Source organism: Lepidochelys kempii, chromosome 7 (assembly GCF_965140285.1).
Source record: "Lepidochelys kempii isolate rLepKem1 chromosome 7, rLepKem1.hap1, whole genome shotgun sequence".
NCBI lineage: Eukaryota > Metazoa > Chordata > Testudines > Cheloniidae > Lepidochelys > Lepidochelys kempii.
In genome coordinates, this window is record NC_136386.1 from 15,116,112 (window position 1) to 16,269,544 (window position 1,153,433).

The window sequence follows — 1,153,433 nt, forward strand, 5'->3', positions numbered from 1 at the left end:
CCAAGGAAACAGGACAGGTATAAAGTGAAAAAGGACCTGTGGTTGCAATACACAGGTTTAATGCAGTTTTCAGTACTTTCTTTATTGTTAGTTCTCCGCTTCTGAGATCGCACACCTTGGCTCAGATCAGAAACTGCTACTGCACAAATAGCTAGACATATTATCCAGGTTTTTCTCCATCTTCAGAAATATCAAGTATTGGCCACTGCTGGAGGCAGGGCATCAGGCTTGAGATACTAATGGTCTGATCCTATAAAATAAATCTTAATTTATAGAAAAAAATTGAACATGGGATTATTAAGATACATTTATCTGACTCTAGTTTTCCTTAGGGTTGTACAAAACTTGGATGCATAAATGAGAGCTTTCTCCTTGAGCAGGGACATAGGAGTAGATAGAATGAAATTCCTTATTAAACAGAAGCTTTATTTTGTAAATGTGATCCTGGATTTACTTAATCACACTACAACAAAATTCACAAAAAGAGCAGGCAAATTTTCTATGAGTCATGCTTTACAATAAAAAACTGTTCAATGTTATTCCCAATAAATACTACCTCAATATGTCAGGCAGAGTGTCTGGTAAATACTATGTATAGCTTACTAGCTTCTTAAGTGAACAGCATCAATATATATCCTACAGTAAAGCCATGTAAAGATTTCTGAGGTTGTACATCCCCTTGCAAATTTGCAATCATCCTCTTTACATTAAAAAATAATGAGCCTATCTCATTTGCAGGTTCTTAAGAGCTCAGAATCCCATGGTCACTCAATAATATGAATGCGCATCTCATAAATAGTAAATGAAAATGGAGCTCTCTCACCTTCACAGAAGCAGGACTGAAAGCTGTCTGGTCCCTCAGGGAAGCATATTTCTTTCAGAAAGCATTCATTTCAGGAGTTCTGAAAATCCTACCAGTCTAAAGACATTTGAGGGAGAAGGGAGGGTTGATATGGACACTTACACTGTTTGTTTCATTTCTCCCTTCTCGATACATCTATTGCACTGAAGCTATAATTGTTTTCACAATGGAAAAGTACCAGTGTTCCTGGTAAGACCAAAGATCAGTCATTTTTATGGGTAAGCAGCACAAACGGTCTATTTCACCACAGAGTAACTTTGGGAAGCGATTGCAGTTAAGCATAATATAGCACTTACCGAGATGTGTGCCTAAAGGCATCCATGATTATAGGAATGAGAATTAGAGTTCATAGCTTTGTCAAAAATGTGGACTTCCATATTTTCCCCATTCTTAATATCCTTGTTCATTTTTCTTTCATAATAAAAACACCATAGTGCACACAGACCCTCATTATGGATGGGTGTGTTCTGCCAGTTTTAATCCTAGTATGAGGTTAGTGTGATAATGTGCACAAGACATCAAGATCAGATCTATTTGATTAAATACATTTAAAAAAACATTAAGTGAAAGTTCTTTAGAATACAATAGGTACTAAACCAATTAAAGTACATAGAAATGTAGGTCCTATAAAAGTTATTCATAAAAGCATCTTATGATTCCCTAGGAGAGAGATAATTTTCTGTTAAATCGCAAAAAAACCTCTACTATAGAAAAGTGGTTTTTTTGGCTTTTTTTTTTTATGGCTGATTTAGAACAACGCTTCCTCAACTCTCGTCCCCTGACGCCCCTACTCTACTTGTGCTATATTGATGACATCTTCATCATCTGGACCCATGGAAAAGAAGCCCTTGAGGAATTCCACCATGATTTCAACAATTTCCATCCCACCATCAACCTCAGCCTGGTCCAGTCCACACAAGAGATCCACTTCCTGGAACTACAGTGCTAATAAACAATGGTCACATAAAAACCACCCTATACCGGAAACCTACCGACCGCTATTCCTACCTACATGCCTCCAGCTTTCACCCTGACCACACCACACGATCCATCGTCTACAGCCAAGCTCTGCGATACAACCGCATTTGCTCCAACCCCTCAGACAGAGACAAACACCTACAAGATCTCTATCAAGCATTCTTACAACTACAATACCCACCTGCGGAAGTGAAGAAACAGATTGATAGAGCCAGAAGAGTTCCCAGAAGTCACCTACTACAGGACAGGCCTAACAAAGAAAATAACAGAACGCCACTAGCCGTCACCTTCAGCCCCCAACTAAAACCCCTCCAACGCATTATTAAGGATCTACAACCTATCCTGAAGGATGACCCAACACTCTCACAAATCTTGGGAGACAGGCCAGTCCTTGCCTACAGACAGCCCCCCAACCTGAAGCAAATACTCACCAACAACCACATACCACACAACAGAACCACTAACCCAGGAACCTATCCTTGCAACAAAGCCCGTTGCCAACTGTGCCCACATATCTATTCAGGGGACACCATCACAGGGCCTAATAACATCAGCCACACTATCAGAGGCTCGTTCACCTGCACATCCACCAATGTGATATATGCCATCATGTGCCAGCAATGCCCCTCTGCCATGTACATTGGTCAAACTGGACAGTCTCTACGTAAAAGAATAAATGGACACAAATCAGATGTCAAGAATTATAACATTCATAAACCAGTCGGAGAACACTTCAATCTCTCTGGTCACGCAATCACAGACATGAAGGTCGCTATCTTAAAACAAAAAAACTTCAAATCCAGACTCCAGCGAGAAACTGCTGAATTGGAATTCATTTGCAAATTGGATACTATTAATTTAGGCTTAAATAGAGACTGGGAGTGGCTAAGTCATTATGCAAGGTAGCCTATTTCCCCTTGTTTTTTCCTACCCCCCCTCCCCCCCAGACGTTCTGGTTAAACTTGGATTTGTGCTGGAAATGGCCCACCTTGATTATCATGCACATTGTAGGGAGAGTGGTCACTTTGGATAAGCTATTGCCAGCAGGGGAGTGAGTTTGTGTGTGTGTGTTTTGGGGGGTGTGTGAGAAAACCTGGATTTGCGCTGTAAATGGCCAACCTTGATTTTCATACACATTGTAAGGAGAGTGGTCACTTTGGATAAGCTATTACCAGCAGGAGAGTGAGTTTGTGTGTGTGGTTTTTTGAAAGGGGGGGGGTGAGAAAACCTGGATTTGTGCTGGAAATGGCCCACCTTGATTATCATACACATTGTAAAGAGAGTGGTCACTTTGGATGGGCTATTACCAGCAGGAGAGTGAGTTTGTGGGGTGGGGGGGAGCGGAGGGTGAGAAAACCTGGATTTGTGCTGGAAATGGCCCAACTTGATTATCATACACATTGTAAGGAGAGTGATCACTTTGGATAAGCTATTACCAGCAGGAGAGTGGGGTGGGAGGAGGTATTGTTTCATGGTCTCTGTGAATATAATGTCTTCTGCAGTTTCCACAGTATGCATCCAATGAAGTGAGCTGTAGCTCACGAAAGCTTATGCTCAAATAAATTGGTTAGTCTCTAAGGTGCCACAAGTACTCCTTTTCTTTTTGCGAATACAGACTAACACGGCTGTTACTCTGAAACCTATAGAAAAGTTAACATTTTTGCTCATTCTATAGGACTTTGTTATGACTCATACATGGGTTTTGGATATGGTTACACAGATTCCAGTGAAGCCAATGGATCCCCCTGCATGCATTTTCAAAGCAATAATATGGCCTTATAATTGTGACTCAGCAATTGACTAGTTTTCTGACAAATTAAACTGATGGAATACCATCAATTTAACCACACGCATGCACACACAGTTGTAGTTCTGGATGAATAACAGATTTCTCCGTTTGCTGACAATTCCAAAAAATTGAAAAAATATTGGTTTCCAGTCGAACCAAAAAATGACATTTGTTAAAAATTTTGACAATGTGAAAGGTGAAAAAAATCATTTGGGGTTGAATGAAATGTTGGAATTTTTTGTAAAAAAATCTAAGTGTTTCATTTTGATTTTGACTATTTTAAAACCTTTTTTGAATGTTTAAATAAAATTAAAGGACATTTCAAACAAAAATTCATCTAGAACAAAAACATAAAACATTTCATTTTCAAAAAAGACAAAACAAAATGTTTCTATTTGGGAGGAAGTTTTTAAAGATTTTTCCTCTCCCACCCTCACCCCCACCCCCAAACAAGTCAGTGAATTTGTCATGAATTAGTTAAACAGTTCAATCATAGAAGATTAGGGTTGGAAGAGACCTCAGGAGGTCATCTAGTCCAGCTCCCTGCTCAAAGCAGGACCCACACCAACTAAATCATCCCTGCCAGGGCTTTGTCAAGCCAGGCCTTAAAAACCTCTAAGGATGGAGATTCCACCACCTCCCTAGGTAACCCATTCCCGTGCTTCACCACCCTCCTAGTGAAATAGTTTTTCCTAATATGCAACGTAGACCTCCCCCACTGCAACTTGAGACCATGGCTCCTTGTTCTGTCATCTGCTACCACTGAGAACAGCCTAACTCCATCCTCTTTGGAACCCCCCTTCAGGTAGTTGAAGGCCACTATCAAATCCCCCTCACTCTTCTCTTCTGCAGACTAAGGGTATGTCCTCGGCAGCGCTTTAATGTGGCTGTGTAGTCGCGGCACCAGTGCTGGAAGAGAGCTCTCCCAGCGCTATAAAACCATCACCCCCACGAGGGGAGCAGCTACCAGTGCTGGTGCACTGTCGACACTGCCCACTTTACAGCACTGAAACTTGCAGCACTCGGGGGGGGGGGGTCTTTTCACACCCCTGAGCGAGAAAGTTGCAGCGCTGTAAAGTGGCAGTGTCGACAAGGTCTAAACAAGCCCAGTTCCCTCAGCCTCTCCTCATAAGTCATGTGCCCCAGCCCCCTAACCGTTTTCGTTGCCCTCCGCTGGACTCTCTCCAGTTTGTCCATGTCCTTTCTGTAGTGGGGGGTCCAAAACTGGATGCAATCCTCCAGATGTGACCTCACCTGTGCCGAATAGAGGGGAATAATCACTTCCCTCAATCTGCTGGCAATGCTCCTACTAATGCAGCCCAATATGCCTTTAACATTCTTGGCAACAAGGGCACACTGCTGACTCATATCCACCTTCTCATCCCCTGTAATCCCCAGGTCCTTCTCTGCAAAACTGCCGCTTAGCCAGTTGGTCCCCAGTCTGTAGCGGTGCATGGGATTCTTCAGTCCTAAGTGCAGGACTCTGCACTTGTCCTTGTTGAACCTCATCAGATTTCTTTTGGCCCAATCCTCCAATTTGTCTAGGTCACTCTGGATCCTATCCCTACCCTCCAGCATATCTACCTCTCCCTCCAGCTTAGTGTCATCTGTGAACTTGCTGAGGGTGCAATCCATCCCATCAGCCAGATCATTAATGAACAAAATTGGCCCTGGGACCAACTCATGGGGCACTCCACTTGATACCAGCTGCCAACTAGACACTGAGCCGTTGATCACTACCCGTTGAGCCTGACAATCTAGCCTGCTTTCTATCCACCTTATAGTCGATTCATCCAATCCATATTTCTTCAGCTTGCTGGCAAGAATACTGTGGGAGACAGTTTTTCACTGTTTTTCTGTAGTCAGCCAGGCCCCTGTTGGAGTACACATGGGCACATGATCCGCTTAGGCAAACAATCAGGGCTTTGGCCAGCCAGTTTTCCCTTCTCTTTGGGTGATTCTTTCACACAGAAGCAAGGGGAAATTACATTTTAGATATAAGAAATTATGATTTTGTGAAGCCACAAAAATTAGCAGGGTGTCTCCAGAGTAGATGTAGTACCTGAAATGACTTCTTAACTTATTTTGATATGGATGCTGAACTGTGGTCTTGTAGATAATGCTACTAAATCAGGGCTTTGGGAGGACTGGGTTCAATTTTCAGCTCTTCCATAGACTTCTGTGTGACCTTGGGCAAGTCATTTCATTTGCCTCCATTTTCCATCTATAAAATGGGGATAATAAATCTTCCTTCATCTCTTCTTCTGTGTATGTAAAGATCAATGGGGACCTGATCTTGATTTGGGCCTCCTGGTCCTACCATAATACAAACAACAACAAATTATGAAGTATCCCTTTAAGACTTTAACACTTTGCTCCCTAGAAGGAGAGCATTTATTTCTACACTATTTACCAAAAATGTATCACATTTTGTTTGACTGATGTGAACCTTAGGTAAACATTTTTTAAAGAATAGCAGCTTTTTACAGAATACTTCTATTTAGTAAGATAATGAGAAAAAACCTCAGAGGTTAGACAAAAAGTCATTTCCTGAGGCAGATGTTTCTGAAGTCGGATGAGAACAGCTTGAGACCCTGTCACTCTCATGAAATTTATATTGAATGTACAGTCAAGAGGAGAAGAAAAATGAACCATTGTTTAAAATTATTATGGCTGAAGGAACACGTATTTTTGTTGTCAGATTCTTCAACTGATACTGCTTTGATGCTCTATATTTCTTTCAGCCCTAGCTTAAAAGACCACACATCCTCTGTTTTTATTTACCTGGGTTTATATCCCTTTAGCAGGTATTCTGGAGCCATTGTGCTATTCTGTCCACCAGAAGGTTCCACCAGACTTAAGCGAATGGATTTACTAAGCATCTAGTTCATTGTTCCCATGCTCTGTTATGAACCATACGGCAAGGCTGAACTTGTAAACCTCATTCTGACATAATGCCCATGGAAATCAGTGTGAGTTTACCATTTCTGGTAAGGTATGCAGAACTGGGCCCAGTAGTGGTGGGTAATACACTCACTCTAACTGAAAGTTGCATTGGGCCAATGTATAGGGCCCTAGGGTTCTATTCCTGCTTCTGCCATTTGGGCTGCTGGGCGACCACAGGTAAGTTGTTTCAAGTGGGATTTTCAAAAGCGCTGAACACTGGCCTAGTTTTGCTGCTGGTGAAGTGAATGATAAAACTCCGACGCATTTCATTAGAATCTGGATTACTCTCAATGCTTCTGAAAATCCCATCCTTCAATTTTCAGTGCTTTGGTTTCCCCAGATGTAAAATGGAGATAGTGATATTTACCTCCTTTGCAAAGCATTTTGCGATCTGTGGCTGAAAAATGATATAAAAGAGCTAAACTTTTTGGTTTTAAATTTTAATTTATTATGTAAACCATTTTCATATGTTTTATACAAATTATAGGCGGCAAAATTAAGATTGGGTGGGTAGCTGGAGTCCGAGTGAGTAACATTCAATGACAAAGGATTCATAGAAGGTTAGGGTTGGAAGGGACCTCAGGAGGTCATCTAGTCCAACCCCCTGCTTGAAGCAGGACCAATCCCCAATTTTTGCTCCAGATCCCTAAACGGCCTCCTCAAGGATTGAACTCACAACCCTGGGTTTAGCAGGCCAATGCTCAAACCACTGAGCTATCCCTCCCCCCAAATCATTCATATGACAGTGGATCCAGCCCATTAAAGGATCCAGTCCATTCTTTAACTATTCATATCTAGATGTTTTAACATTTGTGGTTTTTTGGAGGGCAGGGTTTTGCTTTTTTTTTTTTCTTAACAAAGTTGTAGAATTTTTGCAAAGAAAGGGTAAAAATATTGGGGGGTTAGCTGGACTCCATTGAAACACAAGCTTTCAACCTTAACATATTAAATCTAGTTTTCTATTTAGGAATAAATGTTAGTATTCTGAAAATTAACTATTTCATTTAATTCCTGAGTCTTGAAATCAATACAATTTATTTAATGGTAGGTGACAAATCTTGCAGTCCTTACTCAGTCAAATCTCCCATTGAAGTCAATATAAATTCATAACTTCACTTCAAAGTATTCCCATTAAAGAAGTACATGATGTAAACATTTATAGCGCATTTAAAATAATTCCTGTAAATCATCCCCCCTCCTAATATCTTATGCTCATTAAAATATTTGCCTTTTATTACAGCTACTGTATAGTATTCAAGTCTTACTTCTGTACTTTAAGTAAATCAATTCTCACCCTTGTAGTACAAACTAGTCTCCCATAATGTGATGATTAGTCAACTTCCAGGACTCATGGAGTCTTTAGTAGTAAGAGGATGTAGTTTAGCTGATTAAATTTGTACTACAGTCAGGAGGAATACTTTAATGTGAAGATCAAGGATGCAATCATGCACCTGAAAATTTCTGGATGCCTGATAGGCACTCTGGTACAAGTCTATAGTCTAAGCCAGTTCTCTCTGTTTATGCAGGGAGAAAACTAATACACAAACTAAAATGAAGGGCTTGAGATTAGGTCCTGTAGAACACATAATGCACATCTCATTGTTATGCCTAAACATCTCTCTGTGGTACCTGTTTTCATAAACCATTTCAGTGCATTAGCATCCTGGCTAACCTATATTTGATTAGAAGTAAGATTAGCCCTAGATAGCAAATCAGCACGTATAAAAGAGGTTAGCATAAATATATGTAATTCTCTGTTGAGTATTTATAAGTTATTTTTATTTATGTAGGACAGACAAAGCTAACACTGGCATATAAAGTGTATTTTGAGTATCATACAAACAGAAGGATTTTTGCCTACTTAGCATTACACATTATGCATCTGTCCTACACGATGCCAGCTTTTCCTGCCACTGGATTTTCACAGCAGTAGGAAAATAGCAGGGATAAAGGGATTAAAAAGCAATGATTTTCTGTAAAGCTTTATGGGACACATCTGCTATGATCTCAGCTTACTTGCCTCATCTACACAAGTAAAACACTAGCACAGACAGACTGAAGGATTAAATGCTGACAAGTGTGTAAAATAAGCAATTTTGCTTATTTTACTCTCTGTACCCTTTGGAAGGAGGCTTCAGAAGCTGTTATAATCATAGAAAATCTTTCAGTGTGGTGATTTTTAGTTCATCATTTAAAAACCAAGAGACCTACTCAGTGCAATTCAAAGATCATGCTCAAAGTATAATGCTCAGGAATTGCAAACACTAGTGTCCAGGCTTCAAATAGGCAATAACTTGTAAACAATATCACTGAGGGCTGAATTTGACTCAGTTGCCAAGACAAGGCACATTAATTATAGTTAATTGAATTATTATTTGCATTCAGTCCCTGCCCCGAAGAGATTAGAGTCTAAACAGACAAGTTGGGGGGAGAAAGGAAGCATTATCCCCATTTTACAGATGGGGAACTGAGGAACAGACAGCTTAAGTGACATACCCAAGGTCACATAGGAAGTCTGTGGCAAAACTGGACTTGAATCCCAGTCTCCTGAATCACAGTTCTATGCCTTAACCACAAGATCAACTTTCTTATTCAATGGATGTATACATACATCTGTAATTGCCAACAGTTACCAGACAGTGAGATCTGAGAAGCCAGTTATTGATAGTCTATGTACAAAGGTTCCGCTGTGTGGTACCTCAGAAAGTGCCCACCGCTGCATTTGGACAATCACAAGAAACTGTTCCAGTTCATCTTTGCAAGTGAAAAATTCTCTCCACTAGAGGCAGAAGCAGCACAACGTCAGCCGATCTCTTCAGGGTAGAACTGTTACATAGATCCTTTATCAAGTTCTGTCATTAGCTTTTCATAGAAGTGTATTGGCTAATCTATATTAAGGTGCTGTTTGTAAATCATATTTCTCCCAAATGTGGCCAACACTTGACCACTGAACTTGTAGCTCTCTGTTATTTGTAAGGCTCCTGATTCTATGGTATCTAAACTGAAAGAATGAGGAACCCCAGACAGCATCCCTGGAGGATGCCTTAGCCTAATTGTTAGAAATATTATCATAATCTTTCTCAAATTATTGGAATATTTAGATTTTAGCAACCCAAATGTTTTGTTTGCTTGCTTTTGAAACTATTGCTTTCTTTTTAAGAACCAAGACGCAACTTCCTCCAGGGACACTGCATGGGTTTTACCTTGCACCTTGAGGGCAAGAATGTCCCAGGAGTATGCTTTGTTTATCATATATCTCAGTAGACTCACTGATCACAAAGCTTTTCCATTGTCACAGATCAGCTTACTAACTAGGGACCCAACCACTCCTTTCTGGAGTAAACTTCACAAGAGCGAGCTATGGAGGAGTCAAAAACTGCATGGATCCCTTCATGGAGTTTCTTCCCAGTGACTGTACTGGAAGATTGGAGTTGCCCACTACCTGACACATGTGATCCCAGGGTATCAATGAGAGACCAAAGCCATTTCTGTAGAGAACGTGTGCATCCACACTGGCTGTATGCCTTCTCCATGTTACCAGGGTCTTCTAGTTACATCTATCCCAGCCCTCCCCTTAAAGAGACATTTTGCAGAATAAATCAGACAGCCCAGGCGATATTACCTTACTCAGGTAAGCACAACACGGCCAGAAATAGCTGACCCTCCTTCCCTTTTGTCTGCAAAGGTTGAAACTTGAATGCATAGATCTTGGAGGCACAAACTGGCCCTGTGATTGGTATTGCAGCATGAAACTCCAGCATTTAGATGGCTTAGGCAACATCTGCGTAGCAAGGAAATACATTATGTTTGTCCCTATTTCTCTTTATCATCTTCTTTGCTATTAATTTCAGAGAACACACAGAACCCAATAATATCATATAGAAGCATTTGCTGTTCTCTCATGTACTCTCACCCATAGTTTTCCACATGAAGAATATTTTAACATAAACTGACAAGATATGTGATATTTAGATTTATAATTAAATTAAGATAATTCATATTAAAAATAAAATACTATTACTCCACCTGTCACACATGGAAAGGGCTATAGAGAATGAGAGAAAGAGTATATCAGTGTAATCCATGTATTAGTTTATGGGTCCAAAATCCTCCAGGGAACATATCAGATGTCCACGAGTACTTCATTTTACTTTTAGATCACCAACACATTGAGAAAAATGTACATTCTCATCTACAGTAGCTTCATATTGCCCACTCATCAAAGGAGGGTAAAGTGACCTGATTTATGTTTCCCTTTAAAAGTACATTAAGTGGTTTAACTTCAAAAAAAAAAGATGCCAGATTGTCACGTTCTCATCACTGAAGGGGTAGCACAGAGGCAGCACCAATGCAATCTTCCCCACACAGCCTGCCCGGTGTGACTCATCCTCTTTGACCAGGGGTCGTCTGTTTGATTAAGTGAGTAGCTGGTTCTCCATTTCTATTCAATCCACAGTCTCTCTCCTGAGACTACTAACTAAAACTAATTGCAATCCTGTTTTTTTGGGGGGGTTGGGGAGGTTGTTTTGTTTTGTTTTTTGATTATATGGACACCTGTCTACCTGGAACTGAATGGAAACCACTAATGCTTTTCATATTTGCCACTGAACAGTCAACAGGGAATAAAGACTTTCTGTCATGACCAACTCGGAAAGACATAAAGGTCTTCATATACAGTTACAAAACTCCCAAGCTTTGCAGTCCTTCGAAGTATGTTATTTATTCCACAAGGAATCTGGAATAAGTTATGTTTAATTAAATAACTTCTAAGATACCTTATTCAGATATTAGCATAAGAAACATTGCACAAAATCCTCATAGTTTTGGCCAGAACATGATCCTTTTGGGACCACAAACACAGAAGTCATATGGATCTACAGAGGCCAGTTCAACAGCTTAGCACGGAAACATTCCTGAGTTTCCAGGTTACTTTTATACCAAGATGATTTTTCAAACAAATGTAGAAAAATATATTTAAAAGTGAAAGACCAGGTCATCTGAGCTGGGCAAGATAAGCCCAGTGCAAGGCTGGGTGGCCAAGGGAAGGACGAGAAAGAAAGTGGTTTGAAGTCAGGTATGCTTCAAATAGATATAGAGCGGAGGATCTTTACTGACCTACCAAACTGTGTCATTCTATATCTTAAGCAGTTCTGAATCCAAATTAAAAGTTAGTGTTATTATTTGTATCATATCAGTGTCTACAGTTTCGGCTGACATTGGGTCTCTGTGCTTGGTGCAATACAGACACATCATGAGAGCCCTGCCCTGAACTGCTTACAATCTAAATATACTAGACAGACAAAAGCATGGGAGAAATTATTATTATCCTTATTTGACAGATGGGGATGGAGGTATAGAGAGACTGAACGATTTGCCCAAGGTTAAACAGGAAGCTTGTAGGAAAGCTAGGGATTGAACCCAGCTTTCCAGGTCACACCTTTCCCACAAGACCATGATTCTTCCCCTATCAAATCAATGGCAAAGCTGCTGGTTTTAATGGCAGTAAGATTGGACCCTGAAGCTCTAAGCTTGATCTCTCACTCGTGTAAGTCAGAAGTGACCCACACTCAATGGATTGCATTGTTGTTATAGATAAAACTGGCATAAATGAGGCTGGAATTGGACCATGGATGCTTTTATGATATAAATTGTCTGATGAGTTACTAAATATTAGGGCTGTCAATTAATCACAGTTAACACCTGCAATTAACTGAAAACAAAATTAACATGTTCCATAGAATCTCTATGGATAGTAATTCCATACTCTAATAAGAATATAACAGTAGGGATCTATTATCAACCACCTGACCAGGACAGTGATGTGATGATGAAATGCTAAGGGAGATTAGAGAGGCTCTCAAAATAAAGAACTCAATAATAGTGGGGGATTTCAATTATCCCCATATTGACTGGGTACATGTCACCTCAGAACGAAATGCAGAGACAAAATTTCTCAATACTTTGAATGACTGCTTCTTGGAGCAGCTGGTACAGGAACCCACAAGGGGAGAGGCAACTCTCGATCTCGTCCTGAGTGGAGCGCAGGATCTGGTCCAAGAGGTAACTATAACAGGACCGCTTGGAAATAGTGACCATAATATAATAATATTTAACATTCCTGTGGTGGGAAGAACACCTCAACAGCCCAACACTGTGGCATTTAATTTCAGAAAGGGGAACTATGCAAAAATGAGGAGGTTAGTTAAACAGAAATTAAAAGGTACAGTGACTAGAGTGAAATCCCTGCAAGCTGCATGGACACTTCTCAAAGACACCATAATAGAGGCTCAACTTAAATGTATACCCCAAATTAAAAAACACAGTAAAAGAACTAAAAAAGAGCCACCGTGGCTTAACAACCATGTAAAAGAAGCAGTGAGAGATAAAAAGGCATCTTTTAAAAAGTGGAAGTCAAATCCTAGTGAGGTAAATAGAAAGGAGCATAAACACTGCCAAATTAAATGTAAAAATGTGAAAAGAAAAGCAAAAAAGGAGTTTGAAGAACAGCTAGCCAAAAACTCAAAAGGTAATAACAAAATGTTTTTAAGTACATCAGAAGCAGGAAGCCTGCTAAACAACCACTGGGACCCCTGGACGATCAAGATACAAAAGGAGCATTTAAAGATGATAAAGTCATAGCAGAGAAACTAAATAAATTCTTCACTTCAGTCTTCACAGCTGAGGACATTAGGGAGATTCCCAAACCTGAGCCATCTTTTGTAGGTGACAAATCTGAGGAATTGTCACAGATTGAAGTGACACTAGAGGAGGTTTTGGAATTAATTGAGAAACTTAACAGTAACAAGTCACCGGGACCAGATGGCATTCACCCAAGAGTTCTAAAAGAACCCAAATGTGAAATTACAGAACTATTAACTATGGTTTGTAAACTGTCCTTTAAATCAGCTTCTGTACCCAGTGCCTGGAAGATAGCTAATGTAACACCAATATTTAAAAAGGGCTCTAGAGGTGATCCTGGCAATGACGGATGGGTAAGTCTACCGTCAGTACCAGGCAAATTAGTTGAAACAATAGTAAAGAATAAAATTGTCAGACATATAGAAGAACATAAATTGTTGCGCAAAAGTCAATATGGTTTCTGTAAAGGGGAATCATGTCTTACTAATCTATTAGAGTTCTTTGAAGGGATCAACAAACACATGGACAAGAGGGATCCAGTGGACACAGTGTACTTAGATTTCCAGAAAACCTTTGACAAGGTCCCTCACTAAAGGCTCTTATGTAAATTAAGTTGTCATGCGATAAGAGGGATGATCCTTTCATGGATTGAGAACTGGTTAAAAGACAGGGAACAAAAGGTAGGAATAAATGGTAAATTTTCAGAGGGGTAACTAGTGGTGTTCCCCAAGGGTCAGTCCTAGGACCAATCCTATTCAACTTTTTCATAAATGATCTGGAGAAAGCGGTAAACAGTGAGGTGGCAAAGTTTGCAGATGATACTAAACTGCTCAAGATAGTTAAGACCAAAGCAGACTGTGAAGAACTTCAAAAAGATCTCATAAAACTAAGTAATTCGGCAACAAAATGGCAAATGAAATTTAATATGGATAAATGTAAAGAAATGCACATTAGAAAAAATAACCCCAACTATACATACAATATGATGGGAGCTAATTTAGCTATAACTAATCAGGAGAAAGATCTTGGAGTCATCATGGATAGTTCTCTGAAGACATCCACGGAGTGTGCAGCGGCAGTCAAACAAGCAAACGGGATGTTAGGAATCATTAAAAAAGGGACAGAGAATAAGACCAAGAATATCTTATTGCCCTTATATAAATCCATGGTACGCTCACATCTTGAATACTGCGTACAGATGTGGTCCCCTCATCTCAGAAAAGATATGCTGGCATTAGACAAGGTTCAGAAAAGGGCAACTAAAATGATTAGGGGTTTGGAACGGGTCCCATATGAGGAGAGATGAAAGAGGCTAGGACTTTTCAGCTTGGAAAAGAGGAGACTAAGGGGGGATATGATAGAGGTATATAAAATCATAAGTGGTGTGGAGAAAGTGAATAAGGAAAAGTTATTTACTTGTTCCCATAATCTAAGAACTAAAGGCCACCAAATGAAATTAATGGGCAGCAGCTTTAAAACAAATAAAAGGAAGTTCTTCTTCACTCAGCGCACAGTCAACTTGTGGAACTCCTTGCCTGAGGAGGTTGTGAAGGCTAGGACTTTAACAGAGTTTAAAAGAGAACTGGATAAATTCATGGAAGTTAAGTCCATTAATGGGTAAGGAATGGTGTCCCTAGCCTCTGTTTGTCAGAGAGTGGAGATGGATGGCAGGAGAGAGATCACTAGATCATTACCTGTTAGGTTCACTCCCTCTGGGGCACCTGGTATTGGCCACTGTTGGTAGACAGGATACTGGGCTGAATGGACCTTTGGTCTGACCCAGTATGGCCATTCTTACGCTCTTATGTGTTAATTTTTTTAATTAATCGCGTACGTCTGGGTGGGGAGGGAGTCAGCAGCTACAGAGAGATCTGACAGTGTTTCCGGTCAGGTCCTGTAACTCAAGCTGCCACCAGAGGATGGGAATAAAAGAGAAAAGAGGAAGTGGATCCCTTCCCAGCTCCAGCAGAGAGGTAGGGAACCTGACCCCACCATGCCCCATTGCCCCCTCTCTCTGGGGACCAACCATCCCTGCTCCCCCCTGCATCATGCCCCATTGCCCTGGCCAGCCCCTCACTCTGGGGACCACTCCCCCTACCCACCCACACCATGTCCCAATGCCCCTGGCCAGCCCTTTGCTCCGGGGGGTATCCCATAGAGAACAAGGGCCTGGTGAGCTCAGGCTCCCTGCACCAGCCTCTCCTCTCCTGCCGCATGCAGAGTCCCTAAGGTAAAATCCACCCTGCCTTGCAAACAAGGGCTAGCTCAGCTGAAGGGAGCCCACCTAGCACAGTAAAAGGAGTTTAACAGGAGTTTAATTGCTCTAACAGTGAGATTAAAACTGTGATTAATTGCAATACATTTTTTCATTGCTTGACAGCCCTACTAAACATATTACCGCATCCTACTGGATGCAGACCTGGCCACAGAGATCCGAGCTTGTCACACATTCTGAAAAACCTCCCATAGGCAATAGCCTGTCTTCTTAGCAACACAGGTCAGCACAAGCACATCAGCCTGGTACTCAACTCTCCATATTGAATAGGGTCCAGTGTAAGATCTCTGATCTCATATTCATAATCCTTTGTAGATTGGCCCCAGCTACCGGAGAGATTATTACTTCTTCTGACCCTTCCGTGATTGCTACATTCCCCTGGAAGACTGGAACCATAGACCAGAAAGGGAGAAGCTAGAGAATCAGGAGCCAGAATTTTTGAATGACATGGCTCTGTAGGCAAATTGCAGGACTCACTCCCATAAGAGAGAGAAATAATTTCCAATCTCATCCCTTTCACAGCTAAATGCAAATCTCATCTATTTGATTTAGCTTCCCTTGAATATGTTCTTCACACATATACACATGTTGCACACACACAAACCTATAAACTAATCAAGGTATTCATCCTACAGGCTGTTAAGGAAAAGAGAGAGACTATTCCTGTAATTTCCAGTTTTTATTACCTGGGAGCCATTCAGCTACAACTCAAATAAGGGCCATATAATGACTTAAGTAGACAGACACACACATAATTTACCTCAGTCTGCAGTGCAGAAGACTTTGTGTGGCCTGCCCCTCTAGGAAATGCAAAAAAATAAATCTCTGAGCCTTATATATTCCAGCCCTGCAATACCATGAAATTTGAGAAGTGGACTTTTATTGTCAATGAAAAGTAATGATTCACCTCTTGTACCAGATATTGCAAAAATGCTCTCATGCATGTTCTGCACACAATGGAAATCTGGTGAACCAGCTTTCATGCTTTATTTGTCATGACTTCTGTTCTTAGGGTAGATGACAATGATAGGATTGCAATTAAACTTAATTTTCTTCAAGGCAAACGAGGATTTCTGAGAAGCTTATGAGGTTTTATCATAAAATGATGAAATAAGATTAGCACTCTTCAGTCATGAAACATTCAAAGCATAAATCGTTTGGGGAAGGATGCATCAACCAAAAAGAAAAGCTACAAAATTAATAATACATAAGAGATGTGGTATGGGATACTTGTCTGAAATGAATGACCCACTTTAAAAAACACCTCTCAATATTGTTTAAGGTCCTGGTTCTAGAACTCCCTACAGCAGGAGATCAAGATGTATTCATGTCTTGACTCCTTTAAAGAACAGATATGGCAACTCTTTACAGCAGCCTTTCCTCAATAGAGGCTGCAACATTTTGGCCAGCCAGTCCTCTTCTTCACAAAGGGAGCTCTTGCAGAAATAATACAACCTCACTGAGCAGACAAAATGGTCCTTCCAGGTCAAAACTGAGACTTTAATTCTTGCATTTGGAACCTAAGCACCCTGGTGACTGGTGCACTCAATATATATATACTCAAAAACGATTTTGGAAACTCTATACACATGACAAGAGGTGCAAAATTCTGTGTATAACTGCATATGTAATTTATGCATGCAATTATTATATCTACATGTATACTGGGGTAAACTGTATGCTAATGACCAGTTATACATGTATAATTGGTCATTGGCTTTCAGTTACTTACAGATAATTTTAATAGGCTGTCATAGTAACTGCATGCACAAATCAGGCAATTTTGAACATAAATACATGCTAACAGTTTAGGAAATTGGGTCAAAAGGAAACCTAGTAGTGTTTCATCTCACTAATATAAAGTGTCATCCAAGCTAAGGAACACATAAGCACAAAATGCAAATTTCAATACTTATTTCTCTACTTAACTTGCAAATCAGGCTTCAGTAACATTCATATTTATCTTGCAAAAATCCCAACAAACCACTGGGCATTTTTAGAGACTTATTTCTTTTCACACCAGTTCATAGCAAATACTGTTGTGACATACAGCTCCAGGACCCTGCAATGAGAATCTGTGTGAAATATGCTGCCCTCCTTTCTTGTATGGAATTCCCATTGAGAACACTAGGGGCTCTCCTTGTGGAAACAGACAACAGAGAGTCACAACATAGTTCAGAGATGAGAATTATGTAGAGACTCAGAAAGTTAAGCAGCTTAGTGGTATGGTATCTTTTCAGAGAAAAATTTCAGTGGCATGCATGTTGGAAAGTCAGTGAGGGGGCTGCATAGAGCATTGTATTATTAGTCTGAAAATAAATCCTTTGCTGTGCCATTAGACATTGCCTAGGGCATGAACAAGGTCCCAGCAACAATGACTGTCAATGTCTACCATACAAATGTATTTATTTACAGTTTACAGTCTGAAAGGCTTTGTTTGTTGTTGTTTTTATATAAATCAGCAGCTATTCACAAAAGCAGTGTGGACCACCCTGATTTTGAAATCGTGAGTCAGGCCCAAAATCATGAGATTGGCTTGGCTTTAAAATTGTAAGATTTTAATAAATAATACATTTTAGGTTCTTCAATTTGCTTTGTGGGTTTTGAGCCTTTAGGGTTCATGGTTTCAAATGTTCCTGTGCGACCCTGAGGGCTAGGAGCTCTCTCTGTTTGTAATGAAAGCTGAGATTCTCACATAAGAGCCTGACTGCAGAACCTAGAACTTTAAGAAAAACACTGACTATCACGAGGCTTGTGATCAAATCATAAGAACTGGCGACATGGCCAAAATCCTCGCTCCAAAAGCTGAGCGAAGGGCATGTGAGTAATTCTTTGTCAACACATAGCTGCTATATAGCCCGTCATCCAAAATCTTGTTTTGCAGCAGTGTGAATGGAACCTCCGTGAACTGAGGTCTGTGGCAAGTAGTGAGTACATGACCTCTATAAATTCTACCTTCCCACCACCTGTAAGGTACGGCTGCACCTCTGGCACGGCAAGATGACCCTGTGATGTCTTGGAAGAAGGAGGTAGGATTGACCTGCTAATGAGATACACGAGTGAGTAGACAAGCTTCATAGGCCCTATTGTGTACCTGTATGAGCTATGGACTGGCTACAGAGCTTGCTTCTGAGTGAGATACACACCAGATGCGTTCATCATAAGAGCCTGTAATGCACGGGCAAGCATGGCCGAGGTTAGCTTATATAAGGTTTTTACAGACAGTGCCACCTAGTGGCTAAATGGTATAATACAGTTTAGCATTCCATTACATCTCCCCCTTTAAACTCTACATTCGTACCATTCACTATATTTATACTATCAGGCAATCTTTGAAGTTCCATAGGTATCAGTCTGTTAAGTATCTCTGAATCGTACTGATTTTCTAAGTACATGACCCAAACACGTAACAACTCAGTATTCTGGCTATCCATTACTTGTAACGACTGGCTGTGGTCGGTCTTAAGAGTCCTTGAGTCTTCTCCTCCCTTTGTCATCTATAGAGTTTGTTCTGTTGACTGTTCTTCCTGAGGAATAAACTGTAGATCTTGATGGTTTCTGTTGAACTCTCCTCTGTTGGTGTTGATTGCATATAATCTGGGTGCTGAATTCTTTTTCTTTATGACAGCTGGAGTTGTCCACCTTTTTTCTCCATCCAATTTGACACAAACACAAGCACCAGGTTCTAGACCGGGCAAGTCTCTGAGTGACATCTGTTGTAAAAGTGTTCTTGCAGTCTTTTAGTTTTTTTATCTGATTTGGCTACTCTATTCATGTCTGGCCACTCTGGAGATTGTTCCAATTTTGGAAAAGAAACTATAGTGCTGAGCTGTCTTCCCATCAGAAGTTGTACTGGACTATATCCAGTAACCGCTATTTGGTGTTGATCTGTAACTCAGAAGAGCAAGGAATGGATCCTCCAGTTGTAGGCTTTTCTTGTCTGTCTGTACAGTTCTCTCAGCGTCTCCATTCGCTAGTGAGTAATGTGGGCTGCTAGCGATATGATCACAGTCATATTTTGCTTGGAATGACAAATTTTGCTGCAGTGAGTTGTGGTCTGTTGTCCATCACTAATTGTCTGAAATACCAAAATGAGCAAATGTGCACTTCAGATTCTCACTACTGCTGCAACATATTACGTCTTTCAAGTACATTGGGAAAGGAGTTCACAGGAACAAGGCAATGATGTCCTCTGAATTCACATAAATCTGCAGCCAGTTTTTTCCAAGATCTCCCTGGTAGGGATATTTGTACACTGTATGGTTCAGCATTCTCTTAAGTTGATTTATACTTGATCTCCTTTCAAAAGTCCAATAACAAATCCTCCATCAATTTCTTCCACCTTTCTCAGCAGGCCCATCATGGCTGCCATATGGCAGCTGAGATGCTTGCTGGTCTTTGATCACATACACTCTGAAAGCAAAGCTTTTGTCTTTATAAATTGTTTCTGTGGTGAACTGACCCATGCAGTTCAGAATACCTCCAGAGCTAATCAGGGCTGTGTCAGCTGACTTCAGCTTTGTCAGGGGTTGAAGCTGATTGTAAGTTCCTTCTGAGATGATTGCGACATCAAGTCCAATTTTAAAGCCAATAGCCTTTCCATGAACATTCAATTTCACGCTCCAGGCAGGCTCTGTGTCATCACAAGTGAATGACCCCTCCCCAAAATGGCTTTTGATTGTCTGTAATATGAATCAACTCTCTGACTGCTTTGGTGTATCAAACAACTACAAAACATCCATATTTTGTGCATTTATTACACCACATACCTTTGGTTGGACATGCATCAGCTCTTCGGATATTACTTTTTCCGCATCCTCATGCATCTAGGCTGAAATTTGTCCTTCTTAGCCTGGGAGTTCTCTTTCCTTGTCTTAGGGGTTTTATGATAGTGACTTTTAACACTCAAACGTTTGTTTATAGCTTCTAGCCTAGTCTCATTTTTTTAAGCTGATCCTGCCTTTTGTTCTGTTGTTTGACTAGTTCAGACTGCTTTGCTATCTGTATAACTGTGGCTATGGTTAAATCTGTCTTCAGTGATAGCTGCCATGAAAGATTTTTATCTGTTAACCCAATACCAGCCTGTCTCTGAAATTTGTGTGTTTTGCATTCCCAAAAGCACAGTTTTTAGACAATGTATGCAGAACACTTATTAAACATTCAATGCGTTCCTTGGTTCTTGAATTCTCTGGTGAAAATATGCTCTTTCATAGATCACATTTTTCTATCCATCAAACATAATCAGAATCTTTTTACAGTCATATTTTTGACTGTCCTCAGTAAAGTCAAAGGATTTAAAGATGCACTTCCTGCTTCCACATAACATAAATTAAAGGAGATACCTGTATATCTCCAGTTTCTTTGTGGAGCTTGTTTGCAATGTGAAATCTTGCAAAATACTGCTTCCAGTCTGTCCACTGTGAAGGTTTGTGAAAGCTGAAGTTCTCTGTAGCATTGATGAGTGACATGTTGATGAGATCCTGCAACCTTTGTTGCTTTGTTCCTTCTGTTTCTGTTCTTACTTTACTTCTGACACCATGTCATGTTCCTATACCAGAAATGAACTGGCTACAGAGCTTGATTCTGAATGAGATATGCACCAGATGCGTCCATCATAAGATGCTTTAATGCACTGCAAGGAATGGCTGAGGTTAGCTTACATCGGGTATTTTACAGACAGTGCCACATAGTGGCAGAACAGTATAGTACAGATGAGGTTTCTTTTACAGGCCCCCGCATCATCGGACATGCCAAACCCACAAAAAAAAAAAAAAAAAAAATGCAGAAATTGGGCTTGTTTTTGGCTTAATTTGCTTGTTGGCTAGTTTTTGGCTTGTAGCTTCTTTTTTTTTTGGTCGGCTCCCAGTAAGCAGGGGCAATGGGAGGCAAGCAGGGGGACAGTCAGGTGTGCACAGCGGGCCCACCACAGTCCCAGATTGCACATCAGGGGGATCTAGTCACACAGAGTTTTGGGGTTCTTAGGGATTGGCTTGTTTTGGCATTGTTTTGAAATGGGATTAGCTTGATTTTTGGCTTATTCTGAAAGTCAGGGTGCTTATTTACCACATGAAAGTTGGCAACTGTGCATATCATTTGCTAGGTTTAGCACATGGCCTGTATGGAAGTGTACTTACTGTCTCTTACAATCCTAGTTTAGGGTGCTTTTTCAAACTGAAGCATTTTACTGATTTTTTTTGCTGGAATCAACACACAGTTTACACAAGCCCCACTGATGGAAATGTTTTTCAGGTCCACCACACTTTGGTGCAAGCAACCACACCTTGCTTTCCATAACTGTGCCCTCCTAACTTCTTTAGCAAAGCTCCAACCTTTAAAGTGACAGACTGATGGAAACTAAAGCCCTGGTTTTCCACCCAGTTCTGTGTAAAACAGACACTTCACACCAAAGAAAACAGGTTACGTTTACACTAGCGTACACATGATTACTTTTAGCAGTTCGTGCTCATTAGCAGCTGTGTAATTTAGCTCACAGAGAAATACGCCCTAAGTCTTAAATGATAAATAAGCACAAGTTTTACATTTGTACTAGCTGTACAAATAAAACGTATCAATGCATGTGACCATCTAGGAGGATCCATACTGAACATAAACACACTGCAATCATCCTCATTCGCTTTATAACCAGACATTGAAAACCCTGGTTTAGAAGCTGACTTTTGAACACTTCACATGTCGTGCATCTAATTTAGAATAATGAAAGACTTCAACTGATGCATACTGTCACGTGGATGCGTAGATGAGTACTTTGTTGCTCAGGAAAATCAAATATGGACAACCTTTTTCCCGTATAGCAAGATTCCTAGCATACCCACAGCTGTTTTCTACCTCTGTACATACACAGGGTTCTACTAAGTAAAATACAGAAAAACCTTTGAGCAAAAGGCATTGTTAGCTTGAGTGTGAAAATAAAATCTAAAATATTCCCCCAAAACAGGTAATGCATGCAATAAGCCTGCAAGGAATACCTCTTTCTTTCTGTTGGATCTGCCTATTTTTGCTTTATATAGTTAGAAAAAAGTCATTTTTGTGTAAATGGGGTATAATAATTGTATACACCTAACAATTGGAGAAATACAGGCTAAAGTTATTCCATTTCAAAAGAGATAATAAATCCCCCCAAAAGAGCCAAGAACAGAAGCTGTTCACAATATACAGGATTCTGCAAGGAAGTTTCAACTATTATATCATTTACATACCAATAACGTGATGGATGGTGGATTTGTACCATGTAGAGAGGTGAGAGTTCAGAATGCTGTGGAAAGGAAAGAAACATTTGGAGACCATTTATGGGATTCTTCTGAAAATTCAATTTCTTTGCATATGAAAAACTTGACTGTTCTTTTAATGTGATCTGAATGACCTTTTTGGATTTTGAGGAAGTATTCATTGCCTCAATGGGAGAGCTGAGGCCTTTAGCGTAATTAACCAAAGGCCATATTGGCTATGTATTTAACTTATCTTCATCTCATTTAAAAAGAGAGCTTTCCTTGTTGTTAAAATCAGTTCCTGAGAAAGGTTTCAGAGTAACAACCGTGTTAGTCTGTATCCGCAAAAAGAAAAGGAGTACTTGTGGCACCTTAGAGACTAACCAATTTATTTGAGCATAAGCTTTCGTGAGCTACAGCTCACTTCATCGGATGCATAATGTCTTCTGCAGTTTCCACAGTATGCATCCGATGAAGTGAGCTGTAGCTCACGAAAGCTTATGCTCAAATAAATTGGTTAGTCTCTAAGGTGCCACAAGTACTCCTTTTCTTTTTCCTGAGAAAGTGCCATATTAATATTTCCATTATTTCCCTAGGCAAAAGCAACAAAGTTACCTCATTTTACATGTCCGGACACTTTATCTTGCCTTTATTAAACATACTGGGACAAATTCTACCTTTAGGTAGACCCATGCAAGTCCATGTATTTAAATGGGGTTGCTCAAGTGGAACCCAGGGTAGAACATACCTAATTATTTGCATGGTATAATAAAAGGATTCGGGTAGTCAGACTACACGAGTAAAAGTCATACAGTATTAAAAGTTGGTTGGGTTCATTTTAATGGATGGTATGCAAAATGGGGGAACAAAGCAATGTAGCACTCTTCAGGCATCCGTTTTCATTTAAGCCAGAGTGATACATGACCATCAAAAGTTTTGGAGAAGGGCTAATTCACACTATGCTGCCAAACTTGCAATTGATCTTAAGGGCCCAGGCCCACCAGGGAAATGCTAATGTGACGCTGACGACTCAAGCTCTAGTGCTGCATGGCATGGAGCAGAATGCTTTGTGCTGCATGCAAGCTCTCTGGAGAGAACACCTTGAACCTCTTCTTTTGGACCTCCTTATCTTTAGGGACATTCCAGCCTGTGTCTGGATCTATCTGCCTGGTGTGTTCAAATCTCACACACTTTGAGTCACGCCTGGGCCAGAGGTGCCTCTGAAGCACTGTCTTGGAGATTTTTGAACACAGCATTTCGCCCAGGCCCTAACCAAGTATCATTCACCTGCTGCCATTCTGCTAGGGAAATCACAGCCAGCTTGCATGAAGAAATCTGTTAGCAGTTCAGAGGATAAAGACAGGGGTCAGTGGCAGAAAAGGAAAAATAAGGAACAATATAAGTCAATGAGTCCAGACTGAAAGAATCAGACAAGAGGAGAGAGAGAAAACAGGGAATAAATGGGAAGCTGATGATGCTGACGTACATATTTAAACCAGGCCCTGCTCAGATTCAATTTGCTTGTAGGGCTGAAGTTTGAGCCAGCTTCTTTTTAAATCCTAGCTAATTCACCAAGCTCCTTTTTAAGCAGTCATTAACGATACATGGACATAACATCAGTGAGTGATGTTGTCTCACTTTCCTGTAAGAGAACTTCCCTAACCTGTAAATGTTCTTTGTGCCTCAATTAGGAATGCCCTCCATTTATGGCTTCAACATACAATGAGTTTTTGCAGTACAACAGTTGCTACTTAAAAAGCAGCATGTTGGCCAACAGTTACTGTACAGTGGTGTCTTGAGTCATATAAGCATTTGCCCCTATACTTAGAATGGGAAATAAATATAGTTCTGATTGGCAAAGATTGAATTTTTCAGTGGCCACCATTGTACTTGAGAACACATCACATCTCAGCATTAGCATTACTCTCCTCCATATATTGTTTATTGTATAAATCGTTTTGTATTCAATCTAGATGAAAGGCAAGAGACAAATGGTGCTAGGTCATGGGTGCCCTGTGAGCTAGTTCCTCTGGTAGATGTAGCTTGTGCTTTAGAATCTAGGCTCTCATTTTTAAAGAATTAGGAAGTCTCTAGACCTTAGCACTGCAAAGACAGCCTTCAGCATGTGAACCAATTCTGTGATCTCTGGCAGAGAGACAAACTCCCAACCGCTTGAAGAGAGATTTGAATTGGCTCAATGAATGCCCAGGGATGTTAGCACCAAAGCCTAATGACAATTTAAATATCAGCACTGGTAGCTATTTGACTGATCCAAACAAGAAAGCAGAGGCATCCCATATTATGAAAACTGCTCACTCTAAACTGCTCCTGTATCTTTTACTTCATACATCTGATGAAGTGGGTTCTAGCCCACGAAAGCTTATGCCCAAATAAATTTGTAAGTCTCTAAGGTGACACAAGGACTCCTTGTTTGTTTGTTTTTTTGCTGATACAGACTAACAGGGCTGCTACTCTGAAACCTGTAAACTAGGAGTGGCATCTGACTTTTAACTTCATGCATAGGCAGCACTTGGGTGGTGGGAAGAACTTGGTACTTATGTTTTCCCAATCTGATCCCTGGTACAAGGGTGCTACACAGACCCAACATCATTAACAAACCCAGGGAGAGACAAACACTCGCCTTCTTTGTCTGAAACTTGACTGGCCCCGCCTTTGCATCTCCCCCCTTATCCTGGCCAAACCCCACCGCTCAGCAAAGCGCTCAGGGCTTTCATGGGACAAAGAGGAGAGAGCTTGAGGAGGCTCGGAGGTACAGAAACGTTCCCAAGAGCAAGAGCCAAAGCCACCCCTAGGGACCAAGAGAGACAGGGGCCCGCTCCTGGCCTGAGTGTGACCGTGGGGGAGAGGGGGACAAACACAGCCCTCTTCAGACACCAAAGCGTTGGGGAGCCCTGAATCCTGGGGCCTTTGCCCAGATGCCAGCTCAGCAGCAGCAGCCCGCCTCCTTAGGGAGATGACTCTGCTTTGCAGCCATGCCCTGGGCCGCCCGCGACAACACCCAATGCCCCGCACCCCGAGCTCCCCACAGGATTTCTCCTTTGCAAAAATGTGACCCCCCCCCCCCTCCCCGCTAAGCGTAGCGCTGCGCAGCGCCAGCCCTGGCCCCTCTGTGCTGCCCATGCACCGGCTCGCATTGTCCTCCTGCACCACAGAGCAGCAGCGCCCCAACGACAACACAAGCCGGGGGGGGGCAGGGCGGAGAGGCTGCCACCCCCCTGGTTCCCACAGCAGCAGCGGGGAGCGCCCTGCCTGGCGGGCCCCACGGCCCAGCCGCGCACGCTCCCCGCCTTTGTTCCCAGCCCCTGCAGATGGTGCCCGGCTTGGGGCTCCGAGGGAGGGGTGGGGGGGGTGGAAAGGGGGGGCAGCCAATCAGGAGCCGGCCCATCAGCTGACCTGCTTTGCTTACACCAGGTGCACGCTGGCTGCAGGCAGCACAAAGCCCAGCGGAGGAGGGAAGGCGGCAGCGGAGAAGAGGAGGAGGAGGAGGAAGACGACGACGACGACGACCGAGGGACTGGCTGGCTGGCTGAGCAGCGGGGTGTGGAGCGGACACCGCAGCCAGCAGCGCTTAGGGCTTGGCCGAGACTTTGAGTTTTTTTCTTCTACAAATTGTATCGCGCTTTTCCCCACCCCCCGGTGGGGGGGGAGGGGGCTGGACCCTGACCCAAAAACAATCCCAGCCACGTCCCCCCGTCCCCTTTCCGTGAACGGGGGCATCTTCTGCCCAGGGGCAGCAGCTGGTGGATGGGCAGCCAGCCTGCTCCCGTCCTTCCGCGTCCCAGCGTGCGGCCAGGGGCAGGAGTCGGGGCTTAGCATCCGCCGCCTCGCACCCGCTGGGTAAGTGTTTCCTCCTTGGCTGGGGAGGGCAGACGCACTTGGAGCTGCAGGGGGGGAGGGAGGGAAGGAGGGGAGGGCAGGCATCCAGCAGTGGGGGCTGCCAGTGCTGAACTGCGGGGGTTAAGGGGCCACCCCGGGGACAATCGCAGGACCCGCCTTTGTCTCTTAAAGGTCGAGCAAAATCGCCCTGAAAACCTTGAGGCTACTTTAAAGCAGCCTCCCGGCGGAGGGGAGCCTCAGCCCAGGCTGACGCAGCCGGCTAAGGGTTAAGATTCATAATGGGACTATAATAAACGTCCCCTCCCCCATCAGCCCCCCCCCCCCGCCCTTACACACACACACACAGGTTATGATCTCCACACGTGCTAATAGGTGTGGTGGTTCCAAGCGATCTCCACTTCGCTCCATCCTGCTAGGGGACCAGCAGGGAGTTCCTGCTGCTACCAACTCTGTGCCAGGCAGACAAAGTGAGGAAAGTTTGCCAGGCAGTGTCCTTTGTGTTGGGAGGGATGTGGGGTAGGGGGCGAGGGAGGATGGTGACAGCAGGAGCAAGGGGTTCCCTGTCCTCCAAGGAAATTCCAGTCAGCCGGCTTTTCTAGTCAGGGATTCAGCCTCGAGGTTCCTGTCCTTTATAGAAGCTAGAGCCCTCCAGTGAAAAGCTGGCTGCTGCCAAGTCTGCCCTGTACATGGCCAAGGTATAGTTTCTCACCACCAAGAAAGTTATAAAGGGTAGTAAGATTACTGCATGAATAGTGATTTCATAGAGCATTAGGATAATCCAGGGTTGTGGGGGGTCTGTTTGTAAATTTCAAACCCACAAGGGTAAACAAGAAAATGGATAAGATGGTTTTTAAGGAATGTTGCCTGCCATTCAGATAGGCTTTTGGTGTCCCCCCAAATCATTTTTAAGGCACTTTGCTTTCCTCTAGGCTACTTCAGTTTTGCTTTTGTTTTATTTAATCACTTTTCCTAGTTTCCTCCTCCTATGTCATGTACTTGTCTAGTGCATTTATCTCACTGGTAAACTACTGAAATAAAACTGACAGCAAGTCATGTATGGAAAAAGTAGAGGAATGAAGTTTGATCACTTTATGTATAGAGTGAAACTGGTGCTGATTGTCTAGCAGGGGCATGTGTGTGTGTCTCCAAATCTCTGATTTGCATGCAAATGTGAGTGTATCCTGGCAGATGTCTTGCCTCTTCCATTCACATGAAGGAATTTGAAAAGACAAGGAGTCTTCAGTTTAACAATAGACCTTCAGAAAATGGAATAAAGGCTCAGTGTAAGTTTTTCTGTTTGGGAATTGTATGAATGGCTGTCACTTTTATCTGAAAGCCAAATTCTTTGATTGTTGTTTGCAATGAAATATTGTAGTCATGACTGCTCCATACCTGTATTCACTTGTTTTGGTAATATTTAAAAGTGTGTGTGGATGAGATGGATGGTAGAGGTAGGGAGGAGAGTATGATTTGCAATTTCAGCAGTAGCTGTTTACTCCTACATATAGATTTTTTTTCTGTACCATTATATTTTAAAAAATGCTTCAAGTGACACAATTTTGCCCATTGTACAACTTTCTAATATTACACATCACAAACTCAGCAGAAGAAAATGCACTAAATCTCACTGGGCTCAAATAATTTAGGGCCAGATCCTGAACTGGTGTAAATTGAATCCAATGGTGTATGCAGATTTGCACCAGCTGAGAATCTGCCCTAATTTTTTTTTTATATGCAAGCCTAAGATTTAAAATATAAAAGTATCACAATCATTCCCATTCCACATCATTGTGGCTTAATGTAACAATTCAGGATGCTGAAAATCAATAACCTGATTCAAATGGCCACAACCAAGGACTTGTCTTCTCCAGTATTAGCTTGATAGACAGCACCCTGTGCACTGTTCACCTCCCAACATCGTGAAGCCCAGTAGGACAAAGGGCTTGCAGCATGAGCTGCACGTGAGTCTGGGTGAATATACCTACTAACATGCCAAGAACCAGTTGCCTCTCCTTTTGTTGGAGTCTCAGGCTGCTCTCAAGAGTAAAAGGGCCCATTCACTGAAAGGGGTTAACCCCTGCCTTCTAAAACCTCATGGAAGGAGGCATCTAGCGAGAGAGAGAGAGAGAGAGAGAGAGAGAGAGAGAGCGCGCGCCATGCATTGTATTAGAGTGTTGGATGTTATGAGGAGGAATACAACACATGTTAGTCTGCTATTTTAGATGTTTCCTTAAGTTATTTAGTGCTGGTTCAATGCATTTTTTCCCACTAGGCAATAGGGAAAAATGTAAAATCAAACTTAAATAAAAAAATGTTATAGTTGAAAGACGATAGACAGATCACCCAACCAAGCAGTTATCATTTTCGCCTTAAAGCTGCACAGTATTTGCCAAGTCACAAATCCTAGTATTAAAGCTCTTCTGTGAATGTTTGTCCTTTTTCCTTATGAACATTTCTAAATGAGACTATAAACCTTTTATTGTAAAGTAAGTAATTTAGGTGCACATGAAATAATCCTGGAGACATTTAAAATGACCAAAGCCTTACATCAGATGAGATCTCATTGTTATCTTAAGTGTTTTATTTAAATAAAATATTTTTCTTCAAGTCCTATAAATTGGAATTAAAAAAATTTAAGAAAGATAAATTTGGACAGAGAAAAACAAATGAATTCATGGGGGGGGGGGGGGGAAGCATTCCAGATAATGAAATAGGATTTGTTATATCTGATGAGACTATTGGCCTATGTAATATGGTATATTGCTTTTGGTAGTGGTAAATATCTGATGCTCCAGAAGAAGTTGACGCCCCCTTCCTTCCATAATGCTGCATGCATATATAGTACCATACCCTGAAAGGAAGAGATTCCTTCCTCATCCCCTACTGTGGGTGTTCAGTTTACATTCTGAAGCTTGAGATTTTTTTTCCAAGAGCTGAAAACATCATGGAATTGCCATTTAACAAAAGTATTTGCTTTCACAATTCAAAATTTATCTGAATAGACCTTTATACCATCCTTATAAAATGTACATATCCTCATAACTTTATTGAACTTCAAAAGGATAAGTTACAGTGATGAAACTAAAAGACTGCTTGTACCAATCACTGAGATTATATTGTTTAGAAAGGGAAATAGCTATGTTGCACATTCCATGGCATATACAGTGATCTACTTTAATCAATCTAAAAAATTAGGAAACATGAATTGTGGAAGACTTTTCTGCAATAAGGTAGCAAGTTCACATGGAAAGCAGACAGATTTCTGGTTTTTTTTGTTTGTTTGTTTTTTAATTCAGATGATTGCTTTTGAGATATTTAGCAAGATCTTTGGTAGCAAGATCTGTTTTTAAAAAAAGTGTTTAGTCTGTGCATCTTATTCCAGCTCATGGATACAGTACAAGCATTTAACTCAAGAACAGAGCTTTGATTAATATTTAATTATCAGAGGTTATACATGCAAGCAATTGCTAGCAGAATTCTTTCAAGGGCACATGTTCTGTTTTCCTACACTCAAAGCAGCATTCACTAAAGTAATGGACTAACCTCGTTGTTTTCATTTGATGCAATATCAGGGCACTTTGGAGACCAAGGAAAACTTCTCCTTAATTATATTTCTTGTGTTATGCTTTCTCAGTACATCATTATAGCAGCATACTGCACCTGTCAATGAAGGCAACATTTGGAAGCGCTTGACTTTTAGGGGAAACTAGTAAAACACCTTGCATGAATCATAACTCAGGTACAACATTTAAAACTACAGCTTGCATAATTTATTAAAATATTTTTATTGCTATGACTTTGCTGTTAATTTTTGTGACTATCAAGGATGATGCCACCTCCAAACTTATTTAAACAGATTTTAATTCTATTTTAAAATGCCCACTGTTGCACATGGCGACCTTTGTAACAAAGGTCATGGTAAGATTGTTTCTGATGTACCAAAGGTTACTTCTGGGCCTCTAGTTTATTTGCATGATATTAACAAGTAAAACAAGCTCCGCCCCCCCCAAGATTTTATTCATCAATATCATTACAGATGTCAACCACAATATTTCAGCATTCCATGGGGTACTTACTCAGGCAAAACTCGCCGTTATGGACCTAATACAAAGCTCATTAAAGTCAATGAAAAAATACTTCCTTTGACCTCAGTGGGATTTGGATTGGGTGCCAACTAGGTAAGGACTACAGGATTGGACTAGGGCATCAGGAAGAGATTAAACCAAAGGGGGGCAGGGTTGAAATCAAGTGATATTTACAAGAAAACATTGCATTTTACAGCATTATTCAAACAAATACAGTATCAAGCAAATTGCAAAAAAATTGGAAATATTTACTGAACAATCATCCTTCAAGAATTAAAAACTATTCTTACTCTGACTTTTATTATGATGTGTATATTATAACTAAAGAGCTGTCTGTTCTTTGAAGCCCTGATTAATATAAGTGAGTTATAATTTTCTGACCCAAGCTATCCCAGTTCACATATATTATTCTATTGGCAGACATGTGGTCTCCACAGCTGTCCCCTCATTTGTGTATGAAATAGAAACACTGGTGGCACTTGTAGGTTACCATAGTTACATGAACAATACATGTGTGATACTTCATTCTTCCAAGCTAAAGGTTGGCTTTTTTGTTTTGTTTTCTGGCAGACATTTTGTAGGCATAGGACTGAAGAAAATCTATGTAAAGTTTCTGGAAGCATGTAATTCATTTCCCCTTTTTATCTGTTTCCGTAATATTAATTCACAGCAGTCTTGTATTTCAAATGCTAATCGTGCATCTTCACCTAATTAAAAGCCTCATTCTGCAAGGTGCTGAGTGAGTGTCACAAAGAAGGTGCCAAGCAATTAGCAGAATGAGGCCATTAAATACCATGGCATCTGTAAAGAATATTGAGCTTGTTTCTATACCATAATATATCTTGCAGACCTTGTCTGTCACACTTTGGGTTTTTAATGTTTTGTTCATATTTCTCTGCATAGATGTACACTCTGTGTTAACAAAATATTAGTGTTTGCTTTGATTTATAAAGAAAAGAGGCAGAAAAACACTTATTGAAGGAAATTCCACCATTAGATCTTTTGTACTTGACACAGAATAAATCTCCTAAATAAATATGCCTTTAGGAAAAAGTAAACACAGGAGTTGTAGCTAAGAAAAGTGTTCCTACAAGTGGCTTAGGCTGGCCTACACTAAAAAGTTAGGGTGACCTAGTTACATTGCTTAAGGCTGTGAAAAATCCACACCTATGAATGAAATAGTTAAGCTGACTTCCGTATAGACAGTGCGAGGTCAACAGAAGTTGCATCAAACAAGCTACTGCCTCTCATAGAAGTGGATTGCCTGTGCCAAGGGGAGAACCTGCTATAGCATTTCAAATGTAAACAAGCCTATAGTCTCAACACCTAGAAAATTACAACAAAATAGGGGGGAATGCATGGCAGTAAAAAAACAAAACCCCTAATCTACATTAAACCAATATTGTCATATCACAATACTAATAAGTGTTGTGCTTCCCAAAAGATTGGTCTCCTATTCTGAAAAGCTAATAAGAGAATTAAGAGACTAATTTTTAATGCAAAATAGACCAATGAACATCTGATTTTGAAAGACACTAACTTTGTCTTGTATTCTTTGTGGTTATAACTGACTGAGCTGTTATCTTTTAATATATTGAAAGCAGGCAGTCAATAATGGAGCATACCTTTTCTTAAGCTATACCTAAACAAAAAAAATTAAACTACATTTTCTTATTAATTGCTTTTTAAAAACAATCACTTTACTACAAATATGTTTACATTGGCCTTTTGTGAAGTTCGATGGCTTCTCTCAATACACTGGGTGAGATTTTCAGAACCGGTCACTGTTGACCTAGCTTTGCTCCGATTGGAGTCAATAGGCGTTCATTGACGTTAGTAGGAGCAGAGCTATGCCAAATGCTCTTGAAAATCCTACTATAAAATGCTCAATATACCTTGGGAAACTTTAACTTGTAATTTGCAAGTTCTCAGTGGAAAATTTCATTTGTCCAAATTCGGTGGTGCGGTTTTCTTTTGATGATGCACACCAGACCTTTGGTCTAGATCTTGCTATTGACTTAAGTGGCAAGAGAACAGAGACCAAACTTTATTTAGAGCACACAGTTTTAAGATAGGCAAAATATACTTGATCTAGAAGGTAGATATAAAGTTTAAAATTACTTTGCCTTTCCTTTAAATACTGGTCTTAAATGTTTAGCAGGACATTGTTTTGAGATGTAATGGCTTCAAACTGTATAGGAGTTATGAAAGTGCCATAGAGATATTCTTGCCTTTATTTTGTACAATAACCTTGATACATAACTCACTTTTCTAAAATGCCAGCCATCATTCTTTTTATGATAGCATAGTTTGATACTTTCTCTGCTGCCTCACAAAGTTTAATACCAAAGGGAAAAAAGACTCACGGGTTTTATTTAGGAATTGTTAGCATCTCATTTCCAGATATTTAATTTAATAAACTCCTGTGAATACATCAATTTATATGGCTGTCACCTTTGATTAGAGACCTGGAGAGAAATTGCTGTTTCTACAGGGAAGCAGGAGATCCCAAGTCAGTTGCTGTACTGGAACTGAAAGTGCATGAAAGTGACAAAATAGGGGCTTTTCTAAGCATAATTTTTTGATTATATGTAAAAAAAAAAATCAGAATAACCTAAAACTTTCACTTCCAAAAGTGCTGGTCCAAATTGTGTTCGTTACATGGCTGCAACTTCCAAAAGGCTTCAACTGGAAGTTGTGCTTGTGTAGTTTAACAGAATAGGGTTCCTTGTGATTAGTAATCTCTTCCACATTACTTGTTTCGTGGATTGTTACATGACTGCTTAAGAAGTGCCATAAGCTAATATTTATCTGTGTATTATAGCAGGAAGTTTAGAACTAAGTATATAATTTTCAGAGATCGAAATATGACTGACTCCAAAGCTGGACTCTCCCTACCTTTATGCTGCATATTCAAGAATATGAGCTAAGTCGGCCAAATTCATCCCTGAGGAAGCTCTATTCAATTCAAAGAATGAAGATGCTGGAGTTTCACCAGGGCTGAATTTGGCTCAAGTGACTTTTTAAATAGCTGTGTCTCATGCATATTTCCACATGTCTGGTTCTCTTGATGTTCAGTATTTCCATGGTATTTTATAGGGTTAACCAAGAGTTTTTGTTGTAGCGGTTGGACATCTTGATAGACCAATGCAGAGCAGTTTTATGCACGTATCACCAATTCTGTCCCAGATACACAGTTTCTGGGTTTCCTAGAAACTGTGTATGTTCCCTTTCCCCACACTGCTCATGTTCATGGGTTTTTGCTATGACAAATGCAAAGCACAGATGCCAACTTTCATGTGGTAAATAAGCACCCCGACTTTCACTGTAAACCAGCTAATTCCATTTCAAGCCAATCCCTAAGAACCCCAGCACTCTGACTAGGTCCCTGCCACAGTGTGCAGTCTGGGACTGTGATGGGCCTGCTGTGCACCCCTGACTCTCTCCGCTCCCCCTTGCCCCTGCTTTCCAGGAGCCAATCAAAAAAAAGAAGCTGCTACTAGCCAACAAGCAACTCTCAAGCCAATTAAGCCAAAAACAAGCCCAATTTCTGCCTTTTTTTTTTTCCTGTGGGTTTGGCATGTCTGATGCAAAGTTGACGCAGATACATCTGGTCCCTGCAAGAGTCTGATGGTGAAAGAGCTTCCCCCCACCCATCCCCCTAATAATCAAATTGGGAAACTGCTCACACCGCCACCATAGGCACTCTAAGATATGGCCTATGTTATCCCACCAGAAGATGTCGATGTTAGCTTGGATCTCCATCTGTATAACAGATCTGTTCCTCTGACTGCAATACTTCAAATGGGGCCACTAATCCCACTTTGTGAGATAAATTTTAAAACAATTAATGGGGGAAAATGGTCTTGCTTAATCTAAATAAAATGTTTACATGGTTTCTCCACCATACTGGAGATCTGCTCAGCTTATGTTCCTTGCATTCAAGCAATGGTCTTACAGTCAGCTGAACTTCAAAATCATTAAGCAAGTTCCGATGCAATCTTTGCAGTTTGGTTTGCTTTCATGAAAAGTTGACATGAGGTGCAATTCGCCAATGACTTTCCCTTCAAGAAACCCCCCTGAGGTCAGTGGAGTTTCATAGGGTATTCGGCAAAGCAGAATTTGCCCTATAAAGTCTTCCTACTCATAAGCTTAAGGTCCTAATCCAGCACCCAGGGAAGACCGTGAAAAGACTCCCATTGATTTCAGAGGGAACTGGATTGGATCCCAAAGCTCTGATTCAGTTTAACTCCTGCACTAGGTTTCCAAGAAAGTTCACAGATTCACTTGTCAGCAACACACTGCAGGATCAGGGCCTAAGAAATTAAACTAGCATAAAAGCACTTTGTTAAACAGGAAGCAGAACGCTTATAAATCAGTATTTTTTGTAACTTTTGTTTTGTATTTGCAGATAGAATAGTTGTGGTTGTCCAGAATGCAGGATTTTAGATTTTTTTATTATAGAAAGTATACATCAAAGCTGTCAAATGTCGTTGACAATACGTGTAGTCTATCACAGATACAATAATTCCTATATTTTCTGTGAGTTTTTTTATGGATCACTTTATTAAGCAACACCAAAAATACCTAGTAAATGCACACCTTGCTAATGCACATATTAGTATGAAGATCATTTATTCTGATAGGTGCTTCATCAAATTTAAATTATAGATGATCACTAATTAGAAACTGATTAAGTATTGACATTTAAAAAACCGGCCATCCTTCTAATCCTAGATATTGCTATGAATTGCAGAAGGTAGTTGTAGATCCTGATTTCCCCTGTGGGTAAACAAAGCTGCTAAGTGAACTGTTTTCAAGAACCAAAAAAAAAAGTTTGCCAAGAAATGATGACGTAACGTCTTAAAACAACTTCATTACAGTACAAGATACCTTGTGCACTCAGACAAACGGTCTTTATAAATTAGTGGACAAATACATTTATATACAAAACATTTCAATGTCTGGATAAATCGTATCAATTAGGTGAAGTCTTTACATTCTGAGTTTAATTTAAAAAAAGCATCAACAGTTTAAAATCTTTACTGCAAAGTATAAATTGCTATTTCTGTCAATTCTAACAGTTATTGCTCATCCTATATATTTCTCAGAATTTTAAATAAGCAATTATATTTATGGGAAACTTGCTGACTTGAAAATGACAAACCTGAGGAGCAACATTTGGGAATAGTTTCTATGTCCTTTTTAAGTGCATGTATGTAATATGATATACAAATTCCCCTACTCTCTGTAGGTCTGTCTTAAGATTATGAACTGCTCAGAACAAGGATCATGCTTTCTTTTCGGTATGGAAAACACATTGCTTTGCAAATTTTGGGTGCTACTAGAGATGCAGTATGATAAATATTTGCTTGATGTTTTCTCAGTTTTCAGTTGAGATGGACTTTAATCTTTTAGATGACAACTGTATGTTACCAGCCATTCCCCCCGCCGCCCCCCCCCCCACGATACTAGTTAAATTATTGATGGAATTAAATAGTGATGGGAAATCTCAAAAAAAAACCAAAAAAACCTAACCACCACTCTTTTTAAGTAAGGTACTGTGTTTAGTTTAAAGTGTTATATTACCAACAGTGAAAGAAGAACCAGGAGGTTCTCCGGGGAAAAAAAGCTTATGCAGAAAACTACATGTAGAAAACTATTCAGAAGAGAAGTGTCCTAAGACACTAGTAAAATAGGAAGTGAAACTATGGTACCCATTAACTTGATGAGAAGTTATTTTCACTAATATCAAGTAAACTTTAATTCAGTCTAGCAACAAAAACAAATCAGGCTGCTTAATGGAATTGCTTCTATGCTACCTTGACTTGGTTAGGTTCCAAATCCTGTGGCTTGGTGTTAACAGCCTATATATTGGATCTTTAAGCACCTACCATGATTCATCTATTTATTTTCTTTTGGGTGTGTTCACACTATTGAATGACAGGTTTCAGAGTAACAGCCGTGTTAGTCTGTATTCGCAAAAAGAAAAGGAGTACTTGTGGCACCTTAGAGACTAATATAAAGTCTGCAGCAGTTTCCACGATATGCATCTGATGAAGTGAGCTGTAGCTCACGAAAGCTTATGCTCTAATAAATTGGTTAGTCTCTAAGGTGCCACAAGTACTCCTTTTCTTTTTACTATTGAATGAGCCATCAAAAGCCTCCATACCAGCCAATTCAATACACTGTTTTATTAACCTACATCTATAACAAAACACTATGTAATATGGGACCTGATCCTGTATTCCTTGCATTCACACAATTGCCAGTGAAGTCAGTACGAATGCAGGATGAACCCCCTGCAATATGTTAATACATAAGTTGCACAGAAAGAGATACTGTAAAAGTAAAGCTTTTGACTTTATTTAATGTTTAATCTCTGTGGTAATTAAAGTAATTATTTTAGTACAGCCCTATAAAGAAAAATAAATAAAATTACCAAAAAGTGCAATACAACAACAACAAGGCTCTGTCCCTCCTTTTTTACTTGTTTGTTGGTACAGAATCTAGGCTATAAAAGTAAATGAACTGTTTGCTTGTTATTATCGCAAAGCTTATGTGCTTCCTATAGCCATTGCCATTATGATGTCAATCTTATAAATTCACACTTAGAAACTGGCTCATTGATTTTTATTTTTTTGGCAACTTTTTCTAGCAAAGATTTCCTGGATACCACTCAGTGTGGTACTAACCACCTGCAGACTGGGTCTGCCCAAGCAGATGGGGAACCCAGATAAGTCACAAAATGAAGCCTCCGCTAGAGCTGTGTTGGAAGCAAAATAATCACACTGGCAGGGAACCAGAGGGGGAAAGAGAGGGAAAAGCTCTTGTCTCTGGCTTAATGAAATGTATGTGCAGTTCAGGCACACACATTTTTCTGTTGTTGAAGGCATTTCTCACATATACCATATTTTTATTACTATTTCTACCTGTAAAATTATCACTCATCAGATAAACTAGGCAAGGTCATGACATTCTTTTCCAGCACTCCTTCCCAGCTCCCTAGTTCTCCTTTTTTTTTTTTTTTTGGGGGGAGGCCACTGATCCTCTTTGTGCATCCTTTCAGGTAATGAGCTGTCTAGGCTACCATTCAAAACCCAGTAATCTTACATTCAAATCTCCATGACCAGCCTTGCATGAAATAGATAAACACATAGAGGCATAATGGACCCTAAAGTCATTTTGGGATATTCTGTTTGGTAGAAGACAGTGCCTAGCTGCTTTCTCTGCTGGGACTGTTGAGAATAACTTGTCACAAAAGTCCAAATTTAGGTGACTTTCTGCAAAATGTGGGCTTTGTTTTCTTCTCTCCAGTGAAAATAAGTCAAGCAGTTTCACCCATCTCCTGCCTGGGTAGACTGTGAGGAGGGATGGATGAGAGCAAGTCAAACTCAGTGACTTTAGGAAGTCTCTTCTTCCCTTCCCCTGGTATGTCCCCCCAACCCCCTATCATTGCTGCCCTCCAGCAGGGGCCAGCGGTTGGGGAGTTTGCAGCACCACCAGCCCCTGCTGGCTCAGGGAACAGGAGTCACAGTTAAACTACTGACTATGGTTCTTATCCTTGTCATCCTCTCCACTAGGATCTATTCATCATCACGTTTTTAAGGTGGCAACCACTATAATATAATTATATTTTTCTAACAGTAGTACCTTGAAACCACAACTGAAATTAGGCCGCACTATGCTAGGAACTGTACAGACTCCTTAAGAGGCAGACCTTGCCTCTCTGAGATAAGTGTGTAAGCCTCTAATCTTTAGAGCCCTGCGCAGATATGTGATGTGCAATATGCAAACATAATCCGTGAATATCTGCAGATTTGGCTTAACTGATCTTCCACTGAACAACATGTAAGCAGAGCGCTGCACCCACCCAAAGCCTCGTTGACTTGACAGGGACCTCTGCACATAGCCACTTACAGGAAAGAATACACAAAAATAACAGATGAGGCAATATTATATCCACATTTTATGGATGGAAAACTGAGGCTTGGAAAAATGAAGTGATTTGCACACCCCATGGGAAGTCTGTGGAAAAGTTGGAACTTGAACTCCACTGTTCAGAGTCCCAATTCAGCACCTTGACCATCTTTCTTTTCAATCTTCAATGAATCTTATCAACAAAGAAAATGGAAAACCTGGAGTGAGGAAAAAAATTCAATTCGGAAGCCAGGTGGATGCAATCAGACAGTTTATCACCCAGAAGAGTTTTGCTGGTTAGGACTTTGCAGATGCTAGTGCAGCGTAAAAGAAATCTCATCCTCCGTTGTAACTACAGCATAGCGGGGACACAAGACCTCAGCTGTGCAGTCAATAAGACTCAGAGCAGTAGCTCTCTGCAAACAGTGCTCCTGCCTCCTTTTTTACTCAACAAGCAAAGCAAGTGTTATTGAGTAAAGGGAACAAGTCTAGTGTTAATGGTTCCACCTTGCACATGATATATGAATACACAAAGCAGAAGGGGGAGGATTACATTGTTCAGGGTATTTCAACCATGCAGAAGAGTCTGAATGAATAGAAAGTATACCAAGTCCACAAACTGAATCACTTCCATCCTTCTGCAGCATGTTGCTCTGCATCATCAGCTGCAGCAACTTTGGGCTATATTCCTTAGTGCAGATCTGCAGGTGTAGTAATGGCTAGAGAAAGGGGCAAGACCTGTTTAAACCTAGATACCAGCATTGTCTTGACATGAGCACACAGGACCATTTCTTAATGAGCAAAGTGTAGGTTCCAACATGTCAGATTTGGAGAAATTTACTCCCTAGAAGAGGGACTGTGCCCTAAATAAGGGGTAATGAAATTGTAAAATACAAGCAAGATGACTGGGTTACTGGCTTAGTGGATCTGGGGGAAGCAGTAGATATAATATCTTGATTTTAGTAAGGCTTTTCACACAATCCCACATAACATTCTCATAAGCGAGCTAGGGAATTGTGGCCTAGATGAAATTAATATAAAGTGGGTAAAAGACTGTACTCAGAGTAGTTATCAATCGTTTGATGTCAAACTGGGAGGGCATATCTAGTGGCATCCCTCAGGGATCAGTCCTGGGTCGGGTACTAGTCAATATTTTCATTAATGACTTGCATAATGGAGTACACAGTATGTTTATAAAACTTGCAGTTGACACCCAGCTGGGAAGGGTTGCAAGCAGTTTGGAGGGCAGGATTAGAATTCAAAATGACCTTGACAAATTGATCTGAATTCAACAAGATGAAATACAGTAAAGATAAATGCTAAATACTTCACTTAGGAAGGAAAAATCAAATGCACAACTACAAAATGGGGAATAACTGGCTAGGTGGTACTACTGCTGAAAAGGACCTGAGGGTTATAGTGGATCACAAAATTACTGAAAATCAAGAATGTGATGTAGTTGCAAAAAAGGCTATCGTCATTCTGGGGCACATTAACAGTAGGGTTGTATGTAAGACATGGGAGGTAATTATCCTGCTCTACTCAGCACTGGTGAGGCTGCAGCTAGAGTACTGTGTACAATTCTGGAAGCCACACTTTAAGAGGGAAGAGGACAAATTGGAAAGAGTTCAGAGGAGAACAACAAAAATGATGAACACCTGACCTATAAGGAAAGGTTTAAAAAACTGGACATGTTTAGTCTTGAGAAAACAAGACTGCGGGGGACCTGATAGCCCCTAACATATTTGAAGACTATTATAAAAAGGACAGGGATCAGTTGTTCTGCAGATCCTCTGAAGCTGTAGGACAAGAAGTAATGGGCTTTATCTGCAGCAAGCAAGATTTAGGTTGGATATTAGGAAAAACTTCCTAAATATAAAGGTAGTTAAACTCTGGAATAAGGTTCCAAGGGAGGTTTTTAATCCACATTACTGGAAGTTTTTAAAAACCGGTTGGACAAACATCGGTCAGGGATGGTCTAAGTTTGCTTGGTCCTGCCACAGCACAGGGGGCTGGATTTGTTGACTTCTCAAACTCCCTTCCAGTCCTACATTCCTTTGATTTTTATACTCACAGCTACAGCTCCCATGGGAATGTCTGCCCTCGGATTCTTACTATCCAGACCTCAAGACAACAGCCTCACCTGCTCATCCCAAGAGCTGTACACTACAGCCTCCTCTGTTCCCAGCAGACACTTGAATTGAGAGGAAAAGGGTGGGTTTTGAAGTTAGATCCAGACTGAGTGGTGAGTGGCAGGGCCTGAGGCACAGTACTCAGTAAGTTAGGGAGCGAAGCAGTAGCCAGGCAGGTGGGGCTCCACCCCTTTGTCTTGCACAGTGTAACAGCAATACTCGATTCCTGGCAGTAAATGGTCGTTACTTTCCATATTAAAGAACTGTCTCCAGTCTGGTATTGGGGCTTCAGAGGGCCAAATCAGAAGCTGTGCTGTGGAGCTGCACCATGAGAGTTTGAGGTGCTCATCACCTCTCTCAATTTGGACTAGAGTGGTCCAAATGCAGAAAAAATTATCTTCCTCCCCGTTCAGGTGGAGTGTTGCAGCCCATTGGGCTCTGACATTTGCATCCCTCCTCCTCAGAGGAGAATTCACCCTTCATGTCTCCAAAGAGTTCTCAAGAGATTGTGAACAAAATAACCAGAACTATTTTATTGGCTCTTTGAAAACCTCATTTATGCAGAGAATTTTCCAAGAGATTTTAGTCCATTCATCTTCTAATCACCTGGAATAAGGGTATTAACCTTAGCTTTGATCCTTTGCCAGTGAGTTCAGCGGGAGGATTGATTTCAGTGAGAACAGGATCAGGCTCCCATAAGCAGAACACTAATAGGACTGTGGGCAACAAAAGCACAATGCACATTTTCCCAGTGCTTATCCTTTTCCTTTACCATCGATCAAAATGAATGTAACCGGTGCATAGCCACTCAGGACATTGGGCTTCAAACTTAGGAATATCACTACTATACAAATGTATTTTGCCTTGCAGGTTTACATGGCTTTGGAGTATTTGAGGGGGGGTTTTCTTTCCTTTTTTGAAAAAAACAAACAGACTACTAGTGCATATAATTTGACAACCCACTGTTTGAAAGCACTTATTATTCTTGATGATTCTAATATGACTTGTTAATGCTAATTTGCCAGATATTTTCAAATGGAAGACGACAGAGAGGCACTGTTGCAATTCCATGCTTGAGTTGGTGGCCCATCAATATACAGTAGCTAAATTCTGCACAGCACCTACCACTATGCTTCTACTGAGCGTATGAATGAGAAGAATCTGTCTCCTGTGAATGTACTTCAAGATTTTAATGAAAAGTACTGTATCTGATGTGAAGGCTAAAAACCAGCCACAATAAAAAATACTCAAAAGTGGTGTTGGATTTAATATTAATATGCATATTAGGAACAGGGCAATCTTTGCATTTCTTCTGCTGAGATAAAGAATCTAGTATTTTTGGAATAACAGATGTAATTTGCTAAAGGTGTTTTTTTACAGCAAATCAGCTTCTTTAGAGTATGAAAAGTATGAACACTTAAGCTTTTCCTGCAAACATACAAAAATGAAACATTAATTTTATTCATATGGGCTGTGTCTGAAAAAACAATAAAATGCGGTAATTTAAAAAGCAGGCATTATTTGGAAAGAGGTGTTTTTATACCTTAAACATCTTTTGGGATTAAGCTTCCTACAGTTTTCATCCTATTAATTCATGCTTTTTACACTCTTGTTTATTCCTTTGCTTTTATTAGCAAGCTCACATTCAGATTTAAGAGCTACAGTATGCTCTTAACAAATTCTGACTGTTGCTTCCCTTATTTTAAGCTTGACATTTTCTTAAACTTATACATATAAATCTTATGAACAGTTCTTTTCCCCAGTCCTGTTTGAAATATTTAATAATCCTTTTTATATTAAGCTTTTTAAAAACAAGAATACTTTTGTGGCATTTTTGGACAATCTTTTGAGTAGTCAGGACTCCATTTTAACATGATACTTAGAAAATGTGCCCTTTTAATAAACTAGCCATAAACATCCTGGTTGCTTATATAGTTTAAGACTTTGATCCAATTGTTGCCTATTCAGAGTCCCTTCGACTTTTGTGAGATGTAAAGGTCATACTTTTGGAAATCCCTTCCAGATTGGAGCCTAATTATGGCAGTATAAAATTTAGGCTCAGATTTTTTTTAAACTGTGCACCCAAGTCCTGTGATTATGCATCTACCATTGGTAACTACACAAACAAGTCACTGCTTGGATGTCTATGCAGACTTTGCATAATCAAAACAAGGTTGTCTTAATTAGCAACATGTCATTATCTTTTCTCCAAAAATGGCAACAGTTGTTTAAAAAGACAAGGATTGATTCCAGTCTCACTCCAATGGAAATCAAAAAAGTCAGCTGAACCCAATGGAGTTAAACTATTGAAAAGTAACGAATAGAGAATCAGGCCTACAATTTGCAGATAAGGTCACTTAAAAGATACATGGCAACAATCTTGCAATATTTCTAGGGAATGACCACTTAGCACCTATTCACAATGTGTCATGGTGCTGCGATCCCTCCTCCCAACCAAAAAACACCTTGTGAATTCCAAAAGTTTTTACTCCTGGGGAAATTCTGCACCACTGCGCAATGAAGAATTTTGCAGAAATTAACATTGTGCATGCAGAATTTCTTTTCCCCCACAGAAATGGGCTGCAGTGCTGCTAGTCACCACTAGGGGCTACTGGACCCCCCCCCCAGAGCCCAGCTCACACGGAGAAGGCACTGCTGGGGATGGAGAGGGAGCTAGAGGGTTCCTGACAGCTGCAGTTCCCAGCATGCCCTGAGGGAAGGAGAAGGCTGTGGCCAGGAAACTCTGTGCAAGCCTGGGACAGAGCATCAGGTTGTTTCTCCCTCTGGCTCCCTCAGCTCTGGGGGAGAAAGGGAGTGGATGTCTGGGCTGGGCTGTGTTCAGGGTGTGTGGGTGTGTGTGTGAAGGGGGAAGAGAAATAGGAAGTGGGTTGTCATAGGGGTTTCTTGATCACTCTACTCATGGGGGAATTTTTATCTGTGTTTGTATTGTTACAGACATACCTGTTGATAGGTATTTTGAAATAAATTACCAAAATAATTGAAACTAGTGTGACTATGTAGTGTTATTTTGACCGATAAAATTTGCAGAATTTTAAAATATTGTGCACAGAATTTTTAATTTTTTAGTGCAGAATGTCTACTCCTGGGAAGCAGTCTTGTATATTTAAAGTGGAAGCAGACAAAGATGATGCTGCCAGAGTTGCTAAACTTTCTTGATTGCAATTTCAAATTAGTCAGATTCAGTTTGCCTTAGCCCATATGGCAGCTGGGTCCTTTGCTTTTGTATCAGAGCCTTAAAGATACCCAATCTTTTCCTTGTTACACACCCCACTTTTGATCCCCCAGCGTTACCCGCCATCTCAGTGCCACTGCATAGTGGCCATGACTAGTTGCTGTTGAATAATACAAAACCTATCTAGGTTTAGCAAGCTGGTTCTGCAAAATTCCTTGCCATGCTAACGTGCATCTCCCAGATTCCAGTGTACAATTGAGTAATTCAGTTATTTCACACCTAGTAAATTGATGTTTAAAGTCACTGGTCACATGTGGCAGTGTCATGTAACATAGCTCAGTGGTTTGAGCATTGGCCTGCTAAACCCAGGGTTGTGAGTTCAATCCTTGAGGGGGTCATTTATGGATCTGGGGCAAAAACTGGGGATTGGTTTTGAGCAGGGGGTTGGACTAGATGATCTCCTGAGGTCCCTTCCAACCCTGATATGATTCTATGATTCTATAAATGAACTTAATTAATGTAGTACTCGTCAGTCCAGGACAAGTTTTCTAGCACTGATTGCTATACTGAGAATGTACCAGACAAAAGGAAAGATAAATCACTTACCACAATTCATTAATGCAGCATTTAGACAATTTTCTGAAAGACTGACTGCATGAGTTAGACTAACCCCCAGGCAAGTTTAATTTATGCAGCTGCTAACACAATCATACACTGACTTAGCTGCAATACAGAGAGACTTTTTGTAAGGACAAACTATTGTTGCAGAAATTCTTCAAGCTCTTAGCAATAATAGTCTACCCTTTAACAGCAAACACTCAAACCTATTAGTGCCAGGTGACTTTTTCTGTGTGAAGGTGCTTTGGTTTTTACCTTTCAATTTATATTTGCTGGGACAAATGAAAGATAAACGGCACCCTTCATTAAAAGGCTTCTTTTTTCTCTTAGGAGGGAAATTTTTAATACCTGTGGCTTGGTAGCTGGCAATAGCAGTTAATATTTTTTTAATTCTTTGTCATTATACCAACCTATTCGTACACATTTTGTATATACTGCTCTTTTGTTGACTTAAATGCACACACACACAACATCACTTGCACAGCTAAATAGTTTCCAAGGCCAGTCAGTTACTGTGTGTGCTATCACCTCAGACATCTTTGCAGCCGGTAGCAGAACTAAATTTCAGGATCTTTTGCTCCTCCCACAAAATAACCAACACCTACATAGGCCCTACCATTGCAATCTCTGTTCCCTTATTAATATTAGGGCTTTTATACTCTGCAGGACACTACTATAGGGCAATATATTCACTATCTGAGCAGTTTCCACATTCCATCCTGACTGGGCAATAAATAACACACACACACACACACACACACAAACTAGTACATTGAACCCAAATTAAGTCTCTCCAAGGTACCTTATATAGTCCAATGTAATAATGGGAATGCTTCCCCTGCACTACAGTTTGCTAGCCCTGCTCAGAGGCCAGTTTTGGAATTGCTTATTGATACACAAACATGAGCTTTTAGGCACCTGGGTACTGATGCTTCCATGCAGAGCAGCTCTGCTTCCCATAAGAAAATCATTCCTACCTAAACCTATCATGCAGCAGATCAGTTCCCCCCCCCTCTTCCCTTGCAAACCCTGCAAAGTGCCCTTTGTGATTATGGAGTGGCAGGAGCATTGGACAGCTGAATGGTTTTATTTATTTATTAAAAACATTGAGAGGGGAAGGTGGAAGTATGGTGAAAGAGACTGAAAACTATTCGACTATCCACAAGGCCTACTCCTATTTTTGTGTTTTCCCTTCCCTGGGACCACCAGTTGTATAATAAATACTGCAGGGCTTTCAAAATTAAAACATTTTAGACAAATCTGATAGCTGGGGAACTACTGTATACAGCATGCAGCTACTGAGAAAAATCCTAGGTGTGGGGTTGTTTTTATTTTTTTTTTTTAAAGTCACACAATATTGACCTAACCTGGCAAAATGCTTAGCCCATCCTAGTTACCACTGACAACCAGTGGTTAGGATAGGGGGTAGTACAGAAGAGCTCAGCTCCGCTTTCTGACAGCTGTCAGGAATGGCTCCCCATCCACTTTCCATCTATTTTAACAATTGCCCTCTGCCTAATGAAGTTCAGTTGAGGATGCTCTCCACCTGCAAAAAGACACTCTCACTGTGTTTCATATTCAGCCCTAACTGAAGACAGTTCTTGGCCTCACTTATGTTGAACAGAATATTTCAAGTGGTGTCTTCACTATTATTGTTTTCCTAACTTGGTTTCTCTTCCAGCATATCCATTTTCAAATGAGAGTTCTCTAGGTATGTTGTCTCCATGTTTTCATGGGGGAGACTTAAGTGATGAATCTGCCAGTTCCTTCCAAGTTTGACAATGCACTTTTGAAAATCAAGAGAGGACTAACATTAAGCAGGCTTTGCCTTCAGCTGAATACTTTTTGTTCTGATTTCTTAGGACTGTGCACATAATAGATTATTTTCTTATGAGAAATTTAAATGTAATATTACTGAAAATCACCCCCTGGAATCTCTCCTTCCATTTGGCCATTTATAACAAACTTCCTTCTTGCAGCTTTTGAGTGCCTTGCAGAATTATGCTACTTCCAACAGGTAGTCTAAAATTGGCATTAGTTGCCTTCATCACTTGCACTAGAGAAGGAATCTCTTGTTTCATTTTATTTTCTTCGTTTTTTTCCAAACTTATTTTTTTCTATTATGGTTGGAAACACCATAGCTAGCAAAAAATAAAAAGGGGAAGGGGATGGGGATGGGTTTACACCTTATTCTGAAGGGAGGGAATTCACCTCCAAGGTGACTCCAGCTCCTGCTCCCACTCAGAGTGAGATGAGTGGGAGCAGGATTTTCAAAAGCACCTAATTAACATGCACAAGTCCCACTGAAAATCAGTCACATACGTACATAATTCTGTAGCGTATAGCACCATAGAGTCCCATCACAATGAACAGCAAACACATAAGTTACTGGCCAGCAATCTTCCTCCATGTTTTGTGGTCTTCACATAGCCTTGAAGCATGCCACACTGCATTCCCATCCAGTCAGCTACACCTGAACCACACTCACCACTGCCTCTGCCCCTGGCACCAATCCTTGCAAAACTTGCTTCAGCAATCTTCCTCTCAACCCACATGTCCCACAAAATCAAGTTTTCTTTCTCTCATCTTGATGTCTGGTATCACTCCAGTTAGACTGTAAGTTCAAGCAATTACCTCTGCGTTAGTCGTGTGCAACATATAACTAACACTCAGCAATTGCATTTCAGTTCAAGGCTCTTAATGTCTTCTTTCTTTAGTGTTCATGTCTCGCGTGCATATAGCAAGACACTGAAGACAAGAGACTGCAGCAATTTAATTTTATACTTCATGGCAACACCTTTTGCTTCACCAAATATGTCACTAGAGTAGCAGGCACAAGTCCAATTCTATGTCAGATCTTTAAGTGATGTTTAGCATCCCTTGTAGTTATACAACCCAGGTATTTGAAGTGCTCAATGCCTTCTGAGATTTAGGTAGAAATATCTTTGCCTTTTTGTCAGCCTGAGATGTCACCATTGTCTTTAAAAAGACAAGGTGGATGAGATCTTTTATTGGATCAACTTCTGCTGGTGAAAGACAAGCTTTTGAGCTCCACAGAGCACTTCAGGTCAGGTCAGGTCAGAGCATCACACTTAAATACAAGGTGGAACAGATTGTTTACCATAAATAGTTAACTCATGCCCTACAGGATCATTCAAGGTTATCTACTTATGCTAAACAATCTGCATAGTTTAAAATCTTGTTTTTCACCAACAGAAGTCGGTCCAATAAAAGATAAAACCTCACCCACCTTCTCTCTCATATGCTGGGACCAGCATGGCTAAAACAACACTGTCTTTTTGTGGGATAGCCTTAGACCAAAAGTCTCTGCATCTACCACTAATTTTTCAAACTATTTTTGCACTTTTTTTTTCTTGCCACAATCCAGTCAGATCAATATCATCAGAGAAGCCCTGATGACTAATTTTTCCTCCACTAAGGATACACCCTCCTTTAGGTTTCCATCCGTGACTTTTTAAAGATTTCTTCAACATCAGTTGAAGAGGGTTAATAATAGCATGCAGCCCTGCCTGACACCTATCCTTAAGTCAAATCCTAGAATATCAGGGTTGGAAGGGATCTCAGGAGGTCATCTAGTCAACTACTTTGCTCATGCCCCATAAAAACCAAAGCAGTTCTGCTTCCTCGGAGATTTTGTATCAACCTTATTATATTTTCACCAACTCCAGCCAACCACAGGATTGCTCAAAGGTTTATGTCATATGCTGTCAAAACGCCTTAGCAGAAGTCACAAAGCCATGGACCATTTTCTCATCATTCCCCAGTGCTTTCTCACACAGCAAATACAGACTGAATATTTGCTCTATACCTTTTGGCAGGGTCTAAATCCAGCTTGTTTTTGCACTTAGGCACAATTCTCTTCCGAGTGATGCGCGGCAGTATTTTGCTAGGGTGTGTCAATAGGATTGTATGGTAATTTCCTTTTTATGAATAGGAACCATCAGGGACTATATCCAAGTCTTGGGCCATCTTACAGACTCCCTAATCACATTAAAAATGTTATGATATGCCAGGATGAGTGTGTCTCCATCACTTTTAATTAGTGCTGCTTATGTATTATCCACTCCAGGGGCTTTATTGCTTTTCAGTGTCTGTACAGCTTCCTCAATGTCTTCAATCATAGCGGGAGCTTCTCATATATCTCTCTTCTGCCATGTTCACGTCCAATGTAGAGTTAATTTTGCTCATATTATATAGTTATCAGCAATATTTACCCCAAGAGTTTGGTGAAACAGTATTTTTCCTACAAGGAAAACTTTTGAAAAGAGTCTTGATGGTTTGATAGGTCTTCTTTGCAACAAATGCTACTAGGGAGTTCTGTGTATCAGTGCACGGTTATTCAAACCAGTCTTTTTTTGCCACTTTAATGAGTCCCTCTCTTTCTCATGTCATACAGGAATATTGCTTTTTGCAGATTCATCTCTCTTCCTTTTTGCTCTTAACTGCCTTTGTTGATCAAACAGCTCTATAATCTTCTCTGTGATCCAAGACTGGCAATGGGAAATGGATTGTAGGAGTTCATCCACAGTTGCTATAATGCTGCAAAGGATAGAGCACAATATCTGATCTATGTTACCTGTGCAGAGGTCAGCAGCTTTTAGCCTTTGTTCAATCATCTTCTTAAATTCCACTTGTTTGTTGCTGGTCCCAATATAGGCACCTGATGGGATTTTCAAAATGACTAAATTTTACCCTAATTCTGCTCCCGCATTGAACTACCTTTTGAAAATCCCTTCCAAAGCTTCTAGCTTCCTTATCTATATTTTCACCAACTATTTGTTTCATGGAGTTGACAACAAGAATAGGTACACAAACATTTGACAAACAAGGATTTATGTGAATACAGAGCCACTCTAAAATCCATTGTGAGGCACATAAGAGCCCAATCTTGCTGAGTAACTGCAGCTTCCATTGTAGTCACTGGGAGCTGAAAGCTAGCACATCATGGGATTGAACCTATTTTGAAAAGATCAGTAAAGAGGTTTGTTTGCCTAGAGCAGTTTTTAAAAACAACCCCTATGATAGTTTCCCTGTATTAGGCGGGGGAAGTCATGCAGAAATGCCATGCTGGTGTGTGACAGAGTTCTTCTCTGCAGTCCCTCTCCATGGGCAGTACAGTTAGGGGACATGGAATCAAGCTGCAGGAGTGAACAGTACATCTGCCATTCTGTAGCTCAAGAAACTTAAAACACTCTCTGCAGAGTCACCATAAGGACCCCAACTGCAAACAATAATTATCAAAAAGAAAAGGAGTACTTGTGGCACCTTAGAGACTAACCAATTTATTTGAGCATGAGCTTTCGTGAGCTACAGCTCACTTCACTCTGAAACCAATAATTATCAAGCAGATGCAAAGCCATGCTATGCCAAGCCTACAGGTAGCACCCATCATATGGTATCTAGGCATGATTGGTTGTGTGAAACACTAAGGGAAATCATACATGGATATAAAGCAGTAGAATAAAAGCAGAGTTTCCATTCATATTTATCTGTATTCCAGATGCTTTGCTTTTTCCGTAATTACTGGCTCCTTGTTAAGCTCATCAAAGTGGCAGCTTTGGTTTTAGTTTTCAAACTCCTATGATTTGCTGTCTTTCCCCCCTCTGCTGATTTACACACTGTCATTCGCACAAGCATTAAAATGGGCTAGGGCATCTGAAGCCAATCAGAATTTGCTTTTTGATTACATTGGATTTTCATTTATAGCTTCATCCACGCTGCCCTAGGGCTGGATGAGATTGGAGCCAATAATGTGCAAGTCATTTATAAAGAACAGTTTTCAGTGGGAAGAAAAGAAAATTAAATCTATCTGCAGTAGAAAATAACTTACATAGAGAAGAGAAAAAGTGTCACAGTTAACTTCTAAGGCCATATATCCACAATGTTTAGAAACCAACACTAAAGTAAACTCAGTAAAATCAGAAATGTACCCTTGCACAATATGGGCTATAAATGTAATGTACAAATGATGGGATATAAGCATTAAACGAACAAAAGGATTACCGGTAGATTTGCAGTTTATTCAAAATTCCGGTGTACTTAACACTTTATCAAAAGCTAATGACGTCTTTATAGGTAAAATTTTAGATCTATATGATACATGTAGCCAAAGTGGGGGTAAACCAATCATTTGGCATGAATAATTGTTATGCTCTTTTTCTGCTTGTGGATATTCCATGAGAAGATTTAAATTTCCTTAAATAAATTTAAATAATCAACAAATATCCTTGGATTGGGTTTGTTTGTTTGTTTTACTCTTTGAATCAGACATGTATATTTGAGCTGTACTGCTTACTTGTGATTAGTAATGCTCTTGTTTCCTGACTGGACAAGCAAGCTAGTAGTATTGGTTCAAATATTGATGCCTGTGACCTTGACATTCACTTTTTCTGAGCATTTTTGCTTGTAAGTACCTTTGCTTGAATGTTCACAGGAAATCCCACAGAAGTGATGCAAGAACATGGCAGAAACAAATTCATTTAAACATTCAAATTAATATTAGTAACTATTTTTGGTATTTAAATTGTAATTTAAGCCATTAATTCAATTGTTTCAGATAGCAAATAGATTAATTTTACACTGAAATAATATGAGTGCTGTTCTGACAGACTTTCCCTCAATATGTCAGAGTTCATTTCTGAAAGACTGAGAAAACAGTCCTTTAAGTTAGAATTCTGGAGCTCTCCCATACCTTCTGCAAATAGGCTGTCACTGCCTGCCAGAATCTGATCACCAACATCCCCCTTCCCTAAAAGAGTGTAAAGCAAAAACTGGTACATCTCAAGCACTACTGTTTTAAGTTAGAGTATTCACTTTGGAGTCATTCTATCAAGAGTTAAATAAAAACATTTGAAGCTTATCTGAATCATGAACTTGATACCATTCACCACAGAAATATTCTACTTCTAGATGACTTTTTGACCTTTATTTCCCCATCCAACAGCTATCTTCCTAATAAACGGATACAGGTTGGAGCTTCCCCTTCATTCCCTCCTCCTATGATTAAAAAGTAATCTCTCTCCTTGGGTTGGAAACTCAAGCTTTGTAACCCATTGTTTGCCTCTCACTTCAATTGTATAGTATATGCTATAGAAGGGACTCCACAGGAGGGAACACTTGGAACAGAATTACCTCGTCTGGGGATCTGGTTTGGCGCACACTGCCAACTGCAGTTCTTTCTAAAATCCACCCACGCTTGGCCTATAGCATACCAATGCTGCGGAGTTAGAGTGGACAGGTTTCTGTGTAGTCAAAAGTGGGTGCTTAATCTCAAATTACTGCTTTCCGTATCAATACCCTTTCTCTGCATCCACATAAACTGTTACTGGATGAGAATACTGGGCTCCCAGGAAAGCTTTGAATCTTAATTACATTACTGAATCCTCATTTTAGTGGAATATGCGGCAAAAAAATATTAAAAACTGAAAATGGGGAATTAAGTGAATCATCTATGGAGGCAACAGTCAGGGACATCAGTTGCCCCCCAACTTCCATTGGGTATTATTGGAACACTCAACTTTTATCAGAGAAGCTACCATTAGAGCCTGGAATGACCTCAGTTTATGTTAAATCCTACATCAGCGTCTGATAAGGGAACCTCCTAGTCTATTAACCCCTGGAAAATCTCACCTACTTCTGGACTACAAAAAGAGAGAGCGTCAGCTCTATAGGATCTTGTTAATATAGGCCACAAAATAAAAAATTAAAAGAGCCACTAATAAATCCCAAGAGTGGAAATAACATCCTCAGGTGTTCATCCCTAGCCAAGATCCAGCTCCTTTGTGTATACTATTCCTAGTATAAGACCATCCTTTGAAAAGAAATTATTAAATATAATTGTGCCGTTATTTAAAAAGGAAACTGAGTGGTAAGAGGGGACAAGTTAGGATCTTTCCCTGGATTGTTGAAGAGCAATATATGGTTCCTTTAAAGCAACAGTTAAAATTCATTGAAACAAGGGGGAGCTCATACCATACCAACCAGAAACTGGAAGAGTTCTTTCTGTGCTATTAGTAGCATTAACCAAAAAAGGCGTGGGGGGGAGGGGCGGGGGAGAGTTCTTTCTCTGACCTTAGCAAGGAAGGAGCTGTGCTCCCCTTTTTACTTTAATACCTGCCTTAATGTTTCAGATTGTTCCCTTTACTCAAATACTGTGCCCAATTTTGGTCACCAATGAGTAGAAAGGATGTAGAGAAACTGGAAAGGATCCAGAGGCAAGCAACACAGATGATCAGAGCGATGGAATACAAGTCCCATGAGCAAAGGCTGAAGGAACTGGGTATATTTAGTTTGGAAAAGAGAAGATTAAGGAGGGATATGAGAGCAGTCTTCAGATAGCTGAAAGGCTGCCACAAAAAAAATGGAGAAAAGTTCTTTTTTGCCACAGAGAGCAGGACAAGAGGCAGTGGATTCAAACTACAGTTTAGCAGATTTAGATTAAATCTCAGGAGAAGCTTCCTAACTGTAAGAACAGTAGGAAAATGGAACAGACTGCCTCAGGAAGTTGTGGAAGCTTCTTCACTGAAGGTTTTCAAAAGGAGGCTGTATAGTCATCTGCCTTGAATGGGTTAGACACAACAAATCCTGCATTTTGGCAGGGGGTTAGAATAGATGACCCTTGCGGTGCCTTCTAACACTATGATTCTATAATGTGAAAGTATTTAGGTAGCACAGCCATAAGGACTCCATTTGTTCTAAGACTTGTTACCAACAAGTGATCCAATAGCCTTCTTTAGTACTTGATCTGCAACGGGGATGTGCTTCTCCTCCACCTGGTGTGTGGTAATTTTGCCCTGAAAGTTCGATCCTGGTTGAATTCCAGAAAAGGGATATTTGTCATGTAATAGAATAATACTTAGAACATTCTTCCCTGCTTTTGGATAAAGGTGGAAGTGGTGGGGTGGTGGAAGAAGGATGTAGAATAGAAGGGATTTTGAGAGGGAGTTTTGCGAGGGAGTTGACAGGAGCAGTGTCTGTGTGGGGGGCTTAACATTCCGTAAACTTCTTTAAGCTTAAAGCCAAAAATACCCCCCGATTAAAAGAAAACAACAAAGGAACAAGCTTCATGAGTAAAAAGAGAATGCAGGCAGAAGTCCAGCAACAAAATGGGGGTAGGCAGGTGGTATATGTGTGCATTTGGTGCAAGGAGCTCCTGGTCCTGAGAGACCGTGTATGGACTTTGGAGAGCCAGGGTGGCTGAGCTGGAGGAGCTAAGGGAGACAGAGAGGTACATAGATAAGACTTGTCAGGACACAGTAGAACTGTCCCACCCCCGGTCTGACAGCTTCTGTGCTGTTGAGGAGGATGAAAGCCTCAGGAAAGGAGAACATCCAACTGGAGCAGAGGGAAATGATCCCATAGTTGTTCCAGATGATGTTGTGGTATCCTCTCGCATCCTTGCAGGGAGGGAACTCCAGTTATTAGGAAGAGACAGGTATTAGTAATGGGCAATTCGATCATTAGAAACATAGATAGCTGGGTTTGCGATAACCGGGAGAACCGCATGGTGACTTGCCTGCCTGCTGCGAAGGTTGCAGATCTCTTGAGACATCTAGATAGGCTCATGTGTAATGCTGGGGAGGAGCCAGTGGTCGTGGTACATGTAGGTACCAGTGACATAGGGAAGGATAGGAGAGGGGTCCTGGAGGTCAAATTTAGGCTGCTAGGTAAGAGATTGAAGTCCAGGACCTCCATGGTAGCATTCTCTGAAATGCTTCCAGTTTCACACACAGTTAGACAAGCAGAACTGCAGGGTCTCAATGCGTGGATGAGACGATGGTGTAGGGAGGAGGGGTTTAGATTTATTAGGAACTGGGGAAACTTTTGGGAAAGAGGGAGCCTATACAGGAAGGAAGGGCTCCACCTAAACCAAAATGGAACCAGATTGCTGGCACTTAGTTTAAAAACTGCTCTACGTCATTTTTAATTTTAATGGCTGGGGAAAGCTGACAGATGCGGAGGAGCACGTGGTTCGGACCGTGCTTAGGGAAGGCTCGATAAATGGAGATTCCCTATGTCCTAATAAGGAGGAGAGGATGGAAGATGATAAAGTACAGGAAGGATGTGATGAGAAACAGTCGAAAGAAAAAAAGTCCCATTCAATTAAACATGTAATAGCAGACATCTAAAAAGTGACAAGTTTTTAAAGTGCTTATATACCAACACTAGAAGTCTAAATAGTAAGATGGGCTAACTAGAGTGCCTCATATTAAATGAGGATATTGATATAATAGGCATCACAGAAACTTCGTGGAATGAGGATAATCAATGGGACACAGTAATACCAGGGTACAAAATATATTGGAAGACAGAACAGGTTGTGCTGGTGGGGGAGTGGCATTATGTGGGAAAAAAGCGTAGAATCAAATGAAGTAAAAATCTTAAATGAACCAAACTCTACCATAAAATCTCTATGGATAGTAATTCCAGGCTTAAGTAATAACAATATAGCAGTAGGAATATATTACAGACCACCTGACCAGGATGATGATATTGACTGTGAAATGCACAGGGAGATTAGAAAGGCTATTAAAATAAAAAAACTCAATAATAATGGGGGATTTGAATTATCCCCATATTGACTGGAAGGGATGCAGAGAGAAAGTTTCTTGACACCTTAAATGAAATGCTTCTCGGAGCAGCTAGTTCTGGAACCCACAAGAGGAAAGGTAATTCTTGATTTGGTCTTAAGTGGAGCACAGGATCAGGTCCAAGAGGTGACTATAGCTGGACCGCTTGGTAATAGTGACAATAATATAATTAAATTTAACATCCCTGTGGCGGGGAAAACAACACAATGGCCCAACACTGTAGCATTTAATTTCAGAAAAGGGAACCACACAAAAATGAGGAGGTTAGTTAAACAAAAATTAAAAGGTACAGCACCAAAAGCAAAATCCCTGCAAGCTGCATGGAAACTTTTTAAAGACACCATAATAGAGGCTCAACTTAAAATGTATCCCCCAAATTAAAAAAAAAATCATAAGAGAAACAAAAAAGAGCCACTATGGCTAAACAACAAAGTAAAAGAAGCAGTGAGAGGCAAAAAGGTATCCTTTTAAAAAGTGGAAATTAAATCCTAATAAGAAAAATAGAAAGAGCATAAACTCTGGCAAATGAAGTGTAAACATATAATTGGAAGGCCAAAAAAGAATTTGAAGAACAGCTAGCCAAAGACTCAAAAAGTAAGAGCAAATTTTTTTTAAAGTACATCAGAAACAGGAAGCCTGCGAAACTGGGGCCACTGGATGATTGAGGTGCTAAAAAGAGCACTCAAGGACAATAAGGCCATTGCAGAGAAACCAAATGAATTCTTTGCATCAGTCTTCACAGCTGAGGTTGTGAGGAAGATTCCCAAACCTTAGCCATTCTTTTTAGGTGACAAATCCGAGGAACTGTCCCAGATTGAGGTGTCAGAGGAATGTTTTGGAACAAACAGATAAACTAAACAGTAATAAGCCACCAGGATTGTATTCACCCAAGAGTTCTGAAGGAACTCAAATGTGAAACTGCAGGACTACTAACTGTTATCTGTAACCTATCATTTAAATCAGCTTCTGTACCAAATGACTGGAGGATAGCTAATGTGACACCAATTTTTTAAAAGGGCTCCAGAGATGACCTCAGCAATTACAGGTCGGTAAGCCTGACTTCAGTAGCGGTTGAAACTATAGTAAAGAACAAAATTGTCAGACACATAGATTAACATAATTTGTTGGGGAAGAGTCAACATGGTTTTTGTAAAGAGAAATCATGCCTCACCAATCTACTAGAATTCTTTGAGGGGGTCAGGTCAACAGGCATGTGGACCAAGGGGGATCCAATGGATATAGTGTATTTAAGATTTTCAGAAAGCCTTTGACAAGGTTCCTCACCAAAGGCTCTTAAGCAAAGTAAGCAGTCATGGGATAAGAGGGAAGGTTCTCTCATGGATCGGTAACTGATTAAAGGATAGGACACAAAGGGTAGGAATAAATGGTCAGTTTTCAGAATGGAGAGGTAAATAGTGGTGTCCGCCAGCCGTCTGTACTGGGCCCAGTCCTATTCAGCAGATTCATAAATGATCTGGAAAAAGGGGTAAAAAGTGAGGTGGCAAAAATTGCAGATGATACAAAACTATTCAAAATAGTTAAGTCCCAGACAGACTGCGAAGAGCTACAAAAAAGGATCTCTCAAAACTGGGTGACTGGGCAACAAAATGGCAGATGAAATTCAATGTTGATAAATGCCAAGTAATACACATTGGAAAACATAATCCCAATTACATATATAAAATGATGGGGTCTAAATTAGCTGTTACCACTCAAGAAAGAAATCTTGGAGTCATTGTGGATAGTTCTCTGAAAACATCGACTCAGTGTGCAGTGGCAGTCAAAAAAGTGAACAGAATGCTGGGAATCATTAAGAAAGGGATAGATAATAACACAGAAAATATCATATTGTCTCTATATAAATCATTGGTATGCCCACATCTTGAATACTGCATGCAGATGTGGTCACCCCATCTCAAAAAGGATACATTAGAATTGGAAGAGGTTCAGAAAAGGGCAACAAAAATTATTAGGAGTATGGAACAGCTACTGTATGAGCAGAGATTAATAAGACTGGGACTTTAGCTTGGAAAAGAGATGACTAAGGCGGGATATGAGAGAGGTCTATAAGATCATGACTAGTGTGGAGAAAGTAAATAAGGAAGTGTTATTTACTCCTTCTCATAACACAAGAACTAGGGGCCACCAAATGAAATTAATAGGCAGCAGCTTTAAAAGAAACAAAAGGAAGTATTCACAAAAAGCACAGTCAACCTGTGGAACTCTTTGAAGATGTTGTGAAGGCCAAGACAATAACAGGGTTCAAAAAATAACTAGATAAGTTCATGGAGGATAGGTCCCTCAATGGCTATTAGCCATGATGGACAGGGATGATGTCCCTAGCCCTGTTTGCCAGAAGCTGGGAATGTGCGACAGGGGATGGCTCACTTGATGATTACCTGTTTTGTTCATTCCCTCTGGGGCACCTGGCATTAGCCACTGTCAAAAGACTGGATACGGGGCTAGATGGACCTTTAGTCTGACCCAGTGTGGCCACTGTTATGTTCTAATGGATATTTCTGAAAACCATTATCTGGTTTGTTTATATTGTGGCAGATTCTAGGGGCCTTTACTAGGTTGAGGCCCCATTGTAATGTGCAGAGCACAAACACAGAAAATGGCATTCCTTGACCCAAAGAGCTTACAGTCTAAGAAATCTTACTAAAGATTACAATCTAACAGTTTTACTAAAGAATGGCATACTATTTCTCCATTTCCATTTGCCCTTTATTTCAGATATAGTAGGGTCTATACCTGCTTTCTAAGTAAAGGTAATTAAGATAAGTACATTTAATTGGGAGTTCTCCCATCCACAAGTGCCCTGGAGTATGATTTCCCCAAGCATCCTTGGTTCAGGTGAACATTGTCATAATCCTTATAGCATGAGCCTGACCATCTCCTAGTAAATGCCAAGAGGACGAATCTTGATGCCCTGACTCAGTTTTGCCCCATTCCTTACTCAGGTCTCATTGATTTCAATAACTATAACTAACTTACGTGGTAGACAGTGTCAATACCTTTCAATGTGTTTAAGAAACTTGATCTGACAATAGCAGCATGCTCAAAATGCCAATGAGTAGCGAGCCTAGGTGTATCTGAAATTCCCACCTTAAACACCACGAGAGAAAAGGAGTCTATGTGATAGCATCATTGCCACTGTAACACTATCGGTCTCTGAAGAGCTGAAAATAAACTGTACTCTGAAACTTTACTAAGGAACCTCAAGACATTGGCATGGTTTGGTGCTACCGTAGAATCTAACAGTAAAAGTCTCCCTCCTACCACCAAGATTGGGGTTATATAGTGTTGTACGTAATACTAAACTTTGATTGCACACACACTCAAAACTACATTCACAATATACAGAGGAAATTATCTATCACTAAGTTTGCATATACAAAACATTCCATTATAGTGTTTTGGTTTGGGTTTTTTTAGAAAACAAACATCAAGAAAAAAGAAAAGGAGGACTTGTGGCACCTTAGAGACTAACCAATTTATTTGAGCATGAGCTTTCGTGAGCTACAGCTCACTTCATCGGATGCATACCGTAGAAACTGCAGAAGACGACATATACACACAGAGACCATGAAACAATACCCCCTCCCACCCACTGTCCTGCTGGTAATAGCTTATCTAAAGTGATCATCAAGTTGGGCCACTTCCAGCACAAATCCAGGTTTTCTCACCCTCCGCCCCCCCCACACAAACTCACTCATCCTGCCCATCCAAAGGTCACTTACAGTTGGCAAGCTTTGCATAGTAATTAGAAAATGCTGTGAATACTGTACCCACATACGTGCAATGCAATGCAAACAGCTACATTTAGGAGATTGCTTATCAAATACCGGGATCAGACAAAGCCCTCACAGAAGTTGAGTGGGAATGGTTTCTGGGTAATGACTGCAATATTAGGTTCCACAGTTTATAGGCAGTAGCGATGAAGACAATCTGGAGTGGAGATTGCTTCCAGCAAGAGGGAGAAACCTCTCTCAATAAGAGAATGAAGATATCAAGCAGGAGGTCTTTTGTAAAGATCTATATGTAAGATACTGACAAAGTATCTTGTCATTGGATACCGACATTGGATTCATACCTGAATTCATTCGAGTACAACTGCCTACTTCTGCTACTAGCTAACGGAATTCCTTCTTTAGCTCATGTGATCTGCAATGGGATGCTACAGTTTCTGGATTCAAATTCTGAAAGTCCATCGGGGAGGGTGTTCCATATATATTTAAATGAGCCTTTTCATTAACAGAAACACATGTTCATAATCCATTCATTGTTTAAATATCATACTGGAAATTTGTATATTAAACTTATTTTCCAGCCTAACTTGTCGTTTATCAGTTTTGTTTAACCTCCTTTTTGTACACCAAATCTATTTGTATTTCTTATGCAAATTTGGAGTTTCTGATATACAAGGGTCTGACCTGCAAAATTTTCATTTGAATTTGACTCCCTAGATAAAATCCAATCACTATTGTTTTGAGTATAGTTATATCCTAAACCAGTAGACCCCATTCTCTGGAACTGGTGAGATCAACCCAGGATGATGGAAGTCTTGGAAGATTTTTCCAATGATCAGTTGAAATTTGAAGAGAACATCTTGCTAGATTTCAGTGCCATTGAACCTGAAATATTACATTGGGTTGGCCTTGAGCCCAAAAGTGAACACTAGCCTTAAATCTAATCGATAGCAAGTTCAGAACACTGATTTCCCTGGCCTACCACCAGTTGGAAACACATTTTAGTGGGTTTCAATATCTTTAGTGTTTTGCAAGAAAAACAAGACAACATGCTTCAACAACATTACATTTTCAGTTAGTCTTTTTGTGATGTATTTGTAAATTAAATGTTTTGTTTTCTAGTGGTTACATATGTGTTAATGTTCAGACAGCTAGAAATATCAGAAATAGTTCTAATTTGAATCAACTGTAGAAAAGAGCTTCTACCGTACGTAAGTGGAATTTTCATTTAAGGAATTTGGAAATTAAAAGGGTTCTTATTTTAAATAACTTTATCTAGAGAAGGAAGAAATGAAAGGAATGTACAAAAATGTATATGGAATGAACATAACATCTGTCCTAATCTGCTTTTCAGGAACCTCTCCAGACACTGATTTCGGTTAACCAACTCACGCAGCAGAGCTTTGTACAAGCACTCGGAACAAAGGAGAAAAGTGAAGAGATTCTGAAAAGCATCTTCCATATTCTGAATGTCCAAAAGTTTCAACCTAAACTTTAAATTTTTACTTTTTTTTTTTCTTGATACTGATTTATATATTCAATCTTTTGCTATTTTAAGGGGTTAGGCAGTTGAACTTACTAGCAAACCAACATGGCTAGGATTAGATTGGTTTTAATAGCTTGCCTGTTGGTGCTAGAATTGCTAATGAATTCAGTAACTGAGCCTTCCATACAGAATAATGAATGCCCACAGCTTTGTGTATGTGAAATCAGGCCATGGTTTACACCACAGTCGACCTACAGAGAAGCTACAACAGTTGATTGCAATGACCTTCGTTTAACAAAAATCCCCAGCAATCTTTCCAGTGACACTCAAGTTCTTCTCTTACAAAGCAACAACATTGCAAAGACCACAGCTGAACTCCAACAGCTTTTCAATTTAACAGAGTTAGATTTTTCACAGAATAATTTTACTAGTATCAAAGATGTGGGGCTCTCAAATCTGACTCAGCTTACTACTTTACATCTGGAGGAAAACCAGATAACAGAGATGACTGACTACTGCTTGCAGGATCTTTGCAATCTTCAGGAACTATATATAAACCATAACCAGATTCGTAGCATCTCTGCAAATGCATTCTCTGGCCTGAGGAACCTTTTAAGACTTCATCTTAACTCTAACAAATTAAAGGTTATTGACAGTCGTTGGTTTGATTCTACTCCTAACTTGGAGATCCTTATGATTGGGGAAAATCCAGTGATTGGAATACTAGATATGAACTTCAAGCCACTCTCAAATTTAAGAAGTCTGGTTTTGGCAGGTATGTACCTCACTGATATTCCTGGAAATGCATTAGTAGGCTTGGATAGTCTTGAAAGTCTTTCCTTTTATGATAACAAATTGGTCAAGGTTCCTCAGCTTGCTCTTGAGAAAGTTCCAAATTTAAAATTCCTTGACCTCAACAAAAACCCAATTCACAAAATCCAAGAAGGTGACTTTAAAAATATGCTGCGGTTGAAAGAACTTGGAATCAATAATATGGGAGAACTAGTTTCTGTTGATAGGTATGCACTAGACAACCTACCTGAACTGACAAAGCTTGAAGCTACCAACAATCCAAAGTTGTCTTATATACATCGTTTAGCATTTCGTAATGTTCCTGCTCTCGAAAGCCTGATGCTGAACAACAATGCTTTGAATGCAGTCTACCAAAAGACAGTGGAATCCCTTCCAAATCTGCGTGAGATCAGTATTCACAGTAATCCACTCAGATGTGACTGTGTCATTCACTGGATCAACTCAAACAAAACCAATATCCGTTTTATGGAGCCTCTATCAATGTTTTGTGCTATGCCACCAGAATACAGAGGACAACAGGTGAAAGAAGTGTTAATACAGGATTCAAGTGAACAATGTCTTCCAATGATTTCCCATGACACTTTTCCAAATCATTTGAATTTGGACATTGGCATGACAGTGTTTCTAGATTGTCGAGCCATGGCAGAACCCGAACCAGAAATTTATTGGGTAACTCCACTTGGAAATAAAATAACAGTTGAAAGTCTCTCAGACAAGTACAAGCTGAGTAGTGAAGGTACCCTGGAAATCTCGAATATTCAGATTGAAGACTCTGGAAGATATACATGTGTTGCTCAGAATATAGAAGGGGCTGACACAAGAGTAGCTACTATAAGAGTGAATGGAACTCTTTTGGATGGTACACAAGTGCTGAAAATATATGTCAAGCAAGCTGAATCTCACTCTATATTAGTTTCTTGGAAGGTTAATTCCAATGTCATGACCTCCAATTTAAAATGGTCATCAGCCACTATGAAGATTGATAACCCTCACATTACATACACTGCGAGGGTCCCAGTTGATGTACATGAATATAACCTCACTCATTTGCAGCCATCCACAGATTACGAGGTCTGTCTAACTGTATCAAATATCCATCAGCAAACTCAAAAGTCTTGTGTTAACGTTACAACAAAAAATGCAGCTTTTGCCCTTGACATTTCCGACCAAGAAACCAGTACCGCCCTTGCAGCTGTAATGGGTTCAATGTTTGCTGTGATCAGCCTTGCCTCCATCTCTGTTTATATTGCTAAAAGGTTTAAGAGAAAAAACTACCACCATTCGTTGAAAAAGTATATGCAAAAGACCTCTTCAATCCCACTGAATGAGCTCTATCCGCCACTTATTAATCTCTGGGAAGGTGACAGTGAAAAAGACAAAGATGGTTCTGCAGAGACCAAGCCAACCCAAGTCGACACATCCAGAAGCTATTACATGTGGTAACTCAGAGGATATTCTGCTTCTGGTAGTAAGGAGCACAAAGGCTTTTTTGCTTTATTCTGCAAAAATGAAAAGTTGAAGACATTTGTATTTTTTTGACTTTGCTAGTTTGTGGCAGAGTGGTGAGGACAGGTGGATATTTCAGAATTTTTTAGTATAGCGTATCGCAATTGTTTGACACAAATGGCAGCTTCACCTAGCTTCCAATTTCTTTTTTTTAGTTGTGCTAAACTTAATGCTGTTCTAACTACAGTACTGAATAAAATTAATGACAGGCTGGGGTTACCTTGTGATTCACAACTAGCAAAGCCCCTTTCTTCTGAGGCCATCAGTAGAGAGTACAGTATCCTGCAACAGCTAACATACAGTTTTGAAATGGCATTGAACCAGTTTTGTAACACTCTGGTCTGAAGACTCAAACTGAGAAAAGAAGACTAGATCTTCAGTGATGTTAGTTGACTGTACTGTAATGTTGTATCAACTGATTTGAATGTTTTTGACTTTAAACAATGACTTTTTTCTTTTTTGTAATAGTTGAAAAGGCTTAGGTAAACCTAACAGGCAATAGAAATATGTACATCTGATTTTTTTTCAAATGTAACAAACTAAATGTTAATTATCTTATTCTTTTTATTATATTTAGTAGACACTTTTAAAGAATACTAGCCTTTTGTTGTGCTTAATCCACCAACACATGGTGTATAATGAAGGCAAAACTATAATAAATTACAGTTTTGTTCCGATTTTTTTTAAAACAGTCACAATAATGTATTGTTTTTAGTTGTCACTAGTTTGACAGGTGATCATGTTTGGATATAAAATATATCCAAATTATTATGTAAAATTGTGGGGGTGTTAAAGTCAGATTTCAACAGATTTTCAGTTTTTGCTCTAAAGAAGAAATATCTATTTTAACTGGGATTTTTTTCTGCACTGTTTTTCAATATTAAAAACAAAGTACTGCAGAGTACCTAATCAGAAAGATATCAAGCAGAATAAGGGCTGTAACTGTATCACATGGAAAATCAGAACTGCCTCAATGCAAGGGACTAGACTAGAGGATCTCTCGTGGTCTCTTCCAGCCTATATTTCTATACAACTTAGGTACACATCAAGAAAATACATTGAACTTGGCCCATTTTCCTTTCTATACACATTTTTGTTTATATTATAAGCTAAGTCATACATGAAGCAAGTGTTTGGCTGTCACTGACAATTAAAGAAGAAAGGCAACTCAACATCACTAAATCAATTATAATAGTATAATTATAATAGTCCACAAATGTTTACCTGTAAAAAAAAAATCCATGTTATTTGGATTAGTGTATTTTAAAGTATCAATTAAGGTATTTACAACTCTGATACAATATCTTATGTGGGATGGGGGATTAACAGCCAATATCTATTTTATAGACTTTCATATCTGTAGTTCAAAATATTTTACTAAATTACAGAATAGTTTAAGATGGTACAAAATTACAGACAACAGTGGTGTGAATATATGAATAATTTAGGGCTGGATTTTCAAAAGCACTCAACCTTGGCCTTTCTACTCTCACTAAAATCCTTGACAGGGACTGTTCATTGTGAGGTCACAAAGGGGACAGGGTTGCTAATGAAGCATCTTTTGTAGTCATGCCAGATGCCAAGTGAGAAGCAGAAAATTTTGTGTAGTATATTAATTTTCTACTACCCCTCTTCTCCTTACCCAAAAGGTGGCTAAGTGCTGACTCTGCAATGATCATTAACTATGTGCAACGGGATGTTTTTGCATACCGATGAGCTATTTTTGAGTTAATGATGAGCACAAATAAATTGTCTGAATGCTGAAAATGTAGTTTTATTTTAAAAAAAAATTCTTCAGTAATTCAAAAATGACATTTCCCTAAAACTTTCTGGTATGAAACTATCCACCCTTGTCTCAAGCTCAAAGGATTTTTCTTCAGACAGTTATGTCTGAATGAGAGAAATAAAGTCTCAACATCAACCTAAGCAGTGGAATAAATTGCCTAAGGAGGCTGTGAAATCTCCATCATTGTCTAACCTGCTCTTAAAAATCTCCAAACACCTGTCAGGGATGGTCTACTTTAGTCCTGCCTCGAGTGCAGGGAACTGAACTAGATGACCTCTTGAGGTCCCTTCCAGGCCTACAATTCTATGATAATCTTTCATATAAGTTTCACTGCTGCATAAGCTTCAATATAATAATTTTATATAGGTAATGTATAGCTTCCTAAATCTCATATTTTAATTAAAGAGTTTGGTAAAACTATTGGTTTTCATGTCAAAAATCCTGAACTTATATAAAATTCTTTATATGGTTATGAAATCTCAAATCTTTACCTACATGCCTCCTGTATATGGGTTTTTTAAGTGTTTCCTGTATTTTGTGGAGAGGAAATGAGGTAGGGAACTCTACTATGTCTACTTCTTAATGTCAATTTCTGCCTCTTTCTGATGTGCAGCTTTAGAGCAATAATTACCACCTTGTATACATGTAGTTATAAACTAGAGTTGCCATTGCTCTGATAGCAGACTTGATTAAAATTGGGATCTGCTCTGCAGTGGAGATGCACTCTTGGATTCTTCAATGTAAAGGACACAGTAAGGACAAGGTTGACAGAAAATTATGGCTTCCCACTTGCGTGGCCTCATCAAATAGTCTTTACAAAATAATTCACTGAGTGTTAGATGCTGCAGCATAGGCCTCCTCACCATCTCTTCAGCAGCACTGCATAGCTGTAGAATGATACTCAAAGTATAAGATGACCACAAAGACAATGCTATTGTACCTGAACCTCCTATCTCAACTAGTGCAGGAACAGGCTAATTTGTGTCTACAGCTTTTGCAGTGTAATGGGCTATGAAATAATGTTCACTGTGTTTTCTGTTGAGAAATCATGGGCCAGTGGTAGCACACAAATACCTCATCCTGGATGGTATTTGTTACCTTCCTAAGAAGCCATGACATCAAGGAAGAAAGGGCAGGAGACAAGTCATGCAGTAATTTTGTCATGTAGCTTCTTCAACGTATTTCAATTTGTAATTTTTTCCAGGTTGTCCATGCTAATGGGCACAAGTCTCTGGGTGAAAGATCTGGGTTACTACACAGATGAATTGAAAAGTGGGAGGCACCAAGTGTGTGGTCTATATTATCCACAAATAGCCACTGCCTATATGTACTTCAGTCTAGTAACTCAGACTGAGAAGTTAGGATATATCTACACTGCAATGTAAGCCTCTGCTTGAGCCCTGACTCCAGGCTAATCTCCCTTGCACCTACATTGCAATTACACTAACCCAGGACTCAGACCCTGGGTCTCAAGCCCCTGCAGGGCTGGAGGGTCCAAGCTCAAGTCAAGCTGGGACCCAGGGTCTGAGACCTATTATTCTGCAGTGTAGCCACAGTCCTGCTTGCCTCAGGCCCTGGGTGTCATCCAGAAGTAGCCCACAATTCCATGAGAAGACTTTCTCAGACTTCTCTAGCCCAAGGATCTGCAGTCCACTCTATTGAAAATGGACGCCCCTGCCCCCCACCTCCTTGGCAAATGGTAGCAGGTCAAGTTAGTATTAACCCATTCTGTCCTCATCACTGATCTGCAGGCATGACATTATAGAGCTTCCTAGGTTTGCAATGGAGAGTGAACTCGTCAAGCCTTCTGCAAAGCGACATGCAGGGTGAACAGTAAAGTTTTCCCACAGTGCACTATATTCCTAGGGCTACAGCAGCCACATTTTGGGATGGGGTGGCACTAGGGATTCTGAGATATGGTTACTTTGACTCAGATCTGTGCACTGTAGTGTGGACACCAAAGCCCTAAATTCAAGCAAGGGTCAGAAAATTCTTAACGTAGGTTTAAAATACAATGTAGATGTTCAAGGCCAGGGTTCAGAAAACATGGGTCAGCTGACTCTAGCCCCACTAACCCTGGGCCTAAATTGCAGTGTAGACATACCCTTAGTCACTACTACTTGGAGAACTGTATATAGTTCTGTGGAGAATTAGGTTCTGCCTATAACAGAATTCACTAATTAGAGATTAGTCAGACATGTTGCACCTGATTTTAATAAATGACCTTCAACTTTGCATGCACAATTTTGGGTTCACAATTTACTGTGGGCATAAATACAAGTATCTGTGTTTACCTGACTGCATTCAAAATGCATTTGAGTCAGTCGTTCATTGTAGACCCAACATTCCCCTCCTCACAACTGGAGGCTGAGTTAAGGTACTTTAAAAATGTAACTAATAATATGTTTTCCCCAACATTGTTAGCTTTCATTTAGCTAATGATTTATAAAATGTCTGTGGGCCAACGATGAATATTTCACACACAACTGTAATCTTTTGCTAGTAGACTGTGCTATAATTAAAGTAGTTCTGTTCTTAAGAGTAACTAGCTCCTACAACTTGTGTTCCTAGGTATGTTAGCAAAAATGCATTTTTAATATTACCTAAATCATAATCCTGCTAGAATCAGAGGGCATTTTTGCCTGTGGACCAAAAAATAACACATGCAAATAGACTGATAGGTACATAGTATCACACATGATTGCATGAAGACTTCAGGTCTCCTGGTTTCAAAATCTGTCCTGAAATGAGGTTTGGTTAATACACATTCATTTAGTTATTAAAAACCTCAGTTTATGGGAAAGAATGACCAGGTTGCAACTGGATGGTCACCAGTGTGGACAGTTTGGGCACTTAGTATGTAGATTTGAATGATCTTAGCTGTAGTTGATGCTTTTTAAGGTTCGATACATTTTGATTGACTAGAGATTTATAAGTGAACTGTTCAACAAAGTAGAGATGGGCGTATATCTCATGTCATGACTAGCCAGGTTTCTCATCAGGGTTGGTAAGTGATAAAAGGAGTTTCCCCATTGTAGGGGATGGTACAAACACTTCCAAGATGGACAGGCTTTTATGCAGACCTCTTGTTAAAAGAGCCGGCCACTGAGTCCTACAAAGGAGAACTCAACTTTTTTAAATCTCTAGCCCTACAACCCAGTGCAATTTGAGTGCCAAGAATAAGTGGAATGTGCAGCTAGGCACCACTCCTGCAGCAGCAGGTGGGCTTAAAGCACATCCCTCTGTGCACAGAGAACTGATCATGCTGGACAGAAAGTGTTGGGGGAGGAATGAATTCAGTAAAAACTGTTTCCCAACCTGCTCAAAAACATTAAGAGGGGATCCGCTTTTTAAAATCGCAAACTGTCCCTGAATTCACCCAGTACTGATGTCACCACACAGCTGCTGCAATGGGAACTACCATCTGCATTCCCCAGCACTGCATTTACATACATATAGGGAATGCACCAGGCAAAGTAGGTAACCACCCATTGGCCGCTCAGCTACCAAGAAATGTGGGAGTGGGAAGAGCATACAACTGGTGGGGGCTTTTTGTTTTTGAGGAGCAAAGAGTATTTTACCTGGGAATGTCATATGTTTTTGAGCGTGGGGCCTTGTTAAAAACGTTGACAGCACATCCATGTAAAGGGGGGGGGGGGAAGCTGCAGCTGCCAAAAACTGCCCTGATTAGCCCTCATACTATTACACAAAAGACGCTGACATTTTGTCTCTCCCGTTTTTTTCTCCACTTTTAATCCATTCTTCCTTTCCTGTTTCACCCACTCATGTCATTTTTCACACTTGAAAGTCACTGTGCGCCCTCCCTGTAATCCTTCACGTTTCTTCCATTGTCTCCCCTTTCCCAGTCCCAGCATCCCCACACACACACACACTGAAGGAACAACACTTTCCCCCTACCCATGAAACCCTTTTTATCTGTAGCAATGAGATGTAACAAGATTACAGTTAAGGACTGCTTGTTTATATTGTGCTTTGGACTTGTTTTCACCCCTTCTGATCCTTGTGCCACTTTCTTCCTCTTTCCAAGGTCTCCCCTTTGGAGACCATGATTGCTGTTGATTATGTCAGTAAGAATCAGATCAAGAGCAAGCCAGTCAGCATGAAGAATTTTAATTTTAACCTTCAGCTTCCCCCCCGCATCGTAATCCATAAAACTTTCACTTCCACTTAGCAAAAAAAGCAGTTCTTTCCCTCCTCCTCCCTGCGCCAGCTTTTCCATCCGGAAAATATTTGAACAAGATGAGACACTAGGTAATTTTCCCCCTTTATTGTGAAGACAATGGAAAGGCTGATTTTTCTTTCTAGTAAGGTAGAGGAGAATTTCCACAAAGTCTTAATTTTGAGTTTCCATACTGAAATGCCAAGCACACACAGCGGACACCCATGTTATAACAATACAGCTGCAACAGTGGTGTTTGAAATACTAGAGCACACACATTGGCAAAAGCCGCTAGACACATCAGTTACTCCAGGTAAAATTTTCAAAAGCATTCAAATGATTTAGGCACTGAAGTCCCATTGACTTTATTCAGGCTGCAAAATACGTTATAAAGACAAGGTGGGTGAGGTAATATCTTTCGTTGGACCAGCTTCTGTTGGTGAGAGAGACAAGCTTTCAAGCAACACAGAGCTCTTCTTCAGGTCCATGTAAGCTCAAAAGCTTGTCTGTCTCATCAACAGCAGCGGGTGCAATAAAATATTACCTCACCCCGCTTGTCTCTCTAATATCCTGGGATTGACATGGCGACAACACTGCAAATACACTAGAAGGTCGTTTTTAGGATTTTGCATCTGTGCTTTTGAAAGTGTTACTTTTTGTAAAATAATGTTTGAACATTTCTGTGCTACTCTATATTATTCCATATTCAAAGCCACTGAGGACCTGATCTTAATCTCAGCTACGTGGGGGGGAAATACAAAATTCCTTTTCAGACACTGGAGTTACACCTGATTTTCACTTGCCTAGGTGAGATCTACATCTGGCTCTGAAAACTTCAGCTGCAGATTTCTGCTGCCCACAAGCATAACACTGGAATAAAAGTTCTTGTCGATTTTCATGATAAATGTGTTTCTACAAAGGCCTTTTCCATTGGCTTAGAGCCTGAGTGTGGTTTATTCTAAGAAAAGATGGTTGGGGTCAACACCGAAAATTGAAGTTCTTTTTAATATATGGTATGGCTGAGCATCATTATTTTCAGTTTTGGGCAAGCATCTTAAATGTGCGTTTATATGAAGACCTAAATGGACAGTAATCAAAGTGTGCAATATATTTTAAGGTTAAATGGCATCCAACATTTGCAATCCTGGCATTTCAAATAGCCAGAGTAAGACCATGTCCCCATGAAGACTTAGTGCACAGCAAACTGAGATGTAAATCTGGAGTGCATGTTTCCCTGCCATGCAGTCGGTGTGGACTCTGCTGCCACAAACTGAAAGTACTGTAGTGTGCTTTAAGCTATGCTGTTTCAAGCAGCAATAGGTCAAAGTGCACTACAGAACTGGAAGTGTATGACTGGCTACAGTGCTGTACATTCACACCCTGACTTCCTGTGCATTAAATCTCAGTGTGGACAATCCCTAAGTATGCAGATTTAATACTTCCTTTGTTTTCAGGCACAAGTCTATCATTTTACATCTTATTTCTAATTTTAAGAAGTGCATTCCCCAATACACAGACAAAATCTGTACTACATACTTTATTCAGTAGCTTTTATTGCTTTCACTGCAATTTAAGGCACTCCCAGTGGAAAACAACAGGTTTACAGAAAAGAACTACTGCCTTCTATGAAAGTTTCCATTAAAACTAGGGAAAGAAAGCCAACCCCATCAATTTGAGTTGGAGTTTAAATAGTTCTTACATGATTAAATGTGTAGGGTGATGTGCTCCTGCACACCAAGAGTCAAACTATGTAAAATGTGGCAATGAGCAATAGTAACACAGGTACCATGCACATTCTCCTTTTTGCTTAAAACCATGTTATTAGCTGTAGGCTTTCAGCCATTTCTAGCAGCTGTGCTTTTGGTTTGATGGTGAAGGGATATCTGTGCCATTTAACAAGGCTGGGATTATTAGTTATGCCTACCAACTGAACATTATGGTTTGTACAGGGGTAGATCATATGAAGTAGTATCATTAGTCACATTAAGTGGTATCTTGCTCTTTGAGTACTCCCATAGGAATATATGATAGTACTTAACATGGGTAAGGGGACTGCAATCTGGACCAGAGAGAGCAAGGGCTAGATCTTCAGCTGGTGTCAAATGGCGTAGCATCATTGAAGTCAATGGAACTATGCCAGGGTGCATCAATTGTGGATCTGTGTCCAAATGTCTATCAGAACGTGTCAATATTACACACAAAACATTACATTAAAAAGAACATTAAAGTTGAAAAGCCAAGCACCTAAAAGTTAAGAAATGCCTGAATTAAGGTAGCTTGTGCTAATTTAATTTGGGCACCTTATGTGTGTACATTTTGAGTCAGTCTTTATGATCACATACTGTTTTTTCCACAGGCCTCATTCAGTGTGTGAAATGCAGTGTTCTCTTAATGACCAGCCGTTCAGTATCCTGGTTTCTCCTCACTGTCTGGTGTGTGGCCCCATGCTCTGTTTACTGCACACTATTCAAACCCTGCTCCGAAGGCAGAATTATTAATTTCCTCATGAGCTTTTCTCTGGGGCTCATCACTGTAGTATCTGAATGCTTCACAAAATATAAATGAATGTACTTTCATAATACCCCTGTGAAAGGAGGGGTTATCAACCCAGCTTTACAGATGGGGAGCTAAGGCACAGAAAAAGAGAGGTCAAAACTATCCACTACTTTTGGGTGCCCAGTTTGAGGTCTGATTTTTTCAGAGTAGTATCAGATTGCACTTAACATTCTAAGCACAGCTCCTACTGACTTCAGTTGCACTTGAGGGCTCAGCACTTCTATAAATCAGATCTCAGGGTCTCAAATCAGGCCCCAAGAAAATGAGGAAAGCCCAACTAGTGACCACTTTGAAAAGGCTGGATTAAGTGTCTCTAATGGCATCACACAGGAACTCTCTGGCAGAAGCAGGGATTGAATCTGGTTCTCCAGGGAGGCATTCAACTGCCTTAACTAGCGCATCTTCCCTTCTCTTTCTGTAATCTCCTACCTCATTCACTACACACCTTTCAGCTTTAGCAACAAATGAAGCAGGGATCCTAGACACAACAGCCTTCTTCACTATACAATCCTGCTTCATCCCCAGAGTAGGTCTATTCTGTGCATTGAATGCGGCAGGAGTTGTGTGGAAAAAATATGTGATCCTGTAATTAAAGGTGGTCTCATAGTGCATATACACAGGGGGCTGAATTAATTTGCACAGGCAATCTTTTGGCATTTCTTAACTTTTGAATGCGTGAATTGCAACCATAAAAATGTTATTTTAATGTTTTTTGTGGATAACTTCCTAAGGGTTTTAAAAAACAAGCTGAGAAAACAAATTCCATCATACTTACACCCACATGGGTCATCAGCAGGGTTAACCTGGAACCTTTAGATCCACCACACAGACCCCTACCACTTAAGCTAATGAACAGCACTAACTGATCAAAACAGTAGTGTGTCTTCCTATTTTAATCAGGACTAGAGGGGAATGACACACACACACTTTGCAAGACTGTCTCACAGATATTTGCTCTCTCCCCGCACCACCCCCCCAGCCTCCATATGCCTCCCACTCCTATGGCTTCCAGCCTCCATTGCCTTCCCTAGTCTCCTTCTCCAAGCTCCTTGTTCCAAACTTTTTGCCCCATCAATCCCAGTTCTCTCCCCACACCCCAACTCCTAATCCAATCTGTCTTTGGTCTTCCTCATTTCTTTTCCCTGCTGACTGGGTTCTCATTCCCTGTCTCCTACCCAGCCAGTCACTATCTCCCACCACCCCAACTCCCTGTCCTAGTCACCCCACAGGCTTCTTGTCCCAGTCTATTTGCCCTAATGCCCCCCATAGGTCTGGCTCTTCTCCCCTCTGCCTCAGAATCAGGCAGCCTCCTCCAAACTGGTGGTTAGTGAAAGCAAAGGAATGAGAGATTCCCTGCTCTTAGTTCAGGTGCCTGGACCCAGCACAGCCCAGAGTTGCAACTGTAGGGAAAGGCCTGGTCAGCCCTAGGGTGGAACTTGCCCAGCACAGATAGGATATGTTCAGGGCAGTTAGCTTCTAAAATCCCAGAAGCCTCTACTGAGCACATGCAAATTATAGTTTTTCAAAGGATTATAACTTGGCCAAATGTAGGCAGATTTGTACAGGGACAGTATAAGGAACATCCTGGCTACCCCTCCTGCCAAAGTTCAAGTCCCTTTCCAAAGCATGGAGGTGCTATAGTTATTCAAAGAAAAGTTCAGAATTTGTAACCGGGGTATGATTAGGTGCATTTTCACAGCCTCATTCTCTGGCATGGAAAATTTCAATCCAAATGGTTACAGTTTGGTTAAGTTATAAGCAACTGAAAATTGGGTTTTATAGTGGGAAGTGAAGGGCAAATTTAACAACAGCCTTGCTACCAGCCCCAGCTATAATACTACCAATAGCTTAAAAACATGCTTCCCTGCTACCTTCCCATTTAAGGGCCTAATTCTGCTCCAACACTGAAATGAATGAGGAATAATTCCATGGCAATCAATGGTGTTTTCTATATTAGTGTAAAATCAGTGCAAGAACAGAATCAGGCCTAATGATTATCCATAACATGGCCTAAGAATCAGAAGTGAAATATATTAGGATATATACTACAGTCATCTCTATAAAACATGCTACTAATTTTATATGCAACCCCCCCAATGAAATACACTTAAAGAAGCATGAATCAGTGACCATCATTTCATGAATTTAATTTCTGAAATCAATGCAGTAAACCTCAGGTAACCATTGATGCTTGGATGGGTAGGTTAGATGAAATGTCCTGCCCTGCACTGCTTTGAGTGACTCAATCAGTTCCCTCTTATATTCCAGTTCTCCAAGAAAGCACTGTGAATGTGTTAGAGACAGTAGTGGCTGTTCCTGAGAGGCAGAGGCTCAGATTCTCCAAATTGGCCAAGATGTGTTGGGCACAGGTCAATGGAAGAAGAGCAAAGGTAGCATTAAACCAACTGTGCAGGTCTTTGATCTTGGGAAGTTCCTCCTCCACTTCTGGGAAAATATATAGAGCAGCCCTGAGGCTGCTCTACCTTATGCTTAGCTACCAACAGCCTCAAGGAGTTGTTCCTCCAGTCAAATATCAGCTGAGCACAGAGGCAACCTTTTTTCTGGCCATGTCCCCTTCTGCTAGGGACCAAAGGGAGAAGATGTGGGAGCCACTATTCCTTCCCTACACCACTCATGGATTTCCTTATGGGGGAACATCCCCATATGGCTCTCTGGCTGCTTTGCACTGCTAAAACAATACAAAGAAGCCTTAGCTAGTTTGAAGATTTGAGCAAATGCTTTCCATTCCTGAATAACAGTTATTCCTCCTGATAAAGGAACTGCACTCAGTCCTAATTAGGACTCCTTTCACTGCAATGATGTTGCCATGAGCTGTGCTTCAACACTGGGACAAAAATGAGAGCATGATCTACACTGGATTTGTAACTAGGCAAAGTGATTGATTGTTGCTGTTTTTTTCAACCGTGTTACCTTGTGCTCCAGAATCAAACCCACCATTTAAAAAAGAAATCTTGAACCCTTATAGTTCCAGAGATAGTTCACATATTGAAAACTGAGTGTCAACCAATGCAATATTTGCCCGAGTCTGCTACCAGCCTCAAACAATGGCCCAGAGCACAGTAAACCGATTCCTTTAATCTTAATGAAGTGTCAATGCTAAACTCTCATTATGATTTAATTCTAGCATTCCTAACTATTAGATTGCTCATCAAAGCACACAAAAAAGAAGAGGGAGGATCACATTAATAAGAACTGATGGAGTGGCATCTCTTTTTATTGGGCAACTCTTGGTTTGTAGGTGGAGCTTGGAAGACTACCACTACTATGACTCCCCCCTCCCCAATTTCTGTCACTAAGTGAGACCGGTGCGAGGGGAAGATGTATAGCAACTTTTCAAGACTGACCTAGCCAGAGCTCGGTGAGTGATTGAGCTGCCTAAACCGAGGTGCCAATGTTTAAGTGAGTAGCTGAACAGCATTTATAATGAGTGTCTTAAACGGTAAGAACTATTTGGGGCCATTTTGAAGACTCTAAATAGCATGTTAAAATTGTTTCTGTGGAAAATGATGTAATTAGTGGCTATTACATTGCTCCCTATCTTCTGGCCTTGTAAAATGCTGCTGTCTCTTATGTGGGGATAATGTTACAGAAATAGCCCCAATACCTTCCACTATTGTCTAGTGTCTGGATTTGATGACAAAAAAATCTGCAGTTGGAATTTTACAACTAAAATACTCCTGAGTTTTTTGGGGGGGAGTTTTGAGTTAAAGGGCATTCTCCCTTTAACCACATCCAAATATAGGCTGTTTTATTTTATTGTTGTTTTTAAGGAGCTATAATGTATAAACTCATGCAAACTTTAATATCTTAAATCCAAAACGATTTTATGTAAACTAAAAAACACATCAATTTTAATCACAAAAATGAGCCTTCACTCAGACGGACACATTACAGACAGTATCTCACTTTACTGAAATCTATGTTAGCAATTAGCAACTAACATCCTTTGGAGACAAATGATCAATAAACCCCCCCATCAGAAGGGAGTCAAAGTTTCATTGTGCCACTACGACATTTAACCACATAATAAATTCAGAACATTTTCATCTACCATAGTGGTATGTTTCCTACAATAATTAGAGATAGTCAAAAACGGAGGTACAGTACATCACAATGGGCGCCATTATCAGAAAAAACTACCTATTCAAAGGGACTACAAGAATTACATAATTCTGAAGAAAAAGCAAAAAAAAAAGTCTTGATCCTCGGAAATATAAATTGTGAGAGTACTTGACACACTTGTCATGTAAAAATCAGACATATGCAAACATATTACAAAGGTATTTTGATCACTAATGGACGCAAGAGAATTTTTAAAAATGATCCAGGGATTCTGTTTTTCATGTATTGGGCATCAACTGGTGAATTTCATACACTTATAAAACCAAGAGACTAGCTCTGGTGATAGCCAGATATAAGCATGATGGAGCCCAACCTATTTTGTAGACTTTAGGCCAGGGGTGGGCAAACTTTTTGACCTGAGGGCTACATCGGGGTTCCTAAACTGTACCGAGGGCTGGGTACCGAGGGCCAGGTAGGGAAGGCTGTGCCTCCCCAAACAGCTTGTCCACCCCCTCCCACTTCCTGCCCCCTGACTCCCCCCCTCAGAACCCTCTGATCCATCCAACCCCGCCTGCTCCTTGTCTCCTAACCACCCCCCAGGACTGCAGCCCCTATCCAACCCCCCCTGCTCCCTGTCCCCTGACTCCTATCCCCATGACAGGCCCCCCAGGACCCCACCCCCTATCCAACCGCCCCTTGCTCCCTGTCCTGACTGCCTCCAGGGACCCCCTTTCCCCTTATCCAACCCCCCCCCCCACCCACTCCCTGCCCCCTTACCATGACACTCAGAGCACCAGGACTGGCAGCCGCGCCGCCCAGCCGGAGCCAGCCATCTAGAGAACCGGGGCAGGCCGGCAGCTCTTGCAGCCGCGCTGCCTGGCAGGAGCTCACAGCCCCACTGCCCATAGCACTGGTGGCACAGCAAGCTGAGGCTGCGGGGGAGGGGGCTAGCCTCCCCGGCCAGGAGCTCAAGGGCTGAGCAGGACAGTCCCGTGGGCCGGATGTGGCCCGGGGGCTGTAGTTTGCCCACCTCTGCTTTAGGCTAGACCATAAAATAGATGTTTAAATAAATTGTTTGTTTATTTATTATTATTCTTCAAGTGCATGTGATGTTATGTTAAGGCTCTTGAACCTTGACCTGCAAAATGCTATTTCGAGATCCTACACCAGGCAGAGATCACAAATTTTGGCAAACAACGCCATTTCTGCTATATGGAGAAATATTCTCACAGGTTCATGTGGAGGCCAGAAAACTTGCTTAATTTGTGGACTAATCACAGGCCTCCAGACCTAAGAACCACAGGCCTGGAACCACAGGCCTCCAGACATAAGAAAGTAGTGCTTTCAACAACTGTTCCAGCATACTGTCATTGTCCATGGCCATGAAGTATAGGCATAAACTGTCATGTGTAAAACGACATTATACAGAACACTGGCACATTTGAAAATCTTGACAAGATTTAGGCCATTATCTGTGTCTGTCACCCCTCCCAAATGTTCCAAAAATTGATACACAAGCTCTTTTAGAATGCTCTTTCCCGCCTTATTTTTCAGGTCATCTTTCTCCAAGTTCTCCTGCAAAAGTTGATTACCTTCTAAAAGATGATTGATGGCTTCATTCTGTGGGCACAGATTCACAGACTTGTGTTGCAGGAATTTGCCAATTCTGGAAAAGGGAAAAAAGAGAAGCAAAGGAGGAACTTGTGCGGAGAAATATCAAGCAAATTTCTGCAAATTGAACAGATCCAGGCTCACTCAGGTCTCTGATGTACTACAGTATATCTTCATTCCAAACAAGGCTGTGGTAGACAGCTAGAACAGTGATGAAATTTCTCATCTTGAAAACCCAGGAAAGTTATAAACTGCCAAATAATTACTAATAATAAAGGTAGGTGGCCCCTGTACAGTTAATTACACTGACAAATGGCTCCTTTATTCCATTTCCCTCAGCAGCATCCTCATCTCCCTGTTTGCAATTTTTTCATTTTTTTAAATTATAGAAGAGTCATCAGACTAGAATTTTTTTAATTTGGTTATGGAAATAATTGAATTATAATTATTTACTGCATGGTTGATAATAACTACCAATTTAATAATTTGCACTGAAGGGGAGGAGAGGCATTCTTGAGGAGCTCTAAGATCAATACTTATTCCTAAAACCAAGAAGCGGTAAGATGGAGTGAGCCCAAATAGAGATTTTCACATTTCACCAGCTAAATCACTCAGACAGGGAGTAATTGCCCTTGAACTTTGGACAAGAGCCATCAGACTCTGGTACCTAGCCCATGATGAAAGCAATTCCCTGAGCCCCAGAGAATGGATGGGTATGTTCCGAGTTCTTCATAGCAACTGGTTTGCAAAGGCAACTCATTCTGGCTGCTGTACTGGAGACTAGAGAGACAAAGTGGGTGAGATAATATCTTTTATTGGACCAACTTCTGTTGATGAGAGAGACAAGCTTTTGAGCCACCCAGAAGCTCTTCCTCAGGTCTGGGAAAACAACCTCACGCACCTTGTCTCACTAATATCCTGGGACTGACATGGCTACAACTACACTGCATACAGTATACATGAGTATACATGCATACAGTATACATGAGGTCAAGTACTTTAATGCAACTGTACCATGTACACAGTAGGGAGTGGAAGCGGGACTGAATGTAGAGGTACAATGTGTTGGTTCAGCCATTTAAGCTGCGGCTGGGTTTTTATTACAATCCTGTTGCATAATGGAATACACCACAATCAGGAGGCAGGCAGCTTTCAGAGACAGCAGTTGGTGCTCCTGCAAATTATAGATTCACCCTTGATGTAAAAGGAAGAGGAGGAAATACGGTGTAGGTAAAATGCATATCCCCATTCAGAACATTCATGATCCCCAGGACTGGGACCTTGGAGAATGAGTTGGACTGTTAACAATATGAAATAAGTTACAGCACATAGATAACTGGCTTACACTGAAGTCTCTGCCAAAACTCCTATTGACTTAAATGTGAGTAACATAGGGGCCAACAAGGGGGACAATAACTACTTTTGGATAATACTGCTCTGTGGTTCTCCCTCATTTTCCCCTTCTTCACTTCCAGATTGGAACATCAAGACCCTTCCCCAAATTAACATTTATTTAATACAATTCTGTAGTGCCAATAAATCCAATTGTCTCCATCATTCCCTGCAATGGGCATTCTCAGTGGAAAATTATTTACCTGGCAGTCATAGGAAATATCCCCTTAGTACGATATTCTTCTTGAAAGGTGCAAATTGGATAGTAAGCTAGTATTTTTTTTTTAAATGGGAAAAGGTTTAGGTGCTTCGTATGCTTCCTCACAAAACTGTAGCCAGGCCTCTCAATCTTGATCTGCACCACTCCTAGCCTTTGTGCTTCCTTAATGAAAGCTGCCAGCTCTACTGTACCATTTATTGGCTTCAGAACGAACAGAGACCACAAAGCCTCCCCCAAACTCACGCTCCATTGCAAAAACACAAGATGAAAAATCTGGCGTCCATTGGTGAAAGGCTAATAAAATAATTCAATGCACCCCCTCATCTTCCAAAATTCTAAACAGGTGAGGAAGCCAATATCATGGTCACACTGAGCAACCTATTCAGCAAACAACCCATAAATAGGGAGAGAGGGGGTTGGCAGTAACCACTAATAAAACTGATTAGCATGGATTGTAAATTTAACTTCTAACTGTACAGTTATTGGATGCCTTATGTACTGTCTTGCAATGTGTAAAGCTTGTTTTGCATTTAATGGGGACTGAATGTTTGATAAGGTAAGAAAAATAGCACAAAATATTGTATTTTAGGAAAAAGAGAATAGTGCACACAATGAGCTGCCTCTCTGTTTGGAGCCCACTATTTTGAACCTTGTGTGAATGTAACAAACATGGAAGCTCCTGATATTGCAACACTTTGTACAAATAGCAGTGTATATTTCAGTTCTTGACCGTATGCAAGATGGTCCCTCCACGACATGGCACAGAGCAGAGCAAAGGAATGGAAAACAGAGAGAATGGAGAAAGGAGGCTTCAATACGTGTTCCCTCTTCCCTGTGGAAGCCCTCTGATTTCTGGGTTGGATCAAAGCAGAAACCAACAAAACTCCTCCAGCTGCCTCCTTTTACCTTCCCAAGTACTTTTCTATGGGAAGGGAGGATTTATACCCATGTACCATAATTTGTAATAGCCAAATTTCCACACAAATATTTGTTTGCCACAAGTGTTTGTGTGATATCTGCCAGCTTGGCCAGCAATTGGGAGCTGGACCAGACACCTCCAGAGCTAAAAGCACAAGCTGCTTCAGTTTGAGCTGAAGAACCATGACTGTAACAATTCATATCCCCTTCAGATCAGGCATAGGGGGGATCCGTAACACACACACCAGTGGGTTCCACTTGCACACTCACTCTGTCAGGGAATAGAAATGATATCATGTGGTTTAGCTGATCAATTACTACTAAGCAACACAGCTCAAATTCCAGACAATCCAGAGCCAAATAATTTTAAAAGATTTTCATTGAATAAAATCCAGTAATGGATGAATTCGAAGAGCTCATGCTTTGTTCATGTGGATATTTTGCAAACAGAAAGAGAAGCCAAGTCACGAAATAAAGTAGTTGCAATTTTTTGTTCAGCTCTGTCCTCTACTCTACACACCTTACAAGTGTCCATAATGTGCTCAGCAAGGGCTAAAAACAGGGATTACAGTAATAAGCTGTAAAACTATAAGCATTAGATGAGTAACTAAGGAGCCATTATGACTTTGACCTATTCAGCATTTCTGAGCCCAAGGCACATTCTTCCGTCCCGTGTGTCAATAAAGTCCAAAAACTTATTCTAAACATTTTTATACATGGAGGGTTGGGATTCCTAGTTGTATTCACATATTTGTGCAAGTTAAACCTAGTGCATATACTGACTGACTCTCTTTTGAGAGATTCCCCCCCCCCCCCCACAGGATGAAAAAAGACTGACAAAATTGTATATTGCAAAGAGAAATATTTTTTACCAGTTAATTGGCATCTTAATCTAAATGCAAAACCATGCATTTGTAACATTTTAACAACAGAGAACACTTGAAATGGCAGAAAATGTCACCAGTAAAATAGGGTTTTGCTGCATTTCAAGTGTAGAAGCAGTTTCGCCATTGGCAGTGTCATTTATCATCATGCACATAGTAACAGAAAGTCAGGCAGCTACAAAAGAGCTGAGCACAGTACATTTAAACCCACAACAGCAGCGTCCGATGATATATCACCTGATGCTCCACTTATACTTGCTTCCCATAAAACAACGGGTCAGATTCAAGGTTTTGGTGTTAAGCTTCAAGGTCCCCCCCCGAAATTAACCCGAGATACTTCAGACAGACCAATCTTCTGTCACAACTAGATTTGGGCAAAAAAATTTGGACAATGCTTTTTTCCATATTCAGGTCGACCATAATAAAAATAAAATCATTTTGGCTGAAAAAAGGAAAAGAAAAAACAGATATTTCTGAAAAAGTTGACATTTTTAAACAAAATGTTTGAATTGGTCAATCTGAAATTACTTTTCATTTAGAATGCTACTTCCATTTTATTTTTAAAAGGGTAAAAAAAAAAATCTCAAACAAAACAATGTTTAATTTTCAGTCAAACAAAACATTTCATTTTACCTGAAACAAAAGGGTTTCGATTTGTATTTTGCCACTAAATTTGAAAAATTTTCATTTCTGGTCAACCTACAATTAACTTCCGCCCCATCCTTTTTTTAATAGCAATTTTTCAGTTCAGTCACCAAACCAAATTATTTGTACAGGTCTAGTCATAATGCACCCCTTCATCAAAGACTAGGTTACTCACAGACTATGCAACTGTGAACCTCAAGGTTGGAGCCTCATGAGAACGAGAAAATGGGCTGTTTTGGCACCAGGGCCTAGGCTCAATAACTCATCTCAAGAGGGTATCAGAATGACCACAAATCTTCCAGCTTTCAGAATGAAGTGTTACATTCATTTCTTTGTCTTTCTTTCCCCAAGCTGCAATTAAAAATAGCAGAGAAAGAGGAAAGAAGAAGGCAACAAGGGAGAGAGAAGAAGCACTTTGGAGGACAGGATGAGCATTCAGAATGATCTTGACAAGCTGGAGAATTGGTCTGTATTCAACAAGACAAGTGCAAAGTCCTTCACTTAGGAAAGAAAAATCAAATGCGCAACTACAAAATGGGGAATAACTTGCTCGGCCGTAGTATTGCTGAAAAGGACCTGGGGGTTAGAATTGGCCACAAATTGAATTTGAATCAATAATGTGATGAAGTTGAGAAAAAGGTGAATATCATTCTGGATATATTAACAGGAGTGTCCTTTGTAAGACACGGGCGGTAACTGTCCCTCTCTACTAGGCACAGGCGAGGCCACAGCTGGCGTGCTGTGTCCAATTCTGGGTGCCCCATTATAAGAAAGATGTGAACAAATTGGAGAGATTCCACAGGAAAACAACAAAAACAATAAAAGGTTTAGAAAACCTGACCTATAAGGAAAGGTAAAAAAAGAATGAGCCTGTTTAGTCCTGAGAAAACAAAACTGGCAACACTCTTCAAATACGTTAAAGGCAGTATAAAGAGGACAGTGATCAATTATCCTCCAGGTCCACTGAAGGTAGGATAAGTAATGGGCTTAATCTGCAGGAAGGAAGATTTAAGTTAGACATTGGGAAACAAGGTTTCTAACTGAAGGATAGTTAAGCTCCTGAATAGACTTCCAGGGAAGGTTGTGGAATCCTTATCACTGGAGGATTTTAAGAACAGGTGAGACAAACACCTGTCAGGGATGGTCTAGCTATACACGGCCTTGCCACAGAACAGGAGACTGGATGACCCATCAAGTTCCCCTCCAGCCCAACATTTCTATTATTCTAAGGGTATGTCTACTCTACAAAATTACGTCGAATTTATAGAAGTCGATTTTTTAGAACGATTTTACACAGTAGATTGTGTGTATCCCCACTAAGCATATTAGTCGGTGGGGTGCATCCACAGTACCAAGGCTAGCATTGACTTTCGGAGCATTGCACTGTGGGTAGCTATCCCACTGTTCCCACAGTCTCCGCCGCCCATTAGGTATTCTGGGTTAAGCTCCCAATGCCTGATGGGGCAAAAACATTGTCGCGGGTGGTTTTGGGTATGTGTCATCAGTTGCCCCTCCCTCCGTGAAAGCAATGGCAGACAATCGTTTTGCGCCTTTTTTCCGTGCGGGCACCATACTGCTTTCAGCAGACGGTGCAATAGGTCTGCAAACCGTCATCATCAAACAACCACTTCTGCTGCCACTCTGCTCTCCTGATGCTATGAATCCACCTCACAGGTCCTCTATATGACCGTCATCATCCACCGTTTCCACTGCCACTCTGCTCTCCAGCTGGTTTCGCAGGGCCGCTTCCACTGCAACTCTGCTCAGCTGCTCTTGTCTCGCCATACCACGGCAAGCATGCAGCCCACTCAGCTGTTGTGTCCTGGCAGCAGACGGTGCAGTAGGTCTGCAAAACTAGTCATCCAACCACCACTTCCCCTGCAACTCTGCTCTCCTGCAGACACCATACCACAGCAAGCTTGGAGACCGCTCAGATCACCGTGGCAGTTTTGAGCATTGTAAACACCTCGCACATCATCATGCAGGATATGCAGAACTAGAACCTGCAAAAGCAGGAGATGAGGTGATGGCAGCACGGTGACAAAGAGTGACGAGGACATGGACACAGACTTCTCTCAAACCATGGGCCCCGGCAATTTGGCCACCCTGGTGGCAATGGGGCAGATTCATGCCATGGAATGCTGATTCTGGGCCCAGGAAACAAGCACAGACTGGTGGGACCGCATAGTGTTGCGGGTCTGGAATGATTCCCAGTGGCTGCGAAACTTTTGCATGTGTAAGGGCACTTTCATGGAACTTTGTGATTTGCTTTCCCCTTCCCTGAAGCGCAAGAATACCAGGATGAGAGCAGCCCTCACAGTTCACAAGCGAGTGGCGATAGCCCTCTGGAAGCTTGCAATGCCAGACACCTACTGGTCAGTCGGGAATCAATTTGGAGTGGGCAAATCGACTGTGAAGGCTGCTGTGATCCAAGTAGCTAATGCAATCACTGAGCTGCTGCTATCAAGGATAGTGACTCTGGGAAATGTGCAGGTCATAGTGGATGGCTCTGCTGCAATGGGATTCCCCAATTGTGGTGGGGTGATAGATGGAACACATATCCCTATCTTGGGACCGGATCACCAAAGCAGCCAGTACGTAAACCGCAAGGGGTACTTTTCAATGGTGCTGCAAGCACTTGTGGATCACAAGGGACGTTTCACCAACATCAACATGGGATGGCTGAGAAAGGTACATGACGCTTGCATCTTCAGGAACTCTGGTCTGTGTGAACAGTTGCAGCAAGGGACTTACTTTCCAGATCAGAAAATAACTGTTGGGGATGTTGAAATGCCAATAGTTATCCTTGGGGACCCAGCCTACCCCTTAATGCCATGGCTCATGAAGCTATACACAGGCACCCTGGACAGTAGTCAGGAGCTGTTCAACTATAGGCTGAGCAAGTGCAGAATGGTGGTAGAGTGTGCATTTGGACGTTTAAAAGCATGCTGGCGCAGTTTACTGACTTGGTTAGGCCTCAGTGAAACCAATATTAATAGCTCACGTTAAGTGATCACTCTTGTTACAGTGCGTATGGTAACACCCATTGTTTCATGTTCTCTATGTATATAAATCTCCCCACTGTATTTTCCACTGAATGCATCCAATGAAGTGAGCTGTAGCTCACGAAAGTTTATGCTCAAATAACTTTGTTAGTCTAAGGTGCCACAAGTACTCCTTTTCTTTTTGTGAATACAGACTAACATGGCTGCTAATCTGAAACATATTATTATTACTGTTTGCTGTGTGCTCCACAATATCTGTGAGTGTAAGAGGGAGACATTTATGGTGGGGTGGGAAGTTGAGGCAAATCGCCTGGCTGCTGATTACATGCAGCCAGACACCAGGGCGGTGAGAAGAGCACAGCAGGGCACGCTGCGCATCAGAGAGGCTTTGAAAACCAGTTTCACGACTGACCAGGCTATAGTGTGACAGTTCTGTTTTTCTCTCCTTGATGTAAACCCGCCCCCTTGATTCATTCTACTTCCCTGTAAGCCAACCGCCCTCCCCTCCCTACTTCAATCACCACTTGCAGAGGCAATAAAGTCACTGTTGTTTCAAATTCATGCATTCTTTATTAATTTGTCACACAAATAGAGGGATAACTGCCACGGTAGCCCAGGAGGTGTGGAGGAGGAGGGAATCACTGGGTGGGGTGGAGGAGGATGGGAGGACAAGGCCACACTGCTCTTCAAAACTTATTGAATGCCAGCCTTCTGTTGCTTGGGCAGTCCTCTGGGGTGGAGTGGTTGGGAGCCTGGAGGGCCCCCACCCCCCCGTGTTCTTGGGCATCTGGGTGAGGAGGCTATGGAACTTGGGGAGGACGACGGTTGGTTACACAGGGGCTTCGGTGGTGGTCTGTGCCTTTCCTGCACCTCAACCATATGCTGGAGCATATCAATTTGATCCTCCAGTAGCCGCAGCATTGCATCCTGCCTCCTCTCATCACGCTGCCACCACCTCTCCTGTTGCTGCCGCCACCTCTCCTCTCATACGTCCCTCCTGTCCTCGCGTTCATTTTGTGCTTTCCTGGACTCTGCCATTGTCTGCCTCCCTGCATTCTGCTGGGCTCTTTCAGTTTGTGTGGAATGCATGAGCTCAGAGAACATTTCATTGTGAGTGTGTTTTTTTCACCTTCTTATCTGTGCTAGCCTCTGGGATGGAGATGCTAGTCACCGCATTGAAACATTTGCAGCTGTGGGAGGAAAAAAAGGGAGATTAAAATTGAAAAAGACACATTGGCCATTTAAAAGGAGGGGCTAATGTTTTTGGGTTAACATGCAGCACAAACCCAAATAACCCCCCCACACACACCCAATTCTCTGGGGCGATCGCCCCGTGTGGCTAATAGCGGGGATGATTTCTTATCAGCCACATGCAAACAGCCCAGCAGGAATGGCCACCTCTGAATGTCCCCTTAATAAAATTCCCCTATTTCAACCAGGTGACCATGAATGATATCACTCTCCTGAGGATAACAGAGAGATAAAGAACGGATGTTGCTTGAATGCCAGCAAACACAGTGACACACACTGCCATGCTTTCTTATGCAATGATTCCAGACTATGTGCTGCTGGCCTGGCGTGGTAAAGTGTCCTACCATGGAAGATGCAATAAGGCTGCTCTCCCCAGAAACCTATTGCAAAGGCTTTGCGAGTCCCTCCAGGACAGCTTCATTGAGATGTCTACGGAGGATTTCCGCTCCATCCCCAGACATGTTAACAGACTTTTCAGTAGCTGTACTGGCCGCGAATGCATTCCAAGTCTTCAGGGCAGATTAATCATTAAACACGCTTGCTTTTAAACCGTGTATTATATTTACAAAGGTACATTTGTTAGCATATAGATATTCAGGCCTGTCTGTAAAGGCTTATACTCTAAGAATTTAGATGTATTCTTATCACTTAGCTAGTTATAAAAGGTATAAAAAAGAATCAAAATCACTGTCTGCTGGTGTAAGGGCCTTCTCTTACTGTGACAGTCTGAGGCCCTGTTCTTAGGCTAAGATCTTTGGCTAAGCAGCAGAGGCAGCCATAAGCTGGGAAGCAACCGGTCACATCCTCACATTCCAAACTAGTCACATTGAAAGAAGGTGCTATTGGGCTGTTAGGAATACACTCCTGTCCTGATCATGCCTATCACCTCCAGAGAAAGGGAAGTGCCTAGAAAATGTAAAAGGAAACTTAGTTTGATAGCATTCTGTCTGGCAAAACCTCACTTATCAATAACTGGGATGTGAAATCCTCATTTCTGTGTTGTTCTATCATTGTAGTCCCCATTTCCCTATTGTTTGTCTGTATAATCTCTGTCTGGTTCTGTGATTGTTCCTGTCTGCTGTATAATTAATTTTGCTGGGTGTAAACTAATTAAGGTGGTAGGATATAATTGGTTAAATAATCATGTTACAATATGTTAGGATTGGTTAGTTAAATTTCAGTAAAACCATTGGTTAAGGTATAGCTAAGCGGAACTCAAGTTTTACGATATAGTCTGCAGTCAATCGGGGGAGGGGGGGTAGGAATGGGAACAGGGAATGGGGGTGGGGAAATTGGAATCATGTTTTGCTAAGGGGGGGGGAATGGGAACAGGGACACAGGTAAGGCTGTGTGCTGTCAGAGCCAGGAAGGGGGGCACTAAGGAAGGAAACTGGAATCATGCTTGCTGGAAGTTCACCCCAGTAAACATCAAATTGTTTGCACCTTTGGACTTTGGGTATTTTTGCTCTCTGCTCATGCGAGAAGGACCAGGGAAATAAGTGGGTGAAGGAATAAGCCCCTAACAACACTCACCAGAGGTGCCTTCTCCGCCTTCAAGGTCCGGGAGCCCAGGTTGGGAGGGTACTGTCTCCAGGGTGATAAATAGTTCCTGGCTGTCAGGGAGAACGGTTTCTCCACTTGCCTGGTATGCGCTACTTCCTCGTCCCCAAAATCCTCATCCGTGTTGCGTGAGACTCTCTTGCAGGAGTCCACGTACAGGTGTGGGGTAGTTGTAGGGGCACCCCCTAAAATTGCATGCAGCTCATCATAGAGGCTGCATGTCTAGGGCTCTAACCCTGAGCGGGCATTTGCCTCTTGGGTTTTTTGGTAGGCTTGCCTGAGCGCCTTAAGTTTCACACAGCACTGCTGCAGGTCCCTGTTATAGCCTCTGTCCTTCATGCCCTTGGAGATTTTTTCAAATATTTTGGCATTTCGTCTTTTGGAACAGAGTTCTGATAGCACAGATTTGTCTCCCCATACAGCGACCAGATCCAATACCTCGCGTTCGGTCCATGCTGGAGCTCTTTTGCAATTCTGGGACTCCATGGTCACCTCTGCTGATGAGATCTGCATGGTCACCTGTGCTGATCAGCTTGCCATGCTGGCCAAACAGGAAATGAAATTCAAAAGTTCACGGGGCTTTTCCTGTCTACCTGGCCAGCGCATCTGAGTTGAGAGTGCTGTCCAGAGCAGTCACAATGGAGCACTGTGGGATAGCTCCCGGAGGCCAATACCATTGAATTGTGTCCATAGAATCATAGAATATCAGGGTTGGAAGGGACCTCAGGAGGTCATCAAGTCCAACCCCCTGCTCAAAGCAGGACCGATCCCCAATTAAATCATCCCAGCCAGGGCTTTGTCAAGCCTGACCTTAAAAACCTCTAAGGAAGGCGATTCCACCACCTCTGTAGGTAACACAGTCCAGTGCTTCACCACCCTCCTAGTGAAAAAGTTTTTCCTAGCATCCAACCTAAACCTCCCTCACTGCAACTTGAGACCGTTACTCCTTGTTCTGTCATCTGCTACCACTGAGAACAGTCTAGATCCATCCTCTTTGGAACCCCCTTTCAGGTAGTTGAAAGCAGCTATCAAATCCCCTCTCATTCTTCTCTTCCACAGACTGAACAATCCCAGTTGCCTCAGCCTTTTCTCATAAGTCATGTGTTCCAGTCCCCTAATCATTTTTGTTGCCCTCCGCTGGACGTTTTCCAATTTTTCCACATCCTTCTTGTACTGTGGGGCCCAAAACTGGACACGGTAACTCTAGATGAGGCCTCACCAATGTCGAATGGACCCAATGTCGAATTAACCCAAATTTGACCAGGCGATGTTGATTTCAGCACTAATCCCCCCATCGGGGAGGAGTACAGAAATCGATTTTAAGAGCCCATTAAGTCGACAAAAATGGCTTCATTGTGTGGACGAGTTCAGGGTTAAATCGATCTAACGCTGCTAAATTCGACTTAAATTCATAGTATAGACCAGGGCTAAGAGCAGTAGGAGAGGAGGGAGGAGAGAGACAAAGAAAATATAATTAAAAGCCATTTAGACCCACTGCCTCCAGAGAAGTAGGGAAGACTTGACAGACCACAGTCTAGTCTGGTCTAGTCTTGTTACTATTATGGTAGCACCTAAGGGCATATTGACACTGCAGCTAAACCTCCCAGCACAGGTAGACAGACTTGTGGTAGCATGCTAAAAAAAGCAGTGTAGACATGTCTTGGAAGCATCCTTTTTCAATGTAATGTGGGGGGAGAGGTATTTTATTCTTGTCTTGTGAGTAATACAGAATTATCTCCCTTTTTTGTTTCCTGTTTACGGCTGAAGTGTTGTTTGAATAACGGTGGTAATAAATCATGGACAAACTTAACTACAACTGAGATATTTCCATCATTTCACCTCGTCCTTCTCTTTTGAGAAGCTTCAGGCTTATCCTGCATATTATTTATTAGATGACAGAATGAGATTTATTTCTGTATAATGCTAATTTCTTAATTCGGTGAGACCACAACCTAAAGAAAGAAATGGGCCAACCCTAAGAGAAATGCATAGGGCCCAGTTTTTCTCTAAGACTCAGAAAATCAAGTCAATTTATGCCAGCATAAAACCAGACACATGAGAAAAATCAAGCCTTTTGTATTGAAAGGGCAGAGGAACTCACAAATCCTAAAAATTATATATCATTTCTAGAAAGGAAGGAATCCTCAAGGACTATAAGAAGAACCAGGACCAAACCTAAGACCAGGAGTCAAATATAATCCACTGTACCCAAGCCCCATGGGACATTTCAAAACTGGACAACCTTACACCACTAGGGTTGCCAACTTTGGTTGGATGAATTCCTGGTGATTTCCTCACACGATACAATCTTTCATTAAAGATTAATCTTTAATTCCTTGAGTCTCCAGGACAATCCTGGAGGGTTGGCAACCCTATGTCACCCCCTGAACCACAAGGATGTTTGGCAGAAATGGGTTCCAATCCAACAGAATTTTAATGCCTCAAATCAAAATGCAGAGGAGATCCTGCAATTACTTGATGCTCTGTGCTTCAACTTTTCTTTGTATTACAATACAAAGTGCAAGTATAATCATGAGACCATGATGAGCTTCCATCTGGCAGGCCAAAAACCCTGCCCTAATCTATCACCATGATGAAGTGAAGAAAAGTAAAGTAAAGTCACACTGAAAATGGCACAAGACCAGGTGACCCTTAATTTAATTGCTACCAAAACTAGAACCCCTGCAGCTTACATTTTTCAGCCCTTTCAGGGTGTTCCACACTATCAAGGAGACATTTCAGGACAAAACTTAAGGGGCCAAGATGAATGGTGTGTATGTTTGTTAAGGACCCTTCTTCAATATACTGTCAGCCCCTAAGCACACTCATGCACTCAGATCACTGAGCTCCCTCTCAGGAATAACTTGCATAGGGGAATCCAAAATGAGCACAAATCAACACAGATGTTCTGCCTATTAGAAGGGGAAGGGAGAATTGGAATGGAAACATCCAGGAGAGCCTAAAACTTCATTTACACATTTTTAAGAAATGGTCTACCCACACATTTATCAAAAGTTTAAGATGCTGACATTTAAACCCAAGTCCAGGCATCAAGTATAATTATTATGTATAGCTCCACAATGGTGTCAGGTTTCTGTAAGGTTTAACATCCAAATTGGCAATACACACTGACAGCAACATTCATCAGCTCTATTCACCCAATCAAACTGGGAGATCATATTTCTTGCAAGCCTATGGAATACATATTTTGCCCAGAAAAATATACTGAATTACATTTTGTTTTGAATAATTAGTTTATTGACATACTTGTACTAAAGAAAAACAGCATTACTAATTTATAGAAAATTATATGTGAAATATAGTCATGGTGGTTCAGGAAAGCACAACAGGAAACAAATTAAGCATAGAAAAATCATTAGAAGGTGCCTAATGACATCCTCAAGAATTATCATTCGGATAGGCTGAAAGGGAAACCTGCCAAAGCCAGGCCGCCTTTATCTCAAATGGTCAATACTGCAGCACTGTATTAGATTAATGCTTTGGATTTTGGAGAGCTGCCAGAAAGTCTGCCTAAATTGCTGTTTGTTAAAGAGAGTCTGATGGAATCCTGAATAAGAAGGAAAAATCAAATTCCACTCGTCCAGTAGGAAGAGAGTGCTTCTAATTTAATTTTCCAAACAGCATCCTCAAGTTCTCACCTGGAGCTCTCCATCAACATCCATAGAGCCATCTCATTGTCCCTCTTTAAATCCATCTTTAGATTTATCTTCTGTGGTTTTGCCCACAAGAAAACTCGCAATGCTTAGGAAGCTGGTGTGCGGTGACCTCTGCTTATTATGCTCACCACTGTTGTTTCCTTGTGTTCCCCCTGCCTATTTGTTATATCCACCTGTGTTTACAGTCTTACACTTCAGTTTTATCTACACGGGAGCTACAGGTGTCAATTCCATCTCAGATAGACATACTCTCACTTGCTTCAATTGATCTAGCAATAATGTTTTTAAAGTTTCTATTATTTATATCTCTGTCAGAGGTTGGGGAGGAAAGGATTAGCAACCACACAAGAAGAGAATTCGAAGTTGGAAGCTTTATAATTGGCTCTAAGGTTGTGGTTCAGATATTAGATAATAATTGTGTTTCAGTAGTAGGATATTTAACTAGCTCTAAGTTATAGCCTCGATTGACACTGGTAGAAGTCTTCAGTGGGTGTTTATAACCACACAGACAGCCACCTTCTCTGAATCTTCTGAAGAGTTTATAAAGATTGATTATTTAAAATATTTAATTATTTAGTTCATTTAATGGTTTATTCTAATCCAACAACTAACAGGTTGATGTGACCTTGGTTCAATATTGATTTGATCATTATACCTCTTTATTCTTATTTTCATTTAATATTAGTAACAGTGGCTTAGCTTTGGGGATAGATTTGACTTTATTTTTGCTTAAGCGTTTTAATAAAGCTTATAAAAAGATAATGAGTTACATTTCTTTCAGTAGGCAACATGAATCTAGAACAATGGTGGGCAACCTGCGGCCCGCGGGCTGCATGTAGCCCATCAGGGTAATCCGCTGGCAGGCCGCGAGACAGTTTATTTACATTGACCGTCCACAGGCATGGCCGCCCACAGCTCCCAGTGGCCACGGTTCACCGTTCCCAGCCAATCAGAGCTGCAGAAAGCGGTGTAATGAGGCAATGAGGCTCCATGCACCCTCCCTCACTTTGACACCTCTGGAGCGAGAGAGGCCACAATCTCTCCCTCAAGTTGTCCTTCCCACTGAATGCCACCCAAGCACCACTCTGCACACAAAAATATCTATGTGGGAGGAATAGCCATACTTATGTAGTGCAAAATTCCACCTAGAGTAAGGGCCCCCAAACAACAGAACGGTCATCTAGCAATGCCTGACTCATAGACAGAGTCATTTCGCAGCAACACTAGGGACATGCCTATAGACCATAGGCATCTGTGGCTTAATAGTAGGAGTTTTTCTGAGAACAGGAGCTGACTTACTGAGCAACTACCACCTCTTGCCCATCTGGGCAAGTTGCCAAGCTTACTGATGCCTATTTCCCTTCCCTGCTGCCAGGTTTGCTTCCTCATGCGCACACACTTCTCTCTCTGCAACCCATTTGTCTCTATTCCCCCCCCCCCCCATTCACTGCAGGCCTCAAGCTCCTGAAGGTCTCAGTTTCTTTTCGATTTACTTTCAATCTCATTTCCCAGCATGCACGTACAGTCAGCATCATTTGAACTTTCCGATTTCTATCCAAAGCAGTTTGAAATTATCTCCCCTTCACAATAGAGTGGGTTAGCTGAAGCAGCCTGATAAGAGAGAGAGAGGCCTTGACCTGAATTCAATTATTGACACAGATAGAGAAGCAATCATCATCTTATTTTAGCAAGACCCTTTATTATGCTTTAGACTAGCTTGCTTATTTTTTTAACTGATCAATAAAGCGACAGGTATTTGGAACAACTATTGCTGTATTTTTCCTGCCAAAGGTCTCTTAGTCATTAACAAAAGTGGTTGATGGGGGAAAGACTCTAAATTTGGTGCTCTGGATAGGTGCCCAGCTGTCAACAAAACCTTGCATGTGTTCCTGAATTCCATAACCTCTCTCTTTTGCTCTGTGTGCTATTGACCACTGTCTTCAATATACTCAAGCAGTGCACAGCTCAGAAGGGAGTGAAAGAAAAGACTTAAAAAAACTACTCATATGCACTTGAATGCACACAACAATGCAGAAAGTCATTAAAAGAAATTGAAAGAAAAATTGCAACAAGGAGGATGGCTAAGTGAAAGTTTCTGTAGCAAAAGCCCATCTTCCAATTACGAGCTTTACTTGGCTATTACCTGCAATATCCAATCAAAATATCTGACTCTGCACAGAAAAAATGTACAAAGTGCCACATGGTCCATGCCAGATAAAACTCACATGGAACAAAAATATATATGTAATTGTGAAGGCTACATGGATAGCATATGCTTTACATATGAGGCATGAGTATATACGGTGACTCTCACATTCACTGTATGAAAGTGGCCCTCCCTTTCACATATTACTGCTCATGAACATATAAACGATGGAGCATTCCATCTACATATATTAAACACATCCTCTCAAAATGTAACTTTGTTTTTGTTTAAAGAATCACTTGTATGAACCACCTCAGTATGTGTGTGTACAACACGAATCCAGAAAGATGGCACCTCTGTCTGCCGGGTCATAAACAATCTATGGCATGCATACACACAGACACTGTGGTGCACATATAAAGCCCAGGCTCTGTAATGCCAAAAATCAAAGAGTTTGATCATTCAAGCTAAAAGAAAAATCACCATTTGTACAGTACAATAGTAACAGGGCTTACATCCTTTGATGATCAGCTACTAATGAATCAGACTCAAAGTCCATTGTCAAAGACTCCCACTGGCCTGCGATCACAAACACTTGACTAACGGTGGCATTCCAGAGAGCAGTGATACACACGTACATTGTGTGCTACATTAATGCCGAGCCATCATTAACAACATAACCACTCCATCTCCAGTGAGCACCCCAACAGTAGGCCAGTAAATTACAGATCTGGCTGTTCTCACTTACACCTGGGGGCAGGGTGGGGGGGTGGTGTTTGTTTTAATAGTTTTGAATTTTATTGAGTTTCACACATAAATTTTGCCAGCTCTCACTGTTTTAAGATGAGTCTTGGCAACATGTGCTTAAAGCTTTAGCTCCTGGAGTCATACCAATATGTAAAAATCTCTGATTTCCTTTAAAAAATAAAAGTAAGTTTTTAGCCTTCAAAGTGGTGGAGAAAAGCTTGGACATGTGACCCTAAGTACTCAAGGCTCAAAAAACAGAAGGCAAAACAGCCCCAAATGTATTATGGCTTAAAAATCATGAGGTTTTTTTTTTTGTTTTGCTTTGTTTTTTTAATCTCATGACTTGGGGGTGGGGAAGTAGGAGGGCTCAATTTATTATTCGTAATGGGTTGGAAATACTGAATCTCCATTACTAACTGCCTGCCTAAGCTTTTCAACATGTGTACAAGCAGAATGAAGAAGAAACAATCCCCTCTGTGATGAAAGTAAGCAGCAGGAAACCCAACCCTCTGATCTGAGGCTTGCCCATTGATCAATCTTGATCATATGGGATTAAATTTTGTCCTCATGTATGCACAGACCTCACACCAACTGTGAGGGGACATCTGAGTGCATATGAAGGAGCAGAAAAGGGTTTTTTTATTTTATTTTTTAAGACAAATATTATAATATCTTTAATGCATTTTTACAAGTATTCTGGCTTTGGTTAGAAGTAGACACAAGAACATCCATTTTAATAATATAACGTATTAATAATTATAAATGACCGTTTAAACCCATAAATGAGGAAAAGTTATTGAAATGAAATAGGAACCTCTTAAATGCATATTAACTTTAAAAATATATATTTATATGAGGCAAACTTGCAATAAAACGTTAACATACTACATTGTACATCACTTATTCAGGATCAGGATAAAATTCAAAGATTCTGGCTAGCTGACTGCGGAGCCCTTTTCCTCTGAGTGCACGAGAAAGGGTGACCAAATTGCTGAATGCCTATTCTCTTTTTGGCGCTTCTCTTATGTCTATATGTGGTGTGAAACCTTTTCCACTACAAGAACAGACCATATTTTACAATAACAGTTCCACAGGAGTCACATTTTTCCCAAAAATGTGCAATATAGAGTCTAGCTGCTAACAATAAAAAATAAATTTGTCATTCTGTTTAAAGTGTGGATCCTTTAATAGAGCATTTAGTAAGCTGGTCTGGGGATCTCTCAGAAACAGGCATTTTGTCATAAGAGGAACCTCTTTAATAATTTCCTCCCAAAACGGTCTAATTCCCAGACACATCACATGTGCAAATATGTTCCCTTTCCCATCCAACAGATGGCTTCCCTAGGAGCAAAAGATCCATCATATTTAACTGAAGTCATATTCTACCTATACAGTAATTTATATTAAAAATATATGAGCAATATAAATTGAAAATGTATATCATCTTTCCCATATAGAGGCCCACTCATCTAGACTAATTTATTCTTCCAAATCCCTCTCCCATCTTTTCATCTGAGTTGTTTTCTTATCAAGATAGTTTTCAACCAAAATTATATAAATCTTAGAAGTTAAACCTCGTTCCAGCTTGCTCCTGGGTCAACTCCTCAAGTGTGGTTAAAGGTCTAAATAAAGCCAGGTCATATCTACATTTCACAATAAAATGTTTGACTTGTAAATATGAAAGTGTGGGATTTTTATATTGTTTATATTATTACATATCTCTGTAATGATTTCAAATCAGGGCTAGGAACAGCAGTTTGAACTGAGTAATCTCAGCTTTTACCACAACAAATAAACACTTTGATATTTCCTAAGGATACATTCATGCTTATTAATGAAAGTGGCTAAGGCAGAGGGCCGCAGAGATAGGAATTTAGAAAATTTGGCCAAAGAGCTTAAGATGATCTGGCTGAATGGGTGACAATTTTTAGTGACCTAAATTTCTTTGTAACCCAAGAATTACTATAAATAATGTGTTCTACTCTTGTTCAAGTTTTACCTAGAGTTTGTTTGTTTGTTTATTGTTAACCCAGTTGATCACATCTTTTAATTGAGATACATAATAATAAACCAAATTAGGTAAAGCTAGTCCACTCCACTTTGCTGGCTTATACAGAACTTTAGAACTAACCCTTAGTCTGTCATGTGTCCACATGAATTTTAACAGTGCACCCTGCCATGGAAATTGGCAAATTGGCATTATTTCTGCGTCACTATCACATTTTCACTCAGACCAGCACATCCAATTTATCTGCTGATATGTCTACATGCAAGTTTTCCTGTTGTCTTTCAAATCAAGCACACTACACACTTCTCTCGTAAAAGATCTACAGGAAAAGGGAAAAAAGCATTGAGAGGCTCACGTCAATGTTTGTTTAATGTGGGTGAGTTGGGTTTGGCATATCACTACGACAGACTCTCAGATCACGTTTTAATTAAAGGGACACACACACCCCTTTAGGCCTCATTCTTTTACACCTTCAAAGTAATAAAATCTGATAGGTAAAGGCATGCAGATTTCATTACTGAAGTGATTTTATAATTCTGCTGCTGCTCTATTTCAAAGGAAAGCTGTCAAGCCCATAGGCCTGGGGTTTTTTTAAACCTCAAAACTACTGTAATTAGAGGGACACTGTTATCCCTGGGTGACTTTTTAAAAAAAAAAAAAAAACTTTGCTTACAACAAATTAAATCTGATAGGAAAAGGCATGCCTATTTCACTCAGACAGGGAATTTTTTCCCCCATAATTCTGCTACTCTTACATGGAAAATCAATCTTAAAATTTCTTTGACCTTCATATTTCTGCAGTCATACCAAACTAGAGCTTCTGTTTATTGAGCAGAGCTTATCCTTACTGCCACATTTCACACACTGCTGAATGTGCACTGGTGCTCAGGATTCTTTTCACCTAGGCCAAAAAGCACTTAAATCAGCCTTATCCCCTTCCCTACATTACGTTCCTCCAACATTGTTCGCAATCAGCTGTCACTGTTGTCCTGTTTCCTCTCCCTGTCACTCAAGTGTCTACGTGGGCAGAGTTGGACAGGTTCTCTCAGGGACCCCTTGTTTGGAATTTATGCTCTAAACCCTGGTCTACACTAGGACTTTAGGTCGAATTTAGCAGCGTTAAATCGATGTAAACCTGCACCCGTCCACACGAAGCCCTTTTTTTCGACTTAAAGGGCTCTTAAAATCGATTTCCTTACTTCACCCCTGACAAGTGGATTAGCGCTTAAATCGGCCTTGCCGGGTCAAATTTGGGGTACTGTGGACACAATTCTACGGTATTGGCCTCCGGAAGCTATCCCAGAGTGCTCCATTGTGACCGCTCTGGACAGCACTCTCAACTCAGATGCACTGGCCAGGTAGACAGGAAAAGAACAGCGAACTTTTGAATCTCATTTCCTGTTTGGCCAGCGTGGCAAGCTGCAGGTGACCATGCAGAGCTCATCAGCAGAGGTGACCATGATGGAGTCCCAGAATCGCAAAAGAGCTCCAGCATGGACTGAACGGGAAGTACGGGATCTGATCGCTATATAGGGAGAGGAATCTGTGCTATCAGAACTCCGCTCCAGTTTTCAAAATGCCAAAACCTTTGTCAAAATCTCCCAGGGCATAAAGGACAGAGGCCATAACAGGGACCCGAAGCAGTGCCGCGTGAAACTGAAGGAGCTGAGGCAAGCCTACCAGAAAGGTGAACGGCCGCTCCGGGTCAGAGCCCCAAACATGCTGCTTCTATGATGAGCTGCATGCCATTTTAGGGGTTCACTCACCACTGTTAGCCACGCGGTGGGGGGAGGCAAAATGCAACCTTGTAACAAAAGCACATGTGCTATGTGTGTAATGTTAACAGCAAGGATTACCCTGAAAGAGTGTAGCCACTGTTTTATAAAATGTGTCTTTTTTAAATACCGCTGTCCCTTTTTTTTCCTCCACCAGCTGCATGTGTTTCAATGATCACAGGATCTTCTCCTTCCCAGAGGCTAGTGAAGATTAGAAAGAAAAAAAAAACAAACACTCGTGATGAAATGTTCTCTGAGCTCATACTGTCCTCCCACACTCAGAGCACAGACGAATGCATGGAGGCAAATAATGTCAGAGTGCAGGAAAGTACAAAATGACTGGGAGGAGAGGTGGCAGGCTGAAGATAGGGCTGAAGCTCAAATGTGGTGGCAGCGTGATGAGACGAGGCAGGATTCAATGCTGAGGCTGCTGGAGGATCAAACCAATATGCTCCAGTGTATGGTTGAGCTGCAGCAAAGGCAGCTGGAGCACAGACTGCCGCTAAAGCCCCTGTGTAACCAGTCACCCTCCTCCCCAAGTTCCATAGACTCCTCACCCGGACGCCCAAGAACGCGGTGGGGGGGCCTCTGGCCAACCAGCCACTCCACCACAGAGGATTGCCCAAAAACCAGAAGGCTGGCATTCAATAAATTTTAAAGTTGTAAACTTTTAAAGTGCTGTGCTTAAAGTGCTGTGTGGCATTTTCCTTCCCTCCTCCACCACCCCTCCTGGGCTACCCTAGTATTTATCCCCCTATTTGTGTGATGAATGAATAAAGAATGCAACAATGACTTTATTGCCTCTGCAAGCAGTGATCAAAGGGAGGAGGGGAGGGTGGTTAGCTTACAGGGAAGTAGAGTGAACCAAGGGGCGAGGGGTTTCATCAAGGAGAAACAAACAGAACTTTCACACCATAGCCTGGCCAGTCATGAAACTAGTTTTCAAAGCTTCTCTGATGCGTACCGCGCCCTCTTGTGCTCTTCTAACCGCCATGGTGTCTGGCTGCACGTAACCAGCAGCCAGGTGATTTGCCTCAACCTCCCACCCCACCATAAACGTCTCCCCCTTACTCTCACAAATATTGTGGAGCGCACAGCAAGCAGTAATAACAGAGGGGATATTGGTTTCGCTGAGGTCTAAGCGAGTCAGTAAACTGCACCAGCGCGCCTTTAAACGTCCAAATGCACATTCTACCACCATTCTGCACTTGCTCAGCCTGTAGTTGAACAGCTCCTGACTACTGTCCAGGCTGCCTGTGTACGGCTTCATGAGCCATGGCATTAAGGGGTAGGCTGGGTCCCCAAGGATAACTATAGACAGTTCAACATCCCCAACAGTTATTTTCTGGTCTGGGAATAAAGTCCCTTCCTGCAGCTTTTGAAACAGAGCAGAGTTCCTGAAGATGCGAGCGTCATGAACCTTTCCCGGCCATCCCATGTTGATGTTGGTGAAACGTCCCTCGTGATCCACCAGAGCTTGCAGCACTATTGAAAAGTACCCCTTGCGGTTTATGTACTCGCTGGCTTGGTGCTCCAGTGCCAAGATAGGGATATGGGTTCCATCTATGGCCCCACCACAGTTAGGGAATCCCATTGCAGCAAAGCCATCCACTATGACCTGCACATTTCCCAGGGTCACTATCCTTGACATCAGCAGATCTTTGATTGCATGGGCTACAAAGGGGGTGGCTTTACATCAAGGAGTATTTCAGGCAGAACTTCACGGAGGGTTCCAATAAGAAATGGTGCACCTAAATTATTGTTCTTATTGGAACAAGGAGATTAGTCTGGCCTCTGATTGATACATGGCTAGATTTACCTCGCTGCACCTTCTCTGTGAGTGACTGCAGTGTGACCTAGAGGAATGAGTCCCCTAGACGGGGGGTGGGGGGAGAAAATGAGTACAAAACAAATCTGGTCTATTTCTTGTTTTGATCCACTCCATCTATCTTTTACATCTTTGGCTGGCAGCAGACTGTGCAGAAGGACTGCAAGCCATCCGCATCTCATGGCTGCTTGCCAGAAGGTGGTACAATAGGACTGCTAGCAATCCATATCGCCTGCCTGCTCACCATAAGATGGTTCAATAGGACTGACTGCAGGACTAAAGAGAATGACCTGGTCAAGTCACTTCTAATCTAGTCCCTGAACCCACGTGTGGCCAGGAGCACCTCGGACATGACGATGACGGCTACGAGTCCTATTGTACCGTCTGCTGCCACAAGGCAAGGAGTTGCTGCTGCTGTGTAGCAATGCAGTACCACGTCTGCCAGCACCCAGGAGACATACAGTGACGGTTACCTGAGTGGGCTCCATGCTTGCCGTGGTATGGCGTCTGCACAGGTAACTCAAGAAAAAAGGCGCAAAACAATTGTCTGCTGCTGCTTTCACGGAGGGAGGGAACTGGGGCCTGATGATATGTACCCAGAACCACCCGCAACAATGTTTTAGCCCCATCAGGCATTGGGATCTCAACCCAGAATTCCAATGGGCAGCGGAGACTGAGGGAACTGTGGGATAGCTACCCACAGTGCAACACTCCGGAAGTCGATGCTTGCCTCGGTACTGTGGAAACACTCCGCCGAGTTAATGCACTTAGAGCATTTTCTGTGGGGACACACACACTCGAATATATAAAAACAATTTCTAAAAAACTGACTTCTATAAATTCGACCTAATTTCATAGTGTAGACATACCCTAAGTATGTCCACCAGAACTCAGTCAGATTCTATTCCCTCTTCTGCCTCAGACCTTGATCTTGTCTGTAATCTTCCCAAGTTCTGTGGGTGGGTGGAAGCAGTTAAAGTGAACACCCACAGTCTTGGTAAGAGTTGGGTACTGACAAGCAACAGGTCTGGTAGATTCTGCAGTGGGAGACTCATTGGTTAGGAGAGGCAGGGAGAAGCCCTACTGGATGATGCCAGAGGATGGGGAGGAATTGAAGCTAACATGTATTCACAGGGAAGGGAAAATCTGTCCAGTGGCTAAAGCGCCTCTTGAGATTCAGGGAATGTTTCGGTGGAAGCGGGTTGGTGTGGTCAGGATGTTGCCCCATCCTGTGGTTATTGCAACAGATTGGAGCTCTTTTCCTTTGGTGAAGGGGATAAACGCCTGGAGAACCAAAAGGCCAGAGAGGGAAGGACTGGAGTAGGTTAGGCAACAAGAAAGAAGTCAGGAAGTCAAAGGGGGGGGGGCGGCTAGAAAAGGAACAAATAGAATGGATTAGAGGAGAGACCTGGGTGGTATGGTAGATGTGGAACTTAAAATGCGGGGGGAGTAGTCTGATGCTGCAAAAGGTTGGCCATGGTGTGAAGACACTGACATGTGGGGGTTACCCATAAAAGGTACATTCTGATGGAGGGGGCAGAAAGAGAAGACTCCAACAGAGATTTTAGAGAGCTCATTTAAAGAAACTTTGCTTGTGGGAGGGCATATCAGCCCGCAGAGAAGAGATCATTGATTAAGACTGGGGAGGAGCAGTAAAACTCTATTTTAAGCAAAGGTTAATTTTCCAGTAATATTTGAGATTGAACAGCAGACTGGCGTCTTCATCCCCAAGTGCTTGTTGCAGCGTACTGGCTGGCATTTCATGTTCTCAAAAATGGTAGGCATGGAAAACATTGCAGTATTTAGATTATTATTATTTCAGACCTTTTCACTCATTCTGTAACACGCTAATACTTAGGCTATGTCTACAGGGCATATGTATGTCAGCAGCATGTAGGGTATGTGTAGCTACATACTGCAATGAAGAGCAGGCTGCATCCACACTGCAGCGTCTAGTTGCACCTGTCAATGAAAGGCTCTGGCAAGGTGGAGGCAGGGGGAAAAGGCTCCAGTAGTTCTCCCTTGATGGAGCCTTTCCCCACTGCCTCCCCCTTGACAGAGCCTTTTGCTGCTGCTGCTGCTAGGTAAAGGCACTGCTGGGGCATGTAGACATCCATGTAGGGTATATACCTGGATACATACCCACAGGTTTCATGAGTCTTTACTCTACTCACCAAAGCAGTGCCTCACCACCTACACTGATATTCATACCCGTGCTACTGGGGCTAGCCACGTACGTACTCTGCGTGCTGCCCTAAGCAGCATGCAGTGTAGATATACCTTTAGGATCACATTCTGTCCTTGAGCCACAGCAGGACAGACTCCCACAGATTTCAAATGAGACTTGTATATGGCCCTTAGTAATTATTGATAGCAAGGGCCTAAATGAGAAAAAAGTACTGCACTGGGTTTGCCACCGGCTTTCACTCTATTCTGACTCTGGATTGTGAAATTTAGTAAGAACCCAGTAAAAAGAATGAGAGTATTCACGCAGCCTCCTAAAAACGTAGCAGCAAGCGTTTATTTTCCATTGTGTCTGCAGTTTACACAAACGGTAAGTTTGAAAAGGATCATATTGAGACTCCCCAGAGGGAATTTTGTATTTTGAAGTCTGAACTGCTGTAATAAATAATTCAATGTAATTGACAGGAATCACATAAAAATCAGTGAAGTCATCTTAAGTTGTTAGTTTTGTATTGGAAGGAAAAATTCCTCTCAATTTGACACAATCAATGCAAAAGTCACCATGAGTCTAAAACAAAGAAAAAGTCAGATGAATATGAGCAGCCGATTGCCTGGGATCAGTGAACTATGAAACTAAGCATTTAAATGCTTACAACTATCATGGGTTTTGATTTTAACTCATTTGCATTGTCTACGGTATGCTAAAAGTTGACTAGAGTTACTCTGTAAAAATGAGGAACCAAGAAGCTTGAATACCAGTTACAAAAACTAGATTAAAAAAAAGTATCTAGTGATTATAGACTTTCATGTACATAAAAGGTTGTTACAAGGAGGAGGAAGAAAAACTGTTCTCGTTAACCTCTGAGACTGGGACAAAAAGCAATGTGCTTAAATTGCAGCAAGAGAAGTTAACACAATTGCTGTGGTCAGGAGTTCGAACTCCGCTACCCTGCACCCAGGTATTCCCTCCCCCTTTAAAAGGACGAGGAATTTTTGAAATTCCACTTCCTGTTTGATCCGCATGAACTGCTCACATTGCATCTTTCCAGCTGACCATGGTGGCTCCAGGCACTAAATGCTCTCCTGCTTGGAGCACACCGTAGTTGTATCTGCTGGCTCTGTGGGGAGAGAAGGCTGTGCAGTCTCAGCTCCACTCCAGTCATAGGAACGTTGATATGTACTGAAAGATTTCTCATGGTATGTTGGATAAGGGCTATGAACAAGACATGCAGCAGTGCCATGAGAGGATCAAGGAGCTGAGGCAGGCACACCAGAAGGCAAGGGAATCAAACTCGCTGCGCCAAAGACCTGCCGCTTCTATAAGGAGATGGACACCATCCTCAGTGGTGACCCCACCTCCACTGCCAAGAGCCCCGTGGATGCTTTGGGGGGATTGGGGGGAGGCTGGAGACAGCGGTCAGAGGATTCAACCCCAAGAACGAAGTGATGGACAAAGAAATGGAATTGGAGGATGAGATGGGGCAGGCAACAGGGTCATCCAGTACTGTGTGAGTCAGGACCTCTTCTCGATCTTGGAGGGTTCAAGCCAGGCCCAGCACTCCAGCTCTGGCGCACATGGTGCGGGAGAGAGGGGAGCTCTGGTAAATGCTCATTTTGAATTGATACTGCTTGGTGACATGAGGTAAAGCTGTCTTTGCTTTTTTATATACTAGAAGTGGATTAAGGGATAGAAATGTGCAAGACTAGCTGTGTTTGTGTCTGCTTCACATTCCCCTGTGTAGCTAAGCAATGTGGAGGAACAACAGTGTGTTAACGCACACCAAGATTTCACAGTAATCCTCCAGAGAGATTTCAAGGAACCTTTCTTGGAGGTACTCGCCAATCCTCTGCCAAAGATTCCGTGGCATAGCTACTTTGTTCCTTCCCCCGCTGTAGGAAACTTTCCCACACCAATCAGCAATCATTTGTGCAGGGACCAAAATGGCACACAGGTGAGCAGCATAGAGACCCAGTCTGAAGCCACATGCATGCAGGAGATGCACCCTTGCATCCTTGCTTACCCTCAGGCATGAAATACTGGCTTCAGTGACACCCGCCTGTGGAAAACGGTGAAGGAATTTACAATATTGTCCCTTGTTGCTTACACTGATCTCCTTAAAAAAACCACCTAGACCCTTTGCCCCATCTTGAACATCCCCCCACAGGCCGATCTCAGCATGTTTAGGGTATTCGCCAAGCTGTGTGCTTGCCAAGGGACAGTGAGAAAAAGGTGTATTTCACGATTATGATTCAATGCTGTGAGTGCACTAACAGTCGTGCCTCTGTTTATTGTTTAGTGTGCTTCTGCAGATGTGCCTTTGAGGGGAACCCCAACACACCAACAGAGCACCTTCTCCAGATAAAAAGAAAAGGAGTACTAGTGGCACCTTAGAGACGAACCAATTTATTTGAGCATAAGCTTTTGTGAGCTACAGCTCACTTCATCGGATGCATTCAGTGGAAAAGACAGTGAGGAGGTTTATATACACACAGAACATGAAAAATGGGCGTTATCATACACACAGTAAGGAGAGTGATCACTTAAGATGAGCTATTACCAGCTGGAGACCGGGGGTGGGGGGGGAGGAAGAAAACCTTTTGTAGTGATAATCAAGGTGGGCCATTTCCAGCAGTTAACAGGAACCTCTGAGGAACAGTAGGGGGTGGGGAAAATAAACATGGGGAAATAGTTTTACTTTGTGTAATGACACATCCATTCCCAGTCTCTATTCAAGCCTAAGTTAATTGTATCCAGTTTGCAAATTAATTCCAATTCAGCAGTCTCTCCTTGGAGTCTGTTATCCTCCAGATAAGGAAGCAACCCAGGAGGAGCAAGGAGGCTGTGTTTCGGAGGTGCGCCAATCCTCTGATGCCACAGAGCAAGAACACAGGGTGCGGAGAGAGACAATTAATGAAAAATTAAAAGCTAGGTGTTTTGATTATTATCTACCCACAGTAGCATATCAGCTGCAAACCCAAGTGAGAGCTACAACCGTGTAAATGACCACTACCTCCTACAACAAATTTGTTGTTTTTAAAGACGGAAACACACAATAAACCTTCATTAACTCAGAGTTAAAGTCGCCTGGTGATAGCTCCTACCCCTCCAGAACAAGTTCAGCCAAAACTCAAAATTCTGAAAACCAAGAAAGATAGAGTTAAGACCAATGTCCACGCAACCTTAGCACCCCACCCCTCCCGAGCTGGCAATAGCCACTGGGAATTAGCTGCATGTACACTAGGGGCATTCACTGTGTTAGGTAGAGCTGTATTGAATGATGAAGAAATAAACTGGAGCAGCTTGGAAGTCTGCTGGGATTTTTTTTTTTGCTATTTATATGTAAGGAGTTTGGGATTCACAGAAACAGTTTGCCACATTAGCAGCATTTGGACCTCATTATAACAGTAGACTAGGAGATGGAGTGCAGGCCCATGTGCAAATTTCACTGACGACACTCCAGGTCTGTACTTGCACCAGTTTGCACTTATTTGACTTCATCTGATCCTATTTGCAATATTTTTCAACTTGAAAAAATTGGATAATCTAACCCAGGAACATAAACATCCTTTTATCTCCAGCATCCCCAGAGATCACAGGCAGTTCGATGTCCTTGGGGAAATATCAGTACTTAATGATTCACCATTCCTAGGGCACGAAGCTGCTTAATTAACAAAAGGCAATGCTTTACTGAAGCTTTTCTTCTTTCAAGTTAATGGCGCACAATATTACATAGAGTGTTTTGCATTCTGGAGCTGCAGCCCAAGTGTGCACTGTACATTATGAATCGCTTGCAATCTACATAAAGAAAGCCATTCAGCTGATAAGAACGCACTCATTCCATCCTTTACAGTTTGTTGCTATTGTAAGCTCGCTTATTCTCACACTAAACATTCACCCATTTACCATGCTTCTGCTGTTTTGAATAGCTGCATTTCCTTCTTTTAGTAGTGTTAATGGCCTTGAGTTAAAAAAATATGTGCATAATAAACACATCTAGCACAGTGCATATCTTGTCCCACAGCTTAGGTCCTAGACTGGATAGTCTAATTGGTTGGTAGTGCAGAAACACACACTCAGTAGTACCACCTTTCTGCTTCTGAAACAAATAAAATACTGGAACACATGAAGCATTTTAAAGGAAGCATTTAACAGAATTAAGTTAACTGAAGGTCACAAGCTTTTTTTAATTATTATTATTATTTTTAAGAATTTCCCATGTCTATTATCATAGGGGAAGATACGATCACTTTGTTAGAGCTTCTGGAATAAGCATAGACTAGGCAAAGGTTGGAAGGTCAAAATGGAGATCTGAGGCTTATAGTTCTCATATTCATAGAAGAAGTGCATACAAAGAATATTTAAGAAAGCAGTGGCCAAAAGGAATTTTTGCATCAGACGCATGACTGGAAATTAATACAGATCTGAAAAGAAAAATTAGAAGGTTTTCAGTTGATGTTGACTGGTCAGAGATCAGATTGTTAGTGGTAAGGCAACTGAGATAAATAGAACTGATTGTCCTATAAGAACAAAGCTGAACTGTCCAAGTATATGAGCAGGAGTGAAGTGAGAGGGTGGAGGGTACTATAGTTTCTTAAAGGGCTTCATTCTCTTAAAACTATGTCCTGGCTTCTACACCAGAGAAGAGACCACAACAAAGCTAGGAAGTCACAGAAAATTGCTTTTCCAAGGCTTGGACAGCATACAACAGTTTCCACCCTGTAAAATCCCAGGCCTATACTTTGAGAAGCATTCTAATCAAAGTGGGGATTAAACTGGATTCATTATACCGAGAACATTAAGTAATGTATCATAATGTGGATACAAAAAGGCTCTCTCAAGTAGTTACCAAGGCTGCAAAGAGATCATCTATTCCCATGAGGGCTGAGTGACCTTGAGTCATAGCTTACAGATAGGAGGCCCTACCTAGAGGTCTTGGATGTTTAAGAAAACATGGCTGTACTGGTTGTTCAGAAGAGGGGCCTTTAAGGAACCAGAGCATTGGGGCACAGGTGCTTTTTATTGTCAGAAAGTTGCAGATACTACTGTCCCACAACAATGTCATTAGGCGCTCCAATGTTGACACGGGTTGCTGTGGTAGTTTTTAAGCGATGGAGTTTACTATTGTGAGACCTACCTCATGTAGGCTGATGTTTTGATCTGCTTTGTAGCCTGACCAATAGACAGTGTATTCTTTTTCTCTAAGCACTCCACTGTCCCGTAGTCCAGTCTTGAATAAGGCAGTAATATCTATTTGATACCTGAATAGCTCTTTTGCTACCAACCCAGTTCTTCTGCGGGCTCAATTTTCCTTCAATTCAAGTAGCGTGCAAACGTTCCAACGTCTGATTGTCAGTTTCTGTCCATTTTTGTGATTGTTTCTCCCACTTAAAATGGAGATCCCGCTGATCATGGGAAACCAGCCAGGAGTCAGTGAGAGGTAAGCCTTTTTTACCCCAATTTTAATAGGGCCTCTGCAGATTGAGGCAGGCGGGGCCTCCCTGAATAGGGCCATCTGGTCACCTAAGTAGTACCTCATGTTCCTGTTGCTGAGCGAGAGTCACGCAACCATCACATCTAGGCTGCTCATGTGATCATTGGCTACCGACTTCCAGCTTCTCAGGCCTATTGGCACTACTTAGGAAGCTCACATCATGAGTCTTTTGGTAAGGGTCTGGTGAACGATGCTGGTGAGGTACTGAAAGGGTAGAAACTGCAGGTACCAGTAAATTGTCCACGCAGAATTGTTTAACATGCAACCTGTGGTGCGAAGTAGCAGGATGCACACTTTGGGGGTGCCATAACTTTTACCCAGCAGAGAGCCAAGGCTTGATGGCTGGAGGGTGCTGTGTCTGCCCTGCAGTGCCTGCAAATTCAGCTATGGTGAATCTAGGTGTACACCTTTTGTCAGAAGCAGGGATGAGATGATCTAAGTGATGGTTAATTGGATATACAACAGATTTGAACAGCTATGTCATTGTTTCACATGTGACTCAGGCAAGTAGCTACGGAAAATTGTAGCCATGTGTTCCTTGTCCTCTGTGAAATGAGTTGGTGGACTCAGTCCATTTCCTAGCTGTCTACACCACAAAACCATCACCACCAGTTGGCACTAATTAACACTCTAGCTATCGTCTCGGTGTCTCAGCAGAAGCATTAAATAGTGAGTGAGCAGAGAGATTAATCTATGCTTACACTAGTAAAGGTAGTTCCCTGCAGGATACAATTAAGGGCATTGATGGGACAAGCTTGCTTCTCCTTTGCCTTGATATATTTGTTCTATAAATACACAGAGACCTTAAATCTTCAAGGTTGGCTGTCTGGTATCTTTCACCAGCACTATAATTCACTCAGCATTCACAAAAACCCAGCATATCAATAATATCTCCATCCTTAATATTTCATGAAAATCCAAAGCATTTTTGCCAAAAGAATTTATATTGTAATTATTACATGTTAAAGTGCCATTTAAGGAGGTAATAGTGTTTTTAATTTACAGTTGTATTAAAAAAAGAAACACCTATTTTAATAAACACGTATCTTTTAGTTTGTCTCAAATTATGAGCGCAGTGAGTCAGAAATCTGTGGCTGGAGTCCAAGGTACAACACTTCTCTCACACAAATCAATATACAATTTACTACATTTTTAGTACCTTTTTGCTTTAGTTCAGGGTGACAAGGTCATTCAAGACCTTGAAAAACATCCCATTTATCCTCTTCCAATGTAGTTTATCATATTCATTAAATATGCATTTGTTTTTAAATCTTGAACTTCCAGGCTTCGCCTTCTTCCAGTTGGAAGTTGGCAGTAACAAGGGCCGGGTTCAATATCTAGAGGTTCCTTCTCAAGAAGGCAACACAAAACTGGCTCGAGTCCCCACTCAGTAACCTGGGACACAACACCCTTTGGGAGCCTCGAGAGGCAATACTTCCCCTCTTGCAAGCACAGAGTCTCAGCGTAGAAAAGAAACATCTAATAAAAGGGGGAAAGTAACCCAGCATTAACTTGTGAAAATGCCACAAGCAGGACTCATAAGCATAAAACCATGAGCAAAACACCCACTCCAGAATACGTTGGGGAGTGTCTGTTTGCCTCATTTTCTTAAGTCCAGCAACCAAAAGTTCCTTTAACATGCTCCTCCCTTCACCACACCCCACTCACAGTTGTTGTCCTTGGTCAGCGAAAACCCAGAGGTCAGAGGTGCACCTACAGAGTTCACTGCCCACCCTGGCAGGGGAGGCACCTTTCTTGCTCCGCAGTCTGGGTGCTCGCTCTGGTGTCACCTCTCCGTTCAGCCCCCTCTGAGATGTCCTGAGGTCCCACCACTTAATGCAGCTCTCAATGATTTCAGCTGTTAGCGGGGGAGCCTCATTGCTAGTGCAGACTGGGCAGTCTCTTGCATCAGAGACACTGTCCCAAGGTAGGTCTAATGCTTAGACCTGGTTTTCAGTGATTTCAGCTCTGTAACAAGACTCTCATTTGAGTCTTAATCAGCTCTGTTATTACACAGTGGAGAGAATAAGGGTCAAATGGTGTCCGGGCAGGGCACACACCATCAGGTCTCCACTCTCTCCTCCATTCCATTGGGCTTTGGTACCCATGTCCCCTGCCCAGGGAGTGGAATTTACTTGAGGGTGAGTCCCTCAATCAGGGTATGCCAAGCACAGTTCTGCTGCCCTTGATTCACACAACAAGAACAACCACCCCATTATTATCCCTGCCCCAATAACAAAGTGACTTGTGATCCAACACTAGCCAAAAGTGATCATTTGGGCAAAGCAGCCCCATCATGCTGAGTACCTAGGCAGGGTGTGCAAACAAGGTCAGTTCCTGAAGTCCTCTTCCCCAGCTCATCACTAGATGTTAGGGGAGAGCAAATTCAGACCCTGCTTACACAGGTAAACAGGCAGCTCCTGGCAGCGATTGTGCAAAAAGAGTAGCCTATTTATGCTCATTTTGGACTGCATTTTGCTACAACATTTTTCCTCTAAGAGCTACTTCAATACAAGCCAGGAAAATTATGATTTAAAAAGCAGGGCTAAAATGCTTATTATAAAAGAGTACTGTGCTTTCAAGGTTGCTCTGGTAACTTCTCTTATAAGAACATACTACAGCAGTCTAAGAAAATGGCCAAAAACACAAATAGTGCTATAATAATAGTATTGTAAGCTGCAGGGTTTTGGGTCATTAGTGTAAGCTCCTGTACTATGTTTAGTTAGCTAGAAAAAGTAGGGACCTTTTATCAATATCAAACTGTTCATGATTTTTTTTAAAAATACATATTTAAGATTGGCCCGATACCCTAGAACTTCCCTTTTTGCACCTTTGGGATCTACCAGTTGTTTCATTGACAGATGGATAAATAGATTGATGTCCATGGACCTACATTTCTTTGCAGCAGTACTGACTGACATGAGTACATGCTACATACACTAATTGCAAAGGGTAAACTTTCATTGAATTGTGCTGGGCTTCTTTTGATCCTCTCTAGGTTGTGTGTAATGGTGGGAAAGTTTCTAAGAATTCTAAGCACAGACAAGGTCTTAGAAACTGAACATAGATCTACATCTATCTAATCTCCTTCTCATCCTCTACCACCTATTCCCAAGTATTCTGCACCCTCAGCAGTTGGTACTGATGGCTCTGTCTTGGCTTGGAGTCTGACTAATGCCTGTGATCCAATTAAAGCCAATAAGAATTTGGAAAGTAGAAGTTTACATGATGTTTGAAAATGAACTCCAAGGATTCCTTTCTTCATGGACAGCTTAGGAAACATTCACTACTTAAAGCATTTATTTGAAGTTGAAAAGAAGAACTGCAATGGGTTTCATCTACCTGTAGGTTTGGAGTCCTGAGGTCTCTTCCATCCCTAATCTTCTATGAGTCATGTGGTTATCAACACTTTTGAGTTGAAGGAGGTAGTGAAAACTAGTACCCTTTTAACATTCAGATACACAAGTGGAAAGATTTTAGAAACTGAAGGAGGATACAAAGGTTTGCATGGCATGAGAAAGTCTCTCATGGCTGGGTTTTTTTATGTTGTTTTAATGAATGGGGATGGCAAATTGCACAGTGACATCAGCTTTCCCATGAGCAATTATTATTTCTCAGCAAACAGCTTTGCTGGAAGCAAAATTCAAGCTTTTTGCAAACAGCCAGAGGATTTATTTAGTCAGATGAAGGAGGGAGGTGGGCAGAGAGACAGCTAAATGTGCCTTAGTTCCAATTTGATGAGAGTCCTAATTCAAATTTCTCAGCAGCATGGCATATTTCATTTGCACAGACAGATTAGGCCTCATGAAGGAAGACTCTTAAATCCTGGAAAAAGCCACCTTGTTGCCTGTATCTGGACTATCCATCCACTTGGTACAAAATTGCCATTTGCACTCTTCTTGTTTAATGCATAAAGGAATTTTCATTCTCCTTACTTGCAGCAGCATTATAATATTGTCATACATCGCAGTTAATATACCACACCGAGGAAGGCACTACTTAAAGATCCACTAAAAGCATGGAAATTGGACATTTCACCGAACCAACATTGCAGAGCAATGAGCCATCTAGGAAGAGGCAGATATTTGACTGGAGACATTCCAAACTCAGAAGCTTGTACTTCTTGGCAGAAGGAAATGAAATCCAACAGCTTCAAGAACTGCTGTCATGTAAATCACCTGACAGGGAAAGATGGGAGGATAGCAAGCAGTAGGAGACACTGATTAAGAGGGAATGAAGCTCAGTGGGTTATTGTGATGTACATAAGGAGGAAATGTCTGATATTATCTCATTTAGATCAAGAACTTCTCTTGCTTTAACTTTCCTTCTTGATTTCCATGTATTTGGATAGAACTGGACCACATCTCGGATATTAAAGAAGTATCAGGATTATAAATGTAAATGTATTATTGTTACCTATTTCTATTTCAGTAGCACCTGGAAATCCCAGTCACAGACCAGGACCCCCTTATGCTAGGTGCCGTACAAACAGAACAAAAAGACTGTCCTTCCCCCAAAGAACTTATAATCTAAGCAGTTTTAAGTTAATACCAATTATAGTCTAACAAGCCTTGTCCTTCCTCTCCTTGTCTGATTGTAAGCTCCACAGTGCAGACGCTGCCTTCAGTTGGGTCTTCCACAACATTGAACATGTTGTTGGTACTTAAATTATAAATAAACAGCCATAGCTGAAAGATCATAACATAGGGATGGGCTTGAGCAAGACACCTAGAGTGAAACACCCCCAATGTTTCCAAAAGCACTGGAAATTTAAAAGGAACCAAAGTTTGCAAATTATCATTCTCTCTCAGACTCAGACATTTAGGTCAGAAAGGACCATTATGATCATCTAGTCTGACCTCTTGCACAATGCACGCCACAGAATCTCACCCACCCACTCTTGCAATAAACCTCTCACCTATGTCTGAGCTATTGAAGTCTTCAAATCATGGTTTAAAGACTTCAAGATGCAGAGAATCCTCCAGCAAGTGACCCGTGCCCCCTGCTGCAGAGGAAGGTGAAACTCCCCCAGGGCCTCTTCCAATCTGCCCTGGAGGAAAATTCCTTCCCAATCCCAAATATAGCGATCAGCTGAACCCTGAGCATGTGGGCAAGACTCACCAGCACGATACCCAGGAAAGAATTCTCTGTGGTAATTCAGATCCCACCCCATCTAACATCCCATCACAGGCCATTGAGCCTATTTACCGTGAATACTTAAAGACCAATTAATTGCCAAAATCATGTTATTCCATCATACCATCTCCTCCATAAACTTATCGAGCTCAATCTTGAAGCCAGATAGGTCTTTAATGGGCCAAATTAAATCTGCAGATCCAGACATCCACTGACTTTGAAAGAAGCTAGATCTGGAATTGAAATGTACAGCTTCCTCCATAGTATTTCTTTTCTATAAGAAAATCCCCTTTCACATTACATTCTGACAATTAACTATTGCTCAGATAAATAACATTTTAAGCAGGAAGAACATGTAGTACTTGGGGAAAAATACTGTCTTTAGTGACTGTGTGTTGATAACACCTGTTTTACCTTTAGATTGCCATGTACCTATGTATTTAAATGAAGCCCTTGTCTACACTACCGAGGTAAGTTATGCTACTCCAGCTACATGAATAACATAGTTTAGGCTGACTTACTGCGATATCTACACCACGCTGCATCGATGGGAGATGCTTTCCCATTGATTTTCTTTAATATTCTCATTCTAGTGATGTACCTGAGTCGACCAGAGAGCGCTTTGCAGTTGATTCATTAGGTCTTCACTAGACCCACTAAATTGACCCCCGCTACATCGATCGCAACAGCTTCGATCCCAGGTTAAGTGTAGACATGGCTGCAGAGTATTACATAGGTCTGCACAGAAGAGGGAGTATTCAGAGGGGGTCAGTATGCCTCTTCCTATATGCAGGCCATACAAGGATTTGTCATCCACGTACTAGGGAGAAGGCAGTGACTGCTCCCTTGGGTTTTTACAAGGTGTCCATGGCTCTCCAAAAGTGCAAGGAGACAACTAGGTCTTGGTCCTGTCCTCCTAGCCGTTACACTGGCCCAGAGATGCCAGCTGCAGTGGAGGGGCAGGGTGGGGAGTGAGACCGACTCCGTCCTACAGAATGTGTACAAGGCTGCTCAGGGGGGGGACTGTTGTCCCCCTGAGGCACAATCCCACTGTGAGTTCTCCCAAGCAGCTCTGCGCATCACTCTCTTACTCAACCTACTAACTGCCATGACGTGGCTTCCTACACAGCACACCCTGATGTATTTCCTACATAGGATAAAATGCCTTGTAGCTAAGAAATGTCAGATTATTATTGACACTCTCTGAGGTATGAGGAACCAAGAAAAGATCCTACAGACAGTACAAGAAATAGACACAAACATAAGTTGTCAGGGAAAGCTAAAGTGTGACAGATGTACACAGTGTTCTCTAACCATTCATCATGGGTGCATCATCATATAGCTCATTTTTTGTAGAGCTGCTGAGATGGATAAAAACTACAGCAGCAAGAAAGCAAAATGTGCCAGCAGAAGCACATGACTGGAGCAACCAAGGAAGCCCATAAGTAGTGCTTACTGGTACTAAGAGGTGATCTTTTGTTCCTTATTGTCTTAATTGCTGCATCATGACATTACTCAGGGTGCATTTTGTGTTATTGTTTTATGTATAAAATATTTGGCCACCACCACAATGTCTAAACTCATAAAATGGACATGGTCTAGTACAGGGGTGGCCATCCTGAGCCTGAGAAGGAGCCAGAATTTACCAATGTACATTGCCGAAGAGCCACAGTAATACATCAGCAGCCCACATCAGCTCCCCCACCTCCAGCCCCCAGCGCCTCCCCCTCCCCACCATGCCTCCCACCTGCTGTGATCAGCTGTTTTGCATACACCGGAGGCTCTGGGGGGTAGGGAGGAGGAGGGAGGGCCCAGCACATTCGGGGAAGGGGCAGAGGCCTGGGGCAGAGCCAGAGGTTGTGCAGAGAGCACTCCCTGGCACATTAGAAAGTTGGTGTCTGTAGCTCCAGCCCCAGAGTCAGCACCTATACAAGGAGCTGCATATTAACCTCTGAAGAGCCTCATGTGACTCTGGAGCCACAGGATGGCCACCCTTGGTCTAGCAGGTTAGTCATACATTTTGACCCACCATAATTTTTTCCCCTAATATGGTGAACAATTTCCTTCAGATATTTATGAGCACAATGGACCAGTTCTACTTCCAGTAACACCACTGCAAAACTAGAGAGATACCATAGAAAGTTACTCTATTCACACCAATGTAGCAAATCAGAATTTTGCCCAGTATCTATTTTTCTGACATTAATTCACAAAAGAATTAGAACACAAATCACTAGCATTAATGCATGATTCTGTAGTAGTCTATAATATTTTCCCACTGCTGCTTTTGCAGATCCAAGCAGAAGGAGAAACATGTACCATTGTTATGGTACTCATCACTATAGTATTTGAGATCACAGATATCACCACCAATGGTTCTGATGCTAAACCAGGCAATTCTGTGGTGACTAGCGCTCCATAACACAAAAAATCAATGTTTGTCAGATTGTTAAAAAGGACAGGAGTAGAAAGGAGACTAAAGTGACTGCTGCTAAGAGGACACGATCAATAAAGGAAACTGAATACCACAAATTACAAGACGTATTTGAGTTGTGTTTCTCAAAGCAATATTCTGCACTTTTGACTTTTATGTGCATTACTATTGAGCAGCGTATTCAGTGTTTCTGTCTGAATACAGGAGTCATATTAGAATAATCTGACTAAGACAAACTTAGGGGAGTTATAGCATTGGAAAAGAAGCTCAGTCTTGTGGTTAAAACACTGGCAGGACTGGGAGTCGACAAACCGGAGTTCTGTTCCTGGCTTTTCTGGGTGACCCTAAGCAAGCCACTTACCGTTCTGTGCTTCAGTTTCCTCATGCATACAATGGAGGAAACTCCAGGGGTCTTATGAGGCTAAATTTGTAAATTTGAGATGCTTGGATGAAAGGTGCTGAGTACAAAATAGTAAGAATTAAAATTACTATAGTTTGCACCTTAAAGGAATAATCCTTTCACTCCAGTTTTTCAGCTGGCACCGAGCAGATGGTATGATCAGTATCATACAAACCTTGGATACCACATCACACAGACCTGAGTGGTCAGTTGCTTTATAGACAGTAAAAGGGAAAAAAAATCTTGCATTTGGGACTACATCTCTCTCTGGATACTGATTCCTCCCACTGTGATGGTTACAGCCCATAAGAGATTTGCAATATGTAAGAAAGTATTACCTCAGCAGATAGTATCTTGTGTGTTGCCAGGAGATTTATCCTAGAGATCACTGGTTGCTCCTAAATTGCTCCCAAAGAGATTACATTCTATAAAATAGCCCAGCGCAATTAACTGAAAGCAAATTCCTCAACATACAGGGAAGCAAAATGCTTCCATGTTAGTACAGCCAAAATTTAATTTTGCCAGCACAGCATTTTGAATCATTGCAGTCTCATTTGTTATGAGATATCCATAATGGCCAAGCTTTGGGATGGGTAGAGATCCATAAATAAGCCTATTATTTGCTTTCTTGCACACACTGCTTTTATCACTGGCAGGACAAGCTGTTCAAACTAGTTTCTAAACTGGATACCTACAAACAATCTGACGGCCTATGTTCTGCCTAGAATGTTACCAATTTACACCAGTCTTCATTTAAAAAAAAAAAGAAGAAGCAGCAGCAAGGCTCAAAGGCCTGACTTGCTCAGCTGATTGCTAGTGGGCTATGAAGCCTTTCATCTCAAGGTCACCTGTTTACTTCCAGCCCAGGTCAGAAATTACTGAAAGTTATTATCTCTGGGATATTCAGTCTGAGATCACCAGTTCATTTATATGGGTGCCACTGAGTTCCTGGGGTGCACATCAAAAAGCTACCACCACCACAATTCCAGCCCTGGTTGTTAGGCGGTGAACATATACAACAACTTTGCACCTTGAAATTGTATTGTTTCCCACAGCCCTTACAGAGGGCTGGTCTACACTACTATGGTATATCAATCTAGCTTATGCAACTTCAGTTGTGTGAATAACGTCACTGAAGTCAACATAGTTAGAGCCACTTACCGCGGTGGCTACACTGCACTGTGTTGACGGGAGAGCTTTTCCTGTCAACTTCCCGTACGCTTCTTGGGGAGGCAAAGTACATAAATCGATGGGAGAGTGCTCTCCCATCGATTTAGCGTGTCTTCACCAGACCCGCTAAATCAATACTCTGCATTGATTGCAGCAGTGCTGATTTGCCGTTAAGGTTAGACATGCCCAGAGACAGTGTCAGAGACCTAACAACCCCCTTTCCAACTGGGGTTGCACATATACTCATATGCTGTAATGACTGATTGGTTTGTGGTAATGACTATAGTGAATGGTGAGAGGTGGCAAAAAAGGACTAGAGACCAGTAAAAGCAATAAACACACTTGAGAGAGGCACATAATAGAATAATTCTATCCTAGACACAGCAATAACCACCACTCCATATCTCACCAGTGTATACGGGCAGTGTGTAGGGTTACCAACCTTCTAATCGCACAAAACAGAACACCCTAGCCCCTTCCCTGAGGCCATGCCTCCTTCCCCGCCCCCTCCCCAAGGCCCTGCTCCCCACTCACTACATTCCCCCTCCCTTGGTGGCTCACTCTCCCCCACCCTCACTCACTTTGACTGGGTTAGGGCACGGGGTTGGGGTGCAGGAGGGGGTGAGGGCTCTAACTGAGGGTGCAGGCTCCAGGGTGGGGCCAGAAATGAGGGGTTCAGGGTGCAGGAGGAGACTCTGGGCTGGGGCAGGGGTGCGGGAGGGGGTGAGGGCACCAGCTGGGGGTAAGGGCTCTGGGGTGGAGCCAGGGATGAGGGGTTTGAGGTGCAGGAGGGAGGTCCAGGCGGGTTCAGGATGTGGGAGGGCACCCTGGGCTGGGGCAAAGGCTTCAGGTGTGTGGGGGAGTGAGGGCTCCATCTGGGGGTGCAGGCTCTGGGGTGGGCCAGGGATGAGGGGTTTGGGATGCAGGAGGGGCCTCCAGGTTGGAGGGGGAGGCTGAGGGCTGGGGCAGGGGGCTGGGGCTAGAGCACGGGCTTACCTCTGGCAACTCCCAGTCAGTGGTGCAGTGGGAGGGGCTAAGGCAGGCTTCCTGCCTGTCCTGATTCCTCACTGTGCCCCAGAAGCAGCCAGCAGATTAGCTCCTAGGCAGAGGTGTGGCAGATGGTGTGGCCATGCTGCTCTCACCCACAGGCACCACCCCTGCAGCTCCCATTGGCTGGGAACTGTGGCCAATGGGAGGGCAGAGCCAGTGCTTGGGACGGAGGCAGTGTGTGGAGCCCTGTGGCCGCCAGTCCTAGGAGCCGGACCTGCTGGCTGCTTCCCAGGGCGCAGCACGGAGCCAGGACTGGTTGGGAGTAGTCTGCCTTAGCTTCTCAGCATCGCCGACTGGACTTTTAACAGCCCAGTCGGTGGTGCTGACTGGAGCCATTAGTGTCCCTTTTCGACCAGGTGTTCTGGTAAAAAAAAAAATGGACACCTGGTCACCCTAGCAGTGTTTCCAAAGTACCAGGCCTCTAACCTGGGCTTAACACAGTTAAACAGGGCAGACAAGGTTCTAGAAGCAGCTCTCAAAGCATGGGCCCATACCTTCAAACAAATAACATGCTTAGACAGCACGGGTCTGTAACACCAAATGTCCATGGCCACATTATACGGCTTTATTCCAGGCAGCTGAAAGCGCCACTGATTTGGATACCCCCAAAAGGTACATGCAATTACTATGTGATGAAAGAGCTTTGATTTTATACGTGGACACAGCCCATAATATTAAGATAGACCAATTTTTCTAACAATTTACCCTTGACACCATCAAGGCCTGATAAATAACCTAAAAATTCTCTAATCCTGTCTGCTCAGCTGCTACTAACTTCACAAACTGCTTGGGAACCCAAAGGCCCCAAGACTTGATCACAACCTTCACCTGCTTATTACAGTTACATGCATCTGAACAAGCAACAGAAACAATCGCATGTGACTAAGGCAAGCTATCAACCAGTGGTAACAGCAAATAATGAATCACAAGCAATGCATGAACAACCTACAGGCAGAAATACGTTTTCATGAAGAGTTCAATGAATAATTACAAAAAAAATTAACAAAAAGCAAAGTTTATTTGGGAGCAGTTATTGAATGGAAGAAAAAACAATGGAACAAAATATTCTCCATAGATAGTTTGGCTCCGTTCTATATTTAGTGCAATGAAACAAGTCTGCTTACAAATAGATGGTTTGGTAAATTCAAAAGTAATACTAATAATTATAGGAAGTATTTTTCAGTACACTTTGGTATCATTGTAGACCCTCAGACGGGCCTCAATAGAGCACTGACTTCAAAAGGTCTACTCACCCACTTGAAATTAAGCACATGCGTACGTGCTTTGCTGAAAGGAGACTAAACACAATGATGTTCAAAGACGACCTATGATTTTGAGTGTCCAACTTGAGACACCTTAAAAAGGCCTGATTTTCAGAAGGTTGGCGATCAGCATTGGTAAAAATCAGACCCCTTTTAAGGCACATCGGTTGAGCAAATTGAGTGAAATCTGAGGCACCCAAAAATCACTCGTAAAGACAGTTGATTTCTTTTTCAATTGTTTTTGCAAGAATTTTCACAATTTTTTCCTCATTTTTCCAATCAGCTCAGTTATGAAGTCATTGTTTTTAAATCATGACCACTACTTCTACCTAGCTTATATAGACTCAAGTGTCAATACTTTAAAAAAAAAATTAAATGGAGATAGATACTAGCTGGTTCACCCTGGTAAAGATTTTTCCTTACATTGCTGAGGCAGTGCTTTGTTTAATTATGCATGTTATTTTGATTCTGCTTTGTAATTGAAAAAAAAAAAGGAAGGTAGGAGATAGATTTTGCACCACAAGCTTTCAGGGCCGACTCTGAATCCATAATGTATTAATTTCAACTTATGCTGCAATTGTAAATCTGTCATGCAGGTATAAACCTTTTTTAAATATTGAGTTCCAGACATCGTGAAACTACTATACAACTCTTCCAGCCCCCACTACTTCACTCATACAACCTAGAACTATTTCAGGGTTGCTCTTAACTGACATCTACAACATTTTAATAGCTATTTACTGAATCTTGAGCTTCTGCTACAACCTGTTACCGTGTTAATCTCACCACATAATTAGCTCCTCAGGGAAAATTTGTACTGTTCATAGGATCCAGTTGAAACAAAAATAGCCTTCATAGTTATGAAACTCACCCCTTTACCTTCTTTCCCGAAAAGGAAAGTGAGGTACATTCCTTGCTCTGCTGTACATAATATTTAACAATCTTGCTCTGTATGTCACAAAAAGCGCAGCATCGAAAGATGAACAAAAATACTACTGCCCAAAAGTGAAAGCCACTCATTTACACGGTGATATACAGTGGAAGTAGCATAAAACCTTTTATTTTAAGTTTATCACTGAGTTATAAGAGGTTGCAAGAGACTGTACAGTATTTATAATGGTAGATAATATAGATGAATTCATAAATTCCTTGTACATAATTTATAGTGTATTTACAGAGTAAAACAGTCATCACAGAGCAACCACTGCAAATGCACTCACTTAAGTTTAAGGGCACTTGTAGAGATTGTTTTTATCAGTTTTAATTTCTTAACTATCAGCGAATGACATGCTGACAAAAAGCAATAGGCCTAAAATAAAGGTGAGAGGTGACTGATGTGTAGTAAAATGTTTATGTATTATAAATACTTTAGCTTACTTCAAGTATGTATACCTTATCACGTTCATTAGTCCAGTTCAGACAATTAGTCTTAAACAGACTTATGGAAGCTCACTGTTTGTTTTTAAATTTTATTTTCAATAAAAATAAATTTGGACTTTTAATATGCATTGAATATTTTATTCTCCCTCTTTTTCTGCTCAAAAATCAACAGGACACTTTTCTCATTCATTAATTTGAAGACTGTTATCCAATAGTTTTTTGCCACTAGCTCTTCATCTGCAGCTCATTGCAAGTATATGAAATTCAAAATTTGAGCTGATTTGATTCGATACACAGAACCTGAACTAAAACTAAAGGGTCCCATCCAACAACATTAATGTTAAGGCCCCAAAACAAGTAAAGCATTTAAGCATGTGCTCAAGTCTACCTCTATTTAGCAAAGCACCTAAGAGCATACTTTGCAAGACAAGAGCTCAAAAGCACAGGTCTCCACCCCTTGCAATGAAGGTGCAATTCATTATACACCTCTACCCTGATATAATGTGACCCAATATAACACGAATTCAGATATAACGTGGTAAAGCAGCACTCCGAAGGTGGGAGGGCTGTGGGGGGAGGAGCAGAACGCTCCAGTGACTCAAAGCAAGTTCGATAGAACGCGGTTTCACCTATAATGCGGTAAGATTTTGTGGCTCCCGAGGACAGCGTTATATCAGGGTAGAGGTGTATTTGATACAGGAAAGCTGCTGGCTATAATAGTTACTGTAGATTGCCACCAGAGGCAGACTTAAGGAATTAGCTAAAACAATCTTGGAACTATTAGCAATTGTCTTTGAGAACTCACAGAGGACAGCTGAGGTCTTAGGGGACTGAAGAAAGGCAAACATAACACCTATCTTTAAAAGGGGGAACAGAGAAGACATGCGGAACTATAAACCAGTCCACCTAACTAGGATACCTGGAAAGATAGTGGAACAAATTATTAAACAATCAATTTGTAAACACCTAGAGGAGAATAGGGTAATAAGTAATAGCCAACATGGATTTGTTGAGAACCTAATTTCCTTCTTTGGCAGGATTACTTAGTGGATAGGGAGGAAGTAGGGAGGATAGTAGACGAGACATATCTTGATTTTCTGTAAGGCTTTTGACATAGTGCCACATGATATTCTGATAAGCAAACTAGAGAGATGTGGTCTAGATGAAGTTGCTATAAGCTGGATGCACAACTCATTGAAAGAGCATAGTCAAAATATAGCTATGAATGGTTCACTGTCAAAGTGGGAGGGCATATGTAGTGGGGTCCTGCAGAGGTCAATCCTGGGTCAATACTTTTGTTAAGGACTTGGATAATAGAGTGGGCAATATGCTTTAAAAAAATGGCAGGGGACAAGCTGGGAGGGGGTTGGCAAACACCTTGGAGGATAGGATTAGAATTCAAAATGACCTTGACAAATAAGAGAATTGCTCGGAGATCAACAAGATGTCTTTATTGAATTTCAAGTGCAAAGTATTTCACTTAGGAAGAAAAAAAAATCAAATGCACAGCTACAAAATGATAAATAACTGGCTAGGTGGCGGTACTGCTGACAAGAATCTGGGGATCATAGTGGATCACAAATTGAACATGAGGCAATGTGAGAAACAAGGTGGGTGAGGTACTATCTTTTGTTGGACCAATTTCTGTCGGTGAAAGAGAAAAGATTTTGAGCTTAGACAGAGCTCTTCTTCAGGTCTGGAAAAGTGTTACAGATAAATAAAAGGTGGAAGAGATTGTTTATAATAAGTAGATAATATGTATTGTAAGAGACAATTCAAAGTGAAGTGGGCTGTTGACACCTCTACAGTCATAGGATAAAAGAAAGGTTACAGATTATTATAATAAGCCATAAATCCAGTGTCTTTATTAAGATCATGATTTTTAGCATCTAGCAAAGTTATGAATTTAAGCTCCCAGGGTTGTCTGTTGAAGGTGTTGTGCAGGTTTCTTTTGAGGACTAAGACTGAGAGGTCAGATATGAAGTGATCGTTTTATGAAAAGTGTTCGCCTCCAGGTGATGGAGTTTTGTCTTTTATCATTCTTCTGTGCGAGTTCATTTGAGAGCATAGTGATTGTCTGGTTTCACCCACATTGTTATTGGGACACTTAATGCCCTGGATGAGGTACACCACATGTTGTGATAAGCATGTATAGGACCCATGGATTTTGAAAGATCTGTTTGCTTCAGGAAAAAAAATTGACTGTGAAATCCTTAATCATCACATCCACCACAATCTCTCCACTGCTGAGAGGGCAGCTATCCAGTCCCTGAAATCCAGCCATCAGATAGGATCAAACCAGCAGACAAATGGGATGCCATCAAAACTTGCAACTGTGATGACTATGTTAACGAGGCCAACAGACAGCTCTCTGACACCTCTTACTATAAAAAACTCAAATAAGACCTTATACCACAATTCACCCAGAAATGTAAGGATCAAAACCAATCCTTTCTCAAACAACTCCAAAGGAAACTCTACAACTTCATCGCACATGAACCCATGCCAGGAATGTGCCATATGCTTCCCAAGATACACAGACAAGAAAATACAGGCAGACACTCCACCACAAACACATCAAACTCATTCATTTCATTCTTACCCATAACTTTACATTCAATAACACTTTGTCCAAACCATGGGAATAGTCATGGTATTAGGAGGACTCCCCAACATGTTAACCTCTTCATGGGCCACCTTGAGCAAGAGTTTCTGGACAAACATACCTTGATATCAATGATATTTTCATCTTCTGGACAAATGACAAACTCCCTCAGATTTCCAACACTCATCCATCAAATTCTTTCTAGAACACTCCCACACCAGCATCAACGTACTGGACACCACAATCAGCTTCAACAATGGAAGGCTACAGACAACTATATACAAAAAAAAACACCACACTTATCTTCCATAGATCCAGAAATGCATTATCAACAGCCAGGCCTTCCAGTACCACAGAATATGCTACGAGGAGAAAGTCCAGGATATTGACCTTAACACACTCAAAACTGCCTTCACTAAACAAGGACACTCCACCTGAGAAGTAAAACGCATCATGGAATGGGCTCCCCAAATACCCTGAGAGAACTCTGTTTCAATACAGAAATAAAACCACATACCCTGGTTGTCACCTTGCCAGAACAACAGATGCAAACCTGCAGACATATCTCCACTGATACAATGATCTAAACCCCCCACAGCACACCTTTTAAAAGGTCCATAGATCCTACACATGCCTATCAAAACACGTGGTGTGCCTCATCCAGTGTACAAAATGTTCCAACCACTATGTGGGTGAAATCAGACAATCACTATGCTCTTGAATGAACTCACACAGAAAAATGATAAAAGACAAAAACACCATATCACCTGTAGATGAACACTTTTCAAAAAATGATCACTCTATTTCTGACCTATCAGTCCTCATCCTCAAAGGAACCTGCACAACACTTTCAAAAGATGAGCCTGCGAGCTTAAATTCATAACTTTGCTGGATGCTAAAAACCATGGTCTTTATTAAGGCACTGGATTTATGGCTTATTGCAACAATCTGTACCCTGCTAAGCTCACTTCTTTGTCCTATGACTATAGGGGTTTTAATGGGCCACTTCACCTTGAATGGTCCCTTAGAATATGTGCTAAATACTTATGCTAAACTATCTGTTCAACCTTGTATTTAGCTGTGACTAAATACAAATTATTTGTACAAATTAGTACAAAGGTTGAACTAAATACAACTAATTACCAAGTTCTTTTCCTGTCTTTACTTTACTTTGTTTCCAGTACTCTTATTATAACTTATGTCTCATCTTAATAAACTTTTTCTTATCTTTACTGCAAATGTATTTAACAGTTGTGTGTCCAGAAGAGCTGTGTTCTGAGCTATAACTAATACGCTGTGATGTACTGTTCCTCAGAGAGCAACAGGCCTCATAATTCTGTGCGTGTTCAGCGGATTAGGGCCTGGACAGGGAATGCTTGGAGGATGTGAGGTTGGTGTGTGCCATTTCGCTAACAATACAGAGAGTGCAAGGCCTGCAGAAGAGTGCTTCTGTTGCCAAAGGCTAGAGTAGTCAGGGAGCTGACAGACAGCAGGAGTAAACAAGACATCCTCATAATCAGGACAGGTGATCCCAGCATATAACGTGCTTTGGTAAGCATCACAATATTCTCTCATGGTCCCTTCCAACACTACATTTTTAGGATTCTATGATCTCCTACACACTAAGGTCTTAGTGCCACAAGATAATCCATGCCACTGGACCCTTCTGCTCCCATGGAGCTCCATTGATGCCCCTGTGGATCAGATAACCAAATCAGAGCCTAACCCAATGTTTTACAAGTATAATATATAATGGTTAATGTAAGCATGGTATGGTAATTTTTTTTAAAAAGAGTGAACATGCTTTGTTTTGGCAATGGAAGCTGGTTGAAACAACAACAACACAACCTTATGAAAACTGTTTTTAACGAACAAAATATGGTTTTCATCAAAAAGAATATTTTAAACACAGTAAAGATACCCAAGGCCATGGGCAGGGAAGATACACAACTAATTATTGGGGGGGTCTGGATGAGTTACTGTAGTATGCAGTGCTGTGTGTCTTGGAACAGAGCCAATATGTTTTATTACTTAGCTAAACAAGCTTGTTGGTACATAGTACAGCTATCTTCCTTTTGATCATGTTTTTTGCTCTTTAAATAGCTTTATGATGTTCCTCTGCACACAGGCACAGATTTTAAAATTGCTATTAAATATTAATGTGGTTTTCAGCAACAGAGAACAAGGATTTAAAATGTAAAAAGTGTCTAAATCAATTTCAAAGTTACAGAAACAAACAATAAGTATTAGATACAGATATAGGAGCTACTAAAGACTGTGAAGTAGTCATGGGATAGACGCCCCAAAGCATGGCATATTTTGACTATGCCACATGGCATATTGTGGGTTGCCCAAAAATCTGTTATGATTTACCCAAAAAGCTGATCCCACAAAAAAGGATCACAATTAACTGGCTGTATTCCTGGCTTTACCATTGACTTAATGTGCAAACTTGGCTATGTTGTTTAGCTTTTCTATACCCACATTTACACATCTGTACAAGAGGTATGACTAATTAGTAACCTAATGCTTACCTAACTCAGAGAGAGATACTTCTGGTATGTCTGATGCTGAACCAGTTCCTCATTACGTAACATAACTAAACAACAAATCTGATCTTGACTTGGATATTTTCTTTTTTTCCTACTGATGTTTGAATTGACTTCAAGTGTGTAAATGTATTTTAAATATGACCCTTTACATGTTTCAGCCACTTATGCTGAGCGGGCCTAAAATTTAAGCAAAAAAGACTAATATATCAAATGGGCGCCTATGGAATCAGCAGTTACGAGTCCTCTGCATTATTCCTTCAAAGAAGCAGAACAAGTGTATTAGAGGAATATCCTACCAACACTAGTCAAAGGGGCTTATGCCAATTAAGATTCTTCCTATCAGTATACCTCAGAGAAACCTCCTTTTATTCAAATCACTTTGGAAGGCAACATACAAAGTTGCTGGAACGTTTCAGTATTAATTCATTCAGAGAAATGTAACTTAATTTCCTAGTGAAGGACAGTAAACTTTTTAAAGTAAATTCAACAAAAATATCTACCCAATTAAAAATCTTCCATTGTTGTTCTCTGTGTTATTGTAGCCCTGTTGGTCCCAGAACGCAAGACGGGTGAGGAAATATCTTTTTTGAAACTTCTTATGCTAAACAATTTGTTCCACCTTGTATTTAGTTGCAACACTCTGCGTATTTTCCCCGGCCTGAAGAAGAGTTCAGTGTTACTCAAGAGCTTGTCTCTTTCACCAGCAAAAGTTGTTTCTATAAAAAGATATTACCTCACCCACCTTATTTCTCTATTAAATTCAATGCAACTTCAAAATGCAAGCGTCAAAGCTACTGAATAGCAGCAGCAAAAAAATGGTCATTTTCCCTTATTCTTCCAAAATGTTGCCAAGATAAAGCTATTACACTGACAGGTTTCAGAGTAGCAGCATTGTTAGTCTGTATCCGCAAAAAGAGGAGGACTTGTGCCATCTTAGAGACTAACAAATTTGTTTGAGCATAAGCTTGCGTGAGTTACAGCTCACTTAAGCGGACGCAACCGAAAGCTTATGCTCAAACAAATTTGTTAGTCTCTAAGGTGCTCCTTTTCTTTTTGCTATTATATTGAATGTTTGATATATGCAAAAGGTTGAACTATTGTGAGCTAAACCCCACTCACTTCTTGCACTGTTACTGGTAACAAACAAAGGTCACTGATTATTAGAGGCAGATGTTGTGCTATTTTCTTTGAAGAGACAGGACAATGGCATGTGCAAATACCACTCCAAGCCATATTCTTAATACAGTATGAAGATCTTCAGGAGCAGTGTTCCATCAGTCACAAACCAGGTCATGAGGCAAAAGGAGAATAGGCATCCTTAAAACCACCTCATCATCATTATTTCAATAGGCTACCTTATTTAAAAAAAAAAAATCTGTTTGATCTCTTGTTTTCCGACTCACTGCTAGTGACTATAGAGAACAAAAATTCCTCCCCACTTTCGCAGACCCTTTGCTTTGCCCCTAGATATTACCAGATTTAATGCTGATCGACAAAATGTGTGTTACAAGAAATATCTGTGTCATCTGATAATGTGCTGTGTCTTGATGCATTACAGGTTCAAAAGGTGGACTAACTGCACTGTGTTGCAGCTCATTTGTATTGCTCTGTCAGCAAACCAACTGTACCCAAAAGCAAGAGTAACATAGGTTCATCAAGATTTATCTGCCAAAAGCCCTGCTCTAAGACTCTTTTTCAAAGGAGGGCGCAAATGACAAACTCCACAAATAACATTTGCATGTATGAAAAGTGCATGTGTGTGCATAAGTGTCTATGCAATTTACACATTTGCATGTGTGAGAGGGGTATTTTGGGTGACACAGTGGATACAGGTGCACTTTTGCACATCGTACTTTCCTTTCAAAATCTGGCCATAAAGGTCAAACTGTCATATTAAGCATCCTGCACATCTCTCATGTTGTAGATTATTTGTATAATAGCGGAAACTACTGAGAAATGTGAATCCTTATAAAAATCACGAATAAAATGCAAGCATATTTAATTGGCAAGTCGCTAAGTGGAAAATGTTAATTGCCAGCTATAATATACTGAATAAATTAGCACAGGTAGCTAGTCAAAGGTGACATGTATTATCATGTATATCATTGCGACTTTAAATTATTCATCCAGACGAACTACATTGTCTTCAAGCTTGCCTTTTCTTTGGATTTATGTTGCCCATTGTGACTTTTAAATATGTTAAATATTTGTCTCATTAACTACATGGTTCCCTGTCTAGCAAACATTGCCAACAGCTAATTCTCAATTCTTGCATGTAGCTATATGGGAGCAGAATATGTTGTCTCACCTAGCTGAATTCTCACGCTTTCACATTTCAGGCATAAATGCATGTTAACCATTCACCCAACAATACACTGTCCAATGATCCAGATTATTTTAGATATACAACTATATCATTGTTTCCACATGAGAGCAGACAAACGATAACCTGTGCCTGTGGTTGTAAACAAATTGCAAAAACTCAGTAAAAAGCAGGCAGTTCGGACGGACACATTGCCAATTTCTTTAGCACTCTTAAAGGTACTGAAATAGATAAGCCACAGCACATATATGAAAATGGGAAGCAGAATTGCAGGGCACCCTGGAAGGCTCCTGGATAGACATCCTCCAAAACATAATGCTATCACCTGTTCATCATCATGCAGAGATTTCCAGTAGGAAATAAGTAGTGTGTGGTTTCTGTCCCACTTGTAATTACCAAAATGATCTTAAGCAGTATGGCCTAATGGATAGAGCACTGGACTGATGATACTAAACTGGGAGGAGTGGTAGATACGCTGGAGGGTAGGGATAGGATACAGAAGGAACTAGACAAATTGGAGGATTGGGCCAAAAGAAATCTGATGAGGTTCAATAAGGATAAGTGCAGGGTCCTGCACTTAGGATGGAAGAATCCAATGCACCGCTACAGACTAGGGACCGAATGGCTAGGCAGCAGTTCTGCGGAAAAGGACCTAGGGGTGACAGTGGACGAAAAGCTGGATATGAGTCAGCAGTGTGCCCTTGTTGCCAAGAAGGCCAATGGCATTTTGGGATGTATAAGTAGGGGCATAGCGAGCAGATCGAGGGACGTGATCGTTCCCCTCTATTCAACATTGGTGAGGCCTCATCTGGAGTACTGTGTCCAGTTTTGGGCCCCACACTTCAAGAAGGATGTGGATAAATTGGAGAGAGTCCAGCAAAGGGCAACAAAAATGATTAGGGGTCTGGAACACATGACTTATGAGGAGAGGCTGAGGGAGCTGGGATTGTTTAGCCTGCAGAAGAGAAGAACGAGGGGGGATTTGATAGCTGCTTTCAACTACCTGAAAGGGGGTTCCAAAGAGGATGGCTCTAGACTGTTCTCAATGGTAGCAATGACAGAACGAGGAGTCTCAAGTTGCAGTGGGGGAGGTTTAGATTGGATATTAGGAAAAACTTTTTCACTAAGAGGGTGGTGAAACACTGGAATGCGTTACCTAGGGAGGTGGTAGAATCTCCTTCCTTAGAGGTTTTTAAGGTCAGGCTTGACAAAGCCCTGGCTGGGATGATTTAACTGGGAATTGGTCCTGCTTCGAGCAGGGGGTTGGACTAGATGACCTTCAGGGGTCCCTTCCAACCCTCATATTCTATGATTCTATGAGACTCAAGAAACGTAGATTCTATTCCCAGCTCTGCCACTGGTCTGCTAGGTGACCCAGCGCAAAATCACTTCACCTCTGTGCCTCAGTTTCACCCTCTGTATAACGGGGATAATTCTATGACCTTTGCTAAATTATTTGAAATCTATTGATGAACAGCACTATATAAAATCTAGGTATTAGTATCATTATAAATTAATTCTTATTTATTAATTGTTTATTAATTATTTTTATAAGCAACTACAAACTCTGCTGGAGAGCGTATGGACACATAGATATGAGATTGTCCAGTGTGATCTGTAATCTGTTTCAGACTGGATAGGCATGTTATCTAATATGGAGACTATTGGGGTTCTAGTCAGTGAAGTACTTCACAAAGAAGAAACAAAAGATAAGTAATGCCCATGAGTGCACTATATTAGATCCAGAAAGAGGACAATCTCTTTTTTTATGGACTGCACAAGTTACACCCTAGTTACAACAATTCTACACCAGGTACTTATGTAGTAACTTATATGTGGACTTCTGGGTGCGTAACCATGCCACACTAAACAGCTAAACACACACTTTGTGCGTGTGTGTGTGCGCGTGTGTGTGTAACCATGCTTCCACCTCCCAATGCTTCTCCCCGATTCCTCTGGAGTTACAAATTAAACCATGTGGGTTACACTTACAGGGTAACAACAGTAGTGCTGACCTAGCTTCCCCAAGGGCATAAGGAAAATAAGAGCAAGGGGATAGATAGCACTCTGCCCTCCTGCTATTACACCTATCCACTGACCTGAGCTGGTGTGGATGAAGGTTGAAAGTTTCTAAACGATGTGTTCTCACGCATGATCTTCCTGCAGCATAGAGCCAGAGCCAGGAGGAACAAGGAGAGTGGGTGCCCCTAACTAGGGAGGTGTGGTTCTGCAGCTGTGCAGCCAAAATCTAGCCAACAGCATTAGCAGCAATCAGGTAGGATGATCAAATCAAGCTAAAAACTACATTGCCACAAAGCAGAAGGATGGGAGCAGATGTCTTCAGCAGCCTCTCCCAGCCGTAGTTTCTATATGTTAGCTTGTGTTTCCCAAATTGTATTTTCCCCTCTCCTTCTCTGGTATTACACAATTGCAAGAGGGAGGAACCCTGTTTAAGAAAAAGTTAAAGTTTGGGGTAAAGTTTGTCAGCTGCAGGCAGTGTCCTGTTTGCAGGCATATTACCTTTGGCTAGCTTTGATTGAGGCCCCTCCAGTCTGTTCTGATAATTCCCAGCCCAAAGAGTCTTTTGAACAGCTGTTCCCCTAGGAAAAAATCCCAATCAAGGAAAAGATATTAGTGCTGGTTCCAACCCGCCAACCCCCATTCCCTGCAAGGAAATAAAGAAAAATACCACAAAACCCTCAGGGGTTGTTTTCTTTTAAATTAACAGTGCATCAATGTCAGCTCCATACTCCAGGTTGAGACTTGCCCTTTGCCCCATAAACAAGACAAAACCAGACAGGTAAGAGTCTGGCTCTGGCCAGAGAGACCTCTTCTTGCCAGAAAAAGGAAAAGTAGAAGAGAGAAAAAAGAAAGTTGAAGAGCTGCAAAAAGAGGATGACTGATTCACTCAGAACAAGGACCATGTCCCACACTATAACCAAACCCCTCAGTTTCCAGATAAGCATAGGTACTCCAGCTATTCTGGTTTCCATGTATGTCAGGGATACCCACTACAGACTGCCTGTACCCTTTCCATAATTGGTGAAAGAAAGGAGAAGTTCCTACCTTTTCATAACAGCTCCATTTTTCAAGATCCTTTTCCAGAACCAGAAGGGCAGCAGAGCCCCAACTGTGCTCACTCCTGAGACTATCTCCTCCCTGGTTATAGAAACCGGTCTCTCTCTTCCCTTGATTGTCTCTGGATACTAAGGCCTTGTCTACACACAAAATTGGAGCTGCTTAACTATAATTGGTTTTTTAAAAAAACAATTTAGTTAAACACATGCATCCCTCTTGGGTGGACACCGAAATTGATTGAAACCTGACCTGCATCAATTTAGCTTCAGTCAATTCCTTGCCCAAGCAAGCAAAATGGACATAAGCTAGGATTAAAATCAATGTAAGTGGCCACACTGGGGGTCATACCAGTTTAACTAAATTGATTTAATAAATCATTTTCAGTTAAATGGTACTACTTTGAGTGGATAGAAGGCCAAACGCTGCAAGTGGCTTTCTTTCTGGGGTTGATGGGGCAGTTAACTCTCTCAAACTGTTCCCTGCCCTATAATCCACAGCATTACACATCTGCCTCTAGTTTTTTCTTTCTGTCCCATTCATAAAAAATGAAGCATATTTCTAGCTGCAGCAAATGTTGGATTATGAGTAAAATTAAAAACACAATTAACATTAAAAGAAATAATGAGTTGTTTAATTAGCCTTGAAACTAGGCTGTGAAGATTTGATAAACTTTCAAGTGCTTCCATCACCAGTGATGTTAACAATCATAAGGAATGTAAAAATGTTTTCACTACCCATGTATGTGATGCATATCGTCTAGCAGAGAAGCCACTAGACAGGGAGTCTCAGTTTCAGTGCTGATTCCGCCACCAAGCTGCCAAGTCCTTGGACAAATCACTTTACCATCTGAATGGATAAAGGGCAGGAGGGGAAATGAGCAAAGAGAGGTAATTTCTTTGGAGCAGGGACTGTTTCTTTCTGGTGTACAGTGCTGAGCATAATAATAGAGGTTTCTGTTGGAACCTCTATGTGCTACCATAATACAAATTAACCATAAGGGGTAAGCCAAACTGGCAAATTACCCAAGGTTATCTGTGGAAGCAACTGTGTTGTTACTTAGGAAAGCATAACCCAATGTTTTACAGACATTAACAGCCTTTAAAGATGGGGAAATATGATGTCTATTTTGCAGACTGGGAAACTGAAGCCCAGAGAGACATGATTTGCTACAGGCCATGTAGGAGGTTTGTGGCAAAACCAAGAAGTGAAACAGTTTTCCTGACTTCTCATCTTCAATCACAAGATCATCCTTGGATCCTTTTGATCCCACCTAGTGACCTTTGCACTCCTTTGGAAAAAAGGAAATATCCCCTCTCTGCAAAAAAAAAAAAAAAAAAAAAACCTTCAAAATATTCAGTTTGAGTTTAGAGTGAAGTATAATTTAACTCTTCCCACACACACCTCCATGTTTCATTGCTATTTGACTCTGTTTCCAAGAAGGCTGTTCTCATGGCACCTCCAGCCCAACTGGAAGCAAGAAGTGTTGAAAATGTCATGGCTGAGCCTGTCCTCCATGTCAATTCTGCATCTTCACAGATAGGATGAACTTCAGATACACAGCAGAAAATTTCTGGATTTATCCAAACTGAACCTAAAATATTTTGAGGTTCCCCCTTCATTCTGAAGGTGACTTTGTATGTAGCTCTGTACTCAGCCATACCAGCAGAACCCAACTCTCACCCCATGCTCACAAGCAGAATTCTAAACCACAGTGCAAGCCTACAAATCCAAGTGATACTGGCAGGGGAAATGATTTGGGTGTTAAAATACTTTGAGTGAATAGCGCTAATCTTAATAGATGCCAAGACCTTCATATTAGACAGTGCAGGTCCTTAAAATCCCAGGGACTGGGAAGTATCACTCTATTCAGAGATATTTTAAATTAAAGTGCATAAGTGGAAAAGAAGCCGTTTGAGCAGGGACAGAAATGTAAATTGTACTCAGAAATAACATCTTTTAAAGAAGATGAAGCACATGTCTGACCCAGAGAGATGACTTTTTGAAATAAAGAAGAGTTATAAAATACACATTCTTTTACAGGACTGGAAAGTGATTTAATGCTCTTCTACGCCTAGCTGCCCCTTTCTAACTCGCCTCCTCCTGTGTGTATACACGTAGTCACACACACACACTGAGCACACCATGCCCCCCTCATCTCAGTTCTTTTCTACACATTCCCAAAAGCAACCACCTGTTCATGAAGCTACGTTCTTTGTCCACAGAGAGGCATGCCTTGCCCTGAGTCAGGCACAGAGGACTGTGATGGAACAATCAGGTTTCTCTTCTTGCTTCTTCCCTTCTCTCTGTGCCCTGCACCAAACCCTTTCTGCTGCTTTGAACACCACTCTGACTTCTGTCTTCTTTCCCTCCATGTTGCTGGCATGTATCATCCATCCACCTTTCTCTGCAATTTGGTTCTCCTTCTCCCCTCTGATAGGCAATCAATGTCTGGATAGAATCCAGGCCCTCAATCTTAACCCCAGGGAAGTCGCTGAGGAGTCATTCCATTGACTTGAGTGCCGTTTGGCTAACACCTTGAACATTTAGAGAGCACACAACCCCGGCTGCATGAGATGAAAGAAAAAAGTTTTCAGATCAAAGTATCTTATTTAAAGAAAGAAAAATTCTAAAATATACCAGGTTGGGAACTGACTAGAGGGTGTGAGGTGGGGAAAAGGATTAAGGCTTAGAAATTCTAATAGCACTGAGTGTAATTCATTTCCTATATTCAATTTCTTTACTCACATGCTATAACACACACAAAAGAAAAGTGAAGTGCCCCTTTTGCAAGATTTTAAAGTGCAACAAGGTTCATGTGCACCAAAAACCTATATAGAACTCAAAAAAAGAGAGGATAAAATGACATTATTTGACTTTAAAGAACAGCAAGCAGATTTATTACAAAGATTGGTAATTCATAGCAAGATGCTACTTTCACGACTTTCACAGTTCACCGACATGTTGATCAACACCTGTAAGTCATACTACTAGAAATATTGGTGGTAATGTTGTAACTTAGGATAATGTCCCAGAAACCCCTCTCATATAAACTTTATAAAGATACATGGCTACCCCACTAGGTAACTGCATTACCACCACTACTTTCATACACAGCCCGTCGCAAAGTACTTCATCAATTACTGCTCTGATCTTACACAAAACTTTCCAGATATATCTCTGCACCCACGCACAGGAATGGGGCCTGACTTAGGTCTCACAAAACCTTTGAGTTTTAAATAGGAGGGAAATCAAAAAAGTTAAGACTCTTCTTGGCCAACGTCAACTGTGAATTGGAGGCAGTGCTGGGAATGGAACTGAAGAATCTCGACTCCATCTTCTAACTTTAATATAAAATTAAACTAAACAAATTAATACAGCTGTATACATTTTGAAGCATTCAAAGCAACAGGTAAGGTTGACTCACACTTTAGTACTTTGTGTGTGTCTCTCTCTCTAACACACACACAAGGAGCAAGGAGGAGAAGAAAGATTGAGCTAGGTAGATTTTAAAATGCATAGCTTTGTATCCTTCAAATATTAAGACCACTTTCATTAAGACTAGGTTTAGTATTGGGGTAACACCCACAAGCCTCAACTGGGATCTGGACTCCATTGTGCTAGGCAATGTATAAACACACAGGAAGGCAATGTCCTAGTCTGAAGAGGTTGCAATTTTTTTCCAGATAGTGGGTCGGGTAAAAGGGGTACAACAAATCTACACTGTGAGTGGAGGAGGGTAATTCCCAGCTTGAGGAGACATACACCCTAGCTCCGAGTAAACTAGCATGCTAAAAATAGAGAGTAGCTGCCGCAGTCCAAGCCACAGGAGTCGCTAGCTGCCCTGAGCATGTACCCATCTAAGATACGAGGCAATTACTTGAGGCAACTAGCTCCTCCCACGGTGCATGTGTAAGGGGACTGTTGCCCCCTTACTAACATTCAGTGGGGGTGTTTTAGTTGCTAGCTCCCAGTACTAAAAAGGAGGAAGGGTCAATGGGGAATCAGGACCCTGAGACTGACAGCCCCCAGGAACAATGGGGAGAGGCCAATGCTCTAGGTCAGCCTGAATGACAAGGCGGTCAGGCTAATCAGGGAGTCAGGAGGCCAGGGAGGTCCCATCCTCCGTGTGAGCTGGATTTGCCTGGGTCAGACAGAGTGGGGCCGAGCTAAGGAGAAAGCAGGGGCCCAAGCTAAGCTGGGGAGCAGAGCTGTGCCAGATCCAGAGAGAGCAGACCCTGTCCTGGGAGCAGAGCTGCAGCCCCAAAGCCAGAGGCACAGCCCAGAGAGAGCAGACTTGCCCTGGGAGCAGAGCTGCAGCAACCAGAGGCAGAGGGGCCAAAGAAGCAGCCCAGGGAGCTGGAGGCAGAGCAGCAGCAGTGCAGAGACAGAGTGGTGGAGCTGGGGCTGGAGCAGTCTGGAGCTGGGTGCGGTGAGCAGCTGGAGAGAGTGCGGTGAGCAGCAGGCCCAGCACAGGGAGACACCTCAGCCACTTTCTTTGCTGTGTCCCAGCTTTGAGCTAGCATGGGTTTGTGTCCCGGGAATCCAACACCCAGCTTGAACTGTCGACACAGGCATCAAAACAAAGTGTGACAAAGCTCTGTCCTTGTCTCCGTGGGTCCTGCGTTTCCTGGCAGACTTTGCTAACCTCAGAGGCTCACCATGACCCTCCACATAACCCTTCTCTCTCTCTAGAGAGAAGGGTCGCAGTCTACTGAGCCATTTTCATCATGAGCCAGCGAGGGAGGTGAGGAGAAGCTATCCTCCCTTGCACAGTCTCTGTTGTCTCCCAGTCTCAGTGATTAATCAGGAGGGGGAGAAAGGGGGGAGTCCAGGCCCGCCCTCTACTCCGGGCTGTAGCCCAGGGACCCTAATAGTATCAGCTATGGTAGCTGACCTTTTAGAAACATGACGCATACAATTCCCTGGGCTACTTCCCCACAGCAGCCCTCACTTCCGCAAGCTCCACTTCACCCTTACTTCACTACTTCACCCTTTACTTACTTTTTTGGTCACTACCAGCCTGGGCCTCCTTCCTTGTGCCTGATACGGTGCATACTGCTCAGTCTCTCCAACAACACAACTTCCTCCCACAGCTCCTGACATCTGCCCCCACCTGACTAACTGGGAGGCTTTTAACTAGTTTCAGCCAGTCCCTGATTGGCTTCAGGTGTCCCAATCAACCTAGCATTCTCCATGCCTTCTGGAAAGTTCTTAATTGGCCCCAGGTGTCTTAATTGACCTGGAGCAGCTGCCATTTCACTTAACCTGGTACCAGGGATTTGTTTAGCCTGGAGCTAATATATCTATCTCCCACTACTTTTCTATAGCCATCTGGCCTTGCCCCATCACAAAAGTGATCAGAGTGCTGGTGTTCCCAAAGCTTGTTCATTTCATTCCCGTCTCTCTCTCTCTCTCTCTCTCTCTCTCTATCCATTTATTTTTAAGGGGCCAAAGTGCTGAAACAGAGACTAGCAGGAGGAGGGGTTAGCAAGACCAAAGTAGTGGGGGAAAGAGACCGGGGTGGAGGGAGAAAAGGGCTGATGGAGAAAGTAGGATTAAGCATAGTGTGAAAGGGTGAAGCTGGCAGAGGTTAGGACAAGAAACCAATCAGCAGATAGAAGATAATGCCCAGGATACAAATTATAAAAACCAATCTGCTGCAGTCACTGGCATCTGGGGCAGTGAAGGTCCAGAAGGAAAGGGGCAAAGCTGGGCCTCTCTCCATGCCTGGATGCTGCTGCTAGGGTCAATCTAGTAACTCCAAGGGCTGTCTCTAGCCTCAGAAGATCCAGATCTGCTCCCTCCAGCCATATGGGCTGGGGAAGAGCCAGTGGGTCCTGGCAGCCCCCAGATGGGCACCTAACATTGCCCACGGGCTATCAGAGGGACATAGCTTAAAGCCCTGCTCCTGCATATGCTAATGCATGGGCATAACTTTAAGTACATGAATTGTCCAATAGGATGATTCACATGCTTAAAGGTAATCTTGTATTTGCAGGACTGAGCATTAATACAATAGACCTCAAATCTGTTGGAATTGCTCTCAGTTGCTTCAGATATAGCTGAATCTTCTAGCTGTATTCTTCAGAGCCCTTTTCACTTGAGCAGCCAGCCATATTATTAATATTGCCTGAATGTTGTGCTGCTTAAAGCATGGAACTGACTGTCCTGGAGAGAGAAGCTCTCCTCTATGTTTTTCTACTCAGGAGATTTAGCGTTACCACTGTTCCTCTCTGCAGCTGAGAAGTGGCTCATCTCACTGCATATTCACTTCTTGGCTTGTCTCACTACAAGTGAGTACGAGGGCCCATTGTGGTGATGTGTCTTATGATATAAACACATGCTCCTTGAAGAAACTTATTTTCTATAAGGCCACAAAGCAGCTAAAAGATACTAACGTTTTTGGTCACTACCAGCCTGGGCCGCATTTCAAATGAGAGATCTGAGCTAAGATGTTCTGTATCTGATTACCAGTCCCCTACCAACCAGTCTGCCCTTATTACTAAAAAAAGGGCTAAAGGACAAAATGTAGCATGGAGTTGCCTATCAGATGTTAACAGAGTGATTTTTTCCATGTAAATTTAGATTTTTAGTTATTTTAGATTACTAAATTTAGAGTACATTTAGACTAGCCCTATTATAATAAACCTGCTAACAGGCCCTTGACAATAGTGGTGAGAATGGCACAGCTATAATTGCTTTTCATCTTTGTTAAGATGATCTGCCTGCAATTCTGAAGCCTCTAAGGCAAACTAAAAAGGAGAACCTTATGCAATGCTTAATTATAGCAGAGCCTCGCATCTCCTGTCATTTCACAGGGACTGATAGTTTCTTCGTTTTATTATTTATATTCTGGTAGTACCAAGAGGCTCCCATCTGAGAGCAGGGCCCCATTGTGGTGGGCATCATGCAAACATATAGTAAGAGAAATGATCTGATAATTTTACAGTGATGACAGACTAAGGATGGGAGGAAAGGAATTCTCATTCCCGTTTCACAGATGGGGAACTGAGGCACAGAGAGATCATGCGACTTGCTGAAGTCACACACAGGAAGTCTGTACCACGGCTGGGAACTGAACACAGATCTCCTGAGTTTTAGGCCGATACCCTAACCACTAAGCCAACCTTCCTTTATTTTGTAACAAGACATTTTAAAAAATAATTTGTAAACATGCAACAGTTAAACTTGACTTTCCCACCTTAATGATTAGTCCCAGTCTGACTTACGTAACCTGGAGAGGGTCTATATTCCTATTGCAGAAGTTCAACTAGAGAGAGTTGCTTACGCAGAGAGAGAGAGCGCGCTATTAATGTATATTTTAAGAATGCTGACAACACAGCTCCAGGTTTTTTGCCAAGTGTTTCATAATAACTTTGCCTCAGCGTGGAAAAGGGAAACATTAATTGCTATATGCAACTATAAAGCAAATTCACAGCTAACACTCAATTTAACTCCCACTGAATACAAATGTCTTTGTGCTTAGGGATGTTTTAAAACTGTTCAGCTATTTATCATTTTAAAAATTTACCTTCTGGACATTTACCCAGACCTTGCTACTATTCAGCTAGAGATATAAAACTATCAAAGGGGGAGAAATTCTCCTTTTCCTGGGAGAGTCTCCCCTCTCCATTTTAAAAAAGTGGGCCCTGGAACATTTTCTATGCGTCTTTGTTACTGTACCCAGCAACCTACCATCTTTATTTTTGCTCAAGAAAAGTATAGCACTGCACTGTAACAGGATTAAATGCCCTTTGAGCTGTTTTCCTATATTTCAAACATTACAGCAGTCCGATAAACCCTCAAATTCAAAATATAGTCGAATGGTCATTTTATTGTACCTACATCTTATTATATTTCCTGGTTGAGAAAAACCGCTTTAAACTGGTGTTCAGAACATTATCTATATTTTGGAAATGTTATAGTTTTATGCCAAAACTCATGCACATCCCCAAAGTACAAAATGGCACCTAGTTACTAAGAGGGTTCTTCCGTGAATGCTCTAGGTTGTGGGTGGTAACTGACCAAACCGCTTCTGATGCTGGAGACATTTAATATTAATAGTTAGGACTTGTTAAAGCACGACTAGTTTATTAATTGAAAACTTATTTAGTTTAGGGCCTGAGCTTGCTCCCTAGCTCCCATTAATTTCAATGAGGCCAAGATCAGAGTCTAATTTATTGCTGCTATGTTATGATTGAATTGGAGGTTTTCTGGACATCTTTTAAAATTTCCACCCATTTTGGATGAATTGAGAAAATTATGGACAAAAATCTAATGGATTATAAAACTACATAGGAAATGTATTATGGGATGAGACCAGCAGTTCATCTAGCCTACTGCATCTCATTTTTCAGGCTGCTGACCCCATATGTCCAAGTCAAACATTTCACTCTTTTACTCTTGCTTTCATAGTAAATATATCAATACTGTTGTGTGTCTGAGTTAATGACTCAAGGTTGTCAAAACAACAGGCTCAATTGGAATTATTTAATCTAAGATTATCAAGAAAAGATTAGTACAGCACTATAGAGAATACTGAAAGTAAGAGATACATTACCACCCTTTATTGTCAGACTAAGCACTGGATATGTGTTTCTCTGGCATCTGGAAAGGACACAGTTTTCATTCCCTCAACTAAGTTCCCATATCAGAATCATTACATAGGGTTTCAGACAAAGGAAACCTCGCTGCCAAGAATATTCTCCCAGGAACATATGTTGTGATGTCATTTCTATACATTCTCAGTTTACTTGATTTATGTGTGACAGTATGATTATTTACACCTGAGGGGTGTAAATTCTTCAAGATAATCTCTCTCAGCAGGTCCTTCTTAGCCCACCATCATTCTTCCCTGTTGATTCCCCTATAGGAAAGATCTACTGTAACAACCATCCTTTATTAGTGTCCCAAGTGTATATATGTGTGCGAGAGAGAGAGATGGTTTCCAAGAATATCTGGAGTTGTATAGACATGAAGATGCCTCAGGATGTTAAAATACAGCAGAATAGATAAATTCCTGAATAGGTTTACTTACTGGTCAAGGACCAATGTTCTGGGTCTTAGGATTCAGACATGCTCTTTGTTGGAGATAAAGATTCTAAAGAATAGTTACTATAGTTACAGAAAGAAAGAACTAGAAGTATTAATATTTACTAACAGGTACTAACAATACCAACAATGATAAGCCTACATAATTTGAGAGTGCTTTGAGAGCTTGACAGGGAATACTTAACCTTGAAAGGTACAGGTGAGGGGAAAGTGAGGGAGTAAGATTTTCTTTGTTTTAGATTGTACTAAAGTTTTCAATGCCTTGTGGCCCCCCCTCTCACTAATTATTTTTCATTATTCCCCTTGGCGGGGGCGGTCACTACCAACTTGTTGTGAAACACTGATCTAGCCAATTTGCTAGTCTCTGACAACGGCCGGTAGCAGATGCTTCAGAGCAATGAGTAATAAAGCCCATCAGAGACAGACAATTACAGAATGTCCTGCTTCTAGGGGCAGTTTCTTTCTAACCTCCAACAAGTTGTGGCTAATCATGAAGATGATTGATTCCTTAGAAAGAAATTATCCTAGTTTAAATTGTGTGATCTGTAACAAAAAAATTCATTTTAGCATTTTTTAAAATATGTTACCTTTCAATATCACTTGTGACTTCTCAAATATTTTTGTTTATTATTTAGATATAGTGTATGTTAATTACAACATAGTCATTTTAACTAGATGTTGATTAAGTGGACACTGCAGTGAACACAAGAAGCTGTTGTAAAATTAATATGAAATAAAATATTGTTCTAAATAAACATTAGGAAAAAGTTCATTTGGGGGGTTGGTGATTTCCTGGTTAATTCTTTCCCTTTTTAAATCTGTCAAATTCCATATTTTAAAACTGTAGCCAAAAATATTACCTGCATATAACAGCTAGGTGAAACCCACTTAACCTCATGATAGCATCTGAAATCTCCCCCTTAAAAGGTCTAATCCTGCTTCTATTGAAGTTATAATTGACCTTAATCTGAGGAGGATCATACTCTAAGTGGAATTTTTGCTAATATTGTTCTGAATAAATGGCAGTTGTTATCATTCAACTAATTCAGTTGCCTGAGAGTCGTCCAAGTTAAATGCCTGCCAATTAAGAAGAGTATAATGTGTTCTCTTACTTAATACCTTTTAGGTCTAAACAGGAGTATTTCAGTTCCCCTGAATTTAAACGAATTTGGCAAAGGTAAAAAGTGCCAGAGGACCATACACTTGTTACTCTCTTTCTTTCTTTGCAGTACATCACTGAAATGTCCATAGTGAAGCAAAAGGGTAGCCACAGATGCCAAACTGATGGACCTGAAATAGATATGTTATGGATAGCTAAGGCTAAAACACCTTGAGTTTTGATTTTTTTTAATCTAACAAGCTAAGCACAGACAAGTTCTCTCAACACTTAGTTGGAATACTTCCAAGCAAAGGTGAAGTGTCATAGCAAGTGGCACTGTTATCTCAGTAGCTAGTCCTCTTCCCTCCGAGTCTTCATTGGGTCACTAGTGATGAAACTGCTATGTTGAAGGTAGACAGCTTGTGGTCATTGAAGATTACAACTGCACTTCTCTTAGAAGGGGGAGTATTAGCCTTGGTGTCCTGGCCCAATTCCTAAAACATGGAATTAGCTTCTCCCCAATTAAATTTTGCCCCCAAAAAAGCAGAAAATACAAAATCAAGCCTGGGAGTTGTAGTGTCAACTCCAAACTCTATTTCTGAGCTATTTTGATGTTTCCAAAGAGTGCATACAACAAATGGTTTATGCTGCAGTAACCAGAATAATATTTCTGGCTGACAAATAGAGTTTCAGGCAACACAGCCATCTGGCTACATAGAAAAATCACATGCAAAATATAAAATGTCCAGGTTAGTCAGCTAATGATGGTCCTTTAAAGTTTTGAACCATTGTTATAACTTACACTTAAGGCACTATTTATGTTCACCAAAAGCAATTTCCTTTATTAGAAACTGCAATATTAACAAACTGTTATAGTATTTTAGCCAGTATCTATGCTGCCTGGCTCATTCTTGTCATAGGTGCATTATTGGTTCCAACATACATTTGAAAGAAAAAAGTTTTCTATTAATCATGCATTTGCCTAATCTAGTGTGTTGACGAATGTTGTTGAATTTTTTTATTCATTATACATTAAATTATACAGATCAACACATTATAATAGAGAATTAATACTTGGCACTTTAGCATTAAGATCAGTGTATACAATCTATATTAGCTACGTATTTAATCTTGTCCAGCAGTGATGGATTTCTCTGTTGTTCCGGGCCACAAAAACTGTTGTACCCACCTCACCTATAGGCAGGAGAAAAAAAAAAAACAAAACAAAAAACAGCCCTTCCCTCTGTAAGAATGTTCTCGACATGGGGAAATTCTGCTCTCATTGAACTCAGTGGATTGTTTGCCATTGACTTCAATGGGACCAGGATTTTCTCCAATTGATTTTAGTTCTGAAAACAGATGAAGGTGCAGGGAAGTTAGTAGACTTCTTATGTTATCCTAGCATGTTTGTCCATCCCTAAACTAAATATTGTGAATCAGATTCTGCTCTCAATCACACTGATGAAGATCCCAAGTAACACCAATAAACTTCAGGGAAGTTATTCTGAATGTATATCTGTGTAACCTGACTGCAGGTTTTTGCTCCCTGACCCTTCACTGAGAGTACTTTCTGAATGCTAAGGACACAGAACTGTTTCTCTTACTGCTGATCTTTCTAGGGTTACTTTGTAAAAACATGGCATTGCCTAGTGCAGATTTATTCCCCATGCTCACATACTGATTTCCCAGGTAGGGGGTGCTGTTTATATGACTATCACTTCTCTTTGGGCAAAATCACCCTCAGAAATTTTCTATTGATTTGCATCTTGCTGCATAAAAAGTGAGCTCTTAAAATTATGAGCACAGGCTAAATAAATGATTCATGTAGGCTGGTTTTGTCTGAATAAATTATTTGTTTTCTTCTCTCATCCGGGCTAGGAAAGAATATAAAATTAATGCTATTCTATACAAATAGAAACTCTTCTAAAATTCTGACCTAATCATTGGTGTTTGCTAAGCAAAATACATATGGAATTTCTTCAGGGTTTGCGGGGTTTTTTAGTATAATATTAACACTGTGGAAGGAAAAATCAAACAATAAGATATCCCATTTATGGACATCAATTATAGAGGAGTACAAATGTTATTAATATTGCTGTTTCTTAAGTAGCCTTTTTTCCCCTGTGGAGATACAGCCTGATGGACACCCGGAACACTTTATTCTCTGTGGTAAAATTTTAAGGCAACCATTTGCTTAAATAAAATCATCTGCAAAATTCAGACCCTGAGAGATCTTTATTTTCAGTAAAATAGCTGGAGTTTACACTGACTGGCACTTCAGGAAACAGGGGAGCACATGACAAATGTTATGCACTCAGCTTTTATTTTAAGTGATGGTAAAGGCAGCAGACCCAGAAAGTGTGATCCAGTTCCCCGAATAGGAGATGTACCAATTTGTGATGGGCGAGATGTACCAATCTGTACTTGAGATGTACCAATTTGTACTTGGCACTTTGAGGCCCCCTGCTGGAGGTCCCAGCACACCACACCCCAGGAAAGGAACAGTGAAGGTGGGCCCTCCAAGCCTGCCTAGACAGGTTGCCCAGAAGTAGTCAATTAGAGGCCAGCAGGCTCAGATAAAAGGAGCTGCAGGGCCTGAGTGGGGCCAGAGGGGTTAGGAAGGGTGCTCTACTCTGGCCAAAGGGTGCTCGATGGGCTGCATTAGCTAAGCCTGGGAGGGAGAAGACCTCTGGGCTCTAGCCTTAAGGTAACGGACAGAGGTCAAGAGGCCAGGTGGGAAGAGGCCCACCCAGAAGTGGGCAAGCCCAGGTTCCCCCCACCAGCCAGTGCTGGAGTGGCCTAAGCCCCAGCAAGGGGACACATCTAGTTTAAAAGACCAAGAAAAGGGGCTAAATTTAAAGGGCCTAAAGACAAGCCTGAAGGCAGACCAACAGTTCCAGTTGGACTTTTTACAAAAAACAAAGAAAACCCAAACAAGCAAGAAAGGGGTTAGATGCAAAGGGCCCAAAGAGAGGGCTGAAAACACTGATAAGGACAGACAGCCCTTGCTGGACCTTTGATACCCCCAGAAGGGATTAATTAAATTTTGATTGTGTGACTTGGACAGAGGGCTGAGCCACTGAACACATACCAGTTAGGTCGACAATCTACAGGCAGTGCCAGGAGCAGGAAAAAAGATTTCAGCTCCACACTCAGCTGACAGGAGGCACACATGGGAGCTGAGTGTCCCCCATCGCACAACTGATTCTGAAAAACGTCAAGCTTTCACACCTGATGGTGCCTACTGACCTAAGGGAGTTTTTAATAATACTAACTGCTCATAACAAAAACCTTTTTGTTAGTGTGGAAAAAACTCAGACTGAAAAGCTAGCTACCAAGTAATAAATAAAGGGGCAACCATCCATGTTTGGAGCCATCTTTTGTAGAACAGAGGAGGAAAGCACAGGTCTTTTTTTTTAAAAAAAGTTTGTGAATTCAGGGCTCATGAAAGGTTAACAAATGTGGAGGTTGAAGTCCACAATCCACAGAACACAGAATACAATCCACAAGCCTCCAGGTTCATTTTGTCCTCAGGCTTTCTGCTGAGTTACCCAAAAGTGGTGAGTAGCACCAGCTGTAGCATAGTTGGGGTAAGAGGGACAGTTGTCCATGCAAAATTTGAGAGAGATCAAGCTCATTTCATATAGCCATAGGCCAACAAACAGTCAGGGGATGGTAACAACAATGGGGCACTGCAAGAAAGGGCTGGGATTATTGAGCTGGTTCCCTAGAGCTATGTCCTATTGCCAAGTTCTTTGAGGAAAGCCTGACATCGAAAACACAAGCCTTTTCTAAACCAGAAAGAAGGAGAAATCTACCTACATCAAAAGAAGTGACCCTAATGGGAGTCTCCTCTCCTAGAAACCCTTCACCAGAGATAAGGAAAGTCAAAAGGAGCCAGAAGTCTGTTTGCAAAATAGAAGGGGACTGCAGACTAGGAAGAAAGCAAGGTAACTTTCATAACATTTCTCTCCATACATAGAAACATAACTTACCAATATCTGGGCTTAGCCCCATATCAATACATAGCTCCCATAGGAGTTACATGAGATGCATCACCCTAACATCTGAATTGAACTCTATAGGTTTGCTTCATTGCTTGTACAATGTCTGTTCCTAGCAAATTATTTGAATACTTGTGGCCAGATTCCAATCTCATACCAGTTTTGCACTGATGTAATTCCATTGACTTCACCGGAACCCCTCCTGATTTACACTGGCGTAAATAAGAGCATAGTTTTAATTTAGTTTGGCTTTTATAGCATTCCACCCATCTAACGGCTAGTTTCTGACAAATTCATTTAGTGAATAACAGTCTCAAAAACTATACTTTGTATTTCTCAAGGATTTAGACATTAGCAAACAGAAGTTATCGAGCTGGAAATTATCCGTCTGTATATGTGAAGATACAAAATGTACCAGTCTAAAAATTATTTTCTTCCAAGTGCTGAATAAAAGTAACAGAAAATGTTACTGCAAACACAGAGGTGTCAAGAAGATGGAATAGGATCCACTATAATACGGGAAAATGTCTGCTTGTGTATTTTGTCATCAAATTGGAACATTTTCTACACAGGTGATATGGCAATATGATTTGAAAATGTTATAGCTACAGTAATTTTCATAGTATTACAAAGGTGTTTTGCTGATGTATTTAGCCTTTCATATATGGATTTGTTTATAGTTATGATTATTCAAAACCAGTTAAATAGACATTTCCTGCTTGATCACTACCATATATTCCAGCAAATTCACCCAGGTAGGTGTGGGGATGTGACAGTCCCAACAGCTGGGAGTAGAACAGGATGGGAGTCAGAAAGTTCATTTGCAGGAATTTTCCCGCCACAGCTTTCTGTTGAACTCTAATGATCAGAAAAGCGAGGGCAATCAGGGTATGTCCACACAGCAAAGAAAAGCCTGTGGCTGGCCTGTGCCAGCCAACTCAGGTTTGCGGGGCTCAGGCTATGGGGCTGTTTCATTGCTGCGTAGACTTCCAGGCTTGGAATGGAGCCTGGGACCCTGCAAGGTGGGAGGGCCCCAGAGCCTGAGTTCCTTCCAGAGCCCGGAAGTCTATACAGCAATGAAACAGCCCAGCAGTCAAAACCTTGCAAGCCCAAGTCGGCTGGCATGGGCCAGCCATGGGTTTTTCTTTGCTTTGTAGACATACCCTCAGACTCAGAGCTTATACATGTGTTCTAAATTTTTTCAGAAGCTCCTAGGTGGCCAGGTAAAAGCAGTAGCTTATCTGTACCTGGCAAAAAATGAGTTCTCTTTGGGACATGAGTGCACCACCTCAAACCCGTTCATTTTGCTTCAGTGCACTAGCACGTCGACTACATGATATGGAGGATAAACTAAAATGGCAAGAGGCTCCCTACAACATCAATCCGCAGACAGAAGATCATTCCAGCCACCTTTGCGCTGCAGCACAAGGGATGATCCCAAGTCCTACAAAACAATGTGACACAAGTTTAGAACAGGAAACAAAGAATAATACTATATTCATTTGTTAAAACAGGAGAAATTTGGAGTGAGTTGGGATTTGGCCAGGAACACTCAAAGGCCTCGAGTCCACATAGTTGGCAAGACATCAATTTAAAAAGATGGGATGGCTTTCTTTTTTCCTTTCCTTTACTCATGTTAATCCCATACTAAGGGAAGCTCAAAAGCAGCTAACGATGACTCTTAATAAATCAGTTGGACTTCAAAGAACATTTCTTCTTTGGGTGCAGTATGGTTTGCCACAAAGGAAAAGGATATCTCGTTTCCTTTAAAATAAATGGAAGGATAATATAGCCACACTATAAATAAGTGTAAATAGTCATTTCTTAGTGCCAGATTAGCTTGGAACAAAAAGTGTCTGCCTCTTCTGATCCTCCTCCTTCACTTGGACATTTTTGTTAAAGAAGTTGTTTTTAAGGTCAGGCTTGACAAAGCCCTGGCTGGGATGATTTTGTGGGGGATTGGTCCTGCTTTGAGCAGGGGGTTGGACTAGATGACCTCTTGAGGTCCCTTTCAATCTTGATATTCTAGGATTCTATGAAGTTTGCCACCAAATTTTTTTTGATGTTCTTTTGTTTGATGTAGATGACTTGCAACAGTCGGACTAGTTTGAGAGACAGACACTTATGCCAGACTTTTCCTAAACTGATTATGCCCAGAAGGGAGGAAATTAGATCAGGAGTGTTGGAGAAAGGGAAGGATATGAACAGAAGGAAAAGGAAGAAGACTTCTAGAGTTTTCGCTAAGCAACCATAATGGGAGAGGGGGGTATTGTCAAAAAGGGACTTCTCCATTTTGTGTTGCTCAATCTCAGAAGAAAGTCCTGATTTAGGGTACCCAATACTAATGGCCCAATCGTTGGGTCCTAGTGCCACACAGGAGTCCGGGGGGAGGGAGTGATACAAAGGTAGCCTTAAACCACTGTAAGGTCCACCTAATCCTGGCAGGGGACCTGTTCAGAAATACAACTTGGGGAAGCCTGGAAGAGGGGTACTTTGAGCATGCTTCCTTTTCCCTGAGCCTGCCCAGTACACCAGGAGCCAATACACTTGCTGTATACCAGAAAGGGATTCCCCATCGCTGGGGAATCCTCAGGCAGCTAGACATTCTGCTTTTAGTGTCACTTTGCACAAGTGGAACAGTTCAAAGCATAGATTCAGAAATTTTAAGGCCAGAGGGAATGTTAGCTCATCTAGTCTGACCTCCTATATAAAACACAGGCCATTGAATTTCACCCAGTTACCCTGTATTAAGCCCAGTAACTTGTGTTTGACTAACAAAATATCTTCCAGTCTTGATTTGGAGATCAAGAGATGGAGAATCCACCGCTTCCCTAGGCAGTTTCAATTATTAATCACCCTCACCATTAAAAAAAATGTGCATTATTTCTAATTTAAAATTTGTCTGGCTTCAATTTCCAGACACTGCTGCTTTTTATGCCTTTGCAATTAGATTGAACAGCCCTTAAGTATCCAGTAATTTCTCCCCATTAAGGTACTTATACACTGTAAATCAAATTACCTCTCACTCTTTTTGATAAACTAAAGGGATGAAGCTCCTTCAGCCTCTCACTGTAGACATTTTCTTCAGCTCTCAAATCATTTTTCTGGATCTTTTCTGGACACTCTCCAATTGTTCAATATCTTTTTAAAATAGGGACATCAGAACTGGACATTTTATTCCGGTATTGATTTCACAAATGCCACAATGGGAGGAGGTATTTTTTCATATTCTCTGTGTATATATAAAGTCTGCTACAGTTTCCACGGCATGCATCCGATGAAGTGAGCTGTAGCTCACGAAAGCTCATGCTCAAATAAATTGGTTAGTCTCTAAGGTGCCACAAGTACTCCTTTTCTTTTTGCGAATACAGACTAACACGGCTGTTACTCTGAAACATACAAAGAAATAAACCCATCTCATTATTCCCTTGTTTCTACATCCCAGAGTCAAGTTAGCCCTTTTTACCATGGCATTGCACTGGAAGCTCATTTTGTCCAACATGACCCCTAAATCCTTTTCAGAGTCACCGCTTTCTGGGATACAGTTCCCTATTTTGTAAGTAAGGCCTATGTTCTTTTTCCTAGAAGTATGACTCTGCATTTGGCTGTATTAAAATACATTTTGTCTGAATGGGCCCAGTTTACCAAGAGATCCACCTCACTCTACATGACTGCCCTGTCCTCATCATTTACCACTCTGCCAAACTTTGCGTCATCCACACATTTTTATATTTACTTCCAGATCACTGATAAAAATATTGAATAGCACTGAGCCTAGACGTGATCCCTGTACAACCCCGTGATGTTGCACTCCATATGCTTTAAAAAAATATGTTTATAAGTGTGAATACGATGTAACTGGAATATGCTTTATGCAAAAGGTCTCTTGTAAGGTATCATTGCAAAGCTTATGTTCTACTGAGTGTGTTCATCCTATTTGTTGTATGTATCATTCTGGTATCTAAAACAAGAAATATGAAGTATAACGCTGAAGTCCTATTGTAATTATGCAAAGTGTGGGCCATTAATGGTGGCTTGGACTCTTGATGGCTCCCATTAACTGGGACAATTGGTTGTGAATAGCTCTGTTTACTTGCAAAACTTCCTGTGTACCTGCCGAGCCTTGGAAGAATGGAGACTCGGGGTCTCAAAGGACATGTAACCATGTCACATGATACTGGAATCCATTTTAAACCTGGTGCTTTTCCATTTAGAAGGAGGGGTTGGAACCCACAGAGAGAGACAAAGGATTCCCGCCTTGCGCCAAAGCTATAAAAAAGGGGGGGGACAGAACAAAGGGGTCCCAGTCATGTGGAATCCCCTGCTTTTCACCTAAGATGTCTGCTGGAACTAACAAGGACTGTACCAGGGGAAAAGGTTGGGCCCAGACTAGGAAGGAGTCTAGTCTGTGAAAGGTTTCAGAGTAGCAGCCGTGTTAGTCTGTATCCGCAAAAAGAACAGGAGTACTTGCGGCACCGTAGAGACCAACAAATTTATTAGAGAGTAAGCTTTCATGGGCTACAGCCCACTTCATTGGATGGAGAGAGAGAGAGAGAGAGAGAGCGCGAGCGCGCTATTATCAGCAGAAGAAAAAATGTTTGTAGTGATAATCAAGATGGCTCATTTAGGCAGTTGACAAGGTGGTGTGAGGATACTTAACATGGGGAAATAGATTCAATATGTGTAATGACCCAGCCATTCAAACCCAAGTTAATGGTATCTAGTTTGCATATTAATTCAAGCTCAGCAGTTTCTCGTTGGAGTCTGTTTTTGAAGTTTTTCTGTTGCAAAATTGCCACCCTTAAGTCTTTTACTGAGTGGCCAGGGAGGTTGAAGTGTTCTCCTACCGGTTTTTGAATGTTATGATTCTTGATGTCAGATTTGTGTCCATTTATTCTTTTGCATAGAGACTGTCCGGTTTGGCCAATGTACATGGCAGAGGGGCATTGCTGGCACGTAATGGCATATATCACATTGGTAGATGTGCAGGTGAACGAGCCCCTGATGGCTAATGTGATTTAGGTCCTATGATGGCGTCACTTGAATAAATATGTGGACAAAGTTGGCATCAGGTTTTGTTGCAAAGCTGTGAAAGAAGCTTACTGGAACATCTCTGAGGGTGAGATATACTTGTACTCCGTTTCTTAATATATTAGGCTTAGACTTATGTGTTTTGTTTTATTTTGCTTGGTAAAATAAAACCAAATGATTTTATTTTGCTTTGTTCTGTCTATTATTACTTGAAACCACTTAAATCCTACTTTTTATACTTAATAAAATCACTTTTGTTTATTAATAAACCCAGAGTAAGTGCTTAATACCTGGGGGAGCAAACAGCTGTGCATATCTCTCTATCAGTGTTATAGAGGGTGGACAATTTATACAGACTAAACTCATAAGTTTTATACAGAGTAAAACAGATTTATTCGGGGTTTGGATCCCATTGAGAGCTGGGTGTCTGGGTGGTGGAAACAGGGGCACTTGCTAAGCTGTTTTCAGATAAGTCTGCAGCTTTGGGGGGCATGGTTCAGACCCTGGGTCTGTGTTGCATCAGGCTTCCGTGTCTGGCTCAACAAGACAGGGTTCTGGAAGTCCCAAGCTGGCAAAGAAAGCAGGCTCAGAGGTAGTCTCAGCACATCAGGTGACAGTCCAAAGGGGGTCTCTGACCAAATCCATCACACACACACCCAAAAAAACAGCCTTATTTGATGATGATTCCTCACTGACAATTACTTTTTGAGATCTGCAGTACAGGCCATTTGCTGACCTTAAATTTGTGTGACATTTAGTTAGCTTCAATTTATTAAAGTGGATCGATGATTTGAAAGTTCTCTTCACAAAACAACAGACAGCCTCTCTCATTGATAGAGCCCTGTGATGATACACATTTATATCCACGGATGTGGATATCCGCGGATATAAATCAGTATCTGCAGAACCGCAGGGCTCTCCTGGGAACTGCAGCAGCGAAAAGAGCAGAACGTGGGGCTGCCGCTCCCAGGAGCCAGCACCCCGTGCCAGCAGTTCCTCTGGTGCAGCTGTACTGCCCGCAGCCTCGCCCCCAGCCCTGTCCCAGACTCTTCCACAGAGCTGTCTGTGCCTCTTGTGTGGGGGCGTGCGCATCACTTGAACACAAGAGAGTGACCAGGGACAGCTGCCAGTGAGCCTGGTGCCCGCCTCAGTGAGTGGGGCTGGGGGTGGTACAGCCACGCAGGAGGAACTGCCAGCGTGGAGCACTGGCTCCTCAGAGCGACAGCCAACAGTCTGTTTCTTTCACGGCTGCAGTTCCTGGGAGAGCCTTGTGGTTCCGCGGATACTGCTTTACATCCACACAGATATCCGCATCTGCGGATCCAGATTTGTATCTGCTCAAGGCTCAACTCGTTGATTTTTCTGGGTGATGTTCAGATCCTATGATCCACCGTATAATTCATAACAATGTGGTGTAGTAGGTAGAAGCCAGGATCATCCCATAACTGGCCATAAAATGCATGCCAGCAATTTCATCTCCCACAAACAAGCGATTAAGCCAAAACTGACTTGTGGCAATGTATGAACCAGGCAGTTTTCACAACTAATTTGGGCAATTAGTTAAGAAAGTAAACCATCACAATAGACTCCAACTTCACTTCTAGCCTGAATGCCCTAGATAGAAATGAGTAAGGTATCTGCTCCAGAATATTTGTTTTTTTAACACAATATGGCTGTTAAAATTCAAAAGTTAATTTGGTGGGTGGGTTGGTAATTAAATTATTGTGGGTCATATCTAATTAAAAACAGATTTCAAAGCACATTTCAAGCTGTGGGGCTGGATGCCAGCTTTAGGGATAGCAGAGCTTTGCATACAATCAAATTGAGGGGGTAGGAAATAAAAGCAGCCAACAGTAAGAAAAAAAGTCAAAAGATAAAAAGTATTTTTAAAATTGGGAGGAATTTATCTTACAGTTTGATCCCTACATTTTATTATTGGCCATTCCACGTCACACATTTCTGAAAAATAGCCCAGAGACTAAAAGAAGAAATCTGAAATTGGAAACAATTAACCTCTATGATTTTAAAGATCATAGTTGCATCTAGGTTCTGTATACATTTTTATTCCAATGTATTTGAACAAAACAAACAGACTATCTACAGATGTAGGACTGACAGGCATTGGAAAAATGTCTTGTTAGCATAGGGTACACAGACCATTAACTTGCAATAATAAAAAGTATCAGAATTTAATTTAGCATTTAGCCTTGTTTTGCTGGGGTATAGTGTAGACACATAAGCATATCACAAACTCCACTTCTGCTGTCCTGACAGCTACCACCTCAACATCCTTTGCTGTCAATGCCACTGCTCACTCACAATAATAAACTAAGGGACACACACAGGGTCTTCATGCGTCAAGATGAGGTAAATCAATTTCAATTCTTACCATTGTGGAAGGTCACTGAACATCGCTAGTTGTTCTGTGGCACTGGTGTTTCGAAGTATAGTTCTAAAGGGAGGAGAAGAGAAACATGTTTGGGAAAAAGATACTGCACTCTGACAATATTTTATATTATCCCAAACAGAGATGCTCCTGTATAAATGGGGAGTAGTATGCTCCTTACCCAGCCACAAAAGATACACACAGCATATTCAACAAAATTCATCAGAAAAAAAGAATACATAAGCCCCATGCTGAAGGACATTCTGTTTCTGCTAAGTGCCTTGGAGAAATATTTAAGAATAGTTTGCCCTTATTAATGCCTTATTACAAATCTAGATCAGGCCCTGTGGAACCTAAGGTCATTGAAAGATCACCAAAACAAAGGAAGCTGAAACCGTTTAGACTCATCTCCGTTCTCTCCTTAAGTGTATTGCAGTGGTTCTCAAACTGTGAGTTGGGACTAAAATGGGGTCATGACCCACATTGGAATGGGCTGTTCAAGGCCAGCGTGAGACTTGCTGGGCCTAAGGTGAAGCCCAGGGCCCCTCCTGACTCTGCCTGGGCTCACATAGTACTTTTTTGTTGTCAGAAGGGTGCAATGAGGTTTGAGAACCGCTGGTGCATCCTGTTGATGAATTTTGATGTTACGTAGGTATTAGCCTCCAAACAACTTCAAAAAATGCAAGGGTAAATCATGTACAACCCCTTCATTAATACAGCCCCCCAATGAACATGTATGGCCAATAATATGGCACATTAACAGCAATTGTAAAATCAGTCATAGCGGTGAATATATTGCTATGCTATTATTCAGACTGCTGCATCCTCTCTCCTATGCAGTTCGTCACAGCATATTTTATCTAGAAGATCCAACAGCCATGCAGAATTCCTTTCTAAAACTGTTTATTATGAGTACATGGAAGGATAAAGACAATGCCATCGGCAGATGACAGGATTTTGGTCACTTGAGAGTTAATGTTTAATCCTGAGTTCTTTTACTGTCAATTTAAAAACAGCCATCCCACCAAAAAACAATCTTATATTCTAAACCTCATTCAGCAAGTTGCTTAAGCATGTGTTCTAAGCTTAAACTGGTGTCTAAGCATAAGCTTGCAATGATGAAGAGGACAATTTTCAAAGGGCAAGTAGCCTCCTAACTCCCATTGAGCACACATGTAACAAGTTGTGAAAAAAAAAAAAAGTGAAACTTCTCAAACAGAGACCAGCTCTCTTGCTTAAACATTTTATCATCTTTAACAGGCAATAGGATATTGTCAGTATAAAATATACTTTAACCTACTGTAGGCAAATAGATAAAAACACTAGTACAGAGTGCCATAACTCAACATTTGGGGTATCCCCCCCCCCCCACACACACACACCCACCACAAAAGTATCTATTTCCATTGCTGCTTTTGACATCAGTAAAAATGTTATACATTGCCTCTGGATATGACAGAACTTTCAGCTAGCCATACACAAGCTATTATTAGAAAGTATAGATCTTTCCACTTGATGTTCTTCTCCCTGATTGCAGAAACAATGACACTATATAAATTAATTGAAGCAAAGAAAATATCTTCTGCCTTCTAAGGCTTTAAAGTATCCACTAATGAAAGTTCTCTTTTGGTTTTCCTGACATCCTAATTTCATTTTCTATGTGAAATTGTAAAACTGGCCAAGGCAACACTATAATCTTAAGTAGAACAGCTTCTCTTGTTTTGTAATATTGCACTTGGAGAGCTTGAAGAAAGCAGAGAAGGTTTGCAGCTCACACAGTGCATAAAGAGTTCTGCAATTATAGTAGGGGTGATGGTTCAAAAACGTTGCCATTTTTAATTCATATTGGTATAACCCAATGGTGAACGCATGTTTCACAGGCCCCTCTGCCATTCTTCAGAGGATATGTGGTGTTACAACCCAAAGCGTGGAAGCTTGCCTCTTTAGTTCAAACTGTAGCAGCTCATGCTTTCAAATGTGGAAGTCCTCAGTACAATCCTTAGGATGTTAGCCAAGATAGCAGCCGTCATACTGACACAATGTGTTTGCACAGATGAAAGTGGATATTACTGTTTTGCCTTTTTAGTGGTCCCTGCATGTTTATTTTATACTCAAAAATTTTAATGAAGTGTAACTGGGGGAAAAATAGCCCTGTTCATCCAGGAATTAGATAGCTGTATGCTAAGATTGTTTTAAAGTTTTATTAATATATAATGCCTTCACAAACTTAAGAGCACAGAGACACCTCATATTACCTTTTGCTCAGGGACCAAAATGAGAGTGACTAAAATCTTAAATGGGGAAAGGAGGTGGGTAGGCCTATATTATTGACAAACTGACTGTAAAACACGAAACAACTGAAGGGAGAAACTCCTCAAAAGGTTTTATTAGAATTTCCAATGAGAAAAAGTGCCTACATCATCCAAACTTTAAGAAGGATACAAGGTGGTGGTTAAAACTCACATTTGTTTTTACTCATGAAATGCACTGTGGTATCTTAAAAGATTCGTTTTGACAAATTTGTATTCTCATTGAAGTTAACAGCAACAGAATTTACCAATAAGCTCCTGAATGAAGGCAGTAAGATTTCAGCACAGTTAAAGAATTAAAGAGAAGTTGACTGTTGACATTTCTGCAAGTTCTTTCTAGCAGCTCAGAAACAAACTTGAATGGAGATGGGAGGTCAAGTTAACGTGCAGCAGGCACATCTTGGGCAGCCATCAGTGAAAGCTTCCCTGAACCTCCTTGACAATGTGTCACAGTGCTGTTCTGGCTGAACTCTGTCTAGTGGTAAGAGCATAGTTCTAGTTCCAAGATGATTCTGTAGCCTCTAAAGACTAGATAATCAGAGTGCCAATTCTGATTGTGGTATTGTGATACTACCTACATCTAAAAAGGAACCTGACCCCTGGAAAAGGACTAAGGCCTTTCTAACAGACCACTGAATGGCCATACTTCAGTAAACCTATAAGGCTCGGTTACCCAATCTGAGACATCTGATCCTCCTCCACAAGCTATTTCAAGTACTTACAGTGTGCATTAATGTACCCCAGCACACACAGTACCCTTTCCTTCAGCAGGGTGAATGAGAGCCTCCTATATAATTCTAAGGCACCATATTTTCTGTTTTGTGACTACTACACAAGATTAAATACGAACTTGCTTTTCCCCTAGGAAAATAAACTAAATTTTAATAGTGTGATATTAAACTGTTTATTGCATACAAGTCAATTAGTCACCATGCACAATACACTAAAAGACTGATTTTCATTTGGGCTTCAACGGGCCCTTTAATTTTGTACCTGCAAGTAATTACATATGCAATTGTGTGCCCAAAGAACTTTTATGGGTCCAAACTTAGCCATTTAACTGTCTGATCTTCAGGATCTAACATAAGCGGATATCTAAGTGATACCAGCTGAGTTCAAATATTTACAAGCATACAGATCTAGGCAAATTTATTAATGCAAAAACTGCATTAAAAATTTGAGAATATCACTTCAGGTCAGTGCCTTATAGGTACAATTGTTGCCATAAACCACTTTTAAGAGACTTTGACTAGAATTAATGAGACACTGTGGAAAGTAAATTATATTCTATATCAAAAAATAAAGTTTATAAAAGTAAATGGAAAAATTTAAAGAAATAACTGATAACATATGAAACAAATTTCCTTTCTAGATTGGCATTTAAAGACTTAAATGTTTATTTCAGATTCTACTGCCTTTACTCACATTGAGTACTACTTATATCCTCAGTAATCCCATTGATTATAAGAAATAAAGCACTATTCAAATTGAGTAATGGTGGTATGACAGGGTGGACTAGGCCCAGAGACCCCCTAGTGGAGCCTCAGGGTCCTCCCACCCCCATTCCAGGAGAAGAGCAGTGGAGTTAAGTCCTCCAAGCAGCCTACAGAGACTGCACAGGAAGCAGCCAATCAGAGGATTGCAGGCTAGTATAAAAGGAGCTGCAGTGCAGACCAGAGTCAATTCTTTGCTAGAGGCAAAGGATTACAGATAGTGCTCCTGGCTGCCTAAAGAGAACTGCAGCTCCATGAACAGCTCAGTGCTGGCAGGGACTGGGGGAGCAAGGAAATGCTCCTGAATGGCTGCTGGGCCTGAACACAAAAGAGCCCTGAGGTAAGGGTGAAGCTTTGGTGAAGGATGGAGCTTTGGAGAAGTGTCCCAGGAAACTGAAAGAAGCTTCACTGAAGGGTCACAGTGGGACCTGGCTGTTATTAGGGTCCCTGGGTTGCGACCTGGAGTAGTGGGTGTTCCTGGGTCCCCCCAATAGGTCACTGGGGAAGTGGCCTACAATTGGACAGCAAAAAACATCTTGAAGGAGATCTGAACTATTCAGTGGCCCAGCTGAAGAGCTAGGGTCAGAGGGGCCCAGGGAGGGTAAAACCATTGCCTCTAGAGAGAAAGCCCTGGGGGTAGGGCTGGACCTGTTTAAAGACTCCAGGCTCACCTGACCAGAAGGGGTGCTCATGAGAGGTGGGTGCCCTGCACTTACAGGTGGAAGAATCTGGACCTAAATAATTCAACAATGAATTACAATTTTTTTTATAGTCATCTCAAACCAACCTAGAGAATTCTCTTGTAATGAATTCTATTCAATAGGTTTTTAAAGTAATTTCCATAGAACCTTATTTGGTTTCATCTCATTAAGTTCTGTAAGCTGCTTCTATAGGAGAGGTCATTTAAAAACAGATCTCATCCAGGCTGATGTATGGTCACTGTGCCACCAGAGATCCACAATCAAAAAGTGGTTTTGCTGCCTTTTGTCCTTCATCCCTGTTGAACTTAAGCATGGCACAGGTACTTTGGGGGAGAAAAGTTGATGCAGCTTTATGCACCAGCATCTCCTTACACCCAACCAAATTAACACGACTGGCATCAAGCTCAAAAGGAGATTGCCCTGAACACTTGCATTCATGGCTTTAAAGAAGAGTATGGGGTTCAAAAAGAAAAGTGCTGGTGATCCAGAACAAAAACTTGGCCATTATTTAATACGCCATAGCCAGTGGCCTACAGACAGGTCCAGCCAGGGGAACTTGGACAATCCACATTGCATATCTACAAGGGAATTATCACATTGAAAGTGCCCTACTGTAATAGACTCTGGCAGTATTTAGCATAGAATAATCTTGCTCCATCACACTGCCACTATCTTACCCAGAGACTCCTTTAAGAACAGTGCAGAATAGAAAGATATATAAAAAGCTAGATTAGACACTGAAATCCATTTACAATTAATTAGTGAGTAATGAACTTGACAAAGTCTATGATCCTCATATGAATGGTAATACAAAAAGCACAAAGTCAACAATAAATATGCAATAAGGAGACTGTCCCTCTGAAGAAAAACTTTGTTTTCCCTTGGCCTGGAGACAAAGGCAGCATTAGACAATTTCAAAAGTGACAAGAGCACTTTCTCTTGAATGGTTCTAAAACATTAAATTAAGTAACAGCTTTGCTCTTCGAGTAACGTTTGGTTACTGGGTAACTGTTCTGAGAAGGAAATATTTGTGATGCTTTTCTGCTTGAGCGCCACACACATCATAATATGTATTGAAATGTCTGAGCAGTAATGGGAATATCTTTCAGAGGAAAGTGTGTTTGGTTATTTACAAACAAAGACTATATTTAAATTAACATTAGAGAAGCAGCACAAGCCATGGGAAAGCAAAGAAGTTCAATGGAAGTTTTCTGTGCTGTCCTTTATGCACCCTGATGTACCTACCTTATGGCCCTGACTGCAAAGTTCGGATCCAGAACTAGGGCTTTGATTCAGTATAGATGTCAGGGTCCAACTGTAAGTTCAGAGCCAGATATTTACAGTAAACTCCTGATTGTCCCAAAAGCATGAGGGACATGGATTTTATTCGGACAATCAAAAGAGCTGGAGTTGTTCAGTCACTCAGCAAGGGGGTGGCCTCCCCTGCAGCCAGGGGCTTGTCCTCCTCCTCCTCAGTTCTGTCTGGGGGTTTCTGCTCTGCCCTGCACACTCACTCCCATGACAGCAGGGCTGCAGAGGGCTCCCTGTGCTACCTCAGGCCAATCACACAATCCCTGCAGGCACAAGGAAAGCAGTGGTATCTGCAGAGCAGAGTTGTGGTGGGCAGGGAATGGAGTGTCACAGGCCCTGCGGCAGTGCAGGGAATTCCCCGCTGCCACCAAAGCGTTCAGCAGCCTGGTGGCCTCCCTCACGGCCAGGGCAGCTCCCAGACTAGTCCTCTGCTCTATTATCCAAATCGCTTCCATGTCCCCCAACATGAGATACATGCCATCTGCAGCATGTATCTCATGCTGGGGGACACTGAAGGGATTCAGATAACATGGAGGTTCAGCCAAACAGGAGTATATGATACTTCCCCCAAATGTTGTGAAATTCAGATGGGTGTGGGGGCATTCATTTAGACCACATGGAATGTAAAACATTCAACTTCCTGGATAAATCATTAACCAGTGGAATACTTAGGTATAATACGATGGTTTTAAAACACTGGCCTATATCCTAAGCTGACGTAAGTTGCTGTAGCTCTTGATTTCAATGGAGCAGTGCTGATTTACACCAGTTGGGATCTTCCCACTGTATCAGCCTTACCATCACATTTCTTTACTGTGTTAATTGGGGCAGGTGGGGCGGGGGGATTTTCCAAGGCAAACAGGTGTCCTCAATGGAAGTTTAGCACCAATCTTCTATGGATCTCTTAGAAATTCTTCCTCCATGTTTCATTCTCCAAACATTAAACAGAGGAGCTCAGATACTACAGTAATGGAGGCCATATAACACTTAAGGGCCAAATATGCTCCATTTAGTATTTCTTCTATTATGTTCTTTGAAAAAGTTAAACTTACCAGCTGGCAACTGCCAGTTTCCTTTCTTCCTTTTGCTTTTTCCTAATCTTCCAACATCCCCCTCCCACAATTTGTGACTTGTCTAAATAAGTAACTGTCAGTAGCTCAGCAAAGTCAGCCCCTTAAGATCATTTCTACAGCTGATTGGTAGGGGAATATCTTGACATACAGCACAACAATCTTCCAGTCTTAGCTTTGAACTGGCTGGGGGACAAATTCTTTTCTTTCGCACCCATTGGGGTTTTGCTCCTGTCTCCATGACAGCACAATACAGATGCTAGGAGGAATGGCCTGAACAGGAACAGAGAAATTCAGGGTGTTTAGTAGAGGGATGCATCAATGGCAGCAGAGGAGAATCAGAATCTGTTGGGGGGACAAGATGCCTCAGTGGGCATGGGAAGAATACGTTTTGGGATTTGCACGTCACCACTGCGAAGCAGCGTATCATACCAGAACAAATGTAGCTTGTTTGGGACGTGACAGCAGCACGTCACCATGAGGCCATACCCTGTTCCTCCATATTTTCCATCTTTTTAAAGGAATCCCAGGATGTCTTTTGTATGAGACTGACATTTTAACAGGCCTTTCCTTGGTGGTTTCATTTCAGACTATCCTTCATTGAATGCCTCTTCACATCACAGCCACCTTCCCAGCAACCTCCTTGCAGACAGGATACAAGCCTGCTGCTCAGTATTGTTTTTCACAAATATCATTTCTCAGCATAAACTCATCTTCAGTGCATAATATAGATCATCCTGTTTACTGGATAGCCTTTCTGCAGAACTAGAGCTTGCCAATAAGAGCTGATTGCTTTTGATCCATTTTATTAACTGGAACAGAGTTACATGTAAATATATCCCATCTGTAGCTCTCAGATGCATCCCTTGTTAGCAATCAAAGAGCATCATGAAAGATAAGTCAGGGTACAGAACACATACAAAAATATGACCTCACAAGAAGTGAGAATCTTACCAGGCTGCTGAGCTGTAGCAGAATATTTGCTGCAATTTTATTTACCTTCAAACTATCATCAACTTTTTGCCAACTTTTAAGGGCAAAAAGTACAGTAATTTCTAAAGGACAGTCACTGGATTTTCCCTCTAATAGGCCCCAGTTCTAACCCATTGTTATAACAGATGCCTTAGGCTATTCTGTTGGAACTCTTTGAAATCAAGTAAAACATCAAGAAGAACAGAGTCACATTTGAATCAGGGCAGCTTAGAGGAACAGAGAGGAAATATGCTAGACAAGTAATACAATTCTAGTAGTTGTGTATGCTGTGATTCTTCAGCATGCTTACTTATAATGAAGGGGGAGACTTAGTGGGGAACTGTCTGTGCATCTTTAATACAGAGGAAATATAAACTGAATATATAACAATAGGTAACAGTGTCCGTGGTACAATTTTACAACGGAAAATGACCATTTTTTTCTGGAAATGTGTGGCATCTTTGGAAAGTATTTTAATCATGTTTCTATCAGCAAAGTCACAACAACTTCTGATGCTCCAGTTGCAAGAATTCAAGACAGAAAATTCTTACCCTATTAGCCAGTTTTCAATAGCAGTTCCCCATGCTGTACAACTAGTAGAGTTGGCTGAAACATTTTCATAAAATTCAGAAAATTTCAGAAAATTTCAGTTGAAACTAAAATATTTTGCAGAAGTGTTCTGTTGAGACAGTATTTTCATCAAGCAAGTTTCTCGGGGGCAGGAGAGCATTTTAGCACTGTGGGATTTGCCTGATTCAGAGTAATCTAGGATGAAAATCTGTGCTCTGAATCAGGCAGAACATGGATTTGAACCTATGGGTCCTACATCCCAAGCCACTAGCCAGACTAAACTACAGAGTTACTGCCTCACTACTTATGGGTACACCTACATTGCAGAATAGCACCGTGTCTCAGCTCAGGTCAGCTGACTCAGGCTAAGGGTCTAAAAATAGCCCTGTAGACTTTCCCACAAGGGTGGGAGCCAAGGCTCTAAGACTCATCCTCCCCGGCCAGGTTTCAGAGCCCTGGCTCCAGCCCAACTGGGAATGTCACCACTACTATTTTTGGCCTTGTAGCCCAAATCCAAGTCAGTTGACCTGGGTTTTGAGACTCACTGCTGCAGGGTTATTTTTCTATTGTTTGTGAACAGGGTGGACATACATTCTCTCTCTTCTGCACCTCTTTCCACCTCCCTCTGCTGCTTTAAAATTTTCAAAAGATTTCGTTTTTGTTCCATATTGGAATGAAACGACGTTGAAACCTCAAAGCATTTAATGAAATGGAATTGTTGTTTCCTGGCCATCCCTAACCACTAGCTCTATTCTCATTAGCTAACTTCCCAGCTTTACAATGCTATTACTCTATTTTTCATCATGTAGAGATGCAACTTTTGAACACAGTGCCAGGTCATCAGCACAGCTGCTGTTAGCTTCCTAAAACCCCTAAAAAATACTGAACACGAGAGATAAAAGCATAATAGAGTCCTTGGAAGGCTGAATTTTACTGTAGTTATGTTGGCTCATGACATAGTGACTGTAACCATATCATCCTTATTACCATCTTGCTTTTCCCTTCCCCTTCTCCCCCCATTCACACAGACTTCATTTTTGATCTGGTTTTAGTAATTGTCATTTCCAAAACTCTTTCTACATCAGGACTTGGAATACATTCCAATGGTCCAGGAGCGACAAAGTTTCTTCTTCTTTGGAAGAGTCTACTGCTTCGAGATAGGCCCTATATTTAAAATGGGGAATGCTGCCAGAATTGCAAAATAAAAGGGAGTTTTTAAAAGTATGATCCATTTATACAACAATTATCTCTAACTCTAGCAACCTGTGCAGATATTGGCTGCTAAAGCCATGCTGAAATTTATGACAGGTTTCAGAGTAACAGCCGTGTTAGTCTGTATTCGCAAAAAGAAAAGGAGTACTTGTGGCACCTTAGAGACTAACCAATTTATTCGAGCATAAGCTTTCGTGAGCTGCTGTAGCTCACGAAAGCTTATGCTCGAATAAATTGGTTAGTCTCTAAGGTGCCACAAGTACTCCTTTTCTTTTTGCTGAAATTTATGTTGGGGATGGGGAAAACTGGAGAAGAAAGCACCAAGTTGATAATAAGAATGACTTCAGATGCCATATTTCAGAGCAACAGCCGTGTTAGTCTGTATTCGCAAAAAGAAAAGGAGTACTTGTGGCACCTTAGAGACTAACCAATTTATTTGAGCATGAGCTTTCGTGAGCTACAGCTCACTTCATCAGATGTTTACCGTGGAAACTGCAGCAGACTTTATATACACACAGAAATCATGAAACAATACCTCCTCCCACCCCACTGTCCTGCTGGTAATAGCTTATCTAAAGTGATCAACAGGTGGGCCATTTCCAGCACAAATCCAGGTTTTCTCACCCTCCACCCCCCCACACAAATTCACTCTCCTGCTGGTGCTAGCCCATCCAAAGTGACAACTCTTTACATAATCAAGTCGGGCTATTTCCTGCATAGATCAAGGTTTTCTCACATCCCCCCCACCCCCATACACACACAAACTCACTCTCCTGCTGGTAATAGCTCATCTAAACTGACCATTCTCCAGGTTTAAATCCAAGTTAAACCAGAACATCTGGGGGGGGGGGGGTAGGAAAAAACAAGAGGAAACAGGCTACCTTGCATAATGACTTAGCCACTCCCAGTCTCTATTTAAGCCTAAATTAATAGTATCCAATTTGCAAATGAATTCCAATTCAGCAGTTTCTCGCTGGAGTCTGGATTTGAAGTTTTTTTGTTTTAAGATAGCGACCTTCATGTCTGTGATTGCGTGACCAGAGAGATTGAAGTGTTCTCCGACTGGTTTATGAATGTTATAATTCTTGACATCTGATTTGTGTCCATTTATTCTTTTACGTAGAGACTGTCCAGTTTGACCAATGTACATGGCAGAGGGGCATTGCTGGCACATGATGGCATAGATCACATTGGTGGATGTGCAGGTGAACGAGCCTCTGATAGTGTGGCTGATGTTATTAGGCCCTGTGATGGTGTCCCCTGAATAGATATGTGGGCACAATTGGCAACGGGCTTTGTTGCAAGGATAAGTTCCTGGGTTAGTGGTTCTGTTGTGTGGTATGTGGTTGTTGGTGAGTATTTGCTTCAGGTTGCGGGGCTGTCTGTAGGCAAGGACTGGCCTGTCTCCCAAGACTTGTGAGAGTGTTGGGTCATCCTTTAGGATAGGTTGTAGATCCTTAATAATGCGTTGGAGGGGTTTTAGTTGGGGGCTGAAGGTGACGGCTAGTGGCGTTCTGTTATTTTCTTTGTTAGGCCTGTCCTGTAGTAGGTAACTTCTGGGAACTCTTCTGGCTCTATCAATCTGTTTCTTTACTTCTGCAGGTGGGTATTGTAGTTGTAAGAAAGCTTGACAGAGATCTTGTAGGTGTTTGTCTCTGTCTGAGGGGTTGGAGCAAATGCGGTTGTATCGCAGAGCTTGGCTGTAGACGATGGATCGTGTGGTGTGGTCAGGGTGAAAGCTGGAGGCATGCAGGTAGGAATAGCGGTCAGTAGGTTTACGGTATAGGGTGGTGTTTATGTGGCCATTGTTTATTAGCACTGTAGTGTCCAGGAAGTGGATCTCTTGTGTGGACTGGACCAGGCTGAGGTTGGTGGTGGGATGGAAATTGTTGAAATCATGGTGGAATTCCTCAAGGGCTTCTTTTCCATGGGTCCAGATGATGAAGATGTCATCAATATAGCGCAAGTAGAGTAGGGGCTTTAGGGGACGAGAGCTGAGGAAGCGTTGTTCTAAATCAGCCATAAAAATGTTGGCATACTGTGGGGCCATGCGGGTACCCATAGCAGTGCCGCTGATCTGCCATACATGCTTTAAAAATCAATTCACTGGGGTTCAACCTGGCAGACCCTACCCTGAATGAGGGATCATGACTACCCTCCCTTATATTCCATCTGGCTGTATCTAAAGGAAGGTTTAGATCAGTTATTCTCATTCATTATTTTTACCAGTTGTTACGATATGCAGGGGGTGGTACCATGGAGCAAATAATGGATGGAGGAAATAGGTAATGAAGTCTGATGTTGAGCTGATTGGTGGTCGTTTTCCTGCACTGGGGGCAACAAGGAGGAGGGCGGTTGGTTGAAGGAGTGATCCAAGGAAGACAACGTTGCAGTCTGAGCATGCAGCACAGCATTCTAACCTGTGCTCTGCCAACATCACAGAACGCCACTTAACCCAATTACTCCCCGTGTCAACATCATGGGTTCACAAGTTTCACCCTATAATTTCCATGCTTCTGGCTGCTACTTGTACTGCATCTGAATGGCTGATTGAGAAACATAAGGTAACAATCACATAGCTTTTCCTCACTCTTCCTCTCACTGAGCCAAGCTTCAAGGGCTTAAAGATTGAACATCCAAAAGGGTTAGATTCCACTTAAGAATCTTGAATTGATAGGAGTCAGGGGATTTAAAGATTCCACTAAATACCGCTAGCATTAACAAACAAAAATAAATTCTCTTTTACCTGTCCTTTCTGAAAGCCACTGTACTAGGTCTGTGGCCATTAGAGCATCCTGGTTGTTGCCCTGCTGCATGCCAGGGCCCCTCTGAATTTCAACGCAGATTCTGCTGCCCCAAGCTGCCTTTTGCATCAAAGGAGAATCTCCATGAGCACTAACAGTACAAGGCCTGTAGCATAGAGTTCATCATCATGTTCCTATTAGGTCTCTGGCGTTTAGGGCAGTGACGAAGCTCCTCCATGCCTGCCCGTTTCTGGCACAGAGTTAAGCATATTCATTCCATTCAATGTAAAGCAATGGGGCACAAGCACACTAGCCTGCTCATTCCACTCCAGCAGAGGCAAAGGTTTTATTGAAATCACTGACAAAGTTTGAAATAAGTCACCTTATCACTAACAGATTCAAATCATGAAAAATCAGAATAGGGGAAACCTACAGCCTCCTTGAGCCCTATCGTGGGGTTTATAGGTGTCCACCCCCACACTGTGTATGGGCCTATGTGACTACAGAACTTCCCTTCTTCCACAAGCTACTGAGAAACAGGACGCCCATGAGAAGCCCAGTATTCACACATAAATGCCTAAATAGGATACCCACATCCCACATTTGGATGCTCAAATCAGCACTTAGATGCATAAAACAGGTATTTGATGCAACTAAGTACCAGTCTGAGTGTCCAAATCCCTCATTTGTCAATCCAGTTAATTGGCTGTGTTCGAACACAGAGCCTCAGTGTGCCTATAGCCTGCCATCCAGAAAAATGAAGCAACGTATTCATCTCATATGACCAAGCTTTCCTAACCATGAATAAAATGATCGTGATGAGAGTGTGTGTGTTTGTTTTAGAGATGATGAACAGAGTGCTCAGACAGGATTCCCAGATTCTCTAGTAGCCAATTTCAGCTCCGGTGATGCAGATGGATATAAATGGTTTGGTAAATGGTCACACTGTTTACAGAGACACTTTCCAGCCATTGAAACAGTAAAAGCTGCTGGGTGGATGAACAATGACTGTGTGAAAGTGCATCAGTTCAAGAAAAATATGAGAGTAAGTCCCATGTAATTTTATTAGAATCTTCAAAAGTTAAGTAATCCCAAATGGTTGGAGTATTTATGAGCAGAACACAAGTACGATCAGGCAAAACAGTCCCTAGTGGGTAAAAAAAATTTACAAAGCATGCCGTATACTATCCAAGAGTGCAATAAAGCAGTTCCTCAAGTGTAAATATTTACAGGCAGAACCAAGCTCTTTCAGATTTTTGAGTGATTGCCTGGTTGTGACTATGGTTTCAGAGAGCATTTCCCTTATTAGCTGTTCAGCACTACCCAGCGAAAAGCAGCAGCAACAGCCCTTCAATGATTGACTTCGTTCCTACTGGAAAGGCAGTCAAAGAGGAAGAAACTAGTTTTAAAATTGAGATCACGTGGCATGCATTCCCTGTCAGGTTTTAAAATGCACACAAGCACAGAGAGAGAATGAATGAGCCTGGTCATTTATTTGCACAAGCACATTTATCATCATCATGTATGACAAAGGAAGATGAAAATGACAAGCTCAGCCAAACTGGAAGCGCCAATAAATGTAGTTTACAGTTGTTGTTGTAGCCATGTTGGTCCCACTATATTAGTGGGACAAGGTAGGTGAGATAATATCTTCTGTTGGATCAATTTCTGCTGGTGAAGCGGACAACCTTTTAAGTTTATACAGAGCTCTTGTTCAGGCTTGAAGGCACATTCTCCCCTCAGATCAAGTGAGGCCTCATTCCCAATACAGCCTCAGAAGCCAATTACAGAAATGTACAACCACATCTTGGAACTACACCTTGTATTCTAATACTTCTCAGGGGTCAATTTTAGAATCCCAAGACACTGATGAATATGCTAACCTCCCTATCCGGATACATCAAGATACTAAACACTAGAGTTCAGTAAATTCTTGGGTTGTCAGTTCATAAATTTGTAGTTTTTTCCTTGATCAAAATGAAAACTCCCAAAATTTTCATTTCTGGGTTAATGAAATATTTTGTTCAACAGTAAATGATTTTCTTTTGCTTTGTTGTTTTAATTTAGTTTCTTTTGAGGGGCTGGTGGTGGGGGTTTTTTTGTCTTTGTTTTTTACAAAATTTGACCTGAATTTGCATATAGTTTTGGTTGACCCAAATCTTCATTTTTGGCAATAAACTATTCACCCAAAAAATGTCTCCCACCTCTACTAAACACAGAAGGCCTCATCAGCTTCCTATAAGAGTGCTTTGAGCTCTCAGAATGGTGGGAAGGGACCTTAAAGGTGCCATAAAGGGGCAGCTGAAGAGTGCCTTAGTGGGAAAATTCTTTTGAGGACATCAGTTGCTTTCCACCCCCCATTTCCCTCCTTTTGGGGTCCAGGACATGCTGGGGCTGCCTGGGGACTGGGAAGAGTCATGACAGAGATTGAATATAAATAAACATAATGCACTCCAGCATGTGGAATGGTTCCTAAGGAACTGTTTAACTGGCATAAGTCAGAGTAGTCCTAGGGCTGACTCTGACTTACAGTAGAGGCCAAAAAAACAGGAGTACTTGTGGGTTGGTCCAGGAATGGAGAAGATGGCAAAAGTAGCTGTGAGATATCTTTGCCTTCCCCTCATTCACCTGCACCAAGCATGAACTCAGTGAAACTGGGGAATGGGGATGGAGCCCAAATATGGGCAGAAATCAAAGAAGTTAAAAATTGGGAATATTGAGCATCTCATTAACCCTGGTCCAAACCAAGTTTATCAGGTCATCAACACTCCTTTCACTTAACAATACCTTGAGCAGAATGATTGTAGCCAATCCACAATAGCCCTGCATGGGCAAAATATAATTGCAACCAAACAACATTTTAAAAAAATCCCATTGTTTAGCATTGCCATCAGCAGAAGATTGGCACTACGATTTGCCATTTCTCAGAGCTCCTCTTTGCCTGCTGTGAAAAAATAATGATCTGTTGATCTCAGATTGTCACTCACACTGTGTTCCCACTAAGCCAGCATCTGTCTCCTTCTTGGATGTCTTTTTGTAATATTTACTCGCTGGCAGGGGAAAAAAAAGAATTTTCTCTTTCTAAATGGCATTCGTGAAGAAGTACTGACAATAATAATGATCAAATTTCAACAGACTTGCCCATAACTGTCATAATGATGTTCCTGCCTGACTACAAAAAAGACAAATATTTGTACTGCGGTTCAAGTGTCAGCACCTTTTGCAAGTATTTTATGACATTTCATCTACCATAATAAGTACAAATTATCCATGCTCAATTATTAAATACAGAGCAAAGTTCAGCCATGTATAATTACACTAGAAGTGCGTTTAACTTCCAGAATAAATATACATTTTAAATCAGTGTTGTGGATTTTTGAATGACAAGGTAAAGCATTACAAATAAAGTCCCCATATTTTGGAGCATGTATTTCACCTTCATTATAAGCTCTCCCATAAACACACACACACCCCTAATATAGGTCAGTCCGGAATGTCTGTTAATGTTGCTGAGGTTGTCATTAAGGTATTGTATTATTCTGGGAGGGAGATTAATATGTTGTGCGAAGTGTGTTTTACCATCAGTTTGAGGCTGACTGAAGTTGCTTGTCATGATGTCAAGTCTGTCGCCATCTCTGGAAAATGTGCTCTGTGAGCATTAGGGCATGATTAAGAAGTGTCCCATAACCTGAAACTTCCTTGGTTTTTAGGGTTGTGTTAAGGACAAAGTAAGAGGGAACATCACACTTCATGAACTTTAATCCCTTTTGAAACCAAGTTTGATTGTTGAATGTGCAATCAACCCACCAAACTTGCTGGTACCTGTATAATGCATGTGTTTAGCTGAAGTGCAAAACTACAGTCCTAGCCAATTGTGATCATTTAGTGAGAGCAAAAAGGCTAGTTTCCAGGTGGCTGTCTGGCCTGGATTTAACAAAAACACACACACACACACACACTACAGAGTCTTGCAATAAGGCTGAGATCAGTCCATAGCCACCAAGATACAGACACCTGCCCAGATCTCCTGCCTCTGTATGTTCTGACAGAGATAGATTCCCCATGTTAGCAATGACCATATTTCCACTGGCCAGATCACTGGCAGCAGTAGCACCAACTTCCTGGTTAAACCCCAGCATAACTCATTGTTTTCAAGCCCATTCAGTCCTTTGCCACACTGATAGATTGGTCAGTCTGAATGACAAGTCCAGGCGTTGTTTTTGATCTGTTGTCACTGAAAATTGGATGGAGTTCACAGAGAGTTCCAGGCCAGACCCAAACCTGGAAATAGGTCTGATTTTCCAAAAGGCTCAAAAGCAGCTGTCCTCAGGAAATAGTTACCAAACTAGCAGAAATGTCATGAGTTCAGTTCATCTTGTGAGATCTCCACCTTTTGGGACCAAAAAAATCTCAAATGCAATTCATGACAATATTTTGGTTCCATCCACTGTGAATCCTACCCTTTATTTGATCTTGAACTGAAGTCAAAATTTTATTTTAATCCTGATCTAGATTCACACCCTCACGTCCTCGTCTTATATGTAGGTACTGACAACCTGGATTGAAACATCCTCTTTATTTGGCTTACACTAATTGTATTTGTAGCTGAAGAGTTATATTCATGAAAATAAATATTCTCACTGAAATGTATTCTGGTGTGTGGTGAAAGAAGTTTAGCTTTTGCAAGATTTTACAGGAGTCAAACACAAAGAAGAGGCTGGCTGTTCTTTAGGACAATGCCCTCGTCTCCAATACAGGGAAAGCACAATGTCTCTAATAAAAATGAGATTCTTGTCTCACATTGTTTTATCACTTGAATCTTTTGGGCTCTCCTCATTTCATGACACTCCATACACACTGTTTCCTTGGCATTTGTGTCATACTGATCCTATGGGACCAAGTGGGCATTTCCACCTCCCCAACCAGTGCACTCAGATTCCAAGGGTTCACCCCTGACATAAGCTCCTGTAACTTCACTAACATAAACGGGAGCTGCAGATGCTGAGAACCTCTTGGGGGAAGGAGGAGGGGAAAATCAGGTCATTTATTTAGGAGTCTAAATTTGGATTTCAATCTTCAACTATAGGCACCAGGTTTGTAAGTTACAGCTTCAGTGCTTTTGCATGCAATGCATACAAAGTAACCAAGAGCTACAGTTAGTAAGTGACAAGTGAAAGAGGAAATATTGCACATTAGTAGCAGCGCAACGTGCTGTCCTGTTCCATGCTAGGAGTGACTATTTCCATGATGGGTAACACAACAAACACTTACCTATCTTTCGTGATAAGAGGCTCTATAGAAGTAGACCATAAGCTTCTTTTAGTTATAACCCAAACAGCAGTATATTTGGCAGATCACCTCTGGGCCTGTTTCAAGTATTAGCCATGTCACCACAAGGAGAAAGGGAGCAATCATTTCAGTGTGAACAGGAAAGACAACAACGAGACTTTGCACTTTTTCGTGTCGCTTTATGGCATGCAGCAGTGTGAAGATTACAGAGCACTTGACAAATATTAATAACTGTCTCATGGGAGGTAAGTATCCCCTTTCTTATCCTTATTTTACACATGGGGAAAAATGAGACAGAAAAAAAGTTAGGGCTACATTTTTAAATGCCAATGCATACACCTAGGCACCTAAAACCATATTTAGATACCCAAATAACTGACCAGATTTCAGAGGAGAGGCCAATGCATTGCTCCTATTGATTTCCGTGGGAGTTCAGAGGTGCTCACCACCTTTGAAAAACAGTCTATGCAGGTACTTAAATATGGAATCGCATTTCTAACTAGGCAGTTTCCACGATATGCATCTGAGGAAGTGAGCTGTAGCTCACGAAAGCTTATGCTCTAATAAATTGGTTAGTCTCTAAGGTGCCACAAGTCCTCCTTTTCTTTTTGCGAATACAGACTAACACGGCTGTTACTCTGAAACATTTCTAACTTTAGCAAACAAATTCTGGCCTCAGTAACTGACTCATGGTTGCACAGCCAGCCAGGGTCAAAGCCGAAACCAGAACTTTGATCTCCCGGTTTCCAATCCTGTGCTTTAGCCGCACTTACTCGTGACCACCTAAGCAAACCACAGATTATAACCACCACCACAAATCCCTACAAGAAAGCCATTAGACACGGCAAGGGTTATAGTTATTGATTGTTTATGCTGCTCATCGGCCAGGAACAGACTGAGCAACAAGATGGCGGAAGGGTCTGAAGTGAAGTGTGGATAGGGGTCTGTATACATGTGAGCAAGAACTGAGAGCTGTGTTTGTTCTTCATGGATAATAACATCAAAATGTCACAAAGAGCTCCTCAATTAGTTTAGTGCCAGACTGTATCACAGCACTATGACTGCTAGCCCTGCTGCTAGTAGCAGCTGCTCCTGGCTGTGCTTTGTAGCTGGATTGACTAAAGGTTACTGCTGTATCTGGCAGTCCTCACTCACTTGTTTGCAGGACAGGGAGAATCAGATGTGACGTGAAGCTGGGATCAAGACCACCTGGGGTAGTTAAAGATTCCATAGAACTTACTGCCAGGGCAAGACTGTTAATGCCAAGTGTCCAAACCAAATCCCATCCTGGGTAACTGACTCTCCCCCAATAACACTGCCCTGCAATTTCAATTGAATACTTCTTGCATGATGTTACTTAGCCCTGTTAATAAGTTGCCATGTTCCAAGTCTGAGATATTCACACTTCAGTGGTGGGTGCAATACCACCTGTGCTGAGCACTTAGCTCCCACTGAAACTCGACAAAAGAAAGGGAGAAAGGTGTTCTCTGGACTTGCTAGTAGGAGAGATACCTCTGAGGCACAGGCCTGCAGTTCATAGGTCACTAAGGAGGATGGCACAACTACTGTGCTAGTTTGGGACTTGGGAGACCTAAATTAAGACAGACAATCTGTAACCTTGAAAGAAAAGGAGGACTTGTGGCACCTTAGAGACTAACCAATTTATTTGAGCATAAGCTTTCGTGAGCTACAGCTCACTTCATCGGATGCGTGAGCTGTAGCTCACGAAAGCTTATGCTCAAATAAATTGGTTAGTCTCTAAGGTGCCACAAGTCCTCCTTTTCTTTTTGCGAATACAGACTAACACGGCTGCTACTCTGAAACCTGTGTAACCTTGGTGTCACTGAGGTGACACTGGCCTTTTAAGCAGGAAAAAACCAGGGCACCTGTGACTCATCAGCTGACCCCAACTGGGCTTAAAAGAGGGCACTTGTGGCCCAGAAGGAAAAAGACACCTGGTGATCAAAGATGCCTGAGGTAGTCTGGAAACTGGCAGTGAGAGCTGTTAGAGATAAGAAGACAGTGGGACATCTCTGGGGAAAGCTGCAGACAACAGAAGGCTCTCTGCAGGCCCTCCTCAGAAAGAAGGAGGAATGGTCAGGAAGTCAGAGGACAGGCTAGCCTGCTGAACTTTCTGAAACTAGATGGCCAAAGAGGGCTGAAGATGGGGACAAAGGAGTGGTGAGAGATGCCAGAGCATGGTTAGAGATGCTGGGGCTGTATTTGGTGTGTTGCAGGTACTGCTTGGACTATGCTGGGGAATGCTGGATTATGGTTGTGGGACTTTGATTATAAGCCCACAAGGGCTATGGCTATTTGGATAGCCTTTAAGGACTATTCCTGGGGACTCTGAAAGGGAAACTGAGGCCACTGCACCAGTCATATACCCCAGGCAGGGTCACCTTATCACACTTGGTTAAGTAACAATCTTTGTATCCTAGTTCCCTGCTTGTGAAATGGGGTAATAGCACTCCCTTTCCTCACAGGGGTATCGTGAGGACAAATACTTTAGATTGTGAGGAGCTCAGATACTTCATCACTGTGGAGCTATACAATTACCTTAAACAGTGAGAAAGCCAAAGAAGTGGACAAAAGTTTGCATCAGCAAAATTTGCTAGTACTTGTCATGATCCCAGAACACCAGTGTGCAAAGGAATCTTTGCTTTTCCAGCCCATTTCAGTTTCTAATCCTACTATTTGACTCCACCCTCTGACTGATTAATTATATTTTTCCTTCAAACTTTTACACACAGTGCTATGACATTCAAGGTGCAGACACCCCAAGGGGAGAACAAGAGGGTCTGACTGCCCCCCCCCCCAAAAACAAACAATTGAATCAACTGGTTGTAGACAATGTTTCTGTGTATAAAAATGTCAAGTACGGTCTTTTATGAAAGCTTGTAATATCCTGAACTTGATGGTCATTAGGAGATATATATATACTGGTTATGATTATGAATTCATGAATGTACATATATGTAGAAAAATTGTAATTGTAACTAGGCTGCAAGAAGAAGAAGAAGAAGAGGGGAGAAACCAACTGCAAACCATGTTAAAAGGGAAGGGATTTGAAGTGAAGGCTATCCAGAATCTGAGGGACAGCATTGGTTATCCATGAAGCACGGGATCTTCTATAGGACAGAGGGCACAGTGTGCAGCAATAGGGAACTTGTATTAGAAAAGAAAATTTAGCTAATATGCATGGGTCCTGCGATTGTCTCATATCTATTTTCTGTGTAAATTCTAGGTGTTTGCTTTTCCTTACTATTTCATCTTCAAATCTAGGATTTTTCTATTAAATAAACCTTTGGTTTATTTTTTACCTCAAGCAGGTCTGTTGTGCCAACTGTGTGGAGTGCGTGGGCCAAAGTGAACTTATAACTGGGGGAGACAAACCAGAGGGGAAAACTTGGCCTGTCAGGTGGTTAAGAACTCTGGGAGATGGATTTGAGGGGACTCGAGACCAGAAAGGATTGTTGAGATCACCCTGCAAGTAGCAACTCAGCTGGTGGAAGCCAGGATGTGACGTTATACTGGTGTCAGTGCTGAACCATAGCAGCATAACATTAAGATATCCACAGTTACAAGACAGGCACTGAGAGAACCCCTTATTGGTCTGAGCAATCCCCAAAACATTACAGCCACTTCTATTGCTGGCTGCCAGACACCCAGCACTTCTCTAAAGTGTTGCTCCCACAGTTTTTCCCCCCTTAGGCAGAAAAAACAAAGGCATTCAAAAATAACCTTCATATTATAAATCCCTTGCAAGTGAATCCACCATTCTCTTGCTGTTAGTTCTCATTTGAATTTCGTGCCAGTGAAAGGTGTTGTATTGGGAGTTTGGAAGGATAAAATCCACCATCCACATAAGTACAGAAAATCAGACCAAATGGGCAACCAATGGGAACAAGCCACAATTATTACTGACTTCGGCTAGATTTGAACCAGCCATCTAGAGATGAAAAATCCATCTCCCATTGTCATTTTCCCTAGTCCTCTTGCTCCATGTTTTCAGCACAGAAGAGGAAGGAAAAAGGGAAAAAAAGGGAGAGAAACCTCTCCCTTCAAAGTTACAGGAAACCAAAAAAGCAAGAAAGAAAAGGCCTTTAGCACTGAGCGTCAAAGCAGCTATTCATTCAGCCAATGAAAGAACAAAGAGGCTGAAGCTCCAGCCTCCAGAACATACTAGGTCCTCTCTGGATGGAGAGAGGAGGTATTACAGGTTGTCGCAGACCCCGTTTAATGGACTTCATACAGACTGCGCTCCTCTAAGGATGCTGCCATTAGAGGAAACAACAGCTCTTAGTCATCTCCATGCCCTGGAAAGAGGGAGAACTCGTTAACCTCACAGTGAGCAGGACATGGACCAGATGTTAGTAGTGGTGTGGCTTGTTGGACATGTAAAGAGATTTACCAAATCCTTCTTGACTCAAGATCTAGGCTCAGTTCAGCAGGGAATGAACATAAGTATGGGCTTATTATTTAGCTGAGCCAGTTTTGTGCGCCACAGTGGATAGGGTGGGGGAATGGTCTCTTTGTTTTGCACTTTGGCCAGTCATTTTCCACTCTCTCACATCACTCAATAATTTGTTACAATTGAATCCACATTAACAGGCTGATTATGATGCAACGTATGTCTTTGGTATTGCCACATGAGTCAGAGTCCACAAAATCATCAGATTGGCTTAAATTATGAGATTTTTAAAATAAATTCAGGGTACTTATTGCTTGCATTCTGGGTCGTCCCCCCCCAGTCATGAGGGCCAATTTTTTTTTTTAAAATAAAAGCTGAAATTTCCATATCACCACACAAATCTGGTGGGACAGACTATACCTGTGGCCTACTGAAATAATCTTCGTACAAGGTATGCCTTGCAAGGTATCATTTTAAAACTGATCATTTGCTGATTATTGTCCTGGTAAAATGTATGTGCCAACATTGTACATGAAGCTATAAACTGTCACTGCATGGTTTAGTTAACACATGTTCCAAACCACAGCCCTGCCAACAGAAGTTGGCAACCAGGTTTGTCCTAAACAAAAGAATGTGTGTTTTGCTTAATTTGCATGTAAGCAGTGAACAGAGTCATCACACCAGTTCCCCAGAGACAAAGTGTAAGCTGACACCTCAGCGAGGTGCAAACAAGCCATTACTTGCTAAGTGGCCATTCTTTGGCAGGAAAATGGGCAAGGGCAAAAAAAAAAAAAAAAAAATCAAATCTACATCTTAGCAAAGAAAGAAAATGGAATTCCCGTTCATGCAGACTGTCACCTTTGCTCCCAGCTAGAAATGATTCTCAAAGACAGGACAGGACTATACAGGGAGTCCTGGGTATACGTCTCCCTCTTATCCATTGTTTTGCATATCAGTCGCTTATCAATAGGGGAACATGTTCCGATTCACGTCGGTCTCGACCCACATATCGGTCGTTTGCAGTACTGTACTGCAAGTTGAAAACAGATGTGCAGACCAACGTGAATTGAAGCACGTTCCCCTATTGATGAGCGATGGATATGTGACAGGTATGGGTAACCACAGGTGGGCTGTGGCCTACCCACTTAACATCCAGGCCCACCCCCAACTCTCTCCCACCCCAGCGCTTGCCCCACACTGCCCACCCAGTACTCCAGCTGGGGAATAGGGTTGAGGCGTGGGGAGCTTGCCCAACTCCAGCACTCCAGCCGTGGAGCAGGGTTAGGGGCTTCCAAGACCCCAACCCCGCTCCCCGGCTGTGGTGCTGGGCAAGCCTCAGCACCCCAATCCCGAACCCATGCTGGACGAAGCAGGACAAGGCCCTGTGCCCTGATCCCGTGCCCCAGCAGGAGCCCCAGGCAGAGCAGGGCCAGCCCCAAGTGCTGGGCGGGGGGCAAGAGTGGGGGGTGCACATTTTTCCAGGGCCCCCCCATTTTTCTGGGAGACCCTAGCCAGACTGTCTATCCCCCCTGTCTGCACAAGACTTGCAAGAGGCGGGGAGAGGCCACCAGATTGCTCCTACCCCTCACCCCCCTCCCCGATCACTGCCAACCATCAATTCACTGCACGAGAAGGGACAAAGGAAGCAGACATTAAACAGAAGGAGTCCTGACTTAAGAAGTTTGACCAGTAAAGACTGTTGAGAGCATGTGGTGGCAAACTTTGCTTTGAATTTAAACATAGTTTAAGTTCGGCATTTATCTTTATTTTTCTCCTAACCACTTGACTTTTATTCACCTAAACTCTTTTTGTAGTTGATAGATATGTTTGATATAATCCAGTATGTTTAAATTGAAGTGTTTGGAAAACTCCATTTGGGGTAATAAAATCTGTGCCTATTGTTTCCATTGATGAAATAACAGACCTATACACATTTGTATTGTCTAGGAGAGGGCCGGGCAGCACAGGACATACATTTCTGGGACTGGGAGTGTGTTGGGGTCTCCCTGAGGTGTAATTCAAGCTGGTAAGAGCTTAGGTATTGCTAGCTGCCTGCAGAGCACACACACACACACACACACACCTGGGAGTGACTTGCATCCTAGAGATAGTTTGTGAGCAATCCAGGCTGGAAGCTACAAGAGTAAAGCATTCTAAAGCACACCCCAAGTTGGAGGGCAGGGGTGACAGTTACTTATTAGTCTGGATTATACCCTGGGTATGTCACATCTGGGAACTGGGATGTTAAAAAAAACATACCAAATACCACGTAAGTTGTAACAGCCATGAATGGGCAAGACTGCATCTGTTTTAGACCCTTACGTTAAAAATTAATGGAATCCAAATCAGTTTAGTAGGAAAAGTTGCAGGACCAATCACACAAATATCTTCAGAATGAGGATTTAGCTAAACACTAAAAATGCTAAAAAATATCCATGAAGCAAATACAACGTTTCAATGAAGAATGATCTCTGATAGCAGAGATAGAAGAATGGTCTCTACCACAGAAAAGGCAGTGATTGGGAAAGAAGGCTGATCACCTGAATAACACTTTGTTTTTCCCCTCCAGCTTATCCCCCTTTGCTTATTGGATGCAGCCGATTAGGTACTCACTGTTTAGTGACTGTTGCTATTAATTAGTCGGTACGAATGATCTCTCCAAGGAGATATTTAAATTTAGCACTCAACTCACTTGTCTTTACTAACTACTTTTTGAAACTTGAAGTCATATGTGAAGGGTTTCCAACTGGCTGCCAGAATATTAGAGCCTCTCTTTGTGCCAACATTGTGTAGCTGTCAGACATGGCAAAAAGAAAATAAAATGCTTTTGAAAAGACATTTTATGTTACAATGGTCATGTAGGCAAGAGCTGGGAACACAGGGAGAGTCATGGGATTGCAACAAGAGGAAGTGTAATTAGTAATAACGCAACAAAAAGCCAACAGGTGTAGAAAGACCTGAAGTTCAGTGTATTTGTTCTGTTATCAGTTGGGTTAAAGACCCTTAAACTGATGATTTAGCAGCCATCCTCCATTCAGGTTAAATACAGGAACCAATAGTGGTCTCAAAGACTGGGCAGCACACCTAAGGCCACCCAGGAATTTGTAGTTGGAAAGCTCTTCTGGATCTGAGTTGGATAAGGAGGTGTGTGCATGCACCAGAAAGTGAAGCATTAAAAAAGCCAAACAGAGGCACGAGTTCGCTGAAAGTTTGGTGCTGTGAGCAGAGAAGCCATCTGCTGGGGCTCCTCAACTTTTGGATGCACAATTTGATACACTTTGTGCCCAATCTTTTCGAGTGGTGTTAAGGACATTTAGCTTCTACTGGACTTCTGAGCTCCCTTTGATTCAACAGGAGCTGTGGGTCCTCTGCACCTCTAAACAAATCAGGCACAAGGCATCAAACTGGACACATGAGCTGCGAGACACATTAAGGTTATGGAATCTTTTGGGCTTAACATGTCTAATTCTCCCCAGGAAGCAGAAATTTGAAACTATTAGAATGAGGGGCGGAGGGGGAAGATATTAATCCCTTTTATTTCAAAAATCAGCAAACTTCATTTCCACTCCATCAGCTATAACACACCTCTGTTTGAATGGTTTCAGAGTAACAGCCGTGTTAGTCTGTATTCGCAAAAAGAAAAGGAGTACTTGTGGCACCTTAGAGACTAACCAATTTATTTGAGCATGAGCTTTCATGAGCTACAGCTCACTTCATCGGATGCATGCCGTGGAAACTGTAGCAGACTTTATTTATAGACAGAGAATATGAAAAAATACCTCCTCCCACCCCACTGTCCTGCTGGTAATAGCTTATCTAAAGTGATAACCTGGATTTGTGCTGGAAATGGCCCACCTGATGATCACTTTAGATAAGCTATTACCAGCAGGACAGTGGGGTGGGAGGAGGTATTTTCTCATATTCTCTGTGTCTAAATAAAAAGTCTGCTGCAGTTTCCACGGCATGCATCCGATGAAGTGAGCTGTAGCTCACTAAAGGAGGATCCTGGGAACTACAGGCCAGTCAGCCTCACTTCAGTCCCTGGAAAAATCATGGAGCAGGTCCTCAAAGAATCAATCCTGAAGCACTTGCATGAGAGGAAAGTGAGCAGGAACAGCCAGCATGGATTCACCAAGGGAAGGTCATGCCTGACTAATCTAATCGCCTTTTATGATGAGATTACTGGTTCTGTGGATGAAGGGAAAGCAGTGGATGTATTGTTTCTTGACTTTAGCAAAGCTTTTGACACGGTCTCCCACAGTATTCTTGTCAGCAAGTTAAGGAAGTGTGGGCTGGATGAATGCACTACAAGGTGGGTAGAAAGCTGGCTAGATTGTCGGGCTCAACGGGTAGTGATCAATGGCTCCATATCTAGTTGGCAGCCGGTATCAAGTGGAGTACCCCAAGGGTCGGTCCTGGGGCCGGTTTTGTTCAATATCTTCATAAATGATCTGGAGGATGGTGTGGATTGCACTCTCAGCAAATTTGCGGATGATACTAAACTGGGAGGAGTGGTAGATACGCTGGAGGGGAGGGATAGGATACAGAAAGACCTAGACAAATTGGAGGATTGGGCCAAAAGAAATCTGATGAGGTTCAATAAGGATAAGTGCAGGGTCCTGCACTTAGGACGGAAGAACCCAATGCACAGCTAAAGACTAGGGACCGAATGGCTAGGCAGCAGTTCTGCGGAAAAGGACCTAGGGGTGACAGTGGACGAGAAGCTGGATATGAGTCAGCAGTGTGCCCTTGTTGCCAAGAAGGCCAATGGCATTTTGGGATGTATAAGTAGGGGCATAGCGAGCAGATCGAGGGACGTGATCGTTCCCCTCTATTCGACATTGGTGAGGCCTCATCTGGAGTACTGTGTCCAGTTTTGGGCCCCACACTTCAAGAAGGATGTGGATAAATTGGAGAGAGTCCAGCGAAGGGCAACAAACATGATTAGGGGACTGGAACACATGACTTATGAGGAGAGGCTGAGGGAGCTGGGATTGTTTAGCCTGCAGAAGAGAAGAATGAGGGGGGATTTGATAGCTGCTTTCAACTACCTGAAAGGGGGTTCCAAAGAGGATGGCTCTAGGCTGTTCTCAATGGTAGCAGATGACAGAACGAGGAGTAATGGTCTCAAGTTGCAGTGGGGGAGGTTTAGATTGAATATTCGGAAAAACTTTTTCACTAAGAGGGTGGTGAAACACTGGAATGCGTTACCTAGGGAGGTGGTAGAATCTCCTTCCTTAGAGGTTTTTAAGGTCAGGCTTGACAAAGCCCTGGCTGGGATGATTTAACTGGGAATTGGTCCTGCTTTGAGCAGGGGGTTGGACTAGATGACCTTCTGGGGTCCCTTCCAACCCTGATATTCTATGATTCTATGAAAGCTCATGCTCAAATAAATTGGTTAGTCTCTAAGGTGCCACAAGTACTCCTTTTCTCTGTTTGAATGACTTTCCTCCATCATAACTGCAATCTCCATCACTGAGTAACATTACCAAATGACCAAAAAAAACCCACAAGTCAGCTAGAGAACCAGCTGCATTGCAAGATTCCAGCATAAGATTAATGCAAAGCTTTCAGCGCTGCTCTCAGAAGACCCCCCCAAAGAGTGTTTCCTCAGATGAGTTTTCCCAGTAGTGTTCTTACATTTCTGAGTCCTAGGTCAACTGAAAATAAAAAAACGTAACATCGCCATTTCAATTACTCTCTTGTGTCTGAGCAGCAGAATGTTCAGGCAGTTGGATTTGGTGGAACTCTGGAGCCTCATGGAAGCCTACTGACTTCAAAAAGGCTCCTCATGGGCATAGGGTCAAACTGCTCAGAGCTCACTGTAGATTGGGAGCCTAGGATACTTTTGTTTGATATAGGGTTACCATATGTCCAGGTTTTCCCACACAAACCTCTTTTTTGATCCACCGCCCTCTGTATGAGGGAATGTCTGGGATTTTTGTGGAGAAGACGTTGCAGGTCAAAAAGAGTTGTCTCTGTGCCATGATTGGTCACTCCCTTGCTGCCACCCACCCACCCAGGATCTGGCTCTCTGATCTGGGAAGGGGGAGGGGCCTGCAAGGAGGTGCTGACTGTGGGGCTAGCAATGCATCCTGGGCCTGTACTAGTCACCCTCCCACCATGACACTGCCCCCCACCTCGAGTGTGAGGCTGCAGGTACCCCCTCCAGTACCCCCCCAGTATACACACCTCTCCAGCATCCCCCAAATAACCCTTCCAGCACCCACCCTCCAGCTCTTCCCCCTTCCGGCAGTGTTCTCTTTTGGGGAATCTGAAATATGGTAACTCTAGTTTGGCACGCATCCTCACCAAGGAATTAACAATAATAATGGTAAGTCTTTTCTTTTCCTGTTGTGTTACGATATTTGTATATGAAAAATAGCTTGAATCCTCTCATATGTTTGGCTCCTTGCCACTACCTGTCTCATATGGAATCTCAAAATTCTTCCACATTCACACTAGAACCTGGATGCACTACCCTGGACATAACTACCCCCGATCACGCTGCAGGTCCAGCTGGGTTGCAGGCACCTGCTTGACGCTCCCTTTAGCAACTAGTGATCAATGATATTGACCAACATCCTTTTTAAAACAAAAGTTTTTATTTAGCATTTGGAACAGAGCATTGGAAAAAAAGGGATTTTAAAACAAACAGCCTATATTCACCTTTAGTCTCACCTAATGTTATGCTTCTAAAGCTAAATTAGATGTGATTTAAAAAGGAAAGCTGAGGAACAGAACTGAACCAACTTGCATTATTCCAGTGAGCCCAGATCCATCTGAAGTGTCTGTGTGACTATCTTGGTCTTGCAGCCTGACCCCCCCCTGCTCTAACTGTTTTCTGTGCTCCCCCAGAAGACCAGACTAGAGCCAGTAAGGCTGCTTGCTCTGGTATTGTCTCTTCAAGAGCCTGTAGGCTGTTAAGTGGCTATTAGAAGGCGTCTCCTAAAGGTGGGTGAGGGTGTTGAAGATGGATGGGACGGGACATCTAGACAGCCAAAAAACCTCCACAGCAGCAAGTTGGGGTTGGTCTGAGCAGGGGATTGGACTAGATTACCTCCTGAGGTCTCTTCCAACCCTGATATTCTGTGATTCCATGATTCTAAGTCTCAGAGCCTGGATCAGCTGACTTGGGCTCATGCTACATGGCTAAAAATAGCTGGAGACTGGGCTCTGAAATCCAGTGAAAGGTAGAGTATGAGAGCTGGACTCCAGCCCAAGCAGGAAGGTCTACACTGCTATTGTTAGGCCCGTAACATGAGTCCCATGAGGCCGAGTCGGTTGACCCAGGCTCAGACGTGCTGCTTCAGGGTTGTTTGTTTTGCACTGTGTAGACACACCCTCTGAAGTCCAGCACATTTTGGGACACACAGACAGAAATATGCAATTCATAGATATCTGTGATCACATTACGTCATAGATACCCTCTATTAATTTGACTTGAAGATGAGTTACTTGCCATTGAGAAGAATCCAAGGGAACAGAACAGAACAGCCAAGAGCATCCACTTGAAGATAGTTCAAAGGTTGCTCCTACTTGAGCGCCTGACTCATCTCTGCCCCAGCTTAATTTCTATTCACTAGGGATGTACCCTGAAATAAATGCGCATTATAAGAACCTAACATTTGAATACCATGGTACCTAATGGCTAGAGCCATTATTGTGCACACAATATATCTATCAATTGCTGTGACTGCATAAGCAAATCAGGTAATTGTGACCACCTGTTCATACAATCAGCCATATGTAGCATTGGAAAGATTAGATTTATCATCAGTAAGTGTCAATTGCACTGTACACACAATTTCCATCAATAATCTAAATTTACAATTAGGCAAAGAAAGAAAGGAGCTGCTGGAGAACTTAGAGTCTCATTCAAAGTTTTAGCCTTAATATATAGGATACTGATTATTGATGTTTTAACAGACAAAGCTTTAACTTTTTGAATCTCAACATTCACTGTCATTACATAATTGTCTGACTCCCCCATGGTCTTATCTCCCCCCATTATTTCCTGCAACTGTGAATATTTAAAATCCATAAAAATAGGAAAAATCCATTAAAAACAAACATTGATGTCTGTCAAAATTATAACAAAATAAATATTGAATTCTATCAAGCCTAGCCATATGTATGTAATCACCCAACTTGTGTACACAATTATAATAATTACACACACATTAGGTGAATAACTGCTTGCATACCTGGTGAGCGCAAGCATGTATACAATCTCAAGTCAGAATTCACTGGGCTCAGATACATAACCAGACAGCACTGAAGGGACTGTTGCAAAGGCAATGTGTTTATTAATATTACACATTCAGTAGCACACAGTGACCCTAATCAGGAACAGGACCTCTTGGACCCAGGCTAACACATGCAATGAAAAATGGTCCTGTAGCAGAGTGCAGTAGTGCCCCCTTGGCTCCTGCATCTGCTAAGTCCACAGAGTCACTCTGAAACCCTGTGGTTAGTATCCACTGGTGCAGTTTATTCACAGATTTGTTCCCACCAGTCTTTCACCAGGAACAGTTGGCCCTTCACCATCTACAGGCAGGAGTGAGGGAAGAGCTACCTTCCTGCTTCCACTCGCTGCCTTTCCCCTTTCCCTCCCCCTGAGGCTTTAATACAGCTCCAGACGGCTAATTAGGCAGCAGCTGTGTTTGCATTCCCAATTAGGGCCAGGTTATCTATCCCCCTAAATGGGAGCTGGCATGACAGAGGACTGAATCAGCAACCCTTTGCCCAGCACCCTGTCATAGGTCCCCACACCAACGAGCTAGCCATCTAAAGCCCTGTCACTGCAAAGACTCATGCCTAAGTTTATGCAGAGGCTACCATCTCACAGTGCATAAAGTTAAGCACACGTTTATATCTTTGCAGGATCTGGGCCTAAGTATGTGATGACAAGAAAATAAACTGCTGGAAAGAGTAAAAAGCAACAGTGAGAAAGAGAGCCACCCCTACAACAAACATATTATCCTGGAAATAGAACAAGCCAGAGAATCTAAATAAAAATGTAGTGATTTCACATATTTACCACTTTATGAGCAAAGATTTTATTTTGAATATTTCTCTTGGGATGTTTATGACTGCTCCTCTGGGCTGTCCCATTAATGACCAAGCGTCACCTATTGATCAAGGGATCAACGTATTCCAGCAAGTCAAATTTACTATCAGACTGACAGCTCCATAAGATTCTCTTACACAAATGCAAAAACAAAACAAAAAAACCCACAGGTTTTTGCTTGGCAGGAGGAGGAGAGGTGATGATAAAGAACACATGTGCTAGGGAAAGAGATCTTCAGGTTTGGGGGGGACAGGTGGTGGAGAAGATGCGAAAAGCAATGAAAAGGCCCAAGAAACTATTTAAGTGTAGCTCTTTTTCCTACATCTGTACTGTGTGGATAAAAGATCTATATTAGAGCCACAGTATATGCTCTACTCTGTGCAGCTGGAGAGTGGGACAACTCAAAGTCATTCCTGTACCGTCTCACAGAAAATACTCTGTCCTCTTCCCATATTTGGCATCAGGGTCTTTAACAAAGCATAGCAGTTGCTGGCGCTCCTATGAATCAGCCTTCTGTGTACAGCTGTCTCTCTGAGCTTCGTGATGTTGGGCTCCAACACATTCAGATATTCACTGAATTTTCAACTACTCCACAACATCAAGTGAAAAATTAAAAAAAAAAAAAAAAGTCAAGCCAGGGTTTATGCTATTTCCGGTTCAGCCGACATCCGGAGCGGGACAGGCAGCACTCCTGGTCCCAGTTCAGCTTCTGTATACAGGGGAAAGATGAATAGTTCAGGAAGCATTTCCACAGCATAGCACTGCAAATTGTGAATTATGCCAGCATCATTATTAGCAACATTTCATCTTAAAATATCCTAGCTTCATGCATAAAGCCTACATACTGGAGATCCTGGTTAGACATGTGGTATCCTTCTATCTATTCTGGAGTCACAGATCATTTATTTTGTATAAATTTTAGATTACTGTGGGAACTGAAATTATTCTGTTTATGAATAGATCTGTCTTCCTCTTGCTAGTGATCGTGATTATCTTTGGAGCCTTACTTAAAATCTCTCCCTCATCAAATCCATACAATTCTGCACCAGAGAGATAACAGGATTCAAAGAAAGTGCCTATTGATTGAAAAGACGTTTAGAATTGTTAATGAGATTCAGATGCCAGTGCAGTACATGTGATGCTCTAGAGCTCTCTCCATGGAGAGCTGAAAGGAAAATGGTCCTTAAATGTATAAAGTTGTCCACCATGCCTATAATTTGGATCACTGGAGACATTTCCATATTAGACAAGAGAGTTTAAGTGATGAAGGTGAAGGCCGCAGAAAGACATGTATTAAGCAGCAGAAAAGGAAGGAGATAGAGGTTTTCTAGTACCAGGATATTTTTCCATTATAACTTTTTCAAGATAACAAATAAGATTTTGTTAGATGGAAACAGCATTTGTAAAGCTCCTTTCATTTTGGCTGATCTTGAGGAAATATCCAGGCTGGCCACATTTTTAAGAACCTGACTGTCTAAAAGTAGACACCTAAATCCACATTTAGATACCAATCCAGCAATCAAATCAGCGCAGGCAGAGTTTCTTGCACTCATGCAGAGCCTCAATGATTTCAGTGGGACTCCATATAGCTATAAGGGTATTCCCACATTCATTTGATTGCAGGATCACAACTTTAACAGTCAGCATCTCTGGCAGAGCTATACAAGTTTTTTTTTTTTTTAAGCAAGTAGTAAGTTTGCCAAAAAGTGCATTTTGGGGGGCACCAAAAACTATTTGCAAATTCAGGTCAAATTCAGCAAATAGTTTTGGCTGAACAAAATGAAGAGTTTCGGAAATGTCAAAAAAGGTTTCATTTGGATGTTTCATTTCAAACTGAAATTCTCTGTTAAGGAAACAAAAAAGGACACTTTAGTTGCCTAATTATGGATTTAAGGGCCCAGATGCACACACCCTGTCAAAGGGCGACAGGTTGCTTGAAAAGAGAATAGGGTCCAGTGAACCTGTGACTGATCATCTGCTGACCAATTGGATTTAAGGGAAGGCACCTGGGACTTACAAAGGAAGAGAGGAAAATTGCTTCTGAAAAGGCTCAGGAAAGAAGCTGCTGGAGGAGCAGGCTATGAGTGCAGAAAACACAGCCCCAAGAAGTGAGCCTGTGCAATCCTCTGATCTTAAGGGGAGAGATAAGTCAGCGGAGCCTGGGATAACTGTGCTTAACAAAGAGGCTTAGAACCAGACAGGGAGGGGGAGGCCTCAGGGAAGAAGGACTGTGCTCAGTGAGAGATGGAGGAAGTGGGGCAGGTACCCACAGGGTGACTGGGGCAGAAGAGAGTTTACTTTGGTTTATTAACATAAAATAAACCCAAAGTAAAATCAACCCAATCACCAAGAAGTGGGGTTATTATTGGACATAAGCATCTGTGGATTATTCCTAGGAATCGAGGCAGGATGCCACAGAGCTGCACCTAGCCAGCAGGGGGCTCTACAAGGAAGGCATGCCTTTGACATACCCACATTTGAATATCTTGGCCAGTATATATACACACTGTATGTATAGGGATCTCTCACTCAGCCAAAATATAGACATTTCTTGGGTTATGTGCAACCTGCTTCAGGTGGCATATGACCAGGATTCATCACTGAATTGGATCATTAGCTGATTGGATCATTAGCTTCCCCGGCTCAGGCCGGGTACTGATGGGGAGTGTGATGTGAACACTGATCTATCAGTTGTCCTGTCTCATCAACACTACACACATTTTTCAAAGAGAAGAATTAAAGAAACTTCTCCAATTAAAACTGGGGGAGGTGGGGAAGGACAGCTAATGTAGTAGTCAGAATGTAATTACTCCAAGGTTAACATCCATACTTATGCAAAAAAGTTCCATGGGATCTTGATGACTAAGTAGCCATGGGCTTCAGATATGCTCCATTAGAAAAATAACCTTAAACAAAACAGTATCTCTAAACATCAGTCTGGAACACTGGACTAAGTGAAGAGAGTCCTATACATTGAATCTCCAGTAGCACCTCCTGAAGCATCCTGGGGTTTTTTTCCCATACTCAAACTCTGCCACACAAGGAGGTCGAACCAAGCCCAAGCTTGGTTATCTCAGGAACTCTAACAAAATTACTTTTTAGCTTTTACAACAGCAGGCATAACTATTAAACATCCCTTAAAGCCAATGGAAGGACAAGGAAGGGAATGAAAAAGAATGGTCTTGAAACTGTCTCTTTTTAAGGAACCTTTGTTTAGAGTGTGAGAAATGGAACAAGTATGCATGAATCCTAATATGATGGTGCAGCTGAAGAAAATGTCTTCTGATGCCATTAAAATACCAACCTGCAGAACAAGTAGCTCAGTTCACTATAATTTTCATGCCTACCAAAAGGACTTGTAGAGTTGCCAATACAGTGATTGCTAGCAATATGGTTTAGATTAACACCAGTCTTAAATAGATTAGGTGATTATGTATTTGATCCCCAAAATCATTTTTAGCATGTTGCTTCCCCATGACTCATGCAAGAAAAAAAAAATACTGTTCACTGCATTTCAGGCACTCTTTCTCAGCATCCCTTCTCCTGCCTTCTGGATCCTATACCTCTAAAATTCATCTGTAATGCCCGGAGAGTGGAAGTAATAGGAGAAGCACCTCCTTCCCACTCTTCTGCGATACTAACCACTTTTTGGAGGCTAAGCAGCCGAAAATGGAAAGGAAAGTAGGAGGGACAGAGGCTGAATTTATGCTGGATACTAAGGATTAGTCAATTGGAGGCTTATCTTCCCACTCTTCAAGTGTTCTTGGCAGATCTCCCCTCACCTCAACTATATTTTGGTACCCATATTTGAATCCACTGAAACAAGAGGGAGGAGATAGTTTAGACTTGAAGAGGGAAAGATAAAAGCTTCCATTTCCTCTTTTATTTAGTATTTTCTTTGTATTTTTTCCTAACTTTATTGGCAATATTTTAAAAAAATTCTTTACATAAAAGGATGTGAATTTTTATACTGGGTCAGATTAATATCCCTTCTATTGTCTCTATCTTTTTTCATTATCAGAAACAAGATAATTCTTCAGTTGAAAGTTTAAACATACCTCTATAGCCTACAATATCTGTGTAATTCTCTGGCATGTAGATTTCTTCCTGACTTAGTTTTCCTCATCATGAACAAGACCAGTTGACTTAAACCCCACATTTGGAAATGTATGGCCAAAACCTCAAGAACAACCACATGATTTTGGGTGCCCAACTAAGCACCCACTAAAAGGGATTTTCAGAAGGTTGTAGCGTAACACTTTCTGAAAGTCAAGGCCTGTTTAATGCAGCTCAAGTTGTGGACCCCCCCCAAAAAAATCACTAATCGCTCTGGAGAATCTTGGCCTACAGTTGTGTACTTCAACTACTGGCCAATCAGGAGGATAATAGATGTGGGATGAAAGAGCTGCACATATGTAAACAAAAACAAAAAAAAAATCACAATAGAAACCTCTCCCCCCCCCAAAAGAGAAGTGTTCAGTCTCTTTACACACTAATTGTAATATCAAACAAACAGTAACCTTGTCCTGACAACTGCTAACCACCTGAAATCCCCAGTGAAGTCAGCAGCAGTTGTGGGTGTTCAGAAGCCCTCATGATCAACCCCTGCAGTGAGCTGAAGTGCTCTGAACTCTGAGATCATCAAAAACTAACTTGAAAGATGAGCAGGAAAAATCAGAAGAAATCTAGATTAACTGGCGGGGGAGTGGAAATGAAACCAAGCTGGTGGCTTTACCACAATGTTTACAAAACCACACTCCAAGACAAAATTTAAAAAGAGCCCCATCTTACCGTTTTCCAAATGTTTTCCAGTCATTGATCCTGACTTAGCACTCAACACCCTGAATTCTCACTCCCTGATCCCACTCAAGTCAGTGGCCAAGCTCCCACTTGGTTCACGGGGAGTTGAAGGTTGTGAGTACAACAGTGTAAAAATGAAAAGGCCAAGAGCCTGATTCTCTTCTCACATACACTCATTTTATACTGGAATAATCTCATTGACTTGCTTTGGGGGAGAGGGAATTAGACCCTGAATATTGGGGAACATAGAGTTATAAATTGCCTTGATGCAATGCTTCTAACAGAAAAAAATATATATTGTTGACTTAACAGAATAGACACAAAAAACACCGAGATCAAAGGTGTCCAAATACCCAGAAGTCTTTTCCAACTGACGCTATAGGTTGGGTAACCAATGTAATGCAGGCCATGGAGAATATAGTGCACTTTGCACTGTTTCACTTGTGTAGTACAGCAGTGATATCTCATAATATCTTCATCACAAGAAGTTTACAGCATAGGCAATCACTTCCCTTGTATGGTAACATTGTTTTGGAAATTGATCTAGCAGAGACTAATTTTGTGGAGAAAAGCAGTCAATAGCAATAAAAATCAAAGGATTAAAAAACAAGAAGACTGATTGTACCAATCACAGCAGCAACAAAGCATTACCTTGAAAGGTGATAGGATTTATTAAACGGACAATATGTAAGGTATGTAACTTAACCAAATAGTATAGATTTATAAAGATAAAGACAGGATATGAACTTCATATGAACTTAAATGTCCTGAGTAAATCTCTAAGCAATTTTTGTGTTGTTTATAGCCATGCACGCAGAGGAATACAGCTTCAATTTTGAATAACTAACAAGATTGATAAAAGCTCCCAGAATGTCAACAAAATTGTCCCCAAATCACTGAAAGATACATAAGGATCACTTCTTTATACATTTGCTTTGAGTAGAACAGTACAGTGCAAATCATCCTAGAAAGACAAATCAACTTCCTGTTGTTTTCTGAAAGCACTTTCCCATATCAATGTTTCATTTGCAGTTATTGCAAAGGCAGAAGCACATGCTTCATTTTACACCATGGGCCGTCCCACTGAGGAAAGTGAAACTACTCACAGTGCATAATATTAACATATGTGTGTAAACCTTTGCAGGGCTGGAGATGCAGAGAACTAAGCACTCTCTGAAATCAAGAGGAACTATGGGGTCTCTGCCTCTCTCATTTGGAGCTCAGCATCACTCAATCATGCAAATAAAATATTGGGTCACAGGCTCAGATGGTGGAAATTGATGTAAAATGTAAATACTTCTATCAAAGTAAACAGTGCTACAGTAATTTACACCAGCAGTGGATCTAGCCAATAATACAGTAATTTGTCAGTCTTCAGAGCGTGTCTACAATTCCTTATTCCAATGTCAGGTGAGTCTACTTGACATCTCTCAGCCATGCTTCTTATGCCACGACTAGTGCTACTGCAGCTTGCTATTTATACGCAATAAAAGCTAACACAAGGAGGAGAATCACAATGTAACTCTTGTATCCCTTCAGTGCCAAATTATATTGTTATATTTTACTGACATTGTTCTATTAAACTAACAATGGGCTCTAAAATGCCTAGTAGATTTTTTTCCCCTTAAACAAAATATCCCAAACAGATCTTGGATGTCATTTCAAAAACAGTCATTTGCCCACTGTTGTAATTTAAAGATTTTGTAATGAGAATGTGACACCCACAGCTGTGCTGGTAAAAGTTATTTCCAGGCTCTAGGGACACAAGGGAATCACTGGCAATGTATGTGACTGGTACCGCTGTGCCCCCTTAACTCTCTCCAGCCTGAGCTGTCTCTCACAATGCCTTGCTAGTGACCAGCAGAAAACCCCTCCAGGCACTGTGATCACTCAGCACAACCGCATTTGGAGCCCCACACCCAGCTAGATTGCATGAAAGCTTCCAGAGCCACTCATGAATCAGACAGAGAAAGGCACCAGAGCCAAATCCCCCCAGCTCCTAGCACTGTACCTCAGGAATATACCATCTTGCGCTGCTCAAGAGGACCAGTGCAAATGTATTAATTGGTTCACCACTTCATCAATGGAAAGTGGACATACACCAGCCTTTGCAAAACCTAAGCAATTTTGCCACACACTTCATACAAACTCACTGGTAAAGGTAAACAGTAAAATAAGTGTATTGACTACAAAAGATAGATTTTAAGTAATATTAAGTAACAGGCAAAAAGTCAGAGTTAGTTACCAAAAATAAAATAAACCACACGGTCTAAACTCTCAACACTATTAGACTGGGCAACATCTAGATTAAGCAGTTGTTCTCACTCCATGCAATAATGCAGTCCATAGTATACAGATTTCAGCCTTGAAATCTGGGCCAGTCCCCACAGTTGGAGTGTTCAGGGTGTCCTTGTTGCTTGCAGTGTAGGTGGGTGAAGGAGAAAGTGCCCAGAATGTGGCTACTGTGTCTGTTTTATACCCTCAGTCCTATGTGCTTGGAAAACAAGTCCAGGCATGTCTGGGTGGGCATTGCTGAGTGTCCAGGCATAGTTGAGCAATTCCCCTGGTGTGGCCTGTGGCAAATTGCCAGCACTACTATGATGGGTCTCACACTTTCTCTTCTTGGGTGGGGGTTCAGGGCACCATTTCTTGCCCCTGATCTGGGGTATTAACTGTCCCACTAGTGTCCTAGAGGAAGGGAGTGGAGAGGGAGGGACCCAGGCCCACCCTCTACTCCGGGTCCCAGCCCAGGGGCCCTAGGGATAGGGGTAAACACTAGAACTAGCAGTTCCTTCCCTTGGGCTACTTCCCTCTCCTGCCCTTCAGCTTGTGAGGCTTCCTGCCCTCCCTCTGCACAAACCACATGTCCCTTTACCTAGGGTCTTGCTCTTCTTAGCCCACCGCAGCACTTCTTTAAATTCTCCTCTGCTTCCCTCCAAACTGCTCTCTGCTCCAACATGAATCCACTCTGCTTCAACTCCTCCAAACTGCTCTCTGCTCTAACACCAATCCACTCTGCTTTAACTCCTCTAAACTGCTCTCTGCTCCAACACCAATCCTCTCTGCTTCAACAACTCCTCCTCTTGTCTGATTGAAGCAGGGGGGTTTTATCATGTGATTGGCTTCAGGTGCTTTAATTGGCTTCAGGTGCTTTAATTAATTTATAACAAACTTTCTTCCCTCTACAGGGAATAAGGCTCCCTTCTCACACTCTCCTGCTACCCTCTGGCTATGTTGTATCACAGGTTTCATGCAGGTGAGTCATTGAATTGTAGCTCCCTTGCTGGACAATGACTGTTGATGGGCTGTTTCACACCCCGCCCAGGTGTTGGTTATTTTCCTTGTGGTTTCCTCTGGGGAGCTAATAGCTGGCTGAATCCCCAACTTAGAATATGTTTTAGTGACAACCATACACCACAATTCTCATAACTTCATATGCCTTAATGATACACATATATGGATAAAGAAACACTTTCAGCAGATCATAACCTTTCCCCTGATACCTTATAAGGCATGCTTTATATGCAAGATCACAATCATATATAAATGAGGAATATGGCAGTTACAGGAGGCTTCCCCAAGGTACAGAATGTCACAATGTACACAAGTGTTCATTCCAGTAATTATTTTTAAATGATAATAAGACTATAATGCATGGAGGAAGATGATGCACAACATAATAACAGCTCATGATTCCATCTGTCACTATTATTCATTAACTTTTACGTTTCTAAGGGTATGTCTACACAGCAATTAGATACCCACAGTTGGCCCGTGCAGCTGACTCAGGCTTAAGGGGTTCAGACTGCAGGGCTGTTTAACTTCAGTGCAGACTTCCAGGTTTGGGCTTAAGCATGGGCTCTAGAACCCTGTGAAGTGGAAGGGTCCCAGAGCTTGGAAGTCTTCACTGCAATTAAATAGCCCTGCAGTCCAAGCCTGAGTCAGCTAGCACGGGCCAACTGTGGGTGTCTAATTGCAGTGTAGACATACCCTAAGAGCCCTCCATGTTTCTGGTGGTCACAGTCTACAGCTAACATAACAGGATTTTTCTTTGGCGACTACTGTGAGCATTTATGCTTTGGGGAATCAGTTTTCATTTTCCTTGGCTGTTACTGATGGCAATCAATAGTACAAGGATGAGTACGTGATCACCTAGAGTATATTCATGGATGGGAGTGCAATAGTAAATGCATCATTCCTGAAGGATTTGAGGCCTTATTCTGAACAGAGGAATTATTTTTCCATCACTGAAATATTCATAAGACAGTTATAACCATTTAAAGCATCCTTCCATTATTTCTGCATGCCCCATTTCCTTTAAGCAAGGAAAATACACATGCTGATCACCTGTTCACGACAGCCAAAGAAAAAAACATTACAGTATCGTCATACATTCTGGCCACATTCTATAATCTCAGTGACAAGAACATTTAAGCAACTCAGTCTGCTCTGAGATGGGAAACTAGGTTTAGCATGTTCCACCCTTAGCCTGTATGAGTTACAAAAGGGGTGTCCAAAATAATCTTCTCTCTTCAACAGGTTTGCGTGACATAACATTAAAATGTATTCCATTGTAGTAGAGTGTTTTTAAATGACCATTTAAAAGGTTGGAGGCATAAATTCACAAAGATGCTAACTTACTGCATTTTTAGATTAGCTCCAACCGTTGTGATAAGACATATGAGTATGGCTATATCCAAGGAGAACTGGTTGTGATGTTACACCCCATATTCTTCATAGAAATATTGTTGTGATATGAATATGGCATAACTAAAATAGGTTTTATGTAAGATGGGTCATGTGAAGTATCACTGAAAAGATTATGACCAACTAAATATGTTTATCCAATTTGTATACATGTATTATTTCTGTATCTGAAGTTAGGAATATTGACTATGTAACAATTACAACTGTGTGTGTACTTGGGGGAATGCCCACCAGACAGTAGGCAATCAGCCTGAACGAGCCATTTAAGAAGGACAATTGAACTTTGAAGATACTAATCTCCCACTGTCCTGAGGAGCTTCCTGGGATGTTGCTTTGACACTGATGATGTCACCTGGTACGGAGTACCACCTTGGACACTGCTGATATTTTTCTATTGAAAACAAAGGGTTCCCACCTTATGCAAATTCTATTTAATGTTTGGGAGTAAATCAATCAGCACTCATCTCTATTGCATCCTTGTCCAAGAAAGAAGATTACTAAAAACACCTGAAGGGAAAGGCAGGGGCTTAGTCCAGCCTGAAACAGGGGTCCAGTCTGTAAAGAGAAATAACTAGAACTCTAAGCTACAGAAGCTAAGCTACAGAAACTCTGCAACCTGCCTAAAACAACATGTAGGGTGATAAATTACATTTTGTAACCTGTTTCTTGAGTGTATTAAGCTTAATTTGCGTGTTTTGTTTTATTTGCTCAGTAATCTGCTTTGTTCGGTTTGCTATCTTTTATAATCACTTAAAATGTACCTTTTGTAGTTAATAAACTTATTTTTTCTTTATTTCAGAACCCAGTTTGTGCCATTCATGGGGCGGGGGGGGGAGGGAAGCTGTGCATATCTCTCTTCACATTGAGGGAGAGGGTGAATTTTTATGAGCTTGCCCTGTGCAGATCTTTCTGTACAGCTCAAGACAATATTATTTTGGGTTTATACCCCAAAGGAGGTATGCATGTGAGTGCTGGGCAATCCCCGAGCTGATTCCTCCCACACAGAGCTGATCTCAGTGTATCTGTGTCCATTTGCAGTTGGGTGTGTCCCTACCTGTGTGTGTGTGTGTGCTGGAGAAGGCTTGAGGGCCTGGTACAGCTAGGAGAGGGTGAGGAAACCTAGGCTGGCAGAACAGGCAGAACCAGTGGGACCCCAGCACATCAGGTGGCATCCCAGATTGGGGGTTCAACCCATCACACCGGTTTAGCAGCCTCAGCCATAAAGGACCTGCGTAGGGCCTGGAGCCAAAAAGAAGGTGAAATTATATGCAGCAGTACAGATTTATCAGACCTGCAGACTTCTGATCCTCTTAGATGGATCTCGAATGTGGACATTGCTTAAACAAGACATCAGGAAGCTGGAGGCATTCCATTTGTGTTGCCAGCAGTGACTACTGGGTATAAGATTGTTTAATTTTATCACTAATAGGGATGTATCATTGAGAGTTGGCCTCAAGGGGACTGAAAGCATCATTGGCCAACACCCACTGGGCCTTTTTTGGTCATGCTGCCCGTATCACTGTACATCCCTGTACATTAAGCTCTGAAGATCAAACTTCCAGTCACAAGGGCACACTGCCTGGTCAGAGACTGATGGCAGTCACCCATGATTAACCTGGCTGCGTTAGATCAGTAATAACCCTATGGAGCTCTTCGGCTTTTGTTCCAAGCGTCTTACAGTGTGGTCATTGGCGTCCCATGCTATGGACCTTGTTTTGTTGTTATAACAACAAAACTTTTCAGTTAGTTGCAAAAATAACTCACATGGTGAAGTAAGAACATTTTCAAGCCATGTATTTGTGATGGGTTGCCCCCTCTTAAGATGCCACCTGATTTGCTGAGAATACTCAAGGAGCTGACAGAGGAGATATCTGAGCCATTAGCAACTATCTTTGAAAAGTCATGGAAGATGGGAGACATTCCAGAAGACTGGAAAAGGACAAATATTGTGCCCATCTATAAAAAGGGAAATAAGGACAACCTGGGGAATTACAGACCAGTCAGCTTAACTTCTGTACCCAGAAAGAAAATGGACCAATCAATTTGCAAACACCTAGAAGATAAAAAGGTGATAAATAATAGTCTGTATGGATTTGTCAAGAACAAATCATGTCAAACCAACCTGATAGCTTTCTTTGAGAGGGTAACAAGCTTTGTAGATGGGGAGGGGGAGTGGTAGATGTGGTATATCTTGACTTTAGTAAGGCTTTTGATACTGTCTCGCATGACCTTCTAATAAACAAAATAGGGAAATACAACCTAGATGGAGCTACTATAAGGGTATTATAAGGGTCACTAAAGAAACAGGTTACAAAATGTAATTTCTCACCCTAAATGTTGAATTAGGCAGGATGCAAAATTTCTGTAGGTCAGAGTTCTAGTTAGTTCTTCTTACAGACTGGACCCCTGTCTCAGTGTGGACTCACCCCTGCCTTTCCCTTCAGGTTAGTCTCTTTTATCCCTTCAGGTTCTTTCAGCAGTCCTTCTTGGGTAGGCCAGGGAGGAGAGTCCTGTTTGCTCTCCTCCCTACCCTTAAATAAGATTTACATAAGGCAGGAAGCCTTTTGTTTCCCAAACTTGATCTCTCCCTCTTGTGAGTGGAAAATTACTAGAAGTCCAAGATAGTGTTTAGTACCAGATGGCAAGACAACCTGACCTACTAGTGTCAGAGCTAGTCCCAGGACGACTCTCAGGAAGGAGAGAGATTAGTATCTTCACAGTCTTGTCATTTCTTCCTCCTGGGCCATCAGCTCTGTCTGACTTTTCCATTGTTATACCTAAATGACTAGTTGTGGGTGACACCAAAAGTAGCACATTTGAAACACAGATACAGGGTCAATATTCCTAACTTCAGATATGATACAGGCAATGATACAGTGATACAAATTGGATAATTACATTCAATGCATCATAACCTTTCCAATGATATCTTTCATGCACCATCTTGCATAAAGTATATCCGACTTATATCATATCCATATCATAAGCATATTTTCATAAAGAATATGGAGTGTAATGGCACAGTATTTACCTTCAATGTGTGACAGGCTTTAGGTTCACCTACAAGAACCAGTGGGATTACCCACTTAGAATTAGGCACATGTTTAAATACCTTGACGTATCACACCTTTTATTTCCTTGTTGTATAAATCACACACTGCAAAGGCCACTGATGAAAAAGAAAGTCCGTGAAGACTACGCTTTTGTAAATGCCTTAAGCAAGGGAATCATTTACTATATTACACATCCACTTAACGCATTTATTGTGATCAGGCACAAAGAGAATAGCAAGCAGAAAAAATACTAAGCAAATTATTTGCATATCTTATAGTGTAGCTATAATTACTGAAACCAGCAGGTAAATAAAACCTATTTCTCAGTTACAGGAAACTATTCTTTTATGGAAAAGGTCTATAGAACACAATAGAAAGTGTTAGCTTTTCTATAGTATATTTTAAAAGCATACTATAGACCTTAATACAAAATTGTACACTTGCTAAAGAATTAGGTTAGACAACCCTATAGATGGTATCATTTTTGAGTAACATTCGGCAGGTTTTTAATTATTTTCTATAGAAAAGTTTTCATTCCAATTAAATTCTACAGGATTTCCCCCACAGGGTTATTCAGAAAATGGCAGGCTTCACATGGGTAAACACAGAGACCCAAAACCCACCAGATTGCCTATAATCACACCAATCAGCTCAAATGTGTTTTTTATTATCATCATGCATAGCACCAAGTAACAGCAGCTGACAGCATCAGCAGGCAGCCAGACCATGTAACTGTGAAAGATTCATTGATATTGGGAATGCAGCTGAGAATCCTGGGAGAGATAAACCATAACCAGAGGTAAATCTGACGGGATGAGGAAAAAAGAACACTCGCCTGCCTCAGAAGTGAGCATTACACCACTTATACAATGTCTATTAGTGCTGTAAGCGAGGTTTCAATTCCCATGCATGCCTGACAGCCATGGAATGGTGTTTTCATTAATGCAGAGTATAATTACCCTGATCTGAACACTCCTCCTGAAGCACCTGGTGTCAGCCACTGTTGGAGACAGGATACTAGGCTAGAAAGACAATTGGTGTGACCTACTATGACAGTTCTTATGTCCTTAAGCAGCACCACATCACAAGACAGAAGTCCCTTACACCCACATGCATTATCAACTTCTTTCTTCATCCTAATCAAAAGTGAGTCATACACTCTACCTGTCATTAGCCCAACCTACATAATCTGTAAGGTGAAACACCACCATTCAACCCTAGATCCAATATTTGCCGCACTCCCATTTGTGGAATTAAATCTCTCTCTAGTTGACAGGATGCTTTTACCACCAAATAACTGAATCAAAAGAAAAGATATGTAGCGAGTGACAAGCAAAAATAAATTTAAAAAATGGGACCCAAATGAAAGCAGTAAAAGAAGTAAGAAAGAGCTGAATAAGCCCTGATACATATTAGTCTGATTTTTAGACAGCACTTTTTGTTTTCACAGAAGGTAGGAATACAGGCAGCTAAATAATTCTAACCATTAATCTAATGCCTCCATATAAGGCAGTCAAGTTTTGTTAATAGCTTTTATACTACACTTAACTTTCAATTTGTTGAAATGTCAATCTGGGAGGATTTGTTGGAAGCCAAGGAGGTGAAATGACTCCAGCAATTACCAGCAATAATGGATTACTGCATTTGACAAACCTGTAAACTAAAAATGCTTTTCTTTTCATTAGGGGAATGAGCATTAGAGAAAACAATGCCCCAGTGACTAAATATCGGAGAAGCAAGTCATTCCTAATACGTATGGAAAATTTACACAGCAGTCTTTCTGAAAGCCTGTGAAATAATCCCCCAACGTGCCTTGGTTAAAACAACTGGTCCACACAACTCCTTTATAAAAAAGATTTCATTCTTTGCCCATGGAATTGTCTTTACGTACAGCTGGGTAAACAATTCACAAAGAATAAACCCGATTCATTTTACCTCTTCCTGTTCATGAATTGTCTATGAGTAGACAAGCTTCTGGAAGGTTTTCATTAGCTGATATCATTGTGTGAATAAGCTTGAATTAGCTCTTTTCTGAGCAGCTGGCTGGAAGGATTCAATATTTGAGATTATGCAGCCTGAGCAAAAACTGTTACAATCAGTTTTTGGTGTGATTATTATTTATTTGCATTACAATAGTGCCTAGAAGCCTCTGCCAAGCTGAGGCCTAATCATGCTAGATAGATGCTTTACAGCTATATAGTGACAGTCCCCCCCACCCCACCCCAAAAACAGTACAAATTCAGAATTTGTTTTCTGAAAATATTCTACAATATTCCCTTAAAATGTTGATCACGGGGCAGCATTCCTATCAATAAGCTCATTTGCTAGATTTGAGTCACAGAAAGTTAACACAAGAGAGTGGCGCAAAAACAGTCCAAGCAAATTTGTTTAAAAATGTAAACAGATACATACAGAAGTGGAGTGTGGGGCGGGGTTGTTTGCCTTGTTGGTTTATTCTCACTCTCATCTGTATTTGCCATCACTGAGCTCCAGTCTTTAATAGCCTCACTAGCCTTGCTTAAAACTAATAGGATTCAGTGCTGAGACTGCTGGATATCAAGATATACCAAAAAGCTTTACTTATTTCTAAATCACAAATTGATAGACATGCTTGGTTACAGATATGGTAATTTCCTGGACAAACCTTACTGAATAAAGTTAAACCTTACTGATATTAAGTTTAAGTATCTTAGGAGTTCATTGTATTAAAAATGCAAATATTTATGTATGATTGTGGGATTCTTTGCACTGCTTCATTTGTGCTAGGGCTTACTGGGGCTGACCCCAGCAACTCTAGGTTTGGCAGTTCATAGCCCTGGCACTTCTGGGCTCCCAAAAAGAGCCAGCAGCAGAGCAGCCTTCAAAGCTGGGTACCCACCCAGAAACCACTACTCTCCAGCTGCTTTGCCAGGGCGTAATTTGTGCCAGGGCTTAGCCCCAGCGCCTCTTTCATTACAGATTAAGCACTGATCATATGTAACATCTCTAGAGGGGAGACCTGACTAATGTAAACCCTGGGAAGTGTTATGAGCTTCAAAGGACTATTCGAAACAATGTGGATTTTTAAAGTGAAGGGGGGTTCCCAGGAAATCTCGAGGGGAAAGTGTATGCAAACACAACTCCTTCAGTTATGCAAAAGCCAAGCCTTTGGATGCGATGCCCAGAGGAGAAACCCATTGTCTGTGAATTATCTATTCCCAGATCAAAGACTCAGGCTGTATAAAGGAGGAACTAAACTTTTCATGAATGTTCTTGTTCTGATCTAACAGCTGCCATAACTTTGTAACCATAGAAAAACCCATGTGGGGTTTGTTCACCAGCCAGAGCCTTTGCTGGAGTTAGGGTGATCTCTGGTAAGCCTACTAACATGCATGTAGGTTATTTTATTGTTTTTAATATGTTTTTACCTTAGGAATAAATGTGCTTGCTTAGAAAGAGTGGTGTAGTAGCTTAACTGTGAGCAGTTATACTGTTTATAGTCTCTGAGGAAGGCAGGCAAAGCGGGCCTGCTGATGCAGTCTGACTTGCTGTTGAATTCACAGTGTAGGCAGGGAACTGTGCAGCCTGGAAATACCCCAATCAGGGGTAGGGAGAGACGTGACTACACCCAAAAGAAGTGACTGCTGGGGCTCCAGAAGACTAAGAGTGGGTGGCCTTGGTGGCCCACAGAGGGGGAATACAGCTGCAGTTGCCCTGAACTATGACAATATTTTGTAATAAGAGAAGTGGTAAAAGGTGAAAACATATAGTATTGCTGTACTACACCAGAACAGACATCCACCTAGTCCCATATCCTTTGCCTGCCATGGTCAGCACCAGATGCTTCAGAAGAGCGTGTAAAAAATCCCGTAGCAGGTAATGACAAAATAACCTGCGTTTAACTCACATCAGCAAATGGTTATCTTATGTCCTGATGCATAAGGATTTGTGGACTTGACGCTACAAGGTGATGAGTTCTCAGGCCCTGATCCAGCAAAGCACTCCAGCACATGCTTAACTTCAACCCATTGACCACATTAACAACATATGCCAGTACGGTATCCTGACTCACCTCCTTCTTAACCAAAAAAGAAATCATCTGCTCCTGGAATCCATGTCCTTCTGGACTACTGGAATGCAGGACACTGAAGTTTGGGGTTATCCTAGCGCATTAGGGATCTCAAGTCCTATTGTGCACTCATAGAATCTGGTTAGGCATTGCTACAGCTAGTCTCTAAATAATATGCAAGTCTAACTTTTTATGTTATGAGGCAAGAACAGGGTCTGTATGTGTTATTTCTTTAAGAGCAAAAAGGCTGTGCACTGAGGTACCCTTAGGATGACCCTATAAATCCTTCAAAGCCACTCTGTGGCAGTTGCAGAATCCCCACTGCTTCTGCACCCTTGCTATGCAGAGAATGGCAAATGGCTATGCACACCCCTGGAGATCCATTGCTCCTGTCCCATTCCCAGACACTCCTTTGGATCCACATGGCTCACAGGGGTGTGCACTGCTGCATGGCACCGGCCTTCCACCAGAGGCGTCCTGTTCGACTGCTGTTGAGGACTTGGGAAGTCGGGGTGGGAGGCAGGATTTCCCCATTTTTATTTGCTTTCAAAGTGACCAAACCTGTTTTTTCCAAACAGCAAGTTTTAGCCTGCAGAAAGTCCAATAAAGGAGTGTATTCGATCACCAGTGGCCGCGTTTCATTAAAGTCAGTGGAGTTAAACAAGAAAGAAGGGACTTTAATGGTCACTTGTCACATTTAAAATGGAAAAATGATGGTGCTTCCATAAGCTTCCCTAATTTTTTTTATTTATAGTCTATCAACCAACTGCAGCATAGCAAAAAAAAAAAAAAAAATCTAGTATTCAGTGTAACCAGCTACCGTTGCACCTTCATTTCCATGTGCTAATAGACAACATTTGGAAGTCTAACTTATTCTGAAAAAGTTAGTTTTTAAAAAGATTTGCTTTTTACCTTTTGTTCTAATAAAACAGCCCTACAACTTCTCCCCTGTCCTGTGCTCCAACATCACTTCTTCCTCTATACAGAAATATGGGGAATGCAATCATAACCATTGACATTTATTTTAAAGATTTAAACAAAACAGAAGCACAGACGCAAACAACTGCACTGGGAAAATGTATCATGTCAGAAGACTGGTTAGTATCCAGCATAACCAGGGACATCATGTTTGAAAACATGTTAGCTTGTCACAGGCAACCCCAGTTAACATGTTATTAAAACGTGATGGGCCTTGCTCTAATGCCAAAACCGTGTTGAACGTTATCTTAAGAAACATGTTAACTAACAGGATGTGTTATTTCAGGACACAAGGCCACTGAGATATCTGACTTCCGAATGAGCGACTTGTTTTTATGCAGTGGTATTGTAGCCCTACTGGTCCCAGGATATTCTAGAGACAAGGTGGATGAGGTAATATCTTTTATTGGACCAATTTCTGTTGGTGAAAGAGACAAGCTCTCAGGCTTATACAGAGAGAATTTACAGCTCTCTTTACAGCCCAGGCTCCAGCCCAAGTGTCTACACCGCAATTTTACAGTCCAAGCCCAAGTCAGCTGACAGGTTTAACTGCAGTGTAGACATACCCAAAGTCTCACTCCTTCCTGGGGTTTGGCTTTATTAACAAAAAGAAACTAACTTCACAACAAAGTTCAGCTCAAGACTTTTCCCCAGGCTTTCTCCCTCAGGACTGCTCAGTACACACCCCTAGATCTAGTCACTATTTCTGAAATCACTCCCACCTCCCTTATATCTAGGTGGGGTAACAGGCCACTTGGTTCAGTGAGTCAACATAATCCATTTAACCTTTTGCCAGTAGGATCACCGCCTAATCACAGGGGTGCAATATTTTCAGGTAAACAACTGCCAGTCAGTTACGGACACCTGCTCAGTAATTGCTAAACTTCAATTATGTTTTATAAAACAGAAAATTACAATCCTCTGCCTTTGTTCTTAGAAGCAAAGTTTTTCTAATCAATCCCACAGCTGGGCACAAAGCAGCCTACATGATTATTTCTCTGCATGCCCCAGAGAACCACTGGGTTCTAATCTATAAACATCAGTTCAACTACTAGAAGTTGCATTTGTGCTCTTTATAGGGCCAACAGTTAAGATTACAGGGTTTCCTTACTCATTACTTTTCTTTTTACTCCTCTCGCAAAACTAAGATATACAAGGCATTTGATTTTTTTATTTTAAGCTATCTTTGCACTCAAGTTCAACATGTTCAAGTTGTGTGAACAGCTTCCTAGGTCAAATAGGGGAATAAGGTCAAACTTTCAAAAGTGGCCTCTCAGTGTCTTACCCAAAGTCACAATGAACAATGGCAGAGGATAGAACAGATTTTCTGATTTCCAGCAGGCTCGGAGGTGCCAACCTTGAATGAGAAAGCCTTTAGTTCCACTTGTAAAATTGGTCAAAAATACCTGTGTCCAAAAGTGTTGAGATTTTTCAGTCAGCTGGAAAACTGGCTGTGGTGGTGCTGGGTTGTTTGCTAGTCTTTTGAAGTTTATACCAACATTTGAGTGCAAAGTTCTATTCGTTATATCGTGTGTATTAGCCGGTCAGTACCCAAAACAGCTTCACAATAGTTTAAGGAGACTGACAGAGAGGGAGCGAGAGAGAGAGTCACACAAATACACCCCCACACATACCCAGATCTGAGATCTAACAGTTGGTAAATGTATTTAAATAGCTTGAATAGTATTTCTACGATTTTATAGCCTGATGATTACTGTCTGCAAAAATTCTTTTTTCAGCCAGTTTTTAAAGGTACTGACCTAAAGTAATCCAGTATATGTCATTAAAGATTAGCTGTACAAACTCCCTCTTTTTCCATAATAAAAAATATAATGACCAGCAGTGTTTTTTGCATGAGTACCTATAGCACCACTGCTCCTATGTTTATTTCCTGCCTTTATTTTTCTGTATGTGTCATTAATCTGGTGATTCTAAATGGAAATAATCCAGCCAGCAAACTCTAAAATCCATATCAGCATGTTGTTCTATATAAGCACTTAATCTAGGACATTTTAATATGCACTATAAACCTTTAAAAACAAGTTACCAAAAAAGTGGAGCTCTCAGATAGGTGGAAAGATATAGAGGACAGGTGAAGGACATTATTAGGTAAAGAACAAAAAAAAAATACTGAATATAACTGGCAGGGAGACCCCACTGGAAAAAAATCTTTTTTTTTTTTTAACTTTTAAATATTTTTATTTTATGTAAAATCCACTTCCATCTTAGGTCCCAAACCCCTTGTGAATTGAATAACCCCACTGACTCCATTTTCATTTCACACCAATTTTATTCTGGCCTAACTACTCCTGCTTTACCACTTTTGCATGTGCACTCAGAATCTGACCCGCTGAGTTTATTGTGACTGCTTCTGTAAGCAAGAATTGCTTACAGGATAATACCAAAGTCTCTAAATGTAGTGCTCAGACAAAGGACTGTGATTCACTCCCTCAGATGGAGATGACTGAGGAGTTCAGTTATTACTTCAAAAATAGTTACTTTTAACTTGCTTTGGCTAATAAAAGATGGGAACATTAAAGAAAGTCTGTATACCCTTTAGAGATGGCATTTGAGCTAATGCCTTGTCCTTTCGTTAAGGCACGTATTACTAAAAATCATTGGCATCTGAAGGCTTCCAGAAGTTCAACAATCCAACACACACACAAAAATCTCGATTGTCACAGCTCAGCTCCAAGTGTGAAATGTCCTATTTAAGGTTTATCAGGATGCATTAGCAGAGCAGTGGGAAACCTGCAGTGCTGCAGTTTGCTTCATATCATGTGAATGTTAAAAACTGGCATGGGACTAAAACACAGAAAAATCTATATCTCCTCATTTCTTGCACTGTCATCTCTGATCTTTTGCCATAAACACTATTCGATTTATACCCTTTTTCCTTTGAACACAGTTCTAACAAAAGAAAAATAAATAAAGGCTTGAGGAAAAAGTGTTGATCTTTTAGTGCCCAATCCTGCATGATGCCAAGTTGTTCCTGGTTGGTGCCCTCATCAGCCATTTAACTAAATTCAACTCAGCCCCTTGGGAGCTCTCCTTACCTTGCAAGGATCTAGAGACAATTCCCAGAAAAGGAACCACACAAAGTGTCACTCATTGTTAGAACCAAATTTGAGGCACACCTTAAAGGTGCTGGAATGTTCAGATGTTTATTTTCTCCCATATCAAATTTCTGGCCCCATATTATACAGATGTTTGGGGCTTCATCAGAGAATCTTTTACAACAGGGTTCTATCCCAATATTTCAGATTAAAAGAGGCGTGGACAATCAGCATAAAAACATGCAAACTGAACCAGAACCTCAACTCTGAACCTTTCAAACAAAGGCCCCAATGCAGCAGTGCGCTCCACGTGAGGGGGAAACTGTCCCCCTCACACAGCTCCATTGACTACATTGCGGTTTGACATGGGCATAAGGTTCTGCCACACGGAATTCATTTCAGGATCAGGGCCTGAATGTGGTAACTACATACACAAACCATGCATGTAAATACCCACCCACTCGTCGTCTAGCCACACAGACCTGCCTATGAGGACAGTTTAACTATGAAAATAACAGAGCCAATGGTGTAGAAAACTAATGGCGCAAGATTTAGAAAACAGAAACAAAAGGAAACTATCTATGGTGATCAAAACTGAACTGGAAATCCAACACTCTAATACCTGTGTACTCTTTTTGAAAAGTTGCCAGCAAGTAGGTATAAAGGGTTGGGGAGAATTCTAAGCAAAGGAAAGAAGCTTTAGGAATAAAGAGTTTTACTTATTTTATTACAGCTTTTTTAACCAATAAAAGGAAACAACTCTCTGTCCTTCAGCTGTTTCCAACCCCAGTTCAACTGCTGTATGATCCTAGCAAGGGTAGTCACACAACAGCCTTAGTGAAAATCACGGGCACCGACTCCGTGGGTGCTCTGGGGCTGGAGCACCCCCAGGGAAAAAATGGTGGGTGCTAAACACCCACCAGCAGCCCCCCTATAAGCTCCCCCTAGCTCCCCCAGCGCCTTCCGCCCCCATGGATCAGCACCTTCTCTTCCCTCCCCGTGCCTCCCGCCCACCACAATCAGCTATTTCACAGCGTGCAGGAGGGGGGTGGAAAATGGGAGGAGCGCTTCAGGGAGGGGGTGGAACTGGGCAAGAAGAGGCGGGGGGACTTTGGGGGAAGGGGTGGAGTGGGGGCAGGGCCTGGGGCAGAGCCGGAGGTCAAGCACCCCCTGGCACTTTGGAAAGTCGGTGCCTGTGGGGAAAACAGATTCCTCTGTAGAAAAGAATCCTAATATCTACCAAAAGTAGAGTTGGCTGGAAAATAGAAATCCCTTCCCACAGAAAATTTTATTTCTGGGAAAAAAAATTGTCCAGAATCAAGACAGTCAAAACTCCCAAAAAATTTCACAGGAAGGGACTGTTTTGGGAGTCATGGAAGGCTTTTGTTAATATTACTTTCTGCCTTCAGGCAGGCAGGCAGCTGACATCTTGATTTACCTAACAGAAAATCCAGGTTTGGGCAAAACTCATATTTTCCACAGGCAAATTTCCATTTGGTGAAAAGGGCATTTTCCATCAGAAATTCATTCCACTGAAAATTGTCCTATGCAGGAGTTGACACCTTTGGGATTTGATATTCTGAATGCATCAGATGGACAAAACTCTCCTCTAATCCAGAAGATGACCAGATCTAGATAAGTGGTGAAACCAGTGACTTGTCTGGTCATTTGTTATTGCAATTTTGATTATCATCTTTTGCTGTCAAATAATTCTTGTCATCCTCCAGCCCAGACCTCTCCACATGCATCCTGCTGAAGTCCTCATACTCCCAGATGCTCTGCAGACAGGCCACTTCCTCCTGCAGCTCTCTTACCTACTTGTATGTAGCATTAGGAACATAGGTAGTTTTAAGAATAACGCTGTTTTCCTTTATCTAATTAAGTTCCTTGTTCAGTGTTCGAACAAAGCAACACTTTTTTCAGAGATTCTAAACCCCAAGGGGAGCATTGTGATCATCTAGTCTGACCTTCTGTATAACTAAGGCCACAGGACTTCCCTGAATTCATTCCTGTTTGAACTGGAGCTGATCTTTTAGAACAATATCCAGTCTCCATTTAATGTGTATGGAGAAATGTGGGGGGAGGGAGTGGATGGAGAATCACCAACAACCTCTGGTAAATTGTTCCAGTGGTTAATAACTTTCGCTGGTATATACGTGCACCTTATTACCAAGTCTGAGTTGTCTAACTTTAACTTCTAGCTATTAGACCTTGTTATACCTTTGTCTGCTAGAAGAGCCCTCTATTTCTATCGCTTTCTGTGATTCTTTACCACTGCCATATAAGAACACAAGTCAGGATAGTAAAGAGTTTGCTATGAGGGGCCTTACCTCTTTGACGAGCGAGCTAACTGTATTCATTTAATCATTTCTAGGGGATAATTAGCCAGACATCCTAATATATGGGATGTCTCAGCAAGAATATTGGAAAATGAAATTGCCCTGGAAGAACTTCAGAGAATCATTAAATGCCTCAAAGCAAATAAAACCCTAACCCTGATGGTTTCTCTCTATTAATTTTTATTGATGTGTTTCTTAAAGAGCAGCTGCAATGTTAAGGAATATATTCAGTGAGATGGCCACACAGCCAAACCATACATCAGCCTCTATCACCTGCAAAAGGCCAAAAAGTGATATAGCTAAACATCCAGCATCTAGAGAGCAGTCTAACACTCATGCAGTCTCACCCTGGTAAGTCTAGAGAACCTATCTAGTTAGACATACTTATTATGTTTATTGGGTTAGTGCCTTGTGACCGATGGAGAATGAAGCCTCATTGTTCTAGGCATTGTACAGACAGAGTAGTAGACTGTCCATGGCCTGCAGAATTTATAATCTGGACAGAACAGACACAGGGGAAGAGAAAGAGATGGAACACAAGCAAAGTGAACAACGCAAGGGCAGCATATGGCATATCAGTGCCACTTTTTAAAGAAAATCTTTGGGTGGAGCTTTGTTAAGAAGGAATTCACTAGAATGGAGTGAGTAAGGGGGCAGAGCAGGGGAGAAGAGGAGCAAGGGTGAGGTGAAGTGACTCTGAAGAAGAGAGCGGGATGGGGCTGAAGCAAACATCTCACCAGCACAGAAAAGAAAAAGTCCACTCAAAACAAGAGCAGTCTCATGACATTAGCATCCACCGATTCCTATTGCAGAATTTGCTGAGGCTATTTAGGGGTCTGCTTTTGCTGGCTTTGGTTTCTATGGCCCCTGGGACTGGCTTCTCCCTGGAATATGTCTTCACAAAACTCACATGGCTCAGGAGGTGGACTTGGCACTGAATAGGTCTTAAAACCTCTAAAGAGAAGGGTGGGGTTGCCCTCCCCTGTGCTGACTCACAGTAAAAGGCTAAGGGTCTAACATGCCTGGCATAATTACAGTTGCACCATTCTAGTGCCATCAAGAAGCCAGAGGACAGATAAGAATGACCTCAACCATCCCACTCAGAAGCCACTGCTGAACACAGCCACCTTCCATCACAGCAGATAGAAGGGGAGAAACAACTTTAGCACCATGCAGGATAAGTAGCATATACAGAAAAGGGGCACAAGGGGTGCAGCAAAGTAAAGTTTTCTTATTCTTGAAGACAGGTTAGGGTGTGTTAAGTTGAAAGGGATTTCCACAATAGCAGAGAGAGGTTGGTTGAAGAAACTACAGAAAAGACTCAGCTCACAAAGAGCGAGAAGCTCAGGCTTCTGGAATCATCTCTTTCGCATTAGAAATGCTCCCAGACATTTCCACTGTCACTCCAATGGTAGCACTACAGGATCACTACCCCTTGCAGAAAAAAGGTCTAGTAAGGACTTGGGGAGGTTCTTTAGCAAGCAATCTAATGTAGAAAGGGAGGTCTCAGCGCACCAGGGTGAGCTGACTCTGAGAATATGGTAGGGTAAAGAATGATGGCAAATGACTGGGGCATAGAAGGGGAGCCTTGATTTAGAGAGGGATGGGGCAATGAGGAGATCTTGTGGAATGTGACGTAAAAGAAAGCTTGAGAGATTGTTAGAGAGGGCTGAAAGAAGGCATGAAAGATCAGTTTTGTTCTGCTGGAGTAAGGAATTGTCTGCTTTAGGAGAGCAAATGTAAGGGGGCAGGGCAAAATGGGACATTTTGGTCTGGTATGAAATAGTCATACATGTTTTTTCCAGTACTGAGCTTCAGAGTGTTTTATTTGTATCTGGTCAGTTTGAGATGGGAAAATTGCAACTTTTTTTTATTTGACCTCCACTTAATTCATCTCAGGAAACAGGTGATGATAAACCCAAAAGGACAAAAATGAAACCCATACAGAAGATTAGCACAAATTTAACATTTATCCAATAAACACCTCACATTTCTAAATTAGAAGGTCAAAATCTTTAGTGGAAGAAATGAAACAATCATAATGAGCAGCCAAATTGCATTTTATACTCCAGTGATAATTCCCAGACAAGTCAGCCATTACTAGCAATTACTGATCATTTATTTTTGTTAACAGACTGGGGAAAAAGAAAAATTGCAAATTGAGAGCCTGATTTATATTTAAAAAAAAAAAGCCACACCACATTTATGTGGTGATAAAAAAAGTTTTCCAACAGATCTTTATAAGCAGAAGAAAGTCTGCATTTGACACCTAACTTGAAAGAAAAACGAGGACACTTCACAGGTGCCAGTACTGCACATAAGCAAAGTATCACATAAGATATCCCAAGGCTCTCTGTTTCTGATTAAACTGCAATTATATAGAATATGCACATGCAGCATATATTCTCCCACATCCCCACAGAGCAATACTGTATCTAGCCAGGTGCTTTTATAGTCCTCATCACCACAGCACTCGAGTACTTACAAGAAGTTAAAAATTGAACAATGCACTGACAATACCACCAAGAGGCAGGCTGAGAGGTTTTGGTGGTATTGGGGTTTCTGTGTTTCTTAATGAACATGTGAGAGAGGAGTACCCACTGCAGAAAAACACTTGGGCTAAGAGGACAGTTTTGGCTTTAGCTGAATGCAGTGATGCTATGTCAGGGCTGGAATGTAGGTGGCCAGATCTAATGGTCAGAGCTGGAGCTGAGAGTCTGGCCAAGCATCAGAGCTGGATTCAGAGGCCGGGGCAAGAATCAGGAACAAGAGAGGGAAATATTGCTCTGTGGATGAGGGGAAAGCGGTGGACATGTTGTTCCTTGACTTTAGCAAAGCTTTTGACATGGTCTCCCACGGTATTCTTGCCAGCACGTTAAAGAAGTATGGGCTGGATGAATGGACTATAAGGTGGATGGAAAGTTGGCTAGATTGTCGAGCTCAATGGGTAGCAATCAATGGCTCAATGTCTAGTTGGCAGCCAGTATCAAGTGGAGAGCCCCAAGGGTTGGTCCTTGGGCCGGTTATGTTCAATATCTTCATAAATGATCTGGAGGATGGTGTGGATTGCACCCTCAGCAAGTTTGCAGATGACTCTAAACTGGGAGGAGAGGTACATACGCTGAAGGGTAGGGATAGGATACAAAGGGCCCTAGACAAATTAGAGGATTGGGCCAAAAGAAATCTGATGAGGTTCAACAAGGACAAGTGCAGAGTCCTGCACTTAGGACGGAAAAATCCCATGCACCGCTACAGACTAGGGACTGAATGGCTCGGCAGCAGTTCTGCAGAAAAGGACCTAGGGGTTACAGTGGACGAGAAGCTGGATAGGAGTCAACAGTGTGCCCTTGTTGCCAAGAAGGCCAATGGCATTTTGGGATGTATATGAAGGGACATTGCCAGCAGATCGAGGGACGTGATCGTTCCCCTCTATTCGACATTGGTGAGGCCTCATCTGGAGTACTGTGTCCAGTTTTGGGCCCCACACTACAAGAAGGATGTGGAAAAATTGGAAAGAGTCCAGCGGAGGGTAACAAAAATGATTAGGGGACTGGAACACATGACTTATGAGGAGAGACTGAGAGAACTGGGGATGTTTATTCTTCAGAAGAGAAGAATGAGGAGGGATTTGATCGCTGCTTTCAACTACCTGAAAGGGGGTTCCAAAGAGTAATGGTCTCAAGTTGCAGTGTGGGAGGTTTAGGTTGGATATTAGGAAAAACTTTTTCACTAGGAGGGTGGTGAAACACTGGAATGCGTTACCTAGGGAGGTGGTGGAATCTCCTTCCTTAGATATTTTTAAGGTCAGGCTTGACAAAGCCCCGGATGGGATGATTTAGTTGGGGATTGGTCCTACTTTGAGCAGGGGGTTGGACTAGATGTCCTCCTGAGGTCTCTTCCAACCCTGATATTCTATGATTCTATGAAATTAGGAGTCAGATAAGAAGACAGGTTCTAATGTATCAGCCTGGCAAAGCTCAACTGTGTGGACAAATTCCTCTCTTTGCGTTTAAATAGGAAGCCCTGACCAATCAGAATTCACAGTGTTCCTCTAATTCAGGCCTAGAGAAGACCTCCCTTATTTAATTTTGAGTTTCATGGTCTCTCCTGCCTGGTTGGTTAGCAGCAAGCCACTGGGAGGCAACTAGGAACCGTGTAGAGGTTCAACACCCTCAGGGTCATGGCAGGCTGGTGGTTACTCATTTCCTTCTGACAGAAAGTTCCTTATTCTTAGTCCCTCTCTTTATTCCCTTCAACAGTTTTTGTGTTTGCAAGAGATACAGATGGCATGCATGTGTGCACCGCATGCCTGACACTAGATGATAAGATGATTCTTTGTTCTTGAATGCTTAGGCAACAGACATAGTACAATCCAATGTAATTTGATGGGACATAAAGTAAAGCTGTAGTGCTGGACACCTTTGCTATTGTGTAGGAAGGCTTTGTAGAAGGGCTGTATTTTGAAGCAATACATTGTTTTCAATAAGAACAGGAGTACTTGTGGCACCTTAGAGACTAACAAATTTATTAGAGCATAAGCTTTCGTGGGCTACAGCTCACTTCATCGGATGCATAGAATGGAACATATAGTAAGAAGATATATATATACACATACAGAGAACGTGAAAAGGTAGAGTAAGAGGCTAATTAATTAAGATGAGCTATTATCAGAAGGAGAAAAAAAACTTTTGTAGTGATACTCAAGATGGCTCATTTAGACAGTTGACAAGAAGGTGTGAGGATACTTAACATGGGGAAATAGATTCAATATGTGTAATGACCTAGCCACTCCCAGTCTCTATTCAAACCCAAGTTAATGGTATCTAGTTTGCATATTAATTCAAGCGCGGCAGTTTCTCGTTGGAGTCTGTTTTTGAAGCTTTTCTGTTGCAAAATTGCTACCTTTAAGTCTTTTACTGAGTGTCCAATGTACAGTCTCTATGCAAAAGAATAAATGGACACAAATCTGACATCAGGAATCATAACATTCAAAAACCCATAGGAGAACACTTCAACCTCTCTGGCCACTCAGTAAAAGACTTAAGGGTGGCAATCTTCTTATTATATGTTCCATTCTATGCATCCGATGACATGGGCTGTAGCCCACGAAAGCTTCTGCTCTAATAAATTTGTTAGTCTCTAAGGTGCCACGAGTACTCCTGTTCTTTTTGCGGATACAGACTAACACGGCTGCTACCCTGAAACCCATTGTTTTTAATGAGGCCCATCCACTGATTTTGAAGTCGGAAGATCTCCCCTTTTTTCCAAACTGGACAAAAAAAAGAGATAAATTTAATTTTTCACAGTAATGAGTGACCTATTGCTGTCTGACAGTGATCCAGTACACCAGGAATTTAGTAGTCGTAGAAAAAAAGTATTTGTAATAAAAGGATGGATCTGTAATAAAGGAATGAGCTTCAGGGAAATCTCTGTATTACACACTAGAGGCAACCAGATAGTGAGGGAAGATATGATTGATTTGCTTGTGCTGTTTAATTGTTTCATGACTTCTAAATGGCATCATTGCATCCTATCTGCATTATTTTGCACACTACAATATTACCTAAGTTCAAATACAATTGCAGATGGAGGGGAATATAGCAGAAAATATTTGCTATCCAATTTAATCTGGGTCAACTGAGGAAGGGGAGGGGAAGTGAAAATCCTTCTATCTGCGTTTTGCTTGGTTAGGCTCTGGTAAATAGTAAAATACTTCTAGGGCAGTAAGAAGAAAAGGAGGACTTGTCGCACCTGAGAGACTAACAAATTTATTTGAGCATAAGCTTTCGTGAGCTACAGCTCACTTGTCATTATTCTAGGGCAGTGGTTCCCAAACTTGTTCCACCACTTCTGCAGGGAAAGCCCATGGTAGGCTGGGCCGATTTGTTGACCTGCCGCATCCGCAGGTTCGGGCGATCCCAGCTCCCGCTGGCCGCAGTTCACCGTTCCAGGCCAATGTGGGCTGTGGGAAGTGGGCCATGGGACGTGCTGGCCGCTGCTTCCCACAGCCCCCATTGTCCTGGAATGGTGAACCACGGCCAGTGGGAGCTGTGATCGGCCAAACCTTCAGATGCTGAAGGTAAACAAACCGTCCCGGCGCGCCGGCGGATTTCCCTGGTGGGCCGCATGCCAAATGTTGCCAGTCCCTGCTCTAGACAGATGTATGCCTGGATGGACAAACTAGCAAGGTTTGAAAGGCATCCAGAATGTGACAGATGCTGGACCACATGTACCAGGTGACTCTTCAGTGGTATTTGTTTTTCAGCCGTCATGATGAAATACGTCTACCAGCTGAAGTTCCCAGGACTTTAAATATGATCTTGCCGTAGTATAACAGGACATTTCCCTAACATCATAATAATGAGGATTGTAGGAGTATATATCCCTGAAAGAACTCATGCATCAATAGTCTGAAGATCAGATATAGGAAGGGAAGTGTTTTAATCTGGGATTTATATCTCAGGTTATTAGGGAGCTTCTCAAATCAAGACACTGAGGCATAAAATAGTTAGGTACATAAAATAGGAGCTTTACTGAGCATGTCTGTACTGCATGACTATTCTCAGAGCACAGATTAAGATCCCCATGTCTCATGGGCTCATTTTAAATCCTGGGCTGAATTTTTAGGGGGCAGTCTTCTTCCAGTCTGTACTTTATTGCAAAGTCCTGATGAGGAACTTGGAAAGAAAAAACCCAGGACATGAAGATAGATGTTCAACATGTTTCACATGAATATAAGAATTGAGATATGGAAAGGTTTATTGCCCGTATTGAGAAACTGCAGTAATTGAAGAAAGTTAGATGAACCAAGAAAAGTTACTGATCACCTTTGTAACTGCATATACACTAACTGTGCTAAAAACTGCATTGCACTAACTCAATTTTATTCTTGTATGCCCAGCACACTTTCTTTTCAGCTCACATGTAAGAAAGTAATTCGCACGGTCAATCATTCTAATATTACTAGCTAAAAATGATTTTGTTATTAAAAACAATCTCCCTTCCGACAAAGTTTTGCAGAAATCTTATGCTTAAAGTCCCCTGCAATCATTTTGAAATAAAATATACTCTTTTTGCAATAGCTTAATATTGGCAAGATTCTTTGTGGGAGGGGACAAGTAGGGGTAAAATAGGCATCAAGAACTCTTCCTAATCTGGTGTTGAGTAAATAGGGTAATAGCAAGTCTAAAGGTCACATAAGAATTGCCATATTTATAGTTCCTCCTCTGGAATCCCTCCAATAGCTACAAGGTAAAAGGAATTGTCTCTTTTCTTCTTTCTTTTCTTTTTTTTTTTTTGGTGAGTGGGAGTAAATTGCTTATTTATGTCAGGAATAACTCTGTCAGTAATTCTGCACTTGATCTGTAATATCACCATGTGCACAAGGGGAATTAATGTACAATAGAAGCTCATACAGCACAGTAGCAAAGGATGATTTAGTGAAATCATAAGCGGAATGGATGTATTTAAGGGCCTGCTGTACCTCCCTCTTCCCCTGCTCGCTTTCTGTAAAGTCTTTCAAATACTAGCATAAACTGGCGTGTTGTGAATCTGGACACAAACTGAAAATCCTAGGTAGTTTATCTTCAAATTCAATCAGATTCTGCAAACTCAAAGTAAGCAAACAGACACAGAGGCAAGCATAGTTTCTGTTCTATTATAATTTCCTGGAATTACTGATTTATGATACAAATGTTTGCCCACAAGTGTAAGAAACAGCAGTCTTCCCCATGCTGCAAGTGCTTGTGACTAATGAAGACCTGCCATTGGAATCGACAGCGTGGAGTGAAAATGACTATTACTCAGCTATGTTTCCATTTTTCTGTAATAACACTACATAAAAACAACATTTTTTAGCTGCTAGAACAGGTGGCATAAGAAGAAAACAAATTTAAGATCTTATTCATATGAATATTTGTAGTCCCTTTCTGCAATGATCTTCATTTGATATTAATGGAATGGATAATAAGTTGTGCTGTTTTCTATCCAAGTCCCCTGTTGTGTCCCCGAGGCACTCATACAGAGGGATAGGTATTCCTCACTCATTCTGACATTCAAAGCACCAGGGGTGACTATCAGGTAAGTTCCTTGACCACTGGGTTCCTCAAAAAGCAAGGGACTTGGATTTGGTCTCTGAAGATGCCTTTCAGCAGTGAATTTATGGCATGTATTTCAAGCTCCAAATGGATCTTCACAAACCTGTAGATAGTTCCCTTCTCAGGTTTGGATTAGGAGTACTGCAGTGAGAATAGGTGCCCTGGGAATATGAATGGCAATTAAATAAAAACAAAAATCCATACAAAACAGTGCCACTTAAACCAGACTGAACTGACCTGGAAACCGGATTGAATCGTGTTTGCTTTAGCGGCCACATATGATGGGGGAAAGTTAAAAATATATCCTTGGATCTTACCCATTGCTGGCAGATAGCCTGACATTTGGCCAGAGAAGACAGCAGTCCTCCTAGCAGCCACTCCCCTCCTCTGAAGTCAATGTATTGCATGGACTGCACAGCTGGGATGAATTTTGCCTGCTGAGTCCCATGGAAAGGTTAGGCAAACCTCTCACGTTTTCTTACAAGACCAATCAGCAGGAGTCACCCCAAAAGGCTTTCCACAATTATCTTCATTTCTCATTGCACAAGAAGGAAACATTAATTCTTTCCAAGGCCAACTCTGATCTGTGTACATCCTGTCAGATGGGGTTACCCTTCAGTGGAGGAAGGAACACATTCAAAATTATGCTTTCAATAAGTATGTCTACATTTTTAATTACAAAAGAAAAATGACCCTACAGTCTTAGAAGATATAGAAATATAAGCATTCCATCATCGGAACTTAATTTTCACTTGTGTTGAAGCTATCCAAAGGCAAAATAACTAAATTTTGTATATGTTGCATCTTTTGCTTTTTACCTAACAATATAATATCTAGAAACCACATGGGGGCTCCAAATAATCAGGTTTACTTAATGTACACAAGCATGGAAGGCTTAACTCTATATACAAATTAGTCTGACTTATTTCTAAAACAGAACCCAGTGAGCACCACTAGAGGACTTGCAACTTTTCCAAGGAATACTACACAGTTTCTATACACTATAGTAAGCACCAGTTTAAACATTTGGATCCTGATTCTCCATTCTGATACTGCGCCTTGGTGCCAGTCTCTCAGTGGAAAGTGTCAGAGTTTAAGGCCAGAAGAGACCGCCCAATCATCTAGTCTGACCTCCTGTGATTGGAAACCCAATAGAACTGGCCAACTAGGAATGTTTCCTAGTGCAGGAAGAATTCCCAGGTGGCCTAGAGCTACTGTGCCCCACCCCACCTGTAACTTTTGGAATAGGGAGTAATGCGAATAGAATGGGTATGGCTGTAATGTCTACACGGTCTATTCCTGGCTGCTGGAACAGCTGCTGGGGACCTGGGGCACCTGGCTATAACAAAAGCCCCAGGCTGCTCTAACTTATACTAGGGGTTGAACCTACCTCCAACAAACTCAGAAGGCGAGAGCTACAAAAGATAGCATAAAGCCAGATGAACCCACTTCTCTCCCTATCCCCCAACTTCAGATTCTTCTCTGAGCACAACTGGGCCAGACCGAAGGATCGAGCCCTCCCCCCCCTTTTTTTTCTTTTTAAATAAACACTAAAAACTAAACGTTACATGCAAAATTACGTTTATAACCCATAGTTTTTGTCCCAAGGGCATGAATCACAAAGCCAAGTTCATTCTTCATTCAATACTCTGCATATGCCAGAAAAGAGTTTACCCTTCTCAAACCCAGTTTCCTAGTCTGACCAAAATACTATATGTAATAGAAGATGACAAAAAGCCTTTGAGTGTAACCTTGAGAAGTTCTCTGACAAAAGGACTAAATGTGGGAATTTGTTGTTGAAGAAGACAGAAGTGTCTCTCTCTCACACACACACACACACACACACCAGTAAAGATCCCAACATTGCAGTTTCACTTCTCTTATGGACCATTACCATAGAACACTTCATGGTACACTTTTAAAAGGGAATTCAGGCATTTACCAGTTTATCACTCCTAACTAAACTGGATGCTTTTTCCATGTTTCTTTACTGTGGCTTTTATTAGCAAAAGTAAAGAAATTACCCCACTGACTTCAGGTGGCTACTTTTCTGTCTATGGGTGGGAGATCAGATCTACACATTTGTAATAACGGGAGTATGGCTAAATGGGAAGAGGGTTTTTGAAGAGGGAACAAAACACTGAAAACACTAACTTGTTGAAAATGGAAAATGGAAAACATAGCATGAGAAGCAGATACAGAGCACTACAAAATATACATTTCAAGAAAAGTGGTTTGGTCAAACACCTGTCAAAAAGGTTTTGATACAGAGAACCAAACTGCATCAAAAACAGCCATTTGGCCAGTCCAGAAAGTGTTTAAATTATGCACTGATGCATGCAACATGGGTCTCGGAGCTGTGGTTAGATTGAGATTTTCAACTCCAGCCTCCAAATCTGTATGCCAAATTTTACACATTCAACTAGTTGTGCCTGCAACTGCACAATCGTTCTGCATATGCACTCAGCAAGTTGCCATCCTGACTACTTCATGAGCAAGGAATGCACGTGGACAGACAGATAGTTTGCACCACTTTTCACTTCCTGTTGGTGACTACTGCTGACCAGTTGACATTTGTTGTATCAAGACAAACATAGTGAAAAGGTGCTGTGTACTGTCTGGCCATCATTGTAGCACTGAACAGGTAAGTATTTGAGCACTGAACATGTAAATTAGATCTGCCGTAGGTGGTTATACAAAGAATTATAGAATACTTATTTTTGCAGTATTGAAGCTTTTGATGTCAAGTGAGAGGACTCTCAGAGTAAGAGGCATATTTCAAACTGTTTTTTGGGGTGGCTACATGCTACCAAAGCTGTAGTGTACTTCAGCAATCAAATCCAGATGAGACATGCAATTAACTTCACCAAGAAGAAAACCAAATTTCACAAAACTGCAATCCCTGCTCACACTGTTCCAGGGGCGGCAGGTTTGTATAATTTTTGGTGGTGCCCAGAATGGGTCCAAGTCCCGCCTCCCTTCCCCCGCCCCACACCTGCCTAAGGCTCTGGGAGGGAGTTTGGGTGTGAGAGGGGTGCGGGCTCTGAGAGACAGATTGGGTGCTGGGTGCGGACTCTGGTCTGGGACAGGGGGTTGGGATGCGGGAGGGGTGCAGCATTTACTTCTGGCGGCTCTCAAAAGTGACCCGCACACCCCTCTGGCAGCGGCTCCTAGGTGGGGGGGCTGGAGGTCTCCGCGTGCCACTGCTCACAGGCACCACCCCCACAGCTCCCATTGGCCACAGTTCCAATGGCAGAGTCAGCGCTCAGGGTGGGGGTAGCGTGCAGAGACACACCCCCAAGGGCCGCAGGGATGTGCCAGCTGCTTCTGGGAGTGGCACGCTGTGCAGAGCGAGGGTGGGCAGGAAGCCACTTTAGCCTCGTTGCACTGCCGATGGTGCAGTGCGGGGGGCCCCGGGCCCTTTTAAATTGCCCGGGGGCTGCAGGTGGGGCTGGGAGATGCTCTGGGGGAGGTGCACGGGGGCAGCAGGTGGGGCCGGTGGAGAGACCCAGCCTCAAACATTGATGGAGCTGGGCCCCCCTTGCTCTGAATATTCCTGGAGCAAGGGCCCCATGGGCCCATACAACTCGCCACCCCTGCACTGTTCTAGTCACTTGTGATCTCTCCTACAGCAAATTTGAATAAAATTACATTCTCATTTATATAAGTAGCTTGCACTGAATTTTACTTAATTACTTTTAGTTAATCATCAATATTACTCTGTTACAAATGAAGGGACTACAAGGATAAGCACATTCTGTTCATCATTTTCTATCTTCCTGAGAACACATGTTGTATTATGTTCATGACTGCAGGATGTTGCAACTAGATATTCAAGTCAGCTGTACATACAAAGTTACCAAAAAAGCAGAAAGCCCCCTAAACAGTGCTGTAATGAGTGTGTAATTAGGCACAACAAGTCTGTGCATCCACATCCAAGCTGCATATGAATTCAAGAACATAAAATTCCACCTTGAAGTTCTGAGGACATGAACAAAATCACCCATTGTAACAACTGTTTACCACTATTTTGTCCAGTTTGTAGTTAATGGAGTCCACTATTCCTTGTTATTAACTGCAACATCAGAGAATAAAAATAGTTACACTATCTACAGAATTATTTTCAATCTCTTTAGAAATGGTCTTTTGTCCCCCTGGTATGTTAATACCATAATTTATGGTCTTGGTGCAGAAACAGTGATTGTAACTTTCACTGCGTGAAATTCTTTGTGCAGGAGGTCAGACTAAAGTGATCATAATGGTCCCTTCCAGACTTGAAAAACCATCTATTACTGTTTACATTAAATAAAAACAAAGCATGTTGAATCTGGCAGACACAATAACCATCTTCAATACAAAGAGTAGAATAGCTGAAAAATAGTGAATAGTTTTCACAAAAGATTATCAACATTTTGACTAACCTCAAGCAACTCTTGTCGGTATGTTATGATTAGGACAGTTTCAACTTTTCATATCAGCCAATAAGAACACAATAAAAGGTAACAAATGATCTTAAAGGAAAGCAGGGAAAATTTAGATTAAGCATTGGGAAAGATAATATGGGAACAGTTGGGCAAAGGGACAAGAAGCCAAGGAGAGTTGAATCATCATCACCATCACAAAGCCAGACTAAGCAAATGTCTATGAGGACCGTTGAGGTAAATGAATCCTGTACGGTGACCCAGTAGCAATCCCTTCCAACACTGTTAAGAATCAAATGTACGTGGCAATAATAAAGCTCAGTACATTTCACGAAAGTATTTTGCAAACATTAACTAATTAGTGCTACCATCATCACCCCTTCTTCTGTATATATTCTCTACAAGACAGACCAACTAGAATTTGGATACCTCTGAGACAACCCATTTATATTTCTAATTATGAGGGAAGCAGCTTCAGTGAAGACTATGTAATATATTATGATGTTTGGTTGCAGCATAAAGAAATCTTTCAGTCTAGGGGTTTTTTTTTGTTTTTTTTTGGGGGGGGGTTAGAATTTATTTTATCTGTGTGAATGTAAATGCCATCAAATGCCAGAAACCTTCATGTTGTTATAGATAATTTACAATCTAGTGACTTTAAAATGATCCTTAAGTTCCCTTTTTGTGAACTACACCACAAATGATGAAAGCATTAAGGCAGAAACCATCAAAAGCCTTGTTCAGAACCATTCAAGGGGAAACATTTATGTGTTTTCACCACTGAAGGGAAGCACTGGTTTTATAAAGCTAAAATGAGATCAGGCTAGCAGCTAACACTAAATGTTGGTGTTTTACCAACTGCCAGGAGTAGATCAATATTAAACTGATCACCTTAAATCTTAAATTAAAGCAAAAGAGCCTCAAAAGTGATTGCCAGTAACCTGAAGTACGGCAGCAGGATATAAGAGTGAAACATTGTTCAAATACCAGGAGTATAAAGTAGCCAGGGTGCCCTCCAAATGTAGAACATCACAGAACATATTTTGTTTTTAAATCCAGCATGTTGTATTTTCATTTGGGTACCAGTGGAAAATAGCCAGGCCTTAGGGCTCTAGACTAGGAGTTGGGAGACCTGGTGTCTATCTACTCGTGACCCTGCATGTGGCAAGTCTTTTCACCTCTCTATACTTCATTTCCTTTCCAATCAGTGAAACAGAGACAAGGACACTCACATCCTCTGTAAAGCTCTTCACAATCTATGGATGAAAAGTGCAATATAAGAGCTAGCTATTATTAATACACTAAAGCAATGTCAGAATCGTATTCCCTGCATGCTCGACAAAGAAAGAGGAGATCTGATTAAAGTGCTGTATTATACTTTATAAAATTAACACACATATTAGAAATCGATGCAGTCATCAGTGTTTGCTAACAGACATTTGGTTTTTTAAAGAATTGATTTACTATTTGCAATTGTATGAACCCTTTTTTTAAAGCAAATTTCAGCTGATGGTCTGCTGGTACCTCATAGGCTGTGAGAGTCTTGTTACAGATATTCATTTGGTATCATATCGTATTCAGTGGCAGAGTACTGCACACCAGTTTAGAGTTGATCGTCACACACCGAACTGGTGGATACGTAGTTGCATGCCGCCATGCGTATCATCTCCAGCACCCTGCATCCGACTCCACTCCCATGGCTTCCCATTCTGAGCAATATCGCTCCTCCTCATATCAGATGAGAAGTTGCCACTGGCAAGTTACTGGAGAAAGTATGCGCCAGCTCAAGCCTGCTGCTGCACAATGACCTTTTAAAACCACCAGCTGCATGTCAGCCATCACATCGCCCATTATGGTCTCATCCGCCATGCCAGGATGTGACGGCAGAAACACTCTGGCAAGAGGAATGGATATCTGTTATAAACCCCAACCAGTCCCTCGTCGCCAACCCCACAATTTGCCCACCTGGTTTTGACCTGCCCCATCACCAATGGTCCCTGTTGAACAGGTTCTGGACTGGGCAAGGTCTCTGTGCAGCCAACCAGTATCGCTGAGGCCTTTGTGACAGCCCTTTGTGCAGCTGCGGCATGACACAGACGATGATGCACACTGTTGATGAATGCCTGCTGACTAGGTTCAGCGGTGGCCTAGAAGAAGTGCATCACGGCACTGAAGATGCAGTCACTTGGCTAGACAACTATGCACGTACTAAATAAATAAATAAATTTGGTATCAACTTGTACTTGATCCGAGCTGTGCGACTGGTCACAGAAGTCACCTGGTATTTCTTCTGCTTCCTTTTGGATGATGGTAAGTTTTATAACTCCTGAATTCAGAATCAAACAGGTAATTAATTACATGAGCAGAGCTTTCCCCAAATGTTAATGTGAACAAACCTGTGACTACCCATATGTCTCCAAGCATGCGGAGTCATGAATACCATTGTGTCAAATTTACTTGTGTTATTCACACAAACGTTTGCAGATATTTTTTTACAGTATTCACTCAGCTCTGCCACCACCTGTGTTAACAGTCTGGCAAGCAATATCAACAGAGTTAAAGGATTTCCAAGGGGGGTAGTTTTATGCTGTCTCAACTGGTTATCAAAATTGACTTTGAGTTAGATTCTTTGCTGTACGTACTATTTTGTTATAGCAACACCTGTCCCTTATTGTATGTTGCTGATTATTTCCTGAGGTCACCTACCTTTACACACAAATCACATTAGCACTACCTAGCCTGCCGCCTATGAATATTTATAGCAAAATGCCCAAGACCTAGTTGAAGGCACTGTAGCATTCTTGACATGCTCTTGGCACAAAAATTACTGAGTTAGACTGAAATGGTAGAGTTAGTTACTTTAATAAATATGGCTGACTTCTGTTTAAATCACTGTACCATGCGGACTTTTTAGCTAGTTATGATTATTTTGCCCTGAGGTTCATGCAGCAAGCAGAACAAAGAGAGGTTTGCTATTTGTGCTGATCTCATCAGTTTATCCACATGTTGATGTATATTCCCTCACCAATATTTTCCAGCTGGATACACTTCCCGGGCATTAGTTTCACTGATGCTTGTGCAAATTACAGTAAAAGCAGCTAGGCTGCGCAAGATAAGAGTTAGCGCAAGCAGGTCTATGCAAACTGGGAAATCACACAACTAGCTCCAAGCGTACACATAACCTTACAGAACTCTACCTTCAGGGAGTGCTTGCACAAGTGAAAATACACAGTGAATAGACATTGGTGTAGCATCTATACAGTCTATTCTAATAGAGTCAGCCTTAAACCATGCAGAAAACCAGCAGCAGCATCTCATGCTTAAAAGCCCAGAAGTTATTCAGGAGAAAAACACCAGTGCAAGAACATAGAATCATAGAATATCAGGGTTGGAAGGGACCTCAGGAGGTCATCTAGTCCAACCCCCTGCTCAAAGCAGGACCAATCCCCAACTAAATCATCCCAGCCAGGGCTTTGTCAAGCCTGACCTTAAAAATACCTAAAGAAGGAGATTCCACCACCTCCCTAGGTAATGCATTCCAGTGTTTCACCACACTATCAAATCTATGAAATCCCCCCTCATTCTTCTCTTCCGCAGACTACACAATTCCAGTTCCCTCAGCCTCTCCTCATAAGTCATGTGTTCCAGTCCCCTAATCATTTTTATTACCCTCCGCTGGGCTCTTTCCAATTTTTCCACATCCTTCTTGTAGTGTGGGGCCCAAAACTGGACACGGTACTCCAGATGAGGCCTCACCAATGTCGAATAGAGGGGAACGATCACGACCCTCCATCTGCTGGCAATGCCCCTACTTATACATCCCAAAATGCCATTGGCTTCTTGGCAACAAGGGCACACTGTTGACTCCTATCCAGCTTCTTGTCCACTGTAACCCCTAGGTCCTTTTCTGCAGAACTGCTGCCGAGCCATTCGGTCCCTAGTCTGTGGCAGTGCATGGATTCTTCCATCCTAAGTGCAGGACTCTGCACTTGTCCTTGTTGAACCTCATCAGATTTCTTTTGGCCCAATCCTCTAATTTGTCTAGGGCCCTCTGTATCCTATCCCTACCCTCCAGCGTATGTACCTCTCCTCCCAGTTTAGTGTCATCTGCAAACTTGCTGAGGGTGCAATCCACACCATCCTCCAGATCATTTATGAAGATATTGAACACAACCGGCCCGAGGACCGACCCTTGGGGCACTCCACTTGATACCGGCTGCCAACTAGACATGGAGCCATTGATCGCTACCCGTTGAGCCCGACAACCTAGTCAACTTTCTATCCACCTTATAGTCCATTCATTCAACCCATACTTCTTTAACTCGCTGGCAAGAATACTGTGGGAGACCGTGTCAAAAGCTTTGCTAAAGTCAAAGAATAACACGTCCACTGCTTTCCCCTCATCCACAGAGCCAGTTATCTCATCATAGAAGGCAATTAGATTAGTCAGGCATGGCTTGCCCTTGGTGAATCCATGCTGACTGTTCCTGATCACTTTCCTCTCCTTTAAGTGCTTCAGAATTGATTCCTTGAGGACCTGCTCCACAATTTTTCCAGGAACTGAGGTGAGGCTGACTGGCCTGTAGTTCCCAGGATCCTCCTTCTTCCCTTTTTTAAAGATGGGCACTACATTAGCCTTTTTCCAGTCATCTGGGACTTCCCCCCAATCGCCATGAGTTTTCAAAGATAATGGACAATGGCTCTGCAATCACATCCGCCAACTCCTTTAGCACTCTCAGCTGCAGCGCATCCGGCGCCATGGACTTGTGCTTGTCCAGCTTTTCTAAATAGTCCCGAACCACTTCTTTCTCCACAGAGGGCTGGTCACCTCCTCCCCATGCTGTGCTGCCCAGTGCAGTAGTCTGGGAGCTGACCTTGTTCATGAAGACAGAGGCAAAAAAAAGCGTTGAGTACATTAGCTTTTTCCACATCCTCTGTCACTAGGTTGCCTCCCTTATTCAGTAAGGGGCCCACACTTTCCTTCACTTTCTTCTTGTTGCTAACATACCTGAAGAAACCCTTCTTGTTACTCTTAACATCTCTTGCTAGCTGCAACTCCAGGTGTGATTTGGCCTTCCTCATTTCACTCCTGCATGCCCAAGCAATATTTTTATACTCTTCTCTGGTCATTTGTCCAATCTTCCACTTCTTGTAAGCTTCTTTTTTCTGTTTAAGATCAACAAGGATTTCACTGTGAAGCCAAGCTGGTTGCCTGCCATATTTACTATTCTTTCTACACATTGGGATGGTTTGCCCCTGTAACCTCAATAAGGATTCTTTAAAATACAGCCAGCTCTCCTGGACTCCTTTTCCCCTCATGTTATTCTCCCAGGGGATCCTGCCCATCAGTTCCCTGAGGGAGTCAAAGTCTGCTTTTCTGAAGTCCAGGATCCATATTCTGCTGCTCTCCTTTCTTCCCTGTGTCAGGATCCTGAACTCGACCATCTCATGGTCACTGCCACCCAAGTTCCCATCCACTTTTGCTTCCCCTACTAATTCTTCTCAGTTTGTGAGCAGCAGGTCAAGAAGAGCTCTGCCCCTAGTTGGTTCCTCCAGCACTTGCACCAGGAAATTGTCCCCTACACTTTCCAAAAACTTCCTGGATTGTCTGTGCACCGCTGTATTGCTCTCCCAGCAGATATCAGGGTGATTGAAGTCTCCCATGAGAACCAGGGCCTGCGATCTAGTAACTTCTTTGAGTTGCTGGAAGGAAGCCTCATCCACCCCATCCCCCTGGTCCGGTGGTCTATAGCAGACTCCCACCACGACATCACCCTTGTTGCTCACACTTCTAAACTTAATCCAGAGACTCTCAGGTTTTTCTGCAGTTTCATACTTGAGCTCTGAGCAGTCATACTGCTCCCTTATGTACAATGCAACTCCCCCACCTTTTCTGCCCTGCCTGTCCTTCCTGAACAGCTTATACCCATCCATGACAGTACTCCAGCCATGTGAGTTATCCCACCAAGTCTCTGTTATTCCAATCACATCATAATTCCTTGACTGTGCCAGGACTTCCCGTTCTCCCTGCTTGTTTCCCAGGCTTCTTGCATTTGTGTATAGGCACTTGAGATAACTCGCTGATCATCCCTCTTTCTCAGTATGAGGCAGGAGCCCTGCCCTCTCATGTGCTCCTGCTCGTGCTTCCTCCCGGTATCCCACTTCCCTACTTACCTCAGGGCTTTGGTCTCCTTCCCCCCGTGAACCTAGTTTAAAGCCCTCCTCAATAGGTTAGCCAGCCTGCTTGCGAAGATGCTCTTCCCTCTCTTCGTTAGGTGGAGCCCATCTCTGCCTAGCACTCCTCCTTCTTGGAACACCATCCCATGGTCAAAGAATCCAAAGCCTTCTCTCTGACATCACCTGCATAGCCATTTATTGACTTCCACGATTCAACGGCTTCTACCCAGGCCTTTTCCTTCCACGGGGAGGATGAGCGAGAAGACCACGTGCACCTCAAACTCCTTTATCCTTCTTCCCAGAGCCACGTAGTCTGCAGTGGTCCACTCAAGGTCATTCTTGTAATCATTGGTGCCCACGTAGAGAAGCAGGAAGGGGTAGCGATCCGAGGGCTTGATGAGTCTCGGCAGTCTCTCCATCACATCGTGAATCCTAGCTCCTGGCAAGCAGCAGGCTTCTCGGTTTTCCCGGTTAGGGCAGCAAATAGATGACTCAGTCCCCCTGAGGAGAGAGTCCCCGACCACCACCACCCACCTCCTTCTCTTGGGAGCAGTGGTCGTGGAACCCCCAACCCTAGGACAGTGCATCTCATGCCTTCCAATCTGCAGTCTCCTTCTGTTCCCTTCCCTCAGATGTATCATCTAGTCCACTCTCTGCATTAGTACCTGTGGAGAGAACATGAAAATGGTTACTTACCTGTATCTGCGTTGCTGGTACATGGACGCTACCCTTTCTTCTTCTGGAGGTCACATACTGCCAAATTTCTTCACCGTCCTCCTGTCCTTGCAGTGCAGCCTGCTCTGAATCTTCAGAACGTTGTGTCTGGAGAAGCATATCCTGACGTCTGTCCAGGAAATCTTCAGTTTCTCTTATGCAACGCAGGGTCGATACCTGTTGCTCCAGACCTTGAACCTTCTCTTCCAATATGGAGACCAGCTTGCACTTTGTACAGACAAAGTCACTTCTGTCCTATGGAAGAAAGACAAACATGGCACATCCAGTGCAGGTCACAACAGCTGAACACTCCCCATCCATATTACCTTCCTTCTACGAGCTTCCTCAGGAGTTGTAGTAACTATTCAGAGAAGCCGGCAAGATGTAAGCCTCAGTGGGCTCTCCCCAGGCAAACTCCCAGGCAAACTCCCTCTGTTAGCCTCTCTGCTGTTAGCTGCTCAGCTGGTTCGCAGCTGACTGGCTTTTTATAACAGTCAGGCCTACTCAAGACTCACCTGGAACAAAGCACTCCCAATTCACACTTTTCAAACCACCAATCAAGCACATGGTCAAACCGTCAAACCGTCCCCACAACAGACACTCAGATACTCACCAACACAGCCTCCTTAATGCAGCCCTTAGCATACCTCCTCTCAGGCAGTTCCCAAGCAAACTCCCTCTGTTACCCTCTCTGCTGTTCGCATGACACAGAGGAGGGCAAATGAGGAGAGACACTTCCTGTAGATCTGATGCAAGGCAGCAATTGTTAGCCATTGACTATCTGCAAGCCACTTCCCTAACATCATTCAGATCAGCAGTTCTCAACCCGCTTGCGGCCCAATCAGCACACAGCTGCAGCCCGTGTGACATCCTCAGGGCCATACAGGTTGTGTGTGTGTGTACAGCCCACATTACACACAGCTGCATATGCAGCTCACAATGGTAAATATTTTGAGAACCTCTGATTCAGATCCTTCCTTAAGGTTCATTTTTTCCTAAATGCCTACAAGAGACTTTAAAGACCATTTTTAAGAAGTGGTCATTGGACCACTAGACGTGTCTATAATTGCTAACAGCCATAAGACTGTACTACTGTAGCCATCAGTCTTCCTCACCTCTTCCTATTGCCACTTGTCATTTTGTATTAACAATGAAACTGAAGCCTTGTCAAGGAAAAGACAGGCTCTTTATCTGTTTTGTAAAGCACCTGGCACACAACAGTGCGCTCCAGTATAACAAACACACACAATTATTATATTTTTGATGCATCTCCACTACAGTGCTTGTAGGTGCTGTGCAACAGGACAGAAAAAGGCTGTCTAAATCAATATATAGAGGGGTTCACACTAAGAGAAGAGGAAGGTAGAAAGGTAATAAAGAGCCCACATGGTCGCATGGACCATACCTTTGCAGGAGAGAAGAGTTTTAATAGGTCGGGAGGAGTTGAACATGGATGACAGGAGGGTAGGGACAGAAGGGGTGGTAAATTCCACATCAAGGGGCCTACCACTGTCAAAGGGCCATTGCCCGAAAAATTAAGGTGACCAGTAGGATTCCTAGCAGGTGGGTGCTGTCTGAATACACCAAAAGAGGCTTTCGGAGGAATGTCACCAGGGGTAAATTGCAAAGGGTTTTTCAAAGCAGTCACATAGAATTGGCTCTGTGTTCTCATTTGATGACAAAACTTTTTTTTAAAAAAAAAAACAGGAGGCTAACAGCAAATAAACAGCCAGGCCTGAACATCTGGTACAGATTTTGGCTGAACCATCAATCATGCTAAAAACCACAAGACATCTGGAATTTGCAATCATTTTCACAAATAAACCAGCTGTCGTCCAAATACTCACGAATGATAAATTATATCACTTTCCACGAATAACTCTCCATACTCATTTGCAAAGTCACTGCCAAATCACCTTTTGTACTAGCTCTAAAGACTAGTGCATAATTCTGAATAATTGTAGTGGATTTTTTGCGTTTGAGAGCCTGTGCAAAAATGCATCCAAAATGAAAACATAGCTTCATAGATTTGCTTAATATTTTTGTTTATATTGTTTCAATTGACTGGATAATGGATTTATTTGTCCCATTGTTCATTTTATTTCTCTTTCCAAATTAATAAAGAGCTTTAGGATGCAAAGCATGTAAGGCCAAATAGATAAGCTATTTATGATGTTGTACAACAATGGTTGTGGCTCTCTCTTTAGTACACACCATTGCACATTTCACCTTACATAGTGAGCTGTTCTCATGAGTCTATTTAAATAGAGAATTCATTCATCCATGGATTATCTAAAAAGCAGGACTGGGTAAAGCTCTTTTAGAGAGACAAGATAGGTGAGGGCATATATTGTATTGGACCACCTTCTGTTGGTGAGAGAGACAAGCTTTCGAGCTTATACAGAGCTCTTCTTCAGGTCTATCCAATGGAAGTTGGTCCAATAAAAGATATTCTCTCACCCCCCGTGTCTCTCTAAAAGAGCTTTACACAGTCCTACTTTTCAGATAACCCATGGATTACACGGCTACAACTCCACTGCATAAAGCTCCCTTTGTCATTAGATCAATGATCCCAAGAAAGAATAGGATAGAAAGGAGTTGGGGGAACTCAGTATGAAGGTGCTCCTACTCCTCCTCTAAAATTTACTTTCAGTTCCTGCAAATTTAGAAGACATCTCTCAAAAAGTGTCACCTTTCTCTATCACTAGCTGTTCTTGCATCTAAATCTCTAGCACTGGCTATCCATCTGATTGAGAGCATCCATCAGGCAGTGACTGGAGTGGCATAAGAGAAAAACCTGCATCTAAGCAATTCCAGTGCTCACACAAAATGCTAAAAGTGAACCATATGCAAGAGCAACAGTGATCCACACCAATCAGAGGGGTGTTTTGGATATCTTGTTACTGGATTATTCTTCTTTAGCCATGCTAGTGATTCAGTCACTAGTGTGAATGTAGTCTTATAGAGATGACAACTCCTAACTCCTCCGTCTTCTCTTATAGCCCTCTTCCACAAGGTTCCAGACAGTCTAACTCTATTAATCTCTGCCCTATTTAAAAACTCTGGTGCTTCGGCTAACAAGAAGGCGCAGCAACAGGCATGTCTCTTCATAGTCCCCAGGACTCTCTGTTCAGTGGTATCAAGCAAAACAGTAGTTTTGAGCCCAAAGAGGTAACATACAATCAGAAAAGCCCAGCGCATCCCAATTCTAAGGCAGTGATCCTAGAATGGTGAATGCAAGCTTCCCTCAGCAAGCAGGGACTTCCATCTCAGCAGAAAGCGAGTTACAGGATCATGAGAACGTTTACCCACACAACCACTCTGCAAATGCCATATGCCTTCATTACATTTTTCCCCTTCAAAGTCTGATGTTCAAGAGCTCAGCTTTGCACTCACAATTCATCCCAACTCCACAAGAAAGCAGGAGAGGGAGGGAGGTGGAATTCCAAGTGTTATGACGAGATAACTGGCTCTGTGGATGAGGGGAAAGTGGTGGAAATGTTCTTCCTTGACTTTAGCAAAGCTTTTGACACGGTCTCCCACAGTATTCTTGCCAGCAAGTTAAAGAAGTATGGGTTGAATGAATGGACTATAAGGTGGATAGAAAGTTGGCTAGATTGTCAGGCTCAACGGGTAGCGATCAATGGCTCCATGTCTAGTTGGCAGCCTGTATCAAGGGGAGTGCCCCAAGGGTTGGTCCTGGGGCCGGTTTTGTTCAGTATCTTCATAAATGATCTGGTGGATGGTGTGGATTGCACCCTCAGCAAGTTTGCAGATGACACTAAACTGGGAGGAGAGGTACATACGCAGAAGGGTAGGGATAGAATACAGAGGGCCCTAGACAAATTAGAGGATTGGGCCAAAAGAAATCTGATGAGGTTCAACAAGGACAAGTGCAGAGTCCTGCACTTAGGATGGAAGAATCCAATGCACCGCTACAGACTAGGGACCGAATGGCTCGGCAGCAGTTCTGCAGAAAAGGACCTAGGGGTTACAGTGGACGAGAAGCTGGATAGGAGTCAACAGTGTGCCCTTGTTGCCAAGAAGGCCAATGGCATTTTGGGATGTATAAGTAGGGGCATTGCCAGCAGATGGAGGGACGTGATCATTCCCCTCTATTCGACATTGGTGAGGCCTCATCTGGAGTACTGTGTCCAGTTTTGGGCCCCACACTACAAGAAGGATGTGGAAAAATTGGAAAGAGCCCAGCGGAGGGTAATAAAAATGATTAGGGGACTGGAACACATGACTTACAAGGAGAGGCTGAGGGAACTGGGATTGTTTAGTCTGCGGAAGAGAAGAATGAGGGGGGATTTGATAGCTGCTTTCAACTACCTGAAAGGGGGTTCCAAAGAGGATGGATCTAGACTGTTCTCAGTGATAGCAGATGACAGAACAAGGAGTAATGGTCTCAAGTTGCAGTGGGGGTGGTTTAGGTTGGATATTAGGAAAAACATTTTCACTAGGAGGGTGGTGAAACATTGGAATGCATTACCTAGGGAGGTGGTGGAATCTCCTTCCTAGACCAAATGGAACTTTTGCTTGCTCTATCATTTTTTAAATAAGTTGTCCTTCATTGAACAGTTCTTTCTGTTATTGCCAAAAATATCTGTTCTACAATTAACCCCAAGGTTATACTTCAATAAACCAGAAGGAAAAGTAAGTGGCTTAATTCCCAAACATTACACCAGATCCTAATGCCTAGATCATAAAGAACAGAGCTAAGACACCAAGTAAAAGAAATGCATCTCCCAGCCTAAGACAGCTATAGAACAAATGCTAGTGCTGGACAAAGGATGTTTTCTAAAAGATAAAGATTATTGCTGCACTACTCAGGCAAAAACTGCCCTCGTCCATTTTATTGACAATGTTTTGTGATTTTCCAGGTTATTTTGTATTCTGATTCCCCTTTAACTACTTTTTTGTCAACTGTTTGGTTCAATAATTCAATGAAAGACAACAAAAAATTAGGCAGTAATGATACAGTACAGCCTGTAAAGATAAATAACTATGCACTGCTCTGCGGAAATTGTTCGAGTCGCCCTCTGTTAAACCAAGGCTCTACTCCAAACACATTGTTCTTTTTGCATGAAGTATCCTCAGTTACTCAAAACAAGGTCTGAGTAATTCCCAACAACTCATATACAAGGAAAACTAGACTATTAGTATGGTCCATTTGAATAATGAAAGATCCAACAAAGCTTATCTAGGTAAAGAGCAACCTATATGACTTTTCCCAAGAGTGTTTTCAGAAATACCATTTGCATTAGCTCTGCAAAAATTAGGTAATGTACCCTTAACATAAGAACGGCTATATTGGGTCAGACCAATGGGCCATCTATCCCAGCATCCTGTCTTCCAACAGTGGCCAGGTGCTTCAGAGGGAATGAACAGAATAGGGCAATTTATTGAGTGATCATATCATCTAATCCCAGCTTCTGGCAGTCAGAGGTTACAGCAAGGAGTTGTGTCCCTGACTATCTTGGAAGATAGGTCCATCGATGGCTATTAACCATGAATTTAACCAATTCTTTTTTTAACCCAGTTATAGTTTTGGCCTTCACAACATCCACTGGCAAGGAGTTCCACAGGTTGTCTGCGCATTGTGTGAAGAAGTACTTCCTTATGTTTCTTTTAAGCTGCTCCTATTTTCAGAGTCTTGGGCTGAGAAATCTAATACAATATTAGCTATAAATAAATCAATAGCAGCAGCACACGTATACACTTTTCATCTATAGATTTCAAGACACATGACCAAGGAGGGTATCATCTCCATTTTTTTTAGATGGGGAAACAGAGTCAAAGAAAGGCAGCAAATTGGCCAAGGTCTCACAGTGAGTCAGTGGCAGAGTCAGGAATAGAACTTAGATCTCCGGATTCCACAGGACTGAGCCCATTGCTATAACACAGATATATATATATATATGTGTGTGCACGCGCATGCTTGAAACTGAACAAGAAGTAGTTTTAGGTAAAAGCACTCTGGTTTATATCAATCATATATCAGACGAAAAAGCTGTGTCCCCATTAATTTATTCCTGATAAAGCCTTAAAAAAAAAAAAGTTACGATACAACTGCTTTGGGTTCTAACTGCTTTGGGTAACAGCAGCTCAGCTTTATAACAACTCTGTGAAGTACGTAAATATTATTACACCATTTACATGAGGAGACACAAAGTTAAATGACTTGCCCAAGGTCACCCACTTGTTGTCAGAGCTAGAACTCCCAATCCTTACATCCAGATCAGTGTTCAAACCACTAGACCACACTCTACCTCTAATTTACGGCTCCATAAGTAAGGACTGTGCCTCTTGTAGCCCACAAAATATACAGTTGACTGAAACAGGAAATGTTCTAAACACATTTGAGACCTACAAAACATTTAAGTCTCAATCTATGCTGCACTGGTTAATATTCAGACTGAAAATCAGAAGTGCTTGTGGGTGGGAGGAAGGCCATTTGGCCCAGCATGGAACAATTTTTTTTTTTAACCATTACATACTCCCCACAATGCCATCCAATTAGTTTTTTTGTCACAACAATCCTAACTACTGAGCTATTCCAGGCATTTTAATTGTCTGGGACAAAAAAAGGATACCTTGAAATACACAGTGGAAACAGAAAAATTATGTTGGATACAATATTTGTATCATGAGGTTTTAGGGATGAACAGTTCAGGGGGAAAAAAAAAGAGTAAGCATATTTAATGAGAAGCACGGTTATTTAAATGGAAAAGGATGCAAGTGGATAGATTTCCAAGGAAGGATCTGAATGAAGGAGTGAAAGGAAGAGAGAACACAAGGTTAGGTGAAAACAGTGGTAGGCAGAACAGGGAAAAGAGGATCAAAGTAATATCTGTACAACAGGGACGTAGCATTGTTATTGACACTTAGGGCATGTCTACACTACAGCTGGCAGCATGCATCCCAGCCCAGGTAGCCAAACATGCACTAAATCAGCTCAAACTAGCATGCTAAAGATAGCACTGTCGACATTGCACCATGGGTTGTGGAACAGGCTAGCCAGCAGAGTACAAGCCTGCTCAACTACCTAGGTCCATACTTAGGGGTGTGTCTAAGGCCATGTCTACCCTACGAAAGTACTCCGATTTTACAGAAGGCGATTTTGGGGAATAGATTGTATAAAGTCGAGTGCATGCGTCCATGCTAAGCACATTAATTCGGCGGTGTGCATCCACAGTACTGTGGCAAGCGTCGACATTCCGAGTGGTGCACTGTGGGTAGGTATCCCACAGTTCTGGCAGTCCCCGCTGCCCATTGGAATTCTGGGCTGAGCTGCCAATGCCTGATGGGGCCAAAAATTTGTCGTGGGTGGTTATGGGTAAATGTCATCAGTCAACCCTCCCTCCCTCCGTGAAAGCAACAGCAGACAATCATTTCGCACCCTTTTCCTTCGATTGCCTGAGCAGACGCCATAGCATGGCAAGCATGGAGTCTGTTCAGCTCACCGCAGCAGTTATGACCATTGTAAACATCTCGCGCATTATCGTGCAATTTATGCAGAACCAGCACCTGAAAAACCAGGGGAGGAGGCGATGGCAGCACGGTGATGAGGACGTGAACACAGATTTCTCTAAAACCGCAGTCCCCAGCAATTTGGAGATCATGGTGTTACTGGGGCAGGCTCATGCTGTGGAATGCCGATTCTGGGCCTGGGAAACAAGCACAGAGTGGTGGGACAGCATAGTGTTGCAGGTCTGGGAGGATTCCCCGTGGCTGCGAAACTTTCGCACGTGTAAGGGCACTTTCATGGAACTTTGACTTGCTTTCCCCTGCCCTGAAGCACAAGAATACCAAAATGAGAGGAGCCCTCACAGTTCACAAGCGAGTGGCAATAGCCCTGTGGAAGCTTGCAATGCCAGAAAGCTACCGATCAGTCGGTTATCAATTTGGAGTGGGCAAATCTACTGTGGGGGTTGCTGTGATGCAAGTAGCCAATGCAATCATTGAGCTGCTGCTATCAAAGGTAGTGACTCTGGGAAATGTGCAGGTCATAGTGGATGGCTTTGCTGTAATGGGATTCCCTATCTGTGGTGGGGCTATAGATGGAACCCATATCCCTATCTTGGGACCAGACCACCAGGGCAGCCAGCACATAAACCGTAAGGGGTACTTTTCAGTGGTGCTGCAAGCACTGGTGGATCACAAGGGCCGTTTCACCAACATCAACGTGGGTTAGCCGGGAAAGGTTCATGACGCTTGAGTCTTCAAGAACTCTGATCTGTTTAAACAGCTGCAGGAAGGGATTTACTTCCCAGACCAGAAAATAACTGTTGGGGATGTTGAAATGCCTATAGTTATCCTTGGGGACCCAGCCTACCCCTTAATGCCCTGGCTCATGAAGCCGTACACAGGCACCCTGGACAGTAGTCATGAGCTGTTCAACTATAGGCTAAGCAAGTGCAGAATGGTGGTAGAGTGTTCATTTGGACATTTAAAGGGTCGCTGGCGCAGTTTACTGACTTGCTCAGACCTCAGCAAAACCAGTATTCCCATTGTTATTGCTGCTTGCTGTGTGCTCCACAATCTCTGTGAGAGTAAGGGGGAGATGTTTATGGCAGGGTGGAAGGTTGAGGCAAATCACCTGGCCACTGAATACGTACAGCCAGACACCAGGGTGATTAGAAGAGCACAGCAGGAAGTGCTGCGCATCAGAGAAGCTTTGAAAACCAGTTTCATGACTGGCCAGGGTACTGTGTGACACTTCTGTTTGTTTCTCCTTGATGAAAACCTGCCCCCTTGCTTGACTCTAAATTCCCCGTAAGCCACCCGCCCTCTTCCCTTCGATCATAGCTTGCTTGCAAAGGAAATAAAGTCACTATTGTTTAAAAAACATGTATTCTTTATTAATTGATTATAAAAATAGGGAGATAACTCACAAGGTAGCCCAGGTGGGGTGTGTGAGGAGGATAGGAGGGAAGGAAAAGGCCACTTCAAAACTTGTTGAATGACAGCCTTCTGTTGCTTGGGCTGTCCACTGGGGCGGAGTGGCTGGGTGCCCGGAGCCTCCCCCACCGCGTTCTTGGGCATCTGGGTGAAGAGGCGATGGAACTTGAGGAGCAGGTAGGGCAGTTAAACAGTCTGTGATCCTGCTGCTGTTCATGAACCTCCACCAGACTCCGGAGCATGTACGTTTGATCCCGCAGTAGCCTCAGCGTTGCTTCATGCCTCCTCTGATCTTCGTGCCGCCACCTCTCCTCACGTTCATCGGCCACTTTCCTGTACTCTGCTATTGTGTCCCTCCACACATTCTACTGAGCTCTGTCAGTGCCGGACGACTGCATGAGCTCAGAGAACATTTAATCGCGTGTGTGTTTTTTTCACCGCCTTATCTGAGATAGCCTTTGTTCTGTAAAATGTATCTTCACTCCCTTTTTTTCCTCCAGTAGGGGGGCTTGAAACATTTGCAGCTACTGGAGGAAAAAAAGGGAGTGAAGATACATTTTACAGAACAATGGCTATACTCTTTCACGGTGAACAACACTATTCACGTTACATAGCACATGTGATTTTGGTACAAGGTCGCATTTTGCATCTTATATTGAGTGCCTGCGGCTTTGGTGTGAGAGATCACACACGCAGTGCCGGGTAACAGAATTTGGCTTGCAGGCAGCCATGGTAAGCCATAGTCTTTCGGCTTCTGCAACCTTCATAACAGCAGCGCCCTCCTCTCCCATACCAAGCAAAGCACGTTGAGTTTGCCATTTAGTGCTGAGGTTTTCCTGTTAACGTGATGCAGTAGAAACAAAACTAACCCCACCCCGCATCCAATTCTCTGGGATGATCACTTTACCCCTCACCCCACTGCAAGGCTGGTATCAGGGAAGATCCCTGCTAGCCAAACACGAACAGCTCAGCGACAATGCCCCCTCCCCCCACTCTAACTGCAGGGAAGATTTCTTTTCAGCCCCAGGCAAACAGCCCAGTAGGAACGGCCACCTCTGAATGTTCCCTTAATTAAATTCCCCTATTTCAACCAGGTTATCATGAACAATATCACTCTCCTGAGGATAACACAGAGAGATAAAGAACGGATGTTGCTTGAATGCCAGCAAACACCGGGACCATACGCTGCCAGGCTTTGTCATGCAATGATACCAGATTATTTGCTACTAGCATGGCATGGTTAAGTGTCCTACCATGGAGGACGGAATAAGGCTGCTCTCCCCAGAAACCTTCTGCAAAGGCTTTTAGAGTACCTCCAGGAGAGCTTCATGGAGATGTCCCTGGAGGATTTCCGCTCCATCCCCAGACATGTTAACAGACTTTTCCAGTAGCTGTATTGGCCATGAATGCATCCCAAGTCCTCAGGGCTACTTAATCATTAAAAAATGCTTGCTTTTATAACATGTATTATATTTAAAAAGGTACACTCACCAGAGGTCCTTTCTCCGGCTTCGTTGGGTTGGGAGGGTATTTCAGTCAGGGTGAGAAAAAGATCCTAGCTGCCAGGGAGAACGGTGTGCTGTGTGCTCTCCTCAAGCTCATCCTCCTCGTCCTCCTCATCTTCCCCATCCACAAAATCCTCAGGCATGGCAGACAGTACCCCATCATCGGAGACCACAGACAGGGGTGGGGTAGTGGTGGCGGCCCCCCCAGAATTGCATGCAGCTCAGCGTAGAAGTGGCATGTCTGGGGCTCTGTCCCAGAGCGTCCGTTTGATTCTTTGGTTTTCTGGTACGCTTGCCTGAGCTCCTTAAGTTTCACGCGGCACTGTGTTGCATCCCTGCTGTAGCCTCTGTCCCTCATGGCCTTGGAGATTTTTTGAAATGTTTTGGCATTTCATCTTTTGGAACGTAGTTCTGATAGCACGGATTCCTCTCCCCATACAGCGATCAGATCCAGTACCTCCCGTTCAGTCCATGCTGGAGCTCTTTTTCGATGGGACTGTGCTGATAAGCTCGCCTGGCCAAACAGGAAGTGAGATTCAAAAGTTGCCGGGGCTTTTCCTGTACACCTTGCCAGTGCATCCGAGTTCAGAGTGCTGTCCAGAGCGGTCACAATGGTGCACTGTGGGATAGCTCCCGGAGGCCAATACCGTCAAATTGCATCCACACTAACCCTAATTTAAACAGCGATGTCGATTTCAGTGCTAATCCCCTCATTGGGGAGGAGTACAGAAATCGGTTTTAAGAGCCCTTTATTTAGAAAAAAATGGCTTCATTGTGTGGATGGATGCAGGGTTAAGTTGATTTAATGCTGCTAAATCCGACATAAACTCATAGTGTAGAACAGGCCTAAATTGTAACACTGGTGGCAACAGGGGTCAGCCACCTAAATTCTATCCACACCATAACTATCACTGAGTTCCTCAGCTGTCACATCACACTAGCTTGAGTGTTGAAGATACCTAATATTTCCTCTCTAAACATAAATTTACCAATCCCCAGTTTTCAGGCAACAGCAAGTTGAGCTAATTTACAGTTAGTCCATGAGTTTGGATCATTTCTAATAGATGAGAAAAACAAATACTGACCCTTTCCTTTGATAAGTACTCACTTTCATCTATATATTTATCATTTTTGTCCATTGCCATAGTCCATTTATTTTAGCAGGTTTAATAGGATTTCCTGGTGAATTCTGTTATTAATGCAACAACAGAGACAGTAACTCATATTTCCCTTGGACAGGTGTCCAGTTTTCACAAGCTAGCATTCAGCTACTTCCATTTGTCTTTGTTCCAGGGTACGGGAATTCCTGAAGATAATGACTGAAAGTGTGTATATTCTTATTGATCTTATTCTGTTATCCTGACAGACAAACTGAAGAGGATCAGGCTGTAATGAAACTAAGTACAGCAGCCAACAGACACAATTACTAGATAAATCACACAAACACGAGGAGCTGGGACTAGAACTCTAGTCCATTAGCTTCCAAAACACAGGCCTTCCAGCCACATTAAGTAACAATGTGTAATTATATATAATAGCACAGTCCCAAACGCTTCTGGCCACAAGAGACCCCACCATACTTCACATAAGAAGTGCTAACCCTCAGCCTGGCCAAATTTCAGCTCCAGTAATTATAGGGGCACAGACTGCAAAGGAAGCTACTGTATGTCTACAGTGATCAGAAAAAAAAACCTTAAGAACTTGACTTTTTAGTGGTACAGTAGGTGGTTAATGCACTAGCCTTCCATTCCTGAAGATCTGCCTTTAAATCCTGTTTAACCTAACAAGTAACTAGGGTTATCATCATTTTAGCCTAGTCCCTAGTGAACATCTGTCTGCATCTCTGTGCTACTGCATACTGTAACACAATAGGTAATCGATCAGCAAGAGCCTTAGTCCTGTTCTAGGTCTCTGTGTCTACATTACTGGCACAGCGATTCCACCAGAACGAACGCAGCAGGGGGATTTGTTCTGCCCCCTGTAAGAACACCACCTCACCGAACGGCATTAGCTATACCAACAGCAGCGCTCTTCTGTCTCCATGGCTGCACTATGGGGGGGCTTTTGTCAGCATCGTTAGGTCAGTAGGGGCCGACCAGAGGCTGCTCAAGACAATCTGCTGCTGCAGGCAAAACTTCAGTGGGCTGCCCCCAGTCTGTATTGTGGGGCGGAGGGGGTAGCCAGAGGATCCCCTTCTCCTGGGACCTGCGGGGGGCGTGCAGAGGAAGAGGAGGAGACTGCCACAGGGCGGGGCTCCTGTCCCGTTGTGGCTTAGGTTGCTCTCGGGCTTCAGTGGGAGGGGGAGCTTCCCTGAGCTCCAGAGACTGTGAAAGGTGAGGGGGACCGTAACAGCAGAGCCGAACCGCTCCTTCCCCCCCACCCCCAGGAGTGGGACTAACCCAGTCAGCTAGACCAGTAACACTGGGGAGAGTGAAGGCGGGGAGTTGGGGGGTGTCTGGGAGATGTGGGATGGCCTCTAGATGCCTGAGGGAGGCCAAGTGGGATGTGCACAGATGGGCGCTCGGTGCCTGCATGGAGGTTCACTCTCACCCCCTCCCATGAACGTGTCTGTCAAGAGCAGGTACCAGGTGCCCAGATGTCCCTGCCTCTTACCAGTGAGATAGGAAACTCCACCCTGCTGCTGCTTCTCTCCATCAAACGGGCATCTCTACAATGCTCATCCGCAGGGGCCTCTCCAAGCAAGGCTGCCCTGCAGCCAGCCTGACCTGGACCTAGCACACCAACAGAGCACACTAGCAGGGTTTACACAGAGCTGTTAGAGCACTACATGTTAAAGCATTCTGCAAATCACATCCCCATTAACCAAGTCTGCAGCACTGTGTACAGTTGCTTCTCCCAGAAATCTGCCATGGTAGGCAGCTGCCTAGTTTGCCTATAGCTAGAGTGGCCTCTGCCCCTGACAGACATAAAACATGTAGCAGCATAGCTGAGTGTGAGGGGCCAAGCCAGGCCAAGAGAAGGGTGTTAGCATAACTATGTGGAAGATGTTTGCAAAGCACATACACTACAGTATTTCTGGCTCTAGATAGTGTTTTTGCTCCAGATTTCATGAGCACCAAATTCATGCTAATGTATCTGTCTAAATTTAAACTGGAATGGTGCATTTCTAAATTTATATACATGTATCTGCCATATTAAAATTAGTCCTTTAGTGACTAACATCTTAATTAACAGGTTTCAGAGTAACAGCCGTGTTAGTCTGTATTTGCAAAAAGAAAAGGAGGACTTGTGGCACCTTAGAGACTAACCAATTTATTTGAGCATAAGCTTTCGTGAGCTACAGCTCACTTCATTGGATGCATCTTATTTAACATCTTATCTTGGTAAAACCAAATGTGCAAAGTTAAATCTAGAGGGTGTATACTCTTGCTTCATTGAAATGAACGTGAGTTGGGCCATTTATTTCTTCAAGAGCAGGATCACACTTTCATTGGTAAATGAGTACATTTTCTCCCCCATTATAAGTTAGCAAGAAACTCCGTACAGTACCTGAATGCATCAATGCATTTTTTTATTGCCACAGGAAATAATAATTGGGGTAACCAGAAGCAAGAATGATTCATTTATCATGCTCACTGATATTTTCTTTACAAAACTTTGGTTTATGCTGCAGGGTTCCCCTCTCCCCATACGCACGCACGCACACACACACACAAACACACCCTTAAAAATGGTAGTTAGGTTAAAATATTTTTACTGTTTATTCCTCATTTTAAAATAGTATCTTAAAATTTACATTTTAATGGTGCTTTTACTACAGTCTGAGTGCTAATTCCCCATTTTTATTACTGATTACTGATTTTTAGTGATGGTCTCACAAAAACTTTTCTGGCTAAGAAATGCATAGTAAATGATGCAATGTGCATGTTAAAGTTACAGAAAAACAAGCCAATCCTTTAGTTGATGAAGAAGAATATATTTATTCTACATTATGATCACTTTATTTATTAAATTCTTATTAATGTGCTAGGCCTTTAAGTCCTGAGCAAGAGTATTTTTAATACAAGATGGCATAAATGCATTTTCCATCTAAACAGAACGTGGTAAATCAGTATAAAACTGCACTTGAGGCATTTCTAACGGCATCTCATAGAATCATAGAATCATAGAATATCAGGGTTGGAAGGGACCCCAGAAGGTCATCTAGTCCAACCCCCTGCTCAAAGCAGGACCAATTCCCAGTTAAATCATCCCAGCCAGGGCTTTGTCAAGCCTGACCTTAAAAACCTCTAAGGAAGGAGATTCTACCACCTCCCTAGGTAACACATTCCAGTGTTTCACCACCCTCTTAGTGAAAAAGTTTTTCCTAATATCCAATCTAAACCTCCCCCACTGCAACTTGAGACCATTACTCCTCATTCTGTCATCTGCTACCATTGAGAACAGTCTAGAGCCATCCTCTTTGGAACCCCCTTTCAGGTAGTTGAAAGCAGCTATCAAATCCCCCCTCATTCTTCTCTTCTGCAGGCTAAACAATCCCAGCTCCCTCAGCCTCTCCTCATAACTCATGTGTTCCAGTCCCCTAATCATTTTTGTTGCCCTTCGCTGGACTCTCTCCAATTTATCCACATCCTTCTTGAAGTGTGGGGCCCAAAACTGGACACAGTACTCCAGATGAGGCCTCACCAATGTCGAATAGAGGGGAACGATCACGTCCCTCGATCTGCTCGCTATGCCCCTACTTATACATCCCAAAATGCCATTGGCCTTCTTGGCAACAAGGGCACACTGCTGACTCATATCCAGCTTCTCGTCCACTGTCACCCCTAGGTCCTTTTCTGCAGAACTGCTGCCTAGCCATTCGGTCCCTAGTCTGTAGCTGTGCATTGGGTTCTTCCGTCCTAAGTGCAGGACCCTGCACTTATCCTTATTGAACCTCATCAGATTCCTTTTGGCCCAATCTTCCAATTGGTCTAGGTCCTTCTGTATCCTATCCCTCCCCTCCAGCGTATCTACCACTCCTCCCAGTTTAGTATCATCCGCAAATTTGCTGAGAGTGCAATCCACACCATCCTCCAGATCATTTATGAAGATATTGAATAAAACCGGCCCCAGGACCGACCCTTGGGGCACTCCACTTGATACCGGCTGCCAACTAGACATGGAGCCATTGATCACTACCCGTTGAGCCCGACAATTTAGCCAGCTTTCTACCCACCTTATAGTGCATTCATCCAGCCCATACTTCCTTAACTTGCTGACAAGAATACTATGGGAGACCGTGTCAAAAGCTTTGCTAAAGTCAAGAAACAATACATCCACTGCTTTCCCTTCATCCACAGAACCAGTAATCTCATCATAAAAGGCGATTAGATTAGTCAGGCATGACCTTCCCTTGGTGAATCCATGCTGGCTGTTCCTGATCACTTTCCTCTCATGCAAGTGCTTCAGGATTGATTCTTTGAGGACCTGCTCCATGATCTGACTTAATGTATCATTTTAACATGTGCCATACCCAACAGTGCCCCTTATGCCTCAGTATCATGGCAGTGACAAAGATCCGATTAAAGTGCAGAGGGTCAGATTTAGTGTTGTGGGTCAGGTAATGATTCTAAGGGGGTTTCCAACAGTTGCCTGCAGGAGACAAGATGACAAAATTTGTTCCCATTTTCTTTATAGTAATCTTTATAGTAATCTCAAGGAGATGTTTTTTCAGTCATGTTCTACTCACGCACGAAAAGCAGTTCCTATTCTACTAAGTCGATACCTGCAGCAGCTTGTTTAAAACACCGTAAAACCTGGCACTGCCTTTGAATGGCATTGAAGGCAAAGAATTTGGGAGCATAAGCAGCTATGTGTAGAATTTTGGTATGAGCAAAAGTTGAGAACCCTCAATACTAGAGATAAACTAATTTATATTAACGTAACGATCCAGCCATATACAACTCTGTGATCAGTAGCCTTAACTCCATGGATTTAACTGTCATCTACACAGATTGAAATCAGGACCTTTGACTCCTGAAGCACAAGTCCCTGCTGCTTGAGCTAATGGAGAATCTCTTTTCATTGTAATAGTATACAGTGTGGTGGCTTTCATCCACTGAATGCTGTGCTCATTACTCAGACACATTATGGAATCCTCTATTCAAGCACATTTGACTTTTTTACCCGGCAGGGGCAGTGGTGACACACTCTAATAAATTCCCAATGTCTCATCTTGTGACATTTTCTAAGCAGTTTCCATGCTCCACAATAAGACATATCTCGGAAATTTGCTCTGAAGGATGCAACATTTGCAGAGAAAGCCAACAAGATTATTAGTGACCTGTAAAAAGATTCGGACAAGCCAAGTATTTCAGTTGCAAATCAAAGATCTCAAACTTCACAACTTCGTCACCACACTTTTACTTCCTAAGGGAGAGAAGTTCCTGTTAAATATACTCCCGTGTTGGGTCGCCCTCAAAAGTTATATAAGTATGATAGATTTATAATTATGTAGTAGTAGAAATAAAGATAGACAAAAGAGTATATAGGTATTGTAAAAAGGTATGAACATCAGTTCCATGCTGTTGAATTTCACTCTGTAACAAATGTAAGGCCAAAGTGCTAATTATTTCAGGCCGGTATAGGACAAAGAGTCTGTGCTGGAAAGTGATAAGAACTTTGAGGAAACAATGCTGTTCTTTAAAACAACACGCTGATGCTCTTCCCCCATGGGGACACCTTGTCATGCCTAGGTAAATCTTGGTATCCAAAGAGGGAAAAAATAGATAGTGGGATAAAACTTGTTAAATGAATCAAAAGTCATAGATTTTGTTGTTAAGTAAAAGAATGAATGATGAGTGCATGGAATTGAGAGCCTGAAGCAGGGAAATAATTGGTTAGTAAATGGTGCCAGCCTAATCCTAAGAATTTCAACCTTGATATCGATGGGGCGAAGAATATGCAAAGTGGAGATAATCGGATGACCCCCGGAGGGCGAACCGGAATCCACCCAAAACGCATCAAGGAAGAACAAGAAGATAACACCTAGCCATCATGGAGCCATCATGGATGTACCACCTGCTGATTGAGCTGATTGATGGTCATCTCAATTGTAACTTCAGCATGATGAAGCAACTCCCACAGACTTGTATTGAACCAGAGACCTATAAAAATTGGGTCCAGGGACTGTGTTCTTTGAGTCTGGTTCTACGACCACCCTCCAGGAGCATCGGATGCGCATCTGACAACGACTCGGCTCCACTCTCGTGTCCAGGCCACCTGGCCAGTGACTTGGCACGAGCAACATCTAGGCTGATAACTATAACAACCTTCATGTAGAACCTGTGTGGGAATGTCTGTGTGTGTGAATGGATCTATATAGAAATTGCATATAGGAATATTTTGTTGTATTTACAATAAACGTGGCGATTTTCCTTGTCCCTCTTACAAGATACTGTTGGTATCATTTGTATTAGTGTAACAGCTGCTTCTCTTTTCTGTTTCATTGTTGTGTATGGCATGAGAGGTGCCTAACGAGCTTTGTTTTATGTCCTCTATTATAAGACTAGGCCAAGGTAGTCACAAGGATATTTTCATTTGGCGTTATTTTATATTTCCTGTCACAACCTTTGCAGCATGAGTGCAGGAGAATATCACATTGCAATGCATGATGCCTCTCATGAGACACTCCAGTGGAGTGCTACTGATATGACCTTTTCAATCCTTTCATTTTTTTTAATGGGCTGTATCATTCTCTCCCTTTCTGCAGAACAAAGGTTAGTTAGGATGTGACCAAAGGCTCATCAGGGTGGGTAGAATATGTGAAATGTCAAAAATTCAGACTTTCCTTTTCAGAGAGGCCAAAACAACACGGAAAGCCAAGCTCCTCCCCACTCCTGTCTTCACAGGGTCCTCTGAGACAAGAAGAACAATGAAGAGTTTGAAGCTTGTAGGGTAAACTCCATTGAACAGCACTACGTTCCTGATAAACAAAAATCTCCTTTTTCGTATTATGATTTTTTTAGGGCTCCAAGACCATACCAGCATGACTTTTGTGTATCCTTCACATAGTTATTCATTCATACTGCTTTTTGTGCTGGGCAGATATAGGATACATTTGTCAGCCTAGTCACACACTGTGTGCAAATTACTCCTTAAGAATAGTCTCAAAAGTCCCAACAAAACATTGATATTTATACAGCCAGAAATTCACGAAAACAGAAAATACCCATTAAGTGTAGTGGCGTGATGGGTGTTTGTCTCACCAGATAACAGTGTAGTTTAATGTGGTTACTGTAAAGCATCACTTTAAAGTGTTCACACTGTCTTTTACCCCCCTCTGTACTTGGAAACTGTTCTGGGAAACTTCAGCTGTTCTACATCTCCAAGAAGGGATGACTAGGCTGACTTAACCACAGGGCAAGAGAGAGAGAGAGAGAGAAAGATTCCATAATGTTCCTGTTGTACAACTTTTCTGTCTGTTTTCAGGATTCACTTATTCCAGCAGACAGGTGTGACACATCTCAGAGCCCTTTGAATACTTTGCATTCTGTAATCCTCAGCCGAAAACTGCCAACACACATATTTCACCTGAGGACATTCAACTGCTGCAAGGAACTGAAAACAGCCAGAAAGCTTTGCAAGAATTGTAAGCAAAGCCAAGACTTTACTTTCTATTCCTGCTACACACACTGTGCATTTAAATAAGTGTAACCAAGAGTGGCACCAAGCAGATAAGATAGCCTGTAGTCAGAGTGCATCTCATTTATCTCCAGGATACTGAGAGAGATAATTGGCTGGGGTTTTTTTAAATGTTTTTTCTATGAATTCATGAAACATAGAACCAGTTTTGATCTTTAAGGTTTCAACAAAAGGCTCAACTTCCAGCTCTATGTTTTTGTTTTTTATTCATCTCCCTTAGCATCTCAAAAAACAAGCTCATAATGATCTCATCTAACAAATCCCAGTATCTGAGAAGAACACAGTTGGATAACAAGCAATAATTTCCCCCTTCCTCATGCTCAACTTCAGTAGCTTACCATTAGGTCCACTGAATATAACAGATAAACAGGAGAGATGCCTAATAACATTCTTTCACCTTGAAATAAAGCAGTTCCACACTATGTTAGGAAATATCACTCAGCTTTGTGCAAAGAAACTAAAGTCAGTTAAAATATAAGCCTCTTGCAGCACATTAAAAATCAAGAATATTTTAACTAAATTTAATTGTACAGTTGGATATTCTTTTTTAGCATGTAGCCTCAGCCCCCAGCTCCTCTTCTGAGCCTATCTTTATATAAAAAGAAAGAGAGGGAGAGATTTAATCTGAAATATGTTAACAGGAAGTAGTAATATTAAAATTTAGCATTAGATAAGCAAATAGGCTGCTTTTGAGAAGGGACTCAAGTACAACACATGTTAGGTTGTTTTGGGATTTTAGTTTTGTTTTTTAATGTTATAATTATATACAGTACCCCTCTCAAACTTCATTGCATCACGACTCCCTTCCGACAACAAACTTGCTACACGACCCCAGGATGGAGGGACTAAAGCCTGAGTCCGCCCAAGCCCTGCCACCATGGTGGGGGGGGTCAAAGCCAAAGTCCCACTGCCCCCCGGGGGGAGGGAGGAGCTGAAGATCAAGGGCTTCAGCCCCAGGCAGGGGGCCTGTAATCTGAGCCCCACTGCTAAGGCTGAAGCCCTCAGGCTTCGGCCCCAAACACTGGGGCTCGGGCTTTGGCTTAGGCCCCTGGCCCCAGCAAATCTAAGTCAGCTCTGGTAACCTCATTAAAACAGGGTTGCAACCCACTTTGGGGTCCCAACCCACAGTTTGAGAACCACTGATATACAGCATTTCTCACTGAGGAGAATGCCCAATTTGCTTTTTAAAAGTGTTTAAGTTACTTTCATTTGAAGCACCATTTGCTCATTGCCAAGCTTAACAAGAAGTGCGTACACACTACATCACTTCAGAACAGATGTCTATTAACCAAACATTATTGCATAATTAACTACTTCTGGGGTAATGGTTTGTTTATTTATTTTTGTTACTAGCACAAAAACTAGAAGTGATTCTGGGGGACTTGAAAACTCCATCACTCATTCTTTTTGGTCCATCATTTAAGGCTGTCAGAGTGTTGAAGTATAGGGTTAATTTAAGAGCTGTGTTTAATGTGCACCATACTGCCACCAGTTTTCCATTTTCATAAAGTAGAGACCAAATATTACAGATTATTACTCAGGCTGTCTGTGTAAGAGACACAACCAAGATAAAAGCTGACAGAGTATTTTGGCAGGAGAATACACAGAAGTTCACCTTATGCCTTCTTGCTTCATGGAAAAATCCTGCAGTCTTCAACAGATGTAATAGGGTTCTATAAAATTTAAAAGAAGCACTCTTTTCAACCATTGAATTCTACTGGGCTTTCAATAAGGTTGATATACATACACCAGGAAAAATAAGTCTCTTGCATTTCCAAAATCTTTTCAAGGTAAATTGTAATCAAAACTAAATGAAGTGGAAACAAATAAATAAGATTGTATCAAAGGCCAAGTATTGTTCTCCTCTGCACTTTTGGAACTCCAGTGACTATAACAGGATTGCATTTTAAGAGACTTTAACCTCAAATGTATTCACCAAACATCCAATGGTTCAAATCCTCCCTTCAGACACACAATTAACTCCAATCAAAATCAAACTCAATGAATGCTGCCCTCAAATAAGCAAGTGTGCAAGTTGGCTTGAGTAACTAAAAACTAAGCTGTTTAAAAACAAAGAATAAAACCCAAAAGCATACAGAAAATAAGGTCTAAATTCCAGCCTTCTGATTTCAGTGGAAGCCACGCACTTCCAAGAGCAGATTTTGGCTGCACGGTACTAGTTTTTAACCTGCTGAGCTGGTCTGTGAGAACAACCTTTGCCATCAAATCTTGACCCTGAAAGTCTGTTCTCCCTACGTTTATAGAATGCCCACTGATGTCAGAGTTTTGCCCTAAACTTGACTTATTATAAGTTATTATATCTAATGACTCTCAGTGATTCCATCAGAGTATTGTGAAGATGGGAAGCACTGATACATTCAGTGCTACTCATATTGCACTTGGTTTAACAATCAAATTTTCCCAATAAGCCAGCCATCAGCACACCCCAACCACCAGCTACTACCTCCCATCTCCCGCAGTGTCCAACTCTACAATGGTCAGACATGAGACATCTATAAAGGAAGCAAAGAAAGGGCTATAGGAGAGCTGGTTTCCTGAAATCTTGCCTCCCAATATCCCACTGTGGCCAGGAGGAGAAGCTGCAGCTTCTGCCTTCAGCATGGGACACACGAGGTGAGATGTAAGCAGGTGTAACACAGCTGCCAAATGTGCACAGGTATCATCCAAGCTGCATGGAAGCGGGCAACCATGCACTCCCCTAAATGTACCAGGGATCCTTCTCTTTTGCACTCCAAGGTGCATTGTAGCGGGGTGGTCACTCTGCTCCGGCCCTGAAGGGGTTAAAACAGCCGGGGGAGAGGGCTGCCCTCGGGAGCCAATAGTAATATCTACCCTGGAGAGGGCTGCAGCTGGGGGAAGCTGAGTGAGTCGCTGACCACAGCTGTGGCCAGCTCAGTCAGGGCCCAGCTGGCCCTTATAAGAGGGCTGTGGGCCAGAAGCTGGAGAAGTTTTACTGTAGCCGTGGAGTGGGAAGGGCTGAGAGCGAGATACCTTAAGCGGAGCAGTGCTGGGGAAGGGCAAAGGGAGCTGGGGAGCTCCAGCCTGGTAAAGGCCAGGAAAGGTACTGGGGCTGTAAAGGGGCAGCCTGAGGATAAGCAAAGGCAGCTGGCCCTACCCCTTGCCAGTGATAAGTGGCCACTGCAGTCTGCCCGACATGAGCGGGGGCTAGATGATGACTGGCCGTGGCCACTGAGGCAAGGTGGGTTTAGAGGGTTGGGGGTTCCCCTGGGAGGGGAGTCCCAGAGTGAGGGGGTACTGCTGGGGCAGAACCCTGAGGTAAAGGGCACCAGGGTCCAGGAAGAACATGGGACCAGTGGCAGGCAAGACACCGGCATGCAGAGGGCGCTCCAAAGGCTGGAAAGAGCTAATTCCCAAGATGACCAGCAGGAGGTGCTGCACCTGTGAGTTGTCACGTCACTACATGCATATATTGACCCTTAACAATTTCAATATTTGCATCTACTACCATTTGACAAAAGAAGACTGATTATATAAGAAGCCAAACGGTTCAAACAATTTTAATTCAAGTAAATTAACTAAACAAAATTTACTTGTGAGATAAGTAATCACTCAAATCTTGACAGACAGCCTTCAGAATTGCTAGCTATGGACCAAGTTTACAGCCAGACTTAGACACTCAGTTCTTGGGATTTCTGGGTGTCCCTGCATAAAAGAAGAACATATTTGCACAGATTGCTAATAACAAATGCACGTCAGGTAATTGCACATGCTACTGATAATCTGCACAAACAGATCAGCATTTCTATCTGCAGTTGCCTGATCTGCAAATGCCTATTTTAGCATAGAAATAGGCATATAAAGTCAAATGTCTAAAACTAGCAAATTTAATTAAACTTTCTTAGGGCTCAATTGACATTAATGGAGTTGGCATTGGTTATATGCCAATTGATTTATTTTATAATTGTATGGGGAAAATGAGAAAGTCAGCGATTTTTCAGTAATAGTGTGCTGTGACACCTTTGTATTTTTATGTCTGATTTTGTAAGCAAGCAGTTTAAGTGAGGTTTAACTTGGAGGTGTGCAAAACAAATCACACTCCTGAAAAGTGTATAGTTGTCTGGAAAGGTTGAGAGCCACTGCTGTACAATATCCTCTGACAGATCAAAATGCATTTGATTATCCGAAGTATCAGAAATGCTTTAGCCCACACAACCATTCAGGAAATATCAGCAGAAGTTTGTTCTCAATGTGTTACACTTCCATTATATTAGTTCATTTTGATGGAATTCATGTCTCTCTTCCCCCCCAGCCCGTGGAGGGAATTAACCTCAGACTTTTTCAGCTTATGTATTTGGTTCAGGTCTAGTCTCATGAATAGGAAAAAATTTGGATGGCTTCTTGTTTGAAGCTTAGCCCTTTCACCAGTCCCTGATTACTGATCATTGTTCACCTCCTCCTCTGTCTTAATATTTAATTATCATAAGAATGGATTAACATTTGGAAGGCTGCAAGCAGAAAACATGTTAGCACCAACGCTACTTGACACTTAGGTGATAACCACGAGCTTGTGCAGTCAGACAGGCTCATGCATAGGGTTATCATTCAAAAAAGAGGACACTCCACGGGTGGGAGATTTCCTTGAGCCCCCCGTCCCGGCACTGCCCCAACTCTACCCCTTCCCCTCCCCTTCCCTAAAGTCTCTGCCCCTTCCCCAAATCCCTGGTTCCGCCTTCTCCCCTGAGCGTACCGCGTCCCCCCTCCCTCCCAGCTGCGCAAAACAGCTGTTTCATGGCACAAGTGCTGGGAGCTAGGGGGAAAAAGCGGGCACTCTCTCGAATGATCAACATTCACTCCCTTTCCTGAATGATCAACTCTTCTTTGGGGAAAAATAATAATGGCAAAATCCTGGACGTTCTTAGATATTTAAAAATTCCTCCTGGACGGTGATTTAAGAACAAAAAGCTGGACATGTCCGGGAAAATACAGACGTATGGTAACCCTACTCATGCAGTTGATTTGAAATTAAAGCACATTGGCCTGAAAACATTTCCTTCTGTATCCAAATGTGTCTCTCCTCTCAGACTTGTTTTAATTTTTTAAAATATACAAGGATAACCCTTAGACACGTTTCATTAGTTACCCAAGAATTGTCTGCAGCACTTTTTAGTGCTTTTTTTAACCCCCAAAGTACACTTTAGCCTGCCAGCTACAAAATGAGTCAATAATTATATCCCTCTCAGGTACACAGCGCACATCAGTGACACTACTTAATTGCTTTGTGTGGAATCTTGTAATGAGAATAAATCATGCCAGCATAATTGGTTGCTTAGCAGCACAACGGTCTCTCAACCAGTATCTTGCACCACCTGCCTTTTCTCTCTTCTGAACATGCTATTCATCATTTTGTGCTGACACACCACACTATGATGGGAATGAAATGAGGCCTTGGGGCTCCTTAGAGTTTCCAGGTATGGAGTCCCTTTCTCTACCGATGATACAAGATTTATACTAGGAGAAAAAAAGACTTTGTTTTTTCCACATAATTAATCCATTAACATGCTGAACAATATTGTGAAGCAGTGTTACTATGAGTGCCCTGGGCAAGGGATCACCCCCCTTCTTGAATGTCTAAGAAGCATCTCGTATGCTGTGGACACTTCCACAAATAGATAGATTGGGCAAGATTTCAGAAACATCTATGTGTATCAATTCCATACAGTAGAGGAGAAGTTCCTTTTCTCTTGAAAAACGTATCAACCATTCTCACCATTTTAACCACACTTGTCCATAAAGCTATCAATGACCTAAAGATCTTCCTACACTATTATTTGTCCTCTAAAATATCACTGAAGATTTATATTGGCCCATATAAACAGCAGAGTGGATTAAATTCCTCTCTCTCAGGAGCCTTTGTGTAAAAGGTGCCTCTAACCAAATTCCCAATAGTCCAGAGACAGGGCTGGCTAAATCTATTAGAAATTAGCATCACTATGCTAATAGAAGTGGTGTTCTGACAACTCCTGTGCTGTCCACTATTAATATATTCGAATGATCTAGAAAATATTTAACGCATTAGATTAAAACTAGATTGTGTGCTAACTGATGAACTAAACAATGCATCCTGTATGTATTCCTATTCCTGAAGCCAAGAGATTATAGGAGAGTAACAGGGCATTAACCTTTGCAAAATCAGCTGATAGTAATGCAATATGCAGTGACAATCTAATGGACTGTATTAAGTGTTTCACCATAGTTCCACACACTGTTTTTTGTATTTCATACCATACCTCTACCACACTCATATGTTAGAAATACTGTACACTGCCTAATAAAATTAAAAAGGAAGAAAACCCTGGGTTGCATCAGAGAAAATGAAGACTTTCTGGACAGAAGTCAGTGTTTGGTACTGTAGGCACAGCATGCTGAGGAATCAAAGAGGGCACTGCAGAACAGGGAAGAAAACTGGCAGCATGTGATACCCACCCCCCCCCCGGTACCCCCAATGCAGACAGAGGTAAGAAACCATTTTCAGGCTCTTTGCACAGGTACTACAGTGGAGAATGGTTTGGAAGAGTCATCTGAGGGAAGGGATCCGAAGGAGACCCCATTGACTGGAAGGCATGGGATGCACTGTCCTAGGGATGGGGTTCCACGACCACCACTCCCAAGAGGAAGAGATGGGTGGTGGTGGTAGGGGACTCCTTCCTAAGGGAGAAGGAGTCATCCATCTGCCTTCCAGACCAGGAAACTCAAAGTGTGCTGCTTGCCTGGAGCTAGAATTCAAAATGTGACGGAGTGTCTGCCAAGATTGATCAAGCCCTCTGACTGCTACCCCTTCCTACTTCTCCACGTGGGCACCAATGATACTGCCAAGAATGACCTTAAGCAGGTCACTGCAGACTGTGTCTCTGGGAAGAAGGATAAAGGAGTTTGAGGTGCAAGTCGTGTTCTCGTCCATCCTCCCTGTTGAAGGTAAAGGCCCAGGTCGGGACCATCAAATTGTGAGGGTGAATGTGTGGTTGTGCAGGTGGTGGCGGGGAGAGGGCTTTGGATTCTTTGACCATGGGATGTTCCTCCAGGAAGAAGGAGTGCTAGGAAGAGATGGGATCCACCTAACGAAGAGAGGGAAGAGCATCTTCGCAGGCAGGCTTGCTAACCTCGTGAGGAGGGCTTTAAACTAGGTTCTCTGCGGGATGGTGACCTAAGCTCTGAGGTAAGTGGGATACTGGGAGGAAACACAAGGAGGAGGGTGCAACAGGGGAGGCCTCCTGATTCATACTGAGAAAGAAAGGCAATCGGTTAGTTATCTGAGTTACCTGTACACACAGCCTGGAAAACAAGCAGAAGAATTGGAAGTCCTGGCACAGTCAAGGAACTATGATGTGATTGGAATAACTGAGACTTGATCAGGTAACTCACATGACTGGAGCATTGTCATGGATGGGTATAAACCATTCAGGAAGGACTGGCGAGGGAGAAAAGGTGGAGGAGTTGCACTGTATGTAAGACCAGTATGATTGCTCAGAGCTCCAGTGTGAAACTAGGGAGAACCTGTTTCAGAGTAGCAGCCGTGTTAGTCTGTATTCACAAAAAGAAAAGGAGTACTTGTGGCACCTTAGAGACTAACCAATTTATTTGAGCATAAGCTCAGGAGAGAACCTGTTGAGAGTCTTTGGGTTAAGTTTAGAGGTGAGAGCAACAAGGGTGATGTCGTGGTGGGCGTCTGCTATAGACCACCAGACCAGGAGGATGAGGTAGACGAGGCTTTCTTCAGACAACTAACAGGTTTCCAGATCACAGGCCCTGGTTCTCATAGGGGACTTCAATCACCCTGATATTTGCTGGGAGAGCAATAAAGCAGTGCAAAGACAATCCAGGAAGTTTTTGGAGAGTGTTTGGGGCAACTTCCTGGTGCAAGTGCTGGAGGAACCAAGTAGGGGCCATGCTCCTCTTGACCTGCTGCTCTCAAACAAGGAAGAATTGGTAGGGGAAGTGGGTAGCAACCTGGGCAGCAGTGACCATGAGATGATACAGTTCAGGATCCTGACAAAAGGAAGAAAGGAGAGCAGCAGAATACGGACCCTGGACTTCAGAAAAGCAGCTTTTGACTCCCTCAGGGAACTGATGGGCAGGATCCCCTGAGACGCTAATATGAGGGGGAAAGGAGTCCAGGAGAGCTGGCTGTATTTTAAAGAAACCTTATTGAGGGCGCAGGAGCAAACCATCCCAATGTGCAGAAAGACTAGCAGGCAACCAGCTTGGCTTAATGGAGAAATCTTCTGTGAGCTTAAACACAAAAAGGAAGCTTACAAGAAGTGGAAACTTGGACAAATGACTAGGGAGGAGTATAAAAATGTTGCTTGATCATGCAGGGGTGTAATCAGGAAGGCCAAATCAAAATTGGAGTTGCAGCTAACAAGGATGTGAAGGGTAACAAGAAGGGTTTCTACAGGTATGTTATCAATAAGAAGAAGGTCAGGGAAAGTGTGGGACCCTTACTGAATGGGGGAGGCAACCTAGTGACAGATGTGGGAAAAGCTGAACTACTCAATGCTGTTTTTGCCTCAGTCTTCACAGACAAGGTCCGCTCAAAGACTGCTGCCCTGGGCAGCACAGTATGGGGAGGAGATGAGTAGCCCTCAGTAGTGAAAAAACAGGCTAAGGACTATTTTGAAAAGCTGGACATGCACATGTCCATGTGGCCGGATGCAATGAATCCAAGGGTGCAGAGGGAGTTGGCTGATGTGATTGCAGAGCCATTGGCCATTATCTTTGAAAGCTCGTGGCGATCAGGGGAGGTCCCGGACAATTGGAAAAAGGCAAATGTAGTGCCCATCTTTAAAAAGGGGAAGAAGGAGAATCTAGGGAACTACAGACCAGTCAGCCTCACCTCAGTCCCTGGACAAATCATGGAGTGGGTTCTCAAGGAATCCATTTTGAAGCACTTGGAGGAGAGGAAGGTGATCAGGAACAGTCAACATGGGTTCACCAAGGGCAAGTCATGCCTGACCAACCTGATTACCTTCTCTGAGATAACTGGCTCTGTGGATATGGGGAAAGCAGTGGATATGATATACCTTGACTTCAGCAAAGCTTTTGACACGGTCTCCCACAGTATTCTTGCCAGCAAGTTAAAAAGGTATGGATTGGATGAATGGACTATAAGGTGGATAGAAAGCTGCCTAGATTGTCAAGCTTAACGGGTAGTGATCAATAGCTCGATGGCTAGTTGGCAGCTGGTATCAAGCAGAGTGCACCAGAGGTTGATCCTGGGGATGATTTTGTTCAACATCTTCATTAATGATGTGGATGATGGGATGGATTGCACCCTCAGCAAGTCCACGGATGAAACTAAGCTGGGGGAAGAGGTAGATATGCTGGAGGATAGGGATAGGGTCCAGAGTGACCTAGACAAATTGGAGAATTGGGCCAAAAGAAATCTGATGGGTTTCAACAGGGACAAGTGCAGAATCCTGCACTTAGGATGGAAGGATCCCATGCACTGCTACATGCTGGGGACCAACTGGCTAAGCAGCAGTTCTGCAGAAAAGGTCCTGGGAATAACAGTAGACGAGAAGCTGGATACGAGTCAACAGTGTGGCCTTCTTGCCAAGAAGGCTAATGGCATATTGGGCTGCATTAGTAGGAGCATTGCCAGCAGATCAATGGAAGTGATTATTCCCCTCTATTCGGAACTGGTGTGGCCAGATCTGGAGTATTGCACCCAGTTTTGGACCCCCCATGACAGAAAGCATGTGGACAAATTGGAGAAAGTCCAGCAGAGGGCAACAAAAATTATTAGGGGGTTGGGGCACATGACTTGAGGCAAGGCTGAGAGAACTGGGCTTATTTAGTCTGCAGAAGAAAAGAGTGAGGGGGGATTTGATAGCAGCCTTCAACTACCCAAAGGAGAGTTCCAAAGAGGATGGAGTTAGGTTGTACTCAGTGGTGGCAAATGACAGAACAAAGAGTAATGGTCTCAAGTTGCAGTGGGGGAGGTCTAGGTTGGATATTAGGAAAAACTATTTCACTAGGAGGGTGGGGAAGCACTGCCATGGATTACCTGGAGAGGTGGTGGAATCTCCATCCTTAGAGGTTTTTAAGGCCCAGCTTGACATAGCCATGGCTGGGATGATTTTGTTGGGGTTGGTCCTGCTTTGAGCAGGGGGTTGGACTAGATGTCCTCCTGAGGTCTCTTCCAACCCTAATCTTCAATGATACTGTGAAAAATTGCATCTCTCAAGGCAAGCTTGCTGTAAGAACAAAACAAACAAAAAAAAACAAAACCGCTTACTGGCCAGGTCTCTCAGTTGTAATCATCTTGCATCTATTTTACACACACTGTTGATGGCAATAAATATATACCATGTCATCTTTAAGAGATCAATGTTGTGTATTTGTTCATGTGGTGCTAATTCATCCTGCATGCAGTTTGAAAAGAAGTCATTAAACACTGTCAGGATCACAAGATACTTGATAGCTTCAAGTCTGGCATTGAGTTGGATATTGAGCCCTTTGCACAAAGCCTAGCATGTATCATGTCAAAGTGAAGGAGAAAGCAATAATGAACAGTGAGAAACTGCCACAAAAGCTTTGCAAATTCAAAGCATGCAAGAATCTTGCTGCAGTAAAACAAGTTATTTTGCGGTTTCTCTCACAGAAATTAAAATCATTCGAGCACTCTGGCTGCTGAAGTTACCTGATTTACAAATAAGAAAGCCTTGCCAGGTCAGCTTTCATGAACAAATGAGCACTGTATGAAGCGGTGGCAGTTTCTGCCTATAGCACAAACAACAAATACAATGATGGATGAAAATGGAACACAAGAATTCACAAAAAAAAAGAATCCCTCTCTGAAAACTCAATATAGCAGTTTTCTTTCCTTATTGTCATAAAAATATGCACATTGCCTTACAGGACATGTAAGAATGTAAGATGCTTTCCCTGGAGAGGTAACTCAGATATGATGCGTGTCACGGGTGTGATTCTCGTGAATCAGTTCTTGGCACTATGTGACTGAACATTTTTCTTAATGATCTGGAAAAAACATAAATCACTCAAAGTATGCAGATGACACAAATTGTGGGAGTGGTAAATAATGAAGATAGGTCACTGAAACAGAGCAATCTAGATCACTTGATAAACTGGGAGCAAGAAAACAATGTATGTTTTAATACAGCTAAACATAAAAAGTACACTCCAAGGAACAAAGAATGTAGGGCATGCTTACCTGAAGAGAAGCAGTTACTCTGACAAAGATTTGGGGATTGTGGATAATCAGATGAATATGAACTCCAAGTGTGACATTGTGGCCAAAAGGGCTAATGCAATCCTGGGATGCATACACAGAGGACAAGTAGGAGTAGAGGTTATTTTACCTCTGTATTTGGCACTAATGTGGCTGCTGCAATACAGTATCCAATTCTGGTGCACACAATTCAAGAAGGATGTTGATAAATTGGAGAGGGCTTAGAAGAGCCATGAAAATTATTAAATGATTAAAAAACATGCCTTACAGTGATTTAGCTCTATCTATGCAGCTTAAAGTTAAGGGGATGACTTGATTGCAGTCTAAGTACCTACATGGAGAACAAATATTCGATAATGGGCTCTACTGTCTAGCCGACGAAGGTGTGACACAATCCAATAGCTGAAGCTAGATAAATTCAGACCGAAAATAAGGTGTATATTTTTAACAGTGAAAGTAATGTACAATTGTGACAATTTACCAGGGCCATGGCGGATTCTCCATCACTGACTATTTCTAAATCAAGATTAGATTTTTTTTTCCTCTAAAAGATATGATCTAGGAATTATTTTGGGGAAATTCTATGGCCTATGTTATGCAGGAGGTCAGATTAGATTATCACAATGGTCCCTTCTGGCCTTGGAATCTATGAATTTCAAGCCTGAAAATCTGTGGTGAGATAATCAAGTGATGAGATCAGTGAAGGTAGTCTTAGAAAAGGATTTTAGTCCATTTAGGTACTTATACTGAGCCAATCACTGCAGTAGCAGAGGTGGGAAGGGCAAAAATGTTTGTATGAAGCTTCTCCCCCATTCCCTTTTGCAAAAATGCAAATTCAGCAACACCAAAACATTTCATGACTTTGTATTTGGTTTTGCTGAATAGTTTTGGTTGAAAAGAAGAAAAAATCTCCCCCCCCTTCCCCCAATTAAAATGTTTTGGTTTGACATTGATTTTTCCAGTTCAGAACAACTGATTCAAAATTTCCTTTAACTTTAACGTAATAAAAAAAATTAAAAATGTTTGAAATCAAAAAGCTGAATTTTTTTTGCCTTTCATAGTTGTAGGCAAATAAAAAAAAGTTTTGGTTCAACCCAAATGCCCCCCCAGTTTTTCAGAATTGCCAATACACTGAAAAAAATCACCCTGTACCCAACTGCCTATATTTGAAGCAATATGAGGAAATGTTTTGGTGCTTGTTGAGAAGAGAAAGGGAAACTATTCCAACTTTCATGGTAGTATTAAAGAGTGTGAAGCCAAGAGTGGAAGGAGGGGACACAGGAAGCTGTTGTGAGAAAATGCAGAGGAACAAGAGTTGGGGGGAATAGGCTGCTCAGCCGCCAGTGCATAAGAGTTTACGTGGACTATCCCATGGGCTCAAGAAAGAGGCAGAGAAAATGGAGATGCAAAGGGCTGCTTAGGAGAGGGCAATGACTTTGCTTGAGTTTCATCCAGTTTCAATAAGGATACTTTTTAGGCCAGTAGGAAAGATCTGTCGGCCACCTGGGATGTATCCATGCCACTCGTGGTCTGAAGGACCAAAGCCCATTATTGCGACAACTGTTGCAGGGTAACCAACTATCCTCAAACATGTTATGGCATCATTCTTGCTTGAGAAGCCATTGTCTAACAATCTGAAATAAGCAGGGGTTGTGTGTGTCAGAGGATAGTGAGCAAGAACATTTACACACACTATCTGGCCTCTTGATAGGACCTTAAGTATCAGTATGGGATGAGCAAGGCTCCCAAGTGTTGTGTAGGCTGCCTTTATACAAAGCCAAATCAATCCAGAAGATGGTCAGCCTGTGAATGGAGGATGAGGAGTAAGGTAATCTGTACCTGCTCCCCAATCAGATGTGAGTTCCTGAGGGGTGGGAAAGTCATGTCAATGAGCTATTCCACATCGTTGCATGCAGCTTGACCTCTTTCACCCGGAAATGACCAGATGGGATGTTAGGGCAAAGAGAAAGACATCACAAAGGAGCAGCTGCAGCCGTGCCATGTGTCTTTTATTGTAGTGTCGATGTACCCTAAATGTTCTCTCCCTTTTACCCTCTCAACACACGTGCATGCACCGTTACCTGTCCGGAAGCTTCTCAGTTAGATAATCCACAACTACCATTTCAACCCTCAGCAGCTACCAGTGCTACCAACTAGTTCAATATACTTTCTTTAATCACCAGCATTTTGACACTTATGTTACCTTTTTATGGATTGCGGTACTATCCTGGAGAATCACCAGATAACAAAGACTCTGCATAATAACCCACTACCGTCCAAGAAATCAGGGACTTACCAAAACAGGAAGGCCTTTCTCTCCCTCCACCATCCAAAGAACTTATTTAAAATTCCTTTTAGTCTTAGTCCCCTGAGACCCAGGAGAAAGTAGGAAGAAGTTCAGGGTACTGTCAGAGTCAAAGAACCCTAATCCTATTTATCTAGCTTGAGGTCTCTGAGCTGGAACCCCATGGAGTGGGTGTGCCTGGGTTCCCCTACCAAGCCCCTGATAGACTTGACAGTGAGAAAAGGATTTTCAGACTCCTGGGCACAAGGAATAGACTGACAGCCCCACTAGTTTATGTGAGACCAAGTGCTGCACCACACTTGGCCAAACGGGGCACCATCACACTACACTGATGCCTCACAGGCTTACACAACTATTATGGGGAATTAGCCAGCCTTTCACTTGATCGGCTGGTGTCTACCACCCCGGGCCCTCAAAGGTTCTGGAGCCTACCTTGCTTACAGACAGAAATGATCAGTACACAAATCAATTTTTCTTCACAAAGTGTTCCTGTTTGGGCAGTTCTATGGACCACCACTAGGTGAGTCACAAAGATACCTCTTAAATTTATCCTGGGGAATCATCAGGTTCAGAAGCCTGAAGAAACACCTGAAATCCACAAGGTTAAAATTTTAACCTAAATAAAGCATAAAACAAACTAATTTAGGATAAATTGATTTTATATTAGGCCAATCTAATTATCACCTCAAATAAAGAAACGCTTCCTTAAACTCCATGTACTGTAATAATTGGGGAAGATCACCAATCCCAGGAGGAGTGTCTCTCACTGTCCTGAATTGGAAAGCTACATCTGACTGTCATTGGTCTTAAAAGGCCAAGATGTTTTGATGTTAATTAACTGGCTGGCTGGAAGTTATTTGATTGTAGATGTAAAATATCACTTTCTCCTAAAGTCAAATATTTGGGGTTCAATTCTGATATGCAGGCCCATCTGCCTCAAACAGTAATATCTGTGGGTACTACACAAACACCAGGTACTGTAGGTGTCCAATAATTTGGGGGCCTGTAGCATTTTTAGTATAAGCATTTTTACATCTTTCTACTCTTGCTCTTTTCTGAGGCCTGTGCTTCCTAATATCAACAGACTAGAGACTATTAATAAATATTTTGGTCTATTTAGGAGGCTGCCTACATCTAATATTTGCTGTATTAGCATAGCTTCAAACTATTTCTTATGACAAATGAAGTCTTTCCTAGGAGGCACGTCTACAGATGGAGCTTTCCTATAGAACTTTAACTGTGATTGTTGGCCTTGGTTGCCTGGGCAAGGGAACGCATCCTACAAAATGACTGTTCAGAAGTAGGTCATTCTAAATCCTAACGCTTTATGGTTTCAAGATCAAAAAAATCTACTTGAGTCGGTTGGTTGGGTGCTTATTAGCGAAGGATGGATGGCTGAAAGAAGAGGCAGAGGAGCCTTCAAAGATAACGTTCTGTTACCCAATCAAACTTTTTTTTTTTGGTTGCAAAAGGGAACCCAAACTCTCATGAAGCATTTAGATAGGAATATATCACAAGGTTTCTGGTATTAGATGCCCCCCTTCACTCCTATCTCCTTAGAATTAGCGACACTGGTGAGGTATTTTAAAACATAGTGGCACCATTCTCTTACTCTACAGGAGCTACTTGGTTTAGCCTTCCCTCACCCCAGTCTTTGGAGGAGTTTGCATTTTAGGCTTGGCCTTCACTGCGCACCCAAAAGAAAAAAAAAGTTTAGTTCCCTTCTGAGGTACCCAGAGTCCAAAAATACCACCACCTTCAACAACAGTCCCACATTAACATGTACAAAAGGTCTCTTGCCCCTCCTGGGATTGTCTTTACTTCCCTTTTCCTCTTGTGGGACACCACCCCAGGACTAACAAGGAGTCTGGTGGGACCTTAAAGACTAATAGAATTATTTGGGCATCAGCTTTCGTGGGTAAAAAAACCCACTTCTCGAGATGCAAGGAGTGAAAATTACAGAAGCAGGCATTATTATACTGTCACATGAAGAGAAGGGAGTTACCTCACAAGTGGAGAACCAGTGTTGACAGGGCCAATTCAATCAGGGTGGATGTGGTCCACTACCAATAATTGATGAGGAGGTGTCAATTCCAGCAGAGGCAAAGCTGCTTTTGTAATGAGCCAGCCACTCCCATCCCTATTCCAGGCCAAATTAATAGTGTTAAATTTGCAAATGAATTTTAGTTCTGCAGTTTCTCTTTGGGGTCTGTTTCTGAAGTTTTTTGGTTCAAGTATGACTACTTTTAAATCTGTTACAGAATGTGTAGCCATACTTGAAAAAATAAAAGAACTTCAGAAACAGACTGATTGAATTGGCCCTGTCAACACTGGTTCTCCACTTGTGAGGTAACTCCCTTCTCTTCGTGTGACAGTATAATAATGCCTGAATCTGTAATTTTCACTCCATGCATCTCGAGAAGTGGGTTTTTTCACCCACGAAAGCTTATGCCCAAATAAACCTATTAGTCTTTAAGGCGCCACTGGACTGTATCCTTGTGGATGCAGACTAACATGGCTACCCCCAATACTTTCCCCAACACTGCTTCCCCTAAGCGTGGGTAACACAGGCAGCTTTTACCTCCCTACTTAAGGCAGAAGCCCCAACTGTACTCCTGGAACTGGGTGTACTTCAGCCAGCTTCTCCCTCAGCTGGCCCCTTCTTCCATTCTCTTTGCTGCCACCCCCTCCCCCATTATCCTCTGGAAGACTTCTCTTGCTGATGTCTGCCCTAATATCAGGGAATAGGCACCTTATATGCTAGTCCTCCTCTCCCAGCTCATTCCCTACTAGTCGGATGAGAGAGGAGCCCTCTGTAAGGCTTCCTTCCATATGCTACTTATTCCTGGGACTCCTTTCCTCTCTCCCATATCATCTCAGCCCTTGAATACCAGACCACCCCATATTCTTAAAGGGACCATGCCGCATGATAAGGATGAGCTGACTACTGGACACCATTACCCTTAAAGGAGCAGGTCACTCTGTCACAACTTCTATTACTTCAAGACAGGTTTGACCTCCATTTGCAATATTAAGTGTTAAAAACTACCTGAATCTGGTCTCCCCTAGGATTTCACATTGAGGTAGTTATCCCGATATTAAAAAACAAACAAAAAAAGAATTAAGTTGGGTAAAAAAAATGAAGGAGTTTGACTCACCTTCTGGCATAGTAATTCTCAAAACTAAGTGTACCAAATTTCACTAGTTAAGCTGCTTGGTTATGCGCTCATCTAAAGTTAGACTGGATTGGAACTCCACTATCTTACTTCAGAAAACAGTTATGCTAGTCTGGATGTGGTTAGCTTTCACAGAGCTGAGGTTTTTTTTCTTATCACAAATTCTCAAGAGGTCTGAAAGACTATAAAAACTTGGTTGCATCTGTGCTCTCTTTAGTAAATATCAGCCCCTTGGTAGCTTTGGTGTGATACATTGCTACTAGCAGTGCATCCTTCTTATTTCCCCTTGTGCTTTCCTACTGCTTTCATTAGCTGTGTAATGTAGCTTTCTTCAGCTAGCTGATTAGTGTCTAACTTTCAGTGTTAATACTTTAATTCAGTTCATTTAAAAAAATCCAGTAAGGAATCATCTTTCATTTTTTTGAAATTGCACAGTCTTCAGAGTCTGTGTGTTAATAGCAGACTTAATAATACTGTGTAGTAGGAGGAATTCTTGAAAAACAAAAGAGTCTTTAAAAATATTTGCCCACCATATATGCCAAAGTGAAATGGCAACATAGTTCCATGTTGTTCAAGACCATGGGCATCTGCTCAAACTGTAGAAATTGCTTTTTAAAATGGAGGGCGAAGGAAGTTTCTTTGTAGTTGCCTTTTTATAAATCAATCGTATACTGTTACCCAAAATGGTTCTCCATTCATAGCTGTGATCTCAGCTAAGTTAGAGGCCTAGGACATGCTGGGGAAACTGGAAGTCTTTTAGATGGCACCAGCAATCAAAAGATGAGGCCAGGAGTTTGGAGGAGAATTACAGGTACAGCTGTGTTTAAAAAAACAAAAACCAACACTCCACACAACACATACCTGTATTATGGAAGAACTGGTGGAGAAAAATGGCTTTTCCAGCTCTTGAAGCCTTTGCCTCTTCTGGTGAAGACCTGTGCGAGTCTCCAGCATATCAGTCAGTTCATCCCGTCCTGGGCTGTCCTCTCTGGACAGCTCCTTAGTAGCTTGCTGTCAGGAACTCTTTTCTCCAGGCTGCTCACCCCTCTGGTAGCTACCCCACTCATCTGCTTCCCAGCCCTTTTATACACCCAGTCTGTATTAATCCTTCGGGCGCTGGGCCAGCATGGGGTACATACAACCCACGACAATGCCTCATGACTGCATCTAATGTTTCAAAGAGATGCACCAAAATGAGGCACATAAGAGACTGAGGTAGAGGAAGTGCTATTTTTGTATCCTATACTGTCCCTCACCCCACCCCCAGGAACACGGTGGATACCCAGTGTGCATTTTCTTCTCAACGTTAAATATTCCTATGACAACAACTTTATCCCAATCTTATAGAATTAGAACACGGAAAACTGTTGCATTTGCAGTTTAAAAATACCCCAACGAGGGAAGCTCCTGATAAAAATCTAGACCTGGAGTTGTCATAGTCAGATTTGGAGACTTTGAAGGTTGTCCCATTTTCATGTAATGATTCATGAGCTACTTAATGTACGTAGTGCACTTTGGCCAAGATTTTTTTTTTAAAATAAGTGTCTATATTTAGTCTCCAAAAATTGTGTCATGAAGGTTTCTTGGGCTGGGGATCGGAAGAGCTCCACCCCAAAATAGTCAATAGCCCAGGGATTAGGAAATTTAGCTGGGTTGTGGAAGATTCAAGTCCAAGTCCCTGTTTTCCTTGATATTGGGGGTGGGCGCATGGCAGATGGATGAGGGCTCAGTTTGGAATGTATGTGACTAGCCATATCGATGTATACTATAAGCCAACATTTCAAATATTCAGATGATAGTGCCTTTAGAAAAAGGATCACAACCTCCCAGTGACAAATCCCTAGAATCTCCAAAATCAAGACAGTAATAATCCTCAGAAAGGATTGTAGAAAGCTTGTAGAGCAGACAAGACTGCCATTAGTCTAAATTATTTGTATGAAAACTTGGAAGATTATAGTTACTAGTTCCTTTCGTTAGCCCCCATTAAAACCAAGCTCAGAGTCCTTTTCCTCTGTCCTTTATTAACTTCTAATTATTGCTTAAGTGTCCATTTTGGTGGTGGTTGCACCAGAAGTGGTTAAAGTTAAGCCTCAAACAGGATAGTTTCCAGAATTTACAAATTTTGGCCCATTCCACAGAAAGTTACAGCCGTATCAAACCAAAATAAGTGAAAATTGATTAAGCTTTAAGAACCTTCCCTTATAGCCTGGGTTTTGTTTTGATCATTTTTCCTCTTTACTGGCAACATGAACAGCCTGTAAATGTACAAAAATGAACAGCTATGTTGAGAGGTTGCTATTAAGAATTACGTTTTTCAATTCTGTTAACTATACGAGCATGATTAAAAAAAACCAAGTTGCAAAAACCACAACTGCATAATAGCTAGGATCCTGACAACCAGCTAACAAAAAGGACATATTTTTAATAAATATACCACCCTCCTGGCTCTGCCTTTCTTCTTGTATGCTCAGCTGTAGCAATTAGACTAATCTATAGGAAGCCTATCCCCAAAAGCCTCTCTCAGCTTTCTCCAGCTGTTTCCTCTTTTTTCATTGCCAGCAATCTCAACCTCTGAAGACATGGTTCGCCTCTGTAGGATTCCAAACTACTTCTGCTCTGGGGCCATAATCCCTGCTAGGTATTGGGAAATGGTCTTTATTTTAAATAAATTAAAAATGGAGGCACTAGGCTAAGCAAGCCTAGACTTTGCAGAAGCCACATAATATGGGTCTGTTTTTTTAGTGACATATCTAGACCTTGCTGATATTTTCCATTCAAAAATTTCATCCTCCGTCCTTAATCACCACTAATATTGCTTTACAGTTGCATAGTCCTTTTCAAATCAAGCATCTCACTGCACTTTATAAAGGCAGGTAAGCCTCCCCATCATTTTGGAAGTGAAGAAACTGAGGCAGTGTATGATCTGGCCAGAGTCACAAAGAATAACTGACTAAACTGGCATTAGTACCCAGATATGCTGACTTCCAAGCCACAAGATGAATTTGCTCCACAAGGAAGAAGTTACACTGTGCAATGCTGGAGGGAAAAAGTAGGTTTGTGGCTGTGGATTCTGAGCTCTTTTTTCTTCCATGGGAGGAAGTGCTCTCCAGCAATTAGAGGACGGGAGCGAAAGGTAGGGCTCAAGTTCTATTCCTGGATATGTCAGTGAGTCTGCCTCAGTTTGCCCTGATGTAAAATGGGGCCAACACCACCTCACGGGGATGCCGTGAGGTTTAATAAAGGGACAAATCATGACTCCCCTGCTTTGTTCGCAACTGGTAGGGTTCTGATGTATGGGAGAGAGCTAATCTCCACAGGATCTTCAAATCCTTCGGGGGGGGGCGGGGGTCGTGGAACTGTGGAGGGGAGCGGAAAGTGTTGGAGACAGGACCAGGGTTCACAGTTTATACAGCTCTACTATCCATGTGTCTCTGCATAACATGTGAGAGGGATGCTATTCCATGGAGGAGCGAGGGGGAATAGCTAATGTCCACTTGGGGAAAACCCAGATAACTTGATTGCTGCAAAATCCACAGGGGAGAGGTTCTGCAGAAGTGAAAAGTTATTATTCTCCGAAAAAGGAGCTTGCTGCCATACCTGTCAACCTGCCCAAATGCAGGAGGCTGCATAGAACAGAGTCCCATACTTACAACCATGCAACAGCTTTACATTGATCTGGAATTGATTTGCTCAGCATAACGTTTGTCTACAGTCTCAGTTTCATGAGTCGGCTTTTGAGAGTTAAACAGCACGTTTTTGTAAACTAGGAAGGGGTTGGCCGAAGGAATGGCCAGCTCCACAGTTACTGCTACCTCTTCCAGCCATAAGGAGCAATAGCCTAAGAACTGCAGAAAATATTGAGGAGTGCTTTTCTTGGTTTTCTGGACCAGGGCAGCAAGCCACAGGCTTCTGTTCTCAGAGAAATAATAGTATTTCAAATATTAACATGGGACACTTAATGAGCAAACAGGGGCAGGGTTCTGGGAAGCTCAGTCTGACAATTGCATGAGCACCGAAATCCCATTTGGAATGGAGCCTCAACATTTGTCATGTTCATAAATAAAAGCAACAGAAGAGTACTTGAAAACACTTGTCCATTCTTGTGACAAAGATTTCTTCAGTAGGAGAGCATGAGTTTGGAAATCAGTCTATTTTCATTGCATTTCCAATTGCTTACTAAACCAGAAAAGGGCCCCATGAAAGTACTCTGGTTTGAGAAACAAAGCCACACAAAGGCATCATGACTAGCCCGGATATCAGGAGAAAATGCAGAGCAAACAGGGCATCCATCAGGAAGAGGCCGTAGTCAAGGCTGCTGTTTTGACTGTCAGTAATTTTCCTCAATATTAGGGCTGCATTTCATGCCTGTCAGAACCACAATCCAGTTTTTGCGCAGTTGCAGTTGTGCAGACTGACCGAAGATCAGCAACATTAAAACAGCAAAAGGAGCTCACATGCAAATGTAACCCACACATGTTCTGGCTGTGGTGTTCTCTCCCACCTAGTAGCACCGAGACCACTTAAAGAGAGAGATAAAATGATTCTGCTCTACAGCCTTAGGCCACAGCCAGTTGGCTTTTAGCTCATGCAGTAGAGGCTCATGCACTAAGCTCCAGAGGTCCCAAATTTGATCCCGCCCACCAACAACCGGGGTGTGTTGGTGTTACACCAACACAAAGGAAACTTCTTGTATAAAAAAAACAATCCCTTCACACATTGAGGCACACAAATAATCTTAACATAAAGGAGACACGGGATAAGCCATACAAGAACACACCAGATTCATTGACTCTTCTGAAGCAACTGCTTTTAACTAAAGCAAAAACATATTTTACACTCAACTGTTAGTTTCCCTTATAGGCCTTTTGTATATTTATCACCTCCGATTACAAAACAAAGCCCATACACACAGAGAATGTATGTTATGATGCAGGAGATGCCCTACATCACATTAAGTATTTCACCACACAATGGAGCGCCAGGCTAAAAAAAATTCCTTTGGGTGATCTAAAAATGTTTGTTTCACAGGTACAGAGTGCTTCTCTCTGCTCCTACGGTCTCCTGCTACCGTACTGATGTCAATGTAAATTCTTGCTGCTTTCTCACTGTCACTCTGCCAGTGCCTGTAATAACTTCAGTTGCCTCATCTTGTTGAGATAACCAATCTTGTCACCACTCTGTAAGCATCAGTGGTAAAACAGAGTGGAGCTCCAACGTGCAAATTCTCAGATTAGCAGCAGCTTGCAGCATATTAATATCACGTGGAGCAGGAGAGGGGAGGGAGGAGAGAGAGAGCGTTAGATTTGTTCAATTCCTCACATAGCTGTGGTCCATACAACAGGGCATGACTTAGGGCTGCTGTTACCTATGTGTAATTCTGCCCAGACAGTAAGTCTTTATTACAAAAGATTACTTCACATTTTCTATAGAGGAAAAACGTCATGCCTATGCTTGTTCTGTATTTGCACAGCACCTCACGTAACAGAGTCCTGCTCCATGACTGGGCCTACTGCAAGATAAATACTAACATACTCCATTACTTTTAGACCTTCTGTCCTGAATCTGCAGTTCATAACAAGAATCAACAAAGGCAAACAAGTAATGTTTTCAACAGTGTCTGAGTGAGTGGGGAGCCTGAGGCCTATTGATTTTCAACAGAATTTAGGCACTTTTGAAAAATTACCGAAACGTTGGGGAACAGCCAAAACACCTAGGCCCTAACTGACAGGACCTCAAAATGGGAAAAGCAAGATTGCTGACAAGACCTTTTTCAAGGTAACTGAAAAATGATTTGGTAATATAATTGCTAAACTTCAAATAAAAGTCCCCTGAAAACCCATGTTTGGAAAATATAAGAATATACTGATGATAGAGCAGGGGGTTCTCCATAACTTTCCTACTCAAATAAGAAATAAAGATTAATGAATAATTTAGTATGACACACATGTAATTAACTATGGTACTAAAAGATGGAAAATTGCTAAATGGTAAAAATAAAGGCCGTGTTTTGCTAAGTTAATGTTAGTGGTTTGTGGCAATGTATGTTGAATGGTGAAAGGATAATTGAGTTATGTTGATGCAATACTACTGATTTAACACAACACAAAATGGAGAATGAAAAACAAAATTCTGAAAGTTGGGGTAAATGTATAACTGGGTATGTGACATGACTGATGACACAGAAGTACAAATTCATGTATAAAAATCAAGTGACCACAGGCCCAAGTTGGAGAACTCCGGTTCAGAGACTGAGATGACCCTCATGAAGTGAGGAGCCTCTTGGTACCCCAAAACTCAGTTACTTGGTCCCCTACCTGTTCTATCATCTTGTCTATCATACGTACATAATCAGAAACTATACGTGGCAATAACTGTCTGAAAATTTATAAAGTTGAGAAGTTGATTACATTTAAATTGTGTAGATTCATGCCTCAATGTCCTTACAGCATTAAATCACAGTAGAGGAGATGATGAGGTCCCATGGGGTCATCAATAAGAACAAGAGAAATACCCTCAGTTCCACTGAGGACAGCCCCTTGCAGGAAATGCTCAGGTGCCTCACAGTAATGTGCCAACCATTTTTAAATGAACTTTTATAGAATAATACACATTAGAGATGGAAGCTACTAAGTCATCTTGTCCCTATTTCTGACCCTATTTCTTCTACAGGCTGGGAAGGAAAAGAGACAGATTGGTATTGATATTTATACTTTAAGTACTTGGGAGGTGTCATCTGCAGCATATTAGTATTCTTGCTAAGGCAAGTTTTTTGATTGACTAGCAGTGAAGTTTCTATTACTTCTCTTACTTAAATCTTTCAGAAGGAGAACAGGGATTTGCATAATGGGAATTACTAGCAATAACAAGACCATGAAGTCAAGGTCACTGAGAAATCTATGTTGAACTTCCAGCTCCCACGTTTTCCCAAGGCTTTGGAATCCTGGTGTGTATATTACCACAAAATATGACCCAAATCACTGGATTCATAGTTCATGCCTATATTCCACAAGGCAGGTTTGCATACAGCACCTATGCCTTCAGGAGAGAGGGTCTGATCACCTAGCTATAAACTGAATATTTAAAATGGCCACTCACTCCATTAATCACTGTGCTTCAAGAGGGGCCAAAACATTGTATAAAACCAGGACTGTATCCATTCTGGGACTTGGCTGGATTTGGTCAAAGCATTTACAAAACACAGGCATCATCCTGTTTATCACTGGAGATCATGAATGAAGTCTTTTGAGATACTATATATATATATAGATATAGATATAGTTATGGGTTGGACATAGGGTTGCCAACTGTCTAATCGCACAAATGCAGACACCCTTGACCCACCCCTTGGCCTGCCCCTTCCCCAAGGCCCCACCCTGGCCCTGCCTCTTTTCCAAGGCTTCGCTCCTTCTCACTCCAGACCCCCTCCCTCTGTCGCTCACTCTTCCCCACCCTCACTCACTTCCACCAGGCTCGGGCAGGGATGCGGAACAGGGTTCAGGCTCTGGATTGGGGGATGGGGCCAAGGGGTTTGGAGTGTCGAGGGCCCTGGGCTGCCCCTGGGGTAGGGTTGGGGTGTGGGAGGGAGTTCGGTATGTGGGCTCTGGGAGGGAGTTTGGATGCAGGAGGGGTTCTGACCTCGGGCGGGGGTTTGGGGCACTGTTCCTATAAGCTGTGCGCGTGCACAGAGATCCTAAACTCCGTGCACATGGCGAAACACCGCGCACACAAAAATTTGTACAGAAGTAATTTTTTGCACACACGGCCTGTGAAAAATTAGACGGAACATTGGTTCGGGGTGCAGGCTCTGGGAGGAAGTCTGGGTGCAGGACAAGGCTGGGGTAGGGATTGGCATGCAGGAGGGGGTTCAGGGTGCAGGCTCCAGCTAGGTGGTGCTTACCTCAGGTGGCTCCCGGAAGCGGCAGCATGTCCTGCAGCAGCTCCTAGGCTCACAGGCAGCCAGGTGGCTCTGTGTGCTGCCCCTGCCTGCAATCACCACCACTGCAGCTCCTATTTCCCACGGTTCCCCTTTTCTGGGCAATGGGAGCTGCGGAGTTGGTGCTTGGGATGGGGGCAGCATGCAGAGATCCCTGGCCACACCTCCTCCTAGGAGCTGCTGCTGGACTACTTCTGGGAGCGGCATGGGAGCCAGGGCAGGCAGGGAGCCTGCCTTAGCCCTGCCAGACTTTTAGCAGCCTAAAATTTCCCAGATTGGCTTCAGTAGCCTCTGGGATACCAAGCCCAATTCCGAGAGACTCCCAGCCAAACCGGGACGGTTGGCAACCCTAGCTGGGCATAACCAATACCCTTCATTTCAGATAGTTGTAAGAAACAGTTAAGCTCCTTTATAAACCATTTGGCTGAAACAATAGCAGTCTCCATCCCTACCAAAGGATGGTCCCTACCGATGTCACCACCCAAAACAAAAAGCACATATGGGCAGATAGCCAATGAAACCTATTGTTTTGGGAAGGTTTGTGTATCAGACAGAGAGAGATGAAAGCAGCAAGAACAGAAAAGCCAAGGACACAGCCTGAATAAATAGTGGAAGCGTGGCCCTGAGAAAAGTCCCTAGAGAGAAGTTTAGGGCTGAGTGTGGCTTGGAGCTGCAAACAAATTGTCTCCTGGTCTTTGATTCCTGGTGCATTCAGTGAAATGGGACTTTGTACATTCTTTATAAATAAACAGGAGTGCATCAAAGAAACATCTCATCCCATTATCAATTTCTCCTCCTAATGGAAAAAACCCACAAGACCCTAAATGTGGCTAACTGCTTAGGTCAAATAAAAGAGTCACAATATTTTAGCCTTTGAAACTCACACCTTTTACCTCAAAATGTGGCCTCCTTTAGCTGTCTGGAAGGGATGGAATAGGGCTGTCAAGATCATGCCCAGGCTCTGTCTCCCACCGAAGAGTATATTGCAATGAATCCGCTGGCTCATTACCAAGTACAGTGCTAACCTGCCCTGTGCAATGTCCAGCCCGCAGAGAGCTCCATAATCCCTCCAGCACCTCTTATTTGGGGTGAGCAAGTGCATGGGAACACATCGAGGGCTGCAGGTCAAAGAGCCTAGTGCTTGGAACTCCTCTACAGTGCTTGCCTCTGAGAGTACTACATCCAGGATGCTACCAGACGCCTAGGGACCGGGGGAGCACAACATGCACAGCACCAATCTGCAGTGGGATCAGTTACAATGTTCTCGGACAATTCCAAATTGGTCCCTCGGGGCCAGGAATACCCTGTCCACCATTGTGCCAGTTACCCATCATTTTAAATAGATGCTCCAACCTTCAATTTTTAAAAAGCATACTTTAAAAACATATCCATCAGCTTCTGATTGGCCACCTATGAATATTTCCTAAGCCTAAAAACGCACACATGCTTTTCTGCTCCCCTGTTGATCATTTAAAGGGTGTTTCCAGCAAGGGAGAAGCTGGCTAAGACACTGATCCTGCAAGTAACTCCATCCAGGCAGTCTCCTGAGTCCAGGCATAGCTGCATTGAAGTCAGTGGGTATCTACCAATCCAGATCAGTTTGTGGCATTAGGACACAACTAGCTGTAAAGATACAGTAAAACTGACAATGGACAGAGTAAGCAAACTGAAAACTAGAGAAAAATATTCTCTTTTCATTAACTTCAGTTAGCATAGACATTACCTGTAATGATAGCAGGAACAAAATTTCCAGGCAATTTTGATGTTCTAGTTGATGGTATCCCTTTAAATGACTCTATATTAGCTTTTAATTCTCCTTATCTCACCAATCACTAAAATGTGAACCTATGTTTTGTGAATGTACTCATTCAATACCATAATATCCTCATTTTCCAGTCTGTGTTGAATATTACAGTTCATACAAGGAAGTTTAATTAGTCTCCTGTGACTAAGACTCACTTCCTCTGGCAAATTCATTTAGATCAAACAGAGGGAAGAGAGGCTGTTTTATTGATGGCAAAAACATTTCAAATTCATTTCTTAACAGTCATTGTCTCTCTCAGCTGTATTGCATACAGTTTCATTTCAGGGGAAGCATTTTTTGTTTAAAAAAGCTCTTTATTTTCCTCTTTTCATATGTCTTGATATTATTTTTAATTGTGCCATAATAAACCTATATCTAGAATCCCGAAGTCCAAGCTACAAGCTAGTTCATTTGAGCTTAATACAACTGAAGACTTTTTAAAATGAATGTCTATAAACATTTGCATTTTAGTGAAGTGTTTAAATGAGTACTCAGTTATGTTCCATGAGATACCCAGTATAAGACAAATACAGACAGGTAGCTGGTTTGCAAATTAGCCATCTATTAGGTTCCTTACACACAGTTTACTCGTAGTCTCGATTATCTCATTCAAGCCATCAGCAAGGGTTGAACTAGAACCTATACTGCTAAAATATGAGCCTCTCCTACTTGAGCTAGAGGACTAAGTCCCCAACCTGGCCTCTGTAGCAGACTCCTTTATCTCTTAAGTGCAGCAGCCACTAAAGTCAAATCCACACAAAGACACTGTGGGTATCTCTCACACACACAGGTAACCAGGAATCAAAACATTCTTATGGGGCTTTTGTCCCTCATCGAGCCTCCAGGCTCAGGCAGGGCTCAGCCTTCATATAAGCTCTCAGAAAAATCTGCTCAGTCTGATAGCCAGTTCCAACACTCCCTTGTCGCTCTGTTTTCTGCTTCATCCATACACTGGACAGAGCTACGGAACAATCATTGTGTTTGCTCTTAAAGAAGCATTATCCCGCAATTACGAAATGTTGCAAGTGCTTCGGCGCTGACATGTAACTTGGTTCCATTTCACTGCAGCTGAAGGTGGAACACTAATGAAACATCGAACCTTCTACCTCAGTTACCAAACCACCCCAACCTGGAAGCAGCTACACAAGCCATTTGCTGACTGAGGATGGGCAGCAATTTACCTCACTAGTGGTTCTACCTAAGGCAATGGCAGCGTATTGGTGCAGTGGGTGCCTCCTGTCACTGCACGTCTCCATCCTGGATGGCAAGAGCCTTGTCTCAGATTTCACCATTGGGCAATTTTTTTCCATATGAAGACAAACAGAATCCAAATACCAACCTGTAAAATCCTTATCTTTGCTGCTCAGAGCGACAGTTAAGACACATGGAAGAGAGAGAAAAGGGCTAAAGAAAGCTGATTACTACAGAATATAAATTATTACCCAAAAGACGCTTAGGTCATCTCTGCTGTGCTGTGAAACATGCATGCTCTTAGTGTGATGCTTATTAAAATACAAGGTACCTGACAGAAGAGGCTTATTTTTATCTATGCCGAATGCTAGCCACTTTTCTGAAGCAGTTAAATCAAATTAATAATGCACATTAGGAAGGCGCTTACACCAAACAGAAACCACCTCAGTGACAGCACCCTCAGCTCTGCCCTAAATAAGTGATATCACCACTACTACTGTCCTACACACAGGAATGGGGGGGAGAGAGTGGCCAAGTGCCCCTTGGACATGCCTACCATCTTGGATGGGTGTGTACTCAGGTGGCTAGCCCCTCCCACAGCTATACTCTATTTTAGTGCGCTTGTTCTGATTGAGCTAACTCAGGTCTGGCTCCTTGCGCTAGGAATTACACCTTCCAGCTTGAAGTGTAGACATGCCCCAAACACAATCATACTTCACTCAGGAGTGTTAGCTTTTTACTTCATGGCAGCTCATGTGCCTCTCTTACTTCTAGGCATGCTATTTTTAATGGCGTTGTTGAATAGCTGGTAATTAACTTTTAACCTGTCTTGGTTACGGACCCTTTCCCAGGGTAAATTATATAGACAAATGGTTTTACCCATGACACTATTTAGCCATGGTACCTAGTAGCAAAAAAGAATCTTTTTACTCTCCTGGGAGAATGATGTTCCTGAGGACATTCAAAATAAAAAAAACACTGCCTGTAGGTAAATGTGTGACTCCAGATTGTAACTGTTTGCACAGAAAACTCTCTCCTGAGATTTCTTTAAATGAATGTCTTTTACAAATTGCTAATTACTTGAGAAAAATCTCACAGCACATGCCCACACTGGTAGGCAAGTTTGATTTTTGTCTAAACTTAAATACTATTTGTGTTTCTTTCTTGTTTCAAAAACCAAACAAACTACATATTTTAAAATCTCAGTTTAATATATTATAATTAATAGACTCAGGTCTACATGGTATTTTCCGGTAATCTTTCACAAATAATTTGTTTATTTTTTAAATAAGCACTATTCTGTAGGACCTATAAGTCAGTTACTACTAGCTCTATGAAAGCATTTAACATTATTGGTTATAAATACTGAACACAACTATGCACATTCCTGCTGACATCTTCAGTAATATGGAGGTTCCATTGTAGCAACAAGTTAACAGACAAAGTAAAGCCACTGGTTTTCAGTGAAAGGTCATAGTGTTTCTGTAGCATCTCCCTCCTCCTTACTCCCACAGGAGTCGTAATAGCTTTTGGCTTCCCCTCTGCTCTTAGGGACACAGGAGAGGAAAATTAACTATCACAAAGAGATTTGGAGATACTGTACATACACTGGAAATATAGTAGATGTGGAGTTAATTTCCTTTCAGAAAGAGAAAGGAAGATAGACTAATCTATCATAAAACATCAGGCCTAACATTGCTCCAGCTGAAGTCATTGTCTGAGCTCCCAATTCAATAGAGTGGGAGGCTTATTTCAGTATCTTTGAAGCAATGGCACAAACCGTTCAAAAGTCGATCAATTATCACTCACTCCCATAATATCCAGTCAGTACTATAAAAGTGCTAATTCCATTTTGATTAGTTAATCACAGAAGGGGATAAAGGAAACCCCAGGATCATCTCTAGGTATTTTTGAAACATTCCCATGCCCCATTGCAACTCCAGTTTGCGAAAGCATCCAAAAGGTATTTTCAAGGTCACAGGCTTCAACAGTCTATTAAAAGCCACAGATGTTATCCTATTTAAACCAGATGTCAACAGGTTTTTCAATGTCTTTGTTTATGAAATCTGTCTCTTTCTCTTGCAGAACACAAGCTTAATAGAAGCTGCACAGGACTGAAAAAAAAAATCACATGAGCTAAAATATCTAGTACCATTAGATATTTGGATCATGGAGAAGTGAAGCTATATAATACTAAGAAAGGGCAGAGATATTTGAAAGTTCATTTTCAATAACACATGGAATATAAATTCAGTAGTTATGTTAATGGTGCTTAAGGTACCTACATATCCCATCTAGTGATCATTGTCACAATAGTTAATGGCTCTGTATAATAGAGGAATCCTTATTCTGAGCATCAGTGAAACAATAAACCATAACAGCTCCTTTAGAGCAGTGGCAATATTTACTCGAGGAGTTTCAATCTGCAGATTATGTCATGGGAGATGCCATTATGTTCTATCATGTCAATAAGAGTTGGCATATTTCAAAAATAATATGCTTAGAATCATCTTACTCTACTTAATATGCAGAGTAAGCATGAATACTAAATGTTTTAAATTGAAGAGTAGTTACCACACCTGCACAGTCACACTGAGCTTTAAAAAAAGCAGCATCAGCATTTCAATTTCTTCTTGGTTTAAATATTCAACAGTACTTATTCACATTACAGTACGGAGTAGCAGCCTCAAAATTACCTCTTTTAAATGAGTCATTTGGTGACTACATGAACTTACTTGGGGTGGGAGAGAGGGGTGAACATCCAAATAAAATCCTGTTTTAAATTAATATTCATAGATTCTAAGGCCAGAAGGGACCATTTGTCAGATCTCCAGCATAATACAGACCATAGAACTTCCCCAAAATAATTCCTAGAGCATACCTGCATTTAGAAATGGTCGGTGGAGAATCCACCACCCTTGGTAAATTTTTCCAGTGATTAATTACTCTCAGCATTAAGAATTTACACTTATTTCCAGTCTGAATTGGTCTAGCTTCAGCCATACCTTTCGACACTAGACTTAGCAGCTCATTATTAAATACCCCTCTACCATGTATATACTTATAGACTAATCAAGTCACCCCTTAACCATCTCTTTGGTAAGCAAAATAGATTGAGCTCCTGGAATCTAGCACTAAAAAGCATGTTTTCTAATCCTTTAATCATTCTCATGGCTCTTCTCAGAACCCTCTCCAATTTATCAATATCCTTCTTGAACTGTAGGCACCAGAACTGGACGCAGAATTCCAGCAGCAGTCTCACAAGTGCCAAACACAGACGTAAATATAGTCTTCCATTAACACTCAAGATTTCTCTGCGTATGCATCCCAGAATCTCATTAGCTCTTTTGGCCAGGGCATCATACTGGAAGCTCATGTTTAGCTGATTATCCACCATGACGCCAAATCTTTTTGAGAGTCACTGCTTCCCAGACAGAGTCCCTCATCCTGAAAATATTGCCTTACGTTTAGCCATATTAAAATGAATATTTGCTTGCATTAAGTTTACCAAGAGATCCAGATAGCTCTGAATCAGTGAACTGTCCTCTTTGTTATTTACCACTTCACCAAAGTTTGTGTCATCTGCAAACTTTATCAGTGATGATTTTATATTTTCTACCAGCCCTGGCTGTGCCATTGTATCGCTGGACATATTACCTTTATGATGTTAAATTACAGGAGGAACCATACATCCTCAAAATGATAGATTACTGTAGACTCTAGTACAGTATGTTTAAACAATTACTGTTTGAAAATTGCTCAGAGATGTAAAGTGCTTTTTAAATGTTGCAAGCTTTCCCATCCTCCCCCATAAGTGTTGGTTACAGAACTATTTGTTATGAATTGAGAGGTTTTTATTAGAAATCGAATCAAACCTGATTTTCTGTGAATGAATCCTTCAGTCACAAACACTAGCTAAAGAGTTTAGATAAATAATCTTGCCTATGGTGGGCCACAAACTGTTTGCTTCAAGTATTTGTGGGGTGTGGTTGGTCATTTAAGTCACATGGTCTTTTTTCTACTTCTAACTAGAATAAAAAAAAACTTTTACAAAAGAATAAGGACAACACTCGAAAGTTTTGGATAATCATTCATTCCAAAGCTTGTTAAAATTTGGGGATTTACAGTTATTTTCCACAGATATTCAGCAGTTGTCAAATATACTCAAATAACGAATAATACAATGCTGCTAGGTCACAGTAAAGCAGAGTTGGAGGCCGATTTTCACCTAATGTAAATACTCATAGCTCCACTGACTTAATGGAGCTGTGATAGTTAACACCAGTGAGGATCTGCTCCTTGGTGCTTTTAGTCAGGAAAATAGTCACAAATGAATTTACTAGTCCACCAGCTCTATTTGAAAATGTTGTAATACTTTGGCCTCATTTTAAGTGTTGGGTTAGTGTGCAGGTGCTAGGTAGTGTTGGCCTGAGATATACAGGGGGTAGATATATACATAAATCTAGGACTGTGAAATTTCAAGAGACCCCCCCCAAAAAAAGGGGGGGGAATATCTATACATTTTACAAAATATTAAATGAAGTACTTATGGATCCGCATTTTCGGACCTGACTAGTGATTTTAGGTGCCTACCTTAAAGTAGCCCAGAAAGTACTGAGCACCCACCATCTGAAAAATTAGTCCCCTTTGAGAAGTCACAAGTTGCACACCCAGAAACTCATGCACTCAAAATCTCTAGTCATTTTTTAAACAATGTAGCCTATGGTACATTACATTCATAAATTTATTCATAGAGTTTAAGACAGAAGACACCATTCAATGGATCATCTCATCTGACCTCCTGTCTATCATAGGTCATTTCACCCAATTACCCCTCTTTTGAGTCCAATAACTTGCATTTCACTAAAGCAGATCTTCCTGAAAGAAATCCAGTCTTGATTGAAAGACTTCAAGGAGATTAAGAATTCACCACGGCTCTTGACAGCATGTCCCAATGGTTAACCACCCTCCCTATTAAAAATGTGTACCTTAGTTCTCATTTGAATTTGTCTAGCTTTAACTTCCACCATAGAAGAGTTCTTTAGTACTCAGTATTTTCTCCCCTTAAAGGTACTTATACACTGTAATCAAGTCACCTCTGAGTCTGTTCCCAAAAGGCATTTTCTCCCACCTTTGAATCATTTTTGTGGTTCTTTTCTACACCCTCTCCCATTTTTCAACCTCCTTTTTCAAATATGAACACCAGAACTGGACACAGTATTCCAATATCTGTCTCACCAACACCATATAGAAAAGTACAATCACCTCCTTACTTCTACTCACTGCTCTCATGTTTAGATCCTAAAAGGTTCGCATTAGCTCTTTTTGCCACAGCCTTTCACTGGGAACTCATATTGAGTTATTTGTCCACTATGACCCTTAGATCTTTTTCACAGCCACTGCTTTCCAGGCTACAGTGCTCCATTCTGTAGGTCTGGCCTGCGTTCCTTGGTGCTAGATGTTGTACTCTGCATTTGGCTGTATTAAAATGCATTTTGTTGAATGGGCCCTGTCAAGGTTCCTCCCCGACTCTGAACGCTAGGGTACAGATGTGGGGACCTGCATGAAAACCTCCTAAGCTTATCTTTACCAGCTTAGGTCAAAACTTCCCCAAGATACAAAATATTCCACCCTTTGTCCTTGGATTGGCCGCTACCACCACCAAACTAATACTGGTTACTGTGGAAGAGCTGTTTGGAAACATCTTTCCCCCCAAATACTTCCCAAAACCTTGCACCCCACTTCCTGGACAAGGTTTGGTAAAAAGCCTCACCAATTTGCATAGGTGACCACAGACCCAGACCCTTGGATCTTAAGAACAATGAACAATCCTCCCAACACTTGCACCCCCCCTTTCCTGGGAAATGTTGGATAAAAAGCCTCACCAATTTGCATAGGTGACCACAGACCCAAACCCTTGGATCTGAGAACAATGAAAAAGCATTCAGTTTTCTTACAAGAAGACTTTTAATAGAAATAGGAGTAAATAGAAGTAAAGAAATCCCCTCTGTAAAATCAGGATGGTAGATACCTTACAGGGTAATTAGATTCAAAACAGAGAATCCCTCTAGGCAAAACCTTAAGTTACAAAAAAGATAGACAGAAATAGTTATTCTATTCAGCACAGTTCTTTTCTCAGCCATTTAAAGAAATCATAATCTAACACATACCTAGCTAGATTACTTATTAAAAGTTCTAAAACTCCATTCCTGGTCTATCCCCGACAAAAGCAGCATATAGACAGACACAGACCCTTTGTTTCTCTCCCTCCTCCCAGCTTTTGAAAGTATCTTGTCTCCTCATTGGTCATTTTGGTCAGGTGCCAGTGAGGTTACCTTTAGCTTCTTAACCCTTTACAGGTGAGAGGAGTTTTCCTCTGGCCAGGAGAGATTTTAAAGGGGTTTACCCTTCCCTTTATATTTATGACAGGCCCAGTTTACCAAGCAATCCAGATTGCTCTGGATGACAGCCCTGTCCTCATCATAATTAACCCCTCTGCCAACCTTTGTGTCATCCCTAAAATGTATCAGCAGTGAATTTGTATTTCCTTCTGGGTCATTGATGAAAGATATTAAAAAGCATTGGGTCTAGTACCAATCTCTACAGAACCCAACTAGAAACACTCCAATTTAATGATGATTCTCCAGGGACGTATACTTTTTGAGATCTGGCAGTTAGCCAGTCCTTAATCCATTTAGTGTGTACTTTATCAGTATTGCATTTTGCCAATTTTAAAAATCAAGTTGAGCAACAACAACGTGTTAGATGACTTTGTTCTTTATTTTAAGGGTCCTTCTTACTATATTGTACACAATATCACCTTTTGTACATGGTAACACTTACCTCTGCATCAAGATGTTGGCTTCCATAAGAATATTAGAAAAAAAAAAAAGTATTTCCCCCCACATCAACCCAGAATTGCTTATGGTATAAAAGGTTCTTTGCTACCCTAATCAATACACACAAAGAGGAAGAAAGAGTTGTCTGTTCTTTCTATTGTCATTTGTTCTAAACACCGAGTCTTAGTCATCACTTAATTATTTCTGTGGTCTGGAAAGATAAGTGGTAACTGTGTTTGTTTGTTTGTTTTTTTAAATAAAAAATTTTCAGAAGGCAATTAGTACTGGGTCTGGTTAGGTAATACATCTGAAAACATACTTATAAGGATGAGCAGGGAGAAATAGAGCAACAGGTTTCCATGATGGAAAATAAATGCAATAGTAGCATAGAACAAAAAATAAAAGGGTAGTTAAGGGCATTTTGACTGCCAGGAGTGGAACAGTAGCTATGCTGAATGCTCCTTCGAGCCAGCAGAAGCTCTTGAGTAACCACCATGCTTTTGGGATTCTGCCACAAGTCATAAGCATGTGCAGAAAGCGAGGAGAGGAGTCCAGGAGATAGCAGCTCTTCGTGGTATGGTCTCCTCTGAAGATAGCGAACCTTATAATACAGTACAGATAATTACTGCAGTCCCTAGTTGCTTTAACAAATAATGGAGGGAACCTGGCAGGATGTTGGCCAGAGCCAGCATAATAAGGCTAATAACTATGCTCCTTTTGCTGCAGGCAGCCTGGAGCATAGTGTAGATGGACCAAGTTCCACAAAAACTGGTCCAGTTCCAGTCCCTGCCTTCCTCCCACCACAGTGGTGACCCTGCCTCCAGCTTTTGCACTCTGCTTTCTAGTGAGGGACCATGGGGTAGAGTGAAAGAGCCCAGGAACCACAGATCTGTTCCAGCTTTCTCATGTACACAGGATGGGGCTCCCCAACCCCTCACATCTGGGACCAATGACACTGATAATAAAACCAGAATTTAAAATTCAGTTGGCTTGTCACCATTTGTGGTGTCTGAAAAGCAAAAAAAAAGTTAAAACCAGACCAGTCATTTTTTCTTTTGGGCTCTAACCAGTTTTGCTATCTGATTCTCAAAAACTAGCACATGCATTAACACTGGCTGTCTTGTTCAGGCATTCAGATATTACAGTGATAAGCATGTATAAGAACCTACATGGAAAAGAATTGTTTGGGTTTCCAAAGCAGCAAGGGAAGGGCCGAGGGGGGGAAAAGCCCACCCTTTTCCTTCTCCCTCTTTCCTCCCATGAGCACATCTCCCTTCATATTAGATTTTACAAACTATTTCCACCTCTCCCCTTCCCCCCCAAAAAGACACCCACTATATTTTGGGTCTGAATTACTTGACATTCTTCCTTTAACGCTGTCTATGCAGTTCAGGCAACCAGACTTAAAATTCTGGCCATAGGCACAAGTTCAAATGTGTTTCATAATCACTGTCTTGTCTGTATTTCTTCACATCACAAAGCCACCATAACATATGGCCTGATTTGGGACTCCCTTGAGGAGATACAGCAACTGGAATACCCAGGACTTTTACTTGGAGGCCAGGACTAAAATGTCTTGGCAAAACTGCAAGGGATGGTTGGAGAGCATCTGTCCACATAGCGCCTGGCTCTAGTCAACACTATCAATCCTTCACTCTCATGAATGGGTAAATTCATTTCACAAATCTTAAAAATATAGAACCAGATTCTCAGTGAAATTTAGATTACAAACTCTGGATTTTCCTCAGTGTAAAGCAGTTCAGTTACTCTACATTGACCCTAGTGTAAGGGTCAGATGAGATTCTGGCCTATAATGAGGAGGAGAAGAAGAACATAGGAAGGAGAGTTTAAAATATGTAGCTGAAAGACATAGTCTTCAGTAGGGTAGTACAGTAAAAAAATGAAGCCAAGACATTCAAACTATATCAAAAACAAAAACCCCATAAAAGAATACAATGTAAGACAAAATGAAGCAGCGTGGGGGGCTTGACCTCACATAATACAGATTGAATGGGAGCAATGTCACAAAATTCAGATAGAGAGAGCCATGATGATGAGTAACTTCCACTCAAGAGAACGGACACATATTTGATGAAGAAATATTTTCCATGCAAATCTTGTCACCGTCTTTCCACGAAAAGACTTTTGACAAGAAAGCAAGAAAGGTTGGTTAGTTAGTTATCCACGTCTCAGGAACCAAAGCAGATGTCTATAGCAAAAATAACGTCAGCAGCACAGCTGGTCCCCACACAGTCTGGCAGACTATAAAACGTACCAGTAAGCTACCAGCTCTCCAAGCAGACCTCGGTGAAAGACAATGGAAGTACTACAGATGAGGTGAACATATGGAAGGATAAAGCCAATCAGGGATCAAAATATGTACCTCCAGCAAAGAGAATCTTAGCCAGAGTGGACTTGGCTGGTTTCTTTTTCTGTAATTAGGTGAAATGAGCATTTAACCCTTTGCACTCAGTCGTCGTCCTTTTCACTTAAGGCCCCCTTACTGATCATGATAAATCTTGTCTGCGTGGAAAATTATTTCAGAAAGAGAGATGGACAGAAGTCAACAACGTTCTGTAAGAGACCTGTAAATGAGGCAGTCTAGCGGATATACAAAGGTAGCTCCACCCAGTGTACAAAAGAAGTGCCACAATTGGTGGCAGAGAATTTAACTGAGTTGCAAATAGAACCAATCTATCCCTCTGTCAGAGGCTGGGACACGGACGGTTGTGTCTAGTGGTCAGAGCATGAGTCAGTGGCACGAGAACACTTCGAATAGTGGGGGTGCTGAAAGCCAGCCCCTTCACCCCTGTCCGCCCGACCCCCTGGAGCCAGCAGCTGGGATGCAAGGGGCCACCAGTGGAACCCTGGCTAAAACCTGGGGGTGCTGCAGCACCCCCTGCACCCTAGTTCCCACACCTATGTTAGTAATCAGAGCCCAAGGTCAGAGCCAGAGGCCAGACGTCAGGAATTGGAGCCAAGAGCCAGGACCAGTTGCCCTGAGTGAGGCAAGGCTGGATCCGAGGCAGGAGCAGGAGCTGTTGCAGCCATGGAGGAATGCTTTGAGCCGCTAGAATGCTGCTGCTGCTGGACTTAAAAGCCAGTCTGCTGACTCTTCTAACTCTCAGACAGCCTACTACAGGTCAGCTGCATTCATGAGGTAGCCTGGAGACTGGTTCTGCTTCAGGCCCTGATTCCTGACACTCTCCAGAAATGAATAGAGTCATTGTTTATTGGATACCAGTAAGCATCTCGCAAGGAGAGTCACATATAGGAACTAAAGAAGCTTTATGAAGAGATACAGCCTCTGTTTGGTGCACTTCATACAGAATAGTCACACTGAACTTTGGGATGATCCTTGGTGATTTCACCCTCAGTGCTGATGAGTGCTGTAGACCCCATGGCCTTTTAGGGTAAGTCCAGGGTTAATAGAACTCATGTTACCAGGCCCATGGTTTGTTAAGCTAGGGCTTGAGCATTTACACCTTTGTAGCCCAAGGATAGGGATTGCTGAACCCTGACTCCCAATCTGAACTCTAGGGGTATGTCTACACTGTGATTAGACACCCACATCTGGCCTGTGCAAGCAGACTTGAGCTTATGGGTCTCAGGCTGCAGGACTGTTTAACTGCAGTGTAGATTTCTAGGCTCGGGCTGCAGCCCACTCTCTGGGACCCTCCCACCTCAAAACCCTGGGTTAGTGCTATTTGTGTGTAGACAGAAGGGAGGTTAGTCTTGACCCAGAGTTTGAACTCTGGGCTTACACTGCAGTGTAGACATACCCTTACTTCCTATCAGAGTAACATGCTTCTTTAACTTGATTTTGTGGATCAAATTCCCCCCATTCACCATCAGTGCTTCCATTAAATCTGTGACAAAACAACTCCCTATACTGGAAGCAGAATCAAGCCCATGAATTAATCCCTACCATATGCTTTGCAAGGTAGCTACATGTTCCCCTCCCCACTCCATTTCACAGTAAGGGAATCTGAGGAACAGCAAGATTAAGAGACTATTCAAGGTCACAGAGCAAGTCAACCCCAGAACTGAGAACAGAACCAAGAACTCCGAGGCCCAGATCTGTGCTCTAACCTAGATAACACTATTAATGCTGACATTTGAAGTACTATTGCTAATAAATATCAGGAACATAGTCACTGTGTTTTTTAAATCGCACTAAATGTTTTGTGGTAATTAAAGCAACAAGTGGTTGCTTCATGAGTATTTGCGCACTCAAAAGAGCATCTTCACGTGTGATCCAAAAGGCTGGAAAATTGATGTCTATATATGGTTATGTTAATATGATGCAAAGGACTCTCTATATAAAGGTTTCTGAATTCCTTCTAGAAGACTACTGGTTTTTCAGTACCCTGGAAGTCACATAGAACTTTGCAACCAAAGTTAATTTGTGATCACAGTAATAATCAGTTTACTTTGTCAGTACCACATGCTGAAAGAACTCTGGGGATTTAACAACAAATCTATTCAACACTATTCAAATAAGACTGGAGGCCCTAATAAATGACTAGAACAGGGCACAAACACACCCCCTAAACTGCCACACTGTTCATAACCAAGGGATCCCAGACAGCACCAGTGAGGGGCCTCCATTTCTCTGTGTTCCCCCAATACATCTAGAGTACTAGAATGTTGTAATATTTTCAGCTGGGGAGGCAAACCTGATGACATTTCACCCTAGCACCTCCAGGATGGAGGTATCACAGCCCAGTGATGATTCTGGATAAGCAATAGTTTCTTCTGTATTTACACCTAAACACAGGTGGGCCATTTTAATGCAAGTTTCTACATGACAGGGCAATGCACAAAGACCTGTACCAGCTTTCTGGCAAAGAGAGACTCACTGCAGAACTGCATCTCAATCACTTCCAAGAAGTGAGAGGAAGAATTAGGCTAATATTTGATTAAAAGCATTTCTATGATGCTTATCACTGTAGAGTAAGTTTCCCCAAATACAGGGCCTGATCTAAAGTCCATTTGAGTCAATGGAAAGGTTCTCATTCACTTCAGAGGTTTTTGGATCAGACCCAGAGGAGACAACCTCATATTCACACATAACATGGCAATTTTAAAGCACAAATATAAGGTAAACCATGTCAGTAGACAGGCCTCCTTTCTCTAGGTGAGGTAAACTGGACTATATCTCAGACCTGGGTTCTACTCCTAGCTCTCGCTGGCCCACTGAATGACTTTGGCAAGTTACTTGCCTCTCTGTGTCTTAGTTTTCATTATACAAGGAAGATAATGATACTATCTGTTTTGTAAAGCCCTTTGAGATCCATCGATGAAGTAGCCTTGATGTTCTGCATTTGCAAAAACTGAATGGGTTTTGGCATAGGGTATGGTGCCAGTTTCCTCTGGAGTTTGTTGAGAGCCTGTTTCTCAGTTGCATATCCTGTTGATCAAGCACATTGTCTTTTGGCCTAGGTGTCAACCATCTGTATTGTAACTGGAACTGGGACACAGACCCACTGAGATGATGATTACAATCACAGCTGTATAGCTGTCGTAGTGCCAAGGTCAACACCATGAAGGACAGCTCAGTTCTGGTCAGTCTATAAAGTTATTTTTTAAACTACTTTCAAACTATTGTTCACCCTTTCCAAGATTACTTGTTTTTTATTTCCTTCAAGGGGAAAAAAAGATACATGTCCTTGTCTGACACAGCGCTTTCACTGTTTCAGATTTGTTTCAGATGAAATGCAAAATGTCTACATATGTATAGAACCTATTAAAGGTAACAGATATTCATTCAGGATAAACCCTATATGTACTGAAAGGTACAAATTACAGAAGCTGTGAAATTGGAAGAAGAATATAAAATATTGAGTATAGTAATAGGGGACATTAGCTAGGAGTAATGGATTGTATTAAGAAAGGGAAAATTTAAGCTGAATATCAGGAAATTGTCCTGACAGAAAGATCTACTAGTCTGAGGAATATCATCTCAAGTGAAATGGAGGGAGCCCTATCACTTGGCACAGTTACAATTATTTTGGAGTGAACAAAAAGACTAGTAAGTGTACACTAGGGTAAGGAAAAAATCTCACACTGCAAGGGAGATTGAGTAGAGCCTAACAGAGGGAAGTCTTTTCCATCTATAGAGTACTACACAGTCAATATTGCCAAGTGTTCAAAAATCATAAGGCAGGGCCTAAGAAACCATGATGACATTTGCTTTAAAATCATGAGGTTTAAAAACAAACAAAAAAACCTACACACATCACCACATCACTTTTCATTTACCCTCTATTTTATGACCCTTTAAAAGTACACTTGAATCATGTGTTTAAGCTTTTCTGTATAACCATAAGGGCTTAAAAATTGATTTATTTTAAGTAAAAGGTGAGATTCTCCAATGACTCCAGGAGCTGGGGCTTTAAGAAAAAACATCAAATATCATGAGCCTCATGATAAAGTCACAAAATGTGGCAACACTGGGACTAGTCTCTGAAGTCCAAGAAGAGGACAACGCATTACAAACCACTGGCACAATGGGACAGAGTTGGGTCCAAGCTCTGACCCACAGGGGCTATCATGAGTCCAGCTGTACAGGCCACTGCAAAAGAGAGAAATATAACTATTAAGTTTTGTTATAACTAACTTCTAGCCCACAGCACTGTAACAGTGGCTTTCAGATTACTTACGTGGAACAGGCAGGGAAAGATTATTTCCTGAGAGAGGTTTTCTTGTGTGGGATCCAGCTACAATTTTGGATTGTGAAGATGCACCTGTTCCTACCCCAATGTAACTTACAGCAGCCCCTAAACAGTTCTTACACCAGCTGTATATGGGCCCTAAGCAACTGTAGGTTAGCTGAGAACAGAGTGGAGCTGTGCTTCACCCCACACCTTACTGCCCTCTCCCTCCTCATGTCTCCTATGTCTAGGTGGGAGCTGAAGTGCAAGGACCAGCTCTGCCAGCTGAAACCTCTCCTGGCTGGACAATTCTCCTCTGGCCAGTTACAGCCAGATTCTGACTCCTTTGCTGAGCTACTCAGGTAGAACAAAGGGGCTGGATCACAGGAAGAATCTGCTGCACAGTGTTTTGAGGGGGATTTCTTTTTGCTCTTGAGCTCCCTCTGTTGGCTCAGTCTGGAGCACAAATAAGAGACTAAAAAACACCCTAGTGCTGCTGCTCCACTAACTAAGAGAAGAGGCTCTGCACCAGTTTGTAGCCAGCCTATGAACAAGGAGCTTTCCCAACACTTTTGCTCCCCTACCCCATGCAGGCCCAGCCACCAGTGCAAGCCATTGCACTCCTCCCACAAGGTCTGCTACAGGCTACTAGCCTAACCAAACCGGCAGAAGAGAGAGGGCCTGGCCCTACACTGGCTGTCTGCACAGGGGAGTCATCAGCCCTCTGTCCTCCTCAGGAGTGATGCAGCCAACGTGGTTTCCCAGGAGGCATCATGGCTCTGATGAGCTCTCCTTGCCACAGGGTGGTGAGACTCTGTGCCACCCCATGTTCAGGGCAGTGTCTTAAAGGTACAGCCTGGTCTGCGGGGTGTGCCAACTGGAGAGGGAGTACAAGCACGCAAGAAACATTTTAAGAGAGCATCATGCCCTTTAACACATAGATAAGCTAAAAGACAGCACTGCTTGCTTAAAATGTTTGTTATTATTATTACTACCATATTTTCCTCAGATACCCACATCCCAGAGCACATTTTTACAGGGACAGAGGAAACATAGTTCCAGGGTAATGGTTAATTCATGGTCTTGCAGAGGTCACCACAAAAGTGAATTTCATTGAAGTAATCTCAGATTTTCAGCAATAAACCATTTGGGGAGCTCTTTACGGAGATTTGTTTTAAAGGGGCACTGTCAAGAAATGACCTCTTTTGGTTTGAAGCCTTTCCCCTGGAAGCAAATGCAGCAAGATTGTTCTGGTACAGAAAAGCCAAGTAATAACATGGGGAGCCTAATTTTATTATCTGAATGCAGTGAAATGCATAAAATAAACAGTTAAAGAATTTTAAGTCTGCATTCAGATGCCATGGTGAGGAACGCAGAGAGGTCAGAATAGATAGGATCACTGTGTTTATTACGATAGAACTAACACCAAGCGCTCACCCACTCCCCTGGGTTCTTAACTCCTATATTGCAACTCCCAGTGTCAACATACAAAAATCAAAAGACTGCACCGAACTAACATTACCACCTTTATTGGCATGATAAACTATACAAAGGATGCCAAGGTGTAAGAAAGACATACCCTCAGGTATCTGTCAGAGACTGACAAGACCCACCCAGAACAGAGTTACACACTATTTGGGGTACTAACTTCCGGGTCCATTTGTCATACTTGATAATCATTACATTTTCTTGTTAGCCCTAGATCCTTCATCCCACCTTTTGTGACAAATGCCTAGTAAGGAAGGAGAGAGAGACGGTGGGCTTTGCAGCATTAACAGGTGTGAGTTCTGGTGGACCAAGAATAATTTAATATATTACTGGTTACTGAAGTCTGAGTTGTTTTTTAAAAAACATGTAGCCATGAAACACGGATTTCCACCATCTGAGTGTTGCACAATTAAAGTCAATGGACTGCCATGAGATGAAGATCTGCATGATGGTTTGTTTTTTACCTTAACAACATTTCTTTCATGTTTTTCTTCATTCACAAAATAAAAAGTGAGAATGAATGAAGCAGGAAACAAATTCACCTGGTATACAAAGTAGCTTTCTAGTGTAAGTTATTAATGGTGGCCTAACATTAATATATGAATAAAGAGTGTTACAGAACAGGCATCATCTGAATTGTCTTGTTTTAATTTCTGCATCATTTCTTGACCTGCAGCATATAGGAAGAAGATTCCTAAACAGCCCAGCCTGCCCTAGGAACCGTCTCCAAGCAGCATTCAAGGAAAGTGGTTACAGGATTGTCATAGCAATCAGATTTTTCTTCCTAGAACCAGCATCTAGTGCATTGAACAGCATTACACTGCCATCTCTTGGCAGATGTTCAAATAACACTTCAGCTCATTACAGGGTTAAGAATGTGTCAGTACCAAAAGTCTTTCTTTGAAGAAAATTACATTTTTTGGTTTTCTTGCTAGACAAATGGAAATATATAAATTAAAGATGAGTCTAAATTTAGTCTGAATCCAAGCTTCCCTGAAGGGGATTTGGCCTGAAGTTCCAAGGGATTCAGATTGGATGGCATGGATCAGACCCACATCTAGTATAAATCGTTTGAATAATTTATAAAAACATTTTAGACATCTATTAAATGTCAGACCCTAAACATTTCTCATCTAGTATTACTTCTTTCTCTTATTCGTATTGCAGTAACACCTAGAGCTCCCCATCAGGGAATCACATCCCCGGTATGCTAGGCTTCAACTGCTGTTCAAGACTGAACTGGGCATTGTGCAAAAATTTTAGCCTCCTTTGTGGCCAACGATAGAGAAACAACAATAGAATATGGATGAAGAGGCAAAAATTGGGCTTAACAAGAGCCTTGACTTATGCTGTGGTGGAAACAGCCCCAGGGAGAGTAAAAATAAAGTATTAAACTAATATGCTATGTAGCGTCTATAGCTGCCATGTTACATCTCTTGAGGCCAAAGACATTCTGACATTTTGATGCTACAATGTGGTAAAATATATGAGGAGAAAGGACAGATAGCAAAACACTTTTGCTCAGTTTTATCATTCTCTGTGCATGATTTTTTTCAGACTTCTGCCCATGCAATTGTCTAAATATTAGTTTAATAATTTATTTTTACTCTCCCTGGGGACTGTTTCCACCAGGGCATAATTTAGACAATAGCATGGGCAGAAGTCTGAAAAAAATTGTCCTCAGAGAATGATAAAACTGAGCAAGAGTTACTTTAAATGTGTCAGCATTTCTTGACATTTTTTTCCCCAAGTTTCTGATCATGAACTGAACTTACACAAGTTGCCATCCTCCACCTAGGATAAGTTCAGCTATGAATTTAATTGCACTCGCTTACGTTAGATCTGAGTTTGGTCCAATTTCTCACATTTTATTAGCATTGATCATTCACACTGAAGTTAGAATAATATGAGAGAGTGATCTTTTGGCTCCCTTCTCCAGGTGCAAAAGTGTTTTGCTATCGGTCCTTTCTACTCATAAATTTTACTACATCATAGCATCAAAAAGTCAGAGGGTCTTTGGCCTCAAGAGATGCAAAATGACAGCTATATAAGCTACATAGCAAAGCTAGGAGCATGGCATAGTGCCATCTTGTGGACACTACATATATCTATCACAGCGGTTCTCAAATTGTGGTCACAATCCCGTTTTAATGGGGTCGCCAGGGCTGGCATTAGACTTGTTGGGGCCCAGGGCCAAAGCCCAAGTCCCATCCCCATTCCTGGGGCCAAAGCCCTGGATGGCGGGGCTCAGGTTACAGGCCCCCTGCTTGGGGATGAAGCTCTTGGGCTTTGGCTTTGGCACCCCCACCCAGAGCGGTGGGGCTCGGGCTTTAGCTTTGGTCCCTCCCCCTTAGGGCAGCGGGGTTCAGATGGGCTCAGGCTTCGGTCCCTCCACCTGGGGTAATGTAGTAATTTTCAATGTCAGAAGGGGGTTGCGGTGCAATGAAGTTTGAAAACCCCATGTCTATTAGGAAGTACAGAGGCAGAAAGAAGTAGGCTAGATAAAGACTTAAACTCTATGACTTCAGGAATTCACTGAGTAATAAGACACTGAATCCAATTTCATTCACTATGTTACTGATGTCATGGTTAAGCTAAAAGCAGTTCACTGAAACCTGAGACTCCCTGCTTCCTTGAAAACGCAACAAGGAGCTACCCCTTTGCACCGTCACACAGAGACAACAGTCTCTTCGTCCTTATATTCTTGGCCAAGGTACCAAGAGCAATGATTAGGGACCTACCAAATTCACAGCTCTGAAAAACACGTCACGGACTGTGAAATCTGGTCTCCCCCTGTGAAATCTGGTCTTTTGTGTGCTTTTACCCTGTACCATACAGATTTCACAGGGGAGACCAATGTTTCTCAAATTGGGGGTCCTGACCCATAAGGGAGTTGCAGGGAGGTTGCAAGGTTATTTTAGGAGGGTCGCAGTATTGCCACCCTTTCTTCTGCCCAGCCTTCAGAGCTGGGTGGCTGGAGAGCGGCGGCTGTTGGCCGGGCGCCCAGCTCTGAAGGTGGCGCCCTGCCAACAGCAGTGCGGAAGGAAGGGTGGCAAAACCTTACCATGCCACTCTTACTTCTGCGCTGCTGCCTTCAGAGCTGGGTGGCCAGAGCGTGGTGGCTGCTGACTAAGGGCCCAGCCAGCAGCAGCGCAGAAGTAAAGGTAGCAATGCCATACCAGGCCATCCTTACTTCTGAGCTGCTGCTGGCGACGGCTCTGCCTTCAGAGCTGGGCTCCCGACCAGCAGCTGCCGCTCTCCAGCCGCCCAGATCTGAAGGCAGCGCCAGCAGCAGTGCAGAAGTAAGGGTAGCAGTACCGCAATCCCCACCCCACCCTACAATAACCTCGCCACAACTCCTTTTTGGGTCAGCTCCCCTACAATTACAACACCATGGAATTTCAGAGTTAAATAGCTGAAATCATTGGGGGGAGGGATAGCTCAGTGGTTTGAGCATTGGCCTGCTAAACCCAGGGTTGTGAGTTCAATCCTTGAGGGGGCCATTTGGGATCAGGGCAAAGATTGGGGATTGGTCCTGCTTTGAGCAGGAGGTTGGACTAGATGACCTCCTGAGGTCCCTTCCAACCCTGGTATTCTATGATTCATGAAATTTACCATTTTAAAAATCATATGACCATGAAATTGACCAAAATGGACCCTGAGTTTGGTAGGACCCTAGCAATGATATAGGCTCCACATGGGGGTGAGGAAGGGTTGATAGGGGTTGCGCTGGGCAGTTTGCATGGGAGGGAAGTGGAAGAAGCATACACATTGCCTCTTGCAAGGATGTAGCAGATGCTGCAACTGGGCAGGCTCTTCTCAACAGCTTTGGACCAAATTCAAGAGGGATATAAATATCAGCACACCTTATTTGTCAGGGAGTACAGGAGTGTATGAGTGCATGCAAGCGTAACTCCCAGTCAGTGGGTGTTACAGGTGCCCTTCTCCACCACAGCAAGGACTGCTGTTCTGGGGGAGAGCCTGGACCTAGAACTGCACAGGAGAGACTACCAACCTCAACTCTAGAGGTAGTAGGACCCAGGTGGTGTCTCCCCCACCAATGAGATCTTGAAGGAAAACGGCAGAGAGGAGCCTGCCAAGACACCAACTGCAGAAGCAGCCAAAGCAGGGACCCTTCTCTCTATAGTTTTGACTGGACTTTCTCTGCTGTTGGCTGTTTGCTCCAGCCTTCCCCTTCCTGAGCTTCTTCACTTCAGCTGAGGCACGAGTAACATTTTCAAGAGTGCCCACGTGACTGCAAACCTAAGTCACAATGAAAGCCAGCTGAATTTAGGTACATTTGAAAATTTTACCTGCTGGTATCTGGGATCTGTCACCAGGGTGCTGCCCCAGTACAACAGTCAATGATTTAAAGTGACACTATAGCCCTCATTTAAACAGAATCTAACAGTAAAACAAAAGGCATTGGCAGGTTCTCCAGCCATTATTCCCAAAGATCAAGAAATGAAGACAGCTCCTTCCTTCAACTCTGCATACAGAGCCAGTTCCTCCACTGGCACATTTGTCATCATCCTATTGAAGTGAAAGGAGCTATGCCTTTCTACACTAACTGAGAAGCTGGCCCCTAACTGTTAAAAGATTCCAAAGCTTGATTTCAAGAAAGATTTTTTTAAATAAAAGAATTCTGAAGTATACAATATTAAGTTAAACAAGGACATTTGTCTTGGTGCTTATGTCACAGTCATTACAAACTTGACTATTTTTATAATAAATAGCAAATTTCAGCAAAAACAACCTTTCAGATGTAATGATACGGTGGGAAAGAGGTACCCCTCAATACTTTTCTATTACGAGAATCCTATGTCACAAGTTACAGATCATCAAACAGTCCTTTGAAAATGGGATTGCTTTTCATTTATTTTTCCACATTTCATACATGTTATTCATGGGTGATCTCTCCAAAAGGTGATATACCACACAGCTGACTTGCCACGTAAAAACTGTGCATCAGTCAGGTCCCCCTCTTCAAGAAGAAGTTTTATTAGGCCCCATTGTGCTAGGTGCTGTACAGACAGCTTACAATCTGAGCTGAGACAAAATGGAACTTGTGAATAAAAAACCAAGAGACAGAAGGGAAGACACAGTTCCATAGAGAGGAGTCTTCAAATTGTGCAATAGCTAAGGGCTCCAAGTGAAGGGTTTTTTTTCCCTTCATTTGTTTAATTTAGACCTGCATAAAACATAGACACATTGCCTCCTATACAGCACTTTTTCATGAGCCACCTTTTCCCTCATAATAAATATAACAGCTACTGGCCAACGCAACACATCAAATGAGACCATGTTCCAAAATCCATACGTGGCTATGGGATTTAGTAAATACTTCCTTCTTGATCATATTTATGTTACACATGAAGCTTTTGAAGTTGTCTCATTTATCAGAGCAGAAGCCAACTTTTAATTTTTCTAAAGGAAGCTCCCCAACTGTTCCTAGTTACTACTCACTATTTCTATAAGGCCCAATCCTACATCTCTTGCTCAGGCAATCTCCCATAGCTACAAACAAATATCCAGCTACTCTCCATCCCACCAAAGGACAAAAAAACCAAAACATTTAGAATATCACTTCCCACCACTCACAGCAGTGCTGCTTGCAGAAGTGCCCGTTAAGCATGGCAGAGCAGCACCAGCAATAAAAAATAAAGTACTGAAAAATCTATGGGGTTGATTGACACTAGCGTCAATGAGGAATAAGTTCAGTGAACACAACACAGGTATAAAACCTGGTAAGCCATCAGACAGTCCCCACCATCCCACATCTTATGTAGCTATTTACACCAGTGCAAAATGAGTGTATAATGCTACCAAATTACATTGAGGGCATCTTACACCAGTGCAAAACGAGTGTGAGTGAAAATCAGGCTCTGTGCAGCAAGAGTTCCTTCTACATTTGCCAGCTCAGAGTCAAGCATATAATTCTTCCTGATATATTCAGTTCAAGGTAAAAAAACAGGAACAATACAATACCCAGTCCACAAACAAAACTGTAACAACCACATTCTCTTTAGCAACAAGGTCCTTCTCAAAGCAGAACAATGCCACACAGAGGGAAACAGCATTCAAAGACAGTCATCCAGTCTCTTTACTATTCCCTTAATAGCCTTTAACCCCAAGTTTCTCACTTTTTGTATGATCATCTGAGCACTATATGAATCAACTCTATGGTCTCATCTACTATACATAGTCATACTGAAACCCCTTGTTACATAACAGTAATATAAAATATTCTTTATATAAATTCTGTAGTAAATATGTCATTATTAGGCAGTACTTCAAGCTAGGAATTGGAAGAAGCGATAGAACATACTGATCCTTAACAGGGTTTCAGTGTATGTGGGGAGGAACAGCAAAATAGGGAATGAAACACTTTCAATAAAGGCCTGTAATTCCTTCACTCTTACCTGTAGAAAGTTTCCAACTAAGAAAAGAATTCAGTCCCTTATTGAAAATAAGCTGTAAAAACTCTTAATTGCTACAGTACAGCTAGGCTGATGAGTTCCTTAAATAACAGCAATGTTGTCCCCACTTACTTTTTACTGGGCTTGATAAGCTAATTAGTGGGAAGGCTCCTCCTGTGTTCCCCCAGAAGCCGACCTCTGAGAGAGTTAAGGGTATAAAAGGGACATTAGTAGTCTGGGGGTGAAGAGGCAAATGTATATTGGTTCTGTAGGAACAGAAAGATGTCAGCTTTGCTTACTTCAAAGAAAACATTATATAAATTGGCCTAAATTTTTATAATTCCTGCACGTTTGTGTATTTTCACTAATAACCCATTTTTCACCTAATGTGTCTGATGTACATATATGTTTGTAGAAGATTATAATTTAGAGATGTTCCCTCATAAGGGACAGTATTATGAACATAGGAACTTGGAGATGTGCCCTAAAGGCGGGGGTTGGGAACACTGCACTGTATGCAACAGTTCAGAGATCCTCTGCAGTTTGTTTTATTAAAGTTTTATTCCTTTCTCATTCACTGGTTTGCTCCACAGGTGACCCCAGCAATTACAGGCCTGTAAACCTGATTTCAGTACCAGGCAAACTGGCTGAAACTATAGTTAAGAACAAAATTGTCAGACACATAGATGAACATAATTTGTTGGGGAAGAGTCAGCATGGTTTTTGTAAAGGGAAATCATGCCTCACCAATCTACTAGAATTCTTTGAGAGGGTTAACAAGCATGTGGACAAGGGGGATCCAGTGTATATAGTGTATTTAGATTTTCAGAAAGCCTTTGACAAGTTCCCTCACCAAAGGCTCTTAAGCAAAGTAAGCTGTCATGGGATAAGAGGAAAGGTCCTCTCATGGATTGGTTAAAAGATAACTGGTTAAAAGATAGAAAACAAAAGGTAGAAATAAATGGTCAGTTTTCAGAATGGAGAGAGATAAATAGTGGTGTACCCCAGGGGTCTGTACTGGGCCCAGTCCTATTCAACATATCCATAAATGATCTGGAAAAAGGGGTAAACAGTGAGGTAGCAAAAGTTGCAGATGATACATAACTTCTCAAGATAGTTAAGTCCCAGGCAGACTGTGAAGAGCTACAAAAGGATCTCTCAAAACTGGGTTACTAGGTAACAAAACGGCAGATGAAATTCAATGTTGATAAATGCAAAGTAATGCACATTGGAAAACATAATCCCAATTATCAGGGGGGGTTTTACCCATGAAAGCTTATGCCCAAATAAATCTGTTAGTCTTTAAGGTGCCACCGGACTCCTTGTTATAATCCCAGTTATACATATACAATGATGGGGTCTAAATTAGCTGTTACCACTCAAGAAAGAGATCTTGGAGTCAGTGTGGATAGTTCTCTGAAAACATCCATTCAATGTGCAGCAGCAGTCAAAAAAGCCAAAAGAATGTTGGGAATCGTTAAGAAAGGGATAGATATTTTCTGTTTTACTATCATATTGCCTCTATATAAATCCATGATATGCCCACATCTTGAATACTGCATACAGATGTGGTCGACCCATCTCAAAAAAGATATATTGGAATTGGAAAAGGTTCAGAAAAGGACAACAAAAATGATTAGGGGTATGGAATGGCTGCCATATGAGGAGAGATTAATAAGACTGGGATTTTTCAGCTTGGAAAAAAGATGACTAAGGGGGAGATCTGATTAAGGTCTATAAAATCATGACTGGTGTGGAGAAAGTAAATAAGAAAGTGTTATTTACTCCTTCTCATAACACAAGAACTAGGGGTCACCAAATGAAATTAATAGGCAGCAGGTTTAAAACAAACAAAAGGAAGTATTTCTTCACACAACGCACAGTCAAACTGTGGAACTCCTTGCCAGATGATGTTGTGAAGACCAAGACTATAAAAGGCTTCAAAAAAGAACTAGATAAATTAACGGAGGATAGGTCCATCAATGTCTATTAGCCAGGATGGGCAGGAATGGAGTCCCTAGCCTCTGCTTGTCAAAAGCTGGGAATGGGCGACAAGGAATGGATCACTTGATGATTACCTGTTCTGTTCATTCCCTCTGGAGCATCTGGCATTGGCCACTGTTGGAAGACAGGATACTGGGCTAGATGGACCTTTGGTCTGACCCTGTATGGCTGTTCTTATGTTCTTATTTAATGAACCCCAAGATCGTTACCTCTGACAACCTGAATCTTTCCAGCCAGGACTGTTACCATAGTTACAACAAAACTCCAAATGTGGAAAATGTTGCTTTTGGGTTATATTATAAAAGTTCAGTATAGTTCCAGGATTGAGGAAAGATGAAGGTATTATTAAAATTCATTGATCTAATAATGTGGCCCCTGGTGGGGGACAGGTGTCTCTGCCTGTTGCCCATGCCCCGAGCGCCGACTCTGCAGCTCCCATTGGCTGGGAACTGCAGCCAATGGGAGCTGTGGGGGCAGTGCCAGCAGGCAGGGGCAGCGCTTGGAGCCTCCTGCCCCTCCCAGGGGCCACAGGGACGTACTGGCTGCTTCCTGGAGCAGGGTAGGGCCAGGGCAGGCAGGGAGCCTGCCTTAGCTCCACTGCACCACCAACTGGGAGTTGCCTGAGGTAAGTGCCACCTGGCTGGAGCCCGCACCCCTCACCCCCGCCCACACCCCAACCCTCTGCCCCAGCCCTGAGCCCCCCACCCACACTCCCTCCCAGAGCCTTCACCCCTTCCTGCACCTCAACCCCGTGCCCCAGCCCGGTGAAAGTGAGTGAGGGTGGGAGAGAGCGAGCGACAGAGGGAGGGGGGATGGAGTGAGCGGGTCGGGGCCTCTGAGAAGGGGTGGGGCAAGGGTGTTTGGGGTTTGTGTGATTAGACACAAGACCCTAGTCTTGACACTGGTCTCTACTATTTCTTTGATAATAATGTTTATTGAGAGTTCCTCTAAAACTAGACTGCCATTGGCTTCTGCCTTCTTGCCATGGGTACTGTGGAAAGAGACCAGTTGACAGTGATTCAGAGAACTCAAAAATATTCAGGGTGAAATCCTGCCCCATTGAAATCAATGGGAGACATGCCATTTACTTCAGTGGGACCAGGATTATACACTAACAGTTTCCATTTTAAGGTCCATGATGTTGGTGCAAGTCATTTTGGATCCTGCAAACTCCGCATGTTAAGGTCAAACACAGAGTCACAGCAGCATATGTTAGCTCCTATTCTAGGCTGCTTTTATATGTTTCTGTGATGGCTAGGCTTGGATTTTCACAGGAGCCTAAGGAAACTCAAGACTAAGTTCTCTGGGGAAGAGATCATCCTTTGTTCTGTGGTTGAACTGTGCATTGAACAGTGGGGTCCTGGTCTATGACTGAGGCTTCTGGGCAGTGCTGCAATACAAAGAAATAATAATAAGCCAACTCTCATTGCATTTCAATAGGATTTGAGGTCCAAACTCCTTTAGGCTTCTTAGAAAATCCGAAGTATAGAGGATTAATTTTGTAATGGTGAGGAGGCACAGGCTAACAAGTTGAGGTGCATTTGTTGTGCCTACAAAACTGATATTTATCCCTGTAAGAACAGGCAGTCACACATGCAAATAGATCCTTATACAAGCAATTACCTATTTTTCACAAAGAAAGCTACATTTGGACAATTGTCAGCAAGAACAAGGGGGGCATACACACACTTCTCCAGTGCTTCCTTCTTTGAAAGTCTTGCTCAGAAAGAACTCTTAATAGCTGAACTCAGTAGAACTCAAGCTGAATAGCTACTGAAATATCTGGTTTGCCAGACTGCCTACAGATCCTGCACCACTTGAAAGCCAATTTATCTCTGAATGCATCAGGAGTCAGGAGAGCACCAGAGTTTTATGTGCTTCCCAGGAGAACTTCTGCCAGGGATATTGCAGCCACATCAATACACGACTGCTTGGTATCACTGAGATGCCTCACAACCTAGTGCTGTCAGAAGGCAGCACTCCTGGGAATGCCATCTGTTTTGGAGGTTAAATCAAGAGAAAGCTGACTTCACTGGGTTGCACAGGCATAACTGGGAGCGCAGGGTTTGACCCATTGCTCCATCTGCTTCCAGAGGCTATGTAATATAAATCACATTGCTTTGTTTTCTCAGTGACACTGCAAGGTGTTGCATCATGGTGAAGTAAGATTTACCTTTCACCTCAGTACCTGAAATCCAAGTCAGGAGCATCTGGCTAATCTTTAGGCCACAACATGGGCAAGGTTGTCTACTTCACCTGAAGCAACATAACCAGGAAGAAAAATCAGAACTGTTGATTCTATCTTGTGAATTTCAAATACTGGAACAAAGAGGAAAATATCCCTGAATTTAAAAGATAGAAGAGGGCCTATAAAATGTTTGAAGAACTTCCCCTACTTTTCCCTCCATAGTGCACTCCCCAGGCATCTGATCAAGCCTGCCCTACTTCAGCTCAGCCTGGGTGTATGATAGGGAGAAGAGCTTTCACTTCATAGAATCATAGATTAGGGTTGGAAGAGACCTCAGGAGGTCATCTAGTCCAACCCCCTGCTCAAAGCAGGACCAACCCCAACTAAATCATCCCAGCCAGGGCTTTGTCAAGCCTGGCCTTAAAAACCTTTAAGGAAGGAGATTCCACCACTTCCCTAGGTAACCCATTCCAGTGCTTCACCACCCTCCTAGTGAAATAGTATTTTCCTAATATCCAACCTAAACCTCCCCCACTGCAACTTCAGACCATTGCTCCCTGTTCTTCATCTGCCACCACTGAGACCAGCCTTGCTCCATTCTCTTTGGAACCCCGCTTCAGGTAGTTGAAGGCTGCTATCAAATCCCCCACTCACTCTTCTGTGCTGCAGACTAAGAAGCCCAGTTACCTCAGCCTTCCCATGCAGGACCTTCATTTTAAAAGTAAGGCTGACATGGCACAGCATTGAAGAATAGTTTTGTCTTAAATATGCAGAGAGGGCTGTTGTAAAGGCTAAGGTCAATGTTAATAGTTAAGACCTGGTCTAAGGCTAGCATTGGGATTAGGTCTACCAATAGTGTTACAGCTAGGCCTGCTGTTAGGGTTACAGATGTAGTTACAGTTATTGCTAGACCTACCAACAGCGCCAGAGTTAAAGCTATAGTTAATGATGTTGGTAGGATCGCAGTTAGTGGTTGGGTCATAGTTACAATTAGGTTGGGTTTATATTGTCATTTTCACCCTTAATTAAATCTGGATGAAACATTTGGTATATTTCATGCAAAAGAAAATCAAGGCAGATGACCTAAGCTGCTTGCCAACAAGCTGCCACTGTGGAATATGCTGGCATTTTCAAAAAAATGGAGAGCAGCCTGGTAATCCATTAAAAAGCAGACGAGGGTGGATGGCCCATACCTTGGATCCAGGGTTCCTTGCATATATTTTCTAATGTGTGTCTGATATATTTTGAACTATACAGAATGTAAACATTGTCAGCCTGAGGAAAACTGGGCTACAATAGGCTCATTTATATGTACAGCAAATGGGGTCCATTTGCAAAATGGGCAGAACACAAGTGTGCCACTAAGAACTTGTCACCATTTCAAGCTCACAACACAGACAGTGCCACCCTCTACCTCCCTCTGGCATCTTGAGTCACAGATTTGTTTCTCCTTAACTGGGTAATCTCATTATAGTGATAATTACAACAGACTTACGGTACTGCCCTTCAGAGTGTGTTGCCTTTGTTGTAACCACCAACCCAAAAACTGTTTTTGTCTCTTTATGACACCGCATAGAAAGAGTCTCTTACTGAATTAGTTCCAAGGCAATTCTGTTTGCTCAATAACCTTACTAATGTACATTCCTAACTTCTTTCTTGCACTGGAGGAATTGCATGCCATCAGCCGTTCTGTAACGTGACCTCCTTAGCTCGTCTTTTTATGTACTGGTTGTTGGTGTAACATGTGAGCTGCTGCTCTCCCATGAATGTGTACTGTTATTTCTATTACCTGAACAACTGAATCTCATCTATCAACTACACTTTTTGGAACAAAAGTTCGTGAGTTCTGTTCTTGCCCCTTGTATGCAGGTTTCATTGACAACTGTGTGGCTTGCTTGTGTGCAGCCCCTGCTCATACAATACAATACATATTGTAGTTTACAATACATACTGTCTCCTTTAGATGATCATTTCAGAGCTATCAAAATGTCACAACAAACAAAATAGCAGTCTAAAGATGGCTTTTTAGAGGCGTGTTCATAAAATGTCCATTTCACATAGTGCTGCAGGTGGCCGAGTCTGTTACCTTCAGTGCTGACTTTATCAACTTATTCCAATTCTTCTTCTCTCACATGGATAGCTGTTGTTTCTTCTTACCACAAGTATGAAAAAGTAAGAAGCATGCCACGGAGCAGAAGAGAGGCCCTGCTTGGTAATTATGTTTGAAGATTCATTGGTACCATAGTGATTTCAATCCTCCTTCTCAGGGGAATACCCAACCGTTTAGTCTTATATTCCCCAAAGCACCTCCTATAAAGAAGAACACTGTTGTTTCCCTAACAGCTGCCTGTCTGCTCATAAATTAACTCTGAATCCTGTCTTCATCTAGTCTCTCAGTTAGTCTGTAAGGGCTAAGGAAAGGAGGAGAAATTTTATTGTTATTGTTTTGATTCTGTTCCTTATTTATACTGTCATTTGCTTGCCATACAACAGCACAACTCATGTAAGAGGTGAACAATACTGGGGCTTTAGTGATGAAGAGGGAAAAGTGCTCCAAACATTAATTTTTTGTTTCTCCTTTGAACACCGTATAAATAAGGAAGCTTACTAACTCAAGTGTAATTTGGTCCCAACCCTGAATATTTTTATTTATTATGTGTATTATATTAGCCCCAGGAGGCCCCAGCTGAATCACGACCCCATGGTATAGGCAGACAGCACTGACCCTGGAGAGCTTACAACCTAGCCAGAACAGACAGTGTGTGGAAGGGGAAAATGGTGGCATAGTGAGGGGAAGTAGCTCACCCACTCACACAGCTGTCCAGGGGCTGAGCTGGGAACAGAACCTGTATTTGCTGACTCCCAGTCGAGCCAGCATGCCTCTGCATGGAGTTTGTGTACATAAAACTTCCACTGACTTTGACAGGAGTATGCAAGGAATGCAGAATTGGACCACTTGTCAATAACAACATCAGGCTCAGTCCTCAGCCCCATCTTCCTCCCAATCTTAAAATGGGGCCCCATCAACAGTGACTCTTACTGCAAGAGCACCAGACATTGCTGCACCTGGACTCCATTAGAGAGGGCTGTGCAGAGCTGTTCAAATCCATGGAACGAGAGAGAGTGACTGAGGGTAGAACACGAGGGCCCTGGAAAAGGAGAGGAACTGCACTGTTCCGTATCAGCAACACCAGCCCCCAATTCCTGTTCCCTTTCTCAAAGACTTGGGGTAAGGGGTCATAGCAGCCTTACAGGGGACACTATAAGCAGATGGATCAGTCTCTCAACATGTAATACCTCTGCCCTTTTATTGAAGAGTCCAGTCCAGGAGCTGCAAAATGCAACGCTCCGTGAGACAACAATTAGTCCAAAATCTGTTCACTCCCCCAAAGGCTGGGATGACTCTATAGGGAATGCCACAAAGGTCACTCACATATATCCCAACTTAGACCCAGCCCTATCCCAAAACACAGCAGCTGTTCATCCTGTGTGATCTGGTACAAATTAGCCAATCACACGTTCTCTCAGTATTTACAGGTACACCCATTTAGTCATGGAACACCACATGGTACATGTGACATCACAAATCAAAAGTTAAAGTGGCAAAATGACATTTTTGGAGAAATGTTGAAACAATGGAAATTTGAACAAAAAAGAAACATTGCACCAACAATTTTTAAAATTGAAGTTTCTCATCTCTTGAAAAATTCTAAGAAACTTTCTCTGAAACATTTTTTGGATTAAATTTTTCCTTTGGAAAAATGTTGACCCATTCAAGAAAGAAGATTTAGAAAACCCTAAACATTATGTGTTAAAGGAAAATTGGCTTTGAAGGTCATGATGCAAAACAGGCATCTCACAGCTATATGAGATGTGAGAAATTTTGATGTGAGAAATTAATTTCCTACCAATGACATTAAATAAATACATAAATTCTTGGCTTTATACTGCTCCATCCCTTTTCAAAGTGTTTCCAGTTTGATTGCATGCTATATGCAATCAAATTTAGAGATTTGATCATCAATTTTAGAGATTTATTTTAATGTCACAGGATGTACAGTAACAATATTCTGATTATAATTTCACCTTTGTTTTCTGTTGTCATACCGACAAGGGAAAATTATGGTTTAATTAAACTACAATTCAGTGATATAGGAGCAAGACAAGATGAGAGACTTTTTTATTCTTGCTCAAGACACATTTCTTGATAGTTTAAATGAAAAATTGTGATATATGATCCTTTTGAAAGCATACATAGCACAGAATTATAATTTTCAAAGACATGTAAACGATCAAGAAAGAGTTGCTTGAATCAGTGACCCCATTTTTCTTACTGCAAAATGATTTGACTGCCATACAGTACATGATGTAGACCAAGGAGCTATGGGCTTCAAGAACTGGAAGGAAACGTAGCTCATTCACTTTTTTATCATGCATTTTGGGTGTGATCCAACACCCAGGAAGAAATCCAGGAAGGCTAAAGGGATCTTTCCACTGGACCATGTAATTGTAGCTGCAAAAACAATACACAGCGAAGATTTGTTTGGCTAAACAACAGCAAATTCACATGAATGTTATTCACATCCTCTTTCATTTGCTTTCTGTGAACATTCATAAGAGCAATTTTTAGATGGAACTAGGCCCAGATCCTCAAAGGTATTTACACATGTAATGCCCATTGCAATCAATGGTGCTATATGTGTAAATACCTTTGAGGATCTGGGCCTGATTTATTGCAATCAATGAGAGTTAGGCACCTAAATACCTTTGTGGATATGGGCCTTAGTCCTTTAGCTGAAACTGTAGGGGCATTTGCTATCAGTTATGAAAGTTTCAAGATTCAAACACCAAGATAGCTATATTCTTGCATTAATTTTGGATAACAAATACCACGGCAAATGTCAAAATCTGTTCCTGGATTGTTCACCAAATAGGGGTTAAGTTAATCAAATAAATTATTCACTGCAAATATTTTGCTTCATTGCGGTATAAGAGTGGTAAACGTCATTCAAAATGATTAGTTACTGGATACTGAATCTCCCCATTAAATTTATATAAAAGTGTGGCGTGTGAGAGCACCCTGCACTACTTACTCAAACACATCTCATCCTTAAGCCAAAACAATCACACTTTAGGCCAGAATTTTGGTCGCCATATGAAGGCTTTTGACTCAAATATTCTGCTTTTCCTATATGCACTGAACACCTTTTAATGTCAGTTGGGATGATGTGCTGTGCACTAATGAGTTGATCTAACATGCTGCACTAAAGATTTGATTGGGCCAAATCTTGTTCTTACTCAGGCAATGCTCTCATTGAAGTCAAGAACTGAGTAAATGCTTTTAACTTTATTTACTTGACCTGTGGAAGACAAACTATAGGTCGCTGATATCAAATGAAGTTTTCATATGCAGGGGGAATGCAGAATTTAGAGTAGAGCATTGATATGCACATCTAAGGGAAGAATTTTCTCCAGACTGAACAGTTCTATGTCTTGTTTAGTAATGACTTTCTTTAGAAGAAATATTGCTACACTGGAATCTATTTAACTGGAATGCTGATAAATACCACGCTCAATTAACAGGAATGTGGTGATATACCAGAGAACAGATTCATTGTATCACATTATAACAACTCCACACAATGGATAAATGACCTATCAAAGGCCTATCAGTGGCGCAGCTGGTGTTGCCAGTCCACAGGAGTTTCTAGGTGTGAATTTATTCCTCTGACTTGCATCCTTAGAAAAGATTTCATCAAAATGAATTGCAAGATGTAATTTATGTGTGATCCGAATGGTTGACAATCCTCGAAACCACAGTATTATTTGCTTCTGAGGAGACAAATGATTACTTTAAAAAAAGTCATATGATTTAGTAAATTTCTAAGTCACAATTTTCTTCTTGGACAGACAGACTTACTGCACATAACCCTCAGGATGATGGTCCATAGAACAGGACATGGTGACAGATGCAATGGAAAGCTCTATGATAGGAAGCCTGGGCTCTCTTCCTGGCCTCTGCCACTGATATTGAGGATGTCATTTTACCTCTTTCTACCTCAGTTTCCCCATTTGTAAAATGAGGGACACAAGATTTATCTATCTTTGTAAAGCACTTTGAGAACTCCACCTTAAATGTGCTACATAAATGCAAAGTATTTTTCAAGGTTAATCACTGCTCCACAGCTAAGGTGAACTTAAGTAAACTGATCTTCAATTTCTCCCTCTTTGACAGGATTTATAAATGGGATTACTATGTCTTTAGTTCCAGCATTCATTTATTTATGGCATCTTTGGCCAGCTCATTAGCACACAGCAAGATGTTGTTCACCATCCAAGATCCATGCGCTGAGAAATGACCTCAGAATTCCTGCTTCTGAAGGCAGCGAAGGCCAGGTGTGACATAGACATAATGAGTTTGGCCTTGCAGAAAGAGGGTCAGAGTGCCAACGTGACTGCTCTGTGGAATTTCACAGCACTGTCATGGCAGGCAAGTCTGTAAAGCACTCTCTCATTATTTCAAACTCTCACTCCATAAAGTACTTTCAGATTCTTTGCAAGCTGTACAAAATAAATAAGACACGCTGAAGAACCGACTGGAACACGCTTCCTGGCTGAGCAATTCATGAGCAACATTAATGCATTTTTAGAACAAGACAGAGTGTTCTCCCTTGCTGTTCTGAGGGGGGTCACAATAGAGTCAGAGAGAAGATTGGGGCAACTACCGTACAAGGGTACAAGTAACAGACCTCAGAATAACAGTGCTCTTTCGCCACACACAGAGGCTCAAATGGAGTATCCAGCAGACAAATATGGTTTTGACATCCCAGCTCAGAATTGAGGCAGCATTGTCCAGAGGCAAAGGAGAAGGAGCTTGGGAACAGGTTCAGACTCTGCTCTCCAGAGAGTTGGGGGTCTGCTTTCTTGCTGATGAGGATGTCAGTAACCAGGCAGGTGGGGAATGGACTGGGATGAGGAACCTCCAGAGGCAGCCATTGGATTCAGGTTGAAAGAGAGGCAGAATATCTGATCTTCAAGTTGCTGACTTTTGAGACCAACTGACTCTGGGATGATAATGTAGTCCCAGTGTTGATGAGTCAGTGGGCAGAGTGCAGTGAGGCAGACAAAGGTGCATGGCAAATGCACATGTTGCACACATGTGGTACATATTCTATACTGATAAAGTCTGTAATTCACAATCTAGTGTTTCTGCATCTCCCTACAAGCATTTAATAGCAGACACTGTAATAAGATATCAGATCACTAAGATTTCATTCTGGTTACTAAACACACTATAGTACAATTACAATTATACTATGGAGTACTATCATAGATAATTGTTAGGGAGCTTATTTCTTTACCCACTTACTTCCCTGGTCCTTGTCGCATGAACAGAGAGCAACAATACCCGAAGTCCAAAGGTGCAAACAATCTGATGTTTATTGGGGTGAACTTTTCAAACTGTCAGAATAAAAAAAGGCCCTTACACCAGCAAACAGTAATTTTAATTCTTTCTTTTATACCTCTATAACTGGCTAAGTAATAAAAATACACCTAAATTCTTAAAGTATAGGCCTTTAAAAACAGGCCTAAATATCTATATCCTAACAATAATCAACACTAAACTACAGTTGACAGGAGTAAATCAAAGTACAGTTTGTGTTACTGCTGCTTTTTTAGATTCAGTCATTCAAAAGGAGTCGTCCAATCACAAATACAAATAAATTAGGTCCTAATCTGTATGTGTGTATTTTTATCTCTCATCTATCTATGTAGCATAGTCTGTATGGAAAAAAATTACATCTTTAGTTTCTGGACACTAACCCTGTGAATTTGACTTGCCTTGAAAACACTGCTGTCACTAAACTTTTTTTAAATGGGATATTGATTTTTTTCTACTTCACTCTCTAGCGATCAATATTCTAAATAGATGCACAATAGACTGGCAGAGGCACAGAGAGTACCTGCACACTAACCCAATGGACATGATGATCCAGCAATCAAGGTCAAATCACAAAGCAAGATTAAAAGCTGGACTGAGAGGAACGGCAGAGCAGAGCAAGGAGAAGAGAGAACTGTAAGCAAGGCAGTAAAAAAAAAAAAAAAAAAATCAACAACGACAAACTGGAGGAAAAAGAGGAAAACACAATCCTGCAGAAATTGTGTTTTAAAGGGGCCACAGGCTGTAATGGGTTGCAAGCATAAATTCCAGTGCACCTAAGCTGCAGTACCTTGTTACAGTGTAAAATATTAGACAATGGAAATTCAGTGATGTAGTGAGAGAAAGACAGTTCGAAGCTGAACTCTATTCCAAACGCATTTAACCTCCTCATACCTCATTACCAGAAGGATATTAAATTGCAGAGAGTGCACAGAACAGCCACAAAAATTATTAATGAGCTGGATGTGATTATTTGTAAGGAAAAAATTAAAAAGCTATGTATGTACATATAAAAGAAAAACAAAATATAGATCTATCCAGTAGCCCATATATGCACACTTGCTTCCATTTTAGAAACATGGTGTCTTGTTGATAAAATAATTCTGTAACTGCACCAGGAGCCTTGGCTCATGAGTGCATAGTTGAGACTCAGTTCTCCACTTCAACTCCATTCTGTGCTTTCTTTCAACAACTGTTTTACACCAGTTAAAATGCGCTTCTGTCAGCCTCTCACCCACTCTGGACAACTTAAGTCTTCAACCCAGGGTATGGGACGGCATAACATGAGCATGTGGGGGAAGGAGGAGAAAGAGAGAACAGAGGGTTTTCCATGCTCCTGTGCTAATTTTTAACACCCTCTCCCCCATAACTACAAGCAAATCTGTTTCTTGCGCAAAAGAATAATGACTCACCACTTTTGTTATTTAAACAAATGGAAAAAACTCCATCTGGTGCTGGGTGTTAGGAGCCAAACTGTATTTGTCTTAACCCAAAGGTCCATTTGTTAATAATAAAAGTCCTTGAGCTACAAAAAGGAAGTGGAGTCAATATCAGTGATCACTCTACAACCAAACTTCCAGCTCGGGAATCTGATTCACCCCTCCACTATGGCAGGTGTGGAAAAGGTGGATAAATCAATCCAAAAAAGGAGAGAGTTGGCAACATTCTGAAGAGAGAGAAGCTGGAGCTGAAAAGCATCTTAAAAGGGACCTGCTGCAAGTACTTAAAACTGTTGCCATTATCATCTCTTCAAAATATGGAGGTATGGTAGTACAGATTTATTCCCTGCTCCTGCCCCTGCCCCTCCAGGCAACTGGGCTCCAGCTTCTTTTTATGTAAGAGGCCACTGGCAATGGGAAATCTTAGGAGGCATGCAATGCACGGTTAATGAAGGCAAGAGAGATTTGGAGAGGGAACAAAGGAAGGCAAGAAAAATGGAGTGGAAGAGAGGCAGAGTGACAGAAGGCTTAGGGGAGGTAGACTAAAAGGTTAGAGAAACATCTTTTGAGTCACAACCCGAGAGGATGTTACAGAATGGTAAAATTCATGCATCCACCACCCCCTTCCTATTCATTTCTCAGCAAGATCCCATGCAAACCCTCTCTCTCTCTCTATGGTAGCTGTGATTCTGTCCTTGCAAAGCCATACACATCCTCCCCTTTCACTCTCCATCAGGTATAAATCATATGTGTATACTGGTCCCAGAAGGTGTAATTTCCAACTTGAGGAGACATATCCACATTAGCTCTTATCGAGCTAGTGAACTAAAAATGGAAGTGTAGCCAGCTCTAGTGTAGCTATATCCTTAGTGTTAGAGCACCGGTATCATTTCAGCACCTTTCCTGCAAGATGTAATGACTTGTTTGCTTATTCTCCATCTCCGCTTCATACCCAAACACATGTAAGAAGCTTTGTCAGTTAAACCAATCCAATTCAAGGAGCTTATGAAGCTCCATAAAACAAGCACTCTACATCTAATTTCCTTATAGCAGTATTTCACATATTTTCTAAAACAGAAACAAAGGAAATTCCCAGATTAACCCCTCTCCCCACAAGGAACCATAGCTGAAATAACACTGTGGTCACAGAGACGCCTCAATGAACTGAAAACAAAATTATAATTGTGTAATGGAATTAGTTGGATTTTTTAAAGGGCAAAAATTTTTGAAAGCAAAACATTTGCAAATTAAGTTTCTGCACATTAACTGTAATATTGTACTAATGCCCATTTTCTTCCTATTACTTACTACCTAGAGCAGCCCCTTCATTTCCAACTACCAGACATTATATAAGTTTCCAGTATTAAAAGGCAACTCTTTCTTCTTTTACTATATAAATAACCTTAAGAACCGCTTTCTACCCATCTCAGGCCAACCACCACACCTATCCCATTTGTCCCAAATACGTGTGTATGTATAGAACAGAAAAAAACACCTTCTCCTAACCGTCTCATAGACTTATAGACTTTAAGACCAGAATGGACCATCATGATCATCTACTCTGACCTGCACATTGCAGGCCACTGAACATCACCCACCCACTCCTGTAATAGACAAATATGCCTCTGCAGAGCAAAAACCAAAATGTACTGCCTCCACAGTGAGAAACTGCCAACTCCTCAATAATAATAAAAAAGAAAACACAAGAGGAGTTAGTACTTACCAATGAGAAGAAAAGAAGATACAAGTGCCAGAAGTAGTTGCAAAGTAGGCACATATAAGACAAACCAAATATTCTCTGCTAAATGTAACAGGCCAGCCCCTTCAAAAGGTATGCTAAGAGGAAATATCTTATTAGAGGGGCAAGCCTCACAGACAAGCTAGGAAGTTAACATGAAAGGTACCCTTGAAGGACAGGCTGTTCCAGCATATTACAAGCAACTACTATATCACAACACACTGTATGTATCTTTCTAATTTGCAAGATCTCCATAAACAGGCCTCAGATGCATTCTTGCCCAATCTGCTCTACAAAAATTGGATGCAGATGCTGAAATGGGCTAAGATAATTCTTGTAGAACATAATATGATGATGTGAAAAGCTTCTAAAGTTGTTGCAATACTTATACCACACAAGTATTCTGACTAGAACTATTACCACTCTAATTGAGACCAGTAGGATCAGTACTGGAATCATTATTCATGTTATTTATCCTAATGCTATAGAATTAAAATTCTAATTTTCCTAGCTTTCAAATATATAGGTCACTGGGTAGCAGCCCCACTGAGGAGTTCAGGCCTGGCTAGGAAATTTAGAATTTTAATTCTATAGCACTAGAATAAATATCTATCACAGGCTCAGCTAATGAGAATGAGCCAACGCAGATCCACCCAAGGGACCATTACAGTTTCTAGGAATCACCAGAACACTGAGAAGTTGAGTCAGTGTTCTCTTTTCTTAGCCTTGTTGCATATGCTTGCCACAGAAGAAGGGTGGTGCAGGACCAGCCTTCAATGTTCTGTTCCACTGGATGATCTTGCCACATGGGTAATCCTCCTGTAGTTGGCTAAGCCAGTTTCAGGGCAGCTTTGCACTGGCAGAATCGTGTCAAGCTTCCCAAACAAGGAGAGACCTTGGTTCTACGTCCTGTTCATATATTCCTTCACATAGAAACCTTACTTTGGTAAGTCAAGGGAGAAGAATTGGGCCCTTACTTTGTACTCTTGAATTTAATTTTTTAAAATATGCTAGTTTCTTCTCTAAATGTTGTCAAGAGTTATCACATTATGACAACTACAGTTTCCAGTTTACATGCATTTGATCTCATATCTCTCATGTAAAACCACAGAGAGCAAAGAACATCCAACCACAGAAGTGATATTTTTAAAACATATATTAGCTCAGTTCAAATACAGAAGTAAGAAAAGTTAATTTAAAATGCTTGCATGGGGGGACAAGAACACTAACTAAACCTCCAGAACTCAATCACAAACTTGTATCTTCAAAATAAGCAAGAGAGATTTCATTTCATAGTGAAAGCTTTAAAGTATTCAGCACTTCCAAATGACATTTCACTAAGAAAGTTTAAAAAGATTCTGTAGTAAAAGATTTTGTTGAATGTCAGGTAAATGTGATTGAATTAAAAATAGCCAATGGTGGTACCTTATGTGGAGAAAATAACCCAGCCAAATGTGATGTATGTTTAAAAAAAGAGTAAAGGAGGACTTGTGGCATCTTAGAGACTAACCAATTTATTTGAGCATAAGCTTTCGTGAGCTACAGCCCACTTCATTGGATGCATGCAGTGGAAAATACAATGGGGAGATTTATATACACAGAGAACATGAAACAATGGGTGTTACCATACCTGATCACTCTCCTTACAGTGTGTATGGTAACACCCATTGTTTCATGTTCTCTGTGTATATAAATCTCCCCATTGTATTTTCCACTGCATGCATCCAATGAAGTGAGCTATAGCTCACGAAAGCTCATGCTCAAATAAATTGGTTAGTCTCTAAGGTGCCACAAGTCCTCCTTTTCTTTTTACAAACACCGTCATTTCACAAAGCCTCACAGGGCCTAGGAGAGGGAGGGGGCATAACAAAAATAATATACTAAGTCAGGGTGCAACAGCACCCTGTCAGATTGTGTTGGGGCAATACAAACAATGTCATCGCCTGTATGTGAAAGTCTGTCTGTCTGACACGCACAATGTCATTGTGTGAGAGAGTGTGTCTGGCTGACACACACAATGTCGTTGTGTTTGTGCGAGTCTGTGTCTGTCTGATGTGCACGTCGCTGTGTGTGTGTCTCTGTCACACACTCAGTGTCTGAGAGAATGTCTGTGTCTCACACACAATGCCATCAGATGAGTGGAGGTGTCCGTGTCTCACACACGCACACAACGATCTCTTCCTGTGTGTGTCAGAAAGAAAGACCCTCTTCCACGGTCGGCCTCCCCACCTGTGGTCCCTTTAAGAGAACACACGCTTCCGGGTCTCCGCCTGTGAAGTCCTTCATCTCGGCCAATCACACAAGGACATGTCGCTTGGGAGCCAATCCGAGGGGAGGACAGTGGGGTTTGTTGCCATGGCGACAGCAGCCAGGCCTAGGCCCCGGCTGGCCGCGGGAAGCATGGAGGCGATTCCCCAGGAACAGGACCTGAGCCGGGGGCTGGAGAGCCTACCCGTGTCGCTGTGGCCGCCGTCCGAGGAACCCCCGCCCTTCCAGGTAGGCGGCGGCGGCGGCTCCGGCCCCGGCCCCGGCCCATCACGCAGCGGCAGCTGGCCGCGCCAGAGAGAGACAGAGGAGCGTCGGCCCAGGCCGCAGCAACCCCCGCCCCCCCCCCCGGGGAGCCGAGCGCGCCTCCAGCGCCTCCAGCGCCGCTGCCGATTCAGAGGCCGCCCGGGCTGCTGGCGCCTGTGGCCGAGCCCACGAGCCCCGCCCGCCGGGTGCAGGGCTCGGATCCGTGGCTGGGGTGAGCAGGGCCCTGCTGGTCCGGGCACGCGCTGTCCGGTCTGAATTCGCAGAAACGAGCTCGGGGCTCGGCGAGCCTTGCCCGAATGTTACACTCGAGTGGGCGGTCCCCCTTGGGCCGTGCGGTTTGCAGTCTATGCTGTAGTGCAATCGAGGGCTCTGTGGCCTTAGCCAAGAGCCCTCTTCCTTGCGGGAAAAGTTCGGCTGGTGCTGAAAACGAATCAGCACACGCCCTCAAACGGTATCAAATTAAATGTATGCGTTCCCCGGCTGGGGAGAGGGAAATACACGTGTCACGTTGAAAGCCGTACATAACATGGGGCTTCTGCAAACAGGTACCATTTCCGTGTGCCATAAATCTTTAATAGGTGCAAAGGAAGTTCTGATTGCTGGCCCCAAGCCTGAAACTGCACCCCCAGATTGCCGTTTCAGAGTAGCAGCCTGTGTTAGTCTGTAGCCGCAAAAAGAACAGGAGGACTTGTGGCACCTTAGAGACTAACACATTTATTAGAGCATAAGCTTTCGTGGGCTACTGCCCACTTCATCGGCTGCACAGAATGGAACATATAGTAAGAAGATACACACAGAGATAAGTTGGAAGTTATGCAAACTGTGTGCATGTTATTGTAGGATAGGGGCCCGAAACTGGTAAAGGTTCTAAAGTGCCCCTTCTGAAACAAATCTGGGCTTAGAAAATCCTCACTGCTGTCTAGAGATACAGGATGGGTGAGATGATCTCTTTTAGTGGACAACTTCAAGAAGCTTGAGTTCAAGAAGTTGTCCAATAAAAGATATTACCCCACCCACCTGGTGTTTGTAATATTCTGGGGCCAGGCTCCAACATTTTAGATCTAGGAATAAAATGGTTTAATTTCCCGTAACTTGCAAAAATAAAACCCCACCAACATGGTTGGCTCTTCCACTTCTGTTCAAGAAAGATTTTTATAAAATATTTTTAAATAGGTAGAATATAGCTGAGTACATGTATTTTAAAATATCCTCTATTTGGATGCCCTGCTGATGTGTTTTTACTTACTTACATTCTTTTGCTTTCCAGCAGCCACTTGGCCATTTAAAAAAGATAAAGCCCAAGAAAGCATGATTTACAGCTTGTACCTGCAAGACTCAGTAAATAAGCAAATAGTTGAAACAAACATTACTTTTTAAAAAGTAACGTTAGTACATCTTTTTGCTGCTATCTCTTTATAGATTAATGGGGAATCAAAGCACCAATTTTAGCTGGTCTCAGGTTAAAAATTATATTTTGCACTTTTTTTTTTTAAAGGAAGCATCCTAGATCTTAATGGAAAAGCTCTTCTCTCTAAAACATTTTCAGTTGTACTACCTCCTTTTTCCTTGCTGACAGTTTTTACAGATTTTAATTTTAAAGCCATATCTCACCTGCTGGTCTCCAGAAATAATATATTGCCATAAGTTAATTTATAGCCCAACCATTAAAACAAGTGCATTGCTAGTAGGGATTATAGTTATTTCTTCAGTAAAACGGAATCAAAGAATGAACTTGACAGGCACTTTAGAGTGCCACACTGTGTGAGGTGGTTAACACAATAAATTATGTGAAAGTTTTGAAACGTTAACAGTCACTTCTCATTCTAACTAAGTCCTGATCCAACTCCTAATGTATCCAATCTCTTTTCTAAACTATTTATAGAGAGTTACAAACAAATTCCCCAGAGGTGTATGGCTAGTTAGATTTTGATTAAGTGGTGGATTCATAGGAAAACAGAATTTAAGAACCTGAATTCCCATAATGAAAATGGAGCCACATCTTGGACTAAACATTACATTCATTTTAAATGATGTGGGCTTGTGAAATTTTAGGAAAATAGGAAACTCTCGTCAGTGTATAAGGGAGTATCAAAGATAAGTGAATGTTAGAAAGATTCAGAACTTGCTCTGATTTAAACACAAGTGGCTGAGCAAGCTCCTACTTGAGGGGAAAATAAACCTCTGAATGAACTGTTATGTTCCTGAGCATCCAGAATTTAACATAACAGGCCACTGTAACATTTTAATCACAGTATGTACTTTAGGTTTCTGTATAATATGCTGCCTTCCTTCAAACGGAACATTATAAAGAAAACAAGCATGACTCTGGAGTATCTTGTTATAAATACCTATATTTTGACTCCAAAATTTAGCGAAGTTTCAATCACCGTCCTTCATCATACGAATATTCACTCTAATGTGAATCTGGGCCTGCCAGGGGCATTTGTGTAATTTTGAAAGCATGAATTCCAGCTTTGTGTTGTCTGAACTAAACCAAATCCCTTCCTTAAGTGGTAACCAGGTTGAAATGCAATCACCAACTCATTTTTGTCCTCTGCAGATGCATCGATATACAGTTCTGAACACTTAGATACCTGCCTCTGCAACAGACTTTCCTCTTGTGACAATAAAATCACTAGTACTGGGTCTGAATGTGACAAGATATCTACCATCTCAAAATGTAAAGCTTTTTGGATTATATTAAAAATAAAAATGATGGCTAGAAATTATTTTCAAAGTCAAACACTGTTCTCATAGAGCTTTTAAATTGGCCTAAGAGGTGTGTGTTTGATAAAACAGTAATACTCTGTTTAAATAATTTACTCAATCTCACAGTGATTTATATATGTAGATTAACTAGGAAATTAACATCACCATCTGCTTGTCTTTCTGTCTATTATGTAAATAAATAGAAGCATAGTGTATGCCTTTTCTATTTTAAGGGATTCTTTTGTGCTCAGAATAATTAACTCATGTCTGGGCACTCTAGATAAAATTAGATGCATTAGTTTTGTGGTGGGGGGGTGAGAATTTATCTCTGGTTTATCCAATGGGCTGGTTTTAGGAATTAAATCATTAATGTAGCACTCTGCATATTCACCTTAAATCCACATGGACTAGGATTTGCATTTTAAAAACTGGTCTCAAAAGAGTTCATCTACATAATTAGCAAATAGGAATTAGAATAGAAAAAATATAAAGCTGTTTTTAATTGCCCACCCCTGCCTCTCCTAGCTAATTCACCTAGACACCCATCTTCACTTTTTAAAAAAAAATTGTTTGTTTCCAGATTTTGGCATATATCCAGGAAGAGATTTTTCTGGATCCATTTAGAAGTCTACATCACAATTGCCTCCCTGTGGACAGTCTTATCTGATAGGTAGGGCCCCACCAAATTCCGGGCCATGAAAAATGCGTCATGGACTGTGAAATCTGGTCTGTAGTGTGCTTTTACCCTATTCTATACAGATTTCACAGGGGAGACTAGTGTTTCTCAAATTGGGGATCCTGACCCAAAAGGAAATTGCAGGGGGGGTCACAAGTTTATTGGGGGGCGGGGTCACAGTACTACTACCCTTACTTCTGAGCTGCCTTCAGAGATGGGTGGCTGGAGAGTGGCAGCTGCTGACTGAGGGCCCAGTTCTGCAGGCAGCAGTGCAGAAGTAAGGGTGGCAGTACCATACCATGCCATCCTTACTTCTGTGCTGCTGCTGGCAGTGGCTTTGCCTTCAGAACTGGACTCCGGGCCAGCAGCCGCCACTTTCCAATTGCTCTGAAGGCAGAGTGGCCGCCTGCAGCAGTGCAGAAATAAGGGTAGCAGTACCGCAACCCCGCTCTACAACTCCTTTATGGGTCAGGTCCAGTAAAATTACACCACCATGAAATATCAGATTTAAATTGCTGAAATCATGAAATTTACAATTTTAAAAATCCTATGACTGTGAAATTGACAACTATAGACTGTGAATTTGGTAGGGCCCTACTGATAGGCCAAGAAATGAAAGATGATGGAGACTGAACTGCCTTCTTATTCTGAGAGGACTGGGTTCTCTTGGGTCGGGTTGAGATACAGTGGTGGAGCAGTGTATTCACTGGATCTGATCCATGATCAAGGACTTAAGAGTTCAAGCACTGTTAATTACTTCTTTCATGTCATGTTCGCTTTTTTAAAAAGACATAAAAATACAGTAACTGGTAATGCTATTGTTAGGAACTACACAGTTGCAGCTGAGTACTGAAACTAAAGGAAAACACATTTCTGCTTTCACAACAGACCCATCATCACAATCAGTATAGATAAAGAGAGCTTTTGGTTTATAACTTTAAATTGGCAAAACTTTGAAACAGTTCCCCTCTGTAAATATGAAATATCGAAAGATTCTAGGAGTTACTAATTTACATACCAGATGCTTGAAGAACAGTGGTCATTTGAAAGGCAGTTATCACTATTAGGCACCTGGGAGATGTTAAATTGTAATGCACCTTATTTTTTTGTTTTTTCCTGTCTTTACAGGACACAGATCTCAAGAATGTTATATTGTAGTGAGCTGATTAGTATATGCTTTTTGGGGGGGCCAGGTTTTCAAAAGTGCCCACTATCCATTATTCTCCTGGGGAATACTGGAAGCTCCTGGGGGTCAAGGTCTTTTGAAAATCTGGCCCCTTTATTTTCATGAGAAATGTTGTGTTTGTCTCTGTGAAGGGGAGTATAGTTATCAAAATGATTTTAATTTGTTATCTCTGCAGTACAGCCCAGAGCACGTGGCGGGAGCAGGAGAAGGCACTGACCCTTCTGAAATCACTTTTCCAGGATGTAATTGTCTTACTGCTTCCTGCGTGGCCAACACTTGTTCGTGTCTTCGCCATGGTGAAAACTATAACAGTTTATGCATCAAATACATAGGAGGTGAAATGGACTATGCTAGACCTATTTTTGAATGCAATGCTATGTGCCATTGTGGTGAGTTCTGTCAAAACAGGGTTATTCAGAGGGGTTTACAATTCAGACTTGAGGTGTTCAAGACTGTTAAGAAGGGTTGGGGTCTCCGCACACTGGAGTTCATACCAAAAGGAAGATTTGTGTGTGAATATGCTGGTGAAGTTCTATGCTTCCGTGAGGCATGTAGAAGAATACAGGCACAGACACCAGAGGATTCAAACTATATTATAGCTGTGAGGGAACACTTGTATGATGGACAGATAATAGAGACATTTGTTGATCCTGTAAATACAGGAAATGTTGGCAGGTTCCTGAACCATTCTTGTGAGCCAAATTTATTTATGGTTCCTGTCCGAATTGACTCACTGGTGCCCAAACTGGCACTTTTCGCTGCTGCTGCTATCTCTGCTGGAGAAGAACTTTCATATGATTATTCTGGAAGATTTCTTAATGTACCGTTAATCAAAAGAGAGCAGGAAATGTTGGAGGAAGATGATGTAATGAAAAAACCCTGTTACTGTGGTGCTAAATCATGTGTTGGTTTTTTACCATATGATAGCTCTCTGTGCTATACACCAGGCAAACAAACTTTTGGCAAAGTTTCTCAAGGAAACAGCTGTGCATAGGGATTAAAAAAGATTGATATAGGTGAATATAGCATCTATTGTCAGATGTGCCTAAACAAAAATGGAATGAGATTCCTTTGTGCTGCCACCCAAAAAAATGACCATAGGTTCCCCTCCCCCCACACACACACACAGCTACAGCAAGGGTAGAAGTATAATGGCAAGATGTGGGAGGGGGAAATAGGAAATGCCACTCCACCTAGCTTCAAGTGAAAGGTTAAGTGACTCATTAGGACTATAGGCAAAGTGTAGGAAGTAATTGTTACGTACACTATAATCTTACACAGTTAGAGGCATAGGCTCAGGACACAGTGACCCCATAACTTTACATCTCAGTAAGGGTTAATACTTCACACATAGGTGAAGGAGGAATCAGCAGAGGCACTGCTGGTGCAGAATAAACAGAAGCTCAGGCAGGGGTAAAGTGCTGCGGGTGACTATGTTAGACAGTATGTGCAAAAGGGAAAAATGGTGTTTTCAGGAGAGGCGACTGCAATCTGCTTTACCGCTCTGACTGTTAGAGCTGGCCTTGGACAAAAGCCAAGACAGAGTTCCTGACAACTTGCTGAACAATCTCCTGTACTCTCAACTTGATTCCAGGTGGATGATGCAAGAGAGAGCTAAATGGGTGACATGTTGCCACAGCTAACCTTTTTCTGTTAAAACAAGAAAGCTTAGGATAACTTGCCACAGCTCAAAGGGAAGTTGAAGGTTTTGATATAAGGCCTGTTTCAGTGGACAGCGAGGTATATAGAAACAGATTGAATTAGAATGGTAGGTGCAGAAAAGAGGGAATTTGGGGAGATGAGTTAGATAAGGGAAAAAAATCACTTAAGAATTAAAGGTTTCGGAGTAGCAACCGTGTTAGTCTGTATTCACAAAAAGAAAAGGAGGACTTGTGACAGCTCACTTCATCGGATGCAGCTCACAAAAGCTTATGCTCAAATAAATTTGTTAGTCTCTAAGGTGCCACAAGTACTCCTTTTCTTTTTAAGAATTAAATCTAGGGGAAAAAATCAAGGTGACAAGTGCAAATTAACAGTGGCATTTACAAAGGTGGCACCCGTTTTTGTTTTTTTTTAAACTGTGTGCCATTAATAGTTCCTGCAAACTAAAACTATTTAAAACATGAATTGCCTTTCCTGTTCTGGAGCCTGTTTGAAAATTAGGAGTCACTTTCTTTTATCCAACGCTGTAGCTGAGCCCCTCCTATTTCATGACCAGCTTTTACAGAATATTAAGTGAAATGTATTCCCGCCTCCCCATCTTTTGCCCGCTCTTCCTGCTCACCCCTCTTGACTGTAACTGGCTAGGGAGCTAATTCTGTTCCATGAACACTTGACTTTCCATTTTCTCCTCTGTTCCCTGAAATTGACTCTGTACCCCAGGCCTCCTCTGTGATCATTCTAACTTTTTCTGAACTCGCTCCATCTCAAGGCATAGGCTCTGTTAGCCACAAGAGGGCACCAATGTAGATGTATAGTCATCCCTTCGAAATAGCATGCATCACCTCAGTGATGCTTCCAGCTGATGTTGGCAAAACAACTGAGGGAGTGTGCAGAAAATCCAAACTCCACTTTGTGGAGTAGTACAATACACGACCTGTGTGTCTGGCAAAACAGACTGAAGTGGTAGATGCTAATATACAACACCTTTGCGAACAAGCATCTGTTTCTGCATTGTTCAACAGATGGCACAGAGAAGAGGAGGTTTTTGTTTTATTTTATATTAGTCCTTTCAAGCATTTTTTTATGCAGTCAAATGTTTTGTTAGCCTGTTTTTTCTCTCAAACCAAATTGTTTTTCTGTCTTGGGTTATAAGGAACAGGGAAGCAGAGTTTTGTCATTGCAGATAGGAGGGATAGTGGTGTTTCAAAGATACATAAAGTAATGGCTACACTTTACAACTAAAAAATACAAAATGTTTAGCAGTATGAGTTAAATTGCTAGTTTTAGGCCAGTTGTTGTGGACCAGTGAGTGTCCCAAAACTATCCACTAGCACTGTTACTGATTGTCATCAGTCCATAACCATCTGATGGCGTCAGAGTACCTCCTCTTTCTCCCTTAGAAATGATTGCTTCTGCTAGTTGTGTATGGTGGAGGTGCACGTAAGAGAAACTTCCTATTGGTTGGTGTCTTGAGTAAGTAAAGTGCGGCAAGGGTGGCAACCAACTCACCTATCCTCAAGAGATGAAATGCACAATCACTTAGCACTTAATTTTTCTTTGGGGGCAGAAGGAATCTTATTGTAAGTAAGCAGGATATTTTCGATTCAATTTCCATCTTATATCTATTTCTTTAATTTTGAGATTAACATTTTTATGCATGAGGCATCTGCACAAAAGAACCACTCTTGCCCCTACCTAAAACTGATCTTGACTGAACATTCTAGATGGAAGGGTTGAAAATGTAGAACATGAAAGATGTTTCAGAGCCCAAGGAAAGACCATACTTTGTTCCTTCACGGCAGGTAGGCCCCAATCAGGGCAGAGCTACTCTCAGATCCTAGTTTAGAAAAGGAAAAGGGTCTCTCACGCCTTTCCTGTAATTCCATACCGTCTTTCTTTGTAGCATGCTTTAAGTCCAGTCTGTTTCAGTTGGGCTAGTTTAAAGATTTAGTGCTCCCCTACACTACCTTTTGCCCCCAGTTTCCAGTGTCCCATCCCCCACCCTTCCCCCAAAATCATACTACTGGGAAACCGACACTACCTTTGTGGTAAAATTTGAAGGGCAAGTAGATTCATCGATGCACTGCTTAGTTTTGGCTGCTGGACTAGCTTATTTGTAATGTTTTGTCTTGTGCTGTTGGGTGGTGAGGTGGTACAACATATATTAAAGTCAGTTTTTAAGAACAGGATAGATGAGTCAATTGCCAGTAGATCAGATTAAATTATAATTTTTTAAAAAAAACCTAAACCTGCATTTTACAACACAGAAAAATCCATTCAGTCTATTAAAAACTATTTCAATGTATGCTTTCTGTAATACAAGATGTACTCTAAGTGGCTCACTTACTGAGTAGCTCATGTTATCTTAATTCACTGTACCTTGGGTCTATTAAATATCACACAGTGTTCAAACATACATGTCTGTCCAATAAATTTGTAAACAAATCTGCTTTATTTGGGTACTTAGGAGTAATTGCAGGTAAAGTACTGCAATGGTGGAGAACCTTCAGCAAGGTGACTGCTGTTTACTACAGTGCCTCAGAAGCAATATTGCACCTTTGCATTTTGATTTTCAGCAGTAAGGGGATGGCCTGAATGGTTCCACGCCATACAAACATTTCACAGTAGGATAAGGAATACAATTCTATGAAACTAGTTCCAGTTCCACATGCTGCTGCTTTTCTAACTGGAAAAGATGGTCAGTGGCAACGCCCTTCACAATCTGTTTCTGTAAGTCCTGGACATTTGCGAAACAGGCAGTGAGGGGGCCACTTCTGCCAAACACTTAAGGAAAGAACACTAAGGGTGGATGTTGTTAAAAGATAGTTCTGTGTCTGCTTCATTATTTGTTTTTATGTCCCATTCTGCTGAGTGAGACACTATTGTACTTTTAAGTTTGTAAGTAGTATGTATTTCCAATCATACTATTTGTCCTGTTGGAGCAGTCAGCACCTAAACAGTTACTTTAAATACACATTCTAATTTGCAAAAAGAAAAGGAGGACTTGTGGCACCTTAGAGACTAACCAATTTATTTGAGCATAAGCTTTCGTGAGCTACAGCTCACTTTACCCTCGTTTTTCTGAAGGATGTTGGCCAGATAGCACCTCCAGTGATAATACACCTTCACTGTTTTCCAGGTGTTAATTTGCAAAAGGAGTATCTCATCCACCCATCTTGGAAAGGGAAGAGCTTTGGTTTTGCTTGCTGTAACTGAGGTGCTAGTCTTTCCTTAGTTTCCCATTTTGACAACCCACACACTCCCTAAAGCCCATCTACACTTTCACTTCTGTCAAAGAAAGAATTAGATCTTATGCTAGGATTAAATTTTTATGCAAATTTTGGAGTAATGCACAGAAGCCATCCAAGACAAGGTAGGATTCAAAAAATCAAATGCCTAAGAACAAAAGATCCTATTAGTATTACATTGTTTCAACTTTTAAACAATGTTAAAAATAAAGTCCCCAAATCTTAAGTTTTAGCAGTACAGCTGTAAGTGACATGAATGTAGCTTCTATCCTCAACTAGGAGTTGAGTAAACGTATTTTTGCATTTCTAAAGTGCCTTTCAGCCAAGGATCTGCAAACATAAGGCTTCAAGTGTTGCCAAAGAGCACACTATTGCCATAAGTCAGAAGTCAGGCCCCAAACAGAAGAAACACTGCAAAAATGGGGAAAAAAGTGATAATTTTTCTCATTTGGTAGCCACTACCAGCTCTGTGGCTGTCTCAGTGGTTCTCAACTCTGGTCCACTGCTTGTTCAGGGAAAGCCCCCGCCGCGGCGTCCGCAAGTTCCGCCAATAGCGGCTCCCACTGGCTGTGGTTCGCCACTCCAGGCCAATGGGGACTGCAGAAAGTTGGAGCCGCTATTGGCCAAACTTGTGGATGCTGCGGCCTGCCAGGGGCTTTCCCTGAACAAGTGGTGGACCAGAGTTGAGAACCACTGTGCTAGCTGCATACAAGACAATGAAACAAAACGTACAAGGGTGTTGCCATAGTTCCCAGACAGTGGGCATGTGTTTATTGTGTGTGGCAGGGGGTGTTTTGTTTTTGAACACTGCTGTCTTACTAGGCAGGACAAGTTTGGGAAAATCATGTGCCACAATGGAAAGACTAAGGAGCTGCCTAATCTTATCATAACAGTGCAACCACTGCCTGTTTCATAGCACTAGTTTAGTAAATGTGATATAGCAGACAGAGGAAGTGTCCTTTCATTTTTTGTTACATGTCTCCATTGTTTTTCCTTATCAGCATTAGATCCCATTACTTTAGTTAATAATCCTTTTTTGGGAGGGGACCACTTCCCAATTTAAAAAAAAAAAAAGCCTTTATAAGCATAGTAGAGCTTTTTTGTTTTGTGGGGAACTGTGTGTACACAGTCAGCCAACAGTCGAGTAATAACTAATCAAGGATTGATGTATAAAGCTGCAGTTATAGAAAATATGTAGATAGACAACATTATAGAATGCTCTCCTTGATCAGATTGGCTATCAGCTATATTAATTCCTAAACAAGATTAAATTAACGGGGACATGGATGTTTAAAACAGAAGGCATTTGGTTTTGAGTTTTCCCTTCCTTCAAGTAGAAAGGTGTAGATTTGGCTTTGATATAATTCATTAACACATTAAGCAGTAAACTAAATGCTCTGGGCACGCTCAACTAGCCCTTGCTGTGTTTCTTCTCCATGATTTGACAGCCTATATTCATAACATTTGTGCATACAGCATGTACTACAAGCTACCTATCTGATGACAGATACATTAACTTCCATAAACCAACAGTGATGCTTTATTTTTCTTCTGATGAGGACTCCATTTTGGAACTGAATCATTACTTGACGCTGATGAAGGGCCAAGGGAATTTGATTGCTCTTTGCTGGACTGTCTTCACATACACTTTACTGCTGGATTTTCACCTTAGTCTCACCCTATTCTATAAGTATGTCTCCCAACTGTGGTTGTGGAGAATGACTTAAGTGGGTTTTATGTGTGATTAGAGTTACAGCAGAAGGTAGAGATAGATTGAAGATCATATCTAATGATTCACTTTTGTCATTTCTATAGATAAGTTAATCCTAAAAGCACCATACTTAGATTTTGAGTTTATGGTTTTGCTCATGACTGGCACTCTCTGAACAGTGATTAATACCTTAAACTATTAGTTGAATAAGGTTTGGATTTCTCTTAGGAGAAATCTACATCTCAAGAGAAGTTCCACAGATTCTGTATCCTCATCTGTAATAGGGTTTCATCTAAATATTAAAAGAACACAGCACTTGATAAGACTTCAAGCTCTACTTTTTGGTGCAGAGAAGTCTTTTTCTCCCAAAACAGAATCATGCCTATCACTTTTTAGCTGGGATATTTGGATATCTAAATTAAAAGAAGGTCCAATCTACCTCCTATTCCTCACTGTAAACAACTTCTGTAATATTCCCATAGCACTGTATTTTTCCATCCCCTAAGATTAGATGGGCTTTTAAGATCAATTGAACTGCTTCCAATTATTCTCTTGTTGTGAATATATTTGGCAAGGCTCCAACTACTTGGAAAAGTGTAAATTCAAAATGCATTACAGCCATATCAAATCTGCATTATTGGCACTGAACCAGAGGACATGGGTGAGTCTTGTATCTGCATGTAATGTATTTCTTTTCTTTTAGTCCTGGCCAGTTGATCTTTGTTTCTGGTGAGAGTGACCCAGACACTCAAGATATCTGTACTTTCAAAACTAAAGAATTTGCTAGAACACTATCAAAGTAATACGTTGTCATTTGGTCCTAATCACTTTCATGGCAAGTAAGTGTTAAGTGACAAAAACACAGATCTTTGCTGTACTGCAGCTGCCTTCCTTGATTGAATAAAGGCTACCAGAATGCTACCTCTCTCTAGAAGACGACTGAAAAAAGATTGAAGTGCATTCTCCGTCAGCTGCATCTCTACTACCAACTGCTACAGAGTTTTCAGACTTGTCCTATGAATTGCACGTAAGGTCTTCAAATAGTAAATATCCAATAAGTAAGATTTCTTTAGACTTTGTGTTATAAATTGTATCAATCTGTCCAAATAGCCTGTTCCTCCAAGGATTAGGCCCACCACAAAATCTGATCTGCCAATTCACTGTTCCATGTTCACTTTAATAATGGATCAAATCCAAACAACTCAAAAGGCCAAGAGTTTGGATTCCAACCCTGAGTGCAGTACTGTTCATCTTTCAACTGCCTGTATGTGTTGCAATGTGAGAAATTCAGTTACAACAGATTAATTTAAAAGTTGTTTTCCCCCCTCCATTTATTTTTAAATCTTAAGGATGTGAATACTAGCGCATCACCACTGGAAAACAGCAAGCTATCGTTCACCAGACTTTTCCTTAAAAGTCACCTGTAAACAGGATAGAAGGGGCTAGAGAGATCTGAAAAAATAATAATAAATACCTTTAGAGGATGCTACCCATTTTCTTATTTTTTTATTAGTTTTAAATTAGAGGCCTTAATATTGTACTTTTAACTTTTCTCAACTATTATTTGTGTCAAGGTAGTTGTTTAATCCAAGAAAGTTTTCCCACTTTCCATCTTCCAGCATAAAAAAGTTTTAAATATGGCATTGTTCTCTTTTGGTAAATAAAGGGGAAGGAAGTTTACCTTGTTTCTCTGACCACTGGTAGAGGAATATCTAATTTGCCCAGTGACAAACCACATGCTTCGCAGATGGCTGAAGAGTGAAGTGAGACGAATAGTAACACAAAAACCTCAGTTGTTTACAGAATGTTCAGTTTAATCATTTTATCAAAGTTCTGATCGATTGTTGTAAAAATGTAAAAAAAAAAAAGGTGGAACTAGTTCAAGCTAATGCTGTACATATGAAACAAACAAGTTAAACCATCAGAATGAAAGACCAGCAGAAGGAAGTTCACACCTATGTCACTCAGGGGACAGTAAATCTTGACAGACATGCCCCACTTCTAAACAAGCATTCTGAAGCTGCCATTTAGAGACAAAAATTCCTATGATTTTTCAAAGCTTCAGAACCAGACACTTTTTTAATATTATATATAAATAAGCAGTGTTCAACAATGACAATAACTCAAAGAATTTTCATGAAAGCATACTCCCTTCCACAAAGGCAGACATGTCCCTATGATGGCAAAGGAAGTTTAAACTAAGATGGACAGCATTTCTCTCCATTTGTTTCAGTGGATGCACTATTTTGAGCACTGTGTTTAGTATATACAACTGGTCGGCCTTTCCCAACAGTTCCCGAACAGTGGCTTGAGATACCACAGCTTTTTCCTATGATTATGTGATATGTTTTAACACTTGGCATTGGCAAATGTTTATACTTTAATGGCTTACACGACAGACTAAAATTCAGTGTAAGTGTAACTTTAGTTCCTATGCCAATGGGGTCTGGGGTGGGTGAACTGCACGGTCACTCCCCTAGGAATAAACCTCTCTAGTGGCTTTCCATTCGGCGGGAAACTCACTATCCCAGGGCAGAAGTTAGCAACTAAACCTACCTATCAAAGTTATAGGCAAGAAGTGCTGGAAACAAGCGAATAATATGAATACAAAATATTGCTATTACAAACTCACTTACCCCATTGTATTCATAGATCTCAAAGCACTTTAAAATGGGAATCACTCTTATGCACCTTTGTATAGATGGGGAGACCGAGACACAGGACTTGTCCTAGATCACTGTGGAACAGCTGGGAATAGAACCCATGCCTAAGGGATTGGCACATTCAGGTTAGGAGCTTCTTAATATTTAGCAAACAGAAAATTTCTTGATTAGATTAAAGTTAGAATAAAGAGTAAGTGGTTGACGTGGAAACTTTTTCATCTGCCCCTAAGACTGGGCCCCAGAGTCAGCAGCACTCTGCTGGTAAGAGTGAAGCACATTAGAGAAGAAAGATTCAAGTGTATTTTAACATGAAAAGCCCAAGATGATTGAGTTAATTTACCAGCCACAACTACATTTAGCTATCACTGAGCTTTTCAATACATTTTGAAACTTATCTAAGGACAACCTCAAGGTTTTCCCAATGAAGCCTATGAGAAACTTTCCATTCAGTTCAAATTTCCTGTCTTTTCATGCAAGCTTTCATACAAGAAGAGCCATTCACTAGCAAAGAAAATTTTGAAACCACTAGTTTGAATAAATAACTTAAAACCCCCAAAATAAATCTACACAATGTTAGATAGACGTTAAAGGAAATCTCCGGTGTGTTTCTATTGCTACAAGTTTCCAGCGTAAGGGAAATAATGCTCATTCCTTTGTGGGACTATCATCCCTATTCTCATAAAAGCTGCCACTTTTTAGAAAGGGAGAAAATTACTGCTCACCTGGGCAAGGGTCCTTTCTGAACACAATGTTCACGTGTGACAGCAACAAGAGCTACACTAAGTTTTTACAAATGTAGGCTACCTACACATTTGTAGGTAGCCTAAATCTACAAAAGCATAGCCAATTGCTAATATAGGGTAATAGTTAATGTGGAATTTTTTCTTCCATCCGTGACCCTCAGTTATACTTGACAATATGTTTCCTATATTACTCAGGATGTAACAAGTAAATACCATGCTACAAAAGCTCAGATTTTCCTTTAACTCCTCCCAAAGTATGTAAAGCCTACTTGAGGGTTTTGGATCACGTAGGTAAATCTATCATAAAATACTTACTCAGTACTGAAGAGCATCTTCTCTAAAGGAGAGAAAAATAGTATCGGAAGCAAAATATCCTTTTCAAAATGCAGTCAGGAAAGTTCTGGTTCGTTTTATGCTGGTGTAAATCTGGAATATTTCTAATTAAATTAATAGCATTAACTCCATGTTTTCACCTGCACAGTTGAGATGGGAATTCAACCCAAAGATTAGTTATAGAACTAAATGTCTCTGATTAGCATTGACTTATTTTGGAAGGTGATTTTCTCCAACGCGGTCTTTTTTAATTAGCTGGATATCTTGTTTTGTCTCACTAGAGACTGGTAACTGCAGAACATCTCAGCAGGCTGGAGCTCCACAAAACTCCTCGTCCTGGAGTGAAATTTTTAGTTCCCTGTGGCTTCAGAGCACCAACAAGTTCTGTCACTGTAAAGCTGGCAGAGTGTCTGCCGCACAACGGAATCCCAGGTTTGAAGCAGAACTATCAGGAGTGTTTTGACTGCGGGCTGCACAGCGATACCTGTAGCAATAGGACTAGACGATGAGAAGAAAAAAGAAGTCACTTAAGTGCATATTACAGCTTGTCTCTATGTCTACATAAGTAAGGGCTGGTTAGACTAATATCCCAGAGCATTTCAATTGCTGATGATGTTTGCTACTGACTGACAAAGATCACAGTCAAGCACCAGGCTGATGGGGAAAGGTTGGAAAAGCCTATTGGATGGAAGAGATGAAACTCAAGGAGAAATTCTGACAGTTATTTGCAAAAAACCAGGAGTACTTGTGGCACCTTAGAGACTAACACATTTATTAGAGCGTAAGCTTTCATGGGCTACAGCCCACTTCATCGGATGCATTGAATGGAACATATAGTAAGAAGATATATATATACATACAGAGAAGGTGGAATTTGCCATACAAACTGTAAGAGGCTAATTAATTAAGATGAGCTATTATCAGCAGGAGAAAAAACACTTTTGTAGTGATAATCAAGATGGCCCATTTAGACAGTTGACAAGAAGGTGTGAGGATACTTAACTGAAGGAAATAGATTCAGTATGTGTAATACACAAAAACAGACTCCAAGGAGAAACTGCTGATCTTGAATTAATATGCAAACTGGACACTATTAACTTGGGTTTGAATGGAGATTGGGAGTGGCTGGGTCATTACACATATTGAATCTATTTCCACATGTTAAGTATCCTCCCACCTTCTTGTCAACTGTCTAAGTGGGCCATCTTGATTATCAATACAAAAGATTTTTTCTCCTGCTGATAATAGCACATCTTAATGAATTAGCCTCTTACAGTCTGTAAGAGGCTAATTAAGATAGATAGATAGATATAATCTTCTTACTATACGTTCCATTCAATGCATCCGATGAAGTGAGCTGTAGCCCACGAAAGCTTATGCTCAAATAAATTTGTTAGTCTCTAAGGTGCCACAAGTACTCCTTTGCTTTTTGCGGATACAGAATAACATGGCTGCTACGCTGAAACCTCTAATAAATTTGTTATTCTCTAAGGTGCCACAAGTACTCCTGGTTTTTTTTGTTTTTTTGTTTTTTTTACAGATACAGACTAACACGGCTGCTACTCTGAAACCTGACAGTTATTTGAACACTTGGTTACCCTTAATCCCACTCCACCTCCCGCCCCCATCTTTGTATATTTTGTTGAAGTTCTTCAGGACAGGGAACTAATAAATTGACTCTGTTACAAATGCAGCAAGAGGTACACCGGGAATAATTACCTACCTCAGATGTACTGAAAATGAAGGACAGTTTGTAAACTACTCTGAAGATTAAAAGCACTGTTATTTATGCAGTGCCACAGGAGGCTATGATGCTTTAGTCAGCAATACAGTGCTTACAGATACAAGCTTAATGGGGTTCTTGCAACAAATTTTTGGTGGCCTCAGAGTACAGCCACCAAACTCTTGCTGGTGATCACTCTGACAATTTTTCCTAAAATACTTAATTAACCTTAGGAAAAAAATAATAAATATGCACATATACACGTCCAAATCATTGTAATTTATTTATACAGGGTTTTTTTTGCAGACTCAATAATAAAAACAATGTACAGTTGTCTCTGTTCTTTACAGGACCTAAACAGAATAGAAACACAAATAAGGTGCTTTTCACAGTCTTGTCTTTTTTTCTGGTTGTTTGTTTCTTTTGCTTTTTTTGATTGCCCCCCTCCCTTTTTTTAAGACTTGCTAGCTACTAAGTCTGTTATGAAAAGTGATATTAACAAACATACAAATGTCACTTTTCACAGCAGACTTACCCAGTCCCAGCAAGTCTGGGCACAAATTAAGTCCTGGATGGGGAGGTGGGTACGGAAGCAGAAGGGGCTGGGGCGATGGGGCACTGGGGGAGGCAGCAGTGGTCGAAAACCGGATGCCTGGCAACCCTAATTAATATTAACTTACTGAGAACTGTAATACATTTACTTTAGATGAAATACCATAAACAGTAGTTGCACAAGCTTAAAGTATATATACATCAATATATTTAATGCAAGTCCATTTCAGAATGCAGTTCAGTGTATATTCCAATATACTTTTTCTTGCACTTTTCAGTTGTTTCCAGTATAGATGGCGTTTACGCTATTCTGCAGATTTTTAGTCAAAAAATGAAAATCTGAAAAGATTAGTAACTAATAGATCTCTCCCTCTATTCCCCTTTTAAAAAAATCTGTATTCCATGCATTTGAAGAATTGAAAATTCTGATCATGTGTGAAGAACTTTATAGGTCAAATTTAGAATTGCATCCTGCCTCTCTCCCGTGCTGCCCCCCCCCCTAATTTCCAACATAAGACTGAAACATACTTAATAAGGCACAGATTAGATTCTAGTGTAGCACTTCATGGTTTGGACAATGAAACAGCGATAAGATCAGACAAATATTTCTCAGTTTAACCCAATCAATGTAGCTGTACAACATAATATTTGACAGTAAGAGTGCAAACTAGCCTTTTCTCATTGCACAAGATTTGTCGTCAAGGCATTCTATTATTCTACTTTTTCTCTTTGTATCGAATAAAACTGATTTAATGGGGCAAAGGGTCTTGATACATAAGGAGGATCTGGAAGTGAAAGGTACTGACATCTGTCTAAAAAAATCCTATTGACCATGACTGAATGACATCCTGAGGAAAAAAAGCAACTGGACTGAAGACCATCTTATGTTCTGGTATTCCTGTTGGTAGTCTTTTTAGGGATACCTATACTCTGATATAATCTATATTGCATCTTATATTGCTGTCACAAACATTTTCATTTAAAACAAAACCACTGGGATAGATGGTTCAGCTGCCTCTCAGAAGTTCTTGGGAAGCAATGATTTTGCGCTGACTGTTTCCTCTCTTGCTGGCCTGATTTCAGAATAGGCTGCAATTATGTGGAAGTTCCCCTTTAGGAAAGTAAGAGGAGGAACTGTTATTTCAAATCTTTCTGATATGAGGGAGGCAGCACAGGATTATCCAGCGTGACCTACCCTCTCAGACTCTCTTTAATGTGGCCCCTCTGCTGGGACTGAAGCACATTGGTAAGGAACTGTCAAAAGCTTGCACTGCTAATTCTGTACCTGTTCTGTGCATAACAGGTTTGAATCTTCAGTGGTGGCAGTCAGGAATGGTTCACAAGCACTAAACAGTCAATGGAGACGATGCAAGGATTGACACACATACACACAGTCCCAAGTCAGTGGTTTCCAGTGTAGATAACTTTTGTGTTATACTGCAGATTTTTTAGTCCAAAAATGAAAATCTGAAAAGATTAGTAATTTATATATCTGTTTTGTGTGAGCACTGTCTCAACAACATACGCAGGCTTACCACACTTACAGTCCAACAAAAGGGATCAAATTCATCCCAGGTGTAATTCGCTCCACTAGCATCAAGGATAAATTTGGCCTAGAGTTTTTAATGGAAGGGCCACCAGAAATTATTCAGAAAGGATTAAATGAACTTCATTACGGTTAAACTTTAGTCCCTCACCTTGGACTACCGATTTAAAAAGATAAACTTCCACTCCAGTTCGTATTTTCAGTTAGCAGAGAGTAAGAAACTTGCAGCAATTAGCATAACACAAATTTGAATAAGTTGGAGAGATTTCATTTCAGCACCTTTCAGATTTCCAGCACGCAGTATTAAATAATATGAAGTATGTTTTACTTCAGTTTAACAAACTGTAGGTACTGAAAATTTTTTAGCTTTCCCTCTTCCACTACACCATTTATTGGACTTTGCATTTTGCTCCCTTTTGGAGAATAAATTCACTGAAAGCATGATTAAAGCTGCAAAACTATGATGTTAACTTGGGACAGGCAAAAGGAGTTATTTGTAAAAACGTAGGTCAACACAAAAACTAGGGGTCTTTATCTACCTCTTCCTATCAAGTAGAACACTCCTCACTTTTTGGAAACATTAACTCTCAAGTGACAAATATTCTAGAAGCATCTGCAGAAAGCAGAGGTAACTGGTTGTGTTTATATACAGACACTTTAACAATGGAATAGGATCTCTCCACCTCTCTCCTTATAATGTTCAAATAGTGAGAGCATTTCAAACATTAATGAAGTGTGCCTTAATATTGAAAACTGAGAAGTCCACATTCATGAATTGCAATATGCTTAGAACAGTTAATATTTTGCATTTACCTTTGGAGATGCTAATGATTTTCCTACATACACTAATTAAAAATGTGATTAAACTGGCAGGTGTTTAAAAATGACATTATGGGATTCCTTTGTTCATCATCTTCCTTCCAGATCAAATGTGCTTGTTTATGACATTTATAAGAGTTGCCCCTTTTTGATCCAAGTGGCTAGTCAAATTTTGGGGCCCTGGGGACATTTCAGTTAGGAGGAGAAATTGGCAATACTCATATTTCTTTGATGCAATCTTGTTTATTTACAAGGAATGTCTGAAGTCCTAGTCTCTGAACACAGAAGGAATCAAATAGCAGGAAATTTCTTCTTTTGCTCACAGAGCCAACAACAGCCTTTTCAGCTTGCACCCTCTCCCCAGGTGTCTTCCAGGTCATACACAGTCCTTCCAGCTGCTCCTTTGAGCTGTCTGTATCCCTCTGGTCCTCTGTGTTCTGTCTTCCCTCCTCTCCCTCTGTCCCTCCCACACACCCACTCCCCACTCCTCTTTGCCTAAAACAATATTCAACAAAACTTCTCGGGCAGGTTCAGATACTCCTTGTGTCCTAGGTGGGGGCTTATCCTAACAGTTATTTCAACTGCAAGGTGCATTCATGCCTATCAATCTCAATGATGTTTTAAACTCAGCCTGTAAAAAAGATTTCACCCAGCTCACAACAAAGATGTATTTTCCCCCCTGCACTGCCAGCCCTGCAAACGCAAACTGTTTTTTATTTCAGGCTCAACACCCCTTCCAGGAATGTAGGTTCCACAACTGGCATTTAGTTTGATCTAATGCGTGAGCCAAAAATAGAACCCAGTTCACACCACCATATAGCCTTGCAGTAAAAAGAATGAGAGTACTAAAAATATATCCAAGAAGTTTCATTTTCCCCCAAGAGACATGCCTACGATGAGAATCCTTTGATTCCCTGCAAAATGTCATGCAGAACAAGTTCTGTTGTACCTAGCAGCATGAGCTGTAGCTCATGAAAGCTTATGCTCAAATTAATTTCTTAGTCTCTAAGGTGCCACAAGTACTCCTTTTCTTTTTGTGAATACAGACTAACACGGCTGCTACTGTGAAACCATGCAGTAACTTGTGAGTTAGAGGGAAAGATTTTCATTGGTACAACCAGCAAGCCATCTAAAGGCTGCATAGCACTGTAGGACCCTGTATTGATGTACATAGCTCATGGAAGTACACACAGAGTCATTCATTTACACTCTCACAATTTCACAGGTGCAAATGGATTTTGCATGACTGACTTCTGAGTAGCTGGCTTATAAAGCTCATGATGTTAGAAAAAGAATCAGAATTGGAAGGGACCTTGAGAGGTCATCTAATCCAGTCCACTCCACTCAAGGCAGGACTAAGTATTATCTAGACTCAGAGCATCCCTGACAGGTGTTTGTCCAACCTGCTCTTAAAAATCCCCAATGATGGAGACTTCACAACCTCCCTAGGCAATTTATTCCAGTGCTTAGGAAGTTTTTCCTAATGTCCAACCTAAACCTCCCTTGCTGCAACTTAAGCCCATTGCTTCTTGTCCTATCCTCAGAGGTTAAGGAGAACAATTCTTCTCTCTTCCTCCTTGTAACAAGCTTTTATTTACTTGAAAACTGTTATCACGTCCCCTCTCAGTCTTCTCCAGATTAAGCAAACCCAGTTTTTTCAATCTTCCTTCATAGGTCATGTTTTCTAGACCTTTAATCATTTTTGTTCCTCTTCTCTAGACTTTCTCCAATTTGTCCACATCTTTCCTGAAATGTGGCATCTACAACTGGACACAATACTCCAGTTGAGGCCTAATCAGCGCGGAGTAGAGCAGAAGAATTACTTCTCGTGTCTTGCTTACAATACTCCTGCTAATACATACCAGAATGATGTTCGCTTTTTTTGCAACAGAGTTACACTGTTGACTCATATTTAGCTTGTGATCCACTATAACCCCCAGATCCCTTTCCGCAGTACTCCTTTTCCTAGGCACTCATTTCCCACTTTGTATGTGTGCAATTGATTGTTCCTTCCTAACTGGAGTACTTTGCATTGGTCCTTACTGAATTTCATCCTATTTACTTCAGACCATTGCTCCACTTTGTCCAGATCATTTTGAATTTTAATCCTATCCTCCAAAGCACTTGCAACCCCTCCCAGCTTGGTATCATCCGCAAACTTTATAAGTGTACTCTCTATGCCATTATCTAAACCACTGATGAAGATATTGAACAGAACTGGACCCAGAACCGATCCCTTCAGGACCCCTCTTGTTATGTCCTTCCAGCATGACTGTGAACCTCTGATAACTACTCTGAGAACGATTTTCCAACCAGTTTTTTCCAATCAGATAATTTATCAGATCGCTCCATTTTTCTGTGAATGTTACATTTTGACAAAGTGAATTTGTACAGAGAGATTTTGCTATGTCAGACAAGTTTTAGCACTTCCCAGAGGAACCACTGCACAATCATTCATCTGCAAATAGCCATTCTGAGGATAAAACCATCCCTACAGATTCCAGGCCACTTTTTTTTTTTTTTTTGGTAAGATGTTTACTGTCATGTTAGTTTACCAACATTTCCCCACTCTTCTGCTGCTGTGCTGTAGGCTGTGTACCACTTACTACTCTTACACCTCAGAGGTGGCTGCAGTCCCTTGGTACTGTATACAAGTCATTCAGGATCCTTTAGGATGAAGGATAAATTTACTTGCCTATGAAGTCTGTAGAGGAGTTGTCATTCTGATAAGAATTTCTCATCAGAAAAACTCTCTCCCCTCTCCCCCGAAAGCAGATCTGGGTCAACCAAAACATTTAGCTAATTTACATCAAATTTGCTGAATTTTTAATAAAAAAAAGACTCAAAAAATCTGAAAAAAACCAAACCATTTGAGTTTTTGATTTGAAATGTCAGTTTTGAAATTTACTTACATTTTATTAAAATTAAAATACCCTAAAAATATATCAAACAAAACATTCTGATATTTCAGAACAGCCAGAGAACTGGAAAAGAAGTCAGTTATTCACACAGCTCTAATTCTGATATACTTGCAAAACAATCTCTGCTATACAAAATAATTTGTGGTGTTCTATCATCTAAGGAAAGTAAGTAATTTAAGCCTCCAACTTCCATTTTAATTTCTTTGGGACTTGGGCACCTAACTGCCTTGTAGTATATTGAAAACTGTATTAAAATTATAAACCATCACTTTAAATTCTCAGAGTCTTTCCTGGTCCTTCTTTCAGGCCAGGTGCTCAGTGAGAAAACATGTGATCTGGATTTTCAGTCAGTCAGTCAGCAGAGCCAGTCTAGAATAAGGTGGGGGTGAGTTATGCTTCTCTACTGTATGGAGCAGCCTGTTTTCCCTCTGTGTTTTGGTTTGTGTGTGTTAAAGTTCTGGGGTTTAAGAAATAAGTAGTGTCCTGCTACATACTGAAGTGTCCATGTAGACCCTGCAGCCACATGCTAGAAGTTCTGTAGTGCATTTTGATCGACCCCACTCTGAAATGGGAGTAGATCAAAGCATAGCAAAAAACTTTTACTGTGTGGCTATGCCTAAACTTGCAGAGTTTTTGCGCTGTCAGTTTCAACGGTGATAGTGAACCGGTGAAAGAAAAGCGCTGGTTTGTGTACTCACTTACTTCCACAGGCATCAGAGTGTGTTTACATTTGCAGCACTTCCATCACCGATGAGAGCAGCGCACTGAGGGCAGCTATTCCACAGTGCAGCTCTCCATTTTGACGACAGGTCTTGTGGGAAGGGGCGGAGTGATCACGGGACATCCTGGGTCCCTGCACAGCCTCCTCTCCCCAAACACTAATCAGCTCCAGTAGCTCAGCATTGCTCCAAGCAGGGGATTATTTTCTCCATGGAGCAGGCATTGTCACCTGACCAGATCACAGAATCATAGAATATCAGGGTTGGAAGGGACCTCAGGAGGTCATCTAGTCCAACCCCCTGCTCAAAGCAGGACCGATCCCCAATTAAATCATTCCAGCCAGGGTTTTGTCAAGCCTGACCTTAAAAACTTCTAAGGAAGGAGATTCCACCACCTCCCTAGGTAACGCATTCCAGCGTTTCACCACCCTCCTAGTGAAAAGGTTTTTCCTAATATCCAACCTAAATCTCCCCCACTGCAACTTGAGACCATTACTCCTTGTCCTGTCATCTGCTACCACTGAGAACAGTCTAGATCCATCCTCTTTGGAACCCCCTTTCAGGTAGTTGAAAGCATCTATCAAATCCCCCCTCATTCTTCTCTTCTGTAGACTAAACAATCCCAGTTCCCTCAGCCTCTCCTCATAAGTCATGTGTTCCAGTCCCCTAATCATTTTTGTTGCCCTCCGCTGGACTGTCCAATTTTTCCACATCCTTCTTGTAGTGTGGGGCCCAAAACTGGACACAGTACTCCAGATGAGGCCTCACCAATGTTGAAAAGAGGGGAACGATCACGTCCCTCGATCTGTTGGCAATGCCCCTACTTATACATCCCAAAATGCCATTGGCCTTTTTGGCAACAAGGGCACACTGTTGACTCCTATCCAGCTTCTCGTCCACTGTAACCCCTAGGTCCTTTTCTGCAGAACTGCTGCCTAGCTATTCGGTCCCTAGTCTGTAGCGGTGCATTGGATTCTTCCGTCCTAAGTGCAGGACTCTGCATTTGTCCTTGTTGAACCTCATCAGATTTCTTTTGGCCCAATCCTCCAATTTGTCCAGGCCCCTCTGTGTCCTATCCCTACCCTCCAGCATATCTACCACTCCTCCCAGTTTAGTGTCGTCTGCAAACTTGCTGAGGGTGCAATCCACACCATCCTCCAGATCATTTATGAAGATATTGAACACAACCGGCCCCAGGACCGACCCTTGGGGCACTCCGCTTGATACTGGCTGCCAACTAGACATGGAGCCATTAATCACTACCCATTGAGCCCAACAATCTAGCCAACTTTCTACCCACCTTATAGTGCATTCATCCAGCCCATACTTCTTTAACTTGCTGGCAAGAATACTGTGGGAGACAGTGTCAAAAACTTTGCTAAAGTCAAGGAACAACACGTCCACTGCTTTCCCTTCATCCACAGAACCAGTTATCTCGTCATAGAAGGCAATTAGATTAGTCAGGCATGACTTGCCCCTTGGTGAATCCATGCTGACTGTTCCTTCACTTTCCTCTCCTCTAAGTGCTTCAGAATTGATTCCTTGAGGACCTGCTCCATAATTTTTCCGGGGACTGAGGTGAGGCTGACTGGCTTGTAGTTCCCTGGATCCTCCTCCTTCCGTTTTTTAAAGATGGGCACTACATTAGCCTTTTTCCAGTCGTCCGGGACTTTCCTGGATGATAAGTGAGCACTTGCCAAGAAAACAGGAAGGGGAATTTCAAAGTTCCTGGGGCTTTGCAGGAAGGAGGGGTGGATGTCTATTTAGGTGACCGCTCTGCCCGCAACTCCGCTGTAGACACTGTGGGATATCCTGTGGAGGCTAAAAGCTGTGTAAACAGGAAGAACGTGTCTTCACTTGCTCATCACCACAAAAGCATTACCAGTAAGAGCTGTACACCTCTCGTGGAGGTGGTTTTCTTTGTGCGGTGAGACTTCTGAGTTTCACTGCAAAAAGTCATTGGCAAGTGTAGACGCTCCCATGGTTTCTGCACAAAAAAGGGAAACTCCTTGGGAAATTCCAGCCTAAAGGGGTTTGTCTGTGCCATTCACAACATTATGGGCCCATCAGTTATCTGACATTACGAACACCTTCTTCAGATGTTGCATTGCCGTAAAACAATCACTAGTTCTGAATTGAAATTTGATGTCTCTCTGCCTATGAAGGAAAGTCACAAGAACAAGGAATGGGGACAGGCTGCTTTCTAGATGGGTAAATATATTTTACTACTTTGTAGTGGCTTATATTCCAGGATAATAGGCCAAGTAGTGGATTCCTTTGTATAACCAAATTCAGTGCAGTCAAGTTTTGCCCATTCAGTGTGGAGACACTTCACTGGTGTTTACCTCCATTAACTGTTAAGTGCCTCCACCTAAGGAAAAATTCAAGCTATAGTTCTTGATATAGGTACAAACAATGAACCCAGAGAACGGTTTTTGCCCTGAGCAAAAATACTGTGTACGGTAACTGCCACCATGCTGCAGAGGGCTCTGTGCAACTCATGATATTACAAGAAGCAGCATCCTACTACATTTTACAAGACTATCTGCTTTGAAAATAAAGTGGTTAGCAAGGTTCTCGCTCGCTCTCACACACACACACACACACACACACTCCCCCATCCCCGCCCACACCCTTTGCCAACTCTAAAGGGAGCAGAGGAATCAATTTAAATGGTTTTTAAAAGGCATCTAATAAAGAATTCTTTGTACTATACGATTTTTTGGTCTTAATACACAGCCTACTTTTAACACCTAAAAAAAGACTTGAATCTTTAAAAGCCTTTAAAATGGGTCACATTATTCATCAGTAAAGAAGATTCTATTCCAGTGTTAATTTAATCAAAGCTGCTAATTAACGTGTGACATTGATTTCACCCAAGAAGGAAATCAGTGCAGAAAATGTGACCTTACATTCTCACAGGAAATTTAATCTAATTATGAGGATGATTTACCAGCTGCAGGCTTTGAGAAGGAAAGGAATGGAATGGGTTTGTTTTTAATCTGAATACACAAAGAGGGACATGTTTTTAGTGTAATGTGAACAGAGTTTGGGCCACAGCTGTGGTTCATGCCAGAAGCTGGGAGTTAAATCAATAAGACTTGAAGGGCTATTGTAAGATGGTAGTAATCAAACTCTTCAGAAATAATTTCAAGTCTCTCACTGCTATCCAAGCTGAAAGCTCCATCTCTTACCAGTTTCTCTTCAACAAGCCATCACCCAACACATTCCTGTTGGGTAAAAGCTCTTTCTCAAACTGAAAGTCACACTTGTCACGGATGGTGTACCGTGTATTCTTACAAGTAACAATGAAGATTACTAAAAATGAAAGTAGCAGAGGATGTATTTACACATCAGTTTTACTCTCTGCAGTTGGTAGCAGGTGGGGTGCAGTCAGTTTCACTATTTCCCTCTCTAGTCAGTTAACAAGAGAGAAAATGACTAATTGAAAAGACTCTTAGCAAGAAAGTCTTTTCTGCTGTTTAAGAAAAAAAGAAAGAAAGAAATCCCTAAAGTTTCAGGACATGCTGCTAAAAGGAGGGCTCTATCAGAAAGTGATTTTTTTCATTAGTCTATTTTAAAATATTCAGTTTGATGGCTCCCCTTTCACTCAGATAAGCCCTGGCATTACACCTTGTGGCTATTTATGAAGGGAGCAACATAAATATAATGGTGTTATACAGGGTTGCAACTAGATTTCCGTATGTTTGACATCTTAGTCCTACACTTTGATATACCCTTTTTTCCATATAAGTTTCCTCGCAGGCTGAATAATTTTTCCTGGAAGTATGAAGCAGGTTGGTCAAGCAGTAACTGAGTTATAGGTGATGAAAGTGTAATATGCAAGATACTTCTTACAGTGCACACTTTGGAGAAAGACTAAAAAGTGGTTTGGCTTTAGAAGTTTGAACTCTTAGGCTCAATCCTTCACAACTAGCAGTGTATGGAGTAGCAACACTGGTCTAAGATGGACACAGTGAAAATATTAATAAAACAGCTGGAAATCAATCTATTTTATAGATTAAGAAAATATTTACAAGAAGGTTCAATAAATGCAGCTGCAGAATTCCAGAATAGGGTTAATCCAGTTTCAAAACTCCATAAAACCTTATAAAAAGAAAAGGAGGACTTGTGGCACCTTAGAGACTAACCAATTTATTTGAGCATGAGCTTTCGTGAGCTACAGCTCACTTCAGCGGATGCAAACCTTATATTTGACATAGAGAGAGAAAGAGACTAGTTATTGCCTCTTGTTAAATTCTCTCTGCAAAGAGATGCAACATCACTGGACTGAATGTTTACATGAGATTGAGTAACATTTCAAAAAGGCTTTCACGTGGAATCCATTAATCCCTCACCACAGCATTAGTGAAATGTTAGTCTTTGGGAGGAAAGAACAAACAATGAGTCCCATCATCTCAGACTAACAGCCCTCCCAAACTCTCTGAAGCTCTCTGTTTCTCCATTTGTCATATTCTTGCTTCCAATCCGCTCAAAGCTTTTCTAGTTTTACTATTAGTAAGAAAATTAACACTTTATTAGCCTAAGCCCCTATTGGGACCATCTGCTTCCTCCCCTGTTCCTCTGAGGCTTGTCCACTAAAGCGCTTCCCCTTTTCTTCCGTGTGTGGGGAGCCTATGTAACACAAGGAAAGTTTTTTTGCACCCATTCATCTCAGCAAGCACTGAGTCATTTCAGGATACTGACGTAAGCATAAGCTCTACCAGCATTCTTGCAGCTAACATGGTTTACTGGTGAGGCAGTGTGGTAGGACTGCAGGTGTACACACTTGCAAAAAGGAGTTATGTTCCAGCTTCCCTCACATTGGCCTGGCTCAGCTGGCACCACTCTTACCTCTGAACTTGGTGAGTTCAGCTTCTAAACTAGGATTTAGACTTGAACAAGTGGAAAGCTAGTACAGCCCTAGGGAAAGGGCTTGTGGGGAGGGAAGATGGAGGTGCTACACTGCCATAAGGATGTCATCCTGACTAACTCCGGTCTCTGACAACTGTCCAGAAGCAATCTGAAGACTATATTGCAATTTACAAAATGAGTGAAGGATAATCCTATTTGATGGTTCCAATATTTCCTCTCTCTAATCTTGCATTCTAATCCACAACACTGTGTGCAAGCTACTGAAGAGTCTCCGTAGCAGTCACTTTCACAAACTCAGTAGTACCTGACATTTTTATATTTACCTACACAGTTCCTGCATCACCAGGATCTAACTAACAACTGTGCCTTGAGATGATTGACACATGAAAGGTGCAGTACAAAGCTATTCCTACCCCTTATTTTGCTGAATTTGGGCATAACTTCCCCATCAACACAGAGGCAGAAGGATGTTTAAAAACCAGGGATAATTTAGTTCTTGACTGTGAAATATGCCTATTCACTGTATAGCAGTATAGCTATAACATAGCAAGGCACAGTTGTGTGTGTTCCTTTCTTACACTAATTCCGATTTAAAACGCAGTTTAAGTAATACTATCCTGAACCAATTTAATCTGGAATTGTGGAGCACATGTTTTCAGATTAGGTAGTGTTTTGGTTTTTTTTAATTTTCCTATTTCACCAGTATTTAGTTGATTTAATGCTTACAGCTCCCAAAATGCAAGAAAAATACATGGTAGAGAACTACATGCAAGAAAATTACAGAAGGAACATGAGCATTGGCTACATTCTGCAATTCTGGAAACATGATTATTAAAAAGAAAGGAACATCAGTTCTCTTCTCCAATACTGAATTTTTTACCTTACAGCAAAAAAGGCAACACACTGAATTCTGGAGAATGTTATTTTGCATATTTCCATGACTACTTGCTAATTTTAGCAATGACTAGAGTAATTCTGTGATCAAATGTCATCAGATATTGCTTAAATTACCGTGCTTTATAAAATAAATGGTTTTAACATAGGCACATTTACCTTTTTATAAAATGGAAATTCCAAAAAGTCCATGTTCTCTCAAAAGTCTTAAGAAATAAGATGTGCATTGTCAAAAGCCTTTGCACTTATAAGTACATCTGCTTAACTTGTAGAAGGTTCCTAAACATTAAACATCTCCTAAACATTAGAAAAGAACAGAGAACAACTCCAATAATCCTCTTCTAATTGACTCCTGGGCACAAAAAGGTTTTATTTTAAGATCTGTTCTAAAAAGGAAGGTTTTGGTCAGAAAAAAAAATTATGGAAGCCCCCAAGATCTCTAGTAATATTTGCTATAATAAAAAGATAATCAACCCCCTCTCCCCCGTGCATACAAACCCCTCAAAAAAACACTGAATGCTATGTGTTGACTTCAAGAGTGCATACTGAAAATGGTTGCGAACTGCGAGGAAAACTCTACATACAAAAATGCAAGAACCATAAATGACACCATCCTCTGGAAGAGAAGATAGGTTTCGGTTCCTCCAGTGATAACAATCATTAAGGTCTGGAATGGAATGGTACAGGACATAGTACAATGGGGTCTCCAGAGTACTCAGGAGAGCACACATGATATGTGGGAAGTACCGGCAGTTGAGGACTTTACCAAATACTGTCCTGTAAATGATGGAACAGTGAAGTAACCTTTACGGACTCACACTGCAATAACTTTGCAAGCCTGGATCTGACAATGTTTGCAAAAAGTAAATTCTCTTTTTGCAAGCTCTCATGCCAAGCCAGAGTAAAATGGTACCATACAATATTGGTTTGGTTAACTTTGTAAGAGGCTGTTTGTTGTACTGAATAATGTGGAGCGTCTACAACCAAGTTCGCATCACGTCAAACCTAGACATTCCTAGAAGTGGCATCAACTAGACCAGTAGGTGGAGATCAAGGACAAAATTGGCTACTGTCTCCTATGGAGATGGGACAGCTAAATTCTGAGATCATGTCTCTAGATGTGGAAAACTGGTACTTTATCACCTCTGGTAATATGGGAACCTGACTTTGCTTCATTGAGATATTTACATATCCTTTCAAGGGTACTACCATGATAATTATCTGAGCAATTAAAAAATGTAACCATATAATGTTTATGCAGTATTTTTGAACTATTCCTGTGTACCAAGTATCAGGTTCCTATTATATATTAATAGCCTAATATATTTATTTCAGCTTAGTCTCATTAGATAATCACAAATAAATGTAGACAAAAATAGAAAGCAGTAATTACTAACAACAACCTGATAGCTAAACCAGTGAAGTTTGCTGTGGGTCTTTTAGCTTTACCTTATGGCACATATAGGATCCACCTTTCTTCACTCTGTCAGTCCCTGATGAGGGCCCTTTCTGTGGATGGAAGGACACCAGTTACTTTTCTTCTGAAAAAGAGCAACAGCCAATTACAGGGTAAAGGTACAAAGTGGTAAGAGCAGGAAAATGGAAGAGGAATGACCACCAGCATTCAAAACAAACAAACTGCAGCTGTTTCTGAAACCAGAGAAGCTTGAAATAATTGCATTGCAGGAGACTGGAAGCCAGGACAGAGTAATTGTTCTGATTTCACCACTGTAATAAGTACTTAAAATTCTAATCATTGTTCTACCTGTCAAGAGGGCAGTGTGCTATCTTGTTTCTTTAAAGAAGCTCATAATATACTGTAACAAGCAGAATGACAAGTGTGAAGAGTAATGATGTTGAAGAAAGATATGAAAAAAGCTCCGCTGTTGCAGAATTCCCATAGGAGACAAGATCATAATCTTCACCTGTCATTTACACTGTACTGCCTCTCTCCCCATCCACATGTCGCATGGAAGCAGCTGAAGAGTTCAGTGCTTTCTGTGAGGCCCAGTGTGGCCCTTGTGTAACTGTATGGGCCTGCAATTAAAGGCATGTTTTGTGTGCACACATTTTAGGAAGGGCAGGCCCACAATGTCTTCTCATGCAGACTTTAATTTCACAATCCCTTATGAATTCCACCCCCACAAGTAAGAAGGGTTGCCCAGCCATTAGAACAGGGGGCTGAAAGTCAGGAAACCAGAGTTCTACTAATGGCTTGACTACATTCTCAATATGGGAATCTGGGCACATCTGTGCTTGTCTCCCTTAGCTGTGAAATGGTTACCATACTGCTCGCCTGCTTTTGTAAGTATTAACTAGCTAGTGCATGGGAAGCACTTTGAAAACCTGGAAGAAAGGCATTACAAGATACAAGCTACTGCTGCGTTTTATATTTGTCTACACCACTAATTTATACACAGGCTACTTCCAAAGGGAAAATTTCCCAGAAGAGTCCAAGTAAAAGTTGCTCTCTCTCCTTCACATGAAACTCCACCTCTAGGCAGGAAGAGCTTTACTATCTCAAACTGGCAAGATATGCAAGAGAATATGTCTTGCTTACAAAAGCTATAAATATTATCTTAAATAATATGTTATGGATTGTTTTGCTGGCATACTGAGCCTAAAATCAGTATCAAAATGAAAAACTTTTACTTGGCCAGGGTAAATGCACTGACATAGACAGGTATTCAGATTCCTGTACCTACTGAACAATCATATATTCTGCAAATTACTTGAAATAGTTCAGTCAAGTGTCTCAGTGCAAGTCTCACAGATAACTCCAAGTAAATGAGGAATTCCTTATGCGGCAGCAAAGAATTTTAAAGTTGGCATGATGTATAAAACAAGGTTCTGTATTTCTAAAGAGAAAAAAAAACAGCGATATACTTAAAAAATGATATTTGTAAAATATCAGGTTTCAGAGTAACAGCCGTGTTAGTCTGTATTCGCAAAAAGAAAAGGAGGACTTGTGGCACCTTAGAGACTAACCAATTTATTTGAGCATGAGCTTTCGTGAGCTACAGCTCACTTCATCGGATGCATGCCGTGGAAACTGCAGCAGACTTTATATACACAGAGAATATGAAAAAATACCTCCTCCCACCCCACTGTCCTGCTGGTAATAGCTTATCTAAAGTGATCATCAGGTGGGCCATTTCCAGCACAAATCCAGGTTTTCTCACCCTCCACCCCCCCACACAAATTCACTCTCCTGCTGGTGATAGCCCATCCAAAGTGACAACTCTTTACACAATGTGCATGATAATAAAGTTGGGCCATTTCCTGCACAAATCCAGGTTCTCTCACCCCCTCACCCCCCTCCCAAAAACCACACACACAAACTCACTCTCCTGCTGGTAATAGCTCATCCAAAGTGACCATTCTCCCTACAATGTGCATAATTAAGGTGGGCCATTTCCAGCACAAATCCAGGTTTTCTCACATCCCCCCCACCCCCATACACACACAAACTCACTCTCCTGCTGGTAATAGCTCATCCAAACTGACCACTCTCCAAGTTTAAATCCAAGTTAAACCAGAACATCGGGGGGGAGGGGTAGGAAAAAACAAGAGGAAATAGGCTACCTTGCATAATGACTTCGCCACTCCCAGTCTCTATTTAAGCCTAAATTAATAGTATCCAATTTGCAAATGAATTCCAATTCAGCAGTTTCTCGCTGGAGTCTGGATTTGAAGTTTTTTTGTTTTAAGATAGCGACCTTCATGTCTGTGATTGCGTGACCAGAGAGATTGAAGTGTTCTCCGACTGGTTTATGAACGTTACAATTCTTGACATCTGATTTGTGTCCATTTATTCTTTTACGTAGAGACTGTCCAGTTTGACCAATGTACATGGCAGAGTCGCCTGTTTTTTTAATCTATGCCGCCTGGTTTTTAAATGGGGAGAAGGGGGACAAAGACCATACAGTAAATTCACCGTAATTCAGTTACTCATTTTTATCCTTACAACTACAGAGGTGGGGTGGGGATTACTGCAGGTTTTTTTTCACTCTAGTAACTAAAGAGGTGATATATAAGCATCTTTCCAAATCTCTTTCCAAACTATTCTACAAGCAATGCCACAGTATAAAATCCAAATTCATCTGTTTCCTGGATTTGGCTTTATTACCAAATAAGCTACAACAATCAGCTCAAACCTTCTCCCCAGACTTGGCTGCTCTTAGGGTTGCTCTGTCAGGACTCCTCCGCACACACCCTAGCTTTTCCCTTACCTGTGAGCCATTCCCACCTCCCTTATAACCACCCACCTGCCTCAATCCATCAGTAGCACTCAACCTTTCTGTGCAGGAACACCACCTGCCAATAAGATGGGGAGTTTAAGGAAAAGACTTCCAGCTTTCTCCACAGCAATTACAGAAATGATTCCCCTCTCTAGTACGGATACAAGAAGTGTAGAGAGCCATATTAGTCTTCATAACACACTTGAAAGGAGGCCCACATACCCTGTGTCTTCAGGAGTTTACACTTTCCTGCAGCTTTTAAACAGTCTGCATCTTGTGCAAAATGCTCACCCCAGGAAATCAGTCCTCAGAACTATAGAACAGGTGTAAGAAGGATAACTCAGTCTCTGGCCTATTGAGTCCTAGACATCTCTGTTGAGGTGGTCAACAAGGACATCATTTTGTTTGAAGTGAGAAGCGGACATCCCTTCCCCATGGACTGTGCCTTGACAATTCAAGTAGATACCTAGAAGAGAGAGGATTGTGCAAAGTGGCCAAACCTCAGGAAAGCTACTTCACTGAAGAATTTGTTCTCTTCAAAAATCCATTGCCAAAATGATGTGGCCTGTGTGACATAATGAAACCACCTCAAGGAGCGGCAGTAGCTATGCCGTGAGAGAAGCTATGCACATTACCATTTACACCAGTGAAACTTATGTCACTCAGAGGTGTGTTGTTTTCATACCCCTGAGTGACATAAGTTTTGCTGACGTAAGTGATAGTGTAGACATGGCCTTAAAGTATCAGCACTTAACCATTTCAGTGCTGATCACTGTAGAAGAACCATCCAGCTGGTGTGCATATCTCACAATTCCAGCTTATTTCCAGGAGTCACCACCATCCCCTACCTAGCTGCCAAAACTCCCAGCTTCTCCACCACTCCTCAAGAGACTTAGGAAGCATAAACATCTCCATGGCATGTTGAAAAGAAAGAGTGGAAATACCCTAAAATAAATTTAATATAATAAGTATACACTACTGAAACTACTGTGCTGAAAGTTTTATTTTTATCACTGTTTAATAATCTCCATTTTAGAAGTTTACCTGAAGTTGCCACAGTTTCCAAACTACTTGATTAGGGCACAATTTAACCACGGGTAAAGGAGATTACAAGGCATCAGATGTAGCTATGGATCCAATGAGTCAAAACAGACCACAGTGGTGTCCATTACTTAATAAATGGGTGAGGTGGATCCCACTGACAAAAAGGGAACACAGTTGTGCTTCCTCCACTCTTCCCCCACTACAGTTCTTGGAAAGGTCTTTCTTTGAGGGAGAAAGAATACAATCTAGGAGATTACTTGGTACCACAGGTACTCTTACAGCATTACAGTACAACACTTAATTGCGCTCCAAAACAGGCAAATATGTACTGCAGGTGAAAAATTATTAGTTCATCCTCTGTATATACTGCATGATTTGTGCTCGTCTTGAAAATTACTTAATTCTCCATTTCCAAGGTCTGGGGAAATGTACTCCGTGACAGACAGACAATGTCCTGTAATATACGGAACAAACCTCATGGAATTCAGCTAAACTTTACTGAGTTAACCCTAATTCAATAATATTTAAGTTAACACCTTTGGGGTACATTGTATTAAAAATGCAACTGTGTATGTATTATTGGGGAACTGCATGTACCTTCTCTACTAGAGAGGGGGATGCTAATGAACTTCTTCAGTTATCAGCCTTTGAGCCCCCACCCTCCCCAGGAAATATGCATATACTAGTTCAAACTGGATTCTCCAGAGATCCACAGACAGGAGGAAAGACTTTTGGATAAAAAACCTAAATTTAGGCTGACTCAGGGCCTTCCTTCTTCCTGATCCAGAAAACAGACAGAACTCCTGGTCAACAGGGGACCCCAATTCTTAGGGAAGGACTGGAAGGACTTAGTCCACTGAGGCCTCATAAGACTGGGTGCTTTTTCTGAGCTGAAGCTCTGGTGAACTTGTAACCACAAAGAAATACCTAGGGTGGGGTGTTGAAAGACCACTCTTGCCAGAACCTATGAAGAGTTGGGATGGACTCTGGTAAGCTTATTAACGTGTGTAGGTTCTTTCATTGTTTTTAATAGGTTTTCTCTGCAGTGTTTGTACCTTAAAAATAAAGTAGACTTGCATAGGAAACTGTGTGGTAACGTATCTGTAGTGATCATTCTGTTATCAATCTCAGAGGAGAAAGCAATCAGGTCTGTTTAGGCAGACTGTCTTCTGGGAAATATATAGTGAAGGCAGGGAGCTGTATAGCCCAGAAACACCCAGGTCAGATGGAGAGAGATGCAGGTCTCCAGTCCACCCAGAAGAGGCAACAGTTGGGGAACTGAAAACCTGAGAGTGGGTACCCTTGCTGAACAACTGGGGGAAATATAGGTGCAGTTGCTCTGAACCATGACAGACCCCATAAAATCTTTGACGCAAATATGTTGCGTGTCTCACTGTAAAGATAAGCCATCAAAAGCACAAATGATGCGTAAACAGAAAATTCATCTCATTTCAGGAGAAGCCAGCATGGAGCACAAACAGAAAGCGGAACATTTGCCTATAAAAACAAGATCTGTGTGAAAACAAAAAACAGAAACCCATAGCAGGATTCCCCACTCAAAGCAATAAGAAGTGAGCACAGAGTTCAGAGCAGCAGCCCTCCTGCTACCAGCTCAGAAGGAATCCAGTTAAAAACAGAAAGAGCATGCTAATCTGGGATTAAAAGAAGTGTTTGTCCATCTACGTGATTGTTGTATGCCTCAGTAATTACAGTAACTCCTGTTACTGATATGCAAATACAATTACCATTTTCTTTGGTTTAAGTCAGTCTATTACAAAATTCCAGTGCCAGACAAAACTAAACCTTAGAGGGCTATTTGTTACAAAGCATGAATTATACTGAAAATCCCAGCCTCTGAAATAGTATTAGAACATAGAAATGCTTTATCGGACCACTTGAGCTGTAACAATGCCTCCCAACGTGATTCTCTCTTTAGAGATCTATCACATTACAGAACATCATCCTCTTAATGTATCCTTTCAAATCACTGAAGATAAAGTTATTTTATAACAACTGAGAGAGCTCTCTGGGACACAGAAAATGAGAGAAACGAGCTGGAGTTACACCCACAGTTTATTGGGCAATTATACTTGTTTTAACTTTGCTTCTCTTCCTCAACGTTTGTTGCTGATATTTCCCTCGTATCTTGCATTGCAGCTCAGTGCATCAATAAGAGCACCACGCAGAAATGAAAGGGAGACCTTAGGAATTTCAGTCAGCCACATCCAAATGCACATGCAAAAATAACCGTGCATGCAAGTGGCCAACTACAAGTCTGATGGGCCCCATTGTTAGCTTTGAGTGCGGTCACTGTAAGCTGTACAAATGCACACTTTACCCATGCCTGCATCTGAGTTCTGTTTTTTAAACAGCACTCAGATCTCCTGAACTAAGTGAAGTGGGTGCAGGATGCTCTGAAAGAGATACTAGATGAACAGAAAAATGACACTCTTATTCCAGAATAAGAATGTCCCCACATGACATAACTATACTAGTATAATTCTGCCATGAAGTAAATATCTCCATGAAGACCACCTGTTTTCATTCAGACACTAATACTCTGGGTTGGAAATGAACCCTTGCAGAAGTTTGATGCAAAGTTGTGTGGCAGACTAAGCCTTGAGCTGGAAGCCAAGAACCAAGAGACCTGATCCCCCAGCTCTCCCACTTATGTAATCTATGGCCTTAGCAAGTCACTTCATCTCTCTATACCTCAGATTCACCATGTGTAAGACACTACAGCTCTTGTCACAAGGCTTTAGGAAGGCTTATTGTTTGTATGGCACTGAAGTGTCATGCATACATAGGCTACAGTAACTATGACAACCTGCATTCAGAGGACAGAAACAAGTTCACAGATCTCAGCACACGGATTCAATCCCACTCAATGTCATTTAATCTACCCTGCACCATCTCTCCTACCCAGCAGCACCTACTACATATCCCCCACCCCCAATTTTCAAGCCTTCATCCCACAATTTGTACTAAGAAAACGCTGTAAAACTGCTTGAAAGAATCCAAAATCCTAATTCTCACAGACGCTTTTCTAGAATATGAACTCCTATCATAGATATCCATTTCATGAGCATATCCCATGTGAAAGGCTAAGGCATAAGTTTATTAGACTACCAAGCCTCTGTGTTGGAGACACGGATGGATATTTTTCTCTCTCAAACACACCACAATATCTGCCCTAAGGCAGCCTGAAATCAGAGGCATTTTCTTTTTCTTTTGCAGGTTGCACTTGACTTTGACTTTGCAGTCAAGTATTTCATAAAGCTTCCTGATGCAACGTGTGGTTAAAGAACTTGGACAGGATCTCTTGTAAAATGCAGTATAATAAGGGAAACCTTTCTGCAACAAGTTAGATTTAAAAATTTTATTAAAGCTGAATTTTAAAAAAGTATATAATACATAGGTTGGGAAAAGAGGGTTTGTACATCTGGGTATAGTGCTTAGGTTATCCACAAATAAAAAGTTAGCTCTTAAAAGTCATATGATACATAGAATACATAATCAGCAATAACCCAAATTTAGGTAAATAGATTTAACAATACAGTTTAGATATTAGAATCCGAATACTCAGGTACATCACTCATGAAAAGTTGTTCGGAGATTTGATTGTGGAAAGCAAAATATATCAGTGAGTGGAGATTCTCAATTACTGAAGGACAATTAGGTAGGTTGTCCATTTAGAAAATACAATCCATAGTTACACCTAAAAGGGATGGATCTTGTTTGTAAAATAAAACCTTAGTGTATTACACAAATTATGCCCTGGAAACTATTAACACCAGAAGACAAACAAGAAGGTTGTCAAGTACCAAGGCTCACATTTAACAGCATAAACGATGGTGCTTAGTACAGAAGTTCCCTTAATTGGTTTATCAAGAGTGTAGAATAGCACCTTTCAAAAGTCAGTTTCATTTCTTATCATGAATTAATACAAAGCTCACTCATGACAAGTATCATCATTGGCTACTGCATACATCAGTTCTATTCACAATCTCTCTGGCAGGAACCCTTTAAACTGTCGAGTCACGTCCTCCTTCTGTGGTCACCCTTTTTCATTAATCCTCTTCCTTGTTTTGCAGACAGTTGCAGCAGAGAGGGAAATGTCACTGCTACAGAGTTAGCTGCACCTCTGTCCCCTGTGTACACCCCCTTAGGTCTGATGTCTTGTGCCTTTATCTATCCCTGGGTATAATTTCGCAATTTTCCCACTCTTAAACCGGGCCCTCGGCTACAGTACCCTGTGTATCAATTGTTCCTATCTTGCAATTCCAAATGAGTTCTGGCACCTGTGGGTCTTCCCTTTGGGAGGTTGACCAGTGGTCTATAGTAATCAAACTACCTTCTTAAAACAAAAGTAATTATTTTATCAGTAGAAACAAAGCTTTTAAAGAGTTTTTAATAGTCCACATCCATGTCTCTTACCTGATGGTAACCTAGCCAGGCCTAACTTCTTCAGACATCCTCAGCAGGTCCATGTTTCAGTCTAGTTCCCCTGTACTACGACTGCTTGAGAGAGAGAGAGAGAGAGAGCGAGACTGACCCTTTTAAGTCCCACTATAGATCTTTTGTTCTTCTGTGTTCCCACACTTCAACACTTGTGGTCCAAATTAATTCTGTAGCCTCAACTGGAGATCAAGACAGAGTCCTGGAGCCAACTATTCTGGGATTGTCCCTTAGCAATTCTCAAGTGCTTGTTGAGAGGTGGCTTATCTTCATTCTTTTCCTTCCTGCCTGTTTTTCCAGACAGGCTCCTATCAAACTAAATCAATACAGTCACACAGAAAACATCCCAATAACCAGGCAACATACAGTACTAATAAATTACTGAGCCACCACGCCATCTTTGTCTAAGCATTGGCTGACTGGGGCATATTAACACAACTTTGATTACTCTGCAGAACTCTAACACAGTCCCACAGTAAAGTGCAACCTCTAAGTGTCTAAAAGTCATCCAGGAAGCCAAGCCTCAAACATCAAATGCTTCACCAGGATGGTGCATACACCTAAGAGTGTTGTTATATAGTAAAGCAAGGCTATTACTTTGGCTAGAAGGCTCCACCTAATTTCAGATAACTTGTATTAAAAAGTGTAAGAGCACAAAAAGCCAATATTTTCTCATGCTTTTATTCTCCTTAATAGATGGAGAAAACCAGCTTGTTATGGGTTTTCTCTCACCCATAACAACAGCCTGGAGCTGATCAGCTGTGCCCTCACCCTGTAGTTAGAGAGAACCGTGACTGCAGGTCACATCTGATTCATGTGGGCACCTCTATATCCTATTCCTTTCATTCCACTATCAGGCATTAGATATTGCACAATTATCCCAGGAGCAGCAGCAGCAACCACTGAGTGGAGCATGTGGTCTAAAAACAACTTATCAAAAGGGCAAGTCCAAGCCACATCCATAAACTAAAGAGCGATGGTTGTCAAGACTTTCATCCAAGATTCAACCTAGAGATGATTAAACTATCATAACCACACTTTACTCAGATTGGGTATTTTGTTTTAATACACAACTTGCAGAAAGCATATTAAGGGCTGGTTTCAGATCACAAACTGCTCATTTGTACAGTTTATGTGACGAATTAAAAAAGAGACTCGAGATAACACAGCCCTCATTACAGGAATATTAAAACAGTTCTATCAGTAATTCAGAGGCAAACAAACCGAACTGTTCTCAAACCTTGAATGTAACCTTCCACACAGCACTAGTCATCCACACCGCCACTCCATGCTGTGCTAAATTACGTCTTTAATACAGAATTGTAGGTCATCCAGTAACTATGCATTGTATACATGAGACAAATTGCTACAATTAAATCAGTCTCCATGAAGGAATTGTAGTTTATTGATCAAACATATGCTCTGCTGCCCTTTGCAAGCTGATCATTTACACTTCACAAAATAAGTTTGACATTGCTTGGTCCTGCATTCACACGCACTAGCAATGACTGCAAGCTGTGTTGGAGCAAAGACCAACCTTCTTGTGAATTTAGTTTGCCTTGCACTACTTTCTCACCCATGATCTTGACACTCTGTAGCTATTAGGAAACACAGGACAGTAAAGCAAGCAGTTAAAATCCCTTTTCAAAATTAAGGGACTAGTTTCCTCTGGCATTGCTGCTGCTGCTCCCTTCTCCCCCCTCCACCCCACCCCCACAAAAAAAAGCATGCTGCCAAAGCTGCAGTTAGGAGTAGGAAGTCAAAGTCCAGTTTTATAGTCTCTTCTCAATTAGATGGTATCTGCACTTCCCTCAGCACAGTTTCACCATAGAAACAAATATCACTTGCAGTTGTATGAATGGATTATTTTCCCTGCCTATCTTTAAAGAGGACCTGAAACTCAAGCCAAATAATTTCAAAACAGAACATCTAGTTAACCACTTGATATCCCAAAACCAGCTCCACCAGACAGATCTCTTATGCAAAAGAGCTCCCAGAATGCATTGTTACATACCTTAGGTCAAGTTCTATAGTCAAAAGGGTGGCACAATGCCAGGCAGAATTTGGCCCATTAAGTCTAAGTGCACTATCTGAATTTCTGTCTGCCTAAAACGTGTTTTTAAGGGATATTAAAAAATGACAGGTTTGCAGTAAGAGTCAAACTATAAATGAAGGTGGGAGCCGGAAGAAAAGCAGTAGCATCACAATGGATAATTGAGAGTCTGCAATACTATGCAAGACACAATATGCCACTTGAAGTATATCCAATACAGATATATGAAAGCTTGACAATGGTTTATTTTTCCTCTCAATTCATTGCTGATAAAGCTACATAATGCATCAAAAGAAGATCTCTTAAATCAGCTATTTCAAGTTGTCCTGCTCTTATTCCTGCCTGTTTTGGATCCCTCATGTACATATGAAAGTTTCACTGTGCTGGGCTGTTGCAATAGAAGGGAGGCTATTGCCTTGAACACTTGCTATTTGGACTGATAATCAAAAAGAAACGCTCTTTATCTCAAGTGAATTGAAAGCTCTGGTCCGAGTTCCGTTCAGTTTGTTCTAGACAAAGAGTCACATTTATAAACCATTTCATCTTCTTACTTATAATTACTGAATTTGTAACCTAAAACTGAGTTACAAGATTAATTTACCTGTTGCTTTCACACAGCTACCAAAGCTTTTCAAAGTATCACTCTCTCTACTGATGGCTGTATGCTGTGAAGTGGAGGGTTAAATTCACCGCTTCCTTTTATTTGTTCAAGCCAAAATAAAAAGGGACATTTACAGTACATCATACCAGAAATCTGCTAGGAACTGAAGTTCAAAATAAAAGCTGCTCATACATAAGAAACAGAAAATCAGCAGAAAATCAGAGGTGATCATGGCTTCCTTACAAGAACAGCTTACTCGTATTAGCTTTGGATGTTTAATGGCCATATACACAAATGTGAGTAAGAGTCCAAATCCTTAATTCTTCTAGTTAGTGCAATGCTGAACTGCTTTGAAAATCACAGCCCCAATATATGAAGTATAAAATTGTTCAAACTGGTCAAATGATATTAGAATGATCATCCAAATTAAACTTCATATTGTTCATCACATTCATTAATGAAGGGATTTTATATTGTATAGACTTTTGGTCTTGGGGATAGTATTAATCCTAATCTTCTGTAATGTTACAGTACTGTGTAACACACACACACACACACACCCTCCCAGTTTAGACTTTCCCATCTTCCCAAGTGCTACTTTTTGAGACCTGCACAGCAGACTTTCATTGAAAAATATTTGACAAAGATGAGACATTTTGTGAAAGTAAGATTGTAATGACTATTGTTGACCAAGCTCTACTCTTTTCTCTTTCTTGCAATTCCCTGATATTGCTCTCAGACGTTGATTGAATTTGTCTCCTGAAATCATTATTTTATAATGAGTGTCGAGGGTGAGGAACAATTTGTTTAGAGAACTTTTTAGTAACAGCAGCTATTTAAATTGAACTAAATTAAAAACCCCTACAAAAGCTTTAGGTGCCCTAATTAAGACTTGCATCTACAAACGATGGATGGATACTACCCAGTAGCAAAGAAATAATCTCACACACAGTGAATTAACTCATCCAGCCAATTAATTAAAACAGCCATTTTAGCTCTTCCAGAAGGATCTTTCTCTGAGGACTGCACCTTGCTGTCATGTGAATGCTTGTGTGTTCCAATGACTATGTAAGCTATCCTGGCAAGCACTTTAGTTCCAAGTAGGGCCATTTAAGCTAGACAAGTCAAAAGTAGAGAGCAGACAGAAAGTAGTTCATTTGTCCTCCAGGATGTGGGTTCAAGCCAACACCCTATCCTTGTAAAACCAAACAAACCCAACTCAACATACAAATGGCAAGTTACAGAAAAACTAGGTAACCATTCTATCAAACAACATGCTAGGGTAGAGCCTTGTTTGTGCCCTAAACGATGTCTGACAGCATGGGAAGTATTCACACTTAGAAACATACACCAACCTTCCCTCAGAACCTTGTCAGATAAATGGCTTTGAAAACTACAGCAGCTGAACTAGTCTTCACCCCTCTGTATGTTCATCCCCATACTGTGATCCTCTCCCTCCCGCTAAAAACCCTCATGCCTCAGACACTCTTAACCAGGGGTGCGCAAACTACAGCCAGCGGAACCGTCCTGCCCGGTCCCTGAGCTCCCAGCCGGGGAGGCTCGCCCCTGGCCCCTCGCCCGCAGCAACGCCACCACACAGGCAGTGCGGCTTGCGCCCGCCCACCTCCCAGGCTTTCAAAAAAGCCTGTCCTGCCGCTCCGAGCAGCAGGGTCATGGTAAGGGTAACGGTAAGGGTAAGGGGGGGTGGGTTGGATGAGGGGCAGGATGCCCTGCGGGGGCAGTCAGGGGACAGGGTGCGGTTGGATGGGGTGGAGGTTCGTGGGGGAGGGGGTGGTCAGGAGACAGGGAGTAGGGAGGGTTGGATAGGGGGTGGGATCCTGGGGGGCAGTTAGGGACGGGGGTCTGGGAGGTCAGTCAGGGGACAGGGAGCAGGGGGGGGTTGGATAGGGGGTAGAGTCCCAGAGGGGTGGTTTGGGGTGGAGGGTCCCGGGAGGGGGCGGTCAGGGGAAAAGGAGCAGGGGGGGTTGGATGGGTCGGGGGTTCTGAGGAAGGCAGCCAGGGGGTGGGAAGTGGGAGGGGGTGGAGGACAGGCTGTTTGGGGAGGCACAGCCTTCCCTACCCAGCCCTCCATACCATTTTGCAACCCCGATGTGGCCCTCGGGCCAAAAAGTTTGCCCACTCCTGCTCTTGACTGCTAGCAGCTTCAGAGATTTATTTGAGTGCTTCAACAATGGCATCCAATGATTGACTGGTTAAGTTTACCCCAGGTTTGTGCTACTTGATACTGGAATCTGTAGTTATGAAATACCACTGGGAAAAAGGAAAGTAAGGGCCCATTTCCCTATCATTTTTAATGAGTGCCTAACTACCCTAAGGGCCTCTGAAAATCTCCCCACAATTGTCTACAACTAATCAGGTTGACAATAAGCCAGAGTGACAAGACAATTTTTGAGAGCTACCTGAGAGTCATGGTGTTTTAACGTGCATCTTCAAGACTGATAGGTGTACAGCATGCCTTATGAGCCCTTGTTTAACTGCAGTTTTCAGTGAGCATCTCAAAATGACCTTGCAAACTTTTTCTTAAGCACCTGGATTCCAAAGTAAGAACCTTGTGGGATGATTTCAAGAGGCAACAGACTGGCTTCTTAGTTTACGGAAAACAACTAAATAGAAGAGACAGCCTTTGGGAATAACCGTGTCATTGTTAGGACCTCCTTGAATTGTACAGAGATATTTTCTCCATTCATTTGCCACCATTGTAAGCAGCTTCCTTCATTTTTACTAACCAACTTTACACCATCCCAGATAGACCTTTACTGTAAACTACTTACACCACAAAAGTTCAGTCATGAAGCTGAGATTATTAGAAATGTTTTGGCATAAAATACATCTTGCATTGGTTGAAAAACTTCTGCTGTTACTTGACTTTCAAGTTGACTGTGTCCAACCTTTGGCTTTGACTAGCATATTGATCTTCTCTTCCTTTTTCCTTCTCCACCAGCAATGTTTTGTCTGCAACCAAAACAATACTGATTTCTTCCAATGTAGTCACCAAAGTCACATAGGTAACTACAGCTATCAGACAGCTTTTCAAGGGCCATAGGCTTAAGACATTGTATCTGACTAGTTCTTGTAGAGCTGATGGTAACAATACAAGAACCTAGGAAAAATAGAACAGTTGCTGGAAAGGATGTGGCATCTTCAGACTCTGTCCACTGCACCTTATATTGTGTGGCAGAACACAACCAGTCATAGTGCAGGCTTCTTGCATGTTTTGTGGGTATCTAAATAGCCTTGCAATGGGATAGAGGAGCCCTAATGCTATCTGATAAACTGGGGGTTAAGCTCCTGCCAACAATCTTTTCCCTCCTTCCCCCAATATTCTCCAAAACAGAAGGGTTTCTCCTTTTATCAAGCTGAATTGGTCTGACTCCTGGTTCTCTCCCTCCTCTTCCTGTAGGTGGGTTGAGGATGTATCTCAACTAGCACTGAGAAAATGACAGAGAACTCTTGGATACCACATTGGTGGTCTCTTTAAAAACACAGTATTGGGAAAGCACACTACTTTACCCCAATTTGTTGCAGTGTTTTAATCTGAAGCTTGACAAAGCTCAAACCTGGACTGTGTTCTCTTGGCACTGTTGGAAGCAGTCTTTTCCTTGGATGTACGGCTGTACTTTCAGTATGGACACAGAATAAGCCATGTCATCTCTGCACCTTATTCAACGGTTTTTCAGATTTCAGTCACATTGACCATTGTAGGCTCTTTCAGGAAATTCTTTTCATTTCTCACCTTTAAGCAGACAGATGAATTCCTGCATAGCATAAGTCCACGGCTCAGAAAATGGAGAGGCTTTAAAAAAATATATAGCAGCATATCTGCCAGATTCCAAGTCATTTTTAATATCCTGGAAGTTGCTGCAGCCGAGCTATCTTGGAATAGGGTGGGGTTCTTTTCTTCCTTATTATGGGATTCAATTGTGTATCCGCTGACTCAGAAAGCACTGTCAGAACTCACATTACAAACGCTCCTTCTTTAGAACTCAACACCATTACCTTTCAAGATCTGTCTCTGAAGCAGTAAAATCTAAATTTAAAAGTAATAAAAATTTTCAAGTAAAATAGCTCATTTTGCTAAAACTTTATTTTCAGCATGTAAGGGGAAAACGTTTGGACTGAACTCAGAAGCTAAGTTAAAGCAGTTATTAGTTTGCTTAGAAATCATACACGACCCTTGTGTCTCAAGACCCTCTTAATTCAGTGCTGAAGCACTGCTGCATAGATGTTGCAAATACAGCTGTGCAAATACAATAGCATTTCTTCAAAGAAATACTTCTAATGAGGGTGCACTTCTCTTGAGCATCTCAAATCCTTTCAATCGCTCAGATATCAGTTAGGAAACAGGCTCTTATCCCTAAAATCCAGACACAATGAGATGAGAAAAGGTTTAGGGTTGGAATCTGGGATCTATTGTAGTGAGTCCACTCCACCGCTATATCCCCTCTCATCTGATTAGCAATCAGCACTATAATCTTAGAAAAGGTTCACCTGAAAGTAATAAGGGTGGTATCTGCACAAGTGACATGAGAGAGCACAAAATGAAGCATTTCATATGCATTGAATTGAAATATTTAGCACCAGAACTCTACTCTAGTGAAGGTGGAATTTCACAGAGAAACCTGCCAGTCTCTTAAAACTCTTTATTGTGAAGTGGATTGAGCACTCTGATATGACACTGTGATTTAAAAGTTTGGTATCCAATTTCTTTTGGCCTGACCACCTTATCCATTCAGTCATTTAGAAATAAAGGTGCTAATAAATTTACAAATACTGAACAGGGAAAGGAAAACCCCAAACTCAACATTTTACCATGTGCTTTTTTAGTATCCCTAACAAAAATGAAAACAAAAAACAAACCAAAAAACCCCACGCAGCACCTTGTGCTAGAGGTTTTTTAGGTTTTTCACCTGAATGTATGCATTGATGTAGCGTGAGAGTATATGAGTGACAGAGAGAGAGAGAGAAGGTAGGGGAACGGCAATAAAGGAAATACCTAAAGATTTAAAAGGAAGATGGCTTGGAAGAGGAATGGAGTCATTCATTTCAAGATCTCTGGTTGAAACCTTGCCTGCATTTGTCACTCAATGACTGCTCACTGGCCTCTCTGATACAAGTGGGTAACTTAGACAAATTACAAAGCTGCCACCACCACAGATACTAGTTCACCTCTTTGGCAGAGACAAGCAATGAATATAAACTGATTTCATTGCTCAACCCTACTGCGAGCCCTGTGGCTCCAGGCTGAGGCATGCTGATAGGACAGCGTGGGATATGGTTACAGGACTGCTAGATATACCCAGGCTGACTGACACCTTCCCCTCAGGAGAAAAATGGCTTAAAAAGACAAAAAGTAGAACATGTTCATCCAAAGTGGCCAGTGAATCTTTTAAAGGAAAGGGAACTTAAATAGCGATGCTTGATGGTGTCTGTTTCTGGCTTTTTGTCTCAGATTTGTGAGGCCATGCCTTATATCTAGCTGGGCTGTATTGTGCACACCTGGGTTGACACTTAGGCATCTAGAAATGAGTTTTGCCCTCTATTTTTGATGCTTGGAAAGTATGGTTACAGTTATTTCACATTTTACTACTAAAAATATATTAGACCCCTGAGCCTTTTGTGGCTCTGGATATTGCTTTTCATGTTCTCCCAGGAGAAGTTTTACCAAGGACTTCAGATGGGAACAGAGTAAGAATTAGGCCAATGCTGGGCACTCCTGAAACAAAAAAAATTGCACCATATGCAAATACAAACACTATATACAGATACAGACACCAGAAGATGTCAGAATTTGCATGTCTGTTCAACACTTTTTATTGTCTTCTAGAAATTCTCACACAAGCTTCTATATAATTAAGTTTAACTGCACTGACAGTTTTGAAAAGAGCTACAATTTGAACAAGTTTTCTAGCACCTTTGCTACCGAAAGTTGACCGGGTTTCATATGTAGTCCTCTAGATATTTGTTAGAGTAACCTGAATATATATTTATAGTATCAACTCAATAATTCAGTCTTATGTTCAAAGCAGACCATTCTAGGGCAATGGCATAAGTAATAAGTACTTAAAAACTCCCTAAATATAGAGTTGCAACATTGAGTTAACAATTTGCATTTTGGGATAATTTTTAAGAAAGGCTTCTGAAAGTGTGTTGCAAAGTCTGTATAACCCTGTAGGTAGCTTTTTCTGTACACATTTATGGGCAATTGCATGCAATAATTAATTGGCTGATTTACATGGGGGCAACTGTGATGGGGTTTTTTAAGTATGTGAGGAACTCTCAAATTCTGAGGTTGCATTTGCTTTTTGAAAACATGGCCCAATTTTGTTTTGATTAATGGCATATGGAAGAAAGCAGCAGAGGAAAAAGTGACTCAAGCTGTTCCATCAGTCACATATTGGAGAGATGGCTGCAGTGCTATCACCACATGTTCTGGCTGAAGACGAGACTCCTACATACAGGAGCAGTACTATGAAGTGGTGGGTATGCCCAAAAGTCAAGCTATTGCTGGGCCCACAAGTAATGGAACAGCAAGGCACAGCAGACATGGAAAGGGCCTTGTATTTGTTTTTTTAATTCTGTTTTTTTTAAATAAAAACAGAAAACAATTTTAAAAATATACAGTGTGCAGCTAACTAGTGCCAAAGGCAGTATATGTGGTCTAGCAGTAAGATGTAGACTGGCAGTCAAGACTTCTGGGATTTATTCCCAGTACTACTACAGTGACCTTGTGTGTCATTAACCACTCTGGGCCTCAGTTTACTCATCTAAAAATTAGGCTTAATGACATTGATATAATGGGGGTAAGTGCTTTAGAAAAGCATGCAATATGTTTAAAGAAAAGGAGTAAAGAAGTGCAAAGTATTACTGCTCTTCCCTTATCTACAGAAAAACTGACAGGGTACCACACAGAAATCATACAACTCTCCTATAGATCCCATACATAGTGCTTTTATTTTGCAGAAGGGAAAGAGGTGGCCTGGTTGATCCAAGTGCCACTTTTAACTTCCTTGGTGATCAGTAATAGCAAGGAAGAAATGTCCTCAATAACTGGTATTTTCTTGTTATGAGATATCACTGTCCACTAAGCAAGTTGAGCCTACCAATTCCTTGATAACCTAAATTCTTGCAAATACATTATTTCATCCACAATGGAAAGGAATATAAACAGGGCTTTGGAGTAGAGCCTGCGGAGCAGCTCTGGAGCAGTGGAGCTGCAGGTTTTTGCCTGGAGCTGGAGCACAGCTCCAAAGCCCTGAATACAAATGGCTAAAAATCAAAGTCACCACTCAATTAAACAGATGAACAAGGATGGGAAGAGTCACATTATGCCACAAACTGCTAGTCCTGTGTTCATTCCCATCTCTTTCCAAACACACAGATGTTGTTTGTCTCTCAAAGTGAGAGAAAAAAAATCCTTACTCTCCCTTGAGAATAGAATTCACAGATCTGCTTGCTCGGAGTCCATGCACTGTTCTCGGCCACTGAACGCAGTTCACGGTGCGGATACAGACGTTGGAAAGCTGTGCGTGGCCTTCAGTTGTTCCCCTTCCAACTGACAGGAATTACTAGTCAGTCCATGCTTCATCCACCCATTCCCATCAAGATTTCTAATATTTCAGGAGAATTTTTTTTTTAGTCTTAACTTTCTTCATCTGAAATTCCTCAAGTTCATCCTCTGCATGTCACCCCAAAGCCTTCTTTTTATAAACGGAGACAAACCTGGATTTAAAGCTAGCACTTCTAATACACTGTCAAAGGACTGGACCTTAATTGTTATGAGACAAGAAGTGAGACGGAAGGGAATCAAACATTGAAAGTGACAAGGGGAGAAGGGAAGATACCCTGCAATTCTACATAGGGGAAAAAAAGGGAAAGAAGAATACTTCATTTTATTGCCAAGAAATATTAAAATGAATACACACAACATTTGACTGTATATGCAACCATGAGTCAGAATTAAAAATGCACTTGCAACTCCTTCCGGCAGATCCAAGGTTCATGCAGCACCACACACAGACTCTGTATGGTTGATCTGTTGAAGAACTGTCCTCTGAAGTCTCTAGTTACTAAGAAGTAACCTAGTTCTCATTTATACTCTAAGCATAGAATCATAGAATATCAGGGTTGGAAGGGACCTCAGGAGGTCATCTAGTCCAACCCCCTGCTCAAAGCAGGACCGATCCCCAATTAAATCATCCCAGCCAGGGTTTTGTCAAGCCTGACCTTAAAAACTTTTAAGGAAGGAGATTCCACCACCTCCCTAGGTAACGCATTCCAGTGTTTCACCACCCTCCTAGTGAAAACGTTTTTTCCTAATATCAACCTAAATCTCCCCCACTGCAACTTGAGACCATTACTCCTTGTTCTGTCATCTGCTACCACTGAAAACAGTCTAGAGCCATCCTCTTTGGCACCACCTTTCAGGTAGTTGAAAGTAGCTATCAAATCCCCCCTCATTCTTCTCTTCCGTAGACTAAACATCCCCAGTTCCCTCAGCCTCTCCTCATAAGTCATGTGTTCCAGTCCCCTAATCATTTTTGTTGCCCTCTGCTGGACTCTTTCCACTTTTTCCACATCCTTCTTGTAGTGTGGGGCCCAAAACTGGACACAGTACTCCAGATGAGGCCTCACCAATGTCGAATATAGGGGAACGATCACGTCCCTCCATCTGCTGGCAATGTCCCTACTCATACATCCCAAAATGCCATTGGCCTTCTCGGCAACAAGGGCACACCGTTGACTCATATCCAGCTTCTCGTCCACTGTAATTCCTAGGTCCTTTTCTGCAGAACTTTTCTGCCGAGCCATGCACTAGTTCAGTGTGCTGAAATTGTAGAGGTCTCTGTGAGGACAAACAGCAGGAATGTGAAGGGAAGAGAAAGGTCTTGGGCCAGCACCAGCCCAGTGACAGCAATACCAGAATAGTTTAAGAGTACTCAAATTAATATCAAGCAAGAAAAACTGAAGGTTTAAAAATGCCTCAGTAAAAGTTTAACATGCATAACACAAGGAAGAAGATTAGGCCACCTTCTGTCTTTTATCCAATGACAAACAACCTGTATTGAATAGCATGATTGTTATTTGTTAGGGGGGTTTGGCATATGCAACCAAAAAAGCTGCCTCCTGGATACTATGGAAGGCAACAGTGAGCCCTATACTCTGGAATGAGTCTGACTTCTCTTGGCTGGCAACATTCTTTTCTTGAAAACGGCAGGACACAAGGATCTGTACAATCTACTGAGAAGCAGAAATTATGACTTGCTCATGCTGCCAGCAGTTACTGTGCTATGAGAAAGGGCTGTGACTATGTCAAGCGGCAACTAAGGGAGATCATAATAATTACCATATATTGCAGTTTTGAACGTTTGTCAGGAGGAGAGTACTGCAGTTCACTTCCTAGGTTTAGCTCCCCTTGATCAGAGGAGAAATCAAGGTATAATGTTGGAACTTGAGTCTGCTGAGAGAGACTGGAAGAGGAATCCACAGCACAAAAGCAGTCAGACAGAGAGGCCCCCACAGAAAGGTGGCAAAGCTAATTCTTATAAAAGACTACCAAAGAAAAGGAATAACTCATCCATTCCAAATTAGTATCCTGACTATGTGGAAGCTATTTCTCCTTCCAAAACTACATTTTATATTTGACTCAACCGGTACATCCAGGACTCAATACATCTTAAACCATGAAATGAGACAGTGTTTTAATATATCAATCTACAAACATAAGTTGTAAACTATGATTTGCAACCACCAGCGCAATGAGTTGTGCCATTTTCTTGGAACACACATTTTTCTATGCAGTTCTGTTACATCTTACACCCTCTTGGGGTAACCAGGCAGTCATTGTTTTTAGTAATTCTGCAGCACTAGTAAGTCTTAGTGCTTATAAGACTGATGCTAGGGTAAAATGATTCAATTCCCAGACCTCGGATGGATCTGTAGAATTGACGTCGTCGTCACACAGATTAGAAAATGCTACAATGTCACTGTAGAAAGTAACAACATGCAGAGGCAATATAGCCTGACTCACCAGAACCTGGCCAATCCCATGCATAGCATGGTGTGGGGAGCTAGGGGCTTTGATTGGAGATAAAGCAGAGTAGCAAAAAGGCATGTCACAGCACATCTGATATTAAAAAATACTCACTGGGTTGTGAGTTTCACCTTCAGAATGATGAACAGCCCACCAGTCAGATGTCCACTCCCAGGCATTTCCCACTATGTTGTATAAGCCATAGCCATTTGGAGGAAATGCTGTAACCTGGATTGCAGATAATGTTGAAAGATCATTTTATTACAGTCTTCTGGCATGAAATAGCATTTAACTCCTGATGACCAAAAGGTAAAAAATCCACTGACTAGATGTTCCTGCTCTTAGATCTTTGAATCGGAAACTAGGGAGTTATATGCAGAAATACAGAGGCTCAGGAACAAGAAAGCTCTTTTAATCAGGATTTATACTCAGAGACAAGGGTTCAGTATTGTAACTACAAAAGGGCCGAACTCTGAAAACCTTTGTTTTCTTTTTAAACAACAATACAAATCATCATTTTTGTGGACAATGACAACATATTCTCAAGGTTTCCTCCCCCAACACTTACAGGTACTACTGTTAAACCATAAATTATCTTCTTGCTGACCCTGCTATTGCTAGAGGCAGTGATTTAATTACAAGACAATAAATTCCAACTAGCAGCTCTGAGCAGATGCTGGGATATTTTCTAATCAACATACAAACACATAACTGCACTTTGCATTAATGGGAATTAGATTCCAGTGGATCATTGTAAGACTAGTTTACATCCCCATTTGTGAATGCCAGATTTCCCACCAAGAGAATGGAGAAGGTCTCTCAACTTCTGCTTGTGCTGACTTCCCTTCTAGTTACCACTTCTCTTAAATAAACTAGCATTCACAGAAGTCTACATATTTAAAAAGACTACAGCATGCATTTCCCTTGTAAGCATTAAAAACTTGATGGCTTTCTTGCGGTGAGATACTCCTAACCTTTATAAATGGAAGTTCACATCTTTCCCAATAAACTGAAAAAACAGGATTCTAGAGGTCATGAAACTGAGTATTTACTCAAAATGCTCATCAAAGACCCCACTATGTCAAAAACCATTTTGTTTATACAGGGCAAGCTATGCCAAACTCATCATCCTGAAAGCATTAAAGCAGAAACATAGCAAACTTTAGTGAATCTAAAAAGTTAAATGAAAGTTATTTTTAGCCTCCATTTCACACTTTGTAGAAATAAATATATAGTGCCTTTCTCCATTTTAAGATTGGTGAGAACTCTGCAAGATGGCAACCTTAAAAAGAGCCTTTTCCCCTGTAACACCCATGGCTGGAATTAAACATCTTGTAGCTTGAAAAGCTGAAGCTGCGAGAAGTGTCCTTCCAGTGGCCGACACCTATTGAAAAACCCTATTACCCATCACACTGGGCGTACCCCTCAATTCGAAGAGGGTTAGTTTAGCTGAATGTACTCTGACACACTTACTGGCGCAGTGCCTTTGTATCCATCCTCTCCAGTATTGTTTATGGGGAACTCTCCCTGCCAGGTATTGGCATAGTGCTGACCTTTTGGCTGAAGCTTATTGCCCCACGGGAAAAGTCTGTTGGAAGAAACACAAGACACAAGCTATCAGAAATATGGCTAACCTTTAGAGTTAGAGGCAACAGGAGGGAAAAAGTGGAAGGGAGAGGACTGCTACCAGTCTCAAAGAGCTATTTTGAATAGATTCATCAATAAAAAACTGCCGATCTAGTTCATGTCGGGTACACAAAAATACTCTGAGGAATGCAAGTGCTTGGTCAATGTTTTGGACTTATATGGTCATCTGACTAGGTAGCACTACTGCTATAAAAAAAGTTAAACTATTTTAAGTAGAGTTGATCCTAGAAAATTAAACCCAACTCCCATCTTTGTCAGTTGTATTTTTTAATTGGAGATACAATAAGAAAAATTACCAAGTAAATATTCTTTACATAGTTTACATCTGAGAAGCCGGACATATAGAATATATACAATCCGTGTTCCAACTCCATCTGTATAAACCCACAATGTTTAATAAGCCTTAAAAGGGATGATGGTTCTCATATTGCAACTGAAGCTCCGCAGCACGATCTGCTGTTCTATGAGATAATGTGTTAGGTTTAGGATATACAAAATGACTGACATATGAACCCAGTAGTGTCTGTGCAATGAAAGGAATTATGACTACTTGAGCTCTCATTTTCTCTACTCCCCAGCCCAGTCCTTTTATTCATCTCAAACTGGCTTTCTCTGACTCTTTGACCAATTTTGGGAGGGGCAGCAAGAGCCTTCTACACCACACCTCCCGTCACCTACAACAGCATTCCTACATCTCAATCTCAGTCTTGTTGCACTTTGTCTCTTAGTTATTATTTAATTCCAACCTTATATGGATGACTGAAGCATTTTCTGGGATACACTTTACACAAAGGATGCTGTACAAAATAAAGTAGTGTTACATTTACTGCAAATGCATGTACCTGTGCAAGAAAAATGTTAAGGAAAATAAACAGTGCTTTTCTCTGCATGGTGAGATATCAGAATCTTATACATTCACAAGGGAAGAATCTTGACAGGTAAGTACCTATTCTCGAGGCCTCCTCGACAGCTGTACTCCCATTCAGCTTCTGTGGGTAATCGTTTTCCCGCCCACGTGCAATACGCTACAGCATCATTCCAGGAGACATGAAGAACTGGGTGATCCATTCTGATAAGCAACAAAAGACACAGAATGAGGACATCAGCATGGTCAACCAGCCTCAAGAGTGCAAGCACCTTATGAAACCCCCCTCAGACCAGGTGGTCATGATTTAAGACTGTACATGGAATGTTTCTATCCTTCATGCAAGACTTCAGTTATGTCTGAACTGGGTGCAGAGGTTAGTTTTACAGCAAAGAAATTACTGAAGTAAATACCAGAGCAAGGCATTAATCAAGAGCAGCAAGAGTCAGAATAAGGAACTGGGGGAAGGAGAAGGAATTTGTACATAACAACATGATGCATCACAGCTATGCACTCTACCCACAGATCCAGTTCACTCTTGCATTTCCTCTGTCATATCCATTTGTGTCCTCACCCAGACTCAATTTAGAGTGGGGTCTGTAGAACTAGTAGCTACTAACTACCCCCACCGGCTTCAGTGAGAACATAGCTTATCAGCACCTCACAGGATCAGGCCAAAAGCCCTTTGAGGCGGCAGCGTTAGGCCACATTTCCACAATAGTTTTAAGGGTATGCTGTAACTCATTAGAAGACAGAGTCAGAGGAAGAGCAGCCTCTGGATGGGGCACAGTTTAGGTTTGTAGAGTTAGGTTATTTTTATATCAGTTTTGCTATTAATTTTAATTCTCTATTTTCTTTCCCTCCCCTCCTCAAATCTGTTAAAGAAATTTACTTTTGGGGGGGGGGCGGGGGGGGAGTAATGGCAGGAGGGAATACTGGCCAACACCTCACTTAGCCTCATTTTGGAGCTGCAGTAATCTGGGAACGGAAGCAGGATTTTTTACTGCAAACTTTTACAAATGACTTCCATGTTTTCCCTGTTTTAATCCCCATACCCTCTTGCTCACACATTCCCAGCCCCTCCTACCCAAAAGGGACTGTTTCAGCCCTCTGAGACGGAAGGTCTCATTTATCCTGGCCACAATACCCCTGCCCCCCCCTCCCCACCCCCCTCTTCCGCCAAAACACTCTAGCAGAGTGAGCTACCACCCTGCTAGTAGGGGCTTCTGGTACAAGAGTTGAATGCTCAAGGCTTCCGACTCACTGTATTAGCTATTGGTCTTTCACTTTTCCCACTTTCACTAGTTCACGTCTCCCAGTCTCCCACTAATCTTCATTCTTTGTTTCTTTCTCTACCTTTTAGACTATTTCTGTGTGATGGGAAGTTTGAAGAAAGGGTTAGATAAAGAACATTATACTAGGCCAGGCTCACAACCAACTCATACAAAATGTAAGGCATAGAGAGCACATTTCCAAAGCTGTTAACTGCTATGACCTAAATCTCTCTTCATTATTTTTTTGTTGTCTCTTGATACCACTGCCTCTATTTTTGCTTCAGATAATTTCTCTTTATTCTCCCTTCGAGAGCAGATGATGTGCACCAGCCATCAACTGATGTTAAAGATATGTGGCCCCATCCTTAAGGGATTCAATACATCAGCTTCTACCAGACAGACTAAAAAAAAAAAATCTGCTTTTTTTTTTTTAAATAACCCTAAATACATCAGTGAGAGACTGAAACTTAACATGCTCTTAATATGAAGTTATTGATTATCATCATCTGTTTCATCATCATTTCTTTAACAATACATAAGGACACCAAACATAAGCTCCTTAACAACAAGATTTACAACTACATAAGTGTATCACTCTGCAGCATTACACAAAAATCATCACTGAAGAATGTGCCCTCATTTCCCTCACTGCAACAAACCCATGGATAAAACATATAGAAGGGCCTACCCTCCTAAGTCATTTAAGTCCCATTGACTTTCAGTGAGAATTAGGGTCCTAAATTGCTTAGGCAGTTTTGAAAATTGTATTCCTCCCCCACCCCCAACATCCTGAGCCATTCTCTATAAGACAGATGGCCTCTGAATTTCTGAACCATGGAGCACACTCAGGGGATACCTTACATGCAACTCTTTTATAATGAAAGGGGTGCAGCAGGGTTGGGAAGACATAAATTAATCCAGAGCATCCTCTGCTGATCTCAGCCACAGTGCTCTCTCAGGTTGGCAGGTCCCAGACCATCAAAAGTGAACAGGACACCTAAAGTCCAATCAAGCTTCAAATCAATACAACATGCCCAGCTAGTGTATTTTATCTAACCGTGACAGAGGTTATTAGTTCTTTCAAGTGCTAATGCTTTAACTAGAGCAAATGCTCAAGCAGTCCCAATTACAATATTATATGCAACAGGAAAAAAATACTGTCTATACACTGAGAAGCAATAGAAAGAGCACAGCAAGAAGCCCGTCTCAAACCATGCCTCCCACCATCCGCGTTGAATTTGTACAGACACAAAGTAAATACCACAGTTAAAACTGAAAGGTCATGTCTGGCTCACCTCTTTGAGATATTAGAATCTGGTCCCTCAGGTTGCCTCCAATTAGCTCCTTTAACAGGCATCCACCAGGGAGCAGCTGCAACCTGAAAACAGGCCAAGTAGAATCAAGAAGAATGTTGTAGGTCTTCTAAATTCCCAGTCACAGGCTATTCTGGGAAACATCCAAGTGACAACAGTGAAGAAGTGACTACACCTAATTTTTAAGCTCACAGCTCAGAAACCTGTCTACTGCCTCCAAACCCACTGTGTGGAAGATCATCTCTAACCAACTGAGAGCCATATGTTTAGTCTACAGCGTTAATGACCAAACAAAAGCCAGTGCAAGTATGGAATAATAAACTATGGAGAATAGCAGAGGGGAAATGAAGTGACTGAATCTGCAAAGTTCTTTTAATGACTGCTTTTCACTAATATTGACCTGCTTCAGATTTTGAAGGGATTGAGAGAAGCCCAATGTTTTCCCAAGTCTCTGATGTTATGAACTATAGCTCACTTCCTGAAAATACAACCTTGAGCAGGCTATTCATGTCTGACAGCTCTGTCTTCTCACCAATTTCCAGCTGTATTTTTTGCATCCTGAAACTATTTGTGAAGCTTACCCAGGTTGTCTTATAGACTATTTTAGACTTTTTTGAGCACATCATGCTGGTAAATCAGATTTCAACTAAGCATCACAGCAATCTCTTTGCAGTGCTGTGCAATGTTATATCCTGTCCCTGCTATGGCTAAAGAGTTTATTTTTAACTTGTTCACCAGTTTAGTCTGGCAGCTTCTAACTCTAGAATCAGTATTTTTGGGACTATTAAACAACACCCTGAGGACTTCCGCCAATTAAGGTCAAGACTTCCATTTAGCACACTTGTCATTTTCTTTCCAGTTAATTAAACTCACTAGTCTGGATCTGCAGTATTTGCTATCAACTTCCAGTAGATGGAGACAGACGAACCACAAAAATAATCTCAATTTTAATATCTTGGAACTGTTTTTAAGATTGGCATTACTTTGCCAAATACAAACACTTCATGACTGCATTAGTGTGCAATGTTTCTCTAAACAGAATGGTAAGTTGTTTCTGTAGTTGTTATAGTATAAGGATCATAACATTGTTCTTACTTCAAAAACAGCTATGAACAATACATACAGAAGAGTTGTATTACAGTTTACATATAAACTATTGCTGCCTACTTCAATGAAAGCACCTTGTGGCAAGTTGAGGAAAAAGGTAATGTCTGTTTAGGTCACAGGAAGTACAAGTGGAAGAGCTAAGTGAAATAACCCAGACCTGCCCCAAAATGGGTTGGCATAGTAGGCTTTCAGAGAAAGATTACATATGCATATGAACAAGAACATCCACAGTTATATTAACTAGGATAAGGAAAATCATGATGTAAAACTCTCAGTGCTTTAGTATGTAAGCAACCACCAACTGCCTAGGTTAAACGAAGGCAGTACAGCCAGTGGATAGAGCATAGGACTGGGGCTCAGGAAACAGGTTCTATTCTGCCACTGGCCTTTTGGATGACCTTCATCAAGTCACTTCACCTTTGTTCCTTAAAAAAAAAAAAAAAAAGAACAAGGAGTACTTGTGGCACCTTAGAGACTAACAAATTTATCTGGGCATAAGCTTTCATGGGCTAAAGTCCACTTCATCAGATACTTGCAGTGGAAAATACAGAAGATAGATATACACACACCCATACACAGAACATGAAAAAATGGGTGTTGCCATACCAACTCTAATGAGACCAATCAATCAATTAAGGTGGGCTATTATCAGCAAGAGAAAAAAAACTTTTGTAATGACAATCAAGATGGCCCATTTCAAACAGTTGACAAGAAGATGTGAGTAACAGTAGGGGGAAAATTAGCATGGGGAAATATGCAATAACCCATCCACTCCCAGTCTTTATTCAAGCCTAATTTAATGGTGTCCAGTTTGCAAATTAATTCCAGTTCTGCAATTTCTCATTGGAGTCTGTTTTTGAAGTTTTTTTGTTGAAGAATTGCCACTTTTAGGTCTGTGACTGAGTGACCAGGGAGGTTAAAGTGTTCTCCAACTGATTTTTGAATGTTATAATTCTTGATGTCTGATTTGTGTCCATTTTTTTTTTGCGTATAGACAGTCCAGTTTGGCCAATGTACATGGCAGAGGGGCATTGCTGGCACATATCACATTGGTAGATGTGCAGGTTTACAAGCCTCTGACGGTGTGGCTGATGTGATTCAGTCCTATGATGGTGTCCCTTGAATAGATATGTGGACAGAGTTGGCAATAGTCTTTGTTGCAAGGATAGGTTCCTGGGTTAGTGTTTTTGTTGTGTGGTTGCTGGTGAGTATTTGCTTCAGGCTGGGGGGCTGTCTGTAATCAAGGACTGGCCTGTCTCCCAAGATCTGTGAGAGTGAAGGATCGTCCTTCAGGATAGATTGTAGATCCTTGATGATGCGCTGGAGAGGTTTTAGTTGGGGGCTGAAGGTGACTGCTATTGGTGTTCAGAAGTCCTCCCCTTCTATCTTTCCACTGCATGCATCTGATGTAGTGGGCTTTAGCCCACGAAACTTATGTCCAAATAAATTTGTTAGTCTCCAAGGTGCCACAAGTACTTCTCGTTCTTTTTGCTGACACAGACTAACACGGCTACTACTCTGAAACTTTGTTCCTTAGTTTCAGATAATGATACTGATCTTTGTGAAGCTCTCTTAGATCTACTAATGAAAAGCGCTATATAAGGCCTAGGTAGTAATAATGAGAAACTTCCCTTATGAACAGGTTATTCTAGAATTGCCCATCTTGGGGTTACTTCCTGCGAAGGATGTGCTACTGCCCCCACTCAGAGACAAGGTACTGGACTAGGTGGATGAGCAGCCTGAACCAGTACAATCTGAAAGCTAGCAGCAGCTTCCCTGGAGAAGCATGATGCCATTTATGCTACTTGCACCCATAGGGATTAGCAGTGAGGAGGGAAAGGTATTTGAAAATGTTAAATGTTTCAACCATATGTGCTCTATGGTTCTGACCCTTCCTCAGCATTGCTTAAATGGAAATTTCAGAAGAGGGAATAAACGGCAGTGTGACAAAAGGAAGTGGTTAATACATTGCAAAAGTACACCAGAAAAATGAATCCTCACAAAAACTTGCAACATCGTTTTCCCCAGCTAAAAGTGGGGTTTGAGCCCAAGGTTCATGGCTAAAGATCTTGCCCTAAACCATATAATGAGTCAGTGGCAGAACTGGGATTTGCTGACTTCCAGCCCTGAGATCAACCCACCACACGACAGAACCTCTCCAGTGAGGAACCTTGGAATATTCTTGAGTTGTGCATAAGAGCACTTGAACCCCTAGAACAGATGTTCTCAAACTTGGGGATAGGCCCCCCCCGGGGGAGGCATGGAATGTATTCTGGGGGGCATGAGAAGCTTTGGGGGAGGACTTACTGTGCACATTTTACCCACAGCAATGAATAACTAGCAAAGCTCTTTTGTCCAGACATATCAAGTCCTCAGATGCTGCTGTGCATTGTGATGAATTTGTTAAACTTGCACTGTACGTTAATCCCTTTGTTACAACAGGGATTTAGTTGTAAGCATTGACCACAATTGCCATTTTGCTTTTGCTCTTATTACAACAGACTGTTGGCTCTGTTTGGATCAGTGCCTTCCTGTTTTTAATATTTAATGAGAGTTGCATGTTGATTTTTTTTTTTATCATTATATGTACTTGTGTGGCAGGAGGATGGGGGGTGTAAACTACTACACGATCAAAATAAATTTGAGAATCACTGCCTCAGAAGCATGGTCGAATTCCAGGCAGAGAGAGAAGCCTAGAACTCTCTGTGGACAGGAAGTGGTCACACACAGGTGCCTGAAACACTTTCCTTCAAAATGCTGGAATAGAAGATGTCTGCATTAAGTGCAGGAGACCAGGATGGTTCTCAGCAGCCTGGAGACCAAAGCTTTCTATCTCACAGAGTGGGGTTCCATTTAAATTTGGCCTGTTATGCATACCCCAGAAGGCAATCACAACTCTCAAAGAGCTTGTGCTCGTCTCCCAGTCTGACAACTACAAAAAGGAAGCAGACACGCTAGTGCAGCTCAGGCATGCTAGTGCTGTTCTCAGTCAGAGGCCTGCCCTTTCTGAGAAGTGTAATAGCACACTCAGCCTCTCACTAAACTTCTTGACTCCCTTATGGAGGATTCCAATGATCCCAATTGGAGGAAAACCCTCCACTTTAGACCGCCAGCTCACTTTCCCCAGCACAGACTGGCTGTAGTTTCATTTACTAGTATCAGATGAGTGAATTCCAAAACTGACACTATAGACCAGGGGTTCTCAAACTGGGGGTTGGGACCCCTCAGGGTGTCATGAGGTTATTACATGGGGGGGGGGATCACGAGATGTCATCCTCCACCCCAAACCCCGCTTTGCCTCCAGCATTTATAGGGTGTTAAATACATTTTAAAAAGTGTTTTTAATTTATAAGGGGGGGAGGGTCACACTCAGAGGCTTGCTGTGTGAAAGGGGTCACCAGTACCAGAGTCTGAGAACCCATGCTACAGACTACATTTAAGCTAAAAGACTGATTGTATGCAACTTTCTTGCATTTTCTCCTTGTCTCCTAAATTTGGGATCTTTGACGCATAGTATAGAAGATTGAAGCCCAACTATCTCCATTTGAGAGCTGGTGGTTACTGAAAGTTAAAGGGACATTCACGTGCCAAGAGAACTTGACAGAACCTTACTTAGATCTCTTCCGTAGTTTCACAGGAACTGAAAAGCGCATACTGTGACTTTTTTTTTAAGAAACTGCTAGATTTAAAAAGATGAAGTCTGTAGTGGACTGTTGTATCCTTATCCAAAAGGAAAACTTGCAAGTGACTAAGAAGCATTTCTTTGTGCACAAATAGCGAACACATGCTTTCAATCTGAATGGTGTATGGCAACAGAGAAAGAAGAAAAAGTCTCTCCACACGAAAGCACTGCACGTCTCTCTTCTGTTTCTGGTTGTGCTGAACTGAACACCAAAGGTCAGCCAGTTTTTACAAACAATCAGATTTTCAGAAGATACACAGATGAAGTATTCAAACAGGGTAACAGTTATAGACTAGGTATACCACAACCTCCAGATTAGTTTCCAAATGACAATTAAGTCAATCATTTATTGACATTCTCAACTAATATGCATTGCACTTCTCTTTCCAAAAAGAAAAAAGTTACATGCATTTCAAACTTCTCAGAATGCTTTAAACTGCTCTAACTCTAATCAGCACAAAGGCTAATTTGATAAGAGAACAGACAAAAATTGTGTTAAAGCTAATGTTTAAAATCAAATGTACACAAGTTAAGGAGGAAGGTATTGTACATCTGGGGTCAGGCTTGAGTTACGAGAGATTACAAGTTTCGGTTATAAGGTTCACAAGATGCATACATAGTACATAACCAGCATAGACCAAGATTGGGGTGTGGGAGCTTTTTAAAGAGTCAGTGAATAAGTGATCTCGGATATGCCACCCATATAATGTATTTAGAGCCCAAGCCAGTGTTGGTGTAGCGAATAGGTACATGGGTGGGGTGTGTCCCTTGGTTCGTCAGGGAAGAGAGGAAGTGGGTTATTTCCCTGACCAGCGGTTTTGTTTACTTGTCCTAGTATTGATGGTCTCCCATGATGTGCTCCATGCAAATGTCTCTGAACCACCTGATGATGTCGGACACCATGAGCCATCTCATGAGCCGGTCGTAGTGCCGACCGACTCCGCATGCTCTCGGCACCGGCTCATTGTGGGGGTCCCACACGCCCAAGGCTCCCACGAGTAGGGTGCGGATCTGGACCTCATAGCCCTGGGCTCTTAGCATGTGAGCCAGCAGGGTGTATTTCAACACCTTACGAGCTTGGGCCTTGTGGAACACCGGGGACCTGTTTTCAAATGACACCATGATGTCCACCATGAGGATCTACAATCCCCATCATTTAATACTGCAAACCTTCTCATACCACTAAGGAGCTTAATTGCTTTCATAATGCCTGACATTCTCATGCTTCAGATCTAGACATGTTCCATAGACTGGGTGACAGATTCAGTCTGCAAAAACAGAACATATGCTTCTGAACAGTAGGTCCAGAAGGGATAATTAAATAAGATATCAACCATTTCACTTTGATACACTCTTTAATCTGCAATATAGACCACAGGTTCTCTATTAGCAAAATTATTCTTTCTTCAAAAAATAAAATAAAGTCTAAGAAAAGTCACTTTTATTGAAATGTTTGTTCAAGCAGTTTAAGTGGATAACAGCTCTGAAAACAGGACAACTATTTTTATAACTATAAGGATGTTGTTTTAGAAAGGCTCAACAGTAGAATACTTTATATGGTTAGTTCAATCACCTGAATATTTACATTCCCCATAGTCTCTGCTGTAGAACTAAAATCTCTAAGAAACCACAGTGAGGGCTACAGTACACTCCTCTCATGAAATTGTGCAGACAGGAGGACACAATTTAATCATACTGCAAGGAGAATCATTAAAAACAAACTCACTCCTACAAGTTCTCCCACATCCATGAAGCAATTTGCGGAACTGAGGCGTAGTCAGCTACTGCCACCTTCAATTAAAAATGAAATTTCTCAGAGTCCTACTTACTTTTCCAGAACAGTCTGTGAGTCCCTTATTCCACCAATAGCCTCACTGACTTCCGTGGGACAAGTCAGCAAAAGCCAGCAGATTATTCTGGCCTTTGCCGAAAATATTGTCTAGTGATCCATTCTGCTTAGACAGGTTAGGGATTAGAAGAAGTGCTGTACTGCCAGGGCTGGAAACATTGCAGGGGAAAGGTCTGTTTGAAAAACAAACATTTCCCTTGGGTTTCTTTAAATGATCATGAAAACATTTTTATTTGTCTTGGGTTTGTAACAGTTTTAGAAAACTCATTTGCCCCAAATTTTGGCTGATAGCATCCCTTCAAATAAAATCTGGCAAATTGCTTTATGGATAGTAACACGTAACTGAGTAACCAAGGTTTGGCTTCTGAAATCTCATTTCTCAGGACTTGGTTCTTGAATGTGTTCTGTAGATCAGTTTGCAAGTGAGGCTGAATTTTTCATTTCACCCCAAATTCTAGTTCAGGGATGGTTAAACTTACTGACCCTCCAAGTCGCATATAACAATCTTCAGAAGTTCAAGACCTAGAGCAGGCCTGCCAGGACTTGCAGCTTCAGCCCTGCTCCTGCTGAAGCCCAAAGACCTCCCTCCCCGCTGGGCAGTAGCCAAAGGCGATGTGTGGGATTTTTGCCAAGATTTGCAGGCCCTGCTCAGTCGCCTGGTACTGCTGGGCCCCCTCCCTGCACAGCAGCTGCTGGAGCCTGCAAGCTGGGAGCTGCGGCTGTGAGGAGAGGCAGTGAAAAAGCCTGGGAGCTGCAGGGATGGACCTCTGGGTTAGAGGCTGGACATACCTGGGGGGACATGACTCAAGCTGCTGAGGGGCAGTGGAGGGGGGGCTGAACCTTTAAAATTGTGCCCCCCCCACCCCAGCAGGCACCAGTCTCCAGCAGAAACCTCTAACCCTGCCACAGGGTGCGAGGCCAAGTCTCCTTCCCCGGCTCACGCCAGTCTGCTAGGTGGAGAATGGGGGAGCGGGGAAGGGGCCACTCCGCGAGCCGCAGTTTTACTGTGAAGAGCCACATGCAGCTCAGCCATCCCTGCTCTAGCTGAATTCATCTTCCACAAACCATCCCATGAGGCTACATGGAGTTCATGGTTCAATCTCATTTGGATGCCAGCGTCTAAGCTCCTTTTTTTGAATTGGAAAGTATTTAAATCATTGTGCTAAAACCTGAGACACACACTTTGGGTTGGATTCACAAAGCAGCTTAGCTGTGGTGATGCTGAGCATTGCCATGCTTAACTATTAGGCACCTAGAAAATCACTGGGATTCCTGAAGCCTGACTGAGGTGCCTTGGCTCCCTATACAACGAATGGGGAGAGAGAAGCACCTCAGAATAGAATTCACAAAAGTCAACATGCTAGGAAATGGCCCACCTAAGTTAGACCAGGGATCGGCAACTCTCGGCACACGGCCCAGCAGGGTCAGCCCCCTGGCAGGCCAAGCCAGTTTGTTTACCTGCCGCGTCCGCAGGTTCAGCCGATTGCAGCTCCCACTGGCTGCGGTTCATTGCTCCAGGCTAACGGGGGCTGCAGGAAGTGGTGTGGGCCAAGGAATGTGCTGGCCGCCACTTCCCACAGCCCCCATTGGCCAGTGGGAGCCACGATCAGCCGAACCTGCGGACGTGGCAGGTAAACAAACCACACTTGCCTGCCAGGGAGCTTACCCTGGCGGGTCCCAGGCCAAAGGTTGCCAATCCCTAAGCTAAACAATAGGAGACAGATGTGTCCCAAGCTCCATCTCCACCCCACTCAGAGTTGGGATTCTCTGCTTGGGATTCTCAGCTGCAAACCTCTCTTGCCATTAGGCTCCTGCACTGTTTTTGCATGGGGGGCGGCACAAGAGGTGGCCTTGGAAAAAATGCAGTCCCATGCCAGGCATCTGGCTCCCTCAGCCCCAGAGCTATGCATCAACTGCAGGAAAGATAGGTGCTTCTTTAAGTCACCTGCCGACCCAGCAAGCATGTTCAGAGCTTGCCTACCAGATCAGGCCCCTATACATGAGCATAGGGGGAAGAGGAGACGGGCAGAATCTCTCTTTGCCCCAGTGGTTAGGGTACTCACCTGAGATGTGGGGCAGCCCTAGTTCAAGTCCCTCCTCCACCTGAGGGGTAGAAGGAATTTGAACAGGGATCTGCCACCTCACAGATACATGCCTAACCACTGGGCTATGAGATATTCAGGCCATTCTGCACAAACGTGGAAGGTTCATCTCTCATAGGCATCAGTAATTGTAGCAGCCACTGTGCGCTCAATTTCACTCGCACAGTCCAGGCTGCTAGAATCAATGTTTATTAAGACTGCACTGTGGCTACCATATGTAGGTCAATTTGAATGGTTACTATTAGCTCCCAACAAGGTCCTGCCCCAGGTCAGAGTCTCAAATAGATTAATGTAGTGCAGTGACAAGGCTTGCTGTCTCCGACTTGAGTCGTCTTTTCAGATGGAGAGATTAAGGATACACAGCCCTGGAATATTATTATTTCACCTGTTCTGCAAGAGATTTCCTTACCTAAAGGGTGTATTCCATTGAGCATAAAGATCCTGTCCTGTCTCTCTGACACATACATATGCACCCCTCCTTTCCTGTAGGACTTGGGGAATTTTTAACAGGCTACAGTTGTACATGTGGTCCCTATATTTAAAACAAGCCCCCACCCAAATCAAACAAAGGTCTTCAGATAAATGCACCTTCTCCCTTCACTTGAGCCAGACCTCTCCCCAGCTAGCCCTTTCTTTTCTATAAATACACTGAAAATGGCACCGATATGACCTATTTCTATTCAACACACCATCTCCATAGCAACAATCATATGTTAAATTGAAACAGATGTAACTGACTGCAGAGAGACACATTACAATGTAAATAGTGTGAAACTAAATATTGCATCAAGGCTCAAGACAAAGAAGAGACCTTTTCTAGTCACCCTTCTGACAGATACCAAGGTTGTCATAGTAGCGGCCTGAAAGAGTCAATCTACGGATGTGATTGTTATTCTTGCGTTGTTGCGGAATATTTTGCAAACACAAAGAGCTGGAAACAAACACTCTATAATTACACAAATAAATTATATTTCATTCTCATTCTTAAAACTAACTCCACCAAATCTGAAATTAAATACATTCATATTAGTGAATTAGAAAGGTAAAGTCACTAACTTTTTTCTTCCACCGGATCGCTCTCTTACGGCGTTGCTGGCTCTTGCAATTCTATCATAACTCACAATATTGATTGTTTTTCTCAAAGCCCCAGCACCTGAAGTCCTCTGACTGCATGAGAAGCTCAGCTTTCACTTACAAGTAAATAAGTAAGTTTCCAGCCTTTAACACTGGAGTAAAGCTTAGAAAAGGGCCCTTTTACAGGCCCCAAAACAGACTGCAAATGAAAATCATGAGACTTCAAAACTAATAGAATTTAAGAAAAATCTCTTGAAGTAAAACCAAAATTTTACTTTGACGTAGGGACCTTTTCCTTCACAGAAGCATAAACTGTGCTGTATTATTCATATACAGAGCAGGTGTGCAGCTCCGAGAAAAGCAGACAAAGTTCACACTGCAATGAACCAATCAAGTTCTGGTGGTCAGGAAGTTTTTTGGGTTAACTTTGCAACCAACAAAAGGCTTCTCTTTCAGCAACAGCAGCAGGAGCACTGGCAAGACTACTACATTTTTGCTCTGCAATTTGCCCCTGAGCTTGCTGGATGCATTTGAAGCGTGCTGCTCTTTGCTTGCTCTTTGGCAACATATACGGAACTCCAGAAAGACCTATGGGTTTCTATTTTTCCAGTGGTTCAGCAATCCCTGGTCATCCACAATCCCATGCAGTACAGATGTACACTGTGTGCTGCTGACTGTGACTGAAGTAGTCAGAGTCATCCTGCAACCGATTAACATCATAATCCTACCATTTCTATAGAAAAAAGAATCAGTGGTATTGTCATCTTGTACCAGTAGACAGCTCTAAATGTTTCAATATTCTGCAACTATTAGACTACTAATTCCAAAAGTATCCCAGAAGCGTAAATGCAACAGAGAATGTCCTATAGGACACAACATTTAAGTAACCCATGGTTTAGTGACCTCATCTAGAAAGTATGATATCTGCCAAACACAGAAAAAACAACAAAACAAAAAAATCCCCAACCCTGCAAAGGCACTAAACTGTCCTCCTTAAAACTCATCTTTGACCCTCCTCTCTCTGGTACCTCCGAGCACGTCACCTTAGGTGACAGGCCTCTTGCCTCCCTCTGGGACAGAATCCAGCAATTTCCCCTCTTAGGCTACAGCCTCCTGAAACCAACTGTGACTGCTCAGCAGGCCTGACTAGATTCAGCTCCCCTGCAAGACTCCCCTTATCCCAGAACCATCTTTTCAAAGCAAAGTATTGTTTAATCTCGACAGTAGGAACACAGCCTACCAAGAGAAAAGGGTTTAACACAATCAACAGTCTGTATATACCTAAAACTCAGGCAGGCCTGCTCAGCTGCCTTCCCCCTCCACCCCGCTTCTGGGTCTGGAATTCAGTCTGATTCTCCACAGACCCCATCTCTCCCCCTGCACATCACAGACCCTCAATTTATCACACCCAAACAAACTTCTTTGTTCACAGTTTCCAGCCTCTTTTTTTCCATATCCTGAGGTTATGAGTAGGGATTCAGCATGGTGGAGCTAAAACTTCAAAGAGATTGACACCCGCATTATCTTTAAAGCATCCCTTGTAACCATATAGCAAACACAAACAAACATATAAATAATAATAAAATACAGGCAGCTTCCACAATGAGCCCGATCGCAACACCCAAGAATGCTTCAATGTAAGGACTGCTGCTTATTATACAAACAATTGTTCAATTATTACCTTGTCCTCCCCATTAGTCTCATCCTAAATTTAGATTCTAATTCTTCAGGGAAGAGAATACGGAGTTTTGTTATGTTCACACAGTGTCTAGCACAATAGGGCCTTGATCCACAAGAGGCACTTCTAAGATTAGAACTATCTTAACTTATAATAATATTGAACAGGTTTGTATACCAAGGGGAGGTGGGGGGGGGGCGGGAAATAGAGTTTGATGGTCTAAAACCTGATTCACAGAGGGCAACATTCACAATAAAAATCCACCTGGATATTATTTTTTACTCCTAGTGACAAGATAATCCCAGTTTGCAGTTATCAGTCCACGGACATTTCCAGACCGAACATTAAATGCCTCCTAGAAGAAATGGAAAGCATACAAATCCATACATTTAACATTGTATAGCTCCCTTGTTCTGAAACTGAGTCACAAGTTTTCTTCTGACCCAAAAGCAAAAAAATAAAAAAAAAAATAAAAAAATCAAGATGTCAGAGTTTATCTTCCCCAGACCTGGAATGACAAGCTCCCACTTCTTTCCAGTGAATACATTTAGGAACCCTTTGATTTACATTGTATTGAGAGGGGAATACAAGGTGTCATCCTTGTTACTTTCTTCACGGCAGCTGCACAAAGAGCTGAAAGCTTGTGCATTTTTCTCTTAACAGCTTGCCAAGCTCTTTACTGTCAAGTATACCTTAGTATCTTTCCACTGAGCAGAGACAATCCTTGAGCTTACTTGTTCTAATGTACATTTGTTAAAAACGATCCAGGAGTGGAGTAATAGCACCATGCAAACATCCCCCCATGCTGCTCTGCCAAGAGACCTCTATCCCGAACAACCACCCCAACTACTGTAGTACTAAGCTCTCATACTCCGCCACTGTATCTCAGTTATGAGTTACAACACCTCCCGTCATTCAAGACCCCAATTAACCATAACAAACCACCTAAATTATGACCTACAACACTTCTATTTTGGATCTGCTCCTTTATTATGTAAAGGAGTTATGCGAAAACCACTTAGAGGACTCAAGTCAGGGTTTGACCCTTGATCTCCAGGAAATCCAAACCCAATGTTTTGACTGCTAAGTTATCCCATCTTCTGAGCTGGTTCGCTAGCTTGTGCCAAGTCATCTTAGCCATATCTGATCTACATGCACTTTTCCAGAGCTGCCTTTTTAAAATATGAGCTATCCTTTAGCACATGGCCACCTGCTCCATATTATGAGGATTGCCTGCCTGCTTCCAGAGTCCTTTTCTTTTGGATTCTCTGATCACTGAGCTAGGCAAATAACCTCTCCTTGTCAGACAGTCAAACACCATTGGGTTTGACATCTATCTTTGGTCTCATTTAGGTGTTTTATGCCATATCAATGCTGCCACAAGAACATAACTCCCTGAAGAATTTTCTCACTACATTCACACCTTACTTTTATTGCCTGAGGACTTGCCACACCAAAAAAAGCCAAACTCTCAGAAACAAAAAACTGACACTTTTCTCTAGTGGATCAGGCCAGGGTCCCTTAGGTCTGGTATTGTGCTCTATGTTCACTCCAGCTTCCCCTTCAGTTTGGTGGCAAGGGGTTCCCTCTAGCATATCCGCCTTCAGGATGCATTATACGCTGTGTGATTTACAGGGATGTTAGCAGCATCCACAGGAGATACTTGTGGCTCCAAAGCTCATGTACTGTACTACACATGCTGAACACATCAGCTGACCCACTTCTGCAAAGACATGAAACAAGCCTTTTTAACTCTGTCATCTTCCTGATTATTGATTGTGGTGACCCATGAACTCATGCCACTTAGAAGTCCTTTCTGTGCTTTATTTAGAAGCTTACCTTATTTCTGAATAGATTGCTGTTTAGCTGCTTGTTTTTATGTATGTTTAAGTTTTATTCGAGTGAAATTATAAGATCACACCCCTTAACTGCATCTTTTATTTTACGCCCCTCCAGCCCCAAGAACCCTGCAGTTCTTTCCAGCCACACTCAGAAACCTGGGCTTTCAGGTGCTGTTATTTTTACTCAGGTGCTGTCACAACTACATCAATTGTGAAGACATGATGGACTCTAGACACAAACTCATTTCACTATGGTGTGCAAGCAATGGGATTACATTTGGTAAGGACAGTGCACCTGTAGGTGCAGACATTTTCTAGCCCAGCACACTGCGTGGATGCCAATTGCATGGGCAGCCCATGATAATTCCCTCCATTCTCTGCAGGGAAGGATCCAACGCCTATCGTGCTCTGCCAACTGATGGGTCCTTTGGAGGGACCAGTACTGATTTCAGAAAAATCTACACTACATGGAAATCCAGCATCTAAGGTAACCAGCAAGACCACCAAGGGGTCGATATCCCATTTGAATAGAGGGCCAGCAACTCCAGCACAATCAAATCAGTCACTTCTGCTGCAAGAAATAGAGCTACTTCACCACAACAAGACCACAGTATACATTTCCTTGCCACCTCTATTAGCTTCCCCACTCCTCAGTGACTTAAACCAGACTCAAAGCTTATTGGGGGTGACTGGGAACCTCTGAATTATTCACTGTCAATCTCTGTCTCACTTGGATATCGAACAAAACAAAACCACTCCAAACTGAACACTACAGACCTAGTGATACAGTAAAACAATTTTCTTATAAGCTACTTCTATAGGCTCAATGCCAATGAAGTACTAAAAGACATGCCCATCCCTTCTGAGTGAATCACCCATTTAGGATATTCTCCAGGCAGGCTAATTCTCTGTCTACACCAATGTAACTCTTTTCTAGCTGCATACATGCAAGTCATAGGTGCTGGAACTAGGTGTGATGGGAGTGCTGCTGCCCCCCCAGCTTGAAGTGGTTTCCATTATATACAGGGTTTACAGTTTGGTTCAATGACTGTTGCACCCCCACTATACAAATCATTCCAGCACTCCTGTTGCAAGTCTTTGTTTAGGCAAATGTAAGAAGATGCTCCTCCTCCTCCCAACCCACATACAGTGCTTGTTCAAAACTACAGACATTTTCTTTACTTTCTTGCAGCAACACAACCAAGGCGTCACAGGAAATATCCTACTCTAAACCAAAAGTCCACAATTTCAAGCATGGTCCAATGGATAGAGAGTTGGACTGGAACTTGAGACCTGGGTTCTATTCCCGACTCTGCCACTCACCCACTGTATAACCCACAAGTCATCTGTCTGTGACTGTTCCCTCTCTCACTTTTGCTCCTGGAGCAGGGACAGTCTCTCACCTGTATTGGAGCAGAATCTAGCACAATGGGGCCTTGATCTTGGAAGGGTGTCACTGTCATACTAATAATAAGTCGCTATCACTGCTACTATAGTCTCCTGTATGGAAATCGATAAATCCTGATCACACAAATGAAAATCACCTGTTTAAAGCTGGATTCCCTACTATGCAGCTGATTTGAAGGTTGTGGGGGAAGAGAAGATCAAAAGTTGCTTTTCCACTTTTTATTTTCTAGACCCCACACATTTTAGGGTATACTTTTGTCTAAACTATTAACAGCGGCTTAAAAAATGCCAAACCACAAGGAAGGCCAGTCACTGCTCCCCTGGGCAGCCTGCCAGTGTAATCAGCACAATATCTTTTTCCATGCCTAACCCGAGGATGTTCTGCATGCCAGTGACTTAGAAGACATCCTAATAATAAATACTGAAAAACAAAAGGACAGTCCTCTAAAAGTTACTCTAACCAAATACGGAAAATCCATGTGGGGAAGCAGCAGAGAGGACCAGTTTGGGCTCCATGCCAGTTCTTCAGCACAACTCTGCTTCTATTAGCATTGTGGCCAATACTCGACAGTTTGGATACAACATCAAGGCAAGCAGCTCCCAGATACACAGTATTTGTTTATACGAAAGACTAAGGCTAGGCTACAAAAGCACTCACTTTAAAATACTATAGAATGAGGTTGGTTTGCTTAACCACAACCTGCTTTGTAGATTTCTGCAGCACAGCACCAGAAGGCCAGTGTGGATTGCACACAACTCTGGAACATTCCCTGCCAGATTTTACATTCCCAGGCATACAAGCGATCCTAAATGGGATCCAGTGACTGTATTTCTTCCACCTTCAGCATTTGCACACATCAGTACTGGAAGCTTTAGGTGTTTTGGGTTTTTTTAAACTTTATTAAAATTCAATATGGTCTAATACCCCACAATTCCCAAGCTCTGGCACTGCATTACAAGACACCTAACAGCCCTACTCCGATCATATTTCTTTCCTTGTTTTAGTTAACAACAAAAAGCATAGGATATCCTTCAGTTTCAAGAATGATGGAACAAACTGCTATTATGCCATTTGCAACCCATCAGATTCACATCTGCTATGAGATGGGGTTTTCAAACTGTAGCTGAAAAGCCTCATAAGCTCTCCTTTTCATTTATAGGTTTTGGTTCTTCATATGGCAAGTAAAAGCGTGCAGTGTTTAATTTTACCTAGTGTTAGCATTTCTGTAGTGCTCTGTACAAGGTCCTTGCTCCTGGGCATAGCATTTTCCCCTAAAAGCACACTATGCACTTTGTAAGATGAATCACTTTTGTGAAGGTTAAGTGTTAAAATACCAAATCATGTGTCTTCAACAGTCTGCCAAAATAAAGATCTAAAACCCGCTCACGTGGTACCCTATGCAGATGTTTAAGGGAAATTTAATACTCTGCTGCTCCTCTTAGTGCTATGCTGCTAAGGGGGGAAACTGCTCCACCTTAAGCAGAGAGGAAAGGTTGCAATCATCTATGCAGCACCAGAACACTGCAGTAATATGCCTCTCTTTTGGGGGTGCGGGGGAGGAGGGGTAGCAAGCCACTTGTAGAAGGGTTTTGTTTCTGCAGAGAAAGTCCACTTTGCTAAGTTCTATATTGCTCATTTTTAGGGCGTCCTTGATTTTATTTTATTTTTTTAAAAGGTGCTAGTTATTTAAAATCACTGACCACCACTTGATCTTCTCCAGAGGATTGCCGCACACTTTTTAGACATGAGGTAACCCTTACAACACCTTATGGTAGGTATTATCCTTTTTACAGGTGGGCAAACTGAGGCCCAAAAAGGTGAACTGATTTATTCACAGCAGATCTAGGAACAAAACATAAGAATTCCCATTGTCTGTCCCACTGACTAGCACATATTCCTCTATGACCTAAAATCTAGAGAAAGGCCCTTTGTCACAGGAAGGCCTATTTTAAGTATGTGGATTAATTTTTAACCATTCCCTTCAATCAGTAACTTTAGGCTTCTCTCCAATCCACTTTATTTCTGATAAATGGGGCTTGAGCCAGGAAAGCATGGGCAGGTACTGTAATATATTAGACTACAAGCACTTTAGGCAGGGACCACCTTTCTGTTCTTTGTAAAATGTCTTGCACATGGGGTCCTACTCCACGACTGGGCTCCTAGGCACAGCCTCAATACAACTAATAATCTTGTCAAGTCACCATTTAGTCCACTCTTATGCCGATACTGATCAGAGCACTGGGGGCAGTTGGAACTGGAGACCAAGCCACATGCATTTTTAAGGAATCACTTATTCCCAATTTGAAGCTCAGGTCACTGGAGGTGACAGAGTAGCACACTACTTACCCTCCGTACTACCTAACCCTCAAAGCCTATTATTCTCCTCTTTGTCTTACTTAAATCCAAATCCTCATGGCAGATCCCAATATTCTTGTAAATGGATTAGGGTACACAGCACAATACTATTATTAATACTATTGCCTCAAGTCTTAAAGCATCCTTCTTTGTGGTCACTAGTCAGGCTCTCTACCAGTTGTAAACCACATTACTCACTGCTTGCTGGATTTCAGTCTTCACTTGTTCGCTCAACATACCCTCAAATACAAAGGAGTCTCCAAATTTCTCCGCCTAAAAGGAAAAAAATATATATACCGAATTCAAGCAGATCGTAGGAGTCCACTGGAAGTGTTTTACCCCTAAAATGCCAGCATAAGAAAGCATCAAGTGGGACCATTAAGGAGATAATAGACTTAATTTAATTCTTTCTAATAGGAATTTGGAGTTTGCTTTAAAGCAAACAATATACTGAGCAGAAGAACAGTGGATGAAAGGCCAAATTACCCAGGGATATAATTGTTCTTTAACAGTCACTGATCTAAAGTGCAGACTGACTGAATTAGTGGAACAGATGACAGCTCTAAGAAGTCCTGCAACCATTTCTACATCTATTAATTGGAAAGCTTTTTAATTGTCCTGATTTGCTTTTAAAAAGCAATACTGGAATGTACATAATATTAATAGTAAGGAATCTATTCCATTAACCTTCCTTTCCTTTGGAAGTCATACGAAAATAATTAAGTGGCATGGTTTACTCCTTTTCAATGCTCACTGACTCCACATACTTAGGTGTGGGCACAAAACCCATAGAAGACTATTAAATTTAACCCATTTATCTTAACATTCTATAAAGCCATCTCATTTTCAGAAGGAAAAACAACAGTGATTAGCCATTTCGCTAACTCACAATACATGAGGTCCACCAGCACAGCAAAAAGTATTTTAATACCTGGTTTGGTTTATGAGGAGAGCCAAAACAGGTTATTGGTAGCCAACAACTGTCTTTCTACTTCATTGCTTGAGTTTATCAAAACAGGCCACCCAGCTATGCCCACTGTAGTCAAGGTTGCAAACCATTGTAACCTTGTTTCCACATTCTAATAACTTTCTGAAAGACTCAATTTTGGGACTGAAGATTCCTGTACGTTCACCACTCAAAATCCAGATTGTGCAGAGTTTGGACAAAATCCCTTCAGCCATTTGATTTAGCAACAAGGAAGAAAAAAAAAATCTCTTTTCCTCCATCCCTTTCGCATCTGAAGAATTTCCAGCTGCTTTTTCCAGGGACAGGGCTCAAACTAGAGTGCCTGAAGTTTGATCTTGACAGAGGTCTTCACTGAGGACTAATTCCTTAGCTTGTTGAAAAAAAGTTAGTTTTGATTTAACAGGATTTATGAGCATCTGAAGATGGCTACCTGTGCATAAACAGAAAGCTACAGAAAATAATCACTACTGGCTATACTGGAGACCAAGTTAGCCTTTTGCTCAAGAAGATAAACTCATTAAGCTAGTATTATGTTTACCCGAGATAAATCAGTTATGCAGACAAATGTTTTTATAGACAACAGCTCAGCTGCTTCTCAAGAGCTTGTAGATTCAGTGCTGTTTACTCTAGCTCTGAATATATTTTTCCAAATCCCATGTACAAAGTGGCCTTGTGCCAGGGTGTTGAGTGGAACATCTAACCATTCCATTTGAAATCATCAAGTAGAGCCAGAAATAGATTTCATCCCACAAGATAATAATACAATGGGCATTGGAGTGTAAGGCACATTCCAGAAGCTGTTTGCAATGAAGAGCCTGTGTTCAAACTTAAATGGATTAAGTGACTTTACCTCAATTACTGAGCCAACAGCTGGTGAGTACAAATTGGTTACACTGATACAAGAACAGTCCTCTGCCTGAACTTTACGCAAGAAGGGTGAAGGATTCTCATCATCCAAACCAGTTTATCAATAAGATTCTGCTTCCAAGAGTGGGCCTCCTCTCAAGCCTGAATAGTTACTGATAACTTGATTTTGGCTAGATGGCTTACACGTATTACAGAAAGCACATCAGGCATGTCATCACAGCTTCTAAACTAACAGAAAAGATCTGGGCCTCCAGAGTGGGTTACTGTTTCTCAGAAGAGGAATGGATACCTTGTATTGCCCAGATTGCTAGAAAGCAGCCCTGTTTGGCCAGCCTGCAGTTTCTCCAGCTGTCTCACTGTCTGGAGTACTGTGTCAAACTCCTCCCTAGACACATTAAGGTGGTTTGTTAAAAGCATGCATTTAGCAATCTCAATCAGGGCCTGTCTATACCAAGGATACCTACTGGCATAGTTGCACTGGTCCTAACCCGTGCTGATGAGCAGCACCAGTAAAAGCAGGGTTTGTAGTGGCATGCCTTGCTAGGGTAACCCACACCAGCACAGGACATATACACTGGGGGGTTGCCTTGCTACATCAGCCTAACTACACCAAGACACATCATTATAACCAGGTGTCTATCACCCACACTCAGTCTACACTGCTTTGCCTAAAGAAAGCCTGCCTGAATTCTAATACCTAGAGCCCTGCTGGAAATACAACACACCATATTCATAACTGGTTTAATGCCACTGAAAGCACATCAGGCACGAGTCTGGGCCAAGGTCTTCATCATGTGCTGTCTGTGGTCTATTCAGTTTAAGATAATTTTCTCAATTAAACCAACTGAATACTGTGTAAGAAGCATTTGCAGGGGGCCAACAGCCCCTTTTGTGGGACCCCTTCCCATCTAGAAGAGGTTAAAAGCAAAAAATGTTTAAACTTGCCACCAATTTGGATAGAATATATTTGTTTCTAGGGCCTGTTTGTTTCTAGGGCCTTACAAGCAAAATGTATAATGTGGCCTCCTTTGGGAAAAGAGTTGAGCCTGAATTTCCCAGGGTACTCTGACAGCTAATCCCAGAGTAGCTTTCCTCTTACCTCTGTAACATAGTCAGTGGCATTCACAAATTTCTCAAACTCTGCATTGCTGACCTCATACCGATCCATATAGAACTGGCTAACATGGACTCTTCTAGCAGGCCATTCCCCATCTTGCTGTATTTCAGGTTCATCAGTACCCATTGTGAACATTCCTGTTGGAATAAGGGCCATCTGCAATGGAAACAGATAGGACTGAAAATAACTGCAGTCATTTTTAAGTTAAACAGAGTTTGCCATTGTTTTTGCATCATAGTCTGGGAAATGAGGGTCAACACCGCCTTGAACAACATTTCTTCATGACTAGAATATAGTTCAGTAATTAACGATTATAAAATCTGGAAGGTTCTAGGTTTAAAAGTAAAGTAAATTGAGATGGTCTCCAAGATGAAAAGCGCAGTTCTCAATCTACCCCACTCCCACGGAGCTCCCAGGGATTTCAGACCACTGCTTAGATCCAGACCTATCTCCAGATGGGAGAGAAGGATGCCACTGTCACTGTGCCTTCTTTTTGCATGTGAAGTATTAAGAAGCAATCAGTGAAAATTGCATCTTGCTCACTGCAAAAGGAAGAAGCTTGATTTTCCAATCTGGTGCAGAGAGAAAACTTGACATGTAGATGGACATTATGGAGATTATGAAGCTGCAAAGTGTTCTTTTGAGGACAAAGCACAGCCTACCTGTTCGCATACTAAGTGTCTATGGGATTTTATTTATGAACGGATAAGTACAGCATTCCATCACTGACTAAGGTAGAGACAGCACCTGCATCTCAAAATTGCATCAAAAGGTATAGGGTAAACTTACAATGAATTAATATTCCACACTGTGCAAGGCTGGTCTGGAGCTGTAGCATCAGGCTCAGGAAGTAAAAGACACAATGCCATGAGGGAATGCCACAACTCTATCTCAAGTTATAATGTCTCTTTATGGCTTCAGCCTGCTTTTAGGGAAGACACACCCAGACTTCCCCCAGATGTGTATCACTGCAAAGAGTCCACTGCTAAACCCCCAGCAGGCTTCAGTCAGTCTCTAGCAACAAACTGACAAGAGATCAGATAGTCTCACCCAAGAGACCCCTTCAAGCAGCATGCAGTCCTCAGCAAATGAAAAGCAGGCTGCTCCCACAGTTCTTCCACCAGCACCCCGCCACCTGACTCTGGCAGGCTCTTGGCTCCGTTCCCCATGGGGATGAAACAAGAAAGAGGGAAGAAAAAAGGACTCTAAAAGCCACCAAACCCTTCCTTTTCCTGTTTAAATACCTGCGCCTTGTTGAGTTCTGGGCGGGGGCTCTTTTGCTTCAGCTGGCCAGCGACATGGGTTGCCAGGGTGGTAAGACCCCCTGAAGTGAGGTAACCCCCTGATTTGCTCTAGTGTGGGATCCATGCACCTTATCATACAAACCCTAGTTGCATCCAAGACATTGTTAAGTGATGGGACTGGAGAACACGGTGAATTGATTTAAATCACTGACTGTAATCACGATTTCAATCAACACAAAGGAACCTTGATTTAAAATCAGATTTTAATCTTATTTTGTATTTGTACTTTTGAAGTTATTTTCCTAAAGAAAGATTTTCTTAGTGACTGTAATAACTAAATATGAACTTTACACTAAATGTACTTTTTGCTAACCAGCAGAATAAACTTATCTATACACATTTATAGATGCAGTTATGTAGCTCAACATACGTTTATTCAGATTCTTAATTTTTTACTTTATTGCATTAGAAAATGGTGAATGATGCATTTATTTAGTCTGCTAGGCGACCATTTTTACTCATGATTTGTGTCAAGCTGCATTTGGATAGAAACTGAAATTATATTACAAATGCACAAAACCAGCATTTTTAATTAGTTTTTTTTATTAATTCAATAAAAAAACTTAAATATGCTGGATATAGAGGGGGGGAAATTATCAAAACATATTTTGATTTAAAACTCATGTATTATAACCAAAGACAGTATTAATGGTCGTTAGTGTATTGATGGATTGTTTCTGGTCACCATGGACCAGACTGTCCAAGATATTTAGACTCCTAAAAGATGCAGATAGGTACTCAGTGGAATTTTCAAGAGTGCGTAGGTCAGTTAGGTGCCTAACTCCCACTGATGTCAACTCCCATTCACCTTTCAAAATCTGGCCCCATGTTCAAGTTTTTAGCATTGGTAGATCCCATCTTCTCCCCTTGGTTTATATTCACAGACTGGACAAGGAAAACAAGCTTTCCTGCTTTTTCAAGGTTCGCCTGTCAACTAGTCCACATGAAGAAAATATTCTCTCTGCACCTGCTAGGTTAAACTGAAACAGTAAAAGTTTTCTGCATAACAGAAACTGAAAGTACTGATATTTGGAATAACGTAAATACCAGCATTCACTGGAAATAATCATAGAAACGTAGGGCTGGCTCGAGGTGAAATTCAGCCACCTGCACTGAGGCAGGACCAAGAAAACCTAGACCATCCCTGACAGATATTGGTCCAACCTGTTCCTAAAATCTCCAGTGATGGGGATTTTATTGCAGATACTCAATGCAGTACAGGAATTGTGACATAGTTATAAAACTTAAATTGCCTCAAGAGTTAAAGATGTTTTTCCAAAATCCTGTGTGTACATTAAAAAGCATCCTTTAACTCATTAACATTTTAGCAGCTTTCTTTATTTTAATGATTAATAGATTACAGTAACACATCTTATCATAATGTCACATTTTAAACAGCTTATTTTTAAAAAGAAAAATGTATTTAATTTAAATTTAAGAAGTCCTCTTTAAGGTTGGTTTGTTTGTTTTTTTTACTAAATTTTGATCCACCCTGTTGGAGAAGGAGTGGATTCAAGCAGTAGCCAGTTAGATCTGGAGAGGCAGGTTTAAATCTGAAGGTGCCACTGGATGTTTTTCAATACACAACAGTGGTGGTGATGCCTCAGTAAGAAATCTGGGCTGGAATAGGGAGTTGCAGCTCAGATTTATAACCCAATGGCAAAACTAACTAGGACAGTTGGCATCAGCTGTTGATAACACGTCACTAAACAAAAAAAGTTACCTTACTTGTCAGCCTGTATGCAGGGTCTGGGGGAAGAAGATTGCCTCCTTCCTCCCCCAATGATGTTCCTAAGCACATCAAGAGACGCTCCCTTTGCTCCCTCACTGCTTCTAAGCACCATTCCCCTCTACAATTAACTCCCATGACACAAGTAGATGAGTGGATTTGCTGAGGGCTGACTTGCACAATACTCACCCTCCCACCCAGTCCCAACTACAAGCCTTGTTTTCATTACATCTGAAAGTGATCAAGAAAGACATGGGCCCCATCCTGTGACCACTCATGCGGAACTCACATTCGACTTAACAGGAGTTCAATGGGAAAAGCAACTGCAGAACTGGATCCAAAAAATATAAACTAGCAGAGCCAACACAACAGAATCTAGCAGGGGATGTATCTTCTTGAAACAAGCAGACAGCAGTTTTGATTCCCTCATGATTGATAACTCTTTGAAGTCTAGGAGGGCAAGGGATATAGATGCCCTTTCTCAGAGATAGTTCCTGAGATCTGTATACATAAGCCACACTTCTTGAGTAGCTGAGTTAGAACTACAGTAAAATGGAGAAAAGTCCATTGGATTTTAAATATGGGGAGTTATACAGTTAAGATACAAAGAACCTTTCTCCACAGTACCCATCAATATAAATTAGGCCCAATATGGACTTAAAATACTTAACTTTCTGTTTCACATTTTAAACTGTTCTTATTATTTACGAAAATGAATAGACTGACTGTAGTGAGGCCATTACCCCACTCCAGCTCAGAAGTGGTTAAAAGCCAGCCCTTGGAGAGGGTTGGAGCTGAGAGAAAAGGCTAGGCTGATTTGCGGAAGCAGCCACATCTGGGGTCATGCCCCAACCAGGCCACAGATGGCCCTATAAAAGGGTTGTGAGCCAGGAGCTCAGGCAGTCTCTCTCTAGCTCTTGAGAGAGAAGGACCTGGCTGCCTGGGAGAAGGGTACTTGGGACAGAGAAGTGCTGGGGAAAGGGAGGAGAAGCTGGGGAGCTCCAACCTGGCAAATCCCCAGGCTGCGGGCCTCGTCAAAGGCCAAAACAGGTACTGGGGTTGCAAAGGGGCAGCCCGGGGTTAGGCAAAGGCAGCAGGTCCAAACCCCCCTCACCAATGATGAGTGGCCATGACAGACTGCAGTCTGCCCCAGTGAGTGGGGCCTAGAGGATAACTGGCAGTTGCCACTGAGGCAAGGTGGGGATAGAGGGTTTGGGGTTCCCTTGGGAGGGGAGACCCAGAGTGTGGGGGCACTGTCAGGGGGCAGGACCGCAAGGTAAAGGGGAACTGGGGTCCAGAAGGGACACGGGGGCCAGCAGCAGGTGAGACACCGGCCTGCAGAGGGTGCTCTGGGCTGGAAAGAGCTAATTCCCAAGATGACCAGCAGCAGGCTGTGCACCGGTGAGTTATCGCTTCGCTCCACTGACACTTCACTGCAGAATAAATACCCAACAGCAGCTGTGGCCTTTGTTAGGATATCCATCCTGCAGTATGACCTACATTACAAGGGTAATTGTTATTGTAAAACAAACACATAAAGGAAGCCATCAAGTTGGCTTTCACCTGTAATGTCCATGGATACCCTTCTCAGACAGAAGCTTACCTGGACTCCCACGTTGATGCACCATGAAGCTGAGAACGTTGAGAATCGGTAGTCTTCCATTTCTGCAGAGTTCTAGTCTTGTACTGTTATCTCACAATGATGCTACCAGGTATAACCATTTGGATAAATTAAGTGGGCAATGGAGGAGTTTATGTTCCCTGTCCAATTCTTATTTCTTGATTTTTATTTTTTATTTTAGGTTTACTTTGTTCATTTAACAGCACTGTGTCCAACCAGCTTCACTGTTTCCCTTCTCTACAGTAGATTTCCACTTTTGTTTGGGTTCCTTCACAGCAACATTTACCATCTTTTACAAGACAGCCAGAAGTGGTTGTGAAACCACACAATAGGCAAGGGAACTCAAGGCCGACAGAGCACCTGAAATTACTTTTCAGCCAGCTATTATATTTTTTAAATTGACTAAATTTGAAGTTGATCTTACAGAAAGGAGTCTAAATGCTTATGAATCATCTTCAGCTCAACAGCAGTCTGGGTTTTTATGCTTGTCTCACTGCAAGTGGGTTTCCTGATAAGAAGTTACTCCTAAGTTTCCTGGGGACTTTTAAAGAATGCATCAACGAACACGATCAGAGCTATATAACTGCCTACCTTCTAATCTCTTGCTGACTCACTGAAGCTAAAATAAGTGCTCTGAGAAGGCTTGGGAGTCACAGATTTTTGAGCTTGCTAGTCAGTTATCAGTACACAAAAAAACTTTCCAGCTCAATGATCACGTCATCCCACAATCTAAAGAATTCTGATAGATGCCCTGTTATCAATGTGGCCTTTAAAAACCTTCCTTTTGAACCCAACATTCGCATATCATGCAGGCACTCACCCATCTATGCACCACAGGCTTCTACCATGACATCCAAGTCCAGGGCCCAACATAGGACTTTTGGAGTATACATTCTAATTACGACACCACCACCACCCATTTTATGGCTCAAGCAAGCTGCTGTTTTGGAATACAATCATCTTTTGATTGCAGGTGATAGTGTCAAAGTGACAAATGGCCTCTTTGCACCCATTTGAACCAAGAAGCACTTACTGACAGTGAGTGTGGAGGTGTTCAGCACTGAAGGGAAACAAGTTCCTAAAATTAGTTAATGGATTCAAGAACACTGTTCATCCAACAACAAATGAAAATCTTAGCTTCTAACTTAAAAATGAAGATTGAACTTAGTTTCACCAAGGTGAGGAAATGCCCAAGTTTAACTACGGAGGCAGAAGTCCAGCAGCAGATCAATCAGGGAGAGGAGTGTCTAGTTGACTGCACTGAGTACAGCATGTACCAATACTGGTCTTCTGGCCAAGTGACCTATGCACATAAAGGGTGCACACAGCTGCTTGTCCTCAAGAACCAATCAGAGCATCTTGAGATCAAATCTGCTGAAGTGATGTCTTTTTTGTAGTTATATTTATAGGGTGGACATACGAGAATATCTGTCAGACACCAGGCCCACCTCCAAACTAGCTGCCCCAATCTTACAATGGAGATGATCCTTTCCCATCACACATGTGGCTAAAATGGAACAGAGGGACAAACCCCCTTAGAAGGTACCACCTGCTGACAGAGATGGAGAAGGCCAACTATTCCTCAGGCATCAAGAATGTCCCCCTCCAGAAAAATACTGAGTTTCAAAGCGCACCATAGTTTGTCTGTGAATAAGAGATCTGATCTTTGGAAACATCTGCAGCTGCCTGCTGGGGCTGCCAACTGCCCCACCTCAGATACCAACGTCAAAGAGTCATAATCCCTCCCCCTGCTCTTTGGGATCCCACTTTTAAATTTCTTACATTTTGATAAGAGCTCCTAACTGAGTTTTTATGAGCCTTATAACAGGGCTTTGTGCTTTATCCTTTAACTATCCTGTGAATTATTTAAGTGGTGACAATCCACTTTGTTTTGTGTATTTAAGTATTCCTAGATTGTTTCTTGTGCTGTGCAAGAGAACATCCTATTTCCAACCCCACACTCTTCTCTTTAGTTTTTAGCTCAATGCTTCCGAGGAACATCTAAGAAAAGGTTCACCTACAGAAAAATTTGTAGTCCGACTTTACAGTAAGTAGAAATGATGGAGAAGCGAACCTTTTATCATCAGCTGCATATTAGATTTAGACATTGATTTAGATGCTGTCCATGTTGACAATAAGTTTTGCTTTTCCCCCTCATCTCCTGATCTATAACTCAATACAGTTTTGTCTTGCTCAAGTGTTGCCATCACATTTCGATCAAGTCAACTAGGTTAATATCAGTGGTTTATAAAACTACCTTGTCAGAAAAGAACATTAAACACATGGGAAAACAAAATAAAGGAACTACAAACTAAGTGAACTACAGCATTAAGACCCTTGTAGGTGTTTTGATTAAGGATAGTGCAATTCTCACAGACTTCAGGTTACTGAAGATAATATCAACTCATCTAACGTTTAGGTATTGAGTCTTTTTGACCATTTTGATGACCCAGATCTCAGTTATAAACTTCCTTTTATTGTTTGAAACAATTTTAGGATGAAATCTGAGCCATCTTTGAAGATCATTAAAGCATTTTGTACTCCATTTACATTGTGTCTGCTGGCTTCTGCGTTTTTGTCCCAAACATTAGTTACTTTGAGGTCATTAACTGACATAAATAAGATCCTAAAGTATGTAGAAATAAAGGAAATGTCATTTAAATTTACATTTTTTGTTCCATAGCGAGAGCTATAGAGATGAACAGAAAGAAGTAGATACCAATTGATTAAAAACCTCAAGTTTAGGCATAACTGCCACAGTTCTTTCTAACAAAGCTTAGAATGACAGCAGATAAGAAGCAGCTAGCAGTTTATTTTGATGAAGCTAAAGCTTTTAAATTGCAATGAACAATGATGAAGGGAAGAGTAATGCAGGACTAAAATGGATAAGTCTTAAGGTAGAGAGTCCTTTCCAAATTCATTAAAACCACTGTATGTTAATATAACTGCATCTTTTAGTCTCCCTTTACTGTAACAGGCTTTCCAACAGTTGTAGGAATATCAGGTAGCCGTCTTTTTTTCTAATATAGAAAATCATGTTTTCCCAACAGGATTTGAGAATCTCTACCTGGCAAATGATTATTCTTTTGGCATTACCGTTTCCTGTTTTACTTAGCCTTTATTATGGATAACTAATCAGTGAAATTATAACTGAGAAGAGTAAATAAAAAGAGTCAGATAACAAATAGTACTGTGTCCCCTCATGAGGAATAATGTGTTCAGTTCTATGCCCCATCTCTCAATAAGAATATAACAAAATAGAAAGGACTTGGGAACAAAATTAAAAGTTTAGCGGCATGATGAGACTGAAGGGATTGCGTACATACAAACAGGGCCTAGTTCTCAGCTCCAGTACACCAGTTACACAGTGATGTAACTCCACTGATGTTACATTATTATCCTGGTCCATGCCTGAGCGTAGAAGCAGGGCTACACTCGTACTGAGAACATGACAATCCTTCAGAAGCATAACTACAGCCTTACACAAGGGAATCATCAACTTCAATAGCAGAAACCAACCTATTGGTATTTACACAAACTGATCCAATTCCATTCCACATAAGTCACTGGCAAGCACATTCCCAGTCCCATTCAAGGGAAGGCTTGGGAATGTGCCTGCCAAAGACAAAGCATTACATATCAGTTGGCACATCCCAGTGTTCCATAGGAAGGTCTTGCCAGAACAGGTGCATGTTTGAGCAGCAGAGCAGAACACACAATTATATAAAATGTAGCGCTTTGTTGAGAGCTGAACAACAACGGAAAAAGAAGACTAATTTAGGTTCATATTTTCAAGTAAGGCCTTGACTACACTACGAAATTACTCCAATTTTACAGAAGTCAATTTTTGGGAACAGATTGTGAAGTCGAGTGCATACGTCCACACTAAGCACATTAATTCGGTGGTGTGCGTCCACAGTACCATGGCAAGCGTAGACATTCCGAGCGGTGCACTGTGGGTAGCTATCTCACAGTTCCCGCTGCCCATTGGAATTCTGGGCTAAGCTCCCAATGCTTGATGGGGCCAAAAATTTGTCAAGGGTGCTTATGGGTAAATATCAGTCAACCCTCCCTCCATGAAAACAATGGGAGACAATCATTTTGTGCCCTTTATTCTGGATTGCCTGAGCAGATGCCATAGCACAGCTAGCATGGAGCCCATTCAGCTCACTGCAGCAGTTATGACCTTTGTAAATACCTCACGCATTATCATGCAGTTTATGCAGAACCAGAACCTGAAAAACTAGGCGAGGAGGCAACAGCAGCGCGGTGACATGGACAGAGATTTCTCTAAAACTGTGGTCCCTGGCAATTTGGAGATCATGGTGTTAATGGGGCAGGGTCATGCCATGGTACGCCAATTCTGGGCCTGGGAAACAAGCACAAACTGGTGGGACTGCATAGTGTTGCAGGTTTAGATGGCTCCAAAACTTTCTCATGCATAAGGGCACTTTCATGGAACTTTGTGACTTGCTTTCCCCTGCTCTGAAGAGCAAGAATACCAAAATGAGAGCAGCCCTCACAGTTCACAAGCGAGTGACACTAGCTCTGTAGAAGCTTGCAATGCAAGACAGCTACCGGTCAGTCGGGAATCAATTTGGAGTGGGCAAATCTACTGTGGGGGTTGCTGTGATGCAAGTAGCCAACGCAATCATTGAGCTGATGCTATCAAATGTAGTGACTCTGGGAAATGTGCAGGTCATAGTGGATGGCTTTGCTGCAATGGGATTCCCTAACTGTGGTGGGGCTATAGATGGAATGCATATCCCTATCTTGGGACTGGATCACCAAAGCAGCCAGTACACAAAGCAGCCGGTACTTTTCAATGGTGCTGCAAGCACTGGTGGATCACAAGGGACATTTCACCAACATCAACATGGGATGGCTGGGAAAGGTTCATGACGCTCACGTCTTCAGGAACTCAAGTCTGTTTAAATGGCTGCAGGAAGGGATTTATTTCCCAGACCAGAAAATAACTGTTGGGGATGTTGAAATGCCTATAGTTATCCTTGGGGACCCAGCCTACCCCTTAATGCCCTGGCTCATGAAGCCGTACACAGGCACCCTGGACAGTAGTCAGGAGCTTTTATTGTTTGAATGGCTGAGCAAGTGCAGAATGGTGGTAGTGTGTGCATTTGGATGTTAAAAGGGTCGCTGGCGCAATTTACTGATTCACTCAGACCTCAGCGAAACCAATATTCCCATTGTTATTGCTGCTTGCTGTGTGCTCCACAATCTCTGTGAGAGTAAGGAGGAGGTGTTTATGGTGGGATGGGAGGTTGATGCAAATAGCCTGGCCGCTGGATACGCACAGCCAGACACCAGGGTGATTAGAAGAGCATAGCAGGAAGCGCTGCACATCAGAGAAGCTTTGAAAACCAGTTTCATGACTGGCCAGGGTACCGTGTGACACTTCTGTTTGTTTCTCCTTGATGAAAACCCGCCCCCTTGCTTGACTCTAAATTCCCCGTAAGCCACCAGCCCTCCTCCCTTCGATCACAGCTTGCTTGCAAAGGAAATAAAGTCACTATCATTTAAAAAACATGTATTCTTTATTAATTGATTATAAAAATAGGGAGATAACTCACAAGGTAGCCCGGGTGGGGTGTGGGAGGAGGATAGGAGGGAAGGAAAAGGCCACTTCAAAACTTGTTGAATGACAGCCTTCTGTTGCTTGGGCTGTCCACTGGGGTGGAGTGGTTGGGTGCCCGGAGCCTCCCCCCCCGCGTCCTTGGTCATCTGGGTGAGGAGGCGATGGAACGTGGGGAGGAGGGAGGGCGGTTAAACAGGGCTGCAGTGGCAGTCTGTGATCCTGCTGCCATTCCTGAACCTCCACCAGATGCTGGAGCATGTCCGTTTGATCCCACAGTAGCCCCAGCATTGCATCCTGCCTCCTCTGATCTTCCTGCCGCCACCTCTCATCTCGATCGTCCCTCCTGTCTTCACCTTCATTGGCCGCTTTCCTGTACTGTGTCCCTCCACACATTCTGCTGAGCTCTGTCAGTGCCAGACGACTGCATGAGCTCAGAGAACATTTCATCGCGCGTGCGTTTTTTTTGCCAACTTATCTGAGATAGCCTTTGGGACAGGGAAGGGAGACTTGAAACATTTGCAGCTGCGGGAAGAATAAAAGGGAGTGAAATGTTTTAAAAGATACATTTTACAGAACAATGGCTATACTCTTTCACAGTGAACAACACTATTCACATTACATAGCACATGTGATTTTGGTACAAGATCGCATTTTGCATCTTATATTGAGTGCCTCGGCTTTGGTGTGAGAGATCACACACGCAGTGCCGGGCAACAGAATTCAGCTTGCAGGAGGCCATGGTAAGCCATAGTCTTTCGGCTTCTGCAACCTTCATAACAGCAGTGCCCTCCTTTCCCATACCAAGTTAAGCCCGTTGAGTTGGCCATTTAGTCGCTGCGTTTTAGTGTTAACGTGCAGCAGCATAAACCAAACTAACCCCCCCCCCCAATCCAATTCTCTGGGATGATCACTTTACCCCTCACCCCACTGCAAGGCTAGTATCAGGGAAGATCCCTGCTAGCCAAACACAAACAGCTCAGTGACAATGGCCCCCCCACTCTAACTGCAGGGAAGATTTCTTTTCAGCCCCAGGCAAACAGCCCAGGTAGGAATGACCACCTCTGAATGTCCCCTTAATTAAATTCCCTTATTTCAACCAGGTTATCATGAACAATATCACTCTCCTGAGGATAACACAGAGAGATAAAGAATACATGTTGCTTGAATGCCAGCGAACACCGGGACCATACGCTGCCAGGCTTTGTCATGCAGTGATACCAGATTACTTGCTACTAGCATGGCATGGTTAAGTGTCCTACCATGGAGGACGGAATAAGGCTGCTCTCCCCAGAAACCTTTTGCAAAGGCTTTTAGAGTACCTCCAAGAGAGCTTCATGGAGATGTCCCTGGAGTATTTCTGCTCCATCCCCAGACACATTAACAGACTTTTCCAGTAGCTGTACTGGCCACGAATGCATCCCAAAGTCCTCAGGGCAAATTAACAATTAAAAAAGCTTGCTTTTAAAATATGTATTATATTTTAGAAGGTACACTCACCAGAGGTCCCTTCTCCAGCTTCATTGGGTTGGGAGGGTATTTCAATCAGGGTGAGAAAAAGATCCTAGCTGTCAGGGAGAACAGTGTGCTGTGTGCTCTCCTCAAGCTCGTCCTCCTCCTCATCTTCCCCATCTGCAAAATCCTCAGGCATGGCGGAGAGTACCTCATCATCGGAGTCCACGGACGGGGTGGGGTAGTGGTGGCAGCCCCCCCCCTAGAATTGCATGCAGCTCAGCGTAGAAGCAGCATGTCTGTCCCAGAGTGTCCCTTTGATTCTTTGGTTTTCTGGTACACTTGTCTGAGCTCCTTAAGTTTCACGCGGCACTCTGTTGCGTCCCTGCTGTAGCCTCTGTCCCTCATGGCCTTGGAGATGTTTTGAAATGTTTTGGCATTTCGTCTTTTGGAACGTAGTTCTGATAGCATGGCTTCATCTCCCCATACAGCGATCTGGTCCATGCTGGAGCTCTTTTTCAATTCTGGGACTGCATGGTTACCTGTGCTGATGACCTCGCCTGGCCAAACAGGAAATGAGATTCAAAAGTTCCTGGGGCTTTTCCTTTACACCTGGCCAGTGCATCCAAGTTCAGAGTGCTGTCCAGAGCAGTCATAATGGTACACTGTGGGATAGCTCCCGGAGGCCAATACGTCGAATTGCATCCACACTAACCCTAATTCGAAACGGCGATGTCTATTTCAGCGCTAATCCCCTCGTTGGGGAGGAATAAGAAATCGGTTTTAAGAGCCCTTTATGTCGACAAAAATGGCTTCGTTGTGTGGACAGGTGCAAGGTTAATTAGATTTAATGCTGCTAAATTCGACAAACTTGTAGTGTAGACCAGGCCTAAATGTTCTCAGTAATGAAGTTCAAAAAATACAAAAACCATCTCACAATTAAAGTTTCTAAATGGATTTTTTTCTTCAAATTTTATGGAAGAAAGTAAGTCCGCAAGACAGAACTCTCCAGTCACTCCTGCTAAACCTGTCCCAGTTCTTCCTCAAAGCTGTTAGTTGATCTAGGTGCTGATTCTTCAACTACATCTCATGGGGTGACCTCTCTCTGCTTAGAGCTCTGTTGGCTTCACTAGGACCCCCATCAGGCACAAATGCAGTTGCAAGATGGGCTGTAATAATGGACACAAATGCACTCATGTATCAGGCTTCAGAGACTCTGAAACACTGCTGTTAGGCACTTGGTCAGTTGTGCAGTACTGCTATGTAACTGCGAGGGAGGGACTGATCAACCCCTGCTGATCAGTTTATAACCTGGTCTATGAGGTTACATATACCTAAGTCTAAAAAACTAAGATGGTGACCCTGAGTGCTGGGTGTTAAACAAGATTGATATAATAGGTATAACAGAAACTTGGTGGAACGATAATAATCAAATCAATGGGACATGGTAATACCAGGATACACAACATATAAGAATGACAGTAGATCGTGCTGATGTGGGAGTGGCACTACATTGAAAGAAATATAAAGATAATAAAAATCTAAATGAATCACACTATACCATACAATCTCCATGGATAGAAATTCCATGCTTGACTAGAACGAGTATAGCTGTAGGAATATACTACCGACCACCCTGACCAGGATAGTGACTGTGATTGCGAAATGCTCAGGGAGGTGAGAAAGGCTACAAAAACAGAAAAAAAAGGCAATTATAATGGGAATTTTCAACTATCCCCATATCGGCTTGGTAGATATAACCTCAGAACAGGATGCAGAGAAAATTTCGAGACACCATGAACGTTTTTTGGAGCAGCTAGTCCTGGAACCCACAAGAGGAGACGCAATTCTTGGTTCAGTCCTAAGTGAAGCACACGATCTGATCCAAGAGGTGAATACAGGTGAACCTCTCAGTAATAGCAACCGAAGAACCTTACTGTAGTAGCATTTAACTTCAAATGGGGGAACAAAAATTAGGAAGCTAGTTAAACAGACATTAAAAGGAACAGTCACAAGAATGAAATGCCTTCAAGTTGCATGGAAGCTTTTAAAAAGACTGTAATAGAGGCTCAAACTAAACGTATTTCCCCCCCCCCCCCCCCCACACACACACAAAAACATGGGAACCAAAAAAAAAAAAAAGCCACCGTGGCTAAACAAGAACATAAAGTAGGTGGTTAGAGGCAAAAAGTCAGCCTTTAAAAATTGGAAGTTAAATCCTGCTAAGGAAAATAGAAAGGCACAAACTCTGTCAAGTCAAGTGTAAAAATATAACTAGGCAGGCCAAAAAAAATAATCTGAAGAGCAACTACCAAAAAACAAAACTAAACTGCAAAAAAATCATTTTTAAGTATATCACACTCAGGAAGCCTGCAAAACAATCAGCGTGGACACAGAAGGTTAAGGTGCTTAAAGAGCACTCCAGGAAGACAAGGTTGTTGCAGAGAAACTAAATGAATTCTTTGCATCAGTCTTCACTGCAAAGGATGTGAAGGAGATTTCCACATCTGGGCCATTCTTTTTAGGTGACAAATCTGTCCCAGACTAAGATGTCAACAGAGGAGGTTTGGGAACAAATTGATAAACTAAACAGTACTAAGTCACCAGATAATATTCACCCAAGAGTTCTGAAGAAACTCAAATATGAAATTGCACAATTAACTGTAGCATGTAACCTTTCACTTAAATCAGCCTCTGTAACAGACGACTGGAGGACAGCTAATGTAACAGATTTTTAAAAGAGGCTCCAGAGGGGATCCTGGCAATTACAGGCCAGTAAGCCTAATTTCAGCATCAGGTAAATTGGTTTAAACTGTAGTAGAAATGATCACACACACAGATGAACACAATTTGTTGAAAGGAACATGGCTTTTGTAAAGGGAAATCATGCTTCACCAATCTATTAGAATTCTTGAGCAGCAGTGGGGGCATTAACAAACATGTGGACAAGGGTGATCTAGTCGACTTCCAGAAAGCCTTTCACAAGGTCCCACACCAAAGGCTCTTCAGCAAAGAAAGCAGTCATAGGATAAGAGGGAAAGTCCTCTCATGGATCAGAAACTGGATCAGTTAAAAGATAGGACACAAAGGGTAGGAATATATGGTCAATTTTCACACTGCAAAGAGAGAAAAAGCAGGGACCCCCAAGAATCTGTACTGGGGCCAGTGCTGTTCAACATTTTCATAAGTGACTTGGAAAAGGGGGTAAACAGTGAGGTGGCAAAAAAGTCTGCAGATGATACAAAACTACTCAAGATAGTTAAGTCCAAAGCTGACTGTGAAGAGTTACAAAGGGATCTTACAAAACTGGGTGACAGGGCAAGAAAATGGCAGATGAAATTCAGTGTTGATAAATGCAAAGTAATGTACATTGGAAAACAATCCCAAATATAGATACAAAATGATGGGGGTCTAAATTAGCCGTTACCACTCAAGAAAGAGATCTTGGAGTCATTGTGAATAGTTCTCTGAAAACATCTGCTCAATGTGCAGCAGCAGGTCAGAAAAGCTAACAGAATGTTAAGAACCACTAAGAAAGGATAAGACGACAGAAAATATCATAATGCCACTATATAAATCCATAGTAGGCCTGACCTTCAGTACTACTTACAGTTCTGGTCATCCCATCTCAGAAAAAATATTGGAAAAGGTACAGAGAAGGGCAACAAAAATAATTAGGGATAGGGAACAACTTTCATAGGAGGAGAGATTAAAAAACTGGGACTGTTTAGCTTAGAAGACAGACGACTAAGGGAAAGGTCTATAAAATCATGAATGGGATGGAGAAAGTGAATAAGGAAGTGTTATTTATCCCTTCGCATAACACGAGAACCAGGTGTCACGCAATTAAATTAATACGCAGCAGGTTTAACACAAACATAAGGAAATACTTTCTCCACACAACACAGTCAACTGTGGAACTCACTGCCAGAGAATGTTGTGAAGGCCAAAAATATACCTAGGTTCAAAAAAGGTAAGTTAACGGAGGATAGGCTAATAACCAAGATGGTCAGGAACACAACCCCATGCTTTGGGTGTCCCTAAACGTCTGACTGCCAGAAACCGGGACTGGACGACAGGGGATGGATCACTCGAATAACGGCCCTATTCTGATCATTCCCATTCAAGCATCTGGCACTGGCCACTGTCAGAAGACAGGATACTTGGCTAGATAGGCCATTGGTCTGACCCAGTATGGCCATTCTTATGACAGATACTTGACCTTTTTGACCTAGCTAACATAAATGTTAACAATCAGATCCTCAGCTAGCATAAATCAGCATAGTACTTCTAAAATCAACAGAGTTATGCTAGTTTCCAGCAACTGAGGATCTGGCTCTAAATGTTCATATGAACACAGTATATTTCCGAATTTTGCAAAGCTACCTCACAATTATTCCTAACAGGAAGTTCCGCAACTTGATTATAACCTACAAAGGAGTTTTCTTTCATATTTTTAGAATGTATTGCTTCTCTCCAGACTAAATAACTTGTTTAATAACTTCCTTCTTACATTGCTAGCTTCCAATACTAGTCAGCTTTCATTGCATTTTTCTGGAACAACTAGGTAGCATTTAGAACAAAGCAACTACAGCTGAGTCAAAAGCACGTAGTATACATACCGCCATTAACTTTTCTGTTCTCTTTTCTAAGATCTCAGCACAGAACAACATTCTAATCTAAATGCTTTCTAGACTGCTGCTACTCCCCGATATACATTTCCATTAAGCTAGTCACATTACCCAGACTGTTTACACTAAACTTCCCAGCTAAGTCAAAATCAATACTGCCTCAATCCATACATAAGCTCTTGTCATCATGCCACTTGATATCAATCAAGTGAAGAACATAGGGTGCTACATGGCTCTGGTGTTGGTGATGGTGACACCGTTTACAAACTGCAGAAGAACTTTCTATGCATATAAAATCTTCCCACTATATTTTCCACTGTATGCACCTGATGAAGTGAGCTGTCACTCAAAAAAGCTTATGCTCTAATAAATTTGTTAGTCGCTAAGGTGCCACAAGTCCTCCTGTTCTTTTTACGGATACAGACTAACATGGCTGCTTACTCTGAAACCTCTCATTATGCAAGTCTGGTTACCCATTCCCCAACGTTATTGATGGCCCATATTCTCGTCTAGGCTGTAAGGTTTGGACAGCCTCTCATGTATTTTGGTCTACCGTGCCATCTATTTTACATGCTGAAGGAGCACTCACATCTAAAAACTGCTGTTCTTGAGAAGTCAAATAAACTAATAATGGAAATTGCTTTGAGCACCCAGCCATTTACAAGGCACCCGCCATCCCAAACCACAATCCTGGGAGCCCAGGCCCCCCGCCACGGGCAGCTGTAGGCCTCGCCCACCTGACTGTGCGCAGCGGGCCCCTTGCGGGTGCCCGGCCCCACGGCCGGACTCGGGGCATTGGCCTCCGGGGAATACCTCCAGGCCGCCGCCGCGGCCGCCTCCCCGCCGCTCCCCCGGCCCGCGCTACAGCCACACGTCCCCTTGGAGGCCGCCGCCGCGCTGGAAGAGGAGGAGCTCGCAGCCGCCCCGGGCCCCGAGCACAGCGCCAAGCCCAGCACCAGAGCCCAGCTCGGCGCAGCCCGCCCTGCCCTGGGCGCAGCCATGTTGGCTTGGGGCACCGCGTGACGTGCGCAGTCAGGTGACCTGCCCTGGCGTTAAAGAGACAGCGCTCGCTTCCGAGCGGGCTGTCTGGGGCTGTGCCCCGCTGGGGGCAGCGCTGCAGCTTCCAGCGTCGGCTACTTGCCCTGCGGCAATCAGGCCTCCGGGGTTCTAGTCCTCCCTCTGCCACCGCCTTGTCTTATGGTCTGAGGCGCCCCACCACGCCTAAGAGCCTCAACTTCCCCGTCTGTAAAATGGGACGAATGCTACCTCTCTGCCTCAGAGACGTGTCAAAGCTACATCAGCTGGTGCCTGCAAAGTGTTGTAAGACCCTCCAGCCAACGTGCTATAATATATTATTCAATGTCCTGAGCCTTGGTTGTATACTGAATTCACCCAGATTGATGATGATGATGATAATAATAATGAATAATGAAAGTCTAGACCCAGATGATAACCCCAATGAAATCAACAGCAAAACTCCCATGGACCGTGGTGGAACTAGGAATTGGTGTATGGTGGAAGAGAGGTAAGCTCTTCAACATGGCTGTCTTCACTTAGAATCACAGAATAGAATATCAGGGTTGGAAGGGACCTCAGGAGGTCATCTAGACCAACCTCCTGCTCAAAGCAGGACCAATCCCCAACTAAATCATCCCAGCCAGAGCTTTGTCAAGCCTGACCTTAAAAACCTCGAAGGAAGGCAATTCCACCACCTCCGTAGGTAACACAGTCCAGTGCTTCACCACCCTCCTAGTGAAAAAGTTTTTCCTAATATCCCACCTAAACCTCCCCCACTGCAACTTGAGACTATTACTCCTCATTCTGTCATCTGCTACCACTGAGAACAGTCTAGATCCATGCTCTTTGGAACCTCCTTTAAGATAGTTGAAAGCAGCTATCAAATCCCCCCTCAATCTTCTCTTCTGCAGACTAAACAATCCCAGTTCCCTCAGCCTTTCCTCATAAGTCATGTGTTCCAGTCCCCTAATCTTTTTATTGTCCTCTGCTGGATTCTTTCCAATTTTTCCACATCCTTCTTGTAGTGTGGGGCCCAAAACTGGACGCAATACTCCAGATGAGGCCTCACCAATGTCGAACAGAGAGGAATGATCACGTCCTTCGATCTGCTGGCAATGCCCCTACTTATACAGCCCAAAATGTCGTTAGCTTTCTTGGCAACAAGGGCACAGTGTTGACTCATATCCAGCTTCTTGTCCACTGTAACCCCTAGGTCCGTTTCTGCGGAACTACTGCCGAGCCATTCGGTCCCTAGTCTGTAGCGGTGCATGGGATTCTTCCGTCCTAAGTGCAGGACTCTGAACTTGTCCTTGTTGAACCTCATCAGATTTCTTTTGGCCCAATCCTCTAATTTGTCGAGGTCCCTCTGTATCCTATCCCTACCCTCCAGCGTATCTACCACTCCTCCCTGTTTAGTGTCATCTGCAAACTTGCTGAGGGTGCAGTCCACGCCATCCTCCAGATCATTAATGACCTGCATTTTTGACAGGCACATGGCATTTTTTGGAAGGAAGCAGAGGGAACATCAGTCACTAGAGAATGTGAACATACATAGCTATCATGAGCATCCTCACTGAGGGGCATTGCTACCTTGGAGCCTCTCTGGAGATAGCTTCTTACTAGAGTTTCTGCAGTGTGAAGCTTTCTATTTTCTTAAAATAGCTTTTAATGCTGAAATAAACAAGACCAAAATAAAGCAATTTGGCCTGCATTTAAGCAGAGATCATATTTGAGTATCTTTATACCAAATGGGGGGGTCCAAATTGTTCTGATGCTGGAATAATCATGCTGAAGAAGTGAGGATTCAGGATCGTCATGAGATTTGGCCCATTTGTCAACTCTTTTAAAACAGTTACTAGTAAGTGGTATCAAAACATATGACAGGATATCTCCCCAGAGAAGTCAGATCGCCTCTCAGTGTCTCCATTTCTCATTGGTAAAGATAATGCTACTTCTCCTTTGTAAAGTCCTTTCAAACTGATGGATAAAAAGCACTATAGAAGTGCTAAGTACTATCATTATATGTCTTACATTGAGGAATTGCATTCTCTGCCAATGTGAATGTTCTGGGCATGCATCTGGGGCCAGGCATATCAATTACATTCACTTTCTTTTCTTTTCTTTTCTTTTTCTTAACAAGTCACCTGTAAGAAATCACAGGCATAAGGATGTGTCTACCACGATATTATTATCTGTGACTCATCCAAGATGCAGATAAAATTCCACATGCAAGAGGTATGGTCTGATCCTCCTCCTACCCAAAATTAATGGCAAAACTCACATTGATTTCAATGGGAGAAAGTAGGGCCACTCTGACCAGAAAAAGAACAGCATTTTTAACCACAGCATCATTTTTAACAAGTACTGTTCAACACAGTGGGCTGACCTGTAGCTTTATCACAAGCCCTGTGTATGGGGAAACGTGTTAATGTGTCATCTCAGGAGCAGTACAGGGATAGAATCATGTATCTGAGAGGCAGTTTCCTCTCTCATCACTCTGGGTAGAGGAGGTAATTTGTTGCTTCTATAAAAATGCAAATTACTACCCCTGTGCTGGCTGGTGCTTTGAGATCAGACCCAAGGCTCAACCCACTCTCTGCCCTCCTGTGAGGGAGCGGCAGGTGCACAGTGCCTGCTTACTCCTGTGTACAGGAACCCACAGTCCTGTTACACACAGGGGCAAAAGAGGTGGGTTCTGACCATTCCTTATACCCATATATGGGCAAGTCAGACTCTAACCCAGTAAAACAATAATCAGCTGTCCCAGTGCATCCAGTACTTCTATTGACACCAATGAGGGGTGTTTGGGGGTCTATTAGGAATGCAGGATCATGTCCTAATAATAAAAGAAATCTTTACTAATTCAGTGAGCTACAGTTACAAATATTTAATGTCATCTTGATCTGTACAGATTAGTTTTGTGAAACAGCAAGAAGCAGCCCCCTGAAGTCAAGGAGAAGGAATTTTTTGCTGTCTTTAGAACTTGGATAGGAACACTACTAGATGTCATTCCTTAGCCTGAAAGTGTCCTCTGTGTTAAAATGACAGTGCTGGGAGTTTTCATAAACATTGTTTCCATTTATCGGTCATTTGTCTCTTTTGTCCTGTGACATACTCAGAAAAGCTACAGAGTGAAGGAAAAACAAATAAACATGAATTTAATTATAAAACCAAATTGCTTTTGGGGTCAGAAAACATAAATGTTCCTTTTATTTTTGAGTAATTATCTTTGCCCCATGCAATAATGATTCCCTATTTAAAATACAAAGGAATTACCAGCAACTTGCTTTCTTCCTCCCTTTATCCAGTGCAGTGGTAACTGTAGGACAATAGCTCATTTTCAAAGTCAGACACTTATAGAAATCAAAACAATCTGTGGAGCAATTCTCCTGTATTAAAACTGTGTGCTTTAAAATGTATCATTGGGGAGTTCAAAAAAACCATCTCTCAGCCAATGAACATTGTGCTTCTCTGGTGTATCCTGCTTGTTTGGTCTTATTGCTTCTTTTCCTGAGTTCTTTGGTGCAGTATTTCTATACTTTCATCAAATAAATTTGGGTTCTAATTCCCCCCTCCTTGACGGCAGGACTCAACAACAACATAATGCAATTAGCTTATGAGCAAACTCCGCTTTTGGTTCACGTTCTGATGCTGTTTGAGTGCTTGTATTAGTTTATTTATTAGTAATGAATCTGCTGCTAAGTCAGCTGTAAATTCAGACAGCTCATTTTTTTCCACTTAAGGCCTAATTGTGCAGCCTCTTTACTCATGGTGAGTAATACCTTACTCCAGGAATAGTCCCACTGACTTCACTGAGTAGTACCAGTAAGGTACTACTCAGCATGAGTAAGTAGGTCAGAATCAGGCTTTTGGTGAAGTGTATGGGGTAGAGGTAACTGGGAAGGGGAAATTGGTAAATGTCTGTTTTATGATGTACAAAGCAAGACCCAAAAGGCTTTGTTTTGTTTTTTTATTTCAGAAATACCAAGCATGTCAAGTCTTGTTTTCCCTAATTTGCTGGAAGTCTCCCATGGAAGACCTAGAGAAGTGGATTAGGAGCTTTCTCTGGCCTTAAATGTAGAAGCTGAGATATTGTCTCTTTTTTGCCTAGAATTTCTCACCATTGCTATGATTGCTTCACCTCCCCGTTGGTAGTAGCGATGGGAGTGCTGGCATGGAGAAGGCCTTGATAGCTAGGGGTATTTTGATTGACACTCCAACCTGCTTTGACTAAGATTAGACAGCCCTGTTCTTAAATCACTGGCAACCTCTTGGTGCTGTGCCTACACTCTCACTTCTTCCGTTGCTGCGACTGGTGCAGCTGAACTAATGGTAGCAAAGGTGAGAAATTACAGACAAAAGTCCTAGTTCAAACCCAACCATAGAGATTCAAATCCTCCAGACTGTTTGAGATGGTCCTTTGGCATCAGAGTTAAGGGAGTAACGGAGAGGCGGCATGGAAATGGTTCTGTTGTTCTATGGCAAACAGAAGACTTAAACCTTCTGCTTAAGCAATCGAGCATCTTTTGCATCTGATGAATTCACGTATTTGCTTTAAATAACAAGACACTTAAGGCCCAGAATAATGCCCCCAAAGGATACAAAACAGTAGAGTGGTTCAACAGCAAAAGAAAAGCCTCACATCAAGTGTTTGCACCATGCCTTTTATTTGTAGTCTTAAAATACACACGTTATTGGGTTAATAACTGGTTGTACCACAGTTCCCCTCTGAAAAGACTGAAGTGGTATTTCCTCTATCGTAATTTTTACAATGTGTCATCTGCGACTTCCTGAGCAGTTCTTCTTTGTCACTCCGTTCTGCACACCTGTGTCTGAGCTAACCTGGGAATTAACCCCTTGCTTGCTGGTGATTAGAAATAGAACTCTGAACCCTATCTCGGACACTGACCCTGAATGTACATTATTGCAGATGACAGGGCAGTTGCAATAGAGTCAGTTTATCATGATTCTGAATGTGAGCTTTCCTACATTGTTTTTAGGAAGCAACAAATTAGAAGTGAAATTCAGTCGTTAAAGGCAGGACATGTTAGTTATGCCCAGGAGTCTGGAGGGCTGCCAATTTGAATAGATTCCATTGCCAGATATGAAAGTGCATTTATGGTCATTTATAGCAACATCATGCTCACTTGATCTACTGTATTTAGTCATGTCTACTGCCTTTACTGACCCGAATGCGGTTTTACTGCATCACAGAGCTAACTCAGCTGTTGGGGAGCAAGTGACATTCTATTCTGGTGTGCACTAACAGAAAATTGTTAACTAAATTTCAGTTCCAGGTCTATATTGCACCCACCTACGCAATCACATGGATGAGTTACATAGGTGCCACTGAGGGTAAAATTTGGCCTGCAGAATCTTTATTTACTGATGAGGCTATACAAACCAGAAAGAACAGAGCTTACTTTTCAGATCCTAGGGTAAGTTTGTAGGGCTCTTAGTTAGGGAAAAATCCATCTTTATAGCTGTGCAAAGTTAATAAGGTTTGATGAAGAAAAATAAACAAGAAACTCATATTATTTTTTTTTAGAGCAGTGCTCCTCATTAAGCACTCATACATTTTTGGTTTGAGTGGATGAGAATTCAAGAGGAGAATGCATAGACATCCTTCTGATATTGGGTAATGAGTTCTACCTTTACAAAAAAAAAAAAACACCAAAATTCAGGGACCCTTTATCTATGTCTTGACTTGTGCGTAAGCGTCAGAGCTCTGTACCTTGACTTCTAGATGTTCAGCTCAGTAGCAATAATGATGACTGGTACAGACTTGTTTTTTTATGAAGAATCCATATGCTGATAAAATAGCAAACACTGGATTTGTCATATTGTCGTAATCAGACCACTGGCTCATCAACATTGGTGTCCTTTCTCCAGTAGTGGGCAAATACTGGATGCTTTAGAGGAAGGTGAAAACAAACAACAAGCAAATAGGCAACAGCTATAAAATGGTCCTTGCCTTTTGTCTAATGCTGTACTTGGGGTGGAGAGACAAAGAAGGGGAAATGCTTTCTTGAGTTTAATGCCAGTGAAAGTGTTGCAGCCAACACACTGTGTAATATAACTTTGAGATGCCCCTGTCACTAACAGTTAAGCATAGCAGTTTAAGCACAGCCTGTTAACTCCTTTACTCTTTCCAGGATCTGTTAAATCCTTGCATTTGTTTCATATTTATTTTTCTCACATCTGATTTTCTTGTGGTTTATTTGGCTGATCTAACATTATTAGACTATCAGTGTTTTTCTGCCATCATTCCATTCTTTGGAACAGTTATTACATACTTTCCCCCTGTGAACCTCTAGCTAAAGCTCTGCAGAGCCTTGGACTTAACTATATTTTTTGTGCCTTAATCCTTTTCCCCACAACAGTGCATTTTTATGTCACAGATTTTTGAAATTCTTGGCTATCGTGATGGGAGTTCAAATGGGATGTGACAGCCAATAGAAACCCCCATGCTAGAAAGCCCCGAACCAAGTTCTAGTAGAAGCATCCCTCTGAAACAAGGGTCCGGAACATGTATTTTCAGGGTGAATTGCCTAAATTGGATTCCTTATTTTCTTTCCTTGGCAGGGAGAGTCTTTGGACCACACGCTGGAGGGGGGCAGCTGAACCAATGGCAGCTCAGGAAAGCGCTCTTGACTCCACCATGCATTTACAAGAGATTCCTTTGATCTGACACAGAGTAACGTTTTCCCCTTGCAAAGTCTCCGGGAGCCGCGCGGCGTGGGCGCATGCTGGGAGTTGTAGTGCGGCTTTTCCGCCTCTGTCCCCGGCGCTGGGTGGCGTCCTGAGCCCGCCGGGGACTACATTACCCAGGTCGCCGCTCGGGCGTATTTAAGCAGCTACGGAGCGACTCTAAAGTGCAGTAACCATGTGGATGTGCTGCTGAGCTAGCTGTGGGCTGAGATTAACCCTCGTCAGCCTCCATCCCTAACGGGACGCAGCGGGGCTGCCTCGGGAACATGGGATTACAAAGCGGCTGCTAACCCTCTCCTTGCTGCAGCGTCCAGGCAGGCGGAGCCCCTTGTGCAACCAGGTAAACCAGGGGCAGGCTGCAGGGGAGTGACCTAGACCGGGGGCAGCTGAACTTTCTCGTGGGAGACCCAGGGCTGCAGCTTTGTAATGTCCTCCCCCCCCGGCTCACTTTCATGGCAGGCTTCAGTCCTGCGCTGTGTTACATGTCCTCTGATCAGCCTGGGGGCTGGGATGGAAGTAATGACCGATCAGATAGCAACCCCTGCCCCTCCCTCGCCAAGTTTGGGACCGTGCAGCAGCAGGAAATAGTTTTGGGGGTGGGGAAAGCAATCAATCAGTCTGCCTTGGAGACGATCGGTTTAAATGAACAAGAGGCCAACTTCGCGTCTTCTGATGCATGTAAAGTGGCGGGGATGGGGGGGAAGACTGTGTGTGTATGTATGTATATATATATATATATATATATATATATGAAAGAGATACATGGAGAGCTAGCATTAAAAGGGAGCTTTAGAAAAGTGGAGGAAAGAGGGGTGGCAATGGGAGTAGCAATAAAGAAGAAGTAATGGGAAATAGGTGTAAACCAGTGTAGTCAGGTGTCTGAACTATAGAGTGGCGTATTGCAAACGGCTGCTTAATGGAATAGCTAGTAGATCGGAATACCTTCAGATTACATTTTTCTGGTGGCTACAGGTCCTTACGCAAGGTGGCATTGGATAGCAAACTTCTTAACTAATCTTGTGGAAAATATGTGTTTAAGAGGTTAAGTGATTAGTCTAATTGCTTTTGGTATTTTGAAAATCAGATGGAGCAGCTGCAGGCTGAAAATTGCCTTCTGTTCATGTGTAGCAACATAAGGAAATGTGTTTTATCTTCCTGAAACTAATGTCTTTAATTTTTAGCAAGTTAACCCATCTGTCACAGAGGTTAAGAGTTCTGGTCATGATATCTGTTCTTTGCTTCCCACCTTCGGAGTGCTGCAGGGCCGATCATTCAACCTGACCTGACAGGTGGGCAAGGGCACTTGGCAACATGGTCCCAAAAAGTTCACACAATCCCATCACCGAAGAGAAGGGAGTGCATTGCTCCCAAGAGGTAACGTTTTCCCTTGGTTTAGAGCTTGGAGTAGCACATATGGACAATAGAGACTTGCTGTGTCCAGTCCTTTTAGGCTGGAGAAAAGATTGCAGCAGTTGAGGGCCAGGGTGCCTGAGAATCTTAGAGCATCACCCCATAAAAACCAAACCAAAATAAAATACTTAAATACATGCTTTATAATAGCAACTTATCTGGAATGCTTTACAGCTGGCATAATGCAATAGCTTGTGGTTTAACAGGAGGAGGAAGTAAGGGGCCTTTCCTATAAAATATTATGCTGCTATATTGAATGTAGTGTTGAAAGGAAGCATCTGTTGTTTACTATTTACCATTTATATAAAACACACTGATTTACCTCTCAGATGTGTTGTATTATTTACTAGCTGCATTTCATAAATGCTGAAACTGAGGCACAGAAGTGAAGTGACTTGCACAGGGCTGAAGAGGGAGTCAGTGGCAGAGACAGGCTTGGAACTTCAGAGTTCCTGCTTCCCAGCCTCCTGATTAGCCCATAAAATTGCAGTGTCTGAATACTGGAAAACCATTTTATGTGATTGAACAATTGCTACTTTCAAGTTGTATTTAAATATTTGTTCTGAATAACAGAGTTTAGTTTAAAATGTGCAAGCTACATCTGATTGTTGGGGGATTTTTCCTTCAAAAACCAACCTGAGAAATCTGGAAGTTATTAGACAGCATTAAATTGTTCTGTAAGTCACTCAAATATGAGGGACACTTGGGCCTCTACAATGATGGTTTAAGGAGTGGGTGTGTGTCAGTTAAACTTTTCTTAGCCATTTTTTAAAAAATACTTGAGACGTAATTACAGGGATGTTTGTATTATGTAAATACATGTGAATGCTGTTGCAGACTTGGCTATAGATCTTATTCTTAAATGGTCAAAATCTGGGCAATTGTGGGTGGATATTTCTGAGGGTTTGGTAACTAGTCTAGCAGTCTAAATATTTAGCTGTTTCCTGGACTACAATAACTGGACTATATTTAAAAAAAAAAAAGTTAAATGCTTCACAGCTCTGTGCTATTTGCATCCTGTTGATAAAAGCCTAATTATTGCTAGTTGCAGTGTACATTTTTGAATATGGTTGCTTGTTGTTTTTTAAGTCTGTCTTATAGTTCATTCATTTGAATGTGTAAATATGTTACAGCTGGCATAATGCAATAGCTTGTGGTTTAACAGGAGGAGGAAGTAAGGGGCCTTTCCTATAAAATATAATGTATGTAACAGTCATCTTAGTGCAGCAATTGTGGTTCAGCTGGCAGGCTCTTCCCTCTGGTACATGCGCAAACCTATATGTGCACTTATTGATCTTTGTGGGATTTGTCTTTATATATTTGGGGATAGAATCTGGCTCTATGTGGGAATAATGTTGAAAACAAAACTGTTCCAGTTGTTGCATCTAACGTATCTTTTGTCACACAGTCCAACAGCCTGGATTTGTGCAGTCAATTTAGAGTGGAATGTACCACAATATGTGTAGTAACAAATCCGAAAAGGAGGAACTTCTAATACAAGCCCAACCACAACAAAGCTGCTGCTCCCTAAATTCAGGCATTGCTCAGCTTCAGTAGTTTGGCACAGCGAGCGTATTTGTTTAAATATTGGTATTCCATCATGATCTCTTAGACCTCTGCTCAGAACATACTGAACAAACTTCTATTCCTCCCCCCTGGATTGTTTTTGCTTAGACAGCTGAATGAATGTGTACTCCACAGACAAGTAAATGGCATAACTCCTGCCCCAAAGAGCCTACAGTCTAAATGCCCAATCTTGCATATTTGTGTGAATAAAGGTTACAAGATTGGGCTCTTAAGGTTTAACCTCTTAGAACTATGGTTATGGGTCTCTTGGATACGTTGAAGAGGGCTTGTCCATTGGTTAAGGCCCCACTGTGCTCTAAACTAATTTCAAGACACAGAACATCTTCCAGGTTCTATATAAATTGTCTAAAATGACACCATTATTACTCGTATAAATTCTTTGCTTCTGTTAATGTGACAGATAATGTGTTTGGCTGTTGTGCTCATAGTGAAGAGCTGGTGACCTAACACTAGCCTGACTGCTACTGACAATTGGTGCTCCCATTGAAAGATTTGGCGTGACAAGGCATTCTGTAAATTGCACTTGTTGTCCAAGAAAATATCAACATTAAAGAAGTTCAGCTCAATGAAAAACTGGGCTTGGAAGGGGGTTTGTGTATGTGGAAATCCATGCATGTGAAATTGAAAACGGGGGGAAGATTATGATTGAGAAAAAACTACTCAAATGCTGTTCAGAACAAGATATTAAAGGATGACTATCAAGTTGGTTACATTCAAAATCTGACATATTTCTAATAGGTTCTCTCTTGGGTGAATAATCCAGTTTGAAAAATAACATTGTTTTTCTGTTAAATCCACCCTTCTTTCATTGAGATTAAAAATTGTTTGTTTTTTGCTGGCTGTGCAACAGGAGTCAATAACTATTGAAACACGGAGCTGTCTTGACCCCTTTGCTGATGAAGTAAATAGTAAGGTTGGCTTGTGTTTGCCTTGGAAACAGGAGAGGAGACAAAGTGTGGGAAATGGCATCTTTTTAAAAATACCAGCAATGGAGGGCGAAAGAGAGCTCTAAAGTAATGAACCCCTTGTCAGTGGGTGTCCTGCTTCTGGTTGGCAAGGTCATGCTGTCCTTGGGCAAACTCAATTCAATGGCAAGGGTGCGTTGAGACTAGTAAGTAGAGAGTTGTGATTTGCAATTATGGCCTGTGGGCATAAACATGGAGGAATCTGCCAGTCTTATAATAGCACTTGGGTTCAAGATCCTTTCAGATCCCATGAGCAAAGTAGGGTATTGCAAAGAATCTATAGAGTCAAAAAGAGCATAGGAGGTGATGTTGGCAGTGAATTCATCACTTCACTTTGTGACTCCTCAGAAATACCATAGTATTCTAGGGCAGTGGTTCTCAACCAGGGCTCCAGGGTTCCCTGAGGGGCTGTGAGCAGGCTTTAGCAGGGTCCGCCAAGCAGGGCCAACATTAAACTCACTGGGGTCCAGAGCAGAAAGCTGAAGCCCAGAGCCCCGTCATCTGGGATTGAAGTCGAAGCCTGAGCAACGTAGCTTCATGTGAGCCCCAGGCAATTGCCCTGTTTGCTACCCCTAACGCTGGCCCTGGCTGTTATATGCAGGAAAAAACAGTTGTGGCACATGTGGGCCATGGAGTTTTTATAGCATGTTGAGAGGGGCCTCAGAAAGAAAAAAGTTGAGAACCTATGTTCTAGGGTGATCACCCCAGACACTGAAGTCGCTCTGTTGTGTGATAGGATGTTTAACATTGTAGGGTGGGGTTTTTGTTTTTTGTTTTTAAAAATAAGGGTGGTCCTGAACCATCTCACAGAATGGGAATGTGGGAGGAATAGCTATGGAAGTGCCTTTTTTCAGATAAAATGGAAAACCAAGGTTCCAGTCACGTATGGTCACTTCTTGTAAGCGGAGGGGTGCTAGCCCAATTCCAACTTGGGTGATCTACCTGCTGCTTATTAGTTATTTATTTATTTATTTTTATTTTATTTATTATTTGTTTGTATACAATTGTCACTTAGTTTGCAGTCTCAGCACAGAGTATGAGGATTGACTGGGCATAAAGACAGAACTCCTTTCTCAACTTTATGGGTGGCTGCCTCTCTTTCAGGGTTGAGGCATCTTGTCAGGGCATCATGGGGAGGTGTGCTGCACCTGTTCTGTAGCTTCATCCTCCTTGGCTGCCAAGCTAGTGTCTTTCAAGAGACAAATTCATATGGGAAAAATGAAGCTAATACAAGCAAATAGAATCTAGAGGCCCCAACTGAGATTTGGGCACAGTTTTTCTAGGCACCATACATATGAAACAATTCCTATCTTGAAGAGCTGACAAACCAGAGTGGGAAGGGAAATGGAGGCACGGATAAGTAAAGTGACGTGCCAGATGTCATAAAATCCAAGAATCAGGGAATTCGACTGGGATTCAATCTGCTAGATCATGTTGCTTGTCATATATCTAAAGTGTCTCCCACAGCAGCTTCAGTTGGATGCAATATTCTTCCTTTCCTGCCTAAAATTAGCATCCAGTGTTGTATGCTGGCTTCAGTCTCACCCCAGAGGAGGCTGCACCTCAGAGTGACATGAGCTTCGTAGGTGTAATTGATGTACTGATTTGCAAAGCACCCTGGGATTTTGTGGGATGAAAGGTGTCCTATCAATGTAAATCTTGCTTGGGCTACATTTGAAGGGCAGGGGGTATCTTGAGACCCCATAGGAAATAGCGCAATGCTAGTACTTGTACTGTGTCAGCTACTCCAGCTGCTGTTTGTTTGTTTCTAAAGGCTGTGTGGGAGAGAGAGGGAGGAAAGGCCGTTTCACCAGATGAGCTTATGGAAAGCAGAGGGGCCTACAGCTACGTAACATGCCAACGGCACCATCATTTTCTAAAGTTCAACATTCCCATCGTTTTTATGGACACAATGTTAATGCTCAACACTTTAATCTGGTTTCATGAGATCTTCCTTGCAAGAGTCCCTATTGTACATGGGGTATTAAAGACCATTCTTTAGAGAAGGTTGGCTGGCTTTTGTTGCTGCTGAAATGAGCTGTCAAACTCATTAGCTTTGATTATTCTTTTGGACTGAAGCTTTTTCTGTACTCTTGTGTTGGGTCACTTATAATGCGTGGCTGAGGAGATGGAGGCTGAGTCCATGACCAATGCCTAGAGCTGTCTTAGATGGTAGCGTACAGTGTAGTATATGCTAGCTGCATACTAACTGAATTGGGACTTGGTAGATGGAGGATTGGGAAGATCAGTGGACCTTACCTCTAGGTGGCTAGGTCAAATCCTGTCTAGGAAAGCAGTAACCCACAGTGGATATTTAGTGACATTAGTCTAGTTCCCAGTGGACAGGTGGGGACGCTACAAACCACCAGTACAATTGTCACTTAGTTTGCAGTCTCAGCACAGAGTATGAGGATTGACTGGGCATAGAGACAGAACTCCTTTCTCAACTTTATGGGTGGCTGCCTCTCTTTCAGGTTTGAGGCATCTTGTCAGGGCATCATGGGGAGGTGTGCTGCACCTGTTCTGTAGCTTCATCCTCTTTGGCTGCCAAGCTAGTGTCTTTCAAGAGACAAATTCATATGGGAAAAATGAAGCTAATACAAGCAAATACAGGAGCTGCAATTAAAGCTGGGATGAAGCTGCAAAATTCATCTCTGGATTCTGAACACTTCAGTATTTCAGAATTTTCAGATCTGTGGTTTTGGTTTGAGCCCATCAAAAGTTACAATCAAACTAATTTATCTTCAATGAACAAATGCTTTGCAAATAAGATGTCACTGCAGGTCTAGGCAATGTTTCTCTTGTGCGAGATGCAAATGCATTAGAAACTGTGCTTTGAAAGAATGTTGTTCTAGTTATCTTGTTTACAGCTCACATTAGTTGTGGTTATAGACCAGGATGCAGCTACATTAGTATGTAGAATGTTGCAGAAAATGAAATGCTTATACCTCATGGACCATCTTATGGAACAGAACATCAAAGAATAGTAAACTGCTCTGAGAAGAGAAAGAGGGCCAAAATGAAGACACTGCCTGAATTAAGGAATTGGTTTATTTCAAAAGCAGGAGAATCATGTAAGTACTAGAGTGAGAACTTAAACAATTCCTTTTCTCTTCTTCATCCAGCCTTGTGCAAGATGTCTGGAGCCAGAACAAAGTAACTTTTGTGTGCGAGCATCTAGAGGAATACAGATGACTACAGCATACCAAGAAATAGCCGCTGCCTTTTTTTTGTGTGTGTGTGTGTGTCTGGGATTTCTTTTACTGCAGTTTAATAGAAGTACGAGTAAAATGCTGTTGCTGTAGATTTTTGATCCTGCACCATTGCGTCTACAACTTGATAAAACTCTGAATTTCAGCAGAGATGCGATGACTAAAGCACTGAACCTGCCATTGGGTTTGTATAAGCATGTCCTTCACAGTTCTGTTGAAGTCCAAGGTGCATAGCTCTGGTTGCAGGCGTGGGGCTAGTGATAGGCTAGTGATTCTTGGCGTAAAGAGATGCCTGAACTTATTTTATTTAAATAACTTGACAGCGCTTGGTCACTATTCAGACGGCAAAGGTTAAGCAGATTCTGCTGCTAATGCTCTTTACGAGCTAAGTTGGTGCAATATCTGGAAGAACCTTTGCTTAGAAGAAGAACTCGGACTTGCATTCTGTAAAACAACAACTTGGAGTACAGTGGGAATCCAGCATGTACGAGTCAGACCAGGGACCGGAGCCTTCCTCTGTAAATGAGTCCAACTGGTATTGCTATTTTTATATCAGCAATTCTTTAAGTAGGTTCAGTGGCTACCAGTGGTGCTCTGCAGAGCATGTGGTAGTCACATGGTGCTAGCGGCTCCTCCTCTACAGGCTTTCTAACAGGTATTGAGGCTCTTCACTGCAGAACCTGGATGCTTGCAGAAGCATCTATAAAAGAGCAGCAGTAAATTTCACCACCTCCTAGTGGCTGCTGCAGCTAGAGAAGACCGAGAAGACTACAAAACCTTCAGCAGGAAGAGAGCTGCTAGTGGAAGGAAAGAGTCAAGTGCATTGCCAGTGGGGACCCAAAGCTGCAAGGAGCTGTCCAGCTGGACCAGATCCCAGAACTAGACCCAAGAGCAGCCAGAAGGACCGGAGCTTTCACAATGAGGTGCATTTGAAGGGAAAGGAGGCAGTGGGGAGCAGGGCAGGGAGGAGTAGGAGCTGAGAATGATGGAAGTTTTGGGAAGTAGGGTGAGATGAATTGAAGCGGGGGGATAAGGGATTGTGGGATTTGTTATGGGAAAAGGAAAATGTTCTAGATGTTAGAGGTTGTGTAAATTCAGGAGGTATCATATTTGCCACAGAACTTAGATCATGTGAGGTAGCAAATGAGCTCAGGATTTTGGGGATGTGGGAGAGTCAAGAGGAAAGACTCCTGGTGAAGGTTTAGCTGTGTAGAGAAGGTGAGATCAGAAACTACTTTTTGCTCCCTGGCCAGCTTTCTTCTTTGGCCAAGCTCCAATAGACAATATACAGCGGGTTTGCTGTCACCTGCCACAGTGGCTGCCTCTGGGTCCCTTGGCATAGTCCAACTCTCTCCTTTTACTATATTAAAATACTCTGGATAACACTGTGTGCTTTGAGGCATCTAAGCTGCTTTCTCCCTTCTGTATTAGAGCCAGCAGGTATTGACTTTACTAAGCACTTCTTACTCTTAATAGAATTAAAGAGACACTGTCACACTTTGGTCTGAAACCTTTAAAAATTATTTTTAGCCTGATAGGTGTCCCTCTAATGGGGATTCTTTTCTTTGAGTTTTCCACAGACGTCTGTCAATAAAATCTGCTAGTTGCATTTCTTACAGTAGCCATCCAAATTGATATTCAAACTAACCTATCAAAGCATAACTTCTACTTAGCACATCATTACCATGGATTGACTTTCAGCCTTATTTTTCTGCAAGAGGAACAGATAATCCACATTGCTATTTGACATGTTGTACATCCCTTCTGACTAGGCTGGGCTTGGCAAACCAGGAAAGGGGTGCAGATAAAGAAAAGGAAAGGGTGTAGCAGAGGTTTTCTTGTCCGTGTTAATGACTTGTTTGGGTTTACGTCAGTAAGATGATTAAATGTCTTATCTCTTTTTATAAAGCGCTTGAGCATCTGTATGATACCATCAGTAAAGTATAATAGTTGATTATATTTTAACTGACAAACTACATGAATTCAGCATACTGGAACTTCCTCGCTTTTGTGCATGAAAAATACCTGCCAATGCCATATCCCCATATCTACTTAGATTCTTGCTTTTAATTTCTTTGCTTCAAGAAAAGGGTGAGACAGAGCTGCTGACTGACAGGTTCCAGTCTGAGGGTATGTCTACACTGCGAAGTTGTCGACAAAACATTTTTCTTTCATGGGTACTTAAAAACGCCAGCCCCGGAAAAGACAAAAGTTTTGCTGACGCAAGTGGCCGTGTGAATGTGGCTAGGTTGGCAGGAGCGTTCTCCTGCCGACAAAGCTAACGCTGTTTGCGGGGCTAGAAGTATTTTGTCGGCAAAAGTGTTGACAAAGTACCAATACAGCATTCGCACACGCTGACTTTTAGCAACAAGGCTGTCTCGACACAGCCTTGTTGCTAAAAGCTGCATGGCGTAGACAAGCCCTCAAGGACGCTGTCTTTTATCTTAATGAAAAACGTCAAGGCAGTGTGATCTAGAGCTCAGGGCACTGGGCTGGGAGTCAGGAGACCTGGGTTTTTAATCCTGGCTCTGACACTGACCTGCTGTGTCACCTTGAGCAAGTCATATCCCTTCTCTGTGCCTTTGTTTCCCTTCACATCCTCTGTCTTGTTGGGTTAGATTGCGAGGTTTTTCAGGACAGTCCCCTACTTCAGTGCAAATAATAAGGAAAAAAAGTAATTCTTGAAGGTGCACTGTATTGTCTCTTTCTCACAATCTGCCTTGCCAAATGGCAATTGTTCTGCAGTCAGCAGACTCCTGGACAGAGATGACTGAGGAGTAGGAGGAAGATGAAATCCTACACTAGATAGTTAGTTATCCGGTGTTGATACCCTTTAATGTGTAATCACTCAAATATCTGTCTGATTCTGCAGTACCAAAGCTTTATCAGAAAAGCTGACAGTACCCCTTAGCCCCTTCTAATGCCCTTTGAAAGTGTGTAGTAGACAGTGGCAGGACCTAACCCTGCAGGAATGTTGTATCCTTATGCTGCCAGCTCTGCATATATTACCAAGAGAGCTTGTATTTGAGCTGGTGCAAACATTGACTCTAATGTGGACTTTGAGTACGATTCAAGTCAAGGGTCTATGGATGGCTGCTCAGTGCATGGAAATGATTTTGACAGTCAAGAGGTATCAGCTTATACTGTGTTACCGTGAGCTCTGCACATTTAGTCTTTCCATGTAGAACGCATGTGTTTGTGAAGCATCTTTGAACTTTAAGAACAAAATGTTTTCATATGTGCCAAACCTTTTTGTTTATAAATAAAACAATTTTTGAGTTCTGCCACCCCCCAAAAGAGTAGTTAATTTAAATTAAAAAAAAAACAACCCTGGTAAATAAGCACTTCCTCCTCTTCCTCACCCCTCCTTTCCTTAGCTGTTTTCAATGCAGAATGGAATTCTTACTAATCTCTTTCTCACAGCCCCTGGCCGGAGAGGGAGCGAAGGAACCAACTCTTTCAGAACAAATATGAGAAATGTCAGCTCTCCGTGTCCATTTCAGAAAAGCTAGATGTGCCATAGGGACTGATTCAGAATGTTGGGTACTCATCCAAAGATGATATCACAGAGATCTATAAACTACTTTTGACTTTGGCCTTTGAATCAGGCCCTGGGTGCTTCTTTGGTCAGAGTTACAGCCTCATCATTGCCAAGTTATAGGATTCTGGGCACAGACAATGATCCGTCCTTTAGATGTTGCGTGATTTTAATGCTATAGCTATTTTTCACTTTGCCTTTCTTTTTCCCAAATGGAAATTCAAACTTTCTTCCATCAGAAACAAAGGTAAAACATGAACTTCCACTCCAGATTACTTGGCCTGTCTAATGGAATAAAGTCTCAGCAGTTAAGTATAGTTTAGGACTCTAATCTTATCTAGTTAAACTATGTAAGTAGTGAAGAAGACAGCAAAAACGCTCCGTGAAGTGCTTCCCCTATTTCAGCAATGATGCAACGAAAATTGCCAATTTCTAGTTACTTTCGATGTGCTCTATTGCTCAATTATCATAATAGCGAAATGAAAGGATCACTGGCATGCAAGGCACAGCAAGTAGCTTTTTAGCTCAAAACAAACATTGCTGGAACTGTCTCTTTCAAAGATTAAGGCTCCTGTGTTTTTTCTCCCCCCTGCCCCCCCCCCCCATCCAGCCCAATTGCTGGAAATAAAACTGCCACCAAAGAGGCTTTATTTATTTTATGAAGAGGATTTTTTGATGTAGGTTCAAGTATTTAAAATACCATGCAAGGTAAACATGAGAGATCAGGCATCTGTCAAATACTGTGAAAAGCCCTTTGGTGTTAAATTGTTAGAGGAGGAGGATGGCAAACCACCAGCAATGTGGGGCTTTGGAGCAGCCCAGACTCCTCCTCCTCCTCTTCAAGCAAATTTTCACCACTAGTTTGATGGCTCCATCGCTTTTACAACGGAGTCTTCTAAACAGGAGTGAAAATCAGAATAAGTAAATGGTACAAATGCTTCTCCTTTTCTTAATTTTTTTTTTTTTTTTAAAGCAGACATCTTGTTAAGGTAGCAGATACTTGTCACTTGGGCCCCACACACTGCATTGTTTGTTCTGGTTCAATTGTTGTTAGGAATTGCACTTGCATAGGAAGATGGGTGAAAGCCTCTTAACATGCAGAGCTTCAATTACAAAGTATCAGATTTATACTCCATTTCCTACAGTCTTTTGAGGTCAAGGGGCTATGACCTGCTTTGAATCTTATGTTTAGGTCCAGTCCTCCTTCATATGAGACATCTCATTGAAGCCAGTGGGATCGTGGGAGAGCTTCATCGTTTAGTTGCACAAGGTTATAGGGGTGATATTGGCAATGCAAGAGTTAAATGTTTAACCCTGTTTGCTGAACCTTGTGTTCAGGGATGATCATTCCTGCATATGAATTTTACAGTTCTTCTAAGCTTTGTATAGAAAGGCCAGGCTATAGTGACAATATGCACAAAGTAATAAGTAACATTTGCATAAGCAGTTGAAAGTGCTCCATGTCTCTCTTTAATGGTGAAAGTTTGGACAAATAATGGCAAGGAAGTTTTCCACCACTATTAAGAGGCTGTTTTTTGACAAACGAAGGGTCAGTCCCATAACTATCCCACTACTCAGTAAGAATGTAGCACACTCTGCTCCGCTCTCCTGCACCTTGCATTACAGCAGCGGTTCTAAAACTGGGGGTCGGGACCCCTCAGGGGGTCACGAGGTTATTACATGGGGCCGGTCGCAAGCTGTCAGCCTCCACCGCAAAGCCCACTTTGCCTCCCACATTTATAATGGTGTTAAATATATAAAAAAGAGGTTGGTGGTTTTTTTTTTTAAATAATTTTGTAAGGTGGGGGGGTCACACTCAGAGGCTTGCTGCGTGAAAGGGGTCACCAGTACAAAAGTTTGAGAACCAGTGCATTACAGGCTGGTGTTCAGATATGTGCCCTATAGGGGACAGGTAGAAGGGCAAGTACTGAAACTTCCAGGAGAACATAGAGTTCCTGTACAGATTAATTCACTGTCTGGATTCAGCTAAATCCATTACCTTAGAACAATAATGCTATAGAACTGCAAAATGACCTGCAAACCAGTGCTTTGGAATTCTCACGAGGCTGAAACAGGTTTCTGCATTTAATTATTTCAAGGCAACTTCTCAAAGAGAGTGAAATTAATTCTTGCCTAATGAACAATACACATTTCAAATAAAACCTATTTAAAGAGACATGTAAAGCTTTTAGGTCCAAAACTTTTAATTGAATTGATAACTTTAATAATATTTAAGGTCATGACTACACTTATGGGTTTACAGCAGCACAGCTGTACCGATACAGCTATGCCACCATAAACACAGCTACGGGAATGCTCTATGCTGACGGGAGAGAGCTCTCCTGTCAACATAATAAAAACAGCTCACTGAGCGACTGTAGCTAGGTTGGCCAGAGGGTGGTTTTTTGTTTGTTTGTTTGTTGTTTTTCCCCTCCCACACACTCCTGAGTGACAAAAGTTTTGCAGACATAAGTTCTAGTGTAGACATGGCCTAAGTGAAATGTTGCTAAGGAATTTTTTTTGAATAAAAGGTTAAACAAACTTTTTATATTTTTGTGGATGTGGGTGTTGAAAAAAATATTCTGCCTAACAGTCCATGTCCATGTTTCATGCCTAACTTTTAAAAACTAGAAAGTTCAGCTTTAAAACTTCCTTTCTCCCAGCCCAAATATAATATTTATCTCTAAATTAGATGCTTACAATTAGGAGGAAAATAACATCTTTATCTTTTAAGTTCCAGATTGATGCTGCGGTTGTTGCTTCTATCTTGAGTTAGGCCTGTCAATGCAGGTTCAGAGGAAATGGGATTTTTGTTTGTTTGTACCTTACTATCATGTTTGCTCCTTCGTGGCCTTTGATGCTTTCAACATGGCTCAGGGCTCTGAAAGTTATAACTGCCAAACTGCTGGTATCTCCTTATGATTGGGTTTCATTACTGAAATCTAGTAGCTGTTCTCAGAAAGAATCTTTATTTTAATCTTCCATTTAAACACTGAGAGGAATACATTGTTTCATGACCTGGCACCTGCCATTTTCTTTTTCTGATATCTGAAGTCTTTCAGGTAACTTTTTTTTTTTTCCTCTTATCCAGAATTTTGTGGTGTGATGATGGTGTGGGGGGGATCACTGTTAAAAGACTCTGATTCCACTTGTTCTCAGGAGAAGTTTGTTTTTGTTTTACTCGTTTTTGTGTACAGCATCAGTTGACTACTCGGTTTAAGTTGGCACTTGCATATCTAAAATAAACAAATTGCCTAGCAATTGTTCTGTTTACAGTAGCCTAATTGCTTTTTGAGTTGAAAAGCATGTATACTTTTAACCATAAAAACTAGTTACTGTTCATGTTTGTAGGAGTTCTCCCGTCCTCCCCCGCCCCGTCCCCCTTATAGAACTGTAGAAACATCGTATTTTATGATGTCTAGTATTCATCTTGAATTATTCCATTTATATGTGATGAGGAAGGGGTTTCTTGTGGACCTGGACACAGGACACCTGAGACATTGGACATGTTGGCCACAAGAGGGAAACCTTCCTGTTAGTCAGTGTAGCCTAAGTGTGATCTGAATCTGTGCCAAGACTTTCAAAAGCAATTATTGATTAAGTGCCACAACTTCTGGGTGGCTGATTTGAGACAGTTTTTAGAGGCCTTACTCTGAGGGTGAGTGTTCATCACTTTCTGAAAATCAAGGCCACTTTAAGATGTCTCAAGTTGGTCACCCAAAGTTCCTGTCCGGGCTTTGGAAATCTTGGCTTTACGTTTTGACCCCAAATACCCCAACATAAGTAAAATACAACTGAATACCAAAGATATGATTCAAAGCAACAGACCAAGAGCTTCAGGTTTTTTTTTTAATTGACAACCCCTGTGTCCTGTGAATCCAAATATAAGTGTGCCTCTTGATGCAAGGGGGTGGGGGAGCTCATTTCCTGGTAGCTAAACATTTTCAGCTTTGTTGAAACACAAATGCCTAATCAGTCAGGAGATGCTTTTTTTTGTAGGTGTTTATAAGCCTGTGTCAGATCGGGAAACTAACTAACTAGCTGGAAGCAAGCTAAACTCACTCACTAATTTTTTCTCATTGCCTGTAAATCTTAGATATGGGAAGGTCTGTTGGATAATTTGGTCTGTCATTCTACCTGCCAGTTCAGCATCTTCCCAAGTACTGTCCAATCTAATAAATTCTGAGCACATGTTTAAGTTCAGTGTCATACACGTTGTTTGGTAGTCCTTAGGTATACAAGAGTGTAATATAGGTAGACAGTGCTCAATTACATCAGCTTCTACCTTCTCCCCCTTACTGATAGGGAGGCTCTGATCCTGCACTGTTAAATTTCGGCTGTTGTGAAGACCTTATTATTTATTGTGCAAAGTTCATGAAAGTTTCAATGAAGGGACAGATGATAAAGTTCTGTTCGTAATAGAGACTCGTTGAATCCTCTCCAGGGTTACTTTTCCTAATTTGTCAAGGGTAAATCTGGTTAAATTTGAGTTTCCTTAAACATGTAAACTGTCTTTGATATAGAAGACTGAATAATCGCAGAGGCATGTTTGAAAGTTACTGTCCTGTCCTTAAGCCTGGCTTTGGACAGAGTGTCTGGGATTTCAATTTTTCATATTCTGGATGTCCGAGAAAGACATTCTTGTCGTCTCTGTTGGAAGTCAGTAGTTTTGACCTCTACATTTTCCAGCGTACAGCTGTGGTGAACATCGATGCCTTTTCTAAAGTTAAATGATCTTAAAGGCCTCTTCCCTAGGGACATAACTGGTGCACTGCTGTGGGAAGAGTAGTTCGCATCCTGTGTTACCAAGTTCCTGCTACCCAAGTCCTTCCTCTTCTCTGGACATTGTGTTTTTTTTATAACTGAAAATTTTAGTGTGTGTGGATACTCAAAAACTACAAGACAGTAAGGCTGTGTCTTTTCAACCCTGACTACATGAAGTCAGGCTAATAAATCCATATTTAAGGACTGAAATATGTGGCCGTTTTCCCCCCACACACCCCGGTAGTGCTGAGTATCTGCAGCTCCCGCTGACTTCAGTGTTTTGCTCGGTAAATTTAAAGTGATCCTCATTGAACATGCATGAGCATATGTGTGTATGCCCACATAGGGACTGGGGAGCCTGACTTCAGAAACCCAGATCTGGAAATCTTGTCATAATGCTGAAGTGTGCAGTTGAAATCCAACTGAGGAAAAGGGAAAGATAATATTTCTCCTGAGGCTAATTCAATCACTCTGCATATCATGTATGTTTTCGGGCATCTATTTTAAAACATCATAGTATTAAGCTCCTCATCTACTAAGAGAAACAAGCATCATGTATACACTGTGGCTGTATGAATTAGTGCTGTTGAAGGAGCCTTAAGCCAGCACACTGCTGCCATAAGCAGGCATAGCTTTATTGACTTCCGAGGAGTTGAACAATTTACATCGGTTATGAACTTGGCCCATTGATTTTTGCTGTTCTTGACTTGGATTTTTAATTCTGCAAATCACAGTGTATCTTCATGGCACAAGAACCTTGGTTTGGAGCATGGTAAAGGGATAGTTGGTTACAGTGTTTTAGGAGACAAAATGCAGTCTAGATTCACAGCTTCATATTATGCACAGCAGTTGCTAACCCTCCACCCCCAACAAATGTTCCTAACTCTGTGCTTGCTGAGCCCAGACCTTACTTAATACATTTGAACCCTACCTCTGGCAGTAAACAAGTTAATGTTCAATGAAATGAGAATGCTTATCCCACTCACAATGTCAAGGCTGTGCTCTGTAATAAGTATAATTTCCTGCTATTTAATTCTCCCTCCTGATGGAGGATCACTTTAGTGTGACTCTTACATGTCAGTTCTCAAGAACAATAGTGCTGGTTAGTGAGGGTTGGGAGTATTTTTATTTGTCCTTTAAAACTGAGGTCCAGCCCTGAGCACCTTACTTGGGCACAGCTCCATTTGCATTCCGGAGGGCAGGATCAGGCTCCAAGGGCATATAAATCAGCAGAGCTGTTAGTACCCTGAACAACAGATTTCAGAAAGAAGGTAGTAATTCAAGAATGACCCAACTGTTGAAAAACCATGAGTCAGGCACCACCCAACAACTGTGATGCTGGCTAAAATTCATGAGATTTGAACAAATATTAAATTCAGAGTTCTTTTTATTTGTCTTCTGCTTTTTGAACTTTGAAACTCTTTTCTGTGACCGTGAGGTGGGGGTGCCGGAACAATTTGTATAGTGAGGGTACTGAAGGCTGTTGAACCCAACTGTAAACCCTGTATATGATGGAAACCACTTCAAGATAGGGAGTGCAGCAGTATCCCCAGCACTCCTAGGTCCAGCTCCTATGCCATGAGGGTTAGAAATGTGCCTTCATTTTTTAAAGTAACAGCTCAGACTCTCACATAATGGCATGAATCCAGAAGCCTGGGCTTTAAGAAGAAAACACCAGTTAGCTGAAGCTTGGGATTAAAATGGTGAGAGTCAGCAACAATGAGTGACGGTTTTGGCACTTCTGCACAGAATTGAATTTCATTTCACAGGGGGTTGACTTCCATTTTAAGTGTATATTTTAAAGTCTGTTTAATCCAGGGGTGGACAAACTTTTTCGCCCGAGGGGCCACATTGGGATTGCAAAACTGTATGGAGGTCCGGGTGGGGAAGGCTCTGCCTCCCCAAACAGCCTGGCCTCTGCCCCCTCCCACTTCCTGCCCCCTGACTGTGCCCCCTAAACCCCCAACCCATCCAAACCCTTCCCCACTCCTCATCCCCTGACCGCCCCCTCTCGGGACCTTCTGCCCCTAACTGCCCCCCCAACCCCTATCCAACCGCCTTCTGCTCCTCATCCCCTGACTGCCCCCTTCCGGGACCCTCTGCCTGTAACTGCCCCCTGGGACCCCCCCCCCCCGGGACTCTGACTCCCAATCCTCCCTCTTCCCTATCCCCTGACCTCTGCACCATGCAACTGCTCCGTAACTGCGCCCCGGGACTCTTGCCCCTTTACCCAACCCCCCTGCTCCCCACCCCCTTACCATGCTGCTCAGAGCAGCAGGAGCTTGGAGCTGCGCCGCTCGGCTGGAGCCAGACACGCTCCCCACACTGCCTGGTAGGAGCGGCGGGCCAGAACAATACTTGCGTGGCTGCGGGGGAGGGGAGACAGCAGGGGAGCGGCTGGGGACTAGACTCCCCGGCTGGGAGCTCAGGGGCCGGGCAGGATGGTCCCGTGGGCTGGATGTGGCCCGCGGGCTGTAGTTTGCCCACCTCTGGTTTAATCACTTAAATTCCAGTTGTGGTTTTCCAGGAGTCTTTTGGTTGTTTCGTGGAGAATCTGCTGCCAAACATCTACAATAACATTTCCCACAATGTCTTCATTAATACTGTATTTCTGTTAAGATGGTAGCTACTGACATATATTGATGGAGCAGCTGACAAAAATACTTACAAACCATGCTAATATCTTTCATTAAAATTCCTTTGACCATCATTTCATTATATCCCAGGGGGGAGCGGGAGCGGGAACGGGGCAAGGTGGGCACCAGGGGAGCGGGAACGGGGTGAGAAAAGGCCAATACTTTCAAATTGCTCCTGAATGCACTAAGTCTGCTCTGGAACTAGCACAACTGGCTTACGCTGAGAAATCTTTCCTGGTTTAGAACAATACTGTAAGTAAAATGCCTTAAATTAAGGGGATCTGCTCCTTTCTTCCTTTTCTTTAAGCCCATTCTCCACCTGGTGAGAATGTGTGCCTGGAATGGAATCTTTTAAGTGAACATCTGTATGATAAACTGGGTAAACAAAAATAATTGAATGTGGACAATGTGGAGCTCAAATTGTCTTTGCCCTGAGATACCTATCTAAGTTTTCACTGCACCATGGGCTGGGAAATACTCTTGCAACTGTAGAAGCTACAGTCAAAACTTCCTGTCTCTAATACATCAATCTCAGGATCAAGGAGTTGTTCAGTTAGCCAGATGGTGACTAGACTCGTGGATTTTTTTTTTTTTTTTAAAAAGCTTTTATCATTTTAACGTCAGCACTTTCTTGGAATTGCATCAAGTGTTCACTCTGAATTTTTTTGTGTTTTGGCTTGTTGTCTATGGGGCTCTTACTCAGAGAATTATTTTACCTAGTAAATACACTAACACTCCTTTTCCCTATCTTCTCTTTTTTCCTAGGACCAACAAGCAGGAAATGTCTGACAAGATGTCAAGCTTCCTTCATATTGGAGACATTTGCTCTCTATATGCAGAGGGCTCAACGAATGGATTTATCAGCACCTTGGGGTAAGGGCAGCTGTTGTCTTGCATTGAAAGATGTCCTTAGCTGTGTAAAAGACCGACAAGGCTGAGCTAGTAATCCTGAGTCTAATGGATCTGGGTGTTTCCTGTACCCATAAATAATGGAATAAGTTGGGGGAGTCTTCTGTAAAGACTTGTCATGTTTTGAAAATAGCCCAAAGCAACGTAGCAGATAGAAAGCTTTCACTTGAGAGGACAGAGGGGTTAGGAATGGAAATGGTATGGTTTTACCATGGGATGGGCAAATAGCTTGCCACGGTTAAGTTATAGCGGGAGGGAAGTGAGTAAGGAAGTGTGCTTCGTGCTTGGGAAGGAGCAGGCCCCTAGGTATAATCTGCTGATGGAGCATGGAAGGCAGCTTAGGTAGATATTTTAAAGGAAAAGAGTAGGTCGTATTGCATCTGCACCAGTATTTATCACTAATGACTGGTCCTACCTCTTCCGATGTGCCTAAGATTTCTCATGTAAACAACATCACACTTCTCCAACTCTAGGGTATTTACTTTTTTTGCTGCTGGGCTGCATCGCCAAGAACTGGAGCGGTAGCCCTGCCTTGCTTGCTTCTGTTGCTTGGTGCACTTTCTTCGATGGCCTGACCACCCTGACAAACACCATACTATGTGCTCCCTGGTAGACTAGCCATTCAGCGACTCTTCTCAGAAACCAGTCCAGGCCGCTTCCTTAATCAATAAGCGTTAGGTGGCCACTCTTCTAGGGCAAGGAAGCTTTCCCATGGTGAGTGTCATCAACTCCAGGAGAATCTAAGTTTTGAATAAAAAATAACACAAACCTGTTTAATTTCACTCTCCTGCTGCCTGGGGACAGCTGTTCACATCAGAGACCGGCACTGGAGCTATTCACTGGACAAAGCAGTGACGTCTGGGAGAGGGGTAACAGCAGATAAAATGCTGAGGAAGGGCAGAGTAACTGGTAGACCGTTTACCATGGCAACCAGGAAGCTGAATGAGCAGTAAAGTAGCAGTCAGGAAGGTTGGTGGGATGAGGGCTAGAGAGACCCACTGCTGCTCCCTTCCAGTCAGAGGGACCTGGGGGTGGGTGAGGCAGTTATAGTGGCTGCAAATTCAGTTCCTAATGTCCAGATGCATGTGAGAGATGAAGCTTTTGAGCAGGGGAAAGAGACAGCGTCCCCTCTTCCCCATTTCCCAGCAGCTAGTGATGGTTGGCATCTTACCTGGACGTTGCCCCAGACTGGTAGATTTAGTCCTTGAACTGTTAGGGTTCTGGAATAGCTGCTAAACTTTCTGAGTAGGTATGAGGATGAGTGGGTGCATGGAATCATCTGTTGGAGGGAGATGACTGAAAAGATAAGTATTTTATGGGGAGGAAGATATGGCAGTGGGAAGGATGCAGAAGAAAGGAGTTAGGAAAACCTTGGTGGATGTAGAGAATGCAACTGAGGGGGAAAGAGAAATTAGTGGGAGAAAAAGAAGCAGGCAGTGAAAAAGCACCGTGATTTATTATAGGAAAAGGAGGAATATTTGGGATGCTGCCAGAAGGGAAAAAAAGTATGATAAAAGCGAAGCATGTAGTAAGTAGGGTTGGTCGAATAGTATTTTGTGAACGTATTTGACAGATTTCCCAGGTACTCATCAAATATGATTCATACTCTTCGTAGCATTCGACCAGCTGTATAACTGCCCAAATACTACTTGCTGAACATTGGTGAAGTAAATTGAAAAACAAATATTTGACTATTTTTTTTCTACTGTTAAAGTAACCCTAAGAGTAAATAACATTTAAAAAAACAAAGTAGGAAGTTGATTTGACCGTATGTTTTAATTAAATACAGTGCCACAATAAACTGGCTATGGCTTTGATGGCATTACTGAGCAGCTATTTTTCACCATGGCTAGTAGATTTAGTCCTTGTGTTAATATGTAGACATTGGATGTATTTTTCAAGACCTGGCCAACACGTTTCCCTTGGCAGCTCGATACTTCTATTAGTATTTTCTTCAAATTCGTTTGCAATATTTTAAGGTAATTGTACTGTAAAATGGTCATGTGTACTCTGAGCCAGATTTTAAATAGAAATCCCAATTGCTATGTGAAATGCATTAGCATCTTAATATCCCTTCATAGTCAAATTATCTTTGTTACATAGTTCACTTACTGTTTGACCTGAAGAAAATTAAAGCCTCTCAGAAAAAAATCAATGTAATCATACTCAGTTATTATGATATAAGGCTATCAAAACACACACATGTTATGCTGTGTGTGACGGCGTATGCATACAGTTAATGAAGGATGGAAAACATATACTGTTATAAATCCTAATGCTGTTCCATCCAAGTAAATCTATCTTGAAGGGTGTTCTTGTTTAATATTTCTGTGATGTGCTTTCACTGCTTAATCAGAACTTCCCTTTTGCTATTTTCCAAATTCAATATTCTGATTATTCTAATTACTATTTTATTATGTATATAAATCTCATCTTGTATGTTGCGCGCACACACTAGAAAATTATTTTCTTTATTATGATAATCTACCATAGTATAGATAGGAAGTTCACCTTCTCTTAAGTCCATGTAAACCGCTCTGAATCAATTAATCTTCTATGCACTTCACGATTTTCCATAATTGTTGTCTCAAAGACACTCCCTGCACGTAACCAGTCTCTGCAAAGAACAGTTCTCATATTCTAGATCTCAAGCTGTCTTTCCCAGCTATTACTATATGAGAATGGAGTGTCCCAAACCTTCAGGACATTGTGGGGAACTGTGCTTTATACGCATGTAGAAGGCCTCTTTGACAGGTCAGTGGAAAGGTCTTAATTTGAGCCAAGAAGGTCAAACGAGATACTTTAAAAAATTTGTTTACTGAGACGTTTTCACTGTATATGAAAAATAGAGGTGTTTCAGATGGTCTATAAAATGTCCAAGGCATAAGACTTGTGATAGGTTACAGCAATATACTTACCTTGTTTCCTTCGTTCCTTGGGAGTAGACACGCCCCCATGTCTTTGCCAGTACACGCTCAGAGAAGAAGCTCTCTGTTGGAACTCTCTGATGGAACGCCTTACAGGTGCAGTTATCCAATTCTACCCCCTTCCTGGTAAAGCAGGAGGAGGTTAGATTGATCTTCTGTCGGTACCAACCTTCACTGGACTATTTAAAAAAACAAACAAAAAACCTCCTCCTCCTCCATAATTAAGCCAGTTTTGACCTGACGCTGGTGGTTCTTTTCAGTGATGTATATTTGGCTATCTGGCTCCAAGGTGAAACCTTTACCTTCTGATGACCGGTAAGCAAGGATGCATCAATTATGCCTTCCTCTCTCTTTCGGGAGTGTGTTGTCCCTGTGCTAACGTAGTTTATGTTCCTGGCTTTTTGGACATTAACTGAGGCTCCACTGGGGGTAATATGTGATCTGATGCATTCATCATTTTTTCCCCCAGTTTGCTGCCCTTTAATGGGGGAGTGTTTATAACATATTCACAAATAGTGGTATCTGTCCAAGAGGTGACACTTGCTGTATGGCCTTTGCTCGTTTCATTAGAATATGGGCCAATCTATGTGTCCCCCCAGGAGGGGACATGAGGAAGATGCAGTGAGCAGGAGTGATAAACTTACTGATTGTCCAGCAGTGTGGTTCTGGACAACACAAACAAATTGGCTGCATGCTTCGTAGAAAGATTTGGCATGAGTTGGTTTCTGGGAATTTTCTGTCCTCCATTGAAGCAGCCAACAGGATTGACTATTGGAAAGCAACCCACTTTGTGTCTGGTACCTAGGAAGTAGCACTTGCAAACAAAAAGTCTTACCTGAGTTGCTCATTTCTTTGCAGCCTTGTGGACGATAGATGTGTTGTGCAGCCAGAAGCAGGTGATCTTAATAACCCACCCAAAAAATTCAGAGGTAAGATTATAAGTTTACTTACAATCGTCTGCGTCAAATCTCTCCTTAAAATTCACCTTTGCTGTGATGTCTGCAAATGAACTTGATAAGTGTTAGGTTGCTGGTGGGCTGAAACCCCCTGCCTATCATGCTGACTAATATTGTCTCATAGTTTCCTTGTACTGCTCCCTCTGTCTGTATCCACCTGCTGCCTCTTGTCTTATACTTAGTAAGCTCTCTGGGGCAGGGACTGTCTTTTTTGTTTTGTGTGTTGTGCAGTGCCTAGCACAATGGGGTCCTGGTGTACTTATTACCCTAATAGTTTAAAGATGCCTTATCTCTGGTTCACAACGATGGTGGCGTATGTCATGTTTTAGAGTCTTTGAGCTACTGGCCTTCTGTAGGGTGATTTAGCATCTTCCTGTGAACCTGTCTTTTCCACTTGTGATGACTTAAACTCAGTCCCAATGTCTTTCATGGTGTGGAGACACATTGCTGTTTTATGTATTGAGCAACTATTTCACAAATAGTTGGCTTGCATAAGTTTAAGAACATATTTTGGGTGTGTTTAGTTTAGGCTGGTTTTCTTATCGATGCAAACAGGATGCAAACAGGTTTGTTTCATTTCCTTTTCTCCATGTGTAATTTGGCTCCTTTAAGACATACAGACAGCATAAATAGGTTTAATATTGGATAGACAGAAATTGAAAATGACAGAAAGTAACCCTAGGAAAGAAAATGAAAGAGAGTGAACCTGATTCGACACAACAGCTCCTGTTTTGACCTCCCCACGTTCTAATAAGTTTAAGTTTGCCCTCCTGCCCTGCACCAGGAAATTAACCCTATGAAAGATATGCTTGGTCACATGGGGTAAAAACCTTCCTCTTTCAGATCTTAGATAGGCAGTGTCAAAAGAAGACCAGAGTGACTTCTCCTTGTTAAACTAATTTTTGAATGGGAAGGGAAGAAATGAATGTGGGTCCATTCTCAGTTAGTTTCTTAAATTCCTTCTCTGTGCCCCACTCATTTTTAGTGCCTGAAGTTCAAAGAAACGGAATAAAAGATTCATTTATCTTGCATTGCTTCCTAACAAACAGAAAATGAGCACTAGCTGGTTAAAGAGTGGGTGTGTAAAATCTCTTCAATGGGTATGTTCTGCAGCACACTACCTTCAGTTTTCAGAGTAGCAGCCGTGTTAGTCTGTATTCGCAAAAAGAAAAGGAGGACTTGTGGCACCTTAGCGACTAACCAATTTATTAGAGCATAAGCAAGTGAGCTGTAGCTCACGAAAGCTTATGCTCTAATAAATTGGTTAGTCTCTAAGGTGCCACAAGTCCTCCTTTTCTTTTTACCTTCAGTTTGTGTTTGCTACCCTGTTTCTTTAGGTCTGGAATGAAATTTTTTGAGACGTGTGGAGTGCCAACAATCCCACTGAAAATCTGAGAGCTGCAGGTGATCAGCTCCTTAGAAAAGTCATGCACCCTCTCCATTGCGGTCTTGCTTTTATGAAAGGCTGCAGTTTTTCTTCCCTCACAATTCAGAACACTGATGAGATCACATTGATTAAAAACAGCCTGTAAAAAGGGAATTGGGATAAATGGGTTATTGCTGTTAGATCACTGTAAAGTGCTCGTTTTTTTCCTGGGCACTTTGTTACTAAATGGCTAATTGGTGTACTTATACACAATGAATTGACGATGCTGAAGAAGTGGTCTAGAGTAGTTTTAGTTTCAATGTTAAATTTGCCAAGGAAAGTAGAGTGCTGCTGTTCTGGATGTTGTCTCATGAACTGGAATATGTGATGCTAAACAAATTTTGATCTTAGTGTAAAAGACTAAGAAGGAAAAAGAACAGACTTGACTAGGAAGAGCCAGGAAAGGTGAGAGGAAGAATAGAAAAAGACATAATTCTCGCTCACGTAGCTTAGTGACTACAGTTAGGTACAAGTACCTACCACACATTTGTCCAACATATAAAACATTCTGTTTGGAGGTTGCTTGTAAATTATTAAAGGAGAAATGAATAATCGGACAACCATTTCAACCTGTGCAGAAGCAACTTCATCCAAGACTTCACAGGGAAGCCTATATGTTCTTTCCTTTAACAGTTAATGGCAATGGAAGGTATAAAACCTTAGCACAATGGTCTTTTATATGTTAATTCCCCAAAAAGATCTTAAAAGTGCGTAACACCCCTTTGCCTATGTATTTTTATATGGCCTCCATCAAAACTACGTTGGAGCATTTCAGGTTGACTTTGCCACCTTCTGTGGGGTAGGGAAGTATTTCCTCATCTATAGATTGGAAATAGAGGCATAGAGAGAGTAAGTGACTTGTCTGCAGTCATGCAAGAATTCTATGGCAGTGCCAGGAGTTCAATCCAGGTCTCCTGAGTCTCAGTCCAGTGTCTTAATGACAAGAGCGAGCATCCTAGCACAGGGGACACCAATACCTCACAACCTACGCTGTACACAGACACCAGAGAAAGTCAACCTCCTCTTGAGTGGAAGGCAACAGCAAACTAAGGGCTGTAGTTGCACAACAGGGGAAACTTTGGCTGAAGATGCACAGACACCACTAAAGTTTACAGGTTCTTTAAATAGCAGGTGATTTGATATATTTTAACATCGCTAAAGAAGGGCTCTCCTGAACTCTGCACAAATGGCACCATGTGGTCCCAGAGTTTAGGCTGGTCAAACTTGAGGATTAGGGTCCTGTGACACTTTCTCAGATCATCCTGAACTGTAAGCTGCCTTGTTACTCCTCTGCCTCAGTGAGAGAGATTTGCTGCTGCTGCTAAAGTGTTCTTCAGCTCCCTGATGGTCCAGTCCATTAGCCAGCCCAACAAACTCCTCAGGACTCTGTCAGTCCTAACTTTGCCTTGCAGGTTAACTCTTGGTGCACTTCAGTTCCCAAAGTGTTCCCCTGCAGCATCCAGACTTGTCACTGGGCGCTCACAGAATTACCAAGTCCATTGTCTCCAAAGAGACAGAATACACACCAGCCTGCTGGCTCAGCCAAGGGTGCACACTTCACTTAATATAATAGCACAGAGATGGATTTATAATAAAGCAAAAATAAGTTCTAAGTGATACTATGCAGAGGTAATAGAAATTGGTTACAAATAAAACAGAAGTAGAACATGCTTCTAAGAGACTACATCTAATCTTAGCAGGCTTCAAGCTTTGTCTAAAAGTTTTCTCACCTCCAGTTACTTCTCAGCGTCTCCACCCCAAAGAGTTGGGGCTCCACCGGTCATAGGCGCAAAGAGTGTTGGCGCATAAGATGCCCTTTTTCTTTGCCTTTATACCCCCTGGAGCTCAACATGTGGTGGTCTCCAGGGTGCTGATGCCATGCAGTGTCTTCATCCTCCTGATAACTGGTGTTTACCTCCGATGCAAATGAATTGCCCATCGTCTCTGACATCCCCATGTTCCATTTACGTTATAGACACATGCAAATCAACATTGCTTTGTCTAGGACAAATGTGTTTATAAAGTCTGCTCCAAAACACACTTTAGGAACACATTTCCAGGACACACACCTAATTCTGTACATGCTGTCTGTACATACATCACACAATGATATTTTTGACCGGTGTGTCACCAGTTTTCATTTGATACTACATGTCACTCTTTACAGATTACACATAAATACTATGATAGTTATGTGTTATAAGTGTGTCCGGTCTGATGGAAATTCACAGAACAGTGGGCCCACTGCCAATTGGCATTGAGAGGATCTTAGAGTGACAGTTATGTCTACATTGCAGCAGTTGGTACGGGTGGCAGCTCATTTAGACATATCCGTGCTGGCTGTACTCTAGCTAGCTCACTAAAAATAGCTGTGAGGACTCTGCAGTGTGGGCTGCACAAGCCTGCTTGCCACTCTCCATCCCACTGATATGTACTTGCTTGTGCGGCTGGCACTGGACTACACCGTGGCATCCTTACTGCTATTTTTAACAAGCTAGCTAGACTACAGTTAGTGTGGGTGCGGCTACAGGCCTTCAGGGATGTGATTTGCAGTTTGGGTAAACATAACTTTTGTCCTCCAGCATTTTCCTCTCGCTAAAATATTGCAAAATCACTTGCACTGGGACTAAAACAGGTAGATAGCACAGATACCCTCAACCTATGGGCTGGGTCCAGTCCCCAGCAAGGTCTCTGGTCTCTCACATGTTCTAAAACTAGGGCTGTCAAATGACTTTAAAAAATTAAGCATTCTTAATTGCAGTTTTAATTGCACTGTTAAACAATAATAAATATTTTGGATGCTTTTCCTACTCTTCAAATATATTGATTTAAATTGCAGAAAGCAAAGTGTGGAGTCCTTTCTTTATATTATTTTTGTTACACATTTGCAATGTAAAAAAATAAACAAAACTTGTTTGTCTTAGCAATTGGCTGAACAAGAAGTAGGACTGAGTGAACTTGTAGGCTATAAAGTTTTACATGGTTTTGTTTTTGAGTACGGTTATGTAAAAAAATAATTCTACATTTGTAAATTGCACTTTCGTGATAGATTGCATGACAGTATTTGTAGGAGGTGAATTGAAAAATAATACTTTTTTTACAGTGCAAATATTTGTAATAAAAATAATATTAAGTGAGCAATGTACACTCTGTGTTCTATGTTGTAATTGAATGTGTGACAGTGATTTCACATGGTACTTGCTGAAGCATAGCATTAGGTGGGATCTGGGAGGCTGTAATGAGGCCTGCTCTCCATGAGACCTAAAAGGAGAGAATATGAATATGCTGAAGTCTAATCTTAGCTTGACTTGTGGGGGCATTCAGAAAGCATTGCTATAAGTAAGTGAATGTGGTTAATTACATTCTGGGTTTCCCATTAGAGTAGGCGCCCAGGTAGTCAAAGGCCAGTGATTTAGCGGGTAGCATGTCTTCATGAACAGAAAATGTTTACATGTTGTAATCTGCTTTACATCTTTGTGAGAATATGCTTTCAAATGAGCTGTGCTTTCAGCTGTGCAGATGTCAGTTAATACCTAAAATTCACCTTCTCAATGGGAGATGTCAGAAACATGACTGTGGATTTCACTTTGATGGCTGATGCTCTTTATAAGAAGTGCAGAAACCTGCTTGAGCGTCTGTGGTAAGAGGTAAACTTTTTAATACAGCAGTAAAGGTAAAGAGATGCCTAAGGCCAAATTCTGTGCTTTGATAAGCATGCATGACCTTTATAGAATTAAAGGGAAAATGCATACGTATATTTCCAATGGCAAAATTTGGCCCTTCTGCTTTCACTTAGCTATCAGTATTTCAGGATTAAAAAGTCTTGTTGCGTAGAGGACAATTAGTCGCCTGTAGTGTGCTCTGAAAGCTCCACTGTCAACTTGGCGACTTTACCTTTGATATTCTGATACATAGCTTTTACTTCACAACTTTTAGAATATCTTCCACTTTCCATATGTGTAATGGTTCAGTTACATGTATAATCTGTTTGTTGATGTAACTACTTCACACACAAATCTTTTTATAATAAATACCTTATAAGTATCATTAAGCACTAACAACACACTCACTACTTGAAAATGGCCCTTAGAACTAATTGCCTTTTTTGAAGGATTCTCTGTGCAGCTGAGAAGAGGAATAGTTCTTGTATTATTTTGCCCACTAATGATGCAGTCCTTGTGTTCAATGTTAGAGGTGAGTTGTGAGGGAAGAACTGGATGAGCATGGTGCCTTGGTGACCCATGATACAGAAGGAGTTCCATCCCAAGGGGGAGATAGGAGTGGAAGAAGGAAATTTATTTAAGCTTTTGAGTTACTGTGGTCAGAAGTAAACTTGTAAGGGTACCGTTTTGAGGGCCTCAGGACTGGTTTTGTTGGGAGAGCAATGGAGAGTAGATGGTGCAGTGGAAAGAGGGGATGACATAAGAGCTGAAGTTTCTGAGATGTGGGCTTAGACAGAATATTGCTGGGCTTTGAAAAAAAGGATAAGAAGCTTCAGTGTGCTGCCACAATAAATTAAAACATCAGATGGAAATTTGTGTCTGATGCAAGAAACTTGCATGCTTCCCAGAGCTTTGAGGAAGGTTGTTAGTTCAGTTGTATTGGTCCTCAGCCACTGTCAGTGACTTGGAGTGCCAAGAGTTTTCATGTTTTGAATGCTGGCACGCCTTTACATCCTTCACCTACAAAAATGAAGTGGGAAGACTGATATTTTAAATATCTTTCGGAAACAGCATTTTCTTTACCAAGCTTGAATATATTCTCGGTACAAATGACATCTGTAGCAATAAAATCCTAGTTTCACAATTCTTAAAACATAAGACAAATCCATAATCTGTGCTATTTTTTGGATAGTAAAAACTATCCTCTTAGGCCAGAGGTTTCCAAACTGTGGGGCGTACCCTCCCCCTCCGCCCCCCCCAAGGGAGGGTGGCGAGCAGTGATGCCAGGCAGCTCGAGCTTCAACCCATTGTGGTGGGGCTCAGGGTTCAGTGCGGTGGGGCTTGGGCAGGGAGTACCACCTCCACCCCCTGACTCACCTCTTTTTGTCTGGGTTTTGGTGGGGAGGCGCAATCAAAAATTGTAACTCGAAGAGGGAGCTCAGCTCAGAAAGATTGAAAACTGCTGACAGGTGTTTTTTAAAAAAGCTGGGATCACATTTTATTCATGCTATCAAGGCTGTTTGAATAGGATTGTGACTCTCATTGTAGACTCTTCCATGACACCTTTTTATATGCACAAGTTTGTGCAGAACTTACGAATGAATTGCAATCAAATCTCTTACTGGTGATAGAGGGATGAAAGTGATAATGCTTGGAACTTGCATGATTCTCGGGGGGTGAATTTCCGTTTTACGGATGAGGAGGAAAGGGAGGCACTGAGAGGCTAAGTGACTTGGCCAAGGTCACACAGGTGGTGGGTAGCAGAGCTGGTGATAGAACCTGCGTGTAGGATCTTGAGAGTCTTGTGGCTTAACCCCTGGCTCATACTGTACAGACCTAATGTGCTTTCGCAGTCTTTATAGGTGTGTTTGTTTCCCGTCAGAATTTAGCAGTGCTGTAAACCTGTATGCTAACATGATGGAAGACGTCAGGGCTTGCCAAGTAGCCGCCCTCTATTGCTCAAATATATTTATTCAGGACATGGATCCTGTTGCAACCTCAGGATGGACTGGACTGGATAGTTTGTAATAACTCCACTGCAGTGTAGTGCAGGAAAATATGTGCTTGTTCGGTTAATTTATCCAGCTGCCACCTCCTTCACAGAACATTGTTTTAGCTGTTGCTAGGCAACACTTCTTTTTGGCAAAACGTTCAAGGAATGAGCCCGTATCTCTGACTTAAAATGCCCTCATAGCGAAGCAAAAGATGAGAAGTTGAATTTCTGTTTCTTCGTTGGATCCTAATCCACGTTGTTTCTGAATAATGGTATCATGAAGCATTTTCTTGTGCTTATCTAGTAGTGTTAAGGCTAATGTTGAACAAATCCGTCTTTTTGTAACTAGAGTGCGTATTTGAAATGAAGCTGGATAGTAGAGTGAATTTCTAGTGTATATGCTGGCTGTTTTGATGGGATTATTTTACATTATGATCTGCGTTCAGTTAGATCAATATATATCTTTTTAATACAGAGTTGAGGATTCTTAAGGATGCACGTTTCACACGTGCCATCAGGACTCGAAAGTTTGCACCCAAATGCTTTGTTTAATGTGAACCAGATCACACCATGTACACAGGTTGTCTAACTCCATAAACTATAGCACTGCTGCACGTTTCTTGATTGTATGTTCCCACATACTGGAATGCTGAATATTTTGTTGCTGACTTGTTCATAGCTCAGAATTAAGAGCTACAATGAACTCCTCTTTTAGTTCAAGTGTAGTATACCTGTTCTCAGAAATGTGGGCCATTTTATATCAGTTTAGCTTCACCTAAAAAGAGTTGTGGAAAATGTCAGTGCTTGCACATATCTATGCATAGATTCTCTTCCTCCTACCACCACTCGGATGAGAGTAATCGGAGCAATTTGGGCTGCTGCAAATGACCTTTTGCTCCAAAATAGCTTGCACTTGGTGATTATCTGGCTATGCTGCAAAGAGCATCTGTTTTGATAGGAGTTTGGCAGAAGATTGTTCTTGGAATGATGGAGAGTAGAGAGCGTTATTGTTTTAATGTTCATATTAATTATCAGGGTATCTAGAACTCTCATGGGATTTTTTTTTCTTTCCATTTAAATTTATCTGGTAGTGGCTCAAATATATTTTGGTGACAATGAATTAACAAATTAAACTAATAGCACAAACTTTATGCATGCAGTATACAGAAATGATTTCAGTCGTGAGTTTACTATACTGTAACTTTTGGAAAGTACTCTTCTGGGGGCTCATGGTCAGTGTGGTGGTTTTGGAGAAGAAAAGTAGATGCTTTTCTCATCATACTGGCAACGTGGCTCCATTTCAGTTTTGAAATTCATGGGTTAGATTGAGATGTGCTCATTGAGTATCTGAAGTTTAAATAGGGTGAAGTTGTAAACCTCTGCTTATTACACTGGATTTTTCTTAACTGTCTGACTTATAACACTTTAATGCTGTCTCTTAGTCCTTCACAACATCTATGCTGATGTCGTGGTCTCTGTTAAACCAAGAAACTTTTTAAGAATGGAGTTCTGGTCACAGGACTGGGGAAAAACATTATACTAAACAATGACAAATTTAGGTGCTTAAGACTTTTGCACTTTTTTGCAACTTGCAAATTAGACGATGTGCCAAAAAGGCCTTAGACTGTGAGAGGAAGGGGCCCATGGAACAGTCTGAGTGAGTGCACATTGCATCTTCAAAAATGCTGATCACTTTAGACCATCCTGGAACGACAATGGTTTGTTCTACCATTCCAGCTGGTAGCATACATAATTTAAATACATACCATCTTCCTGAAATTTTGAACTCTCAACATGCAACCCATCTGTCTATCCATGGTAGAATTTTATATAGCACTTATCACTCTGGCGTCGAAGTGCCGAACAAACTTAAAGGTTCCAAAAGTATATTCTCGTGAGCTAAAGCGGAAATGCATTTTTTTTAATACCCACCCAAATGTGAAAATGCTGCACTGGACATATGGTAAAAGCCAAAAAGGACTCATTAAACACCAGTGAAATGCAATAGGCTGAGCTTTTTTGGAGAGAAATGGTAGGTAAAACAGTACAGTGCTTGAGCTTTACAACAACATTTGACTGTGGTTGCCCCAGAGAAGTATCTCAAGCTCTGCAGTTACATTTGTTACATGAATAGTGGTGTCCCTCAGATACTTCTGTGCCATAACTCATGATACATTCTGTTCTAATGAATGATGTCCAGTGTCTTTAGCTTGTTTTAACATGCAATGAAGAGGAGAGGACTTTGCCCCTTCTTTACAGACATGGTTGGAATGTAGAGGTTGTATACTAACTTCCGTAGATATTAGGAGCTAAATTCTGCCTAAGATATGCAGGGATAATTAACTTGCATGAGACTTGAATGCAGCCATCGGAGGGCAGAATTTACCATAACCAAGGAATTCTCTTACTGAATGAGCCCCAAAGTCCACCTAGCCCAGTAAACTGTCTTTAATGGTGCCTCACACCAGATATTTTAGAGGAAGGTTGAAGGAAACCCCCCAATAAACAATTGTGGGATAATCTGCCTCCCACGAAGCTCTTACCCCAGTTTGTAATAGTTAGTCTGACTTGACCCCTGAAGGATGAGGTTTTATGTCCTCCTCAACATGTCTCTTTATTAGCATTAACTATTATCATTAGGTAATCACATAAGCTCCCAGTATCTATTTGAACCTTTGAATTTTGTATTGGGGGGGGGGGAAACAACTTTTATTAGTTTGATTTTTTTCCATTCTCTTCTGTGGGAAGAAGTGGATGCTTATTCACTATTGGCCTGTTTCTTAAGGCAGGCTGGCATTCTGTAGCTGGCTTGGTGACTTTCCGTGCGCCTGGAAATGGGAGTGACATTCAGTACCTTGGTTCCCAGCTTATTGACACTTGGGTACTTCGCTGAGATGGCTGCCTAGCTTGTAGGATATCTTAACTGTGACTCTCTGGAGTGGTGTTGCTGTATTTCCTGGAGAAGGAGCACCAAGACAGTGGTGTTGAGGAAAGTACAGGAGAGACAAATTGATGTGGACAGGCTCTACTCTCTAATGTGTCTCCCTGCACAGGAAAGTTTACAGGTAGGGGGAGGGGAAAAAGAGAGAGACCTCCCTGGTATACAATGTGAATGGTGTGTGGATTGGCCAGGTTGAGCTCCCCCATTGATCTGCACTAGGATGGAATATTGTGGTTAACGTGCAGCATTCAGCCAACTGTTTTTTTGTTTTTCATTTTAGACATGCTCATGTTTTGCACGTAGATAAATGAAAACAGATGTAGTTTTATAAATGATGGAGCAAACGTCCTCAGAATATACAGTGGGCACGTATATACACTGGAACTTTACACAGGAGGAAGACTGGGCTTGTGGCTAAAGGACTAGACGAACTCAGAGCCTGCTTTTTCTGAGTTTCTGTCTTGGTGACACTCAGTCTGTGGCTTAGAGAAATCAAGTGACTTCCTCCATCTCAACTGTCTATCTGAAAAATGTGGCTAATCCCCTACTTAACAGGCAAGCTGAGAGAATAAATTAATTGATATTAGTGACGTGGTTGGGGGAAATGCCTTCACAAGTACTTTGGTACTAAAAATGAAGTAACTGAAATGCTTACTAATGTAAATGTTTTTTGTATCATCTGGGTACTGTAAATATATTTAAACATTTTTTCCTTGCTGAAAGTCCAGGAGAGTTCAGGTAGAACTGAGGGAAGGCTTGCCAAAATCCAGAGTTGAGCTGTTAAGTGGAACAGTACGGTTAAAACCTAGTCCCAACCTTGTAGACAAAAGAATACTGTGGCTTTGTTGCCATAGTTTCAATGCAAAATCTGACCTTCGCTACAATAACATTCGGTTAGAAAGAACTAGCTAATCAGTTTTCTAAAATTAGTGTGTTCCCTAGTACATAAGCTGGTATGAACAGGATATTTAATGAAATATTATACTTAGTTACAAGAGCCCAGGGGAATGAAATGCCTTGATGAGTTGTTAGGGGTAGGGGGGACCAGATCAGTGCCTATCCTCCTTTTAATACAATCAAAAGTTCTTGTAGTTTGTGGCCTGCTTATTATTTTAAGGTAATTCTATTGTTCTGTTCTCCTCTGCAGCTGGCCCTCCTCGCTAACACACTTAACTTTCTTCCTTAATAAGCTTTCAGACTCTGCCCAAGTGAATAGGGGCACCTGAGCCTTCTGAAAAGTTACTAAGGATGCTGATGAATCAAAACTGCTGGTTCATATCCATACTGGGAGTATTAATATAAAACTTTTCAGAGGACTTCAAACAGTTCTACAGTAACCGAAAACAAAAACTTAGTGGTCTTCATCAATGGGTCTCAAGCTCTTCATGAAGGGGTAGATATAACCACTATTTTATATGCAAAGGTTGAGGGGAAATACTGAGACAGAGAGAAATTAAGTGCCCAAGGCCATACAGAGGTTGTTGGCAGAGATGGGAGTAGAACTTCTAGGTGTTAGACTCTATACGTCTGTTTTAACCAGTGGGGTATGCTGCCTCCAATTACAAACCTGATTCTCTAAAGTGCTGAGAAATATGAAAACAAAATGGAGCTGGAGAGAGGTGCCTAGTATGCTAAAATATTGCATTTGGTATTTTTAAAAATAACTTATCCAAATGTTTCAGACTTCTGAGATGCATAAAACTCCGTCTGACATGGAATAACTTAAGCTAATGCATCTATTGTGTTCTGGGGAGATAGCCCCTACTTAACTGACCAACCCTGGGATGGGATATATTTCTAACTCAGATCTTCATCTGGTCATGAAAACGGTAGCTGAAAGACCAGTCTCTTAGCAGTCATGAAAGTTATGTGTTTTGAACCTGTCTTGAACACACAGATCAATCTTACTGGAGCCCGAGGTGAACTTTGAAACCCTCATCCCTATCTTGTGTGGGTGTTTGGGCTTAGTAGAGGAGGAAGAGACAGACAGAGACCAAAATAAATGAGAACAGAGCTATTTTTTCCTGAATTTAAAGACTTGATGTTTCACTTGAACAGGAAATGAGATGCAAAGATTGAAAGAATGGAAAAAAAAAATGAGACTTCTCCTTGAAGGAGAGCTCCTTGAAAGAGCTGATTTTGGCCTGTTCCTCATTGTTCATTCCTGTTCTAGCTCCTGTGTTCTGTTCCCCAACTGAAATCTCTGCTTCAGCATTACTGAATCCCTGTGCATTTCTGGTTTTTTTTTGTTTTTTTTTTTCCCCCATTTAGGACTAGAGCAGTGCTGATTGGCAGCCCTACTTGAAGCTCCCTGTATGCACAGAAAATGCACAGCATAGGTAATGTGCCTCAAACTTGACCTTGAGAAGAACCATCTTGGGGGCAAAATTATCCAGTCACTTTGGGAAGGAGGGTCTTGGTGTCAGGACAGGGAGTCGAACCTAGGTTTCTAGACTTGGTGCTCAGGACAATCTGCTGTAGCACATTCCCCCTCCCACCAGGTAATACTTTCTGACTGCTTGCTTTTTGATAGGAGATCACAGATAGCAAACTTTTTTTGGGGTGGTTAGGGGATTACTCCATATGATTGATTAATACCCCACATGACCAATTCTTTGCTATGTACACCCTCCATTTGGTGATTCCATTTGGAAATGGTCTGGGCTACTTCTGAATCAGTCACAGATCACTGTGGAACTCTTCAGTTAGGGCAAGTTCATCGTTCTTGACCATTTTAAATGGCTAAATATGGATGTGAAGTAAGTCCACTGTTTAACCAGTCCCCTGAAATTTAACTTTATCATGTGTTAAAACTGTCATTCAGTGGTGCCTTGAAGCACAGGGGATAACAAATTGTAGGCTGTGCTAAGGAAAGCAGCTGTTATCTCCAGAAACATTCTCCTGTAATATCCTCAATGTTCTCTGACACTTAAATGAGTCAGCTGTCAAGAAATGGCTCCTATTGGCTCCTTCTTAGCTTTGCTTTTGCTAGATGCAGCTTGCAGTTCCTTAAGTAGCACATAGTTGCAAAAAGATGTGAACTATCCACTATTCAATTCCAGTACAAATACTGTTAATTCAACGTGACTATAAAACAAATGGTGAAATTTGTGTGCATATCCTGCAGTTTTATACCAGGCTTCTGATTTATGAGCTCTGAATAGAAAATGACAATTCACCTCCACATGTCAGGAATGAGAGCCCATGTATATCTCGTGGTCTACTTTCAACCTGGTGAAGCTTACAGGATAGACAGTGGGGATGAGGGTGGAATTGGATGAGGGTGGAAACTCCACTTTGGTGGAAGATGAGGAGAGAATTGCCTCTAGGGTGGATTTTTTTTCCCTTTCCTCCATCCTCAAATACGAGATATGATTTTCTTTCTTTCTTCCACCTTGCCTTAATTTTTTACAGGATTCCCATCTAGGCCTTTATGGGAAAAATCCTGTTTAATAGGGATGAAAGCAATAGGTTCTATAGAAAAGCAGTAGGATTTTAAATACTCTAAAATCCCATAGAAAACATTTCATTCTCTAGTCAGTTCTGTAGTGCTTTTTAACCTTTCTATAGTAGAGACCTAACTCCCATTAAAAGGTTATTTTGGACCACCTGTAACTTTGTATTTGTAAAGTCTATAGGACATAAAGCTCAAATAAAAATCTTTTTTAAAAATACAGTAGAATCTCCTCAGAGTTATGAACAGCAGTTACGAACTGACCAGTCAACCACACAGCTCATTTGGAACCAGCAGTACGTGATCAGGCAGCGGGGGGGACGACAAGCAAATACTGTACAGTACTGTGTTAAACATAAACTACTAAAAAAAAAAAGTTAAAAATTTGTTGACAAGGTAAAGAAACAGTTTCTGTGCTTGTTTCATTTACTGTGCAGAAGAAAAATGCTGCTTTTAACCATCTGAATTTAAAGTTTTAAAGCTGTATTAAGTCAATGTTCAGTTGTAAACTTTTGAAAGAACGACCCTAACATTTTGTTCAGTTACAAATATTTCAGAGTTATGAACAACTTCCATTCCCGACGTGCTCATAACCCTGAGGTTCTACCGTCTACATAAGCAAACTCAACCTAGGAGTAAGCTGTAAAACACCTTGTCTTCATCCCTTTAGCTAAATCCTCAATGAGAGGGTTCCCCCTTGTACATGTGTGTGAAGTGGTTGTAGCAGAGTAGGTACTCAGCATGGGTCATGCACAGGACACATTTTGCTCAGCGTACTCTGCCTGGAGCAAGGATGTGTAGTCTGCTCCTCTGCCTGTGCCGAGACAAACCAAATCACAAGAGTACTTCCCCTCATATCTGACTGAGAAGACAGTCCTGAGAAGATCAGGACTCCTGCCCAGAGGCAGAAGGAGCAAAGCATGATTCTGCACATAGATCCAGCAATGTAAATAGTGTTGTCATCCCAGCAAAACATTGTCACTTCTTTTTCATGAGCTGTCTATGGGGCTTGTGAGCTCCAGCATTTGACATATTGCTGTGAATAACTGACTCCTTTGTCCTTTCAATTTGAGAGTATGGCAGTTCCATTTCACTAGGTTTTTCAAGGTAAACTAAGATATTTAATCTGCTAACATCTGAGTCTAGGACTGATTTTCTCCTTTGATTGTTGGTGCATCACTTGCACCTGACAAAGTGCAGGGTGCTTCACTGGCTTCTGAGCAAAGGTCAAGGTGCCAGCATTAATCTGTAAACCACGATGGTTTGGGTCCTGGATATATGCAAGTCCTTCTGTTCTTCTCCGCAGCTGATCGCTGGAAGTATTTTTAAATTGTTAGGTGGGGACAAAGAAAGAAGGGGGGGGGAAGGGGCTGTTGAGGATTCATGACTGGTAATCCCTTCACTGTCTGGCAATCCAAAAAGGAACCTTTGGGGCCTCTATTTGCTCGTTCTTTTACCTATGAAGGTCACTTGAAAACGGACACAAGATAGTCTCAGTTCACTCCTATGAATATCAGTGAGTTCTTCAAGACCGCATTATAGAAAACTAAAATTATTCTGAGCATCAAGCCCTGAGCTTCTCAAATGCTCTTTCGCAAAACATATTTGTAAGGCCCTTCCGTTTTGGTATTAACTGATTTTATTTTTATTCTTGCTGAGAAATTCCTGTTTTTTTGTTTTTTGTTTTTTTTTACAAGCTCTATCATTCGCCTGGAGATTTACCTTTCTTTTACATTTTCTTTCCCCCTCCCTTCCCCGAATCTGAATTGTGGATCCAGCTCAGTAACCTGGGCAGACCCCTTGATCCCAGCTCCCGACTCTGGCAGGGAAAAGGTGGTGGCTCAGTGACCTGGGTGGACCTCAGGGGACCCCAGACCTGGCTCCCCACTCTGGAAGGAAAGATGGTGACTTGGTAACTTGAGTCGCCCAGGTAACTAAACTGCCGTCTCCTCGTCTGGAGTGGGACTGGAAGCAGAAGGGGGTAGAGGAGGCAGCATGAGGATATGGTGCCCTTGCCTCTTCCACTTCTTCTGCTTCTGGAACTGCTCTGGCAGAAGGGACAGTGACTTGGTTATCTGCGCAGATCCCAATATTTACCCAGAAAACTGGGGAAGTTAATTTTTTGCACATATTTTAATACCAATTTAATTTGTGGGAAATTTAAAAACATAATAAAACCCAAAAATGAATGGTCTTGATTATTGGTTCACTAAAATTTTACACAGATTGTCTTTACGTGGTTTTATTTGGATCTTTAGCAGGTTATTCCTAAAGCATTGCACTTACCATTTTAACTTCAATCCAGTTCATAAATAAAGATTCAGTCCAGACTTACTGGTCAGAGCGAAGGATCAAACACAAATGAACAACTCTAAAGTTTTGAGAAGTTTCTGATTAAATTAAACTGGAGGGTTTCTCTGGGCTCTTGCTGGGGCCATGTGTATCTGCATTTCCATCTGGCTGTACTCAGCTTAGCTTAATTATGTCAAATCTCCTTCCAAGCTAGTTTGCCCAGCCCTTGTTTATATTCAGTGTTGTTAATTTTTGGTGAAAGTTAAAGCCTGGCTCTGAGAGGTAATAAACTAGTGTGTTGTATGAACATTTCAAATAGTGACTATTAAAGAGTGTTGCGTCACCTCGGTGATAATAAGCACTGTGTTTCTGCAAGTCTTCATATATAATGCATATAACTGGCACTGTCAAATAAGAGATCTGCAAATTAATATGCACCAGAAGTGAGTAAAACATCAGTCATATGTGAAGGTAATTAGTGCAGAGTTCTCAACATGGGCAATTATCTTCTGCTTAGACTTTACAATGTAAATAACTTGATTAGAAATATGACTTCTTGTATTTACTTTGAGTTATAATGTTTGTTGTAGCTTTCAATCAGTTTCATAGAGTAAGCACTTGTCTTCCCCTAGATCTGCTGACAGCAGTAGGAAAGAGTTTGGCATCAAAAGAAATACAAAATCACTGAGTGTTTCTAGAATGCCATTAGGATTCTCTCCTGGTTTAATTGGAACAAATTATCTCTCCGATTTCAAAGTGCTGTTATGCCAAGGGACTTTGGTAGCACTTACAGATCTTTTATTTAGTAAATAATGAAACCTTGATTGGCTGAGGTTAAAAATTATACAAGGGGGAAAAATAAACACAGAGCCATAGGCATGAGGCAGTCAGAAAACTGGATGAGAGGGAGCAGCACTCCTGAAGAGGAAATAATTTTGGCCAGATTTACGGAAATCTTTAGAGCAGTGCATGATCTCGAGCCAATACCCGCAAACTTGAAACAAGTGAGGAGGCAGAGTTGGGGTGGCGAATTAGGGGAGTTAGTCCTTAGTTGATCTGCTAGTCTCCAGGGTGAGGAAAGGGGGTCAGAGAGATAGACTATACCTGTTCTTGTTAGTGATTCCAGTCATCTCTGCTCAGTGTGCATTAAATTAAAGCTGTTGTTTTTGAAGAAGCTGAGGATAAAGACAAGATGTTATCTGCTTTTTCATAGTACCATGTAGAAAGAATGCATATGCATTCACTCCTCCCCCTAGAAGTCTCCTGATTGGAATTCTTAGAACCTGAGTATTTGGGAAAAATTCCAGCTTGGACTGTAAAAGCCAGGATTCCATTGAGCTGGGTTGTGAATTCATTGCTTTTCCTTGTAGCTTATATCTTTTTTTTTTTGTTCCCCCCCCCCCAGGACAAGACCATAGAAATGTATGGCAGTTCCTACCATATTGGATCAGATCCATGATCTGTCCAGTCCAGTCTCTGATATTGGTCAGCACCAGATGCTTCACAGGAAGGTGCAAGAAGTCCTGCAGTAGGCAGCTGTAGGATAATCTTTCCTGTGCAGAATCTCCTTCTAACCCATAACAGAGAATGGTTTAAGTCCCAAGCACGAGATTTTTTTCTTCTGAAACTTTTTTAGTTTATAACTCTAGATATTCTTGTTAAATGTATCAGAATCCCATCATTTTTGAATCTTGCTATACTCTTGGTTCCATCAGCAAGCAAAGCTTTTACTTGAAAGAAAAACTATACACACACACACACATATAAACATAACTCTTAGGGTTACATAGAGAAATGTAAACTGATGCAGAAATGTCTGCATACTGTCTGAAACAGAAATCTCTGAGAGGTTCCTGTTCATTTTAATGGGTTTTTAACTCTGAACCCTAGTAATGGAATCTAAATGTATAGGCTGTTAACTGTTTCAAAACTGATCACAACATTCCTCTTGCCTCCCCCCGCCCCCCCAAGCTGTATAATGAAGTTCTGCGCTGTTTCCTGAGAGTTCATCTTTGGCCTCATAACGGGGTGGAGCTTGGGTTGTGGGTGGAGTTTGAGTAACACCAATCTGACCCCCCCCACACTTTTGGCACTGTTTGTTTTTTGTTTTTCTCCCCTTGATAAATTATATACATTTTAATGTTGTGGAAGGGTGGATCCAAGTAATTCAAAAGTGTTAGTGACCTCATTAACTACCAAAGTAAGTGGGCTTACTTTGCTTGCAAGTACACATGGTGTATCCCACCTTTTGTTGCTGAGGAGGTTTTTGGCTTCACTAACTGGATGAGGACTGTCTGTGTGCTTTGAGTGTGCTCAATACTGTGTGATGCATAAGAGAAGATGCTATGCCTGGTGCAAGGAAAGTAGAATCTCTAAATCAGCACAACGACAACACCCTACAGAGGAATTATTCTTTTAGATGCTTTAGGGGATGGAAGGTCAGCTGTGACAGCAGGGTAGATTTTTAAGATGATAATGCTTGGTTATCATTCAGATGAGATGAAGACCAAGAGTAAGAAGGGCATAAATGCTTAAAGAGTAGCTTGTCAGGCAGGTGTTCTTGATACTAAAGAATGGCAGTGGGGGGGAAGAGATCTCAAATATAAACTGAAAAATTTAGTTTTATATTGATTTTTTTTTTCCATACAGCCTCAGTTGGTAATTTTTGTTTTTTGTTTTGTTTGGCAATAGTTTTTATTTTCCAGTGATTTAAGATAAATATTTTTGGGAAGGTTAGCTTGAGTGATGATTTCCTTACCTGGAAGACAACGAGTCAACTCCAGGTATGATTCAAAGACGAGTAAACCAGTTAGACTGCTAAATTCCAAGGAGGTCTCTACAGACACACATTCTAATCCAAATGCAGAATTATTTGTTGTATAACATGTAGGGTTGCCAACTTTCTCTTTGCAGAAAACTGAACTTCCTTGCCCCGCTGTGACACTCTGTACCTCGGGGGAACACTTCACACCCCCATGTTCATCTTCATAAAATGATTGTGTGATATCCAATGCAAAGTTTGTCATGTCGGGTGTCTTCGGAAGGCTCATGATGTACTGAGCATTGTTGTTATAGTGCTGTTGTAGGTTATCACTTCATGTATATAGTTATGAGGCTGAAAATGTATCTTTGTGGCTTAAAGCAAGTCCAGACAGAAACTCTTCAGAAGCAGAGGGGAAATTCACACCTCATCAGGGCATGGATGGGACAAACCCACCCCAGCCTCACAGGAACAAAGGGCGCTGGCCTAGACAGCAACAAAAGAATCTGTTAGACTCTTGAGGGAGTCACCCCGCTTTCTTTGGTCAGTTTAGAACTGCAATGAGGGAATGCTCACCTGACTCTGAAGGGCGGAGGGCAAAGCCAAGAGGGAAGAAAGGACATGATAAAAGGGAGAGGTTTGCCATGCTCGCTCTCTCTCTCTCTCCCACCTACACCTACAGACACCACCAAGTGACTGAAGTGGTGATCAAAGGGGAGAGCCTGGCTGAAGAGCAACCAGCCAGCCTTTGGTGCGAAGCATCTAAGTTTGTAAGGTGTGACAGGGTTGGGCTAGATGGCTACAGGAGATTGATCGAAGGCAGATATATTAGCCCCAGATTAAGTAGGTCCCTTTTTCCTGGGTAAGGTAACAGGCGATTCCAGAACAATCAGGAGCTTGCTGGAACCAATTAAGGCAAGCAGGCTAATTAGGACACCTGGAGCCAATTAAGAAGCTGCTAGAATCAATTAAGGTGAGCTAATCAGGGCACCTGGTTTAAAAAGGACCTCACTTCAGTCAGTGAAGCGCGCACAAGGAGTTGAGAGGGCATGCAGCTGGAGGACTCAGGAGTACAAACACTATCTGGCATCAGGAGGAAGGTCCTGTGTTGAGGATAAAGAAGATGTTGGGAGGAGGCCATGGGGAAGTAGCCCAGGGAGTTGTAGCTTTCATGCAGCTGTTACAAGAAACACTGTAGACAGCTGATTCACAGGGCCCTGGGCTGGAACCCAGAGTAGCAGGCGGCCCCATCCCTCACCCCACTATTGGATATAAGAGGAGTTGACCTGGACTGGGTCCCACTAGGAGGAAGGTCCCTGGTCTGTCCCCCGACCCACTAGATGGATCAGCAGAGACTCTGAGAATTGTTCTCCTTCCTTTTCCCCATACTGGCCAGTGATGAGGGTAGCTGAATGAACGGCAGGTTTGAGCCACTAGCAAAAGGGGCCAAACTGAGGGCTGCCGTGAATGTCTGACCCAAGCAGATCTGCCAATTAGCACAGGACCCACCAAGGAAGAGGAGGAACTTTGTCACAAAGGGCATTGAAAGCATTAAGATCAGCGTAGAATGCATTTTGCTTTTCTTTTATTTGACCAAATCTGACTTTTATGTTTTGACTTATAATCACTTAAATCTATCTTTATAGTTAATAAATTTGTTTGTTGGTACCTGAAGCAGTGCATTTGGTTTGAAGTGTGTCACAGGCTCCCCTTGGGATGACAAGCCTGGTACATATCAATTTCTTTGTTCAATTGATGAACTCCTATAAGCTTCCAGTGGGCATAACTGGACAGTGCAAGACGGAGGTTCCTAGGGTTGTGTCTGGGACCGGAGATATTGGCTAGTGTCATTCAGTTGCACAATTCAAGGAGCAGCTTACATGCTAGAGACTGTGTGAACAGCCCAGGAGTGGGGGCTCTCACAGCAGAGGAGGATAAGGCTGGCTCCCGGAGTCAAGGATTGGAGTGAGCTAACAGATCACTGGTCCAGATAACACCAGAGGGGAACGTCACAGTGGCGCAGTGAGCAGGGTGTATGTATGGCTTGTTACTCCAAGCGAAATTCACACTTTAAGCACTGATATTTGTGATTTTAAGTGAGTCTTAAGTGCAGTGGCTAAGAACAGTCAGGAGTAGGTCACAGTTTTATTTATTTTCTGTTTGTTTCGGGAAAGGGAAGTAAGAACAGGAAAATGAGTGAAAGCAGTGAAGCGATTGCGAAGTTGGAGCTTTTTAGGCTGCAGCTTGCAGATAAGGAAAGGGAGCACCAGAGATTATTGCAATTGAAAGAACTGGAGATAAATGAGAGAGAAAGAGAGAGAGAAGAAAAAGGAAGAGTCAGCCAGAGAGGGCCATGGAAGAAAGAGAGAGTGAGCAAAAATGCCAATCGGACCTGCTAGAGAAGCAGAACCAAACCACCCCCCCCCGACCCCAACAATTCCCATCACTCCAAAAATCCACAAATGGGAACACTTTTATGTCCAGCATACAGTGAAGAAGATGATATTGCTGAATATCTGGCTACCTTCGAAAGGCTGTGTATAATTGATGAAATCCCTGATAAGAGTTCCTAACCTGATTGCGAAATTAACTGGTAAAGCTCGAAATGTATTAAATGGAATGCCTATTGAAGACGTTTTAGACCATTGTTTTAGACCACCTCCTATTCGACCTCCTCCTTGGAAATGATTTTTTCCCTGTAGCCCTGTAGTATTTGTCTGCGGCGGGAGGGAGAGTGTGATGCTGGGACCTCTGAGGGAAAGGATGAGGTCTCGGAAAGTGCTGAGAGAATGGGGGAAAGTCCCCTTGAGTCTTCTGAAAGGAGGGGATGGAGTAATGCAAGGGGAGAAGCAGAGGTGGCTGCTGAAAGGAAAGATTTGGGGTTTGTGGGGCTGGATTGAAGCCTCTGTGCATTTTGTAGTAGTTTAGATAAGAATCAGAACTTCTGATAGCTTGTCTGAACCGAGTAACCCCATTTTCTTTAGCCCTACTGCCCTACTAATAAAAAAAGATTTGAAAAAACAAACCGATAGCATGCCCCTGCCCCCAACTTTTTCACAAAATCGCCAGGATTTTTGGTCTTGTGGAAAAATTAGTGCCTTTTTCTAATATATTTTTTTTAATTTATCAAAGTAGTATTGACATTTTTCACTGACTGTAAGCCAGGTAAATAAATTAATTAAAATAATTGGGAGGGGGGGAATCAGGAAAATATTTGGAAAATGGAAGAAAAACCACACAATGGTTTTCAGACACTTTGCAATAAAAAAACCTTTTGATTTTAGACTTATTTTATTTTATTTTTTTTTGTCCTGCTCTGCTTTAGAGCTTCTATGCTTCATGGAAATAAAGACAACCCAGGGAATTACAGACCAGTCAGCTTAACTTCTGTACCCGGAAAGATAATGGAGCAAATAATTAAGCAGTCAGTTTGCAAACATCTAGAAAATAATAAGGTGATAAGTGACAGTCAGCATGGATTTGTCAAAAACAAATCGTGCAAACCAACCTGATAGCTTTCTTTGTCAGGATAACAGGCCTTGTGGATGGGGGGAAGTGGTAGGTGTGGTATATCTTGACGTAAGTAAAGCTTTTGATACTGTCTCACATGACCTTGTCATAAACAAACTAGGGAAATGCAACCTAGATGGAGCTACTATAAGGTGAGTGCAAAATTGGTTGGAAAACCATTCCCAGAGAATAGTTATCAGTGGTTCACAGTCATGCTGGAAGGACATAACGAGTGGGGTCCCGCAGGCTTCAGTTCTGAGTCCAGTTCTGTTCAATATCTTCATCAATGGTTTAGATAATGGCATAGAAAGTACACTTACAAAGTTTGCAGACGTTACCAAGCTGGGAGGGGTTGCAAGTGCTCTGGAGGACAGGATTAAAATTCAAAACTATCTGGACAAACTGGAGAAGTGGTTTGAAGTAAATAGGATTAAATTCAGCAAGGACAAATGCAAAATACTCCATTTAGGAAGGAACAATCAATTGCACACGTACAAAATGGGAAATGACTGCCTAGGAAGGAGTACTGCAGAAAGGGATCTGGGGGTCATAGTGAACCACAAGCTAAATATGAGTCAAAGGTGTAACGCTGTTGCAAAAAAATGAACCATCATTCTGGGATGTATTAGCAGGAATATTGTAAGCAAGACACAAGAAGTAATTCTTCTGCGCTGATTAGGCCTCAACTGGAGTATTGTGTCCAGTTCTGAGTGCCACATTTCAGGAAGGATGTGGACAAATTGGAGAGAATCCAGAGAAGAGAGACAAAAATGATTAAAGGTCTAGAAAACATGACCTATGGGGGAAGATTGAAAAAATTGGGTTTCTTTAGTCTGGAAAAGAGAAGACTGAGTGGGGACATAACAGTTGTCAAGTACGTAAAAGATTGTTACAAGGAGGAGGGAGAAAAATTGTTTTTCTTAACCTCTGATGATAGGACAAGAAGCAAAGGGCTTAAATTGCAGCAAGGGAGAGGTTTAGGTTGGACATTAAGGAAAAACTTCCTAACTGTCAGGGTGGTTAAGCACTGGAATAAATTGCCAAGGGAGGATGTGGAATCTCCATCATTGGAGATTAAGAGCAGGTTATGGGTGAGGGATGGTCTTAGTCCTGCCATGAGTGCAGGGGACTGGGCTCGATGACCTCTCAAGGTCCCTTCCAGTCCTATGATTCATAGATGGGATTTGCTGTGTTGAGGTAGAATCTGTGAATGCTTTTAAATCTACAATGCTGGAAGTGAACCCCAGATAACAAGTGCATTTTACTGGGGAACAGGGGCTTGTTGACCACATTCTCCTTGGCTTTATGTAGGTGTGGGATGGCTTACTGCATGTTGCTATACAGTCAGTGGTACTGTAATATTGAACCTGGGAGTTTGTGCATGTTATTCCTTGTATAGCCCTAGAAACGGGGCTATAACTATTTAAAGGGGGAAGAGCAAAGGATTATTTCAACTTTATAATATCACATGGGAATGGGGAAACTCATTGTGGGCAAACTCAGTGTGTCTACACTACTAAATTAGGTCGATTTTATAGAAGTCGATTTTTAGAAATCTATTTTATACAGTTGATTCTTTGTCCCCACTAAATTTATTTAGTTGGTGGAGTGTGTCCTCAATACTATGGCTAGCATCAACTTACGGAGCGACGCACTGTGGGTAGCTATCCCGTAGTTCCCGCAGTCTCTGCTGCCTATTGGAATTCTGTGTTAAGCTCCCAAAGCCTGATGGGGCAAAAACATTGTTGAAGGTGGTTTTGGGTACATGTTGTCAGTCGCCCCTCCTTTCTTCCCTCCGTGAAAGCAATGGCAGACAATCATTTTGCGCCTTTTTTCCTGGGTTATTCGTGCATACACTATACCCTGGCAAGCATGGAGCCTGCTCAGCTCACCGCTGCTGTTGTGAGCATTGTAAACACCTTGCGCATTATCGTGGAGTATGTGCAGAACCGGGCTAAGAGACGCCAGCACAAGGACGATTGTGATCAGGACATGGACACAGATGTTCCTGAAAGCACAGGCTGTGGCAGTTGGGACATCATGGCGGCAGTAGGACTGGTTGATACAGTGGAACGCCGATTCTGGGCCCGGCAAACAAGCACAGACTGGTGGGGCTGCATAGTATTGCTGGTATGGGATGATTCACAGTGGCTGCGAAACTTTCTCATGCATAAGGCCACTTTCCTTGAACTTTGTGAGTTGCTTTCCCCCATCCTGAAGCGCAGGAATACCAACATGAGAGCTGCCCTGACAGTTGAGAAGCGAGTGGCGATAGCCCTGTGGAAGCTTGCAACGCCTGACTGCTACCAGTCAGTCGAAAATCAATTTGGAGTGGGTAAATCTACTGTGGGGACTGCTGTGATCCAAGTAGCCAGTGCAATCACTGACGTTCTGCTATCAAGGGTAGTGACTCTGGGAAATGTGCAGGTCATACTGGATGGCTTTGTTGCAATGGGGTTCCCTAACTGTGGTGGGGCGTTAGACGGAACACATATCCCTATCTTGGCACCACACCACCTTGCCAACCAGTACGTAAGCCACAACGGGTACTTCTCAATGGTGCTGCAAGCACTGGTGGATCACAAGGGACGTTTCACCGACATCAACGTGGAATGGCCGGGAAAGGTGCATGACTTGAGCATCTTTAGGAACTCCTGGCTGTTGGAGCAGTTGCAAGAAGGGACTTACTTTCCAGACCACAAAATTACCATTGGGGATGTTGAAATGCCAATAGTTATCCTTGGGGACCCAGCCTACCCCTTGCTCCCATGGCTCATGAAGCCATACACAGGCAGCCTGGACAGTAGTAAGGAGCAGTTCAACTCTAGGCTGACCAAGCGCAGAATGGTGGTAGAATGTGCCTTTGGATGTTTAAAAGCTTGCTGGCTCCGTTTGCTGACTAGGTTCAACCTCAGCGCAACCAACATTCCCACTGTTATTGCTGCTTGTTGTGTGCTCCATAATATCTGGGAGAGTAAGGGGGAGATGTTTATGGCGGGGTGGGAGGTTAAGGCAAATCGCCTGGAGACTGATTTTGAGCAGCCAGACACCAGGGTGATTAGAAGAGCATAGCTAGGCACGCTGCACGTCGGAGAGGCTTTGAAAACCAGTTTCAAGACTGGCCAGGCTATGGTGTGACAGTTGTGTGTGTTTCTCCTTGCTGCAAACTGGCCCCCTTTGTTGATTTTAATTCCCTGTAAGCCAACCACCCTCCCCCCTTCGATCACAGCTGGCAAAGGAAATAAAGTAACTATTGTTTTGAAACCATGCATTCTTTCTTTATTAATTTAAAAAAAAAAAGAAGTGAGAACTGACAAGGTAGCCCGGGTGGGGTGGGGTGCGGTGCGGGAGGAAGGAAGGACAAGGCCACATTGCCTGTTTTAGCCACACTACAAATCCAAACTGTTTGAATGACAGCCTTCTGTTGCTTGGGCCATCCTCTGGAGTGGAGTGGCTGAGTGCCCGGAGCCTCCCCCGCCCCCGGCATTCTTGGGCATCTGGGTGAGGAGGATATGGAACTTGGGGAGGAGGGCAGGCGGTTATACAATGGATGCAGTAGGGGTCTGTGCTCTTGTTAACTTTCCTGCAGCTCCAACGGATGCTTCATCATGTCCGTTTGCTCCCCTATTAGCCTCAGCATCGCCTCCTGCTTCTGCTCTTCGTGCTCACTTAATGCTTTCCTGGCCTCTGCCACTGAATGCCTCCATGCATTAAGCTGTGGCCTATCAGTGCAGGAGGACTGCATAAGCTCGGAAAATGTCATCGCGAGTGTGGTTTTTTTTCACCTTCTAATCTGCGATAACCTCGGGGACGGAGATGATAGGGGGAGCATAGAAACATTTGCACCTGTGGGGAGATAAAAAGGAAGAGTAAAATTTAAGATGATACATTTCTGAGAACAAAAGGGAGACTCTTTCACAGTGAATCAAGCAATTCACAGCAGACAGCACATGTGCTTTAGGTACAAGATTGCATTTTGTCTTTTATATTAAGCGCCTGCCAGTATGATGACATATATCACAAACGGCTGGGCAACAGAATTTGCTTTCCAGGCAGTCATGGTAAGCCTTTTGGTACGTGGGGTTGGCTTCTTATGCCTTCATAACATGTGGGAATGGTTCCAAACTGCAGTGCATCCTTTCCCATAGCAAGCAATGCCGGTTGGGTTTCACATTTAAAAGGAGGGGCTACGGTTTTTGGGTGGATGTGCAGCACACACCTCCCTGCACCCCACCGCGTGGCTATTCTCTGGGATGATCCCTTTTAGCCAAGCGCAAACAACCCAGCATGAATGGGGTCCTTTTACTGTTCCCTTACAAAAATTCCCCTATTTCAACCAGGTGACCATGAATGATTATCCCTCTCCTGAGGCTAACACAGAAAGATAAAGACCTAATCGCCTTTTACGATGAGATTACTGGTTCTGTGGATGAAGGGAAAGCAGTGGATGTATTGTTTCTTGACTTTAGCAAAGCTTTTGACACGGTCTCCCATAGTATTCTTGTCAGCAAGTTAAGGAAGTATGGGCTGGATGAATGCACTATAAGGTGGGTAGAAAGCTGGCTAGATTGTCGGGCTCAACGGGTAGTGATCAATGGCTCCATGTCTAGTTGGCAGCCGGTATCAAGTGGAGTGCCCCAAGGGTCGGTCCTGGGGCCGGTTTTATTCAATATCTTCATAAATGATCTGGAGGATGGTGTGGATTGCACTCTCAGCAAATTTGCGGATGATACTAAACTGGGAGGAGTGGTAGATACGCTGGAGGGGAGGGATAGGATACAGAAGGACCTAGACCAATTGGAAGATTGGGCCAAAAGGAATCTGATGCGGTTCAATAAGGATAAGTGCAGGGTCCTGCACTTAGGACGGAAGAACCCAATGCACAGCTACAGACTAGGGACCGAATGGCTAGGCAGCAGTTCTGCGGAAAAGGACCTAGGGGTGACAGTGGACGAGAAGCTGGATATGAGTCAGCAGTGTGCCCTTGTTGCCAAGAAGGCCAATGGCATTTTGGGATGTATAAGTAGGGGCATAGCGAGCAGATCGAGGGACGTGATCGTTCCCCCTCTATTCGACATTGGTGAGGCCTCATCTGGAGTACTGTGTCCAGTTTTGGGCCCCACACTTCAAGAAGGATGTGGATAAATTGGAGAGAGTCCAGCGAAGGGCAACAAAAATGATTAGGGGACTGGAACACATGAGTTATGAGGAGTGGCTGAGGGAGCTGGGATTGTTTAGCCTGCAGAAGAGAAGAATGAGGGGGGATTTGATAGCTGCTTTCACCTACCTGAAAGGGGGTTCCAAAGAGGATGGCTCTAGACTGTTCTCGATGACAGAACGAGGAGTAATGGTCTCAAGTTGCAGTGGGGGAGGTTTAGATTGGATATTAGGAAAAACTTTTTCACTAAGAGGGTGGTGAAACACTGGAATGCGTTACCTAGGGAGGTGGTAGAATCTCCTTCCTTAGAGGTTTTTCAGGTCAGGCTTGACAAAGCCCTGGCTGGGATGATTTAACTGGGAATTGGTCCTGCTTTGAGCAGGGGGTTGGACTAGATGACCTTCTGGGGTCCCTTCCAACCCTGATATTCTATGATTCTATGATTCAAATGTTGCTTGAATGCAACCAAAACCCAGGACCATTTGCTGCCATGCTTTGTGCTGCAATGATTCCAGACTACTTGCTACTGGCTTGGCGTGGTAAAGTGTCCTACCATGGAGGATGAAATAAGGCAGCCCTCCCCAGAAACCTTCTGCAAAGGCTTTCAGAGTACCTCCAGGAGAGTTTCATGAAGATCTCGCTGGAGGATTCCCGCTCCATCCCCAGACTCGTTAACAGACTTTTCCAGTAGCTGTACTGGCTGCAAATGCATCCCAATTCTTCAGGGCAAATCAAACATTAAACACTATTGCTTTTAAGCCCTGTACTGTAGTTACAAATGTGCACTCACCAGAGCTGACTTCTCTGGCTTCAGGGTTGGGGATCCTGCCTTGGGAGGGTATTGGCTCCAGGGTGATGAATAGGTCCTGGCTGCCAGGAAGAAAGGATTTGCCGCTTGTTTGCTGCGATTCTCCTCCTTCTCTTCCTCATCCACCAAATCCTCCTCCCTCTTGCGTGGGACTCCCTCCTTGCAGGTGTCCACGGACAGTGTGGAGTAGTGGTAGGGTCCCCCCCTAGAATGCCATGCAGCTGATCATAGAAGCGGCACGTATGGGGCTCTGACCCAGAGTGACCGTTTGTCTCCTTTGTCTTTTGGTAGGCTTGTCTGAGCTCCTTAACTTTCACGCAGCACTGCGGTGTGTCCCTGTTCTAGCATCTCTCCATCATGCCCTATGCAATTTTGGCATATATGTATTGGCATTTGTTCTTTTTGATCGGAGTTCTGTCTGCACAGATTCTTCTCCCCATACAGCAATCAGATCCAGTGTCTCCCTTTCGGTCCATGCTGGAGCTTGTTTGCAATTCTGGGGGGACTGCATGGTCACCTGTGCTGCTGAGCTCGCCACGCTGACCAAACAAGAAATTAAATTCAAAATTTCACAGGGCTTTTCCTGTGTACTTGGCTAGTGCATCGGAGTTGAAAGTGCTTCCAGAGCGGTCACATTGGAGCACTCTGGGATAGCTCCCGGAGGCCAATACCATCGAATTGCATCTGCACTACCCCAAATTTGACCCAGCAAGGTCGATTTTTAGTGCTACTCCCCTCGCCAGGGAGGAGTACAGAAGTCGATTTTAAGAGCCCTTTAGGCCGACGGAATGGGGTTGGTTGTGTAGACACATTCATTTTAAAATCAATCTAAAGCGGCTAAATTCGACCTAACCCTGTAGTATAGACCAGGGCTTAGAAATTACTGCTTCATGCTCACATGGGCAGCATGGGGATCAATCCCTGTTTTTAAAAAAAGAAAAGAAAAAAAAAAAGTAAAAAGCTACCATCTTTTCCTTTTTCAAATCCCTCCTGGAGACTTATCTCTGCCATGATGCTTAAAACACTGCCAGGCACGTGGTGAATTGGAACATACTGCTTATTATGCAAAGTGAACCTACCTCATTCTCCAACTTTTTTTGTTTTTCCCTACCTGTTTGTTGTGTTTTGTCCTGATCCTCAATTATGAGCTCTCTGGGGCAGAGACTCTTCCTTGTCAGTACGTCGCCTAGCACAATGGGGCCTCTGATCCTTGATTAGGATCCCTAGCACTACTGTAATACTACTACCGCTAATTAATAATAACAATAAACTCTTAATTTAACCACAGTTAAAGTGGATGGCAAAATATGCTGACCCGAGGGTTTGCCAAAAACAAAGACCAACCACACAAGTCCATCTCTAGTGATTGGGTTTCAAAAGAAATTTTTGAGTACTAAACCACAGTAACACCTTTTTGAGCTTGTATTCTGTGAGTTATTGAATTGATGATTGATTTCTACTTGGAGCAAATATCAGTGCAGGATTTAAATTTCCTCCTGTAGAGAATTCAAATTAAGTAGCCTTTGACTTCGTTGGTAGCTAGACAACCAAGTACTTGAGACGTGGCAGTCTCAAACAAGTTTGCAGTCAGGTACTTAAAAACCAAGTAACTTTTATCTGTCAGACTTAAAATCTGTCTGACACACAGTGCTCTTTTCCTGAAAACATGGTTAAAGGTTTATTTTAGAAACCCACAATGACCCGGCTACTTTGAATATCTCTTCCTTTAGTGAGCAGTTAGTGTTTGCGGGGGACACTTTGACCTTTTTTTTTTTTTTTTAAACTCTTCTGAAGGCTGTTGGTATTGAGGCTTTGCTCCTTTTGCAAATTGAATATGGGACTCTTAAGGAAGCCCAGTGACAAATGTTACTGAGTATTGGCAAATGTAAAGATGAAAGGGGATTTAACACATTTATATCAATGGTCATAGTACAGTTAAGTTCGTCTGGGGGGTGGGGAGGTGTGCTTGGTAGCTTCAGGTGCCCTATCCTAGTCTACTAGCCCTCATTCAAATTCTTCCACTTCTTTAGAGAGGTCCAGATGAAAACAGATTAAGGAATCTGAAGAAAAAACTAAGGCAATTGCTTCTCGTTCTCCCACAGTCTTTTATACTGTGAACTCTTTGGGGCAGACTGCCTTGTTGTTTGTTCTGTACAGCCCTCAGGACATTGTCTGCGTATAACAAATACTGCCAATGGATGCTGAGATGAGTTGACCATGGATAGAGTCTCTTACTGAATAAATCAGGCTGATTAGGAAGCTCTGTTTATTTACTGACTCCTTTATAGGAAACACCAATGCCATGGGACTGATTTAGGAGGGGAACAAACCTGCGTGGTGCTGGGACCCCAAAGGTTGCAGTCCCATGGGGGACCCATAGGGGCTGGGTGGGATCACCTCCCAGCCGTCAAGATGATGGGAGTCTGGGTAGGCCAAATTTCAGTGAGTAGCACTGTAACCCCATAAGCCAGGTGACAACTCCACTCTCACAATTTTGGTCCAGTTGGGGTGGGGCCAAACCTGAGCGACTCTGAGGTGGAGAGCCAGGATCAGCCAGCCCTACAGCATAGGAGTTGCAGAAGCTGCAACTGTGGGGTGAGTGCTGAACAAGACCCAACACCCCACCCCTTCTCTGGGGAGTGGGACCTGACCACCCCGGGTCTCCACCCTCAGACTATTTACTGGGTCATGACAGGCCATAAACACTTACAAATGGGTCCTGAGTCTAAAAAGTCTGAGAACCACTGCCCTAAAGGACCGTTGAAGGACTCTACCTTGAATGGTCTCTTAGAATATTTGCTAACTGCTTGTGCTAAACCATCTGTTCCATCTTATATTCAGCTGTCTCGCTCTAAGTACCTTTCCCAGACCTGAAGAAGAGATCTAAGTTGCAGTGGGGGAGGTTTAGGTTGGATATTAGGAATAACTTCTTCACTAGGAGGGTGGTGAAACACTGTAATGTATTACCTAGGGAAGTGGTAGAATCTCCTTCCTTAGAAGTTTTTAAGGTCAGGCTTGACAAAGCCCTGGCTGGGATGATTTAATTGGGGATTGGTCCTGCTCTGAGCAGGGGGTTGGACTAGATGACCTCCTGAGGTCCCTTCCAACCCTGATATTCTATGATTCTATGATCTGTGTAAGCTCGAAAGCTTCTTTCTCTTACCAGTGGAAGTTGGTCCAATAAAATATATTACCTCCTCCACCTTGTCTCTCTTGGTAAAGGGTTAAAGGCCCATAGGTTAGGACAGGCGTTTTAAAGCTACAGGGCCAGGCCTCACCTAGAGAGGACTGAAACTCTCTTGTCTTTTCTTAACCTTATTTTCGGAGTCTGAACATACAATTGGCTGTCTGGATTTTCCTTTGATATTCCCTTTCTGCTTGTTCCAGCTCCACCTGGAAGTCTGTTGGGTACCTTCCTAAATTGACCAGCCTAAGCACTGTTTCCCCTGTGGTGACTCTTGGCCACCAGAGGCCACTGTGGTGTAGCATTGAGGCAGGGAGACAACTCTGATGCTCCATTCCCTGTGCTTCCCTGCTGATACCCAGACGGGATGCTTCAAGGAAGAGTGTGTGTCCGGGAGGGACGGGGAGACTAGACGGGAGCCAATTGCTTTAGGGCAAGTCTGAGAGCTGGCCAAGGGTGCAGGGGGGCACATGATGATGGCGGGTTAGTGACTGAAAGGGGTGGTGGTAGAGGAGGATAATGGAAAGCAGGGACAAAATGCTTGAGGCTGCTTTAGGGTCCTCTACAAACAAGCTTGGGAGCTTCCTTATTGACAGGTTCTGTGTGCAGGCGCCCGGAATAGCTCTGAAGGTACCAGGGGAAGGGTGAGTCTTTGAAGAGGAAAGCAGAGATGACTGTCCCTCTCTCCTCTGCCCATTGCAACCCCTGAGCCTTTGTTTGTAGTCAAGAGAGCCTTGGCAATCTTGTGAACCTTTATGCGCAGTTTAAACAAACACTGCTTTTAATAACATAGCTCCTGTAGCAGGTGTTCTGTAGCTGCTTTGGGTTTTTTAAGATTGCTTTGTAAACATTTGGGCAGAGTTAGTACAATAAACTTATTGATACTGAGAGGAGAAATAGGTTAGTTAGATAATCCTTTGATTGGAGTGTTCTTACCACTTGGCCAGCTGTATAAACCTCACTTCCTTCATTTAATTACTTATTTGCTCATGTCTAGTCTTTTGAACCTTCAATTATCTGTGCCTGTCACTCTCATTTTCTTACGTAGCTATCTGTGCTGTACATGGATAAGATTCTGTGTAGCTTTGGAAACAAAAACATTTATCGGCTGATCAAACCCGAACTACAGCACAGCAAGCTATGACCATGAAGTGTTTGGATGCCATAGTGATGGGTGTCATAAGAGCCTAGGTACTGTTTGCAGTATTGCAAGTCACAGATTTTGCATTTGTTAATTCATATTTTTAAAATTTCTGTGTAACTGATCTCAGGATAACTGAGCATAGGTTCAAGCAAAGGATTCTGTCCCAAATGCGCTCCTCTTATACCCATTGGTAAGAGCAGAAAATCCCCCAACTGGGGTAATAGGAAGGAAAAGTAGAGGTGTCCTTTCCACATTGCACGGCCCATTGAAAATAATAAATGGAAATTTGCAAGTCTTGAGATGTAGACCTCTTCTTTTTTGGTCATTCCTCCCACTGGTTTCCAAGAGCCTCCAATCTCCTTATGAAAGCTCACAACACTAAATATGTATAAATGTCCCTATTAGAATTGCAAGAATCATGTTACTCTCATCCCTGTATATGCCACGTTTGGTAGATCAATATGTCTTTGTTCAAAAATCATACAGCAATCATTGAGGCATATTGGTACAACCTCAGCCAACACCTTGGTTAACACGAGAGATCTTTTACACAGTTGTGCAGCAGTTTGGATATTTTCATTAGTGTAACTACAATATGATAAGGAAAGCAAATCTTATCCAGTGGAACAAGATATCTTTTGAGGTAGGTGACTGTCCCACTAACTAGAGTATTTTCAAGTGTAGAATAAAGGTTTGTATAACTTCAGGGTGCTATGTTGTACCCCAGCCCAAAGCAATCTAAGAAATTCCTACCTGACCAGATGGATAGTGGCATTGAAATCTTAAGTGGAAGGAACTATTTCAAATACAGGAAGCTTTTTTTTTTTTATAATGTTGATTTTCAACAATATGTGGATTGTGGTCAATGTTTGTTTGCACAACCGTGCTAACAGAAAGAAATGAAACTAGCAATGGGTGGGATCATCTAGTGGGGTGAGTGCAGGGCTAGTTTCTGGGAGCTCGAGACTTCTATTCCTGACTTTATTGGTGATGTACTTTTGGCCAAGTCATTCAACCTTACTAAGTTTGTTATCCTATGTTGTAAAAGAGTGATTATCTGCATCTCGTGGGGTAGCTTGTACAGTAACTTACAGCTGTAAAGCACTGACTATTGCATAGGAACTCTGTAGGAGTTTCTGTAACTAGCTTATCTGTTTTTCTAAATGTTAAGCTCTTTTGATGTTTTGAACCATACCTTAAATGGTGCTTCACCCTGTAGAAGCTATGTTTGTCTGTTGATGAGTTTGAAGCACAAACCTCAGCCAGAATTGATGTGAATAGAGAAAAATGAAGCATTCTCTTTGACTGACTGGCTCCATTTTCCATGGTCAGGCCTGATATACTGTGGGGTTGTTGGGTTTTTTTTTTAAGTCTGCACATCAGAAATAGTTCTTACAATGCTGAATCATGCAAAGTTAGGATCCCTATGAAAAGATTTTGTACAAAGATGTATTTAGTTGAAAAACTTCCTTGTTCTTTAGCATCTTACTATAAACTGTTGTAAATATGTACAATACATCTGTCTTGCTGTGACAATTCAGTGTGAAACAGATTTTGAGTGTGCCTAATATAAGATCAGAAGGCAAAGTATGACCCAAGTGGGTTTTCTTTTCTAACTCTTTAACTGAAGCAATCTCTCCATTTTATAAAATAATTTGATGATGTTTCTAGTATTGTTTTATATTGTATTCTCTTTTTTGTTTTTTTTCTTTTGCCCTGTCTTTTTTTTTTTTTCCTTTAGTGGAATTAAAAGCCCAGAATAGTTCATTAGAACATTATGGTTGAGGTTTTAAGTGTAAAACGGATATACCAATGACCGGAAAAACGTACAGTGAAACAGTAAATAAGCAATAAAGAAAAAAGTGACTTGGAGTGTGCTGTACCAAGACAATATCTTTTGTGTATGACTAGATGTCCCCTCTTGTTTTAGGAAAGCTGCTCAGAGTTCAGCTTAATGTGATGTTTCTAGTCCTCCGAAGCGTCTACAGCAAAAAAACATGGAACTGCCGCCTCAGTATTTCTAATGTGCAGGAAACTTATTTGGAAAAGAAAAATGGCAGTTGTTGCCCCTTTTAGGATGCATGCAAAGACCATGCTCTTGGTATGGCTTATAGATTTTTGCATTAATAAGAGAAAAATGAGTTAAAAGTATAGGCCGTTGCTTCCGGTGACTGCCCTTTCTTCCATCATGCTCTCACTGTGCAGCTGTTTACACTTTCACAGTTAGTGAGCACATCGTATCCAGGCCTCTTATTGCTCCTGCAACCCCCACCCCGCCCAGGTTCTTCAGGCAGTATAAATATTCATACTGTTCTGATTGAGTTCAATATTAGGATCCTTTCTGAAAATTTGTAACTGTCCCAAAGTAGTGCCTAACCTTTAAAGTGGCTTACTTTCTGCAATAACATTGAGGATGCTTCAACTTATTTCTTGCTTTTTGTATCTTCCATAATCACATGCCTAGTCCAGTAATGGTGTAGGTGTTATTCATTAATGCAATGGGTTACTGGCAAAAGCTTTCCTTCCATTTCTTTCATTTTCTCTTTTCTTTAAAAGCACAGAGTGACGCTGAAGGGGTAAAAGGCCAAAATTCCAGCATGTGGACTCTACAAGTAGGTATTTTTAAAAAAAAGGGGGTGGGGAGGGAGAGTCAGATGCTGATCTGTAATTTTGACATTTGTCTTTTAAGTGGAGACATGAATATTCAAAGCATTGTTTCAAACCTTTGTGGGAGGGCTAACAACAGATGGAGGCATTTAACATTCTACTAGCTGTCAAAGCCAAGAGCTATTCTTTTTTTTTATGGCAGAGAACAGAAATTGGCACAGTCATGGGTGAAATGATCTATCAGATGTCACTGTTGATCTAGTCCTGGTGGACTTTGAGTAGGCTTACAAGCAAACAGGAGGGCCTCCATCACTTTTAAACTGCTGCTTTAACTCTGAGAAACCAGAGGTGGCAAATCCTAGTACATGAGTATCGTTTATCTTGTTTTTTTGTTTCCAACTCTTACTTTCTCTTTCAGGGTTATTCTCTCTTTCAGGCTGTCATGACGCTGCAGTATAAGAGGAATCATTTGTCTGAATGAATTGCCACTCTGTTTTATTCTGCAAGGTGATCTTTGTAAATCAGTTGTACTATAGGTAGTGGATGCAGTCCTCTCATATTTAGACTCTCCAGCTGTTTTCGAAGGCCAGGATCTTGTGTATAGGTATGAAATTCTATGAAGGTGGAATAAACCTGATGTGGATTTTGGGGTAGAGGATGGGGTGATGGAGGAGAAGCATCCCAGGCTTGAGTTTTCAAGCAGTTACATTCTACATGCATCAGACGAAGTGGGTATTCACCCACGAAAGCTTATGCTCCAATACGTCAGTTAGTCTACAAGGTGCCAGAGGACTCTTTGCTGCTATTCCAAAAATAGAATACAGTGATTTGGAGCAAATGGAACAAGAGCAGGGTATTTGTATGAAGGGGTGGGGAGAATAGAGCTCGCTGTATTTTGGATGCTGAAAAAGACGTTCATTTGCTGCTCTGAATGATTAGATGACTGGTGCATCTGCCCTCCCTGGGAGGGTGGCTTTCACCGTGCAAAGGGGTTGTCACTGTTAATGCTTCTCCAGTGTGCTGGTGGGGAAGCTTTCAGAAAGCGGTACAGCTGGCACAGTTCTTCTGTCTCTTAGCAGCCTATCCATAGTTTCTGAATCCAGTTCTCTTGCGTACCATTTGGCACATTTCCATGATGTCAGTGGAGCAGCTGAAAGATCGTTTTAAATAATGGAAATTGCTAATTCTTGTTCTCTGTGTAAAATTGGGGCTACGATGAAAACATGGTTGGAACCAGCTTTGTCAAATGAAAAATAAATTTAGGTGGATGTGACTTGAGTAAACACTACCTTCTATAGGTTTATAAGAAATGGACATAAGTTACCAATGTGCATAAATGCAAGTGTATTGGAGGCTAAATATAAACCTGTGTATCACAGTGGTAATATGTTGAAGGTCAAAGGGTAAGGTACATTGAGTTATGTCGCTTTCTGCAGAGGATGCAGCTGCTTCTTAGCATATGCACAACGTGCCTCAGGTGGCACCTGACCAGGATTCATCACCAAATTTGGTCCGCTGGTTGAATCATTCACTTCCCCAGCCTGGGCCGGATACTGACAGGGAGCGCAACATAAACGCTCATCCACGCCCCGTGAGGATGCAATTGTCCTGTGCTATCTTGTTGTAATCTTTGTTTCGTTAGAGTAACACTTTGCAGCACAAAGCGCAACCAAGAAAGCTTGAAAGAGCAGATTTTTTGGTTACAACCATATGTTTTTCACTTAGTCCTGCCCACCACTATGCTTTTCAAGATGAAGAAAAAGGGAGGCATAAAGCTTTGGTTATTTTTGTATCTGATAGTAACAGTACATGGCTGTTTGTCTGTGTAACGTTGCCGTTGAGTGGCATCCCACTTACGGATTTCAAACACCACACTAATGTGACTGTATTTCTGCAGCCTGCAGAAAAGGGTTTGAAGGCCAGGATGGTGTGTAAAGGTATGAAATTCTGCTGGAAGGGGGAATAAACCTGATGTGGATTACTCACTTCATGTAAGAAGGTAGCGAAAAATAAGGCTTTTAATTCAAAGGATAGCAAACATTATGTTCTTCTAGAAGGCAAATTCATTAACCAGCCTTCAGAACTGGACACTTATGTGTTGAAGTTGCTTTGCTTGTGTCCACAGATTTTTCCTCTGAATTACTGTATCTTGGTTTAAAAGGCGGTGTATTCCTGATGGTGCACTAAAGGAGATTTGCTCTGTGCACATGCTGTTCTTCTGATAGATCAAAGATCTTAAAGTCTATTGCTTGTTCCTTCATATGCTACCATCCACTAGTACTCGCTCTTGGCTTTCTGTTTCAACTCTAGAAGATTCAGGGAAATAAGGCAGGCATTGTCACATTAATTGTTGCACTCAGAGGAACCATTTGGCACTTTATCCACTTGATAGTTGGACAAAGAAGCAAAAAGAAAATTGACTGAAACTTACAAGTTACCTCTAGACTTTTGCTACACATCTGAATTCTGCATATGATACTATCCATGCTGCATGATGCCATGGACAATGATGCATGATGCCATGTGTTTTTCATTAACACATACTCAGCCATCACAAGCCCAGGGACCCAAGAAGCTGCACTGTGCGATGTACATTGGTAAGAAGATCTTACAGTTAGCAGGAGGAAAAAAATGTTAAGGAGCAGAATTGTCTCCTGTGTTAGGAGCAAATTTACATCTAATGCTCCGTGCTGTTAGTTGCAAAAGGCAGGAGTACATAAACAGTGCAGCTCTTGAAATTTGTGTGATGGGGTTGGCCAGAAATTGGGAGGGAAATGATCAGTTTTGGAATGTAGTTTGAGCACTTGCAAATTGCTCTTTCAAGGCAGGTGGAAACAAAGCCAGCAAAGAAAAGAAAATTCTGTCCAGGGCCATTGATGATTAAAATATTGGTGCCGACCTTCTTGTTTATTCTCTGAGATAGGGAAGGTATCAAAACTACATTTTTAGCTTTCTTCTCTGTCCCTTCTTCCTTTGTAGACGAGAAAAGAGAAACTAAGGCTATATCTACACAACCACTTATACCAGCAAAACTATGTTGCTCGGGGATGTAGGGGAACCCCCCCCAGCAACATAAATTTCGCCGGCATAAGTGGTAGTGTGCACAGCGCTATGTTGGCGGGAGAGCTGCTTCTGCTGACCTAGCTATCACTGCTCGTTTGAGGTAGTTTAATTATGTCAGTGGGAGAGCTCTCTCCTGTCGGCACAGAGCCACATACGAGAGATCTTACAGCAGCACAGCTGCATAGGTACAGCTGTGCCGCTATGAGGTCTCTGGTGTAGAACCTAGTCTAAAATAAGTTATCGAAGTCTGCTGTAATGTTTAAACAAACAAAAACCCAATAAATCCCTTGTTTTTAAATGGGAAGAATTTATTTCCATCGGTAAGTAACTCTATCTTAATATTGCACCTCCCTTGTCCAATAGAATTTATACCATCTTGTGAACCAGTGTCAATGTATGGCAGTCCAGGATGCACAGTGCAACTTCGACTTTTAGGGCTCACTCCTGTAAAGTGCTGAGTGCCTCGTCTAGGATGCCGAGCACCCGCTAGCTGTTTCTTATAGGAGCGAGACCCTGATAACCTCATAGCCCACATAAGAAGATGATGGTGCATTGTTTAGATTGATAAGACTCGAAGGGACCACTGTAGTCCTCTAGTCCGACTTCTTGTATGACACAGGCCATGGGCCTTCCCTGAATTAATTCTTGTTTGATCTAGAGATATATTTCGTTTTTTTTTTTTTTTCAAAATTGTACTTTATTAAAAACATGGTTTAGGCTCCGGCAGCCTGGGAGGAATGCCTTCTGGCCTCTGCTTGGCAGCCCTTGCTTCCGTTCATGGTTTCTGAACATTTGTTCTTCCCATTTGCAATCCACTTTAGTAAAACTGGCGCACTCACATTTTTGTTATCCAGCTGTCTGACTTTTTTGAAAGATACAACATGGGTCTGTTTTTTTTTTTTTCCTGGCTTTTAGCTTTCACTTGCCTTATTTGGTAAAGCATTGCTTTTAGCTGTTCCTGGAAGGGGCTGTTTAACTAGTTTAGGGACTATTTTCCACTTTCGTTTTTGATCTCTAAAGCTATAGAACTTATTTCAGCTGCAGCGAGGCCAGAATTTAACTCTTCATCACTGTGAACCTGGGGTACTGTGGATTGTAGGAGTGCTTGGTATGAAGACCTTTTAAGTATATACCATGTTACTTAGGCTGACACCACACAGCAGGGCTGATGGTTACAGTCAATACTTTTTAATGTAAACTTCTTTGTGCACTTTGGAACACAAGATTTTTTTTTTTAAGCTCTAAAACTACATAATGGGGGGGCTGGCCCAGTTTTAGTTACTTGCATGCTCGAGTGAACTCTTGGGTGCTGCGTTCTTGAGAAGGGGAGTGGCTTGCACCCTTAAGTGATACTGGACAGATCCGAGCAGCAGCATCTGATACGTTTCAGCAGGAGTATTTTCTCGTGCTCAGCCAAAAGAATGCTGGTTGCTGGAGAGATTTTTTGAGAGAGATAGTTGGGCTTCCATAAAGGCTGTGGAAACCTCAAACAGAATGGGCTAGGGGTCGGGGTGGGGTGAAAGGAAAAACTTTACTCCTTTTTTGTTTTTTCTACCTGTTGCTTTCCCAAGTCTAACACAGCTCATTTTAGACTGTAGGTGCTAGTTTTGCTCCTTCTATGGATGCACAACATGGCAGAGTTCAGCAGCATTATTGTATTCCACTCACCTCCGGGCTGTCATCTTCTAAAATTAAGTCAAGACTGTCCACATCTGGCACATTCCCTCCTCTGCGCTGCTGGCATCTAGCAAATGATGCTGCTTGACTCTGTCCAAAATTATAGGATAGATCTTTTTATCATTAACTTGTTGACATCTGTGCTGCACACATATCTTGCCGGATGTTGTATTCTCCACCCTGTGAAGCACCAGGTGCCCTCTGTGGTGTTGGTAGTGTCACTTCTTATGACTGAAAGTCCTTTGTGGGCGCTGTGGAGGAGAGGAGAAGTGGTGGTACAGGAGAAGTGATCTGGTTACCTTTAAAGAAGAAGTAGGAAGGGCATAAGCCACAAGTGCGGGGGACAGCAGAGCCATGGAGAGGTGAATGTTTTGTTTTCTGGGACACAATGAAGGGCACTTTAAACAAGTTCTCATATGGATGTTATTGTGCACCACAGTCACATTAGACTTACCAGTTATTAATGCATCTGATTCAGTTTCTTCATCTCTTAGGATATTCCCCTTTTTAACTCTGATTTCCATAATGATATGAGGTGTTTTGAGTTCCCTCTATGTTTGTTTTTATTTTGTTGTAGTGGCCAAATTCTTATTTTAAAAACATAAAAATATTAAGCTACTGGTTGGAAATATTGGCCTTTGGTTTTCCACTGTTCTTTTAGTTGTGGTGGCCCATCATAGTTTCTTATGACTCACAATAAAGGACTCTTAAATAGACACATTTTTTATTCCTGTGCTCAGTCACTTCAGCTCTGACTGTCCATAACATAATCAGACTCTCTTTAAACTGCTTAAAAGGGACATGCCATTAGGCTTCAATTGAGATTTGATCTACTTTTTCTTGTTGTGCTTATAACCTCTGTGTAACAGCCCCCCTTTCCTCATCCAGGATAAACCCTTCCGCTTTAGTGCTATGCTTTTTTAATTAAAGAATTCAGTGCCAGCACTTGTGAGCAAAAGCTCTGTGCCAGAAGAGCAGGCAAAGTGGAGGAAGTGAAGTAAAGTAAAGAATGAAAGGTGAGACTGAAATCTAAGGGGCCAGATAGTGAAAATTTAAAATGAAATAGATAAGTAAACTAAATGGCTAATGCCCCTCCCTGTCAATAATCCCCCTGCATCTCCAATTCTGTAGTATGGATTGAACAAAAAACCTCCAAGGTGGTGAGAAAAGAATGTGCTCACCATAGCCTCCATACAGGAGGGTCCTTATTTGATTGGCCAGAAGAAAAGGGGTGTTGTCCTATAAGTCTCTCCTGCCCCTCCCCCCCCCCCACATACAATGAGACAAGAGAGATTTGGCGGAAGTTCGTAGGGATGGTCAGGAAGCAGCTGGCACCAGGTCGGGGAGGCTCATTGCCCTTCCTGCTGACCAGAAGAATGGAGGCATTGTATTTATAGCCTATACAGCCCCCAAGAAGCCCTCTTTTACAGGGACTGGGCTAACAGCACCCACCCACCCTCAAAATTTACACAAGGACCAGGTTTCCTCATGACTACTGTGGACATTACATGAGTCCCCTTTTACCTTGGAGGCTGGGAAGGAATTTTTCACTCACTGCCAGATTATTTGAGTGAGGTGGGTTGGTATTTATTTTCCTGCCACAGCAGGTCTGGAACCCAGTAGGGTGGAGTGGGGGTTGGGGGGGTGGGCGGTTAGGTTATAAGCATCACAATTTAACATGTAACACTCATGATAATGTCCCATGCATATTCTCCTTATGCATGGGATACGATTGCTAGATAAAATGAAATGGAAACAGATTTGAAGGAAAGCATCCTGTAAGGGAGTTGAGGAAGGGGAAGTTGGAACTCCTACGTCCGGAACAGCAGGGAGCTGACGACCCACCCCCTTTTATAGCCCCCTTTCCCTTGTTGCAAGGGGAGGGTGGTGAGGTCCTAAAAACAGGATGGCTGGGACCAGATTGGGGATTATGTGTAAATGGTTATGGAAATGATGGTGACCTGCATCATAACATTTATTGCTGGTTACTCCCAGATATTTTAAACCAATAAAGCTGTGGCATAATTAAATCACATCCATTGCATTCTGTCTTTCTTTCATTGTGGCCAGCCAGTGTTCCAAGATTCACATTTAAGACAGGTGTCTTATGCCTTGGAACAGCCTAGTTTATGGAAACAGTTAAGGAGCTGCATTCTTGACTGCCTAGGTAACGAAGGGCAAGCTGAATTGTGAAATGGCAAAGTTAAACTGATGACAGATGATGAAAACCAAGGAAAGTCCGTTAAAACTACGTGAAGTTGTGAAATCTGTCCATGAAACACCTACTATGCGATTCCTTGTGTTCTGCCAAAACATGCATTGTTGATATGTTTCGATTCAGTATTTCAGTGAATAATTTAGCTTAGTGAACAAACACAAAAGTTGTAAGTTGTTTTTTGAGCAATTCGTGGAGGGGCGGAAATGCCAAATTAGTCATTGTAAATTAGTCTTTTGGTTTTTGTTTTTAATATCCATCTTTGTTCCTCACTTGCATTTGAGCATCAGAAGGATTTATGGAAGTATTTTGGTTGACTTCACAGATCCCTGAAGCTGGGGGGTTAACTTGAATCACTTTGACTGTTCTAATTTGATTTTGTGTAAAATAACTCCCACTGTTCATAGTCTGTTTTTAAGGGTATCTGGCATACTCATCATAACATCCTTTGTACTCGTTCTCAACAAGCAACATGCTGTGTTTTTGTTTCTTTGTATAGCTTACGTTCCTCACTGTGAAGTCACCAGTCTCCGATAACTTTGCTCTGTTTCTCAGTGGCCTTTTCGGTGTTACCTCTTGAAAACTGGTTGCCCTTGAGTCTGATTCTCTGTCAAGTTTTTCAAGTATGACTAGATCAGTACTTGTTCTCCCTTCTGTTGACCTTGCATCTGCTTATGTGTCTGAAGCTGAACGAATCACATTCATTTGCCATCCCTCTCTTGTGATGGGACTCCAGCTGTTTTCCCTTTTTCTATCCATGTTTTCTTTTGGGCCTGGTTTGAGTTCTCTCTCACCTTACGCTGTATCTCTCTCACCTTACTAAATGATCCTCTGTCTTGTCAAAGCAGAAACCAGCTTGCTGCTTGTATGCCTCCTGGCCTTTGTTCATAAATAAAAATATTTACTTTATGATCTGCACTCAACTGCCTTGGGTTCTTCAGTAGGTGTTTATTTTCGTAGTTATTTCCCGATGTCTCTTTTGTTGGAATCAGATTACGGCCAAGGCCTTTTGCTAGCACTGTCTTGCTGAGCTAACTTAACGAGCATCCCAGGCTATGTAGTGCTAGTATCTAGTAATCACTAACAGTTTACCACTTACCAACCATCTTCAAGTTGTGTCAAATTTCCTTATGGTTTGAACTGCCTCTGCTGCTGCCTTTCTCATTTGAACTCCAATACACCATCCAACAAAGTTGCTAATGCTAACCATGCTGGCTTCTATACTGGTAAGACTTTGAAAATGTAGGTAGCAGCTTCCGTGAGCATAAACTGTGGCAGAGGAGAAATGGCACAAGGCTGGTTGCCTAGTGTCTCCTCGGTATCCACTGGGGTGGTTATCTCTGGCTTAGTTGTACGAGACAATTAAACTGTGTCCAAGAATCCTTTATACAGCCTTTTAGTTGAACTGTGGTGAAGAGGAGTATATGTTGGTGAGATGTATTACTGAGTGGCTTCATTTATTTTAAAAGATCAAGTTGAAAGCTCTGAAGCCATGCAAGATACTTCGCTTAAATAACATGGTTTTCAGAGCAGCATAAACCCCCCATATATAGTCATGTAATTAATCTAGCAATATTGAATTCTGAGTGTTGGGTGATCTGGCAGTGATACAGGGAATTAAACTGCAGGTCCTCATTTAGAATATAAATACGCTTCCACTGGCCTATACATAAATTTTTCCAGTCATTGCCTTGCCATTAGTGGGCTGGGATGCTGAACATTTATTTTATTTATTTATTATTTTAATGCCTCCTAGGAAGAAAACGTTTTTGAAATGTATTGATGCCACCTTACTTGATAGAAGACTTGTTTTCGGGCACTCAACCCGAACCCGCAAGGGAAAAGGCAAGTTTTCCCTTGACAAAGACCGTAATTCTTTCAATGGAAGCAGATGTTTTTTCTGCATGGAAATCCATAAAAGATTAATACTCTGCATTTTTCTACAGCCCATTTTATGCTAAATTTTCTGAAGCTCCTTGACTGATATAGAATCATTTCAAGTCTAGCAAGGCAGAGGTATAGAAGTAGACAATGTGGTAATCAGACCTCGGGTTTTTGAGAAGATGGAACTGATCTGCGGGTGAATAAGTTTTGATCATTGTTCTTAATGCTCCACTGCTTGAAAAGACTTTGCTTTCACTCAGAGATCTTCATTCAGTTTTCAACATAAATGGATTTTTTTATCTGTTGATATGCTGTGTATATATTTAAGTTATGATAATTTCACAGGCATGTAGTTTTGAGACCTTACAGTTGCTTTCTGATGTGTCAACTTAAATTTTCTACTTCCTTTTTAAAGCTTCTTTTTTGCCTTAAAAAGACAAATTTAAAGTTCTTTCAATAAGAGCTCGTTTGAATAAACTCTGGCCTCAGGAACTGAAGAGGGTGAAGGGAACTGTTAAAATTCACTCGGGAACTGTTAATTTTCTTTTAATTTTAGTAACTCTCCATAATAAGAGTTCAATTGATTTTTATCAAGAAATGAGGAAACAGCTATGTTGGTATGAAATACTCAGCAATTCTGTAGCTGACTTACTCAAGTATTTCATATTTTGTAGATTTCCTGTTTGAAAGGCTTTTTTTTTTTTTTTTTTTTTTTAGGGGGATGGATAGTTTCTTAGTTGCAGTAGTTTTTGGAGCGTATCCATTGGTACATAAAGGATCTTTACGAAGCACTTTCCTTATGCCTTGGTCAAAGTGTTCCGGGTGCTCTACTTCAAAATAATCAAGCGGACAATTAACACAAATATGTAGAGGTGGCCCCTTAAAAACCTAAAGTAGTTGTGTCCATTTGCAAAAATGGTGAGCGAGGTAGTAAATATAGAGCCTGGGCCAAACTAAAAAAATTTCCATAGTCTTCATGGAAGGGACATGGACTGAAACCCAGGGGAGCAGAATCCATGTCATTTGGTAGCACTAAAACCTGACTGGTCCTTCACTGCCTGTCCTGGATTTATGCCTCTTCCAAAGTGGACGGCACTTCCCTGCGGCCCTTGGGGAGGACAGGGTCTCTGCACACTGTCCCTGCCTGCAGCGCCGACTCCGCAGCGCCCATTAGCCGGGAACTGCGGCCAATGGGAACTGCAAGGGCGGCACTTGTGGGCACGGGCAGCGTGTGGAGACCCCCTGCTTCCCGCAGGGATGTGCTGGCCACTTCTGGGAGCAGCATGGGGCCAGGGCAGACAGGGGGCCTGCCTTAGCCCCGCAGTACCACCGCCTGAGGTATGCTCCTCCTGGCCGGAGCCTACATCCTCTCCTGCACCCCTACTCCAGCCCAGATCCCCCTCCTACACCCAAACTTCCTCCCAGAGCCTGCATCCCTCACCCCCTCCCGCACCCCTGCCCCAGCCCAGTGAAAGTGAGTGAAGGTGGGGAGAGCGAGCGACGGAGGGAGGGGGATGGAGTGAGTGGGGTGGGGCCTTGGAGAAGGTGTGGGGCCTTGGGGCAGTGGGTGCGGGCAAGGGTGTTTGGGTTTGTGTGATTAGACAATTGGCAACCCTAGCTCAAGTGGGTGAGGTCTACATCGTGGATCCAAGGTTCCAACCCTGCTGATGAGCCATGTGGGTGGCAGTATGATGTGTTATGATTGAATTTGTTTTCATTGTTTTTTTTCAAAACCCTAGGTGCAAAAAATTCCTCTGTTTTAAAGAACATTATTAAGCCTCAAAGTCAAGCACTCAGAAGTTAGGAAATGCCAGAATTAAGGTTGCCTGTGCAACCTTACTTTGTTCTCTTTGTGCCTATACATTAAAACAGCCTCCAATTACATGATCACGTACTATTTTTTCCCATTGGACCCCTGCCTTACTCAGTGTGCAGGATGGACCTGCTCTTGGGCTATGTCATGGTTGAGTATCGAAGGAGACTGTTGTGGTCTGTAGGACCGTTCCCTCATTTGTTGCTGAATCTGAGGGGGGGTGTACCTATTGTGGTTCCAGGAGATTATGAGCCTAAGTCTGCTCATCGCTAAAGGCCCTTCCTCTTAACTGAAGGAGTTGGGCAGTGAATCCAGGCCACAAGTAATTGCAGGGGACAACAAATGAAAAAACAGGGATGGGAGTAAAGGTCTTAAGGTGAAAATGAGGTAACCAGAAGGGGACATGGAACAGAGAACCACTGACTGCGTCCACTGTTCATCGAAGGCATCTAAGGGGGTCAATGGACACCACCCAGAGGAACTCCGCTTGGAGATGTGACTGAGCAAGGGAATAGAAATCGGCCCCACAGTCGCAGAGTACCCCTTCAACCTCCCATCCAACTTCTTCCTCTTGGTATGATGGATGGCCATCTGGCCATTGCCAGAGGGAGGTTGACAAGGAGGGCTTGCAACTTTGTGGGGCCAGGGATGGAGTGTGCCAGGATCAGGAGGTGTGGGAAAAGTTCAGCCAGGACCTCAGTAACAGGTGCAGGTGGAGGGGCTGCAATCTGATGCACTCTATTTAGATGTGCACCAGGGTCTGATTTGAACATGTCTAGTGAACGAAGTAGGGGACTGCAGGAAGAGAGAGGATGATCTCCTGGTTAAGAGAGTTGAATGCTGTCCTGGGAAACTGGATTCAATCCTTGCTGCTGACAAACAGTTGTTGTATGATGCTAGTCAGGTTGCTTAAACCAGTTGTTTCAGAGGTAGTTGCAAATTGTACGGTCCTCATTTTCTGACTTGAGACTCTAGAGCCTGATTTGCAGAAGTGCTGAATGCTCACAACTGCAACTGAAATCAATGGGAGCTGTTCTCCGAACATATAAAGTGCTATATAATGCTGAATACTCACTCTGAAAAATCAGTTCAGATTGGACATCTACATTTTTAGTGAATATTTTTTTACCTTAATCTCTCTGTCTCTCCTCTCCAAAAAGCTACCGAAAAGCCCATTAGGAAATTATTTATTCTGTTTTCAGAGCAGACATGAATTAATATGCCTAAAATTTTAGCAACAAATTAAACAAGGAGAAAATAAAATACTGAATAGCTGCTCATTAAATAAGTGCTATCCTTTCTGAGCACTGAATGAGGCAGGGCTCCCGGGGAAAAACAGAATGTGGTCACATAATTCAAACTATTGTGATACATATGAACAAAGGGGAGAGGTGAATTAAGGGTTGCACAGGTGATCTTAATTCTGGCATTTCCTAACTTTTGAGTGTTTGATTTTGCAACCTATTGCTCTTTTAATGTAATTTTGGTGTGTATTTATATTTATCACCAAGGCCAGCACAGTAGTCAAGTGAGAGGGAATCAATATTGGAAACATCAGGGAATGGTCATGGTATCTTCTGGGGACATTGCTAAACGCGGGGGAAAGCATCACCAGAGAGTGCAACAAGCATAACTCTCTCGCCCATTGCCCTTGCAGTGTTGATATCTACTGTGAAGAAATTTTTGGATATGGAGAATTTCCACCCTCAGTCCTTGGAAAACTGTAATCTTGCTGCTTTGACCTCTTTAATTAGGTCTCCCCTTCCACTGAGTCAATTACAATCTTTGTTTTAGTCACCAGCACAGGAAGCAGTATTCTATCAGGTTAGGTTACTTAATAGAAGAATTTTTTTTTCTTCAGAATGACTCAAAGTACGATAAAGATTTATCCAAGGGGAAAGAGGGTTTCCTGTGGTGGGAAGCTGGGAACTTCTGCTAAAGATTCTGTTTTGACTTCTGTCATTAACTCAGGCTACGTCCACATCTGGAGCTGGGGCGTGATTCCTAGCTTGCATAGACATATTCACGTTAGCTTTGATGTGAGCCTGCATGCTAAAAATAGTGGTGTAGCCGTGGCAGCATAGGTAGCAGCAGCAGCAATGGCAGGTGCTCTCAGCCCTCAGTGTGTACCATAGGCTTCAGGTGGGTTTTTACTCAGGGTGGCTTGCATCGTCCCACCACTGCCCATGCTACTATGGCTACCGTACTGTTTTTAGCATGCTCGCTCAGATGAGCAGTAGCGTGGATATATCTACATGAGCTGGGAATCCTATCCTTAGCTCATAGTGTAGACGGAGCCTCTTTGTGCCTCCATTTGTGGACCTTTAAAATGGATGTAACCATCTACCTTTCAGGAGTGTTGAAGTTTTTAATTCATGGTTGACAGGTGTTATCTTTGTTCCACAAACACCTGTACTGTAATGGATTGCATTGTGTTGAACACTGCCACAATCAAACCTGCTCTTCTGTACTGTTAGCCATGACTGATGTACAGCTAGGACAGAGATAAAGATAAAATTAGCAGGTTCATAGGCTCATGCAGTTTAGAGATCCCAGGGCCATAAAATCCATTAAGGTCAGGGTGTAATCCCTGAATAAGATACATCCATATTAGAATGATTTTGTATTTGGCTGGTGGTTGACAAATAAGGCTATGTTTTACCTCAGGCATGTAAGAATTAGATTTCACAAAACAAATATTCAAATAGGAGGGTCAAATGCTTTTAATGTTCGCTTTAGATTTCTAGCTTTTTAAATAGAGACAGAATGTGGGCAAACTATTTTGCATTATTTTCCCGTCCATTACATCATGTGTTTCCATTTGAGTGGTCAAGATCAAATGTTTCTTTTAAGAATAAGAAAACACTACCAAGGGATTTATTTTGCTGACATCCATTTTAAAGTTCAGCCTGACTTCAAAATACAACACTTCTGGCTTCGGAAATGCACTTGCTCTGTGACTAAAGACAGTGTGTGATTAATTCTGCTGTGCAATGCTGTGTGTTAATTGCTGGCACTGTGTGAACTGATGGCTCAAGCAGAAATAGAAATTCTTATTACAGGTGTGTTGCTTACAATGCATAGTTTTAGTTGAAAGTACCAACTTACAATGGCTTTTAAATCCTGTTCTCTGCTGTCAATCTCCATGAATCATTTTTATGTAAATTAAAAATGCAACTCTCTGGGAAAGAACATAACTTGAAAGCTTAGTGCATGCTGCATTTCTCACATCTGTTATGCATCTGAAGGCTATGAATCAATAGTTAAGTGGCCCTATGAACTGATGTACTTGAGTCCTTTCTATTGCCCATATCAGTGCATATCCCCAAATTAGCTCAATATGACTCTACTTCATTTCTTATTATAATGAACCACCATTTGGCCACCTAGTGTGTACCTTGTTCTATCCTAGTTCTGAAAATTGGGTTCATTGTGTTGCCATCCACTTGTGCTGCTAGTTCTGTGTTTCTTGAAGTTTCCTATTAATTTCATCCAGGTGTATCTGCAGTGGCTATAAAAGATCTCCAATGAAGTTAAATGACTAGACTTGCAGTTGGTTTATCTTCTTTCTCCAGGGGATTAGCTCACCTATTCTATTAGGTGTCCCTGTGGAAAAAGGCTCTACAGTCTACAGAACAGACTCTGAAATGGGTATTCCCTTAACTATCTAGCTTTCCAATTCCATTACTCTTCTGTATGAATACAATGGTTGCCTTTAAATTCATTGTGTAACTAACAGCCTCAAATTTTATTTCCAAATAATTGCCAAAGAGGTGCCTGGAACAGCTGCCTTTGCGTTTGGCTGTTAAACTTCTGTTACTTTACTTCAGGCACTAAATTTGAATAGTTAATTTAATTTTTGCATTGTCAGTTGCTAAGCAACTGACGAGGAAAAAGTGCAGCTAATTTAGTTTTTACTGATCAGTGAGCATCTCATTAATATAGAAACGTATTTGTAACATGGCTAATCAGCTGTCATACCCAGTTTTTGCAAAGCAGAATGTTTCCTAAACAGTGTCTAGGAAATCAGTAAAAGATGATACTTCTCCTGTATGATCTGCAAGTTTCTTGCTTTGGTGCCCAGGTGCCGGTGCTTCACTAGGAATATTACACTAGGAATGTCCATACTGACACACTTTTTTCCATGCCATGGTCAAGAAGACAAGGCAGGGGACCGAGTCTGCTTGGCTCTACTCTGACTGCTGTGTGACCTTGGAAATGTCACTTTACTTGTCTTTTTGCCTCAGTTGCCCGAGCTGTGCAGTATGGAAAATGAAACTTATCCACTGTTGGAAAGCTTTTTTTGATCCAAGGATCAAAAGCCCTGTGTTACAGAGAGGAAGTGCTGTAATTGTGAATGTTTAAATATGTTGATTCTGAAGACTTGGGTAAATCTTGTTTGCCTATTTGCATGGGAAAAGCTTGAGAAATTTTACCTAACTGAACCACTGACTGAAATTCCCCTTTTCACATGGTAGCATTTTTGACAGGAATTGGTTAAGTTTCAGCTTTCTCTGGTCTTGCTTTACAAGTCTGGCAGCATCAGGGTTTTTTGTGTGTGTGTGTGTGTGTGTGTGTGTTGTTTTTAAACCATTCATGGGGCAACATTGCTGTCACCCAAAAAAGCATCACAGTCTGAGATTTAGAGTTTTCCTGGAATCTGTTTTGTAAACCTTTCCCTGTAGCTGAAATGTTTGGACAATATTAAAAGTAAAAGGGGAAAAAAGTGGATAATTCGGAATTGCTAAAGCAATCTCTCAGTTTATTTCCTGTATGTTTGTAGATTGCCTGTTTAAGCTATGCCCTATGAACCGGTACTCTGCACAGAAGCAGTTCTGGAAAGCAGCAAAACCAGGAGCTAACAGCACCACAGATGCAGTGCTACTCAATAAACTACATGTAAGTATTAACGTTGGTAGGCTGCAGAGAAGTCAATGGAGCTATGGTAATTTACACCACCTGAGGATCTGGCCCATTAAGCTGAGTGGGACTGCTCATGTGGGTATTGCTACAGAAGATTAGTGAGATCCAGTCCTGTGGTGTTAGGCCCCAGGTTTCATCTCCCATATGTGTTTGCAAACTTTTATCTAATTTTAGTGATCTGTGATGGCTGCCCTTACTGAACCAAGCTTGCATGTGAATTCAGCATTAAAACCTGGTCAGAGAACAGTTTTCAGTTTTACATTTCTAAGAAATTGCTTTGAGTAATTTAACTACTGCATGTTGACAGCATCCGCTTTAGTGCTAAATAAACTATATTTACCTTAAAATTATATGGCTGAAGCACTTCACATTAAAATTACAAGTCCAAATATTTTTAGTCTATCAAAGCCCATGTTAAGCCTACGGGTACTCTAAACTAGAAAGCACCCCTGTAGGAAAATATCACTTAAAGAAAGCCATGTGGTGGCCCTACTCCTTTGTTGCACAAAGACCTAGTGTTTGCCTCAATTTTATCTTAAAGCTATGATTTTAACTTTTTGCTTGTAAAGTTGTCTGTAGAGTTAATACTTTACAAGTATCCCACCCCACTCCCAAACTAAATACTGTAATCTCAGAAGTCAGCTGTAAGTATAAAGTAACAAATGCTGCTGATTATTTTTCTAAAGCCCACAAAGTAAACAAATAGATGGTATGTCCTAAACTGTCAGTAGTGTAGAGGGAGAAAAGAACCCTGGCAATGGTGCTAGGCAACAGTGGGCTGTCACTTTTTTGCCATAATTGATTTTCTTTCTTTCATACAGTCAGTTCAGATAATTAAGGTCTGATTCTATTCCTTTGAAACCGACTGAAGTCCCTTTGTGGTCAGTCTCAATTCCCCTGTCAAGTGAACTGGAGTAGTCTCTCAATGATTAGTCACAGTGAAGAAGCATTTACACAGTAAATAGCCACATTTTACTATTCCAATATAAATGAAGAAAGATTTAATAGCTCAGTTTGCATCACCGTTACATGCTGGGTAAAGTACAGGGTATGTGCAAAACTGTCATCTTTTAAACCCACTCAATTTAACTGAAGGGTAGAATTTGGTTCTGTGTGCATGTGTGATTCGTAGTCCACAACTTAGTTAGCTCCCGACTGTATGAAACTCATGGGCACTTGTGTCAATTTACACATATACTGATAACACAGAAGATACTGGAACAATCCTAATGTCTTAATATTGGTTCAGGGCAAAAAATATCTATGTTCAACTGCTGCCTTCCATTTCCCACTCTGTTTTTTTGATCAGTTCATGGTAATCTTTAATGAAACATTAGTGACCCACAATTTATACTTAATCACTTGCCATTTTTGGCTTGTAGTTGTCCACTGTTGGAATTTATTATCAACTACTGTGGAGCACCCAATACTGAGGTCAGGTTATTTTAAGTTAATACCATTTAAGGGATTTAGAAATCTGGGACACTTGACTTTGACTGGTATCAAACATCAGTGCTGTTTGAAAAGCTGACATCTAGTGGTCAGTAAATAAAATTTGTTCTTTCCAGTGTGTTGACTTGTGCAGTGTTGTCTGTTCTCTTTAAGCTTTTGGAATATACTTGAACTTAACTTGTTTCTTCATTTGTACCTATATGCAATGGATTCTTTAGCTCTATTAAAGCAAATGTAGGGACCAATTCTGCATGATACATGTCTTCAACTTCCACTGCTGTCCTGGGGAGTAGAGGGCTCTCAGGGCCTTGCAGAATTGGGCCCAAAATTAATATTAGATTTCAAGAAATCTTTTCACTGTAGAATAATCTGAAATCTAGCAGTCCCAATGTTAGATCTTTAAGCATTTTAAATTGTCTTGCATTATATTGGTTGTACTGAAATGTACAGTTACACTTGAGATGCTCATGGAGAAAGCCAGTTGTCCTACTCAGCATATCTTCTAACAGAAGTCACTTAAGATACATGGAGTTGTAAAAAAGCAAAATTATTTTCTACCAACACATGACTCACTATTTGCTCTTTGATATGCTGAAGCCTATTGTCTCACATTGCATCACCCACAGGTAACTGAGCACAAGTGAGTTCTAGGGTGGTTGCAGAAGTTTTGAGAACTAAAATAGTTTATGCATAGACTTTCTAAATGCCTGATATCTAGTTTAAAAGCATGCTCTGACATCAGATTTAAATGAATTCTTCCCTATAATCTGTATTTTTCTCTGGCCTTGGTGTAAGGTGAACCAGTACACCTTTACAAAACAAAGCGTCTTGAAAACAACATGGGGTAAGTTGCTTAAGTCTGAAAATAAAATGAAAATGAAGAGGAAAGAAATATGGAAGAGTAACAAACTAGGGCTTTCACAAGGAGGTAGCATTAGAATTCAGATCCTTATCTGAGTAGGTTATAAATCAGGTTTGGTTTCCTCATATCTTCTTGTGGATGCTTCCATGTGGTTGAAATGTCTGTCTGGTAAAGAGAGACCCTGGATTAGATCATCATGTATACAGCAGGTTGAAATTGAAAGGCATTGCAGCAGAGCGTGTCTGGGGAAGTTTTGTGCTGTGTCTGACTCGGGGAAGTACTATTCTATCTCTTTTATGAACTCTGAACTTTCCCTTATTGGGAAGTTTAGAACTAAACAGTCCCTTCTTCCAGTGCTGTATGTCTAGAGAAGCCTATCTAATGAATAGGATGACGATGGTCACCATGAAAAGGTTTAATGGATGAAGAGTGAAGGGGGCGATTTGTCTTGGCAGAGTAAAATCTAAGTTTTTGGAAACTGCCTGATTAGAGACATGGGGACCAAACCTGCAGTTCTTTAGTCCTCGTGCTTTATTTTATATTAAAGTTGAGCAGGTGGAAGATTGGGCTGCCAGCTTGAATCCCCCTTTTGTCCATCTTTCCTTTTTACCTATCTTCTCATGGCTCAGTTTCCTTTTGAAACTTTTCATCTCATGTTTTATTCAGAAAGCTTCAGTCAGTTTGAAGTCAAAACATTGACTCCTCAGAGTTGCTGCTTCACTTCAGTATAGTTCAAATAGTACAGATTCAATCATTTTCCTTCCTGAAAATTGTAAAGGATGAAATCTGATTGTCCGCTTCAAATGGTTACATTTGTTCCAACGGTATGAAGTACGCTGATGTTTTATTACAGTAAGTAATTGCCAGCACTGTTTATAACAACACTTTCTATCTCCACAATTTTCCTTCTTAAATTTCAGCATGCAGCAGATTTGGAGAAGAAACAGAATGAGACTGAAAACAGGAAACTGCTGGGAACGGTTATCCAGTATGGCAATGTTATCCAGGTATGCTTGTGGCCCTGTTCATACTGTCTACTCTGTAAGACATAGCTCTGTAGGGTCCTACTTGAACCACCCAAGGTACAATTATACTTCAAAATAGAGGAATTCCGAGATTGGAGTGTGTTGTCTTGCAAGCTGTGACTGGGTTATCCAGAAGCATGGTACTCTGAAGAAAGAACTACATTTATGGTTCTGTGTGCTGTGTGAGATTTTAAAATGGAGGCATTTTTATCTTGCTATAAATGTTGCCTTTTTCAGAGCACCATCTGAATGCTTTAAACTAGAATATCCTTCATACCCTTGACCTGGCCATCTGGTAGATGGCAAATACACAGCAGTGTACAATTCTGTAGAACTTCTTTCGTTTTATTCTCATTTTATCCCCAAAGTGCTGTACAGCACTGTATAGTAAACCCACTGCAAAGCAGAAGAACCAAAATAATCAACCCACCAATGCAATCATAGTCCACACTGAACAAGGGATTTGGTGAAGTAGACCTCAGGTAAGCCAGCCCCACTTGATGAAGATGGATTCCCAGCGAATGCAAAGAATAGCAATGAGTCACAAACACCAAGAACAAGATGCTGGGGAAGTGTTTTAATAATAATCAAGGACAAGCCTTGTCATGCCTTAAATGCAGCCTTAAATGGGGGACTCCACTGGTTGAGCATTCAACAACTCAGGGTTCTCTGATCCCCTCTGGGGACTGAAAGCAAACCCACTTCATCTGATCACAACTGCCAGGTGGAGGTGTAGAGGAAGAGAACTGTAAGCATTTGGATCTAAGATTATGTACGACTTTCTATACAAATACTTTAATTTGTATCCTCTGACCATACCATCAGCCAGAGTAGGATTGCAGGGAGCAAAGGTTCCTCTCTCCCCTCTTGTAAGGAGAAGACAAGCAGTTCTGTTCTGCAGCTATTACAGCATTGGGAACAACTTCAAGAAAAGCCTTTTGAAAAAAGGCACTACAATAATCTAGCCCAAGTGTAACATTGGAATGTCAATAGTTTGTGGCATGGTCCTCATCTGAGAGAGCGATCTGTCAGTTTGTCAGGTGAACAAGAGACTGCAATAAGCATTTCTAATCAGTCACTGCTCTGTACCAAGCGCAGTTGTCAGTAGGCGAGGAAGGATTAGATTTGTATCGGTAAATGTTGGTAAACATTGGCTTCACCATACACACCCAAACCAACCAAAATGTATTTCCATTTGATAATTGAGATTTACAGATAAGCAAAGTAAGAAAAAAGCTGCTAGAGAATTTACTCCATTTTGATTTAAGGCGATTCACTTTGTATGCTTTGACCTGTGATGTTGACAACTTTAATGGTTGTAAAGCTTTCATTCTTTGAATCTCAGTGTCTGCTGCCATTAAACAATTATTGTCTGTCCTGCCCCGTAGTTTCCCCCACTGTAAAAATTTAAATAGATAAAAACAGAAGAAAATGCTTAAAAATAAACATTGCTATTATCCACTGAAATGTATTTAAAAAAAAAAATCTCAAATTCTGCCCAGCCTAGTTATGAGGGATACCCCAGTTCTGTAGGAGCCTTCTCAGTGGCAGATGTCTTCTGTGAATAATGGGCCTGCTTAAACAGCCAACAGACAGCAAAACATCCAAAGCCAAAAGCATTGTCTTGCTTTCATTAAGATTCAACCCTGCTATGTTTAATCCAAATGAACGTGTGAGCTAGACAATGGGGCTACTATGAGATGGTCCATTATATCCTATAGATATGTATCACCAGTACAGTGAGGTTTATATATGATGTTGCATGGTGTATTGAAACAAAAGGATAAAACGGCACCTCATGGGGAGAGAAGAAATGTTTATAGCTAACCTCATTAGTCTCCCATTTCAGAATGAGCACAGCCACTTGAGAGAAGCCTCACCCATCCCCATTGAAGGAAAAGAGTTTTGTCACCAATATCTCCTGGTCCTTGGTATCTGACTGCTGAAACATAGAGCATAATTGGCAAAAGCAGTTTTCTGTTGTCTGTCATCAGAATGATATGGACATTTACGCTAACGGAAGCTGCTCAGTGCCATGAACCAGTCTAAAGCCTACAAAAAATGACTTCAAAACAAGAAGTCCAATTGTCTCTGGATTTGTTATGGCCAGTGTAATATTCAGTCTTCGCAATTGAAGTTAATTTCCATGTATTATGATCAGACGCTCAGACTATTATATAACCTTTAGTCCGTGTTTATCGAAGGAAACCTATGTCTGCCTTTACAGAAACAAATTGTAATTTTTGTTCTAGCTGCTGCACTTAAAAAGTAACAAATACTTGACAGTAAATAAGAGGCTTCCAGCTCTGCTAGAGAAGAATGCTATGAGGGTGACCCTGGATGAAGCTGGAAACGAGGGTTCCTGGTTCTATATACAGCCTTTCTACAAACTGCGTTCCATAGGAGACAGTGTAAGTGCAGATGAACATCAGAAGAAGATGCAAGAAGATTTGGTGTAAAATACAAAGAGCTTGTATCAATTGCTTCCTTACTTTTGACTCATTAAATGTACAGGCTTTTATAACGTGTAATATTAATGGCCACAGCCCTTTTCCTGTGCTGAACAGTGTGGGAGGAGAATCACTATGGTAACTACTGATTTGGAAACAAGGAACGATTAAGATTGGAAGGAATAAGGAATCTAAATACAGTAGCCTTCTAAATCCCCACCAAGTTCAAAATGGCACGAAATGTCAAGTCATTTAGAACAAATATAATTAGTATGTTGGTTCATGGGGCTGTAGTTATGAGTCTTTCAGGTTCTGTTATGAATTTCTGTATCAAGAATTTTATCAGAATTAGACTAAATGGTTGCCTTGCTTGTGGGAGGTGTTGATTCTGAGTTAATACCCTAGTTTTTAATCTCTGGAGATGTCCGTTGTGTTCCCACGTTGGATAAGTGAGAATGAATGTGGTTGTCATAATCCCAAGTAAATGGTTTTCTACCTCACAAAGCCATGATGGACTTTGGCATGGCTCATCAGCCTATACTCAAGAGAAGCCAAGGACTTCAGTATGCTGTGCAGTGCAGCCCTACCTGATAGAGGGCACCCAAACAGGGTAGATTCCATGAAATAGAGCATATCCATATCCATGTAGACTAGACAGTTCATTTCAATGTAGTTATCCCACCACTATGCGAAATACAGCCTTAACTGAATGTCCTTGTCTTTATTTCTTTATTATAGGAATAGCACCTTGAAGATTAATGTAGTTTGTGTTCAGTTAATTTAAAAAGAAGAAACTTCATATAAACTCCATTAATGTTCTGCCTTCTCTGTATTGAAGGGAGTTCAAGTCCCTCAACTAAGATTTTTGTTATGGATATTTTTTTTTTTTTTTTTTGTCTTAAAGTAAGATTGGGAGGCTTTGGACAAGAAACTGTCCTGGAAGGAACGTATAGGATACGTGGGACCTTCACCCTCCATGATAAAGTACACTCAGCTTACCACACGTGATTGGACCTCATTAATTGAGAGTAAACAGCGTAGGTTAGGACACACAAACTCCTAATGGGGGAGGAGAATCTTTCTGATGACTTTTGGTTTTAAGAATTAATTGTTAGATGTTAGACACAGAAATAACTGTATGGAAGACAAAGACTTAATCAGTGGAAATTTTAGTTTTCCTTTATATGCCACTTAGCCCAGTTGTGTAGGTGTCTTTAAGCCTTAAATAACTCTGAATGTTTTAAATATCCATTTTCTTCTGAAATTGTCAGGGTTTTTGGGTTTTTTTTTTTAAAGATACCAGTGTCTTTCCTATTTACTTTGCATGAAATATCTCTAAACTGTAATCCAATGGCCTAACCTCATTGCTTTACACCCAGAAAAAGGTAACTCTGGGGACCATTTCTGAATCTGATTGCAAAGTACTTCTCTTCAGGTTGTCATTGGAGACAAGGTGGTCCTGAATCCTGTTAATGCTGGTCAGCCCCTTCATGCCAGTAGTCACCAACTGGTTGATAATCCTGGGTGCAATGAGGTAAGTGTAAAATAAATCAAAAGCTTGGCCTGTTAGTGCAGTGGGTGGCACAGAAATTTGGTGTAAATAGAGTTGGAAGGGTCTTTGGAGTTTTCGGCTAAACTAAGGAGCACGCATGTTATGGAATTTCCGATTACCATGCTGGAGAGCATATGCTACACTGCTGTCCCATCCTGTTCGTGAAATAACAATACTACTAGCTCTGGAGACAGTGTTTCTCACCTTCTTCCTGGTGGGTAAACAGCTGGGCGGGGATTGGTAAGAGCAGGTCTGTTAGGTAAATAACAGGCTATATGGAACAAAGAAGTGAGCGTGGCCCATTCTGCCCAACTGCTTGGCTGTAAGAACAGAGATAGTTGAAATGTACTTTTCTGCAAAATCTACCATCCTCATGACTAGAGCTGAGTGAATAACTAACAAGTGTTTGTTTTTGTTTGATGTCAGTTTGGTGGGAGTTCTGAAAAATTAAAAAAAAAAAAGTTTTTGGGTGAACAAAGTCTGAAAATTCTGAAATGTTTTTGGTGAAATGACCCTGTTTATTCAATCTGAAACAACATTGAGAGCGGAGACCTGGGTTCAAATCCCTGTTCAGAGCAGAGATACAAGCCTGGGTCTTCCACATCCAAGGAGTGCCCTAACCACCAAGCCAGGGTATTCTGGGTCAGGTCAAGTCTCTCTCAATCTCTCCGGTTGAAGCTGGTTTACTAATCACTGGGTCAGAGAGAGAGTGAGAATGGTTAGGCCACTTGCCTGGGATGTGGGAGACCCAAATTCAAGTTGTTGCTCTAATAAATAATTACTTACATAGAGTAGAACAGTTCAAGGGGACAGATTGAGAAACCTACCTGAGAACAGCCTATAGCAGTGGTCCCCAAACTGTGGGGCACCCCCCATAAGGCTGCGGGGGGCCTGGGCCAGCACCCACGAGGGGACAGGGAGAGAGCGCGCCACCCAGCCCCACCCTGCCCTGGCCGCAGCCCTGCTCCTGGCTTGGGCCCCTGCCCTCGGCCTATGACCCCCCGCTCTTGGCTCCCAGCCTGGGAGGGGCACAGACACATTCTACTACTGGTAAAGGGGAGGGGAGTGCAAGAGGATAAGTTTGGGGATCACTGGCCTATAGTCTGGTGGTCAAAGCACTCAACTGGGAAAGGAGAGATTAAGGTTCAAATCTCTGCTCCAGAGCGAGGATTTGAACCTGGGTCTCCTGCATCCCAGGGAAGTGTCCTAGACCAGTGCTTCTCAAGCTATCTGATGTGGGGGACCAGCAATCTTTTTTTCCAATGCACGTGCAGACCGGCAGCCGATGGCCGGTCTGCGGACCACCACTTTGTTGGTGAACCACATCCAATCCTGTGTTTCTGTGAATCTAGCCTGATTTTTCTTTTTCCTGGTCAAAATTATTTGGTTAATTGGTGTCGGATTTACGAATAGTTTTGGGTCAATCAAGACTGCCTTTTTGGTGAAAAGTGTCATCCAGCTCTATTCTTGACATAGCGAGATGAGGTATCCACGTAATGAGTTAGGTACTAACGTTAAATATAGTTACTGTGATTTTCTGCAGGATTGAGTGCAGGCCATAGTCTTTCTGGATTGGTGTTTCATTTCATTCAGTAGTAAACAGGGATTGCAGTATACTGTTCAAATTCTCTTTCCACTGTAAAGAAAAGGGCAGTGCTTTGCAGTGTTTTACATACTGCTAGTGTGACTAGTGATACTAGTTTTTGTTCTAGGTCAACTCTGTGAACTGCAACACGAGCTGGAAAATAGTCCTTTTCATGAAATGGAGTGATAACAAAGATGATATTTTAAAAGGGGTAAGTTTGGAAATTCATCTTGCTGCTGGCTTTTTAATAGTGTGATGTCTGTATTGTCTAGTTTGTGATGATCATTCTGTCTTGGCTTTGACAGGGAGATGTGGTAAGGTTGTTTCATGCGGAGCAGGAGAAATTTCTGACTTGCGATGAGCACAGAAAGAAGCAGCATGTCTTCCTGAGAACTACGGGGAGACAGTCGGCCACTTCGGCAACTAGTTCAAAAGCACTGTGGGAAGTCGAGGTAAGGACGGCATCTCTGAGGCTGCACAAGTGGTTTTATTGTAACGATTGGTGCTTTTATTTAAAACCTTGCTCTACATGATTGATTTAGTTATTTTTTTTTTAAGTAAGATTTCCATCTAGATACTGGGCTAGATGGACCTTTGGTCTGACCCAGTATGGCCGTTCTTATGTTCTTACATGCCTGAAGGTGAAATACAACAGTACTAACCTGAGGGGCAAGCCACTGAAATTCAGAATATGGCCCCTCTTTCTCTTTTTCCAGGTGGTGCAACATGACCCTTGTCGAGGTGGTGCAGGATACTGGAATAGTCTTTTTCGGTTCAAACATCTTGCTACTGGACACTACTTAGCAGCAGAGGTAAATACCATGGGGAGGACCCATAAACTCTGCCTCTTCTCCTGTCAGTGCTGTCTTCCTTTATCCCTTCCTGAAAAATTGTGGTTGCCTAACTAATTGAGGATTGGAAACATATTAGTGAATGATCACTATGTAGGATTAGTATTACTAAGGATGAAATTATGCATGAATAGGGAGTATCAAAGTGCCAGACCCATGAAACAAGATATTTTCTTGAAAGATGCTTGGAAAAAACACTGCACTATAAGAATGACAATGGGTCCCTACTGTTTTTGTTAGGGATGGGTGGTGACTTCTTTTTGTTAAAAAGTTTAGACAATAAGTGTCACAATTTTATGTAAACAATCAACATCAAGATGAGCTCATTAGTGGGAAAGTGAATTGTACTGTGAATGGGGAGAACCTGTCGCTACATGTTTGGGGAAATAAATTAAACCCATTGTTGGATCCTCTGGATTTTTTTTATTTCCAAACAGAACATAAAATTGTTCATAAAAGAGAAGTTAAGAGTTATAGAAGCCTTCTAGGAATTGTCATGAACATTTACCTATCCAAGCATTTTCAAAGGTGAACTGTTAATACCTGTGAATACTCACTGAAACTAGCCTGACTCTGTGTATCTTGAAACACACTTGTGTAAATGAAGACAAGCATATTTGTAAAAGTAAGATGCTGGGGATATGCAAGGGAGGTTGGAGTAAAGAAAGGCAATATAGCCCATCATGGTGAACGCAAGAGTTCAGTTGAAATAATCCTGCTTTATGCTTTTCTAGTAAGCAGATTCCAAAACACTTAGTAGCATTTTGCCAAGTACAAAATGGATCAACAGGACTGGTGGATTATAGAGGTTGCTTAGCAAATCCTGGGCTGGTTAATCAGCTGTGAAAACATGGAAACACACTGATGCAAAGATGAAATGGGAGAAATTGATGAATTTGTGCATATTATGGCAAAAATAGTTTTTATCAAGGGAACATTTCAAATGATGACATGATCAAGATGTTTCTTGTAGCGACTTCTAAAGCTGGTTGAAATGTTTTGAAATTTAATTGTGATTTCAAAATTTAAAAGCTTGACAAAATTTTCACAAAATTTCCTTGTTTCCCGGCTTTAGTGATGTCCTGAGCTGGTTAGTTGAGTCTCTTTTGCAAGTTTGCTGATTGCTTAATTCTGTTCCTGGCTACACAACTGCCTGGTTTGTTTTTGTCTGTTTTTGTTTTTGCTTTTTAAAAGTTGATCGCATTGTATGTGTTTATAGATTCCGAGGCCTGAAGGGACCAGTATGGTAAACTAGTCTGAAATATAACACAGGCTGTTGTATAACACAGGCTACAGAACTTCCCAAAAATAATTCCTAGAGCATATTTTCTAGAAAAACATCCAATCTTGGTTAAAAAATTGCCAGTGATGGACAACCCAGCACAACCCTTAATAAATTGTTCCAGTGGTTAATTGCCCTCACTGTTAAAAATGTCTGCCTTATCTGCCGTCTGAATTTGTCTACTTTCAACTTCCAGCCATTGGATCTTGTTATGCTTTTGTCTGCTAGACTGAAGAACCCAACATGGTGTACTTCTGTAGAAAAAGATGCATCTGCTATGGAATAAGCTAGATCTCCCTGAGGAAATTTTATACTCGGGGTTGGAAAACTAAACTGTTGACTTGCCTGTGATTCTGTTTCATCAGGTAAACCCTGACTATGAGGAAGATGGCCAGGAGTGTCAATCCTCAGTAAGTATAGGCAAAAGTACAGTTTTGCCCCTGATTAGGAAGGCTTGACTCAAGCCTTGGTATCTGATTGGCAAGTGAACAGATGATACAAGGCATTTCTGCTACGAAAGAAAGTCGAAATTAAGCATGGCTGGAAGGTACTGCATGCAGTGCTCTATCCTGAGGCTGACTACTGAAGATTGGTGTAGTAGGCTTTAGAGGATGTTGAAAAGCTATGCACTTCTAGGTATCGTGATTCTTGAATAGCTCCTCTCAGGATAGCATCTGAACCATTTCTCAGAAAGCTGAACTCGTCACCTCTTCGATGCATTTTCTTTCTCCAAGTCTGAAGAGCAAGTTTCTCAAGATGAGATCTGTTACTAAATATCCCGAATGCTGCCTTTATCCCGGGGGCCAAATGAAGTGGTTGATTTCACAAATGAAAGCCATCTCTAAGGAACAATTTCTCATCTGTTAAATTATCATAGGAAAACCATGATAAATAATTAGGCTATAAAACAAGAACCGTGCCCAACCAGTGGTTAATTTTGATGTCATTGTTTTGAATGACCAGTAAAAGCGAGTGTGATGTCCTTTCCAATAAATGTTGTGGAGTTACATCACACTTACTCAAGATGCTGTTTGATTTACATGATAGAGTATGAATTACCAGAAGCCTCCTATTGATGTGACTAGGGAAGCAGACATACTGTATGGCCACTGTATTTGCAAATCAAAACTATTGGTGACAGCAGGTATAACTGGAACAGCACTTTCCCTTGTGGATTGTATTTTTCATTTGGATGAGACTGTAGGCTTATGATGCCATAACCTCTATTTCCTAATCAATGTCCTGCATAAGGGAAGATGGCTTTGTTTAGAAATCAGGAAGAAAAGCTTGTCTCCGTGGAGAAGAGAAGAATGTATCTTGATGCATGGAAGGGAGAAAAGCTCAAATTTTCTTTGTAGGCGTATTAGTTGGCCTGTCACCTTGTCTACATATGAAAGTCATCTAAAGTGGTAACCATTAAAAAAAACAACATTTGCCACCAGATACCCAAAAGTTACTCCAGTTATTTCCCGTTATAACTCATTTTCCTGTACTGCTTTGTAGAAAATGCTGCCCTCCTGGCGACACTATTTAGTACATATTCTGGATAGTGAAAACCAACTTCTATCTTAACTTTCTAGGAAAACACTAATGGTTTCTAGTACCTCTTTGGAAATCAGAAAAGACTTTCATTTTTGCCACTGTCATTACACACAAGTCCCTCATTCCAAAATGAGTTCAGGTGTTGATGGAATCTTGGAGTAAACTTTGATAAGTGAAAAGAAAAGGAGTACTTGTGGCACCTTAGAGACTAACCAATTTATTTGAGCATGAGCTTTTGTGAGCTACAGCTCACTTGCGAATACAGACTAACACGGCTGTTACTCTGAAACCTTTGTTAAGTGGTTTCTGGTTTTCTGCTTATACTTCTTCACCACCAGGTGGCGAAAATAGACCATAAACAAATGACAAGAGCATATAATCTCTCTAACATACAAATATGGTTTAAACTCCTTTAACTTAGAAATGGTGTTAGCATCCTAACCTTATTTGGGTACAGTAACTTTATTCAAGCCTAAATCATTCTCAAGACTGCAAGTCTCTCTGCACAGTATGTGCCCTGGCTTTCTTTCCTTGTCCCTCAATTAATGATCAGTGCAGAGGTTTGATTTGAATGAGCATGAATAATATGTCCCAAACTGCACCCTTCAACATTACAGGGGATCCATTGTGTGAATTTTGCAATGATGCTTTTGTAGGTGAAACTTTAGTTCTGCGTGGATGTAATAATCTTATCTAAGATCTCTCACTTTCTATTGCCTGTTGTTTGCTGCTCCCTGGTTTGTAGCTTTGCCATAATTTCTAGAATTGGCTAGGATATTGCCTCAGCTGCCAGACATAGTGAATTGTATGAATTTTCAGCAGCTGCCATGTTTGGAGATCAGCAAGAGGTTTGTTGAAGGCAAATGAAGGTTTTGAGAATTCAGTACAAGTGTAGAGTAGATTGAATATATAGCTGCATTTGTTTAAAATGCAAATCACCAATTTGCATGTCTAGTCCATATATTTACCATCCTATTACTGAAGGACAAATCAAAACTGTAAATATCTCCACTTCACAGCCAAGTTCACTTGCTACAAATGTCATAATGACAGAATATCCTGAAGTACATATATAACACGGTAAGCATTCTATAGCTTTCATACAATCCTAGCTCTTTGAACTCCTCAAGTTCAGATTTTCAGAAATAGATTGTTTTAAGTTTAGGCTCCTAATTCACTGCTGAGGTCCCTTACTAAGTGGCCTGACGTTCACCAGTACTGAGATCCCAACATTTCCCATTGAAGTTCATTGGAGTTGTTGGTTCTCAGCTCATTTTAAAAATCATGTTTAAATATGGGCCTTGGGCCCCTGTGTTTTGAAAGTCTTGGCCTCACTTGCTAACATCTTTACCTTACTGATTGGAGATTCCTGCTGATGTTCCCAAGAAAGGTCTTAAAGGAAGAGTGAACCACAGCTTTTCCTCATATTTTCCCACCTTGAGCTTCAGTTTTTCTGACTTTATACTTTTCAGAGTGGTAGCCGTGTTAGTTTGTATCAGCAAAAACAACATTATCTACTTGATAATGTAGTCATCCAAGTTCTTGTTCATTTAAGAAATGTTGGTGATTTCACGTCTCAATGCATTAATAAAGCTAAATTCATTAATGAAAGTATTAACCTGGTCAACACTTAATATTGTGCTAGCAGATGTTGTTGCCTTGTTTTTCTGTTGTGCATTGGACACATTTGAATGTGCAAGGCTAAATGCCATGAACTGAGGTGAAAACTACCAGCTGGCTAACTTCTCGGTTACCTTTCATTGTTTCGTCAGTGACTGACCACTATAATTCCGTTTCTGCTGTTGGAATCCGTTAGATACCGTTAATATTGACGTGACTGGGAAACAGAATTGCCAGCTGTCATTTTTGTTGCTTACAAAATATTTATTTAAAATTATAGTTATCAAGTAGACTTCTGGAGCCCTTCAGCAGCAGTCTCTAGGGTAAGGCTTTTGTCGGACATGGATCATCTGCAGCAGAGTCTGAAGCTAATCTGGGTTTTCAGTGTGTTGTGAAGTGAATGTTTTGGCAATTTGAGTGTATTTTCTGGCACTTAATGTAAAAAGACATAGACACAGCATTACTTAGGAATTATTACATTATAACCCAGAGATGTTCAAAAGTTACCAACAGCAGACAAAGTGAAGAACTGTATTTGGCAAAAGCAGCTAATTGTCTGTCAGTTTTATTTCTGTTCTAAAGCACAGCTGGAGCTTCTGCTAGTACCAGCGCTTGGAGAGGTTGATATTTGTGTGCACAAATTATAAAACACATTGATATAATGCTTGGCTTTTCACACTGGTCTGACAGTTCTTGGGATAGCATTTCTGACTTCATTTGATTGGATTCTTTCCATAGACAGATCCTGACCAAGATGCATCCAGAAGAGGGTTGCATAATGCTCAGGAGAAGATGGCTTACTCTCTGGTGTCCGTACCTGAAGGAAACGATATCTCCTCTATCTTTGAGCTGGACCCCACCACTTTACGAGGGGGAGATAGCCTTGTCCCAAGGTATGATGGTTAAATTCAATAGGTTCTCACTTCTTACAGGCTTACAGCAGTACCCAGTTTGAGTTGAATATCCTCCTTGGATGATGTTGCTACTGGAACCACGGGATGCTGAAAGATGGCGACACTACAGCATTTATTTTTAAGATTACAGAACAGTTTTTCACTGTTTCTCTTTCAAGTTAATTAAAGGTATTACTAGTAGTAACACCTGACAGTTATATAGTACTTCATCAATATATCTTCAAGAAATTTATAAAGGAGATGGCAATATCATTTTCCCCACGTTCCAGCGGGGGAAACTGAGGCACAGAGCGGAAGTGACTTGCCCAAGGTCCTGCAGCAAGCCAGGGATAGGATTCAGGTCTCCTGAATTCATGTTCACACTCTATCTATATTGCTAAAGGGTTAGGTTAAAAAAAAAAGGGGGGGGGCTCCAGAGGTGATCCCAGCAATTATAGGCCTGAAAGCCTGACTTTAGTACTGGGCAAACTGGTTGAAACTATAACCAAGAACAATATTGTCAGACATATAGCTGAACATAATTTGTTGAGGAAGAGTCAACATGGTTTTAGTAAAGGGAAATCATGCCCCACCAATCAACTAGAATTCTTTGAGGGGGTCAACAAACATGTGGACCAAGGGGAGCCAGTGGATATAGTGTACTTAGATTTTCAGAATGCCTTTGACAAAAGCTCTTACGCAAAGTAAGCTGCCATGGGATAAGAAAGAAGGTGCTCTCATGGATTGGTAACTGATTAAAAGATAGGAAACAAAGGGTAGGTATAAATGGTCAGTTTTCAGAGTGGAGAGAGGTAAATAGTGGTGTCCTCCAGGGGGTCTGTTCTGGGACCAGTCCTATTCAACATATTCATAAATGATCTGGAAAAAGGGGTCAACAGTGAGATGGCAAAATGTACAGATACAAAATTACTTAAGATAGTTAAGACCCAGGCAGACTGAGAAGAGCTACAAAAGGATCTCACAAAATTGAGTGACTAGGCAACAAAATGGCAGATGAAATTTAATGTTGATAAATGCAAAGTAATGCACATTGGAAAGCATAGTCCCAACTACACATATAAAACAACGGGGTCTAAATTAGCTGTTACCACTCAAGAAAGAGATCTTGGAGTCACTGTGCAGCGGCAGTCAAAAAAGCGAACAGAATGCTGGGAATAATTAAAGAATAGATAATAGGACAGAAAATATCATGTTACCTCTATATAAATTGATGATATGCCCACATCTTGAATACTGTGTGAAGACGTGGTCGCCCCATCTCAAAAAAGATATATTGGAATTGGAAAAGGTTCAGAAAAAGACAACAAAAATGATTAGGGGTATGGAATGGCTTCCATATGAGGAGAGATTAATAAGACTGGGACTTTTCAGCTTGGAAAAGAGACAGCTAAGGGGAGATATGATTGAGGTCTATTAAATCATGACTGGTATAGAGAAAGTAGATAAGGAAGTGTTCTTTACTACTTCTCATAATACAAGAACTAGGGGTCACCAAATGAAATTAATAGGCAGCAGGTTTGAAACAAATAAAAGGAAGCATTTCTTCACACAACGCACAGTCAACCTGTGGAACACCTTGCCAGAGGATGTTGTGAAGGCCAAGACCGTAACAGGGTTCAAAAAAGAACTAGATAAATTCATGGGGGATAGGCCCATCAATGGCTATTAGCCGGGATGGGCAGGAATGGTGTCCCTATCCTCTGTTTGCCAGAAGCTGGGAATGAGCGACAGGGAATGGATCACTTGATGATTACCTATTCTGTTCATTCCCTCTGGGTCACCTGGCACCGGCCACAGTCGGAAGACAGGATACTGGGCTAGGTGGACCAAAGGTCTGACCTAGTAGGGCCATTCTTATGTTCTAGGTGTGTGAATTCTGCATATTGCTCCTCATGCTCAACAGTGTTATTTTCTACTAATGAAACATTTTAATGGCGCTATTTATTCACTACATGCATTACAAACTTAGTTAAGACACATTGCATGCTCCAAAGATGAAGTAATCTGCTTTTTATATAAATAATTTGCATTTTGTCTAAACTGATTGATTGATCTCCAGGTCAGAATCAATGAACTCCATGTGTCCTATTTAGTAAACTAAATTGAGTTCCTTTCAGTGAGTGTCTTGTATGGCTTTCAGCAGTTGTACAGGTGCAGATATGTGGTGGCTAATACTTCCTTTGTAGCCATTCTCTTGCATTGTACTTTTTTGGTAAGTGCAAAGCATAGATCTAGAGGAGACCAATAGGAGCAAAGCCTTTCTGAAGCCAACACTAGGAATAAAATTATTCCACGATGGTCATCAGTTGTCACAGATAAGCAGTTCTTAAAAACTTGAAGAGTGTCAGCTTTTTTGTATAGTTAGGCTTAAGGGTCTCTGTGACTAGGAAGTTTCTTGAGACCATGTAAAAACTATTGATGTGACTCTACCTTTTAGGCATAAAACTTTTAGAGTATGTCTACACTGTAACTGGGAGGTGTGGGTCCCAGCACAGGCAAGCAGATTTGCTCAAGCTCCTCTTGAGTTAGCGCACTAAAATAGCATTGTGACATGGGCAGCAGCTTGGGCTAGCCACCTGAGTCCAAGCCTGATCCCCTGGGTCTGAGCTTGGATGGCTAGCCCAAGCTGCTGCCATGTCACAATGTCCACACCGCTGGTATTAGCATGCTAGCTCAAGAGGAGCTCATGCAAGTCTGCCTACCCGTGCTGGGAATCACACCGCTGAGAAGGTGTAGGCATACCCTTCACGTTTGTGTGGGTAAACTTGAACTTGTTTGTTTTACTGCAAATTGTTTCAGAATATTTGTGTTAGTCACTAAAGGTGAGCCACCTTAACAGAGCTTGAGTTTTAAGTAACATTTCGTGGCTAAGTTGAAATTCCAGCTCCAAAACAAGGGAACAAAAAAACTGTTCATGTGTAATTGTGATTACATGAGTGCTGTGCATGCTTCCTACACACACAAATCAATGCTCGGCTAGCTTAATCCTTCCTGGATTGCCCTGCTGTTCTAGTTCTTAGTCTGTCAGTAGATTGACATGATGCCCCTGGTTGTGGTTTTTGATCTGAGCTGTGGCTTAGGTTGAGACCACCAAATTTGTGGAAAATTTTGACCTAACAGAAATTTAAACCAATGTCTTCTGAGGTGAAAGGACTGCTAGCAGTCCCCTAGTCTTTGCTGCTTTATACTATTAAATAAATATATCGGGCGCAGAGAGTGCATGCGCGTGTGTGTGTGAGGTGAGTGTCCCCTGTGGCAACTTTTTTGTTTTTTATGGGAACAATTTTTTATTACTTTCTGTGACGCTTGAACAGGTTATAGATTGTGCATGGTAAGTGGCCAAATTGTTTTCAAAGAATAAGTACTGCTTTCGGGTAGCTTTTCCTTTCCCATTTATGCACAGGAATTGTTGGAAGTTCAGCTGCAGTAAGTTAAGATATAGATGCACTTTGGAGTGGAGTTCACAATACAGAAAAAACTGAAGAGTTTTAACTTGTGTTGCTAATTTGAAAAGCTTTATTCTAATTATGGGACACCCTGTTTCCAGCAGAAAATAATCTGTCTCCGATTAGTCGTTCCTGCCAATGACTTGGAAGTTGTACACACCTAGGATTACTGATCAATTACGTGTCTTGGAAACTGTCTAATTGTTACAACTATTGGCTGTGTTGTAGGAACTCCTATGTCAGGCTTAGACACCTGTGTACTAACACCTGGGTTCATAGCACCAACATCCCAATTGATAAAGAAGAAGAGAAACCTGTGATGCTTAAAGTAAGTCCTGTAACTTTAACAAATCCTTCTTTTGACTTCTGTGTTTTCATAAAAATACTTCCAATATTAAAAATGCTGAGCCCTTGAGGCTTATTATTCTGCTGAGTTAGTCAAATAACAGTGCAATATTAAGTATTGTAACGAAAAAATTAAGCACTAACATTAGTTGAGTGATTGGGCTTTTTAGTTTTCTCTATAATGTAATCATCAGGAACAGCATGTCTTTTGGGTGTTTGTGGTTTGTCTGGTTTGAGACTGCAAAAGTCTTGAATTGGAGAACTATAGATTTGCATTGAAGTGTTTTGTTGTTAAACTTATTCTATCAAAAATCTTGTACTGCTGTTTCTAATCTCAACTGTTAGGACTGTGGTTTCTTTCATGTCTTAATATTACTGAGTTACTTTACTGCTGCTTTGCCCCTTTTTGTCTTGGGTTTTAGATTGGTACCTCTCCAGTAAAAGAGGACAAAGAAGCTTTTGCTATAGTACCAGTTTCTCCTGCAGAAGTTCGGGACTTGGACTTTGCAAACGATGCAAGCAAAGTGTTGGGTTCCATTGCTGGCAAGTTGGAAAAGGGAACGATCACCCAGAACGAAAGAAGGTAGGAGGCTCAAGAAGCAAGCTTCTTGTACTAATAGGGCTGCTGCCTTTACTGAAGTTAGTTTTATTCCCCACCCTTGTGTTTGAAAGAACAAAGAGAACCTTGGGAATTTACAGACCGGTCAGCCTAACTTCGATAACTGGAAAGACTGTGGAACAAATTATTAAAAATCATGTTGTAAGCACATGGATGGTGATGGGGTTATAAGTAATCGCTAGCATGGATTTGTCAGGAACAAATCTTTCACAGGGTTACTGGCCTAGTGGATGGAGGGAAGCAGTAGATATGATATATCTTGATTTTAATAAGTCTTTTGACACCATCCCACATGACATTCTCATAAGCAAACTATGGAGATGTGGTCTAGATGAAATTACTATAAAATGGCTTTACAGCTGGTTGAAAGACCATGCTCAAAGAGTAGTTATCAACTACTAATTGCTTACTGGAGAAGTTTGCTTCCCCCACATGCCTTCACAGAGGGGATGAATATAGGCTTGTGGGGAGCATCACCAATGAATCCCGGCACAATATAGATCACATGGACCAAAACCCGTGCATATAGAAAGCAGTGGACCCCATCCACTGACTGTTCATTATACCCTGAAAACTGTCAAACTGGGAGGGTGTATCTAGTAGGGTCCCACAGGGGTCAGTCCTGGATCCGATGCTTTTCAGTATTTTCATTATAACATTTGCAGGTGACACCAAACTGGGAGGGGTTGCAAGATCTTTGGAAAACAGGATTAGAATTCAAAGCGACCTTGACAGATTGGAGAATTGGTCTGAATGCAACAGGATGAAATTCAATAGCCTAGGCCCTAGTGCAGAGTACTTCACGTAAGGAGGAAAAATCAAATGCACACCTACAAAATGGGGAATAACTGACTAGATGGTAGTACTTCTGAAAAGGATCTGGGGGTTATAGTGAATTGTAAATTGAATGAGTCAACAATGTGATACAGTTGTGAAAAAGGCTAATATCATTCTGGGGTTTATTAACAGGAGTGTCATATGTAAGAAATAGGAGGTTATTGTCCTGCTCTACTCAGCACTAGTGAGGCATCAGCTGGATTACTGTGTCCAGTTCTGCGTGCCACGTTTTAGGAAAGATGGGGACAAATTGGAGATAGTCCAGAAGAAAAAGAAAAAAAAGAGAAGAAGTTTAGAAAATGTGCCTTTGAAGGAAAGGTTAAAAAGCTGGGCATGTTTAGTCTTGAAAAGAGAAGACTGAGGGGGAACTTGATAACACTCTTCAAATAAGTTAAAGGCTGTTATAAAGAGAACAGTGATCAGTTGTTCTCCATGTCCACTGAAGGTAGGATAAGAAGTAATGGACTTAATCTGCAGCAAGGGAGATTTAGGTTAGAAAAACTAGAAAAATTAGAAAAACTTTCTAACTACAGGGGTAGTTACACTCTGGAATAGGCTTCCCTGGGAGGTTGTGGAAACCTTATCGTTGGAGGTTTTTAAAAAGAGGTTGGACAAACATCTGTCAGGGAGATCTAGGTTTACATGGTATTGGTACAGCTCAAGGGGTTGGATTTGATTATTGATATCTACCTTACATTTCTATGATTCTGTGATATCAGAGGATCTCAGTCTCTGTTCCCTGAAGCCCTCCTTGATTTTTTGCAGAATTGATATCTTAGGAACTAGACTGAGGGTCTCAAACACGCGGGCCACATGCAGCCCCCAGAGTTATTTCCTGTGGCCTGCCATAGTTCCCCTCACCCCCCACCTCCGCCCCCCCCAGCACGCCGAGTCCCGGCTCCTCGGCCTGCCGCCAAACAGCTGTTTGGTGATGCTTAGGACTTTCCAGGAGGGAGGGGGGAGGGACACAGCATGTTCAGGGCAGCAGGCGGGGGTTGTGGATGGCGGGAGCGCTGCGAACGCAGGCTGGAGGACTCAGGAGGAGGACAGGACAGCTGCACAACTGGCCGCAGAGAAGCGGCGCTTTGCAGGGGAAACTGCTGCTTCTCTCCGGCTGCCCCTGCTCCTCCTGAGTCCTCTGCCCATGTTCGCAGGGCCACATTCCAAAAGGGGCTTTAGAGCTGCAGCCCAGGGCCCTGCAGTCCCTGCAATCTGGGCGGCTCTGCCTGGCGGCGGGCGGCTCCCAGAATCACGGCCATGGGGGCGGTGCCGCACTGCGCGGAACCACCTGCACCCCCCCTGCACCAAACAGGAGCTGCCCCAGGTAAGTGCTCTGCCCCCCTTGCCTGCCCCAGCCCTGTGCCCCCTCCCACACCCTAAGTCCCTAACTCCTGCCCAGACCCCGCACCCCCACCCTGAGCCTCCTCCCATACCCTAACTCCTGCCCAGACCCTGCACCCCCACCCTGAGCCCCCTCACACACCCTAACTCCCCCCCAGCCCTGAGCCCCAGGAGGAGAATGGAGGAAAAAAAATAAAAAATGGGGGGGGGATAAGAGAGTGCTCCCCCACAGGGGCCCAAAAATGAAGCTGAGCACAGGGCCCCACTAACTCTAAATCCGCCACTGTGAAAAGGTGTCAGTGATGCGGCCCTCGGGCCAATGTACTAATCCTCATGTGGCCCTCGTGGTGATTTGAGTTTGAGATCCCTGAACTAGACACTAGACCTCAACTGTATGCACTTAGAACAAATTTTGAAAGAGAGCACAGTTAACATAGAGGTAAACAGTAATTGTCATAAAGTATAATGTGATTTTACAAAAGGTAGATCGAGTAAGGTAGATCTGGTCTATTTCTTTGAGAAGATAACGAGTTATCTAGATAAATGAAATGCAGTTGATCTAATCTACCTGGATTTCAGTAAAGCATTTGATACCGTTCCACATGGGAAATTATTAGTTAAATGGGAGAAGATGGGGATTGATATAAGAATTAAAAGGTCAGTAAGGATCTGGTTAAAAGGGAGACTACAGTGGGTTATGTTGAAAGGTGAACTATCAGACTGGAGTGAGGTTACTAGCGGAGTTCCTCGAGGATCAGTTCTGGGACCAATCTTCTTTAACATTTTCAGTAATGACTTTAGCACGCTCTCACTTTCTGTGCCAATAAAATTTGCAGATGATGCAAATTTGGTATGAATTGCAAAGACCGAGGAGAACCAGAATCTCATATGAGAAGATTTGGATGACCTTGAAAACCAGAGTAATAGAAATGGGATGAAATTTAATAGTTATGCATTTAGAAACTAACAAGACTTTTCACTATAAACTGAGTACTTCCCATTTTGAAGTGACAGAGAAGGAGAAAGATCTGGGTGTATTTGTCGATCAGAGGATGACTAAGAGTTACCAATGTGATGCGACCGTGAAAAAAAGCTAATATAATCCTAGGATGCATCAGGTGAGGTATTTCCAGTAGAGCTAAGAAAGTATTATTACCATTATACAAGGCACTGGTGAGACCTCATTTCTAATACTGTGTGCAATTCTGATCTTCTATGTATGTTTAAGAAAGATGAATTCAAAATGGAACAGGGAGCGAGAAGGGCTACTAGGATGATCAGAGGAATGGAGAACCAACTTAAGGAACTTGGCTTGTTTAGCCTAACACAGCAAAGGTTGAGGGGAGATATGATTGCTCTCCACAAATACATCAGAAATATAAGCACCAGGGAGGAAGAGAAGTTACTTAAGTTAAGGACTAATGTTGGCACAAGAACAAATGATATAAACTGGTCATGAGTACATTTAGATCTGAAATTAGACAAAGGTTTCTAATCTTTGAGGAGTTAAGTTCTGGAACAGCCTTTCAAGAGGGGTATGGGGGGGGGAACCTAACTTCTTTCAAGACTGAGCTTGGTAAGTTTAATAAAGGGGATGTATGATGAGACTGCCTACAATGGCATATGGCCCATGTGCAACTGCTAATTTGAAATATCCCCAGCAGCTGGACATGGGACACTAGACGGGGAGGATTCTTTCCCAGGTGTCTGGCATGTTCAGGGTCTAACTGATTTGCTATATTTGGGGTCAGGAAGGAATTTTCTTGCAGGCCAGATTGGCAGAAAGACTGTTTTTTTTTCCACCTTCCTCTGCACGATGGGGCATGGGTCACCTGCTGGTTTAAACTAGAGTAAATAGTGGATTCTTTGTAACTTAATCTTTAAATCAAGATTTAACTCAGTAACTCAGCCAGAGGTTATGGGCCTACTAAAGGAATGGATAGGTGAGGTTCTGTAGCCTGCAAAGTGCAGGAGGTCAGACTAGAGCTGATCATTATGGTCCCTTCTGGCCTATGAATCTGTATTCATTGTAGGGCTGGGAGGAATGGTCCATTGCGTGCCTATGTTGAAACAGTCTGGAAAATGAATGTGGAACATCTAATTTAACTTGCTTCAAGGGCTGAACACATGACTTCTTGCAACCCCCCCCCTCACCCCTTGCAGTGTCTGTAGAATTTGTGACTACATGTAATGAATGTGTACAGCCTGGTACATAGAAATAAGGACCTTAAACTTCCAAAATGTAGGCCTCTATTTGAGTTAAGAGGCCCTCTATCTGATTATCTGGCCGTACAATAACACAATAGCCAGTGTATTGAGTACTAAAGATACGGCATTTCCACTTCCTCTGTAATGTGGCTATTTAACAATAAATCTACATCAACCAGGAAAACTAGTTTCCAGTTAGTTGTTGTTCCACTCCCATGTGCTCTTACCTCTGGATTATCTCCTGGTTAAATCGTTTTAACACAACATTTGAAACATTTCAGTCTTTGTTAATTCTTTTCACAACTGACTGTTCCAATTCTGTGTTGACACTTTTGTTTTTTATATAGGTCTGTTACCAAGCTGCTGGAAGATTTGGTTTACTTTGTTACGGGTGGAACTAATTCTGGGCAAGATGTGCTTGAAGTGGTATTTTCTAAACCAAATCGTGAGCGGCAAAAGCTGATGAGAGAGCAAAATATCCTAAAGCAGGTAAGATCGTTTTCATCATGTGACAGAGATTCTGAGGAGAGAGTAGGTGCTCGGAATACAGGAACAGTACAAGTTAGTTGGGATAAGGCAAATTCTGCCTCATTAGCTTTGAGCAATCTTCTGGCGGTGTCGGTCAAAGTGTAACTCTGGGTGTCCCATTGCTGGAAGATACCACAAGGGGCAGAACCAAAGGATAAAAGGAAAAGCATCTAGGGTTGGACATAAGTGATCAGCCACGTCCTTTTCAGAGACTGCTCCTTTGTCCAGACTTTGCAGCTATAAGAAGCTTTATGGAAGTTCATGTGAAAGAAACTGATGGCTTCCAGAATTGACATGTGGCTGTGGTGGTGTAGGCAAGATTTAAACTATGCTCTGGTTCTGACAAGACAGAGGCCATAAAGTAGCAACAAGGGGGCATGGGCATGTGTAGGTACACCCACTGACCTTCATTAAGTTTAGGTAGCACTTATCAATCTTTATTTTCAAAAATAATCCCATAGATTTTCAAGCTGTTACAAGCACCGTTTACAGACTGTGGAGATGGGCCAATGTTGAGGCTGGAGGAGCTTGGGGACCAGCGTCATGCTCCTTTCAGACACATTTGCCGGCTCTGCTACAGGGTGCTGAGGCACTCACAGCAAGATTACAGAAAGAATCAGGTTAGTTATGTGTTAACCTGTCTAAAAGGCTGGTGGTGTGGGTAGGTGGGTTTGTTTACCCAAGATTGGGTACAGTTTAAGCTGTTCTGTGTTATGTTTTTTCCCTGCTTTTCAGTGTGGTCCTAAATCATAGAAACAATAGAACCTAACCAAGCTGTTCCTTTAGGATACTGATATAAACAGCTAACAATTTTTCCTTTAAATTTCAAGTGAGATTAGAATACCTTTTCCTCCTTCTTTCTCAGGAATACATAGCCAAGCAGTTCGGCTTCATGCAGAAACAAATTGGTTATGACGTTTTGGCGGAAGATACTATTACAGCGTTGCTTCATAACAATCGCAAACTGCTGGAGAAGCACATTACGGCTGCTGAGATTGATACTTTTGTTAGTCTTGTGAGAAAAAACAGGGAGCCCAGGTAAGATGGATTGATATTGGGACCAAGTTACCTTTTCCTCTTATTCTGAGATCTGTTGCAGGCAACTTGTTTCTGTATTTGGGAAGCATGTTTAATCCACTCTTGCCTCTGACCCAGACCATGACTTTCCACCAAGGTAATGGCCTCACTTGTTTTGCAACGTAACTTGGTTTTTCCAAATGTTTTCTCTTTATAAAATGTAGAATGAGTCAACTGAAGAACCTCGACAGAGATTTAATGTGTTCTGTCTTTTTATTTCCCAATAGGTTTTTGGATTATCTCTCAGATCTGTGTGTTTCCATGAACAAGTCTATTCCGGTGACACAGGAACTGATTTGTAAAGCTGTGTTGAATCCAGCCAATGCAGACATACTCATAGAGACAAAGTAAGCTGAGACTTATTTATGAATAGCTTTCTAATTGGCATATAAGGAAGGTGGGTCAGAGCGTTGAGAACACAAGCCTCAAGACAACAGAGAGTACCAAACTTAGAATGTGTGAGGGCCTTTCTAAGTACACGATAGAGGAGTGTTGGAGGCACCAAAATGACTGCCACATGGGTTCCTAGCCCTGTGTACTCTAAATAGCTTTCAGATATTTAACATTTTCATCAGGAAGCTTGATAACACTAAGAGAAGCTGCAGTCTTATGTAACATGTTTTAAGTCTTGAACCATTTTAATTTAAAAGTGCTAAAATGCTCTCTCATCTGAGCTGGATAAGCAGTTATTCTGGGATTTGCTATGTAGCAGCAGGCGTGTATAAGATGGTGTTCCACATCCCATGAGTCTGGTTGTTCTCCTGGCCCTTAGGTTTGCCATGGCAGATTGACTGCAGTCAGCAGCACCTTTAGGAACTTAGAGCTCTCTGAAAAATGAAAAATTCTTCCCATGAAAACTTTCACATTTTTGAATAAAAAAATTGTGCTGAACTAAGACAAAACATCAAAAGCATCAAAACATCATCATCATCTTCCTCAGGAAAGGTTTTTAAGAAAAATTCCAGTTCGGGGGAATTGAAATGGAATTTTTTTGGCTTCCCTGCTGTCCACCCAGAAAGCTCTTGTTAATTTCACAAATGAAATTAAAAGAGCTTTCTACCCTTGCTGTTAATTCTCTACCTGCAGCTCTAGGAGCCAGTCAGGAAGAGAGTCTGCCTCCTTTTGCAGATCCAGGAGCTGGAGAGGCAGAGAGCCCAGACATTCAGCTTCCCATTTCCCAGGGGAGGAAGAGCATCCTGGTGCTCAACCTTAGAAGTTCTCCAGGAAAGGTTTTATCTATTTCACATAGGGATTGTGAAATTGACAAGAGCCTGTCAGGTGGGGAGCCATCATTTTGGTTTTCCTCAAGAAAAATCTGATATTTTTTTGTGTGTGCGTGCCAAAAATGAAATTTTTCGCAGGAAATTTCAGTCTCGTGAAAAGCATATTTTTAATCGGAAGAATCATTCTGATGAGAAATTTTCAGCCAGCTCTCTGACCGCTGTGCACATGCCCACAGCAGTGCAAAAGCTGGTATTTTTATTGTCGCCCATTCCACCTCAGGTCAAAATTTCAGTTTTCATCTCTTGGGAACAACCAAACGATGCATGTGCTTCCATAACGGGCAGCAAATTCCAAGTAGCTTCGATAAAGCTGGGTTTACTTGGCATGTGGAATTGAGAGAAGGTTAATATTGGGGAAAAAAAGAGGTCAAGAAGAGTAAAATCTGTCTTTGCTAGATAATAAATGAAACCTAGGTAAACAGAAGAGACTTGAAGGTGCTATTTCCAGGCTGGACAAGATTAAAAATCTTGTGTCTTAATGTTTGTCTCTCTACCAGAACTCTGCCAGGTTTCAGTGTCTCTTGCTGATCTGTTTAATTTGTGCCTCTTGCTTATGTAGTTAGTGACCCTTCTTTTGGCCAGGTTCTAAGAACCCTGATTACCATTTTAGGTCTGAGGTCATTCTTCTAACTTAATTATGTTTCTGACACCCAAAGTGAATGAAGTTCTGTTCCATTTTTCATTTGTGGGATATTGAATAGATCAAAGTTTGCTTGCTCAATCAAAGAGTTTGGGTGAATACATAAACTGATTGATAATATCCTCCTAGATGTTTTTTGAATCAATGCTTCCTACATAGAAGTCTTTTTGGACATTAATTTGTCTTGCCCTAGGTGATACCCTTGTTTCTTCAGCCACATAGATGACCACAAAATTAAATTCCCTTTTAGAACCAATCAAAAATATACCATATGTCTATGTGGATTACTGTTCACATTGCATATTCAGCGCTTTGCTCTAACTAGGTTTTAATACCATGCTCAAACAATAGTATCTGAACACCTAAGGTCATCATGTAGCATAAGGCAATGTCTCTTCGATTTTACCTACATTATTTGGGATTTTTTGTGTGGCCATGTTGAGAAACAAAAGCTATGTATAGTACCATGAATGCAAGTCTCCGGAGCGACTATGCAGATCACTGTTACTGTGCCCCTGTACAACTCAGCAGTTGTCCTAAAACAACATATTTTAACATATCATGGACTGCATTATTTTGTTGTTTAATCCCTTTCTTTCTGCAAGGTTGGTTCTCTCTCGGTTTGAGTTTGAAGAGGTATCAAGTGGAGAAAACACTCTGGAGGTTGGAGAAGATGAGGAAGAAGTTTGGCTATTCTGGCGAGACAGCAACAAGGAAATCCGCAGTAAGAGTGTCAGAGAGTTGGCTCAGGATGCTAAGGAAGGACAGAAGGAAGATCGGGATATACTCAGCTATTACAGGTTAACAGTAGTTGGTTTTGATAGGGTAATAAGCACTGGATGGGTGAAGGCCTTTTCAGTATAATCAGTTCCAAATAAAGACTTAAAATGCTGGACTCAGTACCCGATAGAAAAAGGTGTAAAGCTTTCTGTGCACAGTAAATTCACTAGAAGCACAGAGTTGTGATTGATGTCCAAAGAAGTCAAGTAATCAATGAGAAAATGTAAGCGTAAATACAGAAAAAGTGGGGTTCAAAGTGTGTAAGAGTTTGGTAGCATTTACATACAAGGTAGCATATATCTGTGGTAAGTCTCCTCCTGGAGATGCTCATGAGTCAGGCTTTCTCCACAATAATTTGATTTTCTTCATGAGGATCTTAACTTTTTAACTTGAAAAATCCAAGCTGTAATAGCGGTTGTTGAAAGGAAGGTGAGCCAGCACTCAGAGTAAAGGAAAGGGTTGTAACCTGCAAACAGCTCTTTTTCTAAGATGTCATTACAGTTCTGTATCACTTTTTTTATTTGTGAGCTCCAGACTTAGAAATGTCCTGAAGTTCTCACCGGGACACTGTATGAACTTGCAAAAACCCCACAAGAAGTTTGGTTTAAGGATTTTTTTTTTTTTTTTTGCCTTTTTGCACTATTAAGCTATGCTTCTAATATGAGGCAGTGCTTCCAGATGACTTGGCTAGGCTAGACACCAGTTTCTTGGCGCATTGTAATTCCAAGTTCCATCTCAGACCAAATTCCTGTGTCTGGGCTATAAACTTTTGAGAATAGTTTGACAGACCATTGGCTATTGTTGTGCAAAAAGTACCACCAGAATTCCTTTTTAACTACTTATCACTTTGGCCTTGCATATTGTGTTGAAAAACTTTAAATAGTTCATCTGGTAAACTTGTTAAAAGGGATTAGAATGGATGTTTTGGATTTGGACTACTTAAGAGTTTCAGGCCCAAAGTGGACCTGTTCTAACTGTTTTTTTCTCCCCTTTATCTGTTCGCAAAGTCCATGCACTTCTTATGAATTCTTCCCAAAAAGAGTTGTTTAAATGCTCTTAACAGTAATTTCTTCTAACCTTTCAATAACAAACCAATGAGTATATATATGTATAATGAAGAGAGTAGGAAGCAATTCTGTAATGAAAAATTCCATGAACTAGGATACAAAGGAATAAAATTCAATTAAATTCCTTGTAATCTTTTTATTGAAAAACCACCTTCTTTAGAGTTAAGGTCAGTAAGGACTATATAAGCACTCATACTCTGCATGTGCTTTATGATAAGCCAGCAACAAAAGTTTAATTATTAGTCTGTTGTATTTGCATTAATTTCAGTGCTAGGTGCCTGTTCTGTTCTTGTTGACTAGATCTTTTGGGAGCAAAAAAACGAAGGTACATGAACTCAATTGTTATATCTGCCTGTGACTAATTGGTATGGAGACTGAAACCTCAGTTCACCAGGATACTTAGGCATATGTCCAACTTTAATCAGTTTAATAGCCTCATTGACTCCATTGCCTAAGCAATCAAGAGTAGCTTGAGAGCTGCCAGTGAGAAGTATGCCAACTTCTAAAATGACGAGGCTGCTGCAATCTTTCTGTATTTAATAAGAAATAGCATTAGCAAAGAAAAACCGAGTGCTGCTTATTCTTCAGAATATACAATACAGTGACAAACTAGGTGACTTTTGGAAAGCTGTTGTCCTGACCCTCAGATGCTAGTTGTTACCTTTTATTTGTGTTGGGAAATGATTTGTTCTATTTTTAGAACATCCTGTACCTATTGATTAATAGCAGTAACATTTCTTTTTAACTAAAACATTAATTGCTAAACACTATTGACCTTTTCAGGTGCTTTCCTTATATTGACTTCTGGAAACTAAGGTGTAAGTTTCTTCTCTTCAGGTACCAGCTCAATCTTTTTGCTAGAATGTGCCTTGATCGACAGTACTTGGCCATAAATGAAATATCTGGCCAGTTGGATGTGGATCTCATTCTTCGTTGTATGTCTGATGAAAACTTACCATATGATCTAAGAGCATCGTTCTGCCGGTTGATGCTGCATATGCATGTTGACCGTGATCCCCAAGAACAAGTAACGCCGGTGAAGTATGCTCGCCTATGGTCTGAGATACCTTCTGAAATTGCTATTGATGAGTAAGTACTTGATGGAGAGGTATGAAAGAGAAGGAAATTAAATCATTTTTTAATTTAAAAACAAACAAACCCTAAACTAATATGTCATCTTTTTCACTTCTGTACTGATGCTTTCTTGCCCAGCCTATTATTGGTATTGAAGCCTGGTGGTATTAAAAACATGTCTATGGAGAAACTTGCAGAGAAGAACTTCATTGAATAGAAAAGCTCAATTGTTTTGAATGGTTGCTGCATTTTATTTTCCCCAAGAGGCAACAGAATCCTGTGCATAGTTCACTGGGCTGGGATTTGAGACACCTGTGTTCTATTCCTGGCTTTACCAGTAACTTGCTGTGTGACCTAGGCAAGTCACTTAAAATCTTTGTGCCTTTGTTTCCCCTCACATCTTGTGTCTCCTTGTCTAATCAACGTGTAAGCTCTCCAGGGCAGGGGACTACTTTTTGATACAGAATCTAGCAAAGAGAGATTCTGGTCTTTCGGTTGTGGCCTCTAGTTACTATTGTAATAAAAATCATTTTTAAAATACTTTAATGTGTTCAGGTGTTCCTAGCAAGATAATGTTTTAAAAGATAAAAATTAACTTGATTTTTATTAGTTTTTTCCAGTCCCAGGGAATAAGCACTTCGCGTTCTGTTCAGTTGGGGTCTCTAAATCTCTACTGCTTCATTGCAATACTTCACTGCTAAACTTTCCTCCCCCTAGGTTAATTTTCTGAAGGAAATCCAATAGACCATCTTCAGATTTAAAAGCTAAAGGGAAAAATAAGTGCTCAAGCCAGGCAAACTATTTCCCATAATACATAATTTTAAAAAAAGATTTCCACTCCCACCCATATTCCTAACTGTGGATTTTTCTTTAAAAACTGATCTAGAATGTGTATTTAAAAAAATAAAATAATTTAAATGTTTTTACTTTCAGAAAAAAATTCCACTTGTACTCAGTTAGCACTTCATGGTCTCATCTGCTCTCTTGCTGCTGTATGTCACTTGTCACCATTTCCATTAGAAAAATGTCTGTCTGTCTGTCTGTCTGTCTGTCTGTCTGTCTGTCTGTCTGTCTGTCTGTCTGTCTGTCTGTCTGTCTGTCTGTCTGTCTGTCTGTCTGTCTGTCTGTCTGTCTGTCTGTCTTTCTTTCTTTCTTTCTTTCTTTCTTTCTTTCTTTCTTTCTTTCTTTCTTTCTTTCTTTCTTTCTTTCTTTCTTTCTTTCTTTCTTTCTTTCTTTCTTTCTTTCTTTCTTTCTTTCTTTCTTTCTTTCTTTCTTTCTTTCTTTCTTTCTTTCTTTCTTTCTTTCTTTCTTTCTTTCTTTCTTTCTTTCTTTCTTTCTTTCTTTCTTTCTTTCTTTCTTTCTTTCTTTCTTTCTATTGGTACAAACCTTGCATTTTCACATACTTTAAAATAGGGCAAAGTGAGCATATGGGAAAAAGCAGCAAATGCCAGGAAATTATGGTCTCAGCTTCCTGTCTCCTTGATTTGGGATAAATTGTTTAACAGGCTTAACTTTATTTGGATCTTGACAAACTTGGATTAATTTTTTTTCTATTTATGTGCATTTTAAATTCGTTTAATTTTTTCCCCTCCAGCTATGACAGCAGTGGGACTTCCAAAGATGAAATTAAGGAGAGATTTGCACAAACCATGGAATTTGTGGAGGAGTATTTAAGAGATGTGGTATGTCAGAGGTTCCCTTTCTCTGATAAAGAGAAAAATAAACTCACTTTTGAGGTAATTATTCCATTTTTATTTTTAATCTCTTTCTAAAGTAAAAACAATTTTGCCTTTAATACAAGGTGAATTGGAGGAGGTGCCATGTGAGTACTAACCTTCAGCAACTCCCTTCTCCTTGTGAGTAATCGTTATACATGTAAACAACCCATTGAAGTCAGTAACTGTTTGCAAGAAAAGGTGCTAATGTGGAATAAATAAATACTCACTTGTATTTTAAAAATAATTTGCAGCTGTTATGTTCACTTTTGTGACCTCTTTGATTTGTAAGATCCAGTTTTACTGGCACAAATGTTTGTGGAACCCAAACTTTGTTTGCGTGCACAAGTGTTTGTTCCCGAAGTGGTTGTACGCTCATCCAGTAAAAAGAAAAGGAGTACTTGTGGCACCTTAGAGACTAACCAATTTATTTGAGCATGAGCTTTCGTGAGCTACAGCTCACTTCATCGGATGCATGCCATGGAAACTGCAGCAGGCTTTATTTATACACAGAGAATATGAAAAAATACCTCCTCCCACCCCACTGTCCTGCTGGTAATAGCTTATCTAAAGTGATCATCAGGTGGGCCATTTCCAGCACAAATCCAGGTTTTCTCACCCTCCATCCGATGAATTGAGCTGTAGCTCACGAAAGCTCATGCTCAAATAAATTGGTTAGTCTCTAAGGTGCCACAAGTCCTCCTTTTCTTTTTGCGAATACAGACTAACACGGCTGTTACTCTGAAACCTGTCATCCAGTAAAAGAACAGTAGAATATCAGTCATATAATTTACCTTACCAGTTACAACAAACAGCTTGAATAACATGTCATGAATATGCAGGACAATGTTTTGTAAATAATCCATAGCCAAAGAAAAATCATTCAATATTTTTGAATAACAAATACATTCAAGAGATTCGCTTCCTACTTGCAGAAAAAGAGGCTACATTGGGCATAGAAATGATTTGGTAAAAATGATTTGCACAGTTCAAGAAATAGTATATTTTTGGGTCTTGTGGGGAAATTCCAGTTCTTGGTAGTGTTAAGGATTTGACTAGATATGTGTTCCTCTGAAAACTCCATCTGGTGAGAGTTTGTTTAGTGGTTACCAATTGATGTAATAACTGTTATGTAAAACGTGCATTTATAGGTCAAGCCCAAAGAAGTTCTATCTTACTTTATTTACTGCCACACGTCAACAAATATCATCATGCTTTTTGGTATAGAATAGCTACAGTAGGTATCAGAAGTCTTGCAATCCTGGACATGAAAATATACCTGTCGATATATAGTAGCAAACTTATTTTGATTACTAGAATAAAAAACTATAAAACATAATGGAATTTGCTTATAAAGAGTGGGTCAGACAAATGGTCAATTAAGGTCATAAATGCAATTAAAAGTCAAGAAACAAACTGAGTTTTTGTGGCAAAAAAAGGGTTTTGATCAATACTTTCATTTTTAATAGGTTGTGAACTTAGCCAGAAACCTGATATATTTTGGTTTCTACAACTTCTGTGACCTCCTAAGGCTAACCAAAATCCTCCTGGCTATATTAGACTGTGTGCATATTGCTACTATCTTCCCCGTTACCAAAATGGCAAAAGGAGAAGAAAGTAAAGGTAAGACTGAAAAAATGATATGGGGAACTCCTGAGTGGGAGTGGAGGATTTCTTGGCCACATGAATTTTATCTGACTACATGAAATGGGCATCAACATTTTCCCTTTTATCCACTGAATTCTTGGTGGTTGCTTATAAAAGCTCAGCGGTAATTGGGAGACTAATCTAAGGGGAAGATTTCTAAAGGAGATTAGGTGCCTCACTGTCCTTTGTGTCTTTTTGAAAATATTCCCCTCATTTCATATGAAGCCGGTTTGTTTTGTCATGAGATGTGAAAGGTCACTTATCCTCTTGGTGCATTCAAATTGCAGTTATCTTACTCTTACTGTGTTTTTACCTGCCTCTCTGAAGGGAGCAATGTGATGAGATCAATTCATGGGGTTGGTGAACTGATGACCCAGGTTGTACTCAGAGGTGGTGGATTCTTGCCCCTTACTCCACTTGCTACTGCTCCTGAGGGTAACGTCAAACAGAGTGAACCAGAAAAAGAAGACATCCTGGTAATGGACACCAAGCTGAAAATCATCGAAATACTTCAGGTACTAGAGCTGCAGTGGAATATAGAGTTAGATGGGGTCTCAAATCCTATGTTGTGGTGCTTTCATCTGGCACTATATTTTAACTAGGTGTTAGGGAGTGCATAGGAGGAGATGGTCCCTTCCAGTCCATTGCTGCCTGGATAGTCTTCTCATGCTTAGAAGGTGTTGCCGAGGCAAACACTTAACCCTTTGAAACGCTTTTTGCATGCCCCTATGGCAGAGATTATCTTCTGGATGGGAGTTACCAGTTGTGCACATGGGTAACTCATAACTGAACTAAAGGTCAAAGTTCCATCTTTCTGTTACAGCAGGTTTTCACTTATCTTGCTATTTAACAGTTAATACTTTTTACGGGGATGGCTGCCTTAAGAGGATAGTTAATATTCCCCTGGCCTGCCCTGTCAAACTCTAGAAAATTAAAAGAAGATCTTATTGGGGGTGGCTAGGTAAACTGCCTTTGTTTGATAACTCTACAGGAGGGGAAGTGTCCTGAGTATAGAATAAAACACATTTGACTGGTCACTACATTTTCCTAATAGTCTTGATTATAAGCCACTGATACCAGGAAGCCATAAGGGTGATTTTAGCCCCCCTCCGCCAGATATCATGTTGTGGTAATGATAATGCTCCAAAAGTGAGCAGAGGCCCTTTATAGACCGAAAGGAGAACAGTCCCCTTTATGGTGATTTTACAGTCTAATTCACACAGGCCTAAATGCTGCTGGTACCCCCTGCTGGGTAAAAGAATGCCAAACAGCAGTAAAGCTACACATAAGGAGTTTTCATTGAGCTTGCTTGAGCCACCAGTGGTCCTCTGTGTAGCAAGGTGCGGGGCTGGCTTTGTGTTTATATGGAAGAAACAAACTGTGTATACAGAAGGCTTGTAGTGGGATAAAATGAAACATCACAATTCATAAAGCTGATTAAAGATAAATATCACTTCTCTGGGCTGGAATGAGGTGATTAATGGTAGATTCTCTTGTTAGTTTAGACAACATTATTGAAAAACATGGGTAACAAAATTTGACCCCATTTTTGCAGGAATTGTTAAAGCAGAGCACTATGTTGGACGTGATCAGAAAGATGCAGTCTGTCATAATAGAATAGGGAAATTAGAAAATAAGTTAAATTAATAAAAATTGTATAGGATTCTTGAATAAAATATATGCTTACACAGGAAAGTAGATTACTTCTAATTCACATCTTGAGGTAGAAAGTTTAGATGTCCAGGCTCAAAGTTGTTCTATTAATTTGGGGGATATAATTTTTCAAGGTTTTTTTTTTTTTTTTTTTTTAAGATCAAATTATTCTATCAACTGATTGAGGGGTATAAAATATTTAAAAAGGCATAAGGAGAGGCTTTGTCCTTTGTTTATCACTTACTTTTCCCTAAAGTATAGACTGTTAAAAGGGGCGGGAGGGGAAATCAAGGAAAATGTATCCATGCTTGTAAAGATTTATTGATGACTAAACGGTTGAGAAGACATTAAATTTAAAGTTTTAAAACTAGAATGTATTAAATATGGGGCAAATGTAGCAATATTTATCCCTGCCAAAATACATGATTAATGATGAAAGTAAATATATCTTCTTAGTTGGGATGATGCGACACACTCTTTGGATGGTACATCTCTCCCCAAGGGAGTAGTAAGATGTTAATTTTGTAAAACAGGATATCAAAGTTCATGTTTGCATGTTTCCATTAGTACTGACTGAACTCTTAACCAGTGATTGGTTTATACTACATGTTTTATTTAAACCCTTGGACACATCTACAAAGGAAGTATGGTACGTTGATTAGGGCACTATCCTGAGTGTCAGAAGAACTGGGTTTGATTCCCTGCTCTGTCTTAAGCTTCCTGCGTGACCTTTTTGCAGTTTGATTAGGCCCAGATTTTTAAAGCTATTTCAGTGTCATTGTGCTCCATGTCAGAATGCCTAACTGATTTAGGAGCCTACATCTAATTTTCAGAAGGGATTTTGGCACTTTTGAGTCTGAATTCCGTTGACTGTTGATGGGATTGAAATCAATCCCTATGCATCACAGGTGTGTTGTGAAGATAAATACATTAGATTGTCAAGCACTCAGGTACTCTAGTAATGGGCTGGGGATTGGGGGGACATAGAAGTACCCATTAAATCTTTTAGATATTTTTGCATTCATGGTTCTTTAAATTGGCCTCATACATGTGGTTATGCTTGTAGTAGAATCTTTTAAAATAAAAATACCTCAAAGTACTGAATTTTGGATTACTTAAAAAGGAGATTTTGCATTCCCCTCCCTTCATGGTAAAATCTGCAGTTTTCGGAGTATGTGGATCTCAGTTGTTAGTTTACACAGAGTGCAGTGTTACAGTCTTGAGAGATATAGAGACGTGATGTAAAAATAACATGTCTATTTCCATTTTCTTAAAACTTTGAATCATCAGTTTATTTTGAATGTGAGGTTGGATTACAGAATCTCGTGCCTACTGTGTATATTTAAATGCGAGTTTGATGAAAGCAATGCACAGACCTCTGAATCACCTACTGGAAGCAGTAACCAAGAGGCCCCAACTAATGTACCAGGTGAGTTATTTCATAAAGAGTTTTTTAAAGAAGGGAGTTCCTTAATGGCTGAAGTACTGATTCAGCAATGTACTCAAGCTCATGCTTGACTTGAGGCACATGAGGGGCCCCACTGAAGTCCAGAACATTGCTAAATCAGGGTCTAAGTGTGACAATTACATTGACTAACTTTTCCACATAGAGCAAAAACTAGAATTGTTGTCACTCCCTCTTATTACCATGAATTAAGTAATTGACCCATCTCAGTCTCAAGGAGCATTACAAAATCCATTTAAAATGCATTTTGAAAATTGATTTATCATGGCCCCAAACAAGGACTTGCCTTGTTATTTTCAAACAAAGTTAAAGTGACCCACAATCTACCTGACCATTGCCCCAGCAAAGTAGCCTCCAACCCAATCTACTTCCTCCCAAAACAAATCCTGGGAAAACAGGTGAGTCTTGCAGATTTTCCTGGAGGTCTCTAAATCTGAATTTTGGTGGACCAAAGAGGGAAAGAAGTTATACAGCGAAGTCCGCCCCGCCCCTCTCCCCGGGTCTCTTCTGATTAAAACCACGATGCTGAAAACTTGTGCCCCCTCGGATGTTGCTAACTGCTGAGATATCGGCTAAGGAGAGAGGTGATGTCCTGTAGCCAGGATCTGAAACATTTAGGGCTTGAAGTCCTAAACTAAAGTATTTATATTTGATCTGTGTTACTTGTGCTGAAAATAGGATTTTTTTTAATCAACTTGAGGATCTGTTCTCTAGATGCCAGAAGGGTTTTAGATGTGTAACTTCTCCGCACCTCGAGAACAAATATTTTAGTTTCCATTCCAATGTGGGTCTGTAATGTCTCTTGTTCTTGGACTGGAGGGTGGAATGACAGGCTTTTGATCTGGGCCTTTGGAGTCAGGGTGCTTAGAATTCCCCTAGAGTGGAACCAGTGCAGATCTATGTACTTGTCGTACTCAATGTGAATTTAAAGTGAAAGAGCGTAAATAGTTCTCAGACAGATGTATCTTCCCCTTGCTGTCCCCACTGCTCACAAGAGAGATTGATTCAGGTCCCTGTTGTAATGCAGAACATAAATCTGGGGGCCAGAATTAAAGTAACAAGTCAAGGACCCTGTTTTGCAAGATGCAGAGTTCCTTCAGCTCCCACTGACTTCATTGAGAGTTGTTAATACTTAGCACCTAATAAATCCAGCCCTGTGCAAGCAAAATGGTTACCTGAGATGAGGCTTCACCAGCCTCTGCAGACAGTGGGGTGAGCTAGGTGATCTAATTGACATCTCCTCTAATTACTAAGATTCTAGCTAAAACATTTTAGTTCTTTCCCTGCCAAAAAGCAGGGACTGCCATTTACTCTGTGTCTGTACCATGACTAGCACAATAGGACCTAGACCTGACTAAGCTTTCTCGGTATTCCCAGTCAGAAAAAGTGAGATCGGGGAATAGCAGAGGGTTATTTCCCAAGAAGCAGTGTTCAATTGGGAAACTTTCTAAGAATATGGCAGAAATCGTTTGCCTTGTATCTTTTTATTCTAGAATAGTCATTATTGTTAACCTGCTGGCACATACCTCCTGCTGTGAAGGGCAAAGGCCTTGGTGGTGATAGAAAGTGATTCCTATCATCAAGGGGTTAGTTGCTTAAAGCTGTCAATTAATAACGGAAATGCAGGGCATTTCCTGGGGTCGATGATGGCCCTTCAAGTCAGACACTAATTCCCATCAATGCTTTGCTCTGAAGCAGTTATTGAAAGTATAAGCTAAAAATCGGTGATGGAGGAAGAAACATGGATATCTGTGACGTGGTTCTGAAGTTTAATTGGCAAATAGAGAACTTTAAGAAACACCCTACATTAGTTTCTCAGACAGCATCCATCAATTCTCAACATACTTTTCAGCTCATATTGGTCCATTCTGCTACATTTGTGTTACCACTTACAACTTAAGATCTCTTTAGGCTACCAAAACAGCTACAGTTTGTATCTCTGATGCAATAATCTTACCTGCATATTTCTACTTTCCAGGAGCTCTAGACTTTGAACATATTGAAGAACAAGCTGAAGGGATCTTTGGTGGAAGGAAAGTATCTCTTCTTTAGTACGTCTATGGACATAGTTGCTCAAAAACTTTTGTTTTGACAGAATATCTTTGATGGAATTTAAGACTCTTCTCCAAAGAGGAATTTTTAAATGTAATTGTTCACCAATAGAAGTAAACATTTTAAATTTCTGTTTTATACATTTTTTATTGCATTTAGGCTTAGTGTGTTCTGGAAATCTACCAGACTCTCAAAGTAATCATACTTGTTTCCTATATGTGACCTACCCAACTCACTTTCCTGTGACCTGTTTTCTTAGACGTGAGGCTCTTCTGTTTGTTATATAGCCTGGAATTTAAGTGCCAGCATACACAACAGAATAAAGTTTAAGGTTTTGTAGCTTCGTGTCCCCAGTAACAGAATGAGTGTTCCGGTCACCTTTTTAAACCTGGGGGGTACAAAAATCCGTTGGATATAAAGGTGCTGTCTCAATTAAACAGTAATGTCCCTTAGGATTAAAAGCCAAGAAAAGAGTTAAAGCCTTTCTTCAAGCTAGGAAAGCAAAGAAATAAAAAAGCAGGGATTTCTCCAACTAGAAGATTCTCATGCGAGTGTAATCACTTTATTATCCTGCTCTGTGCATGAATGCGAGAGAGAGAGAGTGCTGAGTATTGATGTGTAAATCTAAGGAGAATTTTACTTACAGCCTAGATGAATCTCTCAAATCTTGAGTGTGAGACTTCTGGTTCTACTGATATTTTGGCTGTGCTCACCTAACTGCATACACACATCATTCAGCACAGAATACGCAGGAGTCTAGGACCTTGTGTTCCATTTAGCAGGGACTAGTAGTGTTCCTTATATCCTCACTTCAAGCCTCCTGCCACTGGAGGGCAGATCAGTGACAAACTGGAACATTTGAGCAGATCCAACCAAGGATAGTGCTACACAAAGCACTGTTGTCCCTAACTTGTTCAAAGCCAGCAGCGAATGAGAGCCCCAGATTTCTCTAATTTTTTATATGGTTTCCATAGCAAAATTATAAATGCAGCTGCAATCATTTTCTGTATGCAAAAAGTTGGTTGTTTTATTAAGGTGGGGGAGAAGTTAGTTTACTCTGCCTTTTTTTCTTTCTTTTCAGTGACGAGAACACCCCATTAGATTTGGATGATCATGGTGGCAGGACTTTCCTGAGAGTTTTGCTCCATTTAACCATGCATGATTACCCTCCACTGGTATCTGGGGCACTTCAGCTACTATTCAGGCATTTTAGTCAGAGACAAGAAGTCCTTCAAGCTTTTAAACAGGTATGTGTGGCTATTATGTGTATGTCTGCTTTCTGCATGCAAGTGTTGCAAGTTTTTAAAATCTCTGTGCAACTAATGGATTGCATTCATATAAGGTTCAACTGCTTGTTACCAGCCAAGATGTTGACAACTACAAGCAGATAAAACAAGATTTGGACCAACTGAGGTCTATTGTGGAAAAATCAGAACTTTGGGTTTACAAAGGCCAGGGTCCTGATGAGACTATGGATGGAGCGCCAGGTGAAAATGAACACAAGAAAAAGGAGGTAAGCACGTGCATCTTGGTAGTCAATGTATATGAACTATTGGAATATCTATTTGGGTAAATAATGCCTGTACCATATTTAAGAAGTAGTGGGGGTGCTGAGAACCAGGGTTCTCAGCTCCGCACAGCTCCCTGATGTGAGCCCAGCTGCACCCTGGCTCTTGTCTCTCCGCTCCCAGCTGGGAGTGTGGGGTGGGGGTGGGCACTCAGGGCTTCTTGCCTCTGGTGAGAAAATTCACACCTGGAGTCCAGTCAGCTGCCTGGCTGCGGAGCTGGGAACCCAGTTTTTCAGTGGAGCTGTGAAATTGACAAGACAGCCAACAGCTGATGTAAGTAAGGCAGCATCTACACGGACACTGCATCACCCTACCTACACCGATGTAAGCCCTGCATCTCTCGTGGAAGTGGAGTTATGTCCGTGTAGTAGGGCATTTACGTCAGTGGGAGCAAGGCTATAGTGTAGACACTGTCATAGTTAGGTCGATTTTATAAGCTGTTTTATGTCGACCTAACTCCGTTGTGTACAGCAAGCAAGAGATTCAGTCGAATGTAAGGCTGAGGTAGGTGGTGATGGGAGTTAGCTATTCACATCCACATACCGTTATTGTTCTTGGTCGATAAGAATAAGTTACTTATTGCCTTTCATACTGATAGAACCCAAATTATGCTTTACAGAATTAATATAATTACTGTTGAATAACAGTGGAGAGAGGTATTATTGCGGGGAATGACTGATTACAGACAGAATGTGACAACTGATAAAGAGGGATAGGATGTTACTTTTTGTAAAAACACTCTACCCTTGTATTCTGGCAGAGGGATTAGTGTGATTTAACACAAAAACACTTTTTAATATCCAGGGTGGATTTAATTTAAATCACTAGTCAGGAAGACTCGCTTTAATCATGGATTTCTACATAAAAGTGCATTCTTGTTGGTTGTTACAACCTTAATACGTATTCTTCACAACTCAGAGATAGATGTAGGTTTCATTTTTAGAAGGTACACACTATGCATTTTTAAATGATTTATTTTGAAAACTTTTCAAATTTAGTTTTACAGCTATATCAGAAAATGAACAATTGTTTGGTTATTTCATTTACCAAAGGTAATTGAAGCAGATAGTTCACCTCCCAATGACTTCATAAATATCTACAAATTAACATGTTAATCATTAATATTTGGAGGTTTTTCTTAACATGCTGTATTAGGAGGAAAACATCAGCAGACATTTAAATTGTCTTATTTAACTAAAACAACAATGTTATGTATTCTGGATTTTTTTCTTCATCAGCAAACATATATAATATTTTAACAAAACAAGCATATGAATTTTTGAATTTAGTTAAACATTCAAGTTTTTTAAAATCAGGTTTGTTTTGGTTAAAATTGTTAACTAAAATAGTTAAATGAAATATTTAAAAAAAAATTAAATTGACTCTGTCAGCCAGGTCAACATGAGAAACTTAAAATATTGGCTTCTGCAGCTAACTCAGTTGTCTTCACCTTCATTTTCCTGTTTGTTCATAATCTGGAAAAGAAAAACAAGCTTTCCTGCTTTTTCAGGATTTCTCAATTTGGAATGAATTAGTCCAAAGGAAGAAAATATTCTTTCTACACCGGCAGAAGAAATTACTGCTGTTAAAAGTGAGATTGTCACTTCAACAGTCTCTGAATCCAAGTGCTTAAGTGACTTCCACCAGTTCACTGGTGTGACTTTCTTTAAAACGTCATCAGCAAACATATATTTCTTGAACGGTTCACCCTTAGCTCTGAAGTTTATTATAGTTGTCATTCTGGAGGGATGATTGCTGGATGTCCATGTCATAGCCAACTCCTCTTCTTCATCAGTTAAGGTTTCACCCTAGTACCAAGTATTGAGAATATTTGCAAGAAAATGAGCTGTGAGGTAGTGCTTGACCCATTCCTTTTTTTAATGCTTGTAATTTAACTCTGTCGTTGCATATTTCTCTTTTTAAGATCTCACTCAGTTCCTTCCAAATTTCAGCAGCGTCAGCAATAAATCAGCTATTGCCCTGCATTTTGTTCAAGGCTACAGAAATAGGCTTTAGGGTACTCAGCATGCGTTCAACATTTCTCTGAAGCCCAATTTTGAGAAAAATGCTATCTATTTTTTCACTATTTTGTTCACAAACTGACATCAGATTAAGCCAGTTCTTTATACCGTGTTCAAAACAGTCCATTACTGAGTTCCATCGCCCGTTGTGGGAGTGTTAGCTTGGTTCCTCCCACTTTTTTCAGAGCAGCTGCTGCAAAGTGGTTGTTATGGAAGTATTTTGAAATTTCAACATTAGCCTTTATTTCGGGAACACTGAAGTCTTTGGCTAGGAGGTGCATCAAATGAGTACTGGAACCATATGTTTTTAGCTTGGGACTCTCTTCACTCTATTCTAAAAATTTCTTCTCATCTTGGATTTGCAGACATTGTCTGTGACCAAGCTGTGTACTAGACATTTTGAATTTTTTTTCAGTTTGTTATAGCTTTTACTGCTACTTCTTGTAAGTATTCTGCTGTGTGCATTTCCAGATATATCAATTGTTTCTGTAAGGAAGACATTCCCTTCTTCTGTTGTCACACAAGCACATACAACAGGATCATTGTGGCCATTGCTCCACCCATCAAGACTCAGGTTAACAATTTTATCCTCTAGGCCTTTTGCACACTGCTCAATTTCTCTTTCATACATTTTATCCAGCAATTTGCTTGTGATATCGGCTCTGTTGGGTGGACTGTATCCTGGTCTTAATGACTGAACCATGTTAATGAAGTGTGGGCTCTCAATGATACGGAGAGGAGAGTTTGTTGCATAAACAAACTGGGCAATTTTTTCATCAGTTACCTCTTTTTGTAATCTGCTGGTTCTTATCACAAATTTTTCTATGGTTGTTTCTGGATGATGGAGTTGTTTTTTTTTCTTTTTGCTACAGGTGATATACTGTGGCTATGTTTCAGAGTAGCAGCCGTGTTAGTCTGTATTCGCAAAAAGAAAAGGAGTACTTGTGGCACCTTAGAGACTAACCAATCTATTTGAGCATAAGCTTTCGTGAGCTACAGCATCTGATGAAGTGAGCTTTAGCTTCTTTTCTTTTTACTGTTCCTCAGACGTTCTTGTCAACTGCTGGAAATGGCCCACCTTGATTATCACTACAAAAGGTTTTCTCTCCCCCCTTCTCCCCACCCCCCCGGGATTAGCTCATCTTAAGTGATCACTCTCCTTACAGTGTGTATGATAACACCCATTGTTTCATGTTCTTTCTGTGTATAAATCTCCCCACTGTATTTTCCACTGAATGTATCCGATGAAGTGAGCTGTAGCTCACAAAGGCTTATGCTCAAATAAATTTGTTAGTCTCTAAGGTGCCACAAGTACTCCTTTTCTTTTTGTGGTCATGTGACATACATGATGTGACTGACACACTATCATTGGCAGATAACTCTGAAACTATAGAAAATGATGGTGATCTTGAAGTTGGATAGTCTTCAGAATCCTGTATGTTGAAGATAGATTCTCCTAAACAAAATAAATCGATGCAGTTATTTAATTATTATTACCATATTGGTCATTTGGTATTACTCATTGCATTCACTGACACTCAGTACTACTTTCAAGGTCAATTGTAAAAGGAAGATCTGCCTATTTCAGCTATTTATTTTTTTATCACAACTGCATCTAAAATGATAGTACCATAGAGTAACAATTATATTTTTTGCTCAAACATGAGACTTCAAGAATAGTCCAGGAGGACAGTCAGTCCTTACGAAAGAAGTATGAAATAAAAAAAGTTTACCAACCTGAAGATCCTGCATGTTCAGACGTGTTCCTTTCATTATCTTCAACCCAGCTTCCTCCTGAGAAGGAACACTTCTCGGGATGTTGTTTCATTTGGGGCACTAGGTCGTGCATTTCTTTGTTGCACTGTTTGCATTTTGCACTCATGCCTGTCTTACCCACAGGTAGAGGAACTTCATTAAGATATTCCCAAACTGGGTCTCTTTTATGGCCTGCTGCCATTATAGGTTTTCCCTTCTAGTGAGAGAATGGTATGGTAGATCTCAAATCTATGAAGGCTACACTCAGAAAGACCTCAAGACTTCTGGAATATGCTTCTCAAAACAGTTTCACTTTTGTTTCTACTGCCTGTCCCTCCCATCTCACATTTATCTCCAGACTTCTTCTCCTTGTCCAGATCCATTCCGCCCCCAGCAATCTTCTATTCATTGAACTTTTTGAAACTTTACACTCTTAGAGAGAGGTAAGGGATTGACTCTGTGTACACAAATTTGCAGAGGGACAATAGGGTTGTGGTCTGTTATTTCTCACCTCTGTTATTTCTTTGTTTAAAAACATTTTTGCTGTTAACAAGCATGTTATCTCTGGAGGCACAAATCCACAGTTTGAGAACTGCAAAACTAAGCATCTCTTATGGTATCTTCTAGACTGAACACTGAGTCCCATTGCGTAGATAGAAAGATTAACCTAAATAATCTATACAGAAGCCTCTGGCACCCCATAAAATTGGGTCCGTAATCTATGAACTATTGGAACTCATTTACAGAACTTTTCTTAAATATTACATGAATATATTGTCTCATACTATAGAATTAGAATTTATAATCCCTATTTCATGATGAGATATCTTTGAGTTATAATGTATCTTTAAATAGTGTTTATTTTCCCTCAGAAAGCATTTTATCAAAAAAATCTGATTTTTAAATAAAAAGAAATCCTGATTTTTTTAAATTTTTTTTAAAATCATTTATTTTTATTCATCCTGTTAGTACCCTCAATCTTGTCATAAAACTGTAAGGTGACAACTGACAATTTTGGTCTTTGTAGATTCAGTTTAATACCCATATTTCTCAGCCATAGGAGCTATCAAAGAAAATACTCTAATCGATTAATAGATTATTGGTTTTGCCCCTAGGAAAGCCACAGCAAGTCACAAAAACATGAAAGTACTAGCAGCTATAATTACCGGGTGGTGAAGGAGGTAAGACTTGGTTTCTTTAAATTGAAGTATAAACTAATGGTGCAACTCCGATTTTAGTCTGAATTTAAAAAGCAGGAAACTGAGTCACATTTACACTGTGAAAATTACTTGCTGAATTCTAATTTGCTGAGTAGTAAAATATCCCAACTCCAATGAGACATCTAGAATATAGCCAACATTCGGAGTACGTATTTTCCACAAAAACAGATTATTCCAAAATGTAGCATTAATGCCGCTTATTTCAATGGAAACCCAAATTTTTATGATTATAAAGGATATAAAAGAAGCAGGAAAGTCTGGAAGCTCATTTAAATCTGCCCTCTTTCTTTAGGGACTTGTGCTCCATTGTACCGTCTAATACTTTTAAAACTAACGTACAACAAGAAACCTGTCTGTGGTGGCTTGTAAGTGTTAGAAGATTCTAGGTTTGACTCTGAGCTGGCAAATGCCTGAATTAGTTTTAAATGGATTTTTTCATGTCTTTTTCCCATTTGCCATTTCCCATTTCTGTCTGCTTGTCTGTCATTAGACTGTGAGTTGCTTAGGTCAGGGAAGTTTCTATCTTAACATAATTTAAACCAAAACAAAAAATTGCAAGTTCTAAAGCAATTTTCTTCTCCCAGATTTTGCTTCGGCTTAGCAAGCTCTGTGTTCAGGAAAGTGCTTCGGTCAGGAAAAGCCGGAAACAGCAGCAGAGATTGCTGCGGAACATGGGAGCTCACACTGTGGTTCTGGAGCTGCTGCAGATTCCATATGAGAAGGTGGGTTTTGCACACAGCTATTCCCTTACTTTACAGTTTTGCTGACCAATATAAATAGCTCCCTGAGATCTCCTTAAACCTTAGTTCTTTCAGTTACCTTTGGCATCAAAGAAGCTATTGTAAATATTCATGCCTCTTCAGGAAAAATTTATGGTTTATAGAAGTATTTGGTTAAATGTGAAACTTCTGATGACAACAGACAATATTCTAAGCTAATTGCTGAAGCACCAACTTCGTCCATTGTAGTTCATCAGATCAAGAGCTTGTCTGTACTGGGGCATTTAAGAAAGTTCATTCAGATTAACTAAAGGTGTGAATTAAAAGTGGATTAGTTAAAATGCGTTAAACCCTTGTGTGGACACATAAAGAATAGGAGTACTTGTGGCACCTTAGAGACTGACAAATTTATTGGAGCATAAGCTTTCGTGGAGCACGGCTGCTACTCTGAAACCTGTCATTGTGTCGACACACTCATTCAGAATTACAGTGGTCTTAGTTTAACTAATCCACTTTCAATTCACACCTTCAGTTAATTTGGATTAATTTTCCTTACTGTTCCCCGATAGCCAAGCCCTGAAGCTTTGACCTCATTGCCAAAACCAGGTATGTGTTTACTTCAGGGTAACTAAGATCCATTAGATTCCCACTGTCCCACACAGTTTGCTAGTAGCTGGGAACGGGCAACAGGGGGTGGATCACTTGATGATCATCTGTTATGTTCATTCCCTGTGAAGCACCTGGCATTGGTCACTGTCAAAAGACAGGATACTGGGCTAGATGGACCTTCGGTCTGACCCAGTGGGGCCGTTCTTATGTATAGTCTCATCTAGCTACCTTGCAGTAAAAACAACAGCAACTTCTCGCCAGCAAGATTTACAGCAGGATAGCTAACAAAAGGTAGTTATCACATGGTAAAAAACCAAACACCTCTTTAGTAGTAAAGGCGTAACCTCAGAATTGTAAACTATTCCCTAAAACAGTACAAATACTTTAAGCACACATGATAAATATCTGCTTTCTAGCGAAACAGTGACTGAGTATAGAGATAGCTTAGCCCTCAGGGAGTGCTCTGCACTATTGAGCAGGTGACTGGAGTTTTATTTACAGTGTTCTTAGCCTCATTAATACTGTGACTTTCTGTCACATGCAGCCACTCCACTCTACTGCTGGCTAGAATCTTTTTCCTGGCTCGCCCTGGTCACTGGAGGTATGACAGGAATTAATGCCATGGTTTGAGGCATTCTAGGTATTGGAGGGTAGTAAGTTGCCAGAGAGTGAGGTGAATGGCTTCTGAGAGACAGGAGATATAGAACGGGAGTGATCTTGAAAATCTTGCCCAGTTTGAAAACAGAACAGATTATCTAGTGTGAAGCCCCAAATTGGTTTGATGTGGGGTGGGGTGGGGGTTGTTTTTTTACATTTTGCCTTGGAAAAATTAATTGGGCATTAACTCTGTTACTTGTGAAACATGCTGGAGAATGAAAAGTATAGGGGATGAAATCCCCTGTACTCAGAAGCAGCATGAGCACTTGCATGAAAGTTTCCCTACTGTCATAGAACCATAGAAATGTACTAGTGCTCAACCTGGCTGTGGAAGTAAGTTGGTCTCCTTGGCCTCTCTGCTGAGCCTGCCGTTTATGCTGATTGGATTTTGTGAGATGAACTGCAGAATTACCTCGAACCACAAACATTTCAAGCAGGGCACTGACCAACTGTTGAGTGCCAAATGCTTTTATGAAAGAAAGATGGCTCATTTTATAGCATTGACTGTCTGTTACTCCCAGCTGAGATGCATTTATGTGTCAGTTAAGTCAGAGACATGGTTGTACCTTCTCAGCTATTCCGCTGCTCTGACTTAAGTCACAGACAGAGAGAGTACTTACTCCTGTGAACAGAAGCTGAATTTTTGTTGCTGCGTCAATATCTTCCTTTCTCCTCTTCACCATCAAGTTTAAGCCCCTCAATACGGAATTCCATTGTAATGGATCTCATGGCAGTCTTCCTATGAAGCCCAAAAGTATGGGAAAGAATCTGATGTGTGGTTTGCCCTATATAGATTCATAGATACTGAGGTCAGAAGGGACCATTATGATCATCTAGTCTGGCCTTCTGCACAATGTAGGCCACAGAATTTCACCCACCCACTCCTGCGAAAAACCTCTCACTTATGTCTGAGCTATTAAAGTCCTCAAATCGTAGTTTAAAGACTTCAAGGAGCAGAGAATCCTCTGGCAAGTGACCTGTGCCCCATGCTACAGAGGAAGGCGAAAAACCTCCAGGGCCTCTTCCAATCTGCCCTGGAGGAAAATTCCTTCCCGACCCCAAATATGGCAATCAGCTAAACCCTGAGCATATGGGCAAGATTCACCAGCCAGATACTACAGAAAATTCTTTCCTGGGTAACTCAGATCCCACCCCATCTAACATCCCATCACAGGCCATTAGGCCTATTTACTATGAATATTTAAAGATCAATTAATTACCAAAATCATGTTATCCCATCATACCATCTCCTCCATAAACTTATCGAGTTTAATCTTAAAGCCAGATAGATCTTTTGCTCCCACTGCTTCCCTTGGAAGGCTATTCCAAAACTTCACTCCTCTGATGGTTAGAAACCTTTGTCTAATTTCAAGTCTAAACTTCCTGGTGGCCAGTTTATATCCATTTGTTCTTGTGTCCACATTGGTACTGAGCTTAAATAATTCCTCTCCCTCTCCAGTATTTATCCCTCTGATATATATATATATAGGTATGTTCGGTAGCACTCGAGGGGTTGAAATGCATTATTGGCAAGCTTGAATGTTGCATATTCAGATCTGAAAGACATTACTTATTTATATTTGTGTTTTTGTTCTCCACAACTTTTAAAATCATAAAAGGGGCCAAGTTCTTATCTAGTATCAGTGGATTAATTTGGTTGGAGGTCTGTAGTGGACAGAGATTTGTTTTTCTATTGAGAGAGATGTGACTCTGAAAATTCTGTTGAACAGGTGGTATTGTGGTCCACCCAAAAAAGTGAACTTTTGGGTTGTTTTTAATTCCATCTTATTTGTGTCATGCAATCACAGGCAGAAGATACAAGGATGCAGGAGATAATGAAACTTGCACATGCATTTTTACAGAATTTCTGTGCTGGGAACCAACAGAACCAAGCATTGCTGCACAAGCACATAAACCTGTTCCTTAACCCAGGGGTAAGAAGTGATTTAACTTAATACCATGTTTTTTTGTAGTAAGAAAGTGGAATAACCTGACCTCTGTAAAGGCCTCTGGACCAGTTCTCATGCAAGACTAGTTAAATGGATAGCACTTTGTTCTCATTAATGTTGGCAGGAGCAGCATCTGGTTAGTGCACTCAGTTATAATGCAAGGGGTGGAGGTGGATGGAGAAGAGTATCCCTGATGGATACAAGTCTCTGTACTGAAATGCTGATTCCTCTGAGAAGTTCCTCTTTGTACTGTCATGTTCCCTGAAAATTCATTGATGTTGTCCTGACTTGTGTATGTGATTTTTTTTTCTTTTTTTTTTCTCCCCATCTCATTAGATCCTGGAGGCAGTAACAATGCAACATATTTTCATGAACAATTTCCAGCTATGCAGTGAGATTAATGAGCGAGTCGTTCAGCACTTTGTCCACTGTATTGAAACTCATGGCAGAAATGTCCAGTACATAAAGTTCCTGCAGACAATTGTGAAGGCGGAAGGAAAGTTCATTAAGAAGTGCCAAGATATGGTTATGGCGGAGGTGAGAGATGCATGTTTCTGTAAGCTCCTGAGCAAAAAAAACAACTGGCATTCAGTAGAAAGTGAAAGGATGCTGAGAAAGTGACGTTCTCAACTGGGACAATATAGAAGTGATGTGCAGCTATCACACCGCACAAAGTTTTATTATGGGCACAAGCTGCTTCATCACGCTCTCCCCCCTTGGGTGGGAAGGATGACCTTTAGTGTATCTCAAAAGTTATCCTCTCTGGTGCCACAAAAAAAGGGTACTTGTGTCACAGCCCTAGTCAAGCTCCCCCTGCTGCACACTCACCAGGCTGTTGTGTTTGCACCCTCAAGCTGGGCCCATGTACTTTTACACATCCCTTGGCCTGGATAGGCTCCAGCACTGTCTCTGGCCATGGTCTCACTGCAAAATTTTTGGGCACAGAATTTGTCTGATACCCTTCTGAAAGAGGGACCCTGTAGTTCAGTTGTCCTAAATCCCCAGGACCAACGCTGACCCCCAAAACACTTCAGTGGTGCTATTTCCCAGAATTCCCTCCTGGGCACTCTGATTTATAGTTTACCCCTTTAGGGGCATGTGATACTTGAAGCAAATAGAAACAGACTTTACAGAAGGATTTCTAAGGACAGTCGCTCTTTATTTTAGAATGCACGACATATACAGACATCTGCAAGAAACACTTAGATGCTGTTCCCTGCCTCAGTTATGTCACCACTCCTGAGTGTTCTTTAGGATATGGGTCCATGTCCTTTCAGGGTTCTAAGTCCCTCTGCTGGGCTGCACTTCTCCAGCTTATGGCTGCTTCTCTGAATCATTGATTCTCTCTGACCTGTGCAATCAGCTTCGTTCAGCTTTGTCTGGTCCCACAGTCCATAGGTCCCATCGCCTTCCTAAAGCCTGTCCCTTTTTGTTCCCCTCTCTCTGAGTCCCTCTGTGTTTTGAAAGGGCTGTACCAACACCTCTGTCTCTTTGTTCTTCTTTTAGGGGAATTCCGTTGCTCCTCTCCTCATTCCCGACAGCCAAGCTGGGTTGAACTGGGCCTCCTAGGGCTCAGCCATCCCACTGTTAGAAGGTGCACCTGTTCAAATGAGAGCCATTCAGGTTAATAACTCTCCATTGTCCCTGGTTTGGGAGACACATGTTACCAGCCCTGATGGGCTTTTCCACATACACTGAGGCATTCAATGATGCAGCAAATTCATAAAGCCGAATTCATAAAAACGGAATTCATAGGTTGTACATAGGTTCCCCAACCTGTCACAAATGGGATTGAGTCAAAGGAAGGACTGTCTTTCTCCAGTAAGGTTCTGGCCTTAATGCATCAATTTCACTGGGAAGTTTGACTCTGGATCTTGTTCCCCATGCTGTAGTTAAACTTAAACAGAGCGTCAGCTGTTCCGTGTGGACTTAGTCCTGCAAAGTGCTGAGCAACCCTCTTTCCTGTTGAAGTCAGTGAGTTGAGGGAGCTCTGCCCGTTGCAGAGTCCAGCCCTGTGAAGTATGGCTTTGCATGTGAGTTTTGCTCTGTGCATTGTGTTTGAGATAGATGTCTAGATGTGTCTGAAATCTGTAGGGCAGATTTTTAACAGTGCTCAGCAGCTCCCTTTCTTCTCAGTTGCTGTCCATCCTTCTGCTCTCGATAGAAACAGGTGGAGTGCTGAGCTGTTCTGAAAATGTGCCTCCCCCCAAAAAAATGTAATGTTGATAGAAGTCTGCCTTATGGGACTTAATCATGCCTCTAACTGCTTGTTGAAAATCATTGTGTAAGGAATGGGGAATTACCCAGCCTTGAGGTCCTACCACCCAGAGTTCTTGAAGGACTTAGCTCTGAGCAGAATCGTGTGCCCCAAGCTAACACTACAGACGGATCAGCTGAGGCAATCTTCATGACATAACCACAAAAAAGTCAGAAGCTTCTTGAAAGAACATTTATCGAACTAATGAGGAGCCAGTTGAACTGGCTTTGATGTTAAAGATTTTAAAAGTGGTAGATTTCTAGGGCATAACCTACTCAGAACAGAGGTCTAGGGGAAGACGTCATACTTCAGAGAGATCATTTATAACTGTGGAAAGAGAGTGCAAGGTACAGAGCCTCAGATGGATCTGGCAGGCTGCAGTTTTATTGAACTCACAAGTAATTGCAAAACTGACAAAGAGCGTAACATTCCAGTACACAGATAATATATAGCTTTAGATAAAGGGGGGACTCTTCAGCCTGTTAGTGAAATGTTTAGAGGATGAGGTTTGAGGTCCTCTGAAGAAAAGTGCTGGGTAAGTGGAAGAAGGTACACATGCATGTGTACCTTCCAGAAATGGTCTGATTCCTGTGGAATCTCTAAGGGGAGACATAACAGAATGGAACCCAAAAGGAAGCTGTTCTTTTTTTGTAGCTAGTCAATGCGGGAGAAGATGTCCTTGTGTTCTACAACGACCGAGCCTCTTTCCAGACCTTGGTCCAAATGATGAGATCGGAGCGGGACAGGATGGATGAAAACAGCCCTCTGATGTACCATATCCATTTAGTAGAACTGCTTGCTGTATGCACAGAGGGCAAAAATGTCTACACAGAAATCAAGTGCAACTCGCTCCTCCCATTAGATGACATCGTTAGAGTAGTAACTCATGAGGATTGCATACCTGAGGTGAGGTCTGATATTAAACATTGCGTACCTATGTAATGTATTAAAGTTAGTGGAGTGAGGTTTGTTTTTAATCACTCTGTTTGGCCTGGAAAGAATGGCCTGGTTTGGCCTGGAAAGAATGGCCTGTGGGTAAGCAGCAAGACTATGAGCTGGGAGAAGTAAGTGTGTGTGTGTGTGTGTGTGTGTGTGTGTGTGTAAATCCCCCCCCCCCCCATTTTTTAAAATGGGGATGGTTACTCTGAATGTGCCTACTTCCCAGGAGTGTTTGAGGCTGAACACATTGATATATGTAAGGTACATTGCCAATCTTGAATAGAAGTGCAAATTATTAACATTATGCTGAATTGTGGCTGCAGTATTTCTGGCTTTTTCATAGATATTTAGGTCAGAAGGGACCATTATGATCATCTAGTCTGACCTCCTGCACAACGCAGGCCACAGAATTTTACCCACCCACTCCTGCAAAAAACCTCACACCTATATCTGTGCTATTGAAGTCCTCAGATCGTAGTTTAAAGACTTCAAGGAGCAGAGAATCCTCCAGCAAGTGACCCGTGCCCCATGCCACAGAGGAAGGCGAAAAACCTCCAGGGCCTCTTCCAATCTGCCCTGGAGGAAAAGTCCTTCCCGACTCCAAATATGGCGATCAGCTAAACCCTGAGCATATGGGCATCGTTGCAGATGTCTTGCTATTTATGAGATTGGATTTCACCAATATTTAAATAAAAACAATAGATTCTGTAAATTCAGCTACAAATTTTTAAAGCAGTTTTAATGTGATGACTTTGCATTGACTAAAAATGCCCATTTAATTATTTTTTTAATTAACCATTTTGATTTATCCATTTGTAGGTTAAAATTGCCTATATAAACTTCCTAAATCATTGCTATGTGGACACAGAAGTGGAAATGAAAGAGATTTACACCAGTAATCACATGTGGAAACTGTTTGAGAACTTCCTGGTTGACATCTGTCGGGTAAGGATTTCTATACCTAGAAATGTAAATCTAAAAGAGCAAACGGACATAGTTGTGGTGACAATTAGCAGAGGTTTGGAACAGTGCATTTTAAAGCACAAGTCAGGAAGCTCTTTACTGGTTCCTCTCATTTCAAATTTATATTTGTCTGCTTCTCCATTTAGGCGATTGTGGACTTTTAGTTATGTTCCATGGAACACAGTGATTTCTTTCTTTCTTTCTTAAAACAAAACAAACAAAGCGAGCCCCTTTTTTCTGCTTCACATGTCTCTCTTTATTCTGCCACTGGCTTGTTCACTGTGGCCAGGTTGTATGGCTCCTTCCCCAACCATATTTGATATATTTTAGCAAGTTTAGAGTAATTTTCCTGTGCTTGGCATTTATTTTTCCAAGTGGCTTTGTGCCTGGTATACCAAGTATTTCCCCATAGGAAAACATTACATCTCATTCCTACTTATAATACTGCATTCTTTGCTCTGAGGTATCCAATTTTTTGCACACACACACACACACATTGTGTGTCCTAGCTATATGAGTGATTTTGGTCTACACCGCATACTGTGGCAGATAGTCCATTCAGAATTAATGCTCCAAATCACAGGAGTTAAATGTTCATATTTATCAGTTTAACTGATGTGTTCTAAAAGAATGAATTATTTTGTAGACCTGTAACAACACCAGTGACCGAAAGCACGCTGACTCCATCCTGGAGAAGTATGTCACAGAAATTGTGATGAGTATAGTCACCACCTTCTTCAGCTCCCCATTCTCTGATCAGAGCACCACTCTGCAGGTAGGAAATGGTACAACAGGTTAAAGAAACAAGCTGCTTTATTCATGAAACCACAGTAATCGGACAGGATAAAAAGAAACAAGTCGAGGCTGGGGGGTTGGCGGGGGAGGGTGAGAGAGAGAATAGATATTCAAAATAGCACAGAAGTATAAATATTTCCTCCTAGTACATTACAGTTGAACACTCCCTTTCCTGTAGAGGGGACACTGTGCTCTACATGTACAGAATTCTTTTCAACAGGTTCTATAGACGCTCAATTGTAAAATGACACTAACTCCATGATATAGGTGCTCAGTGCTGTTCCTGTCGTTCCACGTTAGGCTTTCTTTAGGGAAATGGTAAACAGCATTGCTGGTGCTCTGGCAGAGTGGAGCTATCCTGGAAGTAGAGAGATGGGGCAGGGGTTGGTTCATGATGATGATGATTTTTAATTTGTATTGCAGTAGTGCTTATTAGCCCCAGACATCTGCCAAGACCCCACTGTGCTAGATAATGTATGACCAGAACAAGAAGACACCTACTGCATATACTACTAAGTATAAGATGGGACCACAGATGGAGAAAGACCTAGTACAAGGGAACAGTCGGACAGCATTGGTCAGATGATAGCCTGTGGTCTCAACACAACAGCACCCTAACTGTTGTCTAGTATTTTGTAGGCATCACAATAAGAGTTCTGAGAAGGGCATGAAAGGTACAGTGAGGAGGCTTTGTAGGTTTTTTATGGGAGAAAGCACAAAGGTGCATGTCTGAAACTTTAATAGGTGGATGATAAAAGCCGGCACCATGGGCCAGTTGGGTTCAAACCTTGCTTCAGACAAACTGCATTTTAAGGACACTTTCGTTTTAGAGAAATGAAAGCAATCTCACATTTTAAAAATGCTTCCACCTGTTTTCTTCTGTCATCCCGATTAAATCTCTGGACCTGTGTGGACTTGGGGAAAGTGGGAGCATGAGATTCAATACCTTTGTAAAGTGAAAAGGAGGCAGCTGTTCTCCTCTTCAATTCCCCGGGTTCTCCCAGTCTCTTCCTTACAGGACACGAGGCAAGAGTAGCAGGACAACGGCACTAACCGCAGCGCCAAGAAGCCTGCCAGGATAATATCTTGGTCACTGCTGCAGTGACACCATGATAGTGGAGGCAGCCTCTTAAATAATTATCGTTATGAAAGTTTTCAATAGCCTTTTGGGGACGTGTGGGAGGGGTGGTCAGGGGTCCGAATATGTCGTGAGGAGCTTGGATATAGTTTTTCATTGAAACTCAGTGCAAACTCAGGTAAGCAGAAAAAACAATTGTGTGTAATTAAACACAGCTGGCAGCAGGTTAGGAAGCAGCTGGTTTCCAATGGTGGCAATTAAGGGCATCTGGGAATTTGCCTTTTCAGCCCCTCTTTGGGGAACTTATACTAATCATTGTGGTATGCTAACTAGCTTGCTATAGCATGTCCCACTCCAAGAAAAGTATTATGTACAACAGCCCGCTGCCTGACCTTGCAGTCCGTAAAGGCTTAAAATTCTGAGTAGTCCAATTAGTTCCCCCTTCTCACTGAACATAAGCAGTAGCCCTCACACACTGCTGGGTTAGATCCGCTCTATTCACGTTCCTATCATTAGGAGGGAGCCTGCCCTCCTTGAGTCTGGAAGAATGACCAGTTGTGGACCTAAGCCTATATTAAACAATGGACTTGCTTCTGTAATGCTTACTGAGGCAAGCAATCCTTATTCAGGCAAGAAAGTAGTCATACTAGGGATACTCTCATGAGTTAAAGGGCTTGCAGGATCAGTTCAGATAGGGTGAACTTGCCATCTGTGTGTATTGCCTATGAGGTAACTGTGGCAGCTATCTGCACTGTAATTGGCCTGATTAGGGGCCTGAACCTTAACCCACACAAGCGCAGTATTGAGTAATCAGCTGTAAACGTTAATGTTCACTGCCTAATACTGTTTGATCTGCTTCTCATGTGACTTTGAAGTGAAAGTTGTTGTTTTAATACCAGTTTGCATGCAAATCTGTCAAAACCTTATTGTGCAAAAAAATAAGTATGACTAATAATTAACCCTGTCCTGTATGGCTCTGTCCTTTGCCCTGTCTTCAGTTCCCTCTGTACCTTATCACTGTGTGACCTCAGTGCTTGTCATGCCTGTAATTGCTCACTTTGTGCTGGCAACTTTTGAATCTACTTCTTTACCTCAAGACTTTCCCTATCTGCTAATTCATGCATCTGCAGTTCTCCTTCCAGCATCTCAAAGCCTATCTAAACATAGCAAGACAAAGCATCTCATTTCATCCTCCCTTCTCCATCATGGGGGTGATGGTTCCACAATCCTCTGGGTTGTGCTAGACTCCTCTCTCCTCAGCCCCTCACATCCACTCTGTTGCCAGATCTTCTTTCTTCCTGTTTCTCATCTCCACTATCTATCTGTTATGTCTGTTGAAACCCTTGTCCATATCCTTGGACTCTTAAGTAATTTGTAGCCTCCCTTTGGCTGACCGAATTCCTGCTTCGCGCCCCTCCAGCCTATGTGAATTGCTGCTGTGAAAATGATTCAAGTCTCTGATGGCATGTGAACCCCTCCTTCCCCTACACAAACACACACTTCTATCTCTTCAGTGCCTTTGCATCTCTTGCATCAAACTCAGGTTTTGTCTTCCCTTTCAGTGCTCTGCAGAGCTCTGCAGCTTCCTACATCTAATCTCCCACCACTGCCCCTCTCAGGTCCATATGCCTTGCTTCCCGACTCCGTTCTGTATTCTCCCCTAATGTCTCCATGCTTACTCCTACACTTGCACTGTGTAAATTTCAGCCCACTCCTTCCCCTCCTTCCCTGATGTCCTCTCCTCCTGTACCATGACTTAAATTCTACTTTCCTTGGGACAGGGACCTGCCCTGTGTGTCCATGTACATAATACAAAATTAGATTCACAGATTCCAAGGCCAAAAGGGACCGTTGTGATCATCTAGGCTAACCTGCTGTGCAACACAAGCCATAGAACTTCCCTCCCCCTAAAACCCTTAGACTTTATCTTTTTAGGGAAAACATCCAATTGTGATTAAAAAATCCACCATGCCCCTTGGTAAATTGTTCCAATGGTTAATAAGCCTCACAGTTAAAAAAAAAACTTGTCTTTTTTTCCAGTCTGAATGTCTCTAGCATCAACTTGTAGCCATCTTGCATCTTTCTCTGCTAGACTGAAGAATCCATTACCAAATATTTGTTCCCCATCTAGGTCCTTACAGACTAATCAAGTCACCCCTTAATCTTAGGGTAATATACTGATTCCTTTCCAAGCAAAAACTCTCCAAATAACTGCCTCTTTACTGTATTTATCTTGACTTTCTTGCCTCCTATGGGCGCTACTGACCCAAACCTTATTTTACAAAATTTAGAGTGGTTTTGATTTATGGACCTAGTTTAAGCAAATGAAACATCACTGAAGTTTTCAGACAGATAAGTCTTTAAACATGGTTTGAAAGGAATGTGTGAGTGGCTAGAGTCCAGAAACATAGATAGTTTCAATGTATTTAGACCAGTGTCTACAATATTTTGACATTTGGCTGCGTTGCTGGAAAGGCTGATGGGCGTTAGCTATTGTGTTACTCTAAGTAAACTCTGTTCCCCATTGCCAGCACATGGAGTTATTTCACAATTTGGTTAAAATTAAAGAAAAAATATTTCCTTTTCTCTAATTCCAGCTTCTTCTTCTTCCCCCTCCCCGCCCCCTTATAACAGACATCAGTCTTGACCAGACTAACAGAGATATTTTCCAGTAGTTCCTAAATCCACTGTGAGCTTTGCACTGAGGTGTGGTTTGCTTAAACTAAGCATTATGTACCAAATAGAAACAGACACATGGGTGTTGCCTCTCACTATAGGTGGGCTTTTTAGTGTTGAAACAAGTTTATCAGGACAGTTTAAAAAAATAAATTCTTACACTAAAAACTGCTTACATAAAGCAAAATAGTGATTTGGTTTTGAAACTGTTTAGATGTATTTGCAGAGATAGCAGAGTACTCATATGTGAGTCTTTTACCTCTTTGAGGTGGGGATATTGGCTTATTTATAGTGGAAAATCTTGCAAAAGGCAATATAGTTGACTTTTTTTGACTGATCCATGGCAGCTGCAGTGTTTATAAACTAACTGCAACTCATGTTCAAAATTACAGCTGTTCAAAACACGTATCTGTGAATTAGAAGCCAACAAACTTCAGAAAAGGACCAGTTGATAATTATGGAGCTGAGTTGTAGTTTAGCAAGAGCAAAGCCCAGTTTTCCTATTGAGTGCCGAGCCACCCTCTGGTCAATCCCAAATGAGCAACCTCTGTATTTTGGGCTGCTGAAAACCCTCCCTCATACAAACTAAAGATTACTGCCTATTTCCTTTGCTTAGTGATAGTGCATTTAGTGGGACTTCATGCTCTAGGAGCCATCAAGTTGACATTTCCCTATCTGTCCTGATACTCCCTCTTCTGTTAAACTGCTGCTTGTGTAGTAGACATGCTGCCCAGAATATAAATGTTGCCTTACAAGTGGATGTGGACTGCTAACATGCAGTCAGTCTGCAAAGAATAATGGCTGATGTAGTATCAAAGTAGTGGACAATCTAATCTCAAACATGAGATGATGATTTTGATCTGGTTATTTTCATATGTTCTAGACTCGCCAGCCTGTGTTTGTACAACTGTTGCAAGGAGTGTTCAGGGTATACCACTGCAACTGGCTAATGCCAAGCCAAAAAGCATCGGTGGAAAGCTGCATTAGGGTGCTGTCTGATGTAGGTAAGAAGTTAGATTTAACATGCACAAAATACTTCTGTCCAATGTTTCACCCTTCTATCCCAAAAGCAAGATGTATTCTACCTCCAGTAGATGGTAGGAGGTAGCTAACTCAGAGCTAAGGCATGGAGCAAATCAAGCATTTCCTTCATAGCTAAAGTCCTGTTCTATGGTTGCACAACAAATGTTTTCAATGTAAATGTGAGGTGAAACTGTAAACTGTTTGACTAATTAGGGGCAGAAGTTCTGAAAGTACATGTTGGCATCTGAAACAATGGGTTTTTGCTGACCTAAATTCGCTTTGTGGTTTCTGTTGAATGTGACAGTTGTACTCCAATCTTCAACAATGAACTGCTGATTTGTGCAGCTAGATGGCTGCCGCATTCCTTCCCAGAAGTTGCTGCATATTAGTGGCGAGGACAGTGAGCCTCATGAACGTAGGACATAGGGCCAAATTGTTCTATAAGATGGATGTGCACATCCTCTTAACTTTAGTGGGAGTTATGAAGGTGTATGTGAGGGCATGGTCTTGCTCGTACATTCTGAAGTTAGGAAAAAGCTGTGTTAAACTTAAGGTATTATGACTGCCACAAGGGTGTCAGATTCATTGCACTGCGGATTGAAAACAGCATCACAGAAAGTGTATTTAAAATATTCAGAAAAGAATATGAAAGAAGCGCAGCTTGGGATTCCCCCTTGTTCCCTTATTGATTGCATGTAGGGGCTAAAGGAGTCCATTCTTATTACCTTTTGCCTGTTGCAGCGAAAAGTCGAGCAATTGCAATACCTGTGGATTTGGACAGCCAAGTCAACAACCTCTTCCTAAAATCACACAACATAGTACAGAAAACTGCAATGAACTGGAGAATGACGGCAAGGAATGCTGCCCGCAGAGACTCCGTGCTAGCTGCTTCCAGGGACTATCGAAACATCATTGAAAGATTGCAGGTGAATACAGAGTGCTGCATTAACAACTTAGTTCAGCCATCTTGATAGCCATATATTTACATTTCAGCACAAAAAGACAAACTTACTACTTCAATTTGGGAGTTATGAGTCAAAGTAAAAATGCCACATGTGATAACCACAGCCAAAGCTAATTTAATACTGTATGTAAAATCAAATGTAAACCATTTATTGAAATAGGGAATGGAACATGCACAGCTAAAGCTTGTGGAAGTTTTATGGCCCTTGGAGAAGAAGATACTTCAAAGCACATTTGTCCAGTTCTGTGGTTCTCCCAACATTTTCATTCTGCCAGTACCAGTGGTTTCATTTCAACTGCTCCTTGAGAGAGAGAGGGGGATCCTCTAATTTGTTGCGTACTTTCAAGTCCCTCCAATACTTCACTACTTGGTTATCGAAACATTTAATGTGATAAAAGGCTCCATAGACCACAGTCTGGGAATTGTTGCAAAGTTTACTGTTTGTCTGATAGATTGACTCTTAATGACCCCAAAGTTGTTGCTTCCTCAAATGAACAAAATAAACTGTCTAAAGCAATGCTACATGTACAATTTCATACTGATTTCTACTCAAAAGAAATTTTAAACAATGTATTCTGACTACTTGTGATGCTGGCAGACCAAGTCAGATCAGGGCTTAGACTGGAAATGTTTTAATTACATCTTTACTTGGTACTAATATCAAGACCTGAGGATGATTAAGTATTCAGTAATAAGGCACTTTACTTTTGATACTGAATAAAATTCGGTGCTTTAGATTATACCTTTATCCATAAAGACTGGTTCTGTGGAGGAAAATGTTTTCCTGGTGTGCAATCTTGATTTAAATTGCTTGTGCCTAAATTGGATCTAAGTCGAAATAATGCATCCGATGAAGTGAGGTGTAGCTCACGAAAGCTTAAGCTTAAATAAATTTGTTAGTCTCTAAGGTGCCACAAGTCCTCCTTTTCTTTTTGTCCAATAAAGACCGTTCAATTCCTATAGTCCCCTGTCCACTTACGCATGTCAATTTGACTAAGCATTCTCTCAGTAACTTTTTCTGCAGTTCTGTAACTTCTGTTCAATGAGATTGGGGTGAATCTCTCTAGAATATATTTTCTGCAGAATATTCATTTGTAAGAATGGTTGAAAAGGGGGGGAAATCATGGATTTTTTTTTTTTTTTTGCCTGATGTCAATCAGTTGTATTCATTTGTTGGTCCAGATAATTATGAAGCGTAGTGTTTATAGTATAACAGAGAATCTGCATTTTCACTGGTTTTTTACTCCTTATAGGCGAGAGCCACCTACAGAAATGGGAAAATACTAAGTAATCTGAGGAGTCGCTGAAAATGGTGGCACTAGTTGTAACATTCAGTGGCTAATAAAATGGGAATCTGTTAGACAAATGCTAGTGTTTTGTAATCTGGTGGGGTTTTTAAACAGGGAAGTCTTCGCTAGTCTGTCAGAACATTTCAGATTTGAGTATAACTTCTGAATGCTGTTTTCTAGGATACAGTTGTGACAGTTTCATGGAAATTGCACCTGTATCTTCCCCCCCGTCCCCGCCTGCCCCGATGGTCCACTTCAGGAGTGCATGGTCAGATTTCATGGTCTCCAGCCATCGCCTGCCTCTGAGTAGGGATCCTTGACCCACTTCCTTAGGGCCAGGGGTTTGAAAGTGCGACCACCCCTTGCCTTAGACAGACTAGCTTGTTGGGGATATCACACTGTAAGAGCTAGCGCTTGTGTGATGTTTTCTGTCAGAGGGCTATGCACAGCATATTGCTGTCAGGTTACAAGTTACTATACTACCCTCTCTAAGCTTTATTCTTACGGAGAAAAGTATTCCAGAGAAAACAGAGTAAAAACAATACACAGATTTAAACAAACCAGGAGTCACCCATCAGTCTTACTGAGACCCTAATGGGCCGAAATCTTTCCAACCTTTCTTCAAGGATTGGGGTCCGTCTTGGACAGAAGGTTCTGTCCATTTGATGGATCTGAAGGAAGGCCCTGAGTCCCTTTAAGCCCAGCCCTTTTCATATCCAAAGCCATTTCTTTATGTGTTGGTCTCTGAGAACCTCATCTGAGCCAGTATATGCAAGCCTCCCTGGGGCTGGTGTCTCTCTGGAGATGTTTACAATCTAAGTGTCTCACTTTAATCACCCCCCCCACACACACACACACACACTGTTTTTGGTTCTTGGAGGAGCTGTGATACTCCTTTCCTCTGGAGTTGTATACAGCCCCTGGCACGCAGTGATACATAAACTATTCATAAACGTTCTACAATATGGTCCCCAAAAATATTGCTTGGGATTGACAAAACCTGATTGTTATTGTTTCCTAGGACATAGTATCGGCATTGGAAGATCGCTTACGCCCCCTAGTGCAGGCTGAATTGTCAGTACTGGTAGATGTTCTTCATAGGCCGGAGCTGCTCTTCCCAGAGAACACAGATGCAAGGAGAAAATGTGAAAGCGGAGGCTTCATTTGCAAGTAAGTTGTTTCCTTATGCTCTATGCAGGAGTTAGTTCCTTGCAGAGCAGTACCCTATGTTGTGTTGTATTAAACACAACTTGTCCTCAGGAAAATAAAGTCATTTGTCTTCAGAAAGAAGGTGACAACAGCTGTCCATATTGGTCAATCTGTCCTTGCAGCTGATGCTTACAAATTCTGGAGCAGTGTAAGGCCATGGTGTACTGTAATACAAATGACTACACACATTTTTAGAGTTAATCTTTATTAGTGAGATTGGGGCCAGTTGACTCTAGTCCCTAGAGTGAGTCAACAAAACACTTCCCTTTATACCTCTTACCATTGGGGTAATGAGTCAAAGTCGAAGTCTGTGTCATTGTATGGTTTCCAGTTGCCTTATCCAAGGTCTACATTCTTTTTTCTTTAATGAGGAAATATATGCAGTATTTAGAGTCTCGTTTAATGTTACTGGTTTTTCATAGTGGACCTTCAATTTTTAATTTCCCTCACTTCTATATAATTCCTTGATCCCTATTTATAGATTTATTTTTGCCTGGCTATTATTCAGGTGGGAGTGCTGGAGTTCCCTTCATAGCTTCACTGGTATTCATGATAACTCAGCAAGTGTTACTATTAAGAGGGTACTCGCCAGCTCACTATATACTGGTCCTAATACAACCACATTTTAATTAACTTCTTGGTTGTAGCTTTGACCATTGAGATAAGAGAGCCACAAATGCCTGTCCTAATTTTTACAAAATTTAGTACTAAAACAAACTATGATCAATTGGTTGTTTTCAGGTTAATAAAACACACTAAACAGCTGCTGGAGGAGAATGAGGAGAAACTATGTATTAAGGTATTACAGACACTCAGGGAAATGATGACCAAAGATAGAGGCTATGGAGAGAAGGTACTTAATTTACAATTTATCGTTTTGCTTTTGTTCAACACTGTCTTTCGTATTCAGAGAGAGAAAATACGCTTCTAGGCCTTTAAATTTGTATTTATATCTTGGGTTAAGGATAAAACCTTTCTAGTCAACAACTAATTGCTTTCAAGATCATGAAATTAAATTGAAAGTTATGTAATTACTCTGGCTTCTTGTTTTAGAATATCAGGTTTGTCTAATTTCTGCAATAGTTTGCATCCTGATCAGCAATGTAGAATCTGTTCCCTTTGGTTGTCATTACAGAAGAGAGAACCATATGTTATAGCTACTTAGAGGAGACTTGTCCATGCTGTCATGGGATCTGTCAATAAGAGGATTCTTTTGATAACTTAATTTTGACTTGTATATGGCTGAGTTAGCTTCTCTCTATTGTGGTACTGAGGAATTTGAATTATAAATTGGTTGGTATACAACTATAATAGTTTTTCCATCAACATACTATTCCTTTTTCCCATCAAGAGGGAGTCTTTCTGGAGCTATAGATCTCTCCTTTGTTCAAACAGTGTGTGTATCTCTCACACTTTTACTCTTAGATATATTGATGCATATTCAATTTGATTTAACTGTATTGACACTGGGATAGGTATCCCACCTTTGGAGCATGGCTTCCATAGTCTCTTTATGAAGACATGGAAAATAAAAGAACCCAAAGCAGGGTGACAATCGATGAAAAGATTAGAGCATGACCTTTGATGGATGAAAGGAGTTTAACAGGTACCGAACATCTTAGGGAGAGCTACAAAGAGAAGAACCATAATGTTTTCCATAAACAGTCTCAAATGTGCTTTGAATCTGGATGGCTTTCATTTTAAATTCAGGAAAACAGCAAGCAAAGAAAGAGCAAAGGGAAAATCTCTGTGAGAGAAAGTAGAGTGTCTCTAACTTGAGAGTCTCCAGCGTGAAATGCCTCATGGTCTTGCCTGCTCGTAGACAGATGGGACTCTTACACTTAAAGCTGCGGTACCCGACAAACGGAATCATAGCTCTGTAGTGCACAGAAACAACTGCCCATGAGCACGTAAGAGGCAACAATTACAAAGCAGGGAAGGAAGCAACTGAGTGGTTGAACAGAGTTGTTAGAAAAGGTAATCTGTAACTGTGAACAGTTTGTTTAGAGTTTTTATGCAGATGGACAATTGAATAGTTTTACTAAGTGATACAAATGAGGCTCTTTAATTAGAAGCAAATTGCAAGCTGGGTTTGAAGTCATGACAAAGTGCTAAGTTGGTCAGTCTTAGATGATGGTAGCCCATTAGTTTGAGGCAAAAATTGAGAGATTGGACAGCTTATTTACAGACCCTTGTCTAAGGCTGTCCCTTCCGGGGAGGATGAGGAGTGCTGTTTGATGTAGGCAGTGGAAAGTGGAGAAACCACAAAGCTGAGCTAGTTCAAGTTTGCCAGGCTGAGGGTGATGCAGGCAGCCTCAGCCCACTCCAAGGTTAGCTGGATATGAGGCATGTCGCTCCCCGCTTGGCAAACAGCAGGCTTGCGAAACCCACGAGTGCAACAATCTCGAAGATAAACCAGGCAAAGCAATGAGAATCCTTCTCCAATATGCCATGAGCATGTTGCTTATTGCCAGCCACATGCCCTAGCTGTGTGCCCACGCAATACCGTAAATGAGCAGGAGACTCCCAGGAAAATATCCCGGAGGTGGGGATGGGCAATGCTGCACTCCCTGTCTTGATCTGGGAATGCTGCTTCCCGCTTCTGTGTGTCACAACTTCCACCCCTGTCAGTGATCCAGCCCAACTCAGCACCTTTTGCCTAGCTCTGTGAGGTTGCTTGCTATTAAGCCTTGCTTGCAAGCAGCAGTAATAGTTCTTTTAAATAAAGTAACAATAACTGCGTGGAATGCCCTAACCCCCTGGAAGTAGCATTGGGGTGTTGGCACCATCCTGCATGTATATGTTTTAAACCTGCCTTCCAGTCTTGACAAGCTGACAGTAATTTGTGCTGAATATCGCTCTAACCTGCTGCTGTTTGGGAGCCTTCAACTTCTCTCTGTCTCTAGGTTATTTACTTTTTACATGCTTTCTAGCCTAATATAGAAGTCAACTAGGCAAAACCTGTAAAAAAGATAACGCTGCTCTTGCAAAGGGCTTTGATGGTCCTTCGTAGCCATGCCTCATTTCTGAAGATGTGTCCGCACTGCAGTTAGAGATGTGATTGCAGCTCAGATAGGCCTACCTGCACTATTCTGGAAATGGGCCACATCCACCCTGATTGAATTGGCCCTGTTAGCACTACAAGAAGTAGTTTTCCCTCTGTTGATATTCACCCCTTCTTGTCAACTGTTGGGAATGGGCCACATCCACCCTGACTGAATTGGCCTTGTTAGCACTGACCCCACCACTTGGTAAGGCAACTCCCATCTTTCCATATGCTATATATTTATACCTACTTACTGTATTTTTCACTCCATGCACTTGATGAAGTGGGTGCTAGCCCACGAAAGCTTAGGCCCAGATCAACTTGTTAATCTCTAAGGTGCCACAAGAACTCCTCATTGTTTTTGCTGATTCAGATAAGCATGGCTACCCCTCTGAAACCTAGCTTTAATCTAGTTAGCACAGCTGAAAATAGCAGGGAAGATGTGGGACCATGGGCTGTACAAGCCCACCTGGACCCTGAATTGGGTACCTACTTGTATTGCTAGACCATGCTGGGATTTGTGCCGCTGTGTAGTCACTATTTTTAACCATGCTAGCTAGATTAAAGCTAGCAAGGTATGTTCATCCAAGCCACAATCCGCCTCCGATTAACATAAATGTTGACTTCATGACTGAGAGGTGGTATCTGCCACTACTCAAGAGCCAGCTTCTAGTGTACTTGGCATTACAAATAAACTACTGATACTCAGGATTGATACCGGGGTCTCAAACACGCGGCCTGTGGGGTTATTTTCTGTGGCCCACCAGCTCCCCACGGTCCCCCTGCCCCCCCAGCGTTTACCGAGAGTGGCTCCGGCCCAGCATGCACCGGGAGCAGGGCAGGCTCCCTGCCTGCCTGCCCTACCCCTGCGCCACTCCAGGAAGCGGCCGGGACTTGGGGGAGGAGGGAAAAGGGGTCTGTGTGTTGCCCTGGCTGCTCTTCCAAGTACCTCCCCGCTGCTGACCCCCCCCCCGAACCCCTCCTGCAGCTGAACCCCCTGCCCTGAGCCCCCTCCTGCACCCAACCCCCTGCCCTAAGCCCCCTGCTACACCCCTCCTGCACCCCAACCCCTTGCCCTGAGCCCCCTGCCCCACTCCGCACCCCACACCCCTCCTGCACCCCAGCCCCTGCCACACCCTGCACCCGACCTCCTGCACCCCAGCCCCTGCCGCACCCCTCCTGCACCCTGACCCCCTGCCACGAGCCGCCTGCCACACCCTGCACCCCTCCTGCACCTCCTGGGGGCGGAGTTGTGGTGGGGATTTCAGGGAAGGGGTTGGAATGGGGGCAGGGAAGGGGTGGGAAGAGGAGGGGCAGGGGCGGGGCCGCACGGAAGGGGTGGAGTGGGGGTGAGGCCGGGGCAGTGAGGGGCGGGGGTCAGTAGTGCGGCCCTCGGGCCAATGTACTCATCCTCATGTGGCCCTCATGGTCGTTTGAGACCCCTGGTTTGTACAGTTGGCTACTAAACTCTTTGGAGCATGTTCATCCCGAGTTTTTCCATTAAAACCAGTGTAAGGACATCCCTGATCATGTCTAGCCTAAGGAATGTAAAATGAAATTGGCTGTAGCATATCTTGAAATCAACTGAACCAAACTGGTCTTTTAAAATAAATAAATAAACAAATCTGTTCCCTCCATGGTGTATAGTGACACTGATACTACTGGAAATTTTGCTTCAAGCAAACTTCATTTATCAGAGCTTTGCCAGGGTTTTTGGTAAAATTGGGGCTGCAGATACTGCCAGAGAACATACTGAAAATAATTTTAAAACACTGAAACCAAGCTAAATTATGTTGTCTCCACAATTGACCTGTAAAGCTCTACAAAATTCTAAAGATCTTCCAAGTTAAAGAAAAGCAGAGATGAAACCCATCAACTTCTGCCATAGTTGATCAGTTACATAATGCATGCAGTACAAGAATAGAATAGCCCATGAAGCAGATTTCAGTAAGGGGAAAAGCTGTTTGCCAACTATCAGCTGCTAGTTGTAGATAAGCTTTGACTGTCTGGCCTCAAGCAGTAGAATGATTCATTTTCTACCTGGTGACTACTCCTAACTGGATTTATTCACCACTTAAAGGCAACACGCATTTCTTTAAAAGCTATTCTGGAGTAAAAGTAATCTTGTGCTACCCTTGTTGAATTTAGGGTTCTTGAAGATACTCAAGATAGAAAGGGTTGCATTTGTTCAGGAGAACTCCTAATTTATTGTAAACCAATCTGAGAAGTGTGAGCAGTACTACTGCAGATAAGGGCATTAAAATAATTTATACTAGAATATATTGTGAATGCTAATAGCTACTTATTTTCTTCTTGATACTTCTACATATTGTAAGAAATTTTAGCAACAAAGAGAGGCTACTTAGACCACTCTGTTTACCACTTCTGCTTCCGTTTCTTATATATGGTTAAAGACTTCATACCCCATTTTTATAAACTATCTCTGAACTTGCTAAACCAGTAGCTCCACGTCAGGTTATGATTGAAATAAATTTAAAATGGTTATGACAAAGTTTAGGGCCCTGACTTCTGCATGCATGTACAGTTATGAGTGCCTGTTCATTTCCCCGCACTCTGTTGTAAAACTTTACCCCAGCTTTTGCTTTGCTCAAGTATGAGAAAAGTTTATTTGGCAGAGCCAAAGTTCTTTTTAGTTCCATTATGGGTAGGACTTCACTTATGCTATTCAGCAAAAGTCTAGTCCTCTGCCCTGTCCCCAGTGCTCATCCCCACTTTAACCATGTGATTTGTCATCTCCTATGGCTTTTGGAGGTCTCCATTCTAAATGACTTTGAATCGCTATTATCTTAATCCCTAGTAGGCATTTGTTTACCTCTCTGCCACTATAGTCTACTGGAGCTGGTAGTTGTCTACTGTGGAATTGAGAGCTGCAGGTCAGACCTGAAGTACAGTTTAGCAAAAGAAGTGTAAGGAAAGTTTCCGTGTAGTGTCTGATCTTGTTATATTCTATACTGCATAGTATACTGTATATTAGTTGAGACCCAGTGAGTCTAGTAATAGATAACCAGTCTGTTTTCTAGAGGCATTCCCTCCCTATAAACATGCCTGACCTCCTCTCCTCCCCACTAAAAACCAGACACACCATCATTGTATTACCTGTGGACTTGTATTTTCACTCAGTCTCCCTCCCACCAAAGGGACATGTAGAGAAAATAGAAGATTGTCTGGCTCCAGCAGCCAAGCCCTTTGTCAAAGGCTGTACATGACTTTTGGTTCCATCCCTGACAGCCCACAGTGCTGCTGTGATTCCGGTGCAACATGCAAAGGACTTGATCAGAGCCCAGATGCTACTGCTAAGATGCAGTGGGAGAAATGTTGGCTGCTGGCCTGTGGACTGAAGAGCCAAGCTCAATACTCAACGCTTTTTCCCAGATGCTAGCCTCTTGTGCTTCCATTTGACTGAGGGAGTGGCCACAGTGTAATGCCGAATGTCTGTGATTCTTCCTCCTCTCATGCAACAAAGCATTTGTTACAAGAGTTATGGTTTTTCACTTCAAAGGTTGACCTTTTCAGTGTGCTATGAATTAGCATGGAGAGCTGTGCACACACTCCTCCCACTCCTCTTTTCCCATCATTTCATAGTTCTCCCATGTGACTTCCTGGATTTTTCCCTTGATCTGAATTTAAAAAAAAAAAAATTCAGTTTACGTTTGTGGAATGCTTGAAACTTTACGTATGACTGAAGAGATTTCTTAGAGCGATAAGGCGGGTGAAGTATTATCTTTTATTGGACCAACTTCTGTGGGTGAGAGAGACGAGCTCTCACGCTCTCTCACCCACAGAAGCTGATCCAATAAAAGATATTACCTCACCCACCTTGTCTGTCTAATATCCTGGGACTGACACAGCTACAACTAAATTCCTTAAATCTTGGCATTTGCTCAGTTTTCTCAATGATCAGTAGTACGCTGTGGTATTCCTAATGAGCTGAAAGCCATACCACGTTAGTAGCATAGAATCGGCCCAGACTGTGACTTTCACTGAAACACCTTGCTCGTACAAATGTTTTCTGCATGAGTGGCAGGTCTGTTAGGGCCAATTGTACAAACTCTGGTAACCCAGATTTTGAGACTTAACTTGCAATCCAGCTTCTCTCTCTTCTTGCTGCCATTCTCCCCAACTCTCTGTAAAGATTCTGAGATGGGTATCTTGTGTTGCTGACCGCTCACACACTGGAGCCTACTATTATTCCCAAGGTTGAAGTTCTTGGTGCTTGTGTAACCAATCTGTATGGATTGACAGTTGGTATGTGAACAAAGCATGAGTGCATCCTGTCTGTTCAGTTCTGTGGCAGAATATTTCCAGTAGAGCAGATGTCAGCTAAGATGATGACAGTATCATAGAGCCCTGCTCTAGCCTTTAATGCCTCTCATAATATTTTTAGAATACCAAACCAGAGCACTGAAATGGTAAATGATATCAAAGTTCCTAATGCAGGATTTATTTGTAATTTCACTTACTAATGTTTACTTTCAACCTCTCTTCTTCTCTCCTTTTTCTTTTCCAGTTGATCACCATTGATGAATTGGATAATGCTGAGGTCTTAATTTTATTTTTCTTCCATGGCAGTGTTTCTGTGATGTTTGTTTTATGAGTAGCAATGTGATCTGTCATGCTGTCTTTCCAGTGTTGAGCGTTCTGACTCCTGCACCTGTTAGTGAATTAGTTGAGTTTAGTCCGCTATGTGTCTACGTTGGTAGTTACCATAACTAATTCTGTCTGTCAGTATCCCCAAGTATTATCCCAAATGTAGTTGTAGGTTTGGCAAGCTGCAATCATCTGGTGGCATAATAGTATGCATACTGCTTAGGATCAGAGCTGAGTGCTGTTAGTACTAGCTGCAGTGAGTACCATTAAAATGTTAGCATTTATCATTCCACAGTAATTATTGTACCACTGTATTGCTTAACTCGCAATTTGGAAGGTAGGGTGGTTAACCTAAATATCTGGAAAGGTTAATACTAAGTTTTAATGGCACCCATTTATACTTGATGGGAAAGAATGAGAGATGCCAATTGGAGGAGACCCTAAATGAACTGTCTTTGCTTACTAGCTAGTGAGAGTGATTGCTCATAACAATGTATTTGTGTAGCACACTGAGAGAATAGAAGGGGATGGGCCCTTGCATAGGAACTGTGTGGCGTTCTTTCCTACAAAGAAAGTAACTTGATGACTGTTGAGTTCAGCAGAATATATAGGTGTGGTCACTGTTTCTTCCTATTCGGCTTTGGCCTGTGAATATGTGGGAAAATGTAGGTGTATATTGTGAAAGCTACTTGGTGGTAAATCTGTGTCTAATCTTTGCCTGGCAAAGCAGCAGCCTAAGATAGGGTGTTTACACTGAATGCAGCATACCTACGTTAAAGGCAGAGGGCCATGTTTGAATGAGATCTTCCAGTTGAGGTAGCTAAATGTTCAAATGCTGTCACTGTTCTATGCACCAACCATCCTATATGCCCCAAAAATGTGGGCCCAAATTCAGAGGCTGATTGTTTTTCTGTATATTTGTACAGTATATCTGTTGCCCAGCAAGTATTTTACTTATTTAAGAGCTTCTTTAAAAAAGTTCTTCTGCCCTTGCTTTGTTTCCTCTGTGTTGTTCCAATCTTCTGTCTGGGGCAAAACTGATCCCTTTAAAATGTAAAACACAGAACTATACTAGCTATTTTTTTCAAATTAAAAAAATATTCTAAACTGGCTTCCTCTGAAACTTTTTTCCTTTTAACCCTAGTCTAGCAATGATCTCAATTATTATTTTGTTGGAACATCCATTGTTTTGAGGAATAAATATAACATTTTGGGAACCTGCTTGCCAAAATAGATTTGGAATCCTACCTATCCATCTCATAATGCTCTTATCTTGAACTGAGCGGTCTTTGTTTGTAGTTATATTCACTTAGTGCATATATTAATGGAAACTGCGTATGATATATTTAGAGAATGAGGATGATTTTCCTGTTACTCATTTCACACTATTAAAGTCCCTTTACTCCAGGAGAGTTACTCCTCACCTTACACTAATATGAGGAGACTCAGGCACTATATCTTTCCAGGCTTCACAGGGGAGCTTAAAATAGTTGGCAGCAGAGTTTAGTGTCAAACCTTGGATGTGATTTGTTTTTTTTCTTACTAATTAAGATTTCTCTCTAACCTAGACTGCTCCACTGGAAATGAGCTCTGTTTTTGAGAAGTTAATTTATAACACATTAACATTTCAATCAGGTGCTAGACCCTTTTGTTTCCGTTCGGGTGCAGCTTCCCCAAATGGTATGTATAATTTATCTTGGAGAAACTTCAGACAGAACTTGAGATTGTTTAATTGCAAATTAAAGTCATAAAGTGAAACTCCCTCTCTCTTTCCTCTTAGTCTCTTGCCATAATGTTCCATCTCATTCCTCAATAAATCAGTTAGAGACTGCAAACCCAATTTAGAACTTAGTCTTCTGGCTGCAAATAAGAGCTTTACTGCTTCCTTATGGAACAATTCCATGGATGGAGCAGGTGTGTTTATAAACACACAGGAAATGAACAGTGTCTGTTTATAAAGAGAGATGCTGGCAGTGGTTAGGATTTTTTGAGAATTCTCAAAGGAAGCTGTGATGTTTCCCATCATAGCTTCTGCTGGCATCTGTAAAAGTTAGGGTCAAAGAAAACAGAATTCAGTTTTAGTTTCTCCAGCTGCTAAGCTCTGAACAGTCTAGTTTTTCTGAATGGCTGAAATGGTTTTCCACTCACTCCTGCCCCTCAGAGTAGACCTGCTGTTGGCGAGGTAATATTGTTATCGTATTATGACCTAATTTAGAGCTAATTTCACAGTCTTTCTGGCATTCTAAGTAGCTACTGTAAGATACTTTTGGCAAAGGATAGGTTCAAAATCTTGTCTTTCATTTGTTTAAAAAAAAAAGGGGGGAGGGGGGACCGTAAATGCCACAGCCACACCATTATTTATTACTTATACTTTCAATAATGAGGAAAATCTAAACCAAAGTCAGTGGAGTCTCTCTTAAAATCCTTTCTGTCCTGTGGAAAGGGAGTGCCTTTGTTACTCAGTGAACAATGCTGGAATTCACCCTGTTGAGTAGGAAATCCCCTGCATAACAGGAAGAATTATAAAGGGCCATAATTGTGTGGTCATAACTGTTCTGGCTGTGCCCAACTGTTATGGCACAGACCCGTTGTGTGTTGATCAGCCTGCCAGATTATTGTTCTGAGACTTTTGTAATCTCAAGGATCTGTGGTGTGAATTAAGAACAGAGTAGTGACTTCTACCCAATTTCTTTACATTGATCTGGTTCATTTGGTTTTTGCGTTTATGGATTTACTTTGACAACTGTGGTGGGGTCACCATCTGCAAGGAGTGGAGGGTAGGAGAGTGGTGGTGTTGGGTTGTTTGCGGTTTTTTAAACACTCCGTTAATATCGTCCTTGGTCCATGATCCATTTTGAACTAGACGTGCGAATGGAATGTTAAGGGTTTTTACATAAACTGCTGTGCAACCACCAATATCGTATCTGGGTTCAGTAAAAAATGCTTTACTTCCAAGGGAGAGAATTCATAATGCTACAGTGTTGTGTGTTGCACAGAATCCAGTATATTTGTGGTAGAACTTTTTTTTTTATGTGCAAGAAATCCCATCAAAATAAGTGTACAGTACTAGAATTAGATGCATTAGAACTTTAGACCAGTAAGTCTTACATGACACACACATCCTTGAAAACTAGAGAACGAATGACACCAAAGTGTCATTAAGGGGCTGGTTTTGATCTACAAAGGGCTTGGGACCTGTCTGCCTGGGACCACTTCTCTTCCCTTGCCTTACTGCCATTGTGGTGAACAGCAGAAATCTTTAAGCTCATCCCTCTTCATTTAAAGGGAACCTTCTGCCCTCTTATAAGGATCCCTTTCCTCAAGATTGCTTTCTCCGTAAGGTCTAATGTAATTCGAATGTGTTGACTTTCCGGATGTGCTGCGAAGCTCACCTCTTTGAGTGAGCGAAAGACTGAGGCCCAAGGTCTAAGGCCAAAAGTATAATAATGGAGGGTTTCAAGCAGTATTGGTCAGATGATGTGTGGTTGGGTGGAAGGAAGAGGTGGTGCTGTTATGGTCAAGTTTTACTTTGTCTCTCCCTGTGCTCTTCTGTATGTTGAGGGTGCCCAGAGCTTTGAATGGGTGCCCCTTTGGAGGGAGTTCTTATCGAACCAAAATGTAAATGAAGACCAGCAGACGTGTCTTGAAAGACTGAGGGAAAGCTTGATTTCTAAAGAGAGCTATAGTCCATGTCATTTCTTGTTTTGTTACGGGTTTTTTTTGTTAAAAGGGAATGTGTACTACTACGACGACGACTATGACTAGCGGTAGTAATATGAGTTAGTTCACAGATCTGTTCAGCATTTCTGTTCTTGCTCTTTGGTGCCTTCCTGAAGTAGTTGTTGATCTTTGCAAACCTTTGCACAGCACCAGATTAATGTCACGAGTTGAAGGTTATGACTTGCTAGGTGGAGAATAAACTGACAAGTATGGACTTTTAAACACGGGCCCTATGCAAATGTTTCTAGTAATAAAAAAAAAAAAAAGTGGAAAACCCCAACATGAGACACTGACAAGAGTTCTCCCAAGAAGCTGCTGTGGGCCTGATTCTTACCATTGACTGTATTTGCACTGTCTTGCATTGGTGTAACTCCATTGATTTAAGTGGAGTTGCTCCCAATTTGCACCAGCATGAGAAGAGAATTGGGCCTTCTGTGTACAGTTATTTGAGGCATCAAGGAAATCTTACCTCTTGTGATCGTACGAAACAGACTGCAGTAGTTCAGTGAAAAAGTATGAAATAGCTTGGGGTTTTTTAAGCTAAATTCCACCCCTCCCATTGTAGCCCAGGTACCATACATGATCAGAGCTGCTACGTGAAAAATGTAGGTCTGGGTGAATACTTGAATCTCGGGTACACTGTGATTAAGGGGGTTAAAGTATTGGCAAAGTGCTTTCAGAAGCTGTTTAATTTCAAGCCCCCATTGCAGTCTGTCACTGGATTTTAACAGGTGCTAGAGACAAAGCAACCTGCATTGATATGAGAAGATAAGAGCTTCAATGGAAGTAGTGAGATGCTAGGTAAGGGATTTATAAATCCCAGAACAAATTACTATGTATGGAAGGAGAAGAGCATGAAAGAGGAGAGAACTGTTAAACTTCACCTTAAGGGGGCAATCTGATGATGCTGAATGTAACTGAGAGATGTCCTACTTTTTTTTTTTTTTCTTTTTTTTCCCCCTCCTCCCATATTGTGGTGAACTGCTCCATTGGGCACCTGCCAACATTCAAGCAGCAGTTACATAAGAGCAGCTTTTTTTCCTGGAATTCATGCTCATTGCTGATGTGTGACCTTCAGCAGTAATTGCCAATACATGTGGTGGAACTGTTTACTGTTAGTTCAGTCTGCACTCTGTCTGCCAGTGTCCGAGGCTACAGAAGCAGTTGCATCAGCTATACAGTTGCTATTTCTTTTTACAGTAACGTTGCTCCAAAATGGTTAGATCCAGTATCTTATTATTCAGGTAGGCTGTGTATTTGAAAGAGGTTCAGCGAAGTTCTGTGAATTTCTCTATCATTGGTCAGTAAAGCTGATCTTTATATGTCCAAGAGTATTTGCACATAAATTATGAACCCCCTATTCAACACACATCCCCAGCCACTCTTTCCTTGCACATCGTTAGCAAAGCAGAAAGGGACCAGATCCAACAAACAGCTAAGCACCCTCAACTTGCCTTGACATTAGTGGGTATTGAAGGCATTAAGCAGGTGAATTAAAGTAACTTCTAGTAAAATGTTGACTTCAGTTCAATAAAAAGAAGGATTTGTTCTCTTTATGCGGTTGATAAGCAAGCTCCAGAGAAATACACCAGCAAACACATTCAGTGTGGGTGGGGTTTTTGTTTTTTTTTGTTTGTTTTTGAGGTTTCAAGTAGGTGAAAAGGGAACTGAAATCCTTGATTAAAAGGGATTGGCTGCAATAACCTCTGCAGCAATGTGTATCAATGATAAGCTGTAAAACTACTTTGCAACAACTGGATAAGTTCAGAATGTGTTCTTTTCCAGATCTAAGATAGGAGATGGATAATAAGATAAATGCTAGTTAGATGCACTTTTAAAGATGAAATTATTTCCCTCCTAGAGAGATCTCATGACACAACCAGTGTTTGAATTATGTCTCAAGTAGAAGAAATTAAGTCTCTGGTTTCTGGTCTGTTTTTTAAGCAGGTTCATTGGAGAGGCCTCAGAGACATGCACATGGAACTGACCTTAGGGAGATGGAAGCAGGATTGTGGAAATCTTTGGGTATTGTGTCAGGTGTGAAAAAGGTTCTAATCCTATGGCTAAATAGTGTTGTGAAGAAGATGGAATAAGCCAGTATAGGCATGGGGAAGCTGAACACCAAGAAGTGTACCAGCTAGGTTACACCTTCTTCTGAATGTACTGTCTGATCAAAAACAACGAGGAGTCCTTGTGGCACCTTAGAGACTAACACATTTATTTGGGCATTAGCTTTTGTGGGCTAAAACCCACTTCAAAGCTTATGCCCAAATACATTTGTTAGTCTCTAAGGTGCCACAAGGACTCCTCGTTGTTTTTGCTGATACAGACTAACACAGCTACCACTGTGAAACCTGTATAATCAGAGGTGACCTGAGGAGGACAAAATGGATTTGGCTTTATTTTTTGCTTCTCTATAGCCAAGACTGAACATCTTTTGAAACTTGTAATTTTGACTTTTTCATCAAAATGTCAAAATTCAGTGAGGGGGAGAGAGGGGAAAGGATCACATTTTTATTACAAATATGTCCCATTTCTTTTCATTGCAAAAGCCTGAAATGTTCTCTTTTCTCTCCCCCTCTCTCTCTCTCTCTCCCCCTCTCTTTCTCATTTAAAAAAAAATGTTTTTCACCTGTTGTTTTTCTACCTTAGAAATGTCAAGAATATCAGGTCTTCTCTCCCGTATTTTGCTGAGGGCATCCATTTCAGGACCCAGTGAAATTAACTGGAAGCTCTCTCGGCTCTTTGTTTGAAAGAGTCACAAATGTTTAATAGAAATCTTTTGTTCTAGCTGTTTGCTAGGTATTTGAGCTAAATAACATAGTTAGCAAAAAAGTAAAGAACTCCAGAGTTTTCAAGTCTGGGGGGAAAAAAAATCTTTTCCTCTCTTGTGCAATTCTATCTTCATTTTTATCTACAATATCAATCACTTGCTAGTTTCCCACAGTGTCTGTAGTCTTCAGGAAAAACAGAATAGACAAATTCTCAGCTTCTCATGTAAAAAAATCAATCCGATAAAAACCTTAAACTTTTAGGTCTTCTTCATAAAACATAAAGGCAAAAGAGGACAAAAATTCAAACGTTTCCCTTTTAGGTCAGCTTTAAAGTGATGTAATAAGTGCACGCTTACACAGTTAATTGGTTGTACCAACTGCTGAAATGGGTTCATCTACTCTTGAGTCAGATGAGTTGCTTTGGGGGAGATACCTATTACATAACAAATGAGAACTGTTAGAATCGTTCAGGTCAACAATAGGTCAAAATAATAATAATTCTGGTAAGGCTAATAACAAAGGTTTATTTGTCAGACTTTTAGGCAGGAGCGGCTTCAAAGTAGGCTGTTCTTGTACAGTAAGTTGAATGGCACTTTCCTTATTGTTAGTAGAAAGGAAATTTTCTATGCTCTTCTCCGACCTTGCCATCCATTCCATTTTAGTTTAACATTTTGAAGCTGAATGCTTTATCTCTGGTGCTTATATGGCACCCAGTACTGCAATATCGTAGTATTTTATCATCTGGAATGCACTTATCCTCATTTCCTCCGTTTTATAGATGAGAGAACCTGAGGCAAAGCGAGATTGTCATAATCCAAGGTCATACAGGAAACCTATGGCAGAGCAGGGAATTGCAGCTGGCTCCCAGGTTAACACTTTTTAACCATTGGACCATCATTCTCTGAAGCCTATTGCTAATAATTTGTTTACCCTGCTAAGGATAGCATGACACTCTTAACTCAACATTTCTTTGCTACTTTTAACCAGTTCTGATTAAAACAATCCAGTCAAACTCATTATTCAGCTTTTAGTCTTACTGATTGATTGCTAAAGCCCTGTTACAGTTGCAGTGTTACAGGCGAACTGACTCTTAGGACTGCATCAAGCTCCCATCATTTGAAGTTACTGAAACCTTTCCAGAAGCAAGGGTTTCCCCAAGCAGTTCACTTTATAAGATTGAGCCCTAAAGCCCTATATGCCGTTTCCTGTTTAATTTGGAAAACATTGGGACTTTTCTATGTCATATACTTCCTCTTCCTAATCCCTGTAAATCACTTTGTTCTATGGGATCAAATTAACTTCTTTTGGATTCTTTGTAGCTCTGGCAACTTTCAGTCCTAAAACATGAACATATCTGCTTGGTCAGTGTGTGGTAAGAGCACAAGACCAGGGCATTCTAGTTCAGACTCTGACACCCTCCGTAGCCTGGGTCAGGACACTTAACCTTTCTGGTTCAGTTTCTCAATCTTTGAAAAGAAGACAAACATTAATTCCCTTAACAGAGGTGTGTGCAGTTGAGCTTGTGTTATCGGTAAGGAGACTGATTATTACTGTAGTAATAAGAGGGCTTTTTCACTTTGCTCTGAGGCAAGTTGTGTACTGGGTGCTGGTGTGGTCTGGATAAGGGGCTCAGACTGACTAATGGTCTGGAAATGGCAATTCCAATATTATTTGTTGAGCAATGGGAGTGTGCTTGGTCATGAGTACTAGGTAGATGAAGACAAATTTCCTGCATAAATGAGGTTCTTCCTCTTTAACTTTTGTTCTCCAAGCTTAAATACTCTAAACTCCCATTTGACCAAGACTTCAGTGGCTTATACGCTTGTTAAATTTCCAGAATACATAGGAATGACAATGCAAGGAAATAATGTACCCAAGAGACATGTGAATCAGCCAGGAGGAAAGTTGATTAGAAGAAATAAGGAGAACGGCTTTTCCTGATCGTGGAATCCCTCCCCACTGAATGCCAAGTTGGAAAAAGTCAGTCCCTCTGCCTCTTCCCTTAGCAGTGGAACCTCTCCACCTCACACTTCCTCAGTTTGGTTGCCTTCCTCTCTTTCCCTGCCTGTTTTTTCCTACTCTGTTGCTGATATTCTGAAAACTGATTCACCACAATCACTCTACTACTAGGTCGCTCTGTGTGTGTGTGTGTGTGCGTGGTCGGTCTTGCAGTTAAGGCTCTGGACTGGCCCTTGGGAGATCTGGGTTCAAATCCTAGTTCTAGTACAGGTATCTGGTGTGACCTTAGGCACACCAGACTTAATCTGCTCGTGCCTGTTTTTCGTATTTAAAATTAGTGTGATGCCTCCTTTCTCCTACTCATGGTCTCATTTGTCTGTGTAGGTTGTAAGCTCTTTGGGGCAGAGAATGAGTGTTACGAGAGTATACAGCACCTACCACAGCAGGTTGCTGACCTTGTTTGGCATCTCTAAATGCTCTTATTTCATAAATAGTAATAATTAGTTCTTAGGGTGTCTGTTTCAGAGAAATTAAATGAATTACCCATGTTAAAAAGGCTTTATAGGTCTCATATGTCTGTATTGAAAGTCTGTAAATTTTACTAAGTGATACGGGTAGACTCCTCTTAATTTGTGTTAACATGCTGCATCACATTTTAAATGGAAAATCTATTCATTGCCCCCTTTAGGATCCCCCTTGGTTGCTTATGTCCAATACTATAATCACATTGTTCTTTTATTTCAGAAAAAGAATGTTTGTCTTATGAACAACAGTCCACTGAAAATTTCCTTTCAGAATCCATATCCTAAAACAGATGTCTGCTGCAAGTGGTATTCAGACAATGATTTACCCCCACTGGGGATTAAGCCACTACAATAAAATGTGTTATTCACCATATCTGTCAGTGTATATGTTTGGGGACAGATTTTGGAAAGGGCGTGTTCTTCTGCATTGGTAGTTCATGTGAGCAAGTTGGGGACATGCAACTTTAGCAGGTATGCTTTGGAGAACGTGGTCCCTTATCAGCACTATACATGTAAGCATTCTTTCAGTATGTGTAGAAACCACAATTATGCCATAATTCAGCGAGCTGATGCAGCTAAGGTCAAATGAGCGGCAGAAAATCCATGGAAAGTTTTTTGTGTTTTTGTTTTGGTTGGTTTTGAAATTCCCCTCTCCCTAAGTGTTGACCATTAGATTTCTGTTTTAGATGAAACATTTCTGAACTATGACTAATTATCTGCATTTTACTTTCAACCAGCTGCCGCAACCTCCAGAAACGGAAAGCTCTGTAGAGGTGTGTCACCCACCTATATTTGTAAAACACACAAATATTGGTGTTTTAAAGTAGTCATGGTTAAATGTCTTTCTTGTTGGTCAAATCTGTGGTGTTGTTTTAGCCAGTGATGTAGGCAGAGGGACGTATGCAGCTCTGCTGAAATGGTTCAATCCAATATATAAAAATATTCTCGCCAATGGGGAAAAAAATAGGTCTCTTACCAATTCAAAACTTGTTCTCATATAGTACCATTAAGAGCAAAGACTGAAACTTTCAAAGCGGTGTGGGTAATTCAGCCACCCATCTTTAATGGAGGCACTACATTGAAAGTCTCAGCTCAGATCCCTTGTGTTAAGAACTAGGCTTCATTCCTCTCACTTCTCGGGGAGATCAAAGATCCGGAATCCTTTTATCCTGTATGTTAAAAACAAGAGGTTGGGATGTGAGGGGTGAGAAAATAGTGGAACTTTTACCCAAGTTCCACAAATCCAGAATAGTTGAATATTCCTGTTTTTAAAAAGATTCTGTGAAATACTAACGTTGGGCTTTCAATTGCCATCATTACATTACAGGATTAACACCCATTAGGATGAATCAGTTCATATTCAACAATTTATCCACCAAAAACATTTAGGACTAAACTTTTATTTATTTATGCATTTATGAAAGCTTGAATTATTTTGGAACTAATGAAGCAACCAATGATGCGGTTGGCACAGAATGTACCATTGCCTACCAGATCAGCTTTACTCTTGATTAAAGCTATATGAAAGCTTAAGTCTAGCTTGTTTTCAATTGCCTAGGCTATGTAAAGAATTTTATGTGGCTAAGCAGTATTCTGGGTTTGTTGTAAGTGATGAAGAAAAAAATGTAGTTTTCAGTACTTTGGAACTTTATCATAAGTAGCATTTGTGGAGTAGTGTTTAAGTGTCTAAGTGCTCATTGGTTACAGAATGACTTCAATGAGACATGTGGGAAATAGCCTCTTAGAGTTAAATCGGTCCCTGAAAAATGATTGTCATGAATGATCCAAATGCTTTCGAAGCCATCAACAGTATGAGACATTATTCTGTTCTGAAAATCTGCCTCGTTCAAAGAGAAGGGCCATTTGGCTTTCAGCATTATAAACCCGCCATAGTATTTACTCTGCACAGCCGAACAAAAATACGTTGAAAGCCTCAAACAGAACTGAGGCACTGACATTGGCATTCTGTGCCAAATGTCTTCCACATTTGCAAGAGACCGGACTTCCTAATTGGCCAGAGTGAGGTGTGTAAAAATAATGACATTTCCTCCAGAAATGGTGTGTGTTTGTGTGTTTGTAAAAGTGTGTATGCATGGATGTAATGCATGCGTGAATTGCCAAGAACCTGGCCTTTTTTTTTCTGTTTTGTATTATGAACTACTGTGAAACTAGATGGAAACTTTGTGTTACTTTTACTTTTAAATATATACAAACATCTAGCAAACGTGCATGCCCTGTGTAGTTTGATGGAGCGCATCAAAGGTGACCAGTTAAGTGTAGATAAGCCCTGAAACTCTAAGTTTTTTGGTCGACCTACCTTCCCTCCCGCATTGCTCTCAGTTGTATGACTTTCTTGAATTTTTCTACTGTTTAGTTATTGATGCTGAAGATATTAGTGCCTCTTTAGTATTATACTTTACAACAGAATTTCTGCATGCTCAGCAGGAGCTTGATCAAAGTCTACTACAGAGGCAGCTGGAAGATCATAAAAGGGTATGTATAGTAGTCTGATATATTTACTGCTAATTACCATTACACTTCCTTCCGCCTCTCCTTTTTTCTTAAACAGTATATGCAGGCAGAAAAGTTCATGTGAAAAATGTATTTGGCTGTTTTTAAAAGGGAACTTATCGTCAATTGTCTTTGAGATTTTCAAACTTGTATTTCTACCAGTTTCAACTGTAAAGTAGTTGAAGTCATGTAAGACACGTCTTCAATTAAAATTAAATGGAAAGTGTGTGTGTTTCCTCGGTTGCTTTGGAAATCTCCACCGCAAGGGCTGGTGTTTTTTTTTTTTTTTTTCTTTCATGCTACTGTAGTTGGGGAGGAACTCCCTTGACGCTGGTGATGTCACACCATTGTAAAGCCAATGTGAAAGGATAATCAGGCCCACAGAGTTGACTTGCCTGGCCAAAAAGTGCCTCTTAGCTTTGACAACTAAGCAGTCTTCAAAATCAGCACTGCATGTAGTTCATTGTGGTGCTTCCCACTTTTGCCTGCTCCTCTAGTTAAGCTGCTGTTGTTGTGGTACTTGCTTCTTAACTGTATTACTGTCTTAATCTTGCATTTTAATTGAAGGGTGTATGGAAATGCACAATGTCTTACTGCCTAAAGGTTTTCATCCAATAGAAAACACTTTCTAATATACACACAATACCCAGTTCATCTATACTATGCTGTTGACTACAATAATATTTGTATACCACTTATCTACTGCTTACCAATAGCTTGACTGGATGCTAAATACAGAGACTGAATGTCATTGAACTTTTCTAGGTAGCATGTTTCATATTTCTTAATACAGCCAAACATCTGATATTTGTTTGCATATTGTAAGCATTGAAGTGCTGTATAATACTAACATTATAGTTAAAGAAGTGTTCTCAAGCCCATTGTTACAGCTGAATTAATGACAGTATTTGGGAAATTATTTTCTCTCCTCTTTTATTCAGATTACATTCTCATCTGCTTGTCAGTGCTTTTTAATTATTACATCAAGAAAATGATGAGGTTTTCCTTCCCATTGTTTTGAACTGCAGCTCCAAGTGGTATTAAACATGAAAGCACATCTCCAAGCTTGTGCAACTCTGGATGAGCATTTTACCAGAAATTGGAATCACTTGACATATGATCTCATCTGCTTTCTCTTGCTATCATGCTCTTTTATGAGTGTCGCTATTTTAGATGTAGTCCAACAATAGCAAGAAGATGGTGGTACCACAACAGGCATACTCATAAATTCCACTTGAGCTTTTCTCTTGCCTGAAATATTTTGACCACTAAACTTTCTTCATCAGATTTTTTTTTTCCTATCGAGTAGAAATAAAGGCAAACTACCTATAATCCAAAGAACAATCATTAACCTTTAGAAGATGGGGGGGTGGGGAGAAGTGTATTGAACAATGATATTCATAGTAAATGTGTTTTAAAAATCTTTCGTCAGTAGTAAAAAGTACCATTTTAAATGCCAGTTGCTGTGGCAACTGCTAGTTAATTTAACAGAAGAAAAAGTGGTAATGTGAAAACCCCATTGTAACTTAGTTTTGGCATAAAGGGTGTATAAATGTCAAGTTTTCCTTCTAATGAGTGCACATGCAGAAGACAGCATAGTTTGTTTTTTCGCCTGATCTGACCTTGTTCTGTCATGCACCCTTCACCGCCTGCAAAGCTGAGAGCAGCAGGAATGGTATAAATCACTGCAGCATGTACTAGAATAGTATCTTGTCATTGTCCATCAAAATAGCTCACACACAGTCTGGGGTTGTGCGTGGGGGGGGGGGGGGAAGGTGTGTGTTTAGAACTAGTCCCCGCCTCTCTTATATTTTCACAGACCATCCCAATCAATGTTCGGAAATACAGGCACCTTAGGAGTAATGATCTTTTCCTAGTATCATTTTGCTAAGTGATTTGTGGGAGGAGTGCCCCTGTGAGCCTTTTGTTATAATTTTGGGAGCACATTGCTGGCAAGGCCTTTTCTAAAGGTTTATTTTGAATCTTACCCCTCATCTGAAGCTGATTGCAGAAGAATAAAATATGGATACTATCTAGCATCTTTCATGCCAATAGTTAGGGCTCTACCAAATTCACAGCTGTGAAAAATGCATCAGGGACCGTCAGGGCTGGTGCAAGTGGTTGGGGGCGCCTAAAAGCGGTGCCCTCGCTCGGCAGGGAGGAGCTGCCTTCCGGATTGCACGGGCGGCGAGCCCCAGCCATGGAGGAGCTGGCGCGGCCCTGGGGGGGGCAGCAGCCCTGCAAAGGCGGCGGCACCACTAGCGGGGAGCAGCCGCGCCCCCCGCCCTCCTGCCCAGGCTGCTGCCCGGCACCCTTCCCCCCACGGCGGGGGGAGGGGGTGGGCTCCTGCAGGCTGCAGCAGATGCATGCAAGCGGTGGCCCCTGTGCGCCCCCCCGGCTCCCCTCTCTCCGTGCTCGGGCTCTGTGGCTCCTGGGAGTGTGAGCGGCCGCCAGGGCACGGGGCCCTGAGCCAGCTCCAGCAGGGGCGGCGGTGGCTCACACTCCCGGGAGCCACAGAGCCCGAATGCGGCGAGGGGGGAGCCAGGGGCGCACTGGGGCCGCTGCCGCCTGCCTCCGCTGCAGGAGCCCCTGGGAGTGGGGGGCGCGCCCCCGGCTCCCCCCCTCACTGTGCTCAGGTTCTGCAGCTCCTGGGTGTGTAAACTGCCGCTCCCTCTCCCAGAGCAGACTCAGGGCCCCGAGCCCCGGCGGCAGTGGCTCCTCACATGCAGGGATGAGTGCTGCCTAATGATCTCCGAATTGCTGGTGCAGGTGCCGAGGAGCAGCCAAGCAGGGGAGAGGAACCAGCTGAGGCAGCAGCCAGGAGTGTCCAGGGGGAAGGTGCTGAGAATACACCATTCGGGGCCTGGTTCTGCTTTAACCTCTGGCATATCAACTGGGCTCAGTCCTGGGTACACAAACAGTGCTGCATGAAGGACCTCAGAAACAGGCCTGACTTGGGAATTCACATAAGTGCTGAATTTATGCCCCTGCTTTGAGGCTGTGTGGAGTGTGAGAGATAGAGAGAGGTCCCTGTGTGCGTGAGGTCTCTGTGCATCTGTTTTGCGTCAATGGGCATCTCTGTGTCTGATGTGTGTCCATCTGTTTGACATGTCAGTTTGTGTGCGTCTCTGAGTGACATGTCTGTCCATGGGACGTGTCTGTCTGTGTCCCTCTATGTGCGATGTGTGTGACCTGTATCCTTGTGTGTGTGATGCATCACATGTGGCCTGGGGGGAGTGTGTCTCTGCCTGTGTGAATGCTCAGAGGATTAGCAGCAGAGCTGATATAACTGATAGCACTGCGTGCACCTTAGGACACTCTGGCGAGCACCAAAATTCAGGATGTTTATTTGGAGCTCAATCCTGGGTCTGCTGAAAAACATGGATTCAGGAACTCGAATGTCTCGTGTGGCAAAAGAAAGGGCCATCTCTTCCGTACCATTGAGATAAGGGAGGGATTAAAAACTGGATCTCCCATCCCAAATGTCTCACATGAGTTCCAGGAACTTTTGGCTGTGGCCAAGTCAGCTGCGCAACGTTAAGCTTTCATGTGTGTGGGGCACTGCCGGCAGCAGGGAGAGGTGACCGTCTGTGGCTGAAGCTGGTGGGTGTGGTTGTGGGACAAGGTAATATCTTTTATTGGGCCAACTTCTGTTAGTGAGAGAGATGAGCTTCCAAGCCACGCAGAGCTCTTCTTCCCTCTGGGAAATATACTCAGTCACTGCTAAATACAAAGTGGAGCAGATTGTTTAGCATAAGTAGTTAACATGCATTTCCAGGGACCATTCAAGGTGAAGTGGCCAGTTAACAGATTCAGGCTGTGTGAGGTTTGGTTGTGGCTGTGGCCTGGGTTTTTTTGTGTACAAATGGGGAGTGTGTGTGACTGTTGCAGCTGCTGTGGTGTGTGGAGTGTAATGTATGTGACTGCAGCCAGCTTGTCACAGCTTTTACACCAGCTCTGCAAGTGCCTATGGGATGGTCGTTGCAGAGGTGCATGGGGAATGAAATTGACCCTGGCAAAGCCAGTGAGTGGACTCGGGGCGGGGGCCGCCGGGGTGGGGAGGGCTCCTGGGAGGGGCGGGGACTGTGCACTCTCCAGGGGAGTTCAGGGGGCGGGGAGGGGGAAACCTGGTCTGGGGAGCAGCCCCTGGGCACGGCTGGCCCCGGGGTCTATAAAGGCTTGTTAGGATTTGCCCCTCAATGAACCAATGTGCCGGCGGGTGGGGGCAACAAGGTGGAAGTTTTGCCTAGGATGCAAAATATCCTTGCACCAACCCTGGGTACCGTGAAATCTGGGTTGTTGTGGGGCAGTGGGGGGTCACAGTATTGCCAACCTTATTTCTGTGCTGCCTTCGGAGCTGGGAAGCCGGCGAGCGGCGGCTGCAGGCCAGGCACCCAGCTCTGAAGGCATTGTTACCGCCAGCAGCAGTGCAGAAGTGAGGGTGGCCTGGTATGGGAGGGGTCATCACTTTTGTGGGGGCAGGTCCAGCCTTACAGGTGGGTGACTGCCCAGGGTGTCGTGATCAGGGGGCTCCGTGGTCACCCCTCCACACGCACACCCACACACACCCACCCCCTTTAACGTCCAAGCTCTGGAGCTGGGGAGCAGCAGGACCTGGAGGCATCCCAGCTGGGGGCTCCTACCATGTGCCGGGCTCCAGCTGCTAGTCCTAGCCGGGCTGGGGAGGGACAAGACTACCTCTTTCCCTGCACAGGCTGCTCCTGGGGCTGGGTCAGACCCACCTCCGGGAATTTCCCCCAGCTGCAGGAAGCTCCGTGGCTGCTGGCTGGGAGCCCAGCTCTGAAGACAGCACCACCGCCAGCTGCAGCGCAGAAGTGTGGGTGGCATGGTATGGTATTGCCACCCTTATTTCTGCACTGCTGAGAGCAGCAGCCACTCTGGCCACCCAGCTCTGAAGGCAGTGCTACCGCCAGCAGCAGGGCAGAAGAAAGGATGGCGGTGCCATGACCAGCCGTGAGCCCCCACAATCTGCCTTTTGGGTTGGGACCCCCACGGTTACACCACCATTACGTTTAAGATATACATTTCTGAATGCATGAAATGTAAGATGTTTAAAATCCTATGACTGTAAAATTTACCAAAATGGACCATGACTTTGGTAGGGCCCTACTAATCGTATGTGGGGATAATTTTGAAGTCTGAGGCTAGATGCACAAAGACTAAGGCAAAGGGTGTTACCATTATGCATTCAACATAGGAATTCTCTTAGGAAAGGAGGCATTGTTCTCCAGCACACCGGGGATAGCCTGTAACTTTCCAAAAGATGTTTCAGGATTTTTAACTTTCAGGTAGGCTGCCCCCATCACTTGTTGAAGAGAGCCCAGTGTAAAGTGTTACTCATCCAAAGTACAAATCACTCCTCTTTTTACGCTGTGTATTTTAATGGATTTATTTCATTATTTTTTGTCTGTGTTTTAAAAGTCACTTCTGAAGTTTTTAAACAAAGGCTTAACTTGTACAGCAGATGATGTCAAGCTACGTTGTTAGGGACATTTTGGATGGATCTGGCAAAGTACATTACTTGGCATATGAACTATAATACAATGTGCAGGATGAATTTTGCCAGTGTAGTTCAAGGTCAATAAGATACTTAGTTTTGTTCCAGCTTGGATTTTTTTCTCTCTTCCTAAAGTCATTTTTTTCTTAAGTCTCTTCAAAACCCCATGTATTTAATTGAAATATAGTCCCTGATCAATATTTTTAGTTACTTGTCTCTGTCTTTACCTACAAAGGTCTTAAAAAACTCTCAAAATACCTGCTATACCTGGTCATTGCTTGGCATGCTGCCAACTTTTGTGTTACCAAAATAAGCATGCAGCTTGCAGACATAGTGCTCAATTGTGATCCCAGGTGTGTTCTTACTGACAACAGTGGGAGCAGCATTGGGCCTATTAATGGTGGTTCAGATTCTGAGAGGTATGACAGGCTCTCATCTTCCACTGGTGAGCTGCATGTGTTCAGGGCTTCTTACCCAGAGTAGAACGTTGCTTGTGGGCTTCTGGCTTTGAATATAGTTGAGAGGCTACAGGTTATTGGAGGACTGGTGTCCTGCAACATGCAAGATCTCACGTGCTAGGATGCTGGCTGATCATAATGACCCATCTGTATTTGCTGCAGAGTTGGAAAGTTTACTGCTTTCCAACTCTGTATTTACTAAAGAGTTGGAAACCAGTAAACTATTAACGGAGCTGAGATTATACACAGATGGGTACCGTCAACTAACATTAATTATTTGGGGATGGGAGGGTGTTTCAGCTCTTTAATGTTCACAAAATGGAGTATGAAGAGGTGGGATTATTCTCATAAGATGTTATCTTAAACCATGACTTCATCCTCTTTCTCTCTTCGTGCCCTTTGCCAGAGTTCTAACCATCCCCTTATCCAATCCCCACTTTGTGTGGTTGGGTTTTTTTGTGTGTGTGTCACTCAAATTCCATGTCTGTTTTAAAGTTGAGCCCTGGTCCTTTTCAATGGACACCAGTAAAAATGCACCTTTGGAATAAAATCTCAATATTACACAAGCTAGAATTTTTTAGTGTGGCATGTGAACTTTAACTATTGCTGGTATTTGGTACCCATGGCCTCAGTCGAGGCTTATGGGATGGTTATATAGTGACTAGGTTGGTCTGAAAATATCGTAGGATGTTCAATGAAGTTTTGTTTTGAAACATTCACGGTTTCAGTCTTTCCTTCCCCCACCACCTCTGGTGAAATTAGGCCAATTATAAGACACTCCTGCTTCTCTTGAGTGTTGTTCGTTCATTTATGCATTAAATTCAAATACTGATTTCATTACCCTGTTTGAATTAAGGGTGAAGCACTCAGGCAAGTTTTGGTCAACCGTTACTATGGCAACGTCAGACCTGCAGGAAGAAGAGAGAGCCTTACAAGCTTTGGCAATGGCCCGTTGTCTCCTGGAGGCACTTGCAAAGCTGGGGGAGGAGGTAGGATGTGCTGCCTGCTAATGAGTGATTTGTATGACTCTAGCCTGCCATATTGTCTATGCTTGTTTCTGCATAACCAACTGAAAATTTTACAGGTGAAGCAGCTTCTTTTTTCCTTTGAGACTTCCCCCACCCCCATGACTTTCTGTCAGTTGCACAGAAAAGGACAAATTATTTCTATCCCTCAACAATAGGATTGGGAAGGAGTTCTACGGATTTGCCTTTTTAATGTTGGTTTCAGAAATCCTCCTAATTTTTTTTTTTTGAGCTCCTCTGGATTGTTTTCACTTCACACTGTAAAGAAGAGCAGCGTTTGCCTGTTTGATCATTTAAGATGTTTTTATTCATATGGACTCTTGCAGAAGTCAGCAAACTTCTAATCTACAAAAACAAATGCTGTTGTTGAAAGAGAATAGGTTAAAATTAAATGTATAAATGAACTTAACTTTTTTCTGAGTTGAGAGTCACCTAACTTATGGGCCCTGGGCGGTGGGGCGCGGGCTTCGGCCCCAGGCCCCAGCAAGTCTAATGCCTGCCCTGGCGACCCTATTAAAACAGGGTTGCTTTTGTTGTATCTCAGAACTTTGCTTTGATTAAATTTCCTTAGTACATTTTGCATAGTAATTTTTGCTGTAATTCATTTTCACATTTTCATGAATAATGGAAAAATACTCATGAGGACAGTCTGATTAACCATCTCTAAAACAACTCAAATCTCATTTCTGCCTAAAGGGGTGCTGTCAAAGTTGATGGGAACCACAGTAAAGGCAAATACATTTAGTTCTGGCTTTTTGTTAAATTCTGCCTGATATTAGTGGGCTTTTTGTCAAAACATGATTCAGTAGTTTTATTCTTTAAGATAAATAAAATGCCAGTGTCCTCATTAAAAATGTGTTCATGCTTTCTGTATTTCTTGCCTCATAATATACAGCCTACTCTTCTCTGGTCTTTCTGAAACCAATATACTTTACATCTATCCATGCATAATCCCAGTATTTATCTTTTTCATTGACTAGACCCAGTTCCTTTCTCTCTCCCTTCCACGGGCACCCATTTGCCGAGTGTATCAAGTCTAAACTACTTTCCCTTGGTGTTTAAGGTTCTGCACCATGTTTCCCTGGTCTCTCTTGATCTTATGATCTCTTGGATCTTATGTCTTGCCTTTTCCCCTTCGCTCCACTAGTGATGCAAATCCTGCACATCCTTGTGTCCTGCTTTCCACTGTCATCTTCCTGCCATCTTCCGTGCTGTATCTTGTACATGGAATTACCTTCCTGTACATAGCCCCTTTCCATCCTCTCCACTTTCAAGTCACTGCTAAAAGCTTCTTTCTTCCACACAGCTGCAAATACTAATTCGTGTCAAACAGTTTTCCTTCATGACACCATTTTCTCAAACTCACATTGAAAGTAGGACATGGTTTCCTTTGGGTCTGCCAATGCATGTTATCTTTGTTTGTTCTAGACCAGTGGTTCTCAAATTTCATTGTATCACAACCCCCTTCTGACAACAAAAGTTACTACATGACCCCAGGAGTGGGAACTGAAGCCTGAGCTTGCTGCCCTGGGTTGGGGAGGCCCAAAGCTGAAGCCCCACTGCCCCAGACAGGGTGGGGGCAAAGCCCAAGCCCAAGGGCTTCAGTCATGGGCAGGGGGCATGTAACCTGAGCCCTGCTGCCCAGGGCTGAAGCCCTTGGGCTTTGGCTTGGGCCCCGGACGGTGGGGCGCAGGCCCTGGGCTTCAGCCGCTGGCCCCAGCAAGTCTTAACACCAGCCCTGACAACCCAATTAAACCGGGGTTGCGACCCACTTTGGGGTCCCAACCCACAGTTTGAGAACCCCTTTTCTAGACTGTATAAGCTCTTCATGAGAGAACTTGTCATTATCTCTTGTACAGAGTTAAACACCTGATTGGCACTTAAATTTATTCATGGTGTTAATTTATTAGGATATAACATTTTACTCTTCTTTATTATAGAATGAGTTCTATCACCTGGATAGAATGAAGGGATGAGTGAGTCTCAGGCTATTCATTGTGATTTACCTTTCTAGGAGGAAGCTCCGGATCCAGTTCAATGAGTCGAGGTGAAATGAGTTTGGCCGATGTCCAGTGTCATCTGGATAAGGAAGGCGCATCCAACCTCGTCATAGACCTCATCATGAATGCCACCAGTGATAGAGTTTTTCATGAAAGTATTCTGCTAGCCATTGCCCTTCTGGAAGGTGGCAACACTACTATACAGGTAAGGAAATGGATAACAATGAGCTGATTACTAAAAACATCATCAATTGGAATTCTCTTTCTAAAATCCCTAGAAATTGACTGTTGCTTTGAGCTGTGACGAGATAATCTTAGGCCTGAAGTACTGGGAAGTGTCAGTGCTCACTGTGTATTGTGTATTTTTGAGTATTGCAATATTTCAAGGCTGGTCTTTACCCAGGCACTTTAACTTAAAAGTAGCTAGGTATCACTGACTTCTAAACATTGGCTTTGTGTGGAAGCTTGGATTTGAGGTTGTTAAGGCAGTCTAGCAGGATGCAGTAGTTAGTGGGACTACTCGCCTGAGTAAAATTAAGCCAGCGTGTAAGAGTTTGCAGAACTAAGCTTTTGTTTTTATCTGGCTTAAAATCAGAAGACACTTTACTTTGCGATAAGCCCCAGGTTGTAGTTAGTTCTCTGGCAGTGTTGCTCTCATTGACTTACATGTCTTTATATTTAGTTTGGTTTCATTGACTGAATTAGAAGTGTGTGCCAGCTGACTAGACCTACCAGTCTAGGATTTGTGTGTGGTTTGATGGGCATTAAATAAAAAAGCCATGTGTCAGAAGCACGATTTGTTTTGTTTTGTTCTTCCACACATGAACCAAAGCATTGCTGTGGCTAAATGAGCCTGCAAAGACTATCCTAGAATATGTGATGCCTTATCATTGACTCTATATACTTTAAGCAGAATTAGTCTGTGTAGGATTTAATGCACCTGTGTTTGGGCTCCTGAAAATTGCTTGGAAAGTGCAGAGTTTTTTGAGAGAGATTGGTACATGTGTATATTGTATAAATAGAGTGGGTTTTTCCCAATATGTACTATGACAGGGTCAGGCCAGATGGCTACAGGAGAGTGATAGAAGGCAGATATATTAGCCCCAGGAAAAGTAGGTCCCTTTTTCCCTGGGTAAGGTAACAGGGAACGTTCCAGAACAATCAGGAACTTTCTGGAAACAATCAAGACAGACAGGCCGATTAGACCTGCAGCCAATCAAGAAGCTGCTAGAATTAATTAATGCAGGCTAATCAGGGCACCTGGGTTTAAAAAGGCGCTCACTTCAGTTTGTGGTGCGCGGAGCTGGGAGCAAGAGGCGCAAGAAGCTGAAAGTGAGAAGGCATACTACTGGAAGACTGAGAAATACAAGCATTAGCAGACATCAGGAGGAAGGTCCTATGGTGAGAATAAAGAAGGTGTTGGGAGGAGGCCATGGAGAAGTAGCCCAGGGAGTTATAGCTGTCACACAGCTGTTACAGGAGCCACTGTAGACAGCTGCAATCCACAGGGCTATGGGCTGGAACCCGGAGTAGAGGGCGGGCCCAGGTTCTCCCCATCCCCCACTCCCTACTTGTTACCGGAGGAGTTGAACTGGGCTGTGGGTTCCACCAGAGAAGAAGGTTTCTGGCCTGTTCCCCAATCCACTAGGTGGATCAGCAGAGACTGCGGGGATTGTTCTTCCTTTTCCCCATGCTAGCCAGTGATGAGACTGAGTGAATGGCAGATTGTGGCCAAACTGAGGGCTCCCATGAACCTCTGAAGTGAGCAAATCTGCCAATAAGCGCAGGACCCACCAAGGCAGAGGGGGAACTTTGTCACAGTACAATAATTTAATTTCTTTCTATTCTGTGTCCAAATAAAACTATCAGTAACTTGGTCGTGCAGTTATTTTTAAACAGTTGTTTACTTTTTTCTTTTAGAGAATTAAATATTTCTCAACTCTTTAGGTAATTGACATGTTTAGGTTTCTAGCTTAATGTCACAGCTGTAGTGCATTGATTTTTAGAAATATTATCTCCAGTACTTTACATCCACTCCCCCAACCTTTTGTCTGTCTGTCTTATAGATTGTGAAATTTCCAAGACAGGGAATATTTTTTCTGTGTGTTTGCACAATGCCCAGCACAATGGGGCCCTGATTCTGATTGGGGCCCTTTCACCACTTCTTTAACTAATGCATCATGATGATGATAGACAAGCTTACTTGTTATAATTCATGCATAAATTTTCATATAATTCATTTGAAATCAGTGGAATTATATCAAGATTAATCTAGCTCAGATTTTTGCAAGGGGGGGGGGAATATCAGGCTTTGCTAAAAGCCACAAGCTCTGAAGTAGACATCAGACAAAAAAGTGTTTATTTCCATTTTTATTAATAAAAAGAATTGTTACACCATATGCTCTGGCAGGAAAAGAACTAGAATAAAGGGCTCTGAAGGGCACTGGTGTCTGGGTGTTAACAGTTGTATTAAATCCTGAAGAACTAATAGTTATATCCATCATTGTATTGAGTCAGAGACCCCCAACTCAGTGTGACGAACTGATGTTGCTTTGTGAGGTTACCTCACAGTGTGATACTCAGCCAGCATCGTTATACACAACGTCACTGTGCAGTGTCAAGAAACCACACTGATTCAGTAGCTCGCAGCAACATCACCTTCTAATATAGTATATTCTAGTAGTATGGGGAGAACCTGCGTGGCTCCTTCCAAATTTCAGACTCCACACTCAGCACTCTTTTTTTGTTGCTATATGTATGAGCAAGAGGACATGGAGTGCGCTCTTGTGATCAACGTTTAGCTGACTCTGCCTGAGACAAAGGATAAAGAGCCCCACACCAACTTAAATTTTTAATAAACCATTACTATTGCAGAGTGAAATTTATCTTCTCAAGTGTTAAACCTGAGCCTTCATCTTCCTAGCAATGCACAGGTATCTTCCTATGTCAGATTGATGGGTAAATCAAATTCTGTTCCAGTCCAGCAAGGATAAATCTATATTCCTTAGCTTATTCTGGAATTTGAAGCTAATGGACTGAATAGGGCTACATCTCAGTTTATTTTGACTATATGACCCAAGGGATCCCTTTCTAACTCTGATTTACATATAGTAGGGAAATCTTCCATCCATCTCCATGGAGACATTTTTAACCAAAAACGAAGACTCTAGTTTCCATTTCATGTGTCTCACTGCACATGGGGGGGGGATTGTAAATTAAGTATTTGCTGAGGAAGAAGTTGTTGGTGTGGAACAGTTTTAGTAAACCTCATAGCACTTTCACATCCGTACCTTACAGCTCTGCCAATTTCTGTCGTGATCTTGCCTTTTAAGATGCTACTTCCAGCAAACTAGAATAACTTTTTCCATCCTCTCCAGCTTCACGGGTAAGTGCTCAGGGAGTGTCCCTACCTTTAGGAAAATGATCTTTGTAGCCAACAGTGGTTCAGGGAGAGAGCGAGAGAGAGTGAGCATATGTGTGTCTACGTGCACTAATGCAACCATAGAAAATATCTCCTCTAAGTGGGGGGTGCGGTTTGGCTTTTGGGGGTTTTTTTTAGTTCAGATGAGTTGATTCTAAGTACAGAATTACACTGAGGTTTTATGCACCAAATCATTCACTGCAACCTACAGTTCCTGCTGTACAGAATGCAAGGTCACAGGCACACCCAAGAACTATTACTCATGCACCCAAACTATGAATGGGACTATGCTGAACGTACCCTGTGAAGTAGTTGTGCCACAGATGAACTACTCCTCAAGGATTCCCACAGCCCAAAAGGCAAAGTGCCAAAGTGAAAAATGTGGCAATGCATGCAAAGGTCCCCACCTTGGCAGTTCCCTCCCACCCCCACTTGTTTGTTTATCTATCTGTTTCATCTTGTTATAATCCTGGATTGTGAGCTCTGTGGGGCAGGGAGTGTTCTTGCCTTGCTCACGGTCTAGCACAATGGGGCTCTCTGATCAGGGCCTCAAGGTGCCGCTTCAGTATAAATAAAGAACAGCTGTACTTCAGCTCTTTCTAATCTTTCAGCACCACTTGAGTCATTAAAAATAAAGCATACAAATTTAATATAGAAAAATGCTGACGACAGAGCTTAATTTCTGGGAGAACAGCTGGCTCAGAATTTACAAATCAAAATGAACTTGAAGGTTGATGTAGTAAACTCATGATTTCACTTCTCCCTCCCACAAAGTAATTACTAAATTATGGCTCAGTTAAATTGGTCTCCTTTCTGGGTGAGGGTAGTATAACCATGCTTCCCCTTTGCACCTGGGGACAACGTTGTATCTAGTTGCCTAGAAAACTAGAAGGTTAAGGTGGTGAGCAGGTGAACTGAAGCTACTGGAGACTGTTACAGAAGGACTGCATTCGGTAGTCCATTCATCCACACTGCTTTCAATTCACATTTTTAAAAAGTATCTCTCCCTTCTGCATAGGAAAGATTTAATAAGATTTAATAAAAGATTACGGCAGTGTGAAGTTTCCTATTGCTAAATCTTCATTACTTCTACAAAACATGCTGTGGAACATTACTAATATAATATTATTATTATATTATTATATATAATATAATATTATTATATATTAGGAGGTATTATGAAAACCCAGATACACTTGTCAAAATGAACAAAATACATTTTGGATGCACTATCTTTTCCTCCCTCTGCATTTTTATTCACTTCTTCAATTTTGCAAATTAGTGAGAACTTCACAATAGGTCTCCCAGTCTTTAGTGTGGATTTACTGAGATCCTACTGTAATTTTAACAAACTGCCATTAGAATAGTTACTCTGAGTTTTGTTAATCTTGTATCACAGATTATCGGTGCACATGTATTTCTAATTTTAACTTTCAGAAACTCCACCTACCGAAATTCTTTGCTTTGGAATTCTACGCAAATTGATTATCTTCATTCATGGCACATGTGTATTTATTCTTCTTCGAGTTCTGTCCCTCTGGGTGCTCCACTCTAGGTGTTGGTGCGTCCCAGTGCCGTTGAGCGGAGATTTTTGGTAGCAGTGCCTGGTCGGGACGCACAAGCTCAGTTGGTATCTCCTATCTCGCTGGAATCTTCCTGAGCGCGTTCATCCCACACCTTCCTCAGTTTCTTCTCAACCGTCCTCGGCTGAAGACGGGACTTGGGGCCAGTACTACTTTTCTTCCCTGGTCTCTGTAGGAAACAGTAACAAAGAACATAGAAATAGTTATTAGTTACATCTCAGTTGTTTCCCTTCCTTTAGTGTAGTTACACAGTTAGTTACTTAGTTTAAAAAAAAACAAAAAAACTTTTTCGCTTCAGGCTTGTCTGCCGCTGAGACGCTCTCCTCTGCCATTTCTAATTCATAATGCCAGGGGCTTCAGGATTCAAAAAGTGCGTTTTCTGTGAGGACTCCATGCCATGGTCAGGTGGGCACTCATGTTGTGTGAAGTGCCTCGGGGAAACTCACATCCCCGCAAAGTGCCTCCATTGTACGAGCCTCAAGTCAAGAGCTTGGCGCGACAGGGACCTGTGGCTTAAAATGCTTCTAATGGAAAAATCCCTGCAGCCGCTTTCGGAGACGGGGAAAGTTAAACCCGCTCCCACACGCTCCCCGGCCAGATCCGAACCAGGTGGGAGCATTGCTTCACCCTCACTGGAGCAGAGGCAAGAAGCACCACAGTCTCAAAGGAGAGACTTTAACAAGGGTAAAGGGTCTCCCGTGAGATCCTTACCCTCTGTGCTGTATCTCAGCCTTTTCTAACACCTCAGCCGTGGCTCGCACAGAAGCAGGGACCCAACCTCCCGCGCGAGGAAGGTTTCCGTGGCACTGGTCCCCTCGGCACTGAAAATAGATGTGGTGCCAACAGCACGCTCTACCCCGGTGCCGAGAAGAACATCAGCACCGGCAGCGGACCCCCTGCAGGGCACCTCCAAGCACTCCGCAGCACCGCTGACTTTCACTTGATAACGCACTAAAGCACAGAGCAGGCTCGGCGCAGCCCAGGGAGCAGGAGCAATAGTTTTTCACTCAATGTGACCTCTCAGTGCCACCTGAGCCTAACTCCCTGCTCCTGGATACGCAGGGCTCACTTTTTGAACAGCTGCTCTCCCCACCTGAACGGGCTACCTTTACTGACAGCGAACTCAATATGCAGCAGCAGGCCAAGTTCTTCCCACATGCCTCTCCTCCTCTACTGGAACCTCTTCCACATCAGGTCATGGCTCACAGCCACCAGCCTCAGTTTCCCTACTTCACCCCCCCATGGGCGGCACCTGGGTTCTCACCCCTCCATGGTGCCCTTGGCCACATCCTCCTACTCATTCTCAGACCTCTTCCCCCAAACCACTATCTCCTTCTGTGCCTCGATCTCCAGCTCCGTCCACTTCTAGAGTACCTGAACCCCCTCCTGAGAATGTGAGCTACGCACCATATCCTGACTCACCGACTCCTAACTCTCCATCAGCTCCAGATGGAGCCCTCTTCCCTCTGCCTCCACAGAACATGGACGACTATAAACAATTTCAAGAACTTTTCAGGAGGGTGGCATTCAGTCAAGATATCCCCTTAGAAGAGGTTCAGGAGACACAACACGGACTCCTCAGAATCCTTCAACCATCTGCACCCTCAAAGATCGCACTCCCCATAAACGAAGCACTCCTAGAACCAGCTGACACACTCTGGCAAACTCCCAGCTTCTTTATTACCAACTTGCAAAAAGACCAAACGTAAATACTATGTTCCTGCTAAGGACGCTGACTTCCTATTTTCTCATCCACCAGCGAACTCTCTTGTCATGGATGCAGTCCCACAAAGGATGAAACAGCCACAATATGAGCCCACGCCGCAAGACAAGGACCTTAAACGCCTTGATGTCTTGGGTCGCAAGGTTATTCGTCCTCCACTCTACAATTCAGAATTGCAAACTATTCTGTCCTCCTTGCCAGCTACGACTTTGATAATTACAATAAACTTTTTGAATTTGCCTCCTACATTCCAGAGGATAGGAGAGCAGACTTCAGATCGATCCTGATTGAGGGCCAACTGATTTCCAGAGCGGCCCTACAAGCATCTCTGGACATGGCGGATGCAGCAGCCCATACTACTGCAACTGCTGTGATTATGTGCAGATCTTCATGGCTCTCTGCATCCGGCATCCCTAAAGATCTGCAGACCAAAGTGGAGGACCTCCCCTTTGATAAAGATAAACTTTTTTCCACAAAAACCGATGAACTCCTTGACATCATGAAAGATTCTAGAGCAACACTAGGCACCCTGGGCATTCACCCATCACTTCCCAGGAGACAGTGATACCAACCCTACCAAAGACCCCACACACAACAGTATTATCGGCCTCAACCCAAACCATATGACATAACTAGGAATCGCGCTCGACCCCCTAAGTGCAAACAAAATCAAGCTCAAGCAACCACCCCCCACCCATGGGGGAATAAACAACAATTTTGAAAGGTTGGTTGAGGGACTGCACGGCCACCCCTTGATTCCACCACCTACTTGCCCATTTGGCCACCGCCTCCAGAGTTTCCAACATGCCTGGCAGTGGATTACACAGGACCGCTGTGTAATCAAAATAGTTCAGTCTGGTTACTCTATCCCATTTATATCCTACCCTCCTACCCTTCCCCATCCCTCTTCAAGGACCACTCTCATGAACACTTACTTTGCGCAGAAGTGGCGCACAACTAGGCGCAGTGGAACATGTGCCGACACAACATTGAGGGAAAGGGTTCTACTCCCATTACTTTCTGACCCAGAAAAAGACCGGGGGATGGAGGTCTATACTAGACTACGCCGACTGAACAAATTCGTGAGGATACAAAAATTCAAGATGGTCACACTGGGCACAATAATTCCTGCACTGGATCAAGGAGACTGGTTCACAGCCCTTGACCTACAGGACGCTTATTTTCATATATCAATTCGTCCAGCTCACAGATGGTTCCTACGATTCACAATCGGTCACAACCATTTTCAATACAGAGTTCTTCCTTTCAGACTCTCCACAGCGCCGAGAGTCTTTTCCAAGACTCTAGCCGTGGTTGTGGCTCACCTCCACAGCCATGGGATTTCGCTTTTCCCCTACCTGGACGATTGCCTCATCAAGGGCAACGCCTATGGCGAGACACTTCAAACTACCCATTTCGCCATCTCCCTCTTTCACAGCCTAGGCCTCCAAATAAACATCCAAAAATCCACCCTGTCTCCTACACAACAGATCGAGTTCATTGGAGCTCATCTGGACTCAATCCAAAGCGGAGTCTCGCTCCCAAATCAGATTCCTCACTATCACACAGCTTATATGCACGCTCTCTGTTCGTCCCAGGACACAGGCAAGAATCTGTCGATAGCTCCTTGGTCACATGGCGGCCACCACCTTCATGGTCCAGTATGCCAGGCTACACAGGAGATGTCTTCAGTGCTGCTAACTCCTCCTCCCAATATTCTAGCTTCCCTACATTGGTGGACAAGACCAGAAAACCTCTGCACAGGTGTTTCCTTCCAGCAATGATCCCCAATGCTCATGCTCACCATGGACGCTTCCCTAATCAGTTGGGGAGCGCATCTAGGCGGACACAGGGCACAAGGCTGATGGTCCACATCAGAGACGCACCTACACATAAATCTCTTAGAGCTCAGAGCAGTGAGGCGAGCATGCCTTCACTTTCTTCCCCTCATAAAGAACAAATCTATTCAGGTCTTAACAGACAACATAGCATGTATGTTCTACATCAACAGACAAGGGGGAGCCTGATCACATTCCCTATGCATGGAAGCCACCCGAGTATGAAATTGGTGCAAACAACATCAAATACAAATCATTGCTTCCTACCTACCTGGCTGCCACAACACTACTGCCGACGCACTCAGCAGGCTCTTCTCAACAGAACATGAATGGGAACTGCACCCCGCAATACTTCAACAGCTCTTCTCCCTCTGGGGCACCCTGTCAATAGACCTCTTTGCCACAATCCAGAATCGAAAATGTCGCCTATTTTGCTCCAGAGAGGGACTCGGGACTGCATCCCTAGAAGACGCGTACCTCATCGCGTGGAACACCTCTCTCCTGTACACCTTCCCACCAATCTGTTTGCTACACAGCGTTCTTCGGAAGATCATCGACGACAAGGCCCAGGTCATACTTATTGCCCCAGATTGGCCGAGACCTGCTCCGCCTGTCCTCCCGTCACCCACGAGCTGTCCCCAGCAGGCCAAATCTCCTTTCCCAGGACAACAGATGGGTCCTTCACCCTCAGCTCCAAAAGCTCCACCTGACAGCGTGGTTCCTTCATGGTTCCAAACCCATGAACTAGCCTGTTCCAAGCAGGTCCGATACGTCCTCCTGCATAGTAGAAAAGACTCCACTCGTAAAACTTACCTGCAGAAGTGGAAGTGTTTCGCCCTCTGGTGCTCATGTAATCACTTAACACCCAATACGGTGACCCTCCCTAACATCCTGGGCTACCTTCTGCAATTAAAACAGGATGGACTCTTGCTCAACTCCATCAAAGTACATAGAATCATAGAATATCAGGGTTGGAAGGGACCCCAGAAGGTCATCTAGTCCAACCCCCTGCTCGAAGCAGGACCGATTCCCATCTGGCAGCGCTTACTACCTTCCATGACTTGTTAGAAGGTTACTCACTCTTTACCCACCCCACCATAAAACGATTTCTCACGGGTCTCTACCCTGAAATTTACCCAACGGCAGCTACATGGAATCTTAACCTCGTTCTTCACGGTCTTATGAAACCTCCATTTGAGCCCTTGGCTACCTTATCTCTTCTTCATATGTACATGAAGGTAGTTTTCTTAGTTGCAATAACATCAGCAAGGAGAGTAGGAGAAATAAGCGCCCTGATGGCCTATCCTCCCTACACAATCTTCTCCAAAGACAAAGTCACTCTGAGACCACATCCTAAATTTCTCCCTAAGGTGGTATCCACCTTCCACCTTAACCAACCAATATACTTACCTACTTGCTATCCCAAACCTCACAAGACTCCGCATGAGGCAACCCTGCATACTCTCAACGTCAGGCGAGCAAACGCCTTTTATTTAGACAGGACTAAGCCATTTCGTAAGTCCCAGTGACTCTTTGTCTCCATGACTGAAAGATAGAAAGGTACGGCTATCTCTAAACAACATCTGTCCAAGTGGATCTCTAATTGCGTCAGATCCTGTTACCTCACTCAAAATATTCAACCGCCCGAAGGCATTAGAACTCATTCCACTCGAGCTATGTCGACATAACATACCCATTCTTGACATCTGTAAAGCAGCTACATGGTCATCTGAACACATGTTTGCCAAACACTATGCTATCACGCAAGATACCACGGCAGACACCATAGTAGGCCATACAGTACTCACTGCCACATCTCCAAAGTCCCACCAACCACAGTGGGTACTGCTACACATTCATCTAGAGTGGAGCACCCACAAGGACAGCACTCGAAGAAGGAAAGAAAGTTACTCACCTTGCAGTAGCTGAAGTTCTTCAAGATGTGTCTCTCTGTGGGTGCTCCACTCCCCGCCCTCCTCCCCTCTACTTTGGAGCACTAGTATGAGTTCTCCACGGTATAGAAGAAACTGAGGAGGGTGTGGGATGCACGCGCTCAGGAAGATTCCAACAAAATGGGAGATACCAACTGAGCACGTGCATCCCGACCAGGCACTGCTTCCAAAAATCTCCACTGGGAGGCACTGGGACACACCGACATCTAGAGTGGAGCACCCACAGGGACACGCATCTCAAAGAACTTCAGTTACTGCAAGGTGAGTAACTTTCCCTTAGCAGCTCTTATTTAATTATAGTATTCTCAACAAGCTCACACTACACTCTGTGTATGGTTTTACTGTATTCAAATTGTTTCCGTATACGGCCTTTTGAGAATGAGGAAACTATTGGGATACCGGCGGGTTACGCAAAATGACTTTCTTGGCAATGAGATCTGAAATGCTTCGTTCTCGCATGGTATTTTCTTACCATAGGTTTTCACATGGGAAATGAGCACAGTGTGCTGAAGCAAAAAGTTTCCACTGACACACACAGACTTGCGTGATGATGCTCCTGTTAAAGTTAATAATGGGAGTTCCCGGGTAACTCCCATGTGCCTTAATGGACGAAGAGATCACTGTGTCACTGGACAAGGATAACATGAATAGTTGTTGCTGCTAAATCTGTGTTAGTAGATATTCGAGCACACTCGCTTCGGCGTTGCTGCATGTTTTATACTGGTGATGAATGTGACTGAGTGTTAATTATTTCATTATTATTCTAATAGAAAGATAGGTTGTTTTAACTGTGGAAATGACTTTCTGTTTCATTGAAGCATTAAACGATCAACATGGAATTTCCTAATCCAGATTCGGTTAGTTCTATTTTCTAGAATACACGTGAGCATTTTAAATATTTCTACTGCCAAGCAATCTAATAGAAATTTCTAAGGAACTGTTTATTTCTGAGATTAGCTTATTGTTCCTATTGGTGTGAGAGGTCAAATTTGCTATGGAAGCTCACCCCTGATTTAGCACCCTGGCCATTTATAATAGCACAGACGAGTTTGAATCGAAGGGTCAGAAAAGAAAATACATTAACTTGGCAAACGTTACTGCTCACGGAACTGAAAATTATATAAGCTCCCTTATATTTTATGTAACTCCTAGTGTGTCTACCCACAGAAAGCTGGAACCAGTCATTCTCCCCTTGTCCTTTCCGAGAGGTAGCAAAAACGCCTGAGCAATGTGTGGATAGATGCGGTTTCAGAAATCACCTTCAGAGCTGTGTTATGTAAAAGAACAGTCATTCACACTGTTTCTGTAGTGCTGCTGGCCTGTGCGTGGCACCTGTTGCTACATAAATTTTTTTCTTTGGCTTGCTTTGCATGATTTTGCTTGTAGGTAAGCTTAATTTAGAGCATACTTCTCTCCTTTAAAGCAGATCAGAGGGTAGTCTGTTGCATATATAAACCTCAACACTGAATTTGCTTCAGTTAACATAAACTCGGCAAGTGAATGACAATGAAAGGAATTGCTAAAGACTTCTCCTATAGCACGTCTCTCATCTGCCAAATAAAATTATGTGCACCATATATGCTGTTTCACCTCCTGGAGTTTCAGGTTTCCTGGATCTGTGAAAGTTAATGATGAGTAAACTCCCTTACATAACTTCCTCTTCTCCATGGTGAGTTTGGTCTGCTCACTTAATTAGGGATCTTCTCAAAAGTTAGATTACATGAAAAATAGGTTTCCCTCGACCCCTCCCAAGTAGTGTTGTCAAGATCAAATAAAGTGATGAGACTGACTTCATTTTGTTGAAGTATGTACTAAAATCCCACAAGAGCTTAATATGGTACCAGTCCTCAGGACTAGTATATCTCTGTCTTATTGATATACTCTTACAGGTGAAGAGAGTGGTCTCTTTGGATGGGCTATTACCAGCAGGAGAGTGAGTTTGTGTGGGGGGGGGGGGCGGAGGGTGAGAAAACCTGGATTTGTGCTGGAAATGGCCCAACTTGATGATCACTTTAGATAAGCTATTACCAGCAGGACAGTGGGGTGGGAGGGGGTATTGTTTCATGGTCTCTGTGTGTATATAATGTCTACTGCAGTTTCCACGGTATGCATCCGATGAAGTGAGCTGTAGCTCACGAAAGCTCATGCTCAAATAAATTGGTTAGTCTCTAAGGTGCCACAAGTCCTCCTTTTCTTTCTGCAAAGACAGACTAACACGGCTGTTACTCTGAAACCCCAAACCATAATTCTTCTTTCCTCAGCTATAGCGCTCCTGGTAAGGGTGCAAATAAAAATTACATGGCAAAGGGGATTGATAATCAAACTAAAGTTAATTATATGCAGATGAAAAATTGATTCCCCACCTGCATTAAAGCTCGCACTCTGAATATTACTTTTAATTTCCATTAGTGCCTGCTCCCTACTACTCATTTCTCAGTGGCTGCTTGCTTTTGGAATAGGAGGGGGTGGAACTGAGGCTGCTTAAGAGAGGGGAAAGAGGGTCCTTCTCTGACCCTGTCATGTATGGAACTGCTTTCAGGGGATCAAGAAGTCATCTTGCAGCGGAACTCTTTGGTGGAGATGTGAAAGCCAGATCTGGAAAGAGAAGAGCAGGGAATATCCTCTAGCAACAGCACCCTGAAGAGCATGTGCTGTAAGCACCATAATACTAGCCCTGGGAGCCAGTGCCACAATTATGATTACAGCATGCAGGCAAAAGTTAATGAAGCAGCAAGAATAAAAAACTGCTCTGGGCCAAGGTCTGGAGCTTACAGCATAAGTGTGATTCTTCTCTGAAATGTGACTGTAAAAATGGCATTGTGGTGTTCCATATTTGTGTCTTAATTTCATATCGCATCAGCTCATTATACACATAAAAGGTGCTAATTATATGTGCCAGCCCTGCAGAATTATCTGGGACTTGAGAGACTTGTTGGCTTCTTTCCTTCTTATACATCCACACTAGTAAGAAAGATCCTTCACGACAGATTATGGTTTTTGACCCTGGTGTATCCCATTGCCTTCAAAGGCAATGGATAGAAGCTTAGTAAAAAATTGTAATTGATGCACAAGAAGTAGTTGAGATCATTCTTTCTCAGCTGTGTTGGCTGTGCACAGGTGTAAAAAAAAAACATTTAAAGAGAAAATGTTTGTGACATTAAAGTAGCAAGGACTTTGACTGCACAAGGGGAGCAGATCTGCTAAGTAAAAAGGTGCCATTTTGACATACTGTAGTTGGTATTAAGAGAAGAAAAACATTTCATGTCCTGGATCAGTGCTAAAAAGAACCAGTGGTAACCTTGAAAAATCACAGGTGCCAAATTCAAAAGTCATCTGATGTTGTAATTACCCAAGAGTTCAAAACATCATTATCTAGATAAGCTAGGAGGCATACCATTTAAAAATACACCATTCTGATCTACTACATTGCCTTTCCAGTCTATTGCTCCTTCAGTTCTAATCTGCCTTCTCAGGACAGCAGCCAACCAGGGCTGCTAAATCTATACCCAAAAGGATATGGGCATCCTAGCTATCAATAGCATTTGTTGGGTGGAGAGTCGTAGCTCCTTTCAGATCGCTAACTCTAGTGGTCAGTGAGATATTGGCAGTGCCCCTTGCAGACATAAACAGGTGTGGTCCCTGAGTCTGCAGACAACCTGAAACAGTAACTCCGAGAGATGTGAACTGCACCATTCCTCCCACTGGGATGAATAACTTTGAAATGAAATGTCAGAAATCTACTTACTCTGTGCTACTAAACCACTCCCCTCCCTTCACTTTCCTTAGTACCAGAACCTCCAACTGTGTCCTACCCAACTGTCAAAACCCTCCGCTTCACAGCTATCATAATTACTGTTTCTTTTCAATATAAAATTCTGCGGCACATTGAAATGTACAAAATCAAGTGGTAGTGCAAAGTTGAGTTTAGTAACCTATTTATAAGGTTAATCTTTCATATATACGTTAATGAAAAATTCCCTCATCTAAATGTACTTGAAGTAGTGGTAGAATCTCTAGACAGCCGCACTGGAACGCTGCAGGAGCCAGATGCCTTGGTTGCAGAATTGAGGTCAACCTTGCTTCAGAGTGCACACCAGGTGATTTGAAATTAACCCTGAAAATTGGTCAGAGATCAGGCAGTGAAGGGATAGGCAAAATCAGGACCTTTCTAGGGTTTCTAGTGCCTTAGGCAAGCTAGCAAACTGCCATCCCTTCCCAGTCCACAGTGACTAGTTTGCTGCCCCTTAATATTTTGCTACCCCCAGCAGCCACCTGTTCTGTACCTCCTGACTCAGGAGTACTAATCAGAGTGATGTGGATTTTTTAAAAATGGGCATTGTCCAGTTTATTAAAATATGGAAGATGTATTTCATGTGTTTAAAAGCTACTATTGTAGTTGAATGTTGAATAGTTTTGTATCTGCACACACAAAATATCTGGGTGATACCAACTGCTTTGTGGTCCAGTGTCTTGAAAGTTCTCAGATGAAGTGTGTCGGTGGACCACTACAAATGCTTTCTGGGCCACTAAGCTCTTGCAAGTAGGAATTGTCAAATTTTTCTTTCTGACCAACCGTTCAGGATCCCTAATGCTTGAACTGTAGAAAAACTGTTTTTCTTTCTTCATATGTGTGCTGTACATTTGGCTTCGCATTTGTGTGCGTGTAAATAAAATGTGCATGTGGGGGTATTTATAGAAATCAATAACCAATATTTTTTTGGTATAGGGTTAAATCTGAAAAGTAATATTCTCAAGACAGATGTAACATCTGTTTAGAAAACTAATACAATCATCCTGTGTTATTGTCCAACAGTGTACGGGCTGGTCATCTGCATCTTTCATCATGAAATTATTAGAAACTTTTCCCAGGTACAGTACTCCAAAGAATGTCAAAGTTAGCGTTGGTGATGCTCCAAACAAAACTGCTGCTTCAAAACTTTCCCTACAAAGAGAGGTAGCATAATTCTCTGCAAACATCCTTGTCATCAATTGTAATCTCTCTCGGGCAGCCGTCTTGTCCTCTTCTTTGTCTGTAATACGTCTCTTATGCCATTGGGTACTATATTAATGATCTATGTACTGTGTAAATGTTGCAGGATGTATCCCAGTTGATCTGGTCACACTGTAAATCGTCAATAAGTCAACACGTTGCAACATATCCCTGATTATCATGTGGGCAAGGAGATTTTTCAGTGCAAGCTCTCTGGGGCAGGGACTATCATATATGTATAAGTATGTATGTGTGTCTGTACACATACCATCTATCACACTGGGCCTTAAGACACCACTATAGTATAAATGATAACTGATAACATTATTGTGCTGGGAACTGGAGATCGAATAGCTGGTCTTGTTTGATTAAAATAATTTCTTTTTCGCTGGACGAGATAAAGCTACCAGAGAGGAGTGCTCAGGTTGTGAACAGGGTGGGTAAGAAGGCAGTGTAGTAATGGAAGAGAGTATTGAACCTGTGAACTCTTTCCACTCTGTTATTGATATATTGTGTTTTGCAAGTAATCAAGCAACAGTAATCAAGACAGCAGCTTGCTGGAGCCTCGCATCACTGGCCCTTTGTAATATAGCATTTATATGAGTGAAAAATGAGGACAGGGAACTATATCAGAGTCTGAATGTTAAATCTCTTCACCATGGTATGATCTCTGTAGATCTATATACTGTATTATTTAGAACTGCATGTTCTCATATATCTTACTTGGAGAAGCCCTGGGTCAGTTAAACAGTCAGTAGATGTCATTCTAAAATTATAAGGAATATAGAAAATAACTCACTAATGCTTAATATATTGTCTGTATTTCTCTGTCTGTGAAATCTATATCCTGTTTAAACTTCTAGGATGATCCCTAACAGGATTAAAGTCCTCAGCAAGCAGACAGAGGCAAGCTATTCAGAAAAACAAGGTCATGCTGCAGGGTTGTTGGGTGGGTTTTTTTTTTTTTTTTTTTTGGTAAGCACAGGAATCAACAAAGAGATGTTATATAACTTCTATTTATATCCTACTTGCTCACTAGCTGCAGGCATACAAGAGTAGCTGAGAAGGGAATTTAATGAGCTCTCAGGGCTTGCTCACCTTCCAGAGCTGGTAGGAGCCAGCTTGTTTTTGAAGTGCGTCAGCAAATGAAACTGGTGGTGGGTGGGTGGTTGGGTAGGTGGACTGACTTGTTGCTATGGTTTTCTTTAATTTCCCTGTCTCTCAAGAAGATCTTACACCTTCTTTGGAGTCTGTGGACTTCCATGTTTCTCACACCTCCTCATGGCTCTCTAAGGAAGTGGGATGCATGCTTTTCCATACAAGAGCTTTACATGGATCACATATGTGACCTGTTGTGTGCATGGGTGCACGCTCTTATGCGTGTGGAGAGGAACTCAATTAAAAGCCCTGTGTCAACAACAAGTCAGAGCCCCAAGTCTCCCACGCTTTTAGAGCCATCTGCTCCATGTTTTCAGGAATTTTACCCCCCAAACTGAACAGGCACATGCCTACCGATGAGTCACCATTGTTGCCTTGTTGGCTTCCCCGTCATCTCGGTTCACCTCGTTGCCCCTTTGCTTCTCTTTACTTTAGTGTCTCTTGTGAATTATTTGCCAGTTTAAATTGGAGATCATCAGGCTTTTAAATCCCGCATTTGGGAATGTGTGTCTAATACAAGGGCTCTTCCAGAAACAAGTGGCTTAGCTCTCCCACCTGTTTTCATTGTATTGTTTGTGGGGGAAGAATACTGTTACGGGGCTCTGTCACTAAGCAGTTAGGTCCGTCCCCAAGAGTCTCCTTAATCAGATTTGTTAGGGCACAATGTTTCCAGTTCAGAGTATAGCCCTACAGGGGAGCATCAATAATATAAGTGTGCTCTCCGTGTGCGTGAGTGTTTGCAGAATATGTAGCTAGGATTGTACTGTGATGGTGTTCCCTCTGCACTTGCAGTGGTTAAAGGTGAAGTGTAAAGCGACACTGAAAAATGGCTTGTTGGGGCATTCAGCAGATATTCCTTATGGGCTTAATTCAGGCTGCAGAACATGTTCAACTCAGAAATACTTTAACTAACAAATTTTAGGTTCCATGGGACTAACGGTATTACTAAGGACACAGAATGATGGAATTTTAGCAGACAAGGAAATACCAAAGGATTTCTTAGAAGTATCAGAATTTTTTTTTTTTAAGTTAACTTTCTTCTGTGCTGAAACCCCTTGCAGCCTGGCTAGGGGGAGCATAAAGGGTTTGTTTCTGTACTAGACTCAGTGCTTATGTTAGCTTTGCAGTTTATTTTTAAAAGCTGCCTTGAAGTACGGTCTGGCTAGATGAGGTAGGGGTGAGCTTTTTTGCAAGTACACCTTCATAAAACTAGTGCAGGAGTTTCATAATAGTTCATAGTGTAGGGTGACAAGATGTCCCAATTTTATAGGAACAGTCCCGATTTTGAGTCTTTTTCTTATATAGGCTCCCATTACCCCCCACCCCTTGTCCTGATTTTTCACACTTGCTGTCTGGTCACCCTATCATAGTGGTAGCCCACCAGGGATAACCAAGAGAAGCTAACTTTCCCATAGTCATTTCTCTCTGACATTGGGAGTAAAAGATCTGCTGGTTCCAGGCCAGAGAGGTCATCTTTTTCTCAGTAGCTGAAGGGACTTTCCTTTTGGAAACATCCCTGTTTAGTCAAGTTCATTGTTGAACAATTTCTTATGAAACTCATCTTCATTGATTGACATTTAGCTCTATATGGAGGGGAGAATTAGTTTTTACCAGCTCAACATAAGCCTTTGAGTTTTTGCCAGGTTTACTTTAAATTAACTGTTTGGTGGTGGTTAAACCATGACTCATGTTTTCCTGAGAGATTCTCACTCTACTAACTAATGGGATTTCCTGGAGTTTATAAGTTTACCTGAGGAGGACTGTCAAAACTGTACTTTAAGGGTGTGGTCCAGAAAATATTCTGTCCTTTTAATGCCAAAGACACTGCCTCATTTGGATCTTCACCCATGGCTTTCTTAAATCCGATCACCCTTCCTTCAGAAAGGAGAGTGAGTTTGAACCGACACACTTTGCATACAGTGTTTGTTATAAAGGTTTTGATTATACCTCTTACTACATGAGCGTGCAAACAGAGCATATAATAGAACCTATAATTATCAAGTCTAGGAACAGAAGCCAAACTATTTGATGTGAGAAGCACGAATGTTCATCTTTCCAGTTTCTTGGTTAACAATACGAACAGCTGTGACTTTAGGGCAAGTCTGGTTAACAGTTAACTGAATAGATTAATGTGTTCCCAGAAAGAGTGACAAACACACACATAAAGACGTGAGCAAAACCTGATAAGCCTTTGAAAAGTGAGAACCAGACACAAACTGCCTTCAGCTGGTCCCTGGCATTCTAGGTTTTTCCACTTGGCAATCCTTTGTGCTGATTCAGTGTGCACAGGCCCACATGTAGTTAAGCAGGTTATTATGTTTAAGTTGACTGAGTCTTTACTTCCCTTTGTGATGCTGTAGTTCTTCTGTTGGCTCTAAAATAAGACATCAGTCAGTAAAGTTTACAACCTGCCATGTGATTCTTGGGTAGTCTGCAAAGGGCAGATAGTTGGTTTAAATTGTTAACTAACGTGCTTGCTACCCATTGCTGAGGCATGAAACCTATTAAGAACCACTTGTAAACACTGTTGCAGTTACCCTAGCTCTGTAATTCCATCTGTCTAAGCTTCTTCCATTTTGGCCAGCTGCATTTTGTACTGTTAAATTCCAGAAAATCCATCAGGCCCTAAGATGCATCTAAGTTTCTCCTCTCTTCAAGGTCCCTGATATTGAATCAACCTATGAAGTTGTGAGAGTTGTGGGGAGGAGAGTGGGGTTGGGTTGTTCGGTTTTAGTTGTTGGCTTGTTACACACTAGGTGAATCATTCTGAGTGTTTTTTTTTATTATTATTATTCAATTCTGATGTCCACATTTTAAAAAGAATGGTAAAAAATTGGAGAGGGTGCAAAAAAGAGCCACAAAAACTATTAGAGGGTGGAAGAAAATGCTTTATAGTGAAAGACTAAAGAGCTCAGTTGGTTTAGTTTATCAAAAAGAAAATTGAGAGGAGACTTAGTGTATAAGTACTTCCTTGGGGAGAAGATACCAAGTATCAAGGGTTCTTTAATGGAGCAGAGAAAGGTACAACAAAAATCCAGTTGCTGGAAGCTGAAGCCAGACAAATTCAAATTAGAAATTAGGCACAATTTTTTTAACAGAGCGTGTGATTAACCACTGAAACAAACTACCAAGGCAAGTGGTGGATTCTCCATCTCTTGATGTTGGTTGTCAGGTCAATATTGGATTCCTTTCTGGAAGTTATACTTCAGCCAAATACGAATTATTGGGCTCAGTACATTTCACACAGTTACCCATGTAATGGCCTGTGTTATACAGGTGGTTAAACTAGATGATATAATGGACGCTTCTGGTCTTAAAATCCTATGAATTATTTGTACTCCAGTAGCACCTAGGAGGGGAAGTCATGAGCCAGGCAGGATCCTATTGTGCTAGTATGTTAAGTCATTTGGATGTGGCTTTAGTCCCTTTCGCCTGCAAAATGTTTGATAGAACATTCTATAGATAGTTGTGTGGGGGGAGGGGAACCACTGTTCTTTTAACCCATTCAGTGTTAAACTATTCAGTAGCTATGTAATCCAAGCCTATTTTCACCAAATATAATTTCCACTAATAGGGTAAAAGTGAAGGTAGGTTCCTATTTGGTCAGTGGGTTCCTTGTTTCTTCTTGAAGAGGGGTTAGTGGCTCGCAAACGCAAGGAGAAACTATGCTTTTAGCAAAGATTTCACAGATTTTAGCAAAGATTTATGGAACACTTTCCCCTGTGACCGTTTTATGTAGACTATTTGCATTAGTTTCAGACGAATCTATCAGGCTGATTCTCTTTGAATAAGGACGGTGACCTGTGCTGAATTCCTCTCCTTTCCAATCCCCTTGAAACTAACTCAGCCCCTTGCTATGTGTCAAAGTGCAGTATACCATGGAGACAGCTGAAAGTTGCTGTGTTCTGTGTGGCTTGCTCAGCTCTGATACCTGTATGGAAACCATCTACTGCGGAAATGCAGATTTTCCTCAGTTCACTGCAGGAGTTTGGACTTGTGAAAACCTTTACCTTCAAACCATACAGGGGGAAAAATGGGATTTTCCTTCTCCTTGTGTGTGTCTAACTTTTCACTTGGCTCAATAAACTTTGAAAATTAATTATGAATGGTTTGTGGCAAATGCTTAAAGGAAAGTCTCTCCATTGTCTTGTGTGGTGCAGCTGAATAGCTCACGTTGTGGATGTTAAATGTACGCAGTATATAAATGTGCTGGGTTTCTTATTCATTCTGTGGCTATAGCAGTTAATCACAATCAGGTTGCCTTTGGTGTCAGAAAGGAGTCATGATTCAATTAATTGTTTGGCCATGAGTGGCTGCATTTTGGGGATGTTGCATTTCACTGATGTAAATGTGCTTCTAAGCCTGTTTACTGAATCCAACATTCATGAATCAAACCACATGACCCACCACCCTTGTGTCAGATGATATTTCTTATTTGATGGCAAATGACTATTATGAAACAGAATACTGTCTGATCATCACTGAATTCTGCAAAAACGGACAGCTGATCCAGTGTCAATATGCAGGTTTGGTAACAGACCCAATCCTTGTGATGGAGCATATTCTTGCAACATGCTTGGCTTGAATATTTTATTTTTTAAGGAGCTGCTCCTACTGAAGGGCTTGGGATGCTTGTGCAACATGGTTAAAAACAGCAAATGTGCTTTTTAAAAAGCCTAGTTGAAATTTGAAATAAAACCAACCAATTGATGGGGACCCCTGCTAGAAATGGACAGAAGGAGGAAGTGTCAAGGGAAGCAAACAGAGCCTATCTTAAAATGGGACAGGATGAGGAGCTTTCATCAATATGAGAGAGAGGTGGGTTGATATGAAAGGGGCACTCTAAGGTCAAACTCAAATGCACAGCTGCTTGTTGCTCACAAAAGCTTATGCTCAAATAAATTTGTTAGTCTCCAAGGTGCCACAAGTACTCCTTTTCTTTTTGCGAATACAGACTAACACGGCTGCTACTCTGAAACCTGCTTGTCTCAGCCATTCAGATGTGCTCATCACCTTAAGATCTAGGTGCCAAATGCTACAAGACAGTCACCTGCCAATATAAGATACAGTAATGGAATTCCTAAACAGCAGGCGGGGTGCGAATGTAGATATGAGTCAAGAAAAATCTCACAAAGGAAGTCTAATGTAGTTGTACTGTTACGGTTTTTGAAATCCAGCAGGTGCCAGCTGCTCTGCCCTTTGATAGTTGGGCATGTGAACAGCACAGGCCGGGGGTGATATGGACCCAGTGAGCTCACGTTTCTGCAGATGTGTGGACTGCCTAAATAATCTACCATGTGTTACACTTGTGCAGACATGGGTCATCCTGACATAAGCGTCCAGGTTACCAATTGTGACTGAGCTTCTCATTCCCACTTTGTCCCCGGAGTTCCAGAATATCCTACTGGAATACGCTCCCTTTTAATGAGGAAGGCAATAATACAGTACAGTCCACTGAGCTCCATACTGTGGATCACAGCTACCCACCCTATTTTTCAATCAATATGCAAGAGTCTACAGGTCCCAACTTTAAAATCCTGTCTCATGCTGAATAGTCTGGCTGACTGCTCAAGGTGGACTGTTACATGCTGAGAACTGTAGTTTGTGTGCTGTCCAGTCCTATCATAGATGAGGTTGGGTGCAGTTCGTTCCCATTTATGCAAATTAAATGCAGCCCTTGGGCTCACAGCAAGTTGCCTATGTGGCCCTAAGTTGGGCAACCAGGGCTAAACTTTCCCTCACCTTGGCTGGAGAAAACACAGATGGATCCCATCACAGCCAAAGCTATTGGCGCTTTTATGACCCTCAGGGTGACAATTCATTGTTTCTTATCTCAGAGCATTGTGCCTGAATGCATTTGTCTAGCCAACAGTCAGTCAGTCCTGTTTGCAAGTCAGAATCCTGGTGCTCTGTATCACCTGAAGGAAACCTTCATTTCTTTCAGAGGTGTTTCCATAACAATGTTAACTTTCTAACATATATGGTCCCAAACTTCTGTGAACGAGTTTTAGATTCTCTCTGTTAAAATTATCACCTACAACTACCTGCTCCAGCACAACTTGCAAAATCACACCTCTTAAAATACAGAATCTTGGTAGCTCAGCTGGCTTGGGGTTGACTCATGTGTGAAGGTGATAGGTATTCTATCGTAGATAGAACCAATCATTTTGTGACAGCCATTAAACGCACCCATGACATGCAAAAAATGCTTTATTGGAAATGTTCACTTGGCTAGTTTTTCTCTGACATGCAATGGAAAGTCTGTTAAAGCACCCGAAGAAAAAAAGCAACACTTCGGAATCTGTCAGCAAATAACCATTACCAACATGCAAAATACTTACCATGCAGTTTACAGAGAAGAAACTTTTCCTTCATCGCTCCTTTGTGTTGAAGAGGCTTTTTCTGAAGTAGAAGGTGCTTTCTACATGCAATCAACTAACACGAAACACCAGCGTGAGAGGCAGAAACTCTTATTCCTCAAACAAATTTTGTAGGCAACAGTCACCCTTTCTAAAACTGATACTTTTATTGCTTTTAAAATTTCATTAGTATTTTCTAGGTCTGATTCTTGCTTATTTGTATTAAAGTAGCAAGTAGAGCCCCCAACAAAGATCAAAGTTCTTCTGTGCTAGGCACCTACAGACACCTAGTAAGAGACAGTGCCTGCTTCAAGAGTTTACAGTCCAAATAATCAAGACTAAGGTATAGTATTCTTTGTATCTTGGACAAGTCCAAAAATCATTGTGAGGCAGCTCTTCATTATCATTTTAACTGGTCACATCAAGCAGACCAATCTGATTGGTTAGTCTAAAATACCCCATCTAAAATTAATGTTATCTACATAAATACCTCTTCTTTTAAACACACAGTCTAGGTATATGTCCAGTGGAGGGCAGGGAAGGGGTAGCTTTAAAGTCTTTAACTTAACATTTAATAAATGGCTTTTGGTCAGTGAATCATTCTGGAAATATCATTTGGGTTCATGTGTCAATTAATGCTGTTCCTATCAAAAACAGCACATTCAGAAATAATATCAAAATATGTATAAATCTTGCCATTCCAAAGGATCCCAAAACAATTCACATGCTGACCCTGGGCTCATCACAGTGCCTCTGGAACAATGTGTACCTCTCAATGTCACTAGATACTAGAAGTGTGGTGGTCACTTGTATCAAATCCTCTGCTCACCATCACTTATAGACTTTCTCATCATTACTGCTTTCCATGTTTCTCCCTGCCATTGAGTACCTAGGATCTTTCTTTGAATATTTTTTCCCCAGAGAGATTAGCATGCTTTTTTCCAGGCTGAATCTCCATTTCCCCCCTATTTCTAATCTCTTTAGGGGCCTGTTGATTAATCTTGACTTACTTATACTTAACACCTTCTATAATAATGTAATTTGCAAATATCATGAACATGTTGAGCTGTTTGCTAATGATCTGGAAAGGGAATACATCTTAAATAGGATGGAACCTAAGACCAGACCCTGTGGTTACCTGATTTTTCCATGTGCAGCCCCAAGTTTTAAAATTGGCTGTTCATCTTTCCCTTTGTTTATGTCCGGTTACTCAGCCTAAGACACTGTGGTAATGGTTCTGCAACTTTCCACTTCCTGTCCCCATCCCTAGTCCTCCCTTCATATTTTAGATAAGTTAAACCCTATCCCCAGCAAAGTTACTGCTACTAATTAGGTGTTCAAATTTCTATTCAGCCTCTTGGCACTTAACACCAAATCTGAATGGACATATGTAAAGAAGGGAAACAATACTTTCAAAGCAAAGCCTGTCTAACAGAGGTGTTTAACACCAGTATATACTGTAATATACTATGCGTATGCTCAAGGACAGCATTTTAAAAAAGAAAACCCCAGCTCAGTCCTTGACTAGCTTCTCCATAAATGGCTTTTAAAAAAAATTATCTGTAGGTTAAAAACATTCCTATGTGTTACTGAAGTTAATTGTCTGTGGCAACTGGTTTAACTGGTTTTCAGAATGTAGTTCACAATTTCTCCCAGAGGTTTGCTTCTGTGTGGGATGGTCTGTATTGTCCTGTATTCCTGGTAGATTAATTCAGTGTAATGAAGTCAATATTATCTTAGTTTCTTATTTGTCCCCTTCTAGCAATTATTTGACAGACCTATTGGTTATAGTTGAGTATAAAATCTGCCTGGTAAACTAAGATTTTGTGGAGGTGGTTTTGTTGTTTTATCCATTTTTAAAATTACTTTGTTCTGTTTTTTCTCGGCCAACTAATTCCCTCCAACTAGAGGAAATTAAGGCCTTCCTGGTTTGGTAGAGACTGCTCCAAATTTCCTGGGGTCTCATGTAGGTATCAGCCACCGGGTTTCAATAGTAGCACTCCCACGGTAATCAAAGAGGTAACATTATTCGTCTTTCAAAGTAAGTCCCTCTGCTACTGTTCTAACCAGAACTGCCAGAGAGGGAGTGATCAAAGACAGATGTTCCAAGGATTGCCTTGTGTAGTCTGTTTCTCAGAGCAGCATGCAAGATATATTGCCATTCCCATTTTTAATTTGTCTTTTCAATAAATTGGACTTCGTCCCTATTCATCAAGGGAAGCTTTTGGATCATGAGCCGCTACAGAATGCTAACTAATTTCATAATACTCCTGCATAAGGTGACCCACTTACAAGTTCATCCTCCAGTCGTGTGTAAGCTCTGATCCTGATTTATGTAACCTTTCATCAGAAATTGTCTGATCACTCACTGTGTTGGCACCTTGTGAGCTGTATATGATTTGCATTCTCAGTCTCAGGGAAAAAATTGTCCGTCTACATGTATGGACAGAAAAACACATGAACAACAAATATTAAAAACTGGTTAATACTTTGAACTTTTTTGTTGCTTCTAAAGTTATGTTATATATATATAATCTATTTTAAATCGGTCTGCAGCAGACAGGTCGAAGCACAGAAACTCCAAATTGGGGAGAAAAAAAAACCTTTGTCCTGTTTGTACATTTTAGGGATCTGAGATTAGTGTTGAATGTTAAACCTATGAGTCATGATCATTTTGACTCAACAGGGAGAGCAGGAAGCATAGTGTTATCTGTATATTTCATTGCTAATGTTTGGCTTCTATGAGCTGAGACCCAAATATGTATAAAGATATCCCATTGTGCTTACCTGGAAGGTACAAGGAGAAGTGTGCCATATAAATGTACAGGGGATAACATGATCAATTGCACTATCTTTTTTAAAAGTATATTTGGAAATATTAATAACAAAGCTAATGTAACTGAGATACATTCTTGGACTCCTTAACTAGAAGATCTAGTCTTCGTTCCTCTAGGGTTCTGTCTGTGCTGAAAGCTAGTTAAATTTTTAGTCCTTCAATCCATAGTGCACAGGATATAAGGGCAGGTGAAATAATTTCTTGTCTCAAGTCTCTGTATAAAATATATACTTGTTCCATTTCTTTGGTAGCATTCGTTCTTCTGCCGACTAACAGAAGATAAGAAATCTGAAAAGTTCTTTAAGGTTTTCTATGACCGCATGAAGGTGGCACAACAAGAAATCAAGGCTACAGTCACAGTAAACACCAGTGACTTGGGAAATAAAAAGAAAGATGAGGACTCAGACAGAGATGCACCAGTTAGGAAAAGAGGTAAATCTCCAATTTTTTGCTTTGAAAAGTGACATGGGAGCAAGGCACTGTCTTTATTGAACTCCTTGTGACTGATGCAGTAATGCTCTGATCCACAGAGCAAAGTTAAGAGATCAGTGACATCCTGCCTTGGGATTTCAAGAGCAGCATTCTCTCTCCATCCATTTGTGAGATTGTACTATTGAAATGATTAAATGTATTTGAGATGGGACTCTTCCAACTTGTCTAGCCTGAGATGGTGCCTAAATCTGATTGATAGTAATGACCCTGTAGGTTATGGTCAGTGCCTTTCTAACAGTAGCCCAGGACTGGAAAAATAGCTTCTTACACAACAGGTCTTCTAAAACTCCTAATGGTGTTATACGCTTGTGACCTGTTCCCTAACAGGCTAATATAAGGATTAAAAACTTCACTGTGATTTGTTGAAAAGTGTGAAAAGGGTAACAGGCTATCATGCTAACCCCAGCCTCTTGCATTGTACTAAATATACTTGTTGAAAAGGATCTGAAGATGGTTAGCTGGTCTGGGTGCCAAACTTTAATAGGAAATGTGTGAATGGATTTTTTTTCCCTAATTCTTTTGTTCAGATTACCAGGTGGAAGGTCTTTCATATGTTCCATTCTCATGTATTCTAGTGAAAGAGCCCACAACCCAAATTACAGAGGAGGTCCGGGATCAGTTGCTAGAGGCCTCTGCTGCTACAAGAAAGGCTTATAATACGTACAGGCGGGACGCTGATCCTGATGACCATTATTCAGCTGCGGATGGAGCCCAGCCTGCACCAGACAAGAACAAAGATGACTTGGAAATGAGCGCTGTGATTACAATAATGCAGCCCATTCTTCGTTTCTTACAGCTACTCTGTGAAAACCACAACCGGGATCTGCAGGTACCATAGGCAGATGTGCATGTTGAGTTAAGTCATTGTTATCACATCAACCTCTCTAGTCTGTGCCACTTTCCCAGGACAGCCTCAGTTGACCTAAGAGAACCATGCATGTCCTAGTCTCTTTCAAATCCCAACCAACGGGCTGTTTTGTGGATTGCTTGACACAAACTGTGCTGCAATGAAGTCTGTCCATGGCCGCCACCTATGGCGAGAAGGCACTTTCTCCTCTCTCCCTGGCTCTGTCCTGGCCCCAACTCCTAGTGTCCAACATTCACTGGTTTAAGGAACAGCAGCCTTGAAATTCATTCAAAAAATAACCATCTTGTGTAAAATTTAGAATATGTATTTAAACAGAGCAAGCACTGATTCTAGGTCAGGGTTTATTGCTCTTTTTATGAGAGGCGGGAGAAATGTAATGGGGAGATGTGCATCCAGGAGAGCAATTAGACTATTGAAACCCCGATCCAGCATATTACTCAAGCATGTGCTTAATTTTCAGTATTTGAGTAATCTCATTGACTCCAATGGAATTATTCATGCGCTTAAAGTTGAGCATGTGACTGAGTAATTAGCTGGAGTGGGTCTGAAATGTGTACCTTAGTAATCTTATCCAGTGCATCTAGTCCTACAGAGAGATGGTTCTTGTTTACAGATTGACTGACTGTAATTAACATGATTCTTGTTCAGCATTACTACAGCTAGTGGCTTAGAATTGAATGTAAATCAGGGTATAGTATATACTAATTGTCTTCATAAAGGAGGAATAATTGCCTTAATTGCATTATTATTATTCTCTATTCTAGAACTGTAAGACCTTGCACGAGTGCTTTTTAGACCTGCCGAATCAATTCCGTTGAACTTGAATGCCTGGTTGCTGGCAATATTTTAAATCAAATCTGTTTGTTAATATTCTGTGATGTGAGCCTGCTATCCTTGAACATTTTGTAATTATAGTGGCTACTTATATGCTGGGCTGTTTCTTATTTTTTCCCCAGACTACTCCAGCTTTGTCTTGTAAAACAATTTTCATACCTTTAGCATCCTTGGGGATAAGTAGGGTGGCAGTTTTATGGGGTAATAATCCAGCCCACACACAGGATCTCTTTTGTGCTACAGTCTTCCACTAGGCACTTAAAGCTATCGAAGAGAAATTGACTGTGAGCCAATACAGAAACTTTTTGGATGGTGCTGCCTACACTGCTCACCATCCTGAACAATTGAATTCCATGAGCAGCAGGTTGTTGCATTCTGCTACAGGAGAGGGAATTAAATTAGAGGTGAGAAAAGCACTATTTCAAATATAATCCTATTACTTGTTAGCTGCCCCAATAGTCCCCTTTCTCCCATGGTCCCAAAGGGGTAGTTTATGCTGGTCTAGCTTTAAGAACTGTCACAAATATAGAATATTGACAGAAGGCCATAACGTGACTCCCTACTAATATTGCCAGCTGGATGGCTCTTTACAGGAAGAGTAACAAGGATCTCGTGTCTTCCAGTTTGCCATAAATCAATTTGCATGGAGCCTTTGAGTTTTAATACTTACAGCTTTACATCCAGCAGGTATCTACCAAACATTTTTACAAGCCCTTAACAATTGAGTGCTCATTTGACGATGAGCAAATATAGGAACTTGCGAGTCACTGCTGCTGTTGTTGTTGTCATCCTTTGTGACTTAAGATGATGCATTGCTGTAAGGCTCTATAGAAGAGTATGCTCTTCAAATTAGGAGGAAACCCTTGCAAAATGATCTATGGGATCCCAACGCTGCTCAGTCACTTATCAGTCTACTCCTAGTTTCTGAAATAAAATTGCAGATTGCACCAAATTGTCTATATTTAGTCTCTTCCACTTGTACACTCTTGAAGGTACATCTATTGAATCCATCTGTATTGTTCTATTCACAACAATGAGGGAGGAACTATTAATTGAATATATATTTAGCATGGCCTTGCTATCCATTTAAGACCCTGCAGGACTTGGTTGCCTGTGGCATGCTTTGGATTACTTCTCATTTCTCTCCATTTTTCTTTCTGCACTCCAAAGTTATTGACACACTTCTAAGATTTACTCTAGATTTCCAATTAGACCAGTTCTTTTTGGTATATCACTGTGCCAGTTATAAGAGCTCTGCCTTTTAAACAAAGTTGGAATAGCTTTGAATTGCTGAGCTGACTGTAGGCAGTCTGTAATCTGTCTTTGGCTCAAGATCAAGACTGTATCATTCAATTTTATTGTAAGGGTAGCTCAGCAGTGAGGAGTCCCTGCTATATCCTGTGCATCTGTTAATTTATATATTTTTGCTGAAGTTGAAAATGTAAAGATGTTTTAACTACTTCCCATATCCCTATATTGTAAGTGTCCCCTATTAAGCCATCCCATCACCCTCCTCCCCCTGTTTTTTGGTGTTTTTTTTGGGCAAAGATTCTTTATTGAAAGATTACATAACATGCTAGATACAATTATCATGGCCCACATTATGGAGGGAAGGTGGAAGTCAGTGGAATTTCCTTCATACGTCTTTCCTATATTTTCTCATCCTGCATAAAACTGCTACTTATAATTACTTTCATAAGATGAACACAGTGACAATATAAACAAAAAAATCATTCAGGAAACTTCTGACTATAAACAAAAGAAATGGGCATACTCTCAAAAGTGAAGATCACCAGGGTTGGTGGCCCATTAAGGAAAGGGAAGAATCCTTTGCTTCTGTGCAGACAGGCTGATCTATCATCATATACAATCTTTAGATTTCAGCAGATAGGTATAGAAACATCATATTGAGGGAAATATATTATTACCCCTATCCATTTTCCTGTTACCAAGTCAGGTGTTTCTCTCCTGTGAGATTTAAATATTGCGTTAATTGTTTTCTCTGGAGAGCCACACTCAGAGAGGGTCTGAGTCCATAGATTGAATGTTGCTTTTTCACAAAAAGCAGGAATAATCATGTTTTCCCCCCAATATCTTTATTTTCTTACTCATTCCGAATCCTAGGAGGCATACCATAGGAACTGATTATTCATTATAAGTTACACATGCTGCAGGATAGTAATGCAATAAATTTGAACAATAAGATGCTACAAGAGCATATAGATTCATAGGTTCCAAAAGCAATAAGGCACCATTGTGATCATCTAGTCTGATCTCTTATATACGACAGGTCATCGAACTTCCCCTGAATAATTCCTAGAGCGTATCTAGGAGGCTGTCAAGGCTGATTCCCCACTCTGGTACTTTCAGTGCAGAAGATGGGGGCCCACAACAATTCTAAACATTAATACTGGCCACTCCAGGCTGGTATTAAACTCCCAAGGTTACAGTTTTTTTCGGACCTTGGGTGGGTAGATGCTGCCACCACCCACGTGCAAATAAAATCCCTTTAAACCCAGGAAGGCGCACTTGGGAATTCTTCCCTGTATGGTACCTTCAAGCCCTTTCACCCCCCTCTTCGGGGAAGAAAACAAAGGAAATCAGCTGTTACCACCAGCTAATTAAACAACATATGCACAAACCTCTTAGGACACAAAAACCCAATCCTGTTCTCAAAAGGTAAATTGTATTAAAAACAAAAAGAAACAAAATACGTCTGGAACTTGGACTATTGCTAGACAGACAAAAGGGGAGTCTTGTTTCAATTTTAAAAAGTTCTAGCCTTCCCATTGGCTCATTTGGCCAGGTGCCCACTCACTTCCTTTTACCTATGCATGCAGTTAGACTTTTTAACCCTTTACAGGTAAAGCAAGTAGAGAACCGCTACCATGAGGGATTTTATAGGTGTATATTAGGATTAACTTTTATTTGATAGATTGAAAGCAGTTGTCTGTATCACATGAAGAACTGCGACTTTCAGATCTGATTGCTAGCAGAGAAGACTCATTTCAAAGGGTGCCTTTCCTAGGAATAGTCTTTTTCCTTCTGTATTTTCCCATTATGAAGTTTGTCCTTCAGAGATCAGCTGCTATGTGTGTATACACACATCCTGGAGATTGCCCTAAATTTGGAAGCTTCAAAAGCTATGGTGCCCTCAGTGTGCAACGGGCTTTATTCATCCTAGCTCAGAGGGAATAATTCTCACCCCAATACTCTGAAAATAGCTGAGCTTGGCTTTTTTACTGTTTCTCCAGGTCAGGTCCCATCTTGATTAAGAGATCTGTATTTACAAACAAGATCTCTGACATCCTGGTATACATTTATGAGATGTTTAGAGGCAATTCCATGCAGACACAGCTTAGCCAATCCACATTGCAGCTACCCATCTCTATCTAGATATCTGTTCCAAAACTGGTGTAAATGATGCTGCATAAAATGTGTAATAAAATCAATTAAGACCAAACATCCAGTTGTAGAACTAGGTAAGCCTTCAGTGGTTAGTTCTGGGAGAGGAGTGATGAGGGGTAAGATGGAAAAACAAGATCCATTGCTGTTGAATTCCCAGAGGAACATAGAAATCCCCTCTTCTAATATTTAAAGGTGCCCATCTTCTGCATGGCTTGCGGCATTCCCTGCTGGCCTTGGTAGTTGTGGGATTTAATTATTTTTGCTTTTGGCTTCCTGCCATGGACCAAGTTATCTAGTGTGTTTATTCTGTGTTAAATGTTCATGAGTAAATTTTTAAGGTGGTTTGGATCCATGTCTCTGAAGAAGACCAGATCTTTGCTGTCCATATCTTCAGGTAGCCTGACAGAAAGAATATTCTTTTTTTCTTTTTTGTTGTTGTGGTCGTTGTCCTTTGGTTTTCTAAGTGTTCTGCAAATGATTCTGGGTCTCTCTCATAGCCTTTTCTAGCTGCGTAGTCCTGTGGACTTGAGCCTAGTCTCATCCTTACTGTCTAACAGTTTCTGTTAACATCTTCACTAACCCAAGAGTTGTGTCCCCCACTACTTGTATTCTGCCACCTATTTTAGCTCCTAGGTTAAAGACCTTGGCCTATAGCTTGACTGAGACTTCAGTGGAGATTTCTTGATCAGGCAATATGCCACTATGGCCATAGGAGTTTAGTCTTCCATAAGTTTGCATTCAACCTGTATAATCATATATTGTTTTCTCTTTTGTTCCTATTACTCTTGCTGTCTCTGGGCTAAAAATCCTGTAGAGACATTCTAATGCTATTCGCAGCTTCTAGAAAATGGAAGGATTAAATCCCCTTCCCCTGAGAGATTTTCCTGCCAGTGGAAGTATTTGTTTCAGAGCTGCTTTTTTTTTCTTTTTGGAAGCTCTGATCTCTGTAGCCTCCAACCTTTTTTCACTGCCTGGAAAACTAATCAAAAGTCAAGATATTAAATGAGCAATCAGGTGAAGTACACTGAATCATTGTCACTTTTAATCCTCATTCATCTTCAGTGCTTTCCTTTTTAGCTTAGCCTTCTATTGAATCTGGCAACATTTCAGTCTCTTTGCCTTAAAAAGAAAGTCATTAGACAATCACTAGAAGAAGTCAGTTGGCAACAGTGCTCTGCAAGCTTGTAGACAAGAGACCTTGCGTGTTCCAAAGTCCAATACGTTCTGTTCCTCTAATACCTTTTTTGCAGGGGTGTGGGGGAGGTTGGCCTTTGAAGTCAGGTGTTGTATAACTCATTAGAAGCAGGCTAGATGGGAAGTGTCATGCTGAAACTTCTAGGAAAAAACAGTGGGGTTGTCAGTTCCTCTTTACAGAATGCCACTGGGAATGTACTGACAAATACTGTTGCGTCACTGGGAAATTATTTTTCAGTAATTGATCCTCTTCAATCAAGTATTTCCAAGGGGGAAGCCTTGGAATACATAAAAGATCAAGCATATTTAACCCATGCTGTTAACGACATGTGACATGTCGTTGCAAGAACTGTTCCTACAGTTTCAAGCTATAATTACATTGGAAGAAGTGGAACTGAGAAAATTATATTTGAAGTTGCCTTTCTCCAGGAGTTGCAGTCAGGTGTCTCTTTGACACTTGCATATGGTGATATGAAACCCAGAACTAGAGAATTGCTTTCTCTCCACTCATAGAATCATAGAATATCAGGGTTGGAAGGGACCTCAGGAGGTCATCTAGTCCAACCCCTTGCTCAAAGCAGGAGCAATCCCCAATTTTTGCCCCAAATCGCTAAATGGCCCCCTCAAGGATTGAACTCACAACCCTGGGTTTAGCAGGCCAATGCTCAAACCACTGAGCTATGGTCTTTTGTGTGGAGAGAGATTCTTCTCTGATTGTTTGTGGGGGAAATATGATGATGAATGACAGTTTTCTTAGATCTGTATGGTCCATAGAATCAAGTGTATCCAACATTCTGCATTCTCTTCTAGCACATCACACATTACTGTATTGCCAGCAGGCCATGAGAGAGAAAGTGAGCGAGAGCAGTGCATTCAAAGAAAGTGAAAGAAGTTGTACAATTGTACAAGAAACAAAGCTATCTTTAAATCCTAAAAGATAGCTTTTTCTGAGAGGCATTTCTGTTATGCAACTATACTAAAAATTAGCATTGACAGCACAAGGTGTAAACTTAAATCCAATGAATCTAGTAAAATATTACACTCTAAAGTTTTTTATATGTTGTTGTTTTTCTTCTTTGACACTTAACTACAGAACTTCCTACGCTGTCAAAACAACAAAACTAACTATAACTTGGTGTGTGAGACTCTGCAGTTTCTGGACTGTATCTGTGGAAGCACGACTGGAGGACTTGGGCTTCTTGGTCTGTATATAAATGAGAAAAACGTAGCACTGATCAACCAGACACTGGAAAGTTTGACCGAGTACTGTCAGGGACCATGCCATGAAAACCAGGTAATGTGGCCACAGCCACAGAAAGAATGACCCATCCTCCACACGCATGTGATGTTTGTGCTGCAGCACTTATGCCCCCAAATCCATTACATGGGCTATACATTCCATTGTGATGCCGTCCATATTGCTCACCTGACCATGGTGATATTTAACTATGACCTTATCAAGATTTATTTCTCTATGTACAGGGCTCACTGTCTTCTCCTCCTCCCTACAAATAAAATAAAAATAAAACTCAGTTAGCATCCTTGTAGTAGATTAGGATTTGTGTTGCCTTATATAGGATATTCAGGCAAACAGGACAACCTGAATCCTCCTTCTAGCCAAGCTGTTGGTGTAACAAACACCTATCACAGATTGTGGGGAAAGAAAGCAGGCGCCCTCCCGCACAAGTTGGGGAGAGGCTTGTGCTTTGGTGCTGAAAGTCCCGGGTTTATCCCCACTGATGAGCAGTAGATTTGTTGTGGAAATAGTAACCATGTGAGGATTTGAACTCCTGTGGATTTCAGAAGTTTTCTGTGACAGGAGATTTGTGTGACAAGCTGCCTAAGTGTGCTACGTCCCCCTCTATTGGCTGAAGATAAGTGCTTGCTACTATTGCTGCTGTCTAATGGGTTATATGTGTCCTAGGTTCTGCCTCATTGACACATGGGCTCGTTATAGTCACATTACATATACACAGGTAATAGATGAGGTAAAGTTCTAGACAAGCATCTGGTAGGGTGATAAGTGGAGCCCTCTCTAAACTCTGTGAAACTGTGCTGAAAGAATGTTTAAACATGGTACTGACTAATAACCAGTATCCTATGGAAAGGGAACTTAATCGGGAATATGTGATAATTGTGGTATGGTGTAGAGGTTTTAAATGGTCTCGTATATGAGTGCTGAAGCCATAAGTGAGTTATTTCAGTCATTCCATCGCAGTAAAGTGTGTGTGTGTGTGTGTGTGTGTGTTCATTCATGACCCAGGACAAAACCTTGCTTGTCTGGTGCCTCTGAGTTAAGATAATTTTGGGTGGAGGAGGAGGAAAGACTTCTCTGTTAGCTTGATTTTGTTTGGTTAAATTGCAGGTGTTTGAAGCTATTCAGGGATAGAGATAATAAAATGTGTTCCAGGGGCACACATTAGTGGACAGAGGGTAGGTGATGTAGTCAAAAGTGAATGATAAATATATCTCGTAGCTCTGCTGAGCCAGTTCACCACCTGGATATCCATCTCCTTATATATGGCACAACTATTTATTAAAACCAAGCTACAGAGCAGCCCCATCCCTCACCCTGATCTAAACATGGTTCTTGTGAACAGTTTCAGTGAACAGGATCAGGGGTAAAAGTATGGGTTTATCCATGCTAAATGGATAGCTGCTGTAGGTGGATGCTGACTGAGTTAGCCAGGGAAGGCAAAATATTTCAAACCCCTCCAGCTCTGTAGTATGCACTAACAAATAGTGCTTTTAAATACACGTTACCAACAAAACGTATGTTGCTGGGTGTCATATTATACCAGACCAGTTGTCCAGCTGTGGATTCAACTGGCTTAGAAAACAAGATCTTTAAATACAAATGTGGATGTCTGCTTCCTTTTCCAACTTAAATCTTATTGAAGCCTCTTGTATGCACACTGCAGAATGATCCATCAGGATGTATATGCCATCTCAAATTGTATAGGAAAGAAATATGGCCTTTTAAATACTCCTCTTTAAGGGTGCACTGTATGCTATTAAAATAATACACCATATGATGACGGATAATTGCAGCTATGCTGAGAGCATAGCAGGGGGTAGTTTAATGAAGATGCTTTTGTTCAGTACAACCGGATACTTCTTATTCTCTTTTCATGAACATATGTAAAAGGCCATTAAAAATAGAAGCTGAATTGACCATGATTAAGTGGAAGGCTGTCACTTTAATAATATACTATATCATTTTTTGCACTTAAATCAAATTCACAGTAAAGCTAAACAAAACATACTGAGGGATAATTCAACAATAAAACAAAATCTCAGCTATGGGAAAGCATTCATGGAGCTATAGATGTAAGTTAATCATAATAGGAAACTATGTCTCTGCAGAACAGACTGCATATCAGGTGGAATAATTATCTTTGTACATCTTTGCAACTGAAAATAGACACCAAAACAGATTAAAAATTGTGGATCCAGCAAGCAGGTTGCCAAGTTTAAAAATCTATATGAGTAAGACGCACAAAATTTCAAGAGCAAGCCTGGAAATTATGGAAACATGTATTAGCTGTTTGAAAAGAACTTGGAATATAGGGGTTTTAAAAACCACAAACCCTCCCATACCTTTATTAAAACAGTGTATTCTCCCTAAGCAGTAAGCTCTGCGTTCATGCCAAAGTGTGCTTGCTGGCTGTTAGTTCCTCAGGCGTTTTACTGTGGGGCTTTTTCTTTTTCAGCCCAGTCATTTTTGGTAGGTCATCACACAGATGTTTGTAGGCACATTTGAAGCCAGATATTTTTAGTCTTTTATATTGAATCCATTTACTGAATTGAAAAATTCCATTCAGCCATCTGACCTGTCTGAGGGGAGATGAGAAAAAGGTGACTCTCTTTTCTCTTTGGTTAGGGATAGCTGGGTAAACTGTGTTTAAAATGATTGTTTAGCTAGCTTACTTTTCACTGTGGTTTACCATGAGGATTTTCTCTGCACAGAACTGCATTGCTACTCATGAATCCAACGGTATTGATATCATCACAGCATTAATTCTCAATGACATCAACCCTCTGGGGAAAAAGAGGATGGACCTTGTATTAGAACTAAAGGCAAGTGGATATTCTCCAGTGAGCTGTATGTTGCTAATGAGATGAAGCAAGAGCCGATAGCTGAAGCCAGATGGGTTTTTTTTAATATCTCACTGTGGTCATATCTGTTACAAAATTGAGTTGTGGGATTCTGCCTGACAACTGAACGGAAAAAATAAAGAAGATGAGTTTTAAGAGACAGATGTTTGTTTAACCCTTTCAGTAATACCAGTGCAATGTCCAGTATAAACCCCCTAAATCTGCAAAATGTTTTCCTAGTCGAGACAGCTTAAGCTAATTCCCATATTAGAAATACGATACTGTTGATAAATACCATACTAACTTTCTGTCAGATTGCCACAGGTATAATGAAAATGCCATCCCCCTGCTACATGTTTAGGTTCTGAATGCTTTGTTCCTATTGATACAAGTTATATTGGTGCTTAGTCTGAATCATTCTTGATCATGAATGTCATTCATAGGCAGTTCAGACTTAATGCTGAAATAATTAACCACTCATTGGATCAAAGTGTGCTATGAAGTTTACCTTAAGGCTGCTATAGATACACAGTAGCTCTACATCAACACATTTCTGCAATATTTCCTGTTTTACTTGTGGCCCCTCTTTTATAATGCTAGTTCTAGTTCTTTTCTTTGTGGACTCATGGCATTATTATGGGTACCATGGGTTTTTTTCTTCTTCTAAATAAAAAAGACTTGAAATTTAGAATCAATTTTACATTATTCTTTAAAATTAAATACCTTTATTGCAATGTTGTTTTTTAATGTCAACTGTGATGGATTTTAGTCTTAATTGTTCATATTCAAGTAGTCTGATGCCTTGTGGTATTTTCTTATTTCCTCCCTGTATCACTTGGCATGACCAGGTTTCAAAATGATATTCAGTTAAAAAGCAGTAATGTAGATCTAATCTTCAATCTGGTTGTCTTTTGTCTTAACCTACAGCATCCTGCCTAAATGTGAGCCCAGTGCTCATGAGTAGTACAATCTACTAATGCTACAGTCACTTTAAAAGAAAACAACTCTGCAGTTCTAAAAATGTTAGGAAACTCAAGCCAAAAGCTTTACTGAGTTCCTTTGACTTCTCTTCACAGCGAGTACTGTAAATATTCTGTGTTGGGCAGGGTTTTAACTGTATTGGTGCTGTTCACCTTACTGGTCTCAAAGGACTCTATTTTAGAGTTCAGATGGCATTTGCTGAGTTTTTGTCACCAGACAGTGACTGGCGTTTTTCTTCTTTCCTTCCACCAGAACAATGCATCCAAATTACTGTTGGCAATCATGGAGAGCAGGCATGACAGCGAGAACGCGGAGAGAATACTTTACAATATGAGACCAAAAGAACTGGTAAGTTCCTTATGCCACTCCTAAGCATCAGATGTCCATAAACTAGTTTGGAAGCATAGCAGGAACCCATTGTAGTGCCAGGTTGTTGATTAAGATTACAGGGCAAACTTTAGAACTTGTACTGTAGGTCAGTAACAAGTGGTCTGTGCCATAGGCCGCTAACAATTTGGAAGAGCTTTCCAGGATTTGATGGAAAGGATAGCTATTGGTTCACAGGCCCATTTAGTTTGCCAGTAGCAGAAGTGGTTAAGGAGGCCACACTGACTACTGCAGAGAGAGCAATAACTTCATCAGTGTAAAATGAAAGGGAAGGACCATATGAATCTTTTATTCCAGGAAATTTACTGCTGTAAACCATCTGACTAAGAGAATGTCAAAGAATTAGAATTTTATGATGGTATAAAAGCTGCTCAGTAAACTCTAGCAATCTCCCAGGGCTGTTTATATATTAACAGACAAAAACAAGCCAGAAAATTCAAAGTACAGCTGAGACTGTTAACTCACCCCGTTTTGCATAGTTAATAGCAGGAGCCAGAGATCAGAGCATGACACAACATAGTGCGATCGCTGTATTATCCAGGAACAATGGGGTGAGTTGAGGATAAAGTTTCAGTCTTTACTTTGGTTTTCCTTCCACTGAGTCAAATGGATCTGATATAGGCAAAAATTGACAGCAGATGTCAGCTGTAAAAATCTTGTATCGCTTGTACCAACCAGAATATATTACATGCAAATGGGAGGAGATCTAAAATTCCTTTAAAGCAGTTAATTTACCCTTCAGAGATTGAGAGGGTCTAAGAATACGAAGAAGAGTTCATCAGTCTCCTGCTTTGAGTCTTGGCTTCCTGCTTTATGCTTGATGGCCAGACCCTGGGCTCTTGAATGTGTATTTGAAGTGTCCATTGACTTCAGTGGGAGTTCTGAATGCAGAGCTATTGGCAGAATTTAACCTGAAAATCGGAGTTATTATTAAATCTCAGAGACCTGTGTCTTTCTCACTTTTTCTTCCTAGGTGGAAGTAATAAAGAAGGCATATATGCAAGGTGAGGTAGAGTTTGAGGATGGAGAGAACGGTGAAGATCTTGCAGCATCTCCTAGGAACGTGGGGCACAACATTTACATACTAGCTCATCAGGTATAACTGCATTTATAGCTATGGCAGTGTCTAATGAGTACAAGAGTGAAGATTAGTAAGTAATCTAGTTTTTATCAAGATTTGCTTTAATTGCCCAACTGATGCCTTTGTAGTTAGGAGAGAATTCTTCTTCAAGAGGTGCATGGTGGAACTGAACACAGTATCCTTATCTCTTCTTTCTATATCCCCATAATTCCCAATGGGAGTCAAACCTAATCTTTACCCTAACACATTCAAAAATGGAAATTCTGCACATGTATAACAATGAGAGGAGGAGCTAAGGACTTTGTTCTTTTATAATGGGGAATTGCCAGCTTCTTTGTCCTTACTGATGACATTTCCAATAGTACATGTTTCAAGATCTTGAAGGCACTGGGATAATACGTCTTACTTATTTATCATTTACATCCAGTGCTTCAGTTTTATGTCCCATATGAAATTCTTGTCACTAATACAGTATTTAAATTAGGCAACGGAATTCCATCCCTGCTTCTAATGTCCACAGCCACTGCTATCTGAACTGTTGGCGCAATTGAGCCACTTCCTTGAATTTGTGTTGTTGTCTTTAAAAACATTACACAGGCTAGTCTCTGCCGTGGTACCATCCAGTACTGCTCTGTCCCCATCCACTCTACTGGAGCCTGGTCCAAACATATTTGTTAATCCTGTTGTACTTTCCAAACATCAATACAAGACCATGGAAGGAGTAAGCAAGAGCTCGTAGTATATTGGATATGTCCAGTAGGAATTCCTTGTTGGTGTTGCCCATGAGTAGATCAAACCACCATTCTGCCACTTTTAAAATGGTCGGAGTTTAAAGCTTTGTAGTACCATCTCACTATTATTGCCACTACTATTAGTAGAAGCAAAATCTTCCACCATCCTTCCTTTAGGTACTTGAATTATTAGAGTCCTACCTAAGAGCTGTACACAACTTGAGAGCTGACGTGTGTGGAAGGGTGGATTGTACCAGAATCCCCAGAGAACCTTTCTCAAGTCAGACAGGATAGTGGAGAACTTGCGAAGGGAGGAATACAGCATGGATATCAAACAAAAAAGCCAACTCCTCTGGTCACATTCTCTCTCCCAAAATAGATCTAAATGGTGCCTGGTTGAAATATAACCAACCTTCTGCCAACTTCTGTGCACTGTTTCTTTTTTTCCATCAAAAATTAGAAATTAATGTTAGAGAGACATCTTGTGTCTTCCACTCCCTTTGTCGTGCTTTATTTTAGTTGGCTCGTCATAACAAAGAGCTGCAGAATATGCTGAAGCCTGGAGGTCAGATAGAAGGAGATGAAGCTCTGGAGTTCTATGCCAAGCACACAGCACAGATTGAGGTAAAGAAGGAAATAGTGAATGCCAGTTCATGCTGGATTGGGTGTCCCTAAGGATGCAAAAAATCACTTTCCTGGGAGGAAGACTCCCGTTAAAAACAGTTTCTCTGTTAAGTGCATTTTGATTCTGGTGCTTGTCTTAAAGTAGCTACCTAGATGTGGATTATTCTGTCTTCCATGTGAGTATATGGCTTTTTTCCTGGAGGAACTATTTTTGAACTGTCTGAGTGGATACCCTGACTCTGGCTCAGTTTTATAGGCAGAACTACAGAGAAGCCTACTTGCAAATTGAAGTGCGACTTGAATCAAGAGAATATGGTTTGGCCAATACGATCACTGAATCCATAGGGCAAGTTAGAGCATATTTATAACACTTTTTTCCTACTAAATGAGATTTGACCAGACATTAAGCCAAATTAGAGTGTTTTTGAAAACTCAACTGGATGTCATGGGGTGATTTTTAGAAGCTTGTGTAACATGTAAGATAACAGCAATCATAAGTAGCTCCTATATATAAAACAGTTGTTGATTTTGCTTGTACTCTGTGAGTGTGTTGGTATTTTCTATGGTGACTAAGTTAGACACCCAAATTCCATTGAAATTCAAAAGAGTTGAGAATTCTAAAAATCCTAGCTTAGAAGAGTAATGCCATGTTAAGAGTATAAAAGATATTGTAATGCAAGGTCAGTGTAAAGTAAGTAGTAAATTACTGTCATAATGTTCTAATAAACCACTGATCCAATGGTTTTGAGATTTAAATTGTAGAATTTCAGTACATTTAAAAAGTATCTGACATTACCACATTCCTGTTATTTTGAAACAACGCACAAAAAACAACCCTGCCAACTCAAAAATCTGTATTGTCTAGATTGTTAGATTGGACCGTACGATGGAGCAAATAGTCTTCCCTGTGCCAAGTGTATGTGAATTCCTCACCAAGGAATCTAAACTACGGATATACTACACCACAGAAAGAGATGAACAAGGCAGTAAGATCAATGATTTCTTCTTGAGATCAGAAGACCTCTTCAATGAAATGAACTGGCAAAAGAAATTGAGAGGTAGGTTGGAAATACTAATGTCTCAGGCTGAAGAAAAGTTGTGTTTTATAATAAAAGGTCTTCAGAATACTAAACCTTGATTTCATAGCGAATCTTTTCCCAGTGTGGTAATGACACTGAATTGTCATTCAGGTGAGTTTTACTCTGTGATTTTCCTACAAGACTAGAACATAATCTGTGTTTTCTGCCCAATATTTTAAAATTCTAAACTAATATTTCTATTTGGATTATCTAAAACAAACCTGCATTTCTGTCTGAGGCTCTTGTACAGTTGTCACCATTAAAAAGTCAGCATTTGCCAACAATGACACTTTGTCAGTGTCAGAGAATGCGGTTATTTCCTATCTATGTGCTGGGAATAACTGTGGTATCTGTTGGCAAATGTTGCCCTCCTGGACTCTAGTTATTAATGCACTTGCTTAGAATGCCCCAGAGTGCCCTTCTAAATGAAATACGAAACAATTCCACTGCCTATGCAATTCTACATTTCCTATAGTAAGCATAGACAGTGAAATTGTTTGTAGTATAAGTTGTACAACTCCAGAGAGACCCAAGCCAGTTAAACTAATGTGACAACAATTGCTTTGCAAGACTTTCTCTTGACATTAACAGCCAGAACTTGCCTTCAGACTTATGTGCAGAGCTCTCAATGGAGTCAAGGGAAGTTGAGCATCTTAAGCCCTAAAGGACTAATGAAAACTGAATATATGGCTCCAGCTGCTGGGATAAACTTAGAAAAGTGATTTTTCTAATAGATAAAAATAAACTATAATCCTATTACTTTAAAGCAGGAAAGTTATGTGTGGATCAGATACAATCTAAAACTTATGCAACTCCCCTGAAGTATATTTGACCTGTCTGGTGAATACTGAATGGAGTGGCTAGCTATTTCAACATTAACAATAGCATTATATTTTTGATAGAATCAGAATCTTGTGTAATAATATAGTTAGCAATGCATGCTATGAAACACTTTGGGGAAGTGGTCAACTATATTTATTGACATAATCATTCAAATAAAGTTGGTTGTGTTTTGTTTCTTGTCTGGTTGAAACTTAACTCTAGGTTTCCAACTAAAGAGTTTCATTAAAATTGTAATTCCAGGCTTCTGAGGCCTTGTCTACACTACTGGGGTAAGTCGACCTAAATTACACTACTCCAGCTATGTAAATAAGGCAGCTTAGGTCAACTTACTGCAGTATCTACACTGTGCTGCGTCGACGGGAGATGCTCTCCCATCGTCTTACCTTACTCCTCTCGTTCTGGTGGAGTACTGGAGTCGACCAGAGAGCACTGTGGGGTCAATTTTCAACCCCCACTACATCGATCCCAGCAGCGTCGATCCCAGTAAGTGTAGACATGGCCTGAGAGACTTAGATCTGCCTTCTGATCTTTTAGAATGGCATATACACCTTAGTTGTCGGTATGCTGGTGTGGTCCAGGGAAGGTAGGCACTGCTCAGTGTTCTACTCTTTCTGGAATAGTAAGATGTGTCCCAATATGAACTGGTACTACAGGGCATTAGCTTGCAGTACATTCAGTTTTGCAATAGATTTCAAAATCATTGATGGCAAAGCATCTGTTTTCTCCCTATGGTCAGGTAGCCAGTTACTAGCATATTTGCAAGTCTCCCATGCTAGATTCAGTGAACACTCAGGCAAGCCTACCGAAACCAGGGTGAGATTCTCCACAGGGCAGAGAGCCGGTGCCACATTCTGAATGCAGGTGCAAGGTAGTGTTTGTGGCTCTGTGTGGACCCTCCGTACTGAATTTAATTCCGCACAAACAGGTTTCCAGCTGGTCACAAATGCCTTCAGTTTCAAGCCATATTAAAAACAAAAAAGAACATGGAGAACAATGCATCATATGCCCAAAGCGTTGATGCATATAATTTCAGTGAGGTCGTGCATGTGTCTAGGTTTAGATGCAATGAAGTTTGGTATTTTTATGATGACTGCATACCTTAGTATTTGCCATTCCTTAGCATTTGGCTCATCAACACGTTTGCCTTTTATGTGCCTTTCAGTTCAATGTATAATGAGGCATTATATAATTTTTTTACTCATATTTAGCCTCTTAATAACGTTGAGAATACCTGTTAAGAAGGAGAATGATTTGTTAGGGCTCAGGGAGAGAGAGATGTTGTGAGACTCTGGGGCTTTGCATTCATTAATTTATCCTCATATGTAACTCATGAGTTATGCTTTTTTAAAGTCTCTTCCCTCAACTTTGCTGTGAGCTCCTTTCCTTTCACTGCACCATGACATCTCTATGTATGTACTTTTCCTTTTTGGCAGGAGGATGCTTGATATGCTTCCCTTTAATGATTGCAAGAACTACCGACTTCTGCAGAGCACCCACCATCATGCAGTATGCCTGCAGTAGTTAAATTCCAGGGGATTTTAATTTGATGCAGATGGTTTTACTCAGTGATGAGCTGCCAAAATCTTAACAACTGGTTCCCTCCTCACCCCACGAGGGGGTCGTTGCCCACCCCCGCCCCCCGGGACTCTTGCCCCATCCAACCCTCCCGTGTTCCTTGATGCCCCGCCCCAGGACCCCGGCCGCATCCATCCCTGTCTCCTGACTGCCCCCAGAACCGGGCAGGAGGGTCTTGTGGGCCACCGTGAGTGCCCACCCCACCCCTAAGAGCCAGAGGGACCTGCCGGGGGGTGAGGTGGGGAGTCCCAGAGGTGCATACCTGGAGCAGCTCCCAGGAAGCATCCGGCAGGTCCCTCTGGCTCCTTGGGGCGGGAGAGCGTAGCTGGGGGAGAGCAGCCGCTCCCCCCACTGATCACATCAAAAGTAGCGCCTTAGACACCGACTTTGTGGGTGCTCCAGGGGAAAATTTGGTGGGTGCAGAGTGCCCACTGGCAGCTCTCCTCCCCTCCGCATCCGCCCCTGAAAGCACCGCTCCGCCCTGCTTCTCCGCCTCCCCCCCCCCCCCCCCGGCTTCCCGTGAATCAGCTGTTCAGTGGGAAGCCTGGGAGGGCTGTGAAGCAGGCAGCGGCCTCACACTCAGGCCGAGTGTGGCGGAGGTGCGCTGGGGCGAGGAGCGGTTCCCCTGTGCGCCCCCCCTCGGGTTACCTGCTGCGGCGTGGGCGGCCCTCCTTGCGCCCCCCCACCCCAGCTCACCTCTGCCTCCCAGGGCCTGAGCGGGAAGCTGCGGCCTGCTTCTCAGCCTGCCCCAGATTCCCGCGCGAACAGCTGATTTGCAGGAAGCTGGGGGACGGGGGGGCGGAGGCGAAGAAGCAGGGCGGGGCGGTGCGTTCAGGGGAGGAGGCAAAGCGGAGGTGAGCTGAAGCCGGGGGGGGCGGGGCGGGGAGCTGCTGGTGGGTGCTCCAGATTTTCCAAATTTTCCCCTTGGGTACTCCAGCCCTGGAGCATCTGTGGAGTCGGCGCCCAAGGCGCCACTTTTGCCAGTTAAATTTAGAAGCCCTTTTAGAACTGGTTGTCCCTCACGGAACCACCGGTTCTAAAAGAGCTTGTAAATTTAACAACCGGTGGGAACCAGCTCCAGCTCACCACTGGGTTTACTGTAAGATAGCTTCTCGGAGTGCTCTCCTTTTCATCTTAACTGGTCCATGACCATTTCAGAAAATGAATCCTTTAGCTCTGATCTGTGCTTCTTAATTCTGGCTGTAGAGATTATTATAATTAGGATTGAGGTTGTTGGGGGTTTTTTTTGGGGAGGGGGGCGGGAGTTGTTTTTAGTGTTTTGTACACATTCTTAAATAAGAGTTTTAAAAGGTGCAGCTGTTGAGTTACCAGCATTGTACTATGTAGCTACATTTCTGGGAGAAAGCGTTTGCATCTTTGGCTTACAGTAGTGTACTAAATTAGAAGCCCAATTGGCTGCTGTCTCATGTTTATGGGGTACCATGGTGTTATTACTGGCATACTATGAAGCTGTTTTAAGTATTTAACATCTTGGCTAAATTTTTTGTCTTACTGTAATGTGGACATCCTATATTTTGCACATTAATTCAGAGCTAGATTACACAGTGACTAAAACGCCAACAGCCAGTCTATACAGGCAATCCTACAGTTGCTACCCAGCTTGCTGCAATAGAGGGGAATATTTAAGAATGGTAGAAAGTCTCGTGTAGACAAGCCTGTCAATGATAGCCGGTAGAACTGCACAGCAAAGAGTGATGCAGCCAGAATCTTCTCACCCTTGCTAACGCATACCAACTTTCACTCTCCTAATCACCTCGAGGGTTTTGGATCTACTGAGTGCAAATTATAATGGGGGAAAACTTAACTATTTTCTGTGTGCACAGGGATTTCTGGGGAGACAACCTGTTCTTTGAAGTCATTCTCATGCTGCTGCTAAAATAATTTGTATTCCGAAAGCTAGTGTCTGTTTTAACATTTGGTCCTTTGTCTGAAAGGCCAATCAAATAAACTTCAGAACAAGTGGTGGTTTTTACTGCAGTTGCTCTAGTGCTTCTCTGCAAAGTGTAAATAAAGAGGGCGTTGATGGAGGTATAGTGTCTTTCCACAAGCCTTGGATGTCTTTGAAAGACTCACTTTTTTCTCTTCCTTTGCAGCTCAACCTGTATTGTACTGGTGCTCTCGCAACATGTCCTTCTGGAGCAGTATTTCATTTAACCTTGCGGTCCTTATGAACCTACTTGTAGCATTTTTCTATCCATTCAAAGGAGTCCGAGGAGGTACTAATATTTGAGACATTTTTTAAAAAAAAAAGTGAACAGATTAGATGCAATGCATCAAATTCTTCCCTTACTTACACCTGTGTAACCCTGTTAACTTCAGTGAGAATACTTGGGTGTAAATGAGGGTAGAAATTGGCTTTTGGGGGGTGGGAGGACTTGTTAAAATTCTGATAGGTTTTTTTTTCTCTTGTACAATTTTATTGCTCCATTAATATTGCTTTAAATAATGCTTGCAAGGGGAAAATGGTGGGGGTTGGAGCAGGATTGAATTGCAGTGTTTTCTATTTAGTACAATCTACTTCGGAAATGTTTGCTAGCAAAATATTGGGTCTAATTTCTGTCTAAGTGGAAAAATTACCCAAGAAAGAAATCCGCAATAATTATGTGACTGTGCTGCTTTCAAGTTTTATTTCATAACTGTGTATTTTGCTAAACAATATGAAGAGCATTTATTTTTTACTTTCCTTTAGCTCACATCTTAATAAAGTTCTTTCAAAATAGCCCTGCAGTAGCTCTCAGTACTGTACAAAGGTGGGCGATCAACATTATCCATTTTTACAGGTGGGGAAAGTAAGGCACAGAGAAGTGAATTGCCCAATACCATATAATATGACAGTGGAAGACCCAGAACTAGAGCTTAGGACTTCTGTATGCCATTCTTTTGCCCCATCCTCTTCAACATACTGTAGTCGAGAAGTTGCCCAGAGGATTGAGGAAGAGCTTGCCAACCATGCTACTTTAGTCTGCAACAACCTGTCATTCAGCTCACTTCACAGAACTTTTAAAAGTTGTCCTTAAGATCACTGCTATAGAAGAAACTAGTGATGAGGTATGCAGATCTTGATGGGATTGTGTAGTCCCTGCTGAATCAAACAGTGACCTATGCTTGGGGTGATCATTTCTAGCTAGGGTTCAGAGCCAGTTCAGGGAGATACTTCTAGCTGGGGCTTAATTGGATTCAGCTGACCATACTTGGGCTCAACACCTTAGAGGAGTGGGTTACTCCCCAAGGGGAAGACACACATGGGATCATGTTAGCCAGAACACACAACTGGAAGCTATGGGGAAACTGAAGGTGCCATGCTGGATGTTTATATTTTATATGTAGAGGTTTGCTGCTTGTAAAACTGTATGGAAGAAATGTGCACCTAGAGGCTTTTACCACACTTCTCGTTCACCTCACCCTACAGAACCCCAGAAATAAAACCTCATCCAGGAGAGGGTGATTGATGAGCAAACTTCTGCTTCTCTTTCTTTCATCATTCTGACACTGGCCCTGCTGCAATATCCAAGGCATAATATACATATGAAATGCATCTAGGTAACAGGCAGACATATGCTCTCTCCTTTCTAATCCAGCTTGCCACTCCTCAGATCTCCTACTGGTGGTGTGGTGGGTTGCATGTTTCAAAGCTTCAACATCTCAACCATAGCCCAACTAAAGCCCAAAATCCAGTGAGCCCTTCGTGTGAAATGAAAGCCACCAGAAAGAATGCCACAAAAATAGTAAAGGAACAAGGTGAATTTAAGAGGGCCTTAATTTATCAATTTAGTATTTGATGCTGAGCTACAGGAGCAGTGGCGTAGAGGCAGATCAGCGCAGATAAGTTAAATGGGGATCTAAAACGATGTCCGTCTTTTCCAATGAGGGCGTTGAGACAGTATGTCTCATGTTAGACCAAGATCTCTGACATTCTGGTGAGAGGGTTGTTTGGGAGGGTGGAGCTGGATTAAATTCTGGAATGTGTAGGATTCTTGTTTCTGCAGGAATTTTCTCTTCTGCCACAAGATACAGTAAAATGTGCAATTATCTGGGTACTGGTCTCACCGGTGGTTGGAAAGATTTAGTAAGTGCAAGCAAACAGTCCCCAAATTTCTATGTCTAGTTTCAAAGATCAGAAGTAAAATTTTAAATCAGATTTTTATGGCTGTTAGCATAATGTCTAATAAACAGCTTATGTGGGATTATGAGTTACACCTTTTGAGTCTAATGGAAAGGACCTCAGTGTTCTGAGTAAGATGGGAAAAGAAATAATCATTCTTCTTCAAGTGCTTGCTCATGTTGATTCCATTCTAGGCGTGTGTGCGCCCACATGCACAGTCCTCGGACATTTTTGCCTTAGCAGTATCTGGAGGGTTGGCTGTAGCGCTCTCTTGAGTGCCTCGCTCATGCGTTAGTATGTTAGGTGATGCTGACCTTACGCCCTCTCAGTTCCTTCTTACGGCCCGTGATGGTTGGTCAGAGCGCCTTTTCTTGCATTGCAACAGCATTAGTAGTTCTTACAGTCCATTGTTCTGCCTCCTTTGTTAGTTGATAGGTACTTAGCTAGACCTTTAAGTTAAGTGTTAGGACTTGGCTACACTTGCAAGTTACAGCGCAGTAAAGGAGCCCCGGGCGCACTAGCTCACTACCCGCCCACACTGGCCAGGCACATAGAGCGCTCTGACTCTGCGGCTACAACTCTGCTGGTACTCCACCTCGGCGAGTGGAATAACGTTTGCTGCGCCCCTGCTGGAGCACCACAGCGTCGGTGTGAATGAGGTGTTGCATTATTGCACTCTGATCAGCCTCCGGAGATGTCCCATAATCCCCTTAAGTCAAGTGGCCACTCTTGTCATTGTTTTTGAATCACTGTAGGAATGCGGATATGCCCTTTGAAAGCTCTGTTTCTGACTGCTTCTGACTCCGTTTCGGGCTGCTTATCTGTTCTGAGACAAAGCAACCATTAGTGTGGAATGCTGTGTGTGTGAGAGAGAGAGAGAGAGAGAGAGAGAGAGAGGTGGGGGGACAAGGGTGGCCTGCTGCTGTCTGAACTTACAAGACAGCATGCTGACATTCTCTCAGCCCCCTAAAAACCTACTGTCTCTCCCCCCACATACACACAACACACTCCCTGTCACACTCCACCACCACCCCCATTTGAAAAGCACGTTGCAGTCACTTGCATGCTGGGATAGCTGCCCGTAATGCACTGCGCCCAATGCCGCTGCAAGTGCCGCAAATGTGGCCACGACCATGCGCTTGAAGCGGTCAGTGTGAACAGACTGTCGTGCTTTCCCTACTGCGCTCTACGAAGGCTGGTTTAACTCAAAGTGCTCTACATCTGCAAGTGCAGCCATGCCCTCAGAGTAGTTGTTTAGGAGTTAGTCACGGCTGGGACTTTGCCTCGGAGCGAAGCATGCCCCATTCCCCAGGCTTTGTCATGTTCATCGTGCAGCCGGCTGATGCCCATTAGTGAGCACGGGAGCTATTTCAAGTGTTTGGGGGAGTCCCACAGAAAGGATAAGTGCAGGATCTGCAAAAACTTGTGCCCTCAAACTCAGAAGGAGCAGGATATCTGCTTGAGAGTCCTCCTCATGGAGGCTGCTCTTCATCCTATCTCAGAGCCCTCTTGATCGGACTCCACACCTGGTACCTTGGCATTCGTGCGCAGCGCAGTCCCAGCACCAGAACTCTCCCAGCACCGTTCCCCCTCCCTGGTACTTAAGAAGAGGTCGAAGTTGACAGGCCCACCGGCACCACAGAAAACAGGGACTTCAGGCAAAGAACCTGTCTCAGGCTACGTGCCCACCCCAGAGTTGCTGAGGGGTACCGCTGTGGTTGGAACTCCTGTTCCAGCCAGGGACCCACCTTCGACTCCTGGGAATGGCAAGGGATCCCGGCCCCTACTAGGGTCATCTGTGCCTCAAGCAGGCCCAGTGGCCAAAGAGCAAGCAGACCAACTGGCACCGCAGACGTCAAGCCAGGCAACGGACCCAGCCAAGGCCCCAGCATCTCTGGGCAAACCGGTTATGGGACCGCCCCCTAATGCAGCAGAGCATCTCTGGATCACAGGTGTTGGTCCCCATCACCGTGGCCTCGGATCCCGGCACCACAGCCTTGGTCCCCAGTTAGAAGACTCATGTACCTGACGCCAAGGTCTCTGCCTGCAATGCATGGGACACCTGAGTCATGACGCCGATCCCCGTACCCGTGGTATCACTGCCAGAGTTCACCACGGCACAGATCACCATCACCGAGGCGTTCTCCCAGGCATCGATTCCCTCCTGTTGCGGGATCGTTACCAGTCACGGCACTGGTCTCTGGCTCCCAAGTATCGCTCTTCAGGCAGGTGCTGGTCCTAGCCCCCTCCTTACCAGTCGCTGACGAGGGTCAGCCAACAGATTCAGCTCCGCCCTGGTCACCAGAAGGGCAATGGTCCGAGCCTGAAGGGGAGTTCAGCCCTCATCTAGAAAATCCGAATCACCACAGGCCTGCGAGACCAGCATGGCTCCTGTGGCAGTAGTATGGAGGCAGGGGCAATGGCCCACTCAGTGGCAGTACTGGAACCCGTGGGGTGTACCTGTTATGCTGGTCCTGTACTCCCCCGGTTCCTCCCAGGCCGCATCGGACAAGCTGCCCCCAGCGCAGCCAGCACCTGAGTCGGAGCATGGTGCCGAATCCAATGCGGGGGTGACACAGCAGGCCCCAGTGCCCAAGGAACTGTTCCCGGATGAGCAAAGGGAAGCCGCCCCTCCCCTTGCTGTGTAGTCATCTTTGTCATCTCCGGATGAAGAAGTGGTGTCTCAGGCTACGTGCCCACCCCGGAGTTGCTGAGGAGCCCCCCCCCCTCCCCTCCAATGACTTGAAGGAGTACCAGGCTCTGCTCAAGAGGTTGGCTGCCAAACCGAACTTGGAGGTCAAGGAGCTAGTGGAGGAGTCCGACAACCTCTTTAATGTTATGCTCTCCTCCAGCAGGTCCTTTTGGGACCAGCAGAAAGCCCTCCACCAGAGTGACCTACCTGGCCAAATGGAAGCGTTTTGCTTGTTGGACCTCAGATAAAGGTATTCAGGCTGAGCGGGCCTCGCTGCAATTGATCCTGGACTACCTTCTGCATCTCAAGCTCCAATGCGTGTCCACTATTTAAACCTTCTGTCTGTCACCTGAGGGTAGGTCGGTTTTCGCCCAGGACATGACTGCCTGGTTCCTCAAGGGCATCGCGTGCCTCTACCTGCACCATGGATCTGCAACTTGTGCTGTCACAGCTCACGGGACTCCCCTTTGAGCCTCTGGCTTCCTGCTCTCTCCTTCTGCTGTCCTGGAAGGTCATCGCGCTCCTAGCTATGATAACATCCACCTGCTGGGTCTCCGAGATGAGGGCACTTACCTCAGAACTGCCCTATAAAGTCTTCTACAAAGACGAGATCCGGCTGCAGCCACACCAGGCTTTCCTCCCCAATGTGGTCTCGCAGTTTCATATGGGCCACAACATTTACTTACCTGTCTTTTTTCCAAAGCCACAAAAGTTGGAGGAGGAGCAGCATAGCTTGCATTCCCTAGATGTCAGGAAGGTGCTAGGTTTCTACATTAAAAGGATCAAACCATTCTGCAAGCTGACACAATTGTTTGTCGTGGTGGCCAACAGGATGAAAGGTCGTCCAGTGTCCACTCAAAGAATTTCTTCTTGAATCACTGCCTGCGTTCACTGCTGTTAAAATCAGGCAAAGGTGCCACCTCCGGCAGTCGTAACCACCCGTTCAACCAGAGCGCAAGTCTCCTCAGCAGCTTTCCTAGCACAAGTGCCTATCCAGGATATCTGTAGGGCGGCCACCTGGTTGTCCGTCCAAATGTTCACGTCCCATTACACACTTACCCAGCAGGCCTGGGATGATCCTGGCTTCATTAGAGCAGTGTTATAAGCCGCTAGACTGTGAACTCTGAGCCCACCTTCAAGGATACTGCTTGTGAGGCATCTAGAATGGAATCGACATGAGCACGCACTCAAAGAAGGGAAAACGGTTACCTACCTTTTTGTAGCTGCTGTTCTTTGAGATGTGTAGCTCATGTCCATTCCATTACCCACCCTCCTACCCCTCTGTTGGAGTTGCCGGCAAGAAGGAACTGAGAGGGCATGGGGTTGGCAGCGCTTAATATAGCAACGCATGGGTGCAATACCCAAGAGGGCGCTATAGCTGAACCTATGAATACTGCTACAGCAAACATCTCCAATAACTGTGCGCGTGGGCACACACACACCTAGAAAGGAATGGACGTGAGCAACACACCTTGAAGAACAAGTGTTATGAAAAGATAGGTAACCATTTTTTTGGCCTTATAACTTTTAGGGACTTCATCTTGCAGATTCTCAACACCTCATGAACCATCTAATGCTTTGTTATTTATATAAAATCATTTTAAACCCTTGATTAGTTAAACAGCAATAAGCCTTTCAAAATCGATCATTTAGGGGAAAACTCTCATTTTTCCCAAATTAGCTGTTACTACTTAAGAAGGAGCATGGAGTCATCCTGAAAACATCTGCTCAATGAGCAGCAGCAGTGAAAAAGCTAACAGAATGCAAGAAACCATTAGGAAAGGGATAGATCAGACAGAAAATATCATAATGCTGCTATATAAATCCATGGTACGCCAACAACTTGAATCCTGCATGCAGTTCTTATCACCTCATCTCAAAAAAGATATATTAGAATTGGAAAAGGTCCGGAGAAGGGCAACAAAATTGATTAGGGGTACAGAACAGCTTCCATATGAAGACAGATTAAAAATGACTAGGACTGTTCAGTTAAGAAAAGAGATGACTAAGAGGGAATATGATAGAGGGCTACAAAATCATGAATGGTGTGGAGAAAGTGATTAGGGAAGTGTTATTTACCCCTTCACTAACACAAAAACCAAGGATCACCAGATGAAATTAATAGGCAGCAGGTTTAAAACAAACATAAGGAAGTACTTCTTCACACACTGCACAGTCAATCTGTGGTACTTGTTGCCATGGGAAGTTGTGAAGGCCAAAAGTACAACTGGATTCAAAAAAGAATTAGATGAGTTCATGGAGGACAGATCAATCAATGGCTATTGGCCAAGATGATAAAGGACGCAACCTCAAGCTCTGAATGTCCTGTGACAGGGTCGGGCCAGATGGCTCCAGGAGAGTAATAAAAGGCACATATATTAGCCCCAGGTTAAGTAAGTCCCTTTTCCCTTTGTAAGGTAACAGGGAAGGTTCCAGAACAATCAGGAACCTTCTGGAGACAATTAAGACAGACAGGCTGATTAGAACACCTGCAGCCAATCAAGAAGCTGTTAGAATCAATTAACGCAGGCTAATCAGGGCACCTGGGTTTAAAAGAGGAAAGTCCTATGGTGAGAATAAAGAAGGTGTTGGGAGGAGGCCAGGGAGTTGTAGCTGTCGCCTAGCTGCTCCAGGAGGCACTCTAGACAGCTGCCTGCCACAGGGCCCTGGGCTGGAACCCGGAGTAGAGGGCGGGCCCGGGTTCCCCTCAAACTTTCCAACTCCTGGTCAGACACAGGAGTCATCGACCTGGACTGTGGGTTCAGAAAAACGGCCAAGCTGAGGGCTTCCTTGAAGCTCCAAGGCGAGCAAATCCACCAATAAGCGCAAGACTCACCAAGGTAGAGGAGGAACTTTGTCACAGTCCCTAAACCTCCAACTGCCAGAAGCTAGAATTGAATGACAGGGGATGGTTCATTCGAAGTTGCCCTATTCTGTTTGTTCCCTCTGAAGCATCTGGCACAGAGACAGGATACTGGGCTAGATGGACCATTGTTTCAACCTTGTATGGCCATTCTTATGGTGTCTCTACATGGTTCAGGCCAGCTGGACTCTGAGCTGCTAAGTGCATAATACTGTGAGATTTACCACAGTGTAGAACGCCAAAATTTGCAAACTTGAATGCCTACAATTAGGTACCTAAATCCATATTTAGGCTTCTAAATAAGTGTCTGGGGTTTCCAAGATGCCGAGAATCTTCCATTGATCTCTGCAGGTGCATAGCACTTCTGAAAACGGACATGTCTTTCTGCCAGCAGATGTGCAACAGACTTCTGACACACCTCTTCTGATTAGGAGCATACATGTCTTAACTGAGATTCAGCTTTGGCCACAGATTGGTCATTCCCAACTGGAACTCTGTTTTCCAGGGGCTAAAACATTACTTCCACTATGCTCCCAGCCCCCTACTGTCCCCAGCAGCGAGGAATGAGTTTGTGACCTGAACTCTAATCTCTTTTCTATTCCCACACCTCCCACTTTGAGAAGGCAGCAGAATATGCTGCTGGGGCAGTCTTAAAAGTTCCCTTTAATAACAGCATTCCATTCCACTTATTCTAATGCTGATGAGCAGCCTGTGGTGTGGCTTTTCAAAAGCAGGTACTGCAGGCAACCTTGAAGGTGTCTTTAATTCTAGCTAGATTTGCAGGCCTGCTGTGAATGGCTGAAACTGAAGAGAGAGAATATATTAATGTTTTAGATTTTATTATAACTGTCAGAATATCAACACTTAAACAAGTGGCTAGATCCTTTAAAAGTGCATTCTCCCCTCTCCCTGGAATTCCGATGCCGAGTATATTCACTTCTTAAATGGTCTTTTGTACCTTCTCTCTGCTTTTCCCTCCCTGTGGCATATGTCACTTTCAAATCTGATGCCTCTGTTTTGAGCATTGCACCTTTGTTCGTTAGGGCTCTGCCGTGGCAGCCCTTTTGTCCAAAGTTTCTGAACACACTGTGCCGTCTCTGGGGGACATGGCTTTTGTTCATTCTTCTGTTGTTTTTCATTAATCTAAAATAAGTAGTTCAGACTGAAAGTATACGGTTGTTCTTCGTACATGGAAGAGCATAACTCTCCTTCTCTCCCCTCCCAGTCTTGTTTGAAAAAGCCTTCATTGTGCATGTGTTGACATGCTTACTGAGATGGAACAGTCCCCTCTGTTCTGGCACAGGAGCTGCAGAATGCTACAAAATTTAGGGAATCTCTCCCTCTGATCTGGTTCCTGCTGAGATACAAATGGTTTGGAAACATGCAACTCTTTTTATATGTGGCCTTTGTCATGAAAGGGATGCTTGTTCATGTTTGAAGTAGCCCCACAGTTTGCTAGTGTTGTAGGCTGGGTTTTTTTATGGCTCTTTAACTGAAGTGTATTTAGCCAGGCTGGCTGATGTTATATAACCAGCCAGGCGCATGGGACTCTCCGAAGAGAACTAAAAATACCAGGAAATGGCAAAAACTGGTAAAGCTTTCAGTTTATTTTTTTAAAAAAGTGTAATGGACGGGTATGATAGGAAGGTTAGGCCCAGGGTACTTATGTGGTCACTCTTCACCCTCCCATTCAGGGAAGCTACTGAGTACATTAGAAAATCGGTCTTCTATGTTTTCAAATGATAATGTGTCTAAGTAACGCACAACAAAATGAAGACTCCCTTTAATGATGATGCTTGACACACAATGCTTTATGTGTTCAAGTAATATACTTAATTAAAATGTAGTTACTCAGCTTCACCACTTATCAATCTGTAATGGCTGAACAGGTGGGTTAGTGATATTGCACAGTAATAACATTAAAATGGCATTTATCTGGCTAATCTTGGCTTTGTTATATTTGGTAGTTAGGAATATTGAATCTTCTTTTATTTTTTCCATCCTAGGTACACTGGAGCCCCACTTGTCGGGCTTACTCTGGACAGCTATGCTGATATCTTTGGCCATAGTTATAGCTCTTCCTAAGCCGCATGGTATCCGAGCTTTAATAGCTTCTACGATATTGCGACTAATATTTTCAGTAGGTTTGCAGCCTACTTTATTTCTTCTCGGTGCATTCAATGTAAGTATCATGTAGGTTTTCATTTAAATTCTCTTGCATTTTACATAAGAATTTCTTAACCACTCATGAAAATATCAGACTCTAAATACTCAATTGAGAACATTGAAGAGTAATTGGTGTAAAAAGTAATTTCCTAATTGGATTGGGGCTTTTCTTTAAAAATAGATTTGCTGTGCTGTGCTTCAGTTGGAAGTTTAAGAGCTCCAATGTGTCTCCCTGCTTTGTCACAGTCTAGTGACAGCTCCGAGCTCAGCTAGAAACGTTAAGAAATCTCGGTGACCCTACAGTACTTTGAGTTGTTTGCTCAAATGCTTCTCTTCTTCAGTCGCTGAGCTACGGAAGGTGGGAGTTTGTAAGATGTATCAAACAATAGGTGTCCCAAATGCTTGTAGCTTATCTGCCAGTCAAAAGTAGGACATTGAGCAGTTTGCTGCAGAGCAAATGTGCAAGTTCAGCCACCAGAAAGAACTTCAGTAAGACTCAAATTCAAACGTTTGTGGTCTGCAGGCAGAAGGGGTCTACCAAGTGAGCCAAATGGAAGCTTCTCTTTGACTAAGCCAATAGGAGCTGTGCAAAGGTCGTATCTCCTGGATGTCTTTTTGTGTATATATTATATAATTACCTTACAGTAGACAATTGAATTACACGTCTTGTTATCTAAATATGTTCTCAGTGCCACATATATGCCAATATGCTAGTCAGTCGTATCATCATTATTTGCTGTGGTAATGATTAACAGCTCCACTTGTGGTTGAGGAACCATTGATATTGGCATTTTTGTGTCCTGCGACACAAGCTAAAAATAGCTGGGTGATGGGAACCTGTATTTATTTTCTTATTAACACGTTACTGGGGATGTCTCAGAAATTTAAGTGCCTCTGTTCCAAGGAGCTATTTGTTTGAGGCCGATACATTTTGAGTGAAAAGTTAGTTTTACACTATTTTTTTTTAAAAGTCTTACCTCTTCCAACTGAGTGATTGTTTTTTGCAATCTCAAATATGTAGACGTATTCAGTCACAATTGAAAAGATTTTGTACGTCCTTTTTATAAGGGCCGGTTTTTTGCTCTTGGGTCAGTTTAGATTGGGCTGCATAAATAGACGTAACTGAGGGCAGAGTCTGACCCAAATGTATAAATTGCTCAAACATTCTACAAGTCCTTATTGCAGTTGTTGATCGAAAGATGTTGCTGAATTGCTACTGATTTAGAGTCTGCAATTGTCAGGCATGTGTTGCACACTATAGCTAACCTTGACTGTAATTATCTCTTTAGGTTTGTAATAAAATAATTTTCTTGATGAGTTTTGTGGGTAACTGTGGCACATTCACTAGAGGATACAAGGCAATGATCCTGGACGTGGAATTCCTTTATCATCTGCTATACCTTCTTATTTGTGCTATGGGGCTCTTCGTACATGAATTTTTCTATAGTTTGTTGGTAGGTATTCATCTTCTCTTTTGAAACGTTGTCTGTTTTTTTTTAAAGCCATCATCACAGTAATATCCAAAAGACATAAATGTGTCACTGTACAATCTACCCAAAAATAGAACCTAGGTTCTCCACTTCCAGTGTGGCTGCTGTCCTTGGTGGGGTCGTTTTTTAGTGGTACACCTCTACCCCAATATAACGCTGTCCTCGGGAGCCAAAAAATCTTACCGCGTTATAGGTGAAACCACGTTATATTGAACTTGCTTTGCTCCACCCAAGCACGCAGTCCACCCCCCCCCCCTCCCCGGAGCGCTGCTTTACCGCGTTATATCGGGGTAGAGGTGTAGTCCTTGTCAGGAGCCAAAACTCATGCTGTTTTAGCTTGAGAGTTTACTGGGGGGGACTTGCTCTGCCCCTGTGCTACTCCTGGTCTCCTTACCTCATAGATAAATGGAAGACTTGTAATTTCTTCTACTCCAGTACCGTACACAAGCATTACACATTGCTTTGTTGTAATTAAAATGTGGGATTTATGAATGTGTTCAATTGCAAAGAGGACTAATTTACAAGAATTTCCCCATTTCAGGCCCCATTCCCAGACAGCTAAGGTATTGGGGGAAGGATAAAAGCAGATTCCTTTGTGCCATTTCTTAGCTTGCCTAGACTATATAATTTGTCTCTGGTTTTAAGATTCGATAATAAATTGGCTTAAAATATCCTTAAAGTAACATTGATACCAGGTGAAGTATCCAAGTCTCAGCTAAGTCACCAATGGACACTACCCAGATCAGAAAACTCGCTACAAAATCTGGCACAGATAGCACGTAAATGGTAGTTACTTCAGGAGAAATCCTGGCAGGAATGAGAGGCAGATTGTTCTGAAAGGCAAGTGATGCTTCCCCAATGTCAGAAGCTGTACCAGTGACTTACAGTGAGTTTGGGTGCTTAGAATATTTGGGAACCTTTTTTTTTAATCTCTGACCATGATTCCAGGCCTTGGGAGAGTGACCAAGATCCCTTTCCTAAGCCTTCCCATTAGGTGCAGAACCTACAATGCATGACGCAATACTATTCAAAGTGTGTCATGAAAAAGTATGTCTATAGCAGGTGGGTGTCAATTTCTAAGCAACCCTCTACTTTGTTGCTGCTTGCTACATCATTGTGTATCTGTTTTCAATTGTTTCCTTTATTCCATTATGGAAAAATTGGGAAATGCAGTTTTACTGCCACAAATGTGTCATCGATGTATGACCGTTTACTCTTCTAGCATACAAATCTGCAATCTGATGACAAGGAAATATAGGAAAGGGGCAATAGCTTCCTGCAGACCTCATATGACCTCTATTCAGAGTTCTTTAAAGGGATATGCATAGGGTAAGCGGGTGGAGAGTGGGAGCTGGAGTTAGGTTTTTTTGCCATCTCATATTTTAACATTTATTTTGTCCCATCATTTGATAACTGACTGGTCCATATCAAGTTGGCGATAGGATAGATTTAGAAGAATGGGAAGTGAAGGAAGTATTTATGTCTATAAGGGAACAAAGACAAAACCCAGAAAAGATTAACCCACCACCACAAATCCACCTTTTCCAAAAAAACCCTTATTTTAAGCATGTCATCTTTCTTTATTTTTTTTAATTGAAGTTTAAAAAGACCTGCCAACTTTAACTTCTGAAGTAGGTTATACTTTTCAGTTTGGTGCTGAAAAGAGAGAATGTGAAGCAGAGATAATGTTTGAGAAAAGAGAGCGCACGTTATCTAGTGTGCTAAATACTCAGTACAGTACAAGAATGCTTGGTAAGTTGATAGCACTTAACCAGTCAAAGATCCCTAAGCATTTTACTAACATTAATCCACATAGCTGCTTAGCACACCTATGTGGTCACTGAAATAGAAGTATCCCCATTTTGCAGCAGAGGAAAGAGGTACAAAGAGGCCAGGTACCTTTGTACAAGTCACTAGCATAGTCAGGATTACCACCAAAGTCTTCTGACCTCCAACTCCTCTAATCCTTAACACATCATCAATTAGATGGTTACTTCAAGGGAGTTGGTGGGGGGGGGAGGTATATCGGGAAGGGGTAATGTAAAATCAGTTGGGTGGTTGTGCTATTCCATTTAGTTATTAGGTGATGCTCCAGAATTCTAAATTAACTATCTGCTTAACAAAGGGCGAACCTTAAAACATTGGAATTAGATTATTTACGTCCTACTCTGCCTTGCCCCAAAATGTAACATGCCACCAGTTTCGTTAGCAGTAAACTTGTGAAACGGCTTGACCTGCCCCTTTTTTCCAGCTTTTTGACTTGGTGTACAGAGAAGAGACCTTGCTGAATGTCATTAAAAGTGTCACTCGCAATGGACGTTCCATCATCTTGACTGCTGTTCTTGCTCTTATCTTGGTTTACCTGTTCTCGATAGTGGGGTACCTGTTCTTCAAAGATGACTTTATCCTGGAAGTAGATAAGCTGCCTAATGAAACGTTATTGCCAGGTTGGTATGGGACATTTTAACTGTGCAAGGTTCAAAAGCATAAAGGGCTTGATCCTGTGAGGTGCCTCGCGCCCTGCACAGCTTGCAGGGGGTACTTGACACCTGATAGGGTTGAGTACAAATGTAATTCCGGTAAAAGATGCTTTCCAAACGAGAAATTGACTGATGCAAATGGCGCTTCTAATGTTGTGTAAACTAACGCCAAGAGCCCCGTCCCTACTCAAAAATGGAGACAGTGTTTAAACTTTCCTTTTTGCATACATTAGAGATTTCTTACAGTGCGTGATATGATAGTCGAGATAATCCAATTCAGCTAAAGGTAGCTTCAGCCTTGACTTATTTGCAAGCATACTAGAGGCAGGGCAGAAGCTGTGTTTAGCTGAATTGGATTATCTCGACTGTCATATCCCTCCATCTGTGAAGTTTACATCCTGCCTTGGTTAGGCAGAGCCTAAAGCCCACTCGTTCTCTCAGGCTTTAACTGGTGAGGTAGCTGGTTGCAAATGCTGGGAGAGCCTGCAGGTTAACTTGTGGGATTTGGGCAGTTATTTTTGCTTTTAATGGTGGGTTTAATTCTACAACAATCAAAGTAGAAACATCAATAACAAAATAAATACAAACAAAAGGGAGTGTGGAGGTGCTCCTGTGAGCTCAAGCTTTATACTTTTCCTCAGTTTGCATTCAGAATATTAACAGCCACCAAATAGTTGCTTTTTTAGGCTCAATAGCAAGTTGTTGGGTTTTTTTGGTCATTGCAAGTAAAATGCTGCTTTCCATTAAACAGTCAGCTTAGTGATTGAGGAGTACAGAAAGAACAGCAGATAACCTTATTAACCAGGCATTTCATTTTTTTTTCTCCAAATCTTAAACTGTTCAGAAAAGCTTTGCTTGGTCATCTTGCTACCAGAGATTAATTTCTACCATTTACCAAACTAGAGGTCAAGAACCAAATGACACTTCGCTTCAACTTTTCCACACAGTTGATCTCAGTGCCAGGGACATCTGATTATCTTTAACACCTGATAAACTTGCACTGCATGATGAATGCAAGTTTTTGAGGCACGTTGAAAGCATGTCATCTGAACGTAGTGTATACAACGTAGTGTATCAATTTCAACTACTTCATGAACTTTGGGGCTGAGTGCTGTGTACAATAATTGTATGGTGTTGGGTCCTAGTGCACAGAAATGGAAAGCATTTTATTTTGTCCTTCATTTAAACATTGTTAAATAACGAGATGCAAGACTTTAATTGGCCTCTAACCTTCAAATATCAGTGGAAAAATCTTTCCCAGGAATATACGCATGTTACTTAGTGCAGACTCCGTTCATATTACAGTGTGTGTTAACACCTGTGAATCAGTTATGTAAAAACTGAAGCAATGTTAAATGACCTTTTTTGATGCCACAACTTGCATTTTTGTAGACCATACAGAAGCTGGTGATACCATGACTGGGGAGTTCCTGTATTCAGATGTATGTAGAGCCGGTAGTGGGGAAAACTGTTCTTCAGACATTCCTTCACAAGGTAGGTGTCTTTCATGACTGAACTCTTACAGCGCAGCTTTAATTTTCACTTTGTTCTAGCCAAGTATCTTACATTTTTAAAAAAGTGTGTAATTAAACCAGGCAGAATAAAGATATCAGGGACACATCTGGTTTGAGGGCAGATTAACTTATCCCACCTTCTCAATAGCGTAAATATGTTTTGGTACGTGAAATACTGTATGGAGACTAGAAATACTTATTTTATTCAATGGGATTGCTTAGTACTGAACTGAATTGAAACATGTTGTGTTTTGAAATGCCTTTCCTTATGAATTTGAGAGGGGTAAAGTGATGCAGCTAGTCCTCTTTGTAAAATCCTGAACCTTGCAACAGCAGATCAACAATTCTGACCTCATAAGTTGGTCTCTGAAGGTACAAGCATCTTCCAATGTTATTGTGGAAAGATGCAGTCAAATATAAATGCGTTGGTGATGACCGTATTCTAACTAATTAGTGAAGGAATCAGTTTTTAATATTGTTCTGGAGTATTAAGAAATAATAAACAGAATAAACACATGAAATGGGTTTAAAAAAAAAAACAAGAAAAAATAAATATGTTGGGCATGAAATATAGCAGTATGTTTGTCCAAATGTGTGTAGTACAATGATCAGCCTTAAGTTGAATAGTGAAATATTTTGTCTTATTTCCTACATGTTACATTTACTTCCTTGTGGAGATTAATGGTGTTGACTGGGAGATACAATGTTGGTATTTTTCATTCAAATAAAGTATTTATGTTTCAAAGGTCAATGATGGCCAAGAGCCCATCTTCTAAAGAGGAAATGTCTGTTTGCACCAGTGTGCCCTATGATAAATTGAGCAATGGCACAGATACAAAAACAGTTCCTTCCATCCTTTCCTGGCTGTAGGAGGCAGGGGATGATTTTGGTGGTCTTCACATACTTTATTTGCAAAAAGACACAGGAAACGTGATAATGTCAGAGGTCAGGCTGATATCTATTTATGTCAATGCTTGTCTACAGCCAGAGGTGGATGTGATGCACAAATCTCTGATCACCTCCCTAATGTTTGGAGATGTCTGAACACAACATTTTGATTCAGACCCATCTTTAACGTTTAATATTGCAATAAATGCACATGCATTTTTATTATCAGAGGAAAGACACGGAGAGTTTTTTTTAATAGTCTATTTTTGCAGAATACTCATAATTAGTTCTGGAGCTTCCAGAATCAAAATGCATGAATTAGGAATGCAAAGAGCAAACTCTGAAGTTATAGCTAAACTGGTAAAAGTTGGTGGGAAAAGACGTCTGTTCCTTTCAAGTAAAATATGATTTCCATAGTTGGCAATGGCACCGTAGCCATTTGAAGTGCAAGAGACAAAGCTCTCCTTTCAGAGCATAGCTCAAGACCTGTCCAATCATTCCTCTGTCAGATACCAGGAGATCCATATGAACAAACACTTTGCCCTCAAAACAGTCAAAAAGCCCTGATTCTATAGAAACAGGTATCTGGTAAGCTAAAGTTGTGCATGGTAACAGAACAGGAAAGAGAATTTAGCCAACTCAGCACGAAACTAGAAACAGAATTTTTGGTGGTGGGAAGAGAAGAGACACAACTGAGCCAACAATGGAGACCAGCCAAACAGCTGTTCTGTTCTTAGCTAACAAGTGCTGCTGTGGTGATCTACATGGTTTATTAGATACACATCGTTAGAGTCATATGATTGTTTTTAAAGGGAGAGAAGAAAATTCCCAACAAGAGACCATTCAAAGAATGAAGAGAATTATTTAAACCACATCTTCTTGCCTTTTAAACCTGTCTTTGCTTCCTATGTTAATAGAGCTGATATCTAAAGAAGAAATTGAGGAAGAGGATAAAGAGCATACGTGCGAGACATTGCTGATGTGCATTGTTACTGTACTGAGTCATGGGCTCAGGAGTGGGGGTGGAGTAGGAGATGTGCTCAGGAAACCATCCAAAGAGGTAAATTAACACGGCATGGGGGAGGAAAAGGGAGATCTAGTTTTAGTGAAGAGAATGTTTTAAACATATTATGCATATGTTACTAAATAGAGGGGATCCCAGTTCCTTTCCATTTTAATATGGTTAAATCTCTGCCATAACCAGTAAGTCAAGCAATGGCACATCTGAAATGAGCTTCCACCTATTTGATCTGCATTATGATGATGATGATGATGATTAATCATACTTTAGGGTAGTGCCTAAAGACCAACCAAAAATGGAGCCCCATTGTCTAGGGGCAGTACAAACATAGAGTAGCAGAAAGTTCCTTCCCCGAAGAGCTTACAATTTCAATAGACAAGACAGATTCAGGAGGAAAATGTGGAACCCACAACCAGAGTGAACAGTGTGATGGCAGCAAAAGTTATGTTAGTTCCATGGTTGTTTTGCGGGGGGGCTGTTAGCTAAATTGAAAGAAAAGGGTGGAGAATCATCTTCTATGATTGTATGGGGTGATTTAGTTGCGGGTTTGTCCTGCTTTGAGCAGGGGGTTGGACTAGATGACCGCCTGAGGTCTCTTCCAACCCTAATCTTCTATGATTCTATGGGACAGAGCAGAAAGAAAAGAAGGTAGAAGAGGCAGGGGAGCTCCAAGGCTAATGCTTTCCCTCTCCTGCCCTTACAGAAAGAGCCAATCAACACAGGGCACAGAAAGTCCAATCAGAACTGAAGATGATACAAAATTATTCAAGATAGTTAAGTCCAAAGCAGTGTGTGAAGAGTTACAAAGGGATCTCACAAAACTGTGAGACAGATCAAGAAAATGGCAGATGAAATTCATTGTTGATAAATGCAAAGTAATGCACATTGGGAAACATAATCTTAACTATATATATAGTTTTAGTTTTATGGATAATTCTCTGAAAACATCATTTCAATGTGCAGCAGCAGTCAAAAAAGCTAACATAATGTTGAGAATCATTAAGAAAGGGACAGATAATAAAACAGAAAATATCATATTCCCTCTCTCTAAATCCATGATATGCCCACATCTCAAGTACTGCATGCAGATCTGGTCGCCCCATCTCTAAAAAATATATATTGGAACTGGAAAAGGTACAGAAAAGGGCAACAAAAATATTAGGGGTATGGAACAACTTCCATGTGAGGAGAGATTAATAAGACTGGAACTTTTCAGCTTGGAAAAGAGACGACTGAGGGGGGATATGACAGATGTCTATAAAATCATGACTGGTGTGGAAAAAATAAAAAAGGAAGTGTTATTTAACACAAGAACTAGGGGTCTCCAAATGAAATTAATGGACAGCAGGTTTAAAACAAACAAAAGGAAGTATTTCTTCAGATAACACAGTCAACCTGTGGAACTCTCTGCCAGAGGATGTTGTGAAGTCCAAGACTATAGCAGGGTTCAAAAAAGAACTAGATAAGTTCATGGAGAATAGGTCCATCAATGGCTATTAGCCAGGATGTGCAGGGATGGTGTCCCTAGCCTCCGTTTGCCAGACGCTGGGAATGGGCGACAGCGGATGGATCACTTGATGATTACCTGTTCTCTTCATTCCCTCTGAAGCACCTGGCATTGGTCACTGTCCGAAGACAGGATATTGGGCTAGGTGAACCTTTGGTCTAACCCAGTATAGCCGTTCTTATGTTTTTAAAATGTGAGATAGGCGTCTGTTTGAAGGCTAGAAGAGGTGATGGTTGTTGAAGTTGTGGTGGAAATCTGTGAAGGAGTTTATCATCTGTCCAGAGAATGAAAATATCATTAATGTATCTCAGGTATATTATTGATTTTTGTGGTGCATTTGTCCAGAAATTCTTCCTCAAGGTGGCCCATGAAGAGGTTGGCATACTGAGGAACCAGCCTAGTACCCATGGATGTTCCCATGATTTGGATAAAGTGCTTGTTGTTGAATGTAAAACTGTTACGGGTGAGGATGAAATAGATGAGTTTGGCAATATGTTACGGGTGGATAGTTGACTGTTGTCCATGTCTTGTAGATATCTGAGGCAGGCAGTGATGTTGTCATTGTGAGGATATTGGTACAGAGGAAAGTGACATCTATGGTGGCAAGGACGGTGTTCTGAGGGAGGTTGTTAATGTTGCAGAATAGGTGGAGGAAGTTGGTTGTGTCCTGGAGGAAGCTGATGGTCCTTGGTGTGCTGAGTGGTATGAGGATGATTTCCATGAATATTCCTTCAGTAAGAGTGTGGGAGCCAGATACAACGGGCTGCCTGGGTTCCCCTGTTTGTGTATCTTGGGAAGCATGTAGAAGGGATGAGGTTGCAGAGTTTTTCTTGGAGTTGCTTGGGGAAGGATTTGATGATACCCTTAAATTCCTGGGTAACCTGTGGTGCGGGGTCATCTTTGAGTTCTTTATTAGGTGGTGTCAGAGTTCAGGTTAGCTTAATTAAATTCCAAGTGAATTAAACTTAGCTGAATTAAGGCCACTTCAATTCTGAATCAGAGCAACCACACCAGGTTTTAATGCGGTTTAACTAACCCACTTTAAATCTGTGCCTTTGGGTTAACTTCCCTGAGTGTCCCCTTGTAGACAAACCCATAGAGTACATCTGCCCTACAACAAAAGACCTGTGTCATGGCCATGTCTGTCCCAGGTCAGCTACCTCAGGCTGGGGCTGCGAGGCTATCAAATTGTGGTGCAGTCATGCAGGCTTGGGCTAGTACCTGGGCTCCAGGACCCCGCTGCCAGGGGAGACCCGCCTCTGAGACTCTGTGCCTTCGTTTTTTTTTATCACAGTATAGACTTACCCTTAGATGCTTTTGAACATTTTATTCTTCATCAGTAGTAAAACAGGCACTGGGGAGCCTAACAAAACTTTGTTTCTTGCTTTAGCTAATTAAGAGAATATATGTGGTTACTAGTATGTATAATGAAAACAACCTCTCAAAGGAATGTCGAGGTGATCAGGAATAGAAGAAATAAATGGCAAGACTTCAATGAGTATAGGGTAGATAACAAAGAGGGAAAAGAGACTTGCAGATAACAGGTAGGGGAGAACTGATCCCTGGGAGATTGTATCCTATCACTGACTAGTTTGATGTTTTTCTTGTTAGTAATTTAGGATTTTTGTTTTATGATAATAGAGAATTTAAAATATTAAATTTAATCATTGGAAGACTTCACAGAGTGGTGTTCTGAAAGAGAGAACAGTCATGGTAAGTGTCAGGGTTAACTTTTTAAAATATTTGTCTTGCAGGAACCACTCTTTGCTGCTAGAGTGATATACGATCTCCTGTTCTTCTTCATGGTGATCATTATTGTCCTTAATCTGATTTTTGGTGTTATCATTGACACTTTTGCTGATCTAAGGAGTGAAAAGCAGAAGAAAGAAGAAATTTTAAAAACAACTTGCTTTATTTGTGGTAAGCATTTGAAGTGTTTGCTTTAGAGCTAGCAGCTGATCCATCCTAACCCAAAGGTAGCTGCAGGCTAGCTTCCCCAGGAAGTTATAAGGCTTTGGGAAACAGGAATCCTACAGTGTTGGTAGACCCTACACAGCATTCTTCAACTACCTGTCATTCTCAGCTACTACACCTACTTCCTCTTTTCAGGATCTGCTAAGAGCTCATCATTATCTCTTCTTAAAGTAGAGACTCCTGTTTGAGAGCATCTTCTGTGTTGTCTTTGCTATTGGGAGGAGACTTTATATTGCTTGGAGAGTTTGAGGAACTTGGCATAAGGAAAAGGGATTAGGAATAGGAGTAGGCTGTTTATATACCACTCTTCTTAAGTTTACTTCATCTGGCTTGTTCCATGTTTCACCTGTGTTTTAGACAACAGTTTTATGTTGGAGCATTAAATAAACTAAAATGGATCATGTTTCCAAAGATGCTGGATGGTTTCTGTAAAGCACCTGGTTTTGAATGCACTGAAGTGAAAAGTTAAACTATTGAGGCTGTGGGGCCACAGTGGTTAAATTACATGGCAATACATAAGTTACATAAACGTATATAGTGACGTACAAGTATCACTTAGAAGTTTGTTGCAAATTAGATGCTGTGCTTTGCATAACTTTATTTCAAAAAGAGGCTATTTTAATGAGATGTAGCAAAAACTGTTCATTGCATATCATAGCTAGCCAGCTTCACCATGACTTTTTTCTAGTCTGTGTAATAAATAGAAGTGGTACAAGTCCTGTGAGCATTGTTTTCCCATATAATGCCCTTTCTAGGGAGTTAATCCCTGTGACACTGTTTATTCAAGAATATATTTAATTGTTAATGCATAAATGCCCCAAACTGTGTGTTTGTTTCTACTCAGAACTCACGTTATACAAGAGTTGCTAGACACTAATAGGGATGTGCGATCTCTCTTTTAGGTTTGGAAAGAGACAAGTTTGATAATAAGACAGTCACGTTTGAAGAGCATATTAAAGAAGAGCACAATATGTGGCATTACTTGTGCTTTATCGTCTTAGTAAAAGTAAAAGATTCGACAGAGTATACTGGACCAGAAAGTTACGTGGCAGAAATGATCAAGGTGAGCTTGAAGCACTTTCCCCAAATCAGGTTAATTTATATAGTCTATATTTGTTTAGTAAATATATATATTCTGCATATTCGTGTAAGAATTTGAGGAACAGAAGACTTATCTTACCAAAACAGACTACCGTAATGCAGTATTGTAACTTCTGGAAATGTCCCCTTAACCAGAGAATATACCTGAAGCATAAGATAAAGATAGAGATTTTTGTAAGAGGATTAAGTCCAGATAAAGGTTTTGCTGAATGGACTACTGACTGCATCTCATTGCAGGTTTCAATCCATGTGTGGTAAATTGATAGTTAGTACTAAAATTGTGCAGGCAGCAAGGCTTCTGGATTTCTGGATGTGTGTGAACTGCAGTGCAGTAGTTACAGAATAGTTTGCATCTTTATACCTCTGGTTTCTAAGCCTCTAAAATATTCACATGAGGGCCAAGTGGATAGATGTAAATAGTAAAGTCTACCTCGTCTCTGTGGTTTAGACCAGTTGCCTAGGTTGAAGGGAAGACCATTCTGTTTTGAAAATTAATGTACCATAGTTTAAAAGAACATTTTCACCTCAGGTTGGGAGAACTGTCTGTAATGTAACATGCATGTAAAACCTGTCTCATAGTAAAGTATCCTGAACTGACCTCTAAGACTTGTTGTCTTCTGAATTTAGTTATTAAAGTAATAAACCAATATTAATGTCCGCTCATTTGCAAAGCCTTTAGATGAGCAAATTAAATGCCTTGTCTTTGCCAAACTGCAGGTTCAGAGCCCCTGGAACTGTGCCCTCTGCCTCTAAATTCTAATTACTGATTTGTCTCCCTGCTCTTAACTGGTTAGCAGGAGCTCTTGCAGATTTCTAAGAGTACAGTTAGTTATATTTCTTTACTTGTCTTCACCTTCATGAATTATTTTTGTGGATAGACAGTGCCGTGTGACCTGTGGTCTCATTTATTTTTACAGTCCTTTTTCTGAAAATGTACAATATACCTTTAAATAGAAATCCCACCAAGGTCTCTCTGAGATGGTATGTGTTGCTTCGGGGTCACTGAAGTCTACGTGCTACTTCTGGATTTCTGTCTCGGTAATGAGGGCTTAAAGAAATCTTGTGAGCAATCACCTGATAGAGGATTAGCACAGTGAGACAGCAGAGCACATCACTGCAGCTGTCAGAAGGCTGCCTTGAATATATTGTTCCCTTCATTTAGCTTACTACAATGTCTAGTACTTTAAGATAGTGTTCCTTTTAATTTTTCTGGTCATAAAGGAGTGTGTTAATATTGTTTAGGGGTTGTTAACATTATTAAAAAGTCCTTACATCTGATCGCACCAGTTGCTGAGAAGCTGCACGGGTCATTTGGCAAAATTCCAGCGTTTAAGCTCCAGTTGTCAAAATGGTGGCAGCGATTTGTTTTCAACATACTGCACTGACATGTGCGTGGAATCTGCACACCTCAGGAAGCAGTCGTAGGTACAGTTTGGGAGTAGCTGGACCGTTTTAGAAGCCTAGGATTTGCTGTTTAATCACTGCTTTTTAAATCAAAACTTACTAAACTCAACCAGTAGTGGCAATAAGGCAGTTGTGGTGAAGTTCAGTTTGATAACCCAGAAGCAAGAGAGCTTCCCTTGTCCTCTTTCCCTGCTGCTTCCCTCTCCCCCCTGAAAAAAAGAAAAGTGGAACTCTCTGAATGTATTGCTGCCTCAGTCTTATTTAAATATTTCAGTAAGAGATAGTTGAGGTGTGTGTAGGAATGACTGGGGAGGTGCATGTTTTGTTGAACACCAAACTTCTTTGTTTTCATCATCACAGAAACAAATTTAGGAGTGGCAATGGGGGAAGCCTTTGCAACATGCCACTGATTCCAAGGTTTCAATTGATCCTGTTGGAGAGGCTGATTTATTTTTGTCGTTTGTATTGGGAGCGGGTGACAATCTGAGATTGCTCAATGTCTGCAGCAGGCACAAGCTCTTCAGAAGTCTCTGCTAATTTCACTGACAGATTTATAGGGTCGTCCCCCCCCAATGTAAACAGACTGAAGGTGGAACTCTAACATCTTTGCTAGTGACACAAACTGGGTACTTTTATTTCCAGAGGTTTCAATGTAGTATCAATGTGCAATAGCAATATGTACTCAGCTATATTAGCTTGAAGAGAAAGCAGGGATATGCTCAAAAATATATTGAGACTACAGATGCTAATCTACCTCAAAGATGTTTCACTCTCCTGCCCTGAGTCCCAACAGAATAGCTTGGACAGTTCTTGAGTTTTTGTCTTTCAGCAAGAGTTAAATTTTGCACCTGCAATTTAGTATGTTTATTTCTTCAGCACTAGAGGTGTGCACAGGACATTACAAATACTGTTGTGAATCTACTACCTTGGAATTATATATGCTACCAACTTTTCAGTCAAGTCTGATGCTGGTTGGCTTTAACATATAGTGAGTGCATTTAAGCATCATGAACTTTATGCCAGTTACTGTATATTCAGACAACTTAGTTCTTTTAAGGATGATCTCATCTCTTGATGTGTTCTTAACTAAAAATAATCTCGGTGTGAATGGCAATTTTGATGCTACACACTGTACGTGATACCAAGGAGTTAAATCTTGGTTCTATAACCTCTCTTGTAGCCTGCAGGAATTTGAACCAGTGTTTAACCAAAAAAAAAAAAAAAATCCCATCCTAATTGAGAACAAATCTATAAAGCACACTGAATAGATGTGGTACTACATAGTTTCATGTGTAAAGACTAATTCATTTACTACGCAATGTGGAGAAAAAAGTCAGCAGTTATACTTAGAAAACCAAAGACTTAAAAGGATTTAGAATATAAACAGCCCTGCACAAATATATATCAGATGTACCATATTAATTTTTAATCAAACCCAGTGAGTTGATGGATTATGAAGTTCGGTTCATTGCAATATTTTTTTAACTTTAGTCTCTAATTGCTTTCATAAGGTTGTTCAAATCTCCAAGATAGGTCTTTTTCCATTATTTGTTAATGCCCAGGTTTAGAAAAAGTGGTGCTGGAGTTCTGAGCTGTTCATCCATATGCTATGATTCTGTGTGGTAGTTTGATTGGTCTGGTAGCTAAAAATCAGGATTATGTGTTAGGAGTCCTGGGTTCCAGGCCCATCGTTGGTGTAAACTTCTTGTGTGAGCTCACTGTCTGTTTGCTCATCTGTAAAATGGGAAAAATGATCCTCTACCTCAGCAATGGGGTTGTGAGATCCAGCGTAATGGTTATAAAGCATTTTGAGATCCTCGGATAGAAGCTGCCAGAGAAGTACAAACTGGAAAATGGAATTGCTTGTTCTCTTTGATGTATAAATAAATCATCTGGTTCCCTGAAGTCGTTATGTGAGCGCTGAAGGTGACGAGTTTTACCTAAGTAAAGGCTTGTTATAGACTTCAGGAGTCAGCACACAATGAAGGAAACGTGGTATGGAACAGACCGCCTTGTGAGTGCATTCTTGAATTGTTTTAAGGATAAATATTTAATAGTGCAGAAATTACCATAAAACAATGAGAAAAAGGTTAGCAGTGCTCCAAATGGACATGAATTGTAAGCTGTTATAAGCCCTACTCCACCCCCGCTGCTCCCAAAGATCTAACTTCTGTGCATCTGGCTAAATCACTGCAGATGTTTGTTAAAGATAGACTTTTAAGTTAGATCATTGACTCTTCAAAAGCATTTTTATCCGGAAAGTATGCTAATTGTGCAACAAGGCAAATAGTCCAGTGCTCCTTGTGTTTCCCTGGAACTAAGACTTAGTTCACTCACTGTATTGCTTTATAGTCATCAAGGAAGATCAGGTGATGTCTGAATAATAGGGATGGGGTAAGGGAGTGTCCACTTCTCATATTGGCCAGACACTGGCATCCATTCCACACCCAAATGACTAATACAGACTTGGTGCAACTCCTTACAGATTGTCTTATCTACCCATTCTCTTAGCCTTGAGAATTTGGTTGTTGCTTTTGCCTCTAGTTACTCTAGCAGTCTCATTAATACTAGCCCCATTAGTATAGCTATCTTTTTTGTGTGTCAGTCAACATCTGTCACAAACTGCTGTTTGCAGGCATTTATAACTAGTCTGTACAAATTTGCCTTGCTCTGGAGTTTGAGGTATGTAGAGCCAAATTTTCACTTTTCATTTTTACTGTCTTCATTTGTGTGCGCACAAACCACTTTGTGCAACTTTAGTGCACTGTCACTTATATGTGCAAATATTTGGTGTATTCCTTTGCTCTCTTTTTCCATGCACAAATGAACTTACGCATATAACCCTTCAAATACATATTTGATTACTGTGAACAAGTGTGTGTGTGTGAGAAAGAGAGAGAGAAAGAGAGTGCTATGTACACACAGATGCCCTTTTTTTTTAAAGGGCCTCCGTTTGAGTATTTTGCCTACAAAGCTTCCCTAAATAATGCTTATCACTTGAATAGCATTTTCCATCCATAGATGTCAAAGCACTGTACCAAGAAAAGTAGGTTTCATTATCACCTCCTTGACAGAAGGATGCATAATTCAACTGAACTGAACCAAGATCACAGAGCAGGTCAGTGGAACGACCAGGGATAGAACCAGGACTCTTGACTCCTTGTACGGTGCCCTGTCCATCCAGAAGTAAGCCATTCACAAATAGAAGTGATCGAGCCAGCATGCTAAAAATAGTGTACTGACAGCAGCAGGAGGGGCTAACCACCCCAAGTATGTACCCATCTGAGATGCTAAACCTGCACTTCCCCTCCTGTTGGTCATGCTGCTAAGGTTCCACTTTCCTATTCGCACACTAGCTTGATCAGAACTAGCGCGGATATTTGTTCCCAGCTGGGAATTCCACCCCCACCTTGAAGTGTAGACATATCCAAAGTGGGCTGAGGAACAGGGTATACGCTTCAGGGGAGACAGTGGTAGAGGTGGGTAGTCAGAATCAAACCAATCTTGTGACTACACAATAATGGGCTTGTGTCACCACTGCATTACCCCAGTGTTTCACTGGGACAATGAAGTAACACGAGCAAAAAAGAAAAATTAGATAATATACTGGTGAATCATGACCAGCATATTTAGAATTTGACTCCCTAAATCCTGCATTTTTGAGTGACTGAAATTACCTTTCTGAAACCCAACAACTAATATTACTTTTAAAACTGTGCTCATACATTATTTCTACCTGGAGATAATGCAGTTGCACAATCAACATAACTGTATATAGAAACGGCCAGTCTAACATCTAACTAGCTATTTGTGCACAGAATTGGGGAAGCTGCCCATGCAGATTATGCAGATGCAATTGTTCACCTATAACTTGAGAGTTCTGAGCCTCAGTTTGGCTAAGTGTTACAGTAGCAATTTAATGTCCAGTCACAAAAGGAAGGCTGGCATTTGAATTAGTTTTGTGGTGGAGTCTTCCATGCAAAACGTATCCCAAGATGCTTTAGAGAGTTAGCTAATGTAATTACATTGTTAGATAATAACTAATAGCCGTGGAAGTTAGGAGATAAAAGATATGTTTGGCAGAAGGCCACTGGCTGCTGTAAACAGTGTGTTGCAAGCACACTGGTCTTGAGCTTTGGATTTAGCTAGTTAAGCTGTTTGTTCCATCATTAATTTAAGAGCTTGGGTGCACATCAGCAACTGCTATGGAGGGAAGCAATTGCTCGGCCTAATCATCCCCACAGAAGACTAATACATCCTGCCCTCTAGGAGATAAAAACAGTATGTGCCCTTCAGAGTGCTTCTGATGGAACTACAGGTTGGCTTGTTTTGCCAGCACTTGGCTTATCCCAACTGATTTTTTTTCTGCTTTGTGTGGTCGATCATTTAGGCCTGGGTTTCAACAGGGATAGGTTTTGCAGTGATTCTGCTTCTTTGTTGGAGGGAACACAAAAGAGGAATAGGGGTGGTAATTAGAAGAAGGGAGCCTTCCTTACAGCTCTGTGTTATATTATAGAACATCTCCAAAGCAATCCTAGTCAAGGGGAAATACAACTATGATCCTCTTCCCTTTACCGATCATTTTGTTTAGCAGAACAAAGATGTCAGTGTGAGTTTTATTTTCTCCCAATATTCTCCCTCCACCCCACTCACTCTCCAGGTGTGGGTCCTTTTTATTCCTCTCTGCTTCCTCTTTCACTCTCTCATCCTATTTTTTTATTATTATTATTTTTTTATAGAAGGGCTCAGCAATCATTGCCCCTTCAAGAATCAGCCTGTTGGAGGCATTTGAGATTGCCACGCTTTAACATCTCAAACAATAAACCCTGGGCTTCACCTCTGCCAAATACATGCCCATTTTTTGACAGGAATAGAGGTGTGAGGGGAATGGGGGGGCGGAAACCTAAATTCAAGTCAATGTAAAGGGTTACGTTTTTTTATAGTACCCTAAATACTGATGGACCCCAAAGCACTTTTCAGACTGGGTGTGTGTTCTATACAGGAGCAACATATTCTAGTGCTGAAATGCAGCCACCTCAGGGAAAGTTGACAGCAGCTCTTTAACAGTGAGTGTTTGAACAGTAGCTCAGGAGGAAGTGGGGAAGAATAACATTGTTTTGAATTTGAAACCGGTGGGAGAATTTAGGTAAGAAAAATAAGCTACTTGATTTGGAATTTGTTGAACTCCAGGACTAACATCCCTCTTGTTGGGAATAGTGCCATGGATTTTAATGACCATATCTGGTTTGTATCCCATGTACAAATTTGGCAGCACAGTACCTAATGCTCTGCTGAGGCACTGGTTCCAAGTCTGTTGGGGTAGGTCCTCTGCTGGGGATGCACACCAGCTGAGGATGTGGCCTACTATTTGCAGTGCTCTTCCTACCAGCCTAAATCTGAGGCTAGAGAGCAACCTGCTGAGTCACCAGTACCACTTCCTCCAGTCCACAAAATGACCATATCCCACTTGACCCAGCATCACTTCAGAGACCGGCTGATCTCTCTCACTGGGTACATTTCACAAGAACTAGGTGGGTTTCGTTACTATTAGCACATTGATGATTATTGTTCTAACGTGATCATCCAAGGGCAACTGTTCGCACACTCTTCGACCAATTAAGTCTTCCATCCAGCCCAGCTGTTCATGATATAACGTATCCCGGTTTACTTAAATAATTTACAATGAAACAACTAGAACTAGGTGGACGGAAAGGGTGGTGCTGTAATTTCTGAAGGAACAAGGGAACCTTCTTTGGGTAATCCTACAGCAGCCCTTCATCATGATTATTAACACTGCGTAGTGTTTGTCTGTAACGAAATTCTCTCACCTGTGACAACAATTGTCAGCCTTTGGACTGTTTAGAAGATACAGCAGTGGTCATTATTTTATATTCAAATGCTGTCTTACTCTGCCTCTGGAAATGGTGTCCATATATTGAGTTATCTCTAGTTGCTTTCTTCATGTGAATGGAAAAGGTAACTAATTACAAACCTACAGGAACAATGAAAAGTTAGGTTTTTAAAACCACTAGTCTGTTTTCACAGACAGGCTAAGTGTGAGGAAGTGGGGGCACATTGTCTGCCTTTTCAAAAAGGGGAGGAATGTGAACTCCAAGTGGAGAGAGTTGTATCTAGCCCATTACTGAAGGAAAAGTTAGCTTGATGTGAGGTGGAGAAAGAAACCAGTGGGATTCTCTTTCATTCATCTCGCCTCAAAAAAACCCCCAGGCATCATGATTTTCATTTTCATGCTTTTCATTTTCAATATTCAGATGAGTAAACAGAGGCCCAGCATAGTAGTAATGACTTCACCCAAGGCCACATGGCACTTCAGTGGCAGAGCTGAGGTTAGAACCCAGATTTGTGCCTCTATATCGTGCTTGCTTTTGAAAATGTGATTCTTGAGGAACATGGTTAGTCCATCTGTAATTTATCAAAGGGTACCTTCTTTCTGCCCATTTTAACCACTGGACATGTTTTTAACTGAGGTTGCATTAGAAACCTTTCTTAGAACAGACTTTCAGTGGAAGCAGGGAAAAGCAACCCCTTCTCAGAATGCATCACATCTGCATCATGCACGACGGTTTCCTCTTTTTTTTTTTTTTTTTTTTTTTTTTTTACATTTCCAAGCATGGACATTTTAAGAGGCTGGTCAACATCGCCCCCATGTCTGAGATTGTAATGATATTTGCTTTACAGGGACTTTTCCAACTTTACCTAGAAAAGAGCTAATCCGAAACCCAGCACTGTGGTTAGCCAACTTCCGTCAGTGGCTTTAGTCAGTTCGTCTGTTTAAACAGAGGAAGCTGCTACTGTGACGGGAAGAGGGAGCTGACTGCACAGCCAGGATCGTGCTGCTTCGGCTTGTAGGAGGACCACAGCAGACAGTACATAACAACATTGGTATGCAGGATGCCAGTAGTAACTAGTGGGGGGGTGGGGGTGGAGGCAGGAAAACAGATTAGGAGTGGAGCTTCAAGTTTATGGCTCACTTAGTGTATTCAAAAAAAATACCAAAGCTTGTGACCAAAAGATGTACGGCTATGTCTTTAAAGAGACCTTGGTGCTTTGCTTAAAGTTCAACAGAAACTAGATCATCACGATAAACCTTTTCTTCAACCTTGAATAGAATTTTTCTGTGCGAACGGGATCCTCCTGGGAGACGCGCAGGCTTTGGGATCCATGACACAGAGGTAGACTGCAGTACTTACAGACCCAGCAGGCTTGCCAGCAAATGACCTTTAAACATTCCCCTTTTCGTTTTTGATTCATTTTTCATCATCTTAGTTTTAAGGTTTTAGTGTGTTTGTTTCACAGAAAAAAAAATTGGGACAAAATTCTAGATGAAACTGTCCTTTTTCCCTTGCTTCTTTTTGTGGTGCTGGTTGTGTTTTTAAAAACAAAATTAAACTAACTGTTTGTTTTCTCTTCAGGTGGAATGGAGGAGGTTAGAACTGTGTATGTGTGTACACATATTGACTATTATGCCTTTAGCTCTTTATTTTAGTAAAGGGGTCTAGACAATTATATTGGGTTAAAAAAAGGTGTTTGGGGGGCGGGGGTTGTAAGTAAAGGGGGCCCATCCAACTTGCAATCACTGTGCTTTACTGCATTATTTTGTCCCTTTAATCCTTCCCTGCTTGATACCTGCCCACCCCTTCAGCCAGACTTGTTATTTGACTGGGCATTTCGGTTCAGTTACAGCTGGATGTTACCAGATAAACTTTGAGTGTTGGCCAGACATACAAGCCGTGTATAATGAAGCAGCAGTGAAGTGATTAAGCTATCTAAAATTGATTGGCAACATGCGGTACATACCGTCTTGTGGTAAAAATACCTCCATAAACAAAATTCCTACACAGCCTGTTAACCCTTAGCAGAGATTTTTAAACTTTTTCATAATAATTACTAACAGTACCCAGCTCGTATAGAGTGCTCTTCTCCACAGATCTCAAAACACTGTACAAATGGAATCAATAGCATTATCCCCTTTTACCGTTGAGGGGAAACTGAGGCACAGAGGTGATGTGACTTGCCCAAGGTCACCCAGCAGGCCAGTGGCAGCTCTGAACCACCATAATACCAGTACCGTCAACCCCAAGTTGTTAAAATGCCATATCCCCCAAACTCAAGATATCTTCCAAAAATGATATATTTTGGATTCTTTTTATTTGCTGCCTGTTTTCTGAGTGATCGATTAGGATGCCTGGAGGTCACGTTTTCAGGCCTTCTCCACAACTATGAGGGCTAGAGATTTTTTTTATTATTATTATTATTATTATTATTTTGGTGAATGAAACCTGAAATTCTTGTGCTGTTTACTTGTCTCCAGGAGTTGGGGCTTTAAGAAAACCACCAAATATCACAAGACTTTTGATAAAATCGTGAGAGTTGGCAACTCTCTCATCCTGTGTGTGTCTCTTGGATCGGTTTTTCTACCTATTTGTGATCCCGCAGACCACTTCCCTGTTCCCTAATTATCAAATTACACCCCCATTGCAACTAGAGTAATTGCTTATACCGCAAAAAATTTCAACCAACATTTTTTGATTTTCAGCTGGGGCAGTATTTGGGTGTTTTCACTAGAAAAAAATTTCTCCAGAAAGCAAGCACTTTGTGATAAGTAATTTTTTTCCTGTCAAATAAATAGTTTTGACAAAATTTTCCACAGCCCTAATTCTCAAACATGTCTGTTCAAGGGCACATCTAGCATGTTCATCTTGACTATGTGCTTTGAAAAGGTGTGTCTCAAAATGGGAGACTGTAGCAATAAGGAAGCCAACGGGATTGCTATGGATGTCTTTGCAAAGCACTATTTAAATTCTTTATTTTTTCCCTTGTGAAGCAGGTTTGGATTAAGCAGCCAATTTAGATCTCAGCTATAGCAGTTCAAGGAAGAACCCCTGTATATCTGTGGATAGGAGGCTGGATGGCAGTAGGCTCCAGAATTCTGACTGCTGATTTCTAACACTGGTTAATGCATCTTCAAGTATTAACTATGGCCAGTTCGTAGTAGAGGACTCGTATGTTATGGTGGAATATACCTGTTCTTAAGGCTGAAGGAGTACACTGGCAGGAAAGGAGAAACGTAGGCTACAAAACCTTTATCCCTCTTACTCTGCAGTGCTGTCCTGTCTCTCCAGTGATGAAATTCTGTGGTGAGGCAGTTCTAGAAATCTCCCAACAGGGTGCAAATAAAACTGAAAGTTTGAACTATTGAGAGCTTGTGACTGAATAATATCGTCGTGTGCTGAAGATTTGCGCGCACACAGCCACACGCACAGTTTTGTCCTTGTCTAGCAATAATCATGTCCTTGTGTCTGAATTCCAGGAAAGAAACCTTGATTGGTTCCCTAGGATGCGCGCCATGTCCCTTGTAAGCAGCGATTCTGAAGGAGAACAGAATGAACTCAGGAACTTGCAGGAAAAGCTAGAATCTACCATGAAGCTGGTAACCAACCTCTCTGGCCAGCTGTCAGAGCTTAAAGATCAGGTAAGGAAGTTCTAGCAAAACACAGTTGCAGTGAGGGGGATTAGCTACTGATAAACTTCAATTGGATGGAGAGTACTGGAACCTCCCCGAACATTTGGAAAATTAGGGGAATTTGCAATCACTTGCTGTAAAGCTGGGGATAGAAAGGCATTTTGGATTAAAGAGTTTTGTAAAATCTGGATTGATCTGTATTGGGAATTGGATGTTTACAATTTAACTGACTATACAAACAATGTGCAGAACTCCTTGTTCACTGCTGCCACAACAAATTCACAAGTTTAGAAGAATCTCCAATCCAAATTCCAGTCATACAGCCAACCGAACTGTCCAGTTCTAACAGAACTGAACATTTTCCAATTTACCCATCTTTTAAAAAGTAAAACTTGTTCTAAAAACCAAATCAAATTCCTATTGTGAGCTGTGTATATAATGATTTCTTATCCTGAGAGTATAGAGTAATCCCCCTAAATCATGAAAATATCTTGTATGACACTGCCTATTGCCTTCTATAGTAAAGATTACCAACTGCAACTTCAGTTATGGGTCAATGTTACTCAGCAGACTTGGTTGTAATACACTGACTTCTAATTGACAATAACATTAGAGTGAGAACTCAAGGATTTGAATGTTAACTTTTGTTCTAGATCCTTCCTTTACATAGTTATTGCAATGGTTCTTAAACATTTAAGGATAGATTTCTTTTAGAAATCTCTTTCCTGTGACTGTGTGGCCTGGCAAACTATGAATATTTTATTATGGATGACATCCCAAGGTGAAATGCAAGTTGTATAAAAAGTTACCCTTCATGAAATTTTTACTCTAGTGAATTTTATTGTATTCTGGTCTTCGTATGTGTGTGTTTTGCTGGAAGTCTGTACACTGCTAAATCCCAGAATATGCAGAAATATGCGCAAACTCTTATGCAACCTAGTGACCACTCTCTTATTGTTACATACTCGAGGTACTTGTGGCTACATCATCCATACATGTGTGACAGCAAAGAAGGCAGCTCCAGCACTTAACCACAGGCATCCAAAAAGGGAGTCTGGTAATTTACCCTGTACCGGCGAATATTGCCCTGAAATTGCTTTTATTCAGTTTTCAACAGCAACATCCCTGTGAAGAAAAACTGAAGGAGTGTCCCAAGCAACACAGTTCTTGGTTCTCTGTTCCCATTTTCCTCTGTTTAAATGGACACAGACCCTCAAAGAACCCTTTAAATAGTTATTTAGACCATGTCTCTTCCCTTTTTACACAATACTTCCTGTTGGCCTACAAATGGGAAATCTTGGCCCACTTGGCAAAAATCCATGTTTTGTGGGGATACCACCTGGAGCCACTGCTGTCAGGAGATCAATACGGTTCAATCGTAGGTGCTTCTTTACTATTTGCTATTAACAGCGGAAGCAGCTTGGGGCAGGTTCTTTTGGACCATATTCATCTCAGAGATGGGCCTCCCCAAGAAAGCTCAAGTGCCAAAACCCTTTTCCATTTTGTGCTTGAAGTGTCCAACTGAAGATAAAGGGAGAAATGCTGTGGCTTGTCTGAAATTTTATATAGCACAAAATTACTAGTTATGCAGCTTTGAACAATAACCTGAACCAGAAGAACACACCAACACCTTAATTAATTGAGTTTATAGATGTAGGCATTGGGTAAAATTCTTTGCTAACTTGCACATCATGGAATCCCAGAGCAGTTGATGGAGTTGTACAGGCCACAAGTAGTCACTGAATTTGGCTCATTATCTCTTCAACGTTTGATTTTTCCTACTGTAAAATGGTTGACAACTTTCTCTAAACTGATTGGTTGTTGCCACTGAGCCTCTTCCTAGGGGTGTTTCTATTATTGTAATTCCCATTTTAAACTGGGATTAGTTCCACTTTGAATTAAATGAGATGCACCATGCTGCAGGTAGCCACTATTACAATCCAAACTTAATCTATAGTAGAAACAGACTGTTATCTGTCAGGAGATAATAGTTCACTAAAGACAAATACTACCTGTCTGGCACAAATCTATAATTTGCACCATGCTTCCTAACTGGCAAAATTCCTGTTGTTCAGGTCTCCATGTACTGCTGTTAGAGTTACAGCTGAAGGTTTTATGGTGCATGGGACATAATCTTGCCAGCAGGCTGGCTAGGAAAAATATGTGTAACTGAGCACAGAGTATGAAGTGAATTAAAATGTTGCTGGTTTTTAACTGAACTATTTTATTATACGCTTGCTTTGCAGTTTCAGAACAGTACACTGTGCAAGCAGGATAGGAAAACCCAGCCAAGGAATCTACTCTCAGGAGTGCATTTTCTGGATAGGAAATTTAGATTGATAAAGTAGGTTTCAGAGTAACAGCCATGTTAGTCTGTATTCTCAAAAAGAAAAGGAGTACTTGTGGCACCTTAGAGACTAACCAATTTATCTGAGCATAAGCTTTCGTGTAGCTCACGAAAGCTTATGCTCAGATAAATTGGTTAGTCTCTAAGGTGCCACAAGTACTCCTTTTCTTTTTATTGATAAAGTAGTTAGTCTCTGCAAGAGAATATTGGCTGAGATGCTCACTGTCCTTTTTTTCCACTACGTGCTCTGCTCTTCTGATGGTGAGAATCAGTCAGGTTAATGCAGGGGTAGTCAATAGGTGGACCTGGGCCAAATCCAGACTGCCAGTTGCTTTTGAATGTATTTGTCACGGAGTCCCCGGGCAATGCTCTGGAACTGCTCCCTACGAAGCCAGTCAGGACTCGGGGGAAGTCTCCTTTCTGTGAGCAGACTGTCTTAAGGAGACAGCTCACACAACTTCCACCTTCCTGGGTCTGACCTCGGAGCATTCAGCAGCCTCTGCCCTTCTGTGCGCTTCCCACAGCGAGTCCGCCCAGGCAGGCTCCTGGGGAAGCCAGAGGGTCCTGCACCCCAACTTCGCAGTCAGACATGACTCTCAGCCAGCCAGTAAAACAGAAGGTTTATTAGATGACAGGAACATGGTCTAAAACAGAGCTTGTAGGTGCAGAGAACAGGACCCCTCAGCCGGGTCCATTTTGGGGGGCAGTTAGCTAGACAACCACATGTGCACTTCACTCCATGTCCCCAGTCAGCCCCAAACTGAAACTCTCTCCAGCCCCTCCTCCTCTGGGCTTTGTCCCTTTCCTGGGCCAGGAGGTCACCTGATCTCTTTGTCTTCAACCCTTTAGCTCTCACCTTGCAGAGGGGAAGGGCCAGGTCATCAGTTGCCAGGAAACAGGGTGTTGGCCATTCTCTGTGTCCAGACCCCTGCACACACCTGCCCTTTAGGGCTCTGCAACGATCATACACCCTTATCCTACCACCTAGATACTTAAGAACTGGATAGGGGAAACTGAGGCACCCCCACAATATTCAGAGGAAACATTAAGAACAGCCCCACTTTGTCACAGTATTACCATACAGTAATACTTGTAGTACAGTAATCTAATCAATTTTCACTTTGTGCCAAATATATATTTTCATCAGTCAATAATTTTGTGGCTAAGTCACATCTCCTTTTAACCTCGTGCTTGATGGAACCATTGGCACTGATCAGACTTCCTAGATACACATAAGATTCTACTTGTTCTATCGAAACTTCATCTATTATCCCTTTTCCAAGATGCAATCACTTTTTCATATGAGTATTTATTGTAAGTCCAAGTTGACTGCAACAGTTTTTCAAGGTAGCAAAGAATATTATCCGTTCAAATGTGTCTGCCAGTTGCACAACATCATCTGCATAGGTTTACAAATTTAACTCTAGATCATCCAATCTCCAGCCCTCCCACTCGTCTGACATTTAGTGTCCAGTTTCAGAACATGATGAAAAGTGATGGTGATTCCGTGCCCCCTGGTCTTATGCCACACTTTGACTTGACTGAGTTGCTTAGTTTTTCACCAGTTCTTATGGCACTGCAGAAGCCCTCATAAATAACTTCTGTAAATAACATCCGATGAAGTGAGCTGTAGCTCACAAAAGCTTATGGTCAAATAAATTGGTTAGTCTCTAAGGTGCCACTGGTACTCCTTTTCTTTCTATAACTGCAGTTATCTTGTCTGGAGCTCCAGAATTTTGCTACTTTCCATAATGTTTCTCTCCAAACCAAATCCTCTCTTATCTATGCCTTAATATACTCATTGGGTCACTGTCATGCCACTTTGCCTGGAAACAGTTATCTTAAACATGTGACGTAGGTCTTCCTGTTAGAGGGTCTGACTCATATCCACTGCAGTCAATGGGATTCTTTCCATCAATTTCAATCAGGCCTTGGATCATGCCCCAGATGTATTTATTTCTAAAGCTTGCAACTTTCTACTGCCCAAGCACAAAGAACCTTCCCTTGTTCTTTGTGAAAATAGATAGCTACTTCACTGCAAAGGCAGAAGAGGAAACCAGCTTCATTAATGTGATAGCTCTTAGGAATTCCCCTAAGTACTGTCACTGAGATAACCCTGCTTAAGTTGCAGGATGCTCCAATTATGAGACAAAACTAGTACATCTCTCCATCATATTAGGAAGAACTGTCTCCAGGAAGAGGAGCTAGCTCAGGGATTGTTCTGAATCAAATAAAGGGCAAATCTTTCATTTGTTTGCTTTGTGATCTGGCTGATCCTACAAGTTTCTGGGGATTGTAAGTGTCATTTAAAACTGAAATTCTGAGTGTCCACTTTGAAAATGCCTTTGAAATAAAATAAAAATGCACCATGAACTATTGAAAATCTGACCATTTTTAATTCATTACTGTAAATGAGTATGAAGCACTTGCAAAAGGCATTAAAGCAACAAGTTACAAAAGTAACTCCCTCTCCAGTTAAGTAACTCACTCTCCAGATCAAGACAAAAATTGCTCCATGGGGTCTTTGACGCTTCCAAACGCCATACTAGAACAATGTGATTCTGCATCTAGGTTTCATTTTGTTTTCAACTTGCATTTAGTCAGCTTATGCTTTCCTTAAAAAAAAATTAATTCCTCCTGTTAACTAAACTTGTATCAAAATTTAGCATTCTGTTTAACTACTGTCCTTCCCTCATTCTTCTACCATTTTGCGTGCCTCCTTCATATCTAATTGTTTGAATCCAATTGCTACTCACAACCTTGTCCCCTCTGAAAGCATATGTTTTATTAATTTGTCCAGTGGAAATAATAGAATAATGGAAATAAAACCTACAAATAGGTTTTCTCTGTTTGTATTAAGTAGTTAATTATATTTTAAAAAATAACACACACTTCAAACCCCATATAGCATTAGGAAATCTAAGGGTTAGAGTAGGGGAACTGAGCTAGGACCTGAGTGCTGCTCCACTCCTTTGGTGTGACTTTGAGAAAGACACAACCTGATTCAGCTCCATTTGAAAAAGTCTCCTTCTATGAAAGTTAGATTGTGACATTTACCTATTGGTTAAAGGAGCATATTTACAGATATGTACATCATAGAGGTGATTAGATTAATTAATGGTGTTTAAAATGCTTTTCAGTCCTCTAATGAAAGGTAGTAGCAAAAGGATAATTCTGAAGATTGTTCACGGCAGTCCAGTCTGGTTGAGTCATCTTGCCGTGGCAAACTCCATACTTTAATTATTCAATGCCTGACCTTAGAAAGGGAGAATTTATTCGGTCTCTCAACGTATAGATTTTATGTAAATCTGCTCAAGTGTGTTTACTGGTAGAGAGCTGAAAATGCAAACAGGCTATCTGTTATCTTGGCATTGATTTACTGTCCCTATCAATTATATTAGTCAGTATTTGGAGTGAAATGTCCCAAAAACGAACAATTACACAGATTAGTAACCTGCATGAATATAGACATGATAGAAAAAGCACTATTTGGTTCAAATGAATTCCAAGCCAAAACAAGGGCCAATAACAATTCATATGATATGAAAAATGGTGGAAATTCACATTGTAGCTCAACTTTTTAATGAAAAATTATTGTATAAGCTGTATCTGGTTTGGATGCTAAATTTTGGTAGAGTGGGAACAATATCTAGAGACTGGTTTCTTACAACTTGCTATTCAGTGTAAATGTTTATTATATTAAAGTAACTCCTAAAACAGAACGGAAGGAGTATTGATTAAAAAACTCTAAGTATCTTGACAGATGCATGGTAGCCTGGCTCCATTTATTTTTATTAAGTCTCAGTATGCTCAGTCCAGGGGAAGAAGAAATAAAAATGGAACAAGATTGTGGTCCTTTTGTGTGTTGACCAAGTAATGCCATGGGGGATGAGCAGTAAGAAGGTTGGGTCTCAGCACTTTTATGTAAGTCTTGGAATTTGCAGCCATTGTGATGGTAATGTGATGGAGGCTGAACAGTACCCATGTTATCCAAGGAAGAATCATTTGGTGTTAGGCTGGAGTTAGGGAGCCTGAGTTCTACTCCCTGCCAAAGATTTCCTGCGTGACTTCGGGTCAGTCACTTCAGGCCTACTCTTCAGACCCTATGAAAATCAGGCCCTATGAGTATGTCTACACTGCAATTAAAAATCGACGGCTGGCCTGTGTCAGCTGACTCAGGCTCGCAGGGCTCAGGCCAAGGGGTCTGTGTAATTGCAGTGTAGATGTTCGGCCTGAACCCGAATCCTGCAAGCCCAAGTCAGCCGACACAGCGAGCTGTGGGTTTTTAATTGCAGTGTAAACACACCCTATATCTCCTTCTGCGTCAGTTTCTGTAGAATGGAGATACTTACCTTCTTCAGGGGTGATGTGAGGACAAATTCATTAATGTTCATGAAATGCTCATATACTAGGATGATGGGGACCACAGAAATGCCAGTGTTACTGATTAAACTGGTGTGTTGGTTGTCTCAGGCTTTCAGACCTTAGCAGATTTCTAACAAGGTGTTGGGAAGGGTTGAACGCAAAGAAACATGGATGATGGCTGCTTTGCTGTGCTCTGGATCACAATAATGAAAGGATATGCTTCTCTATTAGGAGTGTCACTCTCTTTAGCTCGTATACCTTCTTCCCTCTCGAATTTGGTGGTGGTATTACATTTGATGTAAATTATTATTGGCAAACATCCAGAATTTTGGGACTGAGGTTACAGAAAATGTTTTGTGGAAAAATATGTAGTTTTGCTCCTGTGTCCCTTATTTTGCATTATTGCCTCCTATCTCAGCTTTGGCAAATCAGGAGGAATGTTTGCATTCTTGTGACCCAAGAGTGAATTTCTACAAACAGTTGATATTTTCAGACTGAGATGAAGTCTCCCAACACACAGTACCCCTACTTTCCCCAAATAAGTTGTGGAAATAGTGGGAAGTCTACAGAGAATTATCAACACAGGAAGTTTTTGAAAGCTATCATCTAGGTTAATTTCATGCCAGTAATGTGGCCTTCACAGAACAGTTTTTTGCAAAACAGCATCCGTCATCTCTGAATACTTAGTCACATGAGCAGGTTCACAGATATCCCTGCTGGGTTCACAAAACAGGGGATATGATTGACCTTTTTAATCTATTCATGTTTAGCAGCCGGAAGTGCATTATTTGTAGAAAGTGGGTTTCAGAATAAAACCTAACCACAAATACAGCGATGGTTCATTCTGTGAGCTGACGTACAGGAAGTGTCTCGGTCTAATGAGCAAACTTTTTAATTTTCCAGATGACAGAACAGAGGAAGCAGAAACAGCGTATTGGTCTCCTAGGACATCCTCCTCCCGTGAATGTGAACCCACAGCAACCAGCATAAATCAAAAGGGTCGCATATCCCTCTCAAAACAACATGAATAACGCTAAACAAGAGTTCAGATTCAACCACTAAGGCTGCTTCTATGTATGATTAGTTCATTTGTAAATACCCTGTTTTTATATGTATGTATATGACTGCTACTATAAAAATCTGGGCATATGTATTGTAATTAGATCTTGTTGGCATGTGATTGGGGGTTATACTTGTGCCAAAAGTATGAAAATTGCCTTTTATTGGAAGGACCATAGAGACCCCTTGAATTGCACTTGAAAAGGATTGACTAAAAAGTATGTGACTTGTATTTTGTATTTAAAAACTAGAATAGCTAGTATTTATGTTTTTATACAATTGTGCAATATTAAATATGCAATCACAATATACTGGTAACTCCTAAACATCCTAAAGGGAGTACACATCTTTGAATCTGGTGTGTTAGTACAATGTAATAAATAGTTCAAAATTACAGGTGTAAATGAGGGTGCTGCCAAACTGTGTTCCTGGTGTTTCATACCCCTGGGCATTTTTGTACCATGCGTGTAAATATCCTGAAATGCCATATCTGGCTGCCTCTTCCTCCTAGGGTTAACATTGGGAATCTGAGCTGTTAAATTGGTATACATTTAAAAAAAAGAAAATTTGGTTCTTAAATATTCTTTGGAAGCCTCCAGATTGAGGTGTGTTTCAAATGATTATTTCTTAAATATAGGAGACCACAGAAGCTCAAATGTTAGTTTTTGAAGAATTCAACAGATTTCTTAAAGGGAACTTTTTATGCAAAATTAAGTTTGGGATGAAAATACACTGCTAGTAAATCAGTGTAATTTCTTAGAGTTTTGTGCCATACCATTTAGATGGTTTCTGAACTTAACATTCCCCATGTAGCCTTTTCTTCTTTTGTTTGTTCATTAGAGATGCACATTCCCAGCCAGGAGTTTTAACAGACATGCATTGCACCATTAAAGTATGAACTATCCTATTTTAGGACTTGTAGTTGAGCACTGACGTAGGTAGTACTTATGAAAGAGACTCTTCTTTGGGGTTGAGTTTGTGTTTTCCCTCCATTTGGTCACTTTTGTTCCTGGTATGAAAAATATGAAAGGAACCTCTTTTTTTATATCTGTCACCTAGTTTTGTACATGGACCTCATTTTACAGTAGCTAAAATTACTCTGCAATAGTGTCTAAAAAAACCCAGCAGAGTTATGGATGGAGAGCTACGAAAGTTTGTAAATGCATAAACAGAAGTATTTAAATAAATGATGCAGAATAATACTGTACAGTTGACAGACTGCTGTTAGTTTGTTCCCTTCCCATGAAATTGTATTAGTTTTACCTGCTGTCCTAATCCATGTTCCTTTTATTAGGCTAACCTTCCTCTACTTGAAAACCACATGACTGAGTAGCTAGAATACTTTAAAAGGCAAGGATTTTCTTAGAATGCTGAAATGAGCCATTGAGGGGGTGATCTTTTATTAACAGAGCAAATAATTGACCTTTGACAGTGGAAACTACAGTGTTCTATAAATCTCTCTAGGGATGGTTCTCAAGCTTTTATGATCGATACCTTAGCTCAGAGACTCTTCATAAGAGCAAGGATAGGGAGCCGATGTCCCACCAATTGTTCTGCCCACCCCGTGCAAGCTGAAACCTGCAACAGAGCTTAAAACACACTCCAGACCCACGCACTGCGCTCTCAAGAGCGATCACTACAGATCAGAGTGCACACACTTGACTGGGAGGCAGCAGGAACTAGCTGTGGTACAGTTAATAGGTTCTTAATGTGGTAAAAAGGTACAATTGTCTGCAAAGGGTAGGAACCACTGCTCAAGATCAGAATGAAATGTCAGATAATTTGCAATGAACGGGGTGGGGGGGAATCCTGATTAATACCACTGTAACCAGAAATATTTTTATAACTTGAATTTTTTTAATTTCTCAAGTATGCCAACAGCTTTGTTTTACTTTCTGCCCGTCGTTCTCCCTTCTCCGCCCCCCTCCTCCCCCCCGAATTAACACTGTCATACTAAAACTATTTTCTTGTAATGTTTAGTTTTGGAAATGAGCCCTTGGTATGTACCAAGTCTTTTGGTACTTTGGTATTTATTGCTCTAGTGGATAGTCCATCCAGTAATATTTGTCAATCAATGAAAGAATCAAGTTAGTCTTCCTCTCCTGAATTTCTTTGTGGCGTGTGTTCCTTATTCTCACACTTCTCCCAGGTGGGGGAATAAAAGAGAAGGGAAAAGGTCCCTCCTTGAAGTCAGTGGCAAAATTTCCATTGACTTCAGTGGTGCTGGATCCTGGCCATAACAATGACTGGGGCTTCTACGCATTACCACAGTACAAATAAATAATAGAAATCGGACCAAAAAAACCTCCCATCTCCGATCACAGACAAGTGTAAGGGGATTCCGACTCCTGATTCAAACGTTGCAGATCATGCCTACCTGTACTTCATAAAGAGACAAATTGAGAACCTTTATTTAAGTGCAACATTTATGTGCTGTTAATCTTTTGTATCCAACAAAAGCTGATTGTGCAACTTACTAGAGAAGAGCTAACGCCCTATTTGCATATCATGGACTATAAATGATCAGGAAAAATTCCTCCAGCTCTAAAAACAGGTGCCATCAATGCTTTTAACCCAAGATGTTTGATCATATATTTAGTCCAGGATTCAGTGTTGGGATCCAAGAGGGGGAGTGACAACTTCAAGACTCTTACACGTCTATACTTTAGAAGACATTCGAGACTCTTATTGTCTAACTCGTAAATTTTTTTCTAACAGTATGATAAACCTTCCTAAAGACAGCTCTGAAATGAACCAATATCCAGTATATGAAATCCTGGAAAATGTGTGGAGTTGGCATGTAATTTTTTAACTCAGTGGAATAACTTAACAGCAAAAGGTAACTTCCAGGAACAAAACTACTACTGTCAAACCACAGCCCTAACATGAGTACAGAAGTAAAGGACAGAGACTCGGCCTTCCTTCTTGATGTGTATAAGGCCAAGCCTAATGTTTCTCCTCAATGAGTAAAATAATATGAGCCCCACAACTTAGTTTGCATCTCATTGACTGGTAGGTAATTGGGAGAGGGAGAAGGGATATGCTGTTTAAAACTTTAAATATTTCTATAGCAGTTATATATATTTTATTTTGGACATTAGATGACACCAGACTTCCTAAGTACCTCCCAAGTATTTTTCAAACATATAAAAAAAATAAACTTCTCCCCCTTACTCAATCTATAGGAGAAATAACTGGACTAGTTTTATAGGAGTTCCATTTTGTTTGGGTGTGAACAACTTAATGAGGGAAAACCAAGAAGAAGGTGAAACCTACTTCCCTCAACCTCTGTGAGAAGCAAGTATTAATCTCTCTACTTCACTTTCCATCGCTGAAAAGTAAGTAACTTGATGCAGCTTACCAAGGGGAGTTAGTTAAAGAATTAAAAACTCTCAAATTCTAATCTGCCTCCCAGCCCTACATGCACACCACATTTCTCAGATTCACAGGACTTGTAAAATGAGGTTCCCATATTTTAAAGTTTGGGGGTATAATTATTTGTCTTAAAATAACTTTGTCCGTGGCTAACCTGAATGTGTCCTTCTGAAGAGGAACAAAGAATCGGCTAGTTTCACTAATAATGGAAAGTTATAGAGGGGAAGTATCTCCAATTATTTTTCACTTTGCATCAATGGCTGAATTGCTGACTGAGAATTTTCTTCACTAATGAAGCAGGTGACATGGTAATCAAGACAATGCAAAAATGTTTAGAAAATATAGTTGTAATGCAGTGGTCCTATGATTGCTACAAAGACTGTCTAGACTTGTCATCATTTTACAGCAAATTGGCACAGAACAGGACAAAGAAACTTGGATTACGGTCTGTGTGCTAACGGCAGGGACTCTCAATAGAACTTGTGTGATGGATACCTTGTTATATAATGGAGTCTTGATTGATACTTTGTCAGTCAAGTCACAATATAGCTCCACATAACAATTCAGCTTGTCTCCAAGACTGGGAAATGCTCCTACACACATACTTAATAGGTTTTTTTAAAATTGCCTATTGTATTTTTGAACAAGAGAAACATATTTGGAGTACTTTTCCTTTTACGTTTAAAAGATATAAGCATCTGAAGACACTGCCTTGTGTTTTCTCTGTTCCATGGTCCTACTAACAATTCTTTAATTTTTGCAGACACTTATAACATGCCTAAAATGGTACATAAAAAGACTAATGCACAAAATGTATCACCTGCAAAAATGTCCAAAGTGATCATTAAAAGTAGCTGCAGCAGTATGACACATGGAAACTTGGAAGATTCTAACACTGAATTTATTTTTTTAAATGAGATTGTTGATCATCATGGGACTGGTTTCCTAAACTCTGCAGTGTATACACCTTAACTTGTGTATTTTCCGACGTTTAAGGACTTAACTGTGCAGCCTTAATGCTTAACATCAAGTATTTGCATTTACAAATGAAATAACCATGTTGTTAATCTTTTAAAGATATGACTGATACTAAATCATGATAGAATGATTCTTAGAGTAGAAATAGTACAAATGTGAAGTTGACATTTGTGTTGGTGAAATAAGTGCTAAATATTGCAGGGTGGTGAGAGATCTTTGAGTCTGATATTTTTTAACTACCTTATCCAGTTTTCTTCAGACTCAATATTGTAATTCAATAAATGTCAAACATGTGTAAAAGTAAACTGAACTGTGTTCTTGTCCCATGCCATAGTACAAAGCTGATTTGTTTTTAGCAACGAGCAAAGATGCTGGAAAACCCCTACAAAGATTTCATTTTAAACAAAAAGTACCAAAAACTCCACCAGTTTTGCATCACAAAGTAGTGGTTAAAGTAAAGACTTGAGTAAAGCAGCATGTTTGTGGTTTTTGTGGGTGGATGGATCTCAGAATGACTATCAGTCTTTCAAAGGGGAGATCTGCATGTCATCTCTGCATATGACAAGCAAAATCTATAGTGACAAATATCTTTCCAACATAGTCTACAACATTAGCCACATAACCCTCTTGCTATACACAGTACTCATCATGTCAGCACTTGGAGTATAAACCCCTTTTTTTCAGACCCATAACCAACAGTGAGATAAACTTAGAAAGGAAAGTCAAGTATGGAAGTGATACTAAAGCTGCAATCAAACGGCACTTCAAACATGCTTAGTTATGTAAGATTAAAACTGTGATATGTGTATAAGTGGCACCATACCAAATAGTTGCATTAATTTATTTATCCTACTTTTATGATGTTCTCATGGGTACCTGTGGCACTTTTCTCTGTAGTATCTGAGCACTTGAGTATGACTACACACTGATGCTTGGAAGTGAAATTACATCACACTGTAAGGAAAAAGAAAACTAAAACCACTTGAATAATTATGCCAAATCAAAGGAAGTCTCAAGCAATTTAAATGCAGTCACAATCCAAGGATGCAGCTATTGTATGTGTGGAAACAAGCTGACAACTGGTAACATCTCTATAGAAGTATGTTCCCCTCCCCACCCCCCCAAAAAACACCACCACAGAAGCAAGAACACCAGAACTTAGTTCAAACCAGCTTTTACATTTGAACAGCCATCATCTGTCAGATCCCTCCTGAAAATTCACTCCTACCTCTTTAGTGTTCCATCACCCATTCTCTCTCTGATGCTATCTGCTCCCACTCTGGCACCTGGTCCATTTTTTTTTTCCTGTTTAGGAAAAAAATGTTTAGTGCCTCGATCTCAGTGAGGGATTGACTCTGCACCATTCCCACATGTTGAGTAGTACTTACTCACTCATTGGCAATGGAACCACTTGCACGGGTAAGTGCTACTCTCTGCTAAGGAAACAGTGCAGAATCCAGGCCCTTTGATTGTTAACTCCTTGCTGCAGAGATTTTTGTCGTCTTGTCTGTTTCCTCCTGTGGTGCTATATAAATAAATATACAGGGCAACAAACGTTAACTAACCATCCCAATCTTCTATGTATTAATTTTTTTAAACAAAGTACAGTGTCTATAGCTTACATTGCAGTGTGAATCTAATGTAGTGGAAATAATATAGTTGTGAATTCCATTAACCTTTGTGTTTTCCCATTTGTTTTTACATCACTGTCTTTAGATGAGACTTGCTGAAATATAATCCATTATCTCTATTGGAAACTATTTATGTATAATATGAATGACAGAAGTAACAATGTACTCACAAATCATACTGCAGAAAATGATCTCTCTCTCTCAGGGTTCTATTGTGGCTGACAAGTTCATAAATGTAGTTTTATTTAGACATCATACAGATTTAATCAACATGCAATTCATACATTTTAAGGGACCATTATGATCATCTAGAGTAACTTTCTGCATAATACAAGCCATAGAATGTCACCTAATGATTCCTGCATCAAGCCTGATTACCAGTAATTGAACCATCCCATACCTTTCAGAAAGATATCCAATTTTGGTTTAACAATTCCACGTGGTAGAGAATTTACTACAATCCTTTGTACTCTGTTTCAACAGTCAATTGAACTCACTGTTAAAAATGTATGTCTTATTTCCCATCTGAATTTTTCTAACCAACTTCCAGCCACTGAATCTCATGATGCATTTGTCTGCTAGACTAACGTCAAGTATCAAAGATCTTCTCTCTGAGGAAGTACAGTATTTTATATAAAACAATTTAGGCTGTGTCCCCTTGGGCAAACAATTTGGTTATATAAAATAAAATATTCATCTAAACAATACTCTACAGAAAGGACATGCTCTCTCCTGAATTAAACACCCGAAGTATGTGTAGCCTGAGTTGTGATAAAAGATGAGCTGATTTTAAAATAACTAGAAAACTGTAGGATTATCACACACTGTCTCTAACAAGAGCTGTGGAGGGGCAGATTTTAGAGGAGCTAATGACAATATGTTAACACTGATTAAATCCTTGTATGGGTCTCTGAATAGGTGTTATAAAGTGGAAAAATAAATAGGCAACAACTTAAATTGTCCAGCCCTAAATGAGGAGATGTAGTACATGGAACAGTGGCAGAGAGACACAGGTAGACAACATTAATCAGCACAACTGGTACTAACTTGGAGGAAAGTCCCATTCTGTATATACCATGGTTGCGAAGAATTACATTAAAGTGTATCCAGTAGTATCATACCCCCACCTGTCTGAAAATACATAAATCAGTAACTAACCACTACTACAAAGCATATGGCCAAAGTCCTCATCTGCTGGACCTTCCCTTGGGCTCAATCTTAACTGAAATGAATATTAAATAGGCTAAAATATAACCTGGTGTTAACTACTTCTAATCTAGGCCCTTCAGTTACATTGGATAGATTTCCACAGGACAGACCTATGTCTCACATGCATCAGGTATGAGTCGGAGCTCTCTCCTGAAAACCAGGTATTACCATCTCCTGAAAACAAAAACACCCACTATCATTTAAAAACTAGTTCTCCGAGGTTGGCCAACAAAATGATGGAGGTCAACCGTTACTTGATACTCAGAAAAAGACAGCTCCTCAGCCCTCAAGACATTACATTTACTATCTCTATTTATATGTTAAATTCAGCAGCCTCTTCCTGCAGAATAGGCTATGCTGTGCACAGCTGGTGACCTGACTGATAGTTAACTTAATCTGTGTACATCATTACTGTACTATAACTGCTGGACAACTGATACATATGACTCTTGCTATGCTTAATTATATTAGGGTCATATGTTACATCATCTCTGGAATGTACTTTGTGAAATGCCACTAAAAATCAAGGTGGAAACAACTGCAAGTCATTAGCCTTGTCCTGCTTCAAGAAACATGTGACGATCTTTTAACGCACATGCTGGTACTGTATGAGCATTCCTCTGTCCAATAAAGGAAAAGGCCTTTTGTGCTCTGTTCAAGGCTGTGAAGCTGTAACATGCTGCTAAGGTGTTCATGAGGTTGCCTCCCTGTCAGAACACAGCCCATCAACGTAAAGTCTGCCACCAGACCATTGTACCCAGGGGCACTGTCTGGCTGGTCTTTGGAGACTAATTGTCACTGACCCCATGGCAATGAAGTAATGTGTGTCACTTCTGGATCAGATAAATGCCAGTCATTTTAGAACCACTACTACACATGCTACTGAGAAACAGACAGGAAACAACAAAAAGTCCCACAACCAGTGCAACATAAACTCCAATCCTTACCTGGAATGCTCAGTGTTTTTTTTTCTGGTGCTCATTGTTACTTATGGAGTCACAAATCCTTGTTAGCGTTCTGTTAGGTATACCTGACTTTTCAAACATTTTGTTCTATACTGAGTCAAAACTCAACCTAGTTTAGCACTCCTAATTTGGGGGGAGGGGAGGAAATCAAACTGTCAGAAAATCTATCCTTGTGGAGAGGGGGAGAGGAGTTTAGGGTATAGAAATACCAGCATAGTTGAAGACGATTTGAAAATATACTCTTAAACTTTTATCTTCGTTATTTTGGTGCTTTCAGCAATACACAGTTCTGAAGTTACTGGATTTTAAGCTTAAAACCTGGTTCTTCAGAGATGCTGACCACTCCCAACTCTCATTAAAACTAATGGGAGGTGCAGACACACCTCTGAAAAACAGGGGTGACATCCTGGTCCCTTTGAAGACAATGGCAGAACTCCCATTGACTTCAATGGCACAAGGCCTTCCCTCCAGCTTCTTATACTTCTCCAACTCCCTCTCCCATTTGAGCCCCATGACATCCACAGCCTGTGAAGATCACAGTATCATGGCCCAGCAAGGACAACTTCACACCTCTTTTGGAAGCTGACTGCAACAACAGATTGAGAGCAGCACGATCTAGTGACTTGAGCACAGGACTGGATTGCTGATCCTAACCTGTACTCTAGGCATGATCTTGAGCTCTGTCTCTATCTCCCCTTTTGGAAAACAAAGTCAGTAATATTTACTTGCCTTTCTGTGGTGTTGAGAGGATGAATTAATTAATATTTGTAAATGACTTTAAAAATGAAAAGTGTTATTATTCAGGAGTTGATCAAAGGAGTAAGGGAAACCCTATCTCCTATATGTATGTAATGTATATGTTACTTTTCAGTTTTAAAAAATGAACTCTGTAGAACAGAAAATAACATTTTTTAGAAAAACAGAACAATTTAACTCAGCACTGTCTTATTTTAAATTGGGAGGGAGTTCTACATAAGAAACCAAATGTTGCTACTCTCCTTTCCTAACGTTTAGAGTTTTGTACTCTACGTTTTGTTGCAACTTTAATTCTTAAAAAGTTGTACATTTGGTGTTTGTTTTTTTTAACTTTCACAAGATCTTGGAAGTTGCCATGTGATTATGAATATTATATTTATTTTCTTGACTTGATATTTGTCACAGTAATTTCTGAAACCATATATAAAAATTTTAAATGAGAAAAGTATACAAGTGTTTCTTCTAAATTAAAATCTCACCTGTACAGGCCATCCTCAATCTGCATTGTGTGTGACATTCCACATGCAATTCAAAAGCTGTTGGGTGTTTTTGTTGTTTTTTCTCATGTCTATTTGCAGGTGACATTTAAAGTTAACTTTTTTCCACTCTAGCTATAACTCAGCAGTGTTAATTTGCATTAGTCTGCCATTTGCATATAAGTTGCTTAAAAACTGTTTAAACTGGAATGGTCACTCATTGTGGAGTTACTTTCATTATGCACTCCTCCCTATCCAGATTCCTTTCTGCATGTATTTTAGTGGGACAGAATGATCCTGGTCTAGGATATTTGGTCATATTAACATCTGTCATATTTCCACATTATAGTCACCATCTCAACCCTTTCATTATTTGGAACTGTCCCATGTGCGAGAAACAAATCTCCCTGCAAACCATACAGATATCTTGCTGATCCTCTTTCTGGCTATATATGGTTTAACCAACTAATGTTTATAAAAGTGAACAGCCCCTAGAGAGAAAGCTTCATACTCATGTGCATTTTTACATACACTGAATTTTTATATTCTAACTTTTCTTAGTGTTGTTCTTTATTCATATTTTAACTCATCTGGAAGATGATGGAGGGGCGAGGGTTACTCACACAAAGGTGTGCGCACACAAAGCTCGTGTTCAATTTCAACGAGTCGTTCCAGCAAAACTATGTAGTTAGCTTCTCTTCTTCTTGGGTGAGCCACTATCACATAAGCTGCCAATTGTAGTTTGAGAAAACATAGTTAATGTGTGAAGGTTGCTGGCAGGAGGAATTAAATTAATACCAAGAAACTTAAACTCATGTAAAAAGATCCACTGATGTTATGTGATTACTGTACTGAAAATTTTTAAAAGAAAACAATTCTAAAGTTAGAACTCTCATGCCCCACAAAGCTTCTATTTTTTAGTATTGTGTCAAGAGCCTTGAAGTTTTTAGACACTGATGAAGCATTCAAAACAAAACATTCCGCCCTAAACTAGCTTAATTATATACAAATTTTTAAAAAGCCTCTAATATCACGGGTAAAAACCAAACTGATTGCAACTTTACCAGCTGTATTTAGTTTATTCATTCTTGTATTTTTAAATGGGACAAACAGGTTTTTATATAGGCTAATGCAATGCTAAGTAGCAACTTAAAGAATTGGCTCTCCCACAACTACTCCTGAGGAAATTCTGCATGGCAGTGAGGAGCACAGGCCACTGGCTGCATTGAGGTGGGAGATCACCCTGAAACCGCCACCTCCCCCAGTGCAGAAGCTTGGCAATGACGCTGCACCTGACCCTTACACAGTGCAAGGGTTGGGCCTGCCCCAGAAACACCCCGGGGCCCTGCTCCTCTGTGCCACGTGCACCAGGTGTGGGTGGGCAGGCTCAGCCCAGCAGGATCCAATCGTGGAGGGGCTTAGTGTGGGGGATCCAGAGGTGGGGTAAGAGGTTTCTGGGTGGGGCAATCTGGGTGCGGGCAGCTCAGTGGGAGATCTGGCTGCACAGGGGCTTGTTGGGGGGTTCCGGGTGCAGGGGCAATGGGACTTTGCAGGGGATCCAGATAAAGGCGGTTAGGGCTCAGCAGGGGGGGTCTGGGTGTAGGAAGATGGGGCTTAGTGGGGAGGTCTGGGTGTGGTGGGTCCAGGTGCTGGGGGCGTGGGGCTTGCAGGGGTGGGGTCTAGGTGCAGCTGCTTGGGGATCAGTAGGGTGGGGGTCTGGATGTGGGGGCCTCATCAGAGGGGTCCAGCTGTACAGGGTAGGGCTTGTCAGGGTGAGGGTTCGATGGCTGCTTAACAGGGGAGCCCCAGCTGCTGCTGCTGCCAGGAAGCCGCATGCCCAGCTCTCGCTTCCCCCTGCGATTCCCCTATCCCTTTCTTCTTCATCCCCGTCCCCTCACTCCCACATTCCCCTTCCCCTGTCCTATTCCACCCCATCTCCTTCCCCACTGCCTCCCCCCACCCACAACCCCACCCTCCCTTTACCAAGCCCCACCACCAGCACTAGGGTGACCAGACAGCAAGTGTGAAAAACAGGGTCGGGGATGGGGCAGGGGGTAACAGGAGCCTATATAAGAAAGACCCCAAAATCGGCCTATCCCTATAAAACCGGGACATCTGCTCACCCTACCTGGCACTCACTGTTGCACAAAAAACTCGAAGGTTCTCAGCCCATAGAAGGGGAGCCCAACGGGCACAAGGACATAGGAGGAGCGTTAGCAAGCAAGCCGACACAAGGCAGCCTTCTTCAGTTGGGCAGCTCTCTGCCTGCAGAAATTGGAGGGCAGGGAGGTGCGGCAGTGGCACGTAACCCAGTGTACCCCCCCCACGCCTAACCTCTGTTTGGATGGGGGCAATCCCCCCAAAAAACTGCACCCATAGTCATCCCCCTTTGCTTCCCTGCCATTTTCCGCAGGGAAGCACAGGAATTCTGCGGGGCAGGGGAGCATTTTCTGGGGGCGCGCAGTCAAGCAGAATCCCCCCCAGGAGTACACAACAGGGCCAGCTATTCCCACAGATGAAACGATGTTCGAAAGAACCCCAAAGGTCAGTCCCCTCAAAGTTCCTTCCTTTATTGAGTTGACAAGGTAAACCCACCCATGCGAAAACCAGCTTTAATAACTCTTAATAATTATTTGGAATGGGGAAAATGACCCCACTCTCAAACTCCCTTGATGTAATCATGTGAAAAAGTCTAAGCGAGGGGGTGTGGGTGGGAATCTCTCCCCTTTTGACCTGGCAAAGTATATGCTTGAGTTACGGTATGGCCAATGACATTGCTAGTTATTTCATTTGATTTGTACTGCCTACCACCTTTCCCTCACTATTGAAACACCAAACAAGAGCATGTTTAAAATACAAGGCATAACATTAGTTTCTAGGACTGACGTTTGTTTTATCCTGCACTGTCAGTGCTGCAGGAAAATTAATCACGTGATCTGTACCTATTTGTATTTACATAAAAGATTAAACAGACTTTGACACAGGATAATGCTGAGATGGCCAAGATACTTACAGAACTGTGGCAGTGAAGCAAAGGCATTTGTTCTTTTCTTTCAAAAAGAAAAAAAAAGACATTGATAATGCACTGGTATTAAATTATGACTGGTTTCAAAGTAGCAGCCATGTTAGTCTGTATTCGCAAAAAGAAAAGGAGTACTTGTGGCACCTTAGAGACTAACCAATTTATTTGAGCATAAGCTTTCGTGAGCTACAGCTCACTTCATTGGATGCATGACTATTTCTATTAAACTAAGTTACTCCAGCAACTGGGGCAAATATTTATGACTAGTATGGATTGTATCTAATGGAAGCTGGTCTCCTTGTTGTTATATTGTAGTAGTGCACAAAAATCCCCAAGTGGGCTATGTGCTGTACAAAGCCATTGTAAGTCAATGACATGCCAGGTAGGTGCAGCAGCATAAAAGGAAGTGCTGGAGAGAGGCCTAAATAACGGCACTTGTTACTTTTCCCATAAATTTAAGGAGGGTTTTGTTTTTGTTTTTTTTTAAGTATTGCAAACTTTACAGTGTGAATGGCCAACTTTTGAGTTTTAACTCTTTTTTATGTGAACAATAAAATATGACAGTCTGCATCATAGTGGTCATAACATTTGTATATTATGCAAATACATGATGCTTGGGGCATTCGGAAAGAACAAGGGCCTGTCTACTTGAAATGTTGGATGTGCTTCTTGAAATTTATGCTTAATTTGTTTAGCAACAGATGGCCTAAACAGTTCTAAAACATTTTTTTTTAGGAATACCATATATTATAAAATAACCCATCTCCCTCAGTTGTGCTCAGAATATTATGAATTAAAACTGGACTTTTGTTTACTACTCTGTATATAACATGCACTCACAGAGCTTGTTGCTGGATGTGCTGGTTTAACAAAGTCACAACCAGACACTTCTATCTCTTTACACTTTTGGTAAGGCCATTCTATAGTGTAACTCACTGTACAATTCTGAGTTCAGCTTTATTTTTTTTTAACTAATGCTAAAAGATCAACCAATAGAAAAACCTATTAAAGCAGCCCGAGAAGTCAGTTCTAATGTAAAGTTACCTGCTTAGTTTCTCACAAAAAACAGTCTGTTTGCAAAAGGTCATCTGAAATTTGTTTGTGATTCTTTGCTACAAAGGCTAACCACATCCTGGCACAACAAATGTTTGATAAACGGACAGTACACACAAACTTGCTGTCAGTCCAGCTGTTTTTTCTGACTCTGCACTTGAACTGGCCCTATGACTTTTTCCAGATAACAGAAGTTTGATTTACACAACACTGTGCAAGTGCCTGGGTGTGGTCCGCTTTCTCTACTATTACACTGAATTTGCAGTAAGTTCCTACATTAAGCTTTGAAAACAGTGACTGGTAAAGTGAGGTTTTGGTCCGCGAATGCACACAGACTTTTCCTCTAGGCATAAGGAAGCAAAAAGAGTGCATTAAACATATTTTTAAAAAATATTTCACAGGAATAACCTCCAAAGAGGCTGTTTGTGGCCCAATCTTGCATTGTGTGTTCACTTTAACGCCGACAGACCCATGTCGTCACCAGGCAGCATCAAACCTGGGGCTTCTGGAGCTTAGTGCATGAGCCTCTACAACATGAGCTAAAAGCCAACAGGCTCTTAGCTAAGGCTGTAGAGCAGACTCACTTAACTCTCTCGAAGTGGTCTCGGTGCCACTAGATGGGACAGAACACCATCCAGAAGGTGCATGGGTTACACACTCAGAACTCCCACTGCAGTTTAACAGACAACATTAGTAGTCAAGGAATGAAGACCTGAGGTTACAGCAGGTGAGAACAGCACATATACACCATGCGTTCAACATAGTTATTACATAGCACTCATTTCTTTCCCAGTCAATAATTGAACTAAATGAAGAGTTCCATTATTCAAAATAAAATTCAAATTCAAAATAAAATAAAAATCCATGGACTTTGTACAACAGGATGGAAGGCATGACTGGAACCCACCATATTGTATCTGTCAATGTGTTCTGCCAGAAAAAGTAGCATGAAAAGTCGCACGGATTTTAATATACAGTACTACATAAATTACATAAATTCAAGAGCAAGCTATCAGAAATGCTTGTGCCTTCTTATTTTAAAATGACATTGGGAAAAAAAAAAACAATGAAGGGAGATAATTATTGTGCCTGGAGAACCTACAGTGTTTCATAGATGCAGCGTTCCTAATTATAAAACAATTTTAAGTCTCCCATGGCGTATTTTTGCAGGCTCAATCCTGGATTTGCAGGATCGAGCCAGATCTGGGAACATCACTCTACGATGCTTAGTTCAATGCTATCAACCATGGTCTCTCTGGTTAGCGCAATGGTCTTGAGAAGATGATCCACTTTTAGTTTTAGGATTATGATGATATATCCCATACTTTCCATATTTTTCCCACTCTTTCATGGGGAGAGGTCATACGATTATGGGGGGAAGCGGACTCACCCCTAGTTTACTTAGTCTGCTAGAACCAAAAATGACTCAATGCAGCCAGAAAGGCAAGCCCAATTCTCTCTCTCAGTGCCTTCAAGTTGGACACAGGGGAGTCAGTGTACGCGGAAACATATTTTCCCTGTCAGAGCATATTGGTGGTGGTGCTCAGGGAACCTGGAAAATCCCCAGACAGCATCTGGGAGGGTGAGTTCCAAGTCCTCATTGGGGATGGGAAGAAATGGGAACCCTGAGGAAGGAGAGCATGGGAAAAAGACAGAGACACCGGAGTAGGGGAGACACTGGAAAGGGGAAGTCACATATGCACTGAGGAAGAGAAGAAAATGAATAGATCCCCAAACAGGAAAGGGCACAGGGGGCCAAAAGATTGGCCCCCACATACACAGGAAGTGGGACATGGGGGACACACTGGAGATGGGGCCCCCACACAGGAAGAGGCACATGCAGGCGACACACTGGAGATGGGGGGGCCCACACACAGGAAGGGGTGCATGGAGGGGACACACAGAAGACAAGGGGGCCCCCACAGGAGGGGGCACATGGAAGGGACACACTGGAAGTGGGGGGCCCGACCCAGGAAGGCGTGTATGGAGGAGACACACTCGGGGGACACAGACTGGGGGGGCCCACATCGGAAGGGGTGCATGGAGGGGACACACTGGAGACGGAGGCCCCACACAAAGGGGTGCATGGAGGGGACACACAGAGGAAGGGGTGCATGGAGGGCACACTCAGGGAGAAATGGACTGGGGGAGTCCCACATAGGAAGGGGTGCATGGAGGGACATGTGGAGGGGACACACTGGACACGGGGGGGCCCCACACAGACAGGGATGCTTGGAGGACACACTCAGGGGGACACAGACTGGGGTGCCCCACACAGGAAGGGGCATGTGGAGGGGACATATTGGAAACGGGGGGGCCCACAGGGATACGTGCAGGACACACTCGGGGGACACAGACTGGGGGGCCCCACACAGGAAGGGGCACATGGAGGGGACACACTGGAGATGGGGGGGCCATAGGAAGGGGTGCGTGGAGGGGACACACTGGAGACGGGGGCCCCACAGGAAGGGGCGCGTGGAGGGGACACACTGAGGGGGACAGGGACTGGGGGGCCCCACACAGGAAGGGGTGCTTGGAGCACACACTCGGGGGACACAGATTGGGGGGCCCCCACAGGAAGGGGCGCGTGGAGGGGGCACACTCAGGGGGACGGGGACTGGGGAGCCCCACACGGGAAGGGGCGGGGCAGCAGACCAGGCCCCGGGCTGAGCCTAGGGAGGCGGGCTTGGCTCCGGGCCGGCCGCCCACAGGTGTGGCGGAGGCCGGGCTCGGGAATTACCCGGCGGGCCCCGTGCGCGCCGCCCCCGCCTGGACCTGGGAGCTGCCCCGCGCTAGCCCGGGCGGCTGGGAGAGGCCGGAGCCTGCGGCGCCCCCGCACGGGAGCCCAGTGCCTGGCGGGGCTCGAGCGGCGCCCGCCCGGCTCACGTTCCTCTCCGCCTGGGCTCGGGCGCCGCCAGCCAGGCCGGGCCGCACGCTGCTCCCTGCGCGGCTCGCCCCGGCTCCTTCCCGCCCTGCCCAGCGCCCACCCGCCGCGGGCCGGCCGGCCGGCGCGGCAGGGGGCGAACGAGCCAGCGACGCTCGCCAGGCCCCGGGGGGCGCACCCAGGGCCGGCCCGCCCGGGCCCACCGTCAGCCACTCGCTCAGGCACCAATGGGAAGCCGGGCAGGGCGGCACGTCGGGCCCTGCTGACGCGTAATTGTCTGGCTTTGACTTCCCACGGGCGAGCCGCCAGCTCCCGGCCTGACCCCAGCCAGCCCTGGCTCCTGACCCAGCCAGCTGCCTGATCCACCCTGCAGCCAACCCTGGCTCCTGACCCAGCCACCCAGCGCCTGTGCTGGCTGCCTGACTTCGTGCAGCCTGCTGGGGGTTTCGCTGATTTTCGTTTTATTGACAGCCACGCTTTAGAGACCGGCAATAAATTACAAACTCAACAAAAACAGCCGGGTGGGTCCTGGCTCCAGCCGTTGCTCGTCTCTGCCGATGTTCCTGTTAAGCCCCCTGAGCATCAATGCCTCCAGCTGGATCAGTGTCACAGTTTGAATGTGAAGTTAGTGATGGCCCACTTGACAGAAAAATTAATAACCATGAAATGGCTTGGGTTGGCTGGCTTCTAGCCAGGTGTTATTTATAGTCACCTCACACTGTTTTTCTCTGCAGTAATCTTGGTCCCTCCTGACAAACCACTTGGCCTTCAGGCTACAAGTTCATCCCCTTGGGAACCAGGTTACTGCTGAGAAAAAAATGGTCAGGCTACTTATCATTTCCTGGTTTCAGAGTAGCAGCTGTGTTAGTCTGTATCTGCAAAAAGAATAGGAGTACTTGTGGCACTTTAGAGACTAACAAATTTATTTGAGCATAAGCTTTCGTGGGCCAAAACCCACTTCATCAGATGCATAGAATGGAACAACATTCCATGTTCCATTCTATGCATCCGATGAAGTGAGCTGTAGCTCACGAAAGCTTATGCTCTAATAAATTTGTTAGTCTCTAAGGCGCCACAAGTACTCCTGTTCTTATTATTTGCTGTTACAACTGCAAGGTGTTTGAAAAGTGAGTTTTACAGAGGTTACAATTTAAATACACAGAGACAACAGTCTGAGCAGGATTGGCGGTGTCTGTGCTTAGTCGTCTTCTGGCAGCCACATCTTCTAAAGTAGATTTTTTTTGTATGCTTTGAAGTAAATTAATATCTTGTGTTTATATCGTGCTCTTCACCACAAAGGGCCCACAAAACATTTAAAACCTGTACAAAGAACAAAAAGCAGATGATTCTTTCCCCAAAGTGCTTACAATCTATGTAAGAGATGAGATGGGTAGTGCCAGACAGACGGGTACAAGGAAACAATAAGACAAGATTGGTCTGCATGGTAGGCAGTGGTCTCAGCACACAGTGGTGTAACAGTTGCAAAGATAGTTTTAAGCTGGGGTTTGAAGGGGATAATGAGGTAGCTTTGTAGCCGTATATAGGAGCTCCCTGTGAGTGTTGAGGGGCAGCATGGGAGAAAGCAAAAAAAAACACGTTGGAAAATTTGGCTAGTGGGCGATGGAGGCTGGCAGCATGGAGGCAGGAGTAGACATTTTGATAGTGAATGAGAGATGCTAGGTAGGGTGAGGCTAGGCAGTGATGGGTCTTAAAAGTGAACACAAGGACCTTATGTTTGCTGTAATAGAGGAGGGATGCAAAGAAAGGGGTGACTTGGTCAAAGGAATGGGCTAAGCAAACAATGTTTGTAGCAACAGTCTGAATGGGTGTGAGCAGGGCACGATCACATTTCTCAAAACCAGAGAAAATGACATTGCAATAATTGAGGCACTGATATGAATACCTAGATAAGGGTTTAAGCTGTGTGGATAGGTAGGAAAGGCTGTAGTTTAGGAATGCTATTCAGAAAGAATCTGCAGGTAGCCTGGATGTAAGGATCTAGAGATAGGTCTGAGTTAAATAAAACACCCAGGTTACAGGTCTGAGTGACAGGATGGTGATGTTGTCCACAGTGATTGAGAAAGAAGGCAGCAGAGAGTGCTTGGGGGAAGGAAGATTAAGAGGTCTGTGTGGTGGATTCAAAGGCTCCAAATCTGCTGATGACCCATGTGAGTATTAACATGATGGCATATGATCGAATGTTTTTTTCAGTTTGCTTTTTTAAAAGTGCAAGAACTTACACACACAAAATGTTAAAAGAACACATAAGATTGCAAAGTTAACTACTCAAAAGTTAGGAAATGCCACAATTAAGGTTGGCCCTGCAACCGTAATTTGGACCGCTTGTGGTCTTATGATATAGTCTTCAATTATATGATCATATACTATTTTTATACAGGACCTCTGACATGGACCATCACCAGAGGGGGATGAGATGCCTTGCCATTGGGTTTCACAAATAGTTGCTAACAGAAGAAAAATTATGAGACTCCACACTCCTTAGTTACATTACAGGTTCTTGATGGAGAGTGTGCTGTAGTAGTTACACGCTCTTCTGTCCGTTTCCCCCAAGTGTGACCCCTTCTGCTCTGTCCCTATCCCAGTCCTGTCTCTTCCCCACCCCTAGCTCATCGTCTCAGTCCCCATTCTCCTTACCTACCCAGTCCCAGTCTCCGCTCTTTAGGCTTCTCGTCCCAATCCCAGTTTCATGGTTCACAAGTCCTAGTCTCAGCCCATTGGACTTCCAGCCGCAGTCTCCTTGCCTAGCCAGTCCCAGTTCCCTACCCCCAGCTCCTCATCGAATCTCTCGCTCCCATCTTGGCTTTCAGTTGCCCCCTTCCTCACCCATGTTCCCCTTCCCCACTGCCTCCCAATCTCAATCTCCCGCCCCAGGTTTACCTCAGGTCACTTGAGCAGCTCTATAAATGTGTTGGAGGATGAAGGAGGCATGTTCTGGAGTATGCTGGATACTCTCGAGCTTATGTTTATACAGCAATATCTTTTAAGATCGCATAGACAGCTCTCTATTTCTGTGTGCAGCTATGATAAATTTTCTCTTTAAAAAGTCCATATTTACCCTTCAAAAGTCCATATTTTAATGATAATCATAGGTATGAATTAAAAAAAATGCACATTCTCTTTAGTGTGTTTGACATAACAAAAGAAATCTGTCAGCCAATCAGCTTGATAATAAAAACAATTAAGTAACATGATTTAAAAAAAAACAGCTTATGAGAAGCATTTCTCTGTAAAAATATTCAGTGATGTATTTGTAGGGGGAAAACCAGAGAAAGCCCTACTTCTTCTAAACCTATTCCCTAGCTCAAAATGTTCACTAGGTTTTCAAGAGTGAAAGAATGCATTTATGTCAGCCCCCTCCCAGTATAGTTTCTGTGTTTCACATTATCTTCTGCTAAATATGTTGTGAAATATTTGCTTCAAAGAACTATGCATGTTTTCTCCCTTTTACAGATCTTGCAAGTGAAACCCTGGGTCCGATAGAATACACAGCAAGATTATTTCTTTGACCATTCAAAATGTAACTATTTAATAGTAGTGCAGTGACAAATGGGTACTCTGCTCTGTCAGCCTCATCAGACAAAAATGATACATCCTACTTTACTGGATGAACTGTGGAAATCCTCGGGCCTCCATACCTGCAGTTGTCCTTAGGCAGTGATACCAGATGAACCCTTGCTGAAAAGGGCATAATGAAATTTCTGCAAAGGTATCATGGTTCCACAGGGACAAAGTCTACTTTCTCTGCAGTGTCTCATGCTCCACTGAGTTTCTAGGCCTCACTCCCTGTTCCTCTTGCAATCTCCTGAACTTCCCTCATTGGAGAGCTATACAATAAGTTCTGTAAGGAGTTCAATTAATAGTTTCTTCTGCAGGGTTTTCCACAGAAAGAAAACGCAGGCAGGCATGTTGCAGAAGTACCATATTATTTGGGTATGGAAAGTCAGAAGAACCCCATGGGTTGTGTTGGGTCACCTCCTTACAATGACTGGGAAATCGGACTAATTGGATCTCAAGTTTGGTGGCAGAATCCATAGACTACCTCCAGCATCCTATTAGGTAATTGTAAACTTCTGCGGTGGATTCCTGGGAGCAAAGACAGAGAGTGCAAATACAGCAGAGCAGTTGTTCTTGCCATAATAGATGGGGACATCTGGCCGTGTGCAGACCTGTTTGAAGGTACTATATTTTTATAAAGAAAGGAAAACACCTCTGGCTCATTTTGTAAATGAGAATGTGTAAAAGAGGACTGAGATAAGCTTCTTCTTTCTCCCAAGTGAGAGAAGGCAGAGAAATCAGTAGTACTAGGCAGCCGTTGTGGAGAATAAAATAAGATCAGGTTGCTTTTTAAGGAGAAAAACAAATAACATAGCAGGAACCAGAAAGGGTCTTAGAAACTGAGGATACTAAAGTTGGAAGGGCCTGGAACTCTGATTTTTATTGTACAAATAAAGAGGTGCCAACTGTCACATGTGCAGCTGGGAAGGCGAGATTAAGAGGAGAACCTCAGTATTGTCCTGAACCAAAGCTCATTTAAGTTTGCACAAGCCTTTCCTCTGACTTCCAGTGGCTTTGGATCAGGCCTTTTGTGAGCATGTTGTAAAGGGTCAGTTATTTGGTGATTAGACTGGTATCCATAATGCGGCTGGTACCAGCGGTTAAAATATTCTTAGGATGTGTACATTAGTTATTGGATCATATAGAAATTATTTAACATAACATCCTGGTTCGCTAAGAGGGCAACCATGTCAACACTACGTCCCTGCGGCCCCTGGGGCTGGGGGGCAGAGGGCCCCATGCGCTGCCCTCACTGTGGGTACTTCCCCCTGCAGCTCCTATTGGCCGGGAACGGGGAACCACAGCCAATGGGAGCTTCAGGGAAGGTACCCACAGGTGAGGGCAGCGTATGGAGCCCTCTGCCCCCCTCTACCGGGGCTGCAGGGACGTGGTGCTAGCCGCTTCCAGGAGTGGTGCGGGGCCAGGGCAGGCAGGCAGGGAGCCTGCCTTGGCCCCGGTGCAAGCTGCTGCCACCCCAGAGCCGCTCCAGGTAAGTGGCGCCGGGCCAGAGCCCACACCCCAAACCCTTCCTGCACCTCAACCCCCTGCCCTGAGCCCCCTCCTGCACCCTGCACCCCTCCTGCACCCCAACCTCCTGCCCTGAGCCCCCTGCTGCATCCCAGACCCCTCCTGCACCCCAACTCCCTGCCCTGATCCCCCTCCCACACTCCCTGCACCCTTGCCCTGAGCCCCCCCCCACACTCCGCACCGCCTCCTGCACCCCAACCCCCTTTCCTGAGCCCCCTCGTACACCCCACATCCCTCCTCTGCCCCAACCTTACATTCATGGCCCTGCATGCAATTTCCCCACCCAGATGTGGCCCTCTGGCCAGAAAGTTTGCCCACCCCTGTGCTAGAAGCTTTGAGATGCCTGGAAGAGAAATATGTGTGTAGGCGTGAACTCCCTTCAAAGGACAATATGGGTCTGAGCGTAGGCATGGCAGATGCCAGAAAGCCCAGGAACACTTGCAAAGGAGAGACAGGGAGCGAGGAGTTCATCTGCAAAGGGCGACACAGAGAGCTGTGTCAGCCCACCCCTATAAATAAGTTCTGTCAGTTGTATTTTTGAACTCTGTCCCCTCTGTATAGTCTCTTGTTTTCATGATAGACCTGCTCACTTGTCTTCACCTCAGTATATATCTAGCAGCAGGCGGTGATTATCTTAGGGCAGTTTTCTATTCCTTTGACATCCCTTAATTAAACTATGACATTTGCTAAGTATAGAACAGAAAAATATTGGGGGGGAAAAACCTCTGCACTCTCATTAGATTGCTGTATTTCTGAGACTTTGGGTGCTGCGATGGGAAATGATACAAAGGGTGATTTTTAATGAGATTTAATAGAGGTGTCCTTGATTTTAGTTTGTTCCTAATTGTTTTAGCCTTGATTTTGTGAGAATTATTAGCATATACATTGCTACAGAAGTGACAAATCCTACGTGTTTTTCTTTGGCATGGATTACAAGTTCTGGGCAAATTCTTACTCAGGGAAAACTTGCACTGGTTCCAATGGAAGTTTTACCTGAGTAAAGATGGAGTACGGTCTTCAGGATTTGGCCCGGTATCTACAATTAAGTAATGAATAATGAAGCAGCCGTATTAAAATGATGCATGCTTTCTGTATCAGGACAGATGAGGCAAAATGATAAGTATATCAAAGTGTATACAGGTTTCAGAGTAACAGCCGTGTTAGTCTGTATTCGCAAAAAGAAAAGGAGTACTTGTGGCACCTTAGAGACTAACCAATTTATTTGAGCATGAGCTTTCGTGAGCTACAGCTCACTTCATCGGATGCATGCCGTGGAAACTGCAGCAGACTTTATTTATACACAGAGAATATGAAAAAATACCTCCTCCCACCCCACTGTCCTGCTGGTAATAGCTTATCTCAAGTGATCATCAGGTGGGCCATTTCCAGCACAAATCCAGGTTTTCTCACCCTCTACCCCCCCACACAAATTCACTCTCCTGCTGGTGATAGCCCATCCAAAGTGACAACTCTTTACACAATGTGCATGATAATAAAGTTGGGCCATTTCCTGCACAAATCCAGGTTCTCTCACCCCCCTCCCAAAAACCACACACACAAACTCACTATCCTGCTGGTAATAGCTCATCCAAAGTGACCATTCTCCCTACAATGTGCATAATTAAGGTGGGCCATTTCCAGCACAAATCCAGGTTTTCTCACATCCCCCCCACCCCCATACACACACAAACTCACTCTCCTGCTGGTAATAGCTCATCCAAACTGACCACTCTCCAAGTTTAAATCCAAGTTAAACCAGAACATCTGGGGGGAGGGGAGTAGGAAAAAACAAGAGGAAATAGGCTACCTTGCATAATGACTTAGCCACTCCCAGTCTCTATTTAAGCCTAAATTAATAGTATCCAATTTGCAAATGAATTCCAATACAGTGCTTAGGTACAGTACTATAGGGAGGAGTGCTCTGGAAATACATAAGATGTATGCGGAGGGACTGGGGAATGTTCTGACTCCATGTACCACATGGCATGAGTTTCATTAGCCAATTCCCACTCTCTATGAAAGAGGAAACCTGTTTAAGGCATCTCTCTACTTTTAAACCATAATTCAAAGTTACTACATGTAGTACACAGCTTAAAAGCCAGTTCAAGTCTATTTTCCTGTTATGACTTATATGATGCTTTTCATATTAGTACAGGTATCAAATAAGAACTAAGATAGGAATGTTGAGGTAAGCATATTTAAAATATTTTTGCGTTTGTTTTGGTGTTTATGGAAGATGCTGGCTTGACAGTTATAGAAACTGAAGCCACACATGGGTAGTAGTAGTGTAAATGTCTTTGCTTTTATTCTGGACAGATATCTCTAACTGTCGAGAGAGTGCATTAGTCTTCATGCTCACTCAGTTCTTGGTTTCTCCCCATGGTTGCCGACAAGGAAGCTCATTAGGAACTAGACTGAGACCAACAAGGGCATGTCCTGACTGCAGTTAACTCAGACTTTTATTCAGTTGCACCTAACCTGGCTCTCATCCACACACACACAAACGTCTGAGCCAGTTTTGGTGGTGATTTGCATCCAAGCCAGCTGGCCCATCTGGGGGTATTGGCCAAAACTTTTGGTGCTTTCATTTGGGCTGGTAGCTCTCCCATTCTGCAGGGGGAACACAGGCTAAACCACTCAAGTGTTAATAGTCTTCTGATAACTTCCCAGTGAGGCCAGAAGGACAGACAAGTTCTTCTTTGAGTGCTTACGATAGGATGTGAGAGCACCTATGCACTCTTGACCTGGAGCCCTGTAGGAGCACCCAGCAGTACACTATCCAGATTTCACAGAGGAGACCACATTTCATGAGGGAGATCAGATTTCACTGTCAATGATGTGTTTTTCACAGCCATAAATTGGGGGGTGCCATACTCATAGATGTGTGTTTGCTCCTTTTTCTTTAGCTTCCTGCTCATTACTCTGATTAAATTACACAGGGAATAAATCACTGCCCCATCAAAAGTACATAATCAAATAGATAAGTCTTGCATTTCACCCTTGTCTCTTTCACTCCCACACATGACTTTGCATGTGAATGTTTAAGATCTGTATGCCCTATATTTTTTTTACCTCTAATACTGCAATTAATGATGTTATATAACCAGCCTACTGCTGTTTCTAATTAAATAAAAAACCCTGCATTTAAATAATGTAAAGGGTTTGTCTTGAAATGACAATGCCCGTAAATTCAGAGGGAAGGCTCAGACTCTATCCTCCCTTCAGCTCCCTGTTTCTAAGACCTGCAGCACATACAGTGTGTTATGTAACGTTGCACAATCATTTCTGATTCACACACACTTCCCTTGCAATGGAACAAGCTAAAATTACAGGTTCATTCTTAAATGTGCAAATCCTGGCTCTTCTTCAGTTCCAGGCAGACCCTTAATGAGATTTAAATATAGCAGTTTTTATAGCAGTTGTTGTACTTTTGTTCTTTGTTTCCTACTGAAATAAAAACAAAACCCTCATACAATTATTTATTTACTTATAATTTTATAGCATCTAAGATTGTGCTAGGAGCTTCCAAAGACAGATAAAAAACATGATCCCTTTCCTGTGGAGCTGACAAACTAATTTCAAACCTGATGCCATGGGAGGAAAAACTAGATAGGAGTGAGAGAGACAAAAGAATATAATAAATTATCCCAATTCTACCACGTTGGTTAGGCACACAAGAACCAACCCTAGTCTGGGGGGAGAGGAGGCTATCCAGCCCAGAGAAGTGGCACAAGGGGAACTGCTTCCTCTGCATGCTACAGATCTTTACTCTGCACCACTATACAGGTGTGGTTCTGCAGACAGCTGGGGCAGGTGTGGTGTAGTGGCCAGTGCACCTGCAACTACTTGGGGATCCACTGGCCAAAAGACTTAGTGCAGGAGCCATGCATGCTAGTGTTGCTCTGAGGATAGAATCCCTCTGAGTCTCAATAGCAGCTGGATCAAACAGCCACAGTTCTCCCTGTAGCCTGCACTTGGGTTCCAGCTACTAGCCCAGCCTGACCGCATCCCTGGATCTTTATGTTGTAAGACTCTGGGTCTTCCCCCAGCTTCCCTCCTTGAATCCAGTATTCAGACCTTCTGTCTGCTCTTCCTTCCACCTCATCTTTCCCTGCCGTTCTTGGCAAGCATCCAAGTCTGCCACAACATTGGTGGGGTTTACAAGGCTCCTGAATAGTCCCTTGGATAGGGGCATGGTCCCCAGTAGCCAGCTAGTGGGACTGTGTCTAGAAGAACACAGTGAGGAATCTGATAAGAAGTGATATTCTAAACTTCTCTGAGTCACAATATGTCAGTTTGCAAGATAAAAAGCCAACACCACCCACAACTGTAGAGAAGTTAAAATTTACATGAGTATTTCTCATCTAATATTTATTAATTTCAGATGGTATTTTAATGCATATATATCTTGCTACACAATGCTTGTTATACCAGTTTGCCATTTCTTAGGTGAGTCTTGCAATATTTGGTGTGTTGTTATTCTTTTAAAGACCTTGTTCCTAGAGTTATGTAATTACTTGAGAATCTCAGCCTTTGTTTGAAAATAAAGTAAGTTTGTAGCCCTCCTGGTTGCTGAGAAGAGATTAAAAACATGACCCAAGTGCACCCTAAAGTCTCAAAAGCCTATAGGGAAATACAAGGAATCCACAATGCATTATTTTTAAGGCATCTCACAATTGGAGGTGAGGGGGGCTGACTCTGACTGAATATCCAGGTTTGGTAACAGTGAAATACAGGTGTTTTCTTTTACTCTTTTCAATCCATAAGCTGTAGGATGAAGAATCTTCATTCATAAGGTCCACACTTCTCTTTTTGCTGATGCTATCATAGCCAAGTTATTTAGGAGGGGAAGAATCTGACATTTGCAATGATTGTGTTTTCAGTTGCATTTTTTACGTAATCTAATGCCATATTTTACTGTAAATCTCAGATTAGTTTGATCTTTAAAAAAATCATTGGACAAAATGAACTATTTTTCAACCAAAGTGTTTGCTGCTCCTATTGAGTCAATTAGAATGTGCTCTTTATCCTAATGCTATAGTTTCTTAATCACAAACCCTTCTGCTTAAGGAGATTCGTGACCATCCATTGATCACTGAGCTAATCTCATAGAATGTTTGTGAGGAATTTTAATCACGTTGATGCTAATATAGCCCATTTTTCTAAGATATGTAAAGACTAGGCTTCTTTAACTTTCCATTTCAAACCAGGTGCACAGACACAAGCAGAGGAAGCTAATCTTGGATGGCTTTTTTATTTCATTATCCATCCCTTGCAACAGCCACAAACTCGATCCTCATCTTGCAGCTGGGAGTACAGAAAACTTCCTTGGAGAATAAATAATCCCAATTCTACCACATTGGTTAGGAACACTCCAGAGTAAATTATTTGCAATGGAGCCCTAATTAGAGTCTTTACTATCATGTGCAAAAACAGGGGTCTGAGCAGAGCTGTCATGTTACCTTCCTTGGCAAAGTCTCCTACATCCTACTTGCTTGCTCTGATTTTCCATAGCTAACTTTCAGAGGCAATCCCATAGGTGCTGGAACTAGGGGTGCTGTGGGTTCTGTTGCATCCCTGGGCTTGAAGTAGTAATAACCCAATACATGGTTTCTGCCTTCAGTGGCCCCACTATAAAAATTGTTCTCGCACTCCTGAATCCCTGTGAGTTTAATGAGGTAGAAGTTTTATGGGTGGCACTGACAGCAGAAGTTGGTTCTGTGTCTATCTCCTGCAGCTGTTGTCAGATTGGTATCACCTGCTAGAAATTAAGCAGAAAGAAGCATATGCTGCAGGGGCCAGAGTGCAACTGGGCATTGCAGAGAATAAGACTCAGTAGATGGAGAATGCAGGCTAAATTCTGGGGTAGGAGATTCACTGGGACAGGCAGATGAGGATTAGAGAGCTACTACTAGTTCCCTGTGGCAGTTGCTCTCACTATGGCTGAGCACAGTTTGGCCTTAGTGGAGAATCAGGGTCATTAAGGCATACGTTCTTGTACAAGTAGGCCCATGGATTCAGACTGAATGTGTCAATATTCTGCCACCCTCACCTCACTCGCTTCTTTTACGACCTACTCTATGAGTAGCCCCACTGAAATCAATGGAGCTTCTTGTAGTGAAGGGTACTACTCTGAGGGAGTAAGAGTGGCAGAATCCAGCCCAGCGGGGCTGCTTGTTGAGGAAGCACAATTCAAAATAAGGAAGGGTGGCAGAACCTGATCCTTAGTGAGGGGATTCCTCCCAAATACAGGTGCCCCATCTGCTAGGATATTACACCACTGTCTATGAGGTCACTCCTTTGGCCCTGTGGCAGAATGCTACTGTACTAACAGAGCAGGAGACATTCACTGCTCTGCAGGCAGTGGTGGCTAGCAGGCTTCTTCACCGAGCAGCTGCATGCCTCATTTGTTACAAAATGGTTGTATTTGTTACTCGCCTGAAACACCGAATGAGTAAATGCAAAACTAAATTTGGAGTAAGCAATTCTTAGAGTGGTGAGAGTGTCAAGAAATCAGTGCACCAAGGAAGATCACTCTTCTTTTTTCTACTTTGTGAGCCCAAGCCAGGAGAGATTTTAAAGTTAACGGAGAGAAAAAATACCATCAGAAACATGAGAGCAGGAAGACAAAAGCAGGGAAAGCCTTTTATTTTGTAATTGTCCAGTGGACTCTTTTTCTGATGAAGTTTGTTAAAATGCCCCATGGTGTGTTCTGAAGAGGGTGCAGATGTCGAATGGTACACAGGTGTTTGATTTCCTCCTTGGGAGCTAGCCTGCAGCCAGCACGTTCTAGGGGATCGCTCCCAACCATTGCAGAAAGAGAGCAGCCTACCCACAGTGACTTACTCGTTGTCATCCACTGACTCTGAGGCATGTTCTGCACTTGTCCTGCACGTGGAACGCCCATTAATGTCAACGCATGAGTCTGCAATATCAGCTTGCATGGCTGCTTAGGAGATTATGACTAGAATCAGATGGGTACCCAGGGTGCTGTAATGCTCAGTCTTTATGATGCGTAAAGCCTGCTGCCATTTTTGTAGTTCTTACTAGAGCTTGGGAGAACAACAGCTTTTGCCTGCATAGCAGTTAATCCAGGATTGTGTCGTTTACACACAGCCAATGCTGGGGCAGTATGAGGTGCCGCTGCCCTGTAGGGGGAGTTCTGCCACAGGAAGGTAGATTTCCATCCCTAGTTTCTTGGTGAGCAAAGGGAGTGGACCTACTCCTGTACCATTTCATGGGGGACACAGTACCACACCTCACTGGGAAAAATCATTTAGCATAACCCACTAACACATCCCCGGATCTTTATGATGTATAGGAGCTTTATTTCTCCAAGACGTCCTCATGTAGTGTGGGGTAGGTTGGAGCAATGAATCCAGGAGGATGCTCAGCAGTTTGCAAGAATTGCTTAGCTCCTTGCTGGATCAGGTCCTTTGTGTGCATATGGTATATGTACTGAAAACACTAAAATTATATATATTTCATTATATATAATGAAAACTCTAACACTGGCCTAGGCCCAGGGGATAATATTGATTGCTCCCTGCAGGAAGCCAAGGTTTGCATGTGATTGTGGGACTTTTACTCTTATGGCTGACTGGGACTACTTTTCTTTTATTCTCTGGGACTCCATCATTGTTCAAGCAGCAGCTCCTTACATCAGCGAGTTATAGAGTAATATATGCATGGCTATAAAGAATTATTGGGGGGGGGGCAGGGGTTAGCTATAGAGCAGACTATACAAGTCTGCACTGGCAAACTCTGTAATATAGGCAATGCGGTTATAAGAGGTTAACTTGTTGAAGGGGTTGGCTCTGTCCCACCCTATTTTGTGCTCTGTGGACTGGAAGGTTCTGGGATCATCAGCTGTTGTTTTTACTGTGTGCAGTTTAGTTAACGATCAGACTTCAGTTTCTGGCTGGATAAATAAATCTGTAGACATTACTGTGAATAGAGGTCTTGTTATACTAAGAAGAAAAGGAAAGGCTACACAGTAGAAAAATGGCAGCAAAAGCCTCAGGACCCCATTTAGACTGAACCCAAATCCTAACTATGAGGAAATGAGGATTCCTTAGGAATGCAACCTTGGGGCAAAATTCTCTTCTCGGATCAGTACTATGGCTGTTGCCCACAATGCCTTTTGCATAGTGCTTGCATATTTTACACACATACATGCACGCACACAGAGTCCTCCCCTTGATGTCAATAGAACAAAGCAGGATATGCTCTTGAGAGCAGCATTGTGGAGTAAAGGGGAGGAGTTTGTCCCAGTAGTGTCACGGGGAAGATGGAAAGACCATGACCAGGTCCCTCCTCACACCTGTCTCTGCCCCCCCACACATTAAAGAAATGAAAAGGAAATGAACTATGCACGGAGACTATCACTTCTAGTATGTTAGGGAAGGTTTCAGTACACCCACATTCACTCTCACCCTTCAAACAGTGCCCAAAGTGATAGGAGTAGAACCCCTGCTGACTTCTGCAATCTTGCTTCCGGACTTTCCCCTAAGATGTCTGTATCAGCAGAGTTACTACAATGCCATGTATAATAATCATAATAATGTATAATCAGACTGTCAGGAATGTGCATGAGTAAACCCATAAAAGAAGCGCACTTCCAAGTGACAGGGAGTGGATTCATAGAATCTGATTTATCTTAACTATGGACAAATTAACTTTACAAAACAAATATCAAGATTTAAAAAGTACCTGGACTGCGACCATATGTATGCGGAAGAAGCTTACCATAATGCAGATCATCCAGGTTTCCTTTTTCACTGAAGGTCTCAGTTATGTAACATCTCATCTGAACATATAGGGCCCAAATAAAATCAGCTGGGTCTGGAGGCGAATTAGGTCAGTGGAGTACTGAAGTCGGTGCAGTGACTCTGGATTTATAGTGGTATAACTGGGATCAGAATTTGGTCCTAATAGAGTTGGCTGCAATCAGGAGACTTACCCAGAGAAAATTTATGATCGGAATGGTGAGATATCAGAATGCTGATTAGTTGAAAAATAAGATTAAAATTTCCAGAAAAACTTTATCCCATTTTTTTCATCACAATTTATACTTCTGAGTGTTGGGGGGGGGGAAGCATCATAATTGGAAAATTTTCAACAGACCTTACTGATTATATTTACCCAATAACCCAGTATTGAAGATCCTGACAGAAAAACTGTTTATGTGACAAAAGAAGGTATCTTCAGGTTTAACCTTTCCTCTTTATCTAATCTAATTTTAATCTAATCTACGATATTTTTAGAACACCTATCACCTTGGCACATAAATGCCAAAATGAGTAATATTAAGAATATGAAGTATATATGAAGCCGAAAAATATGAATACAGTATAATCAGAAACCCAAAGTGCAAAGAAGAGTTTTCCTATCTTCTTTCCCAATGCTGTAGGGAGGGCATATGGCTATTTTTAAAACGGAGCCGTTGCTGAGGAAAGTCTTTTATCAAAGAGGAGTGCTTTAACATTTCAGCCTTTCACGTGGCATCTCCTAATTGTGGTCCCTCTGCTGAGAAATCTCTGTCCCTCTGTGCTTGAATGTTTTATCCCTGGTCTCTTTCTAGCTGTGTTGCTCCTTAGGAACATGATTTTTGTGAGCGAGCAGATGCCTGAGGGTGATGAGGCAGCCTCTGAACCTATTAAAAACCTTGTTGATTAAGAAGACCAAGAGTTTTCCCCCTGAAACAAACACTGAGCCAATGGAGATCATGATGTGATGTGACATGTTCACATCAGCCTGTGTTACTTATGAGGTGGGCTGCTGAGTGCTGCATGAGTGGAAGCCTTTATGTGGTGGTTACACTCAAGCTTAGTTAGAGCGAGTTGCAACAATCTAAACTGGGGCTGATGGCAGCATGACTCACAATAGCTAGGTTGTTGTCTGACAGGAGAGGGTGTAGTTTCCTGGCCAGATAAAGCAATATAAGCATAAAGTATGTTCCCTGTCCAACTCCGAAGGGTTCTTTTTGTGCTGTGGTCTCACGTGAAATATGACTGTGAAAGATCCGAGATGGTGGAAGAGTCTTGATACCACCAAATTCTCAGAGATTGGAAACTGGGCAGCTATTGGTAAGGTCATTGGCCCAAAGGGCTTCTTCAAAATTGCCAAGTTGCATTCTCTACGGTAGGTGATAGATTGCTTTCTTTGAAGGAGGCACTGAGGATTTCAGTTATTGTGGGGATTCTTGGCTAGACTTTACCAGCCATGAGAGGCAGAGGTAACTTTTGCAGCTGATAAGATGGACATTCGTCATAGCTCTGATGGTTTCTGTGTGGATGACTAGCCCACACTCCAACAAGGCTGATTGGATGGGCATTGCTTCCAGTTCTGGCAGCGCTTTCTGTATCTCGGAGACACAGAAAGCACCCCTCTATTGTTTTGGGTTTGTTTTTGTTTTTTTGGTCCAAGAAGCAAAAAGAGGGGTTTTTGCATGGGGTGAAGCTTGGGTTTAGATGATCTAGGTCAATTAGCTAGTTTTACTGCTTGGAGCAGTTAATGGATGTGTCCAAATGTAACCGTGCCTTTTGTGGGTCACAACTGAGAATACCAAATTCAGGACAAACAGCTGAGAAATTGGGCAGATACACCCCAAAACTGGCATCTTAAGATATACCAAACCAGCAACAAAAGTAAACTTAATCATATTCAGTGAATCATAACCTTTCCATAGACCTCCTATATGCCACATTTTGTACAATATTTGTTACAATTATATAACAGTGGTAGCAACATTGATTTACATGGTCATATTTAATCAGATAACCTCACACCAAGAGAGCTTTGTTTGTTTGTTTGTTTTTTGTTTGTTTGCTAAAGCATATGTCAGCAGATGGGCCTCGACCTGTTCATAAACTAAGTTATAAGAGGGATTTGTACCACAGGCATTCCAGCCTTCAACCTTCATTCTTCATTTTAGATAGTTCATTAGAGAACCTGGTAATTTGTGGGTGCAAAACAGGGGAGGGCTATTTTTTGGCTGGTTTCTTGGGGGTGTCCATCAGCAGTTGTTTGTAATGTAACACCAGGCTTTAATGCCTTTATTGAGCTGACGTATATTGAACAATAAAAATGCATATGATGATAAAACAATATTAGCATAAGAACATTTCTCTTTTCCAAGAGACAAGTTGTATATTTTATTTCTTGAAGGGGAAACTACACACTCCCTATGTCATTGGCCTCATAAAGATGATCCCATATCTAACTGTCCTCTCCATTCAAGCCATGCACTGGGAAGGGAATTGGCATATGTCACCTGGGTTCAGTCCATGTTTTGGAAGGAAGCTGGCGTGGTGTTGTCCTTGATGTCATCTGGCAAGGGTGAAAAACATGAATCCGACTGGATTTCTCCAATGAATTACTAGCCAGCGTCTTCGAATAAATATGTACTTTTGCATCATACCAGCTGTTGCCCTTTCTGCCAGTTCCTAACTCTCACTGTTATCGGTTTGGCTTTAAGCCATACTGCCACCCATTATAAACAAATCCCACCCATGTTGTTATGCTTCTGAGATGAAAGTGAAGGTCCATGAACCAAACATCAAACAGGAGCTGGAGGATGTGGGATGCATGTTGGATAGTGTTGCTTAGCAATATGTTTAGGGCATAGTGATTGCATCCACGGTGAGATCCACACCCAAGTGAAAATTGCACTATTCATAATCACGCACACACACACACACCCTCTCCTTAATAAGTGTGTTTCAAAAGAATGACTTGAGCATTGTCGTTAACTTTGAGCAGCTGATGGTTGAAGTCAGGGTGCAAAATATTTTCTTGGCATAACAGCAGAAGAAAATACGTATGATTTCATTCTTGTTTTCATGGGGAAGGAAAACTTTGTCCCCCAAAGGGAAAATTATTTGTGTGTGTATACACACACACCCCTCCAAATATATAATAAATGTATGTCCCTGTTCACATGCCCAGGGTAATTATCTTTACTGAAAAGAGGACCCTGATTGTCATGTGTCTTGTTTAGTAGACGTCCTAGATGCTTGACAGAAATCTTTGTCCCTTGTTGAGAGAGGTAAATAATTAGTGCTGTGAGTAATAGCTGCTCCAAGGAAAGTGTCTGGAGTGAAAAGTATAAGACATTGAAAGGTGAGAGAGTGAACAGCGAATCAGGACATGTCAGGATGGTTATAGAACAAATGACTGAACATTTCTCCTGCTGTCATGAAGAAACTGGGTCAAGGAACTGTGGTGAGAGGAACTGTGTAGTGATTAATAATGGCCTCTCTCCTCTTGGATCAGCAGCGATGGAAGAGTTCTCTTCTCCAACTGTGTTTCTGTTCATATTTTAGTGATCGTAAATGAATATCTATACATGCTTTTGCCTCTTTTCTTCCCAACCTACTTCAGTTTTTTCACCTTAAGATCCTTTCAATGGATTAAGTAAAACAAGAGAGGAAATACACCCATTGGAATGCATCCTTTCGTATTCTGTTGGTGCCAACAACCATCTAAATTATCCATCTTTGATTTCAGTGTGTCTGTCTCCAGTGCTCCTGAAACTGACATCACTGGACACTGAAGTCACTTATTATTTTTTTAAGGGTCTGATTCACAATCCTCTCCTCTTACCATGAGGGACTTCTCTAGGTTTGGGAGAATTGTTTGATCTTCGTGATGCATTCAATCCTTGGTTCATCCGCTGAGATTTCCAGCAAAGATGCCAATAATTGACACTCCTGATGGTACTGTATTTGTGTATTTGCCTGTTCCTTGGCACCAGGCCTGAGAGCATTTCCATTTTAGCTCCCTTTTTAAAAAGCTTTTGTGTCTGAAACAGAGCAATCCTGAACATCAGATCATATTGGCCAATTTGCCACAATGATTAGTTGCCATGGAGAAACTCATGATGTCATCAACCACTGAGTCTGACCTCAAATGAGCAATAAAATCTTAAGAAATAAACATGACAATTTCCAGGAAGTGTCCCTAGTAAATAAAAATAAGGGAAAAGAAAATATCAAACATACATACAAAAAAATGGCCCTAAATACAATTTATTTAAGGGTGCCTGCATTTTAGTTCTGATTTTCAGCCTGCTGTGGACTCTTTTTAGTGAGATTCACACCAGATACATCTTAACATTCTTTTGACTTGAAGAAATACTGTGTTAAAAGTGTGGCTCATATGGAAGCACAACATTGCTACTATGGATTGGACCCTTCATGACTGCCTGGCCAAGGTAGGTACTGCCCATGTGATATAAACCTTCAGAGAGGCTGTACAAACTAGGTTCATCTGAGCTTTCCACTCATTTGAAGACTTGTTCTCTTAAAAGTGTGGCTGATACAGAAGTGCAGACTGGCTGAAGTTAATGGCATAAAGTATAATGATTGCAAAATAGCTGTTTAGTTCGTGGTGTGTGTGTGAGAAAAATAGAGTTACACAGATGCATGCACACACAACAAGCCCATTAAAGAAGAGTTATAGGCTTTTAAAAATTATTTAGACCTTAAATTGTAGTTATCCCTCTCCTGTTTCAACAAAAGTTAGCAATAGCCAACAAGTTGGCACTGTTAAATGCCGAGATGATTCAGCTTGTAGCAATATTCCCTTTGGATCAAAAGGTTATGGATTCAAACGCAGGGCATGAGACTGTCTTTTCCCAAGGATAGCACCTATAACAATCAACTGACCACATTTCTGACTATCCTTTGTGCTCGTCCAGATGGCAGCTATAGAACCCATGATGCTTTGTGAAGAAAGTAGGAGAAACCTTGGTGTCCTGGACGACTTTCCCTCTCTGAGTAAAAACTAGTTTTAATATCCAAACTTGTGTGACAGCTATGGCAAGCATGTCATGGCCATCATGTTTGCCTACACTGTCACTGCATTCTCTGTATTTAATTGGTCTCCTTATCCAAAAGTTCTTTGAGATACCATGGATATGACAGCTATTTGTGGGACATCAAATTTGTTTCTTTGGGGAAGGTGGTGTTTGGTAATAACTTCATTCTCTCAATGTACAAAATAAGTTTTTAAATGGATACATAGTAACTTTCTTCAGTATTTATTATGGCTTAGCTTGCTCTGAGAGGGAAAACATGGACACTTTGATAAGTGGATGAAATTCTACACCAGGGGTGGCCAAGCTGTGGCTTGCAAGGCACATGCAGCTCTTTTACCATTTGAGTGTGGCTCACAGAGCCCCCCAGCCTCCTCCCTGTCCATTCTCCACCTACCAGACTGGGGGCAGGGAGCTCAGGACCTCTGCCTTTCAGCAGGGTGCTGGGGTAGGAGTGTCTGCCCAGCAGGTCACACCTGCTGGGCTCATGGCTTTGGCAGGAGCATGGCTGAAGCCCTGAGCCCTGGAAGGCACCTCCCACAGGGCTGGAGTCCTGAGTCCTAGATAGCGTGCCCTGGCTCTCGAACTTCTGAAAATTGTTGTATGTGGCTCGGACTCATTTGGCCACCCCTGTTCTACACAATCACTCTTTTTTGGACCAGCTCTTCTGTAACTTCATATTGCCACACATATGCTTTAGTCAAAAATAAATAAATAAATAAAAAAATCCGTGTTCTCTTTAGCAAGAGCAAAAAGTCCAGTTTCTTTACTGATACCTTCACTTTAAAAGCTGTATCAAGAAATCCCCCTCAGGCCAATAACCTAGGGCTTCATCCAACTCTGATGCCAACTGGAGTCTTTCTATTGACATCAGTAGCAAATTCCCCTACTGAAGACAACAAAAACGCTATCGGTGAGAGTTTAGTCCTAATCCTGCACCCATTATACTGGCAAATGTATAATCCAGAGTAACTCACATATCTAGGGCAACCTATCCCTCTCCTCTTCCTCCCAGCCTGATCTTGCAAGGTTCTGAGCGCCTCCCAGAAGGGCAGCGTGCCATCAGCCCCTGTTGATTTCAATGCAATTAGTATTAATAGCAGCATATTTTATATAAACTAATTATAATAAATTAAGATAATAATTGTTTAGAGTTTATTTAGAATATTCTTTGCTTCACCTAAACACAATATTTTATCTTTCAGAATCATACTTGAATATCTATTTAATGAAGAGATTGGTTTTGTCCTGGAGAGGAAGGATGGTCTAGTGGTTAGGGTGCTTGCTTGGAACATGAGATCCAGATTCAGCTCTGCCACAAACTTCGGTGTGGCAATGGAAAAGTCACTTGGTCCCTCTGTGCTCAGTTCCCCATCAGTAAAATGGGGCTTTAGCACTTCCCTACCTCCCAGGGGTGTTGGGAGGAAAAATGCATTAAAAAACTTGTGAAGCACTCAGATACTGTGGTGATGGGAGCCATTTAATTACCTTAGGTATAAAGTCCTACTTGAATTGAGGGATGATTGTCAAAAAATAGCACCTGAGTTGCGGACAAGCCATGGAAAACTGTGGAAAAGTAATAATGGACCTTATTATGTGTGGTAGTAAAGTCCATTATTGCTTTTCCATAATTTTTCTCTGTCGTCCGCCTGGGGTAGCTGGTGCTCCCACTGTCAAAATTGTGGAGGAAGCTTAATATTGCCGAATCTGCAATATTGCAAGTTAAGTAGGGTGTTACTTAGATAATACCTAGCTCTGATGTATTTCTTTATCAGTAGATCTCATCTAGGTTAGAGTGAATTCTGGAGCTAAACCTGGATGCGCAATGACGCCCAGAGGTATGTGCTGATTGGGTCCACTAACCAGACTGGGGAAGGGGGGACGGGCATTCAGAAAAGGCATAATTTTTTTTCTGTTCAGTTCCACACGGCTTCACTAAAGACATCACAGAAGGTCTGATTCTGGAACGCTAACAGTGGCCCTAGACTCAGGAAAAATTGGATCCAAATTTGGTCTCCATCTTACAGTTTGAGCATCTATGCTACATTGTTGGGCATTTCTTGAGGAGAGGGTGGAGAAACACAGCAATAGATGCACTGATCCCACCCCCACCATTGTATGTCCCTCCCTTGCTGCTGACCCTTGTTATGCAGGGAGCTGCACTCTGTGGCACACAGATGTGCACAATGCAAGATCCCCAGAACAGACTCCCCTCCCCCTAGGGCAGTAGCATAAGGGGTGGGGCGGAGGGAATTGTTTTCCAATTTTTGTTAATGTTTTCAACTCTCCATATCCCCCAAAGAGGGTGCAAGAATTATCCTATTATGCAACCTAGAGGACTAATGGTACCAATATTGACACACGGTGGTGCATTCTTGGACATCTGTAGTGAGCCATTGGGAATTCACAGAGAGGAGGAAGCAGAATTCCAAAAAAGGTCAATTGAATCTAACTACTGTGCTGAGTGCCTTCTGATCAGCCTGAATTTGGCACCCATTTCTGGGCTTACTTTTCATTTTAGTTTGGCAGTTCCCCTATTGCAGAGTCAGAATCACAGAAAGCCCATTAATAAATGATTGTTTGCATGCAAACCCATATCCTCCCATGTACTGCTTAGCCTATGTAGAATTTCTTTAATATCCTAAAGTGTTAAATTTTTCTCCTATTTTTTTTAGATGTATGATCTTTTTTGTACCTGATGAGTCTCATCTCTGCGCCCCCCGCCCCCATTTGTTTAATTTTGTGCTGTCAATAACTTTTCTTGGCTATCCTTTCCAAACAGTTAATCTTTGAACAATGTCTGCCACTGGTGGGGACAATGATCCTTTCAAAGAATCATTGACCTAAATTGCACTTTAATGCACATACCATGCTGTCCACACCACCTACGTGTCTCCAGGAATACTGGTAAATAACAAGCTCTAAATGTTTAGTCATTTCCTGCATCACGTTTGCAGGAGTCAGTCACTTTATGCTATTAGCATACGTAAGTGCATTGCAGTTCAAACAGTTGGTTTTCATAGCAGCTGTATGGTTTTATCTCCTTTTGGGAAAGTGCCACAGGGAGCATTTCAGTGACCCTCAGATTAATATTTCAGTTTGCTTTCCTCGGTGAAGGGGTGCACTGACAGTATCACTGAAAAGTCACATCTTGAAAATGATTCTCTTTACCGTTTCCTTGGGGGGTTTTTAATGCCTGTTGTGGGGAAATCTGACTTTTCAGATATAAAATCCCTTATATTTTAATGTTATAAGAAATATTGTCTACAACAGAACTTCTAATTAGTTTTATTTATTTATATAAAATGCTGTCAATTTATGGATTGGATAGTAATCACTCTAGGCAGGCATCATGAAAGTTTCCTCTACTCTATCAACACACCTTAATCCTGAGATTCAGTAACCCCTGCTATTGCAGTCCTGAGCATCTACAGAAACTCATGCCAATCACACAGAGCTGTATGGTAGTTTTCTCATTTACATATGGGGCAGGCCAACCACCTCATTCTCACTCCTTACCTAGGTTAGGACTTAACCTGGTCTCCAGAAGTGAACAGGTAGTGCAGAGAAACCAGCCTTTGCTCACTTCCCTGTGTATCTGTATCACGGGATATGTAAACAGGAATGCATGGAATTCTGCAACCACTGGCCCAAATTCTGCTCCCACTTACGTGAGGTTAAAAAAAGGGTTTGCAGCATAAGTATAACCCAATAAGGACAGAATGTGGCCAGGTTTCTGTCCGGTTACTGTCACCAAAATGGTGGCTGCGTCTTGTTTAATGTCTTGGTAACAGAAGGCTAGATTTAAGAGAAAATATATAAATTCCATAGGACATTCTTAACAATATAATTGTTTTGTTTGTTACCCCTCCCCAAGGACTACTACAGATATAAGCAAAAAGAAAAGGAGTACTTGTGGCACCATAGAGACTAACAAATTTATTTGAACATAAGCTTTCGTTCACAGCTCACTTCATTGGATGAAGCTTATGGTTATGCTCAAATAAATTTGTTAGTCTCTAAGGTGCCACAAGTACTCCTTTTCTTTTTGCGAATACAGACTAACACGGCTGCTACTCTGAAACCTACAGATATAAGAGCTCTTGAACATAAAGGGTTAGATTCTCCAGTCTAAGTCCTCTTTGTACCATTAATGCGGCACAAAGTGGATATTAAGTGGCCAGAGGAGAATTCCCCCTGTGCAATTCGGCCTGGGGGTTGGGGGGATGAAGGGAGAAGGGCTGAGCCAGAGCTAGGACAACCCTCCACTGGTGTAATCTTCTGCTACTTCTCTGCAGCTCTAGCTTGCTCCTGGTCCAGATGGCTCGGGATCAGGGAACACAACCAGCTCCCTACATTTCTCCCTTTCTGGGTAGGGTAGTAAATCTGCCCTAAAGTATGTTTTAGCTGGGGTATGTAGGAGAATCTTGAATTAATTTATATTTTCAGGACATAGCAAAGGCTTGATCACTAGTGTGCACCTCCTATACTGCTCTCCATCCTCTTCAGCCTCAATTAACAGAGGGAACAAACTGAAGTCTCAGAATTCTAGTAAGAGCATATGTTCTGGGAGACCTTGCTACATTGCACAAGCATTCCCATTACTGGGATCTGGCTTTGTGAGCACAGCACATGAGTCAACAGCACAGCTAGACATATAACGTGGGAGTCACACCTACTCTTGGCTGCAGAATTATCCAGAGAAACAGAAGGTTAACAGGAACACAATAAAGACTAAGAAACCCTTAAAGGTTAGTTCCAGGAGTTGATTCAGTTGGCAAAGGAAAAAAATATATCCAAGAACAGGTCAAGCCAAGCAAGAGAGAGAATGGTAATGAAAAGCTACCCTATCTACTTCCCTATGAAAGACCAGTCTGTTCAGATCAGTCAAAATCATGCTCAGTAAATACCTTTTCTTTCTCATTAGCTGGTTCATGTATTGGGCCAGTATTGATTAGTAAATGACAAAGTCAGTTGACTAATGAAAGCATTGCGCCCTGTCTATGCCACAGCGGCACATCTCTGGGGCTGCAGATGTGGCACTGGAGTGAAGATACTTCCTACACCGCCAGAAGAGGGTTTCCCATTGATGTAGTTAATCCGCCTCTCCCAGACGGGGTAGATAGGTCCATGGAAGAATTCTGTTGAACTAGCTGTGTCTATAATGGGAGCTACACTGACCTAACTACAGCACTCAGGGTGCTAAATTTTTCACAGCCCTGAGCAACATAGCTAGGTCAAGCTAATTTTTAAGACCAGAACTTAGTGGTGCAAGCTTTACGGTATGTAAGAAACATTAGCTCCATAGGAGTACTGTTCCCAAAGGGAGACGGTCACCCCAAAAGGATACAAATACAGGCATCCAAGGCAGTTGCCCCATAGAGGAAAATATTAGGGGGCAGCAAAACTCTTAATGATTGCTTCTTTGTTTTTGTCTTATCTTTAACTTTATTTTAAATTGAAAAATCTCAGACATAAGCCTCAGCAATGAGCACCTCTATCTAAGGTACTTCTATGGCACTCATTACACTCGTATCTGAGCTCCTTGCAAGTTTTTATTTATTTAGTCTCACAACACCCATGTGTGCTAGGGAAATGATAGTATCTCATTTTATTGATAAGAACTGATTCACTAAGAAACTTAAGTGACTTGACCAAGGTCACATAAGGATGTCTGGCCAGTCTGTGCATGTGGACCCTGAGTCAAAGCTCACTGTAGTCAATGAAAAGTATCCTAATGAGCTTTCGATCAGCCTCAGAAAGCAGAAACAGCATGAGTGGAAGAGAGGTCATCCTCAGGCTTGTCACTTCATAAAGATACACACAGTTAAACATTGATTCTAACACAAGGAAAGCTAAATCCAAGTCCATTTACAACAATAGGAGGGCTCCCAATAGCTATAAGTGGAGTTAGATCAGGTCTCTTAAGAATGTTTTTGCCTTAGAAAAAGAATGAATGCAGGAAGTTGTTTAGCTGCCAGGGAGTTACCTTTTTTCCCTGAGAAATTAACAAAAACTGCATATGGTGAAATAGCTCCCAGTCTCTCAGTATGTAAGTTTCCTGTTTTATTGCATGCCTGATTTCATGCTTTGGGAGGTTGGAATTATGAACACCGTGGTGGTAAAAACTTTAGTGGATCATGTTCTGATCAGAATTGTTAAGCAGGTACCTCACTGACTTTGATCTGGCTCTTACATCAGTTATATAATTTCTTTGGCTTCACTGGAGTTTGGCTTCACTGGTGTAAGTGGAGCCTGCCTGTTCTGCTAGGTGTCTGAAGACATAAGTTTCAAGATGGTCTTGTGATGAAGGCACAGGACTAGGAGTCAGAAGATCTGGATTGTTGTAAGGTTTAATTCCCCAAAGTCAGTGATGTATTCTGAGATCCTAAGGCAGAAGGCCTCAGAGAAGAGCAAAGACAGTCTTCCATCACACTCTTAGCATTTGCAGTGTTGCTGTAGCCATGTTGGTCCCAGGATATGAGAGAGGCAATTGTGGGTAAGTAATCTCTTTTATTGGACCAACGCTATGGGGCTCAAAAGCTTGTCTCTGTCGCCAACAGAAGCTTGTCCAATAAAAGATACTAGCTCACCCACCTTGTCTCTCTTACACCCTTAACATGTTTTTTATACAATTCTTGTTGAATTAATGGGTTTAGTTAAATCTACAGGTGAAAAACTCAAATGCAGTTGATACTTAGTTGGAGTCTAAAATATGGGCATTTGATTAGGGGGTGATAATGCTGCCTTTCTCACTGTGTTTGTGCAGCGTGTGGATGCTAGGTATTGTGATGACAGGATGGAATAAGACTGGCTTTAAGCTTTTTTTTTTTTTTAAAGGTGTGTTTTTACCTCTGGTTAACTAACTGCCCAGTGGCTTGGTGAGCTTGATGTTTTGCTGGTGTTTCACACACAATAATTTTTTTTTAAATTGTATTTTGGGAGGCAAATTTTAATGAAAAAGATTTAAATTTTTCAGTAAAAAAGTGTTGTTTTTAAATGAGGCACCAAAATTTGTCAGTTTTTGTTTTTTCAAATTTTGTTCCCTCTGTATTTTCTCTGCCTCTCCCTTCCCCTCTTTCAATGGCAAAAAGGAAAAAATAGTGGAGAGGGGGGCGAAGATACTCACACTGAAAAAGCATTTTGCATTTCCATTGTTTTAGTTGAAAAATTGGAACATTTTGAAAAAAATTTTGCAGTAAATTTAAAAAAAAAAGAAAAGAAAAGGCCATTTTGAATCAAATTAAAGACTCAAGTGAAAAATGTCAGCCATCTTGATGTGTAAGATTTGTGTAGCTGATCGCAACTGTCATATTTTCCTTTGGTGTTCGGCATAATTTTACACAGGCCTTCCAATACAGACAGATATAGAGTTTGCCAATTATTCTCATGGCACTACAGAAATCCTCTTCGTTGCTCCGCTGACTTGTAAGTGCAGTCAGTGCTTTGAACAGTAGTTTTGCTTTAGGGGCATTTGTCATTTTGTCTGTCTGAAATGCACATGGCTGTTAAGCCCTTAGTCTTGTGATGGTTTTTTGTTTTTGTTTTTGTTTTTAATTTCAGCCCCTTGATTTTTCACTTTCACAGTTTCTAATTATTTTCCTGAGGCAGTTTGGGAGGTTGGTGAGCCACACTGACTTTGTATTGCTGTGTTGCTTAGGGCATGACCAGCCATAATCAAACATTTAACTGATGAACCATTGCAGGCTGGTGAAAATAAATCCGCTTTTATGAGGCATGATGGGAAGTGTAGTCTCGCTAAACAATAGGTCTTTTCAATAAAACTAATAGCTACTTTTTTTTTCTTTCTCTCTTTCCAAATACTGAACATAAATCAATCAACAGCTGTTCAACAGCAATAAAAATTACAGCATTGTATTCACTTGAGGGCAGTTGTTAAGACATTTTGGTGGAATGCAAGAATGTACTCGAACAATGACAGGAAAAAAATTAAACCCTGGGCCATGCTGAGCTTTCAGAACTGAAGGGATTATGTTAGCTCTGTGTTAATTTTAATGTCACTGAGAGGATAATAATCTTAAACTTACACTGTGTCTTTCCTCATTAAAAAAAATCTAAGCACTTTACCAACTAAAGCCAATGTAAAAAACTAAAAACAGGATGAAACAAGACAGTACCAGGCAATAGGAAGTGAAGAAGAATCTCATATCCAATTGAAACATTGGGACTCATTTAGATGGGCATAATATAATTACCCAAATTGGAATTTGGCCGAGATGTCAGTGCTAATACCCCTCCTCCTGCCAAGAGGGGTATGGGAACAAGAGCTTGTTTTTATATCTCATCTCAGAATAAGCACATAAATTACTCCGCCCCACTTCTCTGACCTTGTAATCACATCGTCCTCTGCCAGTTGACTCCACTTCCCTAATTTTCACTTCCTCTCTTTGCTACTCCCCACAGTTGGGGTGAAGAGTTTGCTCTTTCACTCATCCTGCCCTCATGGCCGGGAACTCTCCTCCACGCAAGCCGGTGAGTCACTTCCTCTCATTAAACGGTCACCTGCTAACCTTCCTCTGTGAGACTCTCACATTCACAGTGACTGGCGTTCAGGAGAAAGACAAGGGTCCTGGTAGCAAGACACTAAAAGGTGAAGGTCAATATCCCTACTGCATATGCATATCCCTCACCATTACCACTATCTACAACCTCACGGCAGCCTCTGAGGCAGTAAAGAAAGGTTATCTCCCCTTAGAGGCACCTACAATTAATACCAAACAACTGTGTGTTGTGAGAGTTTCTACTGTCCTTCCCTGTGCTCACAATACTAACTTTTCTCCTCGTTTTTCTTTCCTCCCTTCTTCACGCTCCAAGGGCCTGAAGCCGCTGGAAGTCATGAGTGCTCAGCACCTGTCAGGATTGGGGAAAAAAGCTGCTTAGGAATAGGACACCGATAGCTTTTAGCACGAACCAGCCATGGCTGTTTGCTTCTCTCTAAATATGTGATTGACTGTAAGAATCAAAATATTTTAAAAGTAAGGTAATTAGCAAATGTTGAAATAATTCTGCATCACCATGGATTTTGGAGAATGTTGGTAACATGATTCAAGGCTTTTTTTCCCCCTGAGTGTAGAACTAAAACAAACATGTGGTGTGTGAATAGCCAGTGGTGAACGCCTTAATCCAGAATGACAACTCAGAGATGAGATTGTGAATATGTCGATGTGGATATGTGTGTTAGCTACCTTCTCTTTTGGTACCAGGTGTTGCAGTGGTAGGAAGTGATCAGAAAACCCCAGGCAGCAGTTGAAACCTGCTGACTAGCTCTCAATGGTATCGTGATGCAAATTGCATTTAGTGGACTGCAAATGCAGCTGCCAGAATCGGGTTCTGGAAACCAGTTCCGACAGGCTGAAATATCTGTGGTCAGAGGGGGAACCCTGGACGGGGGCGAGGGAAGCTGGGGGTGGGCATGTCTCATACATGCTCCCTGTGTACAGGAGGGCACTAGGTGCAAGATGAACTGTTCGGAGGAAATCTGCGTGCATCAGTACAAAGCTGCTGAGATACCTCTCAAGTCTCCTGGGCTGTGTCACAATTTTTCCCAGGCCTTGGCTGAGAGATCAGCTGATAGAACCGCTGCTAAACTCACCCCAAGGGAATGAACTTTATTCTGCTTCAGAGCTGGTGCTTAGATGGGGCCCATCCTGCCTGTTTTCATTCACTTGCTTCTTGCTTTGGGGGTGCAGTTGGAGCCTCAGACTGACCAGGGCTTCCCCTTTCTGGGTTTGGGGAGTGATGCACATGCACACTCTGACCCTGGTGGATGAGGCCAGGTTGGGCAACCAAGGTGATGTCCCACCAGATGTGAGTTTGGCCCCAGGTTGGCAACAGAGAATCTAGGATGGAGGGTCCTCTTGCTGTCTGTCAGGCTGGTAGGCTGGAATGTCAGCTCTGCAATCAAAGACAGGCCAGGAGATGGGAAAGCATTAGCTTGGCTAGAGAGCTGTTACCCGCTACTTCCCTTTTAGACTGCTTGGCTGGTTATGTGTATCTTTCTCCCTGCCAAAAACAAGACCCTTGTGTTGCTGGAGGGTAGGAGCTTCTCCCATCATCCACAAACCAGGAAATGGAAGAGACTCAGTAAAAAGAGCTTCTGTAGTGCCCATTACCCTATGTTAATGGGACAAAAGGCATCATCAGCATTATCATTCAGGCAATCAGTGTAACATTATTCATTTTAATTGGACTAGTCAGCAATAAACAGCTAGAAAAGGTCATCACCATCATCTTGGCTTTAACGTTTGTTGAGGTTAGGTACAAAGAAGGGGGGCAGGTTTAATGTCTTACCTGTATAATTTAGGGACTGGTCCAGCACTTCCATGTATAATAAAGCAGGATGTGCAGCTGCTTTCATGAAACTTCCTCTGACGCTTTTCTGATTAAAACACAAAACAGAAACACAAGCTCCTGCCAGGGAATTTCCCTCCCAAATTGTGAATTTTTGAATAGCATGAGTGAAATGTCGGAAGTTTTCATATAAACCCCTTTTTCTGCATAGACAATTGTGTGTGATTTTTTGGTAATGGGTGCGGTAATCTCTGGTGCTGTGGAATGTCATACTTTTAGATATTGCTCCACGATGAACAAAATGACCATTCAAGATGCTTCTGAGACAGATGTACAAAATATTCTGACAGAAATGCAAATATTACTTCAAAATCATGGTGTGGTTGTTTCTTCACTTTTCGTGACAAACCAAATGTTTTTTTAAAAACATCCTGTAAAGTACAATAATATTCTGAGTGAAATATGGATCAATTCTGGTTATAAATATGGTTTTGCATTGAAAACATGCAACAATGTATGTGTTTTGAAGGAGCAAATAGCCATGGAGATTGGCTAGATAACAGAGATTTCATATAGAGTAAAATCTTGGATGTGTGACATTGTGCCAAACAGAACAGAATGCATTTTTCACACCCAAAAAAAAGGGGGAAAAAATCTCTAAAGCACAAATTTTGAATTTTTCACAATTCTATGGAGGCTTTTTCAACATCCCCCTAATTCAGAATAAAACATCATAATGTAAGAGCCGATCATGTGACAACTGCAACTAAATAGCAGTGAAGGGGTCATCAGGATCAACTGAACTGACCCCATTAGTCATCAGTCTAACATATGCCGTGACAGCGGTTGTGCTAGAAATCTGGAGGAGGTTTCATGATGGAAGATCAGGCTAAATAAAGGTCTCCCACCTCCATAGTTCCGGCAGCTGAATTTCAACAGTGTATCTAGTCACAATGTGACATCCTTATATTTAAAAAAAAATAAATAAATAAAGCTATCCTCGAACCACTCTAATTCTGGTGTTGATATGGACTACTGGGTGGCAGCCAAAATGACTAAAGGTGTAATCTCTGCTGAGGTGAGGTGTTCCTAGGATAGTCTGTGGTATATTTCCTTAACAAATATCTGTGAAGATAATCTGTAGAACAACCCCTTCTTTAGGTGGTAGCACTGCTGAAGTTCATCCATGGACTGGACTCCAGGAGTTGCTTTTATTTGTATTCATCCCGGGGGGGGGGGGGGAGGGTATGAATCTTATAGCAAGGCCAAGCACCACAGAATATCCAGCTTGGCAGTGGTTAGTGTCAGCAAAACTGGGTTAGTAAAACTCTGAACATCCTGACCAACCCAAACTCCAGGCAGCTACAGCAAAAGTTGCCCCTCTTGGATAGCTAATAAAGTCACTGAACTTTTGTCTTCCCTCTGAAGATTGTAAGGGGCATGCCTTAAAAAATGAAAGACATGAACTTAAAATATTTATGTAGCTAACAGAAATTTAATAATAATAATTATTATTTAATTATGTGAATTACCATAAGGCCTAGAAACCCGAGTTATGGACCAGGACCCCATTGTGCTAGGTGCAGTACAAACATAGAACAAGACAGTGCCTGCCCCAAAGAGCTTACAATCTAAGTCTAGGACAAGAGAAAAAAGAGATGGGTACAGACAAACGGATGGAGGAATACAAGAAAACAATGAGACAATATTGGTTAGCATCAGGGCAAAGGAGAGTTTTAAGGAGGATAATGAGGTAGCTGTTCACTGGGAGCTCCTCCCAAACGTGAAGGTTCAGCATGGGAGAAAGCACAAAAGCTCTTGTCTGAAAATTGACTAGTGGTCAATGGAGGCTGAGGCCTATCGGAGGCATGGGCCTATCGGAGGCAGGGGTTGACACTTTGATACTAAATCAGGTAGGGTGGGGATGGGCCATGAAGGCCCTTAAAAGTGAAGACAAGTAGCTTGTATTTGAAGTGATAGAGAAGGGGGAACCAGTGGGGAGATGTAAAGAGTGGGGGTGACGTGGTCAAAGTGACAGGCTAGGAAAATATCTTTGCAGCATCGCTCTGAATGGGTATGAGCAGGACAAGATTGCATTTGTCAAGGTCAGAGAAAAGGCTGTTGCAATAAGTGAGACGTGAGATGATGCGAATCAGGATGAGAGTTTTAGTGGTGTGGATGAATAGGAAAGGCCGTATCTTAGAGCTGCTTTGCAAAAAGAATTGGCAAGATGCAGACATAACCGGTATGTGAGGACTGAGAGAGAGATCCGATTAGAAGAATGACACCAACAATATGGGCCTGAGTGGCTGCATTGCTGCAGTGGATGAAACAAAGTGGTGTGAATTATCCTTTGAGATTCTTCTGGATGATGGCTTAAATTTTCAAATTGCTAGTTCAAAAGTTTTTAGGGACTCAAACTGAGGTACTTTATAAGGGCCTGATTTCCAGAAAGTACTGAGCACCCACCTTCTGAAAGTCTGGCTCTTCTCAATTGTCAAGTTGAGTACTCCCTAAAAGCATTAGTCATTTTTGAAAATTTGGGGCTATGTAAAGTAAACTATTATTGCTCATTTTTTTTAAAAACAGGGTGCCATAATATTTTTACTATAAACGGAAAATAATGGTTCAGACTTCAGTCCTGCAATTGGATTTGCATGGGCACAAGGGTCTGCCATTGTGGATCTGAGATCAGATGCCTTTTGATATCAGTGTGTGGCCTTTCGTACCATGTTTGCATAGTTACTGAATAAACATACATGGCACAAACAGCTTGCAGATCTTTTGGAACCAGCTTAGACATTTATATAATTAATCAAAGTCGATCTAACTAAGTGCCATATCCTGTACCCATTTTAGTTAGTAAGTTACAGCAGATAAATGTTTCACTGCAGTATAAAAGACAGTTACCTTTTCCGTAACTGGTGTTCTTTGAGACATGTTGCTCATGTCAATTCCACAATAGGTGTGCATGCTCGCCACGTGCACCAGTGCCGGAAGTTTTTCCCCTAGTAGTACCCGTAGAGGGGAGTGCCCTCCCGCGACCCCTGGAGCAGTGCCTGCCTGGCACAGTATAAGGGGGAGCTGCGCTTCCCTCACCCTCAGATCCTTCTTGCCAGACAACTCCGACAGAAGGGAAGGAGGGTGGGATGTGGAATAGACATGAACAACACATCTCGAAGAACACCAATTACGGAAAAGGTAACAGTCTTTTCTTCTTTGAGTGATTGCTCATGTGTATTCCACAGCTATATCTGTTGGAGGTGGATAGGAGTTCACAAGTTCTCAGGACAGAGTACCACCCTGCCGAACCCGGAATCATCCCTGGCCTGGGAGACAATCACATAGTGTGAGGTGAACATGTGAACTGAAGACCACGTGGCAGCCCTACAAATGTTCTGGATGGGGACGTGGGCCACAAAGTCAGCTGACGAGTTGAGTGCGCCTTCACAATGGGTGGCGGGGGAACCCCCACCAGCTCATAGCAGGTATAGATGCATGAAGTGATCCAATTGGAAAGCCTCTGAGTGGAAATCGGCTGACCCTTCACACGCTCAGCCAAGGTGACGAACAGTTGCGAAGACTTTCTGAATGGCTTGGTCTGCTTGAGGTAGAAAGCCAGAGCTCGCCTCATGTTGAGCGTGTGGAGACAGCTTTCCTCACTAGTCGCATGAGGCTTGCGGCAGAGGACTGGCAGAAAAATGTCCTGACCCATGTGGTAGGCAGAGATCTCCTTCGGGAGGAACGCGGGGTGTAGGCGGAGCTGGACCTTGTCCTTATGAAAAACCGTATATGGTGGTTTGGAGGTTAGGGCCCTGAGCTCCAAGACCCGCCTGGCCAATGTGATAGCTACCAGGAAGGCCACCTTCCACAAGAGGTGAGACCAGGAACACATGGCCAGTGGTTCAAATGGGGCCCCCGTGAGCAGAGCCAGCAGCAGGTTTAGGTCCCACCGTGGAACCAGGGGCTTGGAATATGAGTAGAGACTGTCCAGACCCTTAAGGAACTGGCCAGTCATAGCATGGAAAAACACCATGTGCCCTTGCACTGGAGGATGAAAGGCCGATATGGCCACCAAATGTACCCTGACTGACGAGGACGCCAGTCCCTGGGCCCTCAGGTGGAGGAGGTAATCAAGGATAAGCTGGATCGGGGTGGCCGTCGGGGAAACACCCTGGCCTGCCGCCCACCTCGAAAACCCACATAGGAGCGGCGAGTGGAGGGTCGTCTACTTTCGAGGAGGACACGGTGAACCTATTCCGAGCATGTCCTTTCCTAGCCACTGAGCAGCCACGCCATGAGGTGAAGCGTTGCTAGGCTGAGATGAAGGAGGTGGCCCTGGTTCTGAGAGACCAGGTCCAAGCAGAGTGGCAACTGCCATGGCAGAGCTACCACCAGCCCCGAGAGGGTCCTGTACCAGTGCTGCCTGGGCCATGCCGGGGCAATGAGGAGGACCCTGGCTTTGTCCATCTTTATTTTCTCCAGGGCCCTGCTGATCAGAGGGAACGGAGAAAAGGCGTAGAGGAGCTAGCCTGACCAGGACAGGGTAAAGGCACTGGAGATAGCGCCCCTCCCTAGGCACCCCCTGGAGCAGAACCGGGGGCATCATTGGTTCTGCTGGGTCGCAAATAGGTCCACCTGGGGAGTACCCCATCTTCGGAAGAACTGGTGAGCCACTCCCGGGTGTAGAGACAACTCATGCTGAGAGGAAAAATCCCTGCTCAAGCGATCCACCCTCACGTTCCGGGCGCACAGCACATGGAAGGCTTTTAGGTAGATGTCATGGGCTATACAGAAGTCCCACTGACTGAGGGCTTCATGGCAGAGGATCGGGCCCCACCCTGCCTATTATATAGAATATAGAACATCGAGGCCGTGTTGTCTGTGAGGACCCTGACTACCTTGCCCTCCAGGTGCAAGCGGAAGGCCATACACACAGACACACATACCAGTTGCACCGCTCTGAGTTCCTTTACGTTTATATGAAGGGGTAGGTCTTGTAGAGACTACAGGCCTTGGGTCTGAAAGTTCCCCACATGGGGCCCCCCCAACCCAGGTCCCACATGTCAGACACCTGCTCCAACGACGGGGCCCTGTTCCTGAACGGGACCCCTGGGAGCATGTTGTTTGGGGTGGACCACCACCGCAGGGAGGTGATCACCAAGTTCGGCATGGTGAGGACTTTGTCCATTCTGTCCGTGGCCTGGGAGAACTGCGAGGCCAGCCAGAGCTGGCGGGACCTCATTCTGAGTCTGGCGTGATGGACCACATATGTGCACGCAGATATGTGACCCAGCCGTTGCAGGCAAGCCCTGGCTGCCATCACTGGGAACCTTGTGACCAAGTCGATGAGCCCTTTCAGGGTCTCGAACCTGTCTGGTGGGAGAGAGGTCCTGGCTGACATTGCATCCAGTAGCACCCCGATAAACTCTGTGTTGGACTGGGATTAATGTGGACTTGGCGTTGTTTATCTACAGGCCCAGGGCAGTATATGTGGACAGGAGGAGCGCCACATGATCCCTCACCTGAGAACAGGAGGTGCCTTTGACTAGCCAGTCATCCAGGTATGGGAATATCTGGACCCCCTGGCGTCTGAGGTGGGCCACTACCACTGCCATACACTTTGTAAAGACCCTGGGGGCAGTGGACAGACCAAACGGTAGGACCGTGAATTGGTAGTGACTCTGTCCCACCACGAAATGGAGGAAGCGTCTGCCCCTCGAATATGTGGATGTGGAAGTAAGCGTCCCATAGATCGAGAGCAGCATACTAGCCCCCGGAATCCAGGGAGGGGATGATGGAGGCCAGGGAAACCATGCGGAACTTGAGTTTCACCATGCAGTGGTTCAGGCCTCGCAGGTCCATGATGGGCCTGAGCCCCCTTTGGCCTTCGGGATAAGGAAATACCGGGAGTAATACCCCTTGCCCAGGAACTCCTTGAGCACTGCCTCTATAGCTCCTAGGTCCAGGAGCCGCCCCACATCCTGCTCGAGCAGGAGGGACAGGGGCAGAGGGCAGTTGGCCGGGGAGGAGTTAAACTGAAGGGTGTAACCTCGGGCAATGGTATTGAGGACCCATCGGTCCGAGGTGAGCTGCAACCATCCTGGGAGGAAAGCACACAACCGATTGGAGGAAGGGAGCTTTACTGGGGGTATGTCCCTGCTGAGAACTGGTGGGGTACCCCCGAGCATCCTGTCAAAAACACCTTTTGCCCGCCTGCTTGACCTTAGAAGACCCAGGCTGGGGAGCAGGCCAGGATTGCTGTTGCAGGCGCTTTCGATAGTCCCGCTGTTTTTTGTGGGCAGCCTTGTACTTTGGGAGGCAGCCTGGGCGGGAGCTGGAGATGGACACCAACGGTGGTTCTGAGGCCCCAGCCACTGAGCAAGCCCCCACTGGGGGCTACGCCGGAGGTCATGGTGCCCACTGGTACCACTGGGACGGCCACGATGCCTGGTGCCATTGCGCTTGCTGAGGCGGGGCTGGCAGTTCGGGCTGGCTAGCTTGGCTGGTAGACGGGCAGCTGTGTGGGGCGGCCGGGCTGGCGTATGATCCGCTGCTGCCTCTGGACGGGGCGTATCAGTGGTGTCGAGATCTCGACGCAGAGGAGCAGCACTGATGGTAGTAGCTGCTCCACGAACGGCCTCAACAGGTGGACCCGCTTTGGCGAGATGCTGGCGATCAACTCCCGGGGCTACGGTGCTTTGGCGGAGACTTGGAACAGGAGTCTGAGCGGGAACGGTGTCGACGGTCGTGTCACGACTGACTGCGGTATCTCCTGCAAGACGAGGACTGTTGGCGATGTCTGCCACAATCCCGTCGATATTCGCTTCACGAAGATGAGCGGTGCCGGGAGTCCCGGTCAGACAGCACCCATCCAGACAGTCTGGCTGGCGTCAAGGGGAATCCACATGGACTGAGCCCTGAATGGTCACTGGGCGGTGAGCAGTGTCGGGAACGTTCCCTTGACTGAGACTGGTACTGGGCCGGTGGCGACTGTGGTGATCCTGGTGGCAGCTTACCTCTGGAGCATGGGGCCAACATCGGCGGAGCTCCAGGCACCGGAATGGACATGACGTCCTTGGCTGCCTGGAGAGCTTTGGGCGTAGATGGCATCTGGACATCTGGAGAGGCCCGCTCCGAAGGGGCCGGGCTACTCCACTCAACGTGAGTCGGAGGCCTAGGGCCCGATGGGGATCGAGGACTACCCAACATGGGCCTAGCCTCTGTCCTAGACTTCCCTCGGTGCCGTTGTGAAGAGGGAGTCTTTCCAGTCCTCTTGGCATGCCCCATGGATGGGGAGCAGCGCCGAGTGGACGATGGTACCGGAGGGTCTCTGCATACGATGCCGCGGGGCCAGGTACTGGTTTGGAGCCACATGCTGGGGTTGGGGCCAGCACCAACTCCATCAGGATAGGCCGGAGCCTAATGTCCCTTTCTTTTTTAGTTTGGGGCTTGAAAGACTTGCAGATCTTGCACCTTTCGCTGATATGGGTTTCTCCCAAGAAGCGCAGACCATCCTCGTGCGGGTCGCTCCTTGGCATAGAGTGCTTACAAGAGCCGCATGACTTAAAGCCTGGGGCGTGGGGCATGCACCGGCCTGGGCTCAATGACTAACTAAACTAACTGAATTAGCTAACTGACTACAGGTACTACTGAACAAACTAAGAGTTCTGGGGACAAGCTGCAGCAAAGCTGGAGCTGAGCAGTTCCGACGCACCTTCACTGGCGGCAAGAAGGAACTGAGGGTGGGGGGAGCACAGCCCCCTTATACCAAGCCAGGCTGGTGCCGTGGCGAGGCGCTCCCCCCTACAGGTACTGCTAGGGGAAAAACTTCCGGCACCGGTGCACGGGGCGAGCACGCACACCTATTGTGGAATACACATGAGCAATCACTCGAAGAAGAACATATTTTAATTCCTGCTAACATAATTTAGGTCTGGCTGTGAAGGCATAATTCCTTTCTAAACATGAACTGTATGTAGCTGGAGATATTACTCCTGGAGTATTCTGCACAAAAATTTAAAAATTCTGTGCACAGTGTTTTAAAATTCTGCATGTTTGTCAAAATAATGCAATATACCGGTAATCACTATGGTTTCAATTATTTCAGTAATTTATTTAAACTACAATACAATGTATGGAAAATGGGAGTGGGGAGTCCCCTTGTCTAACAGCAATGTAGCTAGGTTTGACCCTTTTTATTTCTAGCTATTTAGTCAACAAATATATGCAGCCATATGCTCAGAGTTACACCATGGGCAACTGAAGAGCAAGTGAGGGCTGGGGTATCAAACTCATAATTTATAGTGGCTATTGACCATCTCCATAAAGGTCAGTAGCAAACAGTTCATGGAGCATATTTTGATAGGAAAATTTTCAGTTCAAAAATTTAGACCAGTTTTAATCCTTAAAGCACCATAAGCATGTATGAGGCCATACTGTCCTTTTCACCACTCTGGCAATGTAAAGGAGCCTTACAACTTTTACATCTGTTTTATATTCCTGGGGGAATTCACAAAGACAATGGGAACAATTCACTAAGCAGGCAGGCTGCTACATTCTGCTCTGCCAGAAGGGCCAGACCCTGCCCTATGCCTACTTCCTCAGAAACATCCCAAGCCCTGCCCTTCGACACCAAGCATGCTGCAATAGTGAGCGAGAGGGACAGAATCTCAATCTCTCTCTCTCTCTCTCTCTCCTACGCATGACTGCCCAACCACCCCCTGAGTGGTTATTTATGTTTCAACCAGCTGCTCCAGGTGCCTGAACCAACCTTCCTACACTGCCAGGGAGGGGCGTGTGACCGTTCTTGGGGCTTCCCTTTGCTTCCTTGTCAGAAGTCATTTTTCTGTGGGGAAATAAAGAAATCTGTGGGGGACATAAATTCTGTGCACATGCAATGACACAGAATTCCCCCAAGAGTAATATTTGCATCACACCCAGGCCTGAATCTAATTTGGGTGGGGGGGTTAGATGCAAGTGTGCATGCTTATACACACACACTCTTACTTGCTAAAGGGAAATTTAGAAATAATTTAGTTTCATATTATAGTAGGGAGTACTGGTGAAAAGAAATTCTCTCTAGTTCAAGCAGGGGTTATGGCCTGTGTTGTGCAGGAGGTCATATTAGATTATCATAATGGTCTCTTCTGGACTTAACCATCTATGAAATGTGAGTAAATAGGATGCTGTTTCCACGACTGAAATCTGAGGGGGCCCATTTCCATGACAATGTATCATAAGGACGTGATTCAGCAGCTTTCTAGAAATGCCACAACCTGAAAGAGGCAAAGAAGGAAGTTTTCCTTCTGTGTCTTTTTATGTTAAGAAATTAAATGACTTTGGTTCTCCTTTCAGGGAAAACAGAAACTTGGTTTAAAAGAGGAAAACCCCACAGTCCTGCCGCACTACACCTCTGCACACCCTAGCCATGCATTTCATACGTTACACTTGACCTGTTTTGATACAATAAGGTATTTTCCCCAAAATGCTAGTCACAACTTTGGCTACAGCCAGCCAACTCCTAATCTGTCTCAAAGTAACTTGAAATGGGTAATGTTTTATTTATATTTATACACATACATACATATTCTTTTACATTCCTTAAAAAAATAAGTGAATTAATGCAGCAGACGGAAGTACTCTGTCTATTTGTGGAATGGGTGTGGCATGGACATCAGCAACAACAGCTTCTCCCATGCTACTCCAAAGCTCTGTCCTGGAGCAAACGTCCATACGGGTAGGAGGATAACTGAGTCTCCATGTTTGTTCAATGGGTAAGGGTACTAAAGCAGTACAACCTGTAATAGCACATTTTGGTTTGTTTTTGCAGTTCTTGCCATTAGGAGTTTGGGTAGCACAGTGATTAGTGTGGTATAAAAAAAATACTGTAGATAGCGGATCCATTCCATTCTTATAGTTCACCAACTTTTATGCATGCTGAATGCTGTTACAGCTGAACAAGTGACTTACAGCTCTGTAAAAAGAAAAGGAGTATTTGTGGCACCTTAGAGACTAACAAATTTATTTGAGCATAAGCTTTCCTTAAGTGATCACTCTCGTTACAGTGTGTATGGTAACACCCATTGTTTCATGTTCTCTATGTATATAAATCTCCCTACTGTATTTTCCACTGAATGCATCCGATGAAGTGAGCTGTAGCTCATGAAAGCTTATGCTCAAATAAATTTGTTAGTCTCTAAGGTGCCACAAGTACTCCTTTTCTTTTTGCGAATACAGACTAACATGGCTGCTACTCTGAAACCTTACAGCTCTGCAGTCTACCACCCATTCCTCAAGCCAGCGATAACAGGCAGTTCCAGCATGAAGGATAAATGGGTCCAGTGGCCTTCTTGTTCAGGTGTCCATTCCAGAGCCGCCTTGAGGAAAATGGAGAAATAATGGTGCTTAGGGTAACTTTAACTATAAAATATTCCAGGTCTGTAACAAATGCACGGATGAGCAAGTTTACAGTCACTGTGGGATCCAGGATGAAATGAGGCCTGTCATCCATAATGTCTTCTCAACTAATTAGTACATACTCTGCACCCTAATGAGAACCTGTTCCATTTTCTAATCACTTCACTCTGCTGGTCCTTCCCTCCTGCCTTCCTGTTCAGTGCCGTTCTTTAGAAAGTTTATCTGACAAAGGGGCTGCAGTCTACTGGGCGGGGAGGGGGGAGAAGTCATGAAGAATAGCTTTGGAAACCTGATATTTAGCTGAGTGTTGTTATGTTTATAATCTTCTAATTCGGTAATAAGCCTCCAATCTCGTCTAAGCAGAATGACAAGCTTGAAATGTGCCCTCCCCCGCTCCCTTCCCCCAAGGGTTTCCAGACACAGCAGTTAGATCCTGATGGTCTCTTCATTTGTAAAGATGTTCCATAGGAAACTGCAACTGGAACATGTACTTTCCAAAAACAGCAGCAGCAAGCAGTATAATGAGAGTCTCCCTGCTAACATAAATATGAAAGCAATGCAAGGCAGCAGAGCTCACAGGGAGCAGGAGCTTCACCTTTTGCATTTTCTTTCCAGCAGAAGCCAAGTCCCTGCACTTCTGAAGGGAAAGCAAAGAAAATCTTTAACTGGCTCTTGAACAAGGAAAGAAATAATGCAAAGACTTGGAGCCAAAGCTCAACCTTAGCCTGTGCTTAGGTGTGCAATGAAAAAGTGCTGTCTGGGAGGGGAGCCCTGAAAGGCAACCTTTGTGCCACCTACCCCCACATCACCAGGATGAGAGATTTACATCCAGCAAAATCTCCATGGCTCTGGTCAGGGTCTAGTGCCGGGGAGCACGGTCTACAGGTTTCACTTAATGCACCCTCTAAGCCAGCTACCCCACATCTTCCCAAGCCTATTGCAGAGGGGAATGAATGAGACTATGTCCGAGAGCCAGCAGGCCCAGATTAACGAATGTGCACAGAGTCCCCATGTCAGAGGGAACCCAGACCACTGGATTTGGGAGGGTGGCGTTGCAACAGGCTAAACCTGAGTGGCGCTGTGACCCCATGTGCTAGGTAGCAATGCTACACATTCAACCACCTCCCCCACCAAATCTGAGTGAGTAGCATTGTGACATGGTGTGGGGGGATTCCAGTGCCACTCAGGTTTGGCCCAGGGCAGTATGTGTGTGTGGAGGGAGCGGGGCTGACTGGGCCAAATTTGAGTAAGTGACATTGTGAGGTGGCAATGCCACTCACTGAACTTTGGCCTTTGCTGTGTGAACGTGGGCTTGGTAATGGGAGTGAACGGAGCTGCTGGGCAACCAGGGTCAGGAGGAGCTGCCCTAGCCTGGGATGGGAGCGGAACTCTGAGCCAGGGGGGCATTGATCAGTGGCTAGGATGGACCTGAGAGCAGTGGATGAGGGACTGGGGCAAGCTGGTGAACTATGGGGTGAGTAGGAAGTCTTGGAAGACTGTGGGATGGAAGGCAAGTGGGGCCATTGGGAGAAAGTGGGGATGGGGGCAGGAATGTTGGGGGCTGTTGATGGTGGGGCTGAGGGGTTGGGTCTGTGATAGGCAGGATGTGTGTAGGGGGAGTGTCAGGATAAGTGGGGGCCAGTGGAGGGTCTTTGAGGTATACGCAGAGTGGAATAGGCATTAGTACGTCTGTGTGTTGGCTGAAGTATGTATGAGGTCGGGGTACTTTGCTGTGTGGCCCCTGTTCATGCCACACAAAGCTGGCAGCAGTTGAAGCAGAGCTAGAATACTGTGTGCTGCTCAGGTTTGGCCTGAGCAGCACACAGCACACTCCTCCATCATGATTCTTTAATCCAGCACTGGAGCCAGATCTTCAACTGATGTACATAAGCATATTTCCACTGCCTTTAGTGATTTATGCCAATTTACACCACCTGAGAGCCTGGCCCTGGGATCAGGTATGTGTGCTACATTTCTGATTTCTACCTTATCCCTTAAATGTTGTGCAGCGTAGGGCTCTAACAAAGATTTTCCCCTTCTAGCCCATACCAAATCCAATGTACTAGGGATGCATGTGCTTGAAGAGTATGTGAACATGTGTTTGTAAAAAATAAAGAGAGAATGAGGAATTTATTTAAATAGAAAAACTTTCTCAATCATAAAAACCTTAAGGAGATGACTAACTGATATGAAGTCGCGTGTCACTAGAGATGTTTATACTTCTGTTCTGAAAGCTATACTGAAAATATTGGGCCAGAATCTGAACTGCTGTAAACTGGCATAGCTCTGCTGACTTCAGTATAGCTACACTGATTTACCCCAGCTGAAGATCTGCCCTATTGACAATGGGGAAGATTAAGTTGTAGAAGTTGAAAAGGCATATGGGGCAACATTTTTATTAGGGGACGTAAGATGTAGCCTGTCCCAGTACTGGTGTTTAGCATATCTGCCATTTAGTACAAGCGTGCTCATTCTTAGGGCAAAATAGTTTCTCTTTAGGACTATTTTGATAGTTTGTCTTTGGTGAAGGTGACTTAGACGGATGCAGAGGAGAAGAGTGCTCTGTCAGAGAGGCCCTTCCAGCATGTAACTGCAACATACCATGCTCTGCTCCTCTTTGTTCAGACCGATCCTGCAGTATGAATTCTTCCATTTTTCCCTACTCACTTTAAATTCTGCAAAGAAGTAAATAAGTGTAAATACACAGCTTGGCAAACACAGCGTGGGCTACTGAGCCACACCTTTAAATATTTAAAAAAGGGGGGGGGCTCAAAAAAACCAAGATTAGATTTGAATGATCATAATAGCTAATTGTCTGTCTGAATTCTGCATTAACTAGCTTCCTGAGGCAGGAAAACAGCTGTTTGTCAGCTCTAAAGTTTGGTAGCACACTCAGACAAATGTTAATGTCCACCCTCAAGTATCCTATTACAAGGACGGCATCTTTTAAACCACGCTACTGTTACATAATTGTAAGTTGGTGGCTTCAGATGCAATACTATCAGTGAAGCTTAGCACTGTGAGTAAGAGGAGCCAGTATTCAGCATTGCAGAAATTAGGTTGGAATGCATTTTGCCTAGGTTAGAAATTTAGTCTCAAATATTTAAGGCAAACTGTTCAAAGGGCTCCTAAATACATATTTTGGCTCCAGAGGGAGATTTTCAAAGATAGGAAGCGCAGTTAGCTGCCCAGCTCCCAGTAAAAGTCAGGGGAAGCTGGGTGCTTCACTTCCATGTGTGCCTTTGAAAAATCTTCTTTCTAATGCAGTGGCCTGATTTGCAGATGTACTGGGCACTCAGAGTTCCCATTGACTTAAGAAGGACTGATGGATGCTTAGCAGCTCAAACTTATATTTGGTCCAAATATGATCCCTTAAAGGCACAGCCCTTCCCCTCTGACACACCCTGCACTGGGGACCAGGGAGGAGCTTGGTGTATGTCCTTCTGACAGCTCTAGCTGGCCAGGGAATCTTCTCACACCGCAGGCAGTCCCTGGAAGTGATTGCTGCCCTCTGGTTTAAGGATCCTTTATGCTACCAGAACAACATGAAGGGGCTTAAGCACAACAGAGAATTAGGTCATCTATGCATAGTGCAAAATTATTATATAAATGTAAACATGCTTATTATCTTCTTAATAATGGTAAAAAAAAAAAAAGGAACATCAGACCTAGATGCCATGTGATCCTGAATTTATGATGTCTTTTATTGTGTTCTCGCTGGCTCACAATTATACGAGTAAGTTCCAAGCACGAAAAGCCAGAGAACAGAATCTAAAAGCAGAGTTTAAAAAGAGATAAAGACAAAATCATCACTAGACAAAGACTGTTTAACTACGGGACACATACTCAACACCTGGAGATTCATGGGACTAGTACAGCATTTGTTCCAAAACCTGACAGGGTGGGAACAGAGAATTACTGATGCAGAGGCTAATTGATTTAATACGTAAAAACTCTGGACACCATATGGCCTCAGTTAGATATTGGTCCTTAGCTGTTTCTTACCAGTTGGTTGCTCATTGTTACATTCTTAAATCAAACAATCATTTTCATATCTGACCCGAGGCACCTGATGCCATCTTTGCTCAATGCTTGTAAAATGAAACATCTGTTCTCCATTTTGGCATTAGGTGAGAATTCATGTTGGGACTTTTGCTCTGTAGATGGTACATCAGTACCAGTTGCAGATGCATTAAGATCCTTGGGTCAGGGATTGTTCCACTCAAAAAGAGGTTAAAATAATTTAGCTGCTAATATAGTTATGGCCAAACTATTCTAAAACTCCATTACATAAAGTGTGAGGGGCATCATGGGTGACATTTGTCACCCATGAGTCCTTTTCTTAAGGAAACTGGGTATTAGGTTTATTTTGTTCTCCCTCCACCCCCAATTTCAATTGGTTGTAATTTCTACTTAATTATGGATCTCTTCTCCTATAGTTGGTAGTTAGATTATTCTCTTATTAGAAAACATGACTGCAGGACTTCAGCTATATCTGCATCTCAATATTACAAATGATATTGTTTCAAATCTAAGGAATATGGTGAACAAAACTGCATATAATTTTGATTACACACAAACCTACCATGAAAACTGCATACTCCATTTAGGTTCATTTAATGTTTATTCCAGAGGAATTTACAGAAACACTTACGCCGTCTCCACATCATGAGACACATCTTGTTCAGGATACAGATGGGCCATGCTGAAAATTCAAGGGGGTTCTGATCCAGGGGTTTGGTTTGTTATAGAGAAAATGACCTGTGATACTGTCTTAGATACAGATCCAAGCTACTTCAGTGATGCTGGTGTGTTCAGATCCAGATTTATTTTGTTGTTGGAGTGACCAGGAAACATAATTGTGTGTGTAGTTTGTCTGACCTAAATGTTCGCAGGAAGGAGGCCATGCATTACTAAGCACAGACAGATAACACAACTGCCACACTTTTATCCGCTGCTTTTTTCTTCCTGCAACAGTTATGCTAAATACCAGCAAATCTTTCTTTCCTCTTCCAGTGCACAGACAGCACATATAAATCAGCCATCCATGTGCATGCTTAGAAATAGTTCCCAGCACATCCAAATAGTTGCAGCCTTCATTTATAAAATCTTTTATAAGGGACATATAGTCCAGAAATCCTCTTACGGAGAGAACACAGACACCCCACGTACACACCTACAAACAGCATGGAATGTTAAACAAGTTCATATCAATACTATTCTAGAATTCTATTCCCTGTCCTCCAGTAACATCTCCAAAATGTCTCTATTCTTGCAGCACCCCATAGTTCGATCCAATCAGCTTCATTCACAAATCTGCTTCTCTGTTTACCTTGGTGACAAACTATTACAAATAGTCCTTAATGTGTCCTTGATGTTAATGATATTCACAGTACAGGCAAGTTCCACTGAACTACTGAGCAGTCATCCCTCACTTTGCTCAGGAGGTGGTGTCTGAGGTCAGGAGGGCAAGGTACGAGTGACCTGTGCCCTGGCATTCTTCTTCTTCTTAGCGTATGTGCAAGGTGGCACATGAGTAGGGTTTATCACCTAATTGGGTCCCCTGGTTAGATCATTAGCTTCCCCGGCTCAGACCGGGTATCAACGGGGAGCGTGACATGAACGCTGATCCATGCCCCCCTACCCTGGCATTAACTGGAAGGCAAACACATTGTACAGCTCTACTTGTTCCTTATTGGGTATACACACACATACACACAAGTAGCATGTTTGAAAGGCTTGCTTCAATGCTATAACCTAACCAAACTGTTACACAAACTGGGACTGCAGTTGTGCTTACCTATGTGAAGTGGAAATAATAAAAAACACTCTGAGACAGTATCCGTGCCTTATGGGGCCTCAATCCTGATTAGGGCATTTGGATGCTACTAAAATAGAAAGACTAAAAATAGTAAGAAATGAGGTCCTATGTTTATCCATAGATCTCAAAGCACTTTACAAAGTATCATCATTTCTGTTTTACAGATAGAGAAACTGAGACAAGGAGATGTTTAAGTGACTTTGCCTAACATCAAAGAGGGAGGTAGTGGCAGAACCAGGAATGTGATCCAGATCTCCTGACTCCCAGTATATGGCCTATTCACTAGACCACTCTGTCTCTCAGTGGGGAAAAGAACTCATTCTCCAGAGCAGGACAACATTCGCAGCCGCACCTGCCTAAGATTACTGCTCCTCCCACCTAGAGCCTTCCCTGCTTGAATACTGAAGAATGACCCAGGTAAGTCATAGCATTCCATTGCTTTCTTTGAAATATGAATGGGCCATCGCAGCAAGGGTAGTACAGGGGGTAATACTTTGATGCTTGAGACTATGGTTCTCCAATTCTGGTAATTCTAGCACAGGTATGGCCAAATTTACTGACCCTCCGAACTGCATACAATAATCATCAGAAGTTCGAGAGCCCGTGCTTGGGGTTTTTGCCCTGCAGGGTTGGGGGGGAGGGGTCCTCAGGGTTTCTGCCCTGCAGGGTCAGGGGAGGGGACGGGGTCTCAGGGCTTCTGCCCCTTGGGGTGCACTGGCTGGGGCACGAGGCTTTAGCCCTGCTCCTGCTGAAGTCCCAAGTGCCAGCAGGTGCCTTCTGCAGGGCCGAAGCCCCGAGACCCCCTCCCTGCTGGGCAGAAGCTCCTAGCCCCACCATCCCACTGCAGCCCAGAAGCCCCAAGCTCTCCCAAGCAGTCTGGTAGGCGGAGAATAGGGGCGCTCTGAGAGCTGCACTTTAATTGTAAAAGAGCCACATGTGGCTAACGAGCCATGGTTTGGCTACCCTTGTTCTACTACAATAAGACAGTGGTGCATGAGAAGTTACAGCGTGAAGCCAGTTGTTGAAACACTGCCAATAAAATGTGCGTGTGTGTGTATGAACTGGATTTACTTCTCACAAGACAGTACAGACAGTCAGCAAAGAAATGGTTAAATAGAACAAGCTCTGTGGATCTCCATTGTTTCTTTGCTGTATTGATTGGCCTTTTTGGCACCAGGCTGGCCATACTGTTTTGTTAAACAGTCTCAAAGTGGGCAAAAGTCTCTTATTATGAATTGTAGCATCCACAAATTTTGCCAATTCCAAATAGTTTCCTCCCATGTCACCTCCCACTAGCACATTCAATGCTGGCAAACATCTTCAGACAAAGAGAAGAACAACTTTCACTTGATTCCACTTCATGTGTTTTACTAAATGATTTCAGCTTGGAATCCTCCAGCCCATACATCACCAGCAGCAATCCACGGGTCCTTCTGTGGGAAGGATCTTGACCTAGGACATCAGAGTAGCCACGGATCTAAACCTCATTGGATTATTTTTTCAGTATTTTATCAAAGAACACAAATATCTCAGTGGTAACTGCTAGAACAATCTCATTGTATCCAAACCACAAATTAGTTACGACAGTGATCAGTGCCAAGGCAATCCTTATACATAAATAAAATGACAAACTTTTTGGATGAATCTTTTGATTCTATATTCTGTCACACTCAGCTGTGCTATTGAGGTGGTGATCCACGTATAAATGAATTGAAACGTGACCTACTTGGCTGGGTTAAATCCAAACCTTGGTAAGTACCCAAAGATGTATCAAGCAGAACTTGATGAAGAACTGTATCCAATGTTCTATGTAGTTAACCCATGTACTGCAACCGTTTACATCCATCTTGTAGACTGATGAATGTGGATTCTCATAGACTCATCCATGACAATATTGAGAAATAAATTCCTAGGTCTCGTTTTGAGAGACCAACTGAGTCACTGATCCTGAACACTCCTAAAAATGACATAATGAATGCTACATTTTCCAAGGAGTGTAACTATTGCACACTTTGGTTTCCAGTAAAACTGTCAGTACTTGATGAATGATGTTGTGCTGTCTAGCTGACAACTCCCTGTTGCCTCCCTTACCCCTTTAACATTCTTCTCACTGAAAACACTGGAGCTGAGATCTGGGACCTGCCTGCCTTGGGAAAAGAACTACCCCACCTACTGACAAAAGACCAGCCAGGGAATAAGCCTAGCTTCCGCCATTTCTGTGTAACACAGATAGGACTACCTGTTATGTTAGAATTAACCAGATCCCATATAAACCTTTACTCCTGCAGAAAGTAATGTATGTTAATTATACAGGTCCTTAGACTAGATCTATCATGTGCTGAGAGCTAGCCACTTCCATTCCCCTCCTCCTAGTCTGGATACCGTTAGCTACCAAAGGGCTTTTGGTATTTGACGTGGCTGTTCTTTAACCTCCGGTGCCAGTAACCTGAAACAAGACTGCTGGAAACGAGAGAGGGAGAGTCGGTTATTTGATTACAGCCCATGGGCACATGCCTGGCCTTCATGGGTATATTAAGTAAGAGACATTTTAAAACAAAACCTCGCTCAGTAACCTTATCGCAGGCCTGAATCCACTGCCCATCTGTTAACTCCCTGGACTCCCTACATATTCTTAAATGAGATATCAGCGCCAATGATTTGAAGAACTTTTCACCCAAAATTACCATTGCCATAATTATGGGGGAAAATGTTCCAGGGATATAGCTTCATTAACTCAACGTTGTTAGCCAGACGTCTGCACACCTGGGACAACAAAAGCCAAATCCTTTCCTGCTAAGGTATCTGTAAATAACTACAAATCCCTGTTGGACACAAGTTGTTGTTATCCTATGACATCAAATGCTCTACAACTATGATTGGAAATGCCAGATTCTCCCTTAATAGCTCTAGAAAATAATGCCATTACTTTTAACATTTCATTATAGGTTCAATCGGGCATTGTAAAAAAATCTGTCATGGAGAAATGGCTCTGCAAACAAAATCAAGGTGACAAATTAATGATTGCATCAGCCTGTGAAAGCTGTGCCAGGCACCTCAGGAAAGTGTAATTTAATTCTCCCTCAATCTAACTTGATGCCCAAGAATGTAATAACTTCATTGGGACTCTCTGTTTAGGGGGGAATCCAAAATCCTTGGCAACCACCCTTAAGGTCATCAGTGAAATCTGACACGGAGCATTGTTTGGCAAACATACCAATAGTAAAAAGGCTAAATAATGGGGGATTACCTCTGATCCTGATTTCTAGCTCACCATCCATTGCAGGAATGTACTGTCTCAAAGAACATGCAAGAGTCAAACAACAAGTGGGCATGAACTTGTCCACATATATTTGTACTTAAAACTTAGAGGAGGTGAAAAGTATTTGGCCCTGAACCAGAAGGTTAGAATTTTCCATTAGCAATCCCCTACCATAACCCTAATTATTTCTATTGTTTGATAAAGAGAAGCATGGAGAGGGGAATAAATGAAAGTACACTAGCAGCTAAAAATTATATAGCTATATCTATATATGATTTTTAAATTCCCTTAACTGTGGTACAAATAACAGCTTAGAGCTTTAAAATGAAGGATTTTAAATGCCTAATTTATTTTTCCACTTTTTATGCTATGTTTGCTTTACAAATCTCTGCTTTTAAATTAACAACAAAGTTAATTTCACTTTTGTAATAATTGTTATTGAATTTATTTAAGTACCCACTGTAGCTAACATTAATAAAAACAATTCCTGCTCTGAAGAGCTTTTGATCTAAGGCCCTGATCCTGCAAATGCTTTTGCACATGCTTTACTTTTTAGGCACATGAGTAGTCCCTTTGAAGTCAATGGGACTACTCATATACTTAAGTTTGCATGATCATGGCTGAAGAGCCCAACCCTGCAGACACTTGAAATCAGTGGCTTGATCATGATAGTGAATGCAATGCTTGGTAGAAACTGCAGGGTTGGGCTGTAAAACACAGATGAGACTATACTCAGTGAGAGAATAGTTAGCTTCAATTTGCGGTTCTCGGTCAGGAGCTATATTGTACTGTTTGGGGTGCAGACACCGCAGGGGAATTTTTCTTTCTTACAAATAAGATTTTTACGAAACCTCCTTTTGGGCCTACATTGGCCTGACAGAGTTTCATTAACTGAGTCACCTTCTACTGTAACAAGTCTACAACTCTAAACCCTTTTAGCACTTCTGCCACCACACATGCATTCAAATGACGGTCTATCCGGAAATGAACATGCCACCTTCTCTAGCAAAGATGCCATCTCCAGTCTCCCGAAAAGTACTTGCTGACCTCAGGCTCCTAGCCACAGTGACTGACACAGGACTCTCAGAGGAGATAGGGAAATCTTTGACAAACCCTGGGTGCTAAAGTTCTGTTATTACCTTATCTAGGTAAATATACCTTCTATTTGGTGCTTTGGCCTCTCCTTGTTCAGTAATGTAGCAGAGGAAATGACCACATACCTCCCCCTTCCCCAAACAAAAGGTTTGCTTTAGCAGTTACACTTCAATATAATCATCCTTAGCCTTTGCAGAACAGCTGGAAGCCAAGAGTCTCAACTGCTTAATAAAGATCAAAGAATTAAACTTCCCCAGACACCTATGAGATAGGTAAGAATGTAACTGTTTCATAGCTGGTCCTAGTTCCCAGTTATTCTGTTCCTGCTCTGGGGGAATTCAGAGGCTGCACAGGGCATTCCTGGTTCCCTGTTTAAGGCCTCGTTTATACATAAGTGTTGCTGCTTTAACTATGCTTATTCTGATTCAGCAAAGTGAAATCAGCTACACAGGTAAGTGCCTTACAATGGGTCCACACTAGGGCTTTTATTGGCATAAATATGTCAGTACAAAAATCATACATAGTTATGCTGGTAAAACTTTTTAAATGTAGATCAGGCCTAAATTACAGCAGCCTCAGCCCTGTAATTTACACTCTGCTTCCCTCTCACATTACCAGTTGTCTTAAATCAGCCACTGACCTCGACAACTGCCCCAATGGGGCACACCACTAAATCTGGTTGTTGGCTACTCTGCCTTTGCCCTTGGCTCAGCTGTAGTCCCCTCAGCCCATATCATGCCTGGGTGCTACTCTGCTCATGGCTACAGTTCACATAAAGCTCTGCACTCCTAATACCAGTTACTCTCGGTGGCATTCCCAAGCCTTGACATTTGGGCTGGGTATTCCCCACAGACTGTAGAAACGCACATGGAAGATAGTGCGGTTTGTGTCAGATTCTAGGCTGCATTTTATCAAGCCATTAGCCACTGGATTACTACAAAATACAGACTTTTTAAAGAAACCAGCTAAATTACCTGACGACACATGGCATGTTCTGTGTCTATTCCTACTGGAAAGCTGCCATTATTATGTAATGGCTCAGCTGCGGTAGCCAGCCTCTTTCAGGAGGTGGCAAAGCATTTGCCTGGGATGGCACCAGGGCCCCATGCCAGTCACCCCCCTGCTGCTTGCAGGGATTTTCAGTCAAAAGCACTCAGAAGCAGCATTTTTGGCATTTCATCTTATGAATACCTCCCCCGTTTTATCCTACTGAGCATGGAGAATCAGCTAGACACGCTGCAGTCAGGTGCAGCCGGCATGCTCTGCCTCTGCTGGTTTCCATGAACCTGGAGCGCTGCCCACACGGCTGGGAAGAACACTGCTTCAGAGGGCGCTGTCACGTACCAACGAATTAAACCAAAACACCCCTGTGACGTAGGTAATTTAGGGTTACCTTATTACCACCCCTTTTTACAGAGGGGGAAGCCGAAGCTCAGGAGAGAAAGGACGTGCCCGAGGCCAAAGAAGTTGCCTTCTGAATAGGGCAAGCCATTGGGAGGGACAGGAAAGCCTGGTTCCCATCACGCCCCGAGCCCAGCCACACCACCCTCCTCTGTGAGCTCTCCGCAGTTCTGCACCGTGGGGGCACCAGCCCCTGGCACCCCGCTTGTGTCCCTCAGACCCGCTGGGAGCGACCCCCCCGCCCGCCGCGCCCAGTCCCAGCGACCTGTGAAATCCCCAGGGGTGGGTCACACAACCCGCCTGACTCCTCTTCCCTTCTGCCTGTGCAACTCCCGAGCGAGCCCAGCCCGGCCAGCGGAGCCTGGCTGGGGGAACAGGGGAGCGAGGGAGAGGAGAGGCCGGGTCCCTGCGGAGGGGGGTGGAGGGTGACCGGACTGACCCCCCCCCCCCGCAGAGGCGGGCCGGAGAGCGCGGCGGCGGCGGCGGCCCACGAGCTCCTCCGGCGCGTCCCGGGCCAGCTCCGCGCGCCGCTGGGGACTGGGCAGCACCCGGGGGCGCGTGAGGGGAGATTCCTCCTCCTCCTCCTCGCCGGGCCCACGCGCCAGCCGCTGCGGGAGAGCCCGGCCGGGCGGAGGTGTCGCCCCAGCACGTTCCGGCTGCAGCCGCCGCCGCCCGCCCGCCCGTGTGGCCGGAGGGGGAAGGGGCGGGGGAGGCCAGCGCGTTGTCCGACACGTGAGGCTCATGTGATGGGGGAAGGCAGGGCTCTCCCGCCCCGGCACCGCCAGACGTGCCGGGAGTCACAGGGTGGAACACGTCGCGCCCGCCACCCACTCGCTCCCATTTAACCCAGCCGGCCGCCTCCCAGCGGCGCCTCAGCTCGCGCCCTGCCCCGGTGTGCTGCGCGGAGATGAGCAGCGCGTCCTGAGCCGCCCGACGCCGGTCCCGACGCCAGCGGCTTTCGCAGGGTCCCCACCACCCGCGGGGTTCTCCCCAGGAGCCGGCCGCGCACCCGGCGCTGGCTGATTTCGCCGCTTTCGGCGAGAATTAAGTTTCAGCAGAGCTCCCCAGCCCACCCCCCCCCCCTTTTGCACAAAGCCTCCCAAGCTGCAATGGAAATGATCCCCAGCGCCCAGCCCCCTCCTGCCTGCCTGGGCAAGCTGCCTGCGCTGGAGAGCACCGAGATGCCCGGGTAAGACGCCTCCTCAGCGGTGCGCTTCTTGGGGCCAGTGCGCCCTCCCCACCAAATCCACGGCCGCTGGATTTGGCTGGAGCTTCGGCTCCTTCACTGTGCCTGTGGGGATCGCTGGCATACGCATGTGTCGCGCGTGTCTCTCTCGGTGTGGAGGAAATAATAATAACCCATCGCATTTTTATGTCATTTGTGCAGGCTGGCCTTTTCTCACATGTATCAAGTGTACAAGCCCAGGAGAGGGTTAAAAAGAAGTGAAGACAATAAGGTAAATGGAGGACTTGCGGAACCTTTGCATTCTTAGTTAACACCTGGCCATTAAAAAAAGTTGTATGCGTTTGTGTCTGTTCTGATTTGTTTTAAATCTGCTTTTCCATAAAGCTCAACTAAGATTTAACCTTTATAAGGACAGATTTCAGAGTAGCAGCCGTATTAGTCTGTATTCACAAAAAGAAAAGAAGGACTTGTGGCACCTTAGAGACTAACCAATTTATTTGAGCATAAGCTTTCTTGAGCTTCCGATGAAGTGAGCTGTAGCTCACGAAAGCTTATGCTCAAATAAAATTGGTTAACCTTTATAAAATTTGCTGTGGGATTTAGGAGGGGCTGTTTTAACAGCAGACAGTCTGAATCAAAGTTGTTGGGGTTTTGTTTTTTGTTTTTGGGTTTTTTTTGCTCTGAGACTGTTGTACTTGTACCTCTTGTCCATGAATCTGAGGCTCAGAAGGTGGGAGGGGAATATATTTTTTCATTAATTTAATAATTCTTATGACAGAAAATCATTCAGTTAGTAGCTGCTACACATAATACATTTTGGGTACCCAACAGCTTGAGTTCTAGTTTTATTTCTAGATCTCCTTTTACCTGTGTGTCTATCCATGGTGCTAGGATGTCATGTGTCTTGTCTGATTTGCTCCTTTCCTTTGGCTTCCAGGAGACCTATAAATTGCCCCACAGACTGATAGAGAAGAAGAGACGTGATAGGATTAATGAGTGCATTGCCCAACTGAAAGATCTCTTACCAGAACATCTTAAACTTACAGTAAGTGAAAATCTGGCTAATATCCAAACTCCTCTTCGTTTTGGGGATGGGTGTTGGTTAATGGATTTCTGTGCAGGTAGATGTGCCATCTAGAGGTTTCTTCTGAGCACTGCAGATCACAGTGGAAAAGACTGCGATTTGGGCAGGTTTGCCACTTGGATCAGTCTATTACTATTGGATTTCTTTCCAGATACTGTGAATTTCTAAACAGTGCATGTCGGTGGTGGTGGTGGGGTGATATGAATTGAACTGCTGCAATGTGAAAATAAACCCTCATGTAAAAGTGATTATTGTGGGCTTGATTTGAATGTGAGGGATTTGGGATTTTCCATTTGAGCCACTGAAAAAGTTCCATGTTGCTCTTTGTGAAGTTTTACTGGGTTCCATTTATAAGTTGATCCCTAATTATCTGAGAGTCAAGTCCTTTTAGAGTTGTTTCCATGCTACCTGTTTTTGGTATTTGAAAGGATTCTCTGCGTTCTTGTTTTGCGACAGATGTTAAGGACTGCAACTTCTGCTTCTCTAGTGTGTGTGAGGTGCTTTGTTTTAAAAAGAATAAAGGCTTAGGTGCTTGATTAAAATTAAAAGAAAAAATACCTGCAGAAGTTTATGGGGAAAGCCGCTTTGGCTGACATCCTGCAGGACTCCCCTCTCCTGTCACCATTCAAAAGAAACCCTTTGACTGGATTCCCCTGTGTTAAGGTCATGATGCCAGCAGGGGCAGCAGAACAGATAAAATAAAATACTTGTCTGAGAGCTATGCAGTTGGTCCTAAAATACCCATAGGATGTAACTGTATCCTTCTCTGCAACCTTCCCTTTAAAAAAAATTTAGTTTACATAATATGTGGATCAGATTCCAAATGTTACGATTTTTGCTCAAAATCAGTCAGAGAAATGTCATTGAATAAAGACACCATTTTTAACCCTGTCTCCCAAATTGCAACTGTTTTTTCTTTTTTCATTTCACAAGGAATTAGAAAACTTTTTAAGATTCCTTGAAGCGTGACCGACTCTAGGATAAGTACTAACCTGCCCATTTGTTTCCAGACTTTAGGTCACTTGGAGAAGGCTGTAGTTCTTGAACTTACCTTGAAGCATGTGAAAGCACTAACTAATCTCATTGAGCAGCAGCAACAGAAAATAATTGCTTTACAGAATGGTTTACAAGCTGGTGAGTGTTCAAGTCATGCTTGTATCATGTGAGAACCCTAGACTGTCTCATGATCTTACTTTCAATATCTTTGAAATACTGGCTTCTTATGACACTTAGTTTGGGAGGTGGTAGGAGTAAGTTTGTCTTTTTTCATTTTTATTTAGCACACATACCTCGCTTTATGTGCATGTGAATTTATGAAAAAGATGCCTTTCATCCCTCTATTTAGTTAATTTATAACTAGCTGTTATTTTAATATAGTTTTAAATTCAACTTGATTCTAGCTATTTTATTTTATAGTACAATTTTGCTGTGAGGGCCTGATCCAAAGCCAGTGGGGTTTAGATCAGGCCCTGATTTTTTTTCATCCTTAAATATGAAAACATCTCTCTTACATGCTCTTTTTGGTTTCTCCGTAAGCCAGTTAGTGCATGCTTTTCAGCATGGGTAGGAACTATCTAAAGGCCCACAGTGTTTTACATCTGTTTCCTCCTTCCCCTCTCTTTGTGACATTTACTTGAGTCTGGCAGGCTAAAACCAGCTTTTCTAAAAAGGCTGCTACTGCTTTAACAGCCACTCGATATGCAGTAGAATTACACAACCAAACCCAATGTCACTTCCCAAAGTTTAGACCAAATCCCCCTTGGTGTATGCAGTTAATGAGGGATACATTGGACCCTTCATACCCAATTTTCATTAGCTGCAGTGGAGCCAGATTTGCAAGATGACTTTGGAACTGATGTCTTTCAGAGGAGATGCCAGGGTTGATTCGCTGTGCTGCCTTTTTCTGTTTTCTCCTTAAACTCTAGTGTCTGTTGTGGTTGCCACGTATAACGAGTATAAGATCAAAAATGTGTTTAAAGACTCACTGTTAGAGGGAGGTTATAAAAATGGGTGTTTAAAGTGACTGTGTTGTACAGTAGAATTCATTTGTCTAGCTGTTTTGTAACAGATACTTAATGTGGAGATAAAATTTCTTCCTCTCCCCAGTGCACCTTAATGATATTAATGAAACTATTTAGCTCTCTGTTAATTTTTAATTTCTTTCTGTTAATGTTTCCTCAGGTGACTTGTCATCAAGAAATCTTGATACCAGCCAGGAAATGTTTCGATCTGGTTTCCAGATGTGTGCCAAGGAAGTGCTGCAATACCTGGGAAAGCATGAAAACACCAGGGATCTGAAATCTTCCCAGCTGGTCAGTCATCTGCACCGAATGGCCTCTGAGGTCCTCCAGGGCGGAGCCAGCCGAAAATGTGGAGATGCGCCCCCGAAAACAGTGGACTTGAAGGAGAAGTCTGGCTCTTTGCCCAAAACTGCTGAGGGTTACGGCAAGAACTGTGTGCCTGTTATACAGAGGACTTTCGCACATTCCAGTGGAGAGCAGAGTGGGAGCGACACAGACACAGACAGTGGGTATGGAGGAGAGCTGGAGAAAAGTGACTCAAACGCCGATCAACAGTATTTTCAAAAGGATACGGGACTCAACTATGCCATGCAAGAGAGAATAAGCTCTATTAAGCAAGAGACTGAGGACCCACCAGCCAAAAGGACCAGGATGGAAACTTCAGAAGACGAAGGCCATTTTAGCAGTGATCTGATTGGCTCTTCAAGTAGCTTTTTGGGCCCTCACCCACCTCCTTTGTGCCTGCCTTTTTATTTGATCCCACCATCCGCAACTGCCTATCTGCCTATGCTGGAGAAGTGTTGGTACCCGACTTCCATGCCCGTCTTGTACCCAAGTCTCCCAGCCTCTACTGCAGCACTTTCAGGGTTAATGAGCCCAGATAAAATCTCTCCATCTCTCCTCATGCCTCAGAGACTTCCTTCTCCACTACCAGTCCATTCCCCTATGGACTCCTCAGCTCTGCTTCAAGCTTTGAAGCAGATTCCTCCTTTGAACCTGGAAACCAAAGACTAAGCACAGTGTGACCATTTTCTTTTTCTTTTCTTTTCTTTTACGTTTGAGACTCTTTCAGTTTCATATACCGGCTGGACTGAGGTGTGGGGATAAGGTTCACTGAGACTAGGAAGCGAAATCCACTTTTCTCTGACTTGTCAGATAGCGTGGGAAAGGATGAAGGAAGCACCCAGGTTAGCCATTCGGGGGAGTTTAAAGGAAAAAAAAACAAAAAAAAAAGTTTTCTTTGTGCTTTACCCTCCCCATCTACAGAGCAACAGCTGACTTAGTCAGTGAGGATTATATTTCAAAGCTGTGAAAAATATTCCATTAGGCAGATTTAGGTTTTAGGGTCTGTGAATATAAAAATATGGTACTTCTTATGAGGGCTTTTCAAAGCAAAGACCCACTGCCAGATTTGTTGCCCCACCCATTTGCCAGCATTTGAAATGATACACACATGCACCGCAGTTGAAGCATTGGTGTTAGTCCCACTAAAAAGATTCAGAGTAGCAATCACTGGTTGGTGATGCACAGTCAGTGGTTCAGGGAGATTGAAGACAAGTTTCCACACCTCTGCTGAACGTTTAAAAAACAAAATGAATAAAATGTAGATGCTGCTTAGAAGCTTTACATGGTGTACTTCTAATTAATAAATTAACATGCATCCCTTTCTGTAATGCAAGCTGCTAGTTGGGGCAGGGGAAGGTGAAAATATCCCCATGGATCCCTTTGCTTGTTGCACCTAACTGTAGACCACTCTTTTACTGCTACTGTACAGGTGTCTCTGGGTCTAGTGTATCTGAAAGCAAAATGGTTAAAAAGCCACATCAATGGGGGAATGGCCAGCAGCTGACTGTTTCACTCCTGGGCCAAATCCAGAGCTCTTGTAACAGGGTGAGATTCAATTGGAGTCAACAGAGTTACACCCACTGAATTGGCCCCCTTGAGTGCCTTTGAGAATTCAAAACTGTTTTGTTTTGTTTTTCAAAGGAACCTAATCCCAGTGGGATTTGGGTGCCCAAATCTCTTAGGATCCTCTGAAAACCCTGGTCCAAATTGCTATTTTAAATAGAGTTAGAATTTGTGACAATTTCCCTGTTAACAAATCTTAGAACTATTCGGGCCTGTGCAGTTGCTTCAGTGATGAACACTGTGTCCAGTTAGGCTTTAAAAGAAACTAACTGCAATAAGCAGTGTGGTTTTTTTTCTGTATTAATTTTGAGAAATTGTTTCCAGAGTAAATGTCATATAGATTCTCATTTCATTCTACCATTGCACCAGTTGTTAAGATGCACTGTGCTTGATTGCAGATTGTTCTCATGTTTATTTTATTGTTGTGGGGTTTTTTTTTTGGTATACAGTTGTTGCCTTTATTTGTAAAATCTTGTTATAAATATATCTGTATATATAAAATATATATATTATATAAATATATCAAAGAGTTTCAGAGGTCTATTATTTGTATAACTACTTGAGCATAAAGAAGTGAGAAATATGAATGTATTCCTGATTTGGGGTTTTTGTTTTTTGAAGAGGTTTTGTTTTGTTTTGTTCTCTAGGGAGGGATACAGTGTTTATATTTTGGAGCCTTCTCAAAGGTGGGGTGTTGTAAATATTTTTATCTTGAGTAAATGTTAAGTAGTTGTTTTTAAAATACTGAATAAAATAATTATTTTCCTGTGGAAGATAAGGCTTTGCCTCTTGTTCTTTGAAATACTTGATCAATGTCGTTCCATGTGACCTGATCCAGCAATCAAAATGGCGTGCCATGTGGGCTTAGCACTCTGCCTGTGGGGAAGAAGTTGCGGAATCAGGGTCTTAGTTATCGCTGGTACAACCTTGCTGGAATCAATGCCCAAAGTCAGCCAAGGGAAAAATGTGGTCCATTATTATTGTAGTGTGGGATTTTTCATTTAATTTATTTCATTTTTATTTTTACCTCTTGATCTTTTCAACTTTAAAGAGTGGCCTGTAAGGGAGACCATGTTGGGTTTGTACCTTTACTTCATTTAGGTTTGTTTCTTTGTTATGTATCTAGAAAGTCTGAAAAGCTTTGGGTTTTATATATTACACACACACACACACACACACACACAGGAAGAGAGAGGATTCCTGTGCTTTTTGTTCCATTAGAAATTCAGGTCTTGTCTGCTCTACAATAGCTCTCTAGCTGCCATAGAATGTTGCTAATCACAAGGGCCACATCTTCACTGAAGATCCAGGCAAAGAGGGGAATCTTCTGTGTGTGAATCTCCCCCTTCCGTCTGAAACACGCCCTCAGCCACCTCCAGATCCCCTTGCCCTTCACCTGGATGCAGTGTAGGAATCTCTCCAGTCTGTGCCGAAGGAAAGACTGCGTCGGCCTTTGATGAGGACTGTCTGGGTCAGGAGTGTGGGCAGAGGTGGGTACAGGTTTCCCTACTGCAGCCCAATGGAAATAATTCAGTCTGGGGCTTTATTTTCTATCCTCCATCCTCTGGGATCCCAGGAGTAGCTGTAGCCAGTGGGGCACGCAATGGAGCTGTATGGCCAGAGAATTGCTGGGTTGAGGACCTACTGAGGGGATGGTCTAAAGCTATTGTGGAGGCACTAGGCCTACATGCAGATGGCTCTAGGCCTCTACAGGTCCCTGGGGAATTAATCAGGTTTGCGGCCAGGCACTGTGGTCTTTGCCATAGGAGGCAAACCCCAGCTTCTCAATGGGATGATGCAAGGCAGAATCTCTCCAAGGGGATCCTCAAGGAGATTTCTCACCTCAAGTCCCCTCAAATGGGTTTTTCTGTGGGAAAGGGGTGCTCTAGGCCTTAACAACTACATGAGAGAAGGATGGTTCTGTTAAAGATTCAACAACCCCTTCAATTAGTGTGTGGGATATCACAACAAACCTCTCTAAGACATACCAGAAGCCCTCCCCAAAACCAGGCAGGCCAGACTTGACACGTGTGATATTTCTAAGCTAAACAAGAAAAAAATCCCCACCGCTCCTTGGACCTTTATCTATTGTCAAGAAGCCAAAAAAGGGCATAGCTCAAATTTTAAACAACCCCTTTGTAGGGGACCTTAAGCCTCTCATTAGAATATAGCAAGCTGCTAAGTTTACCTTTCTAATTAGAACTAGCCTTAGCTCTGTGTTTGGAGCTTCACAAAGAAAAGAAACATACCACAGCCTGCCCCATGAAAGGAAGAAGAGACACACTCTGGTGTTTGTACTTCACCAGGAGTTTTGTTGCAGGGATTTCCCATGCTGGCCAAGCTAATGCTCCAAGGGACCCCTATGTTAAAAATGAAAGCGCTCTGTAGCATTGGTGTGAGCCACTGTAGCTTTTAGTGTCTGGGCTATTCACGTAGCACATATGGCAGGCAGCTGCTCTTTTCGGTAAGTGCTAGTTGCTCACGTGGGGACTGATCCTGCTGCCGTTGGATGTCAATGGCAAAACTCCCTTTGACTTAAATGGGTGTTGGGTTGGCCCCTTGGTCATGCGAAGGGTCGTATACACGTGTGCTGGCTCGGGAACTAGCCCGGCCCATTTTCCATGCCCCTCCCTCAGGTCGTGGTGCATGCCCCCAGCGTATTAGTTGGGTGAATCTGCTGATGTGCTATGGAGGGATTCTGGCTGGCTGCGCAAATCTCACCCTAGGCTGCCTGTGCTTGGTTTGTGGCTGCTACACCCATAACCCTGTCCCTCCTTTGCCTGGGGCCCAGGCTGGACCTGAACCCCAAAAGGAGGAGGCACCTGCTTAATTCTGCCAAGAGTTTCACTGTTGTTTGAACTACCTTTGTAGCTAACGCTGAAAAATCTGATGAGTATTTTCTAATATCACCAAATAAGTCTGGGCAGTCAAATTTATTTATTTAAAACCTGCACCTTTTGTTTACATCTCATAGCAGATCAGCCACAGGTAACAATATAGAAGCTTTGGGTTTTTTTGCAAAGTGAAGATGACACCAAGCCTTTTCCAAAGGCAAATTGTTGAAGAAAGCAGATGGGTTTTGCACTAAAGGTTTGTTCAGGGGGGAGGGGAAGGGGTGGCTGAAAGGCGGAAAGTACATGTATTAATGTAGAGTATGGGACCCCGAGATAGATCATTTATTGTCTGTCCTTAATTACTTTGTGAACATTGGAAACAGTGGGCTAGCCCATCAGCTGGCACAATCAACGGTGCTATGTCAATTTACACTGGCGGATGAGCTGGCCCAATTTCTCTAATGGGTTTGTGGCATGCCATGCCATTCATTGTTGCAGGAAATCTTTAATAATTTACTCTGAAATGAATGTGTGTGTGTGTGTAAATGGTGAACTGGCACATTAACATTCATGACTAAATGACAATTGTGTTGTATTTTTAAGATCCTTACCATGCAGGAGGCCCAGGAAGGCTGGTTAGAAGGTGGATTTGTGAAGGCCCCAAACTGGGGTAGTGCGTAACAACAGTATCTCACAGCATCACCAACCCGAACAGTACAGGCCCTAAAGGTGAACAGTCAGGTATATTATGGCGGTTCCTCTTTATTTATCTGGGGAACTCACACTCTCCACGATGTTTATTTATTTTAATTAGAGACAAATCCTGCTCCTATTGTAGTCACTGGCAAAAGTCCTACTGATTTAAGTGGGACCAAGGTTTGACCCCCAATATACTAAATTCTCAACACTTCAAGTTGTTGGTAGATTTACAAGGCTATCACTTCGAGCTTAGCCTTTTCCACCATCTTTACCCTTTGCTGGTAGCAGGACACACAGAGACTTTCTCTGCAGGAAACTGGCACACATATGAGTATAAACATAGGTGCAGGATATGCCCTTTGATAGCAAGGACATGGCTGTTGTGGGGAAGTTTCCCTCGTGGTACAGGTCAAAGCCAAAAAAGCAAAACTGAAGGGGTGACTTTCCATTGGTGGTGGAAGGTGCAAGAGTGTGGCCTAGTGGAAAGTCCTTAGACTGTAAGCACTTCAGGGCAGGGATTATGTCTGCCTCTCTGGCAGTAAATCATCTAGTACAATGGGGCCATGGTCCTGATCTGTGCCTCTGGGCATTACTCTTATAATAATAACAAAGGTGACTTAGAGTTAGCTCTCCTGGCTTCAGTTCCTGTCCCTGCCACTGATTTTCTATATGATCTTGGGCAAATCACTTCAGCTGTGCCGGTTCCTCTGTCTGTAAAATGGAGGTGATAATACTGACCTCCCTCAGAAAAGAGGCGTTGCGCGTGGCTGATGTTTATCAAGTGCTTGGAGACCCTGTGAATGTGAAAAGCGTTATGTAACTTACAACTCAAATGTATAAGCTAGATTGCCTTAGAGCTCCTGTATGTGTATTGCCTTAGAGCATCCTTCACTTTGCTGCATCATTCATCCAAGGTGCCCTGACGATAGAAGCAGACATTTCATTATGTTTCATTTCCATTTAAAAAAACCCAAACCCTACAACATTCAATTTTAATGGAAGAAAATCCTAGAGCAAGCAAGGGAATACTGAAACTGAGGCTACCAGACTGTGATGGGGTGCTTTGCTCAAGTCTCTGCACTCACACTGTTCAGACAGGGTGTGTTGAGTTCCCCTGACTTGTTTTCATGGTCTCACCCAGCTCTGACCTGCCTCAAATGTTGACACAATGTCACGTTTCCGACTGCAGTCTTTCATGTGCAGCCTGAGGCTAAATACGGCTGCTGGTTCCTGGAAACAGACGTGCCTGGCACCCTTTCAGTAGAAACCCGATCCTCATGCAGGCTTGGCACAGCAGCTGAATAACACAGCAATAACTCTTTCAGCAGCATTTCAACCCATAAATAAGGCTTCCCAAGCAAACTCCTTGAAGCGCAGCAAGACGTGAACAAGGATTTAAAAAATAAATCAAATAAAATCAGAGTGCATAAAAAGCGAATAAGCCAGGATTAAAGTGTTAGAAGGAACCTGCAGAGATACAGAACCTGATCTGATAAATATAACTGTAGGATTATCTCTTTGGTGTTAAAAAAGGAAGTAAATCATGTAGAATTTTATAAATGTCCTGGTAACATTTTACCCTAACAGCTTTGTAAAGGTAAACCAGTAATCTTCCTGAAAAGGAGATGTATTCCAATCCAGAGCAAGCTGGGGTAATTGAGAGACTCATAATTTTAGCTTTTCACCACCTGTTTGGAAAGCTACTATAACTGAATGCTATGGGCCTGGATGGTTTTTAGAGGCATGTACTCTGGGAACTGCTTATACTTCGCATCGTGCATGGGCCTCAGCCTAAAATAATCTGCAACGATGCACATTTTTTGCTGCGATTTTTTAGAATTCAGGTTTTTTAAAATCTGCTGTGACTTTTCAGGAATATGCACGTTGAATAGTAAACAAGCCCCTTGTCCCCAGAATCAGCATCTCTGTCTCTTTCTTACACTGTGGTGGGGGGATTTCTCTTCCCCCACAGGCTGTGGCATGGACACTGCAGCACCCTTCTGCTTTGTCCTCTCTTTCGTCTGTGAAGCGTGTCGTTGCATGTGTTTACAAATGCAAGGCATTGCAAGATCCCTTGAACTGTGTCCTAGTACAAGCGGCTTTGAAACAAGAAGCACGTTGTCATGGCATGTTCCAGGCCAGCAGCACTAGACTGAACCAGATAATTGCTGTTTCTGCTTTAGCTGTTTCATTGTATAAAGAATGGTGGGTCGTGCAGCAAGCCTTTTTCCCCTTAAGACTCTTATGGGGCTATTCTAACTTTAACCATCCAGGGGGAGAGGCATGCCCTGGAAATATGTATGAGTGTGTGTAAGACCTTTTATCCTTTTATTATATACTGCCAGTTCAAATCTAGCCCTGAACAGTTGTGACAGAAAACTGTCACCATCTCTGGGCTGTTGAGTGACTTATATGAAGTTAGTTTGTTGGTCCCAGGCCATGTAACAGTAGCTGTTGGATTCAGTGGACCCCCAGCCACGTGACACAGGATATTAACTTTTTGTAATGCTGACTCATGTCATGTGACTGGAGCCAAGAAATCTCTCTATTACCAGCCCACCTGTGTTTTATACCTTTATCACAGGCCAGCTTTAACTAGCTAATCTCACTCTGTAGTTGTTTTAATCACACTTTTTATCATAGTGCCTGAGTAATTCTCAATGAGGGGCAACTGCCTGAGTAAAACCACCAAACGGGTGTAGAGCCTGATCAACCCCCTCACGCTTAAAGCTCAGGGTTGAAGCACGTTGATTAGAGCAGAGAGAGGAAGCATGTACTGCAGCTGTCTACCCAATATACCTGTTCTGTGGGTTAATGCAGCCTTTCAGTCTTTATGGCTGTCAAGCCAGCACTTTTTAGGGGTGTTACATTCCTGTTTACCTTCTAAGAAAACAAGGAGTACTATTCCTTTTTGCTTTTGTTTCTTCCTTTTTGTTTCTTTTCTTGGGTGCATTTTGCTTCCTGTCACTCCACAGAGCCAGCTAGTACACGTAGACACAATACGTTTGGAAAGTCTGACACATAACAGTACTTGTAGATATCAGCTTTATTAAAAAAGGAATTGCAAAAAAAGGAGGCAAGCTAGGAAGGATTTAGCAGCACAGGCTGGCTGATGGAAAAGCAAGGCCTTTAGGGCTAGCTTGCCATAAGCAACTACAAGTGTTTTCCTAAAAAAGAGACTGCAGCTTTTTGAATTTATAACCAAAGCAGCATAATCCTTAATCAGCTTGATGAACTAACATTCTGTCCAGGATCTAGGCTGCCGAGAGTCTTACGCTATTCTCCTTGTTAAAGTTAGAGCTGGTCTGTCTATCTTTTCCTCCAGAATCTATTGAACTTCTAGATCATTTGGATCAGTCTGAGGATTGTTTGTTTGCCCTGGACTTTTTGAAATCACACACACCTCTGCAAAATGGGTGTAGCAGGCTACCGCATCAGAATCCACTCCCTTTGCACTGATAAAAATGCCTCTGGTGAAAAACACTGGAGACTCAGGCCCTAAATCTTGCAGAATTTGGATTGCTGGGAAAGGTTTAATACCATGAATTTTATCAACCTTCCCTGACCATCACTTCCCATTTCATTATTCAGTAAATGATGCATAACCTGACATTTTATCATTTTCCAAACAACAGCTCCAGGCAAAAATGGTGACAAAAAGAATGCCTAGTATTTGTGGCCTTTGACCTCTTATTAACTACAGTGAATAAATATTATTCCCTGTGTGATCCAATTTTGCCTTTCCTTTAGGAATGGGTCTCAGCATATGACATTGTTGAAGATCTTGCAACCATTTCCTTTACTAAGTTCAAGAATTTAAACTTAGTTATCATTGGCTCTGGTAGAGTGCCAAATATAGACAAAGAATGATTTGTTCTAGTTTGAAAGCGACTGATGATGATGAGAGCTGAAATATTATGTATCCTTGTTACGGAGAATCCAGATGTGCTTAGGTTACATTGTCATATCAGTGACTGCTATTTGCACTTTGGTCTGAGAATGTATGTGATGCTAACATGTATCTGAGAATCTTTTAAAAGATTTAGCGCTTCTATTCCAGACATCTAATCCTTAATTAGGTTGTGTTTATATTAAAGGTGTTTTCAAATTGCTACATCTAGAGTTTAGAAACGGGACAGTCTACTTTTCACTTAAGATATTGATTTAGAGTATTATAAATGGTCCACAATGACACTCATCATAAGTGATTATTGTACAAAATATATAAGTAATTGTGAAATTAGTGTCATTTGGTATTAGATGTGACCCACAGGCATATGTAACAGCACTTTGACAGATCCTAGATGGATAAATAAGTGGGCAGAGTTCCAAAAACGCTGAGCATCTGTCCAGCAAGACCCACTGACTTCAGCACATTTGAAATCCAAGTCACTTATTCAAGACCCTAAATATAAATGTAAGAGCCTAATTTGAAGCTCCTAAGAGCTGAAAACCTTGACCAGAATTCACAGTCTAGGAGAATCTGCTGGGAGGGAGCAGCATGGGGAAGATTTGTGATGTTCCTAAAGCTGGAGTTGAATTTCACCCATAATCAAACAAGCATTTAAACCACAATCCAAGTAGAATGATTTCAGTGCAGACCGCCTTGCAGTCTCAACATGTGGAGTATTTAGTACACAGGAGGCTGGTGGAAAAGTCACATCTAGCCTGAAATGGCTGGATTCTTCCTTTCATGTTAGCAAGATCTCTTGATGTACCTCAGCAGCTAGGCCAGCTCTCACTGTTTGTCTCCAGGGCATCTGACTGTAACCCTTCATCTGGCTGAAGCCAGGATGACTCAAGGACTTCTTTCAGGAAGTATGGTGAGGAGAAAAGGCGATGACCCCTCTGGGTTCTGCTCGGGAACTGAAACAATCTATCATGGAAAAACTGGTCTTTGTGGTCATTCAAATGGAAACTTACCAAGATGACTGTTTCCAAGATTTCCCCTTGAATCCCTGTGACTCCGAAGAGCAGCTTTCTAAGATAATGTCCGTGGGAGAGCTTTCATTGGCCTCAGCCATGCCACTGTGTCCTCCTTTCTGGGATACAATAGGCCTGATTCTCCTATCACAGCAATGTGATAACCGCAAATGTTCATTTACTTCAGGGGAGTTACTCCTGATTTTCACTGGTATGTGAGAGGAGCAGAATCAGGGCTAGGGAAGCTGTGATCCCTGAAGGCCCAATTCTCTGTTACCTTGCACCCTGTGCCAGAGTTTTGGGCCTAACAAATATAATAGCTGCAGATATCCCCAAAAGGGGCAGGGCAAACCTCTACTGGCATAAAGCTGGTGCCTTTGCTTCCTAGACCTCCTCCCATACCAGAATTGCACTGCCTGATGTCAAAGGCTGAAACACAGGGGCAGAGCAGAACAACGCTCCACTGCAGCCAGTTGCCCACTGATCCAAAGTTCCTGAGGGCCCTTATATTAGGGCCAGGCAGCTGAGAATCAAAGAGCAATGAATGAATGTCTGTCTCTCTCTCTCTCACACACACACATATATATACATATATATATATATATACACACACACTGCACCTGAGCTCAGCACAGTGGAGGATCTAGCCTCTTGTGTAAATATTTGCACCTGTGCAAAGGATATATCAGAATGGCAGCGTTTTGCCCCCCACTTTTCACTGATTACCTACAGGCCATAGGGAATCAGGCTCCTGCCCTACGTCTTGCACCAGAACAAAGTGGGTGTAAAATGCTACTAAATGCCTGAGTCAAACCACTGCAGGAAAAGTTTGAAGATCTCCCCACACGGTGCCTAAGACAACTGCTGGCAGCGCTTTGGGGAATCTGGACCCATTAGGAGAGAACTGCTACTCTAAAAGTAAAAACTATTTAACCCCTAAAATCATGTCTGAATCTAATTACAACAATGGGTACCTTATTAGCTGCAGAATGTTGTTTCATTAGGACAACAAGAGAAGAAGTGACTATTGGGCATTGGTACAACAGCACTGAAAAGAGCTTAACTGCGCCAGGGGAGGTTTGGTGGTAATATGAGCAAGGAGCCCTGTCAGGCCGTCTAGTATTACACTGTTCCTGTCTCTAGGGAGCCGAAAGTGCTCTTGAAATGCATCTCTGAGAAAGTGTGCAGCATGCTGTGCTCAGAGGGGTAAGGGAATTCCACCTCATGTATTAGTTACTGAGACTGTGATTCCCCCTGCAAACCCTTTCAAACAAATGCAGCTGCTGGGTACTCAGCTCCATGTGATGAGATGTTTCATAACCAATGTAACTGCTAGTGCTTCTGAGGGCCTGCGTGGGGCTTTGCTGCCTTGCACTTCATGTTCGCACCGGTGCAAAGTGCTACCAGTTCAGAATGGTAGCATTTCACATCCTCTTTGCGCAGACGTTGAAGGCGGTAGAGAATCAGACCGGGTCTACCCTACAGACCTATATCGATATAACTATGTCACTCAGGGGTGTGAAAAATCCACACCCCTGAATGACGCAATTATGCCAACCTTAACCCCTCCTGTAGACAGTGCTATGTCAATGGGAGAGCTTCTCCCACTGACATAGTTACCACCTCTTGGGGAGTTGAATGAAATACACTGATGGGAGAAGCTCTCTCATCTGTGTAGGAGCGTCCTCACTAAAGCACTACAGCGCCACGGTAACGCTGTTTGTGAAGCCAAGCCCTCAGGCTTCCACTCACTACCCCTGCGTTATGTGTGAGATCAAAACTATCCATGCAATTCCACGCAAAGTCAGTCAGAGCTTTAGGAGCTCAGCACATCTGAGAATCATGCATCACACTGGGCATCCAGAAAACAGAGCCACCTCCAGTATGAGCCATTCAGTTACTAGAGCAATGAGCACCATGGGAATCCCTAGAAGGAAGTGAAATAAACAACTGCATCTGTTTATCAAAACGGAGTGCCTAACAAACCCACCTGAGCCTCACAATTGTTACCAATCCTTTGCAGATAGAGAGGCCGAGGCCAACTTTTTCAAAACGGTGTGCTCTGTTTTTTGGATGCCCAATTTGAGGTATGATTTTCAGATGTGCTGAGCACCTGACACGCTCATGGACTCAGAGGGGAATTGCAGGTACTCAGCAGCTCTGAAAATCATGCCAGGGGGGGCTTATTTTAGGTATCACAAAAATAAACACACCCAAAATTAATGATGACCTTTTAACATGTATCTAAGTGGCCCTAGGGGAAGTCTGGCAGAACCAAAACCCATCTCTACTGACTCCCGACCCTGGGCTTTAATTACAAAGCCAGCCCTATATCTCTGAGGGCTAGAGCAGCTGGCTTTGACCTGCATTTACACACTCAGTGCTTGCTGAGAGACGCAACTGATGGCATTTATATCTTTGGAGAGGTCTGGAAGTGTTCTACGTGTTACAGGAAGAAGAATAGTCACTCTGGGGGAAATTCCCCCCCTAGAAAACCCACAGAAAGTGGGGTGGGTACATCACAAATTGCAGTAGCCTGCTGGCATGGGGTCTGTATTGCCTCCTGTCTCCCCACACCTTATGGAAGGGATTGGCAGTGGTCTAGCAAGAGCAGAGGGTTAGGTCAGGTCCAACTGCATGTAGCCCCAAACCTATGCATCAGAGTACTTCTGTGGGGAGACCCTGCCCAGTCTTGTGGCAGCACAGATGGCTCACTGCAGTGCTGCTATTGGCTTCCCAATCAGATCAGTGCTTTGCTTCCTTCTCTGAGGGTGGGAAAAGCCACCGAGAGAGTTAATGCTACAGTGAGCAGTGTTAACCTAAGCAGAAGTTTGCCTCAGGGTTATGAATAGCTGCGGTGCCGAGTGACTGCTCCCTACCACCACCCTGCTTCTGCACGGCCGCCTCCCCACCCAGTGCACACATTAGAACGTGGGTGTGGCTGGCATGGAGGCACAGATGGCAGCTGGACTGCAGAACCGTGTCTTTCTCCTTCCTGCGCACTGTGCTCTGCCCTGCCATCTGCGAGGCAAGCTGGAGTCCTAGGGCCTGCTTCTTCTTTCACACTGGTATAAATCACAAAAAAGGACCTCCAGGGAAGTCAGTGGAGCTACACTAAGGCACACAGGGTGAGGACTTCCCACTGGTGTAAGTGAGAGGAGAATCAGACCTCTCGTTTCTTGTTCCTGGCCCAGAGAGTGCTGTGGACTCAGCACACCCAGTCCCTGAGGAGGAGGAAGGAGTGCCTAATCTTGCTCAACAATGAGGCCCCCAAAGGGAGGCCCGCCTATTCCTCCCTGGCTGGGAGGATGTGGTCTTCAACATGGGCCTCCCTGAGTGGGCAGAGTTAATCACAGGGTGGGAAAGAGCTGACTGCCTTGGGAAAGGGGGAGGGGGAAACAAAACCTCAGGCTTGGAATTGCAAGAGGTCTTTTAGGGGTCAGCAGTGCATTTGTTCAGTCTGAACCCAAAGACTACTTTGCATGTGACAATTACAAGCCTGGGTTGTTATTTGCTGGTGAGGCATTAATCACAGAGGGGTTTTCCAGCTAGAGCAGAGGTTGGCAACCTTTCAGAAGTGGTGTTCCGAGTCTTCATTTATTCACTTTAATTTAAGGTTTTGCGTGCCAGTAATGCATTTTAACGTTTTTAGAAGGTCTCTCTCTATAGGTCTATATATTATATAACTAAACTATTGTCTTAAAGTAAACGAGATTTTTTAAAATGTTTAAGAAGCTTCATTTAATTTTAAATGAAAATGCTGATCTTACGCCGCCAGCCCGCTGCCAGCCTGGGGTTCCGTTCACCATGGCTGGCAGCAGGCTGAGTGGGGTCTGCGGCCGGGACCCCGGCTGGCAAGGGGCTGGTAGCCAGAACGACAGACCGGCAGCCAGTGGAGCGGGGCCAGTGGCTGGAACCCCAGATCAGCAGTGGGCTGAGTAGTTCATCCTGCTGCCACTCAGCCCACTGCCGGTTTGGGGTTCCGTCCACTGGCTCCTGCCAGCCAGGGTCCCGGCTGCCGGCCCTGCTCAGCCCGCTGCCGGTCTGGGATCCCGGCCCTGCCCACATAGAGTGGGTACCTACCTTCTCCCTGGTTCTAGCCCATTCTTGTCCTCTCTCTCTGCACTGAGCTGAGGGTGGGAGTGAACTGGGCCCAGGGCTGGGGGTGAAGGAGCAGGCTAGGGGTTGGAGTGCAGGGTCTGGCCAGGAGCTAGAATGAGTGAGGGGGCTCAGGGTTGGGGCAGGATATTTGGGTGTGGAGTGCTTTGGGTGTGGGCAGCTCCCATTTGGTGTGAGGGGTGCAGGTGGCAATGTGCCGGGGGGGTGGGTGCAGGAGCTCCCGTTTGGTGCTCAGGGTGGGGGTGGGAATGTGGGGGGGGGGGGTGCAAGAGTTAGGGCATGGGGTGTGGGGGGGCTGGGGGTGTGTGAGGATGGTGCAGGAGTCAGGGCAGAGGGCTGGGGGCATGTGTGAGCGGTGCTGGAGTCAGGGCTAGGATTGTGTGTGGGGGTCAGGGCAGAGGGCTGGGTGTGTGTGAGGGGGTGCAGGGGTCAGGACAGAAGGCTGGGGTGTGTGGGGAGGTGCAGGGGTCAGGGCAGAGGGCTGGGTGTGGGGGGGTGCTGGAGTCGGGCTGAGGTTGTGGGGGGGTGCAGGGGTCAGGGCAGGATGCTGGGGTGTGGGGGGGTGCAGGGGTCAGGGCTGGGGTGTGGGGGTGTGCTGGAGTCAAGGCAGGAGGCTGGGGTGTGAGGGGGTGCAGGGGTCAGGGCAGAGCGGGGTGTGTGTGTGTGAGGGGGTGCAGGGGTCAGGGCAGAGGGGTGGGGTGTTGTGGGGGGCTGGGGTGTGAGGTGTGTAAGGGGGGTGCAGGGGTCGGGGCTGGGGGTGTGGGCTAGGGTCATGGGGATGCTCCCAGCCCCCTGCCCAGAGCGGCTCAGGGCAGGGGGCTGGAGGGGGTATGCCCTGATTCCACTCCCCCCTTCCCCAAGGCCCCGTCCCCACCTCTTCTCCGCCTCCTCCCCAGAGCAGCGAGTGCGCTGTGGCTCCGCTTCTCCCTCCCCACAAGGGCCATCAGCCGATTGGTGGCAAGGAGAGAGAGGAGGAGGGGCAGGAACCCAGCACGCTGGAGGAAGAGGCTGGGGAGCGGAAACTTGCCTGCCCTACAGCAGCAGCTGGCAGGACCAAGCTTCTTCACCCTGCCCTCGTGGGGGGCCGGAGAAGAGCAGGCCGGGGCGGGCAGGATTTCTAATGGCATGCTGCTGCTGCCTCCCTGGTTCCTGGCCTGGCTTCGGCAGCGGGCTGAGCGGAGCTGGCGGCTGGGACCCGGCAGGCAGCAGCGTGCCATTAAAAATCGTGCCATAGGTTGCTGACCCCTAAGCTAGAGCAACAACTCTAGAGAACAGCCAACCATACCTGCAGCGTACAAAGAAGCTGGACGTAGGTCTGCCTAAGTCAAAGGTATTTTAAAAGACCTGAAGGTGAGTTGGCTCTTTTTGCAGATTCAGAAGTAGGTTGAAAGGAAGATGACTATAAATTCCTAAGATTACTACAGCCAGTAGCCAACAGGCAATACCAACCAGCCCATAATCAGCAAAATCATTTGGCTGCCTGATACCACTTGCAGTCTAATGCCTCACACGTGGAAATTTCTAATTGAAAAATATTTTACTGAAATAGTTATATATAGAGTGAGATTTTTTTTCTTCCATGGAAACCAAGCTGAAAGTTTTACATAGGTTTATGCCACTGAACGTCAACCTAAACCCAGGCCTAATCCTGCTATGAACCTTCTATTTCTGATCTAACAGGACATTTTCATTGTGTTTGCCGAAGTCCCTCTTGTGACATTGCACCACCTCTGATGCTTAAATAATGCTGAGGGAGTATTTTGTGTCGTGTGCTTCTTAACCAGTCTTCCCGCGCAGTCAGAATTGAGTGAAAATTGTGTACGAAGCCAGCAAAGGCCAGTAAGACACAGGCCCTCACAGGAGGCTGTTTGGAGCTGCACAGGAGAAGTGTACACATTACACTGCCCTTGGAAGGGCATAGCCTGTGTTCTACTCTGTCATTAGCCTGCTCCAGAGTGGGGCGCACAGCAATGATCAAGGCTACCTGTGCCCTCTTCCTCTTCTCCACCGGCACGCTGTGCAAGTCAGGGCAGGATTTCCCCCTGTGTGGTTCCCCCTTAGGCACAGGCAGAATGACTGTAGAGTCGGGATCAGACCAAAGGATTTTTTTTCACTCGCTCTCCTCTGCTCTGACCACTAAACCACATCCTTGTCTCCTAACAGTCTGAGACCAGAGCAATGAGACCAAAACTAGGTCACGGCTTCTCAGCCTTTATCCATGTGTGGCAGGGCAGGGGTAAAACCCGCTTTAAAGCCCTGCTAAAATGCTGGCTGCAGACAGCTCTCTGGTCAAAAGGCCAAGTAGAGAGACATGGGTATGCAGCAGGGAGCCCAGCTGTAAGCCCTAATGAGGGCTAGCTCAGAGCAACAAGCTGGGCTGAGTGGGAACAGCTGGGCTAAAGACTGGGAGGGCTATAAAAGACCTGGGAAAACCTCAGTGGAGGGTGGCTGGGGAGGAGATAGGAGGACTATTTCTCTGTCTTCTTAGCTTGCACCCTTATGGACCTACTGGAGGGAATCTCAAGGGCTAGAAGACACTGGGAGGGGTGTGTGGTTGGGGGAATTGGGACTGCACAAGAACACTGTAAATAAAGACACACAGGTGAAACCATTGGAGAAGGTGGTGGGACTCTTTATTATACCAGCCTAAACACAGGGTGCAGGCACAAAAGTGACACCCTGTGACACCATGTACCCCTGAATTCCTTGCGCCTAGTGGTGGCAATGCATAGGAGGTGCAGGAGAATTCTCAGCACTTCAAAGGAGTATCCACAGGAACAGGCACAGTGGTTTATGGGATACTCTTGGCATCTAAGTAAGGTCAGTTGTAAGTGGCTGAGCAAAAGCATCTCAGCAGAAGATTAGAAAGAGGAAAGGAAGGTATGATCATGGCATCTTCCCCATCCATAACCAATTAACTGCTTTTGGGGGCCACCAGTCAGGAGCTACTGAATTAGGTGGTCTTACTCAGATGTTATTGAGTGTTCTTAGAGGAACAGAGGGGTTCAGCCGGCTTATCCCCAGACCTTCTTACCACAGACCTCCCCAGGCTTCCGGCAAAGGATGACTGGCCACTGGTGAATAATTGGCAATGCCGCTGGAAATTCTGGTAACTAAATTACATGTGCCAAGCACAACATCAGTGCTTAGCAAATACAAGTAATAATAAATAGTGACTGCATGGCAACTCATGCTGTCAACATGGAGTAAGAAACAAAGTGGGAAGTGTGGTTGCTTTAGTTCTCACTCTACCAAAATAAGTCACCAAGTGCTTAACAGTGTGACCGTGTGAGCTGAAAATCAGAAAGGAAATACTCAGCAAGCACTTAGATGGCTTGGAGTGTGACCCCCAGTCCACTCGTAGCATCCGGAGACAGCTTGCAGCAGTTGTGCTCGCCCTACAGGAAGCTTCTCACGTGTAAGGAACAGACAACAGCTTTATTGTTTTATTTAGCAAATCAAAGCCATCCCCACGCAAAGCTAGTTAGTCATGCCTTGTGTGTGTGCATGTGAGACAGGGTGAAAGGGAGGGAGTCTTTAGGACTTTGCAAAGATTAAAGACTTATGACAACCCCTGAATCTGATGCAAGGCTACCAATCTGCCCCTGCACCTATCTTACACCCAGGGTGGATCCATTTCACTTTCCTTTACGGCACTCCTGACTCATTCTCCACCCCCATTCCAGACAAGCCCGATGGGAATGGGAGGACTAACAAGTTTCTTGTTTGGGTGTGCATTTGTGCTCTGGACCTGCATTGGGCGCAGCCCATAAGGGAAGTCAGCGTGGATAAGATACGGGTGAGCTGAATGCTTGGAAACCACTCCCAGCACAAGTTGAAGCAGTTTTAAATCAAGGTGGAGTGACATACACAGGGCTGAGTGCTTGGCAGCTACACTCAGAATGAAGGAAGGGATTTAAATTCAAGGTGGTGCTGTAGGCAGAGCATCACGCATAATACTTTGGAAGCATATAGGTCAGTGGTTTGCCAATTCTTTTATCCTGTGGATCACTTCTTAAGAGAGAACCAAGTAGGGATTATTCAATCTCCAGATTCCCCATCATCTGCACAACATTTTCTCTCTGTCCTAGGGCTCACAAGATAGACCATGGGTGGTCCTGGGACCATCTGTTGAGAAGCACTGACGGGGTCATGCCCACATTACTAGTTCTGCTCTGCCTTCTAGTTCTGAAGACATCCTATCCTCCACTCCACTCACGCACCATTTGTAACCACCCTGAAATATTCTTGATAGCAGGTGAGTTTTTGGTTTTTTTTAAAGATGAAAAATAAAGAGCGTAGGAAAACCCTAAAATGACAGCTCTGGATCCAGAATTCATCTTCTCTATCCCCAGAATTAATTCCTCTCTACACAGCAGGAGCAGAGGCAGGTGCTTCCTCAACCATTCTTCAGCAACGTGTCTCAAACTTTTTCTGGAGGGACCTCCGAGAATGAGAGAGTAGTTCAAGTCCTCATGCCAATTCAGTCATGGATCTGTCTAAAATGGACTGCACAAGCAACTTCAGTGATATAGACACCAGTTCATCAGGAACTGACCCGAGGCCACCTGTTGAGTGCATAGAGGCCATCAAACAGGCAAACATAGAATCATAGAACTGGAAGGGACCTCGAGAAGTCATCTAGTCCAGTGCCCTGCACTCATGGCAGGACTAAGTATTATTTAGGCCATACCTGACAGGTGTTTGTCCAACCTGTTCTTAAAAATCTCCAGTGATGGAGATTCCACCACCTCCCTTGGCAATTTATTCCAGTGCTTAACCACCCTGACAGTTAGGAAGTTTTTCCAAATGTCCAACCTAAACCGTCCATGCTGCAATTTAAGCCCATTGCTTCTTGTCCTAGCCTCAGAGATTAAGAACAATTTTTCTCCCTCCTCCTTGTAATGACCTTTTATGTACTTGAAAACTGTTATCATGTCCCCTTTCAGTCTTCTCTTCGCCAGACTAAACAAACCCAATTTTTTCAATCTTCCCTCAAGGGTCATGTTTTCTAGACCTTTAATTATTTTTGTTGCTCTTCTCTGAACTTTCTCCAATTTGTCCGCATCTTTCCTGAAATGTGGTGCCCAGAACTGGACACAATACTCTGGTTGAGGCCTAATCAGTGTGGAGTAGAGCAGAAGAATGACTTCTCGTGTCTTGCTTACAACACTCCTGCTAATACATCCCAGCATGATGTTTGCTTTTCTTGCGACAGCGTTACACTGTTGACTCATATTTAGTTTGTGATCCACTATGACCCCCAGATCCCTTTCTGCAGCACTCCTTCCTAGGCAGTCATTTCACATTTCGTATGTGTGCAACTGATTGTTCCTTCCTCAGTGGAGTACTTTGCATTGGTCCTTATTGAATTTCATCCTATTTACTTCAGAGCATTTCTCCAGTTTGTCGAGATCATTTTGAATTTTAATCCTATCCTCCAAAGCACTTGCAACCCCTCCCAGCTTTGTATCATCCACAAACTTTATAAGTATACTCTTGATGCCATTATCTAAATCCATAAACGTAAATAACTGTAGCTTCATTGATGAAGAAATTGAACAGAACCGGACCCAGAACCGATCCCTGAGGGACCCCACTCTTTCCAACAGTCACTATGGACCTGAGCCACATCTGAACTAGTGATCAAGGGCTGAAAGGCTCAGTGGATCCTATTTCAAATCCCCTGGCAAGTCCAGTTCCTCTGATAAAAAACTAATATGCAGAGTTGTTGTAGCTCTGTTGGTTCCAGGATATTAGAGATACATAGGGGGGTATCTTTTATTGAAGCAGCTACTGTTGTTGACAGAAACAAGCTTACAGAGAACTTTTCTTCCTCCCAGACCTGAAGAAGAGCTCTGTGTAAGAATCTCACCCACCTTGTCTCTCTAACACATTGAGGTGTAAATATAGCAAGTGCAGAGCCATATGCTTTTCTGCAGTGCCCCACTGCATATAAAAGGGGGGCTAAAATGATGAAATTTTGTTAGAAACACCCCTCTGCAACAGTTAAAGAGGCATCTTGTCTTATTTTCAGTCTAAAATTGCAGTTCCTGTTAGTAAGGCCAGAAGGGTTACAGGAAAAGTGTGGGTCATTTATAGCTGTTTTTGTCTTCATGTGTCCCTCCTTCCTTCCTCCCTCCAGAGAAATAGGAGGTAGAACATGGTTACTCCAGTTGGCAATATTTGTGAACAGTAGAGCTGGGCTTGTTTTGATCCCATCAAACAGCCGCATTGTGCCTTGGGTAACAAAAGACACCAGTCTCCTTACTTACGTCAATTACTCTTGGTTTCTAGTTACTACATGCTCTGAAAGGAAGGTGCTTATCTCATACAAATTAAATGCTGTCTTAACACTGCCTCTTACTTCCTTTCTCTTTCATCAGACTTCTGGACTTCACCCCCTGCTATACTGGGGTGAAGGGTGGGTCAGGCTAGAGACTTCAGCTGAAGAAACTATGAGAACAGTTTAGATCTGCGTAATCCTCACTTTCCCTTGTAGCTAATCAAATGTCGCAGGGATAGGGTGGACTGAGCAAACATGTATTTGATTGGAGCAGGTCAGCCAAATGAACCTTCCTAACTAGTAAAGCTAAGTACTAATTAGCCTGCTGTTTAATTTGTTGACACAGGTTCCAGGCCCTACATATTCCTCCTGTAAGATGGGATCACTACATGTTGTGGAAGTAGAGTTATAAAGACAAATTCTGACAGGTGTCTAGAAACTCACCCCTCACCATTCCCCAAAAGGAAGAGAGAATTACAAGCTGTCAGGGGGAAAATCAGGAACTGCTGATGGGAGCTGCTAACTGAGGCACTGGAAAGTGGCTCTGGTAGAGGGATTAGTCTGCTGTTGTTTATATGAACTATACTCAAAGGGAAGCATTCAGTTTTACTAGTACCTTTATGTTAAAGATGAATCAGGTAGGGTGCGTCTGATGAGAAAATGTGGTGTTGGGGTTTTAAACTGTGTGGGTCATATGCCTGGTGATCAGCTGATGTGTGGCAGAGTGGGAGGAAGGAATGCTGCTGCTAAGGATGATTTTTACTTTGTCCCTCCTATGTGCTTGTCGTTTAAAATGTATGTTGAGCTCTGGATGGACCCCTTTAGGGATGGAATTTGTTTAAGACAACAATCTAAATAAATAAATATCTACACAAAATAATGCGGCCCAGGTGTTTTCAAAACTATCATTCTACTTTGCAGGCCACATCTTAGTAGCTGCACATGCAGGCAACCAACTCAATGAATAACTAGCCAGTGGAATGTGCCAATACTGTGACTGCATGTGGCACAGAGTAATTAGATAGTAACTGTGGACCCATGTGAGGTAGACACAAGTGCATGTGCAGTTCTGAATCAGTGGGTCTACCTTGCAGCCTGTGATAACAAGGAATAATGGATCAAACTGTGCTCTTGTTTACAACCCCATTATTTGCAACCCAAGTGATTCCAATGCACAGGTTCAATTCCCACTTTGGTTACAGGCTTCCTGTGTGACCTTGGCCGAGTACTTTATCTATCCTGTTCCTTATCTGTAAAATGAAGATAGCAAAATGCTATCTCATGGGAGCCTGGGGAAGAATAAAACTAGTAACGAGTGAGAGGGGCTCAGATACTATGGTGATTAGGGCCATATAAGTACCTTGGTGGATAACATTTGTGAGGAGAGTTGATGCAGCATGGTATAAAGCAGGTACATGCTATGCTGTTTCAGAGACTTTACTTTTGTTCTTTCTTCTTTTATTGTTTTTATTAATCAAGAATAAAAATTAATCAGACTGAAAGTATATGGCTGCTCTTTGTGTTTGTAAGTACACAGCAAGATCCGATGTCATTGTGCTGACACAGCATATGCAGCAAGAAGAACCAGAATGTCAGTGAGATGGCCTCTATTCTCAGTTGATTCAGCCAAGGAGAAGAGAGTTGTATAAATGGAGGAATAATCATTTGCCATGAAAGCAGATTTTAGCGTTAAGGTGCAATTCTCCACTAAAAAAATGGATCGTTCAAAATGGTGTGGTGCAGCTCCTTGCTTCCTGGGAAGACTGCCCGCTGTGAAAGAAGAACTAGGAACACAAAGGTACTGAGGACCTGCTGGTAGGCTACATGCCACAAAGAATCAGAGATTAGAAACTTCCTCCTAAAGATGGTTCCCCAGAGGGAATGGTTTCATGGGCAGCCTCAGATATTAGGCATGTTCCTACAAGAATGCTGTTCACACAGTGTGGGGTACAGGTTGGGTCTGAGACAGTGGTCCAGATCTTTGATTGGTGCAAATTAGTGTAGCTCCATTGCCTATACTACCATGGAGCAAGGCAGATTTACACAGCTGAGGCTTTTGGCCCAGAACGTTCATATCTGTAATGTAGGCTGTGGTACAAGGTGGAGGGGGGCAGCATCAAGGAGCTGGTCACTGGCTCTACCCTCACTTGGAACAGCCTAAGGAATCTTAGCTCAGGGAAGGATTGACGGAGCGCAAATCAACTCTACCACCCCCTCTTATGTAGGCAGCGGTGGCTGGTGCAGTAACTGCCTCTGCTTGGTTTATGCCAATGGAGAGTTCCTCTCCACAAGGCAAATTATCTGCTGGACATTTATGGCTAGAATCCAGATCCTTTGTGTATGGTCACAGTAGAGAATCTGGCCATGGGATGGATCCATTAGTCCATTGTTTACTTTTAATAGCCCCATGTGCTTTTCCCTTGAGAAGCTAGTCCATAAAGTAATACATCTCATGGTCAGGAAGTTTTCCCTGATGTTCAACCTACATTTCCCCCTTATTAGTTTCATTCCCAAACTATGTACAGGTGGGATCACCTGAGCCATGGGCCTCACACCTGAAGCAAGGCTCATACCTGTAATAAACAGTATATTTATATTGGGGTTATAGGCCAACAATCCACCTTTGGCTTTGCATGAGACGATGTTATAAATACTTCGATACACAGACAGACCTTTCCTCTGTGATAGCTGAGCAACGAGTGACATTTCCTTGCATTCAGCGTTGTGTAACACCTCTTCTTGTGGCCTAGCAGCTAGAGCAATGGGCTACAAATCAGAAGAGCAGCTCTGCTACTAGCCTGCCGAGCGACCTCAGGCAAGTCACCGAGCCTTATTTTCCTCCTCTGTACAACAAAGATAATGAAACCTCCTTTGTAAAGCATTGTGAGACCTACTGATAAAAAGTGCTGTATAAGAGCTTAATATAAACTATAAATCTAGTGGCGTGTGGAATAAATGTCCCTGTTTCTTCTCCTTGTGTCAAAGCAACAATCATTTTCTCCAGTTATCTCCCCACTTTTTCAAAGAAAAAAAAAAGGTCACGCTGAGGAGGTTGGAATTGACACGTAGACAAAACATCACCGTTGTATTCATTCCTCCTTTGTTGATCAAATAATTTGCTTTGCATTTATTATATGCATTAAAAGATAAGATTTGCTCAAGCACGTGCTGGCACAGCATCACACAGCAGTACATTGCACTGGTAGCTCGGGAGACCCAAAGTCACGAGTGAACCACGTTTCCGGATGAGGATGAGGCGGTTTGTTTATAAGCCAGGGTGGAGGGAAGGTGTGATGGGACTGCAGCCCCCTCTGCTGTACAACCCATGCAGAAACAAAACCAGTCGAGTAAGTAACAGAATAATTAGCCAAAGAAAAGGAAGTGGGGAAGGAGTAAAGATGTAAAGAGAATAAATCAAAACCGGTTCCCTATAGTCTATAGGAAAATATTAATACTGGAGAAAGTCCTGAAAACATCAACCTAATGAAAATAATCTTTATTCTATGTGAAGTTTATATATTATATAGACTCATTCCCCAGTCGTGGTTAGTGAACTCAACCTTAAACACTGTCACAGGGTGAGCTGGCCCTTTAAGGGAGCTGGGACTCAGTCTCACCTGTGTCAGGCTTAGTTCTCCTGCCCAGGTGGAGAGGGAATGAATATAATGGTCAGGTGACAGGAGCCAGGTGACTAAGAACTAGGCCTGCTGACAGATAGAGGGGAGGTTTTAGGGTGAGGAATTGTGAGTTCCTAGGCATGATATATAAGAAGATGTCCTGGGAAGATTTAGATTGGAAGCCATGTAGAACAAGGGTTTTTTTTTTTTTTTAAATAATCTCCGTGTTTGTAAGTGCCTACCACAATGGGGTCCTGGTCTGTGACTGGGGCTCCTAGATGCTATGGTAAGATAAATAACTAATAAGTTAGGGCAATTTGGTATGGGACAGATAGCCTGACTGTTTATGGTTCCGGGGCAGGGAACTTCCAGTAAAAAGTAAGTGTGAGTTTTTCCCTCTCTGCTGTTGCCTGGGAGGTTGTCCAAACATCCCTATCCTTGTGGGGGAAGAAGGAACTGATCCAGTGGTTCTCAATCCATGGGCTGCTTGTGGCCCAATCAGCACACAGCTGAGGCCCATGTGACATCCTCAGGGCAATACAGGTAGCATATATATTGTGTGGCTGCGGCCCACATAACACATAGAGAGCTGCATACATGGTCCACAATGGTAAATAGATTGAGAACCACTGAACTGGTCAGAGCACAAGCAAGTTGGAAGCTGAACCAAAGCAAAGAGTTAAACTCTGTTGAGGAAGAGAATCAACCCTGAGAGAAGGGTCTGTGCCTGGTGAGAGTCTGGGGTAGGAGAATAGGTTTGTTTCCTTTTGGACTCTGATTAAACTCTGGAATGGGTGGGACTTTGAGACTTAGCTGTAGGACTCAGGTACCCCTGACTTAACTGTTTTGGGGCTGGAAGATGAGCAGGGTGGTTTCCCACCTGACAGGGGAAACTGAGGCATTAGATGGGCTAGAAGCTGGACTGGGTGTGTCCCTGGTACAAGTACCGAAGAAGGAAATGAACTGACAAAGGCCCTGATCCTGTAATAAATCTGCAAGCCAGGACTTTTCCCTCTGTTGAGCCCTACCCAAGTACAGAGGTCTGTGCTAGGGAGTCCAGCTCAGGTTTGGGATGAAGGTGTTTTTATTTATGCTCACAATAGCACCTTTTCTTTACATCAATTTTTTTTGTCTGCTCTGCTGATTCATGTTCCTACTACCTTGCCTTAGGAGGAAAGCAGCAGTGTTGCTGGTGGCCTGTGGGATACTTGGCTGCATCGAGTCACATTGAAAAGTGCCTGCTGAAGGTCTCCTGAACAAAATACTCAAGTGTTTTACTGATTTGTATTCTCACTGTCAAGTGGTAGCTAACCTTATAGCTTGCCAAATATAAAAACCTCTTAGATGACTAGGAGGTGAAGGCATTGCCCTATATTCTAGGAGAAGTAATTTCACCTAGAGAAGTCTAGTGTGGCACCTACTTCAATATCATAACTTGGTGATTCCCAAGTGGGCTCCTCTGAGACAGAGCTATAGTCTCTTTCCAGGACTGGAAAACACACAGTGCAATATGCACCTGCCTGCTTCACCAGCCCCTCACCTAGATATGTACACAAACAGTGGCATAATCTCCCAAATCCAGGAGTCCTTGCGTGAATCCCATCTTCATTTTAGAAGAGTACCTAGCTGTGTGTAATGGTCTCTGAGAGAAGAATTACAGAGTTCTAGTTTTCAAAGCCTGTGTTTCAAGGTTAAAGGAATACATCTTGACAGTAGAGAAACCTCAGCCGAACACAAGAATTTAAGAAAGAACACAGTGAAATCCATCTGTCCTTACTGGTAGTGTGTGTTTATATTGTGGTAGTGGCTAGATGTCACTACTGATGATAGTATCCCTGTTGCACTAGGCTCTGTACAAACTCATAGGAAGACATGGTCCCTGCCCTGAGCTGTGCCTAGGAAAAGCAGGGTGTTACTTGTGATGTGTTAGTTTCAAGTGTCATCCTACCACTGCTTCCTCCCTATCCACCACTCCTAAACTCTTAGATATCATCTTTGGTGATGGGAGGCGGTGTGGGAAGAAAAACAAACTCTTGGCTCTTCCCAGCTAAAGGAAGGAGAACAATACCTACCTCTAGTAAATGCGTGCAGAGTGAGGAAGGGAAAGTATATGGTTGGCTTTGTTTTGCCTTGGGTCCCCAGTGGTGATCTGAGCATCATGAAATCACAGGAGGAAAAAGATTTGGAAACCTAAATTTGGGGCCAGGTAGTAGCTTAAGTCAGCGTGGCTTGCGAGGAGTTGTAGGTGGAGGAGTGATTTGCCTGATCAGGAATCACCCATCTGTTGAGCTCAGATTGGTGCTGCATCTTGTTTTGAGCTGTGACCTAGGGGGTAGGCAATCATGAACATCAGACCTTCTTGTCACCATTTCAGCGTCCCTGTGGAAGTTAGAACACTTCATTAGAAAATGTAGTAAAGGAGTTATCTAGTGTAAGCCACTGTTATCAAAAGGAAAAAGAGAGCTCTTTGAGCTCTGGATTGCAGTTGTGAATTTGGATATGGATGCCATCTGCTGGCCATGAGAAGTAATTTCCCTCATCAAGGGACAAATCACACATTCAAATACAATTTCAGAGTAGCAGCCGTGTTAGTCTGTATCCGCAAAAAGAACATGAGTATTTGTGGCATCTTAGAGACTAACAAATTTATTTGAAGTACTTGTCCCAATCCTGCGGGTGCTGGTTCATAAATGTTTTCAGCATCATTTTTAGGGTTCTATCGAACCTCTCCACCAGCCCATTGGATTGGGGGTGATACGCTGAGGCCCAGCTGTGCCAGACCGCACATTTCTCCCACAAGCACCGGAGCAGGGCCGACATGAAGTTGGATCCTTGGTCTGTCAAGACTTCCTTGGGGAAGCCCACTCATCTGAAAATGGTCAGCAGCACATCTGCCACAGTGTCTGCTTCAATAGAAGATAAGGGCACTGCCTCGGGGTAGCGGGTGGCAAAATCTACCACCATCAGAATGTATTTCTTCCCCGACCAGGTCATCTTGCTGAGAGGTCCCACTATGTCCATAACCACCTTCTGGAAAGCTCCTCTATGATGGGCAAAGGTCTCAAAGCCGCTTTTCCCCCTGTCCTGAGCCTTCCCCACCCTCTGACAGGGATCACAGGATCGGCAATACTGTTGTACAGTAGTAAAGACCCCAGACCAGTAAAAGTTCTGTAGCAGCCTCTGCCTGGTGCACCGGACTCCTTGGTGTCCTGAGAGAGGAATGTCATGGGCCAGGTACAGTAACTTGCGGCGATACCTCTTGGGGATCACCAGCTGCTTCCTGATCCCCCATGATTCCATTTCCCCTGGGGGAGCCCATTCTCGGTACAGGAATCCCTTCTCCCACAGGGACCTCTCCTGGCAACCTCTCACCATGGTCTGCACTGCACTGAGGTCGGCCAGGTCCCTGAGCTTCTGCAAGGAGGGATCTTTCTGTAACTCGGTCTGGAACTCAGCTGTCGGGGAAGGGATGGGGACCTGCTCCCTTTCGCCAGCTGGGTCTGAGGCCGCAGCCTCTCTGAGCCGTGTCCCTCGACGCTCCCTCCCCTCCGGGGTAGGGTCCCACACCTCTGGCAAGGTACCCTCTCCAAGGTCAGGGTGCAGTGCCCCTCGCTGGCTCTAGCTACAGGTCATGACCAGGGCACCCTGGGGATTGCTGGGCCAGTCCTCTAGGTCCCCCCCCATCAACACCTCAGTGGGCAAATGGTGGTGCACCCCCACATCCTTGGGGCCCTCCCCCCTTGGCCCCCATTTCAGATGTATCCTCACCACAGACACCTTGAATGGGCCTGGCCAAGGAGAATCTGGCCAGAGCCCAGAGGAAGCAGAAAGTCTGGTATGACTGCACGGCGCGGGCTCGTGCCTATGCCACCGGGGACCAGGTGATGGTTCTCATCCCCATGAGAAAAAACAAACTACAGGCCGCTTGGGAAGGCCCTTTTAAGGTGGTCAAGCAATTAAAATGAGGTAAACTATGTGGTGGAGCTGTCTAACTGGGCGCACCACCGCCGGGTGTACCATGTGAATATGATGAAGCCATATTATGACAGGAGGAATGTGGTGCTGGCCGTGTGTGGACATTGGGAGGAGCAGGGAGGTGACCCTCTAGTAGATCTATTCCCTGAGACAGGAGCTGGGTCCTCCCAGGAAACAATTCCTCTCTCTGATCGGCTAACCCCTGCCCAGCAAGCTGAGTTCAGAGGGGTGCTGCATCTGTACCAACAGCTGTTTTCCAACCAGCCTGGACGCACTAATCTGACTGTCCACCAGGTGCAGACAGGATCCTACCCGCCTATAAGATGCTCCCCCTTCCGAGTCACAGGGAAAACTGCTCAGGACCTGGAAAGAGAGGTAAATGACATGCTGGCTTTGGGAGTGATCCAGCCATCTTCCAGCCCTTGGGCCTTGCTGGTGGTGCTGGTCCCCAAAAAGGACAGGTCGATCTGGTTCTGTGTGGACTATCGGAAGCTCAGTGCCATCACTGTATCTGATGCCTACCTCATGCCCAGGCCTGATGAGCTCCTAGACAAGCTGGGAGGAGCTTGTTACCTTACCACTATGAATCTTACAAAGGGTTACTGGCAAGTACCACTGAATGAAGATGCCAGGCTGAAATCTGCCTTTATTACCCCTCTGGGGCTCTATGAGTTTTTGACCCTGCCTTTCGGCTTAAAGGGAGCGCTGGCCACCTTCCAGCACCTGGTGGATCAGCTACTGAGGGGGATGGAGAGTCCATTTCCTGAACACTACTGTGCTAATAAGCGACGGTCACATAAACACCACCCTATACCAGAAACCTACTGACCGCTATACTTACCTACATGCCTCCAGCATCCAGGACACACCACACAATCCACTGTCTACAGCCAAGCTCTAAGATACAACCACATTTGCTCCAATCCCTCAGACAGAGACAAACGCCTACAAGATCTCTATCAAGCATTCTTAAAACTACAATACCCACCTGCTGAAGTGAAGAAACAGATTGACAGAGCCAGAAGAGTACCCAGAAGTCACCTACCACAGGACAGGCCCAACAAAGAAAATAACAGAAGCCACTAGCTATCACCTTCAGCCCCCCAACTAAAACCTCTCCAGCGCATCATCAAGGATCTACAACCTATCCTGAAAAATGATCCCTCACTCTCACAGATCTTGGGAGACAGACCAGTTCTTGCTTACAGACAGCCCTCCAACCTGAAGCAAATACTCTCCAGCAACCACAGACCACACACGAAAAACACTACCCCAGGAACCTATCCTTGCAACAAAGCCCGATGCCAACTCTGTCCACATATTTATTCAAGTGACACCATCATAGAACATAATCACATTAACCATGCCATCAGGGGCTCGTTCACCTACATATCTATCAATGTGATATATGCTATCATGTGCCAGCAATGCCCCTCTGCCATGTACTTCGGCCAAACCGGACAGTCTCTATGCAAAAGAATAAATGGACACAAATCTGACATCAGGAATCATAACATTCAAAAACCGGTAGGAGAACACTTCAACCTCTCTGGCCACTCAGTAACAGATTTAAAGGTGGCAATTTTGCCATAGAAAAGCTTCAAAAACAGACTCCAATGAGAAACTGCTGAGCTTGAATTAAAATGCAAACTAGATATCATTAACTTGGGTTTGAATAGAGACTGGGAGTGGCTGGGTCATTACACATATTGAACCTATTTCCCCACGTTAAGTATCCTCACACCTTGTCAACTGTCTAAATGAGCCATCTTGATTATCTCTACAAAAGTTTTTTTCTCCTGCTGATAATAGCTCATCTTAATTAATTAGCCTCTTACTCCACCTTTTCATGTTCTCTGTATGTATGTATGTATATATATATATATCTATATATCTATATATATCTTCTTACTATATGTTCCATTCTATGCCTCCGATGAAGTGGGCAGTAGCCCATGAAAGCTTATGCTCAAATAAATTTGTTAGTCTCTAAAGTGCCACAAGTACTCCTGTTCTTTTTTCAAATACAATTGTTCATTTAGCTTCACAGCAGGTCATCCACTTCTCTGTTGATGGAAAAGGATGGTGGCCACAAAGACTGCTCAGCTAGTACCTCCCCTGCTCTGCTTGGCCTGCCTGCCAGCCAGAATGCAGCACTATATACAGCACTATAATTTACCTGACACTTTACAAATTTAGGAGCCTATCGAAACTAGCCATCAAAGCAGGATTGGAATCACAAATGAAAACATTCCCTGCCTATCCACTCCCCCCCTGAAGAGTACAGTTCAAATAAGAAGAACAGGAGTAACCCACACCTTGATTTTGTGTGTTCTCTCTCAGGAGGCAAAGCTCAAGCTCCACTGCTTAGTAGGGAGAGCAAGCCGCATTTGCACCTCCCAGATTCTGGGCCCACGGTCCAAATTATGGTGGCTTTGAACAACTCCCTATGGTCCATCCTGCCAGCCCGGAAGGGCTGGAATGCAGAGAGTGTTGGCCATATTCCCTCCTTCCTCTGGGACGATGCAGAGGGCGGATGGCAGCACTGGCTGACCATTGCTACCCAGTCTTATGATGCCTGGAGAACCCCAGCCCCCCAAAAACACTAGGGTATTCTGGCGGTCTGATTGAGCAGGCTTTGTGGTCCCTTTATGTTGGCTGAGCTACAACACACCAATGCAGAACTGGGGCTGGTAATTTTTTTAAATGAAAGCCTGGACCAGTGGTTCTCAAACTGTGGGCTGGGACCCCAAAAGTGGGTCGTGACCTCATTTTAATGGGGCCACCAGGGCTGGCGTTAGACTTACCAGGGCCGAAGCCTAAGCTTGAACCCCACCGCCCAGTGCTGAAGCCCAAGGGCTTTGGCTCTGAGCGGCAGGGCTCAGGTTATAGGCCCCCCCTTCAGGGCTGAAGACCTTGGGCTTCGGCTTCCCCCCGCCCAGGGCAGCAGAGCTTGGGCTTTGGCGGCCCCTGCCCTCCACCTGGGGCGGAGGGGCTTGGGCAGGCTCAGGCTTCAGTCCCCACTCCCAGGGTCATGCAGTAACTCCCAGGGTCATGCAGTAACTTTTGTTGTCGGACAGGGATGCAGTGCAATGAATTTTGAGAACCCCTGGCCTAGACTAACACTACCGAAGTGTTAGTATGGGGTACGAGTCAGGGTGGGCTGGTTAGAGGCCTGGTGAAAAACCACTGCAGATCTTGCTCTAAATGATTAGTGCAACCATCTGTTTACCTGGTGGCCTAAATGCTCCCACTCCCCCACTTTTTATATGTACTGGTCATTTGCGGATTATAATAATCTAGGGCCCAATAATACTTATTTTAGCCTTCTTTGTTACCTGAGCTAGTAATGTCAATGGGTATTCCTCGGAATAAGCAGAGCATAAAGACCTCAGGCACTGGCCCTTAATAAGGAATTTCTACTATCTCCAAATGCTGTATGGACTTGTATGTTCAAGCTAAGAATATTACAGTAATACCCTGTGCCATGTGATTACTGGGATTTAGCAATACAATGGGTTTAATAGACTTAAACCAAAGCTAAGTGTTCTAGACCAGCGGTACCCACCACAACTGCACAGCACCCTGCACACCACACTGCTCGCCCAGCACCCCCTGCCCATCGACCTCCCCACTGCCCACCAACTTCTTCACAGTCCCACTATCACAGATGCCCAGCACCCCGTATTCCTGAGGGGATTCTGCACCAAAAAATTAAAAATTCTGTGCACAATATTTTAAAATTCTGCAAATTTTATTTGTCAGTAAATAAATGTGAAGGCTCTAACATTGCAGTGGGGAGCACAGGCCGCTGGTTGCATGGAGGTGGGAGATCACCCTGCAGCTTTCCCACATCCCACCCCGGGACAGGGACTTGGCAGTGAGGCTGCATCCAACCCTGACACAGTGCAAGGGCCAGGCCTGCCCCAAAACACCCTGGGGCCCTGCCCCCCGTGCCAGGTGCACCAGGCGTGGGTGAGCAGGCTCATTCCAGCAGCAGGATCCAAGTGCAGAGGGTCTTAGTGTGGGGAGATCCAGGTGGGAGTACGAGAATTCTCTGTGGGGCAATCTGGGTGTACGTGGCTCAGTGGGAGATCTGGATGCACAGATGCTCATTGGGGGGTTCCAGGTGCAGGGACAATGGGACTCTGCAGGGGATCCAGGTGCAGGTACTTGGGGCTCAGCAGGGGCACGTCTAGATGCAGGGGAAGTGGGGTTCATTTGGGTGGGGGGTGCAGGTGGTTGGGGCTCACTGGGGAGGGTGTTTGGCGGGGCTCATCGAGGTGGTACAGATGCAGGGGAGCTGGGGCTTGTCAGGGTGAGGGTTCGATGGGTCTGCTTAACAGGGGAGCCCCAACTTCTGCCAAGATTCTGCCAAGGCTCCAGATTCCCCATTCTGACCTGTTCCCTTCTCTTCCCCATCCCATGCCCCTTCCCCACTGCTCCATCTCCTCCCCATCCCACCCTTTTTCTTCCCACATCCCATGCCCCTTCCCCACTGCTCCATCTCCTCCCCATCACACCCCTTTTTTCCCCCATCCCATGCCCCTTCCCCACCGCTCCATCTCCTCCCCATCCCACCCTTTTTCTTCCCACATCCCATGCCCCTTCCCCACCGCTCCATCTCCTCCCCATCCCACCCTTTTTCTTCCCCCATCCCATGCCCCTTCCCCACCGCTCCATCTCCTCCCCATCCCACCCTTTTTCTTCCCCCATCCCATGCCCCTTCCCCACCGCTCCATCTCCTCCCCATCCCACCCTTTTTCTTCCCCCATCCCATGCCCCTTCCCCACCGCTCCATCTCCTCCCCATCCCACTCTTTTTCTTCCCCCATCCCATGCCCCTTCCCCACCGTTCCATCTCCTCCCCACTCCACCCCCTACTTTCCACCCCACCCTCGCTTCCCCTAATCCCTTCTCTTCCCCATCCCATGCCCCTTCCCCATTGTCCCATCTCCTCCCCACCCCCTTCATCCCCACTGCCTTTCCCCCCGCCCCTGCTTCCCCTGCCCCATTCTCTTCCCCATCCCATGCCCCTTTCCCACTGTCCCACCTCCTCCCCATCCCACCCCTTTCTCTTCCCCATCCCATGTCCCTTCCCCACTGTCCCATCTCCTCCCCACCCCCTTCGTCCCCACTGCCTTTCCCCCCGCCCCTGCTTCCCCTCCTGTACATGCCCCTTCCCCACCACTCCATCTGCTCCCCACTCCACCCCCTTCCTTCCACCCGCCCTCGCTTCCACTATCCCCTTCTCTTTCCCACCCCATGCCCCTTCCCCACTGTCCCATCTCCCCCCCACCCCCTTTGTCCCCGCTTCCCCATCCCATGCCCCTTCCCCACCGCTCCATCTCCTCCCCAGGCTGGAGGGGCAGGGGAGAAACCGCCCCCCAGCACTCACCGGCAGCGCGGCTGGGAGGCGGCGGAGCAGAAGCGGGCTGGGGCCAGGTCGCTCCCCTCCCGCCGCCTGGTGCGTGCAGGGCGCGCCCCACCCCTGCTGCAGCCCCCCAGGACGCAGAGCTCAGGGGAAGGGGTGAAGCGGGGGCGGGGCTGGGGCGGAGGCAGCTTTCCTGGCCGGATCAGCTGGCCGGGGGATCGGGCTGCCCGGGGCCCCTTCTGACTCTGGGCCCAGTGCCATGGCGCCCGCGGTGCCATGGTAAACCCTGTACTGCTAAGAACCACTGTTAGTCTGTTGAAAAGTCAATTAAATTGTTTATCTAGGTTATTGTCCAGGTCTGCCTTTCCTACCGCAGTTACAGGCCTTTTGGATACACTATAAGCTGAGAGCATGTACTATTAAGCTGTACTATTAAGGGGATATAATGAGCTTTAATAGTCGAGTTAAATCAGTGTGGTCAATCCTGCTATGTTGGCCATCAGATAAAGCTTTACAACAGGATTTTATTAATAGAAATATTCACAGTTTTCAAACAGGAACATTGGAGAAGCTGTTAAAGTCTGTGGTACTCTTTTGTGGTACTAAGCTTAAGAGAGAAGTCGTATCATCGCCACCCCATATACTGGAAGCAGCTTGTACTCCATCCCCAAGCCTATTGCCTGGAAATCATGGATCAGGGCATTTCTTATCCATGTGGAAAGCCTTTGTGAAGCTTTTACAATTCCAAGAAAATGAGGGGAATTTTGTGTTCTTCCAAGTATTAATGTGGTTGTTTTCCAGTACATAATGCCCTGTACCTTTGACTCTTTTTTTACTTGCGTGGTTAAGTTAGCAAATTTTACTTGCTCCCAGAAACAAAATGTCCATTAGTGATTTGGGGGGGGGGAGGGGAAATCTGTGCAATGGTGTGTATTCTTGTCTGTTTTCATCTTGTACAAAAAGACATATATCTTAGTAAATTGTTTATCAATCTAGTAATGATCTATAGCGACAGAGGGAAATGATCCTGAGATCAGCTCCCCCATGTCATAAAATGTGAGTTTCTGTATGCACAGGCTGTACTGTTGCTTTTGGCTCTTGTGAAATCTTGTTCAGTGTTCATACACAATCACAAAGCAGAAGGGTATTGCTGTATATATTCTTCTGAGATCCAGGACGGAATGCCAACCAATAAATAATTAATTTGCTATGTTATTTGCTTCAAGAGCCTTGGATGAAGTGTACAGTATCAGAACATTAAGCCTCATTTGCCTGATCCTGGGAAGTGCAGAGTATTCCCAATTCACAGTGACTGCAGTGGGAGCTGCAGGTGGTTAGTGCATCTTAAGATCAGGCCTATTAATTATGATGATGATGATGATTATTATCTTATTAGGAATATACTAAACATTATAGAAATAAATAAAATCATGTATCTCTATTAGATCTGTGAAGTGTCTTGTGATACACAGGTATGAAAATGCTCTATCAAGTACTGCTATGGTATTTAATTAGCAATGCAGGATAGACAGAAGCTCAAACAAAAAGTTGAGAGGCTGCAAACCTTGGAGGAAGACTTACAGAAATTGGAGCCCAGAGAATCAATGTGTCTATAGAGGAAGTGTGTGGAGCTGAAATATGTGATACAGTATTCTCATTGTATGTTCACGATCAACATGTGTCATTTAGTCACTGGTAGGAGCAGTGGGGAGTGTGGGGAGCTGGCCTGCCAAATGGGAAACTCAGGATGTGGGTTCTGAACAATGGCTTGCACCTACAGCAATCACAGAACCTCTCTTTGCCTTTGTGATTTCACCTGTGCAATGAGTATACAGCCTAGCTGACAGCAGTGTTAATGAATTAAGGGCCTGCATGTGACTGGCTTAGGATACAACAGACAAAAAGGCTTAAGAAACCGTACTCTCTCTACAGTGGAAGCCCCTGCATAGGGATCTGCCCAATCTAGTCAGGTGTACAGGCAAGACCACTAAATGTTAATCCTGCTTCTACTGACGTCCCCATTGATTTTGATGGGAGCAGGGTCAGGCACTAGGCTAGCAAAGCTGGTAGCTTCCCCATAAAGGGTGGGAAGGCATGGAGTGAGGACAGGGCTATCAGCCTATTCCATTCCACACAGAGCTGACCCAGTGCAATGGGGAATGCATGCTTCACTCTTTCGAAGGATGCCAGAGCTCCTCCTTGTATGGGTTGCCCTGAGGAATTCTGGCTGAGTCAGGGGGCTTCCAATGCTGTAATGCTTATTCATAACCTTTCATCCCCATTGTGACTGGTTCCCTCAGGAAATCTGACCCTCTTTTTTTCAGTTCCACTCCTCATACTACAGTGGCTCAGGCTCCAAATATTTATAAAATATAAAGTGTTGTGAGACCCCTGAAAACAAGGATAAGTACAAAATATTAATTATTTTCAAACCACCACATTGCATATAACTAACAAAATTATATGGGCACCTGTTAGTCTACACACATTTTTTTTTTTAAACTACATCCTCAGTTGCTCAGCTAATGGCCCTCCTCTCTGGGTCTGGCACAGCAAATGTCACAGTTTAAGCACACGGAGGGCTAGCACTAGATGATTTTAGGAAAGAAAAATACATTTGGCGCCTCAAAGATGTCTCCCTGAAGAAAAGATAAATTGTTTAAAGAAAGTGTGTAACTTATTTTGTAATTGGCACTGTGACTGGGGCTTGGGAATCTCTGGCAATCACTCATGTCATTTCTGGCTTTTAATAAAATATTATGGTCTGCTTTTTTTTCTGCTTTTCTTTTAAGTTAGGGTCACTGTAAGCCCCTATCTGCTCTGTCAATGTCTTTGCTTGTGGGAACTTTAAAACTCTATGAGCCACACACATCCCTGGCGTAACTCCACTAAGGTCAATGGAGTGACATCAAGGATGAAATTGGGCCCATTTCCCTTGAGCATGGAGAAAGAGCAGATTGTAATATGCAACTATCTCTTATTCATCACATTATGCTAACAGCTAAATCAATAAAATACTGTACATCTTTTAAGAATAGGAGTTCTGACTCATGTTAATTAGGACTAATTCCTGTGAAGGCAATGGAGATAGAGTGGTGCCAACGAGAGGAGACCCAGGCTCAATCTGTTACAAGACTGGCACAACAACAGGAAGGTCTAGTGTAAACTCCCTTCTAGGTGCAATACACTTGGATTATCAGAACATTATAGAGACTGATAACTGTACTCAAGAACCCTTTTCTTTTTTTTTTAAATGGCTTTAGGACACACTTTATCAGTGTGAAATTTCCACAATTAATAGTATATTAGCGGTGTGTTTTACGTAATATTTTATTGCAGTATAGAATATAGTATATACCAAATGATATGATGATGATTATTATTACTTAAACCCCAGTCCTGCAATTACATTTATGGAGACAGACCCCTGGGATGCACTTGTGTGGAAGTAGTTGCAGGATGGGGCTTAACTTGTGAAAAATCATATATTTTAAAAGGAAACAATGTTACAATTACCCTGTGAAATACAGTGAATCCCAATGCCAGGAGGGACTCCCTTCATTTGATATTTTGTCCCAATCTTGAATCAAAAAGTAGATTCGTGATACCTTTTGATGGTACCTGGGTGGGGTCAGTTCATGGTTGTATATTGAAATCATGCAAAATATATGGCTATTCATGAAGGTACACAAAAGGTACCTACCTAGCGCTCTTGATAACTGACATAAATTACAAAAATCAAATCAGCTGGAACTAGCAGCTAACAGCCCCCAACAAAACTTGACCTATCAGAGAACTACCAACCTCAGCCCATTGCAGGTCCCTGCCTCCCCCAAGGACCAAGTAAATAAATAGCTATGCCTTTGAACTGCGAAGTTCAACAGATGAGCTACTTTGGATCAATGGGAGGTGTGGGGAGCAGGTTCCGAAGCCGAAGGTCCCTCCTTGAAAACACTTTGCCTCCAGACCCTGTTCTTTTCACATTTATTAAAATTCTATGAGTCAAACTGTTGATCTCTGCCCAGACCTATACACTGAAGCCAACCTAACTTTAAACAGACAGTCCCCCAGCCTGAAGCAAATATTCACCAGCAACTATACACCACACCACAGAAACGCTAACCCTGGAACCTATCCCTGTTGCAAACCTCGTTGCCTACTCTGTTCCCATATCCACTCTAGCGACACCATCAGAGGACCCAACCACATCAGCCACACCATCAGAGGCTCATTCACCTGCATGTCTACTAATGTGATATATGCCATCATGTGCCAGCAATGCCCCTCTGCCATGTACATTGGCCAAACGGAACAGTCCCTGTGTAAAAGAATAAAGGGACACAAATCGGACATCAGGAATAGTAACATAAAAAAGCCAGTAGGAGAACACTTCAATCTTCCTGGACATTCTATAACAGATTTAAAAGTAGCTATACTTGAACAAAAAAACTTCAGAAACAGACTTCAAAGAGAAACAGCAGAACTAAAATTCATTTGCAAATTTAACACCATCAATTTGGGCTAGAATAGGGACTGGAGGTCGCTGGCTCATTACAAAAGCAGCTCCTGGAATTGACATCTCCTCATCTATTATAGGGACTACATCCAGCCTGATCGAATTGGCCCTGTCAGCACTGGCTCTCCACTTGTGAGGTAACTCCCTTCTCTTTATGTGTCATTATATAATATCTGCATCTGTAATTTTCACTCCATGCATATGAAGAAGTGGTTTTTTACCCATGAAAGCTTATGCCCAAATAAATCTGTTAGTCTTTAAGGTGCCACCGGACTCCTTGCTAACTTTAAACAGTTAATCTACTTTTCCCCATTGACACCATTTGCTTCCTTTATGTACTTCACTCATTTTGAAGAGGGAAACCAGGCTGATCAATTTCTCTTTTTCATTCTCAAACACTAGCACAGGGCTCCAAGGGTAACTACATTTCAGTGTAATAAGCCACCTGTTTCCAAAGGGTGGATGGCTCGGGTGTTGCAGCAGGCAGGGGGCTGGTAGAAAGGGGAAGTCAGGGCGGGGAATATATAAGAGCAGCAGATATAAGAGGTAGCATCAAAGGGTTCACTGTGTGAGTGGGGTGTAATACAGGGCAGTGGGATGGGAGAAGGGAAAGTGGAGATATAGGGAGCAATGTGGGAGAGCAGAGGGCAGTGGGGTTGGGAGCAATAGAGGTATTGGGACAGTGTGGGACAGTGGGGGTTTCAGGGGCAGCACAGGGCTAATGGTGCGACAGGTTTAAGAGGGGTCATTACAGGGTGGAGGGCTAGCAGTGAAGGCATCAAGGTAGCAGTGGAGAGTAGACAGGATATCAGAAGGTGATGGGGTATCAGAAGCAGCGGAATATCAGGGTATCCAGGACAGTATAGGGGGAAGCAGTATTGGGTATTGGGTGGGTAGCTGTGTGGCATAGCAAGCGGTGGCCCATGTTGCCAATTCTCATGATTTATCATAAAGCTTGCAATATTTTATGTTTAAAGCCCTGATTCCTGGAGGCAAGTGACCGTGTGAAAATCTTAGCTTTCATTTTGAAAAAAAAAAAAAGTTTCTAACCCTAATGACTCTGGAAAAAAGCTGGAAAATGTGACCCAAGTGCACCCTAAAGGCACAGAAAGCAGAAGACAAATAAAACTAACCTACTATTAATATTTTATTTTTCAAAATCTCATGATTTTTAAGCCAGTTGCATGATTTTTTGGGGAGAGGTGGGGATGACTCAAAATTTCTGAACATTTGGAATAGGTGAGGTGGAATGCAATGTTTATATTCTTAGAATTTCAGCTGCTAATATGGATGTTCATTTTTCAGCATGACATTTTTTTAAATTGATTTAAATTTGCACAATTGTGGGAAATTATGGGGCAGTTGTCAGATAATGGGAGTGTCAGACAATAATTATGTAATGACAAGAGCCAGTGAGATTCAAAAAGTTAAAGCTTTATAGCCATTAAAGCACTAATACTCAAAAACCCAAAGTAAATGTCCCTAAACCAAACTCTCATAAGTTCTCAAGCAGCATGTTTCTTACCTTGCCTATCTGTAAATTTCCACTATTATCCATGGAAATATTTGTTGTACATACAGTGAAATTGACTGACCAATCTAATCCTTCCAACCCTAAATATGAGGTATTAGGGAGTGGGATGGGGGCAGTAGAGCTATTGGAGGAGGAGGCCTGGGGGTGCTTTGGGGGGATAGCAGGGTGAGAGTAGAAGGGGAAGAGGGTGGCAGTGGGGTGCAGAAACGGCACAGCTCACCTTGCACGTGTCCCAACCCCTATTTGTGCACCAGCCCCAGTCCCTATATCCCTGCCCCAGCCCCTATGCTTGCCCCCTATTTCTGCTCCAGTCCCTATCCCTGCCCCTACGTTTGACCTTGTTTGTCCCAGTCTCAGCACTTGCCCCAGTCCCTATCCCTGCCCCAACCCCAGCCCTCCAGTTGGCCGCTGGGTGGCGCTGGCAGGGCAGGTACGCGAGAGTGAGTCCTCCCCGGGCGCCGGGCGGACACCTCGCCGGCAGGGGGCGCCGCAGGCTGGGTTTGCGGCTGCTGCCGGCCGGGCCGCTCTTGCTCCCCAGGCCGGCGTGGGGAGCCGTCATATGACCGCGGCGCGGCGAGCAGGGCAGCGTTGGCCTTGGCCGGAGCCGCAGCCCGCGAGTCGCCGCCGCCAGTCCCCGAGGGGCCGGAGCTCGCGCTCGTGCCGGAGGGTCTCGGCCCGCTTCGCCGCCGCGATGCTGGCGCTGCTGTCCCGGCTGCTGGACTGGTTCCGCTCGCTCTTCTGGAAGGAGGAGATGGAGCTCACCCTGGTGGGGCTGCAGTACTCGGGCAAGACCACCTTCGTCAACGTCATCGCGGTGAGCTCGCGCCCGCGCCCGCTCCCGCCGGGGGGGGGGAGGGTGTAACCGCCGCGGGGGGCGGGGGGGTAGGAGTGATCCAGGCCCATTGGTCCATCTCCCATTAGGCCGGGGGGGGGGGGGCGCTCTCTGTGTCTTGGGGGGTGGGTACTGCGGGGCGGGGGTAGGCGTGATCCAGGTCTCTTGGCGTCTCTCCCCTTGGGGGTAATGGGGGGGGGGACGGGGACGGTGTAGGAGGGAGTCCGAGTGCCTTGGCCTGGCCCCCACTGGGCTGGAGGGGGTGTAAGCAGGCCTGTCTCTGTGGGGGGCTGTTGGGGTGGGGGGTTGGGACAGGCTGCTCTCTCCTCTCCTAGCCTTTAGGCAGCGTGGGGTATGGCTGGAGGAGGTTTCTGGTAGTAGTTGGGGGGGGGGGTGATTCTTGGCTCTGTATAGGGGAATGGTGGATTTTTGGGCATCTCTTTGAGCAATCTTAGGGCAGGTCTGAAGACCCAGCCCTCAAAACAGGAGGTTGCAGCAGGCTAGCAGTCCTGGCACTGCACTGATGCCAATGGAAATCTACCCAGTCTGGTAGGGAGACAACTGCTTCCTACCAGCTGCTCCTCCAGGCCTCACTGTAACTCCATTATTTAGTAATGAGGGGTTGGTATGCCTTTTGAGCGGGATTAGGTACCCAGTTGTCTGATCTTTAATTTGGTTTGTAATTAGCCATAATCTACTGATCTCTCAAATCTCTAATATGAAGATCTTGTTGCATTTTACAGTTCCTGGCACAGTATCCTACATAGCATCTGTGCAACTGGAACATAGAAGTACAGTTGACTAGAATAAAACTTACATTCTGTGTATTGAGTTTTGTGGGCTAAAATACTGGCTGTAATCACTTTCTCTCTGTATAGCTGATGATCCATCACGCACTTTCATTAAAACAATGAGGAGTCCTTGTGGCACCTTAGAGACTAACAGAGGTATTTGGGCATAAGCTTTCTTGGGCTAAAACCCACTTCATCAGGGTTTTAGCCCAAGAAAGCTTATGCCCAAATACCTCTGTTAGTCTCTAAGGTGCCACAAGGACTCCTCATTGTTTTACAGGCTAACATGGCTACCACTCTGAAACCTGTTTCCTTAAAACTAAGACTGATGAGTTGAGGTGGCCTCACTAGAACTATAGCTACAGAATGGTGCTTTCTGTACTAACAAATGTAGCATAGTTTGCTTGACATGTGTATGCAGACTCTCCACTGACAGCCATAATACTGCTTACAGCATAGCTTGACCCTCACTGAACAGGAAACAAATTGAACGACTTTTCTGGACCACTTAACTGCATATGTTTCCTCTGGCTCTGCTGTTGGTACCCAATACTGCAGTTGAAGAAGGATGCATATGACTTGGTGTTTTTGTTCACATGCAGTAAAGGGCTTAACTGATAGTCCAAGGTACTTACAGGGAAACTGAGGCATTAAACTAGTTTTAGTCTAGGGTGGACCTGACAGTCACTTGATGCACTGAATTCTTGGGTGTAAGTTGGATAAGAAGCTTATCTTAGAGCGACAGACCAACTTTTTGGCTGCATAAGACTAGGAACAGTATGATTCTTGTACAGCCGCACAGATTTTACATTTTGTGTGTTCTGTTAAGCATGGCTAGTCCTCGCTACTTAAGAAACTACTTATGTCATCTTTCTGCCAAAAAGCATTTTAATGTATTCAATACTGTCCTGTAGCTGTGTGGGGGGTGGCTTTTTTTTTTTTTAAATTAGGACTTTCAGATAGCATGGTCCCGTAGATCAGACTGTCCCTGAATGTGTGCAAGGCTTAATACAACTGTTGGGCACTTGGACAGTCCTGTTGCATTTCAAAGCTTGTTTGCAGTTTACTGATTGTGAAGGGTAAGCCCTGCTCAGATCAGTGTTCATATTTTGCTCTGTGTACATGCCACCCCGATCAAAGTTTTATTTGACTAACATGTTGGAAAGGAAACTTTATTTACTAAGTTTTCAACTTGCAGATGTTGAATTTAGGTCTTGCTCAGTAAATGTAACTGACTTTCTCGTGTTCTGACAGTTGTATTGCCTAATCAAGAAAGTCACTCTATCTTGGTGTCATGCTTATACAGTGTAACAAGGACACTCTAGTCATTGGGTAACACTTCCTCTATAAAGTAAGCCTCTACTGTCTGCTTGCCTAAGCATATCTGCAGGACTAAGCTATTAATGTTTGGGAAACAGGCCCTTTTAGGGGAAGGTAGTGTGGTGGTCCTCAAAATTAAGCTCTCTAGCTCAGCCTTCTGAAAGCAGAGGTTTTAAAATTATTGAACAGACTTAAGGCAGGCCCTGCAATGCTGTGCTTCAGGATCCTCTCTCTAGATGGCCAGAACAACCGAACTTTGAGCAACAGGATTAACCTCACAACCCTGATAGCTTGTTGACTTCGGGAGCTGTCTGGCCTGTCAGGTAGAGCCCTCAGCTCTGTCTGTTCTTAGCCAGCACTAGTAATCTGGGGCTGCCTCTAGTCTTTTACAGCCAAGACTGACTTTAGTGGTGAAGAACGGGGGAAATGGTGGGATGCCAGCAACAATTGGAATCAAAATGTCCTGTACGTCTCAACTGGACAGGAGAGGGAATAGACTCTCTCTACTTATTGGTAGTTTTATTTGAGCCTATTCTGGCTACCAAGCTGGTCAGTGACACTTGTAATGTTCTTTCTCTCCCACATTCTTTGGAAAAGAACAATCCCATGAAAAACCTAGTACTCTAAATGTACTATACTAGGAGTTCACTATGGATGAAAACATGTAGTGTGTAACTGGCTGAAGTAGTAGAAGTACCACTTACTGGGAGAAGAGATGCTAACTAAACACTTCTTCCATCCTCCGGGGCAGAAGGGTGAACTCCGTGTCTACTGTTTGAAGATCAAGAGATTGTAAATCTTACTAACAATTGCTTAGTCTTTGGCATTAAAGCACTGAAACTTATATGGGTGAACACTATTATTAAAAACATATATACTTGCAAAACTGTTTGAGTACTGTGTGTGTCAGTAACAGTTGGCCCATGCCAGAACTGCAGCATGTTTCCATCTTTATCTGATTGGGTAGTGCAGCTGTGCCACACATGTAACAGGTTTGAGATGGGTCAGCAGTAGATAGGTTTGAAGCATTTGGACAGCTTTCTTGACTCCTTTGGGATGCTAAGGTAAAGCCACGGTCTAAAATACAAGCAGAATCTTGCAATCTGTGGTTTCAGTTTTGTAGGATAGATACAAGGTCTTAGTACTGATTACATGTGCAGTGATTTTGTATGGTGTGTGTGGAACACATCTTCCATGTTCTCTACAAAAATGATCATGTCATAACCATGTCCCTCGCAACTCTTTATAGTGTAGACACAGCATGAAGGTTTCTCATACCAAGCAGTTTCCTGTAATGACTTGTATCTGATTTCATCAGGTGAAATGTTTAATGCCAGTTACTCATCAGCTTATGCCAACTGCTGATGACTCTTAACCTGGAAAGTGCACCAAATAAAATAGGTCCTGTTCCAAATAATGGAAATGTCCCTCCTTTTCCTATAGTTAACAGCTTCCTTCTGTACTACTTAGTCTTTAACTATCATGGCTTATTAGATCTTCCTTTTTTTTTATGGAACACTTCACGAATTTGCATGTCATCCTTGCGCAGGGGCCATGCTAATCTTCTCTGTACTGTTCCAATTTTAGTATATGTGCTGCCAAAGATCTTCCTTGTTAAATCCCAATTTACTTACTTAACCTGTTTATAGTAGAGTCTAGTTATAAACTCTTGTAGATAAGTGGTGTGTCCTTCTCCTCTTCCCCCCCCCCCACCTCCCCCATTCAACTTAGCTACCATGTGAGGCAGAAAATCTAGCTAAGTAGACACCACCTTTGAAGGTTCCACTTTAGTCACTGTCCCTTTAATTAAATACTACCATAATGAATATAGTTTTCCTTGTGTATGAGTAAAGCTGCTCACAAGGGAGGATATCATTCCATCATGGGCCATACTTTCCAGAATGTGAAGAGGCCTATGGCTTTTAGATTTAACATTTTTTGCTGCAGGGTAAACAGATGTAATCTAAGTGAATTTGTCCTGGATTTTAATTGAGGACTTCTAGTGTTCCCTGTTCATAGACTCTGAAACCTCTTTTGCACTAAGTAACTTCTGCTGACCTGCATCTCTGCAGCAAGTGTGTGTTTGTCAACAGTCTTTCATCAGGCATACTGTCTGAAAGCTGCAAGTCATATTCTTTCTATAACCGAGTGGGCAACCAATCTCCTTCATCATGTAACACAATTGAAACACAAATATTTCAAGTGAGCTGATAGATTCTTGTTGCACAAAGCCTAAAAGTTTTGAACTAGTTTTGGTAAATTGGTTCTACATTTGAACTTCAGCTTCTGAAAGCCACTTCATACATTATATTTGACTGATTTTTATTGTAAAACTCTATCTGATGCCTGGCTGCCTGATATATGATCCAGCTTGTTAATACCAAACATATTTGCCAAATGTTCTGGTCCCCTCGCTTAATAGTAATCAACTGTTAATGAAAGCATGTACTCCTCTAAAATCTAACACTTTAAACTGCACTAATAATATACCTTTAAAATGCACTGTTAACCAGACATTAAAAAAAACCCTTTCACTCATACTGTTTCAACTGTGTCAAAGTGGAATGAAGACTATTAAACAGAGTGACCCATTATTCTTCTTTTGTGTTGCATCCAAAATACAGCAGCATTATGGAGAAATTTTAAACTGAACTTTAAAAAAGTCTAAACCTATAATAAGACATTAAGACCAACATTTATGTTTGTAAGAGGGTTTTAAATTTATAAGACAGTGTTCCTTTAATGAAAATTTTGAGGTTTCAGTTTCTGGACCTATGTGTTTAATATCACTTTTCACAACAGACTTACTAGCTATCAATAAATAAATTTACAATGATTTGGATATGTATATGTGCATATTTATTTGGTTTTCCTAAAGCTAATTAAGTATTTTAGGAAAAAGTGTGAGAGCAGCCACCAGCAAGAGTTGGTGGCGGCATTCTGAGGCCATCAAAAAATTTGTCCTGCGAACCCCTGCACTAGTGCCTCAGGCCACCATCATGGCAGGGAAATGATTAAGTGAAAGACACCAAGATAATCCTGGTAAGTGATCCACATCCACATGCTGCGCAGGAGGTGAAAATCCCCTACGGTCACTGCAATCTGACATGAGGAACATTTCTTCCTTACCCCACATAGTGATAAATTAGACCCTGAGCATGTGAGCAAGAACCAGCTAGCCAAGTACCTGAGGGAGAATGCTTAGTCCCACCTGAGATGGCCTGCCCCATCTGGTGTCCAATCTCAAGCCATGGCCCTCCCTGATGTGTCAGTGAGGAGATGAAACAAAACAACCAGAATATATTTGCATGGGAAGAATTGCTTCCTGAACCCTGCAGGTGGCCAGCTGAAACTCTAAAAGCTTACGCTTCAGGAACAGAAGATATAAACCAGAAGTGAGCCTCAGGACTGCTGAGCCCTGCCCACTACCATCATAAGCAACCGCATCATACAATCACACTCATAAATTTCTCCTCCCATTTATATCAAGGGTACCTCTGCAAACATTCTATAAATGACTGATTTATTTTTCAATATATACATTCACTTACAGTGTCTGCAACGTGAAACTGCATTTTACAGTACATTAAATTCCATTTCTAAAATGGATGAACTAACAGACTGTAAACTCCTTAGGGCAGGGATTATTTTTCTCTTCTGGGTTTGTGTGGTACCTAGCACAGTGTCCCCTGATCCTTATTTGGAACCTCTAGATGCTACTGTAATAAAAATACTGGTAGAATTTTTCCCCAGAGGAAGGATGTTCAAGCCCAGTTGTGCTGAGAGGGACAGATAAACCATCTCAGGATGATCCATATTGGATATGCATGTGCATGGCATCGTAAAGGTAATTGAGCTATAAAGTTATATCCTCATAGGGTTCTGTATTGGGGAGTGAGTCTCCTGGCCTGGGTTCACAGATTTGTGGTAGCAGGGTTTGGATTAGGGCACTAAAAATATCAGGGTAGACTATGTTTTGACCCTGTTTGGGCTGGAACAGGGGCCCTGAAGCCCACCATCCCAATTCAGAGTCTGTGGACCGAGGGTAGGAGGCTTGCCTCCAGGTCAGCATAGACATACCTTTATATTTGTCTAGAAGACAAGTCATGAGCAAGTTGGGCTGACTAGTAGATAAGAATCTGTCTTGTGCAATGGCAAAGCTTTGGTGATGTGTCACTTTCTGAATCCCTTGGGAAACTAAAGGTGGAGGTTTTTGCCTGTCCTTCATTTTAAGGAGCTGCTCTGCAGCAATGCTCAAATATTAAGCCACAAATCTAATCTCTGCACTGTACTCCCTTCTCTCAATGGTAAAAGTCAGTTCATCCTCAATGCCAAGTGCGATTTCTAGGGCTTGGGGTAAAGCTCACCTGTCAAGTGTTTGCTGGGGAGGGGGTTGTACTCTTTTCTTTTGAATAGAGGCGGAAACTTGTAGGCTGAGTCCTAAATATCAGAAAATGACCAAAGCAGGGAAAAAACGGTCTTAGCATTGGCCTAATGTTAACCTTCCTTCAGAGTCTGAACAGTGTAGTAGTTTCACTTCAGAACCAACTGTTCCCCAGACTTGAAGCAAACTTACACACTTAAGCATGTGGCAGCTACAGTAACATATCCAAATATCTGAAATGTAGGTCTTGTGCATACTGTCACTAAGTCTATTAGCTGATACTTGTCAGGCATTCAGGATTTCTTTAAATTTATTCCAATTAGTAGTACTTAAACTTATATTTGGGTTACTTTAAAAAGGCTATGATAAACTGTGTAATGGCATTACCATTAGAGATCTATTGATTTAAGTTTTAATAGTTCATAATGTACAGTAAAAATGTTTGAAGATTGACTGTGGCAAAGAAACATTGCTTCAAACTTGAACACAAATATTGTAGATCAACTTTATTTTGTCTATTGCGTCTAATACTACAGATCCCATGCTGAAAATTGAAATGAATTGTTGATGCAGATGCAAGGAGTAGCAGCTCTAGAGTTCTAACCATTAAGATCATATGTTGGAGTTTCACTTTACATACCAAACTGGTCTTCAGACAAAACGCCAGCACAGCTAACAGGAAGCCAGTGTTCTGACTGCAGTCTGCTGCCTATCATTCTGTAGCTACACCACTCTGCATATTGTGGAGGCTTGCAACACTTCAACTGGAGATGGAAGTGTTCAGTAAGCAGCTTGCTTTACACATAGAATCATAGAATATCAGGGTTGGAAGGGACCCCAGAAGGTCATCTAGTCCAACCCCCTGCTCAAAGCAGGACCAATTCCCAGTTAAATCATCCCAGCCAGGGCTTTGTCAAGCCTGACCTTAAAAACCTCTAAGGAAGGAGATTCTACCACCTCCCTAGGTAACGCATTCCAGTGTTTCACCACCCTCTTAGTGAAAAAGTTTTTCCGAATATCCAATCTAAACCTCCCCCACTGCAACTTGAGACCATTACTCCTCATTCTGTCATCTGCTACCATTGAGAACAGTCTAGAGCCATCCTCTTTGGAACCCCCTTTCAGGTAGTTGAAAGCAGCTATCAAATCCCCCCTCATTCTTCTCTTCTGCAGGCTAAACAATCCCAGCTCCCTCAGCCTCTCCTCATAACTCATGTGTTCCAGTCCCCTAATCATTTTTGTTGCCCTTCGCTGGACTCTCTCCAATTTATCCACATCCTTCTTGAAGTGTGGGGCCCAAAACTGGACACAGTACTCCCAGATGAGGCCTCACCAATGTCGAATAGAGGGGAACGATCACGTCCCTCGATCTGCTCGCTATGCCCCTACTTATACATCCCAAAATGCCATTGGCCTTCTTGGCAACAAGGGCACACTGCTGACTCATATCCAGCTTCTCGTCCACTGTCACCCCTAGGTCCTTTTCCGCAGAACTGCTGCCTAGCCATTCGGGCCCTAGTCTGTAGCTGTGCATTGGGTTCTTCCGTCCTAAGTGCAGGACCCTGCACTTATCCTTATTGAACCTCATCAGATTCCTTTTGGCCCAATCTTCCAATTGGTCTAGGTCCTTCTGTATCCTATCCCTCCGCTCCAGCGTATCTACCACTCCTCCCAGTTTAGTATCATCCGCAAATTTGCTGAGAGTGCAATCCACACCATCCTCCAGATCATTTATGAAGATATTGAATAAAACCGGCCCCAGGACCGACCCTTGGGGCACTCCACTTGATACCGGCTGCCGGTATTTGAGACACATGCAGTGTCTCAAATACAACTGAACATGAAGCATTTCTTTTGGACTAAGATCTGTATAGTAAATATTGGGCAAGAACCTAGTGTTGCCAGCAAGGCTTGTATTAGGCAAATGTCTAAATAGTTTATGTTCAGATATCTCAGGTATAACATTCTTAATAAAGAATATCCTGTGGTCCAAGGACATTGTAAGAAAGAGTTGAAGAGAGCGGTTCCCAAACTGCATGCATACAAGCTTTTTATAACTGTGACTTTGTGTTAAAATGAGACCTGTTAGTTGTTGGCTTAAATTCATTCATTACAACAGTGACTTGTAACTATCCCACTTTAAACAAAGTAGGTAAGATTAAACTTTACTACCTGTGGAACTCTCAAGTGTAAAAGTACTATAGTGGTATTACAAATTCATGGTCCATTTAGGTCAATTTCATGGTCATAAGATTTTTAAAATAGTAAATTTCATTATTTCAGCTATTTAACTCTGAAATGTCACGGTGTTGTAATTGTAGGAGTTGGGGGGCGGGGGGTTATAGTGGGTGGGTGGTGGTGGTACTGCTACCCTTACTTCTGTGCTGCTGCGGATGGTGGCACTGCTTTCAGAGTTGGGTAGCTGGAGAGCAGTGACTGCTGGCCAGGATCCCAGCTCTGATTTGGCAGAGCTGCCGCCAGCAGCAGTGCAGAAGTAAAGATAAGAGGGCATGGTATGGCATTGCCACCCTTACTTGGGCACTGCTGCCTGCAGAGCTGGGCCCTCAGTCAGCAGCCGCCACTCTCCAGCTGCCCAGCTCCGAAAGCAGCAGTGCCAAAGTACGGGTGGCATAGTATGGTATTCCTAATCTTATTTCTATGCCGCTGCTGGCTTAACTACTGATCTTGTGTACTTTTACCCTGTACCCTCAATTTCATGAGGGAGACCAGAGTTTCTCAAATTGGGGGTCCTGACCCAAAAGGGAGATGCAGGGGGTCACAGGGTTATTTTAGTGGGGGATCGTGGTATTGCAACGCTTGCTTCTGTACTGCCTACAGAGCTGGGTGGCTGGAGATATACAAGTTAATAGAACTCTTAACTTGTGTCTGGTACAGTTCAGATCTAAGGCCCAGCACCCTTTAGTTGTAATAAGTTTGGGGAAAGAATAAAGTTAGATGGTTGTCAGTAGTGCATGTTACAGTGGTACCTCAGATGTTGCATCTGCATTTTGTTCCACCCACAAGCATGTCTTCATAACACAACCCATTTAGCTAATCAGAAAATCAGGCAAAAAGAAGAGTCTAAAATTTGCTCAAGTCTTTTTACTCCAACATTATGAAAGTTTCAGGACTCTGTCCTGCCCACAACTCTTCCTGGAAAATAATGTATATGAGTGGCCTAATCTGGTTTGATGCACTGAATGTGTCTGGGAGGTAATTTAAATTGTCCTTTATTTTGAAGGTGTACTTTGCCTATTAACGTGAGAGCCAGTTAGAACACCTGTTTCCCGGTATTATTTATCCCATCTCTTACTCTGTCCCTGTCATAAATATAAAGGGAAGGGTAACCACCTTTCTGTATACAGTGCTATAAAATCCCTCCTGGCCAGAGGCAAAACCCTTTCACCTGTAAAAGCTTAAGAAGCTAAGGTAACCTAGCTGGCACCTGACCCAAAATCTCCAATGAGAGGAAAAGATACTTTCAAATCTGGAAGGGGGGGACGGACACAAAGGGTTGGTCTGTCTGTGTGATGCTTTTGCTGGGAACAGATCAAGAATGCAGCCTTACAACTCCTGTCAAGTTAATAAGTAAGCTAGCTAGAAATGCGTTAGATTTCCTTTTGTGTAATGGCTGGTAAAATAAACTGTGCTGGATGGAATGTTTTTGTGCCTTTTTGTAACTTAAGGTTTTGCCTAGTGGGATTCTCTGTTCTGAATCTGATTACCCTGTAAGGTACTTACCATCCTGATTTTACAGAGGTGATTTTTACCTTTTCTTTAATTAAAATTCTTTTAAGAACCTAATTGATTTTTCATTGTTAAGATCCAAGGGTTTGGGTCTGTGTTCACCTCTACAAATTGGTGAGGATTCTTATCAAGCCTTCCCCAGGAAAGGGGGTGTAGATTTGGGGAAGACGTCTCCAAGTGGGCTCTTTCCCTGTTCTTCGTTTAAAACGCTTGGTGGTGGCAGCATACGGTTCAAGGACAAGGCAAAGTTTGTACCTTGGGGAAGTTTTTAACATAAGCTGGTAAGAATAAGATTAGGGGGTCTTTCATGCAGGTCCCCACATCTGTACCCTAGAGTTCAGAGTGGGGAAGGAACCTTGACAGTCCCCTTTATTTTCTGTGGTCTGCCTTTTTATTAACTGGCACTTAAAGAAATTTCATCTTAAAGTCATTTTAAAGGGTCCCCTTATTATTAGGGATTGTAATCCCCTTGGCTCAGGTGCCATATTCAGCTTTTACAATGAAAATTGATTAGTTTCAGCCTCTAATTCTTTTAGGCTAATCAAATGATGCGGTTGTAAATGCTTCCAAGGAATATTTACCTCTAAATTTTTCACTTTCTTTTTGAATGGATGAAAGGGTGTTCTGGGGTGTTTTTTTGCCATAGGTTCTGAAACCCTTTTCTAAAACAAAAAAGTATGTGTTGGGTCTTAATATTAGAGTATTCCTTTAAGAAAATTGGGTCTCTGAAAGGTAAAATATAGAGCCAGAGAAGTAAACTCCAGATAGAACTATGCATTTAATTATTTCCTGGTGGACTTCTAATGTTTGTGTGGTATCCTGTTAATTTAGAGCTGCCAGCTCTGAAGGCAGCCGTGTAGAAGTAAGGGTGGCATGGTATGGTATTGCTAATCTTACTTCTGTGTTGCTGTTGGCCTCCACCTGCCCAGCTGTGAAGAAATGAGTCTCAATACCCCAATCCCTCCTAAAATAACCCTGTGACCCTGTCTCCCCCATGAAATCGGGGGCTATACAGTAAAAGCACACAAGATCAGATTTCATGTGTTGTTTTTATGGCTGTGAATTTGGAAGAGCCCTGCAAATAACACACATCTCTAATAGCAATTAATGTTGCTGATAAAATAAGAGAATAAACCAAACTTCAGTGTCTGAGTCGTTAAGCAAACGTTCTTCAGACTTTCCTCGCTGAAGTGAGGAGTACCTCAAAGTCCCAATTTTCAGGAAAATAAAATTTAAAAAAATTGTTCTAAAAATGTATCTGCAAGTTTTTTTCATGAAGTTGATGGATTTCCACTTCATACAACTAAATTCAGTGCCGTATGAAAGCTTATGCCCAAATAAATCTGTTAGCCTTTAAAGTGCCACTGGACTCCTCATTGTTTTTGTGGATACAGACTAACACAGCTACCCCCAATACGTCTAAAAATGTGAATTTCCTTTTGATGTCTTTGTTGCTTGCCAGTTCCCAATCAGAAAACTCTTTTTTCTGTATCTCATTGAGAGCCACACAGACAGCGAGATCGGGCCAGAAATTGAAACGGCAGGGTACTTCTCGTGCTCTCTGTAGATGTTTCTCTTTCAGTTCTGGTTTAGTTAAAAACCTGTTCTAGAATACTGTAGTTTTTGTTTTGGAGAAGCTTGTTTAACTGGATGTTTACTATAAGTGAGTAAGAGTGATCTTTCAGGAGGCCTTACTGAAGTACAAGATGTCTAATGAGTGTGGTATTAATGAGCACTGAAAACAAACACTAGCATTCGACTCAAGTCAGCATACTGTGCTTGCTGTCCTCAAAGTGATACAGCATTCATCAGGCTATATAATTGACAGATTATGCAGCAGCCAAACTCCTGCCTCAAGACTGAAACCCTAGGTCAGACATAGCAGAACATGGTGTCTGCAATGTATTATGGGTTAAGGAAGTGAACTTGCCAATTAAAACTACTTCTCTACTCTAAACTAAACAAAATTCACTCTACTTCAATATGAAGTAAAGGCATTTGAGTTACAGATGGCATATTTTGTTGATGCGATCCTGTCCCATGCAGGAGTGGGAATGACACTAAGCAGGCTGAATAACTTTTAGTGCTTCTAAAGTACTTAAAGTCTTGGAAAGAAGCAGCATACCTGGCTGGTTTTATCCCAGTGCTACAGATAGAGGTTGAGGGCTCTGCAGCTCGCTTCCACTCTTGAGTCATATAAACCTGCAAGCTTTGTGACATAACCCAGCCTCTAAGGAGGTGTAGCTAAGAAATTCCTGGCAGGCTATTCATAATGCTTTCTTGCAGGGCTTTCTACACCTTTTTCTGTAGCAGCTGGTACTGGCCTTCCCTTCCACTTCTTCATGACGGCTTAAAAGTTGCCTCAACCAAATGCAACATATTTTGTGCTAACTTACTCCACATCTGCCTGCAAAATAGTTGTTTCTCAGACTACATAGATTCATGAAAGTATGTTTAAAGCCAGACAACTAGAATTCTGTTGGACTGGGTCCTAAAAAATGGTTGAGGTCATTGATGGGCAGCCTGCAAGAGTTGTTCTGCTGAATGCCTGGCCTATGAACTAAACTATTTACCGTTCTTCCAGTAGAATGGATACTCTGGAGAAAGATTTGTCAGCAGTTTTTTGAGCTTTTTGTTCATCAAGGAAGCTGTAATTCTTGCAGATGGCTTCTTCAGAAGCTAGAAATTAATGGAATGGTGTTTATGACTTTCACCTGTCTGAGCTGTAACTGAAAAATGGAATCTGTACAAGAGCTGTTAAAATTGCCTTCTGAGGGGTCTGGGGAATGGGGAAAAGACACTAGAAACAGATGGAATCTTTTGTCTAGCAATGAATTTAACTTCTTCCATGCTCCAAGGTTGCAGAATTTTACCTAAGATGACTGTGCTGATTTTATTATACAATTCTATATTATAAGCTTATAGCATTAAATATGTGTACCATCTGTTCAGTAGGCAGATATTATTCTAATGGGTGGCTGTAGTAGCTTGTTAATAGGATGCATTATATTGTACCTAGAAGAGTGGACAACATGACTTGCCCTCAAAGTAGTTCTAATGCTAAATAAAGTTGCTGACCATTGCTTGAAATGAAATCTTAATTTATGGAAATACTAAAGCTAGTTTATTTTTACCTTGCTGTAAAGTAGCAATACTGTCTAGCCAGTTTCTCCAGGATTTGCCACTGGATGCATAGACTGTGCAACCAGCAATGTGACAGGCACCGGTCAATAAACCTTTTTCCCCTTGGGAAGCCCTAAGAGTGCCCAAGGTGGTAGTGGAACTCCCTGGGTGAAGAAAATATCCCCAGAAAAGCAATGAGCCAGAATCCTGTTGGCCAACAGTATCGACGCTCCTGAGACCACACCCATTTAGAAAAGGCACAGTTGCTGACACAATAAGGCAGGTGCTTCCTTCAACTTGGAGTGGTGCTTTGTCTAGAAGTTGCAGCAAATCTCTACCAATCGTCTTGATGGTCACTTGTCTTGGTGGGAAGGACCCAGGCATTGGCAGCAGCTCAGATATCCAAGCAGCCCTATTTAGGGGTGGCCTGCTTACCCCAGTTTGGGGAAGGCCCTAGAAAAGATGGACTAAGAAGAGCTCCCATCCGATTTCTTCTTTCCTGGCTCTAAATTAATCATTGCTTGTTGGGGTGTTAACACTGCATTAACCATACTCGAACTGAAAGACCATGAACTTCAGAAAACAGCCATAATTGATAGAGAACTGCATCAACTAAGTGTTGATATTGCAATCCTCAGTGAGATGAGACTTTTGGAAACTGGATCACTAGATAGAAGTAAACTACCACTTCTGTGGAAAATGAACCAGTGATCTATGGTGTGGGATTTGTTGATGCAAAGCCTCTACCGCTTTTGGCAAAGTTATCTCATGTGTCTGGAAACAACAAGCTGCTAACCTGAACACAAAGGTGTCCACTTACCAGGCTTGTGTCCTCAGTACCCTCCTTAATGGCTGTGAAAGCTGGGTCATGTACCCCCAAGCAGGAGCAGAGATTGACTAGCTTCCACCTTCCCTGACTTCTCTAATTTTTCTGAGACACTTAAAACCAACGGATCACTAACAAGATCCTTCAGAGAACCAGCCTACAGTCTAAGCAGACTATGCTGGATGCTTGCAGGCTTCGCTGGGGGGACATGTGAAGTGCATGCCTTAAGATCATCTGCCAAAGGCTGTGCTGTATGGCCAACTTAAGAACAACCCACACCACACAGGTAGGCCACAGCTCCACTACTGCAAGGTCTCTAGAAATTCAGCCTTCTCCCATTTGTCAGTGGGAATGCTGCCCACAACCGCTCAGTCTGGAGAAGCTTGGCCAAGGCTGGTGCAGTCATCGTGGAGACCCATTAGAGAGCCCAGGCTGAAGCCCACAAGCAAGCCAAGAAGCACAGAGTATGCTCCAACCTCCATCTGGTGAGTGGACCTGTACCCACTGTAGGAAGTTCTGCCACTCACATATGGGTTCTTCTCCCACACCATTGACTGACTTCATGGTATTTCCTTTCATCTGTCAAGATGTTGGATGGTCATAGTAAAGAAGCAACTGTACTGAAAGTAAGGACTATCTGAAGATTTAATCTCATTGCTAAAGTGCTGTCTTGACAAAATGGTACTTCATTCAACATCTGCCTTACATGCTGGATTTTGCAACTGTCATCTTTAGCAATAAACTCAAAACAGCCATTTCTGCTGGTTAGAAGTACTTAGTCTCTGCAGCTCCTTGGAGGGCGCAACTATAGCGTGAAATACTTCAACGGTTTGCTTTGTAGGAAGACACTGTTGCCAGGGATGTTGTGTCACAAGGGTTTAAAACAATGACTTTCTCTTTGGTTTAAACCAAAAATATTTTCAGCAGAATAACTAATCTTACTCTGTCCTGCATAGTAGAATTGATTCTAAGCAGACTGAAGAAGAATCCTTAAATCTAACAGTTAACCAGATGTGATGGTAACTGTGGGTGATGGTGAAACTTGTGGGAAGGGTGGTAGTGGAAAAGCTAGGAAATAAGGTTGTTCAGAATTAAAGTGAAACAACCTTCTGTAGCCCGTAAGGCAAATTATAAAATGCTGAAATTCAAGTTAGAAATGAATCACCTGCACTGATACTTGTGACTTGCCTAAACAAGTCCTATCCTGTAAAACAAATTTGTACCCTAGTTTTGGTTTAGAGACTCAGACTAGTGACATGTAGTGTATAATAATTCCTTTGGAAACTTCAAGAGTGCTGCTGGTGTACGCTTACCTATACAGTGCTGGACAAATGAGTCACAACCTGGAAGAGCCTACAACCTAAAGGCACAAGTAAAAGATAGTGTAGTCTAATGGCTGAAATGCTTGATGGAATAGGAATGTATTGAGAAGCATCTTGGATGAGGAGAGGGAGACTAACTAGAACTTTCCAAGCATGAAAGGGATCGTGAAATAGCACAGAGTGCAAGAGCCTAAGGGAGCAGTCATGAGAAGGTTGGGTGGAGGATAAGGCTTCTAGGAATTGAGGTATTGGAATGGGGTGGAGTTGTGCAGAGCCTTGAATGCAAGGATGAAAAGCTTTCAGCTGAATAGGGAATAGATGAAGCTCTTGATTATTGGAGGGGATCTATCTCCTTTCTCTTAGTTTAAGGGTAAAATTGGTAGCAATTTGATTTTTAGGGTTTAGAATTTCATTTGTCACCTCAGCCAATCTTTATTGTTATTGGTTGCCCATCCTAATATCTGTCACTATAGCCATCAGAGTATCCCCTGAACTTGATTGTGCTAAAATGGTTGGCAGTGAAACTGTAAATATCACTCAATGGTTAGATGTAACTCATCACCTTTATGAGCTGTTGGCTTAACTACCTGTAGACTTGGCAAATATCTTCAACTTTGGATTGGTTTCACATTTTTGAAGTAGTCTTCTTTTGAAATGGAATGTCTTTTGGCTTCTTTAAAATGAAACCTTAGTTTGTGCTACTAGAAGGGCATTTATGCATCAATTTACCTGCATACATTGTCCCCTAAAATACAGGGCCCTGCACATGTTGCACTGTATGACTTCAAAATTGATCATTTGATTAACTTGGCTAGGTTCTACAGAAGTGAGCCATATTAAGGAGAAATGGTCACCTGTGTTTTTGAGGGAGGGAGTTTCAGATGTAAGGAGCAGCCTGGAAGAAGGCACAGATGACATAAAGAGCAGGAAAAAGAGTTGAGTTGAGCAAAGTTGAAAGCCAAGTGATCAGGATAAAAGCAGGAACCTTGTGCATGGTCACAAGACCACATTGCTTGCTGCCTTCAGAGAAGACGGACATTGCTGTTTCAGGCAGCTTTTGCCTGACAAACAGAATATTACGGCTTGTAAATTTTCTGCACCAGATGTGTTGTCAAACAACTTTTTACGAATATATTGAGGCTGTTTTTGCTTACCTTGCTTAAAGCGTCCAATCACATTCTGAATATACTTAATAAATGAGGTCTTAGTTGTATTTCATAGATTTTTTTTAGGTGATTGGCTTCTTGTTGTGTGAACCGGTAGAGTACACCTTAATCTAAAGATTAGGCCTGATTCTGTCCTGTGTGGGTAGTGGTGTTAGAGAGACTCTTTAGATCAGAGGTCCCAAAACTGTGGGGCACACCCCCAGAGCAAAGTTGTTGTTGGTTTTTTGGTTTTTTTTGGGGGTGGCAGGGACCAGGTCAGCCCCCATGGGGGTGGGGCCGGAGCACCATCCAGCTCTGCTCCAGCCCCCACTCCCGGCTGTGACTCCATGCCTGGCTGTAGCTTCTGCTTCCGCCCCCCAGCCTTATCCCTGTCCATGCCCCTCTTGCGTTCCCCCGCCCCAGAGCTGTGGCCCAGCTCTGGCCTCTGCTCCTGCGGTGGCAGAGGGGGACATGGCTTAGGAGGGGCATGACCCTGAAAAGTTTGGGGACCACTGCTTTACATAGTAGCAAGTAGGGTAAAGGGATCTCTGGGGAGAAGTGAAACAGACTGCACAGTGCAGGGGGGGAAAGGGTCATAAGGGGTGGGAGGAAGAGGAAAAACTTAACCAGAAGATCACTACACGCGCACAAGCCATCCACAATCCTGTATAGGAAAGAGTGGGGAGTAGGCCTGAAACCTAAAAGGGAAAGGTACAGTCTAACAAAGCAAGTACTTTTAGAGATGTTATCAAGTTGATGTTAAAGTAGAGCTGCTTAGTTCTTGAAGGAACTGTGTGGTGTGGCTTGGCCACAATGTGGCTTTGGGGGACAGAGGTGTTCACCTGAATGGCTTGAATAAATTTCTGAAGCCCTGGCCATCACCTTCAAAAAACGGGTAGAATTTTCTGGGTGCTCAACTGAGAGGCCTTCAGAGTCTAACATTTTGCAAAATGCTGAGGATGCTCTGAAAACTAGATATCAAAGTATGCAGAATGGCTAGTAAGATTTTTTTGATGTATTACAAAATAAGTACCAAATAACCTGTCAAGTGAGAAGCATCTGGAATAACGAAATGGAACTTCTCTTATAGTTTTGAGGTACTGTGTAAGTAGGTCAGTGAAGTCTCACCTTTTTCTAAGCCACCGACACAACAAAAGCCCTGTCAGTGAGAATGAAAACATGAACTATCAATGGCTTGAAAAATTAGCAACTTGAACCTCCACTGCCAGGGCATCTTAGAGACAAAATTTTCTTAGGTTCACTTTTAATTGCTAGTTACAACTATCTACAAACTAAAGTAAAAATAGCTTCAGAATTACACTGTAAAAAGGCCATTGGCTTCTCTGGCCATATCTTAACTCCTAAAAGACCTCCTGCAGTATAAATAGAATCTGTAAATTTACCCAAGTTGCCCACTCATTCATCTGTCACTTAAACTGTATCTTACTTTAGAGGTTGATCTCTTCCTCTGCATTTCAGAGTTCAGTAGTAAAGTCAACATACAACACACTTTTATAACTGCAGAAGTCTTTATATATAATCAGTCAGATGAGCAAAGGTGAATTTGCAATAATCTCTGTTTAAATATCAATTTACAGAACAGTCTGTATTTATCAGTTTCTAGACTTGTATGCAAATCTGTATTTGAGGCATCCAGTTGCCTTTATTCATTGGTTCAGTAATGGGTAAATGCAGTGGAGAGTTAAAGGGCAACTGAACTGTAGAAGGAGCATAACTTTGTAACCAGGAAATAGAATGGCGCAAGGCCTGATGTTACAAGTTGATCATGATCTCTGGATATTACCTTATGAACCATGTTTAAAGCAGTTAGAAAAGGAGTACATGCATCCAGTGAAGTGAGCTGTAGCTCACGAAAGCTTATGCTCAGATAAATTTGTTAGTCTCTAAGGTGCCACAAATACTCCTTTTTCTTTTTGTGGATACAGACTAACACGGCTGCTACATTGAAACCTGTCTTTAAAGCAGTTGTAACTCTGCTGCTTTATGCAGAAGTCCTAAGTAATTTACAGGACAGTTTAGCTACTTAATGAGTCAGGTTATGGAAAGATGTGTGCAAGGTCTTGTCTTGTGGCAATATGCTGTTGGAGAGATGGGATAGCTTAGAGTAATGAGAGAGCTCTCACATCTGAGATGTCCCAAGAGTCACCTAATTCAGTTTGATTATAGTGGACACTGACCCATTTCACAAACCTACTACAGCCAATACTACTTCAGCAGAGACCTGAGTCTGGAAGAAAGCGTTTACTTTTGCAGAGGCAAACTTAAAGTTGAGGCAGAATAGCCTGGGAGAAATCTGTACTATTGTTACCAGTACCTGTTTGTTTAGGCCCCCCCCCCCCCCACACACACAAAAAAGCCCCTGGTTTCCAGTACCATGTAAAAGGCCTCCTTTGGCCAATGTAAGCTAACACTACAGATAAAAGTAGGAACCATACCATTACTATGAAAGGAAGTACCAGTTTATACATCTTGTAAGACCATGATCCATAACTAATCTTTAATACTAAATAGTAATGCACAATAGCATGAACATTCTCTCAAACCTTCAGTCACCCTGAAATCCTCACCTTCCTGTCTACAGGACACACCCCACTCCCACTTTTCTGAGTACTGTTGAAATTTGTGCAAATTGAGATGCCAGTTTTGTTTCTCAGGAGGCTCAGAGGCTGTGCAAGTTTTTCCAGTTGCCATCTTATTGCCCTAGGGAGTTGAAGCATAGCTTTTTTTTGTGTGTGTTGAAAGCCAGTCCCACTGGAGTTGACACCCTCTGTACATGTTGCCCAATTAAGCTATGTAAGACTCAGAAAAAATACCTATTCCAGAGTGATAGTGAGGTTCCCATAGCACACAGCTGGAATACTAAGCTCCATCACAAGAAGGACTTGCATCTTTGTTCTTTTAGAGCTCTGTATAACCAAGAGATTGAGTTACTTCACATAGCTTAACGTAAGCAAATCATTTTTCCTCTGGTTTAGCTTCATGCACAGTACTTGCTCACTAGATATTCATTCTTTTTGATTTCGAATGAAACATTTCTGGATAGGCCTGAGGGAAATCGTGGTTGGAAATGAGAATTAATAGGCCTCCATACAAAAATTAGTTGCATCACCTATGTTTCCTGGCACTTCAACTAGAAAATCCTCTCCTTACTGAGGACACGGTTTTTTTGTGTATTTTTCTTTTAAATAGCCATGTACTGTAAACCCTGTCAATCATGCATATACATGATTCTGTGCTGAAACATTCTCTGCTTACTGTGACAAGATCTAATACAAACTCTCTTCTATTCAGTCAGGTCAATTCAGTGAAGATATGATTCCTACAGTGGGCTTCAATATGAGGAAAGTTACGAAGGGCAATGTGACGATAAAGGTATGTCAAGAACATTTTGCTCCTTATTGGGGCAAAAGTGTTCAATAGCTTTTAAAGGGATGCTCTCAGATTAGGTCACTGTCTGAAATGAACTCCATAGATTGACTTGAGAAAGCTAAATTGACCTTTCATCAGTCCAGCTTTGTTTTGTCTTGCCATCAGTCAGGTGTCTTCCTTCTCTTCTCTCTCCTCCTTTCTCTCCCCCCCCCCCCCCCAAAAAAAAACAACAAAACAAAAAACAAACAACCAAGACAAGCCTGTTTTGCTTGCCGGTTCTTAGTCACTAGTATAATGCTGCTTGTCTGAGTTGCAAACACACAGCAGGGGAATTTCTAATTCAATTTTTCTTCCTGAAGCATTTAAAAATGCATGGAATAATCAAACCAGAAGCTTTGGTTAAACTTCTTCATCCATAAGAGCCCTTCTGTGTTAAAATGGAATGTTCGACTGGCATGTTCTGTTATGACTATATTCAGCTATTTCCAGTGGATCAGTAGGAATAACTCTTAAATTCTTATCTGTGTAAGAACATTAAATTCTGGCTTCTCTCCAGGCAGCATTCAACTCTGTATTAAATGAGAAATATACCAGAAACGTACAGGCTAAACAACAGAACCTCTTCGTTCTCTGGAAAACCAAGTTTAAAATGGGAGCTTAAATAATCTCTTGTGTCGAATAGGAATCAAATTTCAGTTTATTCCCTTCTGAGACAGGAATTTGGGATTATGAACAAAAAATGGCACTAGCTCCTCAAATGGGCAAAGGAAGGGAGAAGTCCCTTGAATCTTCACACTTGGGAACAGTAGCATAATGGGTTCTCAAGCTAGCAGAAAATGGGCGACTTATCCAATTTCAAGGAAAATTATACCACGGAGAAGTTACTCAGAATGCTCCATATGACAGACTGGTCTAGATCTCCCTTCTCCCTATCCGAAGTGGCATGATGAGTGCCCCGCTATGCTGCTGCTATGTTTCTGTTGTCTTGCATCTAGAATACTATGGCATATGTGGCTCTCGCCTTTTTTTTTTTTAAAGTTATTATCCACACTCCTGAGGGTCGCTACTGTTTTTGCTGGATACCATCTAGAACTGACAGAATTCTGATCTGCCCTAGTCCTCCCATTTACAGATAACAGCATCAAGATACTTATTATGAAAGGCTATGGTTACATCAAAAGCTGTGACTCCAGATAACATATGGGCCATACAATTCATTTATGTATTCAGGCTCTCTGCTCATGACTTGTGTCCAGTGGGACTTCCCAAACTTAATAAATATTTGTCTACAACCTTTCCCACTTCCCTTACCCATGCCACTGCTATGGTACCTAGAGTAAAGCTGTAACTTTAAAAATTAAAATGACTTCTAGTTTTGGGCAAGGATGTTGCTTTTACATAATTAACAAATTGTAAAGTCTGCTGTTCATCTACAGCACTGTACAGGAAACACACTGTCAACTAATTAGAAGCTCTGAAATTACCTTATAGTAAGTTGTCAATTCTGCCAGTGGAGCAGAAATCCAAGAATACTAGACTCACTTGGATTAACATGGCTCCCAGCTTTCAGAGGGTCGGGGCTTCTGCGCGCCTTAATATAATGTCCTGATCCCATTTCCTCAACCCCCAAAAACACCAAGTATGTAGTATAGGGCTGAAATAAATATATATATATATATTTTCCCCCCATAACAGTGTGTGGCTTATGACCCTTCCTATGTACACTTAGCTTATTGCAGAAACATACAGTACCCACAAAGGTATTCTAGCTAGTATCTTTTGGATCAAAAAAACCCCTCACTGACAACTGACTGACTACACTTAATACATTCTGATTTACAATCCTGACTTAGCCTTCCACTCTCCTTTTTGGTGCTCTGACTCTTCCATGTGCCCCAATTTCTTAAGAAACTTCAAAGCAGGTTTTTTCAATTGCAGCTAATTGTTCAAATGATCCACAACCTCATACCACAAGTTATGCTGGCTGCTTATACTGCAAGAAGTGAACTTAACAGGTCTGTTTTCTGGCATTGATACACTACCATGACACCTTAAAACTAATTCAGGAAATGCAAGAGTTAACCTTAAATCAGAACACTCTATTGCAAAGCCCAGTTTTGCCCTCAGATTTATGCGATCATCATTGTACAGATTCATGGATGAAGTGGCCCCTGTTTGAAGGTATACATGAGTGGTGGGCAACCTGCAGCCTCTGGGCTGCACACTGCCCATCAGGGTAATCCACTGGCAGACCGCCAGACAGTTTGTTTACATTTGCACAGCCGCCCGCAGCTCCCAGTGGCCGCAGTTTGCCATTCTTGGCCAATGGGAGCTGGAGAAAGCGGCGGCAAGCACGTCCCTGTGGCCCACACCACTTCCCCCAGCTCCTGTTGGCTAGGAATGGCAAACTGTGGCCACTAGGAGCTCCGGGCAGCTGTGCAAATGTAAACTGCCTGGCAGTCTGCCAGCAGATTACCCTGTTGGGCCTCAGGTTGCCCACCACTGGTATATGTGGTGTAGAACCCAACACTCATTTGAAATATGGATGACTTGAGGTTCTTCAACTTCTTGTATTAATATTGTTACATTTACAGGCACTTGCCCTAATAGGCTAGCGCACAAATATTGCTGCATTCTGCTTAATCAGAAATTCTCAACTATGGAAACCTGCAGTGAAATAACACAACAAAACTATTGTTACCTCAGTTTTCAGTCTGCATTGTTCAAGGGTCTAATAAATAGGTAACTTTTAACTGGATCATGCTGTGAAATTCTTGTAAACTGCTCTGTAGATTTGTAAAGTTCAATAACTTGAGTTTGAGTTTAAGTGTAGGACTTTTTCCTACATATTCTGCTGTAAAGAGACTTTCTCTGGAGGCGCAAGTTAAACATAACCTTTCCCCTTGATGTGCCAGAGTTCCTTTTGTCAGTCCTCCAGTGAGACGCTCCATGCAAATAGCTGACTTCAGCGTGTATGCTGAGTGCAAAGTTGCATACTCTTACGCTGTCTTTGTTTTAGAACGACATGCATCTTCTTGTTTTGCTGTGTGCTGGGTAATACAGAAGTTCTGTAACTTCTGTGAATTTTTTAGGTGTCAAGCTTTCAGATACAAGCATCTATATTTTTACTTAATGTCTTAAAGTAGGGGAGAGTGTGGATAGATGACCCTGCTGACTAGAACCATACCATTATAGTGGAAATAGCCTTTGTGTGAAAACTACTGAGAAGACGTAAGGATCAAATACTTTCAAGCACTTCACTTCACCTGTTAATAGTTCTTTTATACTGTGCTTTGTGATGTTTAAATTTAGACTTAACCTAGTGCCTTGCTAAACTTGCTTTTCCTTTAAGATCTGGGATATAGGAGGGCAGCCACGATTCCGAAGCATGTGGGAGCGATATTGCAGAGGCGTTAATGCTATTGTGTAAGTAAAGACTGTGTCAGGCTGCTCTCATCAGCTGTAGATTTTTCTTCTTCTTTGCAGCTGAGAAATAAGCCTTCAATTTGCAAACTAGTGTTCTGTTTTACTTCAAAATTCGGTTGTAGCCCCTCTAAACTAGCTTTTGAATGGTGTTGGGAAGAACTAAGGCTTGATTTCTTTTTAGCTATTGTTTATGTAACTTCTGATCTAATATATTAACTTCTTGACATCTGAAATCATCTGCACGACCTTTGTGAGACAGTCTGTAGCTTGACTGCCTCAACTCCAAGTACATTTTAAATGGGAGAGTTTATCAAGCTCTACTTGGCTGACTAGTATTTGGGACAGTTGCCCCCTCTGCAAGACTTGTAAATTTGTTCAAACAGATAGTCCTGAAACTCAGTACATGTGCTAGTACATCTAGTTTCTGAAGCTTATAAACCTGCTTAAGTTACTGAATAACTAAATTTACAATATCTTTTTAAAGATATATGGTAGATGCTGCTGATCGTGAAAAGATAGAAGCCTCTCGAAATGAGCTACATAACCTTCTAGACAAACCACAGTTACAAGGAATCCCTGTAAGTAGTATATTCTGGCTCTAACATTGCATGCTTGGTATCAGCAAAAAGGTAGGTGTGGTAATATCTTTTATTGGATCAGCTCCTGTTGGTGGAAGCTACAAGCTTTCGAGCTACCCAGCTGCTCTTCAGGTCTGAGGAAGAAAGCAGAGAATCTGAAATAAATACATGTTGGGACAGATTGTTAAGCAGAAGGGTTAACATAGTTGTTGGGGCATTTAATGCACTGGATGAGGTACACCACTTGTGTAGACCCAGGAATTTTGAAAGGTGGGTATTCATGATGGTAGCAGGGGAGATATGTCTACAGATTTTGCATCTATTCTGCCAGGGTCTGCTTTGAGTTGGTGTGTCCTGGTCTGTGGGGCGCTTGCTTCTGATGATGAACGTGGCAAGGTTGGGGGATTGTTTGAATACCAGAAGAGGGGGTTTAGGAAAAATTTATTTCAGGATGTGGTTCCCATCAAATACTGGCTGTAATTGTTTCATAATGTGATGCTGGCAGACTAGGTGCCAGCTTATGCCAAGGGCCCTAGGCCTCTGTCAAGATTCCTTCCCCACCCTGAACTCTCGGGTACAGATGTGGGGACCTGCATGAAAAACCCCCTAAGCTTATTTTTACCAGCTTAGGTTAAAACTTCCCCAAGGTACAAAATATTTTTTACCTTTTTGCCCTTGGACTTTATTGCTGCCATCACCAAGCGTCTAAAAAATTATATAACGGGGAAATGTCATTCCCCCCCCCCCCCCCAAAAAAAAAAAATCCTCCCCAAATCCTACACCCCCTTTCCTGGGGAAGGCTTGATAAAAATCCTCACCCATTTGCATAGGTGAACACAGACCCAAACCCTTGGATCTTAAGAACAATGAAAAAGCAATCAGGTTCTTAAAAGAATTTTTTTAATTGAAGAAAGTAAAAATCACCTCTGTAAAATCAGGATGGTAACTACCTTACAGGGTAATAGGATTCAAAACCTTAAGTTACAAAAAGATACAAAAACAGGAATATACATTCCATTCAGCACAGCTTATTTTATCAGCCATTTAAACAAAACAGAATCTCTCGCATATCTAGCTAGATTACTTACTAAGTTCTAAGACTCCATTCCTTTTCTGTTCCTGGCAAAACGACACAGACGGAGCAAACCTTTGTTCCCCCATCCCCCCTTGAAAGTATCTTGTCTCCTCATTGGTCATTTTGGTCAGGTGCCAGCGAGGTTATCCTAGCTCCTTAACCCTTTACAGGTGAAAGGGTTTTTCCTCTGGCCAGGAGGGATTTTAAAGGTGTTTACCCTTCCCTTTATATTTATGACAGCCTCACTGAACACTGACTGACAAATGCATAGCTGGAGACCAATCTGGTCCCACCTGTGTGTTAGCATTATTAAAACAGAAGTTGACAAGAATGTGTTAGTGTTTACACATGATGAAAGGCTTGTAGGCTGCTGCATGTTTTGATCTGTTATAACTTTCACTATGGGCCACAGATGTTATAATGTGTGCATTTTAAACATCTGTAATTGTGTAACTCGGGAAAGAAGCATTAATTAATGTGAAGTGCTGGTCCTTCACACAAGAAGGCCTATGGAAATCAAACCACTATGAAACAGCAAAGGACAAGGACTTTGTTGGTTGAGGCCAACACCCCTCCTCCCCCCCCCCCCCCCCCCCGCAGAGGAGGTAGGTGCTGCCATTTCTACCATCACAGAAGGAATTGCATCACTGTACTGCTTGGAATTTGGAGAGGGCAATATTTGTAAGTTTTTAAGCAAGTGATCCCCAAGCTGCTTAGCTTGTGTTAGCCCTAAAGAACATATAGAGTGCCTCTTACAGCAGCTTCTATTACCTTTTGAAACCTGAAACTGTAACTTATTTGTGTGTTTACTTGTTGTAACCTTCTAAATAACTCTAAAGATCTGTTAGCCAAGAAAAAGAAATTAAGTTAGTTTATAGAATTGGCCACAAGTATTGCCTTTGAGAGATCTAAGGTACAGTTGACTGGGGTAAGTGACTGGTCCTTTAGGACTGAGAGTAACCTGAATATTGTGACCTTTTGGTGTAAGGGACCATCTATCACAAGGCAAGTTGCCTAGGTGGCAAGATAAACCAGAGTAGCCAAGGGGGGCTGTCAGACCGCATGTTGAGGCGGTTGTCGTGTTTGCGGAGTTCACACTTGATACTTGGTTGGTGAAATCTAGGTATAGACAACACAACCAGTTTGGGATTTTTGCCCTGTTTTTTTAAGTCTGCCTTGAGATTGGTACTCATGGTCATGAGCCATTCTAGACAGCTTGAACAATATTCAATATGGTTTCCAGTGTGGGATGTTAGCTGACAACTAAGTTTGTTGTCTGAAGGGTTTTTTCCTGTATTGAAGCAGGTTTCCCCTGGGGTATTTGGGTGATCCTTACCATGATGTGATCCACTTCTCTGAAGTATCCTTGTTTTGGTGAAGGTGGTTTTAAGTGTTTTAAGGTGTATATCCCAGATTTTCTCCTTGGAGCATATTTTGTGGTGTCTGAGTGCCTGGCTGTAGCTAAGACTTCTTGGGGTGTTTGGAGTGGTTGCTGGATCTAGGAAGGTAAGTGTGGTGATCAGTTGGTTACTTGGGTTTACAGCTGTTTGTAGGCCTCCATTGTTTGAGCAAATTATGGTGTCCAGGAAGTGATCTTGATGTGGGAGTATTCTGGAGAGAGTTTGATAGATGCATGGTGGTGGTTGAAGTTGTGGTGGGAAATCTGAGGAAGTTTAGGTGTTCAGTCTAGAGGATGAAAATAGAATTGAAATTTCAGGTATATCATTGACTTCATGGTGCATTTTTCCAGAAATTCTTCCTCAAGGTGGTCCTCGAAGAGGCTTGCATATTGGGGAGCCATCGTAGTACCTGTGGCTGTTTTTCCATGGTTTGGACTAAGTGTTCGTTAAATGTGAAATTATGGGTGAAAATGAAATGGATGAGCTTAGTGATGTGTTTAGGGTGGATTTGAGTATTGTACATTAATTTGTAGGCATTATTTTGTATGCATGAGGCAGACTACGATGGTATCATTGTGAGGGAGGTGAACACCATCCTTGCCACCATGGAGGTCTGGGCGAGATTGTTCATGGTGGGGAGTTTCTGGAGGAAGCAGACCCTTTTGTGTGGTGAGTGACCTAAGGATGGTTTCTATTTAGTCCTGATACTCTCTCAATAAGAGTGCTGTGGCCAGATATGATGGGTCTGCCTGGGTTCCCCTGTTTTGTGTCTCTTGAAGCACGTAGAACAATTCTGTGGTGGGTTTGTGAGGGATGAGTTTGTAGAGTTTTTCTTGGAGTTTTTTGGGGCAAGGATTTGATGGTATATTAAGTTGTGGTGTGTTCTTTATAGGTGGCGTCTGTTGGTCTTGTTGACGTAGTTATGATGAAGTGCTATGATAGCATCTGCTCTGTCTGCAAGTTTGATCTCTATCTGCTGGTTAGGATTCAGGGACTTTGCAAAACCTTCAGACGTATCTCCACTGCTACAATGATTAGTACCTTTTCAAGAGTCATGAATCTGACATGTGCCTATCACAACATGCTGTGCCTCATCCAGTGCATTAAATGCTCCAATCACAACTATGTAGGGGAAACCAGACAATCACTATGCTCTCGGATGATCTCACTCAGGAAAAATGATAAAAGACCAAAACACTGTATCAGCTGTGATCTTTCCCCCCCCCCCCCCCCCCCCCCCCCCCCCACACACACACACACACACACAAAGTGATCATCTCAGATCTGATCTTTCAATAATTGTCCTCAAAGAAAACCTGCACAACATACTCAGAAGGTGAGCTTGGGAACTTAACTGTAAGTCTGCTAGACAACAAAAAATATGGACTTAACAGAGACACGGGTTTTATGCCTCATTTCAACAATTTGAAACACACCACACTGCCTGCTGTCCTTAATTGCCCTCTTCATTTCAAGTGATGGTTTAAAAACAAATTGTAGGCCTTCTGCTTAACAGTCTGTCCCAGCTTGTATTTACCTCAGACGCTCTGCTTCCTTCCCCAGACCTGGAGAAGAGTTCTGTGTAGGTCAAAAGCTTGTACTTTCCACTAACAGACATTGGTCCAATAAAAAAATACTACATCACGTACCTTGTCTCTCTCATCCTGGGACCAACAGTTACAACACTGCAAACATATTCAGTCTCACGCAGATTTGTATGCAACTTCAAACGAAATGTAAGTTTTATGCAAATTTGTAGGTTAACTCTTAGAAATCATTAAGCATATAAGGTTGGTTCTTCATGGTAAAGTTAGCTTGTGCAAACACTTATCACCTACCATGCCTGTTCTATTTTACTTTGCATTTTTATAATGCAGCTATCCCATGCTTTAGGCACATCTTGCTCGATGCTGTTTGAATTGTTTTGTTCAGCACCTACTGCAAGTAAATCATTTAGGGCAGGGACAGGTTTACTGTGTACAATGCCTAACACAATGGGGCCTTGATCTGGCTCAAGCCTCTAAATGTTACCATAACACAATAGTCAATAAATTACAATCATAGTGCAAAGCATAATCCACACTTTAAATTTTAGAAACACAGAGATCTGGGAAACTTGGTACAAAGGTAAACCCAGTAACCACAGAGGCAAGCTCTGAGAAGAATCCATTGTTCAGTCCAAAAATGGAGGGCAACAGGTGGAGGAATAGCAGACCTCCAAGAAAGAGGAGCTCTAAAGCACAGGAAACTGAAATAAGACCTGCTGATTGTTCTAAAGACCACCATCAAGGACTTGAGCAGACCTCTGGAAGGGGCTTTCATAATCTGGTCTTGAGGATTCTGTTTTGACCTTAGTAGTCTAACAGCTGAGACATAATTGATAAAATAGACTGAGGGGGAGGTGCAAATACTCAAATCCAACTTATTAAATCTTTCTACAAGGGCTTGAAAGTGACACAGACCAATGTTTTTTTTGTCTCCCTGTACTCAAAGTAAAATATACATCCCTACTTGATGACTGCCTGTGTTTGTGAGCAATGTTCTGTTTCTCACTGTTGCTAATATCTACTGTTTTAGGTTCTAGTACTTGGAAACAAGAGAGACCTTCCTAATGCTCTGGATGAGAAGCAGCTAATTGAAAAGATGTAAGTCTCAAAGAAAATGTGATTGAGAGAGTCTACTAAAATTTTAATTAGCTAAATTCTTGTAGATATGTCTAAGTCATACAAAATGAGCAAATTTCAGCTTACTGCTCTCATGTCGTCTTATTTATAGGTGATGGCTTGAAAGACTGTAGAGAAACAAGCTTGCATGCAGTAGATTAAGTGATAGTGTCTAGGAAACGGTTAAGTGACTAATGTCGAAATGAGATCCCACTTTGTTAACACCAAATGTTACTACATGTCTCCTCTCTTTCAGGAATCTGGCTGCTATTCAGGACAGAGAAATTTGCTGCTATTCAATTTCTTGCAAAGAAAAGGATAATATAGGTAATATAACTTAACCCAGAAATGCCAATTTGAGAAAAATACCTTTCTTGAACTGGAGGTACACACACTCTAACCTCTTGTCTGTGTTCGACATAAGCAATGAGTCTGAGCCATTTTCAAAGTTCTGTACAGTATACATTCATTATAGTAACTTCCTCAGTGTCATTTTAGTACAAATAATTTTATGCCACTTTGGAGGAGTTAAGAAGCACTGAACTTGAAGCCTTTACAATACTTGTATCCAGTCAGTGAAATGAAGTTTATTGTATTACTTCAGCTAGTCTCTAGTTATGAGCTGCAAGCTAGAAATAGCAAATTTAGCTTAAAATACAATAGTTCACATCTTCAACTCTTTTAGATTTGAAGCTTATGAAAAGAACTGTAGCTAGGTTCTAGTGTTCAGGAAACCAGTTTCCTGGACACTCATCCATGATTTAATCGGAGGAAATAAAGTATATGAATGCATAAAGGCTCCAATTCCTTATTGCATAACAAATCTCATTTGTTTGGTGCAGTAGTGGGTATTCTGTTTCTTTTACTTCTGGGCTAGATGCATCAGAGGGAGCTTGGACAAAAATCTGGAGGGAGAAGTGTGCAATCTACTTTGCTAGGTAACAAAATGTTAGGTGCTCCACCTACTCTACAGGTATAAGAAGGCCAGCTGGTTGAGGCTGTTACATGACCTTAAATGACTAATGCTGCAACTCAGACAAGGCTGTTGCATTGCCAAGATCTGGGGGAAGCTAGATTGTGATATGGTGACTTGACCATATCTATCTCATTTAACCATTCTGGGTAACAGATGGCCAGTATATAAAAAGATGTTCTTTATCATTGCCTTTTTATAATATGAAATTAAGTTATCACTTCGAGTGGATATAGCTAACACTTATCTTCAAACCGCATTTTCTGGAATCCGTGCTTCCAAACCAAGATTCAGACATAAGGATGTTATTGTAGATTATCTGCAGGGTGTCAAACCAATAAACTTGGTGTCCTGGCTTTGTATTTCTGGCTGTTCATGTATCTTCCTGTGCTTCAACAGTCTTGTGATTGCTCAGGAAATTGACCTGGGTAAGAATCTCTGTATTTTCATTACACTCCCTGCTTACAACATTGGACCGGTGACAGCACACGTACCTAAAACATCACCTGTCTAAATAATCAAAGCTAGAAGGGTACCCATCAGAGTACAGATGGGTAAACTGAGAATACTAGCTCAGTCACAGTTAATTAGCATCTGAACTAAGAGTAGGATGGTCATCTGATTCCCAGGCTAGTGTGCTTGAGGCTTATGTATCTGACTAAAGTTAGCTTCCCCAGAACATGGTATTGTATAGCTAATAAGATCCAATATGTGTGTGGAATAAGACAAGTCTCTGGCTTCAGTTCTTTCTCTTTAATTTTATGTAGCTTGTTTTTGGGATTTGTCTAATGCTGGAGCCCTCAGATGTGCCCAGGTATTCCTTCCACTGGCTTCTTTACAGTTTCATATTAGGTGCTGTTGAAATTTTGCTGATTTTATGTGGCACTTCTGAGGGTGTAGGAGGGGGCAGTAGGACCAGGTACCAGTGAGACATGTTTTAACTTCCAATACAGACTCCTTTGGGGGTGTAGAGGGGAGGTGAAATTTCTCCAGCCTATGACAATATTGAAGGTTCCTCTCAGCTGTGTACTGAGAACAGCATCCTGGAAGAACTTCTATAACATATACTGGAAAACTTTTATTTATTTATTTATTTATATATATATATAAAAATATATATAAATAAATATAATTTTTGAGGGGGAGGGGGTAACTTAAATCTTTAGCTATATGTAAAAACCTTACACAAGTGCATCTTTTGTTTTTCCTTTAGATATCACGCTTCAGTGGCTTATTCAGCATTCAAAATCTAGAAGAAGCTGAAGTCTTCCTGGAATCTCCCAGCTGGCCATAATCTCAGAATTGTCCACTCCCTCCATGATGAATTACAACCCAATAGTCCTCTTGTATCCAAGAAATGGCCTTTTTCAGTTCATTTCTCATGTGCACTGCTGAAGACCTATATTCCTCTTTCTATCACAAAGAATCAACTAGAGTTGTCATGATAAGTCAGCACAAAAAGGGTTTATTTTTCAGCTGTCTAAAGAGTGTGTGTGTGTGTGGGTGGCTGGGGGCTTTTTAAAATTATCTGTACCATATTAAATCAGAGTACATTTCTGTTCTGGTCTTTCTGGGCCAGATTTTTATATTTGATTTTCAGAAAATGTTCATATTTTATTTCTAGTGTTTAGTGGCTTGAAGATGCTGTCACTGCACAGCATTAAGATTCTAGTGCCATATAGGGCATTTAGAAAGCATCCCACATCACACTTAAAGGTTAACTTCATTTTAATCTCACAAATGCATGTGAGGTGCATATTGTAAGATTTAGAAATGGAAACTGTCTGCATAGGGAAGCACTAGGTCAGCATCACTAATTCTACAGATGGGACTTTATGTAGTCACTTCTAGACACCACTTTTCTGATGAATTAGAAAAGCCAAATCTTGTATTTGTCTAGATCATTACTTGTATCTTCCTTCTTTGTTTTATGGGGATGGAAATGGAATATTTTACTAACCGCTTTCAACAGTTGGAGTATTCTAGGAGACTAAACAAATTTGCTAAGAGCATCGCTTTGCTCACAAATGCATTTTTCTGTCTCCAGATGCTTTAAATGGTCTTTATCTGAAACACCAGAACAAATCTGAGTTGCTGCATGATACTCAAATTACTTTTACTTTAGTTTGGTAATCAGTGATACTGCTGACTTTCAGCACTGCACCTGTGTTACTGTATAGTCAGTGTCTCTTATTCATGGAATAGCTGGGCACAGTTTCATCTGGTGCTATGGAATATCTAGCTATTGTGACAACTCTAGACCTGCCTGCTTGCTCAATGTAATCATGTGCAAAGTCTACAGGTTGTAAGTTGAAATATTTTATTGTGTCTCAAAGCACAAGAGCCAATGAATTGATCCTGTTTCTTGATTAGCTTCTACAGTATGGAGAAATATGTATAAACTAAAGATTGTAACATGTCTTTATAGCTATACTTTCTCAGTGACTTCAGTATATTTAAAGGGACAGACTCATCAAGACTGGTTTGTTCATATAGTAATGTTAATGTAGCCCACTGTAGTGTATACAACTATGATACACCTGCTCATGTTGCCTCACACTGTGTGTTTCTTTTAAGCAGCACCTAAACATAGATTCAGATGGTGCACTTTCAGAGCCTTCAGTTGTGAACACTTTCGTCCATCACGTAATTAAGACAAACCAGTTTTAATTTAGATTGCTATGGCCTTACTGTTCTGTGTCAACTACTGCACTGTGCGCACACTACATGTTGTCTCCATTCATAAACCCAGCTTGTATTTTAGTTTGTCCTTTCATTCTCTGAAGCATGGTTTCAATTAATCCCATAGTAGTGTTGGTACTGTGGAGAGGGGTATATTAACTTGCTACTGTAGTCACTAGTTCACCCTGGACTGCTACAGTTACTTTGTTTAGCAACTTTGCTTGTGCCTAAAATAAGGAAACTGAACTAGAATGTGTGAATCTTTCTGTGTGGGGACCAGGTCACTGTTTAGTTAACTGGCCTATAGCTGAACTTGGTGTGTTTGGTGTGTATCTACTTGACTGCTTTTAGAATTTATGGCATCCAAACACTACTTACTACCAACTATTAACCTGTGCATTAATCTCTGCATGTGAACAATTTAAATAATTACTGAACTTTGTAAATAAGTGAATTTTTTTTATTTGGATGCATATTGTTGGTTTACTGCTCTTCAGCTTTATTCAATAAACTTACATTTTGAGGGTTATATTGACACTTACCTTACTGACTCCTCAGTTATAGTCTGGCTTAATGTCTTTCTGTGGGCCACGGGTGAATATTAACTGTATTCTGACTTCTATTTTGACTTCCTGTTTAATTTTAGAATAGTGATTGGACAACATACAGTGTTTCACAGAAGGAATGGCTGGTCCATCTGAAACTTGCCCTACTCACCTCTTCCTTGCACATAGAACTCATAATTGCATGCTTGGATCCTGGAAGAAAACAGAGTGGACTGTTGTGATCATCTGGTCTGACCCATCTAACACAGAGCAGGCCATAGAACTTCCTTGAAATTATTCCTAGAGCATATCTTAGAATAATGTCCAGTGTTGATTTAAAAATTGTCGGTTGGAGAATCTACCATGACCTTGGGTAAATTGTTCCAGTGGTTAATTGCCCTCACAGTTAGATTGTCTGGAAAAAAGGTGTAAATTTTTGTCTAGTTTAACTTCCAACCATTGGATCATGTTATAACTTTCTCTGCTAGATTGAAGAGCCCATTATTAAACATTTGTTCCTCATGTAGGTACTTAGACTGTCATCCAGTTGCCCTTACATTCTCTTTGTTAAGCTAAATAGGTTGAGCTCCTTGACTATCACTATAAGGACTCTTTTCTTTCTTTTTTTTTCAATCCTCTAATCGTTCTCCTGGCTCTTCTCTGAACCCTCTTCAATTTATCAACATCCTTGAATTGTGGACACTAGAACGGGATAGTTTTCCAGCAGCAGTTGCACCAGTGCCAAATATAAAGATTAAAATAACCTTTTTATTTCTATTCAAGATTTTCTTGTTTAGACATTCAAGGATTACATTAGCCCTTTTGGCCACAGTATTGGTGACCTGTCCTCTTCATTATTTACTATTCCCCCAATTTTTCTCATCTGCAAAAACTTTGATTTTTGTTTTCCTCCAGATCATTAATAAATATTTTAAATAGTGTAGGGCTAAGAACTGAGCCCTATGCAACTCCACGAGAAACACACCCTTTGAATGATTCCCTATTAGGTCTCAATATGTAACTGCAGTCAGCCAGCTTTTAATCCATTTGTGTACCATGTTAATTTTCTCTTTCTAGTGTTTCATCAAAACGTCATGCAGTAGCAAGTCAAATGCCTTATAGAACTCTAAGTATATTATATCAATGCTGTTCCCTGTGTCAGCTAAACCTGTAATCTCATCAAAAAGTATCAGATTAGTTTGATATGATCTATTTTCCATAAACTGATGCTGACTGGCATCGTTTACCCTCCTTAATTATTAAGTTCTGTATCAGGCACTACATTATCTTGTTCAGAAGTGATGTCAGACTGATGGGTCTATGACCACCCAGGCCATCCGGTTCACCCTTTTTAAATATTGACACAACATTGGCTTTCTTCTGGAACTTCCCTGGTGTTCCAAGACTTATTGATGATCAACATTAAAGGTCCAGTGGGCTCCTCAACTTGCATCCAAGAGTTTTTTAAAAGGGCTATCTGGAGCTACTGATTTTAAAAATGTCTATCTTCAATAGCTGCTTTTTCACATCATCCTGAGGAACTAGTGGAATGGAACAAGTGTTGTGACTACCTCTCCTCCAGTTACAGAACAAATATTTATTAAACACTTCTGCCTTTTCTGCATTATATTACTAATTCTACCATTTCCATCTAGTGACAGACTAATACCATCGTTAGGATTATTTGTTCCTTATATACTTTAAAAGCTCTTTTATTGTCCTTTAACTCTGCTGGCCATCAATAGAGCCCTGTGCGGATACAAATTTTGTATCCGCATCCAATCCTCAAGCTTCAAAAAATGGTCTGTAGATATCGACAAAGCAGATATCCGTGGATTTGCAGGGCTCTAGCCATAGGTTTCTCCTTGTATCCCTTTTGCTTTCCTTATAAATTTTCTTCAATTCCTAGCTTTGAACTTCACTTTTCGTTTTGTTTTTGTTCTCTCTCTCTCTCACTCTCTCAAGTTAGATTTTGTGTCCATTATGGCCTTCCTGATTGTGGCTTTTTGGGCATCTAGTGAAGTATTCTTTAAACAATGCCCAATTATCATTCACATGTTTCTGATTTAAATTCTTCCTCCTGTGTGAATTGTCTCATAATTGTCAAATTTGTGAAATTAGCCCTTAGAAAGCACCAAGCATATGATCACCAGTCTAGACTTTATTCTGTTTGTACATTATAAATGTGATCACTTCTATCTACCATTATTAACTTTTAGTTCTGTGATCCAATTCCTCTTTATATGTCAAGACAAGGTCTAATACAGAATTCCCTGATGTTGGATGCAACACTTCTTTTTTTTTTTTTTTGAGTTAGGACGTTGTCAACTGTAGTCCTTAGAAAATTCCAAGGATGTTTTAATACTGGCAGCATATGACCTCCAGTGTACATCATTCAAATTGAAGTCCCCCATAGTTGCACAGACCTCCCCCCCCCCCCCACTTGCTATAAAGAGGTGCAGAAGGAGCTGGTCATCCTTGTTCCCTAGTGTGGCTTGAAAGTGTATGGAGATGCCAACTAATACCCCTTTTTGCTTTATCTGCTAGGACTTTGATCCAGAAGCATTCAAGATCATTTTATGCTGAGTTATCGGTGACTCAAACAGCTAATACCATTTTTGATGTAGAGTGCTACTGCTGTTTCCCCCCCCCCCTTCCCTTTTGCACAGTCAATTATTCCTACACAGGTTATGGTCATTGATTTTTAACATTACAATCATGGGCATCATCCCACAATCTTTCCATAATACCAACTAGATCAAATTTATGCTCATAAATGAACAACTCCAAATCTTCCTGTTTTGTTACCCAGGCTTCCAGCATCGGTGTATAGGCAATTAAATTATTTCTTCTTAGTGTCTTTCTGGTTTCTTAAGATGTTGAAAATTTTTCTATGTGGAGTGCGCATATCTTCCCTCTTCATCCTCCCCCTTTTGTGATTAGTTTAACACCCTCTGACTACTCTAGCCAGCTTGGCCCAACAAGCTTACTTCCTCTTCTGCTGAGGTAGAGGCCATCCAAACTATACAGCTCCTATTTCCCCAGAGAAGGTGGACTAATGTTCCACAAAACCAAAACCCGACATCACTTACCTATCCAGCAGTTAGCTTCCAGAATCTTCTGCCTTCTCTCTTCCTTGGGTTGTGGGACAGGAATGACCGCTGTCCAAGTGATCTTCTTGATGAGCATGCTTTGGAGGTCTCTGAAATTTATTATCTGTGAACTATACTGTGACAGTATCATTAGTGCCGATATGAACTGTTACCACTGGATCCTTACCTGTAGACTTCAAAAGCCTATGTACAGCTGAGTGAACTCCTGTCTATAGTACTCATTTGCCCCATATTTCTACTTATGTTCTGTCTCCATGTATCTCCACAAGAGCTGTGGAAGGAACCATTGCTCAAAGTGACCGTTGTCTAGATCAGGCATATCTCTCAACCAGCCTAAAAATGTAAGGTGATAGAATTTTGGTTCACATGTCAATTGCTTCTGACTTGAGGCACATATCAATTTAGTTCTGACCCTGTACGTGTCTTGCCCTTCTTATTTATAGGCTTCTTTAGTGGGACAAGCTACAGTTCCTGTTCCATGACCTCTGTCAATTAAAGTGATGGGCCACACATCACCAAATACCCTTATGTACCCGCATTACTATGGGCATCCTTACCAAGTGGTTTAGGGCCAAGTTAACAACTTCACTGGGTGTCAACCCCTGGAGTAAGGCTGCATTATGTCACCTTTATACCTGCTTGCTCTAAACCAGTTAAGGCAAATGAGTGTGGAGAGTACTCAGTTTGCTGCTACCATGCAATACTGGTCCTACTTATCAAGACTTGTCTTCAGTGGTGTCCAGTTTAGCCCTTCTTAGGCATGCTAAAACCACTAGTTTTAGGGGACGGAAAGCATTCATATTAAGAGGCAGAGATGGGCTGTATGAGTAGTTTTGCTGGGCAGATGGTAGGTACTGTAAGGTAAGCTTGTTAATGCCTTAATCACGGCCTCTTGTTTTGAAGAGTAAATATATCCACTCTTCTGTTCTTAGCGATCTCTTTTATAATTAAAAAATTAGTTCCTGAAATTATAGCATATTGAAAGGAAAAATTGCACTAATCAAAATAGATGTGTATAGTAAGCTAGATGCTCGAACTCACATTTTCACAAGGCTAAGGCAAATTGCTGTAGGCAGGGATGCATGCAAATTGAGTCAGTCAAGACTTCCTCCTATTAAATATGAATGAGCTTTAAGGGCCCATTTCACAAATCTGAAAACAATTGAGAAATAACATGAGAGGAGGAATTTCACCAGAAACATGTGATTGATGATGAACACTTTACTAGATGCTCCAAAAGCCACAATCAAGAAGGCCATACTAGATTTAAAAAAAAGGAAGGGTGGTTCACAATGACCTGTTAGTTCCACAGGAATCTAAAAAAACAAATCTGCATAATGAGAAAAAACCATTAAATCTTTTTTAAAACTACTGTTTTTGCCTTGAAACCTTTACCTCTGATCCAGTTAGCTTTCTAAAATGCACATGTAAAATGGGCCTATCCAAAGTTGACTAGTCAGGTCTCTGCAGAAGAAGAGATGCCTTTGAGCACAGTCCTAGGCTGATTACAGCCTTCAAACTGGGAAGAGTCCTGGATTATTGGCATCAGAAAACTCCATATGTGATATTCAAAGTGAAAGTTTCACAAGCAGTATGTGATTACTTCCCCACTGCTCTAGAATTCAGTGTTTGGATTTAATAGAACTCTTAACTTGTATCTGGTACAGTTCAGATCTAAGGCTCCATGCCCTTCAGTTGTAATTTTGGGGAAGAAAGAATAAGGTGAGATGGGTGTCAGTAGTGCATGTTACAGTGGTACCTCAGATGTTGCATCTGCACTGTGTTCCACCCACAAGCATGTCTTCATAACACAACCAATTTAGCTAATCAGAAAATCAGGCAAAAAGAGTATAAAATTTGCTCAAGTCTCTTTATCCCAACATTTTGAAAGTTTCAGTACTCTGTCCTGCCCACAACTCTTCCTGGAAAATAATGTATATGAGTGGCCTAATCTAACATTGGTTTGATACACTGAATGTGTCTGGGAGGTAACCTGCATTGCTCTTTATTTTTTTGAAGGTGTACTTTGCCTATTAACGGGAGGGCCAGTTAGAACACTTGTTTCCCAGTATTATTTATCCCATCTCCTACTCTGTCCGTTTTATGCTCTGTGATCTGCCTTTTTATTAACAGGCAATTAAATAAAATGACTTTAACCTGAAATTTCAAGGGTCCCATTATGGATAGTAATCCACTTGGCTCAGGTGTTTATATTCTACTTTAATTGTAAAAGCTGATTAGTTTCAGCCTCTAATTTTCTTAGGCTAATAAATGATGCAGTTGTGAACGCTTCTGAGGAATATTTACCTTCTTCTTGAATGCATGAAAAGTGTGTGGCATTTTGTTTTTGTTCCTCCCTCCCCCCCTTTTCTTTTTTTGCCATAGGTTCTGAAACCCTTTTCTGAACAAAATGTACATGTTGGGTCTTACTATTTGAGTATTCATTTAAGAAAATCGGGTCTCCTAGAGGTAAAATACAGAGCCAGAGAAGTAAACTCCTAATATAACTATGCATTTAATTAATGTGGGGCATCAATCATGCTTTCATTATTTCTTGGTGGCCTTCTAGTGTTTGTATGGTATCCTGATAATTTAGAGCTGATGGGTATTTGAGTCCTTTAAAGTATAATTTGTCAGAAATCTCCTAGTCTGGCACTAGGATTCATCTCTGGATGTTACTGATCATAGAGCAGGGTGTCTGTAGACTGGTTTTAGGAGAAATGTTTGCATGTGCACACCCAGAGAACTTTGGCCATGTGAAACTTAAAGTTGAGAGGTGTGAATCTCCCACATCAGTTGATTTGAGAAACTCTTGTCTGGGTTGGTATTTCATCTGAATGAAATTTAAAAGTGCTGTATAGTTCCCACTGTCAGCCTTAATGAATATATCCTAGTAGATACACAGAGCAACTCTCCCTACAAATTCAGTGTGTGTGTGTGTGTGTACACACACGCTTTAATACTCTCTGATATTTGGCTGAAGTAGAGTGTGTATCCTACTACGAGCTACAAGATCACTAACTTCTAATATACTGGCCATTTGCTGTGGCTGTCTCATGTTACGCTGCACTATTTGATTTCTAGCCATTTTTTAAAATTCCTGTGCCTAATTAGCATAAGAATACCATTTCTTCACAGGTGGTATGCCTCAACTCTGCTCCCTACTGGCTCTATTTTACTTTGCACTCAGCTCAAACGTGTAAAAAGATAATAGTAGAAATATAAATGTAGGTGGTAAGGGAAATGAGATCCAGTTCTTAAGCAAGCAATTTTAACTAACTGGCTTGCTTTAAAGTGTGTATTAGTTAAGAGACTAAACAGAAAAAATCCATCTATTAGAAATTTTTTTTGTCCCCAAAATGCTAGCTTTTTGAAGACTGACTGGCCTCACTAAACCACAATAAATTTTTACTATATGCTGCTATAAGCTTAGGGATGCCAAGTGGTAATAAGTATATGCCCTAGTAATACACTATTTTTGAGTCACTTAAAAATTGACTAACACATACATTCACTCTGCAAGGGTGTGTATGCATACTTATTTTTTTTTTTAAAGGGTCAAAATACTCTCGCTTAGTCATCTATGTGGAAGTGTGGCTGCTCTTAGAATAGATGTTTTCATGCACTATTTGAAATGTCAATCTGCTCCCTATCCCCAGTCCATGCACTGGATGCCATGTATGTGCAAGGAAAAGGCAGCTCTCTAGCCCAAAGGCTTTGTCCCTGTTGAATTTCTAAGTGCAAGTTTTAGTGCTTTGCAAAAGTGTCACATGAATCTTCTGTAGTGCTTGGTAGGCTAAATATCAGGGTTACTGCCAGTTCCCCCTATACTTTTATGGATGCCTCTTGCAATAACAAGCAACAGGTGATATGCCTCGTATATAAAGCACAGAACTAGAAGTCGAGATATGGCTTCTGTTTCCAGCTCTAAAACTGACTTGCTGTGTGACCTTATGTAAGTCACTTCACCTTCTTATTCATTCTTGCGGCTCAGTCTCCCTATGTGAAAAATGGAGAAAACCAGGTAACTTTTAACAGTGAGAAACACTAAGTACTATCGCTCCCGCACATTATCTACATATACATTTTCATATATCGTCTTGTGTACGTGCATAGAAAAACTAGCTCCTTCTCGATACTGATGTAATTATTAAGCCATGATTTTTAAATGTTAAAAATTATAGTTATAAGTATTAAATTGACAAATGAGGCAATGACTAATTTTCAAATGTTAAAAATTATAGTTATAACATTTGAAAATTAGTCTTTTTGTTTCTGTTGGCTCATAGTTGGGTAGGTGGCAGTCCCATTGCTGAAAATTGAAGAAACCATAGGCTAGACCTCTGTATGTACTTTCATAACACATTTAAACACCTTGTACAATATGGTGAACAATGGGTGCCAGTCATTGAGAAGTACCTTGTTGCTTACTACACTGAACAAGCTCTTCTTCTTTCATCACTCTGAAGTTTGGTTGCATCCTGGCCCAGCACCAAAGTAGTGGTTATTACAAACTCCATTTCATAGGTGTGATTCCCACTGAAATCAACAGTAGTAACATCCCTGTAACTTGAGAGCTGAATTTTGAAAGCTATCAGTGACTGTCAACGCCAGGTCAAAACAGAGCAATTTCTTGGTTTAGTGTTTGATCAGGGATGGGTGCAGGAATTTAAATTTCACCGCTTTTGGAGCGCCATGTTCTGTGCCTCCACGCTGACCTCCGGGCCAGAGGAGCTGCTTTCCCCCCGCACCCCCACTTATGCACACCCCTGTGTTTGATGAAACTTTGCCCTTCCTGATACCTATTTATTTCAGTTAGTTTAAGCCCTGAAACATAAGCTTTCTTGCATTTCAAATCTCTAGGAGATAAAAAAATGAGCATCATTACCAGGGAGGATTTCATAGATCACATTACTTAGCAAGTTAAAGTAAATAAATGACCAGGGAAACAGCAAGCTATTGTAATTAGTATGTATTCAAAGCAAAACTTGACTGTTTAAGGCAATAAAAGGAAAAGGACTGAAGCAAATTCACTTTAGTACAAAAAATACATCGCTAAGGGAAGGGATGCTTTCAGTTTTTCATAATTGGATATTCTCTACAGAGGTACTGAGGCATAAGGTTTGCTTTTCTTTTTTCTGACTGATTAAAATTGCAGTAAAATGTTTTATACAGTAAGGGTTACACTATGGTGATAGATGTGTGTACAAAGTCCTGAACCTATACATGTCATACCAGTGCTTTACAGAAGAGCAAGGCTCAAGCGATTGGTTCTGGGATCCAGGTACAGCATGCTTCATATACCAGTTCTGTGGTCACAGTGAAATCTATCTAGGTTTTCATACAGGATCATTTCACTGCAGTTCCTCATGGGCTAGTGTACACCTCACGTGAACCATCACCACAATTATGCAGATGGGGGCAGTTGTGTTGAAGGGGCGAACTAGCTTCTCACCTTGAATTAGGGCTGAAACATGTTGGCATGGCACGGTAGGCACTTCTGCTGATTGTACTATTTCTACAGATATATACAAGTCTTACATTGCCAAAACTGTCACTCAAACAAAGGAAGAAAAGGCTTCAGGAAATCTAAAGTAGTCGGGGACGGTTTTCTCAAGGGAGATTTATACAGTGATATCTTAGGATAAGTGTGACATGTTTAAATCAAAATAAATATTCAAATATATAACTTTTCAGAAGTGATGGACTGTACAAGGCAACATTACTCTAGAAATCCTACAAATGTAGGGCTGAAAGGGACCTCAAGGGCCTATTTTACAGATTGCGGGGGGGAGTTGGGTGGGGGTAAGAGTTTCAAAAAATACCCATATGATGTAGGAGCCCTGGTCCCATTTTTCAAAAGTAACTAGGCAAGTGCAAGCCTTGTTGACTTTTTTTTTTTTTTTTTAAATGAGAGTTAGGCTTGGAAGCCCCCTTTTGAAAATGGGATTTAGGCTCTTAATTAAATTAGACCTAGATCCTCAAAGGTATTTAGGTGTCTAACTCCCACAGATTTTCATTTATTACCTTTCCTCAATACTTTTGGGAATCTGAGTCTTAGCTGGTTTTGAAATTTTTTACCCTAAGGACTTCTCTTCAACACTGCACAGTGAATGGAGTAGCAAAAATAGAATTAGAACTCTGAGTTCCTGACTCTCTGTCCCACTAGACTACGTTATCTTTCTGAATCAATTCACTTAATTTATTTTTAATTAGAGAATTCCAAGTTTCGGGCTGGAGATATTACTCAGAGTGTGGCTGGAGTTGTGCTGGAAGTTGTCAGGAAATGGGGTCAGAAGTTTATGCATTACAGTCTCTGACAGCTCACAGTATAAAAGCACATATTTCGCAAAGATCTGTGCTTCTGAGGTTAAAAATGAGATTGGCAAAGTAGTAGAAATTCTTTGAGGCATTATTAATTGCATTCTAAATGAAAAAGTAACTATAGTGAGAATGTTCTACTACCACTCACCTTCTGTTAAAAACTTATTATGTTCACCTTTGATAACATTCCGATGGGATGGACTCAACCAGGATATTTCCCTATTGGTAACACATTGCAGTGATTGTCTTTAAAAATCAATGAATATCCCTTGAACAAATGTAGAGGTTTTAAGTGAAATTGGGGGGAGTCAATTGGAGTTCTGCTGTACCTGGGTTGGGCCCAATATTTGTTAGTATGTATGCTAAAATAAATTTCATGCTGCAGAAACTAAATGGATGTCTTACAAAGGTCAGAAAAGAAATACTTCTCTGAAGTACAGCATTGTTCAATTACGCACCATCACGTAGTGGTCACTACCAGAGGCAGGGACTTCTGGCAAATCCTACCATGATTTCCAGCGCTTCCTATCTTCCTCCCCTCAGTGCACAATGATATGAATCATATGATTCTCAGCCTACAAAAGCCTAAATATGGAATCCTGATCTTTAAAATGTAGCAAAGCTACTGTTTCCCAAAGGTGGAAATTCCAAATAATCTGCACAGTTTCTTAAGCAAAAGTTAAGCTATTTGTATTTTTCTAAAATAACCCCACATTCCACAGACAGGGCCAAATCCCACACCAGCTCTACATTCAGGAGTCCTTCACTACACGGCCTGGAATCAGTTCTGGATCACAACTATAATTCATACTAATCAACATGGGGATGTCACCAGTCTTACAGAGGAAAGAAAGCTTTGATTCAAACTATGAGTGTTTTCCCTAGAGATAATGTAGATGCAGTGTAGGGTCCTTGTAGCTCTGTATGAGACTAAGTGGTTTCTGATCCCAAAAGTTCAGCTGAATCTGTTCTTTATTTTCTATGTGGATTAGTGCCCCTCCCTCTAAAGTTTGGGGTTTGAATAGTTGAACTGAAACTCCGTTAACAGCATTAGTTCTCATGTGGTTTCAAGTAGGAGCCATTCAACACTGGGCACATTACACATTATTGTCACACAATAATAAAGTAGCCCAAGTTTGAGGACTTCATGAATTCTTTCTTTGCTTGAATTGGGAGTTTGCAGGAGAACCTCAGACCATGTGTGTTTAATATGATTTTGGGTTTTCTAATGAATGGTTTTGTACAGGTCAGATCACATCCTTTTATTTATATATGTAGCAGTTAAAACAACAACCCATTAGGAAGTCCAGACTATAAGGAAACTGAACATTTATACTAAGTGCTGATGAAAGATGAGCTTATTTAAAACTGTACTGCAGTTTAAATTCCCTCCCCCACAAATAACCAACCAACCAACCAAAGCAACTTAATATAAAATAGAATATATTATATTACCCTTTTATTATTGACGTAACTTGAACAGGATTTTATTGTCATTAGATGTGCCTATCACAAGGCTCTAGAGATCTTTACAACATAAAAATTAAAAATGAGACAATACAACAGCTCCTCTATATTAACTAAAGCAAATCCAAAAAGCCTAGCACCTCCTCAGTGATACCTGTGTAAATAGTTTGCTCTGGAAGTAAGTATGCTTCTCTGTCATACCAAAAGACAGAATGAAATCCAGAATGGAACACCCTACTTCTACTCTCAAAATATATAAATTTGCAATAGGATCCATGTGTGTAGATAGGACTAGATGGTCAGGAGACCGTGAACTGTCAGTTGACGCATTCCAACCGACCTCAGCAGCTGAGGTAAGGCAGGGGGAAGGGAGGGAAGCGGGGCTGGAGCTGGAGGAAGTGAAACAGTCCTTAATTTATCCAGGACTGAAAAGCCAATAGAGTTCTGTTGATCAAAATCCCCATCCCCTTTGATTTCACCCAGAAATGAACTGGAACCTTGTGTAATTTTTAATGCAAATTTGATGTGCACCAAGAGAGACACTCAGTAAATGGACCGCCACATTCAGCACTAGCTAACTAGAGTGATGTTCAAATGACAGTGATGCTATCTCTAATAAAAAAAAAAAGTGCATTCCTGTTCTATTCTGCCACTATTAATGAGCCACATAGTAATCTATGCTTTAATTAAAGGAACTGAGTTTGTGGCTCCAACTTAAATATAAACCCTGAAATTAGACACCCAAACGGCAGAAATTTCAGAACTTTACCCTTTTCTTTTGTGCCTATGTAGTATATTTCAACATAAGTTGTATGCCTATGCACCCATTGTTTTGAAACCTAGGCATATCCAATTTGGTGAGGGCTGGAATTTTAGGCTTAAATCTGAAATTCCTGACCTTATTAGTTTCAGACAGAACCATACTTAATGGTATTTTGAAGATAATCAAGTTATTTTTTCATAGTTTATATATATATTTCAATATTTTTGGAGCCTTCTAAGCAATGTTTTCCTTGCTGGTGTCCCCCCCCCCCTTTTTTTTTTTTGATCAACACTCATTTCTCCCCACATTTGCCATGTTTTATATGACTAATTTTTGTCTAATTTCAAGATATTCCATCCCAAAAACCTGACAATGTCAAACACACTTCAGGGAGCAACATTTGTTAGTTAACTCTTGATGAGGTCATGTTTTTATTGTTCCTACAAAAAGTAGTTATTTTAAAAATTAGTAAATGGTTAGCAGATTTAAATACAAGTTATATAATTAGAATCAGGAGTATTTTCCATACCCAGATTTAAAAACAGGCTGTGTGTATTATATTTTATGGTTTTGTTTTGCTTCTCTGGTGAGCCTTTTGTCCAAGGACAAGTGCAGTATAGTCTAAATATTTGACAGTGCTGTCTCTGTGGAAGAATACATCCTGCATTTGTAGAGAAATGTTGGACTCTATAAACTAACAGATCTTCCACATCTCTAACTTATATGATCTATATTTTTGGACTTCCGGCCTGACTTTTGACGTGGCCTACAGACCTCCCAAAAGCCCTTGGTTTTACATGACTGTCCCACTTTGACCTACACAATCCCCTGTCCACATTGAAGAACCTCCTGTCCTAGGGGGCTGGCTAAGCTCAACTCCTTAATTGAAGGCATAGGGACCTGGTGCATGGGGTTTGTCATAAATATAAAGGGAAGGGTAAACCCCTTTGAAATCCCTCCTGGCCAGGGGAAAGCTCCTCTCACCTGTAAAGGGTTAAGAAGCTAAAGGTAACCTCGCTGGCACCTGACCAAAATGACCAATGAGGAGACAAGATACTTTCAAAAGCTGGGAGGAGGGAGAGAAACAAAGGGTTTGTGTGTCTGTCTGTAGTCGTCTTGGCCAGGGACAGAACAGGAATGGAGCCTTAGAACTTTTAGTAAGTAATCTAGCTAGGTATGTGTTAGATTATGATTTCTTTAAATGGCTGAGAAAAGAATTGTGCTGAATAGAATAACTATTTCTGTCTGTGTATCTTTTTTGTAACTTAAGGTTTTGCCTAGAGGGGTTCTCTATGTTTTTGAATCTAATTACCCTGTAAGATATCTACCATCCTGATTTTACAGGGGGGATTTCTTTATTTCTATTTACTTCTATTTTTTATTAAAAGTCTTCTTGTAAAACACTGAATGCTTTTTCATTGTTCTCAGATCCAAGGGTTTGGGTCTGTGGTCACCTATGCAAATTGGTGAGGCTTTTTATCCAACATTTCCCAGGAAAGGGGGAGTGCAAGTGTTGGGAGGATTGTTCATTGTTCTTAAGATCCAAGGGTCTGGGTCTGTAGTCACCTAGGCGAATTGGTGAGGCTTTTTACCAAACCTTGTCCAGGAAGTAGGGTGCAAGGTTTTGGGAAGTATTTTGGGGGGAAGGACGCGTCCAAACAGCTCTTCCCCAGTAACCAGTATTAGTTTGGTGGTGGTAGCGGCCATTCCAAGGATAACGGGGGTAATATTTTGTACCTTGGGGAAGTTTTGACCTAAGCTGGTAAAGATAAGCTTAGGAGGTTTTTCATGCAGGTCCCCACATCTGTACCCTAGAGTTCAGAGTGGGGGAGGAACCTTGACATGGTGGCGCAGCGGTGGGATTAACCTGAAATCATTTTGAGATCCAGTTGAGATTTTTTGAACTAGAAATACAGATTTTAAAAAGGAATTTTTAGGAAGTCCAGAAGGCAGCTTTGAAACTGAAAGCAGCTTGGTTTCTCTCTGCTTTGTGGCCAAGCAGAGACAAAAGGGGATTATCTTGTGAATTGCAGCTTTCATTTGCCTGGAGGCAGGGTACTTAACTCCTGCAGGGAAATTCACAGTCTTCCAACCCAGAGGTTTGTTTTTTTTTTCTTTTCTTCCTAAAAGTAAATAGGGGGTGTGTGCTCTACCCATTTGCCTGGAGACAAAAGTGGCAGGGTTTTTTTTAGGATTTTGATTTTTTTTTTTGTTTTACAAGGAGCACAGGTTTGAAAAGAAATTTTTTTTTTTTCTTCGTTGGGCTGGGTAAGCAGGTTTCCAAGTAGTTGGAGGTTTTTTGCTTTAATTTGGGCCCAGAGCAGAGACAAGGGAATTGTCTTTTTCTGTAGGCTGACAATCACTATCAGAGAATAGGTATTCTATTCCAGCACAGCAAAATTTTACAGCCAAGTTTTGTTTGTTTATTTCTAAACCTCAGGTGTAAAGTTAGTTAAAAACAGAGAGGTTAGAATGACCAAATCCTCAGCTCGACTACAGCTGGAATTAGCCAAATTTCAGGCTGAGGAAAAACAAAGGGAACATGAAAGACAGATAGAACTCATGCGGCTGGAGAAGGAGGTACAGGAGGCTGCACACAAGAGGGAAATGGAGGCAAGGAAGCATGTGGAGGAGGAGAAGGAAAAAGAGAGGAAGCATGTGGAGGAGGTGGAGAGGATAAAGGCCCAGCAGAATATACCAACAAACCCTAGCAATCCTTCTCCAGGTACCACTTCCCATCCCAGAAAGTTCCCCACCTACAAGGCAGGTGATGATACTGAGGCCTTCTTAGAAAACTTCGAAAGGGCCTGCCTTGGGTACAGCATCTCTACTGACCAATACATGGTAGAGCTGAGGCCACAGCTCAGTGGACCCTTAGCTGAGGTGGCAGCTGAAATGCCTAAAGAACACATGAACAAGTATGAACTGTTTAAATCCAAGGCGAGAGTCAGAATGGGGATAACACCCGAGCAGTCTCGTCGGAGGTTCAGAGCCCTAAGGTGGAAACCAGACATGTCATTTACCCGACATGCCTACCACATTGTGAAACATTGGGATGCCTGGATATCAGGAGCAAGTGTTGAATCTCCAGTAAATTTGCCCTTCCTAATGCAAATGGAACAATTCTTAGAGGGTGTTCCTGAGGAAATAGAAAGATACATCCTAGATGGGAAACCCAAAACTGTAATCGAGGCAGGAGAGATTGGAGCCAGATGGGTGGAGGTGGCAGAGAAGAAGAAAACTGGTCGCAGTTGGAGCGGAGACCAGAAGGGACCACCCCAGACCACACCCTATTACCGGGGGCCGCCCAAAGCCCCACCTACCTCCCAAAGAACCCTCCAGACCCCTTATCGTCCCACCACCCCGTTCTCCAGCAACCCTCCTCGTCCCAGTGACCCGTCAGCTGGACGATGTTTTAAGTGTAACGAGCTGGGGCATGTAAAGGCCAACTGCCCCAAGAACCCCAATAGATTACAGTTCATTGCACCGGAATCACACCAGAGGTCCACAGGCCCAAATACCTCCCAGATACCCTTGGAGCGGAGGGAAACTGTGAGTGTGGGCGGGAAGAAGGTCACCGCGTGGAGGGACACCGGAGCACAAGTGTCAGCTATCCATGCTTCCTTAGTGGACCCCAATTTAATCAACCCAGAGATCCAAGTGACGATTCAACCCTTCAAGTCCAACTCTTTCAATTTGCCTACAGCCAAGTTGCCTGTCCAGTACAAGGGCTGGTCAGGAATGTGGACTTTTGCAGTCTATGATGATTATCCCATCCCCATGCTGTTGGGGGAAGACTTGGCCAATCATGTGAAGCAGGCCAAGAGGGTGGGAATGGTCACCCGCAACCAGGCTAAACAAGCCGTGAGGCCTAGCTCTGTTCCGGAAACTTCTATCAGGACCCAGTCAGAGGTGATGGACCTGGACCCCAGGCCAATGTCTGCAACAGCAGTAGTGGATCCAGTCCCAGAGACCCAGACGGAACCAGTCCCAGAACCGGAACCAGCCGAACAACCAACACCAGACCCCGTGTCAGCACTGAATCCAGTACTTGCAACCTCAACACCAGAGGGCCCCACCAAACCTGAACTGGCAGCAGCCGATAACCCTACACAAGAGGCTCAGCCGGAGCCTGAATCCCAACATAGTGCACCAGCGGAGAGCGGTTCACAGTCAACAGAAACAGCTCCATCCCCTATATCGCTTCCAGAGGGACCAAGCCTAGGTCCACAATCCCATGAGGAACTGATGTCTCCAGCATCAAGGGAACAGTTCCAGACCGAACAGGAAGCAGATGAAAGCCTCCAGAGAGCTTGGACGGCGGCACGGAGCAACCCACTGCCTCTCAGCTCTTCTAATCGATCCAGGTTTGTTGTAGAAAGAGGACTTTTATACAAGGAAACTCTTTCTGGGGGACACCAGGAAGACTGGCATCCTCAGAGACAGTTGGTAGTTCCAACTAAATACCGGGCCAAGCTCTTGAGCTTAGCCCATGATCACCCTAGTGGCCATGCTGGGGTGAACAGGACCAAAGACCGTTTGGGGGGGTCATTCCACTGGGAGGGAATGGGCAAGGATGTTTCTACCTATGTCCAGTCTTGTGAGGTGTGCCAAAGAGTGGGAAAACCCCAAGACCAGGTCAAAGCTCCTCTCCAGCCACTCCCCATCATTGAAGTTCCATTTCAGCGAGTAGCTGTGGATATTCTGGGTCCTTTTCCGAAAAAGACACCCAGAGGAAAGCAGTACATACTGACTTTCATGGATTTTGCCACCCGATGGCCGGAAGCAGTAGCTCTAAGCAACACCAGGGCTAAAAGTGTGTGCCAGGCACTAGCAGACATTTTTGCCAGGGTAGGTTGGCCCTCCGACATCCTCACAGATGCAGGGACTAATTTCCTGGCAGGAACTATGAAAAACCTTTGGGAAGCTCATGGGGTAAATCACTTGGTTGCCACTCCTTACCATCATCAAACAAATGGCATGGTGGAGAAGTTTAATGGAACTTTGGGGGCCATGATACGTAAATTCGTAAATGAGCACTCCAATGATTGGGACCTAGTATTGCAGCAGTTGCTCTTTGCCTACAGAGCTGTACCACATCCCAGTTTAGGGTTTTCCCCATTTGAACTTGTATATGGCCGTGAGGTTAAGGGGCCATTGCAGTTGGTGAAGCAGCAATGGGAGGGATTTACACCTTCTCCAGGAACTAACATTCTGGACTTTGTAACCAACCTACAAAACACCCTCCGAACCTCTTTAGCCCTTGCTAGAGAAAACTTACAGGATGCTCAAAAAGAGCAAAAAGCCTGGTATGATAAACATGCCAGAGAGCGTTCCTTCAAAGTAGGAGACCAGGTCATGGTCTTAAAGGCGCTCCAGGCCCATAAAATGGAAGCATCGTGGGAAGGGCCATTCGTGGTCCAGGAGCGCCTGGGAGCTGTTAATTATCTCATAGCATTCCCCACCTCCAACCGAAAGCCTAAGGTGTACCATATTAATTCTCTAAAGCCCTTTTATTCCAGAGAATTAAAGGTTTGTCAGTTTACAGCCCAGGGAGGAGACGACGCTGAGTGGCCTGAAGGTGTTTACTACGAAGGGAAATGTGCTGGTGGTGTGGAAGAGGTGAACCTCTCCATGACCCTTGGGCGTATGCAGCGACAGCAGATCCAGGAGCTGTGCACTAGCTACGCGCCAACGTTCTCAGCCACCCCAGGACTGACTGAACGGGCATACCACTCCATTGACACAGGTAATGCTCACCCAATTAGGGTCCACCCTTACCGGGTGTCTCCTCAAGCTAAAACTGCTATAGAACGGGAGATCCAGGATATGTTACAGATGGGTGTAATCCGCCCCTCTGAAAGTGCATGGGCATCTCCAGTGGTTCTAGTTCCCAAACCAGATGGGGAAATACGTTTTTGCGTGGACTACCGTAAGCTAAATGCTGTAACTCGCCCAGACAACTATCCCATGCCACGCACAGATGAACTATTAGAGAAACTGGGAAGGGCCCAGTTCATCTCTACCTTGGACTTAACCAAGGGGTACTGGCAGGTACCGCTAGATGAATCTGCCAAGGAAAGGTCAGCCTTCATCACACATCTCGGGCTGTATGAATTTAATGTACTCCCTTTCGGGCTGCGAAATGCACCCGCCACTTTCCAAAGACTTGTAGATGGTCTCCTAGCGGGATTAGGAGAATATGCAGTCGCCTACCTTGACGATGTGGCCATATTTTCGGATTCCTGGGCAGACCACCTGGAACATCTACAAAAAGTCCTTGAGCGCATAAGGGAGGCAGGACTAACTGTTAAGGCTAAGAAGTGTCAAATAGGCCTAAACAGAGTGACTTACCTTGGACACCAGGTGGGTCAAGGAACTATCAGCCCCCTACAGGCCAAAGTGGATGCTATCCAAAAGTGGCCTGTCCCAAAGTCAAAGAAACAGGTTCAATCCTTCTTAGGCTTGGCCGGTTATTACAGACGATTTGTACCGCACTACAGCCAAATCGCTGCCCCACTGACAGACCTAACCAAAAAGAAACAGCCAAATGCTGTTCAGTGGACCGGAAGGTGTCAGAAGGCCTTTAACAAGCTTAAAGCGACACTCATGTCTGACCCTGTACTAAGGGCCCCAGACTTTGACAAACCGTTCCTAGTAACCACAGATGCATCCGAGCGTGGTGTGGGAGCAGTTTTAATGCAGAAAGGACCTGATCAAGAATTCCACCCTGTAGTGTTTCTCAGCAAAAAACTGTCTGAGAGGGAAAGCAACTGGTCAGTCACTGAAAAAGAATGTTATGCCATTGTCTACGCTCTGGAAAAGCTACGCCCATATGTTTGGGGACGGCGTTTCCACCTGCAAACCGACCATGCTGCACTAAAGTGGCTTCACATCGTCAAAGAAACTAACAGAAAACTTCTTCGGTGGAGTTTAGCTCTCCAAGATTTTGATTTCGACATCCAACACATCTCAGGAGCTTCTAACAAAGTGGCTGATGCACTCTCCCGTGAAAGTTTCCCAGAATCAACTGGTTAAAATCGTCCTTGAGATGTGGAAAATATTGTTAGTCTTTATGTACTTGGTAGTATATTTAGAGATGCATGTGTCTTATTAACTCTGTTTTCCTAGAGCTCCAGGAAGAAATCCCAGCCAGTGTTTCACCCTAGCTGAGATTTGGGGGGCGTGTCATAAATATAAAGGGAAGGGTAAACCCCTTTGAAATCCCTCCTGGCCAGGGGAAAGCTCCTCTCACCTGTAAAGGGTTAAGAAGCTAAAGGTAACCTCGCTGGCACCTGACCAAAATGACCAATGAGGAGACAAGATACTTTCAAAAGCTGGGAGGAGGGAGAGAAACAAAGGGTTTGTGTGTCTGTCTGTAGTCGTCTTGGCCAGGGACAGAACAGGAATGGAGCCTTAGAACTTTTAGTAAGTAATCTAGCTAGGTATGTGTTAGATTATGATTTCTTTAAATGGCTGAGAAAAGAATTGTGCTGAATAGAATAACTATTTCTGTCTGTGTATCTTTTTTGTAACTTAAGGTTTTGCCTAGAGGGGTTCTCTATGTTTTTGAATCTAATTACCCTGTAAGATATCTACCATCCTGATTTTACAGGGGGGATTTCTTTATTTCTATTTACTTCTATTTTTTATTAAAAGTCTTCTTGTAAAACACTGAATGCTTTTTCATTGTTCTCAGATCCAAGGGTTTGGGTCTGTGGTCACCTATGCAAATTGGTGAGGCTTTTTATCCAACATTTCCCAGGAAAGGGGGAGTGCAAGTGTTGGGAGGATTGTTCATTGTTCTTAAGATCCAAGGGTCTGGGTCTGTAGTCACCTAGGCGAATTGGTGAGGCTTTTTACCAAACCTTGTCCAGGAAGTAGGGTGCAAGGTTTTGGGAAGTATTTTGGGGGGAAGGACGCGTCCAAACAGCTCTTCCCCAGTAACCAGTATTAGTTTGGTGGTGGTAGCGGCCATTCCAAGGATAACGGGGGTAATATTTTGTACCTTGGGGAAGTTTTGACCTAAGCTGGTAAAGATAAGCTTAGGAGGTTTTTCATGCAGGTCCCCACATCTGTACCCTAGAGTTCAGAGTGGGGGAGGAACCTTGACAGGGTTGCAGCGCTGATCATTCAAATTGGGTGATCAGGCCAAATTCGAGTGAGTGGGACTGCCACCCCAGGCAGTGGGGTCAGGCGGTAATGCCCAGAGCAGGGATTTGAGGCTGCAGGGTGAGTGTGAGGCAAGCTCGCTCTGCAACTCCTACCCCGCAAGGCTTTCCCAGCCCCCAGGGTCAGCATCCCCCCCCCCCCCCCCCCACAGTGGGAGCATCATCCATCCTGCTTTAGCCACTTGATACGGGGGGAGGTTAGCGGCTTCCTTAAAAAAAAAAAAACAAACCCGGCGAAGCGCTCCTTTCTGGGAGTCAAGGAGCCGAGCAGGAGCCGGTCGCAGGATAGCAACGTGCAGCACCCTGGCTGAACCGCACCTGCGGACTCGACGCGCTTTTCACCCGGCTACAGCCCCCAGCCCTGCGAGCAGAGGCTGCAAGGGGCCCAGCCGCGCAGGTTCGAGCCCACCGCCAGCCAGCCGGGGAGCGGAGCCGGCCCCAGCGCGCGGGGCCACTTGCCGCGGCGGACGCTCCGGTGTGGGCCCTTCACAACCGGACCGGACGCTGCGGAGGCCAAGACTCCAGCTCCCCACGTCTACCCCCGCCCCGAGCCGCGGGCGGCAGCCCGGAGCGGGCCGAGATAGGGAGCGAACTGGAGCGGGCGCGCCGCCGTCACAGCTTGCCACGACAGCTCGCCGGCCTCGGCCCCGCCCCGCGGCGCTGTGCGCGCGGCCACATCCTCAGAGTGGGGGGAAAGGGGGGAAGGCCCCTCCATTTGATTGACATCCCGCGGCAGCCTATGAGCGGAGAGGGCTGCCACAGGCAGGGGACGTAGAGGGCGACGCTGACCAACCAGGAGCCGGCACGGGGCGGCCGGATTGACCCCCGGGTCACAATATGTCCGTTCCCTTAAAGGGCCCGCCGGCTGGTTGTTGTGCTGCAGGGGAGAGTCGGGGTTCGCCTTTGGCTGGCGGGCTGGCGGCGGCGGCGGGGTCCCTTTAAACGATGAGCGTGGGCAGCGCGCGACCATGCAATGGCGGTCGCTGGTGCTGGGCCTGCTGCTGCTGAGGCTGGGGCTCCACGGGCTGCTGTGGCTGGTGTCCGCGCTGGGGCCCGGCCTGGGCTTCCACCACCGCTTCCCCTTCGCCCTCCCGCCGCGCGGGGCCCCGGACCCGCCCTGGCTCGCGCGGGCCGCCGGCGGGGAGGCGCGGGCCGCGGGGCGCTGCGGGCGCGCCCACTGGGGCTGCCTGCTCCGGGGAGGCGGCGGCGGCGGCGGCCCGGCCGGGGGCGATGAGTACGAGAAGCGCTACAGCGGCGCCTTCCCCCCGCAGCTGCGGGCCCAGCTCCGCGACGCGGCGCGCGGCATGTTCGCCTTCGGCTACGACAACTACATGCGGCACGCGTTCCCGCAGGACGAGCTGAACCCCGTGCACTGCCGCGGCCGGGGCCCCGACCGCGCCGACCCGTGAGTGGCGGGGCGGGGCGGGGCGGGGGGGGGGTTCGGTGACGAGGTGGGGGGCTGGGGGAGAGGAAAGATGTGGTTGGGGGAGCAGGGGGGCTGGCAGGGGGGTGGTTTGGCTGGGGGCGTTGGTGCGGGTTGCTGGCAGGCTGGGGGCTTGGTGTGGAGGTGGGTGGTTAGGGGAGGGAAGAGAGGGCGAGGGTGGGAGGGGGCTGGCAGGATGGGGGGGTTGGTGAGGAGGCGTGGGGGCTTTAAGATGGGGTGAGGGAGGGAAGAGGGGGACTGGCAGGATGGGGATTTGGTGACAAGGTGGGGGCTTTAAGATGGGGGTTGGGGGAGTAGGGGGGCTGGCAGGGAGGTGGTTTGGATGGGAGGGGGTTTGCTGTGCGTTACTGGCAGGATAGGGGCTTGGTGAGGAGCAGGGGACTGTCAAGATGGTGGCAGGTGGGGCTTTGGGGAGCAGCAGAGCCTGTCTAGAGGTGAGGGAGAGGGAGCTGCTTGGAGAGACCTGGCCATGGATACCTGGTTCATTTCCCTGGCCCTTGGTGGGTGTGGCTGCCTAGGGCCCAGCTGGGTCATGCACACCCTCTGCCCGAAACATGCAGAGCCTAAGGATACTGTCATCTTTACGTGGTGTCTTTTGTGTTGAAGAATTGCAGTCCCTTTACAAACTGTACCCAAGCATTGCTTCATTGCTCATGGACATGCAGCCATCTCTGGGGTGCAGCATGGCGGTAGCTCCAGAGTGCAGAGCAGTGCAACAAGCTAACTTCTCTACTATGGCTCCTTGCTCTAGTTGCACCTATCAGTAACTACTGAAGAGCATCCTCTGTTTCTCTGTGCATTTCTTCATATTCTTATTGTTGCTCTAATATGTATGTTCCTGTTGTGGTATCTCTGTCTCTCCTAGTGTATATCTGTAGATGAAGACGTGTACAGTAGCAGCCTGCCAGCCTATGTAGTTTAACTAGACGCCCCAGTAACTCCAGGAAGTGTTTAGTGTTAAACCAGTCGAAGTCCAAGGCCACCCTCCCCTTTACACCTATCTGCAGGTTGTTCAGGAGGTGAGCATTAATTCTATCCCATCTGTTTTAAAGAATAGTTGTAATCAGAGAATTGATTGTAGAAATTAAAGTTGGCAGTGCAGAGAAGTGAAGTACCCAGCTCCTAAACTTTTATAGGGAACTGTGTGTGACTTGCATTGACTATCATGGGCATAGGACAGCTAAATCCCCTAATAATGCTTTTAAATTCTAGGATTATGCCTCTTGAGTCACATATGTTCAGCTTTCTCTAAGAAAACACAGCAAGCATTGCTATAACTGCAAAGAGCAAACTATAACTTTTAAAAATCTTGTGTCCAGTCAAGTTATGATAAATGGCATCTTTTCAGCTTTGTATTTCCCTTCTCCACCGAATACCATGTTAGAATGTTAAAGAGCAATAATTCAGTAATATAGAAAAATACTTCTAGGTAATTTCTGACCCAAGTCCTTTACCTCGGTGTACATTACTTTTGTGTGTATGGAAGTGAGCGGATCACTTGATTACATGCTCTGTTCAGGTTTCAGAGTGGTAGCCTTGTTAATCTGTATCAGCAAAAACAACGAGTCCTTGTGGCACCTTAGAGACTAACAAATTAATTTGGGCATAAGCTTTCGTGGGCTAAAGCCCACTTCATCAGATGCATGAAGTGAAAAATACAGTAAGCACTAATATATATCACAGCCCATGAAAAGATGGGAGTTGCCTTACCAAGTTGGGGGGGGAGGGGGTCATGGCTAACGAAGCCAATTCAATTAAGGTGGAAGTGGCCTATTCTCAATAGTTGACAAGAAGGGTGAATATCAGGAGAGGGGAAATTACTTTTTGTAGTGACCCATCCATCCACTGCAAAAAGTAATTTCCCCTCTCTTGATATTCATCCTTGTCAACTATTGAGAATAGGCTACTTCCACTTTAATTGAATTGGCCTCATGAGCACTGACCCCCCACTTGGTAAGGCAACTCCAATATTTTTATGGGCTGTGATATCTATATAGTGCTTACTGTATTTTTCACTCCATGCATCTTATGAAGTGGGTTTTAGCCCACGAAAGCTTATGCCAGGATTAATTTGTTAGTCTCTAAGGTGCCACAAGGACTCCTCGTTGTTTATGTTCTGTTCATTTCATCTGGGGCACCTAGCATTGGCCATTGTTGGAAGACTGGGCAAGATGGACCTTTGGTCCGACCCAGCATGGTCCTTCTTATGTAATAGTGAGGTTTGGTTCACCTGTTTTTAAGGCTAGTGACTTGGACAATAATTTCCTTCTTTTAATGTAGTTGAATGAACTTGTATATGTGGTCTTGATTAAAAAAAAAAAAAAATCCTCAACTATTGTGAATCCAAATAGAATTATATCATGGTCCAGGTATCTTGTGATATATGTAGAGAAATGGCTTGGCTTTCAGCATTGTTTCCACTCTCAGATGTGTGCTTGTAAGGACATTATTAGTTTTTGCAAGCAGAATGTACACTTTAGCAGCACTAGCTGGTAATACTGCAAATGCTTATGTTGCTGAGTTAACATTAGATGTTATTGTTTCAGTTCCCTTAAAAGCAGCCTTAAAAAAGTGAGACTTCTTTTTCAATTAAATTTTCTAACTTTCATGCTGTAAATGGCAAAGTCTGTTTTTGTTTGGATTTTTCTATGTGGGGGGAGAGGGGGATTTGAATTGAGAATGAGTGCGGAATTTGACCTATTAGACCTGAAGTGAGGCAAGTGTACTACCAGAAAGGATTTTTTTTTTAAAATGCTCTTCTCCTCTACAGACATCGGTAGTCTCCTTTTTGATACTGCATTTTAGTAGCATTGAGTGTTGAAACAAACATGAAGGTAAAGCCACAGGAAGCACTTGGGTACATGAAAGTTCATCTCTGTACATTTTTGAAGCTGAAAGTAGGGGTTTTTTTGGTGCAGGATATTTTTATTAGCAAGTATAGATTTACAACTATATGTATAACTTACTGGCATCCACTGCCCAGAGACATTTGGCCAACTTAAAAAACAAAAAGAAGTCAAAAAAAGGTCAGCCTGTCAAGTAAATTGCAGAGCAAAATATGCAACATCCTTGCTCTACATATGATAACCAAATCAACCTTATATAAAACTATATAAAAGCTCTTAGCTTTTGTCTTGAAGAATGGCAGTCACAGGTCATCAATGGATAATCCCAAAGAGCCACTTCAGCGAATACCTTAAAAACATAAACCTAGGCCATTGCTTAGAATTGTCATTGAGTTCTAGCTTTGAGAAATGAGAACAAATTAACATTCTCTTATTCTAGACAGAGCGGTGTTCAATCGGACATATTTTTCTTTAGAAATAGCTATAATAACTATGCTATATAACTGTTGAACTGCTTAACTCTTTACAGGTAAGGCAATCCAGTACAGCTGCCAAGCATACATAAATGTTGCTACCCTTCCCCCTCTATTCATGACATCTGTTGATATATATATATATAGCTATTATATTATATAGTTGCAACAGATACACAGTTGAAATGAAGTTGTTTGGGTAAGTGTATGTGTGTTACCTGTTTACGTGGTAGAGGTTTTACTAGTATAACAGGCCTGCATTTAATTCTTCTTCATTACATAAGCTGAACATTTGGTCTCGAATGCAATACTTCCCCACTCCAGCCCCCACTTTTTTTATTTAAAATAACAATTCCAGATTTGATAAAGATATAACAAATATGTCCATCTGACCTGTATATTATTTATGGTTCTGCTCACGTCTGACATACTTTCTGCACAGACAGTATCTTTTTAAAATTATTTATATATATATATATATATATATATATATATATATATATATATAATTTTTTATATATAACTTAAGAAAACAGTTGATGAAGTTTGTTTTATTAAAATAAATATGAACTATTCTCAACTGCCCCTCTACCTGGCTGTCACAAGCAAGCTACTTTTTATAGGTGTAAGGAGCTCAGATCAAGTGTAAGTAGTCTTTTGGCCTATCCAAGGCCATGATCAAGTGTCTTGATATTTTTGGTCTTTTGGCCTCGAGATGAAAACCTTGTCTGTTTTCTCTTGAAGTGAAAAAATTATCTAAGTTAAGTGAAATGGATGGCAGCAACAAACTAATCCTGTCGCCCATGTTTATTTTAATAGAACAAATAGTTCACTGTGAAAAGGCTGCACAATGAATACACTATTTAAAAAAAAAAAAAGACATTTACACTTGAAGTCAATAGAGAAGATGGAAGTGACATGCTAGACTTGAAAAAACAGTTTGAACTCCATCATGACTTTCTCTAGGCCCTTGGCACAAAAAAAGAAAAAAGTTGAGTAAATTCACTGTATTGTAGCCTGGAGAGAGCCTAGGCTACAATAATGCATCAGAAGCACCTTCAAATGTATCGGCTTGAGTCCTGAAGAGGAGTAAGAGGCCTTTGTAACCTGTTGAAAAGTACTTTTTTGCCAGTCAAGACAGGGTCATAGGGCTCAGTTTTACCCCCATGGGAATCCAAAGCAAACTCCTTAGCAGCATCAGACCCTTACACGCCCCCAAGGTAATGTTTTATATGCGTGGAAATAATTAAATACCCAAATACATATGATAGTACTTAGATTGGCAGCTTATTCTCAGACTTTATTAACAGAGGGTGGTGCCTGGTTAAATGTTTTTAAGATTTATCTTCTAGTATGGTGATTGTAACTAGATAATTCTATCAAGTAACATTTAACTGTATTTGTTTCAGTTCAAATCTGAATATCAATGATGTCTTGGGAAACTACTCTCTAACTCTGATAGATGCACTGGATACCCTAGCGGTGAGTTGTCAAAATATAAAAGTAAATATCTTCAAATTATTAGCAGAAGGTAAGAATCCACAAATTGCAGTGGCTTAAGTATTTTCCAAGAGGACATGGATGGTGACTGGAGTTGCTTTTTGGAGGGAGGGAGGGAGGCAAGTGGCAGGGTGGAGAGGCTAGCACACTCATTATGGAAAAGTCTAAAGGAGATTAACGGAATCTTTAAGCTCTTGTCCAGGCCGCAGTTGTTGATTGTGTTAGAGGTAATTTTAGATTGCAATAGTGCTGTAAAGCATTCTCAAGCTGTGCAGACACTGTACATATGTTAAATGGACAAAGCTCTATAATTTTTAAAATTGCAGTTTTTTGAATCAACCTAAATAGATAGAAATCACCAGGAGAGAAAAGGGCAACATAGGAAATTGAAAAGAACAAACTGAATTTTGCAAATTGAGTTAAATTTGTTTTAATGCATCTGGGTAGTGTTGTCAATGATGAGTCTCTTTGCTAATTAAAACCTGATGGCAGTGTCTTAACTGGGGTCAGAGGGACTGCCTGAAAAAGAGTAAAATCAGTTGGGGAGGAGGCTTGAGGGGAGAGAGACTCAAGACACTCTTGGAATACATGGTTCTCTTCCTGGCTTGGTTCCTTCACTATCCCAAGCTCCAGGGCCTTGATCCAATAAGTTTGGATCACTTTTTGTATGTCTCCTCTTCCATTGACTCCTATATCAGGCCTACTCTACCCTTAAAAGTTAGGTCAACATAGCTATGCTGTGCAGGGGTGTGAAAAATCCAGAATTCTTCCGTTGACCTAGTTGACCTCTCGGAAACAGAAAAACCCCTTCCATTGCTGTAGAAAGCCTCTATGCTATGGTGCTACGGTGCTGTTGCTCTGCCACAGTATGACCCACAATGTAGACATGGCCTCATTCTATATCTGCTTGAATGTAAGAAACATTGTTACATGTTGACCACTTGCACATACCTTTTCCCCCCTCTTCCCACCCTTCCTTTGTTTAAATATAATATGTGATTGTGTTCTGTGTACCTTCTTGGACAACAGGCTACACTTCTCCGTGGTAGGCTTTTTCTCTTAACCAAAATTTTATATTTACTTCTATGAAGAGTTTTCAAACTTTATGAAGTCCGGGTAGAATTAGTGGGGGAAGCAAAAGTGGATGGGAATCTGGGAGGCAGTGACCATGAGTTGGTTGAGTTCAGGATCCTGACGCAGGGAAGAAAGGTAAGCAGCAGGATACGGACCCTGGACTTCAGGAAAGCAGACTTCGACTCCCTCAGGGAACGGATGGCCAGGATCCCCTGGGGGACTAACTTGAAGGGGAAAGGAGTCCAGGAGAGCTGGCTGTATTTCAAGGAATCCCTGTTGAGGTTACAGGGACAAACCATCCCGATGAGTCGAAAGAATAGTAAATATGGCAGGCGACCAGCTTGGCTTAATGGTGAAATCCTAGCAGATCTTAAACATAAAAAAGAAGCTTACAAGAAGTGGAAGGTTGGACATATGACCAGGGAAGAGTATAAAAATATTGCTCGGGCATGTAGGAATGTTATCAGGAGGGCCAAATCGCACCTGGAGCTGCAGCTAGCGAGAGATGTCAAGAGTAACAAGAAGGGTTTCTTCAGGTATGTTGGCAACAAGAAGAAAGCCAAGGAATGTGTGGGCCCCTTACTGAATGAGGGAGGCAACCTAGTGACAGAGGATGTGGAAAAAGCTAATGTACTCAATGCTTTTTTTGCCTCTGTTTTCACTAACAAGGTCAGCTCCCAGACTGCTGCGCTGGGCATCACAAAATGCGGAAGAGATGGCCAGCCCTCTGTGGAGATAGAGGCGGTTAGGGACTATTTAGAAAAGCTGGACGTGCACAAGTCCATGGGGCCGGACGAGTTGCATCCGAGAGTGCTGAAGGAATTGGCGGCTGTGATTGCAGAGCCACTGGCCATTATCTTTGAAAACTCGTGGCGAACCGAGGAAGTCCCGGATGACTGGAAAAAGGCTAATGTAGTGCCAATCTTTAAAAAAGGGAAGAAGGAAGATCCTGGGAACTACAGGCCAGTCAGCCTCACCTCAGTCCCTGGAAAAATCATGGAGCAGGTCCTCAAAGAATCAATCCTGAAGCACTTGCATGAGAGGAAAATGATCAGGAACAGCCAGCATGGATTCACCAAGGGAAGGTCATGCCTGACTAATCTAATCGCCTTTTATGATGAGATTACTGGTTCTGTGGATGAAGGGAAAGCAGTGGATGTATTGTTTCTTGACTTTAGCAAAGCTTTTGACACGGTCTCCCATAGTATTCTTGTCAGCAAGTTAAGGAAGTATGGGCTGGATGAATGCACTATAAGGTGGGTAGAAAGCTGGCTAAATTGTCGGGCTCAACGGGTAGTGATCAATGGCTCCATGTCTAGTTGGCAGCCGGTATCAAGTGGAGTGCCCCAAGGGTCGGTCCTGGGGCTGGTTTTATTCAATATCTTCATAAATGATCTGGAGGATGGTGTGGATTGCACTCTCAGCAAATTTGCGGATGATACTAAACTGGGAGGAGTGGTAGATACGCTGGAGGGGAGGGATAGGATACAGAAGGACCTAGACCAATTGGAAGATTGGGCCAAAAGGAATCTGATGAGGTTCAATAAGGATAAGTGCAGGGTCCTGCACTTAGGACGGAAGAACCCAATGCACAGCTACAGACTAGGGACCGAATGGCTAGGCAGCAGTTCTGCAGAAAAGGACCTAGGGGTGACAGTGGACGAGAAGCTGGATATGAGTCAGCAGTGTGCCCTTGTTGCCAAGAAGGCCAATGGCATTTTGGGATGTATAAGTAGGGGCATAGCGAGCAGATCGAGGGACGTGATCGTTCCCCTCTATTCGACATTGGTGAGGCCTCATCTGGAGTACTGTGTCCAGTTTTGGGCCCCACACTTCAAGAAGGATGTGGATAAATTGGAGAGAGTCCAGCGAAGGGCAACAAAAATGATTAGGGGACTGGAACACATGAGTTATGAGGAGAGGCTGAGGGAGCTGGGATTGTTTAGCCTGCAGAAGAGAAGAATGAGGGGGGATTTGATAGCTGCTTTCAACTACCTGAAAGGGGGTTCCAAAGAGGATGACTCTAGACTGTTCTCAATGGTAGCAGATGACAGAACGAGGAGTAATGGTCTCAAGTTGCAGTGGGGGAGGTTTAGATTGGATATTAGGAAAAACTTTTTCACTAAGAGGGTGGTGAAACACTGGAATGCGTTACCTAGGGAGGTGGTAGAATCTCCTTCCTTAGAGGTTTTTAAGGTCAGGCTTGACAAAGCCCTGGCTGGGATGATTTAACTGGGAATTGGTCCTGCTTTGAGCAGGGGGTTGGACTAGATGACCTTCTGGGGTCCCTTCCAACCCTGATATTCTATGATTCTAAGTCCTGAGTACAGAAGGAAGAGTACTTTGCTGATTTGATACAATTTTAAATAGCCTTTCCATAGTCTCATTTTTTGCATTGCAAGATCAGGTTGGTTGTTTTAAACTGGATGCCTTGGAATGCAGTCAGATAATTACCATTTGTCTACAGCTATTGGGTGGACAATGTCTTCTGCAAATGAATTCTACAGTTGCATGGTTTTCTTCTATATACTTTCTTTCCTGAAAGATCACAATATATTTTTGAAAACTAAAGCACTTCCTCATCACTAAAATGCATACGTATCTCTGTGGTGAAAAACTGCAGCTGTCTGATGGAACACAGCAATGGTTTAGAGAACTTAAAGCAGGAAATGAGGTGAAAAATGTTTTTTAACTGAAATGGTGGAGGGGACCTTAAAGTGCACTTACCAAAGCTTGAATCTGGCTTTCAAAAAAATGAATGTTGACATTTCTGATTTTGGTTTTAAACATAAAGTGTTTAAACTTTCTTTACGGCATATTTAATGGCCACAGGTCCACTTGTGTTTTTAGTTTCCTCTCATTTCCAGCAGTATATTGCTGTTCAGGGCCACACTAGAGCATTGGCTCAATACTGGTAGAAGAGTGCCACCTACTGAATATCCATGGGCTTTTTCCATAGCACCTGTAGGCCGTTTTCCCGTTGAGGTCTTCAACCAACTACTAAGCCTGCTTAACTTGAAATATCATGTTACACCCTTATTCACAAGACTCGGCTTTCTTCTGAGATTCAAACCTTTTCCTTTAGGCGGTTCTTGAAGACAGAGACTTCCTCAATGCACAGCTACAAGCCAGCCTCCTCATGCAGTAGCAGTACTCATTCTGAATACTGGCTAGTCCAGAGGTGGGCAATCTACAGCCCGCGGGCCACATCCGGCCCGCGGGGCCATCCTGCCTGGCCTCTGAGCTCCTGTCTGGAGAGGCTAGTCCCCAGGCCCTCCCCCACAGTGATGCTGCCACGCAGGTGCAGCTGGCTGCGTCTGGGCAGCGGGGCTGTGAGCTCCTGTCGCTCTGAGTGGCATGGTAAGGGGGTGGCGGGGTAGGGGGTCCTGGGGAGCAGTCAGGGGACAGGGAGTGGTTGGATGGGGCAGAGGTTCTGGGGGCAGTTGGGGAACCGGGGGGGAGGGGGGTTGGATGGGGGGTCCCAGGGGGCCTGTCAGAGGGTGGGGGTGTGGATAAGGGGTGGGGCAGTCAGGGAGCAGGGGGGTTAGATGGGTTGGGGGCTCTGAGGGGGGCGGGAAGTGGGTGGGGGCGGATAAGGGACAGGGGCCTGGCTGTTTGGGGGGCACAGCCTTCCCTACCTGGCTCTCCATACACTTTCGCACCGCAATGTGGCCCTCGGTCCAAAAAGTTTGCCCACCCCTGGGCTAGCCCCACTGTAACTCACTCGTGCCCACGTGCTATTCTTGAAGGGGCAGCTCCCATTTCTCTTATTACATAATTTATTGCACCATTAACAAAAATATATCATAACAAATATAAATCAATACGATTACTAAACACAAACCATATTCTGTTTCTAAAATATCTATTCCAAGGGCCCCACAGGGTGGCACAGCTGCTAAAATAGATCCCATGTCGCTGTCACAACACTAATGCAGCTGTGTTAAGGAAGTGGAGTATGTGGATGTCCCCTTCCTCATCCTGCTAGTGGTTCGCAGTAGCCTCTAATGGCAGCATTAATATATTAAAAATGCAGTTGCTGCAGTCTGTGATACGTGTAAGACAGATTTTCTGAGTCCTTAGTCAAACACGCCTTTGGTTGTCAGCACCTTTTGACTGGGTCAAGAACACCCCAAATAACGCATTGGGTACTTCCCTAACAGAACCTATGACACTCCTTTCTTCTTTTTTAAAGGAGCAGGTTCTAGAGCTACATGTGTGAAGCTGGAAGTTAAGTGGGGGAGGGAGGAAAACAAGCTCTGTTTATCTTCATAGAAAACAAGTTCTGAGCTGGACTTGAGGCTTCATGGAAGGGCTGAATTCACCTCTCACCCTGGAATACATCTGGAGTAACTTCCATGATCTTAATGGAGTTACACCAGTGTGAGAATTTGGTTTTAAAACTCTTGGTGTCAGTGTACATGGTTGTGGCTGAAAGAACTTTATTTTATATGTTTTGTCGACTCTTGAGCTTCTGCAGGAAATGTGGCTGTTTTTATGTTTCCTTCTACATAGAAAAAATTCCTCTAACTTCCTGTCACTAATGTTGTTGAAACCAGCAATATATCTACATCTACTTGCAGGTGTAGTTAGCACAGATCTTGCTAGCATTGGGTAAAGTAAGCCAAGCATTGCTTGTATTGTATTATGCAAACTGTAAGAAATGCATAACGGATCCTTAAAAACTAAACGAAGGCATATGAGTATCAACACACATGAGCGTAAATGAACAAAACGGTGCAGTAAATCTCAGTGCAGGCGACAGAATTCCAGATCCAGGGCGAGCCCGTCATCCCCCTGGCGGAGGGGCAGGCCTACCGACACCTCGGCACACTGACGGGTTTCCGTGTCCGACAGACACCCGAGGACACCATCCAAGAGATCCTACAGGATGCTGCCAAGATCGACACCTCACTGCTAACACCGTGGCAAAAGATAAACGCCCTGAACACCTTCCTGATCCCCCGCATCTCGTTCGTCCTAAGGGGATCCGCCGTGGCAAAGGTACCCCTCAACAAGGCAGACAAGATCATCAGGCAGCTGGTGAAGAAGTGGTTATTCCTTCCCCAGAGAGCCAGCAACGAGCTGGTCTATATCACCCACAGGCATGGCGGTGCCAATGTTCCCCGCATGGGTGACCTGTGTGACATCGTGGTGATCACCCACGCCTTCCGCCTGCTGACGTGTCCCGACACCATGGTAAGGAGCATCGCAGCAAAAGCCCTCCATGATGCAACACAAAAGTGGATCGGTAGAGCCCCCTCCAGCCAAGACACCGCCAGCTTCCTGAGCGGTTCCCTGGATGGCGAATTTGGCCGAGACGGGGGCAACATCGCTTCACTGTGGTGCCGCGCCCGCAATGCCACGCGTCGCCTGGGGAAGCGCATCGGCTGCCACTGGGAGTGGTGCGAGGAGCACCAAGAGCTGGGAGTCCTGGTGCCGCAGATCAGGTCTGAGGACAACACCATCGTCACCCCGAGCGCCAGGGGCCTGCTGGAGAGGACCCTGAAAGCAGCCATCCACTCGCTGTACATAGAAGCCCTGAAGCATAAGCCGGACCAGGGAAAAGCCTTCGAACTGACCAGCAAGTGGGACGCCAGCAACCACTTCCTCGCTGGGGGCGGCTTCACCCGCTTCACTGACTGGCGGTTCATCCACCGCGCCCGGCTCAACTGCGGCCCGCTCAACGGAGCCGTCTGCCATGGGAACCGAGACAAGCGTTGCAGGAAGTGCGGCTACTCCAACGAGACCCTGCCCCACGTCCTGTGCAGCTGCAAGCCCCACTCCAGAGCCTGGCAGCTGCGCCACAACGCCATCCAGAACCGCCTGGTGAAAGCCATCGCACCGCACCTGGGGGAGGTCGCTGTGAACTGCGCCATCCCCGGTACCGACAGCCCTCTGCGACCCGACGTGGTTGTCACTGACGAGGCCCAGAAAAAGATCATTCTCGTCGACATCATGGTCCCCTTCGAGAACAGGACCCCGGCCTTCCGAGAAGCCTGAGCTCGGAAACTGGAAAAATACGCCCCTCTGGCCAACACCCTGAGAGCGAAGGGCTACGCGGTGCAGCTGGACGCCCTGATCGTTGGAGTCCTGAGCGCTTGGGACCCCTGCAACGAGCGTGTGCTGTGGACCAGCGGGATTGGTAGACGCTACGCACGCTCATGCGGCGCCTCATGGTCTCGGACACCATCCGATGGTCCAGGGACATCTACATCGAGCACATCACCAGCCATCGACAGTACCAGGAGGAGTGAGCCGGTACAACATTGTGCACCCACTGTGGGAAAAAGACTGAGAGACTTTCCCCATTGGACCGTATGAACTGGAACCATAAACCCACTGAGCATTAAATCCCACCAAATGAGGGTAGACCCATCCACACCATCGTATCCACTCACTATACTCCGCACCTGAACATAGCCGTTATGTGGATAACTTACCCCCATATCTCAATGTCTGTACTCTGACCGGTTAAACTTTTACCTCCAGTCGGGGAGATGGCAGATTATTATGTAATCCTTACTCCATCAGCTCCTAAATCGAATTTCGCACCCCTTGATAATCTGTACTTTATCCCCTGACAATCAGAAACTTCTATGCTTGAACTCTGTACTGTTTCTTATTTCAGCATTATCTTAATAAAATTTTTTAAAAGGGCCAAAATGTGTTCTAGATACCCTTTCGTACTTCCAGCACTACAACTACTTAATGAAGTATTCTTGGCTTGTGTAATGAGATAAGTTTCAAAAAGGTGTTGTACAGGGGAAAGGGGACAAGTTAGTGTTTATAAATAGAAACACTGACTATGAATATCAAAGCCACTATTCTCTACCCAGATGACTGACCTTTGTGGCTTAAAATAAAAACTGCATGAATTCTTTTTTCCTCTGTGCAATAAGCTGATAGACCCCTCTATGTTCTTTAATATTATTCTTCAATGTTAAAGGTAATGGGAAATTCTTCAGAGTTCCAGAAGGCGGTGAAGTTAGTGATTGACACAGTCTCATTTGACACAGACTCTACAGTTCAAGTCTTTGAGGCAACAATCAGGTATGTGGTCATAAATATCTGATTAAGTAACCGAGGTTTTACATGTGTGTGGGAATGATTCAGAGAGGTTTCTTTGCTCAAGAAGAAACTTACTGGTCCCAAAAACTTCATTGCTTCCTAATTGTTCACTAGGCATCCTTAGTCTCAGAGTGACTAGAAGGTGTACTCAGTGAACTATCTTTCAAGTGACGCTATTGTTTCTTTAAGTGTCAGGGGTAAAACAAAAGGCAGGTGTGCTGTGGAGATCACTTTTTAAGGTAGTCTTTCTTTTAACTGTTCTTCTTATTGAATAACTTTTAATGCTGCTTGCTTAGTCATTTCAAACTGCAAGACACTATTTGGAGAGCTGAACACTTTTTTGGAGAGTTTATTCAGTGTATTGATATAAAATATGTTGTTGCGCTCCCTAAAAAGGGGTTCCTGTCAATATACTGTAGACAGGCTTGGCATAACTGAAATCCCCACATCAAAGTAACACTCCAGTATAACTGAAGTTCAGCAGTGCCATTTGCTGTAATCTATAATCTGCAAACCGTGCAAATGAAAAGAAAAATAATTTCCTGTCATAAATATAAAGGGACGGGTAAACCCCTTTAAAATCCCACCTGGGCAGAGGAAAAACCCTTTCACCTGTAAAGGGTTAAGAAGCTAAAGGTAACCTCGCTGGCACCTGACCAAAATGACCAATGAGGAGACAAGATACTTTCAAAGCTGGAGTGGGGGAGAAACAAAGGGGCTGGGTCTGTCTGTGTGATGCTTTTGCGGGGGACAGAACAGGAATGGAGTCTTAGAACTTAGTAAGTAATCTAGCTAGATATGTGTTAGATTCTGTTTGTTTAAATGGCTGATAAAATAAGCTGTGCTGAATGGAATGGATATTCCTATCTTTTTGTGTTTTTTTGTAACTTAAGGTTTTGCCTAGAGGGATTCTCTGTTTTGAATCTAATTACCCTGTAAGGTATTTACCATCCTGATTTTACAGAAGTGATTCTTTTTACTTTTTCTTCTATTAAAATTCTTCTTTTTAAGAAACTGAATGCTTTTTCATTGTTAAGATCCAAGGGTTTGGGTCTGTAGTCACCTATGCAAATTGGTGAGGATTTTTATCAAACCTTCCCTAGGAAGGGGGGTGCAAGGTTTTGGTGAAGATTTTGGGGGGAAAGATGTTTCCAAACGGGCTCTTTCCTAGAAAATAAAACCGGTTAGACGTTTGGTGGTGGTGGTGGCAGCGAAAGTCCAGGGGCAAAAGGTAAAATAGTTTGTACCTTGGGGAAGTTTTAACTTAAGCTGGTAAAAGTAAGCTTAGGAGGTTTTCGTGCAGGTCCCCACATCTGTACCCTAGAGTTCAGAGTGGGGAAGGAACCTTGACATTTCCCAACGCTACAATTCGTCTCTTCTCTCGTTTTGTTTCTTCTCCCAGACATTTGAAAAATATGTGCTGTGCAGGATGTCCTAAGTATTACCTAGTTGGGACCAATGGATTGATATTGACTACTATCTTACACAAAATCAGAATAAAAATTAATTTTGGTATAACTGGTATTTCAGGCAAGGTCTCACATGGGTTAAGTTTGGATATTTTTGTCCTCATTTATAATTCCATTACAATCTCATTTTATTGTGTCTTCTCTTGAGTGAATTAACATTGTGGGAAGACACATTCTGCTCTCTAACCTGCTTTTAAAAAATCTTTTAAAAAAAAACTTTTGATGTGGTGCATAGCCCTGTTTCATTTGATCTTGCAGATGTTGACACTGTATCAAGGTGGAGCTGTACTAACAGAAGAGCAAAAGTCCCTACCTAATCAAATTCTGAGGGAGGGAGTTCTAGGGCTCTTTCCAAGAGTGCAAGCTCTCCATTCCTTATGTTTGGTCTGTGAATCCCAAATGAGGCTCTGCAGCCCAGGACTGAAGTTATTCCTTTTTCCTTCTGCACTGTATACTTTGACTTTAATGGTGCAGGAATGGGGGGGGGGCTGGGTGGGTTGTGTGTATGCGTGTGAGAGAGAAAGGATGCCACCTTCTTTCCCCCAACTCATTACAGCTTTGCAGTGGGTTACGTCCTCTCTGAATCACTCCTCTTTTTCAACATATGTAATAGTCCTTCACCTCTCTCACTGATGCTTCCTTTTTGAAGCTTATTAAAAGGCACTATGTGCCAAGATTCTTATAAATGTTCTCCCAGTTTAACTAAATCTGTTGGTATAGTAAAACTAAAGAGAAAATTCACGTATTGTGAATGGAGATGTTGAGATAACTGCATCCAGTCTTAGCTAACTGAAATTCAATAAGACAGCTATGGTAGGACCTTCAGACCGATGGAGTTTTACCAGTGTTTTTTGGAGCATTAGGTATTGGCCACACTGCAAGAGGCAGGATATTAGAGGTCATATTGCGAATTCTGTAGATTTTTTTTTTTTTAAGGTTCTGCAATCTCTTTTCCAATAGGGTTTTGGGAAGTCTGCTTTCTGCCCACATAATAATTACAGATACCAAGCAACCCTTTGGTGACATGACCATTAAAGATTATGATGATGAACTCTTACATATGGCTCGTGACCTGGCAGTGAGGCTGCTACCTGCCTTTGAGAACACCAAAACAGGAATTCCCTATCCTCGGGTAGGTGTGATACAATCTATATTGATATACGGGGGTAACTTCCTTCTACTTGTCTTTGTAAGGAACTGCAACTTCTACTTTTTACAGTAGTGAACTTTTTCTTTTGTCTAAAAGGTACAGCTCTTGGCATCAAATGTGACTTACTATATTTTCCAGTACTATGCCGATTTGTTTTGAGCCCACTTTTCCACTCTGTAGATGCCAGGCTAAAGATTAAAAACTTCTCTGATATGCCTAAACTTTTTTTGTTCAGAGAATGTAGAGTAGGTAGTTACCTTCTCCTTTACTCTAGCCAAACCGTACAGACTTATTTCTAACTCTTCCTCATTACTCAAGGTGCTACGTGTTGACTTTAAAGTACTGTATACATTAAATATCTTAAGTTACTGATACAGACAGAAGGTCTCAACTAAAATTAACTGTTATCATGCAGGGAGGCATGTCTGTAGAGTTACTTCAGTAGCATCAGTGAATTAATACCAAAATAATGCACATCCAGAATAGAAACCTGGACATTAAATTAGTTTACATTATTATGTATTATATCAACATTCTAAAATGAGAGGTAATGCGTGGCAGTTGGCTTACCACTGACATACTTACTTCCTTTTATATATATATATATATATATATATCACTTAAATGAACTTAGCTGAGTTAGAAAAATCTACTCACCTGTGGCAAGTTGAAGGGCTTATGGGGCAAGTGCCATCAACATCTGCAGAATTCAGACTTTTGCTTAAAATGTTTCTAGTCTTCAGTGTTGCAAAGGAAACATTCCAATGCTGAATAGTAAATCAATGCAGTCTCTTTTTTTCCCCTGAGTCTGCAAATTGACATTTTTGCCAGGTTCATCTGTTTGAAACTGGGATGGAGGCTAAGGAAAGAACACGAAAAACTTTGATTTTTTTTGTGGAAACTTACTCCCATGTTTTGGCCAATTATATAGCTGTTCAGAACTTTCTGAATATTGACATTCTTAAAATTCTGGAGCAAGGGAAGAATTCTTATTACACTTTTTGCAACCAGATCTGTTGTCAGTTTTCACTTTCACCTTGTTACAGCCTGTCTGACAAGTGTCTTGTTAGTTTTTGCTGTTCAGAACATTGTGAACAGCAAATGAAATTGACAAGGATTTGGGACCGTTTCACTCTGATGGGTTGCTCTTGGGAAAGTCCAGTACATCCATATAATGCTGCTCAGGAGCTTCCCCAGAGGAAGCACTCCTGAGTGAAGGCTGGGAGAGGAGAAGAGTAGAGGAGATACCCCTTGAGTCTCCACCACCATCATGGCAGCCAGGAAATGAGGGAGTGGGGGTAGGAACTGAAGACCGCACAGGTAAATTTATCTTGTGATAGACATGAAGAGGTGGACTGAAGCCAAGAAAGGTTAATGAGTAGGGCATGAACAAGAGGTTTGTGGGTTTTTAAAAAAATAACTTATTACCAGTTAACGTCCTGTTCAATAAGATTAATTTAATGGTGCATGAACAGAACAGCTGTTTCTTTACACTGTGTGTGTGTGCGCGCATGTGCGAAACTATGGCCGGTCAGTTGTCTTTCACTCTGGCTATTAAGCTTAGTCCTTGGGCTTGCAGGTATCAAGTACATTTTCAAGGCCTGGAATTTAGTACTTGTTAATAGTGCTGCACTGACTGTTTTGCAGAATGAATGCAGTATGGTGGGTAGCAGGAGCCCAGGATTACCCCATAGTGCCCTCTAGCTAATGGGTTTCTTTTTCTGGAGAGAATTCTTATAGGGCGGAGATGGCAATCCTATCTTGATGGCCATTTGTTTCTTGGCTCTCTTGTGCAGATAAAACTGTAAGCCATTTGTGAGGGCCTCTTGCAGCTGCTGCAGGTTTAAGTTATCGCTGCCATTGAGATTCCTTATTCGAGTGTGAAAGCTAATTTCTTGTGCAGAATTATGAGATTCCCACTAAATTGTGCTTTGAGAATGAGAACATTATCTCTGCCATAAAGTAGTCATGGACTCAAATGTGGATACTGCAGTAAGATGATTTTCCTGTGAAAGATGATGCATTCATGGCAGAAGATTAGCTCATCATTTAGGCAATTATTTCTAGCTACAACGTTGCAACTTCAGAATGGCGCACCTATTCTGCAGCTGAAATGTGGTGTCCTGGCTGAGCCCTCTTTATTGGGATGTATTTCTCTTCTTCACAACAACCAAATTAATTTTAAAGGATTATTGTAATTATTTTTCGAGCTGTTATGTTTGCATCTACTGCATGTAGTATGGGCGTGTACATAACAATGTATGTAGTATAAAGAGATTGCCAGTGTCCTTTCATTCCCAGGAACAAGGGAACAAGTTCAGGTGCACTGAAGATTAAAGCTGTAATTCACAGTTTACAAACCTAAATGCACAAAATTAAGCACCTGAATTGCATAGGTGCTGAGCACTTGCAGTTTAGTAGTTGTGCGCTGAGCACTTCTGAAAATTAGGGGCTCTTCACTTAGGCATATGAATCCCACTTAGGCATCTAATTTTAGGGACCAAAGTTTGAACTTGGATTGCAATACATTCAGCTCTTGCTTCAAGTGGTGGGAAGTTGATCTCTTCTTGCTTTATGTAACTAATGCACACTCCATTAAAAAACCATGGCGTCTTTAATACAGCTAAGAGTGGAACTTAGAACATTGTAGCACTCGTTGCTCAACGTGTCATGCAACTGAAGCTCCTTGTATCTGTTTCACAGGTGAATCTAAAGAAGGGAGTCCCTCCTGACAGCAATAATGAGACCTGTACTGCAGGAGCTGGCTCTTTGTTGGTGGAGTTTGGCATTCTTAGCCGGCTGCTTGGAGATTCCACATTTGAATGGGTGGCACGGCGAGCTGTTAAAGCACTGTGGAGTCTTAGGAGCAATGACACTGGACTATTAGGTAGTCAATGCTCCCATGTGATTTCCAGATGTCTTAGTCACTTCAGCCAGAACAGGATGTATTAACTGTCTTGTCTCCCATCCTTCTATTTTTAGATACCCGACTTCTTGCACAGTAGTGCTTCACACATTCTCCAGTATATAAAGGGCACCACTTATCTTCTATCTGACTTTGATATTGTGGGCTCTCTACATATGTACGCTTTTTATCTGTCTGTGATATTCTGTGGATGTACAGGGAAAGCATCATAGAGATCGAGGACACAAACCCCTGATGGTTGGATTTTTCAAAAAAACCCCACAATTGTGAAATCAGTTTGAGTATGGCACAAACTTGAAGTTCCTACATGTGTAGGCCCTATTAACATAAATTAAAATAGCATGTGAGTAAAGGCTGCAGGATAGGACCTTCAGTCTTCGAATAACTGCATGAGAGTACTAAGCTTGATGATAATTAGTTCCCTGAGCAAACAAACATTAACTTCTTGGCAATACTTTTTCCTTAAAGTTATTTTGTAACTTGAATATGTGCAGATCAAGGATTGGAACTTTAAAAATGAGTTGTTGCTTGTGCTTCCAACTAAAATATGCACCAGGAAATGTTTTAGACATAAATCTTTGTCTTTCTGTCTGTCTATCCCTGAAGGAAATGTCGTGAATATTCAAACTGGCCACTGGGTTGGAAAACAAAGTGGCTTAGGAGCGGGTTTGGACTCATTCTTTGAGTATCTATTGAAGTCTTACATCCTTTTTGGAGAAAAGGAAGACCTAGAGATGTTCAATGATGCATATCGAAGTATTCAGAACTACTTAAGAAGAGGGTATGTTTCCCATAGCTATCATTTTCTTAAATTTACAAACGCTCCAATGCTGGGTGATGAGTTGTATAGTGTCAGTTGCTCTCTTTGGAGAAGATGTGCTCTCAAAGAAAAATTTTCCTTGGTGGAATTATCTGGCAACTGTTGTTTTTAAATTGGTTTGAAATTTGCACCAATAAGTACTCTTATATAGATCAATTGATGGGGGAGAGGAGAAGAGAAATGGTAAATCACTGTACATTTAAACCAGTATTTACTACTTGGGACAGTAGTGAAAAAAGACAAACCATCCCAGAGGGAGGGAAGGGTGTTTGGGTGAGTGCGAGAGAGAGAAACAGTACTATACATGCTCGTTTCGGGCCCAGTCTTACCCCTGTTGTCAGTGGTAAGGCTCCCATTGATGTGGTGAGAGTAGGATTAGGCCCTGAATTTATATAAATAATTAATATTATCTGGGATTAACCCTGTTTTCCTAATAAGGTATAATAACATAGGCTCAAAAAAATATTGCATCCCCACATCTGTAGAACTCACTGTTTCTGTGATAGTTGTAAATTATGGCAATGTTGTAAGAATTTAGCATTAATGTGCCTTGTGCTCTCCTGAAAATGAAACATTCGTGTGGTGGTGGTGTTGCTTTGCAGACGGGAAGCCTGTAATGAAGGTGAAGGAGACCCTCCTCTCTATGTTAACGTAAATATGTTCAGTGGGCAGCTGATGAACACCTGGATTGATTCCCTGCAAGCCTTTTTTCCTGGACTACAGGTAATCTCAATTTTCAGTCTTTTGGAGACTAGGTAGTACAGTGGGTTGGTTTATTAGAGATGTTCGTTCTAATGCTAGTTCTGGCGCCAAGTGAGAGTCTGAACAACAGGTACCAGCTTCTTCCTTTCCCTGGGGGTGCTCAGCCCCTGCCCCGCCCCCACTCCCCCTCCTCCTGCATGCTGCAGAATAGCTGATACGTGGCGAGCAGGAGGTGCTGGGGAGTCGGCGGGGAGGGAAGGTTGATGGTTGGGGCCACCAGTGGGCAGGAAGGGAAAGGTGGAACTGACTGCCAGTGGGTGCTAAATACCCACTAATTTTTTTTCAATGGGTGCTCCAGGGCTGGAGCACCCACGGAGTTGATGCCTTTGGGCTGAACGTATCCTAGAGTCCCCTGCAAACCCAGCAACCAGTTTGTCATGGCTGACTGTCTGCAAAAGAGAGGGCCAAGACTAGATAGTAGGGTAACTCTCTGCCTAAGACTGAACTGCATCCACAAAGCGGTGCTGAGAAACTTGGCTTGCACTTCACTAGTCTTAAACTATTCCCCAATTTTCAAGAATTAATTCTGATGCTAATCTTACCATTTAGGGATCTGTGATGTGTTGATGTGAGCTCCCTCGTGCCAATGTTTGTGGTGTGAATGAAGTAACCGTATGATTCTGCTTTTATTCAGGCCTCTTCCCTCTTGAGGCGTATGTTACATCTGGGCATCCAATGCAATATGTGGGATGAAAAATGAATTACTGTCTTTGCATCCAGTGAAGTGAGCTGTAGCTCATGAAAGCTTATGCTCAAATAAATTGGTTAGTTTCTAAGGTGCCACAAGTCCTCCTTTTCTTTCTGCGAATACAGACTAACACGGCTGCTACTCTGTCTTTGCATAATGTGAGCACAGTATTTATTACATGCACATGTTTATAGCTGTTAATTATTTCTAGGTTTTAATAGGAGATGTGGAAGATGCTATTTGTCTCCATGCCTTCTATTATGCCATATGGAAACGATATGGAGCTCTTCCAGAGAGATACAACTGGCAGTTACAGGCACCAGATGTCCTCTTCTATCCACTGAGGCCAGAGTTGGTGGAATCTACCTATCTTCTTTACCAGGTACTTCTCATTCTCTGAGGATATGGCCTATATAAATGTTGTGATTTCAGAATGCACCTCTGCTTTTTCTGTTATGTATTTGGTAATGGTCAGGCAGCAAACCTCATGCCAGTCCATAAAAAATATTCTTTTATACAGAAGTGTCCCTGGCTAGCTGTGTTTTAGACATGTAAAACAGTATGTGCTGCTTGCTTTGAAAAGATGCTGTGCTATAACTCGTCTCTAACACACTCAAAATGCCGCCTTTCAGATGTCCTATGTAGCAGATCCTTGAACAAATACTTATATGGCAGAAATAATGTTTAAACTTGGTGTGGCAGCTGTTGCAGTGAAGCAGGATCTGTGCCAGGGCAGGTACCACCCCTCCTCTCAGGCTCACTGGCACAGTTTCTGATTTAGTCCAAAGGCAGCAATAATACTTCTTTTAAACCATCAGCTTCTCTCTGCCAGAAAAGTTTCCTGCATCTGTTCTTCCAGAGGACAGGCCCGGCAGGACCTTTCCACTGGGGCAAGTTATGAAAAGCCCCAGGAAACAGTGGGGGCACTGAATAGCTTGCCTAGCAATGTCTGTCTTGAGAATGTGCTCCAATAAACCCCCACCATAATAAATACCAGCTTGACAATATTTTGAATTCCTGACTTTTTTTCTCTCTCTTTTCTTTCTCTACACAGGCCACAAAGAATCCTTATTACCTTCATGTAGGCATGGATATTCTTCAGAGTCTGGAAAAATATGCAAAAGACAAGTCAGTTTTCAAAGTCCTTACCCTTCTGTCTCCTGTCAGTGTGTATTTGTTTGTTAAAGACTCTAAATTATCTGAAAATGTAAAGAGGTGATCAATATTTTTTCAGAAAGATGACAAAGTACTTAAGTTACATTTAATAATAAATTCTGGAGGTTTCTTCTTTGAGTCAGCATATACATGTGATGTAACTGGCTTGTCTTCAGGTAGAAATCTGCATCTTCAACTGGGAAGAAATATGCAGGGTGTTTTTTGAATGCTTTCTAAATTTTATTTATTTTAAACAAAAAATCCTTTCGGTAATGTCTTTTTGTCTTGATACTATTTTTTTCTGAGAATTGGGTCAGTTTTTGGCAAATGGGAGGAAACCGATTTGCTTAAGTTCTCGTAAGAGGAATATTTCTACCCTCAAACCAATCTCCAGTTTAAGTTTGGACTTAATCAAAATTTAAGTGTTCTCTGATCTAGCATTTTGGTTTGAGACTACCTCCTTGTCAAAACAAAAGTTACTTTTAAATGTTGCCATTGATTTTAGAGTATGGGCTTAGTACCTATTTTACTAATATTATTGCAGGACTCATACAGGAAACTTCAGGTAATAAGGTTTTAGACCTATCTGCTAAAATAAATACAGTGATGCCAAATAAAATGCTGTGAAATGTAGGTTCTCTGTGTTGCATAATGACCCTAGATTATCTTTCACTTGCACATTTTTAGGCACAGAATTTGTTCTTTATTACTTTTGAAAAGTCATCTAACCACCAAATATTTGTTCAAAACTTGTAAAATATAACTGCAGCTAGAGTAATAGGCTGAATGACAACTGCCTTTATGTATTTCTAATGATTTGTCAAGTTGTGGCTATAAGGAAGACCAAGAGATTGTTGGCAGCCCTCCTCAGTTTACCAGAAGTTGTTAAACTGTGAAGTCATAGATCAGGACTCTGGTCAGAGAATGGCCATACAATCTGGATTCTTGCTACAAGTACCGTATATTATATTGCACTGGTTATTCCAATACATGTGTTTTAGGGTAGTACTGTATAACGAAATTTGTGGTTTAGTTCATAAATAACAGTACTGGCAAACATCTATCTTTTTAAAGTGTGAGATGTGTCATCTTATTTTAATTTTTACTTCAACCCATGTTTGGCATTTGGTCTGAATGAAGTTATGAATGTGTTTTGTTCCTTAATGTCAAATGTGATGGAAATAAATCCAAACTAAATTTAATTTTAGGTGTGGCTATGCTACATTGCATCATGTCATAGAGAAGTCAAAAGAGGACCGGATGGAGAGCTTCTTTCTCAGTGAAACATGTAAATATTTGTATCTGGTATGTATTTACTTTTATCACCACCACCAAAAAACTTGGGAACTTTATATTAAAAGGAAGAAGCTTCTTTGTAGGGACTGCAGGCAAGCAACAATAATAATAATAGAAATGCAGGACTGGAAGGGCCCTTAAGAGGTCATGAAACCTATCCCCCTTCCTCTCTCCCTTGCTGAGGCAGGATTAAGTATTCTTGGACCAGTGGTCACCAACCAGTTGATTGCGATTGCCGGTGGTGTAGCATGGCTGCTACTAAGGCAGACTCCCTACCCTGGGCCCACGCCACTCCCGGAAGTGGCCAGCACGGCCCTGAGGGTGGGCGTCTCCTTCTGTGTGCTGCTCCTGCCTACAGGCACCGCCCCCAGAGCTCCCATTGGCCGGGAGAGCTGCGGGGGTGGTGCTTGCAGAGAGGTGCTGCAGGGGTGCGTTGGCCTCTTCTGGGAGCAGTGTGGGACCGGGGTAGGGAGGGAGCCTGCCTTAGCCTCGCTGCGCCGACCGGGAGCCGCCAGAGGTAAGTGCTGCCCAGCAGGAGGCCGTACCCCAGCCCTGAGCCCCCTCCCAGAGCCAGCACCCCATACCCCCTCCTGCACCCCAAGCCCCACCCGGAACCTCCTCCTGGAGCCAGCACCCCACACTTCCTCCTGCATCCAAATACTCTGCCCCAGCCCTGACCACCTCCCAGAGCCAGTGCCCCATACCCCCTCCAGGGCCCCAGTACTCTGCCTCAGCCCGGAACCCCCTCGCACACTGCGAACCCCTCGGCCCCAGCCCAGAACCCGCACCCTCTCCCAAACCCCAATCTACCCCAGCCTAGTGAAAGTGAGTGAGGGTGGGGGAGAGCGAGTGACTGGAGGGGTGGGGTAGGGAATGGAGTGAGCGGGGAGGGGCTTTGGGGAAGTGGGGCAGCCACGGAGTGGATCCTGGGTTGCCCTTACATTCCAAAAGTGATCTTGGGTGTTAAAAGGTTGGAGACCACTGTCCTAGACCATCTCTGACAGCTGCTTGTCTAACCTGTTCGTAAGAATGTCCAGTGGCCTAGCTTGCACAATGCTGGAGGGGAAGGGAAAGGCTGGCTGCCATAATGATTCATGTTATAAACTTATGAATTCCTCAGAAAAATATCTTTTGTCTGCACACTTCATGTAAGCACTTACTTTAGTGCAAAATGAATGCTTAAAGTATTCAGCTCTCGTACTGAGTAGTCCCCTTCTAACTACCACCAATTTTTCTGCTTTTAGAATTAAAAACAAAAACAACCCTCCCCACCCCCAAAATTATAGTTTCCTTTTACTCTAATGGAAATCTGTGCCTCCAATCTCAAAAAAATCTAACAAGATTGTTTGGTGTACTGACTTGTTTAGTGTCATGTTGAATTATTGCGCATGCATTTGATGAATGTCCTGATAACAAACATGAGTTTCATTAGATGGATAGCGTCATGCTTTCTCTCTTTTCCCTGCCTCTTGTTTAGTTGTTTGATGAAGAGAATCCAGTGCACAAATCTGGAAATAAATATATGTTTACTACTGAGGGGCACATTGTGTCTGTGGATAAACGTTTTCGTGACTCGCTCTGGCAAGATACCTTCCCTGAAGAAGAGGAAAGGAATGCAGAAAAACTAAAGCCTAACGAATTAAAAGCCATGAACTCCAGTTCTAACGTAAGCAGTGTATAAAGTGTCTCCGGCTGTGTGGTTGGAGAAAAGGGGTGGTGAAATATTACACCTTGAGAGATCGGGGAGAGGAAAGCAACTTTGAAGTGGTAACTAATGAACTTTGTTCAGCAAACCTATATTCAGATGTTTAAAAAATCCTGAACCATCTCAAGAATTTGAAAATTAGAGTGACTGCCTCTCGGAATGGGTCTGGATGGCTTGGAATACAGGAAATTGCACAACCTGTCAAATTGTAGGTCCCTTGCTCCAACTGTCCTCTCTTTCATAGTAATTGAAAGTAATTGTCATCTGATTGTTAGGGGATGTGCCCAGAGTAAATTGGTGCCCTCCATTCATTTCCTAGAGGTCAGCTTTGTGCATTGCCCAACCGCCAGCTCAGACTCAGACTTTAAAGCCAGAAGGGACCATCCTGATTATCTAGTCCGACCTCTTGCACGTTGTAGGCCACAGAACCTCACCCATCCACTCCTGTCATAGACCCTCTAACTTCTGACTGAGTTACTGAAGTCCTCAAGTCATGATTTAAAGACTTTAAATGGTGGATTCTCAGTAACTTGCTCTAGTTCAAACTTGCAAGTGACCTTTACTCCTCCATGCTGCAGCATGTGAGAAGCTCCAAATACAAACCAAGAGAACACTACTTGTTGTGAAGTTTGCCTAAGACAGAATGTGCGGGGTACTAATCAAGGTTCAGAAGGGCGGGAGAGTGAGGCCCCAAACGCTACAAGGCACAGCAGTACTTACTGCCACAAGTAGTCCTGCTGGTCAGTGAGACCACTGCATCTGGTGCTAAGCTGTACACTTGTTAGTGTTTGCAGGGTCAGTGCCTGAGATTGTAACACTGTAGTACAGAGAATGTACATGATTGATTATACAGGTTTTTGAATTATATGATTTGTTGCTTTGTTCGCAGTGCAATAGGGTTCCTGATGAGAGAAGATATTTGTTGCCGCTGAAGAGTATTTACATGAGACAGATTGATCAGATGGTGGGTTTGATCTGAATTTGTTCTTCAGAGTAATGCTTCATAATATGCAAGGAGGAACGTGGACTCTGATTCTGATACAAATATCTACAACTGTACACCTGCGATGCGTCCTTACATACACTGAGTCACTTAAATAGCCACTATGTTTCTTAAGGATTTAACTATAAACTATAATAGTCTTCTAAAGTGAAATGTTATAAAGCAAAGGGAACTCTGAATACAATTTGATCAGAGTTCTGTCCTGATAAAATTTCATACAGTAAAGCTTGTATTGCAAATGAAGGCTGGATAATCTTGGAGTACAATTTTTTTTTTTAAATTTAAAAAAGCAACTGGCATGTGCCATGAAAATCATTTTGCTACCTTTTTGTAGCTGTATTGTAAATGATGTTCCTCTGGAAAAAGTTTAGTATCTAAGTTGAAAATGTTTGGAGTTTTGATGGAAAGGAAAGGGAATGTGCAATTTTATCACCAAATTTAATCATTTGGATTGTTCAGACTAGCAATAACAATGCTATTTGTTCCTCAGGTAGAAATATTTGTAGTGGGTTTTGGTTGAAACAACGCTTTGTTTAGAATAACAGCTTTGAGAGGCAACTCCTAGTCATAAAAGAAAAGTTCTCAGTACCGTCATGAGATGTTTAAAACAGTGTTCTTAACATGAATTTGCACGTTCACAAAAGCAGACTAGCTATAGAAACCAATAATTTAAGAACAAGGTGCCTTTGTTTGTAGGGGAAATGCACAAGCCACTCTGAACTCTCTGAGCTGCTCACCTTGTATTGCTTAGTTGAACAGATGTTCAAAATATTCTTTAGGTTCTTTCTGTCATGTACCGAATCTAATGCCTTTTGTAAAGAGATCCTGAAGAAGTATACAATTATCTGACAATATGAAAACAAAGTAATTATACTGTTGGTAGTGCTTTTGGGGTTAGTGCCTTAATAAGCTTACCTTCCCTCATGAAAAAACCTGAGCTTTTCTTTGAGTCGGAATATATTTTTGTTAAATTGAATCAGTTACTTTTGGAGTGCCTTGGTCATACAGTGTTGAGTCCCAAAGAAAATGAAGTTGGTATTTTAAATACTGGAAGGATGTTGCCTATTATGCATATCCCAAAGAATGTTGAATTCTTTACACCTTTTTTCTGTGAATTCAGTCAAATATTGTACTGTATGTGCTGATGTGTGTTGCCATGGTTGAGGAATTCATACAAAGCCTACAGCATGCTGAGATCCCTCTATCGAAAACAGTAGCAGTGGAGTGCATTCATCAACTTTCAGGAGGTACACAGCACTTCACAGGTCAGGCCCATAGTGGCTAGTAACACTGAGCTCAATCTTGCCTGTGGAAGTCCCTTTTGAGCCTCCATGATAAGTGGCGGTTGGGGGAGGGAAGAGTGGAAAACGAGCTGGTTGCCACCTGCCCCTCAGCTGCACCAGGTGCAGCTCAGGCATGCTTGAGGATTACACAGTGTGAATACTTGGGAAGAAAGCAAGTGAATTTGGGACAGTTTGTCATGGAGGGGAAAAAAATTCCTTCAACTGAGACTGAAACAAAACTTATTTTAAGGGTTACTATTTTTAGTGCTTCTCATCAGTTAAATCTGTATTTTAAAATCTCTTTTAGACTGCAGTTAAAATGTATTCAGCTACCACATTGTTTCCTACTTTTAAGTAGAGCTAAAACTTAAATAGGAATTTCAAAGTAACAGAGCCAAACTTAATGTGTGTGTGTGTATATACAGATCATCTTAGTCTTCTGACAGAAATCCAGTTCTTCATAAGCCATATGTTGCTTTCATAAAACATTTCTAACAAACATAATGAAGTCCATGTATTTGAGGCGCATGCTTAACTTAGTATACAGATGCATCTCAGGGACCTCCAACTAGACTTCTCTGTTCTTGCTAACAGATTTATCATGTATTCAGGAATCAAAATCTTGTCTTCCTATTTTTACCTGGTAACTTTTGAGGATGGGGGAGGAGGGGGCGACTTATGACAGGTAGCAGATATAAAGTTCCCAAAACATACCTGTATAAGGGTCTGGTGCCTTTTTGAAGTTAGATACACCTTGAGCTAAAAAGTATTTTTTCTTAATTGTTCAAAACTATTACTGGAATATTTCATAGTCACTTCAGTGCCTATTTTAAAGCAAAACATGCTTCCAAGGTGTTATGATCCAAAGATGTATTAAGGGAATGCAGGTGACACAGTCTTAACTGGGGATGCCAGTCAGCCTCAGTTGCTAATTTAAGTGCAAAGGGTATTATGGAAGAAGCCTATTCTGTCTACTGGGGAAGGCATAAGCAAAAATATCTGGGCATTCAGAGATGCTGCTACCTGGGCGAAGTCTCTTACCTGCCAGTGATTTTAAGTGAGAAACTTTATTAAAGTTAGTAATGTGAAAAGAAACCTACATAGAGCCTCCAAAACGTGCAGCTTACAATTTTATTGTAAGCAATTAGTTCATGCCGACAGGTATCCTGGTGACTTCTTCTGCTGACAGCAAAACCTCCCCGATCCTCAGCTGAGCCCTTTGAACACCCATTATATGCCCTGCTACTTACAGTAGTGTTTGTGCCTTCTGAAAAATTGAGCCGAAATGCAAGTTCCGGATGGAGGTTAAGTAAAAGTATATGTTAAATTTGGGTAATTCTCAAAAGACCAGTTGGTTTAACCAGGCTGTACAATTTTTATTTTTCTCAAGTTTTTAATTTTAGGATTATACTTTTCTTAATTTTTATGTGAATTGCCAAAATTAGACTGACCTTCTTGAGTTGTGGAATTGGGCCAGTGTGGGCAGCGGCAGTGCAGGCTTCTCTGCTCTGTCCAGCTGGTGTGCCTCAGCCTTGAATTAGATGAATAAATTTATATCTAGTACTGAGAAGAGTTGGCTCTCCAGGACTTTTCAGTGCTTGTTGTCTCAGAGCACTAGCCACAATGCCAAATGGGATGTAGTCACCTGTCAGCTAGAAACAGGGCTGAAGTCACCAATTTGCTTTTCATAATCACCTAATAGCCATCATCCCATAGTAATAAACTTGGGTTGCTGTGGTACTGGATTTAATCTGGTGACCTGAAGGTGAAAGACACAGTCTCCTCAAACAATCCAATTTCTCCCTCTCCTTGCACCTCCCCTTCTTAAAAGTATTTTTGAAATAAAACATGTCAAAACACAGGCCATGTCTTATGTTTGGTGCACTAGTGTGAAAATCTATTTTTAATTAAGTATTAGAGCCAAGTTGAAAACACTGCTGAGATGACTTGCTTATACTTATAATGTTGTACGTCTCAGTGTAATGTGCAATATAATTTTTCTAATTAAAATTGCATTGTATGTATGTTTAATTGTTGTAAAATGTATTTAACTGGGGGAGGGGAAAGACTTGTAAAAGGATCAAATGTTCTTTTATAAATGTCCTAAGAAATTTTGTCAAAATTGCTTAAAGTAAGGTTTTACAAATTTGTATTAAAAGGCTATCTTTGACCTTTCTGTTTGGTTTTTCCCCCCCCCCCCCCCTCTTCCTCTGAAGAGGGATGTAACTTTGGGAGTACCATGGTGCAGTTTTCAGATTACACATCTTCATTTCTTTCATGGACTATGTAGTCTGTACATTTCACCCCCCCCCCCATCCTGTACACTTTCCAAAAGTCTTGCTTAGTTGTTGGCTGAGAAGGCTGGACTAGGTTATGAAGTGGGAGTTTTCTGTAATATTTTTATTAAGCCGATGTATGCCTCAGTTTCTCCTATATTTCGCAAGGCTACCCAGTGGGCAGGGAGGGCATTAGGTAAAGGACAGTTTGCTCTCAGGACAGGGTAAGAGAAATAGATGTGAATGTTTACTAGCTGTCTGAGCTTGAATGGATCATTGATACAAGGAAGGTCTCAGCCAGTCTTTTTTCAGTGGAGAATTTGAGAAGACCATGGCAAATCCAATCTCCAGGGCACTGGGCATTGGTTGTTAGGTGTCAGAGGACAAACAACTGGGATGATGTGAGGTCGGAGGGGGATAAGAGTTGGTTGCAGGAGGGACTTGGGCTATACTTTAACCTTCAATTCTCTGTGCTAACCCAAGGACTTCCTAGGCTGTGTTTCAATTGACTAATAAACCCGACACTTTTGACAATGCTATTTGAATATCACTGCAAATGCTTGGTGAGGTACTTTACTCTCTGAAGAGTGTATGAGTCTCTACCAGGAGTCTGTCTTATCGGGCCTTGCTGAACAGAGCTCACAGTGTGAAGCTGAGGAGTGCTGAAGCCCTAGAGATCGTCTAAGGAAGTGATGAGGCTATATGCTTTACCCAGTGAAGGAAGAGCGTAACACCCCTTGGGCTGGGGTCTGGCACATTGAAGGGGTTCTTCCTAGAGACTTTGAAAGCTGGGGCCATAGCCCTGATCCGGTGGATCTGTGATACAGGTAAAATCAATAGAACTAAAAGCCCCCATACAGGGAGAGCTGTAGGTCTTCTTACAGTCTCCTGTGACAGCATTCACACCCTCTTAGACAATATGAACAAAGGGAAGCACAGGACGGCTATTTCTGCTACCAACAGTGTTGGGGAAAAATGAAAAGCTTGTGAAAGTTCTCACAGTACGGAGGAAAAATTTAGGAAAAAATATTTTTTTTCTATATTGCACAGTTTCCCTTAGCTTGCCAGGTGTCTGAACTAGTGTTACCAGCTGTAGCCTCTCAGGTATAAAAATGCCAATAATGAGCATATTCTTCCTGTCCCATATGGGATTCATGTTGGGGGTGGGAGAGAAGTATGTTTAAGGAATTGTTTCATACTGTAAATTTAACTACAGATCCAGCCTCTTTAGTCTGCCATGAAACTGCAACCATCTAATCCCTGGCCAGTGTTCTGCCCTCCTACAGCCAAAGAGCCAGCTGTCATCCTTGCTTTCTCAACAAGCTGAGTGCATTGAGACCTGAGTTTTTCTGGGGAAAGGGAGTGGCTTAAACCAAATCTTGTAACTTCCATTTGCCTATGGGAAAAGGCAGCCTTTTCTGCATGTCCCTGCTTGCCTTTCTTTCCTAGGCTATACTTTGCTTCCACTGCTTTGGTGTGCTGTCCCTCCTGCATTCTCCGCCTCCCTTGCCTCACTTTTCTATCAGTTGCTATGGTTGGGTCCCAATGCAAAACTATAGTAGGGTGTGTTGGCAGAGGAGCCCTTCTATGTCTTACAGGGCTGTTGCTCTGAATAGTTTAGTAGGCAGCAGGTTTAAAACAAACGAAGTATTTCACACACTGTACAGGCAACCTGAGGAACTCCTTTCCAGAGGATGTTGTGAAGGACAAGACTATAACCGGGTTAAAAAAAAACTAGTTGAGTTCATGGAGATAGGTCCATCAATGGCTAGTAGCCAGAACAGGCAGGGATGGTGTCCCTAGCCTCTGTTTGCCAGAAGCGGGGAAGGGGTGACAGGATGGATCACTTGATGGTTACCTGTTCTGTTCATCCCCTCTGGGACACGTGGCATTGGCCACTGTCGGGAGGCAGGATACTGGGCTCAATGGACCTTTGCTCTTCCAGTATGGCCATTCTTATGTTGTTAGTTGTAGGCCCTTTAACGAGTGCACCTTTCTTGTCCTGGCAGCAGGCTATTACTGAAGATATGGGACAGCTCCCAACCATGATAGCTGGGAAGAGAGAGAATGAATGCAAGTGGGTGGGGTTTCTGTAGTGATGCTGTTTTTTCTCCCTCCTACCTGTCCTGAAGACTGCATCTTATCCCCCTAGACACAGAGCTGGTCATGGTGACCCCTGTATTTGTGACCTTCAGGCTCTTTTCATCACAGCTTATCTAGGCCTAAAACCGTGCAACCTGAAAAAGCTTAGCAAGTCAGGATGCTGTTTGCACTTCTCCCCACCCACATTCTGCTCTCTGTGCTTTCTCCCTACTGAATAGAGTCCAGTTCCAGGTCTGTCTGATATTCAAAGCCTCTATGGGATTCATCAAGCTTATAGGAAAGAATGCCATAACATTTCACAACCCTGACCTTCCACTGGAGCCATGAAACACTTTTGACAACAGGAATCCTGTGAGTGCAGGTGACAGGATTTTCCCAGGTGCTGGATCTACACTGTGGAACTTGCTTCTGCAAGAGCTAAGAATAACCATTTTCTTTTGTAGCATTCAGACCTAAAGATAAAACCTATTTCTTTGATGTAGCTTTCCTTATTTGCTATACCCACCCCACAGCAAGTCACTTGCTCGTACAAACATAATCAACTAAAAAGCCCTATTAAACCAATCAAGCTGTTTCCTCTTAAGAAGGGACCTAAATATTTGTAAATATTTTTATGAGAGGGAGGGAGGGAGGGAGGGGGAAATGTCATGGGGTCATATAAGTAGCTTGACAGACTACAGCTGCTTTGAGGCTGAATTCTGGAAAAATCAGGGCTCAAACTGGGCTGATACACACCATATGCCCACTGGTACCGCTCCAGTGCACCAGCTACCTTGCCCTGTCACCTTCCTTCGGTGATAGCTAGAGATGTTCTACTCAAAAGTGCAGCTGCTGACCTGGGGTATTAAAGCTTCATCTCAGGCAGCTGTTGTAGCTCCTGGAGCGGTAGAATCACCTGGCACCATTAACTATGGGAGGAGAGAATGAGCAGCAGCTGCCCCTGCTTCTACAGACTCCTGACTGACCAGCAGTTGCTGTTGCTCCTGACCAGGGTAGGGGTCTGGACCTTCCCTTGTTGCAGCCCGGGCTGCTGTTTTCTAGTTGGTCGTGAAGAACTCCAGGCTACTGCTCTATCCCGAGAGGCAGCAGTGGGTGGGGCTGGAGAGTGGCTTGGCCAGGGGTGGCAGTGTACTATTGGAGGCCCAGGACAGTGTTGAGAACATAACCAGGGTGAGTACTCTTGCTTGTTTGTTTCCAGTGAAACCTGAAATCACTTACCCAAAGTTTCCTAAGCAGAGCCTAGCGCATGCAGGGAATTTAGCTTTCAAAACTGGACTTTGTTGCCGTGTTCCCAGACTGTTTGAGTCCTTTAGTCTGGGTTACGGTGATTGGAAAGGGCTGTTGTGAACAGCCTGGGGCATTGCCCATGGTCTCAGAAATGTAAGATTCAGAGTAGTCTTGAAGCAAGGCTTGGTCTTTACTTTTTGTTTGTTCACTCTGTAGCCTTCTCTACTTTTTATTATCTGCGCTGTGGACCTGACCCAAATCCCACTGAAATCAATGGGCAACTTTCCATTAGCTTCAGTGGGCTTCGGATGAGGCCCCAGGTTCCAGATCTATTGAACATAAAGTCTATCAAACCTCAGACCATTGCACTGGGATTTTGCAATGTACCTTCGATGGTCCAGGATTTTGTCTTTGCCTGCTCATCTAATACCATTGCTTCTTACTTTAGACAACTAGATCTCACTTCAGATCCACTTCCAAACTGAATTTAGCAGGGCCAAAATTTTGTCAGCTTGAAGAAAAGAACACTAACCCTGGTCTGACATCCTTCAGATAGGTTGCTCACCTATCAGTTGCCCAGGAAAGAAGCACTTGTTCATGCCCCCTCCCAACACCCCACTTCTTTTCCTTATCCTTTTTAAAAAAATCTGTGTTTTGAAAGTAATTTATTTGTCAAACTGTATAGCTTTGTAAGAAGGCTGAGTTTATTGAATATAGCTCCTGTTAATATTTCCGCTATTTAGGAAAAAACATAAGAAAGAAAAGCTGGTTTTCTAGCTTGCAATTTCTTGGAGACTGGAGAAAATGAAGGCCACATGTAGTAAAGGAGTTTGGCCCAGACTTTTAGACGTATTTAGGCATTGCTGTGCTCAGCATTGCAACACCTAATTGCTTTAGGAGCCTAAATGTCATTTTCAAAATGGATTTAGGTACTTATGAGCCAAAATCCCATTGACAGTTGATGAAATTCTGGCTCCAAAGTGCTTAAATACATTTTGAAAATAATTTAGGCAATGATGAGCCCAGCAATGACTAAATGATTTTAAAATCTGGACCTTAAAGCCTTACAACATGAGAGAAAACCTCTAACGCTTTGGGAGCGTTGAGTGAATATTTTCTCAAACTATCCCCATTATGAGCCAATAGAATCAGAGCGAATACAGAAAAGGGGTAAGATTTTTCAGGTGGCCTCTGTTCTAGTCTATTACATTTAGCATTAATGTTGTAGATGTGATGTGCTTCCACAAGAGACCACTCTTGCTTCACTGTTTGAAACCTTGCTGTGCTTCAGACATGTGGGGGGGGGGGGGGACCGATTGTAATAATATCTTTTAAGCTGAGTGTTTGGAAGCGTAATTTCATGGTTTTCATGAACCTTTCTTTTCCACCAAGTGGGTCTGTGCAAGGAGCTGCAAAATCTTAATGGAAAGATGACTGACAAAAGCTAAAACGTAAATATTCAGCTGTTGGCAGACTGCGAGCCATGTGGTCTCACTGGAGGATTTGGCCCTATAGCTATATGAAAGATTGCTCCCCTTAATTGGTAACAGTGTTTTATCTAAAGAGAGATCAGAAACTATTCTCCAAAAGCTGTTTCCTATTGCTGCTCTTTGGCTTGTTCATCACTTAAACTGATCAGAGGGGCATTTGGTTGTAAAGATCAGATCGGAATAACATCTGTTTTTCAAAGGTAAGGGAATTTTGCTGCCTTGAATGTCACTTGGTTACAGGTAAAGAATATTGCAACTTGTGGGCATGCGCACTGGAATCCATTATAACCTTATTGACATGCCTTGGCAATGAGATACTTAACATAACTCAATTTCTCTTTGCAAGATGGGAGACATGAGGGTTTCACACCCGTTTTAAGGGAGCATAAGTCCACTGACTTCAGTAGAGTTACTCCTGCTTTACCTTGGTGTCAGTGGAAAAATTAAGCTAACTGAATCTGTTGATGGGTCTGATTGAGGAGTTTGCTGTTCTATGGACTAGGAGGTAGCAACTATAACTATCAAAATGGAGGTTGCTGAAACTGACCCCTACAGCAAGGTGAGGCTATATCTGGATGATTGTAGGTCATTCTTCTTATGTACTCGCACGCGCTGCTGTAGTCTAAGAAGCAATTTGTGGGGAGGAGATATAATTGATTAAATAGATTGAAGCCACTGTAGAAATGATTCAAATGGGTTCTATGTATGTCAAAATACTAGGCAAGCTGAAGGACGTGGCTGTTAGTGCTGATGAATGTTTCAAATAAAATGTCATCCCTAGCGTTAGTAATTCTGCTAACGTGGATTATAATTGCAGTCTGTTAGAGCTGCTCATGGGAGCCTGGCTTGTAAATCTCAGCTGGAGTAAAGTGGGGGGGAGGGAATTGCCTGTGCCTGTCAAAACCATCATTCTATGGAAAAATGCTAATAGCAGAGCATTTACGCCAAGCCCTCAAAAAGTCGGTGGGGTTCTGGCAGATTTTTTGCCTCAGGCACATTCATTTACTGTCAGTCAAAGTGTTGGGTGCATACTGTACCTTTCTATACCAACTGTAATTGGCTGAGATACCTTGGCTTAATGGGAGGTGGATGCAAGTCAAATGCATTAACCTTGTACAAGATGACCGGTCCCTAGCCACAAAGGTACTTGGGCACCTGTGTCTGTGATTTAGGTGCCTAAATCACAGTTTGAGGCTCCACTGTGATCTTCTGTTGAACACTGTAGATGCCTAAATTCACTTGGTGCCTACATTTTCAGGGAAAAAGTTCCCTTAATGCCTAAGTTTCTGCCTTTGGGCACGGTCATCGGTGTTCCGACAGCTAGAGTGAGACCTCAATCTCATGCCTAAACCCCAGAGCGATCCACAGTAGGGGAAGAGAGGCATTCAATCACCTGCACCCCTTGTGGGGCCCAGCCTGGTAGATGTGTTCAGAAGTTGCCGACTGAATCTGGGCCCATTCAAAGCCTGCCAGCAGGTGGTGGTAACGATGCTGGTGCCGCTAACCTTAGACATTTTAGCCCACTGGTTAGAGCACTTCACCCTAACCGTTGGATTGCAGAGTCGCTCTTGCTGTCTCATTCTCTGGCCCAATGAGTAGTGTCTTCCTCTCCTGCTGATTCAGTTCCCCTATTACTCATATGATCATGAAGGCCTCTCAGCTGAGGTGAGCCAAATCCTCTTTAGCTAAACGGGGACTATTGCTATCACTTTTTTTACTAGTGAAGGCACAGTCTTAAAGGAAGGATAAAGAGCCCAGTAAGAGTTGAAACTCCTTTTATTACTTGCTATTCAGGGCTTCCTCGCCTCTTTGAAGGTGGTAGGTTTGTGTTGGTGCTGCAGGAGGGAGGATTACATGCATAAGGGTTAAGTATAATTATTATTGAGTGAAAGTAAGCAAGCATTTAATTGTTGTAAATACAACACCCAGAGAGATCAGCTGATTTTGTGCAAAAGCGGCCGTGGAGCTCTCATCAGAACTAAAGAGAGGCCACTTGAAATGCTACCTTGCATATGCTGAGGCCTATGTGAGAATCGCAATGCTCTGTAGAGGGCAAGCTTGAAGCCGAGGAGTCCATAAAACCATATGGCATCTCCAGTGCACTTTTATCCAGACATCAGGAAGCCTCACTTGTGACATATGAAAGAGCCGACAGGCCATGGCTTAATCCAAGGATGGATTTATTTACAATGAGCAGTGAAGGATACTTCATTATGTTTTGCAACTATACCGGGATTGCTAATAGATAATAGAGCTCTGAGGCGTTTGATGCAATAGAGTACACTGCTGTACGGCAACATTTCACCTGTCCTGGAATTTCCAGAGCTGCAAGTGCCAACAACAGACCACCTTTCTTCACTGGTGAATTTACAATATTATCCGAGCCCCCTCCCATATTGTTGAGATCAGTTACTTCTCTGGGAGTCAGGTTTTTTTCCTTTTTTCCTTTTTCTAATCCACCTTAACGGGACCCAGGAGCCCCTGAGGATGTCATCAAGGCATCATCCGTTGTGGTGTCAATAGGACCTGATTCTCTCTGATCTGAACCCAGGTGATTATTTAATGGCTGGGGGAGAGTTGCTGGTTCAGAGTTTCATCCATCCCAAACACCACCTTTACATTTGACATAAAAGATAGACCTGAGTTTGTGACATTAATGGGATTTAACTGTAGACGAGAATAGAGAGATTTGGATTGCTGCTGTTGTGTTTTAGTGTAACTGCATAAATGAAAGAGTTGAGGTCTGACAGCCATTAGAGGAAAGAGAAATTAGAAATGTCAGTCTGACTCATTCAAGAGAGAACACATGTAATATTTCTGTCACTCTGACTCATTGTTACAATTTCTGAAACTGAAAGGCATCCCTTCCAGAAATAGAAGTGATCACTGTCCAGACAGCTTTATGACTGCCCCAGACAGATGTCATCGTCTGCTGTTTAATAGATGCCTTGGTGAACCCAATTCAAGCCACCTGATGGCAGCTTTTAATATGGAAGGGGAGAATCTGTTTCTCTGTGTGACCTTAATTCTCTTTAGTGGCTTCAGAAGTGTGTTATAGCTAGAATGAAGGGACCCTGCTAGCAACAAGTGGTACTATCTGCCTCAATCCAGGGGCTTCTCATGATTACCTGTGTATGTTTTTTATGAGACTGCAGGGGTCTGGAGCTGGAATTAAATGGTGTGTGTATATGACTGGGGAGGGCATTAGAAATTAAGGAGCACTGATGTATGGGGAATTGAGCTTTCCTCGGCCAACCTCCATGACTATATCCACGATACGTATGTCATGTGACCTACATCAAATTATATATAAAATGTCAGAAGAACAAATTATCTGTAATCACTGATGAGCTGCCAAAAGCTGAAGAACCGGCTCCTTCAGTCGCTCCGGGTCTTCGGCGGCACTGAAGGACCCGCCGCCGAAGTGCTGCCGGGTGAGTAAAAATTAAAAAGGGATTCTCAGGGGAACCTCCCCAGCTGAGAGCTCAGGCAAGCCAGATGGGACGGTCCCGCGGGCTGGAGTTTGCCCACCCCTTTAACAACCGGTTCTAAACCGGCTTCAAAATTTAACAACTGGTTCGCGCGAACCGGCTCCAGCTCACCGCTGTCTGTACATTAAATAAGGATTTCAGCAGCATACAGCTCAGCCTTCCATTTCAGTAGCTTATTGCTAGTAATCCCTCTTGCATCGGCAGCAATACAACCGAATACAATAAAACAAACTCCTTTATTACCAAGTTTCCTCATGAGCTCCTGGCATATAAAGTGCCATGATGGAAACAAGATCCAGGTGAAATTGCAGTGTCTTCTCTGATCCAGCAGTACCTTCTTCCCCAGGAAATCAGGAAAGTAATCACTGGCTATTTCAGCAGTTCCATTCTTCCCCAGGAAATCAGGAAAGTAATCACTGGCTATTTCAATCTGAATTTTGCAAGTGATGGTGTGTGCCATCCACCTCCTCTTTTGAATGGCTTGCCCAGGTGGCTGCATGAGTTATCACTGCAAGGTGAATACAGGGCCTGAACCAAAGGCTGCGGAAGTCAATTGAAGGACTCCCATTTGTTTCAGTGGGCCTACTTCCACTGAAGCACAGCTGGACTCACTAGAGAGGTTTATTGTTTCTGACAAAGGCCTGTAGTGTAGACATGGACTGAGTCTGCAGCGGTGTCACTAAATGTGGTTAATACTCGGGTGGGTTTCAAACAATATGTCTGCCTCTGGGAGGAAATACCAGCCTCATTCATACAAAAGGGCTTGTGTGAGGTACTACTCTCAAAGCCACCTGAGCTGACCTAGAAAACTACTCCAAGCTTAATAAAAGCATTAATGAACTGTCCAGGGTGTGTGTGGTGGCTCACTTGAACACGGTTGGCTCCAGTGTAGGAATCTTTCCCAACTCACCCATTTCAATCTGATCCCTTTGGATTTTTGATCTTGTATTTGTACTTTTTAATTGTCCTGTGCCTGAAGTGGTCTCTCAGCACCGTGAGTGCTTTGAGGTACTATTGCTGGTTGTCTTGAGTCTCAAACTTTCTTTGTGGCAGGGCAGTGGCTTGCCATCCAACCTGTTCAAAATGAGTTCATACACTGTAAAATCTTTCTCTCAGGTCCTTATCTAGCCCCCATTGCCATAATATCTGAGCACTTCATTGTCGTCTTTGTGTATTTTTGCTCAACATCACCCTGTGAGGTAGGGAAATGCTATTATCCCCATTTACAGATGTGGGGAACTGAGACCCAGACCTTCATAGGTACTTAGGTACTTAACTATCTATGACTATCTGGGCCTGAGAGATTGCGTGACCTGCCCAAGGTCAGGCAGAAAATATATGGTGGAGCAGGGAATTAAACCTCGTTCTAACCATTGGACCATACTTCCTTCCATTGACTTAAATGGGAGAAGAGTTAGGCCAACACTGAGAGCACTGGAAAACTCCATAGTTTTCCCATTTTTTATAAAATAATGGGTCAGCATCATTCCTTTCAACAGCTTGGTGTAGTCTCCTATTATGAACAGCACTGAGATATAGTCCATCTCTACATTGCAACCTTAGCTATAACTATAAACCGAAAGGATATTTAAAACAAAGTCATTTAAGCCAACATTTTAAATAAAAAAAAAAATAAAGAAGCTTACTAAATCTATTGCTATTAAGTGCTATATTTCAGTCTGCAAAAAGAGCAATTAAAGTCTGCATGGAAAACTCTAATAATGTGTGTGAGAGAAAATATTGACATACCTGTTTGCAAACTTATCTTTTGAGAACATTGTTACACGTTTCTGGAGCTATATGACAATAGATTAAAAACAAGCCGTTTACCTACCGTAGCAGACCAGCATACAACCTTAAAAAGCAGTTAGAAAATAATCAAGATCTTCCTTATTATTTTTTAAATAATAAAAATTATCTCCATCTTAAGGCCCAAAGGGTTTTACAATACTTGCAAGCTGGATGCCATTAATTTTTCATAATGTTCATTTATTGTAATTTGGTTTTCTTAACACTAATAGTTCTTGAAAAGTACCATGTTCTAGAATCAATTACCTTCATCATGTAACAGCAGCTGTGGCAATGTGGCATTCCATGTTTGTGTCAAAGAACTGCATTTGTTTAACCTCAAGTGGAATAAAAAAACAGAGGGTTTGAAAAATCTTTCCAGTTTTTTGCTCCTTTTACAGCAGAGATTGATTTTTAAATCAGGCTTGGGGCGCGGGGGAGGACTTTATTTTTACTCCAAAAGGAGATTTAAAATAAGCATTTTTAATAGAACAAACAGTCCCCATACTTTGAGATGCATCTAAATGAAAAACAAATTATACAATAGCTATTGATTTTTTTCTTCACAATAATTATTCTCTGTCAAACATTCTTATTATTTTACCTCCATCTGCACAGCTCAGTGTAGTATAACTATGTGACAGCCAGGCTTGTATTTGTCCTTAATTCTTTCCATCCCTCTCACAGAGGAACAGACCTTTTGTCTTTTTATTAAATAATATGACCCTTTGTAGAGCAAAGGGCAATAACAATAATTAACTCATAAATTAGCAGAGGCAAAACCAGATCAATACAATTTCTCTAAACAGATTTTTTTTAATGGTGACTTTTTTGCTTTATAAACCAGTCTTTCCCACCTGATTATACGATGGGTACATCTGAGTTCTTTGCTGCATTTAAGGGCTGAGCATGTTGCATGGCATTAAGAGGTGTTATAGCAAGTGACATTTTGAGGGGGGGTTATGTTCACCGGATCACCAAAATATGGTAGCTGCTGCCCGAGATTGCTAGAACTGAGATTCTGTTGAAGAGGTTGGGGCGAGGTAGAGATGAGAAGTTTTTAAACTAATCATCTACGTGCAGCTGTTTGGGACAAATTCTATACTCGCCCCCTAAGATTAGACCAAGGTTTATTGGAAGAGGTTCCACAAAGCCTGGGCTAGATTAAGAGTCCTATCCTGGTTATTTTGTATTGCTCTGACAGTGTAAATCATCTGTAAAACCAGCAGATCCAAGCCCACAAGAATTTCATCCTGCTCAGGGGAATCCGAAGGTGGCTTCTAGGAGCCATTGTGGCTGCTGAGCCATTGTGGCTGCTAACTCATTGTTCCTTCTGAGTAAGTGGGTAACCCCTGGCTGCTGTAATGGCTTGTGCATGTATGTTAATACCACCTTTCTCACTCCCCACCCTTGTCTTGGACCTCTATAAGCAGCAAGTTACCAGGATGAAGTCCATCTTGTAACTTTTCTCAGGATATGTAAGAATTTACCTCAAGGAAACCCAGTGCCTGGCAAAGAAGTGGCCAGTAATTATGTATGAAAAGAGTGAGGAGCATGAATGGAGATTGTAAGGGCCAACACACAGCTCTAGCAAAGTTTGTGAGGGGGGAGTAATTAAATCTTAACTCTGAATTTCCTGGGTGTTACCACTTTAGAGCCACGTTCTGTTTTTAAAACATTTTGATTTTTTGTTGTTGTTGCTTCTATGAAAGAAAATAAGGGGGTAAAATATAAGGAAATAAACTATTTTTCCCTGATGCAAAATGACATGTCCCTGAACAATTACATAAATAAATCGCCTCTAACTTGAAATAGATTCCTATTACTTAAGTAGAATCAAAGGCAATGAGGGTAAACCAAGATTAGCAGCAAGCCCTGGCTAGCTAATGGTCTAGAGAAGTTCTGTCCTGCCCCTCAAGGTGATATCAGGTGCTAGGTATGTATGCGTGAGTATGAGATTATAACAGGGAACTCCTCAGATCTCTGTAAGGAATATTGAGGTTGCTCAGTGGTAACTCAATAACTTGAGGATTTTTTTGATGATTTGGTGAAAATTAGGGGGGGGCGGGAAGAGAATTTGTAGGCCAAGTTTCAGCCTGAAGCCAATCTATTATGACTCTCATATAAGAAATCCTATTTTTTTAAAAAGGATGTATTATGGAAACAGTAAGAGAACCTTATCTATTGCTGAAGTAAACCAGCTCCTCTTCATTAATGCCTCAGGGATATAACACAAGCTGTTCATTAGGTAGTGAATTCAACCCACATATATGAGATAATCTGAAATGTGAATACACTCCTAATGTGCTGGGTTATGGTTTAGGAATTCATGTGTAGGACACTGTACAATGATTAAGTCAAGCCCAACAAGGACAACTAACTGGAGCCTCGCACTTCATTTACCACTCTGAGATGTTTCACTCCAGCCCTCCATAAAGCAGGCATATGTCAACTTTAAATAATATATTTCTGTTTTTCTCTCTGTGTTTCTCATGTGCCTCTCCCCATAGTATCTATGCTCCACCCAGAGGAGAAGAGAGTCATCTGGCAGCGTGTTAGCTTCCCTCAGTTATGATGTGCGCCTGTGGACCTTTTCAAAGACAGGTTTTGGTGGAAAGAAAGTCTCCGCAGCCTTGTCGAAATCTCCACATTGTGGAAAGACCTGTACAAAGAGGGGGACATTGCAATATGCTCTAGGGGCCGAATCCAATGCCCACTGAAGTTAATGGAAAGATTGCTGTTTACTGCAGTGGGAGTTGGATTGGGCCCTAGAAGAAGTGAGACAAGAGCAGCTTCAGCACTGAAGAATTTGACATTTTGGAACCCCTTGGACACCTGAGATGTCAGACCAAAAGCCTATTGCAGTTTGGGGGTCGGAAGGTACCCAATGAGGGTCTCTTGGGCTGATGAGGGTGGTGACAACATAAAAATGATACTTTTAGCCTCCAAGGGCCTGAGCTTTTCCCCACTTTGAAGTCAATGGCAGTTTTCCTACTGGGGCCCCAAGTATGTCTGCTTATAGCATAGTCTGCGCTGTTTTCGCAGTCCACTTTAGGTTGGTTTATGAAAGTGTGTGATAGACTCTTCCAATGCCATCTGCTCTGGTGAACTGCCACCTGCTCAATAAGAAAGGGTAAGACGAGTACCTCATATCGACACTGCCCTTCCATGGTTCTCTCAAAGTCACTGCTAGAGGGAGAGCTTTCTTAACATGCACAGTCTGTAACTTGCCATGAAAACTGCAAGCAGGGTGGGGACTAGAAAAAAAAAAAAGAAAAAGAAAAGAAACCTTGGGTAAACATATGTACGTTTTCCTATTTCCAAGCTATTGAAAAGATATTGCAAACATTGGAAAATGGAAAAACTCCTGAGTTCTAATACCAACACAGACATAGTGTGCCACATGAATACCAGTCTAACTTAGCTGCACCTGTGCTTATGAATTAAGACTACTTTTGCAAATACAGCTCAGTCCTCTGCTTTGGTTGCTTGGCTGTTTGATAAAGCTGTTGGCACTTTGGCTAGGCTAGCTGGTAAGACTGGAATGTGCAGCATACATTCAGGGGCACTGGAGCAGGTGCTTCCATGTTCACCCTTAATTAAACTGCACAGCCAATCGGTAAAGATAGCAGGTGGGAATGGAGCATAGAATTGGGTTGACAGTAAATAATTTAGGTTTGATTTTATTTTCTGATTTTTCTTTTTCTGCGTTGGCTTCACTTTCCCCGAATGGCAGAATCCCCACAGTCTCTGAGTGACTTTAGGTGACTTAACCTTTCCGCCTCTGTTTCCCTTTCTGAATTGGGATACTAGTTTTGTCCTTATTAATAACAATTTGTTACTTTAGCACTTTTCATCAAAGGTCTTTTTTTGGTTTACACAAACATTAACTAATTAACCCTCACAATGTACCTGTGAAAGTAGCTACAGTAAAAACTAAGTCCATATTTTACTTCACTAAATCCATATTTTATATATAAAATAGTTCAACCATTGAGAAGAGCACATACTACAGCAAAAGAAATAATAAATTTGATCTGCTGTCTGAGGAATGTTTTTTACCTAGGTTCCCCTCATACAGCCTCTTGGGAGGTGATGAGCGATGACCATGTTTGCTATCATTCTTTTAAGTTATACTATAGCTGGGCGAAGTCCTTGCTAATGGTCATATTGGATTCGTCAGAAGGATGCCCGTACTGCTCCAGATATCTCATTAAGAAAACTCGGTGTAAATCATGTTTTTGTGGAAGCATGAATGCATTGACTATCCACATTTCCAATGAAAAATGACCCTCACTCTCCAGCTTTCCCAGTTGCAGGTTGTACTGCTCCTCAGTTGTTTATTTCTTTGAGCAGAAGTTGAATATACTCACTAGCACTTGACTTTAATGATGACGTTTCTGTGGAGGCATTGGTCACTTGCAACTCTATAGTTAAACCTGAGTTCTATTTTGTACTGAAAACACAGATTCAGCCTCTTCATTATGTATTAAAAAAAATAGCATATTCTCCCCAATCTTACAGCAGTCACTCTTTGAGCATATTTTTCTGAGAATTTGAAAGCAGACCTGTTAATTGAGTTCAAATGAATGAAACTGGGTTCTTTAAGGAATTTAGTATCTGTCAGTTTTTTGTCCCAAATTATCTTAAAAATGTAATAATTTAGACACTTCAAGCCTACTTCAGAATTGAAATGTTGTGCCTAGATTATATTTAAATAAATTTGTTTTAATTAAGTTGTTAAGGGAAATTTTTATCTCATTGCTGTGATTATTAAGGCTACAAACAGGGTCAGGTCTACAGCTCAGGTTAACTTAAGTAGGGCCATTGAGTGATGTGACTGTCACAGTCATGATCATTCTGCAGCTGCTAATTTGCATACCACAGTTCGATTGGTCGTAGTGAGACAAGGGTCAGAGGAAGACTGAACACATGTATTAAGAGTTTTCACTGGTTCATTACTTGGCCCAATGGTCACTGAACTGTAAAGTTTCTGTGGTTGCAAGCTAGCTGGAGAATCCATGCTTGCAGGGCTGTTTCTGTTAGAATGAGAAGCTGGCGATATGATTCAGGTATATGCTTGGCGTAAGCTTGTTTATTTACAAAAAATGTGCACCAAGTCCCGTTTCCCTGAATGCAGTACAAATGAACAAGAGCAGGCAATTCCTTGCTCGGAAATCTGAAACCCTCCAGCAAGTTCTATGCCTAAGAAGCTCCATTTTTTTTCTGCTTCCTCTAAGGGTCAAACTCACAACTGCTTCTCCTAACTTTCTGCCTTCGGCGCTCCTAGCCTGAGACGCCTAACCAGGAAATGCCCCCTGTTCACGTGGCTTTGTTCTGACCTGCCATGCAGTCTAATGGCTCAGGTGGTAGCTCCCAGCCATTGTCTATTTTTACTACATTAAAGGGGCTTGGTTGCTCCTTCTGTTGAGCCCGAAAGGCACAGCTATTGACTTTAACAAGGGCTGGGATTGTTTTTTCATCGATGGGTATGTCTTCACTACAAGTGCTAAAGCGGCCCAGCTTCTGTCAACCTTAGCAGTGTCTATCCCAGTGCTTAGGTCAGCTTATCTGCCTCTTGAAGAGGGGTGGATTTTTCATATTTCTGAGTGAAATAGCTAGGTTGAAGTAAGTTGTGTGTGTGTGTGTTTGGTTTTTTTTTTTAAGTGTAGATCAGGCCTAAGACTCATTTAATGGTAGTTACTTGCACTTTTCTGTCTTTAAAACTAATTTGCATCTGGTATGAAACTTAAAATGCTTTAATCATCGTTTTGTTATTACAAGCATCACTACAGAACAGAGTTAATGTTGTTGTCTGAGTGCTTTGACAGTACATTTCCATATGCTAATATGTTCTGGATTTGTAATGCTTAGTTATGGAATAATTGTTGCAACCTTATAATGCCTTTTGCCCTTAAGTTTCTGAGATGTACCCTCACCCTTAACTCCATTGTAACTTAGGGTTGTTTGTTTTTTGTCCTGGAATTTACATAAGTGCTTAAAAACCTTTTGAGGATCTGGGTCACAGTGCCTTTCATCTGCAGGCCTCCCCAAACACTTGGCCAAGTTAAGAAAGTAATACAAAAACAAAATACGGGGATCATGTCATCGGTCAGTGAAATGCAGCTGCTGAATCGCACTCGGCTTTACAGAACAATTAGGATAAGAAGTGAATAATGTGTTGTGTTGTTTTGTTTCCAGTTAAAATAGCAGAATGTAACTCTCTGAACTGGAATTTGGTCAAGACACAGTGCTTTTCCCATGAGAGAGTATGGATGTTGAGTGCCACAAGATCTTTAATGACTGCAAGAGCTCCCAACATCAGTTTTACATTTCCTCCAAAAGATGTTAATTCTAGTGGCACAGTGCCTCCTGCAATAGTGGCTCAGTTCTGACTCCGTGGGAAGAGTCCAAGCTATCAAATGATACCAAGTGGGCTTTACCTTAGAAAATTTGCATCTAAGTATTGACCCAGGCCCTACTTAGCTTGAAGATCTGATGGAATCAAAGCATAGGTAGAATGAATGCAACCTTCAAAGTTCTCTTGAACCTCCAAAGGTGATTAATATGAGATACAATTAGAGTGCAGTGATACTATCAAGCATCTCATGGTAGAGGAAGTTTTGATCAAGGGTAGTGTGGCTCTTCAGGTTTTGCCCAAACAACTAAAAAAAGCCAACATCTGGAACTGATTGATTAATAGTACGATTTCAATCAGTAGGGGGAAAGGGAAGAACAGTATTCTGTGCTGTGAACTTGAGATTCATTGAGGCTAAAGAGGTTAACGCATGATGGTAAGTAATCATGCTAAGCATGCAGAGTCTTCTGAATTTCAGAACCATGTTGATTTCTGCATACTTCACAGACTTCTTTTGTACCAAAACATAAACCAAACAAGCAAATAAAGCCCAAGAAAGAATAATATAATTGAAGAGGGCTTTCAAATGGTAGGTTTTGGACTTGAGTAATGAAAATGATATTAAAAATATATTATTTATAATGTGAAAAATGCAGTCTTCCTCTTCTGTTGACACACAATTATTAGATTTTTGGAGGATGACTGTACCTGAATTTGTTTTGCTACTGGCACAACATAAATGGCATCAGAACTTTTTGAACCAAGGAAGCAATTTAGGAATTCAATACTGTGGTAAAGAAAAACAAATAGGTCTTGTCTGTTAGCATACAATGGCCCTAAAAATATACAACTGCAATTTTATGGCTGACCTGTGCTGTAATTTGATACTGGTGGTTCATTAACTGAGTGCACATTTATACTCCGGATGTAGAACAGTTAGAAAAACAAGTATCTGTGCAGATCTCTTTGTAGGACCTATCAGTCAGAGAATGGAAGCCAACGCAATACTTAGACACTCCTCAATATGCCCATGCATTGCCTCTTTTTTTTTTTTTTATTAACAAAATCCCTGGAGACTTGAAAGCAGATGAAATGTTTTGCTTCAGGTTTTGGAGGCTGATTTATTTATTCACTTGGCGTAAATGTGGTTGCTCGAGTGCTGGGGCAATATTAAAGCACCAGGGCAACTCCATAATATGGGCTCAGCAAAGCAAGCATGAATGGCAGGAAGGACCAAGAACCACTGAGAGGATTCAAAGCTTGTCTATACAGGAAATTGAGTAGTGTATATATTTAATTATTATTATTTATTTATTTATTATTATGCTGTTATAGCTATGCCAGTAATAACTCCCCTGTGTGGACACTTTATTCTGGAATAATTACTCCATTTCCAAATGTTATTGCGCTCTAGCTATGCTGGTCAGTTTTCCCACATAGACAAACACTCAGTGAAGGTTAGTCGTTGGACTCCCATTGATGTTAGGAGGCAGCCTGCTGTCGTATTCTAGCAAACGTCTCTGAAAGAAGGCAGACTAGGACTTTTGACTCTCAAATGCTATATAGACTTTCAGAGAGTCTCTCTCTCTCTCTCTCTCTCTCTCTCTCCCCCCCTCCCCCTCATTTTCAAGCCATTTAGGCTGGGAATACACCTTATGTTGCTATGTAGTGATCCCCAGCTCACTACGTCATTAAAATCTTAAGAGTGAGCCACGCACAGACATCCTTGACCAGAGGAAGTGAAGCAGCAAATACAGTAGTGGGCTACATCCAACTCCCAATGAAGTCAGTTGGAGTCTCTCCATTGACTTAATAGGAGATGGACTGGGCTCTAGGAGCAGGGAAAACTTAAAGTGTGGGATTTAAATTCTGGGCTACACTAATAATGTAGCCGTGTCTCAAATCTGTTTTAAAACTTGGTTCAAATGCTTACTGAACTATTTTCTAGTATATGACCCTACCCTGTGAAGTGTTGAGGACTAGCACACAGTAACCCTAGAGAGACAATGCAAAGCTAGCCACGTCCATTTTCAGGTCCATTTACCATGCACCTTAATTTTTGGTTTCCTTACAGATCCCACCTTTTTTCTTATCCACTTTCCCACATCCATAAAGGCCCTACGTTCGAGTAACCTTCCTGCTAACCGAGGCTGAAGGCAGCTCCCAAGGTAACTGAAAAACACTGCTCAAAAGTAACTCAATGCTAGAGCCAGTCAAAAGCAATTCATTTCCCCCCTCAATTTTGTTTCTTAGATATTTATTTCACAGCCTTTTGCCCACAGAACTAAATGCACCTACCTTCCCCAGGGCGGATCTTGCTGCCTGTAAGTGATCCCAGCTACAGGGAATGAAGGTAAGAATTATGTTGTTGGTTTTCAAACGTGATCGTCATCATAGCAGTGCATGCTATGCATAGAGATGAGGGCTCACTTGCTTCCTTACCTTATTAAAAGGGATTTACAAACGACAAGCATCTCTAAAACATAGCAGACTGCTACTTCCTCCCTGAGTGTTAACACTCTCCAATCATTGTAGTATACAATTCCTCTCTGTTAATGGGCCTGATAAACTCTGTAAACTGGCATATTCCGTGTCCGATTTTTTTTTTAATGCTAAAACAAAACTGCCTAGATCAAATTGATTTTACTGTTGTTATATTTATTATGCCGGAAGAGTCAGACCTAGTTTGATAATATCAGAGTTCTTGGTTTGCGCAATGCAATGAAGAAACAAAGCTCTTTACTGATGGGGAAACCATACAAAGAACCTGAACAGAGTTTAATGATTTTAAAAAAAACTAAAGGGAGAAACATTTTAACGCTTTATAAGTAGATCCATGGATTTCATTAACTTGCATTCAGGTTTTTCTGGGGTGGGTTTTATTACCTTATTCTTTAAAACCTGACCAACAACATACATTAATTTAATACAACTCAGTTGTTAGCTGTTTAAAACAGCTATACTAATTAACCCCTTAACTCATACATTCCTCACCCACTGAGCAAAAATTATCCTGGCATTAAGCAAGAAGATTTTCTTAAAAAATAAGGGAAAATAAAAGGAGGACAAAAAGGATGTGCTGAGTGAATTCTCCAGTTCTAAAGATTTCGTTCCGATGAGAGAGATACAGGATATGTTTATATAGACAGAGAATGTATGTGTGATGTATATTTTGCATACAATATGCCAGCACCAGAAGGGTATGCACTATAAGTTTAACCTAGAAATCAAGTGGTATTCATGCAGTCTCCATACCCTTCAGATTTTGGGTGGCCCTTGTGGGATTTGACCAGGAACGCTATAACGACTCCAGAAGGTTGGTCAGATTCATATAGCCACTGCAACAACCAGATGGTTCCCATCTCAATACATATTGGTTTGCATACTCTGGAATTCAGTTTGGGGTTGGGTTTGGAGGCCAGATGCTATCCCTTAATTAATCCTCTGACTGTCACCTCCTTTAAGCAGAGGTAAGGGCCCATTTTTACACTGTTTGGGGCAATGAAGCTAATTTTCTCCCTGAAGAAATTGATGGACCAAGATGGGTTCCACACTTCTCTAAGGGAAAAGCACTGTAGAAAAAGAACCACATTATCACTGGCCAAATACAGTATTATGATTAATTTTTATCCTCTTCTGATTTGCCATCAACTTCAGCTCGCAGCACAGCTTACAGGTAGTGATGCTGAGCAATTGGAGTCTGATCCTGCTCTCATTGAAGTCAATGGCCAAGCTCTCTTTGACTTCAAAGGGCAGAATTGAGCTGTCGTTCCTCTGCCGCGAGGGTGTGTTCATGCAATGTTCTGCCATTTTGTATTCCGCTAACCCTGCTACTGAACATGGAAAAAGCAAGAGAGACTGGCTTCATTGCCATCATCAGACCCAAGAAAATACAGTTTCTTTGCTTTCCCATTATAGTGCCTGGAGGTAGATAGGGTCTCCAATGAGACCAGTCTGGACTGAGCTTCAGCCAACCACGCCAGAAGCAATACCAGTATGGGGAAATAGGAGGAAACAATGGTTTGCAGTATTTTGTTGCAGCCACACCACTAGATGGGCTTTAGATCGCCTTTGCTATAGCACCCTATGTACTGTCTCAAGGTAGCTCGAGGCAAGGTGTTAGATAACAGAAACCATATTCTGATGTAAATTATACTTGTGCAAAATTGAAGCCGATGGGATTGAGTGGATGTAAATTAAAGGCCCTGGGAGTGTAATAACTAAGCCAATGGATCAGTAGCTAACACACACAGCAAATAATTCAAACTTTTCTAAGCATCTTGCACAGTCTGCAAGCTTTAACTTATTTTTTTCTTTTAGTCTAATTCATAAATCCTAAAGTCCCTTTGGTCCTGGAGAAGAGATTCGCTTTGTAGATCTACAAGTAACTGTTACTGAAATTCATTCTATCAGACATTAATTTGCATGTGTTAGCTTGGGGATATGATAAAACAGTGGTTTGTTTTTGTTTTCTGATTAATGGATTTAATTATTTTGTTTTTGCTTTCAAAGACTATGGATTTCACTGGGATTCTTCATGGTAAAAGTTCAGCAAAATCACTCCAGGCCAAGTTTCCAGGGCATATAACTAAAAGAACCCAGAGGATTTACAGAACAGATGGATATGTTTTTTTTTTTTTTTTTTTGGAGGAATATTTTTCCTTCCTCTGGTTTCAAAACCTTTATAAAAATGGTTGGAAAATGTGGGGAGTTTTTAGGTGTTTGCTGGTTAGGCCCGAATCCATCAAAACCCTCATGCATGTGTTTAAAGTTAAACACATGACTAGTTTAGTTGTGGCCAAAGTTAGACATGGCCCCTTGAGGGCCAGAGGTGCAAAGGGATTTAGGCACCTAAAGATGCAGCTAGGCATCTAGTGGGATTTACAAAACATGAAAGCAGGTTAGATGCCTCACCCACTGAATTTCAATCAAACACATTCAGGTACTCTCGTAAATTCCACTAGGCACCTAACTTCCTCTTTAGGTTCCTGTCACCGTGCCTCAGTGGGTTGTAGCTAAAAAGATGCCAGATTCAGGACAAACGGATGAGAAATAGGGCAGACTCACCCCAAACTGGTGATTATTCTGTTATTATTGTTCTATTCTATTATTCTAATACCAAGCCAGACACAAGTATACTTCTGTCTTACCACACTGGTTAACAAGAAGTCCAAAACACAGTCTCCTTAGGCATCCCAGCCCTTGTTTCACCACCCAGACACTAGACTTGATGATCAGTGGTTATTGAAAACTGATCTTCTCAAACAAAGGGTTCTTCTGATATCAAAAGATCAGACACATAGCCAGGTCAATATATAACTCCGATCTTACCTAATAATCATGCTTGTTGCCAATCCTATAATATCTAATATTGAACTGTTTATTTATAAGAGAAAAGAAGAAGGAGAAAGTTAAAATGGTCAAAGAAATCATATGCATACAAACATTGCAAAGTTCCTGGATCAGGTTTGTAGCAGTGATGGTACAGACTACTGGCTTGTAAAGTCTCTGGTAACTTCCAAAAGATTGGAAGGTCCTCAGTCCATAGTCAATGCACTCCTTTTAGTGTAAGTCCAGAGATCAGAGCAGGAAAGAGGCAACATGGAGATGATCTAAAGGTCTTTTATATCCTCTCTTTGAAAAAGAGACCCTCCGGCACATGGCAAAACTCACAGCACAGTCTGTGGAAAATTACAGGCATAAGATGGAGTCCAGGGTCACATGAGTAAGTCACATGCCCTTACATGGCTTGATGACTCATAGGAGCAGCCATTACCCATATTCTGGCTAAAGTGTCCACAGGAAGGCTCACTGGGCAGGGACAAGGTTCTTCTATGGCAAATTTTGAGAGTTAAGTGTTCTTTAATGGGCCATCAACTAGAATAGTTCATTCACAAATGTGCTGGCCAGACTGGATGTAAGTGCCCTTGTGGGTGTTATCCCAGGAGCAAACACATTTTGAAATACAGATCTATATAGCCAATATTCATAACTTCCGACAGAGTGATGATATATGGATATAAACATACTTAGCAAATCATAACTTTTCCATTGACACCTTTCATTATGTACTTTTGTACAGGATTTGTTGCAATTGTCTAACAGTGGCAATATTAATGATATAAATGGTCAATCTCAATCATACAGCTCCTAAATCCCTTTGTGAATCCATCTCCAAGTGCTTTGCTGAATTGGGTCCAACAGTCCATTGATTTCAATGGGATAACTCTGAGTGAGTTACTACTTTGAGTGAAAGTTGCAAAGTCCATCGATTCTAAATTGATTTTTAATTATTTTAAAATGAGTTAAAATGCAAATCATGTATAATAATTAGATGAAGCAAATCTTCATTGCTTTTGTCTCAGTCTACAGCTGTCCTGAATGACCATTTTAGAGTAGTACACTAACAATAATAGATACAAGTAAGTCTGTAATCTGATTTTCCTGGAAGCAGTAGAGAGAAAATTGATTCTAAAGATTTTCTCCTCCAGCTAGGAATGAACCAATGCTTGACTTACAGAGCCCATATACTTGCACATCATCTTCACCTTATGGGAAATCATTAGCGTCCACAGATACGAGCTATTATACACTAAACTTTGGGGAACAATGCACCCCCCAGGGATCATACTTCCTTCTTCTCTTCTATTTTATAAAAATGTGATCAGAACAAACTCACAATGTCTTTGGATGTGGTGTAACCCAGTCACCATATCTGTATTGATCACAACAATAACATTAATTTTCCATTTGTGTTGCTTCTCCAACTGTGCAAGCACTGAGTTCTTTCTTTCTTTCTTTCTTTCTTTCTTTCTTTCTTTCTTTCTTTCTTTCTTTCTTTCTTTCTTTCTTTCTTTCTTTCTTTCTTTCTTTCTTTCTTTCTTTTGACAGTAGCATGGAGTTTTAAATCTATACTGCAAAAAAAAAAGTTTTGTTCTTAATTCAGGGTAGCTAACCCTTGTTTGTAGGCGCTGACTCCATGGGTGCTCCAGGGCATGCTCCCCCCCGCAGTGCCTCCCATCTGCCGCTGGCCCTGCCAATCAACTCCTCCCCCTCTCTCCCAGTGCCTCCCACCTGCTGTGATCAGCTGTTCCACGGCATGCAGGAGGGGCGAGGAGTGGGTGGAACTGGGCAGGGGTAGAGGCTTGAGGGGGTAGGGGTGGAGCCTGGGTCAGCGGGGGTGGGAAGAGGTGGGGTGGGAGGGGCTTGGGGAAAGGGGTTGGGAGGGGGCAGGGCTGGTGGCAGAGTGGGGGGTTGAGCACTCCCGGGGCCCAGAGGAAGCTGGCGTCTGTGCCCGGGTTAACTAATTCTGGTTAAAATAGCAGTGAAGACACAGCAACTCGGCTTTTAATTCGGGTCAGCAGCTCAAGTTCAATCCCATGCTCCGCTAGAAGCTTTTACTTGATCTGCTAACCCTAGATGCCCTGTTTTCACTGCTATTTTAACCAGAGTTAGCTAACATGGGTTATGGCCACACCTTTTTTTGCAGCACAGACATACCTTCTGATAACTGAACACTGGGTAGTGTTATGCTTGTAAGAAGCACACGGGATCTTTATCAGGGGAAAAGGCAATGCACTGTGTTTTTTGAGGATACAACAATTAGCATATGCATTTGAGATCACACACACTCACTCACTTACTCTGTCCTGCCAGTTGATGTTATAGTTACCATTCCAGAGTCCAGATCAATTTAGTGGCTAGCTAGGTTGACCATGGGTAGGTAGGAGCCGGGTTCTGTCGGTCACAACACGATGCTCCGGGGAAATCTTTGCAGGACGAACCCAAAGGTTCATGGCCAGGCCCCCTGTTTATATAGTGATTTTCCCTCATTGGGACCAATGAGTTTTGCACCGTCATGCTGTAATTGTTGTTTGACAAGTGCTTGTTTTCTTTAATTGTCCTTGTTGTTCTTTATCTTGTCTCTCAGGGAGTTACCCCATGCTGGTTTTGATCACAACTATATTGTTCCCATTCATAGGTGCCTGTCTCATCTTTAGAGTCGTCAATCTGCCCTTCTCTGACATTTCAATAGTTGCAACCCTCTGGCGCCCTTGCGTCGGTCTTCAGTTCCTCCCTAGAACATCTGGTTCGGTGATGGCCTTCACACTTCTCTTCTAACACATACGTTCCTCATGCACACACAAAACAGAATTGATTTACACAGAACACTTGAAAAGAAACATTAAATTGCAATGCAAGAGAAAAGCAATTATTGCGTTTTTACTTCTTTTAAAATGCTAAACCTACAACAAAGTGGTGACTCTAAAAGGTCTGTTACTGCCTTGAAATCAGCTCAGACACAGATTCTGGCTTATGCATCTTTACCAAATGGCCCATTAGGCCATTCCTTTCTGCTACTCAAAAAGGGTGGCTGGCAGGATATAATCAAATCATACACCAGTACATTTAATACCTGCTACATTATTCTTCCTTATCCTTTATTCGAATACAAACATAAAATCCTACTACTACAGTAGCACCCAATTCTTTGAGCAGTTCCACTGAAGACAGTGGGACAACTCCTGAAGTAGATGCTACTTATCAAGATGAAGGGCATTGGAATCTGACCCATCATCACGATAAGATAGAGTTGTGCTTATTAAAGTCCTATTTGTTGATCCTTTTCAATCATAAAGCCTTTTAGTTAAAACTAAAAGCTTTAGTTCTTACGGTGCACTGAGTTAAAAATACTGTGAATTTCACAGTATCAAGCTGGTTACATCTTCTGTCTTGTTACTTTCTGTGATTACTGTCCTCAGAAAATGCAAAAAATGTCTGTTGGCAAAGGGGTGGGAAAGTGTTTGAAACCTCAGAGCTCAGTTAGAGATGCTTTTGAAATTGCATGCTATTGCATAATTTAATGCTACCACTTGCAAGAGTGAGATCGTTTTTCTGATCTGTAAGAAAAAAAGGTTTAGTTTAGTTTAGTGATGCAATGTGCTGTATGATTGCTGCAGGAAAATAATATTGATTTAAATTATGCATGAAGTTTTAGGGCCTGAAAAAGCCCTCTCAAGTCAGTGAGAGTTTTTCCCTTGACTTCACTGGACTTTGGATCAGGCCTTTAGGGATGGGGGTGTGTGTGTGTGTGTGGAGAAAAAGAATTATGGGAGTAATAACAAAGTTATTAAGCAGCTTGACATTCCCCCAGTCAATCAGTCTTTGCAGATAGCCTTCTCTAAGGGGTTTTTGTTTGTTTGTTTTGTTTTTAAGTAAATGGCTGTAATTTAAAGATTAAACAACTCAAAAGTATTCATAATTAGTCATTTGATCATCATCACAATAAAAATATGATACTAAAAAAGTTAATTTTGGGAAATGCTGTTTTATACCTCACAGAATGCCAGAGCAAACAGTAAAATTTGAAAGCACTGGGACACTACACCAGAATATGTTAAAAGCTGTTTCAAGTTTGTGAATGGGATGATATCTTGTTGCTCAAAATCGGATGTCTCATGTGAGTCCTTTGATTCACAGGCCTTAAATTTGCCAAAATAACTGTGGGTCAGTGCAAGAGGTGGCTCAGGTCTGGGATACCACATCTGTAGATGGTATAACGCTTGTTTGAGAGCCCTGGAATAGATGTATGTCATAAATGCCAGGGCACATACTGTTTACTTTAGCAGCATTGCGCTTAGAAAATTAACTCCATTTGTTAATGTTCACCACAGGATATTGCTGGTAAACTGGGGTGCGAATGTGTGTCTATAAATATCATACTTTAGCTACACCCGTGCTTGAATAATAATTATTATTCATTAATAACCACAATACTTATATTTGATGTAACACGTTTCATCCATAGATCTCAAAGCACCTTACAAAGAACACAACATAGAATTTTAAAAATGTCAGAAATCTAGGGTCAGACTCTGATAATCTTACCCAGGCTGTCGTTTTATAGATGGGAAAACTGAGGCAAAGAGGTGAAGGGACAATAGAGAAGATGTAATTATCCCAAAACCAAGGCTTACTAAATCCAGGGCATACAAAGTGAAGGTTACACTTAACATATTTGGTTTTCTTTTAAATTAGGGAAATGCACAATTAAGGCACCAAACAACCTTAGCTTTGTCCTGTAGAGACGCTATGAGAAGACAAAATATGGGGGGGGAGGGAGAGGGAAGAGAGAGGTTTTAAAAAACAGCTTAATCTAATCTGGTACCACAAACAAATGCCATAATCACAACTGGATGGTTATTGCATGGTACCCTTACATGATAGAGTTAATCTTGTTTATGTGCTTTAGCTGTTTGGTAGGATATCTTCTTTTAGATAGATCCTTCACTCTGAATATCCTGAGTTTATAATGTTTGCTTTTGATATAATCACAACATCACTGTAAATTTTTTAATTTTTACCCTTAGGTTACTGATGCATACTCCCATCTTTATCCACATCTTCATGTATTATTTTTGCCTGTGAATCTTTGTGTGCACACACACAAAACAAATTAGAGGTATAACCCTCTCCCCCCCCCCCCATTAGGTCATCTAGTCCATTTATAAGATGTATTTAGAATGAAAATCAGATCAGTTCTGGGCATTTAGGTAGCCCATGGTCTGAGTTTTAAATGAGCAATTGGGAATACTTCAAGTGCTCTCAGCTGCACCAGGAACCCCTCAGCATCCCAGGCTCAGGGACATGAGTTCTTCCCCTTGCACCTTGCGTTGGCCTCAGTTCCTGTGCAGCAATGAATTCCCTCCTGGGTGTCACTACAGCAACTACTATGCAGTTTTACATTTGGACCAAACTAGCATTCCAATTACAGCCTGATCCGGCTCCCAGTGAAGTTGATAGAAAGTCCCTCCCCCATTGTCTTCAGTGGGAATTGGGTCAGGCCCTTAGGGTATGTCAAGCTAGCTCAAGTAACAACAGCAGTGAAGCTGTGGCTGCATGGGCTAGCCCAGCTGACCTAGGACCCCGGGTGCATATTTCAGAAGCTGCTCCCTGCGTTGCTGTGGCTTCCCTGCTATTATTGCTCAGGTTAGCTTTGATCTTGCACAGGGGTAACCAATTATTTTTTGTCAAGGTCCAAATCCCTTGGTCTAGGGATTGTCAAGGTCCAGACTCCAGAAAAAACAATATAAAACCAATAAAAATACTGATAAGTAAGTAAATAGACATCACAGTGCATTCAAAAGCATCTGGCGGTCCGGATTTGGCCTACTGTCCACCTGTTGACTACCCTTGAGTAGCTAGATCAAAGCTAGCTTAGCTTTGTCTACACACTTCTGATTACAGTGTAGACCTACTGATGCAAGAATTCAGTGTGACTTGAACTGCGGCAACAGTCAATGGGACTGAGCTGCTGAAATGTCAGGAACGTAGCATATAGTAGTGTACATCTCTTATTCAAGCATTACTTTGGTGGGAACTTTGGCTTCCATCAAACATTGAATGAACAATTTCTATCTAGGTAACTTTCAATACGGAATGGGGTTGCCATTGCTTTTAGCACAGCAAGCATGCTCCCATTCATTACCATGGTAGCTCCCTTCTAACACCCTACTGTGAGTTCTGTCTGTTGGCAAAGCATTCCCCTTCACCTTTTATTTTATTATCTGCTTTTTTCAGTTTCCCCCTGAAGGAGGAACAGTATAAAAACAAGGGTGCACTATAGATTCAAAAACTATCGGTTTTAAGTTGAAATTAGGGAATAAATTGAACTGAAGCGGAGTAGAAAAATGTCATGCCTGCAGAGAGATTGCATTCGCTTTTCTAATATAACAGTAACAGGCACAATAAATTATAGTGGTATCTTGAAATTAAAATTTCTTATTCAGAAATGTCTATGCTTGTGCTATTGAAAAAACAGATCATGAAGTAATTATCTGGTGATAAAGCTTGTGGGTTTTTAATCAATAGAGGAGGTTTGCTTTTTTAATTTTGAGGTTATGATTTTTAAAAGCTATTCTACAACTTCTTATTAGATTTAGGACTTCTCCAAGGTCTGTGACCAGGGAACCTTTTTACTGATCATCTTCTTTGGGTGGTTTGAACATTGGCCTGCTAAACCCAGGGTTGTAAGCTCAATCCTTGAGGGGGCCATTTAGGGATCTGGGGCAAAAATTGGGGATTGGTCCTGCTCTTAGCAGGGGGTTGGATTAGATGACCTCCTGAGGTCCCTTCCAACCCTGATATCCTTTTGTGGAGGAGGGATAGCTCAGCGGTTTGAGCATTGGCCTGCTAAACCCAGGGTTATAAGTTCAATCTTTGAGGGGGCCATTTTAGAGATCTGGGGCAAAGATTGGGGTTTAGGGGAGAGGGATAGCTCAGTGGTTTGAGCATTGGCCTGCTAAACCCAGGGTTGTAAGCTCAATCCTTGAGGGGGCCATTTAGGGATCTGGGGCAAAAATTGGGGATTGGTCCTGCTCTGAGCAGGGGGTTGGATTAGATGACCTCCTGAGGTCCCTTCCAACCCTGATATCCTTTTGTGGAGGAGGGATAGCTCAGCGGTTTGAGCATTGGCCTGCTAAACCCAGGGTTATAAGTTCAATCTTTGAGGGGGCCATTTTAGAGATCTGGGGCAAAGATTGGGGTTTAGGGGAGAGGGATAGCTCAGTGGTTTGAGCATTGGCCTGCTAAACCCAGGGTTGTGAGCTCAGTCCTTGAGGGGGCCATTTAGGGATCTGGGGTAAAAATTGGGGATTGGTCCTGCTTTGAGCAGGGGGTTGGACTAGTTGACCTCCTGAGGTCCCTTCCAACCCTGATATTCTATCTATTCTATGATAAGATATCGGAAAGCATTATTATACACTTTCTTCTATTGCCCATTCACCAGAGACTGGGCAATAGAAGAAAGCCAGTGTACGCCCTCAGAGACACTGGCTTTCACGCTTCTGCTTCTTACTCTTGCTCCCAACGATGAAGTTTATAACATAGCAGCTAGCTCTGCATTAATCTTACATCCTTGAATTATATCACTTATATTTGAGTTTGGGGAGTTTTTTATTTATTTTATTTTATTTTTTGCATCGTAAATGCAAAATATAATCTAAAGGCAGAACTTTTGTTTTCTGGGATGTCACCTGCAAAGACTTTAGGGCTAAATTTATGGGGTTTCATGTGCTAAACCACTTGCATTCATTTTCTGCTAATGGTGATCCTGGGACATTTGCTAGGTCCTGACCAACCCTGTCCTTTCTGGCAGTAGCAATGCTTCACAACCAAATGAATTTTAAAAATGTGTGGCATGTTGTGCTAGGAAACCGCATTCAGAGTTTACAAAGCTCATTGTAAAATGGATGGATCTGCAGTTATGTTGAGTTACGTCACCAGGAAATGTTGGTACAAATTAGGAAAGTTCTGGAGCAAATACTTCTCTGCAAATTGTCTGTTTAGCCTTCTAAAGCTCTTTGCTGGGCAGAGGGAAAAACTATAACCCTAGCTGTGAACATTCAACCTAGCAAGCACCCAGACCCCTTCCCCATTTCCACTTTTTAATTAGACAATATTTTTTTAATGTGTGATCCACAGGATCACATTTGACATCTATTTGGACATTAGCACATTGTTATTGCTCAGCTACTGAGAAGTTAGGGCTTGATCCTGTTCTTACTGAGTTTAATGAGGGTAGCAGTGGGCCTTTACCGTATTAAACTTTTCTGTTGTAATTTCAAAGCTATTGTATTATTGAACCAGATACTGTAATTACAATTTAGGACTTTGCTTTGGCACTTGGATATTGCAATATAATTCCCCAGGGGGATAATCTGAACAGTAACAAATGTGCAACTGTGAAAGTTACATGACATATTAAATATCTATACATATGAAAGTGAAAATAAACAGAAGCATATTAACACACATTATTCTGAAAGAGGGTAATATTAATGCCTTCTAGTATGCAAGTCCTTTGCTTGGACTGGCTGCAATCTGGGATTAGTTTCTGCATTATGGAACTGTAGGCACTCTGATTTGCTGCAGCACAGAACTTTAGACACCACGTGCCTTCAAAAACATGGCTGCTTCAGCTTCATATTTCATTAGCTGACAGAAGAAGTTAAAAAGGGCAAGCGGAAGGACTGTTGGAGAGACAGAAAAGCGTGTGGAGAGAAGGAGGTGGCAGATCCAGGCCCTTCCTCCCCAAAAGAAGATCTGAATGGCTGGGAGGAACACTTTAAATATTGTTTTACTAAAGCTACTGCTTCCAGCAGTGATAGACCTCCACACTTTTTTCAGACCACTTTGCAGAGGGAAAAGGAGAATATTTTGGGGAAGACAGGGCTCCTGACTCTAGCTTCCTGGGTGAGGGAAGTTGGCATTTGTTGCTCTTTTTTGGTAGTGAGAAGACTTACTCTTCCTGAGCAGTCCTCACTGCCTGCTACTGTTCTGTCTCCACACCGTCATTCCCAGCATTCCTGACAATCTGGCTGCTTCATGCCATGGTTTAGAACTTTTAAAGCTAAGCCTAAAACCAACTGAAACTCACCTAGCTTTTGGGTTCCTCTCAAATCTGCAAGGCAAAGCAGTCTGGCTGAAAGATTTGTAGACACTGATGCAATCCTGCGACCTGTTTTACATAAACCCAGGGATTGATTTATGGTGTCAGATGGAAACCATTAAAAACTGTTTTGTTTTATTTGTGTGGGAGGGGGGAGAGGGGACTTTCACAGGAAATAAGGCAGAACTTCGTGTTTGGGGTGACAGGTTTCAGAGTGGTAGCCGTGTTAGACTGTATTAGCAAAAAGAACGAGGAGTACTTATGGCACCTTATGCTCAAATAAATTTGTTAGTCTCTAAGGTGCCACAAGTACTCCTTGTTTTTTTTCGTTTGGGGTGAGTGTTCTTTTCAGTTGGTTCAAACCCAAAGCTAATAACAAAACTCGGAGTGAGAAGTCTCTCATTCTGTTCAACTCCCTCTAACAGAAACTTAAGAAAATGGTCATCCAAGCCTCACTGAACTAGCACTAGAGGGACTGGCATGGTCTTTCAACTAGGCAGTAATCTTATATAATCAGATTCCAGGATTGTCACCCCTCTGTGTGTCACTCTGAAGCTTAGAATGTCAGAGTCCGTGTGAAACGATGGAAACCGTTACAAGCATTGGTTGAGAACTCTTTTTGTTCAGAAGAGTACCAGGCTGAATTATTACTGGGTTTCACGGTCTGCTACCATCAATTTTTAAATTCTGAGCCGTTTTGACTTTATGAATTACAGCTGTGCTACAGCAAGGCATGTATTTATGCCATGCCAAGAGTCCTAGACCACTGTGTGGGGTAACTCCAGCCAGTCACTGCCCTTACTCGACAGCTAATGTACATGCGACACCATTTCTCTGGTTGCATGAGGGTGACTGCACAGATGTGGATTTATTTTTATTTTTATTTTTTTTGGCCCAACTGTCTTAATATTGGGTTTTTAGCTACTAGTAGTAAGATACCAGCTAAACTTGACCAAATTTAGCACGGCTTTACATACCATACAATAACCTCATTGGCTTGAATTTTTGCATTTCCCATGAGAGCCTGATGTAGCCTTCTGTCCTCCAGCCCTATTTCAGCTGAACCCCTGTGTAAGGTCCAAACAGGAGTTTAACCGTTTGTTTCCTGGAAATCAGTTAAGGCCTCTGCAACCTGTAAATTGACCACTGGAAAAATCTGGATTAGGATTTTGAACCAGGTTTGGGGCCTGATCCTCAACTGGTACAAACCAGTTGATTATTGATATCTGCATCATGGTAGCGCCTAGAGTCCCCAACCAAGATTTGGTCCCCATCATCCTGGGCACTGAACGTACATTAGTAAGAGACAATCCCTGCCCTAAAGTGGTTACAGTCTAATTGGACAAGACAGAGCAAAGATGGGAGGGAAAACAGAGGTGAAGTGACTTGCCCTAGTTCACACAGTAGATAAGTAGATGAGCTGGGAATACAACCCAGCTCTTGAGACTCCCAGGACAGCGCCCTATTCCCTAGGCAATGCTGCCTCTCAGAGTGGAGTTCATACCGCTTTTGGTAAGCAGAGGATCTGGCCTTCGGATTTCTAACAACTTCAAAGATGATGAGCTAGTTTGTGGATGAGAAATTTGAATTGGGATAAAATTTGGCACTTTAAAATTCTGATGAATATTAATGAATTTTGGTTAGTTCCCCCTGCTCATCCAGCTGAATAGTGTGGATTAATGTGTCCACTAAAAGCATCTAACTACATTTTGAATTTTAATCCTAAGTGAAGGCTTTCTCCCTTGCTCCTCTCCACCACTGACTCACTTGCTGATCCTTATGACTGGCTAGCTAGACCGCCGCTCTTTGCCTCAACCTGTGAATGCTTTGGTTAGCTATTTCCTAATAGGTGGAAACTGATGAACAGATTGTTTAGGTGACCATCTGTGCAGGTTTGTAATTACACATGATTTTTGCAATGATCAATTTAACCCAAATGCTGATGAGCTTTGTTTTGAGGGTTTAAAAATCTCAAAGTGAAGCTTGGTGGGTGCAAACCCAATTCTCTTCTCCTTCCCATACCAAAAGTGGTTCACAGAAATTTCTGAGACTCCAGCAAACATCTCCAATTTGCAATACCAGGTTTATTGTAGCTGTTTACCTCGCTACAAAGCTCATGATTTACTCTATTGAAGGATGGCCCTATGATTAAGGGGCTGGACTGGGATTCAGAACATTTGGATTCTGAATTCAGGTCCCGGCTGTGTCACAGATTTTTCTGTTTGACCTTTGTCAAGTCTTTCTCTGACTTGGTTCTTCATTAGTAAAATAGGTGGTAGAAAGGAAAGTTGTCCTGCCTTGTCTATTTAGGCTGTAAGCACATTGGGGCAGGAGCTGTTTCTTACTATGATATTGTTCAGTGCCTCACATACTGGGGCCTCAGTTTTGCATGGGACCTCTAATTGCTACCATAATAATAGTAATAAACTTGGGACTGATAAGTTGTTGGAATGGGTGAAAACTAGGGCATTGTTAAGATGGATGCAATTAGGTTTATCTTGAGTGTTCCTTTGTAGATGGGGTTCAATTTTATTAGGAAACTGTGATGGAAATACAAACACTGGTTTAATTGAGTTTAGTGCTGGTGAAAGGGGACAGGTTAACAGATCTGTGGGGTGACATGCTCTGTTAAAGTGCCGATCAGTTACAAAGCGTGGACATCAGCAGTACAAGTTTACTATGCCATGGTGCAAAAAACCTAGATATACACACATTGTCCTTCCAGGATGCAGATGCTTAAAAATAGATCTGCTTGAGGAACTTCCAGTGAAAAGGGAAACTCCTGTTTCTATCTATAAGCAATTTTTTAAAAATGGATTATTTAAAATGCTCTGATAATAAAGGTATAAAACTAATGAACAGCTCTGATTATAATTGGAATTGTTAACTTTTTCAAACTACCCAGGATAATGCTGAAGCAAAATGTAAAGTTTCACCTTCTGCATGATGATTTTCTAAATCAGAACAGAAACAGCTGATGAAGACAGCTCTAAAAAATGAAAGTTTTTGCAAGATAATTAGGAAAGGAATTTAAAGTACTTTTTGCCGAGTAAAAATATTGATGACCCTGTTCATGTACTTCCCTGTATGTTTGAGTGGGGGCAGCTAGGTCCAGTGAAATCACAATAAGCTTTGCATTCACAGGAAGGACCAAGATTTTGATGGACTTTGTGGTAGGTTTAATAGTAGTCAGCCGTGCATAAAGTCCGTGGCCAGAAACTGCCTCTAGAGGGCAGTGTAATAACATAAAAAGTTGCCATTCCTCAGAGCAGTTTGTATTCTAAGGCCGATAATGAAGGTATGAACTGTTGTTCGGCCTTGCAGAATTCGATTTTTTATTTTTTATCATTTCCAGTGGATAATATTTGATTATTATTTTTAGGCATTTTTTGATTTGTATCGATTTTTACATGTTCACAGCTGTGGGAAATTAGAGGGGGCTCAGACAATCATTTAATGACCGTGGACATTGAGATTCAAAAAGCTAAAGCTTTATAACTGTTAAAACACAGATTGTCAACATCCAAGTATACAAAATAAATAGCCGTAAATCAAACTGCCGTTCTCAAGCAGCATTTTACTTCCTGTGCCTATCTGTAAATTTCAGTTATCATCCATGGAAACATTTTTTCATCCATTTTTGTGTGTACAGTGAAACTGTTGTTTACTGACATTTACCAATAAAAATCCAATCCTTCAAAGGCTAATTTAGGACACTGAATTTACTTAAAGGAACAAGATGAATTTATTAAAAAATATTTTTCATGGTATTTTTGCTATTCTTTACAAGGATTTCTGCTATAAGCTGGGACGTATCAGTTGGAAGCGATGGAGAAGGAAGAAGATCTGGGTGTATTGTTTGATTCCAGGATGACCAATGTGATGCAGCTGTGAAAAAGGGGAAATACAGTCCTAGGGTGCATCAGGTGAGAAGTGAGCTGTAGCTCACGAAAGCTTATGCTCAAATAAATTTGTTAGTCTCTAAGGTGCCACTAGTCCTCCTTTTTCTTTTTGCGAATACAGACTAACAGTAGAGATAGGGAAGTAGAAACCAGTAGAGATAGGGAAGTGTTATTAGAATTATACAAGGTACTGGTGAGACTTTACTTGGAATATTGTGTGAAAATCTGGTCACCCATGTTTAAGAAAGATAAATTCAAAGTGGAACAGGTGCCGAGAAGGGCTACTAGGATGATCAGAGAATGGAGAACCTACCTTATGAGAGGAAATTTAAGGAGTTCGGCTTGTTCAGCTTAACAAAACAAAGCCTGAAGGGAGATATGAATGCACTCTACAAATACATTAGGGGGATAAATGTCAGGGATGGAGAGGAGTTATTTAAGTTACGGGCCAATGTTGACACTAGAACAAATGGGTATAAACTGGCCACCAACAAGTTTAGGCTTGAAATTAGATGAAGGTTTCTAATCACCAAACAGCCTTCCAAACGGAGCAGTGGGGCACAAAACCTAAGTGGTTTCAAGACTGAGCTTGATAAGTTTATGGAAAGGATGGTATGATGAGATTTCCTACAATGGCACGTGGCCCATCTTCGACTGCCAATAGCAAGTATTCCCAATGGCCTGAGATGGGAGACTAGATGGGGAGAGGGCTCTGAGTTATTACAGTGAATTCTTCCCCATGTGTCTGGCTGGTGGGATTTACCAACATGCCCGGGGTCTAACTGATCACCGTATTTGAGGCAGGAAGGAATTTTTCCCTCCAGTCAGATTGGTAGAGACCTCGGGGGTTTTTCTCCTTCCTCTGCAGCATGGAGCACGGGCCACTTGCAGGGTTGGATGTAGGGCACCTAGGCACTACTGCAATACAAACACTTGTTCAATATTTAAGATCAGCATCAGAAGACAGGAACCTCCTAGCTGTATTGATACTGAAAGGAGTGATACAGTGCAGAGTTTCGGCTGCAAAAAAAATTCTAAGGAGCATTTTTTTTGACTGATTGGAGCTGCAGTGTTAGGAGTGAGAGAGACTCCTATTCCCATCAGCTGGTGTGAGTACCACTTGTGTTTAATGTTAATAGCAGTTTCACAGTTTGCTGTGAGAATAATAGAGTTATTGCTGGGAGAGATGATAGGTTGCTTGATTTTAAAAAATTAAGCAAACTAAGTTATAAAATATTTCAAGGGATAGTTAACTTTGTATTAGGCTCAACGTTTTGGTTATTTAAGAAAAATATAGGTTTTACAAAACCTACTATGAATAAAGTCCTACTCTTGTTGTTCTATTATTTATTTTACTCTGGTAGCGCCTAAAGCCACCAAATTGGGATTTGGCCCCCATTGAGAGAGGTATTGTGTTCACACAGATTAAAGACAGTCCATGGTTACAATGTCTAATCTGAAAGATGATATACTGGACACTTTTCAGAGTAACAGCTGTGTTAGTCTGTATTCGCAAAAAGAAAAGGAGGACTTGTGGCACCTTAGAGACTAACCAATTTATTTGAGCATGAGCTTTCGTGAGCTACAGCTCACTTCATCGGATGCATACCGTGGAAACTGCAGCAGACTTTATATACACACAGAGACCATGAAACAATACCTCCTCCCACCCCACTGTCCTGCTGGTAATAGCTTATCTAAAGTGATCATCAGGTGGGCCATTTCCAACACAAATCCAGGTTTTCTCACCCTCCACCCCCCCCACACAAATTCACTCTCCTGCTGGTGATAGCCCATCCAAAGTGACAACTCTTTACACAATTAATTTAGACTTAAATAGAGACTGGGAGTGGCTAAGTCATTATGCAAGGTAGCCTGTTTCCTCTTGTTTTTTCCTACCCTCCCCCCAGATGTTCTGGTTTAACTTGGATTTAAACTTGGAGAGTGGTCAGTTTGGATGAGCTATTACCAGCAGGAGAGTGAGTTTGTGTGTGTATGGGGGTGGGGGGGATGTGAGAGAACCTGGATTTGTGCAGGAAATAGCCCAACTTGATTATCATGCACATTGTGTAAAGAGTTGTCACTTTGGATGGGCTATCACCAGCAGGAGAGTGAATTTGTGTGGGGGGGTGGAGGGTGAGAAAACCTGGATTTGTGCTGGAAATGGCCCACCTGATGATCACTTGAGATAAGCTATTACCAGCAGGACAGTGGGGTGGGAGGAGGTATTGTTTCATATTCTCTGTGTATATATAAAGTCTGCTGCAGTTTCCACGGTATGCATCCGATGAAGTGAGCTGTAGCTCACGAAAGCTCATGCTCAAATAAATTGGTTCGTCTCTAAGGTGCCACAAGTACTCCTTTTCTTTTTGCGCATACTGGACACTCTCACACCCCTTCTCTCCCCTCTAGCACCATTCTGGGCACTGATTCAGTACCTGACCTTCAGAGAAAAGCACTTGAACTGCCAGGTACACTTTCTGTAGTATTTAGCTCAAAATGTGTACACTGGAAACAGTGTTTAATGCCATTCACTTCACGGTTACAGCTTTACTTCCTGACAGAGATCAGTGCAATTAACTTATGCCACCTCTGTAGTTTGATATCTCAAAGACAAAATCTATAGTACTGTAAAATCAGTCAGGAAATTTCACACTCTGCTTCATAAACACACTGTGTACAATGTGTAAATGTCAATTTCTCATTCAACTACTGTTGAAATACAGTGTTGGCCTGATAATGCTGTATATAAATGGTGACATAGTCATTAAAGTTTAACTGGCACTACAGTGCATTATCAAATTAATTGAGCTGAGGTATTTCTCAGGAAACAAAGATATAATTAACTTTTCCCACATCAGTTTTAATGGTTTAAAATAAAAGTAAAATCCTTACATGTGTTACTCTTAAGTAATTGTTCCTTGTTCTGCTTTCTTATCTAAAAATGGGAAGTTATTCTCCACTCACAGCTTTGTCACTTCTTTCATTTTGCTGTTTTATGAGGCTGGTCCAAAGGCCCACTGAAGTTAATGGGAAAACTCCCACTGGCTCCAGTAAGATTTGCATTAAGCCCTGTATTTGTAGTAGCCTCCCGCTCTCCATGCACTTTCCCTCTCCTCTGTACAACCCTTTTAGGGCCAAATTCAGCCCTGGTGCAATTCCACTAACTTCACTGAGTTAGTGTGATGAATTTGGCCTTTCACAAAGCCATAGTCTGGTGCTCCTCCTCATGGTCTCTGTTCCCCATCTGCTGCTTTGTGGTTTAGACTACTGTCCCATGACTTATTTTTGTCAGTTGTAATGTCCTTTGTAAAGGACGCTGTATGCTTTTGGGGCTCTGTATATCATGATAATGTCCAACACTGTACCGCAGTGATCCGTCCTTAGGTGGGGAAAAAAACTATGAAGCAGACAACAGCCAAAACCTAGGGAACATCTATAGTATCTGATCATGAAGTTGGTTTCTGAAGCACGAAGCACAGCATTCTACATGCAGCAGGAGAACTGAAATTATGCTCGGGACCTGGGCATCCTCTCTTCTTGACATCTCCATAGCTTTTATCACTCCACTGGGGATGATGATGCTCAGCACCTCATAGATCACAGACTGAATTATACTTTAACAATCTCTGTTGCCAACATTTACAATATTTGGTGTGGATTTTTTTCCTCCTTAAAGCCCCAACACCTGAAGTGAAGTGATTACAGGAGAATATCTGCTTTTTCTGTTTTTTTTTCCTAGCGCTCCTTGTTGTGTAGAAAATCTTGAAAATGTGACCTGAATGTAACCTGAAAGAACTACCACCAAATGTATAATTTTTAAAAAATTCTAATGATTTCTAAGTCATGATTTTTTGAGGGGGCGGCCTGGCTCATGTTTTACTACTCTAGTTGTTGAGAGATCCAGGTTCAATTCCCTGCTCTGCCACAGACTTCCTGTGTGACGTGGGCCAAGTCACTTAGTGTCTCTGTGCTTCTGTTTCCCATCTGTAAAATGGAGATAACGCTTCACCTCACCAGCGTGTTATGAAGATAAATTCACTTTGAGATCTACTGATGAGAAGCACTAGGTGGTATTATGACTATTATTATTTTTGAAAACTTGGGGTTGGCAATTGGTTTTTCAGGTCAACAGAGGCCATCACCAACCAGTAGTGTTCTGTTGCTGAAAATTAACTTCATCTGCTCATCTACCCCATCAGAACTTGTTGTACTTAACACGTACAGATGCTTTAGCACTGCCAGGCAAGTGAGGTGGTTTTTTGTTTTGTTTTTAAAAAAGGCAAGCTTTAATCTGATCTAGTTTCCAGTGGGTACTATACTGCCTCACATTTAATTTGAATTTAATGCTTCAGGTGGTAATTTTCCTATTGGATACAGTAAGCTGGACAGTGTTGAGTGTCTAAGTCCTAAAGCAATTGTTCAAGTATTCCTGACAGGATGTTCATGTACTTGGAGGGTACTGATGAATGGAATAGTCCTCTTTAAGTGATGTTTTCATATTACAAGATTCTTAAGGTCTGAGTCAGATCAGACCTTAAATAATATCTCCTTCTGGCCTCCTCTCATGGCCACTTTTAAAAATTTCTGCAGTGAAAGAAAACTGAATGGTTGCATGATGTGTAATGTGATGTGATCTGAAGTCTAGAAAATAGAAATAAAGAGGTGTGATTAATGCATATAAAGCCCACATGTTGGGCTCAATCCAAGGCCCATTTCAATCAGGAGAGATACAACCTTTGACTTCTTTGGGTTTTGGATCAGGTTCATCGGCCCCAGTCCTCCCCAGGGCTCCACTTGAGCAGCAATTGTGCCTGCATGGATTCCTGTGAACTTACAACAGGCCTTCAGGTGGTCACAGGGCCCTGCCTGCATGGAGCTCACTGCAAGATGAGGACCTTGGTATATCCTTAGTATTAATTAGAGCTCACATGTAGTGAGAAATGAAGGGTGCTGAGGACCTCTGAAGGTTTTGACAAACTATGCTGAACTTGGATGGTGGCTTTTCACCAAGTAAACATAACGTAAACATCTGTTGAAAACTTCTCAGTGGGGCTTCTGCTTGGCAACTGCCCCTTCTGCAGCTGAGATTAAATAAATGACAAAGTGATACTAGTGTGGACAACTAAAGGGGGAAGTTGTACCAGGGCACAGTATATGCAGAGAAAGCAGCTGGGATGAGGCAGGCCTTCTGGTAGTGCCTAAACACCTGTAAGTTTCTCAAAGGCTCATCTCCCTGTTTGGCTGCCCCATATCTGATTTCCCTGTTTTCCATGTACTGTCTCTAAACAAAAAGAAAAGGAGTACTTGTGGCACCTTAGAAACTAACACATTTAGTTGAGCATAAGCTTTCGTGAGCTACAGCTCACTTCATCGGATGCATTCAGTGGAAAATACAGTGGGGAGATTTATATACATAGAGAACATGAAACAATGGGTGTTACCATACACACTATAATGAGAGTGATCACTTAAGGTGAGCTATTACCAGCTGGAGAGCGGGGCGGGGGGAGGACAGGACAGAACCTTTGTAGTGATAATCAAGGTGGGCCATTTCCAGCAGTTGACAAGAACGTCTGAGGAACAGTGGGGGGGGGGGGGGGGAGGAGGGGGGAATAAACAAGGGGAAATAGTTTTACTTTGTGTAATGACCCATCCACTCCCAGTCTCTATTCAAGCCTAGGTTAATTGTATCCAGTTTGCAAATACAAATTTGCACTGACTGGCTGTGTGACCCTGGGCATGTCACTTAATCTCTCTGCTTTTCTTTCACTTACTGCCCATTGTCAGACCAGTCTATTCAGACTAAGTTCTTCAAGGCAGGGACAGTCTCTCATTATGTGTTTCAGTCCCATTGTACTAGGCACTGTACAGTCTCAACTGGGGTCTTTAGGCATTAGTGTAACAATAATTAATAACAAGGTGCAGAAAACCATAAATCAGGCCCTGTGTTGTTAAAACTTTTAATAAAGATTGAATATTAAGACGAGGGAATATAAAAATTATTCTTAAAATAAGAATCAGTTATGCCAGGGAATGAAAACAGGCTTCTTGAATTTGCCTGCCTCATGGTTACATTAATATGAAGCATTAATCATTTGGGAGGAAAAAATGAGTTCACCTGAGCTGATCTCGAAGTTGAGCTGGAAAGTTGGGCAAACTAATCATTCTGCAAACTTTCTTTCAGAGTGATCATTTTCCTGAACAATTGGCTGCCGGGCACTGGTTAGTCATGAGAACTACAGAAGCTGGCTTATGCTACTATACACGTAACGTTGATGAGAGTGTGTGGGTTTTTTGGGGTGTGTGTATGTGATTTTTTTTTTCATGTGTGTTTTACCTTAGGCCTGGTCTACACTAGAAAAATTAGGTCAGTTTAACTACATCAGTCAGTGGTGTGAAAAATTCACCCCCCCTAAACAGTATAGTTAAGCCGATCTAAATCCCCACAGAGACTGGGCTAGATTAATGGAAGAAATCTTCAATTGAACTAGCTACCACCTCTCGGGGAAGTAGATTACCTGAGCTGATGGGAGAACCCCTCCCGTCAGCATAGGTCAGTGGTTTTCAACTTTTTTTTTTTTTCATTTGTGGACCCCTAAAAAATTTTGAATGGAGATGCGGATCCTTTTGGAAATTTTAGACCTAGTCTGCAGATCCCTAGGGGTCTGCGGACCACAGGTTGAAAACCACTGGCGTAGGTAGGTTCTACACTGAAGCGCTACAACGACACAGCTGTAGTGGCTCCGTTGTGCCATTGTAGTTTTAAGTGGGGACAGCCTTCAAAAATATCACATGTCCCCTGGTTTTGCTGGCGGATTCGGTGAGGTCTCTGAGATGCATACTGGAAGCTCTCGGACTCGTTAACTGAAGGATGTGGCTGTCAAATCTTAAACAAAGATGAACTTTCTTTCTTTCCAAATTTTTTACTCCAAAGTCTAATAAATCCCCAAACTTTTTACCTCACGCTTCTAAGCATTTCCAATAACTGCAGCTCCATTGTACAATCTGTATGAGATTTTGTTAATAGCAATTTAAAAGTATATCTAAAGAACTGTTTTCAAATAGTTCTGTTGCCAAGATTAACGTGAAAACACTTAAAGTAGTCCATTCTCTTGTAGGAAAGCTGTAATATATTAAGGCAAGCACTGGGTTCTGAGGGAAACATTCCCTGTCTATATTCCAGGTGGCATCTTTTCTAGTAAGGATTTTTTTTTAAAATTTTATTTATTTATTTAAATAAAAGCAAGCTTTGGTGGCTACTGCCACGAATCAGAATAATAGTGTTAGCAGTAAACAGTTTTAATTTATACAGGTGACATTTAAAATGCAATTAAGATAATTGCTGGAAGTAAGGAAGTCTCTGTTGGTTTAGGGAACCTTTCCAGTTTCTATGGAAATTGTTTAAAATCAGATGAGGAGCTCAATGAAGGAGCTTATGTTTTGGCAAACTTAGCTAGAGTTAGACCTTCCATGGAGCCAGAGAACTTGCTTAATCTAAATGATTGGTGACAGTGCACTAAGCTATTTGATATGTCTAGAAAATACTATGGTAAAGCTTATATTTTAGCAAGGGACCATTCAAATCAGGTGAAAAAATTTCTTGTGATTTTTATAAATACTGGGCCAAACTTAGACTCTGATTCTGCGAACTTGTATGTGCCTAAACATGCTTTACTCTTTCGAATTGGGCCACTGCAGTAAACTTAAGCATATGTATAGCTTGCAAGATTGGGGTTTTGCTTTAAATCCCTGCGTGTGGATTGGTCCCACCATATTTCTAGTATAGCATATATGGTGGAATTTTATTTTAATTGTAACCCCTTTGGGGTTTAAAAAGCATGGCCCCTTTAAATCTTTTTCCTAACAGGGGAGCAGTGAGAAAAAGGAGGGAAACTTCAGGGTGTGGCCCTGGAGCCCAGGAAAAAGAAGGGCTGCAGCCCACAGTAAAAGCAGCAGAAAACCTGCCTGAAGCCTGGGAAGGACAGGGCAGTCAGTCGGGGACACCCCAGGACAGAAGCCAGAAGGAGCACTTGTGTCAGGGAGCCATCGCCCAAAAAGAACAGGCCAAAGCTGGACCCAGTGTCACTGCTGCCCAAAGCTGCATGGGGCTGTGAGTACTGGGGCTTGTAACTCTGCATTAAAAATAAGGAGAAAGGCTGCTAGCTAGTTAACTGGGGAGGTGGTTGCTCTGTGTGGCTTTGCAGAGAGTGGCAAAAACAGGCACTGGGGGGGTTTGTTGGGAAAAGTTCACTGGCGCCAAAGATGACCAGAAGCACCCAACAAGACTCATCACTGAATTGAAACTTTGCTCAGGACTCCTGAAGTCTGTGTGCAGACACATTGCTCGATGTCTGCACTTTCAGACTGTGCTACCACTGGGCCTGTGGGGCCTTGGTTTAAATGCAACCCTGTCCTACTGCTCCCCCTGTATTTCCCCTTGTTGTTTTTCTCTCTCATCCCTCTGTAAATAAATATTTCCCTTTCTTGTATCCATTGTACTTTTCTGTGTGTGTGTGTTCACTCTGCGGGGGTTGGAACAGATGCCTCTGGGGTGGAAGGGATTATTCCTGCGTGCATCTTCCCTTGGCCAAAGGTGCCAGCAGAGCAGACGCCATCTTGGCCCTGGGGGCGCTAAAGTTCCATAGTGATCATCACTTGTCATGACCACATAACTGATTTTGTCAGGGCAGGAACTGACTCTTACTTTGTTTGAAAAGAAAGTCGGAAATTTCTCCAGTTTGATCCTCTCTGCGTGCCATTCAGTTGCAGGTAGACAGTGTTGTAACACGTAGCAGTGCAAGTTACTCTTCATTCATTTGATCTTTAGCTGGCTGTAAGAGAATGACTGACTTCCTGTGGTACGTTAACGATTGGCATAGAGGAACTGCTTCAGGAAAAATGGGCCTAGGTGATGAACAAGCTAAAAAACCAAAAGGAGCTATGTTTTATAATAGCACATATAGTTAGTTACCATCAACAAACAGCACCCTGTGTTTGTGAGGCTTCTTTTTGCGTATGGAAGACCAGTTGTATGCAGTGTTGTAGCTGTGTCAGTTCCAGGATATTAGAGAGACAACATGGATGAGGCAATGTCTTTTATTGGACCAAATTCAACCACCTTGTGTCTATGGAAGAAAAGAACATTTACTGTTAATTATGGTGCTTTTCTTGAATAAAAAAATTAGTAACTAAAATACTTGCTCAGTTCTTGCAAGAAAGAGATTTTGTGTACGTAAGATTGGAGGAGTTCCTTCTTTGTGGATTACATCTGAATTGGTCATTCAGATATAATGAACAAAATGGGAAATAGCCAAACCTATTTTTATAACAGGATTTTGCTATCTTCAAATTAGGATTTCACTGTTCATTTTGACAGGTTTCAGAGTAACAGCAGTCTTAGTCTGTATTCGTAAAAAGAAAAAGAGTACTTGTGGCACCTTAGAGACTAACTAATTTATTTGAGCATAAGGTTTTGTGAGCTGCAGCTCACTTCATCGGATGCATACTGTGGAAAATATAGAAGATGTTTTTATACACACAAACCATGAAAAAATGGGTGTTTATCACTACAAAAGGTTTTCTCTCCCCCCACCCTACTCTCCTGCTGGTAATAGCTTATCTAAAGTGATCACTCTCCTTACAATGTGTATGATAATCAAGGTGGGCCATTTCCAGCACAAATCCAGGTTTTCTCCCCCCCTCCCCCAAGAAACCCACTCTCCTGTTGGTAATAGCTTATCTAAGGTGATCACTCTTACATTTTAAATCCATAGGATGTTTGGGGAGCACTGGTACCTTAGTAGGAAGAACTATAGTTCCAATTGGACGACGTTTTAAAAATATCTTTGTATTTCCCAACTAACAGCAAGCGAGAATAAAATCAATGTTCTTTACAAATCTAGTGCTGTACATATCCACGTCCATATTAAACGTTTAGGGCAACATTTTCAGACCTTAGTGCTTAAAGTTAGGCATCTAAATCGATACCATTTTAGCCATTGAAATAAGTGGCCTGATTCTCAAAGGTAATCAGGACTATCTAGTGGTTAGACCACTGGACTGACACTCTGGATTTCATGCTCACCATAGACTTCCTATGTGAACTTGGCCAAGTTACTTAATGTACCCTGTGTCTCTATACCTTTATCTGTACAATGGAGACAATTCGAGCCATGTGCTGATTCAAAATTTGTACCAGCATCCGATCCACAATCTGCAAACATGGTCTGTGGATATCCACAGATTTACAGGGTTCTAGGGATAGTGCTTCCTTCCTTTGCAGCGGTGTTGTGAGAGTATAATCCATGGATGATTGTGAGATGCTCAGATACTACAGCAGTGGGGACTATATAAGTTCCAGAGAGAGGGGTATAAGCACCAGTAGCTCTCATTTATGGATGTGGGTGCTTAGCTCTTTGAAAATCGGGCCACTTTGTTTAGGTGAAATAGGGAATTAGGTGGCTAACTTTGAAAATGTTGGCCTTGATATGTATAAAACCAGCCAATTTACAAAAAGAAAAGGGGAGCAGTAAAAGGGTTTAACTATATGTATTTGAACCAAAGTAGAAAAAAGTGGCAACCTTAACTGCTGTTTTCAAAACAACCCTAAATATGCTTATGTCGCTTCTACACTCCCACATGGGGAACGATCAATCTTAGGTGGTGGACTAGATAGCCAGTTAAGGTCTGCTGAAGGCAGAAACTTTGAAACTGAGTGGTAAATGAGGTCCTGCTCCTGCTTCACTATGCCAGAGTGAGCCCGGAGAGAATAGCCCCCTCTGAGCCCTATAGAGTCTCTTTTAGATGGTAGAGAACCAGTGCAGTGAAGAGGCAGCATCTTCCCCATAGTGCTGCAGGGTATCTCAGCTCCACCGGCTCACATTGCTCCCACGTGTGAGCTACTGTTCTGCAATAGGCAACCCTACTGCTGAGCCAGCCAGTTTCCTTAGTTTATTTCCTGTTTATATTTAAAACAGCTGTCTTCCCCATTTTAAAAACTGATCATGTTAATCAAGGGCTAATGAAGTTATCTCTTGTCCAGAGGCAGTATCTCCAACTGTATCAATGTTACTTCAGATTTTATCGTAGTTTACATTATTTAATATGCTTTTGATTGCTCTACATGGAAGTGTTCCAAAGCAATTATTTCCTCAATGTATGTGAACACTACTGGATAAAGTACTAGAGGGGAAATCTAACGTTTTCATTTGATTTATAATGTGTCGCTCCAGTATTTACACCTTAGAATCTTGTTTGCTCCTTCAACTTTATCTTCCTTTACTCAAGCTCTCATTTAGCTGAAGGCTTTGGGGATTTTTGGACAATAATTATCTGAACCTATTTAATTTAGCTGATATTCATCCCTCTTTGTTCTTTGCCTCCAGGTTTATTATTTCTCTATACTGAGCCATTTGCCCAGTTAGAAATGATATGATCTTTTTGTTTTCTGTCTGAATGGTTCATTAGCCTGTGTGGGTGTGCATGTGTAATATGTCTTTGTGTCTATAAATCTGTCAGGCTGCTCATAAACCTATGATTTGGCTGGAAAAAATTGACAAAAATGCATGTGACCATAAACATTGAATATACTGTAGATAAATGTATATAGATCACAATCTATTTGATCCATGTATGCAGTTCTCTACCAACCATATGACACACACACACACACACACACACACACACACACACACACACACACACACACAATCACCTGCCTGTATGTACTAGGCCAGATTCTCAGCTGATCTGAATCAGTGAAGCCAGAGTGATTAACACCGGCTGAGAATCTGGACTGTTCTTGAATAAATCCCTGTTTACAAATAATTGCTAATATATTATCAGATGCATTTATAAATGTAGCTGCTCCATTGGCTGGCAGTACCATGGAAACAAAAAAGACGTGAGGCAATATCTGGTTTCCAAAGAGATACTGCAGTGTATCTACTGAACTGCCATGAACAGCTGAAATACTGTAGCTTCTTTCTTGGCTACTGTTCATTGGGCCAATATTGTTATATATTGCTTAGCACTCTCGGTACATGCTCTCTGATGCTGACCTTTTGTGTTGTGCTTTCTCTTAATAATTAAAAAAGAGGGTAGTTAGAAACTGTTCCATCTTGTATCAGTCTCTGACATGCTTTTAATGACGATTTGATAGTCACTTCCTTTTAGCATCCTCCTTTACGGCAAGATGGGATCCTCTTCCCTTTATGGCACTAGTACCGTCTATAAGTGCTGTTCTGATTCCTCTCCTGGATCACTCTTGCACCTGGCTACCACCTCTTAGCACTCCCTTCACTTCAGATTCTTCAGGCTCCTGTTCGTGTTCTCACTCTGTAGTGTCCTGTTTAACAGGTTCATGTGCTCTGTTTTAAATCCAGTGGGCCTGAGTCTGATCTCATTTACACTGGTGTAAATCCATTTATTTCTGGGGAGTTACTCCTGTTTTCTGTCAGTGTGAGATTGGAATCAGGCATATACAAGAGAAAATTTGTATGTTCATTTTAATTTCATCATCTTATTCTTGATTTTTGTTACAAACTTATATTGGAAGATAATATATTGATGTTGATTAGAATTCATTTTTAATTATCCCCCTTTTTATGTTTTTAAAGTGGTTTTGGTCAACTATTTTGTGGTTACACTTTAAGTTAAGGTACCATTTATAATGGGCTAATAAATTAATTGCTATAGTTTTGTTAAAGATTTCAACAGGTAAGTAGGTTGCTTATAAAGTCTGTAATACCTTCCACTGGTGGGCTTATAGCCATCTATAATATATATTATTCATGTCTGTAACATGTTTAACATCTATTTTTTTATTAACTCTTTATAAATAGCACCTTAATATAAACTCTGACCAATTTCTCTATCTAGCTTATGGAGGGACCTGTGTTGAGCCCCATGGACAAGGTGCAATCTTCTATGAACTGATACAAATGTAATATCAGTGTAGAGTGTGCAAATAGCATTCTTGTCCTATCTTTCAGTCAGAGACATTCAGTGCAGGCTCCATAAAAAAATATGGAACAATGCAGTGGAGAGAGATACTCCTTAGATGAGTCTCAACAATATTCTCGGCATTTACAGAATGTTAACACTTTGCTTTAAAATCGCAGAATATATAAAAAACTTCATGATGCTTTTGGATGTTCTCCTATAGGGTCACAGAATAGAAAAAGACTGGCATGGGATTCTTCAAAAACTTTCCCTTTTTTCTTCCCTCTCCCACACATTCTTAAACCATAGCAGCATCTCAATGAATGAGATAAACCAGAGTATTACATCTGCCAAGTAGGGAAATTAAGCACCATTTGTTCTACAGAATAAGTGTGCCTCTCCGAAAGCATTCCCCGAAAGAATGGGTTACAAACTTTTCTAAGGGAAAAAAGACCACTCTTTTGGGTAGACTATTTCAGGGTGCTTGGAGAAGTGCTCCATAGTAATAGCACTCTGTCCTAGAATAAAAAACACTTCAATTTTCCTTTAGTGACAATAGGAATTGCATCAGAACTGCCACCACTTTCTTTATCTCTGGGCTGTGAAGAAGATGCTCAGCTGGTTACCTACTAATGTGTATATTCTGGACTCTTTATACAAGCAAAACTCCTAGTGAACTCTGCTGGAAGTTCAAAATAGGAGTCAGTAGGGGTTTGAACAGTTCAGGAATGCCTGATCAAACTCTGTGGTATCAATCCATACACAATAGTCCTGTCATCTCCCGCTGTAACACCCAGAGCGGAGACCTTATCTTCTGTGGCTCTGAGTTGGGAGCTCAAGTGTTGGAACATCTGGTCAATAAAAGTCAGTTCCTTTCAAGGAGCCGAATAACTGTCATCAATTCATGGCTATTCACAATCATAGCAGAACTCTTTTGAAGCTTACATCTTCAGACACAGAATTAAAGGAAGTCGCTTCCAGTGCATTTGTAACTCAGGTTGTCACTGGGAATTGTTCTAGGACAGATTGCCTATTACTATGTGTATTTGCCAGTGTGGACGTGATTAAGAGATATGCCAGGTTAAAGATAAGCTGCTTGCAGTGACTGTCTGACCCCACGCTAAAAAGAAGAAAAAAAAAGTTGGCGACAAAAACCCAAAATTTATGGATAAAATGTTTGTCAAAATGTGTACAAAAATCAGGGAGTAGGGCTATGACACTTTGGGGTTCAATCCAGACCAGGAAGAGATTGTGTTACCATCTGCCCTGCAACCCTGGGTGCCTTAAATGCTATGCTGTTGTGACTCACAGCTGGACACCAACAGATAGAATACAAGCATGCAGGTCGCACCCTGACTTTCAGTGCCCCGTTACCTTTTGCAGAGTGATCCCAGAATCCTCCCAGTTCCTCATTTCTCCAAAGTTATTTGCCCTGTAGTGTCAAGCTCTCTTGCTGAACACTTATAGAAGTTAAGTTTTCTGCTCCTTTAAAGAGATAGTAAACAGTAGCTCATTAATTTAACTATGGTTTGACAGACAAAATATTTCAATCACAGCACTGTGTTGGTTTATAGTAAAACAAGTTTTATTAAACAAAAAGTCATCAGTTTCAGTGATACCACATGTAAGGAGTAAAGATAGAACTGGTTACAAACAAATCAAGTAAAAACCTGCTTCTAAAGTCTAAAATTTAACTTCAGCAAGTTACAATATTTTAGGGTTCCCAACTTTCTACTCGCACAAAACCAAACACCCTTGCCCCATCCCTCCTCTGAGGCTCCATCCCCTCTCCCTCTGTCGCTCACTCTCCCCACCCTCCCTCCCTCCCTCATTTTCACAGGGCTGGCTCAGGGGGTTGGAGTATGGTAGGAGGCGAGGGCTCAGGGTGTGGGCTCTGGGATGGGGTCAGAAATGAGTTTAGGGTGCAGGAGGGGGCTCCAGGATGAGGCAGCAGGAGCGGGTAAGAGCTCTGTCTGGGGGTGCAGGCTCTGGGGTGAGGCAAGGGATGAAGGGTTTGGGGTGCAGGAGAGGACTGGGGGTGGAGCCGAGGGATTCGGAGGGGTTGAAATGAGGGGATTGGAAATGAGGGGTTCAGGGTGAAGGAAGGGGTTCTGGCCTGGGGCTGGGTGCTGGGGTTTGTGTGGGGTGTGTCTGAGGGCTCTGGCTGAGGGTGCAAGCTCTGGTGTGTGGTTGGGGATGAGAGATTTGCGGTGCAGGAGGGTGCTCTGGGCTGGGACCGAGGGGTTCAGAGGGTAGGAGGGGAATCAGGGCTCCGGCAGGGGTATGGGCACGGGGTGGTGGTGAGGGCTCTGACTGGGGGTGCGTGCTCTGGGATGGGGTTGGGGATGAGAGGTTTGGGGTGTAGGAGGATGCTCTGGGCTGAGACTGAGGGGTTTGGAGTGCAGGAGGGGGATCAGGGTTGGGGCAGGGGGTTGGGGTGCAGAAGGGGATCAGGGGTGCAGGCTCCGGGCAGTGCTTACCTCAAGCAGCTCCCAGAAGCAGCGGCATGTTCCCCCTCCGGCTCCTACACGGAGGCGTGGCCAGGTGGCTCTGCATGCTGCCCTGTCTGCAGATGCCACACCTGCAGCTCCCATTGGCTGTGGGCCCTGGCCAATGGGAGCTGGAGAGCTGTGCTTGGGGTGGGTGCATTGTGTGGAGCACCGACTGCTCCCATGTGTAGGAGCCGGGTTGGGGGGACATGCCGCTGCTTCCAGGAGCCATGCAGAGCCATGGCAAACAGGGAGCCTGCTTTTGCCCTGCTGCACCACTTACTGGGCTTTTAACAGCCCGGTCAGCAGCGCTGACTGGTGCCACCAGTGTCCCTTTTCGACTGGGCGTTCTGGTCGAAAATTGGATACCTGGCAACCATACAATCTTTGCTTAAGCAGGCTTCTCACCTATATTCAGGTCCCAGAGACTTCAAATCCCTTGGCTTAAGGATCCACTTTCCTCAGATGTACAAGAACTCTGGACTCTTGTATCTGGCCAGTGATGGAAAACTATGGGGTTCTTTTCCCTTTCTTTTCATAATCCAGTAAACCTTTGAAATGTAATCTTTGAAAAAGAGGCCCCAAACTTCTCTTTCCTGCTGGATTGTAAACACCATGCTGTCTTCCCAAAGTTCATTGACCCAAATTCAAGAGGCAGGAAGTCTTCCTGGGGGTGCAGTCTCCATCTCCCTTTCCCCACTTTTCTCTCCAGATGGCTTTGTTTATCTTGCATGTAAATGTGCTCTTCTTTGACAGGACCAGGATGTGGGTGGTCTGAACTAGTGCTTAGAGCAGAAGTCCGGCTGGGACAGATACCAGGAGATCAGAATCAGGAAGCACTCCTAAGTAGTGGAAACCCAGTTGTACAGTGTGATATCCTGTACCCTATGTGACACCCTGTACTGCATATTCACCACTTTTATAATCTTGTGAGATATTTTGTACAAAGTATCCCTTGTGAGGTATCCTTTAAAATGCATAATCTACTGAACATCATTGTCCTGTTAAAATGTGTGTATCAACATTGTATATGGAGCTGAGATTTTACTATACGTTTTGTTACTGAAATATGTTGTAATTCTGGGGAACACTCACAGACTAGCTCCACAGAGACAACCATAGACTGACCATAGGTATTATAAAACTATTAACACTGAAGCAAACATTTGCCAGCAGGGGAGACTGAAAATAAAGAATTTATTTGTCATCTCTGAGATGGCTCAAAGACAGTTAAACATCTTTCAGGTGAAATGTAAAATCTCACATACACAGGGGACTGTTTTGTCTGTACCCCAATTACAGGTAATCCTCAAAGAGGGGAAAAAGGTATAAAAATGGAGAACTCACAACACACAAATTACTTCTTTCCCCCCCATCTCGGCTCACGGTAGCAACAATGCTTGAAAGAATAAAGGAAGCTTTTGGAATCAGGGCAAAGGGTCCTAGCTGGAAGGCGTTCCATTGAGCACAGACTGTTGTAAGCTGTTGGATGAGGAAAAAAACCTTTTGTTTTTCTTGTTTTTCAAGATCACTTAGCTTGGGAAAGTTTAAGAATTAGCTTGCATGTTTATCTTTTAATTAGTTTTGTAACCAATTCTGACTTTTAGGCCTGACCACTTATAATCACTTAAAATGTATCTTTCTCTAGTTAATGAACTTGCTTTATTGGTTTATCTAAACCAGTGTGTTTGATTGAAGTGTTTGGGATATGTCTACTCAGGTCAACAGGGCTGGTGTGTATTCAAAGTCCTATCACTTTCCATCCTGGTGCGTATTCATTATCCATTGTTGGAATGATGGACTTATTATGAGCATGTATGGTCCAGTGGGCTACTGAACAGTAAAAGATGCATATTTCTGGGGGGTAAGGCTGGGACTGAGGGATGTGCAAGTGTCACCCTGTATCTATTCATGGATGGCTGAGTGAGCATTCATGTATTCAGCTGGGAGTGACTCTACATGCTAGTGACTGTGAGTGACTAGAGCTTGGAGGGGTTGCTGTTCTGACAGTAAAGCAGTATAAAAGGCATCCCAGTTCAGGTTGCACCCTGGGGAATGTCACACATAGACAACTTCTTGGTCCTGAGCTCATTTTAAATAGAAGCAGGGAACCAATCAGGACCCCCGGAGTTCTGTCAGTCAGATCCCAGGATTGGAGTCCACTATCCGAGCTCAGCTTCAAGTTCTGACATCTATCAGTGGGTCACAGGTAGAAGCTTAGAATTTACTTGTGCCTAAGAGCCTGTTGGATCAGGGTTCAAGACTTGTGGTCTCTGACAGCCTTTTACTTTGCTCACACCTGGACTAACTTACATTAGAGACACATTAAAGCAGGCGGAATCTTATTCTTTTGACTAGAACAGACATGGCTTAAGCACTGCTTACCAAATACATTTTAAGAGCCTATTTGCAGCACATATCTAGACAGTCCTTTTGGGTTTCCCATACATATATCACAGATCAATAATATTCTTGTGTGATGTATTGCATGCCACCTTTTGGGTATATATCATGACAAAAGTGTGTTTGGGTACGCGGAGTATGTCAGGCCTGAATAAGAGCTGCTGACCCAGAGTAGTGAACCACCAATGGGCTTCTGTGTCACAGGGGCATTTATGAGTGCTTATTCTAGAAGCTATCCGTCTGTGAAAGGTGTGAGTTGCCAGATTAAGAATCGTAACCTCATTTGTCAATATTAAGTTTCTGAATTCAATGTGACTGGCACCAGCTAATGCACGTGGGGTCAGAGGTGTGTCTGTCCTATATGAAACCAACTCTTTTTTTTTTTTATGCTACTGGCTGCATAAGTACTAGGCAATCATCTAGTTTACTGTTCTGTTTGTTTCAGCTGGCATGGAATGGCCATTGCAAGATTATGTAAGGATTAATAACCAAATTATTATTGCAGAAGCATTAAAAAAACAGAACCAAGATCACGGACCCCATTGGTGCTAGGTGCTGTACAAATGCCCAGGAGGACTCAGTTCTTGCTTACAGGCTAATTTTTGATGCATGTAAGAACCAAAGGAAAACCAGTGATTAAACAAGGGGAGCCCAGAAAGGATGGAAAGTGATAGGACTTTGAGACACCTGTGGCACAGATTTAGCTTGTTATAATAACTGATATATTTGAAAGATGTATGCAGTGTTGTTCTAGCTGAATTGGTCCCAGAATGTTAGAGGTGGGTGAGGTTATATTTTTTTATTGGACCACCTTCTGTTGGTGAGACAGATGAGCATTTCGGTTTCCCCAACAGAAGTTGGTCCAATAAAAAAATATTATCTCACCTATCTCCTCTCCCTAATATTTGACAGATGATATTCAACTAATGCCAGCAACTTTAATTGGGGTGATTACTTTCCTCTCCACAAACACCATTATACAAATACTTTTTTGTTTTTTCCTGCTTCAGGCTAAATGACCATTTAAAAAAAATTTTTTTTTAAGCTTGGAAATAATGACTTTATGTTCTGGCTGTGCAATATAGATTATATGTCAAATTTCATCAGCCTGCCTAGAGATGCCTGAGATAATTACAGTGGGAAATTCAATTTCTTAGCCTAGATTGAGAGAGGATTATACTGCCAAGTTCACAATGGGACTCTGGCTGTCATTACAGAAATAAAAGAACACTTGATCTACCTGCTGGGGCTGTTTTATGTGGGCCTGAAGCTAGCGGTTTTTGTTTTTCATTTTTACTTTTGTGAAACAGCCAAGGCAAATGCTATAATGCTTTGGCTTTTTAAAATAATACACTTTGAGGGAAAATCTAAATCTTTCTTTAACCAAAGCAACTGAGCAGCATCAAACAAGTGTAAATGAAAGACTCAAAGTGGCAAGCTGTGGAGTGTGTGTGTGTTTTGATAGCTATGTATATTTGCATGTTAGCACTTGTCAGATTTTTTTCCCCCTCCTGCATTCCTGTCTCTTCCTTTTCCGGCCAGATTCTGGTATCTTTATTCATGTTGGGAAGCACTTTAGACCACGAGAGATTCCATTGATTTCACTAGGGTAAGGAACTTCTCAGCATGACTAAGGCTGGCAAGATTCTAACTCCTTTTGCTCTCAGTAGTACCTCACTTGGCAAGTAATCCCACTGGTTTCAAAGGGGTAACTTACTGTGAGAGAGGTTGGCAGAATCTGGTCCCATGGAAGGCAGAGTCCAGCCTTTCATAAACGGTCAAAAATGAAAATGAACAAGATCTCCATTTGTGAGAATTCTACAAAACAGCTAAGTCTCCAAATCTGTATTGACTTGTGTTTTTTAAAGTGCCTCATCCTTAGTTCTTACTCTAGCCTCTCTCCTACTTTCCATGTGGAGTTTCCTTAGTTTGTCCAAAGACCTGGCTCCTACCCTGGGCTAAGGGTGAGAATGAACTTGTAACTTCTCAGAGCATTAAACACAAGAGTAAACTGTTCAAACTGGTAGGTATGTAGGATTAAGCCCAGATTGTTCAGCCAATATCAATTCCTATGTGTTGCATCAAATATCTATTATTCATTCCACATTTTATGGTTAATGTTGCACCTCATGGAACGCCTCTGTCCTTTTATGTTCTGGCCATTGAGCTAAATTTTCAAAAGTTACTATGATTTTTGAGGTCCTACATTTTTTGGGTGCTCAATTTGAGACACCATAAAGGGGAGTGGCTTTCAGAAAGAGCCTAGAACTTACCCTCTGAGAGTTCAGGGCTGGCTGGATGACAATTCTCTGCATACATGTTTGCAAATCCATGTTTCATTCCTGGTCCCTCACTCTTCCTTCTTCTGTAATTAGGAGTGCAAAAGTAAAGAAGTGAAGTATCGTTAACAAACCCTAATGTAAGGCAGAATCATAATATGCTATGAAATATAGGTATTTAAATTAATAGGACCCTTCTGTAACAAATAAGGGAACATGCCAACTTTCCTTTTTTACATGTTAAAATGCTTCCCTAACATTACCTTTCTTGGTCACATTTTATATTAAGTTTCCACTTTTATAAAAAGCTTATAATGGGTTAATGAATGATTAATAAATGGTTAGTTAATTATAGAAGCTGTAGGCATGTTATGGACTTGAATGCTGAGTTATAGATATAAACACATCAGAAGAAGTTATGGATGTCTCTAAGCCATGGTTATGAGCAATTGGTTGGATGCTACAACCATCTATAAGCAAAGGTGAACTTTGGAACACTGAGCTTTGGAGCTACTTTCTAAGACCTACCCCTTTAAGGGAGTTATCTTTAAATACTACCTGGAATTATACACCTCATTGCTCATTTTGACACCCTCGCCCCCCACAAAAAAACCCCCATAAAGGAAAAACTTTATAGAGAATTAATTGTTAGGAATGTGATGGTCAATACAGCCATCTCTGGGGTAAGATGCAACAACTATTTAACAACACATACCAGTAATACACAGCTGTTGAGAACAGAAAGTGAAGAAGAATATAATATCCAATTGCAACTGCAGGGGATTTAGATAGGCAGATTATAATTACCACAGCTGGAATGTGTCCAGAACAGAGAGGTTAACTCCCTTACTCTTCCAATAACTGCCAGGGGAGCTCTAATGACCACAAATTGTCACGACCTCAATTTTACACATCATCTATATAAATAGAGTGTAAAACTAATTTAATTAAGGAAAGGATTATATCTCATGTCTTGAGCTCATCTCCAGGTCATCTTGCTGTTATCCCTTTTGATCACATTATGAATTTAAAATATGAAATAAATTAACTCTAAATTCTATAGAAAGGGTCAAGCTTGCTTTTGCAAAAGAATGTAATAGAATGATCTTAAGGACAAGTAAAATTGTTACAAGAGACTGGGAAGTGGATGGTTACCCACCTATCTCTTCAGAAATGTGTTTGCTGGCCCTTTAGCACTACCATGCTTACATGAGGTTTGCATGAGGGCAAATTCTGCTCCCAGACACTCTCCTGAGATACACTCTGTCCCCAAACATCGAGTACACGTCACCCTCTCAGGGCAGAGTGATTCTCGAGAGATCCACCAAGGAATGGGAGATGTGGTTATACCACTATAAATGTACTTATTAGTATCTCCGTTCACATATGGGAAGGGGAAAGACTGTACCAGTATAAAGCATCTTAAAAACTCATCATTTTCTGGTCAGTAGTAATCTGGTAAAATTTGTATGGCAACATTGTATGTGATGTTATAAGATTCCCCTATATGGTGGTGGTGGTAACACATGTTCCCAACCCCACAGCCCTGCCCAAACAGAAGTTGGCAAACAGGTTGTCCTAAATAAAGGAATGTGTGCTTTCTTAATTTGCATTTAAGCAGTAAACAAAATCATCAAGCAGGAAAGGAAGGCAAAGGAAGTTCAAACAGGTGAAAAAAACAGCCAGGAATATCCTTCCAGATAGACTCTTTTTCCAACTGATAACTAGGAGCCAGGTTTTTAAGGGGGGAACTGAAACTATAAAAAGCAGGGACAAACACACCAAAGGACCCCTCCTCCTCCCTGCTCATTACATTCACTGCGCCTGAAGAGACAAAGCAAGCAGCTGTTGGACTCCGGGGGAGGGGTCCTGATCTCAAGATTTTGGTCAGTAAGACTGCTGAAAGCATGTGGTGAGAAGACTGTTTTGAATCCAATAAAGTTTAAGGCCTAGTCTACACTACGGGGGTGGATCGATCTAAGTTACACAACTTCAGCTATGTGAATAACATAGCTAAAGTCAGTGTACTTATATCTACTTACCGCGGTGTCTTCACTGTGGTAGGTTGACTGCTGATGCTTCCCCATAGACTCCGCCTGCCCTTCTCGCTCCGGTGGAGTACCAGCGTCGACGGGAGAATGCGCGGCTATTGATTTATCGCGTCTTCACGAGACATGATCAACTGCCGCTGGATCGATTGCTCCAGAGGTTAGTGTAGACATGCCCTAAGTTAGGTACCAGTAAGCCCTTTATATTTAATTTTATTGTAACTATTTCTGACTTTTATGCCTCATTACTTGTACTCACTTAAAATCTATCCTTTATAGTTAATAAACTTTTGTTTTACTATTTTACCTAATCCATTGTGTTCAAGTTAAAGTGTCTGGGTAACTCTATTTGGGGTAACAAGTTGTGTGCATATTGTTTCCTTAAAGGAATAACAGACTTAACATATTTGTACTGTCCAGGAGAGGGTTGGGCAGTACAGGACATACATTTCTGGGGGAAGATCTGGGACTAGGGGTGTGCTGGGATCACCCTGTAGCATGACCCAGGCTGGTGTGTACACACACACACACACACACACACACACGTACACGTGCTGGAAGTGACTTACATGTTGGACGCTGTTTGTGAGCAGTCCAGGTTAGAGGCTATAAGCACCAATGCATTGTAAAGGGCACCCCAGGTTACAGGGCAAGGGTAACACAGCTAGTCATTATTCTGGATTATAAATCACCCATGAATTAGTTATGTTTGTAAAGCATATTGAAAATGTAATAGCTATGTAAGTGATAAGTATTAGTTTTTATTTATTGTATTGCATTTCCCACATCTGGTTCCTGTTAGAACTAGTGCTATGGTTGACTCTAGTCTATTGTGTATTTCAAGAAAACTTGTATTGTTTTGTTTTGTTGTGTTGCATAAATCACATCTGAAGCAGAGTAACTTTATAAAAAAATTATCTCCCTGCAATGCTCTAACCTCTAGAAAGGCAACATATTTATTGTTGCGTCTCTTGTAGATATTAGTTTAAGTAGTGGCAATATTTTTTCTAAATAATCCAAAACTGTCAACACAAAATAATTCCTGTTGCTTTTATAGTCACAGCACAATCCTTGAAGACTTATTTTTCATGACTTTCTTTTTCTCTCTTATCGTCTGCTTTGTTTTTATATCTGTACAAAGAAACTGGCTAACTTTTCTTTAGACAATTATTTTAGTTTTTGTGTTTTTCCTTTTGTAAAGTTATCTCTCTTCTACCAGGGGGGTACCTATGTGAGCTGGGACCCTAAGTCCCTTTAACTTTCAGTAAGATTTAGGTTTTTAAGTGACATAAGCACTTTTGAAAACAATTTACGGTAACAATTTAGGATGGGCATTTCAAGAGGTCATATATTTAAGGTTATAAGTCCTGTTGATGGAAGATTCCACCCATGGTCTAAAATTAAACAGTACATTGGATTCAGTATAGTAAGGTAGGACAGATTCTGTTGCTCTTACTCTCACTGAGTAGGATCTTACTCTTAATAAACAGGATCTTAATCTGTGATTAGGGTTATTGATTTCAATGGGATTACTCATGGAATAAGGTATTACTCCCCTCTGATCACAAAACAGATGTGATTGTAAGGTGTGGCCATGCGATCTTGCTTGCACTGCCTCAGTAATGAGACTCTACCATGACATGCTGAAAACAATTCTTGGGATAAGAGGGAGCTTCAGTTTCCATTCCTTCCATTCTCCTGAGACCATCAGCTGTGGCTGTGGTTGTGTGTGATCTGGACACTGTCCCTTTTGAGAAACTCCTTTACAATTGTTGTAACATCTTAAAGGCATAGTTCTTTTAAGTCTTTTTGATCCAGTTGTCTTACAGTGGCCAACTTCCTATAGGCCAGATCATCAGCGGCTGCAGGTCTGCATAGCTCCATGAAGTTGGGAGAGTTACGCTAATTTACATCAGCTAAGGAGCTGAGTCTCTGTTCAGCTGGGTAGGGGATAGATGCTTGATCCAGTTTTGCTAAATTATACCTGTTTCTCAGTGACAACCAGCAACATTTAAGAGGCATCCGCTCCCGCTTTTCTGTCACTCACAAATCTTCACTCTGCATTCCAGGATGGGCAGAACTATGGAAGATTTCTGATTTGTTCTTTTCCATTCCCCTCACAAGGGTACATTCCATTGTGATCTGAGGGGATCAACTGCAGTTAGAGAATTTCCAATGTGAGAGATGAACCCATGGCAACAACACTTTAAAAGACTGACTTCTTTAGTCATTCCTCCATAGGGGGACTATTTTGGAGTAGACTGTTCATTATACAAATGGAGAATTCTTCAGAGACTACTTTTACAATCGAAAATGGAGTGCTATTGATGGCATTCAATTTGCCTGACAGAACTATTGTTTTTCTGAATGCTAAGACTCCTGCTTGTTTAAAATGGACTGCTTCCGAAATGCTCCTTCTTTGCAGAAATCCAAGCATTCTTGGAAATTTACTGCTAATGTGAGAAAGGGAGACTTGAATTTTGAACTTGTCATGTGCTGATGGGTAATCAGAAGGTCAGGTGTCAGTTGTGGTTATTCTATATGCCAAATCATATTTGTAAATGTTAACATCCAGACTGATGCACAGCATTTAGCCTGATTCACCACCATTTTGGGCTGACAAATGTGTTAGGCATTTCATATTTTCTAATTTTCCTGCCATGTGTTTATTTTGTAACGATACGATAATCATCAGGCCCAAGTTCTGCAGTCCTTAGTTGAAGCTGCTTTTGAACTTGATAATCTGAGTATGAACTGCAAAACTTGGCTCCCAGTAACTGGTTGGCACAGTTTACCATAAATAAAACACATGGGGTGAAATCCTGGCTCCATTGAAGTCAATGGGAGTTTTGCCAATGACTTCAATGGAGCCAGAATTTCATCTGATATGTTTGCCTTTTAACTTCGTTTTTGAGCCTGATTCTTAATGCCTTGCACTCTGGATTCTCATTTACATCTGGGCAAAGTGAGTGTGAAAATAACATTTTCATCTGCAAAAAGAAAAGGAGGACTTGTGGCACTTTAGAGACTAACAAATTTATTTGAGCATAAGCTCACTTCATCGGATGCAGTCAGTGGAAAATACAGTGGGGAGATTTATATACACAGAGAACATGAAGCAATGGGTGTTACCATACACACTGTAACGACAGTGATCAGGTAAGGTGAGCTATTACCAGCAGGAGAGCGGGGGGTGGGGGGAGAGAAAAGCTTTTGTAGTGATAATCAAGGTGGGCCATTTCCAGCAGTTGACAAGAACGTCTGAGGAACGGTGGGGGGTGGGGAATAAACATGGGGAAAATAGTTTTACTTTGTGTAATGACCCATCCACTCCCAGTCTTTATTCAAGCCTGAGGAAACTACAATACATCGGTGATCTCCCTGAAAACACCATCCTAGCCACTATGGATGTAGAAGCCCTCTACACCTACATTCCACACAAAGATCAGGAACAGTATCCCTGATGATGTCATGACAAACCTGGTGGCTGGACTTTGTCCTCACCCATAACTATTTCACATTTGGGGACAATGTATACCTTCAGATCAGTGGCATTGCTATGGGTACCCGCATGGCCCCACAGTATGCCAACATTTTTATGGCTGACTTAGAACAACGCTTCCTCAGCTCTCATCTCCTAATGCCCCTATTCTACTTGCGCAACATTGATGATATCTTCATCGTCTGGACCCATGGAAAAGAAGCCCTTGAGGAATTCCACCATGATTTTAACAATTTCCATCCCACCATCAACCTCAGCCTGGACCAGTCCACACAAGAGATCCACTTCCTGGACACTACGGTGCTAATAAGCAATGGTCACATAAACGCCACCATATACCGGAGACCTACTGACCACTATGCCTACCTATATGCCTCCAGCTTTCATCCAGATCACACCACATGATCCATTGTCTGCAGCCAAGCTCTACGATACAACCATATTTGCTCCAACCCCTCAGACAGAGACAAACACCTACAAGATCTCGATCAAGCATTCTTACAACTACAATACCCACCTGTTGAAGTGAAGAAACAGATTGACAGAGACAGAAGTGGACTCAGAGGTTACCTACTACAGGACAGGCCCAGCAAAGAAAATAACAGAACGCCACTAGCCATCACCTTCAGCCCCCAACTAAAACCTCTCCAACGCATCATCAAGGATCTACAACCTATCCTGAAGGACGACCCATTGCTCTCACAGAACTTGGGAGACAGGCCAGTCCTTGCTTACAGACAGCCACCCAACCTGAAGCAAATACTCACCAGCAACCACACACCACCACTAACCCAGGAACCTATCCTTGCAACAAAGCCTGTTGCCAACTGTGTCCACATATCTATTCAGGGGACACCATCCTAGGGCCTAATCACATCAGTCACACTATCAGAGGCTCGTTCACCTGCACATCTACCAACGTGATATATGTCATCATGTGCCAGCAATGCCCCTCTGCCAGGTACATTGGCCAGACTGGACAGTCTGTATGTAAAAGAATAAATGGACACAAATCAGACATCAAGAATTCCGACATTCAAAAACCAGTCGGAGAACACTTCAATCTCTTTGGTCACTCGATTACAGACCTAAAAGTGGCAATTCTTCAACAAAAAAACTTAAAAAACAGACTCCAATGAGAGACTTCTGAATGGGAATTAATTTGCAAACTGGATACAATTAACTTGGGCTTGAATAAAGATTAGGCGTGGATGTGTCATCACACAAAGTAAAACTATTTCCCCATGTTTATTCCCTCCCCACTCAGATATTGTGGTGATGGACAGCTGTAAAAATGCTTAGATAGCGAGGTTTATCCTTGTTTTATACTAGGAGAAATAGTTATAACAGGGAGTCAGGAGCTCTGCCATGAAGTTGCTCTGTATACTTCAGTTTATCCATCTGAAAAGTGGGCATACAATTACTTACCTGATTTACAGGGCCATTTAATTGTAAAGCACTTTGATAAAAAGTGTTATGTTAGAGCAAAAATATTATTATTTATTATGTGCACTTCTGTTGTCTTTTGACCATTCTCAGAAGGTAAACAAATTCAAGAGCAGGCATATTTTAATAGTATATTGTATGCACTACAGGACAAAGGAAAATTTGTTACTTCATAATCCAATAGAGAGAAGAAACTGATTTCTTCTGACATGGCGCTGATTTCTGAGAGTCTTAATTTGATCTGCTGGGCCCAATTTCCATGCAGTACTGAGCACCCATACCTCCAGTTGAAGTTCAAGGGAGCTGCAGGTGCTCAGAACTTCTGAAAACTAGGCCCACGATGGCTCAAGGTGAACATCTTAGGCATTGGTTTTAGTGGCAGAACTTGCTCTGCCATGATAGAGTTGGAGAGCCAAGTTCATTAATAATCTGACTTAATGCCAGCTTACAAACCCTTTAATCACAGTGGTGAGCAGTTACTCCCATGATCAGTCAGACTACTGATGTAAATAACTGTTGACCAATGACAGGTTTCAGAGTAGCAGCCGTGTTAGTCTGTATCCCCAAAAAGAAAAGGAGTACTTGTGGCACCTGAGACTAACAAATTTATTTGAGCATAAGGATGCATTAAGTGAAGTGAGCTGTAGCTCACAAAAGCTTATGCTCAAATAAATTTGTTAGTCTCTAAGGTGCCACAAGTCCTCCATTTCTGTTTACCAATGTGAGTGAGGGATTCAAAATCTGGCCCTTAAATATGTACGATATCATTATGAAAAATAATTGATCAGAGACTGTTTTCCCTGTAGCTCATGGAAGATACTTATAATTGTTAAGGGAATATTAGTACATGAATCTGTGGGTCAGTTTAAAAAAATTCTACCCCATCATATCAATAAAGGCTGTAGCTAAGGAAACCTTTGACAAAACAGAGGTGGGGAGTGAATTAATTAGCCAGGCATTCTGATGCTTCAATAGCAAGGAAACACTATAAATAGCAATAGTTATAAAACACTGTGGTTTTAATGATGGTACTTAGCAATCTGCTATATAGTCAATGGCTTTAATTACAGCACAGTTGTAGTTAGAAGTATTGTCATAAGGAGGGTAGTTATAATGCATGATGCTGCAAGAATATACAGTTTTGGCTGGTGTATTCTTAGTCACACAACGAATGCTAATGGGAAACGGAGACCGGGTGGGCGAGGTAATATCTATTCTAGGACCAACTTCTGTTGGTGAGAGAGACCAGCTGTGGCACTTACACAGAGCTCTTCAGCTTCTTTCTCTCAAGTCTTAACTTGTTAGAAGTTATGATGATGTGAGCTGTAGCTCACGAAAGCTCATGCTCAAATAAATTGGTTTGTCTCTAAGGTGCCACAAGTACTCCTTTTCTTTTTGCGAATACAGACTAACACGGCTGTTCCTCTGAAACCCTTCATGAGACTTATGACTTCCTTTGGTTTGTACAACAACCCCATACGACTTCAGTGGGGTGGCAAGTCAGAAAGGGTTTGGTCTAGACAGTGATGGGAAGGTATAGAGAAATCCACCATCGACTTCAAATTGAGGCATCACCCATGAATAATTTATGAGCAAAAAGCTCAATTTGCATTGCTGCATTAGAGCTAAAGTATAACAGTCGCTGAGAAGGCTGAGAATAAAGAACTTCCAGCCGCAAGCAGCTTAACCTGAACTAACCTATTGAGTTCCGTTGATTCCTAAACTGGTTTAATATGGAACTCGGTATTTGGCTAATGTTCTCATAACTGTTTAAGGAAGGTTAAAACAGTTATATCTAAGAAAAAACCCAAGCTTATCGTGGGGATATGTTCCATAAAAGATTGTCCCTTCTTTCCATGACCTCATCCCCAGTAATAGACCACATATAGAAAGGGTTAATTTGTGAACTCCATGGTTAAACAAGCCGCCTTGGAAACAAATTACTTTTAAGTTGCTTTTTACAAAGCTTTACACAAAGGGCTCCCCCCCCCTTTTTACTCAGTGGTATTTGCTGAAATATTCAGGCTGAGCGATCAGCACCTACTCCTTTGATAGGTAAAAGCAGGTTGGACTACAAATGTACTTGTCGACCTGTCATATCTGAAAGGCAAGTGACTTTATGATTAAAGACTTTTGTTGTTTAAACTGTTACATCTTTTTATTTATTAAAGTTTGTATTATTTCTATTAGCATAAAAGCGGCTAATATTCCTTTTTGATGAATCAAAAACGTCCTTACTTCTACAGTTCTTTCTGTAACCGATGTTGTTATATATGGTCAACCTATAGGAGAGACCACCTTTATTAGGCAATTGTTGGAACCCTGATAGCTGACACCCCAAATTATGCACAAAGCAGAACACTTCTGTGCCGCCTTTATAAACAAAAGGATCATCTGATTATTGTCACTCTGTTTACTGGTCTTCTGCATAATATCTGTGGTGTTCACGTGGCCAAGATTTACCAAGTATTCCACTGATAATGATCTACCCCCTTTGTAGCCAGGCAGATTCTGGTAGTGAAGATCAGGCTTATTTAATTAAAGAGCAGCAGGTTATGGGATGAACCCTAGCGGGTTATAAATTTCCCAATCCTACATCCTGGAGCTGAGCAATGCAACTTTTTCTGGGTCAGCTTCCAACTTGAATTGTGATGTTTCTCTGGGAGCTGCGGGCAGCCGTGCCTGTGGACAGTCAATATAAACCAACTGTCTTGTGGCCTGCCAGCTATCTTGCAGCCTGCCAGGAGTACCCTGACAGGCCGTGGGCTGTCCATAGGCCACATGTTGACCACCACTGCTCTAGAGATTCAGGCCACACCTTTACATCACCAAGAGGGGACAAGAAAAGCACTCTAATTAATGTCCACCCACATGTTAATAAAAATGATGTAAAGTTATTTCAGTAAAACCTGTACAATAGTATGTTTACATTACACCTACTCTGCCTTCTCTACCTTTAAAATGGCTAGAGAGTTGTAGACAATCTATGGTGCTCCCTGTCTCTGGGGATTGAGTGGATTTGTGTCCTGAGCACGCGGCCACTAGGAGCTGCAGGCGGCTGTGCCTGCGGCCGGTCAATGTAAACAAACTGTCTTGTGGCCCGCCAGCAGATTACCCTGACGGGCTGCAGGTTGCCCACTACTGCTCTAGAGGGAAGGAGCTCTCTGCTGCCATCTTAGTGAACCAGGGGAAGAGACCAAATAAGACCTTATTTGCATATTTTGTTATGCACAATACTAGTGTGAAAATTTTGGTAGTTTTTGTTTCAGATTTTGGTGTATGGGTAATGAAATGTTGTTATCCTAATCTGTGTGAAAAAATGGGCAATAGAACTGAACTTAATATATGCCCTGAATGAAAAGTCACCCTAATGGAAGCCTCAGTCTTGCATGGCTGGCTAAGGAGACGCCATATCAACAAGAGAAAACATAGAGGTGGCAGCAAGAAGTCTCTTGACAGAAGCCAGGCAGCATGTGTGGAGCGGAGATGTACTTGCCCACATGTATTCCTGGATTCTGGGACTTAACTAACCACTGACACCAAACTGTGAGTGGGGTGCAATGGAAGGAAAATGGTGAAAGTTGTGTGTTGAAGTGATATGTGTCTGTCAGATGTTCATACTAGGAGGTGGGGAAACTGAGGCAAAGAACTACTTCTGAACATACTCTAGGGTGGGTGTTTTACTTATTATTCATATAAACATATGGATGGTTTATTGTTGATATGTTTTTCCGGATTAATGCTCTGTTCCTTTTCCCGTTAACTAACTTTCTTTGCTTCTTTTGACTCCGTGCTTGTGAGAGGGAAGCAATGCCTGCTAAGTAGGCCCAGGGGAGGTATTTTGTTTTTACCGGATTTCTGGGTAGGGACTTGAGCTTCTGGTGTTTGTGAATTTTAAGAAGAACCCCTCCACCTTTGAACCTGAAACTTTTAGCTGCTAACACCATATAGCTTGCTTTCTAATGCATGGTTTGTCCCTACGAAATAGTTTGATCCCAACAAGGCCTCTGGGTTGTAATTCTGGGAAGTTTTTAGCTTGCCTGTCATAGTAGGCTTTGACCTTCACATGTGTTTCTTCCTTTTTGTCTGTTATTCCTTCCACCATTGCCATTGGTAGTAATACTGGGTCTATAGGCACAGTGAAAATCGCAGAGTTTTGTGAATTGGTGTGTGTGTGATCAAGCAATGAGATAATGCATCACAAAATGCACTCTGGAGTGGTATCATAAATAATTTTAAACTACTTTTATCAAATTAACCTCCTAAACTGGTAAGTGTGCTGAAATATACTTTGTACAGTAATGAAATCTTATTACTTCACTCACTAATTCCCTCTGCTATTAAATACTTGCTGAAAAGTGGGGAGAGACTGTTAGGATTTATCTGTGAATTATAGGGTGTGCAGATTATTGGAGTGCTCATTAGCAAGTGTACCACTGTGTAATATTTCTTTTCTACTTAAATAAACAGGGACAAAAATGGTGTCACCATAACAGAGTACATTTTCTGATGCATTGTCTTTGTCTCTGGTGGCTTGATCACTCACTCTGTCATTTACAAAACTCTGTAATTTTTAGTGTGTCTCCCAATAGTTAGTGTAATTCAGCAAGGCTTAGCTGTGTACTTATTTGGGTCTTGTACATGAACTTAACTTGTTTTTATGTCAGCGAAATCTTATAGTGAATCCTGGTTAGACAAAGAAATGTGTCATTACCAATTTTTCCACAAAAATGGAGTGTACATCTTATGCTCATCTATCTAAGTGCAATGGTTGCTGTGCAAAGTAGTAGTAGATGACTTTTTAATCTAGCCGAAAAAAACAGGGCCGGCTCTAGGATTTTTGCCGCCCCAAGCAAAAAATGTTTTGGCCTCTCCGCCCCTTCCCAACCTCTTCCCCAAATCCCAGGCCCTGCCTCTTCCCCCGGGCGTGCCACATTTCCCACCCAGCTCACCTCTGCTCTACCTGCTCCCCACCACCACCTCCCCCGAGCGCGCTGCTGCTCGACTTCTCCTCCCTCCTTCCCAGGCTTGCCCCACAGAACAGCTGTTTCACGGGCGGCAAGCCTGGGAGGGAGGGGGGAGAAGCGGAGCGCTCAGGGGAGCTGGCGGAGTCAGAGCAGAGGTGGAGCTGGGGCTGTGGGGACACTTTCCTCGGGGCTGCATGGCCGGCGCCGGACTGCCACCCCTAGAAATGTGCCACCCCAAGCACTTGCTTGTTTTGCTGGTGCCTAGAGCCCGCCCTGCGAAAAGGGCACAACGAGATCCAGTGGCTGGAAGCTGAACCTACACAAATTCAGACTAGAAATAAGGCACTTTTTAAAACAGAGAGGCTAATTAATCATTGGAATAATTTACTGAGGGATGTGGTAAATTCTCCATTATTTGAAGTCTTCAAATCAAGAATGGATGTTTTCTAAAGACATGTTGTAGGCCAAATAGAAATTATGGGCTTGAGGCAGAAATAACTGGGTGAGGTTCTTTGGCCTGCTTTATGTAGGAGGTCAACCTAGAGGACCATAGTGGTCCCTTCCGGCCATAAAATCTATGAAAAAGGCAACATATACCAGCAGTTATCACACAGTGAAATCTGAGATGCAGTTTGGGGCCCCATCCTAACTCAACTCCCATTTAAAGTGGATTGTGCCCTTCTTGTATATTAAAAGGATAGAGGAAAACTGTGTGGTACCTGCTGGCGAATGCTGACATCTTAAGGGGTGACTATTTTAACTTTTCACAGAACCCAAGTGCTGGATTGTGACTTGGATTTCATATTTGAACAAGGAGGTAAGAGGGGGTAAAGGGCCCGTCCTTGCATCCCTGTGTGGACTTTGGGTCTGGATGCAAAGGGTGAAACAGACCTTGCACTCATAATGGGTGGGGATAGGTAGAGAAAAGGCACAAACTGGGCTCAGCTCTCCTAACCACTGGCCAGCACAGGTGAGGCAGTACCAGGAGGGAGGTGAGTTGATAAAGGCAAGCAGCCAATTACTACCTTCTCTGAGCAAATAGGTCGGTGGAAGAGGGATTGTGTCTCAGGGTAGTCTGAGTCCTGGTGCCTCCCAGGACTACTGCTTGGGTGATGCAAAATGTATTTCACATTGTGCTCAGGGCTGTGCCCTCAGCAATAATCCAGCAGGGTTATACGCTCCTAGCTGAGGGGAGCGAAAGCTGATGGAAAACAGACAGTGGAAAAGAACGGCAGCCACCTCACACCACTCCTCCATCCCATGGAAGCATCTTTGTCCCTACTGCGTTGGGTGAGGGTTCCATCGTTGTAGGGAACAGTGCTAAGGAAAAGAATAGGACAGGATGGATGTTGGGTCCAAGAGTGTGTGTTTTTTCCATGGTATTGTTCTCACGCTACAACCCTACGGGGATTTCTTTGTGGACAATAATACTGACCTTATCAACATTATCTTCTGTGGGCTTTTAACTCTGTGTTGTTGATGTATTTCAGGGCTAGACTTGAGCAGAATAGAGTCTTCCTGTCCCATGAAAGTTTTCAATATTTCAAAGTTTTCCCATTCCACACTGGGACATACCTGAGACCTTTCAAAATTTTTCAAGAGGAAGAGACCCCAGAGTAGCCAAGTGGCTGAAGCACTTAGCTGGGACATGGGGGAGATGCTTCAAGACTGTGCTCCAAATGACACAGAGCAGGGACTTAAACTTATGGCAAGGGCTCTCATCTGGGAGACTAGAGGCTATGGAGTCTGTATCTCTAAAACTCTCCTGTTGGAGCTGTTCCACTCTGTATAAATAATTAGACATTCATTATTTGAACCTGGTGCTGAAATATCCCAGTGCCATAACCACTGGGCTATAGTGTGTCTGTCACCCCTCTCCAGAAATTCCATCCTGGACTGGAGAAACTTTCCCATTAAAGTTTTATTGAAACCAATACATTCCCATTAAAAGCTTTGAACTGCCATGAATTGCCAAGGATCATTAAACATACGATATTAAATAATTAATAAACTAAATACCTACAGGTTTGCAGAAGTTGGGCAATATATTACCCTGGGATATTTACTGTCAGAAAAGTAGATCTATAATGATGCATGCTTTACGCATGGAAACAGTGGGCCAGATCTTCAGCTGTTGCAATTCTGCAGAATCTGTTGCCTTCATTGGAGCTATGCCAATTTACACTGCCGGAGGATATGGTCCTATTTAATTTCAGGGAATTGGGATTGCTCTTGTTTGTTCAGGTTTTGAGCAAAAGCTCATATTTGTTCTTACTGCATCATCTGAACTATTTTCCTACCCTTGCTTAAAACTGTTTAGGAGCCTAGCCCAAATTCCAGGAATTTGGAAGTTTTTTGTAGTTCTCAAGTGAATTTAGTGCGATGCAGTTTACATTTGCAATATAAAAACACACAAACAAAAAAGAAGAGCTGTGAATCGTGACCATAAAAATCCCTGTTGTTGTTTATGGCCATAGCTATGTGCAGAAATGGAACATGAAAAATGAGAATAATAGTGGGTAACAAATATTAGATCACTTTTGACAAGGAAATTAATTGTTGGGAACTTTCTCATAAAAGAGGGTTATTACCATCTATCCATGCTAGAGGCTGAAGTTACTTTTGGAGAAATTATATTTAACAAATCAGCATTACCTTTTCATTGCATTCTACCACGATTTAATGCTTTTCTTTCTTTTGCTGTTCTTTTACAAAAAGAATGTTAGCTTTTCTAACGTCATGCCTCTTACGTTGATTATAACTCTGCAGTACTTGGATACATCATGAACAACTACATTTGAATAGGTGTATGGTTGTGCTTTGTTATTCACCCATTAGATGTGATTTAAGCTCCATCTTCATCCCACAGAAAAGAATAATGTGGCTGGTGAGTTGTCATTATTTAAATCAGTTTCTTGTGTTTCTCTCATGCCTGGATTTTTGCAGTCCCTAGTTTCTGTTTGGGCTCAGCATGCAAAAAAAGAAAGTTTAGTGTTCCAAGAAGAGAAGACAAGGACACATAAATTGAGAAATTAAGCTATGAAGTAGCGGTTCATAGATACTTTTTTGTATTGTTTGTTTTTTCTTGTAATGCTTGTAAATGCTTGTGTTTTTGTGCTAGGCTGATGATAAAGCCAGAAGCATTAGGAGCTGGCTCTGTGATAAAGCAAGGCCTTGCTGGTATCATTTTGAACATTTCAAACCATCATTTACTGGATTTTTAAAGTCTTCCCACAGATACAACATACGTCAGTAATCTACAGATTCTACTCTTTTACATGAGCACTTCAGGCTGGAATTGGTGGAAATGCTTGTCTCCTCCATTTATAAAGTTTCAGGGTACAGACTCTATGCCATGTGACTTAAGTGACCAATCGCACACCATGAATAATGAATAGCAAATAGTCACTCCACATAGTGGAAACAGGTAGTTGTTCACAACTTCTAGGCTAAAAATCATTCTCATGAAGTGTTTGGATAAAAATCAAAACTAGATAATTTTGTGAAAGGACTATATTTGTTTGTTTGCTAGGAATAGTTTGCCCAGATTTGGTTGGAACTCTGCTTATTCACTTGGGATATTTTTCCACAGTCTCATAAATCTTGGGCTGTTCCTGTCTTTTAATTTAATCTAATTACTCTAGTTGCATCTTCTTGCCAGCCCTGTCATTCTGTCTCCTCCTTCTCTTTCATGTGTGTGTGTCCTTCAGATATTTCTGGAAGGTTACTCAGCCCCTTTAATTGGTGCTTTGCTAAGCTGTACCCATTTAGTTCTTTCAATCTTCCCTTTTTATATCAATCCCTCCAGCTACTTAATCATTTTTAGCGGCTCTTCTCTGACCTCCCCACAGCTTATCTGCGTCTTTCTGGTAATGAGGTGCCTACAGCTGAACACTGTACCTGAGGTGTGGTCTCACCAATGCCTGCAACCATGGGACTGGACCTCCCTGCTTTGCAACATAATGCCCTTGCATCTACAGCCTCAAATCATATTGAAAACTCACATCTGATATATTGTCTGCTCTCACCTCAGCAGGGGCGCTGGAACAATCTCTATAGTGGGGGTGCTGAGAGCCATTGAACCGAACTGTAAACCCTGTATCTGATGGAAACCACTTCAAGCGAGGGGGTACGGCAGCACCCTGCTGCACCCTAGTTCCAGCACCTATGCCCTCAGGTGATCATTGGCAGTTTTATTTTCTTTTTAGGATAACATTACAATAGCAGTTACTGATTCCTAAGAGTGTGTCTACTTTTCAGATTACTCAAAATCTGACTCAAAATTACTCTTACTCAAAATCTTTGTGGCCCTTCCTCACAAGATTCCTTCCTTTAAGCCTGTCTGTGACTGCAGGATGTCCTCCTATGGACTGATTTCCTCCCAGGAAATACTGCGGTGAGGATCAAATAAGTTCTCCTGGGAACACTGTCCCTGAATCCTGCATATAAGGGTTAATGTTGAATCCTTAAAAGTTTAACATTGCAACATTCATAGTATTGGAATTCCTGTCTGCACTTAGCCTGGTATTGTACAGTAGGTGATTTATGTCCCTGAGAAATGGGGCAAGTTCCTCCCTGTAAAAGCTTGTGGTGTAGAGATCAGTTTTTCCTCCTCTGCAACAACGCATCCCATTTGACTTAGGAGACCGTCCCTATAAATTAGAAAAAAAGTACTCTTCTAAGCAACTTGGCAGAGATTGATGATTGGCTGATTCACTGCTGCTTTACATTTGAGCCTCTGTAATGGAATCACTCAACATGTGTGTCTTGAGCCACCATCAAGAGTCAATGTATGGCAGAAGAATGTATTCTAATTTATGGCATGCTAAGGAATTCAGTGAAAAACCCCTGAGGGAGAGATCAGTAGAACGTGCACTTATCTGGTGATTGGAGCATCCATATCTTATCAAGGGATTGTGAGCAAATTGATGACATGGTGTCTTAGCTAGATTTCCTTTGTATTCCCAAAGCATCAGGTTAGATTCCTTTCTCTTAGGACTCCTGTCTCTTCTGTGCAGTTCTATGTATTTTAATATAAAATAAGTTGCATCACATGGGTCTGGGCTAGAAATGATTAAATATGGATGTGTTACACATTTTTGTATCTATTGAAGGAGATTGTCAAATAACAATAGATGCAATTTACTGTGGAGTAAGTCCCAAATGAACTGATGTGCTTCTTAAAGATAGTGGGCCTCACTCTCTAATGCCCTGCATCTTGTGTGACTGTGCAAAGTGGGTGCAAAATGCTGCACAATCAGAATGATATTCTTTCACAATCCCTTTGCATAGGGCATGAATGACTACACAAGCCAGTGGAGAATCAAGTGCTGGAAGAGAATTGCCTTTGGAGTACACTCTCTTGAGACCCTGACAGAACTTGTAGAGAGTTCTAAGGACTAGCATGGGTCAAAAGTTGGGTGTACACTATGTTAGTCTGAACAGCCATAGGGAAGAGTGGGTGTTTCTACATGCTAACACTGACGCTAGGTGGAGGGTTTTATGCTAGGAATAAAGAGTTCACTGGCTGAGTGGGGACAAGGACCTAGTCAATGAAATTCAAGTAATTCGTCTCAAAAAAGCTGGTGATTACCATGCAGAGTTTGGTCTCTGAGTCCCGTTCGTTCAAACTTTTGACATGCATAAACATTTTTTATTTTTTTTATTTTATTTATTTTTTATTTCAAACAAAAAAAAATAAAAAAGCAGGGAGAGAAGAAACTTTTTTTTTTTTTTTACAATTTGAATTTACAACAGGCACACTTTCTCTGGGCTTCTCTTAGGCCCTTTACAAAGATTTTCCCTGGTGGCTACTGTAGTAGGGCAAAGCAGCTATATGGTAACAGACATTTGGGTCGTTCATGTCTTGAGCATTTGATGGCTGGTATGGGAGCTGTAGAAAGAAAACCCTTCTACTGAAAGATTCTGGAGAAAAGATGGAATTTTCCCTCTTCTAAACCTTGGTTTGCTACATCACAACCCACTTGTAGAGCTGAATATATTATACAACTACTTACGTATTGACTATTTAAAGCAAATTTCAAGAAATTATAGGGGCCAAAAATAAATGTCCTTATCTGAGCATTGTCCTTACCGCTGGTCCTTGCATCGTCCATAGTCCTGACCCTGCTGTAGGTAGGAGTTTGCCATAGGAAGGACTGCATAGATGTCAAGTGAACCTCAGGACTTGGTCTGGAGAGAACAATCTGGAATGAATCAGAGAGGTGGTTCTGTGGAGTCTCCTGATTCTGATGTACTGATGGGATTCATTTGAAAATTAAAAGCAAATGTAGGGCCATTGACCACTATTGCTGCTACATAGCAATTGCTTTCCCTTCAACTGGTCTGGGCCCTCATACAGACTGATTAAGCAAGAAAGAACAAAAAAAAATGTTCATGTCTTCAACATCTGTACATTGATTAATGCTGTAACTGAGGTTTCCATTCATTGTACTATCTAATCCCAAACCGATGTGACCTGCAAGTTGTGTCTAGGCATCAAACATTGAAATCTGTAAAATTGTGTGATGGAATTGCTCACCTGTTTCATTAGCAATGGTTAATGATTATTGACTCTGGTACAGGCAAAGAAGGTCATGGCTTAAACCATCATTCTATCGGAATTATAATTTTATGATAGGGCAATTTAGTGCTCCTCTATCTCTTAGAACTTTCTCAAGTCACTCTTGGGTACTTGCCTACAGTACTCTGCGTTTTGTATTGAACCTTCTTTTACTGTAATATAGTCATTATAGTACAGTGATCAGTGAATAATAATAACCATGTACTTAATATTAAATGCCGGTGCCAGCTGTTGGAAGTCATAAATGGTGGGTGCTGCCATTGGTTTTTTTTTAACCCCCCCCTCCACAAATGAATGGCAATGTTCCTAGCACAATGGGGTCCAAGGTACTACAGCAATATGAATCATCATCATAACATAATTGTCCCAGTACGGGATGTGCCATTTACCAGTCCCACAATATCCTACCCACCCATATTGCTTTCATCAGGTTGCTGATTTCTATTTCAGTGTCTAAAGTGAGTGTGTCCAGGTATGTCACAAAACCAAGTCAAAAATATTCATTATTCATTTACTTAACAGACTGATTCCTGTACATCTTGCTGTGGAAGAAAGTGAACTGACCACTTTCCCAAAAGGCAGTGAGGAGAACAGAGAGGACTGTGACTCAGTTTACATTTGTCTCAGCCAACAGCCAAAAGTGTTGCTTGTCAAGCACTGTTGGTATGAGTTGAATCCCCAGGCCATACAGAGAACTGAAGATATTTGCTGCCCATTCCTGCTTCTGCTGTGACTTAGGGCTGCTTGTTTTTGCATGCTTGGCATGCCTTCACGGCCACCAGTCAGAAGCAAATATTAAATTACTGGAAAAACTCTATTCCAAATGATCTTAAACAGTGGTACTGAGTGCTAATAAATTTGGTAACTTAAGCTGAGTGATAGTTTCATAAAGCAATTTCCACTGCCGAGCAATAGTGCATGAGAGGGAGTGAGGTTATCATGAAATCATTGCCCCATGGGGAATTGCACTGAACATTTCTAATCCCCCAGGAGAGTGATTCCCACCCCTCCTGCCATATTTTTAAAAGTTTTTTATTATTATTATTTATTAATATTGTGGGAGGAAAATGTGCATTTTTTTTTTAGTTGAAAAGAAGATGAAGCTGGCAATTTAAAATGTTCAACAGGAATTTCATATGAGCTGACATAGATTGATCTCACCCTTTAATATTTTCACCATTCAGAAAGCTCCCAAGCACTCTGTGAAATGAGATCACAGCTGCTTGAGCCGGTAGGTGGAGCTACCGCCTTAAAGAAAAAAACCAAGGATAGGGCTAAAATGAGGTAGCATCAAACTAAAATACGGGTGGCAAAATGAAATTGAAACCTTATTTGATGTTTTTTCTTACTTACTGGTGACAGTGTCTGCAAGAGACGCTAACTACAGGCACAGAGAGCATTCTGCTCATTTCCTGTAAAGGACAATTTAATCAAGCTGATTCAATGCAATTTACAGAGATTTTGTATTAGGTATTTGGAAGTCCAAAGATTTCTATGGTAAATGAACTGGTAAAAAATGGCATCCGTGTCCCCTTAGTGCATTGTCTTGTAATTTGGGGTGGCACTCTTCTAAGATGTAGGAAGGGATCATTTAGGCAGACTGGTGTCTAGCAAGGTTACTGAACAATGATCTTTAATGTGTTTAGAGAGTGGTGCCCTGCTTCTTGTATTCTCAGGAGATGGACAGTGAAGGAAGTGGACAGATAAGCTGGCATGTGTAGAATCACGTTTGGGTGGGTGGGTTTGGTAGTCTCTAACTCACTTTTATTATTCTGAAATAATTATTCACAGCATACAGCCAAACTTGTATAAACATTCTGTGAGTCATTCTAACATGCAGGAATAAATCAGAGGATTGATGGAAAGGACACATGCCATCACATGTCATGAGAAGCAAAACAATCATTCTGCTCAGATAATGCAACTGCCTTGGTTTTGTATTACTATCAAGTCCTGCAATCTGCATTCAGGCTAACTTCTGGTGAAGTCAATGGGAGTTTTGTCTGAGTGAGGACTGCAGGCTTTGACCCCCATTAATGTTCTTTTCCAGGGAAAGTCTCAGATATTAAAGAAAGTGATCCTGACTAATAAGACAAATGCACATAAGGTAGCTGTTCGGGTCTGGCAAGTATCTGAGCACCTCACGATATTTAATATATTTATCCTCCCAATACTCCTGTAAGGTAGAAAAGCACTATTATCCCATTTCACATGGGGGAAATGAAGCTCAGAGAGGCCAAGTGTATGTCTACATAGCGCACTAAGCCCGGGCTCTGACTCAGGTTCTGTGCACACAGAAATTCGTCTTACTTGGGCCACATACCACTCTGGACATGGGCCCATAGACCCTGCTAGGGCAGTGGCTCAGAGCCCAAGTGCTGCTGTGATGCAGGTCAAAGCCCAGGCCTTTAGCACTGAGGATGCTGCTCAAGTCTGGGTGGCCAGACTTAGGTCTGGAGAGCCTGCCAACACTATCCCACAGTCCTATGGGCTGTGCTTCCTAGCCCTGAAATCCCCAAACTTCCCACTTGCTTCTCAGGAACTGGAAACAACCTCCTGGTTCAAATGTAGCTGCTCAGCATTTAACCCTTCATTTCCACATCGACTGCTCAACTGGAAACACAATTAATGCTCATGAGTATTAGCATGGCCAGTACTAAGAAGAGGTCCTGCATCAAGCGCGTTGTTAGCCTGCTAGAGGAACACCTCTGGTTAACCTCTGGTGTGAGAGAATCATGATGTTTAACTTCAGCAAGAGCACAGGAAATGATTCTGTCTGCAAAACTATATCCCAGCTGCTGGTGGTTTGGGGGATCGACTGGACAGCAGAACAATGCAGAGAGCGAATGCAGTGGCTGAAGACCGAATACTGCAAAGTCAAGGATGCTAACTCCCCATCTTCTTGCGTCTCTTATGAAGCATTCGACCAGATACTGGAAACTGTAGTGAGCACTGACCCTACAGTGGTACATGACAATCTTCTGAGTTGGGATGGAACCCTGATAGTACACCCCACCCGGTCACAGGCACTGTCAGAAAAGAGGCAGCCCCTGGATGAAGGGCAAGAACTGACCTTGGTGCTGAGGCTGGTAATCGAAGAGGCTATGCTGCTGGCACGGCACATCCTGGGTCTCTACTTAGAGCAGGATGCTGCAGAACCAGCGTCAGAGCCTGGTACGTTTCTGCTGCCATTTTTTCTTATAGTTAATATATGTATGGGAGGGCTTTCCAGTTTACGGGCCTTTTAAGTGATTAATACAAGCTGGGGTTTTATTGTGCTTCTGTTGAGGGCAGAACCCATGCCATTTCCCTCGTGCGCCCCTCCCTCTTGACACCATGTGGGATTCAAAATGTGAAAAGAGAAAGTTAAAGTAGCAGATATAAATTTTTTACTAGTTACTTGCTGATTGTTATAAGAATGGTTTGTGGCTTTGCAATTAATACCCTCATGTAACCCTCCTGTCTCATATAGCACACCTTATAAATAGGCCGTGCCTGCACTGTCCCAGACTGCTTGTAAACTGAGTCCCAAAAACCCTGCCGGTTATGAGCCCAAGCAAAACCGGAGTGCGTATTTGGTTCATTGCTGGCATTAATATGGGTCCAAATTACAACAGATGTTGTCAGTCTGTCTGTGTTAACAGTCCCCATGGCAGTCAGTCAGGTCTGTGCATGGATGCAGGGTGCTTGTAAGGAGGGTGCACCATGTCTCCATGCTAAATCAGCCTCTTGTTGATTTTATCACAGACTTTCACCCATTGGAGGCTAGCGATGATGAAAGCAAACTTCTCACGGAATAGGAACTGCAGACCCTCTGTTACATTCTGGGGTGAGGCAGACTTAGCATACACAGGTAGATGTCTTCCACTGGCCTGGAACAGAAGTTTGCACTTTTACTCAGAGTCTTCCAGAGCTTGCCCTATCTGACAGGATTGAAAAAATCATCGTTAGGGACTAGATCACTCATAAATCTCCCCCTCACCAGAAAGAATAAAGGGGATATAGAAATAATTTCATTTGAATTTTGTATATGTATCTTACCATGATGTCTGCTTGGTTTTCAGTGCTGCTCCAAAGGATGTGTGCGGTTTTTGTGTGAATAAAATATAGCCCATTGATTCAAAAGTATCATTTTTTTTCACCTTGAATTAAAGCAGCCCCTTTCATAGAGTGGAAAATGTGATTTTTTTTTTATCATGGTCAGACCATAATTTGCTTGCTCTTTCTCCTTTCAACGCCCTTCTGCCTCTACAGGGCAAACACACAGCACTCGGTGCCTGAGAGTGCAGACCAGCCTACAGCGAGTGAGGAGAAAGAGTCTAAGATGAACTGATGGGGAGCTGGTAGATAAAACTAATTGGCAGACAGAGTTGCAGAAGGATCACATGGAGTATCAAAAGGACAAGGAAAGAAGGGTAGAAAGAGACAGGCTGCACAGCATGAGGAGAAATTGTCAGAGAGATTCATGGAAGATGACCAAAAGTTGTTTGAGTGAGTACTTGAGCTCATGGCTAGGAGGCTGCAGTCTCTAGTGTCACCTTCAGCTCTTGCTCCTGCCCCATGCACCGAGTCTCCTCCTTGCTATCATGGCATGCAGTCTGTGAATCTTTTTGACAATTCAGGGGATGGCTGGACCATGTTGCAGGCAATGAACATTAGCACGTGGAATGGACAAATGTACCCTGTGCATCCATCCGCCCCTGTGCAAAACACACCGGAAAGGCCAAAGGGAACAGAAGGACAGGGGACATCCAGGAATAACTACCAGAAAGGGTTTTTCTTTTTATTGGCCTTTTATCCCTAAAATGAAAGTTCAGGCAAAAAATGTTGACATTTTGGCAAAATTTTCTGCAGCTCTTAAAATAAATTTTAATTTTTAAAACTCAGAATTAGTACTGGAAATGTTCTCAAAATGGCCATTAAAATTTCCACTTACCGAAAACCAGGTTTTTTTGGATTTTTAAAAACATTTTTGATAATTAAAAAATAGGTTTATTTTTTTTAAACAATCTTTCCGATTTGAATCCTTTGAAATGAAAGCAAAATTTAAATTTTGGGTAAAACTACTTTTGTGGTTTTGGTCCAGTTCTATAAACTGCTGCTTGGTGGGTGGTCAGGGGTAAGCAGTAAGATTAGTTATAGTATTATCTCTGATACTCCTGGGAAAAGTTTTTTTTCCTGATCAATAGTGTTTGGGGGAGATAATGATTAGCCCTTAAAAACATGAGGACTGACACCTGTTCCATAGCCATAGATTGTCTCAGAGGATAATTATAATGCTGCCCACCACGCCACCCGATTAATGTCAGTACAGTCAGCACCCAGCATTCAAAAATCATGAGTCAGCCCCCCCCAACATGTATAATTATTTTTAAGCCAATTCCTTTTAAAAAATGCACGTTTGTGTTCTCTTTGTCTTCTGGTGTTGGCTTTTTTAATATTTATATTTTCAAGCACTTCCTTGCAACCATGAGGCTTAGTGGCAGAGAGAATGGCATCTGCCCTGAAGTTGGCACTCAGTGTGACCACCCTCCTTGCCTTCCTCTAAGGCTGGCCTGGAATAAGGCAACCTTAGTCTGGAATAAGGCAATCTTAGTCTGGAATAAGAGCATCCACACCTGGAGTTAATCAGGAAGAGCTATTCCAGAATAATGCCCCGTGTACACAAGCTCTTAGTTTCATTTTCAAATGTGACGTAGGCATTTTTGAGCTAGGCTCCTAAATCAGATAGGCATGGCAAGGCTGAGTGGAGCAACATCTAAATGCCTTTAAAAATCTGAACCTAAGTCTTAGTTTACACATCTTTAAAATGGCCAATAATATCTAGTTCCTTGCAGGGACTTTGTGAGGCTTAATTAATGTTCAAAAATTGCCTTGAAATTCTGGCATAAAGGTGCTGTGTAAGTAGTAAGTGGTGTGATTTTTAGATTACTATTCTGGAGACCACATGGAGGAGACAGTAGAGATGAGGAGGGAAGCTAAATTGATTAGACATTCTATGACCCTGTCAGGAGTGTTTTTTGCCTTTCAAACACATTAGAGAAGCAAATGAGCTGCCTGAACCTGCTTTTTCATCTCCAGACCCATTACAGGGTTTCACTGTGTAACACAGCAATTAAGCCAAAAGCTCAAGCAGGATGCCGTTGGCAAAGACTGCCCAGGTTGATAAGATGTTTCAAAATAAATTTCCTAAACCAGTTGATTCTTCTCCTTTAGCAGGGTCACGGAACTTGGGCTGTAACTATAACAAACACCTTCTGATCTGCTGTGGATTCTCAGCGTGCCCTAAGGAGGTGGGTGGAAGAGGGCAGGGAACGCTGCTGGAGAGAGTGGTTGCCATTGTAACGAAACTGAGAAGTAACAAAGTTTTTAGCTGAATGTGTATCTTGGTAGTTGGCACTGGGATAAAAAAAATAGGGCATTACTACACACTTCGATGGTGTCTTATGTTCCCTTTTTAGAAGGAGAAAAAAGGACACAGTGGATCCACTGTGTCCCATTTATACTCCATTGATGGAAAAATTGGGCTCTCTATAACATTTCTTGTGTTGGGAGGCCTCCTTGGCCAGCATAGAGCTGGCATAAAGTTTCTACACTAGCCCTGTTTCAACCACCAACATAGTGTGGGCGTGGCCAGAATTCACTAGGCTATGGCTATTCTCTGCTGCCTCAGGTCCATAATGTACTTTAGGAAACAAAGCACAAACCTAACCCTACCCTGATTTACACCAGAGGCTGGGCTTTAACCCACCTTTTCCTTTCCCCCTGTGTTTTAGTCCCAAGTACAGGAACGGGAGACATTAGATTTTGTGCCTTATCTATAATCCTGAATGCTGAGTTGGTCTGTGGCCCCAAAATCTCCATGACTTCTGATCTTTCAGGCATTAGGGATGTCACAGTTTCAGGGTAATTGCACCTGTATTCCCCGTCTGTGTCCCTTAAGGGTACTCACTAAAAGGTTTCCATCTCGCAGCCATCACCTCTGTTGAGCAGAGACCTGTGTCCCAGTTCCTCCTGACTGGAGATTTCTAAGACTAAGATTTCTAAGATTTTCCAAGACTTTACAGTTCCATGCCTACACTGTGACATCCCCCAAGCCAGACTGCCTAAAAAGCAGCGTCTGTGCTTTGCTTTCTCTCCAGAGGCTATGGCTAATGTATTGTTTACGTTATATGCATGGTAGAGAGTTTAGCAGAGGTCACTCCCAATTCCAATCTTGGGCTCTGGTAGGTGTCAGTCCTTCAAAGCCTACAGCTGGGATTTCCCCAGGATTACAAATTCATAAATCTCATATTCCACACCAGAACCTGCCTGGGAAGTTCAGCCATTTCTTTGTACAGCTCAGGCCTTTTATCTCCAGTCTCCAGGAACAGGTTATCAGCAGACAATGACCCACTCCTCAGGGTGTAGCGTCAAAAGTTTTTTGCCTAAGTGGAGGTGGGGAATTTGCATTAACCTCTCCCTAAGTATTCCCCAGGAAATCCATTTCACACTTTTATTGTTTCAAAATCCATTCTTGTATGGCATACTTTCAGTATAGTCCTTCGAACTCCTGGACCCCCCTTACATCACATCCCCACCCCCCCAGAGAGTTTACAATCCCAGCTAATAGTACATACATTTAATACAAGGAGGGTTTTCAAGGATATTCCAGGAAATTGCCGTATCTGTCACAAGGGAATCACATGGATTTCTTGAATAAAATATCTCTGATAACACTTTGAAGCTTAATGTGGAATTTACAGGCAGTGATCCAACAAAGCACTTAACCCTGTGTAAACTCTAAGTGTAACTTCAGTGGGGACTAATCACAGGTCTAAAGTTTGAAAGAAAAGAAGTACTTGTGGCACCTTAGAGACTTATCTGAGCATAAGCTTTCGTGAGCTACAGCTCACTTCATCGGATGCATTCAGTGGAAAATACAGTGGGGAGATTTATATACACAGAGAACATGAAACAATGGGTGTTCCAATACACACTGTAACAAGAGTGATCAGGTAAGGTGAGCTATTAACAGCAGGAGAACGGGGGGCGGGGGATCTTTTGTAGCGATAATCAAGGTGGGCCATTTCCAGCAGTTGACGAGAACGTCTGAGGAACAGTGGGGGGGAGGCGGGGGACGGGGGGAATAAACATGGGGAAATAGTTTTACTTTGTGTAATGACCCATCCACTCCCAGTCTTTATTCAAGCCTCAGTTAATTGTATCCAGTTTGCAAATTAATTCCAATTCAGAAGTCTCTCGTTGGAGTCTGGTTCTGAAGTTTTTTTTGTTGAAGAATTGCCACTTTTAGGTCTGTAATCGAGTGACCAAAGAGATTGAAGTGTTCTCCAACTGGTTTTTGAATGTTTTAATTCTTGACATCTGATTTGTGTCCATTTATTTTTACATAGAGACTGTCCAGTTTGGCCAACGTACCTGGCAGAGGGGCATTGCTGGCACATGATGGCATATATCACATTGGTAGATGTGCAGGTGAACGAGCCTCTGATAGTGTGACTGATGTGATTAGGCCCTAGGATGGTGTCCCCTGAATAGATATGTGGACACAGTTGGCAACAGGCTTTGTTGCAAGGATAGGTTCCTGGGTTAGTGGTTCTGTTGTGTGGCGTGTGGTTGCTGGTGAGTATTTGCTTCAGGTTGGGCGGCTGTATGTAAGCAAGGACTGGCCTGTCTCCCAAGATCGGTGAGAGTGATGGGTCGTTCTTCAGGATAGGTTGTAGATCCTTGATGATGCGTTGGAGAGGTTTTAGTTGGGGGCTGAAGGTGATGGCTAGTGGCGTTCTGTTATTTTCTTTGTTGGGCCTGTCCTGTAGTAGGTGACTTCTGGGTACTTTTCTGGCTCTGTCAATCTGTTTCTTCACTTCAGCAGGTGGGTACTGTAGTTGTAAGAACGCTTGATAGAGAACTTGTAGGTGTTTGTCTCTGTCTGATGGCTTGTGGTCCATCTTTGTGTGGAAGGTTGGTGTAGAGGGCTTCTACATCCATAGTGGCTAGGATGGTGTTTTCAGGAAGATCACTGATGGATTGTAGTTTCTTCAGGAAGTCAGTGGTGTCTCGAAGATAGCTGGGAGTGCTGGTAGTGTAGGGCCTGAGGAGGGAGTCTACATAGCCAGACAATCCTGCTGTCGGATGCCAATGCCTGAGATGATGGGGCATCCAGGATTTCCAGGTTTATGGATCTTGGGTAGCAGATAGAATACCCCAGGTCGGGGTTCCAGGGGTGCGTCTGTGTGGATTTGTTCTTGTGCTTTTTCAGGGAGTATCTTGAGCAAATGGTGTAATTTCTTTTGGTAACCCTCAGTGGAATCCGAGGGTAATGGCTTGTAGGAAGTGGTGTTGGAGAGCTGCCTAACAGCCTCTTGTTCATATTTCGACCTATTCATGATGACGGCAGCACCTCCTTTGTCAGCCTTTTTGATTATGGTGTCAGAGCTGTTTCTGAGGCTGTGGATGGCATTGTGTTCTGCACGCCTGAGGTTATGGGGCAAGTGATGCTGCTTTTCCACAATTTCAGCCCGTGCACGTCGGCGGAAGCACTCTATGTAGAAGTCCAGTCTGTTGTTTCGACCTTCAGGAGGAGTCCACCCAGAATCCTTCTTTTTGTAGTCTTGGTAGGAAGGTATCTGTGGGTTAGTATGTTGTTCAGAGGTGTGTTGGAAATCTTCCTTGAGTTGGAGATGTCGAAATAGGATTCTAGGTCACCACAGAACTGTATCATGTTTTTGCGGGGTGGAGGGTCAGAAGGAGAGGCCCCGAGATAGGACAGATTCTTCTGCTGGGCTAAGAGTATACTTGGATAGATTAACAATATTGCTGGGTGGGTTAAGGGAACCACTGTTGTGGCCCCTTGTGGCATGTAGTAGTTTAGAGAGTTGAGTGTCCTTTTTCTTTTGTAGAGAAGCAAAGTGTGTGTTGTAAATGGCTTGTCTAGTTTTTGTAAAGTCCAGCCACAAGGAAGTTTGTGTGGAAGGTTGTTTTTTTATGAGAGTATCCAGTTTTGAGAGCTCAATCTTAATCTTTCCCTGTTTGCTGTAGAGGATGTTGATCAGGTGATTCCGCAGTTTCTTTGAGAGCGTGTGGCACAAGCTGTCAGCATAGTCTGTGTGGTATGTAGATTGTAATGGATTTTTTACCTTCAGTCCTTTTGGTACGATGTCCATCTGTTTGCATTTGGAAAGGAAGATGATGTCTGTCTGTATCTGTACGAGTTTTTTCATTAAGTTGATAGATTTCCACTCCATACGGCTAAATTCAGTGCCTTGCATAATGACAGGTTTCAGAGTAGTAGCCGTGTTAGTCTGTATCCGCAAAAAGAAAAGGAGGACTTGTGGCACCTTAGAGACTGACCAATTTATTTGAGCATAAGCTTTCGTGAGCTACAGCTCACTTCATCGGACGCATGCAGTGGGGAAAATACAGTGGGGAGATTTATATACACAGAGAACATGAAACAATGGGTGTTACCATACACACTGTAACAAAACTTAATGAGGCTAACCTCACCCATGGAAAGGGCTGAATGTACTCCAAACCAAATAACTGAACTCCCCAGAATGTTGTTTCTTTCTTTAAATTAGCTGTATTAGTCATCTGATCAATGCCTTTATACATGGCCACCCTCAGCCAGCATCTGACACGTGACTTTTTTTGACTATGTACAAAAGGAATCTTTTATAAAACTCTGTTGTATAATGAAATTGGTCTTGAGATTGCTCACAGAATGAAGCTCATCACGTGATGCACCAGTAAGCACAATATTCCTATTAGCAGAATCCTCCTGCCCAACATCAATATGAAAAATCCCACTGAAACCAATGGCGTATGCATCCCATTTGTTACGTTGTGACTTATGTAGTACAAATACATTGTAAAAAAATGTATAGTGCACTTCTACAGAATTGTACTGTCCATGCTGCTCACTCAGCAATTCTTATTATAGCAGCAGATATATTATTCTTATTACTTACTTATCTGATTTATTAGGCAATACAATTACATATTATTCTTAAACCCCACAGCAAGACTGGGGTCTTATTCAGTTGGGACAGTGCCATACAGTGTTAGGGGGAAGTGTTGAACTGCTCCTGGAGCTGGCTTCTATGTGAGAGTCATATCACGGTTCCTTCTGCTTGTCTCTGGAAGTTGTCCAAGTGCAAGTGAAAAATCCCACAGCATTTTGCACAAAGAGTTAAAAAAACAAAACAAAAAATACCCCTCCATACTTTGTCTTTCAGTAAAACATGTTCCAGTCTCCACGGAGAGGTTGTGTGAGCAAATGCTGGTTATCTAATCCTGCGTTACTGGTACACATAAAACTTTTGAATCCGTCTGGTGTTTTGGGTGCACAAGAAATGCAGGATTGGTTGCCTACACAGTCATTGCAATATGGGCCTAGTTCAACTCCTGTTATATTCTTTGAGAGGGCTCCTAGTGACCTTAGTGGGCATTGCATTGAGCCATATATATTAATCTAATTCTTTAAGAGAATGAAAACAGTATGTACAACTAAATTATATTCTGTTAACTGCAACCAAGAATAGAATGAATAACTCAAGCTAAATTTAAGTTATTTGCCATGTCTACACAGCCCGGGTCAACAGGCTTGGGCTAGCAGGGCTTGCATTAGTGCTCTAAGAATAGCTGTGTAGACAGCCCTTTGAAGTTGTGGCTCAGGCTGGAGCTCTGGCTCTCACGCCTAGGGAGGGTCTATGTAAACATCTGCTACGTGCCTATTTTCTGCTCATATAATCTCTTGCAAGACAATTGTTGTGATTGTCTAGGTTTTATTCTTTATTCAAAATTACTCATTGACTTTCTTTGGCAAATGTTTGGGTTAATTATCTTTCTGGCAATGATCTAGAACAGGTTGCTATGAGTCTGATACTCATCCAGGTTGGTTAGTTGCAATTGGACACATGATTTTGTTTCAGTTCCCTAATTGGAGAAAAGTGTAACTTACTTTCATGAGGACTTCCTTAAAGATAAGAACATAACATAAGAACACAAGAATGGCCCTACTGGGTCAGACCAAAGGTCCATCTAGCCCAGTATCTTGTCTTCCGATTGGCCAGTGCCAGGCGCCCCAGAGGGAATGAACAGAACAGATAATCATCAAGTGATCCATCCTCTGTCGCTCATTCCCAGCTTCTGGCAAACAGAGGCTAGGGCCACCATTCCCACCCATCCTGGCTAATAGCCATTGATGGACCTATCCTCCATGAATTTATCTATTTTTGAACCCTGTTATGGTCTTGGCTTTCACAACATCTTCTGGCAAGGAGTTGCACAGGTTGACTGTGCTATGTGAAGAAATACTTCCTTTTATTTGTTTTAAACCTGCTATTATTAATTTCATTTGGTGACACCTAGCTCTTGTGTTATGAGAAGTAGTAAACAACACTTCCTTATCGACTTTCTCTACACCAGTCATGATTTTATAGACCTCAATCATATCTCCCCTTAGCTGTCTCTTTTTTCCAAGCTGAAAAGTCCATGTTTTATTAATCTCTCCTCATATGGAAGCCGTTTCATACCCCTAATCATTTTTGTTGCCCTTTTCTGAACCTTTTCCAATTCCAATATAACTAAGGAAAGTGAATTTCAGTCTGGGATGTCTCCAGGTGTCTTAGTATAAAGAGCCCTTGTTGGTTCCACTGCAATCCATAATACTTGTTATTGCTCAAAGAACCAGTGAAAGCTCTTTACAATCCCAGTAAGATACATACAATTAAAACTGGACATAATTCAACATGCCAAGACCAGAAGATAAAAAGTGAATTTTAAGGATTCTAGGCATGTTGAATTATATCTGCAAATTCCTGTCTAACTACACAGCTCGTACAACTCAGCCAAGAGATCCCCTCCACAAGGTCACCAAATGGGCATGGATGGTAAAGCATGAAAAGAGAGTTCAACAATTTAAAGCATATTGTGACATCAGCTCCTGAGCTCCAATTTGTTTTACGCATAGAAAAGCAATCTCTCTGCAAATACCTTGAAAGAAGGACTGGGAGCAGTGCTATTACATTGTCATGGAATGGACTGGTTCCCATATGCATCTAGGGCTCTGACAGCCACACAGAAGATGTATGCTCAAATTGAAAACTAGAGACTCTAAGTCTGACATATGGATATACAAGATTTCATGGCTTTCTCTATGGTCGTAGCTTCAAAGCAGAAACTGATCACAAATCACTGATTGCAATACCCAAAAGAGATTTGGAAAAGCATTGTCATGGACACAGTGACTACTTCTGAAAATTCAGTAGTGTGATGTGACCCTGGAATTCCAAGCTGGATACCATGTAGCAAAGGCAGACACACTCTCAAGTGCATATCATCACATCCTGATGATCTGGAACAAGCAGTAAACATGCACGTGAATAAGATAAGTGTCATGTGTCCTATCTCCAGGTGTCTGAGATGAATTGGAGACAGAAACAGCTAAAGATAAAATGCTTCAAGCAGTGATACAAGCGATAAGTAAAGGAGGAGAATATCAACACTTCCCACATGCACATTCCCCCTATAAAAATAAGCTCTCAATGATCTCAGGAGAGCTCTTGACGGGAACACAAATCGTGGTTCCCACACTTATGAGCAGGAAAGTAATGAAATGAATACACAAAGGGCACCGAGGAATGATCAAATCAAAAAGGAGAGCTAGAGAAGTTGCATTCTGGCACAGGTGAATAGTGACATTGAAAAAATGGTGAGCAGGTCTGGCATGTGTCAGAAGTACAGAGATTCCCAGCACAAAGAATCCATGATACCACATAAGCAACATGCAGTTCGATGGAACCAAGTAGGAATTGACATGTTCAACCTGGGAAGACGTGGTCATCTGGTTATAATGGGACTACTTTACCAATTTCCCAGATGTTGTCACACTTGAAGATACCACAGCAGCAGTAGTTGTCAGGCACATTAAATCTGTATTTGCACATCCTGGAATTCCAAGAACAATAAAAACTGACACAGGAACTATGGTTCAAGCACAGGGAATTCTTAGACATTGCTGAAATGTACGACTTTCATCATGAGACATCTAGTCCCAGATATCTTCAAGCGAACAGATTACCTGAATGTGGAATACCTATAGCGAAGAACTTGCTCAAAAAACAATGGATGCAGGAGAAGGTCCCTAGTTAGCACTACTCAACTATTGAGCTACACTACTGCAAAGTCACCTGTTCAGCTACTCTACAACAAATGTATAAATAATTACCAGACATGCGACAAAAACCAGTGATGACTAAGGAGTCTGTGATAGTGAAGAAAAGACTGAGAAAGTACAGACAAAATATAATAAAGGAGCAAGACATCTTCTACAGTTAAATTCTCACCAAGTCTTTGTTTTTTGGCAAGATGGGTACTGGCCAGTCAAAGCTATAGTGATCTGAGAAGAGTCACTTTGCTCATACTCGGTGATCACTCACAGACTATGACAAAATCTTACAAGGGAATCATGAGCATTTGCTCAAGGTACCTGACAACGTGGCTAACACAAATGAAGTGAAAGCAGACATGCAAGTTGAAAACAATTCACAAAGTGGCCCTGTTACTGACCTGGAGACCAAACAATCTGTTATGGACAAGGATTTGACTAAAGAGGGTTGCAATACAGCAGATTGGAAAGTTTGCTGAAGTGCCCTCAGATGCTGATCAAGATGTCATTGTGTTAAAGTAACCTGGAGGGTTGTTAAACCAACAACTTTAACAAATACAATAACTGACTTAATAGTGTTTTAATGCATTCCAGAAATTAAGAAAAAGATCTACAAAAGAGATGTGCCATAGAATTAGGCCTGGTCTACATGGGGGAGGGGGGATTGATCTAAATTTATGCAACTTCAGCTACGTGAATAATGTTAGCTATTGTGGTGCCTTCACTGCAGTAAGTTGATGGCTGCCGCTGTCCCGTCGACTCCACCTATGCCTCTCACCGTGGTGGAGTACCGGAGTTGACGGGAGCGCACTTGGCGGTCGATTTATCGCATCTAGACTAGACGCGATAAATCGACCCCTGCTGGATTGATCGCTGCCCATCATTGCAGCGGGTAATGTAGACAAGCCCTAAGTCTTTCAAGAAGTGTAGAAATGCTATGCTTCATATGTCTTCACTGTTTATGAAGTCTTTAGTTTTCTAAGACAAACTTCCCGCTAGGGCAGAAGCAAAAAAGCCCAGGACAGGGCAGTGGCAGGCTGCCGCTACAAAGAATAACAGAACGTTTGTTACCTAATTTCTGGACCTAGTTCTTTTTCATCATAAATAGAAAAGGAGTACTAGTGGCACCTTAGAGACTAACCAATTTATTTGAGCATAAGCTTTCGTGAGCTACAGCTCATTTCATCAGATACTGTAGCTCACAAAAGCTTATGCTCAAATAAATTGGTTAGTCTCTAAGGTGCCACTAGTACTCCTTTTCTTTTTGCCAGTACAGACTAACACGGCTGTTACTCTGAAACCTTTCATCATAAATAGTTTATCTTGATACCACTTTGCTCCTCTGAAAGACAGTGCACTACCGAGAAAGGTCAGCAGAAAATATTTTGCTGTGTGACCTTGCAGTCTCCTCCTTGGGGGGTTAGCAGTGTCCCTGAAATGATAACACAGGCATGAGTTCCATAATATCAGAACGTGTTTATTACTGGAAGAGGGGAGAGAGGCAGCTCTCCTCCTCCTGCTGCTGAGTCACTCCCTAAAACCATTTTGCTTTCGCCAGGCAGGAAGCACCCTCTCCTTGATCTTCTTGTAAGGGTTACTCTGGATCCGGGGCCCTGTCCACACTCACAGACCCAGCCAGCACAGGAACTCTGTTCCAGTTTTCTGTGTCTTGTTTGGAGACTGAAAAATAAAGCTGGGTGAATTGTTAACCGCAAACCTCAGACTTATGTCTTAGTTTAACAAAAAACAAACAACCCTCCCAGCCTACTGCTCATGGTATTAAGTCCAACACCTCCTAGTGTTTGCAGGACATGGACCTAGGCTCTTGAAAAAGTTGGCATTGATCAGGTTAATATTACTGTTAACTTTTTTTGTCTGCCTTTTTATTTTGTGTGATATTATGGCTGCACTAGTAGATGTTTTGTGTTTAATTGTGAAATATCCTAATTTTTTTAATTATGTTTTAATGTTTTCACATGGCTATATATAGTGCATAATATTTACCTGTATCCTTTCCCTACTCTTTCCATACCCGTTTCTATTTTTAATCTAGAAAAATACTTAAAACAGGTGTAGTGGAATCAAGGGATACTCCTCAAAAATTCTGTAGAATACATGTTTTGTGCCACATATTATTATGATTCTTGTACATCTTCAGGTAGTGACCTAATGATTTTTTATTTTGCATTAACGTATTATTAATGTTCATCCAGTGCTGCTCTGATTTTATTTCACAGCAAAATTATGTTAAGTTTAACAGCACTCAGTGGGTGCTTGGTAAGACAGAACATGCTATAAAAGCTGAAATTTACAAATCTCTCAATATTTTCCTAGGCTTGCCATTAAGAGAAAGCTATGCACATTTCTGAGTGTCCAAACAACGCTCACTGCTGGGATCTTGATTATATTTTTGTCAAATGCTTGAAACATTTTAAATGGGATTTCAGGAAATGTTGCTAAAAAAGCATGTTGACCCTTAAAGTCTATAGGCTGATATGTGCCTCATGAACAGAGTTCTCTAGATGTGTTGTTGCTAAAATGTGTCGAGCAGAGCAGTTACACAGAATGAGCTAATTTTTGGTACATAAAATACTTGCAGGAGGATGTTGTGCAGTGAAGTTGAAACACTAGCCTTTTGCCTTTGGATACAGTTGTTGGAATCTGGCTTAGATCACAGGTGGCATGAGTTTGGTGGTTTCATGTTTGCAAAATTAGTATAAAATCTGCTGAGAGAAGGGCTCTGGTCTCCAATTCTGAGAGTAATCTTGCTGTAGAACAAGATTGAGATGAACTGAAGAATTATTGGCAAGAAGGGAAGTGTGCATATTGCCTAAGTCATCCAAGCTAGGTCTGAGCCTAACAACTCCTAACAACCGTTGTTTTCTTTGTAATAGTTTGTTATAGAAAGACAAGAAATGGAAGCAATGAAAATAAAATTAGTCCCAGTCCAATTCCTTTTAAAACCAATGGAAAGACTCTCACTGACTTTGATAGGAATGGAATAACTCGGTCCATTCATAACCAATGGGGATGCATGGGTTTAACCGAGAGCAGAACTTGATCCATTTTGCTCATTTAACCCCTTTTTATACTGACATGCCCTGTCTGGGGCTTTAAACTGACTTCACAACATGCCAAGTAGTCATTTGCAATTTTTCTGTTGACTCTGTATTGTTCAGAATATTTTCAGGGAGTTCTGGGGCTGGGTACTCAACATGAATGTCTCTCTCAGAACCATTGCTTTCATAGAGTTCTTGGAGTTCTTTTCCTCATTGTTTTAAGTAAAGCAGACTGACTGTCTGGAGAGAAAACAAGGAAGCTTAGCATTGCCTAGCATAAAAATATGGCATGCTTCTTAAACTGGCTGTTTAGAAGTTTTAATTATAATGAGTAAACTTTGGATGCTTATATTAATATAATTGTTGTTACTAGATGAAGTTTGTAGTTATTGAAGCAGTAATAAAAAGTAACTTATAATAACCACTAGATGATTTGCCCACATTTTTATAGGCATTCAGCTCTCTGAATAATTAAGGCATGCATATTAAGTTCTCAGAGATGAATAAAGCTAGTACAAATTAACATTTTAAAGTCAGGCTCAGTGCTGCATAAAAAGTGATTTTTATTTTTCTCCATGTGTTGCAGACAGTTTATTAGAAAAGTATTTAGCTCCAAAACAATTATCAACTTTCAATAGATTCAAACATATTTACTTGTTTCATTTTACATGTAACCCAAGAGCCTTTCAAAAGCAATGGTCCAGATTCTGCTGGGGTAAATTAGGAATAAATCCATACTATCAAGAACGTCCAGAGCCATCATAATTAACGACAACTGATTTTGGAAAAGGGATATTAAACCATGTGCTTCAGCTTTTAAGCCAAACTATTATTTTATTATTAGGAGGAGACCTATTTGGGGGGCAGATTATCCCACATCTGTCTGTTGGGTTCTTGCACCTTCTTGTACAGCATCTAGTGCTGACCACTGTTGAAGACAGGGTTATAGGTGCCGGAACTGGGAGCGCTGCTGCACCCCCTGGCTTGAAGTGGTTTCCATCATATACAGGGTTTACAGTTTGGTTCAATAGCGCTCAGTACCCCTGCTATACAAATTGTTCCAGCACCCCTAGATAGCATGGATGGACCTGGGGTCTGATTTCAACATGGCAATTCCTATGTTTCTGTGTGCCAAAGATGCACCACTATAAACTGGTTTCAGCTCATGTCAGGGGGTATGTAGGCTCATGCTATTCCAGCCACTATGGGGTTAGCAGGGAGACTGTCTCCTCAGTTGTGGCTAATTGCTGGGCTTGTAACAGTTGGAGGGATAAAAAGATTGCAGATCAGAGGACAGGTGTGGCTGATAGAGAGAATATTGGGAGTGAATTTCTTCAGCAACAGACTAGCAAGAAGCCACCCACAAAGTTGGACTTCCAGTGTGGGAGAATCAGAACATGAGTCTGGGAAAAGCCCAAAGAGGAGGTGAGGTAGGAAACAGGCCAGGAAAGCAGAATGGGACAGAAATAACCATTTTCAGCTGCTTCATGGGCTGGAATCTAGACGGCAGAGTGAGCCTGGGTTCCCTACCATGCCCAGCAAAAGGGGAGAGTAAGGACTTTGGAGCAAAGGAGTCAGGATCCCACAGGGGCCTGCAACTCTCAATCCTCCTTTAGGGTCACCAGACTTTTTATTACCCCGGAAGGGGAGAGACTGTTAACAGCCCAGGTGATGTCATAACAGGAAACCAGCAGACACAGAACAAAATGATTGGCAGGATGGGGGGAAACTGAATCAGGCTTGGTGCAACACCCTGCACAGCTGCAAGATGGTGTCAGCTGGTGAAGACAGCCATGGACAGCCCACAAAATGGCTTGGGACATACTTGCTTGAGAGACTGCATCTATCCCCATGCCATACTGCTGCAGTGGTGATCAGCAGACGTGCTTGGGGTGGATTCCCTTTGATTTAAAAGAGCTGAGGGTAGAACACGTGCTGTGAGCTTTCACCCTGGCTCTGACATAGCCTGGGTTTGTTGACTTTCAGGGCACACTACCAGACCTAGCTTTTAAAGTAGTCTTTCAAGGAGGGATGGACCTAGTGTGGGGGGGGGGGAAGAGGCGAGGCACGTTTATGGGGAAGGGAGTACCTCATGCTGAGCATTTGGGCTAGTGGTTAATTTTGCTGGGGGTAGCCGTTGTTTTTTAGCTGCGTTATTATTTTAAAATGATGCCAAAGTTGCTTAGAGTAAAGAGAGGAACCTTTTATTTTTTAACAAGACCCAAATAGAAATAAATGCATGCCTTTTTCAAGGGAAGCTCTAATACCATGAGGGCTTAATCATGTAGTCCTTGGGAGTTTTCCCTGAGCGAACACTATTGCTTTCTGGATGGAGGTGTATCTTTGGTGTAAAATAGAATGTGTGATATCTTAATTCCCATCCCCCAGTTCAAACACTGGCGAAGGAATTTCACCCCTCAATTTGAAATCTATGCCAGGAGGCTGTAGTTTGTGTGTCAGCCATGGGCCCAAACAGAATTTTCATCCTCTGACTGCATATAAGGGTCTGTGCTGCTCCCATTTAAGTCAGTGGGAGTCTTGATATTTTCCTAAATATAATCAGCTTTGAGTCTTAAATCTTTAAAAAGAGGGACTCATAATGAAGCCTGACATAGGGCCATATTTTAAAAGAGCCCAGGGCCAGATTTCCATATGCTCAGTGACTGTAATGAAGGCAAGATTTTGAGGAATGCTCATCACCTAGCAGCAACCTCCCATTGTGACACTTGTTGCCAGATGTTTTAAAGCACACACTGCACTGAGCTCTTCTGAAAAATCTAACCACGCTTTTTGGTACTTAAATGGAAACTGGGCTTTTCTGAAAATACGGTACGGATTGTGGGTGCTAAGCACTTTTGTAAAACCGCCCCATTACATCTAGCTGAGCAATGCTTTTGAGTTACCTGTGAAGGTCTAGCTAGGTAGATATCTTATGCCCAACCCTGTCTTTAATAATGTACATAAGCCCCAGTAGGTTTTGTTTTAAGACTTTGTCAGTCAAGCTTTGGTTTTAATTGTGATAATGAGTGTCCAGGTCAAAGCTGGAACTTTTTGTCTGTCTCTGACCAGAGTATCAGACATGCTGCAGCTATCAGTGTCTGTTCTCTTTGGGATGCATCCAGTTTGTGAGAGTTTTGTAACTATATGGGACAAATCAGTGGCAAAATATAGCCTTTTCTCAGTAGACCAAATTCAGCCCTGGCATAAGTAATGTTCAAGTTGAAAAATTAGTCCTGGAGAAGAGGACAGACTTAACTGTTTCAGTGTTACCCATTTAATTCACAAGGGAGGGATGATCCTGAAGAATCCAAATAAACGGAAAGGAATCTTTGACAAGGATTAGTCATTGAAATTATATATATGGCTCTGAATAATACTACAAAGCACTTTATTGATACTTGTGGAAATTTGTGTAAAATACTAACTTTCTGCCCTCTTAGTTGGGTATTATTATCTTTTTATAGTTAAGGAAACTGGGGCAGGGCTGAATTAGCTAGTTCAAGGACATACTAAGTGGCTAAGCCATGATTAGAACCCAGACACTCCTGTCTTCAAAGCCTCTGCCTGTTCCTCTGGGACCATTCTGCACCTTAGTTCAATATTCAGGTTGTATTTACATTGGGATACCCTACTTTCTACTACAAATTGTCTTCCTTGATAGTGTGTGAATATTATTAACTCAAAGACAACAAGGAGTCTGGTGGCACCTCAAAGACTAACAGATTTATTTGCGCATAAGCTTTCGTGGGTAAAAAACCACTTCTTCAGATAACTAGTTTTTTACCCACGAAAGCTTATGCCCAAATAAATCTGTTAGTCTTTGAGGTGCCACCGGACTCCTTGTTGTTTTTGTGGATACAGATTAACATGGCTACCCTCTGATAATTAACTCAAAGGTTTTCTTGGAAAAGGAACAGAGCTCCAAACTTCCAAGCTTCTTAACCTTTTCCTTGGGTGTTCCTGCTGTTTGTCTCGGAGACTTATTTGACATTATGCATTGAGGCTGGTGAAGAATGATCTTAAAAGCAGTTATAATTGTGCCACTCAGTGGGTACGAATTGGAAATGGCTCCAAGGGCAGAGGGCTGCCGAGAACAGAGATGAGGCACATGTTCATTGTGCCATGAACCTCCCCTGATTTTAGGTATGTGGAGGAGTCTGCATCCTCTCTAGGATGCTGTAAAGGGGCATTCATATTGTGAGCACCTCCAAGCAGCTGGGTGTGGTGTTACAGTCCCCTTCTCACGCCCGGTACCCTCTGCAGGCTGTTGGCTGGCTGAGGCTGGTAGGTCTTCAGTGACTTGGTCCTACCATGAAGTGACAAAGTGCAAATGACCCCTTCCAGGGGTCCAATAACCGGTCTACTTGCCCTTGCTAAAGTCTTGAGTCCCAGATCTGGGCCCTTTAAATGCAGCTTTTTGTTCAGGATCCCAAATGAGCCCTGTCCCCTTCTTGGGGTTTATGCCACTTGACCTGTGGCCAGTCAGCCTGCACACGACTCTGGGTTCCAGCCCAGGGACCCTATACGCAGCAGCCACATACTGCCCACTCCAATCCTTCACTGTTCTTTCCATGGACCTTTTTCTACCAGGCCCTTTATCTCCAGCTCCATTGCAGGGCTAGTGTCTTCAGGTGGCTGTGTAAGTTCAGCCAGCCACAAACTCTGAGCACTTGTGGGCTGCTTATGCCAGAGAGGAGCCCCCTTGTTCCCTCCTCTGGCCCCAGTGAGGGACTGACCTACTAAGCCCAGGCAGCCCCTTTTATCTGAGCCTTCTGGGCACTGACTGGCTGATGCTACCCTTCTAGCCCTTAGAGAAGCAGGCCTCTGGAGTTTCCAAAATGGCGACTCCAATGAGGCCTCCCTAGGACTGTAGCACTCTCCTTTGCTGCTCTTTTCCTCCCACCTTACCTTTTCCTGGGGCGGGCTGGAGTGTAGCAGAGCTGTAGTGCCTGAAGCAGGGGGCTATGAAGGCTAGGTACACCGCTTCACAGATGCCCTTCAAGATTTCCAACAGTCTCTTCCTGGCCAAGTTGAGGGAGGGAGAAGTTTCCCTCATCCCCCTTTTTTTTCCCCCTGCAGCCCCCAATAGCAATGACCTCCCCCGCCCTTGACACCCTATCCTCTCTTGGCTTTCAGGGCTCTGTCCTCTTTCTAGTTTGCCCCTCACCTCTCCACTGTGGAAGTGAAGGATTTAATCTGTAGCAATGTTAGTGAAATAACTAAATTCCAGTAGGATAGCATCTAAAAACCATATTTCTCACACAGCTAGGTTTCTAAAATTGGGTAAAAGTTCTGAAGAGGAATGATGTATTTGTGGTGTTCTGAGTGGCGGTTTCTGAAATCTCTAAACTCACGAACCATTTTTATGATCCGTCAAACATCCCTCCATCTTTGTATTTCATATCATGTGCTGATGAGTACTGTAGTATAAATGCTGCAGTTTTTAGAAGGAGTTTGACAGGCATCAAGAAGAAAGAATATTGTGTAGCATAACTGGCCTTTGCAGCCTTCTGTCAAAAAATGTTCCTAGCTTTCTTATGACAAAGTGACAGCCTGAAATTTCAGACATATTGTTCCTAAAAATGTTGTTAAAGGGATACCTTTAAAAAAATAAACCAACCCTAAAATCTTTTTAAATGATTTCAGTTTGTAAAAACTCCTCACACTCAAATAGGATTGTATGTTTTCACTCATAATCATGAAGCACTCAATCTGGAAGCAATTAAATTTCTGACAAAGGCTTTTCCAGTTACTTAGAGAATTTAACATGCTTCAGTAAAAATTTTTTAATCTACATTACAGCTATACTTTACATTTGTTACTTTTTTTTTTCTTCAGTTTAGAGGTTTTACTTCTGAGTAACTTTTAGAGGTAACAAAGTTTTTATACCCTGCTGATTGGTTTAAGGCACCCATGAAGCAGTTAATTGAAAGAAGCTGCTTAAAACAGTGTCTATTCCCTCAGCTTTTGAGGGAATGAGAGTTATTTCTGATGAGAACTTCTTAACTTGGCAGTTGTTGCTGGCTGAATGTGAAGTTATCATCTGGTACCCTATTGGAGAGTTTTGTTGTAGTTCTGTGGGAGCTCAGAGATTCTCTTTACCATGTAAAGTTTGGTTAAATGTGAAGGTAAATTCCACTCCTTTTCTTGCATCTCTTTAGTGGATATTTTCTTCTCCTTGACAGCATATGCGTTTACACCACTTGTTTCCTTAATCAAGTCAGTTATGTTGGGTGAGCGTGTGTGCTAACTAAAAGAAAAGGAGTACTAGTGGCACCTTAGAGACTAACCAATTTATTTGAGCATAAGCTTTCGTGAGCTACAGCTCACTTCATCGGATGCTAAGAATCTTTTAGCAGTGGCAGAAGAAGAAATGCAGTTCATAGACATTTTTGGCTGGCAGTAATGTAGGTTGTGCATTGCCATAGGTTCTTTGGAGCATTGTAAAGACTTCTCAGAACATCATTGGGTATGGGTGTCTTTGTGGATCAAAATGATGCACATTTCCCTGGATTACTATCCAACATATCCTCTCATGAAACAAAGCCACTATTCACTCCATTGCCTCAGCTCATTCATCTCTCTCAACTGGCATGACCAAATGCAGAAAATAAGATCCATACTAAGATGTACACATGTCATAAATTGGACTTTGGTCTTCAGAGTACAGTATTCAATATGAGACTCCTCTGTGCCTATGTTTTATTGCTTAAAGCATGAACTCTGCCAGCACAGAACTTCAGCTTGCATATGCATCATATGTAAGCTACTCTTTTACTTAAGGCTGTTTCCTATATATTCCTTTCAACTTTATGTTTTATTTCTATCCACAATCTGAGACAAGAAGGCTAGATAGCTGTTTTAGGTACTGAGTACTAAATAATTTATAATAATAATAAACATTTAAGTTTTAATTTTTGAAGTTATCAAAAGTCTTATATAAATGCAACTACAAAATCTAGGTACAAGATGGTCACTAAGGGCTTGATCCAACTTCCATAAAAGTCAGTAGAAGGCCTTACATTGATTTCAATATGTATTTCGAGTATTTTGCAGGTTCGCTTGACCTCTTTTTAGGGTATGCCTGCTTTGGGCTCAACTGAAAGACTCAAACACCTCCAACTGCAGATGGCAGAATTTTCATGATGAAAACTCATTTGAACAATAGGTTTTGTACACAAAAGGTGGAGACATTAGCTGGTGTTGCCACTAAACCATACTGGAGGCTGCAGCTGAAAATATGGTCCAGAGTTCGTATATTCACTAATGACTAAATTGTTTCCACCAATATTAGCATAAGGTAGATGCGACCCAAATTTGATTCAAAGGATAGTGCATTATCCCATGACATCATGGCAAAAAGGGAATGCTGGACTGTGTGTTCTGCTCTATTAAATATAATCGGTGATATTGTTTAAATCAGTGTAAAGTTTCTAACTAGTTGTTAGAACAGAGAGAAACTCAAAACAATTCCAGTGAAAACAGCTGCTTCCTAAAGTCTTAGTAAAATGTCTTTTGCAGTAGCAGTAGTTAGAGTAATTCAGAGAAGAATAATTTTGCTGCACTTTCATATTTTCTTTGGTGTGACCTTAAAAAATTAAACTTGCTGCTAAAGTCTTGTTGGGAGGAGCTAAAGTAAAGACCCTGATGTACTGCTCGCTAAGCAGAGGCCTTCTGTTCTCTCCATGTGAACTGAATTTCTCTTAAAAAGTGAGGGACTGAGTAGACTGATCTAAGTTGTTCACAGTATGGGCATGTCTTTGTTGGCCTCCATTCTCCATGCTTGTCCTCCATATCAAACACATGTAACATGTAAAATGGGGGGCAGGGATAGCTCAGTGGTTTGAGCATTGGCCTGCTAAACCCAGGGTTGTGAGTTCAATCTTTGAGGGGGCCATTTTAGGGATCTGGGGCAAAAATTGGGGGTTGGTCCTGCTTTGAGCAGGGGTTTGGACTTGATGACCTCCTAAGGTCCCTTCCAACCCTGATATTCTATGATTCTAATGATTAGCTCCTTCTAATATCTCTGTGCTGATTCTTGCCTTAATTGTAGGTTAACACCAAAGTTATTTATGCACTCCTTGTTCCTCGAGTTGTACCCAAAGAAATTTTACCTTGGAGGATTATGTTCCCACAAAAGATTTTGATAAAGATCCAAGCGCCCTTCATTGCCTTGCAAGTCATTTTGTTCACCTAATAAAATTGATTTTATACCTGTTTTTATGTATCAATCAGAAAGGTTAGTACCATAAATAGTTTTTATCTTTCCTGCCAAGAACCTTTACACTTCTAGAGACCTTGGGGATGATTATAGGCAGAGTGTAGAGAAAAACAAAAAAAGGAACTCAGTGTGGCTAGATGATTGTTGACATATAGTCATGAATTGGAATTTGAGATGCTAATACGAGCACTTGGAACCCACAAAGCAGTAAGAGACATTTGAGTCGCAAACTCTGGGCATCACAGATCAACTTCATCGCTGGTGTAAATATGAATGGATTTACTCCAGATACCTGCTTCTGATAAAGTTTGATTTTTCTATTTTCATTCTTCTAGTTACTTGCCATTTATTATTGGCATACTGTTACATTTCATCCAGAGCATGAAACTGAATAAGTCTCTTCACTTTAAGTTTAGCAGTTTAACTGGTTGCCAGATTTAGGGTCAGGGTGGAGTTTCCTCTTGGTCATATTACTAGGGGCTTTTTGTTTCTCAGCCTTCAGAGACAGGGTGTTGGTTTGGGTCTATTTATAATCTGAACACCTCAGAACTTTAGATGTTGCCCATTTGTCAGGCTGCCAAGCCAGCCCTATTGAATACTTCCAAAATTCTGCGAGTTTTAACATGTGCAGTTTTCAAACCACTTTTTCCTCTTCAAACAATTTTGTGCAATAGGGAAAAATACAGACAACAGCAAATGCTTTTGGTGAAAAGAGATGTCCAGCATTTCCTCTGATTGTTCTTCCCTGCACCCATAGCGACATGTGAAAGCCATTGCAGGATTGTCTCTAATGGAGATTTGGTTAGACTGGTATTGTAAATTCTTCCTTATGTAAACTTTCTTGTTTCATACTGAAAAATCTTTTTGTTTTTTTTTGGTTTGTTTTTGTTCACAGTAATTCAGTGAATAGTTGTACTGAGGATAATGACACTAATGGTGTAATTCTCATTTCCACAACTTCTCCCATGCCAGGAAATCTCAGAGTACCAGATTCCTTACCTTTCTCCTATCCAATGCCTCTTTAAACATCATGTATTTCCTGATGCCCACAAACACTAAGGCACATCAATAAAAATTACAGCATCTGTTTATTATGTGCTGGAAAGTTAAGGTCCTATGTTAACAAGTACAAACAAGCTCCAAGATGTATAATTTCTCTAGGACCCCAGTAGCCATTTCCATTTTCCATCTCGTATATATATTTTAATGTCTTCAGTTGTCCAGTGCTGAGCATGTTGATGACATTCAACAAATAAATTAATAAGATGCTTCAGAATATAGAAACTAGGATATATGCAGTGTGTCTATAGAGATACAGACTTTTGTTATTGCATTATGGATATTTCAAAATAACTTTCTGCAGTAAGAGTTCCAGATATCAGCCTGGAATATCTTATTAGTAGCACAGATGGATATTTGCTGATATGACGAATTACAGGAGAAAATAGATTTGATTTACAATGTACCTTGCTTGTCTGATTTTTTTAAAACTTGTATTAAACAGATTAAAAAAAGGCAACTATATATAAAATGTTGGAATAACAGGACACTCAGTGAGTATTTACTAAACTATGATGATAATTGACTGTGTTCTTATTCTGTTTTAAATGGACAGCGGTGTATACATTTTTTTTTAGGGCTTTTTTGAGGGGGAAACGGTCTCCAGATGTTCTGTTTTCACAACATTATCAAGGGAATTACTACTTTATAAGAAGTACTAATTAAATCTATGCTATTTCTGAACATGTAATTTGACATACAACAGCCTTTAAAAATAAATAACTTCCAATTTAGTATTTATTAAATAATTTGTTTTTCATTCCACGTATTCATGGTACTACCTCATAGACATTATTAAATGATGTTAGCTTTCACTCTTTTCTGAATGAACTGGGTAATTTAACCACCTTGTGTGCAACTGCAGTTTGGGTTGTTGAAGGCATCCTGGTCTCCCTGGTAAATGTCGTGCATTTGTGTCTGGTTGGACACAATTTGCTCTTTTTGCTATGGGCAGGCAGTCAAAAGTACAGGGTACTTACCTGTCATGTGATGTGAAGAGGCCAGTAGCATTCTGCACCAGTGGCCAAATCCAATTCCCATTAAAGTCAATGGAAAGACCATAGCCTTCAGTTGGATCAGGTCCTAGGAGAGTGGCAGGGATGTTGCTTCCCAGAGGTACCCAGGGTTGCGAGGCACCTTGCTACTACCTCCCCTTAGCATGAGGAAGCCTTCTCTGTACGTGCTGGGGGTCAGCTCCCCAACTCCACTCCAGGCAGCACAAGTACTCCCCTCTCAGCCTATGCAGGCCCCACCATCTCTCTGTGGGTTAGGATTAGGCACACTGTAGCACTTGAGCCCTGCGAGCATCTCCTTGGAGTGTTTGGTCCATCATCCACTGGGCACTTGTAGTATTCAGATGCGCTGCTTCCAAAGAAACAGTATATCCCAGCTCACCGGTTACACCTCAGATCACTGCTCTGATCAACACACAGCACTTACGTATGTTTATAGTGACATCAAATATGTTTATTTAATGAAGCGTAAAGATTCAAGTAGTAGCAAGCAGAAGTATTGGAAACAAATGGTTACATGTGAAATAACATCGTCCCACCTTCTAGAGCCTAGATTTAATTAATTAGGTACTCCCATGTCTTGTAGAGTCATGGTCAACCAAAATCTCTGCAGTGCTTTAATCAGGTTGGTTGTGACCCTCCTTTCATGAGCTTGCCTCCTAGGTGAAGGATCCAGAGTGTTCCTTTGCATTTCAAGATATACCAGAAAAATCCTTCGTCTTAATTGACAAACCAGGCACCCTCCTGCTATCTTTCATTCTGTAGACTTCTTCTCTTGTAGATATCTATTTAGCCCCTAGCTCAGTATGCAAGTAGGCGTACATTGTGAGGCATACAATCCACAAATGGCTAGACAATGATACAGATGTTTACTATCTCCTCTCTGAAACGAACATTGCTGAGGAATGTGATATACCTTCTTGTGACCTACTTTAAGACCAAGACGCTAAGGACATAACGTTTAAGGGGTTATACTAAAACCTAACTGTCTGTACATTTCACAATGATTATGATGACCAGTAGGCTACTGGTTCTTGGTAGAGACCTTATATGCCACCCTTTGAACTATTTTGTGTATATCCGACCTAAGGGATTCCTGTAAAACCCTGTGCACAACCTGTGTCCTCTGCCAGTTGGCACCATGGATCCCTGAGTCACAATGAGGGTTCCTATTGTGAAGGAGACATGTCCACTGTAGACTGTAGCCTAGCCCGTGATCCAGCCAGTCCAAATCTGACCCCTACTTGCAATCTAAATTTTGCTGACAAAGTTATTTGATATAGTTAATATACTACCTTAACTGTCATAAATACAGAGTTCTGAACAATTCTTTGAAAGGGCCAGATCCTGCTTTTTATGCACATGGGGAAAACTCCCATTGACAGTGAAGTGAAAGCCCCAGTACGATTTCCCTGGGCGAGGCCCCAGAGAGATTTGGGACAGAGAGGAGCAACTGCAAAGCAGGGGGTGAAAGTAGGATAGCCAGCTGCTCTCTCCTTTGCCTTCAGCATCAGATAAGGGAACCACTGCAGCACAATATCTCCATAGTATTCCTTCCCCTTAGTGTTGTGGGGCCAAGAGCCTTAGTACCATCTTCCAGGGCAGGACCTAGATTCTCAGAAGGACAAAGACTTAGGAGACAGCAGAACAGAACTAATTGGGTCCCCATTCTCAAGTGTGTGCATCCCCGTCCCCATGTAGGTTGCTCGCTTCATAGGAGAATCTAGAGGTGTTTGCCCAAAAGGAGAGTATGTGCTTTCAAGTTAAAGAAATTCCAGATATAGGAGGAGGAGTCACTGTCTCTTGTCCTTAAGGGTCTTTCCCAGAATGCAAGTGTTTCAAGTCTTGCTTTGGAGAGAAAGGCATGAAATTCTGACACTTGCTCTGTCACTCAAAAATGAAAACAAGTTTGATCAACTGAAATTCTTTTCACACTTGCTTAATTTCACAGAAAAATTATATATTTTTGAGTAAACAGCCTTTCCTTCACCCTCAGGTAGTTAGGCTTGATGTAGGAATCACTGGGTGAGATTCTCCATTCTGTGTTATGCAGGAGGTCAGACTATATAATCACAATGATCCCTTCTAGCCTCAAAAATCTATGAATCTAGGGCTTTCTTCCAACCTGTATGTACAAAGGCAAAACCTGGCAGACCTCAATGTGCTATTAGGCTTACCAAACTCCAGGTTACCTATTTTAGCATATCCAAATGATTGCATTTGTGGATCTGGCACTTAAAAGAGTTATCGGATCCACAGTGCTCAGCGGGACCTGAAATTCAACACAAGCTTCACTCAACTTCACTGCTGTAGCTGAGTTTCTAAAAGCACTTCCATAATGACATAGAAAAGTTAAGCAAGAAATATTAAGGTATATGGGAACTACTAGAAGAAAAATAATCACAACCTACCTTTGTTCTAAGAATCTTTCTTTTTATTGTTTGTGGCATTCCGTTATTTGTTTTCCTATACGGGAGATCATGAAAGCATCAGTTTAGCAAGGTACTGTAGCGTAGGTACATCAAGCACGTGCCTGTCTTTAAGCATGTTAGTAGCTTATTGGCACATACTTAAGCCGTACTGAGAGCAGTGTGGCCTAGTAGACTGAGCACTGGAGTAGAATTCAGGAGAGCTGGGGTTGTAAACTGAGGATAGTGATACTGATCTCCTTTGTAAAGCATGTTAATATCTTCCGATGAAAAAGTGCTGTATAAGAGTATTATTGTTTGTTAACTAGCTAGATGAATTGATGCTTAAGACTTAACTGCCATGCTTAATAAGTCATTTGCTTGCCACTAAAAGAAGAAATGGTCAAATTCAGTTTCATCCACTTGATATTCTCCTTCTCAGTCAGTGACTTTGTCTCTGGACAGCTTCTGTATCTGTCTTTTTATAAACAGAAAATACTTAAGTGATGTGATACTATTTATTTCCATACTTGAGGCAATGACCAAAATCATCTGAAAATCTATAGAGGGATATGAAAGCCATGCCACCACATGTGGGAATGGAGCAAAGAAATATTAAAGTAGATCAGCAGCTAATTGTGGGTCTGGAAAATTGGATAAAAGATTAAGCTCAATCCTTTGTTGCCTCATGGCTGTTTTTGCTTTGTCTACACAATGACTTTTCCATTTCCCCTTAAATTCCAGCCCTGTGCTGTTTTCTGAATCCACAGAGATCAGTTTGGCTGCTGAATCAAATATATCAAATTCTTCTTGATTGCTGTCTGAAAGGCTTGATGGAAAATCATAGCTCCACCTGCATGCCTCTTGTTTTTATGGACAAGAGCCTCTAATCTGCAAAGTTTTTGTTAATAGGCTTTATCTTGTTGACCAGATGGTGAAATTTGTCTGGTGCTGACATTTGGGAATATCTGATGAATTTTGTATAAGGACAACTGTTCTAAGTGTTCAGTGACTTGCGTGTTAATCTTATTTGTCCATACTGACTGTCTTTTTTTTCTTACTCCTGGCAATAATACAATTGTACTATGCAAGTTTTTATGACTCTCTTTTCACTCACGCTCTTCTATTCCCCCCCCCCCCCCCCGTGGTAATTATCTTAGTTAGTTGGTAACAGTTTCTGTGGAGAGGAAATAGGATGCCATGAAAAATAATTTAGCTAACTGTAAACTTGGGACAGTTAAAAGAAACTCGATCTTTCTGAACATTAACCCTTTCTCCAGAACAAATACAAACTTTTCTCAAGGTAAGCACAATAGGGATGGGATTTAGGGTTCGAGAATTAGCTGGCCAGTCCTGTCCAGGGACTCACCAAGGCAGGCTGGAGTGTATCAGCAGTTGATTGCCAGACAGGGATGCTGCCTCCAAAAATAATGGGAATTATTGAAGCCAAGTGCAAGTGTAAGAACAAAACGAAACACCCGAACAAAACCCTTAGAAAGAAATAATAGTGTGGGCAGAGGTGAAAGTAACCTGGACCGGACCGGCTTCCCCAGGCTGGTGCTTTAAAGGGTCCTGGACTCCCCGCAGCGGCCAGAGCCCTGGGCCCTTTAAAGCGCCACCCAAACCCCGCTGCCGGAGCCCCTGGGGTAGCGGCATCAAGGCCACGCCCCTGCTCAGGATTCCAGAGTACTGGTAAGTCCTTTAAGTTACTTTCACCCCTGAGTGTGGGGAATATTTTGAGTTTTAACAGGGTTCTGTTAGTAGGCTGCATGAGTTAGCTGGGTAATTTTTGAATATGGGAAAGGATAGCAGGGAAAAAAATGTTGGATCAGCCACCTACAGCAAAGAGCAGTGATCCAGTTGGGGTGTCCCAACATGTACTGGAGCAGACCACAGCCTTTCCCGTCTCCTACTTGTATTTTCTATTCTGTGAATTATGTTAAAAATGGCATTACTGTTTAATCTAAAACCTGCTAGTGACATAAGTATGGGCATAGCAATATTAACTTTATTATTTACTCTTTGTATTATGGTAATTCCTAGAGCCCTTCCCTCAAGGGCAGGGCCCCATGTGATAGATGCTATACAAACAGAGAGTAGAAGACAATAAGCTCCTTAGTAGAATGTGATCCTGTAGCACAAAATACCACTTAGGATAAGGAGATTGATGAGCAAAGAGAGCCAATCTCTTACCACAATCCCAAGTATTGCACTTGTAACATACTCAGATTGTTCAAAACAATGTCAGACTGGGAAAACAGAGAAGTCTGCTGCTTGCCAGGAGCTAGGATTCACGATGTGACGGAGAGACTGCCGAGACTCATCAAGCCCTTGGATCGCTACCCCTTCCTGCCTCCCCACGTGAGCACCAAAGATACTGCCAAGAACGACCTTGAGCAGATCACTGCAGTCTACGTGGCTCTGGGAAGAAGGATAAAGGAGTTGGAGGTGCAAGTGGTGTTCCCATCCATCCTCCCCGAGGGAGGAAAAGGCCTGGGTAGAGACCGTCGAATCGTGGAAGTCAACGAATGGCTACACAGGTGGTGTCGGAGAGAAGGCTTTGGATTCTTTGACCATGGGATGGTGTTCCAAGAAGGAGGAGTGCTAGGCAGAGACGGGCTCCAGCTAACGAAGAGAGGGAAGAGCATCTTCGCAAGCAGGCTGGCTAACCTAGTGAGGAGGGCTTTAAACTAGGTTCACCGGGGGAAGGAGACCAAAGCCCTCAGGTAAGTGGGGAAGTGGGATACCGGGAGGAAGCATGAGCAGGAGTGTGTGAGAGGGGAGGGCTCCTGCCTCATACTGAGAAAGAAGGACGATCAGCGAGTTATCTCAAGTGCCTATACACAAATGCAAGAAGCTTGGGAAACAAGCAGGGAGAACTGGAAGTCCTGGCACAGTCAAGGAATTATGATGTGACTGGAATAACAGAGACTTGGTGGGATAACTCACATGACTGGAGTACTGTCATGGATGGATATAAACTGTTCAGGAAGGACAGGCAGGGCAGAAAAGGGCGGGGAGTTGCATTATATATAAGGGAGCAGTATGACTGCTCAGAGCTCAAGTATGAAACTGCAGAAAAACCTGATAGTCTCTGGATTAAGTTTAGAAGTGTGAGCAACAAGGGTGATGTCGTGGTGGGAGTCTGCTATAGACCACCGGACCAGGGGGATGAGGTGGACGAGGCTTTCTTCCGGCAACTCACGGAAGTTACTAGATCGCAGGCCCTGGTTCTCATGGGAGACGTCAGTCACCCTGATATCTGCTGGGAGAGCAATACAGCGGTGCACAGACAATCCAGGAAGTTTTTGGAAAGTGTAGGGGACAATTTCCTGGTGCAAGTGCTGGAGGAACCACCTAGGGGCAGAGCTCTTCTTGATCTGCTGCTCACAAACCAGGAAGAATTAGCAGGGGAAGCAAAAGTGGATGGGAACCTGGGAGGCAGTGACCATGAGATGGTCGAGTTCAGGATCCTGACACAGGGAAGAAAGGAGAGCAGCAGAATATGGACCCTGGACTTCAGAAAAGCAGACTTTGAATCCCTCAGGGAACTGATGGGTAGGATCCCCTGGGAGAATAACACGAGGGGGAAAGGTGTCCAGGAGAGCTGGCAGTATTTTAAAGAATCCTTATTGCGGTTACAGGGACAAACCATCCCGATGTGTAGAAAGAATAGTAAATATGGCAGGCGACCAGCTTGGCTTCACATTGAAATCCTTGCTGATCTTAAACACAAAAAAGAGGCTTACAAGAAGTGGAAGATTGGACAAATGACCAGGGAAGAGTATAAAAATATTGCTCGGGCATGCAGGAGTGAAATCAGGAAGGCCAAATCACACCTGGACTTGCAGCTAGCAAGAGATGTTAAGAGTAACAAGAAGGGTTTCTTCAGGTATGTTAGCAACAAGAAGAAAGTCAAGGAAAGTGTGGGCCCCTTACTGAATGAGGGAGGCAACCTAGTGACAGTGGATGTGGAAAAAGCTAATGTACTCAATACTTTTTTTGCCTCTTACTTCACGAACAAGGTCAGCTCCCAGACTACTGCACTGGGCAGCACAGCATGGGGAGGAGGTGACCAGGGAAAGAAGTGGTTCGGGACTATTTAGAAAAGCTGGAGGAGCACAGGTCCATGAGGCCAGATGCGCTGCATCCAAGAGTGCTAAAGGAATTGGCAGATGTGATTGCAGAGCCATTGGCCATTATCTTTGAAAACTCATGGCGATCGGGGGAAGTCCCAGATGACTGGAAAAAGGCTAATGTAGTGCCCATCTTAAAAAAGGGGACGAAGGAGGATCCTGGGAACTACAGGCCAGTCAGCCTCACCTCAGTCCCTGGAAAAATCATGGAGCAGGTCCTCAAGGAATCAATTCTGAAGCACTTAGAGGAGAGGAAAGTGATCAGGAACAGTCAGCATGGATTCACCAAGGGCAAGTCATGCCTGACTAATCTAATTGCCTTCTATGACGAGATAAGTGGCTCTGTGGATGAGCGGAAAGCGGTGGACGTGTTGTTCCTTGACTTTAGCAAAGCTTTTGGCATGGTCTCCCACAGTATTCTTGCCAACAAGTTAAAGAAGTATGGGATGGATGAATGGACTATAAGGTGGATAGAAAGTTGGCTAGATCTTCGGGCTTAGTGGGTAGTGATCATTGGCTCCATGTCTAGTTGGCAGCTGGTATCAAGTGGAGTGCCCCAAGGGTCGGTCCTCAGGCTGGTTTTGTTCAATATCTTCATAAATGATCTGGAGGATGGTGTGGATTGCACCCTCAGCAAGTTTGACACTAAACTGGGAGGAGAGGAAGATACGCCGGAGGATAGGGATAGGATACAGAGGGACCTAGACCAATTGGAGGATTGGGCCAAAAGAAATCTGATGAGGTTCAACAAGGACAAGTGCAGAGTCCTGCACTTAGGACGGAAGAATCCAGTGCACCGCTACAGACTAGGGACCGAATGACTACGCAGCAGTGTGAGAATCAACAGTGTGCCGTTGTTGCCAAGAAGGCCAATGGCATTTGGGGATGTATAAGTAGGGGCATTGCCAGCAGATCGAGGGATGTGATCGTTCCCTTCTATTTGACATTGGTGAGGCCTCATCTGGAGTACTGTGTCCAGTTTTGGGCCCCACACTACAAGAAGGATGTGGAAAAATTGGAAAATGTCCAGCAGAGGGCAACAAAAATGATTAGGGGACTGGAACACATGACTTATGAGGAGAGGCTGAGGGAACTGGGATTGTTTAGTCTGCGGAAGAGAAGAATGAGGGGGGATTTGATAGCTGCTTTCAACTACCTGAAGCGGGTTCCAGAGAGGATGGTTCTAGACTGTTCTCAGTGGTAGCAGATGACAGAACAAGGAGTAATGGTCTCAAGTTGCAGTGGGGGAGATTTAGGTTAGATATTAGGAAAACCTTTTTCAGTAGGAGAGTGGTGAACCACTGGAATGCGTTACCTAGGGAGGTGGTGGAATCTCCTTCCTTAGAAGTTTTTAAGGTCAGGCTTGACAAAGCCCTGGCTGGGATGATTTAGTTGGGGATTGGTCCTGCTTTGAGCAGGGCGTTGGACTAGATGACCTCCTGAGGTCCCTTCCAACCCTGATATTCTATGATTCTATGATTCAGAGTCCATCGTCACTCATTTTTGTGTCCAATCCCTAGAGTTCTCTTAACACAAAGCATACCCTAAATCAAACTCTTTTAGGAAGATACTGAAGTTTTAGTGTATTCATGTGTCATTGTACAGTCCATCAGATTTACCACTTCCTTCCTTTACCAAAGGTGTGGGATTTTAGAAAAGCACAGAAAAAGACTATATGACTCCAATGCAAAAAGCTCTTAATTTGTGCCATGTTGATATGTTCAATTACCCTTAAGGACAGCAAGAACATGCACATTTAGGGCCAGATCCAAAGTCCACTAAAGTCAATGAGAGTTAGTCAGTTAACTTCATGGGACTTTGGATCAGGTGCAAACAAAACACATTTGATCAACATAAACAAGGCTTTGATAATTACTTAAAGGATATTATACAAGTAATTTTCACACCCAGATAATAGATATAACCGGAGGGTGCCTGCTGCTTACAGGATAATAACCATATCCCAGGCAAAATGAACTCCCAAGGCCTCCTTTAAGCTCCAAGAAGTTTATGCAGCTCACTCGTTTCCCAGGTTTAAATAGCCTCTAAACATCATTAACATAGATTGACTTTTGTTAACATATCAGATAATGAGCCTAGGCTAACACCCAGAAAGTGAACATCTTTCAAGCACACCCCGGATTAGCACAGCAATGCACAAATTGCCATTAAAGCAGACGGGAGCTAGGTTGACCTTTGCATCATGGGCGCTCGCTTATGGTCTTCAGAAACTAGTCCGCCAATTCCCCCCCCCCCCCGCCTTTTCAAGTTACAACTTCCTGGCAGTAAATGCACCCATAATTACCTGCTTCTCCAAGAGAATGACACTTGTTCTGTCTGAAACAGCAGCGACCTCACACTGAGTCCCAAAAAGGAAAACTACATGTGCCCATGATTGCTGCATCAGTCCTTGGCAGCACAAATGCAGAGCCCTCTCACCAGCATCTATTAGTAATGCTATGCCATTCACCCACCACATCCTGTATTATAAAAGTACATGCAAGGCTTTTGTTCTCTTTTTTAAAATCAGTTTGATGCCCTTTGTGCGGAATGTTGGAGAAGGTACCGTATGTAAAGCATCACTACTGGGAAATAACTGTTGCTATTCTCACTAATAATGCTAAAGCACCATTCCTTTCTTTTAGCAACAGATGCACTGTAATCGTACTGATGGGGTTTGATATTGACATTGCAACTTCACAGTGCTGTCTACACAGTTATTTTTCGAGTCCTAGCATGAGTCCAACTAGCCTATGAGTCTGGCAATCTGAGCTGAGAGGCTCGCTGGCAGGGACTGCACAGACATACCCAGCCAGGGCTCCCAGCTTCCCAGTGGCCAAGAGTGCAAAAATAAAATAAAATTAAAAAATTCAGGTTAGGAGCCAACTAATGCACCCGTGAAAACAACTGGGAAGGCACACATGCGTGGTGGCGCATCCTTGAGATCATCAGAAGTTGTTTGATAACCAGCCAGGATACATAATAAGGTTAGGTGGAATCATAAGCTTGGGATGGAATGGTTATTTCCTTCAGTGAAACAAACTACTAGCTATTCTATGTGACAACTCTTCTGTTTGGCGAAATAGTTTGTTTTCTGGGGTGGGAGGCAAGGTTGGTTGTTAGTTAATACTTTCTGGCTCCTCCACAGACTGGGATTTTTTCTGAAGGCTCATATTAATACCACCTGTTAACAGGGGAAAATAATTTCCATTTGGCAGCATTATAATGAATAAAACATACCTAATAACCACTGGGAAAATAATCTGCTTAGGGCTATAGGTGCACTGCTTCAGAAATTAGAACAGCAGACCTTGAATGGCATTCAAGAATAAAAAAGGTAGCGACTTCAGATGTTCTTCAGCTTTTTGGGACAGGGAGAATTTTCCATTGCTGAATATTTTACTGGCATGTTGCAGGTATTTTAGAGCTAACCATTTGTTTTGGATTTTTTTTACACACTACCTGCCAAAAATAAATTACCCTAAATGTACGAGTCGATATCCACAACATCTGCTAGAGGTTAATGCCGGTTAAGAATATAGGCTAGAAAGAGCAACACTGACTCAGACCAAGGTCTATCTAGTCCAATATCTTGTCTGACTGTGATCACCACCAGACGCTTGAGAGGAAGGTATAAGAACTGCCCCCCCAGCAGGTAGATGTTGGGTAATCTGCCCCCTACGTTAAGTCTCATCCTGATCTCTAATAGTGGAAGACTGGATTAAAACCTGAAGCATGAAGTTTAATAATATCTTCCACAACATTTGTTGTTAATTATGATTACTCTAGGTAGTCTTGATAACCATGTAAATGCCCAATATCCTTCTGAATCTTGTTAAATTCTTGGCATCAATGACTTCCTGTGGCAGGAAGTTCCACAGTTTAATTATACATTGGCTCATATCCTTGGTGCTCTGGTATTCCCCAGGTGATTAAGTTTTTGAATCAGTATTGAAAAAGGAAGTATTAATTTTCTCAGTCTAAATACTGCTTCAGTAGTAACTCTGTTACTGTCAACCAGAACACACACACTCACACACGATTGCTTTTGCAATCTGGGATAACGTACACAGAAGTACACACACTGTTTCTGGCTTTTTGCCTTATCTCTCTATAGCTAATAGCACTCTAACTAGAAACAACCAAGTTAAGGATCTGATAATGTACACCCATTTAACCAAATGTAACAATGTCCCAGCTACTTAAAAGTGACAGATTTATCACTCAGTGAGACAAATGGTCTCATAGGGAGCAATATTCCAATTCCTCTAGCTTTATTGTTTCACTATAAAATTTGCCAGCAGAACTAGCTTCTTTAAGGCCCTTAAAAGTGTCTGAAAAACTGTGGTTTCCCCAGAAAACCCTAGTGTTCTAATTCCCACGTTATATAGAATGCTTAGTTTTATTTGCTAATTTATTTTAATATGTTTATTTAAACATATTAAAATATGCATTTTATATTGAAGACTAACTTATCTGCACAAGGCAGGCATGCAGTATGGAACTAAATACTCAGATGTTCCTGGTCTTCTGTGTATAAGGAAATACAAATGAAAAATTGGACATCAGACAGACAGTGTAGTAAATGTGACAATCTGTCTCCCATGCACCCTGGAAGCCTGGGAAGAATGAGGTTCCTTTCTTCACTTATGGTGCTCTTATTTATATGTCTAATAGTTGGAAAATGATCAGCAATAAAATACAGGAAATCATTAGTCTGACCCTTCTGATCTCTCCAGAGGTTACATTATTTATATATTGACATTAGAGTTCATGAAACTGATTGTCAGTCTTATCATAGCTGCTACTGGTACTTAAACATGTCCCATCATGCATAGCATGCAGATTACCAACAGCACATCTGCACATGCAAAAGAGAAATGTTCATCATTATAAAGCTGCATGAAAACATTTGTTTATGTAGACACACAAATATACAAAAGGTTTTATTACTGATGCTTATTCTGAGCTAGTTATTTGTCGGAAATTGGTTCAAAAGCTACAATGAGTACACTTCGAGTCACAGCATTAAGGTGACTGGAAAGAGTGGTTTTCCGATACAGATGCATTCCTGTGAATAACTGTTTTTAAATATGAATTTAAAAATGCATTGGCAAGGCCATCGTGAGAGGAGCATGCAATTGCTGTGCAATGCTCTAGCGTATTGCTAATAAGTTTTACAAGAGAACTTATTCTTATTGTGCTTCTCAGAAGCGCAATAATAGCTATTGTACCTCATCTCCTGCGTGAAATCAATGGCCAGCTTGTTGCCCCGGAGGCATTTCTGACAGACTTGTAAGTCTGAATTTGCTTAGAACATAGTCATAAAATTACCCTGGTGATGCTCCTTCAAGTCACTGGGAGTTGGATCACAACCTACGGGAAGGCACTAAAACAAACTACCCCCTTCCCCAGCCTCCCTCAGTGAGGTGTCAACTGATTTTTGTTGTTAAGTATAACAGCTTTTTCTCCATCAGAGTTTTGCTTTAGAGTTCAGATTCTTTCTTTATACAGCCACTTACATAGTAGTTTCGTCTGTTCCATTAATAATTCACTCGAATCCCTGTATTATCTTTCAGAGGTTTTTTCTTTATTATTAATTTTACACAGATGACGTATACCTTTAGTCCTGCAAAAATCTTTTGATTCTGGTTCATGTCCATTGACCTTGTTGTTTCCTTGAGCTCAGAGGTATTTTTAAATCTCTCAGTTGTGTGTGGCTGAGAGAGTGATTTACTACTGGAATGAGGCCCATACAACTAATATTTGGCTTCTGGGAATTTGACTGATTGACTGAACATGTATATTCAAAATGTATTCAGCCAAACTGTGACTAAACCGTCAATTGATAACATTACTAATTTTTAGTCTCATGTTATAACTGGTCAACATCTATCTGATGTTGCTTGCCTACCTGTTGGTGTACTTGTGCTCTGTTACATTGTCGTGCATAGCCCAATGAAAAATCTAAGTGGGTTCCCTTGTTAATCACGTTGTTGAACTTAAAGGCTAAAGATGTGGGATGCAACTGTATTGCAGTTGTTTGCCATATGGTGCTTGCTTGCTGTTTATGGTACAGTCATTTACATTTGGTGTGAGTTGGAGCAGTTGGAAACATTTTAGAACTTATTTGGGAGTTATTTTGCAGCACATGTGTGCTAATTGTGTTCCACTGTCTTATATTTATGTCCAGCATATGAACTGCTGTGTGTGTGTGTGTGTGGTGGTGATGGTGGGGGTGGGGGTGGCGGGACCACCTTACTAATAACTTGATGCATGGGAAGACTCAGTCTATACAGTTCTCTAGTACCCCTTGCAGGCTAGCTCTGAGAAGAACATTGAAAAGCTGGGTGGATGGTTTTTCTAATTCTAGTTTCAGGGTGAGCATAGCTTGGGCATTTACTTCCATAACAATATACAGGGAAAAATACTGAGCTAGAGCAAAGATGCAGGTGAAAGCATAACCATGACTCCACTTGGATCAAGAGAAAGATTAGGCACTTTTGAACATTTATTCCATTATCTCCTCTATTTCTCCTCAAGCGTGCTTTGGATGATAGTAGAGAAAGCACGATCAATGTGAACACCAAGGGGCAAAGGAAGGTCAATTTTGCTAACTTGTCTGCAGAACTGAGTGTATTATTCACAATGTATAATTTAGTTAGTGACCAGAACACATTTGTGATGGTTAATGTTAGACGGAACTCTGCTTTGGATGAAAGAACATTGCTCATACCCCTGATGATGAAAGAAAGTCTCTTTTTATTGCATGAACTCTCCCATTACAGGTAAATACATTTCTGTCTGAAAATGGGGGTGGTATATTTCTTCATTTTTTTAAAAATGTGAAATACTAGTTCTTTTACATCAGAGACCAAAGAATGTCCACAAACTACTATACCAGAAGTGTCATGATGAGGAATGGGTCAATTCCCCAGTTCAGATGGATTTGTCCAGGAATCTACTTGAACTCTAAGGCTAAGATTTTCAGAACAGGAGTCTAAAGTTAGGCTCATGAGTAAATGGCCTGATTTTTCAAAAGTACTGAGCACCCAGACCCCGCCATTGCCTTCAAACATTTGACTAATATTTTTAAAATATAAATACAAAATGTTATGTATTCTACTTTATAGACATGCTGCTGGGGTTCCCCACTGAGGCTAGATCATGGCTCTAGTCCTGAAACTATAGTTGTAAAATAACTGTTTAATAATCTCTAAATGGAAAATCTGTCTGCATAATACAATAGGATACAATTGGATACCTCAGGGCACTGTTTTGTTTTGTTTTTTTAAACCATTAGATCCCTGGTTTGAATCCAGCCCCGTTCCTGTTTGAACAGGGTTGATATCTATTGTTCGAGCATTGTGGGGATGCTTGCATAGCTGCTTTATGTGTTATGGTTAAACTGAGAGTTTTGGTCTCCCAAGCTGTCAAATCAACATGTTTCATACAAACAAATTTAGAAAGAAAACAGAATAATTAAAATGCCATATTTACATATTAAAATGTTTTCAGGACACATAGAAACCAGAAACTTCATGGCAAAATATTATTACTTATTATTATTACTACTCTTAAATGCCTTCTCTCTCATGTCATCTGTACTTATTGGTGCAAGGGGGGGAGGAGGAAATCAGTTCTGAAATCTTTGTAATTGAAAAGCTATCTGATGCAATTAGATCCTGCAAACTCTTACTTACTTGAGTGGTCCTTACTCAAATGAATAGTCCTATTGATATAAATAGGACATTTTTGTGGCAGTAAAGGCTAATTATATGAGTAAGCATTGCAGGATTGCGCCAGTTATTTGTATGAAGACAGTGAGAGAACTATCGTCGGAAGACACCTTGAACTTTCTGTTCTACAGAGGGAGAATAATCAAGAGCATTTTGAAGAGTAGGCAAATGGCAGTATTTAGAAGCTAGTCATTACTGGCAGATTGTACTACCTTTTTTAATCCACAGAAATGAGTTTTTCTTTCTGCAATGTGACATATTGGAAACAAACAGTTCAAAAACTCTATTACACTTCCCCATAATCACAACTTCAGCTCATAAGGAACATAGCCCGCTGTTGGTATAAATCTTTGTGATTTCATTAGTGGCTTAAATTTATAGTACGTTAATGAGGAAGAGTAGAAGATTTGATTTTTTTTTTTTTTGGTTAGCCTTTTTTCAAAGTCATGTCTGTTTCAAAGATTAAGGGAGTGAGTTTAAGAATTCATAATAGAACAATTGTAGCTGGTTCTTAATTTTTTTGACATGGTTATTTCTGCATGGATTATAAAAAGGGATTTCAAGTTTCCTTCTTTGTCATTCATTATTTTTGGTATGTTGAAAAACAGCAGAAAAATGACCCCCAATATATAGAGATTTGGGAACTTGAATGTATTGAGGTCAATAGAGCTATTTCCCATAACTTCTGTAGGCTGAAGGTCAGGCCTTTTAATGCCCTACGTTAGAAATGTCTGTCCTAATTTTGTCAAAAGTGTGTGGGGGGGAGAAACTTTAATCAAAATGTGCCTTTTCTGTGTATAAAATGAGAGCTCTTAACAGTCACCTAATTTATCAGTTGACTGCAAAAGGTTGGAATAAATTGCTTGAGAAAGCCAAATGGATAAAACCATATCATTTCACACCGGAAGCGCTGTGAGTTTACAAATACTATTATTAATACAAAGGACATGGGATTATTTAGAATTGTCAGAGATCTGACCTTTTGAAGTCAGCCTGAAGTGATTGTCTGACTGCAATTTCTGCTTGTTCATGACGAGGGGTAATTTGTCTGGCCTTTCATGCCGTTTTATGCATCCCGTTAAAACAGAAAATGGGCAGCACGTTCTTCACAATGCGTGTTAACCACTTTTGCTCTTGGAAAGTTTTGGCCCCTTTAAAACAGCTCTTTGAGTACTAAGGTCCTGATCCAATGTCCACTGAGCTCACTGACTAGGCTCGAGAGACTTCACTGAGTGTAGGATCAGGTCCTAAGGCCCTTAATGCCATATTGTGTAGTAAGGATTAGGAATAAGGCTAGATTGTGACTTAATGACCCATCCAGAGTAGGGAAGCAGTGTGTTGCTGCTTCTGGTGCAACCCATTCCATGCTTAGTGCAGTATGTGTTCCCTGATATGCCAGCTAGATATCTTGGGAGATAGAATCAAATACTTTGATGTCTTGGGAGATAGAATCAAAGCTTTGCCCATCCCCAATCCTTGCAGCCCATCTGCACAAGGGGAGGGCTGCTTTCCCCTCCTGCACTGCTGCCTGCTGTAATCCGGGTTGCCAATACAAACAAAGGGCATGTCTACACTACGGAATAAGGTCGAATTTATAGAAGTCAGTTTTTTAGAAATCGTTTTTATATATTCGAGTGTGTGTGTCCCCACAGAAAATGCTCTAAGTGCATTAACTCGGCAGAGTGCTTCCACAGTACCGAGGCTAGAGTCGACTTGCGGAGCGTTGCACTGTGAGTAGCTATCCCATAGTTCCCGCAGTCTCCGCTGCCCATTGGAATTCTGGGTTGAGATCCCAATGCCTGATGGGGCTAAAACATTGTTGCGGGTGGTTCTGGGTACATATCATCAGGCCCCCGTTCCCTCCCTCCCTCCGTGAAACCAAGGGCAGACAATCGTTTCGCGCCTTTTTTCCTGAGTTACCTGTGCAGACGCCGTACCACGGCAAGCATGGAGCCCGCTCAGGTAACCATCACCGTATGTCTCCTGGGTGCTGGCAGACGCGGTATGGCATTGCTACACAGAAGCAGCAACCCCTTGCCTTGTGGCAGCAGATGGTGCAATACGACTGGTAGCCGTCATCGTCGTGTCCGAGGTGCTCCTGGCCACGTTGGCTGGGAGCGCCTGGGCAGACATGGGCGCAGGGACTAAATTTGGAGTGACTTGACCAGGTCATTCTCTTTAGTCCTGCAGTCAGTCCTATTGAACTGTCTTATGGTGAGCAGGCAGGCGATACGGATTGCTAGCAGTCGTACTGTACCATCTTCTGCCGGGCAGGCAAGAGATGAGGATGGCTAGCAGTCGTATTGCATCATCTTCTGCCGGGCAGCCATGAGATGTGGATGGCATGCAGTCCTTCTGCACCGTCTGCTGCCAGCCAAAGATGTAAAAGATAGATGGAGTGGATCAAAACAAGAAATAGACCAGATTTGTTTTGTACTCGTTTGCTTCTCCCCCTCCCCTGTCGAGGGGACTCATTCCTCTAGGTCACACTGTAGTCACTCACAGAGAAGGTGCAGCGAGGTAAATCTAGCCATGTATCAATCAGAGGCCAGACTAACCTCCTTGTTCCAATAAGAACAATAACTTAGGTGCACCATTTCTTATTGGAACCCTCTGTGAAGTCCTGCCTGAAATACTCCTTGATGTAAAGCCACCCCCTTTGTTGATTTTAGCTCCCTGAAGCCAACCCTGTAAGCCATGTTGTCAGTCACCCCTCCCTTCGTCAGAGCAACAGCAGACAATCGTTCCGCGCCTTTTTTCTGTGTGGACACCATACCAAGGCAAGCATGGAGGCCGCTCAGCTCACTTTGGCAATTAGGAGCACATTCAACACCACACGCATTATCCAGCAGTATATGCAGCACCAGAACCTGGCAAAGCAATACCGGGCGAGGAGACGACGTCAGCGCAGTCACATGAGTGATCAGGACATGGACACAGATTTCTCTGAAAGCATGGGCCCTGCCAATGCATGCATCATGGTGCTAATGGGGCAGGTTCATGCTGTGGAACGCTGATTCTGGGCTCGGGAAACAAGCACAGACTGGTGGGACCGCATAGTGTTGCAGGTCGGGGACGATTCCCAGTGGCTGCGAAACTTTTGCATGCGTAAGGGCACTTTCATGGAACTTTGTGACTTGCTTTCCCCTGCCCTGAAGCGCATGAATACCAAGATGAGAGCATCCCTCACAGTTGAGAAGCGAGTGGCGATAGCCCTGTGGAAGCTTGCAACGCCAGACAGCTACCGGTCAGTTGGGAATCAATTTGGAGTGGGCAAATCTACTGTTGGGGCTGCTGTGATGCAAGTAGCCCACGCAATCAAAGATCTGCTGATATCAAGAGTAGTGATCCAGGGAAATGTGCAGGCCATAGTGGATAGCTTTGCTGCAATGGGATTCCCTAACTGTGGTGGGGCCATAGATGGAACCCATATCCCTATCTTGGCGCCGGAGCACCAAGCCGGCGAGTACATAAACCGCAAGGGGTACTTTTCAATAGTGCTGCAAGCTCTGGTGGATCACAAGGGACGTTTCACCAACATCAACGTGGGATGGCCGGGAAAGGTACATGACGCTTGCATCTTCAGGAACTCTGGTCTGTTTCAAAAGCTGCAGGAAGGGACTTTCTTCCCAGACCAGAAAATAACTGTTGGGGATGTTGAAATGCCTATATGTATCCTTGGGGACCCAGCCTACCCCTTAATGCCATGGCTCATGAAGCCGTACACAGGCAGCCTGGACAGTAGTCAGGAGCTGTTCAACTACAGGCTGAGCAAGTGCAGAATGGTGGTAGAATGTGCATTTGGACGTTTAAAGGCGCGCTGGCGCAGTTTACTGACTCGCTTAGACCTCAGCGAAACCAATATTCCAACTGTTATTACTGCTTGCTGTGTGCTCCACAATATCTGTGAGAGTAAGGGGGAGACGTTTATGGCGGGGTGGGAGGTTGAGGCAAATCGCCTGGCTGCTGGTTACGCGCAGCCAGACACCAGGGCGGTTAGAAGAGCACAGGAGGGTGCGGTACGCATCAGAGAAGCTTTGAAAACCAGTTTCATGACTGTCCAGGCTACGGTGTGAACTTCTGTTTGTTTCTCCTTGATGAAACCCCCCGCTCCTTGGTTCACTCTACTTCCCTGTAAGCTAACCACCCTCCCCTCCTCCCTTCGATCACTGCTTGCAGAGACAATAAAGTCATTGTTGCTTCACATTCATGCATTCTTTATTCATTCATCATACAAATAGGGGGATGACTACCAAGGTAGCCCAGGAGGGGTGGTGGAGGAGGGAAGGAAAATGCCACACAGCACTTTAAAAGTTTACAACTTTAAAATTTATTGAATGCCAGCCTTTGTTTTTGGGGGCAATCTTCTGTGGCGGAGTGGCTGGTTGGCTGGTGGCCTCCCCACCGCGTTCTTGGGCATCTGGGTGTGGAGGCTATGAAACTTGGGGAGGAGGGCGGTTGGATACACAGGGGCTGTAGTGGCAGTCTGTGCTCCAGCTGCCTTTGCTGCAGCTCAGCCATACACTGGAGCATACTGGTTTGGTCCTCCAGCAGCCTCAGCATTGAATCCTGCCTCCTCTCATCATGATCCCACCACATTTGAGCTTCAGCCCGCCACTTACTCTCTTCAGCATGCCACCTTTCCTCCCGGTCATTTTGTGCTTTCCTGCACTCTGACATTATTTGCCTCCATGCATTTGTCTGTGCTCTGTCAGTGCGGGAGGACAGCATGAGCTCGGAGAACATTTCATCTCGAGTGCGTTTTTTTTTCTTTCTAATCTTCACTAGCCTCTGGGAAGGAGAAGATCCTGTGATCATTGAAACACATGCAGCTGGTGGAGAAAAAAAAAGGGACAGCGGTATTTAAAAAGACACATTTTATAAAACAGTGGCTACACTCTTTCAGGGTATACCTTGCTGTTAACATTACATACATAGCGCATGTGCTTTCGTTACAAGGTCTCATTTTGCCTCCCCCCACCGCGTGGCTACTCCCTCAACCCTCCTACCTCCCTGTGGCTAACAGCGGGGAACATTTCTGTTTAGCCACAGGCAAACAGCCCAGCAGGAACGGGCTCCTCTGAGTGTCCCCTGAAGAAAAGCACTCTATTTCAACCAGGTGACCATGAATTATATCTCACTCTTCTGAGGATAACACAGAGAGATAAAGAACGGGTGTTGTTTGAACGCCAGCAAACATACACTGCAATGCTTTGTTGTACAATGATTCCCGAGTACGTGTTACTGGCCTGGAGTGGTAAAGTGTCCTACCATGAAGGACGCAATAAGGCTGCCCTCCCCAGAAACCTTTTGCAAAGGCTTTGGGAGTACATCCAGGAGAGCCACGAATGCCAGGGCAAAGTAATCCTTTCACATGCTTGCTTTTAAACCATAGTATTTTAAAAGGTACACTCACCGGAGGTCCCTTCTCCGCCTGCCGGGTCCAGGAAGCAGCCTTGGGTGGGTTCAGGGGGTACTGGCTCCAGGTCCAGGGTGAGAAACAGTTCCTGGCTGTCGGGAAAACCGGTTTCTCCGCTTGCTTGCTGTGAGCTATGTACAACCTCATCATCATCATCATCTTCTTCTTCGTCCCCAAAACCTGCTTCCGTGTTGCCTCCATCTCCATTGAAGGAGTCAAATAACACGGCTGGGGTAGTGGTGGCTGAACCCCCTAAAATGGCATGCAGCTCATCATAGAAGCGGCATGTTTGGGGCTCTGACCCGGAGCGGCCGTTCGCCTCTCTGGTTTTCTGGTAGGCTTTCCTCAGCTCCTTCATGCGGCACTGCTTCGGGTCCCTATTATGGCCTCTGTCCTTCATGCCGTGGGAGATTTTGACAAAGGTTTTGGCATTTCGAAAACTGGAATGGAGTTCTGATAGCACGGATTCCTCTCCCCAAACAGTGATCAGATCCCGTACCTCCCGTTCGGTCCATGCGGGAGCTCTTTTGCGATTCTGGGACTCCATCATGGTCACCTCTGCTGATGAGCTCTGCATGGTCACCTGCAGCTTGCCACGCTGGTCAAACAGGAAATGAGATTCAAAAGTTCGCGGTTCTTTTCCTGTCTACCTGGTCAGTGCATCTGAGTTGAGAGTGCTGTCCAGAGCGGTCACAATGGAGCACTCTGGGATAGCTCCCGGAGGCCAATACCGTCGAATTGTGTCCACAGTACCACAAATTCGAGCCGTCAAGGCCGATTTAAGCGCTAATCCACTTGTCAGAGGTAGAGTAAGGAAATCGATTTTTAAGAGCCCTTTAAGTTGAAATAAAGGGCTTCATCGTGTGGACGGGTGCAGGTTTACATAGATTTAACACTGCTAAATTCGACCTAAAGTCCTAGTGTAGACCAGGGCAAAGTAGGGGCTGCCTTATGCCCACTTGCTCCTTAGTCTCACAATGCAAGCTGGCCCATAGGTTGGCCCGTACGATTGTGTGAGGGTTGCAGTTATTTGCATTACTGTGAGGTGTGGAGGTGCGGAACGATTATTTACAATGGTGTTGAAACATACTTAGCAAGTGAGTTAGCCCCACCATCCGTAATGGCTTATTAGTACTCATGTACTTGCCGTGCAGAGACTCTGGACCATGCGGCCCATAGGCTGCTGTAATTTACACAGGCCTCTTGGGCTGTGCAGATTACGCTGGAGGCTGCTCTGCCCTCCAGATCAACTCAGAATCAGGGGGGCACAAGAGTGGCTAAAATCCATGTTAGCCTCATGTCCCCCTGGGCTGCAAGTTCTGTGCTGCACCTCTTAGAATTTCCCCCATCCTCTCCAAAGGGTGCCTAATACTGAATTTTTCTTCAGTGAAAAAGATCTTTGAGCAATACTTAAAATTAAACCCGCCTCTCCTCCCCCTGCCTCCAGGATAGACAGAATGAGCAAAGAGTGGTTGTGTTGTTGCTTAATGAGCAAATTCACTTGGTGGACTCTCTGCCAAAGGAGAGCTGTTTCCTGGATTCTATATTTCTTCCCCACAAGCATCCTATCTCTTTAATTCAGAGTGATGCTTATAAATCTCCTGCCTATTAAAATGATTAATTAGTCAGCAGTTTACCACAAAGAGAATTTAATATAATTTCTATAACCTTTATTGATGCCTAAGAAATAAACTTTCAAAATTCTAAAAATATATACCTAGGCAAATCACACTCTTTCAGTCTGTAGAGGTGTAAATAAATAACCTGTATTTCTTAAATTAGGCCCTACACAACTGTTGTATTTTAAATCACTGTTTCAGTCATCATCACTGTCATCATTAGATGACACAAGATTTCATCACTGATAATTTGGAGGCTGTGATACATTTATTTGAAATGACTGCTTCTTTGGCTTAGAATAATTGCTTAAATCCTCCTCTTGGGCCTTTGTTTCTATAAAAAGACTAGTATCAGGGGGTAGCCATGTTAGTCTGTATCCACAAAAACAACAAGGAGTCCGGTGGCACCTTAAAGACTTAACAGATTTATTTGGGCATAAGCTTTCGTGGGTAAAAAACCCACTTCTTCAGATGCAAGAAGAATGCATATCTGAAGAAGCGGGTTTTTTACCCACGAAAGCTTATGCCCAAATAAATCTGTTAAGTCTTTAAGGTGCCTCCAAACTCTTTGTTTTTATAAAAAGACTGTTAACCATGAAGCTTTTATTTGATTTTTTTTAAAATTCCTTTTTATTCATATGCAAATACAAAAAACCTAAAGAAAAAGACATTAAGCCACTTGCAAAGTTATCTTCTGAGTTCCGGAGAGGAGGAACTGGAAAGGTTTTTTTTTTTTTTTTTTTTCCCCTCCCCCGTCCCTTCCCCCCTTTGTTAGGCTGGAGTTCTCTTTTTATCTGTTGTTTTCTATCTCCATCTCCCAACCTAGACCCGAGCCATAAGCGCCGACTCCGTGAGTGCTCTGGGGCTGGAGCACCCATGGGGAAAAATGCACCCACTGGCAGCCAAGCTCCCCTCACCCCCCACCGCAACTCCTCCATGGCCTACTCCCCTGAGCATGCCACGTCCCTGCTCCTCCACCTACCTCCCAGCGTTTCCCACCCGGCCGGGAGGGGATTTGGGGAAGGAGTTGGAATGGGGTAGGGAGGGGGCGGAGTAGGGGCAGGGACTTAGGGGAAGGGGTTGGAATGGGGGCAGAGCAGGGGTGGGAAGAGGTGGGGCGGGGCCCTATGGAAGGGGTGATGTGGGGGCGGGGCCAGGGGCAGAAGCGAGGTCGAGCACCCAGGGAAAAGCGGGGAAGTCGGCACCTATGACCCCACCCTTCAAACTGATTTTTCTTTGAGAATATTAATAGTGTGACTCTCTTAGATAAAACTTTCTCGTTTTACAAATAGATGATCTTGGTGTCTGATTCAATTGTTAATGTTCTGTCAGCTGCATCCATTGGTAATTGCTGAAGATTAGCACAGTATAATTTTATGGTCTCCTTGGCACATTGGATTATTTTACATGAGATAATCTGTTTGCTGATTTTACAGATTTAAAGCTCCACTACCACACTCAAGTAACGTTATAAAACATTGTACTTAAACCCTCTTATGCTATGTAGTCTTTCTGCATGTCCTTTCCCAACTCTTTTGATGATCAAGGTATGTTCGTGTGCGTCTTTATAATCAGCCTCCTCCCGCTCCTCCTGATCAATGCCCCGATTCAAGAAAGCACAAGGGCATGTGTGTAACTTTCAGCATGTGCTTAAAGGCAAAATTGTCAAGAGAGCCTAAGTCCCACTTTCCAAATAGATTTAGGCATTTAAGAGCCTAAGTCTTATTGAAAGCTGATAGCACTTAGGCACCGAAGTGACTAAGTCACTTTTCATATTGGGACTTAGGTGCTTTGAGGCAGTGTTGTCTAATGGCTACAGCACTGGACTGGGACTTGGGAGACCTGGGTTTTATTTCCAGCTCGGCCACTTGTCTGCTGGGTGACCTTGGGCAATTCATTTTAACCTCTGTGTGCCTCAGTTTCTCCATCTGTAAAATGGAGATGATGCTACTGACCTCCCTTTTCAAGTGCTTTGAGAGCTACTCATGAAAAGTGCTGCATAAGGTAGGTGATATTGTTGTTTTATTTTGAAAATGTTAGTCTGTTTCCATCCATGTCCATGCTTAAGTGCTTTGCTGGCTAGAGAGAGACTTAATCACATGTTTAAGTGTTCGGCTAGATCAGAGCCTCATTTAGGCCCTACTGCCATGAGGTGCTGAGCATCTTCAACTCCTACTGCAGTCAATGGCAGCTAAAGGTGCTCAGCATCTCTCAAGAGCTGCTCAGCACTTTGCAGGACTATACGGCCAGGGAGATGAAAACAAACACTCTGTGGAAAGTTTGCACAGGAATCTGAGCCCCGTTGGGGCTAAGGTGCAGCAGTTCGCCTCCCCTTCCCCCTGTCTTTTTCAAATTCTGTAGAACCCGACCTGCTAACTGAACTGCTGCCTTGCTGACAGCCTCCGGGACTGGATCTGATAGAGTGCATTAGTTAGGGTGGCCTATTGGAAGAGTTTGCTTAATGTTAGTCAAAAGTCTGTCTTTGTAAGATCGTGTCTTGCTACAAGAAGAATGATTATACCAGACGCGCTCACTCGCCTGTGGCATCGCTGAATGAATCAGGAAAGCCTGATGACAAGGGAGACGCTGCTGTTTATGCTACAAATATACATATTGGTAATAATGAAAGGACATTAAAAACACGGACATGAGAATTTAAGGGGGATCTGATGCACTTTATTATTTATTTAATTGCTCCTGTGCAGTAGTGGTGCTTTACTAAACCCTGGCATATGTGCTCTTTACTGTTGCTTTCATGGGGATATTCAAACAATTAAACCCTGCATCATTTCAAGTTTTATTATGATTTTTTTTTCTGGATATTCTCATGGTCCAATGATGAGGCCAAGAGTCGAACAAGAGTCAAACAAAGTTTGGATTTAAATAGGCAAAAATATCTAGAGTTGTTGTAGTAGATGCAAGTTTGGGAAAGGATATCAACTCTCATGCTTCAGAGCATAAGCCAACTTCTAATACGGGTGGAAGGAATTTTTTTCCATGTGGGCAGGTTAGTCCATAAGTACTTGTTGCAAGTATTTCTTGCTCCCTCCTATGAAGCAGCTGCTACCAATCACTGTCAGAAACAGACTAGATCAGGGTGGGCAAACTTTTTGGCTCAAGGGCCACATCGGGGTGCAAAACTGTATGGAGGGCTGGGTAGGGAAGGCTGTGCCCCCCAAACAGCCTGGCTCCCGCCCTCTGACTGCCCATCTCAGAACCCCCGCCCCATCCAACCCCCGCTCCGCTCCTTGTCCCCTGACTGCCTTCTCCCAGGACCCCCTGCCCCAAACCTCTCACCCTCGGGATCCCATCCCCTGTCCAACTCCCCTGTCCCCTGACTGCCCCCCCAGCCCCTATCTGCCCCCCCACCTCCTGACTACCCCCTAGGACCACCTACCCAACCCCCGCACCACCGTGTGCCGCTGTCACTCGCTTACCATGCTGCTCAGAGCGGCAGGAGCTCACTGCCTGTGTGGCGGTGTGGCTGCGGGGGAGGGGGGACAGCAGGGGAGGTGCCGGGGACCAGCCACCCTGGCCAGGAGCTCAAGGGCCAGGCAGGGTGGTCCCATGGGCCAGATGTGGCCCGCGGGCTGTAGTTTGCCCACTTCTGGACTAGATAGACGGACCACTGCTCTCATCTAGTATGGCAATTCCCGTGTAACCACGTTAATGTGGAGTTGCAGGAACTGGTAAATCTTAAGTAATTGAAAAAATATAAACTGGATGCTTTTGCAAAACACCTAGTGACTTCAGTGGTGCCAAGATTTCATCCTATGTCCAAGTAAGATTGAAAATGGAAAAACAAATGTTCTGTTGTGGGCAGTGCACCTCTTCAGCTGTGCCAAATGTGTATGCGTTTTCAGCAGGAGATTAACAACCTACTTTAATAATCAGTTTCTGTTTAGGATAATTTGACTGCACAGAATAACAGAACATGATCTATTGAGTATTTTTGGTAAAAGGAACTGAATCCTTATTGGTTGGGAGTCCCTATGAATAGTTTTTCCTGTCTATATATAGATATTTGTTTGCTGGGATTGGCTGATTTCAGCCAACAAATATATACAAACATTCAGGTCTAAAACAATGCTGTCATGTAGAAATCCAAGCTTTAGCCTCAGAACCCCTCTACAATCCCCAGTGCTAGGCTATAAAGATGAATAATTTAGGAGGATTATATTTTCTTTGAAACCAAACATCTAATATTAAACAGATGCCCAACTAAAAGGGTCAAATTTATGGCTCTACCTTCACTGATGCACTAAGAGCTAGCAGTTAATACTATTATACGAGAGAGGGAGCATCCTACCACCCTCCCCCAAGATGCATCTGTAATGCCAACCCCCCGAGTCGGTTCTCGGCAGCAGGGATGGAAACTGGGACCTTTGGATCTAAAGCATGAACCTCTACTTCCTGAGGTAAAAGAACCAGCTTTGTTAGCCAAAGCTGTAGAAGGCTCAGAAGTAGCCCAGCCCTACTAAACAGGGACAGAGCATCAGACTGAGTGGATGTGGCTTTTACGAACATGCAAGAAGCAGACATACTGTGATTGCTTGCATTTGGGAATGTAAAGGTTAGGGGCTAGTGTTATTGGCACTGCTAAATGCCTCCGAAGGGGTATGTCTGGGTGAGGGTGTGACAGAGCCAGCAGGGCGGCACAGAGTCTAGGGTGTGTGTGTGTGTGTGTTTGTTTTTTAAAAGGCATAATAGGTTCTGCTTCTCATCACGCTTCCTCCAGTGCCATGTGTTCAAAGTATAAGCTGTGTGGGGCTTCTTATTCTATGTACTCATAGTACCAACACAAAGGGGGTCTGATGCCTGAACGCTTGGTGCAGTACGTACTGGTAATAAGTGTCTCTGGAGGTATAATGCATCAGTCATGGATAGAGTGCAAGAGGTACTTCCCTCATCTCATTGCCCCATTGGCCTCCCAACACCATCATTGAGAATTTAAGGCTTGCTATAGTACAGCGTTTCTCAAACTGGGGTATTCCACAGGGTCTGCAGGCCCCGCTGATCAGCTCCTCCCCCTTCTATTGCCTCCTGCACGCTGGGGAACAGCTGTTCAGAGGTGTGCAGGAGGCACGGGGAGGAGTAGGGATGGGGCACGCTTGGGGGGGAAAGGGCAGAAAGAGGCAGGGAAGAGGAAGGGCAGGGGTGGGGTGGGGGTGGGGCCTGAGGCTGAGCAGCGGGCTTGGGGGTTGGCAAAAAAATTTAAGTCAAAATGAGGGTCCTCGGGTTGCTAAAGTTTGAGAACCACCGCTATAGCATTTTCTGTCTCATTTGCATAGAACAATCTCATTATGAAAATGTTCATACAAATATTTACATAGTATTTTAAAGAAAATTCTACAAACTATCAATCTTTCATCACTTCATACACTAATTTAGATTTGCAGTCATTACTAATAAATATTTGATTCATTTTTTCTGAGAGAGGGGCTTGGATAACAGAAATAGGAAAGGAATCAGTCACATTTTGCAAGTACTTGTACCTTGTAACTTCCAGCTGACCTCAGCTGAATGACATAGGATGTGAATTCATGCAAGAATTTGGCTCTTAGAGCATCACTTAGAAATAGTCCCTCCTCCCCCCCAAAAACCAGGACAGATCTGCTCCAATTAGCCGCAAATTATATTTTGTGAATTGCAAACTTTAAAAGACTGCTTCCAAAGAGCTGTTATTATGGTATGTCAGCAGTGGTCATTGACTGTTACGACATCTTTGCTTAGTTCTTATTTTCATTCTGATGAAAAGGTTGCCGACAAAGGAAATGTCACTGGTCAGCAATGGCACTAATGAGTTTAATTTAATGGTCTAAAAGTTGAAGTTTTCCTATCTTAGATGAAGGTTAAATGAGGCACTGGTGTTGCAGGTTTACGCAGGTTTGCATTTATGGCCAATATAGTGCTCAGATCAGAGCTGAAATGAACAGTGAAAAATGTTTTATATTGGTTTACATGGAATTGTTTTAATTTGAGTCTTAAATTAGGACTCCTAAAGAAACTGGACATTGGATCAGCCATTTAGTCTTTCTGCAGCACATTTCCCCCCCATTATTTTCCTTAAAGTCTGTACCTTGTGCAAACTCTTTTATTGGTCTTAATGACAAATGCAACTACCTTCAAATTGACCTGTTCCCCGTTTATTCAGTAGCTGCTACTAAAGAATGAAACATTTCCACCCACACTATAGGAGACTCACTTTCTCATCATGCTGCAAAACTTTCTCATTTACTGTCTTGAGAATGACTCATTGTCTATGATTTAGGATAATCAAAAAGCACTGTCTTTATTCTGTTCTTGTTTAATCAAATTGTGATGTAATGTTAATTAAATCCATATAGATCTCCATATAATATGAAGTTATATTTCACAGTGGAGCTTGGCTACTTCATAATGTGCCCAGTGAAACCTGGTAGGAATAACCTTGGATTTTGTAAAACTCCATTAATATAGTCCTATAGAATGAAAGTCCTGGGATGTTGCGATGCGCAGCAATTGGTAAATTTCACTTCTGATTATCCTGAACTTCTGCTTTATGCAACAAAATTCTCCCCAGCCCAGATGGGCCACATGAGGGTCTCTGTGCCACTTAATGTTAGAAGTTTATGTGAGGCTTAAATAGCGCAAAGGATTTTAAAATAGGAGGATTCCACTGGGCTACAGTTTATAGTGGACTATTTGTACTTTCTCTAATAGGGAGGCAAGTTCCAGGTCCACACATAGGAACACAGGTTTCCTGTGTTGAGCCTTAGGTCAGGTATTAGAACTCATCATGGAGTTGGAATGCACTTGCATTCCAATAAATTGATCCCTTTAGCTCCAGCCAGAATAGATAGGTCTGATCATGCCAGGTGCTGATTCCAATCCAGCAAAGCATTTAAGCAAGTGCCTAACTTTAATGCGACTACCAAGTGTTTGAAATTAACAGTGAGCTTGTGTGTGTTGCTGGATCACGGCCAGAGCATTCTGCACAGTGCAGCCCTGAGAGGGGTTGAATTGTCACTCTGAGGCAGGGGGAACTAAGTGTTGGCACAAAGGAGATTACAGGGTGAGCCTAGGAAGGAACAGCCAGGCTTGGTGGAGAGAGTTTAGGCTGAAGTTTTATGTTTAATTATTGGAGTTATTAGTAAATGCAACCCCTAGTAAAGGGTAAGGTTGGACTGTATATAGTGGATGAGACTGAGCTGTGCCTCTGGGAGGTGCAGTACACACAGACATAGCCTGAGCTTTGTCACCTTGCACCTTTGGGCTGTTCTGTGGGCTAGTATGGTTCCTTAGCATAGGATAGGCAATGCAGGGGAGTGGCCTAAATTATAGCAATCTGCGTCCAGCTGCCAATGGGTGGCTCCACCACCCATACTCTCTGCAGTGGTAGTATGCTTTGTGACTCCGACCTTCTTTTCCTGCCTCAGACCTCCCCCCGTGTGCTCCATATGCCGGGGCTTGCAAAGAGTCCTACATAAACACGTTTATAGCATCCTTGCACAGTACTTGTGCCAGGAGAATTCTCCCCACAGTACCCTAATAGGTTGTTCTGGTCCCCTTATACTACCGCAGAAGCATATAGAGGATGAGGGAAGGAATCCCCCCAATATGTAAATACTTATGCTTATGCTTTCATTCCAGTCACTCAGCTGATTTTTGTTGCTGGAAGATTCCAAAGTGTCATTATGTTCTCTCCAAACCCTTAAATGTTTGCTTCAGTGTCCTCTCCCAGACTTCTGGTAGGCCTGTCTGTATTACCAAATATGACAAGTCTATTATTTTATTCTTTTAGACAAGAATGAAGTATGTTTTATTATTAAGTTTGTTTCTTTTCTTATGATGATATAACTACTTTGTTAGAGTAATATGCAAATACCTGTAGCAGTGTGAGGATGGGTACTATGAAGGACCCATTAAAGAGCAATAACATGGAAAAATATGTTAACGTTACAAAACTGTGAACTTGAGGCTACATTAATCTGCTCTGGTTAAAGGCACTTATTGTCCTTCGTCTCTAAACAGCATTCTGCCCTCCCATTCAGAGAATAGATACCATTCATGACCATGAGGCGAATAATTAGCAGTTTTGACAAAGGGTTGGTGCCCTCGATTGATAGACTGATCGTTACCAAGGCACTGACTGACTTATTCCACTCAACATCCTACTGCACTTCATCTTGTCTGCTGTGTAGTATCGGTTTCTCTAATCAGACGGTGTTGAAACATTTAGTGGAGAAACCTAGATTCTGCTTCATGGTGCTGACTTTGCTGGTGTCATTGCTTTGCAACTAGGTGAGTAGCACTGTAGGCACCATGGGTACTCATTTAATACCATTTGTGAGGGGAAGAGGGTATACTGACTATTTAAGGGTGGCTACTGATTCATCTCCAGAATTCCAGGAGGGGACCTGGGAATTAAAGGCTGGACAAGAATGTATTTGAAGCAATATTTTTAGCACATGTATAACCATTATGTAACTAATTCTCCCAACCTGCCTGTCTCCCATGATTTAGGTAAGTATTATTACAGAGTCAAAACTGGAGCACTGGGGTTAATTGATTTGCCCCAAACTAGTTTTAGGGCCAAGACTAGAGATCTAGTCTAAAGTCTAGTCTAAAGTAAGAAAATTAGACTGAGAATGGAGGCTACTTAAGGAACCATAACAAGGTCACTGGAGGCATGGAAACAAGGAAGCAAGAAATGCCCTTATGAAGAAAGGGAAACAGGAAGACAAGGAACAATGGTGCAGTTAGATGGCAAGGTTCTGCTGGAAACTAATTGCTCCTGGTCCCTTTTCAACCTACACAAGAGACATTCTAGGGTCATTCCATGGTGTGCCTGAAACACTCAATTCCAGACCACCAAAATGGCCCCTAGGGAGACATTAATGTCCACATAAGTTAGAGTGACTATTAGTCACACTTGGGGGGAACTGGCACCTGGCAGCTCCCAGGAGTGGAGGGAATGGAAAGGTGGCAGAAAACTGCCTGTGGCCACCTCTTTCAGAAGTGTGAAGTATAACACATTCACCAGAGGATCTGCATCTCTGACTAGAATTATGGGGCTAAAATTGTCCATGGCTCACTTGGTGGCCACTTAACAATCTCTGAAATTGGAGTAATGGTGAGTTTTCAGTAGAACTGTTGGTTTGGAAACAGTAGAACATTGGTTTGGAAAGATGCAGGCGCATGAGTCATGTGAAAATGAAGGGGGCAAGTAGAGGAAACAAGGAGAGTTTGCTGGTGAAAGAAAATAAATAGCCTGGTTACCTCTTAATTGGTAGGAAGCACTAGGAAACCTGGGCAGCTGTATTCTGTCCCACATCTGGCCTGCCTCTACAAATAAATTGCCTGTGTGTATAATATACATGTTTGTTTCAGGGCATGTACAGTTCCAGTATTGTTACCCCTTTTAGATCCCAGTGGTTATTCAAAGTTCAGCGTCATGTGGGTTATTTGTTAGGAGGAGAGATTAATGATCGAGTTAGATATTGTTGATAAAGCCTTGTTTATTTACAAAGAATGTACAAAGTCCCGTGTCTCTGAACACAGGAGGAATCAAATGGGAGACTGTTTCGTTGCTTACCACTCCAAGCAGAAGCGACACACGGTGGGGGGGATGAGGATCACATGCCCTCTCCCCCAGATTGCTCGATCACATGGTCCCCTGCCTGTGGGGCAGCTGAGCTGGTGATCTGTGCTGTGCAAGGAGAGACAGGAGGAACAGCTGGGAGCTGCAGGGAGGGGTTGCTGCTTTCTCGGGGGAGAGGAGTGCTGCTTTCTGGGGGCGTATCTCGGGGAGGGATATGATTTGAGCTGTTCCGGAGAGTTGCACCCCCACACTTTCAGTAGGCATGGGTCTTCTCTGGCAACAAGCCTCTGTCAGCCTGCACTAAGCCCAAAAGCTTTTCTCCGGGCTTCGCTACCAGTGCGTCTGTGTCTGGTTGTTCTTGTTGCTGTCTCACTCCGCTTTCTCTGCTCTTTCTGTCACAAACCAAGTTTCACCAATTAATGCCCTGGGCCCTAGTGAAACCCTGGGGTCACAAGGTTCAGCTTCTACTCAAGCTTTGCCATGGGCCTGTGTTTTGGATGTTACTGCTATTGTTTCAGCTTCCTGGTTACATAAAAGAGCTTAATGGCTTCTTTAGGTTTATCCTGAATGAAAGATGACTGTTTACCCAGCAACCCAGAACAAGTTCTAACCTCTCCCATAACAGTCTGTATTTAATTGGAAACAAGATTTTGCAGCTTTAGATAACCAGTATGTTCTGCTCTGAATGTGTCATGTTTCCTTTTTCATTTGGATGTTTTTATCATTTGATAAATTGTTCTTCTCTAATTTCATTCAATAGGAATTCTCCTGGGGAGGTAACTTTATTTTCCCCTGAGTGATATAGGTTGACTCACTGTAATACACTTCACAGCTTTTTTCTGTAAGTTATTTGTATTGTTTCTGGTTTTGTCTGAATGAACTGCAGGATAATATTCAGTCTCTTGAGCTGTGCTTTTAATTCGTTCTTTGAGGTCAGGCCATAAAGGGTTTCTACTGTCAACAAATGGCCTATGGGTTACACCCTTTCTGCTTAACATCCTTGGACACTCCATAGACTGATTAATGCATTGCTTTTGCTTTGGGGGGAAAAACTCTGGGGTGGATTCTCAGCTGGCATAAATCATCACAGAGCCATTGACTTCAGTGGAAGTTTTGGACCGGGTCCATTCAGGAAGCAAACCCCACACCTTCTATGATTACATTTCTGTCCAGCAACTCTGCTTTCTCATCTGACACCATGGCTTTTTATAAACCAAGCCATTGCCAAGGTGTTAAATTTGTTGACATTAACACCCGAAGTCTTCCTCTGAAAACAGAGGTTTTAAAAGCTTAGGTGATATAGCAATGGCCAAATGTAATTGCTGTCTCTAAAATACGGCTTTCTAAAAGGATATCTGACTTGGATGTATGTAGTGAATGATTTAATTTATGTGCAAGCAATGGATCTGAAAGAGGAGAAGAGTTTATGACACGCAGGCTGTATCAACTTAAATGATAAATAAGAGATGATTCATGTGAAGGGGTTTTTTTTGGGATGGTTTAAATTGAATCTCATCAAATACATGATGATTGCATATATTTATAAACCTCCAAAGCCTCCCAAGGGACTATGAGCAATATTACCAGGGCTACAGGTTAACAGGAAAACAAGTCCGAATTCATTATTCTGAGCAGTTGTGCCGCAGCTGCAGTGACAATTCATTCTAGCTGGCCCTGGAAGCGCAAGTTCTGACAAACTGTCCCCATTCTGATTCTAAAGGGGTTTATAACTCAGCTGCTCAAAGCACATTTTAGCTTGTAAATTGTCACACAGGTTTTTAGCCTGGAAGTATTTTTGGCTCAGTAATAATAATACCTAGCTCTTATAAAGCTCTTTTTCACTGGTAGATCTCAAAGCACATTACAAAGGAGGTAAACAGCATTATTCGCACAACAGTAAAGGGCTCTCTTAATCATGCTGCCTTAAAACAAACAAAAAAGCTTAATTTTAAGAAGTTTATTTGGAATTATATTGAGGTTCTGAGCTAACCTGATGAATGCAGACAGCATCAGAAGAGAAGACTGCTCATCTGTTCTGCACTTGCCTTTTCATGTCCAACTATTGCAACACCAATATGTGGTATGTAATAGCATATTGTGTTTTTTAGGGCCAAAGTTGCAAAACGTGGCCCCTAATTCTGTGTGCACTGCAAAATCATTTGGATGCACTTACTTACCATAAATGGTAGAAGCTGCGTATGGAAACTTTTTTTTTCTTTAAGCAAACAAGTAATAGTTCCTATGGACATGCATGTGTAAATGATAAATGATGCATGCAAAATTACAGCTGCACTCAGGCCCTCTGCTTGAAGGTGTAATAGAGCAAGCCTAGTAAGAGACTGAACTCTATTTCCTGGACCCAGTCACCTGACATTCAGAAAAGGTTCATACCCTTTTCACCTGAGAGGGGTCAGTACTGCTACATGTTGCTTTGATAGGTCCATAATGATGTGTGTAGTCAATTTGGGCCTTGATCATTGATTCAGCAAAGTATTTAAGGTTTCAGAGTACCAGCCGTGTTAGTCTGTATCCTCAAAAAGAAAAGGAGGACTTGTGGCACCTTAGAGACTAACAAATTTATTTGAGCATAAGCTTTTGTGAGCTACAGCTCACTTCATCAGATTAATTTTAATCATAGTCCCTATGCTTATAGTTAAACATGTGGTTAACTTCTTTGATGGATTGGGGTCCCAGAAAGGAGTGGTTCTGTTTGCTCTAACTTTCCTAATTGTTGTCTGTGTAAATCCACATTAATGTGTGCATAAAGCTGCTATTATGTAAGGGTGTGGTGGCAGAGCCTAGACGTCATCCTCCATTTTGGAAGTGCATGGATGAGGGGGTTCTGGACTCCAGGGGCTGCAGGCTTAGAGTCAACACCAAGTTCCATTTGCTGTTGTGTTACAGCTAAGTAATGTTTAAACACAAGCTCTCCCTGCCTTAACAAAAGAACAACACAACTGCTTTTAATTTAAACTCCTATATTTGAGGACTAGCTGCAAGTTATAACAAGGGTCTTATAGCCTTCACATTTGACTAAAAAAATCCAGAATGAGTACTCGCTTGGTTTTAGTATTTGCTCCCAGGGCCAAATTAAGGCAATTCGTAGCTGCAGGTTTACCATGACACCCATCTTCTACCAAGCTGCCATCTTCTTTCAGAGAAGCAGTGCAGTGGCATAGATTCCTATCCCTCATCAAAGCATGGTAGTTGGGGGGCCTCTTTGATTCTGGAGAGATGGGTGTCCCTTGGTAATTTAGCCCAGCAGCCAGGGTGTATGCAATTTGGGTGTGGATTGGGTACGCTTCACTCTTCTCCTGCCACACATGGAGTCCTCCTATGCTGAGGTGGTAGTGGCAGGGCCCCAGATAGAATGTCCACTTACACATTTCCAGATTACCAGATGTTCTGGCACTTTTGGGAATAGTGTGGGTCCACCCTTGACAGCGTGACCTTGCCCTTGCTGGTGTGACTTCGCATGTATGGTGCATATGAGGTCATGCCACATGGAAGATGTCAATTTAAAGAGCACGCTGCTCAGCCAGTGATACACGTCTGATTTTGTCGTGGTACTAGATGAGGTTCAAACAACCCAAAAATAGTACTGTCTGGTTTTAAAACCAGACAAATGACCTGATTAGCCCCAGAGCAATAAAGTATTGGAGTTAACATTCCATGGGGCTATCCTCGTCTCCAGGCTACAGCTTCAGGTGGTCTCAAAACCAGGCAGATATTGCTGCTTTGTTTACATTCAGGTCATATTCTCAAGACTTTCTTCACACCTATGCGTGCTAGAAACTTCTATTTTTTTTTTTAGTGAAGGCTAAAATTCTGATATAATCACATGACTCCAGAATTTGGGGCTTTAGTCACAGACCTATAGGTCGTATGCCTTAATCTGGACCTGTGTAAATCCTGGTTATCCCACCATCCTGGATTTAGACTCTGAAAGATTGTTTTCTGCAGTATTACATTTTCTACTAATGAAAATTTAAGATGCTTAAATCTTTTTCTACAAATTATCAGGTCATTTAAAAAGAAATTGGGCTCATTCTAATCTAATTCCTAATGTGCATCTATCTGGGGAATTATTTTCAGCTCCGTTAGTTGCAGTTTGTGATTATCATGCTCCTTTTAAAGAAAAGAGAAGTAACAGGACTAAATTTATGTGAATTACTGGTGATCTTTCAGAACAATGTTCAGGATAACTAACAGAAGAAATGAAAGACCAAAGGGATAATGATGTGGATTTGGAAAAGCACAGTGAAAACAGAAACACATGTAAAAACGACACTAAGAAGCTAACATTTGAGATCACTTAGATCACTGATGCATGAATATTTCAAATTAAGAAACTTTGGCCTGTAATTATGATTCAAGTGAAATCAGCAGAGGTGGTGCTAGCCCATGGGGGGCCCTAAGCAGGAATATTTTTGCACCCCTCCCACCACATACTAAAAAGCTCAGAGGCCCTCTATTTGCTGCTTGAGGCCCTAAACAATTGCTTAGACTGTTTATGCCAACCGCTGGCTCTGGAAATCAGCAGTTGCTAAGTAGGCACAAAGTTTGTTTTTAACTTGATTTCTGATCCTAAAAAGGCAACAGTTCTCTTCAGTTGCTTAATGAGCTTCTATATTCTCTCATTCAAGTTGCCCTGGTTATTTACATTATTATGGGATTTACAGCAAAGTATGTGCACCTAAAATCCAGAACAGTCTTCTCAAAGGAGTTAACGCTGGGGAAACTGGCAGTTAGAATGTCTCTTTGCTATACAGATAACAGGTAGATATCTTTTTAAAGTGTCTGTTCTTTATCCAGAAACTTCTAACAATAGCCATTTTGTTCATGATGATGAAAATCCCAACTGTCAAGTGCTTATTGATCTAATGTGCGTGATTTTTATATTGTACCAAGTTAGGCATCTTGGAAAATCTTATGCGTGTGCTTAACTTTATTTTCAGGAGTTGTGGTACCATTTGTCATGTGATTACTCCTAAGGGTAAAGTTAAGCTTGTGCATAAGTATTAGCAGGATCAGGGCCTAACTTAACAGAATGTCATGTGAGAACCTGAATAACTTGCAGTGCAGAGGGACTGCTCCCTTAGTCTACAAGGTTGCATTGTGCTCCGAAGGAGGCAGGGAGACTACTGAGCTCTTTCCCCACTACATACCAGCTGGCAGAGCACAGGGTGGAGGAAGAGTTATTTACCACCCCGGTCCCATGGAAGAGTGTATGAGTACGCACTCTCTTTCTTGCAGGCTGGGAAGACTCTGAGTGTCTCCAGGTGTTGCCTCTACAGTGCCTAAAGGGAATGACCAAGCCCTTGATTTAACTGCTACACAAGCTGCCATATAATTCTGGATAGAAACTATGGTTTCTATTGCATAATTACATTCTGCGGTGTCTTGCATGGCAAAGACACAGTTAACAGGCAACAGCAGCTTCCCTAAAAACTGCATGAGAAAGGGGTGTGTGGCTACTAACTGAGAACAACTTGTAAGCAGTGATATAAGGCGCACTACATACAGTGATCTCTAAGCACAGCTGAAGGTGAATAATAATAGCCTACAACAGTACAACATTCATTTTGCTGATACACTCCTAGAGGATCTGGTCCAAAGCTGTTCATGTTGTTGTAACGCTATCTTAAAAACAGACCTGCATTGCTTTGCTTTCCCTTCCCTGTCACCAGGAGGAGGAAGGGTCATATTGGAGTGGAAGGGGTAAAACAACTGAATTATATTGCAATGCTTAGAATGAAGCGCACACAGGCAGAGAGAGCTTGAGAGATTAGATGGCACCACTAAGCGTATGGTGAAAGAGGAGAGTAACCACACTTCTCTGCTCCTTTGATGAGATTTCTAATTCACTGGAGGGGATTTTTTTTTTTTTTTTTTACAAAATGTGTTTTCCGTGTCAGGGAGCCAGAGATTTTTGATACCACAGAGCTGCTTTCTGCAACTGAATACAGATTGCCAACATCTTCCCCAGCGTTAGCAAAGGGAGAAAGCTAATGCAGCAGGAGCACATGATGGGTAACATGAGTATCCAGGGGAACTGTGCAATGCAGCAACAGACAGCCAAAGAAGTGCTGAAAGGTTTTAGAATGTTGCCATGGGGGTTTCGGGATTTGCTGAACCCAAATCATCCCTGCTGTAATTCCATTGTCTGCAGTGAATTAGTTTCAAGGGGCATGATTCTGATCTCACTCATGCTGGTGTAAATGAGAAGTAACTACTGGATACAAGTGTCACGAGTGTGCAGTTCTCAGGAGGGTTCAGTCAGGTGTGCTGAGAATGCTGGGTTTAGGTAACCAGTTTAATTAGCAATAACGGCCCCCCAAAAGTAACAAAACTTTGGTTTGAGCCAGAAATGTGGATTCAGGGAGGCTAAGTATTTCAAATCTATAATACCTATAAATATCATTTCAGCAGCTCCCGGGGCAAATCATGTTTACCCCATTTGTGTTGGCACTGAGGTCCCAGATATAATGGAACTTGTGTGTTCTGTTGTGCAGTGGCGCCAGAGGCAGGCTACGGGGAGTGTGTGCTGTGTGCACATGATATTTGTGCAGTTGGTGGTAGGGATGGGGGCATAGACTAGGCGGAGCAGAAATCCGGTTAGTGGATATGCTGCTGCATGGATCCCCAAAGGAAGGACGCGGTGGCTTTGGGAGCTACTCTAGCTGCATGGCTGGGGTTGTGACTCATCCGCCATGCCTGGTGGAATTCTCCAGGGCATGGCATAGCTACGTGGGCTGTGCACGGAAAGCAAAACTTGTCCCCAGTTCAAGAACTACAACAAAAGTCAAATCCTGACCAATTTAGTGATTATCTATTTGAGTTTATTTTGCCAATGTATTAAACTCCTCCCTGGGACAGCAGCATCTCACTGTGAAGGCTCTTGGGGCCAGATTTGTAAAGGTATTTAGGTGCTTCATTGCTTTTGAAATCCATGGGAATTAGGTGCCTAAATACCTTTAAAAATCTGGTCCTTCGTACATAGCAAGCAGGAAATACTAGTGTGCTGAATTAGAGCCTTGGAAAATCTCAGGCTCGTTAGGCTTTGGATGTATCCTATTGGTTTGATCCTGAATGATACTTGCACCTAATTTCACATCTCTTTACGCTGCTAGTGCACCGTAAAGAGACCGCAGAGTAAATGCAAATTAGGCCTTGTGCATTCTTACTTGGATTCTAGGGTATTATTTTTATTCATTAATATAATTAAATGCCCTAACATGTGCTAGACACTTTGAAGGCATATTTAAAAAAATCTCTGGATGAGTAACTGAAGTGGTGGTGGTGGTTATTCATTGTTGTATCCTATACCAAACTTAATTCTGCAATTTTGAGTAGAAGAAATAATTGAATGTTCGTTCTCAGCAAAATATATAAACTTGGTAGACAATTCTGTGATCAAAAGGATGAGAAGAGATATGGTTTTAATACCCAGTTCCAATGCCAAAAGAGATCCTTTGTCAAATTTCTGTCCATTGATCTACAGTTTGTCTAATTGTTATTACTAAGTATATAATTCCCATCTACCAAAATGCATTATTTAGGAGGTCAGGTATGATTTGTAATGGCATATCTTTTGAGTTGACGCTGTGGAAGCTAATAATAGGCTCTAATAACTTTTTTCATGATTAGTTTTGAGTCCATCATAAAACATTTCAAGTAGTCCCTGTTTAATAACTCTTTTCCCCACTTATGTGCAGACCATTTAGTGTATTTTACAGCAGTTCTTTTTCTATATCTTCTTTATCAATAAATAACTTTGTCATTACATATAAATTCAGTTCTGGAGTTGACCAGTTGCCTTCAAACTTAAATGACACAATTTTTTATGTGCTGCATAAGCTAAACTCAAATTCATTAATAAATTTTGTTACACTTCTAACCCATTACAAAAAAATAAAGACCTTTGTTTTTTAGTACCACTGGAGGGCAGTAGGTTGATACGCATGCCTCATTATGACAGAATATTTAAGGGCAAAGTGTTAGTGCATTTGTGTCTTGTCTCATGTAAGTTTCAGAACATTATTTACTAGCGTACTGTTAACCATTTTAATCAAAGGATCAGACGCTAAAAATCATGTTGTTTTGTATCTATGCATCACTCTATGTTTTTGCATTTATGAACTAACAATGAAAAGTATTTGAGAATTTACTGTAGTACAGTGGGAGAATTCAGCATCCCTGATTTCAGTTCAGTTCCACTCAATTTTTCTTTACATAGACTCTATGACAACCATTTAAAAACCCTTCACTATTTCAGACCATACCTCCCTCACCAAATCATCTCAGAAGATTTTGCTATTAGGAAAGGTGGCATTATGCTGGTGTGCTTACTGTCAACTTCCAGGATATTGGAGTTTGGACAGACATGGGTGGGTGGACTCAATCTCGGTGCATGTGTGAGTGGAGGATGAGAGTGCTAACGAGGACAAAAGAATGATTTTTCCAACTAACCCACCATTTGCAGGCTCTGAGGAAGTCATCTCAGAATGAGACTGTGCTGTAGTTAGTTGTACAGCTGTGTATGTGGGGGTTAGTTGTACAGTTGTGTATATGTGAAAAATTACTTGTCATGCTTTTGTTTGTAAATATGTGCCATTGCCCTGGATTGGATGGAATTGGCTCTGGTCAAATGCTTGTTATGATGTCATCCTCTGGTCTGTTTAGTGGATATAAACCTTATTACTATTGACAACTAAATGGGTTAGACTATTTTATTGAAACTTATTTCCAATGTAAAACATAATTATTTTTCTGTTAATATGTGAGGGAGCTTTTTTCTGTACCAGCTCAATATTAAGATGGTTACATTTGATGTTGAACATTGAGAGCAAATAATTTTGACTTTTAGATAGATTCAAGTAATAAAGAACTTGCTACTATAAAATAATGCAGAAAGATTGATTTACATGAATTGCTACAGTTCTGTTCCCTGTTGAGTTTTGCATACAGAAACCCCACTTTTGAAATTTTGGCATAATTTTATGCTGGTAATGAGACCTCCAAGTGCCTGCATAGGAATTTTAAATAAATATAGTCAAACAAGTATATAGTAGCCATTTATACTGCATTATTCTGGATAGATGGGAATGACTCAGAAGGAGCTATTAGAGTTTACAGGTTAAATATGATGGGATTTAAAAATGGGGTAAACAACTCTTTGTATGACAAATTGTAATGGCTAAAATGGTGCTAACAAGTGACCACTGCAGAGATTGCCCTGTAGAGATTGAAATAACCCAAGGTTATTTCTGAAAGAAAATCATTTATTTATTTATTTTTAAGGGGGGAGGGATAGCTCAGTGGTTTGAGGATTGGCCTGCTAAACCCAGGGTTGTAAGTTCAGTCCTTGAGGGGGCCATTTAGGGATTTGGGGCAAAAATTGGGGATTGGTCCTGCTTTGAGCAGGGGGTTGGACTAGATGACCTCTTGAGGTCCCTTCCAACCCTGATATTCTATGATTCTATTATAGTAATGTTGAGAGGCACCAACCAAGATCAGGGCCCCTACTGATTAGCACTACCCCTCACTATATGACTGTACAGCACTTGTCCCTAAGAACTTTCTCAAGTTGTAGTGGGGGAGGTTTAGATTGGACATTAGGAAAAACTTTTTCACTATGAGGGTGGTGAAACACTGGAATGCGTTACCTAGGGAGGTGGTAGAATCTCCTTCCTTAGAGGTTTTTAAGGTCAGGCTTGACAAAGACCTGGCTGGGATGATTTAACTGGGAACTGGTCCTGCTTCGAGCAGGGGGTTGGACTAGATGACCTTCTGGTGTCCCTTCCAACCCTGATATTCTATGATTCTATGAACTTGCTATCTAAATAAAGAAGGGTGGAAAGGGAGTGGTATTGTCCCCACTGTACAAATGAGGAACTGAGGCACAGAAGGAGTTGGTGACTTTCCCAAGTCACTGTGGAAGTCTTTGGCAAAGGTGGGCAATGAACCTAGATCTTCTGAGTCCCTGTTCAGTGCCTTACACACAAGATCACCTTTCTTCTCTATTAGCCTCCCTGTCTCAGGGAGAATTTTCAGAATATGTGGGGGATGCTGAAGAACTCCAGATAGCACTGTAAATACATGAAGTACAGTTCTAAAGTCAAATTTATGGTCTGTTTCACATTCCTAAACACTTTCTTAGGTACTGTGCTTTTCTCAGCTTTAAAAAATAATACCCTGGAGAAAATTAAAGCATAACATTTATGTTTTGATAACCTTCACAGTTGGAGTCAAATCCACAAAAACAAGGACATTCAGAGGAAAAGATGAAATAATTCCTGGGTTCTCTTTGTATTTCTCTTAGGGTGGCCCCTAAATTCCAACTTATTGTCCTACTATTTAGCATCTTTAGTCACAGTCCAGAGCAATGGGTGGTGCATAAGATGCTCCAGTTCAGGAATATCTATGGGCGGCACTGAACTCCAGACACCCCTCTGAGTTGCAGTTACACTTTTGCTCTGGTGATAGAAGGGGGCGGGGCAGAAAAGGGTGTTACTGTAGCATTTGATATATCTCCCCCAAACACACCCTGCCATTTTGCACCTGGTCAGTTACTCTGGTCAGTGAGTATAGTCATCCTCTCCCCACCACGTTCTGCCTCCTCCTCACCCACTTCCAGGGAAGCGAATGTGTGGAAAGTCAGGGTTCCATTCTACCAGATCTGAACCCAAGTTCCATGTAAACTGAGCAAAGGGAATAGGGGCCTCATTGTTGCCAACTCTTGCCATCTTTGTTGTGATTCATATAATATTTGGTCATTTTCTCAAAGCCTGAGCTCCTGGAGTCATATTGCTAATATGAGCATTGTTATAAAGTAAGTTTTTTGTAGCCCTTGTGGCTGCAGAGAAGCTGGAAAACATGAGTCCTAAAAGCTCAGAAACCAGAAGACAAATAAAAAGAACTTAAAATATAATCTCATGATTTTAAAGCCAATCTCATGATACTTGGCTCCCCTGCTTGGCTGAATAAAAGTAGGACATAACTTAGTCCTATCATTTTCACTTGAATCTCTTTATGTTGAGGAAATAAAATATAACCATGATAACTTGTACAGTACTTTGAAATCTTAAGGCTCCCAAAGTGCTTTACAGAGTGTAGAGCAAATTCTGCCCTCTTGCAGTCCTTTGGACATTGTGTGCTCAGAACGAAAAGTGGGGTTGGAATATGATATATGATTTTCAGAGAGCCTTTGACCAGATCCCTCACCAAAGACTCTTAAGCAAAGTAAGCAAACATGGGATAAGAGGGAAGGTCCTCTCATGAATTGATAACTGGTTAAAGTATAGGAAACAAAGGGTATGAATAAATGGTCAGTTTTCAAAATGGAGAGGGGTAAATAGTGGTGTCCCCCAGGGTTCTATAGTAGGTCCAGTCCTGTTCAATATATTCATAAATGATCTGGGAAAAGGGGTAAACAATGAGGTGGCAAAATTTGCAGATGATACAAAATTGCTCAAGATAGTTAAGTTCCAGACAGACTGCGAAGAGCTACAACAGGATCTCTTAAAACTGGGTGACTGAGCAACAACATGGCAGATGAAATTCAATGCTGATAACTGCAAAGTAATGCGTATTGGAAAACATAATCCCAATTTATGTATAAAATGATGGGGTCTAAATTGGCTGTTGCCACTCAAGAAAGAGATCTTGGAGTCATGGATAGTTCTCTGAAAACATCCACTCAATGTGCAGCAGCTGTTGGGAATCCTTAAGAAAGAGATAGAAAAGACAGAAAATATCGTAATGCCTCTATATAAATCCATGGTATGCCCACATCTGGTCACCCCATCTCAAAAAAGATATATTGGAATTGGAAAAGGTTCAGAAAAGGGCAACAAAAATGATTACAGGTATGGAACCGCTGCCATTTGAGGAGAGATTAATAAGAGAAGGACTTTTCAGCTTGGAAAAGAGATGATTAAGCAGGGGATATAATAGAGGTCTATAAAATCATGACTGGTGTTAAAAGTGAATAAGAAAGTATTATTTACTCCTTCTCATAACACAAGAGCTAGGGGTCACCAAATGAAATTAATAGGCAGCAGGTTTAAAATAAACTAAAGGAAGTATTTTTTCTCACAATGCACAGTCAACCTGTGGAACTTCTTGCCAGAGGATGTTGTGAAGGCCAAGACTATAACAGAGTTCAAAAAAGAACTAGGTAAGTTCATGGAGGATAGGCCCATTTTAGCCAAGATGGATAGGGATGGTGTCCCTAGACTCTGTTTGCCAGAAGCTGGGAATGGGAGACGGGATGGATCACTTGATGATTACCTGGTCTGTTCATTCCCTCTGAAGCACCTGGCATTGGCCACTGTCGGAAGACAGGATACTGGGCTAGATGGACCTGTGGTTTGACCCAGTGTGGCCGTTCTTATGATATAGGGGACCTGGATCCATCAAAATAATGGCCATCCCTTTAGCATGCTTTTTTCCCCAGCCTGCCTCCACCTCCCACAACCCTCACATAAATATTTCATTAACCCCTTCCCCCACAACTCCTGAGTCTTTGATCACAAGTGAGGCACCCTACCCCATGCTAGTGGTAAACTGGCTGACAGTGGCCAATGATTCTAGCCTGCACAGTTGGGCTGTCACATAGAAGGAAGTGAGTTATGTCAGGTATAGGACTGGTATGGCTTAGTGTGCCCCTCTCTCTCTCTCGGTCTCTTTCTCTCTGAGTCACAGTTACATTCCTCACTGGCTCCTGGGTCAGCACAACTATACACCACTCCTTTCTCAGGAGTCATTGTAATAGCATGATCTAGCCCTAAACAAACTATGGTAGGAAACCTCTCTGCAGTGCCCAATAGGTTTTTTATTTAGATTTCCTTTTTTCTCAGATATTGGGGTCGTGTAGCTGAGTTGTGTTCTGTAGAATATTGGGGTTGTATAGCTGAGTTGTGTTCTGTACTTTTAAAATAAAGATTCTCTTTGCAACTTGGTTAGTATTGTGCTTATTCCAATGGACCAGTTATGTCGTTTACTAAATAAAGTCCCAATCCTGTATGGTGCTGAGCACCTCCTGAGACATGTCTCTGGGAACTGCAGAGGGTTAGAACCTGCAACAAAGACCTTGTAGGAGTGAGCTTTTCAAAGCTCTTCTCAACTCAAAAGATATTCTATAAATCTAGATCTAATATTAAATTAGTTGTACTGTTTTTTCCCTATGAATATCTTTTTTTCTGCCTGATCTATATGAGAGCATGCAACAAACCTCAAAGGAAAAAACTTGAATCTTGGCTACGCACTGGATGAAAGTAAATAAGCCATTCAAGGTGATGTGTTGGGTTATGGTCTGTCTGTATATGCTTTAAAAAAAATGCTGAAAGAAATCTTCTGCAGTTTATTTGCTGCAATCACATCCCATGTCTCCCCTTCTCATTTGCTGGGGAATCTTTGGACTCTAATGGGTTTCTATTGAATGAAATATGGTCTAATGAATACTGTGAAAACTCTGGAAGCTTGATTCTAATGTTGCATTTCTAAACCTCTCTAGATAGCTTTCCACAGCACTTTAGCTTTTAGAAACCTTTTTAAATGAATGGTCTATGGTTTGGTTTTGTGCTGTGTTTTATAAAGTTTGAGATCTTCTGTCTGCTATTAAGTTTGTATACATTCGTTTGAATGGAACCAGAGAATACTTTTTTGTTCGCCTAATTCTGACTGTGATGGAACAGAGCATAAACTAAGAAAGAGGACCTGAAAGTCTTTTGTTCCACACCAGCCAGAATCACCAGCTGAGAATTCTTCTGTTTCCATTCAAGCACCCTGAGACTGGAGCAGAGGGTTTGCTGTATTCAGGAAGTGGAAGGTTCTAGATTCTTACGGAACTGGGAATTGAAACAACATGAGCTGTGTTGTATCCTGATTTGGAATTAAAGGTTGACCCTTTTGGAGACTCAGCCTGGAACATTGCTAACCAGAAACCACAGCGGAACACATTGCAACTTGCACTGATTATATTGCTTTCTGCCCATTAGGAAATTGCAATTTAAGGGGTAGAATTCTTTCTAACATTTGTTTCAGTGCCTCTGGTGTGTGCTTCCCTAAAACCATATATCCAGGAGAGGGAGGGTACAACAGCATTTACAAGCATCATTTAGGCTGTTAGTCAGTTTTGCCTCCTTTAAGCAGTCTCCAGTGCCCACCCCTACTCCATGTACCTTTCTTCCTAGAAAGCCCTGGGAGCTTCCTTTCAGCTGAGTAATTGGATCCACCCAGTTAGAAAACAAATTTAATTTCTCCACAGCCTGGCATCACAAATTTTCCTTTCTCCCTGTCCTCTTTAGACATCGCTTACTCTTTGCTGTGCCCTCTGTCAGTGGGCCAGGATTTCACACTGTGCATGCACATATAGGCCTGTGCCAAAGCTTGAGCTTTCCAGGAAGATGGCTCCTGAAACTGGAGGAGCTTATTCCCCTGAGTTTTCTAGTTTTGATCAAAGATGTATATGGTAGGATGAAAACCACCACAGACTGATTACTATCCTCCTTGGGGTCTACTTGCATAAAAGAGCAAAAAATGAAGGGGCATTTTAACAAGCTAGAATATTCTGTAGATGTTTATATTATTTAGAATTGGACCGTGGAGATGGGGTTGGGATCCTGGTGAGGTTTAGTTTAGATTTGAGTTTGTGGCTGAAGCAGGGAGGGCTGGAGATCTGGTTGAGAGTGAAAGGCACTAAAACCTCATGAGTTTTTATCTCATGAGACTTCAGCTGCATCTGAACAAGAAAAGAAGCCCCATCCTGGCGTTGGGACTGACCTGACCTGAAACTGCAAGTGTGAGGGCCAGGACCCCACTCCAGGGAGTTCAATTTCAATCTCTCCAAAATTTGAGGGGGTTTGAATTTGAGTTTCTGGTTTGGGGTATTTCTAACTTTACCTGAATTGCTCTTACCAAATAATGGTCCTAGCTTCAATAGCAGGGGCATTTTAAAAAACAGCTGTGTCGCCTGCTATGGTCAGGAATGAAATGGGGCAGAGAATAGGCCATGTCTGGATTCAGAATAAAAAATGCTTTTAAAGTAAATATCATTAAGACAAAATTGATAACTGAACTGCAAAGGATAAGTGATTCCGCCTATATATCTAAGCAGCTGTTTACTTTACATGTAATGACCATTATAAATAATTCAAAACCTTTTATAACCCTAGCAAAACCCTGGAAAAAAGTCATTGCTCCCGTCCAACTAATAAAATGTATTTATTGAAGCAACAACTGGTAATGTATCACCGTGTCATTAACTGCAGCTGATCTGACTGCAGCTTATGTAGCGCATAACATCGCACACCTTGTTAGAGTAACTACAGGCCTATATTTGCATACAGTACAAAGCTTAAGGAGGTGAGCATATGGCACTCTACAAGCAAGCTGTATCGTAAAGCTTGTAAACTTCTGAATCAAGATCAAGATTTGCAATTCATTGGTGAGCCATGAGACAACTTGCTAAGGGCTAGACTCACTGTGATGATAGTCATAACCCCGAGCCAGGAGTCACCCCAGGAGGCATTGTGATTCTAAATTACAATTCATCTCCTGTTGCCCCGTTGCTCTGAATATGACTAGTAAGCTCCTCTAGTAAGGGTAGAGGCTGCAAGGCCAAGGCTCAGACCATTTAAACTGGGAAATAGGAGTAAGCAGGCATGCAACATCTACTCGTTCCTATGCACCCAGATCCAAAGTTGAGGTCGGCCTATCTGGTGATATAAGGGGGATCGTTCTCTCTTCTCTCTTTCCCTCTCTCCTCCATCTCCTTACTCTGTTGGGTTTATAGGGTTATCTGAATACAGTGAATCCCAGGTTGGGTATTAGGCAATAGAACGAAAAACCACTGGCTTGTGTTTTGGTAATTCATGTGACCTGCTACAACTGTCCTTTCTGCTTGAAAAATAATTCTGTTTTTGTGTGTGTGAAAATGAGCTAACTACTGAAAGGAGAGGGTATTTTCATGCTGCAACAAAGCATATTCACAAAGAAGCCACTTTGAAAAATGGACTGCTATATTCTTGCTGCTGGAGGAACAGTAGGATATTAGATCTCATTACCATCGCTGTCACATTTTCACTGCTGTGTAAGCATAAAGGACTGGTTGCCCTGATGTTTGTATAACGCCGACAGACCCCGGTTGTCAGCGGGCGGGATTGAACCGTGGAGCTTTGGAGCTTAATGCATGAGCTAAAAGCCAACTGGCTCTTAACTGTTGAACAGACTCATTTAACTCTCTCCAAGTGGTCTTGGTGCCACTAGGGGACAGAACACCACACCCAGGAGGTGTGTGGGTTACATTTGCTCAAGTTGGGTGGCACTGGATCAGAATGCCAGCTTTGGACTTGTCTACCCTGAGATCACTGGGATGGAAGTGGGTTTAGAAGTCTACTCTGATTTAACTGTCAGTGCCAATGAAAAATCCTAAAGTACTAACTGTCATGCAGGAAATGTTAGCTTACATTGTGTCCCTTACATCAGCCCCTGGAGGGATGGGGGAGCTCCACACACAGACCTCCCCACCTTCATGTGGATGGGGGGCACAGCCACTTCCCCAGCACTGTTCCTTCCTCTATACCCAATGGAGTCTTCTCTGTGCAGGGGGAAAGGTGGTGGAGACAAGTGGCTTGCTGGACGTAAGGCACTCAGTAGCTGATGCAGATTTAGAAAATTAAGTATTGTAGGTAGCTAACTAAATGAGATTAAGTATCGTAGGTAGGTAACTCAGTGAGAGTCTCTAGCTTCATGTCAATTCCTCTGAGCTGCAGGGTCAAAAGTTATTGTTAACATAACTATTATCATGAGCTTTAGGACCAAGTCTCTTCTGGTGTAACTCCTTTGCCATTAATGGTGTGTGAACTCTTCAGATGCACACCGTACCTCACAGCATGCCTCAGTGGCACCTAGATGGGTGACTCAGAACACGGCTGTTACTCTGAAACCTGTCAGAACTCTAAGAATTACTCAGCGAAGTCTTGCATTGTAAATACGTTTGACCATAATCTCCCTGTGCCTCAGTTTATCATCTGTAAAATGGAGATACCACCTCATTTCACAGGAGTGTTGTGAAAATAAATTAATGTGTGTGCTGCATTCAGATAATGTAATGATGTATGCTATAGGAAAGCCTGTATGGAAATTAATTGTCTGCATTCAGAGAAGAGGTTGAATTATGTGCAGTAAATAAGGCCTAGGGTCACACATTGAACAATGAGGATAAAACAAACTATTGAAAAGCGAATCATTCACCTCTGTTTATAATATGTTCTATTGTTCAGGCTCAGGGCATGCTGTTTATGGCAGCCGTGAATGGTGAGAGCATCATCCAGACTGAACTCATGGAGCAAGCAGCAAATTCTAAAGTGCCAAATCTTTAGTGCCAAATCTTATTTGGCCCATATTAGGTTGGAGAAACTAGGGGATGGGGAGGGGGAAGCTTGCATGGCTTAATCACAATTCTCTCATTGATGTGCATGCAACTCCCATTGAAGCCAATGGGAACGGCTTTGAATTACTAAGTGGTGAATGGTTGCAGAGTAACAGCCGTGTTAGTCGGTATTCGCAAAAAGAAAAGGAGTACTTGTGGCACCTTAGAGACTAACCAATTTATTTAAGTGGTGAATAGACAGCACAGTCTTCAAAAATATACTGAGGAAGCACGTTTTTGGTTAACTCACCAGAAACAGGGGGAAATAAAGGAGAAAGGGCAAGTCCTCAAACTGCCTGGTCAACTGTTTCTCCCCCAAATCCCACAACACACTAACAGAAGGAAATAAGATGGTTTTCTGTTTTTCTCATTAACACAAGACAGTCTGGATGTCACTGGTTTGCCACTGACACAAAGGAACCATCTAGTTTCAGGTTAAAAATCTTTTTGTCTTGTAAGGGTGCTGACAAATCAAAAAGGAACTAAAATAGCCTCCATGAGAGAAAGAGAGGGCACACAGTGTGTGTCTCCTATTTTCAGCTGCTGCCTTGACTCTGCCTCACAAAATGGGAGGTTCCTCTGCAAACAAGAGTCCTGGATATGTAAAGGTATAGGTACACAGAAAGCAAGATATCAATTGTATAACTATAGTCATCACACCAAAGACAGGGGAAAAGTGCAGATAACCATTTTACACTGGTTTGTTTTTCTTTACAGCTTTCAAAACCATTTGTATTATTATGGAAAATCCTCCTGGAGGCTGAGAGAGTTCAGTTTGTCTCCTGGGATTTATTTGATGTATGATCTGACTGGAAGTACTCAGGAAGAGAGAAAAGCTTTTGTTTTTGAATGCACTGGTCCATAACCCAATGCCTCGTTAGACTTAAACATAGTGAGAGAGGGGAAGTCACAGAAGAGAGATGTGGCTGGTGTCAGTGTGGGTTCTGTTTTCTTTGCTTTTGGAACATGAAGCATATCGGGCTTAGCATGCTGTCTATCATTTCTTCTGTTGCTGTGGAGAAGACCTCCTGCTTTTCTAGGTTATTGTGCAACAAAGCTGCTGCAGCACCTTGTGCGCCACCTCCGTAACAGTACTTCGGACTACACTTGCTGTTTGAGAGCTTGATAGTGGTCAGTAAATGTGTTGATCAACATTTGGCACAGTTGGGTAATAAAATGTAAGAGTTTTTTCTCCTAGTCCTTTGCTTTTACCACAGTTTCCGATTAAAGCATGGATTGCTATACGTCTTTGCAGGACAATAGTCAACTGGGGCAAGCATGAACTCCATTTTGCCATGTCTGATTTCAAGGGTTATGCATAGAAATGGTACATTGACTAATGTCGTAGGTTGCCAGCTTCTCAGGAAAGATTTTATGAATAACAATAATACGATGTCCCTTTTACTTTATCCTCCTTTCCTGAAAGAATCATGGAAGGATCAAGGAAAAATGGCTGCAAAGGAGCTCCGCATTACTCTACATCAATCAGGTGGACATGCCTAGAATTTACCACTAACTGAACTCTTGAAGGAAGCTCAGTTCACCATCCTAGCTGAGGGAAGAGTTGTATCATTGCATGACATATATAGGAGGAACAAGGGGTGTGATTAAGTTATGAAACAGGAAGCAAGAACCCTTTTAGAAAGATACCACCTCTGCTACCACCTCTGCTAGGCTTCTGTTTCATGGCTTGGCTAGGTTGCCAAGGCAGAGAAAGTGGAAGAGGGCAAGAAAAGTTTTACCCGTGTAGGTAGAGCCAGATGTAATTTGCGTGGGAATGAGGTGTTCTGATGATGGAAGGAGGTGGCCGAAGAGATAAAAAATATATATCCAGAGCAGAGTGGTGGTAGTGATAATTAATTCTCCTTTTCCATTTGTGTAAAAAGGATTGAAAACAATTCTAGAAAGTTTAAGGAATGTGATTTATTAAGATGTTCTTTTAATCTCATTAGTGTTATTCTTTTTAAAATGTATTCATGATAATGGAGTACTGTGCTGTTTTTAAAGACAAATGTATTTTTTTTAAATGAAACATTTTCTAAGCCATGGGCAGTTTAAGCAGTCAGAAGTCCTTGTAATGATTGATAGAAATGTACCAACAGAAATTTTCAGTATCTAATCATCTGAATCAGCTTCTGACAAGGATTCTGCACATTTCATAGGATTCACTGTGTTCACTATTCATGGCTGTTAGTCCATGTATTCCAGTATTTAATACTTCCAGCATCAAAAGGTGAAATTTACACATGAGGCACCTATGCCACGATGAATGGGGGAGCGGGCAAAGGTGGCAGGGATTATTCTGATGGATTTGGGTGCTGATCTTGGTTGCTCAGTACAAACACCTTGGTATAATGATGTGATAACTAGATTTATGCAGCAGTACATGGGACATTGCAGTAAATGAGAACCATGGAAAGAAATGGATTCACATCTGAAAATATATTGATTACAAATGGAAATGAAGGTAAACAGGCAAAAAGTGTAGCCTGGGCACAAGGAGGAACAGGCCATCCATGAAAAAGCTATACTGAGCTTTTAACACGAAGGCGTAAAAGCAAAAGTGGTGTAAGCTTTGTCATTTTGTGATCAGAAGTCAACAAGCTGCCTCACTGTGCTGTGGCCTGGCACGAGACATTGGAACTTTGTTTGACATACGTGTTTTAAAAAAAGATGACCTACAAGAATACTTATACTAGCAGATTACGATAAGTAGACAACAGGGTTTTGATTTTTGTCTGACATGGTCGTAGCCGTACTGATGGAGAGGCTTTTGAGATGTCATTTTATGGCATATTGATTGGTATGACTTGAGCTTTATGACATGGATCAAGTATAATGATGAGTGGAATCAGAGACAGAATTTTATTGCCATAGAAATAAAAGGCAACTTGAAGCATCATGTTGTCTCCTTCTTTGTTGTGGCATAAGTGCAGATATGTGGGCGGTGAGGCAGGTCTGGAATGTTCAGATGCCTGGAAATAGGGTAACTATGGCATGGAACTATTCCTAGGATATGGAAGCTCCCCTCTAATTATTTGGTCCCAATGTAGCCCATGCCAATATTGAGCCAAATATGTTACCATGCTTACTGTTAGATAGCCTTTGTGAAAAGAATAAGTGATCTCTCAGACCAAGTCCCAGCAGCAGATGGATGTTGTCCTCTGGGGAAATCCCTCCAAGTCTGGGAGCACATACGAATAGGTGAGTGGTGAGTTTGACAGGTGGGTCAGTGTCTTGAAACATCCATCCACAACTGCTACAGAAATGTCTTGGCTACTTCATTCTGTGGATAGAGAGCCTGATTCTTTACTGCCTTGCAACTTGTACCATTTATCCCCCACAAAAACAGGAAGGGAAATTTTAGAATACTGATTTCCCTTTCTTTATACCTTTGGCCCTAATCCTACTTCCATTGAAGTTAATGGGAAAACTCTCATTGAGTTCAGTGAGACTGGGATCAGCCTCTTTGTTCTTTCAATACTGAGTTAAATTCAACAAAAATGTTAGAAACTGCAGCCATTCTGACTGAGAACAACTTTCTTATTTCTGAAACATGTAGAAAAGTGGCTTTGGCCTATAGTTTATACACATGGGAACTGACTTTGGAAAGGAATAAATACTGCCTCCAATTCTGTGAGACACCCATGATTGTGAGCACAAATGATTAGTGTTTACATGCCTGATTATCTGACTTTTGGGTGCAGTCAGATGAATACATGTTAAATTATAGGCTCATGTGAGGCCCTTTTGCTGGCTATAACATCACTTAGCATGGTCCTAACTTCCTTCCTCTGCCCTCTCTATTTAAACTGTAAGATCTTCAGGGCATGGACTCCCTCTTGCTGGATGTGTGTACAACATGTAGCAGAATAGAGGCCCAAAGTGGATTGGAGTCTCAGGTGCTATGGTAATAAACATATAATTAAATTTAAGGAAAAAAATAGAGTTTTAGAGTAAGAAGTTAAGGATTTAGGTTTGTTTGACTATCCCCATAGGTATGTGTTCCTTTCCTTCTCCCCTCAGACACCTGGTCACAATGTCCAAAGAAGTCAATGAGTCGTCACGATGTATCTGAGACTGAGGTTAAACTCAGGACATCTTAGCAGCACCATTGTAATGCCCTCTCCCTTCTAACAGAGATTTCCTTCACACAATTCCCTCAAAAGCTGATTTATGTAGAAACTGCAGTTTCTTAGTTCTAATGGCTGTATTGGATTCATATTGGGCATTGTCCTGTGGTCAGTATGAGGAGTCCACATTTTATATTTTATTAATCTATACAATTCTTTCTGAAAACACTCCATAGTATAGTTGTTGTTGTTAAATTATTTAATTTCAAAGAAGCATTTTTAATGCACAATGATTTACTTCGTTGCATTGAAACTTTTAAAATACACTATGCGGTGCCATTTCTGAGGCTTCGACCACTCGCCCTCCCACCTCCTCACTCTTGGACTCCTTATTTGTTGAAGGTAACTTTCATTGTCCCCTAATAGTGCAAGAACTAGCCAGATTCTCAGTTGGTGTAAATTGGCACCATCTGAAGATCTGGCTCAAGATGTTCCATTACTGAAATATTTAGTGGGCATCTAAATTTAATTGAATCCCCTGAAGTAGGAGCACTAATAGTGAATAAATTGCTTAGCATGCTATAGAAAGATGAATGTTCAAATAGTTCAGGGCTGTAAGATTAGGGTGATGAGACTTTAGTCTCACATAAGGAGACCTAGAAATTGTTTGGTAGTGAGATCACACCACCAGCAAACTAAATGGAGCCCTAATCCTGCAAAAGCCACACTGAACTCAGAGTTTCTGCCTGAGTAAGGACTGCAGGATCACAATGTAGCTGAATTCTATTTTCAGCCAGTAATGATGTGCGAAGTGTTTTAGTTTTGTTTCAGTTCAGTTGTCCTTTTAAATTACATTTGCTCTGCAGTAGGTAAAGTAGGGTGATTTTAATAAACAAGATATAATTTAATGCTGTCACATTTTTATTGCTGCTCTCATGCTGCAAGTGAAACTGGACAATATGTCCTGTGGAAAACCAGGCTATTTACCATTAATAAACACTTGCAAACTACTATGGACCAGGGAGGTGATCTTGCAAACCATCGCTGCCCTAAGCCCCACTAAAAAAAAATCAACATCTAGAAAGCAACATCTGGTGCAGACTGCAAAGGCTCATGTCCTACACTCCATGATCACATGTCACAATTCCCCAAGCCTCTGGAGGGGAAGGAAGGTGGGCTCATATTACTATCTAGCGGCCATGAGTTGCCATACTCTGAAAGTCCTATCCTCCTCCGAAAACTACACTCACCCACATACTTGGGATCTGATTCTCCCCCTGCAGAATACAAATAACTATCATTGAAGACTTGTTCTCTCTCATGTGCACTTCTGGACAAAAGCGCAGTCTTTCCTATACAACTGTAGGCTTCCTTGCAAGCACATACTTCACACCAAGCTTTTGTAATTTTTATTTCTGTATGATAAAGTTTCAAGTGCTAGGATCTTGCTTGGAAATACAGGGCTATTTTTGCTTATTCATTCTGGCAGCCAGACTAGGTGGCATTAGGTCCAACCCTGAAGGCTAGAAAGTAAGCATGCTCTATGGCGGGGGAAAGGAGGTAGTGGATGAGAGGAGATTTTATAGAGGAAAAAAAAAATCCTAGAAACAGCCAGTTAAGGAGAAGGTCAGTCTAAAATTTATATTTGAGTTGAGAATAGAGCTGCTCAGGAATTTTTAGATTAATTTTTTTTGGTCAGATAATGCTGATTCATTGAAAGAAGAAACGTTTCACATATCTCAATGGAAAGGTTTCTTAGGTCCAGAATGGAATCTCTGGTCAGACACCCAGAAGAGCCTGATGATTAGGACACTCACCTGGCACGTGGAAGACTCAAGTTCAAGTCCTAGCTCTAGCTGATATGGAGTGTGGACTTGAGCCAAAGGTCTACTGTATCCACAGTGAATGCTCTAATCAACAGCCTATTGGCTATTCTGTGGTTTTACACTTTTGTTTTTTGCATGAAAAATTATGGAAGGGCTTGGTTTTGTTCTGCAATGGAATAGAACCACATATTAAAACCTCAATATTTTTTCAGAAATTGAAATTCTTGGGTTTTGGGCTGCCCTCATTCGGACACTTATTTGTGAAGACTGAGTTCAGAACAGGGTGGGGACTCTCCTCGTTCAAGGTTTGTATATATTATTTTTTTGAACTTGTTGGCTATCCCCCTGTTAGATGTCACAGGTTTTTTTGGATGGAGTTAGAACAGTTTTGAGTTACACCCATATTGCTAAGTATCTAAATGCAGCTCTGATTGTTCCCTGCTTAGACATAGTACAACACTTAGAAACATAGCTCCCATTCTGAAAAACAGCAAATCTAGTTTACTAGCTCAGCTTCTGAGTCATGCTCATTCTCTTTTTTCCAAGGATACCAGCATATCTGAAGCTCCTTGAGATCCTTTGATTGAGTTTTGAAATGGGAATGGTACCACCAGACTATTGGAAAATACTTCCTTTATTTTAGAAAGGGAGGAAAACTTTTTCCGTGAGCACTTTGCTTGGAGAAAACAACAATAATTTATAAATGCATTTAAATGCTTGGCTTATCTTGCGTCTCTCCCATCCTTTACAGAAGGGGACTGTAAACCCTACAAAGACTTTTATTTGATCACGAATGCAAAATTGGTACACAGCAGTAATTAAATTTTTACTCACCTAATTTAATTTGTTGGAGGGAGAGAGGCTTTATTGTGAATGGGAGGAGGCAGCTTCTCACACTGACTTCACTCATACTTGACTGACTACTTCATTAGAACATAGGCAAGTCTGGTGACAGATCGTTAATTTTCATAGATAAGCTCTGGGAAGCCAAATGTTTGTAGAAGGCTGGTCTGCCAAAAAACAGCATAAATGTGTTAGCGCTTATTAAAACTAAGCTGCATGTCTGTTTGCATGCTGCCTTTGTCACGTTATGGATTAATTGCTTAAATGTTTTAAGACTACAAATACGCAGAGAAAAGATTACCTTGCATTGTACCAAAGAATATAAAAGAAAATAGTTTATACTTGCTTTTATATAAAAACAAATGGGTCTCCAACAGCTAATGTTTTTTAGAACAGAGAGACACTAATATATTTAAGTAGTATTGCTAACCAAAAACAGCTGCATACTGCTTCTGAGGGCCTAACTTATCAAACAGGTGTTTAGCTCATGTCCTTGCTGTATGTATGTTTCATGACAGTAAAAGATGTAGCAGTGGGCAGCTACACAACTAGAGGCCAAATCTGGGCCTAATCTTGCAATCCTGATGCAGGTAAAACTCCCATTCTATCACCTGACCATTTATATGGCCCCTCTTACCGTAGCCTATGAATGCCTTGGACATATATATGCCATTATGCTAGGGTTGTCAACTTTCCATTTTTGCAAAAGTGAACACTACAAGCCCCCCTGTCGCTTACTCCTCCTCCCCTAGGATTCACTTTCTGCCTGCAGAGCCAGGGTGGGAGGAGCTGATGTGGAGCCCCCCTGCCCAATAGGGGTGCAGTGGGGCAGGGACAGGGGTGGTGTCTGTCCCTGGAGCGAGGGGCCGGAGAGAGCCAAGGCGCCAGGAGGCTGAGAAGGCAGGATGGGCCATCACATGCTACAAGCCCAGCTGCTGGCCCTGCTCCTCAAGCGCTGTGCACTGTTAGGAACCCCCCTCTTCCAGCAGCAGCTGCTTTTCCCACCCTCCCAGTGGCAGAGGTCAATCGCGGTTACTGCTGTAACTGGACTTTTGGTGTCCAGTCATCAGTGCTGACTGGACACTGCACAGGTCCCCTTTCGACTGGACTTTCTGGTTGAAAACCAGACACCTGGCAACCCTAATTTATGCCCCTATTAATGAAACTGCCAAAGCCCTGCACACCCCATTGAGATGTGCCCCCTAAATTCTAAGCATATTGCTTATGTGATTCTGGTTCACTACTCACGGCTACTGTGAAGGCATCAGCTAATTTTTTCCTCCTCCATTGTTATGGATCTTTGTTAAAAGAAATCTTTGTATTATTTTTCTCCCCAGGGTCAAAGAACATAACCACTAAGCTGAGCAAGAGATGGAATAACATTTGAATAAAATATTTTTTAAAATATGCATTTAAAATTCAACATTGTGATATGCTCCGAATACAGTGGCTCACAATACACATCTGGTCTCTAAACTTCGTGATTCATTGACTATTCCTCAATATAACATGAACTGTCAGCTTGTCTCTAAAAAGCTCTCTTTCCGCATGAACAAAGATTTGTCCATTATAGTCTTTAAATTTTTCTTTTCTGGCAGCTTTACAGTTTCACAGAAAATTCAGTTGGCTCGAATAATTTACCATAAAAATCAGGATTTGTTTTGGCAGTGGATTTCCCTTAGGAGGAGAGCATGTGTTTTCATCTTGCCATACTTCGTTTCAGGCCAAAAGCCAGTCCAGGGCAGAAGTTTGATTTCTTCTTTTTGTCGTTCTTTTTTCTTTGGTCTTTTACCATCTTCACCTTCAAAAATCAATGGAAAAGGTTCAGAAAAGGGCAACAAAAATGATTAGGTATATGGAACGGCTTCCATATGAGTAATAAGAGAGTAATAAGACTGGGACTCTTCAGCTTTGAAAAGAGACCACTAAGTGGGGATATGAAGAGGTCTATAAAATCATGACTCGTGTGGCGAAAGTAAATAAGAAAGTGTTATTTACTCCTCATAACACAAGACCTAGGGCTCACCAAATGAAATTAATAGGCAGCAGGTTTAAAACAAACTCAAGGAAGTATTTCTTCACACAACGCACAGTCAACCTGTGGAACTCCTTGCCAAAGGATGTTGTGAAGGCCAAGACCATAACAGGGTTCAAAAAAGAACTAGATAAATTCACGGAGGATAGGTCCATCAATGGCTATTAGCCAGGATGGGCAGGGATGGTGTCCCTAGTCTCTGTTTGCCAGAAGCTGCGAATGAGAGACAGGGAATGGATCTCTTGATGATTCCCTGTTCATTCCCTCTGGGGCACCTGGCATTGGCTACTGTCGGAAGACAGGATACTGGACTAGATGGACCTTTGGTCTGACCCAGTATGACCGTTCTTATGTTCTTATAATGTCAACAGTTTCCATATAGATTGGAGAATAGCAGGCTCTAATCTAGCTGAAGGCTGCCTGACAGGGGAATGTATATATATTGGGAGCAAGACGGGGATGTACAAGTTGGCTTGGTACCTGGTGTTATCCAGTATAACATCAGGAAGATTGCAATGTGTGTTAGGTGTAGTTTGACATTGTGGATAGTGAGAAGTACCTGTATGATTCAAGTCTTAACTTTCTGTGTGTCTCTGTCTACCTTGAGATCATCTAGGGTGCCATAACTAGTAGTTGCTAGATGTCAAAACAGTGGTACCAGGGCATTTATTGGAGAGCCCTTGACTCTAAAATTACTTTGCCAGGATTTTCAACAGAGCTTGAATGCCTTCAGGACATGCTGTAAAGCTCATATGTTTGCTCAGGCTTTTATGTGAGGGAGTGGTTGCAGGGTCTATGTCACTTACCCTGGGATGACTGCATTTACTTACATTGATATTTGTCCTTGAAATTGGTATATTGTTGTTTTTTATATACATATGATTGCCAGAGTAGAGCAGTAAAAGTAGAGCGAGCCTGAGCCAAACCCTCAGAACTGAACACTCCTGAAATATAGGTGGTTTCAGAACACAAACCCACCACATTCAAAGTGCATGGCTGGTACCTCTCTCTCTAACTCTACAAACAAAAACGTTGCATCCAATGACCACTAAATTGTGTACTGGTTGAGAACTGAATGCAAATGTTATAGGTGGAGCCTATCTGTAAATCCAGCACAGAGTTCTATAGGGACAGATTGATAGGCCAGCTAAGTCTTCTATGCACTGCTCATATGCCAACTTGCAGCTTTCTTGCTGTGGTGTGGCAAAAGAGGTTTTAAGTTGGGAAGCCACTATCGCTGCATGATCATTTAACTGCCATAAGAGTCCTGTGGGACTGCCATAAGAGAGCATCTTTGAGGTGGCTCTGTCTTTTGCTGGGACTAGGACCACCTTAGCCACCCTAGAATTGTCCATGACCCAACAAGTCTAATGAATCTGGGTCACGGTATACAGTCGTTATCCTGGGAATGGGGGGGAAAGATCAAATTTGCCTTAGGGTATGTCTACACTACGAAATTAGGTCTAATTTATAGAAGTCGGTTTTGTAGAAAGCGTTTTTATACAGTCGATTGTGTGTGTCCCCACACAAATGCTCTAAGTGCATGTAGTCGGCAGAGTGTGTCCACAGTACCGAGGCAACCATCGACTTCCAGAGCGTTGCACTATAGGTAGCTATCCCACAGTTCCTGCAGTCTCTGCCACCCATTTGAATTCTAGGTAGAAATCCCAGTGTCTGATGGGACTAAAACATTGTTGCGGGTGGTTCTGGGTACATATCGTCAGGACCCCCTTCCCTCCCTCCCTCCGTGAAAGCAAGTGCAGACAATCATTTTGCCCCTTTTTTCTTGAGTTACCTGTGGAGACGTCATACCACGGCAAGCATGGAGCCTGCTCAGCTAACTCTCACCGTATGTCTCCTCGGTGCTGGCAGACGCGGTACTGCATTGCTACATAGCAACCGTTTATTGCCTTTCGGCAGCAGACAGTGCAGTATGACTGGTAGCTGTCGTCGACGTAGTCCAGGGTGCTCTTTTAACCAACCTCGATGAGGTCATGGGCGCCTGGGTAAACATGGGAGTGATTCAGCCAAGTCATTTCCCTTTCAAGTTTTGTTTCATGGCGATTGAGTCCTACCGGCAGTCTTTTAATCTGCAGCCAGCAGAAGACGATGGCCAGCAGTCATACTGCACCGTCTTCTGCCGAGCACCCAGGAGATGACGATGGCTAGTGGTCATACTGCACAGTCTGCTGCCAGCAAGATGTATAAAGATAGATGAAGGGGATCAAAACAAGAAATAGACCAAATTTGTTCTGTATTCATTTTCTCCTCACTCCCTCTGTGAAATCAACGGCCTGCTAAACCCAGTTTTGAGTTCTATCCTTGAGGTTTTGAGTTCTATCCTGAGGGGGCCATTCTGTTTCTTGCAAAGCCCATCCCCTTTGTTGATTTTAATTCCCTGTAAGCCAATCCTGTAAGCCATGTCATCAGTTGCCCCTCCCTCCATCAGAGCAACAGCAGAAAATCGTTCCGCACCTTTTTTCTGTGCAGACGCCATACCACGGCAAGCATGGAGCCCACTCAGATCACTTTGGCAATTAGGACCACATTAAACACCACACGCATTATCCAGCAGTATATGCATCACCAGAACCTGGCAAAATGAAACCGGGCGAGTAGGTGACATCAGCCCGGTGATGAGAGTGATGAGGATGTGGACACAGACTTCTCTCAAAGCACGGGCCCTGGCAATGTGGGCATCATGGTGCTAATGGGGCAGGTTCATGCGGTGGAACGCCGATTCTGGACTCGGGAAACAAGCACAGACTGGTGGGACCACATAGTGTTGCAGGTCTGGGACGATTCCTAGTGGCTGCGAAACTTTCGCATGCGTAAGGGCACTTTCATGGAACTTTGTGACTTGCTTTCCCCTGCCCTGAGGCGCAAGAATACCAAGATGAGAGCAGCCCTCACAGTTCACAAGCGAGTGGCAATAGCCCTGTGGAAGCTTGCAACGCCAGACAGCTACCGGTCAGTCGGGAATCAATTTGGAGTGGGCAAATCTACTGTGGGGGCTGCTGTGATGCAAGTAGCCAGCACAATCAAAGATCTGCTGCTGTCAAGGGTAGTGACCCTGGGGAATGTGCAGGTCATAGTGGACGGCTTTGCTGCAATGGGATTCCCTAACTGTGGTGGGGCCATAGACGGAACCCATATCCCTATCTTGGCACCGGAGCACCAAGCCGCCGAGTACATAAACTGCAAGGGGTACTTTTGAATAGTGCTGCAGGCACTGGTGGATCACAAGGGATGTTTCACCAACATCAACATGGGATGGCTGGGAAAGGTTCATGATGCTCGCATCTTCAGGAACTCTGCTCTGTTTCAAAAGCTGCAGGAAGGGACTTTATTCCCAGACCAGAAAATAACCGTTGGGGATGTTGAAATGCCTATAGTTATCCTTTGGGACTCAGCCTACCCCTTAATGCCATGGCTCATGAAGCCGTAAACAGGCAGCCTGGACAGTAGTCAGGAGCTGTTCAACTACAGGCTGAGCAAGTGCAGAATGGTGGTGGAATGTGCATTTGGATGTTTAAAAGCGCGCTGGCGCAGTTTACTGACTCGCTTAGACCTCAGCGAAACCAATATTCCAACTGTTATTACTGCTTGCTGTGCGCACCACAATATCTGTGAGAGTAAGGTGGAGACATTTATGGTGGGGTGGGAGGTTGAGGCAAATCGCCTGGCCGCTGGTTACGCACAGCCAGACACCAGGGAGGTTAGAAGAGCACAGGAGGGCGCGGTGCGCATCAGAGAAGCTTTGAAAACCAGTTTCATGACTGGCCAGCCTACGGTGTGAAAGTTTTGTTTGTTTCTCCTTGATGAAACCCCCCGCCCCTTGGTTCACTCTACTTCCCTGTAAGCTAACCACCCTCCCCTCCTCCCTTCGATCACCACTTGCAGAGGCAATAAAGTCATTGTTGCTTCACATTCATGCATTCTTTATTAATTCATCACACAAATAGGGGGATAACTACCAAGGTAGCCCAGGAGGGGTGGTGGAGGAGAGAAGCACCAGGAGGGGTTGTGGAGGAGGGAAGGACAAGGCCACACAGCACTTTAAAAGTTTAAAACTTATTGAACGCCAGCCTTCTGTTGCTTGGGCAGTCCTCTGGGGTGGAGTGGCTGGGTGGCCGGAGGCCCCCCCACCGAGTCCTTGGGCGTCTGGGTGAGGAGGCTATGGAACTTGGGGAGGAGGGCGGTTGGTTACACAGGGGCTGTAGCGGCAGTCTGTGCTCCAGCTGCCTTTCCTGCAGTTCAGTCATACACTAGAGCATATTAGTTTGATCCTCCAGCAGCCTCGGCATTGAATCCTGCCTCTTCTCATCATGCTGCCACCACCTTTCAGCTTCAGCCCTCTCTTCAGCCCGCCACCTCTCTTCCCAGTCATTTTGTGCTTTCCTGCACTCTGACATTGTCTGCCTCCATGCATTCACCTGTGCTCTGTCAGTGTGGGAGGACAGCATGAGCTCAGAGAACATTTCATCGCGAGTGCATTTTTTTCGCCTTCTAATCTTTGCTAGCCTCTGGGAAGGAGAAGATCCTGTGATCCTTGAAACACATGGAGCTGGTGGAGGGGAAAAAAAAGGGACAGTGGTATTTAAAAAGACATATTTTATAGAACAATGGGTACACTCTTTCACGGTAAACCTTGCTGTTAACATTACATACATAGCACATGTGCTTTCATTCCAAGGTCGTATTTTGCCTCCCCCCACCGTGTGGCTAGCCTCTCATCCCTCCTCCCTCCCCGTGGCTAACAGCGGGGAACATTTCTGTTCAGCCACAGGCAAACAGCCCAGCAGGAACAGGCACCTCTGAATGTCCCTTTAAGAAAAGCACCCTATTTCAACCAGGTGACCATGAATGATATCACTCTCCTGAGGATAACACAGAGAGATAAAGAACGGATGTTGTTTGAACACCAGCAAACATACACTGCAATGCTTTGTTCTACAATGATTCCCGAGTATGTGCTACTGGCATGGAGTGATAGTGTCCTACCATGGTGGACGGAATAAGGCTGCCCTCCCCAGAAACCTTTTGCAAAGGCTTTGGGAGTACATCCAGGAGAGCCGCGAATGCCAGGGCAAATTAATCATTAAACATGCTTGTTTTTAAACCATGTACAATATTTTAAAAGGTACACTCACCAGAGGTCCCTTCTCCACCTGGCGGGTGCAGGAGGCAGCCTTGGGTGGGTTCGGGGGGTACTGGCTCCAGGTTCAGGGTGAGAAACAGCTCCTGGCTGTCAGGAAAACCGGTTTCTCCGCTTGCTTGCTGTGAGCTATCTACAACCTCATCATCATCATCTTCCTCGTCCCCAAAACCTGCTTCCGTGTTGCCTCCATCTCCATTGAAGGCTGGGGTAGTGGTGGCTGAACCCCCTAAAATGGCATGCAGCTCATCATAGAAGCAGCATGTTTGGAGCTCTGACCCGGAGCGGCCGTTCACCTCTCTGGTTTTCTGGTAGGCTTGCCTCAGCTTCTTAAGTTTCACATGGCACTGCTTCGGGTCCCTGTTATGGCCTCTGTCCTTCATGCCCTGGGAGATTTTGACAAATGTTTTGGCATTTCGAAAACTGGAGTTTCGAAAACTGGAATGGAATTCTGATAACATACAGTGATCAGATCCCGTACCTCCCGTTCGGTCCATGCTGGAGCTCTTTTGTGATTCTGGGACTCCATCATGGTCATCTCTGCTGATGAGCTCTGCATGGTCACCTGCAGCTTGCCACGCTGGCCAAACAGGAAATTGAAATTCAAAAGTTCGCGGGCCTTTTCCTGTCTACCTGGCCAGTACATCTGAGTTGAGAGTGCTGTCCAGAGCGGTCACAGTGGAGCACTCTGGGATAGCTCCCGGAGGCCAATACCATCTAATTGTGTCCACAGTACCCCAAATTCGACCCGGCAAGGCTGATTTCAGTGCTAATACCCTTGTCGGGGGTGGAGTAAGGAAATTGATTTTAAGAGCCCTTTAAGTCGAAAAAAAGGGCTTCGTCATGTGGACGGGTACAGGGTTAAATGGATTTAACGCTGCTAAATTCGACCTCAGCTCCTAGTGTAGACCAAGGCTTAGATAAATAAAGAGGACTACCCCTTACTACTAAGCATTTATTTATTTAGCTTTTAAATAATAAAAATATGTGTATACAGAGCACTTAGCTTCCTAACACATAAATAGCAATACAACAATAAAAATCCCACCAGCATTAAAATAATAAATCAATCAGGAATTCAGTAACCTACATAAAAACTTTTCTTCTCCTTCATTGTTCTAGGAAGCAAAGGCTCAGGCCTCTACAAACTCACTGTCAAATAGATTTACTCACTAAGGGAGTTAATGCAAGCCGAGGGGCAGATAGGTCACAATTCAGTCCCTCAAGTCACAATACAGAACCTGGTTCCCCCGCGCTGCAGGGAGGGAGTAAGCTACACCATCCCTAGAACTGCATAGGTTACTTGCCATTCTGCACCAGTGTAATTGTATTTGGGGTGACGTTAAGGTGTTCTGCCCCCTCCTGTTCATCTGCTCCCCATCCTCCTGTGTGGGATGGTAAGTAGTGGCCCCATATAGGCTGCTCCCTCCCCTACTCTGTAACCCACAACGTGGGCAGCCTATGCAGTGTTGCAAAAGGGGTTGCCTTACATGACCTTCCTCCCTTGAGCAAGTGTGTAGAGCAAGCCACAAACTCACCCTGATAGCATATTGGAAATAATAATGTAGCTTTATTTAGTTATCATTGGGAACTGTCATGCTTGATCAGAGCCTAGTGATCCCACTGTTTTCAGTGATATGAAGATCTAAAGCCTCTCTCTCTTGACCTTTGTTTTCCTCACTGGCCTGCTAACTCAACTTTATTCAGTCATTTTGACTGATTTCCAGGTTCTTTCCTTCTGTTCTTAATAATGACCTCCTTTAATTTGACACAACTTGTCTAGTACATAACCGCTGCTAATCAAAGTTATGATTCTCAAACCAGCTGAAGCTGTTAGACTTCAAAGTACAATCCATGGCAGAAGAAGGCTTCACAGCGTAAACCCTTCAAAAGTCAGATGTTCTAGGAATACTAAACATTACAGCACGCATTTGAAAAATGGATTACTGCAACAGGCACATCTGATGTAACTTGAAGGGGGAATTAATTCTAGCTAAACCTAATTTTTGGGCTGCACAATATCTGAAACATCAGGGACAGAAAAGCAATATTTTTTGAATGTCATTTAACTTCCCAATAGCAACATTTTTAGTTAGATTCATTCTCATCTAGCACAGAAGCTCGAAAGCGCAGCTGCTTAGACACCTGTGCCCACTAGTTAAATCAAATCTGTCTCTGAAGTTGCCATCTGACATTTATCATAACTTTTGCTGGACATGAGGTTAACTTATGCCATATTAGAATTCTAGAGACTAATTTTGTGAATTTGCATAACATTTATTTCCCCCTTAGATATTATATACAAGACAGATCTGTCGTATGCAAGCTTGGTTGTTTGCTTTTCCCCCTAACAACTGCTGCAAGCTGCTGAGGTATGGGTTTGCAAAGCGGTTCAGTGTAGTACTGTTTCCTAGTCAATGGTGCTGGTGCCCTCACTGTTTATTACTTGATGATGATGATGACAATAAGATTTCTTTCTTTGTTTTATAAGTTCTTTACTTTTATATCTTGGATCCATACCAACTCACTTCAATGGCCAATAAAAGCATAGGCAAAAGCTCTGAAAATGTACAGAATGTTTTCTCTTCTAAAAATAACAAACACACTGGAAAATTAGGACATATAAATAGTTTTGGCTGTTTTTGCAGTGTGCATGCATGCACAAACACACATGAAATTTAATGGTAGCCCTCCAAACTTCTTTGATTTTATTTATGGCTCAGGTAAAAGTAGCAATAATGGAAAATAATTTTGGAGTAGAAGTTTTGCCACTGATTTCAATGGAAACCGGATTAGAACCTGATTATCGTCCGAGGCATGGAATAAGAAAATAGACATAATAGAAATGATCTTGGCCAACATTTCATATATACCAGTTAGTAAGACCTTTTTGCTAAAGGTCTATATGAAATAAGACTATATTTGGTGTAAGGCATGTGAAGCGTGCTCTCATTCCCAATGCCCTTGATACCCATTCAAATTATCTCTTGATTTTAGATGTGCCTTACCACAAAGTTGGTAATGGGAAATCCCAAAAGAATCAGCCATTTGATTCAAGTAAGCATCCAGATGTCAGATGATTATCTGAATCAAATGGCTGCTCCTGTCTACACTTTAAGGTCATGTCTACTCAACAAATTACTGCATGACAACCAGGCTGTGAATCTACAGTGCACCAGCTTGTTGCACAGTGAAAGTCCCTGCTTGCCGTACAGTAACTCACCATGTATACAAGCCCAAAGGTCTTTGACCTAGTGATTTGAGTGGAGTCTTGAGAAAAGAGTGGAGTCTGCAAAGTGTCTAATACTTCTGTCTTCAGCATGGGTTACAAATGCCATGAGAACTGTCTTTTGGAAACAAATTGCTTCTATATCTGCTCCCAGCAGAAACCAAAAAGCGAAGATGCATCAAAAACTAAATAAAAGGTCTCAGAGTAGCAGCCGTGTTAGTCTGTATCCGCAAAAAGAAAAGGAGGACTTGTGGCACCTTAGAGACGAACCAATTTATTTGAGCATAAGCTTTCGTGAGCTACAGCTCACTTCATTGGATGCATAAATAAAAGGTCGTTGATTAGATATATTTTCAAACCTCAGTAAAAGTCTTTTGAGGTTCACTTCAGTTCAGTTTTTGATCCATGGTTCTGTCTGATTTTTGCGTCCCAGACCATTTTGAGCTTTAATGAAAGATACTCACCGGTACAGTTAATTCCACCTTGAGTGGTGAAAAACAGGAAATCAGTTTACAGATACAAAGACTGATCTTCTACAGTCACAGTACCTGACCCCAATTGGGAAGTGGATAGCATCTTCTGAGAAGACTTTAAGGGTAGGTCTTTGTAGAAAGCATTACTCTTGCCTGTAATGCACAACTGGTCTTCAAGACCTGAAGGATAAAAATATGTCAATGTGGGTCCAATCATGTAAGAGACGTATCCATTGAGAAGTGCTGGAATCCCTAAACTCTCACTGAAGTCAACAGATTTTGAGGGTGCTCAGCCAGGTGGAGCTTAATACCTTGCAGGATCAGGTCCAGTATTGCCTTAAGATGATATCTGAGGTAAGTAAATCCAAAAAAGAGCAAAATTGCAGTCTGGTGATAACTGCATTTATCATTCTGTAGCCTCATGGAAGAATTCGTTGAATTACAAATTGACTTTACACCTTAATGTGCACTCACAATAGCAATTAGGCAATAGTGTACATCAGATTTTGACAGATCTAAAATTATAGTGCCAATTATTGTATGCAAGTCAATGAACAACATTCATTTCAAACAAAGCAGATTTTCGCACAGTCTTTTCTAAGATACAGTTGACAGCAGTATGTCAATTCACTAAACATCTTAAAAAAAGAATCTATCTTACAGCAAAAATTAAATCAAGGACCTAGGTGGAACAGTGAATTAAAGGTACTAGCCCTTCATTTTACTAGCCCACCATATACATGCATATAATATTATGGTGGCCATTTCATTAGATTACATCATTATTTATTAAATCATGGTCACCTAACACTTTTATATTAGAATATCTGAGAGTACTTGGTCCTTGTTGTTTTAGACACTTTGTGGTGGTAGCAGGGAAAGAACTCAGAGCTCCCTGCTTCAACAGAATACGCTCCTACCACTTGAGCTATTTGGTGATAGCATTTAAGTGCTTAATTTGTCTTCAAGGTAGTTGAAACATAATGTGTGCAAGAGATCTACTCCAAGATGTGTGACATTTCACACTTCCAAAAAGACTGCTGTGTTGAGTTCATTGTCTGGATAAAGGGTTGGGCTAGTTCCTATTTAATCAGAATTCTTTCATCCATCAACTTGTAAATTGTAAAAATGAAAAGAATTCTCTACAACTTGGCCTGGCTTGATCCTACTTCACTTAGAGTTTATTAGATTTGGTTCATTATGCTAGAGAAGGCAGCATTCTTAAAACAAATACGTCCTATAGAGAGCTTCGGAAGATATCCACCTCTCAATATAACAGTAACGTCAATTACAGTAATTCTGTAAATTATATACTGTAGACATTGCCTCCAAAATTTGCTGCTCTCAAAAGAGAATATTAAAGTAATGTTGTTTGTTATCAGTTGTCTGATGCTAATAAAAGCATGCAAATAATAGACAGGAGTTACAAACGTGATTCCTGAACAGTTTAGGAGCATGGCTGAAGTGAATTGTGTACATTAGGCATGGGAAAATGATACACAATAGGACATGATGAATGCAGCAGGAAATGACGTAAAGAAGAGAAACACAAAAGAAAGCTACCAAGGTCTTAGCTACAAAGTTGTTCAAGTAAATGTCAGTGAAAATTCCAGCCATTGATGATAACCCAAACTACTGTAGCTACTGACTGGGAAGGAAAATCCTACCCAGCTCAGGGAGTATGTACTGGGGATACTGAAAAATAGAGGAAAAAGAGAATCTCTAGTAAGGGCCTCAGTAAGGCTTTTTTCTTTTTCTTTTCTTTTTTTAATTATATAATGCTTGTGACCTTCACTTATGATAAGTACCAGCTCCACTGTTGCTGTCATGATGACTCTCTCTTTTAACCAAACATCTGTGATTCTCAGTGTTTTCCCCAGGAATTGAAATTAGGGTGTGTGTGTTCAAATTTCCAGAGGGGGTGAGAGCCCGGGGTGAGACCATGTGGGCAAAAGTGAGCCATATGTCACCATAGTAAAAACTGAAAAATGTTTCACAACCATTTCGTTAGATTTAACTCATGTTTTAAAATCATGACACACATTAAAGTTGGCTATTCAAGCCTACTAAGAAGCACTACATCTACATCCTTCTTGGTTTCTTGTTGTACTTTTGCACAACTCTGTTAATTAACTTGTCGAATGCAGTGGCTTCTTGTGTATCTGGTACTTCCAGTCCTTCATGATATGCTCATGATCAGGCAGAAGGCGACTTCTTTCAGAACACAAAATTCTATTCAATGAGGAAAAAGAATGTTCAACTGTAGCTGTTGTGACTGGGAGTAACAAGAGATGTATTCCTATTTCTTTCATCCCACAAACATAGCACAAAGTTTGGGTCAAACCACTAGTGGTGGTGATGAAGAAGTTGAAGTCAAATCTCCATTCACTGTATGACATTCCACTCTGTGTTCAAATTCTCTAGTCTGTCCTGATCACATGGCAGCCTCATTGCTGATAGTACCTCACTTCACTCCACTGTCGATGTTTATTAAGACAGGCATCTGTAAAAGCTACGCAGAGGTTGAGTAGAATCCAGAAGTCACTACTGAAGATTTGTCAGAATAAAAGTCTGTGTACTTTTTCAGATGGCTTAACAAACACTTCTTATCCTCCTCACTTAAGGATTCAGTGTAAGTGCCTTCATTAGTCAACTTCTGGACTGAAGTCTTTGCTTCTTCCAGTATATTTTCAATGGATATCTCTCTAATTGATCCAAGTGTAGCTTCAGTTGCTGGACAAAGCTCTACTATTGTTGTAGCAGATGCCTGCATGGCATTGCTTAATGACCCAAGTACTTTCATCAGTAGACTTACAAGAGAATGAATGGCCAGAGTCTTCTCTGAACTTAGTAGCAAAAGTAGTCCACCAGCCTCGCTACTTAGATCCATCTCATCTCGGCAGATACTTTCCAAAGCCAGTAATAACTGTTGCAGTAATTTTAAGACAACAGCCAAGGATCACTTATGAGAAATCCAGCAGGTTTTTCCAGGTTTGACTAATCTGAACTTCAGTCCCAGTGTATCTTCTATTTTTCCCAAGACATTGTCCTTTTGGACTTGTTGGGAAAAAAAAGAGTATAATGAAGACATTAAATATATGGCTTTTTAAATGTCTTTTGAAGATTCTGCAGCTTGTATTAATGCTAGTCGGAACAGATGGCCGCTGCAGTGTGTATAGGAGAGATTAGGGTTACACTTTTCTCTGAACAAAACTTGTACTCCACTATGTCTTCCAGAGAAGTTTGCAGCTCCATCAAATGCACAAGCAGCCATCTGTTTGGGGTTCAATTTAAGAGCATTTAACTCTTCTAAGATGTGGGTTGTCACAGATGCGGCCAATGTGTCTTCTATAACCTGAACATCTAGAAATAATCTTTTGGCTTACCACTGACATGAAGATAACCACAATGACCTAATACTTGATGCCCATTTGCATCGGTGCATTCATCAGCCATGTGTACAATTTTTTTGAATATGGTGAGAGAGTTCTTAACCTTTTCAACCACTGAGTCTTTCACTGTTGCACCGCATGCGTCTAACCAGTCAGTTGAGTTTCTTGCGGAAAGATAGTTATCATTTGCCAGTTTTGTTCAGAAACAGTGTCCACCTTTAGGATTAACAAGTGACAATGGACTTAACATTGGCCTCCAGTTTGTGGTGTGTGGTATCTCTTGCTTAAATAGAAAGTGTGATGTGACAGTCATGTTTGTTCATGTAAACTGTGTTTGTATCTCCAGCATTCTCCACAGCCACATTAAGTACTTCTAAAATTGGCTTTTACAGCGTATAAGGCTTTCTGCATGTCGATGCAGATCAGAGGCTTGGTGTTTTGTAGTCTTTTCATGTAGGTTGTCAACATTGGCTTTGCTGATAAGTCTGGCAAACCAAGTTCCTCCACTTTTACTATATAAATCCATGGTACACCTACATCTTGAATACGGAGTGCAGTTCTAGTCACTCCATCTCAAAAAAGATATATTGGAATTGGAAGAGGTACAGAGAAGAGCAACTGAAATGATTAGGGGTATGAATCAGATTCCATTTGATGAGAGATTAAAAAGAATGAGACTTTTCAGCTTGAAAAAGAGACGACTAAGGGGGGATATGATAAAGAGCTACAAAATCATGACTGGTGTGGAGAAAGTAAATAAGGAAGTATTGTTTACTCCTTCACATAACACAAGAACTAGGGGTCACCCAATGAAATGAATAGGCAGCACGTTTAAAACAAACAAAAGGACAAAATTCTTCACACAATGCACAGTCAATCTTTGGAACTTTTTTCCAGAGGATGTTGTGAAAGCCAAAACTATAACTGGGTTCAAAACACAACTAGATAAGTTCATGGAGGATTGGTCCATCACTGGCTATTAAGCAAGATGGGCAGTGATGCAACCCCACGTTCTGACTATCCCTAGCCTCTGTTCTCCAGAAGCTGGGAGTAGACAACAGAAGTTGGATCAATCAATTACCTGTTGTGTTCATGCCCTTTGAAGCACTAGGCATTGCCTACTGTTGGAAGACAGAATACTGGGCTAGATGGATCATTGGTCTGACCCAGTATGGCCACTCTTATGTTCTTATTTAAAAATTATTATAATAAAAATGTTTAGTATAGAAACTCCCGAGGATGGTGACAATGTGAAATAACTACCTTGGCAAATAATGCATTTTAAAAAACTTGGCCTAATAGGAAATGTATATTTATATAAGTTTCCCAGACACAAATCTAGTATTCTGGAGCAAAGTCACTAAAATATAGTCCAACAAACAAATGTTTTTTTAATGTGCCCCTTTCTTCTCCCTCCACCACAATCATAGCTGTTGTCCTTGGTCAGTGAAGACCCAGAATTCAGAGGTGTTTTCCCGTGAGTTCACCAAGAAGGCACCTTGGTTGATCTTTCAGCTGCTAGCCACTTGCTCCAGTCGCTCACTCTGCCCACTGTTAGTCGTGCCACCATTCACTGCATCGCCAATGGTCCTGCGCCGTCAACTTCTGCTGCCACCTGCCACTGTGACCTCTGGAAGTTGTTCTCTTAAGGTTCCACCCAGCTCTCAGTGATTTCAGCTCTCAGTGTGGGAACCTAACTGTTAGTGCAGGCTGGGCCGTCTCTTCCACAGAAACACTGTCCCACAGTAGGTCTAAGCACTTAGACCTGATTATCAGTGACTTCAGCTCTACTGGTCACTTAAAAAAAAGAAAAAGACTCTCTATGGAGCCTAACCAGCACTATCATTAAACATGGGAGAGGGGCAGGTCAAATAGAGCTGTGACTCTTAGACAGAGCCCACACCACCAAGCAAAACACCTGTCATCCCTCCCGCCTCTTTCTCTCCACTGAGATCTGGCATCCAAACCCCCTACTTAGCAAGGTCAGTTCAGCTGATGGTGACCAGTGCTTAATTTGCAGTGGGCACAAGCAAGTTTTTTATATTTATCACTTATGTGGCAAGCCCTGGCACAAATGGTGCGTTCATGTAAATACAGTCCGGTCCTGGAGCTTTTCCTTCCCAACACTGGCTCATCATTAGTTGTCAGGGGAGAGCTCCTTCAGACGTTGCTTACAATTCATAATGTAAAATTGTAAGGTTGGCCAGCGAATGTGCCAACATTGTCATAAAAAACAACAGCAGTGTGAGGAAGCTAGTCTTTGTTCATACTTTTCAAACCCATTATGCTTTTTCAGGTACAAGTATTTTATCATATACTGTACATGCTTTTAAAGTGTGTATTAATGTTTTGATTTCAATTCAAATTTCCAATCAATGGCTAAATTGGCAACACATGTCCTTGTTATTTTTTTCCGTTGTCCCCCATCATTATTTGAGTCCCAGGCCCATTGAATCCTCCCCATAGGCTGGGCAAGGGTCCTTTAGCACTGTGCCTGCCTACTTCCCAGAACCCAACAGGAACATTTCATGTAACTAGTTGATCACGGGCGAGGGGGTGGGTGCTGGGGAAATCCTGAGGAGCTGTACACCCCCACCTGGTGAGGTATAGGAAAACCCCCGGTGATGCTCCTGTCATGACCCTTCACAAGGGGTCAGCAGCAGTGCTTAAATCAGGGGCTGTCAGCACAGTAGCACAGACCCTGTTTGAGTTGACACAGGTACCTATTAGTTCATCACAGGAGTAAGTTATATTTTAGTAGCCAAGGTGGGGGATGTGGCACATGTTTTGCTAGTGTGGGTTATACACAAAATTCTAAATTGCTTCTAAAACTGATAAAAACAGATGCATAATTGGGCTACGAAGTACTGAATAACTCCTGGATCTTTATATTCTTTTACTCAAAGTGTAGTACATTTGCTTCTGTATTTTCCAGACTAGTTTTAATATCTCAAGTGAGGGGCTTCCACTACTACCCTCAGAAGACACTATCATCTAACACAGTGTTTCTCAACCTTTTTGATACCAGGGACCGGCTTGCTGCCTTTCTAAACTGTGTCAGGGAGATCTCAGGGACTGGTGCTGCTCCATAGACCGGTCATAGAGAAACACTGGTCTAACAGATCGCACCTCAAGAAGTTTTTCTCTGATAATTACTCTAAGCTTTAGATGACACTACTTTCCAATGCAAAGCATCAGTTTGTCCATATAAGTATGCCAAGACACTGCTCCGTTGGCTTTAGGGAACATTTATGTGGTCACCTGTGCAACAAGATATTTTTAATTTGAAGGCAATTCAACCTTTCTTAACAAAGCTTTAATGAAAGATTAAATTATAATTTTTTAGCTACATGATGTAGTTTTTAAGTAGAACAGAAATTATTTGGCAAATATCTCTGGAAAAATGCAGAGAATCACTTTTTCCATAGACCATTTCCAGGGTGCTTGGCTAATAACTTTATCTCATAAGACTAAATTCAGTTTAGCAGCATAATTAAAAATGGTGGTGGTGATAAGGGGTGGAGGAATTAAATTGCTGGAAATGCTTCAAATTTGTTTTGCCTTTAAGAGCCTCAGAATTTATTAGTGGTGTTTAGAATGATTAGGAGGAGGTGATGTGCCCTGTGCCAATCGACTAATAACATAGTCATCTTTCTGCAAACAAATTCTGCCCTTGGGCCATTAAAGGCACAACTGATCATTACACCAAAGTGTTTTGCCAGTCAGTACTGTTAACAGCATGCGCTGGTCTTTTTAAATTGCCATTTAATTAGGTTCCAATCACGGTGAGTAAACGGTAGAAGGAGACTGGAAGACAAAGGTATGATGTCCCATTTTTTAACTGCTACAATAAGCCATTATTATGGCATAGTAAATTAATACTTCTGATTTAGTACTAGGAGACAGGGCTATAACAGGGAAATTGAAAAACAGCAGGCATCCCACAGGGCAAAGCTCAGTAATCAGGATTGTATTTAATGCTGATGACAGTAGTTTTACAGCTTATTTTCCTAAGAGCAAAAATTGGTTTCAGCAACAGATTTAGTGATGGAGGTAGAAGCAGGCAGAACCCAGGCTGCAGAATCTTGGAGGCAGTGCATCCTCTGATGGGGAAGGAAGGGTGACAGGGCTGCCAGGCACTCATGACCCTAACTCTGATGGAGGTCCTGGGACTGAGCAGTGCAGGTCCCAGAGGTATCAAGATTGGCAGAGAGCATAACCAGATCTTCTGGGAGATGGGGTGATACAAGTACACTGGGCCTGCTAGCCAGAATTTAAAGCTGTCCCTGACAGAGCTCTTGCTAGGGAAGGATGTCTCTGCCGCCATGGGTAACCCCTGCTACACGTTGTGCCTCCCTGAACCCAAGGGATGAATCAAGTAACTAAACGGAGCAGCTGTCAGCAATAAAAACTTGTTGTCACTTCTGATTTGGGCTGAGTTTGAATTTGTGACCTGAATTTGAAGGGTTCCATATTCTGTTATTAGCTTTCTCACAAGCCGTAAGGTTCCCTAGAGTGCTTTTCAACCTTCTCCCTGCTGGGAGCCCCATCTCTATACCTGGACATGTTCTCGCTCGCCAGTATCTCCCTTTAATATAGCTGGGACCCCATTGACACCTGTGTGGTTGTGGCCTCAAGGCTGAGAGCTCCTGTCCTAGATTTTGCTGTGTCTCACATTTAAGTGTCTACCTTTCTGTGGTTACTTTCGTCACTTGTTTGTACAAAGGAAGCATTTTTGTGCATAAATAGATATTTACACACAGAGGGATGGGCATATAGTTAGTAACTCCATGTATACATGCACAAAGAGCATGGGTCTCACCTTATAAAAATCCTAAGTTAGTTGGAAAAAGTGGCACATGCTGCTCTGCTAGTAGCCTGTCCTCGAAATAGGCCTGGTCAGCTCTTCAGTAGGGCAACTTGGGAAATGCAGCTAGTGCTGCATATCAGAATAAGGCACCTGTAGTATTGTGCACATTCACATGTCACTGGAAGAGTTAAATAACCTGAAGTGGTGAAAGAAAACATTGGCCAGATCTCAGGATAAGTTAGGCTAGTATATAGATGCAACAGGAAGGAGAGAGGCTGAGGGTTGGTTTTGGAAATGCAGCAAGGAAGGATCAAAGGCAGCTGGGCCTGGGGCACAATAGATGCTAGAGGCGGTGTGTACTGTACAGAATAACTAATGGGGGAGGTATTAATAGGGATTACAGGCAGTTTGTATTGTACAGAATAATAGTGGGAGGGTGGTTGGGGGATGTCTGGGCCAGATGTGTGCTCCATAAAACCCATGCATGATAGTTGAAGAGAGGTTTTGTGAGGATAAGCAGCTTAGCGTCCTGGGCCCAGAGGAAGCAAGGTTGGTGAAGATCAGGCTGGAAACGTTTGATTAGCCTATTCTGAAAAGCTTCATCAAAAGCCTTTTGAAAGTTTAAATAAGTTCTATCCACGGCCTCACCTTTAGCCACTGTTTTGTTAACTCTTTGAAAGGATCTTCACAGGTCAGAGAAGCACAAAAAGACAAAAGGTACCATGTGTCAGTTTGTTCCTGTTTATAATGCACTTATTGTATCTCAGGGCTTTATAAATGTAATCTTTAGTGATATTGTTCAGCTATTTTTCCTGGCACCAAAGCAAGGCTCAGTGACCTAGAATTTCCAGAATCACGCATAGCAACCCTTAAAGCTAGATAAAATGTGAACCCCAATTGAGGTCTCTGGTATGAATTAGGAACTTTGATATAATAAATTCCTGTTTTAACCAAGCAAAACAAAATCCCAGTTGCTGGAGACCTCTCGCAATACCTGACAGTTACTATGTGGACCTGACACCATCTGGAAGAAGAGAAAGTCCCTTTATAGCAGTCAGTCAGGGCAACAGGATGTTACTCACTTGAGTCCCCCAGTAGTTCCAGAGCAAAGGAGGGGAGGAGTTGTCATTACCTTCGCTAGGGAGTTAAGAGGCGACAATTTGCTGGTATTCCCCCGCTTATCCCCAAGTGGAGTGAAGTGGTATAAAAAAAGGAGGAAGTGAAGAAGAAGCATCCCCTGACTCTTCTGGATTAAGTGATGCTTGACTTACAAGGAGGCTAACCAGTGAAGAAAGTGATTTCATTATAAGCAGGGTTAGGCTTACAGTTTCAGCTACACACTGTTAAGAATGACTGTGGCTTATACAAGTGCCTCTCAACCTTTCCAGACTGCTGTACCCTTTCAGGAGTCTGATTTGTTTTGCATCCCCCCAGGTTTCTCCTCAATTAAAAACTACGTGCTTACAAAATCAGACAGAAAAAGACAAAAGTGTCTCAGCACACTGTTACTGAAAAATTGCTTCCTTTCTCCTTTTTACCATATAATTATAAAATAAATCAATCGAAATATAACTATTGTACTTACATTTCAGTGTATAGTATACAGAGCAGTATTAACAAGTCATTGTCTGTCTGACATTTTAGTTTGCTCTGACTTCACTATTGCTGTTTATGTAGCCTGTTGTAAAATTAGGCAAATTCTAGATGAGCTGATGTACCCCCTGGAAGACCTCTGTGTACCCCTAGGGGTACAGGTACCCCTGGTTGAGAATCACAGGCTAATACCATGTGATTGCCCAGTACACTGAGTAGCCTCTTAACTTTGCAGTTTGATGTACATGTGATGAAATGATGAATATGTTCCCAGCCTATGTCCCCCTCTACAAGTACCTTGAACAGATCTGCTAGTGGAGTGCTGGTTGGTGTAGGCACAATGCCACAAAGTTTCATGCAGTCATTGCAGTACGTGAGCCTCAGCGGGATTCAGCAGAGGCAATAGAGTTAGTTGTTCAACAACGTTCTGCCATTGTATTAACCCACTAAATCGGGCATCGTGGATCAAAAGTAAGAGGAGAAAAACAGACTTGTGTCAAACATCTGGGAAATGAACCAATATAAAGAAGAATCATTTAGAGCTAAATAACATTTTGACTTATGCTGCCATTTGGCTTCTTCGTTCAGAAAGCAAATGCTTGCTCTAATATAAGCTATAATAGCTATTGTTTTTCGAACAATTTTTAACTGGAACTGTTGACTTAATGAAGTAGAATAAATGGCTTTTGAATTAGTTTATTGTGCTAAAATGAAAAGGAACACGATAGTATTCTGTTAATGTGATAGGTCAGACAAAATATTGCACAAATTAGCAACACATTTAGCTCTGAGATATGATGGGTCAAATTTATCCCTGGTGTAACTTCATCAATTGAAGTGGACATGCATCAGAAAGGAATTTGGCTCTATATTTTGGTTGACGCTAGATGGCACATTACTGAAAGGACTGCAGGTTAGGTTGTAAAACCCAGCGGCAAAAGACAGATCTTCAGGATTAAAGATGATTAGACCGAATGCTCCAGATATGAACATTGCTGAACTCTGAAGCAGCTCAGATCCACTTCTGAACTTGGTGGTTCTGAATAGTTTTTGATTCCTTTCAGCCTTCACTGCTCCATGTAGTGGGGCTATTAGTGAAGGAGTTTGACTTGTGGTATAAAATGCTTGGATAAAGGAAGCATTTCCCATGCAACTTGAAATATTAACCACATAAACGTGACTATATAATAGGATAAGTTCCTCCTTTTGTTGTGGTAATATGTATTAAAGGAGAGAACAGAACACATAAATGCTCTCTCCTGGCCCTGTAAATGTAACCCCACACCTCCTGGGTGTGGTGTTCTGTCCCATCTCGTGGCACCGAGACCACGTAGAGAGAGTTAAACAAGTCTGCTCTACAGTCTTAGCTAGCAGCCAGTTGGCTTTTAGCTCATGCACTAAGCTCCAGAGATCCCAGGTTCAATCCCACCTGCCGACGACCAGAGTCTGTCAGCGTTACAAGGGGGAACTTGTCCGGGATCTCTGGAGCTTAGTGCATGAGCCTCTACCACATCAACAGCAACTCAGAAACTTTTCCTAATGCTCAAGAGATCTCTAGGATAGAGAATGTCTCAGCCCACAAACCACTTCTCTAAGTGGTGGATTCCTCTGGGTTCATGTCTTAACCATTGGGATTTGTGTGTGTGTGTGCACCCGCAGAAAAGACTCACTGAGTAGCATCTCTGCTCCTCCTCTCTGTACTGACATCCCTACTATATGTTATTTAAACAGTACTGTTTTGAGCATCCTTATTTACTTTAAAAATGTTGGAACTTCGACAATTATTCAGCTATGTGATTTATTTTGAATGCAATGCCCTTTATTGTAAAATAACCTTTTTTTTTGGTAAGGTGCCAAGAGGGTTTTGTGTACCAAAATGTGTATATATATATATGTGTGTGTGTGTGTGTGTGTGTTTTAATTAGCGATGATAATGATGATCTGGCACAAAGAACATGGAGTATTTGGTCCTAGAAGGCAAAAAGATTACTGTGCTTTATTTCTGCCCCGTGAGGCAGATGACCATGTGGAGTGGCTGCTATAGTTGAGGCTGAAGAGGTGGAATACAGGGCCCAGAGGAAGCTAAAGGATAGAGGGCTCTGTGAATGCCATGTAGAGTAGAGAGCTGCACGCTGCAGCTGATTGCAGGCTCCGGTTTCTATGGTATTGGGTGGGTGTAAAGAAAGAATTGAACTGATGTGTATACCAGCTCTCCTTGTTTTAATAAGAACTATGTAGCGGCTCCTATGTAAATGGCTATTTTTCCATCCCTTGCGTCCTCTCTGTCCTAGCAGCTGGGTGTAAACAGGTCACCACCATTTCCTAAACAAACATCATTTGACGTATTTCCCCACAGTTAGATTCCATGAATAATTGTAATTTTCAGAGAGCGGTAAGAATGTCAAAGTGGCTGGGCCAAGGGACCTGATTCTAATGAAGAAAAAAAGTTAATGTAGAGGAAAAATGAGATGACCACTCTCTGGTACGTGGCTCTGTACAATACTGATTCAAATGTAAATCCTGCTATGGACAGAAATGTTTCTATCAAATAGGACTGACAGTACTGGTTATATCTACTACACTTTGCAAAGAGCATATGTTGCACCTGGGCTTAGAGTAATTACCAAAGGGAAAAGCCTGCTCTGTCATTTAGTATGTGGCTTAAGAATATTTCCATGCATCTCATTTTTCACTTGTATGCAAGCTATAGAGTTACTGTAGAAACATGATTTACCTAAGGTACAGATATTAGAGATGAGATGATCAGGAAGTGTTCTGATTGGGGTCCAGATTATATTTAGACTTGGATTCAGACTTGAGGCTGAATCAGGGTTAGGGTTTAAATTTAGATTTCAGTTAGAGCTGAAATCCTTGTGAGCTCTTCTTGTGTGAAACTTTGCACTCTAAAGGATGAAATCTCCAGACGTCCACAGTCTTGAATAGTGGAAATCTCAGAAGGAGCCTCTCCTTATGAGAGTCTCACCATTTTGGGCCAAAGAGTCAAGACTTTGGCTATATCCAAACCAGAACATAGGCTGGCCTTGTTTTGGGATCTGATCTGGAACCCAAAACAGTAATTTAACTTACCCCTTCCCAAAAAAATATTCAAAAAGTTTGGCTTTGTGGTTCCTGTGTTGACAAGTATCTGGTAAATATAGCAAATAAATGAATTGGCTGTGAGTAAAAAAAACACTAGCTATATTTCACCTCATACAGTCAGGGGTGCTGGAACAATTTGTATAGTAGGGGCGCTGAGAGCCATTGAACCAAACTGTAAACCCTGTGTACAATGGAAACCACTTCAACCCAGGGGGTCCTACAGCAACCCCTGCACATCTAGTTCCAGCACTTATGCATAGAGATAATTTTGATCCTTTACAATATTATAATTTGTCTTGTTTTTGGTTCTGAGCCATACAAGAAGACAGATCTGGGTTTGTGTAATGCAAGCACCTTCATATGTATTTTCAGTCTGTTAATTTGAAGTTTTTATCTTCAAGAAACACCGTTAGTACTTGGTACAGCAATATGTTTATCTAAAATATCATTCACAGTATGTTTTCTCTGTTGGAATTGAGTAAGTGGTTCAAGATATTTTAGAGGCACTTGCTTCTGTAGTTAAATCTCTGTTGGAGCTGTCATTTATAAATAACAGCCTAATCCCGATTCATCTTCAAACCTGAAGTCAGAGTAATACTCAGATAATTTGCCCGTTAAACCATTAAATGTTTTTAATGGGGGTTAATATTGCTGGTAGGAAATGTCTTGAATAATGTGTATGGTGATAACTAGGATGGGAGAACTGTTTCAAATAAAATAGGAAATGGTCATCCCTCAAGCCAAATCCTAACTTTTCTTTATTGAGCTTTGAAAAAGTTTAGTAGAGTTGTTCTTGCGAGATTTCCATCCTCTTTAATGAGCATCTCACAATATAAGATGTTCTTATGAGATCAGCTATCTTACACAGACATGCAATAGTGGCTGTTTGTTTCAACCAGCACTTGAAGCAGCAGTAGGCCCTTCTGGGTTTGGACCTAATTTAGAACCATAACCATATAATCCAAGATTGGATCCCTGGATTTTAATTTTAACCAACTAAATTTAAAAGGGTTCAGATTGGAAGTTTTGGCCTTGGAACACCTCTAATTCCTAGCTATCAGGACCATGAGAGTCACCCACAAAAATAGTTTGAGGGGAAGCTGATAACTGCATCTATCACTAATTGGAGATTGACCTGAGCCATGAACTTCAGATCCAGGTCTAGAATTCAACTTGTTTCAAAGTTGGATTGTCTTTAAATCTGGGAGACTGGTGGACTCACTACAATGATATGGGCCAGCTGTGAAAGTTTGAGCAGGTTCTGAGTTTGGACTCTGAAACCCCTTTTTCCCCCTCCTAAAATACAGAGGTTTATAGTTGGTGTTTGGATCGGCCTCACCTTGTTTTGGTAATGATGGTAATAAATACTCATTGTGCCTCTTCTCTATTAACATTACAATAACTCCACACTGTGGATTGACTCATTACCTCAAAATAGCTCAGAAGGAGCAGATATGGATTTATACAATCGACTGTAATGGGTTGTTTAGAGTCACAACAGTCTGTCAGGAAAATATTGTAATATCAATTTTAAAAATGGTCTGAATCCATATGTGATAAAGTGCAAACGTTATGGCTCTATTGGGTAAACAATATGTATTTTTAAAGGTTCCTAAATGCATGTGCATCAGATAGGCCATAAGAAATTCTTATGCTCTGTTGGTCAGAGCTGTATTAGTCAATTCTTAAAATGTACCCTAGGGAGTTGTAAAAATTAATGCATTTTATGGGAATTTTATTATTTTGTCTTTTATTTAACTAACAGACGTGGGAGAAAATATACCCACAATTCCCCTCCACCCATATTTCAACAGTACTGAGTCTCCTTGAAGCCAGTGAATCAAATGAAATTAGGAAGGCCTGAATGAACTGAGAATATTACTCACTTTTCTCAGGCCCTTTCAGGAAAGCTTAAGAGCCCCATCTTGCAGCCATCCCTCAGGCAAAATTCTCATGGAGGGCTGCTTCCCACACTAACTGCAATACCTACTGTAAGCTCCAAAGGCAAATGAAGAATAGAATTTCAGCCGTAATCCAGTTTCTTTTCTTGGACCAGTTTAAGTGCATCCACTAGTACGAGAACAACTTTTTAATAGCAGACAGTAAATCCTTTTGTTCCAGTACTGTATGTATCTGGCTGTGCCAACTATGTCTGTGCAAGAATTGCTGTACAGAAGAAAGGTTGAATAATCCTGAATTGTGTTACCTTCTACCCTTGCAGATTTATTGTAACTAGGGTTGCCAACTTTCCAATTGCAGAAAACCGAACACCCTGCCCTGCCCCTTCTCTGAGGCCCCGCCCCTACTCACTCCATTCCCCCCTTCCCTGTTGCTTGCTTATTTTCACTGGGCTGGGCTGGGCAGGGGTTTGGGGTATGGGAGAGGATGAAGTCTCCAGGGTAGGGCCAGAAATGAGGGGTTCAGAGAGTGTGTGTCTGGGGGGGAGGGAGGGCGGACTCCAGGCTGGGGCAGGGGCATAGGGTGTGGGAGGGTGGTGTGGGCTCTGGGCTGGGGTTGCGGGCTCTGGGGTGGAGCCAGAAATGAGGGGTTCAGGTTGTGTGTGTGGGAGGATGCTCTGAGCTAGGGCAGTGGGTTGGGGTGTGGGCTCTGGCCGGGGGTGCGGGCTCTGGTTTGGGGCTGGAGCTGAAGGGTTCAGAGTGCAGAAGTGTGTGCGGGCTCTGAGAGGGAGTTTGGGTGCGGGAGGGGGCTCAGGGCTGGGACAGGGGGTTGTGGTGTGTGGGGGTGCAGGGCGAGGGAGGGGGCTCAGGGCTGGGGTAGGGGGTTGGGGTTCAGGAGGGAGTACGGGGTACAGGCTCTGGGCAGTGCTTACCTCAGGCGGCTCCTGGAAGTGGCCGGCATTTCCCTTCAGCTCCTAGGTGGAAGCGCGCCATCCCCACAGCTCTCATTGGCCGTGGTTGCCAGCCAATGGGAGTGGAGCCGGAGCTTGGGGCGGGGACAGCACACAGAGGCCCTGTGGCCTCGCCTCTGCCTAGGAGCTGGAGAGAAATGCTCGCTGCTTCCGGGAGCCCTGAGGAGCCAGGGTGGGCAGGTAGCCTGCCTTAGCCCTGCTGCACTGCCCACTGGAGTTTTAACAGTCTGGTCAGCACCACTAGCCAGAGCCGCCAGGGTCCCTTTTCGACTGGGTGTTCCAGTCGAAAACCGGATTCCTGGCAACACTAATTTTGTAACCAGATATACCAGGATCCAGGCATTTCCTACCAACAACGTCTCAGGGGAATTTTCAAGTGTTTGCAGAAAGCTGTTTTAGTCTTGCAGGGCCTGTTTTAGTCTTGCGGGGGAGGTGATGGCTGCCATCTTGATTGACACACAGGGGAATTGACCTGGGGACTTCCAGGTAGAGCTGTGTGGGAAATGACTTTTCCATCCTGTGAAAGTTTTTGAGACTTCAGAATCTTTCCTGTGTGTGTTTGTGGAGAGAGAGAGAGAGAAACAGAGACAGAAAGTCCAGTGGTTGGGGCACTCAGCTGGGATACAGGAGACCATGTTCATGTCCTTGCTTTGAATCAGGCAGATCAGGGACTAGAACTTGGTCTCGTACATCCCTGACGAGTGCCCCAACGATTGGGCTATTAGTTATTCTGCTTTCTATTTCTCTTGACCAGAAATCCCATCCTGGGCCTGAGAAACGATCCCCTCCCCATAAAAATGTGTGGTATTTTCCTGCAATAAGTTTTGGATTTTGACTTTGTAGTTTTGGAGCCAAGACATTGTATGTAGTAAGAGGTGTAACAGTCATATCCTGTAGACTGGCACAAAGAGGGAAATGTAACTCTGACTCGCCAGTGGGTTACAAATGCATATGTCTGCATGTGTACTTTTTGAGTACAAGCACCTGTGTGTATATACTTACATGCCAGTGCTTGGGTGTGTCTGTGCATTAGCCCATTTGAACAATAGGTGATAGTTTTGCTATGTTTTTCCCAAGGGCCAGAGCCAGCTTTTAGATCTTGTGTTGACTCATCAGTTTGTCAAAGGAAAAAATGCCAGATGTAGGATGGGGTAAAAAAGACAGATGGAGGCGCTGCAGTGGATTAATTTATGAGCAAACTCGTTACAGCGTACAAGGTAAAGGGAAAACACAGCCTAGGGCGTGCATTGTACATGGAAAAAATGAAAGGCATGTGCCTTGCGAGGCCTTGTGTGCCACCTGTGGGTGCAAGCAGAGTTTATGGTGTGGCTATTCTCAGGCTTCTGGTGGGATGGGCTCTCTTAAAGGGACAGAAACCACTTCCTTCCCGAAAACTGTGCAGATGGGTGGGGGCAGGGCAGCCATGCCACAGCCACTCTTATGTGGTAGCTCTCAGCACCAGCTGTGGTATGTGGATGGCCTTAAAGAGACAGAACCTCTTCCTCAAAAATCTGCTAGATCTCCCACCTTGCAAGTTCCCTGAGCCCGAACATCTGTGCAGCAATTTGACAGCCCCACAGCCCAAGCCCTGCGAGCCTGAGCCAGCTGACATGGGCCAGCGGTGGGTGTGTAATTGCTGTGTAGATGTATCCACTGATGCAGAGAGAGGGTGGCAGCGTTGGAGTTTCTGAGACTTTTCAAAAGATCTTTTCAAACTTTTCAAAAGTTTTCAAAAGCAGTGTCCCAGGTGGCAGCCTGTGCAGCATATCCCTATGCTGGCCCTGTCAAGGTTAAGTAAGGTTAAGCACTGGGTGTCAGGTGAAAGTGATGTTGAACACTTGCTGTAGTCCACTGCTCTGAGCAGCAGTAAGGCTCAAGTCTCCTGCATACCTTTTCCAAACTTGTAAGCTAATGAAGAGGGTGAGCATGAGCAAAAAAGATGCATATCAGAGGAGAAGCAGGGGCAAGCACAGTCTCAATCATATTAATCAGTTGCTGTGCAACATGCTCCGTTTGTTGGCCTTACTCCTGCTCCTAGGCAGGAGTAACTTGGAGCTCTCCTCAACGCAGGATCAAGGTCCACCCAGTGCTTATATGTGCAACACTGCAGTGGTGTGCGAGCCCCAACTGTCCTCTTCCTCTCCTGCACTTGTCCCTGGCGGGTGGTAACTCATGTTAGGCTTGGTGGGTTATTCCATGCTTTGAAAATGCCTCCTGCCTCTAAATCAGTGGTCTCCAACCTCTTTATGCCCAAGATCCCTTTTTGAATCTAAGGGCAACCCAGGATCTACCCCGCCCCTTCCCCGAGGCCCCGCCCCTTCCCCAAAGCCCTGCCCTGCTCACTCATCTCCTCCTTTCTCCATTGCTCACTCTCCCCCACCCTCACTCACTTTCACTGGGCTAAGGTAGGGGTTTGGGAGGGGATGCAGCCTCTGGGCTGAGGCCAAGGGGTTTGCAGGGTGGGAGGGGGCTCTGGGCTGAGCCTGGGGCAGGGGGTTGGGGTGCAGGAGGGGGTGAAGGGTGCAAGCTCTTGGAGGAAGTTTGGGTGGAGGAGGGGGTATGGGGTGCTGGCTCTGGGAGGGGAGTTGGGGTGCAGGGGGGGCAGGTTGCTGGCTCTGACAGGCAGATCAGGGCTGGGGGTTTGGGGTGCAAGGGGGGGCTGGGGTACAGAAGGGGGTATGAGGTGCTGGCTCTGGGAGGGGGCTCAGGGCTGGGGGTTCGGGGTGCAGAAGTGGGTTTGGGGTGCTGGCTCTGGGAGAGGGATCAGGGCTGGGACTTGAGGTGCAAAGGGGGGGTTGGGGTACAGAAGGGGGTATGAGGTGCTGGCTTTGGGAGGGGCTGGGGGTTTGGGGTGAAGAAGTGGGTTTCGGGTGCTGGCTCTGGGAGGGGGATCAGGGCTGGGACTTGAGGTGCAAAGGGAGGTCGGGGTACAGAAGTGGGTTTGGGGTGCTGGCTCTGGGAGGGGGATCAGGGATAGGCGTTGGCGTGTGGCCTCCCACCGGGCAGCACTTGCCACCAGCGGCTCCCGGTCGGCGGTGGGCACAGCGAGGCTAAGGCAGTTTCCGTACCTACCTCAGCCCCATGCCACTCCCGGAAGGGGCCAACGTGGCCCTGCGGCCCCTGGGGGGCGAGGCAGGGGGCCGGGGGCACTTGTCTCCGCGCACTGCCCCTCTCTGCAAGCAGCTCTCCCAGCCAATGGTAGCTGTGGGGGCGACGCTGGCAGGCAAGAGCGGCGTGCGGAGGGAGACCCCTGCCCACGAGGCTGCGCTGGCCACTTCCTAGAGCAGCGCGGGGCTGGGGTAGGCATGGAGCCTGCCTTGGAGGCAGCCATACTGCACCCCTGGAGATAGCGATCGACCAGTTGGTGACCACTGCTGTAAATGCTCCTCTATCAGCTTGACTATGCCCACGCACCATAGGAACATAGATTTGTCCTACTTCCTAACACTAGCTCCAGGTCCCCTCCCCATAGGAACCCTAACCCGAGGGTGGGGCGCCCTCCCCATAGGAACCCTAATCCTAGCCCTGATCATGCTAATCTGCAAGGTTTTTCTTTTCCTTTCACAAACTTTATGCCTAGGCCTTTAGAAAGCTCTCTCCTGAGTCCTACTGTTATACCTTGGCAATATTTTGAAAGGAGGTGCTGTATATCCAGAAAATAAATCCTGTAGGGGAAGCCACTCATGTGAAACAGTCCTGCATCTGAGTTGCCAGAGATGCATCAAATATATATCAACTACTGAAAAGCATCAAATTTTGGCATCATGTTAATGCTGGCTACATATCACCCAGATAGGACAAGCACTTGCTTTTTGATTTATGTTCACTGACAATGAAATGTCCATGGTGATTAACTGTAGTCCTTTATGATGTTGCCCTTATTCATACCTTTTGAGCATGAATCCCTGAAGTAAATAAATATATATGTATTGCTGTGAAACTTGCCATTAGCTATTAAAATATTTACACACATAAGCAGTCCTTGACGTGCTATTAAAAGATTTAGTGTAGACTCATTCTTTGCAATCCAGTATTTATGTATCCTTTAAATGCTACCCATTAAAAATAAGATAGATAAATAACTCCAGCATTATTTTTAGGGCTGCATAAAATGGATAAAAAAAGTCACTAGACTTGGCATGCATTTTTGCCAATTTGTTTTACACACTTTGAGTCCACATACTGTCAGTTTCTGCAAATTTTCAAGGATCCAATTTTTTTTTTTTTTTTTTTTTTTTAGATAAGCTAGTGAAATCCACTGGTACCTTGAAAATCTGTACTTTCAAAATCTCATACTGACATACAGTACCCAGGCAGCTGACTTCAGCAATTTTGTCTTGTTGAGAGATGCCTGCAAAAGTTTAGAGTCCCAAATAGAATTCTCTTTCACTCTGCCACTCAGTAAAAACATCCAAACCTGACTCACCAGAACAGTTGCATATAAGCTAGTGATTATTATTCTTGATTTTTATGTATAATTTCAATTGCTATTATACATAATTCCAATACATATCAGTATTGGGCCCCATTTTGCTAGGCTCTGTAAAACATATAAGACTAGGGCTCTGTCCTAAATACCTTACATTCTAAAAAGATACAAACCAAACAAAGGTTGGAGGAAAAAGGAGCTCCAAGCAGATGCCCAGATAATGGGCTCTGATCTGCTGCTGTGGGCGCCTACATTTGCATGCTGTCCCATTGACTTCTGTGTGGTTCCAAAAGAGCACCGAAGTCTAAGTGAGCTGATCTTCTTACAGGATCAGGGCCACTGTGATCAGCACGATGTCAGACTTTTGTCATAGGAGTTCAACTTTTTAAATTCAGTTTTTATTTATTTGTCTTAGCTCTGGAGGCAGGGTGGGATGATGGGGAAAGGCAAGAGGGGATGAGTATGTTTCTGTACCTGTTTCCCATCCTATGTGGGAATGTTCCCACCACTGGCCTCACCCCATCTTCTGAATCACCCTGATTGCTTAAAAAAGGTGCTTAAAAGCTCTATACAATGTAACTGCTTCCTGCTCTGTATTCTCTTCCATTCTCCCCTTGCCCTTTTTGCACTGCCTAAGCCACATGACTAGCCATAACTTTCCTGTCTTTCCTGCCCCATTCTCATCTCTGCACCTTTTTCATGTGATCCCCTATACTTGGATGTAATGGGCAGATTCTCCAGCCTGTTTTGCAGTACTTCAGGAATGGAGCAAAGATGTCTAAGCTGCTATTTTAGCATGGGGTAGTCCTCAGCTGGCATAGAATTGGTGCTGGCTCCTACACCACCTTTTCCATGGCTTCTATTACAACATGCATGTCAGGAATTGGAAGATGTGAGGAAGAAGAATGGCTGTAATGCTCTGGAGTCTGGCTGTATTAGTCCAGCTAGTGGGCAGTCCCTTACAAACAGTTGCAAGGTGGCCACAAATCAGATGAGCCCCCACAAGTTGATCTGGCCTGTGTTGGAGTCAGGGCTGGGGAAGAGAATCGGCCAGTCATAACTAGCTTCCTGGTGGTTTCCCCTCTCTGCTGTGCTCAGAAAAAAACTGAGCACGGTAAAGAATCTGACCCGATGTCTCCAATGTTTCCACCGCCTCCTGCATCAAGCCTTTCTTTCTTCCCTTAAGGCAGTGTTAGCTGATGCTTAAAAAAAAAAAAGGTAAAATAAAATTGTAGAATTGTCAAGACTTGCTAAATTACTCGCTTTGTGTTGCATCTAATCTTTCATCTATGTATTGTCCAAAGAGATTATAATCTCTGGACAGAGACTCTGGACTCATCTTAATCTGTCAAGCGCCCAGGACGATCACTGGGAATTAAGGATGAATAAATAATACAGAATTAGGCCCTTATTTTGAAGTTTTCATTATAGGTGGGGATGAAATGGAAACTAAGATTCCTGATTCTCACCATTCCCATGCTGTCAGCAAATACCTCCGAAACCCACTGGCATATTGTCCCATCCCCCTCTAGTGCTGGTCCACAAAGAAGTGACAACCTGTCCTTGCTATCAGTTACTCTGTTTGCTCAAGGGGTAGAGGATTGTGTGGTGGATCTAAGGGTTACAATCAAACTGATGCTCCATGTGGATGTCAATATGATGCTATAGGATAGAATTTTTGTTTGTTTTTTTTAAGCCTAGGAAATTATGTACAGAAAACCTACATTAAAATAACATTATCAAGGTTGCTAATCAAGCACTCAGAATTTAGGAAAGGATCCCTGCTTCATTCTGTACACATTATGGACCTGCTCTGGGGAGGTATCAGGATTGTGTAGTAGAGGAGACTGTAGTTTTTTGGGAGTAATAAAGGTATAGAAAGACTGCATATTTTGAAATGAATTTATTTGATTTTGCAGAATGGTACTACTTCCACCTTAATTAGGAAAGTATGCAATTGTCAAAATCGATATTGTTTCTCATTGTGGATTCCTCAAGCTCTGAGGGGAATATACCATGAATCGTAAGGCTAAATTTCCTATTTTTTTTTAAAAAAGGTAGATTCTACTGGATTTAGCCTTTAGAGGAAGAAAAAATTGTATTAAAGTATGTATTTTTCAGAGGCTCAATAAGTTTCCTCTGTCATGCCTGAAAAGGTACATACTTCGAGATGAATTAGTTTTGCCCTGCTTACAAATTTGTGACAGTGACAAGACGGGAAATAGAAAAGGAGTACTTGTGGCACCTTAGAGACTAACCAATGTATTTGAGCATAAGCTTTCGTGAGCTACAGCTCACATGATTTTCCATGCCCTGGGGTTTCAAGAAGGATTTTTGGCAGCCAGAAGGAGATGGGAGGAGTGGCTGCTACATTCATTACTTTTATTGGCTGCTGCAGCCTCTGCAAGCAGATAACAAAGGTTAAATTTTTAAAACAAAAAAGGCATTTTTGCCCTTCATAGTGGTATACTAATCTAGGCTGAGGAGAGACTTGAAGTGAGGTTTCTTAACATAATGCAGCTGTGGCATTGTTGCCTTTCTTTATATTCTACAGCAAGTACAAAAGATCTTGAATATCTACCAACAGAGAAAATTGGGACTCTTTGTCATTCATTCTGTGTTAATGTTCGCTACACAGAAATCTTGTAGAGCCATCTGCTCACTCATTTTGCTGTGTTAACCTAACCAACTACATGTTTTATGAGAGCAGGTAGTTTAGAAAGTTCCTGGTTTGTAGCCAAGATAGAGGCACTATCAGCATATAGTTCAAAGGTAGGGACAGTGAAACCTGTCTTAAGCAACCACTCAAGAGACCAGTATATTAGTTGCTTATTAGAGATGGCCTCTTAAGGACAGTGGAACAGACTAATTTTAGGTCATATCCATGGGATAGCCTGTGCTGTACTTGATGGCTCTCTGTGGGCAGCATAAAACTTTGCCTATTCTGCAGAGATTATGTCATGGTGAAGCCCATTTTACAATAGCACAATTTGGCTGATCCATCTACGCAGTCGGCAGCTCTCTTAGGCCACTCTCCTATAGCCAGTGCTGTGGATGCAGCTACCAAATCCCATCAGACTTCTAAAATGGCCAGATCCTGTCTCATGCTTCTACCACTGTGTTGGCATCCTCACACCTCCATGGCTCCTTTCTCAGACATGCTTGTGTTCCTCACCATGTTGCATTGCTTGTCTAAAACTGGAGCATTTTATTAAAACTTGTGTCAGAATCCAACACATGCGCACACAGCTTGCCCAAACCCCACAAAAACACACAAGACATGATTTTTTTGGTATGTTTTCAAAGCAAAGTTCTTTTGACTCCCAATCTCCTACCTTAGCCCAATTGCTGCTATTAATGCCCAGGTCACCCATTCGCTGAGCTATCTCACTAAACGATCTAACCTCTGAATCTATCTATGATAACATCTTTCCCCTCAAAATGTTGTCTCTGTGAGTAGTATTTTTCTATTTTACCATGATTTCCCCCCACTTCTTCCCCCGCAGCTACAATTAATGTCACTTTCCTGGGAGGATAAAGGGTTAGATCTCAAAATATCCATCACCCCTTTTCCAGACAAGTAATCTTCATGTATCATAGAAATAAAGTATACTGCAGTAATGAAGACAATTAGCTGATTACAGCTTACAAGGCAGATTTTATATAGCATACATGAAATCCAATCCACTTTCTCTGATTACAGGTGGCGAGCTTCTGGGCATTCATTGGAATTTTTAGCACCAGTAAGGGGGGAAAAAGGGGGACATTGAAGAGAGCTGGCAAATATGAAATGAAGCTGAAGATATTTAATAGTCAATGAAATATTTCTCCATGAACGTCAGGAACTTTTGTTTTGAGCTAAACATGTATAGTTAAAAAGACACTTTTCGGAAAGGTGGGAAATGGTAACAATCATTTGTGTTTCTGCTGTTCAGGATCCTCTGCAAACCGGCCATGGATTTATATTCGTGCTATAGTGATAAAGTTCCCTCAATTAAAGAAAAAAAGCTAACTCCTTTCCCCCCAGATCTGAATGGAATTCAAATAATAAAGGGGGAGACTGAATATAGTTGGGCAGGATTTTGAGCATTCTCTACTTCCTCTAATAGATTCTTAGTCAGACCAATTTTCAGAGTAGCAGCCATGTTAGTCTGTATCCGCAAAAAGAAAAGGAGTTCTTGTGGCGTCTTAGAAACTAACAAATTTATTTGAGCATAAATAGCTACAGCTCACGAAAGCTTATGCTCAAATAAATTTGTTAGTCTCTAAGGTGTCACAAGTACTCCTTTTCTTTTAGTCTGACCAAATTATGGTTTGTGCATATTTAAGTCCTAAATAGGCTCCCACTTCAATAAAATGGACACTGGGTATATAGGAGACCAAGGTAAGTAGCACCAGTGTTAGAACCAGTGTGTTTAACATTAGTGCTTTTGCTAAATCTCCCTAATAATGTAGGGGAAGCATTATATTGCCTGAGTATGATTTATCCTTCACTCAGTATGCGTGACCCGAAGAAGAGCTCTGTGTCAAAGCTCGAAAGCTTGTCTCTTTCACCAACAGAAGTTGGTCTAATAAAGATATTACCTCACCCAACTTGTATCTTTGTTATGCATGAGTCATTCTCATTATTGTCAATGGAATGCTATGTGTACCAGTGGCAGGAGAGACTGCAGTGTTTTCACATCCTCCATTTTCTACTTGCTCTATATTTAGAGGTGGTTGAAACTCTGTCTTTCCATTTTCTGACATTTCAATTTTTTTTGTCCTAAATAGGATCAAAGAGTTGAACGTTTGAAACTTCCTGTGAAACAAGATTTCTTTTTTTTTTTTTTTTTTTCATTTTGGGCGAATGAAAAACATTTTGTTTCAAGAACATCAAAATGTTTTAGATTTTGACTTAAAATGTAAAAACAAAATAAAAAATATAAAAATGTAGATTCACAAATTATTTTTAAATTATAAAATTAATATAAAACACATTTCAAAACAAAACATCATTTTGAAAACAAAAATTAAAACATTCTGGTTAGGTCAAAATATTCCAATTCAACTTTATCAAAATGCTTCAGTTAGATTTTTCCCCCCCAAAAAATGAAATTTCACTGACATTTTCTGACAGAAAAATGTTATGTCAGAAAATTTTTAATCAACGCTACTAGTTAGCAGGATTTTAACTATTCCATGTTGTGCACCCTTTGTACTGCTTTAAATTTATAGGAAAGGAATAAATTGTACTGGTTTGCTAACAGTGCACTGAGCCTTAAGGGTGCATGTGTGCGGCTTGGCGCACTTGTTACAGACTTTGGACCTATTAAAGCTGGGAGCTGTAGTCATCGGTACATGGATAGGCGCAAGCAGATGACCAATACAAAGTCAAATATGAGACTACCTGTCTATAGGCAGGGGCAACGTTCGAGACCCAGGATTCCAGGAGCCTTAATGTGGGTGGTTTCCATAGTACCTAGGAAGGGCTAATAAAGGGGAATGGGGTGTCTTCTTCCCTTCCCATTGGTGGAAGCTGAAAAGGTTTTGGGCTCTGGTTGCTCAATTGTTTGAGTTGATTTGTTCTGCTTTGAGTTTTGGACATAAATCCACCCTACCCTTGTGGATAGGGAGAAAATGGTGGATGTAGTATATCTTGACTTTAGTAAGGCTCTTGATATTGTCACACATGACCGTCTCATAAACAAATTAGGGAAATACAACCTAGCTGGAGCTACTATAAGGTGGGTGCATAACTTGTTGGAAAACTGTTCACACAGACGAATCATCAGTGGTTCACAGTCAAGCCGGAAGAGCATACACAGGGATCAGTTTTGGGTCTGGTTCTGTTCAATATCTTCATCAATGATTTAGATAATGGCATAGAAAGTACACTTATAAAGTTTGCAGATGATACCAAGCTGGGAGAGGTTGCAAGTGCTTTGGAGGCTAGGATTAAAATTCAAAATGATCTGTACAAACTGGAGAAATGGTCTGACATAAATAGGATGAAATTCAATAAGGCCAAATGCAAAGTACTCCACTTAGGAAGGAACAGTCAGTTGCACACATACAAAATGGGAAATGACTGCCTGGGAAGGAGTACTGCAGAAAGGGATCTGGGGGTCATACTGGATCAGTGTAACACTGTTGCAAAAAAACCCCCTAAAACCAAACATCATTCTGAGATGCATTAGCAGGAGTGTTGTAAGCAAGACACGAGAAGTAATTCTTCCACTCTACTCCATGCTGATTAGGCCTCAGCTGGAGTATTATGTCCCGTTCTGGGTGTCACATTTCAGAAAAGATGTGGACAAATTGGAGAAAGAGAAGAGCAACAAAAATGATTAAAAGGGCTAGAAAATATGACCTATGAGGGAAGATTGAAAAAAAAATTGGGTTTGTTTAGTCTGGAAAAGAGAAGACTGAGAGGGGACATAACAGTTTTCAAGTACATAAAAGGTTGTTACAAGGAGGAGGAAGAAAAATTGTTCTCTTTAATTTTCGAGGTTAGGGCAAGAAGCAATGGGCTTAAATTGCAGCAAGGGATTGGTTGGACATTAGGAAAATCTTCCTGTCAGGGTAGTTAAGCACTGGAATAAATTGCCTAGGGAGATTGTGGAATCTCCATCATTGGAGATTTTTAAGAGCAGGTTAGACGAACACCTATCAGGGATGGTCAAGATGATACTTAGTCCTACCTTGAGTGCAGGGGACTGGACTAGAAGACCTCTTGAGGTCCTTTCCAGTCCTATGATTCTATGATTATTGTTGATTTATGTTCTATAGCGCTATGAGTGCGCCTAGCACTGTACCATAGATAAGTTTTCAAAGAACTTTCAATCTATGAGCCTATTCTTATGAGGTGCTAAACAGCCTCCACTTGCATTGTCTTCCATGTCATATTTAATCCCCTTCGAAGTCAGGGTGTTGAGAAGCTTTCAGGATTGGGTTCTGCACAGTTCTTGCTGTCCTGCCTACCACTGGCACTTGGATAGTTATGTTAATAGTAAGGATTGTACTGAAATCCTTCTGCTTCAAGAGCAACAAGTCTGTATCACTTAAACTATTTAAACCTCCCACGTATTATAGCTGTACAGAGCCTATAACACAAAGTTGAGTGGTTCTGATTCCACCCAGTCAATGGCAGTGAGACACTTACAGATTATCCTGATTATTGCAAACTTGCTTAGTTAGATAAAGGACATAAGGGGTTCATAGGAGGTTCAGATCTCACTTCTAAAACCAATATAACAGATCCATGAACAGGACAGGTTGCATGGGTGTTACAATGCAGATTGCTATGGTCAATCAGAACTTAATGGTGACAGAACTCAGATTCTTCTGCTCCAAAAGCACAGGAAATTTCACTAGAGCTAAAGGAAAATCTCTTACCTGTTAGCAGTAAAGTGCATATGACACACAGGTTTTTATTCCATTCAGGAGAGGACGTTGGCACTCAAACACTGTAGGCACTTTATTACAATATTAAAATAGAAATAAATCACAATTCTATACAAATGTTTACAAAAATGTTTTGTTATTCTCTTAGAATGAAAAGCAATTCGATTGCTTCAGGGTCTGTACGAGGAGAGAAAATGCCATTGAAATTCCTTAAGGTTTGCAGTCAAACCAAATTTATAAATAATGGATTACGTGTAATAATAAAGAACGAAACAAAATATTATTTTTCAGCATCTGAAGCTATTGTTGATGAATACTTGTCTAAACAGCATACAGTCCTTTCCCTTGAGAATCATAGCATGGAAAGAAATAAAATTGGATAATCTGTAAACCATGGAAGGATGGATTGAAAATTTCTCTGAGGGATTTATAGGCTTCTTTGCAATTTTATGAATGGCAACAAAAAGGAATTGACTTTGCTTGTGAACACACATGACATTCTAAATGATGATGCATTCAATACTTTCTCTCCTAGTGACAACAATGTAATGAACAGGTCTTGCGTAGACATGAAGGCAGAAGAGAATCAATATCCATCAACAAAGCTACCTGCGTGTGTAGTGGATTTTATATAATATAAATTTGCTTTCCGTCTTATCCCCTTGATATGGTTAATTATGTATACTGAAGGAACACAGAACCGCTTTGTCTCTTTATCTGTACAATTAATTGAATGTAACACTAGACAAAGACCAAATTCAGCCAGCCCCAGCATAGGAAGGCACAATTCCCTTGATTGTCAATGGGAGCTGTGCCTGCTTATTCCAGGGTTGAATTTGGCCATGTGTGTGGACTCTGTCAAGGTGCAGAATCATATACTTGGGTGGGGTGGGGTGGAATCTAAACACCATTATCTGCATTGCTAATTTATTTGACCATTTATGCTGTTTGTCTACTGTTTACATTTCACTCATCAAGGACAGAGAAACTAGATTATTCAATAAAAAGGAGGACTTGTGGCACCTTAGAGACTAACCAATTTATTTGAACATAAGCTTTCGTGAGCTACAGCTCACTTCATCAGATGTAGCTCACGAAAGCTTATGCTCAAATAAATTGGTTAGTCTCTAAGGTGCCACAAGTACTCATTTTCTTTTTTCGAAGACTAACAGACTAACACGGCTGCTACTCTGAAACCTAGATTATTCAATGTCTTTTCCAGCTGTTACAGAGGGCTGTAGTGTATGCTTTGACTTCAGAGGTAGAGTCACAAACTTGTCACTTTTTAAAGGAAAAACAGGTCATTATACCTACTATCTTTGCACTGTTAATAGACATCCCCTGGCTTTGGCTCGGAAAGGTTATAGCTCCTGGGCCATGCTAACATGGTGCTTTCAAGTTTAAAGGTGTCTGAAAAGAATTTCTGGTCTACTGCATCTTTTCTTGTATTCTAAACAAATTCAGGTCTTCCCAATTGTTCAGAAATAAGCGTGGAGGAAGTTGTGTCCACACATAAAGGCCATACCCGCTCTGCTGTAGACCAGTTGGAGTTCTGTGTCATCTTCTAGATGTCCACATCCCTTGTACGCAAATGTGACTTATTTCATGTTGCTTCATGATGATTCTCTGTTTGAATGAGTTTCCTGGTGCATTTTTCTGGCATGATCCTTTCCTTTGACGGAGCACCTGCGGCTTTTACATTTGTGCCACATATATTCTGACATCCTGTATTGTCTCAGTGGGTTTTTAAGTGCCTGTGGCAATACAAGGAGCCTTTCCGACAGGAGCAAGTGCCTCTGAACTGTGTCCTCCTTTCCTGGGTGTTCTCTGGGCACATGGGCATGAAAAATGATAAATGCTAAATGCAAAAAGCCGTATGGCAGCCAAGTGGCAATGCTGTCACAGCAGAGGGACGATCCTGCATCTGGAGACAGAACTCAGTGTTAAACAGGGGACCCATCTAGTCTCAGTGTTTGGAAGGGTCTGATTAATGTGAGCCAGTACAAAAAGTCATTTTAATAGATGGGCATGACATCGAGTAGCCTAGAAACTGCATATATGCATAACAATGCCTATTTATATTCCTTTCTCTGCAATAAACAACTGTTCTAGGATTTCCAGTTTCACCATTTTTTTTTAAAATCTGCTCATGGCTCAAAATACATGCACTTTTTAACAATCTCCCAACTTGCTCAGAAAAAGAATTTGACACTTTCTATTTAAGCCCCTGTCAAGGTTCCTTTCCCACTCTGAACTCTAGGGTACAGATGTGGGGACCTGCATGAAAACCTCCTGAGCTTACTTTTACCAGCTTAGCTAAGACTTCCCCAAGGTACAAACTATTTTACCTTTTGCCCTTGGACTTTTGCTGCCACCACCAAACGTCTAACCGAGTTTATTATTGGGAAAGAGTAGTTTGGAAACGTCTTTCCCCCAAAAATCCTCACCAAAACCTTGCACCCCCCTGTGGAAGGTTTTATAAAAATCCTCACCAATTTGCATAGGTGACCACAGACCCAAACCCTGGGATCTTAAGAACAATGAAAAAAGCATTCAGTTTCTTACAAGAAGAATTTTAATAGAAGAAAAGGTAAAAAGAATCACCTCTGTAAAATCAGGATGGTAAATACCTTACAGGGTAATTAGATTCAAAACATAGAGAATCCCTCTAGGCAAAACCTTAAGTTACAAAAAGACACAAAGACAGGAATATCCATTCCATTCAGCACAGCTTATTTTCTCAGACATTTAAAGAAATCATAATCTAACACATATCTAGCTAGATTACTTACTAAGTTCTAAGACTCCATTCTGTCCCCGGCAAAAGCATCACGCAGACAGACCCAGACCCTTTGTTTCTCACCCCTTCCAGCTTTGAAAGTATCTTGTCTCCTCATTGGTCATTTTGGTCCGGTGCCAGCGAGGTTATCCTAGCTTCTTAATCCTTTACAGGTGAAAGGGCTTTTCCTCTGGCCAGGAGGGATTTTAAAGGTGTTTACCCTTCCCTTTATATTTATGACAGCCCCCCAGTCTTGAGAAAATCTCTGGGGAATGATTAATAAATCAGTTACCTGGGGTCTTATCCTTCCAGGTGCAAATGCCTCCTGTAAGGTGTTTGAATGGTTTTGATTCATGTTGAGTTAAATTGTTGTTTTTCTTTGTAGATCTTCCATGTGATTTGACAGATTTTCTGCTCTTCAAATCTGTGTTATGCTTGTAAATACAAAACATCATCTAGGGTAGTGAACATGTTTCCATTCATTATAAATATGGTCAGCAGGGAAATCTGAACTTTCACCTTATTAGGCAAATGTCCATCTTCATGTGTATAATTTTAATAGAGATATTTCCTTCCATAAGGTTCTTTAGCCAAAGACATAAGTTTGTATGGCTCCCTGGAGAGCTGAATAAATATGTGAATTCATATGTAAATCAGTGAGTCTGACAAACTGGCACACAAATAATTTTAAATAGGAGAGAAGCTACGCACTTAACTTTCCAGGCCAGCATGGTCTCCTGCTCAATTATGCACTCAGGTCATTGAAATGAAACATCTCTCAGATGTTCCTGGTGGGTGACCAATAGATGAAAATGAAAGGAAGGCATATTTGTCTAGTTAAAATAGTTCTCCATTATATGCTACAGCCCCTGCTGCCACCCTCTTCTCTCTACTGGAATAGCAGCATTTCCCAATTTCCTTTTCTGCTGCTCAGCGTCTGAGACCTGTCTTCATGATGGAAAAAAAAGTTACATAATTCTAGGTAAAATCTTAGTGAAGATCCTTGTAGTTTTAACACAAGTTAGCAGCTTAAGTAATAAACTAGGCTCCCCTGGAGTCTTTAACTTGACCTGCTAACTCATATGAAAACTGTAAATTGCCTTGTCTTTATAGGCTTTTACCTTGTGTTCGTTACCTCGAGTTATCTCTTTTTCATAGTGAAGACAAGGCCTAACAGACATACCAAAATTCTTGTTATTCCTGGCTCCACGAGTTCCGGCAGCACCTCTAGCAGCTGCTTTCTTACCTGCTGTGAGGAAGGAGCAATTTCCCCCCTTCTGCTATCTGCATATTAATTTTTATAAAGAATTAGATCTCCTGCAGCTAGAGCAGGAACATTCTTTACTAGTTAGGGCTGGTGGGGGCAGGGGGGAGGTAGGAGATGGGGATCTTGGGTTGTGTTCCTGACTCTGCCACCGACCAACTGTGTGATCTTGGACAAGTCACTTAAAATTTCTTTTCCTCAGTTTACTCCTCTGTAAAATGGGGATAGTAATACATATATGCCTTACAGGGATGCTATGAGATGTAATTAACTGACATGTGTAAAGCACTTTGAGATCTTTGGATGAAAAGCAGCATATAAATGCAAATTTTTATTAAGCTAGATCCTTCAGACTCATTGCTAGAAGACGATTGATGCAGCCATGCATTTATCTCATTACGACTGTGGCTTGGAATGCATTATGCACTTACCCCTCTTGTGTAGCAATGTGCAAGCAACAGAGTCCTCTATTATGGAGGCCACCCCTAGGGAAATCATGCCTAGTTGTGTTGAAATATGGGCTTACCTGAGGGATGGCACAGGTTAACCCCTATTTCTTTGCACCTCCTGCCTTTATTTATTGTCTTGCTAGAGGTTTTAAAAGAACCTGTCAGGCAAAATAAAAATTTAGAAGAAAATAATGTGGTTGTGTGCTCTGTAGAAGTGTGGGGCCAGTGGAGAGGGCACATTTTGTATGGCTCCCTGGAGAGCTGAATAAATTGCTTTTCATAGCAAGAGTGGAAAATTTCATTGAAAGAGGGATGGGTGAACGTGTTTTGCTTAATTCTAAACTCCACTTGAATATTGTAGGTTGCAAGTTAGGAACAGATTTCAAATCTTTTCGGGTTCATGTTATCCTAGGAGTCCCCACACGCTCCATTAAAAAAGGAAGTGCAGTTTTGTGGTTAAGGTATTGGACTCAGGAGATGTGCATTCCATTCCCAGCTGTGACACAGATTTAGATGGGACACTTAGGCCTTGCTTACATGTTTGATGGATTTGGGGCCATAATCTTGCTGTGCTTGTTCCCCTTCAGTAAAGTGAGGATAATATTACTTTCTTTCCTTCTGCCCTTTATCTGCCTTGTGTATTTAGATTGTAACCTCTTTGGAACAAGGGTTGTTTCTTACTATAGGTATGTATAACGCCTAGCCTAGCACAATGGGATCTTGATTTCAATTAGAGCCACAAGGTGCTTCTGTAATTCAGATAGTAGTAGACTACCCTGTGCATAGACTCTCCTTCCCAACCCAGAGCCAGGGGATTAGCCAGAATAATAACCATCCTGTGGAAGACACCTGGAAAGATTTGACCATTTGAGACTCCATGAGGTTCACTCAGGCTGACACAGAGCCTTTCAGAGTGCTATATTCCCAATAACAGAAATTTTAGATGGGAATTAGGGTACCTGCATGAGTCCTGGTGGGGAGGACCAATTATACATGAATTCTGCTGAATAGGATGGGCATGTTTGCAGATGCTCCCTTAAGGACTTGTAAGGAACCTTGTTTGCAGCAGGCAACTGATCCCATAAGGCAGTGGTCCCCAAACTTCTGAGGGTTGCACCCCCCCTTCTCCCTGTCTGTGGCCCCTGCCCCCAGAGTTGGGGCCAGGAGCAGAGCTGTGAGTTTGGGGCTGGAGAAGGGGGGAAACATGGCTGGGGTAAGGGGGCTGGGGTCACAGCTTGGAGTGGCTCTGGGGCCGGGGGGCGGGAACACAACCAGGGGTAAGGGGGCTGGGGTCACAGCTTGGGGTGGGTCTGGGGCTAGAGGGGGAACACAGCCAGGGGTAAGGGGGCTGGGTCACAGCTTGGGGTGCGTCTGGGGCCGGAACCATGGCCAGGGGCCAAGGCTGGGTGGCAAAATCAGAGCCCTGCAGCCAGGCCCACCCCTGCCCCCAGCCACGGCCCGGGCCGGGAACAGAGCTGCAGCCAGGGGCTGAGGTTGGGAGCAGAGGCGGGAGTGGAATTACAGCTGGACCCCCAGCCTGGTGTGGAGCTGTGCTGGGGATGGGGCCAGGTGCGGGACTGGAGCAGAGTTGGAGGGCGGGACAGGGTTGGTGGTGCTCCCATCCCAGCCCCCATGGGGGATAGCCTGCCATACGCCGGAGCATGCCCGCAGTTTGGAGACCTCTGCCATAAGGGAATGTGTGTGCATGCATGTACATCCATAGGGTTATAGTTGTGTGTGTGTGTATGTACACACAAGCCTGTACTAGGAGTTTAGATAGGAAAGATGGGGGATGGGTCCATTTTGTGGTGTTTGAGGACTATGGCTGAAGCAAGCCTTCTGTGTTTGTCTGAGCCTTAAAAGAGTAGGATACCTTTTTTCCAATCGCTTCTGTTTTAAGATGAAATACACCACAAAGATATTTGAACTTGCTTTCCACATACAGAATTTCTCTGGACCTTCCTACCACTCTGGCATGCGTGAGAGATGCAACTCGGCACTGAGGCTCCGATGCTGCAAATTGCTCCACATAGATTGTTCTTTGGTGCTTACATTTACCTTAATGGGGCTTCAACTTGGATCAGCTCCTAGCAATTGATTTGTTGGAATCATTTATTTTCCCCATTTTTTCAGCTGCCATGTGACTTGACCAATTATTTCTCAACGCTTGGAGGGAAAAAAGTCTTTGCTTATAAGTAAAGTTTCTGAATTGCACTGGTGAAATGGGCCAGATTTAGTAAGAATCCAAAATGAACCAGATTTTTAAAGTAAAGTTTTATTCAAAATGACTTTTCAAATAGAAAAGAGAAAAAAGGGTAACTCTATTGACATTGTAATGGAACTTACCCTGACATTTTAAGAGTCCGTAGCAGCTGATGTGATGTGTCAGTGAAACGGTATTTGCCATTTTCATTGACATCATGTATTGGCTCCTGCGGGAGAAATGCAGAAACAGTAAAAGTCTTGGTGTGTTATATAATGCTGTAGGACAGAACTCAGATAAAATGTTACCCTGGAATCACACGTTTTGTGAAGATGGGCATGAGTCAGGAATTTCAGATTATTTATTATAGCACCAAGGAACGGTTTAGGTGCTTCATAGACAAATAAGGAAACAAGGTACCTGCTCTGAAATACTTAAAATCTAAACTGCCGCACAAAAGCACATTACAAATTACATGTTAGATTCACCATGTCTAGTCATTTACTGTGTGCAAAGGTAAGCCACTCAGGCTGGCATTGTTTTACATCCACTTTGCACAGGTGGTAATGACTATGCAACGTGCAAGGCATTGGAAAATCAGACCTTATAGTCAGGCCCTCTCCCCACTGCTTGAAATTCAGCTACCTCTGAAGTGGCTGCAGCAGCCAGCAAATGTCAATGGAGCAAGGGGACACTTTTTGGCGAAGGCCGTTTGTGTAAACACCTTCTCTTAACGAAACTGACACACTTTAAGGGCCAGGAACTCAGTTTTGAAGGTTTCATCTGAAATGTGTTTCTCCACATTCATGCTGTAAGCTGCATGGACTCTGATTTACCTATCTTGGAAGGATAAAGTGACAGGCTCCCTAGAAATACATTAGACAGATAGGTTAGATTTAGATTACACAGAGTGATAGACTCCACAGGGACTGAAATCTGTGGGCCCTGTCTCATACCCAGTAAGATCAGTACCAAAAACTTCCATTGGAGTCAATGAGTGGAAGGCTGAGCCCACTGGTCCTAGGTACTGATTTTGGTATTTCAATCCCATTTATCACACTACTGTAGAGGGACCAAAATGGAAACTCTTGATCCCAACCTCTCCAAACCTGGGGAATGTTCAGATTCAGTTAGTGGCTGTCAAGTTTTGTGGGTCTTGGATCAAGGTCTTTGGAGGATCCTGGGAGTCATCACACTCCAACTCTCTACCCAACAGCTCACAGACACATCTGGGACTGGGGTCCATGAAGCCCAACTGAGGGACAAACTCTGTCCCCGTGCTCTGACTGGGAGACCTCCAAGGTGCCTGATTAGCCCACAGACCCCTCTGTAAGCCCATAATCCTTGAATCTTCCAGGTGGGCCTGATTCTCCACCATCTAACAGCCATTTGTAATAGACATTTGCATCTATGCAAAGTGAGTGTACAATAGTAGCACTGTGCCTCAGCTCTTGCAGTTCCAGGGTGCATTCCTGAAGCTCAAAGTGTTCCACGGTGATCTGTAAAGTGGCTTCTGCAGGTGCAAATGGTATCTTCCTAGAGGAACTTTCTTCTTAAGGGGTTTGACTTCTTGGTGGGGGCTAATCTGTCTTGTTCTGATCAGTTATTTTAAAGCAGCATTTACACTCCTTAAGTAACAGGCAGATACCTGTTATCAGGGCAGCCCCATGGAGAGATCATCTGATATCCTACTTGGAAGCAAATGTGTTTTTGCATCACAGGTCTGTTTTGAACAACAGCATCGGTGGTTCTTTCATCTCTCTGCTTTGGCTCTAGTTGACTTCTTTTGCCATGGATGAACACTTTCCATCCTATGTTTCCTTGGAGGATGCCAGTCATTCCTCTGACCTTGAAGACTAAAGGTGGGATAGGCTTTGGGAATCCAACCTGACTGCACATTAAAAAGATGAAAAATAGGCTAATAAAATAATATACAGACCAAAATTGAAACCCAGATGGATAAATCCTGCCTCTGCAGTGACTCCCCAGGCAGAGGAACTGCTACATTTCCATAGCTCAGGAGGAAGACAGGACTTCCTGGTGCCACAGAAGATGCCTGAGCTCTGTGTGCAGCAGCACAAAGGGGCAGGTGAAGCTGGGGCATGGGCAGGCCAAAAGATCAGTGTAGGCAAGTCTGGCCAATCTACTTCTATATTGATCCTTCCATCCTCCTCCACCCTTAGGAGAGTCACGTAAGGCTCCCTGGAGGCTATTCTAGTCCAGCTGTCTGGTGTGTTCCGTAACCGAACTTCTTCCACAACCACCAAGATTTTTTTTTTAAAAATCTCCTTGAAGCACTCACTTTCTATTGCCTCATCATCACATGAAGGCATTAAATCCACTCAGCATCCCAGGTCTCCTCCATCTAAATTAAATGACCTTCTGCTGGCTTCAGAGAATTTATACGTGAATTTATATTTAACAACAGCCATTACAATTCAGCAATTTTGTTGGTTCTTTGCTTAGAAAATCATTTAGGTCCCAAATTTTATTGCCGGTTTAGACAATGATCTAGTCCCACAGCGACGTCCCTGGCAAATCTACAAATAGGCTGTTTGAAAATATTATGGTCCGAATGCAAAATGTCCTCTGAGGTGTAAATCTTTCACCCATTACTCTAGCATGAAGCCAATATTATACAAATGGCAGATGCTATAAATACAGAGAGCTACAGTTATCCTTGTATTGGTCTTCTATGAATCCACTACACTACTAGTAAAGTTCTGGCTGGTGCTATTTAGAGCAGGGGTTCTCAACCTTTTCCCTTCTGAGACTCCCCCAACATGCTGTGGAAATTCCATGGCCCACTTGGGCCATAGCAACTGTTTTGCTGTATATCCAGTAGCCAGGGCCAGCAGTAGAGGGTAGCAACCAGGGCAATTGCCCAGGGTCCCACACCACCGGGGGAGTCCCGTGAAGCTAAGTTGCTTGGGCTTCGGTTTCCAGCCCTGGGCCCCAGCGAGTCTAAAGCCAGTCCCACTCTCTGGTTTATTTTGGTGGACCCCCCTGAAACTTGCTTGCAGCCCCGCAGGGTACCCCGGGCCTCTGGTTGAGAACTGCTGATTTAGGAGGACACTGCCAGATGTTTCATAGAGATTTTTCCTTTCCATCTTACCCTCCTAGAATTGGACAATTCATTTGGTTTCTGTGCTGGATTTGCCCTCAGGGTTTTTGGTTTTGCTACTTTTTTCAGCTCGCTGGCTGCAAAATACCTCTGGCAGCACGAGCATGAACAAATCATGAATGATGGATGCAAAGGTGTACACAGCAGGTAAACCAGACTGTGGCTTTATGTCATAGATTGCATTGTATGTGTAAAGGGCCCATACTGTAGCGGAAGCCCTCAGAAGGTATTCTTGCTGATTTGGCAAGAATTCATCCTGGGGTTTTATGGGTTGCCACTACTGGAGTGGGTAATCTACCACTCTTCCAAAGGATGTTGTACGCATCCCACATTTGACAGATCAGCTCTGAGTGGGTTGGAGTCACTGCACTCTTTGAGGGAGACTGTCAAGTTGGAACAGTCCCTCCTCTCTCTAGCTCAGTGATTCTCAAACTTTTGTACTGGTGACCCCTATCACATAGCAAGCCTCTGGGTGTGACCCCTCTTATAAATTAAAAACACTTTTTAATATATTTAACACCACTATAAATGCTGGAGGCAAAGTGGGGTTTGGGGTGAAGGCTGACAGCTCGGGGCCCCCCACATAATAACCTCACAATCCCCTGAGGGGTTCCAACCCCCAGTTTGAGAATGAGAACCCCTGCTCTAGCTGAATTTTATCTGGCTTGCTCAGGGCTGCATAAGCAGGTTGGCTTCTTACACCCTTTCCCCCTCTTGCATATCCAGGAAGGGCAGCTGTGATCTGCCCTGTAGGATCTTCTTTATAAGCACACTGAATGGGCCCAATCCTGCATTCTTAGAAATGCAAGATCAGGCTCTAAGTTTGCAACATACAGTCCGTCAAGAAAGGCACATTTCTTAGAATCACATTTACAATATACAAACTTGCCTGTCTGTGGAGCATCTCTTCCTTAAGTCAGAATACTTAGATACCAGCGGAAGAGATACATTACTTAGCGTATATCTCGAAATGCACACAGCCAGCCAGAAATGGAAGGCACTTCCAAATACATAAAAATAGATTACTTTCAATTTCGTCCTCCCTGCATATCGGTGTCTGAAATTGCTTGTAAATTCCAGCTAACTAGAATTTCTCACCTGCACAAAATGCATTTATATTTCAGGAGCATTGCTGTTGGTTTGCTAATATTTGGATTCATTTAGCTTAGTCATTTTAATCACTTAAAATTCCTTTTCGGCTCCATAGAATTAAGACACAATCAGTGCTGGGAAGAAACTGGCAGAAAATGTAAATGTAAATTTTAATGCAAAATAGAAAGACGTTTCCCAACAGAGTTATTTTCTGGCCCACTCCAAACAGTGAAATGGATAAACCAAAATGGAATCACTTGTTCTTATGTATGAATCAGTGAAATTTTTTATTACTTGCTCAGATATTTATATTTTGTTTTCAGCTTCACATCAGAACGTCTCACCTTCTGTTGGATTTCTCAATTCAGGTTTGTCTGTATTGTGTCTTCCTACCTGTGTTTTGTATCTTGCTGGGTGATTTTTCAGCCTCTCTTTCTTGCCCTTTAGAGATCAGCTGGACGCTAGAGTTACAGGGCCCAGATGTGTTCTGTTTGGGGCAAACTTTCTCAGTTGAGAGACTTCAGTTCATGTTTCCCTTGGTTGCACTGCAAATCCTATTTACTTTTTCTGGGTGGATGAGTTGAGTGGTGCAAGGTGTGTAATGGGTGTATTACAGTCAACTCAGGGCTAACTATTATTATTTATTATTTCTATTACCACAGTGCCGAGGAGCCATAGGCATGGACCAAGAACCCCATTGTGCTAGGTACTGTACAAACACAAAGAGATGTCCCTTTGGCCAGATTACTCAGCACCCATCGTTGCTCTCAGATGTCCATAAGAGATTGGCTGCTGTTCAGGCACCTAAAAGAAGTGGCGACATTTTCAAAAGCATTTAGCACCCTACAGCTCTAAGTGTGTGTGTGTATGTGTGTGTGTGTGTGTGTTTGTGTGTTTTGAAAATTTTGCCACTTGTCTGCTGCCTGAATGGGTCCTCAAAAGTGCTGTGTAGAGTTGGTCAGAAAGTTCTTCTTTCCATGGAAAATTTTGATGAAAAATAGAGCTTTGAGCTTTCCGTTTTCTGTTGAAAATTGAACTAAAAAATTTCCATTAAAAAAAAAAAGTTTTGAGGAAAAATTTGTCACTACCCTGAGCTCTTTGAAAAGTCTGTCCCTGAATGTTTTGTGTGTGTGTGTTAGTTGCACTTATGTTTCTAGAACTTTGCAGAGCTGTGTTTTAAAAAGCTCACATTATCACCTACTTTATCGTATCATTAAAGCTATTGTATGTTTTGTAAAATTAAGCCTATCTGTGTTGGAGGGGAGAAGGGGATGCTGTTCTTGGGATTGTCTACAGGAATGAGTTCAGGCATTGAAGTATTTGTTATGTTATTTCACTCTCTAGTTTACGAAAAGAAGCAAAGCTCTTTGTTAGTTAAATTTGCCCTGCAGATTTCTCAGTGTTTCCGTGGTATCTAGACAGAAGCTTATTTTAATTTTTTAATTGGTTGAGTCATTAGTGAGCCTATCCCAAGTAAGACTTGAAGGAAGGTTCAGCAGAATGAGTTGATTTGTCAATTGCTTGGCACACAGCTGTTGCCAACTGTGAATGGAGACTACTGCATCTGGCAGGATGCAATTATACTGTGTTTCCTCTGGCTATGAAGTGGTCCAAAGAGGTTTGAAGTGAAGAGAGTTATGCACCTGGATGGCCATCTCTCTGCAGTGAGAATTAAAGGGTGTGTTACAGGCCTACTCTAGTCATAATTAATTTCCCACGCTCAGGCATTGATTATGAAATGCATTTCCTACCATAGAGCAATGTCTCAACTTTAAAAAAAATCAAAATTAATTTTCTTTTTATATGACTAAAAATGCCTCTGTCTGATATAATTATGGTTATATTAATATTCATAGTAGAGCGTGGAGAAAACAAATGATACAGAACATGGGTAAATCATAAACCAAGCCAAATCATGGCAGATGAAGGGGACTTACGGCAGCACGTCACTAACAGTGCCTTTTATAAAGCCCTGCTCTGCCATCCCACCGATTAATTAGCTTGAACATGTGTCTCAAGAGCCAAACTCGTGTAGAACAAAGCAGCATGAAAACAGCTTCTGGGTATGGAGTGAGACTGTATTGAGGAAGGAAGCTCACCAAAGACACGGATGGAGTGGGGCTGTTACCATCACAGATCTCCCTTTTCACTCTCCTCTTCTCCCACACAAGGAATTTTAAAATAGCATCCAGAGAGGATTTTGGGAGGTAGGGGATATTTTTAACGTTCTGTGATGGTAGGGCTTTACCTGAAGATTTCAGCAAGATACAAAAAATGTCCCTCTAAGCATATGGTTTAATGTGCGCCACTATTTCAGTCATAGTTGTACACCTCCGATCCAATCGTGTAAGCATAGGGAGCAGCGCTGCCATGGGGTTTGTAATGTAGCACGGCCATGAGACAATATATTGAGCACAAAGGTAACTTAAACAAAAGATCCCATAATTGGGATCTTACTATTTCTTATTCCTCATGGTTTGTTTTTAATTACTTAGTTGTGTTAGATTACTCATTCCACTGAGAGAGGTGCAACAGTATTGAGCATTTGAATCAAGGATAGGACAAAATGAGACCTGATGCATATAGAGTGAAGATGAGTCTTATGCTGTTATTTTGGAATAGTCATTCTAAAGGATATGAAACAGCAGGATTTAAGACTACTCATGAAGCACAAATGTATTAATGGAATTCAGGATTGGTTTGCAAAATATAATTCACTTTAAAAGGGGGCTAAATTCCTAATGGATATTGTTTGTTTCAAATCTGACCAGCACTGATGGTTTCCTTTGTTCCTCCAGCATGGATCCACTGAGGAACCATGTGCTTATATCTTATAGAGCTTGAAGAACTTATTCCCTTTAAGTCAAAGGTCCCTATCTGTTTTTGCAGACTTTGTCCAGGAACTACAACTACTGGAAGAGCAGAAGACTGAACTCCCATTTTCTGTCTCGGAGGTAGGAATTGCTAAATTGCTATTCTGCAGATTTAGAAATACACATTTGAAGTAGAGATGACCTGAGGGGTGGTTTGTTGCACGGTTTCTTTTAATTTGGGTTTTGATTTACCTTGTGCCAAAGTTTAAGGCTACGGTCTGAGTAAAAAAAAAAAAATATCGGATGATAGAAATCTTGTGAGAGCGTTAGCTGCAATTGAAGCAGAAAAAAAAGACAACTGACCCATTTTGATTTTGTAGCAAACCTGGTACTAAAACCATAGTGGAGGGTCTGACACTGGCAGATCAGGGGCCAGCTCATGCGAAGGCCCCAGGCCTCACTGAACACTTACAAATGTAAAGCTGGAAATCAGTCGTCTTTACATGTGTGTTAGCATTATGAAAATAGATACTGGATGTTACGCTCATAAGAATGTGTTTAGTGTTTAGACTTTATAAAATGCACGTGGGATGCTGCATGTTCACTTATAACCTCTGTAGCACGTGGTGTACGGTTACATTGAGTGTTTGCACTATAAACAGCTGTAATTGTGTAACTCACCAAACAGGAAAAGACTCATTAATTGAGGTAAAATGCGTGCCCTGCATCCAAATATTGCCCATTGAAGGCAAATGAGGTATTGTGTAGCATCAAAGGACAAAGGCCGTGTCCCTTCAGGAAGGAGAGACCTACAGATGAACTCATCCCATCAGTTTTAGACTCTGGAGTGGAGGGGATAAAAATCCCTGACAAGAAGAAACTGGCTCTCTTTCATGATGTCTGCGAGGACAAAGATTCCTAAACAAAAGCAATGAGATCCTTTGCTGCTTAGTATGGGTTAACCCTGAAAAGTCATTCAATGCTGCCAGATGATTATATCTTTAGAATCACATACTGCAACTCATTTGTGCACATATGTTGCCTGCTTTAACCTGTACATAACTTTTTTATTTTCTTCCCTAGTTAATAAACATTTAGCTAGTTTATTACAGAACTGACAACAGGCATTGCTTTTGGTATGAGATCTAAGGTACAAATTGACCTGGGGTAAGTCTCTTGGGACTGGGAACAACCTGAATATTTTTCATCTGTGGTGTGTGTGACCATTTATCACATTGTCCAACTTGCCTGGCTGGCAAGATAGACTAGAGTGTCTAAGGGGACTGTCTGGAACTCCATTATAAGACTATTGTAGTGTTTTGGGAGTACACATTTGTTACTGGGTTAGTGGAATCTAATTATAGAACAACAACTGTTTTATGAGAAGTCTGCCCTGAAGTTGGCACACTCAGTCACGAGCCATTCCTGACGCAGAGCATACCCCAACCCCTTCCAATGCTGAAACATACAGGGGGGCTAGCTGTGAGGTTCTGCTTACGCATCTCCTATTCAGAGGTGTGATAACTAATTATCCCTTAATATTTCTGAATCTCTAGATGTATGCAGGGTTCATTTCCATTCCAAATCATTTAAAAAGATCTTGCATCTTACACTGGTGAGGATGCATAAAGAGCATGTTTCTTAGTTAAAGCTGTGGAGAGAGAAACAGTGGCATTGCCAACAAGTGACATCAACAACAATAACTTTGCATTACTTAGCTGTGCACTAACATAGCAGGAGTTGGACACATTGCCTGCAACTAAAAGTAATTATGAATTCTATTTGCCCCTAATCGCAAAGTATAGTTCAGTGCTAATCACACTGATCCAAAATTAGCCTTGCTAGCAGAATGTATGAGGCTCAAATCCATCGAGACCGCATCTTGCACTGTTACAGGTGCTTCTTAAAATCTAATTTTCTCATTGTTATTCTCCAGTACTCACGATTACATGTACAGATTCATGAATCAGGTTTCAGAGTAATAGCCGTGTTAGTCTGTATTCGCAAAAAGAAAAGGAGTACTTGTGGCACCTTAGAGACTAACCAATTTATTTGAGCATAAGCTTTCGTGAGCTACAGCTATGAATTCTCGAGTCTCAGTCTGATATTCACTGTTAGATTAACACCTGTTCTTCATCTTTTTGGGAATGTCACAGAAATCTTGTCTCCTATGATTTGAAATCAAATAAATTCTCCTGAGAAATCTGCACATCAAAAGAAAGAGGAAGGTCCCCTCTCCTCTTTATACTTTGACAACAAATGCACATCAAAATAATTTACAGAATCTGCATTAGCTGTCTATTCTCCAGTGAGTTTGTCAGTAAGCTAAAATGCTCCAATTGTTTGTACAGCGTAAACCTGTGCTGAAAGTGTAGATTGTTGCCAGGGGCAGCATAGCACAGGATCAGCCTTGCAGCATCCAGAGAAGCATTTCCACAGAATCATTACTCATCACCATAGAGTAGATAAATCCCTTCCAGTCAAAGATGAGCAGCAATAAATTAATGCTGAGCAAGTCCCACTAAAATCAGTGGAAGCTACAGTTTCCTGAATAGGGACAGACTTAAACTCAAGCTTAAGGATTGTTCTCAATTGGGGTCAGTGTTGGTAAGACTTTTACATCCTTAGCATCAATGGTAACAATCTCCCCTGGTAATAAATGCTCAAAAAATGTAATCCAGATTGCGCTAATCTTTTTCTATTTAAGCAAAGGATATATTTTCCTTTTGTGCCCCCTGCCATTAAGATTATTTATGGAGCTATATTTTAATGTGAAGTTGTTAAAATTCATGTTCTGATGGCCTAGGAGCTGGTCTAACACTTGTCAGCCTAAGATATGTAGTTCTCCATAGCAGACTCTGAAGAGCTGCAGTTGGAATGACTAACTCACTAATAGTTTTCATTACAATAACATACTTTTGTTTACACCCCAAATGTGCATATTAAAAATAATATATTTTATAAAAATTGAATGGCTTTTTCAAATATACTGGAAAAGGAGACATTCATTATTTTTACTTGAATGGGAGCAGAGCAAATAGCTCATAACAAATAGCTGATGAAATATTTCATCATTTTTCTGTTCTTCAATTGTCTGCAAACAGATAGCAGCTTTGCTGTATGCATTCATTATGTTACATTATTCACCAAACAAGCAATGAGAATAATTCTTGGTCTGTCACTAGGCTGTGAGCAATTTCTGAGTCTTTGAAAACTGTGCTGTTTTGGTGGGACATAAGGGGTCACCTGACATGTTTCAGTTCCCTAATTAGATGGGTTTTATTCTCAGCTCTAAATCAGACATCCAGGGGGAACTTGGGTAAATGATTTAGTACCTGATCTTACGAAGTGTATGAAGTGCTCTCAGCACTTCACAGCTTAAAGCCATGTCTCTCTCTCTCCCTCCCTCAGTTTCTCCATCTGTAAAATGGGTATAATGACACTTACCTACCAGCCCCCAAAATGCTTTGAGATCCTGGGATTATTATACATTTTTATTATTGTTGTTGCTTTTATTATTTGCAAAACCTATGGGGCTTGTGAGAAGATTTACAGATTCACAAGGAAATTCATTAAGACCTTTCAACCACGAAGTAATTGTTTTAGGATTTCATTTTAAGAATTAAAACTAAATTGTTTAGAGACCAGATCATTTAAATTTCCCCAAATCTTCAACACACGCTTTAAAATTTGACATCCTGTCCTCATATTGTCATCTGAGATAATGCAGCCAAAAGCATTGGATTGCCTTTTTGGAACATCTAGGATTCTTGATGCTACAATTTCTCCGTGCTTTAATCTGTCCGGCATGAGGGCTCTTGAAATGTTAACATTTAATACAAGGGGGGTGGCGTGGATTCTCCAAAGCCTCTGTGGAGCTCTCAGGAGATAAAGCCTGAATCTCAGACAAGAGGTTTTTTTTAAAAAAAATAGTACAGTAACTCTCCCAAAAGCCAAAAAAGCTACTTGCTCTGAATGTTCAATTCCAGTAAGGTCATTGCACTCTAAATCTAAATCCTATCTTTACAGCTAAAGCCAGAGCATCTGAGATGGAGGTTCACAAGGTTACACCCTGAGATGATGGGAAGAAAGAGTAACTTTGTACATTTTCCTCTTGTAAGCTTACCACCCCACCCCCCGGTGAAAACTATGTATTATTAAAATGACACAGGGACCATACTACCAATTTATTTTAAATAATTTTTGCTATGAAGGGAATGTGACATGGGACAAATCTTTTCCAGGTTAATTGTGCACCAAAGAACTTATCAGGGAAAGGAATTTCACTATGGATAGTTCATATTTCATTCAAACTAGGGGGAATACCGCCTTGTGTTGGTCTTGAGATGCAGGAATAAGACACAGTTAAGGCCCCAATTCTGCAAAGGCTTAATCATGTAGTAGCTTTTCACAGATCATTTGACTTCACTGGGTCTGCTCACCATGCATAAATCTAAAGACCTGTAAACGTGAACAGGAATAGGACCTAAGTGTTGAGTTGAAAGTCAGTGATAAACTTTGGGGGTATATATTTTTTCTTACCAAGGTAATTTCATTAACATATATACATCTGCTGATTGTCTCATTTCCAGTTTTTTAGCATTCAGTGTCAGTATTTTTAAATTTTTCCTATACAGTTTTGAATGGTCAAACAGACAAAATAACAAAGACCGTTTAAAAGTACCTGGAAAACTTTTTGGTTCATTATGGTCTTGATGCAAAGCCCACTGAAATTAAATGACCTCAGAGGGCTTTGGCTTAGGCCCTGTGTACCCTATGTATTTACCAGTTTGAATTCAAATCAGTATAGAGCGGGTTGACTCAATTCAGACTGAGATCATTATTTGAAGAAGTGTTTTCAAGAGACTTTAACAAGTATGTTTATAATGAGTATAATTATAACAAGTATGTTTATAATCTAGCCTATTGTGGTTTTTCTACAGTGCCTATCACTGTGGTATCTGATGCTTTGGAAGATCTAGCTGCATCATTTACTTACCAAACAAAAAAAGAAAAAGATTTTACTGGCAATATATTAGAGTAGAACCAATTGGGCCTAGGACTAGCTAAATCTGGGTGTGCAGAGCATCTCCAATGTCTGTATTGTTGTCCTCCTCATGGTGCTGATGGAGGATCCAGGGTCAGATTCCTGCTATACCCATAGGAGCTCTGCTGTGGGAATGAAGAGAAACCACTAGCCACCTCAGGTAGGCCAGACAGCCTTTCTAACAGCCTTTCTAAAGGCTATCTCCACTGTTTCCTTCTCTCAGTTATGTCTCTGAGAAGAGCTCCCAAGGAGGCAGGAAAAGTAGCTGCCAGTTTTCTGTGCTCGGGGAGAATTCAGCAGCACTTCTTTCCAGGGAGGATCAAAAGTTAGCATTGCTCTTTGGGGCACAGACTGTCTGCTTGTTATGTGTTTGTACAATCCTCCGAGGCTGTAGGTGCTATTGCAATACGACTAAATGATGATGATAAAGCTGAGAGTTCATTTGCCACTGAATCTCTCTCATTTTTTTATTTGCATTTACCTGCTTCTACCAGCTAAATTACCCTCATATATTTGAGAACTGGGATTCACAAACTGCCGAAGCCATCCCTATGTGCTGAGACAATATCACTTTCCTGTAAAAATGGTCTGCATTTTTTTTTAAATTTACCTTGTATTGCCTTCCGCAAGGATTTCAAGGTCTTTGTCGCCATCTGGTCTTTGGTTTTCCTTGAAATCTTCTTGAATGATGCCCAACTTTAGCTTCTTAATCTTCCTTCCCCAAACAGCAAACACCCGCCTACATCAAGTTCAAGCATTCACTTAGCAGCCTTCCTGTGTTCCTGACTTTTCCCAGCATTCCTAAGGGTCTTTCATCTCTTTTGTTGTCTGCTGCCTCTAGGAACCAATGTTCATGCTTACAAGTAGCAATCAGTGATATCAAAGCTTCCATCAACGTGATTTCCCTTCCAACTGGCACAGAATAGGGATCATAATATGCTAGTGAGGATATGGTAAATGCTACATCTAGAGCACATTAAAAGTATCTCATTCTAACACTGGATTTGCTTATGGAAGATATATGAAGAAAATATAGATTTTAATAGTAGGACTAATATTACTTTTAAAATAGGAGATCATTCCGGGGGGGAAATATTTTTCTCTTAACGATTGGAAAAGAGTGTGGGATAATTTAATTTGCACGGCTGATGACAATCTCCCAGTAAACAAATTAGTATTGATGTCTTGCAAAATGAGCCCAATAGTTATACATTAACAAAGAAATGCAAGGCCAGGCATGGTGTAATGGAATTTAAAAAGCCTAAAATGAGTCATTGAGTCAGGACTCTTGCCTTTGAAATTCAGAGAAATACTGTTATAATAAAGCAACTAAGAAATGCAACATTATAACTCCATTCCTTTTAAGCTTTATTTTAAAGTTAGGACATGATGTTTTAAAAACCAAGATGTCTACTTTGCGTGGACATTAATGATCCTTTGGGCACTTTTATAACAATAGAGGATTTGTTCTTTGCTAAAATTTTCCTTTAAACTCATTGTTGTGTATTGTGTTGTGTACCAGTTTGTTGCCTCTTCTACCACAGTGGTGTTTGCATTGCAATGGTGCTGTCTGTAGCTGGTGCAGGAAAGAAAGGATGATCATGTGGTCAAAGCACTGGAATAACACTCATGACATATGCGCTCATTTCCTAGCCCTGTCACAGACTTTCCATGTGACCTTGGACAAATCACTGTGGGCTTGTCTATACAGTCTGGCAATGTGTACTATGATGGTGTGATTTTTAAAGCACACTAATGTATTGAACATTAATTGATCTGTATAGCCCTTGCTGGTGTGCACTAAAAGTTCCCTTGTGTGCTTTAACATAGTGCTGCTTGAAATATAGTATATTTAGGTGCACCAGGGAACCTTGAGTGCCCACCAGCATGGTCTACTGGACCAATTAATATGCAACACATTAGAGCATTTTAGAAATCACATTCTTGTTGTGCACATTACCCCACATTACCCCTTATTCTCTCTGTTCCTCACCTGTAAAATGGGGGTAGTCGTAATTTCCTATCTCAGATGAGTGAAGTGAGAATAAATTCATTAAGGTTGGAGAAGTGCCCAGGTATTAGGATGATGAGGCCATTGAAGTAGTTACCAAGGAATCACTTAGACTGTAAGTTCTTTGGGGGCAGAGACCATCTCTTTGTTCTGTGTCTGTACATCACATAGCATAGTGGGGTTCTGGTTAATGACTGGGGCTCTAGGTTGCTACCACTATATAAATAATAACAATTTTGAGATATTTCAGGATGAGAAGCTCTACTATTTCCAAATGTAAAATAGCATGCCTGTATTTTATGAGATAAAGACTGTGTGCTGCTAATCTATTTCTGGAAGATTTTTGCTTGAACACACAGCAATGTTGCACTTTTCTGTACATTCCCTTTATAATCTCCGTAGCAATAAGTATCGTAATTACCTTTCAGAAAATTACGTATTCAAAGGGGGCTTAATTGTGTAAAGTCAAGTGTATATCTAAGCTGATAATTTGCTTACACAAGGCCTAAAGCAGAGCCAATATTTGAATAATTGCATTTGGCTGGGAGCCGATTATTTTGTAAAGAAGGCACAGTTGGCATTTCAACCATGTATATTTCTCTTCCACCTGAATGACAGTGTTTGTGTAAAGTGTTCACAGAGAAGCTTAGAGAGAACTGTGGATAAACAATAAACTAGAGCTATTCCCTATAGGGGATTTAGAGTTATAGCTCATTAAATTAATTGACATAGCACAAGTTATTATTTTATTGTATAAAGCATAGGGCTCTGATTCATGCAGCATACACAGTTCATCCCAAGGTGCCCAATTGAAAATACTTAGTCAAAACTATAAGGCATAATGATATTACTTTGAAGTTATTATATAATGTCTGAACTTACTGAATTATTCTGCTTCATTTCACTTCAAATTGTCAATGATTATCATTAGCGAGCTTGCTATTCCTTTTCTAAAATTACTGTATACGCATGGATTTGATTTACGTTCTAGATTTTTTTCTTTAAATATTATTATTGTGTACTGGCTTTTGTGTCAAACCACCAACAGATTGTTGACTCACTACTTTCAATCCAAACCATACTTTTTTCCACGGAAAGATCTATTATACTGGTATAAATACTTACGACTTAAACTTATACTCGATATATTGGTACTATGCCTAGCAGAATGTTGTGGAATTGCAGTAGTGACTTCTCAGCACAACCCCTAGTTCTGCAATCCTTGCTTATTTAATTAATTTATTTATATTGTGGTAGTGTCTTGTGCTACGTACTGTGCTATGTACAGTGCAAAGACAAAAATGTAATTTGACTGCAGGATCAGCCCTAAGGTTGTAAGGCATTTCACTTTTTGTTATAAGGCAGGTGTGGGTTGGCTTTTGTTTTTTACTCCTATAACTCCCACGCAAATAAAAGCATGAAGTTTTTCGTGCAGTGTAATCATGGATGATCATTTATTTTTAAAGTCAGAGATGGATTGGACCAGTGTTGTTGCCGCTGTATTGGTCCCAGGATATTAGAGAGACAAGGTGGGTGAGGTAATATCTTTCGTTGGACCAGCTTCTGTTGGTGAGAGAGACAAGCTTTCAAGCTACACAGAGCTCTTCTTCAGGTCTGGGAAAGGTACTCAGCAAAATCCAAGGTGGAACAGATTGTTTAGCATAAATGTTTAACACATATTCTGTCCGTATTTAGCTGTGACAATCTGAGTATCTTTCCCAGACCTGAAGACAAGGTCAGTGTAGCTCGAATGCTAGCTTCTTTCACCAACTGAAGTTGGTGCAATAGACGATATTACATCCTCTACCATGTCGTTTTATGGTTTAGGCCAGTTCTTCATTAAATAAATGACTTGTTTCTAAGCTATCTATGTAGGTGCCTGAGAAATACCATATCTCGTTATGGGCTAATAAAAGCATTTCTTAATGTTTGATATGTCAAAAAGGAGGATTACACATTGACCAGAAGTTTATAAAAATGTTGGGGTCATTTTTCACTTCTCACTACTCCTGGGCATGCAGACTATCACAGTAGGGAAGTTTGCCAGGAAATCCTCTCCTCTTGGATGAAGTGATTTGATGTCAGATGACTGTAACTCACAATCTCAGGAGTCTAACTTAATAGCCACATAAAAACTGCAACTCCTAAATTACAAGTGCCATTAGGAATATGAGACTGGTTCTTTGTGAACTCTCAGGATCCTATTTCTTTTCAGGACCAAATCAAAGTTCAGGCTCTAATTTACATTGTTCTTAATGGCTTAGGATGTGGCCACATATGAGACAAACCAGGATCTTTCAGCACAGCTGCATTCTAGTTGGAAAGGTGTAAGTAGGGTGACCAGTCAGCAAATGTGAAAAATCAGAACGGGGGTGGTGGTAAGAGGAGCCTATATAAGAAAAAGACCCCAAAATCAGGACTGTCCCTATAAAATTGGGACATCTGGCCACCCTAGGCATAAAGTAAAACCATCAGCTACAGAAGCAAAATAACTTCAACAGTGAGGCTCTCACTATGGATCATCATGCCAGAGGAAATCACACTGAGTACAAGTGTAATTGAGTTCAGATTAAAAAGCAAACTACACTTTTCCCACAAAGCTATCTCTTGACAATGACTCCCATTACACATACCTCATATGCTCCCTGAAATAAGGAGAGAAGAAAAGAAATTTGGAGGCTCCTTATGCTTCCCCTGCCCTCTTTCTTTTCATAACTGCTGTTCAAAACTTAGGCTCAGACTGAACAAGGTTCTTAAGGATGTGCCTAACTTTAGATCAATGACTTGGAGTATAAGCTCTTTTGGGCAATAACCATCTTTTTGTTCTGTGGTTTGTACAGTGCCTAGCACAATGGGGTCCTGGTTCATGAGTGGTACTACTACAATACAAATAATAAATAATAAATCATATGCTTCAAGTTAGGCATGTGCTTGCTGAATCAGGGTCTTGGATATTAAAGTGTTGGGCAACTTAGAAATATTACATAGTTCACTTTTGGAAGCCTTTCAGCCTTCTTCTATGTCCATCTATATATATCCTACTTAACCTTAGCAAAAAGAGGAGGGTTGCTACAGTCTTGTATTATTTCTTCAAATGGAGCTAGAAATGGATTTATGCAGTAATTATTGGAGCAAGCTATTACCTTGAAGAGTGGATCAGTTAAAGGGAAAGAATCAAAGGAACTCAATTAAGAAGGGAGGAAATTAACACTGCTTCAGATTTATTACAGTTTATTTAAAATCCTGGCAGTACACTGCATCGTTCTATATAGATCATTATCTTGGAGATATACATTTCATTACCGGAGACTATTAAAAGTTTGCCATCCGGCTATGGTCCAGTCACAAGTTTTCTCCCACGCAGGATAATTCAACTGAGTTCCTAAAAAAAAGAGAAACGGCACTTTTCTTCAAGGCAGATGGTATTTTTAACAGAGAGGGTTGTTTGTTGGTAGTGTGGCCCAAATCCATGAGTTCCCCAGGACACAGCTGTGGAGTTGGTGGTGTCATATGGTGGTCTAGTCAGAACATCCTTCAGGAGCAGGACCAGGGGTATGATGTAAACCTCTGTGACCCAGTGAGTGATCATGTGGTTAGAATTAAGTTGCCTAAAGCATCTGGCCATGTTGAGGTATCTATCAGGACTTAGACAGACAGTCACCATCACTGTAGTGTTTGAGAACCTCACAATCTTTGCTGTATTTACAACAACCTTACAGCCCTGGGAGATAGGGACATGCTATTATCCCCATTTTACAGAGAGGGAGCTGAGTCACACAGAGGCTAAATCACTTGCCCAAGGAAGTCTGTGGCAGAGCAGGGAAGAAGTTTCCAAGTGCTGCCCAGAAAAGAAATGTCCAAAAGAGGGAGCATCTTCTCTCATCAAAATTGCCCAATTAAAACAAGTTTCCTATAGTCCAAATATAGACGCTTCTTGTCTTGAAGGAGGGTTGTGGTTTGTCGCTATAACAATGTTGTAACTCATCAAAAGCCCTGAAACATCCTAATTAGCATTCTCTTCAGTCCAGACAAACTCAATGTTCATCCCTTCTTTGACTCCATTTGGATCCTTCTTTGAACACCATAATATTTTAAAATTAAATTGACAATCTCCCATTAATCAGCTACTTTAGACAACCGAAGTTTTCAACAAAGGGTTGAGTTCAGCACATCCGACTGAAGTTGCTTAGATAGCCAGAACTACATCCTCTCTTTGCTCAGAAGCAGTCCACAAACTATTTTGCAAAGCGTCCGTCTCCTAATTAATAAAAAAAACCTGTCCTACTATGTGCTTTTCACAGCGCCTATGACAATGCAGACTTGATTTCTGTGGGACATCTAGGTGCTACTGTAGAACAAGAAATAATAAATACGTTTCCCACTGTCTGGACTTTGTGATTTCAGATGCCTGATAATTGATTTCCAACATGATGAGAGTACTATATCGAGACCAGCAAATTAATCAGAAAGTCATTCTGTGTAGGCAACATTTGAAAAGGACAGAGATTGATTGAACCACATGAAAACCTGATTAACATATTTTTTCCATATGAGTCTGGTTTCCAATGTCATCTCTTTGGTCATGAATGACTCTCACGTCTTCTTCCATCATATACAATTAGCCACTATTCCCCGTGACTTCCCTTACTTTAGAGGACATTGCATGCTTTGTATTTAAAAGCAAAGCATATAATCTCTCAATAGTTATATGATTACATGCATATTTGGATGCTGCTTATTTTCATAATCATGACATAGAGACATAGAGACCCCACGACTGAACCATCCGCTCAGTTAATGCAATTTCTCTCCCAGCTCTGTTAGCTTTTGTTAAAATTACCTTTCTGCTTTCTGGTGTGCAACTAACCAACCCCCCTGGTCCTAGGGTATCACTTTTGCCAGTTCTCAATAAAGTCCAGGCTGTTTTTTATAGATTTCATTAACAGGGTGAAACACTTCCCAATGATCTTCCAAACAGAGGAGAAAAAACAAAACAAACAAAACCCTCCAGTAGATTTGGCTTCTGGGAGAGACCCATAAGGAAAGACCCAGTGTCAATAGATCATTATTCCAAATGTTAAATGGACCTTTTTATTGACCAACGTCAATTGTTAGGCCTGACAAATGATCTAAAATAGGAATAAAGTAATAAAATAGGACTGTTCAACAACCGTCAATCAACAAATTGGATTTGAGCTGCAGAACAAAAGGAAGAATCCAGCTCTCTGGAGAGTTACCACTCCAAACATCAGAGAGAATTAAGCAGTTTAGATCCTCTGGAAAGATACAAAAATACCTGTATATGACTGCCAGGCTGAAACAACAACCCACAGCAGGGAGATGGAACAATTAAAACCACTCCTGAAGTCTGCAGGGAGAGGGCTACAGCCACAAACCTTGGTGATGTTCTAGAATGATAATTCTGTTAAAAGGAAATGAAAACCAGGCAATTAAGAAAAGCGGAAATGAATAATGGAGATTTTTTTTACTGTAAAAAATGCATAGTGGAAATGCACCACAGCTACTTGCAAACACTACTTGTCTTAAAAGGTCCTAATAGATTGCCCCCAACAATTTAGAATAAATAATTTATCCTTTCATGGAGGAAATATCACAAAGAATGGGGTTCAAAAGGGAGCTAGATAGATTCTTGGAAGATAGGTCCATCAGTGACCATGTTGGGTGAATCGGAGGAACATGTATGTAGTTGTAGTAAACTGTACTGGGCTTATGCCCAAATAAATTTGTTAGTCTCTAAGGTGCCACTCGTACTCCTTGTTGTTTTTGTTTTTGTTGATACAGACTAACATGGCTACCACTCTGAAAACTGTACTGGATGAGTTTGTGCGAGGCTTGGCTTTTGGTGTCTATAGTACCGTCCTGCTGTCTCTGTTGGCTAGAGGAGACATGTCTGTAAAACATTAGCACATCGGCTTAATAGCATTTTACACCTGCTATAAACAGGTCTGAATGACTATACAAGGTACCAGGTGGGGAGAAGCAAACCCTCTCTATGTATGTATAAAAAAAGTTGAGCTTAGGAATCTCTATTTACAGGACTGATGTGTTCCGTGCCATTCAGAGCATTGTTATGCTTTTCTTCTGATGCTGGCGGGCAGTTTGATTATTTTTAGTATGTCATTAGTATAATCCTGTCATGTTATGTGCTTATTTGGCAGATATTGTAGGATGAATACTTTTCATAAAAAACTTTTTTTTGTGGTGAAAATGTTGATTTTTTGGATTCCTGACTGAAAAACCTCTGTTAAGGCATTTTCCTCAGAGTCGGGTAAGGAAGACTCAAAAATGTGCATTTTTTATGACTCATTCCAGTTTGAGATACAGCTTTATTCTTCTCTATCCTAAGCTATAGCTACTGTTCTAGATGTAGTTTTACATGCAGTTGCCTGCTGAAGAGGCAAATACAAAACATATTGTTAGTTTTTTATCCACAGTATCTGCAATGTACAACTTACCATACAAATCATCATTTCAATTGGAAAACACATCTGAGCTATTTAATACTTGATCAATTCCCTGGAAATCAATTTGCTATTCAACATAAAATTGAACAAATAAATGCATTTTGGGTCAAGTGAGTGGTAAAATGAAATCATCCATATATCTCAAAGGTAGGCAAACTTTAGCATTAATAATACATAACATACGGCTATATGAATAAATGTCTCTTTTTGGTATTCAATTCACTGGCTTCTAGTCCTTAAAAGATTAGTTTCATAAATGTATTCTGCAGTGGTGTGGAAATGATTACCTTTGGACATATAACACATTTACAGGAGAGTCACTTGGAAGATTCAACAATATGCTCTTCAGTAATATACTAGAGTCCCTGATCTTCGATAAGTGTGCCTGGGCCAGTCATACTGATTGACATACAGTTGGGTAAAGAGAACACAAACAGCACAAGAGCCAGTTACCCCAATAAAGGTAATTTATGGCTCCTGTGGCATTATGCAGTGGTTGGAAAAGATTTTGTTGTTGTTGTTGTTGTTGATCTGAACTCTGACAAGAAAAGGAGGACTTGTGGCACCTTAGAGACTAATAAATTTATTTGAGCATAAGCTTTCGTGAGCTACAGCTCACTTCATCGGATGCAATGAGCTGTAGCTCACAAAAGCTTATGCTCAAATAAATTTGTTAGTCTCTAAGGTGCCACAAGTGCTCCTTTTCTTTTTGCGAATACAGACTAACACGGCTGCTACTCTGAACTCTAACAGTAACCGAGGGAGGCAAATTTTGATTGCTGAAATGCTTGTTTGAAATAACTTGAGTTTTATAAAATCATTCATTCAAAGCATGTTCTCTTAGGTTTATGTATGAAAATATACATGACTCAATCATCCCTGAGATATCAGTGTATGAAATGATCAAGTAATACTGTGTGGGGCTGGAAGGACAATCTCCCAGAATACACAACTGTCAGCATCCATCAGTGGGATTTGAAGGTACTTAGAAGCATCCATAGGATCAGGCCTTCATTGACTTTATACTTTCTGGAATATTGGGCCTGATCTGCGCCATTGAAGATAATGACAGTGTCATAAATATAAAGGGAAGGGTAAACCCCTTTAAAATCCCTCCTGGCCAGAGGAAAAATCCTCTCACCTGTAAAGGGTTAAGAAGCTAAAGGTAACCTCACTGGCACCTGACCAAAATGACCAATGAGGAGACAAGATACTTTCAAAAGCTGGGAGGAGGGAGAGAAACAAAGGGTCTGTGTCTGTCGGTATGCTGCTTTTGCCAGGGATAGAACAGGAATGGAGTCTTAGAACTTTTAGTAAGTAATCTAGCGAGGTATGTGTTAGATTATGATTTCTTTAAATGGCTGAGAAAAGAACTGTGCTGAATAGAATAACTATTTCTGTCTGTGTATCTTTTTTGTAACTTAAGGTTTTGCCTAGAGGGATTCTCTATGTTTTGAATCAATTACCCTGTAAGGTATCTACCATCCTGATTTTACAGAGGTGATTCCTTTCCTTCTATTTACTTCTATTTCTATTAAAAGTCTTCTCGTAAGAAAACTGAATGCTTTTTCATTGTTCTCAGATCCAAGGGTTTGGGTCTGTGGTCACCTATGCAAATTGGTGAGGATTTTTACCAAACCTTTCCCAGGAAGTGGGGTGCAAGGGTTGGGAGGATTTTGGGGGTTAAGACATGTCCAAACTACGTTTCCCAGTAAACCCAGTTAAAGTTTGGTGGTGGCAGTGGATATTCCAAGGACAAAGGATAAAATTAATTTGTACCTTGGGGAAGTTTTAACCTAAGCTGGTGAAAGTAAGCTTAGGAGGTTTTCATGCAGGTCCCCACATCTGTACCCTAGAGTTCAGAGTGGGGGAGGAACCTTGACAGGCAGTTTTTCCTATTGGCTTCAATGGAAGCGGGGCTGGAGCACCGCCAAGGAGATGTTCAGAAAAATGTAGCCCAAACATTTATCAGCATTTGCTGATTTGTTTAAATCAAAATGTCTTGTGGAGATGGTTCGATTTTTGACTTACTTCTGCTGGAAAGCAGGCAGGGTCTGCTATTTCAGCCACCCAGCTCCTCACCATCATGCCTGGTGGGCTGCTGGGGAACCCAAGCTTCCAGGCTCCCCACTCCCTCCTGAACTGGGGCTCTGGGTCTTATAAGCAAGCTGCTAATATACTGCATCTGAGATCTCTCATTGGCTGAGAACAAGAACTCCTCTCTGCTACAGACATACTCCAGGGACCAAACAATACACTGGAGGGTGGGACAGAGTAGAGGAAGTAGGGAGGGACAGAGAGATAAGTTGGATGTATGTCTGTGGTTTTCAAACTATGATATTTAAAGGCATATACTGTATTTGGTAATACATACATAATATTATAATAGTTTTCCCCGGGATTCATCAGCCCCTTCCTCTGTTTTCAGGGACCCCTGCCTCTCACCCGTCATCACCAGGCTTTCTCTCCTCTTTCCTTCTTCTAAAATACTCCATGGTGTAAGTGCAAGCCACACCATTTTTCATCTTGAGCCCAATGCTTACTTAAGATAGCTCCTCGTGTTGATGTTGCTCAGCTAAGGGAGAAGGTCATTCTTAGTTATTAGCTTTCAACTCACCTTTCAAAATCAGGGTACAGTCTTAGCACACTGGCACAATGTGCATTGTTTCAGGCACTGCCAACGTGGTTGAAACGTGTGATGCTTTGGCACCAGCACTTATTCAGGAGGGGCCAAATTCTGACCACGGAGACACTTGTGCAAAGCTCATAGAAGTGAGAGGTGCTGTGTGCATGGATATCAGGTGAAGAACTAGGCTCAAAAGGTTGGAATATTTGGTTACCAGGAGCCAATTTCAAATCCAAAATCAGAGTTGAAATGTTTCCCCAGTCCTAAAACAGCAGTAGAATTGATGGGGCTAATATTTTTAAATGGTTTTTAAATAGTGGCTACCCTGTACTTCAACTGGTAATGATGGAAGTTTTAGTCAGACATGGGAAGCGCCAAATTATGAACACTTAGACATAGGAAAATTTCCATTTTAAAGCACTCTTCCATTTCAAAGGCTGATAAATCACAGCAGCTAAAAGTCATAAAGAATCGGTTTAGTCTTTCATTCTTGAATAACTCTTTGTGAGTTTAATTCTTTCCTTAGCCTTAAAATGTAGAAGATTTACAATAGTTGTATGCAGTTCATATAGTATGAGATGGCATTAAAATATACCAAATTGAATCCCATATTTTTTCCCTTTGTCATCTATCATAATAAAAGGCTGTCATGAAAGGGATAAAGCTCATGACAAGAAAAAGAATTATCATTCAACTTTTGAAGGGAATTGTTTTGTTTTTATTAGAAATTGCTCAGGTTCACATTTTAGTTTATACAACCACAATCAATTATAAATCCTGGCAGTAATTCATACGAAGAACTTATAATTTCTTCGGGGCTCCTGCAGAGAGTGTCCTGGACTGAGAACCATTTATCATTTTCTGAAGATCTGTTTTATTTCTGTTGATTCTTCAGTAGCAATGACACCATCATAGTTCACTTCTTACTCAAATGTTAATGTGTCTTGGACTTGCTGATATTTTTGAAGGCAAACAATACAGAGCATTCCTCCCTTTTCAGCATTCCAAAGACTCTGGGTGAAATCTTGGTCCATTGAAGTCAATGGCAAAATTACCATAGAATTTAATAGGGGCAGGTCTTCACCCTCTGCATTATGATATCCGTTGCCGTACTTTGTTTAAAGGTATTACAGTTAGGCTCATACTCGGAGCGCACTGCACAGTCTGAGTTACCAGGCAATTGGCAATGGGTAGATGTGTTAGGACAGGTAGGATTCCTCTGTCATCAGCCTGAGGATTTACTATAGAGTAGTTTCTGTTGCCCCTCAGAAAACTTAACACTCCCACAGGTGGAAAGACAGGAGGATCTGCAGAAGGCCTGTCCATGTCTTGCCCCTTCTTGTCCCCTGCTCTTTGTTACAAGGGAGTTTGTGCCTTTGCATAGAGAGAATATCATGTCTTAAACTCTACTGGCAATTTAGACAGACGAGAGAAAATGCTTCTACCTCTGTGTTACAGTGTCTAATAGAAGAAAATTTCCATCACTCAGTAGATGAGAATGGAAAACTGTTGCTATGGAAAACTTACCTTTTGTGCAACTAGATAAGGTCCTACATTTTTACCACACCTGGACTCCTTTCATTCAGTGTGCAATGTCATAAGCAGAGGTCAGGCTATCCTTGCTAATCTCTTTTACACTACACATCTCTAACCAACGATCAGCTCATCTCAATTCCATTCTTTAGAACTGGATGTCATGCCCTTTTAAATTCAGTTGAGTCAAACCCTTGTCCTCTGTAAGAACTTCAGCTGAGGGTCTGGCCCTTAATGTGAAAATTAAACAGTTCAACTAACCTCTAGTTTTACAAATAAAATTATTTGAAAATACCTGAAATATATTCAACTATATCTTGAAATTTAAAATGACCTTAAAAATATAGAGCTTCTGACACATCCTCTTCCACAAAATTGTGTCATGAAACAACATAACAGCTCTATTATTGGATGACTCTGCATTGAGGGTTAGTCATGATGGGCATAAGGTGCATTTTAAAAAAAGTAGTTTGGAAATAGTATGCTGAATGCAATCTGATTTATGAATGTAGGCGGAAATTAAAGTGATATGCCTTGGCAAGTTATTTTTGGTTTTGACTTATGATATTTCTAACTGTCATAAAACAAAATTGTCTTTTGATTATTGTAATATGCATTGAAATAACCTGTAAGAAGTTTATCTTCTGGAGCTCATGAAATCATTTTTTCCCCCACTAAGAATACATTTGTTGTAAAAGTATTTTGCCATCTGAATATTTCATATTGGAATGAAATGAAACTACAAACCATATAGTTAAGTTGGCCTCATGTTTATCCATTTGAAAAAGGGAAGGGCAAACTGTCTGGCTGATAGACAGAGCTGGTAATCTTGAAACAATGAATGTTTTCCCTCCATAATATTCTCCTTGTTTATTTGTTATGGGGTTGCCTCATGGTTCCAGTGTCAATGAATCCTAGAAATCACAGAGCGAAAAGGCCTTCTTGTAGCTAAGGCACTGGGCTGGGACTCTGAAGAGCAGGGATAAATTTCCAGCACTGTTGTACACTTCTTTTGTTGTCGTTGTCAGCATCACCATTATCATGGCAAATCCTAAAGGGATGTAGCCTCCTTGCAGATCAAGCATCACACATGTCAGTCTCTAGCAAGGTCCTTCAGGTGGTCTGGCTGGATATTCAGTTTATGTCCAGCATTGGTTATCTTATCACATCACCGTGTGATCACCAGACGTATTGCAGCATACCTTTGTAAAAACACTTTGTAATTTGTTGGTTTTCCATCCTAATACTATGTCCATGCTAAGAAAGTTGACAAAACCGGACCAGTTTTGATGGCGGTGGTTGCTGGGTTCAGCTGCACATATTCTCATTACTGATCATGTCCTACCACTTAATATGGAGCAGCTGATGAAGATTACTTCATTTGTGACCTTGGGCAGATCACTTAGGCCATGTCTACGCTTCAAACTTTGGTTGACGCAAGTTATGTCCACATATAAAGCCACCACAGTTAGTACATCACTGGAGCATGTGTATGCTTGGCTCCTTGTGTTGGCACTGCATGTACTCACCAGGAGTGCTTATGTTGATACGCTGTGTGGTGCACCATATGTAGGCATCCCAGTGTGCAACTCACCACTGTCCAGCGCACTGTATTTTGGGAAGTTTTGGCAATGCTTGGTTGGGTAGGAACAAGTTGCTCGGGGGTGATGGGGAACAAGGGGTCAACTTCCTAGCATGTACCTTTGTCTATCCCATAATGCCAAACAAAACCACATAATTTTTGCACCTTTTAAAAAAAATCCTATGAATGTGCACAGCCCTTCTCGGTGTCTGCCATATCTGACAGAAGCATGGAACCTGCACAGCTCTGCACGATTGTTATGAGCATTGCAGGGACAGGATGCATGATCCCCTGGTGTTTGCCACGTTGCAAGAAGAACTGAATCTGCAGGTAATATGACCGTATCACGGAGGACAGATTACTGTGAGACACAGCAAAAACCAATTCAAGGTTGTTGTTGTTTGTTCACGGAGCAGCTGCAGATAGGGCAGAGCTGCTTCTGGGCCCCAGAAAGGAGCACTGACTCATGGGATGACCTCATAATAGGTTTGGGGTGGTGAGCAGTGGCTAAAGAACATTCTGATGTGAAAGGCCGCATTTCTGGATCTATGTGCCAAGGTCGTCCCAGGCCTCCAGCACATGGGCACCAGAATGAGAGATGTATTGACAATGGAGAAGAGAGTGGTGATCGCACTGTGGAAATTTTCAGTGCTGGATTGTTAAGAGTCAGTGCGCAATCATTTTGGAGTTGGAAAATCCACGGAGGAGGCCGTTGTTATGCAAGTGTGCAGGGCCATTAATCATCTCCCACTACACAGGTCTATGACTAGCAATGTTCAGAACATAGTGGAAATATCTGCAGCAGCGAGCTTGCAGAACAGTGGTGGAGCAATAGATAGCTATTTTGACAACAGCCCACCATGCTACAGAGTACATCAACAGAATGGGGCTACTTTTCTATGATTATGCAAGCATTGGTGGATAACCCGGGATGCTTCACCCACATCAATATTGGCTGGTCAGGGAAAGTGCCTGATGCTCACATCTTTAAGAACACAAGACTATTCAGAAAGCTGCAAGCAAGGACTTTCTCTCCCAACTGGCAGATTGTTGTTGGCGATGTTGAAATGCCAATAGTGATATGGTGGACTAGCTCAGCAGGTGCACAATGATAACTGAATGTGCTTTTGGGAGATTGAAAGAATGATGGCCTGGTTTCATCACACAGTTGAATCTCTGTGAGAAAAATATCCCAATAGTTATACCGCCTGCTGTGTTCTGCATATCTGTGAGGCAAAGGGGGAAAAGTTGCCATTGGCGGGGAAGGCAGAGGTGGAGCGTTTGTCTGGTGAGTTTGAACAGCCAGACACGAGGGCTATTAGAAGAGCTCAGCACAGAGGTATATGGCTGAGGGAAGCCTTGAACAAGCGTTTTAACAGTGAGCCACACTAATGCGGGGTGGACTGTGCTCTACCTGATCCTGCAGTTTTGGGGCCTGTAAGAAATTGGGTGGTACTTTGTGCACATCAGTGAATATAACACTGACAATGCCCATATTAATTTTGTGGCACTTGCTGTACATTTATGATTATAACACTGTGTTTGTCACTAATCCTATGACTTGTGTCACACTATACATTAACAAGTGGGCACTTTCAGTACCACTAGGTATTCTGCATATGGAACTGAGAACAAATAACGATTATTTTCGAAATAATAAAATTTTATTGAATAACAAAACCAGTGCAAAAACAAATCTCTGCATTTTAAAATCCAATACATTAAAAAAATTAATGAAACAGAACTTAACAAGGGGAAAGAACATTCATATCCATTTTGGCTACACCTACAGCAACTGTGGCTCTCACAGGCAGAGGTGAAAGTAAGCCGGTATGCCCCACTTTGGCGTACCGGCAAGAGCCGGTGCACCATACTGGGGCAGCCCGGCTTCCCCAGGGGGCAATTTAAAGGGCCTGGGGCTCCCAGCAGTGAATAGCAGCCCTTTAAATAGCTACCTTTAAATAGCCCTTTAAATAGCCGCCGGAGCCGTGCCACCGCTACTCCAGGGCTCCGGGGGCTATTTAAAGGACCGGGGCGGTAGAAGCAGGGGAGCCACAGGCCCCTTAAATAGCCCCCAGAGCCCTGGGGTAGTGGGGGCTCCAGGAGCTATTTAAAGGGCCAGGGATCCAGCTGCCTCTGCCGCCCCGGTCCTTTAAATAGCCGCTGGAGCCCCACTGCTTCCCCAGGGCTCCGGTGGCTAATTAAAGGACCGGGGCAGTAGGAGCAGTGGAGCCCTGGGCCCTTTAAATAGCCCCGGGAGCCCTGGGCTGCTGCTGCTACCCCGGTGGGGGAGGGGGGAGTAAAAGGGGGGGGCACTTACCTTACAGGGTAGTGTTGCCGGCACCCAGTGCCAAGAGGCTAAACAACAGCTGAAGTTGGTTCGTTACCCGGTGTGCTACACCCAACAATCACAACGGGGTGGAGAAGCAGAAAAGTTTATTTGAAGCTTCAAAAAGGTACAGGGAGATTTGAATCTCAAATCCTGTACACAGAGCAGGAAGTTACACAGGCTTTTATACATCCTTTTTCCCAGCATACTTATCCAATAGCAAGCTGCCCCAAGTATCCATATAGCTAGCCAATCCAGTTCCCAGCTAGTTCCCTGGTTCTCTGTATCATTTGTTAAACTATACATAAAGCTGCTTTATTCAGCATTGTTCTTCCATATCTCCCCTGTTTGGCCTTGCTTAGTTTCAGGCAGTCTGACTCTGCAACATATTGTTGCAGATTCCCAGCATAACTGCTGTGTGTGCCTCCAGGCGGCGGGGCCAAGGACGCTTGGGCCTAGTACGCAGAGCTGCTGCGAGTGCCTCCAGGCGGGAGGGGGGCCAAGGACACTTGGGCCTAGTGCGAGGGGGCTTCATCGACACTCGTGGTCTTCCATCCCCTCGAGTTACCTAGTGGCCATGCCCCAGTGTCCCCAACAGTGGGCTGGGGCTGGCTCTGATCCCCCTCAGCCCCGCCCCTTCCGGGGGCCAGAGCTGGCCCCAGGGTACCGGTAAGTCAGTCGACTTACTTTCACCCCTGCTCACAGGTCACTGTATGTAAAGCTGTGGTTGTTCTTACTGTTCCCTGGTGTGGAGTGGTAGGGGTTGGGATGCTGCCCCTGACGCTACAGTCCCAGGAGATCCATTAACTCTCGTGGGCTCCATGCCAGAGCATGTCAGGAGCTTGTAGGTGGTGTGGACGGCTAGTCAGCTGCACACAACAGTGGAGAGCTGCTAGGGGTGCTTGCCAAGCTGGACAATCAGGAAAAGGCAGTTCAAAAATTCACAAGGTTTTAAAGGGGTGTGTGTGCTTCCAGTCTTAGTGACACGTGGGCAGTGAAATTCAGTGTCGGGCATTCTAGGACTTTAAGGGTTGACTCAGGTAACACAGTGAATACACTTGCATTGCATCAACCTCAGTACATTGCCCATGGCTCATGGGGGAGATGGTCTTACTGCATTGCCGTAACAGGGTTCTTACATTGGTGGGAGACCAATTGAAGTGTAGATGCGTGCACAACTAGGTTGACACAGGGTAGCTTACATTGACTTAACTTTGTAGAGTAGACCAGGCCTCAAGCCCTCTGTGTCTTAGTTCCCCATCTATACAAGGTGAATAATAGTATTGCTTTTCTCCCACCCTTTCCCTGTCTTGTCTATTCAGACTGAAAGTGGTTTACAGGGAGTGATGCTTACTCTGTGTTTATACAGTGCCTAGCATAATGGGGCCCTAATTTCAGTTGTGACTGTGAGGCACTATTGTAATAGAAATGAATACTATTACAAAGCATTCTTGAATACTTTGTCAAGCCTGACTTTGAAATGACTCAAGCAATGAACTCCACCTATTCCATTAGCAAAAGCATACCTAACTGTAGGCCAGATGTAGAAATGCATATGGTGTGTGTCTATTTTTATTGGTGACATTTGCACAAGTGCACCATAATGACTTAACACACAGGTTTTGACTAGGGAATGTTATGAAGTGGCAAAAATACAGCCATATTTTAAGCACAGGAAGCAACTGTTGTCCAAAAACTAGCTTTTTCGTACAGGGTGGGATTTTTGAAAGGGCTTAGCATCAGCCGAACTCTGCTGCTATTGAAGTGAACAGGAGCAGTGTGAGGTCAGCATAGTGCTGTGGGAAATCCTGTTCCAAATATCAAAGAAAACACCAAGGATTTAACTGTCTCAAACATACCAGCCTCTATCTCTGTAAACCTCAGGAGCTCTTCCACCTAGCTCCCTGGCACTCAGAAAAAATGTTCAACCTCTCTGCATAGGCACAACATGATCTGTCACTGGCTTGTCCCTCGTAAACTCTCCAGTGTGGTTTCACCCCTCTTCTGGGAGCCTTTCCCAGCCTGCTGTACTAGTAACTGGCATTTTAAATCTGGGAGAGGCAAGCAATCGCAGCCCTAATGACTGCTGCAGGCCATACCTTCCTCTTTCCAGCGGTAAGGAATTTTCCTTCCTGTTTCCTCCTAGTTCTGCCTTTTTTCTGGTTAGAAGTGGTATGTCCTCACAGTGTGATTATGGTGTGTCATAAGCTGGATTGTTGCTTTAGTGTTTGGCTACGCTGTTGGCCACTGGTGGGTTATTTCTGAGAAATTAAGCAAATTGAGGGGATTTAAGACTAGAGCATTTGTTACAGAATTTTCATTCGGGTGTGTGTGAAAATGAGGAATTAATTATGGCTTATAGGAGCAAAATGGGAAGACCTTTAATTTTTATAATGAGCTAATTTGTTCCTGGTTGTTGTATAGGGTGGCACAACTGGAGGCTGTGTGCTCTCCTGAACACAGCTACTGCTTCCACACAGCTAGTTTGTCTCTTGAGTACCAACCTCCCTCCCGCCCCTCCCAAAAGAGGCAAGAAGTGGCTGAGTCCCACTTCCACAATGGCCAGCTGTGCAGGAGAGAGTGGGATGCACCTCCCTAAGATAAGGCTGTATTGGGAGTGGGGCAGCTACATTCAACCTCCAATATAGCCCTATCTTAGGTACTCATATGACCCTGATTATTCTAGTACCAGAACATTTCACAATCATGAATGTGTTTATGCTGTCCCTAGGGTATGGCGAATCGGGGCGGCCACTCTGGGCCCCACAGGCTGGCGCGATGGGCCGGTGCAGTCAGTCCCAGAAGTGATGGGTAGGTCCCAGAAGTGACTGCTTCGTCACTTCCACCCCAGGCCCCGCACTTCCCTAGGGATGGCCCTGCCCCTTTGAGATGGGGAAATGCTACTATCCCCATTTGATAGCTTGGGAGCTGAGGCACAGGGAGTCTCTGACTTGCACAGGTCACACAGGAAGTCCATGAGAGATTAGAGAATTGAATCCAGTTCTCCGGTCATCACCCCAAATCTGGATCATCCCCCTAAAGCTGGTGCCTTAGAGACACAGTCTGACCAAATTTATTTAGATGTATGCATGTGGATACATGAAGGTCACTGTGGATGCATATTAAGAAAGTTAGGTTTAAGTGCTGTAGAAAGGGCCAAATTCTGATCATAGATCCCCATGCACACTACTCCTATTGAGGCTAGATTATGGCCCATAGTGAGCAAATTAAAAATATGCAACCCCTGTGTGATTAGCTACTGTATTGCACATTGATTGTAAAGATGTTAGGAGCAAGTACCAAATGAATTCAATCAAAATAGCGAGCCTGAATAAAGGGACCTTTTGGTTTGCAGATTCATGAATTATAATTTATTTGTCAGCCCTGTAAAGAGATATCACATTATGTACCATAGTTAATGTAAAAACTTCCAGGGATGGATGTATCTTCATTCTCATTAGATTTTTAAAGCCTTCAGCACAAGTATCTATAAATGGAAAAATATTAGATCAGAAGGATACAAGAAATACAGAGAGAATATTCTCTTCTCCTGCAGCCTCGGCTTCGGGGCTATTGCTATGTGCCAGGTTTACTGATTGTGCTGTATCCACAGAATTGTGGCAGTTTGGAAGACAAAAAAAATCTTATTCTGGGGTAAAAAGGCTGCACAATGGGGAGTTATTTTTAAAATAATTTATGTGTCCCAATAATGGCTATGAAACCTTACAGAAGGGGGAAAAACAAACAAACAAACAAACAAAAAACAAACCCCCAAACCTAGATGTCATTGAAGTGAGATTCTAAATCAGCAGTGAAATAGACAGCACAGCCTCATGTGACTCTTTCAGAAAACACAAAATAGTTTAAAAACTTACCAAGAAAACATTGATGTGAGGATTAAAATGATACTCGTAACAGTGAAATTGTTGTGGATATTAGGTCAGATGGGCTACCAAGTGCATGAGCTAAGTCATTCTAAGCAAGAGTTATCCCTGTAGGGCCAGATCCTGCATTGTGAGTAGAACTGATTGTAAATGTTCTGATGGAAAGGTTTTCTGAAAACGCTGATTCATTGATCTCAACAACACTTTCAACAGAAACCAGGCAGGAGAATCAGGCATCTCCAAGAGTCGGGCAGCCTGGGAAGCAAACTGAAAAATTCTGCTTCACTTCTCTTGAAACAGATTTTTTCATTCTTGCCTTCCTGTGAACAATTTTGAATGTTTGACTCTTCATCACAACTCAGGCTTAAAGATTTTTCAAAAATTCAAAATTGCTCATGGGAGGGAGAGATTTTTTTCCTGACAGCTGTAGTTAGGAGCCAGGTCAGGACCCCAATACATTTGATCCGTCTTTAAGACAGCTGGTTGATTTTGTTTGTTTGTTCTACTCAAGGATGATGACTAACATCTGCCAGTGAATAGTGGTTCTACTGTTCTCCCTGCAGGCAGCCCCTTTTCACGCATCTCCTAAGTCAGGTGCATCCAGTTCTGTGTGCCCGGCTTGGGACTCTGATTGGGTTTGTAAAGTTCAGTAAGGAACCAGTTTGGTTCTGCTGATGGCTGTGGTCATACAACTTCATCAAGATTTGCAGAGCACCTCTCCTTATCTAAGAGCACTCCAGTTACCCTAGGCCATAAGTTGACAATGAGTTCTGTGCAAATGCACTGGTACCCCTCTATGCCCAACTGGAGCTTCTTTGAAGCCAGTCAGGCTCCATGCAGGCACAGGACAATGCTCATGTGCAGCTCCTTGTAGGATCAGGGTCCAGGTATTGTCCCAACACAAAGTGCTCAAATCATACACATCCCTACCGGGAGCAAACCTATCACCAGCGCAAAGTACGTAGTGTGAGAGTCTGACCACACCTCTTGGAGACAGTTTCTCCGGAGTCCAAAACAACCTCCTGTGTAATCTTAAGGAACCCAAGACAGCTTTCTAAGTAATGGCAGCCTATCCCAGGCTGTCTATGGGCAGTTGCACCACCCAGAACCCCAGCAGCACTATGGGCCTGCCCTGGGCACACCCTCTCCCCCACACCTCCAGTGAGGGCTTGCAAGTGGGTCTGTGCCTGTGAAATTTACGGCTGTCCTGTACAATGCCTGCACCAGGGCAATTCTTCCCTGGGCAGCTAAGGTCCCACCACCCCGGGCAATAGGAAGTAGTAGTCTGAATGGTCCTTAAGTGTTTACAAAGCTGGATCACCAGGAGTCCTCACTGCAATTTGACACTCTGCCTTCATGACATGGGTCAAGTATAAACTTAATTTTAATGGTGGATTTTGTGCATCGTTGGCCAAAAGTCAAAATTAACTGATTTATAGTCAATAAGAAAATTACATTACAAAGTACCGCTCCGAGTGTTGCGAGAGGACAGCTGGCCGAAGAGAAGATTATTTGGTGTTACCCAGTGCATATCATGGCTAATGAATTAAATCAAACCACCTAAGATTAAAGCTGTTTTAGATGTATAAATATGCACACAAAAATGAGTTTTCATATTAAAAATGTCATCACTTGGGTGGTGTGTTTTGCTTCAGCCAGAAACATAAATTAAGTAAGTAGATTGTTCTGTTTATATTTATAAGACAAATGCCATTACAGCGGACGCGCTATAATCTAAATGCCACAACAACTCTCCAATTATTTTCACACTTCCATCCTAGCCAAAGTGGATGTTCATAATGCATCAGTGTCATGAATAATATGATGATTCCCAATATTCACTTTAGTAATGGAGATTTTATAATCAGATTACTCATTGAGAAAAGGCACCTCACTTTGAACAATGGCAACAGATGCAGCTGTCTGCTGCTGTACTGAAATACTGGGAGGTGTATGTGTTTATCTATCTCCACTGTGATTATAAGCCCTTCAGTAAATGTATTTTTTTTTAAGAGAGAAAGTGTGTGTGTGTGTGTGTGTGTGTGTGTGTGCGCGCGCCCTTACAGTGTTCTGGAAAATGGCAAAAATCTGCAGATGGTGAAGCAGAATGAAAGACTCAAGTTTTTGAACAGCTCAATACATTTCATTGTATAATGAGGAGTTATAATTTAAACAGAAGTTGTTCTGTGACCTGTCTATAAATATAATGAGCCAGAGCCTCAGGTGGCTGATCTGGTTCAGTGGTTATACAAACGGAAATGCATGTACACAATCATAGCTAGACTAAATTGAACAGTGTGTGTAGAACCTGTTGTGGGTTCGAATTTAATAAGTCATGATGTCACTCAACTAACTCAGTAGAAATTTTATTTAAAAAAGACAAACAGGCAATACTTAATACAGCACTATACAGAATACAGAAAAGGAAATGTACATACCAAATCTGAGACTGGAGAAGTGAGGCAGCCTACCTGAATTCACTTCTAACTCCCTAAGACTTGTCTCATATTTGTTCAAAACAAAGAAAAATCCTTGCTCATGCTTGCTCTGATTTTGAATCAATAAGCCAGTGATATTTGTAACTAGTCTATCACTACTAAGACTATCTGTGATCATAATTATCTCTTAACACTTAAACAATAATCCATATATCAACATTTTGCTGATACATTGATTATAGAAGACACCTAATATACCAGATGCTTCTTGTCCATTTTGTCAATCACTAAGATTATCAATGACAGAGCATTTGAGCATTCCTTATCAATTACTCATTTGTCCATTTCAACATACATCTATCGTATCAGGTATCTCTTTATATACAATGTGTGTTCACAGAAAAAAGACAAAGAAAGCAAACTATTGACCGTGCATGTTTTTTCATGGTATCTGGTTTACACAACCGATAAGCTAAAGACTGTCCACTATTTTATCAATTATAAAAGATACCTATAACCAAGTCATTCTGACAAATATCATCACAGTCATTCCTGACAAGCTAAAAACACCCTTCAATAATGATTATCCTATTAATTACAGAAAACACCTGCCCCATATAGGTTACCAGTGGTTCCTTTCTAGACATTTCCCTCAGGATTAAGAGTTTAGAGTTAAAAGGACACACAATCCATTATTTACTCAGACGCTAAGGTCCAGCTAAAATTCAGCCTATTGATAATACACTAAGGTCAGCTAAAGTTCAGAAGTAAAACCGAGTGGATAATGAAGTACAGGTTTACTAGGACAAAGACATTCATTTCTTCAAAACAATTCCCCCTTTAACATTAGAGTTTAGCCTTCACCTTTGGCTAATACAGAAAAGATTCTGGGATGTCTGGTCGAGAAATCATGAGAGTTTAATATAAAAAGAATTTAAAAAATTAATATTTACAAACAGACCTCATTACATTTATTCTTTTTATGCTGCCTTTTTTTAGTAATTTGTTTTGGTTCTTTTGCTGGGAGAAGTTAGTACCCTGATAGCTGTTTTTCACATTAAGACATCCAAAAGAAGAGAGAGTGCACTACAAAGTGATTCTAAGAACAATACTTTCTCTCCCTTACAATTTGTTGTACATTTCTCTCAGACTGCTTTGCAATCTGATAAAGAGTGTGCCAATCCTTCTCTTGTATCCACACTCAAATGTATAGACCTGAAAGGATATTTTAGAAGCTAAATGATGCGTAGACATAATGTCATACATGGATTATACTAATGTACTGTGTGATTAGCATGAGTCATAAATTCTCTGCTCCATATTTCTATGATGTACTTGAGTGAACTCCTTGAAAAGGGGTTTCTAATGTATTCACTTTTAGGCTTTTTTATTGATTGATTGATTTGATTTTTAAAATAGTTTGCTTAGCAAGATAAGTAGGTAGTTATAGCAGAACCATTTGAATCCCTATCGTTCAGATTGCATAGGTGTTTCCATTAAAACTCCTATTTTTCTGAGATTTATAACTTGGAAGCAAATGATGTTTTCCTAGAGTGGTGTGTGATGCATAAAAGATTTCATCTTCGGAGCCACTTTTTTTTGTTTTGCTTTTGTTTTATAACATAAATTAAATTGCTGCGTGGTGTATGGGCTGTTTTTTGAGAAGAGTTAAAAAATTAAAGATATTTGTATGCTCCTATAATTGAATACAAAATAGAAGAATTTAAACTTCAGTGTGGCAGCCGATGAATTCTTTGTATAGAACCTGGGGAAAGCGATTGAGCTGTAAGCACAATTTGAATGCGCCCCAATGGTTTTCAACAAAAGGGTGCTAAGGATTTTTTTTTAAAGCGCTGAGTTTAAGATAAAAGGGAAGCAGTCAGATTGAAATGATTGACAGTGCTAGTTCAGAATGATCCATTCTGAACTGTCAAATGAGCAATCTTTGCATTAAAAAGGATTTACCCACCAGACCATAACAACTTCTTTCAAAAGCTGTTACCATTGATCAAGTTAGCAAAAATGCACCTTCTTAATAATGCCAAAATATTCATGTTAAGGGAAGTCACATTGCATCAAGGGACCCAAAAGGCTTGGTAGACTTCTCTGTGGGCATGTATGTTAGTGTAACAAACTCCAATCCTCTTCTAGGGCTTGTCTGCATGGGGACACTCTACTCAGGAAAGTTAAGGTGAACCAATGGAGGGCCCGGAACAGCGTTCATGCCTCACACCCTGTCAGTACCCTGCCAGGGAAGCTAATGATCTAAGCAGCGGACCAAATTCAGCGATGAATCCTGGTCACATGACATCTGAGGCACATTGTGCATATGCTATGAAGAAGAAGATGAATCAATTTAAAATGTAAGTCAATGTACATAAGTTAAAACACACTAAAACTCCACGTGGACGCTCTCATTCAGGACTAAAGTGGCCATACTCCTCCTTGGTGGAAGATCTCTCCTGAATGAGAGTATCTACACAAAGGTAACACACTTTAATTTATGTGCATTGGCCTCACTCCTTTAGTTGATTCACCTGAGTGTCCTCATGTAGATATGGCCCTGAACTCTTGATCTTAAGACTGTGGTCTGAGTTCCCTCTTGCTATCTCTGTTTCGTTCAAGTTTTCCTAGAGAGCCCATCACTTTTGCACCTAAGCAGTTTCTAGGTAAATAGCACCTCTGTACAAATGGCCCTGTGCCCCCAGTAGATCCCCCAATGACTTTGGTTGTCTTGTGAGATCTATGGGGTTTGGGGTGGACTTAGTGCCTTCTCCACCTGGTGGAGAGGCAAATACTTCCATGATGCAAGAATTTGTAAGATGCCCTGAAACTTTTTCCTACTTCTGATCTTGCTTCTGTGGGCTTTCCCATGGATGGAGGATGGTGTAAGGTGGGCCTCCCATATATTCTTTCCCTTATTTCAGAGAAATACAACCAAATATGTACAAACAAAATGAAGATCACAAAGGGCAAGGGATGTCACTTTCAAGGGTGTCCTCTAATTGGTGACCAGTAGCTCTCATTTACAAAAAACCCACTATTTTCATTGGTACTGAACACTGACCATTAAAATTTAGGAGCAGGTTGATCTTTCCTCTGGTGGGGAAGGTCATGCTAGGTTTGCCTTCATCCCTGTGGGAGTCTAAGACTTTACTCTGAAGCTCATATTTACATTATAAATGGTCCCAAACTAAAATCCTGGGTTCAGATACCCCCAAACCATGTGGAACTTCAGATCTGGAGCTGAACTTTACAGCCAGCATGTGCATGTGTTTTTTGTGTGTACACGTATATATACATGTACTCTGGATCTGAACAAGATGGCATACATGCTTTGGAGATTTTCACATCTGGGATCTGAATTTTATAGTGTAGCTTCATCTGTAATTCTGTTTTGTTCTACACAGAGTCTTATACGGTGCTCGTTGCCATCCTGTCTAAGGCCCTGATCCTGAAAGGGAATCAATGAGAGTTAGGCCCTTAAACACTTGTGAGAATATGGGCCCGAGAGCCTACTAGTGGTGCATAAAGTGACATGACTACCATCTGTCAAATGTTGTTCATTCTCTTCCCAGGGGGACAAGTGTGTGCAGTAGAATGTCTTTGTTTTCGTAGGGATTCTTTTGGTTTTGTTTCTTATAACATACATGCTGCTCTGTGTTTCTCAAATAAATGCTCCTTGCACTCAGAACGGAAGGTGGTGAGGTTTGTGATGATTCTTAGTTTCTGGAAGAGTTCATTCCGCAGTTTTGGACCAGCCCCCAAGAAAGATCTGTCTCCCGCACAGATGAGCTTAACCCTTAGTATAGAGAGTTCCATTGTGCCAGAAGAGCAACGTTATAAGTTAGTGGGGAAGTAAGTCTGCACGTGGATGGGTGAATAAACCTTGAATGACTTCAAATATAGTACTTTCGAAACACTGTAATACTGGCAGGTGTAACTTTTGCTTTTTTGCACTTTCTAAATAACTGGGAAGGACAAGTATGAAACACTGTGGCAGTGTTTGTACAATATCTTGTTAGTTAATTTTAATACCTTTAATTAAGGTATTCAGCAAAGACATTTCCTCCTGAGACGAAGTCACACTTTTGAAGAGAACAGATTTCTAAGTGAGTAGATCAGCCTTCTGCCACAGCCATCGTTACAATAGATAGTAAGCTGCCACTTCTTTGCACTCTACTCTGTTCTTTGGTTTTGCTGTCATAACACTGGCCAGAGGTGATCTCTCAAATGGCAAGGATTCAGAACAAGAGAAGAGTTGCTTAGAGGGGACGCTGCATATGTTTTTCTCTTCTATACATATGCTCATTTTATCCTTCAAATACAATTGTGATTGTTTTTAGCACTTTAATTTTAAAACTTGACATTTGAAAACTGGATTCCTTGGGCCAGATCCTCAGCTTGTGTAAATCGACATAGCTTCATTGACTTCAGTGAAGTGGTACTCGTTTATGTGAGCTGAGATAGGCCCTTGTCACTAATCTGAAATGACTGTAACTAGATATGTTCTGGTGTTTCCATGGGCTGAAGAGTTAGAAAGGACTTTCTACAAGTTGGGGGTTTGGAGAGGTGTGAGACTGAACCAGGTTGAATGCTTTGTTGGGGCAGAAATGATCTCTTCACTATGTTTCAGATGTTACCTCCTCCTCCTTCTCAAAGTGAAAAATGTAGAAAAGCTTCACAGACAGGGATGCTGGAACAATTTTTATAGTGGGTGTGCTAAGAGCCATTGAACCAAACTGTAAACCCTGTATATAATGGAAACCACTTCAAGTCTGGGGGTGCAAGAGCACCCACAGTTCCAGCACCTATGCTTCCTAGGGAGAAGAAAAGTCCTGAGGCACAATCAATCAAAAATCAGTGCCCTCTTGTGCTAGGGACTGTACATACATACATTAAAAAGATGGTCCCTACCCAAAAGATGCCAGCTGTTGCTCAGTTCTTTGGAGCTATATTGATTTACTCCAGCTGGATGGTGCCTTTAAGAAAGTTGGTAGCAGCACACACTAGGCTAGGTAACTCGTGTCTGGATGCAGGTGTGGTACATGCAGAGTGATACTTGAGTGAATTGAAATAAAGGGCTGTTTGTTGGAACTTTCTTGGTTGTGTGTCTCTATTAGCTGTCTCCACATCCGATCTCAAACCAGGAACATTACAACAGCACTCTCCTTGGTCAGCCTTCAATACTCCTTGATCATGGGTTCTGAGTACAAAGGTATTCTTTTTTTCAGGATGCTCCTTTCTCTTCCAGATTGAGATGTCTAATTTCTTTTCACAATTCTTTGACAATGCTTTAAATACAACAGTATTTATCTATGTACTGCTTTTAAAATCCAGACTGCGATCTACAAAAGTAGAGTTGGTTACATAGATATTCATAAATGATCTGGAAAAAGGGGTAAACTGTGAGGTGGCAAAATTTGCAGATGATTAAAAACTACCCAAGATAGTTAAGTCCCAGGCAGATTTGGAAGAACTACAAAAGGATCTCTCAAAACTGGGTGACTGGGCAACAAAATGTAATGCACATTGGAAAACATAATCCCAACTATACATACAAAATGATGGGGCCTAAATTAGCTGTTACCACTCAAGAAAGAGATCTCGGAGTCACTGTGGATAGTTCTCTGAAAACATCCACTCAATGTGCAGTGGCAGTCAAAAAAGTGAACAGAATGTTGGGAGTCATTAAGAAAGGGATAGATAATAAGACAGAAAACATCATATTGCCTCTATATAAATCCATGGTGCGCCCACATCTTGAATAGTGTGTGCAGATGTGGTCACCCCATCTCAAAAAAGATATATTGGAATTGGAGAAGTTTCAGCAAAGGGCAACAAAAATGATTAGGGGTATGGAATGGCTTCCGTATGAGAAGAGATTAATAAGACTGGGACTTTTCACCTTGGAAAAGAGATGACTAAGGGGGGATATGAAGAGGTCGATAAAATCATGACTAGTGTGGAGAAAGTAAATAAGGAAGTGTTATTTATTCCTTCTCATAACACAAGAAGTAGGGGTCACCAAATGAAATTAATAGGCAGCAGGTTTAAAACAAACAAAATGAAGTATTTCTTCACACAACGCACAGTCAACCTGTGGAACTCTTTGCCAGAGGATGTTGTGAAGGCCAAGACTATAACAGGGTTAAAAAAAGAACTAGATAAATTCATGGAGGATAGGTCCATCAATGGCTATTAGCCAGCATGGACAGGGATGGTGTCCCTAGCCTGTGTTTGCAAGAAGCTGGGAATGAGCAATAGCAAATGGATCACTTGATGATTACCTGTTAATTCCCTCTGGGGCATCTGGCATTGGCCACTGTCAGAAGACAGGATACTGGGCTAGACGGACCTTTGATCTGACCCAGTATGGCCGTTCTTATGTTCTTATGAAGTGACAAATAATTGGGAGAATATATTTTGCATACAACGAATACATCATCTTTATTGTAACAACATTATATTAGCCTCTAGTTGAGATGCATGATGCGTGAAAGGTAAAATTCAGCCATAGAAATGTCAAAACACTAGTCCAGTGGAATGGAATTCCTGATCTCTTACTGAATTATACTGGGTAGGCCACTGTTCATTGCAGTAATAAGTCACCCTGCATTTTAATGTTTCTTCTAAAGCTAAAATAAATGAGATTTGATTACTTAGCACTCTTACTTAGCAGTTTCTTTGTAAGCTGAATACTAAAGCTATACAGAAGACTTTGCTGCAGTGACTGCACAAAATTTCTGTTTTTCTGTCTTACCATTTCCCTTCTCTCTTGCTTGTATTAGTGTCACGGTGGTTGCTTTCTCTGCAGAGAAGACAATTCAGCTTGTCCATTCTTTTGGATAAGTATGCCAGCTGCCTGATGCAAAGTCACTTACATTTCCACTCTCCTCCTGACTTCTCCATCCCGGAGGAGTAAATAACCATAAGAATCAATCCCTCACTTGCAGTGCTGAGGTCTGGAGGGTCACTGACATCACTATGCTATTCTGGGCTGCATGGAAAAAGAAATTACTCTCTCTTATGTACAGCTCCAGAAGGCAGCTGTTTTGTGTTTTGAAGCCACACTGTAAAGTGCAGCATGGTTCAGCTATGAACTAAAGTAAGAATAATGCTGAATAAAGGAGTGTAAAAGTCTTTTTTTTTTCTTCAGGTTTATTCCTCCACTAAAATTAGTGTAAGCGTATGGTTAACACCTTTTGCCTTTGTTTACATATGTCCAGTACTTTGAGGAATTGCCTATGATGTCTCCACTGACTCAGTGGTAAAACATCAGTAAATGTAATTCTGTGTTTGCTGACATCTGCCATTGTTTAGGATACCTTCCCTTGCTTTCTGGGGCCCTCTACTGTGCGTGTGTGTGTACTCACGCACACACCACGCACGCACACTCACAACTTCCAAGTCAGAGAGCATTGTGCCTAGTTCACTATCTCTGTCTTGTCTCACTCCAGTGCCATGATGCAATAATAGAGATTATCACAACTCGATCAGACCAGTGGTTTAGTCCAGTATTGTCTCTCCAAAACAGTGGCAAACACCAGTGCTTCAGAAGATGATGTAAAAATCCCTATTCTCTCTCTCTCTGTATATATCTAATATTCTTTAAATTCCCTACCTTCCCTAGTCCCTTTCTCTAGATCCCTATACGGTAAAATTTTATTTGACTTGGTCTCCTCATGTGCCAGCTGGCTTGTGCAAGCTTGGCATGACATGAATGACTGCCTATGGGGGCATGCAAACCGACTGGCATGCCAGCAATCAGTGCTTCAGTCACAGGAACTATAGAGGTCAGCTGCAACCAAATGCAACATTGGGTAGAGCTGGGCAAAAGTTCTCGGACAAAACTTTTTTTGCCAGAAATGCTTATTTAGGTTGACGAAAACATTCTGCAAATTCATGTCAAATTTGTTGAATTATTTCAGTTAAAAATACCCTACAAAACAAAAACAAAGTCTTAAAATAAAAGTTTCATTTTGACATTTTTGAAATGAAATGTGTTGTTTTTTTAAATTTGAAATTGCTTTTCATTTCAACTATGGCTTCAATTTTATTTTTAAAAAGGTAAATAAACATCCAAAAGTAAATGCAACTTTTTGTTTTGGGTTGAACAAAATGTTTCTTTTGATCTGAAACAAAATGTTTTTGGCTTTTTTTGGTTAATCACAACATTTGGATTTTTTTTGAAAAACGTTGGTTCAGCCAGTGAAGTGAAAAATCAGTTTTTTGCACAACTCTAGAATTGTGTTCTTGTGGTGATGGGACTGACGAGTTCAGCTTATATTGGGCAAGCTATGCATGGGTTAGCCTGCCTGAGCTAGCTTTAATTCAGATAACATGTGTAACAACAACAGTGAACTCAGTGCGTGAGGGGCTTCAGCATGGGCTAGCAAGCTGAGCACATGTGTAAAGCCCATGCTGGGCTTATACTATCCGAGCTGAAGCCCAGACTGTACAGTCTTCACTGCTATTCTTACTGGTCCTAGCTGGATTCATGCTAGCTCAAGTAGGCTAGCCTGTGCACTGCTTTTGCTTTCCTTCCTTCCCTCTTCCCTACCAGGGATAGAGAAAGGCTTGCTGTGTATTTATTTCTTGAAAAATATTTGTTGTATTGCCTTATGCCCACATAAATAGTCAGTTACATCCAGGGTAGGTGGTTTTTAAATGCCCCACCCCTTCATCTCCCCAGTAGTGGCCAGTTTTAAGCATGCCAAATCCAAAGTACACATTGAATTTACTTGCCTTCTCCTCCTGATCCATGTAGCCTCACATAGCATGAAGACAGTGGTTCTGGAGGCACCACAGCTTGATGAAGAGAAACACAAGCTGAGGTGAGGGACAAAAGACTGAATGGTGCCCCACATGTCTTACTGTGAATATTGCGCAGAACACATTTACAAGCCCTGGTTGAATCAAGTGGAACTCCTTTCATCTCCTGACCCCTTATCCAAAGACCTACTAAAAGAGACAAGCTTCTCTCTCCCCGCAACCGAAGTTGGCCCAGTAACAATATTACCTCACTCACCTTGACTCACAAAGTCTAATAACCATGCGAACCAGCTCCCTGCTCAATTCAAGTCCTGGATATTTTAAGATACCACCACAAAGGTCACAGCAAATGGAATCTGAGGAATTTTGTTTAGTTTTCTTTCTTTAGCAGAAGTTTTGTTTAGTGTTAAGGGTGTACTTTTGGGAGCCAAGATAACCCACCAAATCTGGCCTCCTGTTTGCACATCTGAATCTCACTCACAGAGGTGGGGATGAGAGGGTCTTTGCACTTGTGGAGGGTTTACTCTTCAGAGGAGTGGTCAGGGACTCTGGGCTCCAGTTCTGGATACCCAAATGCACCAGCCTTGGATTCATTCTCTTCTATTTCATGTGCACAAAATCTCTCTGTTTTTGGACAATCTGTGACCTTGTCACTCATCCAGCTCCTCCCCTTGGATCCTCCCTCCTTAACTAGAGTATCAGGAACACAGCCATATAATTACAATGTGATAAACCTCCTGGTTTTTTGGCTGTGCTTCAAAAGTGGTAAATTAAATGTATTAAAAACAAGGCAGGCAGTTTTGTTTCCCTGATGAGTTGTGAAAACTGTCAGCCAGCTAGGAATTAGACTTATGCCTGGATGTAGAAGAACAGATAAATATTTATGTGTTTCAATGAGAGGTAAAATGGGAAACATAGGGCATAGGCTGAAGCTAAAGAATACTAATAGGTTGGCTATAATGAGATTATATGTTTTATAAGCACTAACAATTATTTTCCAATTACTAAACTATACAGAGAGAATGAAGACAATTATACTCCAGCCACGGTGGGACACTGAATGCATTACAGAGCACACAGTGGAATCAGACACACATTTTACAAGTGGGCATCTGAACCTGGGCCCTCATGCTGGTGGAAATGCTGGAGTGTCTCCAGTGAAGCCAGAGGAGCTACACGGATGTTTGGCTGGTGTGAGTCAGAGCAGAAACAGGAGCTTTCGAGTTCAGATTTTGTGGGAGAGAACACAGGGCAGAATCATTCTGACACGAACACAGCAGTGGCTTTGTAAGGTTTCATTCTCATGAAACTTGAATGTCCACTTCACTGAAATAAAAATGCCACAACTGGCATATGGGTCCTGATTTTTAGCTGGGCCTACCGTTGGCTTCCAATGCGGTGGACACAAAAGATTGTGCCTACCCTTCCAGCCATTCGCATTGACAGTGGCTGGGCAGTGGCTGTTCTTAGATCACTGCCTGTCATGGTGACCCATATTATAGACCGTCTTCTTCTGCTCCCTGCCTCCCCTCCTCTATGGTCTGTTTAGACTGTAAACTCCATGGGGCAGAAACCCTATATTGCTTCTGTGTTTGTACAGTGCCTAACGCACTGGAATCCTGGTACGTGACTGGGGCTCTCAGCCAGTACCTCAATACAAATAATAATTACTATTTAATAACTCCCTGACTGTTGAGTCTGATCAAAAAGTTAGATATCCGCATGGGTGCAAGTAAATGCACCTGGAACACTATGGCCATTTTTTGAAAATGTAGGGTATGTCTACATTGGGATAAAAAAACTGCAGCTGCCCTGGGTCAGCTGACTCAGGCTCATGGGGCATGGGGTCTGGGGCTGAAAGATTGCCATGTAGCTGTTCAGTGTGGAGCATCCCAGATCTTAGGCTCCATACCCACCTGTAGCTGTGATGTGGGGCTTTTTATCCCCATGTGCTATACCCTTAGGACCGAATCTCACCTGTCGGATCAGCTAGAGTATGTGGCAAGCGTTCAAGAGGACATGTGCTGCTCTAGTTATTTTCTTTTTGGGTTTTTTTCTTTCCTAACTCTGCCTTCTTTGATTCTGCTACAGCCCATTGGATCATGTCATTCCTCTTCCTGAAAATGTAGATGGGTCAGGCTCTCTAACGTGTAGTCATGTTGCAGTAAGAATTCTCAACTCTTACATGCTCTCCTTCCCACAGTCCATCAGAGCTCAAATGTATTGACCTTTCAGGGATGCTGCAAGGCTTGTCTTAAATAGCAGGACACTTTTGTTATTTAGCCACATGAAATGGCAGGAGAGGAGTGTTAGATGCCAATATCTATGAGAGCCTGTCAAGGTTCCTCCCCCACTCTGAACTCTAGGGTACAGATGTGGGGACCTGCATGAAAAACCTCCTAAGCTTATCTTTACCAGCTTAGGTCAAAACTTCCCCAAGGTACAAAATATTCCCCCCGTTGTCCTTGGAATGGCCGCTACCACCACCAAACTAATACTGGTTACTGGGGAAGAGCTGTTTGGACGCGTCCTTCCCCCCAAAATACTTCCCAAAATCTTGCACCCCACTTCCTGGACAAGGTTTGGTAAAAAGCCTCACCAATTTGCCTAGGTGACTACAGACCCAGACCCTTGGATCTTAAGAACAATGAACAATCCTCCCAACACTTGCACCCCCCCTTTCCTGGGAAATGTTGGATAAAAAGCCTCACCAATTTGCATAGGTGACCACAGACCCAAACCCTTGGATCTGAGAACAATGAAAAAGCATTCAGTTTTCTTACAAGAAGACTTTTAATAAAAATAGAAGTAAATAGAAATAAAGAAATCCCCCCTGTAAAATCAGGATGGTAGATATCTTACAGGGTAATTAGATTCAAAAACATAGAGAACCCCTCTAGACAAAACCTTAAGTTACAAAAAAGATACACAGACAGAAATAGTTATTCTATTCAGCACAATTCTTTTCTCAGCCATTTAAAGAAATCATAATCTAACACATACTTAGCTAGATTACTTACTAAAAGTTCTAAGACTCCATTCCTGGTCTATCCCCGACAAAGACCAGCATATAGACAGACCCAGACCCTTTGTTTCTCTCCCTCCTCCCAGCTTTTGAAAGTATCTTGTCTCCTCATTGGTCATTTTGGTCAGGTGCCAGCGAGGTTACCTTTAGCTTCTTAACCCTTTACAGGTGAGAGGAGCTTTCCCCTGGCCAGGAGGGATTTCAAAGGGGTTTACCCTTCCCTTTATATTTATGACACGCCCCCCAAATCTCAGCTAGGGTGAAACACTGGCTGGGATTTCTTCCTGGAGCTCTAGGAAAAACAGAGTTAATAAGACACATGCATCTCTAAATATACTACCAAGTACATAAAGACTAACAATATTTTCCACATCTCAAGGACGATTTTAACCAGTTGATTCTGGGAAACTTTCACGGGAGAGTGCATCAGCCACTTTGTTAGAAGCTCCTGAGATGTGTTGGATGTCGAAATCAAAATCTTGGAGAGCTAAACTCCACCGAAGAAGTTTTTTGTTAGTTTCCTTGACGGTGTGAAGCCACTTTAGTGCAGCATGGTCGGTTTGCAGGTGGAAACGCCGTCCCCAAACATATGGGCGTAGCTTTTCCAGAGTGTAGACAATGGCATAACATTCTTTTTCAGTGACTGACCAGTTGCTTTCCCTCTCAGACAGTTTTTTGCTGAGAAACACTACAGGGTGGAATTCTTGATCAGGTCCTTTCTGCATTAAAACTGCTCCCACACCACGCTCGGATGCATCTGTGGTTACTAGGAACGGTTTGTCAAAGTCTGGGGCCCTTAGTACAGGGTCAGACATGAGTGTCGCTTTAAGCTTGTTAAAGGCCTTCTGACACTTTCCGGTCCACTGAACAGCATTTGGCTGTTTCTTTTTGGTTAGGTCTGTCAGTGGGGCAGCGATTTGGCTGTAGTGCGATACAAATCGTCTGTAATAACCAGCCAAGCCTAAGAAGGATTGAACCTGTTTCTTTGACTTTGGGACCGGCCACTTTTGGATAGCATCCACTTTGGCCTGTAGGGGGCTGATAGTTCCTTGACTCACCTGGTGTCCAAGGTAAGTCACTCTGTTTAGGCCTATTTGACACTTCTTAGCCTTAACAGTTAGTCCTGCCTCCCTTATGCGCTCAAGGACTTTTTGTAAATGTTCCAGGTGGTCTGCCCAGGAATCCGAAAATATGGCCACATCGTCAAGGAAGGTGACTGCATATTCTCCTAATCCCACTAGGAGACCATCTACAAGTCTTTGGAAAGTGGCGGGTGCATTTCGCAGCCCGAAAGGGAGTACATTAAATTCATACAGCCCGAGATGTGTGATGAAGGCTGACCTTTCCTTGGCAGATTCATCTAGCGGTACCTGCCAGTACCCCTTGGTTAAGTCCAAGGTAGAGATGAACTGGGCCCGTCCCAGTTTCTCTAGTAGTTCATCTGTGCGTGGCATTGGATAGTTGTCTGGGCGAGTTACAGCATTTAGCTTACGGTAGTCCATGCAAAAACGTATTTCCCCATCTGGTTTGGGAACTAGAACCACTGGAGATGCCCATGCACTTTCAGAGGGGCGGATTACACCCATCTGTAACATATCCTGGATCTCCCGTTCTATAGCAGTTTTAGCTTGAGGAGACACCCGGTAAGGTTGGACCCTAATTGGGTGAGCATTACCTGTGTCAATGGAATGGTATGCCCGTTCAGTCAGTCCTGGGGTGGCTGAGAACGTTGGGGCGTAGCTAGTGCACAGCTCCTGGATCTGCTGTCGCTGCATACGCCCAAGGGTCATGGAGAGGTTCACCTCTTCCACACCACCAGCACATTTCCTTTCGTAGTAGACACCTTCAGGCCACTCAGCGTCGTCTCCTCCCTGGGCTGTAAACTGACAAACCTTTAATTCTCTGGAAAAAAAGGGCTTTAGAGAATTAATATGGTACACCTTAGGCTTTCAGTTGGAGGTGGGGAATGCTATGAGATAATTAACAGCTCCCAGGCGCTCCTGGACCATGAATGGCCCTTCCCACGATGCTTCCATTTTATGGGCCTAGAGCGCCTTTAAGACCATGACCTGGTCTCCTACTTTGAAGGAACGCTCTCTGGCATGTTTATCATACCAGGCTTTTTGCTCTTTTTGAGCATCCTGTAAGTTTTCTCTAGCAAGGGCTAAAGAGGTTTGGAGGGTGCTTTGTAGGTTGGTTACAAAGTCCAGAATGTTAGTTCCTGGAGAAGGTGTAAATCCCTCCCATTGCTGCTTCACCAACTGCAATGGCCCCTTAACCTCACGGCCATATACAAGTTCAACTGGGGAAAACCCTAAACTGGGATGTGGTACAGCTCTGTAGGCAAAGAGCAACTGCTGCAACACTAGGTCCCAATCATTGGAGTGCTCATTTACGAATTTACGTATCATGGCCCCCAAAGTTCCATTAAACTTCTCCACCATGCCATTTGTTTGATGGTGGTAAGGAGTGGCAACCAAGTGATTTACCCCATGAGCTTCCCAAAGGTTTTTCATAGTTCCTGCCAGGAAATTAGTCCCTGCATCTGTGAGGATGTTGGAGGGCCAACCTACCCTGGCAAAAATGTCTGCTAGTGCCTGACACACACTTTTAGCCCTGGTGTTGCTTAGAGCTACTGCTTCCGGCCATCGGGTGGCAAAATCCATGAAAGTCAGTATGTACTGCTTTCCTCTGGGTGTCTTTTTCGGAAAAGGACCCAGAATATCCACAGCTACTCGCTGAAATGGAACTTCAATGATGGGGAGTGGCTGGAGAGGGGCTTTGACCTGGTCTTGGGGTTTTCCCACTCTTTGGCACACCTCACAAGACTGGACATAGGTAGAAACATCCTTGCCCATTCCCTCCCAGTGGAATGACCCCCCCAAACGGTCTTTGGTCCTGTTCAGCCCAGTATGGCCACTAGGGTGATCATGGGCTAAGCTCAAGAGTTTGGCCCGGTATTTAGTTGGAACTACCAACTGTCTCTGAGGATGCCAGTCTTCCTGGTGTCCCCCAGAAAGAGTTTCCTTGTATAAAAGTCCTCTTTCTATAACAAACCTGGATCGATTAGAAGAGCTGAGAGGCGGTGCGTTGCTCCGTGCCGCCGTCCAAGCTCTCTGGAGGCTTTCATCTGCTTCCTGTTCGGTCTGGAACTGTTCCCTTGTTGCTGGAGACATCAGTTCCTCATTGGACTGGGGACCTAGGCTGGGTCCCTCGGGAAGCGATATAGGGGATGGAGCTGTTTCTGTTGACTGTGAACCGCTCTCCGCTGGTGCACTATGTTGGGATTCAGGCTCCGGCTGAGCCTCTTGTGTAGGGTTATCGGCTGCTGCCAGTTCAGGTTCGGTGGGGCCCTCTGGTGTTGAGGTTGCAAGTACTGGATTCAGTGCTGACACGGGGTCTGGTGTTGGTTGTTCGGTTGATTCCGGTTCTGGGACTGGTTCCATCTGGGTCTCTGGGACTGGATCCACTACTGCTGTTGCAGACATTGGCCTGGGGTCCGGGTCCATCACCTCTGACCGGGTCCTGATAGAAGTTTCCGGAACAGAGCTAGGCCTCACGGCTTGTTTAGCCTGGCTGCGGGTGACCATTCCCACCCTCTTGGCCTGCTTCACATGATTGGCCAAGTCTTCCCCCAACAGCATGGGGATGGGATAATCATCATAGACTGCAAAAGTCCACATTCCTGACCAGCCCTTGTACTGGACAGGCAACTTGGCTGTAGGCAAATTGAAAGAGTTGGACTTGAAGGGTTGAATCGTCACTTGGATCTCTGGGTTGATTAAAGTGGGGTCCACTAAGGAAGCATGGATAGCTGACACTTGTGCTCCGGTGTCCCTCCACACGGTGACCTTCTTCCCGCCCACACTCACAGTTTCCCTCCGCTCCAAGGGTATCTGGGAGGTATCTGGGCCTGTGGACCTCTGGTGTGATTCCGGTGCAATGAACTGTAATCTGTTGGGGTTCTTGGGGCAGTTGGCCTTTACATGCCCCAGCTCGTTACATTAAAAATATCGTCCAGCTGACGGGTCACTGGGGCGAGGAGGGTTGCTGGAGAACGGGGTGGCGTGACGATAAGGGGTCTGGAGGGTTCTTTGGGAGGTAGGTGGGGCCTTGGGCGGCCCCCGGTAATAGGGTGTGGTCTGGGGTGGTCCCTTCTGGTCTCCGCTCCAACTGCGACCAGTTTTCTTCTTCTCTGCCACCTCCACCCATCTGGCTCCAATCTCTCCTGCCTCGATTACAGTTTTGGGTTTCCCATCTAGGATGTATCTTTCTATTTCCTCAGGAACACCCTCTAAGAATTGTTCCATTTGCATTAGGAAGGGCAAATTTTCTGGAGATTCAACACTTGCTCCTGATATCCAGGCATCCCAATGTTTCACAATGTGGTAGGCATGTCGGGTAAATGACATGTCTGGTTTCCACCTTAGGGCTCTGAACCTCCGACGAGACTGCTCGGGTGTTATCCCCATTCTGACTCTCGCCTTGGATTTAAACAGTTCATACTTGTTCATGTGTTCTTTAGGCATTTCAGCTGCCACCTCAGCTAAGGGTCCACTGAGCTGCGGCCTCAGCTTTACCATGTATTGGTCAGTAGAGATGTTGTACCCAAGGCAGGCCCTTTCGAAGTTTTCTAAGAAGGCCTCAGTATCGTCACCTGCCTTGTAGGTGGGGAACTTTCTGGGATGGGAAGTGGTACCTGGAGAAGGATTGCTAGGGTTTGTTGGTATATTCTGCCGGGCCATTATCCTCTCCACCTCCTCCACATGCTTCCTCTCTTTTTCCTTCTCCTCCTTCACATGCTTCCTCTCTTCTTCTTTCTCCTCCTTCTTCAGCCGCATGAGTTCTGTCTGTCTTTCATGTTCCCTTTGTTTTTCCTCAGCCTGAAATTTGGCTAATTCCAGCTGTAGTCGAGCTGCGGATTTGGTCATTCTAACCTCTCTGTTTTTAACTAACTTTACACCCGAGGTTTAGAAATAAACAAACAAAACTTGGCTGTAAAATTTTGCTGTGCTGGAATAGAATACCTATTCTCTGATAGTGATTGTCAGCCTACAGAAAAAGACAATTCCCTTGTCTCTGCTCTGGGCCCAAATTAAAGCAAAAAACCTCCAACTACTTGGAAACCTGCTTACCCAGCCCAAAGAAAAAGCAAATGGGTAGAACACACACCCCCTATTTACTTTTAGGAAGAAAAGAAAAAAAACTCTGGGTTGGAAGACTGTGAATTTCCCTGCAGGAGTTAAGTACCCTGCCTCCAGGCAAAGAAAACCTGCAATTCACAAAGATAATCCCCTTTTGTCTCTGCTTGGCCACAAAGCAGAGAAAAAACAAGCTGCTTTCAGTTTCAGCTGCTTTCTGGACTTCCTTTCCAAAGGAAAAAAAATTTCCTTTTTAAAATCTGTATTTCCAGTTGAAAAAATTTCAACTGGATCTCAAAATGATTTCAGGTTAATCCCACCACTATGCCACCATGTCAAGGTTCCTCCCCCACTCTGAACTCTAGGGTACAGATGTGGGGACCTGCATGAAAAACCTCCTAAGCTTATCTTTACCAGCTTAGGTCAAAACTTCCCCAAGGTACAAAATATTCCCCCCGTTGTCCTTGGACTGGCCGCTACCACCACCAAACTAATACTGGTTACTGGGGAAGAGCTGTTTGGACGCGTCCTTCCCCCCAAAATACTTCCCAAAACCTTGCACCCCACTTCCTGGACAAGGTTTGGTAAAAAGCCTCACCAATTTGCCTAGATGACTACAGACCCAGACCCTTGGATCTTAAGAACAATGAACAATCCTCCCAACACTTGCACCCCCCCTTTCCTGGGAAATGTTGGATAAAAAGCCTCACCAATTTGCATAGGTGACCACAGACCCAAACCCTTGGATCTGAGAACAATGAAAAAGCATTCAGTTTTCTTACAAGAAGACTTTAATAAAAATAGAAGTAAATAGAAATAAAGAAATCCCCCCTGTAAAATCAGGATGGTAGATATCTTACAGGGTAATTAGATTCAAAAACATAGAGAACCCCTCTAGACAAAACCTTAAGTTACAAAAAAGATACACAGACAGAAATAGTTATTCTATTCAGCACAATTCTTTTCTCAGCCATTTAAAGAAATCATAATCTAACACATACCTAGCTAGATTACTTACTAAAAGTTCTAAGACTCCATTCCTGGTCTATCCCTGACAAAGACCAGCATATAGACAGACCCAGACCCTTTGTTTCTCTCCCTCCTCCCAGCTTTTGAAAGTATCTTGTCTCCTCATTGGTCATTTTGGTCAGGTGCCAGCGAGGTTACCTTTAGCTTCTTAACCCTTTACAGGTGAGAGGAGCTTTCCCCTGGCCAGGAGGGATTTCAAAGGGGTTTACCCTTCCCTTTATATTTATGACAGAGCCTATATAGAATAGTATATCTAGCATAATCAAGCATTCCCCAGGAAGCTGATGTGATGCTTTACAATGGGAGTTACCTTTTTCTTAGATTTTTTTTTCTTAATTTTGTATGTACTTCTGCAAGAGACTCTGGCCTTGATCTTGTATCCTACACATCAGTGAGCAGAAGGCTGCTGTTATCCCATGCAACCATAAGTGAATGCGGTGCATGGGCACAAGTTTAAGCACGAGGCTTAGAATGCCACAAGTAAATCCCCATGCCTTTGCTCACCCATTCCCTTACTCTTAAGCAGAGTGAAGAATAAGCATGTCTGAAGAGGCATGGGCATAATCCAGACCCTTGGTGTAGAAACAAGGCCCTTAGCTATGTGCTCCGTTGTTCGGCTTCACTCCTGCAACTGAACAGGTGGTACTTGGCACCTGTACAATAGCATCAAGACCTAACACAGTAATAATACATTAATGCTATTGCAGTGGTCACCCCACAAACTTTTCAGTTGCCTCGGTAATTAAATAGCATAGTCTTTCCTCTGTTTACGACAGGGAATACGTCAGTGATGTTACCAGTTTATCAAAGTCAAAGCTGGGATAGATATAATTTGTCTGGGATTGATTTGCAAGACATTTGTTTCATTTATGACACTGCTCAGACTTCATACATACAACTAAATTTTGAACTTAAAAAAATCCTCCACTTTGTTTAAGCCTTTGAATACTTCGGGCACATACAGAATTCAGTGCATGTTCCCTCTGAGCACGGTTGGGTGAAAATTTTCGGACAAGGGTTTTCCATCAGACAGATCTGTTTAGTCAAATTGATATTTTCCAAGATTCTGTTTCAATGTTTTCAGAATGGAACATTTTGATTTTTTTGTTTCAAAATGACTTTTTACTTTGAAAATGATTTTATTGTATACTTTTGAAAAATGTAAAGTCATAACTGAAACAAAACATTTTAATTGACCCTAAATCATAGAATCATAGAATATCAGGGTTGGAAGGGACCTCAGAAGGTCATCTAGTCCAACCCCCTGCTCAAAGCAGAACCGATCCCCAATTAAATCATCCCAGCCAGGGCTTTGTCAAGTCTGACCTTAAAAACTTCTAAGGAAGCAGATTCCACCACCTCCCTAGGTAACGCATTCCAGTGGTTTACCACCCTCCTAGTGAAAAGGTTTTTCCTAATACCCAACCTAAATCTCCCCCACTGCATCTTGAGACCATTACTCCTTGTTCTGTCATCTGCTACCACTGAGAACAGTCTAGAGCCATCCTCTTTGGAACCCCCTTTCAGGTAGTTGAAAGCAGCTATCAAATCCCCCCTCATTCTTCTCTTCTGTAGACTAAACATCCCCAGTTCCCTCAGCCTCTGCTCATAAGTCATGTGTTCCAGTCCCCTAATAATTTTTGTTGCCCTCTGCTGGACTCTTTCCAATTTTTCCACCAAATATTTTTATGAAAAAATTCATTTGGCAGAAAATTTCAAAATTTGACATTTTGTTCTGATTTGGAACAAAAACAAATATACAAATCACAGAATTGCCCGTGAAATGGAAATTCTGATTCCCACATAGCTATACTTCAGAGTAATCTGTTGCTGGCAGGCTGGAAAATAGCTGCATTTTAAGGGCTGTTTTAAAGCCTTTCAGAGGATTCATGGATTCCATTGCCCATCAGAAGTGGGCATTTTTCCATTGCAAATTGGAGGAAAATGCAAGCCCCAAGGGGGGCTCCTGTCATGGTATATTTCTGGTTTTCTATTGTTCTCATCACTGTAAGCAATTGTTTTCTCTCCATCCCTCTGCTGCTCATACAATGAGGTGGCTAGAGGGAGCTGCTAACTAAATTGCTTCCTAGACGTGGAATATTTGTGTGTGTCAGATGAAATCTGATTTAAGCATAGTGTAGTGTTGATTTAAATCAAATCAATATATCTGTTAGTTGAGACATGATTGGAAGTATATTTACTTTGCTGCATCCTCTAATGGCCCTGTCATTTAACTGCCGCTCCAGAGGCAGGGCTAGTAGGGAAGCAACTGAATGAAAACTGCTTTCCTGACTGAATATTTCCCTTTGGCTCAGTTACACAACGGTGTTTACAACAAGAGAAGTGACCCTCAAGCTGCAGGTGGATACAGCATTGTTTGCCTGGCTGCTGCTCTACAAGTGTTTTTAAAGGTGCCACAAACCCAATTCTATTATTTTCATAAGATTTTTGAACAGATTCTATATTGTTCCTATGAGCTGAAAAAAAATCTTGATTGCCTCCAGTGGATTTCTTAGGCAAATTTTGATGCTGGAATTTAAGATTAGTAGATAAACAAACAGCCCATGTCAGCTTCAAATTTCCTTGGTCATTTATGCCTTCTTTTCTCTAGGCTCTTTGACAAGGATGATCCTGCAGTATAACAGAGGAAGTTTGGGTACTCATCTTGTAATGTCCTGAGGATTTGTATTTTTCCTTGCAAATGCACATTTCTATGCACAGCTCACTCTTTGCTAGCCTTTACGTAGAGGACAAAGCCCCTATTTTAGAATACTTGATACTTCACAAAGCTTTTGTCTTTCAGTTGCCTCTTATCTCGCTTACCTTTAAGAGAGCTTCTGTTTGTCTTGGACTCAGAATTCACTAACCGCAGTTTGGTATCTGATTTTAGTGAAAACTTGTCTTTTTTTCTGCTTTGGCAAATCAACCAACCAACAACTTATTCCCCTTGTGTTTGCAATAATCCTTCTACCTATATAAGTTGGCTTCCTCGGTAATATTTCCCAGCACTTCCCTCCGATCGTCTTCTCCATATAACTGCATGAAGGTGACAAGGTCAGCATGAGCCGGAGAATGAGGATAGAGATTTGGGGAGTCAGGAAATCCTGAGTTCAAATACCATCACTGCTACTGAGTTGTATGTGGCTTTGGGCAAGACCCTTGCTCTCTCATACCATTCCCATCTATACAATTATTTACAGTCCTCACGAGTGGACATCTGATGATTAATTAATATTAGTAGAGTGTCTCTGAGTGTAATTCATCCATATAGGGGGAGCTCACAAAGTCCTTTATGCCACTTGAACTCTGCATGAAGGGTAAATTTCAGCCCATATGGGAGCTGAGTGGTACTATAACTGATTAACTACATTTCCTTGCTAATGAAATCCAACACCAAGAAATTTCTATTCACTTCTCAAAGAAGAAACATGTACAGGCTGTGCATTTAGTGTGGATAGAAAAGTATATGTAAATAGATATGCAAAACCAAAAGAGGCCTCTGACTCCTGGTAAATTTCCTGGGTGTTGTAAAATTTGAGCAAACGAGCTCTTGTCTCAAGCTCTGTGCAAGACCGCTATTTGGCAGCTCTCTCTTCTACTCCCTCAGGACCACTTGCAATCTTCATATTTCACTGGGTCACAAGGAAGTTTTCTCACAGAGTTTTTTTTCTTTTTTTCTCTGTGGAGGCTCTGTCAGAATAGAACACAATTATTATGCTCTCAATACGGACTCCAAAATTGCAATGCCTGGATTTAGACCATTGGTTGGTCTATCCAGCCTCTAGCAGCTGCCTATCACTGATGCTGTGAGGGAGACAAAAAAACAAAACAAAAAATACAACAACGCAGTGCGATGCACCTGACCAACAGTTTAAAAAACAAACAAACAGTTGAGCGATAGAAGAAAACCAGTCCTTTCTAACCTTGGAAAAGGGGTTGCAATGTGTTTCAGTGCAAAGGATTGCTATTATTTTTAACATATTCTGAGCCATAAGGGACTCTGCTCATCAGTGGACTGTTCAAGCAAAGTAAGATAATGGATTGGTCCATAATTCAGAGGGCCAAATTTACATTACACAGTAATTCTACCCAACAGAGGTATAGATCACTGAAATAATACTGTCATAAATGAAGAACTGGAGGCCAAATATTCTGCATTGCCTCTTTCCCAACTCCCGATTCAAACACAACTCTTTAACCACATTACCAGGGATGTCCTTGTAAGCAAAATAAACCTCCCATCATGTCTGAATTTGCACATAATTAATATTCATTGTAAGTGTCTTCATTTTATCTAGGATCTCTCTGAAGTTTATCTGGTGGTACACAATCCCATGATAAGGATACTTTTTTGCTAAATGACTACTACTTTATTTTTTACACAACAATAATCCTACATGTACAGTTAACTTAGCTGCTATGTTTTCTTGAGGGTCTAAATGGTCATGTTTATGCAGCTGGTTGAGCAATGTTTAAATTAAGTCACAAGATTTCATGTAATGGTTGAATTTCTGAATAAGTGCAAAATGCAACATAACTAAGAGCAGGTTTCAGCACACTAGAGTAATCAATGTCCCTGGTGAAGTTAAATATGATAAGTATATTAGAAATCTCACATGCACAGCCTAATTAAATGTTATCTTTTTACTGACTTATAAAGGGGAAATTCAAAAAACATTGGGGCCTGGTCACATAAACCCAGGGAAGAATGGACTTTACAAACCCAGAATCTCACTCCTATTTCCATTTGGGAAGAAATGATTCTTGTATAAATCCCAAACTATTTTTCTCCTTCTAATTTTTTAGGTAAGTTGCAAACATTCAAGTTATGTGCGTGTCCCAATGTTTTGGGCTCCATCTCCTGGATTGATCAGAATAAATGCTGCTCCCAGATTGTCAAAGGTATTTAGGTGCCTAAAGATGCAGATAGGCACCTTGTGGGATTTTCAGAATCACCTAAGACGGTTAGGTGCCTAACTCCCATTAAAATCCATGGGCATTATGTACCTAACCATTGTAAGCACTTTAGACACCTAGTGGGATTTTGTAGCTGCATCATTAGGTGCCCAAGTACCATAGAAAAGCTGGCCCTGAGGGCAAAAAAATTCAAATAATCTCCCCAGATACTGATTGGTAGAGAATGGCGCTAGCAATCTTTCACACACTATCTACAAGGGCCACAAAGATACCCTGCCAGTCCAGAACAGGGCTGTGTGTAAGATGGAGTTCCTTTTATTCCACTGCTATTGACAGATGTTTTCAGGGAATGTACTTGGCGGAAATAATTTCATCTAAATAGCTACCATTGGTTTTATTATAATCTTTATGGCACACATCCACTTCCCATCTGTGTTTCACCTCCCAGGGAGTATATTAAATTAAGCCAACATGTTATTCACCCTAACCCTCATGTTTGATCTCCTTCATTTACCACCCTCTGGATTTGGCTGGCTTTAGGTTTACTCTCCATGTGTGTGAGCCAGGTGGAACACATGGCTAGGAGTGATGGGGAAAGGGAGGGCAGGCTTGTTTGAAAGTGAAGCTTGTTGAGGCTGGATGTGTATCTGTGAAGCCTGGTCATTGTAGTGGTAATATCAGGTCCCAGGGGAAAGGCTGCTGTTGACATGCTGGGATGTCAGTTCTAGCTCTCCTGCTCCTAGCAGAATGTTCCATTTTATAGTCGAGCAGCAGCTCCATGTGTTTTATTTCATATTTGTTCTACCTGTTGCTCAGGCTGCTAGGACAAAGAGGGCTAAATTATGGACCTGGCTTGCCCAATGCACACAGGAATGATAATGGATAATAGCTTAATAATTCTCTTAATTGGAATGTATATTTCAAACAATCAGGCCAACATTTAAAACAAATGGTGCAGGGATGTTCAAAGGAACCTAGGGACTCAGGAGACTAACTGATTGATTCATCTACCATTCAATTGTTGGTTGAAAAATCAATGGGACTTGGGCTCCTAAGTCACTGAAACACTTTTGAAAACCCTTCCTGAACAAGTGTCTCGTTTTCGTAAGTGCAGAGCACCCCGCAGCTCCCAAAGGTGCCAGCAGCAATTGGGCACCTCGCTGCCATTTGTACCTTCTGAAAACCTCTACTATTAACTTCAGTGGGAAAAGCTGGATACTCACCACTCTCGAAAATGAGGATACTTATTTCGCAACCTAAATGTGGATTTAGGAGCCTCGCTTTAGGCTCCTAATTTTTTGGAAAAAAAGAAAACTTGCCCTCAACCGTTAGACCTATATGAGGCCCTGCTAAAGTGTTCCTTCCATTTCTCCCCCTTCTTCAATTTCTTGCTGGATCTGCAAAATATAAACAAATCAGAGTGTTTGTCCGAGTCATTCAATGCCTAATTAAGTATACAGATCGCATATGTCCTGGAACTGGAAAATGAATGCTGAGACCTTTCCAGTGAAATCTAGATTTATAATTGAAATAACTTATTGCTTCTAAATCAGAAGCATTAGAAATAGGTGCAGTGCTTGCCTTGTCCTGGCCATGAACTACTGAAGTGTGCATCTAATCTGTTTACAAACACCATAATCCTTTCCTTGAGGCGAACCACACTGCGGTGATGGCATTGATCTGTTGAGGAATTATTTTGTTCACTGTGCCTTTTAACTGGATATGATGCTTAAAGAAGAAACTCTTTTTTAGCCAATGGCATTTCCAGTTTTGTGTAACTGAGGCTAATCTGAGCATTGAAATATCATAACGTATCTATAAACTTGATTTGACCAGAGTACCAGAGATTATTTCCCTTTAAGGAATTATTTTTTTAGCACTGCTAAGGTGCAGAAAGCATGTCAAAATCACTAATGAAGTACCTAACTCCCAAAGGCTACCTATGATAAGGGATTTTAAAATGGGAAGCCCATGCATAATTCAGTGTTATAAATCCTTGGCAGTGAGATCACTTCCCTCACTACCATTCAATCAAAGATTTAATATGCTCTATCTTAGCACCTGGCTGGTGAAGGGGACAAAATTAGGGCCACTACAGGAGTGCAGGAGTATACGGCTGTTTGGTGAGAGAGGTAAAATGGATGGTGAATACTGTTGCGTAAGTAGAACTGGGTTAAAAAAGAATTTGGCAAGTTCATGGAGAATAGGTCCATCAAAGGCTATTCGTCAAGATGGTCAGGTGTGCAACCCCATACTCTGTATGTTCCTAAACTTCTGACTGCCAGAAGCTGGGACTGGACAACAGGGGCTGAATCACTTGATAATTGCCCTGTTCTGTTCATTCCCACTGAAGCATCTAGCACTGGCCACTCTTGGAAGTTAGGATACTGAGCTATATAGACCATTGGTCTGACCTAGTATGGCTCGTCTTATGTTCTTATACTGATAAACAGCTATATTAGGACTTCATGCTACTTAGCCAACACCTTGTGGCCATGCATCTCCTCACTGTTCCAGTCTATGCTATTTAAAGCAATGAGGCACCAAATATTACAAGGAGAAAAAGAAAAATATACAAATATTGGTTCACAACATTGATGGAAAATAGAGATGTCCTTTGGAAAAAGGGCTGAACCATCACAAATGATGATTTTTTCAGACAAATTCTATTTTGAGAGCACCAAAACTGAATTAATTGGCTTCCCTGTTGCTTGCCTGGAAGGCTCCTATCAATTTCAATTATGAAATTGTCAGGAGCTTTTTGGCTCAGCTACTGGAGAGACAGAGAGCCCAGCCACTCAGCCTCCCCGCTCCCCCTAACTCCAGCAGCCAGAGGACTGAGTGCTCAGCCCCCCTGCCCCAGCTCTGGAGATGGATGGGCCAAGCACCCTGTTGTCATTGGACCCAGCAGACAAGGAGACGGAAACACAGCTCTCTGCTGTGATTGTTGTGGCTACAAAACTTAACCTAACCTGAAAGTGGGGCTTTGCATTGGGGGTGGGAGAATGTCCAACAATTAAAGGGACAGGACATCACATACCCTAGTTGGGGGGAGGCTGAATGCCCCATCTTTCTGGTCCTGGACCTGGTGGGGAAGCAGAGAGATGGGGCATGGAGCTTCAGCAGCCCATTGGGAAAGTTTTTGTTAATTTCAATGGCAGAAAGTGAATTAGTGCCTTCCAGGAGGGTAGCCAGGGAGCAGTTGTTTTGATTTCCCTCTGGAAGATTTTGGCTTTGCAAAAAAGGCATTTTTTTTCCAGAAAGTAATTTTGATGCAAAACTTTCAACCAGCCTATTAGAAAATAAGTGTAAGAGCAGTTCTGCCCCTTTTGCAGTTCCAATCCTGTTCCCACTGAGGATGCTGGAATCAGAGCCACTGACAGCACCTGGAACAGGATCAAACTGAACACATTATCAGCAAAAATGCCATCTTGCATTACCTAGCAAAGGCCCTATCCTAAAAAGTGTTAGTTACTTCAACTCCCGTTGACTGTGATGGGAGTTGAGGGCACCCATCTATAGTTAAGATCTAGCCCCAAGTGAATTCTGGTGTCTCAATTTACACCTTGTGGTTCTCATTTTGTTGGCATGCCTGACTTAAGACAATTGTTGATTTTCAATCCATATTGATTAGTTGGTTGCTGACAATGTGCCTAGTACTGTACAACCCACAGACACTCTCTGTTTTGGAAGGATTGCCATCTAGAAAAGAGCAAAATCGACACTGTCTAGGATTATAAGTTGTTTGCCTGTATAATTGTTTTTTTTTATTCTTCATATTTCTTTCAACTTGATTTCACCTAATGGCGTGGCTGGGCCATTGCCTTCCAACATATCCCCCCAATAACATGTGTTTGTGAATACAGTGATAATTACCCAACTGAGGTGCACTGTGTCTTCAACTTAAGTGAAATTCAAGCTTATATGAGTTACATAATGTCGGTGAATGTTTAACAAAAGCATTTAATTTAGAATAATGGAATTCACAGGCTGGCTACCACAGAGTTAGCAGGCAGTCTTACTGTAGACTTTATTGGGTGTCAGGGAAATACAAAGTGACTGAATTGTTGCCAACTGTGCTGAATTTAGAAAGTCACCCAAACTTCTCTCAAAAGGCCATAATGACACAGCAATGAGGAAGAAGGAAAAAACTACCCCAGAATGAATGAAATGGCCCTCCAAAGCTACTTGGGAGCTTAAAAAATGTAATTGACAAGTTGTAGCAGTCCTCTGGCAGACTTCTGTCTGTGCGATTAAATAACAAATCCCTAAACATCAAGGGCCAGATTTTCAAAAGAGATGAGATTCCATTTAGGCACCTAAATTAAGTCATTGGATTTTCAAAAAGTGCTCAATGGCGCCAAATGTGGGTGCTGAATGCTTTTGATAATCCGGGCCCGATATATTTACAGAGTGATTCTGTGTGGTGCAGAGCACCTCCTGCAATGTTCTGCGTGCACCCAGCTCTCACTGAGGCTCTTGAAACCAATGGAGGTTGATGCCACTTTAAGGAGAAAGGCAGATCTATCTTATATTAGCTCATTTAAAATCTACGGACAAGAAAGAATGTCTTTTATTTGCAACACACATGGATTCTAGATGTGGGTGTTTAACAGATGAGTACTGCTATGAAACTGAACTTTATTTCCTGGTTCAATTCACATGCAATGAATTAGGGGGTCAGAATCCATTGAGTTCAATGTTTACTGTTAGAATTAATTCCTGATTGAGGGAGAGGGATAAATATAAACAAGAATTATTGGCTCTGGAGCAGACTTTACAGTGACTTGGTTGCCACACTCCCAGGTATTATTTTCAATGCCCAGTAGTGTAGCAGATGCTTCACAAACAAACAGACACTGTCTCTGTCACAGTGATCTTATAATGTAAAGAGAGACAAAAACGTACATCAGTCATGAGCGTAGGAAGGAGGTTGAATGGAAATTAACCAATAAGAAAAAGCAATCCTCTCTCTACAGGTACCTTTAAATTCTTGTACTTCTGTTAGGTGACAGGACAGAGCTGTTAGTCAGTAACAATCCACTTTCAGTTTCTTGATTTAACCCCTTATCCACATGTTATTCTCTATGGCATAAGGAAGACATTTGTAAGTGCAGTAGAACATTTCTAAGGTTTGTTAAAATAAAGGCCTATAGAACTACCTACCATATCTGCTATGTATTTGCCTTAAGCTGACATAAGAAATAAATGCTCAATATAAACTTGTGTTTCTACCTTAATGGATGTTGTTAAAGCATTTAAAGTTAACTAATGTTTGGTTGTTCGAAACTTTAATTAGCATTTAACAAGAAAGCAACAGTGCACGCAATTAGAGATCTAAGCAATACTATATACACATAGTCATTTTCTAACAACTAATTGATAACTAACTTACTGTGGGCTATCTAATAATGAAATGCGAAAACATTCTGAGCAAATTGAAAGCACTCATGCAAATGAGTGATGCATTTAGTCTTTTCAAATTCATTGACCATGTTATCTAATCTGTCAAGAACAGAGAAATCCCGAATTATCCTAAATATATAGTCAAGCAAACTGAACAACTCCTAAAGCAGCACATCTCAATATCTGAAAGCTTTAATGGCTTTTGTGAAAGAAAACCCTAACACAATGGAGAAGTTTGCAAGTCTGGGTGACCAGACAGCAAATGTGAAAAATTGGGATGTGGGTGGGGGTAATAGGAGCCTGTATAAGAAAAAGACCCCAAAATTGGGACTGTCCCTGTAAAATCGGGACATCTGGTCACCTTTGCAAGAGAATCTGAGTAAGGTCCAGTGGCACGGTAAAGCAGTTGATACATTGCTAACCATTGAACTGTGTCTGTTTGGCAGATTGGTTTTTCTTTTCTATGCGTTTGAGACAGCAACACTGACCACTACTATTAGTGGCGCATATTGAAGCTATGCAATCAACTATCTCCTACACATCTTTCCTAGGAAGAAAAATCTCAACCCAGTTTGAAAACAATAGGATCACCTCACTACCGTTGTAGCTTTAATGCTGGCAGGAGACATGGTGTTCCAACTTCTGCAGATTACAGAATAAATGAAATGCTTGACAGAGAAGAATACGGGCTGGCAAAATGCACAGTCCGTTCTTAAAGTGAAAATTGAAGCCATATTTCTACTAGATGTAACAGTGATCACTGGGAATAGGTTCTTACAAACAGAAAACATGTCCAGAATTGGCGCTTGAAGCATAGCAATCAAAAGTATCCTGTAGGAACTGGAGTCTCATTTTGACTCAAAGTTCATCTGTTTATGATATCTTTCTCATCTGGACAGAGAGTGAGGTGAAATTGTCCAAGTCCTATTAGGCTTTAAACACTAGCCATACATCTGGATGGAATACTCCCCCAAAAGATCTTTTTTTTTCAATTCTACAATTACCCTCAGCCTGTGCAAAACTATTGTCTCCATCCATAGAAAAACAATCAACCATTTTAACTGCTTATTCTACTCAGTGTCACCCTAAAATAATGAGGAGACCATCACATACATCCAGTTTTTTTAAAATGCTTCTAAAATATTAGAGATGGCAACCTAAACACACTGGACATTTTCAGTGTTTTTTTTTTAAACAGACATCTTCTCAAAACTCTATTGGCATGATTCTCCTCTTATTTATGCTGCTCTAAACCAGGAGTAACTCCCTTGAAGTCAGAGGTTTTGCTAGTGTAAAACTGGTGAATCAGATCTCATATTTTGGGTAGGTCTAAGCAAAGAAAGAATTCGGGTTGAAGTTTTAATATATTCTAGAATTGCCTATTAGTGGAGTTGTGAAGATTATGGGGGTGCTTAGAATGTAAATTGCAATTAGTTCTTTTTTAAGGAGCCCAAGGGCACATAGGGCTGGAAGAAGCAATGGAACAACTGCAGTTGCAATATGCAGGCCACAGAGAGCCTGTGTCTGCACTCTTGCTTGCAATGGAGCTATGCTCAGCCAGGGCTCCATCTGTGATCATACAGAGGGTGGTTTTCTGCAGCGTAGCTCATGATGATGGATCCCAATGGGGAAACTCACTACATAGTGGAATCAGTATGGGAGGTGCAGGATTAGTCAGAGACTGCTGTTTATCCAGGTGTTGTGCGAGGAGATAGACTTTTGATGTATGCCTTAATGAAATGGAGTAATATTGTAGCTACCTACCATCCAACTGCAGAGAAGAATTTTCAGAAACGCTCTGTGTTGGCTTAACTCTGCTCTCATTAACACCAAAGGTGAAACTCCCACTGAGTTCAAGAGGTCAGAGTTAGGGCAACATTGAGCACTTTTGAAACTCCTTACCCTAAGGCTCTGAATAAGTAGTAATAGATGCAGGAACTGCAATGATGCAAGAAGCTAAATAACTTATGCATAAAGCACATTATGAATTGTGGCAACATTTTTCTTAAGATGCTTGCTTGCTTCCACTTTACACTCCACAATTCCAAAAGGTTCCCAGCATTTCCCTGCTAGAAACTCCAGCGGCATATATTTCTATAGCAGCTGTCACCATACACACTATTGCAGAAGGTTTTTAAAATAGAAGTAAATATTGCCACTCTGCCAAGCATGTACATTAGATTAACAGAGTTAGTGGTTGTAATTATGGGGGCTTGGGAAGAGTGGAACTTCATACCATGTTTACCCAATAAAAGGTGTATTAGAAGATCATCAAGGGTCTGAGAATAAAATGCAAGTTAGGAAATACATGCTTAAGGGTCCTCAACACGTGCACATTGAGAAAGTAGTGCATCAGGAGATCTATTATAGCTTACAGAGGAACAGCCGTGTTAGTCTGTATTCGCAAAAAGAAAAGGAGTACTTGTGGCACCTTAGAGACTAACCAATTTATTTGAGCATGAGCTTTCGTGAGCTACAGCTCACAACATCTGATGAAGTGAGCTGTAGCTCACGAAAGCTCATGCTCAAATAAATTGGTTAGTCTCTAAGGTGCCACAAGTACTCCTTTTCTTATTATAGCTTAGTATGCACTATACATGCAGTAAGTACAATTTCTTTTGTTATATATTCTGTTGGAGCTTTATGTTCTTTTAATGTACTTTGTAGGGGGCTAATTTCCTCCACTTTTCTTTGATTTTAAAAACAATGTTAGCAGAATTATTCTGCTAAATATCAAGAGGGATATCTACTGAGAATGACAATTTAGCAGATTAGTAATGGTAATCTCACTATCCCTCCTGTGAAAATTATTAGCCCTTTGCCTCAGTGCTTACTCTCTATTCCCCGTATAGAAGGATCTGCTCCTTTCTTTGCTGGTGTACTAGCAGAGGACACATTCACTAATGCTCACTGTCACAGACAATTTTGAGTACTGTGAATGTAATTTCACTAGAACGTTCATGTTGATCCACCACACGCCAAGTGTGTGACAAGATTAGCTGCATGAGAAAGTGAAGACGCTTACTGATGCTGCCTAACAGAGAATTTGTAGTTTTGAGGTAGTGGTTCATAAAGTCTTCCCAAATTGGCAATTAGATAATGCTACCATAATAACACAACCATTTGTGGCACTTCATGCAGCAGACAAGTCATTATTCTGATGCCTATAGCAGAGGGAAAATTGTTACAGAAATACAGTTTTTTTCTCTTAAAGGCACTTCATTTAATCTTGTTTGTTTAAAACCATAGGGCTTGAGTTAAATATTGATAAAGGATAAGCAAATTCTTTGTGATCTGTTCTATTTAATCCATCCTTATCTAGGGTTTTCCAACTCATTAATTACCTTTGTCATGAGCAACAGATCTCCTTGAGCTATTACATTCTATTTTTCATTATATACAAATTTTGATTAATAGAAATAAAGAAGACCTCAAGACCTGTTAGCTAATCTAATCTGTCCTAGTAGCGGGATTGTTCCTTACAGAATATCCTTAAGTGTGTTATCAAAGTTTAAACAATAGTTGTGATGTGGCTTTCGTCATTTCAGCCAATTGATTGAGAGAAAATTCCAGTCTAAGAGATCCAAGACCCCTACTTAAAATAGATTTGCGAATATTCAGTTTATCATCTCTGGAAAATTTCATCCCATTGGATCTCAATACACCCTTTTGCACTACATTAGGCAGCTCCTCGTTCTCCTAATTTAAATCTTGTGTGGCAAATTGCTGGCACTTCTATGATGGGTCTTATGCTTTCTTTTCTTGGGGGGGGGTGTTTCAGGGCACCGTTTCTTGCCCCTGAACTGGGGTATTAACTGCCCCACTTGTGTTCTAGAGGAGGGGAGTGGAGAGGGAGGGACCGGGCCCTCCCTCTACTCCAGGTCCCAGCCCAAGGGCCCTAGGGATAGCGGTAAACCACTAGAACTTGTGGTTCCTTCCCCTGGGCTGCTTCCCTCTCCTGCCCTTCAGCTTGTGGGGCTTCCTGCCCTCCCTCTGCACAAACCACGTGTCCCTTTACCTAGGGTCTTGCTCTTCTTAGCCCACTGCAGCACTTCTCCAAACTCTTCTCTGCTTCCCTCCAAACTGCTCTCTGCTCCAACATGAATCCACTCTGCTTCAACTCCTCCAAACTGCTCTGCTCCATGCTGTATCACACTTGTTAGCCAGGAATTTCCACATATAAAAAATGTGGAGTTAACTCTTGGCCCCATTGAAGTCAATGGGAGCTTTGCCATTGGATTTGCCAAGGGTTTTCCCAGTGATGTTCCACAATAACTACACTGCTACTCAGTTGCTAAGGTGGAAGCGGGAGATGAACCAATGATAGCTTTGAGATAGCTATATTCCTTTGCTTGCTTTTAATAAACTCTTTACTATATTTCTTTTTCACAGAGCCACAGCTGTATTCATTTGTCAGGAATGTATGCTCTAAATTGCTAAACGTTTTCATGTATCGTGTTCAAGGTTGCAAAATATATAATGCATACATTTTTTTTATCGCAATGCCAAGAGTCGTGAAAACATCTCCTTAGGTCCCATTCCTTCGATAGCTGTGTCAAGCTGTAGCCTGGATGTGAACCATACACAATATTCAACAAAGTGCCTGTTTCTGCTCCCTTTGAAGTCGGTGGCTGAATTTTCATTGATTTCAGTGCAAGCAGAATTGGGCCCAAAATATGAGGAATAAGCAGGTGCATAGGATCATGGTGGGTTGCTTTTGTGTTAGCATTTACAGATTTTATGAGACACTAGAGCTGAAGGAGAGTTGTACCTTTGCCCTACAGGTTTTCAGTCATGCACACCAGCTGTTCCTAACAGGAATATTAACATGTTGTATCATCTCCATTATAACCTCTGTATGCTGGTTGAATACCTGATACAGTTATTCATCAAATAATATATTTAACAATGAGTGCATAATTTAGTGATTATTAGAGCTACAAGTAACTACATTATTCAGCAAACACTTTATTCATCAAAGAGCTGTTGACCATTTCTAATCATCATATGACTTGCTGTTTATAGTAAACTGCAGCAGTGCAAAAAAGATTAAAGCTTTTTTTTTTTTTTTTAATTTCACACCAAAAGAAATCCATTTTATTCTGGGCAATTTAACAGCCCTGAAGTATTTTATTTACATGATGACTGGCAAAATGGTTATTTTTAGAGCAGAGTAAATATTCTCTCTGGGCAGATTATGCAAGGAGTGTAGCCTTTATGGCTCATGGAATATCTGCAAGCACATTACAATTTCTTTGAGTTTATTCATGAATCAAATCTCTCTTCAAAATTTTTACTCTATGGATTGAGCTACTGGGATGGGCATGACAGTCCAAAGTACAGCTGTGGATTCCTCAGGAAATGCCCTGTGTAGGGTGACCAGATGTCCTGATTTTATAGGGACAGTCTCGATATTTGGGGCTTTTTTTTATGTGGGCTCCTATTACGTCCCACCCCCTGTCCCGATTTTTCACACTTGCTCTCTGGTCACCCTAGCCCTGCGTTGAGTTCATTTACCAATGTTACAAAATTAACACATGAAATACTATTTTATAAACAATTTTCTCAGTGTTTGTCTCTGATTTAATTTTTTGTTTTCTAAGAATTTTTTCACCCTAATTAAAACCCTTTGAGCTTATTGCATGTAGTATTCAAATGTATGATCAGATTCTGAATTTCATTGTTAGTGATTTATACTGTCCGAATATTTTGCTTTACAATTTATCAGTCCAGCTTGTAAGGCTGAAGCAAACAAATGTCTACCTAGCGATAGCAGGGATCATTAAATGTCTATGATGTCATTCTAATTAAAACTGTACTTCAGCTGTATGATCCAGTTGTCTCCTCTGGTCACCGAGGTGTACGTTACAGTTTGCCAGTATTTTTTTTCTTCCAGCAGGGTGCATTGTGGTAGAGCTGTTCACAATTTTCCTTAACATCAACTCTGCTGAAAGGTGGTGGTTTTTTGTTTTTGCAGTTGGTTGCTTTCAGGGAAATCATTACCAAACATTAAAGAGAAGGAAGTCTGTCATTTCTGTAAGATATGCAAAGAATGACTTTCAGCTGAGACGAGCTTAGCTTGAACTCCAACTGACCCAGGCAAAAAGGGTCTCTTTTGGTTTACCTATAGAACTGATCTTGCCTATAGACCCAGAGGGCCCTGATTTCAGCCTAGGCTGTGGTAATGGGCAGGACCCAAAAACACTGAGATGAGGAAACTCCATTTATACTGGTTAAATCTGCTCTCATGTCAGATTGCGAGTTTGCAAATCCAGTAATATACCAAATATGACTTGTTTATAATGAGGGCTGGTCAAACATTTTCTGTCAAAACTGTTTTTCAACAGGAAATTGGGATTTTGCTGAAAGAAAATACTTCACATAGTGTCTGCTTTCTGTAGAAAATTTTAATTTTCATGCAAAACCGAAATGCCAACTGTGATGGGATCCCCGGGGTGCAGCCTGGGACCTTGGGACTGCTGTGCCCCCTTAACTCTCCAGCCTGGGTTGTCTCTGACAATGCCTTGCTAGTGACAGGCTGAAAGCCCCACCGGGTGCTGTTATCACTCAGCACAACCGCATGTGGAGCCTCACAACCAGCTAGATTGCATGAATGCTCCCAGAGCCACTCATGAATCACACAGAGAAAGGCACCAGCCAAATACCCCCAGCTCCCAGCCTGGTACCTCAGGAATTTACTGTCTTGCACTGCTCAAGACGAGCAGTGAAAATTTATTAATTGCTTTACCACTTCATCAATGGAAAGTGGATATACATCAGCCTTTTTAAACCTGAGCAAACGCCCTTACCAAACACTTCAGGCAAACTGACTGGTAAAGATAAACTGTAAAACAAATATATTGACTACAAAAGATAGATTTTAAGTGATTATAAATGATAGGCAAAAAGTCAGGGTTAGTTACCAAAAGAAAATAAAATGTAAGCACACAGCCTAACTCTCAGCCCTATTAGACTGGGTAACATCTAGATCAAGCGGTTTTTCTCACCCCACTGGCTATTGCAGTCCTTAATATACAGGTTTGTCCCTTAAACCTGGGCCAGTCTTCTCTGTTGGAGTCTTCAGTCTTCTGAGTGTCTTTGTTACTTGCAGCATAGGTGGGGGCAGGAGACAGACCAAGCATGGGGCCCCTATGTTCTGTTTTATACTCTCAGTCCCATATGCTTGGAAAACACAACTCCAGGCATGTCTGGTGGGCATTGCTGAGTTCTCAGGCAAGGTTGAGCAATTCCCCTTGTATGGCCTTATGTAGGTGAGTCATTGAATTGTAGCTCCCTTTTTGGACAATGGCTGTTAATGGTTGTTTAACACGCTCCCAGGCATTGGTTACTTTCCTTGGCACCGTCTCTGGAGAGCTAGTGTCTGGGCATTTCCCATATCCACAGCATATTTTAGTGACAACCATACACCACAGGTCTCATAAATTCATATGCATTAATGATATACATATTTCGATAGAACAGGAGCTTTCAGCAGATCATAACCTTTCCCCTGGTACCTCACACAGCCTACTTTATATGCAATATCGCAATTATATATCAGTTAGGAATATGGGGGTCACAGAGGTCTCCCTTGCAGTGTAGAGTGTCACACCAACACACATACCCCCTGCTGCCCCCAAATATTTCATCCAAAACCAAAATATTTTGATTTGGATGTGATTTCACAGTGCCTCATGGGAATTGTAGTTTAATTGTCTGATGTCCTCATGGGTCAGGCTCTCTTGTCTGGACTACATTTCCCATAATGAAGCACCTTCCCCCACTAAGAGAAGAGAGCATGGGGCATCATGAGAGATGCAGTCTGACTGGAAATGGCAGTCTACAGAGGAGCATGGGAGCACAAAGCACAGCAACAGCATTTCAGAACTGAGATTTTTCGGTTTAGCCAAAATACTTTGGTATTCAAGTTTTTGCTGAAAAATTGAATTTATCTGCAACTCTTCCATTTTCCTGCCACCTCTATTATAATAATATATATGTCTCTCAGAATTTATAATGGTCCCATCACAGTAGTGTCTAGGCACCATATTTGAAAGAAAAGGACAGCCTATTTCAGCCTGGAATGGCCGCAGTTTTACAGCGCTTTATTCAGCTGAATTCTCATGCTCACCATGGCTATTCCATAGGTGAAGTCCTTCCACTGAGCCCCCACCTCCATTGGTTAGCTCCAAGCTTTGTTAGCATGTTGTTTGCTGAGAGAACTCTGATCATCAGGGTGTAGCCCATTTGAAGACGTAGAGATAAGGCACCTGATACCGTAAAGTGATTCCAGGAATTGATTGGGAGCCCCCAAAGGCTGCTGCATGCTGGTGTGATTTGCTCTCTGTGTATTGTCCCACTTAGGTGGCTGCATGTAGCCATCTGGAGCTTTGCTATAGCTGTTCCCTTCAAGACCAGGCAGAGCACAGCGCAGGAACAGCAGTAAAACTACCAAATGACAACAGCAACACATGGTGATTCTCCACAATAACTACTTTGTGTTAAAAATCCATATTCTCCGTGGTTTCTAACCATGAGGTAACGATTCAAACTGTGCATCCATGTGACAGAAAGGCCTCAGAGGCCCAGGAATATACATTTGCCTTAAAACTAATAATATCCAGCACTTCAATCTTCAGAATCCTCCACACCGATGCTCACTGATCCTGACAACATCTCTGTGAGCTAGAGTTATTATCCCAACTATACTGATGGGGAATCAGAGGGGTTGTAGGCCAGAGAGGTGCTGGCTCTTGGGTGCCTATGGACAAGGCAGCCACACAACTAGTCTTGCACCATATGAATATCAGTGAAGAGCAGGAGTCTTCGAGCCACCAGCACAGCATGCCACCTCAAAGGATGAGCTGAGGGCAGGTCATAGACCCCACCCCTGCATCTTTCAACATGGGTTGCCAGTATAGGAGGGATGATAAAAGGGGGCAGAGAAGTTACCTCTGAGCAGCTTCCTGGATCTCCAGCCAAATTTTTCCAGCCTTCTACCTGCCTTTATCTCTAGTTTCCTCTACTGTTGAGACATTGCCTGATTGGCGGAGGGGGCAGGTAACTGGGTCTTCCTAGCTTATTACCCATCTCATTAGTCTCTTTGGGAGAGAGACTGGGTAGCTTGCTTCCCGCTTTGGTGCATTATCTCTTCATGGAGGGTGTCTCTCTTTTCCCTCTCTGGTACTTTGAATGGATGAGATTTGTCAAACCACTGGCCTCATCCTGTGCATGTTGTTCTCAGGGAAGAAATGTCCTATTTCTTTTTTGTGAAAGATCTTCTCCAGAAGGAAATCATTGTCATGCTTTCTTCCCCCAAAATATCTGGTTCTCCTGAGAGGGTGGTCAGGCAGCCAGTTACCACCCCAGTGACTATCATATTTACATAAGTGTGTTTGCCCCAAACCTTGCCCTTGTGCAACAGGGTGTTTTCAGGAGGAAGGCTGGGAGGCTTGCTCTGCCTATTTGTGGCAAGTGTTCTGGAAAGGAAGCTCTAGTATCAGGTTTTTAGTGTACTAGCACCTTCAGTGGAAGAGCTCTGTGGGTGGAGGTTTGTAGGCAGGCCAGTTCCTCCAGTGATAGCTCTCCTGTGGGAGAGAGTTTCCTCTGTGTGTCACTAGAAGTGCGGGGTTGTTTCCGTAAACACATGAGAATCTTGAAGGTATCACGTGACCATTGTACCCCTTGAAGGAGCAGGTGCCTTCATTTTGCAGTAGTTGAGAAAATGAGCTTTGTGGGTATGAAACAAGCTCTGAATTGAATCATCTGTGCATTAAGAGTATGTGCTGCATAATATTTCTTTTATTCAATGATTGTGCACAGACTCTAAAGGTATATGCCAAAACATGTAAAGAGAGGTGAGTTTTTTTCATTTTGAACAATTTAATCCTAAGTGCTTCACGCTTAAAAAACCTTGGCTTTGCAAAGCCCATGATAAAAGTCTGCTTTTTATGGCCTCTGAATCAAAGATTCTTGACAGTCTAATTATGGGTTACTGGGCTCCTCGTGACAACCATATTGCAGTGGCAGCTATTAGATATTGCTGCTATCATTGCTGCAGGCAGTGATTGAATTTAGGTTTATATACATATTCTTTGCAATGGTGCTACAAGACAGAAAGGACAGGCACTTGGATGAAATAAATTTAATTGCAATGCTGAGGTTAACGTTTGGTGGATTTGGAACCTTGAATGAGAATGCTCTGAGCAATGACTTATTGCAAAAACACTGAGCAGCATCTGAATTTACAAGAAGGACATTTCACTTTCTAATGTGGCAACACTTCAGTCTTCATTGCTGCTGTGATTAATCCTTGCTGTTTCTCCATAAATGCACTTGCTGTTCAGGATCCAGAGTGTACCCAACAAGATTAACCCAAAGGGGTAAGGTCAACAGTTAAGGCAGACGTTGCTATGATAATAACAACTCTGGTGTAGAACTCCCTGTGCTTTTAAGGCTCTATCCTGGAAGGTGCTAGACACTCTGGTCCCAATCCAGTGAATCACTTAAGCATTGACTTCAGTGGGCTTCCTTGTGTGGTTAATTATGCACGGGTTTAGATGCTTTGCTGGATTGGGTTCAGCATGTTCTGCACTTTGCAGCATTGAGACCTTACCTTGCAAAGGACCATACATCTGTTTTTGTCATTTTCAATCAATGTTTTTACCCCAGAAATTTTGCTGCAACATATTTTGGGTTCAGATGACACTGAAAACTCCAGAGTGAATTTGAGGGGAAAGCATTTAAGTTTTGCTTCGTTTTGACACTAAAATATCGGTTAGCTTTTCTAAGAACTGGGCTTGATATTTTCACAAAATATTTGTGAGTCTTACTGAAGTCTTTTGAGTGCACCTGGTCTGAGCCTCAAATTTGTAGTGTATACCAAACTAGTGGGATTTTCATGTGGATTCAAGATTTGTTGAGAATGTTTTACACAGCCCTAGTTTTGTGAAAGATGTGCATTTTCAGAATGCCCTGTAGACTTCCACCCCTAATATGCATTTTTATCTGGGCCTCTACCTGTCCACTCCTTGTGTGTGCACAAAATGTGGTGTCCCTACACTGTGTATCCTATACTTTGCAGGTGCAAGCACCTGCGTGTGGTCTTGAACACCTGCATATGTGCACACATCGGACTTTAAGCTGGCAAAAAGCACAAATGCAAATTCTAACGCTTGTTTATTCAGGTGTTTGGACTGTTCAGTGCTGCACAGGTGTCTGCACATATAAAGTGAAGGTGTATGCAATTTTGTGTTCACACAAGTAGAGACTGGGAGCTGAAAATAAGGCCTCTCTATATGTTAAAGAACAGCTAATAGAAGACTCATTCACACAAGACATGTTATAGTATTGCTGACTGAGAATGTTAGTAAAGGAAGGTTAGTAAATACAGTTTTGGAGCCAGCAGGTTTTTATTTTGGTAGGCCTTCAAGCCTGTATTTGAATAACCACAGTGAAGCTGTAACAAAGGATTACATTTTAGAACAGTTTAAATTGATGTTGTATTTCTATTTCAAGCACTTCATTTCAAGTGATATTGGATACGCCTTAAATGAATGGGTTTGCAGAACAAAACTGTCAAGCAAATATATTTCAAATTAAAGATAGCAATATTTGGGTTGATAGTTTCTGAAACATATAACACATCTACCTGGATTTCTCTGGTAGTCAGACCTGGTATTAGGGCAACACTGGATGGATTGTATTTGGAATATTTTAAGAAGTCCATTTCCTGCTTCTTTCTTGCTCCCATTCCAGCTTCTGGGACTGAAAATCCATTATCAAAGGATTTGGGGACCCTTATACTTCACAGAGTTCATTTTGAATTCTCTCACTCTTTTCTTTCATTAATAATTTTCCAACTAGGGAATCTGCTGCACATAACAATATAACACAAAGCAGGATGTGCCAAAAGGTGCCCCATCATGACTGACTTCTAGGTGGAATATTGAGGAAGAATTTCTTCTGTTCTTTCATGGTGAAAAGTTGCCCACATAACTTCATGACTGGATGTTGGAAACTGCTGGGGAAAAGAAGAAGCAACTAGCTAGTGTTTGGAGTGGGGAAGGCAGGCAGGGGGAGCAAGTGTCGACATGATGAGCTATAGGTCGAGTGTATTTCCTGTCTCTGCCAAGGCCAGGACTTGATGAGAATTAGTCTTCTCATTCTGCCCTTTCCAGTTTGTTGTGGAATGAGGCAGGAGAGGGAGCAATAGGGTAGTGTAATAGGGAGCTTGTTGTAAGGGATTTCAAGTGTACAAGGCAGAAGTTGTGAGGGAAGAGCCCAATGAGGCAAGATGCTCCCCTCAGCACTTTTGCATGGATTTCAGTGCTGGAATTTTTGGGGTATGTTTCCAACTGGAATAGAACGCCACTCTTTCCTTATTTGCATTTCAGACTGTCTTTGTGTGTTGGAGTCAGTGCCGTGTAATGTTCGTAGCATGGTACACTCAGACCGACTCAGACTAACGAGTCAGAAACAGAAAGACTAGAGTTCCCATGTGCAAACACCCCATTTGGACAATGAGGCGGAGAGGTGCCTTGCTCCTTTAATTCCCATAGGTTTCAATATACACATAGTGTGCTCAGCATATCCGAGGGGGTTCTTAAGCTTCTAGAAGGGGCAATGTGATCTAGTGGGAAGGGCAGTGGACTGGGAGTCAGGAGACCTGGGTTCTAATCCTACCTCTGACATTGATATGCTATATGACCATGAGCAAGTCACTTCACCTCTCTGGGTACATCTATACTGTACCTAGGAGGTATGATGCCCAGTGTGGGTAGGCAGACTCATGCTAGCTCTGTGTGATTTAGAATGCTAAATATAGCAGCGTGGAAGCTGCAGCACTGGCAGCAGTTCCAGTAGCCATCTGAGTCCAAGCCTGAATGTACCCGGACCCTCTGTGTTTGTATTTCCCTCACTCACCCTTCATGTTTTTTTTTTGTTTGGATTGTAAAATATTCACACCAGGGGCTTACTTTTAATCTGTGTTTGTACACTGTGTAGGGCTCAGCAGAATGGGAATCTGATTTCAACAGGTCTGTATGTCATTTCCAATAGGTACCATCAGATAGTTTCACCACAAACAAAACAGGTAACTATTTCACTCCACAACTGTCTATGTGAGTCCACACTAAGTCTCCTATTTTAAAAGAACTATGACAGGTCATCAATCAATTTGCATAACTTGGGATTTGGCTACACATGAGGCACCATCAGGATGTAGCATGTTCTCCTGGGTAGTAGCATGTGGTGTGTAACTGCAGACAAGCAAGAAAATGTCTAATTTCCGCTGATGACTCAAAATAGTCTTGTTAGCTCTTAGTGCATGCTTAAGTCTATGTACAACGAGTTTGGCTTTTTGTAGGAGCATGCTATGGAGCAGAATGTATAGGCTGAATGCCATTTGAAACCAAGGAACCTCTGAAATTCTTTAGAACAGAATTAAGGTCCATTGTCACTCATCAACTGTAATGGTAGATCAAACTGGCTAAACAAGGTATGAAGCTGTCCAATGGTCTTGATAGCTGCAGGGGAAGTCATTCTGAAAACTTCTGGCCATTTCAAATGGGCATTAACTAGAACCAAAAGGCATATAACCTTGTTTTGCTCCAGCAAAGTAACATGAATGTGTGTCCAAGGAGTGTGAGGCCACAACCAATTGTGTAGACCAACTGGGCCAGGACCATGCTGAATATGCTGACACGTAGTATAGTACTTCGCCTTTCTCTGTGTTTTCGTCGAACCCCAGGCACCAGACATGACTCTGGGCTATGGTCTTCATCTATACAATGCCAAAATGACCTCCGTGAAGAGCTGCCAAAACCTGAGATTGCAGTTATTTTGAAATGATCACTCGCATTCCCCATAAGATGCAACCTTGAGTCACAGATAATTTGCATCGATGTGACCTGAATTACGTAAATTGGGGATTCTTGTGATAGAACACTGTACCTTGCAATACCATTTCCTTCACAAAAGAAAGCACATCGTCCTTAGTGGCTTCTTTGTTGATGTTGGTGCTAGGGTTGGGTAACCTCTCCATCAAACTGAGATAAAACACTTTGCCCAAAGTTTCTTTGGGTTGACAGGAGCTTGGGCATGGCAGGAATGATAGCCCACCAGCATTGTTGTGCTGAATCCCTTTACAGAATTAATTAATATAGGAATGACCTGAAAGTAGCAATGCCCAGTGTTGCATACAAGTAGCAGCCAATGACGGAGTAAGTAACAGGTGATGATTTATGAGCAAGGTAAAATGTATACCGGACAGATAGGTATGGAACTTCCAAACTTTAAAGATAATGCTGACAGCTTCTCACTCTATTTATGCATAGTTCTTCTCAGGTGTGGTGAGCATTAATAAAACAAAGGCAACTGGTTTCGCCATGCTATTAGGAAAATCCTGGGAAAGAACTGCACCTACTCCGCATGGTAAAGCATCATAAGCTAGTTGCAATGGGTAATGAGACTCAAAGTGCATAAGAACTTTGGCTGATGTCAACAGTTTCTTTGCCTCCTTAAATGCACACTCACTCTCTTTAGTCCATTTCCATTTTTTCCTTGCTTGTAACAGTTCAGGTAAAGTGTCAATACTGTTGCCAGATTAGGGAGAAATTTACCATTAAAGTTAAGCAGTCCTAAGAATGAATGTAACTGTGACATGTTCTCTGTCAGTGGCACTTGAAGAACTGCTTACTTTTCTCTGGCAATTTCCTTAAGTCTGTGGCATTAATTACATGTCCAAGTTGTTCAACTGAAGGTTTGAAAAATCTCATGTTTGTCTCAACATACTCTCAGTCCATGGTCTTCCAAACGTTGCAAGACAGAGTCCAATTTTCGAAGACAATCCTCTCCTTCCTTTCCTGTAAGAAGGATGTTATCAAAAAGCACTGGGCTCAATTCACTCCCTTCAGGATCTCATTGGTAGCTTTCTGGAACAGTGCAGGTGCCTCTGTGATACCAAAAAGCAACCTGTTGTAACAAAATAAGCCCTTTTGCATGTTCATTGTGAATATTTGTGATGTACTAGATCAATTTCCATTTGTAGGTATGCATTGAGCAAATTCAATTTACTGAAACATTCTCCCCACAAATTTTCAAGATGTGGTAGTAGATACTGGTCTGCATATGAAACAGGATTCATTTTCACGGTGAAATCTTTACAGAATTGGATGGAGCCATCCTTCTTGAGCACAGGTATGTTCATGATATGATGGTTGTAGTCCACTTACTGTATGACACTGGTGACAGGACTACAATGTTCATTAAATGGTTCAAATCAGCTTCCACCAGAGGTTTCAGAGCATAATTCACAATTCTGGGCTTGCAGTATTTTTGCTGGCTGTAGACTTAACAGTGAGATTCACTGCCATGTTGCTCATTTGTCCAAGTTCTTTCTTGAAAACTTTGGAGACTCTGTCCAGTATTTTTTGAAGGGTTTAAAGTGCTTTTGTGATCTCCTTGATCTTGGCCCCAGTCTCCAGGAGTTTCTCAAGCCAAGTGGTACCAAATAATGGTACTTTCCTTCAGTCAAATACAAGGGTAAAACAGCTGATTGTCCACATAAGTAAAGTTTCATCTGGAGTAGTTCCCTCTTGGGACTAACTTTTCTCCAGCATCAGTCTTCAAAACCATGGAGCTTTCTTCCAGAGGAGCTTGTGACAATATATGGTGTTAGGTAGATGCAGAAATCAATGAAACAGCAGCTTCAGTATCAAGCTCCATTCTTGTGGGAACTCCCGTGTCAAGTTGTGACCTGGATGCATCTATCCATCTCTTACTGAACTTAATGAACTATTTCAGAGTAACAGCCATGTTAGTCTGTATTCGCAAAAAGAAAAGGCGTGCTTGTGGCACCTTAAAGACTAACCAATTTATTTGAGCATAAGCTTTCGTGAGCTACAGCTTACTTCATCGGATGCATACAGTGGAAAATACAGAAGATGTTTTTATACACACATGAAAAACCATGAAAAAATGGGTGTTTACCACTACAAAAGGTTTTCTCTCCCCCCACCCCACTCTCCTGCTGGTAATGGCTTATCTAAAGTGATCACTATTATCATACACATTGTAAGGAGAGTGATCACTTTAGATAAGCTATTACCAGCAGGAGAGTGGGGTGGGGGGAGAGAAAACCTTTTGTAGTGGTAAACACCCATTTTTTCATGGTTTGTGTATATAAAAACATCTTCTGTATTTTCCACAGTATGCATCCGATGGAGTGAGCTGTAGCTCACGAAAGCTTATGCTCAAATAAATTGGTTAGTCTCTAAGGTGACAAAAGTACTCCTTTTCTTTTTAATGAACTATGCATCTCTTACTCCAGCTTCTGCTAGATCTTGATCAGAGTCACCAGAGCTGTTGTCTTTTTCTACATTATGAATTCCCGAGTTCCATACTTCCTTATGTTCAGTCTTCACAGGTGTCTTCTTGGGTGGATTGTTATTTTGTGTTGCTGGTCATTGAACTGTGTGACAGGTCACAGTGATGTGTCCTTTCTTCTTGTACTTTCTGAAAATGATCTGGCATGCCCAGCAATCCTCAGCATATGTAGTGTGCACAATAGCCACATGGAAATTCCCTACCTTCCCAAGGTCCTCTGTCTCACCAATTCAGGAAGTGAACATCTTGGTTCACACTAATTCCAGGGAATCCTTCTCTGCAGTTTCCATGGCAATAACTACTTCAACAGCCTTCTTAAATATAAGCGCTGATACAGTCAATAACTTCTTCCAGATCTGGTCATTGCATATTCCAGAGATACATTGGTCATGCAGGGCATCACTTAATGTTTGTCTGAACTGACAATGCTCTGACAACTTCCTTAGAACAGCAATGAACTATGCAACATATTCTCTACTTTCTTGAGGTTGCTGATGGAACTGATAACATTCTGTTATCACAGATGGGATAGGAGAAAAATGTTTTTGCATTGCTGCAGTAATTGCAGCATATGTGGCAGTCTTGGGTACAGTTGGAGACAGTAGGTCATACAGCAGTCCATATGCTTTCAGACCCATCACTGTCAGCAAGGTTGAAACTGTGTCTATCTGGAATGGAGCTTCAAGCTACAAATGGCTCAAAACATTTGAGGTTCTCCACACGTGATTCACGATTTTTGTTGAATTCACTGACATTGCCCACAAAAATTATCATTTCTCTGCTCTTCTGTAGGTCCATCAATGGCTATTAGCCAGGATGCGCAGGAATAGTGTCCCTAGCCTCTGTTTGCCAGAAGCTGGGATTGGGTAACAGGGCATGGATCACTTGATGATAACCTGTCTGTTCATTCCCTTTGGGGCACCTGCCATTGGCCACTGTTAGAGGACAGGATACTGGGCTTGATGGACCTTTAATCTGACCCAGTATGGCCTTATGTTCTTATAACCTTGCCTCTAACTCGTATTTCAACCAAGCCGATTCATCCACCCCAATTTAAAAACAAGGGTACTATGAATAAAGTAATGCATAAGGAATTTCAGTGTGCTGAATGATTTAGAATATGAATATGCTTTTGCTTATTTGCCTAATAAGAGAGAACATGAAAACTATAAACTGTTCTGCTTGAATGTGATTAATTTATTTCACTGTCTCTTATTTCTAAACTCCTAAATCATTCTACCTACAGGATGATGTTATGTCTAAATACCATTTATCTGAAAATTACTTGTGTGCATAGCACTTTATTAGCATGGAGGCATAGATTTATTTTTAACAGAAAGGGAGTGGTAAAGTGGATTTAACTTTTTCTGGCAGATTTATTAGCCACCATTTACAGAACTGCTAACATAAGATATTAATTGTGTTCACAAATGAGAACATACAAATGGGAAAGATTGCTGCCCTACCAAATCCCTTTTCCTTTAGTCCCTCCCTCCCTCCCCCTCACACACTTTTCCTTGAATCATTTAATTGACAATCAACCAATTTAGGGCCCAATCCAAAATCCATTGACGTCAATGGAAATCTTTCCAACTACTTCAAAGAGCATTCAGTTAGGACCCTAAAAAATTAAAAATTGCCAGAGCAGCTTCTCAGAATTAGGACTTTCACTCTGAATAGCTCTCAGGGTTAGTCATGCAAAAGTCCCGGTGAGCACACACTTCGTACACGGACTACGACCAACTTCAAGGCAGCCACTTTTGGGGGCTTTGTCCATACTACATTCCTGCACCTTCTTCTCATTCATTACCCAAGCTGGTTACTAGTAAGCAAAGTACTAAACAGAGAACAGATATCCATTCTTATAGCCCAAGTAGTGGGTAGGACAAGACTTAATCAACAGTGAATATTTTAACCTTCTCCTCATTCGTGGCTCCCCTAGTGGTGCTACAGAAACTTTGACATTTTTCAGGAAGTTTGGAATGCAACAGAGAAGTTTCATCTAGTACTGACCTAGCTTAAGGTGAGTCAGAACTGAAATAACCAAGGCTATGTACCCCAGAAACACCTGATGATAATCACATGATGATAAGATTCTGGCCACTTTTACTCACACTGATTGATACTCCACATGTAGTCCCATTGACCTCAGTCTCCATGTGAATAAATCTGGTCCATACGTGCTTTTTAAGCACTGATATAATTTAAATAATAATGTAACTTTATGTATTTCCCCACCTTTATAATCTTGCTGATCAGCAAGTTTTCATTTTATTTGTAAAAGTCAGAGGATAGGTCCATCAATGGCTGTTAGCCAAGATGGTCAGGGATGCAACCCCATGCTCTGGGTGACCCTAAACCTTTGACTGCCGGAAGCTGGGATAGGACAACAGGAGATAGATCATTTTATAATTGCCCTGTTCTGTTCATTCCCTCTGAAGTATCTGGCACTGGCCTCTGTCAGAAAAGAGGATACTGGGCTAGATGGACCTTTGGTCTGTCCCAGTATGGCTGTTCTTATGTAAGAAGAAATATGGATAATTGCCAGCAACAATGACTTTTTTCAGTCGTTCTGAAGTGACAAAGGGAGTGAATTCACAAGGGATAAATAAAATCCATTTAATCCCATGAATCCTGTATTTGTTACATTTCAAGACACTTAATTTTTGACACTTATAGCTGTCATATTTTAACGTCACTAAAGAATGTCTAAATGTTAATTACAGCTTTTTTACATCTCTTTATAGTTAATGTCATTCAGAAAATCAAATCAGTTGGAAAAAACTGAGGAACAATGCCTCTACTAGAGAATTGTTATATACACTACAGCACATCAAAGCTGAATATTCTTATTTTACAGATCAACAGAATAATGATTATACCAATTGAAAGACTCAAACATAGCTTGTTCCTTTACCCCTTGAATGTTTCTGTGACTACACTAAAGCTTTGTAATTTGGAAGGAGTGGTTGAACTCTCTTTTGAGCATTACCTTGTTGTGCAGTACAAATCAAATGCTGATGATAAATTTGCAACACAGCTTTCCTTGAGTGTTCACATTTGTAAGGATATTTCTTTTGAAAATCATATTGTCACTATTTGAACATTGGGAAATGAGACACTAAGTTCACATATATCTCTTAGGTAGAGACTAATTGATCTCTATCTAGGTGCTGATATGACCCTCAGTTACTGTAATATGTGATATATTTCACCAGTTCATGTATCTCTCATAGAGATGGATCTATCAATTTACATAGCTATCTATATTCCTCCTCCCATTACTATAATATCTGATGTATTCCAGCAGTTCACATACCTTACTTAGGTGGCCTTGTCTTTACAGGAAATATTTTTTGATTTAACCTAAAATGTGAATGTATATGGCTATAGATATATCAGTATAACCTCCCTGTGTAGAGACACTTATTCCAGTATTCATCTGTAAATATCAAAACACTTTACAAAGGATGGTTAAGTGTCAGTGACTGGGATGTTAGTGGTCATGCCTAGTGTCTGGAGCAGGAATCAGTTGCCAGGAATAAGAGCCCAGGGTCAGAGTCAGAGACCAGACGTCAGAGCTGAGGGTCAGAGCAAAGTGAGAGCTGGTTTTCCTGGATGGAGGCAAAGACGAGAAAGGCTGGGTCTGCATCAGGAGCTATCACAGCCCATAGGTAAATGCTTTGAGCAGCCACTGAACAGCTGCTGATCTGGGCTTAAAAGCAGGTCCACTGACTCTTCCAACCAATCAGGTGGGGCAGCCAATTGTGCAGCCTATTTCAGACCAGCTGTGCCCATTAGGTAGCCCAGAGACTAGATAAGAACAGTGACACACAGAGGTTGAATGACTTACCCAAGCTTACAAAAGTTGTGTGTACACAGCAAAGAAAAACCTGTAGCTGTCCCATGCCAGCAGACTCGAGCTTGTGGGACTTGGGCTGTGGGGTTGTTTCATTGCTGTGTAGCCTTCTGGGCTGGGGCCTGGGATCCAGAACCCTCCCACCCAACAGTGTTCTAGAGCACAGGCCAGACATGAGATTTTCTTTGCTGTGTAGACATACCCAAAGGGATTCAGTGGCTGAACTGGGAGTAGAACAAAGGTCTTTTGTCTCCCAAAGCTATCTCCTATCTGACAGACCACAATGGGATTCTTCAGGCCTTTTACTAGCTATCCATGTAGGTAGCTCAGTGCTTATGTGGCCTCCATCACTGTAGCCTCTACCAAGTTTCTGGATCCAGATACCCCACACTATTAGGAAAGTTCGCACTAGATTCCAGACTTACTGGTTTGGTCCCATCTCTAGTCATAAGATTATGAAACAACCTCTCACGAAGTGTTTTCCTCACCCTCCCACACGTAATGTTGAGATTAGCCTCACTCTTAATATAGGTGCAATTATAGAAAAGGTTCTAGAAGTCAAGCTAAAGATGTAGAGAGCCTGAAATAAAGGGATTTAGCAAGGATGGGAAATGATGGGAATTTTGGGGGATCCTTAAACACAACCACAGGAGACTCAGAATGCTCAGTCTAAACACTCATATCTATCTAGCTTCTACAGATGTTATCTCCAGTTCTGAATTATGAATACGTTTTCTGCCTTGCAATCCAACAAAGAAACAGGGAGAATAAAGAGAGAGAGAGAGAAATCCTGAAGGAAATGGTTAGAATTATGAAATGTAAACGGCCACAACAATAGAATACGCACATTCCAATTCTCTTTGTGAACTTTTTTTTTAACTTGTTCGGCTATTGGCACAGTAAATGTTTATAGATTGGAGGGAAGTCATGTTCCAAGTTTAAGGGCCAAGCTTATTATCTGTACCTGCTTACAATATGTTGTGGGCCAAGCGAAAGCAAAAAAAGAACAACAACAAAAAGTCCATGGAAAATGTTACCCGGGGTTCTTTCAACCCAAAGCTCTTGTTAACTTTTACTCTGTGCAAGGTGGTGTCAGGAAATAAATCAGGGGAGACACGGCCGTCCGACCAATAGATGGCTGGCACAAACAGGACTACACAAGAGGGCTTTCACTTAAAGCTAAACTTTACTTAGTCTTAAGCACTTATACACACGTCCGCAACAGGTTAGTAAAACACCCCCAACCCTTGATAATTACCAAAGCTGAGTGTGGCTCTCGAGTGGCAGAGCTGCAGCCCATCTGCCGCTGGGGAACACAAGATGCATCCAGAGGGAGAGTCCAGTCCTGAAGAGTCCCCCTACCTCAAACTTTTCCCCCTTATTTATACATTACATTTAGTAATAGAATGACATGTCCCTTAAAGAAAACTTGTTAAGCAGGCAGTTCCAATGGTCAAGCAAGAGGCTCCTTCTGATTATTGATTAACCAGGTGTGGATTTTTCCAGAGTTTGCAGCCTTGAGGCCCCAATAGATATTCCTGGGACACATCCTGCTCTTCTAAAATACATGTATCAACAACTTCAACACAATTGTTATCAGGAAGGACACGGGGTCAAGCTGCCCTTTCTGTGGCACCCAAAACCCCCTCCCCTCCTTCCTTGGTCAAGCTGAGTTTGCTACATGGCCACTTTATGGCCTGCTGACTTGGCTGCTTTGAGCAATAAGCGATAGTGGTTTCAGGCACTTTACTGGTTTGCTGACATCTCCCCGTACAGAAGAGACCATGATTTAATATGCTCTTTGGAGAGCTGCAGTTGAGAGGATTGACGGGAAAAAAAGGCAACATAAGCTTCTTATCTGTCAAAGAGGAATCCTTCGTGATAGGGATGAAATCACGGTTAGACTTCTTTCTATTTCTTTAAGCTTTCAATCCAAATACTGAACATGTGGAGGGAAAGAACGTACAGTTAAGGTGAACCAGAGAGATACAATGCATAGGGACGCTAGAAATGTTACTCGCCTAGACCCGGCCTTTTATACTGAGTTAGACTGAGCTGAAAAGAAGATAGAGAAACAGTGCAAAGGAACAAAAATCTTTCTATCCTTTCATGGATTTCTCAGTAAGAGCAAAAGTACCAAGTTTTGATTCATTCCCGTACCACTCAGTTTTGAGAGGGAGTTCTCCAGGTGGAGGAGGAGCAAATACGGGACCCCTGGGGTAAGTGGCTGTCTGTAGTGTGTGTCTGTGTTTAGGGGTCATGTGCTGTGTGCTGAGCTTGTGTTTGTTTGTCTGTCTGTCTGTTTGTTTGTTTGAAGGACCATGTGCTATGGCCAGCAGTTGGAAGCTGTGAGCTTCTAAACAAGGTTTGAAATCTAGAAGCCCCTGTTCATTGGCTGAGCCTTAGTCAGGGGGCTATCAAGGAGGCCAGGGCTTTATAAAGCAGCGACCAGGGAGCTTTGCGAACAGGGGCCGCTAACAGGGCGATTAGAGAGGGAGTTTGGAAGGGGAGTGGGAAGGGGGCAAGGTACACTTGCCATTCTTTAAAACCTTTACACGAAACTGTAATCAAAACTTCTTGATTTAAACAAAAACCCTATGATTAATCTAGGTAGCTGCAGGAGAAAATGCAAGCAGAAGCCCAGCAGCAGAGTGGGGTCTATCCTGTTTATTGCACTCAGTGTAGCATTTAGGATTACCTGCCCTGTGGGCGGGTGGCGTATGTGTGTATTCGGTGCAAGGAGCTCTTGGCCCTCAGAGACCGTGCATGGGCTTTGGAGGCCAGGGTGGTGGAACTGGAGAAGCTAAGGGAGGCAGAGAGGTATGTTGCTGAGGCTTTCCGGGACACTGTAGATTTGTCCCACCTCCGGTCAGACAGCCCCTGCACTGTTAAGGAGGATGAAAGGCTCAGGGAAGGAGAGCAGTCAACTTGAACAGAGGGAAACCTTCCCATAGTTGGGACCCTCCTTCCAGATGAAGTTGGGGTATCCTCTTGCACTGAGGTTACCTCTCCGGGGGAGGGGATTCCAGTCATTAGGAAAAGGCAGGTGTTAGTAATGGGAGATTCGATCATTAGAAACATAGATAGCTGCGTTTGTGATGACTGGGAGAACCGTATGATGACTTGCCTGCCTGGTGCGAAGGTTGTGGATCTCTCGAGGCATCTAAATAGACTTATGTGTAGTGCTGGGGAGGAGCCGATGGTCATGGTACATATAGGTACCAATGACATAGGGAAGGGTAGGGGAGACATCCTGGAGGCCAAATTTAGGCTGCTAGGAAAGAGACTGAAATCCAGGATCTCTACGGTGGCATTCTCAGAAATGCTACCAGTTCCATGCGCAGGGCCAGGTCGGCTGGCAGAGCTTCAGAATCTCAATGCGTGGATGAGACAATGGTGTAGAGAGGAGGGGTTTAGATTTATTAGGAACTGGGGAACTTTTGGGATGGGGGAGCCTATACAGGAAGGATGGGCTCCACCTAAACCAAAGTGGATCCAGACTGCTGGCACTTAACATTAAAAAGGTTGCAGAGCAGTTTTAAAACTGAGAGAATGGGGTGGGGGGGGGGGAAAGCCGATTGCTGCAGAGGCACATGTGGATCGGACAGAGACCTCTCTTAGAGGAGAGTCTATTGATAGAGATTCTCTGGGGTTTAGTCAGGAGGAGGGGATGAAAGAGGACAAAATATGGGCCAGATCAGATGAGAAACCTTCACATAAAGAATCTGACACATCAGAAAAGGGCTGACAAATAAACAGTAACAAGTTTTTAAAGGTTTCAGGGTAGCAGCCGTGTTAGTCTGTATTCGCAAAAAGAAAAGGAGTACTTGTGGCACCTTAGAGACTAACCAATTTATTTGAGCATAAGCTTTCGTGAGCTACAGCTCACTTCATCGGATGCATGCAGTGGAAAATACAGTGAGGAGAGTTTTTAAAGTGCTTGTACACAAATGGTAGAAGTCTAAATAATAAGATGGGTGAACTAGAGTGCCTCGTGTTAAAGGAGGATATTGATATAATAGGCATCACAGAAACCTGGTGAGTGAGGACGATCAATGGGACACAATCATTCTGGGGTACAAAATATATCGGAAGGACAGAACAGGTCGTGCTGGGGGGGAGGGGGAGTGGCACTATATGTGAAAGAAAATGTAGAATCAAATGAAATAAAAATCTTAAATGAATCCACATGTTCCATAGAATCTCTATGGATAGTATTCCGTACTCTAACAAGAATATAACAGTAGGGATCTATTATCGAAACCTGACCAGGACAGTGATAGTGACGATGAAATGCTAAGGGAGATTAGAGAGGCGCTCAAAATAAAGAACTCAATAATAATGAGGGATTTCAATTATCCCCATATTGACTGGGTACATGTCACCTCAGAACGAAATGCAGAGACAAAATTTCTTGATAATTTGAATGACTGCTTCTTGGAGCAGCTGGTACAGGAACCCACAAGGGGAGAGGCAACTCTCGATCTCGTCCTGAGTGGAGCGCAGGATCTGGTCCAAGAGGTAACTATAACAGGACTGCTTGGAAATAGTGACCATAATATAATCATATTTAACATTCCTGTGGTGGGAAGAACACCTCAACAGCCCAACACTGTGGCATTTAATTTCAGAAAGGGAAACTGTGCAAAAATGAGGAGGTTAGTTAAACAGAAATTAAAAGGTACAGTGACTAGTGTGAAATCCCTGCAAGCTGCATGGACACTTCTCAAAGACACCATAATAGAGGCTCAACTTAAATGTATACCCCAAATTAAAAAACACAGTAAAAGATCTAAAAAAGAGCCACCGTGGCTTAACAACCATGTAAAAGAAGCAGTGAGATATAAAAAGGCATCTTTTAAAAAGTGGAAGTCAAATCCTAGTGAGGTAAATAGAAAGGAGCATAAACACTGCCAAATTAAATGTAAAAATGTAATAAGAAAAGCGAAAAAGGAGTTTGAAGAACAGCTAGCCAAAAACTCAAAAGGTAATAACAAAATGTTTTTAAGTACATCAGAAGCAGGAAGCCTGCTAAACAACCAGTGGGGCCCCTGGATGATCGAGATACAAAAGGAGCGCTTAAAGACGATAAAGTCATTGCGGAGAAACCAAATGAATTCTTTGCTTCAGTCCTCATGGCTGAGGACATTAGGGAGATTCCCAAACCTGAGCCATCTTTTGTAGGTGACAAATCTGAGGAATTGTCACAGATTGAAGTGACACTAGAGGAGGTTTTGGAATTAATTGAGAAACTTAACAGTAACAAGTCACCGGGACCAGATGGCATTCACCCAAGAGTTCTAAAAGAACCCAAATGTGAATTTTCAGAACTATTAACTATGGTTTGTAACCTGTCCTTTAAATCAGCTACTGTACCCAGTGCCTGGAAGATAGCTAATGTAACACCAATATTTAAGAAGGGCTCTAGAGGTGATCCTGGCAATGACAGACTGGTAAGTCTAACGTCAGTACTGGGCAAATTAGTTGAAACAATAGTAAAGAATAAAATTGTCAGACACATAGAAGAAAAATTGTTGCGCAAAAGTCAATATGGTTTCTGTAAAGGGAAATCATGTCTTACTAATCTATTAGAGTTCTTTGAGGGGTTCAAAAAAAAGGGTACAAGGGGGATCCAGTGGACATAGTGTACTTAGATTTCCAGAAAGCCTTTGACAAGGTCCCTCACCAAAGACTCTTACGTAAATTAAGTTGTCATGGGATAAGAGGGAAGATCGTTTCATGGATTGAGAACTGGTTAAAAGACAGGGAACAAAGGGTAGGAATAAGTGGTAAATTTTCAGAATGGAGAGGGGTAACTAGTGGTGTTCCCCAAGGGTCAGTCCTAGGACCAATCCTATTCAGCCTATTCATAAATGATCTGGAGAAAGGGGTAAACAGTGAAGTGGCAAAGTTTGCAGATGATACTAAACTGCTCAAGACAGTTAAGACCAAAGCAGACTGTGAAGAACTTCAAAAATATCTCACAAAGCTGAGTGACTGGGCAACAAAATGGCAAATGAAATTTAATGTGGATAAATGTAAAGTAATGCACATTGGAAAAAATAACCCCAATTATACATACAATATGATGGGGGCTAATTTAGCCACAACTAATCAGGAGAAAGATCTTGGCATCATCATGGATAGTTCTCTGAAGGCGTCCACTCAGCGTTGCAACGGCAGTCAGAAAAGCAAACAGGATGTTAGGAATCATCAAAAAAGGGATAGAGAATAAGATGGAGAATATCTTATTGCCCTTATATAAATCCATGGTATGCCCACATCTTGAATACTGCATACAGATGTGGTCCCCTTATCTCAAAAAAGATATACTGGCATTAGAAAAGGTTCAGAAAAGGGCAACTAAAATGATTTGGGGTTTTGGAACCAGTCCCATATGAGGAGAGATGAAAGAGGCTAGGACTTTTCAGCTTGGAAAAGAGGAGACGAAGGCGGGATATGATAGAGGTATATAAAATCATGAGTGGTGTGGAGAAAGTGAATAAGGAAAAGTTATTTACTTGTTCCCATAATCTAAGAACTAGGGGCCACCAAATGAAATTAATGGGCAACAGGTTTAAAACAAATAAAAGGAAGTTCTTCTTCACTCAGCGCACAGTCAATCTGTGGAACTCCTTGCCTGTGGAGGTTGTGAAGGCTAGGACTATAACAGGGTTTAAAAGAGAAGTAGATAAACTCCTGGAGGTTAAGTCCATTAATGGCTATTAGCCAGGATGGGTAAGGAATGGTGTCCCTAGCCTCTGTTTGTCAGAGGGTGAAGATGGATGGCAGGAGAGAGATCACTAGATCATTACCTGTTAGGTTCACTCCCTCTGGGGCACCTGGCATTACCTGTTAGGTTCACTCCCTCTGGGGCACCTGGGCACTATTGGTAGACAGGATATTGGGCTGGATGGACCTTTGGTCTGACCCACTATGGCCATTCTTATGTTCATAATGAGATTGCCAAATAGGCTGGAACAATAATCAACCCATCAGATTGATCAATTTCCGTTTGGCTGCTTCAGAAGCTACAATGATAAACTTGCTGTTACTGAAATTTGAAATAATTCCCAGGGAAACTATTTAAGGACTGTGGGCCTACACAGCTTTTATGCTTGTATAACTCCACTGCCTTCCATGGAGGTACCCTGATTCACAACATTGTCACTGAAGTCAGAGCATGCCTTAAGATTTTCTTTTACTGGGTTTTTAGCACCCGTTCATGCTGAGGAAAAAGTATAGACCCTGTACATTCAAAAACTCCACAATGTGGAGCCTTTTGTTTTCCATTCATAGTGGATCAAATCCTCATCCAGTGTAAATAATCATCATTGCTTCATTAACTCAATGGAGCTCACACCAGCTGAGAATCTGACCCCGTATCTCCCTTCATAGACTTACTGATCTACAGTAAATTAAAATCTAAGCATGTACTGATGGAACCAGGAAATATATGGTTTAATGTTTAGATAAGGAAATGATTCAAGAAGACAGCTTTGCAGAAAATAAATTATTTTAAAATGACTAGATTTGTCTACATTTGAAGAAGAGATGCAAACAAATGGCAGTTGTATTCCTTGGGTCTATTATGCTTACTTTGACAAACATAAACAGCTGATCTTCTTACCCATCGCAGGGGATCACCACCCTGTGCATCACAGTTTATAAAACACCTGACAGGGCATTTGATGGTAAAACAAATTTCTGAATGAATACTACTTTTAGTTGTACCTATCAGTTGTTATCAAATTACCCTTCTTTAGGCTTTTTGTAACTTCTGTGTCATTCAGAATTCTGGCCTTCTCTGTAACTTAAATGGCAGCTGAAATCATCCCTATCGCCTACTTACTGTGTTTATTACATGTGGTAGAAGTTTAGAACTAATGGTATAATATGAGAGGTTTGGATGAAATCAGATGGAGAATCAAATGAACCATTGGCTGAATGGAGTTATGCAAAATCACACCCACTCTTTTGGGCACGTATTTCTGGCTATATTTTGTCCCTTCATTCTCTATTCCTCTGATTTAGCAAGCTAAGGTTTGGTTGGTTTCTCTTCAACTACAATTTCCCTTGATTATTTCTGAACAATTCATAGCCCATTTGGTCTGGCCATAAAAGAACTGCTCCTCCTCAGGTGTGTATTCTGACCTTTATAACCTCTCCTCTTCATTCTGGATATGGGCAATAAGCCTTTTGAGCCAAACCAACCACTGATATAAGCAGGTAGTGTCATATGGTGATAAAGAATCTGAGAAGGAGTTACTTTCTTCTGTCACTGAACAAAAAGCTCTATTAGAATAAGAAAAGCAATATTTATCCAAAATTTACTTTCTGACTCTCTGCTTCAATGTAGAGTTTCTGTTTAGAACCTTCCATCTAGTCCTGCCATGCTAGCTTCTGCTACAGATTCAAATAAATTGTTCATATATCCTCATAAGTAGTACTTCAATACTTCAGTGGAGTTACCCTCAAACCATTCACCTGTAGCATGTCAGCAAGACCACAGGACTCTTGGGAGCCACTATGTACTGACCAGTTACCACTGTCCTGGTGGTAACTAAAACTCAAAGCTCAACTCTGGCAGAGGGCTCTAGCCTTTGAATCTGAGCGGTGAAATTGAAGGGGTCAGACAGTTGCCTGCTTCTGTTTAAACCCAGCAGAGGAATGGAAAGCTGTCTGTGTGACTGTGGTTTTCCTCTGTTTAGGACTGCCTCCCCTTCATTACCTGTTGCTGCTCCCTGACTCTGACCTCTTGTTATCGTGACCCAGCCTGCCTTCTGGGAAGTTTAGGATTCTTAAGGGGGTAAATTCCCAGCATAAGCTGTTTGGTAAAGCTTCAGTACAGTGTTGGCCCTCTGTTAATGATGATAAAATAAACAACAAATATCGGAAGGACAGCTACAGTGGCAACATGCATTAAAACATTCTTACCTGATAACATAGTCACATTTACTTTTTCTCTAGCCATATTACTTTGAAACTGATAATGTTTCCAATTATTTCCACAGCATCTGCAAAATTACTTTAAAATCTAGCTTTAAAATGCAGTGCGTGATAAACAGTTTTCTCATTGTAAAAGGCTAAATGCTATGGCAGTTAAGGTAAAATACATTTGTGTGGTTGTGTAACAGTTTATCTTGAATCTGTAAAAACCCAAAGGGCTGTTTCTGCCTGATACTCAAGGAAAGCAGGCCAAAACCAATATAGCTTCTGTACCTCTGATCAGGTCTACAACACTGCAATTATATCTGAGATAATGATGGGGGGAAAGGACACTTTGACAGTAAGAAAATAGGTATAATCAAATAATTCCATTTTTGTCTGCAATAAACTTCTAAGCTCATCTTTTTTTGATTGACACTGTAAACCACCTGCTTCTGATAAGGCGATATGAAACCCATATCACTATAGTTTCTCCAGATTACATGACAGCAATCAGATGTCACAGCAAATGTTAGTATAAGATTGTATATTGGACCCAAGCCTTCTTCCCTTGGTTGGGAGCAGGATCCACACCAGTTGTACTCTAAAACTCCATAACCACAGTAAACTGAGGCAGGATTTTGACTATGGCAGCAGCATAACTATACATATTAATTAAAGGGGCACATGAGTTAAACTCAAGAAAGTAATAATTATTGATGCCAACACTTCATTACAGAAGTGGCTCTCAACCTGTCCAGACTACCCCTTTCAAGTACCCCTTTCAAGAGTCTGATTTGTCTTATGTAGCCCCAAGTTTCATCTCATTTAAAAACTTAAAAAATCAGACATAAAAATACAAGTGTGTCACAGCACACTATTACTGAAAAATTGCTCTTTCTCATTTTTACCATATAATTATAAAATAAATCAATTGGAATATAAATATTGGACTTATATTTTAGTGTGTAGTATACAGAACAGTATAAACAAATCATTGTCTATGAAATTTTAGTTTGTATTGACTTCGCTAGTGCTTTTTATTAGGGCTGTCACGCGATTTAAAAAATTAATCGTGATTAATCACACTCTTAAACAATAATAGAATACCATTTATTTAAATATTTTTGGATATTTTCTACATTTTCAAATATATTGATTTCAATAACAACACAGAATACAGAGTATACAGTGC

The 1,153,433-nt window shown here is 42.2% G+C and overlaps 7 protein-coding genes, 2 long non-coding RNA genes and 1 other non-coding gene across 31 annotated transcripts; 6 read left to right on the plus strand and 4 right to left on the minus strand.

Annotated features, from left to right (window-relative positions):
• The first annotated feature begins 26,187 nt into the window (after positions 1-26,187).
• On the plus strand, positions 26,188-84,525 carry LRRN1 (leucine rich repeat neuronal 1). 3 transcript variants are annotated; one of them, XR_013636027.1, is made up of 4 exons: positions 26,188-26,573; positions 74,470-74,589; positions 76,848-77,181; positions 81,315-84,525. XR_013636027.1 is itself a non-coding variant. In XM_073351165.2 (3 exons), the coding sequence occupies exon 3, from the start codon at positions 60,475-60,477 to the stop codon at positions 62,623-62,625; it is 2,151 nt and encodes a 716-aa protein (XP_073207266.1). In that variant the 5' UTR covers positions 26,196-26,573; positions 30,208-30,312; positions 60,238-60,474; the 3' UTR covers positions 62,626-63,246. The 3 variants fall into 3 exon arrangements, 2 of the variants coding, with proteins under 2 accessions (XP_073207266.1, XP_073207265.1); XM_073351165.2 differs by lacking the exons at positions 74,470-74,589; positions 76,848-77,181; positions 81,315-84,525 and adding exons at positions 30,208-30,312; positions 60,238-63,246 and having other exon boundaries at positions 26,196-26,573; XM_073351164.2 differs by lacking the exons at positions 74,470-74,589; positions 76,848-77,181; positions 81,315-84,525 and adding an exon at positions 60,238-63,246 and having other exon boundaries at positions 26,196-26,573.
• SUMF1 (sulfatase modifying factor 1) lies at positions 76,206-404,500 on the minus strand. Of its 12 annotated transcripts, XM_073351174.2 has the most exons (11): positions 404,224-404,312; positions 391,796-391,897; positions 387,142-387,315; positions 384,407-384,481; positions 367,095-367,177; positions 364,607-364,729; positions 363,487-363,601; positions 362,128-362,241; positions 341,015-341,074; positions 339,725-339,771; positions 323,571-326,014 (listed from the first exon to the last, which is right to left on the minus strand). In XM_073351174.2, the coding sequence occupies exons 2-11, from the start codon at positions 391,853-391,855 to the stop codon at positions 325,867-325,869; spliced, it is 999 nt and encodes a 332-aa protein (XP_073207275.1). In that variant the 5' UTR covers positions 391,856-391,897; positions 404,224-404,312; the 3' UTR covers positions 323,571-325,866. The 12 variants fall into 12 exon arrangements, 11 of the variants coding, with proteins under 11 accessions (XP_073207276.1, XP_073207275.1, XP_073207267.1 ...); XM_073351166.2 differs by lacking the exon at positions 391,796-391,897 and having other exon boundaries at positions 404,224-404,500; XM_073351168.2 differs by lacking the exons at positions 323,571-326,014; positions 391,796-391,897 and adding an exon at positions 327,485-327,592 and having other exon boundaries at positions 404,224-404,500.
• LOC140914100 (histone-lysine N-methyltransferase SETMAR) lies at positions 310,390-319,800 on the plus strand. 2 transcript variants are annotated; one of them, XM_073351180.2, is made up of 2 exons: positions 310,390-310,549; positions 315,332-319,800. In XM_073351180.2, exons 1-2 carry the CDS (start codon positions 310,409-310,411, stop codon positions 316,148-316,150), a joined length of 960 nt encoding a protein of 319 aa, XP_073207281.1. In that variant the 5' UTR covers positions 310,390-310,408; the 3' UTR covers positions 316,151-319,800. The 2 variants fall into 2 exon arrangements, 1 of the variants encoding a protein (XP_073207281.1); XR_012159767.1 differs by lacking the exon at positions 315,332-319,800 and adding an exon at positions 313,146-313,264 and having other exon boundaries at positions 310,459-310,549.
• LOC140914102 (uncharacterized) lies at positions 397,342-400,948 on the minus strand. The gene is made up of 2 exons (XR_012159768.2): positions 398,904-400,948; positions 397,342-397,928 (listed from the first exon to the last, which is right to left on the minus strand). It is a non-coding gene; the product is annotated as an uncharacterized LOC140914102 (long non-coding RNA).
• A 6,886-nt stretch (positions 404,501-411,386) lies between the features above and the next one.
• Positions 411,387-663,117, plus strand: ITPR1 (inositol 1,4,5-trisphosphate receptor type 1). 7 transcript variants are annotated; one of them, XM_078853571.1, is made up of 60 exons: positions 411,828-411,892; positions 430,092-430,199; positions 434,021-434,091; positions 484,494-484,609; positions 487,868-487,954; positions 490,225-490,383; positions 491,858-491,956; positions 493,687-493,770; positions 493,865-494,011; positions 494,276-494,371; positions 499,593-499,747; positions 503,443-503,542; positions 503,982-504,142; positions 508,912-509,053; positions 509,554-509,712; positions 509,958-510,130; positions 510,397-510,516; positions 512,698-512,892; positions 514,777-515,028; positions 516,608-516,749; positions 518,198-518,351; positions 518,703-518,890; positions 521,319-521,457; positions 523,472-523,524; positions 524,625-524,792; positions 524,888-525,058; positions 530,005-530,070; positions 530,694-530,831; positions 533,903-534,028; positions 534,380-534,580; positions 536,955-537,206; positions 538,059-538,184; positions 538,849-538,977; positions 543,635-543,755; positions 544,516-544,700; positions 547,049-547,197; positions 547,978-548,089; positions 554,811-554,843; positions 564,605-564,640; positions 566,313-566,360; positions 573,211-573,343; positions 575,394-575,584; positions 601,491-601,671; positions 602,307-602,560; positions 609,129-609,329; positions 612,005-612,115; positions 613,367-613,462; positions 614,475-614,597; positions 615,833-615,937; positions 616,803-616,995; positions 621,549-621,671; positions 631,119-631,294; positions 632,568-632,732; positions 635,020-635,215; positions 636,641-636,742; positions 638,568-638,710; positions 641,933-642,098; positions 643,055-643,215; positions 653,989-654,150; positions 661,757-663,117. In XM_078853571.1, coding segments are annotated over exons 1-60 (8,232 nt in total). In that variant the 5' UTR covers positions 411,828-411,890; the 3' UTR covers positions 661,844-663,117. The 7 variants fall into 7 exon arrangements, with proteins under 7 accessions (XP_078709692.1, XP_078709696.1, XP_078709694.1 ...); XM_078853566.1 differs by lacking the exons at positions 411,828-411,892; positions 554,811-554,843; positions 564,605-564,640; positions 566,313-566,360 and adding exons at positions 411,387-411,554; positions 496,058-496,102; XM_078853565.1 differs by lacking the exons at positions 554,811-554,843; positions 564,605-564,640; positions 566,313-566,360 and adding an exon at positions 496,058-496,102.
• Positions 663,118-717,693: 54,576 nt separating this feature from the next.
• Positions 717,694-729,472, minus strand: LOC140914105 (uncharacterized). 2 transcript variants are annotated; one of them, XR_013636028.1, is made up of 3 exons: positions 721,582-729,472; positions 720,515-720,588; positions 717,694-717,873 (listed from the first exon to the last, which is right to left on the minus strand). It is a non-coding gene; the product is annotated as an uncharacterized LOC140914105 (long non-coding RNA). The 2 variants fall into 2 exon arrangements; XR_012159770.1 differs by lacking the exon at positions 721,582-729,472 and adding an exon at positions 721,317-721,559.
• Positions 729,473-730,266: 794 nt separating this feature from the next.
• BHLHE40 (basic helix-loop-helix family member e40) lies at positions 730,267-736,466 on the plus strand. The gene is made up of 5 exons (XM_073351185.2): positions 730,267-730,678; positions 730,877-730,946; positions 731,613-731,720; positions 732,770-732,893; positions 733,941-736,466. Exons 1-5 carry the CDS (start codon positions 730,599-730,601, stop codon positions 734,792-734,794), a joined length of 1,236 nt encoding a protein of 411 aa, XP_073207286.1. The 5' UTR covers positions 730,267-730,598; the 3' UTR covers positions 734,795-736,466.
• A 37,630-nt stretch (positions 736,467-774,096) lies between these two features.
• Positions 774,097-807,770, plus strand: ARL8B (ARF like GTPase 8B). Its single transcript, XM_073351186.2, has 7 exons — positions 774,097-774,378; positions 794,367-794,447; positions 797,797-797,870; positions 798,355-798,448; positions 803,501-803,568; positions 803,843-803,913; positions 805,773-807,770. Exons 1-7 carry the CDS (start codon positions 774,124-774,126, stop codon positions 805,820-805,822), a joined length of 693 nt encoding a protein of 230 aa, XP_073207287.2. The 5' UTR covers positions 774,097-774,123; the 3' UTR covers positions 805,823-807,770.
• On the minus strand, positions 778,012-778,114 carry LOC140915416 (U6 spliceosomal RNA). The gene has a single exon (XR_012160152.1). It is a non-coding gene; the product is annotated as a U6 spliceosomal RNA (small nuclear RNA).
• A 20,632-nt stretch (positions 807,771-828,402) lies between the features above and the next one.
• On the plus strand, positions 828,403-858,459 carry EDEM1 (ER degradation enhancing alpha-mannosidase like protein 1). The gene is made up of 12 exons (XM_073351187.2): positions 828,403-829,029; positions 833,797-833,869; positions 841,911-842,014; positions 844,462-844,633; positions 847,355-847,538; positions 848,184-848,358; positions 849,000-849,120; positions 850,059-850,229; positions 850,902-850,975; positions 852,211-852,307; positions 853,776-853,964; positions 854,893-858,459. The coding sequence occupies exons 1-12, from the start codon at positions 828,593-828,595 to the stop codon at positions 854,980-854,982; spliced, it is 1,887 nt and encodes a 628-aa protein (XP_073207288.1). The 5' UTR covers positions 828,403-828,592; the 3' UTR covers positions 854,983-858,459.
• Positions 858,460-1,153,433: the final 294,974 nt, after the last annotated feature.

What these genes read in the sequence shown, in the direction of transcription:
- SUMF1 (XM_073351166.2), bottom strand. Translation starts at nt 404,487, where the DNA reads ATGGCTGCGCCCAGGGCAGGGCGGGCTGCGCCGAGCTGGGCTCTGGTG. An exon ending in GGCCCGCTGCGCACAGTCAG is followed by an intron (nt 387,316 to 404,223) that starts GTGGGCGAGGCC and finishes TTTCCATTGCAG; the next exon opens with ATGGCCCTTATTCCAACAGG. An exon ending in CGAGGAGGCCTCGAGAATAG is followed by an intron (nt 363,602 to 364,606) that starts GTACTTACCTGT and finishes TTCTTCCAACAG; the next exon opens with ACTTTTCCCGTGGGGCAATA.
- ITPR1 (XM_078853571.1), top strand. An exon ending in GGATTTATCAGCACCTTGGG is followed by an intron (nt 430,200 to 434,020) that starts GTAAGGGCAGCT and finishes ATTTCTTTGCAG; the next exon opens with CCTTGTGGACGATAGATGTG. An exon ending in TAGGGTGCTGTCTGATGTAG is followed by an intron (nt 543,756 to 544,515) that starts GTAAGAAGTTAG and finishes TGCCTGTTGCAG; the next exon opens with CGAAAAGTCGAGCAATTGCA.
- LRRN1 (XM_073351165.2), top strand. Translation starts at nt 60,475, where the DNA reads ATGGCTAGGATTAGATTGGTTTTAATAGCTTGCCTGTTGGTGCTAGAA.
- ARL8B (XM_073351186.2), top strand. Translation starts at nt 774,124, where the DNA reads ATGACCGCGGCGCGGCGAGCAGGGCAGCGTTGGCCTTGGCCGGAGCCG. An exon ending in AGAGGCGTTAATGCTATTGT is followed by an intron (nt 797,871 to 798,354) that starts GTAAGTAAAGAC and finishes ATCTTTTTAAAG; the next exon opens with ATATATGGTAGATGCTGCTG. An exon ending in AAGCAGCTAATTGAAAAGAT is followed by an intron (nt 803,569 to 803,842) that starts GTAAGTCTCAAA and finishes CCTCTCTTTCAG; the next exon opens with GAATCTGGCTGCTATTCAGG.
- BHLHE40 (XM_073351185.2), top strand. Translation starts at nt 730,599, where the DNA reads ATGGAAATGATCCCCAGCGCCCAGCCCCCTCCTGCCTGCCTGGGCAAG. An exon ending in CAGAACATCTTAAACTTACA is followed by an intron (nt 731,721 to 732,769) that starts GTAAGTGAAAAT and finishes ATTTGTTTCCAG; the next exon opens with ACTTTAGGTCACTTGGAGAA. An exon ending in ACAGAATGGTTTACAAGCTG is followed by an intron (nt 732,894 to 733,940) that starts GTGAGTGTTCAA and finishes ATGTTTCCTCAG; the next exon opens with GTGACTTGTCATCAAGAAAT.
- EDEM1 (XM_073351187.2), top strand. Translation starts at nt 828,593, where the DNA reads ATGCAATGGCGGTCGCTGGTGCTGGGCCTGCTGCTGCTGAGGCTGGGG. An exon ending in GGCCCCGACCGCGCCGACCC is followed by an intron (nt 829,030 to 833,796) that starts GTGAGTGGCGGG and finishes TATTTGTTTCAG; the next exon opens with TTCAAATCTGAATATCAATG. An exon ending in CAGAACTACTTAAGAAGAGG is followed by an intron (nt 848,359 to 848,999) that starts GTATGTTTCCCA and finishes GTTGCTTTGCAG; the next exon opens with ACGGGAAGCCTGTAATGAAG.
- LOC140914100 (XM_073351180.2), top strand. Translation starts at nt 310,409, where the DNA reads ATGGCGACAGCAGCCAGGCCTAGGCCCCGGCTGGCCGCGGGAAGCATG. An exon ending in AGGAACCCCCGCCCTTCCAG is followed by an intron (nt 310,550 to 315,331) that starts GTAGGCGGCGGC and finishes TTATCTCTGCAG; the next exon opens with TACAGCCCAGAGCACGTGGC.